Source organism: Carcharhinus amblyrhynchos, chromosome 8 (assembly GCF_965287045.1).
Source record: "Carcharhinus amblyrhynchos chromosome 8, sCarAmb.v2.hapA, whole genome shotgun sequence".
Lineage (NCBI taxonomy): Eukaryota > Metazoa > Chordata > Chondrichthyes > Carcharhiniformes > Carcharhinidae > Carcharhinus > Carcharhinus amblyrhynchos.
Genome location: NC_137331.1, coordinates 105,580,907 through 106,734,339, shown reverse-complemented (window position 1 = coordinate 106,734,339; position 1,153,433 = coordinate 105,580,907). Strand labels below are relative to the sequence as shown.

At 43.2% G+C, this 1,153,433-nt stretch overlaps 1 protein-coding gene across 4 annotated transcripts; it reads right to left on the bottom strand.

Annotated features, from left to right (window-relative positions):
* Positions 1 to 285,480: 285,480 nt before the first annotated feature.
* Positions 285,481 to 1,021,303, bottom strand: tsnare1 (T-SNARE Domain Containing 1). Of its 4 annotated transcripts, none has more exons than XM_080194990.1 (13): positions 1,021,231 to 1,021,303; positions 1,012,315 to 1,012,487; positions 858,063 to 858,183; positions 708,244 to 708,321; positions 694,987 to 695,056; positions 522,520 to 522,610; positions 517,655 to 517,729; positions 496,121 to 496,174; positions 444,079 to 444,267; positions 411,961 to 412,033; positions 407,254 to 407,336; positions 291,159 to 291,276; positions 285,481 to 285,668 (listed from the first exon to the last, which is right to left on the bottom strand). In XM_080194990.1, exons 3-12 carry the CDS (start codon positions 858,145 to 858,147, stop codon positions 291,181 to 291,183), a joined length of 894 nt encoding a protein of 297 aa, XP_080051116.1. In that variant the 5' UTR covers positions 858,148 to 858,183; positions 1,012,315 to 1,012,487; positions 1,021,231 to 1,021,303; the 3' UTR covers positions 285,481 to 285,668; positions 291,159 to 291,180. The 4 variants fall into 4 exon arrangements, with proteins under 4 accessions (XP_080051116.1, XP_080051114.1, XP_080051113.1 ...); XM_080194988.1 differs by having other exon boundaries at positions 1,012,335 to 1,012,487; XM_080194987.1 differs by lacking the exon at positions 1,012,315 to 1,012,487 and having other exon boundaries at positions 1,021,231 to 1,021,298.
* Between the last annotated feature and the right edge of the window lie 132,130 nt (positions 1,021,304 to 1,153,433).

The window sequence follows — 1,153,433 nt, the reverse complement described above, 5'->3', positions numbered from 1 at the left end:
ATGGGGTCCTTAATTATGCTGGCTGCTTTTCCGAGACAGCAGGAAGTGTAGACAGAGTCAATGGTTGGAAGATTGGTTTGCATGATGGATTGGGCTACATTCACAACATTTTGTAGATCTTTGTGGTCATGGGCAGACTAGGAGCCACACCAAGCTGTGATACAACCAGGAAGAAAGCTTTCTATGATGCATCTGTAAAAGCTGGTGAGGGTCATAGCTGACAGACCAAGTTTCCTTAATCTTCTTTTTCCTTAGTCATTTTCCTCGTCATTTTCCTTAGTCATTGGTCTAAGTACTGGCAGGAAATTCCTGTCTGTTCCACGAGGGAGTCTTTCATGCACTAAATTGGCTTCAACTTAACCTTCCCTCCCCTGAGATCTGCAGTAGCAGAGGACCTCCCTAAAGAGAGCACCAAGTCAGTCAAAAACTGACACATCCTCATACTATCAGCACCAGTAGGAGGCAGATGTTGGTAGGGGGAGCTATGTGAGAGGAAAGGACAGGGATGACCATTAGCAGCAATCCCCCCACCTCCTGGGGTGGCATTATGACACAGTGGTTAGTGCTGCTGCCTCACAGCGCCAGGGACCTGGATTCAATTCTGGCCTCAGGCCACTATCTGTGTGGAGTTTGCACGTTCTCCCCGCGTCTGCATGGGTTTCCTCTGGGTTCCTCCTTCCACTGTCCAAAGATGTGTATGTTAGGTTGATTGGCCATGTTAATTTGACCCTTCATCTCAGGGGGTTTAGCAGGGTGAATATGTGGGGTTACGGGAATAGGCCGAGGTGGGATTGCGGTCGGTTCAGACTCGATGGGCTGAATGGCCTTCTTCTGCACTGTCGGGATTTGTGATCCTGAGAACATTCATTTAGCAAAGAGTGCCTAATGGCAAGAAACTGGGTACGCTGGGCAAACTTCCAAGTGTGCGGGAGATCCATGCACCTTCCATTTAATCTCTGAGCCATCATTAAATTGCAGTAGGCTATGCAATGAGTGTCAATTGGGTCATTAATGAGTCTAATTGAAGTTCTACCATTAGTGGCACCAGTCCCTTCTGTTCTTGGGCTTAATTGGGGGAGGTTTTCCTGTTGCCAAGAGACTAATGCATGTTGCCATGGTTTCTGCTACAACAGGTTAATATGTCCCAGTGTAACTGATACAATCTCCAAATGCTGACCCAAAGGGACTGGGGAAGGTTTTGATTCTGGTTTTGTTACCAAGTTCAAACAAGTTATTAAAATGGGGACAGATATAAAGATAATACCATGACTACGATGCAAATTAAGGCATTGTAAGGACATGAAATATATTGAAATGACTCAGGAAGCCCAACTGGAAAGATACATAGTTTATTACAAAATGCTAAATAAAACCATTACCATGGTGTAAACACACTAGTCCCTGCCTGGGACTACAGTCCAGCAGGCCTAGTCCTGGGTCTGCCTTACAAAAGGCTCAGGTAATGAGTTCCAGCTAGGAAGGCCTGTTACCATGGGGACTGATACTCAATGAGCAGGTGAGGGACAGACTATAGTAAAGTCCATTGACTTTGGGTGGGATATTCTGGTTTTGGGATGAATAATGCAAAAAAATCCCATCCCATCTGTTTGGTGAATTTGCTTGTGTTGTTAAATAATGGAGAATGGAATATTAAAGTAAGGAAGTTATATTACAGTTGTTCAGCACCTTGGAGTTGACGTCTAGAGTACTGTGTATGGTTTTAGCCTCCTTGCTTAAGAAAGGATATAATTGCTTCAGAAGCTATTTAGAGAAAGTTTTCCTGAGTGATTCCTGAGATGAAAGTGTCATCTTGTGAGGAGAGCTTGAATAGGTTGAACTTATGCCCTTTGGTATCTAGTGGAATGAGATGTAACAGATTTTAACATGTAAGTGGGAGTGGGATATCTTGCTCTTGGGTTTGGACATAGCTCGGCACAACATTGAGGGCTGAAGGGCCTGTACTGTGCTGCACAGTTCTATATTTCTATGTAAGATCTTAAGGGAAGGATACTGAGAGGATGTGTCCTTTCAGAGGAAAGCACAGTGGCACTGTGGTTGGCACTGCTACCTCACAGCTCCAGGGACGCTCAGTGATTCCCCATGGACCTTATGGGGGGGTTAGAACATAAGAACATAAGAAATAGGAGCAGGAGTAGGCCATCTAGCCCTTCGAGCGTGCCCCGCCATTCAATAAGATCATGGCTGATCTGTCGTGGCTCAGTTCCACATTCGCGCCCTCTCCCCATAACGCTTAATCCCCTCTCTTATCAAAAACCCATCAACCCGTGTCTTAAAAATATTTAGCGAGGTAGCCTCCACCACTTCAACGGGCAGAGAATTCCAGAGATTCACCACCCTTTGAGTGATGAAGTTCTTCCTCAACTCCGTTCTAAACCGCCCCCCCTTTATCTTGAGGCTGTGCCCCCTAGTCCTACTGTCCTTTCTGAGCGGGAAGAGTCTCTCCACCTCTATCCTATCCATCCCATTCATCATCTTATACGTCTCAATGAGATCTCCCCTCATTCTTCTAAACTCTAACGAGTACAAGCCTAGTTTATTCAGCCTCTCCTCATAGCTCAACCCCTTCAACTCCGGCATCAGCCTAGTAAACCTCCTCTGCACTCCCTCCAAGGCCAAAATATCCTTGCGTAAGTACTATCACACATTATTTGTGCATTTTTGTTTCTTTACTGTACAACAAAATTTCTGCTCATGTCCCTGTACCACAAGTGATTCACACATCTGTTTCTAGACTTCTTGAACCTGATTGCGCTCACCCAAATCTCAAGCATTTACAAAGAGTTACCCGCCTTCAGATAACCAATTATTTAATTCCCGTTCCAAGGGTAACTCAATCAAACCATGTTCTGTCTTGAAATTACTAATTTGTTTTGTTTTGAATGTCGTATGAATCAGCAATTGAAACCATTCTTTCCTATTTTCAACCATTCCCTTATGGCTGCTTTTTGTGTTCTGCCCTGGCTATCTTTACCTTATTTCTTAAGAGTTCTTATATGTGAGATGCACCAGGCATGTCATGGTGACAGCTAATACTTCCAATTGAGTACCTGTTGGTGTTATTTGTGCTAACCTAGTCCAGGGATCTAATTCTACGCTTCTTGTTGATTCTCACTGTGCATGGTTTTTTTTTAGTTTAATTGCTTCTAGACATATTGAATTCCGTTTCCCAATCTTTTAATGGTGCAGATTGGCCTCTCAATTTTCAATTACTTTATACAGATTTTTCTATATGGCCACATTGACCTGGAATGTTAACTACTTCCTCGCCCACAAATGCTGCCAAACCTGCTAAACTTTTCCAGCACTTTCTGTTTACATTTCAGATTTCCAGAATCTGCAGTATTTTGCTTTTATGGTCCAGGTTAGTCTTGCAAGAACACAAGAATTAGGAACATGAGTAGGCCTTTTGGCCCCTTAAACCTACTCCACCGTTCAATAAGACCATGGCTGTCTCCCATGACTGTTGACTCCCTGGCTGATCAAAAATCTATCCAACTCAGCCTTGAACACATCAATGACCCAGTCTCCAGTGTTCTCTGGGAAAGAGAATTAACAGACTAACAACGCACTGAGAGAAAGAAAACCTTCATATCTCTGTCTAAAGTGGGAGAGAGTCCTAATTTTTAAACTATATCCCATGGTCCTAGACACCCCTGCAAGGGGAATCATGGAATCATATAATCCTTACAGTGCAGAAGGGGGCATTCCACCCATCAACTCTGCACCCACTCTCTGACATTGCATCTTACACAAGTTCTTTCCCTCGCCCCTAACCCCACACATGTAGCAAGGCTAATCCATCTAACCCAGGCATCTTGGGACAGTAAGGAGCAATTTAGCATGGCCAATCCACCTTACCCACATATCTTTGGACTGTGGGAGGAAACCGGACAACCTAGAGGAAACCCACACAGACACGGGAGAGTGTGTAAACTCCACACAGACAGATACCCAAGGCTGGAATTGAACCTGCGTCCCTGGAGCTGAGAGGCAGCAGTGCCAACCACAGTGCCACTGTGCTTTCCTCTGAAAGGACACATCCTCTCAGTATCCTTCCCTTAAGATCTTACATAGAAATATAGAACTGTGCAGCACAGTACAAGCCCTTCGGCCCTCAATGTTGTGCCGAGCTATGTCCAAACCCAAGATCAAGATATCCCACTTCCACTTACATGTTACAATCTGTTACCACTCATTCCACTAGATACCAAAGGGCATAGGTTCAACCTATTCAAGCTCTCCTCACAAGATGACACTTTCATCTCAGGAATCACTCAGGAAAACTTTCTCTAAACTGCTTCTAAAGCAATTATATCCTTTCTTAAGCAAGGAGGCTAAAACCATACACAGTACTCTAGACGTCAACTCCAAGGTGCTGAACAACTGTGATATAACTTCCTTACTTTAATATTCCATTCTCCATTATTTAACAACACAAGCAAATTCACCAAACAGATGGGGGTGGGATTTTCTTGCATTATTCACCACAAAACCAGAATATCCCACCCGATGTCAATGGACTTTACTATAGTCTGCTCCTCACCTGCTATGATTCCCATGGAGGGTGGAATGGGAAAATTCACCCCGAAGTGTTTTCCTTTGTTTTTGAATCAGCCAGTCACCTACTTATCTCAACAGGCATTCTAATATAGAAACACTCGTACATCCATTGCAGTTCTCTTGTGAAAGATTGTTACGGCATTGCCAAAGCCTCAAACACAATAAGTAGTCTCACAACACCAGGTTGAAGTCCAATAGGTTTATTTGCTAGCAAGAGCTTTCGGAGCACTGCTCCTTCATCAGGTGAATGCAGGATTTGCACTCACCTGATGAAGGAACAGTGCTCTGAAAGCTCCTGCTACCAAATAAACCTGTTGGACTTAAATCTGGTGTTGTGAGACTACTTACTGTGCCTACCCCATTCCAATGCCAGCAACTCCACATCATGGCTTTTTTTTAAACAGCAAAAGTTCAAAATCCATTTGGAGTATGCCAGGTGGAGAAATATTTGGAACTAGTTGATGCCATTTGGAATCACAATGTTGATAGGTGCAATTTGCCAGCCCCATCTGTTACTGGGATCATCTGCTGCCATCAGACTTGTGAATGGACATTCCTTGTATTAAGTTGATCTTTCTCTACACCCTAAGTATGACTGCAACACAATACATTCTGCACCTTCTTCTCTCCTTCTAATCCCTGTACTCTATGAACAATATGTTTTGTCTGTAGAGGGTGCAAAAAACAATATTTTTCACTGACTACCAATACATGTGACAATGATAAATCAAATTAAATCAAATCAAAAGCTATTATCCGATTTCCTCACAAGCTGCAATGACCTAATGGTATCATCGCTCAACTATTAACCCAGAAATTCAGCTAATGTTCAAGGAACCATGGTTCGAATCCTGCCGCCGCAGATTGTGGAATTTGAATTTAATAAAAAAAAATCTGGAATTAAGAATCTACTGATGACCGTGAAACCATCGTTGATTGTTAGAAAAACCCATTTGGTTCACTAATGTCCTTTAAGGTAGGAAATCTGCTGTCCTTACCTGGACTAGCCTACATGGGACTCCAGAGCCACAGCAATGTGGGTGACTGTCAACTGCCCCCGAAGGACAACTAGGGATGGGCAATAAATGCTGGTTAGCCAGCGACACCCACGTCCCACAAATGAATAAAAAAAAATTTCTATCTTCCCCATTTAGACAGTGTGGAGATGCTGGCATTGGACTGGAGTGGGCACACCAGAAAGCTTGTGATTCCAGCTAAAGCTGTTGGACTTTAACCTGGTCTTGTGAGACTTGTTATATTTCAACGGGCACTCAGAAAAGATTTTCCTTTCCTTCCAGTGTTTGAAAAGTAAAGATTCTTGGTTTAAGGCAAGACTTCAAGATGTCATATTATTAGGCCATGTACAACTAGACAGAATGAAACTACTGCTCATGGAGGTTAATTTGCACCCACCTTAAACCAGTCCAGGAATTTATTTAAACATAATGTGCTACAAAGAGAGAGACCTCATTTATTGGCCCCAAAGTCATTGGTCTGAAGTGGTAAATGTATCTTCCATGGCTTAAATATGGCTTCAGCTAAGATAGTCAAAATAAATGACAAGTTTTGAAGTTGCACTTCTATCTCCAATATCACGTCAAGTGCTGTATGTTACTGCTGCAGCAATTGCAGATCTAACAAAACTCTGGAGGGGGCATGGGTGTTAGACTGCAAACAATGAATAAGTACAGTTAGAAATTTACATCAGAACAATGAGAAACTGCCAATAAGCTGGTGAAAAAGTTGAGCCAGTAAGTAAGGAAGGGTTATGAACGAAGCTCATTCCATCACACAAACCAGCCTCCTATCCGTTAACTCCATCTATACTTCCCGCTGCTTCAGAAAAGCAGCCAGCATAATTAAAGATCCAATGCAGCCCGGACATTCCTCTTTCACCTTTTTCCGTCGGGAAAAAGATACAAAAAAAAACTTCTTCCTTGATGTCATCAGATTTTTGAATGAACCTGCCATATATTAAGTTGATCTTTCTCTGCACCCTAGCTATGACTGTAACATTACATTCTGCACCCTCTCCTTTCCTTCTCTATAAACGGTATGCTTTGTCTGTATAGTGCACAAGAAACAATACTCCTCACTGTATCCTAAAACATGTAACAATAATAAATCAAATTGAATCAAATCAAAGTTACTTTGTTGTCCATTGCTGCTGTGATTATAAATGGGATAACGGAGTGTCAGTCTCAATCAAAAAGAAGTTAGAATATTGGAAAACAAAGTAGTAGATGTAATAGGGGCACTTGGCTAAATAATTGCATAAATCAAATAAGAGGCAAGACCTGATTTTAATTCAGAGTGCAAATCAATGGACTGGCAGGATGATCCTATTGCTCTTTATTTGCTCATGGTATGTGGGCATTGTCCATCCTTGATTTCCCTTCAGAAGGTGCTGGTGAGTTGCCTTCTTGATTGCTGTCATCCCAGTGGTGTATCAGTGCTGATGCGGAGGGAGTTCCTGGATTTTGCCCCAACAATGCAAAGGAATGTTGATATATTTCCAAGCGTGTGGTTTGACACCATGGAATATGGTATCCATAGAATCCCTACAGTGCAGAAAGAGGATTCCTGCCCAACAAGCTTTCACTGAAACTCCAAAAAAGCATTCCACTCCAACCCCTCCACCCTATTCCTGTAACACTGCACATTTACCAATGGGTATCCACCCACCCTACACATTTTTGCACACTAAGAAGTGATTTAGTATGGCCAGCATCTCACCTACACATCTTTGGAAGAGAATTTGGAGATGTTAATGTTTCCACGCACCTGATGTCCTTGTCCTTTTAGGGGGTATGAGTCATAGGTTTTCTAGGTGCTGTCAAAGAAGCTGCAGTGTATCTTGTAGATGGTACACACTGCTTCCACTGTGCAGTAGCGCTAGAGGGAATAAGTCTTTAAGGTGTTTGATAAGTTGCCACTCAAGTGGGCTGCTTTGTTCTGGATGATGTTGAGCTCCAAGACTTGTCAGAGATATAATAGTCCAGGCACATGGAGAGTATTCCATAACATTCCTAATCTGTAGCTTGGATATGGTGGACAAGACTTGGGGAGTCCAGATGTAATTATTTCCTTTGGAATACAGAATCTGTGATTTTGGGGACCCCAAGAAGAAACTGAGAAGGAACATTAAGGTGGGCACTGTCAGGCTGGCACTGTCCAACAGACACTGTTCGGCTGTGCCCCTGACCACCTGGGGCTTCAATGGCCTCCGATCCCCCTGGTGTGGTCATCATGAATGGTCTCTGCTGGTGGAAACCAGCAGTGATTCTCTCCAGCAAGGTCGTATGCATCTGTAAGACTGTAAGTGGCTCTGTGAGATGTATTAATGTCATACTAATCATAACATTCATATACTGATCAACTTCGTACCACTGAGCCACTCTTGGGGATGGCATTGAACTCCTCACCCAGACTACTTTCTGATCCCTTTCCTCCCCCAGTACTTCCTCCAGTTGGAGTCAAGCATGGAGAAGTAGTGATTTATCACCTCAGGGGGAATGGGAGTTGGCAATTAACAGGAAGTTTCCTTGCCCATGTTTGACCAGATGCCACGAGACTTCATGAGGTCATTAGTCAATGTTGAGGATTTCCAAGGGAACTCATTCCCATGTGCATAGCAGCATCTGATTGGTCTGTCTCCACTGATTCAGGGCAACCCAGGAATGGTGTTACATAGAAATTAGAAGCAGGGGTAGGTCATTTGGCCCTTCAAGCCTGCTCCGCCATTCATCTTGATTATGGTTGATCATCAAATTCAATATCCTGATCCCCCCTTCCTCCCATATCCCTTGATCCCTTCAGCCCCATGGGCTTTATTAATTTCTTCTTGAAACCAGACAACATTTTGGCCTCAACTACATTTGGTGATATTCAATTCCACACATTCGCCGCTCTCTGGTTGAAGAAATTTCTCCTCACCTCAGTTCTAAAATTTTACCTCTTATCCTCAAACTATGACCCCTAGTTCTAGACTCCCCCACCATTGGGAACATTCCTTCTGAACCTATCTAACCCTGTTAGAATTTTATAAGCTTCTATGAGATTCCCTTTCACTCTTCTAAACTCCACTGGATATATTCCTAACTGACTTATTGTCCACTCATATGGTGGACCTGCCATCTCAGGAGTCAGCCTTGTAAACCTTTGCTGTACTCCCTCTATAGCAAGGACATCCTTCTTCAGATAAGGACACCAAAACTGCACACAATATTTCAGATGTGACCTCATCAGTGCCCTGTACAATTGCACAAAACATCTTTATCCCTATACTCAAATCCTCTCGCTACGAAGGCCAACATACCATTGGCTTTTTTTCCTGTCTGCTGTAATGTACACTTACTTTCAGCGACTGATGCATGAGGACTGCAAGGTCTCTTTGAGTATTGGTGATGTGTAGGACATTGGTTGGGATATTTTCCATCCCTCCGCACTCTCCTCCACCATGTTTCAGACTCCACGTAGACAGTGACCTAAGGCGGGAATTGAACCCGGGTCTCTGGCACTGTGAGGCAGCAGTGCTAACCACGATGCCATCATGCCACCCTTAATGACCCAAGCTGGGAATTGAACCCAGGTCCTGACATTGGTTGCCAGTGTGATTTTCCAATTCAGCTGATGCCAAAGATATTCTGTATGGCGCGCCCGTCCTGCACACTGAAGGGGTCACCTTGGAACAACCTTCCCAATTTTTATCACAATCCTCCAGATGTTAGCAAGGATGACAGTGTTGAGTTTGCTACTGTTGTTCCAGTGCCGACATCGATGCCAGGTAGTTTACAAAGAAGAGAAAAGAACAAAGAAAATTCCAGTACAGGAACAGGCCCTTGGGCCCTCCAAGCCTGCACCGACCATGCTGCCTGACTGAACTGAAGCCCTCTATCCTTCCAAGGACCATATCCCTCTATTCCCATCCTATTCATGTGTTTGTCCAGATGCCCCTAAAAACTTACTGTTGTATCTGCTTCCACTACCTACCCCTGCAGCGAGTTCCAGGTATCCACCATCCTCTGTGGAAAAACTTGCTTCATATATCTCCTTTAAACCTTCCCCTATGCATCTTAAACCCATGCCCCCTGGTAATTGACTCTTCCCTCATAAGATTTTGTTTCTTTTAGGCCTCAACTGAAGCAACTGGGTGGTTTGTGAGGTCGTTTCAGAGGGTAGTTGAGCATCAACCACGTCGCTGTGGCCCTGGAGTCACATATCGGCCAGGCCAGGTAAGGACGGTAGATTTCCGTTCCTCAGGGCACATTAATGAACCAGATGGGTTTTTTTTATCAATTGATTAGCTTTCAACTCCAGATTCAATCAATTGAGTTTAAATTCCAGTTGCCACGTGGGATGATTTGAACCCGTGTCCCCAGAGCATCAACTTAGAATCATAGCATCTCTACAGTGCAGAAAGAGGCCATTTGGCCCATCGAGCCTGCACCCAGACCCTACCCCATAATCACTATGCTAGTCTCCCTGACACTAAGGGGCAATTTAGCACAGCCAATCCACCTAACCCGCACAACTTTGGACTGTGGGAGGAAACCGGAGCACCCAGAGGAAACCCTTGCAGACATGGGGCGAATGTGAAGAGCCCACACAGAGAGTTAAAGTTAATTTATTAGTGTGACAAGTAGGCTTACATTAAGACTGCAATGAAGTTACTGTGAAAATCCTTTTGTCGCCACACTTCAGCATCTATTCAGGTACACTGAAGGTGAATTTAATGTGGCCAATGCATCTAACCAACATGTCTTTCAGACTGTAGGAAGAAATCAGAGTACCCGGAGGAAACCCACGCAGGCACAGGGAGAACATGCAGACTCCACATCGACAGTGACCTAAGGCAGGAATTGAACCTGGGTCTCTGGCACTGTGAGGCAGCAGTGCTAACCATGGTGCCATCATGCCACCCTTAATGACCCAAGCTGGGAATTGAACCCAGGTCCTGAGCGCTATGAAGTGCCACTGCTAACAACTGTGCCACCGTGCCACCCCTGCAGGTGCCTGAATTACTAATCCGGTGACATTACCACTGAGCCTTCCCTTTTATGAGTTTTGCTTCCAGGCATTATTACTTATTCAGTGCTGTCCTGTTCCTCTAATCTTATTGAGAATCGAATGGCCTGCCCACTTGTCTTGCACATATTTCTGTGTGACTTCAGTGGCCTATTTAATTGCAATTCTTACCTTAATTTTTTTATTGTAAGTGAGCCCTGACTGCATGTGAATGGTCTGTGCTTCCTGTGTTTCCTGCTCCGAAAGCTCGTGCTACCAAATAAACTTGTTGGACTTTAACCTAACGTTGTGAGACTTCTTACTTTCCTGTCTTACAACAATGATTACACTTCAACAAGTACTCAATTGGTTGTAAAGCGCTTTAGGATGTACTGAGGTTACGAAAGGTATATAAATGCTTTCAGCTCAGCCAAGCAAACTACGATATGCTGGAGATCATTGTCCCCCACTACCCCAATCCTAAACCAACACTCACCTCCAAGGAAAACAAGATGAAGAGCTTACCCAAGCAGAATCCTTCATTCATCTGACAAAATGCGGTATGGTAAGCGGTACAACTTCAAGTCATGATTTCAAGACAATCACCAACAAAGGTCCAGCTTCTATTTGCTATCCTAACCCCTGTTGCCTTTTTCTTCTCACAAAGACAGTTTAGTGGAACATGACTCTTGAGTGAGCACACTTCCATATGCTCCATTCTTCCCAGGCACCAGTTAAGGCGTTGTCGCTCTGGACCAGTTAGCTAGCAAGCTAGAGGCAGCAGTTATCAGTCTAAAGTTTTCACAGGAGATGGCTTACTGAAGATGCCAGGTCCTTTTCCAGCTCTGTGAACAGAAGAGGGATTCAGTCACTCAGGTGTCAACAGAAAGCTTCTGACATCACCCAGGGAGCAGCAAGAGGTATTTGAAAGGAGTTTTTTGTCAACAAGTCTTACCGCAGTGTGAAGAAGTTCGCTTCTAGCCCTTGTTGATGTCATTTTGTGTGGCCTTTTTATTGATTCATGGGATATAGGCATCACTGGCTGGCCAGCATTTAGTGACCATTCCTGGTTGCCATTGGAGGGCAGCTGAGAGTTAACCACATTGCTGTGGCTCTGGAGCCACATATAGGTCAGACCAGGTAAGGGTATTAGTAAACTAGTTTTTTTTTCTAGCAATTGACAATGGTTCCATGGTCACCTGTAGATTCTTAATTCCACATTTTTAAAAATTGAATTTAAATTAATCTGCTGTGGTGGGATTCAAACCCAGGTTCCCAGAACATTTACTTTGGAAAGTGGGGTCACATCAATGAATGCTCCTGCTGGACACATGTAGCATTTGTCCAGAGTCATACGCTTGGCAGCTTTAGCGGAAACTCGGAAATAGAATGCTGCAAGTATTGAACAGAGAGAGAGACAGGTTTATTGGCCTAAATTCTCCCAAAGAAAGTCAAATTCATGTGCAAACTGGAGTAAAACATGTTAGCTTTTACAGTGTGTTTCCCAAAATGAACCTCCCGCTGTGCACTGCAGATACCACTGGTGCGATTGTCATTAAAAACCGGGAATCGGGCCTATTCCCGCTGGAGAGGCTGAAATCAGAGCACTGAGTGGGACCTCACTTATGCGCACATTTCTGGGAGAGAGAGAAAGAGACCTCGCAGCATTGCGATAGCTGGCTTCAACTCCAACCCTCCCCCAACGCCCCCACACACACTGTTGGCCTCTCCCCACCCCTCCCATGCATATCACTGCTCCACCCAAATACTGCTATCTCTCATGCCCCTGCCCCTCCCCCCTGACATCACTGATATCTCACCTCACCATCCCCTTCCCCCCATGGATAGCACTGGCCTCTCACCGCCCAGCTCTACCACCGCCCCCCCACCCTTCCCCCTGCCCCGCCAACAATGGATATTGCTGGCCTCCTCATCCTCCTCATTCCCCAGTGACCCAGACATCACTGGCCTCCCCAACCTCCCCCTGCCAATTCACACATATCGGCCTCACTGCTGCCTTGCACAGTCCTGTCATGCATAGCCCCTATCTGCGAGCATTCCCTCTTGTTTGAGAGCCTTGAGCATTGCATCCCCTGGACACTTACCATGTTGAGTGAGAGCCAATCAGCACCCTGGGAATGATATTACTGAGGCCCTGTATGATTGCAGCAAGACCTCCCTGCTCCTGTAATTGATTCCTCTCACTATGAAGACCAACATACCATTTGCCTTCTTCACCGCCCGCTGCCCCTGCACACTCAGTTTCATCGACTGGCCCAGGTTTTACTACACATTCCTCTCTCTCAAACTACAGCCATACAGATAGTAATCCGCCTTCCCACTTTTGCTACCAAAGTGGATAACCTCACATTTATCCACATTATACTACATTTGTGATGCACATGCCCACACATTCAGCTTGTCGAAAGCACACTGAATCAACTCTGCATCCTCCTCATAGCTCACCCTTCTACCCAGTTTTGTGTCATCAGCAAATTTGGAGATATTACATTTAGTTCCTTCCTCTAAATCATTAATATATATTGTGAATAGGTGGGGTCTCAATACTGATCCCTGCAGTAGCTTAAGAGTCAATGCCTGCTATTTAGAAAAAAACTATTTTTTTCCTACTCTTTGTTTCCCATCTGACAACCAGAATTCTATCCATCTCAATACACTGCCCTCAATCCCATGCACTTTATTTTGCATGCTAATCTCTTTGTTGGGACATTGTAGAAAGTTTTCTGAATGTCTAAATAAACCACATTCACTGCATCCCTGTCTGAAAGGGGGTCCTTAAAATTTCCTGGATGGTTTTTCCCACCACACTCCCACCTTTCTCAAACCAGTCTGTAACTTTAACTGGGATGGATAAGGCCTCGGGTCTAGGCTGCATGCACTATTGCCTCTACTGAAGTCCATAAATATTATCAGTCACTTTCACGAACAGGAGGGTGTCACTAGAGAGATTAGGTATTAAATGAAACTAAATTTCAAAATTATCATAGCCAGAGCAGCCAGGCCATCATGGTGGAGAGGGATCCCCTCTAAAGGGTGGACTGTGGTTGGAGGTTGGCCCAATGTTTAAAGTGGCTGCAGAGCGAGGGGGGAGGAGGGTGGCGCAGAGACTAAGAGAGGCATTGATGTCTCACTAACCTTGCCACTGAGAGGTCACATCCAGCAACCTGCTAAGCTCCAGCCTTATCAGGAAGGCTGGCCACACTCGATAGGATCCCGCTGACTCAAATTCTTGTTCCCACGGGTCCTCTTACTGGAATTAATTGATTACCGAAGACTGTGGGGAGGGAAGCTCTGTATTCATTTTGGAGACGGCCCCACCTCTGATAAGATCACTGGGATGTGAGGTGGGGTCAGATGTCTATCTGATGCTTAACTGTCAAAGTTTTCCTGCCCCCACTTCAAAGCTGCCTTTGTCGAGTTGACAGAAGGCACAAAATCATCATAGAATCCCAAAAGTGCAGAAGGAGACCATTCGCCCATCACGTTGCACCGACTCTCCAACACAACTTCCCACCCAGGCCCTATCCACATAACCCCACTTATTTACTCCACTAATTCCAATAATCTACACATCGTTAGACACTAAGGGACAATTTAGCATGGCCAATCCACCTACATTGCAACTTTGGAGGGAACTGGAGCGTTCGGAGGAGATTCACACAGACACGGGAAGAAGGTGCAAACTCCACACAGACAGTGACCCGGGGCTGGAATCGAACCCGGGAACACGAACAGTGCCATCCACGTGCTGCTCTTACTTTCCAGTTCAGCGTTATGAAATGTACAGAAAACAAAAACATTTGAAGAAACACATATTATCATTACAACTGCATCATTCAAAAGAAGAGGGATATTAAAACTCTCAGTAAAATGAGGGTAACCAGGGTGCTTGCTGCATTTGTGAACTTGACAAACCAAACGTCCTTGGTAGAGCTTCCAGTAGCCAAGACACAGGGGAAATAAAACTTACTACAACATAAATTTTGGAACAAAAGATTTATTGGAAAGCAGAAGTTACATTCCGCGAAGGAACAAAGGCATAAGGCCATAGTTTCCAAAGCCTTTGGCAAGACATTTCAGAACCAATACATACATCAGACAAAAATAACCACGGTTTATTGAGAGGAATGGAAGAAAGCATTAAATGAGAAGGATTGCAGGACTAATCCAGGTGTTGAAAATATGAGCTGAAGACGGAATGACATTATACAACAGTAATTTCTTCTGAACCGAAGCTGAAACATGACTCTCTGTCTCTCCACAAGCTAGCCAAGATGGATAGGTCTATTGAGCTTAAAAATTTACCGCAGTTTCAAATATCAAAGATATTGATACTATCTGGGCACCAGAAAAACCTATAACTTGATTTCACCAGCAGAGTTGTAATTCGTGATTTATAATGGGCTAGGGGGTGTGATGAGCTGCAGTTGAAAGACTAAGGTTGGACAAGGCACAATAGGCCACATGACCACCTCCTAGCCTGCAATTTATGAGTTAACGTGGGCATCATTGAAGCAATGATCGAGTTTATTCAACTGCGAATGGATACTAAAATCATTAAATGTTACAGGAAAAGATTGGGTGGAATTTTACCATTTTTTGTCCAAGTGCTGGGTGGACTTGAAACTTGGAGAGTTTCAGACCTGTGTTTTGGGTATATTGTCAGGTCTGCCCACACCCCCCCACCACCCCCCCACCCCCCCATGCCTATTGCTCGTTGCAGAAGCCTGAGGGTGGGGCTTAATGTGCCACAAAGCCTGCAGAGGGAGATAGTACGCATGTGCAGGTATCTTATGCTGCACATGTGCATTTAAGAACATAAGAACATAAGAAATAGGAGCAGGAGTACGCCATCTAGCCCTTCGAGCCTGCCCCGCCATTCAATAAGCTCATGGCTGATCTGTTGTGGCTCAGTTCCACCTTCCCGCCCTCTCCCCATAACCCTTAATCCCCTTGCCTATTAAAAATCTATCAACCCGTGTCTTAAATACATTTAGCGAGGCAGCCTCCTCCACTTCAACGGGCAGAGAATTCCAGAGATTCACCACCCTTTGAGTGAAGAAGTTCCTCCTCAACTCCATTCTAAACCGCCCCCCCCTTTTATCTTGAGGTTCTGCCCTTTAGTCCTACTGTCCTTTCTGAGCGGGAAGAGCCTCTCTACCTCTATCCTATCCATCCCATTCATCATCTTATATGTCTCAATGAGATCTCCCCTCATTCTTCTAAACTCTAACGAGTACAAGCCTAGTTTATTCAGCCTCTCCTCATAGTTCAACCCCCTCAGCTCTGGTATCAGCCTAGTAAACCTCCTCTGCACTCCTTCCAAGGCCAAAATATCCTTGCGTAAGTGCAGCGACCAAAACTGCACACAGTACTCCAGCTGCAGCCTCACCAGTGCCCTATACAGCCGCAGCAAGACCTCCCTACTTTTATATTCAATCCCCCTCGCTATGAAGGCCAGCATCCCATTCGCCTTCCTGACCACCTGCTGCACCTGCAAGCTGGGTTTTTGCGACTCATGCACAAGGACCCCGAGGTCCCTCCGCACCGTTGCATGCTGCAGTTTTTCGTCGTGTAAGTAATAGTCCTTCCTACCATTATTCCTACCAAAGTGGACAACTTCACACTTGCCAACATTAAATTCCATTTGCCATTTCCTGGCCCATTCGCCCAGCCTATCTAGATCCTTCTGCAGACTCTCCACACCCTCCGCATAATTTGCCGTTCCACCAATCTTGGTGTCATCAGCAAATTTCGACACCCTACACTCGGTTCCCTCCTCCAGATCATCTATATAAATGGTGAATAGCTGAGGCCCCAGCACCGACCCCTGGGGCACTCCACTGGTCACCAACCGCCAATCCGAATAGCACCCGTTGACCCCCACTCTCTACCTCCTATTTGACAGCCAATCCCCTATCCACGCCAACACCCTACCCCCAACTCCATGCCCCCTGACCTTCTGTAATAACCTCTTGTGCGGCACCTTTTCAAACGCCTTCTGAAAATCAAGAAACACCACATCCACCGGCTCTCCTCTATCCACCGCCCTAGACACATCCTCATAGAACTCCAATAAATTCATCAGACACGACTTCCCCTTAACGAAACCGTGCTGCGTCTGCTCTATCAAATAATTCTCCTCAAGATACCTCGCTATTTTCTCCTTGATCACGGATTCTAACATTTTACCTACAACAGACATTTAACTAACCGGCCTATAATTCCCTGCCTTTTGCCTGCCTCCCTTCTTAAACAACGGCGTAACATCAGCTGTTTTCCAATCTTCCGGCACTTCCCCGGAATCCAGCGATGTTTGGAAAATAATCACCAAGGCATCCACTATCACCTCCGCCATTTCTTTTAGAGCCCTTGGATGCATTCCATCCGGTCCTGGGAACTTGTCCACAATCAGTCCCTCCAGTCTTTCGAGCACTGCCTCTCTAGTAACAATAATGTCATTCAGGCCCTCCACTCCTACCATCTTTCCATCGCTAACACCCGGCAAATTATTCACGTCCTCCTCCGTGAAGACCGAAACAAAAAAGTTATTCAAGGCCTCAGCCATTTCCCCATCCCCTACCACTAAGTCCCCCCTCTCATCCTCTAAGGGTCCAATGTTCACCCTAGTCAGCCTCTTCCTTTTTATATATTTATAAAAACTCTTACTATCCTTTTTTATATCAAGCGCTAGCCCAGCTTCATAGTTTATCCTACCCTTCCTTATCAGCTTCTTTGTCATTCTTTGTTGATATTTAAACCTCTCCCAATCCTCTTCTCGCCCACTACTCTTAGCTACTCTAAACGCATCCGCTTTTAATTTAACACTTTCCTTTACCTCCTTCGTTATCCACGGCTGATTATCTCTCCTCCTACAATCCTTTTTAACCATCAGAATAAGTTTCTGCTGAGCACCAAGAAAGATCTCCTTAAAGATCCTCCACTGTTCCTCAGCAGACCTACCTTCCAGCGCACTCCCCCAATCAACATACGCCAATTCCTCTCTTGCAGTAGCAGGAGTCTGACAGACAAAGAGAGAGTTGTCAGGCCCGTGTTAGAGCAGGCAGCCTGATGCAGTCCTCCCCTGTAATCGCAGGGGTCTGCGGCCTGAGATACAGGTCCCACCAACCATCCCCTCCTGCCCGCTACCCATACCGATTGCAGAACCACTCCATCTGCCACTGATCGCAGCCCTGCTGCCCTCTCCCCACTGATCACTGCAGAGCGACAGCGGGCCTCCTCTCCCCACAGCCCCACCCCCTCAGACCCCTCCTCCACTTCCTCACCCTCACTGGCCCCTCCACTGCATGGTGGGCATTGCTCAAGTGCCAGGGTGGCACTGTTAGTCTGGCACTGCCCAAGGCGTACCCCCCCCTTGCCCTCAAACTCCTCTCAGGGCCTCAATGGTTTCTGGTTCCATTGGCACGACCAAGTCAACTGCTCCCCGTTCGTGGGGAGCATGTCTATTCCTCGCCTGTGAGATCCTTCCCCAGAGAGGTCATAAAGGCAGGCAAGCTCAGACAACTGAGCGCCGGGCTTACCAATGACATGTAAATGCTTTGTTCAATAAATTTCAATAAATTAACCTGCTACTCACCCATTCCTGGCGACAGCTGAGCAAGATGGATATCTGGAGCGAAAAATGGCACGAAAACCGGTGTCAATCCGCTAATCACTATAGACCCCACATTATGACAGCATCATGCCCAAAAATGGGTGCAATGCAATGGTAAAATTAACCCCCCATTGTGTCTGTGCCAGCAATAGTCTGCAACTTACTGTTCAAAAAATCAGCAGAGAATGCCAACCATGATTGTATGATGTTCCTTGCTTTATTATTTTAATGCAAGTGCTAATGTTTGAAATGGATTAATTTTTAATATGAGAGAAGAATGATACATGAGCAAATTAGGTATCGGGGTGTTGACAGATTCAGCAGTAACCTTTTAAACTTTCTGGGTGGGATTTTACAGCCTCGCTCTTCCCAAAACTGTAAAATCCAGCCCGAGGTCAATGGGCCTTCCCATGCTGCACCCCTTGCCCAGTCCGATTCCTGTGGCGAGCGGGACGGTAGAATCCCGGCCTCTATTTTCCTTATTCCTTCATGGGTTCTGGGCATCATTGGCAAGGCCAGCATTTTCTAATTACTCTTGAGCTGGATGGCTTGCCACACCATTTCAGAGGGGTATTTAAGCGTCAACCACATTCCTGTGGCTCTGGAGTCACATGTAGGCCGGGCTGCGTAAGGACGGCAGACTTCCTTTCCTAAAGGAGGAATTGGTAGGGCTAGGGAACCGTGGTGCACCAAAAAAGTTGATTCGTTGGTTAAAAGGAAAAAGGAGGCTTATGTTCAGATGAGACGTGAGGGCTCGGGTAGTGCACTAGAAAACTTTAGATTGGCTAAGAGGGAGTTGAAGAGTGAGCTAAGAAGGGCTAAAAGAGGACATGAGAAGACTTTGGCTGATAGGGTTAAGGAGAATCCTAAGGCGTTCTATAGGTATGTCAAGAACAGAAGGTTGGTTAGGGCAAGATTAGGGCCAGTTATAGACAGCAGAGGGAAGTTATGTGTGGAACCGGAGGAGATTGGAGAGGCATTGAACCAATATTTCTCTTCGGTGCTCACGCAGGGGGACATGGATATAGCTGAGGAGGACACTGGGTTGCAGGGGAGTAAAATTGACAGTGTTACAGTTGATAAGGAGGATGTGCTGGATATTCTGGAGGGTGTGAAAATAGATAAGTCCCCTGGTCCGGATGGGATTTACCCCAGGATTCTCTGGGAGGCAAGAGAAGTGATTGCAGAGCCTCTGGCTCTGATCTTCAGGTCGTCGTTGGCCTCTGGTATAGTACCGGAAGATTGGAGGTTAGCGAATGTTGTCCCATTGTTTAAGAAAGGGAACAGAGACTTCCCCGGGAATTATAGACCGATGAGTCTCACTTCTGTTGTGGGCAAGGTTTTAGAAAAAATTATTAGGGATAGGATTTATAGTTATTTGGAGAGTAATGAATTGATTGGAGATAGTCAGCATGGTTTTGTGGCGGGTAGGTCGTGCCTTACTAACCTTATTGAGTTTTTTGAGAAAGTGACCAAAGAGGTGGATGGGGGTAAGGCAGTGGACGTGGTGTATATGGATTTTAGTAAGGCGTTTGATAAGGTTCACCATGGTAGGCTTCTGCAGAAAATGCAGATGTATGGGATTGGGGGAGATCTAGGGAATTGGATCAGGAATTGGCTAGCGGATAGGAGACAGAGGGTGGTGGTTGATGGTGAATATTCATCATGGAGTTCGGTTACGAGTGGTGTGCCTCAGGGATCTGTTTTGGGGCCACTGCTGTTTATAATTTTTATTAATGATCTGGATGAGGGTATAGTTGGGTGGATTAGTAAATTTGCTGATGACACCAAAGTCGGAGGTGTGGTAGATAGTGAGGAAGGGTGTCATAGTTTGCAGGAAGACTTAGACAGGTTGCAGAGCTGGGCCGAGAGGTGGCGGATGGAGTTTAATGCGGAGAAGTGTGAGGTAATTCACTTTGGTAGGAATAACAGATGTGTCGAGTATAGGGCTAACGGGAGGACTTTGAATAGTGTGGATGAGCAGAGGGATCTAGATGTATGTGTACATAGATCCCTGAAAGTTGGGAATCAAGTAGATAAGGTTGTTAAGAAGGCATACGGTGTCTTGGCGTTTATTGGTAGGGGGATTGAATTTAGGAGTCGCAGCGTTATGTTGCAACTGTACATAACTCTGGTGCGGCCGCACTTGGAGTACTGTGTGCAGTTCTGGTCCCCACATTACAGGAAGGATGTGGAGGCTTTGGAGAGGGTGCAGAGGAGGTTTACCAGGATGTTGCCTGGTATGGAGGGGAGGTCCTATGAGGAGAGGCTGAGGGATTTGGGGTTGTTTTCACTGGAAAGAAGGCAGCTAAGAGGGGATCTTATTGAAACATATAAGATGATTAGAGGTTTAGATAGGGGGGATAGTGATAGCCTTTTTCCTCTGATGGAGAAATCTAGCACGAGGGGGCATGGCTTTAAATTAAGGGGGGGTAGTTATAGGACGGATGTCAGGGGTAGGTTCTTTACCCAGAGGGTGGTGAGGGATTGGAATGCCCTGCCTGCTGTAGTTGTAAATGCGCCTAGTTTGGGGGCATTTAAGAGATCCGTGGATAGGTTTATGGACGAAAAGGGATTGGTTTAGGTTAGTGGGTCATTGTTTTGTAACTGGTCGGCGCAACATCGTGGGCCGAAGGGCCTGTTCTGCGCTGTAATGTTCTATGTTCTATGTTAAAGGACTTTAGTGAACAAGGTGGGTTCTTAAGACAATCGACAATGGTTTCATGGTCACCATTACTGAGAGCCTCACAGTGGCAGGGACCCAGGTTCAATTCCCGGCTTGGGTCACAGTCTCTGTGGAGTTTATATGTTCTCTCCGTGTCTATGTAGGTTTCCTCCGGGTGCTCCGGTTTCGTCACACAGTCCGAAAGATGTGCTGGTTAGGTGCATTGAGCCAAACAGACTGCAGAGTATAACAACTACGGGAATTTCACAGTAACTTTGTTGCAGTGTTAATATAAGCCTTACTTGTCACGAATAAATAAACTTTAATTTTAACTTTAAAACTTTAATTTTTCAATTCCACATTTAAATTGAATTTAAATTTTCCCGGCTGCTATGGTGGGACTTTGAACCCATTTCCCTTGGATTACAAGCCCACGGTGGTACACAATGCCACCATCTCCTTTAAAAAGAGATAAGAAGATTACCAAGGCCCAGTGAGAGGGGACATTTGATAAATGTGCTTTGTCAGTGAGTGACTGGTGAATGAGAACAAACCTAATTGGCATTATCTGATCTCAGATATTTAACATGAAAGTCTTACAAGAAATATTAAGGACTGTTATGTATATCCAAGGATTTACACAGCTTGATTCAAGGGGAGATGTCATACTGATGAGCAGAAACAACATTTACAGAAGAAACTGCCAAGATCAAAACAGAAAAGGGAATATTTACAATAATGACATAAAGCTGTGGTGGTACTAAGTGCTGTTTCTGAGTGGAAGGTGACTTTAAAAATGGAATTTGGTGACTGTGGAACAATTGACATTTATAAAGTGATGACGAAGCTATATTAATCTTTTTCATCATTCAGTTCTTTAACTAAAGGTTGGTCCTTGGCAATTATTTGTTGAACAATGATGAAGTGCATTAAATATGGTGAGAGGCAGGCCCCAAATCTACCCCAGCCAGAAGGTGGATTGAACTGTATGCTATTGGGGATCACATACCATCTGCCCAGCCAATTGGGCTAACTGGCTTCCATTAAAGTCATAGCATATGAACATAAGAATGCCAATCTCTGCTGACACTTCAGTGCAGCGTAGTACTAGAGTGTGTAGGGTATTGTCAAAAGTATTAGCTTGTAAAGTGGGGGGATACTCTGATGGCCATTGATGTAGGTAGGTGGAGTCCTACTTTGGGTTAGTTCAATACAGGTAGGCTGATTACACTACTGTGCAAGTGTTATCACTTGGAGACCCAGTGAGTTTCGATAACTGAAGATCCATGGAATATAATTGGTGAGCTGGCAGCGCTATTTTGAGTGCTGACAAAGCAACTTAACATAGAGTGTAGAACATTACAGCGCAGTACAGGTCCTTCAGCCCTCAATGTTGCACCAACCTGTGAAATCAATCTAAAGCCCATCTAACCTAGACTATTCCAATATCATCCACTTGTTGACCGAGGTTTGTCAAATTTACCTCCTCCACAAACCTGAGGTGAAGGATATACCTTAGAGAGGGAGAATGTCTGTCTGTGATTGTCTATGTGTGTGTTTTTGCTTGTGTGTGATCTTATATGGATGGAAGGATGCCGGGGTGGTACGAAAGGAGTTCATCAGGATTCTCAGAAGACTAAGGAAATTTGGTACGTCAGCTAGGACTCTCACCAACTTTTACAGATGCATTCTTTCTGGTTGTATCACAGCTTGGTATGGCTCCTGACAAAACTGTAAGGAACTACAATGGTTCACAAACAAAGCCCAGTCCAAACCAGCCTTCCACCCACTGATACTGTCTACTCTTCCAGCTGCCTCGGAAAAGCAGCCAATATAATCCAGGACCCCACACACTCCAGACATTCTCTCTTCCCCCTTCTTCCATCGGGAAAAAGATATAAAAGTCTGAGGACGCATACCAATCGACTCAAGAACAGCTTCTTCCCTGCTGCAATCAGATTTTTGAATGGACTTACCTCACATTAAGTTAAAAGCAAATTACTGTGATGCTGGAATTTGAAACCATAAGGGAAAATGCTGGAAAATCTCAGCAGATTTGGCAAGCATCTGTAAGGAGACAAAAGAGCTAACATTTCAGGTCTGGATGATCCTTTGTCAAATCTTTGATTAAAGGTCATCTGGACTTGAAACGTTAGCTCTTTTCTCACATTCAGTTAATCTTTCTCTACGCCCAAGCTATGACATTAACACTAAATTTTTCACTCTTTCCTTTCCTTCTCTTTGAATGGTATGCTTTGTCTATAGTGCGCAAGAAACAATACTTTTCATTGTATGCTAACACCTATGACAATAATGAATCAAATCAAATCAAATAAAAAAGGATGTTGCCTGGCATGGAGTATTTGAGCTATAAGGAGAGATTAAATAGGCTTGGATTGGTTTCTTTAGCGCAGAGAAGACTGAGGGGTGATATTATTGAGGTATATGAGATTATGAGGGGTATGGACAGGGTTAATAGGAAACGGCTGTTCTCCTTGGTTGAGGGGTCAATCAGGAGGGGGCATAATTTCAGAGTAAGGAGCAAGAGATTCAGAGGGGATTTGAGAAAAGAAAATTCACTCAGAGTGTGGTGGGAATCTGGAACTCACATCTTAGGAGTTCTGAGACCTTACAACCGTTAAAAGTCTTTTGGATGAGCGCTTGAAATATAACATTCAAGGATGTGGGACAAGTGCAGGAAAATTGGATTAGTGCACCTTTAGTTATTGTCAGTGCAGACTTGATGAGCCAAAGGCTCTTTTCTATACTGTATGACTCTAGTATGACATTATACTAACCATGGTAGGAGTCTGACTCCTCAATTTCTTGAAAAGGTGACAATGTGGCATCTGAAATAACGATCTCAAAGCAATTGCTTAATTACTGTCCACTCTATGTGATGACACTCAAAGTCAGCATGTACCTGTGTGATTGAACAACTTCATAAGTCAAAGGAATTGCAGTACCAGCACAAGCTTAGGAAAACCTTCAGATTCACTCCACTCCACTCTTCCAGTTCTCTCTCAGCAAACAGTTTCAAATGAAAGGGTTCAGTAGCTAATAAATGTTGTTTGGAAAGATTGGAGAATACACACAATTGTGGCAATGTCATCCAGCTCCACAGGCCTCTTTTTCAAACCATACTTCTCAAGATTCAACCACATTTTACAACCCATCAAGAATTGATTGTTTTATAGCAGAGACCATTTCACAATTGCACGAAAGCAAACCACACAGTACAATACTGGAGTCAGGTATAGGAAGAAATGATACTGTTCCTGAAGGACATTTACAATCCAGTTGGATCTTTCCGTTCTCTCTCCAAACAGCACAAGTTTCATTGCATAATATACTACGATGGGATCTGAACACTAAATTGATAAAGGCACTGCAGGTGAAAAGTCATGTTTCTTGTGAAGTCTGTAAGAAATATTACTGTGAACACAATTTTATTTTAGTGGACCAGTCATATTCTAAGCATCCCTAGTCAGACTAGGAATAGTGTGGCGAGTACCTCACCTCTTGACTCCCTAGTGACAGTGAAATGTGACTTGAGGTGAAAACCACAAGTGCCCAGCTTTGCAACTTCCTCAATAGAGTCATAGAGGTTTATAGCATGGAAGCAGGCCCTTTGGCCCAACTTGTCCATGCCACCCCTTTTTTAAAACCCTAATCCAGTCCCAATTGCCTGCGTTTGGGCCATATCCCTCTATATCTACCTTACTCATGTAAGTACCTTTTTAAAAGATAAAATTGTACCCACTTCTACTACTGCCTCTGGCAGCTTGTCCCACCCTCTGTGTGAAAAAAATTGCCTCTCTGGACACTTTTGTATCTCTTCCCTCTCACCTTATACCTATGCCCTCTAGTTTTAGACTCCATTGGGAAGAGATATTGTCTATCTAGCTGATCTATGCCCATCATTATTTTATGGAACTTTACAAAATCACCCCTAAGCCTCCTGTGCTCCAGAGAAAAAAGTCCCAGTCGATCCAGCCTCTCCTTAGAACTCAAATCACCAAGTCCCAGTTGCATCCTAGTAAGTCTTTTTTGCACTCTTTCTAATTTAATAATATCCTTTCTATAATAGGGTGACCAGAATTGCACACAGTATTCCAAGTGTGGCCCTACCATTGTCTTGTACAACTTCAACAAGACATTCCAACTCCTGTATTCAATGTTCTGACTGATGAAACCAGTCTGATGAAAATGCCTTCTTCACCACTCTGTTCACCTGTGACTTCAATTTCATGGAGCTATGAACATGTACCTCTAGATCTCTTTGTTCTGTAACTTTCCCCAATACCCTACCATGTCACCTTTTTGTCTTCCTGATTTCTCCCTTAACTCCACTCCTCCACCCTCTATACTCTTCAAGGGATTTACTTGATCCCTGCTGCCTATGCATGTCATGTGCCTCCTTCTCCTTCTTAACCAGGGCCTCAATATCCTGAGTCATCCAGGATTCTCTCTTCTACCAGCCTTACCCTTCACTCTAAGAGGAATGTGCTTACCTTGAACCCTGGTTAACAACACTTCAGCACTTTGGAGATTATGCAAAATCCAGATGTCTGACTTCAGCCATTGGACCTCAACTTGAACTCCAACCCACGAGTGAAAAAAAACTCCTTTCTACACTGGGGCCACAATGACTAATCTCCTCAACAAGCCAAACACTTCAACTTTTTTTTTGGTTTAACCTTTGTAGAAGTGCACTATCTTCTTTAATTGTATCTTTTTTGAGTATGTGGTGTGTGACTGACAAAGCTTTCAAATGTTGGGAGTCAGCGTGTAAATAAATAACTCTCGTTATTTAAACTCACAAAAGTCTGCTGCTGTTTTTTAAAAGTGACTAAACATTAAAGGACACTTTTTGGAAACACACACATACCCCTTCCCAGCAATAAACCCTAAACTTATGATGGTTAGTTAAGTAAGGAAATTGGGGCTTTCAGTAAATCGTTCCTCTTCTATCCATAACAATTAAATGCAATACAAGTCAATATTTTCACTTCTAGAGATTTTTCCTGAGGTGTTGTATTGTTATTTTTATTCACCCCTATTGAGAGATCTGTTGATTCTTTCTTGGAATGCGGGTATTGATGCCAAGGACAGCCTTCTTTGCCCATCCATAACTGTCCTTCAGAATGTGGAGGTGAGTCCCACATGGAGCCCTGTAGTGTATGTAGCAGTTGGAAAAGGATTTTGACCCTCTGAAGGGACAGTGATATAGTTCCACAGCAAAATGGTGTGTGGGTTTGGAGCAGAACATGCATTGGTGGTAGTTTTCATATGCAGCTGCTGCGCTGGTTCTTCTTGGTGGTAGAGGTTGTAGCCTTGGAAGCTGCTATCAAAGGAGCCTCGGTGAGTTGCTGCAGTGCATCTTGGTGATGGTACACACTGCTGCCACTGTGTGTCCATGGAAGGAATTAAAGTTTGTGGATGGGGTGCCAATCCAAGGAGCTCTTCATCTTGAATATTGTCAAGCTTCTTGAGTGTTGTTGGAGCTGCAATTGTCCAGGCAAGTGGAGAGTATTCCATCACACTTTGGGCTTGTGCTTGTAAATGGTGAACAGAATTAGAGGACAGTAAGAAGTCTCACAACACCAAGTTAAATTCCAACAGGTTTATTAAGAATCAGCTAATGAAGGAGCAGCACTCCGAAAGCTCATGATTCCAAATAAACCTGTTGGACTTTAACCTGGTGTGGTGGAACTTCTAACTGTGTCCACCCCAGTCCAATATCAGCATTGCCACATCAAGACTTTGGAGAGTAAGGAGGTGAATTACTTATTACAAAATCTCCAGCATCTTATCTTCTTTTGTAGCCACAGTGCTTATGTGGCTAGTTCAGTTCAATTGTTGGCCAATGATGATGGTGAGGAATTGGTGATGGCAATACCATTGAAGTCAAGGCCAGGCAGTGACATTCTCTCTTGTTGGAAATGGTCATTGCCTGGCAAATGTGTGACGCGAATATTATTTGCCTCTCATCAGCCCACGCTTGCATATCATCAGGCTCTTGCTGCGTGCAAGCACGACTGCTTCAGTATCTGAGGAGTTGAAAATGGCACTAAGCAGCATGCAATCGTGAGTGAGCATCCCACGTTGACCTTATGACATACAGCGCCTCTCACGACCTCATATATCCCAAAGTCCTTCACAGTCAGTGAAGCACTTTTGAAGTGTAGTCACTGTTGTAATTTAAGAACAATTACTGTCTTGCTTTGCAGCGCTTGATAATTACAATCAATAGCACTTTAGCATAGTAAATCTGCACTTTGCATTTGTAAGTTGACAAAAAGTGTGGATTTGCAGCAGGGTGCTCACTCCTGCCTTGCCCTTTTTTTGTTTGAAAGGCAATGCTGCTGAACTAACTCCTCAACTGTTGCAAGGGCATCAAAGTTATCTGAAGGGTTTAAATGGACGTTTAGTGCGCTTCACAAATGTTTCTGCGCGTTAAATCACATGGCTCCTCAATTGCTGGTCCACTCTGTGGGTGCTAAAGCACATTTTAACAACCCGGACTACAATTAGTAAAATCAAGATATCAACTGGCCTCTTTTGCCCTATTTGAACACATACATTAATGTAAAATTAACCCTTGTTTAGAATGGTGATGTTAATTTTCAGGCTGCTCCCTCTGTTCGTTACTTGTTGCAAAATTAATTGTTTCAGATGAAAGCATGTCAAATTACATCTGCCAGCTATTGGTCTTGTCACTTAAAGAACCCACAGACATAGAGCATGGCTGTATTGGTCCTATTAGGGTTGCCCTGACTTAGCTGAACTGGAGATTTTCATTATTTATCTCTTGTTCAAATTCGGTTTCCTCAAAAAAGGAATATTTTGGAAATCCAACTAAAATCATTGAATAAGGAACTTCAACATGTCCGCTATGATTCTCACCAATTTTTTACAGATGCATGATAGAAAGCATCCTTTCTGGTTGTATCGCAGTTTGGGATGGTTCCCACTCTGACCAAGACCGCAAGGAATTACAAAGGGTTGTGAACGTAGCCCAGTCCATTACACAAACCAGCCTCCCATCCATTGACTCTGTCTACATTTCCACAGCCAGCATAATCATGGACCCTACACACCTTCTTCCATCAGGAAAAAGATACAAGAGTCTGAAAACACATAGCAACCAACTCGAGAACAGTTTCTTCCCTGCTGTCATCAGACTTTTGAATGGACCCATCATATATTAAGCTGATCATTCTCTTTACCCTACCTGTAACTGCAACACTATATTTTGCACCCTAGCCTTTTCCTTCTCCCCTGTGTACTCCATGGCCTGTATGTTTTGCCTGTATAACGTGCGAGAAACAATACTTTTCACTATATGCCAGTACATGTGACAATGAATCAAAACAAATCAAATCCAAGTGCCAGCATTTGTAAAATTGATTAAGGCTTCACAGAGTCCCTTCCCCCATCCCAACTGAATGTAATACTCCTTTAAATCCCAGTTTTGTGGCTTGCTCTCAGTTATTTCAAAAGAGGAAGATAAGCCATACTGAAATTGTAATACAAACTGATTGGGAATGAAGGCTGCAATGTTGCCATGCAGTTGTTACCTGCTTAAACTCCAGCATGGCCCTATTATCTATTGAGCTATTTCTGACTTTCCTTAATCAAAGGAAGAGTGTCCCCTCTGATTAGGCATTCAGTAGGATGAAGCTTGGTGTTCAGCTGGTGTATGGAGCAGATGGGTTGAAGGATCTGCATTAAATGCTAGCCTAGCCAGCGATGCCCATATCCCATGAATGAATGAAATCAGTAAGGCAGCACAGTGGTTAGCACTGCTGCCTCACACCGCCAGAGACCCAGGTTCCATTCTGGCCTCGGGTCATTGTCTGTGTGGAGTTTGCATGTTCTCCCCACGTCTGTGTGGATTTCCTCTGGGCACTCCGGTTTCCTCACACAGTCCAAAGATGCGCAGGTTACGTGGACTGGCCGTGTTAAATTGCCCCTTAGTGTCAGGGGGATTAACAGGGTGAATGTGTGGGATTACGGGGATAGGGCCTGGGTGGGACTGTTGTTGGTGCAGCCTCGATGGATTGAATGGCCTCCTTCTGCTCTGTAGGGATTTTATGATTCTATGAAAAAAAAAATTAAAATCTTTTTAAATTGCAAACACAACTTTTCGGAAAGAGAGCAAATGTTGAAGGTTCAGAACCAGAACAGAAGCATGTGCCAGTTTATCTACGGTCACAATCTTCATCATCAGCAAAGTGATGGAAGGTGTCTTCAACGATGCTGTAAAGCAGAACTTACTGAGCAATAACCTGCTCACCGGGGCTCTGTCTGCATTCTGCCAGGAGCATCCAATTCTAGGCTTCAGTCCAACCTTCATCAAAACATGATCAAAAGAATTGAACTCCTGAGGGAAGGTGGGAGTGACTGCTCCTGATGGCTATATTTGACCAAGTGTGGCATCAATGAGCCTTCAGAAGTTTATTAGGAATCTGCGGGAATTGGAGTCATGTCTAGTACAAAGAAAGATGCTCACAGTCGTTAGAGGTCAATTATCTCAGGCCCAGGACATGGTTGCAGGAGTTCCTTCAGGTAATGTTGTCAGCCCAATCATCATTATTGGTTTCATAAATGACTTTCTGCTCGTTCTAAGGTCAGCAATGATGATTCCACAGACTGTGATGCATGCAGCAAAACCTGAATAACATTCAGGCTGCAGCACAATGGTTAACACTGCTGCCTCACAGCGTCAGGTCACTGTCTGTGCAGAGTTTGCACATTCTCCCTGTGTTTGCGTGGGGTTCCCTCTGGGTGCACTGCTTTCCTCCCATAGGCCAAAGATGTGCAGGTTAGGTGGATTGGGCATAATCAATGCATGGGGTTATGGAGACAGGGCGAGGGATTGGGCCCTTTCACTCAGTCAGCGCAGACTCGATGGGGTGAATGGCCTCCTTTTACATGCAGCGGGGACTCAATAGATGATGAGTGGCAACTAAGATTAGTGTCACTCATGTGGCCCGCAATGACCACTTTCAGCAAGTGAGAACATAACTATCTTGCCTCAAAACTCAAAGGCAGTGGCATCACTAAATTCCCCACCATCAACATCTTGGAAGTTACCATTGATCAACCACTTAATTGGGCCGGCCATGTAAATATAACGGGCACAAGAGAAGGCCATGACATCAGCACTGTTCCAATTACATAAGGTGATGGATGTGAAGTAGATCAAATGTGCTGGTGATGGGGTAGCTTCCTATGATTTGCTTTGTCAACTCAAGAGACAAATGGTGAGGGACAGGTTCTAACGTAAATGCCTTGGAACATCTGTGGCACAGTGCCTCTGAGCAAGGAGCTCCAAATTTGAATCTTACCAATTTGATGGCTGACGAATGGTATGTTCACAAAACAGCCTACAGTAGAATGTCAGCCTGCACAATGCTTCCAGCACACCAATGGCAGGTGTGAATGGTGAATTGGAGTGGTGTCCCTCATGCTATATGCCTGTGGTGATAGGCTTGCAACCTATTCCTGGGGAAAAAAACCTTGCTATTGGAAACTGATGAAAATCTAACTCATTCATCAATAGGTGTGGGAAGAGAAACACAATTGCCTCATATAAAATGGTTATTGGGCGTCACTGTGAGTTGTTGTACTCAATGAGACCCCTATTGCCTAGTTGCTATAGCCACTGACTTTCATGGTGGTGCACGTTGTTGGCCCATGGATGAACAGATCAGAGGCTGGATAATCTGTGTGAGTAATTCAACTTCTGAATCCTTAAAGCCTGTCCATCATCCACAAGGTTCAAGTCAGGAATGTGATGGAATATTCTCAAACATCTGCTCAAGAATGGGACAACACGGAAGTATAGTGGTTAATACTGCTGCCTCACAGCGCCAGGGGCTGAGGTTCAATTCTGATCGTCTGTGTGGAGTTTGCACATTCTCCACATGTCTGTATGGGTTTCCTACGGATTTCTTGTGCGTTTTGAGATTTCCTCTCAGATTTGAAGGTTAGGTGGATTAGTGGGGTAAATATTTAGGGATAGGGCTTAGGTAAGATGTTCTGTGGGACAGTTAGCGCACACCTGATGGGCTCTTCTGCACTGGAAGAATTTGTGACTTTGAAGGGGTGTCTTAACGAATACATGAAAAGGGTGAGAATAGAGGGATACGGTTCCTGGAAGGGTAAGGGATTTTAGTTCAATCCGGCAGCATGGTCAGTGCAGGCTTGGAGGGCTGAAAGTTCTGTTCCTGTAATGTAATTTTCTTTGTTCTTTGATTGAATGATTCTATTCTATGATAAGAAGCTCACTGAATTTAAGATGAAGCAACTGGCTTGATCAGAACGCCATCCAACTCTTTAAACATTCATACCCTTTACCTTCAGTGTACAGTGGCAAAGGTATGTATGCTCTGTAAGATAAACTCCTGGCATCTTGCCAAGGCTCCTTCAACAACACCTTCTAAATCCACGGCTCCAATCGCCTAGAAGGATAAGAACAGCAAACACATGCAATCAATACCGTCTGCACGGCTTCCCAGGAAACACCAACTATCTTGTCTTGGAATTATATCACAATTCCTTCAGTGTTGCTAGGTCCAAATCCTGGAGCAGTCCCCCAGTCCCGACTCACAGCACTACCTACACCGCTTGAACGGCAGCAGCTCAAGTAGCTGGCTCACAATTACCTTGTTAGTGGGTAATCAGGGGTGGGCAATAAATGCTGCCCTTGCCAGCAATGTTCCCATCCCACAAAGAAATAAAAATAAAAATGAAATGTTCCGCAGAACGCGCCTGCCAGGTACGGTTGTGTGTGAGGCTGAGTCTCTCATTTCTCCCAGTGTTAAAGGGAATCCTGAGGTTTTGTGCACGTCAAACCACAATTCTAGGTAACCCATTTGTCTCTTTCACAGCACAGCGATCAGCTTCACAGCCCCTGCACAAAATCTCATCTGTGCACTTACAATTCAAAGGTTACAAGTCATAAAGAATAAATCAATAACAATTTTGAGTACATTAACAGTTTGGCCGGACCATCTGCTGAGCAATCCTTGGAGACCTGGAACATTGACAGATTAAATTGTGTTTTTGTTATTTTATTTCCCTCCCTGTCGATCAGTTTGATTTTCCCAGTGTTTAAGAGTGGCCCTTGAAAAAGGAACCGTGACTTATATTTAATTGGACTATTTAAAGACAACACTATCCAATTTAACACCAATGTCTTCTCGCTGCTTCTTGTAACTGTTCTGAGTAGTTATTGGTTCTCCAGAGGAAAACAAACCCTCCCCCAGATCAAATTTCATCAAATTCAGCAAAGATTTAGTGGCAGTGTTTGGCTGTAAGTTTTAAAACGGGAAGCAAATCTGAGGCATAATTTGGTTATATTCAATTGGGAAAGGAATTGAAAACGCACCATGAAGTTTATCCAGACAGCAACTGAGCCATATCAGAACAGCAAGGTCCTGAACCTGGGGCTAAATGAACTACTATCAACAGTGGTTCATTTGGTAGTTCGTTTGTAACAGTCAGATAGTTAGGGGTTTCAGTCCTTAAATTCACACCTGGAATTATAGAATCATAGAATCTACAGTGCAGAAGGAGGCCACCTGGCCCATGGAGTCTGTACCGACAACAATCCCATGCAGGTCTGTAACCCCACACATTTACCCTCCTAGACCTCTTGGAACTACAGGGCAATTTATCATGGCCAATCAACTTAACCCTCACATCTTTGGCATGTGGGAGCACACTGAAGAGCCAGGAAGAAACCCACGCAGACATGGGGAGAATGTGCAAACTCCCGACAGACAGTGACCTGAGGCCAGAATCGAACCTGGGTCCCAGTGCGGCAGTAGTGCTAACCACTATACCACCCCGTGCCACCGTCAACACGAACATTTAACGCTGGATTGAACAGGGTGCAGGAGGGTGGCGGTCGGGAGTGGTGGGGAGGGGAGGGGCATTGATTTCCCTGACCCCCGGACTAAAATATTGGTTAGGAACTGGCCTAAAAAGCCAGCCATCCTGCAGCCATTTTAAGCTTGGCAGTAGTTGGCTCAGGATGAGACCTCCACCCCTATCTGGGCCGCAATTCTCAGATCTGAGAGAGCTGCTGCCATCCCAACCCTAATGATTCTCACTATATGTGGGATTGGAAAATCCCAGCTATTGTCTTGAAGGACGTCACCAGGAGAGGAGAGAGATGGAAAGGGGAAAATAAAGTACCGAAAAGATAAAAAACAAATGAAAACATCAATTTTTTAACAGTTAATTTACACGATGTGAGTGTCGCTGGCTAAATCAGCATTTATAGCCAATCCCTAATTGCCTTTGAGAAGGTGGTGATGAACTGCTTCCTTGAACCACTGCAGTCCTTGTAGTGTACAACCACAGTGCTGTTAGAGAAGGAGTTTCAGAATTTTGACACAGCGATGGTGAAGGAATGGTGATATATTTCCAAGTCAGGATGGTGAGTGGCTTGGAGGGGATCTTTTGAAGAACAAAGAACAACGAAAATTGCAGCACAGGAACAGGCCCTTTGGCCGTCCAAGCCTGCACTGACCATGCTTCCTGACTGAACTAAAACCCCAATCTTTCTGGGGACTGTATCTTTCTATTCGCGTCCTATTCATGTATTTGTCCAGATGCCCTTTAAAACTCACTATCATACCTGCTTCCAATACATCCCCTGGCAGCGGGTTCCAGGCACCCACCACCCTCTGTGTAAAAACCTTGCCTCGTACGTCTCCTTTAAACCTTACCCCTCGCACCTTAAATGTATGCCCCCTAGTAATTGAAACTTCCACCCTGGGAAAAAACTTCTGACTATCCACTCTGTCCATGCCTCTCATAATCTTGTAGACTTCTATCAGGTCGCCCCTCAACCTCCGTCGCTCCAGTGAGAACAAACCAAGTTTCTCCAACCTCTCCTCAAAACTAATGCCCTCCATACCAAGCAACATCCTGTTAAATCTTTTCTGTATCCTCTCCAAAGCCTCCCACATCCTTCTGGTAGTGTGGTGGCCAGAATTGAACATTATATTCCAAGTGCAGATAACTAAGCTTCTATAAAGTTGCAACATGACTTGCCAATTTTTAAACTCAATTTCCTGGCCGATGAATGCAAGAATGCCGTGTGCCTTCTTGACTGCCTTTTCCACCTGCATTGTCACTTTCAGTGATCTGTGTACCTGTACACCCAGATCCCTCTGGCGATCAATATTCTGAAGGGTTCTGCCATTTACTATATATTTCCTATCTTTATTAGACCTTCCAAAATGCATTACCTCACATTTGTCCGGACTAAACTTCATCTGTCATCTCTCCGCCCAAGCCTCCAACCGATCTATATCCTGCTGTAACCTCTACGGCCCTCATCACTATCTGCAAATCCACCAACCTTTGTGTCATCCGCAAACTTACTAATTAATCCAGTTACATTTTCTTCTAAATCATTTATATATATTACAAACAGCAAAGGTCCCAGCACTGATTCCAGAGGAATGCCACTTGTCACAGCCCTCTATTCAGAAATGCACCCTTCCACCACTATCCTCTGTCTTCTATGACTGACCCAGTTCTGTATCCATCTTGTCAGCTTATCTCTGATCCCAAGCGACTTCACCTTCTGCACCAGTCTGCTATGAGGGACTTTGTCAAAAGCCTTACTGAAATCTATGTAGATAATATCTACTACCCTACCGTCATCAACCATCTTCGTCATTCCCTCGAAAAGCTTGATCAAACTAGTGAGACATGACCTCCCCTTCACAAAACCATGTTGTCTCTCACTAATACGTCCACTTATTTCCAAATGGGGGTAAATCCTATCTCGAATAATCCTCTCCAATAATTTCCCTACCACTGGCATAAGGCTCACTGGCCTATAATTACCTGGGTTATTCCTGTTACCCTTCTTAAACAAAGGAACAACATTGGCTATTCTCCAATCCTCTGGGACCTCCCCTGCAGCCAGTGAGGCTACAAAGATTTCTCTCAAGGCCCCAGCAATTTCCTCTCTTGTCTCTCAGTATTTTGGGGTATACCCTATCAGGCCCTGGAGACTTATCTACCTTAATGATTCTCAAGAATCCCAATATCTCCTCCTTTTTGATCTCAATATGACTCAAACTATCTACACATCTTTTCCCAGATTCATCATCCACCAAGTCCTTCTCTTGGTGAATACTATCACAAAGTACTCATTTAATACCTCGCCCATTCCTGTGTTCCATGCATAGAATTCCTTCCCCTGTCCTTGAGTGGGCTAACCCTCTCCCTGGCTACTCTCTTGCTCTTTATATATATATAAAAAGCCTTGGGATTTTCCTTAATCCTGCTGGCTAATGTTTTTAGCCCTCCTTACTCCTTGCTTAAGTGTCTTTCTACTTTCCTTATATTCCATAATTGCTTTCTGTGTTTCCAACCTCCTAGCCTTGACAAACACTTCCTTTTTCTCTTTGACTAGGCTCACAATATCTCTTATTATCCAAGGTATCCAAAACCTCCCATACTTATCCTTTCTTACAGGAATGTGCTGGTTCTGAATCCCTATCAACTTACCCTTGAAAACCTACCACATACCAGGTGTTGATTTGCCCTCAAACATCTAGCCCCAATCTACATTCTTCAGTCCCTGCCTAATATTGTTGTAATTAGCCTTCCTCCAGTTTAGCACCTTAACATGAGGTGGTGATGTTGTTCCCAGGTATCTGCTGCCCTTGTCCTACTAGATGGTAGCAGTCATGCAGTTAGGAACCTTGGTGAGTTCCTGCAATGCATCTTGTAGATGTTACACATGCCTAACACAGGTGGGAAGAGTGAATGTTCGTGGAAGGGGTACCAAACAAGCGGGCTGCTTTGTCTTGGATGGTGGATCTTGAATGTTGCTGGAACAGGAAGGTGGAGAGTGCTCCATCACACTTCTGACTTGTGACTTGTAGATAGTGGACAGGCTTCAGGGAATCAGGAGTGAGTTACTTACTGAAATAAAATTGCACCAACAATGGTCTGCATTCAACTTAAAAAAAAACTATCATGAAGGGTTTATTTCTCCATTGATTTATCTCCAACTTTTCTCTATCTCTGCTCCTGCTCTGTGGTTCCTGTGGCAAGCACATTAAACTGTTTTTATGGCCAGTTCCTTTTCCTAGCTCTGCAAATGCCTTTGATTTTATTTTAAAGGAAGTAGTTCTCGGTTCAGGCTGAAATTCAGCAGTAAACCTGACAGATGCACCTCATGAATAAGTAACAGATATTTCACAAACAACCGAGCCAGATGGAAAGGTGTTGCTTTTTACTGCACAAACATTCTTCTCCCGGTGCCCATCGTGGCAATACAGGAACTATTGTGCACCACGATGCGTTTGACCATTTCTTCCATGTCTGCGACTGCAATCACTAATCCTATTTCCGATGCTGGAGATAAAAAGAAATGGTTTAAAACTTTTCAACACATGCAAGTTTGCAGTAAAGGGAAACCCCAGCTGATCAGTGTGTATGTGATAATGTCCCTTGAATATTGCTCATGCGGCAACCAACCACTTAACCAAACGCTTAAGCAATATACACAATGAATACAATCAGTAAAGCTGGACATGGAGTACATTTTTTCCAAAGAACGTATCAGGACTAAGGTTGTGATCCTTTAAGGAACCTGATGTGAGGTCATTGTCCCTTTATGGACAACACAGCAGAAAAGGGTCACCTGGTTTGAGAGACAAATTGGGATGGAGAGGGGATGAAGTCCTCTCTTAGGCAGAAGACATGTAGAGATTAGGGCAGTCATTGGGCTACTTCAGGGCAGCCAGGGCTGGGGTAGAGAGGGCGGTGACTGGGTGTATGGGCGAGGGGGTGAGAGGGTTGCTGAGGTGGTGGCTGTCAGCCTTTTTAGTTTTTCTTTGTCAATGAATACCTTTGATGAGCATGCATCGTTGCACAATGTCTGCAGGAAGTCACTAAAACACAAAATTCATATAGCGCACTGCGAGGCCATTCAGCCCATCACCATCATGTCTGTGTTGGCCCACCATAGGATCAACTTACCTGGTTAATTAATAAAGGTTATTGTGTTGGGCACAGACGCAAAAAAAAACAGGAGAAAAATCACACAAATGCATCAAATGGATTGTTTTTTTCTCACTCTGTTCTTGAAAGGCTTCAGGTTATTAGATATAAAACTATTGAAAATATTGACTAAAAGTTGGCTGGGGCAGGGTGTATGGAGGAGCAAAATTGTGTGAAATCAGCAGGAATATGTTTAGTCAGAGTTAAGTTTCAAGATTATTTATTAGTGATACAAGTAGGTTTACATTAACGCAGCCATGAAGTTACTGTGAAAATCCCCTACTTAGCAATCCTACTCGAGAACCATCTGCAAAGGTTCATTTGGCAAAGGATGACTCAGTGGCAAACTATGACCTCCGGTTCTGGACTCCCCCGGTATCAGGGAGTTTTGGGCTGTCGCCATGTTTCAAGCTGCCATAGACTTTTACAGCACACAAAAAGGCCCTTCGGCCCACTGTACCTATGCCAGCTATCAAGCACAATTCTATTCTAATCTCATTTTCCGACATTTGGTCCATAGCCTGTGATGCCACCATGATTTGGCATGTTGCCTTTTATTTGTTTGGACTTCTGTTCAATGAGATTTCTCTCCCCGTGTCTGCATGGGTTTCTTCCAGATGCTCTGGTTTCCTCCCACACTCCAAAGAAGTTCAGGATAGTGGATTGGCCATGGTAAATTGCCCCTTGATGTTGGGGATTTAGCAGGGTAAATATATAGGGTTACAGGGATAGGGTCTTGTTGGGATTGTTGTTGGTGCAGAATCAATGCGTCTCCTTCTGATTCTATGATTCTGTTACTCCATGAGTGATGAGGAGATAGTCAGATAGTCGGTATTTCATTTCTCTTGAAGCTATTGATTTACATTCAAGACTTTGTGGTAAGTACGTTGTTCATTGAACACAAATGGTTCTGCATCTGGCTGATGCCATGTTTACATCATCATTAACCTCTCTGACCAATTAATATGACCATTAACTCTTTACAAGAGTGAGGAGAGAGAATACAAAATACATTGGGGTGCACAATTTCAAATTGAGTGCAGGAAGAGAGAGACCTGAGAATGAATGTGCACTAAGCAGTGATGTTGGCAGGATAGGTTGATGAAGATTTGGAAGATTGTGAGAGGTCTAGATGGAGTAGATGGAGAGAAACATTCTCCATTAGAAGATGGGTTGAAAACCAGAGGGCACATATTTAAGGTGATTACCATGAAAATAACAGGCAGCAAGACATGGCAACCATTTTGCACACAACAAATTTTCACCAACAGTGAGATGAGTAAAAACTCGAGCTATTCCATTTTGCCACTGGTGGTTGATAAAGACAAAACAATTCCATGAGATAAAATGGGCGGTATGATGGCACAGTGGTTAGCACTGCTGCCTCACGGCTCCAGGGACCTGGGTTTGACTCTGGGCTTGGGTCACTGTGCGGATTTTGCACATTCTTCCCGTGTCTGAGTGAGTTTCCTCTGGGTGCTCCGGTTTCCTCCTACACTCCAAAGATGTGCGGGTTAGGTGCTAAACTGCCCTTTAGTGTCCCGGGATGCATATGTTAGAGGGATTAGTGGCGTTATGGGAATAGGGCCTGGATGGGATTGTTGTGGGTGCCGATTTGTCCCTTTCTGCTAGGGATTTTATGATAACGTGTCCTTTCTGCAGGCAGATCTTGGTTTAACGTTTGACCTGGAGGGCAGAATGAATCCCCTTTAGATGCATACATTAAAGGTTGCTTACTCTTCTGATAAATTTGTACTCTCAAGAAAGCGAATCCCAGAGTCCCAAACATGGCCCCAAACTACCTTTCTTCCCTGTCTGGTTTTGGATCTGGCAAATGGTTTACTTTCACGTTCTGTAGCACGTGTGTGAGATGTGAAGGCTGAAACCTGGTTTTACCTCAAGGCTTCTCATCCCTCCTGCTATTTTGAGATCTGATTTGGAATATCAGCAATGTAAATAGAACTTCTGGCTTGCTTATTCCTGCCTTCCAGGCGCTTTGCTAAGAAAACCTGCTGAGTCTTTTACGTAGAATATTTCTCTTTATTTCTTCATCAATTATTATAGCTTTCCTTCCAGCTGAGAGCTTGTTTTCCTGATGTCATTTTACAAGACCCAGAGTAAGATGAAAGTATTAACATGGTATTAGCAAGTTGAGGGTAGCTAGGGCCCGTGATGCAAGGCTACACTAACATCCCATCGTCAGGCAAATACTGGTTGATGCCGTCAATATTTTTGTTGGTCTGCTGGAATAACAATTTTGAGCAAATCTTTCAACAATTTTGGCAGGGCCAATGGGATGATGGAGTACAATATCAAGGGTAGGAGTCTTAGCAGTGTTGAGGAGCAGAAGGATCTTGAGGTCCGGGTCTATAGGACTATTAAATCGGCCTCGCAGGTGCAGGATGTGGTCAAGAAGGTGTATGGTGTACTGGCCTTCATTAATCGAGGGATTGAGTTTAGGAGTCGGGAGGTAATGCTGCAACTTTATAAGACCCTTGTCAGACCCCACTTGGAGACTGTGCGCAGTTCTGGTTGCCTCACTATAGGAAGGTTGTGGAAGCTATTGCGAGGGTGCAGAGGAGATTTACAAGGATGTTACCTGGACTGGGAGGTATGCCTTATGAAGATAGGTTGAGGGAGCTAGGTCTCTTCTTCCTGGAGAGACGGAGGTTGAGAGGCGACCTGATAGAGGTATATAAAATGTTGAGAGGAATAGATAGGGTGAATTCTCGGAGGCTATTTCCCAGGGCTGAAATGGTCGCTATGAGAGGACATAGGTTTAAGGTGCTGGGAAGCAAGTACAGAGGAGATGTTAGGGGTAAGTTTTTCACTCAGAGGGTGGTGAGTGAGTGGAATCGGCTGCTGTCGGTGGTGGTAGAGGCGAACTCGCTGGGGTCTTTTAAAAGACTTCTGGATGAGTATATGGGATCTAATGGCATTGGAAGTTACAGATAGTTCTATGGCTTGGTAGGTATGGATGCAATTGACGCAACTTGTGGGCCAAAGGGCCTGTTTGTGCCATAGTATTCTATGTTCTATGTTCTAATAATGAAGAGCAGATCACTTGCTGAACATCACAGTTCAGCTGTTCAACCGGACCTTGATCCTTTTGCAGGATATAAATGGTTTGCTTCATTCCAAAAGTGGGCAGCACAGTGGCACAGCGGTTAACACTGCTGCCTCACAGTGCCAGGGACCTGGGTTTGATTCCATCCTCGGGTAACAGTCTGTGTAGTGTTTGCACGTTCTGCCCGTGTCTGCGTGGGTTTCCTCCAGATGTTCAGGTTTCCTCTCACAGTCCAAAGATGCGTGGGTTAGGTGGATCGGCCATACTAAATTGCCCCTTAGTGTCAGGGGGACTAGCTAGGGAGGGGATAGAGCCTGAATGGGAGTGTGGTCAACGCACGATGTGCTGAATGGCCACCTCCTGCAACTGTAGGATTCTACAATAATGTTTCAAAGTTTGACACATCTGCAATGGTGGCTCAGTGGTATTGTCACTAGACAAATAATCCATAAAAGCCATAGAATCCTGACAGTGCAGAAGTTTAGTGTCACAAATAGACATACATTAACACTGCAATGAAGACACTCTGAAAATCCCCTCGTCACCACACTCCGGTGTCTGTTCGGGTACGCTGAGGATTGCCAATGCATCTAACCAGCACACCTTTCAGTCTGTGAGAGGAAACTGGAGCACTCCGGTGAAACCGAGGCCAGTGAGCTTGACGTCTGTGGTAGGGAACTTGTTGGAGAAGATTATTAGAGCTAGGATATATGCACGTTTAGAGCTGAATAATCTCATTAGCGATAGACAGCATTGTTTTGTACGAGGGAGATCATGCTTCACAAATTTGGTTGAGTTTTTTGAGGAGGTGACAAAAATGATTGACAAGGGAAGGGCCATGGATGTCGTCTATATGGATTTTAGTAAAGCGTTTGACAAGGTCCGTCATGGCAGACTGGTGCAAAAGGTTAAATCTCACAGGATAAAAGGTGAGCTAGCTAGATGGGTGGAGAACTGGCTTGGCCATAGAAGACAGAGAGTAGCAGTGGAGGAGTCTTTTTCCGGTTGGAGGTCTGTGACCAGTGGTGTTCCGCAGGGCTCTGTACTGGGACCTCCGCTGTTTGTGATATATATAAATGATTTGGAAGAAAATGTAGCTGGTGTGACCAGTAAGTTTGCAGATGACACGAAGATTGCTGGAGTTGCGGACAATGATGAACATTGTCAGAGAGTACAGCAGGATATAGATAGGCTGAAAAATTGGGCTGAAAAATGGCAGATGGAAGTTAATCCAGATAAATGCAAAGTGATGCATTTCAGTAGATCTAACGTAGGGGGGAGCTATACAATAAATGGCAGAACCATCAGGAGTATAGACACACAGAGGGTCCTGGGTGTGCAAGTCCACAGATCCTTAAAGGTGGCAACACAGATGAAGAGGGTGATAAAGAAGGCATATGACATGCTTGCCTTTATTGGATGGGGCATAGAATATAAAAGTTGGCATATGATGTTGCAAATATACAGAACGTTGGTTAGGCCACATTTAGAATACTGCATCCAGTTCTGGTCGCCACACTATCAGAAGGATGTGGAGCCTTTGGAGAGAGTACAGAAAAGGTTTACCAGGATGTGGCCTGGTATGGAGGGTCTTAGCAATGAGGAGAGATTGGATAAACTGGGATTGCTCTCCCTGGAAAGAAGGATGATGAGGGGTGACCTAATAGAGGTGTAAAAAATTATGAAGAACATAGATAGGGTGAACAGTGGGAAGCTTTTCCCCAGGTCAGAGGTGACGAATACAAGGGGTCACAAGTTCAAGGTGAGGGGAGCAAAGTTCAACACAGATGTCAGGGAAACATATTTTACACAGAGGGTGGTGGGGGCCTGGAATGCACTGCCAAGCAAAGTGGTTGAGGCGGACACGCTGGGATCACTTAAGACTTATCTAGATGGCCACATGAACAGACTGGGAATAGAGGGATACAAATGAATGGTCTAGTTTGGCTCATGAGTGGCGCAGGCTTGGAGGGCTGAAGGGCCTGTTCCTGTGATGTATTGTTCTTTGTTCTTTTGTTCACTCAGAAGAAACCCACACAGACACACGTAGAAAATGCAGACCCCGCACAGTGACCCAATCCAAGTCCCTGCCTCTGTGAAGCAGCAGTGCTAATCACTGTGCCACAAGGGGGCCATTCGGTCCATCGAGTCTGCACTGACAATAATCCCACCCAGGCCCTATCCCCATGACCGCATGTATTTTCCCTTCTAATCGTCCTGACACCAAGGGGGAATTTATCGTGGCCAATCAACCTAACCCACACATCTTTGAACTGTGGGAGGAAGTTGGAGCAACCAGAGCAAACGGAGGTACAGGGAGAACGTGCAAACTCTATACGGACAGTCAGCCAAGGTTGGAATAGAAACCAGGTCCCTGACACTGTGAGGCAACAGTGTTAACCACCATGCCACCGTGCTGCCCAGGGTACTGCTCTGGGGACATATGTTTGAATCCTAACATGGCAGATGATGAAATTTGCATTCAATAAAAATCTGGAATTAAATCTAATGATGATTATGAAACCATTATCGATTGTTATAAAAACCCATCTGGTATGCTAATGTTGTTTAGGGAAGAAAATCTGCTTTCATCATCTGGTTTGGCCGACTCCAGATCCACAGCAATGTGGCTGACTCTTAAAATGCAACTCAGTTCATGGACAATTAGGGATGGGCAACAAATATTGGATTTGCCAGTGATACTCACATCTCACGAAAGAATAAAGGAAAGAAATAATTTCAGAGACTACAATGACTCATTTAAAATTAAGGGGTTGAAACTGCTGCAGAATAAAAGCAGTGACAAGGAAGTTGTGATGAAAGCATTTTCACCCAAAGAATAATTCCAAGATTAGGACTTCTAGGAATTTCCACTGAACTTCTGCCAAAGTTTTTGTGCAGTAGGTTGACAGATGCCCTGAGGGAATTGCCAGTGTATGGGAATGTGCCCTTTTAGGAATCTTGCTCTTGAGTCTACACTGCAGGAATCCTGCATTTGGCATTGTTCAAGGTAGTCACAAAGCCACTTCTCATCTGCAGGTTTCACTCACCTATGTTTTGTTTGTTTGAAATTAATTTCAGAGAACCCAGGTAATACTGTTGCTTTTGTTCCTGCTATATTTTTTCAGTGGTTGGCACAAGAATTAAGTTGATTTTTCTCTACACCCTAGCTATAACTGTAACACTACATTCTGCACTCTCTCATTTCCTTCTCTATGAACGATATGCTTGGTCTGTATAGCATGCAAGAAACAATATTTTTCACAGTATGCTAATACACGTGACAATAATAAATCACATCAAATCAAAGCAAGCAAGCACACTGTAGGTGAAGGAGAGTTCAATTTTTAGGGGTATTTTTATTTCATAGAACTTAGGGAAAGTCCAAGCTACTGACAAGTACACAGAACACTACTTTGAAATATGGACCTGAATTCTACATCCCACGCTGATGTGTTGGTCATGAAGGTAGCAAACTCCATCACACAAACCAGCCCTCCGTTTATTGATTCCGTCTACACTTCCCACTGCCTCAGCAAAGCAGCCAGTATATCTAAGGACCTCACGCACCCTGGACATCTTCGTCAGTTGGAAAAAAGATACAAAACTCTGAGGTCACGTACCAACCAACTCAAGAACAGTTTCTTCCCTTCTGCTAAGTTGATCTTTCTCTCCACACTAGCTATGACTGTAATACTACATTCTACACTCTCTTGTTTCCTTCTGTATGAATGGTATGTTTTGTTTGTGTTGCGTGCAAGAAACAATATTTTTCATTGTATGTTAATACATGTGACAATAATAAATCAAAGCAAATCCTGTGTTTCAATGTTGGGGTGGCCAGGGAGGGGTGGTTTGGGGTGGGGGCTCATCGAATGCAACAAGTGGCCCACTGCCTTTCTGTCTCCTGCAGAGAATGTCCCATTTTACAGAGTAGGCTTTGGAGCAGGGAGGTCTTGCTGCAACTGTACAGGGCACTGGTGAGGCCGTAGCTGGAGTCCTGTGTGCAGTTTTGGTCGTCGCACTTGTGCAAGGATATTTTGGCCTTGGACGGAGTGCAGAGGAGGTTCACTAGGCTGATACTGGAGATGAGGGGGTTGGACTATGAAGAGAGACTAAATAGACTGGGTCTGTACTCGTTGGAGTTTAGAAGGATGAGGGGGGATCTTATTGAGATGTATAAGATGATGAAGGGGATGGATAGGGTCGAGGTAGAGAGATTCTTCCCGCTCAGAAAGGACAACAGGACGAGAGGGCACAGCCTCAAGATGGGGGGGGGGAGGCAGTTTAGAACAGAGTTGAGGAGGAACTTCTTCACTCAAAGCGTGGTGAATCTCTGGAATTCTCTGCTCGTTGAAGTGGTGGAGGCTACCTTGCTAAATATATTTAAGATACGGGTAGATAGGTTTTTGGTAGGCAAGGGAATTAAGAGTTATGGGGAGAAGGCGGGAAAGTGGAACTGAGCCACTTCAGATCAGCCATGACCTTATTGAATGGCGGGGCAGGCTCGAAGGGCTAGATGGCCTACTCCTGCTCCTATTTCTTATGTTCTTATTATGGAGGCATTGAAAAGCCTGGCCACTTCACTGCCTCATCCCTCCTCTACCTACTACATTCAGAGGTTGTAATGACTCAGGAAGCTGGATTGGAAAGGAACATAGTTTGATTAGAGAATGCAAAGCAAAGCCACTACCAAAGTGTATGCACACTGACCCTGCCTGGGACTACAGTTCAGCAGGCCCTATGCCTGGCCTGTCTCAAAACAGGTTCAGGTAATGAGTTCCAGCTAGATAGGCCACTGCCTGTTACCAGGGGAACTCAATCAATGTGCCTCAAAGGGAGATCAATCAATGGTTCCCCATAGACCTCATGGAGGTTATCATAGAGGCCCACACCATGGGAGAATCCTGGCAGCCCTTACTATATGAAACGGTGTCAGGCAAGGAATGGGGGCAACCTGTCTGGTGTTTCCCCCTGTCCATCAGAGGCAGCCCTACCCCATCAAGGCCATACCCTTCCCTTTATCCCTCCCTCATCCTGGCCTCTGAAACATGGCTCCATACGCCCCACTCAACCACCTCACCGGGGCCTGCCAGGCTGATCCATTCAATACCGCAGACTTATCCGAATTTTGGCCTCCATTGCTTCTTCGAAGTGGATGTAAATCCCAGCAGCAGCCATTATTTGAACCTGGTGCTGCTGGGACTATCCAATCAATCAGAATGACCGACAGCCGTCCCCAAAAAGGAAAAATGATTAAAACTCGGGGAAATGACCAGTACTAAAACCTTAAAAAGGGATTCCAGTGCAGACCAGGACCAGTCATTTCAAATTCAGATAAAGCAAAATACTGTGGATGCTGGAATTCTGAAATAAAAACAGAAAATGCTGAGAAAACTCAGCAAGTCTGGCAGCAATTCTGGAGAGAGAGAGTCAGTGGCCGTGAGTTGCGCTCAAATTCACCACAAGAGGTCACCTTATTATAGAAAGGATACTATTAAACTAGAAAGAGTGCAGAAAAGATTTACTAGGACGCTACCGGGACTTGATGGATTGAATTATGAGGAGAGGCTGGATAGACTGGGACCTTTTTCTGTGGAGCGTAGGAGACTTAGGGGTGATCTGATAGAGGTCTGTAAAATAATGAGGGGCATAGATCAGCTAGATAGTCAATATCTTTTCCCAAAGATAGGGGAGTCTAAAACTCGAGGGCAGAGGTTTAAGGTGAGAGGGGAGAGATACAAAAGGACCCAGCGGAGCAATTGTTTCACATAGAGGGTGGTGAGTGTCTGGAATGAGCTGCCAGAGGTAATAGGAGAGGTGGGAACAATTTTGTTTTTTAAAAAGCGTTTAGACAATTCCGTAAGTAAGATGGGTTTCGCGGGATATAGGCCAAACGTGGGCAATTGGGCCTAGCTTAGTGGTTAAAAAGAAAGGATGGCATGGACAAGTTGGTTTGAAAGGCCTGTTTCCATGTTGTAAATCTCTGTGAATCTAAGAGCAAATAGCAATGTGAGCGCAGGGCATCAAGAGACTTGGAAAACAAGGTTCGCGCCGGGGAGATATCGTTTTCCAATCCCCTTCCACCCCTTGGCAGTGATGTAACAAAATTCTCAGTAATTATCAGTTTTTAATTACAATAATTATCAGTTTTCCCCATTATTTGATTCCCTCCCTCCTCCCCCCAACTCCTCCTCACCCCATGAACCAGGTGAAGGGAACCAGCAAGAAAACACAGATAAGTATATCCCTTCACCAAGAGGTACTGTCCCCTGTTATTGCCGCCAAGCAACACCACCCCTGTACCACCTCCTCCAGTGGTCAGTGCTAGAGGGAAAAGTTTAGAGGAGATATGCGAGGCAAGTTTTTTAAACAGAGGATGGTGAATGTCTGGAACATGGTGCCTGGGGAGGTGGTGGGAGCAGGTACGTTAGTGGAATTTAAGGGGCATTTGGACAAATACATGAATAGGATGGGAATAGAAGGATATGCTCTCCGTAAGTGCATACGGTTTTAGTTTAGGGGGGCATCATGTTCGGCGCAGGCTTGGAGGGCCTAAGGGCCTGTTCCTGTGCTGTACTGTTCTTTGATCCTCTTTGTTCATTGCTAGGGGTGACCTCTGGGGAACTCCACTGGGAGGTTACCATTATCGGTTAGAGGATATTCCCCTTGTGCATGTGGGGAATGGATTCCCTGTGTCCATTGTGAGCTGGGGGGAGTTGCAATGTGCATTTGGAGGAGGTCCTTTTCCTTCTACTGGAGCACCCTTTAGAAAGTGCGTCCCAATCTCAGGAATCCCCGGTGCTCCTCACCTTTCCTGGCCCTGCCCCTCCAGCGTGACGGCATGGGCCACATCTTCAGATTTTCTTCTGCTGGATTATCTGGAAAGAAAAGCTACTGCGCAGTTGGCGAGCTACATACTGGCTTTCTCACCTCAACCAACAGAGAATGGAAAATTCCACCCAATGAATCAAGTCTATCTGATGAAGGACAGCTATCTCTTTGTCTGCACCCTTAGGGAGCAGTCTATGCAGCACCTTACAAAATCCAGCCCATGGTTAATGGCATTAATTGCTTTTGCATCAAATCACTTTGTACAGCAAGTGAAAAGCTTCAAAGAGATCGGTTCTGAGTTATTGAGAACTGTTCTTATCTACATGAAGAGATCAGTAATATTTTGTTACCAAAGTATAATGCCCTGTCGTTTGCCTCTAGCTAATCTTCACAGATAAATCTGAAATGTTAACAATGACATTTAATAAATTAGCCACTATTGCCAGAATTTTACCACCTCGCCCACCTGAGGCTCATAAGATCCCATCCGAGGCCAACAGAGATTGCCGTCCTGCGAGCCTTGGGGTGGGCGAGGCGTAAAATTCCGGCAAATGTTACGGACAGGGATGAGAGAGAAATCTCCGCTCCCTTTTTTACTGTCTACATGATGTGGAGATGCTGGCAATGGACTGCGGTGGGCACAGTAAGAAGTTTCACAACACCAGGTTAAAGTCCAACAGGTTTATTTGGTAGCATGAGCTTTCGGAACACTGCTCCTTCATCAGATGAGTCACCTGATGAAGGAGCAATGCTCTGAAAGCTCATGCTACCAAATAAACCTGTTGCAGTTTAATCTGTTGTTGTGAAACTTCTTACTGTCTATAATCAGGGTGTATTTTTGAAAAAGAAAGAGCTATGTGTTTCCTAACCCTGGCGTGTGAAGACAATTTGAATGATCAGCAGTAATTTTCTCATGAGTTAAAATAAAGAGGATTGTTTATTCTGATGTTCACCTGAAAATCTAAAGCTATGTCACTCACTCGTTTATGGAATTATAGAATCCCCACTGTGCAGAAGGAGACCATTCGGCCCATCAAGTCTGCACTGACAATAATACCACCCATGCCTTATGCCCATAACCTCACATATTTACCCTGCTACTCTCTTTAACCTATGCATTCTGAGACATAAGAACATAAGAACATAACATAAGAACATAAGAAATAGGAGCAGCAGTAGGCCATCTGGCCCTTTGAGCCTGCCCCGCCATTCAATAAGACCATGGCTGATCTGTCGTGGCTCAGTTCCACATTCCCGCCCTCTCCCCATAACCCTTAATCCCCTCTCTTATCAAAAACCCATCAACCTGCGTCTTAAAAATATTTAGCGAGGTAGCCTCCACCACTTCAACGGGCAGAGAATTCCAGAGATTCACCACCCTTTGAGTGAAGAAGTTCCTCCTCAACTCCGTTCTAAACCGCCCCCCCTTTATCTTGAGGCTGTGCCCCCTAGTCCTATTATCCTTTCTGAGCGGGAAGAGTCTCTCCACCTCTATCCTATCCATCCTATTCATCATCTTATACGTCTCAATGAGATCTCCCCTCATTCTTCTAAACTCTAACGAGTACAAGCCTAGTTTATCCGGAGTTCAGGGGGTTGAGCTATGAGGAGAGGCTGAATAAACTAGGCTTGTACTCATTAGAGTTTAGAAGAATGAGGGGAGATCTCATTGAGACGTATAAGATGATGAATGGGATGGATAGGATAGAGGTGGAGAGACTCTTCCCGCTCAGAAAGGACAGTAGGACTAGGGGGCACAGCCTCAAGATAAAGGGGGGGTGGTTTAGAACGGAGTTGAGGAAGAACTTCTTCACTCAAAGCGTGGTGAATCTCTGGAATTCTCTGCCCGTTGAAGTGGTGGAGGCTACCTCGCTAAATATTTTTAAGACGCAGGTTGATGGGTTTTTGATAAGAGAGGGGATTAAGGGTTATGGGGAGAGGGCGGGAATGTGGAACTGAGCCACGACAGATCAGCCATGATCTTATTGAATGGCGGGGCAGGCTCGAAGGGCTAGATGGCCTACTCCTGCTCCTATTTCTTATGTTCTTATTATTCAGCCTCTCCTCATAGCTCAACCCCCTCAACTCCGGCATCAGCCTAGTAAACCTCCCCTGCACTCCCTCCAAGGCCAAAATATCCTTGCGTAAGTACACTAAGGAGCATGACCAAACAAGCTAACCCACACATCTTTGGACTGTGGGAAGAAACAGGAGCACCCGGAGGAAACACATGCAGACATGAGGATAAAGTACAAACTCCACAAAGACAGTGACTCAAGCTGGGAATTGAACCCAGGTTCCTGGAGCTGTGAGACAGGAGTGCTAACCACTGTGCCTCTGTGCCAAAAAAACACACACACACACACACATACATTTGCACAAAGTACACTTACACAAAATACACTTAAAGAATAAAGGCATAAACAGAGTTACAGTTTGTACTTCACGCAGTTAGCTTGTCTTGGAAAAAGTCAGGTACAGACCTGGTGAAGAAGAGGATTTTTCATTTCTGAAGTGTAGTTCGGTAAATTTAACAGTCAAAGTTGAATATCAGAGGTGTTGAAGGTTTTGCTCCAAGAGATGAGCTCTCTGTGATACATTATATTGGTTACTCATAGTTTTATTACCAGAGGGTTGGTTTGCTGTGTTGGTGGGCTTGAAAAGGAACAGGCTTGGAGACCTTGTGATCTTGCCATCTCCTGATATTAAGGCACAAATGCTGTTGCTCTCTCTGCTGCTGTTTCTGATGTTGTTGTTGCAGAGAGCAATGAAGATTAAGAGAGAGTCCAACACAGCTAAAGGCATAAGCTGCGGATGCTGAAATCTGAAACAAAAACAGAAAATGCTGGAAAATCTCAGCAGGTCTGACAGCATCTGTGGAGAAAGAATAGAGCTAAATGTTTCGAATCAGGACAACCCTTCATGAACATAATGGCCTTACCATGCGGTTGTGCTTCAGTGGATTAGCCACAACCTGAGCTACTGTTGCAGCCATGCAACCTAGGGGTTTGTGAGAATCCTTGTCTTGGTTTCAGAATGACCCATTCAAGTCAGAAAACATGGTTCTCCAGATGAATAGTGACACTTGTTAGTTTGAAATGTGTCCTTTTATCCTATTGAGATACTATGGTAATTGAAATTTACAGGTCAGGTCAGGTGATTCGTAGTGGTCATCTTTTGCTGCATTTTAATGTCCCTTTTACAGAATCATAAAATCTTCGAATCCCTACAGTACAGAAGGAGGCCATTTGGCCCATTGCATCTGTACCAACCACAATCCCACTCAGGCTCTATCCCCTTAACCCCACACATTTACCCTGCTAATCCTCCTGATACGAGGGTCAATTTTAACAAGGCCAATGAACCTAATCCACACATCTTTGGACTGTGGGAGGAAACTGGATCACCCGGAGGAAATCCACGCAGACACGGGGAGAATGTGCAAACTCCAGACAGACAGAGGCCAGGGCCGGAATTGAACCTGGGTTCCTAGCACTGTAAGAAGGAATGGAAAGGTTAGTTCCAGAAGTTTCTGGAATTGCATTACATGTTTCAAATGCTACGGGTAAAAAGGATTTCATTGGGCACAACAGAATGAAAAAAAGGGCGCAGAATCACGCCATGGACTATTAGTGCGTGAATGCTTTATATACTTGTTGGAAATCCATTTCCTGCATTATTTAACCAATTTAACCTCAATCCCATTTTGCCATTCATTTAGATCGTGGTTGATTAGTTCGTCAATTCCATTTACCTGGCGATATCCTGTAACAACTTTAATCAGGCAATTGAAGTGGGCCTGTTACAATATGAACTCCCTGCTTAAGGGCCATACAGAGAGTCTCTTACTTTGTACTTAACCAGGCATGTCAGTTCCTCTGGGACTCTGAGTGGAGACTGCTAACTGAAAGCACTCTGTATGCTGTGGTCAGACTTGTTAGTAGAGATTTTGGTGATCTGCCTCCAAGGATTTATTGCATATCCCATGTCTCTTGACTTTTCTAACCAATGAATATCTGTCAATCACAGTCTGGAACGTTTTGACCTCCAGCATAACCATGGTTTTTTGGGGGGTATTGGGGAGAAGGGTGAAAAATCAGATCACAACAGTGCAACGGAACTACCAAATATGATGTTTATATTGTGTGATCGGGGGAATAAAGGGCTTTTTTTTAAAAAAAACATTCATGGGATGTTCATGCATCATTATGTAGCCTAGAATTTGTTGTAAATCCCGAATTGCCGTTGAACTGAGTGCTTGTTAAGCCATTTCAGAGGGCATTTTAAGAGTCACAATGCTATGGGTCTGGAGACACATGTAGGCCAGCCTGAGTAAGGAAGGTGGATTTCCTTCCCAAAAGGACATAAATGAACTGGAAGGCTTTTTATGACAATTGACAAGAGTTAGACTTTTAATTCTATATTTTTCCAGATGCACGTTTCACCATCTGCCATGGTGGGATTTGAACCTGGATCCTCAGAGCATTATGCTGGGGTCTATTAGTCCAATGACAGTACCATGGTGCAACTGCCTGCCCCAGAACTATCAATTAAGTTGTAATTTAAATGCAAAGATGCAAACCAATTGTAGTTCTCTCACTGACACATGCTCCATGTAAATGTGGCTCCTCACTGAGCAGAGGGCATCACTTGCAAACACAGAGTGCACCCATTGCTTCTTGTGCACTAGTGACCTGTGGCATTGATCATGTTAAATCGGCATTTTAGAATGACAGAGGTGTTGTATAATGGAAATGCTGCATGTATACATTTTCTCAAGTACGGCTGATCTCCTGTGACTTGGTTCACAGCTACAAACAGCTGCATTCTCCTCATTCAACACCTCAGCTAGTCTGAGGCTCTCGTGCATCGTTCAGCAACACTGTCAAACAACCTTCTGCTTTGTTCAGATGGCTCAGAGGAACATTAAAGATTCAAGCCTGGATGCCAAAGATTTCTTTGATGCGATTTAAGGAACAGCTGCAATTTTTGTGAAACGCCTCTGTCAGTGAACTACAGTTGGAGTCCCAGGCAGGTTTCCTACATAGGAATTAGGAGTTAGGAGCCCTTCGAGCCTGCTCCACCATTAAATCAGATCATCGCTGATGTCTCCCTGGTCTCAAATCCACCTCCCATCTGTTCCCCACATCACTTTAACCTGTTTTTTATTAGACATATGTCCATCTCCTTCTTCAAGCCATTCAATGATTCAGACTCCCCCAAACTACGGGGCAGTGAGTTCAACAAATTCACCACCCTCTGCGAGAAGTAGTTCCTCCTCAACTCAGTTATAAATCTACCGCCTTTCATCCTATACCTGTGACCTCTTGTCCTAAATTTCCCCACAAGGGGAAACACTTTGTCTACATTTGCTTTTTCAATCCCTTTTAGTATTTTATATACTTCAGTCAGATCCCTTCGCATTCTTCTAATCTCCTGTTGCACCTCTCTCATACGTCAACATTTTCATCCCTGGAATCAATCGGGTGAACCTCCTCTGAACTGCTTCCAATGCCACCACATCCTTCTTCAAATAAGGAGGCCAAAACTGGACACAATACTGCAGATGTGATCTCATCAACAAACTCTACAATTGCAACAACACTTCTCTACTTTTATACTCCAGTCCTTTTGCAATAAATGCTTACATTCCATGCCTTTTTTATTACATGCACCCTGATTTTCTTAGATTCATGAACATAGATGCCCAGATCCCTCTGCCCGGAAACATTCTCAACCTACTTTTCATTTGGCTAATGATTTGTCTTTCTATGATTTTGGCAATTTGGATAACCTCACACTTATCCACATTAAACTTCATCTGCCAAATTTTGGACCATTCTCCTAGCCTATATATATATCCGTTTGTAAATTCTTTATCTCCTCACTGTCTGCTTTGCCATTTCTTTTATTAATTCATGGGCGTCACTGGCTGTCCAGCACTTATTGCCCATCCTTAGTTCCTTGAGAGAAGCTGAGGGTCAATCACTTTGCTGTAGCTCTGGAGACACATGTAGGCCAGACCAGGTAAGAACAACAGATTTCCTTCTCTAAAGAGTATTAGTGAACCAGATGGGTTTTTCTGACAATTGACAATGGTTTCATGGCCATCGGTAGATTCTTTCTTCGTATCTCTTTTAGTATCATCTGTACATTTTGCTATGTTACACTTTGTCCCTGCTCGCAGACCATTTATGTAGATTGTAAACAGTTGAGATCCAAAGACTGACCCCTGTGGCAACTCGCTCGTTCCTGAGTTTGCTTCTTTGCATTTTCATTTCAGTCATCGGTGTAAAACCTAGGCAGTATGGGTGTAACCGTTAGCCACAGCTCTTTAAAAAGAATTTCAGCCCGTAATTTCCAGTGACTAGCTGACAAGAGGAACACTACTTGTTTCATTCTGCTTGCAGGCCTCAGTAACTTCAACCGCTGAAGATCTGAAGCACAGACAGAAAATGCTGGAAATACGCAGCAGGTATTTTTGGAGCGAAAGAGTGTCAGATTGATGACCTTTCGTCAGAACTCATTGCTTCGGTATACTTGTATAGAACCATTCGGTCTCGCAGGGCACAAAGCCAAAAATAAGAATGAAAATTTTACTGATCGAATCTGCCAAGTCTCAAATCTAGGAAACTGAAGCTGGGAGATGGAGACTCAAAGTCTGGATGTCACCAAAGATCCAGAAATGTTTCTGCCGATGGCGGGGGGTGAGGGTGGCGGGGCTGGGGGAGTTGGAGTGCGAGTGCCAACTCTCTCATCGCTCAGACTGTGAGATAAGACCTCAAAGAGTTGAATGACTTCAGCAACATTGGCAAAGTAACATCATCTACAATCTACCCTTTCATTTTGCACATTTCATTTGTAGGAAATTTGACATGTCAGCTACGACTCTCACCAACTTTTATAGGTAAGACCATAAGACATAAGAGCAAAATTAGGCTACTCGGCCCATTGACCCTGCTCCCCCATTCAATCATAGTTGATTTTTTTCTTATCCCCATTCTCCTGCCTTTACCCCATAACCGCTGATCCCCTTATTAATCAAGAACCTATCTATCTCTGTATTAAAGACACTCAATGACTTGGCCTCTACAGCCTTTTGTGGCAGAGAGTTCCATAGTTTCTCCACTCTCTGGCTGAAGAAAATCATTGCTTGGTGTGGCTCCTGCTCTGCCCAAGAGTGCAAGAACCTACCAAAGGTCATGAATGTAGCCTAATCCATCACGCAAACCAGCTTCCTGTTTATTGACCCTGTCTACATTTCCTGCTCCTTCGGCAAAGCAGCCAGCATAATTAAGGACCCCTCACACCCTGGACATACCCTCTCCCACCTCCTTCCATTAGGAAGAGGGTGGAAGATACAGAAGTTTGAGATCACATGCCAACTGACTCAAGAACAGTTTTTTTCCTACTGCTATCAGACTTTTGGATGGACCTACCTCGCATTAAGTTGATCTTTCTCTAAACCCAGGCTGTGACTGTACTATTCATAGCATTCTCTCCTTTCCTTTACTATGAATGGTGTGCTTTTTCTGTATAGCATGCAAGAAACAATACTTTTCATTCTGTACTAATACATGTAACAATAGTAAATCAAATCAAATCATATCATTCCTTTCCTACTTTGGAAATTACACTCTTCACCTTCTTAAAGCAACACTTCCACAACAAGGCCAAACCAAAATAATGCAGCTACTGGAAATCTGAAATAAGAACAGTGAAATAACTCCTCAGCGGCTGATGCCCCTTTACCAGATTCCCTTTGTCGTCAAACTTATCTCCATCCTAAGAGTGCTTCAGATACAAAGTGAGAATCCAGAGTGCCAATAGACCTGACATTATATAAACAGGTGAGACTCCCTGATGGAGCAGACAATCGTTATCTTAATCAGGGAGCTCATACTCCAAGAGGAACCCCGGCTCCCGCTCCATGGTTCCCACTGAGTTCATTACAAACAGAAAATTCTGAGAATATTCAGCAAGTCAGACAGCATCTGTGGAGGCAGAAACAGAGCTCATGTTTCAGGTCCATGATCTCTCATCAGCGTTGATCTTTTGACATTTATTCTCACCCACCACCCCGGTGACACCTACTACCACAGACTTCCTGTATTGTTCTTCACCCATTCCCATTTTATCTGTCACTGTGCAAAATCTATTACTTCTCTAACTTTTCCAGTTTTGACAAAAGATGATTGACCAGAAACTTCTTTAACTAACCCTACACACTGAACCACGGCTCCAAGTGTAGGGATCAATGAGCCGGGGGCATTGATTTAAGGTAAAGGGCAGAAATTTTAGAGGGGATATGAGGAAAACAGTTTTCATCCAGAGGGTGGTGGGAGTCTGGAACTCACTGCCTGAAAGTGTGTTAGAGGCAGAGACACTCATAATATTTAAAAGTGTTTAGTTGTGCACTTGTGATGCCAAGGCATTCAAGGCTATGGAACAAGTGCTAGAAAAAGGGATTAGAATAGTTAGATACTTTTGTCTTTTACTGGTGCTGACACAATGTGCCAAAGGCTTTTCTCTGTGTTGTATACCTCTGTGGCTCTATAACCATCAGGGAACATCCGCACTTCTGACCTTATGATGGAAGGAAAGCCATTGGTGAAGAAGTTGGATAAACTCAGGACCCTGATAAACTCCTGCTATCATATCCTGGGACTGAGGTGGTTAACATCCAACCACAACATTCTTCATTCTTTTGAACTCCAGTCAATATATCCCTAACAATCTCAATCCCACCATTCCAGCAATCAGTTTGGTAAACCTATTCTCTACTCCCTCCATACCAAGAACATCCTTCCTTTGATAAAGTGGCCAGAACTGTACACAATATTCCAGACGTGGTCTCACCAAGGACCTGTATGATTGCAGCAATACACTCTGCTTCTGTAAATCTTCTCACTACGAAGGAGCACATAAATGTTTCATCATTAGTAGGTTTCATAGATATTTCCTCCAATTAATTATCAGGACAGCATTGGCCTAGGTTTTGTCATTGGTGTGGTGAGGCTGAAACAGAATTAGCACTGGACACATCATCTAAAGACCCAGACTATTGCTCCAAGGGTCTGAGTTCAAATCCCACCATGGCAGATGGTGAAACTTGAATTCAATTTTTTTTAAAATCTAGAGTTAAACATTTAATGATAATCATGAAAACATTGTCCATTGTTGTTAAAAAAAAACATCAGTTTCATGAATGTCTTTTGGGAAGGAAATCTGCCATCCTTACCTGGTTCATCCTAAATGTAACTCCAGACTACTGCAATGTAGTTGATTCTTAAATGTCCTCTGAAATTGCTGAGCAAGCAAGCAAGCCCCATAGGCACAATTCAAGATAGGCAACAAAGATAGCAACGTCCACATCTAATGAATGAGTAGAAAAATAAATCTTCACAGGAACCTCCAATAAAGTATATTTCTGATGAATCCATGCCCATAATTAGACTGTGCCCTAAAGCCATAACCATTCCAGTCAATTTACAGCTGGAAGGCATATGAATGTTTTGTAATGATCTCTTAAAATCTTGAAAACTTTAAAACAAGTGCTTAATGACTTTTAAAAAGTTCCAAATGCCTCTGAGACCTTTGGCAATTCAATAAACCTGTGAAAACTTTTAATGACTTTAAATGGGAAGTGTATTGGTCAATCTATAAAAAGGCAAACTAATTAAAATATTGTGTTACTTGAAAAACATGTTGTTGTGTTCAATCGTTTGACTGACCTGTGTTATGTTTGCCTGGTACCTAACCCGGGTTCACTTCACTTAATTGCTTAAACCTTTGGGTGGTGTTCCAATAAAACAGGAAAGCTTTGGTAAAAAAAAAACTGAGCTCATACCACAAGTGTTCAAAATCCTGTGAGTTCTGAGATGTTTCAAAGTATTGTGCATAAAATTGTTTGAATGTAGAGTCATCACTGCATTCCTCTGGGATACATCAGGCATAAGATACACAGCAAACAAGTGAATACCTAATACATGTATTTACTTGCTATCAGAGAAGGAGATAGTACTGGAAAAGGTAGATGAGAGGACGAGGCAGTGTAACTCCAGTGACAAGACCTCAACACACTTCTTAATGAGGTGGAGGAGAAGTATCACCGCCTTAACTGCAATTATAAATGCAGAGCGCCGAGCACCTTGGTGTGGAGTGAGGTAGCAGAGGCTGTTACTGCCAACAGCACCACCCCATGTGTTCTCACAAGAAATTGAATGACTTAACGTGAATTTCAAGAGTTTGTAGAGTTTTGGGAAACTTACTCATTTAAACTTTCATTTCAGATTTAAAAGGTTATGAAGTCAAAATCATGTTTGTGGATGAGTTATTCAAATTCTACAAAGACAAGTAGTTGTAATTGGAGACATTGGAGACATCTGTTGTCATTGGAGACAGGGCTGTCTAAGTGCTTGCAAAAACTTCTTATCTGAACTCCATTGACTTCAGTAATGAAATTGTTTTTACTGAATGATAACTGTCTCCAAACCCCCATCAAGTCTGAGCTGAACTTTTACCCTTCATTTTGCTATTGATGAGTCCTCAGGACACATCACTTCTTTGTTCACTTGTCTCACTACCACTCCCTTACCAATCCGTCCAATGAATTATTGTTGCTATTTAATATCTCCGTTCTTCTGTCCAATCACAGGCCTTGTCTTTTCATGTAGCCCTGACACGGTAGCACAGTGGTTAGCACTGCTGCTTCACAGTGCCAGGGATTCAGGTTTGAGTCCGGCTTGGGTCTGTGTGGGAGTTTACATATTCTCTCCGTGACTGTGTGGATTTCCTCCGGTTTCTTCCCACATTCTGAAAGATATGCTGGTTAGGTGCATTGATCCGAACAGACGCCAGACCGTGGCAACACGGGAATTTCACAGTGTTAATGTAAGCCTTAAATTAACACATTTGCAATAAATAAACATTATTTTTTCATCTGGGTGCAATCTGACCAACCATTCACGTCAAGCTCTCAGTGCAGCGAAGTGGGAGAATTTGATGGCCAGATAAATCTCCATTCACTATGGCGCGATTGGAAAATCCCACTGGCGTGAATGGTGATAAGATTCAGGCCATTAGATTTTGAACTTTTCCCAGTTCTGATGAAAGGTCGTCTCCCTGAACATCAACTCTATTTTCCTCTCCAGGCCCACTGAAAATTTCCAGCATGGTGAATCTTTTTTATTGCTAAATTAATGTGACAGATTGGCATTGACATCTATTGCCATGAAACATGGGGAAAGGAGAGGAGTGAGCAGATAAGCTGTCTGGAATTAGGAATCTAGAGGCATTGTGGACGGTGCCTTGACAGTGCAGGGGCCAAATGTTATTCTATAAAAGGACTCCCTCCATCCTTCAACTGTGGTGTCTGGTTGCTTTCTGTGTGTGTAATTTAATTTAATTTTTACAAGCGAGGCTGATAGGGCATCTTGCCACTGAAGTGCCCTCTCTGTTACTCACCACCCAGTGCAGTCAGATGCTAAACTTCTAATGCTGGAAGGCCTCTGATTGGCTGTATAGCATCAAGACCCCCTCCCCTCCTGCCTGCCCATTGGATGGAGAATGCTTTTATTCATTTGTGGGGCATGGGCATCACTGGCTGGCCAGCATTTATTGCCCATCCTTAGTTGTCCTTACATTGATGGCTTGCTAGGCCGTTCCAGGGGGCAGTGGAGTGTCAGTCACATTGCTGTGACTTTGGAGTCACATGGAGGTCAGACCAGATAAGGACAGCAGATTTCCTTCGCTAAAGGACATCAGTGAATTGGATGGGTTTTTCCAACAATTAACAATGGTTTCGCGGTCAACAGTAGATCCTTAACTCCAGATTTTTTTTTATTGAATTCAAATTCTCTATGAAGAAATTCCACCATCTGGCGTGCTGGGATTTGAATCCAGATCCCCAGAACATTAGCTGAGTTTCTGGATTAATAGTCTGGTGATAATACCACTAGACCATCACCCCCTCCTGATTATTTTTAACTGTGTAAAAAGTGGCATATCAAATTCATGAGCTGTAAAACTCGTGAAGGTACGTAAAAAGAAGAAGATGGTGTTTGATACTGAGCCCTTTTGTTTATCTGTTCAATAATATTTCATGGATAAAATGAAAGGCCTCATTTAGCTAAACAGTGAGAAAGGTTAATCTTTTCTGTCCCCCCTCCTCCCAATGATTCATCATTAATGAAGGTTATTACTGAAGACTCTTACTCTCTATGACTCTATTGAACCAACAATAAGAAGAGAAAATGCTAGGAATACATAACTGGTCTGCATCCATGCGCAGTCCATTGTCAACAGGGTAGCCTTTCTAAAGGTCAGCACTACTCTGTAACAGGTGCCCATGAGCTGCTGACTCGCAACAGTACATCTCACTTTCTGGTTATCTCAGTGAGGAATTCCCTGCTTCTTGTTTGACAGCTTGCCAATGTGTCATTACTCAAGTATGTAGGGTGCCAATTTTGTCCCCACTCACGTTTTTAACTAAGAATACAGCAGGGTGCGAGACACAGACTCCTGACCTTTAATCACTTCATGGCGCTATCATAACGATGTCAGGGGAAGGCAATTGAAGTCCAGATATTCCGCACAGAAATTTAGCAGGAGTATCAGCCGTCTCACTCCTGTACATTTCTCAGCTGGATTTATGAAGCATAGTAGGAAAAAGTAGAACCGCAGCTTGATCTGGGCAGTGGATTGCCACAAAGCAGGAAGGAAATGAGGTAAAATGGGTCCCAGATTCATTGAGTTTTCAATGTAAAAATGTCAGAATCCAGACTTGCAACAACAGCATTTGAGGTAGGAGCCAAAAATATAGTTCATTTCATGGTGGAGACAGATCACAGTGCCTATGTCCAAGTGTATTATATTGCAGGTCTGCTATAGTTCTTTGTTGGGTTGGTGCCATCAGCCATTCCTCAAATGGGGCTGACAATCTTAACATGAAGGGAGTTGACTTCCATCGCCCTTGGTATATTTAGGTGTCTGCCATGGGTCAGCAGAATATTCTGAGCCAAAAAGTTTTAGGTTAAAAGTCTCACTTCAGAGACTTGAATGCAAGTTCCAGTGCATTATTGACAATGCTGCAAAGTGGGAGTTGTCGTCGGGTGAGACATTAAGGTGAGACATTTCAGGTTAGATATTAAGCATAACCGGATGTAAAAAAAAAATCCCATGGCACTCTTTCAAAGATGAACAGGGGTTATTCCCCCACTGTCGTGGTCAATAATTATTCCTCCACCACTATTATTAAAAATGCAAACTACCCAATCATGGTCACATTGCTGTTCATGGGACATTGCTAAGTGCAAATAGGTAGCTGCTTTACCTGAAGTACAAAGGTAGCTGCAGACTAAAAATACTCCCTGGTCTGTAGCATACTTTGAGACATTCTGCAAGGTTCCATATCAATTTTCTTTTTACTCAACCGAAAGAGGAGTGTGACAATGAAATTGGGCATTGCTCAATCGATTGGCATTTACTGCCCATCGCCAATTGCCCTTACAAGGAGGGAATAGAAAATAGGAGCAGGAGGAGGCCATTCGGCCCTATGAGCCTACTCTGCCATCCATGGCTGATCATCCAACTCAACTAGAAACATAGAAAGGTGGTGATGAGCCACTGCTGAAATCCATGTGAGGGTGGTCCATGATTTTTGTCCAGCATTAGTGAAAGAATGGCGATATAGTTCCAAGTCAGAATAGTGTGTCGGTGAAGAACTTGTAGGTGATGATGTTCCCATGCGTTGTGCCCTTGACATGCTAAAGGCAGAACCCATGAGTTTGGAGAGTGCTGTTGAAGGAGCCTTTTTGAATCGCTAAAGTGTATCTTTCATATGGTACATATGCCATTGTGTGTTGGTGTTGGAGGAGAGTGAATGTTTCTGGTGGGGATGGGATTGCCAGTCAAGGAGGCCGCATTATATTGCACTTCTTGAGTAATGTTAGATTTGCACTTAACCAAGCAATTAGTGGGTATTCAAACATATTCCATACTTAATTGGGGATGCTAGTATAGTGTTAATGTGGATGAGTAATCCAGAGGACCAGGCTAATATTTGAGAATGGCAGCAGCGGAATTTAAATTTAATTAATAAATCTGGAAATGAAAATTAGTCTTGGTAAAATGGTGACGATGAAACTATTGTCATACAGGGAAATGGCACTATGCCATGACGCTGGTTTGCAGAGCAGGTGCAAACATGATGGGCCCACTGGCCTCCTTCTGTGCTGCAACAATTCTGCGAATATCCTTTAAAGAAGGAAATCATGGAATCATAAAAACCCTACAGTCCATTCAAGTCTCAGCCTACAATCCCACCCAGGCCCGACCCCCATATCCCTACGTATCCCTCTAGCCTACACATCTCAGGACACTAAGGGCCAATTTTAGCATGGCCAATCTACCTAATCCGCATGTCTTTCAACTGTGGGAGGAAACCAGAGCACCCAGAGGAAACCCACGCTGACACGAGGAGAATGTGCAAACTCCACACAGTGACCCAAGCCCCGAATTGAACCCAGGTCCCTGGATCTGTTAAGCAGCAGTGCTAACCAGTGTGCTACTGTGCTGTCCGTATTTGGCCTTCATATGACTTCAGACCCAAACCATTCAGTTATGTCAAAATAGCCACAAAGCCAATAGGGAATTAAACTGGATGGACTATCTGGCATTGGCCTAGACACCAGAAACAACAATGGCAAACCTAGCCCTGTTGACTCTGCAAAGTCCTCCTTACTAACAACTGGAGGCTTGTGCCAAAATTGAGGGAGCTGTCTCACAGACAAGGTAATACCACTACTGAACAAGCTGGTTGACTCCAATCCAGCTGGTCTGCTGGATTGATCCTGAGGCAGATAGTGAGGGGACCAAAAAGAAGGAAAAATCTAATTGACCTCTTCCTCATCAACCTATCTATTGCAGATGCATCTGTCCATGACCCTATAGGTAGATGTGACCACTTCATTGTCCTGGTGCAGACAAAGTTCTGCCTTCGCATTGAAGATACCTCCATTCTGTTGTGCAACACTCCCACCAAGCTGAATAGGATAGACTTTAAACAGAACTAGCCACACAAAACTGGGCATCCATGAGGTGCTGTGGGCCATCAGCAGCGCAGAATTGTATTTGAGCACAACCTGTATTCTCATGTTCTGGCGTATTCCCTCACTCTACCACTACCACAAAACCATGGGACCAACCTTGCTTCAATGACGAGTGCAGGAGGGCATGCTAGAGGCAACATCAGACATACATAAAAATGAGATGTCAACCTGGTGAAACTGCAAGAGAGGACTACTTCCACACCAAAGAGCTGTAGTAACATGTGATAGAGAGTGCTAAATAATCCCGCAACTAATAGATCAGACCTAAACTCTGCAGTCACGCGAGAGGCAGTATCTTAATGATATTGTTGATAGACTAGTAATCAAGAGACCCAGGATAATGGTTGGGAAATCGAGGTGAAATTTGAATTCAATAAAAATCTAAAATTAAAAATCTAATGATGATTATGAAACCATTGTCAACTGTCAATTAAACCACAGGCATTGGGGGTGAGTTACTCTCCCCTGAATTTTCTGCTCTTGTAGCCACAGTATTGACGTGGCTCGTCCAGTCAGTGTCTGGTTTGTCTGAAATTCAAGCACATTCTCACTGGACAAAGGGAAAAAAGCTTACCAGATTGAATATAGCCAGTTGCTGCAAGGTGCAGTGAATTAAATCAATCTCCCTCTTAGCCAACCTCAGCAAAAGTAACACCCTTTGTTGTTGGCTGTAGGATTCTTGATGTCAGGAATCCATGACACTAACACTCTGAAACCCAATATAAAAGCAGCTTAGCTGTGACTGCTACCAAAGCCTGATGGAGGGATTGATTATGTGGTCCATTTAGACCTAGCTGATGTAGCTCAATTCTTCAATCACAATGAGTAAAAGAAGATAGACGTGGGGTTCGATGGTATAAATAAATATTAGGCTGGGATTTAATCCCTTCCCCTGAAGCAAGTTTTTTCTTGGGGGGGACATTTAATTGGGCAGAGTGTGATGGGTAGGGAACCTGCCCCCTTCTTGCCACTTCCCTTTCTTGCACACCATCACCGAGGCACAAAAAGGCCTCATCCCACCGCTGCTGAAATGTATTTCATATATACAGAGAATGCATGTGCCACACTTGTGTCCCTTTCATTGTTCGGAACTCCAGACCTGAGACAAACACAGCCTATTGACTGTTAGACACTATTGCTTGATATGAACATGGCAACTGTCCTCTGGTGGCCTGAGGCCTTAAGGATGTCTTGTTCAAATACAAGGGAACCCTCCTTCGCCTGACTTGGTGGAAGTGATGGGGTCACTGGTAGAGAGAAGATGGCATTCTTGCAGTGCCTTGTGATGAAGCCCCTGGTGTGCTTAGTTGGCGCTTTTCATCATTGTCTATGCACAATGACACCTCCCTGACTCCTTGAGGAGAAGGGGTACCTGAAAGGAGGTCAAGGTGCTTCATCCACCTTGTGGTGCCAGATGCCACGTGCAATCACAATGAAGAAAGGATAGTCATGGGTCCTTGAGCACAGGGTAGAGGGGTTGATCCACATTCTGTCATGGCTCCAGCATGCTGCACCAGGGGAAAGCTTTCACAGAAAGGACGTTGAGTGCATTGTAGAGTTAAACATAGCAGAGCACACAGTGGCTGCCAGATATGCACTCAGATCTGCACTCCATTGTGTGACAAGGATAAGGAAAGATGCATCTGGCACCACAAGGTGGGCAATGAGGCACCACACTATGGAGTTCAGGGCAATAAAAGGGACACAAGTGTGACACATGCAGTTTCGGTATATATGAAATACATTTTTATTCCAACAGCAGTGGGATGAGACCTTATGCCCCTTGGTGTGGGTGGTGTGGGTAGGCCAGCTGCAAGACAGGGAAGTGGCAAGAAGGGGGCAGGTTCCCTACACATCACACTCTGCCCAATTAAAGGCCCTCCGCATCCACCCCCCCACCACCCCCCAACCACCCCCACAACAAAACCTGCTTCGGAGAGGGGATTAAATCCCAGCCAAATATTTATTTGTACCATTGAGTCCCATGTCTATCTTTTATCTCATTGTGATCGAAGAACCGAGTAGCATCAGCTAGTTCTAAATGGATCACATAATCAAACCCTCCATCAGACTATAGTAGCATTTTCCCTTATCCTTGTTACACAATGGACTGCAGGTCTGAGTGCATATCTGGCAGCCACTGCGTGTTCTCCGATGTTTAGCTCTCTAAGGCACTCAATGTCCCTTCTGTGTAAACCTTCTAGTGCAGTTTGTGGAGCCATGACAGAATGTGGATCAATTCCACTCCTCTGCGCTCAAGGACCCATGACTATGTTTTTTTGACTGTGATGGCACATGGCACCTCTGCTTGATGTTCTCCTGCCTGTGTCTATATCACCATCCCCTCTCCTGCCCTGGATATCACTCCAATACTCCCCTCACACTCCCGAACAATCGCCCCTTTGATATCTATCCAGGCCCATTGCCCCCCCCACCCCTTCCCTGGCCATCACTCCCCCACCCCACCCAATAATGCCTGGGCCAGCTGATCACTGCCCTGGCCAATTCCCAATTGTGGAGTGCGCAGTTACTACTGCTAACCTGTCAATCGCCGATTGCATAGTGCACAGGTCCCCACCTCCTCTTCTGCCCGGCTCCCATCAAGGACCCGCCCCCTCCCTTTAGGCCCTGCCTGTTCATGCCCCTGTCCCTTGGCATTGCCCAGCACTTGGTGGGCATTGTCAGGATGGCAGTAGCAGGGTGCCAGGCTGGCACTGCCTAGATCCAAGACTGGCACTACCTCCCAGCCTCCAATCACCTGGGAGGCATTAATGGCCCACCAGTGGCTCTATCACTTCAGCTTGCTGGGGACCACATGTGATCCTTACTGGTGAGGAATTCCACCAGCGTGGCCTTTAAGACAAGTCAGCCAGAAGATTGCTTCCAGGACTCACTAATATTATTTAAATAAAGATTTGAATATTAAAATCAACCTTGCGGCCTTTCATGAGATTGATAATGCCAGCAATCCAGGGCCGGAAAGAGTGCAAGAGATGAGAAATGATTCATCTCCTCTCCCCCAATCTTACTGGCTCACCAGGCCAATCGACTGGTGGGATGAGCTGATAAGATTGTCCCCCTGATTTCTCAACTTTTATCCCCCAGTCTCCCATACCTCCTTCCTTTGTTTGGAGATGGTCCAAATGCACTCTGCCTATTGACTATAAAACACAATTCATCTCATATCAGCCCACCTTTATAACAGCCCTGCTTTATGGCCATAAACTCCACAAGTTTACATTCCATCTCATAAACAATTTTCTTCCAGATACAGAAAACTATAAACAGCCACGTCATCTAGGCAATATATATTAAGCACTAAAACTGTTAAATTCAACAGTTAAGACCATTTCTTTTCATAATATCAGAGAATGAAAGTTTCCTTTCTGGTACAGATCCATTAATGAAATGTATGATCTGTTTAAGCTGTGTCATCTTAAATTCATAATGTTTTAGCCATTCCTTCAAACTGATTGATAAACAAACACCACCGTAGTGGGTTGGATCTCAAACAATGACGAGACAGAGTATAGGAATGAGATACAGAATCTGGTGAATCTCTCCCTCAATGTCAACAAAATGAAGGAGATTGTCATCGACTTCAGGAAGCTGAAAGGAGAACATGCTTCTGTCTACATCAATGGGGACGAAGTAGAAAGGGTCGAGAGCTTCAAGTTTTTTGGTGTCCCCATGCCAACCCTATAGTTAAGAAAGCCACCAACGCCTCTAGTTCCTCAGAAGACTAAGGAAATTTGGCACTTCCATAACGGCTCTCACCAATCTTTACAGATGCACCATAGAAAGCATTTGTCCTGGTTGCATCGCAGCTTGGTATGGCCCTGCTCTGCCCATGACCATAAGAAACTACAAAAGGTTGTGAATGTAGCCCAATCCATCATGCAAACCAGCCTCCCATCCATTGACTCTGGCTACACTTTTCACTGCCTCGGCAAAGCAGAAGCATAATTAAGGACTTCACACATTCGGGACATTCTCTCTTCCACCTTCTTCCAATGGGAAAAAGGTACAAAAGCCTGAGGTCACCTACCAACCGACTCAAGAACAGTTTCTTCCCTGCTGCTATCAGACTTTTGAATGGACTTACCTTGTATTAAGTTGATCTTTCTCTACACCCTAGCTATGACTGTAAAACTATATTCTGCACTCTCTCCTTTCCTTCTTTATGAATGGTATGTTTTGTCTGTATAACACGCAAGAAACAATACTTTTCACTCTATGTTAATTCATGTGACAATAATAAATCAAATCAAATCAAATCAAATCAAATTTTGGCCATTAAGACAGCTTCAGCTCAACTCAAATGAGCTGCATTTATTATTTAACAAAAAGTTTGTTTCTTCACAAACATTTGGTTTTCCTTTATCTTTCTCCAACTATCTTGACTGTTAATTTCCCAACAATAAGACAAAATGGAACCACTTACTTTTAAGATGGATATTCATAGATATTACAGATTCTAAAAATTAGTATCTTCCATGTCTACATTGATCTCATATTCCAGCACTTGGCTCATAGCCCTGGAGGTTACAGTAGTGCAAATTAATATATAAATATATCTTAATTGACTTAATCGTTCTTTTATGCAGTGAGTTCCAGGCTCCAATCATCCACAAAGTGAAAATGTTTCCCCTCAACTCCTCTCTTAGCTTTCTACCTCTTAAATTAAATCTATGCCCCTTGGTTAATGACTCCTGTAACTATTGGACAAAGTGCCTTCCCATTCATTCTATTTATGCCTCCCATAATCTTACACATTTCTATCGGGCCTCCTCTTCAGTGGTATCCAGGGTCCTACCATTCATAGTGAAATCCTTTGCCTTGTTAGTCCCTCCCCAAGTGAACCACCTCACACTTTTTGGTATTGAACTCCATTTGACACTGTCAACCTGGCCAGTCCATTCATATCCTCCTCAAGTCTATGGCTATCCTCCTCACTATTTACCACCCTACCAATTTTTGTGCCATTCAATAATTTCCTGATTACACCCTTACATTTAAGTCCAAATCATTAATGTACACCACAAGTAGCAAGGGCCCCAGCACCAAGATCTACGCACCCTCACAAGAAACAGATTTCCACACACAAAAACATCACTCTTATCATTAATCACCCTCTACTTCCTTTCTCTCAGCCAATTTTGGATCCAGTGTGCCACTTTGCCTTGGATTCCATGAGCCCTTACTTTCTTGACCAGTCTGCCACGAGGGGCCTTATCAAAAGCCTTGTTAAAGTCCATGCAGACCACATCAAATGCATTGGCCTCATCAACATTTCTGGTTACCTCCTCAAACAAATTGATTTTATTTGTCAAACACAATCTTCCTTTAACAAATCCATGCTGAGTATCCCTGAATAATCTGTGTCTATCCAAGTGCAGGCATATTCTGTCCCACAGAACTTTTTCTAGTAACTTTCCCACCACCAAGGTTAGACTGATTGGCCTATATTTTCATGCTCTATCCCGACCTCCCTTCTTTAATAATAATAGGACAATGTTAGCAGTCCTCCAGTCCTCTGGCACCTCATTTTGATGTGGAGATGCTGGCTTGGACTTGGGTAAACACAGTAAGAATTCTCACAACACCAGGTTAAAGTCCAACAGGTTTATTTGGTAGCACACGCTTTCAGAGTGTTGCTCCTTCTTCTCACCTGAAAAGGAGCAACACTCTGAAAGCTTGAGCTACCAAATAAACCTGTTGGACTTTAACCTAGTATTGTGAGACTTCTTTCTGACCTCATGTTTAGCCAGAGAGGATTTGAAAATTACTGTTAGTGCCCCTGATATCTCTTCCCCTTCCTGCACCAACAGCCTGGGATACATTGGGCCTGTGGTTTTATCCACTTTCAAGTCTGCTAGTACCTGGCACTGGTTGGATGTGTTTTATTCAGATTGTCACATAGACAGAATAACAATAGTAATAGCGTCAAGATGAAAATATCAACTTTAATGTTTTGTTGGCTGCCTTAAAGTTGTCTAGATAGGTAGGGTGACCCTTGTATATGTAGAGTACCTTTTTGGACATATCACCAGAACATATCTGGGGAGGTCAAGAGCCCTTTGAGAGAGGTAATGTGTTCTTTATTAAAGTTAAAGTTAAAATTTATTTATTAGCCACAAGCAGGTTTATATTCACACTGCAATGAAGTTGCTGTGAAAATCCCCTAGTCGCCACACTCCAGTGCCTGTTTGGGTACACTAAGGGAAAGTTTAGCATGGTCAATGCACCAAACCAGCAGGTCTTTTGGACTGTGGGAGGAAACAGGAGCACCCGGAGGAAACCCACGCAGACACAAGGAGGACATGCAAACTCCACACACACAGTGACCCAAGCTAGGAATTGAACGCAGGTTCCTAGCACTGTGAGGCAGCAGTGCTAACCACTCTGCCACTGTACCACCCCATCTCAGTGCCCAGGACAGATATTTCATGAGATGGCATGGATGGTGTAAGAGCCAAGGGTGGAACATGAGTTGGCACTAAGTTGGCATAAAAGGGCATAAAGGGCTCATGAGTGTTTTTTTTATATTTGTTCACAGGATGTAGGATGGCGCTGCAGACTATGTGTTGTAGGTACACCAGCAGTGCTGTTAGGAAGGGAGATTTGATGAGAAATCCACAGAAGTTGCTCTGGTAGCACCTGTCACATGGATTCAGAATGTGGTGCATCTGCCCACAGTTGGCCTGTTGGTTTACACTTACTGAGGACATTAAAATATAAGACATATTTTGTAACTTGTTTACTCCTTATAAATCTGTAAAGGTATAGCTGGATGAAGGAGTGGTATATAATTGTGAATCTTTTCTTAGCTAATAAATGTTTTATTCTCTGTTAAAAGTTCAGGGTTCCATTTAACTGTTCAGTAATAACATCAGCTGGGATTGTAACAGTACTTCACTATTTATCTTTCCTCACCTGGGAGTGGAAAGAAAAGTTCTATGTTGCAAGCCCAGAATTTCCCAAAATGTACTCCCCTCAACTGTCACTCTAGACAGAGAATGCCAAATTCCACAGTCAGCCCTCTAGTATTTTGATATTTAAGTTCCAGTTCTGTTTCACCCAATTTAAACTAATATCTCAAAACCTAGAAATCTGATCATTGATTGGCAGAAATGAACTCTGAAGTTTGGGTTTGCAACTAGTGGACAGTTGAAAGATTCAGGATCCTTTGTACATTACGTCAAAGCTAAAAATTCCACTGTGAGGGGAGCCAAGTGTTATGGGCCGGTGGAATCCCAATCAATACTGGACGGCACAGTGGCACAGCAGTTAGCACTGCTGCCTCACGGGGCCAAGGACCCGGGTCCAATTCTGGCTTTGGGTGGCTGTCTGTGTGGAGTCTGCATGTTCTCCTCGTGTCTGTGTGGGTTTCCTCCAGGTGCTGTAGTTTCCTCCCACAGTTCAAAGTTGTGCAGGTTGGGTGGATTGGCCATAATAAATTGCCCCTTCTTGTCCACAGATAGAGTCATTGAGCTTTACAGCATGGAAACAGGCCCTTTGGCCCAACTTGTCCATGCTGCTCTTTCTTTTGAAACCCCTAAACTAATGCCAACTAATCCAAATTGCCCACATTTGGCCCACATGTAGATTGGCTGGATTAGCATGATGAAGGTGTGGAGTTTCAAGGATGGGGCAGAGGGAATGGTGGGTCTGGTTAAAAAATACTCATTTGGAGCATCGGGCAGACACAATGGGCCAAATGGCCACCTTCTGCACTGTAGAGATTGTATGATCCTATGGTTCTATTCCAGACACATAGATCAAATTGCATCACCGTAATCATTAAGGTCTAAGCTTAAAATAATGCCCATTAAGTGTCTGATCCTCCATCAGGTGAAACATTCGCACTGGATCTTGTTACCATGTTCTTACAGCTTAAGCGAATGTTGAAGATTCCACGAAGCCGGCATTTGAAGAAGTCAAAACACTCAAACCTCCCCCCATTACATACACAGAGCATCAATCCAGGAGTTCCCCCCGGGTAGCTTTTGTGGCAAGCTTCCAAAATGTGTTGATTTATTTATGACCATCCCCTCTGTGAATAAGTGCCCACAATTGACTATGTGTGGCTTCACTGGGACAATCAGGAAGAGGTCAACTCCAAAGCATTCAGAAATGAATGGCAATAAGTGACAGGAACAGTTGTTGCAAGGTTGCTAGCAAAACCTGAGAAACGCTAATTACCATGAAATAAAATTGTTTTCATTATAACTTCATTGGGAAGTTTAATCCTAGGGAAAATGCAAATATTTCCAATATACAATTGTTAATGGTGGGCTTGCTAGTAAGAGGTTTCAGCTTTAGTTTTTTTAATTTTTCAGCAAGATGCTGAAAGTTGATGGATATTTGTCTGTCAAGGAATTGCTTTTTTGCGTGCACTGGTTGTGTGTTCTTTATGATTAATGGAATACTTCCTCAGCATTGACATCAAGCACTCTGAGGATATGTACTGCAGAATTAGGTGCAAAGTGACATTCCCTTCACAGTGCCCTAAGAATGTACCTGTCTCACAATTTGGGAAGTGCACTCTATACATACAACATTTTTCCATTACGCAGTTTCCCGATAGTCTTTTGGAGGGATAATACCACTTCTGCAGCGTTTCCTGGTGCAAGTAAACACCTCTAAGTGCTTTGTATTCAGGGGCAAGAAACAAATATTGTCCACGCAGGACAAACAAACCCAAAAGAATGGAAAATAAAGAGACTGGGTGGCCATGTGAGGCAATTGAAGACACGACCAGTGAAAGGGGTTTCTGAAAGCAGAAAGAGAAGTGAGATGCAGAGGGTCCTATGGTGAAGAGGATGTCAGACTGCAAGGCGGTAGTTAGTGACTCAGCAAGCAGCAACCAATGGTGAAGGAAAGGCATTGGGTTTCAGTGGTGGGAAAGGGTTGAAGGACATTGAGCTAATAGTATTAAAGAGCAGAGGTGGGAGAAGAAGTTCAGCTCAGGTTTCTCCAATCCTTTCAGGCAGGACTGATTAAGAAGCATTATTTAACTTCAACTTTCAGGAAATGGCATATGGACCATAGATCCTTATAGTGCAGGAAGAGGTCATCTGGCTCATCGAATCTGCACTGACTCTCCGAAAAAGCATCCCAGCCAGGCCTTCCCCTCCGCCCTATGTCTGTAACCCCACACATTCACCATGGCCAATCCACCTAATCTACACACCTCTGGGCTTTGGGAGAAAACCAGAGAAACTGGAGGAAACCCACACTGCCTGGATGGAGGGGAGGGGGGTTAGGGAGATTGGGGCTGGCTGGGGGAGGTCCCGGAGGCGAGCGATCGGCAGTGGGGAGAGGTCAGAAAACCGGCAATAGGAGGGTTGCACAGCTGACCAGTGATTGGATGGCCAGCAATGGGCGGGGTGCGCGGTGGGGGGTGGACATTGCGCAGCGCCAATCTCTCTGCCAACAGGTCGGCGCGTACGCAATGGCCCGCTCAGCACTATGCTGCCAGCCTCTGATTTTTAGAGTGAATCCCACTCGGGTAGTCTGTGATGAACAGGAGTGTTGGAGTTTCAATCTGAAAACCCCACAAAAAAATTGGCCGGAGTTACTCTCGTTTTCACACAAATTGGGGACTTAGAATTTTTTGGGGAGAATCCCTGCGGAAGGAATTGTGATCAGTTGGTGTTCTGGACTTGCACTATATACTGCAAAATAGACAGAGAACTAAAGATTCATGTTACAATGTGTCACCCTTCAGATAAAACAAACAAACTCCTTTGCACTTGCTGCCAGAGAGGAGTTGAGTCCACTGCCCTGAGTTATTGGTAAACAGGGGTAGTGCAAAATGAACTAGGTTGCCAAGTTGAAAACCATATTTAGAGTATACAACCAATAGACGAACAGCTTAAGGATTTGTAACTATTTTGTCCAATAATACACATGTGAAAATAGCTCTTGGGTGGCATGGTGGTTAGTACTGCTGCCTCACAGTACCAGGGAGCTAGGTTCAATCCAGCCTTGTGTGACTGTGTGGAGTTTTCAATTCTGCCCCATGTCTGCGTGGGTTTCCTTCGGGTGCTCTGGTTTCCTGTCACAGTCCAGAAATGCTGAGGTTAGGTTGACTGGCCATACTAAATTGCCCCTTGGTATCAGGGGTAAATACAAGGGGTAAGGGGATTGGGCCTGGGTGGAACTGTTGTCGGTGTTGTCTTGACGGGCCAAATGGCCTCCTTCTGCAATGTAAGAGCACTGTGATTATATAAACAGCTGCATGTTTAAACAGTAACAGGAATTTATGCTGTCCTGTTTATATTTGCTGTGTCTTTACAAGGCCATTGTTTTCTTTAACAATGTCACTATATTTAATATTCAATCCTGATTCTCTCATATGCATTGTCATTCTTTTAATGATAGAATTCGTCATTTATCAGAAAATTAGAAATTATTGAAATTATACTGCAGGAATTGTCAAGCAACAAGAAGAGAAAAAAAATGATTTAAAGTAGCGGTTTTATCTCGATCAGGAATTAGAAGGAATTTTAAAAGCAATGGTAAAAGTTCTCATCCATTACGAATAGGATTAAGTCCACCTCATTTGAAACTCAATGATTTATTAGCACAGCATGGCACAGTTGAACAAGAATTTCAGTGAATCTAACACAAAAGGAATGAGTTATATTTGGCCCATCTAAATGTAGCAATTGTATTTTAAAACATAAACTGTCAATGGTCCAGTCAGTGGCACAGTGGTTAACACTGCTGCCTCACAATGCCGGGGACCGAGAAACCTAAGTTCAATTCCTGGCTTGGGTTACAGTCTGTGTGGGGTTTGTACATTCTGTCTGTGTGGGTGTGCTCTGATTTTCTCCCACAGTCCAAAGGCGTGCGGGTGAATTGGCCATGCTAAATTCAACCTCAGTGTACCCAAACAGGCGCTGGAACGTGGCAACTAGGGGATTTTCACAGTAACTTCATTGCGGTGTGAATGTAAGCCTACTTGTGACTCATAAATAAGCTTTAATTTAATTGTAGAATTTGAACTAGCCTTGCCTGTTACCAAATTGGAAATTCGGAGAGAGTGTTTTGAGCTTTGTAATGATGTAAAATGAGTATCATATCTGAAGTGTTGTTGGGGAAGTGGAGGGAACTGTGCACAGGGCTTCCCAGCACTGATACTCTCTTGGGACACTCCTGACTGTCAGCAGTAGAAGCACAGATTAGCATCACATCCTGCTACCATTTGGTGGGGGTGGGATAAGACAATTAAAAATTTCAGGCAGTAATGAGTTCCTCAACAGATGCAGGCCGAAATTTTATCGGCACGCCTGCCCCGATTCCGGGGGCGGGTGAGGCACAGAGGATAGCATTCTCCGTTGGCCTCGGACAGAATCGTATGAATCTTGGGCGATGTGCCAATAAAATTCTGACTAATCTGGAGCTAATGTTCGTTTTGAAATGTTTAGACTGCAAAGGAATAATAACGGCTCACCTTTCAAATCTGACAGTGGGTGAGATACAGTCAGCAGCGGGTGAGCTGCCTATTTTACACCCCACGTTTTCTTCTTCTTTCCCATTCTGGAATCTGTGTTTTATGTCCCACCATGTTTGAAGCTATAGTGTTAGCATATATTTGAAATGAAGAGAGGGATTTTACAGCCATGTGCGCCCTCAGGGCCAGAAATATCTGCGTGAGGTCAATGGATCTTTAAATGGTCTATCGAACTTTCTGTCTCACCCGTTACAATTCAAGGTGGGCGGGGCGGGAAAATTGCACCCAAAGAACCTTCCATGGGATCATGGGCGAAATGTTACCTAAAAATGGCAGAATGTTGTTTCTGGCGAGAAAAACGGCACGTTTCTCATCAGAGCAACCAATTGGCCAAATAGAACAAGGAGGTGTGGTTGATGCCATCATAGAGAGCAGTGGGGCCCAACCACACTGGCAGAACCTGGCTACACAGAGACCTGATTGAGGTGAATCAGATCAATCAGACCCTCCCCTCACTCCAACACTGAGGCCTCAGGGGTTCCCCTCTTCATCCCCCAATGGGAGCCAGCATTCACTCACACCCACTCACACACCCCCTGTGATCATTGGCCCCCTTCTCCCTGCTCCTCCTTTCCCCTGTGATTATCGGCCCCTTCTCTCCGGCTTCCCATTCCCCTGTGATCATTGGCCCCCTTCTCCCTGCCCCCCCATCTCATTGTGATTATCAGCCCCTTCTCCCTGCCCCCACACTCCCCTGTGATCATTGGCCACTTCCCCACCATCCCACTGTGATTATCGGCCCCCTTCTCCCTGGACCCCCACCCCCCCTTGATCATCGTCCCCTCCTCGCCTCCCCACTGTGATCATTGGTCCCTTCCCCCCACCTCCCTGTGATCATCGGCCCCTTCCTCCCCTACCCTCCTCCTGTCTCCGCACGGTTGTAGGCAAAATATACTGCCAAACAAACAGAAGCTATGGAGTCAAATTTCACAGCCTCCAAGCTGCACCTTTTCTTCCTATCCCCAAAGGTATATCAAGAAAAAGGGCTATATAATAATCCATATCTTTAATTATTCATCTTTGACCTATTGCCTTCCCTACTATGACATTTCCATTGTCCCAGCAACTTCTGCTGTGGCTCCTCTTGCCCTGACACATGTCAGTGCTATTGCCAGCCTGATATTCAGCAGCTTTTGTTCAAAGTGCTAACTGATGCATCATCAACTGTATTTTTAAGCTGATATTCTGCTCTGTCCACTGGTGTAAATTACGGCTTTGAGATATTGTTTCTACAATTTTCCGTTCAGATGCAATTTACATCTATTACCCTCCGGTTAAAAACTCCCAGTCTCAACAAATAATTCGGGCATTTTAATTTGATAATCTGGTTCCCTTGCATTACAACAGAATACTCTCCTTACATCAATATTACCCATTCCGTTAGCAGTTTAGATATCTGGATTGCATGCCCTCCAAGATTCCTTCTGTTGTGGGAAAATTACCACTTTGGAATCAGACTGGAGGTGCAACAATATAGTTTTATTTAACAAAGCTTCGTGGAGAAAAGGCACTAGCACTCTGCAGTACTGGGCAGCTACCTTCTCTCAGTGAAACAATAGGAGCGGTCCATCTTTATACCCTTTACACAATAGGTGGACCGGACACTATTAACACATCGTTGTAAGCAAATGGGTAAATATCGTTTAACACATTGTTATGGACAGGTACAGACATAATCACTTCAATATCACATTGTTCCATGCATGGATACATTTGCTCTTTATCAATGACTTAGTTTCGGTCTATTCTAATTGGTTTCCCTGCATTTATGCATTCCTGTTCCTACTTGTGGCTAATCTCCCTATCAGATCCCATTGTCCCAGGACTATCTTTATCTTTTAAGGTGTCTGGCCTCCCGCATTATTTGTTCCCTGTTTGTTTAATTCAAGTAACTGTCTGTCCTGTGGTTTAAATTTCAAGTAGTTGTCTGCGTTGAAAGTCATTGCCTGCTTAATGCCTTTTAACCCTTCATGTGCTGGGCAGCTATTTTTATGCCAGGTATCCATCTTTATGGCTTTTATCCCATAATACTTCTTTCCCAGAATTTCCCCTTCTTCTTGAATGTGTTAGTCTCTCTCCCCCGACTTTGCCCAAATCCCCCATCATTCTTTGTTCAAATCCCCCATCATTCTTTGTTCAAATCCCCCATCATTCTTTGTTCAAATCCCCCATCATTCTTTGTTCAAATCCATCCTGGCTGATTTCCATGAGACTACAGGGAACTAAAATCATAACTGGCCAAAATTCTGCCCAAGGTCCTGTCACAGGAAGCAACAAGAAACGTTCTGTGTTCCCAACAGGCAGATTGCACAACATCAACTCTGATCAGAGATTATGCTAAGCCATCATAGCACCAATATTTCAGAGCTGCTCTTTTTAAAATGGAAACATGGAATATACTCTGTTCTGCATTGCTGCTCCAAAACACAGTTTTGAGATTTCACATCCCGCACAGCAGTCCCACACACCACATTTCCTGAACTCCATAAAGTTCTGCTTTATTCCATCGTCTTTCCATAGCATAGGATGGAGGCGCAGGAGGTGGATGAAGTGCCAATTCTTGAGGGGGATTACGTCCTGCCAGTCACACCTCTCCTTACTTTGCAGCTGCAGAGGGATTCCATTTTAACAACCCCCTCTCCCTCCCTTCACTCCTCACGCCCCCCTCCCCCCCACCAAAACACCCACCCATCAATTTAGTCAGTGAGGATGTAATAACTCCAGAAGCCAACTGGAAAGCAAAAGTTAAACCACAAGCCTGTGGTGCATGGACACAAGTCCCATCTGGGCTGATAGAATAATGGACCCGCTCAGGAGCCTGCTTTAAGAAGTGCTGTGAAGGTCAGGTCACTGAGTGTCCTTAAGGCAGAGATAGATAGGTTCTTGATTAATACTGGGATTAGGGGTTATCAAGAGAATGGGGATGAGAAAAATATCAACCATGATTGAACGGCAGAGCAGACTTGATGGGCCGAGTGCCCTAATTCTGCTTCTATATCTTGTGATCTTATGGTCTAGCTGTGAATGCTCATTTATTTGTTTGCATAATAGTTTTCCTCCTCCCTTGTTGTCCCATGTGTCACCAAATCAAAGATGCTGGATTTGGCTGAAAAATTACTTCCTTATTGAGGGTATTGATTGCAGCACAGTATAGGACTCTGGGCTCATCTGATGATCTGTGACAGTGCTTATGTTCTCCGCAAACGTCCTTCTACCCTTGTGCATTCAACTCCTTCCACGTATTTTTGTTAAAGATTAAACCAAGGTCCCACTGTCCCTCAGATGGAAACATAGAAACATAGAACAGTACAGCACAGTACAGGCCCTTCAGCCCTCAATGCTGTGCCGAGTTATGTCCAAACCCAAGATCAAGCTATCCCATTCCCTATCATTCTGGTGTGCTCCATGTGCCTTTCCAATAATAGGCACATGGAGTATAAAATATCCCCAAAACATTTTGAAGGAGAGCAATGAAATCCTCTTGTACCCCAGTCAATATTTAGCCCTCAACCAACATCATTAAAAATCAATTGTCCAGTTAGTCATATCTGTTTGTGGACCTTTGTTGTGCGTCAGTTGGTTGATGCACTTGGTTACATTGCAACAACAATTGCATATCAAAAATACTTCATTGCCGCTGTAACTTATTTTGAGACATGCTGTGAATGTGAAAAGCTGCCATATAATGAACAGACCTTTCTTCAGCTCCCTGACCTGAAATGTTAAATCTGTTTCTCCCCCCCAATTAGTGTTTGTTTGGAAAGGCCATGCATCTACGAACCTTCCTGTCTGGACTTTATCAGATAGAGGCAGGAAGGTGGTAGGATCCCTTCGCTCACTCCCGCCCACATGTCCAATTATATATTCCCCTCCATCGTCAAACTTGTCACTGAAGGAACATTAAATTTTACCCATTAACTCTTACGTTTCCCTCTTCAGAGATGCTGGCAGCCCTGCTGTGCATTTCCAACACTCCCCTTCTTTATTTCAGATTTCCAGCATCGAGAGCATTTTGCTTTTTTATTGCACGGTGGCACAGTGGTTTGCAGTGCTGCCTCCCAGCGCCAGGGACCCGGGTTTGATTCCCGACTTGGGTTACTGTCTGTGCAGAGTCTGCACGTTCTCCCCATGTCTGCGTGGGTTTCCTCCGGGTGCTCCTGTTTCCTCTCACAGTCCGAAAGATGCGCTGGTTAGATTCATTAGCCATGCTAAATTCTCCCTCAGTGTTTCCGAACAGAATGTGGCAATTAGGGGATTTTCACAGTAATTACATCGCAGTGTTAATGGAAGCCTACTTGTGACTCTAATACTTAAACAAGAAGAAATTTGGGAATGACTATCCCCTAGAGTTAAAAATCCTTTTGGACCAGTAAACAGCAGCAGGTCAATTTGACTTTGAAGGCACTCTTGATGTTGCTGTAAGTGGCATAGGTCTGGCCCACAATTCATTCCTGTGGTGTGACAATCATCTGAGCCATCTTCTGCTTAGTCTGGAGATTGAAAGTATTAAGATGGACAGAACATACAAAATCCCTGAATAAAGTAGGAAGCAAATGTAAAAAAAAGCTACCTCACTGAATGTTTTTAAGGCAAAGATAGATAAATTTTTGATCAGTAAAGGAATTAAGGGTTATGGTGAGTGGGCAGGTAAGTAGAGCTGAGTCCACAGAAATATCAGCCATGATTTTATTGAATGGCAGAGCAAGCTCAAAGGGCCAGAAGGCCTACTCCTGCTCCTAGTTCTTGTGTTCTTAATGTGCTTATAACTTTGGTATGGCTAAAACATTGGATTTAAGAAGCTGTTACATGGCAATGACACAGGAATTTGAGGTGTCGACAGTGGGAAACCAGTTTCTGGAATAGCAGGAGCTCTAAGATGTACAACTTTGGCCAGCTGAGAGCAAAATGTCAATTACCTTTAATACTTATTTCTAAAGGAAGAAAATGCAGCTTTAATATTCAAATATAACTCCAGATGCTGAAAGGTTCTGTCATCACTTTCTTGAAATTCCCAGATGAAACTCCTTCATCTTGTAGGTCATTAGCAAAATGAGTTTCATTTTTTCGAACACAGTTCACATCATTTTATTTTGTGTTATCTGGTTAGATCTTTCCATTAACTCATATCTATCCAGAAATATCTGCCCCTTTCTTTGAGAGTCTCAACCGGTTAGCGCTGTATTTTGGTCAACAAAGGGTTACATATAATCTAATCCAAACTGGTGGAATATCAATTCATGAATGAAAATGGAACTCTGCCCATATTGGAATAGGATATTCATTACCTCTTTATATTTTATAATTAGTATGTAGCACTAATGGTTCATACACTCAAAAAGCAGAGTTTGACATATTCACCTTTCTAGTCTAACGTCTTTTGAATGTAATAAGAAAATCACAGTGATTTTTAATCTCAAGAAAACTGGTTTTGCCTACATTTGTTTGATTTTCCTCACATGCTCAATGATAGTTTCATAAAATCTATAATTAATTTGAATGATCAAATCATGTTTTGAACATGGTTCACTTCATTGCTACATTCAACTTTCCTTCATATTCTGGAGCGGCTTTCCTCACCTACCTCTGCATTCATAGATCTTATTTATTAGATTGGTTCCACTGATCGGCGCAACATCGAGGGCCGAAGGGCCTGTACTGCGCTGTAATGTTCTATGTTCTATTCCACACCAATACCCCATCCAGGTGTGTTGAAAAGTAAATTAGATCTCAAGCATCTTATGGTGCATGTTCCTCATTGTTCCGTTCTTTTGTTTCAAATTTAATTCCAAAACATTTTTTTAAATAAACCTGACCTTAAAATGGCAGCATACAATTTTAGAATCATGGAATCATAGAATCCTACAGTGCAGAAGGAGACATACCGAGTCTGCACTGACCACAATCCCGCCCAGACCGTATCCCCATAATGCCATGCATTTATCCTAGCTAGTCCGCCTGACAGTAGGAGACAATTTAGCACGGCCAATCCATCTAGCCTGCGCATCTTTGGACTGTGGGAAGAAACCGGAGCACCCTGAGGAAACCAACACAGACACAGGGAGAAAGTACAAACTTGCAAACTCCACACAGACCGTGACTCAAGCCAGGAATCAAACCCAGATCCCTGGCGCTGTGAGGCATGATGTGGATATGCCGGCGTTGGACTGGGGTAAACATAGTAAAAAGTCTGACACCAGGTTTCTGTCCAACCGATTTATTCGGTTGCTGTGAGGCAGCAGTGCTAACCACTGTGCCACAGTGCTGCCCATTTTAGCGGGTGAACATTTCATTGTAGATGTTTGTCATGCCCGTCACTGCCCATAGCTTGTTCCATTATAAAGATACATAAGCAACACTTCGCATTTAACAGCACATTGAAGAATCTAAACTGAGTCTCCACAACCACTTCATTGCAGCACACTGGGGGAAAAGAATAGAAAAAACTATTGGAAAATTAGTTCTAACCAAATAGAGATAATAATTTGAATTAAAATTCTATTCTGTACAAGTCTCCACTTGTGCTTTATATTAAATACAAAGGCTTCCTATCCCCATGTTCTTTATCTGAAAGCATGGAGGAATGTGCTTCAGGAGGTGATGACATCGCTGGGTGCTCAAAGGGTTGGATGCTAATCTGCAGAATTGCTTGCTTTTTAATTTGTTTTTTTAATTTTTGTTGAAATTTCAAAGCAGATCAGATAAGCCTTTTCATTACCGTCTAGCAACCATATAATTTGGTCGAGCGACGTGTTAAATTGAGCAGAACCCATAGAGATTCCTTTGATGTTCTCATTTCACTAAGAAAGCATGCTTAAATTTCTAGATAAAGTTAATGAATAAAAGGAAAATAATTTTGATTACATCTACAATTAACACTGAAAAATTGTGATTGGTACACCAATTAACGAAGGATTGATGTCAAGTCTTTTAAAAGCATGTTTTTAACAGAGCAAAAATAATTAGAAAAGTTCTTCAATGAGCTTTGTAACTGTATAATGTACCTAGTGTTTAACTCATTCTTAGGATATGGGTTTAAGATGTATTTGATGCATGGGAAAAAGTAAGTTTTATTTTAAAGAATTCAAATTACGATGAGGTAAGTAACCATTAGGGCATCCTTTGCATTACAGCAGGACATCTTTTGCACTAAGTTTGATCCTTACATTTGATGGGGGGGATTCTCCTGTCTTGTCTGTAGTGGGATCCACAATGAGCGAGAATGGAAAATTTTACATTCCAGCCAAAACTCCATTAACTTTCAGCAGGACCAGAAAATGCAACTGCAACTGGGGACAGAACATTTCAATCTATATCCCTCTTACTTCCTCCACAGAAAAAAGGAATGCTAGCATTTCTATAGGGTTTCTCATAACTCATGGATGATCCAAAGAACTTTACAGACAATTAAATGTTTTTGATATGTAGTTAGAATCATAGAATCACTACAGTGCAGGGGAGGCCTTTTGGCCCAACAAGTCTGCACCAAATCTTCAACAGAGATATTACCCAAAGGTAGGGGAGTCTAAACTTAAAAGGGCATAGGTTTAACATGAGACGGGAGAGATGCAAAAATGTCCAGAGGGGCAATTTTTTCACACAAAGGATGGTGAGTGTCTGGAAAAAGCTGCCAGTTGTAGTAGTAGAGGCAGGTACAATTTTGTCTTTTAAAAACCATTTAGATAGTTACATGGGTAAGATGGGCATAGAGGGATATGGGCCAAATGCGGGCAATTGGGACTAGCTTTGGGATTTTAAAAGAACTGCAGCATGGACACGTTGGGCCAAATGGCCTGTTTCTATGTTGTAAACCTCTATGATTCTATGACTTTACCCAGGCCCTATCCTTCCAACCTCATGTATTTACACCACTAGTCCCCTAATGTTTGATTTGATTTGATTTATTATTGTCACATATATTAGTATACAGTAAAAAGTATTGTTTCTTGTGCGCTAGACAGACAAAGCATACCGTTCATAGAGAAGAAAACAAGACAGTGCAAAATGTAGTGTTATATTCATAGCTAGGTGTAGAGAAAAATGAACTTAATGCAAGGTCTGACAGCAGCAGGGAAGGAGCTGTTCTTAAGTCAATTGGTATGTGACCCCAGACTTGTGTATCTTTTTCCTGATGGAAGAAGGTGGAAGAGAGAAGGTCCATGGTGCATGGGATCCTTAATTATGCTGGCTTGCTTTGCCGAGGCAGCAGGAAGTATAGGCAGAGTCAATGGATGGAAGGCTGGTTTGCATGATAGATTAGGCTACATTCACAACCTTTTGTAGTTCCTTGCGCTCTTGGGCAGAGCAGGAGCCATACTAAGCTGTGATAGAATGAGAAAGAATGCTTTCAATGGTGCATCTGTAAAAATTGGTGAGACTCATAGCTGATATACCAAATTTTCCTAGTAGAGGTGTTGGTGGGTGTTCTTAACTCTATGTTGGCATGGGGGGACCAGGACAGACTGTTGATGATCTGGACACTTTAAAAATGTGAAGGTGTTTACCCTTTCTACTCCATCCCCATTGATGTAGACAAGGGCATGTTCTTCTTTATGCTTTCTGAAGTCGATGACAATCTCCTTTATGTTGTTGACACTGAGAAAGAGATTATTGTTGCTGCACGAGTTCACCAGATTCTCTATCCCATTCTTGAACTCTGTCTCATCATTGTTTGAGATCTGACTCACTACCGTGGCATTGTCAGCAAACTTGAAAATATTTGGATACTAAGGGGCAATTTAGCATGACCAATAAAGCTAACCTGTACATATTTGGACTGTAATCATGCATGTTCATTTATGAACCCTCTGATTGTGACCCACGCTCCCACTCAGTAATCACCTCCCTTCATGAGCCTCACATTATATGACATAGCAAACTTGTGATAGTTAATATACCTTTGTGTTATGTCAGGGAGATATGTCAAACTTTTTGCTGGAAGTGCCTGCGAAATGCATTAGCAACCATACTCTTTACAAGTCAGATGGAAGTTAGGCTTACTCGTCAGCCTTGGGTGGTTGTCTTCGACCTTCTTCCATCGGGAAAAAGACACAAAAGTCTGTGATCACATACTCATCTTCCCTACTGCTATCCAACATTGAATGGAGCTACCTTATATTAGATTGATCTTTCTCTATGCTCTAGCTATGATTGTAATATTATATTCTGCACCATCTCCTTTCTGTCTCAAAAGCCTCTTTTCAGTGTTCCACTTTCATCACCATGAAACCTGTAGCCGCCATAGGAATATTCCTTCCTATATTAGATATTATCACAGCTTATTTGACTGATGCGTGTTGTCCTGGAAGTGAGTAATATAAAGGAAGAGGAAGAGTAACAGGAAAAGGAAAAGGATGGGATTAGGCCTTAGCCTCGGATTGATGGTGGTTCAACTCCAGTCTTCAAATAGAAAAGTATTACCTTTTCAAATTGACTCAATAGTCGAAAATTAGGGATCCTTCCTACTGTTCAGGTTTGCTCTATTAACGTTAAGGGCTACATGTCCTGTATATAGTGTGGTGAGATATTGAAGCTTGCAAAAGCACTCAGAATGGTATCCAAGTGTCTCTTCTACATCCTACCTAACGGTTGAGGAAATGAACATTCAGTGTGCAGGTAGATGGTGCTGCAAGATTGGCTTGTACACTTAGCTCATCACATGGTAATGCAACAAGTTCCCCTTTGAAAGAGCAGAATTAAAATATCTTCTACTGATATATATTGAAGTTCAGAAAGCATGAACACAGAGCCTCAATCAGGATGTAACTGGGTGACAGAAAATTCCTTTTCACACATATCATTCAATTCATTCTGGATGATGAGGTTAAATATGAGAGAGTGAAGTATTTGTTAGCCTTACATTGGCAGTCTTCCAATGCTGTACTTCTTTTTCTTTCCTGGTCTCATATCTTTCAACTGCTTGACATCAAAATACACTCTTGCATCTCTGGCACATAGGGTGCATGTACCTCTTGGGGATAGGTCGACAAGCATCTGAAAGAGGGCGCCGCAACAGCTCAGTGATTATCACTGCTAGCTGTGCAGATACATGGATTTGGGCCTGTGTCTGTGGGAGTTTGTGCATTCTCCCTGTGGTTGCGTGGGTTTCCTCCGGGCGCTCCGGTTTCCTCCCACACCCCAAAGATGTGCTCTTAGGCTGATTGGTTTACCAAATTGACACTATTCTCCCCTGAATCTGGCTAAGTTAGGGGTTCCACTCGTAGACAAGCAGGGTAGAATAGGTGTAGGAGGATGCGGCGGCGCAGGCTCGTTGGGCCAAAGGGCCTGTTTCCCGTGCTGGGTTGTTCTTTGTTCTAAACAACACTTCCTCCAAGGGATTATCTGGGAACGATAGTGTATTATATTATGGACTGGCAATGTCCCAACAAATAATTAAGAAGCTCTTTTAAATACCAGGTGCAGGCAGCATGGTGGCACATGGGTTAGCACTGCTGCCTCACAGTGCCAGGGACCCAGGTTCGATTCCTGGCTTACGCACTGTCTGTGTGGAGTTTGCACATTCTCCCCATGTTTGCATGGGTTTCCTCCGGGTGCTCATGGAAACAGGCTCTTTGGCCCAACTTGTCCATGCCGTCCTTTCTTTTTAACCACTAAGCTAGGCCCAGTTGCCTACGTTTGGCCTATATCCCGCTATACCTATCTTATCCATGGAATTGTCTAAATGCTTTTTAAATGACAAAATTGTACCTGCCTCTCATGTTTCCTCTGGCAGCTCATTCCAGATACTCACCACCCTCTGTGTGAAACAATCACCTTAAATCTATGCTCTCTAGTTTTAGACTCCTCGAACTTTGGGAAAAGATATTGACTATTTAGATGATCGATGCCCCTCATTATTTTACAGATCTCTATAAGATAATCCCAAGTCTTCTATGCTCCAGAGAAAAAAGTCCCAGTCTATCCAACCTCTCCTTGTAACTCAAACCATCGAGTCCCGGTTGCATCCTAATAAATCTTTTCTTCATTTTTTCTAGTTTAATAATATCCTTTCTATAATAGGATGACCAGCACTGCACGCAATATTCCAAATGTGGCCTTATCAATGTCTTGTACAATTTCAGCAACACATTCCAACTCCTGTATTCAATGTTCTGACTGATGAAACCAAGCATGCCAAATGCCTTCTTCACCACTCTGTCCACTGTGACTCCACTTTGAAGGAGCTATGAACACGTATCCCTAGATTTCTTTGTTCTGTAACTCTCCCCAGTGCCCTACCATTAACTGAGTAAGTCCCGCCCTGCTTCAATCTACTAAAATGCATCACCTCGCATTTATCTGAATTAAACTCCATCTGCCATTCGTCAGCCCATTGGCCCAATTGATCAAGATCCCGATGCAATTGGAGATAACGTTCCCAAAAGATGATTTTACAACAATCGACAATGGATTCACAGTCATCATTAGATCTTTCATTCCTGATCTTTTTTAAACTGACTTCAAATTTCACCATCACTTGTGGTGGGATTCAAACCTGCCCTCCCCAGATTTTTTATCCTGAGTCGCTAGTTCAGTGACCATACCATGATGCCACTGCCTCTATCTATGGACCTGAGCATATTGTCACTTCAAAAGTCTCAACTCCAAGTTTGAATTTTCCCAGTTAGGTTACTGCCCCTCCCACAGCCTTTGAATTAATACAAATCAGGGCCTTCTCTGCAGCCTTTGACATAGTCAAGTGCACTGTCCCCCTCCAACACTTCTCCTCCATTGGTCAGTCATTGGGACTCCTTTCTCTTGGTTCCATGCTTGTTCAGCCAGTTGTAGCTGGAATATGGCTCCTCTTTCTAACTCCACACAATTATCTCTCAAGTTCACCGAGGATCTATCCTTAACTTGTCCTCCTCCAAATCAACGTAATGCCCCCAATATCATCAACTACAGACGAAGACTGAGCTTCCATAGATTCTTACTCACTCCACAGTCTTGATAAGTTACGAAGTCCTCAAGGTAGTGCAAGTGCCAGAGCAATTATCCTCAAACCTGGCCACAAGCCTCAAATCCATACCATATGTCGGTCTGCCTTGTCGTCCAACGAGGGGCATACACGCGATGGGTCGTACTAGGGCTGCTCTTGGATGTTCGAGAATAGCCTAGTGCTTCATGTCGTTAGTGTGCGCTTAAACTGGACCAGATGCTGGGCAGCATGACAGCTCAGTGACTATCACTGTTTGCTGTGTAGACACATGGATTTGGGCCAGTGTCTGTGGGAGTTTGCGCATTCTCCCCGTGCTTGCGTGGGTTTTCTCCGGGCGCTCTGGTTTCCTCCCACACCCCAAAGATGTGCTATTAGGCTGATTGGAGGTAATAAATTGTCCCTAAATTAGTTTCCCTCAATGTGGAATGCCATAAGCATAGATAAGGGTCATGGGTGGAGGGGGGACTGGTAATGTTAAAATGGCGGCGTGGGCTCATTGGGCCGAAGGGCCTGTTTCCCGGGCTGCTTTTGTTCTTTGCTCTTTGTTCTATATTGTGCTTGCAGTCACCATCGTTCTCATCCTCATGTTCGAATTCCTTTGTGAACCATCCTCTTTGTAACTTTGCAACATGCTACAACTTCACAGCACCTCCATTCCTCTTTCTGGATCTTTGGTGACTGTGGGCAGAATTTACTAAGTGCAAGGGGTGGGGGGGGGAGCAGATTGTGTGGGGTGGGAGGAGGAGGAGCGGGATCTCCCCCGAGGAACCTCATGTCGCTTCTCTCTGGGAAGCCCTGACACAATCACCAGGTATCAGACACTTACCAGGACAACATTGTGCCTCCCACGTGACTGATCTCCAACTGGGCAGAAATCATGCTCCTCAGAGCTCCTGTCTAATCAAAGGCAGGCAATTCTCCATTCCTGGCACTGCCGTTAGCAGACCTTTCTGCTGATTAAATACCAAAAGAGGCAGGGTGAGATCCTTAAGTAGCCCTTAAGGGCCTCAAACGGCCTTGTTGCGTGAAGACACCCGCAAGTCATCCCTTCCTGATGTAGATTGGGAGATGGGATTTGTTTGAAAGGTACATTTCTGCCCCATACCACACAGCTCTGGGCCTCTTAATTTGCCTCGTGCATTAAATTCCACCCCATATTTTTTCGTTGGGAGTTCAACGAAGAATCTCCCACACTTTGTGCACTACAAAGTGCAAGACTTCACACATTGCATAAAACAATTGGTACAGGGCTGATGCCCATTCTCATGGGCAGTGCCAAGGGGGTGGGACAAATGGGGGCATAACCTAGAGGGGCATGGCCTGATGGAGGCAGAGCCTAGGGGCGATTGGTGGGGGTGGTGGTCCTGCTGCCACTCTGCTGAGGGATCGGTGGGGGAAGGAGGGAGGGCAGCGATTGGGGCGGGCTGGAGTGGGGGCAGGGGGGGGCGCTCAGCTGGAGAATGCAGTTAGCCTGCTGGAGGGACCAGGACAGCGGGGAAAGTGGGGGTCAGGATGGCGGGGGCAACAGAAGTCGGGATTGTGGGATTGTGCAGAGGGCTCAGGACCGTGGGGGTTGGTAATTAGATGGGGGGGTGGGGCTGCTGGAGATCAGGGGGGTAGGGGGCACTGAGAATGGGGTGTTCAGGGCTGACACACTAATGGTCAAGGGGCCAGTGATCAGGCCATGTAGTGTAAAAGGGCCAGTGATGTGGGGGTTGTAGGGCTGGCCAGCGATCGAGCTAGCCAGCAATCTGGAGATCATTTGCGCGAACCCACTGCACTTGCATCGATCACGGCACTGACAGATCGACGCATGCGCAGTGGCTTGATTTCAACCCCTTCAGCGGGGATAAGCCCCATCCCCTGGTTCTTAATGATATTCATGCTGGTGGCCTCTGTAGTGGACAGAGTGTGGGAGATTCTCCTCTGAAATGCTACTGAAAGAAACACTGTGAATTACTCCAGTTTTCATGTAGATTCAGCACTTAGAATTCCAGCCCCAGGTTCAGAATTTAGCCTTTAATAATGGAAATGGGCTGCCAGTGCCTGTCTCACCTCCAGACACAGCCCAAGATCACACTTCAGCCTTTTGGCCTCAGTCAGGTCTTTAACTGAGGAAAATGAAGAATGGCAGAGGCTATTAGTGTTGGTAAGGAGATGGGGGGAACACTCATGCTCTTCCTAGCTCCAGGGAGGTGTTTCTTGTGATTTCTTGATTCTTGCCAGTGGTCTTTTTGAGGGTTGCTGTATAGCTAGAAAATCTGGCTTATACTTGGCTTCTCATCAATCTTACAGAAGGGTCCTGAAACAGACACAGGACTTTGCATAAAACAATTGGTACAGGGCTGATTTCAGGCCTGCTTCAGATACATCAAAGAATAATCAGAATAATAAGAAATAAGAGACATGGATTTGGGCCTGTGTCTGTGGGAGTTTGTGCATTCTCCCTGTGGATGCGTGGGTTTCCTCCGGGCGCTCCGGTTTCCTCCCACACCCCAAAGATGTGCTCTTAGGCTGATTGGTTTTACCAAATTGACACTATTCTCCCCTGAATCTGGCTAAGTTAGGGGTTCTATTCGTAGACACGCAGGGTAGAATAGGTGTAGGGTGATGCGGCGGCGCGGGCTTGTTGGGCCGAAGGGCCTGTTTCCCGTGCTGGGTTGTTCTTTGTTCTTTGTTCTTTGTTTTTCATTTAGCCTGTCTAGCCTGCTCCTCAAATGTAGTATTGTGGCAGCCATGTCTTCAGTGGCACCTTGGGCACTGGACCTTGTGCTTAAAGATCTATTTTGTTTGGTTTACATCTGAAAAGTGGCAACAAGCAAATAATTTTTACCCTGTTTTCTGTCTTTCTAATCAAACTTAACCTTTTTGCAATTAGAGAATCTCCTCTCCATAATTTTTTGTCAAATCATAGAATCCCTACGGTGCAGAAGGAGGCCATTCAGCCCATTGTACTGACCACAATCCCACCCAGGCCCCATTTCCATAACCCCCACATTTACCCTACTAATTCCTCTGAGACTAAGGGGCAATTTGGCATGGCCAATCCACCTAACCCACACATCTTTGGACTGTGGAAGGAAACTGGAGTACCCGAGGGAAACCCAGGCAGACACAGGGAGAAAGCGCAAACTCCAAACAGACAAACTAAACTAAGTGATGTAATTGCCAATGAGTATTACTTAGCTATTTATTTTTCAATCCCATTAATATCAGTGGTGATAATCTCATAAATATTAATGGAGCCTGAAGGGTCCTATTAATACTCATTTCCATCAGTTCTTTTCAATAGTTCAGACAATATACAAACATCACCTCTCAAATCATCACTTTGGGCAAAGAGAATGTAAAAACACACCGTAAGGTTCCTGATAATTATGCAATGACAAGTATTATCATTATAAGACTTCTACAGTCACGTCACAAAGTGCAGATGGCTCAAGATCTCCATGGTAAAGAGAAAAATCGGTGTGTCTTGACCTTTACATTGTTGACGAAGTGAATACGTCAACCAGATTTGGAGTGCAGAACTCTCTTTGTGCAATTGGAAGCAATCAGTCTGATAAAAGGGAAGTTAGGATTGCCAATCAAACACTTGAATACTTGCTGGGTCATTAACTATGTTCAATACTGCGATAGACAGATTTTTAATCAGTCACGGAATCACGAGTTATGGGGATAAGGGAAGCAAGCAGAGTTGAGGATTACCATAAGTGGGTCGGTCATGATCTCATTGAATGGCACGGCCTACTTATGCTCCTGCATCTTATGATCTTAACACAACAGACAGCATTCAATGCGCCAGTCCTTCTTTCGACACACAAATAAAGCACCAGCGCTACAATAGTTACTCTGTTACGTTGCACAACATGAGGTAACTTGATTTCAGTTACACCAAATACCTGCCAATTGTAATATATCTCAGTCCTGATGAAAAAAATCATTGACCTGAAAGTTTGACAGGATCTTCTTTTGGGCTTTGGGACGCTGACGTCACAATTAAATGAAAATCCCAAAACAGTCAGGGCTGTAACTATTCTCCCAGAGGCAGTCTCCAACTTGGTCACCTCTGCACTTGCCATCATATTCAAAAGTCTCACAACACCAGGTTAAAGCCCAACAGGTTTATCTGGAGGTTCCTCGGCTCACCTGATGAAGGAGCAGTGCTCCGAAAGCTCGTGATTCCAAATAAACTTTAACCTGATGCTGTGAGACTTCTTACTGTGCCTACCCCAGTCCAAGTCCAGCACTTCCATGGCATCCTATTAAGAATCACAAGTTAACATGCAATGCTGTCAGCCCAATCACTTGGTCAATGACTCTGGAAGCTCACCTTGCTGAGGTAGGAATGGCAATGCAAGGGCACCTCGAAATGGATGCACCCTCCTCTGGACAAAACTAATTAAATATATTAGGGGGAGATGGCTGGCCCTGTGGAATGGAGACCAAAGATCTTCTGGGGATGTGGATAACCCTGACAATGGGGTGTGGCACATCTCATTCCAATGGCCCCCGTGTCTGCCCCAGCAAGGCCACCTCATTGAGCCTCCCCATGTGGCAGGGGTGGCACTTCATCACTGCAGGAATGCCAGGTGACCCTCTGAATTGCCCCTAATTGAGATCTGAATTATTTCAATTGGCTGCCCACCTTCATTTATTGCCCACATCCTAGCTTTCCTTGAAGAAACATTACTGGCAGCGATACACCATTCTGGTATGGCTTCCCACTATTTTCCCTGGTCCTACTACCTCTAAATCTGTCACGCTGGGGCTGGTAAAATTCCACTCAATTTGATGAGTTTTTTTCTAAGTGGGCGTACAGGGCTTCCGTGACCTCCTTGACATACTTTTGGATGGATGGTTGGGAAATGCCACAGAGGTCTCTACTGGCGGTCTGCGAGGAGTTTAAGTCGGCCATCACTTTCACAGCCACAGGGAGTGGGCGCGTACCCATGCCCCGAGGTGCCAGGTCCTACAACAAATGGCACAGGTCTTGCACTATCTCCTTTCAGAGCTGGAGCTATCAGTAGCACACGGTATCCTACAGCTGCTAGAAGGACATTCATGTGCGGAATTGCCGGAGTCTCCGCTCCTTCCTTCTCCAGTCCCTCCGCTCCCCTTGGCTCGAATGGTGTCCACAACCTGCCTCTGGCGGCCAGATCCCTCTACTCCTGCGAGTGGTAAGGTCTGGGCCTCCTCTGCCCGCAATTCTTCCTCCAGCTCCTCCTCCTCAGCTCCAGCAGCAACCAAAAGAACAGCAAGATCAATGGGTTGCATTGCAAAAGCCATCTCATCACTCTGAAGGACTGCGGGGAGGTGGTATTTGGGGGAGGGGAGAAACAGATGGAGAGGTTTAAGAACTTTACTTGCTCCCCAGGCGAGAAATACACAGTCCCCCATATACACTTCCCCAACAGATTCCCAGCAAAACACACTCCTCATACTACTCCCCGCCACAGTCCTCCATTAGCACACACCCTCCACACACCCCCACAGACCTCAAACAACACATTCCAAATACACCCGCACAGTTCCCCAGCAATACCCACTCCCCCCACAGATCCCAGAATGGCAACACAGCTCACCCATTCCACGCTCCACTTACAAACACACACCCTGAACCCACGTGACCACAGACAGTGCTGCTTGACAAGTCCTGAGGCTGCAGCACTCTCACCTTGGAGAGTTTCCAGCCCAGCCCCCACTTGTAGCAGTGCCGTCTGCACTAAGACCCAGAGTCAGCGCTAAGACCTAGGGTCAGTGCTCTGAGCCGGGTCTGTGCTGACGGTGCGAGATTGGACCCTGTGAGCAACAACAACCCCCCACTCTTCCCCAAACACTCACAGGAACCCCGATCTGAAATGCAAAATGGCCGTCACAAAACAAGATCCCCCCCCTCCCCCACTCCCCCCGCCCCACCCTGAGCAGCATGAAGCAGTTTGAATGCAGAGACTTACCTCCTCGTTCACCCTCACTGATCAAGTACCTGAATCTGACTTTTATACAGGAGGTGTTTTCCTGATCGATCCGGCTGCAGCCAGCAAGTTGGTTAAGGCCAGTGAGTTGGGACGATTGGGAGTGAAGCTCACTAATTACATTGTGATGAATGCAACAAAATGCAAATTGATGCTTCATTCATTTCGGGTGTGCTCCCGATCGTGCTGAATTTTTTCTGGTAAAATGGGAATGGGTGTGAAAACAGACGCTATTCCCGCTAATCGCACTGCGCCCAATTTTACAACTTTTCCTGCCACAAAATGGATATGATGATGTCACAAGACTCCGCCCCTTAGGTCTGTTTCTGTCTCCATCAATTGCTGTCTAACTTATTCAATGTTTCCAGCGTTTTCTGTTGATCTTCCAGGCAGTCAACATCTGCATCTTGCAATCCACTCCCATCGCTTTGAGCATTCTGCTTCTCTGAAGTTTGGCTGATTTGAAGGCAAAGGAATATTCTGCCATTGCTTATGACAGCAATGATTAATTAGCAACTGGAAGTGGTTTTAAAGGGTGACATTTATTTGGTCATAAAAACTCAATTTGTCTGAGAAAACACAGTGACAAGCCAAGGCATGGGGCCGTCAAACACAAGAGAAAGACTGAGATAAATCAACAACCTGAATTTTGTGGTAGCAATTACAACAAAACTGTCAGTGTCCACTGTTATTACACCACTGAAAGTGACATCCACTTCAGTGTCTACACATGAATATTTAAGCACAGAGGCCCAGAAATTATTGTGCACGATTTTTCATTCCCCAACTGAGGACACTGAAGGTCTGCATTCTGCAATCAATTAGAAATCACTGAATTGACTAAAATTTGCCTTTTTATCCTCACTTATTGAATGTAGCTTGACTTGGCTTTTAATAGGGTGGAAATGGCATAGTTTTATTATTCATTTTGGGATTTGGGCATCACTAACTGGCCAACATTTATTGCTCAGCCCAAGTTGCCCAAGAGCAGTTGAGAGTTAACCACGTAGCTGTGCCTCTGGAGTCACATGTAAGAACAGCAGAGATCCTTCCCTAAAGAACATTGGTGAACCAGATAGATTTTTTATAAACCATTGATAATGGTTTTGTGGTCATCAGTAGATTCTTAATTCCAAAAATGTTTTTATTGATTTCAAATTCCACCATTTACCATGGCGGGATTTGAATCCAGTTCCCTAGAACATTAGTTAAGTTTCTGGATTAATATAGCAGCGACATACTGTGGATGCTGGAATCTGAAACAAAAACTGGAAATACTGGAAAATTTCAGCAGGTCTGACAACATCTGTGGGGAGGGAATTGAGTCAACGTTTTGAGTCTAGATGACTCTTTGTCTGAAGGTCATCTAGACTTAAAACATTGGCTCTATTCTCTCCCCACAGATGCTTGTCACACCAACTGAGATTTTCCAGCATTTTCTGGATTAATAGTCTAGCGATAATACCACTAGGCAATCACCTCTCTTTAAATTTGGTACGGATTGACACTGGACTAATAATCCAGACACTCTGGGTAGTATTTTGAGTTCGAATCCCACCATAGCAGGAGATGGAATTTGAAATCAATAAAAATCTAAAATCAAAAGTCTAATGATGACCATGAAACCATTCTTGATTATCATAAACAAAAACATCTGGTTCACTAATGTCCTTTAGGAAATGAAAACCATTGTACTTACCTGGTCTGGCCCAACTTGTAATTCCAGATCCACAGTAATGTGGTTGACAGCTAAGTGTCCTCTGTAATGGCCTAGCGAGCCACTCCAAGGGCAATTAGGGATAGGCGATAATTGGTCCTCGAGCCAGCAAGGCCCACGTCCCGTGAATTCATTTAAAAATTAAATTCATAATTACAGCTTAGCAATCTCACTCTACCTGAAATGCGATTACCTTTGTGGAATGTCAAATTCCTTCATCCTACCTTATCAAATTTAGTGAACAGTACTTTTTAACCTCTTGGTTTGCTCCCCGTGAGAATATTTCAATGTGATTGGTTGCTAACCCTACTTGATGCCATCAGTGTGATTGGATGCCTTGGTATCCTCCTGACTCATCACCAGGTTCAAACTGACTTTGGGAAAGAGGAATTCTGCACCACACGATGTTACGAGATCTTTGTGAGTAATGATCTCCAGGGTCAATGGTGAGTGCCATTGCTTTGCCACTGAAATCAAAATTCAGACCGGCAAGCTGTGATTACATGATGTAAACTTGTGTACTTAAAACCTTCCAATTATCCAGGCAAGGAAGAACAAAAAAGATGAAGTGTTCCACAATTTCTAAGCTCTGGGTGAAAATGAGGTGATTTTTCATTTAGTTACTAATTCGCCAGCCCATGGGCATTTTGATTCATCTCACCAAAACCTCCAGTAATTTTCTTCATCCTTTTAAGCTTTCATATTCTTTTGAAAGAGTTCTAGTTTCCGCTAATCTTCCACAGAGCTAATGTTAATTTAGCTGCTGTTTACCTTTCTAAATAAAACCAATCTTTGTTTAGACTGAACAAGGGCCACTTTTTTAGTGGAATTAATTTTTCAAGTTCTGCAGATTGGAAACATAGAATCATAGAAACCTTACACTGCAGAAAGAGGCCATTCAGCCCATCGGGTCTGCACCAACAAGAACCCTTCCCCACGCTCCGTCCCCACAATCCCACATATTTATCCCGCTAATCTCTCTAACCTATGCAATCAGGACACAAAGGGTCCATTTAGCATGGCCAATGCACCTAACCTGCACATCTTTGGACTATAAGAAGGCTGTTCATTTATTTTCACACTTTAATGTGCAGACACCCAATGGTCTTCCTTCCTCCTTCCTCGCAATCCCTCAAACGTATTGTGCAATTACATCAAGACCCGACCATTGAGTGATTTATGTATGAATTCCAGAAGTAGGAAATGAAGTGAGTGCACGTTTCAACCAATGAAGCACTGCGCACCCAAACCTAATACTGAACAGATACTCCCCGAATGAGTGGCATGGGTGCAAATGGAGATGTACCCAATGCAGAATGAAATCTGACATCGCACAGACACTTTTTTTTTAACACAATAAGCATCGTTGATTCTGGTAATTGACTTCAGCAACCTCAAGGACTTCTTTCAAAAAATAAATGATAGGATAGCAGAAAATGCTGACAACAACAAACACAGATTTAGCTAAACCCGCTGCGTGCTGCAACCTCTCCTCCTCTCCAAAGTAAACACAAAGACCGAAACTGTGTAATTTTTAATAAAAATCTCCAACAGACCTTATGTTAAACTAGGACTTGTAAAGGAATCCATTTGGTTAGTAAATAATCCATTTTAGAACCATTTTAAAAGGCCGAGGGACTTTATATTGAGGTCACAGACAGCCTAATCTTGAGATCAAATTGGGCAACGGCTGGAATTCTCCAGCCACTCACGCCTTGCTGCCACTGCCAGCGAGAATAGGGAATTTGGCGCTCAGCCAAATCTTCATTCACTGCAGCGTGACTGGAGAATTCCAGCTGCAGGCGAGATCAGACATTTCGGCCCAGTTTTTATTTTTAAACCTAGAATTTACTCCTGGTTTGCATCCTGAGACAATTTATTTGCACAGATGTTAACATACACACAGGGCGGGGTAGATGTGGGAAGATGCGGCGGCGCGGGCTCATTGGGCCGAAGGGCCTGTTTCCCGTGCTGGGATGTTCTTTGTTCTTTGTATATAACTGCTAAAAACCTCCGACCCTGTCCACGGCTGGGATTCCCCGGTACGTCTGCAGTGAATGGAGTTTTGGCTGAGCGCCAAATTCTCTATTCTCACTGTTAGTGGGGTGGGCATGGATGAGATCAGAGCATCCCAGCAAAATGCCTTCTAAACTTTGTCTTGCCTTTTTTGGGAGTTTTTTGAGAGTTGTCATCTATCTGGAGTCACCCCCAGTTATCCTATCCACTGTCCTCTGCTTCTTCTTATTCATAGAATCATAGAATCCTACATGACGGAAGGTGGCCATTCAGTCCATCAAGTCTGCACCAACCATAATCCCAACCAGGCCCTATTCCCGTAACCCCACTTATTTATCCTGCTAATCCCCCGAGAGTAGGGTCAACTTAGCATGGCCAATCAATCTAACCTGCACATCTTTGGACCGTGGGAGGAAAATGGAACACCCAGAGGAAACCCATGCAGACACAGGGAGAATGTGCAAACTCCGCAGTCAGTGATCCAAGGCTGGAATTGAACCCCAGTCCCTAGCGCTGTGAGGCAGCAGTGCTAACCACTGTGCCACCATAATTATATATTGTTGCTGCATTGAATGTATTAACACTTTAAATTCATTACTGCTTTAAGGCTATCATCTTTTCTATGCTGTCTAAATGCACACACACGAGGTTTCCATGACACTGCCTGAGTAATCACAGAATGTAAGAGATAACACCCAGAAAGGAGAGCATATGCTGGCCAGGCATTCCATCCTCCATCTCCGTGTCATCTCCACGTCCCCAACACAGGGTCTACTTCTTCTGCGTTGTTAATCCCTGGAGTTTCACTGCCCCTCGTTCGAGAATCTTCTCCTCTTCCTTACCTTATTCAAGATGTGCTACCTCGTTGTTGGTCTAAGCTAGCTCACATATTTTTTACCTTTCCCTCATTGACCCCAGCCCAAGGTCAGGGATAGGAATACCTCATTGTTCTCAGGCTAAGTAAAGCCTTATATCTTACAGCATTTCTTTTGTCTTTTTCACAGAATTAAGTGAGCTCATCCAGTTCTGACCAGTTTCAGGTTACTTCAGTTCAAGTAAACTTTGCAGACTTTAGTTGCCATATCCCCGGCCAACACACTGTCAGGATTCTATGGTTCAATGGCAAAAAGACTGGATAACAGACAATTACTCAATAAATGGGCACAACAAGTGTAAGTAAGCAGCAGAAAAATACAATAGTTCGTGTTGTCTTTCCAGGAGCATCAAGTAACAATGAATGACACTATACGTTATTATATAAGATTCTGGTAGACTTGCATTTGACACACCCAGTTTTGATTTCTATCTGTATAAAGAGTTTAAGAGACTTGAGTTTAATCTGGAGAAGTGCAGGCTTCGAAGGGAATTGTTAACGTTTTCAAAATGAAGTGTTTGGATAGATTCCCATTGTTTAAGTTGTCTGACATGTTTGGGGATTATGTTTTTAAAAGCTGCAGCTGGATTATTAGCTTAGCTTTCAGCAAAACTGTTTCAAAAGCACCACTGCCCTTGAATAAATTACCAGGGCACACGATGAATGCAGAATCTCAAAAGATGTTTAAAAGACAATTTGACAAGTTCCTGGAGTGAAGAGATTATTTCCGGTTAGACAGTGTAAACTGTTAGTTGTTACTATGATGGGCCGTGGGCAATTGCGACCCTCTTAAACCTGGGATAGATTCATCTTTTTTATTAAGCAGACATGGGTCCTTGGCCTCTCCCAGAATATAGGGTGGCTGTGGGAGTTTGGATGAGGGGTGTGTGAGGTTGGGGCATTGCATAGATCATCCTGCATCGGTGGGCTTGATGGTGTTTTCTCCCCTTTCTTACATGGACATAAAATGATAACTTTCACAGGTAGACAGCATTATTTCTGGTTGTATCACACCATAAAAAGCATTATTTCTGGTGTATCGCAGCTTGGTATGGCTCCTGGCCCAAGACTGCAAGAAACTGCAAAGTGTTGTGAATGAAGCTCAGTCCATCACGCAAACCAACCCCCTATCCATTGACTGTCTATAATTCCTGCTGCCTCTGGAAAGCAGCCAGCATAATCAAGAACCCCAAGCACCCTGATATAATCTGTTCCACCTCCATCCGTCAGGAATGAGATACAAAAGTCTGAGGTCATGTACGGATTGATTCAAGAATAGCTTCTTCCCTGTTGCCAGCAAACACTTGAATGGACCTGCCTCACACTAAGTTAACCTTTCTCAATATCCAGCTATGACTGTAACACTACATTTTGCATTCTCTCCTTCTCTGTGAACTGTATGCCTTGTCTGTATAGCATGCAAGAAACAATACTTTTCACTGAATACATGTGACAATAATAAATCAAATGAAATCAAAATCAAGTGTTATGATTGCCAGTGAACTGTTAAACACTATTGTTGTCTGATGATCTTACTCAAGTGCTCCTGTCTTAAACCATAGAAAATTGCATTAAAACATTAATTCATGCAAAATCTAATGATGACAGTAAAGTCCCGGAGACTTGGTGAGCAAAATATGCATCAACATGATTTTCTGCAGTGGTGGGCTTTGTCCTATCTTAGTCATGGACACTGAATTCTGATACTCAGGGTAGTGTCCTAGGCTTCATCCATCATCCTTTCCTTCCATCATAAGGTCAGACGTGGGGATGTTTGCTAATGATTCCACAATGTTCAGCACCATTTGCAACTCCTCAAAGATTGATACAAATGCAGAAAGATCTGGATAATATCCAGCTTTGGGCTGACAAATTGACAAGTAACACTTGAGCCACACGAGTAAGTTAAGACCATCTCCAACAAAGGAGCAAGTAAAAATTGCCCTGTGACTTTCAATGGCACTATCACTGCTGAATTTTGTATAAAAAGTTCATTTTATGGGATGTGGGCATCACTGGCTGGGTCAAAATTTATTGGTCATCCCTAGTTACTCCTGAGGAAGCGGTGTTGAGCCGTCTTCTTCAGCCACCACAGTCCATGTGGTATAGGATTTGGAAGGGCTGCCCACAAATCCCTTGCTATCTACACACTGGGGATTACCATTGACTAGAATCTGAACTGGACCAGCCATATAAATACAGTAGCTTCAAGCACAGATTAGAGGCTGGGAATCCTGTGGTGAATAACTCACTCCCTGACTCCCCAAGGTTTTTTCACCATCTATAGACATGAGTCAGGGCTGTGATGGAATACTCTCCACATGCCTGGTTGAGTGCAGCTCCAGCAACAAAGAAGAAGCTCAGCACCATCCAGAACAAAACAGCCTACTTGATTGCTATCCCTTCCACAAACATTCATTCCTTCCACCACCAATGCACAATGGCGGCCGTTTACAAGCTGCACTGTAGAAGCTCACCAAAGCTTCTTGGATTGCATCTCCCAAACCCATCACCTCTGCCACTTAGAAGGACAAGGGAACACCACTACTTGGAAGTTGCTCTCCAAGCCTCACCATCCTTATTTGGAAATATATCACTGTTTCTTTACTGTTGCTGGGTAAAAATCTTGGAATTTCCTCCTTAACAACACGGAGGGCGTACACACACCTCAAGGACTGCAGCAGTTCAGGAAGACAGCTCACCACTAGCTTCTAGCCAATGATGTACAGATCCCATAAACAAACAAAATAATGCTCACAGTAATCACACTTCTTATGCTAATGTCTGTCATCAGGAATTATATTTTCAGTGACATTCTCATCACCAGAGTTATTACCATAATTCAAAACAGCTACGTTTTATTCAAATGTTCCTAGGTGCTAAAAATTGCAAAATATGTTGCCTTTCCATTGTAAACTTCACATAGAAGGAAGTTCCAGTATTTTAATAGATTGAGTGTGGAGAGAAGTGCACTGACTTGGGAAAGAATTCCAGGTAAGGTACTTAAAAGCAATCAAATTGTTTTAATTTTTACAAAGGCATCACTGTCTATTTAACCCTAATTGCTCTTGATATTTTTAAGAAACCTTTGAAGGGGTGCCAAAGAAGTGGAGTTGAAAGTGAGCTCCACAGATCAGCTCAAAGTAGCTAAAAGATTAGGAGGGGGGCTATAGTGGAATTGTCACAGCACGAGTAATTCAGAAACCAAGGGTTATGTCTTGGGGACCCAGGTTCAAATCCCACCATGGCACATAGTGAAATTTGACTTCAATAAAAATCGGGAATGAAAAGTCTAATGATGCCCATGAAACTATTGTCAATTGTTGCAAAAACTCATCTGGTTCATTGATGCTCTTTAGGGAAGGAAATATGTCATCCTTACCAGGCTTGGCCAACATGAGATTCCAGACCCATAACAATGTGACTCTTAAATGCCCTCTGAAATGGCCGAGCAAGCCATTCAGTTGAAAGGCAATTAGAGGTGGACAACAAATGCTGCCCTGACTTGAACTAAAAAAAGTAGCTATTAAAAATAGGTCAGAGAATGAATAACCAGATGTGTAAAGACTAGGATAAACTAATCCTAGATTTTTACAGCACTCCTGATTGTTACAATGTGTCAACTGAGTTAACTATGTGAACTTTAAGAAGCAATGTGATGCCTTGACTTTATTAGTATGGTACTACACCTTTGAAGTGTGGTCGCTGTTGTGGCGCAGCAGGTCATTTGTGCACAGCAAGCTCAGACAGACATCAGCATGATAATAAGTGGATAAACTGTGATGCCGATTGAGAGATAAATATTGGTTAGAACAACATTGCAAAATAGTGCAATGAGATCACTTACAAGCATACGAGAGAGCAGCTGGGACTTTGGTGTAATGTCTCACACAATGGGCAGCAGCTCTAACAATGCAGCATTTCATTAATACTACACTCGAGTGTCGTACCCTGTTGTTTTGCTGCAGTCTCTCGTGTGAGACTTAAAACCAGGCTTGAAACCAGAGGTGGCATAGTGGCACAGTGATTAGCACTGCAGCCTCACAGTGCCAGGGACCCAGGTTTGATTCCTGGTTTGGGTCACCATCTATGCAGAGTCTCCATGTTTTCCCTGTGCCCGCGTGGGTTTCCTCCAGGTGTTCTGGTTTCCTCCCACAATCCAAGAAGGGAGAGATACAAAAGGGTCCAGAGGGGCAAGATTTTCACGTAGAGGGTGGTGAGTGTTTGGAACAAACTGTCAATTTAGTAGTAGAGATGGGTACAATTTCAAGATGGGCATAGAGGGATAGGGGACAAACACGGGCAATTGGGACTAGTTTAATGGTAAAAACTGGGTAGCATGGACAAGTTGGGCTGAAGGGCCTGTTTCTATACTGTAAACCTCTATGGCTGAATGGGCACAATTTTACCATCGCGCTGCACCTGTTTTCAGATGCGTAAACTTGATAATTGGGAGTGAAGCGAGTAGCATGATTTGTGTTTCCCCCTCTACCAAGGCTCGAAATTGGCCGCAATTGGGACTGACCCCGAAACAGGCGCAACGGCCATTTAAATGCATTTCACACATTTAAATTGACTTAATGGGGTGCAGGCCCAACTTTACCGGCTTTACCACTGCATTCGCCCATCCAGAATTGGCATGAAACAGACATGCTCAATATAAATCTAATTCAGGCACTCCAGTTAGTAAGAAGGTAAGTGCCGAGCATCCGACGGCTCTCTGCTTGAGATCGGTGGCAGGGGGTGTGAGTCTGACGGATCTCTGCTTGAGGTCGGTGGGGTGGGATTGTGAGTCTAATGGCTCTCTGCTTGAGATTGGTGTAGAGGTGGAGAAGGTGGGTCTGCTGCCAATCCGCTTGAGATCGATGGGAGGGGGTAAGGGGAGTATGCTGCCACTCTACCTCTGATCAGTGGGAAGGAAACGGGGTCCACTGCCACTCTGCCTGAGATCGGTGGCGGGGCGGGGGGGAGGGAGGAGAGGGGGATGGGTCACTCTGCCTGAGATCAGTCAGCAGGAAGGGGAGAGAGGTCCTCGATCGGTCTGGGTGGTAGGGAGTTGCAGGGATAAGGGGGTCAGTAATGTTGTGGGGGTGGGCCAATGTCAGGGGGGGCCAGGGGGAGGCATTATCCAGCCCAGGAGGGATGTGGCAGGGGAACAGCATTCTATCTTTTTTTTTTCTGTGCATGAGCAATCGGAGGCGTCGATCGGAGCTGCAGGATTTTGGGCACGTTAAGCCCCGCCCACAGGCTTATACGGCACGATTCAGACTTGCTGATATCTTTGCAGGCAAAGTGCGTATGGAGGCGTCTGAGAATGGGTCAAAAATTTGGATCTGAAGCACTCCCAGTTTCAAGTCTGACCAGCACTTAGAATCAAAATGATAAAACAGGGCCATATGAAAGACATGCTCCTTAGGTGCATGCTAAATTCTCCCTCAGTGTACCCAAACAGGGACCAGGGTGTGGCGACTAGGGGATTTTTACAGTCACTTAAGCCTACTTGTGACACTAATAAATTAACTTTAAGCTTTAGAAACTTATGGAGAGAAATTACTACCAACTAAGCCAGAGCTGATGCCACAGCACTGTTGACTAACCAACATTTTTAGATAGAGGAAAAATTGAGTCTATTTGTCCAGTTCACACTTCATGAATGTGCAGACACCACATGAAAAAAAGCCAGCTCTTGGCAAAAGACACATCTCACAATGGCACTGCTCCAGACAAAGAATTAAATGAGGACAGCAGAGAAAGCTATCTGTGCCAATGGAAGTTAAACATTAAATAACTGGAGTAAGTGGTCTGATCTCCTTCTGGATGGATTACGGAATTGATAAGGTTTATAAAAAATGAATTGTCGGATTCAATGGGGTCTAGGTAACAGTCCTATCTGGAATTAGTAGACAGACAACATTGTCAACATACAGGATTACTTCTCACCAGATTCCTCTGTCTCCTGGAGCATCTCATCACAAATATGCATTCTGGTGTGAAGGTCAAATAGATACAAGTGCTATTTCTTAAGAATCTGTACAGGAATGTTAAAAAATCAATTGTATTAGGAGGGGAATTGCTAACATGCCAAAATACCCATTTGGTGCCTTAAAATAGTTCCTCCCTGTATTAATTTAATGTCATAACTTGTTTCTACTTTGCTTCATCCCATGTGCCTCAGAAGTACAATAAAACAGCCTATATTGGATTTAGCTGACAATGATTCATGTCCATTGGGCTGTTTTACTTCCAATTGCCTTGTTATTATGAATAAAGCTGGTCCATCTGTGAGATAAAAAAAAGGCAAAGCACTGTACTGACATATAATTTGCCACTTTAAATGAACACAAGAAATGGATCATAGGTACATGAAAAAATGGTCTAAAAGTTCATACATTTACGGGGCGGGTTTATGAAGTCCGGTCTCCAGCTGAAACCTACACCTGCTGGAAATTATAATGAGCATTTTTGCTTTTATTCAGTCACAGATGGGCATCACTGATTTTGGCCAATATTTATCACCCATCCTTTGAGAAGGGAAATGGCAGACATGTTTTCCGTAATGGAGAGGAAACCAGACAGTCTGTTGGTAAATAAGGTTGAAAGAGTGCAGAGAAGGCTCACAAGGATATTGCCGGGACTTGAGAAGCTGAGTTACAGAGAGAGATTGAATAGGTTAGGACTTTATTCCCTGGAGCGTAGAAGAATGAGGGGAGATTTGATAGAGGTGTATAAGATTTTGATGGGTATAGATAGAGAGAATGCAAGCAGGCTTTTTCCACTGAGGCTAAGGGAGAAAAAAACCAGGGGGCGTGGGTTAAGGGTGAAAGGAGAAAAGTTTAAAGGGACTATTAGGGGGGGCTTCTACATGCAGAGAGTGGTGGGAGTGTGGAATGAGCTGCCGGATAAAGTGGTAAATGTGGGGTCACTTTTAACAATTAAGAAAAACTTGGACAAGTACATGGATGAGAGGGTTGTGGAGGGATATGGCCCAAGTGCAGGTCAGTGGGACTACACAAAAAAATGCTTTGGCACAGACAAGAAGGGCCAAAAGGCCTGTTTCTAAACTGTAATTTTCAATGGTTTCTATAGTCTGTTCCCTGTGGGTAAGACACAACTCCACCGGCAATGTCAACTCATCAAATTAACTATGGCCGGAATTCTCAGGCCATTCACACCCCGCCGTCACTGCCAGTGAGAAGGAAAAATTTGGCACTTAGCCAAACCTCTATTCACTGCTGGAGAATCCTAGCTGTAGGTGAGGTTGGAGAATCCAGCCCTATAGAGAAAATACAAAAACATTGAAAATCAATTATAAAAACAGCAAAGCTGGAAATACAGGGTCAGCCACAATTTACTAGATTACAAAAGTCCTGCTTGCTTGTCAAAAATTCTGAAAACAGGAAATGCTGGATAAACTCAGCAGGTCTGACAACATTTGTGCAGAGAGAAATAGAGTTAATGTTTTGAATCCATACAACTCTATTTCAAAGAAAAGGAGGCGGAGAGATGTGATGGATTTTACACTCTATAAGAAAATCATAGAATCCCTACAGTGCAGAAGGAGGCCACTCGGCCCATCGAGACTGCGCTGACAACAATCTCACGCAAGGGTTTCCCCATAACCCCACATATTTACCTTCCTAATCCCCCTAACACTAAGGGTCAATTTAGCACCTGGAGGAAACCCACATAGTAAAAAGTCTGACAACACCAGGTTTTAGTCCAACCGATTTATTTGATAATACTCACAAGCTTTCGAGGTTTCCCTCTTCGTCAGGTGAATGGAGAGTTCTGGCCTCAGACAGAGCATATAAAGCACAGACAGTTTACAGATTACTGATTAGAATGCGAATCCTTACACCTAACCTGCTGTTCAAGACCTGAAGTGGCTGATAATGTGAGTGGAAGGAGCACTGATCACAGGTTACAGAGATGTGTATTGTCTCCAGACAGTACAGTGAGTGAGGTTTTGTAAACCCAGGCGGGTTTGCAAAACCCACGGGGGTTACAGATAGTGCGACATGAACCCAAGATCCCTGTTGAGACCGTCCTCATGTGTGCAGAACTTGGCTATCAGTCTCTGTTCAGCGACTCTGCGCTGTCGTGTGTCGTGAAGGCCGCCTTGGAGAATGCTTACCCGAAGGTCAAAGGCTGAATGCCCGTGACCACTGAAGTGTTTGCCAACAGGAAGGGAACAGTCTTGCCTGGTGATTGTCGAGCGATGTTCATTCATCCGTTGTCGTAGCGTCTGCATGGTCTCCCCAATGTACCATGCTTCGGGACATCCTTTCTTGCAACGTATCAGATAGACAATGTTGGCCGAGTTGCAAGAGTATTTACCATGTACCTGGTGGATGGTATTCTCACGTGTGATGATGGTATCCATGTCGATGATCCGGCATGTCTTGCAGAGGTTGCTGTGGCAGGGTTGTGTGGAATTGTGGTCACTGTCCTCCTGAAGACTGGGTAGTTTGCTGCGAACAATGATCTGTTTGAGGTTGTGTGGTTGTCTGAAGGCAAGAAGTGGGGGTGTGGGGATAGCCCTGGCGAGATGTTCGTCTTCATCAATGATATGTTGAAGACTCCGGAGAAGATGTCGTAGCTTCTCCGCTCCGGGGAAGTACTGGACGACGAAGGGTACTCTGTCCACTGTGTCCCGTGTTTGCCCTCTGAGGAGATCGGTGCGGTTTTTCGCTGTGGCACATCGGAACTTCACCTGACGAAGAGGGAAACCTCAAAAGCTTGTGAGTATTATCAAATAAATCGGTTGGACTAAAACCTGGTGTTGTCAGACTTTTTACTGTGTTTATGCCAGTCCAACGCCGGCATACCCACATCATGGAAACCCACATGCACAGGGAGAATGTGCAGACTTCACAGAAGAAGTCACCTGAGGCTGGAATTGAACCCTGGCCCTGGCAGCATGGACAAGTTGGGCCGAAGGGCCTGTTTCCATGCTGTAAACCTCTATGATTCTATGACTCTAGTAAGTATTTCTTGGGATATTCTAGCATCATCATGTGCTGGACAATGCATTGGTACTGCAACTTCTGTGAGGCAGCCATGTTAACTACTGTGACAACATACTGCCCAAGGACTGGTGCAAGTGGAGAAAAACAAAAGGTCAAGGATAGGTGGGAGATCTTTGATGAAGGCGTTGGCTGACGAGGGAGTCTAAAACTAGAGGGCATAGTTTTAAGGTGAGAGGGGAGAGACACAAAAGGATCCAGAGGGGCAATTTTTTTGCACAGGGGGTGGTAAGTGTCTGGAACAAGCTGCCAGAGGTATAGGAACATAGAATATAGAACAGTACAGCACAGTACAGGCCCTTCGGCCCTCGATGTTGTGCTGAGCTATGTTTGAATCCAAGATCAAGCTATCCCACTCCCTATCATTCTGGTGTGTTCCATGTGCCTTTCCAATAACCGCTTGGAAGTTCCTAAAGTGTCTGACTCCACTATCACAGAAGGCAGTCCATTCCACACCCCAACCACTCTCTGTCGTAAAGGTGGGTACAGTTTTGTCTTTTAAAAAGCATTTCGACATTTACATAGATAGGATGGATATCAAGGATATGAGCCAAACGCAGGCAACTGGGACAACTTAGTAGTTTTAAAAAAAGGGCAGCATGGACAAGTTGGGCCAAAGGGCCTGTTTCCATGCTGTAAACCTCTATGACTCTATGACTCTAGTAAGTATTTCTTGGGATATTCTAGCATCATCATGTGCTGGACAATGCATTGGTACTGCGACATCTGATGCCACATTGTATTATGGTGCCAGCCTGGTCCTGTGTGTGTATCTTGGCAAAGATCATGAGTCACCTCAGCAAGCAGAGTGGCAGGGCCAGGTATGGTGTCACCCTGAGAAGCAACTCCTGCTTCTTCTTGTCTGCTGACAGCTCACAGGTTGTGATGTGGGTATGCCGGCGTTGGACTGGTGTAAACACAGTAAAAAGTCTGACAACACCAGGTTTTAGTCGAACCTATTTATTTGATAATATACTCGCAAGCTTTCGGGTTAGCCCCTTCGTCAGGTGAATGGAGAGTTCTGGCCTCAGACAGAGCATATAAAGCACAGACAGTTTAGAGATTACTGATTAGAATGCGAATCCTTACACCTAACCTGCTGTTCAAGACCTGAAGTGGCTGATAATGTGAGTGGAAGGAGCACTGATCACAGTTTAAAGAGATGTGTATTGTCTCCAGACAGTACAGTAAGTGAGGTTTTGCAAACCCAGGCAAGTCACGGGGGTTACAGATAGTGCGACATGAACCCAAGATCCCTGTTGAGACCGTCCTCATGTGTGCAGAACTTGGCTATCAGTCTCTGTTCAGCGACTCTGCGCTGTCGTGTGTCGTGAAGGCCGCCTTGGAGAATGCTTACCCGAAGGTCAGAGGCTGAATGCCCGTGACCACTGAAGTGTTCGCCAACAGGAAGGGAACAGTCTTGCCTGGTGACTGTCGAGCGATGTTCATTCATCCGTTGTCGTAGCGTCTGCATGGTCTCCCCAATGTACCATGCTTCGGGACATCCTTTCTTGCAACGTATCAATGTTGGCCGAGTTGCAAGAGTATTTACCATGTACCTGGTGGACGGTATTCTCACGTGTGATGATGGTATCCATGTCGATGATCCGGCATGTCTTGCAGAGGTTGCTGTGGCAGGGTTGTGTGGTATTGTGGTCACTGTTCTCCTGAAGGCTGGGTAGTTTGCTGCGAACAATGGTCTGTTTGAGGTTGTGTGGTTGTCTGAAAGCAAGAAGTGGGGGTGTGGGGATAGCCCTGGCGAGATGTTCGTCTTCATCAATGATATGTTGAAGACTCCGGAGAAGATGTCGTAGCTTCTCCGCTCCGGGGAAGTACTGGACGACGAAGGGTACTCTGTCCACTGTGTCCTGTGTTTGCCTTCTGAGGAGATCGGTGCGGTTTTTCGCTGTGGCGCATCGGAACTGCCGATCTATGAGGCGAGCACCATATCCTGTTCTTATGAGGGCATCTTTCAGGGTCTGGAGGTGTCTGTCACGATCCTCCTCATCTGAGCAAATCCTGTGTATACGGAAGGCTTGTCCATAGGGAATGGCTTCTTTAACATGTTTAGGGTGGAAACTGGAGAAGTGGAGCATTGTGAGATTGTCTGTGGGCTTGCGGTACAGTGAGGTGCTGAGGTGACCGTCCTTAATGGAGATGCGTGTGTCCAAGAATGCAACTGATTCTGGGGAATAGTCCATGGTGAGTCTGATGGTGGGGTGGAATTTGTTGATATCATCATATAGTTGTTTCAGTGATTGTTCACCATGAGGCCAAAGGAAGAAAATGTCATCGATGTATCTAGTGTATAGCATCGGTTGAAGATTCTGTGCAGTGAAGAAGTCTTGTTCGAACCTGTGCATGAAGATGTTGGCATATTGAGGTGCAAATTTGGTCCCCATGGCTGTTCCATGTGTCTGGATGAAAAACTGGTTGTTGAAGGTGAAGACATTGTGGTCCAGGATAAAGCGGATGTCTCAGCGCTCTACACCAACATCCCCCACAACGATGGCATTGCTGCGACTGCTTCAGTACTCAATGTTGACAACTGCCAGTTTCCAGATGCAATTTTACAACTCATCCGCTTTATCCTGGACCACAATGTCTTCACCTTCAACAACCAGTTTTTCATCCAGACACATGGAACAGCCATGGGGACCAAATTTGCACCTCAATATGCCAACATCTTCATGCACAGGTTCGAACAAGACTTCTTCACTGCACAGAATCTTCAACCGATGCTATACACTAGATACATCGATGACATTTTCTTCCTTTGGCCTCATGGTGAACAATCACTGAAACAACTATATGATGATATCAACAAATTCCACCCCACCATCAGACTCACCATGGACTATTCCCCAGAATCAGTTGCATTCTTGGACACACGTATCTCCATTAAGGACGGTCACCTCAGCACCTCACTGTACCGCAAGCCCACAGACAATCTCACAATGCTCCACTTCTCCAGTTTCCACCCTAAACATGTTAAAGAAGCCATTCCCTATGGACAAGCCTTCCGTATACACAGGATTTGCTCAGATGAGGAGGATCGTGACAGGCACCTCCAGACCCTGAAAGAATCCCTCATAAGAACAGGATATGGTGCTCGACTCATAGATCGGCAGTTCCGATGCGCCACAGCGAAAAACCGCACCGATCTCCTCAGAGGGCAAACACGGGACACAGTGGACAGAGTACCCTTCGTCGTCCAGTACTTCCCCGGAGCGGAGAAGCTACGACATCTTCTCCGGAGTCTTCAACATATCATTGATGAAGACGAACATCTCGCCAGGGCTATCCCCACACCCCCACTTCTTGCTTTCAGACAACCACACAACCTCAAACAGACCATTGTTCGCAGCAAACTACCCAGCCTTCAGGAGAACAGTGACCACAATACCACACAACCCTGCCACAGCAACCTCTGCAAGACATGCCGGATCATCGACATGGATACCATCATCACACGTGAGAATACCGTCCACCAGGTACATGGTAAATACTCTTGCAACTCGGCCAACATTGTCTACCTGATACGTTGCAAGAAAGGATGTCCCGAAGCATGGTACATTGGGGAGACCATGCAGACGCTACGACAACGGATGAATGAACATCGCTCGACAGTCACCAGGCAAGACTGTTCCCTTCCTGTTGGCGAACACTTCAGTGGTCACGGGCATTCAGCCTCTGACCTTCGGGTAAGCATTCTCCAAGGCGGCCTTCACGACACACGACAGCGCAGAGTCGCTGAACAGAGACTGATAGCCAAGTTCCGCACACATGAGGACGGTCTCAACAGGGATCTTGGGTTCATGTCGCACTATCTGTAACCCCCGTGACTTGCCTGGGTTTGCAAAACCTCACTTACTGTACTGTCTGGAGACAATATACATCTCTTTAAACTGTGATCAGTGCTCCTTCCACTCACATTATCAGCCACTTCAGGTCTTGAACAGCAGGTTAGGTGTAAGGATTCGCATTCTAATCAGTAATCTCTAAACTGTCTGTGCTTTATATGCTCTGTCTGAGGCCAGAACTCTCCATTCACCTGACGAAGGGGCTAACCCGAAAGCTTGCGAGTATATTATCAAATAAATAGGTTCGACTAAAACCTGGTGTTGTCAGACTTTTTACTGAGCTCACAGGTTGTCAGTGCAATCGCTCGCTCAATTTGATCTCCCAGCACGTTGAAATCATAGAATGCTGAACCCAGACATCTGCTGCCTAAGTTGAAGAATTCCTTAGAGAAACAGTGTTTTCCTTTGTGCCCTTTGTCTTTGCTGGATTCATGCCAAAGAGTGACCATATTCTCCGCCGTGGTCTGCAGCTTGGCTTGTCAGTCTAACGTCACTACATAAATGTGGCTAGTGGAAGTCCAACAAACTTGTTCAATGATTTCTGTTTGCTGGGCACACACTCCAAAGGCTACATGAAACATTCATTCTCAAATTTGAGTTATAGTCTTGAATGCATTTACAATGTTCGCTATCTGAGCCACTCTTCCCGGCTTTGTGTGTTTTTTTTTCAAGACTTCTGTCAATAAACTTCAGCCAATTTATAGTTCATTTCCATTTGTTTCTTTCTGTTTGGATGTCAAATAATAAGGTATCTTTGTCTAAAGTGCAATTGAGTCATTATCAATCTAATCCAATTCTGAGCAAAGCCATAGCAAACAATCTCTGGCGGTTTTATGAAAACTGGTAGTTTTAAGGTTAATTCCTTCATTCTAATTGCACTCAATGCCATGAAATATTCAGGCTGTTTGGATGAAAATCTCAAATAGAATTGCACCTCCTTAAGCTAAGGATTCAAGTTTGGATTTTTATCTCTGCAAATGTCACCTTATCATAATATGGTGAGGAGATAATATCCTAAAGAAAAGCAATTATTTATACATCATGAAGAAAGAAGTGTGGCCATCAGTCCATGATTTTAATGTCAAACCTTTCATGAGAATTTTGATTACTTGCAATGAACTTTTGATATTCACTGTGGTGTAAGTTAATGATTACCAGGTAATATTCTTTCGTCCAACTGCGAGGGATTTGAATTAACATCAATAGATAAATCTCAATAATTGAAAATACTGTTATTTCATAGAATCCTACAGTGCAGAAGATCCATCAAGTCTGCAATGACCACCATCCCACACAGGCCTCACTCCCATAACCCCATGCATTTACTCTAGCTAGCCCCATTGGCATTAAGGGGTAACTTAGCATGGTCAATCCACCTAACCTGCACATCTTTGGTGTGTGGGAGGAAATCCAAGCAGACACGGGGAGAATGTGCAAACTCCACACAGACAGTGACTCAAACTGAGAATCGAACGTGGGTCCCTGGCGCTGCAAGGCAGCAATGCCAACCACGTGCCACCGTGCTGCCATGATTCTCTATACTATGACAGTACTTTAAGTCGAGGAGTAGTTAGTGGCCTACCAAGCATATGGAATAGAAAGAGAAACATGCATTTCTATCGTACTTTCCATGACCATCAGATATCTCAGAGTGCTTTATAGCCAATGCAGTATTTTTTTTGGAGTTTAGTCAACCTCACAAATGGCAGGGTAGGCAGCTGGTTAAAGACCAGATTGACTGGAATTCTGGAATTCTTCCATTCCACCCTCCACCCCTCCAACCCCCCACCACTCTCCTCCTGAGGCATCAGCAATTTTGCCAACTCCTGCTTCAGAATTTAAAAAATCCTAAAGATATAACAGCCCAAACGGAGGAAGGAACAAGCAACATCGATAAAGGGGAACCCATGGATGTGCTGTACTTTGATTTCTAGAAGACATTTAATAAGGTACCACATCAAATGTTACAATGCAAAATAAGAGCTCATGGCATAACACATTAGCACAGATTAAAGATTGGTTAACTAACAGGAAGTAGAGAGTAGGAATAAAAGGGTCTTCTTTGGGTTGGCAAGAAGAGACAAATAAAGTGCCACAAGGACCCATGCTGAGGTCTCAACTATTTATAATTTATATCAATGACTTGGATGAAGGAACCAAGTGTAAAGTTGCTAAATTTCTTGGTAATACAAAGATAGATAAGAAAATAAATTGTGAAGAGGACATAAGGAGTCTGCAAAGAGAACTAGATAACTTTTGTGACTGGGTAGAAAATTGGCAGATGGAGTATAATGTGGGGAAAGGTGAACGAGTCCATTTTAGCAAGAAGAATAGAAAAACAATTCACTATTTAGACAGCGGTAGAGACAGATTAATATTTTTAAGGTAGGGGTAGATAGATGCCTGTTGAGCAAAGAAGTCAAAGTTTATCAGGGGTAAGCAGGAATCTGAAGTTAAGGCCACAATCAGATCATCCCTGATCTTATGGAATAGTGGAGGTGGCATGGAGTGCTGAATAGCTCCTAATTCATATGTTTGAAACTAATTACTTTCACACTGTACCAATTTGCAAAACAAGAATCTCCTGCAATGATTACTTTCTTTAATTTCTGAAGCTTGACTTTTATCTTTTTGAGGTTTTCAGACAAATTTAATAAAAGTGATAGAAAGCAAGTGAAAGAAAACAAAAGTGATATTGGACAGGATTTTACAGCCTCGCTCATCCTGAAACCGTAAAATCCCGCCCAAAATCAACGGACCTTCCCATTGTCCAACCCTCGCCCATTCTGATTCCCATGGTAGTGGGACGGTAAGATTTCAGCCATTAGGTCAAATTCAGATTAAAGAACAAAGAACAAAGAACAAAAACAGCCCGAGAAACAGGCCCTTCGGCCCAACGAGCCCGCGCCGCCATCCCAACACCACCAGTCTCCCTCTCCACCCATGACACTTGTCTAATGTTTTATGGCCATCCACATTGAGGGAAACTAATTTAGGGACAATTTATTACTGCCAATCAGCCTAACAGCACATCTTTGGGGTGTGGGAAGAAACCGGAGCACCCAGAGAAAACCCACGCAAGCATGGGGAGAATGCACAAACTCCCACAGACACTGGCCCACATCCATGTGTCTGCACAGCAGACTTGATACTTGAAACTTGTCCTCCACTTGTCATGCCATTGGGTGTATAGGGGAGGCAATGGCTTAGTGATATTAGTCCAATATTATTATTAGTCCAATAACTCAGCTAATGGTCTGGGGACCTGGGTTCAATTCCCACCATGGCAGATGGTGGGATTTGAATTCAATAAAAAAAATCTGGGATTAAGAATCTACTGATGACCATTAAACCATTGTCAATTGTTGGAAAAACCCATCTGGTTCACTAATGTCCTTTAGGGAAGGAAATCTGCGGTCCTTACTCAAACTGGCCTATATATGACTCCAGATCCACAGCAATGTGGTTGTCTCTCAACTGCCCTCCGAGGGCAACTAAAGATGGGCAATAAATGCTGGCCAGCCAGCAACGCCCGTGACCCACAAATGAATATGGGACGAACGAGATTGATCTTCAGAAGAGACAGCACAAATTCAATAGGCTGAAAAACCTCTACTGTGCTGTCTTATCTTATGATTCCACGATTAGAGGTTGCAGTGCTGATGTCAACAAATGACAGTGAATGACATTTTAGATTGTTTTCCTCAATTATTTCTTTAAGTGTTGACAAAGGCACAAACTATTTAGTATCATGAGTGTTTCAAGAAGACATTCACCACTACCTTCTCAAGGGCAGTTAGGGATGGGAAATAAATACTAACCTAGCCACTGATGCCCACATCCTGTGAAAGAAAAAAATAACAAAATACTTTAAAGAATAATCTTAACCATTTTGTCATAGCATTTCCAAAGAGCATTTTGTTTAGAGATTTCCACATTCGTTGTTGTACGGTAAGGCTAAATTATTACTCAGGGACATCTCAACAGAAATCCTTGATGTTCACTTCCTAGGCATGTGTTTGAAATTTAATTATTAGTGTTGCAAGTAGGCTTACATTAACACTGCAATGTGTCACTATGAAAATCCCCATGTGGAATGGTAGCTTAGCAGAAATTGAGGGAAGGATCAAGAGAAAGGTCTAACTAATCAGCTCTTACTGTCAACTGACGATTGGATTGGGTCAGATAGATTTTTAATTGACAAGAGAGTCAAGGAATTCAATACTGCTCTTGGGGCTAACTGGATCACGGAGGGAAAGCAGGATCAGGATACTGATTTTGATGATCAGCCATGATCAAAATGAATGGTGGAGCAGGGTCAAATGACCCACTCCTGCTTCTATTTTCTATATTTTGAAGAGGGTCAAGGCTTATAGAGCGCAGATCAGAAAGTAGAGTTGAGGCCATCTAATCCTGATATCAATATCCTGATCTCCCCCCTGCTTCCACCCAATGTCCCTTGATCCCTTTAGCCCCAAGAGTGTATCTGGTTGTATCACAGCTTGGTATGGCTCCTGCTGTGCCCAAGACTGTAAGGAACTACAAATGATCGTGAATGTAGCCCAACCCATCACGCAAATCAGCCTCCCATCCATTGACTCTGTCTAAACTTCCCGCTGCCTCAGCAAAGCAGTCAGCATAATTAAGGACCCCACACACACCGGACATTCTCTCTTCCACCCTCTTCCGTCGGTAAAAAGATACAAAAGTCTGAGGTCACGTACCAACCGACTCAAGAACAGCTTCTTCCCTGCTGCTGTCATCCTTTTGAACAGACTTACCTTGCGTAAAGTTGATCTTTCTCTACACGCTAGCTACGACTGTAACACTACATTCTGCACTCTCTCGTTTCCTTCCTTATGATGGTATGCTTTGTCTGTATAGCACGCAAGAAACAATACTTTTCACTGTATAGTAGTACATGTGACAATAGTAAATCAAATCAAATCAAACAATTTCTTGACTCCCTTGTCAGATCTTGAATGATGTGGAGTTGCCAGCGTTGGACTGGAGGAGGCACAGTATCCAGGCAACACCAGGTTAAAGTCAAAGAACAAAGAGCAACACAGCGCGGGAAACAGGCCCTTCGGCCCAATGAGCAGGTTTATTTGGTAGCATGAGCTTTCAGAGCGTTGCCCCTTCATCAGGTGAATGATCAGATTTTGAATGGCAGAGCAGGCTCGAGGGGCTAAATGGTTTGCTCTTGTCCCTAATTCTTGTGTTTAAAGGACTTGGATACAGGGTGCACCTGGCCGTCAACTTGGTCACTGGAATGGGGAGTGTCAGGAAAAAAATCTTAGTTTTGATTTTATTAACTGCAATGAGCTCTGCCCATTAGATTTCTTTCCACTTACTACATCAATGATGATTCTGCTGATCCACGTGTAATCTGGATCCAAGTTTGCCCTGCCTTCAACCAATTATTTCTGGTGCAACCTACTCGCCAAGGGACACATTGCTAAATTCATTTGCTTTCTTAACTGCTCGCACTGAGCACTGCGCTCTGCTTATTACCATAACTGGGAACGTTTGTTTAGCAAAAAAAAAGCCGAGAGGCAGGGTAATCAAAGTTTCAGGTCAGTTAATGCTTAAAGAGACAAGTCAGCCATGCAAAGCGCAGAGAGAAATAATGCTTCACTTATCTGGTAGCTGCAGCCTCAGGCAACTCAATAGCAAATAGTCCCACTGTGAGAGAGCTTGCTAACCCGGGCACCATTAGAATCAGGATTAAAACAGGAAAAGATATTTCAAAAATGGCAGGTCAGATTCACGGCTTTCTACGACAGCCCCGATTAACCTTTTAGGCCTGCTGTATCATTTTTCCACAGGAGTTGGGATAAAGTTAATTCACACAGAGGATATGCTCAATAATTTCAACTAATCCTTCTTATGTGAAGTCCATAAATAATCATTTTTCTCTCCCAGTTTAGCATGTTAATTGGTTGAAATTTCTGGTGCATAGCAAGCTCACAAGAAATTGCAGAGGGAGAAAAATAGATGGTAATTTAGATTCTTTTGTTATCCATGCTGCATGGCTGAAAGACTGCCTCCCGAATTTCTGACTGTATCGTGTACGACCTCTGTACCTGCTCCAAAGCAACGTGCAAAATATAAAAGCTCACACTTCATTCAAGATTCAATTCTCTTATCCGGCGGTAACTTCTAACAACTCAAACCATCGCTAATAAGCCGTTTCGGCTCTCTCGGTAATACCTGACTAAGTTTGTTCTGCCTGTAGGGATTCGAACCAGTATCTAATGCATGTAACCGGAATTTTACCTTGATCTGATGATCCAGTAGCTCAAGGTACAAATGCAGTTTGCGGTATGGTACAGAGCCACAAGATTCAGAAGGTCAGCAAGCTAACCTGTGGCCTATGCACACACAACCATCTGAGCCAGTTGTAGTAAAGGGAATCTACAGTTAGATCTAGAAAGAGAGGGGGAACATCATCAGTCGCTGATCACAACCTAATCATCCCTGCTCAGCGGTGTGCTTATGTGAATTTTGGACAAGCCTGGGGATTTGCCTTGATTTAAACGTCCCTTAGAAGTAAACACAGTAAGAAGTCTGACAATGCCAGGTTTAAGTCCAACCGATTTATTTGACAGTAAACTCACAAGCTTTCGAGGTTTCCCTCTTCGTCAGGTGAATGAAGTAAGCCAGCTAACAGCGCCCTTTGGGGCTTGCACAAATGATCTTTGAAGGAGGCCAGAATTTATGAAACACAGCCTTATATACTAGCTTCAGGCAAGTGAAGGGAAAAACTGAGACAAAAAAAGTATTGCTTTTTACAACTTTGTTCTGTTTTGCTGTGTAGAGAATTTTCTTCAAACTCTGGGGATGGAACTGTTGTCTTTTCTATTAACATTAAGGCCCAATTCTCATGAATTGTATTTTATCAAATTAGAATTAAAGTTTGTTTTTACTGGTGTCACAATTAGGCTTATGTTAACACTGCAATGAAGTCACTGTGGAAATCCCCTAGTCGCCACACTCCGGCGCCTGTTCGGGTACACCGAGGGAGATTTTGACGTGGCCAATGCACCTAACTAGCATGTCTTTCAGACTGTGGGAGGAAGCCAGAGCACTCAGAGGAAACCCACACAGACACGGGGAGAACGTGGAAACTCCACACAGATAGTGACCCAAGGCCGGAATTGAACCGGTCCCCTGATGCTGTGAGGCAGCTGTGCTAACCACTGTGCCATTGTTCCCTTTCACCTACAGTTATTAAACAAAAAATGAAATGCTTTTACCTTGACTTTTCAGACATACTGGCAAAATGACTTGGAGGTATCTTTTTGTATACAATATCAGATGACAGCAAATGGATTCGGGTCAGGTCGCCCACCTGCCTGTGTGGCGGAGTGAGGCTATCGGTTATTTGTGGATTGGGGTGGGGGGAGAATGCCTTTCTTCGCTGAAGGGTTTGTGATGCCTCCCTGGTCAGTGGGTGGCGGGGTGGATGGAGGAACCATTTTTTTGTGGGGAGGATGACCTACATCTGAAGAGCTAGTGAAGATTGGGGTGCCCTTTAAAATGGCGGCCGGAGCTCTGAAAAGCAGGCCTGTTTGGCAGGTTGCTTAAAGTGAGTTCATCTGCATCTTTCAGATGGATTATTCCCAACTGCCAACGCAAACGGGAAACATTTGTTTTCCTGCCGGTGTGGGCACTTTGTCCCATAACGGATGTATCAAGCACCTCATGGATTTACAGTGATCCTCTCTACATGGCACCAGCCTCCAGCACAAATTCCTTCAAAGTTCTGAATTTTTTCCAGTCAAATTCCACTCTCTTTGCTTTGGGAATTTACCCCTCAAATCCTCAGCAAAAACCGCAGCAACCAACCCCACCAATCATGGGTACATGGGGACAGTATTCACTAAAATGGCACACCTTTGCCGAACCCCCTCATCCCTACTCACAACAGTCCTGATGGCATGGATTGCCCAGATACACCTTTATCTGAATGCTCAGTAACAACGCTGCATACTCTAAGGCCACTTCGGATCAATCATTTACTTCATTGCAGAACTATTTGCCTGTTGTCAGCCTTTTTTTTCTCTCCTCTCCCATAAACATGGTCTTGTGGGGCCCATTTTCTGCACTGGCTAAATCACAAAATGTGGAGATGCCAGTGTTGAACTGGGGTAGGCACAGTAAGAAGTCTCACAACTCCAGGTTACAATCCAAATCACATACCAACTGACTCAAGAACAGCTTCTCCCCTGCTGCTGTCAGACTTTTGAATGGACTTACCTCGCATGAAGTTGATTTTTCTCTACATCCTAGCTCTGACTGTGACGTGACTTTCTGCACTGTCTCATTTCCTCCTCTATGAACAGTATGCTTTGCCTGTGTAACATGCAAGAAACAGTCAGGGGACATGGAGTTGGGGGTAGGGTGTTAGCGTGGATAGAGGATTGGTTGTCAAATAGGAGGCAGAGAGTGGGGGTCAATGGGTGCTATTCGGATTGGCGGTTGGTGACTAGTGGGGTGCCCCAGGGGTCGGTGCTGGGGCCTCAGCTATTTACCATTTATATAGATGATCTGGAGGAGGGAACCGAGTGCAGGGTGTCGAAATTTGCTGATGACACCAAGATTGGGGGAAAGGCATATTGTGCGGAGGGTGTGGAGAGTCTGCAGAAGGATCTAGATAGGCTGGGCGAATGGGCCAGGAAATGGCAAATGGAATTTAATGTTGGCAAGTGTGAGGTGGTCCACTTTGGTAGGAAGAATGGTAGGAAGGACTATTACTTACGTGGCGAAAAACTGCAGCAGGCGACGGTGCAGAGGGGTCCTTGTGCATGAGTCGCAAAAACCCAGCTTGCAGGTGCAGCAGGTGGTCAGGAAGGCAAATGGGATGCTGGCCTTCATAGCGAGGGGGATTGAATATAAAAGTAGGGAGGTCTTGCTGCAGCTGTATAGGGCATTGGTGAGGCCGCAGCTGGAGTACTGTGTGCAGTTTTGGGCGCCGCACCTGCGCAAGGATATTTTGGCCCTGGAGGGAGTGCAGAGGAGGTTTACTAGGCTGATGCCGGAGTTGAGGGGATTGAGCTATGAGGAGAGGCTGAATAAACTAGGCTTGTACTCGTTAGAGTTTAGAAGAATGAGGGGAGATGTCATTGAGACGTATAAGATGATGAATGGGATGGATAGGATAGAGGTGGAGAGACTCTTCCCGCTCAAAAAAGACAGTAGGACTAGGGGGCACAGCCTCAAGATAAAGGGGAGGCGGTTTAGAACGGAGTTGAGGAGGAACTTCTTCACTCAAAGGGTGGTGAATCTCTGGAATTCTCTGCCCGTTGAAGTGGTGGAGGCTGCCTCGCTAAATATTTTTAAGAAGCAGGTTGATGGGTTCTTGATAAGAGAGGGGATTAAGGGTTATGGGGAGAGGGCGGGAAAGTGGAACTGAGCCACGACAGATCAGCCATGATCTTATTGAATGGCGGGGCAGGCTCGAAGGGCTAGATGGCCTACTCCTGCTCCTATTTCTTATATTCTTATATTCTTATAACAGTACTTCCCACTGTATGTTAATACATGTGACAATAATAAATCAAATCAAATTTATTTGGTAGCATGAGTTTCGGAGCGCTGTCCCTTCATCAAGTGAGTGGAGAATTGGGTTCACAAACCTAATTTTGTGAATCCAATTCTCCACTCACTTGATGAATGGGCAGTGCTCCGAAAGCTCATGCTACCAAATTAAACCCGTTGGACTTTAACCCAGTGTTGTGAGATTTCTTACTATAAGGTCACATAGCCCCATTGTGTATCCTTCTACTCAGCACCCCACACCATCGTGCCTGACACCTGACAGCATAAGCAGCACGTTCCGAAATGTGTGGAGTACAACTTCCAGAGCACAACAGGAAAAGTACAGTTCTTTGTTCTTCCCCTATTTTGTTGCTGAGAAAGCAAAGATGTCACTAAGATTGGAAAAAGTAGGAGAATAGATGATAGCCCAGAATTTGCTGGAGCAGCTCATTTACTTCATCTTTCAGCTTGAAACACTTCTGTCCTAAGGTTCTCTGGAGGTGTGAGTTAATAATGGATTATCTGGTTTCTTATTGAGCGATGGGGCCAACATTCTAGCTCCTTAAACAATTTGATTTAAGGATAGAGAAATGAACAGAGGCAAGATGGAGAGGAAATAGTGAGTCAAATTGATACAAAAAGAAAAAAGAGGAAAAGAAAGCTCAGATTCAGAGTGTGATAAAAAATAAAAAGATAAATTCAGAAAAAGATGAAGTTTTGGGTTTTATATTTTAAAGGCCTCCAAGGACAATTTACCACCTGCAGGAATGAGATGTATAGTTTCAGTTGTTCCTTTTCTGGACAGACGAGATTGCGTGGCATTGGAGGGATATTAATTTTCACATTAGAAAGCTTCTTATACTCGTACAAGCCCTGGATCTCTACACCAAGTTTAATGAGTATTGGCTCCACAAATGCTGCAATTTATTGAGACATACAAGGCAGGATTTTCCAGCCAAAGCCGGAGGCCAACTGACCTTTGCGTGGTCTGTGTCCTGCTCACTATGATCCCCGTGGCTAGTGGGATGGGAAAATTCTGTCCACAGAGTGCCAGAGGATATGCTGCCCTTATAGTGTTGCGGGTGGGCTAACCAGTTGTGGTGATTTGCAACTTACAGGGTTAGTCTTTCTTGCCACAAATTGCATTTACGCACTAATAATAGTGTCCACATTAAGCTCTATTATTTTCACACTATGTTATGTGCCAACACCAATTAATTGATTCTAATTTGGTAAAACCAACTGTAGGTTTAAAAATGTAGAGCTAGTAGGAGTTTGGAAACTTTAAGTGCGAAAGATTTTTTAAAAAAATTTTAGCTGCTTAAGAATGAGTTAAATTTGTGGGTTATACTATTGTTCCCAATCCTTTTTCCCACATGTCTTGCCATAATTGATAAATGATATAGAAATGTAAAATGCTGTATTTATTATATGAGAGTTATGTTGAAGAACAAACGAGGGCAACTGGAACTAGTTTAGGCCTTGGACAAGTTAGGCCGAAGGGCCTGTTTGCACGCTAAACCTCTGTGACTCTAATGCAGTTGAAAATAACTAATGACAAAGACAAGCAAAATGGACTCGGTGGTTCGATCACAAGAGTGACCAGTTTGGAAAATGAAATTATTTTTGAGGTCAACACACATCTTGTGTTTGAAATTTCACTGTTAATATTAACAAGTGAATTAACTCCCTGTCTAATTGATCCCTTTAACCTCAAACCTAAAATAAAAGCCTCGCAGGGAAATCACTGACACTATCTGGAACATGAATCACAATTTGAGGATGGGGGAGGGGGTTGGAGGTGGTGGGGCCAGAGGGATGGCAGGATACCTATTTTATCAACATCTCTTACATTTTGAATCAGATGAATTAAACAAGGACAATAAAGAGATGGCAGACCATCTGAACAAATTCTTTAGATCTCTCTTCACTATGGATGACACAAGTAACATTCCAGAAATGCTCAGGACAGAAGGTCTAACATGAAGGAGAAACTGAAGGAACTCCTTATTAGTCAGGAAATTGTGTTGGGGAAATCTAGTAAGTCTCAGGGCCTGATGCTCTGCATCCCAGTGTACTTACGGAAGTGGCCCTCAAAATGTTGGACGCATTGATGATCATTTTCCAGCATCCTATCGAATCTGAAAGAGTTTCAATGGATTGGAGGATTGCTAATGTAACCCAACTTCTTAAAAAAGAAGGGGGAGAGAAAAGGGGGAGTTATAGACCAGAGATGACATCGGTGGTGAGGAAAATGCTGAAGTCAATTATTAAGGATGCAATAACTGAGCATTTGGAAAGCGGTGACAGGATTGGTTCGAGTCAGCATGGACTCACTAAAGGGAAAATGTGCTTGATGAAACCTTTTGGACTTTTTTGAGGAAGTGACCAATAGAGTGGACAAGGGTGAACCAGTGGATGTTGTGTATCTGGACTTTCAAAAGGCTTTTGACAAGGTCCCACACAAGATTAGTGAGCGAATTTAAAATTCATGGTATTGGGGGTATTGTATTGATGTGGATAGAGAACCTGTTGGCAGACAGGAAGCAGAGAATCAGAATGAATAGATCCTTTTCAGAGTGGCAGGCAGTGATTAGTGTGATAGTGCAGAGTTCAGTGCTGGGACCCCAGCTATTCACAATACACATTAATGATTTGGACGAAATAATTGAATGAAATATCTCCAGATTTGCAGATGGCAGTAAATGAGGTGACAGTGTGTGCCGTGAGGCTGCAGGGTGACTTGGACTGGCTGATTAAATGGGCAAATACTTGGCAAATGCAATATAATGTGGATAAATGTGCGGTTATCCACTTTGGTAGCAAAAGCAGGATGGAAGATTATTATCTGAAACATGGCAGTTCAGGAAAAGGGAAAGTGCAATGTAACCTGACTGTCAGGTGGAACAGTCGCTGAAGGTTGGCATGCAGGTACAGCAGGCTGTGAGGAAAGCTAATGGCACGCTGTCCTTCATAGCAAGAGGATTTGAGTACAGGCATAATGATATCTTGCTGCAGTTTTACAGGGCTCTGGTGAGGCCACACCTTGGTTATTGTGTGCAGTTTTGGTCTCCTGGTCTGAGGAAGGACATTCTTGTCATTGAGGGAATCCCGCAAAGGTTCACCAGACTGATTCTCGGAATGGCAGGACTGACAAATGAAGAGAGACTGGATCGACTGGGCTTGTACTCACTGGAATTTAGAAGAATGAACGGGGATCTCATAGAAACATATAAAATTCTGAAGGGACTGGGCAGGATAGATGTGGGAAAAGTGTTCCTGATGTTGGGGAAGTCCAGAACTAGGGATCACAGTCTAAGAAGAAGGGATAAGTCATTCAGGACTAAGATGTGGAAGAACATCTTCAGAAAGCTGTTAGAGCGAGTACGTTAGATGTGTTCAAGAGGGAGCTGGATGTGGCCCTTGTGACCAAAGGGATCAAGGGGAATGAAGAGAAAGCAGGAGTGGGATACTGGAAGTGCATGATCAGCCATGATTATATTGAATGGTGGTGTACGCTCAAAAGGGCCGAATGGCCTACTCCTTCACCTATTTTCTATGTTTTTATGTTTTAAACCTGCTTTTCTCTGATGGTAAGTTGAATGGCATGTTACCTCCCTGGTGCCAGGATCAGAGGTGTCTCACAGCTGCTGCAGGAATTTCTAACGAGGGAGGGTGAATAGCCAATGGTTGTGGCACACGTTCGTACCAACAACATTGGCAGAAAAAGGGATGAGATTCTGCAAAAGGAATTTATTTCTTAAGGTTGTAATCTCTGGGGTTCTTCCAGTGCCAGACGCTACTGAGTACAGGAATAGAAAGATAGAACATAAGAACATAAGAAATAGGAGCAGGAGTAGGCCATCTAGCCCTTCGAGCCTGCCCCGCCATTCAATAAGATCATGGCTGATCTGTCGTGGCTCAGTTCCACATTCCCGCCCTCTCCCCATAACCCTTAATCCCCTCTCTTATCAAGAACCCATCAACCCGCGTCTTAAAAATATTTAGCGAGGTAGCCTCCACCACCTCAATGGGCAGAGAATTCCAGAGATTCACCACCCTTTGAGTGAAGAAGTTCCTCCTCAACTCTGTTCTAAACCGCCCCCCCTTTATCTTGAGGCTGTGCCCCCTAGTCCTACTATCCTTTCTGAGCGGGAAGAGTCTCTCCACCTCTATCCTATCCATCCCATTCATCATCTTATACGTCTCAATGAGATCTCCCCTCATTCTTCTAAACTCTAACGAGTACAAGCCTAATTTATTCAGCCTCTCCTCATAGCTCAACCCCCTCAACTCCGGCATCAGCCTAGTAAACCTCCTCTGCACTCCTCCAAGGCCAAAATATCCTTGCGTAAGTACGGCGCCCAAAACTGCACACAGTACTCCAGCTGCGGCCTCACCAATGCCCTATACAGCCGCAGCAAGACCTCCCTACTTTTATATTCAATCCCCCTCGCTATGAAGGCCAGCATCCCATTCGCCTTCCTGACCACCTGCTGCATATAGCTCAGATATATTGTGGCTAGGAGGAAGGGCTTTAGATTTTTGGATCACTGGGACAGGTTCTGGGATTGCTGGGACTTGTACAAGCTGAACAGGTTGTACCTGAACCAGAACAGGTCCATATCCTTGCTGGCAAGTTTTGGGGAGGTTTTAAACTAAGTTGGCAGCGCAGTGGAACACAGAGCAGCTGCACTGTTGGGAGCGAGACTCAGTCAGATATAGAAAAAAAACTAGGTCAATCCAGCAGGCAGAGAAGGTATGGGCATGATAAGGCACATGGGAGGTTTGGAAGGCTCTAGTGCATCTGTTATAATTCAAGGAACCTAGTAAGGTAGATGAACTTGGAACATTAATCAACATGTGGAAATATAAATATTGTTACAATCGCTGAGAAATGGTGGAAAGTGAAGCTGCAATTCAACGTTCCAGGATATAGAAGTTTAAGATGTGATAGGGGGTATGGAAGAGAGGAGGGAGCATTGCATTATTGAAAAGAGACCATCACTACAGTAGTGAGGCAGGATATCCTAAAAGTCTCTTCAAATGAGGCCATATGGGTGACAATTAGAAATTTTAAAAAAGGGGTGATCACTTAGGTGGGATTACAGTAGAGGCCTCACAACAGTCAGACAGAGATAGAGGAGCAGATTTGTAGGCAAATCACAGAAAGGCATGTGAGGAATAGGGTTCTAACAGGAAGGGGTTTCAACTTGGCCAATATTAGCAGGAATTGCTTCACTGTGAATGGATTAGATGGGGTGGAAATTTTAAAGTGCACCCAGGGGAGTTTTGGTAAATATGTAGACAGTCCCACTAGGAATAGGGCAGCGCCAGACCTGATACTTGGGAATAAAGCCGGGCAAGTGGTCAAAGTGTCAGTAGGCAAGCATTTTGGGGATAGTGACCATTTCCTGGATTTTACAACCTCGCTCTGGCGAGACTCGTAAAATCCTGCCTGAGGCCAATGCAAAATTCTGTTCCGCGAGCCTCGCCCATCCCAGGACGGGCGTGGTGGTAAAATTCCAGCCCATAACTCTTTAAGTTTCAAAGTCAGTATGGAAAGGGATAACAATAGTGTTAGAAAGTGTCTGAATTGGGGGAAGGCTGATTTCAACATCATTAGACCAGATCTGGCAAATCTGGGGCCTGCTACTCGCTAGTAAATGTATATTTGGAAAGTGACAGTCTATTAAAAGTGAAATGTCGAGAGTTCACAGCCATTGTATTCCTCTAAGAGTAAAAGACAAAGGGGGCCCTGAATGTCAAGGGATATCAAGGGTTTGATAAAGAAAGAGGAACTACATCTTTGATTTTGAGCACTAAAAATGGGGAGACTCTTCAGGAGTATAGACAGTGTAGAGGGGTGCTAAATAATAAATTAGAAGGACAACAGAGCACATGAAACGTCATTGCCAGAAAAGATTAAGGAAAACCCCAAGGCAATTTATAAGTATATTCAGAGCAAGAGGATGCCCGGGGAAAGAGTGGGTCCCATTAGAGATCAAAGGGGGAATCTGTGTGTGGAGGTGGGCCATTTCTTAAATGAATGTTTTTCATCTGTATTCACTAAGGAGAAAGACATTGTAGCTGGAGATTTTGTTTGGGACAGTGAAGATGTAGAAAACATTGAAATGAATAAGGATATTTTAGTGGGCTTATCCCCAGAGCCTGATGAGGTATACCCCAGGTTGCTATGGGAGGCAAAGGAAGAAATTGCAGGGGCCCTGAAGGGGATATTTAAACCTTCACTGACCACAGAAGTACCAGATGACTGGAGGATAACTAATGTGTTACCTTTATTCAAGAAGGGCAGCAGGAGTAAGCCAGGTAATTATTGGCCAGTTAGTCTAATGTCAATGATAGGGAAATTATTGGAAAATAATCTGAGGACAAAATTAATTAAAACTTGGAAAGGCAAGGTTTAATCAGGAATAGCATGGATTTGTTGTTGGGAGATCCTGCCTAACTAATTTAACTGAGTTTTTTGAAAAGGTAACTAAATATATTCAGAAGGGTAGCGCAGTTGATATGGTTTACATGGACTTGAATAAGGCCTTTGACAAGATCCTGCATGGAAGGCCAGTCCAAAAGCTTAGAGCCCATTGGATCCAAAGCAAGTTGGCAAATTGGATCCAAAATTAGCTTGTTAGTAGGGGCAAAGGGTGATGGTAGAGGGTTGCTTTAGTGATTGGAAGCCTGTGATCAGCAGTGTACCACAGGGATCGGTGCTGAGATCCTTGCTGTTTGTTATATACATACATACATTAACGAGTTGAATGTGAGTGTTGGAGGTGTAATTAGTAAGTTTGCAGATGACATGAAAATTGGTGGTGTTATTGATAATGAGGAGGATAGTCTTAAACTACAGGCTGATATTGATCAGCTGGTAAATTGGGCAGAGCAATGGCAAAGGGAATTTAATCCTGATAAGTGTGAGGTGATGCATTTTGTGAGGCCTAATAATACACAATGAACAGGAGGTCCCTACGGAGTATTGAGGAACAAATGGACCTTGGTGTACAAGTCTATAGGTCTCTAGGCAGTGTGGAGAAGAAGACATGTAGAATGCTTGCCTTCCATATGTCTTCTTCATAATTAGCTGGGGGATAGAAAATAGAAGCAGGGAAGTCTTGTTAAAACTATGTAAACAACTGGTTAGGCCACATATGGAATATTTTGTGCAGTTCTGGTCGCCACACTGTTGGAAGCATGCGATTACACTGAAGAGGGTGCAGAAGAGATTCACCAGGATGTTGCCTGTGGTGGAAAGGTTCAGCTACAAGGAGAGACTGGATAGGCTGAGCTGGTTTTCCCTTCTCCCATCCACTGTCTCTGTCTACACTTCCCACTGCCTCGGCAAAGCAGTCAGCATAATTAAGGACCCCACCCAACCTGGATAGTTTCCCTTCCACCCTCTTCTGTCAGGAGAAAAGTACAAAAGTCTGACATTACGTACCTACCGACTCAAGAATAATTTCTTCCCAGCTGCTATCAGACTTTTGAATGGACTTACCTTGCATTAAATTGATCTTTCTCTACACCTTAGCTATGACTGTAACACTACATTCTGCATTCTCTTGTTTCCTTCTCTATGAATGGTATGCTTTGACTCTTTACCATGCAAGAAACAGTACTTTTCACTGTATGTTAATACCTGTGACAATAATAAATCAAATCAAATCAAATCAGAAGAGGCTGAGGGAGGGTTCTGATCGAGGCATACAGAATTATGAGGAGCAAAGATAAGATATATCGTAAGAATCATTTCTCCATGGCAGAGGTGTAAGACTAGAGTTGGGCGGCATGGTAGCACAGTGGTTAGCATTACTGCTTCACAGCTCCAGGGACCTGGGTTCGATTCCTGGCTCGGGTCATTGTCTGCATGGAGTTTGCACATTCTCCTCATGTCTGTGTGGGTTTCCTCCGGATACTCCGGTTTCCTCCCACAGTCCAGAAATGTGCAGGTTAGGTTAATTGGCCATGCTAAGAAATTGCTCTTTAATGTCCTGTTTAATGCATAGGTTAGATGGAGTAGTGGGTAAAATATGTAGGGATATGGGGCTAGAGCCTGGGTGGGATTGTGTTCGATGCAGACTTGATGGGCCGAAGGGCCTCTTTCTGCACTGTAGGATTCTATGATCCTAGAGGGCATATTTTTTAGGCCAGAAGTAAATGGCTTACAGGGGATCTGAGGAAAAATGTTTTCACCTAGAAGGTGGTGGAAATATGGATGTGCTACCTGAGAGATTGATGGAGGCAGGTACTCTCATAACATTAAAGAAGCTTCTGGACAAGTACTTAAATTACCAAGGCTTAGCAGACTGTGGATGGTATTTGATGGTCAGCATTGACATGGTGGGCCAAAGAGCCTGCAGCTGTGTTGTATTATTCCAAGGGTGGGATTTTTTGGCCGCGCTCACCACTAAACTGGAAAATCCCGTCGGAGGCCAAAGCACCTTTGCGTGGTCCATATCCTGCCCAGTACAGGGGCACAGTAATCAGCACTGCTGCCGCACAGCGCCAGTGACCCGGGTTCGATTCCCGGCTTGGGTCTGTGTGGAGTTTGCACATTCTCCTCGTGTCTGTGCGGGTTTCCTCCAGATTCTCCGGTTTCCTCCCACAGTCCAAAGATGTGCGGGTTAGGTGGATTGGCCATGTTAAATTGCCCCTTAGTGTCAAGGGGACTAGGTAGGGGATAGGGCCTGGGTGGGATTGTGATCGGTGCAGACTTGATGGGCCAAATGGCCTCTTTCTGCACTGTGGGGTTCTGTGGCAGGCAGGATGGTAAAATTCCACCCTATGATTCTAACTGACCAAAGAACTGTGTGTTTAATGAATCAAAAATTCCTAATGGGAGACATTCAGATTTATTGCTGGGATTCCAAATTATTTGAAGCTGATATTCAAAAGCATTCACAGGTTGGAAATCAACATCCCTTTTTCTGGTCCCGTTTCCTAATTGGATGCTAACTTCTGCTATCTGTTTCAGTCAAGTACATGAACAGGAGATTTGTAATCATCTTGATTGCACTACACTGAAAGCAATAGCTTTTGGACCCCTTTCCCCATTAATCATTAATCAGGATGTAGTATTAGCCCGCAGTGCTTCAGTCGTGTGAGTGTGTCTGCGAGTTCATCTCAAGCATTGTTAGGTTCAGTAACACTTGTCAAATGACATTTCCCCACTGATCTCATTTCAGGAAATCAATTTAAGATAAAAAGCTGCCAACACTTTTTTTTATTCGTGGGTTGAGTTTCCACTCTCCTTCTGCCAGTTTTTGCACGAACTGGGCATAATCTGCCAACTTAATCCCAAAGGCTTGTGGCATTCTGAATATTAGTCACACTCAAAACTGTTTGATTCAAACCTTCTGCTGGATTAAGGGCAAAACCATCTCAGAAATAGGCAACGTCCAATGCAGGGAGGAGCAAGTGGTGTTGGACTCGCTAATGCCATGGATTTTCCCACCATATCATGTAAAAAGTGAGCTATTGTATCACATCGTATTGCTGGGGTGGGGGGGTGGATATCTCTCAATTGCCTGTTCTGCCATGACTACAGAGATTCATTAATCTGGGTGCCATATTTAAAGCACACAGCTAGCACTCTTCAAGAGCTAGGAAGCTACTGGGTGAAGCAAGGACAGCAGTCCAGCTTGAGTGACCGTGACAGCAGTGGTCAGCATCAATGCCCTTCAAATGATAACAAGTATTTGGTGCCAAAAGAAGCTGAATGATCTTTGCTGTTCTGTCAAGGTAAGTCGCTTTTCTCATCACTCTCAACTCATGTACACACACATCAATCACACATCCACAAGGATTTCACTCGGAATCTGTTCAAGGGACACCACTACTTGCTTCAAGGCTTTTCTTATCAGAAAATAATAATTTACTAGGAGGCTGGCTCATGTACACTAACATGTGTACGTCATGTGGGTTAGCAATGGTAAATGCATGTGGTTATGTGGACACAGCATGGGGTGCACCTGAATAGGATGTTCTTTTGGAGAGTCAATGCAGAATTGATGGGCGGCACAATGGCACAGTGGTTAGCACCACTGCCTCACAATGCCAGGGACCCAGGTTCAGTTCCGGCCTCAGGTCACTGTCGTTCGGGTTTGCACATTCTCCATGTGTCTGCATGGGTTTCCTCCAGGTGTTTCAATTTCCTCCCATAACATTGGGTTGATTGGCCATGCTAAATTGACCCCAGCGTAATGGGGATTAGCAATGTAAATATGTGGTGTTACAGGAATAGGGCCTGGTTGGGGTTGTGGCCGGTGCAGACTCGATGGGCTGAATGGTCTCCTTCTGCACTGTAGGGATTCTATGGGCCAAATAGCCTCCTTCTGCACTGTATGGATTGTATGGTTCTGTGGTAAATAATGTACTTCCTGGCTTGTTACTTCTGACAACTGGCAAGCTGTCAAGTAAAAGAACAGCCTTGGAAAAGTGGAAATATAGTCAGATACATAAGAGTACATTATCCTCTGGATAAAATTCTTTTCAGCACTTTATAGAAATAGTAGATCAATGGAAGATAAATAACTAATTGTTTGAACTCTCTCCATGGTTTTCTTTAGTTCACTGTAGAAGTTTTATTGTTTGCAAGATTTAACAGGTGTAACAGGTGTAGAGGAACATGAATACTTTCAAAGACACTTTTCTGCATTGCAGGGTAGTCAGAGTTTGATAGCTTGGGTGCTTTCCAAAACATTAATGGATTTAAATTGCAGGGTTTGTTTACACAACTGTCCAGATGAGTATCACTAATAGATTCTGCACTATAGAGTTTATTTACACAGCTGTCTAGGGGAATATATGTTTGCTTATTTTGACAAATTTATGAGCTCATCAACTACTTCCAAATGTTATTATAGCACTTGTGAGTTCTATACATAAAGTGGATACTTGATGAGTGGGTTAGTGAGAGTTAGTTGAAATAATGACTGAAGGGAGCGATGAGGTGGAAAGGGGCTTAGGAGATAAGGAATAAAGCAGAGTGAGGGGTTGTAGGGATGAGAGCGTGCAGGGGTACCAGGAGTGAAGAGTGGTCAAGGATGAAGACGGTTATGATCTGATCTGAAGAACTAGTCTATAGTTTCTGATGATGCAGATGGGCCTTTTAACACCGCATTAACCCACCTCTGCTTCAGGCTGGCTTGTTCCTCCCCTCCCATCTCATCTTGTCTGTGTGAACCATCTCCCATTCCCTTGATGTTATTCCCATTAAACTACTGACCCCCAAGGTCTCACCACTCCTATTCCCCAATCTCCATGTTTGCTGATATTGTTAATATTTTTCTCTCTTTGGAGATTGTATCTCTCTTCATTAAATCTGCCCATCATTAGCCATCTCCTTGAGAAATCCAGCCTCGCTCCCACAATCCCTGCAAACCAATGCACCCTTTCTCCCTTTCCTCTCCAAAATCCTTGACCATGTTATTACCTCCGAATCCATGCCTATTTTTTCCAGAACTCTCCGATCCCTCCGATCAGATTTCTTCACCTGCCACACTAACAACACACTTTTCAACAAAGTCACAATCGACATCCAAAGAAACAATGGCAAAGGTCAATGTGTTCCTCCTCATCCTTCTTGACTGCGGCCTTTCATTGAGTTGGCCATGCCACCCTGCTATTTTGCCATTCCAGTGTCGCCCACCTGGAAGGTACTGCTCTTGCCTGGCTCCATTCTAATCAATCTAATCATAGCCATAGAATCACTTGCAATGACTTCCTTTCCCACCCCTTCATCATTAGTCCTGCTGTCCTTCAAGGATCTACCCTTGGCCCTCCTATTTCTTTTCTACACCCAGAAACATTATGTTAGTTTTCACACATATGTTGATGACACCCAGTTCTACCTCACATCTCTTGATCCCACCACTTTTGCTAAATTTTCTGTCTGCATATCCCAGATTTTTTCTCCAACTGAACATTGGGAAGACTTTGGTGCCCACTTCCAAATTCCAATGATCAACCTGAAAACCAAATATGTGATTTATCAGTGTCTTAACCTGCATATTTGTTTTTAAATGCTACTCATCAAAAATGTTCCTTTAGTTCTGCTGAAGGGTCTGAAATGTTAATTTGCCTGTTCTCGCCATAGATAATGGCTGATGTATCGAGTGCTTCACTGTCTCATGGCACCAGGGACCTGAGTTCAATTCCTGTGTCACTGTCTGTGCAGAGTTTACACATTCTACTCATGTCTGTGTGTGTTTCCTTCTCATGCTCCGGTTTCTTCCCCCAATCCAAGATGTGCAGGTTAGATGGATTAACCACAGTCAATGTGTAGGATTATGGGGATAGGGTGGGGGAGAGAGTCTGGGTAGCATACTCTGTCAGGGAGTCAGTATGGACTTGATAGGCTGAACGGTCTCCTTCTGCACTGCAGGGATGCCGTGATACCAAAACTCTCTGCTTTTGACTTTGTACTTAGTGTGAGAATCCACAATCTGTAACCAGCCCAAGCCCGACGGTTCTCTGAGATACTTGTGCTTTTATAGTTTATTTATTTATTAGTCACAAGTAGGCTTACATTCACATTGCAATGAAGTTACCGTGAAAATCCCCTAGTCGTCCCACTCCAGCGCATGTTCGGGTACACTGAGGGAGAATTGAGCATGGACAATGCACCTAACCAGCACATCTTTCAGGCTGTGGGAGGAAACCAGAGCACCCGGAGGAAACCCATACAGATACGGGGTGAACGTGCAGACTCCACACAGACAGTGACCCAAGCTGGGAATTGATCCCAAGTCTCTGGTGCTGTGAGGCAGCAGTGCTAATCACTGTGCCCAGTGCTGCCTCGAGGCTCCTCTCATTCAGGCCTCTTGAGCCTCTCTGACTTGAAATGCTCAGCTGGCTAAGGAGCAGCACTCCGAAAACTAGTGGCGTTTGTTACCAAATAAACCTGTTGGACTTTAACCTGGTGTTGTAAGACTTCTTATTGAAATGCTGCACCATCAGTAGCAGTTTCCTGTGTTGCCTCAGCCCCAAGCTATAGCATTCCCCCAGTACACCTTTCAGCCTCTACACTCCTTAAAACCTCTACCTCTTCGACCACGTGGCTCGATGTCGCATCTTGCTTTCGAATATTCCTGTGAAGGGACTTGAGACATTTTATTACATGAAAGGCACTACATAAATCTATGTTGATGCTGTTATTACAGTTTGAGTCTCACATCGAGCAGAGAAATGTTAAATTGCTCAAGTTGGCAGAATAACTTCAGCAGTGATTTCACGAAGATTGCGGTGACAGAAGTGTGACTTTTATTTTGTGGGCTGTACCACAGGGAGCCGCTCACTAGCATTTCAGTGAAGCTGAACAATCGATGTGCGAAGTTGTCATCCACTTTGACTGTGAAAAATGCACAACAACACGGTTACAGCTTTTGTCCTTCCAAACTTTTGTTTGGAGAGGCCTGTTTCCTTTTTGGTTCCACAACAACAAGCATCAGGTACAAAGCCCAAAGCAAAGAATTTTGGAAGCACTCAGCGCATCAGTCACTGTCTGTGGAGAGATTTGATTTGGTTTGATTTGTTAATGTCACCTTTACTAACATAGAGTGAAAGAAATTGTTTCTTGTGCACTATACTGACAAGGCATACCATTCATAGAGAAAGAAAGGAGAGAGTATAGAACGTAGTATTTACAATCATAGCTAGGATGGAAAGAAAGATCAATTTAATGAAAGGGAGGTCCCTTCAAAAGTCTGACAGCAGCAGAAAAAATGCTGTTCTTGAGTCGATTGGTACATGACCTCAGACATTTGTATCTTTTTTCCTGACGAAGGTCGAAGAGATTATGTCCAGGGTATGTGAGGTCCTTGATTGTGCTGGCTGCTTTGCCAAGGCAGCAGGAAGTAAGACAGTCAATGGATGGGAGGCTGGTTTGTGTCATGGTCTAGGCTTTGTCCATGATGCTATGTAGTTTTTTTGTAGTCTTGGACAGACCAGGTGTCATGTGAAGTCATGATACACCTAGAAAGGATGCTTTTTATGATGCATCTGTAAAAATTGGTGAGAGACGTTGCAAGCATTCCAAATTTCCTTAGTCTCCTGATAAATGTTGGGCATTGGTGGGCTTTCTTAACTATAGCCTTGGTGTGGAGGACCAGGACAGATTGTTGGTTATCTGAACATCTAGAAACCTGAAGATCTCAGCCATTTCCATTTCAGCCCCATTATATAGATAGGGACATGCCATCCACTATTCTTCCTGACATCGATGACAATCTCCTTCTTTTGCTGACATTAAGCAAAGATTATTGTTGTCACACCAGTTTACCAGATTCTCTATCACTTTCCTGCACTCCGTCTGATCACTGTTTGAGATCCAACCCACTATGGCGTTGTCATCAGCAATCTTGAAAATCGTGTTGCAGAGATTTGGCCACACGGTCATCAGTATATAAAGAGTATAGCAAGAGGTTGAGGACACAGCCTTGTGGTGCACCGGTGTTGAGGATGCTTGTGGAGGATGTGTTGTTGCTTATCCCTACTGATTGCAGTCTGTGGGTTAAGAAGCCTAGGATCCAATTGCAGAGGGAGGAACCGAGCCACAGGCCACGGACCTTGGAGATGAGTTTTGCAGGAATAATGCTGACAAAGGGCAGTCAAAGTAACATTTCGGATCCTTCAACATAGGGTGAAAGATATTGTTTCTTGTGCACTATATTGACAAAGCAAAGAAAGGAGAGACAGGTGACATTAACAAATCAAATAAAAAAAAACAATGTATCACATTTAAAAAAAGAATAAGCAGGTTAAGATATTAACAATAACGTACTTGGTTTTCAGGTTGATCACTGATCGTGGTTATAGTGGAAGTAATCACAATGTGTGTTTTAAGATTCTCAACCCTGTTTTCAGATCCCTCCAAAGCCTTGTCCCTCCCTATTACTGTAATCTTCTCTAACCACACAAGTTGTCTAGGTCTTTCAGTTTCACCTCTATGACATTCCGTTATCAAGCGCTCCTGCACTGGCATTATTCCTTCGGCTGCCTAGTCCGTCAGTTCCGGAATTCCTCAACTTTTTTACCTCTGTCCTTCTTTAAATCATCCATTAAGTTTTTGGTCATCCTTTTCTCCCTCTGCATCAAGTTCTGTTGATCATTCCTGTAAAGCATCTTGGGAGGCTTTACTTATTAAAGGTACTAAATAAACGCAAGTGAATCTATATAATTAAATATATTTGATTTTCTGTCGTTCTTTACTGATAGCAGCCTCCTGTCATACAATCTTTTGTACCCCGTGGTAATCAACTCAGTGTTAACTATTGCCTGCTGCAGCTCAGGAGCCCCCACTCTGTAATGGCCATCTCTGTCGCATAGGCAGCAGAGGAAGAGGGTAAACTGAGAAGGTATACAATTCATTGATCACTGTTATCGCTGGGCCAGCTCAGCCAGAGCTGGCCAGATTCAAAAGAGTCAGCCTCCAAAGGTCACAGCCATCAGCAAATGCCTCCCAGTTGTCAGTGACAATGTTCACCATCGCAATTGCAGGTGTCCATGTTGCGGGGGTGTAGTGACCACACGCAAAATTTTTGGTTGAATCTACTAGGATTGTTTCCTCTGGAAAGACAGAGGTTGAGGGGAGACTTGATAAAAGTCTACAAAACTATGTGAGGCATGTGGTAGCACCACCAAATAAACCTGTTGGACTTTAACCTGGTGTGTGAGACTACTTACTGTGCCTATCCCAGTCTGAAGCCGGCAACTCCACACCACGTCTCCCAATGTTATAGTTGGAGATTGGAAGAAACTTACAGAAATCCTTGATAAAAAATGATAATAAAGGAGGAAAAATGTTAATTACCTGACATTTTCCAATAAAGGTCATCTGCTATTTTCTCAACTCATATCTCAACTCCTTATCCCAGAAGATGCGGTTATTTGCCTCACAAATACATCGATGTTGTGTAATCAATTGTCTTTCTCCATATGTCTAATATTAGTTGGGTGCTGAAGTTTTGCCTGCCTTCTTTCTTTTTCCCAGGTTCCCACTTTTCATGCCATATAAATTCTTCATCATATAAAACAATCAATTAGATCATTGTACGTTCTGTTCCTATAACTTCAAATCTAGGTAACAAAGGTACAGTCTGAACTGACTTGAAGCTTGTAATACTTTACATACATGTTCAGTCATCTGCAATGATGCTAATACTGTCCAAAGATCCAGCCAGTGTAATATTCTTAACAGTGGCCAAAGAAGGTAGTTCACCATGACCTTCTCAAGAACAAGCGGAAATGGGCAATAAATGCTGACCTTGCCAGAAATGCCTACATCCATTGAAAGAATAAAAAAAGTTTGTCATTGCAAGGGCAATAGCAGCTCAGAAAATTAATGACTGTAAATGCAGGTTGTTCTGCCTGAGGTTTAGCCTTATTTAACAATAATGTTTGGAGGCACTGAATACTGCAAAGGCAATGGGTCCTGATAACATTCCAGCAATAGTACTCCAGAACTTGTCTCTCCCCTAGCCAAGCTCTTCCAGTATAGTTACAACACTGGCATCTACCCGACAATGTGGAAAATTGCCCAGGTATGTCCTGTACACAAAAAGCAGGGCTAATCTAATCCGCCCAATCAGTCTACTCTCGACCATTAGTAAAGATACGGACAAGAGTGCTATCAAGCAGCACCTGCTCAGCAATAGCCTGTGCAGTTGATGCCACTTTTAGAGAATTATGTATCTGTATTCCCAGATCCCTCTGTTCCACTACACCCTTCAGTGTCCTACCATTTACTTTGTATGTTCTACCTTGGTTTGTCCTTCCAAAGTGCAATACCTCACGCTTGTCTGCATTAAACTCCATCTGCCATTTTTCAACCCATGTCTCTAGCTGGTCCAAATCTCTCTGCAAACTTTGAAAATCTTCCTCACTGTCCACTACATCTCCAATTTTTGTATCATCAGCAAATTTGCTGATCTAATTTACCACATCATCCAGATCATTGATATAGATGACAAACAACAATGGACCCAGCATTGATCCCTGTGGTACACCACTAGTCATGATGTGGCGATGCCAGCGTTGGACTGGGGTAAACACAATAAGAAGTCTCACAACACCAGGTTAAAGTCCAACAAGTTTATTTGATAGTAAACCCACAAGCTTTCGTAACACTGTTCCTTTGTTAGGCGAGTGCCTTACGAAGGAACAGTGTTCCGAAAGCTTGTGAGTTTACTATCAAATAAACTTGTTGGACTTTAACCTGGTGTTGTGAGACTTCTTATTGGGCACACCACTAGCCACAGGCCTCCATTCAGAGAAGCAATCCTCCACTACCACTCTTTGGCTTCTTCCATTGAGCCAATGTCTAATCCAATTTACTACCTCTCCATGTATACCTAGTGACTGAACCTTCCTAACTAACCTCCCATGCGGGACCTTGTCAAGGGCCCTAATAGAACCATGGAACATAGATGCACTGCAGAAATTCACCAAAGATCCTTAGACAACACCTTCCAAACCCGCGACCACTTCCATTGAGAAGGACAAAGGCAGCAGACAAAGGCACCTGCAAGTTCCCCTCCAATCCATTTACTATCCTGACTTGGAAACATACTGCGTTCCATCGCAGTCACTGGGACTAAATCCTGGAATTTCCTCCCTAATGGCATTGTGTGCCAACCCACAGCACGTGGTCTGCAGCAATTCAAGAAGATGGCTCACCACCATCTTCTCAAGGACAACTAGGTCTGGGCAATAAATGCTGGCCAGCCATGGAGGTCCATGTCCCATGAATGAATTTTTGAAAAATGGGATTAGAGTCAAACCAGATAGGAAAGCATGCTCCTAACTGGGTACTCCTGCTTCAACTGCTCGTTTCTTGCTAACCAATTCAATCAATGTCAGAACAGAAACAGACTAAAATTGAAACACAGCAGTACAATTGCCAGAGCATCTCTGAATAATAGGAGGGCTAAATGTAGATTCTGTCAGGCAGCAAATACGAATGGGGAGACATAAGAACATAAGAAATAGGAGCAGGAGTAGGCCATCTAGCCCCTCGAGCCTGCCCCGCCATTCAATAAGATCATGGCTGATCTGTCGCTGCTCAGTTCCACTTTCCCGCCCTCTCCCCATAACCCTTAATCCCCTCTCTTATCAAAAACCCATCAACCCGCGTCTTAAAAATATTTAGCGAGGCAGCCTCCACCACTTCAACGGGCAGAGAATTCCAGAGATTCACCACCCTTTGAGTGAAGAAGACGGCCAATGACATGATGCGTCTCCTGATGTTGAATGTCAGGAACCCTATTTGGATATTTTAAAATATAATTCTCAGACGTTTACAGCTGATGGTCCCCCCCACTTCTCCTGTGTTAAACTGCCCATTCAAATGGTGACATGAATCCCGACAGCACCCCCCCATGTTTTGCAACTGACAGGCAAAAGCCACCTGAGATGTAAAGGTGAGTATAGTCTCCGGGGAGGGGGGAAAGAGCCATGCATGGACAATACCCTGGCACTGCCTGTGCACAAAACCCCTGGCATGGTCTGGGCACTGCCCCCTGGGCAATTTCCTCTGGCACTGTCCCGATGCACTGACCCCCGGAGCAGTGGAGCTGTGGGGGGGTTCTATTTTTAATTTTTCATATCGGGGCACCATTTTAAGCTGCTGACTCAGAGCACCCCACACTGACCATCTCTCCCCACAACTCCTCCCCCTGACCCACACCCCACTTCCCACGAAGTGAGACCCGCCCCTTCACTTTCTTTTCCTCCAAGAGTCTAAAGATATGGCGGGGGAAGCCACCTTGGGGCCGATAACTTCTGCTCTGTTTTTTTACCCGCTACACCACTCTGCCAGAAAGCCAGAAAATTCCATCCAAAGTGTTTTTTCTTCAAAGTGATTTTTCTGCGCTCCTTTTCCATACAGTAGTGTGAAATGGATAGTTTAAACAGAATTTCACTTCCACACAAAGCACTTTTCATTTTGCCTTCTTTTTATGTTGATTCCCTGCTAACTACATCAAATTCCTGCTGACAAACCATTAACACCTTGTAAAGTATGGTCACAATTCCTGTATTGGAGGTCTGAAATTCCCTTCTTAAACCTTTCTCCCTCTCGTCCTTTAGTGACTCCTCAAAAGTTCTCTCTTGAATCAAGCCTTCGCTCATTTAGCCTGATGTCCCCTTACGTATCTTGGTGCCAAATTTTGATTTTGTCTTGTCGAATATCTTGAGAATTGATGCTACATTGAATCTTTCTCAAAAACATATGAGCCTAAAGTAATGTGAGAGGATCTTTTAATCCCCCAACGTAGTTATAGTGAAAACTCGGGAAGAATGGCATGAAAAATACTTTGCACCAATTATTGGGACTTTCCCCCAATCTTACAGCGAAAACTACAGAAATCCTTGTCGTCAAATGTTAAAATAAAGGGAAAACAATATTAGCCTGACACCTCAATGCCATTCCTGAATGTTCTTTCTTCATTGATTAAAGCATTAAACAACTACTGTTTGCGTTTTTCTGGTGCCTTTACCACAGAAAAATGTCACAACGTGCTTAACAGAAATGTAATTTGAGAGGAGAATAACTTGAAATCCCACCATTTTGCCGGTGATCGCATATATCTCATTGTCGTTTGTTTTTCAGTTGGATCTCTTTCAATATAGGAAGAAAAGTAGACCATTCAGGATAGAATCCTTATAGTGCAGATGTTGCCTGTACTGATAACAATCCCACCCAGGCCCTATTCCCATCACCCCATGTATTTACCCTGCTAATACCCCTGACACTAAGGAGCAATTTAGCAATGGCCAATCCACCTAACCCGCTGTGGGAAGAAACTGAAACACCTGGAGGAAACCCACGCAAACACAGGGAGGACATGCAAACTCCACACAGACAGTGATCCAAGCTGGGAATACAAACACGGATCCCTAGTGCTATCAGACAGCAGTGCTAATCACTATGCCACCGTGCCGCCCTCAACCCTGTTCAAGGGCATGGCTGATAGTATCTCAGATCCACCTTTGATCCATATCACTTGATATCTTTATTAAAAACAAGTCAACCCTGTCTTAATTTTATTTGACTCTGCATTTATACACTTCTGGTGAAGAAAATTCTGGATTTCCACTGCTTTTGGTGGGAACGAAGAGTTTCCTTAATTCACATTTTAAGAATGAGGCCCTTGATTCTGGATTCCTTCAATCAGAAGAAGTTGTATGTATGTGTGTGTTGTTGAATCCTTTTATCATTTTAAGCAACTCAGTTGGTTCACCTTCAATATTCTAACCTCATGGGAATATGACAGGTTTATGAAACCTTTCCTCATAATGTAATGCCTTAAATGCTACTAGCATTCTGATGAATCTGTGCTGCATCCCTTCCAAAGCCATTATATCCTCCTCGAGGAACAGTGGCCAAAACTGAATGTTGTACTCTGGATAGAATCTAAACAAGGTGTCATGAGGTTATAATGATTGAAAAGCTGCAATTACTTATAAGGGATTAGGTAAATATGTTTTTCCCAGGGTAGAAATGTCAATTATGAGGGGACATAGTTTGAGATAAAAAGGGAACATCTAAAGGAGATGCGAGAAGCAAGTTTTTTTACACAGAGGGTAGTAAGTGCCTGGAATACACTTCCAGAGGAGGTGGTAGAAGCAGATACAACAGCAACGTTTAAGACATAAATAGACAGAGAATAGAGGGGTATGGACCATGTAGAAGCAAAAAAATCTTTAGTTCAGAAAGACTGTGTTGGCACAGTTTTGGTGGGCTGAAAGGTCTATTTCAGCGCTGTACTGTTCTTTATTGTGGGTTCATTTATTTAGTTTTCAATGTTTATTTATTACAAGTAGGCTTACACTAACACTGCAATGAAACTACTGTGAAAATCCCCTACTTGCCACAATCCAGCACCTGTTTGGGTACACTGAGGGAGAATTTAACATGGCCAATGCACCCAGCCAGCACATCTCTTGGACTGTGGGAGGAAACCAGAGCACCCAGAGGAAACCCACACAGAGAGAATGTGCAGTCTCTGGACAGACAGTGACCTAAGCTGGGAATCGAACCCAGACATCTTCACATGCTCACATTGTGGCATTGTGAGGTATCAGTGCTAACCACTATGCCATTTAGACCAGACACAGGCAAACGTTAAATAGAAAAAGTATTAATCTTGAAGATGTGAGCAGCAAAACTGTCTGTGTTGTGTTCCGTCTAAATGAAAAAGTAAAACTAAAACAGGATCTTATGAAATACTTATTTTCTAGTGATGATATGCTGCTATCTCTTAAAGATATATTACAGCATTCTCCTTTCTTTTTAAAGATAGCTCATCCTTTCAAAGAAATATAACTAATTTAAATTCATGTTCATGTTTAGTTAGCATTTCATAAGTCTATGGAACTGAGTCTCAATGGAAACCTATGAGTATAGATAATCTGTAGATACATACAGATCTTGTAATAGTAACCTTTGTCTCAAGCTGCCTTTAGTTGCCCGTAGCAATCTATAGAACTATCATTTTTGGATATCATTTCCTAGTCATATTTTGGCATCTTATTTAAGTTTTTAAAGTTTATTTATTAGGGGCACAGGTAGGCTTATATTAACACTGCAATGAAGTTACAGTGAAAATCCCTTAGTCATCATACTCTGGCGCCTGGTCGGGTGTGCTGAGGGAGAATTTAGCATGGCCAATGTGCCTAGCCAGTATATCTTTCAGGTTGTAGGAGGAAAGCAGAACACCCAAAGGAAACCTACGCAGACACGGGGAAAATGTGCAGACACCACAGAGACATTGGCCCAAGGGGGAATCAAACTCGCATCCCTGGCGCTGTGAGGCAGCAGTGCTAACCACTATGCTGTTCTCACTACAATAGAACTACAGAGTGATGAGGAGCTAAAACTGACCTGACTTAGCCTCAGATATATCTCATCATTGCATCTTTATATGTAATATCTTCATCAAGACTTGGTTCTAATCAAAAAAAGATAAACTGGCGCATACAGTCTGTCAAACATGAACTCTGCCGATGATGGAATTGCTGCACTTAAAGATGTCGCTCTCAGATGTAAGATTGCAATGTGAAAAACTTGTTTGGTCTGTCTACCTCGGAAAATTAGTGTTAACACAATGTGAATCATTCATTCAGCTCGGAGGTTAGATCTAAGGTAATGAAGAAAAGAAGTCTTAATCGATATTCTGTTTCTCACATGTATTTTGAAATGGCTTACCAAGAAATTGCAGACTGTTAAATGTAATGATCTCTCTCAGCACACCACATAAGCTGAAAATAGCACTCAGAGCGTGTGAAATAGATGTGCTTGATGTATTGTGTAATTGTCAAATCATGAGGAACTTGGTAAAGTATTCGACAATGGCAATAAATTCAATGCCAGGGACATGAAGAGGTCAGGTACAATTTTGAACTAAGGGTGGTAGAAACTTCATGTGGAATCAATGGTTCTTTGTGCTGACTTGGCACATGCCTTACAATTCTTGATGCCACTTTGATAACATTATTTATACCCAGCCAAAAACCTGTCTCTCATGCAAGCCTTTTCATCCGGTCTACACCAATGTGTGAGTGGTGAAGAATATCAGGGCACAAAAATTCCAATATGATGACTTGCCTGCCTTTAAATGACTCCTCGGACATTACTAGCTCATCCTCATAAGGCCAAAATAATCTCTCATGTTGGTGGACATGTGAAACCGAATGTGTCTACCTTTCAATAATGTTTTTCCACAGATGACGTAGTGTGGGACTTTTCACTGTCCCTTTTGTGGCTATTGGCATTTAGTTTCCGCAAAATGTACCAGATCAATTGGCGGACTTGCATTTTCCTGCAAATGCACCGTTACGAATTTCATTCTGGATGTTTTCAGGTTAGCTTTTGAACTGAAGTGGTTGGAGTAATTTCCAAGGTTGATGTGACTTGTGATGCGTGACTGATTCCATAGATTGTAACTTGTGTGAGGTCATGGCCTGCAATCACTGCTCTTTATCTTGTCATGCACAACATCATCATTTTTGGGCTTGTCAGTATGTTAATATATATCACTGGTGGGATACCAGATACTCATTATTATTGCTAAGGTAACCATTGGATCAGTGCATGGCTCCCTATATCCGCATCAGCAGTTTCTGTCATATGCCATATAGAATTGATTGAAAGCTGGACATTTCCTTGGTGCATACAGAAGGTTTAGGTATCTTAGTAAGTACATATGAGTTGGTTCACATATAAGAACACAACATGGTGGCAGCAGTTGCATCCATCTAGTGACATAATCTGGCAGCAAGATTCAAATCAGGAACGACATGTTGACTCCAGTCCTAGATCATGCTACATGGCATAAGACAACTCTTGATGATCTGGTCACACATAAGACCATAAGACATAGGAGCAGAATTAGACAACTTGGCCCATCGAGTCTGCACCGCCATTCAAACACACCACAACAAAGCAGCAGCGTCATGATGTGGAGATGCCGGCATTGGACTGTGGTGGGCACAGTAAGAAGCCTCACAATACCAGGTTAACGTTCCAACAAGTTTATTTGGAAACACAAGCTTTCAGAGCACTGCCCCTTCATCAGGTGAGTTATTCTTACTTACTTGATGAAGGAGAAACACTCCAGCAAGCTTGTGATTCCAAATAAACCTGTTGGAATTTAACCTGGTGTTGTGAGACTTCTTAATGTGCACATCCTGGTCAATCTTAGACTGAGCCAACCTGGTCCTCTTGACATGCTCTCTCTTTTATGGAACTGTGCTGCAATCTTACCTTGAGGGGTTTGTCTGCTTTATATTTGAGTACCGCCTCTGCACCATGTTTTCAAAGCCTCATCATATAACAGTTTCACCACTCTCTGACTCTGCTGCTTGTTGTGGTGTGACCAGATCATCAAGACTTGTTTAATGCCAGGTAGCATGGTCTAAGACTGGGATCTTCATGTCCTTCCTGTTTTGAATCTTGCTGCCAGGTTGTGTCATTAGAAGGTTTCCACCACTGCCACCATGTTGTGTTCTTATATGACATAAACGCTCCAATCACTCAGAAAGGAATGGGTAAGCAAGTTGTGCATTCATTTATTTAAACCAGGCATACAGGAACATTTATATAGCGTATAAAGCTTTAAGATACAGCAGCACAAAACTATCTGGGCTGTGTTCTGTTCAAAAGCAAAAGTAAACCTAAAACAGAACGACTAAAACGGATTGACACACTCTCTTTCTAGACAATGGCATACTGCAATCCCCTAAAGGCATATGACAGCACAAGGCTCAGTGCAATCGAAGTATATCTTCCTTCACTTTGACTTCCCCTGAGATGAAGGCCATTAGTCTTCTTGATTAACGTCTTACATTTGTGCATTGATGTTTAGTTATTTTTGTGCAGGGACACCCAAATCCTCCATTTAGAAAAAAAAACAATTTGTCATTTTATAGACTGAAAGTGAGTGACCATGAACCCAATTCCAGCCGCAAATAAAAACTGCCCGCCCCCCCACCACTCACTCAATCTGTCTATATTTCTTTTCCTAACATCCTACACACATCTGTCCAACTTGCTGTGTCTCTCAATTCAGTAACTGAGAGAAATATTGCTGCCTTGTCATTTTGGCTCTTTAGAAAACACAACTCTGATCTATTAAAACATGTCAGGTGATGCCTGCTAAATGCATCCAGGGTTATGTTCAGAGTCGGCATTCAAAGTGAGTTTAAACAGCCTTTCACAATACTAAAACACCCTTTCATGTTTGCTTGCTCCTTTCGTTTCTAAATAGGCTGGCAAAAGGATTTTTTTTTGCATCGCAGCAGCAGAACATCACATCAAAGCAGTGAGGCTTTCACTCCATCCACAATGCTGTTACTTCTGACACTCACTTCTTGCCAGCCTCTTTCTGAACTGTCTTAAAATCTTTATCCCAGCAAACGCCTGCTGTGAGCCCACCATCCTCTGAAGAATGTGTAATCTTTACATTAACTAGGCTACAAAACGTCACTCTGATTTAAAGAAAATATAGCAACCCCATTTTTCCCTTTAAGATAGCAGTTAATTGTGCAGTACTCAGTTCTTGACTTGCTTATTTCCAGATTGAGCTTAATATACTGTATCTCATTTATATTAATGACTTTTGCCCTTCACAAATTTTTCACCATGCAACAGAGGTGATTTTGCCATCAATTGCCCCCAGTAAAAAAGCCACACGCGAAGGAAGCGTGGTTCAGAGGTACAGCAACAATTTCCGACTAGGTGTCCCACCTAGCCCAGCTCCCCACTCGGAGAACAGGATCAGCATAGAACGTTCAAGCTCAGTTTTTGAGCTCCAAAGCCCACACAGTTATGTTTTCCAAACAAGTTTGTTCAATTTAATTAATGGTTGGCGGAACGCAGTTAAAAAGCAGAAATGGCACAGAAGAAGTCAAGAAATCACAGAATTGTTACGGCATAGGAGGAGGCCAATTGGCCTGTCTTCTCTGCTCCAATTCCCGTAATGGGAATTCAGCTGGCTCTGAATATTAAGTCTAAAGAAAACCTGAGCACAAATATTTGCTGCGACTCAAATATATTCATTAACAAAATGAAGAAAGCTTGTCATTGCTTTATCTTATTTTGAGTTTTGAAAGCCAGTTACTCTACCGACAGTCAGAACCACTGAAGGCAACCTTTACACTCCACAGTCCAGCTCAGAGCAAATAGCAGCGCTACCATCAGTCAATCTTTGAGCTAGCAATACAGGAGCTTATAAAATATAAATTGTTTTTTCCGGAATTGCAGTATGGAGAGATTTATTGCTGAGATGAAAAGGTTTTCAATAAAGTTTCAACATCAGCAAATCTTTTTGTGGTCCCACTCCTGCACATTGGGCTTGAGAACAGGTGGTGAAGTTGGTGTTAATTCTTGCCATGGGAAATGGCTTTTCTCCCCTGTCACACACGGCACGATATATTAGAGGAACTTCCTGGCCGCGCTCGCCCCAAGACCTGCCTCCCCCTCCCCTGCCCCTGCCAACGTCCATTACGATTAGAGTCGCACAGTGATTAACACTGCTGCCTCACAGTGCCAGGGACCCAGGTTCAATTCCAGCCTCGTGTCACTGTCTGCGTGGAGATTACACATTCTCCCCATGTCAGCGTGGGTTTCCTCTCACACTCCGAAGACTGGGGGTTAGGTTGATTGGCCATGCTAAATTGACCCTAGTGAGCAGGGCAAATGGGTGGGGTTATGGGAATAACACCAGTGTGGTGTTTTGATCAATGGGCTGAATGGCCACCTTCTGCAATGTAAGCATTCTATGGATTCTATGAATCTCACAGCAGGTGGGATGGCAAAATTCCGCCCATTTATTGTCTTCCCCAACAAGTAGTACCCAAGCACAGTTATAGTTAATCATCTAAATTTTGTTGACTGGGTTGGACTTTCTCTTAAGTCCCTTAAATTGTTGTGTCTCCTTTAACTGTTTTCTTACTCGATTTTCTGAAGAGCCGCAGAGTCTGTGAAAACACCTGGCATGAACTAAGATCATTTTAGCGTCAGGTCTGTTGATTAGAATCTAAAGTCTGGCTGCTCAGTGGGGAGAAGTCCAGCAAACTAACCCATAGCTGTTGTAAGCCACACAACCCGCAGTTTTGCTGATTGCACTCCCATATGCTTGTGTATCCTGATGAATCCAATATTTTCTTGGCAGAATTCCTCTATTTTATGTTCTGATTTTCCTCCGACAATGGCTCACTGTTTGTTTATTTTTGTCCACTTGGTATATCCCCATCTTCAATTACAAAGATCTTTCTTCTAACTCTAGGCTCCAGTATCATATAACCATAAGACATAGGAGCAGAATTAGGCCACTCGGCCCATCAAGTCTGCTCTGCCATTCAACCATGGCTGATATTTTTCTCATCCCCATTCTCTTGCCTTTTCTCCAAAACCCCGATCCCTTTATTAATCAAGAACCTATCTGTCTCTGTCTTAAAGACACTCAGTGACCTGGCCTCCACAGCCTTCTGCGGCAAAGAGTTCCACAGATTCACCATTCTCTGGCTGAAGAAATTCCTCCTCATCTCTGTTTTAAAGGATCGTCCCTTTAGCCTGAGATTGTGCCCTCTGGTTGTAGTTTTTCCTACTAGTGGAAACATCCTCTCCACATCCACTCTATCCAGGCCTCGCAATATCCTGTAAGTTTCATGTATCATTTCTGAAGGGCTCTATTGGTCCACAAGCCTATCAGAAACAGGAGCTAGAGTAGGCTATTCAGCCCCTCAAGACTGTGCTGTCATCCAGTAAGATCACGGCTGATCCAATTGTGGCCAGAACTCCATTTTGCCACAAATTTCCCATAACCCTTGACTCTCCTCGAGATCAAAAATCTGTCCAACTTCGCTTTGACTATATTTAATGGTCCAGCCAGAAGGGTTACCTTGGGAAGCCAAAGGAGCTGAAGCAGAGACAGAAGAAATTATAACAGGGAATGAAGAGATGACGGAGGCATTAAAGAAGTATTTTATGCCTGTCTTCACAGTAGGAGACGCATGTTTCGTACCAGAAGTAGACAGTAACCTAGGAGCTAAAAACTGTGAGGAAAGTAAGGAAAGTTATATCAGCCCAGAGAAAGTACTGGGTCTGCAGATTCTCCCTGAGTCTGTGTCGATTTCCTGTGGATGCTCCGGTTTCCTCCCACAGTGCGAAAGATGTGCAGGTTGGATGGACTGGCCATGCTAACCTGTCCTATTATGTTAGGGCGATTAGCAGGGTAAATGCGTGGGATCACTGGGATAGAGCCTGGGTGGGAGTGTTGTCAGTGCATGGTCGACGGGCCTTATCCTCAAACTATGGCCCTTAGATCTTGAGTCCCCCCACCACTGGGAGCATTCTTTCTGAATCGACATTGTCTAACCCTGTTAGAATTTTATAATTTTTTATGAGATCCCCCTAATTCTTCTAAACTCCAGTGAATATAATCCTAACTAAATCAGTCTCTCATATGACAGACCTGCCATCCCAGGAATCAACCTAGCAAACCAGGTTTACCTCTTATCCTCAAAAGTATAACACCTATTTCTAGACTCCCCTACCATTGGGAATTTTCTTCCTGAAGATTTTAACCAATATTACCACCTCTGCAGTCACTTTTCAAAATACCCTTGGACATAGACTGTCAGTTCCCAGTGACCCGTCAGATTTTGGTCCCATTGGTATTTCTCTAGTGACTTTCCCTAATGATAATAATTGTTTTAATTTCTCCCTCCTGTCTGCCTTTTTATTTTCTCCTTTTCTTGAGGTGCTTTGTCTGTCTCATACTGTGTAGACTGATACAACACATTCAATTCTGAATCAAAAATATGTGGGTTCAAGCCCCAAGCTAAAGACCTGAGACCAAAATCTGACACGTCAGTACTGAGGGAGTGTAGTTCTTCTGAGGTACTGGTCTGCCCAACATGGGAATCAGAGCAGACAAGGGATGAACAATGGGAAGGTCCATTGACCTCAAATGGGATTTTATGGTTTTGGGATGAGCGAGGCTGTAAAATCTCACCCACTGTCTTTTAGATGAGATGTGATATAAGGGTCCTGTCTTCACAATCGTGGAGATGTAAGTTATCCTATGGCACTATTTTAATAGAATCCCTACAGTGTGGAAGGAGGCCATTTGGCCCAGTGAGCCCGCACCGATAACAATCCCACCCAGACATTAGCCCAATTACCCTGTTAATCCCATTGACACTAAGGGACAATTTACCAATCAACCTAACCACACATCATTAGAATGTGGGAGGAAACTGGAGAACCCAGACATGGGAAGATCATGCAAACTCCACACAGCAGTGACCTGAGAGCGGAATTGAACTAGGAACCTGGCACTGTGAGGCAGCAATGCTAATCACTGTGTCACCACACCGCCCTAAGAAGTACGAGGGAATTATTCCCAATGTCAGGGTCAAATTTTATCCCTTAACTCACATCACTTAAACAGACTGATCTGATCATTGTTGGACTGTTGGTCATGAGTGTTTGTTATGCTTATATTTGCAGCCACACTTCCTATATTACAATAGTGACTGTACGTCAAAAGGACATCATTAGCCGATAAGTGATTCAAGGCCATCCCGAGGTTGTGAAAAGTACCAAAGAAATCAAAATCTTTCTTTCTTTACCTTCCTTCAATTGGGGTTGTGACTTCCGACTAGGCTTGGAGAACATTAAAAGCTGGGTCAAGCTGAGGGAAACATACTGCTATCTGAGCATGTCGCTTGGAGGCAAAACGCTTCAAATAAGTGGATCCCTGTTTGGGCGAAAAATCAAACTCAAACGAGGTGAACTGTTCAATTTATTTTTCCATCAGATGTAACTTATTGCTCCCACTAAACCTCTCACTATTGAGATTTAGGGAGCTGGGAACCATGAAACGCTTACAGGATGAAGGTCTAGTTTGGAATGTCAATTTCTGTTGTAATTTTTTAATGCTTAGTTCCATATATCAGTTCCCCTGCTCAAGTTATAATTTAGTGCCTCTTAAACCCCCAAGCTTTGATATAACCTAATCACTGCTTCCTGATTTACTTCATCTCCTCACTTGCTCTTTTACAAATCAGCTCCACACTCTGAACCATTGCCCTTTTCCCAGGCTTCTTGATAAGTAACGAGTGGAGAGTTGGTGTTACTGGACGTGATCTTACCTGTTGGTCATGCTGTCCTCCTGCTGTAGCGAGTTTGGAGAATTTGACAGCCAGCTAAATCTCCATTCACTGTTGCAGGATGGGAATATCCTGCCAGCACGAACAGTGATAGGATTCCGGTCATTGGACAGGATTTTCCAGTAGCGCTCGCCTTAAGGACGGAAAATCCCTGAGGTTAATGAGGTTAGTACGGCATGTGTCACACCTGCTACAAAGGCCATTGTGGGCTGGATGGGAAAATTCCAGCCATTATGTTTGGGTCTAATTATAAATTATAAAAAGACCATGAGGTAGAACAGAACCAAGGAACAGTTTATTATATGTCATTACAGCTACACAGTCTGTCCTAGCTTGATTCTCTTTGTTCCCCTCCCAGTTACCTCACCCACTCTCTTAAAAGGGCAGCACACACCCCCAAACTATATACAATAAAAGGTATCTTTTGCAATATTCTTCAGTATATGGCCATTGTAGGGCATTGCCCTAGCAGAATCATTACCAGCTTATGAAGGGTAATGTATGTCATAGAAGACATAGTCATAGAAGTTTACAGCATGGAAGTGGGCCCTTCAGCCAACTTGTCCATGCCAGGTTTTTTTAAACCCCTCAGCTAGTCCCAATTGCCTGCCTTTGGCTCATATCCCTCTAAATCCATCTTACCCGTGTAACGGTCTAAATGTTTTATAAAAGACAGAATTGTACCCGTCTCTACTACTACTACCTCTGGCAGCTTGTTCCAGACACTCACCAGAAAAAATTGCCCCTCTGGACCCTTTTATATTTCTTCCCTCTCACCTTAAACCTATTCCCTCTAATGTGTTAACTATTAGTCACATCATTAACATGGAAAGTTCCACATGCTGCATAACAAGCTCCACACTTCCTGAAAGTTTCCCAAAGGTTAAAAAAAAATATTTTCAACCCTTTACTTTTATTGTCCATGCTGCGATTTTCACAATGTGGGCAAGGATGTGGCAACACAGCTGTATGGCTTCAACATGCAATTATCATGACATTCTTGCTTGTGAACTAATCTTGCCCACTCCCACGCAGCATTGTCACCGAGACTATTTAATATGCAAACGGCTTTCAGCAGCATTGCCGCCTTTATGAATCCAGACAGCGGCCAGGTTACTGAAGAATGCATACATTTGGAATAATGCTTCTTAAAGCAGCTTGCCTCCTTTCCCTGGTTCGAGTTCAATCCCAGTTTCAAGGGCAGCACAACGACAGAGTGCTTACAGTGCCGCACAGAAATTAATGTCACCAAATGTCTCATTACCGCGTGATACAAGCCTGAGGAGTAGAGGCTAGATTGCGAAGCACTTCCTGGGGTTAGCAGCTGTCGCAGACGATCTGTGTGTACCAAGGATGACAAAATAAAAATGCACCTCTCCAGTCAAGTGGCCCTGCCTATGTTGATGTATTAATTTAAAACCTGGAAGTTGAGCCAAGTATGGGAATACATGGGTATCCGCTATAATTGCTCACAGGGGCCGTTAAACATCTGATGACAGCCAGGGCCACCAACAGTAATGAAAGGTGGGAGATGTCTGTCATACTGACTACACGCCAAAAACAAACTGGAGAACACTACTCTGTTTTGATTGGAAGCCAAAACTGACATCAAAGGAATAGCAGCAGAGCAGTTCAAATGATGCTGAATGTTAGACCATTCGACATAGGAGCAGAGTTAGCCCACTCGGCCCATCGAGACTGCTCCACTGTTCAATCATGGCTGGTATTTTTCACACCGCCATTCTCCCGCCTTTTCCCCATAGCCCCTGATCCCCTTATTAATCAAGAACTAATCTATCTCCGTCTTAAAGACACTCAATGCCCTAGTCTCCACAGCCTCCTGTGGCAAAGAGTGCCACCGTTTCACCATTCTCCGGCTGAAGAAATTCCTCAAAAATTCTGTTAAAGTGAATATTTCAGCCGGTACTTTACCGCCTCGCCCTCCACAGGAATCAGAGCGGGCGAGGGGCTGACAATGGGACGCTTGTTGACCTCGGCAGGGTTTACCGTTTCGGGACAAGCAAGGCCATAAAATCCTGCTCTTTATCTGGGAAGTATTTTGTCTAGAACAAAGAACAAAATCGGCCCGGGAAACAGGCCCTTCGGCCCAATGAGCCCACGCCGCCATCTCACCACCACCAGTCCCCCTCTCCTCCCACGTCCCCTGTCTAATGTTTTATGGCCATCCAGATTGAGGGAATCTGATTTAGGGACAATTTATTCCTGCCAATCAGCCTAACAGCACATCTTTGGGGTGTGGGTCTACAAGGTATGCTATGTTTAAATCATATAAAAGCAACATTGTGGTGGCATGGTGGCACAGTGATTAACATAGCTGCCTTACAGTGACAACAACCTGGGTTCAATTCCCAGCTTGGGTCACTGTCTGCATGGAGTTTGCACATTCTCTCCATGTCTGTGTGGGTTTCCTCCGGGTGCTCTGGTTTCCTGCCATAGTCCAAAGATGTGCAGTGAGGTGGATTGGCCATGATAAATTGCCCCTTTGAATCATGGGGACTAGCTAGGCTAAATGCATAGGGTTATGGGGCCTGGGTGGGATGCAGACTCAATGGGCCAAATGGCCTCCTTCTACACTGTATGGATTCTATATGTGCCAGCTGGATTTCAATTGGGATTGTCTCAATCTATGTGTAAGTATTTTAGCAATATCTCCTGCCCTTGGTATAAATAAGGTTGGCTTAATAAATTGAGATTCGGAGGTGTCAACCAAGGGTAACTTTTGAGGGGGAGGCAATGGTCTAGTGGTATGATTGCTGAACTATTAATTCAGAAACTCAGCTAACATTCTGGGGACGCAAGTTCCAATCCCGCCATGGAAAAGATGGAATTTGAATTCAATCAAAAATCCCTGGAATTTCAAATCAACTGATGACTATGGGCCCATTGTTGATTGCTGGTAAAACCCATTTGGTTTACTTTAGGGAAGGGAATCTACTATCCTTACCTGGTCTGGCCTACATGTGACTCCAGGTCCACAATAATGCGGTTGACTCTCAACTGCCCCCAGAACAAGGGCAAATAGGGATGGGCAATAAATGCTGGCCAGCCTGCGAATCCCATGTCCCACGACTGAATAAAAGAAAGACTCTTCATGCCAGTCTGTATCAGAAAACTGGCACCGTGGAGAAGTACAATTACATTAGTGTGTAATTATGAGATTTCTGATTAAAGCCAGATTCTCTGAATCTGCTTCAAATTCAGTCTGCGTCTCAGCCCAGAGTGCTTGTTGAAAAAGTTATGGAAACAAAAAGACTCGATTTTTAAATACTGGCATCACTCACTTGTAGCTGAGCAAAAAAGAAGGCAGATATTTTTAAGAAGGCAGGCAAGCTTTGGCTTTCAGGTTTAAACAATATGAAAAAGAATCTTCACACTGTGCTGTAGGTTCTATTGAGCAATAATGATGCTGAGGAAGGAAACCTATGGAGTAATCCACCTCCTCTCTCCTCCTTTTCACTTGCTGAAAATCTATTACATTTCTATCTCAACAAAGAACAAAGAACACAGGAACAGGCCCTTTAGTCCTCCAAGACTGCGCCAATCACGTTCTATCTAGGCCAACCATTTATATTCCTCTATTTCCCAAATGTTCATAAGTCTATTAAGATAGGCCTTAAATGTGACTATCGTAACTGCCTCAACCACTTCACTTGGCAGAGCATTCCAGGCCACCATCACCCTCTGTGTAAAAAACTTCCCCTGCACATTCCCACTGAACTTTCTCCTCTTACCTTGAAGTTGTGCCTCCTGGTAATTATCATTTCTGCCTTAGGAAAAGATTTCCAACTATTCACCCTATCATAATTTTATAAACTTCTATCAGATCGCCTCCTCAGCCTCCGTCTTTCCTTGGAGAATGATCCTAGTCTATTTAATCTCTCCACATACCTGATATCCTTCATACCAGGCAAAATCCTGGTAAATCTTTTCTATACTCTCTCCAAAGCCTCCACATCCTTCTGGTGGTGTGGTGACCAGAGTTGGACACGGTATTCTAAATGTGGCTTAACCAATGTTTTATACAACTGGAGGGTAGGAGGGGGGTGGAGAGTGGGGGCATTCATGACAAACAAGTACTGCTGGGGTTGCTTATTGACTCCTGAGGTTGTTTGGGAGGAGGAATCCAGCGGAGGGGAAGGGGGGCATCCCACTGACCATTTCTTTCTGTCTCCTCTCCTTTGCAAACACTACCCCGCCCCACTCCGCCCCCACCTCACCATGCTATCACTCAGTTCTGAATTGGTCCCAGTGGACAACCCTCAGCCTCAGGTAGGTGTTGTACCAGCAGCAGCCACTACCTCCTCTGATGGCACTGCTGTTCAATGGTGTTGCTGACCTCTGATTGCTTGACAGCTCTGGAGTAGTGGGTTTCCATCCGCAGAGTGTTGGATCTTAAGAAAAGCCTGCCACTGCCCAGTTAATCATTTGAGTGGCACTTAAAATGGCAGGCCTCCCTTTAAAGAGGTAAAGCAAGGCATTCGCTTGCTCTCCAGCTGCCAGGCCTGTTGAGTATTTCAAGCATTTGTTGTCTTTTCTGTGAAATAATCTTCCTTTGTCTTAAACATGCAAATAGACCATAGAATGGTTACCGTATAGAAAGAGGCCATTTGGCCTGTCACATCTGTGCTTGTTCTCTGAAGGAGCAATTCACCCAGTGTCACTCCCTTACTATTCCTTATAGCACTGAACATTTTTCCTTTTTGGACAATGATCCAGTTCTCTTTTGAATGCTTCAGTTGAATCTGCTTCCACCACATTCTCAAGCAGTGCAATCCAGATCCTAACCACTCGCGGTGTGACCTTAAATCTTTCAGATTCTTGTTGCATGAGACAAAGACATCAGTCTCTGAGTGCATCTCAAGTCTCCCAGAAAGCTATTATAGGTATCAGTAGGTATACCTATTTGATATCGGTCTCAATAATATGAACTATTATTGATCGTAATAGTTATGAACAAACTGTTATGAGTTTGTTCGTAATAGTGGAAAATCAAGATGAAAAATATGAAATCGCAATAAAGGCAATTAAAGAAATAGGATGAAAAGGGAACTGTTGAGTACTGCTCGAAGGGAAGTTTTTATTATGTGAATTAGGGTTGCAGAAGCAAAACAGGTGTTTACCTAAGTTGCTAGGGGAAAGCAGTGGTGTACCAAAGAGATGACTTCAAAGTGGAGAGCTAAGGGATTACTTTTGACCTATATGCTAAAAGCCTGGTGCATGGGGTGGATTACATCAAAGGGAATGAATGATATATCCATAGCAAGATAACTGGAGAAGAGAGGAGAGAAGCAGCAACCATTATAGCCACACCCAGCTGCTGAAATCAGGCTCTCCCGAAAACAAGTTGTTGCTGAAAGGTTACTGATTAAATCAAAAAGTTTATTTTTTAAGCTTTATTTATTATTAATCACAAGTAGGCATACGTTAACAATGAAGTTACTGTGAAATTCCCCTAGTCGCTGCGGTCCTGTGCCTGTTCAGGTCAATGCATCTAACCAGTCCATCTTTCAGACCTGTGAGAGGAAACCAGAGCACTCAAAGGAAACTCCAGCAGACACGGAGAGAATGTGCAAATTCCACACAATGACTCAAGCCAGGGATCGAACCCAGGTCCCTGGCGCTGTGAAGCAGCAGTGCTAACCGCTGTGCTATCGTGCCGCCCAAAAGTATAATGGAGAAGAATTTCTACACTGAAACTGATGACGGCTTTCCCAAATCTGGAAAATAGCCTGTGGAGTGGTAATTATATGCTGGATTTAGCCCATAGAATTATATAATATTGGAAGTTGTTTGCAAAAAAGGGGTATTTCTCAGAATTCAGGAACTGTTGGTAATTGGGATTGAGGCATAACTTCGTGAGATACTATATGTGTTCAGCCATTATTGTAGTTAACTGTTTTGCTGTAGCATATTGTAATCTTTCTTGTTGTGCACTTTATTTTAAATTAAGAAATAATATTTACTAATTGATAGCAACAAGACCAGACTGTTCCTCACTAGTTTGCACATCTTTTCTTACATTATACCAAAATGAAAACATGCACAACTAAGAACCATTTTCCAAATTACTTATCTGAGTTTTGGGATACCCTTGCATTTAACTTCAAGAAGGTTCTTAACAAGTTGTAAACAGTGGCGCTGTACACTATTTATTTCTTTTATGAAAGAGAATTGAGGTCAAAGGTAACTAATTAGCACTACCTCTTAGATATAACGTTAATGTGTTTCCCATTGCATAGAAAGAGAGTAGAACAGCCATTTTTTTTGAGATTAGGTTGCAGACTTCCCTATAGACTCTTGAATACGGCAGTTAGACAACAATTTGCAATTTGCCTCCTGTGACTTGCCACTACCTGAGAAGTAGAAAGCAAGACATAGATTTAAGATGGCATGCACCTTAAGCAGAGAAAATGCTGACTCTCTCATTCAACAAATAGAATTCAGGTGGAGATTCAATGAGACTGATTTCATGAGCATTTAAAGGAGTTTGGCAGATACTTTAGGTGCACTAATGACATTTAACGATTTATCTGAATAGGTCCATGAACAGGCAGGGTTTAGAGAGATACTGGTGGTTGGTCTAGATAGGACAATGTGATCGGTGCAGGCTTGGTAGGCCGAAGGGCCTGTTTCTGTGCTGTACTATTCTTTGTTCTTTATTTGACTAGCTTGGAGCTACAGGAAGGAATTTACAATGCAAACCTTACAAGGAAAGGCATTTCTGAGATAAACTGTTATTACACTGGGATACTAAAAAGGAAGCAAGCCATTGCAAGCTGAGAATAATTTTAGACTGATTCCTGGAGGATGAAATATATGGATATAATGGGGATCATTGGTCGCGCTGAAAGTGACATGTGGAATTTATTTTCTGTTGTTTAAAGTATAAGTTCCCTACATAAAGAAAATAGTGTTTCATCAATATTGATTCATAGTAATTTGTTTCAGTCAGAGATTTTAAAGAATTAAATCTTGATGTGTCATCCTTTCAGCTGCTAAACGGAAGTTCAAATTTCTCTTTAAAAGTTTTTGGTCGTCACAGCTGAAATAGTGAAGGATTGGCATATAAATACATCAGGAGTTCAACTATAATATATCCAGTGCAGAATCTCTAGATTTACATTTGTCTGAAAATTAATATTTTCAATTAGACATCATTATGTGATTGAAGGTTCACTGTTGATTTTTTATTTCAGATGTATATTTGCCTCATCCAAAGTGTTACATAGAAACACACATAGAAAATAGGAGCAAGAGTAGGCCACTTAGCCCTTCAAGCCTGCTCCTCTATTCATTATGATCACGGCTGATCATCAAATTCAATACACTGATCCCACCTTCCCCACATATCCCTTGATCTCTTTAGCTCCAGAAAGAACACTATGATATATTGGATGGGATAATCATGAAGAGAGAGGAAGCACTCAGGGGGATGAAATTCTTGAAAATTGATAATTCGCCAGGGCCGGATGGATTATTTCCAAGGCTGCTGGAGGAGGTCAAGGAGGAGCTAGCAGATGATCTTCCAATCCTCACTAAGTACGGAGGAGTATCAGAGGACTGGAGAAATGCAAACATAGTTCAATTGTGTAAAAAGGGACAGAAGGAAGTGCCAAACAATTATAGGCCAGTTAGTCTTATATCAGTGGTGGGGAAATTAGTAGAATTAATCCTGAGAAATAGAAGTAACTGTCACATACAAAGGTATGGACTAGTCAGTAATGGTCAGCATGAATTTGTTAAAGGAAGGTTTTGCCTCACAAATTTGATTGAATTCTTTGAGGAACTGACAAGAAGGTAGTACTGTGGTTGTTGTGTACGTGGATTTTAGCAAGCCATGTGACAAGATCCAAAGTGGCAGATTAGTTAAAAAGGTAAAAGCCATGGGATACAGGGTGATGTGGAAAATTATATTAAAAGTTTGGCTTAGTACAGGAAACAAAGGGCAATGGCAGATGGATGTCCTTGTGAAGGCAAAGTTGTTTCAAGTGGTGTTCCACAAGGCTGGGTGTTGGGACCCCGTCAGTTTGTGTTATATATTAACGATTCAGGCAAGAATGTAGGGGGCATGATTGGGAAATTTGCTGATACAAAAGGTTGGCAAAAAAAAAACAAAAAAAAGTTGTGGATAATTTAGAGGATAGCTATAATCTGCAAAACAATACCAGTGGGTTGGTCGGGTGAACAGTAAAGTGGCAGATGGATATTAACATAGAGAAATGTGAAATAATGCATTTTGGGAGGTCAAACAGTGACAGGGAGCACACAATGGGAACACACTAAGAAGGATAAATGAAGTGCGAGATCTTGATGTACAAGTGCATAGGACCCTAAGCGCAGTAATTCAAGTAGACAAGTTTGTAAAGAAGGTGTATTGAATGTTCTTCACTGGCAAAGGTATAGAATATAAAAGTAAGAATATATGGCAAATGGAATTTAATGTTGGCAAGTGCGAGGTGGTCCACTTTGGTACGAATAATGGGAGGAAGGACTATTACTTACGGGGCGAAAAACTGCAGCAGGCAACGGTGCAGAGGGACCTCGGGGTCCTTGTGCATGAGTCGCAAAAACCCAGCCTGCAGGTGCAGCAGGTGGTCAGGAAGGCGAATGGGATGCTGCCCTTCATAGCGAGGGGGATTGAATATAAAAGTAGGGAGGTCTTGCTGCGGCTGTATAGGGCATTGGTGAGGCCGCAGCTGGAGTACTGTGTGCAGTTTTGGGTGCCTTACTTACGCAAGGATATTTTGGCCTTGGAGGGAGTGCAGAGGAGGTTTACTAGGCTGATGCCGGAGTTGAGGGGGTTGAGCTATGAGGAGAGGCTGAATAAATTAGGCTTGTACTCGTTAGAGTTTAGAAGAATGAGGGGAGATCGCATTGAGACGTATAAGATGATGAATGGGATGGATAGGATAGAGGTGGACAGACTCTTCCCGCTCAGAAAGGACAGTAGGACTAGGGGGCACAGCCTCAAGATAAAGGGGGAGTGGTTTAGAACGGAGTTGAGGAGGAACTTCTTCACTCAAAGGGTGGTGAATCTCTGGAATTCTCTGCCCGTTGAAGTGGTGGAGGCTGCCTCGCTAAATATTTTTAAGAAGCGGGTTGATGGGTTCTTGATAAGAGAGGGGATTAAGGGTTATGGGGAGAGGGCGGGAAAGTGGAACTGAGCCACGACAGATCAGCCATGATCTTATTGAATGGCGGGGCAGGCTCGAAGGACTGGATGGCCTACTCCTGCTCCTATTTCTTATGTTCTTATGTTCTTATAATATTGGAATTGTATAAAACACTGGTAAGGCTGCAACTGGAGTATTGTGTACAGCTCTGGTCACCACATTATAGGAAGAATGTAATTGCCCTGGAGAGAGTGCACAGGAGGTTTAGAAGAATGTCACCAAGGCTAGAAAAGTGTACCTATAAGTAGAGCTGGGTAGGCTGGGATTTTCTTTTCATTCATTCGTGGGACACGGGCATTGCTGGTTGATCAGCATTTATTGCCCATCCCTAGTTGCCCTCGTTCAGAGGACAGTTGAGAGTCAACCACATTGCTGTGGCTCTGGAGTCACAAGTAGACCAGATCAGGTAAGGATGGCAGAATTCCTTCCCAAAAAGACATTAGTGAACCAAATGGGTTTTTCCGATAATGGACAATGGTTTCATGGTCATCAGTTGATTCTTAATTCCTGATATTTTTTAATTGAATTCAAATTCCCTCATCTGTTGTGGTGGGATTCGAAATTGGTCCCCTTGTGCATGAGTCGCAAAAACCCAGCTTGCAGGTGCAGCAGGTGGTCAGGAAGGCGAATGGGATGCTGGCCTTCATAGCGAGGGGGATTGAATATAAAAGTAGGGAGGTCTTGCTGCAGCTGTATAGGGCATTGGTGAGGCCGCAGCTGGAGTACTGTGTGCAGTTTTGGGCGCCGCACCTGCGCAAGGATATTTTGGCCCTGGAGGGAGTGCAGAGGAGGTTTACTAGGCTGATACCGGAGTTGAGGGGATTGAGCTATGAGGAGAGGCTGAATAAACTAGGCTTGTACTCGTTAGAGTTTAGAAGAATGAGGGGAGATCTCATTGAGACGTATAAGATGATGAATGGGATGGATAGGATAGAGGTGGAGAGACTCTTCCCGCTCAAAAAAGACAGTAGGACTAGGGGGCACAGCCTCAAGATAAAGGGGAGGCGGTTTAGAACGGAGTTGAGGAGGAACTTCTTCACTCAAAGGGTGGTGAATCTCTGGAATTCTCTGCCCGTTGAAGTGGTGGAGGCTGCCTCGCTAAATATTTTTAAGAAGCGGGTTGATGGGTTCTTGATAAGAGAGGGGATTAAGGGTTATGGGGAGAGGGCGGGAAAGTGGAACTGAGCTACAACAGATCAGCCATGATCTTATTGAATGGCGGGGCAGGCTCGAAGGGCTAGATGGCCTACTCCTGCTCCTATTTCTTATGTTCTTATGTTCTTATGTTCTTATTTTCCTAAGAACAAAGAAGGCTGATTAAGGTGTACAAAATTATGAAGGGAAGTGATACAGAATAAAATTGTTTCCTTTGGTGGAGAATTCGAGAACAAGGGGACAGAGATTTAACATAAATTGCAGAATGTGTAGAGGGAACATGAGGAAGAACTTTTTTATGCGGAGGCTAGTGAGTGTCTGGAATTCGCTACCTGAGTTGATGTGGAGGCAGAGACCCTAAACTCTTTTAAGAAGTACCTGGAATTGCCATAAGCTACAAGGGCAATTTGCCGGGTGCAGGAAGGTGGGATTAGAAAGGGCACCTGGGTGTCCTCAGGCTGTCATGGACAAGTTGGGCCAAATAGCCTCTTTTGGTGCTGTAACTTTTATATGGTTCTATGATTCTGTTGTAAAGTTAATACAATATACTCTCCAGATTAATTCCCTTCCTTCTTAACTTACAAAGTATAGCTGTGCTGCTTGTTTTTAAAACAGCCAAAAAAAAAATAAGATTACACGGACTGGGCGAAGCTCCTTACTAATCAAAGTGGGAGAAAGCTTATTTATCTCTGTAATTTACGGCCCTTTCATTAAATCGTATGTAGTATTTCCGAGAATGCAATTTTGGTGGTGGGTTGTTAATTATGGGGAAGAAGCATTTCTCTTGTTAATTAGAGGAATTTTATTGTCTAAAGCCTTTATTATTTGGGTAGGTCCTATTTCCAAACAAATACTGCCTGCGCAAATTAACTCCAGACTAACACAACACAACACATGCACACTTTCAAAATAATAGCTCAAGGCCTCATGTAGCTAAGGACTTTGTACTGTCTTTAAACTTATTGTAGAATGTTTATTATCTAATAAGCAAAATTGACAGAGGCAATTTTCACCTTCTTCATGTAAAGCACCATCCCTGTCAATGACAATAACCACATCTTTTATGGTTTACTAATCATTTCTGTTTAAAAGGAACATTTATGACACTTTCACTTCTTTCCACTTACTTTTTCAAACGGCATAGCTTTTATAATTTTAATAGTTACAACTTATTATAATTAGAATCTTTCCAAGACTGATGTCTCACAGTTCCATTTTCATTCTCTTGTAAACATACCATGGCCAGGTTGGTGCGATAATATAAAGAATGTTCTATTTTCAGACTCGTTCAGTTTTAAGTTTATCTATTAATGTCCCACAAGTATGCTTACATTACCAATGCAATGAAATTACTGTGAAAATCCCCTAGTCACCACACTCTAACACCTGTTTTTTCAGGTACACTGAGGGAGAATTTAGCAAGACTAATGCATCTAACCAGTGCATATTTCAGACTGTGGGAGGAAACTGGAGCACCCAGAGAAAACCCATGCAGACACAAGGAAAACATACAAACTCCATACAGACAGTGACCCAAGCCAGGAATCAAATCCAAGTCGTTGCGCTGTGAGTTAGCAGTGATAAACACTGTGCTACCAATCCGCCCCTGTTCTCTTTAGATAAAACACACAATTTGTATACAAAGAGATCTTGGAGTGTAATTGGTTCACAATGCTGGTTCCCATCAACAGACCCCCCAGTGTTCCCATTCACAAGGTGCAAGTATATACACATCTACCGTGTCCTTCTTTGATCATTATTGATTATAGAAGAATGTTCATCAAAGACATTAATAACTAGTTAACACTGCAATCAATTAGAATCATAGAATCCTACAGTGCAGATGGAGGCCGATCAATCCATTGAATCTGCACTGACTACAATCCCATCCAGGCCCTATCCCCACAATCCCACGCATTTATCCTAGCTAGTCTCCCTGACACTAAGGGACAATTTAGCACGGCCAATCCACCTAGCCAGCACACCTTTGGACCCTGGGAAGAAACTGGAGGACCTGTAGGAAACCCATGTGGACATGGAGAGAATCTACAAACTCCACACAGACAGTGACCCAAGCCAGGAATCAAACCCAGGTCCCTGGCATTCTGAGGCAGATGTGCTGACCACTGTGGTACCGTGCTGCCCAATTAACTGCTTTTGGATATTATTTACCTCACCTTGGAAAAAAAACAAGCATGGTAAAAATATGTCGGAATACTTATTTCAATTATTTAGTGATCCAGTTACTTGAAGACCCAACGATTAATAATTGAAACAAGCAATTAAAATGCCTCCCCAAGGATTTCCTGAAGGTAACTGTATCTAACAAGAGGTCATCACCCAAGAGCTTCCTGAATCTGATCTCATCTTAATACATTTGAACCAAAGCTGTAAGACCTATGAATATTTGAAGTACACTAAATGCACTCCAGTTAGTCCATATTCTTGTTAGTAAAGTAAAGTCCTAGATTATATTAGCAGATAGTTTGACTGAGAGCAGAAGGTGTAACATTAATTTGATAATATAGATGAAGGTGTTAGTCACTGAATATTAAAATTTGAATAAGGCAACCCATTAAAAGTAGTCTTGTTTTTAATGCTGTTGTTAGAAATTTTACTTAGGGATTGTAGTCATTGATTGAAAGGAAGGCTGTATCCAAAAGACATTCTTAGCCAGTTATAACCTTTAAGAGATGCTTATTGTCAAAGAATAAAAAGGATCCTTGCAAAAGTTTAAAACACAATTGAAAAGCTAATAGAGCTAACATTTCAGGGCGGGTTGCGGGGGCTACAGATGACTGCTTCTGTCTTACAAATGTTTAACGGAGAATGCTGCTCTTGCAAAGCTGTGTGTTGGATGGCACAGTGGCACAGTGGTTAGCATTCCTGCCTCACAGCACCAGGGACCTGGGTCCAATTCCTAGCTATATATTCTCCCCGAGTCTACATGAGTTTCCTCTGGGTGATCCGTTTTCCTCTTACAGTCCAAAAGATATGATGGTTAGGTTGATTGGGGGGTAGCACAGTGACACAGTGATTAGCATTACTGCCTCACAGCGCTAGAGACCCAGGTTTGATTCCTGGCTTGGGTCGTTGTGTAGAGTTTGCACATTCTCCTTGTATCTACATGGTTTCTTTTTGTTTCCTCCTACACTCCAAAAGTGTGCGGGTTAGGTTGATGGCCATGCTCAATTGCCCCTTAGTGTCAGGAGATTAGTAGGGTAAATAAATAGGGTTATAGAGATAGGGCCTGGGTGAGATTGTGGGCAGTGAAGACTCAATGGGCCAAATGGCCTCCTTCTGCACTGTAGGGATTCTATGTATTGACCATACTAAATTCTCCCTCAGTGTACCCAAACAGGTACCAGAGTGTGGTGACTAAGGGGATTTTCACAGTAGCTTCATTACAGTATTAATGTAAGCCTATTTGTGACACTAATAAATAAACTTAGAAAAAAAAACTTGGACTGGCAGTCTGACAAATCAGAGGTAGTGTCATGGTTGAGAGAAGAGGCGGGATGCAAGAACTAGCCATTGTGTGTAATTTGCAGATTATGTCACCAAGTGGAAGCATGCAGATGAGGAACAGGCAAGGAGAAAGGAAAACCCTTGGGGATCTCCAATGGTAATGGTATAGCAGCAGGTAGGAGCACCACTGCTGGGGATGCTCCATCCAGGTTTGGTTAAGGGTTGAATCAAGTGAGGGAATTCCACTGGACAATGGAGAAAAGAGGATCTTATAATGTGGTGTGGTTGAAGGCAGAGGCTATGAGGACATCAAGGAAGGATAAGGATAGGGCACCATGATTATAATTACAATGTAGATCAACGCTGTGGAAATGGAACCCGGATTGGAGGGGCTTAACCATCGACTAGAGGGAAAGATGAGCACAGATTTCAGAGTCAGCTGTTAAGAACGCAGGACTTTATGAGTTGGGTATGTTGCTTTAACTTAAGTTGGAACAGAATATTCGCCATACGAGGGTCATACTAAACCATACTAAAAAAAGTCTACCCGGAGATAAATCCATATGATTGGATTGGTATGGGAAAGAAGCCCAACAAAAACCTTACGCAAGTTATATTTTCCGAACTGGTCACAGAAAATGGACAGCTTTTTGGATACAGAGACATAGAGAAAAAGTGACTATGCAGCTTCTGTGAAGAACAGGAAAAAACTGTGATTGTGTTTGCAACCAAGCAGGATGCTGGTGAGAGTTGTTTCTCTGTGTGAAAGGAAGATGAGACTGATTGAACATTGGGAGATTTAAAGAACAAGGAGTCACCGAGGTAAGCCTAACTGGTAGAAGTCAATTCTGGAATACTCAGGCTGAGTGAGACAAATTTGGAAGGACACTGGAAATATTCAACCTGACGTGGCAGGGAGAAGTCAGGCTGCTGGAAAGCTGACAGTAACTTAGGACTTGTTCTTGTAATGCCACCTATCTGGCAGAAGTGTAATGCGCAGCAAAAGGAGTTGAAGGATGTATCTTGATTGTAATATTAGTTTATGCCAGTTGAATTTATTAGTTGCTGGTTAAGCAATGCATAATTTATGCTGATTTTAGGTTATCACAGAAGAAGTCTGAAAATGTAAAATCTGGTCCTTCAGTTCTTTCCATTAGTCATTTAGGAAATTCATCCCTTTTGAAAAGTTATGACTCAGTTCCTACGGGATCCATTGCATGTTCAAGGACTGCGGAGGGAAAGGCATAATCAGAGATGATTTGGTCGCTTCCAAGAATAAAGTGGTGGAGAATGGGGTTCTTGAGGAGGGGGTGATGATAGTGGCTTTGAAAGAGAGGGCACATTACCTGAGGTAAGGGGAGCATTGACAAACATCATACTGGGTGGCAGGGGGGATGGGGGTGTGGGGTGGCTGGTCAGAGAGTGAGAGAGAGATTGATTGATTGATTGATTGATTAATTTTGGTGCTCGGTTTAGATTCATGAGAAAGTAACAGGTTCAATGACAATTTTAACCTGAGTGATAAAGAAGTGAATGTCGGCATCTCAAAGTTATTGTTGGAATGGAGGATGGAAGGGGCAGGGAAGAGAGATTTAAAAGACACTTCATGGTGGTGAAAAGAAGCTGGGATTTATCTTTGATCTCCAGAATGAGACTAATGAATGGTTTTGGAAGAGTATATTTGATGTATTGCAGATTGATGTGGGTTAAACAAGTTGAGCAGCACACACACTCAAGGCTGTGACCCCATGGACTTGAAGGAGCAGAGATAGTGGCAGGGAAATGATTGAGACAGGAAATACCAAATGTTTTGCTGGTGGTAATGGACAATGACGATGTTCATTGTTGTTCATAGCTGCTAGATTGTTTTTCTACTATCTTTCATACTACTGTATGAACCAGTGATGTTAGTGTACTTTTAAAATATGTTTTCTTTTCAATCATGTTCCCTGCAGTTCTCAGCTGTCATTGCTGCTGAGTTGTCTGTAGAAATCCTTTTATTGATACTTACGTGGGGGTTGTTTATTTTTGCTCTTGGATATTTTAAGACCCTGCATTGTTCAGAGGAAGGTCATGTGTTTTGGACAGTTTTTTTTAATTCCTAGTGAATTTAACATTTCATTTTTCTGTTTGGTTTGTGGCGATGTCAGTTTAGAAGGGACATCAAGCTGAAAAGAAGTATTTCCCTTTCTCCCTGGTTTTGGAAATTCTGCTGGTTAGCTGAAAACAAGGCTTCTTTCCTTCCTGGAATAGAGAATCTGCTGTTGGTGGCTCAACCAGAGTCTCTCCCTAGTGCTCTAGGAAACTGTTCTGGCTCTAAGCCTGTCTGTGTGTACCTCAAGAGAATTGCAGCATTCAACCAAAGGACTCAGTTTCATTATTATGTGAGCTTTAGTCTTGGCTGTGTTAAATCTGTGGAAGGGTTTTTGTCAATGGGAAGTTTTTATTTGATTGGAACATTTTTGATATATTTGTTAAGGGTTATGCATTATCTTGGTTGTTTTGTTTTTGTTTCTAATTGATAAAAGTTCTCGTTAATTTTCTTTCCATACATGTTAAGTACATCCTTAAAGAAGTTTTGTTTGGTAAAAGCTCCCTGCTGGGTCATTTGAATCATACCAGAGGTGAAACGTGTCATGTTTACCTTAGCCAAATTGAAAGTGCAATATTTTCAATCCAGGCAGGTTTCATAAAACATTCTAGAGTTTCTGACCTGAATTATAACAAGCCCTCAAAAAAAAATCCGGACCTTGTTTCTAATCATAAGTTTGTTTGCATCTAATAGCACATTATATCGTCTCTGGAAAAATTACCAAGTCCTTACGTTTGTCCAAATGCTGCCAGCCAATCTCAAAATTATAGATTTTTGATGGACTGTGACATCTTTAATGAATTAAGTTTTTTATTAAGATGCAACTTTCCAGTGGATAAGGAAGAACGCAAGTAAGAATTGTTAAGTGCCGGCAGTAGCTCTGTTGGTAATACTTGTATCTCTGAGTTACAAGGTTGAGAGTTTAGAGCCACTGCAGGATTTTGGCTCAAAGAATCAGAATTGATCCTACAGTGCACGACTGAGGGAGTATTATACCACTGGAGATGTATTTCTTGTGGCCCGTTAACTGAGGCTCTGTCTGTACTCTCCAGTGAATGTGAAAGATCCAATATACTATTTTGAAGAAAAGCAACATCATACCTGGTATCCTGGCTGAAACAACAACAGATTATCTGCTCATTATCACATTGCTGTTTCTGTTGTACGCAAACTGGCTGCTGTGTTTCCGACATTCCAACAGTGACTACAATTCAAAATTCATTGGCTATAAAGCACGTTGAGACATCTTCTGGCTGTGAAAAGTGCGATGCGCAAGCAGGTTTTTCCTTTTTTTGAAGGTGTTAAATAGTGAGAATCCTACATTAAATCTACCTGTACGAAGCAGGGCTATATCTCCTGGAAGTGTACAAGAAGGATTTGGGTGCTGTTACTAGGTGAAAGAGTGTGAGGAACTTGATCCTAAGGATAGGATTGTCTGGTCGCATTCACCCCAAGACCAGAAAATCCCACCCGAAGTCAAGGACCTTTCCATGATCCATGTCCTGCCCGCTACAATTCCTGTGGTGGGTGAGACGGGAAAGTTCCATCCTCAGTATCTGACACTTAAGCTCAACAGTCAGAAGCCGAAGTCCATAACATTAAGCCCTTGATTAAGAGTTACAGTTAGGGGGAACCGCTAGGAAAATGGGACCAGCAAGGCCAACACCATTTTTAAATTGCATGTTCTAGTTCTGTGTTTTGTTTTGGTAGCTTTGGGTAATATTTCCCTGCTAAAGTTATTCCTGATATTTGATTGTCTAAATTATTAGCATATTAAGAGGGGTAGCTTTTCAATCTCAACTGTCTGAACTCTTAAAGAAAGAAAAGCACCACGGAAATAGTTTACCTGAATCTGTTAAGGATTTGACCTTGAACACTGATTTGGTGGTATGGTTCCTTTAAGGAGGTATGGCGTAGGCCCTTTGGGGGGGGGCAATTCTTTAAGGGTCACATGATTAGGGGAATTTCACAGTAACTTCATTGCTGTGTTACTATAAGGCTTACTTGTGACTAATAAATAAACTTCATGATGGGCTGGATTCTATGGGGAGAATGCATGGGAGGTTATGCCAACTGGGTGCAAGAGTGTCGGTTCTGGAATGGGAAGGAACCTCAGTTGAAGCCAGGCAGGAGAAGAGGGTAGACGTGAATTGCAGTTCAGTCAGACCCGTATCTTGTATATTACAGTAAGAAATCGCCCAACACCAGGTTAAAGTCCAACAGGTTTATTTGGTAGCACAAGCTTTCGGCGCACTGCTCCTTCATCAGGTGAGGGAAGGTGCAGCACTCTGAAAGCTCATGTTACCAAATAAACATGTTGGACTTTAACCTGGTGTTGTGAGACTTCTTACTATACCCACCCCAGTCCTGCGCCGGCATCTCCACATCACTGTATATTGTAGGTACATATATTATTGTTAATAAATCAGTTGTTGCTTGAAGCCACAACGAGTTGCCTTCGACTTTACAACATAACTGCTCGCAGTCAGTCACAAATAAAGCAAGTCACAAATAAAAAAAAACGATAAAATTTCCCACTAGAAGTTCACTTTACACAGCAGCTGACACCATCCCCTCAGTAAGTTGATCTATGATATTTGGAACTGACCCTTAAGAGACCTATCAGCAATAAAAGCAGTTTTCTGTTGCAACCTTCTCTCGTTTTGTCATGAGGAAGAAGCAGTGGATGCAGTGAAAATAAATGTCACGGTACAGGCTGAGAGAATCTCATATGGACCTGCAGAAACTACACTGACATTTTTTTTACTGAATTTCCCCCCGAAGGATTCAAAAATAGCCCAGAACAGTCCAGTTAATGTGCCATTCGTTCTGACAGCAAAATTGCCTGGTAGGTAAGGTCACTTGTAGCAAACTGACCCAGAGTAACCTATTCCATTAAGGTCCTTGTATGAAACGGAGGGGAGAGGTTCCCTGGATGTATTGTCACTGATACATATTTGCAAGTATGAAAAAAATATGGCACAGGTTCCACCTCCCCCTGGATTCCCATATCTGTTGAAAGTCTGTTGAAGATGCAGGAAGATCATTTTTAAACCAGTTGCCATGGTGCAACATCGCTGATGATTTGTGTACCAAGTTCTGCAACTCCTTTCTTTTCCTCTGTGGAGAGTTTTGAGCCTGGATACCAGCAGAGGGATTCGAATCAGTGCATTCAAACCTGTTTTTGCATTAGGGAATTGGGGGGGGGGGGATCAAATCATCCAGTGACTATCCAATGACCATTGTAATGAGTGTGTGTTTATGGGTGTCAGCTGAAATCAGGCTCAGCTTTGTTGTGATGCACACCATAGTAAAATATCATACAGAAAGCTAATTATGATTCAGCTTAATTTGTATCTGGATGAGCACATGGCACATTGTAACATTCAGGGCAATGGGCCAGTGCTGGCAGTCTGAGGTCACATACCAACCGACTCAAGAACACCTTCTTTCCTGCTGCTGTCAGACTTTTGAATGGACTAACCTTGCATTAAGTTGATTTTTCTCTGCACCCTAGCTCTGACTGTAACACCATATTTTGCAGTCTCTCATTTCCTTCTCTATGAACAGTATGTTTCGTCTGTATGGCACACAAGAAACAATACTTTTCTCTGTATGTTAATACATGTGACAATAATAAATCAAACCAAATGGGATTAGGTGGGAGTTCAGGTGTTTCTAATGTGTCAATGTGGACACAATGGACTGAACAGCCTTTTCTGCATGGGGAATCCCATGGTTCGCCACTTGAGCAGTAATCCAATAGATTTGATCACTCACCTGTTTGAGGATTGGTCCATTTTCATCCAATTGATGTTCAGTTCTACAATCCATTCTGCCAAATGATCATTCACCCAGGGAACACATTTAAGAAATGACATAGAATTTTACAGGACAGAAACAGACCATTAGATCTTTGCTGCTACATATACTCCACTTGAACAACCTCCCACACTTACTCCTCTGACACATTTTAGGGGATTTTCACACTAAAATTAGTGCAGTGTTAATGTAAGCCTACTTGTGACTAATAACTAAACTTCACTTTATATCCTTCCACCTTCCTTCCTCAAGGACTTATCTAGGTTTCCCTTCAATCTAACCTCCTCACTCCTTTCTAACATGTATCTGTCACATCAGTCAGACTGTCTATTACCAGCTTGGTGACATTGTCAGACTCCATCTCAGCCTCAACTTATCTGTGGCTGAAACTCTCATTTATGTTTTTGGTATCTCTAAACTTGACTATTTCAAGGCACTTTTGGTCAGTTTCTCAAGGTCCTCCCTCCACAAATGTGAAAGTTTGTCAAAGCTCTGCAGTCATTGCCCAAACTCGCGCTCCTGTGCACGCTGACCTCCATTAGCAGCCAGTTGAGCAACATCTTGTCCTGAAAACTCTTATCCTTTTGATTCAAGGCCCTCTATGACCTCGACTCTTCACATTTCTGTAATCACTCCAACCCTACAATCCCCCTAGACCCCTACTCCTCTGTCAATTCTCAATTTTATTTGGTCCGCACTTGGTCATTGTGTCTTAAGTCGCCAAGACATTAACGTCTGGCATTCGCCTCCTAAACCTCTCCATCCTACTTTACAAGGTCTTTAATACCTACTGACTTAATGGAGCTTTCAGCCATCTTCTTACGTGACTCAGTGTCAACTTCTGTTTGAGCATTCTCCTGGGCTCATTTTTTATGGTAAAGGTGTTAGATAAATACAAATTATATCTAATCTTTCCTTTTAAAAAGGGATGGAACAGTGGCACAGTGGTTAGCACTGATGCCTCACGGCATCAAATACTTGGGTTTGATTCTCGGTTTGGGTCACTGCCTGTGTGAAGTTTGCACATTCTCCCCATGTTTCAGGTGATTTTACTTGTGGGAAGTGTGTTAGATTGCAGTTTCTGGAGGAGCGTGTAAAGGAGCTGGAAGGGGAATTAGAGGAGCTCCGTATAATTCGGGAAGTGGAGCAGGACATAGAAAGGAGTTATAAGGAGATAGTCACTCCTAGGAATAAGTCTTGGGTCACTGCCAGGAAGAGGGGCAAAAAGCAGTTGGGGGGACAATCCCCTGGGGCTGTTCCCCTCCAAAATAGGTTCTCGGTCCTGGAGGCTACAGTTGAGGAGAAATCAACTGGGGATAGCCAAAGGGAGCAGGTCTCTGGGGGTGAGCCTATTGGCAAGCCTCAGGTGGTTAGGGGTAAGAGATTGGGCCTCGTGATTGGGGACTCCACAGTTATGGGGACGGATAGGAGAGTTGGAGGTAAGGGTAGGGACTCTGGGCTGGTGTGTTGCCTACCAGGGGCTGGGGTCCAGGATGTATCGGACAGAGTATTCAGGACTCTTAGGGGAGAGGGAGATCAACCCCAAGTTATAGTTCATGTGGGGACACATGACATAGGGAGATTAAGGGAAGGGGATATTAAGCAAAGATTTATGGAGTTGGGGTGGAAACTCAAGGCGAAGTCAGAAAGAGTAGTTATATCTGGACTCTTGCCTGTGCCACGGGATAGATTAGAGAGGAATAGGGAGAGGGAAAGTTTGAACTCGTGGCTGAGGGGATGGTGCAGGAGGGAGGGGTTCAGGTACTTGAGCAATTGGGGCTCATTCTGGGGAAGGTGGGACCTCTATAAGAGGGATGGTCTACACCTGAACCAGAGGGGAATCAATATCCTGGGGGGTAAATTTGCAAAAGCGTTGCAGGAAGGTTTAAACTGATTCGGAGGGGGGGAGGGATAGTGAGGAAAGGGGGTGAAAGTGAGGGGGGCATAGTTGGGGAATGCAAGGCACGGCATAGTGGGGGTGGGGCGGAGCAGGGTTTGAAATGCGTGTACTTTAATGCGAGGAGTATTCGCAATAAAGTGGATGAACTTGCAGCGTGGATCAGTACCTGGGACTTTGATGTTGTGGCCATTTCTGAGACTTGGATAGAGCAGGGTCAGGAATGGATGTTGCAGGTTCCGGGGTACAAATGCTTTAGTCGGAGTAGAGAAGAAGGTAGAAGGGGGGGTGGGGTAGCATTGCTAGTCAAGGACTGTATCACAGTGTCGGAGAGAAAGTTTGATGAGGACTTGTCAGTTGAGGTAGTATGGGCGGAGATTAGAAATAGGAGAGGAGAGGTCACCCTGTTGGGAGTCTTTTATAGACCTCCTAAAAGTTCTAGAGAGGTTGAGGAAAGGATTGCGGAGACAATCCTGGTTAGGAGTGAAAGTAATAGGGTAATTGTTATGGGAGACTTTAACTTTACGAATATTGATTGGAGTTGCTATAGTTCTAGCTCGCTAGAGGGGTCAGTGTTTGTACAAAGCGTGCAGGAAGGTTTTTTGTCTCAGTATGTAGACAGGCCAACTAGAGGTGAGGCTATATTGGATTTGGTGCTGGGAAATGAGCCAGACCAGGTGCTAGACTTGGAAGTTGGTGTGCATTTTGGTGATAGTGACCACAATTCGGTTACGTTCACCTTAGTGATGGGAAGAGATAGGCGTGAACCTCGGGTCAGCAATTTTAGCTGGGGTAAGGGCGATTATGAGGCTATCAGGAGTGAATTAGGAAGCATGGATTGGATTAGGGGATTACAGGGACTGGGAACATCTGAAATGTGGAATTTTTTCAAGGAGCAGCTACTGCGAGTCCTTGATAGGTATGTCCCTGTCAGGCATGGTGGATTTGGTAGATCTAGGGAACCGTGGTGCACTAAAAGAGTTGAGTCGATGGTTAAAAAGAAAAAGGAGGCTTATGTTCGGATGAGATTGGAGGGCTCAGATAGTGCACTAGAAAGCTTTAGATTGGCTAGGAGGGAGTTGAAGAGTGAGTTGAGAAGGGCTAAAAGAGGACATGAGAAGACTTTGGCTGATAGGATTAAGGAGAATCCTAAGGCGTTCTATAAGTATGTCAAGAACAGAAGGTTGGTCAGGGCAAGATTAGGGCCAGTTACAGACAGCAGGGGGAAGTTGTGTGTGGAACCCGAGGAGATTGGAGAAGTATTGAACCAATATTTCTCTTCGGTGTTCACGCAGGGGGACATGAATATAGCTGAGGAGGACATTGGGTTGCAGGGGTGTAAAATAGACAGTATTACGGTTGATAAAGAGGATGTGCTGGAAATTCTTGAGGGGCTGAAAATAGATAAGTCTCCTGGTCCGGATGGGATCTACCCTAGGATTCTCTGGGAGGCTAGAGAGGTGATTGCAGAGCCTCTGGCTCAGATCTTCAGGTCGTCATTGGTCTCTGGTGTAGTCCCGGAGGATTGGAGGATAGCGAATGTTGTCCCATTGTTTAAGAAGGGGAACAGAGACTTTGCCGGGAATTATAGACCGGTGAGTCTTACTTCTGTTGTGGGCAAGGTCTTAGAAAAAATTATTAGGGATAGGATTTATAGTTATTTGGAGTGTAATGAATTGATTAGAAATAGTCAGCATGGTTTTGTAGCAGGTAGGTCGTGCCTTACTAACCTTATTGAGTTTTTTGAGAAGGTGACCAAAGAGGTGGATGGGGGTAAGGCAGTTGACGTGGTATACATGGATTTTAGTAAGGCGTTCGATAAGGTTCACCATGGTAGGCTTCTGCAGAAAATGCAGATGTATGGGATTGTGGGTAATCTAGGAAGTTGGATCAGGAATTGGCTATCAGATAGGAGACAGAGGGTGGTGGTGGATGGTAAATATTCATCATGGAGTGCAGTTACGAGTGGTGTGCCTCAGGGATCTGTTTTGGGGCCACTGTTGTTTGTAATTTTTATTAATGATCTGGATGAGGGTATAGTTGGGTGGATTAGTAAATTTGCTGATGACACCAAAGTTGGAGGTGTGGTAGATTGTGAGGAAGGGTGTCATAGTCTGCAGGGAGACTTAGATAGGTTGCAGAGCTGGGCCGAGAGGTGGCGGATGGAATTTAATGCGGAGAAGTGTGAGGTAATTCACTTTGGTAGGAGCAACAGATGTGTCGAGTATAGGGCTAACGGGAGGACTTTGAATAGTGTGGATGAACAGAGGGATCTAGGTGTGTGTGTACATAGATCCCTGAAAGTTGGGAATCAAGTAGATAAGGTTGTCAAGAAGGCGTACGGTGTCTTGGCGTTTATTGGTAGGGGGATTGAATTTAGGAGTCGCAGTGTAATGTTGCAACTGTACACTACTCTAGTGCGGCCGCACTTGGAGTACTGTGTGCAGTTCTGGTCCCCGCATTACAAGAAGGATGTGGAGGCGTTGGAGAGGGTGCAGAGGAGGTTTACTAGGATGTTGCCTGGTATGGTGGGGAGGTCCTATGAGGAGAGACTGAGGGATCTAGGGTTGTTTTCGTTGGGAAGAAGGCGGCTAAGAGGGGATCTTATTGAAACATATAAGATGATTAGAGGTTTAGATAGGGTGGATAGTGATAGCCTTTTTCCTCGGATGGAGAAAGCTAGCACGAGGGGGCATGACTTTAAATTAAGGGGGGGTAGCTACAGGACGGATGTCAGGGGTAGGTTCTTTACCCAGCGGGTGGTGAGGGATTGGAATGCCCTGCCTGCTGCAGTTGTAGATGCGTCTAGTTTGGGGGCGTTTAAGAGATCTCTGGATAGGTTTATGGACGAAAAGGGATTGGTATAGGCTAGTGGGTCATTGTTTTTGTAACTGGTCGGCGCAACATCGTGGGCCGAAGGGCCTGTTCTGCGCTGTAATGTTCTATGTTCTATGTTCTATGTTCTATGTCTGCATGGGTTTCTTTTGGGTGCTCTGGTTTCCTCCCACAGTCTGAAAGACATGCTGGTTAGGTGCATTGACCCGAAGAGGCACCAGAGTGCGGCAACTAGGGGAATTTCACAGTAACTTCATTGCATTGTTAACGTAAACCTTACTTGTGACTAATAAATAAACTTTAAAACTTCAAGCGGGAAAGAGTCTGTCCTGATAGTTGTACCCACTCAGTTCTAGCATTAACTTTGTAATTTTATTTTCATCATGAACTTCTATAATCCCTTTGGAATATTGAGAGCAGAGTTGTGCACAATAGTCTGAGTGTGGTCTAACCAATGTTCTATATAAATTTAGTACAACCATTTTGCTTTTGAATTCCATTCTTGTGGAAATTAAATCTAGTGCAGTGATTGCATTTTTATGCATTGTTAATTTGCAATACAATTTGTAATGAATCTGTACCTCAGATTGCTTTCTCCCTGTAGTACATTTAGATCATTTTCTGCCAGGTTTGTGACATCCTGTTCCTCCTATCCAAATACACCACATCATACTTTTCTGACAGACAGGGGAACTTCTGATAGATGGCGGAATTAAGGGTTATGGGGAGAAAGTGGGAAAGTGGAACTTACCCACTTCAGATCAGCCATGATCTTATTGAATGGCGGGGCAGGCTCGAAGGGCTAGATGGCCTACTCCTGCTCCTATTTCTTATATTCTTATTTTCTATAGAGAAATTAGCTGTTTATACATCCATTCTGTAAATGTGTTAATGCTATGTTGTATTTTGCCATTGTCTTTCTCAGTGTTAACTATGTCATTCAATTTAGTGGCATTCACAATTTTTGACCCGGTGTTGCTGTGAAAGTGAGTTTTTATAAGATGGTTATGTTTTAAACTGTCGCTTCATATTCAAAATTGCAATTAGTAACCAATGGTAGCTACTGCTAGAATGACACTCAATAGAGACTCAGGAGCCAGACCAAGGTGAGTGATAGTGGGAAGGAGTTTGAAGGGCAGCTCTTGTAGGAGAAGGTTGTATGGAGAGTTAACAGCAAGGGCAGCGAAGGGCCCTGAGCAGGTATTCCCTTTTTTGATATTAGTTCCCTCAATTAGCCACAAGTATCCCTTCACTTCTCCTTGGGAGAAGCTATAGTCTGCTCAAGGACTCTTAGTTTGGCTTCTGCCAGGATTACTCAGCTGCTGACATCATTGTAGCATTGTTTCAAACGTAGAAAAAAGAGTTGAACTCCAGAGGTGAGGTGAGAATGACTGCCCTGGACGTCAAGGCAGCATTTGACCATGTATAGCTCGGGGCGGCATGGTGGTACAATGGTTAGCACTGCTGTCTCACAGTTCCAGGGACCCAGGTTCAATTCCCAACTTGGGTCACTGTCTATGTGGAGTTTGCACATTCTCCCGTGTCTGCATGGGTCTCCTCTAGGTGCTTTGGTTTCCTCCCACAGTCCGAAAGATGTGCTGGTTAGATACTAAATTCTCCTTCAGTGTACCTGAACAGGTGCCAGAGTGTGGGAACTAGGGGATTTTCACAATAACTTCATTGAAGTGTTAATATAAGCCTACTTGTGACTAATAAATAAATAAACTTTAAACTCAAGGAACCCTAGCAAAAGCAGGGGTCAATGGGAATCAATGGGAAAACCCTCCACTAATTGGAGTCATACCTGACACAAAGGAAGGGGGTTGTGGTGATTGAAGGCCAAGCATCTCAACTCCACGACAACACTGCAAGAGTTCCTCGGGTAGTGTTCTTGGCCCTTCAGCTACTTCATCAATGGCCTAACTGCCACCATCTTGTGCATCTCTTCATGGTCCTGTCCCAACTTCTGCTTTTGCTATCTATGTGCCCACTTTATTACTTCTTTTTATATTCTTTGTAAAGTGTATTTTGCAGTTTCTCTTTGCCTAACTAATTGTTAATTTGAATTATTTTCCAACCTCTTCACTTTCCCTCATCCTCTCTCTTTGTCCTCTCAGTGTCCGAGCAAACATTTGTTCTATAATCAGCATCAGTCTTACAGATTAACTGGTTATTTGTCCCATTATTTTTTGTGGGATCTATTTGCGCTCAGGCTGGCTAAAGCACCTCAATGACTATCCTTGGAAAGTATTCCACTGAACGCTTTGGGATGTCCTGAGCTTGTGAAAGTGCCAGATGAACACAAGTTTGTTCTCACTTTCTTACAGAGTGAAATGTTCCTTGTTTTGTGCGATGAGGCCAGTTCCGCGTTATTTTCTGTTTGATAACCAGTCTTTGCACATGATATGGTGATGTTTGAAGTAATTAACAATACATTGTACTGTCTCATTGTTCTGTCTCTCCGAAAGCAATTTTCCCAATGCTTGCCCAGAAAACCTCTGCCCCTTTAAACAGGTGAAACTATTTACAAGAAAACTCAGTTGTGCTTTAATCATATAGACTGCAACGTCAATATTTCCAGATAATAGGCCCCACAATCGCACTCAACATCACACATAATTGACCAGTGTTGCTCCTCAAAGATTACATCGTGTGGCATCATTTGAGCAGCAGGATAGAAACCACGTGAATTATTGGTACAGGAGATAGTGCCGCACTGGCACTTATTTAAAAGCCTGAATCTGCTCTGGGCTGTATCATGCTACACTGCAAAAGCATTCTGTAACTTCGCCCCTAACTCCTATTTAGAGAACCAAATCACCTGAGATAATAAAATAAAATGCTTCTTTGAAACAGTAGTAAACAAAAGAATATACAGTGTCCTTGAGCAATCATGAGTTATTAACTTTATATCAAATGCATGCCTGCGTTTTTGTTTCCTTATTCCTCATCATGGTTCCTCTCTCTGTCTGACCTGCAGATAGGAGGATTTAAAATCAGCGCCTGCGGAATGCGGCATTCTCTGATCTCCACAGTTCTGGATCAAGTTCCTGTGGAAAATCCCACCTTTGGCTCCCCTGCTGTGTAAACCACGGAACTAATGAAAGAAACAGCACAGGCTCCATAGCCTAGGGCTAAAGGAACAGCCTCTGGAGCCTGAGCTGTCAATGCCGCCATCTGTCACTCAATTCACCTACTGGCTAATGAAATTATGGCACTGTTTGCAATCTAAAATCAGAGGAGACTCTTGGCTGCTCTGCTTTCCGAGGTTATACTGCTGAAGCAGTACCCAGTGGACATGGGCACCATGGTATTTTTACTTAATTTTAACCCAAAATAGACTATTTTTACACAAAGCAATAAAAATGCTGACAGTTTCCTGTAATCGTGAGTGAATTCAGGATTTTGGGATATTTTAAGCCGCTTCTCAGTGACATTTTTGCACATTAAAACAAAACCATAGCAAACTATCAACAATGAGAAATGACTTAATGGTAATCATGCACTGTGAAATCCATCGTGCATGAACACAGCTTGTGTTTGCCATTGAGGGTCCACCAGCATCAACTATTCCCATAAATCTGACCCTGTATCTGGGTACTTTGTCCTGAATTGTGTGTGGGAAGCTGGAGGCCTGATATTGAGGTAAAAAGCAGCTCTCGAGCCCACAGTTCCCATCTGTGGAGTGGGACCTGCTCAACAATCTCACCGCAGGCATCCTCCTCTTAGGCCAAGCGTGTGGGCTGTCCATTCAGTTAAGGATTGTGTGTGGTCTCCTGATGCTGTAAGACCATAAGACATTGGAGCAAAATTAGGCCACTTGACCCATCGAGCCTGCTCCACCATCCAATCATGGCTGATTTCTTTTCCTCATCTCCATTCTCCTGCCTTTTCCCCATAACCCCTGATCCCCTTATTAATCAAGAACCTATCTATCTCAGTCTTAAAGACACTCAATGACCTAGCCTCAGGTCCAGTCAGCTAAACGGGTAGGCGATGGTCTACCTAGTGGTATTATTATCAAGCTATTAATCCAGAAATTTAGGGAATGTTCTGTGGACCCAGGTTCGAATCCCGCCACAGCAGATGGTGGAATTTGAATTCAATATCAAAATAAATCTGAAATTAAGAATCTATTGATGACCATAAAACCACTGTCAATTGTCGGAAAAACCCCATCTGGTTCATTAGTGTCCTGTAGCGAAGGAAATCAGCCGTCCTTATCTGGTCTGGTCTGAATGCGACCCCAGGGCCACAGAAACATGGTTGACTCACAACTGCCCTCGGGCAACTAGGGATGGACACCAAATGCTGGCCAGCCAGCAACACCCATGTTCCACGAGTGAATAAAAAAATCTCAGAATGCCAATAGCTCAGAAAGCTCAGCAGCGCCATTGGGAGAATTGGTCAACGCAGAGGATTGCGGGAGATGTGGAGCCTACGAGAAGTAATGGAAGAAAAAGAAAAAAAAATTGGGCCGGTGTTGGAGGAAATTGTTGAGGCTGTGGGGACTGCCTTCCTGGTCTGCAGCCCCCGCTTTATTCCTGCTGGCTGCCCCTGGGGAGCTGCCATCAATTGGTTGGTGTTCAATGTCCTGGTATTGACACTAGGAAAGACAGAGAGTTAAAACTGATAGAGCTTTATTTAGAAGGTATGTTCACCACAGGCTGCTTTTTAACATGGAGATTTCCCCGTGCTAGCCAGCTGTGTTCTCACTTTCGGTGACGACAAGCGTTTATGAATACACAGCGCTTACTGCAGCTACTCAGACTCAATATCTTCTTGAGAAGGTGAGAGGGCATGGGATCCAAGGGCCTTTGGCCTTGTGGATCCAGAACTGGCTTGCCTGCAGAAGGCAGAGAGTGGTTGTGGATGGGTCTTTTTCTGAATGGAGGTCAGTCACCAGTGGAGTGCCCCAGGGATCTGTTCTAGGACCCTTGCTGTTTGTCATTTTCATAAATGACCTGGATGAGGAAGTGGAGGGATGGGTAAGTAAGTTCGCTGATGACACGAAGGTCGGTGGTGTTGTGGATGGTCTGGAAGGATGTCAAAAGTTGCAGCAGGACATAAATAGGATGCAGGACTGGGCGGAGAAGTGGCAGATGGACTTCAACGCGGATAAATGTGTAGTCGTCCATTTTGGCAGAACCAACGGGATGAATGAGTACACTATCAAGGGCAGGAGTCTTAGTAGTGTTGAAGAGCAGAAGGATCTTGGGGTCCGGGTCCACAGGACTCTTAAATCGGCCTCGCAGGTGGAGGATGTGGTCAAGAAGGCGTATGGTGTACTGGCCTTCATTAATCGAGGGATTGAGTTTAGGAATCGGGAGGTAATGCTGCAACTTTATAAGACCCTTGTCAGACCTCATTTGGAGTACTGTGCGCAGTTCTGGTCGCCTCACTATAGGAAAGACGTAGAAGCTATTGAAAGGGTACAGAGGAGATTTACAAGGATGTTGCCTGGACTGGGAGGCATGCCTTATGAAGTTTGGTTGAGGGAGCCGGGTCTCTTTTCCCTGGAGAGACGAAGGTTGAGAGGCGACCTGATAGAGGTTTATAAAATGTTGAGAGGAATGGATAGGGTGGATTCTCAGAGGCTATTTCCCCGGGTTGAAATGGTCGCTACGAGAGGATTTAAGGTGCGGGGAGGAAAGCACAGAAGTGATGTTAGGGGTAAGTTTTTCACTCAGAGGGTGGTGAGTGAATGGAATCGGCTGCCGTCAGTGGTGCTGGAGGCGAACTCGCTGGGGTCTTTTAAAAGACTTCTGGATGAATATATGGGGTTTAATGGGATTGGGGGTTATAGATAGGTCTATGGATTGGTAGGTGTTGATGTGATCGGCGCAACTCGTGGGCCGAAGGGCCTGTTTGTGCTATAGTGTTCTATGTTCTAATATGAATACTTAACAGTTGGCATCTTCCCTACACGGTTAGTTGGGTTTGTCACCATGCCACCAGTATTCTGCTAACTGCACCATAAAACGGCCTCTAATTGCACTTTTACTTGTGCTAACAGGCTGTGTGCTGCCTTGGAACACAAAGACTCCCTGCTTGCGATCCTGCTGACCGAGCCATCACAGTGAATAAATCCAAAATGACTCACCTCCAGTTTTACCAGCACCCTTGCCTCTCAGAGCCCCCTGCTGGGGGGGGGGGGGGGGGGGGGTTGGTAAAATCCTGGCCTTAAGGTTTCCAGCATTTGTGAATTAGGATTCACTGCTCATTGTTATCCAGTTATTCAGAGAAACAGGCTCATGCTCAAATTCCAACTGTACTGTGTTCATTGACAACAAGTATTGTATGTCTTGGAAGTATTTTGAGCCAGCACAATGGCACACTGATTAGCACTGCTGCCTCACAGCACCAGGGACATGGATTCATTTCCAGCCTTGGGTCAGTATTTGCATGGAGTTTGCACGTTCTCCCTGCGTCTGCATGGGTTGCCTCTGGATGCTCCGGTTTCTTCTCACAGTTCAAACATGTGCGGGTTAGATTGACTGGCCATGCTAAATTGGCCCTCGTATCAGAGTTAACAGGGTAAATATGTGGGGTTATGAGAATAGGGCCTGGGTGGGATTGTCGTCAGTGCAGACTCGATGGACCAAATGGCCTCCTTCTACACTGTAGGGATTCTACGATCTATGATAAACTGCAAAGAGGACAGTGCAGAACTTTAAAAGGGCACAGTTGTTGGATTGGGCAATTTCCCACAATCTGGTATGGAAACATGGAAAGACAATATAATATAAGGAGCATCATTTGTTAAAGGGCGCAGCAGCAGATGGACCCCAGTGCAGATGTGCATAGAACATTATCGTTGAAAGTAGCAGAGTAGATGGACAGAACAGTTAATAAACCATATAGTATTCTAGGGTTTATTAATAGGAACAGAGAGTACAAGAGCAAGGAATTTTGCTAAACTTATACAAGATGTTAATTAGAATTCAACTGGAATACAGGAACGATTCTTCCAAAAAAAATTCTCAGTGTCGAATTTGTGTGAAAACTGGAGTAAACTCTGTTGTTTTCCCACACACATTTACACAGAGTGCACTAGTGTAAATCACATTTAAAATCTGTGGATGAGGCTCATTCCTGCTAGAGAAGCCGGCAGCATAGCACTGAGTGGACCACTGCTCATGCACCAATCTGTCAGTGCTGAGATCAGCGCATGCACAATGGCCCCTGTCTGCCAGCATCCCGATTGCTGGCCAGCTCGATCATTGGCCAGCCCCGTTGACCCCCACATCGGCAGCCCTCTCACCAATCCACGGCCTAATCGCTGGCCTCCGAACATGCTTGGCCAGACCAGCCTCGACCAAACCCCTCCTTCCCCCCACCCTCCAAACCCAACTGCAGGGTGGCAGTGAGATCCGAACACCAGCCAGCGTCCTCCCAGAGCCCCGCTCCACCTTCAGGCCCTCCCCCTTGGCACTGCCCCATTCCCGGTGGGCAGTGTCAATGTGCCTCCTGGGCGTTGCCCCTTGAGCAGTGCCAGAGGGCCCAGGCTGGTACTGCCAAGGTGGCAATGCCCAGGGGGCAATTCCACCCGATGCCCAACCCTCTGTGTGGGCCTTGACTGCCCTCCACTTAACTCCAGTGAGTCAGACCACAAACTCCCCACAAATGGAAAGCTACTGTGAACGAAGCTGGGGTGAATTACTCCTGGTGGGGGTGAGAGGCTAGTGGGCCTGGGAATTTCAGTCCTGGGCCTATAATGAGATTTAAAGTACATTAAAATTCGGCACAATATGCAGGTCCACGCAGATTTCCAGAAATCCAGCACTGGGGAGCCTGTGAAATGAACCCCTCTCGAGTCTCCCGGCCTGCTGCACTGAAATAGCAGTGCAGTGCAGAGACTCACTTCCATAGTGTGCAGTCCTGGGCACAGCTCTGTAGGAAATATGTGAACACATTGAAGAGAATGGTTCCAAAAATGAGAAACTTCAGTTATGAGAATAGATTGGAGAAATTAGGACTGTTCTCCTTAGAGAGAAGAAGGTCAAGTGAAGATTTGATGGCGATGTTCAGAATCATAAGAACATAAGAACATAAGAACATAAGAAATAGGAGCAGGAGTAGGCCATCTAGCCCTTCGAGCCTGCCCCGCCATTCAATAAGATCATGGCTGATCTGTCGTGGCTCAGTTCCACTTTCCCGCCCTCTCCCCATAACCCTTAATCCCCTCTCTTATCAAGAACCCATCAACCCGCTTCTTAAAAATATTTAGCGAGGCAGCCTCCACCACTTCAACGGGCAGAGAATTCCAGAGATTCACCACCCTTTGAGTGAAGAAGTTCCTCCTCAACTCCGTTCTAAACCGCCTCCCCTTTATCTTGAGGCTGTGCCCCCTAGTCCTACTGTCTTTTTTGAGCGGGAAGAGTCTCTCCACCTCTATCCTATCCATCCCATTCATCATCTTATACGTCTCAATGAGATCTCCCCTCATTCTTCTAAACTCTAACGAGTACAAGCCTAGTTTATTCAGCCTCTCCTCATAGCTCAACCCCCTCAACTCCGATATCAGCCTAGTAAACCTCCTCTGCACTCCCTCCAAGGCCAAAATATCCTTGCGCAGGTGCGGCGCCCAAAACTGCACACAGTACTCCAGCTGCGGCCTCACCAATGCCCTATACAGCTGCAGCAAGACCTCCCTATTTTATATTATATCGCTGATGACACAAAGGTCGGTGGTGTTGTGGATGGTCTGGAAGGATGGCAAAAGTTGCAGCAGGACATAGATAGGATGCAGGACTGGGCGGAGAAGTGGCAGATGGACTTCAACGCGGATAAATGTGTAGTCATCCATTTTGGCAGAACCAACTGGATGAACGAGTACACTATCAAGGGCAGAAGTCTGAGTAGTGTTGAAGAGCAGAAGGATCTTGGGGTCCGGGTCCACAGGACTCTTAAATCGGCCTCGCAGGTGGAGGAGGTGGTCAAGAAGGCGTATGGTGTACTGGCCTTCATTAATCGAGGGATGGAGTTTAGGAGTCGGGAGGTAATGCTGCAACTTTATAAGACCCTTGTCAGGCCTCATTTAGAGTATTGTGCGCAGTTCTGGTCGCCTCACTATAGGAAAGATGTAGAAGCTATTGAGAGGGTACAGAGGAGATTTACAAGGATGTTGCCTGGACTGGGAGGCATGCCTTATGAAGTTAGGTTGAGGGAGCTGGGACTCTTTTCCCTGGAGAGACGAAGGTTGAGAGGCGACCTGATAGAAGTTTACAAAATGTTGAGAGGAATAGATAGGGTGGACTCTCAGAGGCTATTTCCCCGGGTTGAAATGGTTGCTACGAGAGGACACAGATTTAAGGTGCGGGGAGGGAGGTTCAGAAGTGATGTTAGGGGTAAGTTTTTCACTCAGAGGGTGGTGAGTGAATGGAATCGGCTGCCGTCAGTGGTGGTGGAGGCGAACTCGCTGGGGTCTTTTAAAAGACTTCTGGATGAGTATATGGGGTTTAATGGGATTGAGGGTTATAGATAGGTCTGTAGGTTGGTAGGTGTTGATGTGATCGGCGCAACTCGTGGGCCGAAGGGCCTGTTTGTGCTGTAGTGTTCTATGTTCTATGTTCTATATATTCAATCCCCCTCGCTATGAAGGCCAGCATCCCATTCGCCTTCCTGACCACCTGCTGCACCTGCAAGCTGGGTTTTTGCGACTCATGCACAAGGACCCCGAGGTCCCTCCGCACCGTCGCCTGCTGCAGTTTTTCGCCACGTAAGTAATAGTCCTTCCTACCATTCTTCCTACCAAAGTGGACCACCTCACACTTGCCAACATTAAATTCCATTTGCCATTTCCTGGCCCATTCGCCCAGCCTATCTAGATCCTTCTGCAGACTCTCCACACCCTCCGCACAATTTGCCTTTCCACCAATCTTGGTGTCATCAGCAAATTTCGACACCCTGCACTCGGTTCCCTCCTCCAGATCATCTATATAAATGGTAAATAGCTGAGGCCCCAGCACCGACCCCTGGGGCACCCCACTAGTCACCAACCGCCAATCCGAATAGCACCCATTGACCCCCACTCTCTGCCTCCTATTTGACAACCAATCCTCTATCCACGCTAACACCCTACCCCCAACTCCATGCCCCCTGACCTTCTGCAATAACCTCTTGTGAGGTACCTTGTCAAACGCCTTCTGAAAATCCAGAAAGACCACATCCACCGGCTCTCCTCTATCCACTGCCCTAGACACATCCTCATAGAACTCCAGTAAATTTGTCAGACACGACTTCCCTTTAATGAAACCGTGTTGCGTCTGCCCTATCAAGCAATTCCCTTCAAGATGCCTCGCAATTTCCGCGTGAGAGGTGGACAAAGCAGAGAGGGAAAACTTGTTCCCACTGGTAAAGAAACCAGCAATGAGTGGGCACAGATTTAAAGTGATTTTGAAAGAAGCTAATGCGATGTGAGAAACACTTTTTTACAGAGCGAGTGGTTCGGGTCTGGAATGCACCCTTTGGAAGTCTGGTGGAAGCAGGTTCCACTGAAGCATTCAAGAGGGCATTAGATGATTACTTGAATAGAAACAATATACCGGGATATGGGGAAAAGGCAGGAGAATGGCACTGAGACATGATGCTCGTTTGGAGAGCCACTGCAGACACAATGGGCCAAATGTCCTCCTTCTGCAGCATAACAATTCTGTGGTTCTTTGAACTACAATTCATATTTCTGTAGGGTTCTAAGATTAAAAAAAAGAAGTAAAAAGGGTTAGGTTGATTGGCCATGTAAATTGTCCCTTAGTGTCCTGAGAAACGTAGGTTAGAGGGATTAGTGGGTAAAATATGGAGGGATATGGGGGTACGGCCTGGGTGGGATTGTGGTTGGTGTGAACTCGATGGGTCGAATGGCCTCTTTTTGCACTGTAGGATTTCTATGATTTGAAAAGCGTGGGTTTCCTCTGGGTGCTCCGGTTTCCTCCCACAGTCCAAAGATGTGCGGGTTAGGTTGACTGGCCATGATTAAATTGCCCCTTAGTATTCTGAGATGCGTATGTTAGAGGGATTAGTGGATAAAATATGTAGGGATATGGAGTAGGGCCTGGGATTGTGGTCGGTGCAGACTTGATGGCCTCTTTCTGCACTGGAGAGCTCTATGATTCTATGATTATTTGGAAAAAAGAAACAAAAACCTGTATTTATTTGGCACTCCTCGTGACTACCAGATGTTTCAAAGCACTTCAGCAGCAATGAAGCACTTTTGAAGTGTCGTCTCTATTATAATGAAACATGGCAGCCAATTTGCACACAGCACCCTCTCATAAACAGCAATACCCAGAACATCTGATTTTGTAACACTGACTGGGGGATAAATATTGAGGGATAATCTAACAGGATTAGACAGGCTAGATTCAGAAAGAATGTCCCCAGTGGTGGGGGAGTCCAGAACTAGGGGTCATAGTTTGAGGTAAGGGGTAAACCCTTTAGAACTGAAGTGAGGAGAAATTTCTTTACCCAGAGAGCAGTAAATCTGTGGAACTCATACCGCAGAATATAGTTGAGGCTAAAACATTGTTTGATTTCAGGAAGAAATTAGATAGAACTCTTGGGGCTAAAGTGATCAAGGGACATGGTGGGAAGGAGAGATCAGGGTATTGAATTTGATGATCAGCCATGATCGAAATGGTGCAGGCTTGAAGGGGCGAATGGCCTACTTTTGCTTCTTTTTTCTACGTTTCTGTAACATGTCTGCTGTTCTTCAAAATGTTGCCATAAAGTTTGAGAGGACAGCAGGAGCAATGGCTTAATACCTCATCCAGAATACTACACAACCAACATTACATACGAATTAGGAGCAGGCCCCTTCAGCCCTGTTCCACCATTCAATTAGATCTTGGCTGATCTGATTGTAACATCAACCACATATTCCTGCCTACCGCCGATAACCTTTCATCCCCTTTCAGCACTCCCTTAGAAATGTACTGGGGCATTAGTCTTGATATTGTGCTTAAATCCTGGAGTGGTACTTAAATCCAGAACATTCAGACTCAGAGCTGTGTGTAACGTCCTAACTATGTTAAGGGTTTTAACACAAAGTAAAGAACGTGGTTTGCACACATGAATTCAAACTAGCACACAACAGGTTTTATTGAAAGCTGCTCTCTGCTCTGCATTAAAATACAAAACTGAAAGTAAAACAGATGCCTGAACACACATCGAAATGACACTGCCATCAAATCAGGTGATCAGCTTGTAAAGCAACCATGCACTCTTTTTAGATAGATAACACTGTAGGTACTAGCATCTGAGCCATGACTGATATCGACAACAGATTTATTGCAGTAAAACTCACCAAGGCAATTCACAGGTCCATAATCAAACAACGCTTGACACTGCATTACATAAGCAGATGGAAATTGAGGTGTTTAATTGGTTAGATTTGGAGGAGCACAGCCACTTCAGTGGATGTTAGCAGGTTACTGAGCTCAAGAGGGAAAAGGTCAAAGAGGTTTAAAAATTGAAGCGTTGCTGGACGAGGAGCTCATGTAGATAAGCCCCAGGAGAAAAGAGGAAATATTTCAAGGACACCCACAAAGCCTTTTCAAAAAAATGCAACATTCCACCGACACCAGGGAATCCTTGGCTCAAGATCAACAAAGTAGAAAATAAGTATCCAGGAAGGAAAGGAGCATCTCAAGTTTTATTGCCGAGAGTAAGCTGAAGGCAAGCATTGACTATGAAAGGAATGTGAGATAGCCAGGGCACTCCCCCAACCAACTCCTGCAACCACCGTCTGTCCCACCTATGATAGAGACTGTGGGTCACACATTGGGCTCCTAGTCACCCGAGAACTCATTTTAAGTGCGGCAACATGTCACCCTCGACTCTGAGGGACTGCCTAAGAAGACAACGGTGATAGATGAACAAGACTTGCTGTGAGCCACGAAGTGGCAACAGATGAGGTCAGGTTTGTAGAGATGGTAAATGGGAGATTGGTCAGGAGAGCTTGGCATGTTATCCAAAGGCATAGACAACAGTTTGAGAACTAAATTAAATAGGCAGTTGAGGGATATGTGTTGTATTCTGCAGTTTTAGTAATGGGGAGGATATAAGAACATAAGAAATAGGAGCAGGAGTAGGCCATCTAGCCCTTCGAGCCTGCCCCGTGTCGTGGTTCCCCAAGACGACAACTTATTTAACCCGATTGAAACAGAGAGCCTGAGTTGTAATCCTCCAAGCAGTAGACTTTATTTTCCAGCACAAGAGAATAAAGCCGGGATGTCCGGAACATTCCAATGAACCATCTGCTTTACAGTCTTTTTATACACATCACAACATAATCACATTAAGTGGAGTGACTGAACGACAATCATTGTATAGCTAACTACATTAAGTAACATACATTGACCTGACTGATCATGCTGGTCTGACTACTATACTAATTATATTATATACTAATTGTATCAGGTAGCCTACATTGAGTTGGTTAATCATGCTGCTCTCAGCACATCTCACATTTTGAACCTCCTTTAGCATACCCATCTTAATTACAACGTTCAATACAAGTTCTCATACATGAGTACAAATTCTCTATTACAACGTTCAATACAAGTTCTCATACATGAGTACAAATTCTCTTACATATCCCCCCTTTGAGACTATCTTCTAGTCTCATCCCAATTCCCAAAAGCTAACTTAGGTAGTCCCTTTGCTTGATCCTGTTCACATACACATATTTTTATCATACTTACAAGCAATGTGGGGGAGCCAAATATTTTGGTCAGGGATCAATGTCCCTATTCTATCTTTATCATGGCCTGTCTATCAAAGTCCTGATTCTTAGGTTGCTCCCCCAGATAGCCTGCTGCTAACAGTTATCAGCCAAAAACCTTCCCACTCTTGTCTAGGGAAGGGAAAAAGACTGATCACTGTGTACAAACTAAGTTTTCTGGCCTCAATAGGCAAGGTGTTGCTGTTGGCATAAGGCGATCTTCCACTTAATATTGCTATTTCACAGAATGACAAGTTTCAATTTCGACCAGGGTCATTGTGAATTCATCCAGCGGGGGCAGGTCAATGTCTCCCCATTCCTTTGTTTCTTCTCCTGAAAGTGGGTTGCTTGTTACTTGTGTCACCATCTGTCGCACTGCCAGTCTGGCAAGGAGGGATCTCAGGACAGGTAAAAAACAGCAAAATATTAATCCCAGGATGATTATTGTCATGACCACTACAACTCCAGCTTTATCAAACCAAGCCCCCCATCTTCCTAACATACTGTCCAGCCAGTTCCACACTTCGTGCCCAAACCCAGCATTCTCCTTCACCTCCCTCCTGAGATTTTTCAGCTTAGTCATGGCCTGTGTGAATGATCCCTCTGAGTTAGTGTTATTAGGGATAAATGTGCAGCACTGGTCCCCAAACATGACACATACTCCTCCTTTTTCTGCCAGAAGCCAATCTAATGCCTGTCGATTCTGCCAGGCCATTTCGCTGGTCGCATCCAATTGTTCACCCAATGCCTCAAGGGCATCATTTGTATAATTAATAAACCTTTGTTGGTTATAATAGATATAATTAATCCATTCAGTATTTTTGTTGGGTCCAGACCAAAAGAGATTCAAATCCAGCGGCTATCTCGTTCCTAGCTTTAAATTCATTAGGAATGCCTCAGGGCTGTCCAATTGCGTCCAATTTTACCTCGGGATTAGGGGTGTATGCTCTTTTAACCTTTCGGGATTTTACTTCATTTTCTACTGGCAATATCACAGTACTTTGGGCCAGCATGACTCGGGCACACAATCCCATCCAGTTTGGCGGTAATTGTGCCAACAATCCTTTCTCTGGGCCACATAGCCACCAGAGATCGGCCAACTGCTTTATCTGTACATCCAACACCCACGGAGGAGGTGGGGTCCCCCTTTTCTGTGGGATATACAAACTGCGAATATCAGTCACATCCCATATCCTTTCACATCTCCCTGCATACTCCCCTAGCTCGGTTCCCTTACTATCCTCTCTCCAGTAGCAGTCTTGGATCTGTAAATCAGGGTCTATCCTCCACTGTTCAGGGGTCTCATCCATCGTTATTCGTGGCCACTTCGGGCACCTTGAAGCTACGTTATATGTGCCATTCCCTACTCCGGCATATAAAATGCAGTGGTATTGGCACACTGGCATTTTCCCCTTACAAAGATCACTGCATGAGGTTCCCGTACAGTTTATCATGTGTACAGTAACTGTCTGATTCCCTACAGTTTGGGTGCGTGGGTGCGTTGCATATGTTCCCCGGCAGTTTTTTTTTCTTCCAGTTTTGTTGCCTAGCCCTACGCTCCCCTGATCCCCACGGTATGTCAATTACTTGCATGCGGGGTCTCTCTGATGCGCATATCACACACTCTTTCCCATCATTGTTCTTCTGACCTGTATACTCAGCCCACTTCCACCATTTGTTTCTCTGTGCTTTTTCCCAAATAATATCCGTGTTTACTGATCGTTTATTTTTTATCCGTCTTGATAAATTACCTTCCCTATGTATTTTACTTCTCACCTCCTTTAGTATCTTATTCAAGGGTCCCTGCATCTTCAGCCCTAATGATGCCTCGCCTCCCCTATCCTTTAACCGCGCATCCTCTATATCCCGTCTTCCTTTATCATGAGTCAAGAAAGTCCTGGAGGGAAATGGTTCCCAAATCCCAGGTGGGGAAAGAGGCCCCTGCCCCTTCCTCACCTCCCTTTGTACCTTGGCTAATGAGCCCAGGCTGGACATTTGCATCATCAGCCAGCTCATGCATAGAATCATTTTCACCATCCTCCTCACCTTCTTTTCTGATTTGGTTCTGTTCCTGTTCCCTAAGACCCTCCCCTTGTAGTTCTCCCTCCTCCTCACTACAGCTCCTATCCAGATGATCAATGTCTTCGACCTCCCTATCCTCCCCTGCTCCTGGTACCATTCTGGTGCAATGATTTAAGTGATACCACAGTGTACTGCCTTCTACTTGCAGAGCCGTGGTAGAAACTTTGGTGACTTCAAACGGTCCTTCTCTTCTTGGTTCGTTCCAACGCCTCCGAAACTTTCTGATGTATACTCGATCTCCAGGTTTGATCTGGTGTTCTGCTGCGGGACTCTCCTCCTCCTTGGCTTTTTCCTGTTCAAATATAGTTCTATGTATAACAGTTAATTGTTGTATATACTCCCTTGTGTCCTGATCTAAGCACTCCAGCGTGGGGCCCCCTGATCCCCTAATCTTTGGTACCGGCATTACTCTTCCTGTCATCATTTCATGTGGGCTTAAATGCGTAATTCTGTTTTCCTGACTCCTGTATTGCATTAGAGCCAATGGCAAAGCATCTATCCAGTTTTTCCCTGTTTCACTGCAAATTTTGCTTATCTTAGCCTTAAGGGTCTCATTTGCTCTCTCCACCATTCCTTGGGACTGAATCCTGTCATTCCCAAGAATGTCATCATCTGCCCCACTGTCTGTGGTTTTGGAACTTTTAATACTGCGTCTATCTGCTGTAAAGCTATCCTCTTTTGCCCTGCTGATATTTCCCTTCCAAGATATTCTACCTTTTTCTGACACAGCTGCAGCTTTTTTCTGGATACTTTGTGTCCCCCTTCCGCTAGTCTTTCTAATAGTTTTAGACTATCCTTCCTGCATTGTTCTCTTATTTCTGTGCATAATAATAAATCATCCACATATTGTATCAATGTTCCTTCCAACTGTATCCCCTCTAAATCTGCTCTCAACACCTGATTGAATACATGTGGTGAATGCTTAAATCCTTGGGGCATCCTATTGTATGTGTATTGTCTCCCTTCAAACGTAAATGCAAAGAGATACTGGCTTGCTTGAGCTAACGGCACGCTAAAAAATGCTGAACATAGGTCTACTACAGTAAACCATCTACTTTCAGGTGGTATATTAGTCAACAGGGTGTAAGGGTTTGGAACCTCTACTAGCATATCTTCCACTACCTCGTTAACTGCTCTCAGGTCATGCACCAGTCTCCATTTTTCCCCATCTGCCTTTTTCACTGGTAGTAGTGGTGTATTGCACCTGCTCCGGGTTTCCTTTAATACTCCTGCTTCTATTAGTCCCCTGATTGTTCCTCCTAATTCCTTCAATTGCTTCTGCCTTAATTGGATATTGTGGCCTATAAGGTCCCTGTTGTCCTGTCTTTAATCTGACTTCCACTGGATTAGCGTTTTTGACCCTTCCCACATCAGTGTCCTGTCTGGACCACAGCTCCTGTGGGAGGGAATTCAAATCTCTTTCTAGGCCTTCTCTCCACTCCTGTTCTCGCTCCTCAGTTTTTGCCTCTATTTTTACCTGTTTTGGTTTCCCGAGCATCTTAACATCCACGATTATTTTTATCATTTGTCCATTAGTGGATATCCAAATATCTACATTGTCTGTCTGAACAAATTCTAATTCTCGTGCTCTCAGCACCATTGGTCCTAGGTCTTTTGATCTGTATCCCGGATTCACTTTTAATGTAACATGTGGCTCTGCCCCAGATACAGAGAACCATTTGTTAACCCATTCAGCCCTAATGACCGTGAGGGCCGCTCCCTCTGGTCCAATTAAAATACTTCCTGACTTTATTTCCTGTTCTTGTCCTGCCTCCTTTCCCCACTTCTCCTGTATCTCGGGTTTCTGTTCTTCATCAAATATTATTGTACTGTGCAATTCCGGTCTTGGCCACTTGGCTTGTGGAACCCAAGTGTCTGTAAGCTTTCCCCAAACTTCCCATACCTGCTTTTTAACTTGCTCCTCTATGTCTCCCAACCAATACACATTAACCCCTTCTTTTCCTGGTATTCCAAGTGGATACATTCCCGTCAAATCAATTCCTGGTTCTGTGCATTCAAACTTCAGTCCTAGACCTAGGATTGCATCCCTTCCCAGCAAATTTAATGGCGTTTTATCACACACTAATACGGGTATATAGGTAGTTTTGTTTCCAATGGTAACAGGCACCGGCGTCGTCATCTGAGTTAACGTTACTTTCCCCGAGAACCCCACAGTGTTCACAAACTGGTTTGACAATGGTAGGTGATCTGCATACTTTGCCTGTATGCACGTGCACGTAGCGCCGGTATCTATCATCATGGGGACCTCAACCCCTCCTACTCTAACACTTACTACGGGTTCTTGGTCAGCTGTATCCGTTATCTGTATGTACTGTCCTACCATTTCGGGGTTCTCTGGGCCTCCCTATAGAGAACCTTGATGGTTCCCTGGTCCTTGGAACATTAGGGGGTCGCTCCATCCCCCCAACACTAGCTGCCTTTCCTCGTCTTCACTACTGTCCTCTGCCTCCGCCCCTTCCTCCGTTTTTTCCTTTTTTCGTTCCTTCTCTGGGGACTTCCATTCCCATTTCTCTCCATACTTCCATTCGTCCCCCCATTTCTGCATTCCCCAACATCTTTCCTCTACATCCCTTCCTTTCCTTTTACTCTCCTTCGTTCTAATTTCTCTCCACTCTTCTTCAAACAGCGTTAATATTTCTAGCTCTTTTTCTCGCTTCTCCTTCCTTTTTCTCGACTTATCCTTAATTTTGTAGTTCTTCAACATTCCCTTCTGATCCTTACACCTCTCTATATACCACGTGCCTTCTTCCGGCCACTGTGTGTTTGTCTTACTTGTTCTTTTAGCCCACTTTTTAGAAATATGTGCTAAATCTCCTCTAAGGGCTGGGAACTTATCCCCTAGCATCTCCACTGGTGTTTTAGCCTTACTTGCCATTATCTGTATTCTCGAATCACTGCTGTAATTTTTATCGCTTAATTCGTCAGAGTTTGGTATTATAGTTATTATCACCCGGTGTATTACCTTTCCGTGCTCAGTCCCCTGTTCACTTTTTCCTTGTGTTTCCCTTGCCAGTATCTGTAACTCTAACCGGGGTCCCGATATCCATTTCCCCTTGGCACCCTTACCTGGCACTATCTTTCTTTCCCTGGCTAAAGGGTAGTAGGTTTTCACTTGCTCGTCTATGTGTATAAAAACCCTATACCGGTCAGATCCCTTTACTAGTTTTCCTAAGGTTTCTAATTTTATTTTGTTTATCCAATTCCTGTCTGCTATTCCTTCCCAGTTTACATATGGCCATTCATTTTTTACCTCATCCAAATTAACTATATGCGTAAATCCTCTCAATCTAGTGTCTTTTTCATTTTTGTACCGCTCCCTAACTCCTCCTCCAACTTCCTTTGCGAATCTTCCTTTTAAAATAGTTGTGCTCGCTCCGCTACTCAGGGACTGTGTCAGTGCAGTCTGTCCAAGTTGTTTGTGGTTATTTTGAATATGTCCCAAATCCCTCATTGATCATTACTCCCACCTTACTATCTCATGCAACTCTACTCAGATCGATCTTTTACTGTCTCTTATTACCCTTTAACTACCTCCCTCTCTTCTGCCGATTTGTGCTTCCGTGGTTCTAACTACTGTATTAGGTAGGAGAATAATCTCTCTCATAGACCTCTCCCCCTCTCGGTTGACGTCCTTTACCCGAGGTCCTGGGTAGGTTTGGACTGGCAGGCCTTCCTACACTTACTCTCCTTGGGCAAGTCGTAACCTGGAATCCCGCTCCAAACCGCTCGACTAACCTAGTTGCATCGATTAGCGTTCAGTTCTTTTTGCGTCTCGCTTTTTACTCATTCACAGACAATACAGTATTCGCAGCGCGCTTTGCATGCAAAACTCTACCCTTCAGATCATACTCAGTCTCTCAAAGTGTTTTACACAATTTAGTTTTACCTATGCAGGATGTCTTTTGGGTTGGGGAGATCCAGGACCAGCAGAGAGCCGGATGCGCCGGGTCTCGAGATCCCTTTTCTGACAACAAGGATTTACATGCAAGATAAGTCTGCTTACCTTGCTGTCAGAATGCCGGCTTTGGGATGTCCAGCCCCAGTCGGACCACCACCTCCGCCACTCCTTCCAGATGCTATTTTCTGGGTGATCTCGCACCAACCCTGCTCGCAGCGCCAATTTTGTCGTGGTTCCCCAAGACGACAACTTATTTAACCTGATTGAAACAGAGAGTCTGAGTTGTAATCCTCCAAGCAGTAGACTTTATTTTCCAGCACAAGAGAATAAAGCCGGGATGTCCGGAACATTCCAATGAACCATCTACTTTACAGTCTTTTTATACACATCACAACATAATCACATTAAGTGGAGTGACTGGACAACAATCATTGTATAGCTAACTACATTAAGTAACATACATTGACCTGACTGATCATGCTGGTCTGACGACTACACTAATTATATTATATACTAATTGTATCAGGTAGCCTACATTGAGTTGGTTAATCATGCTGCTCTCAGCACATCTCACATTTTGAACCTCCTTTAGCATACCCATCTTAATTACAACGTTCAATACAAGTTCTCGTACATGAGTACAAATTCTCTATTACAACGTTCAATACAAGTTCTCATACATGAGTACAAATTCTCTTACACCCGTCATTCAATAGGATCATGGCTGATCTGTCGTGGCTCAGTTCCACATTCCCGCCCTCTCCCCATAACCCTTAATCCCCTCTCTTAAATTCAGCGCAGGGTGATAAGGGGCAGCGGTGGCACTGTGGTTAGCATAGCTGTCTCACAGCACCAGGGATGGGTTCAATTCCGGCCTTGGGTCACTGTCCATGTGCGCATTCTCTCCATGTCTGCGTGGGTTTCCTCCGGGTGCTGCAGTTTCCTCCTGCAGTCCGAAAGGCGTGCTAGTTAGGTGCTTTGGCCAGGCTAAATTCTCCTTGAATGTACCCGAACAGGCGTCAAAGTGTAGTGTCTAGGAGACTTCCACAGTAAATTCATTGCAGTGATGATGTAAGCCGACTTGTGACACAAATAAATAAAACTTAAAAACTTAAAACTTAGTGTTGCCAAGATTGTGTTTGGCCTGATTCAGCCTGAGATAGAACATGAGTTGGAATGCCATCTGTTAGGGTTAAATAGGCTGGGGTTTCCAGTTCTTGATGGCCCCCTCATTGATATGTACAAGCCTTGAGAGTTAAGCAATGACATCCTCAAATAAAATGCTGGCATTCACTGTTCGGGCTCACAAAAAGATCAGCACTTAGGCCTAATGTTTGAGATCTGATTTTCTGTGGCACCAAAAACCAAAAAAGTCTTCAGGAGAGCAAGGAAGAGAAATTAGCTGGAAAAGAAACAGCTCCAACACTTAAACCAGCAATCCTTTCTAGGGCCAATAAACTGGTGTGTGCTCTTAGATAATGAGAGAGATTTGCACTCTGTGACAAAACATTCAGGCTGAACTCTTCTTCATAATAAAGTGTTTGATAGATTTCCTTGTTCTCACTAACTCCACAGTACAGGACAAGCTATTAGTAATTGGATTTGCAAGATGAATGACAAAGTCTCACATATTTATAAAACGATTTGATCAGAAGCGACCTTGAGATTTATTTCACCATTATTAATAAAAGCAAACCTATACATAGGACAGATTTCAAGGCAGTAATCTAATCTATAGGGTTCGGATGATAGCAGTAAACCATTCTAGCTCCACCCTCATGGCTGATGACATGCTATCAAACTTTGAATTAGATTACCAGCCTGGAATCACTCCCAAATGTCTACTTTCTCCATATAAACTATTTGGCTCCTTCAATTTTAGTACAATCATGTAATCGCTCCCGGGTATCAACTATTCTCTCTACAAATGATTTGAACTCCTCAATTAGATCACAGTCTTGTAATCAATCCCAGCTATCATTGCCTGCATAAACCATTTGAATCCTTCAATTAAGTGTCAGCGCCAGCTCAGTACCAATGCTGTACATTTTGAACCAGTGGACTGTAAAGTCAAGTTGCTCGTTCCCTCTCTCTGGTCCCCACGCCCTCTCACCGCTCCCGAAAGATGAGACTGAATTGTCGTCTTTGGGGTGGAGTTTTGACGAAACACTCAAGCTGCTCGCTCCAGCCCCGGGTTCGTCCTCCCAGAAGGGATTTCTCAGAGGTAGATCATGATCAACTTGCTCAGTGTTGGGTGGCACGGTGGCACAGTGGGTTAGAATTGCTGCCTCACTGCGCCAGGGACTTAAGTTCAATACCCGGCTTGGGTCGCTGTCTACATGGAGTTTGCACATTCTGTCCGTGTTCCTTGGGGTGCTCCAGTTTCCTCCCACAGTCCAAGATGTGTGGGCTAGGTTGATTAGGCATGTTAAATTGCCCTTTAGTGCCCCAGGATGCATAGGTTAGAGAGATTAGCAGGCAAAATGTGTGGAGTCATGGGGTTAGGACCTAGGGTGAGGTATTTGTCATTGCAGACTTGATGGGCCAAATGGTTTCCTTCTGCTGCTGGCTGGCTGCTTTGTCAAGGCAGCGAGAAGTATAGGCAGAGTCGATGGATCGGAGAGTGGTTTGCATGATGGATTAGGCTACATTCATGACCTTTTGTAGTTTCTTGTGGTCTTGGGCAGAGCAGGGGCCATTACATGCTGTGATACAACCAGAAAGAATGTTTTTCATGGTGTGTCTGTAAAAGTTGGTGAGAGTCGTAGCTGACATGCCAAATTTCTTTAGTCTTCTGAGAAAGTAGAGGCGTTGGTGGCCTTTCTTAATTATAGAGCTGGCATGGGGGGACCAGGACAGGTTGTTGGTGATCTGGATACCTAAAAACTGGAAATTCTTGACTCTTTCTACTTCGCCCCTATTGACGTAGACAGGGGTATGTTCTACTCCTTGCTTCCTGGTCGATGACAATCTGTTTCATTTTGCTGACATTTAAGGGAGAGATTATTGTCACCGCACCAGTTCACCAGATTTTCTATTTCATTCCTGTACTCTGTCTCATCATTGTTTAGGATCTGTCCCACTACGATGGCGCCGTCAGCAAACTTGAAAATCGAATTGAAGGGGAACTTGGCCATGCAGTCATAGGTGTATAAGAAGTATAGTAGAGGGCTGAGAACACAACCTTGTGAGGCACTGGTGTTGAGGATGTTCGTGAAGGAGGTGTTTTACCTATCCTTACTGATTGTGGTCTGTGGGTTAGGAAGTTCAAGATCCAATCACAGAGGGAGGAGATAAGCCCCAGGCCATGGAACTTAGAGATGAGTTTTGTGGGAATAATGGTGTTGAAGGCTGGACTATAGTCAATAAATAGGAATCTGACATAGGTGCCCTTGTTATCTAGGTGTTCCAGGGTTGAATGCAGGGCCAGGGAGATGGCATCTGCTGTGGACCTGTTGCGGTGGTAGGCAAACTGTAGTGGATCCAGGTAGTCCGGGAGGCTGGAATTGATTTGTGCCATGACTAGCCTTTTGAAGCACTTCATAATGATGGATGTCAGAGCCACTGGCCAGTAGTCATTAAGGCACATTGCTTGGTTTTCCTTAGGTACTGGGATGATGGTCATCTTCTTGAAGCAGATAGGGACCTCAGATTGTTGTAAAGGTTGTTGAGGATGTTATAGGTACCTTCACCAACTAATCTGCACAGGATCTGAGTGCTCATCCGGGTACCCCATCCAGGCTGGTCACTTTCTGTGGGTTGACCTTCGAGAAAGCTGCTCTGACATCTGCAATGGTGGCCTCAGATATAGGTTCATCTGGGGCTCCCTGGTTGGAGGGGTCTCTCACTGACCTCTTACTCAAAACTAGCACAGAATGCATTGAGCTCGTCAGGAAGAGGTGCTGGCAATTTTGTATGCCTTCATTTTGCAATGACTACTGGCCGGTGGCTCTGACTTCCATCATTATGAAGTGCTTTGAAAGGTTAGTCATGGCACAAATCAATTCTAGCCTCCCGGGCTACCTGGGTCCACTGCAGTTTGCCTGTATGTTTGCCTATAAGTTATGTCTTGCAGACCTTGCCACAGTCAGCGGGGGTCTCAGTGGCTAGCCTGGGACTCTAGTTTGGTCTGGGACTGTCTTTTGGCACCTTTGATGAATCTCCTTAGTTGATGTCTGGCTTTCTTGTATTCGTCAGTGTTCCTGACTTGAACACCCCAGACCTGGATTTCAGCACGCAATGGGTATCCCTGTTAATCCATGATTTCCAGTTGGGGTATTTGCTTCTTTGGCACACATTCTGCTGCACACTTACTAATGACGTCAGTTACCGTAATGGTGAACTCGTTCAGGCTGGTTGCAGAGTTTTTAAATAGTGACCAGTCCAGTCACTCCAAGCAGTTCCATAGGAGATTACCTGATTCTTCAGGCCAACATTGCACAGCTTCCTTTGATGGATTCTCTCTCTTCAGTTTTTGTTTGTAAGCTGGGAGCAGGAGCACAGCCTTGTGATCTGATTTGCCAAAGTGTGGGCGGGCGATATCTGATTCTTTAACTGGAGACTTCAATATTTACTTCCTAGAAATTACTTTTTTCCTTAATCAAATCAATTGTCTTGACGCTGAAATAGTTTAATAATGGCAGATCTATTTTCAAGTTGACTGATGGGGAAAGAAGAAATAACCATTCTAGCCAATGTTTTGTGTAGGTTTTTATGAAATTCTGGACAAGCTTTCCTGGTCGTGCTGTAGCGGGATTCATCGCAGGGAATGCGATTGGCACAGGCCAGCTAAAAGTCTATTGAATTTCCGCGAGACTAGTCAAACCAGCTGGCAAACGGGACTGAGTTATTAATATATATATACATATACATTTCTATCTGTGTGTGTGTGTGTGTCTGAAGTGTCACTGAAGGCAGACAGACTGACACAAATAACTATCTGCTGAGTAATTCAGTGATGAGTTCCCATGATTTAAAATAAATCAAATGAGCATGAACAGCCATTGATTTTGATCAACACATTTTATGGTTTAATTATATGAGGCAATGTCTAAACGTTATCAGCTCCTGAAATCAAAACAACACGTTGTCGGCTACTTCAAAGAATGAAAGAAAAGAACAGTCAATATGGCTTAATTTGACTTTCACACTGCAGCTCCAGCACCCGTCTCCATGACAATGGTATGGTTTGATCCCTCCCTCACATACTGTTCAGACACAGCCTTGTTAAGAAAACAACATACCAACAGAGAGCAACATATGTTTTAATAGCAAATCCGACCCTTGCCTCCATTGTGCGTTGTATAGTGACTGATTCAAAGTGGAACTGAGAGGTAGCAAGGAGTAGACTACTTATCTAATGTCTCAATTTGCAGTGTTTGCTCAGTTCACCTGGGAAGGGTTGGGGGGAGGGGAGGGGGGTCGTGCTATTGGTATACAGGTATTCGTTGACTAATCATGTAAGTGGACATAGAATCTAGAATCTTACAACGCAGAAGGAGGCCATTTGGCCCATTGAATCTGCACTGTCTGCAATCCCACCCTGGCCTTATCCCCATAACCTCATGCATTTACCCTAGCTAGCCCCCCCTGATACTAAGGGTCAATTTAGCATGGCCAATCAACCTTTGGACTGTGGGAGGAAAGCTGAACCCCAGGAGGAAACCCACACAGACATGGGAAGAATATGTAAATATCCTTAAAGAGTTATCACCCAAAGTCAGAACTGAACACGCATTCCAGATGCTGTGAGGCAGCCGTGCTAACCACTGTGCCACCGCCATGCCACCCAGACCTTCCAAACCCATGGACCACCTAAAAGGACGAGGGTAACAGATGCAATTCCCTTCCTGTGCTATACACCATGCTGATTTAGAAGTATATTGCTGTTCCTTCACTGCCACTGGGCCAACACCCTGGAACCCCCTTCCTAACAGCGCTGTGGGTGTACCTACATCGCATGGACTTCACTGCTTCGAGAAGGCGGTTTGACATCACCTTCTCAAGGACAATAAATGCCAACTTTGTCAGCAATGCCCACATTCTGTGAATGAGTAAGGAAAAAACAGGAGCTGAAAAGAACAATAAGAAAGCAATGGCTGCCAGCAAAATAAAAATCCTTTTTGCTTATAATTGGCTTGTGACTAATGCATGAAATTGGAGATTCTCTTTACAAGTCGAGTAGAGCATCTTAACTGCAAAAAACAGAATTGTTTTCTTTTTAACCGTTACAAATTATTGTTGTGCTGTCTGCCTGAATTTACAGCAAGGAAGACACTGATAGGGATGAGAATAGGCAGCCAAGCTGTACTTAAATCCGATTGCATGCTGTGAAAAGTAAGTCAAAGCACTGAAGGGAAATTAGCAAAAGGAGGGGGCAGCAAGGTTTGTTGCAGTAGAAATCTTCAGGTACGTGGAGTGGGAGGGTGGTTAGCGTGGCAGGGATGGGGAGGGGGGTTGGTTGAGAGGATCTGGGGGGCACCAATCTGTTGAAAGTTTTGGAACTTGCCTGGAACAAGAGAAGTTTGCATAACTGAGTTGGCTGATTGCAACCAAAAAGGCTTCACAGTTGCTTGTGACATCCACTGTATGAGCCAAGGATGCCGCTGAACCATACACTCATTTATCAAGTAGTTTGTGGACTCAGTGCACATATTGATAATTCATAAGAATAAACATTCAAAAATTTAAGAACATGACAAATAGGAGAAGAGGGAGGCCATTTGGCTCTGCCAGCTTGCACTAGGTTCAGTAAGATCAACATAGCATATTAGCACAGCAGCACAGTGGCAGAGTGATTAGCACTGTTGCCTCACAACGCTAGGGACCCAGATTCAATTCTGGCCATGGGTCACTGTGCATGTCCTCCCCATGTCTGTGTGGGTTTCTTCCAGGGGTGCTCCAGTTTTCTCCCACAGTCCAAAGAGCTGTGGGTTAGGTTGACTGGCCATGCTAAATTGACCCTCGTATCAAGAGTTAACAGGGTAAATATGTGGGGTTCCAAGAATAGGACCTGGATGAGATTGTGGTCGACGCAGACCCAGTGGGCTGAATGGCCTCCTCTGCACTGTAGGCTTCTATGAATCTATTAGGAACATAGAAATTAGGAGTGGGAGTAGACAATTCAGCCCTTCGAGCCCACTCCACCCTTAAACATGATAATGGCTGATCTTATCCTGGTCTCAGTTTCCTGCCTCCTTCCCATGGCTCCTTATCCTGCTTTTCATCAGAAACATTTCTATTTCCTTCTTGAAACTGTTGATTGATTCTGCATCCAATGGACTCTGGAGCAGTGAGTTCCACAAATTCACAACCCTCTAGAGAAGTAGTTTCTCCTCACCTCAGTTTTGAAGCTACCCCCTCTCACTCTGTGGCTGATCCAATTGTGGCCTCAATTTGACTCTTCCTTTTATCCCAATAAAGCTTGATTCCCCTGTTAATCAAAAATCTGTACAGCTCAAGCCTTGAATATATTCAATGACCCAGCCCCCATTGATCACGGGGTTGGTCAAAGTTACAAAATTCTGTAATTGGGTACCAATCGACTCAAGAACAGCTTCTTCCCTGCTGCCATCAGACTTTTGAATAGTCCTATCAGATAATTAAAATCATAGAAACCCTACAGTACAGGAAGAGGCCATTCAGCCCATCAAGTCTGTGCCAACCACAATCCCACCCAGGCCCTACCGTCATATCCTGACATATTTACCCACTAGTCTACGCGTCTCAGGACACTAAGGGGCAATTTTTTAGCACAGCCAATCAACCTAACCCACACATCTTTGGACTGTGGGAGGAAACCAGAGCACCCAGAGGAAACCCACACACACAGGGGTGTAAAATAGACAGTATTACGGTTGATAAAGAGGATGTGCTGGAAATTCTTGAGGGGCTGAAAATAGATAAGTCCCCTGGTCCGGATGGGATCTACCCTAGGATTCTCTGGGAGGCTAGAGAGGTGATTGCAGAGCCTCTGGCTCAGATCTTCAGGTCGTCATTGGTCTCTGGTGTAGTCCCGGAGGATTGGAGGATAGCGAATGTTGTCCCATTGTTTAAGAAGGGGAACAGAGACTTTGCCGGGAATTATAGACCGGTGAGTCTTACTTCTGTTGTGGGCAAGGTTTTAGAAAAAATTATTAGGGATAGGATTTATAGTTATTTGGAGTGTAATGAATTGATTAGAAATAGTCAGCATGGTTTTGTAGCGGGTAGGTCGTGCCTTACTAACCTTATTGAGTTTTTTGAGAAGGTGACCAAAGAGGTGGATGGGGGTAAGGCAGTTGACGTGGTATACATGGATTTTAGTAAGGCGTTCGATAAGGTTCACCATGGTAGGCTTCTGCAGAAAATGCAGATGTATGGGATTGTGGGTAATCTAGGAAGTTGGATCAGGAATTGGCTATCAGATAGGAGACAGAGGGTGGTGGTGGATGGTAAATATTCATCATGGAGTGCAGTTACGAGTGGTGTGCCTCAGGGATCTGTTTTGGGGCTACTGTTGTTTGTAATTTTTATTAATGATCTGGATGAGGGTATAGTTGGGTGGATTAGTAAATTTGCTGATGACACCAAAGTTGGAGGTGTGGTAGATTGTGAGGAAGGGTGTCATAGTCTGCAGGGAGACTTAGATAGGTTGCAGAGCTGGGCCGAGAGGTGGCGGATGGAATTTAATGCGGAGAAGTGTGAGGTAATTCACTTTGGTAGGAGCAACAGATGTGTCGAGTATAGGGCTAACGGGAGGACTTTGAATAGTGTGGATGAACAGAGGGATCTAGGTGTGTGTGTACATAGATCCCTGAAAGTTGGGAATCAAGTAGATAAGGTTGTCAAGAAGGCGTACGGTGTCTTGGCGTTTATTGGTAGGGGGATTGAATTTAGGAGTCGCAGTGTAATGTTGCAACTGTACACTACTCTAGTGCGGCCGCACTTGGAGTACTGTGTGCAGTTCTGGTCCCCGCATTACAAGAAGGATGTGGAGGCGTTGGAGAGGGTGCAGAGGAGGTTTACTAGGATGTTGCCTGGTATGGTGGGGAGGTCCTATGAGGAGAGACTGAGGGATCTAGGGTTGTTTTCGTTGGAAAGAAGGCGGCTAAGAGGGGATCTTATTGAAACATATAAGATGATTAGAGGTTTAGATAGGGTGGATAGTGATAGCCTTTTTCCTCGGATGGAGAAAGCTAGCACGAGAGGGCATGGCTTTAAATTAAGGGGGGGTAGCTACAGGACGGATGTCAGGGGTAGGTTCTTTACCCAGCGGGTGGTGAGGGATTGGAATGCCCTGCCTGCTGCAGTTGTAAATGCGTCTAGTTTGGGGGCGTTTAAGAGATCTCTGGATAGGTTTATGGACGAAAAGGGATTGGTATAGGCTAGTGGGTCATTGTTTTTGTAACTGGTCGGCGCAACATCGTGGGCCGAAGGGCCTGTTCTGCGCTGTAATGTTCTATGTTCTATGTTCACACGAGGAGAATGTGCAAACTCCACACAGACAGTGACCCCAGCTGGGAATCAAACCGGGGTCCCTGGAGCTGTGAAGCAGCAGTGCTAACCACTGTGCCACCATGCCACCAATCTTTACACCCTACCTATGACTAACACTACATTCTGCACTCTCTCCTTTCCTTCTCACTGTATACCAATACATGTGACAATAATAAACCAAATCAAATCAAATCAAATGGTCAGGGTGATTGGTTTCCAAGCACTAGCTGGCCTCTTAAAATCCTCAAGAGGGGAGAGCACTTATTTTGAAACAGTGCCCCCTCATTCTGGGTTCCCCTACAAAGAGAAAAAAAAGCCCTCAACATTAACCCTGTCAAACTCCCTCAGAATCTTAATGCTTCAATAAGATTACCTCTCATTAGTCTACCGTAAAGACAATAGCTTTCCAATATTCAACTCACAGCTGTTTGTTTGTCCGCTGTTGAACCTTACAGCACTTCACGTAGCTATCAACTATCTATAGCTTAGATTGAAAGTTGGTGATATCAGTGGGTGAACATATTCCTGCAATATTTCTCCGTGCAGCATCCTAACGCAAACATTCACCTATTTATTTTAAGCAGCTTCACGCTATTCACACTGCCAATGTAACAGCTACTGTAATACCTTTCTGTGCGTAAGGCAGCAAACTTATGATCTGTGAAAGTGTGCTGGCACTTAAGCTTACAACTCAATTGTTTTACTGTCTCTTGTAAAACCACTGATGCGGCACACCTCAGGGTAGGTTTTGACTTTGCGCCACAGCTTAAATTGGTAGCCCATTTCACATTCCTCATTGACGCTGCTGGAAGTAAAAAATGGGAAATGCTATTAAACAGCCTGCCAAATTCATTAGCACCAGTTTTAAATTATTGCATGAATTTAAAATCTACACTCTTGTTACTAATTAGTGCTTAACAGATTTACAGTGTGCCAATGTTTTTTTAATAATTGGGATTGGAGGCTGCTTTAAGTCCAAAGATGTGCGGGTTAGGTTAATTGGCCAGGCTAAATTGACCCTAGTGTTTGGGGGATTAGCAGGGTAAATGTGTGGCGTTACGGGAATAGGACCTGGGTGGGATTGTGGTCGGTTTAGACTCAATTGGCCAAGTGGCCTCCTTCTGCATTGTAAGGATCCTATTATTCTATGAAGTTAGCAGTCAGGTTATCCTCTTTACCTGGTCTAGCCTACATGTGGCTTCAGACCCACAGCAATATAGTCAATTCTTAACCACCCTCTGAAATGGACGAGCAATTAGCCACTCAGTTATACTAAATCACTACAGAAACATCAATAAAAGGAATGAAACCAGATAGGACGCCTGGCATTGACCTATGCACTGAAAGCACAGCACACCCAACCCTGCAAAGTCCTCCCAAGGGTTTTGCCCCACACAAGAGCTTAACCAACAGCCTGGCATTGTCGTACTTACCAAATCATACCTTATGGACAATCTCTCGACATCCAACATCACCAAACTGGATAGACCCACTTGAAGTGGTGACGCAGTGGTGTACATTTTGTAGTGAGTATTGATTTGATTTTTTGATTGATTTGATTTATTACTGTCATACATATCAGCATGCAGTAAAAAGTATTGTTTCTTGCGTGCTATACAGACATAGCATACAGTTCATAGAGAAGGAAAGGAGAGAGTGCAGAATATAGTGTTGCAGTCATTGCTAGGGTACAGCTGTCAACATGGACTCCAGACTCCCATGAAGTCTCATACTATCTCTTACCAAAATGGCAAGGAAACCACTTGCTGATGACCGTCTATTGCTGTCCTACAGCTAATGAATCAATACTCCTTCATGTTGAATACCATGTGGGAAAAGTACTGAGCATGGCAAGGGCCCTGAATGTAATCTGGGTGGAGACTTCAATGTCCATCACCATGAGTGTCTCGGTAGCACTACTACTGGCTAACTTGGCCAAGTCCTAATAGACAGCTCTGCCAGGCTGACCATAGTAAGACCATAAGATCTAGGAGCAGAATTAGGCCATTCAGCCCATTGAGTCTGTTCTGTAATTCAATCATGGCTGACAAATTTCTCAACCCCATCCTCCTGCCTTTCTCCAAAGTTTGATTCCTTTTCCAATCAAAATCTATCTCTGTCTTAAGTATACTCAATGACCTGGCCTCCACAGCCCTCTATGGCAATGAATTCCATAGATTCACCCCTTCTAGCTGAAGAAATTCCTCCCCATCTCAATTCTAAATGATCGTCCCTTTTCTCTGAGTCTATGCCCTCGGATCCTAGTCTTTCCTATTAATGGAAACATCTTCTCCACATCCACTCTATCCAGGCCTTTCATTATTCTGTAAGTTTCAGTGGGATTCCCCCTCATCCTTCTAAACTCCATCGAGGACAGACTCAGAGTCCTTAGACACTTCTCATACGTCAAACTTTTCATTACTGGGATCATTCTTGTGACCCTCCTCTGGAACTCTCCGACGTCAGCACATCCTTCCTGAATTCTCTCCCCGTTTAGAAAATAGCTTACGCCTCTATTCTTCCTACTAAAGTGGATAACCTGGGACTCCAGCAGGTGGTGATAGAACCAGTAAAAGTTAATCTTGTCCTCACCAATCTATTTACCATAGATACAACTGTCCATGACAGTCTATGTAGATTTGACCACTGCATAATTCCTGTCAAGGTAAAGTTGCCAGACTGAGCATATCCTCCATCGTGTTTTGACCGCCATGCTAAATGGGATAGATTTTGAACAGACAAAGCATCAAAAATTTGTCATTTATGAGGTGCCTTAGGTCATCAGTGACAGCAGAATTGCACTCAACCACAAACTGTAACCCCATGGCCATGTACATCACTCAGGGAGTCATATGAGTTATTCATCACAGGATTTCTAGCTCCCAACCTACCCTAGTAGTCACAGTATTTATATGGTTAGTCCAGTTCTGGCCAAAGGTAACCTTCAGGATGTTGATTCAGGATGGTAATGCCATCCAACAACACTCAAGAATCTTAACACTATTCAGGACAAAGCAGCCTGCCTGAATGGAACTCACCAACCACTTTCAACATTTACTCCCTCCACCACCAATGCACAGTGGTAGCAATGTGTATTATTTAGATTCTAAGTTGTAGAAGATGCACTGCAGCAAATCACCAAGGCTCCTCCTTGGTGGAGGACAGCACCTTCCAAACCTACAACCCCTACCAGCTAAAAGGACAACAGATACATGAGAACACTGCGACCTGCCAATTTCCCTCCAGGCCACACACCATCCCAACTTGGAGCTATACTGGTTTCTCCACTGTTGATGAGTGTTCCTTCACCCTCCACAATAGCGCCATGTGTTTAATGTTCACTAGATGGATTGCAGCATTCAAGTAGACAGCTCATCACCAGCTTCCAAAGGACAATTAGGGATAGGCTATAATTGTTGGCCTCACTAACTCATATCACTCTTGTTCTGGAAAGCTCTATAGCTATGAGTAGTATAAGTACGGGTTGGGATAGATAGTACTGTGCTGAAGTCTACTGAGTGCTGGGTTTAAGACTGATTCATAAACATTCATACTATCAGCCATAATACTGATGCTACATAATGTTAGGAAAAAAAAATTACAATGTGTTCTTGTCTATTTCAAGCATAGTGTCGCAAATAGGTTTTTCTCTTAACATAGACATCTTATCATTCAAGATATCCACTTGGCTATTGGGGCAAAAAAGAGACATGCTGTCAAACCCTTTCATCCTCCACTCATCAGGATAGACATAAGAATGCCAAATTTCAAAGAGAACAACAATTTATACTGCAAGGGAAAAGATTGTCAATTGTTTGGCATGTTGGCTAAGATTGTTTGAGGCATTGCATTGGAGAATATACCATGAGACTATTGTCCTCCAGGCTCCTGTTTAATCCAAAAAAAGGTGTAATACCTGACTGGATACGCTCCGCTCATCTGCAGAGGACAGGTCCCCGTGTGTGTATGTATATAGCTTCTAGAAAGCATAAATAAGCCATATTTTTAATAACTCTTTCACAAACTATATAATTTAACATTGAAAAAGCAAATAAACAAATTTCTGGGAATATGCACACTTGGCATGATTATAACTAGCTTTTTGGCCTTTAAATAATTTATACAAATCATGTTTAGTATCTGGTTTTCAAATCCTTGCTGATTTCCTTATGAGTAACAGGCAATGCCTCCACCACTCAGAGTTGACGTGCTAACCAGTCAGCACTCTTTCTTCCTGTAGTGTAAACTGTTATGATTGTTTGCAATTCGGCATTCTTGTATTTGTCCTGATGAGTGCAAGATGAAAAGCCTCAGCAATATGTCTCCCTTATCTGTACTATTCAGGCAATTTATAGGTTGTGATGGGGAAGCAGGCTTTGGATTATTTGGCTTGCTTCTGGCTTGTCAGAAGATCCTGTGTCTTATTTTTGGACATTGGATGCATTTTGCTTTCTTACTGTCCGCTTTTGTATCTTTGTGGTTCATAAACTGAGGAAGTTTATTGGCAGCCTGTATACATTCCTGATCTTTTCATAAGGAACTTTCATGTTGTGTAGGTTTTCCTCCCTCTCTTGATTTACTTTCATTTCTAATCCTTTTCACAAAAGTCTACACAAGCTATTTGAAATGGATGAGTCGACCGTGACCATAGTTTCAAAGACATTTTTGGCAGTTCCTTTCTACAAATTTGGCAGATAGTATACCTGTTTATTTAGCCTTTTAGGTCAGAGATGGGGTGAAGTTTCTTCACTCAGTGGGGTGGTGAATCTTTGGAATTCTCTACCCCAGAGGTTGTGGAGGCTCAGTTGCTGAGTGTGTTCAAGACTGAAATCAATAGACTTCTACATATTAATAACATCAAGGGAGACAGAGATGGTGAAACCTCCAGGAACGTAGTTAAATATAGCCCTAGTCCTGTGTCACTGCAGGTGTTCATAACATACAAATATGCTACAACCTATACCCCTTAATTGATTGCACGCTCATCACTAGGAGGTCAATTGCAATGCTGTATATTTGTAATTTGTTCAATGGGGTACTGAAATTAGCAGATAAACGATGACTGGAATAAAATGTGGGTCAGAAAGGCCACCATGAATTTTGTCAAATCGTAACTTAACCATGATTATATTGTAATGGTATGGTCAGCCTCAAGCAGCTATAGAAATGAAATCTTCAGAAGCCATATTGTTTATTAAGCTGTAAATGAGATGGGTTGTGTTCAATGGGATAGTAAAAATTGTCTGCTGGGAGAAAAGGTTAGGTTTAAGTTTATTTATTAGTGTCACAAGTAAGCTTGCATTAATACTGTAATGAAGTCACTGTGAAAATCCCCTAGCCTCCACACCCCGGTGCCTGGTACTCCTAGTGCTAGAGCAAGGCAGATAAAAGCAAAACAGAGAGCAAGGAAAATCCAGCTTAATCTGCATTTATTTCAACGTAAGAGGCCTGAAGGGCAAGATAGGTGAACTCAGGGCATGGATGGATACGTGGGACTGGGATACTACAGCAATTACTGAAACACGGCTAAGGGAGAGACAGGGCTGGTAGCTCAATATTCCAGGGTACAGGTGCTATAGGAAAGATAGAACAGGAGGTAAGAGAGGAGGGGGAGTAACTCTTTTGATTAAGGAAAATATCACGGAAGTACTGAAAGGGGATATATCCAAGGATTTACCCACTGACTCTGTATGGGTTGAACTGAGAAATAAGAAGGGGGAAATCACTTTGATGGGATTGTATCAAAGGTCCCCAAACAGTCAATGGGAAATTGAAGAGCAAATATGTCAGAAAATTACAGATAACTCCAAGAAAAGTAGAGTGGTGATAGTAGGGGATTTTAACTTTCCCAACATTGACTGGGACAGCCATAGTGTGGCCAAATGGCCACATAAGATGGTGGTTTTCAAGAGCATGCTGGGATAGTTAGACAAGTGCTGAAACAGACAGGCTGCAGCTTCAGAAGAACTTGGACAGAGAGAAACAGGCTGCAACTGCAAGAGCTGGAATACACTGGATATTGGCCATCTCCAGGATAAAGGACACTTTTTAGTCAACTGGGTTGTTTACCAGACATAGGGGGGGCCTCAATCCCTTACTTGGGAGGGAGGTATGTGACCTATGTGCCTCCAGCACCTACAGGCATGGCCGATGAATACACATCCAGAGATCAGTGTGGCAGCATCTGCTTGGACCTTATCAATCAGGGTGATCGAGTCCTGATCGATTGATTGGCAATGACCAAATGGGCAAACGATTGATTGGCAATGACCAAAAGGGTGCTGCACAACAGGAGAATTTCTGCCTGTCTCCCCCAGCGAATGACAAAAACGGTGACTACAACCAGCAATGACCAGCACGAGGAGAGCCACCCCACCCAAGAAGGAAGGAAGACCAGAGCCAAAGTATCAGACCAGACCAAAGCGCGAGACTACACAGAGGACAACAGAGATCAGCACTCAGATAAAAGCCAATATCTGCCTGGATACTTGCCCGTCACGCAAAAGTCAAGGTCTAGTATCGGGCTGGAACTTTGGTATTCTATAAGATAACAGACTGTTGATTAGGTGGGTGATTATTAATTGTATGTAAATACATATTGTTGCATTAACAAGAGGTTTATTCACAATTCTTTGTCCACTGTAAAAGGGTTAAAACAGATTGTGCAGCAGGTACAGCAACAACAGTATTAGAGGTTTGGATGGAGAAAGATTTGTTGAGTGTATTCAGGAGATATTTCTCATTCAGTATGTGGATGGCCCAACTGGAGAGGAGACAGGAGTTGACCTCCTCATAGGAAATAAGGAAGGACAGGTGACGGAAGTGTTAGTGAGGGATCGCTTTGGTACTAATGACGATAATTCTATTAGTTTTAAGATAGCTATGGTGAATGAGGAGATCTAGGGTTCATAGCTCCTTGAAAGTGGAGTCACAGGTGAACAGAGTGGTGAAGAAGGCATTCAGCATGCTTGGTTTCATTGATCAGAGCATTGAATACAGGAGTTGGGACAATTTGTTGAAATTGTACAAGACATTGGTAAGTCCACACTTGGAATACTCTGTACAGTTCTGGTCACACTATTATATTGAGAATAATAGTAATATTACTGGGATGCTACTGGGACTTGATGGCTTGAATTATAAGGAAAGGCTGGATAGACTGGGACTTTTTTCTATGGAGGATAGAAGGCTGAGGGGTGATCTTATGGAGGCCTATAAAATAATGAGGAGTGTAGATCAGCGAGATAGTCAATATCTTTTCCCAAAGGTTGGGGTGTATAAAACTAGAGGGCATCGATTAATGTGAGAGGGGAGAGATACAAAAGTGTCCAGAGGGGCAATTTTTTTTCACACAGAGGGTGGTGAGTGTCTGGAACAAGCTGCCAGAGGTAGTAGTAGAGGCGGGTGCAATTTTGTCTTTTAAAAAGCATTTAAACATGGGTAAGATGTAATTTGGCCCAATGTGGGCAAATGGGACTAGCTGAGGAGTTAAAAAAAGGTGGCATGGACAAGTTGGGCTGAAGGGCCTGTTTTCATGCTGTAAATCTCTATGACTCTATGAGCAATAAATTAAAGAAAAATAGGAAATCCATGGCGTACTCAAAAGATCTGTTTTTTTTTTAAAAGGAAAGATCAGTTCAAGTTTATGTTTGCTGACACAGATGTTAACCTTTGCTTTATCTTCACAGATAATGATGGATTCCAATATTCCATTTTTCATTTGAGATATTCACAATTGTTAGGTTTTTTTTTCCCAGTTTATTTTTCCTTTCAGTAATGTCATTCAATCTTTGAAATAGGTGTATTTGTTCTGCTTTCCCAACTTCAGCTCTATTTTCTGAGTCTTGATTGTAACTTTGTCTGTTCCAATTTATTTTTTTATAAAAGGACGTATATTTGCTACCTGATATTTCATCGCAGAACATTGATTTATGCAGAGCTTCATTACAATTCATCCCCTAATGTTTACAAAGATGTTATTACATAAGAACATAAGAAATAGGAGCAGGAGTAGGCCATCTAGCCCTTCGAGCCTGCCCCGCCATTCAATAAGATCATGGCTGATCTGAAATGGATCAGTTCCACTTTCCCGCTCTCTGCCCATAACCCTTAATTTCTCTATCAAAACCATATCTACCTGTGACTTAAATATATTTAGTGAGGTAGCCTCAACCACTTCAACGAGCAGAGAATTCTAGAGATTCACCACCCTTTGAGTGAAGAAGTTCCTCCTCAATTCTGATCTAAACTGCGCAACCCCCCCCCCCCCTTATCTTGAGGCTGTGTCCTCTAGTCCTGCTCTCCTTTCTAAGCGGGAAGAATCTCTCTACCTCTACCCTATCCATCCCCTTCATTATCTTATATGTCTCTATAAGATCCCCCCTCATCTTTCTAAACTCCAACGAGTACAGACCTCGTCTATTTAGTCTCTCTTCATAGTCCAACCCCTTCATCTCCGGTATCAGCCTAGTGAACCTCCTCTGCACTCCCTCCAAGGCCAAAATATCCTTGCACAAGTGTGGTGACCAAAACTGCACACAGTACTCCAGCTGTGGCCTCACCAGTGCCCTGTACAGTTGCAGCAAGACCTCCCTGCTTTTATATTCTATCCCCCTCACCATAAAGGCCACCATCCCATTTGCCTTCTTGATCACCTGCTGCACCTGCAGACTGGGTTTTTGTGACTCATGCATAAGGACCCCCAGCTCCCTCTGCACCGTAGCATGCTGCAGCTTTTCGCCCTTTAAATAGTAATCCCTCCGACTATTATTTCTGCCAAAGTGGATAACCTCACACTTGCTAACATTGTACTCAATCTGCCAGGTCCCCGCCCACTCGCTCAGCCTATCCAGATCCCTCTGCAGACTTTCCACACCCTCCACAAATTTGCTTTTCCACTCATCCTTGTGTCATCAGCAAATTTTGTTACCCTACACTCAGCCCCCTCCTCCAGATCATCTATATAAATGGTAAATAGCTGAGTTAAGAAAGCCGGTTAAGAAAGCCCATCAATGTTTCTACTTTCTGAGGAGGCTAAGGAAATTTGGCAAGTCTGCTACGATTCTCACTATTTTTTACGGATGCACCATAGAAAGCATTCTTTCTGGTTGTTTCACAGCTTGGTACTGCTCCTGCTCTGCCCAAGACCCCAACAAACTATAAAGGGTCATGAACAAAGCCCAGACCATCACGCAAACCAGCCTGCCATCCAGTGACTTTGTTGACACTTCCCACTGCCTTGGAAAAGCAGCCAGCATAATCAAGGACCCCATGCACCCCGGACATATGCTCTTCCACATTCTTCCGTTGGGAAAAAGATGCAGAAGTCTGAGGACACGGACAAAATGACTCAAGAACAGCTTCTTCCCTGCTGCCATCAGACTTTTGAATGCACCTACCTCATATTAAGTTGATCTTTCTCTACACCTTAGCTATGACTGTAACACAACATTCTACACTGTTCCTTTACTTCTCTATGCATGGTATGTTTTGTCTTTATAGCGATAAATGTGACAAATAATAAATCAAATCAAATCAAATCCAGTTGCTAAGCATTGCCCACATACCTTTGCTGGTGTATTTGGTCTTCACTCTCTCGTGCTCCCTAAGCACAATAGAAACACAGTTGGAATTTAACCAACGTCACACATATAAATAGCTTTGCCCAGTATGAATCTAACTATAAGTTTTATCCTCCCTGGCACAGAAACATTAAAATAATCCCATTTAAAACTATACTTTCTTTTTAATGTTTACCAATATGAATATAAATCTCTTAAAATTACCCTTGTTTTCCTAACAATGCCTCCCCTGACTGTTATTTCCTTCATACTTTCCTGAACTAGCTGTGACTCAGTTGGTAGCACTTCCATCTCTGAGTCAGAATGTTCAAGTCCAATTCCAGGCACAAAAATCAAGGTTTATGCTCCTTTGTCGTATGGGGGGGAAAGCAGCAGTGTTGTTCATGCTGTCTTTTGGATGAGATACAGATAGGCTGGTCAGATGGGCAAAACATGGTAAATGGAATTTAAGCCTGGAAAGTGTGAGGTGATGCATTTTGGGGTAACTAACAAAACAAGGGAATATACAATGAATGGTAGGATGCTACAGGACCAGAGCGACCTTGGAGTGCATGTCCATAGATTGCTGAAGGCAGTGGGGCAGGTAGATGTAGTGATTAGAAGGCATACAGAACACTTGATTTGATTAGCCAAGGCATATAATATAAGAGCAAGGAGGTTATGATGAGCTGTATAAAACACCCATTGGGTCACAACTGCAGTATTGTGTGCAGTTGTGGTCATCACTTTATAGGAAGTATAGGTTGTTCAATAAAGGGTGTACATGAGATCCATTAGGATGTTACCTGGGCTGGAGTGGAGGCTGGTTAGGCTGGGTTTATGCTCCTTAGAGGACGCTGACAGGGAACATGTTTGGGGCATACAAAGTTATGATGTAGGTAGAAAGAAACTTTTTCCCTTAGTCGAGGGGGTCAATAACCAGGGGCGATGGATTTAAGATAAGGGGCAGGAGATGAAGAGGGGATTTGAGGATTTTGTTTTTCATTGAGAAGGTGGTGGGAATCTGGAACGCATTACCTGAAATGATGGTGGAGACAGGAACTCTCACAACATTTAAGAAGCATTTAGATGAGATAGCGTACAAGGATGAAAATAGATTGGTGTTAGAAGGCTGGCATAGTCACAAGGGACTGAAGGGTATCTTTCCATTCTGTAAAACTCTACAACTCGATATTAAACTGAGGACCACCTGCCCTCTCGAGTGTCTAAACAAAATGCCATGATACTATTTCAAAAATGAACAAGGGTGTTACGCCCTTTGTCTTGGCCAACATTCATCCCTCAATCAACATCAAATAAACAAAATATTTAGTCATTTGTGGGTTTTCTTGTGAGCATATTGGCTGCTACAATTCCCATAATGCAACACCACAAAAGAGGTGCTACCTTAGCTGTAAAGTACATTAGGATATCCTGTTGATGTTAAAGGCACTATATAAATGAAAGGCGTGCTCAAGCTCTCTTTTTTTCACCACTGGGATGTGGCTTCTATAAATGAATGTAAAGGGTTTGTTTTGATGAATATCTCCCAGAATAGTGGTCAGGATAATTGACCAGTGATGTAGAACGTGTAAAGTAAGTGAGAGTATCTTTTACAGCACCATAAATATGAGCTATTTTATATTTTAAATGAGGGCCAGCATAACTAATGGAAACAGCTTCAAACCACCAAAGCTCCTGTCACTACATTAGCATTCGCAGTGATTTAAGTTACCGCCAGTGTAATAATTAATCATTTTAAAAAGGATTTATTCCTGGTCCAGCATTTTTAAGGCTAGAAGTGGCAGTCAAGATATTGGATGAATGCTTAATATGTGTGTATAATATTCCTGATGCACTATTTTAATTAAGGCATTAAAACGAGTTAACGAGCTGAGCTTTCCCAATCCCACATTGATGTGGATGGAGGCTGGAGAACTCGGAAAATAGGCGGGGAGCTTCAACTGGATTTCCACTCTGGGCACATTTCCAGGGTGGGTGCAAATAAGCTTCCAATTCAAATACTTAAGGTCTCTATTAGGCATGATTTTTCCATGAAGCAGCCCCACCACCCCTCACGCCCCCACCCCCCACCCCCCACACTCCCCAACCCCCTGAATTGTGAGGAAAGACCTACTGATCAATGGCAGACTGGGAGGTGGGGAGAAGAGGGGATGAACCATCAGAGGCTCCACTTCTCTAAAAAGGACTAACGGATATGAAAGGCAGCACCGGTGGCCCACTGTCTTATTTCTTTTATTTTTTGCCTCTGCATGTACCCCAGGGATCTTTGAGGTCTCCTACCCCCTTGACTAGTGCCAATCTCTCCAGGCACAGCTGCCAAGGACCTGGAGCTACTAGGTCCTTTGATTGGGCTGTCCGCAACAAGGCTGCCATCTTTAATTGGTTGGCATGAGCAAAGTTGAGCAATTTGAGGGGGGGGGGGTGCGGAGAGGGAGGGAGGGTGCGTGCAATACCAATCTTGCGGCCCACAAATGTGGGATCAGAGTCCCCACTTGATCTCTGTATTGGGATCCCAAAGCTTGTAGGAGAATCCTGCCCCAATCCCACCAATCTCCCCCCTCATCCCCCCCACTTTGGACTATAACAGCATAGATTAGAATTTTACGTGAATGTATTAAGCTAACACCATCATAGAGTTCATAGAAACGCTACAGTGCAGAAGGAAGCCATTTGATCCATCAAGTCTGGACCGACAACAATCCCACCCAGGCCCTATCCCCATAATCCCACATACTTACCCCAATAATCCATCTAACCTATGCATCCCAGGACACTAAGGGGCAATTTAGCATGGCTAATACACCTAACCTTTACATTGTTGGAGTGTGGGAGGAAACTGGAGCACCCAGAGGAAACCCACACAGACACGAGGATAATGTGCAAACTCCACACAGACAGTGAGTGCCCCAAACTGGAAATCAAATGCAGGTCCCTGGAGCTGTGAGACAGCAGTGCTAATCACTGTGCCACCGTGTCACCCTTGTTCACTATCACCAGCTGTAATTGCTATTTTCTTGACCCTCTTTGCGGACCTTCCTCCTGCTCTAGACAGCAGCCATTGACCAAAATGGCAATTAATATTCCATCTATTCAATAGTCTTTCAGCAATGTCGACTTGTCATGGTCTTCCAGATCATAATACCAAAAGCAACTTAAATAAATTCATCCTCCAATTACTGCTGTCTCTTTGCCAAGAATGAGGTTTGCTTCCACTGACATCACAGTTGGCATCGGAAATTAATGATTTGTAAAATTGTAGGTGGAAGTCTGTAACTACCACAGAGTTCTTGCTGCACTGGCATGGGGTGTCACTACAATGCTCTACAGAATGCTGCAGCCTTTAAATCAATAGCATGCTGAGGTGTTCAGCCTAATGTTTTCATTCTGTTACGCTCTCGGGCCAGATCCCTAAGGTTTTGTTAAGATCCGGTTAGAAACCATGTTATGTTTTGCAGTAGACAATGTGTGAGATTCAAGATACTGGGCGGAATTTAAACTTTAAAGTTTACGTATTGATGTCACAACTAGGCTTACATTAACGCTGCAATTAAGTTACTGTGAACATACCTTCATCACCACACTCCAGCGCTTGTTTGGGTGCACTGAGGGAAAATTTAGCATGGCTGGTGGGGGCTTGGGATGCACTGCCAAGTGAGATGATTGAGGCAGTTACATTAGCCACATTTAAGACTTACCTTGATTGGCGCATGAACAAGTGAGGACTAGAGGGATAGTTAGATAGATAAATATGATCAGCGCAGGCTTGGAGGGTAAAGGGATTGTTCCTGTGCTATACTGTTCTTTGTTCTTTTGCTTCAGTGCACCTAATCAGCAAGTAGAACATAGAACATAGAACCCTACAGTGCAGAAACAGGCCCTTCGGCCCATCGAGTCTGCACCAACCGCAATCCCACCCAGGCCCTACCACCCGCACCCGTACACATTTACTCGCCGATCCCTATAAACCTACACACCCTAGGATACGAAGGGGCAATTTTAGCATGGCCAATCAACCTAACCCGCACATCTTTGGACTGTGGGAGAAAACCGGAGCACCTGGAGGAAACCCACACAGACACGAGGAGAATGTGCAAACTCCACACAGACAGTGTCCCGAGCCGGGAATTGAACCCAGGACCCTGGAGCTGTGAAGCAGCAGTGCTAACCGCTGTGCTACTGTGCCGCCCCACGGTTTTTCAGTCTTTCAGACTGTAGGAGGAAAGCGGAGCACCCAGAGGAATCCACACAGACACGGGGAGAATGTGTAAACTCCTCACAGGCAGCGACCCAAGCTGGGAATTGAACCCAGGTCCTTAGTGTGGTGAGACAGCAGTGCTAACCACTGTGCCACTCTGCTGCCCTGCCTGCATGGCAACTTTACCATTCTGCCCACCACAGGAATCGGAGCGGGCAAGGGTCAGACCACAGGAAGGTCCATTGACCTCGGACGGGATTTTACGGTTTCGGGACGAGCGAGGCCGTAAAATCCCACCTATTGTCTGAGTAAATAAAGCCACAAGATTCAGGAGGTTTTGTACAAGCAAAATAAACGTTACTCAGAAAGATAAAAACATTAACCATTATCTATTTAATGCACTAACACTCAAGGTAACTATGAGATTCATATGAATTAACAGGCAAACTGTGGTCAAACACATGACATTACACAACAAATGGCACATGTAACTATGGTAACTGGGGACAGATAGAGTCCAAGCATTTCTCAGCAGACAGCCCAGACATCAGAAATCATGGAGTCAACTAATCTTACCAAAACTCTGGCTTCTTGCCTAAATTTTCCTCACCCCACCTCCCTGCTTGGGGCATGTGTTTTCACGGTGGGGGTTGGCTCACCAATGGCTGCCAGCAGTACCTTACAGTTCTGGCAAAGTCAATAGCAGTTTGCGTAGCTAGCCATTCACACAGCCAAAAGCCCGCGGCAGGAGTGAAAAAAATTTTGGCGAGACTGGAAGGTTCTGCCAGTAGAAAGGACTGGAAAATCCCATCAGTGGGAATGGTCAGAAAACCCCACCCTCCGTCTCTGCCATGAGGGATGCCAGTCATCACATTTAACGATCTAACCTGGGAATTCCCTCCAAAAGTTAGTCCATCTGAGGAGGCAACAATGATAGCTAACTCGCAGGGCTTATATCTCACCTCCCAAGACTCCATCTGCCAGATTATTGAGCCTGTGCTCAAGCACCTACTCACAAGCACAACGTCAGCTCTTTGGTTATGCTGAACCAGAGGGGTACCTTAGACCCAATATCCCGCAGCACAGAGTCACCAACCTTCTTGGATTTTAGGGGCTTCTCTTGGGTCCTTTTTGATTGCTAGAGTTTCTCCTGCGGCCACTTCACAATCTGCTGTTTCCGCTGCTTCTCTCTTTTTAACTGAGCTTGACTGAGGCCTGTCTCTATTCCCTGACTGGGACTTCCTTTTTGGGACCTCTCTACCTGTGCCCTGGACTCTTGTCACCAATGGTGCTACACTCCAGGTCATGTGACCTGGGTTTTCACACCATTTTTCTCCGTACACAGGCATGCGGAGCTAGTCTGGGCCCAAAGAATTTAAAAAGTGCAGAACTGTACCCGTACTGTCCACTCCCCACCTGCACATGTGTGAAAACTCTGAGATCTGTCAACACTTGGAGCTCCTGTCATCTGCTCTCAATGAGAAGATAAGTCCAGCATTCTTAACAATACACAATGTTCATGCTGGCTCAGACAGAACACTCTTACCTACCAACCGATTCAAGAACAGCTTCTTCCCTGCTGTCATCAGAGTTTTGAATGGACTTATTTTGCATTAAGTTGGTCTTTCTTGACACCCTAGCTATGACTGTAATGCTATGTTCTGCACTCTCTCGTTTCTTTCTCCATGAATGGTGTACCTTGTCAGGAAAGCGTGCAAGAAACAATATTTTTCACTGTATACTAATAAATTTGACAATAATAAATCAAATCAAGCCAAATCACATGATACAGACTGCTACTTACATGTAATCTTGAGGAGACTTCTATTCCATTGGATGAAGCATCAAAGTGTTGTCCTGTCCATTTGTTCAAGTGGATGTCAAACATCCCATGATAACTATTTGAAGTGGAATGCGGAAATGTACCTGGGCAACAGAGGGGAGGAGGTGATGACCCAGTAATATTGTCACTGGACTATTATTCCAGAAACTCAGCTAATGTTCTGAAGACCCAGGTTCAAACCCCACTACAGTAAATGTTGGAATTTGAATTCAATAAAAAAAATCTGGAATTAAGAATCTACTGATGATCGTGAAACCATTGTTGATTGTCAGAAAAACCCATCTGGTTCACTAATGTCCTTCCTGTAGGGAAGGAAATCTGCATTCTCTACCTGCTTTAGGCTACATGTGACTCCAGAGCCACAACAATATGGTTGACTCTCAACTGCCCCCTGAAATGGCCCAGGAAATCACTCAGTTGTATCAGTCTCAGGCCGGAATGTTATGGCTATTCACGCCAGAGAGATTTTCCCATTCTGGTGCAATGAACGGAGATTTGGCTGGGCACTAAATTCTCTAACCTTGCTGCACGGTGAACAGTGATGAGATCGCACCCTCAGCGTTTCAAGAAGGCAGCTCACCACCATCTTCCCAAGGACAACTAGGGATAGGCAATAAATGCTGGCCAGCCAGCAGTGCCCATATCCCAGGAATTAATTAAAAAAAGACATAAAACCCTCAGCAAACATAATCAATGATCACTCTCTTGTTTATCACATTGATTCTGTGGAGTCCCATTATATATGTGTTGACAAAGGGCCACTCTGACTCAAAGCACTGGCTCTATTCTCTCTTCAAAGCTGTCAGACCTGCTGAGACTTTCCAATATTTTCTGTTCCTGTCCCATTATACACATGTTTCTTAATATAATACCTACTGAACTTCACGTGAAAAGTACTTCCTTGGCTGTGGAGCGCTTTGAAACACTTTATAAATGCAAACTCAACTCTATCCCTGATATGTAACTTTGGCTGCAGTGGAACTGCAATGGTGGCACAGTGGTACAGTGGTTAGCATTACTGCCTCACAACACCAGGGACCCAGGTTTGAATCCCAGCTTGGGTCACCGTCTGTGCGGAGTCTGCACATTCTTCTCATGTCTGCATGGGTTTCCTCAGGTGCTCCAGTTTCCTCCCACAGTCTGAAAGACATGCTGGTTAGGTGCATTGGCCATGCTAAATTCTCCCTCAATGTACCCAAACAGGCGCTGGAGTGTGGCGACAAGATGATTTTCACAGTAACTTTATTGCAGTGTTAATGTAAGCCTACTTGTGGCTAATAAATAAATTAGACGCTGTGTACTAATGGGCAGCTAACTGCAACCTCTCGGAGACAAATTTCTACCCCTTTCCTTCTTATGTCAAAGCTCTGGTGATTTAATGATAATGACAAGCTCGCACTATCTTTTCTCCCTGGTATTTAATTATTCATTTGCAAACGTGTAGCTTGACAAACCTCTGGCCTTTTGGGGAATTTCACATCTAACTGACTCCAAGCCGTTGATTTCAATCAGTATCTCTCAACAGTCAACAGAATTGCGACTTGCCACCTGTCCTTGGCTCACAGGATCCTGATAACTATGGGATGTTGGAATCCCAGCTACTGCCAGCCGCATTTTAAATGAATTACTGAGGAGCAAAGCATCAAACCTGGCCCCGCGTCAGAGTGCTTCAAGTCCTGCCCGCAATCGTTTGATTAAAGTGGGATCACAAAATATCATTCTGTGGCTCTGATATGGGTTTGGGTGAAGTCTCACCAGGTTCAGCATTATCTATACATCATCACCAAACTCTCGACATGCAAAGTGGACATGGTTTCTGTTTTACAACCTTGTCAAACTGCGATTAAAATCTACGGTGTTCAATTTTAATGAACTTGTACATAAAACAATGAATTGTATTCAGACAGAGACTCTAACTGGGCTGCCAATAGATATTTGTCTTCCTAATTGGGTTGGTAGTGAAAATGTTACTCATGTCACAGCACAAGCTGTTGACATGAGGCTTTATTAATACACAATTTATTCATTAATGTGAGATCATCTGCATGCAGTATGAGACTGTGTATAGACAGGTAGGTCAGTAGGATGAAACCAAAATTGAATCATTTTGCAATTTGTAATTGTGTGACTGAACCTTTCAGTTGGTCTATCACTTGTCCATTATAGTCTATGTAGATTCCACTGCACATCTTACATACTTTGGTCTGAGACACAATTTATAGAGTTAGTGCATTGTTACTCTTTTCAGTAGTTTGGTCTATTAACTGGTTTTGTTTTCTGCTCTTTGTTTGCTGCCCTGGGTCCTGGTTTAGCAATGCCTCAGTTTTAAAATCCCAGGGAAATTATTGGAGAGGATTCTTCAAGACAGGATTTATTCCCACTTGGGAATAAGTGTGTGGTTTTGTGAAGGGGAAGTTGTGTTTCTCAAACTTGATCAAGTTTTTCAAGGAAATGACGAAGATGATTGAAGAGGGTAGGGCAGTAGATGTTGTCTACATGGACTTCAGTAAGGCCTTTAACAATGTCCCTCATGGCAGATTGGTGCAGAAGGTGAGGTCGCATGGGATCAGAGGCAAACTGGCAATGTGGATACAAAACTGACTCGGTCAAAGAAAACAGAGTGTAGCAGTGGAAGGGTTCTTTTCTGAATAGAGGCCTGTGACAAGTGGCATTCCTCAGGGATCAGTGCTGGGACCTTTGCTATTTGTAATATATATAAATGATTTGAGGAAAATATAACTGACTTCATTAGTAAGTTTGCAGTCAACACAAAGATTAGTGGATTTGCGAAAAGTGATGACGACCATCAGGGATACAGTATATAGATCGGTTGGAGGCTTGGGGGGAGAGATAGCAGATGGATTTTAATCTGGACAAATGTGAGGTAATGCATTTTGGAAGGTCTAATACAAATAGGAAATATACAATAAATGGCAGAACCCTTAAGAGTATTGATAGGCAAAGGGATCTGGATGTACAGGTATACAGATCACTGAAAGTGGCAATAAAGATGGAGAAGGGAGTTAAGAAGGCATATGGCATGCTTGCCTTCATCAGCCGGGGCACTGAGTTTAAAAATTGGCAAGTCATGTTGCAGCTTTGTAGAACCTTAGTTAGATTGCACCTGGAAAAAAGTGTTCAATTCTGGTTGCCACACTACCAGAAGGATGTGGACACTTTAGAGAGGGCACAGAAAAGATTTACCAGGATGTTGCCTGTCATAGAGGGCATTAGCTATGAGAAGAGGTTGGAGAAACTTGGTTTGTTCTCACTGGAATGTTGGAGGTTGAGTAGCAATCTGATAGAAGTCTACAAGATTATGAGAGACATGGACAGAATGGATAGTCAGATGCATTTTTCCAGGGTGGAAGAGTCAATTACTAGGGAGCACAGGTTTAAGGTGCAGGGGGCAAGATTTAAAGGAGATGTACGAGGCAGATTTTTTACACAGAGAGTAATGGGTGCCTGGAACTTGTTGCTGGGGGAGGTAGTAGAAGCGGATACGGTAGTGACTTTAAAGGGGCATCTTGACAAGTACATGAATTGGACAGAGTCGAGAGATAGTCCCTGGGAAAGTAGGGGGTTTTAATTAAGTTGGGCAGCATTGTCAGTGCAGGCTTGGAGGGCCGAAGGACCTGTTCCTGTGCTGTAATTTTCTTTGTTCTTTATCCTTAGTCTCAATCACTCCAGAACTCATCATATACTAATCTATTGGTTTTCTCCATACTACATGTACAAGAGGAATGGATGGAACAGAATACAATTCTCTACCTTACTTTCATAGGTCTCACTAAGGCCTTCAACAATGTCAGTTGAGCAGGGTTCTAAGAGATTCTGGGAAAAATTGGATGTCTACCAAAGCTCCTCAACCTCATCCATTCTTTCCATGGCAACATGCAGTGCGCTGATTTTGATTTGATTTGATTTGATTTATTATCGTGACATATATTAGTATACAGCGAAAGTATTGTTTCTTTCACGCTATACAGACAAAGAATACTGTTTATAGAGAAGGAAACGAGAGAGTGCAGAATGTAGTGTTACATTATAGCTAGCTAGTGTAGCTAGGGTGTAGAGAAAGATCAACTCAATATAAGGTAGGTCCATTCAAAAGTCTGATGGCAGCAGGGAAGAAGCTGTTTTTGAGTCGGTTGGTACGTGACCTCAGACCTTTGTGTCTTTTCCCGACTGAAGAAGGTATAGTTTGATGGATCCATTTCTAACAGCTTCAGAGTGAAGGATGAAACAGGGCTGTGTCAGAGCTCCCATTCTGTTTCGTATCTTCTTCTTCTGTTCCTTCCCTTCGCTCTCCCTGAAGATGTGGAAGGTGTTTGCTTGCATACTAGGCCAGAGAGCAAGCTCTTCATAAATTCTATGGCATGGAGATAGGCCTAACAGCCCAAACTGGTCCATGGCAACCAAAAAAGCCCATCTAAGCTCTTCAACCAATCACGACTGAAAGCGTAGACAGGACCCCATGCACCCCAGACATTCTCTCTTCCATCAGGATAAAGATACAAAAGTCTGAAGTCATGTACCGACCAATTCAAGAAATTCTTCTTCCCTGCCGCCATCAGACTTTTGAATGGACCTACCTTATATTGAGTTGATCTTTCTCTACACCCTAGCTACACTACATTCTGCACTCTCTCGTTTCCTTCTCTATAAACAGTATTCTTTGCACTAAGTTGATCTTTCTTTACACCCTAGCTATGACTGTAACACCACATTCTGCACTCTCCCCTTTCCTTCTCTATGAATGGTATGCTTTGTATAGCACAGAAGGAACAAACTTTTCACTGTATGCTAATACTTGTGACAAGAACAATTCAAATCAAAAAGAAACACATGGCACCATGATCTGCAAACTCCGCTAAGCTGACAATGCTGCACTGGTCACCCACACGGCAGCTCAGCTACAAAGACTTGTTGGAGTTTGGTGGAACTTTAAAAATGGAAGCAGAACACAATTCCAGGATTCTCACCTCCCCTCCTGGTGTCCCCAGTTTTTGCTAGCCCAGGAAGAGGGCATCTACCGAAAACCCACATCCTGCACTCCTGATCTGGCCAGCTCATTAGCAGGGTTTGCTTCTCTTATCCTTATGCAGTTTTTGTGGTGTCATACCATCTTCTCAAGGACCCGTGCTCACCACTCCTCAGAAAAGTCGTGAACCAGATTCTGGATATGAGAGTCTTTTGAAAGATAACTTGAAAAGGTTATACTCACACAGTCATCGAGTCATTGAGGTTTACAGCCTGGAAATAGGCCCTTTGGCCCAACTTGTCAATACTATCCAGATTTTACAATGAAGCTGGGACCAATTGCCCATATTTAGCCCATATCCCTTTATACCTATCTTAACCATGTAACTGTCAAAATGCTTTATAAAAGAAAAAATGTGCTCTCCTCTTCTACTGCCTCTGGAAGCTCATTCCAGACACTCACCACCCTCTGAGTCAAAAAATTGCCCCTCATGCTGCCCATCAACTCCCAATGGCCTTTCATACCTTTCATGCAAACTCATAGCATATACATGTCCATTCACCCAACATAGCCTATTTACCAAAATAATGAACCCAATAGTAGTGATGGCATTTGTGAAAAGGCTTAATAAAGCAACCATTCATATTTTCCTTAAATAGAATGTTGTGCAAATAACCTGTAAATCAATCAGACCTTTTAAGCATCAGTATTAACTATATATACTTGACACCTCTTTGTCTTGTGTAAATAAACATTGAGCCAGTCACAAAATAGATCACAACAATAAAAGACTGTAAATTCATCGCTAAAGCCAGTTTTCCTTCTGTGTACCTGTTCCGCCAAAGTAATGGAAATCTGGACTTTCATCCAAGCATTCGCAATGACTCATGGAGAAATAGAGGAATAGGTCGGCATGGAGGATATAAGGGCTATATAGAGGTGAATGAGATGGCATGAGTCAACATGGATGGGTGCTAAAGGGTGCTAATATTTACCAATACAATTGGGACAGATTCTCAGTAAACCGAGGTGGGTCTTTCAACTTGCCAACCCCGGCACTCAGTTGCCCCTATGCCCTGATTTGAGGTGGGAGGCCTGAATCCAGCATACACTTACACCCACTGAATGAAAATCAAGCCATTTAGTGAGTTTTTTTTCCAGAAGATTTCCTGACCTGAGCTACCCACCTTGATCGGGAAGTCCAGCCCATGGCAACACCTCCTGTTGGCTGATGTGCACCCCCACAATGGCCAATGGCCACAGCAGCTTGGCAACAGGTGCCAAAGCTGAAACAACACATAATGTCATCTGGTAGTTTCATATGCAGTGCATGTGGCAGAACCTGCTCCTCAAGGATTGGCCTTGACAGCCACAAGCAAAGGTGCACTGAGTGAAGGCACCCCATCTGAAATGGATTGTCTGCTGCATGTCCATCATCTCTCACGGATGGAACAATGTCAACAAAAAACACGTCCTGTCCCCTCCGTATCTACATCATCTTTTCCAGCTCCACAATCCTCTGAGATATGAAGGCACTTTTAATTCTAAACTCTTGAGCGCTCTCAATTTTAATTATTCCATCATGGTAGCCGTGCCTTCAGCCACCAAGGCCCTACTGTCTGGAAATCCCTCCCTAAAAAATCCCAATTCTTTTGACTCCTTTAATAAGATCCTTAAAAACTGTCTCCACGATCAATCTTCTGGTCATCTGCTGTAATCTCTTCTTATGCCAAAATTTGCTTAGGCAGCACCTTCCAAACCCATGACCACTGCCATCTGAAGGAAAAGGGCAACAGATACCTGGGAACACCACCACCTGGAGATTCTCCTCCAGTCTTGTAAATATGCTGTCTTTCACTGTCATTGGGTCAAAATCCAGGAAACTCCCTTCCTAACAGCATTGAGGGTGTATCTACACCTCAGCGACTGCAGTGATCCAAGAGGTAGCTCACCACCACCTTCTCAAGGGCAGCTAGGGATGGGCAATAAATGCTGGCCAAGCCAGTGTTGCCCACACCCCATAAAATGAATATAAAAAAAACCTCCTGTAAAGCAGTCTGGAACATAATATTAAAGGCACTATATAAATGCAAGTAGCTGTTATAATGGCTGTGCTTGTGACACATTTATATTGTGAACTGAAGGAAGATAACAATTCATCACTTGCGTGTTTATTGTTCGTGTACAGCTGTTAGCTTTTAAAGGTTACGTGTCGAGTAATTATATTTTTAAAAAGCAAAATTGGAGGTGCTTCCCCTGAATAAATGGAATGAACAAATCTATGTTTATGTAATGCATCCTTTACACATTGGACCGTTGGTGCAAGAGGTTAAAAAGCAATCTAATGAAGTGGTCAAAATTACAAAATGAGTTGAGAAGATACATAATAAAATATTATTTGCTGAAATTGTTAAATCGAAAGGACAAATCTAGAATAAGTACTTAAAATTTTTTTTTACATTCATTTGTGGGACATGGACATTGCTGGCTGGCCAGCATTTATTGCCCATCTCTAGTTGCCCTTGAACTGAATGCCTTGCTCAGCCATTTCAGAGGGCAAGTTGAGAGTCAACCACATTGCTGTGGCTTTGGAGTCACGTGTAGGTCAGACCAGGTAAGGATGGCAGGTTTCCTTCCCTGAAGGACATTAGTGAAGCAGATGGATTTTTCCTGACCATCGTTTCATGGTCATTAGTAGATTCTTAATTCCAGATCTCCTTTTATTGAATTCAAATTCCAACAGCCACCATGCTCGGATTTGAACGCAAGTTCCCAGAACATTAGCTGAGTTTCTGGATTAATAGTCTATTGATAATACCACTAGGCCAACGCCTCCCCTGTAACCGGCAGGGAAAGATGCTTTCACACAAAGGGTTATTCAGATGCAGGAGAGATTAGCAGAAATGCCTATTAAAACAGACTAAGGGAGCTTGATAGATTTTTGAAAAGAGAAATAATAACAATCAGGAATATGAGAAAAGAACTTGAGCAAGTGTTTCTACTATAAAGCGTCTTCAAATGAAGAAGCAAAAAATTGGGAGACGCAAAAATTGGAAAGATGGAAATAGCAAGAAAGCTACAGAGTGGAACAATTTATCAACTCCAAACACAGATTGAGTGTCTCCCTGTGGTGAGAAGTTTGTTTTTGCAAATGATTATATGAGTGAGTGGGCAGCACTGGGATGCCAACGATCTTTGTTTTCACTAAATCAACATTGTTAAAACTGTGGGGTAGAGATGTGAGTCCACAAAAGCACACATTTTTCATATTTTGCCCTGCAATAGCTTTTATCTTTTAAAACAAAGTTGGCAATGTTTTCAATTTACTCAGAGAGCTTCAGTGAATCTCATATTCACATATAGATATCTCAAACGCACATAGCTAGATAGTAAAAATCAATCTTTTACGGGATAGCACAGTGGTCAGCTCTGCTGCCTCACAGTTCCAGGAACCTGGGTTTGATTCCTGGCTTGGGTCACTGTCTGTGCGGACTTTGCACATTCTCCCCATGTCTGAGTGGGTTTACTCTGGGTGTTCCAGTTTCCTCCAAACAGTCCAAAGGTGTGCAGGTTAGATGCATTGGCCATGCTAAATTGCCCTTACTGTCCTGGGATGTGTAGGTTAGAGGTTTAAGCGGGATAAATATGTCGGTTGGGCCTAGGTGCAATTGTTGTCAGTGCAGGCTCAAAGGGCCAAATGGCCACCTTCTGCACTGCAGAGTTTCTATGATTTTCTCTTTTCAACGTAGCATGGGGGTCGAGATTCTTAACAGAATAAGAGCTTAATTTATGGAAATACTGAAAAGTCTCAATCATAGCAGTCATTAAAAATAAAACCACAGGCTAAGCAATAATAGAGGGAAAGATAAGTGAACTGCTGTTAAATTGATACTGGGTTGGATGACTGATCTGCCAAGCTTCCCCTGTCTCTTTGATCATATCAAATAAATGCGCATGTTATCTATGATTGCCATTCTAATGCAGTACAAAGGTTTTCAAATTTTAAGTGTGTGCCTATCTTGAGGACACGGACATGTTGTGGGACTGAGATTAATAACGGGCACATAGCAGTGAACGATTTATAGCTAGGTCTCCTAATGCAGCTGTGATCCTGCTTTATTTCAAGTATATTGCCTCTTTACGCAATAAAATACCAGATCCCTCAAGATTTCTGGTGCACTGACAGTGTGTAATGAAAATTCATGGCATATCATAAATATGTGCAACTTGCTCATATTCAGAAATGGTCCATAAAACTTGATTTTAATGACATCCTCTAAAAGTGCCAGTGCTTAATGAACAAGAGATTCGGGGAAGTTAAAAAAAAATGTTGGGGAGCCTCATTTGGCCATAATCATCATTAAATACAATATCGTAACTGCCAGGGAGGAAGGTTCCTCAGCTAGAAATGCAGTCAATTAAAAAACAAATATTTAGATTGTCACAGAGGACTAGCTACCCCGCCTGAAGTTACGGTTTTCCACAATTTCATTTCAAGATGGCAGCAGCATCAAGATCACATAAAACATTAAATGGAGGTGTGGTTCCTTGCAGAGGGAGGTAGGGTCAGAGAGCAATCCGCACTGGAGAATTCTTACACAGCTTTGATTAACCAGCCATGCTTTTCACAGGAATGAGAATACAAGGAAAAACATTTCCTGAGATGTAGTTCCATGGACAGGGCTTCTGATGCAGTGGGCAGCATCTCAACCACAAGCACAAGAGTAACAAAAGTTTGCATTTGTATAAAATCTTTGTGCATATTAGCGACTTGTCCACAGGCTGTCCTGTTTACTTCTCCCCTCGGTTATGTATGTTAGGGCGTGCCCTTTTAAGGGAACAGATCAGGTAACCTGGGACTCAAGCTCCACCCTGGGTGGAGTCTGTCGAGCCAATCTCGTGCTCAGATGAAGATGTGTTAATAAACTGTTCCAGTTAGTTTACTACCACTGAGCCCATGGTCTGTGATTCATCTCAATATCAGGCCTTCAACATAATTCCCGCATGGTCTGTGCTCATTCCTCTTTGTTTGATTGTCAGAGAATCCCGTTTCAATGTCAATCAGGAATGAGCAGAATGACCAGGGACAAGAATCTATATTAGGTGCTCCCCTTCCTCACATATGCTCAAAGGTAAAACAAATCCTCTTCCTGAAGGATCCTCCACCAGTAAGCTGCTGTGGGCCCTTGTAGTTCCAGCATCACCAATAACAAACATGTTAGTTCTGCCATTGTCCATGATTCGTGAATCTGAGCATGGAAAGGCTCGCAAAAGGACAGGGATGATAACCCACAAGGTGTTAAGTGCTCCTGCCACCCTTTAAAGCATCTTCAGCATGGCAAAGTGGTTAGCACTTCTGCCTTACAGTGCCAGGGACCTGGGTTCAATACAGAAGTTGGGCGACTGTCTGGCTGGAGTTTGCCAATTCACCCCGTGTCTGCATTGTGCTCTAAGTTGCAGGGCTATGCGCCATGTGCAGAAGGTAAGATTGGAAAGGACACATGTATGTCTTTGGGTCGGCGTGGATAAGATGGGCTGAATGGCCCTTTTCTACATTGTATCGGTTCTTTGGAAGATGTTCTGCTTTCTGGAGAAAAGAGAATATTGAGGCATGGACCTAATTGATGTCTTTATGATGATGAAAGATTTTGATTATGCAGATGTAAAGCAGATGTTTTCAATTGTGGAATGTGGCAGGGAGACGAGAACTGGAAGGCAAAAATATAAGGCAAAAGTATAATATCCTCGTACATCTAATGGTTAATTTAAAGGAAACTACTTTACACCAAGAATAGATAGAATGTGGATCTTTAAAAATGTGTTCATGGAATGTTGACGTCACTGGTTGGGCCAGTAATTATTTCCTATCCCTCAGGGTAATTGAGAGTCACATTGCTGTGATCAAAAGAGAAACTGCTGGAAAATGTCCGCCGGTCTGGCAGCATCTGTAAGGAGAAAAAAGAGCTGACGTTTCGAGTAAATTTGCTGATGACACCAAAGTTGGAGGTGTGGTAGATAGTGAGGAAGGGTGTCATAGTTTACAGAGAGACTTGGACAAGTTGCAGAGCTGGGCCGAGAGGTGGCAGATGGAGTTTAATGCGGAAAAGTGTGAGGTAATTCACTTTGGTAGGAATAACAGATGTGTTGAGTATAGGGCTAATGGTAGGACTCTGAATAGTGTTGATGAACAGAGGGATCTAGGTGTACGTGTACATAGATCCCTGAAAGGTGGGAATCAAGTAGATAAGGTAGTTAGGAAGGCATACGGTGCCTTGGCGTTTATTGGTAGGGGAATTGAATTTAGGAGCCGCAACGTCATGTTGCAACTGTACAAAACTCTGGTGCGTCCGCACTTGGAGTATTGTGTGCAGTTCTGGTCCCCACATTATAGGAAGGATGTGGAGGCATTGGAGAGGGTGCAGAGGAGGTTTACCAGGATGTTGCCTGGTATGGAGGGAAGGTCCTATGAGGAGAGACTGAGGGATTTGGGGTTGTTTTTGTTAGAAAGAAGGTGGCTAAGAGGGGATCTTATTGAAACATATAAGATGATTAGAGGTTTAGATAGGGTGGACAGTGATAGCCTTTTTCCTCGGATGGAGAAAGCTAGCACGAGGGGGCATAGCTTTAAATTAAGGGGTGGTAGATATAGGACGGATGTCAGAGGTAGGTTCTTTACCCAGAGGGTGGTGAGGGATTGGAATGCCCTGCCTGCTGCAGTTGTAGGTGCGCCTAGTTTGGGGGCGTTTAAGAGATCCGTGGATAGGTTTATGGATGGAAAGGGATTGGTTTAGGTTAGAGGGTCATTGCTTTTTTAACTGGTCGGCACAACATCGTGGGCCGAAGGGCCTGTTCTGCACTGTAATGTTCTATGTTCTATGTTCTATGGGTCCAGATGACCCTTCAAGCACACAGCCTCTTCTCTTTACTTCTCCCCTCTGTTATGTATGTTGAGGCATGCCCCTTTAAGGGAACAGGTCAGGCTTGAACAGAACTCAAGCTCCACCAAGGGTGGATCCTTCAAGGTTCATCCAGACTCGAAACGTTAGCTCTTTTCTCTCCTTATATGTTGCTGAGATTATCCAGCGTTTTTCTCTTTTGGTTTCAGATTCCAGCATCGGCAATAATTTGCTTTTCAACATTGCTGTGACTCCCTACATAAGAATGAGTTGAGGTGCTCAGCATAAATGTATTGAAGGGGAAACCTGAAAGACTGTTGAAAAGCTATGAAACAGGAAGCTGCATTGATGAGATTAGATGTAGAAAGACTAGGCTTGGGTGGGTCTTAAACACCACCAGTGATTTGATGGGCCGAATGAGTTGTTTCTGCGCTGTAAATATTGCGAAATGTCCATAGTTGGACTAATTTCAATATTATCTGTAAAACACTTGCAATTTTGGAGAAGTTGTCCAATTAGGAAGAATGAGAAATATGATGCATCCTCTCCCTCACCCCACCCCACCCCACCCATCTTCAGAGCTCAGATTGTCAAGCGGAGTCAGAGGGAGGCAATTGCAAGAGGTCCATCCACCAAGGAAAGGAAAACTTGATTTATTAGCGTCACAAGTTGACGTACATTAATGCTGCAATGAAGTTTCTGTGAAAATCTCCTAGTCGCCACACTCTAGCACCTGTTTGGGTATACTGAGGGAGAATTTAGCATGTCCAATGCACCTAACCAGCATGTCTTTCAGGCTATGGGAGGAAACCAGAGCATCTGAAGGACACCCACGCAGACACGGGGAGAATTTGCAGACTCGACATGGACAGTGACCCAAGCCTCGAATCGAACCCAGGTCCTGGTGCTGTGAGGCAACATTGCTAACCACTGTGCCATTGTATCATGCTGGGAATGTACTTATGTGGATCCTGGAGGAATGTTAAATTATCTTTCAAAAATTAGCTGCGCCATTAAACTGAGGCCCCACCTGCTCTCTCAAGGACTCATTTATTCCCCGCATCCTGGGTAATATTTATCCCAATATTTATCAATATCATGAAAAAAGATTACCTGGTTATTTTCGCATTACTGTTTGTGGGAGTTGCTGTGCACAAATTGACTGCCACGTTTCCTTTGTTACAACAATAACCACACTTCAAAAGCAGTTCATTGGCTGTAAAGTGCTTTGGAAAATCTACTGGTCATGAAAAAAGATAGATAAATGCAAGTACTTTTAAAGTATGCCTTCAGCAGATTGTTTTGATCATCTTCTGAGTAGTCACTACTGAACCCTCGAAGGACCTCCGTCACCCATTGCAAAGTCATCTCTAAGAGACAATAACTGAAACGTTGGAGGGAATGGGGCATTATGTGTTTTGCTATCATTTTCTTCATCCTGCACCCCCATTCCCAATGGGTGGATGTGGTTTAGTTTTATTAATTTGTGGGACATGGGCCTCTCTGGTTGGCCAGAATTTATTGCCCATCCCTCGTTGCCCAAGGGCAGTTGGGAGTCAACCACATTGTTAAGCTCTGGAGTCACATGTAGGTCAGACCAGGTAAGGACGACAGCTTTCCTTCCCTAAAGGGCATTAGTGAACCAGGTGGATTTTTCCAACAATCAACAATGGTTTCATGGTCATTAGTAGATTCCAGATATTTTTACATTAAATTTAAATTCCATCGTCTGCCGTGGCTGGATTCGAACTCGGGTGTTCAAAATGTTAACTGAGTTTCTGGGCTAATAGCCGAGTGATAAGACCATCACCTCCTCTATAGGTGGGTATGGATGGTCAGAGGGGAGTAAAGATGGACCCCTTTGTATTTTATGCCCTCAGTTCTGCACTCCATGCTCATAGAGAAAGCACATGAATTGCTTGTGCCGATTGAAGTAAATGAGTCTCTGTACAGGAATGGATGCAATTATAACCTTTTCTTAAGTGACCATTCTGAATACTGCAGTAATACAAGAGATTCATGATACCTATTGGGCGAAGCAGCAATGCTGGAAAAACCTCATTAGTGTTGCTTCACGATGCATCATAATACATCAGCAAAGTTTCAACAATCATTTTAATTGGCAATTCTGTTCAGAATGTAAAACGTGACATTAATTGTATTGTCAGCAGGTAGCAATAAAAACTAGTCCAATTGCAACCCATTGCTGTTTTTGAGTCACGAAACAGTGGATTAGATAAATTAATTGGATCTAATGTTTGATTACTTGTGAACCTGGAGTTTCTCATTCATCGCTGGTAATCATTTATTGCCAGGCTAAACCTACATTGGAATACGTACTGTGTTATTAAGGCTTCACAAAATACCCTGATGAACCGGATTACAATTTTCTGCCTTGTGGTCTTGCAAACATACTTTGGTAAAGATAAGAGAAATTATTGCAGTCACAGGCGTCTCCTGAGCATTTCTGGCTTCTCTGAGCATTTTCTATCCACACCGCTAATCAGTTTCCAAACTGATCACAAACATTTCCTTTGCCCATTCCTCGTCCTCACGTTTGCAGAAGCCTCAGATGTGCAGACAATGATCGAGACTGACAGTCTATCAGTCTGCTTTCCAACTAAGGATGCCTCAGTGTGTAGGCGTAATGCAATCCCTGTACAATGAGGTGTGGCAGACTAAACAAAGAACTGCAGGCTGCCATTTCTCTAACAGCCTTATCATTTTCTGATTCCAGGAAGTACCCGAAGTCAGTATTGCTGAGAAAAAAAGGCATGATGGTGAAAATTTGTGGTCTTGCACTTTCGGGGCTGGCAAAGTGCCCAGTCTACCTCAAGTTACCCTAGAAGGATGAAATATCTCAAATGTCTGAGCTGCAGGTGAAACTGGTTGTTTCAACACAGTGGCACAGCAGTTGGCACTGCTGCCTCACAGCACCAGGGACCCGAGATCGATTCTTGGCTTGGGTCACTGTCTGTGTGGAGTCTGCATGTTCTTCCTGTGTCTGCACAAGTTTCCTCTGGGTGCTCCAGTTTCCTCCCATAGTCTGCAAGATGTGCTGGTTAGGTGCATTGGCATGTTAAATTCTCCTTTGGTGTACTTGAACAGGCGCCACAGTGTGGTGACTAGGGGAATTTCATAGTAATTTCATTGCAGTGTTAATGTAAGCCTGCTTTGTGACACTAATAAATGAATAAATAACCAGGACAAATCAACCTGCTTGATCGGCACCCCACACAACACCTTAAACATTTACTCCTCCACCACTGGCATGCCGCAGCTGCAGTGGGTGCCATCTCCAAGGTGCATTGCAACAAATCGCCTAGACTTCTTCAGCAGCACCTTTCGAACACACAACCTCTGCTACCTAGCTGAAGAACACAGCAGACACATGGGAACACCACTGCCTGCAAGTCTCACACCATCCTATCTTGGAACAACATCGACTTTCCTTCATTGTCGCTGGAGCGAAATCCTGGAATTCCCTTGCTAACAGCATGGTGGATGCACCCACACCAGAAGGACAGGTTCAAGATGGCAGCTCACCGCCACCTTTTCAAGGACAGTTAGGGATGGGTGATAAATGGTGGCCTGGCTAGCAAAGCTCACATCCTATGAACAAGTGGTAAAATAAATCTTCAAACCTAACACTGTCCTCATAAACTATGATCACTGAACAGACGTCATAGAAATCATGAGGCCGTGCTCTGAGTGATTTTCCCTTCCAAATGGGCGCTGAGATAAATTATAGCCCCTCGCGGCTTCCCAGTAGAAATTTATCCTTTTCTGTATGGTTTAGCTCCCAAACTGGGCAGACATTAATCTAAGTTAAGCCATTGCAAGGTGATCTGATACCCAGAGGCTGAAGTGGAGCGTAGCCTGGGAATGCTTGTGATTATAATGAGCATCATAGAATCATAGAATCCTACAGTGCAGAAGAAGGCCATTTGGCCTATCAAGTCTGCACCAACCAGAATCCCACCCACACATCCCATCCCCCTAAACATCATGCATTTACCCTAGCCAGTCCCCCAACACTAAGAGGCAATTTAACATGGCCAATCTACCTAACCTGATAGATTGAACTGTGGGCGGAAACTGGAGCCCCCGGAGGAAACCCACGCAGACACAGGGAGAACGTGCAAACTCCGCACAGACAGTGGCCGAGGACTGGAATTGAACCCGTGTCCCTGGTGCTGCGAGGCAGCAGTGCTAATCACTGTGCCACTTTGCCACCCCAATCATTGTACACGTTTCCTCATGCTATATATCTTTCAGTGCATGTCCAATCGAGCATTAATTCATTTATGGGCTTTTAGATAAGTCAGTGCAGGAGGAAAAATAATAAAACAGTTTGCCACTAAAGAACGTATAAAAATCATCTTAATTGTTATTACATATCACTGGCGTTCATCTGAATTTATTACTTGGCTATTCATGTCGGAAATAGTTGATAACGTTGCAGATGTATTGGGCACTGAATTTCCCATTTCGTTGTCAAGACTCAACATTTTGTAATTGTCACTGCTGTAAACATTTGAGAAGATTGTCACACTCCAATAAAAATTCTGCTGACAATCCTGCGATCTAATTGACATCCTCACGTAATGAATGGTAATTAACTTGTGTTGCATTCATCAGTCTTGTTGCCTATAACTAGCAAACAAATCGCAGACTCATTGAAATTTACAGCTCTTTGGAAGATCGGCACCTCATCCCTGTTTTAACTTACAGGGGTTCGGTGCACAAAACAGGGGTGAGGTCCCACTCCCACTTGACCCACTCCCCCTCAAAACTATTTAAGGAAACAGTTTCCACCACCTTTTCAGCTGTCTTTGCACCCAATGGGTGGGACTTTCTGGTCGTGCTCCCTTCAAGACCAGAAAATCCCACCCAAGGTCAATGACCTTTGCAAGGCATGTGTCCCGTCCGCTGCTATGCCCGTGGCGGGCGGGACAGGAAAATTCTGCCCAATGACTCTGAGTGAGAAAGTTTCTCCACATCTCCCCTCCTCCACATCTTTTGCCAAGTATTTTAATTCTATTACAATTGGTCATTGATGCACTTGCAGGCGGGCACGGTGGCACAGTGGTTTGGCAACGCTACCTCACAGCGCCAGGGACCCAGGTTCAATTCTGGCCTTGGGTGACTGAATTTGCGCACTCTCCCCCTCTGCTTGGCTTTCCTCCAGGTGCTCTGTTTTCCTCCCACAATCCAGAAAGGTGCAGATTAGGTTGATTGGCCATGTTAAATTGCCCCTTAGTGTCCCAAGAGGTGTAGATTACAGGAATTAATGGGGTAAATGTGTGGGATTATCGGATAAAGCCTGGGTAAGATGCTCTGTCAAAGAGTTGGTGCTGACTCAATGGACTAAATGGCTTCCTTCTGCACTGCAGGGATTCTATGAAATCTTACAACCTTTATTGCCCCTGGCAAAACCCCTCTGCTTGGACACCTCTATTTTTTTTCTGTTCCAGGAGCAACGATCCTAACTTTCCCAACCCCTCCTCATATCTGAAAGCCTCCATCCCTGGAAACTTCCTGGCAAAACTCCCATGCACACTTTTTAATGTCTTTACTTCTTTGCTGAAGTGTGGTTCTCAGAGTCATCCACAATACTCCAGCTAATGCCAATGCAGTGATTTGTAAATTGTTTAACAATATCTTTGCTTTTTATATTGTAAGTCTATACAATAGGTCATGCATTTAAGGTGAAGGGGGAAAGTTCAAAGGGGATGTGAGGACCAGCACGGTGGCAGAGTGGGTTAGCACTGCTGCCTCATGGCGCCAAGGACCCTGGTTTGATTCCTGGCCTTGGGTCACTCTCTGTGTGGAGTTTGCAAGTTCTCCCCATGTCTGCACGGGTTTCCTCAGGTGCTGCAGTTTCCTACCACAGTCCAAAGGTATGCAGGTTAGATGAAATGGCCATGTTAAATTCTCCCTCAGGTGTATTCAAACAGGTTCCAGAGTGTTGGGATTTTCAGTGTTAACGTAAGCCTACCTGTGACGCTAGTAAAAAAATTAGTATAGTATCAAGGGAATATATTTTAAATTGCAAAAACAATCAAATGGGATGCAAGGCACCGTAGTGTGATGACTAGAGGATTTCCACAGTAACTTCATTACACTGTTAATCTACTTGTGATTAATAAATACATTTTTAACTTTACTTTAAAACAGTGTCTGGAACATGCTGCCAGGGGTGGTGGTGCAGGCAGATACAACAGAGGCATTTAAGGGGTTTTTAGAAAAGCGCATGAATATGCCAGGAACAGAGGGATACGGACCAAGGGCGAGCAGAAAGGATTAGTTTAATTTGGCATCATGTTCAGCACAACGTCGTGGGCTAAAAGGTCTGTTCCCGTGCTGTTTCCTTGCATTTCATAAGAAGGCAAACTCTGTGCTCTATGTTCTATGCTTTACTTATAAACTTATATGCATTTTAACCACATTATCAACTTTTGCCTGGTTGCCACCCTTTAGGGTTTATGCTCACCTGTGTAGTATAAGGGTCTGGCATGTATATAGTAGTTGTGGGGCTGAGGACTGAGTTTCTCCGCCACTTCCTGTTTTTATTCAGGATATCGTAGCAGTTTTTGATGAGACAGGTTTATGGGGGATATATCTCGATAGGATGAAGGTAAGGAGACTACCTAATATCTTTTTAAATTCATTTTCCCAGGATGTGGGCATCATTGGCTAGACCAGGATACACTGCCCATCATTAGTTGCCCTTGAGAAAGTGGTGGGGAGCTGCCCTCTTGAACCACTGCAATCCCTGAAGGTAGGTACTCCCACGGTGCTGTTAGGGAGGGAGTTGCAGGATTTTTATTTTCTGGAGATAATTAAAGCATAGATGATGGTTCCATCTATTCATAATACACTTATCTGACAGGACGTGAAAAGTGGTGTTACCCTAAGAACAGTATTGGGATATCAGCTTTTCTTAATATATTAATGACTTGGATGACAGAATAGAGAAATGTATCTAAATTAACAGCTGACAATGCCAAGAGACACAACTGGTTGTGTGAATGGAAGCATGAAAATATAAATGGGTATGGAAGAAATGGTAATATTATTTTAATCAAAATTTGTAGTTGAGATTTGCAAGGCTATCCAACCAAGGAACATTTATCGTTGAAGCAAAATACAAAATTCTGGTGGCTCTACGGAATTGTACAGAAACTGATCTAATCTGACCGGCGTGCATTCTGAAGGACAAACGGGCTTTTTGCGTTAAAAGAGATACAGATGGCTTTCATTGCAGATGAACAGAATCAATGGCTAAAAACACTTTAAGGCTTTAGAATGTTCAGCAAAACACACAAAAGTTGTAAGATCAGGTTAAAACCCATATGCAGATATATTACAAATCTATGCTTTGCTTTGCTGTCAAGTTTGAACGTTAGAGAAATTAAACCATTGAACGTGGAGACATGTGGTAGGATTTTCCGGCCGCTCTCTCCCCAGGACCGGAAAATCCCATCTACGGTCAACGGACCTGTGCACAGCCCCTGTCCCGCCCGCTACTCTTCCTGTGAAGTGTTGGGCGGGAAGATTCCTCCATGGCCTCTGGGAGCGTGAAGGTAAGATTTGACAAGTCAATGTTTGTGAGAAAGCAAGGCCAAAGTCTTGTCACGGATGTCAGGGGTAGGTTCTTTACCCAGAGGGTGGTGAGGGATTGGAATGCCCTGCCTGCTGCAGTTGTAAATGCGCCTAGTTTGGGGGCGTTTAAGAGATCCGTGGATAGGTTTATGGATGGAAAGGGTTTGGTTTAGGTTAGAGGGTCATTGCTTTTTAACTGGTCGGCGCAACATCGTGGGCCGAAGGGCCTGTTCCGCGCTGTAATGTTCTATGTTCTATGTTCTATGTAAAGTTGGAGGAATGCTTTTCGGGTTGTGGGGCAAGGGTTTGAATACTGAGAGAGTGTGTCATGGAGCGATGATGACAGAATTTGCCTTCTTATGAAATGCAGGGAAACTAATTCTGCCAAAATTTTATGGACAGAATTTTACAAGATTTTTCTTATGTCCGGATAGCGTGAAAATGAGAGAGTTGCTGATCCATTTTTTTGGGTGCGTTTTCATGCCCAATCTTGTACACTTAGTCTTTAGAAAAAGTGGGATAGACCATTGCTAGCCACTGGAGGCTGTGGGTGGGATTTAATTTGTTAGCGACCCAGCAGCTCAGATTGAAGCTACAGATTGTGCATGCGCAGAAAAAGTGAAGAGAACAAGCAGGTCTCCTGGCAGAAGCCCCCCATCTCACGGGCCAGAAACAGCTTCGTCTCTCCCCTCATGGGCATCGGGGACTAATGTCCCCCATACAACATTATTGACCAGCTTAACGATCCCAGACCCCCTTGCGCATGGCCCCCTCATCACCTCTCCCAGTCCTGATGGGTGACTGATATCATCCTCTCTCTCCCCTGCATCACAGAGGCACAAATCCACTCCCCCCATCTTTCCATCAGCACATCTGCAAGCGCTGACTTGGCTTCCCCTCCATGATAATTAGGCAAACTACATTAAACTCGCTGAAATGCTCTGATGGGCATGGGACTTGCCCACATTGCCTGCAGCTGATCTGTCTTAACAAGTGACAGCTCCATAAAAACGCCAAGGATGGGCAGAAAGGCAGGCAGCAAAGGAGGAAATGGCCTCTGGGAAGATAACTCCCCATTTCTCGAATGCAGATCTGACCAGGTTGCTGGAGGCGATGGAGGCAGGCGGGACATCCTCTTTCCCCCAGTAGGATCTATCCCAGAGAAAGGGATGGAAACATAGCAATGACAGCATGTGCCAGGGCACTTGTCAGGAGAACCAGGAAGCAGTGCTGCAAAAAACTGAATGATCCAATCCGGACAGCACTGGTGAGTGTTTAACCTCATCTAGCATCTAAATGACCCCCAAAATCCCCACCCTCAGCACCCTGCATGCTTTCGGCCCCTGACCCCTAAGCAGCTCCCTCCTCTTCCCCAAGAGTATCACAACCATTGCTGTCTGAGGGCCACACCCAGATACCCTGCAGGACTTGTGCCATCAGATTTTCCATGGCTCCTTCTGTCCCCACAGGAGAAGAATACCCATCATCGCCAGGAGAGAGTGAAGAGGAGTGCCTGAGATCCAGGTCCTCACTCCCTTTAAGGAGTCGGCACTGGAGCTTGCAGGGGAGAAGGGGATGCAGACCATTAATGGTCAGCCTGGAGCATAGAAGTGAGCACCTGCCAATCCTCCACTTGTTGGAGAAATCTCAGATGAGTTGTGTGTGGCCCAAATTCCTCTGCCTCTTTTACACTTTGGGTCCTGTGTTGCGGGAAGGGACCTTGATCTGCCTGGGCCATCTGGCATCATGGCCCCCACAGCTTCTCCCACCCATCCTGCCTCTGACAGCCCCTGACTCCTTTAATTTGTATCCCATACATTCACCTCCTCCTCCACCAACACACTGTGTGCCATCTGCAAGATGCATTACAGAAATTCACCAAGATATCTTCCAAACCTGTGACCTCAACCACCTAGAGGGACAAGTGCAACAGATACATGGGAATACTACTGATTTCAAATTCCCCTCCAAAGCGCGCACACCATCCTGGCTTGGAACTATATTCCTGTTCCTTCACTGTTGCTGGATCAAAATCTTAGAACTTCTTTCCTATCAGCTTTTACAGGGTGGCATGGGGGCACAATGGTTAGCACTGCTGCCTCACACACTAAGGACCTGGGTTTGATTCCCAGAGTGAGTCACTATCTGTGTGGAGTCTGAACATTTTCCCCATGTCTGCATGGGTTTCCTCAGGGTGCTTCAGTTTCCTCCACAGTCCAAAACACATGCTGGTTAGGTGCATTGGCCACACTAAATTCTCCCTCAGTGTCCCCAAACAGGCACCAGAGTGTGGCGGCTGGGGGATTTTCACAGTAACTTCATTGCAGTGTTAATGTAAGCATTCTTGTGACATGAATAAATTAGCTATTAAGCTACTATAAGTGTTTCTGCACCATATGAACTGCAACAGTCAAGAGTGCAACTTCAGCACAACCTTCTCAAGGGCGTATTGTGAAAGAGTAAAAAAACAAAATATTTCCTTATTGGCCAGAGACTAATGACTTTGGAGGGTAAAAGAGCTTTCATGTCCATGTAGGTAAATCATTGGGACAAAAGTATTCAAAAGTCTAACTGGCTTTCCTAAAGATGTTCAAATACAATGGTAACATTTCAGTTCTCGCAATCTATGTTCAGAGCTCATCTGAGATCAATATTGAGTTTTGGCCATCACATCTGAGGAAAATATATTAACCTTGGAAATGGTCATGCAAAAATTCTTGACAAGGATGCCAGAACTTGTATGTTTAATACAGAGGATTGGCTACATAAACTTATTTTGTATTCCCTTGAATTTACAAGTACAAAGGGAGTTTCAATCAAGTGCTGGTATTTTACCTAGAGGGGGTGGCCCTAATTCCAATGTAAAATCTGGGGGCGAGCCCACCTTCACTTGACCAGATCTCCCTGCAGCCAGTTTGGGACCATCAGAGCATTAATTGGCTCAAGGTAAGACATCCATCCCTGAGGATGTCCGACTCAAAGAGCTGCTGGCCAATTAACTAATCCCAGCTGCAGCTCTGGGAGTAATGGCCACTTCTGGGATCACAGATATTCCAAATAAAAGACATCACAGAGCCAGACACAAAGATAAGTTAGATGTTCGCTAGGATCTGGGTGGCAGGTGTAGGGGATGAGGCACCAGGTTTGTCAGATTTGGGAAGTGAAATGCAGGGCATTCCCCCACCAAACCTGGCCACAATGTTGTCAGGTTGTACCTGACCCTTGCACCCACTGCCATGGGTAAAATCCCAGAGGCAGCAGGAAGAAACCCTTAAGAAGTCATCACTTAACCCCCGGGTGAGTGGGTTGCCTGATATCTCCCTAACTGAGGCTAAAGTCCCAGTGGAGAGGGTGGGTGATGTGTATGGTGCTGATGCTATAGTGTCCAGTTTTATGATATCCCTGGCTGCAAGGGTTGTAAATATCTGGACAAGTTCTTTAACATGATAAAAACATTCAATGCGTTTGATAAAGATAAACTGTTTTCACTGATGTAGGAGTCCAATGCAAGAGAACATAATCTTATTAATTCTATTCCAGAACGTTACTGTGCTATCAGTTAAAAACCTTCGAAGAACCAAGGAAAGCACAGCACAGGAACAGGCCCTTTGAGCTTCCAAGTTTGTGCCAATCATAATGCTGTAACTAGTCTTGGAAAAAACTTCTGCCATCACTCGGTCCATATCCTTCTATTCCCTCCCCATTCATACACCCATCCAGATGCCTTTTAAATATTGCTAATGTGCCTGCTTCCACCACGTCCTCTGGCAGCATGTTCCAGGCACCCACCACTCTCTGCATGAAAAGCTTCCCCCGCATATCTCCATTAAACTTTCCCTCTCTCACCTTGAACCTGTGCCCCCTTGTAATTGACACTTCCACCATGAGAAAAAGCCTCTGACTATCCACCTGACTATGCCTCTCATAATTTTGTAGAACTTTATTAGGTTTCCCTTCAGCCCCCATCTTTCCAGTGAAAACAATCCTAACTTATTCAATCTCTCCTCATCGCAGACACCCTCTCTACCAGGCAACATCCTGGTGAACATTCTTGGCACTCTCTTCAAAACTTCCACATACTTCTGGTAGTGTGGTATATTGCACATAATAGTCCAAATGCAGCCTAACCAAAGTTTTATATAGCTGCAGCATGATTTGTGAACACTTATACTCAATGCCCTGCCTAATGAAGGCAAGCATGCCATATGCCTTCTTAATTCTTGACCACCTATGTTGCCACTTTCAGGGAACTGTGGACCTGCACACCCAGAACCATCCATATGTTAATATTCCCAAGGGTTCTTCCATTTTCAGTATAATTCACACCTAAATTTGATCCTCCAGAAGGCATCACTTCACATTTGTCCGGATTAAACACCATAAACTCCATCACATGCCGTCCATTTCTGTTCTTAAGTTTCTAATTTCTATACTTATATCCCAACATCATCATGAGCACAGCAAGTATTTGTTTGCAAGGAAGATGAAATTAAAAATGATTGAAATTATTGAACAAATAGAATCCCTACAGTTCAGGAGGAGGTCATTTGGCCCATCAAGTCTCTGCACTGATTCTCCAAAAGATCATTCCCCCTCCCCCTACTCCAGATTCTGTGACACCAGGCATTTACCATTCACCTAGCCCACACATCTTTGGACACTAAAGGCATTAAGGGGCAACTTACTCTGGCCAATCCACCTCACCTGCACATCTTTGGACTGCGGGAGGAAACTGAAGCACTGGCAGGAAACCCACGCAGACACGAGGAGAACATGCAAATTCCACACAGACAGTCAGCCAATACTGGAATTGAATCCGGATCCCTGCCGCAGTGAGGCAGCAGTGCTAACCACTGTGCCACCATGCAGCTCTAAGATGCATCTGAGAAGGACAGAAATCATATTGTTCATTAATTCAGAAGGGGAGAGATTGACTGCTCAACTTTGAACACTGAAAAACACAAAATAGCAAAGATGATAATGTAGAAAGGTACGACCTGTGCAATCAATTCTTTTGCAAAAGTCCACTTAACATTACAATTCAGTGAAACAGAAGTAGGAAGTGCAGGAAAAGAGAAACATATACCTTTGATAGGAACACAACAAGAAAAAAAAGACTTGCATTTACATAACACTTTTCATGATCAACTGATGTCTCCAAGCACTTCAGAGGAAGAGATGGTGACACAGTAGCAATAACTGAACTAATAATCCAGAGATCAAACTGGGCCTTTTGGGACATGAGTTCAAATCCCACCATGGCAGCTAGTGGAATATAAAGCCTGTTGCTAAATTTGGAATCTCTTCTCAGTAACGTTGGACCATGAAAACTATTATTGATTGTCATAAAAATCCATTTGGATCACTAATGCACTTTAAAGAAGGAAATCTGCCACCTTTGTCTTGTCTGGCCTACATTTTACTCCACTTTAACTAACCTCCGAAATGACCACCCAGGTTAAGGGCAATGGGTAGCAAATGCTGGCCTCACTAGTGGTGCACCCATAGCCTATGAAAGAAATCAGAAGCCACTGAAGTATTTTTAAGGTGCAGTCAATTGTAAGTTGTGATGTTGGCAGTCAGTTTGCACATAGCAAACTCCCACAATCAGTAGTAGACTACATAACCCATGTTTTTGAACTGAAAGATAAATATTTACTGGATACCAGGTAAAATTCCACTACTCTTCTTCAAAATAGTCCTATTGAATCTTTTACACCCATCTAATTGAACAGGTGGGGCCCCAGTTTAACTTCTCACCCAAAAGACAGCACCTCCAACAGTGCAGCATTCCTTCAGTACTACACTGCAGTCTCAACCTTGATGGTTAGATTCATACTTGGAGTAGGGCTTGAACCTAGAACCTTGCAACTCAGAAGTGAGAGAGCTACCAATAGAGCCAAAGCTAAAATCAAAATATTATGGTTGGCTGCTGGTATTATAGGCTTCCAATGATATTCATGCATGTGACTGGAAAGACCAGCAATGTGTAATGGTGGTAGCGCATTTAATAAGGATTTGTTTTGTGTTTAAGGGGAATGTTTAAAAATTCAGCATTATGCCAGAAGCAGTCAGTATGTCTGGAGCTAATGTAACTCAGATGCTGATAGAGCAGGATAATCACTCAATTAGCCTTGCAAGTGGCTACGCTAAGTAGAGTAAATAGACTTTTGTTTAATTAAGTTCCCTGAGATTTCTGATTAGAGTGTTTGACAGGGTCCTATGATGATATGGGTTTTGTGCAATCCTGACTCTGTAACAGAGAGAAAAAGCTTTTGCAGAAAACAGTTTAGTTTGCAGCTGAAGCCTGGTTGAAGTTAGAAGAGCTTTGCAAACCTCTGGAGCTCCATCTCTCTCTGAAAACTTCAGGACTGTTAATAAATGTTAAAACAAGTATGCCTGGGTTTGATAAGTGTATTTATTTGAAAATGGATTTGATTTATACATGAATGGGGCTTATTTGAAACGGGAATAGTCATTAGCTGGAAAGTAAAGTTGTCTCCTTTCATTTTTATGCATTATTCAACTGTTAATATTTAAGTTGTTTCACTTGTTAGAGTCATATTTAGACTGTGTCATGGAATAAAGTTTGTTACACTATAAAGAATCCCTACTTTGTCAGTGGAATCATTTCTGCAGCAAAACACCCTATCCTTATATTTACGCCAAAATAGAAAAATTGTTGGGGCCTAGTTAGGTCTCACAATTGACCTTGGGATTCTGGTCCAGGATGTTAACAAAAGGCATTTCCAAATCTCAGCTCCTGGGATGTCTCACTGTGAATTGGTGAGATGTGCACCATTCTATCCATGAGAACGTATGTAAAATTAAATCTTTATCACTGTCAAAGTTAATGATCAAACTAAGTTAACTTACAATACTGAACCTTTCGTAACCTAAAAGATTAGTAAGGTAACAATATTCAGAACGTTGGACAAACCTTAGCCAGTGATAATTGGTCCAGCATTCAAGAACATGAGAAGCAAATAGAAATTTGGCAAAGGTTAAGCCCAGCTGAAATGATGAACCGCAACACATCTGTGAGCTATGAAACATGGAGGGTCCAAATGATATTGTGGAGAGAGGTTCCACAATGCAAAATGTTTCAACATAAATCTGGAGGATAAGACAGTCAAAGAGATTGAAAAAGCTGACAGGAAAATTGAAATCTGGTAAGCCCCAAGAGCATGCAAGATAACCGTTAGTATTTTAAAGCACAAAAGCGACGATTTGAGAATATCATTGCAGTGCTATATAGCATTTCTCAAAAGAGCGGGAAATGATCTATCGCTGCAATTCACCAGCTGTAAAATTTGTAATATAAATATAAAATCAAATGAATTTGGGACTCTTATTGGGAGAAAGATACAAAAGTCTGAAATCACGTATCAACTAACTCAGGAACTACTTTTTCCCTGCTCCCATCAGACTTTTGAATGGACCTTCCATAGGTTTAGTTGATCTTCATCCACACCCTAGTTATGACTGTAACACTATGGCCACGATTCTCCCAATGTGCTATATTGGTGGGAGAACTGTCTAAGTCCCAGCTGTTCTATCAGTTCAGTTTCTCACCACATTCTGTGCACTGCAGGGGTCCCAGTTGGGAATCTCATTAAAAACCTGGGAGGGAGGGGGGGGCATTTTTGTGCATGAGTTCTGGAGCTCTGCATATGTGCAGTGGCCCCAAACTGTCAACTCCCGTTCAATTGCTGGCCAGCCTGGGATCACCACAGTGCTGTCCCTTCAGTCCTCTCCCATGGCCCGATTGCAACCCCCACGACGATTGCTGGGCCAGCCCCGACCACTCCCCCCAACCGCAATGTCTAGCCACTCTCACCCAGCAGTGGTGATCTCTCCTCCTGCTGACCCCCCGCTGCTAGGGTCAGGCCCCACAGAGGCAGCCCACCCACCCCTCAATCATTGCCCTACCTCCATCCCAGACTGATCGCCATACACAGTGGGACCCCCCCCGCCCCCGTCGGTCGCCCCTGGGCCTCGCCCACCATAGGCCTCGCCCCTTGGCACTGCCCAAAGCCCAATGGGCAGTGCTAAAGTGACTCTTTGGACTCCAGAGAACATAGACTGGCACTGTCAGGGTGCGCAGGGGGCACCACCCCCGCCACCCAACCCCCTGGGGGGGCCCCAATTGCCCCCTCTTTATTCTTGGAGGGTCCCCCGCTAGCTCCCCGAATGTTGGGAGCTAGTTGAACGTCGCTGGAATGATGTTCTCCTGGAGGGGTGGGAGATTCAATCGGGACCTGAAAAGTCCCGATATTAAACACGTATACATATTTAGAATATATGCAGAAAAGATTGAAATGACTTACCTGCCTTCCTGCTGATTTCTAACGTGGTCTGGCTTGTGACTGGTCTCCCCCTCTTGGAGATGCACGTGCATTCCCGGTGCACGCACAAGTCTCTGTTCATGGCCGCAGACACATGTTTCCCACCACGACCCGAAAGAAAAGTTGCTGGTCGCAGTGGGAGAATCATGGCCTACATTTTTCACTCTCCCCTTTCCTTCTCCCTTGTGTACTCTGTGAACAGTAAGCTTTGTCTGTATAGCGCACTAGAAACAATGGACGGGATTTTACGACCTCACTCGCCCCTTCCTGCCCAATGTCCAACGACTTTTCCATGTTATGGCCCTCGTTTGCTCTAATTCCCATGGTGGGCAGGACAGTAAAATTCACCCCAATATTTTTCACTGTGTCCCAATACCTGTGACAATAATAGACAAAATCAAATCAAATCTGTGCAGATTTTCACCTGAGGAACATTTAGTTCTGCCCAACAATAAATTTTGAAGTTTTAATCAAACAAGGAAACTGACCTGGATAACCAGGCCAGTAAATTACTGACACGCCATCTGTAGCTTGGTGACAAACATGAATACCATGTCCTCAAACATAACTTAATTGCTTCTGGTTTGGGCAACAACCAAAAGTAGAACAGCATTCAAACAATCAAGATCCTGAAAACACCTACGGTACTTAGCTTCCTCCTGCTTTGTTCTAAAGCTGAAGAGTTCATTGCAACAATTATACGGCTGTTAGTATATTTGACACAACAAAAGGTTATATCAGTATCAATTCTATGATTTTGTGATATTAATCCTCAAGGAACAAACAACTGGGAAGATCTGAAACCAAGAGAGAAAATGCTGAAAAATCTCAGCAGGTCCGGCAGCATTTGTAAGGAAAGAAAAGAGGTGTAACAAAGGGTCATCTGGACTTGAAACGTCAGCTCTTTTCTCTCCTTACAGGTGCTGCCAGAACTGCTGAGATTTTCCAGCATTTTCTCTTTTGGTTTCAGATTCCAGCATCCGCAATAATTTGCTCTTAACTGGGGAGATCCATTCCTGGTGGCATGGTGGCACAGTGGTTAGCACTGCTGCTTCACAGCTCCAGGGAACTGGGTTCAATTCCAAGTTTGGGTTACTATCTATGTGGAGTTTGCCACGTTCTCCCCGTGTCTGCATGGATTTCTTCTGTGTGCTCCAGTTTCCTCCCACACTGCAAAGATGTGGGTGTTAGGTGGATTTCCCATGCAAAATTGCCCCTTAGTGTCCCAGGATGTGTAGGTAGAGGGATTAGCAGGGTGAATATATGGGGTTACAGGTGTAGGGCCTGGGTGGGAGTGTTATCGGTGCAGACCCAATGGGCCGAATGGCCTCCTTCTGCACTGTAAGATTTCTATGATCTTTTCCAAACATCTTGCAAATCCTTACACTTGACTCTATTTTCAACTTAACACTCCAAGACACCCACTACAGTAGATCTATGAGAATTTTATCTCTTGCCTTTACATTGATGTTAACCATGCTTCATGCACCTGATTGACTCAATTTAATAGCAACGAATTAAAAATTGATTGGCAGGAAACATCAATAAGGATGAACATTATTCATCAAATTGGTTGAAAAAAGGAAGAGTCAATAGGAGGTCCATAGTTTAAAAATATGTCCTTTCAATTCATTATCTTGAGTCCTCAGCTAAGCTAAGGATTTTCTAACACAAGTGAGGCTTTTGATATAATAAAAGACTTCAATAGCACAGCTTTCACAAAAAAAATCATTAAAACTTCACATCCAACAGCATTAAATGCATTTGAAATGTTGATTAAATAGTGTTTCCATCGGAAGGATGTATTCACAAGAGCCTGGAATTCAGAGGAGTTTCCAGAGGCATTGAACTCAGCCAAGAGGCAAGGATTCCAACAGTGCATAGAACTCACAGGTTTTTTTTCTTATTAGCTTGGCAACCAGATTGGCCATTGAATGATTGAGCCTCAGCCCCTGATGCAACTCAGCAGATTTAATGAAACATGATGTGGAGATGCTGGCATTGGACTGGGGTGGGCACAGTAAGTAGTCTCACAACACCAGGTTAAAGTCCAACAGGTTTATTTGGTATCAGGTACCAAATAAACACATTGGACTTTAACCTGGCATTGTGAGGCTACTTAATGAAACATGACCATCATCAGGTGAAACTAGCAGCCCCTGGAGTCAAGTATTTGAGTCCTACTGTCGCAAATTGTGAAACCTGTGTAAGGGACAAGGTTTAAGAGAGATGTACAAGGAAAGTTTTTTTACACAGAGCGTGGTGGATGCCTGGAACTCGTTGTCGGGGGAGGTAATGGAAGCAGATATGATAGTGACTTTTATGGGGCATCTTGACAAATACATGAACAGGATGGGAATAGAGCGATATGGTCCTCGGAAGGGTAGGGGGTTTTAGTTCAGATGGACAGCATGGTCAGTGCAGGCTTGGAGGACTGAAGGGCGTGTTCCTGCGTTGCAATTTTCTTTGTACTTTTGAATTCAATAAACCTGTCCATTCATGGACCAGTATCTGAAACAAAACTGATCATGAGAACTAGCACATTGACATGAAAATGAAATTGGTTCACCAATGTCTCTCAAGGGAGGGAAGCTTTGCTGCTTCGAGATGATCTGGTATATTTAACCCCCAGCCTCATACACTCCGGTGGAGGCAGGTTGGGAGTTAGTTTCAAACTCATTAAGAGCTGGGGAGAAAGGGTGGGGTGAGAAGCGGGTGCCCAGTAGCACACAGTCATTGAGTCATTGAGTCTGAATTTCAAGGGCTACTGGTGGCATGACTGACAGGTTCTCCCTGTGTGAAGTTAGCCTGATTGACAGGCTTGGCTTCCAGTCTGGTAGAGAGTGCAAGAGAAGGGGGCCAGCAGGCCTGGGAAGTTCAAGGCCCAAACTGGGGGCTGGGCACACAAATGCTGTTCCTTGAAGTGGGGGAACAATTGAAGTTTGGAGACCCAAGGGATTAGAGGCCAGGGGATAAACATATACAATGACACATCCAAAGGAATTAGAAAACTGGCCGGCCATTAAAATGGACTTCAAGTTTATCTTCATTTGTTTTTTGAATAAAACATCACAAATTTTTCTGAGATAAATACTGAAGCAAAAAGATTAGGAACAAGGGAATAGATCACCCACAAACACAGTCAGTAAATATAGTAAGGACACAAATATACCGAGGAGAAAGTTGTCAAATGAAGAAGAATCAGGTCTTTGTATTTGGTTGCAAATAATTTGAGCAGCTGTATTTTTATTCCTTTTTCATTCCGTGGATTCAACAACAATCGTTTATCTTAACACAGTAGCAAGTGTTGGAAGAACTGTAGCATTATTCATGTTTGGACAGAAGTTGCATCTAAAAGTCGTAATTTATACATGCATTATCAAATAAAATATTTTGGTACCGCTTGGCACCTTGCTGAGATATTTGACAAAGAAAGAAAAATGTGAAAAAAAACCAACGTCCCTGTAATTCATGCAGAAGTTTGTGTAATATGTTATTGATTTTATGATAAGCAAAGGGTACTTACGCAAGGATATTTTGGCCTTGGAGGGAGTGCAGAGGAGGTTTACTAGGCTGATACCGGAGTTGAGAGGGTTGAGCTATGAGGAGAGGCTGAATAGATTAGGCTTGTACTCGTTAGAGTTTAGAAGAATGAGGGGAGATCTCATTGAGACATATAAGATGATGAATGGGATGGATAGGATAGAGGTGGAGAGACTCTTCCCGCTCAGAAAGGACAGTAGGACTAGGGGGCACAGCCTCAAGATAAACGGGGGGCGGTTTAGAACGGAGTTGAGGAGGAACTTCTTCACTCAAAGGGTGGTGAATCTCTGGAATTCTCTTCCCGTTGAAGTGGTGGAGGCTGCCTCGCTAAATATTTTTAAGACGCGGGTTGATAGGTTTTTGATAGGCAAGGGGATTAAGGGTTATGGGGAGAGGGCGGGAATGTGGAACTGAGCCACGACAGATCAGCCATGATCTTATTGAATGGCGGGGCAGGCTCGAAGAGCTAGATGGCCTACTCCTGCTCCTATTTCTTATGTTCTTATGTCCTTATATTCCTCGCCTCGTAATCTTAAGTGAGTGTGCATGAGGGGGAAGAAGCTACTGGTTTAGGTAAATTAAAGCAGAATTTGCCACTCTTTATCATGAACAATTAGCAGGTCTTTATTTTTTAAAACTGGGTGACAATCTTATTAAGATAATTAACAAACTGAATAAACTCCCAATTGAATGTTGTTCCAATTACAAGGCTCATTCAGGAATAATGAAATAAATCATTACAGAATATAGTCCCTCTCAAATAATATACCAGGCGTCTGTTGGAAGTATGAACTTTCTTCTGCTGCTTCGGGCTGGAATACTTGTTGAGTTGGTTTCTTCTTTTTAGATGGTAATTTGATGAAGACATACAATAAAATTGCAATATTTCATATGAAAGCCTCACATACTCTCTTTCCCCCAAGAGGTAGCAAAACATACCCTCACCATCATTCCCCTATGTCTGAGTTTAAATAGCTGGAATTATCTGACAATATTCTTGCAATTTGAATAACTTGAGGCTATCAACAGCATTCAAATTTGAATTCAATTGGTTCTGTGTCTTTGAGTGCTTGCTTGCAACTCATTGGTTCAGTTCAAAAACTTGTTTTGCTCTGTTGGAACTCTGGCTGCTGCTTTAGATACAAAGCTTGCAAAAGTTTGCTTCTGCCGTATGCTTTCTGCAGTTTAAAATCCCAAGCACATGCTTTTTAAAGAGAAAATGCTGTATGATCTCTTTTGGTTTTCTTAGCATTTCTTTTCAATACTTACATTTGTCAATCACCACATGTTAACCTTATATATGGGTAGCTTCGGCAAGAATGTTCCTAATGTTGGGGAAGTCCAGAATTTGGGGTGAAAGTTTGAGGATAAGAGGTAAACCTTTTAGGACTGAGGTGAAGAGAAATTTCTTCACCCAGAGTGTGATGAATGTGTGGAATTTACTACCACAGAAAGTAGTTGAAGCCAAAACTTGTGTGATTTCAAGAAGAAATTAGATATAGCTCTAGGGGCTAAAAGGATCAAGAGAATTGGGTGCAAGGCGGAATTAGGATATTGAATTTGATGATCAGCCAAGTTCAAAATGAATGGCGGAGCAGGCTTGAAGAGCTGAATAGCCTACTCTGCTTTCTGTTTTTCTATCTTTATGAAGATACATTAACTGCTTTTGTTTTTCTCACTTCAGTCTTATGTTTGTATGTAAGATCGAGCTTGATGACTGCAAACCGCTTGAAAAACCATAACATACAAGTGTGAAACTCAGACAGTAGTTAATCAAAGCCCAGGGCTGTGGGACCCGAGCCCTCACAGACCACATGATCCCAGATAAAATTTCGTGGGTGGCAACCAGTTAAAGGTCTTCCTTTGAGACCACTGTCCAGTTGAGGAGGGCAGCCTTCCTCCCAAAGGTGCTGACCCAATCAGCGAGCTGGCAGCTCAGCCGCGCCACCAATAGAGGTGGCAGTTGTTAAAGTTGCAGGAAGATGAGGTGGGCACTTCCACGTTGAGTTGCCCTTGGATGCCCAGCTAAGCTTCTAATTTGACACTGTGATGATACTGTGCTATTTTATGTTTAAGGTGCGGTTGTTTTAAGAGGAAGTGTTTTGTTACAAGAGTCGATTTGTAAAGATGCAGCAGATGCTAAGAATGCAGACTAATAACTCATAAAGGCAAAATACTATGGATGCTGGAATCTGTAACAAAAACAGAAAATGCTGGGAAATCTCTGCAGAACTGATAGCATCTGTGGAGAGAAAATAGAGTCAATATTTCGAGTCAGAATGTCTCTTTGTCAAAGGCTGATAACTGATTTTAGCTAGGAATGTGTTACTTCATAGACTTAATGGATCTTTTGTTGATTTAAGTTCTCCTCGGATTTCAGACTAGATATGAAGAGTGCTATGAGTTTTGATTAGGTTGAGTGACAGAGTCATGTGATCATGGGAGACGCTAAACTTGCAGAAAAGCTCAGTTTCATTTTCATTTTTCAAAAAAAAATACAAGCAGTTGCTGCTTGGACCTTCTAGAAGAGCTAAATCTCTCCGTCTCCCTCTCTCTGTCTCCAGAGGTGTTCTAAAATTTCCAAGATTGTTAACTTAAGTCTACGTATGTATGCCTGTGTTTTGCTAACTATATTTGAAAGAGGGGTTTGTGACTATAAGAGAATTACTGTTTGATTGGAACTCATAGTGATCAGTTAGCTGTTTAGAACGGTATCTTGTCATGTTTAAGATCTGTTCAATTATTAAAGATTAAACTAGTTCATTTGTTATAATTAAACAGCGTTATTAAATAAAGTTTGCTTTGATAAAAGCTTTCCAGTGTGTCAGTGGAATTATGCCGGGATTGAAATATCTTATCCTCACACTAATACCAAAACAAAAAATTGTTGGGGTCTAATCTGGCTGCATAATATACCTTGGGGTTTCTGATTTGGTATCCTAACAACATGCTGAGACCAGGCAGACAAGCCCCATGGGAGGGGTGAACACTTGGTGGTGGTGCTGTAGCTACTGGAGTGACCAGTGCTGCCAGAGATCACTCCAAGGATAATGGAGCAGCTGTAAATGAGGGTTTCCTTCCCACAGGAAACCCATGGGGGGGGCCACCATGGTTTATCCCCACATTCTGACGCCAGTAAAACACCAGCAGGGTAAGAAGTGATCCTTAATTGGTTTAAATGGCCACTGCTGATGTTCCCATTCTTGAGAGTATCCCTTGGCTGTGGGAAGATGTGGGCTTCCCTCCCAATATCATTTTAAGAGGATGACTGGCACAATGGTTAGCATTGCTGCCTCATAGTGCCAGGGACCTGGGTTTAATTCTGGCCTCAGATCACTGTCTGTGTGGAGTTTGCACATTCTCCACATGTCTGTGTGGGTTTCCTGCGGGTGCTCCGGTTTCCTCTCACACTCCAAAGGTGTGTGGGTTAGGTTGATTGGCCTCCTTCTGTACTGTACAAACTCTATGGATTCTAAGAAGTGTCCCAAATGACAACCTGTCTCTAGAGAGCTGTGAACAGTCCGCTCTTCATGGCAGCTATTGAAGAATTCTCAATAATAGATTTGCACAGGAGCAAAAGCTGTTTATTAATGGAAGGAAAAATTAAATGCAATTATACATAGGAAAACCTGTGGCACAGTGGGTAGTGTCCCAATTACAACATTTAAAAGACATTTGAACGAGTACATGGATAGGAAATGTTTAGAGGGATATGGGGCCAAACATAGGCAAACATAGGGACTCGTTCAGTTTATAAAACTGATTGGCATGGATGAGTTGGTCCCAAGAGCCTGTTTCCGTGCTGTATATCTTTACGACTCTAAATTGGTTATTATTTCAATCTCTGTTACACCTCCAAAGTTGTTGGGGCTAGGGTAAATAAATGGAGTTATGGGGATCGGGCCTAGATGGGATTCGGGTCAGTGCCCGAATGGGCCAAATGGCCTCCTTCTGCACTGTACGGATTCTATGATTCTATCCTGAGTGACATTTCCAAGCTGGCAGAATGTCTTTTCGTGGTGAACACAACATTTTAATTGTGATATTTAAACCAGCTCATAATACATATACATGCTCACATGCTGCAGCACACGACTTCCTCTCATTGATAATGGCACCCCCACCATGTGCTCCACCTGCTCACTTGCAGTGGGCGTTAAGAGTCTTCTGTAAGATTTTCCTTTGGCACCAGTACACGATCGGAGTGTTTCTGTGCAAAAATATCCGGACAGTGTTTGGAAAAATTGTCAGACAACCCACTATAATTAAAAACAATTTAGGAGTTTCAAAAAAAAGCAAAGCTGAAATGAAAGAAGAGACTCTTTCCTTGTGAACCAACTCAGAGGGAGTGGCAGCGAGCTGAAGGATGAATATGGAGGTGTGCAGCCGGTTGGAAATTTAAAAATAATAGTGAAACTGCCTCAATTGCATTAATTTAAGTTTAAAATCCACAAATTGAAAGATTTTGGTAGGCAACAGGCTAAAAGTCACACACCAATCCTTATGCTACCTATTGTCCTCTTCTATCTTTAGCTGCCAATGATTGATAAGAATTCTCTTTATGGCTGTACACCAAAACACAGCCAGATGTAAAACTGAGCTATCATCTATAATCACATGCTCTCCAACCTAAGGACACAACCTTTGGCCCTCCAAATCTGCTGGGGTTAACAAATCATCGTCTGAACTATGAGCCAATGCATTGGCTGTATGTCTATTAAATGGGGGGCAAATGTGTTCATGTCCTTCCCAACTGATCAGCAACAAGAACAAATCACAGCTTGCTAATATCATGGTATGGTTGGATTTCCCAAAGGGATGGTGCATTTGATGGGAGGCATGCAGCTATCTGAACAATAGATCAATACGCTTCCTCTGATTCACTATAATGCATTGGACATTTACACGGGTGGCAACTGTGAAGTGTTATCTTCTCCTGGGATACTGGCTGTGTTGTCTGAGACACACAATAGGCAAAGATCTTGAACAACCGTCATGTTGAGTACAGTCACCAGCCCCCTAATAGGCAGGATGCACGGTTGTCTTCTTGGGAGGTCACTTTGGGAGAGAAGACATAAGTGATACAGCAGCCACATGAAAACCAGCTTCTTCCCTGCATTGACATTTATTTGGCTGCCACTTGTTCCACATACGAACACAAATTCGAAGAAGGAGTGGCCCACTTAAACCTTTGTAACCAACAAATATGGGGATCTGGTCCAAACGCAGGCAATTGGAAAATTGGTTAAATGGTATGAAAATGGACCAGTTGGGCTGACGGGTCTGATTCCATGCTGTAAACCTCTATGACTCTAAATCTGGTGGCAGAGGTCAATACCAGGTGCCAACTTTTGCCCAGAAGCCCACCTCAGCTGACCCAAATACCTGTGCGGAGGTCACTGACCAGGTCAAAGGGCATGACATGGTGGTGGGCACAATGTGGTGTGCCTCTTGTGATTTCAATGCCGCAAAAGTTTCAAAGAGCTTCTGCCGTCTGGAAGGATAAATGGCGTGGAACTGTCTGGAGAAATGTAGATGGGTATTTGCAGGTGACCTCATGTAAGAATAATTTAAAAATGCACAGGCTTAGAGGGCCGAAGGGCCTGTTCCTGTGCTGTACTTCTCTTCGTTATTTGAGTACCCAGACCTTCGGACACTGAGGGGTGTAAGAGCATGTGAGTCAACTGGCACTGAAGCCTGCCCTGACACTCTTGACCTCAGTGCATTACAGGATGAGGAGTGCCACTGTGACATGTCCCATTGACTGGCCTTTGGGTGGGAACAGGAAGGAGGGGACAGACACGGGGGGTGCGGAGAGACGGTGCAAGCCGGAAGGGACCAAGCTGGGAATGCAAACATTACGGGTCCTTCAATTTGAAATGGAAATGTCACAGCAAGGGCGCCCAGTGAAGGTTCAGTACAGATGGCATCATGCTTCAGGTCTCCTTTGTTCCTTAATCTGTTGAGTGTGCACAGTGACTGTGTGATGATTGAATGTACTGACGTGTTCTCTTCTTCCCGCAAATGCACCATCTGCAAGAGCCATCGGCAATCTCGAGAATCCAGAACGGCATGGTGACACAATGGTTAGCACTGCTGCCTCTCAGTGCCAGGAACCCGGGTTTGATTCCTGGCTCGGTGTCTGTGTGGAGTTTGCATGTTCTCCCTGTGTCTGTGTGTTTCCTCTAGGTGCTCCGATTTCCTCCCACAGTCCAAAGATGTGCGGGTTAGGTTGGTCAGTTATGCTAAATTGCCATTTAGTGTCAGGGGGACTAGCAGAGTAAATACAGGGTAAGGGATGGGTGGGATTGTGGTCAGTGCAGACTCAATAGGCTGAATGGCCTCCATCTTCACTGTAGTGATTCTATGATATTCTATAAATCCCTGATAAGCTCTAAGGAGACATCACACTGGAGCAGTGTCAGAACATCTCTCAGAACCAGGCACCAGCATAGAAACTCACACATCAGTGTGCATTAGGTAGTTTGCTCCCCAGGTAGTGCGCAGTACTGAGGGAACATCACAACTGTGTGAGAAGCTGGTAGATCGGTCCCAAGATGCTGACAGCCGGGGGACGCTGGAGACCAGGAGCATGCTGCGCCTGAGGCAGATGATGAGCTCTGGAGTCACCCACCAGGTGGAAGATTGCAGATGTCCAGCAGTAAGTGTGGAGAATCTGGCAGAAATCCCAGAGGGTCTGTGAGGCATGGTCTCAGACGTGGAGGAGTCCATGCAGAGCATGAGTATGGTGCTGACCCTTAGCACTGAGTACGCAGCTTCCCTCATTGAGAGAGTGATGACTTCTATGGAGAACTAGGCACTTGGATACAGTTCCCGGCTTGGGTCGCTGTCTGTGCAAAGTCTGCACGTTGTCCCCATGCTCTAGTTTCCTCCCACAGCTCAAAAGACATGCTGGTTAGGTGCAATGGCCATGCTAAATTTTCCCTCAATGTACCAAACAGATGCCAGAGTGTGGAGACTAGGGGATTTTCACAGCGACTTCATTGCAGTGTTAATGTAAATCTACTTGTGACACTAATGAGTAAGCTAATAAATACACTTTAAAAGGAAGCAGATTCACCAGTAACTCTCAAAAGGACTTTGTAAATACTTGAAGGGGAAAAATGCATAAAACTATAAAGAAAGTGGGACTACCTCTGGGTATCTCTTTCAAAGGGCAGGCATGGGCATAGTGGCTGAATGGCCACCTTCTGTGTTTTATCATTCTTTGTTTCTATGATCCTTTTAATTTATACCACTCCTTTAAGCGCTTTTGAGATGTATTTTTCTGTTCAAGTCACATTCTTAATTCCCTACTGCCAGGTTTGCTACAATTAGTTAAAGTAAGTCTGACCCACAAAAGACCTGACAAGATCAAGCATCCTGCAATCCAGTGGGATCAAATTTTACTCTCTTCCATGACAATTGAGAAAATCCCACTTGTACAGTTGGACAAGAAGACTTGACATTAATATATTCAATGGCTTGGATAATGTTTGACTGCGAGAGAGGAGTTTGCATAGGTTATTTCTTTTAATCATTCATAGGATGAAAGCATTGCCCCTCGAGAAGCTGATGATGAGCCACCTCTTGAACTACTGCTGTTCGGAAGGAAGTTCCAGCATTTTGACCCAGTGAATGGTGAAGGAACAACAATATAATTCCACGTCAGGATAGTGTGTGAATTAGAGGGGAGCATGCTGGGTGGCGGTGTTCCCATGGATCACTTATTGTTCTTCTGGGTGGTAGAGATAATGCGTTTTGACGGTGTTATTTAAAGAACCTTAGTGAGTAGCTGCAGTACATCTTATAGATAGTACACATTACCACTAGATGCACAAGTAGCAGAAGGAATTAATGCTTAATGCTTATAGAAACATATAAGATTATGAAGGGAATTGACAAGATCGAAGCAGGGAAGTTGTTTCCACTGGCGGGTGAAACTAGAATTAGGGGGCATGGCCTCAAAATAAGGGGAAGCAGATTTAGGACTGAGTTGAGGAGGAGTTTCTTCACACAAAGGGTTGTGATTCTGTGGAATTGCCTCACTGAATGTTTTTAAGGCAAGGGTAGGTAAGATTTTTTTGAACAGTAAAGGAATTAAGGGTTATGATGAGCGGGCGGGTAAGTGGAACTGAGTCCACGAAAAGATCAGCCATGATCTTATTGAATGGCAGAGCAGTCTTGAGGGGTCAGATGGTCTACTCCTGCTCCTAGTTCTTATGTTCTTATTATGTTCTTAAGATGGTGGATGAGGTGTCAATCAACCAGCTGTTTTCTCCTGGATGGTGCCAGTAGATGGGGGCTTCCACTCGAGGCTAGCAGCTACTAAATCTCATACAAAGACTCAAAAATGCAGCTTACTGATATTGAAGACATTGACTTTACTTAACCAAACGATCGAATGAGAGGATGCTATGAGGAAGCCCTGCATTCAAAGTATAGAATGCGGGCAGTTGGATGTCAGTCTGAAGAACAATGCCCCTGTGAAAACAATTATGCATTCCCAAAATCATATTGCCCACCTTTCCGGTGGGCATTATCCAGTAAACATTAATACAAATCAGTCAATAATCATCCTGTCTTTAACTCCAGCCAATAACAACACACATCATGACCTAATGGGATTTTGTTCGTTATTAAATTGTGGACATTACTTCCCTTCTTTTGCCCAGCAATATGGGATGCTGGAAAGTGAAATGGGAGAATGATTCTCACTGAACTGAACCCACATGATTCTCAGCCAACCCTGAGAAATTTTGCTGACCACCTGCGTTACCTTTCGGAGTTGTATGATCCTATTCATAAGGCTGCTTGGTAGCCATCTTGTGCCCGACCACTGCTGATAGCATTACTGCTTTCAGTGAATCCATTGTTCCTTCCCTTTCTCTGGATTTTGACACAGACTGAAGTTTCACAAAATGTAACCAAAAGCAAAACACATCCATCTTGTAAATTCAAAATACATGTTTTAAATGAGAAATGTTTGTTAATTATGCAGGGTTGCCTTCTATGGCAACAGCCCTGACTGATTTACGTTTCCATCACCCAAAATCATTCAATCTAAAGTTAGTGCCGTGTTAGTGTTCCTAAATGTATGATTATGTGTTTATTAGACTAATTCGCTCCCCTGCATCAGTGCCAAATTAGTGAGGTGTAGGTGGAACAGCACCCATTCAGTTAAGTGGAAAGTCTTCCATCTCATTCCTCACTTGTACTTTGTAGAAGGTGGAGAGGCTTACAGAGTCAGGAGGTGAGTTACTCATCCATAGCCTCTCATTTGCTTTTGGAAGCAGATTTTTTATATGGCCAATCCAGTTAAGTTTCTGCTCTATGGTTATCCCAGAATGTTGATGCTGGATGATTCAATGATGATGTGGAGATGCCGGCATTGGATTGGGGTAAAACAGAAAGAAATCCCACAACACAAGCTTAACACCAGCTTAAGTTTAACTTGTTGGACATTAAACTGGTGTTGAGGGATTTCTTTCTGATTCAGTGATGGCAGTAACAATGAACATAAAGGAAACTTAATTAGATTCAATGGGGGGAATTGTCCCACCCATCCCGCCAAGGTAATTGTAGCAGGCGGGTGGCGGCGGCGGGGTGGGGGTGGGGGGGGGGGTGGTGGTGGGGGGGTGTGGCGAGGCGTGGGGGAGCAGTAACCATGACCTTGGGCGGGATTTTCCGGTTTTAGGATGAGCACAGCCAGAAAATTCCATCCAATATTGTTGGAGGTTCTCATTGTGTGGTCTAAACGTTGTTTGCCACAAATACACTTTGTCTCTCAAAGTACAGTACTGCCAGGAAATACCAGCCAAATTCCCTGCAGCGTAAGTTTTTCAAAGTGGCCTCCCTGGACTCAGCAGCCCAAAGAATTCCTGTAGTCAACAAGGTTATGAAGTTACAAAGTTAGCTCCAGCTGCAGCCACATAATCCACCGGAGGAGTAGCGCTTCAAGTATTAGATTATTTCTGCATTCATTAACGATCTAACATCTTTGGGCCTGCGAGCAGTCAGAGGATCCTGAGTTTGACAGGTTTCACTTTGTTCAGGTTGTTATGACTTATGAAAATTAGGGGAGAGAAAGTCATGGACGATCGCCAGGAACAAGTCAATATTTACAGAAGGCCTCCCATAAGGATCATTTCAAAATGAATTGTAACAATATTTATGGAACAACTCAATATTTCATAGTTGTAAACTTCAGCACCATGTTTTCTGACTGCATCAAGTGATTCCGGCTGCAGTAACTCACTCTGCAGAGATGATGGTTTTTTTCAGTTATATTGAGCAGAGCTCAATTTATCATCGAATCCCAACAGCACAGAAGGAAGCCATTCAGCCCATTAAGTCTGCACTGACAATAATCCCACCCTAACCACATGTTTTTACCCTACTAATCCCCTTGACACTAAGGGGCAATTTACCATGGCCAACCCACATATCTTGTGAAACTAAGAACACTTTAGCTTGACCAGTCCATCTATTTAGTTGCACCAAGTATTGAGCAGTGTTACCGGCAATCCCTAAAGGAGCCACTGGAAGCTGACCAAGTCTCAGTATTGATCCCAGGGAATATCCCACTTCTTGCTGTGAGTCTAGGAAAAACAAGAACATTATCTTGAGCAGATGGAAAACACTGGCTCATTTACAAGTCCGTTGGGGGACTCTCCCCAGGATCATCCTGCCTCTGGCAAGCCCACAGGCCAGATCTGACATAAAAGGAGTTAGCGCTTCTTTGGCAAGCTGCTGAAAAGAATTATAGGTGGCCCAAAGTCTAATTTTGTCTGGACCTCAGGTTGATTGTCATTGTATTGACATTTTTTGTTGCAATTCAAATTTCTCCTCCATTAGTTCTGTACCTCAAGCAATGTTGCCGTTCCTCACTCAAGACATCCTCTCTGTCTGGCAGCTCCGACTAAATCAGTGTATTATTAAAATGAATAGAACGACTCAAGGACCCACCCGTGGCAACAACTTAACAGCTGTTCCATGAGAGAAGAAATCATAGGCAGTAGATAACAGTTTGTGACTAATATTTTCACATTCTAACTCCACACTGCATAAGGAAAATATTTTCGGCATCCCATTTGATTGTTTTCACAATTTAAAATATCGGTCCTTGATACTATTCTGGTTTATTTATTAATGTCACAGGGATGCTTACATTAACACTGCAATGAAGTTAGTGTAAAAATCCCGACACTCCAGAGCCTGTTTGATTACACTGAGGGAGAATTTAGCACGACCAATGCACCTAACCAGCATATCTTTCGGAATATGGGAGGAAACCGGAGCACCTGGAGGAAACCCATGCAGACATGGGAAGAATGTGCAGACTCCACATAGACAATCACCCAAGCTGGGGATTGAACTTGGTTCCTGGCACTGTGAGGCAGCACTGTGCTGCCATGCTGCAAGACTGGTGGTTAATAACCGTGTAATCTGCTCTTTCTTCGCCCTTTCCTGGGACGTGAGGCCAGCATTTGTTGGCCATCTCAAATTGCGCTTCAGAAGGTGTTGGCAAACCACATCCTTGAATTGTTGTAGGAAGGAGTTCCAGAATTTGATGCAGCACTAGAGAAGGAAGAATGATAGAATCCCTAATATGCAGAAGGAGGCCATTCAGCCCATCAAGTCTAGACTTACTCAAAAGAAATCCTGGAGGCTGGTCCCATACCGTCACACTAGCCAGCGACTTCAGTTCAAAAGGTCAGGGTGCCCCCAATCGCAAAAAAATTAGAACATCCCACCCCTCCCCACTCCATGAACATAGAAAACTCCGCCCTCAAGACCTCTCCAATGAAGGCACCTTATTCCTAGCAATGTCCCCAGCACAGCTTCCTGGAGGTGCTGGAAACAGTGCCCGGGGATAGTGCCAGAGGCTCCAGAGTTGATGCCAATGTATTGCCTGAACATGACCCTCTCGCCCCTGTGGGCTGCACTTCCCTGTGTATCCCCAATGGATGCTGTTTGCAAGGTCCCTGTCTGCCAAAAGCTGTTGAAAACCACACTGACATGAGATCATGCATGCAGGAATGGTGGGGAGGAAGGAAAATCCGAATACGGGGGTACAATGGACGATACAAAAGGGGAGCCCACTAATGACATTTAAATGTATGCTAATTAGGTTCCTGACCTTTCATGGCAGGACCCCATTGCATTGGACCCCCATTAGCAGGAGGCAGGACAATGGCAATGGGAATTCCCATCAGTATAAAAGCCATTTGGAATCTCCTGTTGGATTCTTCATCCGCAACGGCTTTCTCGCTTGCCTAAAACAGGGGATAAAGAAAACCCAGCCGTCAGCTCCATTTCCCTTTCCAGGCCTGTTGAGTTTTTCCAGCATTTTCTGCTTTTATTTCAGATTTCCAGCATCCACAGTATTTTGCATTTCTCTGAATGTTGCCCAGGTCTTGATGCAAGCGTGTGCAAATCACTTCATTATCTGAGGAACTAAACATTGTGCAATCACCAGTGTATACTTCTAACCTTCTTAGGGAGAGAAGGTGTTAGGGACATTGGATTTAGGAACAGAAGTAGGCCTTTCTGGATTTCAAGCCTGCTCAATTAATTGATTAAAAGATTATATTGGATATGGTTGTGGTCTCAATTCTGCTCTCCTGACCAACCCCAACTCGGCTCCACTGTATATGAAAATCTAACTCACACTTGGATAAGTTAGATGGCGTTGCCTTCATTGATTTCTGGGAAAGAGAATTCCCAAGGTGCGTGACCTTCTGAGAGAAAAGAATTCTCTTCATCTCCATCTTAAAAGAGAGGCTTCTTATTCTTAAACTGTGTCCTGTAGTTCTAGTCTCTCCCACAAAAGAAAACATCCTTCTAGTGTCCATCCTATAAAGTCAAGGATTCATGGGTGGGATTTTCTGGCCACGCTCACCCAAAACTGGAAAATCCCACCCAAGGTCAGTGGACTTTTGTATGGTCCATAACACACCCCCTTCCTGCCTCACTCCCACTACAATTCCCATGGTGAGTGGGATGGGAGAAATTACCCCTCATTCTTCTAAATGGTGATAGACCCAATCTGTTAAACCTTTATTCTCAAGATATGACCTTCATCCCTGCAATAAGTCACTGCATCTTCTCTAAACATCCTTCCAATGCAATTATATCCTTTTTCAAATGAAAGGGCTGAAACTGTCACAGTTGTCTAGATGTGGTCTCACCAAGGCCCTGTAGAGCTGCAGTAAAACATTCCTGCTTTTATTTTCCATTCCCTTTGCAATTAACACCAGTATGCTATTTGCCTTCCTAATCAGTTGCTGTATTGGCATACAAATCTTTTGTGATTTATGTACCCAAACACCATCACCCTTCTTACCACTGAGTTCTGCAATCTCTCTCTCCATTTAAATAGTATACTGCTTTCTATTCTTCCTGCCAAAGTAGAAAAGTTCACATTTTCCCATGCTGTGCTTCACTTGCTAAATTTTTGTCCACTCATTTAACCTCTATAACCCTTCATAGATTCTTTACCTCCTTGTGACAATATACTTTCCTACCTATCTTGGTGTCATTGGCAAATTAAACTACCAAAGTCCCTTCATCCTAGTCATTGATACAGGTTGTAAACGGTTGAAGCCCCGGCATTGATCCCTGTGGCATTCCCTTAGTTACAGCTTGCCAACACAAAAAAGACCCATTTATGCTTACTTTCTGCTGCTGATTCACCAACACATCCTCTATCCATAATAATATGTTACCCCCTGCATTCTGAGCTTGGCTTTTATCTTGTGTAATAACCTTTGATGCAGCACCTTCAGAAGATGTCTGTTGGAAGACTTTTCCAAGTAATCACATCTACAAGTTCCCCTTTAAGTACTTTGCATGTTACTTCTTCAAAAAGTGCTAATAAATTAATGAGAAACAATTTCCCTTTTACAAAAGCATGTCGACTCTGCCTGATCACATCATGGTTTTTTAAGTATCTTGCTATAACTTCCTGAATAATAGATTCGAGCAGTTTCCCTGTGGCAGATGTTAGGCTAACTGACCTGCAGTTTTCTGCTTTCTAACTCTCTCCTTTCCTGAACAAAGGTGTTACAATAGTTATGTTTTAATCCAATGGGACCCTTCCATAATCTAAAGAAATTTGGAAGATTATAACCAATGTCTCTACAGTTTCTGTAGACACAGGGGACCTGTAAGACTTTTGATCTAATAGTTTTCTCAGTACCTTATTCTCCTGATGTTTGTGGTGGTTTTAAGTCCCTCCCTCTCTTACACCATTTGATTTTCGATGCATTTGACAATGAAGATGGACATAAAATATTTGTACAATGTCTCCTTGTTTTCAAAGATCAGTACACCAGATTCATTCTCTAGAAGACTTAATTACTCTTATCCCATTCAAATACCTGTAGAAACCCTTGTTGTCTGTTTTTATGTTATTGCTTAGCTTTCTCTCCTGCACAACTTTCTCCATCTTCATTATTGAAGAAACAACAAAAGATGTTTGTGCCTAAGGCATTTCACAGGGGAACCCTGCAGTGACGTCTTAAGATTGAGATGATTGGCCTCCAACAATCACAACCATCTTCTCTTCATGCTTGAAGTGGTTCCAGTTACTGGAGAGTATTCCCTTGATTCCCATCTATGTCAATATAACTCGAACTCGTGATCCCACGTTCAGCCAAATGCTGTGTTGATGTCAAGGATAGACACACTCATCTCATTTCTTCAGTTCAGCTCTTTTACCCCATGCTTCCTCGATGGCTGAAATGAGACTTGGAGTTTCCTGGCCCTGACAGATCCAAACTAAGCACTTTTGAGTAGGTAATTGGTAAGTGTCAGTTAACTAAAAGCAGATAGATGGGGTCATAATTGGCTGGATTGGATTAGTCTTGTTGTTTGTGGACAGAACACACTGGGGTAATTTTCAACATTGTTGGTTAGATGCCAGTGTTGCAGCAGTATTAGAATAGCTTGGCTAGACATGGATAGTCCTGTAGCACGTATATTCTGCATGAATATTGGGGTCTGTAGCCTTTGCTGTGCCTTGTCTGTACAGATATCATATGAACAAAGAAAAAACAAAGAACAATACAGCACAGGAACAGGCCCTTTGGCCCTTCAAGCCTGCACCGCTCATGCGCCCAACTAGACGATTCATTTGTAACCCTCCATTCCCAGTCTGTTCATGTGGCCATCTAGATAAGGTCTTAAACGATCCCATGTGTGTCCGCCTCAACCACCTTGCTTGGCAGTGCATTCCCTCTGTGTAAAATATGTCCCCTTGACATCTGTGTTGAACCTTGCCCCCTCACCTTGGACTTGTGACCCCTTGTGTTTGTCATCTTCGACCTGGGAAAAAGCTTCCCACTGTTCACCCTATCTATGCCCTTCACAATTTTATACACCTCTATTAGGTCACCTCTTACCCTCCGTCTTTCCACGGAGAACAACCCCAGTTAACCAATCTCTCCTCACTGCTAAGACCCTCCATACCAGGCCACATCCTGGTAAACCTTTTCTGCACTGTCTCCGAAGCCTCCACACCCTCTGGTAGTGTGGCGACCAGAACTGGACGCAGTATTCCAAATGTGGCCTAACCAACGTTCTATATAGCTGCAATATCATATGCCAACTTTCGTACTCTATGCTCCGTCCAATAAAGGCAAGCATGCCATATGCCTTCTTCACCACCCTCTCCACCTGTGCTGCCACCTTTAAGCATCTGTGGACTTGCACGCCCAGGTCCCTCTGTGTGTCTATACTCCTGATGGTTCTGCCATTTATTGTATAGCTCCCCCCTACATTAGATCTACCTAAATGCATCACTTCACATTTATCTGGATTAAATTCCATCTGCCATTTCTCCGCCCAATTTTCCAGCCTACATACATCCTGCTGTATTCTCTGACAATGTTCATCACTATCTGCAACTCCAGCAATCTTTGTGTCGTCCGCAAATTACTGATCACGCCAGTTACATCTTCTTCCAAATCATTGATATATATATCACAAACAGCAGAGGTCCCAGTACAGAGCCCTGCGGAACACCACTAGTCACATACCTCCAACTGGAAAAAGACCCCTCCACTACTATCCTCTGTCTTCTATGGCCAAGCCAGTTCTCCACCCATCTAGCTAGCTCTCCTTTTATTCCGTGAGATTTAAGCTTTTGCACCAGCCTGCCATGAGGGACCTTTACAACATCCATGGCCCTTCCCTTGTCAATCATTTTGTCACCTCCTCAAAAAACTCAACCAAGTTTGTGAGGCATGACCCCCCTCATACAAAACCATGCTGTCTATTGCTAATGAGATTATTCAGTTCTAAATGTGCATATATCTTCTCCAACAGCTTCCCTATCACGGACGTCAAGCTCACCGGCCTATAATTACCCGGATTATCCTTGCTACCCTTCTTAAATAACGGGACCACATTTGCTATCCTCCAATCCTCTGGGACCCCACCTGTGTCCAGTGAAGAGACAAAGATTTCTGTTAGAGACCCAGCAATTTCATCTCTTGTCCCCCTGAGCAGTCTAGGATAGATGCCATCAGGCCCTGGGGATTTGTCTGTCTTAATATTTCCTAAAAAATCTAACACTTCCTCCCTTGTAATTGAGATTTTTTCTAACGGGTCAACACATCCCTCTGAGACACTACCAGTCAACATGTCCCTCTCCTTTGTGAATACTGATGCAAAGTATTCGTTTAGGATCTCACCTACTTCACCTATGGAGTGAATTGGATGCTGAGAGGCTGCTTCCCCTTGTGGCAGAGTCTAGGATCAGAAGGCATAATCCCAGAGTAACAGAGATGAGGAACAATTTGGCGGCATGGTGGCATAGTAGTAGGCACTGCTGCCTCACAGTGCCAGGGTCTTGGGCCACTGCCTGTGTGGAGTTTGCACATTCTTCCTAGGTCTGCATCGATTTCCTCCGGGTGCTCTGGTTTTCTCACACAGTTCAAAGATGTGCAGGTTTGGTGCATTGACCCGAACAGGTGCCGAACTGTGGCGAATAGGGAAATTTCACAGTAACGTCATTGCAATGTTAATGTAAGCATGACTTGTGACGAATAAATAACCTTTAAAAAAAAGGCTTTCCTATGCTAAATTGGCACTATTTGTCAGGGGGATTGGTAAGGTAGATATGTGGTGTTATGGGAATAGGGTCTGGGTGAGATTGTGGTCAATGCAGACTTGATGGGCTGAATGGCCTCCTTCTGTACTATAGGGATTCTTTGTAGGGATTCTATGTATTCTATGAATTTCTTTTCTCAGAGGGTAGTGAACCTGTGGAATCCTTTCCTGCAGAGGACTTTAGAGGTTAGGTCATTAAGTATGTTCAAAGCTAAGAAAGACAGATTTTTAATCAGTCAGGGAATCGAGATCTATAGGGATAAGGCAGGAAGGTGGAGTTGAAGCTTATCATATTGGACCAGCCATGACTTATTTGATTCACGGAGGAGACACAATGGGCTGGATGGTCAAATTCAGCTCCCTATGTCTTATGGATGGGGTGCAGTCTGGCAGCTGAGATAGATCATCAACTTGGCACTTCTGGTCAAAAATGGTTACAAATGCTTCAGCCTTGGGTTTTGCTCTAATATACTGGGAGCTCCTATCATTGAGGATGGGGAAGCTGATGGAGACTATTCCTCCTATTAGTTGCTTGATTGCCCACAAGACTATACTCATCGGAATTTAGAAGAATGAGGGGGGATCTGATAGAAACAAGTAAAATTATGAAGGAAATAAATAAGGTAGAAGCAGGGGAGTTGTTTCCAGTGGTGGGTGAAAGCAGAACTAGGGGGCATAGCCTCAAAATAAGGGGGAGCAGATTTAGGACTGAATTGAGGGGAATTTTCTTTACCCAAATGGTTACGAATCTGTGGAATCCCCTGCCCAGTGAAGCAGTTGAGGCTACCTCATTGAATGTTTTTAAGACAAGGATAGATACATTTTTGACAGCAAAGGAATTAAGGGTTATAATGAGTGGGCGGGTAAGTGAAGCTGAGTCCACGAAAAGATCAGCCATGATCTTACTGAACGGCAGAGCAGACTCAAGGGGCCAGATGGCCTACTCCTGCTCCTAGCTCTTATGTTTTTATGTTCTCATTCAAGATTACAGAGCTTTGATTTGATCCTTTGGTTGTGAGATCACTTCCCTTTGTCCACAGCACGTTTCTTCCACTATCTAGCAAGCAGATAGCCCTGTACCATAACTTTTGTCAGGTTGACACCTCATTTTTACGTACGGTTTGTGTTTTATGAATTTCTTAATGTACCTTGAAACACATAATTAGTATTTTATATATAATGCACTCCAACTATGAATGTGAAACCCTTTTATGAATAAACATCAGCAATTCTTAAATATATCACTGCAAGCAGCCATCAAGAAAAGATTATAATGATCTGACAATGTTCTCCACATTATAAACTGCAAATTATCATTAGTTGATGGAATACATCCTCTCAGTCTGAAATTGATTGCTGTTCTTTCCAAAAATATCTGTTTCTAAATTTGCTGAGAAAAAAAACATGCATTGCAGTTCTCCTGCAGCTGACCATGAATGTTTCAGAGTTTAATATCTTCATTTTTTTAATTCATTTTGTGGGACATGGGCATCACTGGCTGGCCAGCATTTAATGCCCATCCCTAGTGACAGTTGAACTGACTGACTTGCTAGGTCATTTCAGAGGGCTTCGCATCTGGAGTTACATGTGGGCCAGACCAGATAAGGATGACAGATTTCCTTCTTTAAAGGATGTTACTGAAACAGATGGGTTTTTCCGACAATCAACAATGGTTTCAGGCTCATCAGTAGACTCTTCATTCCACATTTGTTTTTATTGAATTCAAATTCCATCATCTGCCGAGTCCCCAGAACATTAGCTGAGTTTCTGGAATAATAGTCTAGCGATAATACCACAAAGCCACGCCTCCCATTAGTTACTGTACTAACTTAGAAGAAGTAAGGAGGGCTTCTTTGGGAGAGTACTGATTTCTCAACTGTACACTCCGCTGTACTGAAGTTTGCTGATTTAAGAAAGCCAAGTCTATTTTTGACTGGTCACAGCTTATCTCATGAGTAAACTTGTATTTATATAATGCCTTAAACATAGGAACATCCCAAAGTGCTATATAAATGGAAATTGTTGCCGAAATATTATTAGGCAAAAATGACAAACAGTGAAAGGTCAATTAAAAGTTTCCACAAAGATGTGTGTTATAAGGATAGTCTTAGATGGGGAGAGTGAAATGGAGAGATTTTACACATCGTGGCTACCAGAGTAGGTCTACAGTAGCCACAAGACTCAACTGCTACTCAGCAGGTGAAAGTTAACAAAATGGTTTAATGGAACTAAATTATGTACAAGGGAGGACTATAAATGCCACCTTACTCTTTGACTTCTTGGGTGTCAACTAGCCTGCTCAACCGCTGCTCCAACTGCTGTGCTACAACAAGGTCAGAAGCGAAGAATCCTGCAGTGATTAACTCACTTCCTGAGTCCACAAAGGTCCACAAAGCCAGTCCACCACCTACAAGGCACAAGTCAGGAATGTGATGGAATACTCCCCACTTGCTTGGATGAGTGCAGCTTCAACAACACCCAGTAAGCTTGACATCATCCAAGACAAAGCACCCCACATGATTGCTATTCCTTTCACAAACATTCAATTCTTTCACTACCAGTGAACGTGGCAGCAGTGTGCACCATCTACAGAATGCACTGCAAAAACTCACCAAGGTTCCTTGGCCTACATCTTCCAAATCCATGATGACCATCATCTAGAAGGACAGGAGCAGCAGATACCTGGGAACTCCACCACTTGGAGGTTCCTCTCCATATCATTCACTTTCCTGACTTGGAACTACATTGCCATTCCTTGTCACGAGGTCAAACTCTCTCTCTAACAACATTGTGGCTATACTTAGACCTCAGAAACCACAGTGTTTCAAGAGGGTAGCTCACCACCACTTTCTCAAGGGCAACTCGAATGGGCAATAAATAGAATGGGCCTAGCCAGCGAATGAACTTAAACATAAGTGAGTTCCAGATTGTGGAGCCAAGATAGCTGAAGGCACAGGAGTCAATGTTAACGAACGGAAAATGGGCAATTCACAAGAAGAGGGAGCAGGAGAAATCTGAGTTCCTGAAGGTAAAGTCAGGAAGGTTTTGAACATGAGAATGAGGATGTCAAAACTGAGGCATTGGTGGACTGGGAGTTAGTAAGTATAGGATTATAATGAGCAGAGTTGAGTGGATTTAGTGCAGGTTATGAGTTTGGAAGCAGAGTTTTGAATGAATTCAAGTTTATGCAGGATGCCTGGCCACAATTCGCCCATTTAACTGAGCTAATTTTTTAGTGCAGTGGGGGCCGGAAGAATCTTGCGTTGGCTGATTTATGGGGTTCGCGCAAGTGTTTTCTCCCCATTTGCATTTCTAGTGCCAGAATTCCGGCAGTGTCTGCTCCGCACCGGAAATCAATGGATGGTGCAAAGACTAATTGTATGGTCACTGTAATATAATTTAAATGCAATTAGCAGGCCCGAGATTGAAGTCTCTGGGCCCGCCAGCATCTCCCACCCTGCCAGAGTATTTCACTCCAGCGGGAATCACAGCAGCTCCCCACTTTCAGAGAGATAGAGGCCTGACCTCGCTCGAGTGAAGGGGGGCAATCGGAGCCCACCAGAGTGTTTGGCGGTGGGGGTGTCCCCTGGGCATTGGCACCCTGGCAGTGCCTGTCTGGGCTTCTTGACACTGCCCATGGGGCAAAGTGTCAATGCCCAGGAGGCACCTTAGTACTGTCCATTGGGCATGGGGCAGTGTCAAGGGGGTGGGTCATATGGGAGGGGGTAGGGCTTATGGGGGTCTGATGGGGGTAGAAGAACAGGTTCTTCTCTGATGCCTTCAGGTTTTTGAATGGACTACCCTATACTAAGTTGATCTTTCTCTATATCCTAGCTATGACTGTAACATTACATTCTTCACCCTCTCCTGTCCTTCTCAATGTATGGTATGCCTTGTCTGTTATAACTCTAGTGTACCTTTAAGAACTTTGTTTTAAATCATGTTCTGTACAGTTGTCAGCAGCTTTGGTTTTTCATTGTTGCCAGGCTGCTTGGTTAGAAATCTTTTTATTGCTGCCTCAATTGTTTAAATTGGGTGTTTTTTTATTTTTATTCTGGGCCTCAGGTACTTTTTAGAATCTTTTATGACTTGCATTCAGAGGGGGAAGATTGATTGACAAATGGTAAAGTCAAGTGATTTTTCCCCAGAAGTTCTTTCAGTTTTGGTTTTAAAGTTAGAAACTGTCCTGGTTGTCCAGTGATGGGCATTGTTTTTCTCTCTCTCCCTGGTATTATAGATTCTGCTGGCTAGCTGGAAACAGGTCTCCTGGTCTTCCTGGAGTGAAAATTCTGCTGTTGGTGGAGTGCTACTTAGTACCTAGAACACCTCTCTCTTTCTCCCAGGGAAGCTGTTCTGCCTTCAAGCTGGTTTGTGTGTATATCAAGAGGGCTGCCAGAAGTCACAGGGTTGGGAAGTCAGAGTTTCAATTCTCCACCCAAAGGACTAAGTTCCAACATCACGTGAGCATTTGTATTTTTCTGTGCTAAACCTGTGACAAGGATTTTGGAGGTAGGGAGGTTTGTTTGGAACATTTCATATACTTGTTAAGGTTTATAGAATATCATGGTTTTCCTTTGTTTGTAATTGGTAGAAGTTATTGTGCATGTTCTTTCTATGCATGTTAACTGTATTCTTATATAAACTTTGTTTGATTAAAACTCCTTAGTGGATCAGTTGAATCATACCTGAAGTGGAGCATGTCATGCTTACTCTAGCCAAAAACAAATTGCAAAACTTCTGATCCAGGCAGGTTTCATAAAACACTTCGGAGTTTCTGACCTGAAGTATAACACTGTATAGTGTGCAAGAAATAATAGTTTTCACTGTATACTAATATATGAAATATGTTAAACAAAGTCAAATCAAATCAAAAACCAAATCAAAGCGGAAGCATTGGAAGAGGATGGTGTGGTTAACTGTGTCAAAGGCAATGGACAAGTCAAGACTGGTCATGGGTACTGTGGTCACAGTAATACAAGACGTAACTGTGACTAATTAGGGTTTATTCAATGCCCTGATATAGTGGACATGATTGGAAAGGTTGGAGATAGCAACACTTTCAAAGGTGTTGTAAAGGAATTTGGTGAGGTGAAGTCAGAGGAAGGTTATTTATTAGTATCACAAGTAGGCTTACATTAATACTGCAATGAAGTTACTGTGAAAATCCCTCAGTCGCTGCACTCTGGCACCTATTCGAGTACAGTAAGGGAGAATTTAGTATGGCTAATGCACCTAACGAGCGCGTCTTTCAGACTGCGGGAGGAAACCTGAGCACCGGGGGAAACCCACACAGACATGAGGAGATTGTGCAGACTCCGCACAGACAGTAAACCAAGCTGGGAATTGGATCTGGCACTGTGAGGCAGCAATGCTAACAACTGTGCCACCATGCCATCCCAGAATAAACGGTAGATTTTGTTTCAAGAGGGAAGGAACGAGAATCAACACGGTGCCGTAACATTCATAATTTAGTGCCGTCATCAGCAGTGAAAGTTGATATAAAACAATTATTTTAAATTATCAGTCCCATTTTGAAAACCCCCATATTAGTTTGACTGATTCAGTTGAATATAAAAATATTGTTGTCAGTTCTAGGAAGCGACACTAACATATTGGCATGATCACAAAAGAATGATGGGATTGTCAATGAAAATGAAAGAAATATTGGAAACAATTCTGGGAAAGGGACTAAATATGATCTCAGGTTTTTGATGGCTGTGACTTGAAGGCAATCTGAGGAAGTTCCGGATAGAATGGGCGTGGGGATATTTCCATCAGTAGGAGAGACTAGGATCTGAGGGCACAACCTCAGAATAAAAGGATGATCCTTTAGACTGAGGAGAGGTGGAATTTCTTATGTTAGAGGGTAGTGAATCTGTAGAATTCATTGCCACAGAGGATTGGGGAGACCAGGTCATTGAGTGTCATTAAGACAGAGATAGATAGGCTCTTGATTAGTAAGGGGATCAAAGGGGGGGATGGGTTTGAGAAACTTATGAGCCACAGAGCAAACTTGATGGACTGAATGGCCTAATTCTTTTCCTATAACTTATGGTCTAAGCCGAATCAAATCATTACATCCCTGAAATAATCGTAGATGGTGACTGTGCTGATTGAATCTTGCGCTCCCTGACAGAATCGTGCATGGTTACAGTCCAGATCCATCCATCCTACTGCTTGGCTTGCCGTGAGTTGATGGCCAAGTTCTCATAAGAGCACATGATGGAAACCAATGATAAATGGAGTACATTGATGAAATCTATGGAGCTATTGCCTGGAGCTATTGTCTTAGTTTTTGGTTAACTTAAACATCATTGTGAGTATGATTCCCTGAACATGAGGAAAGGCAAAGGTCCATGTGCACCACCTTGGGCCCCATGCACACCCCTCCCCCCAGCCCACACATACACCCCACTGACTGCCCACCCCCTAGCATGATTCTCAATTATAATACGGCAGAACATAAAATCCATTAAAACTTCATTGCGAGAGCCACAGATTTGCATATTAAATGTTATGTTAAGGAAGATAACTTTTTAGACGTGCAGCTGGTTCAATTACATGGATTTCCCTACATCAAGCAACTGTCTGCATTATAAATGGCCTAAGTTAACCAATACTAAAAACACATGTGGATTTTCTAAATCATTTTTGTACTGAAGCGCTTCCTACTGCTGGGACTTCCCAGGCGCTCCTGGTGTAGCTTGAAGTATTAAAGGGAGTTAGAATGATCCAGCCTGATTATCTTGGCACCGCTCCGAGCAAAAATTTAAGTGTGAATAATCTGGTCTTCACATCTCAACTTCAAATTAATTCCCATTGATCTCCCATGCTGTTTTTCATAAATTAATAAACCCAGCTGAAAAGCCAAAGACTGCAGATACCAGAAAGGCTGAATGGTACAAGAAAAGATCAGTCAAATATGGAGGTTGTTAGCCCATACCCAGTGTATGTTTTAATAGGCTGAAGATTGGATGGGGGTGGGGGAGAGTAGGAAAGAGGGAAATAAGTCATGAGGTCTATCATTTTGCAATCCTGTGAGAAAATATTTTGGCCTCAAACAAATTGAACTATTTCACTCAAATATTTCAGCAATTGCATGATTGTTTTAAGAGCTGATCGGGTGTTTTGGTGGTGATGTCATTAGGGTGTTTCACGGGCTCCTATTCAGTTTCATTTTCTATTCTGCGCAGAAAACATCTCTTTCAATAAACCTGCAGTTGTTACATTGAATCTACGTGTGCAAAACACAGGGGCAATTCCCCCCAAAAATTCTAAATATCAAATTTGGGTAAAAATTGGAGTAAATCCCGTTGGCTTTTTTAGTTGGAGTTTCAAAATGTATCTCCCACCCACTGTGCATTGCAGAGTGTACAAGCGTAAATCCTATCGAACCACTCCTGGGGGGCGGGGGGCTGGAAACAGACGTGGGGAGACACTAGCGGGCACAGAAATTTCAGTCTCAGGTGCAGTGATGAAATTTAAAATAGATGAATACATAAATTATGCAGCTCTGCACCAATTTCTGGTGTAGAGCTGACGACGCCAGAAATCTAGCACCCAGAGAGTCATGGTGCCCAGTTGGGAGACTGCAAAATGGCCTCCACTTGAGTATCCCAGCCTACTGTGCTACAAAAAGAGCGCAGTAGGCTGGGAGAATCACCCCTCTGCCCCCCACCACACCCCCCCACCCCCTTTCTTTTTGTTCAGAATTCACATTCCCGAACATTGTTAGGACATTACAAACTCATTAATAGGAAGTAAGACAAGACGAGAGCTACTGAAAAATAACGGGTCATGCTCCTTCGCCTTCAGGGAGCATGCCCTATCAGGGTGACCACGAACCTCCGTTGGATTGGTCCATGATTACGCTTGACAATTTACTATCGTGGTTTGCTTTCTGCAATGTGGCTGACCAGGAAACCCTCCCACTCTGACCACCTGCCATTGGTTGGACTGGGAGGATTTACCGCCTTGGCCTTGTTATGAACATACCTTTCTAAGCCATCAAGTCCTGGAGTAGGACTTGAACCCAGCGTCTCTGCTCCAAAGTTAGGGATTCTACCTACTGCACCGTAAGACCATGCCAATGGCCTATAGTTTCCTGAAAAAGTGGAATGAAGAAGTGATATAACTACAGATTTCATAACCGCAGATCAAATAAATCAGGACAAAATTATCTTTTGTCTGTTTCAACACTATGCCAAAATGTCTATGGAAATTGTATCATTAATGCCCTTTAACAGGGATAGGTCACACAAATTTTATGAATTTATAGCCATTCTGAATAGATTTTAAACTTCAAAGATGGAGGGCCAATTGTGGAACCCAACAACATGTTCCTATTATCAATTTTTTCAGCATTTATTTTTAATTCTCATTTTGGACCTAAATTATAATTCATGTATCTTTGAATGCATCTTTATAGCATTGGATTAATTTGCATCAAAAACTTCTTTGGTCAAATTTAATGAAACATGGCAGCAAAATTGGGCTTGGGTGCCATTTGATGGCCAAACGGGCATCCGATGCATGCATGCACACACTTCCATGAATGATGCCAGACGTCATATTAACATTATCAGGCGCTGGCCAGAATTTTACTGGCATGCCCGCCTGAGAATTGTAAAACCGTACCCGAGGCCAACGCAGAGTGCTATTCTGTGAGCCTTATCTGCCCTGAAATCGGGGCGGGCATGTCGATAAAATCAGGGTCACCGTGTTACAGCCTGCACTGGTTGAAAGTAAGATCTGCACAAAATCTATGCCGTTGGCACCATCTCCTTGCTTCGTGGAGGCTTTCTGGCTGCTTTTCCAATTTACCATGCTTTTCATTGCACAAGACACGTCAGCCTTCCTCTGTAGCTCACCCCAACAAAGTTCTCATCTGAATCCTCTGCAACAGAACGTATGCACTCCAGGGAGCTATCATCTGTGCTAACCCTTGTGCCACTATCTCACCATGTGTAAATGCCACTTTTCTGCCACCATTCAAATGATGAGCAAAGTTAGTACCTGAGCCCAGCAGCTTCACTATCATTGCTCTTTAGTTCTCCACCACCTGGCCAGGTTTCACTCCTTGAATACCTGGAAGGAGAAAAATACCAGGGTGTAAGTTTGTGCTCAGGTGAGAGGGAAAGGAAGGGTTGGCGGGAAATCAGGTCTAGCTCGTAAGTCAGGAGAGATTGTGGGATAAGAAGGAAGTGGGATGTGAGAGGGAAATGAGGAAGAGGATAATGTCATCTTCAATTAATTCAGCTCCACTACTAACCATGGCCTTATCTCTGCCTCTCCAATAATGGCCACACCTTGCATTTTGGGGTTAAGATGTGCTCCACCTGCCCCACCTCAGTTAGTTTCTGCTGCCTGTGGTTGTACACCACCATGGCTGGCAAGAGAGAGGGTAGGGTGTCAGTAACTGTCATGCAATCTGTTTAGGTGCTGCGTGTAGTTGTTATGGTTGAATAGTGGTGCTGTGGCACAGTGGTCAACACTGCTGCCTCACAGTGCCAGGGACGTGGGTTCAATTCCGGCCTCGAGTCACTGTCTGTGAGCAGTCTGCACATTCTCCCCATGGGTTTTCACCGGGTGCTCCGGCTTCCTCCCACTGTCCAAAGATGTGCCAGTTAGGTTGCTTGGCCATGCCAAATTGACCCTAGTGTCAGGGGATTAGCAGGGTAAATGTGTGGGGTTATGGGATTAGGGCCTACGTGGGATTGTGGTTGGCATGGACTGAATGGTCTCCTTCTGCACTGTAGGGATTCTATGATTCTATGAATAGCTGCTAGAGTCTGCAAGCCGTGAAATGTGTGTGTGAGGTTTACAATAGTGCTAAGTGTGTGAGGGTGTGGTGTTGTATATGTTTAAGTTTTGGTTTATAGAGATTATAAAGGTAGGTGAGTGGTGGGCTTGTAGCGAATTGAGGAATGTTGGAGACTAGGGGATACGAAATTTGAAGATATCTTTTTAGACCATTGAAGCTCTTACAGCGCTGCATCCTCCTCCATGGGGTAAACTGCTGGGATTGGTATGTAATCTCACTGCCTTTCGGGCATTGACTGGAGGGTCTTCCGGCCTCTTATAGTGCAGGCACTGAACAGCACCATTTCATGCCAGCAATCATTCTAGAATGTAGCATGAAGTTAACATGTGCTGGCATTATCAATCGACGGGTTAATTGCACAATTCCTGCATTAACTTTCTCAGGCTGTCCTATGTAACCCCTGCTGTGGGTAACATACATAAATTGCGTGGTGACTTTAAATTTTAATTTTCACACGTAAAGAGAGAGTTGAAGATGGTGGGAGGTTGCCACTTCCCACAGGACCCAATTGTTCACATTCACTTTTATTTGTTTTAATTTGATGTGTTTTGTCATTGAGGAGTTAAGTGCAAATTTCAGTGCTACCTGCTGGGCACTCCATTTTGAGAACATTCAAACCATTATTATATTTATGCAAACACAATAGTAGTGATGATGCTATCAACAACCTTAATTGTGTAATCAGGTAAAATACTTCAGAATCTAATCAGTCCCATTTATAGAATAATTCTTGATGGGCTTCATACTAAATTTAGGAATATGAAAGCATGATGCTTAGATTCATGTAGAATAGAATCTGTAGCGTTTAATCTGGCAGAAATGATAATATCACATAATGTGCATTACTTGAGTAGTAATGGTGGCTCAGTTAATAGCAGTCTTGTTTCTCAGTCCGAAGGTTCAAGACCTACTCCAGGGCTAGAGCACAAATATTAAGACTGACATGGCAGTGCAGTATTGTTGGAAGTGTTGTCCTTTGAAAGAGATGTTAAATAGGGGCTGTATCTGTTCCCTCACATGGCATCATTTTCAAGGAGATTAGGGCATTTATCCCCAGCGTCCTAATTAATATTTATCCTTCAAATCAACAACTCAAAAACAGACTATCTGATCAATCTCATTGCTGTTTGTGTGAACTTGCTGTGCACAAATTGGCTGCTGTGCCTCCTTCATTACAGCAGTGACTATATTTAAGCGTCGCACAGTGGATCGCACTGCTGCCTCACAGGGTCAGGGAACCAGGTTCAATTCTGGCCTGTCTGTTGGAACTTGCATGTTGTCCCTGAGAGGCAGGATTTATGAATATTTGGAGAGGTATAATATGATTAAGAATAGTCAGCATGGCTTTGTCAAAGGCAGATCATGCCTTATAAGCCTGATTGAATTTTTTGAAGATGTGTCTAAACACATTGATGAAGGTAGAGCAGTAGATGTAATATACATGGACTTCAGCAAGGCATTTGATAAGGTGCCCCGAGCAAGGCTTATTGAGAAAGTGAGAGGGCATAGGATCCAAGGGGACATTGCTTTGTGGATCCAGAACTGGCTTGCCCACAGAAGGCAAAGAGTGGTTATAGATGGGTCATATTCCACATGGAGGCCGATAATCAGTGGAGTGCCCCAGGGATCTGTCCTGGGACCCTTACTCTTTGTGATTTTTATAAATGACCTGGGTGAGGAAGTGGAGGGATGGGTTGGTAAGTTTGCTAATGACACAAAGTTTGGAGGTGTTGTGGGTAGTATGGAGTGATGTCAGAAGTTGCAATGAGACATTGATAGGATGCAAGACTGGGCAGAGAAGTGGCAGATGGAGTTCAACCCAGATAAGTGTGAAGTGGCTCATTTTGACAGGTCAAATAGGATGGCAGAATATAATATTAATGGTAGGACTCTTGACAGTGTGGAAGATCAGGAGGATCTTGGGGTCTAAGTTCATAGGACGCTCAAAGCACCTGCATAGGTTGAAGCCGTGGTTAAGAAGGTGTATGGTGTACTGACCTTCATCAACTGAGGAATTGAGTTTAGGAGTCGAGAGATAATGTTGCAGCTATATAGGACCCTGGTCAGACGCCATTTGGAGTACTGTGCTCAGTTCTGGTCACCTCATTACAGGAAGGATGTGGAAGCCATAGAAAGGGTGCAGAGGAGATTTACAAGGATGTTGCCTGGATTGGGGAACATGCCTTATGAGGATAGGTTGAGGGAGCTTGGCCTCTTCTCCTTGGAGAGACGAAGGATGAGGGGTGACCTAATAGAGGTATATAAGATGTTGAGAGGTATTGACCGAGTGGACAGTCAGAAGCTTTTTCCCAGGGCTGAAATGGTTGCCACAAGCGGACACAGGTTTAAGGTGCTGGGGAGTAGGTACAGAGGAGATGTTTTTCACTCACAGAGTGGTGGGTGCATGGAATCAGCTGCCGGCAATGGTGGAGACAGATTCAATGGGGTCTTTTAAGAGACTTTTAGGTAAGTACATGAAACTTAGTAAGATAGAGGGTTATAGGTAAGCCTAGTAATCTCTAAGGTAGGGACATGTTCGGCACAACTTTGTGGACTGAAGGGCCTGTATTGTGCTGTAAATTTTCTATGTTTCTATGTTTGTCTGCGTGGGTTTCCTCCAGGTGCTCCTGTTTCCTCCCACTAGTCAAAGTAGTGCAAGTTAGGTTGATGGACCATACTGGATTGCCCTTTAGTTCCCAGAGGTGTGTTGATTAGCTGGGTTAGCCATAGTAAATGGCTAATGTATTATAGGAATAGGGTGGGGAACAAAGGTGGACTTACCACCTTTGATAGCCATGTGCTCAGCCTCCATGCTGGAGCTCCCTGTGCTGTCATGCCACCACCCTCTCACTACCCCCCCTCTCCCCATCCCACCACCACCACCCCACCCACCCAAGTGCCCTGTGATGTGGCATTCTGCTCCCAGTGACATCAAGGCTTTGTCTGGCCTGCCATGGTCGCTGCTCTCATATTCAGTCAGTAGCCTCACCCTCACTGGTCCAGTTGTCATGCAGCCCTTTCACACTCAACCTGAGCCTCCAGTCAATTCACCCTGCTGCTCCTCGGAAACCACACCAGTGCCTGCCTGGCCCTCACACTTCCTGCCTGCTCACTTTTCGCTTGGGTACTTGGGCTTTGAGATTCAATGACCGTGTGTGCTCCTGCCTGGCTGCATGACTGTAGCTGGCTTTATCTGCCTGTCCCGGCCTTACCTTCGCACCTACCCAAGTGCCCCACACAGCCCTGGCCTGGAGGTCGATAGCTGCCCTGCCGATCCCCTTGACAGCCCTTGGCCAACACCTCCTCCCCATGCTTGTTGAAGGCCTCACAGGCTGACACCCTGATGAAAGATCGGTGACCTCACTGTTGCCTCAGGCTCCAAGCCTGAATGTCAATCACCAAGCTGCTGTTTGACTAATGGGAAGTTCAGATACTTCAGATCAGGCAATCAAGAGCTCTGGCTAAACTGCTTTCAAGTCACTTCACCTCTTAACTTTTGGGATAGGGTTTTCCTGCTCTAATCAAAGCCTGCATTAAAAGTGCAGAGCTACCAGTCTCTGATTGGTCCTCCCACTGCCATCTCTCAGAATGGAGTTCCCCCCATTGGCTTAGGTCCCACATTGCAAATCCATTTCTGATAGGAGTTGGGCTTGGGTGAGACGTGCTTCCAGGGAGTCGGTGCAGACTCGATGGGCCGAACGGCCTAGTTCTGTTGAGATTCGATGGTTCAAAAATGTTTTATTGGCTTTGTGCTTTGAGATGTCTGGTAGTTGTGAGAGACACCAGAAAAATGCAATTGTTTCTTAATATTTATGCAGTGATTAAGGACATGCGTGAGTAATTTATAAAATGGTTATTTTTCATTTCTGCATTATCTAAGTCGCATTTCAGTAAATGATATGATAAAATTTCCTTTTCACATTTATACTTCTGCATCAGCCTGATGAATTAAGAATTAATTCAACTCAGCTCTCATCAGCAATCAGTAGCAGAAGATGTCAGTCTGTTGCATAGGTCAATGATACTGAGGATGACAATATTATTCCTTAAAATCAGTTTAACTTGTGCCTTACTTAGCATTATAATCAGACCTTTCAGTTATCCTAATCTAGTTTGGCACAAAGTATATCCTTACATTTGCATTATTTATGCTGTCAAATATTTTTCAATGGATAATGTCCTCTATTATATTTCATTTCTACAACGAGTGGAGATTAACCCTCCTAAGTTTCACTTCCTATCATAGATCCATTATTTCAAATGCAGAAATATCTGTTGCAATAGGCAATGGCCTAGTGGTATTATCACTAGACTATTAATCCAGAAAATCAGCTAACGTTCTGGGAAACCAGGTTTCACGGCAAACAGGGGAATTTGAATTCAATAAAATATATCTGGAATTAAGAATGACCATGAAATTGTCATGTGGGATAACACATCTGGCTCACCAATGTCCTTTAGGGAAGGAAATCTGCTATCCTTACCGAATCTGGCCTACATGTGACTCCAGAGCCACAGCAATATGGTTGACTCTCAACTGCCCTCTGAATTGACCTAGCAAACCGTACAGTTGTATCTATCAAGGGCAACTAGAGATGGGCAACAAATGCTGGCCAGCGAGTGATGCCCAAATCCTACAAATGAATAAAAATAGATATTCTGTTTATTTTCTCAATATGGAGGGAGAATTTATGGTATGTACTCAATTCCATTGAGCTGAATCAAGCACAATCATGTTCTTGATTTTGTAATATTACTGTTGTGATATTAAGATTCACTTTAATCTGTTCTTAATTGCCTCCTAACTTGTACATACCAGCATGCTTTTCTAAGAAAAGAGAATTCCCTCTAAACATCTAATGGGAGAATTTCCTTCATGCAACAACTTGTATTTATATTGCACCTTTAATGTATTAAAGTGTCTTGAGCATTTCACATTTACAGTGTAACAAAACTAGACATGTAACTTAGATATTAAAACAGGCTTGGTCGAAGTGACGGGTTTTAAGGCACATTCTAAGGAAGGAGGAGAAGTTAAGAGAAGGAGTTATTTAGGGAGACAATGATAGAGCTTAGGCAGCTGAAGGAACAGCCACCACTGGTGGAGCAATTAATAGTGGCAGTCCCCAAGAAGCCTGAATGAGATGAGTGTTGAAATGCGTGGAGGGCTGTGGGCTGGAGGAAATACAGAAAGAGAAGGATGAAAATTTTAAGAGTGATTGATGATCGGGATTTGACGGGAATAAGGGCATTGGCAGTACTGGAGTACTGTGTGCAGTTTTGGTCACCGCACTTGCAGAAGGATTATTGGCCTTGGAGGGAGTGCAGAGGAGGTTCACTAGGCTGATACCAGAGATGAGGGGGTTGGACTATGAAGAGACACTAAATTGACTGGTTCTGTACTCGTTGGAGTTTAGAAGGATGATGGGGGATCTTATAGAGACGTATAAGATAATGAAGGGGATGGATAGGGTAGAGGTAGACAGATTCTTCCTGCTTAGAAAGGATAGCAGGACTAGACGACACAGCCTCAAGATAAGGTGGGTGGGCAGATTAGTTCAGAGTTGAGGAGGAACTTCTTCACTCAAAGGGTGGTGAATCTCTGGAATTCTCTGCCCGTTGAAGTGGTGGAGGCTACCTCGCTAAATATATTTAAGTCACGGGTAGATAGGTTTTTGATAGACAGGGGAATTAAGGGTTATGGGGAGAAAGCAGGAAAATGGAACTGATCCACTTCAGATCAGCCATGATCTTACTGAATGGCGGGGGCAGGCTCGAAGGGCCTACTCCTGTTCCTATTTCTTATGTTCTTATGGCAGTAAGAGTTTTGGAGCTTCAAGTTGAGGAAGGGAGGAAGTGGAAGCCAAACCAATTTTGTTGGAATAGCCAAGTCTAGAAGCAATGAAACTGAAATAATGATTTCAGCAGCAGCAAAGCTAAGACAAGAACAAAGATAGAAATAGGTTTAGCGATGGTTGGTAGCTCTCTTGCAGGCAAATATGACAACAAGGTTGGGACCAGCTTGATTCAGAGTTTCTCAGTCTCCAAGGGTGAGAGTTGAAGTTGTTAGCCAAGGAACCTTGTTTGTAGTGAGGTACTGACGACAATTGCTTTGATCTCCTCAATGTTCAATTGGAGGACATTTCTGATCATCTAGTACTGGGTGTTAAAATGATCAGTTTGATAGTTTAGTAACAGTGAAGGAGTTGAAAGGCGATGATGAATTTTCTCTGAATTGCATGAAGTGTGATTGTAGGTGCGAAAATCAGTATTTTTCCCACTGGCCCTGCACGCCGCTATCTCACTGCTCCCTCACTCCAGGCGCTACATTTAAACTGCAGCCGTGCACACAATTCTCAATGCTTGCAGCCCATGAATGCTCCATTGAAGAGATGACCCCAAAAGCTAATAAGAGCACTTCCCTCACCTTTGGTGATGTCTCACTTGAGTACTTGCTTGATGTCATGGAGGTCTGTCAGGATGTCCTCCACCCTGTTCTGGCCACACGAGCAATAGCAACATTGTAAATCCAGATCAAGAAGCACTCTCAGCAGTGGTTAGTGCCCAGAAGAGCTCAACCACCCAGTGTTGAAAGAGGATGAATGAACTCATCCATTCCACCAGGGTAAGTCAGTTTGAACTCTCACATCCAGAAGGCCATCAAACATCCTAGTGCAAATATCTCCAACTCAAGACTAGAAGGGCCCAAGGTTCAAGGTCACAGTCACCTTCATAGCCATTGGCAATGCCATTTTGTGTTCTGGGGCTGGTAGACTTCAGTGAGAATGTCCTTTGTATAGGGCTGACGTCTCATACATTATTCCTCTTTTGGCTTCAGGTAGGAGAGACTTTCTTCACGAGCACCCACTGGGAATATGACCTACTGCTGAGAGCACTTCTCCCTGTACTCATTCCACTTCCTGCAGCTTTCCCCGGTCTCCATACTGGCTGCTCTCGCTCATGCTGTGTTCTAAGGGGAATGCTGATGACTGCACCCATGTCTGGGGAGCAATGGTTTAGGCAGGAGCCTGAAGTTAGGCGCAAAGTCCATCAACATTTATTTCAGATTTCCAGCAACCACAATATTCTGCTTTCCTGAGTTCTTCAGCACCTGCCACCACAGCTCCTGTGCACTTTGGCAAATTTATATCTACAACACATTGAAACACTTGTAAATTTAGAAGTCAAAACCAACTGAAATCAATCAGCAACCAGAAAAAAGGCAATTGTTGATCCCTTTCTGTTGCTGAGTGTTTATTCAGCCGTGAATGATTAAAAGACAGTGTTTGCAAGAGCGTTGAATTCAAAAACAACAGTGCCAGTGACATTATATATTGAATGAAGTCACAATCTGTCTATGTCACTTCCTTTTGATGGATGCTCACAGGCAGTGAGCTAACACTCTCATCAATATGGTGTTCAGTGTGACTACCACCAGGAGTGCACGCGCGTGCTGTGAACAGATACCATTGTGGATCGCTGTGGCCAAACACTGCACTTAAAATCTGAATGCTACATATCTGAATTTTGCACCTATTTCCTTTGGTTAGTCTTTCTGATATGCGCAGGCAATATTGCAGCTAATAGATCTACACCATAATTCACGTGCTAAATTTTACAGCCTTCTGATGGGTATGTTTTCAATATGGGATGGAGAGGCAGGTAAAATACGAAGGGTGACAAGCACACTACCTTCTGTCTGCCCCCTGAGCTGTCTCCCAAAACATAGTGAGTGGTTGGGCACTGTGATTGGAAGCCTGCCCATGATTTATGTACAGGTAATCAAGAATCGTTAAGCTTGCAATCAAGCTGACTGACCCAGTTAATATGCTGCCCATATCATAATATGGTCGGTGTGAGTAGGCAGGTTGGAGTGGGCAGGCTATTGTTTAAACAGAAGTGCTTTATTAAGCATTCTTGGCTAAGTATCCATTAGCATACAGAAACACCTGAGCCCCATGGAAAACATTGCTTTCTTGACAGCCACGGCTATGTGACTTATGCTGCGAAATCAAAATATTTATTTACGCGAGATAAAAAGGTTTTAAGTGCTTGCAGTTTCTGCCTTTGATATTTAAAAGGGTCTGGATTATTGACACTTTTTACTGGGTTGCAGTAAAGATGTTATCAATGTTTTTTTTACATCCAGTTGTCACCGCAGGATTCACTGGTTCTATGCAGTATACAGTGGGTGAATGGTCATGGAAGTGCCAAAGTTGAGCATGGGAGGGCAGGAGGGTCCTTAGGGGTTGGTTGTGGGGCATTGATTCACAGTTGCCCCTAGGCTGGTGTTTTGGAGGCATTCTTTGGCTTGGCAGGCATGAGGGAACATAGGGCTTTGTTGGGATGCCTAGTTTGGGATGGGGGTCAGGATGGAGCCACATAGGTTGGTTGGAGGGCATACCTTGGTATGAGGAGGACTTTATGAACTTGCCTTTTAAAAGTTTCCCTCATTCAGTCCGTGGTTCACATCAATTCGAGGCATCGCAAACCACGACGCTGTGAAAACATAGCCCGATTCCAAAAAAATTGCTAAGGACTAGGGCATGAATATCCTCAAAATGGAACAGGCCAGGTCAGGAACATAGAGTGTGGGCTCGTAAACCGAACAAGCCCACACCCTTTAAACTGCACTGCTAAAGATTCGAAACACTGGGATTGGGGTCGCTAATCCCGAAATAAGGTCCCAGCCGATATTTGTAAATGTCATTCCATGAAAATCCAACCAATGTGTTTGATCTCCTTTGCAGATCTTAACACTGAACTTTTATTGATCTCTGAGAATTTATTTCTGGACACAGCAATCCAATTATTATTGACCTTTTGTCTCCTATTACTTGGCCAATTATAGAACTAACTTGTTCCCCATCACCCAATCGCTCAATTTTAATACTTCAATTAAAAGCACATGGAATTGAAGATGTCCAGAAGGATGGCGAACAACATTTATGTCACACCATTAATATAATGAAATGTCTCAAGGTGTTTCACAATGTATAACAAAATATGTCACAGAACCAAAGATAGGTTGGGTGAATTGGCCATGGTAAATCGCCCCAAGATCTGTAGGTTAGATGGATTAGCCATGGTAAATGTGTGGGGTTACAGGACTAGGACAGGGGAGTAGCAAGCCTGGGTAAAATACTTTGTTGGAGAGTTGAGTCAGACTTGATGAACCAAATGGCCTCTTTCTCCACTGTACGGATTCTATGATTCAATGATATCAGCTATTCGGGTAGACGTCTGAAAAGCTTGATTTAAAAGGTGGGGCTTGAAATGATGGAGAGAGGTTGGAGAGGTTTAGGGAGGAATTCCATTGCTCAGAGCCTGGCCAGCTAAAAGCACAGCCATCAGTACTGGAATGGTTAAAGTTGTTCAAGTGGGCAGAAACAGAGGAGCTCAGATGTATCACAGAGTTGTGAAGCTGGAGGAGTTTTGAGATTCATGGAGAGATTTGAAAGCCAGAATGAGAATTTTAAATTTTAGTGTGGCTTATAATCTTAGGACAGGAGTTGGGGATTGGTTTGAGTTTGGAGACTGAGAGTGAGGATAAAGGGCATGTTCTTTGATTATCAACATAATGACAAACAGGTTCACCAGGAATCTGGATGGTGGCAACATTGCCAACACCTAACCCTTACTTGTAGACTTACCTCATTCTTATCCACATAATTCTTGGAACAGAGAAAAAAAATCCACACAAACCACCAGAGTATTTAATAATTTGAAATTTTATTACGATTACCCATAAAAAAAACTGATAATCAGATAAATTCCAATCTGTAGTTGTGTGCAATTCATGATATTTGTTAGTGTAAATGTTAACGTCACCAGGAAACTGCTCTTACATTGACAACATTTGTATTATTTGGCTTTGCATTATTCCATTTGGTTTCTTCTCTTTCTGCTGTTGGAGAAGCACAAGGGATAAAATTGGCAAACCCTGGAAATAAAACAGAGGCATGTAATTAGCTTATAGCATCCTTTACAATGGTGAGACCACACCTGAATTACTATGCACCGTTTTGGTCTTCATATTCAGGAAGGATATATGCTAAGAGACATTCTCAGAGGGATGTGACATGCTGTCTAATCAGGGGCAGGGTTGGAGATTCACTGGGATGTGTTTTGACTTGTCCCAGAAGTTGGAAAGAATGGTTAAAGCATTCTGTAAAAAGTTGTTTATGGTTGTAATAAACCATTGCATTTTGCAAGTTAACTGGTGACGCCAATCCTTGAAATTATTGCAAAATTCTTAAGGGGCTGACAAGAATGTTTCCCCTTGCTGTAGAGTCCAGAACTAGGGGATCACAGTCACAGGGTAAAGAGTCAGCCATTTAGGACTAAGATGAGGAGAATTATCATCACACAAAAGCTTGTGGATCTTTGGAATTCTATAATCCAAAAATTATGAAGAGAGTCAAAACAGAGATTAATAGAATTTTAAATATAAAGGGAATTAAGGGATATAGGGATGGTGCAATTGAGGTTGAATCAAACACAGGAGCAGACTCAAGGAGCCAAATCTTTTTACATTCTTATGTTTGTATGTAACAGCAGACTCACAAATGAGGGAAACCAAAACTTGAATATTAACTTTAAGATGTGGGCAGCATGGCAGCACAGTGGTTAGCACTGCTGCCTCACAGTGCCAGGGACCTGGGTTCAATTCCAGCCTTGGGTCACTGTCTGCACGGAGTTTGCACATTCTCCCCGTGTCTGCATGGGTTTCCTTCCACAGTCTAAAGATGTGCAGGTTCGGTGGATTGGATATGCTAAATTGCTCCTTAGTGCCCCAAGATGGCTAGGTTGAATGGATTAGCCATAGAAAATGTGTGTGACTATAGGATAGGGAGGGGAAGAGGGCCTGAGTAAGATGCTCTGCCATGGTGCAGAGTTGATGGGCCAAATTGCTTCTTCTGCACTGTAGGGATTCTATCCTGTGATAAAGGTTTGATTAAACATGACAATAGAATATAAGGTTTTCTGGATAAGCAGGACAAATGTATATAAGATTCATATGTCACAGATGTTGCACTGGCACATATTTCTGTACTAATCTATTTCAATTACATTGTTTGTAAATTATGAGCTCCAAGAAGCCAATCCTTTATTGTCACTCCAACCATGTTTAAAATGGAGCTCAGAGGTTGTGAACCTTCCTGTCTCCTCATGTCTGAGGTGGCAAAGACAATAGGGATAATTTGTTTAAATGTAATGAAGTTTTAGTCTGTTAATGTTTGCCCTTCTTTTTCCTCCACATTTTTTTCTCTCTCGTTTGGCTTTCCAGAGATCGTGAACTAAAGACAAGTCAAGGGGATTGGGCAAGGTGGTTGCATACCCACACTGATGCCACTTTGAACCACTTACACAATAATTGACAGTAGCTTGTTTAGCAGTTTTAAGGGTAAAGTGTAATGATTGAACAAACTAAGTCTGGTCCAATAGCTGAGAGGCCATCCCCACCAGGGATCAGGGTTTGATTCCGGCCTTGGGTGATTGTGTGGAGTTTGCACATTCTCACAGTGTCTGCATAGGTTTCCTCTGGGTGCTCTGGTTTGCTCCCACAGTCCAAAGATGTGTGGATTAGGTTGATTGGCTATGCTAAATTGACCTTAGTGTCAGCGGAACTAGCAGGATAAATATATGGGGCTAAGTAGTGTCCAAAGGATGTGTAGGTTAAGGGGGTGAGCCATTGTGGAGTTATAGGGATAGGGCAGAAGGTGGAAGTGGGTGTGTGGACCAGGGTAAGATGCTCCTGTGGAGAGTTGGTGCAGACTCGATAGGCTGAATGGCCTCTTCTGCGCTATAGGTGTTCTATGCTTCTATGATAGTTTGAAGTTGTATTGGAAATTCCCAAATTTGATTGGGAGGAGGGAGAAACAAGATAAATACAATTCTGTCAGTTTAATAACAATTGTAAGAAAGTCATTGCAATCTATTATCAGGATAGAATGACTGAGAGAAGTATCAACTGATCAGAGAAAGACAGCATACATTTAAGTGCAAATATTGTCTTGTTATTAATAAAATGGAAGTTCATGGAGACAGAGGTGACCTTGGAAAATGGGTTAAAAATGGAAAAAAAAACAGCAGGGATAAAGGGAACATTTGCTGGTTGGAAGGATATGTAAACTCACACAAAACAAATGCTGCAAGTCAGAAATCAAAACGGAAAATGCTGGAAATATTCAGGTCAGGTAGCACCTCTGCAGAGAGAACCAAAGTTAGTGCTTCAGGTCTGTTCTGATGAAAGTTTACAGACCTGAAATGTTACCCCTGTTCCTCTCTCGACAGACATTGCAAAACGTGATGTGTGCTGATAGCACTTGCTGTTTTTATTTGTGAAAAGTGATGTTCCTCAGAAATCCATACTGAGGCTTTGACATTTTTTCCAAATATATTAACAACAACAGCTTATATTTATGTAGCACTTCGAACGGTATAATGTGTCCCGTGGCATGTCACAGAAGCATTACAAAACAAAGTATGATACAGGGCCACAGAAGGAGGCACTAAGTCAGATGACTCAAAGCTTGCCAGGTTTTAAGGAGTGTCTAATGGAGGAAAGTGAGGTCGAGAAGTGCGGAGAGAGTGAGTTCCAGGGACGGGGGCCTGGGCACTAGAGGAGGAACTGAATTTGGGATTGCAAAAAAAAAGTCAGAAGTAGAAAAGCACAGATATCTCAGACTCTGGAGGAAATTACAGCGAGAGTGGGAAAGATTTGAAAACAAGGATAAGAATTTTTTAAATCAAGATGCTGCTTTACCAGGAGCCAATGTTGGTCAATAAGCACAGGGGTGTGATAGGGAAACACTGCAAGTTGAGGCACAGGTGGCAGTGGTTTGGATAATCTCAAGTTTATCCTCTCAAGCGGATAGAATGTGGGAGACCAGCCTGGGTGCTGGTATTTGAATAGTCAAGTCTAGAGGTAGCAAAGGCATGGATGAGGGTTTTAGCAACAGATGATCTCAGGCAGAGGTGATGGAGAGGAAGGTGGAGAAAAGCAGACTTGGTTGTGGTGCAGATTTGCACTTGAAAGCTCATCTCAGCATCAAATCTTTTTTAAGTTTTAGACCATAAGACATAGGAGCAGAATTAGGCGACTCGGTCCATCGAGACTGCTCCCCCATTCAATTTATGGCTGAGCTGATATTACAGCTTTATTTATTATAAGTTTTATTTATTAGTGTTACAAGTAGGCTTACATTAACATTGCAATTAAGTTACAGTGAAAATATCCCAGTCACCACCACTCCTGTTCGGGTAACTGAGGGAGAATTTAGCATGGCCAAAGAACCTAACCCACACATCTTTGCACTGTGGGAGGAAGCCCACGCAGGCATGAGAGAATGTGCAGACTCTGCACAGACAGTGACTCAAGCTGGGATTCCTGGCGCTGTGAGGCAGCAATGCTAACTACTGTGTTAACGTGCTGCCCAAATCTGACACCAATGCTGCAAGTAGACTGGCTTAATCTTAGGGAGAAAGATGGAGTTGATAGCTAAAGAAGGAAGTTTGGAATGGAGAACATTAACAACGGCTTCAAGTTTCTCAATATTTAACTGGGCAAAGTTTCTGCTCACCCAACACCGAATAGTGGATAATCATTCCGATAATATGGCAACAGCAGAGGAATTAAGAGAAGTGATGGGTGAAGTCAGTGCATGTGAAAAAATGGCACTCAGGGACAGTTCATAGATCAGAAACAGGAGGGAGTTATGGATGGATACTTAGAGGACACCAGAGGTAATAACTTTGCTTGAAGGAATAGGGAATCATATATTCGAGTGTACAGAAGATGATCAGTATCTACTCAAAGTGATCTTTAACTGCCACCACACAAGTACAACAAGTAATCAATATGGCTAACTGAGTGCTGGCATTTATCTCAAGAAACCTGAATTACAAAGATGAGGAAGTTATGCTTCAGTTGTAGAGAGTCCTGGTGAGACCTCACCTGGACTATTATGGTCAATTTAGGGCAACAAACCTCAGAAAAAGACAAACTGAGCTTGGTTGTGCAGCATAGATTCTGCAGTCTGATACAATCATAATATGAGGAACGGTTGCATAAATCTGGTTTGTGTTCTTTGCATTTAGAGTGCTTTGAGGTGATATGATCAAAGTCTTTAAAATGATTAAGGGAATTAAAATGGCAGAAGCAGAGGTTTTGCTTCCCTCTGGTACAGGAATCCAGAACACAAGGATATCCTCTTAAAATGAAAGCCATGAATGTAAACTAGGAAGTTTTTTTTTCACATCAAGTGTAGTGGGAATCTGGAAGTCTCTCTTTGGCAACTTATCAAGGCTCCTTTGGCAACACCTTCCAAAACCCCAAACTCTACCATTTAGGGGCACAAGGGCAGCAGTTGCCTGGGAAAATGTGAACCTTCCAGTTCCCCTTGTGGCTACACTTGGAACTATATTGCCGTTCCTTCACTATTGCTGGGTCACATTCCTGAGATTCCCTCCCTAACAGCAATGTGGGTGTACCTACACCTCAGGGGCTGCAGTGGGTCAGGAAGCAGCTCACTACTGCCTTCTCAAAGGCAATTAAGGATGGGCAATAAATGCTGGCCTAGCCAATGACGCCCACATTCCAAGAATGAATTTAAACAAGACAATGGATGCTGAGTTGATTTATATTTTCAAGACTGAGATAGATAGGTTTCTGTTGGGCACCTAGGGATATGGAGAAAATTGGATTCAGGTATATCAGTCATGAATATTAGAACACATTCAAATGGCTGAATGATTTTACTCCATTTCCCTCTACTTCTGTCCCAATTGGATCATTGCTCCAATTTCTGTACTTTATCCAATGAATCTAAATGCAGTTGCCGTTTGCAACTCATGGTCCAAAGCACATCAGACTCATTCCAGGACTACAGCAGATGACTGCAGGTCAGCACATCTGAGGACAATTAGTTTGCCAATTCCATGCACAAAATACCACTGAAAACTGGCATGTGAAGTGACTTGTCATGCCATGTTTAATTACCATGTTTGTATTCCGATTTTACCCATAGGCAGCCAACCAATAATGGAAAGATCTAGCCCATTATTTGGCCAAGCACAACATTTGAACAGCACCACTAGCTTAAAATGGATGTAATGGATGTTCAAATAACCTTTCCAGTGACATTAATCTAAATACAAAATTTACTTAGAACCAACTCTTAATGCCATCTACAGGGCAGGTCAAAGAGGCCAAGATTAGGTATTTCTGGTGGTTAGAAACTCGTATTTGCTTCCACTTACAGCTGAACTTAACACAAGCTCTCAAACTAAAATCCAAAGGCTCACTGAACACATTATCAAAGTGAAACATGGCTTCAGACATGAACAATATTGGCAAGTGTAAATTATAGCTTACATCTTGAAGTAACTTTGCAACTAAGTTACAAAACAAAATAAACAGAGCCCTTACCTGTAAGTGTATTGTACCACATTCAGTGCTTTACTGAAACTACAATAATGATGATGATTACAGACAAAATAAACATCCCAGCCAGAATGAAGCAGCATTTCAACTTCCGAGCTCTTCTCTGAAAGAAATTTTAAAAATTGTCAGCCACTGTCCAAAACACTCCATGGGATTTCCCACTAAACTCTAATTTCAATCATTTTAGAACATTCATGTGAAATCATTCGAGTCTAACTGCAACACCATATTCTGCACCCTATCCTTTCCTTCTCCCTTGTGTCCTCTACAGGTGGTATGTTTTAGAGTCATAGTCATAGAGGTTTATAGCACGGAAACAGGCCCTTCGGCCCAATTTGTCCAAGCCACCCTTTTTTTTAAAACCCCTAAGCTAATCCCAATTGCCCGCATTTGGCCCATATCCCTCTATACCCATCTTACCCATGTAACTGTCTAAATGATTTTTTTAAAAAACAAAATTGTACCCGCCTCTCTACTACTTCACCTGGCAGCTTGTTCCAGACACTCACAAACTTTTGTTCGTATAGCACACAAAAAGCAAATCATTTCACTGTAATCCAATACATGTGTCAATAATAAATCAATTCTATTCAATTCAATTCTAGATGGCAGATTTTGGAAAAATCTCTACCCTCTTTAAAACTGGAGTGGAGGCCTTCAGTTTGTGTTCTGAAAAGAGGAGCTATTTTAATGGAAACACTCCAGGTACAGGTGTCTAATCGTGAGGCTTACTTTGCGTTCAGTTGTGCAGTATTCCTTTTATATCTACCGTCCCAAGCTTTACACATACATTTATACATTTTTTCATAGCTATGAATAAAACTCAAGATTTCTAGGTCACCTCACTTATCCTCGTCAACATATAAATTATGACAACCCTCCTTAAAGATCATCAATACCATGCTCAAACACAAACTGCAAGCTGTGCTTTAAATAAAGAAACAAATTATGGCCTATTTATACTTTTCCAGTGGACCTCATTTTCCAATATGGCTCAATCACATGATTATTTTTCAGTGTTTGTACCTGCAGGCACAATTACTAGAATCTGACCTATGGACCTCAATGAAGCCGTCACTATCTTTGAGGGTGCCCAAAATGTGCCTGTCAAGATGGTACAGGCACAAATTTGCACAATGAGGGTGACTAACATATTGCTGTAATGTTGATCTGCCAGCCAGATGCTGGGAATTTAGTTTAAATCTCATGCTGGTAGAAGTGGAACATAGTTTTGCCAACAAAGCTTATTCTTGTGAAGTCAGATTGTCATTAAAAATCCCAGGAGATTAGAGAAAAAAGTATTCTGCATTTTAATTTCTTGGGACCTTAAGCTTGTGCATTCAGTTTCCATCTGTCAAAGTCTTAATTTGAGAAAATTATAAATCTATTCACTGCTTCAAGATAATTCCCAAGCAAAAATTAAAACCCATGCTCATCTCTTGTGCCATGAACAACTAATTATTAAATCATCTCAGGAAGGAACTGGCAGCATCGCTTAGGGTTCAAGGTAGTTCCATATTAACAGGGCATATGCTTAGGAGAGGTCCAGCAATAATGTGTGGTCATGATGTGGAGTCAGATTGATTATTCCTTTACCTCCTGGTTCCATGTTCAAAAATATTTTTATATTTACCTGTTTGGTCCATCCTTGTAGTAGTTCTTTTAAGGATCATTGCTTAGCCGTCCCTAGCTTGTCACATACATTTGTACATTTTTTCACAGCTACGAACAAAACATATAAGCCCATTCTGCTACCCACCCCTTGTGAGCGAGCAGCCATCTCAACCCCATCCAGGCTCATTACAAAATGTCTCCAACGGTTGGCAAATAACCAGGGCAGTGCAGGAAATTCCAGGCCTAGCCATTCCCATCAGGCCTCGAAAATCCTGCCTGCACACATTTCAATTAAATAAAATGCAACCGATCAAAAGTTACATAAAGTACGTTGAATTGACCCAAGTGCACTAAAATGTATTAATTACCCCAATAAAAGGTTTTGGATTTTAGTAATATTGAGACTGGATTAAGATTTATACACCTGAAGGAGGGGACGTAGCTTTAAATGGAGGGGTGATAAATATAGGATGGATGTCAGAGGTAGGTTCTTTACTCAGAGGGTAGTAAGGGTGTGGAATGCCCCACCTGCAGCAGTTGTGGACTCGCCAACTTTAAGGGTAATCAAATGGTCATTGGATAGGCATATGGATAATATTAGAATAACTTAGGTTAGAGGGTCATTAGATTGGTTCCACTGGTCGGCGCAACATCGAGAGCTGAAGGGCCTGTACTGTGCTGTAATGTTCTATGTTCCATGAAGTTCCATATGACTTCTGGCTACGTTTCAAATACTACATCCTATCCAAGATCAATGAGTCCACCTTTAAATGTCGACCGTGTCTAGCTCTGCTACATCTAGACATTTGCTGATAATTTTGTTCATGTAATTCTAGACTCAATTTCTTCTGCAAATTTCTTACTGTCCAGTTGTCAATACCCAGGTAATTCCTTCCAGAAATCTCCCAGGCCTCGTCCTGCCAAGGTTTTCCAAGGTTTAAATCTGGGGCTACCTGTGTCCAGCCTGGGTTGCATTGCCTAATGAAACTAAAAAGCTCCTGAAATTTTAAATTGGCCATGCAGGTAGTATGAGGCTGTGGCATGGATGTAAAAAGTAACAGTATTAAGTTAATGTATGATTGTCCTGAATAGCTGACGTTTCTTGCTGTAATTACTGTTATGATCCAGGTCAGAAACTCCAAGGTGTTTAATGAAGTCAGCCTAGAACATAAGTTTTGCATGTTGAATTTTGGTACTGGTAAGCAAAAGATGTTTCACTCCAAGTATAATTCAAGTGAGGGGTTCCACTCACATACACACAGGGCAGAGTAGGTGTAGGAAGATGCAGCGGCGTGGGCTCGTTGGGCCGAAGGGCCTGTTTCCCGTGCTGGGTTGTTCTTTGTTCTTTGACCCACGAGGGAGCTTTTATCAAACGAAGTTTATTTAAGAATATAGTTAACACACAGAAAGAAAATTATTAGTAACTCTTACCAATTACAAACATGAAAATAAAATAACCACGAAGGACAAGGGCAGCAGGTATGTGGGAACACCACGACCTACAAGTTTTCCTTCCAGTCACTCACCATTCTGACTTGGAAATATATCGCCATTCCTTTGCAAGTCGCTGGGTCAAAATCCTGGAATTCCCTCCCTTATGGCATTGTGGGTCAACCCACAGAACATGGTCTGCGGCGATTCAAGAAGGCAGCTCACCATCACCTTCTCAAGAGCAAGTAAGGGTGGGCAATAAATGCTAGCCAGCCAGTGATGCCCATGTCCCATGAATGAATTTAAAAAAACATAACATTCTTCCCAACATATACCACCGGTTTTGGGTTAGCACAGAAAATACATATGCTTATGTGATTTTTCAGCTCCGCAACACCTGCTGTGAATTAGTCCTTTGTATGGAGAGCTGATACTCTGATTTCTCCATTCTGGAACTCCCAGCATCCTGAGGTAGAGATGGAGCCACTGTTTGCCTTTATCCAGCAAACCACCAACAGCAAAATTTTCACTCCAGGAAAGAAAGAAAGAAAGACTGCATCCAACTAGCCAGCAGAATTTCTAATACCAGGGAGAGACAAAACACTGCAACAACCAGCCTGGAGTCCAAACGCCTTCTAACTAGCCAGAAACCAAAACTGAAAGTGAAAGAACTTGTGATGAAAAAACTGCCCCACCTGATCAGTCAATCATTCTTCCCCCCAACAATTCCAAAAAGGTGGTAAACTCCAAGAGAGTGCATTATGCCCAGGTAAAGTGAAACAAAAATCCAGTAAATTGTTTAAGCAGCAATAAAAGGACATCTAATCAGACAGCTCAGTGATTGCTTATACATGATTAAAAATACCCTTGTTAAAGGCACAGTAGGGTCACAGTTACACGTAGGTCAATAGCAAGAGGTCAGCGAGGAGATGGAAGTGTTTTCCACCCCTCGTGAATTGTTAGGTTGCTCTAAGTATTTGCTAAATGTGGCACAGTGGAACTCTTTCCACTGCGTAACTTGCGACTCATTTCCATGTGCTTGGGGTACGCGTGACGGAACATTATTCGAAAAAGTAAGATTTTAAAAGGAGGGATGGCTTCAGACTCTGGCATGAATTGAGGCTGCCACTTATGAATTTGAATTGTTCTGGTGAATCTGTTCCAATTTGTGAGTGGAGGTAAGAAAGGCTGAGGGAGCAGTGTGATTATTTGCTTTTGTACTTAAGAGCACTGGATATGGAATCGAGGAAGTGATGTTAAATATGTGCATGGCATTCTTTAGCTCATGTCCTTTGCTATCCAAGAAAGGTGTATTGACCTGCTCCCTGACATATCCCAAGTCTTGTACAGAGTTTTTTTGGAGTTCAGTAGCGTTAGGTTGAGCGGAACACAATTCCATGATTCCCACCCCCATTCCCATTTCTGGCAATTTTTGTCAGCACTCAGGCCCTTGCCAGCTTCATTGCTAGGGGCTTTGAAAGTGGAAGCTCATATTGAGAAAGTGACCAGCAAAACACATGGATATCTCTCACTTCACAAACCAAAGTATTAAGTACAAAAGCAGGGAGTTATGCTGAACCATTATGACTCTCTGACTAAGAAAGATATGAAGACCCTTCAGGTGACGTAGAGGAGATTTACTAGAATATCCCGAAGGATATTACTTACAGGGATCGGTGGGAGACGCTAGGGTTGTTCTCCTTGGAGCAATGAATGTTGAGAGGTTTGTTATAGATGAATAAGATCATGACATGTTTAGATGAGACAGTCAAGTTAAAATGGTTTCCATTAGCTGACTCTTCAAGGACTAAGAGGCACAGATTAAAAATTCATGGCAAGAAATGCCTGGAAGGGATCGGAGGAAGAACATTTTTTTACTCAGTGAATCATAATGATCTGGAACTCAGTATCTACAAACGTGTTAGAAGTGGAGAGGATGAATGACTTCAAAATCGCGTGGATACTTAAAAGAAATAAACTTGCAGGTTAAGGATGAAGAGAAGAGGAATGGGGCTGACTGGACTGCTTTATGGCAAGCTAGGGTCAATTTGATGGACTGAATGGTGTCCTTCTGTATCATAATGACTCAATGGCCAGAATTTTACTAGTTTGCGCCACCCATTGATGGGCAGAATGAATCGGGAGAATCGCACGAGAGGATGGCACCCAATTTCTTGGCTCCCGTAATTGTACTGGATTTCTGGCAGGGTAGGCCTATTGCCATTTCCAGCAAGAGGCTCAACAATATATTTAAATTTATTGAAATGATGATTTACATGCCTTAAGTGAGCCCTGCGCTGAATCCTCAGGGCTCACTTGCCTTTATGGCCTTGCTGGGAGAGGTTGTCTCTGGTGAGAAAACACCTCTTCCTCACTGCGAATGGGGAACAGTTGTGTTGCCCTTGCTGGTAGAACCAGAGGCCATTGAGGCCCCTCAGGATGCCAAGGGCATCTTGGCATTGCCAGCCTGGCATCTTGGCATCGCCCATGGGAGATGAGAGCTGAAGAGTGTATGGGGTGGGGCCTGATGGATTGTATGGGAGCTGGGCCTATGGTGGGCTGGGGCCAGGTGGGGGTGGCCTGATCAAGGAGGGAAGGGGGGGCCTGCTGGGCACTCTGCAGGTGATCAGTGGTGGGAAGGGGAGTCATCACTGCTCTGCATCATGATTGATGGGGGGGGGGGAGGGGGGCGGTACAATCAGTCTGGGTGGCAGCGGCAGTGTAGGGCTCGCGATTGGCCATGGGTTCCTGTAATTGTTGGGGGGCGGGGTGGTGCCTGGGTTCAGGCTAACTGCAAGAACAGAGGCCTGACAATTTTCTCTCTCTCTCTCTGTCAGCCCTTTGCTGCTGAAATCGCGCGTGTGCAGGCACAGAAGTCTGCACACATGTGCAATTGCTACCTCTGCTGCTGGCTGGCAAATTAAGCCCCACCCACTACCTGTAGGAGCTAGAAACAGCCTAGCCCATTTTTTCATCCACTGTGTGCACAAGATCGGGCATAAAAACCCACCCAAAAAATGGATCTGCAACTCTCCCATTTTCATGCTAACTGGGCACTTTGATTTTTTTTTGCATGAAATTCAGTCCTGTGAGTCACAGGGGAACCAAGATTGAACCTAATCCTGCTCACATCTAATGTTCCCTGCCACACCTTCCAGCAGCAATCAACCAGAAGAGGAATGCTGGTGGATTTGATTGTTCAGCTTCCAGTTCTGTGGCCAAACTGAGAACAGTGAATCAAACATAGATAAGAATTAAGTGAACCCCTTGTGGTTAGGGGTGATAAATATAGGACAGATGTCAGAGGTGGGTTCTTTACTCAGAGGGTAGTAAGGGCGTGGAATGTCCTGCCTGCAGCAGTTGTGGACTCGCCAATTTTAAGGGCGTTCAAATGGTCTGTGGATAGGCATATGGATAATATCGGAATAGTTTAGGTTAGACGGTTATTAGATTGGTTCCACTGGTCGACGCAACAGCGAGGGCCGAAGGGCCTGTACTGTTCTATGTTCTCTGTTCTATATTCCTCTAGACTGCATGATAAAATTATAGGTACTAAATACACTTTACCCACTGGAGAGGAAATCAAACCTATTTACACTGGGTAGGTGGGTAATCAAATTTAATATTCTTGCCAAAAAGGTTGCGAAAGTTAAAATGTTTAACTCCACCAGTGCAGGCCTCCTCCTGCTCCTATCTTCTATGTTTCTGTGTTAATAATAACATATGGTGTGTAAAGCTAGTCTCAGTAGTGGTAGCTACAAAAATACCATCATTGTTGTAAAAACCCGTTTGATTAACTAATGTCCTTTAGAGAAGGAAATCTGCACACTTACCTGGTCTGCTTTACAAGTGTCTCCAAACGCACAATAAGTGGTTGACTCTTAAATACTCTCTGAAATGGTCAAGAAAGCCACTCAGTTCAAGGGCAATTAGGGATGGGCAACAATTTTCTTTTATTCACTCATGGGACATGGACATCGCTAGCTGGCCCGCATTTATTGCCCATTCCCAGTTGTCCTTGAACTGAGTGACTTGCTAAGCCATTACTGAGGGCAGTTGAGGGTCAAACACATTGCTGTGGCTCTGGAGTCACATGTAGGCCAGACCAGCTAAAGATGGCAGATTTCCTTCCCTAAAGGACATTAGTGAGCCAGATGGGCTTTTACAATCGGCAATGGTTTCATGGTCAGCAGTAGATTCTTAATTCTAGGTAGCTTTATTGAATCCAAATTCCACCAACTGCCAAGGTGGGATTTAAACCTGGGTCCCCAGAATATTAGCTGAGTTTCTGGATTAATAGTCCATCGATAACAGCATTAGGCTATTGCCTCCCCTGATGGTCTTTCCAGTGAAGCCCACATCCCATGAAAGAGCAAAGAACATACAGAAAAAGGGACACAAAATGAAAATGAAAGGATAGAGCAAAGTAAGAGAAAGAAGTGGAGAAAAGGATAATCAAATAGACAAAAAACATACTCATCTCACTTGTGTATCTCACGTCACGTACTCGACTTGTAGCCTTTAGCCATGGTATACCTGATGAGTGAAAATCTCATACCTTACAGTTATCCAAGGATGAAAGCTCTGTGTATATTGGACTCCAAAAGATTGATAGCTACAGTCTCAGGTTTGCAGCCAGCCATTACTTACACAGTTTTTTGTTGCCTCTTATTGATGCTGCCTGTGTTGCTGGATAACTCAGTTGACAGTACATTTCCCTCTAAATCAGATAATGTATTGCAACTGTCCTGAACTTCTATCTAAGCATGAAAGAACCTGAAGTAAGTACTGCCTGTGGAACATGAATAAGCCGTGTCTGAATTATAGGAATGACAGTAATTGAGTTACAGTATAGTCTATTTTGTTATAGACCTCAGCGGATCTTCAGGTGATAGTTAACAGTGGGGGTCTCAACTGACAGCTGAAAAGCTGGCAAGAGCTTTGCATTATCTCTTTTCAGGGAGGTCCGCTGTATTAATGCCTGTCAGGCACTAACATCCGCTGACTGATGAAAACCCACAAGCAGGTTGAAACCACCTTCACTTGCCATCCCACAATGATCTGTTTAGCCCACCTACTGGCTCATATGGAGCACCTTCCCTGGGCAAGATCTACAAGCAGACATCCTTTGGCTGGCACAGTGGTTAGCACTTCTGCCTCTCAGTGCCAGGACCTGGGTTCGTTTCCAGCATCGGGTCACTGTCTGTGTGGAGTCTGCACATTTTCCCCGTGTCTGTGTGGGTTTCCTCCGGGTGCTCCAGATTCTTCCCACAGTCAAAATTTGTATAGGATGGGTGGACTGGCCATGTTAAATTGTCTCTTAGTGTCCCAAGATGTGTAGCTAAAGTGAATTTGTGGGTTAAACGTGTGGAGTTACGTTGAAGGGGTGGTGTTGGGCTTGGCTGCTCTGACGGTGCGTAGATGCAGACTTGATGGGATGAATGGCCTCTTTCTGCACCGTAGGGATTTTATGATGTTACGGAACAAGGAGTGGGAAATACATGAAGCCATTGACAAGTTCCTTGTGGCGAACCCCATTTGCCAAATGGCAGACTTTGAGCTGCCATGATAACAATGGTCCTTGCTAAATAGGTTCAGGGCAGGCCAGAGCCCATGTGCAGCCAAATCCATTGCTGGGCCCTCCGTACATATCTCTTATGTACCCACGAAAAGACAGAAGCAATGCTGGACATTACCTCTCTACAGATTGGATGGCAAACTAATCACCTTAAACCCAGCAAACGTGGAGGCTATCGCATGGTTTTGGGGATTCGCATTCACTAAATACATAATAAAATGAGCAGTGATGGATCAATGACCTCGAGGTCAGGAGTCCTGCCCTCTCAGAGTTGCCAGTCAATCAGAAACTGGCAGTTGCCACTGCAGGCAGCAACATCGGGGAGGTAGTGGCTGCTGCCAATACAGTAATGCACCGAGGCCCAAGATCAGGATCAGGGAGGGATCTCAAATCTCGGGGGATGGGAAATCGGAAGGTGGGGATTTCAGAGTGAAGGGGGACTCAAAAGCAGGGGCAAGGAGGTGGCTTTAACAGTCACCCTCCCCATCCACTTCCTGATGCCCTGTCCCTCAATCAAGCACTAAATGTCTTTTGCAATTCAGTAGGCTCTGGTTCGGACTACAAGGGTCTAAGTGGACAAGTGAGCAACATGAAACAGAGTTTCGGATGGCTTCACAGAAGCATAGACAGACTGTTTGTGAAATTGCAGACTTGGGTAGAGATAGACTTGACGGGGCTGGGGCTGTGTGGATATTGAGGAGGTGATCGCAAACATTGGCTGTGAATGTTAATATCAAAATTAAGGACAATGATCCTCAAATTGGAGACAGAAGATTGTTTCTATGTGAAGAGAATAGGGATGATGTGGCGACACCATCCTCTTTGGTTGCTGCACTGCGGATCTCTAAATTTAGATAATAGGGAAACAGGGAAGGCTGAGCATCCTCAGGACAATAAGGCACGGAGAAATGCCCTGTGCCTGTGCCGACACATGACAACTTTCTAAACTAAAGACCTCTTGCCTCTACACAGTCCATATCCCTCTGTTCCCAGCCTATTGATGTATCTGTCACAATGCCTCTTAACCATTGTTATTGTATATACTTCTACCACCTCCTATGGCTGTGCTTTCTAGGCACTTACAACCCGCTGTGCAAAATACTTGCCTCTCACATCTCCGTTAAACTTTCCACCTTTTATTTTAGACTTTTGTCCGCTAGTAATTGACTCGTGTCTGCATGGGTTTCCTCCAGGTGTTCCGGTTTTCTCCCACACTCCAAAGATGTGTGGGTTAGGTTGATTGGCCATGCTAAATTGACCCTAGTGTCAGGACGATTAGCAGGGTAAATAAGGGAATAGGGCCTGGGTGAGATTGTAGCCAGTACAGGCTCAATGGGCCAAATGGCCTCCTTCTGTACTGTAGGCATTCTATATCTCTAACAATTCTACTTGGGAAAAAGACTCTGACTATCCATTTTATCCATGACTGATAATAAGAACATAATAAGAACATAAGAAATAGGAGCAGGAATAGGCCATCCAGCCCTTCGAGCCTGCCCCGCCATTCAATAAGATCATGGCTGATCTGTCGCTGCTCAGTTCCACTTTCCCGCCCTCTCCCCATAACCCTTAATCCTATCAAAAACCCATCAACCCGCGTCTTAAAAATATTTAGCGAGGCAGCCTCCACCACTTCAACGGGCAGAGAATTCCAGAGATTCACCACCCTTTGAGCGAAGAAGTTCTTCCTCAACTCCGTTCTAAACCGCCCCCCTTTTATCTTGAGGCTGTGCCCCCTAGTCCTACTGTCTTTTTTGAGCGGGAAGACTCTTTCCACCTCTATCCTATCCATCCCATTCATCATCTTATACGTCTCAATGAGATCTCCCCTCATTCTTCTAAACTCTAACGAGTACAAGCCCAGTTTATTCAGCCTCTCCTCATAGCTCAACCCCCTCAATTCCGGTATCAGCCTAGTAAACCTCCTCTGCACTCCCTCCAATGCCAAAATATCTTTGCGCAGGTGCGGCGCCCAAAACTGCACACAGTACTCCAGCTGCGGCCTAACCAATGCCCTATACAGCTGCAGCAAGACCTCCCTACTTTTATATTCAATCCCCCTCGCTATGAAGGCCAGCATCCCATTCGCCTTCCTGACCACCTGCTGCACCTGCAAGCTGGGTTTTTGCAACTCATGCACAAGGACCCCGAGGTCCCTCTGTACCGTCGCCTGCTGCAGTTTTTCGCCCCATAAGTAATAGTCCTTCCTACCATTCTTCCTACCAAAGTGGACCACCTCACACTTGCCAACATTAAATTCCATTTGCCATTTCCTGGCCCATTCGCCCAGCCTATCTAGATCCTTCTGCAGACTCTCCACACCCTCCGCACAATTTACCGTTCCCCCAATCTTGGTGTCATCAGCAAATTTCGACACTCTACACTCGGTTCCCTCCTCCAGATCATCTATATAAATGGTAAAAAGCTGAGGCCCCAGCACCGACCCCTGGGGCACTCCACTCGTCACTATCCGCCAATCCGAATAGCACCCGTTGACCCCCACTCTCTGCCTCCTATTTGACAACCAATCCTCTATCCACGCTAACACCCTACCCCCAACTCCATGTCCCTCGACCTTCTGCAATAACCTCTTGTGAGGCACATTGTCAAACGCCTTCTGAAAATCTAGAGAGACCACATCCACTGGCTCTCCTCTATCCACCGCCCTAGACACATCCTCATAGAACTCCAGTAAATTTGTCAGACACGACTTCCCTTTAATGAAACCGTGCTGCGTCTGCTCTATCAAGCAATTTCCTTCAAGATGCCTCGCAATTTCCTCCTTAATGACAGATTCTAACATTTTACCTACCACAGACGTTAAACTAACCGGCCTATAATTCCCCGCCTTTTGCCTGGCACCCTTCTTAAACAACAGCGTAACATTAGCCATTTTCCAATCATCCGGCACTTCCCCGGAATCCAGCGACGTCTGGAAAATAACCACCAAGGCATCCACTATCACCTCCGCCATTTCTTTCAGAACCCTCGGATGCATTCCATCCGGTCCTGGGGACTTGTCCACAATCAGCCCCTCCAGTCTGTCGAGCACCGCCTCTCTAGTAACAGTAATGTCATTAAGACCCTCCAGTCCTACCACCTTTCCATCGTTAACACCCGGCAAATTATTCACGTCCTCCTCCGTGAAGACAGAAACAAAAAAGTTATTCAATACCTTAGCCATATCCCCATCCCCTACCACTAGGTCCCCTTTCTCATCCTCTAAAGGACCAACATTCACCCTAGCCAGCCTCTTCCTTTTTATATATTTATAAAAACTCTTGCTATCCTTTTTTATATTAAGCGCTAGCCCAGCTTCATAGTTTCTCCTACCCTTCTTTATCAACTTCTTTGTCAATCTTTGTTGACATTTAAACCTCTCCCAATCCTCTTCTCGCCCACTACTCTTAGCTACTCTAAATTCCTCTGCTTTTAGTTTAACACTCTCCTTCACCTCCTTCGTTATCCACGGCTTATTACCTCTCCTCCTACTATCCTTTTTGACCATCGGAATAAATTTCCGCTGAGCACCAAGAAAGATCTCCTTAAAGATCCTCCACTGCTCCTCAACAGACCCTCCCTCCAATGCGCTCCCCCAGTCCACATTCGCCAATTCTTCTCTCATCCTACCGTACTCCCCTCTATTCAAAGGACGCGTGTCCGGGAACCCACTTTCTCCTCCTCCATCTGCAACAGAAACTCCACCATACAATGATCACTCTCCCCAAGAGGATCCTTCACCACAAGGTCCCTAATTCTACCCACCTCTTTACATAGCACCAGATCCAAGATAGCTCGCTCCCTCGTCGGATCCAACACACACTGTTCGAGGAAACTATCCCGGCAGCATTCCAAGAACTCTTCCTCGAGCCCCCCACGTCCAACATGGGTCGACCAATCAATATGCAGATTGAAATCCCCCATAACTACGGCCGTCCCATTCCTGCACGCCGCACTTATTTGCGCGTTAACAGCCCGCCCCACCTCCAGATCATTATTCGGAGGCCTATAGACGACACCCACCAGCGTCTTCCTCCCTTTGCTGTTCCTAATCTCCACCCACAACGATTCCACCCTCTGCTCCTTGGCTCCAATATCATCGCTTGCTACCACCGTGATGCTATCCTTAATCAGCAGAGCTACGCCCCCCCCTTTTCCCTCCTGCCTATCCTTCCTAAACACTTGATAGCCCTGTACATTCAGCTCCCAGTCCCTGTCACCCTGCAGCCACGTCTCTGTAATGGCCACCAGATCGTATCCATTTGTGTCGATCTGCGCCACCAGCTCATCTACTTTACTCCGAATGCTTCGTGCATTCAGATAAAGTGCTTTCATCCCAGCCTTCACCTGGACCCTATTTGCCGCAACGCCACCAACTATACTCACGCCCCCTACTCCCTCTATTATTGGGACATCCTCGGCCTCTTCCCTTACATGTACACTCTCCTTAACTTTAGACCTCGTACCATCACCTACCCTCGCACCCTCCCCCCCACTAATTAGTTTAAAGCCCTGTCTACAGTCCTCTTTACTCGATTTGCCAGCACTCTGGTCCCAGCACGGTTAAGACCAACCCCATCCCGCCCGAACAGGTCCCACCTACCCCAATACTGGTGTCAATGCCCCATAAATTCAAACCCATTCCTCCCACAATGACTGATGGTAAGAGATGAAAAACAATGAAACACAAAATAAAAATGCACAATTTAGGTTCTTAGTGGGCAAAAAAGAACAGTGGGTCATAGCCAAAGCAATGAAGGCAAGGGCCAGGAAGTAATTTTAAGATGCACCTGTTTACAATGGCCTAATGTAGTTAGACTATGAAGCAAACCATCTTCATAATCCTTTTGAAGCACTTTGCAATTCCAGTCTAAAGTCCTTGTGAAATCTCATGCAATCTGACTGGGAGAAAGTGAGTGAAGAGATTCTGTCTCATTTGGTGTGTGGCCAAGGCTATTGCGATAGTATTTAGTGCAGGCTATACTGTAATTTCAGAACTGAGCGCTGAGTTATATCACTAGTTTTGCATTGATCAACATCCCCTCAGAGTAACAAAAACGTGGTGGTAACTGGAAATAGTGCATTCCAAGCCCCTCCAGAAAAAGCTGACCAAAAATAAACTGAAAGCAAAAAGAAAAGACGACAAACATTGACAGATTGCCAGACTGCAATTGGTGACTGTGCGTGCCGGAGAAAGCCGGAGTTTGCTTTGATTCAGAGTTTATAAACTCCCTGGCTGTGAAATTAGGTAAGTCTCAGTTAATATTGCAGAATTTACTCACATCTGTTGCTTCCAGCATAGGCACCATGCAAACTTTGTGTTGCTTGCTGATTTGGGTGCTAACCACATTCAGCCAGTGCTAAGCACACTGCTGAGTGGCTGCACATTTCAACAGAAGGCCCAATGTGCTGCAATGCTGGAACCGCATAACGCTAGCCTACACCTCTCAAAGAAGGGCACTTTCTGGTTGGATTGGGCACAGGAACTGATTGGAGAAGAGAGCGTGATCAAGAACAACACTCTAGGCTGGTGCAACAGACATCGAGCAGGCTTCAACATTCTCTAATGCTTCACTGAGAACCTTGGTGGAGGAAGGTCTGCAGGAGCAAACAGGCCCTTTATCTCCAGGGGCAAGGCAATGGGAGTTGATTGTGTGACTATTAGTGCTAGTTGTCCAATCTCAATAATCTAGGTGGAGTGCCATGAAAAGTTCCATTGCCTCATGCAAATGGTCAAGGTCAGTAAATTCACCCTCAAATGCGTTATCCCAATAACTGCATCACTCGCATGTGTTGCTGCAATATTGCACCTCAATCTCCAATATGCGTCACTGCAATAATGCACCACACCCCTCAGCCTGGACACTGTGATGATGCACCACAACCCCCAGTATGTGGCACTGCAATAATTCACCACACTTCCCAACATGTCACACTGCAGTTATACACCATACTCCCTAGCATTAATTGACATCATTCATCTGCCTACACTGCCTATTTCCAGCATATATTCCCTGTACGTGCATTACTACCCTCACAAGATCACCTCGTCAGCAAACAGCTCACAGCCGCAGCTGCCATTTCTTAGGTGAAATGTTACCAGTAACTCTGTAAAACCAGGTGCCTGGAGGCCCGTGTCACAGCCTTTGTGTCTAACCCCATGATCCCAATTCCCCTCAGTGGTACTAGGGCAGACTCAGGCCACACAGTACTGAATAATGTTAATAAAATAATCAATGCAATCCCATGAAGCTATTGGGTCGAGAGAGTCAATTCTCGGAGGTTAAGAACACCCATCAAAGTATTTAATAAGATTCTTCACGGAACTTCACAGGACACATGGAGATAGGCCCTCCAGGACAAAGGTAAAATGACACACGATCTTCAGAAAACTGGACACGTACACCAGTATTGATGTGATAAAGGGAAACTAATGGAGCAAGTTAAACAAGGCCACTGAGTCAAACCCTGAGGAACACTGTCTTTTTAATCTCTGATATAGTAAATGCCAACACACTGATGAATGTATTGATTTCTAATATAAAATACAAAGCCCTAATTAGCACTGAAATATAAATGGATTGATGATTTTGCATTGAATGTTAACTGTTTCCTGCACACATACCTCAATGCAACAGAAAAAAAAAATGTAGTCTGATCTTTCAATTTCTAGCCCTGCCACTGAGAACAAGCTGAATGCAAACACTGTCCTGCTCAGGATAAGTTCAAAGAAAACGCCCCAGAGTCTCAGAAGGAGAAGATAAACAGTGGCGGCTTTTATTCTTTCTATTCATTCATTGGATGTGGGCATCAGCATGTATTGCCCAGTCCAAATTGCCCTTGAGCCATTTCAGAGGGCATTTAAGAGTCTTTCAGGACATTGCTGTGTAATCTGGAATCACCTGTAGGCTAGACCAGGTAAAGACGGCAGATTTCCTTCCAGGTGGGTTTTTACAAAAGTCAACAATGCTGTAAATCACCAACACTTTTACAATTGTGGCAACAGCCAGAAGATTTTGTGGTCATCATAAAACTTTTAATTCCATATATTTTTTTAATTGAATTCCAATTTCACCAACTGCCATGGTAGATTTTGAAAATGGGTCCCCAGAGCATTGCCCCATGTTTCTGGATTACTCGTCCAGTGACAATATCACTATGCCACTGCCCACCCATTTCTATGGATCCAGATGTACTTAATGATATATCGCTGGTGTTTAAGTATTAAGTTCTCCCTCACATAAAGAGGATTTGCTGTGAGTTAAAAAGCACAATTTGTAACTTTTAAACAGCACTGCATGTGCAAATTCCCAGGAAAACCTAATCAGCGATGTGATGGGAGTCTGACAATGTGGAAGAGAAAGATTTTATAATATTCGGCGCTTTTCAGTATTTGAGAGAAAGAAAAGAGCTGAGAGAGAAAATTTCACAAAATGTATCGTAACTGTGTCAAGAACTCATTAAAGTACCAGAAAAGGGCCATTTTCTGCTTCCAAAATTCAAATGATTCATTTTGAATGAAAAGTAATAGATATACAGTAACAGTGGCTGAACCTTGCATCAGGGTTATTTTCTAATACATTTACTCGGCTAGAATGTGCTCATCAGAAAGAAATGGAGGAAATACAACCCACTCTGATGCTTGCAAACATTATGCTGTGATAAAAGTGATTTTACATTTACTGTACCATCACTCAACACAGCTCATATTGAAAAGTAATTTGGCTTCAACTTGCATCCTATTGTAATCTGTAATCTGATGCACCTTCCAAACCCACGACTGTGGCCATCTAGAAGGTTGAAAGCAATGAACAGTTAGGAACAACACCATCTAGAAGTTCCACTCAAGCCATTCATCATCCTGGCTAGGGAAGATAACTGCTCCTTCACTGGGTCAAAATCCTGAACCACCCTTCCTAACAGCACTGTGAGTATACCAATATCACATGAACTGCAGCAGCTTCAGAAGGCAGTGCACCACCATCCTTCTCAAGGGCAATTAAAGAGGAACAATAAATGTAACACCCACATCCCATAAATGTTAATTAACTACTGTGGGCAGCACAGTGGCAGCGTGGTTAGCGCTGCTGCCTCATAGCGCCAGAGATTCATGCTCAATTCCAGCCTTGGATCACTAACTGTGTGGAGTTTGCATGTTCTCCCCATGTCTTCATGGGTTTCTTCTGGATGCTGCAGTTTCCTCCCATTGTCCAAAGATGTGTGGGTTAGTTGGATTGACCATGCTAAATTGACCCTAGGGGCAGGGTGATTAGCTAGAGTAAATGTGTGGTGTTATGGGTATAGGGCCTGGGTGGGATTGTAGTTGGTGCAGCCTCGATGGGCCAAATGGCCTCCTTCTGCACTGTAGGGATTCTATGAATAAAAAAAAGGTACCTTGAAAATATGCAGGGATGACACACACCAGTTTGTGCGTGTCAAATAGGATTTTATTACAGATACTTCAAAATGACTGTCGCTACCAGCTTCTGTTTGCTTTTAGTTTCTGTTTATCCATAACCACACTAAAGGCTTGACTAACACACAACACACAGAACAGTCAACAGACACATAAAAATACTGAACAATTGAACAAACCAACACAACACCTGATTCCCCTGTAAAACTGAAAGACTGTATATAAAATTAATTTGCCCTAAACAAATGTATATGCATTGAGTCGTTTCTCAGAGCTCAGAGTGTGTCTGTCTACTACATGTATAGAAACAGTCTTTGAGATATGATGGTCACTGAGATCTATGAATTTGAGGCTGTGGTTCCACATTGTCACCCTGATGAGGCAGATGATCAATATCACAGTCATTCATTGGTAAAGCAAATGTATCCTCATAATCACTGCACACAAATATATATAGCATATCACCATCAGGTATGTAAGTGTCAAGCATCTTGTGCTCTGAATTGTTATCATAGTATCGAGCATCCACTTGATCTGCTTTGGGCCAGAGGGTGATCACAAGCTGGCCATTTGATGCAAACCCAATCTCCAGCCTGGAATCATGGTTCCCTTGCAGTGTTCACTATCAAAGTACACGTTCTAATTTCTAATACCTCTTTAAGTTTAAGTTTATTTATTAGTGTCACAAGTAGGCTTGCATTAACACTGCAATGAAGTCACTGTGAAAATCCCTTAGTTGCCACACCCCGGGGCCTGTTTAGGTACACTGAGAGAGAATTTAGCATTGCAAGTGCACCTAACCAGCATGTCTTTTGGACTTTGGGAGGAAACTGGGGCACCTGGAAAAATACATGCAGACACAGGGAGGACGTGCAGACTCTACAGTGACCCAAGATGGGAATCAAACATGAGTCCTTGGCACTGTGAGGCAGCAGTGCTAGCCACTGTTGCACTGTGCTACCGTGCTGCCCCCTTTTGCTTATGGTGATAATATTGACAGCATATGAATGGTCAGCACTCAAAAGATGTGCAGGTTAAGTTGATTGGCCATGCAAAATCACCCCTTCGTGCAGGGGGTCTAGCAGGGTAAAAACCTGACATAGATCCTGGGTGAGATTGTTGTTGGTGCAGACTTGGTGTGCAAAATGGCCTCCTTCTGCACTATATGGATTCTATGATTCTATTCTAAAATCAGTATGCAAAAACGGTGACCAGATAATAGGTTTGGCCAGTGTCTTTTCGGGCAGAGAAAATGGGATGGATTGACGCGTGCAAAGAAGGATGTGAATGTATCATTCAAATGTTTTCCCTGTGACATACAAGCCCTCAAATTGTTCTTGATCTCCCTGTTGAATTGTTCCACACCACAGTTCGATTACAGCTTGTATCACAATGTCAGATGTCGAAGAAGTCCGTAAATTGGCTAGAAACCTTTTTACCCAACTGGAAACAAACTGCAGTCCATTGTATGTTGTGATAGTCTCCAGACAAAAAAAAATTTACACAACTTGTCGAAAATGTCAGTGATCAATGCAATGGTTATGGAAGTTATCAGTGCGATTTCTGCACATTTGCTATGTAGATCATGAACAATAAGCAAGAAATGTCAATTGCTAGGGGCTGCTTGCACTATTCCAAAAATATCTTCTTGGAATTGTTGCCATGGTTTTATTGGCCATGGGGTCAGTTGTAGCAGTGTGGGACATTGCTTAACAGATTTTTCACTGAGCTACAAGCTACGCAATATTAAGAACATAAGAACATAAGAAATAGGAGCAGGAGTAGGCCATCTGGCCCTTCGAGCCTGCCCCGCCATTCAATAAGATCATGGCTGATCTGTCGTGGCTCAGTTCCACTTTCCCGCCCTCTCCCCATAACCCTTAATCCCCTCTCTTATCAAAAACCCATCAACCCGCTTCTTAAAAATATTTAGCGAGGCAGCCTCCACCACTTCAACGGGCAGAGAATTCCAGAGATTCACCACCCTTTGAGTGAAGAAGTTCCTCCTCAACTCCGTTCTGAACCGCCCCCCCTTTATCTTGAGGCTGTGCCCCCTAGTCCTACTGTCTTTTTTGAGCGGGAAGAGTCTTTCCACCTCTATCCTATCCATCCCATTCATCATCTTATACGTCTCAATGAGATCTCCCCTCATTCTTCTAAACTCTAACGAGTACAAGCCTAGTTTATTCAGCCTCTCCTCATAGCTCAACCCCCTCAACTCCGGTATCAGCCTAGTAAACCTCCTCTGCACTCCCTCCAGGGCCAAAATATCCTTGCGCAGGTGCGGCGCCCAAAACTGCACACAGTACTCCAGCTGCGGCCTCACCAGTGCCCTATACAGCTGCAGCAAGACCTCCCTACTTTTATATTCAATCCCCCTCGCTATGAAGGCCAGCATCCCATTCGCCTTCCTGACCACCTGCTGCACTTGCAGGCTGGGTTTTTGCGACTCATGCACAAGGACCCCGAGGTCCCTCTGCACCGTCGCCTGCTGCAGTTTTTCGCCACGTAAGTAATAGTCCTTCCTACCATTCTTCCTACCAAAGTGGACCACCTCACACTTGCCAACATTAAATTCCATTTGCCATTTCCTGGTCCATTCGCCCAGCCTATCTAGATCCTTCTGCAGACTCTCCACACCCTCCGCACAATTTGCCTTTCCCCCAATCTTAGTGTCATCAGCAAATTTCGACACCCTACACTCGGTTCCCTCCTCCAGATCATCTATATAAATGGTAAATAGCTGAGGCCCCAGCACCGACCCCTGGGGCACCCCACTAGTCACCAACCGCCAATCCGAATAGCACCCATTGACCCCCACTCTCTGCCTCCTATTTGACAACCAATCCTCTATCCACGCTAACACCCTACCCCCAACTCCATGTCCTCTGACCTTCTGCAGTAACCTCTTGTGAGGTACCTTATCAAACGCCTTCTGAAAATCCAGAAAGACCACATCCACCGGCTCTCCTCTATCCACCGCCCTAGACACATCCTCATAGAACTCCAGTAAATTTGTCAGACACGACTTCCCTTTAATGAAACCGTGTTGCGTCTGCCCTATCAAGCAATTCCCTTCAAGATGCCTCGCAATTTCCTCCTTAATGACGGATTCTAACATTTTACCTACCACAGACGTTAAACTAACCGGCCTGTAATTCCCCGCCTTTTGCCTGGCACCCTTCTTAAACAACGGCGTAACATTAGCCGTTTTCCAATCCTCCGGCACTTCCCCGGAATCCAGCGACGTCTGGAAAATAACCACCAAGGCATCCACTATCACCTCCGCCATTTCTTTCAGAACCCTCGGATGCATTCCATCTGGTCCTGGGGACTTGTCCACAATCAGCCCCTCCAGTCTGTCGCGCACCACCTCTCTAGTAACAGTAATGTCATTAAGACCCTCCAGTCCTACCACCTTTCCATCGCTAACACCCGGCAAATTATTCACGTCCTCCTCCGTGAAGACAGAAACAAAAAAGTTATTCAAGACCTTAGCCATATCCCCATCCCCTACCACTAGGTCCCCTTTCTCATCCTCTAAAGGACCAACGTTCACCCTAGCCAGCCTCTTCCTTTCTATATATTTATAAAAACTCTTGCTATCCTTTTTTATATTAAGCGCTAGCCCAGCTTCATAGCTTCTTCTACCCTCCTTTATCAACTTTTTTGTCAATCTTTGTTGACATTTAAACCTTTCCCAATCCTCTTCTCGCCCACTGCTCTTAGCTACTCTAAATTCCTCCGCTTTTAATTTAACACTTTCCTTCACCTCCTTCGTTATCCACGGCTTATTACCTCTCTTCCTACTGTCCTTTTTAACCATCGGAATAAATTTCTGCTGAGCACCAAGAAAGATCTCCTTAAAGATCCTCCACTGCTCCTCAGCAGACCTACCTTCCAACGCGCTCCCCCAGTCCACATTCGCCAATTCTTCTCTCATCCTACCATACTCCCCTCTATTCAAACAAAGGACACGTGTCCGGGAACCCACTTTCTCCTCCTCCATCTGCAACAGAAACTCCACCATACAATGATCACTCTCTCCAAGAGGATCCTTCACCTCAAGGTCCCTAATTCTACCCGCCTCATTACATAGCACCAGATCCAAGATAGCTCGCTCCCTCGTCGGCTCCAACACACACTGTTCCAGGAAACTATCCCGGTATTGAATGAATATTTCTATTTAGTGAACTATTTCTGCCCACCAAGGAGCAGTGGCCACTGGACTAGTAATCCAGAGACCAAGGGCACAGCAGAAGTTCGAATTCGATAAAATTCTGGAATTAAATGTCGAATGTTGACCGTGAAACCATTGTTGATTGTCCAAATAAAACCCATCTGATTCACTAATGTCCTATAGGGAAGCAAATCTGCTACTCTTACCTAGCCTGGCCTCTCTGTGATTCCAGACCCATGTGGCAATGTGATGAACTCTTAGCTGCCCCTTCTGCTCTCAATTAGAGAGGGACACCAAATGCTGGCCCAGCCAGTAATGCCCACATCCCATTAAAAATAATGAAGACTGAGTCACAGGATTGTTGGTTCATCTTAACAGCCAGATATCCTTCATGGGAAAGATACAAGTTTCTATAGCATTTTTTGACTAAAGTTGAGTTCTGTGAGTTGTCATCAAATGATGCAAGCTTATTGTGTATACAATAATATGGGATCAGTTCTTCCTCTATCTCACATGGCTGTATGTGGGTTCATACTAGCTTACTTTCTGTGATACACTGTTGCCAATTCTGCCTTCAACTCCTCTTGAGTAACAAGATTACTATCGCATGAGGGATCATGGTAATCACATATCCTTCCATGTTGCAAGTCACTGTAATGGTATTAGTGCTAAGCATATCAGCTACTTGATTGCATGAGCCTGCAAGATACTGAAGCTCAAAGGTGTACCAAAGAAGACTACTATTTGTTGACATGTAGAAGCTGAGGACCACATCCCGATGCACCTAACGATCTAGTCAAAGCTTGGTAATCGTTGCAGAGAATTAACTTTCTGCCACAGAGATACATGCGCCAATATTCACAAACAGGTTGATGCTTCCCATTCTCCAGTAGAGTATTTGTGTTCAGTTTCAAGCAACTGGTCATTCATTTTCCTCAATTGCACAGTTCCAATTGGATTTCCTGATGCACCTGGTGTGACATACAGCCTGTATGTGAGTTGAAATGTGCGAAGACAGGAAGAAGGACTAGGTGGGGTTCTCCCAAAAAAATTCCAAGTATCGAATTTGCGTAAAAACTGCAGTAATTCCCACTGTTTCTTTCAGCGGGATTTTCAAAATGAATCTCCCACACTCTGTGCACTGCAGAGTACCACTGCATGAATCTCATTAAAAATCAGTGGCTGCCTATTCCTGCTGGAGAGGCCAGCAGCGTAGCGCTGAACAGGTCACTGTGCATGCCGCAATCTGTCATAGTGGAGATCGGCTCATGCGCAGTAGCCAACACTGCCCAGCCTCCCAGTCGCTGGCCAACTCGATCACTCACCAGCCCCATGGCTCTGCATACTGGCCGTGCAAATCCTCCCCCACCCATCACCTGGCCTCCTGAACATGACCAGGCCAGCCTTGACCACACCCCACCACTCCCCAGCTCGCCTTGATCTTAATCCCCTCTCCCCCCTGCAGTCCCGAACTCTCAATATCCCCTACCTGGCAGCCCCTCCCCACTTCCGCCCTGGAGTCCCCATGCACCCCTACTCCGATGTCCAGCCCTGAACACTGGCTTCCCTCCTGCTGTCACCAAGCCCGAGTGCAGAATGGAAGCTGGATCCCTCCACCCACACTGATCTTGCCCCTCCCTCTCCCCCCCCATTAGCCCCACTCCCCTCCCCCAAACCCAGTCCTGTTCCCTTGGCACTGCCAAGTGGGCACTGTCAAGGTGCACCTTAGGCATTGGCATTTTGCCTCTTGAGCTGTGCCAGGGGCCAGGTTGACACTGCCAAGCTGGCAATGCCCAGGGGATACTCCACTCTTACCTCCGACCTCCTGGGGCACCTCTATGACTCCTCTCACTCCAGCGGGGACAGTCCGCCAACTCCCCATGAGTGGGGAACTGTTGTAAACGTTGCTGGAGTGGGAGGGGAGGGCGAAACACTAGCAGGTCCGAAGACTTCAGTCCCGGGCCTGCTAATGACATGGAAATCACCATTAGCATAATTTATTCAGCTCCACCCTGATTTCTGGTGCAGAGCTGACAATGCCAGAATCGGAGGAACATGGAGATTGTGCTGCCCAGCAGGAAGCCCACTGTACTATCACTCCCACTATTTTTGTCTTTAATGTGTCAAAATATTGTTGCATTGCGATTCTCCATTCCTATTGTGCAGCATCTCGCAGCAGCTTTCAAAGGACTCCAAGGTCTCTGTGCATTTGGGAATAAATTTGAGATTGAAGTTGGTAGTACAGAGGAACGATGCAAACTCTTTCACATTAGGTGGGGTTGGAAGTGCATGAGTGGCTTTGACATTGATGTGTGTAAGCTTCACCCCAGCTGCTGTTATTTTGTCCTCTAGAGAATCAATCTCTGATGCTGCGAACATGCAGTTGTCATTGTTGAGTTGAGGGTGTTCAGCGTTGGGGCTCCCTTAGTGAATCAAGTAGATTGAGTACCCACTCAATGTCCAACAAGACTCAAGAAATTATTTTCTGGAATAAGCTAGGCCCAGAAGTTAGTCCAAATGGTATTCTGAGACATTGAGGCACACACTGATGAATAACGAAAGCTGTATGATATTGTCTTTGCTCTGCCTGGTTGTATCTGAAGTAGCTCAGTTGCATGTTGAGCTTCCTGAATACAGTGGAGTGGTGAAATTATGCCTTTGCTCTTTGATTGCTGGAATGACTGTCTGGAATGATTGACTTATTAACATTTTAAAATTGATGTATAGTTTAAATTTGCCATTTTTGGAGTGTGCTGCCATGACTAGGTTTGTATTGATGGGGAAATCACTCAATAATATAGCTTGGTATGGCTCCTGTTCAGGCCAAGGCCGCAAGAAACTACAAAAGATTGTGAACGTAGCCCAAATAAATTAATTGAACAGCAAAGGACTGGGGTTTTGCATTGCCCGGCCTGCCTTTACGGTTGGTGGATAGACTGACTGACAAGGTGGTCTTTATGTTTTAGCTGTAACCTCAATCCAGGGCGGGATGGAGGATAAGGTTCAAAATGAAATTAACACGTGTCTGGGGACTGAGATCTGCACCACTGTGCTGCCCAGACAATTGTGGCATAGCTTATCCATTAATGTTTATTTTTTGTAAGTCAGCAGCTCCCTGAAAAAACTCGGAAGGAGCTGTCCACCAAGGGAGCGCACTGGAAGCGCCAGCCCATACACTCCCTTTCCTTGCCTCCTTTCTTTCTTCCTCCCTCTCTCCCCAACAGTGCTCAGGCTTTCACAGAGCACATTTCAAGCTGGATAGAAAGATAGAAACTAGAAGTAGGAGTAGGCCATCTGGCCCTTCGATTTTGCTCCGCCATTTATTTTGATCTTGGGTGATCATTAAATCCAACATCCTGATCTCCCCTAGTCCCCATATCCCTTGATTCCTTTAGCCCCTAGAGCTATATCTAATTTCTTCTTGAAATCAGATGCTTTGGCCTCAACTACTTTCTGTGATGGTGAATTCCAAACATTCATCACCCTCAGGTTGAAGAAACTTCTCCTCACCTCAATTCTAAAATGTTTGCCCTTCATCCTCAAATGGATAGCCGTTAATTGGCCAGTGAGTGTTATATTGTAATGTTAATGTCAACAACGCAATCTCGGCAGGAACTGTTTCACATCCGTTCCCCACCAGTGCCAACTTTGGGTGTGCCACGATTGTAAACTTCAGGCCCACATTCCTTTTCCACCATGAATGATAAGATTAAGAAAACTGTTTGCCTTATTGCTTCAAACATGGCTAATTCCTACAACAAAATGTCACAGGAGGCATTCCCATCAGCATGTCCCTTTCTTAAGCAGCACTTTCCTTCAGATGCAAGCTAGTTCTTTCTTCTCAATTTCTCAAAGGGAGGTCTGCGTGCACCTGCCCTGATGACTGTGACAGAAACGACAAGCTGAAGTTGTAATTCAACACATGATAATTTGGCCTCGGCTCTGATGCTATCACCTGCCATTCTTCCCATTACTTTGTCCTGTCAGTGCACATTCTCCTGCAATATTAAGATGAAAGGCTGTGGCATTTTGTGACAATGCATAAAGAGTAGAACATGACAGATTATTGTGTCAGAGTGGTAAGATTAATCGACGACTGCAATATATATGGTTTTGCATAACACTTAGAGACTGTATAACACTGACAGCTAAGTCGGTGCAATGGATTTCTTTCATTCAATCATGTGCTGTGGACATCGTTAGTAAGGCTGTGTTTCGTACCCTTTGTCCTCAGTGAGCTGCCTTCTTGAATTGCTGCAGTCCAGGTGGTACAAGTACTCCAGTGGTATTGTTTCAGATGAAAATGGTGTGTGATTGAGAAGGAAACATGCAGTAGCAGCTCACCGTGCCTGCTGCCCTAAAGTGGTAGAGGGTTTGGCAGATGTGGTCAAAGGAATCTGGACAGTCCAATCAGGAAAACTGCTGGACTCTATTATTAAGGAAGTCTGAACAGTCCATTCAGATAAGTATTGTGTGATGAGAACAAGCCAACATGATCTTACAAAAAGGAAATCATTTTTGACAAAATCGTTAAGAGATTTTTAAGGATGTAACGAGTCGGGTTCATCAAGGGGAATGAGTAGATGTAGCATAACTGGATTTCCAAAAGGCATTCAAGAAGGGCCAAATAAAAAGATAACAGGAAAGATAAGGATTCACTGAGTTAGGGGTAATATATTACCATGGACAAAGGATCATTTATTTGATGGGAGGCAAAAAGTAGGCAAAAATGGGGCATTCTCAAGTTGACTAGCAAAGTGCCCCAAAAATCGCTGCTGAGGCCTCAGTTCTTTACAATCTTTATCAATGATTTTGATGAGGAGGCAGAGAACAACGTTTCTAAGTTTGCTGATAATTAGCTAGGTGGAAGGTAAGATGTGGGGAGGACACAGAGAGGAAGCAAAGGGATATAAACAAGTTAAATGAGTGGCCAAAATGTCAGATGGAGTATCATGCAAGAAGTGTGAAGTTACGCACTTCGGTCAGTAGAATTGAAAACCAGAATATTTTTTAAAAGGTGTGAAACTTGTAAATGTTGTTGTTCAGAGGGTTCACCTGTCCACGGAACAAAAAACATTATCATGCAGGTGCAGTAAGAAGTTCAGGACGCAAATGGCATGTTGGCCTTTATTGCAAGGGGACTGGAGTACAAGAATAAAGAATTCTTGCTATAAACGTATAGGGCTTTGGTAAGGCCACACCTTGAATACTTATGTTACTTCAATCTCCAAATGTAAGGAAGGATGTAGTTGCATTGGAGTTAGTACGGCAAGTTTAGAAGAATGAGAGATGATGTCATTGCAGGATACAAAATTCAGAAGGTGCTAGAAACATGGAGAGACTTTTACTTGATGGTTGGGGAATCTGAAACACATGGGCACAGTCTCATGACAGGGGTTGGATCAGTTGAGATTAAGATGAGAAGAAATTACTTCACTCTAAGAATTGTGAAACTTTGGAATTCTCTAGCCCAGATGGTATCAGACATTCCGTCATTCAATACATTGAAGAATGGGATTGAGAGATTTTTGGGCTCTCAGAGAATCTAAGGAGATGACGAACAAATGGGAATATGGAGTCGAAGCCAAGATCAGCCGTGATCATACTGAATGTTGGAACAAGCTCAGCAGACCTGATGGTCTATTCATGCTCTCATTTATTTTATTCTTGTGTGCATTCTGTTAAGAAGACATAAAACCCATATATATATTTTTTTAAGAGGAAATAGTACTGTAAATGCTAGAGTTGTAAGTATTTTATGTGGCACCAAGGGGATTTTCACATCATAAGTTATTGTTAAGCTAATATCCACTGGGTGTTATAGAGCCTTCCCATTGATATGATATGGCATTCTAATACCATAGAATCCACTTGTTTAATGAGGCTTAACTATCTGGAAAATGCTCAGCTAATCGACAGTGGGAGCTTTGAGGTTTATTACAACATTTTCCTCAGATATGGGTAACCGGCACCACTTTACTGACTCTGACACCAATATCACTGCTATGTGACCCAGCAATGTTGCCATGTAATGAATTACAGTAGTCTGGGTAGTGTTAATTTTTCTGAAAAATTGACATTGATTACTGATCGAGTGTCAAACAGTACCCTCCTCTGATTTAAAACCATGTCAAAGTGAATCCGAATCTCCTGTATAAAAGCTTGGAGTAAAATGAGGCTGAGTCAGTTTCAAACCTGATGCCATTAGAGGCAAGACCACAGCACAAAAATGCAGAACTGAGCACCAATGCACAGTCTCAGAAAGATCAAAAGAAAGGTTGGTTTGAGAAAGTGAAAGTCACATTTGTGCATGAGATAAAAATGTGCTTTTCTGAGACTATGATAGGAAAGCTGGCCACTGTTGGAATGAGTTCATCAAACACTTACAATAATGAAATTGAGAAGATTAATGACACAACCATGAGTTACCAGCTGTGTGTTCCGAGCATTGAAATCCAGTTCCTTATACTAAGACTAATTAGAATTGGAGATTGACTAACAGGTAAAGCTGAGAGTTCAGGTTGTAATAAAGTACTTCCTCCTGACTGTGCACTTATTAATCAACAAATTCTGAGATGAATATGGCCAATGCTCAGAATATTGATTACTTTATAATATGAGAAGAGAGTCTAATCAAGCCTGCCTGTAGTTTGAAATATATCCCCATGCTTCATTCGCCACAACTTTAATATAAAGTTCAGTATAAAGTTTGTTCATGTTTACACTAACCAGCTTATTTCAATTCTAGCAGCTCCTCATCTAAATTATTAGCGTATTATATCCTGATAGAAAGTATTGTTCATATATAAGGCCACACCTGATCAGAGAAATATTTCCCTCCCTCCCCCAACCTTATATGTTGAAGGAGAGACTCTAGGATACATTGAGCACTTCCCATACTTTGGCAGTCACCTCTCTCAGAAGCTCACAACTGACCTAAGACAGGATCAACTGTAGCAACTCAACCTATTACACACAATGGCAGCAAGTATTTGACCACAAAGACTTCCGCAAGTCAACAAAAGTCCTAGTATGTGGAGAAGTTATCTTTATTTCACTCCTATACTGCAGTGAGGCCTGGACACTGTTTCTGTGACACACAGGAATACTAAAGCACTGCCTCTTGCAAATCCAATGAGAGGACCACACACAAACACTAGTGCTCTTCTTGAAACATCCCTACCTCTCTAATGACCAATGAGGGTGGCACGGTGGCACAGTGGTTAGAACAGCTACCTCACAGCACCAGGAACCAGGGTTGGATTCCAGCCTCAGGCCACTGCGTGGAGTTTACACATTCTTCGCGTATCTGCATGGGTTTCCTCCGGGTGCTCCAGTTTTCTCCCAAAGTCCAAAGATATGTGGGTTAGGTTGATTGGCCATGCTAAATTGACCCTATTATCAGGGGATTAGCACAGTAATTATGTGGAGTTGCCAAATAGGGCCTGGGATTGTGGTTGGTGCCGACTCAATGGGTCGAATGACCTCCTTCTGCACTGTAGGGATTCTATGATTCTATGAGTCAATGTTCTAGGAAAAGACAAATAAAATGCTTCAAAGGCACACTGGAGCTCTCCTTGAAGAATACCAGCATTGGCATCAATGGCTGGGTGGAGTTTGCCATTAGTTATTCAGAATGGTGACAATATATCCAATCACATTATGCTTTGAGTGACAATGGTGAGCAAGAGTGCTAGCAGAGAAGGAAAGAGAAGGAAGAAAATCTCGCACTCTGGATCTCACTATTAATTGGGACATCCTGCCCTCTACGCCCAAAGATCTGCATGTTGAGAATTGACCAGTTCAGTCATATGAAGACCCATGTCAGACTCCCACCACCTTGAGTAGATGTCATCCTTGTATTGAGGGAGAGCAGCCCATTATTGACACATAATCTGTGTAAAGATCACATCGGCACCCATTACAGATCAAAGGTAGCAACACGTCAGGCGTCATACCTTATATGAATTTTCGTTAGAAACTCCTCAAGTCAAACTATGTAATGAGACCTGGATGGAATTTTTAAAAAGTCAAAAATGAGGGAGGTGAGTTGGTAAATTAAAAGTGAAGAACATCATAAGGGCATGTGTAATGTTGCAAACAAAATAGTCTTCACAATTCCGTGAGGTTGACTTGAGCTGCCAATCTTAATTTTACTCTAGCAGAACAGTGGTACTATAAAAAGCATCTATAACCAATGAAACCCACAAAGAAAAGTATTTTATTTTATGGCATGCTTATTCTTATTCAAGAAGTTAGTTCTGCTGTGTTACAGAGAAACCCTGGGAAATGTTTTCTTAGGAAGCCTTACTCCTGTGCTGTAAGCCTGAGGCTGATTTTTGATGAGTTGGCTAGGTTTTGAATTATTCACTTAGGCTTTGTTGAACTTTTGTTCAGCAATGCTTTGGTTCCTCTCGATTGGCTGCTGTTTACGTGAACCTCACCAGATCCTAACTCTCATCCTTTTAACTCCAGAAAGCAGTTAAGGGCCTTGCATCTTTGAGTGACATGAACATTCATAGAATGTGTTCAAACTATAGTCATATAAGTTTCATTCCTTCCACTCACAAGTTTGGCAGCACCAGTTTCAAATGCCCTCTGCAAATATTAAACTTTTGCATCTTATTGTTGGTTCCTGGAAAGGAATCGATATATTTCTCATTGCTTTGTTATCTCTTTCTGTCTTTTTAATGTATTCATTCTAAAAAAACACAGCCAGCTTTTACTGCTGAATCCTCAGTGCCCTTGAGAAAGTGATGGTGTTGGGTGTATTTTTTGTTCACAGCAGTCCATGTGGTGGTGAAGGTACTCCCACTGTGTTGTTCAATAGAGGGTGCCAGGATTCTGACAGAGTGACAATGAAGGAACGGTGATATACTTCCAAGTCAGGCTTGGAAGGGAACTTGGAAGTGACAGCGCGACTATGTACATGCTGCACTTATGCTTCAAGTTGGTGGAGATTTGAAGTTTGAGAAGTGCTGTTCAGCAAACTTTTGGCAAGTTGTTGCAGTGCATTCTGTAGGCAGTCCGTACACCACCACTGTGCATGAGTGGTAGAGGGATTGGAGGTATAAGGTGGTGGGTGGATAGGGTGTAAATCAATGGACTGCTATATCCTGCATGGTGCTGACCTTCTTGTTACATCTACACCCATTCAGGCAAGTGGAGGTTGTTTCATCAGACTCTTGATTTGTGCTTTGTAAGTGATGGACAGGCTTTTGGAAGTCAGGAGATGAATTACACGCCATAGAATATCTAACATATGAATACATAGGATATGAACTGCTCCTTGTGGGCATGATAATTATGTGGTTGGTCTAGTTGGGTTTGTGGTCAATGCCAGCCCACAGAATGTTAATGATGGGGAACTTGGCAATGATAATGGTATTGATGGTTAAAGGTGGGAGTTAGACTCTCTCTTGCAGCTCTTCTGTGGAAGATGGTCATAATGTTGATGAGAATGTGAACATCATGGGGGGAGTGTGAGGGAGCAGACTGACCGCCTCACCAAACCTAAAAGTCAATCAGCATTCACTGACCAGAAATCCAGCTATGCCACAGTAAAACTGCAGTGAGGAAGGCCTTAATAGAACACAGAGCATAGAACACTACAGCACAAACAGGCCCTTCGGCCCACTAGTTGCACCGATCACTTCTATACCTACTAAGCCATAGACCTACCTATAACCCCCAATCCCATTAGATCCCATATACTCATCCAGAAGTCTTTTAAAAGACCCCAGCAAGTTCGCCTCCACCACCACCGACGGCAGCCGATTCCATTCACTCACCACCCTCTGAGTGGAAAATTTACCCATAACATCTCCTCTGTACTTGCTTCCTGCACTTTAAATCTGTGTCCTCTCGTAGCGACCATTTCAGCCCTGGGAAATAGCCTCTGAGAATCCACCCTATCTATTCCTTTCAACATCTTATAAGCCTCTATCAGGTCGCCTCTCAATCTTCGTCTCTCCAGGGAGAAGAGACCTAGCTCCCTCAACCTATCTTCATAAGGCATGCCTCCCAATCCAGGCAACAGCCTTGTAAATCTCCTCTGCACCCTTTCAATAGCTTCCACATCCTTCCTATAGTGAGGCAATCAGAACTGCACACAGTACTCCAAGGGGGGTCTGACAAGGGTCTTATAAAGTTGCAGCATTACCTCCCGACTCCTAAACTCAATCCCTTGATTAATGAAGGCCAGTACACCATACGCCTTCTTGACCACATCCTCCACCTGCGAGGCCGATTTTAAGAGTCCTATGGACCCGGACCCCAAGATCCCTCTGCTCTTCAACACAGCTAAGACTCCTACCCTTGATATTGTATTCCCTCATCCCATTGGTCCTGCCAAAATGGACCACTACACATTTATCTGCGTTGAAGTCCATCTGCCACTTCTCTGCCCAGTCTTGCATCCTATCTATGTCCCGCTGCAACTTCTGACATCCCTCCAGACCATCCACAACATCACCAACCTTTGTATCGTCTGCGAACTTGCTAACACATCCCTCCACTTCCTCATCCAGGTCATTTATGAAAATGACAAACAGTAAGGGTCCTAGAACAGATCCCTGGGGCACTCCACTGGTGACCGACCTCCATGCAGAAAAAGACCCATCCACAACCACTCTCTGCCTTCTGCAGGCAAGTCAGTTCTGGATCCACAAGGCCAAAGCCCCCTGGATCCCATGCCCTCTCACCTTCTCAAGAAGTCTTGCATGGGGGACCTTATCAAATGCCTTGCTGAAGTCCATGTAAACCACGTCTACCGCTCTTCCTTCGTCAATGTGCTCAGTCACATTCTCAAAGAACTCAATTAGGCTCGTAAGGCACGATCTGCCCTTGACAAAACCATGTTGACTATTTCTGATTATTCTAAACTTCTCCAAATGCTCATAAATCTTGTCCCTCAGAAGCCTCTCCATCAACTTACCAACCACTGAGGTCAGACTCACCGGTCGGTAATTTCCCGGGCTATTCCTGTTCCCTCTCTTGAAAGTAGTAACCACATCTGCGATCCTCTAATCCTCCGGAACCTCTCCCGTCTCCATCGACGACGCAAAGATCATTGCCAGGGGCTCTGCAATCACTTCCCTCACCTCCCACAGTAACCTGGGGTACATCCCATCCGGGTGACTAGTCTATCTTGATAGAGTTTAAAAGTTCTAACACATCCTCTTCCTTAAGATCCACATACTCAATCTTTTCAGTCTGCCGCAAACCTGTAGTACAACCTCCCAGATCACTTTCCACCGTGAATACCGAGGCAAAGTACTCATTAAGCACCTCTGCTATTTCTTCCGGTTCCACACAGACTTTTCCTCCTTCACCTTTTATAGGTCCTATCCCTTCTCTTCTCATCCTTTTACTTTTTACATATTTGTAGAAGGCCTTGGGATTCTCCTTAATCTTACCCGCCAAGGCCTTCTCATGACCGCTTCTGGCTCTCCTAATTTCCTTTTTAAGCTCCTTTCTACAAGCCTTATACTCCTCTAGATCCTTACCATCTCCTAGCTCTCTGAACCTTTTATACACCTTTCTTTTCTTCCTGACTAAGTTCACCACAACCTTCGTGCACCATGGTTGCCGCGCCCTACCAAAACCTCCTTGTCTCATTGGAACGTTATCGTGCATAGCTCCAGTCAAACATTCCTTGAATATCCCTCACCTTCCTTCAGTACTTTTCCCCAAGAACGCCTCCTTCCAGTTTATTCATCCAATTATCTGCCTGATGTCTTCATATTTCCCCTTACTCCAGACAAACACCTTCCTAGCCTGCCTGATCCTATCTCTTTCCAATGCTATCGTGAAGGAGATAGAATTATGATCTCCATCCCCAAGATGCTCTCCTACTGAGAGATCTGACACCTGTCCTGGCTAATAGAGTCAGAGTTGCACATAGGCACCCATCAGTGAAGAGGTCCCGTCCCACAGAGCTGCCAGCCAACCTAGTTTGTAATAAAACATTTTGATTGATTCAAATGTTGCAAAGCAAAACATAGTGCTTAATCCTTTGAACATTGTTTCATAGAATTCCTAAGATGCAGAAGGCGGCCGTTTGGCCCATCAAGACTTCACAGACAACAATCCCACCCAGACCCTATCCACGTACCCCAAGTGTTTACCCTGCTAATCCCTTGAAACTAATGGGCAATTTAGCATGGCCAATCAACCTAACCCACTCATCCTTGGAGTGTGGGAGGAAACCAGAGCACCTGGAGGAGATCCACACAGACACGGGGAGAATGTGCAAACTCCACACAGTCACCTGAGGCCAGAATTGAACCCAGGTCCCTGGTGCTCTGACGCAATAGTGCTAACCACTCTGCCACTGTGCCGCCCATAATAACTTGGTCACAAGGACAATCTAAGTATCTGCACCAGAAGCTCCTATTATAAATATTGACATGAATCGCATTATAGAAGCAACCTGCAAACAGCAATTTGGTCCCAAATACCAACTTTCCATAATGATATGGAAATGCATTTAGTAACAACTAGATTCCTTGGTTTTGAAGGTCGTTGACCCTGATGTTTACTGGGGAGGGGTTACAGAGAGGGGTAGATGCGCAAGGTATGGGGTGCTGAGAGGAAGATTTATGGTAATTGAAGTTCGAACTCCTTAGCTGAGAATCAGGTCATTTTTAGAGTTGTTTGGGGCTAAAATAATAAGGGTATAAGATACAGCATGGTTGTTGGGGAGGGGGAGTCAGCTGTATCCAGAGAGTGGATGAATTTCACAGGAGCTTGGGGAGAGAGAATTCAAGGGGCCAACCAGAGGTCTTTGGGTAATCCAGGGTCAGTGATGGGAAAAAGTTAGTTGCAATGATTTGAAGAGGTTTAGTAAGGGAATAAAGAGATTATGAAGGTGGATGCTTGCAATATCAACTTCTCACTGCTGTTCTTGGTCCTCAAGCAGTGCTGCAAAGGTAATTCATAGAATCATAGAATTCCTACAGTGCAGAAAGAGGCCATTTAACTCATCGAATTTGCACTGACCACAATCCCACCGAGGCCTTACCACCATATCCCTTCATATTTATCCACTAATCCCTCTAATTTACGCATCTCAGGACACTAAGAGGCAATTTTTAGCTCAGCTAATCAACATAACCCACACATCTTTGGACATTATCTGATGAAACCACCGCTTTGTTCTTTTTTTTTAAACAGTACCAAAGTGGGATAGGTTTTGAACAGATCCAGAAACTCAAGGTTGGGCAACCATGAGACACTGTGTGCTACCAACAGCAGGGAATTGTATTGAACCTCGTGGCTCAGCATATCCCCTACACTGCCATTATCACTAAGCCAGGAAATCAACCATAGTTCAATGAAGTGTGTGTGGCATGGCAGGAGCAGCATCTAAAAATAACTGGTTCAACGCAGGACTACCTGAATGCCAAACAGCATAATAGACAGAGCTAAGCAAACTGATTGGATCTAAGCACCAGAATCCTGCCATCCCCAGGCATGAATACCTGTGGACAATTAAACAACTCACAGGAGGAGGAGGAGGCGCCATAAAAGCAACTCTCCACAACATCCTCAACAGACAATGGATCTCAGCATATTGGTATAAACGACAAGGTTGAAGCACTTGCAACAATTTTCAGCCAGAGGTTCCAAGTGGATGTCTTCAGTCAATTTGATTCATTCTATGTGATATCAAGAAATGATCGAAGACACTGGGTACTACAAAGTAAGGGCCCTGTCAAGATTCCAACGATAACCCAGATATGTCCTGTACACAAAAAGCAGGACATATCCAACCCGGCCAATTACCATGCCATCAGTCTACTCTCGATCATCAGTAAAGTGATGGAACGGTCATCAACAGTGCTCTCAAACAGCACTTGTTCAGCAATAACTCAGTTTGGGTTCCACTAGGGTCACTCAGCTCCTGACCTCATTACAGCCTTGATTTAAACCTGAACAAAAAAAACCAGAAGTGAGGTGGGAGTGACTGCTTTTGACTCGACCCACATAGCATCAAGGAGCCCAAGCAAAACTAGACTCAATAGGAATCAGGGGAAAACCTTCCATTGGTTGGAGTTATACCTGTGGTAAAGATGACTGTGGTAATTGGAGGTCAATCATCTCAGCTCCAGGACATCATTGTAGGAGTTCTTCAGGGTAGTCTCCTAGGCCCAGTCACTTCTTTTGCTCCATCAATGACCTTCCTTCCATCATAAGGTCAGAGGTGGGGATGGTCGTTGATGATTGCACTATTTGCAAGTCCTCAGATATTGAAGCTGTCCACATCCAAATGCAGCAAGACAAGTGGTAAGTAAAATCTGTGCCACACAAGCGGCAGGCAGAGATCTTCGCCAGCAAGAAAGATTATAACCATCACCCCTTGACATTCAATGGCATTACCATCACTGAATCCCCCACTCTCAACATCCTTGGGGTTACCAGTAACTGAACTGGGCTAGCCATATAAATACTGAGGCTACAAGAGCAGGTCAGAAGCTTGAAATCATGTGGTAGGTAACTCTGCTCCTGACTAGATGAGAGAAGCTCCAATGACACTCAAGAAACTCAACACTATCCAGCACAAGCAGCACACTTAAGTAGCACCACATCCAAAAAATGCCCTCCCTCCACTGCCAACACACAGTGAAAACAGTATGTACTACCTACAAGAAGCTCTGCAGAGGCCTTCTTCGAGAGCACCTTCCAAACCTATGATCACTACCATCTAGAAGGAGAACCCCATGGGAACATGGCCACCTGGAAGCTCCCCTCCAATCATAGAATGCTGTTAACATGCAATCTCCACACAGTCACCCAAGGTTGGAATTAAACTCAGGCCCCAGGCACTGTGACGCAGCAGTACCAACCTAGTGCCATCCACCATCCTGATTTTTAAATATATCGCTGCTCCTTCACGTTTGCTGGAACTCCCTCCCTAACAGCACTGCGGGTGTATCTACACTACATGGACTATAGCGGTTCAAAAAGGCAGATCACCATCATCTTCCCAAGGGCAATATATTCTGGCCTAGCCAGCAATGCCCACATCATTTCAACAAATTTTTAGAACCTTACAACCTCTTTCAAAGCTTTCAGTGATTGACCTGTCATTTTCCCCTCATTAACCTCTGTCAAAGCAGAAGTGAGCAGTTTTGTGGCAAGTTAGCTTCAGATTTTTAACATTATAATATCCAAATGCACCTATATATGTTTAAGCATGGTGATAGCAGACAGTCTTCTGGCAGCCACAAGGAATTCAGATGATTTCAACTTTCCCCCTCTATGGCAACATTTAAGGAGGAGTGCCCCTTGATCTCTAACCGAGACTTGCTTATTGTAAGGCCAGCAGCCAGTATCCTGTGGCAATTAACAGAGTTCCAAAATGTCCTATCCAAATGGCAATCTGAAAGAGCAAAAATGGCAGTCAGTGTATAGAGAACCAGCAAGGAATAGGAGGATCACTGGGGCATTAACACCAAGGCTCACAGCTGCCTGTCCCAGTGCTCAAATTGAACAAAGAACAGTACAGCACAGGAAACAGACCCTTTGGCCTCCCTGCTTACTTTTCCAGGATTTGTAGATGGATGAATGAAAGTACGTCCCAATGACTTCTGGCAGTAGCATAGAACTTGCAGGTTGCTAAATGTGCTCAGTATAAATATACATATATGTTAACATATTTTTATGTACGACACATTCATTTCCTCTACTGATTCTTTTCAATCATTAGCCTCTGTGTGAGTTAGATGGATTGGCCATGCTAAATTTCCCCTTAGTGTCAGGGAGACGAGCTAGGATAAATGTAACGGGGATAGGGCTTGGATGGGATTGTCGTCGGTGCAGACTCGATGGCTCCTTCGGCACTGTCAGATTCTGGATTCCTCAATATACCATGCTTCCAAAATGCTATTTAATCTTGTGCATCTATTAAGTTGCTTTTTGACATTCTTCACTTTCCTTTACATTGATTTCTTCATTGTAACCAATGCTTCCGTTCGTCCCAAAGCTGACAAAATAAGAAATCCTCCACTGTCCTGTACAACCTTGCCCTACCAAATAAAGCAGTTCTTGCAAATACGCACACTGTTATATCTTTCAACCCTGAGAATACCAATTAACACTCTTACGATACTTCGTAACAAGAAAGCAAACTGACTCACTTCAGCAACATGACCACTCATTTGACTGCTCTCCAGGCTATTTCATTTGCATTGACTTTGATGTATTTCCAACTCACTAGAGTCAATGTGTTAAATGTCCTGTGTACTCCACCTGTCACCCTTCTAAAATTTCTGTCAACTGATGCCTTCAAGAGGCAATTGGTCTTTCTGCTCTGAAATATCAGTTAGCAGCCCCTGATTCCTATTGATTTCTGGGTCTGTACATCTGAGGATATGGCATGAGAGCAGCTCTGCTGACAAACAGCTTAAAGAGAAACACAATCTTAGGCCACATCTAAAGTATAGCTTGTCAGTAAAGCAGCTGAAAGTGACTAACACTGATTATTCAGCACCAACAATGTTAAATCATTGAATCACAACAGTACAGGAGGAGGCCATTCAGCCCATTGAGCCTGCATCGACAACAATCTGACCAACAACCCCATGTATTTACCCTGCTAATTCCCCTGATTCAAAGGGACAATTTACCATGGTCAATCAGCTTAACCCTCACGTCTTTGTACTGCGGGAGGAAACCAGAGCACCCAAAGGAAACCCACGCAGACATGGACAGAACGTGCAAACTCCACACATCACCCGAGGCCAGAATTGAATGTGCTTTCAGGACAGCACTGGGGTAAAAACTGGGGCAGAGATTGGAATTTTGTCTTTGAAATGTTTTACTCTTAGTAATTATAAACAAAATAAAATGGTTACAATGGTGACGTATTCATGGAGTACAGCACCGGACATGAATGTCCGTATGAAATCTGCTGGATTGCACATTAAACAAGTATTCAAAATTAATGATGAAATTAAAGGTCACATTCTTTTGTTTAAAATATTACACATCTGAACTATGTAATTAGTTTTTCAGAGATAGTAGACTTTTATAAGGTCATAACTTCAGATGCATCCACCTCCTCATCTCACTTATGGCTCAACTGACTTACGTTAGTGCTATTAAAAGTGACACTAACTTCCCAACTTCTAACAGAGTTAATTTTAATTCAGGCTTGCAAATTCAAAATGCACACTGAGTGGTCGTTACTAACGTGTGCCCCAGACTTCAATATGGGAAACAGCAACAAAAACAACTCTGCTTACCAAAAGAGAAACTGCAACAAAATCTCAGGTCTTGCAGGGTCAGTAGAGAGAAAAAAAGAGCTGACGTTTCAAGTCGAAATGATCCTTTGTCAAAGCTAGACAGTGGACAGGAATGATGTGGAGATGCTGGCATTGGACTGGGGTAAGCACAGTAAGAGGTCACACAACATCAGGTTAAAGTCCAACAGTTACACACCTGTCGGACTTTAACCTGGTATTGTGAGACTTCTTATAGTGGACAGCAGACAATGTCAATGGTTGGGAGGTTGAATTTAAGCTCAGTTTTCAACTTCCTTATAGATTCAAAACAAAGTAACTTGCTTTGATTGCTTCTGTCGTTTTAGAAATCTGCTTGTTGCTTTTTTTTTCAGTAGCGTCACAAGTAGGCTTACATTAACACTGCGATGAACTGCTTTGACAAAGAGTCATCTGGACTCGAAACATCAGCTCTTTTCTCTCCTTACAGATGCTGCCAGACCTGCTGAGATTTTCCAACATTTTCTCTTTTGGTTTCAGATTCCAGCATCCGCAGTAATTTGCTTTCATCCACAATTCTGCTTACCCTTGATTTACTTTTTATTTGATTTGATTTGATTTATTATTGTCACATGTATTAGTACACAGTGAAAAGTATTGTTTCTTGTGCACTATACAGACAGAACATACCCTTTATAGAGAAGGAAAAGAGAGGGTGCAGAATGTAATGTTATAGTCATAGCTAAGTTGAAAGGTCAACTTAATATATGATAGGATCATTCAAAAGTCTGGTCGCAGCAGGGAAAAACGCTGTTCTTGAGTCGGTGGTACATGATACGAAGACCTTTGTATGTTTCTTCTGATGGAAGAAAGTGGAAGAGAGCATGTGTGGCGTGTGTGCATTCTTTGATTATGTTGGCTGCTTTTCCGAATCAGCAGGAATTGTTGACAGTGTCAACGGTTGGGAGACTGAATTTAAGCTTAGTTTTCAACATCCATATTGAGTCCCCGAATCACCACACTCTGGTGCCTGTTTGGGTAAACTGAGGGAGAATTTAGCACGGCCAATGCACCTAATCAGTACATCTTTCAGATTGTGGGAGGAACCCGGAACACTCGGAGGAAATGCACAAAGACACGGGGAGAACACAGACAATGACCCAAGCTGAGAATTGAACCCCGGTCCCTGGCACTGTGAGGCAGCAGTGCTAACCACTATGCCACACTGCCGCCCACTATAACTGCTTCAGTCCAAATTGACTGCCCGATATTTATCATATCAATTCTTCATTGGTTTTGATGCACTTTGGGATTTCCTGAGCTTGAGAAAGTTGCCATATAAATTAGATCCTCTCCTCAAGGAACATGATTGGCTTTCATATTATGCTTGATTCACTGTTTTCTGAGCTATTGCCATGGCCCCAGTTTTTAACTTCAATTCATATCAAGTTGTTCTAACTTCTTTTCGCTCCTTAATGGAACATTTTATCAAGCAGAGCAATGCCAGTGCTGGGATTGGGCTTTATTGTTTTCCCCTCTATTTTCACACCTAGTAGGACCATTAACCACTCTCAGCTCAGGTGTCCCATCGGCTTTGAGGGAGAATAAAACTCTCAGACCGCAAAAGAGTTATTGGGCTGGACCTTCTGAGGTGCTGTAATCACCATCTCATTAATGCTCTGCTTCTATTGGTTTGCTTTAAGGTGGAACTCCACATTTCTGGTCCAGTTTTCAAAGTCAGGCCTCTTCAGAAATATGGAGCGTACCTGTTCTCGAAATTCTTCCTTGTTGGACAAGATCCCCCTTTTACAACACTAGCTGCCATGTTTTGCTAAGCCTTTACGGAGTGGTGCACTCAAGAGCTTTGGAATCTTATAAGAGGTTTTCAGTGTGTTAAAGCACGAATAAATGAGGCAAGTGTATAAGTGGATACAGTGGTTAAGGTGGCAGATTAGAAGGATGGGTAGGGTACTAGCAAAGTGGTAGGGTGGATAGAGTGCCACATAGGTAGGATGGCAGGATGCACATGTGGCAAGGTGTGTAGGGTACCAGTTCTGTAAGGTGGCAGGGTGGTAGCATGTATCGGGTAGTGTGATTGTATCAGGCTGGGAAGAGGGAGAGTCGGAGGGTCAGAGGGAGGAATGGAGGATCAATAGTCAAGTGGGGTACAGAGGGTCAAAGGAGTTGGAGAGCTGGAGGGATAGAAGGGTTATGCAGACAGTCATGGGACAGTCAGAGGGGATTTGAGAGTGGTGGAGCTGGGGTGTGGGGTCAGTTGTATTGATAATATTACATCCAGGTAAGTAAGTCTGAAGCCTCTAAAATCTACAACTGTGATCAAAATGAATGGCGGAGCAGGTTCAAAGGACCAAATGGTCAGCTCCTGCTTTGATTTTCTGAGTATGTTTCTATGAATTCTCTGATGGCAATGTAATTAATTGTGAAAAGAAGATTGTTAGATTCTCTCGTGTTGGAAAATAGTAATTGCCTGGCACGTGTTTATTTTTTTACCTATTCGTGGGACATGGGCATTGCTGGCTGGCCAGCATTTATTGCCCATCCCCAGATGTCCTTGTTCAGGGGATAGTTGAGAGTCAACGACATCGCTGTGGCTCTGGAGTGACATGTAGGCCAGACCAGGGAAGGTTGGCAGATTTCCTTCCCTAAAGGATATTAGTGAACCAGATGGGTTTTCCCGACAATCAACAATGGTTTCATGGCCATCAATAGATACTTAATTACAGATTTTTTTTTTATTGAATTCAAATTCCACCATCTACTGCAGCAGGATTTGAACCCAGGTCCCCAGAACGTTATAGCTGAGTTTCTGGATTAATACTCGTGCGATAATATGACTAGACCATCACTTCCCCATATGTGACTTGAATGTTACTTGCCATTTATCAGCCCAAGCCTGGATATTGTCTATGTCTTGATGCACATGGACACAGAATGCTTTTGTATCTGAGGAGTTAGAAATGTTACTGAACATTGTGAGTTCACAAACATTCCCATTTATAACTTTATGATGGAGGAAAGGACATTGATGAAGCAGCTGAAGATGATGCCTTGGACCAATCCAGGGTACCCTGGAGGAACCGTTTACTAAGCCACTCCCGCAAAAGTGACTGACCTCCAAAAACCAGACATTTTCCTTTGTGCCAGGACCAATGGACAGTTTTCTCCCTGATTCCCATTAACTTCAGTTTTGCTGAGGCTCCTTGATGCTTCATTCGGTCAAATCCAGCTTTGATGTCAAGTTCAGTCACTCACACCTCTCCTTTGGAGTTCAGTTCTTTTGTTCATGCTTGGATCAATGCTGTAATGCTGTCTGGAGCTGAATGGTCTTTGCTGAACCCAAACTCAGCAACAGTCAGCATGTTATTGCTGAATAAGTGCTGCTTGATAGTACGGTCAATGATAGCTTCCATCACTGTATTGATGATCAAGAAGAGACAGATGGGGCAGTAATTGGCTGTGTTGGATTTGTCCTGCTTTAGGTGGACAGAACATACCAGGGCATAGAAACTAGAAGCAAGAGTAGGCCAATTGGCCCTTCAAACCTGTTTTTTTGATCATGGCTGATCAGCAAATTCAATATCCTGATCCCCCCTTCCCCCCTGCCATATCCCTTGATCCCTTTAGCCTCTAGAGTTATATCTAATTTCTTCTGGAAATCAGACAACATTTTGGCCTCAATTACATTCAGTGGTAGTGAATTCCACACATTCACCATCCTCTGAATGAAGAAATTTCTCCTCACCTCAGTTCGAAAAGGTTTTACCCCTTATCCTTATAACCCCTAGTTCTAGACTGCCCCCACCATTGGGAAAATTCTTACTGAACCTGTTAGAATTTTATAAGTTTCTGTGAGATATGTTTCTATGAACAATCTCCCAGATTTCCAGCATGCGATTACCAAGAACTGTGCTGCAAATGTGAAAACTAATTTTGTTTAGGCTATTATCATTTGAACAGTTTGCGGTATGATTAATGTTTTACTCAAGCTCATTACGGACTAAAACAAAAAACAGAGGTGAATAAGTGATGGAACGGGTTTTGTATTCACACAATGTTTTGTGTAACTCCTGACAACCTAGAGTTTTCAAGTATTCCATGAACAAGCTCGAACTGCCACTAAATGCTTGCATGAAAAATGGGTTCCCACACTTTGATGTTATAGAAATAAGCCCCATGAGTATTTCCACTAACACAAAGTGGCACTGCATCCTACAGGCTGAAAGATAACCCCACCTTTTGTTAACCATGTCCCTCAACATGTTACATTTTCAGCAGAACCACTAATTACCTCTCACATCTGTTTGCTTAGTGCAAGCCAAGGGTTTGATTGGGCACTTTATTTTTTGCTTTAAATTCCTGAGTAATACTTTCACATTACTAGATATTAGGCAGCAAGAGTCAGCTCCTCAATATAAAGAACATAGGATGGAACCTGATTTTTTTTTTAAACAGCATTGCCAGCTCACATAGTGCAGGTTAGTTAAGGTCTAAAAGCTAAAAATGCCTTAAGGACTTTATTTGTTTTGGATGTATGAACATTACTGCAACTGGTTCCTGAACTTCCTAACCCACAGACCACAATCAGTAAGGATAGGCAACAACACTTCCTCCACAATCATCCTCAACACCGGTGGCGCACAAGGCCATGTCTTCAGCTCCTTATACATCTCTGACTGTGTGGACAAATTCCCCTCGAACTCGATTTTCAAGTTTGCTAATGACACCAGTATTGTGGGTCAGATCTCACACAATGACGAGACACAATACAGGAAAGGGATGGCGAATTGGTGCAACGACAATAAGCTCTTCCTCAATGTCAACAAAATGAAGGAGACAGTCATCGACTTAGAACATAAGAACATAAGAAATAGGAGCAGGAGTAGGCCATCTAGCCCCTCGAGCCTGCCCCGCCATTCAATAAGATCATAGCTGATCTGTCGTGGCTCAGTTCCACATTCCCGCCCTCTCCCCATAACCCTTAATCCCCTCGCTTATCAAAAACCCATCAACCCGCGTCTTAAAAATATTGAGCGAGGCAACCTCCACCACTTCAACGGGCAGAGAATTCCAGAGATTTGAGTGAAGAAGTTCCTCCTCAACTCCGTTCTAAACTGCCCCCCCCCTCTTTATCTTGAGGCTGTGCCCCCTAGTCCTACTGTCCTTTCTGAGCGGGAAGAGTCTCTCCACCTCTATCCTATCCATCCCATTCATCATCTTATATGTCTCAATGAGATCTCCCCTCATTCTTCTAAACTCTAACGAGTACAAGCCTAGTTTATTCAGCCTCTCCTCATAGCTCAACCCCCTCAACTCCGGCATCAGCCTAGTAAACCTCCTCCACACTCCCTCCAAGGCCAAAATATCCCTGCATAAGTGCGGCGACCAAAACTGCACACAGTACTCCAGCTGTGGCCTCACCAGTGCCCTATACAGCTGCAGCAAGACCTCCCTACTTCTATATTCAATCCCACTCACTATGAAGGCCAGCATCCCATTAGCTTTCCTGACCACCTGCTGCACCTGCAGGCTGGGTTTTTGCAACTCATGCACAAGGAAACCAAGGTCCCTCTGCACCATCGCCTGCTGCAGTTTTTCGCCACGTAAGTAATAGTCCTTCCTACCATTATTCCTACCAAAGTGGGCCACCTCGCACTTGCCAACATTAAATTCCATTTGCCAGTTCCTGGCCCATTCGCCCAGCCTATCTAGATCCTTCTGCAGACTCTCCACACCCTCCGCGCAATTTGCCGTTCCACCAATCTTAGTGTCATCAGCAAATTTCGACACCATACACTCGGTTCCCTCCTCCAGATCATCTATATAAATGGTAAATAGCTGAGGCCCCAGAACCGACCCCTGGGGCACTCCACTAGTCACCAACCGCCAATCCGAATAGCACCCATTGACCCCCACTCTCTGCCTCCTATTTGACAGCCAATCCTCTATCCACGCTAACACCCTACCCCCAACTCCATGCCCCCTTACCTTCTGCAATAACCTCTTGTGAGGTACCTTGTCAAACGCCTTCTGAAAATCACTTCCGGAAGTGTAGTGGAGAACATGCCACCGTCTACATCAATGGGGACATAGTAGAAATGGTCGAGAGCTTCAAGTTTTTAGGTGCCAGATCACCAACAACCTGTCCTGATCTCTCCATGCGGACGCTATAGTTAGGAAAGCCCACCAACATCCCTACTTTCTCAGAAGACGCAGGAAATTTGGCATGCCTGCTATAACTCTCACCAATTTTTACAGATGCATCATAGAAAGCATTCTTTTTGGTTGCATCATAGCTTGGTATGGCTCCTGCTCTGTCCAAGACCGCAAGGAACTACAAAGAGTCATGAACAAAACCTAGTCCATCATGCAAACCAGCCTCCCATCCATTGACACTGTCTATAGTTCATGCTGCCTCGGAAAAGCAGCCAGCAAATCAAGGACACTACACACTCCAGAGACACTCTCTTCCGCTTTCTTCTATCGGGAAGAAGATACAGAAATTTAAGGACTCAAAAACAACCTCTTCCCTACTGCCATCAGACTTTTGAATGGACATACCTTATACTAAGTTGATCTTTCTCTACACCCTAGCTATGTCTGTAACACTACATTGTGCACTCTCTCCTTTCCTATATACAGTATGCGTTGTTTATATAATGCACAAGAAACAATACTTTTCACTGTATATTAATACATGCGACAAATAATAAATTAAATCAACTCAAATCAAACATAAGCACTTCGTGCTCGAGGATGTTGTGGTGAGCTGCGGTCTTCAACTTCTGCAGAATGTGTGGAGTAGGTGCACCGACAGCTCCTTTCAGGATTTCAACAGAGTGGCAACAAAGAAACAGCTGTATATTTCTAGTCAGGATGTTGTGTGACTTGGAAGAGAACTTGGATGAGATGGTTTAACCAACAAAGTAACTTCCAAGTGCTCACAAGGAAAGTACTGGAGCTTAACCAACTAAAACAAGACGTGTAAGTATCAGTAAACTTCTGCTTATTTTCAGCACCTCGATTTGGAAGCTCCTACACATAGCGACAAGTTTCTGAACAATATTTTAAAACATATCATTTAACTTGATTGGTATATGGTTTAATTATGCCTGTGTTTTTCATTACTCTGGCCCTCATGTCTCTCAGGATACTTCTTTCCTGATAATATTGCTTTCAATCCTATTCCTGTTAACCTGAACAAAACAGGTGATAGCAGCTACTTTGATGTTATAGATATCCAAACATAATATCACTTATCACCAACTTCTTCTGTCAGGTCATTTCCAGAAGAGATTTATCAAACATGTTGCCGGCATTCACCAGAAATCTCACATATAGTCTCAGGACAACAAAACAGTCCTATGTAACTTTCAAAAATTTCAAAATCCCTGTTTCAGCTGAGAAAATGGAACAATGCTCTACTTGGAGCACTCATGTCTTCCCCCTGTTGTTTGAGATTGCGAGCAGAACAGACTAGACCCCAGGAAAACATTGCCAGAAATAAAAGAAAACCGTCTGCAGAAAGAAAAGTCACAATCAAGTGACACTTCAGACTTTACATTGACTTCAATCCGTAAAGCAAATAATTCCGGGAACTATGCCAAAGAATGTCACATTTCTGAGGTCCCTGCAGCATTTGTAATGTGTGAAACAATATCCTTGTGGGCAGCTGAGATTTGAAAGGAATAAAGTATCTATTGAGACAGACTAGTGGTTTACTGGCTTCCTCTGAAATTTGACCTGAAGTTCCAGTTTAGAACAATACCAAGAAATAGGGCCAGATTTTACCAATTGGAGAGAGGGGGGGGGAGGGAGTGGGGTGCGGTGTGCTGACTCAGATGGATCACTGGTTGGGGGTTGGGGATTGGGGGGAGGGAGTGGTGGTGGAGGATGGACTTGGGAGAATCTCCACCACCCCCACCACAACCAGAGATCCATCTGAGCACCCCCCCCGCCCCTCCGGCAGAAGCCAGCGGAAGGCCAGGAAGGTGCTGCAGGCTGTCCAACAGTGCAGTAAGAAGTCTCACAACACCTGGTTAAACTCCAACAGGACTTTAACCTGGTGTTGTGAGATTTCTTACTGTGTTTACTCCAGTCCAATGCTGGCATCTCCACATCAACGACTGCAGGTCAGAAGGATGGTGGAGGGACAGCAGCGATCGAGGTAGGTTGGGGGTGTGCTTTGCCGAGGGGGACGTGCCTCCCGGGGGTTGGGGGGCGCCTGATCACAGGGGAGCTGCCTCCAGGGGTGGTTGGGGTGGGGGGGCACTGCCAGGGGAGCCTGCCTCCTGGCGGGGTTTGATCACCGGGGGGGGGGGCTCTGCCTCGGGGGACTCAGGTCATGGTGGGGGTGGGGTGGGGGGGTTGCAGGCGGGTTTGCCGGGGTGGTTAGTGGGGGTCTGCGAAGGATGTTCGAGGAGGATGGGCTTCAGGGACCTCGGGGTCCTTGTGCATGAGTCGCAAAAACCCAGCTTGCAAGTGCAGCAGGTGGTCAGGAAGGCGAATGGGATGCTGGCCTTCATAGCGAGGGGGATTGAATATAAAAGTAGGGAGGTCTTGCTGCGGCTGTATAGGGCATTGGTGAGGCCGCAGCTGGAGTACTGTGTGCAGTTTTGGGCGCCGCACTTACACAAGGATATTTTGGCCTTGGAGGGAGTGCAGAGGAGGTTTACTAGGCTGATACCGGAGTTGAGGGGGTTGAGCTATGAGGAGAGGCTGAATAAACTAGGCTTGTACTCGTTAGAGTTTAGAAGAATGAGGGGAGATCTCATTGAGACATATAAGATGATGAATGGGATGGATAGGATAGAGGTGGAGAGACTCTTCCCGCTCAGAAAGGACAGTAGGACTAGGGGGCACAGCCTCAAGATAAAGGAGGGGCGGTTTAGAACGGAGTTGAGGAGGAACTTCTTCACTCAAAGGGTGGTGAATCTCTGGAATTCTCTGCCCGTTGAAGTGGTGGAGGCTGCCTCGCTAAATATTTTTAAGACGCGGGTTGATGGGTTTTTGATAAGAGAGGGGATTAAGGGTTATGGGGAGAGGGCGGGAAAGTGGAACTGAGACACGACAGATCAGCCATGATCTTATTGAATGGCGGGGCAGGCTTGAAGGGCTATATGGCCTACTCCTGCTCCTATTTCTTATGTTTTTATGTTCTTAGAAGATCCCCTGCAGAATAAGAATCCGCTTTGGATTTTTATTCTGTAGGTTGGTAATAGAGTGGATCCAAAATGGATCCAAAGACGGTAAAGTGGGGTTTGGCGGTAGAGTTGGGCACGTGGTTCATTAAGTCAATTTAAATGCCCGAAAACAGGCGCGAATTTTTGGTAAAATCTGACCCATAGTGAGCATTTTCTATGGATTGTCAAGGGCAGTTATGAAAGAACAATGAGATACATTGAATAAGGAGCTGGGAAAGATCAAATATCTTATCATTAATGGATTTTGCTGCGGCGAAAATGTTGGCAACATGGATTTTAGACCATCTTCATGGAGGGTTGAATCGGTTCGTACAAGTGAATGGAATTCAAAATAATTATTAAAAAAATCAAATGCTAATAACAGGATATCTCTATTTTCCCTCATACCCCCTCCAAGATAATTTTATCCATGAAGCCCACCATTACATATTCAAATTGGCTTTCCAATTCCTTGTGATGGGATGTGTCCGTCCTCTTAACCATCATCAGTAAAATTCCCCAACGGAGATAGATGGCCATGGATCCAATCTCTGGGTGGCACGATGGCACAGTGGTTAGCATTGCTGCCTCACAGTGCAAGAGACCTGGGTTCAATTCCAGCCTTGGGTTGGGTTGGGTTGGGCGGGGGGGGGGTTAGGTTGGGCGGGGGGGGGGGGTTAGGTTGGGGGGTGGGGGAGGGGCGGTGTGTGTGTGTGGAGTTTGCCCATTCTCCCTGTGTCTGCTTGGGTTTCCTCAGGGTGCTCCAGTTTTCTCCCACACTATAAAACCATGCAGTTTGATTGGCAATGGTAAATTGCCCCTTAGTGTCAGGGAGACTAGCAGGGATAAAGGGGAGAGGGCCTGGCCGGGATCATGGTTGATGCAGGCTGCATGGACAAATGGTCTCCTTCTGTACTGTAGGGATTCTAAGATTCTACCTCTCTTCCTATTTTACCACCTATAACCCTTCTCCCCCCCGTCTCCTGCCATCTTGTGGTTTGGTGCATGACCAGTGTGTTTCCAAAGTTCAACCTTCAAAAATCAAATTTCAATTTAAGAAGCCTTGTAAGCTTAGAAATGTCACAGAAAAAAGAAAATAGCCTATAATTTCCCACTTATTCTTGGCCTATTGTGAGATTCAATAGCAAAATCAAACAAGAAGCTTTATGAAAACATTACCAGAGTGAACCATTTTCTTACAACTGCTTAAGCCTTCACCATAGGTTTGCAATTGAGTGGTTTATTGTTTTAGTCTGCAAACTGAACCCAAGATCATTTTACTTTGACCTAACAGGATATAATTGATGGTTTGAGCTGACTGCTCGCAATTCACATATCTTTTGCCAGCAGGTAAGGTCCTGAAAACAAAATAGAGAAAAAATGCTTCTTGGTGTTTGTTTAACCTTCCACATTCTCTGGGGAATTGCTTGCTGACTGCAATGATTTGCAGAAAGAGAGCTGCACATTCACGTTATAGTCAGTTCCCAGTTTTCTGAACTGTGTACACTACCACCATCGCAGGAGAGAGGTCCAACGGGACAACTGATCACCATTGTCAATACTGAACAAATCCTGGGCCTATGATTACTCTCACATGTCAAACACCTGAAGACCCACTCATATCAAAGACATGACACGAGCTGTAACAATCACGTGGGCTATCAGATGGTTCTTTCCTTGAGAGAGAGAGGGTAAGAGAGTGAGGGAAGGATTGAGAGACACCAAGGGTGGAATTTTCCCATCCCACCCACGTGGGAATCGTAGCGGGCAGGGAGTGGACCATGCAAAGGCCCGTTGACCTCAGGTGGGAGTTTCTGGCATTGGGGCAAACTCAGTCAGAAAATCCCTTCTCAAGTGTTAACTCACATGAGAGGTTACGCAAAATATTGTGGTATTGCCTGAAATTTAAAAAGCTTAGAGGGGATTTAATTGGCATTTCTAAGGCAAATTGATCAGGTAGATAGAAGCTATTTCCGTTTGGAAAGCTTAAGGGGGACTTGGCCTAAAATTGAAGCCAGGCTTTTCTGTGGTGAAGTTCAGAAACACTTGTTCACAGAAAGAGTGGTGCAGTTTTGCACTCTCTTCACCTAACTTTAGGTCTGGGAAAATGCTAGCTTTTTTTTAACCAAAGGTATTAAGACAAATGGACCATGGTATCTGGACTGAGGTTACTGGTTAGCCATGGTCTCATTGATTGGCAGAACAAGCAAGAGGCTAAATGGAAAATGCCTAGCGCAATGTCAAGTATTCCTCTTTCCGTCCCTCTTTCTTTGCTTCATTCTTTCTTTGGCCCAATTTTTCTGAGATTTCCTTTCTTTCCCTCCACATTCCATTTGGAAATTCAATTTTTCTGTTGCTTTCTCCATTGGACAGTGAAATAAAGTGAGAGTCACCAACATAGACAGCATTATACTAACATTCATAGTGATAAAGCAAGCCCTCAACTAAAGCTACGCAACTTAGTATCATCAGGCTAATTTTTATTATCTCTCAGAATGTGTTATCACAATGAGTGTTTGTTTGTTTTCATTTACTCTCTGGTGACACTGTTGCCTCACAAGGCCAGAGACCCATGTTCGATTCAGCCTTGGGTCACTGTAGGTAAGGAGTTTGCACATTCTTCCCATGTCTGCATGAGTTTCTTCTGGATGTTCTGGTTTCCTCCTACAGTCCAAAGCTGTGCAGGATAGGTGGATTAGTCATGTTAAATTCCCCATTAGTGTCCCAGGATGTGTAGGTTAGAGAGATTAGTGGAGTAAATGTGGAGTTATGGGGACAGGTTGGGCCTAGGTAAGATGTTCTGTCAGAGAGTCGGTGCAGACTCAACAGGCCAAGTAGCCTACCTCTGCATTGGAGGGACTCTAACATTCTAAAATGCTGAGAAGAGAAATGCGGAGAGTGACATGCGCAGGGAGTCACGATTCTTGGCCGGGCAAATTGAAGACTTTGGTCTTCTGTGTGAGATTTATGCCAAGTGCTAAATAACTGATAGGCTAGCTGAGCACAGCACTAATTTCTTCACTCACCTCCTGTCTGTAAATGGATAGGTGTTTTACTTCCCACTTTGTAGGTGGTGACATATCACCTCATCCCATGTTTATTGCGTGAACCAATTTTCTAGTAATAACCCCAAAGCAAACTTGAGATAGGATGAACTCAAAGGGTTAGTTTATTTGCACACACACTCAAAACATGGGAGGAGAGTCACACTCGGACAGTAAAGGATTTACAGTGTGGAGCCCACAAAGGAAATAAACATCGATTCATGTGGGTTCCAGAGTCCAGAATTGAAGTCCAATGAATTTTTGATGGAAGTCAGTAGGTTGGAAATCAATGCAATACAATAAACTTTTCTGGCAGTGTTGACTTCACATGATCAGATAGGCATGCAGAGATGAATTTGTCTTGTAGGTAATTACATAGTACATTCAGCAGAGACTGGGCATGTAGGGTCAGGTATCCAACTTGGGACAGAGTTCCTTTCCTGAGGCTGCCAGTTACATGGTAAACCACAAACTTAGTTATGCAGTTTAGTGAGGTAAAATTACTTCTTTCACAAGCCAGAGGCCCATGTCACATGAATGCCACCTCTCCACCATCTTTGACTAAAGGTGTGTATTCATTGTCTGGATTCCAAAGAGTCTTAGCCATTTGGAATTGGAAGCAAGATTGTTGGGCCTCGTCTTAGCAGATGATCCATCTCCTTCTGGGTTATTGAATGAAGATGGTCTTTGATTATTTATTAGAATCACAAATAAGCTTACGTTAATACTGTAATGAAGAACTGTGAAAAAGTTATTGTCTCGTTCTCTCTGAAGTTAGACTGTACAATCTCCAGGTGAACATTAGTAATTCCATAGAGATAATGGGGCGTGTGCTTTCTGAAACTGCAAAGTAGTTCTTTAATACTGGGGTCATAGGCAGACACAGTTATAGCTATTTAAAGGGTCTTTATGCAATTTTTAAACTTTTATAAATAGCCACGAGGATTATCTATATATGTATACTTGACAAAAAATATGCAGTGTGAGGTCTGTGTCCCTCACATCAACCTTTACCTTAAAATAAAACAACCTTTGATCCGACAGTCTTACAAAGCATTGTTTTCATCATAGGGTGGCACAGTGGCTAGCACTGCTGCCTCACAGCGCCAGGGACCTGGGTTCAATTCCCAGCTTGTGTCGCTGTCTGTGTGGAGTCTGCATATTCTCCCTGGTTTGCGTGGGTTTCCTCTGGGTGCTCCAATTTCCTCCCACAGTCTGAAGGAGGTGCTGGGTTAGGAGCATTGGCCATACTATACCTCCCTCAGTGTACCCTAACAGGCGCCAGAGTGTGGCGACCAGGGAAGTTTCATTGCAGTGTTCACATAAGCCTACTTGTAACACTAATAAATGAACTAAAAACTAACCTTCCTTTCTTCTCCAAAGTTCTTGAATATGATGCCACCTCCAAATCCACGTGTATCTTTCCAAAACTGCATGTTTGAATCTTCTGAGTCAGATCTCTACCCCTACCACAGTGCTGGCTCTTATCAAAATCACAAATATTATCATATGTGATTGATGAAAGTAAACTATTCCTCTTTGTTCTTCTCAACCAATCTTCAGTCCCAGTTGACCATAGCACCCTCCTCTGAAACTTCTCCACTATTAAGCAGTCGGGAGACACTCTGCTTGCCTAGTTCCACTCTTATCTATATAATTGTAGCCAGACAATCAACTACAATGTACCTCCAGCCCTGGAATTACCTCTGGTGATCCCGATGGTCTTCTGTTTCTTATCTGCATGCAGCTCCTTAATGAGATCATTCATAATCAGAACGTTAGTTTTCACATGTACAATGACAACCTCCAGCACTACCTCAGCAACTCCACCCTCAAGTCATCCAGTGACTCAAAGTGATCAAACTGTCTATCTGACATCCAGCACAGGATGGGCGTAAATTTCCTTGAATGAAATACTGGGAAGGCCAAAACCATTGGGGCCAATTTTCCGGCCTCATTCCACATAGGCACAGATCCCACCATGGCCAGAAACGCTCACAAGGCCGTAATGGGATTTACAAGAGGGAGATCTTGAGTTAAGGTCCTCTCCGCTTCTTGCTGGTGATATCATTGGGTTCACTCCTGGCAAGGAGAACCTGATTACTGTTCATTTGAATACACTTAAACATGTTAAAAAGGCTTCAGACTGTACCTTCCAGGAATGACATATGTTGCCACCCGCCAGACCTAATGACCACGCTGCAGGTTCAGAGGGCTGATTAGCTCTTGGGTGGTCAAGGACATAGCTGGACAGTGCCCTGGCACTGCTTTGCCAAGAGGCAGGGACAGAAAGGATGCAGCCAGAAGAAGCAGAGCATATAGGCAATACTATAGTGGGGTTCACTTCATGTGGGGGCTGGGGATGTGATGAGAGGGGTTGATTATGCCCCAATACCAGAGATTAGGTGAGGGTTGGTGGGGAGGGGGACAATGCCCTGAAGACCCAATGCCGGCAAATGGCGGAGGGGCAGCAGTGGATTTCTGAGCGGGTGTCCTTTAAAAGGGCGACCCAATCTCTGTGGAGCTGGTCTTGCGGGCATCTTTAGGCCCTGCGTCTCACAATGATAGTGCAAAACATGTCCCCTCCCCCTTTAAAATGGCAGCGTGAGAGAAGATTTGGACAAACCACCCGCCTGTTCTCTGGGGAGAAAGATGTCTGTTTTCAATCAGAACCTCAAACTTTGTCATTTTTTGGGAAAATTTTGCTTATTGTCCACCATCCCTGCTATAAACATTGCTCCCTAGTCATTGACTCCATCTCACTCCCTGCTAACTGTTTGAAGTTGAATCAGGTTTGTTTAAAAACTTGGTTTCTTAATTGAGCAAGATTGGTATATGACCACACATCCATGCATCTTTCAGATCGCATATTTGTATCTCCAGAACATTATCCAAGTCCAATCTTGATTCAGCTCATCGAATTATGGCATCATAGAGTGCAGAAGAGGACCTCTGGCCTTTGAAGTTTGCATTGACACATGTGAATGCTATTGACTTTTGAATAAGGAACATCATCATAATTTTAAAATTCCCGCCTCTCTTCAAAACACTTCTTGTCCCCTCCTCTCCCGGAATCAGAAATTACTTCCAGTCCCACACCTCTCCAAGCTATCTAATTTTGATCTCTTGACCATCCCCAATTTTATCTGCTCCAGCTGCCATGTCTTCAGCTGTGCTTCACTAATTCTAGCTTTGAACATTCCCAATTTTAATTGTTTCACCGCTGGTGTCCCTGCCTTTGGTTGCCAAAGTCCTATTCCTGGGAATTCCCTCTTTAAACTTCTCTCCAACTTTCTCTCCGAACCTGACAGAATAGTGAGAGCATGTACCACACAGGGTGCATCTGCTCAAGAAGGAAGCTCACCACCATCTTCGTAAGTACAATTTGAAATGAGCAATAAATGTTGACTGAATGACAAGACATAGCATCTAAAGACAGTGGGAAAAATCACCGCTCTTTAGTCTTGCCCGATGATTTGCTAGTTCCCTAATCATGTCTTTTCTGATCTGTGTTTATGCTTTTAATTATCTTTTCCTCATGCATATGATCCATGCGGAGTAACATGTTAAAGACCTGGATCATGTTTCTTGTGATTGAAATGAAATCTAATCTGTGGAACTTTCATCATAATTTACAATGGCATGTACAGAATCATCCCTTTTGGTTCTGTTTTCTCTTTGATCAAAGTCCACACATACTCATTGAATGTGTTTTACTGAAAATGGCAAGTTATTCCGAGCACAATCTCTATTATAATAATGCGTGATGAGTTAAAATGACTTGGTTGGAGTTATAATCCCATGTTCTTGAAATGCACTTCAGTGTTTGATTAGGACTGTTAATAACAGCTTCACATTGTCCAGATACTTGAAGGAAATGATTGATAATCACACGCAAATCTTCTTCCATCTTTGAGAATGGAGCAGTGTTTCTATAGCAACACTAGCTTCATTTCCCTGAAACATCATGAAATGTAAAAAGTATAAAAGATAACTCAAGACAACGAGTGCAGGGAGATCCACAAGTCTTGTGCAACCCAGAATAAACTTCTATTCTTTTTTAGCAAACATGTGTTTAAGGCTGTGTTATCACACTCAAGGCCTCCCTGAAGTCGCTTGACATTGACATGACCACCTGGGAAATGCTGGCACAAAACTGCCCTACCTGGCGCTGCCTCATCCACAAAAGCTGCCAAGCTTATGAAACAAGGTGTATTGCTGAAGCACAATTTAAACGTGAGCTGCACAAGTCCAGAGCCACCAGTGCAACAATTACAGTATCTACACAAGTCTGTCCAATATGTGCCAGGACATTCTGTGCCCAAATTGGCCTGATCAGTCATCTTCGGACACACCGCAACCGGCCTCAAGAAGACTAATGGTGTTGAGGTCCTCATCGATGACGATGGATGAACAACATTGCATAACCTTCCTCGCACTTCACCATGTATTAAGTTATGCATATATATTATTATGATCAGTAGTTCAGTAATTATATACATTACCCTGTATTTTTTTTCAAAATCTCAGTTAATCTAACTTTTTTATTTTTCATTAACTTAGGGGATGTTTGGGTGGGTCTGCTTCACGGCAGCTTTGAGCTGTGAGAAAGAACAGTATTTATTGCCCATCCCTGATTGATCTTCAGAAGGTGGTGATGAGCCACCTTCTTAACCCACTGCAATCCTTTGTAGAAACTTTCACACAAATGAGTAATTTGCAAGAGCATTGCATTACATCTCACTATCAGATAAGAGTCCATCACATTGCTGTGGTCTGGAGTCACATAAAGATCAGACTGGGTAAAGATGGCAGATTTCCTTCCCTAAAGGAGATCAGAGAACCAGTAGTTTTTGCTTGAAACAACAATTTGGTAGTTTAGTGATCACTATTACTGCTGCTGGTATTTAGATTTCAGGTACAATTTTGAACTTAAGTCTCTGGAAAATTAGTCCAGGCCTCTGGATCACTAGTCCATTAGCTAAACTGTCACACTTCATGCCCATTCTTTTTTTTTAAATGGAAAATGCAGTAGTACAGATTTTGAACATATATTTACATAAATACTGACAAAACATGATAGAACGTTTCTTCATAGAGGATCTCTGAATACTGATGGGAATAACCTAAAAGAATCTTTGACGTGAGTTTAAAGTAATTATTTGTCATGTTCAACATGAAACAATAAATGAAACCCACAAATTTCTAATGTGTTAAAAGCTTACAATGCGACTCTTTATGACTCCAGTTTCATCATAATCAACTTGTACTATGTACATTAGTAAGAAACAGTAAGATTAATGTTCATAGAATGTGTTCTAATTAATGACTAAATTGATGCTCAATATTATATGTAATATTCAGAAGTTTTTTTCCCCCCAGCCTAACTGGATATCACATTACCTTTTAAATAAGATTAGGTGAAAATGAAAATTACTTTGAATTTAGAATCATTATCAAGATTCATAACTTTTGAATAAGCATAAAATACACTTATGCGCTGTAGAAGAAAGGCTTAATCTCCAAACTTCCCACACGTTCTGCATATATGAAGCAAAAGAGAGCATTAACTACATGAAGCAAAATAAATTTGGTGACAAGTGCCTTACATTAATGAGTGCTATGGAAGTACTAGCTGTCATATTTCATAGATACTTTTTGAAAAGAACAGGTTATAACCTATATTACGTAACTCACTAAAAATTAAAGTGTTTTAGACATAGGAGGAAGTCCATTAAAGCCTGGCCACCCTATTACTTTTGAAGAGATCTCTCTTGCCCAACTGCCCCTTTTCATTGTATTCCTTACCTCTCCAGGAACACTCGATCCTCTTCTCAGTTACCTTATCTTAACTTGTTTTGGCTATTTTCTGAACCACAGCGAACAACTTAACCAGGTCAACTTGACCCATTCCCTTCCTAACATTGTAAACTTGTTTGGGAAATTTGCCATAGTTGCTGACAAAGTACATTATATCAGATAATTCTGAAGAAAAGTCTGACCGCTCCACAGATGCAGCCAGAACTGTTGAGTTTATCCAGCATTTTCTGTTATTAAATGTGAAATAAATTATTCTCTGTTATGGTACTACTTTGAGGGCTTGGATACTTTCAGCTGATACCTAAAGTTATGACATAATGCTATTTAACATTAATGTTGCATTGATGTCTGAGGTTTCAATTCCCCAGTCTGACCATCCTGCGATTTCTCTGAGTGAGTTTGTTAATTATAGCATTTTATTACTATTTTCCTCATTGTCCCTTGATATAGAAGGGCATAGAATTATTATTTTTTAAAAAATTCAATTATAAGATTTCATTAAATACATCAACATTCTGAAATAGGATTTGTAAATATCATTTGATAAAAAGGACTTGTTATAAACATAAGGGTCAGAATTCTCCCCAAATGCCCGCGGTTGAGATTCTCCAGTCCCATTGCAATGAATGGAGATTTGACTGAACGTCAAATTCCCCGTTCTTCCTGGCAATGGTAGTGGGGCGTACAAGACATGTAAGGATATTATTAATGTAGAAAGAGTGTAGAAAAGATTTACTAGGATGTTACCGGGATTTGATGGTTTGAGTTATAAGGAGAGTTTAGTTTAATTTAGGCAGACATCATGATTGGCGCAGACTTGGAGGGCCAAAGGGCCTGTTCCTGTGGTGTACTTTTCTTTGTTTCTTCTCTTTGTTTCTCGAGAGGCTGAATAGACTGGGACTTTTTTCTCCTGAAGCATAGGAGGCTTAGGAGTGATCTTATAGAGGTCTACAAAATAATGAGGGACACAGATAAGATATAGTCAATATCGTTTCCCAAAGGTAGGGGAGTCTAAAACTAGAGGGCATAGGTTTAAGATGAGGGGGGGAGGGGGAGATACAAAAGTATCCAGAGAGGCAATTTTTTCACACAGAGGGTGGTGAGTGTCTGGAATGAGCTGCTAGAGGTAATAGTAGAGGCGGGTGCAATTTTGTCTTTTAAAAAGCACTTAGTAACATCGGTGATAGGGGTATAGAGGAATATGCGCCAAACATGGACAATTGGGAGTAGCTTAATGGAAAAACTGAACAAGTTGGGCTGAAGGGCCTGTTTCCATGTTGTAAACCTCTATGACTCTATGAGATTGGAAATTTCTGGCCAGGTTATGTATAGCATTCCTCTTCGAGTTCCAAATCCTCTCTCAGTCAGGCATATCTTTTTCATGGGTTCATGGCCGCAAAATCACAAATCGTGACAGATTCTTTAAAAAGGTTAGGAAATAGGTATAGATTTCGGTGAAAGCAAAGCTGTTCAGAACATCAAGGCAGTGAAAACGTTTGTGGTTTAAACAAATGTGGAAGGAAGAGTAGGGTTATAGGGAAGTGATGTTATAGAAGTAATATGATGGTTAAGTGGAGTTGCTTAAAAAAAAGTTCAGACTTGAACCAGATATTGGGATTATCCATCCAGCCAGAATTTGATGTTGAGTCATGTAGAAGACAAATTGTTACCAAAAAGGATAGCACTGGATATTGGACCCATCCAAGCAGAGTGTACTGATAAACTTCCTTCAGTATGTCTTGTTGGGCCATCCTTCCCAGCATGATTTGTGATTTTATCACCAGTTTATTGCAGCCCCCAGTAACAGGTCTACCACTATCGATTTCATCCAAGATGGTTGGTCAACTAGAAACAGTGCCTTGGAATGTAAAACCTGCCGGGCTCAGTTATCTGATTACAGAGTCTGCCAGAGTAGATTGATTCAGTTCCAATATTCTATCTCCCAAGTGCACCATCCTTGGAGCTAAATTAACCCCAAAGAGACCCCACATAGATCTGAAAAACTTAGAACTTAAAAGCAATGAAGAACTGAGTGTTTTGGAATTCAGAATGACTGGATGGAAATTTTGACAAGTGTGTTACTCCAACATGCCTTAGTACTTACAATAAAATTGATCAGTGTTTGGCATTGTGCAAAGAACTGACAAATGCAGATGCTGTAGGAGATCTGACAGACTGATCCAAGAAATAAATGCGAAGACAGGTCCTGCAGTCAGGGCACAGACACCCAGGTTTGACACTGATAGATGGAGCATGAATGGGGCAGATCAGTGAAACTGCATATCGCTGTTTGATTGAACCTTGCACTGACACATAGATGGGACACGCAGGGGTGACATGTTTTCTTGCGAATGCCAAGCTATTTGCATTAATCAAACTGCATTTTAGTTTCAACAAAAATAGAAATGTGAACATTGATTTTTTTTTACCAAATAAATGAATTAAAAGCTCATTGGGTTATCAAACATTTTGTGTGTGCAGTCAGAGTTGTACAACTTATCTGTTGACATACAAGTGGGATGGACAAGTTAGATGTATCACACAAGGGGCTTTTTGAACAAAGGTCCATTTGTGAGGAATGTTTTGAAATTTGGTTTGATTTCTTACTGTCACATGTATTAGTGTACGGTGAAAAGTATTGTTTCTTGCACTCTATACAACGCATACCTTTCAGAGTGGTGGAAAGGAGAGAGTGCAGAATCTAGTGTTACAGTTATAGCTAGGGTGTAGAGAAAGATCAACCTAGTGCGAGGTAGATCCACTCAAAAGTCTGATGGCAGCAGGGAAGAAGATGTTCTCATGAACTCAGACTTTTGTACCTTTCTACCAATGGAAGAAGATGAGAAGGTGAGAAGGAAGATAGAAGAATGGTAAAGAGATCAGGTTCATTCTGAAATTGCAAAACTCCAGAACCTGACTGTGGATTGCAATACAAGCAGCGACAACTGTCACTTGGGACATTAACCTTACAGTTCCGCCATCACCCGTATAAATGCTCATTTTGTTTTCCAAACAGCAATCTATTCAATATAATGATTCCCCACATCTCCAAGCTTTCAAGGAGAAATATTGCCCTCAAGGTTCTGAAGACTAATAGGGTTTTATGGTGGCCAAAGCTGAAATCAGGGGCCATTACTACATACTTGAGATAACAGAAGGAACAATTTGCTCAGATGCCACAGAGGAAAATGCCTAGTGACTGTGATAACTATGTCTCTGGGCTATATTGAGTGGCAGTAAAAAGACAGCAAGATCTATGACTTTGTCGGGAATAGAACAGCGGAGCTATCATTTGTTCTACTGCAATGTCGAAAGCTTCAAGTGACTTCCACTTAAATAATAAAGGATGATGATTTTATTATATTTAAAGAATGTTTAAATGAAACTCCTCTGGCGGGTAGCTTTTAAAGTTATTTGCTTTTGTTAGAAGTGGCTTGAGTAATTCACTGTTTTTTCTATTTTGTTCTCCTCTGAAAGTGAATCAAACTGCACGAGTGTATGAGTGGGATCTCGAGCCTCTTTCATCAGACATGTTGAAAATAGCAATGCCAGAGCGTAGAGAATATTGGTCATTCAATTATATATTGAGTACCCTGCAATAAACTCACCAAGTGGTTCAGATCATATCTTAAGTCCTGGGTCAACCCAGAACTGATCTTCATCTTAGGCACTGCCTCAGGATCAAGGATGTTTTGCTTCCACTCCAGCTCAATGGGTTTTGAGATGGCTGATTATTTCACTGCATGATGTGCAGATTCAGCCAAACATGGGATAGGTTGTGCCCGGAGGATCAGGTAGATACGTGTTGTCTCTCCAATGCCTTGACTTAACTCTGCATATTCCCAACAAAGTGTCTCAATATGTTCAATGTTTTCCCATATGAACCACAGAACCAATGAATCCCTACAGTGCAGGAGGCCATTCAGCCCATTGAGTCTGGAGCATTTTACCCAGACCCATACACCTGCCCTATCCCTGTGACCTTCTACATTTACAATGGCTAATCCACCTAAACTGCACAATTTCCCTCTGCCTCCCTTTTAAAGTAGTGGGGTTATATTGGCTACCTTCCATTCTGCAGGAAACACAGAATCCTTTGTGGATGGAAAAAATGGCTACAACAATGATTTAACAACAATAACACCAATAGTGGCTTTCAAATGGCTACTCTGGCTGAGAGTTAAGCATGCTGGGATTTTTGGTCAACTTAGAATTAAAATCAGATGCAGGTCGTAAAGCTGCTTTGGTCTGGGAGCTGTGATCTGAAGTTTCCTGTGTCGGTCAGGTCAGGGAAGTTGCTTACCTTTGGCTCAAACACGATGGTTTCGATTTATTGCCATTATGTGTGGAACATGCAGTTTGAACTAAGCATGATGACATTGTTTGCAAGTCATTTCATGGATGTTTGAGCCATGTGATCGGTTTCTGATTGCCCAGTTGGCTGGATGACAGAGAATCTTCTGGAAGCAAGTGGAGGATTTGTAGATCAAAGGCACTGTAGTCCTTTGTTTGCCAGCAGCAACTCTGTCGAGACTAACCATCGTAAGAAGCATGTGCCTTGAAGGACTTTCCCTCAGAGAAGAAAATAGATTGAGAATATTTCTTAGCTAACGTCTTCCCTAAATTCAGTGGTATCTATTTTTAATTGACTAATTAAAGTTGATGTTCAATTAAGATGAATGTGCAGTTAAGAGTTAAAGTTCAGTTGAGAGTTGACATTCAGTTAAGTGTTTAAGTTCAGTAAAAAAGTTAATGACTTGCAAATGTTTCTGTTAGAGTTGGTACCAGAAGTATCAAATAAAGAAATAGTTGAATAAAATAAAGAATCAGTTACTGTCCTTGTTTGTCTCATTAAACTGGAATGTTTGCAAGGTGTTTAAATTAAAAACCAGATAACACCTTACAATGCAGAAAGAGGCTATTCAGCCCATCGAGTCTGCACCGACTCTCTGAAACAGCATCCCCCCAGTCTGTCCCCTCTGTCCTATCCCCATTACCCTGCACATTGCTATGACTAATCCACCTAACTTACACATCCTTGGACATTAAGGGGTAATTTAGCATGACCAATCCATCTAGCATTCTCTATTTTGGTCGGTCACAAACCAGGGGCTCCCACAAGTTGGCAAGGATATTTAAACTCTTCAGAGATGCTCTGAGGACATCCCAAAAGCATTTCCATTGTCCTGCTTGGAGTCCGCAGAACATTTGCTTTTGGATTCTGATGTCAGGCCTACAAAATGTCATCTTGAACCCCATTTATCAATTCCATTGCCAGTAGTTCGTATCAACCTCTAAAGGTTACTACAACAACTATGCTCAAGGGGGTAAAGAGGGAAATCAAACCCAGAATTAGCTCCACACAAAAACCAATCCTTATGTAGATGGATGTAATTCCTTGGAAACAGCAATATTGATATATTCGCAATGTACTGTTTAACCACCAATGACAATTGTAAAAAGTTGAAGCCGAAATCAAATACAAGATGCACAATTTATACAACGCTTAGTGCACTCCATTAGCATTTCATTAAATTTAGTTAAAAGTTGAGAAAGAGTGAATGCAATCTTAAGTGCTTTCACTCTTAAATCTTAAGCACTCATCCAAAAGTCAGCTGCATGAGTGGACTGTCAAATTTGGGATTTGCTTCTTTTATGAGACTATAATCTATTCACTAGTTCTTCAGGTCGTCTTTACCAGTAGCATGAGCAACCATTCCCTGTACTGTCTTTCGTTTAACTACTTAGTAGCAAGCAGCAACTGCCCAGCAAGAATTCTTCTTGCTGAGGTGTATTCTAAAATTGTGCGCTAAAATTCTTCCACAATGCTGCAGCAGAGATCAGGAAAGCAGCAAGACCCAAGCTTAGTTCCTCCTTTTTTAAAATCTCTGCAGTATGTTCTCAGTGGGGAAAGATTGCTCCCTGATGTGGTCAACACCTTTCTCAATAAGGTTTCTGAAGCACTCGTGGGATGCCTAACCAATTAGAATGAATTAGTGAAATTCAGAGTTGGATGGTGCAATTTCCTAAGTGGTATTCCACCAGCTGTTCAAAATCCCAACAGCCAAAATAAGTCCAGAACTTCCTATAAACTAACAGAAACCAGCAACATGATGCAAGTGCATCTGGAGATCACACTCATTGCCATGAACAACCATGTGTCATCCTCTCTCTCCAACAGCACTGGCCCACCCTATTTCAAAGCTGGCCATGTCCCATTTCAAGAGACCTCTGAAGAAGCGTCATACCTTTTCCTCTCTCCAAAGATGTTGCCAGATCTGACAAGCCTTTCTAGTATTTTACCATCGAATCATAGAATCCTGACAGTACAGAAGGAGGCCATTCCACCCATCAAGACTGCAATGACCACACTCCCATCCAGCCCTATCTCTGTAACCCCACATATTCCCCCTACTAATCCCCCTGAGGGTCAATTTGGCCTGGCCAATCAACCTAACCCACAACAGCTTTGGACTCTGGGAGGAAACCAGATCACCTGGAGGAAACCCACGCAGACATGGGGAGAATGTGCAGACTTCACACAATGACCCAAGGCCGGAATGGAACTGGGGTCCCAGGCACTGAGAGGCAGCAGCGCTAACCACAATGCCACTGTTTATTATTTCAGGAACCAGCAACACATTGCCCTACAAGAAACACACCCACATGTGTGTTCAGGAAGGTTTCCTGACACAGTATGTGGATGAGCCTACGAGGGGAGAGGCTGTACTTGACCTGGTACTGGCGAATGAACCAGGGCAGGTGATGGATCTCTCGGTAGGGGAGCATCTTGGGAATGGTGACCATAATTCTATCTCCTTCGCAATTGCATTGGAACGAGATAGGATCAGGCAGGCTAGGAAGGTGTTTGCCTGGAGTAAGGGGAGATACGAAGAAGTCAGGAAGTTACTTGGACAAATAAACTGGAAGGAGGCGTTCTTAGGGAAAAGTACCGAAGGAAGGTGGCGGATATTCAAGGAATGTTTGTCTGGAGCTATGCGTGACAACGTTCCGATGAGACAAGGGGGTTTTGGTAGGTCGAGGGAACCGTGGTGCACGAAGGCTGTGTTGAACCTAGTCAGGAGGAAAGGGAAGGTGTACAAAAGGTTCAGGGAACTCGGAGAGGTTAAGGATCTTGAGGAGTATAAGGACTGTAGAAAGGAGCTTTAAAGGGAAATTAGGAGAGCCAGAAGGGGTCATGAGAAGACCTTGGCGGGTAAGATTAAGGAGAATCCCAAGGCCTTTTATAAATATGTGAAAGGTAAAAGGATGAGCAGAGAAGGGATAGGACCTATAAAAGGTGAAGGGGGTAAGGTCTGTGTGGAACCAGAAGAAATGGCAGAGGTGCTTAATGAGTACTTCGCCTCAGTATTCACGGTGGAAGCTGATCTGGGAGATTTTGCCACGGATTTGCAGCAGATGGAAAAGATTGAGTTTGTGGATATTAAGGTGGAGGATGTGTTAGAACTTTTGAATTCTATCAAGATTGATAAGTCGCCGGGACCAGATGGGATATACCCCAGGATACTGTGGGAGGCGAGGGAAGTGATTGCAGCGCCCCTGGCGATGATCTTTGCGTCGTCAATGGAGACGGGAGAGGTTCCGGAAGATTGGAGGGTTGCGGATGTAGTCCCTATTTTTAAGAAAGGGAACAGAGATAGCCCGGGAAATTACCGACCGGTGAGTCTGACCTCAGTGGTTGGTAAGCTGATGGAAAGGCTTCTGAGGGACAAGATTTACGACCATTTGGAGAGGTTTGACATGATCAGGAATAGTCAGCATGGATTTGTCAAGGGCAGGTCGTGCCTTACGAGCCTAGTTGAGTTCTTCGATAATGTGACTGAATACATTGACGAAGGAAGTGCCGTGGACGTGGTGTACATGGACTTCAGCAAGGCGTTTGATAAGGTCCCCCATGCAAGACTTCTTGAGAAGGTGAGAGGGCATGGGATCCGAGGGCCTTTGGCCTTGTGGATCAAGAACTGGCTTGCCTGCAGAAGGCAGAGAGTGGTTGTGGATGGGGCTTTTTCTGAATGGAGGTCAGTCACCAGTGGAGTGCCCCAGGGATCTGTTCTAGGACCCTTGCTGTTTGTCATTTTCATAAATGACCTGGATGAGGAAGTGGAAGGATGGGTAAGTAAGTTCGCTGATGACACGAAGGTCGGTGGTGTTGTGGATGGTCTGGAAGGATGGCAAAAGTTGCAGCAGGACATAAATAGGATGCAGGACTGGGCGGAGAAGTGGCAGATGGACTTCAACGCGGATAAATGCGTAGTCATCCATTTTGGCAGAACCAACGGGATGAACGAGTACACTATCAAGGGCAGGAGTCTTGGTAGTGTTGAGGAGCAGAAGGATCTTGGGGTCCGGGTCCACAGGACTCTTAAATCGGCCTCGCAGGTGGAGGAGGTGGTCAAGAAGGGGTATGGTGTACTGGCCTTCATTAATCGAGGGATTGAGTTTAGGAATCGGGAGGTAATGCTGCAACTTTATAAGACCCTTGTCAGGCCTCATTTGGAGTACTGTGCGCAGTTCTGGTCGCCTCACTATAGGAAAGACGTAGAAGCTATTGAAAGGGTACAGAGGAGATTTACAAGGATGTTGCCTGGACTGGGAGGCATGCCTTATGAAGTTAGGTTGAGGGAACTGGGTCTCTTTTCCCTGGAGAGACGTAGGTTGAGAGGCGACCTGATAGAGGTTTATAAAATGTTGAGAGGAATAGATAGGGTGGATTCTCAGAGGCTATTTCCCCGGGTTGAAATGGTCGCTACGAGAGGACACAGGTTTAAGGTGCGGGGAGGAAAGTACAGAAGTGATGTTAGGGGTAAGTTTTTCACTCAGAGGGTGGTGAGTGAATGGAATCGGCTGCCGTCAGTGGTGGTGGAGGCGAACTCGCTGGGGTCTTTTAAAAGACTTCTGGATGAGTATATGGGGTTTTATAGGATTGGGGGTTATAGATAGGTGTTGATGTGATCGGCGCAACTCGTGGGCCGAAGGGCCTGTTTGTGCTGTAGTGTTCTATGTTCTATGTTCTATGGATCCTGCACCACTCCAGCCCAAAACAAATTGAGGATCCTGCCTTGCTCCTGAAGAGATTTATTTCCACCATGAAGGAAATAACTCACTATTGTCAATACAACAAAATATAATGAATTTTGCCAGCCCCTCAAACGTCTTTATCTGCAAATATTATATAACCTGTAACATTCTATTTTTGTTTTAATTATTACTGTCACAAGTAGGCTTACATTAACACAACAATAAAGTTACTGTGAAAATCCCCTAATTGTCTGGTCGGGTACGCTGTAAGGAAATTTAGCATGGCCAATGCACCTAACCAACACATCTTTCAGACTGCGGGGGGAAGCCGGAACACACTGAAGAAACCCATGCAGACATGGGAAGAACGTGCAGACTCCTCTCAGACAGTGATCCAAGCCGGGAATCGAACCGGGGTCCCTGGCGCTGTGAGGCAGCAGTGCTAACCACTGTGGCACCATCTTGCCCTAATTGTACCGTATCATACGATAACTTGTAAAAGAGTGCAATTCTATGAAAAAAATCAGTAGCAATTTATAAGGTAGAGATAGCTGTTAAACGACATATTGCCAGTTGGTGAAGGAAGAGCCTGGTGGTCAATCCTTACTCAATTTTAGATGTTGTCACAAAATGAGACATTACACACAACAACGCTACACGTTGTTGAAAAGATAAATACTTCGCTGAAATTCTTCACCATGCAATTGTCACAAATACAAGAAAGGCAAATTTGAGACAATTATAACAATTTACACCATCGGGGGAAAGTGGCGCTGATTGGCTGAGGCATTGGCATGGAGAAAGCAAAAGAGAATGATAAGCTCTTAATGCTTCTGGATACTGCAAAAAAGGCTCGAGGCATGGACATGTGCCTTTAGTCTATAGACAATTGGTCTTTGCATCTGAATGTATGTCACTTCTACCAAGCATTGAACCACTTTGAGAGCTAGACTGAGGATCTAAAATGGACTATTGGTGTATCTCAGGATTGTTCAGCAAGTGCTACCCAGTCATGTAATCACATCCAACAGTTGATGTTTTAATTTGGGATTTGCAAGTATGGGCTGGTTAAGAAAAGCCTGTACTCAGCACATGATGCTCAATTGCAGGAACACGGATTCATTCAGTAGGTCATTGGGATGCACAGCCTACGTATCTGGCTGAAATTCACACATTAGTCAGCTGTGTGGACTGATGGTATCATCATCACTACAGAAGTATCATGCCTAACTCTGTAACCTGCTCCAATGCCAATAATTATCTCTTTGGATAGTAGTTTTTTTTTTCCTTTTTGTTGTTAATGAGGGGGTATAAATAGCAGAGCTTGGCTCTAAGATCCATCCTCTGGGTTGTGAACTCAGCATTCTTCCATTGCACCACCCTGCTATAATTCAAAAAAATGAGCCTGATGTAACCTTCTGGTCTGGAGTCAGACAAACTCCCATTGCATCAATATAAGTGGAAATATTTATTGAACAAATGCCCCCACCTATATACACTTCACCTTAATGTACTCAATTAACAACAGCTACGATTGCTTTGACACTTACCAACAACAGAAACTATAACAATCTATAACAAAAAATTGCCTGACAAACATCAGCACCTCTCAGTCACAAACTGATTTATCTCAAAGTAACATCTGGTAACACCTAAACTATAATAGACAAAGGAACATTATTTTAATTATGTTCATTCTGCTGTGATGAAATTGCTAAATTAGCACTGAATGGCTCAAAATAATGGGTCCCTTTGTGCTGTCGCCTTGTGATAAGGTGAAACGGGCTATGCACATTGTGTGATGAATTCTTATGGCCAACAGAGAGCAGAGACATTCAACCATCCATCCATCAGGTCTGGTTTGGAAGGGGAGCATAGTAAGCCACAGTTACACCCAAAGCAATCCAGCTCTCTCACACACACAAACACGCACACACAAAAACACACATGCATATGCACACACACGCACAAACACGCACACACACGCACCTAGATTTTAAAACTAATACTAGTCCAGATTCCAAATAATTCTAGATTCCTTCCTTTATTTTCTGCACTAAACTGAACCCTTCCATCCCAACCTGAAGGCGCTGATTCCTAAATGGGTTCTGGTCCCCCAACAAAGTTGTGCACTTATATGGTGCTTCTAATATAGTCAAATGTCACTTTGCAGCATCTTACTCAGGCAAAATGTGGCACCCAGCTACAGAAAACGTCAGGACAGATAGGCTGCATGGAGATGTGCCACAAACCATTCACCCAATCTGCATTTGATCTGCCCAATGCTTTGCACTAATCCAGTTTGTTGTACCACCTTGAAAGGAAGGCTATCCTTTCATAGATAAGAAGACCCAAACTACACACAAAACTATATCATATCTGCAGTCTTGCATTCCTGTCTTAATCCTGGTGAACCTGTGATGAATGCTATCTATGGTTTTAATATAATTTCTATAGTGGAGTGGCTAAGTAGTGATCTGTGGTCTAATGAGTGCCAAGCAGACATTTATCATCAGCGTTTTACTCTGGCAATGTATTGATAGCACATAACAGATAATTAAGCAACGACAGGAGACAAAAATAGGTTAAAGTTTCTAATGAGTTCTCGGGGGTCCCACTCAGAATGTTAATCTGTTTTTGTTTCCGATGTTGACTGACTTTCTCTGTTTTCATACCTGTTCCATTCACTTTAAAACACAAAGGATTTCAGTTATTCACTACAAATAGAACAGAAAATTAAACCTAAAGTTTCTGACATACTTTTAACAGCAAGTGAAAAGAATTTAACATTATTAAGTAATAGTTGCTTGGTAGTGCAGCATTTGCCCACACTGAAAAAAAAATATGGTGTCAAAGTTCCCAGTACAGCTACAATGCTGGAATCTACCCAGCAATGTGAAAACTGCAGCAGGCACATGAGAAAAGAACTACCTGGAAAATGCCCTCCTAGCCATTCCTGACTTGGAAACATTCTTTCACTGTCACTGGGTCAAAACCCTGGGATTCCCTCCCTCACTGAGGGTGTACCTACACCACATGGACTGCAGCAGATGAAGAAGGCAGCTCTCCATTACCTTCTCAAGGACAATTAGGGATGGACAATGAATGTTGACCTAGCCAATGATGCTCACATCCCAAGAATGAATTAAAAAAAATCATGTACAACTGTAGCAAAATGTCTACTTTTATATTTCATTCTCCTTTCAATAAATGATAATATTCCATTTGCCATCCTAATCACTTACTATACTTGCACACTAACGTTTTGTGATTCATGCACCACCCAAATCCCTGTGCATGGCAGAGTTCTGCAATTTCTCCCCATTTAAATAATATGCTGCCTTTCTAATCTTCTTGCCAAAGTGCGCAAGTACACATTTTCTCGCATTATACTTCTTCTGTGGAATTTTTGCCCTTCACTTGATTTATCTACAGCACTTTACAAATCCCTATTCTCCTGTTCACAATTTCCTTTCCAATCTAGCTTTGTGCCATCAGCAAATTTAGCAACAATACCTTTAATCCCTTCATCTAAGTCATTGATATAGACTGTAAATTGAGGGATCAGCACTAATTTCTGTGGCGCTCCACTCATTAACCTGAAAATGACCCTCTTATGCCTACTCTCTGCTCCTTATTAGCTAGCCAATCCTTTATCCATGTTATTATCTTACTCCCTACACCATGACTCCCATATTGTGCAGCAAACTTCAATGGGGCATCTAGTCAAATATGTAATGGAAATTTAAATACACTAGATCTACAGGTTCCCCTACATCCATGTTGTTTGTTACTTGCATGAAATCAGTCAAACACAATATCCCATTCACAAAACCGTGTTGACTCTACCTGATTGTACTGAGGTTTTCTAAACACTCTGCTGTAGCCTCTGTGGTGTCACAGCTTCACTGTTTTCTTCACTCACAGCTTCAGTGTTATCATTGTGGCCGGCTTGGCTACCAGATGTCCTTTTATTGCTACATCAATGGGGTTTGTTTTAACTTTTTTTTAATGACTGCAAAGTTTGGAGAGGAAAAAGAACTGTAGGCAGGTCAGGTGACCGGGATTGTTTTCAGTCTCAGTTTTGAGCTGTAGGTACAAGTTGGGTTTAGAAGGGAGTGGACGTCAGGCGGAAAGCAGTGTCTCTTCTCTCCCTGGTTTTGGGAAATTCTGCTGTTTAGCTGAAAGCCTTCCGGGAGTAGAAAATCTGTTGTTGGGGACTGGACCAGAGTTTCTCAGGTGCTTTGGAAAGCTGCCAGGTCTTCAGACTATTCTGAATCTCAAGAGCATTGGACTGCAGAATTTAAATAATGGCTTTGATTCCAGAATCAAGTGAGCATTAGTCTGTGTTGCGGTAAACCTGTGAAAAGGGTTTTTTGGTTGTCTAAGGGTTATATATTATAGTGGTTGTTTTGTTTCTTGTTTGTAATTGATAAAAGTTCTTGCTAATTTTCTTACTTAACATGTTAACTAAATTCTTTAATAAACTCTGTTTGATAAAAGCTTCCTAGTGGGTTACTTGAACCATACCTGAAATGAAACACCTCATGCTTATCCTTGCCAAATTCAAAATGCAAAATTTATGATTCAGGCAGGCTTCATAAAGCACTTCGGAGTTTCTTACCTGAACTATGACACCTCCTAAATAACAGATTCAACATTTTTCCTATGACAAGTTAAGTTACTGACCTGTGGTTTGCTACCTTCAGCTGAAGTCACCACAAATTCAGAAACAAAAGCATGGTCAGAAAGTTACCTGATGAAAAAGGTTTGAAAAGCTTCCTTCCTTTCTAGAATAAGAGGAGCTACATTTGATATTTTCCAATCTGATCGGTGCCTTTCAGAATCTAGGAAATTTTGGAGAATTACAACCAAAGTATTGATTTCCTCAGCAACCATTTTTTTAAGATCTTTGGGTGGAGTCCATCAGAACCTAGGGATTTGGCAGTTTTTAGTTGTAAAACTTGTGCACCATCCCTCTCTTTATTCTCTGATGGGAGATATGAACTATCAATTAATTACATTTTGAGTTTTTGCAACTGGTTACTTCCATTCCCACTTCCAAACCTCTCTCATCAAGTAACTTTCTGACCATGCTTTTGTTTCTGAACGTGTGATGACTCCAGCTAGGCTAAAGGGGATTCCTCAGACTTTATTGGGGGGGGATGAGTGTGATCAGTTCAGCCAGGCTAATGAGGTTGGCTTGCTAGAGTATGAGCTCAATTGATGGTTAAATCAGGGAGCCTCATCCTCCCTATTTAAAGCAGGTGTGTCAGTCTCCCAGTCAGTATTCAGGGGAGAGCAACTGGAGAGCTGCCTATGCACAATGTAAATAAAGTAACTTGGTGACGGAACTTTTGCTTCTGTGGAGCTATTACACAAATCTACAAGGAAGACTCAGTATCTGCTCTTTCCTTCATTGTACTACCTGGTAAATTTATTACATAAAGCCACTAGAGAATACAAAAATAATTCCAACAAGAGCTTGCATTTATTATGATTAGCAAAGGTGGAATCAAATCCTTTAAGTCTGGGATATACAAGCCCATGTTGCAGTGGTAAAAGAATGAATTTATAAACCACTCAGTCATCCAATTCTTAATTTAGGTGCTCTGAACAGAATATATTCCCATAATAAAAAATACTTTTCTGGTCTATTAAAATCAATCTTATCATATTCAGCTTCAAGCTTGTTTCATCGAGGAGTCTCAAATTCAACATAATTAGCCCCTGATTAAGCTGATTTTGTTAATCCTCCTGAGTTTATAACCCTGTTTGCATGATCCCTATGAATGAACTCTCTGTTGATTTGATTAAATCTTGTTGACGAATGGGAAAATATAATGTTCTTTCAAACACATTTACATATTGTCAATATTTTGTTAGATGGGTAATCAACAAAAAAAAATTCTCGGTGTCTGCCAATAAATGTTGCAATGTCAACTCACACTGGATGTTCCTAATGTCTGAAGGAGAACTGAAGCCGGAAGCTAGAAACACTCCTGGCTGTCAGCAGATGGCAACTCTGCCATGCTCCATACTAGGCGAGAGAAGCTTACAAAACGTCTAGACCTTTGCAACATGACGAACAGAGTGATTTTTTTTTAAGTCCAGGGACTTCTCTGTATGGGCCTTTTGAGTAAAGCTCATCCTAATACCAAACACATTATTCACCTGAAAACTAGTTACCGGTCAGATCTTGACCTTTCGTGTGGCTGCCTGCCCCACTATCCATTAACATACGTATTCACCCCCCACACCTGCCCTTCTCTCCCCAGTACCTCAACCTCCAAACAGTGCCCACACCACTTCAGCGGAGGAATTCCAACCTGCAGGCAGTAGGTCTGAAGGCTGTGTGGGGATTTGATGATGTTGGGATGAGAGGGTAGAAGATGGGATATGAGGCTGCACTGGGAGAGGACTGCAATATTCGTGCAGTGGGCTCTTACTCCTCTAGGACGCATGAGGGAGGCAATAGCCTAGTGATATTATCAACAGATAATATCAGATAATACAGAATATTCTGGGGACCTGGATTTAAATCTTGCAGCTGGTGACATTTGAATTCAAAGCAAAATATTAAGAATTAAGAAAGGCCATAAAACCATTGTCAATTGTCAGAAAAACCCATCTGGTTCACTCATGTCCTTTTGGGAAGGAAATACACCTTCCTTATGTGGTCTGGCCTGTGTGTGACATTACCGTCATAGCAATGTGGTTGACTCTCGAGCAACATTGAGGGCCGAAGTGCCTTACTGCACTGTAATGTTCTATGTTCTAAACTGCCCTTGGGCAACTAGGTTGGACAATAAATGCTGGCCAGCCAGCGACACCCAGATTCCACGAATGAATAAAAAAAAATTAATATAAGAGTTGGATCATATTTTGGACTACCGTCCACGTATCCCTCAAAATTGCAACTGGGGTCCTTTGCGCATCAATTGGTAAAAGGTCTTACCATTTCCAACAAATAGGCACTCCACCTTCTTGTACAAAGGGCCCTTCTAAGCTGGTGGCTGCCAGAGCAAACGGCAACAGGGTGATGAATGATCCAGTGCCATTTTCAGAATGTTACATCCCTGTTTATACAAGGCTGTACCAGTTAAGATCAAACACGATGTGATTTAGCGGAAGTGTTGTAATACTGAAATGTCTATTTAGCAACAGTACCCTGTGCTAAACTGAACACAATCCCCTTGTCACCACACTGAAATCTACCTGACAGATTTAGAAGACATGGCCATTAATCTTGCCAATTACTTCTGATAAATTTGGGCTCTGTTGCATTGTGCTACCTTAGCTCAGCATGCAGCTGTTTGTAAAATATGTCAATTAATCCCTTTGGGCAAAACTTGAAAAATCAGAAAGGAAGTTATTCAGATCTCTTACAGGTTCATCTCTACATTCGATCAGCAAGCGTGCAAATATAGTGATAAACGATCCATCAAATACTCCAGTCTAAGCTTTAACCACTGGGTTCCCATCTTCACTGATAACTTCCAGACAGTGTCAGTAAAATTATGGGGAACAGTTCCCCATTTCTCTGATCCGCTGGAAAGGCATCCCCACTTTCAACATTTGGAGCCTCCATTCATCGTATTAAATATGTCTGTTTTTTGTTTCCTCTCCAATAGAGGTGAAAGATTGTTGGGTGTTAAGGACAGCTTAATTCAGCAAAGCTCTTGCCACCATCTATTCAGTTAAAGAGTGTTGTGCGCCAGTATGGTATAACTCATCCCATACCAATCTTGTAGATACCCAGCTCAACACAACAATGCACATCACCTCGGACACCCTCCGATTAACTCAACTCTCCCGGCTCCTAGCCCTTAGCAACATCCTGCCTCCTCACATAAAGAGGGAGATTGCAACAAGAAAGCTCATAGAGGTGGTCTACATCGACCCAAGCCGGCTGCTACCCAAGGACCTGCCAATCCACCTGTTGCTCGCCCCCATCATGTCAGCCTGTATGAATAAGCCCACTGTGCCAAGGAACATCAGCTGAGGTCCTAGGGCAGCAGGAACTGGGGGCAACACGCCCCCAGTAAAAAACACTTTGTCATCACAGATCCCACAGCCCACACGCCTGGCTTCAACCTCAGACAACAATACTGTGTACTCCTCACCATTTCTGCATTGATTTGGGCCTTTGTGCAGCAAATTGGCACAAGCGGGTCTTGCAGGGGACCCAGATTGCAACTGTGGTGCATCCCAATCAATGACTTACATCACTAAAAACTGACCCCTTAAAAATTTAAGCTCAATAATAGCTGTGGAAACTATTGCCTGGTTTGATGATTGCTGCACACACGGAAAAAATTAGGTTACAAAATCCATGAAATTAATTGTTTTCAGTTCTTCAGGGACAGGGTTTGCTATCTGTATTAAAAATAAACGTGCACAGTCTTAGTCAGTTTTCCAGGCTGTCATGTTGCGTGAGAGAGTGCACCTCTATTCTTTCTTGTTTCTACTTGGGTAATATTGCCATGGCCAGTAATCCTCTGATTTTTATTTCCTTGCTTTATGACTGAGTCGTCCCTGTTCTTTTCCTCCTCTTTGAATCCTCATTTGTTGAAATAAGGCACATCACACTATCTCCCACTCAAATTTCCTTCTTCCCAAAACCGTGCAGCACCTCATCCTCCGCAGTCTATAGAATCCACAGCCTCTTCACGCACAGATTTCAAACACAACTTCTTAATTACCTCAGCTGCAGCGTGAAATTTCTCTCGTTGAAAGCACACCAGCAAAAAAAAAGCGTCTGTGCGCGAGAAGATAAATTATATCTTCTACACGTCTTTTTTTAAAGCAAAAAAAATTACAGGCAGGAGGAATGGCATCCACACTCTCTCTCTCCCTCTTTTGTCAACCTTGCTGACATTGCCCACCACAGATTTCAGTCTTCTGCCTTCTTTCTTCAATATAAAAATAAGCTCGCTGTCAGTCTGAATTGTCTATCTGACATTTGTTCCAATATACTGCCTTCAATTCCTCAAGCACTGACTCATGCATGTTTCTATGGTGATCTGCAGCTTTTCCAGTATCTCACCTAACTTGCCATGCTCCATATGTGAACAAAAACATTGGTAAGTGTTGGCAAGATGCCCTCCTAGCCTGGTGCCCACAGTGTGCATTTTCAGCAGGGGATGCTAGTTAAAAACCTTGCTGATTTTGCATCCCTCATGCATGATTTTGATAAATTCTACTAATTTTTAGGCTTTGTTGTTGGTTTTTAACACTGATAGGTTTTATTCTTTAACTACAGTTTGCACTAAGTAGTTCAGTTTCAACTGCTGTTCGTGAGAGAATGGACAGTCAAGGCAGTTGGGATTATTTGCAGGAAGACCGTTGCTTATGAGAAACCATACTTACGTTGTTTTACGTCTTTAAGTTGCCCAAGAGTCTTGATTTTGAACAGCCCACATTGCAATTAGACATTTTTGTAACCGGTTTGAAAAAAATGGCTGGAAAGTGCTTTGAACTTTGGATGACATGGGGCGAGATTTCATGGCCTCGCTTGTCCCAAAATCATAAATCCCGCCTGAGCTCCTGATGTTTCACCCCTTGCCCACTCCGATTCCCGCGGCGGACGAAGCAGTAAAATTCCAGCCCTTAACTTTAAACAAAACCTATCCATTGATTTAATTGCTTAACTACATTTGTAGGATACAGCATCTACGTATTAGAGGGAGGCATTTATCTCTGTTTTAGACATTATGATAGGAAGTGATCTTAATGGCTTTGGTTCTGTGAGTCTCAGATTACATTATTGCTCTGTATCGAAAAGAAATGTGCTATTTGTTTGTAGTGGACCCAGGGAAACAAGGGGTGAACGTCTGTCTTTAGTCCACATGGCTCCAGTTACAGAGGAGGAATGACTTACAGCCAAAGGCAATGAAAGGAGGTGCATTTGGATTATTTCCAAATAAGGGAGTCTGAAATAATGAGAAGTGAGAATAAAGGTTGGATAACGAATCTTTGTTGGCACATGTTACTGTGACCACTGTGGTATGAATCTTCTGGGCACAGCTCAATGTCACTTCAAAAGGTAGAGGAGAGAAAGACATTGTCTATATAGGCAATTCTCAAAGATTCCCAGGAACTTGAGGGATGAGGACTTCCATGTTGTCTTCACTGTTTTTGTTAAGTACATGTAAACAATGCTTCATTGAATCTCTACAGTGCAGAAGGAAGTCATTCAACCCATTGACTCTGCACTGACCCTCCAACACAGCATCTTACCCAGGCCCTATCCCTATAACACTATGAATTTACCCTGCTGATCCCCTAACCTACACATCTTGGGACACTAAGGGGCAATTTAGCATGGCCAATCCACCTAACCTACACAGCTTTGGACTGTGGGAAGAGAATGGAGCACCTGGAGGAAATCTACGCAGACGTGGGGAAAACATGCAAACTTCACTCAGACAGTGCTTAATAAATGCTACTTCATTCATAAATACCAGTTATTTGCACGTAGTTAGAGCAAGCACGACTGAGCACCCTAATGTTAGAAATTAAGATTTTTGCACTTAGAAATTTTAATAAGGAGGATTGTACACCTTAAAACCCTAAAATCCGAAAGCAAAACCCAGAGGCACTAAAAGCTAATGCAAGGCTTGAATCCAATGTTGTCTAAATTGCATTGCTTAGGGAAAGAAACATAACTTGCAATTGACCCCCGAACAGTTGACTCAAGTGAGCAGGTTTGTTTCAACATTTATAAAAAATGGTAATCATAAGCCCTAAAAATTATTTCAGATAATTTTCCTACTTTTTCATGAGCTTCTCAATAATGGGTAGATTGCTTTTGTAATTGGATTAAATTAAGCTGCCATACTCATTAACAAACTTCTGTGGTTCAATTTCAAATATTTTAATGGTGAATTTCAAAAAGGCAGTAAAGTTTCTTTTTTTAATTGCTGCTTCAGTCAGATGCCTTAGGCTCTGTAGCTTCATAAAGATTTGGAAGAGGGCTTTAAAAAACTGTGAAATCTTTTCATGTTAAAGTTGATGTTGTCACATGAAATCTTCAGCTACATAAACAAAGACTCGAGCAGTAAATTTGCTTAGTAAAAATGTTTTCACCTCTGTCTTACAGAAGGAACAACAAATAAGGGCATAAGGTGGCACAGTGGTTAACACTGTGGTCCCTCACAGTGCCAGGGACCAAGCTTCAATTCCAACCCTGGGTCACTGTCCGTGCACATTTTCCTCATGTCTGTGTGGGTTTCCTCTGGGTGCTCCAGTTTCATCCCATAGTCCAAAGATGTGCGGATTAGGCTGACTGGCCATGCTAAGTTTCCCCTTAGTGTCAGGTGGTTTAGTAGGGTAAATATGTAGCATGATGGGAATAGGGCTTGGGTCAGTACAGCCTCGATGGGTCAAGTACCCTCTATTTGCACTTGTAGGGATTCTCTGAAATTAGCTTCATTGATGCGAGGAGATGAACATCTTAACTGGAGTTTAACTAAGTCCAGAATTGAAGAAGGTTTGAAATACAGGAATATGGTTCCAGTTCTGAGGTTATTGTTAAAAGAATGAAATTTGCATATATGTTGCGTTTTTTTATGGCATCACAAAACAGAGTGAACTTGTTAAATTTCTTCCGCTGCTGACATCATCAGCTTGCAGCTGTCAGCTTGGTGTCAGGATTGGTTTGCCCCTGTGCTGTCTAGCGCTGGCATTGCAGATCCGAGACTTCACTACCTCACTTCCCTTCCTTCTACCAACCCTCCACTGTGCTGCTAGCTTAAGCCCTCAATTCCTCTCCCTCGCTGTTCCTTCCTCAAGCTCTCTCTGCCTCCAGTTGCAACACCAGTCAGATACAGAGAAAACTGCCTTGTACATTGTCCCAATGCACATTTCCAGAAAAGATACAGCCAAGTCAGTTACAGAGGGTGGTACCTTGCCTTTTTTTTTTCTTAGGTGCCGGGTAGACGTGGGGCTGGGAGAGTTTCAGATCCATTTTTTGGGCATGTTTTCATACACACTCTGGCTGCCACATTTTGAGCAAGTCTGTTGCTCTCTGCAAAAGCCTGCGGGCAAGGCTTCACACACCCAAAAGCCCGCAGAGGGAGGTAAGACGCATGTGCAGACCTCTGATGCTGCACATGTGCATTAACAGACGCAGGGATCTGACAGACAGAAGGAGAAAGAGCTGCTACGACAGACACCCTGCAGCAGCTCCTCCTCCTCCCCAGCAATTGCTTGGGCCCATGGCCCGAGATGTAGCCCCGCAAACCTCCTCGCCACCAAACCAATTGTGGACCCGCTCCCACCCCCACTGATCACAGCCTTGCTGCCCTCCCCCCCACCAATGGCGGTCCTGCTGCCCTCCTCAATTGATTACTGCAGCGGACCCCTCCCCCATTAGCCCCGCTACCACTGCCCCCCATTAGCCCCGTCCTCACTGCCTCCCATTAGCCCCGGCCCCACAGCCCCCTCCATTTGCCTTACTCCCAGTGGCCCCTATCCCCCTTTACCTTGCCCCTACAGGCCCCTCCCCCACAGGCCTTAACCTCCTAGCACTGCCCAGTTTGCATTACCCAGGAGCCATGGTGGCACTGCCAGTTTGGTACCATCTAAGGGACACCACCCCCCTTTGTTCTCGGCCTCCCTGGGTGGCCTCAACAGCCTCCGGTTCCACTGGCGAGGCCAAGTTGACTACTCCCCGTTCTATTTCTTGCCACTGAGAACCTCTCCTGGCAAGGTCATAAAGGCAGGCGAGCCAGGATGATTGAGCACCGGGCTTGCTAATGACATTGAAATGCTTATTTCAATACATCTCAATAGATTATCCTGCCTCTCGCTGATTTTTGGCAAGAGGCTGCCCGCGGCGGAAATCCTATTGTCATAAAATGGTGCCAGTCACGGAAACCTTCACCAATCGCATTAACCGCTTTATGTCCCACTTTACAACTTCATTGCTCTCATAAATACCACCCTGAGAAAACTATCTTGTACATTATCCCAGCACACACTTCTAGGACAGATACAGCCCAGGAAGAACATATGGTAGAGCAGCACACTGTCAATTTTTATTGAAAAAAAGGCAAAAGATTTGTTTTAAGAGGGTCCGGCATTGTTTGTAGTTCTAGTGAAAGGTGTAATTTTGTAACAGCTGAGTACTTTTCCCTGCCATTTTTGATTCAGGCTGAGGGACGAATGAGACTACAATGACAAATATGCAGAGTGCACCCTTAGTGGGTGTGGTGCTGCGAACCCAACCTTTAAAACAGTTCTGATCATGTTTATTGCCCAGTTTAGATTTTGATTGCATGATACTCATCACCTTCAAGCAAGGTTGCTTCAAGAAGATACCTCTGCTTTCCCAATATGGGAGCACATAATATCGAATAAACTCCCACATAAAACAGCTTTTAGAAAAGCGAAATACCTTGCTAAAACTGCACTAAGGTTCTAAGGATAACAATATATCGAAAAATAATTAACCGTGGTGTGATACCTGAAGATTGTCCATTTGTTGGACTTTTGAAACCAGCATGATAAGAATTGCAATTGGACAAGGATGAATGGCATAGCATAGAAGGTTAGGCCTTCTCAGGGAGTATTGGGAAGGTTTGAGTATTGTTCAGGAGAAAGGTTTGCCAAATTTTTCTGAGCTGCTTACATCACTGAGGTGGAGTAGATCAAAGTTCAATGGGCTAAAGGGCCTCTCTGTATCCTGTTATATATCTGGGTAGATGTTACGCTGCCGTGAAGAGTTGAGTCACACTCTTAGTTTGTAACATCTTCGGCAGCTTTGTGGGTAATTAAGGGGACTGTTAAGAGTCAACCACATTGCTGTGGATCTCGAGACACATGTAGGCCAGACCAGGTAAAGGCGGCAGGTTTCCTTCCCTGAAGGACATTGGTGAACCGGATAGGTTCTTACAATAGTTCCATAGTCTTCAATAGAATTTTATTCCAGATTTTTTCATTGAACATAAACCCTGGCTCTCTCAACTGCTAGTCCAGTGACAAACCCACTCCACCACTGTCTCTCCCTACAGAAGCAAGATGATGGAAGAAGAGAATGCCATCGGAGGAGAATAAGGAACAATAGTGGATCACTGTCACAATCAGATAGGAGCAATGTACAGGTAGCAGAATACAGTCCTGAGATGACTGAGAGACACCAATCAAGTAGCTCTTTTTAACATTTAACATCGGGGATTTCAGAAGAACATCATGATATCCCCGGCTTTCAAGTTACATGAAACATTTAATAATGATGGTTCTGAGAGTAACATCTTTTCAAGTGCCTTGAGGCCCACTTTTATGCTGAGATTTTTTTTCCCCAATTATTTGACAGTCCTGCAATATTCTGTGTAGAGTTGAACGTTCGCTGAAATCCTTGGTGTTCTGAATATCATGGTAATAGAATATTGCTATTAAGGTTAATTTCTATTTAAATAATAGTTATTCCTTCCTTTAAGCAGTTCAAGGTAGCTTATTTAAAAAAATTCAGATGCAGTTTGAGTTTTGTAACCACAAGTAAGGGCAAACTCAAACTCCTCAACATTGAAGGGGGGCAAAATTGTAAATGTTACTTTGGACATCTGTAAAAAGACATAAATTAGAGTGTAATTCCTTTAGTCTGTAACGCAAATGTATCCATAGCACATACAGTGTGGTTCAGAAGCACACAGGACAGCTTTCAACGAAAGTGATATTTCTATTTTCTCACGCACTGAAAAAATTGCATCTGACTGTGCCTTAAGTGTCAACTTGGCTCACTGTTGGTGGCACGTTACCCGAGCAAAAAGGTTACAGATTCAATTTCCATCCCCGAATTTGATCAAGTAATCTAGGCTGACACTTTTGCTGATGGAGTGTTGCATCAGATTTACTACCTTTCAGACTACATGTGAAACTGTGCCCTGTTAGTTTACTATCAATAATAAACAAGAACATAACATCTCTAATGTACTAAAATATTCCAAGCTGTTTCACAGGAGTGTCGTAATGCAGGCATCGAATCACAAATAATTGTGACAGATGGCCAAAAGCTTGGTCAAAGAGATAAGTTTTAAAGTGTGTCTTTAGGGAAGGTAGACAGGTGGAGAGTTTCAGGAGGAGAATTCCAGTGCTAAGGGCACAGCCGGCTGAAGGCGTAACCACCAATGGTGCAGCAATTAAAGACAGCGATACCTAACTGCTCAGAATTAGATGAATTCAAATATCTTGGAGGCTTGTGTGGCTGGAAGAAATTATAGAGATCAGGAGGAATGAGAATTAAAAAATTGAGGTATTGCTTAACTGGGAGATCAGTGAGAACAGTGGTGGTAAGTAAACAGAATTTCATGCAATGATGGGCATGGGCAGCAGAATTTTGAAAGACTCCATATTTATGGAGGGATTTTTCAATTTATTTATTATTGGAATGTAGGTGTTGCAAGTTATTGCCCATCCCTAATTGCCTCTAGATAGCGAGGCTCTTGAACAACTACAATCCATGTAGTGTAGGTACACCCACAGTACTGATTATAGAATCATAGAATAATAGAATTCCTATAGTGCAGTTGGAGGCCATTTGGCCAATCAAGCCTGCACCAACAACAATCCCAACAATGCACGATCCCCACAATACCACATATTTACCTTGCTAATCCCCCTGATGCTGAGGGGCAATTTAGCATGGCCAATATACCCAACCTGCACATCTTTGGACTGTGGGGGGAAGCTGGAGCACCTGGAGGAAACCCAGCCAGACACAGGGAGAATGTGCAAACTCCTCACAGACAGTGACCCCAGGACAGAATTAAACCTGGGCCCCTGGTGCTGTGAGGCAGCAGTGCTAACCACTATGTCACCACGCCACCTCAAATGGCAGCGAGGTGGCCCCAGGATTTTGACCCAGCGACAACGACAGAACAGTGATATACTTTCAAATCAGGATGGCTTGGAGGGAAACTTGCAGATAGTGGTGTTCCCACGTGTCTGCTGTCCTTCTAAGGGGGGGAATGTTTGTGGAGGGTGCTGTCACAGGATCATTGATGAGCGCAAAGTAAAAATGGGGGCGGGGGGGTGGGCATCCAGGAGTATGTTGGAATCATAAAATAAATGTAAAAGGTCTAATGGTACTACTTCCTCATTGCTAATTCATTTTAATTCTGATGAAAAGCCATCAGCAGAAAACATGAACTCAGCTTCTCTTTCCTCAGATGTCATCTGACCTGTTGAGATTTTCCAGCTTTTTCTGTTTTTATTTTAAATTTCCAGCACCCACAGTATTTTATTTTTGTTTGTTAACCATTGCTGCATGTTAGTAAGCTGCTACATGTGCCTATATTACAACAGTAGCTCCATTTGATAAGTGATTCATTGGATGGCTCTACCCAAGACTGCAAGAAACTACAAAGGATCGTGAATGAAACCCAGTCTATCATGCAAACTAGCCTCCCATCCATTGACTCTGTCTATATTTCCCGCTGCCTCAGAAAGGCAGCCAGCATAATTAAGGAGACCATGCATCCCAGGCATACCTTCTTCCACTTTCTTCTGTCGGGAAAAAGATACAAAGGTCTGAGGACCTGTACCAACCGACTCAAGAACAGCTTCTTCCCTGCTGCCATCAGACTTTTGAATGGACCTACCTTGCATTAAGTTGATCTTTCTCTACACCCTAGCTGTTGGAGTTGAGGAGGAACTTCTTCACTCAAAGGGTGGTGAATCTCTGGAATTCTCTGCCCGTTGAAGTGGTGGAGGCTGCCTCGCTAAATATTTTTAAGAAGCGGGTTGATGGGTTCTTGATAAGAGAGGGGATTAAGGGTTATGGGGAGAGGGCGGGAAAGTGGAACTGAGCCACAACAGATCAGCCATGATCTTATTGAATGGCGGGGCAGGCTCGAAGGGCTAGATGGCCTACTCCTGCTCCTATTTCTTATGTTCTTATGTTCTTATGTTCTATGACTGTAACACTACATTCTGCATTCTCTCCTTTCCTTCTCTATGAATGGTAGGCTTTGTCTGTATCACGCACAATAGATCAAATTAAATTAAATCAAAAATCCAAATCCAAGTTCTTCCTTTTGATCTGGGTACCTGAAGAGGGAATCTTCGTGAGTGTAAAGATCTGAACCCATCTTTGAATCTAAATGGCTTCATGCCAAATTTTTCACACAGTGGAAAACTGCTTCAGTTTCCATCACAAAACTTCAAAGAGACCAGGGCCTCAGTGTTTCAACTTTTTTCCCACCTTGTGATAAATACGATATTTAACAAGAATCACAGAACAGTTTTGGCACAAGAGGCCTATCACGTCTGCACTGGCATCCGAAAAATCAAGTCACTTAGCAGATTCCTCTTCATTTCACCCCAGGACAATGTGTGTCCTTCCTTTGCAGACAGTAGTCTGATTTCATTTTGAATGCCTCCACCGAACCTGCCTCCACCACACCCTCAGGCAGTGCATTCCACAGACAGTGCATTCCAGACCGTAACAACCACTTTTTGCGTGAAAAATCACCATATCAGGAGCAGTCAGAGAATTGACCAAATGTAGTAACGTGGCCCCTTAGGGGTTGGGGAGGGAGGCACTGCCCGAGGTCCACATGACTGGTGAGGATCACGTGGATTGTCCTGGCAGGAAGCTGAGCCAATCGGCAGGAGGGTATATACAATGGGTCATAAGATAGAAGGGCAGAATTAGGCCATTCAGTCCACATTCTCCTCACCCCCATTTTCCTGCCTTCTCCCCATAACCTTTCAACCCATTACCAATTAAAAGTCAATCTAGCTCCTCCTTAAATTTACCCACTGTCCCAGCATCCACTGCACTTTGGGTAGTGAATCCCACAGACTCACAATCCTTTGGAAAAAGTAGTTTCTCCTCAACTCTATTTTAAACTTGCTACCCTTCATCCCAAGACTATGACCTCTTGTCCTAGAATGCCTCACCAGCATAAGCATTCACTCCATGTCTACTTAGTGGAGTGCCTCAGGGGTCGGTGCTGGGGCCTCAGCTATTTACCATTTATATAGATGATCTGGAGGAGGGAACCGAGTGTATGGTGTCGAAATTTGCTGATGACACCAAGATTGGTGGAAAGGCAAATTGTGCGGAGGGTATGGAGAGTCTGCAGAAGGATCCAGATAGGCTGGGCGAATGGGCCAGGAACTGGCAAATGGAATTTAATGTTGGCAAGTGTGAGGTGGTACACTTTGGTAGGAATAATGGTAGGAGGGATTATTACTTACGTGGAGAAAAACTGCAGCAGGCGACGGTGCAGAGGGACCTCGGGGTCCTTGTGTATGAGGTGCAAAAACCCAGCCTGCAGGTGCAGCAGGTGGTCAGGAAGGCGAATGGGATGCTGGCCTTCATAGCGAGGGGGATTGAATATAAAAGTAGGGAGGTCTTGCTGCAGCTATGTAGGGCATTGGTGAGGCTGCAGCTGGAGTACTGTGTGCAGTTTTGGGCGCCGTACTTACGCAAGGGTATTTTGGCCTTGGAGGGAGTGCAGAGGAGGTTTACTAGGCTGATGCTGGAGTTGAGGGGGTTGAGCTATGAGGAGAGGCTGAATAAACTAGGCTTGTACTCGTTAGAGTTTAGAAGAATGAGGGGAGATCTCATTGAGACGTATAAGATGATGAATGGGATGGATAGGATAGAGGTGGAGAGACTCTTCCCGCTCAGAAAGGACATTAGGACTAGGGGGCACAGCCTCAAGATAAAGGGGGGGCAGTTTAGAACGGAGTTGAGGAAGACCTTCTTCACTCAAAGGGTGGTGAATCTCTGGAATTCTCTGCCCGTTGAAGTGGTGGAGGCTACCTCGCTAAATATTTTTAAGAAGCGGGTTGATGGGTTTTTGGTAAGAGAGGGGATTAAGGGTTATGGGGAGAGGGCGGGAATGTGGAACTGAGCCACGACAGATCAGCCATGATCTTATTGAATGGCGGGGCAGGCTCGAAGGGCCAGATGGCCTACTCTTGCTCCTATTTCTTATGTTCTTATGTTCTTAATCCATGTCTTTTATCATCTTGAATACCTCAATTTGATCTCCCCTCATTCTTCTAAATTCCAGAGAGTCTAGGCCTAAATTGTTCAATCTCTGTTCATACGACAAACCCCTCATCTCTGGAATCCATCCAGTGAACCTCCTCTGAACTGCGTTCAATGCCATGACATTCCTTTGCAAAAAAGAGAACCAAAATTATACATGTTACTCCAGGTGTGGTTTCACCAATGCCTTGTACAGTTGCAACGATACTTCCTGACCTTGATATTCTATGCCTTTAGCTGTAAATGCCAACATTCTACTTGCTTTATTATCTGATGTACCTGCATGCTAGTTTCCTGTGACTCATGAACGAGGACACTCAGATCCTGCTGCATCAAAGCACCCCGAAGTCCCTCCCCCATTTAGATAGTAAGTCACCTTCTAATTTTTGCAACCAAAACGCATGACCTCACACTTATCCATGTTAAACTTTTATCTGCCACATTTTGGCTCATTCCCTTAACCTATCTATATCCATTTGTAAGGTTCTTATTTCCTCATTGTAACTTACTGTATCACCTATTTTTGTGTCATCTGCAAATTTGGCTAAAGAGCTTTCTCTCCCTGTATCCCAGTCATTGATATAAATTGTAAGTAGCTGGGGCCCAAGGACCGAACACTGTGGCACCCCACTAGTTACTTTTTGCCATCCAGAGAGAAAAAAAATTATCCTCTCTGTCCATCAGCCAGTTACATATTCAAACTAATAAATTACGCCTAAATCCCATGTGATCTGACTTTATGAATTAAAGAGGGACTCACAGTTAGGGCCAGGGAGTCAAATAGCGCAGTTGTATTGTAATCTAGTCTGAACCTATATATATATCACTCTTTATTTGGCAATAAAGCCTTTGTTGATTCAAACCACACCAAGTTGCCCTCCTTCTATTACATTAATAATGCTGTTTGTTCTCAGCTATTCCTTGCCAAACAAAAGAAAAGTCACCAGCCCATCAAAGGCAAAGTATAATGCAAGTAAAGTAGGTTCAAAGGTTTCATGTGAATAAATTTAGTGCCTTTCTCCTGAAAGTGCTCTCATGTTAAGGCCCCCATTCCATGGGTTGCCAGCGCTTTGAATATGACGTTAACAAAACAGCGTATCTGGAGTTTAAAGTTTATTTATTAGTGTCATAAGTAGGCTTACATTAACACTGCAATGAAGTTACTGTAAAAAATCCCCCAGTCACTACACGTCAGCACTGTTTGGGTACACTGTGGGAGAATTTAGCAAGGCTAATGCATCCAACCAGTGCGCCTTTCGGACTGTGGGAGGAAACTGGAGCATCCGGAGGAAACTCACACAGACATTTGGAGAACGTGCAAACTCCGCAGAGATAGTGACCCAAGCCAGGATTTGAGCCTGCGTTCCTGGGTGCTGTGAGGCAGCAGTGCTAACCACTGTGCCACACAGAGACCAATTCGAAAGATAATTGACTGCGAACAGCTTGATCAGAGAGCTCAGTCATATTCCAATGCCTGATGTATAACTTCTAACCGGATGCTGTACAGGGCTGGAATATCTGGCTGATGCCTTTTGACCCTTAAACACTGAAGCAAATTGAAGCACCACCCCCCTCCTCCCACAAACCCAACTTGAGTGTTGTAGCCCAAGTCTTACCAGGCTAAATAAGATCAGTGAAAACTCAACACAAACCGCAAATGAAAACTGGGAATGTATCGCAAGCATGTTAAAGCACTGAGAACGCCTGCCTCACATTTATCCGAGGAACTTGCACCAATTCCATTGCATACTTTTGACAAGGAATCAAATATTAAAACTAGGGGAATTCAGACCTACAGTACACACGCTACAAGCTGGATATTAGCATTTGTTTCATCTAATATCGATATGTCTCAGTGAAATAATTGAACTGACAGGGTTCTGGAAACAACCATCTCTCTTCAAATCTGTTCAGTAACTTTGACTCAGTCAGATGTTAAGCTCTTACATCTGATTCGGCGGATGCCCTCCTTCTTCTCTCCAATTATGCAAGCTGATTACCATCTCTATTAAAACACTTTGTAATAAATTTTTAGAAGTCAACTTCAAAACTGACTGCAGCAATCACAGGACAATATTCCATGCTGGCAGTCGCTGTGGGCTTTCAGTGTTGTTGGCCCATGTGCTGCTATTAGGCTCCGAGGCTGGCAAAGCATCCGGTGACAGCTTGTATTACAGAATGAGAAATACTAGGCTTGTTATAAAGAACTTCTAAATGATTGAAGTAACCCGATATGTATGCAGATTGGGATGAACACTCTCCTCTTTCAGCATTCAGCAAGTCAGGGGCCAGAGAGGCAGAGTACAAACAATACAAACAACAGCTTGATAGATTAACAGCGGTTAGCACTGCTGCCTCACAGCGCCAGGGACTGGGTTCAATTCCCAGCTTGGGTCACTGTCTGTGCAGAGCTTGCACATTCTCCCTGTGTCTGCATGGGTTTTCTCCAGGTGCTCCAGTTTCCTCCCACAGTCTGAGAGACGTGCTGGTTAGTTAGCTGCATTGGCCATGCTAAATTCTCCCTCAGTGTACCCAAAAGTCATCAGAGTGTGGCGACTAGGGGACTTTCACAGTAACCTCATTGCAGTGTGAATGTGAGCCTACTTGTGAAAATAATAAATAAACTTTAAACTTTACATTTAAAGGCTATAAACAGAAAACATCTCATCTCATGGATGAGCCGTTCCACATCTGTCCCCTATCCCCACTCTGCCACCACATTAACGTGTCATGCAATTTACAAAAATGAAATGTTAAACACATTATTTAATCATGCTTATGAAGTGTTGCAGAGGAACAAAAGTAGGCCATTCAACCCTTCTTGTCTGATATATAACATGTTTCCACCGATCTAACCTTTCTCTATGTCACCTTGATAACCTTGATAACAAGAAGCTATTGATTTCAGTCTTGAATATTTGAATTGACCTAACCACTGGAAGTTCTGAACTTATCTCTTCAGGAGCTGGACGCGCAGAACAGACCGCTGCCGAGCATATCTGTTCCACGTCGAATCTGGACGGATGAACGTGATGGTGAAGGGCAAAATGCTGGTAAAGTTGGGTGGGCGGCCAATTATTCAATTTAAATGCACGCAAATGCACTTAACGCGCCGTTGCATTTGTTTTGGGCACAATTCGGATTGTGGCCATTTTGGTAAAGTGGGCATCTACCCGGGCACAGATTGCACTAATCACCTCAAGCCCGACTTTACCAAGTTTTCATGCCCGGAAACAGGCACGACACAATGGTAAAATCGGGCCCAGTGTGTTCAAGGCTGAGATAGACGATTTTTCATCAGTAAGGGTTATGAGGATATGGCAGGAAAGTGGAGTTGAGAGTTATCATGGGTGATCTCACTGAATGATGGAGTAGACTCGATGGGCTGAATGGCCAACTTCTGCTCCTCCATCTTATGATCTGATTAATGTTCTCCAGGCTTTACTTGGCGTATTCCTTTCGTGGATCCTCAAGATGGTTTATGATTACAAATTACAGACACTGACTGCATGCTAGTGTCAGGAGCATTGTTTGTGTGGAATATTCTATCCCAGATGGTACAAAGTTTCTTAAGTGTTTTTGTAATACAGCCCCTCAACCAAAACCATAAGAGAGATACACCCCCAAAGTTATACTATAACACTTTTTTCTTTGCAAACTGTTAGGAAGGGCACCATATTTGATGAGGTTTACAGTGATAATCCTAAACCACAGTTAGCTGGAATATATACGTCCTTGCCTAACCTAAAAAACAAATTATAATATTTAAACATGCACCCATGACAATTGAAAAATTGATCACCACTATTCCGTGCAGTTTGGCTTTGTTTGAACTGATGAGATCCAGATCAAAAAATCATTGATATACATACATTTTTTAGAATCAAAGAAGATAAGACTTATTTGGAAATTAACACAGATCAAAATCATAATGGAGCGTAAAGGGGCTAAATTTAATTCTTACATATGGGATATGTTCCCTATATGTAAGAAGTTAGCTCTGCATACTCAGAGAAGCACTATAAAAATTGAAGCACAATCTGGATACTTCAGACTCGCTTGACTCACTTGTTTATGTCTCAAAGTAAAGATCTGATTACCAGGGTAAGGTGATGATAGCTCTCTGCTTAACTGAAATGTCATCTCATTAATACTCTTCTCGCTAAAGTCATCTCACTAACTCTGTAGCTTCACTCAGGAATGAAGGTAAATTCTATTTTAATAATTGATGGATATCTTACTTAAAATATTTTACCATAACAATAAATTAATGCAAAAAACCCTGAATTTTCAATGAGAAAGAACAGTATATTTTCTCTCTCTCTTCCGAGAATCTATTAAAGTTGTGATTGACCACTTTCACCTGTCAGGAGGATAGTAATATTCTCAGTAGGTTCTGTTTCTTTGGGGGAAGGTGCATTAGACTTCCAGACACATTGGACAGGATCTTCCAGCCACACTCGCTCCGAAACTGGAAAATCCTGCCTGACGTAAACAAACCTTTCCGTAGTCTGCCCCTCGCCTGCTACGATTCCCATGGCAGGCGGAATGGGAAAATTCACCCTATTTAGTATCTTTGTGATCTAATTTTCTCAACCTAAAGTAGAGAGAAATTTTCTGAGAGGTATGGCGGAGCTAGGATTGTAATTTACTACACAGCAGTGACCTTCCATCAGAGCCTGAGCTGACTAAGGGACTGGTCCTCAGTAATGTCAAGAGAGCTCTTTCTCTGTTTTTAAAACACGTTGGGGGTCTCATCTCCTTCAGATTGGATCTTGGCATCTTTTGCTACTGTTGGTTCTTGTCTCTGCTGCTGCTGAATCTGAGCTGATGGTGGGCTTTGTGATTTTGTTCCTCAGCAAAAGGTAGAAGGTGGAGCTTCATAAACTGCTCTCATGTCAAGGTGAAGGCTGGCAGCAAGAAGGTGCAGTTGAAGGTGAGTGGAAGTGAAATAATCTACCAGAAGTTGGCAATCACTGGTCAAGTGCTGAAAGCACTTTCTCAGAGAAGACGTGCTTTGAACAGTCTTCTCTCAACGGACATGGCTGGAGCTCTTCAGTGTAACTGATCAAAGCCTTCACAGCTTGTCATTTTCACTGAAGGAGTTCTTCTGGCTGTGAGCGTGCCTCTGTGACCCTGACAAGGTCCAGACACAGCTTGGAAGCTGAGCACTGTTTGGGGGAATAATTAAGTGGCTTTTGAATCAACTCAATTGCTTTCCCACCAGATCATCTGGGGCTTTCCACAACATTAAGCTTCAGGAAAATTAGAAGAGGGAGGAGGGAATGATGAAGTCAGAATTCAGATCCAATTTCATTTTCTGGAAGCTCTTGCGCACATTATTACTTATCTCCGATAGATTGGGAATATTCTGCTCACTATTCACAATCGAAGCCTGTTCGACTCTATTCTCCTCCTTTGCAATTCATACTGGCTCTTTGTTCCCTTGACTCTCTTGTATTACTATAGCACCTTTTTCCATCCACTGTTCATGTTGACTCTCTCTCCCCCTTCATCTACAGCAAGGCCTCTCAGGCTTAAGCGTGGTCCAACACCAAGTTACACATGCACAGCTTAGCAAGCAGGATTGATTAGGAGATACTGTCTACTTCCCATGCATCATAAAATCATACATTGCAGAAGGAGGCCATTCAGCCCATTGAGTCTGCAACCAACCACAATCCAACCCAGGCCCTATCCTGATAATCCCATGCATTTATCCTAGCTAGTCCCCCTGACACTATGGGGCAGTTTTAGCATGGCCAGTCCATCTAGCCCGCACATCTTTGGATTGTGGGAGGAAACCCGCACAGACCCATGGCCAGAATTGAACCCGGGTCCCTGGCACGGTGAGGCAGTAGTGCAAACCACCAGTATTGCCCTATGTGTGGCCCATGTCTTTCCACGCCTGAGCCCAGCTCTATATTCCCCTCCCCCACAGAGCAATGACTCACTGCTCCCTTCACGCAATCATTTGCACCCAGTTAGGGGTACCCCCTGACAGAAAATGCTCAGAAAAATTAGGCCATCTCTCTTGGGCTAAGTTCAAACATGCACAAAGGATGGAGAGATCTCATGGCACAATTCAAAGGAAATCAGAAGCTTCCCTCGCCAACTCTGCTTCTGCAACCAATTTTACTGAAAACAGATTAATTGGCCATTTGTCTCATTGCGGATATGTGCACAATGGCTGCATGACAACAGTAACTGCACTTGAAGTAATTCGCTGTTTGTGAAATACTCAGAGATGAATAAAGCTGTAAAAATGAGGCGTTGCATTTTTTTTCTCTTTCTCGTTGATAGGCATTAATTTAGTCAGCTCACTATAAGAATTGATAAAAAAAAATCAAAGTGGCAAGTGTTTGATTATTTGTAACGAGTTCCGGAGGAAGAATAAAAGATAGTTGAAGACAAAGCTAATCTTCAATCAGTCCTCAAGCAAACTAAAGCTGCTGAAAGTAGACATGAGGCACCTCTGAAATGGATGAACATAAGGCTGCACACAGGAGCTCTGTAACTAGGATTATGTGGGATTATGTTAACAATTAATTACTTTAAAAGATGGAGCTGCCATCTGTCTGAAGGTAAATATTTATCATTCATATCACTCACCTCCATCCCTCCCCCCTGCCCCCCCACCCCCCATCTTAAAGAGTTATGCTTCACTTTGAAGAGGTAACGCTATGAAAGTGGAGCCACACCACGTCTGGTGTTTATTTTGATATCCAGCTAATTTCACGGCAAATCTTTCTCTTCTGACATGAATCATATCCTTTCACATGTGGCAGTAAATCAGCAAATCGGAAGCGGGTGGAGGTAGCAGTTGTGTTATGACACGGAGCTGTAATGTATTTTAAGAATAATGGGTCCTATTACTACTGTCAGAGACTAAAACACCACTCTTCAATCTCTGCCTTCACAACCAGCCAGATACAAATATAAGCTCGGCTGATGAAGCAAACAGTGTTCCACATGTTGCAGCGGGTTGTTTGTTAGGAGGGGGCATGAGGCAAACTGATTTTTTTTTTAAATTCATTCTTATTCTGCAGATGCGAGCTGGCCACGACGAAAGATAACCCTGTCACGGAAGGGAAACATTTCTTCCAATTTGCAGCCACTGAGAGTAGTTAAGCAAGTCTAGTGTCACATGATAGATGGAGAGAAAATGCCTGTTAGCAATGACCCTATTCCTAAGTCAGCACTGTCAACTGTACTAAAGCCTTTATCTCCCACTATTTGGCATTCTAACTTTAGAAACACAAGCATTAACAGTTGGAAAAGATATGGTTTCGACAAAAACAAGTTCCAAATGTTCCAAATTCAATTACTAATTTGCTTCAAGTTAGTTTATCTCACTTAGCGATGATGTAGAGATGCCAGCATTGGACTGGGGTAGGCATAGTAAGAAGTCTCACAACACCAGGTTGAAGTCCAGGACGTTAACCTGGTGTTGTGAGACTTCTTACTCACTTAGGGAGGCAGCAGAGGCATTAAATTTAGCTTCAGATTAACAAGATGACTAGATAGTTTACAGGTGAAAGCACAAATAAAGGAATATGGTACAAATATTGGTAGTTAAGAGTTGAGAGCAGCCAAAAAATGACAAACTGATTAAACTTCTTCCTAAGCGTTGTTTAAATTTTTATCTTCCTTCTGTCATGAAATTCCAACTATGGTAACTTTTTTGAATGGCAAATGTGAACTCACTACAAAATAATGTGCAGTGTATGCCTTAATACAGTGTGATTTGAAAATATTACATTATTTCAATAATATTGTATCTAAATATCATTTGGTTAGAAAATAATTGCCACCAGCAGTCTCACAGAAATCCATCATTTAGGGCTTTATTCCTTCACCCAAGTGGCCATTCTTCAGATGTGTGCATTGGCAGGCTATTTGACTATATGGGACAGTAGCAGGAATCTGATCCCATGCAACTATTGAATGAGAATTAGAAGTAGGAGCTTCCATCCTTAATTTAACCGCAGATCAGTCATGATTTCATTGGAAGTGGAGTAGACTCCATGGGCCGATTGGTCTACTTCTGCTCCTATGTCTTATTGTCTACCCTCTCATGGAGCTGAGGTCAGGACTTTCCAAGAGCTTGTTTTCGGCTCCCTAATCTGCTCCACTGATTGACTAACTCTAGCTGAGCTGTACAGATCAGGATATTTCAGCCGCCACCAATCTCACTTCCACTGGATCCACAATATCTATTGATGTCTTCTAAACAGGCCACGCTGGATTAAGGTCAGCAACTTTGATCCCAAAGCCCTGCTTACTGAAAATGAGTGTGTATGGAAGTGATTATATTCTCCGACAGTAGTTTGCTCATGTGTCAGCCATGGTTTAGTTGATAACACTCTGGCTCAGAGTCAGAAGGATTTTTTAAATCCATTCATTAATAGGATGTGGGTGTCGCTGATTAGGTCAGCATTTATTGCCCATCCCTAATTGTCCTCCAGAAGGCGATGGTGGGCTGCTTTCTTGAGTTGCTGCATCTCGCGTTTCAGTGCATTTTGTACTGGTGCAGACTGCTGCTATTGTGCATCAGTGTTAGAGGGAGAGAATATTAAAGATGATGGATAGAGTGCCATGCAAGTGAGCTGCTATGTCCTGGTGTATACATGATGTGGAGATGCCGGTGTTGGACTGGAGTGGGCACAGTAAGAAGTCTCACAACATCAGGTTAAAGTCCAACAGGTTTATTTGGTAGCACAAGCTTTTGGAGCGCCACCCCTTCATCAGGTGAGTGTCCGAAAGAGCATTTTATCCTGGTCTTCCCATCTGCGCTATCCCTGTAAACATATCCCCAAAACCCTGCACATTTACTGTGGTTAATCCATGTAAACTGCACATTTTTAGACAATGGGAGTAAACCAGAGCACCCAGTGGAAACCTAAGCAGATATGGGGAGAATGCGCAAATCCCACACAGTCACCCAAGGCTGAAATCGATGCTGGGTCTTTGGTGCTGTGAGGCAGTAGTATTAAGCACTGTGCTACTGTACTGCCAAAAGGCAATGGCTCCCTGTCTACTGTGATTCCCTCTTACATGTAGTGTCGGTTTTCTATAAAGTTGCAGAACTCCTCTCTATGCTACTGGTTCTCTTCCTTGTCTGATGTGATCTCTTTCTGCCAGAAATATACAAGCGCCAGAGTACATTACTGACAGTGTCATTTGCTGGAATTGACACTCAGTTTTTAATTCAGAAGATTTGGTGAAGGTTGAAGGCCTACAGCGAGAGAGAAAACATCTTCTTGGAAGATAAAAGGTACCATTTTATGCTCTTCTGTGTGATGTTTGGTGGAGGGGAGGGCATTCAATCAGGAGAGATGTGGATGGGGACACATCCACTTCACACTTCCACTATGATTTAGCCTCAACACTTTGAGAGCCATTATTGTCGAAATATGAACGTCTTCAAGCCATCACTCCAGTGCCAAACACAGCTGTTGGTATATGAGGAACATGTGCAGTATGGTCTTGTGGGGTGCGGCAGTCCTTCATTCACAGGCACTCATTGAGAGACCCAGTATCAGGAAAGGGGGAGACCTGATGGGTCACCTGCTTGTGGACCACTTACACTGTTAAAACTCTCAGTTACAGTAATAAAGGATGATGCAAGTTCAGCTTCTTTACTCACTCACTTTATTCTCTTTCACAACCCCACATACACACCCAACACCGAATGCCACCTGTAACCCCTTTACATATCCCGGTGAGCACTATTAAACAATCGACATACAAACTAAGTCTAAAGTGGAAGGTTGCAGTTAACCCAATCCTAACGTACACAATCAAAGTCTTGATCCTGTGGGAGCCCCACTGGTGGCCTCTCAATTCCTGTGTTGGCCACAGCCCCACACCCGCGGTGGTTTTCCTGTGGTGGAGATGGCAAGCCATTGACCACCACTGTGATCTGCCTGTCCAGCCACAGTCTATGGGCTTTTGCGTGGCTCACCTGCCAGGCCACTGGAGGACCCGTTCTGAGAAGTTGACTTCACCGGAACTGGAAGATCCTGCTGGCTGGAGGGGCTGGTGAAGCCTGCCCATAATGCCAGTGTTAGCTTTCACACAGAAGGCAACCTGGATCATTAGCTGGTTCACTGGCTGACAATTGAGACTCCAATCACCTCCATAAAGCTTCTGCAAACGTGTATCATTAGCCATAATATTATTATTATTCAACCTTAAACGTTGGAGAATAACGTGCTACCCAATTTATTTGCAAAGTTATGTAAGGGCTGGTTATGAGCGAAGAATGCATGTGTAGTGGTATGGACTTGAAACCCAAGGCAAATTAGCAGGTTAATTTTTCCACTATCAGTTTGCTTGAGGTGATACGTTTTGACCCCTGGGCTTTATGTCTCTAAGCTGCATAGCAGCATAAGACAGATCCATATAGTGTGATTGGCAGTCCACTGTTTAAGAGACTGATGCAAAAGTGGAATTTGGAGCAAACAGATATTTAGCATAGATTTGCAAAAATCAAGACCTCAATCCAGATTCAATAAAGCTTTCCTGACAGAAGCTATTCAACCCAGTAAGGGGGGAAAGAAACTGTGGCTGTCAAACAGGAAGGTGTGGTCAGAGGTGGCTGAGGAGGTCAGCACCAGGGATTGTGTTTCCCAGTTATTGATGCGCTACAGAAGGGGGTTTATTGCCCTAAACAATTCAAAGTTTACTTATTAGTGTTCACAAGTAGGCTTACATTAACATTGCAATGCAGTTACTGTGAAAATCCCCTAGTTGCCACACCCTGGCACCTGTTAGAGTACACTGAGGGAGAATTTAACATCGCCAATGCACCTAACAAGCTCACCTAATAAAAGCAAATGACTGTGGATGCTGGAATCTGAAATCAAAAGAGAAAATGTTGGAAAATCTCAGCAGGTCAGGCAGCATCTGTAAGGAGCTTTGACAAAGGGTAGTTTGGACTCGAAACATCAGTCAGCTCTTTTTTCTTCTTTAGATGCTGCCAGGTCTGCTGAGATTTTCCAGCAGTTTCTCTTTTGGTAACCAGCACATCTTCCGGACTATGGGAGACAACTGGAGCACCCAAAGGAAACCCACACAGACACAGGGAGAATGTTCAGGCTCTGTACAAACAGTGACACAAGTCGGGAATCGAGCCTGGGTCCTTGGCGCTGTGAGGCAGTAGTGCGAACCACTGTGCCACCACAGGTCAGGAACAGTGAGTAGCTTTGCTGGTCCATAAACCATTGCAGTGGTTTATGTTATATATTACATAAAGCATGATTGCTTCAAGCATATGTCACATGATTTGATCATGCGGTCAATGGGGTGGTTCACAGACTTCTATCTTAGTTGTATGGTCTGTGCTGAGAACATCTCTTTCATTAAACCAGTTGTGTGTTACTTTGAATTAATGTGTGCAAACCACTCCTTTTTCTATCCACAGCCTTCAACATAGCGAGAACAGTATAGTTTAAACCTTTCACTCCGTTTTGCTAAACGTACTCCATCGCACTGCTCCTCACACCCAATTAAGTTTCAGCAGGGTCCATCCTTCATTTCCTAGGCATTTCCTCATCTCCTCCATGTATCAATCCACTGCTGTGACTCACCCCAATCCGTATACACCATATGCTGCATCGATTTGATATCACCTTTACTGAATATACTGCAGCTGGTGGATGAGAACACATAACATTCAGCCAGTCATAGGTCTGCCTTATTCCCCTTATAGGAAAAGGCAAACATAAGGTAGCGGGACAGGACTAGAGGTGAGTCAACACAAATTATGCAGCTAACAGACGCAGTGGAGGCTGACACAGAGATAAGCAGCACAGCTGCATTCCTCTGGCTCAGAGATGGAGAGATGGGGGACTCGCAGATGGCTGGAGACAGGATTACTGATATGTCTGACACACATAAGCTGACATTATTTCATCAGTGACTGAACAATGAGAAGACTGAGTACGAAGTATTGTTACTTTGTCATGACTGACTTCTTTTGTTCCCACCTGAACCCAAACCATCTATTCCCAGGTATTAAAGATTCCCCCTTAGCTTTGTAACTGCCACGTTGAAGAGGAATTGTGTCACAGATGGCAAGACCTTTTTTTTACACCTTTTGGCAGAAACATATTAGCTATTATAAAATTAAAAAAGCAATTACAGAACATGATTTGTAACTTAGGACACAATCCTTATCTCATCTCACAATACACAGTGGATGAGACATGGCTCGCATTAAGACCCATCTTCCATTTCACAAGCCAGTTGCCCAGCTTCTCCTCATGAGGAAAATAAAAAGCCGATTCCAGTACTTTGCTGACACCACATTCCTTGATTTTATTGTGTGTTAGCTGAAGAGAAAATATTTCAGGAGGAAAGAAGCAACCATATTTACCCAGGGCACATCTGGAGAAAAGAAAACCTGCCCTTTCTCAAGAATTATTTTGAACTTAGTCTTTTGCTCCTTTAAGGCACAGCATACATTATCCAAATACACTTGTCTCCCTCCCTCCATCTGCACTGCACGGAAATCAAGATTTATGTGTTGTCTCACGCCAGCTGATTTGAGACTGAAGTATATAAAAGCATTTTTATAACTGAAGTGACTATTATTCTTTCACTGATCTCACAACGATACAAAAACTTATATTTATATAGCATCTTTAGCACAATCCCAATCTGCTTCACAGGATCGTTTAAAAACGAAATGTATCACTGAGCCACAAATGAGATATGGATGGCACAGTGGTTAGCACTGCTGCCTCACAACACCAGGAACCTGGGTTCAATTCTAGCCTTGGGTGACTGTGTGGAGCTTGCACATTTTTGCTGTGTCTTTGTGGGTTTACTCCAGGTCTGAAAGACGTTCTGGTTAGGTTGATTGGCCATGTTAAATTGCCCCTTGATGTCCCAAGATGTGTAGATTAGGAGGATTAGCTGGATAAGTATATGGAAATACTCAGAATTAAATTAAGTAAATAGTCAGAAGACTAAGGAAGTTTGGCATGTCAGCTACCACTCACAAACTTTTAAAGATGGACCATAGAATGCATTATTTCTGGTTGTATCACAGCTTGGTATAGCTCCTGCTCTGCCAAGACCACAAAAAGCTACAAAAGGGTCGTGAATGAAGCCCAATCCATTATGCAAACCAGCCTCCCATCCATAGACTCTGTCTACACTTAAGTCTACCTTGGAAAAGCAGCCAGCATAACTAAGGGCCCCACACACCCTGGCCATATTCTCTTGACCTTCTTCCATTGGGAAGAAGATGCAAAAGTCTGAGGTCACATACTAACTAATTCAAGAACAACTTCCTCCCTGCTGCCAACAGACTTTAGAATGGACCTATCTCACACAAAGTTGGTCTTTCCCTACACCCTAGTTATGAGTGTAACATGACATTCTGCACCCTCTCCTTTCCTTTGCTCTGAACAGTATGCAAAAACAGTATTTTTCACAGTGTACTAATACATGTGACAATAAGTCAAATCAAATCAAATGGAGTTATGGGGATAAGGCCTAAAAAGAATGCTCTGTTGGAGGGTTGGTGGGCTGAATGATCTCCTTCTCCATTGTTGGGTTTCTATGATTTTAGGTCAGGTGACCAAAAGATCAGTCAAAGAGGTGGAGGTAGCCTAAGCACATCAGCCCAAATGCTTTTGTCCGCTCTTCAAAAAACATGTAAAATTGGACTCATTTTCAGCTCTTTCCTCCTCTTCAAGTAAACATATAGATGAGGTGCAGGAGAACACCTTTTGGCCCTTCAAGCCTGCTCCACCATTAAATAAAACCTTGGCTGATCTGATCGTCGCCCTACATTCCCAAGCTTCAGTATGCCAGATTCAACTATTTATCCAATTCCCATTTGAAAGTTGTCACTGAATTTGCTTCCTCCAGCTTTTCAGGCAATGCACATCAGACCATAATCTCTACATTAAAAAATAAATCTCCTCATCTCACCTCTGATTCTTTTTCCGATTTCTTTGAAATCTGTGTCTTCTAGTTTTCAACCCTTATGCTAGTGAAAAGAGTTTCCTTATTTGTTCCTGCAAGACCCTTCACAATTTTGAATGCCTCTCCCCTTAATCTTCTATTGTTCTAAGTAGAATAATAACAGCTTGTTGAGCCTTTCAATTTTCTGGCTCCTTAGCATTTTCTTTCCCACAACAGCTGGATAAGTAAATTAAGAAAAACATCACAATGACATTAATTAAATCTGTTCCATGAGCAATTGCTGTTTTCATATTTCCAGTGAAAATTAAAGCAAAACTGAGGTGCTATAATTATCTCCTAAAAACGGTGAATAGACCTGGTCCTGGAAATATCCCTCCACAGGGATTCTCACTAGAGAGCCAAAAGTATGCCCATTCTGCCCAGCATGAGATTTCTTGCCAAGGTTATGCCTGAATGTTCACTGTGTATAAATCAGCCTAAATCAGTGAAAAACCATCGAGACCAAGCAAATAGCTGAACCCACATTGTCTATTTCTCCTTCAGATTTGAACATCAATGTTTCATCTCATTTAATCATCATTAATGCACGTTAGCCACAAATGTTTAAGGAACTAGAAAGAGGGAAGGCTTTTCATTTTTAAAGTGATTTATGCTAATGGTAGCAATCCAATCACAGAACCAGAAAATATATAGTGCATGTGTTAGTGAATATAAATAATAAAAAAACTCAGAACATTGCAGAATAAAAGATTTAGTTTCCTGCTGAGCTCAATAATAGGAACCTCGCATTTAAGGATCTGTAATGTGGGAAAGGGGTTGGTGTTCTCAAGTGGAGATGCACTTGAGTCGAGGAATCAATACACAAGGGCAAATTGGCTCTTATTTTAAACTTACGCATATAAATCACATCGCAAATGGGAATGAGGTGCATAACAGATATGATTGAATGGTGGAGTAGACTCGTTGGGCTGAATGGCCTAATTCTGCTTCTATAGCTGATGAACTTACGAAAAATTGCACTCTCTCATGTGATTTGCCTCCAGTTTGGGTAAATATCTGAGCATGAAGAAATTCCAAGCACTACTGACAACATTGGGCAGGTTTATTCAGCACCGGGGAGACAGATTTCCCTGTGACAGATGCAATGAACTAGCCAAAAGTCCATTGATTGTGGCATTGCTGGTAATCCCACCAGTGGCTGGGACCGGTAAATCCCACCCATTGTATTGGACTTTTTCCTTTAAGCTTGACTTCCTTGGGCTAAAAGTCAGAACCACCATAGCATGCTACCAATTTGCAGTTTGTGGGAGCCAGCAAAACCTATGAAGGTATGAATCAGTAGAAGTGGGCCACTCGGCCCCCTCGAGCCTGTTCTGCCATCCAGTAAAATCATGGCTGATCTGATTGCAATTTTAATCCCACATTCCTGCCTACTCCTGATAACCTTTCATCTCTTACTAATCAGGAACCTATGTAGGATAGCCTTAAAGTATTCAAAACTTTGTTTCCATTGCCTTTTGAGGAAGAATGTTCCAGAAACTCATGACCCTCTGCAAGAAGAAATTTCTCCTCATCTCTGTCTTAAATGGATGATGTCTTATTTTTGAAGTGACCTCTGATTATAGGTTCTGTGATAAGAGGAAAACCCTCTCCACATCCACCCTGTCAATATCCCGCAGGGCCTTAAATATTTCGATCAAATCGTCTATTTTCTTTTCTTCAAAATTTGAGTGGCTACAAACTTAACCTCTCCAACCTTTCTTCATACGACTGCCCACTCCTTCCTTGTATTAGTCTATTAAACCTTCCCTGAACAGCGTATGGTATTTCCTTAAACCAGGAGACCAATACTAATACAGTATTCCAGAAGAGGTCTCGCTTATGTATAATGGAAACATAGCCTCGCTACTTTTGAAATGAATTCTCCTCACAATGAATGATATAACATTCCATTAGCTTTCCTAATTATTTGCTGATCTTATACTAGTCTTGGAGATACGGAAGAGAACAGCAAATATGTCACATAAGTTGTTCATCTTCCAACAGTATTGCCTACATAAGATCCTGGGCATGAAATGAAATGAAAACATCACCAACTAAGAACTGCTACACAGAACTGGTGAGAAGTAACTGCGGGACATCATGATGGAAAGATGACCGAGACCGGCAGGACACATGTTTTACCCCCGTCTCCCCTGCACGAGCGGCAATAGAATGGACGCCACCAGTTTGATAATTAAGATGGAGCGACCAAAGATAACCTGGCAAAGTACATTTCAGGTAGTCCTTCAAGCATGGGACATCACCTGGACTGTAGTGATGGACTGGGACAGTGCCAGAGTTTTGCTGCCCATAGTTCCACTGTGAAATAAATCTAAGTAAGGCTGCATGCAAATTGGCTGCTGTGTTCTCCATGTTATAATAGTGCTTGTGCTTCAAAAGCATTTCACAGTAAAGCACTCTGAGGTTTGAAAGACATTGTATTACTGTAGCTCTTTTTTCCTATAAGAAGTCGAAGTATTTATGCATTAAATTGATTTGTTTATCCTCTCCTTCTTCAGGTACCATTGCCCTATGAAGGCACTGGAACCAGGGATCTTCATTGGATTCGTCCATGATTATGCTCAGCAAAGTAAAGCAAAGGTTTGCTGTTGCCCTCTGTTGTACTTCTGACCAAGAAACTCTCCCATGCTTATTGCCTGTCATCAGACGCATTGGAAGGACTGACAGGCTGATAATATGCTAGCTTAGTTGGCCATGCTATGAATGCACCTTCAACTCTCCTTGAACCTGGAGCTGCTGGCCCAGAGGTAGGGACATGACCATAGCACCACAACTCCTCCAAGCATATCATAGATGTTACTTTTGGACTGGATAAGAACATAAGAAATAGGAGCAGGAGTAGGCCATCTAGCCCTTCGAGCCTGCCCCGCCATTCAATAAGATCATGGCTGATCTGTCGTGGCTCAGTTCCACTTTCCCGCCCTCTCCCCATAACCCTTAATCCCTTCTCTTATCAAAAACCCATCAACCCGCTTCTTAAAAATATTTAGCGAGGCAGCCTCCACCACTTCAACGGGCAGAGAATTCCAGAGATTCACCACCCTTTGAGTGAAGAAGTTCCTCCTCAACTCCGTTCTAAACCGCCTCCCCTTTATCTTGAGGCTGTGCCCCCTAGTCCTACTGTCTTTTTTGAGCGGGAAGAGTCTCTCCACCTCTATCCTATCCATCCCATTCATCATCTTATACGTCTCAATGAGATCTCCCCTCATTCTTCTAAACTCTAACGAGTACAAGCCTAGTTTATTCAGCCTCTCCTCATAGCTCAATCCCCTCAACTCCGGTATCAGCCTAGTAAACCTCCTCTGCACTCCCTCCAGGGCCAAAATATCCTTGCGCAGGTGCGGCGCCCAAAACTGCACACAGTACTCCAGCTGCGGCCTCACCAATGCCCTATACAGCTGCAGCAAGACCTCCCTACTTTTATATTCAATCCCCCTCGCTATGAAGGCCAGCATCCCATTTGCCTTCCTGACCACCTGCTGCACCTGCAAGCTGGGTTTTTGCGATTCATGCACAAGGACCCCGAGGTCCCTCTGCACCGTCGCCTGCTGCAGTTTTTCGCCACGTAAGTAATAGTCCTTCCTACCATTCTTCCTACCAAAGTGGACCACCTCACACTTGCCAACATTAAATTCCATTTGCCATTTCCTGGCCCATTCGCCCAGCCTATCTAGATCCTTCTGCAGACTCTCCATAAAATAAGACATTGTAATTAACTTTCTCCACCCAAAAAGAACAATTAATAAGATTTCTAAGGATTTGAATGTTTGCTCTGTCCTATTCATAATATTGAAACCATGTAAAGCGTTCATTTACTTAGGAGTGACAATGTTGTTCTCATTGTTTCTGCTTTGAGATTTAAATTCACCGTAGCAAATGCAACATTTGAGGGTTTAGATGGTTATGCAATTTTAATGCATCCATTTATATACTTGAGACGCTGTGAATTTTTAAATTGAATTGGACATCGATGATGATGATTTGTTATGAAATAACTAAGAGAATGAATGTTCCCACTATCTTTCCTGTGAATGCCAATTGAATGGGATGCAAATCCAATTCAGTGCACTGTTTGTGTAACAATCAGAACATGAATCAGAGAAAGTTCAAACTACATTGGCTTTATCTCAGGTATTGTTTCTGCAGTTGCTTCACTTTTTTTTATATATTACGAGGACAGTGCAATAATATATATGTCTGGCATCATGAATGTTTTTGTGACTGGAAGATTATTGCCAGTAGGTTCATTGGGGCCTCTGTGTTACGTCCCTGGTTTTACATGGTATCAACAATTTAAAATTAAATGCAGGCGGAAAATCTAAGAAATTTACAGGTTAGCCATATGATTGATAGTGAGGAAGAACATAATAGACAGCTGAAAAATATCCAAGGGCTTTGTGAGGCAAATGGGACTCAATCCAGAGAGGTTTGAAGTAATGCATTTAGGGGGATGGTCTTTGGTAGCAACCTAAGGCTGGCAATGTACCCAAACTCTGAGTAATTTTCCTATCAGGTTGATCAAGAATTTCCTGTTATGGTATGGGGCCCAACAGTTTTTGTGGAAACAAACCTTTTGCTGTGAAAATCAACTTATGTCCTTATTTGCACCATTTGCAACAGCATGGCAGGATTAACTGGTTCAGAGGAGCTGCTGAAAAGGTCAAGGACCTCAGACATTAACTCTGTTTCTCTCTCCAACAAATGCTGGCAGACTCATGACCATTGCCAGCTTTTTCTGATTCTATTTCAGGCTAAATGTGGTTCAACTTATTTACTGTTTAAGCAATACACAGAAACAGCAAGCCACAGCGAGAACAAGGAGAATAAGTTGCTAGAGGTTTTGGTGATTACATGTAGTGGTTATGCCCCACCATGACGAGATGGGCAAGGTTTAAGGGATTTTTCCTCTTTTTGATTCATGCACATGGAATAAGCATGGAATTACATAATTACAACAAAAATTTCTTGCACCCTTTGACAAAGCAGGATGGATTTTAGATAAAGAGTCTTTCAGACTTTGATGTAGCTGTGCTACACATAGATGATGCAAATCTCAGTTTGTCCTTTAGTTCTGGCTGAACATCTGAACTCAACAATTATGGATGGATTTTCCAGTACTAAATCAGTCCAGAAGTCTTTGAAGCTGGAGCAGTCAATCATCTATTATTAAAGGCACAATGATGCTTAATTATTACGCAGAACACTGATGAGTAAGGCTCTCACAAAACTATTAATGCTTTGATCATGTACAATTGGATTCTTGCTGAGATCAAAGCGCTACACCTTGATTAATTCTGAGAATGTATCTGTCTCCGTCGACAATATAGTTTACAAAATCAATCACGCTCTGCCCATTTTACTGCCGTGAAATGGGCACCTAAAAGGGACCCCTTTTTCAACTTGTTTTCCAGACATTGATGATTGTATCAATGCCCTTCCCTGCTATTGCCCTGAATTGTGGAATTCAGTGTTGAACTTACTCTTACCATTATATGGCTCATATTCCAGTCTTCTTTCCTCAATCTCTCTATTATCATTTCTGGTGATAGACTATCAACACGAAAATATTATAAATCCACAGCTTCCTCAGCTCCATTTCCTCACAACTTCCTTCTTGTAAGAACATTTTTCTTCCTCCCAGTTTCTCCATCTCACTCCCTCTTCATGATGCAACCTTCTGTGCCAGCCCTTCTGACATAGTGTCTTTTTACATCGAGCATGGCTGATAAGGGCATTTGATGATACTAAAATAGGTATCACCGAAGGCCCTGTCCATGATCAGGAATGATGTGGAGATGCCAGCGTTGGACTGGGGTAAATACAGTAAGAAGTCTGACTTCTTATGATGATCAGGAAAGCAGGCAGTGAAGAGGATATGAAGATTCTACTGATGGATATAGATAGGCTGGGAGAATGGGCCAAAATTTGGCACATGCAGTTTAGTATGGATAGGTGTGAGGTTGTCCATTTTGGCCGAAGAAATAGAAAGGCAAATTATGACCCAAATGGAAAGAGATTCAATATGCGTTTGGACAGAGGGATCTGGGTGTCTATGTTCATGAATCACAGAAAGTCAGTATGCAGGTGCAGCACGTAATTAAAAAAAGGCTAGTGGAATATTGGCATTTATTGCAAAAGAACAGGATTATAAAATAGAGAAGCATTGTTGCAATTGTATAGAGTGTTGGTGAGGCCACATCTGGATTATTGTGTCCAGTTTTGGTCTCCTTATTTGAGGAAGGATGTGGTAGCATTGGTGGCAGTTTAGAGGAGGTTCACCAGATTGATTCCGGGGATAAAGGGGGTTTGATGTAACTGTATTGTCATGAATCTAAAACATGTTCATGCCCATTGTGGGCACGAACATGACTCATTGTCCACAAAAGGTGGTCAAAATTGCAAGTCACGAGTTCACCAGTAGGATTCGCAATCTCTGGGTTTCACCGGATTTAGAGTCCCCTCTGGCATTCTCATGGGCGGAGAGCACAGCCTCAAGATCACCCTCTATCTCTTCACTTCCTGAGTTATAAAATCTCATTAAAACTGCATGTATACAAAGAAGGCCTCCAGACTTCTCAGCAACCAGCTCACAAAGAAACTCTAAATGAACCTAGAACCATGTTTCACCTCTCTGAGCACACATGTACAAATATAGATTAAATTTATATTTGTACATTGTTTCAAACACCTTTTGTTCTTTTCCCATCCTTCCCCATTTCACCTGCTAAAAACGAATTACACTTCTAGGTCGGGATTTTCTGGCCACGCTCGCCCCAAAGCCAGAAAATGCTGCCCAAAGCCTAAGAAACTTTGCATGGTCTGACCTCCGCCCACTACAATTCCTAGGACAGGAAATCTCACCCCCCCCCCCCCCCACCTAATTTTTCCTTATTTTGTTGAAAGGCTATTGATCTGAAATATTAACTCACTCTTTCTCTCTCCGCAGAGATACTGCAGCATTTTCTGTGTTTATTCTGTAAATCCGCACTGTTTTGGTCATACTTTAGCCTGAAATTCCCATAGGGCAGGCAATGTATACATGCCCACTCCACGTTGCCATGGAACTCAGACCAAGGAGGTTGGTGGTAGTTTTAATTGGAAGGGCTTTGAGCTAATCCTCAACAGAAAGAGATGGAAAATGGGCCAAAGGCACCTTGATCTCTCATGAGGACCGTGTCTGAAGTAAGCTGGAGTTTTAAAACAGATAATTAATTTTTTCTATCAATGATGCTAATCAGTTCAGCAAACACCTATTAATAATGTGAAACTGTGGGCCCATGTCAGAGGCGAAGTTTGTGTAATATATTAATTTTGATGTTATGGGGAGTGACAGGTCACAGCATGGAGCAACTGAAAATATTGTTCTGCCCAGAGTTGACTTTACTACAAAATAAACTAATTAATTCCATTACAATTGCCCTTGTGTTCGTAAAGTGATTATGAGGCTGCCCACCGGAAGGTAGGAAAAATACACACAGGATGTGCAAGATCACACAAGAAGGCTTAGTGTTAAGTCACTTGAGTTACATGTTTACGTAACGAGATATTGTGGGTTAAGTGTGTACCCCTGATTGTGAAGGACATGAATTCAATTTATATAAATAAATAAACTGCGCTGGAAAACTTGACAATACCTTATACAGGAATGACATTTTTAACAGTCCAGCATAGTACAGAAGTCAGGACAAGTCTTTGCTGGCATTGCTACGAGATACTTTGAAGAGAACACTGGAGGTCTGAAGCGCACAAGCTGCAATAGAATCATATTAAATCTGTTTTGTTGATTATTAGTTAATTGAAGGTGGAACTCCGAGTGGATTCAGTAGGGTAGAATCCCTGCAGTGCAGAAGAAAGCTATTTGGCCCATCGAGTTTACACCTACTCTCTAACAGACATGGCCAAATCCACCAACCTGCACACCTTTGGAGTGTGGGAGGAGACTGGAGCACCCGGACGAAATGTATTCAGACGCAGGGAGAACATACAAACTCCACACGGTCAGTGACCCAAGGCCGGAATCGAACCTGGATCCCTGTCACTGTGAGGCAGCAGTGTTAACCACTATGCCACCCGGGAAATACAACGTCACACAGGACTGTACCAAAATCAAACTGTAGCCCTCAAGATCACTCCCTTGCTCATCTAAAATGGAAATGTTAATGGGTAGGATAGAGTTGGGCTCTTTGACCCTGGAAGCAGATTATTGGCAGCAACAGGGACAGGGTGAAGAGCACTGCTGACAGCTGGTTTGAATACCCAGCTCAGTTTGCTGGGACATTGTCCCAGTTATTTCAGAAGCAGCAAAGTCCTCCATCCCTCACCACTCAACTTAATGCAATGCAAGTCCATTCAAAAGTCTGACAGCAGCAGGAAGGAAGCTGTTCTTGAGTCGGTCGGTACGTGACCTCAGACTTTTGTATCTTTTTCCTGATGGAAGAAGGTGGAAGAGAGAATGTCCGGGGTCCATGGGGTCCTTAATCATGCTGGCTGCTTTGCTGAGGCAGCGGGAAGTATAGACAGTGTCAAGGGATGGGAGGCTGGTTTGCCTGATGGATTGGGCTACATTCACAACCTTTTGTATTTTTTTGTAGCCTTGGACAGAGCAGGAATCATACCAAGCTGTGATACAACCAGAAAGAATGCTTTCTATGGTGCATTTGTAGAAATTGGTGAGAGTCGTAGCTGACATGCCAAACTTCCTTAGTCTTCTGAGAAAGTAGGTGGGGTTACTTAACTATAGTGTTGGCATGTGTCGGCATGTAGGGACCAGGACAGGTTGTTGGTGATCTGGACATCTAAAAACATGAAGCTCTTGACCTTTCTACTTCGTCCCCATTGATTTAGACAGTGGCATGTTCTCCAATACACTTCCTGAAGTTGATGACACTCTTCTGCATTTTGTTGTCATTGAGGGAGAGATTATTGTTGCCACACCAGTTCACCAGGTTCTCTATCTCATTCCTGTACTCTGTCTCATCATTGTTTGAGATCCGACTCCACCTGCCCGCCATGAGAATCGGAGCAGGTGAGGGGCGGACAATGGAAAGATCCCTTGATCTTGGGCAGGATTTTATGGTTTTGGGACAAGCGAGGCCATAACACCCTGCCCTTGGTGTCAGCCTGACTCCACGGACCTTTGGTCCAAAATATCGGCAGTAGATTTCCACAGGTGGGAAGACAATCACAATGAAATTGTTGGACATTATTAGCTTGCAGCATCTGACCAATGCTGTCACACACCTGGCTTACGCTTTGTAAATGGTGGGCTCAAAAATACACATTTCAGAAATTACTATAGAATTAAACTTAGCAAGTAATCTCCGTCTGCTGCCAAAATATACTCAAGCCTGATTACAATAAGGTTGATTCTCCAGTGGATTTTTATTCTTTTCTATTTCGTTGGCTTGCATGTACCAAGATAATGAAGGAAAATTCAGTCAATATATAGGGATTTGAAAGCCACTAAATAATTTGTAATCTTAATTAAAGAAACAAAACGGAATACTTTGCAGCAAACTGCGAAGAAAGTTTATTAACCTATCAGCAAAGTGCAGAGTCGAGGTCCATTTTATCAAACTCACACACTTCAAAATTAATTAACCTTGATTGATCTTTTACATCAACATAAATATTATTGTTTAAGTATCTAATGAGGTTGAGTAGTGTCAGCATGTAGTAAACCTGCAAAATGAAGGGATAAAACTTTTGCTTTCTTCTTCATTCATTCATTCAATCTCAGGATTTCAGCTCCTCGATGCACATAAAGGTCTGATCACAGTTCTGTTCTATTCATTTCTGTTTTAATTCTGTTTCACTTATACAGAAATTGTAACCCAAACTGATCTGGGGCAACTAACGGATTTCCATAGAATATTGGATTTTTACATGCTATCCGATGTCCGACTCTGTTGACCTCACAGAGAGCCAGATTAAGCTGCGAGTATGCAGCAAACGTTGCACTCAACTTTGGCTGTTTCCTGCCAAGATAGTTGGGTTATAATTGTTCCCATAGCATTCAGGCAATGCTCAACCAGATGTTTATCGCATACTCTGCACACAATACAATTTCAACAAGACAAGTCAAGACAAGATGGATCTGGAATTCTGGAACTGCTATTATTTTTATGCCTCTCCTTGGATCTCAAAGTGAGAAAATCCTGAATTTCCTCAGTCTTCTATTCCTCCCATCATCTGGAAACACCAATTTGTAATCACTGATGTTGCATACTGTACTTGTTGGATAGAAGAACTTTTAAGTGCTAACACGTGGGGTTGGATAAAAACAACATTGCAGGTTTATTAATTAGTGTGACTCAGCTTGATCTAGTGGCAACACGGGTGCAAAATCTTGCAATCAGCCCCACAACTACCCCCCCTCCCCCCTTAACATAATGAGGCTCCCACCCAGGAAGGTCAAGAACTTCATTTAAATACCGTAATGACTTCAATCAGGCCATTCAGGTTGGCCTATTGGGGTATGAACTTCCTGGTTAAGGGTCCAATTGATGGGCCAATCAGGGAGTATTTGCCTTGCATTTAACCAGGGGTGTCAGTTTCTCTGACACCCCCAGAGGTAGACGACTAACTACTAGCACTTTGTGTACTGCTATTAGAGTTTATAAATAAAGGGATTTTGGTGAAGGGACTTCTGCCTCCGAAGACCTATTCCAAATACATTCAACATTAATGTTTATTTATTAGTGTCACAAGTAGGCTTACATTAACACTGCAATGAATTTACTGTGAAAATCTCCTAGTCGCCACACTCTGGTACCTGTTCAGGTATACTGAGGGAGAATTTAGCGTGTCCAAGACAGCTAACCAGCATTTCTTTCCAACTGTGGGAGGAAACCAGAGCACCCGGATTAAATCCATGCACGCATAGGGAGAATGTGCAGACTCTGCACAGACAGTGACCCAAGCCGGGAATAGAATCCGGGACCCTGGCGCTGTGAGGCATCAATGCTAATCACTGTGCTGCCTAGGATTTAATTCTGATTAGCGGGTTCCCCCAGTGTACCGTTCTCCCTACATTGGAATTTCCCCTGACGAGGTTAACAACAGGTCTAGAGAAATGTGAACCAGATGAAGAGGTCCCAACAGGGTACGTGGGTGGAGGGGGGTGGAGGGGGGTGGAGGGGGTTGTGGCATACAGTTAGGTACAGCTCCCAGGGAGGAAATGGCAGTAAAAGCCAGTCCTATCACAGTTGCAGTATGAGACATGCGTGCAGTATTCTCTTTTTGAAGTGTTGGAAAATATGGTGTGAACGGCTGGCAGTGTGCTCACCACTTTTCTTGACTGAGCCAGTACATTAGGGGGTAAAAAATGGAAAACTATGCCCATCACTATAATAAATCATTCACTGTTCAGAAAAAGCCTTGCATTTATGAGGTTAGACATAAATGAAAGCTATTTATATAGAAAAAAGCATTGGAGCAAGTCAAATTAGTCACTGCAGGGTGCTGGATCGAGAATGAAAACATCTTGCAAGAAAGTAAAATGCAATCACATTTTGGGGAATATAATTATTTCAATTCCATCTATGCTACTTTTACAGAAACATTTTATGTGCAAGAGAGTGCATTGCAGCAACTGGCAGGGAAATTCCATGTCACATTCAACAATTTTTATATCCTTTAAAATTAATGATCAGCAAACCCAGGCCTGGAAGGACATTGTTTCCTGATATGCGCTTGCAGTGTGTGCCAGGAGCGCTGAGGCGCAAAATCCTTAATGTCTTCAAATACATCTTGTTTTATTAATCATGTGTCATGCAGAAGGGAAGTAAGTGGCTTACTTGCACTCAACAGATCTATGGAGTACACTGCAGGGATTTAATACGCATTTTAAAATTTATTTAGATCTTTAGAATTGCAGTCCATGAATGTTGATAACGACAAGGAAAAAAAAATTGGTTATCCAAAATATGAACTTTTTTTCCAAACACAATGGAAGAAAATGTCACAGTCACAACATAGATGATAATCTAACAAGTGGATCACCCATCATTATAAAATCCATCAGTTTTCTAGTGTATGGGTTTCAGTGGGGTGAAAGGATGCCAGGCGATTTGATTTACCAGCTTAGTATTCAGCTGGCAAAGGTAAAGGTGTGACCTCTATAAATTTGGTAGGGAAGAGATGATGATGAGCAGGTCATCCAAATTCCCTGGACTGGAAGAGTCCTGTTTAAGGGCTAGGAGGGATATAAACTGTTGCTCTAATGCATTATAAAGGCTGACATGTGTGGGTGATGTAGTTTGACCCCTCTCAATGTCACAATGCAACAATATCATAAATAGCATAAGTAGATGTGAAGACATCTACTCATGCAATCTCCAAGAACACATTCCTGGCCTGTCTCAATTCTGCTTCTTATTCCAAAAATTAAGGAGACAGCACACTGTGAAAAACATTTTTAATTTTACAGTGCAATAAAATACTGAGGAAGTGCTGATAGCACGGTCAGGGATGCAGACTTTCAGGTCAGGTGTCAAGCTAAGGTCCAGTTTGACCTTTGACCGTGGGACATAAATGATCTCATGGAACAGTTGAGTGGGATTCCACTAGTGAAATGGCCTGCAATTACCCCTTAGCCAACATAGACAAAACAGATTATCCAGTCATTTATCCCATTGTTGTTTGTGAGATATTCCTGTGAACACATTGACTGCCATGTTTATCTATCTAAAAATGTTAGACATACTTCATAAACACTCTCTTGAGGTGTCCAGAGGACTCTGAAGGTGATATATGGCAGCACGGTGGCACAGTAGTTAGCACTGCTACCTTACAACTCCAGGGACCTAGGTTAGATTCTGGTCTCAGCTGACTGTCTGTGTACAGTTTGCACATTCTCCAGTGTCTGTATATGTTTCCTCCGGGTGCTCCGGTTTGCTCCCACAGTCCAAAGATGTGGAGTTTAGGTGGATTGGCCATGCTAAATTACATGTTAGTGTCAGGGAGATTAGCCTGGTGAATATGTGGGGTTACTGGGATAAGGCCTGGATGGGATTGTTATCAGTGCAGGTTGGATGGGCTGAATGGCCTACTTCTGTATTGTAGGGATTGTATGATTCTACATGCATAGAAGTTACTTCTTTCTTTAGCCAAGTGCTGAGCACACATAATTAATAGTTAACACATTTAAACACCTCATGGGTGTAGGATTCAGTAGGGATACAAAACAAGCAATAACTCAAAGGCAGCCCACTGTACACTTCTCACAATTTAAAAGTCAAGAGTATGTTGGAAACATTTACCCAGTGTTGGTGCTTGGGAACTGTTTCCTTTCCTGGGAAGTAAGGGAACTGAGGTGAGGGAGGGGGATACAATGTCAAAATAAGAGCTCAGCATTAATGCTATATTCCAGCAAAGAACTTTCCTAGCTCCACTGTAGGAAGCCACAATGACAAGGACTCTTCCAGAAACGTGCAAAACATCCCTTCAGTACATAAGAATGCTGCAATGTTAAATATAAGTAAAATCTAAGGCTAAAAGATCATCTGCCATCATAGAATGTAGCTATTTGAAGATTCTTCATTTGATGCACAGCACAGTTTAAAGTATATATATGTTTTTAAAAGTTTTATATATATATATACACACACACACACAAAGTGACTAATGATAGAACAATAACAAACAGTGCACCACAATAAAAGAACTGTTTTGTTTTTCATAGACATAATGACATACTATGTATGTTTTGAGTGCATTTACAATTTTACTGTGCACAGTGACTATAGTTGGTCAAGTTATTATTACTTCTAATGCAACACTATTTACAGTAGGCACATTATTTGGATGGTTTTCCAGGAGGGAGATTGTGCAGGAATCTGCCTTAGAAACTGCCTAACAGTCAAGATAATTCAACCTCACATATGGAATCTCATGTATGATGCAATAAGTGAAGCCTATTCAGTGATTACAAATCAACCATAAAAACTTTCTTGTCAGGAGTCAACCATTGGATAAATTCAGTCACTGTACTCTCTACCTACTCATTTGCCCTTGTTTCCACGCCCCCCCCCCCCCCCCCCCCCCCACCCCCAGGTAAAATACACTTCATTAGATCTAAGAAAGTAAAAATTTCTGACCCAAATGATTGTTTAAATGGAGCAGAAAATACATCACTATATTCAGCAGGCACAATAGAATCAGACTTGTATACTGCTTGAGGGATCACAAAATGTCTAGTAACGTAAAGCTCATCTTTAATATGACTGTGGGCTATGGACAGTGAATGCAGGCCAATTCCAATTTCAAGCTGTAGCTTTGTCATGTGTGAGGGCTGCACAATTCCAAACTAAAAAAAAAACACAATTCTAATGCATCAGTCTCAAATAAGCCCTTTGAATAGTCCCAGTTTTATTCCAAATTGAGAGAATGGAAACCTAACTTCGCGGTGATTGGCTGGCACAAGAGGTTAAAGCATTGAGGGTAGGCTGTTCCTCTTGAGCTGCATTCCAGTGTCACACAGACAGTTGTGGCAATGCACTGGCTGTGCCTTCAAACCGCTGGGCTGCCAACAATTTTTGCAGTTGTGATCATCCTCCAGCTTCACGGGGCACCAGACGCCCGAAGCACTTGGATGGGCATCATCGAATAAGGTGGCAGGGATAGTGTTGTGTAATTAAGCCAAATTTCCCGTCATCTCCTGAGGAACTCTGTGTCAAAGTCCTCCTCCCGGCATCTTGTTGGCATTCAGCACTGATCAGGACTCAGCAGAGGTGACCGAAGCATCTAATGATCTGCACTGGTGAACACTATCAATAACAGGTCAACGGGCACACGATCCCCACCAGCAGGATTCTCCACTGCGTTCCAGTTTTAAGTTACGGCACATGTCATAGCCCTTCAGGATCAGTGATTTCCCATCCTGATCTCCCCTGCCATGCTGGGGCCTCTGACACAGTCAACAATAGAGCCCAGTCCCTGTCAAAACATTTAGAGCTACACTGCTAACAGGGCAGGGAGAAAATGCTTAGCCTCATCATCACATTTCACAGAGAAAGGGAAAATCTTGGTTAACTTTTTCTATCTTCCTGGACTTGGATTTCAAACTGCACAGATGGGAGAAGGTAATGAGAGTCTGGACAGTCTCTGTCCAGAATTCAGTGGAATTCTGAAATAGAGATGTTGGCAGTCTAAGTCAGAGTGACTGCAAGGATGGCTGGTGAGAGAAACAGGAAAGGAACACTGGCGCAGTGAGGGATACTTTCTACAGGTATGGGTTAATGTATCCAGTCTAGAATACAAGAAGTTTTATTCTGAATTTCTGCTGAATACACCTGGTCTAGGAATGCTGGCATTAACATTAACTAGACTTGCAATACAAGGAAAAATCATGGTCCAATTAACATTAATGCTCACACTTTTCAAAGAATGAATTTAAACTGCCTCACTAGGTCTACTTATGTTAATCTACATGACAAAACTGAGGAAAAGAGCCAGGGAAGATCAAATGAGGAACAGAACTGATTCTATTAAAATAGTCTAAGATTTGCTTCATCATAAATGAAGACAACCTGGATAACCATCCCTCCAAGGCCTTCTCATCCCTATCTCTCCAACCTCCTCATACCCCAATAATTCTGTTAAGCAATGCCACAATTTAAAGTTCTTGTTTTCAAATCCGTCCATGGCTCAGCCCTCCCAATCTTTGTAATCTTCTCCAGCCCCACAACCTTCCAATATACCTGCATTCATCATGCGCATCCCCAATTGTCATTGCTCCATTATTGGTTGATGCATCTTCAGCTGTCGAGGACCTAAATCTCTGGAATTCTCTCCCCATGTGCCTTCTCCTCTCTAACTCTCTTCCATCTTTAGGACAATCCTTAAAACCTATGTCTTGGATCAAGCTTTTGGTCATCCACCCTAATATCTCACGTGGCTGGGTGCCAAAATTGGCTGACCAACCATTCAGTACCTTAGGTGTTTTACTACATTAGAAGTGCAACATTTAATACAATTAATTCTTGTTGTTTTCCAACTCAAGTCTCTGGAGCATCCCCAGTATCCTCACCCCATCAGCAGCAGTTGCACCTTCAGCTGCCTCTCTCTCTTCCTTTACCATTTCAACCACATTTTAAGTCATTTAACTTCTGATATGACTTAGTGTCAAAACTCATCTGCGCTTGCTTTTTTTGTTAATGTTTGCTCAATTAAAAATGTAGCATAAACGCAAGCCATTATTGAGTGGAGACAAAGAATTCAAAATGTTTCAGCAAAGATCATACTATGCATTAATGATCTCATCATAGTACACCATCACATTAGTGCACTCATGTGCTCTAGCACAGTTTCTTATTGAAGATTTCCTCATCATTGGCCTAGGTAGAAGTCTTTCAGAATTCAGTCAATGAGGAGAGTTTTCACAGTGACTATTATGACATAACATAAAGCAATGATAAATGCACAAGGCTTAAAAAATGTTTTTTCAGGATCACTTTTCCATTCTATAATATATCACAATTGTCACAACACACCTAACACTGAAATACAGATTTGAAGAATACACACATATCAACTGAGTTCATGGCAAAAAACAAAATGTTTTTCATTTTATTCCAACTACTTGCAAATCATTTTTGACAAGTTAAATACACACGTTAAAGGCTTCATTAGAATAGGAGTACTGATGTATGAATGTCTGAAAAAAGATAAGACGTAGAAATTCGAGGAACATGAACTGAAAATGGTTCTTTCCACTGAATTCTTGCAGATTGACTGCAAACACAAGGAAATTTATTACCCCTAATTTTGATAGAAGGGAATATAACATTATAGAATAAGGAGTACAGGAATTGAAATGTTCGAGGGCAAATATGGGATATTTTATATTTGGAAAAATGCATGATGTTAAGTAGGCCACTGATCACACATTGTGCCTGATTTCCTTTGTTAGTTAATAGAAAGAGGAATTGGTAAATGTCTAAAAGGCGGTCAACTCGATAGCATCTATTTTCTTCATCCCAATACAACTGCTGGGATTACCTTCGTTCAGAAGAATCTTTAGTTTTATTGGAAGTTATTGATGCAGAAGTCACCTCTTGTTTTACTGCTATCGACATTATTGACTCACCTGATGAAGGAGCGATGCTCTAAAAGTTCGTGATTCCAAATAAACCTTTGGACTTTGACCTGGTGTTGTGAGTCTGCTTACTGTGCCCACCCCAGCCCAACGCTGGCAACTCCACATCATGACATTACTAACAATATTAAAAGTATGTTCAAATTGGCATCAAGGCCATACGTTTGTACATGGTTGGAGGTAGTCAGACACACAATAATACTTTTACTTTCTCTTTGCCTGTTTAAAGTCATGGCCTGATTACAATGCTTTGTCTGATTTTCCATCAGGCTCAGGGCCCTCCCCCCTCTGCTTAAGATATCTTGAGTTGAGGTCCACCCCCAAAACCCAAAGAGCATATATTTTAGGAAAAAAGGAGGCCAGATCAGTCCACTTCAGAGTGAGAAAAGTCTTTCGGCAAGATTTAAATACGGACTTACCTGGTGCTGATTTGCTTTGGCAAGCTGCTCATTAGCTGCGTCAACATTTGAAGCCGCCCGTTCAATGTTGGCCTCAATGCTATCTGTAAATTAAAGGTGAAAACAATATCAATATGGTTCGGAATAGCCACATCATTACATTGCCTCCAGTTGAAAGACTGTAACCTCAATGAGACTGCGCTGCCATAAATGGGATAGGTGAAGACATGTTGTTGAGTCTCAGAAATTTCTTCGCCCGCTGCTTTGCTTTATCAGGAGTAAATTCAACATTCAACATCCACAGGCGATGAGGAAAAGAATCACAAGGAATTAAAAGCTTTTACTATGAGGGGAAGTTTGACAAATTGAGATTCTTTTCGGTCGACCTAAGAAGGTTAAATGAAGAACTTTTGAATGTGTCCAAATTTATGAAGAAATTTGTGGAGGTAAATACTCCCATTAGTCAATGACTCAGTAACATTAAGGGTATCAGCAAAAGGCCCACTGAGGGAAAGGGGGCTACATTTATGCAGTCATTGTTAGGACAATAGAGGGCCTTGCCTGAAAGGCAGGCAGGCTACTCAGTCATTGAATATTGCCTCGGTATTAATAAGGGAGATCAAGGTGACCCCCTCCTTTCTCCAATTTTTCAATTCTTGGTTAGATGTGATTTGAATGTCTCCCCTTGGATGTCAATTATTCCCTCTAGTAGAGGTGACAAATGTACGTTTAAAATTCATTTATGAGAAGTGGCAGTTGTCGCTAGGCCAGCATTTTTTGCCCATCCCTCATTGCTCGTGAGAAGGTGCTGGTGAACTGCCTTCTTAAACTGCTACAGGCCCTGGAGGTATAGGTATACTAACAGGGCTGTTAGGGAGGGAATTTCCAGCAACAGTGAAGGAATGATGATATATTTCCAAATCAGGATGGTAAGTGACTTGGAGGGGAACCTTCAGATGGTGGCATTTCCAAGTATCTGCTGCTCTTGTCTATTTAAATGGTAGTGGGAGTGAGTTTAGATGGTGCCACTTAAGGAACTTTGGTGAATTCTTACAGTGCGTTTTGTAGATGGTATCACACAACTACCACTGTTCGTCAATTTGTCAATAGTGGAAGAATCGAATGTTTGGGGAAGGGATAGCAATCAAGTGGGCTGCTTTGCCCTGAACGGTGACAAGCTTCTTGAGTGTTGTTGGAGCTGAACTCACCCCGGCAAGTGGAGACTTGTGCCTTGTAGATGGTGGATGGGTTTTGAGGAGTCAGCAAGTGAGTTAATCATGGCAGGATTCCTTGCCTTTGACCGGCTCTGGTAGCCACTTAATATATATGATTAGTTCAGTTCAGTTTCTGGTCAATGGTAACCCCCAGGATATGGTTTGGCGGGGTAAAAAGAACTTTGATGAGCAGCTTATGAGGTACCTGAACGTATGCTGATTTTCCAAAATGGAAAGGTCCAGTCTCCTTCACCTTCACGATGACAACTACATACTTTTAAAACACCTAATTGCATTGGCTTCAACCTGTAGTTATCTTATTGAATAAGCCAAGAATGGGATGACTAAGCCCACTGAACATGTTCTATTCACTGGCATCACTATGCTTTCTGTGATTTGAAAGAGCTGAAGAAACATAGATGTTTTCAATAATGTGCCACAAAGAACGGATGCAATTCAAACCGCTAGCTCTTGGCTTTGTGACATCCCAACATGTCATTTATGCTTGTTTACTGAACTGAAGGGATTCTGCATTCCATAAAATAATCATGCAAATAGAATTATTCAAAAGGAAATGCTTTTAAAAAATAAAATCCCTAATTGGATGTGAATGTGCAATTAGTCACCATGGATAGCATTTGTCCTCAGCACTATACTTCCCTTCAAGCATGAGATAAACAAAATTATCTAGTTGCTCTTTATCTTGTCTCATCTGCTTAAAGTTAATCTTTGAAGGACAGTGTGTGCAGTTAGCTGTGTCTTTGGTGTTAGTTCAGGCTGGGACTGGAATATAGGAACATGAATAGATTAAACAGTACGTCCAGCTCCTTCCACCATTCAGTTGATGGATATGTACCTCCTTCCAGCACAGATTCCTTTGATGGCCTGAGCTGACATAAACCTATCAGTCGAGACCTATTTCCAGAGAGAAATGCCACTGGCTCGGAAAGTCACGGCTGTCCTCAATTATTATATATCCATATCTTTCCAGTGCTCAGAGGTGGATCTGCGTGGACTGTCTCAATCAGCTGTCCATTGTTGCATCAAGCTTGTAACTGACATGCTGTCAATTACAGACAGACCCACATCTTCATCCATCAATCGATAGATCAAACCAGCTAGGCTGAGTCAGCCAGAGGCTTCACAGCTATTGCTGGGTTCCCCCACATCCAGGGTGTCATAGACTGCACTCATGTGGTCATCAAGGCACCAGTGGGTCAGCTGGGTGCCTTTTCGTATAGGAAGGGTTATCATGCCATGAACATTCAGATAGTATGCAACCACAGGATCCAGATTCAGTAAGTATGTGCGAGTTACTGTAGCAGCTCCCGTGATGCATATACTGCAACATTCACAGTGCCAAGGCCGTTTGTGGGTCCAGCTCAGCTGCTGGACTGCTGCTGGGTGACAAAAAGTATCAGTGAAAAGGTGGTGCATGTTGTCACTCTGGCATCTCAGGACAGAGGGAGGAGAGGTACGATCGGTGTCATGACCCAACGGGAGAGGACAGTAGGACTACTAAAGATGACGTTCTGCTGTCTAGACCTTTCCAGGAGATTTCTGCAATATCCTCCAGAACATGTGTTGCTTATCATCATGATCTGCTGTGCTCTGAACAGATTTGGCACAGGCAAGGGGATACACAGACACTCAAACCTTCCCACACATTCCGCTGACCATCTGGCTCCTGATGGATGACTCCAGAGACTGGTTATCTGCCTCAGAGTCAGAACAATCCTGATCTTCAGCATTCCTCCGATTACTTTTGCCCTGGGCAGTTTTCATCTGCCAGCTCCTCCAGTGGGTTTGATGTGCACTCCAAACTAAGCCAACATGCTATAGCGCCCAAGAGGCATCTACATCTGCGCTGGTGCTTGGTGCAGAGAGCAGTTGTAACACAGATGAGGTTTGGTATCTCGTCTTCGGATGTCAAGTAAGTGGGGAGTCCTCCAGGTCAGCAGCAGGTCCTGGGGATAGTGCTTCTGAGGGACAAGTAGCTTATGTCATTAAGAACATCCTCACTACATATCTGTGTAGGCCAGTGTGAAATCGGGCTGTTCCTTCATTCACGGGTAGAAGTGGATACTGGCCACTTCCAGGTGCACCAATCAAGTGTGCCCAACTTGAGCGAAATTCAGGCCATGTGCCTGTTCACCACTTTTGTTCTTTCACAATTTAATCAACAAATATTCATCGTTGTTTTGAAATACCAGCTTTGTTTCTTTTGACGTGGTTTAGCTGCAAGATGCTATTAGTGTTAAAAACCAAGGAAATCAAAGCCCTTTTGGGCCATGCTGTCAAATGTATAATTTTAAGTGTTTAATTTTTGAAACTCAATAACCATCATACAAGGGATGAATAGATAATGAAGTGAGTTAACTCCCAAGAAATCACATTTGTCGCAATCAAAAACAGCAGTGTAATCAAGAAATAAAACCCACCCAACTGTACAATTAAATCTAATTCTCTTCCAAACATTTGATTTCTGTTGGAATTTTATGACTCCTTAGGGTGGGGCTAATTGACTCCTCTTGTATGAGGTGGTGTGTGGCCCTATTTTTAAAATGAAGCAGTATCTGTAATCATGGTACTTCCCACAGGAGGAGAAGGAAGGCTGTAAGGCATCATTTTCACCTTTAGTAGTCGCCTGATAATCTGATAGAGCAGATTTCCCAACCTTTGGAGAACCTAATGGGTTGAAAATCAGGCAGGCTGCCGAACAGATGGGTGAGCCAGATTACCACCTGTGGTAAAGGCGTACATTAAGCCCTCATGGAATTTTTTTTTGAAGATAACTGGCAAAAGAACCAGACGGAGATGAAGAGAAGGATTTATGCAGCAAGCTGTTATGATCAGGATTACATTGCCTGAAAAGTGAGTGTATGTATGCTAGCAAATGACATCAACAATTGCAGGTCTGTGGGAAAGACCAGGGGGGATGGAACTTTCAAGGAGCACAGCACGATGGGATGAAGGGTCTCTGTCGAATTGCTGACGAAGGATCATCCAGATTTGAAACACTGGCTCTATTCTCTTTGCACAGATGCTGTCAGACATGCTGAGATTTTCCAGCAGTTTCTGGTTTTGCTTCCGATTCCAGTATCTGAAGAGATTTTTCTTTTGTTCCTGCGTGTGCTGCATTCTTTCATGATGGACTGAAGGGCCTCTGTGCGTACAGTATGGTTCCATGATGGGCTGAGAGACATCCACGAGTGCAGTATGGTTCCATGTTGGGCTCAAGGCCCTCCATGTGTGCAGTATGCGTCTATGATGGGCTAAAGGGCCTCTGTGTGTGCAGTATGAGTCCACGATGAGCTGAAGGGCCTGTGTGTGCGCAGTATGTGTTCATGATGGGCTGAAGGCCCTCCGTGTGTGCAGTATGATTCTATGTGTGAAACACAACCTATGTGTTGCAACACTGGGGCGAGAGGAAATATGCTTCTGCTTAAGTTAAAACTGGGTGGGGGGGGAGGGGGTCAGAAATAATTTTGTTCACACCGTAGCTAATACTCACCAATGTTATCGCCCTGTTCATGTACCAGTAACGCTAGGTCCTTGATAATCTGATTCACATCAAGCATATCTGCCTGTTGGACAAATTGAAGAAAATCATTAAATCAGTGTGTGAATTGAAAGATAACTCCTCCAGTATAAACCACAGCTGACATACGTGGGACTCAGCACTGTTTCAAAATGTAATCCGGGAAAGTATTTTTTCAATGTTCTTCCTTTGTACATTAAATAAAAATCAAAAAGGTCAGAACCGTCTACACGCATAAAGATCTCAAAAGCAACTTCTCATTTTCGACTTGTAAATGGTTCGTAAAGATATACTTGAGAGCAAATGCCCAATTTTAAAACGTATGCAAATTATACTTGTTCACGAGGTAATAAGATATAGGAACAGAATCAGATCATTCAGTCCATCAAGTCTGCTCTGCCATTCGATCATGGCTGATATGCTCCTCATCCCCATTTTCCCTCCTTCTCCAGATAACACTTAAACCCATTACCAATAAAACATCTATTTAACTCCTCCTTAAATTTACTTACTGTCCTAGCATCGATCGCACTTTGGGGTAACAAGTTCCACAGATTCATAACCCTTTGGAAGAAGCAATTTCTCCTCAAGGCAGTGGGCAGGTTTATTTAGTTATTAGTGTCACAAGTAGGCTTACATTAACACTGCAATGAAGTTACTATGAAAATCCCCTTGTGGCCACACTCCGGCGCCTGTTCAGGTACACTGAGGGAGAATTTAGCACAGCCAATGCACCTAACCAGGGTACCTTTCGGACAGTGGGAAGAAACTGGAGCACCAAGAGGAAGCCCACATAGCCACAGGGAGAATGTGCAGACTCTGCACAGACCCAAGCCGGGAATCGAACCCAGTCCCCGGCACTGGGAGGCAGAGTCTGGGAAGGCCACGATGAAGCATCACGCCCAGGATATTTTTACTCTTGGGGCTCTTTTCATGGGTTGGCCTCTGATCTTGTGCCAATTTGGACGACCGGTGCGACTTCAAAAAGGGACACAATCTCGGATTGCATTTCTGCTTCATTCATTGTGGAAAGCATTTTCCCAAGAAAAGGAATCTAATTCTGAACACCAGATGTCTCCCTGGAAGTCCGAGATGAGGAAATAAGAACAAGGAGGGAGCAGCTGTTGCCTACAAGGTTTGAATGGGTCTGAGTGACGCATCATCAGCGAATAACTTTTAGATTTCAGTTCAGCACCTCTTGCCTGAGGTGGACAATTGTCCTGAAGGAGAAAAAAAAAATCACCAGTTATAAAGGCGTGAATGGTTGGAAGCAACGTAGTGCGTACGCAAGCATCATTTTAACCTCACTACATGTAATATTCTCACCTGACAGACATGGATAGAATGCATGCAATGAAGTCTATCTAGAATGAAATAGCTCATACGAGCACACTTAACCATGTTAAGCTGACATTCCTCCCAACATTTACTGGTTATTTGTAACTTTCAGCTACATTAAGCAGTATCCTCCAAATAGCTAAATTACATGTTCCACATAAACTTTCCCACCCATATTCAAGGAAACAATCTCTCCCTCATCTTCTCTCATATCGGCTATCAGCACTCATGAACTTCATGATAAAGGCAGCCTCCGTCTACTTCCTTATGCTCTGCGGCAGCCATGTGCTGCAGTCTCTTTCAATGCCGTTTCTTTCTGTGTCCAGCCTTGGAAAAAGCTCTTCCCCAATTCATTATGAGGTGATCTGATTTATTATTGCCACACGTATCAGTACACAATAAAAAGTATTGTTTCTTGCACGCTATACAGACCATTCGTACAGTACATAGGGGAGAAGGAAAGGAGAGGGTATAAAATATAATGTTAAGGTCATACCTAGTGTATAGAGAAAGATCAGCTTAATAAAAGATAGATCATAGAATCATAGAAACCTACAGTACAGAAAGAGGCCATTCAGCCCATCGAGTCTGCACCGACCACAATCCCACCCAGGCCCTACCCCCATTTCCCTACATATTTACCACTAACCTACACATCTCAGGACACTAAGGACAATTTTTGGCATGGCCAATCAACCTAACCTGCACATCTTTGGACTGTGGGAGGAAACTAGAGCGCCCGGAGGAAACCCACGCAGACACGAGGAGAATGTGCAAACTCCACACAGTCAGTGACCCATTCAAAAGTCTGACAGCAGCAGGGAAGAAACTGTTCTTGAGTCGGTTGGTATGTGACCTCGTAATGCTCTGGCGACCGCGGCAGTTGGTAAAATCTGAATTCCATAAAAATTTGGAATTCAAAGTCTAATGATAACTGTTGATTGTTGTGGAAACCCATGTGGTTCCCTAGTGCGCTTTAGGGAAAGAAATCTGTGTTCTTAACTGGTGTTGCCTATATTTGACTCCAGATCCACAGCAATGTGGTTGACTCTTAAGTGCTCTGATACTCTAAGCAAGAACTATTCAAGGGAAATTAGGGATGGGCAACAAAATGCTGGTCCAGTCATCGATGCCCACATCCCATGAATGAATGAAAATATTGGGACCACCCATTTAACTGTTTCTGTCATTTCCCCCATTCCCCTTTTCCTGCTGATTCAAACCTGCCCCAGCTTCCTCACCCCCACACCTCAGTCAACATCCTTTGTTCCCAAATCCCTTTCCAGTTAGCTCATCTCAATAAAGGGAACCATGTTCAGCTGCCTTGATACCATTCCTACTAAACTGATGACCACACAACATCCCCCTTCTAGCGCCATGCCTCTGACATTTCTAATTCTTCCTCAGGTACTTCTTTAAAATTTTTCCTAAACTACTGTCATCAGGAGGGCCTCAAAAACTCTCTTTCACAAAGACAGCCGGCTATAAGAGTGGTAACATTACATCCTCCTAACCCACCGTCTACCAGCCGCACCCACCTTCCCACTACTCAGCTCATCTTTGCTTAAAAATCCATGCTTTCCATCTCAACATTCAATCAATCTACTGCTTATCAATCTCACATCTTCCAATGTCTGTAAATTTCAGCTTGCCTGAAGTTCCATTCCCGGTAATCAATCTATTCTGCACTAAATCCTGCTCAACATTAAGTGGCGTGCAGGTGCAGCAGGTGATCAAGAAGGCAAATGGAATGTTGGCCTTTATCACGAGGGGGATGGAATATAAAAGCAGGGAGGTCTTGCTGCAATTGTACAGGGTACTGGTGAGGCCACAACTGGAGTGCTGTGTGCAATTTTGGTCCCCTTATTTGCGAAAGGATATATTGACCTTAGAGGGGGTGCAGAGAAGGTTCACCAGGTTGCTACTGGAGATGAGGGGGTTCGCTTATGAGGAGAGATTGAGTAGATTGGGCCTGTACTCATTGAAGTTTAGAAGGCTCAAGGGTGATCTTATAGAGACATAGAAGATAATGAAGGGGCTAGATAGGGTGGAGGCAGAGAGATTCTTTCCACTTAGAAAGGAAACAAGAACTAGAGGGCACAGCCTCAAAATAAGGGGGGAGTCGGTTTAGAAGAGTTGAGGAGGAACTTCTTCTCTTAGAGGGTAGTGAATCTCTGGAATTCTCTGCCCATTGAAACGGTAGAGGCTACCTCGTTGAATATGTTTAAGTCACTGGTAGGTAGATTTCTGATCAATAAGGATTGATCAGAATCAATCTGATTCTGCAGGCAGGGAGCAGGCGGGTAAGTGGAACTGAACCACTACAAGATCAGCCATAATCTTATTGACTGGCGGGGCAGGCTCGAGTGGCGAGGTAGTCTACTCCTGCTCCTGTTTCTTATGTTCTTATGTTTAATCCAAGCGACTGCACTGAAGAGTTGATTAGTGAGAGAACTGCATTTGGGAAGCCCCCCACCTTCCACCACCCCACCACACCCACTCCCCCCCCCCCACCACACCCACTCCTCCCCCCCACCCCTCCCCCCCCACCACACCCACTCCTCCCCACCCCCCCCCCCCCCACCACACCCACTCCTCCCCCCCCCAATCCACCACTTCATAACTGGCTCGTGGCAGCCCTTCCACTATATTTAGGTCCTCAAGGGTAGAAAGTCCACCTTCCGAGAGCTGTTGACCCATTAGATGCACCCATTATGATTGCTGAGGGCCAAAGGCAACAGCTGAGTGATAGGGAGATGGGAGTCATGGGAGAGGTCGCTGGCTGAAGGGGTGGTAGGAAAAAGGACTGGAGGTTGGCACTCATTTCCGCTCCCCTCCCTCCACCCACCCATCCCTCACCACCACCCCCCATCCCACAACCCCACCACCACCCCGTCACGGTGAGTGCCTTTGAATGAGGAAACCCTCCCCACTGTAAGCCTTCTAGACTTTCAAAGTCACAATTCTTTTTTCTGCCATTGGTTCAACAACTCGTGTCAGGGTGAGGCCCTTAAGTGGATATAATTGCTCACCTATGGGCTTCAACTAGCTTTTATGTGGTAAGGTTGTACGGTTGTTCATGAACGTTCCAACCACAGAAGTAAATGGGCGAAGGCAGGATGGAAGCAGGTTCTCACTCCGCACCCTCCCGGCTGATTAAATGCTCCCTAGCTCCTGATTCTGGGAAAGAGGGGGGTGGTTGAGTTGGGGGGATTAAATTCCATCCGTCAATGCTGCCCTTCCTGATCTACCTTGTCGCCCAACTCCAATTTACAATCACCATCAACATGTTTCAATCTCTTCATGATTTTTGTTCCTCCATACATCCGCAACATCCTCCAAAGGCAGCGTGATGGCATAGTGGTTAGCAGTGCTGCCTCACAGCGCCAGGGACCCAAGTTCAATTCCCGGTCTGATCACTGTCTGTTTGGAGTTTGCACATTCTTCCCATGCCTGCATGGTTCTCCTCCGGGTATTCTGGTTTCCTTCCACAGTCCAAAGATGTGTGGGTTAGGTTGCTCGGCCATGGTAAGTGTCAGAGGGGCTAGCAGGGTAAATGGGGTTACGGGGATAGGCCTTGGGGGGGATTGTGGCCGGCGCAGACTCAATGGGCGAAATGGCCTCCTTTCTGCACTATAGGGATTCTCTGCCTTTATACTACAACACACCCTAGATCACATCATTCCTCTGGATAAGCCTATGGGTCCCCCTCCCTCTGCACCACCCCACCTTGACTTCTGCTGTCTGGATGCCATGATCTCCCCAGACCCCTCTGCCACCTCTGCCTGTCCTCATGGCAGAGAATTTGGACCTTACACCCTCATAACCTATCTTTTTGATCAGGCTGTTGGTCATCCTTCTTGATCCGTGGTAAAATCAGCATCCATTTTTGTCTGAATACATCAGTGAGAGTGACTTGGGAGGCTTTCCTAAGTTAAACATGCAAAGAACTTGCTCTCTGTTGTTTTCTTACAGGAGTGAAATAGGCAGTTCATCAGTGAAGCTCGCTGAAGCAGAGATTCTATGCAGTTGATGGCCAATTTAGTTATGGTGACTGTTTGAGTTTGGGAACCCATTAATCATGAAAAAGGAGGGAAATGTAGCATACCCTAATTTGTTACTGGATTTAATAAAAATCACAAAAGACTGTTCCCTTACAATTTAGACTTTAGCAATCTGCAACCAATCTGTAGAGCACAAGCTGACCCTTTCAAACAATACATTATATCAAAATATTAAGAATCAGTTAAAAACTTAAAAGAATAGCTGAATTCACACTTCTTCAAAAATCATTCACCCAATATAGTGAAGATAGAAAAATTAGATTGATGTGTTTTTAATCATGAAGGATACATGGCCAAGTGATGCAACTGTAATTTGGTATAGAATCCATTCAGATTGAATAATTAAAATGTCTCACAACGCCAGGTTAAAGTCCAACAGGTTTATTTGGAATCATGAGCTTTTGGAGCACTGCTTCTGCCTCGGGTGCTCACCTGATGAAGGAGCAGCGCTCTCTCTGAAAGCTCATAATTCCAAATAAACCTATTGGACTTTAACCTGGCCATTGTGAGACTTGTTACCGTGCCAACCCCGGTCCAACGCCGGCATCTCCACATCATGGATAATGAAAATGAATTTAAACCCCAGTGGGATAATTTTAATTCCAAGACTGAGCTTGGGTCGGGAAACATTTTTAAAATTTCAAACTCAACTCCAATCTACTCACTTGCAGTTTGAATTAAAATCGATTGGGGGGGGGGGGGTTAAATCTTTTAAGAATTAGTTTTTAAAAATCTTTCAATTAGGATGGCTGGTACGATAGCAAGTCCCATTAAGGGGTGGGTTCTCAGAGGGTCATGTGACCCATTCGGCCAAGCGGATCAGAGCGCTTGAATCCTAGGGCTCAGCGTGGGATTTCCTTGCCAGTTAGGCGTCTGGAGTTGTGGAGTGCTGTAATTTTATCTCATTCTCTGTACATAGTTACTTAACTTAATAAACCTTCATTCATTGATCTACTTGGTGATTGCCAGTCTTTACAAGATATCATAGTTGTATTTCCAGAGATTTGGGACTCTTGTCAGTTAAAATGAGGTGACATGGATCAGATCCATGGGTTAAGTGCACTTACAGCAGTGCTTGTTCCAGGTCCAAACTTACTCCTGTACACCCACAATGATCTCTGACAACACCTTAACTCAGTCTCTAATGCACCCCTCCACCTCCCAACAACCCTTGCCACTTATTTCAGATGTTCCTTGCCTGTTTTACCTACCAACAACCAATTGAAAATGGTATGAGAGATGTCTTGCAGCGCAACACATGTAAAAATATATCGTGGCAAAATTAAACATTCCTCACACGCTTCAATAGATAGATATATATATATATATATATATATATATAAAGTGAAGTTGTGAGACCTAGATCCAAGAGTCTGCTTGAAAGATTGGCCGCGTGCCTATTCAGGAACATCAATCTAAAGTAACTTTAAAACAGGGGACCAATAAAACATACATTTGGAAGACTTGACATTTGGAAATACCAACATCCAACCTTTAGGTTTGAGTAGAATCCCAATTTTCAATGCTTAGCAGACACTAACACTACTAAAAATGTTGTCAAAGCTTTTAAAATGCGGATGATAAAGTGCCGCCATCAAGAATTTAAGGAAAGTGGTTTAAGAAACTTGCCACATGTAGGAATGGTTTCTGAGCTTTGGACAGACCTGGGCTTCATATAATTGGCAGTTGTTTCATGCTAAGGAGGGTGGCATTTTAATTCATGAATTCAACCTAACATGAGTGAGGCTGAAACCTGTGTGTATTTCAGCCCATCAAGGTGGGCACTCCTTGGAGTGGGCTGCTTTGCATACAAGATGGTTATAATGACTGTATCTTCATTAGAGCTGACATGTGGGTAATGTTATTTCTGACTAACGTCTAATTCCAAGTCAGTGCAATCAATAAGTAATAGAAGCAACTGAAAAGGTTTTCTTCCAATATTATGAAAAGTCCATCTCTGATTAAAGTTTTAAAGTTGATTTATTATTGTTACAAAATAGACTTACATTAATACTGAAGTTACTGTGAAAATCTCCTAGTCGCCACACTTCAGTGCCTGTTCGGGACAATTTAGCATGGTCAATGTACCTGACCAGCACGTCTTTCAGACTGTGGGAGGAAACTGGAACACTTGGAGGAAACACACGCAGACACAAGGAGAATGTGCATACTCCGCACAGACAGTGACCCAAGCCAGGAAAGGAACCCAGGTTCCTGGCACTGTGAGGCAGCAGTGCTAACCACTGTGCCACTATGATTAGGTTCTATCTCATAATAACATGATGATCCTTTTTCCACAGAAGCACATTCAATTGAATCCATCATTACAATAGCAGTACATCTGAGTGGTGGATACCTGAAGGAATGTAACTGAACAAACACCATGATTCTGTGGCCGTGTCAGCGCTGGGTGTAAGTTGCATAATGTCTGCTAATCCCACGAGAGGCCAGAAATGGGATTTGCACTGGAGATTTTGGTTTGTGGTCTTCTCTGTCTCCCTCTGATGACACAATCAGGTTCCAATAAGAGCGCAAATCTGATTAGCATGAATTAGAGTGTCGTTGGCCTGTGTCACAACGTAACTACAGTAAGAAGCCTCACAATACCAGGTTGAAGTCCAGCAGGTTTATTTGGTATCAAATGCCACCAGCTTTTGGGGCTTTGTCAAAGCCCTGGAGACTTCTTATTGTGTTTTCCCCAGTCCAACGCTGGCATCTTCACATCATTACAATGTAACTTCCAGTCCCGGTATTTCTTCCCACCCATGTCGCACTAGTGCAAATTACTACTGCTTTTTAAAAATGGGAACTTGGTGCCATGACCTCCTAGCTGCCATTTGATTAACCAGGGGGCCTATTAACATTGTGTAGCACTGAAGGAGGAACCAATTACGCTCAGTTAGTAAGCTGAGATTTATGCTTATGACACTGTTAACCCATTGCACGGGCATCTCCCCACAGTGCGATGACTAAAGGCTGAGCCTCAGCTTTCAGTGAGAAGACCGGCAGATTTCGTGCCTCAGAAATACATCTCCCCAGGGACCCCAGCTCCTGCTGTATGGCTCCTTGGGTTTCCCACCCTTCCCAGTGCCAACTTCACTGTGCAAATGTCTATGACCAAGGTGTGACAATAAAATACAAGACTCTCCTGAAAGAGCTTCCAGTGGTCCCGTGCACTCGGGGAAGAAGGCACCCCTCAGTTGATGTCCATCTGAGAGCCAGAGTGGGTGAGGCTAATTCCAGGAACCACTCTGTCTGGGATAAGGGATGGGAATTTGATATCAGCGAGTGCATCAGCAATGTAGGTGATGCTTCTCAGCTGGCTGCTCCAAGGTAAAGATGGCTAGTGGGTCAGGGGCATGGTAGGGGGCCATTAGGGGGAAGCAAATCCCTCTCTTTTTATTCTCTCGCTGGTTTAGTTTAGATATAGTGATGATGCCAGTGGAGCTTGCTGTTTTTCTCATTAGATCAAAGGAGGAGAAGAGAGTCCAGCATCAACATACAGCTGCAATAATACAGGAGTATCACCAAGGGCAGTAGGCCATGATCAGTGGCTGGAGGCTGCACCAGCCGGCGAGGATATTTGGAGGCGATGCAGACACGTGAGAGTACACTGTCGTAGGCTCTCCTTTATTGAGCAGACTGACACCATGTGCCACCGGAGACCTGTGGCCGATGAGGGAGGCAGTGAGGCACCCTTGCCATGTCGTCCAAGACTTGGTGCCATGTGGTGTGACAGGACACTTGCTGCCTATGGCTGTAAAGTTTACTCAATGTGGATACAACTGGCTCCTTCCAGGACTCCATCAGGGAACTGTGCTCACACGTAAGTACATCCGCAAGATCACAGATGGGTTCTTTACTAGGGCGAGTGCTGCATCCATTTTGACCTGAGCCAAGATGATGATCCGCGGAGTTCGGGAAGATCACAGGTCTACCACAGGAGCAGGGGGCAATTGATTGCGCTCATGTGCCAATCATTCCCCATGGCACCAGGGTTTGCCTTCCAATAACAATAAACGGTTCCAATCCCTGAATATTCAACTGGTCTGCAAGCACATCAGGCGTATAATGCAGGCTTCCTGGGAAGAGTCCATAACAGCTTTATTCTTGGCCAATCCCAGATCCCAGACCATTGATGCATTTCCACTGCCTGGACAGGTCTGGTGGAGCCTCCAATCTAACTTCCAGAGGGTTTCCCACATTGTGGTGATGTGCCCTCCACAACACGGTTCTGCAACAGGGCTAGGAGCTTGCTGGAGGAGAATCTGGAAACGCAGGACATTTCCACAAATGAAGAGGACAATGAAGTTGACCCTCCAGAGTAGGTGGAGGGAGGTGGCCATGAGGTGCCAGTGAGCATGTGGGCATGAAAGGTAGCGATGCCCCCATCGTGACATGGTCCCAAGAGGACCAGAATTAAGGAGGACAGAGAATGCCTGAGTGCCCCTCCACACTATCCTGGGAGGGAGGGCTTATGAGAACCTGCAACTGAGAAAGCTGGCGATACCAAGGGGTGATGTTGACTTGCGGTGAGGGAAGGGCTGTGACATTAGATATTGTGAATGTCTGACTCCTGTCTAGTTGGTGGCAGCTCGCAGACTCCCTAAGGGTTAGGTTGTTTCAGAGAGATGACACGCAGTGTCACTGATCTCTCTTGATACTGTCTCAGTGGTTGGTGGCCAATGAGAGGATTCCCTGTACCATTACTGAGTTTTGTCAGCGTGAGGGAAACTTATGCATTGAAGTGACATCACCATATGGAAGGATTGGAGGTGGCACAAGCCTAATGTGAGATGTGCCAGGCACCTCTCTCAAAAATTGTGTACTGGCTTGGTACAGGATCCCTACTTGCAGAGGGGCCAGGCTCCCTGGGGGAAGGGACATGATTTTAGTGCCTGGCAAGGGAAAAGGTCCAGGAGGGACAGAACGCACGAGTTTGGGGGAGAAGGATGAAAGTGCAGAGGCTCCTCACTATTCCTTCTCTTGCCCACCTCTCTATCCACACGGGCCTCACTATTGCTCCCCCACTGTAAGCTCCAGTGCTCTTTCCTCATTCAGAGTGAGGATCCACCATTCCACTGTCTGTCCTTGCTCTCTGGCAGTGGTTGTAAACTAGCTTCGCCTGCAGGCCTTATGCTGGGTCAGATGGCGATGATGCCTGGCATGTGTGGGCGCTGCACGTGAGCGGGGATGTATGATAGGGAGAGGAGTCTTAGGGGAGATGAGGAAATGTGTGGGAGGTCAAGTGGCAGGGTCCAGGTGGCATGGTGAGGGATGTGTGAGGGGGGGAGTGGTGAGAAAAGACAAGGAGCACTTACCCTCGTAGCACCAAGGAGGTCATTCATTTTCTTACGCCACTGCACCCCTGTCCTCCTTTGAACAGTGCTGGCATTCCCCAGTGTGGTCACTGTCTCCCATGTGGGAGTTGTGACTTTACTGGAAGGTCTTCAACCTGCCTGCAGGTAGATTGTAGCTTTTTGTTCTCCATGGCATCCATGGCATTTGTATCATAGCCCCCTTTGTCAACAATACTTCCTGAACTGCTATCCTCTGGGCTGACTGTGAGGAATAATTGATTTGCTCTGATGACCCAGTGGTGGGCAAATCAGCCACAAGTGCGGCGATCTTCACATGGGAATCTGATTTTCCCCCAAGTGTCTAACGATTCCGGTCCAGATTGCATCAAAAGGGCCTACTGGATTTGCGCAGTTTTCACATTGAGAATGACACTTAGTTCGTTTATGGGAAAATTCTACCCAAAGTGTTTTTCATCACATTAACAAAGCTAATTCCCATAAGGTTAATTAAATAATTATTACCTACTTTTCTCCCACCGCTTGCCAGAGGAAGCCTGCTTTTTCAGGAATTATTCATGCCTGAAAATAATTTATAATAATAAGTGCTTTTCATGTCATGGTCATCTCAAAAATGCACTTAAAGGTTGTGGGAGACAGAGGAGAAAATGGAACAAATGCAATACAAAGTGATTGACAACATAGTTGAAGGTGCTGGCTTCGAGAAGATTGTACGTGAAGACAAGAAGTGCCAAGGGAAAAGGAATTTGGAACAGAGTTCCATTTCTCCATGGCAACCTGAAAGCAGTAACAACTGATACTCCTGTTGTACCTTTAACATAATGAAACGTCAAATGAAACACCCCAAAGCTCTTCAGTGGAACATTATAAAACACAGAAAATTACAGCACAGAAACAGGCCCTTTGGTCTTCCAAGCCTGCACCGACCATGCTGCCTGACTGAGCTAAAACCCCCCACCCTCCCAGGAACCATAACTCTCTCTATTCCCATCCTATTCATGTATTTATCAAGACACCCCTTAAAAGTTACTGTCGTATCTGCTTCCATTACCTCCCCTGTCAGCGAGTTCCAGGCACCCTCCATCCTCTTGTGTAAAAAACTTGTCTTGTACATCTCCTTTAAACCTTGCTCCCCGCACCTTAAACCTATGCCCCCTAGTAATTGACTCTTCCACCCTGGGAAAAAGCTTCTGATTATTCACTCTGTGCATGCCCCTCATAATCTTGTAGTCTTCTAACAAGTCACTCCTCAACCTCTGTCCTTTCAGTGAGAACAAACTAAGTTTCTCCAACCTCTCCTCATAGCTAATGCCCTCCATACCAGGCAACATCCTGGTAATTCTTTTCTGTATCCTCTCCAAAGCCTCCACATCCTTCTGGTAGTGTGGTGACCAGAATTGAACACTATATTCCAAGTGCGACCTAACTAAGGTTCGCTAAAGCTGCAACGTGACTTGCCAATTTTTAAACTCAGTGCCCCGGCCGATGAAGGCAAGCGTGCTGTATGTCTTCCTGATTACCTTCTCCACCTGCATTGCCACTTTCAGTGATCTGTGTACCTGTACACCCAGATCTCTCTGCCTATCAATACTTTTAAGTGTTTTGTCACTTACTGTATATTTCCCAACTACATCAGACCTTCCAAAATGCATTACCTCACCAAACTCAAGTATGAAAAATCTGTTCTTTTGTTTTCTGTGACCTATCCCTTAGCTATACAGATATTTCTGGTTGGTCTCTCTTATACTAGGTGTTAGGTATATTGGCCGTGCTAAATTCTCCCTCAGTGCACCCAAACAGGTGCCAGAGTGTGGTGGCTAGGGGATTTTCACACTAACTTCTCTGCAGTGTGTATATAAGACTACTTGTGCCACAAATAAATAAATAAATATACTGGTCATTTCCCCACATTATGGTTTGCACTACTGCCTCACAGCGCTGAGGACCCAGGTTCAATTCCAGCCTCAGCGTTTGTTCTGTGCCCTGTGCTAAAGATGTGACTACAAGCTGAGTATGAAATAGACACCATGAAAGACCTGACTACAAGCTGGATGATACAGTAGCCACCATCAAGACCTAACTCTAAGCTGAGTATGATGTAGTGGCCATTCTAGCTGCCTAGTGACAAATCAGATGTGATATAATAGCCATTCTCGAGACCTGACTAAAAAAAGTGGGTATGTTATAGTGGCCACTCTAGAGACCTGGACACAAGTTGGGTTTATTACAAGAGCCATTCTAGAGATAAAAGCAAAAAACTGTGGATGCTGGAATCTGAAACAAAAATAGAAAATGCTGGAAAACCTCAGCAGGTCTGACAGCATCTGGGGAGAGAGAATAGAGTCAATGTTTCAAGTCTGGATGACCTTTCGTCAGAGCCATTCTAGAGAGTTGACTCCAAGGCAGATACGATATAGTAGCCATGCGAAAGACTTGACTCCAAGTTGAGTATGATATAATAACCATTCTTGAGACCTGGCTGCAAGTTGGTTTGATATAATATTGGTAGAGCAGGGTTGAAGGGCCAAAAGGCCTCCTCCTGCTGCTATTTTCTTCTATGTTCCAGAGACTTAGCTATAAATTCGGTGCGGGATAATAGCCACTCGAAAGTAGGAGCTCAATATTTTAGCACAGGGAAACTAGTTAAACTTCACTATCGAGCTAAACATCAGTGAGGTTTTAGATAACATACATAAGGCCAACAAGCTGAATGACAAATGGTGTTGTAGTGCAATTTTGTTTAAAGAAGTCATCTTGTAACAGGAAAGCCGGTCCTATCAAGATATGGTTGAAATTGAAAGAGGAAGATTGCATACACATAAAACTGTGGCTCCACTAAATTTGAAATCACATCTTTCATTCTAATAGGAATAGAAAAGTGGCATATTGATATGATCTGTAAGTTGGGCTTTGCACCAATGGTTGCAAATGAAGTACTAAGGCGAAATACGAGACTGGGCATCTTTGTGAGTGTCGAGATAAAAGGTGATTAATCTGAATCGCATTGGAAAAGATTCCAGGGAACTGTCTCGGTTATAATTGTTTGCCGCCCACCTCTGGTGATTGATCGGGAAAGGAAGATGTGAAGTGGCGAGAATGAAAATGGATGGGAATTCAGGATGTCACTGGAAAGATACAGAAATGTAGCACTCAAGAAAACCGGAGACTGACACGCAAGTCTGAAGGTAGAACAACAGACAGTGCTCAGCTGAGGAAAAGAGTTAACATTTCAGGCCAATGGCCTCTCACCAATGCAGCACTGAATGGGATGGGGGTCGGAGAGACTTAAAAAAAAAATTCTGAAACCCAACCACTTTGGATTGAATGGCTGTGAGACAGGAGACAGGTGACTAACTCTCTCCCAAGAGGCAAGTTCACCATCAGGGTATTATAATGAACGAAGAACAGTACAGCACAGGAACAGACCCTTCGTCCCTCCGAGTCTGTGCCAGTCACATTTACCTATCTAACCTAACTGCTTATATCCCTCTATTCCCCATTTGTTCATGTGCCTATCAAGATGTGGCTCACGTAACTGCCATAATCACCTCACTCAGCAGTGCATTCCAGGTCCCCACCAGCCTCTATGTAAAAAAATGTCCCCCGCACAACTTTAATGAATCTTTCTCCCCTTATCTTGAATTTGTGCCCCCTTGTAATTGTCATTTCTGCCACATGCCTCAGATTTAACTTGCTTTCTGCTTTAATTCTGGCTGGCTGAGTTTCCCAGGCCTCAGGGAGACTGACAGATAAATGGACGTAATGGAAGTTGAGAGTTTAAGGATAAATGCCTTTACAGCACTACTTGTGAACTAAGAAAAGCAGTGATCCTCACAATTCCAGCCCCCATCATGATCATCCTTCACTCCCTCATTCAAGCTTACCTTCCCCCCCTCATTCAAGCTTACCTTCCCCGTTCCACAGCAAACAACCCATACAACTATCAGACCACCCTACTCCTTGATCAGTATTCCACTGGGACTGGATGTCTTCACTAATATCTGACCCTTAACAGAATCATGTTCCCATTAATGCAGAAAGCAAGCTCTCTACTTGTTCCTGCAGCTCCATTCTCCTCCAGTATGTCCCCCTCTGACAGGAAGCCAAGCCTGTCAACCAGGTTGGCTTTCAAATAGGAATCTTGTGTAAAATAAGATACATGCTCTGTGGTTCAAGTTCCACAGCATTTGAGAGGGTTCTCCACCCACCACCCCCCAACATCACCATTTTACACAAACCAGTTTATCTCTTTGTGTCTGGCTGGGATTTTCCAGTTTCACCCATTGTGGACCTGAGAATTTGGAAAGTCAACGTCCAAAAGTCCATTGACCTTGGAAATTTCCTCCTCCTGTGTTTCCCTGTCTTTACGCCTCTTTGCTTGTAAGATGTTGGCTATAGTTGTATGGTGTTAAGAAGTATTTCCAGTCAAACATAGGTTATCTGTAAGTGTTTATTGGCTCTTAGAACTATTTACAAAAATACAGTAAAGGGTAAAATCTTGGAGCTGTCTCCACGCTTGCTGGCACACTTAGCTACGTCCAGCACTCAACTCACTTGGTGTAAGTTGTGAGTTCCCGTCTGACCCAATATTAACTCTGTATGTGCCAGACCTTTGTGATATATCTCTATGTCAGTGTCTCTGTCTTTCCTTTTATCTGTGTATCTGGCTCTCTCTATGGCTTTGTCTGTGCTGCTCTCTCTTTCTCTCAATTTTTTGAATACTATGGCCCGAATTTTATTGCCTTGCCCACCCTGGAATCCTGGAATCAGGGTAGGTGAGGCTCACAGAACAGAATTCTCCGTTGGTCTCGGATGGAATTTTATGAGCCCTGCCCAAGCGAGGTCGTAAAATCCTACCACATACGTCTGCTGATCATTTTTGCAACCAGGGTGCTTTGCTTTCCTACCAAGATGTAATGTTCAACTTGCAGAAAGAGGGACTTGTTCACTGAGGTGAAAATAAGAAAATAGAGAAACACTTTAAAAGTGAGACCGGTGGGTTTGGATTTTCCAGCTCTTCCTGTTGCCAGGATCTTCCAGTCCCACCGATGGCAAACCCTAGAGTAGGTTCTCTGGCACCTCCTAGATGGGTGAACAATACAAATTGCCACAGATATTGGCCATTAGAAAATACGTTATGGTGGTGGAAGTGCAGGGAATGGGTATTGCACCCAAAGTGACAAAGATGAGGAAAAGCATTACATTTATGTGAAACACAAACAGAAAGAGGACAGTCAATGAAAAGCTCAAAAACCACAGATTCAAGACTGAAGCTGAACACAAAATGATGAGCATTTTGAATGTTTCCCCTCACCCAGTATTCGTGAGGCAATGACACGAGCAACTTATTCTCCTGAGACAGAGGCACCCCAGGTAAAATCAATCTCTGAAATAGAAATGAGATGGAAGTCCACAAAGGGCTAACAAGGCCCAAAACGAATAAATTGACAAGATCGACAGTATTAATTCCAGAGTTCTGGGAGAGACGAGCAAAGAGATTTGTGAGATACTGGCAAGCATTACAAGTAGATCAATAGAAGTTAGGAAAATAATGGGATAGGAAATAGGCTAATGTGGTATTCATATTCAAGAGAAGTGACAATATAGTCACAGGCAACTACAGATCATTTGTCTTTGTTGCATTCCATGTAAAATGATGAAATCGATTATCATGAGAAAACCTGAAGATTCCATTTTCATAAATTAGCCGGACTCAGAAATTCAATCGGATGTGGTCACATTCGAAGATGGTACCAAACTCGGAGGGGTAGAAATCATAGAATGTATTGAGCAAAATAAATAGTGGAGAAAAACAATGGCAAATGAGACATCATTTGACGCAAATGCAAAGCACGAGACAGAAAGGGAAAAATAGAGACAAACACATTTCATGACTGTCACCAGCTGACCCCATGTAATAGGCAGAGTTTTCAACTTTTAATTATATTTAAATTATTGGTGTTTGGTCATCCCTCAGGTATATGTCTCATAACTGAATAGCTCACACCTTGGACTAGTCTGATGTTGGCAGGCATGTGTAAATCAGACAAACATAGAAGATAGGAGCAGGAGGAGGCCATTTGAGCCTGCTCTGCCATGCATTACAATCATGGCCGATTGTCCAACTCATAAGAACATAAGAAATAGGAGCAGGAGTAGGCCATCTAGCCCTTCGAGCCTGCCCCGCCATTCAATAAGATCATAGCTGATCTGTCGTGGCTCAGTTCCACATTCCTGCCCTCTCCCCATAACCCTTAATCCCCTCTCTTATCAAAAACCCATCAACCCGCTTCTTAAAAATATTTAGCGAGGTAGCCTCCACCGCTTCAACGGGCAGAGAATTCTAGAGATTCACCACCCTTTGAGTGAAGAAATTCTTCCTCAACTCCGTTCTAAACCACCCCCCCCTTTATCTTGAGGCTGTGCCCCCTAGTCCTACTGTCCTTTCTGAGCGGGAAGAGTCTCTCCACCTCTATCCTATCCAACCCATTCATCATCTTATACGTCTCAATGAGATCTCCCCTCATTCTTCTAAACTCTAACGAGTACAAGCCTAGTTTATTCAGCCTCTCCTCATAGCTCAACCCCCTCAACTCCGGCATCAGCCTAGTAAACCTCCTCTGCACTCCCTCCAAGGCCAAAATATCCTTGCGTAAGTACGGCGCCCAAAACTGAACACAGCACTCCAGTTGCGGCCTCACCAATGCCCTATATAGCCGCAGCAAGACCTCCCTACTTTTATATTCAATCCCCCTCGCGATGAAGGCCAGCATCCCATTCGCCTTCCTGACCACCTGCTGCACCTGCAAGCTGGGTTTTTGCGACTCATGCACAAGGACCCCGAGGTCCCTCTGCACCGTCACCTGCTGCAGTTTTTCTCCACGTAAGTAATAATCCTTCCTACCATTATTCCTACCAAAGTGGACCACCTCGCACTTGCCAACATTAAATTCCATTTGCCATTTCCTGGCCCATTCGCCCAGCCTATCTAGATCCTTCTGTAGACTCTCCACACCCTCCGCACAATTTGCCGTTCCACCAATCTTGGTGTCATCAGCAAATTTCGACACCATACACTCGGTCCCCTCCTCCAGATCATCTATATAAATGCTAAATAGCTGAGGCCCCAGCACCGACCCCTGAGGCACTCCACTAGTCACCAACCGCCAATCCGAATAGCACCCGTTGACCCCCACTCCCTGCCTCCTATCTGACAACCAATCCTCTAGCCACGCTAACACCCTACCCCCAACTCCATGTCCCCTGACCTTCTGCAATAACCTCTTGTGAGGTACCTTGTCAAACGCCTTCTGAAGATCAAGAAAGACCACATCCACCGGCTCTCCTCTATCCACCGCCCTAGACACATCCTCATAGAACTCCAGTAAATTTGTCAGACACGACTTCCCTTTAACGAAACCGTGCTGCGTCTGCTCTATCAAGCAATTCCCCTCAAGATGCCTCGCTATTTCCTCCTTGATGACGGATTCTAACATTTTACCTACAACAGACGTTAAACTAACCGGCCTATAATTCCCTGCCTTTTGCCTGGCACCCTTCTTAAACAACGGCGTAACATTAGCCGTTTTCCAATCTTTTGGCACTTCCCCGGAATCCAGCGACGTCTGGAAAATAACCACCAAGGCATCCACTATCACCTCTGCCATTTCTTTCAGAACCCTCGGATGCATTCCATCCGGTCCTGGGGACTTGTCCACAATCAGCCCCTCCAGTCTGTCGAGCACCGCCTCTCTAGTAACAGTATTGTCATTGAGAGTAATGTCAACTCAGTAATATAAACAACAAGTAACAGTGGACCCAGCACTGATCCATGAGGCACACCGCTGGTCACAGGCCTCCAGTTTGAGCAGAACATCCTTCCTCAGAAAAGGAGACCAAAACTGCACACAATAATCTAGGTGTGGCCTCACCAAGGCCCTGTATATTTGCAAAAACACATTCCTGCTCTTGTACTCGAAACCTCTCGCAATGAAGGCCAATGTACCATTTGCCTTCTATACTGTCCGGTGCACCTGCATGCTTACCTTTGGTGACTGATGCACCGGGACATCCAGGTCCCTCTGCACACTCCCCTCTCCCAATTGACAGCCATTGAGGTAGTAATCTACCTTCTTCTTTTTGCATCATAGTGATTTCACATCCTGTGTAAATGCCACAAACTGCTGCTGGGGGATTGAAATTTTAGCCATGAGTGGGGGGGAGGTGATTAAAAATTGACCCATCTAAAGACCTATTATTGCCCATTGTCAGAGGCCAACTGGACTTTTCCAGCCAGCCTTCATTATCCAGGCATGTCACAAAGCCTGGAAACTCTCAACTGAGGACCCAATACTCCAGGTAGGTTTTAAGACACTTCCACCTTTCTTTGCTCCAGTTACAGCCTTCCCACTGGAGCAGCTCCCCTTCCACAGTGCTGGGGAGTTGAAGGCATTTTAAAGTTAAAAAAGGGCTATAGAGAGGGGGACTCCATCTTGGGGTGAACTCTTTTTGGCTTATCTAAAAAGCTTACTGCTTCCTCAAGACTGGAGGACCTCCTGTTGGTTCTCTAACTTCAAGCTTAAGCAAATGGTGAACCCATCCCTTAATCATTAAAACCATTAACTTTTATTGACAACTATCATATATCTTTTGGGATCTGTGCACAGAGTTGACTTTCTCCCCCCTTCATATCCCTGGTACTCAATCAGGTGACGTTAGATCATCATTTCAGCAGCATCATGTGCTCTGATGTTAATCCTTTACTCTACAGGTGGGCAATCAGCATGCCAGCTTGTTAGCACCACTTTTCCTCTGGACATTTTTACAAAGGTAGGATGGGTGTTGGGGCGGGGGACGGTTCAAATTTTAGCCATGAATGGGGAGGAGGTGATTAAAAATCAGCCCATCTAAAGACCTATTATTGCCCATTGTCAGGGGCCAACTGGACTTTTCCAGCCAGCCTTCATTATCCAGGCATATCACAAAGCCTGGAAACTCTCAACTGAGGACCCAATACTCCAGATAGGTTTTAAGACGCTTCCATCTTTCTTCGCTCCAGCTACAGCCTTCCCACTGGAGCAGCTCCCCCTCCACAATGATGGCCGGGCAGTTAAAGGCATTTTAAAGTAAAACTAAAGACAGGGGGGCTCCATCTTGGGGTGAACTCTCTTTGACTTACCTAAAAAGCTTACTGCTTCCTCAGCACCGGAGGGCCTCCTGTTGGTTCTCCAACTTCAAGCTTAAGCAAATGGTGAGCCCATCCCTTAATCATCAATGGCCCAGTTGCCTATTTCCTACAAAGTCCAAGCTTCTTCACCCTATCTGATGGATGGATGTGTGTGTGTGTGTGTGTGTGTATACACGCGCACGCATGCTTGCAAAGTCCTTGTGTCATCTGGTCATCATTCATTCACCTGTTTTTTGAGTTCCCCAGCATGGGTCAAAGGTCTCCATGCATAACTCATATGCTACCAAATGACCTGAATCCAACAGGGTCATCTAGAGCAATTTGAGAGGAGGAGAGATCATCACCTGCACTTATCTGGCCATTTTATCTGAAAAATTAATTCAAAAAACCCCGACCACTGTCACTTTCCTGAGAAAACTACTACAGACTACTGACATCAGTCAATCATCATAGACTCTGTGAGACTTCCCGTCCCTCCCCGGCCTCTTTGGTCTCCAGGCTGCTTCCTCCAGGGAAAGAGGGGCACATTGTGTCAGGGTAAGTTTTCCACTCAGAGGGTGGTGGGTGCGTGGAATCGGCTGCCAGCTGTGGTGGTGGAGGCGGATTCGGTAGGGTTGTATAAGAGACTTTTGGAGAAGTACATGGAACTTAGTAAGATAGAGGGTTATAGGTAAGCCTAGTAGGTAGGAACAAGTTTAGTGCAACTTGTGGGCCGAAGGGCCTGTTTGTGCTGTAGTTTTTCTATGCTTCTATTGTTCACCTCTGCTGGAGAGTGTCTACGCCAGAGAGAAGCCTGGTTCATCTAGCATCACACCACCTCTGGTTAGCACAAAGAAGCCAGGAAGATGGCAAGGCTGGACAGTACCTAGCACCATATGGTACTGCGCAGGAGTCACAAACTTCACTGGGGCAGCACAGTAGCTAGCACTGCTGCCTCACAGCACCAGCAATCTGGGTTCAATTCCTGGCATGGGTCACTGTCTGTGGGGAATTTGCATGTTCTCCCCACGTCTGCATTAGTTTCCTCTGGGTGCTCCGGTTTCCTCCCACAGTCCGGAAGATGTGCTGGTTAAGTGCATTGGCCATGCTAAATTCTCCCCAGTGTACCCGAACAGGCACCAGCTTATGGAGACTAGGGGATTTCCACAGTAACTTCATTGCAGTGTTAATGTAAGCCAACTTGTGACTGATAAATAAACTTTGATATTGGTGAGAAATTCAGAGATATCATGTCTCTTTTTGCTTCAATAACCCAATTCTCAGTTTCATAAAACCAGAAAATTTACATGCCATTCAACACTTCACTAACTAATGCTTCAACCTGCCATAGAACCAGAAATTCCCACCCAAAGCCAACAGCCCATCAAATTTGCCATTCCTCTCACAACGATTCCCACGACGAGCCAGATCAGAAAATCCCACCCATTGTTTTGATGAAAACTATCCAGTTAATTTGGGCACAGATACAAACAACACAGTCACCTGAACAGCAACTTCCAATGGGTGTTTCTATCCATGGAGCACCTTTAACCCAATGATAAACTTTTCAAGGCAGCTCATTACCAGAAGCTGATAGGGACGAGAGCCAGGAATGGAGACAGAGATTAAGGTGTGACTAAATCCTGGTCAAAAAGCTGGATTTTGAGAAGTGTTTCAACCTGCACGTGGGAGGGGATGGTTGGTGGGGAGTCGGGGGAGGGGGGAATGGAATCAATGTTAAAAAAACAACTTGCTCTCAAACTAACCCGGGCCCTTCAAGCATGACGTGTTTACGTTTAAACAGCCTTATCTGTCATTGTAATAGCAAGTAGTACTATTCAGACACTGTTTTATGTTGGTATATGTGTTTTGAAAATCAGATATAGGTGACATCATGCAGCTGATTTGCAAAGTGAGTTTATATCTTTGCAGGCAGAAAAAAGGACAGAAAATGAATAAGGGATTGCATCATCCTTTCATTAGCTCCTTGAGGCGGCACGGTGGCTCAATGGTTAGCACTGCTGCCTCACAGCGTCAGGGACTGGGTGCTGTGGTTTCCTCCCACACTCCAAAGGTATGCGGGTTAGGTTGATAGACCATGCTAAAGTGCCCCTTGGTGCAATGGGGACTATCAGGGGAAATATGTGGGGTTACAAGGATAGGGCCTGTGTGGGATTGTTGCCGGTGCAGGCTTGATGGGGCAAATGGCCTCCTTCTGCACCGTAGGCATTCTGTGATCCATTGATAAGCTATCTAGAAAAATTACACTGGCAGCAAAGCAGATGCAGTCCGTGCTGACCTGTGCAGAAATGTGTAGCTCATTTGACAAAGGCAATATTTAATTTAACATATGGCAATCTTCATAGGCATCAGATTCTCCTGAGAGGCTGAATAGACTGGGTCTATACTCGTTGGAGTTTAGAAGGATGAGGGGGGATCTTATAGAGACGTATAAGTTAATGAAGGGGATGGATAGGGTAGAGGTAGAGAGATTCTTCCCACTCAGAAAGGACAGCAGGACTAGAGGGCACAGCCTCAAGATAAGTGGGGCGGGGGGGGCAGTTTAGAACGGAGTTGAGGAGGAGCTTCTTCACTCAAAGGGTGGTGAATCTCTGGAATTCTCTGCCCGTTGAAGTGGTGGAGGCTACCTCGCTAAATATATTTAAGACACGGGTAGATAGGTTTTTGGTAGGCAAGTGAATTAAGGGTTATGGGGAGAAAGCGGGAAAGTGGAACCGAGCCACTACAGATCAGCCATGATCTTATTGAATGACGGGGCAGGCTCGAAGGGCTAGATGGCCTATTCCTGCTCCTATTTCTTATGTTCTTATGTTCCTTTAGTACACTGGTGGTCAACAAGGAAGATGCTTTATTAACATCTGCATATAGTGCTGAACACAGCTGTGAAGAGTTTTCCCCTATTTCGCTTTGAATGTCAACGCTGTTTATTCTGCAGGTACTTTAATGTACCATTTCCACACACTTCCCCCGCAGCCTGCTAACCACTATTGATTGTGGCTCCTCCACGGGAAGCCAATTTCTGGCTGTGCTGATTCTCATCCTCGGCAACAAGACCCTCAATTTTGCTTTGTCCCACTGAAGAACCACAAAGGCTTTGCAGATTAATAGCAGGAGGAACTCTGAAACAATGTGCGCAGCACACAATCAATGTGCTGGCTGCTTCCAGCAACAAGAATAGAATTGCAGTCTCACAACTGTGACACTGGCTGTAAGCTTAAACCCTGCTGTGCCAACTCATCTGAGGTGAACATTCCATCATCTCCCAAGGGTACTTTGAACAAGCTTGGACCATCAGAATTTTCAAACTGTAACATTACACAGAACTCACAAATGCCCTGTTCATCAGAATTTCGAAACTGTAACATAATAAGGTGTTATAAATGATTAGTAATACAATACCAGCATATACAGCCCGATTGATAATAAAAACAAAAGACTGTAGATATTAATGCAATACAGCATGTATTTTTCCTTTGAAAGCCCAATTTTTTTTTAAAGTGAGAGCGAGGAGACAGTGGTCATCAGGGGGATTAGGCAGCCATTGGAAGAGAGATAGTGATTGGGAGACAGATTAGGAAGACCAGTGACAGGACAACATTTAATGCCCATCACAAACTGACCTTGAATTGAGTGACTTGCTAGGCTATTTCACAAGGCATAGAACCACTGAGCCCGTACAATACAGACAGAAGGAGGCCATTCGGCCCATCGAGTCTGCACAGACTCGCCAAAAGAGCATCTTACCCAGCACCCTATCCCCATAGCCTCACACATTTTCCATGGACAATCCACCTAATCTACACATCTTTGGACTGTGGGAGGAAACTGGAGCATCTGAGGAAACCGACATAACCACACGGTGAACATCGCTGTGGGTCTGGACTCACACATAGGCCTAAGTAAAATGGAAGATCTCTTTCCCTGAAGGGTATAAGTGAATCAGATGGATTTTTTATTTACCAACACTTCAGTGGTTACATGGTCATTCTTAACGATGCTAGAATTTTATGTTATATTTATTTATAAATTGAATTTAAGTTTCTTAGCTTCTTACTGGGGCTTGAATCCATGACCTGAATTTTATACAAACCCCCTTTGGATTTTTGGGTGGGAAGACTTAAAAAAATTAATTTATGGGATATGGACATCACTGGCTAGGCCAGAATTTATTGCCCATCCCTAGTTGTACTTGAGAAGGTGGTAGTGAGCTGGTGCTGTGGTCCCTAAGGTATATGTACATCCTTAGTGCTATAAGGAAGCAAGTTCCAGGATTTTGACCCAGTGAAGTTGTAACAATATATTTCCAAGTCAGGATGGTGAATGACTTGGAGGGGAACCTCCAGGTGGTGGTGTTCCCAGGTATCTGCTGATCTCGTCCTTCTGGTAGTCTAATAACATCACCATGCCTTTGTCTCCCCCCATGGGAGGGTATATATAGAAAATGTTGAAGTCCATATTTGAAAATCATGAAGAGAAGAAAGTTATTAATAAACCAATAAGGGATTCAGAAGAAACTTATTTTCCATAGAGACCCTACAGGGCAGAAAGAGGCCACTTAGCCAATTGAATTTTCACTTACTTGCCGAAAGAGCATCCCACCCAAATCCTCTCCTCTGCCCTATCCCTGTAACCCTACGCATTTATCATGACTAATCCACCTAACTTACACACCTTCGGACACTAAGGCACAATTTGCCATGGCCAATCCACTTATCCTGCACATCTTTGGAGTGTGGGAGGAAACTGGTGCACCTGGAGGAAACCCACACATACACACGGATAATGTGCAAACTCTATACAGATAACCACCCAAGACTGCAATCGAACCCGGGTCCCTGATGCTATGAGGCAGCAGTATGAACCACTATGCTGTCTTGCTGCCCGCTGTGCCACCAGTCAGCTATATAAATACGCATTTTTTTTTGTTTCTTCTAATTGCTTTGCAAAGTTACTGAAGCATATTTGCTGTGTCTTGCCTGCTAGTTCAAATATTAGGACTAAGTTGATGGTCAATAACTTCCTGGCTGCTACAGATTGATACTGGAGCTATTTATCAAAGCAAAACATGCTTCAAGAAGAACAGAAGGCTGATTAGTGACTAGAGGTCACTCTGGATTAATGACCTTTACTGCTTTTAAATCGTGGGAAATGTGCAAAGGTTGCAATCAGTCCTTTCCCACGCGTCAACCTGCTTATCAGAGTACTGGCATTAATTTGCTATTCTCTGCTCAATATATCTTGCAATAAGACAGTGCTGTTCATGTGTGCAGAGATTGTTGTGATTTTCCTCTGTGTGCTACGATAACTGATGACAACAAACGAGGTGTCCTTGGCTGCTATTAGAACATATTCTTACTGGTGCAAAAAAATAAGAAATCAAAAATAAATAGCAATATTTAATCTAATAGTTTAAACCATCTGCATGGATGTCAATGATGGATGAACGTTATTCTTGAAGCTTGACAGAACAAATTTCGGAAATGAGTGTCAGCTTAAACAAAAATCATAGAATCCTACTGTGCAGAAGGAGGTCATTCGGCCCATCGAGTCTGCACCAAACACAATCCCACTTAGGCCCTATCCCCATAACTCCATGCATTTATCCTACCTAGTCCCCCTGACACTAAGGGGCAATTTAGTATGGCCAATCCACTTAACCCACACACCTTTGGACTGGAAACCGGAGTACCCAGAGGAAACTCACGCAGACGTAGGGCGAACATGCAGACTCAACACATACAGTGATCCAAGCCGGGAATCAAACCCGGGTCCCTGGCGCTGTGAGGCAGCAGTGCTAACTACTGTGCCAGCGCATCGCCATAACATTAGTCATAATTGCTGGTTGAAAGATTAATTAGCAGCCGTGATTTGTTGTAGGTTTGTTTGGTGTCTCGCTAAGAGATGAAAAGGCTTGTGTGGTTTAACATAAACTGTTTATTGGCAAGCCATGTCTATATACATTTCTGCTGTCTACAGTTTATAATCGTGATTTTCTACATCATCTGTTTCCCCAATCCCACATTAACATGTGGCTCTACTCAAACATCCCTATACCACACTCAATCTGCCGATGCCCGAATGATATCCTGGGTGTCGTGCTTCACCACTCCATCTTCTTTCCATTTTGCCTATGGGCCGTACCCACTCGAATCAGCCAAGCCGATAGTGGTGAGATTGCTTCAATCCTCTTTGTGTGCAAGCCAGAGCATTGAGTGTGTGGGCAGACCATTCCACCAGGGAAGGGAATTCGCCCCAATTCTACCTGCCTTGCCATCCACAAGCACATGTTACCTAGCAGCGATCACTGGAGAGGTCAGGATCAGGACGTTGAACTAAATTTTTGCCTGTCTATCTCTAGTGGGGGAGGGAGGATATGGGAGTACTGCTCTCAAATTCAGTTTATTGCTCACCAATGTCAATGTCCATTCTTTTCTTTAAGCTGTATTAGCCACAAGAAACAAGGAACAATTCTCCTTCATTCCTCTTCCCCAGTCAACTGAAAATTCTATTTCACTGATTTCATTCTCCATTTTAATATAATTTATTTCTTGTAGTTTAAAAGCAGAAATCAAGCCCAGTTTATTGTTAGCAGTTACATTTTAGATATTTCTCACTGCTTCAGTTAAATATCACCATGTCTCTCTCAGTTTAGAGCTGATTCCTCTTTGAGTTTTATTTTGGTCGGCATCCCTAAATATTTAAACTCTGGTGATATTACTCCAGAGAATTTGTTAATGAGGCAGACAGTGCAAATAAAAATAACACTCTGACAGTTAAAAGTGGCACGATCACTGACTTATTAACCATAGTAAGAAATCTCACAACGCCAGGTTAAAGTCGAACAGGTTTATTTGCAATCATGAGATCTTGGACCGCTGCTCACCTGATGAAGGAGCAGCACTCCGAAAGCTTGTGATCCCAAATAAACCTGTTGGGCTTTAATCAGGTGTTGAGAGACTTCTTTCTGTGCCCATCCAAGTCCAACGCCGGCATCTCCGCACCATTATTAACCACAGGTTGCAATGTTGCACTTAATGTATGAACTTCACCTCTGTACATTGACATATAGATAAGCTGATGTTAAAATACTGAGCAGAGGAATTTGTGAATACAATAGTCATGTAGCCTAATTTCCTACATTAAATCATTGTCATTGCAAGCTTGAATAACTCCATTGACAAAACGTGCCCCAAATGTCACCAGCATTCACTTTTTAAACCAAAACACTGAAGGTACTGGTCAACAAAAGGAGAATATTATTGTATCACAATTCTCTGGGAATGATTTTTACACTAGCCCAGTAGTTAACTGAGAAAGTGGCTTTGTTACTTTAAGTCATTCTTATGATTTATTTTTGATTTGAATCAGAATGTGACAGTGTTTGACACCATCGAGCTGAAAAGAATAGGGAAAATATACCAGGTTGAAATGATTAGGTGACATTAAGCTTCTGGACTGGAGAAAAGTGGGGACAGAGTGAGGTAAAAATTTTCTGATCATTAGATCCCAGGGAAAATGTGAGTTAGTGTGTGAGACAAGGTCCTTAGTTTTGTTTCCAACTTTGCAGGAATGAGAGATACGAGAGAATGTGTGATATGAAAAATTTGGAATAAAAGAGGATTGTGAGAAAGTTCATAGCTGCAATCAAGGAATGTCTTTAGCCAGGAAATGCCAGGGGCAGCACAGTGGTTAGCACCGCAGCCTCACAGCACCAGGGACCCGGGTTCGAATCCCGTGGAATTTGCACGTTCTCCCCGTGTCTGTGTGGGTTTCCTCCGGGCATTCCGGTTTCCTCCCACATTCTGAAAGACGTGCTGGTTAAGTGGATTGGCCGTATTAAGTGTGGCAACTGGGGGATTTGCACAGTAACTTCATTGTAGTGTGAACATAAGCCTTATTTGTGACTAATAAATAAACTTTGATTTTGACAACAGCTGTGCGGAGTCTGCACATTCTCCCCTTGTCTGTGTGTTTCCTCTGGGTGCTCCGATTTCCTCCCACAGTCCGAAAGACATGCTGGTCAGGTGCACTGGCCATGTTAAATTCTCTCTCAATGTACCCAAACAGGCGCCGGAGAGTGGCGACAGGAGGATTTGCACAATAACTTCATTGCAGTGTTAATGTAAGCCTACTTGTGAATAATAAATAAACTTTAAACCTCAAGTGACCTCAAGATATTCCAAAGCACTTCACAGCCAAAGACTGCTATAATGCAGGGAAATGCAATAACCAATTTGTGTACAGGTTCCCATCACTAGTGTGGAAAAATAACCAGATAATCTGTTTCTGTTGTCATTGGCTAAAGGATGAGTGATGGTGAGAAGACCAGGGAAAGCTCAGATAAAATCTTTCAGCCAACTGAGAGGCGATTCATTCTTGATATCTCTCCATAGTAGTATAAAAAGTAAATAAAAGAGAGGGGGACAGGTAGAATTAAGCAGATTGAAACTTTACACCAAAAAGCACGCTGTACTTTTTCATCGAAATAAAAAGGAAATGACATAATAGTACATTTCTAATATTTATATCAATTATCTAGAGTATGGTTAAAGATACTTCTGGGAGAACTGTCTCTGTGCTCTGTGAAGTAACACTATAAATACACTGTACCAAGAATAATGCACAAAGGAAACCCACGGTGTCTCTTCTCATCACTGTCAGTGTTTTGCTGCCAAGCCATGCAGCAGCAATGAGTATTTAAATGGCTGATGTCAAATGCCCAAGAGCTACTTTATCAACATTTTCACATCATTTCCCCTTGATCTGTGTTTTCTATTCCCAAAAAAATAAGTACATCACCAGAAAAGGTGCAATGGAAATGAATGCCTCAATGTGGAGCATTTCAGTTTCTCATAGCACAACAGAAGAAACAAAAAGGAACAATTCCAAATCAATTCCTTACAACTTACCGAAGAATAGATTATTTGAATCAATTTCGTAGAGGCCCCAATGCTGAACCATAATTGTGGAATTATAAACGCAGGAATAAACTATTTTTAAAAAATATTTAAGGTATGCAACATGTTGAATAGACATTGTACACAGTGGCCCAAATTTTACTGGCACGCTCACCCCAGAATCGGGGCGGGCGAGGCTCGCAGAACGGCATTCTACATTGGCTTCTGGCGGGATCTTACGAGTCTCAGATGGGCGAGGCAGTAAAATTCAGGCAAGCGTGTCAAAAACGAATCTCGGTTGTGGAGTAATCATCAGCCACGATTTCTTTTTTTAAACTGGTGAGTTTACTTAATCATGCGCCAGTGAAGCAGTTTGGCATGTTTTACTATATTATATAACTGCAAGTTTTTTTTATTCGGTCATGGGATAGGGGCGTCGCTGGATAGGCCAATTTTTATTGCCCAACTCTGTGGGGACATTTAAGCGTCAACTCTACTGTTGTGGCTCTACAGCCGCATGTCGGCCAGACCAGGTAAGGACAGTAGATTTCCCTCCCTGAGGGACATTAATGAACCAGATGTATTTTTACAACAATTGACAATGTTTTCATGATTTTTTTAAATTCTGGATTTTTATTGAATTCAAATTTCACCATCTGCCAATGTGGGAGTCGAACCTCGGTCCACAGAGCATTACCTGGAGTGTCTAGATTACTAGCCCAGCAACAATACTGCTAAACCTCCCCTACGTGGTGCTGATGTTGTTGTGTTAGTTGATCGGCATTTTTTTAAATAAATATTTATTATATTAAAAGGCTGTTCACATCGTCTATCAGTTTCTGATACGACATTCCCATTTAACTTCCACTGATCACTCTGGTTCCTTCTGAACTATGTTGTCAAGGAAAAAAAACCGATTTTCTGTGCATTTTTGATGAAAGAAAAAGCCAGGACTGTCATTAAATATGATGCCAGTGTGTGTGTGTGCATGCGTGTGCGTGCACATGCGCGGGCACAGGCAGGTGGGCGTGTGTGTGCACGTGCGCACGTAATGTGAGCTGGAATGTTCTATATTTGGAGTCTTGCTGCAAGATTGTCACTAGATAATCCTTGGGGTTTGCAGCACTTTTTTAAAAAGAAACAACTTGGTGACCTTCCAAACAGGTTCTGTGGATTCTGCTTGAGATTCTCCTCTGATTGAAATACCAAGGAATTTCTCTGACATCAAAGTGTCAGTTTCTCTTACCTCAGTGTGCTGTTTCATTGGCAATGGGGAGTCAGGTGTGTCGGGGAGGGGCGTGTGGTAAACCTGCCTGAAATTGTCCCTGGTTATTTTACCAGCTAACTATCAACTCAAAACAAGTAGAAAATGTCAGCTGACTGGCCAGGCCGCAGTGAGGTTTGAGGAAGCAGGAAGCCACCATCCATCACTGGGTGGGCTGATGGGAATTTTGGAGGGGTCCTACCAAAGAGAAGGTGGGTAGGGGCCTTGAGGCACAGGAGCCCCTCAACCATTCACCAAAGGCATCTTCAAGCCAGCAACATTCATCGCATTCCTGGAGAATTCAGAATCGCTTCCCTGTTCAGGCCAAAATAACATTTGCATTCAGGGCCCAATGGTGCCTTTGGATTCTCATCTGCATGTTAAACAAGGACACTGCAGGTGTGTTCACTGCCTGCTCAGAGGAAATGGTTCAAATTGGGATCAGTATGCAAATGTCAAGAGTTCAGCAAAGAGATCATCGAGAGCAATTCAACCATCCAGCTGTCTCGTGTCAAAGAGTCTGAATCTGGAAATCTTGGGGGCAATTCTCCCAGAAGTGCTGAATTGGTGGGAAATTTGTTCTAGATCATGACTATTTCTTCAGTGGGAGTTTAGATTTGTCTCTCCCACACTCTGTGCAATGTAGAGTTCCCAGTTGTGAATATCATTAAAAACCCAGGAGGGGGCGGGGCCTATTTGCGCCACACTCTGATGTCTCCGGAACTCTGTGCATGCGCAGTGGCTCCAATCTGTCAGTCTCCCCGTTTGCTCGATCACTGACCAGCCTGGAATCCCCAGCGTTGCCCCTCCAGCATCCCCCAGCGCCCATGACCCAATCGTGGCCCGTACAACCATTCCTGGGCCAGCCCTGACACCACCCACCCCCACCCCGGAGTGCCTCGATGTCCAGCCCACCCCTCCCCCCCCACCACCCCCACTAGCAGCGGTGATCCCTCAACCCCTCTCAGCCCAGCAGACCTCTCTCCTCACTGACCTCCTTGGAGGCAGACCCCACTGCCCCTCTCCCTGCAAGCCCCAGCCCTTCCCAATCGCAGGCCTCCCTCCAGCCCAGACCAATCGCTATGCAGAGTGGCAGCAGGACCCCCACCCCTGCTGATCACCCTTAAGACCCGTCCACAATAGGCCCCAGTGGGCAATACCAAGGTGCTCTCTGGGCATGGGCACTTTGTCCCTTGGGCAATGCCAGGGGACATAGGCTGGCACTGCCAGGGTGTCCATGCCTGGGGGCACCACCCCTCCCCCCCCCCCCCACCAAATGCCCAACTCTTTGGGGAGCCCTGATTGCAGTTCGCCCCCTCCACCCCCCCCCATTCATTCCAGCAGGGTCTCCTGCTAGTTGCCCGAGCGTAGGGATTTACTCTAAACCTCGCCTGAATGAAGTACTTCTAGCCGGGTGGGAGATTCCTGGGATGGCAAGTACCTGATAATCACATGCAAAATATATTTGAACTACATTAAAAGAAAGATTCAATGGACTTACATCGGTTTCTAGTGCCGTCTGGACTCCAACTGATCTCCGGCTCCGGGAGATGTGCATGTGTTCCCGGCGCAAGCGCAAATCCCAATAAAAACCAACAACACGATTTTCCTGACCAAACCTGCCAGAAAGGTTGCAGGTCACGATGGGAGAATTGGGCCCCTTAGTTCACCTCTTCTAATTGCCCTCTATGGGTGGGATTTTCCAGCTATCATCATTGGCAAGGTCTCCCACCCCTAGTGATGGTGATGCCTACCACTCCCGGGCACAAGTTTCCCAGCCACAGAGGGTGCAAACAACATGGAACACTTAATAGTTGTGGGACCAGAACATCCTACTGATGGCCGGGGTGGGGGGTGGAGTCAAAAGTCCGCCTTATCGTTCGGGATCGGAAGATCATTAATGCTACCAACGCACATTCAAGAACAGCAATGCAAATGTTAGAACACCCGGCATTAGCTGAATTCTTGCTCGACCTAAGGTTGGATGTAGCTGTGACATTCGTGAAATACAAATTCCGCTCACCTCAATCTGTAATATTGTCTCCTCTCTTTGTTTTACAGCTTCTACTTCATCCTCGGTGACCTCTGAAAGGAACGCCTGGCTCTGGATCTGAGCCAGATCCGAAGTTTCATTTGCGGTCTGCCAGTTACTGGACCCCCTGCCAAGGAACTCATCCTCATCACCGATCTCTGTAAAGGGATTCTTGGCAATCTGCAAGGAGAATTCCATATCATCTTTTAGTTTCAAACTTAAATCACGACAGGACTTTGCAACAGATACCCTATTCATCGTCATAATGGCAAGCCAAAACTTCCACAATAGAAATAGTGCAACATTGTGTTCACCGTTCTTAGAGGTTTCATTACTACTACAGTGCTGGGTACTTCCATAAGGATCCCACAAGACATAAGACATAAGACATAGAAGCAGAATTAGGCCACTCGGCCCATCAAGTCTGCTCCACCATTCAATCGTGGCTGATACTTTTCTCATCCCCATTCTCCTGCTTTTTCTCCATAACCCCAGATCCCCAAACAGAGAAGGCAGAAGCCACCAGACAACTAATACAGGGCCCCAAGTCAATGCTCTGGACACCAGGGTTCGAATCCCACCAGAGCAAGTAGGGAAATTTGAATTCAATAAAAAAATCTGGAATTAAAAGTCTGTTGAAGACCATGAAACCATTGCCGATTGCCGTAAAAACCTATCTGGCTCACTAATGCTCTTTAGAGAAGCCATCTCGTCTGGTCTGGCCTATGTGTGATTCCAAACCCACAGCAATGTGATTGACTCTTAAATGTCCTCAGGGATGGGCAATAAATGCTGGCCCAGCCCGTGATGCCCCCATCCTGTGAACAAATTTTTAAAAATGTTTCATATTGAACAACATCAATTGTATGGCAGCATAACAAACGCATATCAATAGGACTCTGTGAAGACTTCAGTCAGGCTAATGAAGTTAGCCTACTAGAGTATGAACTCCCCGGTGAGTCCTCCAACAAAAGATGTCCCTGATGAGACCTAACTGATGGTCCAGTCAGGGAGCCTCATGCTCCCTATTTAAAGCAGATGTGTCAGTCTCTCCGTCTACAGCAGCAGAAGCAACAGGGAGAGAGAGCTCTGTTATATAATATTGTTGTGAATAATGAAGCTCTAGGTGACAGGACCTTCGCCTCTGTGGAGTTATTTCAGACGCCCTCGAGATATGAACTGGATATAATGTTTTATGAAGAATAGAATGGTTACATGTCTGTGCTGGCCCTCTGAAGGAGCAATTCACCCAGTGCCACACCCCAAACATTTCCTGCATCCCTGCATTTTTTTTTTCTTTCCTTATAATGATCCAATTGCTTTTTGAATGCTTCAGTTCATCATGCCTCCACCACACTCTCAGGCAGTGTCACCAATCGCTGTGATTTTTCTTCATGTCGCCACCGCTTCTTCTGCCAATTACCTTAAATCTGGGCTTTCTGGTTCTTGATACCTCCATTAATGGGAACAGTAAATTTCAGCTGCCACTTGTCTACCCATCCCATCAGACTGTCTATGTCCTTATGAAGTTCTACATTACCTTCCTTGTGGTTCAATCCTCAATACTTCCTCTGCAAAATTTGATTGTGTACCCTGTACACCAAGGTCAAGGTCATTAATATATATGTACATGGAAGTAAGGAAGATCAGGGATACCAGCAATGCTCCCTGGGAAACTCCACTCCTGGCCGTTCACCAGTGCTCTTTGTTTCCTGTCACTCAGCCAATTTCATACCCACGTTCTACTGTCCAATTCTTTCTACGAGGTCTAACTTTGCTCACAAGTTGGTGTGTGGCACTTTATCCAATGACTTTTGGAAGTCCGTGTACACTGCATCAACAGCACCGCCTCATCAACCCTCTCTGTTACCTCATCAAAATTAAGAAAATTAGTTGAACATGATTGCTCATCACAAATCTATGCTGATGTCCCTCACTTAACCTGCATTGGTATGATAACTCCACAGAGGAAAAGTCCCATCACCAAGTTACTTTATTTACACCATACATCTGTCCACAGCCAACTCTCCAGTTGCTCACTGCTGAATGCAGACTGGAAGTCTGACACACCTGCTCTAAATAGGGAGCAGGAGGCTCCCTGATTTAGCCATCAATTGAGATTTGTCAATGAGTTCATACTCTAGCAAGCCAACCACATTAGCTTGGCTGAAGTCATCACAATTGACTTCTAATTCTGTCACAAATTATCATTTATAAAAGGTTCCCCAGTACTAACGATAGGTTGTGTTTTAGCCATGATCTCATAGAATGGTGGGAAAGGCTGGAAGTTCCTCTGTTTTGATGATTTTAAATGGAAGGAAAAGAGATCTTTATTGGAAATTAGGAACTGCTCGATAATGGGTCGGGAGGCGCAGGTATTGGCCTAAGTAGAATGAGTGATATAAAGTCATGAATGATGCCAAATACCTTTCCTCAAGCTTAGCTGCAGTGGAAAGCAGTATTCCAGGGCAAAGACTAATGGGCACTTAGAGTGCCTTCAGTGCTGACAGATAGGTGGGGGAGTGGACAATCAGTGCTCAAGCTCTGAATGGGGTTGATACTTCCTGATATTGTGGGGGCAAAAGGACAAAGATAAACTTGCCAAGGACAACTGGGTCCAGAGAGATAGGGCCAACTGGCAAATGGGGGCATGATTGCCAGATTTTAGCCTCTGTGGCAATGTTTGCAGGAATAGCAGAACGTTAACATGTTGACTCCCATAATTACTATGATTGGCACATTTGGGAAGATCAAACAGTAAAAAAGAAATATACAATAAAAGGGAATATACTGAGAGGGGTAGATGAAGTGAGAGATCTTGGTGTGTCCCTAAAGGTAGTAGTACTGGAGGATCAGTTTGTAAAGAAGGCATATAAAATGCTCTCTTTCACTGGTGAAGGTATAGAATACAAAAGTAGGGATATAATGATGAAACTGTATAAGGTACTGGTGAGGTAAAAAGTACTGGATTCACACCTTAAGTGCTGTAAATTGCAGGAAAATGGGATTAGAAAGGGCACCAGGGTGTCCACATAGACAAAACAGACCAAATGGCCATCTTCCGTGATGTGTTGTTTCTACTGTTCTATGAGGTGTATGTATTATATGATTGCGTACACTTGACAAGGCTGTGAATGCTTGATTTTAAGATGCCTGGAACCTAATGGATTATGATTCATTGACTGAACGTCGAATCATATCTAATTACTACTTCGAACAGCTGATAATCCAAGAAATACGGTCAAGTGATAGCAGAACTCAATTGGTCAGTGATTTTTTTGTACCTTACATCTCGGGTAATTTACATTTCGGAAGTGGATGTCAGATCCATTTGGACATTTGAGAGACACATTTTGAAGGAAGAGATTTTGTATGCCATGAGTTTCTGGAATGGCTTGCTGGCTAAGCATATGAAAGTGCGGAACTAAATGGATGGTTCTCAGTTTGCTCTGTGGTCTGGGATGATACATTAGCGGTAAAAGGTGCTGTAAGACTTCTAGACTTTGGAGAGGAGAAAAATTAGCCATGATTACTGTTCTTGATTGCTACCCAGCTATTCCCTTGTGTTGGAAAGGTATGATTGAAGCCAGCTGTCATACTCTCTCTATAAATACACATTTAAATAGAGTACTCATGGTAACATTTTGGGGCATCACGGGCTTGCTGGCAATCAGGAAACCACACATCAGTGTGAAATGCTCCTTTTAAAATAGGAAGGGACACATACTGCAATGAGAACATTTTAAAAAATGGCTGCCTAGTTGCAGGAGTAAGGTAGATTTTAGGACCATATAAGTTTAATTCATTGCTCCCTGTGCTGAACCAATTTAATTGCTGCGTACGGCTGCACAATAATCAGTTACTGCTCTAACAATCCTGCGGGTGGACTGAAAGGACAACCCCTCCGGCTGACCTGAAGTCACTCGATGGTGTGCTGATGAGGAACATGTTAAACCAGGAGGAAAAGTGAGGTCCATGACAAGAGGGCAAGCACTCCCTCTATGGCTCAACTGCTGTAAGTGCACTGTCCAATCTGGATCAGACTCCTTCAGGACCAAGAAGATATGCGCTGGGTCCTCCTAGCCCACAATATGTAAGCTGATATTTGCTGATGCGGCTTAAACCAGTTATTCTCATCCCTCATCAGAGAAGGAAGAAATTTAATCAGATTTCCCACTCCTAATGGCTATCTAATGCAAGAAACATGTGCATGTGTGAAGCCTATTTTTATGAAATGGATAAAACACATTTGGCAGAGATACCGGAGGCAACTGGTTGAAGAAATAATCTCCAACAAAAGTCAGAGGGTGAAGAAAGTTAAGTCTTAGATTTGTTGAGAATAGAGGGAGGTCATCTGGCCTAATGTTCTTGTGTTGGTTGTTTAACAGAGCTATCCAATTAGTCCCACTCTTCGGATATTTCTCTCTTGCCCTGCAATTTTCTCACCTTCAAATATCCAGCTAATTCCCTTGTTACTATTAAAAATGCTTCCACTGCCCTTTTAGACAGTGTATTCTGAACTTTAATAATGTGCGACTATGCAGATAATCACACCCCATTTTAAAAAGGTTTCTTTATATATCATCTTGCTTGATATGCAACTTGTTGCAAATATACCACATATTAGATTTTTTTTATTAAAAAGGTCAATTCACAATCAAATACCACAGAGGCAATGGACCAGTACGCAATGAAACTGATCCAGAGCGATAATGGACCAGTCTACAACCAAACTGATCCAGAGCGATAATGGACCAGTCTACAACCAAACTGATCCAGAGCGATAATGGACCAGTCTACAACCAAACTGATCCAGAGCGATAATGGACCAGTCTACAACCAAACTGACCCAGAGTGATAATGGACCAGTCCACAACCAAACTGACCCAGAGTGACCCAAAGCTCCTCTTTGTAGTATACATAAATGACTTGGAAGAGAGCGTAGGTGGTGTGATCAGCAAGTTTGCTGATGACACCAAGATGGCGGGGTTGGCGGATACTGAAGTGGAATGTCAGGTGATACAACAGGATATAGATAGGTTGGTGCATTGGGCAGATAGGTGGCAGATGGAATTTAATCCTGACAAATGCGAGGTGATGCATTTTGGAAGGAATAATGCAGAGAGGAGCTATGTGATAAAAGGTAGACCGATTAGGAGTATAGACATACAGAGGGACCTGGGAGTGCAGGTTCACAAATCCATGAAGGTTGCGACACAAGTGGAGAAGGTTGTTAGGAAGGCTTATGGAATGCTAGCCTTTATAGGTAGGGGTATAGAGTATAAAAGCTGCCGTCTAATGCTTCAGTTGTATAGAACGTTGGTTAGACCGCATTTGGAGTACTGCGTCCAGTTCTGGTCACCTTACTACCGGAAGGACGTGGAGGCTCTGGAGAGGGTTCAGAGGAGGTTTACCAGGATGTTGCCTGGCATGGAGGGGCTGGGGTACGAGGAAAGGTTGGAGAAACTGGGACTTTTCTCCTTGGAAAGACGGAGATTGAGGGGGGACATGATAGAGGTATATAAGATACTGAAGGGAATAGATAGAGTCAATAGTGCGAGACTGCTCCCTAGACTGGGTACAAATACGAGAGGTCATGATTTAAGGGTGAGGGGGGAGAGGTATAATTTGGATGTGAGAGGAAGGTTCTTTACGCAGAGAGTTGTGGGGGTATGGGACGCGCTACCGAGGAGGGTGGTGGAGGCAGGAACGTTGGACTTGTTTAAGGTTCAGTTAGATAGACACATGAGTGAAACGAGGATGGAGGGTTATAGTAGGGGCTATTAAATAAGGTCAGAACCTCAGGAGGCACCGGAAATGCAGACTTGTAATTTAACGTTTTTGTCTTTTTATTCCGCAGGTGGAGGTCCACCTCGTGTCAAACGAGGGGCATGCACACGGTGGGTCGTGCGTGGGCTGCTCTTGGAGGTTCCGGGAGTGGCCTAGTACTTCGTGTCGGTGTGTGTGCTTGATCCTGGACCGGTAGACGGGCGCCGCAACAGCTCGGTGACTAGCACTGCTAGCTGTGCAGATACATGGATTTGGGCCTGTGTCTGTGGGAGTTTGTGCATTCTCCCTGTGGTTGCGTGGGTTTCCTCCGGGTGCTCCGGTTTCCTCCCACACCCCAAAGATGTGCTCTTAGCTGATTGGTTTACTAAATTGACACTATTCTCCCCTGAATCTGGCTAAGTTAGGGGTTCCATTCGTAGACAGGCAGGGTAGAATAGGTGTAGGGTGATGCGGCGGCGCGGGCTCATTGGGCCGAAGGGCCTGTTTCCCGTGCTGGGTTGTTCTTTGATAATGGATCAATCGACTCAGAATCAGGAACTGTGCCCTGAAACAGTAACTTGCCACTTCTTCATGCTATTCAACCCACACACAGTGACAGGAGTTTACAGTGTCACTCCAGCGAGACCAGGAAACGCCCACCCGAGGTGGAACAGACTGTTCCATTGTCCACCCCCTTGCCTGCACTGATTCCATGGCAGGTAGGGCGATAGAATTCTGGCAGGTGTCTCCTGTTTTCTTTTTTTTTTGGTTTTGGGTAAGATGCTGTAGTTGTTTTTGAAAGTTGTTGTGTAGTGTAACGAGACAATGATTCTGGCCTTGGGAGACTGTGTGGAGTTTGCACATTCTCCCGGTGTCTGTATGGGTTTCTTCCAGGTGCTCCAGTTTCCTCCCACAGTCCAAAGATGTGCAGGTTAGGTGAGTTGGCCATGCTAAATTGCTCCTTTGTAACCAAAGATGTGTAGGTTAGGTGGATGAGCCATGATAAATGCACAACAGTACAGGGATATGGCAGAGGGGAGAACCTGGATAAGGCGTTCTTTCAGAGAGTCGGTGCAGACTCGATGGGTCGAAAGCCTCCTTCCGCACTGTCGGGATTCTATGGTTCTAGACTTGAAGTATAAGTTTGGCAATGTTGAAGACATCATGGACAGTTGTTAATTTATAATTTACAGGGGAGGCAAGTGGTATTATCATTAGACTATTAATTCAGAAACTAATGTTCTGGGGACCCAGGCTTGAATTCTGCCACAGCAGACGGTGGAATTTGAATTCAATAAAAAAAAATCTGGAACATGAAACCATTATCAATTGTCAGGAAAACCTATCTGGTTTACACATGTCCTTCAGGGATGCAAGTCTGCCATCCTTACCTGGTCTGGCTTACACGTAACTCCAGAGCCACAGCAATGTGGTTAACTCTCAGCTGCCCTCAGGGAAGTAGGGATGGGCAATAAATGTTGGCTGGCCAGCCAGCGACACCCATCTTCCACAAATGAATTTAAAAAAAAACACACCGACTTTACCTAAAAAGGGCTGGTATGCATTAAACCAAGTTATGATTTTATTATTTCCAACTGTAAGGATAAACACAGCATATGTAATAAGGGTAGTGCTCAATGCAGGAATACTTATTTTGTGCTTTGTTAACTATAGTTTTACCCTTCTGACCTATTGGGCCGAGTTTTAAAGTTGAATAAACCAAGAATACAATTGCTTTGTTTTCAGCAGAAGTTTACCATTGTTGTATTATGGCCGGAATTCTTTGACCATTCACGTCAGCACGATCTTCCCTTCCCTCTGACAGCACATCCCCGCTTCAAGTTTCCCATGACAGGCATGGGATCAGAAAATCCACTTAACACCATCGAGAAACATGCAGTTGGGAGGCCAGAAAATCTCGGCCTATGTGAAACTAGGTTCACCATTGGAGCCTGGATTACTTAATGCGTTAGAAATATGTAAAATTGTAACACTGCGATACGGTTATATCATTGTATCTGGTTAGTTGTTAAATATCCTTGTGCTTAGATGAGTAATTGCACCATTGTGTGTTGAACAGAAGAGCACTCCCTTAAACTACTTTTGCTTATTCACATATGTCTATTGCTTTGACTATTTTCGGAAAATCCTATACGCAGAGGCTCCTTTTTTTGCTTGAACCAAGTATGGCAGATCACTCTCTTCTTCCCTTTCCTCCTCCTTCCCCAACCTTCACCCATCATGCTGGTGCAACCATAACATATTCTGTTACCACTAGAAAGATGGCAAGCAAGAGAGTCAAGGGTTTCAAATTTTCTCAGAGCTCTCCCCCAACTGTAAATATGATGCAGAGGCTCCAAGACATGTCCAAAGAAGTTATCGAAAGGGGCCTAGGTCAGGAGACACACGGGAACACCACACCTACAGTGGCACACTGGTCAGCACAGCTGCCTCACAGCATCAGGGACCCAGATTCGATTCTCAGCTTGGGTCACTGTCGGTGCGGAATCTGCATGTTCTCGCTGTGTCTGCACCGGTTTTGTCCGTGTGCTAGAGTTTCCTCCCACAGTCTGAAAGATATGGTTGTTAGGTGAATTGGCCATGCTAAATTCTCCCTCAGTGTACCGGAACAGATGCCACAGGGTGGCGACTAGGGCAATTGCAGTGTTAATGTAAGCCTACTTATGACAGTGATAAATAAAATGTTAAACTTTAAAACTCCCCTCCAAGCCACACACCATTTGACCTTAGAACCATATTGCAGTTCTTTGACTACACCAGATTCAAAATCCTGCAACTCCTTTTGGAACAGCAGTATGGGTACCTCCCTGCACCACACAGAGTGGTTCAAGGAGGTCACTCACCACCACCTTCTCAAGGCCAATCAGGGATGGGCAACAGATGCTAGCCTAGCCAGTGATGTCCACATCCCATTCGAGGAATAAAAAAGTTATGGCGGCAGAATGTGACTGGCTCATTTTTAGGCTAAGTGAATGGAATTTGTTAGCGATGCGTTTTCTGCATGCTTGTTCTGTTGCGAACAGTTGAATACGTCCTATCTACCTCCCAGAATGTAATATGAAACAGAAGCCCCTTCCGCCCTCTTGGGTAGACGTAAGGATGCCAAGGCACTTTTGGAAGAACAATAGAAGAGTTCTCCCACTGCACTGCCCAACTGCCTTGGAATAGAATTATCTGTTCATTTATCTCATTGTTGACTTGAGATCTTGCTGTGCACATGCATGGATGCCTACATTTCCCTGCATCAAAGTGATTCTGTTGCCTGTGAAGTGTGTTGAGACATCCTGAGGAGTGTTCTACAAATACAAATTCTTGTGAATCTTTTGCTTTGATCACTACACTGCATCACTGACAACGTAAGATGGTAGTTCGAAGCTCTTCCGAAAACTATTTCAAGTGTTTACATTCTTTTTTATTCTCACTGTTTGCTATTGATATCTGCTTGAAAGTGTTGATTCTTACTTCCTAGTTTTCTAAATTCCTTGTTGGTCATTTTGCTCCCATCATTAGTTGTCGGAACTTATGAATTTGGTTGTGAACTATCAAGTACAATTGAGAGACAGAAACCTTCAAGCAAGAAAACCAGACACAGGAAGTGGGTATCTGAAATAAGATGCCTGGGATACCTGTAAATAATTAAATAACATGTGCGCAGTTACAAAAAAAGTAGGAAAATAGAATTTGTTTTGGTGCTAAATAATAAATGGATCTGTAAAATGAGGGGAGTAAAACTCAACACAGGCAAGAAAAAAAGCAACAAATAAAATATAGCACTTTTCCTGTAATAAAAAGTCCCAAGGCGCTTCATTGGAGGTTATAAAGCAACATTTGACTCTGAGATACATAAGGAGGTATGAGGACAGAGTGCTGCCAAATAGACACCTTCTTAAAGGAGCAACTTAAAAGAGGAGAGAGAAGTGCGGATGTTTTAAATGGAATTGTGGTGTTAAGGGTCAGGGTGGATGAACAGTTGAGTGATTAAAATTGGGTGCTCTCAAGAGGCCAGAATTGGAGAGGTGCAGACATTTCAGAGACTTACAGGATTGTTGGAGATTACAGCAATACAGAGATGCTTGAGGCTGTGGGAGGGTTTGAAAGCAAGGCTGGGGATTTTAAAATCAGGGAATAGATAAGTGTGAACCAATGTTGAAAAACCAAATCACTTACATCTACACTAACATTTCTATGTGCTGGGTTTTACCCCACCCCCACATCCACCACCGCCCCCCCCCCCACCTGGCCTAAAACCACCCCCATTTTCCCCCGCCTCCCAGCCAGTGAAAATGAAAGTCAGGGGGCCTTGTAAAACAAAGCACACGGCCTTTCCACAGCCTTATCGCCCAGCCTGACTTATCTCCCATGTTATGGCTGATGGTGAAGTTTTTGGGCCTATCCTGCCTCTGCCGCTAGTTCACATGCAGCAGGGGAAAGGCAGAGGAGGCCAGGCCTGTTGCATAGCAGCTTAAACCACACAAGCTCTGAACAGGCAGGAAAGCCGAGGCCCATCGGAGTTCCTCCCCCGTTCCATCCACCCACTTAAGGTAGCATCCAATGCTTTAACACTCACCCCTGGCCTTTCAAACCTGGCCACTGAACCTCCTATTCATATCTAATAATAATCAACAATATTCACTCCGCCACTTCAGAAGAACATTAAAGGTCCCATGACACTCTTCAATGTAAAATAAGAAGTTTGCTCTGTACCTCGGCCAAGGTATCAGTAAGCTAACAGGTCACTCATTTCCTGTCCTGTGGCTAAGAGTAATGTCATGCCCCATTCATCAAGTTGCCCACTCATCCACGTGGCTCAACTTTACTCTCGGGTATGCAGAAAAGGTTGAAAATTGAAATAACCCTATTTTTAAAAATAAATGCATTAAAGCCTAAAACCCCTGTCATTTTAGTTTTGTTGTTCCTCATACCGTCACAACACAATGAGTATTGTTTAAGAGGGGTTAAAAGAACATATTGCGGCTGAGTCACATTCGGCAGTCTTTCATCTCTGGAAACATTGGCACTTTCCAGCAAAGTGGCAAAATTGACGGTGATTCATTTTCCATCGTGATTCATTGCAGAGTAGGTGAGAGAGGGTTTCTTTCGAGCACTTTCTTACTGGCATTAGGTTCATCTTTGTTGATCACCTCATTCGCTTGCGAGTTAACAGTGCAGACAGCATGAACAGCCCTTCAAAACTAACTGCCACAAACAGTTGGAAAATCACCGTATTCAGTGCATGGAGTTTTGGTATTCAAAACTCTTTGGGTCGGAGTTTTCCAGGAAATTCAGCCCAAGATCAACAGACCATTGCATGGTCTGCCACTGCCACCGCCACCCCACCCACCCACCCACCATTACAATTCCCCTGGTGGGCAGCTTGGAAAAATTGCCCCCTCTCTATCTTCTACTAACTCAGCAACATGTAGGGTGGAATCTTACCATATTTTTTTCCAAAGCATCAGCTCCAGTGAGAAAACCGGTGCGAATCCCACCAATAATGAACATCGAGCCTCTTAAACATTCTGTTTTTCTCATGTGATTCAAGCCACAGCTCACATCAACTTGCCTCTCATTCGCTCGCCCCAGGAATCTTTAATCTCTGCAATCAGTGGGCCACTCCTATTAAACACCTCCACAGCATGTGTTCCAAGTCCAATCAAGGGACGGTTGCCAGGAAGACAGCACCAAGATTTTTGGAGGGGGCCTTCAGCACATGGTGTGGAGCAGAATTGTGACACTCTCTACCCATGATTGTGCAGCCAACCAGTAAGCAAGCAAAGTTACCAACACTGTCTGGGAGGCAGTGGCCATGATCATGAATGCCAGCGCACGCCATACAAGGATGGGTCAACAGTGCCAGAAGAAGATGGAATGACCTCCTTTGTGCAGACAGGATAAGACTACCTTTTCATGTCTTCCACTGCCTCAACACATCCATCACACCTCCATGGTGACCTCTCACCCAGTCACCTCACAGATTCCCAACACATCACAGCACTGTCACCATCACCTGCTACTACCCCAACCCTCCTTCACTCCCCCAATAGATAAACTGCTCCTTACATACCCTCTCCCTCTCAACGCACGCCAGACTTCATCACCATCTGACCTGGCAGGACTACATCCTACATTCTTCCCATCTGTCCCACTGCTAGACAAACTTGAGTACATCTGGCGTGAGCAGGCACAACCAGTCAGTGTCATGCCCAAGCTAAGAACCTTAATGCCTGATGAGAGAGCCCTTGAGTTGGCAGGCAGGGAGCAGGGCTGCACCTGCGCGAAGGTGAAAAACTTCAACACACCCAGCCATGGTGCAAGCTTGACACAAATGAACTTATTCCCATCAGTCTGTCCCTGTGATGCACTAATGCCATCTTGCTTCCCTTAAAGGTCAATCATTCGACTAACCGGGCCACTCTCATGCCCTCAGGTAGCCTGAGACTAAAGCAGCTCCGAGGGCGACATCCTGGAGAAATGCAAGTGTCATAGTTGTCATCCGCACTCTCTGCCTCCACCAGCACAGATACTCAGTCCTTGGTGGGATCACTAAGCAGACAGGCTTCTGGACCACTCACTGACGAGCACCTCACAATTCACGAATGTGGAAGCAGGAATGTCCCAGAGAATTGGCATTCAAAGGGGATGCTGGCGACCAGGTCGTTGCTGAGTCCCTGGCCAATGTTGTTCCCCTGAGTCTGGTCACCCAGATGGAACTGCAAGAGCAGAGCTGGGAACGTCAGGAAGGGATGACAGCATCCTTTCCCAGACTGCAAGTCCTACTGTCCTCTGTCTGAGGAGATGGTAAACACAGTAAGAAGCCTCACGACACCAGGTTAAAGTCCAACAGGTTTATTTGGTAGTAAACGCTGCTAGCTTTCAGAACGTTGTTCCTTCGTCAGGTGAGTGTGGAGTTCTGATCACAAACAGGGCATATAAAGGCACACAGAATACTGATTAGCTGGAAAGACTCACACTCTAATCAGTATTCCGTGAACTGTGTGTGCCTTTATATGCCCTGTTTGTGATCAGAACTCCCCAATCACCTGATGAAGGAACAGTGTTCCAAAAGCTAGTGGCATTTACTACCAAATAAACCTGTTGGACTTTAACCTGGTGTTGTGAGGCTTCTTACTGTGTTTACCCCAGTCCAACGCTGGCATCTCCACATCATGAGGAGATGGTGTCATAACTCTAACACAATGAGGCCAACACTGTGGCGGTGACATCTGCAATGGAAACCTGGTGCAGAAACTGCACTCCATGGTGGGGGATGTCTGCTCCGTGGGCCAGCTCATGACCTTTATGGCTGAGGGCATGAAATCCATTGTGCAGCGCTTCAACAAGCGAGAGTCCACAAGTTTCAGTCGAGGATGGTGGGTGGTGGGACTTCTGGATCTCACTCCAATATTCTCCCTATGCCATGGAGGAGCCAAGGAGCCCCATGGCACCTGAAGGGAAGAGATTAGGATCACCTTCCACCTGGGAGACCTTGGGGTGCCCTCCTCCGTGAGCAACACACTTTAAGCCACGCACATTGAGGTGGACAGGAACGTGCAACCCAAGTAGGCCAGTCCCTCTGGTGTCCAACGAGCACGGAATGCCACAATGGTGCAAGTGGATGCCTCATGCTGCCTCTCCAGGGACACCTGTCCATGACTGCAGCCATGGTAGAGGGGCAGACAGTCAGGGCGGACAATTCCCCCAGTCACCCGCTCCCTGGGCCTGTTTATAGCAAGTTTACCCAGTCTCAGGAGCTGGTTCCTGGGGCTGGGTTCTTCCTTCCCAGTCCCTCGCCACAGTGGGTGCCCGTAAATTCGGAGCATGAAGTGCAAAGTGAGTAGCAGCAAAAGATTTTTTTAGAAGGGAGTGCAGCCTAAAACAACCCATGTGATCCACAGACTCCACAAGATTGCAAAAAGGGCAGGTTTTTTGGGAGCTTGTGAACAGGCATAATCTGTGGTTGTATGGGGCTGCTGCATGCTACACCCTCCACCCCAAGTCCCTGATGCTAAGGGGGAAGATTCCTCCATTGAGAGTTTACCACAGCTGATGGCAACAAGACACACCATGCAGGATGGTGCTGAGAGGGGAGTCCACCACACATCTGTGCCTCCTCGAGACCACAATCAATGTCCAATTTGAGTGCGACCATTTTGAGGTCATGGATGACACTGACTGCAAGCTAGACACTCACTGCCGCGCGATGAGCAGACACATGGGGCATCATCCAGCCCATCCCTCTGCCACCCAACACTTCCCGACCCTGGTTACCCCGGCAGCTACAGTCTGTCTCTCCACCAGACACCTGAAGTGATATTGACTAGGGAGCAGATTCCTGCGCAGCGGCTCCCTGATGACAGACGGGATTAGAGAGCTATGATGTGAAGGGATCGTGTCGCAGACTTTGAGCAGGTCCTGATAAAAGATGGTCAACGGCTGCAAGGAGTTACAAAGACTCTTCAGGTTTATGAGTAGGAGCTGCACGTTGTAATTCAGGCCATGCACCACTACCCACCCGCAAGCAGCAGGTAGCCACTTGGTGATAATTAATGGTTTATTGCAGCAGGTAGCTACTTAACAATAATTAATAGCGTATTAAGGCCTGTTGTCAAAGGATGAATGAAAATTTCACCCTGAAGTAAAAATCATTAAAAATTGGGAAGTAAGTGCACCAGTCTGAACTGTTTTTCTTTGTCATCCTCCTGGCCTCTGATGCATGGTTTCAGCTGCAGATGCTCGTGGATGAATGTGGATTCTCCTGCCATCTTATTAGCTACAATTTATGGTTGTCTTTTAATCTTATCATTTTGCACATATAAAGGATGCTATAGTCAACTCACCCAGGACTTAAATTATCCCATTTGAGGAATGCTCTAAACTCATTTTGTCCTTACAAAATATACAACAGAGAGAAAAAAAAATAATGGAAATGTGACCTGAATTTCAAAGCCCCACACTGAAGGTTTTGGGTTCAATCCTGCCTTGAACAAGCAGTGATCTGACACTGGGGCAGGTATGGGCTTGAATGAAATTTCCATACCTGTACCCAATTGAGACCTTTAACTGCCCAATAACATGAGGGCCATTTGCTGCCCCGGCTCATTTTGTTAGGCTGGCAGAAGGATTTACCTGGCTTCAGAGAAGCCTGGAAAACAACAAGCTTAGAATACAGTTGGAAATGGGGAGGGGACAGGGGGGTGATGAGCAGCAAGAGGGAGGAGGAGGAGGAGAAGGAGAAGGAGGAGGAGGGGTGCCATGGCAATGGTGGCCCCCTCCATCTTAAGTCCCCTTCTGATTGCAGATATCCCACCCTTTAGGTCCAGTGGCTGCTAGACCTCTGCTCCCCACCACCACCAAACCGGTCTTTCTTCTCAAAACTTTAATTGTCTCCATTTGTCCCCCCGCCCCAACTTTAACTACTCTCCCCCCCCTCGGAATACCTTAAACTTACCTTGTCCTTTGATCCTGGGGCAAGCTAGTTCTTCTTCAACTTCCCCTCTTGTGCACCACAGTTCTTGTTGCTGCAGGGACCAGAGAACTGGACAAGAGGACAACCAGACTCCTCCCGAGTTGGGGGGCCGGGGGGGGGGGGGGGGGGGGGTGCAGTGGTGGTGGGTGGTGGGAGAGGCAGAAGCCCCCAGGTGCAGCCAACTGACACTGATTCGCGCTGCGGGGCACTCATAGTCAACGGGGATCTGTCCCCCTCAGACCCTTCAAATGGCGGGAAAGAAAACCCCACCATCCAAATAATTCAGGCCCATGCTTTTATTATCACAAGGGTAACCTTTACAAACTCTGCGAATAACGCAATTGGGTGATTAACTGAGGCTTGATGAGGTTACAAAATATAATTGACAAAGGACCCAGACAAATATTGAAGTGGATGAAGAGATGCCATTTATCCACGAAGGCAATCTTCCATTAAGCCTGATAGAGAATGGCTTTTTACATTCAAGCAGACAACCTGAAATGGCAATCTAATAAAAACACAGAGCACACCAAAATCTAGAAGGGACATGGAGCAAAGAGAATCTTAAACCCAACATCGACATTTGATGCAACTTTGGATTTGAGGAAAAAAAACACAATCTTATCTGAACTCCATCTTACAACACTAAAGAAAAAATGTGCCTGCGATTTTTTGAAATTCGTTTGTTGGACATGGATTTCGCTGGCTGGCCAACATTTACTGCCCATTCCTAGTCACCCACATTGTTGTGGCTCTGGAGTCACATGGAGGCCAGACCAGGTAAGTACGGTAGATTTCCTTCCCTAAAGGACATTAGTGAACCAGATGGATTTTTTCAACAATCAACGATGGTTTTATGATCATCGGTAGGCTTTTAATTCCAGATATCTTTTATTGAATTCAAATTCCACCATCTGCCGTGGTGGGACTCAAACTCAGATCCCCAAAACATTAGCTGAGTTTCTGGATTAATAGTCCTGTGATAATACCATGAGGCCGTCGTCTCTCCTGCATAGATTCTCTGCATGATCTTATTTTCTGCAAAGAACATCTGGTGCCATCCATGGTTAAGATTGTAGCTAATATGGAACTAAACATTGGTAATGATCAATCATTTGATGGTCTACATACACAAGATGCAAAAGGATGCTTAAATTTTCACTTGGAGCAGCACTTCACATAAGATTTTTATCAATCATTTTGATTTAGCAGAGGTCAAGCCTTAACAAACAGAATAAAAACAAATTACTGCGGATGCTGGAATCTGAAACCAAAAGAGAAAACACTAGAAAATCTCAGCAGGTCTGGCAGCATCTGCAAGGAGAAAAAAGAGCTGATGTTTCCAGTCCAAATGACCCTTTGTCATAGCAAAAAGACATAGAAAGTGGGAGATATTTATACTGTAGGAGAAGGAATGAAAGATGAGTCATAGCCACAAAGACAAGGGGAACTGCTAAGAGATGCTAATGCCAGTCTACAGAGAGAATAGAAGGTGCAAATGGCCAAACGGCAGAGAAGCTGATATCAGAGGGTAAACTATGACAGATGATGATGTGCAGAGAGGCGGGAGATGGGTGGGAGAGAGGTAAAGTTGAGAAAAATGGCGGGGGGGGGATGGAGGGAGCAAAGTGGGAGAAAAGGGACAAAATAGGGGGAAAGGATGGGGGAAAAGAAAAATAAAGAGAGACAATAAAGACATCAAAGGTAGAGAATAGTCAAAAATTAAATAAAATTAAAACAAAGAGGTTGAGGTGGGGTAGAGCTAATCATTTGAAGTTATTGAATTGATGTTGAGACCGGAAGGTTGTAACATTACAACCCAACCCAAGTCAGGTTTAATGGTAGATTGCCTTCATGGATAAATGGCATTTCTTCACCTGACTTCATACACAGAAGTTGCGTATAACTTCCTGACACACTTCAAAGAACTTTGATAAAGTTTTATGTGGCACGACTGCCTCACAACCTTAAAGCTGCAGGTGTTCGAGATCAAAGGCTAAAAGACAGGAATTCCTAGTGGAGGAATGATATGATGCTGTAAAAAGTCATGAAATGTATTTCCTTTAAGTGTGTGTATCAGGGTTCCATAAATGGTTGTCTAAACTGGATCAGAATCCCAATGCAAGTTGGAAAGGCCAGTTAACAAAGCATGTGAAAATCTATAGAAGAATTGAGTCAAAACTGCAAGTGGGTTGACCTGTAGAAGGTTACATTTAATAGAAAGAAGTGTTACACAATCAAAGAAACACATTCAATGATAGATGTCAAGCTAGCGAAGTGAGAGAATGAAACTGATATGAATGTGATACTCTATATAAATATCAAGGCCAATCATTACGCAACAGTAATAACCAAAGCAAATGGAATGTCAATTGATGTTATCAAATTAGCAGACTACAAACCTAAGGCTCTCAAGCTGAACCTTTGTTTCATGCCTTGTTCCGGCTACATCATGAGTGCACTCGCCAGTTCCGATCTTTGAGGTGCAGTTATAGTTTTAGAGCAGGATTTTCCGGCCATTGTTGCACGATTGGCCTTGGTATTTATATAGAGTATCACATTCATATCAATTTCACTCTCTCACCTCACAAGCTTGACATCTGTCATTGGATGTGTTTCTTTGATTGCGTAACGCCTTACACTTCTTTCTATTAAATGTTTGCTCCAAAACCGGAAAATCCTGCTCAAGGTCAGTGGACCTTTCCACGGTTTGCCCCTCAGCTGTTACATTCCCATGGCAGGCGGAATGGAAAAATTCAGCCCATAGAGTCGTATAGGGCAGAAAAGGTCCATCAGCCCATCGAGTCTGCACTGGCAGTAACTAAAGTCATGCTAATCCCATTTTCCAGCACTAGTCCCATATCCTTAAAATGTTATAATATTTTCAATGCTCATCCAAATACTTTTTAAAGATTGTAAGGTGTCCAGCCTCCACTGCCTTCCCATGCAGTGCATTCCAGATTCCTATCACCCTCTGAGTGAATTTTATTTTCTCAAATACCCTCTGAATCTCCTGCCCCTCACCTTAAAACTATGCCCCTTCGTGCCTGACTCCTCAACCAAGGAGAACAGCTGCTTCCTATTCATCTTGTCCAAACCACTCAATCATCTCCCTCTTCAGCCTATCCTGCTCTAATGGAGTCAATTGAAGCCTGTCCAGTCTCTCCTTATAGCTCAAGTGCTCCATTGCAGGCATCCCCTCCTGTGCAATCACATCCTTCCTATAGTGAGGTGACGAGAACTACACACAGTCCAGCTGTGGCCTAACCAATGTTCTGTCCAGCTCCAACATAATTTCCTTGCTCTTATACTCTCTGCCACAACTGATAAAAACAAGTGTGTCATATGACTTTTTAGCTACGTTATTCACCTTCTCTGCTGCCTTCAGGGATCTATGAATAAGTACTCCAAGATCCACCTGTTCCTCTGAGCTCCCAAGTGCCCTACCTTTCATTAAACAATTCCTTGTCCTGTTATGTATTCCAAAGTGCATCACCTCACACTTATTAGGGTTAAATACTAATCTGCCAGTGCTCTGCCCTCCTGACCAACCCACGTAACCTACGACCTTCTTTTTTAAAAAAAAAATCACTCATAGGACATGGGCATCGCATACTGGCCAGCATTTAATGCCCTTGAGGAGGCAACCCTGCCAATCTTGGTGACGTCTGCAAACCTGGGGAGGATTTGCAATGAAAAGTCTCAAGATTGGTGCATAACATGTAAATGTCTGATCTATCATAGTAGTTACAAAAACCTCAGCTCCCCAAGTTGAATGAAATGAGAAGGGACTACAAGTTGCCAAGTGAAAAAATCAGAAAGTTGATCCATAGCATTACTTCAACTTAGGAGGTCTTGTGGCATAGTAGGAATAGCACAATGCCTCTAAACCAGGTTTTGAACCCACCCCAAGACTTGATGATCAAAGAAGGTATGTTCATAACACAGTCAAATAGGTTAAGTGCATCAACTGGCAAAATCCTTCCAGCACTCCAATGGCTGGCGATAAGAGCAGAAGAGACCCACCTCATCAGCCACGCTTGATGTGAAATGGCACCCTTCAAGCTTTAAGACGTTAGTGACAGACTAGCAGCCTGCACCAGGAATTAATAATTATGGAAATGGACAGAAGAATTTTGCAATTACTTAAACTAAAAATACAAGGTCAGGACATGAAGCTCTGAGTGACAAAAAAGAAACTGTTTGATGCTTTCATGAGATAGAAATGGTTTGACTTTCTTGTCAAACCCCTTATTTAACTACCTTTGTTCTAAACAACACTGTCAGATCTTCTATGCTTTTTTGTCGTAGCCTCCATTACCTCATCTACTCTTTTAATCTGTCTATATATTTCAACTTTTTAAATTATTTTATGATGTATTTTGATTACTTTTAGTGATTTGTCTCATCTTCCCTTAGTCCCTTTCTGAATCTCCATGTGACAGTTTAAATCCATCGATTGTATACTTAAGATGCACATTATGTGAGGAAGTCCAATACTTTGTATTTGTCATTGTTAAATTTAATTTGCTATTGGTTTGTTCAGAGTGATATAAGTAATTCTGCTTCATTTTGTCGCTCGGCACATTGGCAGAATTTTATCAGCCCTTAGGTGGGAAGCCGGAAGGTGCAAAGGTTGTGTGGTGCAAGAAGCTGTAATATTTTTCTGATCAACTTCATCATATTTCTAATCAAAATGCCTGGTTGCAATTTGTGGGTGGTTTTTCACCCCGGGAGCAGCACCACTGGTCAATGGAGGGCTGCCCTCACCGCTGTGTGTGTTGCAAGGAAAATCCCACCATAAAGTCCAGAGACTGGGCATGAGCACTTATAATATCTGTGGAACTAGGTGTATTGACCAAAATGGCCTTCTTTTCATACAGTTCACACGAATGTTGAGAGAATTAATTGTATCAAATGCATATATGGTATCATTGTGTTTATGCTGATGGGCTTGTAATCTCAAGGTCTGGACCAAAATAACCCAGAGGACTTGAGATCAAATTGCACTGATAAGTTATAAAATCAGGAAATACAAGGTTGGCACCAGGGAAAGTGACGGTGCAGTTGATGGACTGGCACAGAAATCCAAATCATTAGTAATGTCTCTTTGGGAAGGAAACCTGCCTACTTTCCCCAGTCTAGTCTATATGTGACTAATGAACCATAAACATGTCCTTTGATGTGGCCCAACAAGCCCTATTGTTTTACCAAGCTGCTTGGGGATATAGGATACCATACTGGCCCAGCCAGTAACACCTCTCCCTCAGGAATGAATTAAAATGCAAAGACTTTTATTTCCAGGAATAGCTGGAGGCTGCACCACCTCACAGCAAACAGGGAAAACTCCAACTACGACTGTAAGCTTGCTGAAAATAAAGAATTTATTGCATTGAGAGGAGAAACAAAAGAGTAAAGATAATGACAGCTGAAAGCTGGTCTGTGTCAAGTCTCTTCCTTTGTCTGTAAACGTCAAGCAAATACGTGTCGTGAAGAGAGTTGCTGTTTGATCAAGAACTCTTTTATAAAGTATGTGAAAAACAAGTGACAACAAGATTGAGAATCCAAGTCAAACATTTCCAAGAAATGACAGTGTTAGAACAAGAGGTATCTTGTCTGTGGTGCCATTTTCCTGGTCTATTCAAAAACAGTTATTCAAAAACAATGTAGGGAAAACAGCTAGTGTCTGGGAGGCTCTTACCTCCGTTTTGGCAGTTCAGTCTAAAGGCTTCCACCCAGGCCCTACAATTCTCCCTATATAGGTTGTAGAGCCCCACGTTTGGAGCTTGACTGTCTCAGAGCACGTTGCCAAGCGTGATGACGTTGGGCTGTCTAGTATAGATCTAGTTCCCTAAGGTGCACATTTGCTGTTCTTGGGTATTGTATCAAAGGGAATTCCTTTAAAATTAAATACATTTAACAATAAATAAAAGATCATTGACAACAGTTTACTTCTTTATGATGCCACTGTTCACTGTTCTGATGTCACAGAAGCTTCTCTGTAACATCACATAGAGCTTAACTGCCCTCTTTCTTTTTTCAGAAGAAAGGGAGGTCCGGACAAAGTACTTTGTACTCAAGGAACCTCAATCGTGGTCTCAAGAACAAATAAGTGATCAAGTTAAAGTTAAAGTTTATTTATTTGTCACGAGTAAGACTTATATTAAAACTGCAATGAAATTACTGTAAAATTACCCTAGGTGCCCCACTCTGTCACTTGTTCGGGTCAATGCACCTAACAGCACGTCTTCCAGACTGCAGGAAGAAACTGGAGCACCCAGAGGAAACCCATAAAGACAAGGGGAGAATGTGCAAACTCTATACAGACAGTGACCCAAACCAGGAATTGAACCCAGGTCCCTGGCACTGTAAGGCAGCAGTGCTAACCACTGTGCTGCCCACCATACCAATTATTGGTATCAAATTCCCATTGAATTACTTGCCCAAGGATGACCTGCCCCTTCAAGTCTCCTTATCCTACTCTCCATCACGATTCTTTTGGTCAGCTTCTGCCCAAAATACAGGTACAGCAGTCGCCATCTCCAAGCCAGCCACCCAGTGGGTGCAGAATGAATGGAGTTCACTACCACAGAAAGTATTTGTGGCTAAAACATTGTCTGATTTCAAGAGTAAATTAGGTATATCTCTTGGGGCTAAAGGGATCAAGAGATATGGATGGAAGAGGGGAATCAGGATTTCGAATTTGATGATCAACCATGATCAAAATGACTGGCGGAGCAGACTCAAAGGGCCAAATGACCTACTCCTGCTTCTAGGGTCTATGTTTCTATGTTTTCCGTGCAAAACCTTCTGTTTTTTTAATTCAGCCAGGCGAACAGAATTAATAGTTTCAAGGTTTAAACTTTTTTTTTTAAGAATTTCAATGGAAAACTTTATTACACGTCTCCTGGAAACACGGGTAAATTGCTGGAAACGCTCAGGCAATCAGGCAGTATCTGTGGAGAGAAAGAGTCAACATCCATGTTGATGACCATTTCAAAATATTAAATCTTGAATGAATTTGAAAAATTTGTGAAGTGTGTTTTTAAGGAAATTAAGGTTCCTTTGATACATTTACATTTATATTTTGTTGTTCACATTTTCTAAGTCAAGACCCAGGTTTTACAATAGCTCGAATGAAACTCTCTGTGCTCAGTATTATTATGGTGGAAATCAGGTTTTATTCTTTCGTGGGACATGGGCATCGCTGGCTGGCCAATATTTGTTGCCCATCCCTAGTTGCCCTTCAGGTGGTGGTGGTGAGCTGCCTTCTTGACTTGCTGCAATCCACGTTCTGTGCATTGACCTACAATGCTGTTAGGGAGACTTTGTGGCAATTGTTATCACTGATTGGCTTGTTAGGCCATTTCAGAGGGCAGTTGAAAGTCAACCACATTGCTGTGGCTCTGGAGTCACGTGTGGGCCAGACGAGGTAAAGACGGCAGATTTCCTTCTCTGGAGGACATGAGTAAACCAGATGGGTTTTTCTGACAATTAACAACGGTTTCATGGTCATCAGTAGATTCTTAATTCCTGATTTTTTTTATTATTGAATTCAAATTCCACCGCCTGCCATGGCAGGATTCGAACCCAGGTTCCCCAAAACATAATCTGGATTTCTGGATTAATAGTCGAGCGATAATACCACAAAGCCATTGCCTCTCCATGTACAGTGAAACATGAAAACTTGCATTTCCCAATTCCCTCTGGATATTCCGCCCACATCACTGATGATGAACGCAGGTTGAAAATTGCCTCCAAAATGTATTTTCAACAGGGCAGTTCCGGTAAGATAGGAGATGTGCCTCACAATATTTTTAGTGTAGAGGTGTGCTGTGACATATTAAAGGTTGGAAACCACTGTTCTAAACAATAGAGACAGACAGAATGATACTGGGAAAAGGTCTCAAAGATACTGCAAAAATTTCATATCATGTGCAGATCATATAAGCAGAAATGCCAGTCAAAGTGTGAAATATAAATGTCTTTGTCTGTTCCTGTTTGAGGGAATGGATTGAGCCACCATTATGAAACGTTACACAACCATAACCAAATGCTGAATGGAAAAGTTCAAAAAGGGCTTGGGGGGGTGGGGGGGAGGATGGTGTGTGGGTGGGTGGTCAGAGTTTTTTTTCCCCCCAGAGCAAGATAAACAGCTGATAGTGTGTCAAGATGACAGTGTAAGCTGCTAGAGCTTTGCATTCACGGTTTGTGGTGTCATCCAGCCTCTTGAGCGTTGCCCGCTCCTAGCCATCTGTTCTCCTCTGTTTACACACCTCACTGAGACCTCTGGTGAGACCAGACAAGAAGTTAGCCACAAAGCATTTTAATCAAGGTCCAACAAATATTCAGAATTTGCAGGAGTTCTGTTGGCTATGCTGCCTCCAAACTTGTTTAAAGACTTGTTTAAATGATTTGGCTCCAAAGTATAATGTGCACTCTACCTTTGAAAGATAGGGCTCATTGCTTAGGACACAATGTCCAGTTTGTGCAGATTACACTTGCGATTTTCTTCAAATCATGTAGTTGGGGGGGGTGTAAAAGAAAGGATACATTGGAGTGTTTGACGACACTGACCCAATCAGATAGCAGATTCCAATATATGTCACACCATGGTAAAATTCAGGCTCAGGGCTGCAATTACCCACCTGAGTACATTCAACTCCAAGGAGGGGATTGCTTTATATCACTGCCCTGTCAGTAATTTTTTTGTGCGCTCATGATGCCTTGGTTGGTCAGTACATTAAGAGTGGAAAGCAGCCATACAGAAAATAACAGCTTGCTGATTTGGTCTCCTTGTTGTGTGCTGCATTAGACCAGGAGGAACAGCAAGGTGCCAAACATAACCTCAGCCTCCCAAGCCGAGGAAGTATAAATATAAACCTGGTTGCCACACCTGACTGCTGGATATTGAATCCAGCCGCAAAGTGCACAAGCAGGAATAACAAGAGGGGACAGGTATTGGTTTCAATAGGAATGAATTCCAGGCATGTCGATGCGTGTTTTCAATGGTCACCTATATGAGGCAATAGAAGGCTTCTCACATCCACTAAATCTCAGCTCAAGCCAGCAGCTTCAGGAGAGAATGTGGAAAACTGGGCAGGAGGACTATGGAGCATGAATCCCTGCAGTGGCCCACTGAACAGGTTACATGTGAACCGAGGATTTTGGAGCACGGCAAGGCCACATGGCCTCGAGTCTGCTCTGTGATTCAAGAAGATTATGGCTGATCAGAATGTAACTTGACAACTCCCGATAACCTTTCACCCCCTTGCTAATCAAAAATCTATATAATTCTGCCTTAGAACCATTCCAAAACTCTGCTTCCACAGTCTTTCGAGAAAGAGTTCCAGAGACTCATGGCCCTCAGAGAAGAAGTTTCTTCTCATCTCTGTCTTAAATGAGTGAACCCTGATTGTTAAATTGTTATCCAATGGTCTAGATTTTCCCACAAGAGGAATCATTCTCTCCATATCCAAACCATCAGGAACCTTCAGGATCTTAACGGTTTCATTCCAGTCCCCTCTTAATTTTCTAAATTTGAGCGGAACGAACCTAATCTCCCCAACCTTTCAAAGAACAACAAAGAATAAAGAAAAGTACAGCACAGGAACAGGCCCTTCGGCCCTCCAAGCCTGCGCCGATCACGATGCCTACCTAAACTAAAACCGTATTCACTTACGGAGTCCATATCCTCCCATGCCCATCCTACTCATGTATTCATCTTGTTGCTCCTTAGATGCCGCTATTGTATCTGCTCCCATCATTTCCCCTGGCAGCATGTTCCAGACACTCACCACCCTCTGTGTAAAAAAATTTGCCTCGCACATCTCCTCTAAACTTTTCCCCATGCACATTAAACCTATGTCTCCTAGTATTAGGCTTTTCTACCATAGGGAAGAGCATCTGACTATCTACTCTGTCCATGCCATTCATAATCTTGCCCCTCAACCTCCGTTTTTCCAGTGAGATCAAACCGAGTTTATTCAACCTCTCCTCACAGCTAATACTCTCCAGACCAGGCAACATTATGGTAAACCTCTTCTGTATCCTCTCCAAAGCATCCACATCCTTCTAGTAGTGTGTCTTCCTCAGGAGACAAGCTGTGCATTCCTGGTATTAGTCTAGTAAATTTCTCTGAATTGCTTCAAATGCATTTACATCTCTCTTAAGATAAGGAGACCAATACTGTACACAGTATTCCAGATATGGTTTCACTAATGCCCTGCACAATTGAAGCATAGTCATCCTACTTCTGCAATCATTTCCCCTCACAATAAATAATATTCCCTTAGCTTTCCTAATTACTTGGTGTACCAGTATACTAGGCTATTGAAGAACTGCATGCATTGTAAAATGTCTGCATTAGCTACAAGAAAGATTACAATCCTCACAGATTTATATTTATTTGATATCTGACAAATGTAATGTTGGGTGATTAACAACTGAATATTCCTTTGAGTGACTTGTCTCGAAAAGACTCTACAGCATTTTAAATCACTCTTGGCATCCATGATCTGAGCTAAAATTATTTTTTTTGCAGCAATTTGCTTGCAACCTCCAAAAACAGATGTACAAAGAGGTCCCATGTGATCATTCCAATGGTTCAGCAGCTGAAGGCATCATGTAACTGAGCATTAAGGACCATAAGGTTTGCTTTAATTCCCAGTCTCTGCTGAGGGAGTTGATTTTCACATGTGTCTGGATGCTACAACTAGCCTCAGCAGTCCTGGGCTTGGGAGGACCATAAATCAGCCAGTTTTTCCCATTCTGGGTGCAGTTGAGTAGCATTTGCTGTAAAGTGTGCGAGTGGGCATCAGGCAAGGATAGGACTTAGCTTAGCTGCCATTCAGCCACAGCCAATTAACCCATCCCTCGCATCATTCCTAGCTCACATCTAAAGTTTGGCAACTTGGGAATGAAACCAGAGGGTGACCGGCACACAGGGATTGACTGTAAACGAACAAAGGTATTTATATTCATCTCATTACTATATAATTACCATCTTATAGCTCAGCTAAAATCAGAAACCCCCTTGACGCCAGGTGTGAATGACACTAGGGCCCATACAGTTCATTCTATATAATGTTCCAATGGGAGGTGAACTAGAGTAGATAGCTAGAGTGAAAGTGTTGCATTAAAATCTGATAGAATTGCTATGGTTTACATGAAGTGATCCAGATAATATCATGAATAAGACTGGTCCACAGCTGTTGCACAAATCGTTGAGCGGCATAGCTTAACCCAAGTCACACAGTCGGATCGGGGGCAGCATGGTATCACAAAGGTCAGCACTGTTGCCTCAGAGCACCAGGGACCCGGGTTCAAATTCCGGCTTGGATCACTCTCTGTGCGGAGTTTGCACGTTGTCCCCACGTCTGTGTAGGTGTCCCCCAGATGCTCTGGTTTCCTCCCACATCCAAAAGATGTGTTAATTAGGTGGTCTGGCCATGCTAAATTTCCTCTTAGTGTCCATAGGTACTGGTGGATTAGCTAGGATATAAGCATGGGATTACAGGGATAGGGGAAAGGGGAGGGCCTGGGTGGGATGTTATTTCAGAAAGCTGGCACAGACTCGATGGACCGAATGGCCTCTTTCTGCAGTGTAAGGATTCTATCGTTCTCAGAGGTCCATAGAGGACAATCTACAGGACATAAATAGACCACTTAACTTAATTGTCTCCAACAGTATTTGTACTCCAAATGCCCATCCTCTCACCTGCCCCTTATCCTCTTAAATCCTTTATTCTTTTCCCCCTCAGGTAATCATCAAGTTCTCAGCCAGTCCTTGCAACAGTGAATTCTACAATCTTACAATTCTCTGCAAAGAGCTTCAACTTCTTTTATATTTGCCATATACTTCCCTGCCTTTGTTCCACATTCACTGATAAATGAAAACAGTTTTCCCACATTTATGCGACTGAATCCCCTCATAATTGTAAAGAATTCAATCAGCTCTCCTTTTAATCTCCTCCAGTCTGCTCAATGTTTCCTGATAGCTGCATTCTTTCACTTCCGATAAAGTCTTTTGTAAGCTTTTTCCGTAGCTGTTCTTGTAATTCAATGTCATTTTTTGCAGTATGAAGGCTCCAGCTGCACACAGCTTGGCACAGCTGAACTATTGAAGCCACTGCAGAATGATACTGGCTAGAATGTAAAACGATCATTGGACCCGGGGGACCTACGGGTTTCCGACCTGCTGAGTGAAGTTAAACATGGTCCCCGCCCTTCCTCCGGCTCCCAAAGTTAAAAAGCTCATAATATTCCCAGAAAGCACGATATAGCAACAGGAGAAATAGACAGCCCACCTACTGCCTCCCACCCCCAGGATTTAAAAATCAACCTTTTGGATTCAAATTTCCTCCTTCAAAGTTTTCAATATCAGGAGATTTTAGATGCAGAGGGCAGTGTATGTAGGGAATGAGAAAATGCCAGAGAAAGCGGTTGAGTTAGGTTCAATCACAACATTTTAGAAAGCATTTGATTTGAGTCAGTACATGGATGGGAAAAGATTAGAGGGATATGGGCCAAATGCGTACAATTGGGATGAACTGGGAGGGCAACACGATTGGCATGGTTGGGCCAAAGGGCCATGCTGTATTACTCCAGAACTCCATGGGAAGGATTTTACAGCTTCACTCAGGCCAGACCAGAAATTCCCACCCGAGGTCAACAGAAATTTCCATTGCCTGTCCCGCCCCTGCGGCGATTCCATGGTGGATAGGGTGAGTTCAGTAGAGTTCGGCCTATGACTCTAATTGCTTAATTCACTAACAGTGGATCATAACTGCCCTTCTGTTCACTGACCTAGAATGGCCTGCTATGTATTTTTGTTTTTATTGCCTTTCAAAACATTCCATCATAAATAAGAACATAAGAAATAGGAGCAGGAGTAGGCCATCTAGCCCTTCGGGCCTGCCCCGCCATTCAATAAAATCAAGGCTGATCTGTCGTGGCTCAGTTCCACATTCCCGCCCTCTCCCCATAACCCTTAATCCCCTCGCTTATCAAAAACCCATCAGCCCGCGTCTTAAAAATATTTAGCGAGGCAGCCTCCACCACTTCAATGGGCAGAGAATTCCAGAGATTCACCACCCTTTGAGTGAAGAAGTTCCTCCTCAACTCCGTTCTAAACCGCCCCCCCTTTATCTTGAGGCTGTGCCCCCTAGTCCTACTGTCCTTTCTGAGCGGGAAGAGTCTCTCCACCTCTATCCTATCCATCCCATTCATCATCTTATAAATCTAACATAAGTGCACATCTTGCACCGATATTAAACTTAACCTCTGGTTCACCGACTGCAGGTGTATTATCTGGGAAACAGAAGAGTGCGCCAGTTATATACATTTGCTTAACCTCAATGGTCCTTCCACCACCAGCACAACTTCTGGCATCAATCCTTGACTAAATTATGTACACAGATTACAGCATCTAAGCTCAGGAGATGACGCACGAGGGAGATACAAACAAGAGCCAGACAGCACCAGAAATGACACAATTGCCTGCATTTATCTTGGTTTGCATTCAAGGTGTGAAGTCACTTCTCGTATCCATCTCAATTACCGCTGGGCTGATTTTAAAATAATGAAATGAACCATATTTTTTCAATGTGATAATGTGTGAAAGATTGCACCGTGGAAACATGTGCTACAGCGAGGTGAAATTATAGCACACACTGGGGGGAGAAGCAGACAGTTGAATCACATTTGGTTCACACTGGATCATCTGCATGTCAGTGTCAGTTCCTGTACATGTGTGCTATAAGCCGCCTGTGAGAAGTTCAATTTCACTTCTTTTCCCACATAAAACACCTAATTTATACAAGACTTCTGCCTTACTTGCATTGAGATCACAGATTAATATATGTACTATATTAAAATCTGTATTATATTAATACCCAGTATAACTTCTGTCATAAACCATCGACTACTGTGGCCATATATTTGACAGTTTACCACATCTAAGTACAGGAGATGACGCATATTAATATCTGTATGGTGCCAACATTTACTTGATAGCAGCAGCTGAACCAGGCATATTTTAACTGCTGTTTTTATATCTGCTTGGGCATTTCTGAAATTGATATGTACAGTATGGTGGCGCAGAGGTACGTTTACCCCTCAGATCAACAACACAAAAACAGATTACCTGTTCAATATCTCATTGCTGTTTGTGTGAGCTTGCTGTGCATAAACAGGCTGCTGTCTGTCCTGCATTACTGTATTTAAAGGCAGCAGAGTTAGCAGTGCTGCCTCAAAGGTCAGGGACCTAGGTTTGATTCCAGCTTTGGGTGACTGTGTGGCGTTTGCATGATCTCCCCGTGTCTGCGTGGGTTTTCTCCAGGTGCTCTGATTTCCTTCTACGCTCCAAAGGTGCGCAGGTTAGATGGATTGGCCATGCTAAATTGCCCCTTAGTGTCCCAAGATGTGCAGGTTCAGGGGATTAGCAGTGTAAAAATGTGGGGATAGGGCCTGAGAAAAAATGCTCTGTCAGAGAGTTGTTGCCAACACCATGGGCCAAATGACCCCCTACTGCACTGTTGTAATTCTATGATTCGGAACAGGACATAAGGAAAAAAAATCTCTGATAGATAATCCCACAGCTACCACAAATTTTTAATTCTATTTCTCATTGCATGTTCCTTCTCTCTGTCTGTTTTATTGTCCCTGTTATGTATTGTATTTGGATGCACAGAATTTGAATATTGTTGAAAGAAGAGACATGCTGTCAAAGTTTTTTTGTCTTGCACTCATCAGGATAGATTGCAAGAATACCAATTGTAAATGAAACAAAAATTAAACTGCATGGAAAGCGACTGCTGATTGGTTGGCAAGTGAACTGTTGCCATGGAGAATGCACTTGTAATTGTCAACTGACAGTAAACTTACTTAAATTCAAATGAGGCAGGTGACTCTGATTGGTGAAGGCATTGCCTTGGAAAGTGAACCAGGGAACAGCTGCCCCAAGGCTTTGGTTTTGTTGAAAATGTCCACAATGTCCACCATGTGTGGACATGCTCCTTCTACTCGCAGATTCCTGTGTGTGGATACATGTAGCTACTAGCACACGTAACTGGCAACATTGGTTGGCAAGTGGACTTCACTTGTTAGCAATCAGAAAGGGGTTCTCATGCAGTAAAAACTGTTGTTCCTTTCACAATTTGGTATTTTTATAAATTGTTCTGATGAGTACAGGATGAAAAGCTTTGACACCATGGAATTTTCCCATCCTGTCTGCCACAGGAACTGTAACTAGCGGGACAGGACCATGCAAAGGACCATTGACGTCAGGTGGGATTTTGTGACTTGGGGCGAGCATGGTAGAAAAATCCCACCCCATGTTTCTTTTTACAGCAATACTATTATATCTCTTAGAATTTTAACTGCAAATACCATTAAACTAGCTACAAAGTTGCTTTGGAATAATCTCGTGTCATGAAGACACTGTAGGTGATCGTACGAAAGTTACAGGATGTACTGAACCAGCGTATATGTGTGCAAAACTCAAAACATGGTATCCAACGTTAGATGTGATTTTGCAATTGGACAGCATTTGCTAAATAGTCCTCAGTGTGCTAAAAATTATGCTGACAACCAATTTAGAACATAGAACATAGAACATAGAACATCACAGTGCAGTACAGGCCCTTCGGCCCTCAATGTTGCGCCGACCAGTGGAACCAATCTAATGACCCTCTAACTGAAACTATTCCAATGTTATCCATATGCCTATCCACTGACCATTTGAACGCCCTTAAAGTTGGCGAGTCCACAACTGCTGCAGGCAGGGCATTCCACGACCTTACTACCCTCTGAGTAAAGAACCTACCTCTGACATCTGTCCTATAATTACCACCCCTTAATTTAAAGCTATGTCCCCTTGTGTTAGCCATCACCATCCGAGGTAAAAGGCTCTCACTGTCCACCCTATCCAATCCTTTGATCATCTTGTATGTGTCAATCAGGTCACCTCGTAACCACCTTCTCTCCAATGAAAATAACCTCAAGTCCCTCAGCCTTTCCTCATAAGACCTTCCCACCATACCAGGCAACATCCTGGTAAACCTCCTCTGCACCCTTTCCAATGCCTCCACATCTTTCTTATAATGCGGTGACCAGAACTGTACGCAATACTCCAAGTACGGCCGCACCAGAGTTTTGTACAGCTGTAACATGACCTCACGGCTCCGAAATTCAATCCCTCTACCAATAAAAGCTAACACACCGTATGCCTTCCTAACAACCTTATCAACCTGGGTGCCAACTTTCAGGGAGCTATGGACATGTACCCCAAGATCTCTCTGCTCGTCAACACTACTAAGATTCCTTCCATTAGCCCTATATTCTGTACTGTTACTCTTACCAAAGTGAATCAACTCACACTTTTCCGTATTAAACTCCATCTGCCACCTCTCGGCCCAGCTCTGCAGCTTATCTATGGCCCTCTGCAAACTGAAACATCCATCCTCACTGGCTACAACTCCTCCAACTTTGGTGTCGTCAGCAAATTTACTAATCCATCCTTCTACATCCTCATCTAGGTCATTTATAAAAATGTCAAACAGCAGTGGCCCCAAAACAGATCCTTGAGGTACATCACTTGTAACTGAACTCCAGGTTGAATATTTCCTATCAACCACCACCCTCTGTCTTCTATCAGCTAGCCAATTCCTGATCCAAACTGCTAAATCACCCTCAATCCCATGCATTTGCATTTTCTGCAATTTAAGACTGTCAATCAGGCTCGCAGTATGGAATATTTATGTGCGCTGGAAGGTACATAGATTAAAGCAAAGATCCTGTTCTTTTTAGACAGAAAAAAACAAGTACACACGTTGTGCCTGTTTCATTTAAAGAAAATAGGTGACAGCTGTACCCCGACTGTTTCCTCAGGGAACTGCTCTGATCAATCAGTTTAAATTTCAAACAATGCTTGGCAGTTAACGGTCAATCACCTGGTGCATTCTCCATGGTAACAGCTCTATCAATCAAAGTCCACTTGCTAACCAATCTACACACTCCTCTGGTACAGTTAAAGGTGTTTTCCCCTTATGTCAGTATTCTTGCAAAGCGTCCTGACGAGTGCTGGATGAAAAGCATTGGCACGTCTCTCTATTTCAGCAGCTATTCGGATTGGCGGTTGGTGACTAGTGGAGTGCCCCAGGGGTCGGTGCTGGGGCCTCAGCTATTTACCATTTATACAGATGATCTGGAGGAGGGAACCGAGTGTAGGGTGTCGAAATTTGCTGATGACACCAAGGTTGGTGGAACGGCAAATTGTGCAGAGGGTGTGGAGAGTCTGCAGAAGGATCTAGATAGGCTGGGCAAATGGGCCAGGAACTGGCAAATGGAATTTAATGTTGGCATGTGCGAGATGGTCCACTTTGGTAGGAATAATGGTAGGAAGGACTATTACTTACGTGGAGAAAAACTGCAGCAGGCGACGGTGCAGAGGGACCTCGGGGTCCTTGTGCATGAGTCGCAAAAACCCAGCCTGCAGGTGCAGCAGGTGGTCAGGAAGGCTAATGGGATGCTGGCCTTCATAGCGAGGGGGATTGAATATAAAAGTAGGGAGGTCTTGCTGCAGCTGTATAGGGCATTGGTGAGGCCGCAGCTGGAGTACTGTGTGCAGTTTTGGGCGCCGCACTTACGCAAGGATATTTTGGCCTTGGAGGGAGTGCAGAGGAGGTTTACTAGGCTGATGCCGGAGTTGAGGGGGTTGAGCTATGAGGAGAGGCTGAATAAACTAGGCTTGTACTCGTTAGAGTTTAGAAGAATGAGGGGAGATCTCATTGAGACGTATAAGATGATGAATGGGATGGATAGGATAGAGGTGGAGAGACCCTTCCTGCTCAGAAAGGACAGTAGGACTAGGGGGCACAGCCTCAAGATAAAGGGGGGGCGGTTCAGAACGGAGTTGAGGAGGAACTTCTTCACTCAAAGGGTGGTGAATCTCTGGAATTCTCTGCCCGTTGAAGTGGTGGAGGCTGCCTCGCTAAATATTTTTAAGACGCGGGTTGATGGGTTTTTGATAAGTGAGGGGATTAAGGATTATGGGGAGAGGGTGGGAATGTGGAACTGAGCCATGACAGATCAGCCATGATCTTATTGAATGGCGGGGCAGGCTCGAAGGGCTGGATGGCCTACTCCTGCTCCTATTTCTTATGTTCTTATGTTCTAACTAAATGACCAATTATTTCAAAGTGGGGAATTTGATGTATAATGCTAAAAATTGTAAAAGAAAACATTAAAAGATAGAAAAGTAACTTCAGCAAATGGTAAGACCAGTTGCATCAGTTGTCTTTCCATGTCCAACATTGAGGAAATTTTGAGATTGATATGTATGATCAAATGAGCAATTGTTTGCACATTCATTTGAAATATGGAGCTGAGTTTCCCTCTCAGGATCAAATGCACAACGGGTCCAAGATGCAGGCTGCCACTCCAAATGATTGACATGTTATAGATCTGCCTGTATCTACCATGAAGTAGGCTAACGGTAACAGAGTTTAGTTTTCTCTGAGTCTCTGACACTCACCTCACATGCCTGCACTGAATTCAGCATTCTGTTCTGATTGGGTTGCCCAATCTCCTCTTGACACCAAGTATCTACATGTTCAGATCACCAACAATCTACCCTGGTCCCTTCACTCTGATGCTATAATTAAGAAGGTAACCAACTTTTACTTTCTCAGCAGGCTAAGGAAATTTGGCAATCGTCAATATGACTATACACATTTCTTTAACCTGGGCTTAATGCTCCTTCCAATCACATTGTTGGCCTCTTTAAGACTTGTCATGATTCAAGAACAGCTTTTTCCCAGCTGCCATCAGACTTTTGAATGAACCTATCTTTTATTAAGTTGATCTTTCTCTAACCCCCAGCTATGACTGCAACATTACATTCTGCACCCTCTTCTTTCCTCCTCTATAAATGGTATGCTTTATCTGTATAGCACAAGAAACAATACTTTTCACTGTATGCTAATATGTGTGACAATAAAAATAATAACCAAATCAAAGTCATCACCCTTTGCTTCTATGTATGTTTAAACAATAAATGGGTAAAACTCGATTTCACGTGCTTTCTAAGGAAATTCAAACTAAGTAGTGGTATATTTGATATCAAGTGGTGCTTTAGTCATCCCTTCAACTCTGTGTATATTAATTCAAGGCCTTGATTTTCTTAAAACTATACCAAGATCAATTTCTCCAATAATGCATTAGCATTCACTTAAACCAGAGGCAAGACAAAAAAAAAAGCAGGCTTTCAGCACCCATTTTAGTAAAGAGCAAAGAGGGATTTTGATTATAGATCCATCTTAGTAATTATGACATTCACTAAGTGTGCTTAATGTCTAACACAAATTCAGCATAATGAGAGGAAACTGGAAAAGATCAGACTGAATGGAATGAAAGGGACAGATTGACAAATTTACAGTGCTGGCATGGAGCTTTTCTTACACAAATCCCAATTGGACTGGATGTAGCTCTTATTACTTTCAGTAAGCAATTATCAGATATTACTGCAGAATTCTGCCTGAGCTTTGAAGCTCCATACTGGAAGAACAAATAAATAGAATGTCCCCTCCTGGATGCAGAGCAGAGTTGAGATACCTGAGATTCATGTTCCCTCCACAATCTAGATGTGAGCGTCTGGAAACTCAAGCATGTCCAAAACAGGAAATGCAGGCAGTATTCCCTCTCCAGAATGGGTAGGCCCACAGTGGGTGTAATATTTGGCCCAAAGCTTCACTATCATCCAGCAACAAGCTAGCAAATGGTGTCCATTACTAGCTGGAAAATAGGGCCTGAAGTTCAGGCCCTTGTGTAAATGCTTAACAAGGTTTAGGAAGGGGAACAGCCAGTGATGCAGGCACCAGTGATTATGTGGGAAGACATTGGTGACTTAGAGGGAGGGTAGCACTAAGAATACAGACAACAATCAGGGAGTGTCATGCAATTGTGCAACATGGCAGCAATGGTGGTGACAATGGTGGCCTATAGCTGCCTGCATAGTTTAACTGTTCCTGAGGGGAAGAAAACTCCTCCCTCAATCCACATTCAATTAAGCATATTTTAAACACGTGCCTTGTGAAGAGAGGTTGGATGTCTTTTTTGGAGCAGGTGATCTAATTGATTTGTACAAGATTATGAGGGGCGTGGACAGGGTGGGTAAGGAGCAGCTCCAGCCCCCCACCCACCCACCTACCTTAGTTGAAGAGTCAGTCATGAGGTGACACAAGTCCAAGTTGAGGGATAGAAGTTACTGCAAAAATCCCCTAGCCACTGCACTCTCTGGTGTGTGTTCAGGTGTACCAAGGGAGAATTTAGCATGGTCAATGTACCTAACCGTCACATCTTTCAGACCGTGGGAGGAAACTGGAGCACCCAGAGGACACCCATGTAGACACAGGGAGAACGTGCAGACTCCGCGCAGACAGTGACCCAAACCAGGAATTGAAACCAGGTCTCTGGCATTGTAAGGCAGCGGTACTAACTACTGTGCCACCATGCCTCCCCATTCAAAATAATGCCACTTTGGACCAAGATGAAGAGAAATGTTTTTACACAGAGGATTGTGAATCTTTGGATGCTCAGTCATTGAGAATATTTAAAGAGGAGACTGATAGATTTCTGATAAACAATAATGGAAAAGGTTATGGGGACAGTGCGTGTAAAAGACATGAAAGTTTCCAATTAGCCAATTATTCCAACTGCTTCAGGGAATTCCACAGATTCACAACCCTTTGGGTGAAGAAGTTTCTCCTCAACTCAGCCCTAAATCTGCTTCCCCTTATTTTGAAGCTATGCCCCCTAATTCTAGTTTCACCCGCCAGTGGAAACAACTTCCCTGCTTCTATCTTATCTATTCTCTTCATAATCTTATATGTTTCTAGAAGATCTCCCCTGATTCTTCTGAATTCCAATGAGTATAGCCCCAGTCTACTCAGTCTCTCCTCATAAGCCAACCCTCTCAACTCCGGAATCAACCTAGTGAATCTCCTCTGCACCCCTTCCAGTGCCAGTATATCCATTCTCAAGGAAATTCTCCCTTCTTGATGGCAGCTGAGACGGGGTGCCCGACGTCAGAGAATTCCGGCCAGCAGAAGAAAAAGACATCACCTGTGCTGGCAATGCTTAAGGAATCCTAGGAACATGAGAGTAAAGGAATTTCCATGTCACCTTCACTGCTTTGTGTTAATGATGTGTAAATCTTGTTTCATAAATTCTATTTGATTCGTACATGTTAGTCATTCATAGCTCATTAGGTCAGATACAACTGAAGACTTCAGTGTTAGAAATTAAAAATTCAGAACTTAGAAATTTTAATTAGAAAGGGTTTTATACCTCAAAACCCGAACATCTTTCAACTGTATCCATAATACTACTGTAAGTTTAAAAAGAAGCAAATTATACTTAGATGCAAATTAAGCTTATGATGAAGAATATACAAAATATCTCATGAGCCATTAAAAATGAAAGCCTAATTACAACTGCTTCTTTATTTTACGGAGATATTGTATTATTAGTACGAGGCTCATTGCAGCAAAGGTAATAATGTCCTATAAAAAGATTATACAAGCGACTTCAATCTGTATTCCACACACATTTTGTCAAAAAGATTAATTTGAAACATCTAGTTTGTACCATCTAAACAGTATTGAAAATTACGTAAGATTCATCAGCAGCCCAAGAAAAATCACTGCATCATTAAAAGGAAGCACTTCCTCCGTTGGAAATCAATGTTGCAGTCATGAACAGGGAGGATCAGCTGAGATCTGCTGCTACGCAGCTAAAGCTTCCTGAACCTACAACAGTTGATGAAACTTTCAGAGTGGTTAAATATATAGCACATGCAGTCTTGGAACTCTCTCCACCTATACTTGGCCACAAGTTGTGCTAAAGACAAAGTTTTGAATTAAACTTTCCCCACTGTGCACATGCTGTTGTTCCTCACAGATATTCTGTCTGTTCTCAGTTATTCTGTGGAAAACCTAGGATATCACGCATGCGATGAAGCGACTGTGCTTGCATCTGCCTCTATCCATTCCTGAGCAACTTTTGTTCAAATTTCCCAGTGCCAAATGCACATTAAACAGAGTAACTGAGTGAAAAAGAGAGAGCTCAGAGAAAGAGAGAGTCAAGAAACCGCACCAATCCCCCACTCACTGTCCCATCTCCAACTGCAGCAACTCTTGATGTGCTGAGGTCTCAAGCAAACAGACAGCTCCATTCAGCCATACATTTCCAAAATTTCTCAAAATGTCTGCCAGAAGCGAGTCCTTTAAAAATGCTTCTGACCACATAAAAGATTTAACTGCTGGAATCACATCCAGTCAATCATGAGTAAGTGGTCTATTACAGAAGATATAAAACCTTTTGACAGCAACCATGCCAATTTTAAGTATAGAAAAAAAAGAATACTTATTTTCCCGACAACATTTTATTCAAATCTCCTATTACTTTGAGATATGGATGTGGAAGTAACAGTATTGGGGGCGGCATGGTGGCACAGTGGGTAGCACTGCTGCCTCACAGTGCCAGAGACCGGGGTTCAATTCCGGCCTTGGGCCGCTTTCTGTGTGGACTTTGCACGTTCTCTCCAAGTCTGTGAAGGATTCCTCCAGGTGTCCCAGTTTCCCCCCCCACTCCAAAGATGTGCAAAATTTCCCCTTAAAGTCAGGGGGATTAGCAAGGTAAATAGATGGGGTTACGGGGATAGGGCCTGAGTGGGATTGTTGTCAGTGCAGAGTTGATGGGCCGAATGGGCTACTCCTGCACCGTAGGGATTCCATGATGGTGGCTAACGCACACATTCTTCAATTAGCTTAAACTAGGAGAAGCTCCCAGGTTGCATGGAGATTATTTGTAGGGACACAGAGGCTTTCTAAAATAAACCAAGATTCATTAAAGAGCAGGTTTCATCGGGAATTCATGTTCTGAATGGATTCCAAAATAACTGTTTGCAGAAGTCTGTTACTTTATGACAGCTTGAATGTGTGTCAAATAATCTGTCATCTGCAATATTGCTCAGCTTAAACAAAAGTAAGTTTCTTTATTCCTATCAGTGAAAATAATAGAAGAGTACAGACCATCCTCTGCAGCAAACCAGCTCAGCAATTTACTTCGAAAACAAATAAAACAAAAAGTTTAGTAACAGAACCCCGACTTCTTGAAATGAAAATGCTGGAACAACACAGCAGGTCTGGCAGCATCTTGTGGAGAAAGAAACAGAGTTCATGTTTTGACTCTTCATTAGGCTTACTGCACTCTGAAAGTATCAAAAATCTGTACATTACAATGCTTATGTCTCAGTGGGTGAATTTTTCCCATGCGGGAGCTAAGTCCCACGGGGAGGAATGCAGAGTGTTTCCCCCAGCAGAGGCCAGTGGGTAAATAAACCAAATCTTCTCGCCCTAATCTCTATAATTAAGTAACCGTGCGTTTTTGAACCATATTCCACTTTGGGACATGGGTGCCGCTGGCTGGCCAGCATTTTATTTCCCATCCTTAGTTGCCCTTGAACTCAGTGGGCTCTCTAGGCCATTTCAGAGAGTTGAGAGTCAACTACATTGACGTGGCTCTGGAGTCACAGGTAGGCCAGAGCAGGCCAGGTAAGGCCTGGTGGCGCATAATCTGCTGTCCCATCCAGGTGGTGCCTCAGCCCTAAACTCTGGAATCCCTGCCCAATGCTTCTCCACCTCTCTATCTCACATTACTCATTTGTGACATGTTCTATAATGCTCCAGTGAAGTGCCTTGGTATGTTTCATTACATCAAAGGGTCTTTACAAGTATTGGTGTCATGTTGAAATGGATGGTTCTTCCTCAGTGACAAAGCTACCTCTGTGACATGTGAAACGTTATCAACAGAACACTGAGTAATAGCGCACGGAAAAGTTTGCACGATAAAATCCGACTCAAGTGTGATTCTCAAAGGGAGCAATTTACAGCTTTCACACTAAATTTGTTTCCTGCCAACTGTAAGCTTGAAACTTGTACTGAGATCACCATTGGGGTTATTTCAATTCCTATTAACTCAATCAATGTCATCCAAAAGTCTACCTCCTACCCTTACCTCAGTATGGAGCATTTTGCGTTTATCTTCGTTGAGATTTATTCACTGCTTATTAAACTGAGGATGGAATTGCCTCAGCCATTAGCAAAACCCGATTTTGGGAGTGGAAAGCAGGATTTAATCCGCAATGGCTGCTTTTACTGCCCTATCGTGTAGCACTTAGGTAAAACAATGAGCTGGCATGGGTTCCATGTCAGATTGCTGGAGGACAGCTGAATCAGTGGCTGCCCACCAGTAACTCCATGCCTGCTCCTTTTTTTTCTCCCCCCTTAAGTGTCAGAACGAAATACAACAGAAATAGAAAAGCTGCCATTGCCATTGGCTGGTGAAAAGCAGCTTTCCCCATCCTAATTTGGACATTGAGAGCTACAAGGGCAGCTCTTCATGCAGAATGTCAGGATAAAAGTGAGCAGGCATGGGTTGCACACCGGATTGCTGTGGATGGTACTGATTCGCCTGCCCCGCCTTCACCTCAGCGCTTCAGTGATCTGGGCACCACATTTAAAGGCCGTCCCCATACACAACTAATGCATTTCAGAAGCCACTGGCAAGTCACGGTTGTAGGACTCAGGAAACACTCCGCACCAAAGTTTACGGAGGCCTCCCTCAAGCACTGGCCGGGTGCAGTGGAGATCTGCCATGATGTACTCTACCTATCCCCAGGCCTTACCCTTCATCAAGATCATGATTCCAACATGCGAGGCGGTTTCAGTGATCAATGCTAACACCCTGCAGAAGAGAACAGACATTCAGTGTTACAAGAGGGTGACTTTTCTCTTCCGTTCTGCCAGGATAAGTCACTCTTTTCATCAATAGCAGTGCACACACTCACAAGATCCATCACAGAGGTTAGAGATTTACAACATGGAAACCGGTCTTTTGGCCCAACTTGTCCATGCTACCCAAATTTTACCATTAAGCTGTTCTATTCCCAATTGGCCATGTTTGGCCCATATCCCTCGATACCCATCTTTTGCATGTAACTGTCTAAATGTTTTTTAAAAATTCAAAATTGTATCCGCTTCTACTACTGTCTCTGGCATCTCGTTCCAGACACTCACCACCTTCTGTGTAAAAATTGCCCTCTGGAACCCTGGTGTTCAGTGAGATCCTACATCTATAAAGATCTCATTCAATGCCAGCTCAAGGATTCCTTGATGCAGGAGCCGGTTTGTTGGGAAAACACACTGTGATATTTAAGAATTAGTGCCATCTTACCATCCAGAGCAGAGCACTGGTACTGCTCACCAGTTGAAGGCGAACACTCCCATTGCCACAGCTCCTTATTCACCCTGTCCATACCCCTATCCTCATTGCCTCGCTGGTCCCACTCAACACCCACACATGCCAGGCATCCTTGCCATCTACCCTGGTGTGCTCTCTGCTTACACTCCATCTGTCTCTATGAAGGACAAGCTGGCTCACAAGAGGAAGAAATTACAGACAGGCAGAAGGATGCTAGAACTCTGGGTCCCTTTTGTAAAAATTATGCACTGCAGTAACTTTCAGCAACACTGGTAGTCAATGCCCTCCTAGTTCCCATGCAGCCAAATTCTGTAACAGGTAGAAGATGTGCATAACCCGTCCCCTAGGCACGTAAAGCCTTTGGTGACACTGGTTCTCGGTCATCTGAAGATATGTCAAATGCTGTCTGTAGACTACAAGTGTCAGCCCTCTAAGGCTTTTCTACTGCGTGTGCATCAGGCCCTGACACCACTTCCTTCCCTTGACAGTCCTACTCCTTACTTTGGTGAGCCAGATGCTGCAATTGACATCTTCCTCTGTTTCTCTCCTGCGTATGTGCGAACGAATGATAGTCAGATCAGCAGGACTCATGTTACTGACGGTCTCCTCACTGCAGTATTGAGGAGAGAGCCTTGATAGTTAGCATTTGTTGCTAAGGACCACTCTTTGTCCTTTCATTATCTGCAACTGCCTCTCAAAGTCCACTGACTCATGTCCATAAGACTATAAGATGCTCTTAGCTCAGGTGCAAGCACTAAAACTTCTCTCAAAGGCCTGCACTCAGCTTGGCCCATGGGGGACGCTGGTCAACAGGCACTCCAATACAGAGCCAAGGATTAGGAGCGCTATCCTCAGGCAGCATGCCATGACCACCTTTCAATGGGGATATTGTCACTTGCCCAGCCAGGCAATGGTGCAGTCACACCATAGCAGTCATTGAATTTGGAAGTCCACGAACCAAGGGATTAATAGAGTCATAGAGGTTTATAGCATGGAAACAGGTTCTTTAGCCCAACTTGTCCATGCCGCCCTTTTTTTTAAACCCCAAAGCTAGTCCCAATTGCCCACATTTGGCCCATATCCCTCTATATCCATCTTACCCATGTAACTGTCTAAACGCTTTTTAAAAGACAAAATTGTACCTGTCTCTACTACTATCACTGGTAGCTTATTCCAGACACACACACACACACTGTGTGAAAAAAATGCCCCTCTGGACCCTTTTGTATCTCTCCCTTCTCACCTTAAACCTATGCCCTCTAGTTTTAGATTCCCCTACCTTTGGGAAAAGATATGGACTATCTAGCTGATCTATGCCCCTCGTTTATTTTATAGACCTCTATAAGGTCACTCCTCAGCCTCCTATGCTCCAGAGAAAAAAAAATCTGTCTATCCAGCCTCTCCTTATAACTCAAATCATCAAGTACCAGTAACATCTTAGTAAATCTCTTCTGCACTCTTTCTAATTTAATAATATCCTTTCTGTAATAGGGTGACCAGAACCATACACCACAGTATTCCAAGTGTGGCCTTATCAATGTCTTGTACAACTTCAACAAGACATCCCAACTCCTGTATTCAATGTCCTGACCAATGAAACCAATTTGCCATCTGTCCACCTGTGACTCCACTTTCAAGGAGCTATGAGCATGTACCCCTAGATCTCTTTGTTCTGTAACTCTCCCCAGTACCCTACCATTAACTGAGAATGTCCTGCCCTGGTTCGATCTACAAAAATGCATCACCTCGCATTTATCTAAATTAAACTCCACCTGCCATTTGTCAGCCCACTGGCCCAGCTGATCAAGATCCTGTTACAATCTGAAATAACCTACTTCCCTGTCCACAATGCCATCAATCTTGGTGTCATCTGCAAACTTACAAATCATGCCTCCTATATTCTCATCCAAATCATTAATATAAATGACAAATAACAAAGGACCCAGCACTGATCCCTGAAACAGACCACTGGTCACAGTTTGAAAAACAACCCTCTGGCTTCTGTCATCAGAATGTGGAGATGCCGGCGTTGGACTGGGATAAGCACAGTAAGAAGTCTCACAACACCAGGTTACAGTCCAACAGGTTTATTTGGTAGTAAATTGTAAGCTGTAAACTGTGTGTGCCTTTATATGCCCTGTTTGTGAGCAGAACTCTCCACTAACCTGACAAAGGAACAGCATTCCGAAAGATAGTGGTGTTTACTACCAAATAAATCTGTTGGATTTTAACCTGGTGTTATGAGACTTCTAATTCTATCATCAAACCAATTTTGTATCCATTTAGTTACCTCATCTTGGATCCGTGAGTTTTAACCTTATGCAACAACCTACCATGCAGTACCTTGTCAAAGGCCTTCCTAAACTCCATGTAGACAACATCAACTGCACTGCCCTCATCTATCTTCTTGATGATCCCTTCAAACAACTCAATAAAATTTGTGAGTGAGATTTTTGAAGGGGTAATTAAGAAGGTAGTCACTGAGTTTGGAAGTTCACAAACTAAGGGGCTAATGCTGAACGGCAAACAGTGGCACCTCACACATAAATGCTGCTGGAGTGAGCACAATTGTACGGCTAGTCTGTCCCCAAGCAAGTTAATTGAGCTCAAGCTAAATGGCCTCAGCTGCAGTGCAGTATTGATCATTGACCTGCTTTTCCATTAGCCTCGGCATTGTCTATATCTCATTGCCATACACACTCTCCCCCCCACTGTATCCCCGTGACTGTGTGGAACCTTCAGTACATGCAACTTCCCCCACCCCCACTGCATTGAAGCCCATGCTCTAGGTTTCACATCCTTTTATGCAGCCCTTCAAAGAAGCCTACGTCCCAGTGCCTGAAGGCACCCTCGAATAAGTCACTATTCAGACCTGCCTGTGATGTTCCCAACATTGAATGGTGGGAAACACAGTCTAGTATTGATGGGGGAGGGGATGATCACATCCTGCATTTACGTTACCGGGATACATGTCTAAGGTCATCTCGTGATATTTTCCATTTGTGACGCCAAGCCTTCCTTAGTGAATGGGAGTGGGAAATCCCAGCCCAAGTGTAAATGATGCTAAGCACTCTTCGCTTGTACTGCTAAGTTCATAGTCTTCTCTAGCTTGATACCATCGAAGAATTTAAATACATTTGTGGGAGAGGAGAACTGAACTCAGCAGGATATTGATCAGGGATCCAGGAAAATTAGCAGCACCGTCATTGTAGATTGGCTTTCTCTGCATATACATGAAATAGTCAGCACAGACAAAGAGGATATTTCACTATATCTATCAACAGGACACAGCTGAATGTCCTTGCTAACAGTACTGAAAGTGTGATTATGACATGATTAAATGACCATTATCTGAATGGACATTCCATACATCTACCACTAAAGATTATGATGCCACCAATGGGATGCGATTAAGCAGCTATTGTCTTGGACCTACCTATTTGTAAGTAATTTACCGGTGTGCATGACTAAAAACAATGATCTTTGCTGGAGGCTGTGCCTTATTAAAAAGCTGACTGTTCACAATTGAATGGGGCAGACTGAAGAAACCTTAGGAATTCTTCAGTTCTCCTTCCTCATTGATAAGAAGGCTATAAAGGCTCCATAACTCGTAAATGCTGCGTCCGAATATCTTTTTAGCTCTGGCACATTTAGACTACATACACAGGTCTTTTATGTCATGTACAGGAGAGTCACCAGCTCTGATTCTTCATTGAATAATTGCCCATATGCTTATTGGTACTGCCCTTTGCTTCCTTCTGTTTCACCAGTTCCATATTCATATCTTGCCTTGTTTCTCACATGATTCTGGATCAACAAGAGCTATCCCCTCTAAAGACATGTTGGCTGTGATTTGTGAGGTCACTTACAAAACAATGCTTTCCCCAATTTAATTCAGATTGTTAATTCATTCATTTTCAGGATAAATGATCTGGATTTTGGCAGCTTGGGTTCCGGTACCCTGCATGAATATGAAACCTACGTTTGCCTGTTAGGGTTTCTATAATGTTCCATGATTTTATAAAAACTTTTCAAACAAAATCATAGTGTAAGATGTTCTGACCGCACTCGCCCCAAGACCGGAAAATCCCACCTGAGGTCAACGGACCTTTGCGCAGTCCAACCCCCGTCCACCACAATTCCTGTGACAGGCGGAACAGCAGAACTTTACCTATAATGCTCACTTGGAGAGCTGGTGATTCTGATTCTGCCATCTCCTCTGTGGGGCGCACGGTGAAACAGTGGTTAGAACTGCTGCCTCACAGCGCCAGAGACCCAGGATCGATTCCAACGTTGGGCGATTGCCTGTGTGGAGTCCGCAAGTTCTTCCTGTATCTGCACGGTTTCCTCCGGGTGCCCTGGTTTCCTTCCAGAGTCCAAAGATACGCAGATTAAGTGGATTGGCCATGCTAAATTGCCCCTTAACGTCCTAGGATGCGTAGGTTAGAGGGGTTAGCGAGGTAAATGCATGGGGTTACAGGGATAGGGAGGGGGTTGGTCTCAAGTAAGATGCTCTATTGGAGAGCTGGTACAGGTTTGATGGGCCAAATAGCCTTTCTGCACTGCAGGGATTTGATGATTCCCCATCAAAAGATTCTGCTTCACAAATATCAAAATCTGAAACGCATGGGCTGTGTTTAATATCAATCCCTGTTGGTGTTCTCCTTGAAGGAGTCAGCTTTCAGGTTTACTATATTCTATTCATCCTCATTTATAATCCAATATGTGGCTCTGGAGGTTTTAAACTTTCTCCTAGTTGGCCTTTGGTAGATTCTTAGAGTATTGGGAGCATTTTCTGTGGTTGGGTGCCCTTCAAATTCTCTTGTCATTACTTATCTATATATGACCTGCATCTAAATCACCCTATACCCAGTGGTCATCCTCCATCACCTTCTACCTTGGTCTTTGTTTTCCCTCAATGCTCTTTTTAGTTCCTCTGTTGATCTATTTTTGTTCATTTTAGTTCTGTTCGCTTGGCTGCAGTTATGTGCTACCTCCAGCACGATGCAGCTACATTACTCAGCTCAGCACTCACCCATCAAATCTGTCTATCTCAAATTACATACTGGGGTTTGGGTTTCTTGCTTCTGTCATTTCGCGAGCTAGATTGAAGGTTATCACGTTGTGTTCACTTGTCACATTTGCTTCCTGCATACGACACCTGGATCATTCCCAAGAATCAAGACTAGGAGGGATAACTGTGTGAGGCAGAAAACAGTAATGATATCATGATTAACTCAAGGTCCACCGCATTTGACTATTTTCAGTTTCCAGCAGGGTAACTGAAGTCTGCTGTCTATGTTGCTGTACTGTTCTCTCTATTTTAACACCACCATCGCGTGATGAGTTGTGAGGAGTGAATTAAATAGATATAATCGGAGACCTTTACATCAGATGCAGCATTTAGTCAATCAATTGAATTCTGTTTTCTTTTACGTACAAGGTACCCTTGCCAAAGTCCCCATCCTCCTTGCCTTTGCTATACCCACTACCATCATCCAGTATTCAGCATATCTCTGTTATTGGTGTACCTCAGTTTCCCTTTTCAACCTTGATGGCACTCTTGGGTTAGTTGTTCATCCAGGTTGCTTAAGTTAGAACCTCTTCCTGTTAAAATAAATTACATTAAATGTGGGGTTCAGATATTTTGTCAAGGATTGCATTCCTCTCCATTCCCAGCACCAAATACTTTAAATCCAAGCATCTCCAGTTCAAAGTTCATTTTTTTTGCACAAAACATAATCCTGCAATGATTTTCTTCAGTTATGCTGTTGGTACCAGGCTTAGTTGAGTGCCTGATCGAACCAGATTGACTTGATCAGCTCCTTTTAGGTCGGCGATGCTAATTTCTCTTGACTATCTGTTTAATCAGCTGTGATGCCCCCCCTTCCCTTCTGTTTTGCCAGCCCCCGGGAAGAGGATTTACCAGTTTGACCATTCTGTTCTGGCTAAAGGTTCCCATCTGAACCAATCTTTTTCTTTCAGATGCTCATTTGCAAAGTGTTTCCACACTTAAACTTCTATCAGGAAAACCTGCGCAGATATTTACTCCTCTGCCTTGGGTGGAATTTCATCTGACAGGGTGGGCCAGGCACAGATGCATGCAGCCCTGAGAGGCGTGTAGGCAATCAAAGAACACAGAAAATAACAAATAAAACTACAGCGCAGGAACAGGCCCTTCGGCCTTCCAAGCCTGCACCGACCAAGTCCTACCTGTTCCCATTGTCATCATCAGAGATGCGTTGGGGAGCAAGTAGGAAACCCTCTTGGAAGATGTCAAGTTACTTATTTAAATAAGTTAAATAGCAATCGAATGACAAATTCTATTCTGACATAAAGAACTAAGCACGGATTCCTCGAGATGTGTGGATGACACAAGCTAAGAGCAGTGGTATTGATCAGCTCTGCTGCTTGACTGAACAACAGTGCATCAGGAAGCTGAGGTTTTCATGCCAGCTTATTGTGGACATTTGCAGCCTGCCACAACAAAACGTCTTTCCAACAAAGAGCACCAGGTATGCACACGCTGAATCTCTTCACCTCCTGTCTTTCAATTAGCTGCAGGATCTCACCATATGCAGTCTACAAGCCTACTTCCCAATGTGCTGGATACCACATACACTCAGGCCAACCAATATGGGCCCTTTGACACTGATGAAGCCATTCAGGCTCACAGGGCTATTTACCTTTGCTTCAGTAACTGGATTTCCACAGGTTCACCAGATCAAAACCAGACACATCGCAATCGGGGTGTCACCAGATAATTCTACAGTACTTGTTAATCGGATGGGATTCCACTCCCACAATTCATAGATCATTGGTAACCACTGAGAGGCTATTGTGAGTTTGCGCGCAAAATTTCCTGGAAGTTGCCATGACTGCTGTGTCCTGCACCATTCATTTTGTGATAAACGTAGGAATGATCTTGAAATTGAGTTTAATATTAAAGATGTGATTCAAAAATCAAAGGCAATGGAATCCAGTAACAAGGGCAATTATAAAATTCTTAACAGGTAAATGCATTCATGAGTTCTTCCCATCAGTCCAGAACAACTCTTTAGAGAAAATGTGATTTATAAGAGAGGAGGGAAAAGGAAATATCACTGGAGTACCAGAAAATGCACTTTGAACAATTTCCTTCTTTGAACATTGGCCAAACAAAAGTTTTCCTTCTATTTCTCTTTAATTTTTACATTGTCAAATAAAATGTGCCCATTTAATGAAAACTCACAAATGTGGAATCCCTCTCCTCAGTTGTTGCAAATTAAACCCTAACAGGGTTGGCTCTAGATTTTCTGTGTGAAGGTTTCAAAAGACCTCAGTTTCTAGGCCATGTCAAATAGCTTAGAGTCTGATTTACTGCCAGTAATTCATTTCCACTCCATTACCATCAGTGCAACTAATCCTGCCACTGTTTTAGATTTTCATCTATCTTTTGAACTAAGGCCTTAGCCCAAGTCTAGTCGGGAAACTTAACGGACTAAGCCTTGCTGAGAAATGATCAGTGCGCTAATGATGCATGCCATTATTAATGCACACATTACCCAACAAGGTCAGGAAATTTGCTGTTGGCCGAGAACCTTCGGAGGTTGTTGATCAATTTACATCACTCTCCATTTGCATCATGCAAATGACATCCAGCCCTAAGCCTCCCTTTAAAGGACTTGTTGGATTTCCACACTAATTACACACAAATTCAATGCAGAACATTAGGGATGGAGATTGAGAGTGGTAAATAATCTTTCAGCAATGTAATAGAATGCAAAACAATAACTTTGGTTCTATATGTAGTAAATTATTAATCGAGATTTTAACATGGTCAAATTTTTTTTGCACCTTGACTTTGTCTCTTTTTCACCCAGTTAATCCAATCTTTTTACCCTTTATTGACTCAAATTCACCCTCCTTCTTCAGCTCTTTTTTTTCTACTTAAGCCTCATTAGTTAAGGAAATGCACTGATGGTTTTGCCGTTCTTTAAGGTCCAAGGTACCCCCGTTGTCATCCTGGCACTTTCGATCAAATGGAACAGGGACAGTCAGCTCTCTCTCTCTCCAGCCCCCACACCCCCACCCCAGCAGAAGCAAAAGTCATTGTGGGGCTCACACACACCACACCAGCCCATCTCACAGCCATAACTGAGTCCAGGCTTAACAAAGGCAATGTGAGAATTCTGCCCTTCACAGCAGAAGTTGGCAGGCAATGCTTATCAGTTCTGAAAATGCCAAGAGGGCATTAAAGTTTATTTATTAGTCACAAGTAAGGCTCACATTAACACTGCAATGAAGTTACTGTGCAATTCCCCGTGTCGCCACTGTTCGGGCTAGCGCACCTAACCAGCATGTCTTTCAGACTGTGTGAAGAAAGCGGAGCACCCGGAGGAAACCCACGCAGACACAGTGAAGATGTGCAAACTCTACATCGACAGTAACCCAAATTGGGAATCGAACCCAGGTTCTTGAGCCGTGAGGCAGCAGTGCTAACCACAGTGCCACTGTGCAAACCATTCATGGCCAAGGTTGGGATTGCAAGAAGAGGAAATAAGAAGGCCTGTGGATCTCTGAAGCTGGTCACTCCGTGGTCTTGGGCAGGCAGGGTTTCACAGCTGGAGGAGTGTTGGGTGTAAGGTCATCAGGGTTTGGAGGTGGAGGGGAGAGGGGCGTTACGAGGAAAGGGGAAGAAAAGGGATGTTCCATCGTCGGGGTGCGTTTGGGGTGGGAGGGAGGGCAACTAGTGATCCACAATGGACAGCCACCTCGCCTACCCTTCCGTCCTTTGGCGAATGATTAAAAAAAAACAGGCTGACCAGTCCCATCCGGCTGCCCATGCCAACTGTTTTATGGTGCAGCAGCATGTTATCAGGGTCAACTGGCTTGGTAACAAGCTCAATTGACCCTTGAATACCTATTTAAATATGGTGGGTGGGCAGGCTGCTGATTTTGGTGCCTGCCCACTGCACCCCTCTCCTCCACCCACCACCCTGTATAATGGGGATGGAGGAAGGGAGGTGAAAATGAGTGTGGGTGGTGGGGTAGGCATGGGCATCTGCCCTATTTTGTGTGCCATTGGAAAAAAAACCCGGCATGTAAAATGCAGCCCTTTATAATCATTGCTGATTGTTAGTGCAGAGCAGAGAATGAGAATGAGATGATAGGGCTAACGGGAGGACTTTGAATAGTGTGGATGAACAGAGGGATCTAGGTGTGTGTGTACATAGATCCCTGAAAGTTGGGAATCAAGTAGATAAGGTTGTTAAGAAGGCGTACGGTGTCTTGGCGTTTATTGGTAGGGGGATTGAATTTAGGAGTCGCAGTGTAATGTTGCAACTGTACACTACTCTAGTGCGGCCGCACTTGGAGTACTGTGTGCAGTTCTGGTCCCCGCATTACAAGAAGGATGTGGAGGCGTTGGAGAGGGTGCAGAGGAGGTTTACTAGGATGTTGCCTGGTATGGTGGGGAGGTCCTATGAGGAGAGACTGAGGGATTTAGGGTTGTTTTCGTTGGAAAGAAGGCGGCTAAGAGGGGATCTTATTGAAACATATAAGATGATTAGAGGTTTAGATAGGGTGGATAGTGATAGCCTTTTTCCTCGGATGGAGAAGGCTAGCACGAGGGGGCATGGCTTTAAATTAAGGGGGGGTAGCTACAGGACGGATGTCAGGGGTAGGTTCTTTACCCAGCGGGTGGTGAGGGATTGGAATGCCCTGCCTGCTGCGGTTGTAAATGCGTCTAGTTTGGGGGCGTTTAAGAGATCTCTGGATAGGTTTATGGACGAAAAGGGATTGGTATAGGCTAGTGGGTCATTGTTTTTGTAACTGGTCGGCGCAACATCGTGGGCCGAAGGGCCTGTTCTGCGCTGTAATGTTCTATGTTCTATGTTCTATGTTCTATGTGTGGCGACATTAGCCTATGATATTTGGGTGTGCTGCAGGGTGCTGTAATCCTTCAAATAAGTCGGAGTCTCATTATGTTCCTAGCAGCCGAGCTAACGTCAAGAGCTTCCTCGGCCTTCCAAAACGAGGCAGTGTAAAACTTCTATTTGCCCCCATGGTACCATGAGAAATCCTGAATTTTCCTGAATTGGGCCTCCACTGATGCATGGAGCAGGGTTTCACTAACGTACCTCTTTCTGCATGGCTTATTGCATACGGAGAGAGGAATATGCGGGTAATACTACTGTTGCTCAAAGGCCCGGAAGCATTTGAAATTGAGGAGGTCAATGAGGCAGTCAACGGTGCTTTGCAAGGAGGCAGACGGCTCGGTCAGTGCCACCTTCGCTATTGCGTAGACACTAACAGTGGAAGATGGAATCATCATAGAATCCCTTCAATGTAGGAGGAGGCCACTCGGCCCATCGAGTCCGACTGACCACAATCCCACCCAGGCCCCACCCCCGTTATCCCACACATTTAGCGAAAAAATCCCCTGACGCTAGGGTCAATCTAGTATGGCCAGTTATCCTAATCCGCACATCTTTGGACTGTGGGAGCAAACCGGAGGAAACTCACGCAGACGCGGGGGAGAATGGGCAAACTACACACAGACAGTGACCCAAGGCCAGAATTGAAACCAGATCCCTGGCGCCATGAAGCAGCAGTTCTAACCATTGTGCCACCGTACTGCCCAAGTTTAATGACCTGACACGACCCACCAACGCAAATTAAATCACGTGTAGCCATGGAATTGTTGTCGGCATGACTCATCTTCAGATCAGCCAAAAGCTCACCTTCTTGAAAAGGAGACCAATGTAACAATAACATTCACGTGAAATTAATCTATGTTGAATTGGAGAGACAGTTTTCAGCATAATCACAGCAGCAGGCCATACTATCATGCATTTCTTGAAACGATGTGATGACCACAATGAACAGTGCAATCATGGAAACAAAAACAAAATACTGACTCTTTTTGAGAAATAACAATTAAAATTGCGAGGGACAAGACAATTATCTTTGTAGACAATTCCTTTGGGGGAAACAATATAAACCTGCAGCTGATTTATTCTTCAAACCAATGGGAAAAAAAGAGTCAAGAAATATCTTGGTCCAAGAAAAAAAAGAACAACTGATATGATAAACACTTCTTATCATTTTGCAAAACCACAGGGAGTTTTAATGTCGCTTCTGATTTGAAGACCTAGTGACCGTGAATTTGTTGTCGTGGAATAGGTAACCACAATAGTTTTAGGAGGATGAAAGCTGTTGTAACCCTGCATCAGTGTATCAAAGTAGAAAGAGCTCACTGGAATCAGCTATCTACTCCCGATTTCATAAAACTGCTGCTTTTCGCAGGCCTCTCCACGAATTACCTTTCCTGCTGATGGAGTGGCTTACAGTAGGCAACAAGCTGCCACAGAACATAGGAACAGGGCCGATGGCATGAATTCCATTTGTATAAGGGCATTCTTCAATTAGATTTGCCGTGTGAAAGACTGCAAAGCATACAAATTCACATACCTGTCTACTTTTCTGTGCGGCAGGAAGCAATGTTCTGGACTTCTCAGCAACTTTCTGTAAAAAGAGGGAGATTAACTCAGAGATTGTGTGTGCCTTAGACTCCACATCAAAACATCTGAACTTCCAAAAATAAACATGCAACATTAAGAGCTAATGACTCTTTAAATTACAGGTTTGAAAAGAATTGGATACAATGCTCCATGAAATATTGACCCAGGCAATGTCCCAATTTCAAACACTGGTCCATACTGATCCTTGACCAGTGCTGCTATGATTTACCCCAACTTCTGGGATTGAGGGAGTCAAATTTAGCCGGTGTGCCTCTCTGCTCACGACTATCCAACGTCCCCCCCCGCTCAACCTGAATGGCTTTAGAGTAGGAGGAAAGTTGGGGTCAATTGTGAGAAACTCCACAGCTGAATAACCCACCAACATACCTTGTCAAGACTCAGAAATGAGATAGAACCATCCAAAGTTCTGATGTACTCTGAGGACCCCTGGAATCTCAAAAGTGTTGCAACTTCTTTTTAAAGGCTTGATCAAGTCCATTTGGTTCCAACATTCAGAATTGGAGAGTAAAATTGCGAAGATAATTGGTACCACACAGTAATTACAAGACTTATAGGGCTAAAGGGGAAAAACAAATGGTCCCATACCTATGTATTTCAAAGATGCTTCAGTTTTTTTGTGGAAGAGGGCCAATTCTGGTGCATTCTCTTTAAAACAAAAATAAATGTTGTGAAAACATTACATGTGTTTAATATTATGCAATCTTTGCACCATTTATGCCAATGTTTGGGGAATTTTGGGTCTGATGGTAGCACAGTGATAATGTCACCGGACTAGCAATCCAGAGGCCCAGACTATTGCTATAGGACATGGGTGGAAATCCCACCACAGCTGTAGCTATAATTTAAATTCAATTAAATGAATTGAAAACTAGTTTCAAGTGATGGCAACCGTGAAACTACCACCTATTGTTGTTAAAAAACCTGCATTGTAGTAACTTGTCTCCATCAGTTAGGAACAAACTACAGATGTTTATTAATGAACAGTGACTTTTTACAGGGTGATGCAAATTCAATACTTCTAGACATGAGTTTAAATCTAACTGCTGGGACAAGCCTAAACTAGTTGGAATGAAGCCCCCAACTCAGTTCCTGATTGGTTAGCCCGGGCCATCTGACCATTGTGGAAGATAGCTCCTTAAAGGGGCTGGCCACCACAGGCATGATTTTACCAGCCCCCTATGCTGGTTGTTAAAGGAGTGGGGCGGCAAATATAAGCGTGAGGCTAAAAATCTGTTTCCCACCTGGTATTCAGCTGGTCGTGATTTATCAGGCCATTTTCTGTGGCATAATCAGCCTTGTGCCAGGGAATGGCACAATTACGATTCTAGCATTCACGTCCTAATTAAAACTCTGGATATTATTGGCTGGAATCACTTAGATTTCTGACCTCACAGCTGGGTCTCCAGCAACAGGGACCAAATGTGGTGCCTCGCAGGTGGGTCTGGAGGTCATTAAGGCTCTCTAGGAGGTTAGGTATGGGGAGATAGTGCCCTTTGTGCAGTGCCAGCCTGGCACTGTCAGCCTGGAACTCTAGCAATGCCAGCCTGGCACACTGGCAGTGCCCACCAAGCACTCTGGCATTGCCTGTCTGGCACACTGGCAGTGCCCAACCTGGCACCAGCCAATGTCAAGGAGGCAAGGCTTGAGGGGCAGGGCCTCATGGAATCACAACATACCAGTGCAGAGCTAGACTTGGAGGGGGGTGGGGTGGGGGGGGGGGGGTGGGGAGTTGGCAGGGAGAGGTAGGAGGGAAGGAAAGGAGGGACTCTGTGTTGAGGGGTGGGGGCTAGTGATGAGGCCAGCAATCAGCAGTCGGGGCCAATGATCAGAAGGTGTTGTCACAACTGTGCAAAGGACAAGTAAGGCCAGATTTAGAATACTGTGTACAGTTTTACATTTTTGGTTCCTTATTTAAGGAGAGATATATTAACACTGGAGGCAGGACAAAGTAATTTACTAAGATGACCTCAGATATAAAGGAACTATCATATAAGGAAAGATTAAACAGGTTGGTTTTGTACTCCTTGGAGTTCAGAAGAATGAATGGTGACATGATTGAAACATATGAAATTCTTAGCGGGTTAGACAGAGTAAATATTGGACTGATACTTCCACTCATGAGGCAGCACAGTGGCTAGCACTGCTGCCTTACAGTGCCAGGGATCCAGATTTGATTCCTGGTTTGGGTCACTGTCTGTGTGGAGTTTGCGCATTCTCTCCATGTCTGCATGAATTTCCTCCAGGTGCTCCAGTTTCCTCCCACAGTCCAAAAATGTGTGGGTTAGGTGGATTGGCCATGCTAAATTGCCCCTTAATGTTAGGGGGACTCACTAGAGTAAATGCATGGGGTTATGGGGATAGAGCCTGGGTGGGATAGTGGTCGGTGCAGACTCAATGGGCCAAATGGCCTCCTTCTGCACTGTATGATTCTATGACCTCTATGGGAGAGTGTAGAACCAGAGGGCACAGTTGCAAAATAAGGGCTTGTTCATTTAAGGCAGATTTGAATCTTTGGAACTCTTTACCCCAGGAAGCTGTAGGGGGTAAGTCCTTGAACATTTTCAAGGTAAATACCAATAGGTTTTTAATTAGTAAGGGAATTAAGGGCAATGGTGAGAAGGGAGGAAAGTGGACTAAGTAAGTGAGTGTTAGATCAGACATGACCTTATTAAATGGTGGAACAGGCTCAAAAGACTGAATGGCCTGTTCCTATTTCTTACGATCTTTAAAGAAAGAAATCTCTATCATTTCCTGGTCTGGCCTATGTGGGACTCCAGATCCACAGCATGTGATTGACATTTAACTGCTCTCAAGGACAATTTAGGGATGGACATCAAAATGCGAGTTGACACCCAAATCCCATCCTAGAAGGGAAAAACAGTTTGAAATGGAACATCAGTAAAATGAGGCAATATGGTACTGGTTCAAAGTATTCAAGGGATTCAGAACAGTATTCCTACTTCCCCATTTTACTGTTTTTTTTTCCTTCTGGACGTGAAAGAATATTTTTCTTCAGTGAGTAAAAACAATGCAATTGAGAAAATACGCCCGAGTCTCAAAATTAGCCAAGGACAGTCTTACAGAATCTTGTTTTAGGCCACATAACACTTAATCAAAGAGATTAAGGAAGCTAATATGATGAATTTCAATTTGCCTGCATTAATTGGGAAGACGGCACTGGGAATTGGAAAGTGAATTACTATTAATTACGAGCTGTTGCATCATTTATAGCCATGGAAGGTATAACATGAACAGAACAATTGTAGACTCTCAAAAGTCACAGGGTGGCAGCTTGGTAAAATCAGAAAATGGCTAAATGACTGAGCACAATAAACTGGAGATTAAATGAAAAGTTACGTGAGAAAAGGGAAAGGAACAGTAAAGGCTATGGTTTCAGAAAGGCAAGTTTCAAGGGCCTGAGAAAAGAATGGGGAATCATGAATTGCATTGACTGATTGATATACACAATTCGAGGAGAAGAATAAACAGTGTATTAGAGCAGATAGGAAACAATTGTGGGCAACAAGTACGGGGAGGCAATGGCCTCGTGGTATTATCACTAGATTATTAATCCAGAAACTCAGCTAATGTACTGGAAACCTGGATTCAAATCCCACCATGGCAGGTGGTAGGATTTAAGTTCAAACAAAAAAAAGTGATGTTAAGAATATACTGAAGACCATGAAATCGATTGCTGGAAAAACCCATCTGGTTCACTAATGTCCTCTGTGGAAGGAAATCTGCCTTCTTTACCTGGTCTGGCCTACATGTGACTCCAGGTCCATAGCAATGTGGTTAACTCTTAACTACTCTCTGAAATGACCCAGCAAGCCACTCAGTTCAAGGGCAAATAGGAATGGGCATTACATGATGCCCAATGTCCCATGATTGAATAAAAAAAAGTGAAGTAAAAACGGATAAAATTCTTGGATTAAAATAAAGGGGAAGTTAAAAGATGGATGAATATGCAAAAACAAAAATGAGAAGAAGTTGATTGGGTGGTTCCATAATCGCTAACGAGATTCAGCCAATTTAAAAGGTTTATTTAAATAAATGCAAAGAAAACAGTTGACAAATGAAATAGTGGAGCCCTGAGAGACCCCAGGGTGTGGTGGTGGACATTATAATAAATGATCACAGAATCAACAAAATCCTTAATTACATCTTTGTGTCAGTATTTACAAATGAGTCTGAGGCTGGTTGTCCTCGTGCACAGTGGCAATTCAAAGGTCAAAAGGAAGGAAGCATTACCCAGAAAGCACACTAACCAATAGCAAGGTGAGAAACACTCTTAAAAGAGATGGCAAATCAATCAGATTCTCAGATACTTGAAGAGAATTGCTGAATGTAGGAGGTGTAGAGATGCCGTGTAGAGGGAACGTTTATATTAAATAAAAGAATAACCATCATCTTGTAACTTGACATTTAATGTCTGGTAAAGTAACAGGAGTTATCCTAAAGATAGTGGAACATCACGGGAAAAATGATAAAACAAAATACACAGCATTGATTTATAAGAGGCAGATAAATCAAAAGTATGAGGATTGGGTAATTAATCTTTATGATACAAAGTGTTCAACAAAGATATCAAAGGAAAGGGGAGGTGGGGTGTCAGTGCCGATCAGAGAAGACATTGCGGCATTGGAAAGAGAGGTCAAGAGGGTGAGGGTAGAATCCATTTTATTAAGAGTTAAGCAGCAAAAAGGGTGCAATCATACTACTGGATGTATTGTATAGGCCTCCAAATTGCGAGAAAGCTAGTGAAATAAATGTGCAAAGAAATACAAAATTATATAGCTGCGACCCCAGCAATTTGGAGAGAGAATGGAACCAACGTTTCGAATCTGGATGACCCTTCATCAGAACTGTTCTGACGTAGGGTCATCTAGACTCAAAAGATTGACTCTATTCTCTCCCCACAGATGCTGTCAGACCTGATAAGGTTTTCATGCATTTTCTGTTTTATTTTCAAATTCCATCATTTGCAATATTTTGCATTTATATAGTGGTGAAATTGGGGGACTTTAATTACTCAAAAATAGAGCAAAGAGTAAAGAGCACGGAGGGGCAGGAATTGATCAGCATGTTGTCGGATCAAGTACAAAAAGAAGAATTGCTGAATCTGGTGTCATAGGAAGAGATGGGCCAAGTGAATATCTAGCCTGGGACCAAAGTTCAACAGGCAAATCTGCAATAACAGTACAATGGGTGACCTTTAATAAAGAGGTGTTTCAGACCAATGAGCAGGAATGGCAGAGGAACCACTGCTAGGATTCCTTCCATAAGGTGTGCGAGGTGAGGACACGATGAGATAAATAAAGAGGGTGTGTGATGTATGTCAGGTGAATTTCTCAAGTGAGGACCATGGCAGATATAACAAGGAAACTTTTAAGACTAATAAAGATATAACATAGAGAATAGAATGGCACCACGTATAAAAGGGAACCCAGCAATCTTCCACTGAAATGTCAATAGTAAGTGGGTAGTAAGAGTCAGATGGAGACTAGAGACAAAGAAGTTTATTCTACGCTAAAGGGATCAAGGGATATGAGGAGGTTGGTGAGATCAGGATATTGAATTTGATGATCAGCCATGATCAAAATGAATGGTGGAGCAGGCTCGAAGGCCTATTCCTTCTTCTATTTTCTGTATTTAAAGGTGCAGGTCAAGTGCAGAATACTTAACATATGCTTTGCATTGATATTACTAAGGAAGAGGATGCTGACAAAATATCAGCACAAACAGAATTAGGAGAGGATAATGGATGAGGTGAAAATTGATAGGCAGGATGTATTAGAAAGGCCCAGTATGATTAAAGTGGATGGCTTGCATTTCCAGGTTAAGTCAGGATGGAGGCAGCTACGGACGGGATTGTTAAAATCATCTCACCTTCCCTAGATACGGTGGAGGTGCCAGAGAATGAGAAAGTTGCAAATGTGACACCTTTATTCACAAAACGGTGCAAGGACATTGCTAATAACTACAGACTGGTCAATTTAAAAATAATACCAATAGATACTGGGAGAGATTTGAATTAATTAATGATATTGACTTTGATATCTGATTTTTGATATCAGTTATAGATATCCGATATATAAAGATTGATCATGTCCGAATAATGTAATTGGACGATTGAGCGCCAAGCTCGGTAATGACATTGAAAAACTTATTGAAATAAGTTTCAATAAATTAACCTGCCTTTCATCCATTTCTGGCAAGAAGTTGACCATGACAGGAATCCTATTGTCGTAAAATGGAGCTGGTCGTGAAAACCGGTGTCAATCACACTGATTATTTTACGCCATACTTTACGACTGCATTGCACCTGAAAACAGGTGCAATTCAATGGTAAAATCCCAGCCGTTGAGTACAAAAAGAGGATTATGCTGATCCTCCATAAAGCTCTACTTAGGCCACAACTAGAGTATTGTGCTCAGTTCTGATGACCATACTTTAAAGAGGATGTGGAGTCCCTTGACAGGATGCAGAGAAGATTGACCACAATGGCTCCAGAGATGAGACAGTTTAGCTACAAAGTTAGCTTGTTTGAATTGATTCATTATTTTCACATGTATTAGGATACAGTGAAGAATATTGTGCCTTGTGAGCATACCATTCATAGAGTACATAGGAGAGAAGGAAAGGCTAAGGTGCAGAATATAGCATTGCAGTAACTGATACAGTGAAGAAAAAGATCAACTTAATGTGTGATAGGACCATTTAAAAGTCTGATGGCAGCAGGAAAGATGATGTTCTTGAGTTGGTTGGTACATGTTTTCAGACTTTTGTATCTTTTTCCCAATGGATGAATGTGGAAGAGGGTATGTCGGGGTGTGTGGCATCCTTGATTATTCTGGCTGATTTCCCAAGGCAGTGGGAAGTGGAGATGGAGTCAATGGATGGGAGGTTTGGTTTGTGTGATGGGCTGGGCTACATTCACAATCCTTTGTAATTTCATGTAATCTTGGTCAGGGCAGGAGCCATACCAAGCTGTGATGCAACCAGAAAGGATGCCTCCCACGCTGCATCTGTAAAAATTGGTGGGAATCGTAGCGGACATGACAAATTTCCTTAGCCTTCCGAGAAATTAGAGGCAGTGATACGTTTTCTTAATTATAGCTTTGTGTGGAGGGACCAGGACAGATGATTGGTGATCTGCACACCCAGAAACCTGAAGGTCTCGACCATCTCCACTTCATCACAGTTGATGTAGACAGGGGCATGTTCTCCACTATGTTTCCTGAACTCGATGACTATCTCCCTTGGAGAAGTTGGGGAGTATTTTCCTTGGAACAAAGGAGGATTGGGGAGATCTGATAGAGGTAAACAGTATGATGATAGGATTAGATACGGTGGACAAAATGTGTTCCCCTTAATTAATGGTGGAGGTTAGGACAATAGAGATTTACGGTTTTGAGCAAGAGAGAATTGTCAGGAAGAACCTTTTTGTACATAGTTAGCGGAAATAACCTGAAACTTGCTGCCTATAAAGGTAGGTGAGGGCAGAGTTGACAAATGATTTCAAAAGGAAATCGGGCAGGAACTTACAGGGCAGAGAGCTAGCGAGGACTTGATGGATCAAATGGCCTCCTTCTATACTGTAAAGATGTAACAGAGTAAGCTGACAGTGGGAACTCAGGTGAATTAATGAACGTAAACCAGTCAACCTCAGCAGAATTTTTGAAGTGGCGTCACACAGGAAAGAACTTTTCAAGATACAAACAAAAATCTTGCTTCTTAAGTCTGAACAAGCTAGTTGAGTCAAAAGATGGAAAGGCTGGCTGTTCCAGGAGCTCTGTCAATGTAGAGACATGTGACCGGCAGGGTGTGTCAAGGGATTGCTTCTGTGACAAACTTTTCCTTCAATTTATATTGGAGAATGAAACAAAAGTATTCAAGTTTGTCAATGTGATGAATTTAGATATTGGCGGGAAATACTACAGTGAAGAGAAGGCGAATAAGTCGACTATTTCCAGAGAGACCTGGATAGATTGGGAGATCAGACCACACATTTGGAAGATGTTCTTTAAGATGTAAAAATGAAAGAAGAAAATTAACAACTGGAGCTCCAAATCAAAAGGAAGAGTCTACATTAGAAAAGGATTTGGAGGATCTTGTGGGAAAAAAAACCTTGAAAGTATCAGCACAAATATGCTGGAAAAGACATAGTGGGTGTCATAATGCAGTGGCTGACCCCAGGAATTGAGAATTAGTTTATATGAAGCACTAACCTTAGATACCATATGGAACTGGAGCCAATACAAAAAAGGGCAACCGGAGTAATAATTGAAACTAGCCATTTTAGCCATAACAGAAGATATTTATTTTTATAATGGGAATAAAATTGCTTGATCCCATCGTGATAGTCATATATGAATACAAGGTCCACGGCAAGGGAATATAGATCTGAGAGAAAGACTAAAATAGGCTTCATTCACAGCCTTTCACAACAAAAGGGCTGTGAATGAAGCCCAGTCCATCACTCAAACTAGTCTCCCATTCATTGAATCTGTCTGGCTGCCCTGGAAAAGCAGCCAGCATAATCAAGGACCCCAGACACCTCAGTATGCTTTCTTCCACCTTCCATCAACTGACGCTAAGACAGCTTCCTTCCTACCACCATCAGACTTTTGAACTGGTCTATCGTATATTAAGTTGATCATTCTCTACACCCTAGCTATGACTGCAGAACTACATTCTGCACTCTCTCCTCCCCTATGTATGGTATGCTTTGTCTGTATAATGTGTAGTAAACAATCCTTTTCACCTATGAGAATACATGTGACAATAATAAATCAAATCAAAGCAAAACACTTGAAATATAACTTGTTTAAGCAAGGAGTGATGAATGTGTGGATTAGCTGATTGAGAGGGGCAGTGCAAATAGAGTCAAATGTTTGAAGAGGTCTGTGGATAATTTTATTTTTACTGAGATTATTCATGAAGGCTTGCCTCCTCAGCCTTGCTCCTCACCCAGGTGATTCAACCAGAGGTGTGGTGGCCCTCAGGTTAAATCACCACCAGTCAGTTCTTCTCATCAAAGGAGAGAGCAGGCTATGGCCATGTGGAACTATGGCTACTTTTGGCAGATTATGAGATAAAGTTGAGCAGGAGGTCTATGACCTCTTGTACTGATACAATAGATGGAAGAGGGCTTTGTCAGCCTTGTATGGCTTTCAGCTAGAAAGGACCAATTGAGAAGCAATGCTTAGCATCAAATACAGGATGTGCCAAGAAATTATGAATCATATCTACTTCCCTTCTGTCAGCCAGCTGCTGTATTGTGTATAACCATCAAGGCAATTCCTTGAGGGCGTTGTAGACAAATTTCCTTAAATTCCACCTGAATTTAGCCATGGATTTTTTGACTCTCCTTAAGAATTAGTATCTCTACCGACCAAGAGGTTTTACAAGTTTGCACCATCAAACACATATGATGACCAGGGAAGGGAAACTTCAGTTCTGAGGATAGATTGGAGAGGTTGGGATTGTTCTCCTTGGAGTGAAGGAGGTTGTGAGGAGATTTGATAGAGATGTTCAAAATCATGACAGAGCTGGACAGAGCAGCTAGTGAAAAACTGCTCCCCCTCATAAAATGACCAAGAATGAACAGGCACCGATTTAAAGTGATTTGCAAAAGAAGAAAACGTGATATGAGGAAAAAAACTTTTTCACCAATGGGGGCGATTTTACCATTTTGATTCTAAGTGCTAAGTTCAGATCCAACTTGTAAACCTGTTCTCAGTTGGGGTAAACCTGTTCTCACACGCACTCCGCCTGAAAAAAAAGTCGCAAATCCGAAGCATGCTGTGGGTGGGGTTTATCGCACTCGAAACGCTGCTGCTTGATCGGAGACTTCAGCAGCTCAGTAAAAAAATTGAAAAACGCTCTCTTGCCACATCACTCCTGGGCCGCAAAAAGCAGATGAAGCGGCCGGGGAGTGACAGCCCCCATTAGACATTGCCCAACACCCCACAACGTAATTGTCCCCCCTATCCATCGACCCCTTTCTCTCCCGCTATCCAGGCCGTTTGCAACCCCCTACCCCACTTTCCCCCTCACCAATCGCCCGCTGAATGGCAGTGGACCTCCCCGGCTCCTGCACCCCCCCTCCCCACCACTACCAGAGAACGGTCTGGCCAGCCTCCCCCCCTCCCCCACCCAGCAGAGAACGATCCAGCCTCTTTCCCCTACTTCTCCACCAGAGAACAATCTGGCCTCCTTCTTCCTCCTCCTCCTCACCTCCCCTCCACCCGACCCTCCCAATCAGAGAACAATCTGACCCACTTCTGTCCTTCTAACCCCCCCCACCAGAAAACAATCGGGCCTATTTCCTCCACCTCCCACCAGAGAATAACTTGGCCCACCTCCGCCACTGCGGATCTGAGCAATCTGAGTTAGAGATCCGTTGGAAGCTCTGAACGTACTTCTTCAGAACCTGAAGTGGCCAAATCAGACCTTTCCGGACCATGTCTGTTTTGCGCCAAATCAGGATGGGCAATTGCGGTGGTAAAGGGGGAAATGCAGGTAAGTTTGGGCGTCCAGCACATTAAGTCAATTTAAGTGCATGCAAATGCAAGTAAATTGATGTCATGCCCGTTTCAGTTGCGGACTCGATCGCATCCATTTTTGGGCCTTGTTAAAGAGAAATACAACACGGACACGAGCGTGGGTCGCACTATACGCCTCACGCCCGACTTTACCAAGTTTTCGCACCCAAAAACAGGCACAACGCAATGGTAAAATCAGGCCCAATGAGTGGTTTGGGTCTGGAATGCACTGCCTGGAAGTGTGGGGGAGGCAGGTTCAATAGAGGCATTCAAGAGGGCATTAGATGATTATTTGAATCGAAACAACGTGCAGGGGTATGGGGGAAAGGCAGGGCAATGGCACAAAGTCATGACCTCATTTGGAGAGCTGGTGCAGAGACGATGGCCCAAATGGCCTCCTTCTGTGCAGTAACAATTCTGTAATCACCAAGAGCGCTCATGATGGTTCCTGACCATTTTTCTCATAAGTTCTTATGTATTTGTTAACACCAGGAAGGGATTCCTTCTTGTCGTTGTGTTACCCGTATTGTAAATGTTCATGATTGCATGTCTGAAAGACGTGCTGGTTAGGGGCATTGACCCGAACAGGCGCCGGAGTATGGCAACTCGGGGAATTTCACAGTAAATTCATTGCAATGTTAATGTAAGCCTTACTTGTGACTAATAAATTAACTTTAAAGAAAAATTGTGAGAAATCTGTTCTCTAAATAATGCACTTTTCTTGAAACAGCAACCATGCTTTCCTTGAATGCTTTTTTCTGAAGTTAGTCACATATAGTAACCCAAGGAAATCTTATTCTTTGAATAAAACAATATTGGTTGAAATGGACTTCAATTATTTACTGCATTGATTGCTAGTCTTTTGCAGAGCAAATGGGTAGGATTTTATTGATTTGTTTTGGTAAGTTACCATTGTTAAGCACACTTAAAAATATTAGCTAGTAAAGACAATGTTCAGATATTTCATATCTCTTAAGCATCACAAAATAATCATCTCAGTATTAATTTTGGTAGTCATATTTTAGACCATAAGAACATAAGAAATAGGAGCAGGAGTAGGCCATCTAGCGTTTCGAGCCTGCCCCGCCATTCAATAAGATCATGGCTGATCTGTCGTGGCTCAGTTCCACTTTCCCGCCCTCTCCCCATAACCCTTAATCCCCTCTCTTATCAAAAACCCATCAACCCGCATCTTAAAAATATTTAGCAAGGCAGCCTCCACCACCTCAACGGGCAGAGAATTCCAGAGGTTCACCACCCTTTGAGTGAAGAAGTTCCTCCTCAACTCCGTTCTAAACCGTCCCCCCTTTTATCTTGAGGCTGTGCCCCCTAGCCCTACTGTCCTTTCTGAACGGGAAGAGTCTCTCCACCTCTACCCTATCCATCCCATTCAACATCTTATACGTCTCAATGAGATCTCCCCTCATTCTTCTAAACTCTAACGAGTACAAGCCTAGTTTATTCAGCCTCTCCTCATAGCTCAACCCCCTCAACTCCGGTATCAGCCTAGTAAACCTCCTCTGCACTCCCTCCAAGGCCAAAATATCCTTGCGTAAGTGTGGCGACCAAAACTGCACACAGTACTCCAGCTGCGGCCTCACCAATGCCCTATACAGCCGCAGCAAGACCTCCCTACTTTTATATTCAATCCCCCGCGCGATGAAGGCCAGCATCCCATTAGCCTTCCTGACCACCTGCTGCACCTGCAAGCTGGGTTTTTGCGACTCATGCACAAGGACCCCGAGGTCCCTCTGCACCGTCGCCTGCTGCAGTTTTTCTCCACGTAAGTAATAATCCTTCCTACCATTATTCCTACCAAAGTGGACCACCTCGCACTTGCCAACATTAAATTCCATTTGCCATTTCCTGGCCCATTCGCCCAGCCTATCTAGATCCTTCTGCAGACTGTCCACACCCTCCGCGCAATTTGCCGTTCCCCCAATCTTGGTGTCATCAGCAAATTTCGACACCATACACTCGGTTCCCTCCTCCAGATCATCTATATAAATGGTAAATAGCTGAGGCCCCAGCACCGACCCCTGGGGCACTCCACTAGTCACCATCCGCCAATCCGAATAGCACCCATTGACCCCCACTCTCTGCCTCCTATTTGACAACCAATCCTCTATCCACGCTAACACCCTACCCCCAACTCCATGCCCCCTTACCTTCTGCAATAACCTCTTGTGAGGTACCTTGTCAAACGCCTTCTGAAAATCAAGAAAGACCACATCCACCGGCTCTCCTCAATCCACCGCCCTAGACACATCCTCATAGAACTCCAATAAATTTGTCAGACACGACTTCCCCTTAACAAAACCATGCTGCATCTGCTCTATCAAGCAATTCCCCTCAAGATGCCTAGGTTGCACAGCTTTTAATTATTGGCAGAAAGAAAACAAATCCTTTCATCTGATTAAGATGAAACTAAAACTGGCCAAGGTGAGGAACAAAATTAGGTTGGACTGTTGTACTTCCAAGTACATTCACTAGTTTTCAGTTCTGGGATCCCACTTTCATTTACTTACCACAACGTTATTACTATTTTTCTGAAAACGATTGGTCTTTTTGTAAGCTCCACTGCTGATTGTAGCTAAACATGCTCGCATGCATGCACTACCTGGCCTCAAAGGTTGCTGCAACTGCAAATCTTGCATTGATGATGGGTAATTCTGACAACATATACATACCCAACAAGTTTGAAATTCTGCATATCTTCGCCAGGCAATTGTAATCCAAGACTGGCTCCTAGCTTAAAGTTTAATCTGTCTTGCACACAAAACTTTGATCTGTTATCCTCTGTGTAATATATTCAAATAATGTTTCTTTCCCCTAGATAAGTAATTCTGACTTTTCTTGGCCATTCAAGGAATTTCATTGTGATTCAATTGATAAGACCCTCTTGAATCAACAGATGAAGAATACACTTAGAATAGAATCCCTACAGTACAGAAGGAGGCCATTTTAGCCCATCGAGGCTATATTGACAATCATCCCACCCAAGCTCTATCCCCATAACCCTATTCCCATTTAATCCTCCAACACTAAGGGGCAATTTAGCATGGCCAATCAACCTAACCCACACATCTTTGGGCTGTGGGAGGAAGCCAGGGGAAATCCACGCCGACACGGGGAGAACGTGCAGGGTCCACACAGACAGTGACACAAAGCCGGAATTGAACCTGGGTCCCTGGTGCTGTGAGGCAGCAGTGCTAAACACTGTGCCACCATGCCTCAGGTAAGCCCAATCTTACCGGCAGTTCCCCCTCTACCATTGCGTTCGCCCAGCTTCTGGAGAGGTAAGTTGAGAGCTTCTGACGGCTCTCTGACTCATATCGGTGACGGTGGTTTGTTTGGGGGGAGGCAGGCCAGATCGTTGATGAAATGTACAGTACAGAAAGAGGCCATTGAACCCATTGTGCCTATCCTAGCTCTTTGAGAAAGCTATCCAGTCAGTTCCACTCACCCATAACATATAACTTTCATATTTTCAATTATATATCCAATCTCCTTTTGAAAGTTTGCTTGTCCCACCTTTGTGGTCGGCCATGTCCACTTATGTTGCATTATAGCTTTCTTCAGGGCATTCCAAAGTGTGAGACAGTCAATAAATTATTTTTGAAGTATTGTCATTGTTACATAGGCAAAATGCAACATCTCAAAACACTTGCAGCAGGGACATAACAAATTAAATATATTATCGCAAAACCGTTTCTTAACCTTGTGATGACTGAGTGTGAAAAGCCCGTCAGGACACTGGCAGGAATACCTGCTCGATTTCAAAGACATCGCTGGATCATTTACATCCACCTTAACGTGCCCACGGAGCCTCAGTGCCACAGCTTATCACAAAAATGACAGCTCTAACGGTGGAGTGCTTCCTGTGTCCTGCATTGTCAACCTAATCCAGGTCCTGGAGCAGAGTTCAAAACTACAGCCCCCTGGGTGGGATTTTCTGGCCACGCTCGCCCCAAAACCAGAAAATCCCACCTGAGGTCAATGGACTTTTGCATGGTCTGCACCCTCCTCCCGCCTGCTACATTTGCCATGGTGGGTGGGATGGGAAAATTGCCCCCCCGCCCCTCCAGGCCTGACTGTTATGCAACTCCCACTTGAACTTGCTACTGTCGTTGAACTTCTACCGAGTGTTATATAATGTCAGAAATTCCTCAGACGAAACCTCTTACTGGAACAAAGTTCTTTTGTGGATTTAACAGAGTTTGTCAACAATAGGAGCTCAATAGATTTCGTGCATCTAGACCAGGACACACTGCCAAACAGGAAATTACTCTGTAAAGCACAAAAGCACATAATAGAAGGGAAGCTTTTGAAACGCGCTGATTGAGAGAGAACCTGAAAAGTTAAACCCCATCGACTTTTCCAGCTAATTCTGGACAGGCATTAACAGCTGATGAATAGTGACCTCTCGTGATACCAATACTCTTGGCTCAACTACCAACACAAAAAAAAATTACTTCTCATTCACCTCATAGCCATTCAAGGGATCTGTGTGATGCGAGGGCCACAGTAACATAACTGACAAAACAGCAGCCATGACCCCCAAAACTAAGTGTTTGTACATGAAATGCTTTGAGCCATTTGAGCAACGTGATGAGTTGCTATGCAATTCCAATTCATTCCATTACCAAAACTAACTGTAGATTTGTCAGACTCACTAACAAAATTAAAGTCACTGAGAAACTTACTGATTTTTACTTCCTTGCTTCATGAATAACTTGCACTAACAGAACATGAAGACAGCATCAGATACATCTCACAACCAGCAGGTAACAAAAAAGATTAAAACTGTGAGTAATAAATACTTAATTCAAAAGATTACTGCCATTCTGATAGTTAGTAACAGTCACTTTACATTGGTCTTCAAAGATATTAAAGATCCCTTGATGTAAGTCTATTTGTAACAATAAATAAACTTACAAAAAGACAGTATTTTGTGTACATTGCATGATGTCATGGATGTAAGAGAAGACATTGTCTTCTACATTAACCCCATTATTCTTCCCCTTGCATTGTAAGACATAGGCTTCCACTAATGGTTATCCAATGGTGCTCTTACATCCATGACATCATGCAATGTACACAAAATACTGTCTTTTTGTAAGTTTATTTATTGTTACAAATAGACTTACATTAACACAGCAATGAAGTTATTGTGAAAACACCCTAGTGCCACACACTGGTGCCTGTTTGGGTACACTGAGGGAAAATTTAGCACATCCAATGCAGCAAACCAGCGCGTCTTTTTGGGCTGTGGGAGGAAACCGGAGCACCCAGCGGAAACCCTGCCCAGTCACAGGGAGAACGTGCAGATTCCACACAGACAGTGACCCAAGCCAGGGATTGAACTTGGGTTCCTAGCACTGTGAGGCAGGAGTGCTAACTATTGTGCCACTGTGCAGCCCATGTTGGAAACCTGAAAGAAAAACAGAATGCGCTGGAAATACTCAGCAGTTCACACATTTTAGGTCATGATGACTCTCAGTCCGGATGCAGTGTTATCACGACTCAAAATGTTAACCCTGTTCCTCTCTATGAGTATGGTTTGACCTGCTGAATATTCATGATGTGGAGATGCCGGCGTTGGACTGGGGTAAACACAACTAGAAGTCTCACAACACCAGGTTAAAGTCCAACAGGTTTACTTGGTAGCAAATGCCACTAGCTTTCAGAGTTCTGCCCCTTCTCACCTGACGAAGGGGCCGAACTTTAACCTGGTGTTGTGAGACTTCTTACTCTGCTGAATATTCTCGGCTTCTTTTGGTTTTGTTTCATGCATTGTAGGCCATTGCCCTATGACCGGATTGCTCGAAATACCCCAGCAGAACTGAATAGAAAATAGAGGATGGGATTTTCTGCCACTTCTCACTAGCGGGATTTTCCAAGCTCACCCAAGGGGCCCACCCAAAGGACCCTGCCCACCCCATCCCTCCCCCCATGGCACGATGAGTGAACCACGCAGAAGATTCTACCTGCAGGCCACCTCCATCGTCAGAAAAGTTTAATACGGAAAAATGTGAGGTGATTCACTTTGGTAAGAATAACAGGAATACAGAATATAGCGCTAACGGAAGGACTCAGTCGTGTTGACGAGCAGAGAGATCTCGGTGTACGTGTGCATAGCTCCCTAAAAGTTGGCACCCAGGTTGATAAGGTTGTTAAGAAGGCATACGGTGTGTTAGCTTTTATTGGTAGAGGGATTGAATTTCGGAGCCGTGAGGTCATGTTGCAACTGTACAAAACTCTGGTGCGGCTGCACTTGGAGTATTGCGTACAGTTCTGTTTGCTGCATTATAAGAAAGATGTGGAGGCACTGGAAAGGGTACAGAGGAGGTTTACCAGGATGTTGCCTGGTATGGTGAGAAGGTCTTATGAGGAAAGGCTGAGGGACTTGAGGTTATTTTTATTAGAGAGAAGGTTAAGAGGTGACCTAATAGAGGCATACAAGATGATCAGAGGGCTAGACAGGGTGGACAGTGTGAGCCTTTTCCCTTGGATGGTGATGGCTAACACGAGGGGACATAGCTTTAAATTAAGGGGTGGTAATTATAGGACAGATGCCAGAGGTAAGTTCTTTACTCAGAGGGTAGTAAGGGTGTGGAATGCCCTGCCTGCAGCAGTTATGGACTCGCCAACTTTAAGGGTATTCAAATGGTCAGTGGAAAGGCATATGGATAACATTGGAATAGTTTAGGTTAGAGGGTCATTAGATTGGTTCCACAGGTCGGCGCAACATCGAGGGCCGAAGGGCCTGTACTGCGCTGTAATGTTCTACGTTCTATGAAAACATGCCGCCAGGAGGTATGGATGTGGGTGGGAAATCCTGTCCAGAAAATAGCCCTAGGCGTCCTGGCCAACATCTATCCCTCAAATAGCACCACCAATCACTTGTTATTAATCCTGTAGTCCTCCACCACTGTGCCTGAGTAGATTGGACATTTTCCCACGTAACAACAGTGACAGGACTTCACAAAGTAATTTATTGTTTGTGGTGTGCTTTGGGACAGCGCAAGAGACTGAAAGGAGTCACATCAATGAAATTTTCCCTGTCGCTGCGTGGGTGGGAAAAATCTATTTACTGGGAGAGGTGAAAATGTGTCATGCAGGCTGGCAGAGGCAACATTATTAAGGATATACAGAACATAGTGTGCTAAGACAAGAAAGGGATCTGCTTAGATTCCCCACAAGAGTTTTCTCATCTGTTTTTTTTACGTTCTTGAGTACAGTATCGGTGACCCAAATAACAGCACATCAAGATAAAAAATAGCACTGAACCATTTTCCAGTCTCAGAGTAATTGTGCTGCATGACACATATTAAACTGCAAATCAGCCTTAAATGTAAAGCAAACGCCTGAGGCATAAAAAAATTGTTAGACCCTGACCATTTCACTCGTGCTTCCAGAAACAAGTTCCTAACTCAACTTCTACTTTACAGGGAGCAGGAGGAATCAATAATCATTGTGGTGCCGCACATCAAAATTTGAAATGACAAGGTCTGCACAATTGTGTCAAACCTTTTGACTGGCGCTGTGTAGGAAAGCAATTAGTTGTTAAAGGTAATATTCATCATTCTTTGCTGCACCAAAGTAAGTACAAGTTGCTGCATTTGTAAGAAAGCAGGTGAACTGATCATGCTGGGACTCTGAGGCAATTCTCCCAACAAGTAAATGGCGAACAATTCCATTAGGTGCAATTAAGAAATAGGTGAACATGAAAGATGATGCGCAGGAAACAATTATAGCCAAGTACAGCACACTTGATTAAAATACATTAGTCAGCACTCTAGATGGGACAGGTAATATGAAATGGAAAGATCGTTTTGTCTCTTGCCAATGGATTGATATTTCATTGATGCTCCATTTTGCCCAGAAATCTAAAGGTTAACAAAAAATGTCTCAATCAAGTTCTGAACTTTCTGTTGCTTTATGCATCACAAAGAAGAATGTAACTCTCTCTGCTGGATAATTATTATGCAAGAATCATAGTGGGGTCCATTCTCCCCTGTGTATGGGGAGATTCTCTTGTCCCACACTTTGAGCTTTCCCTGATTCTACGGGCTGAATTTTACACTTCCCCCATCAGCAGGTTTGAAGAGCAGGTGAGCATCTTAAATGCAGTCCGCCCCTCGATGTGTCTGAAAGTGTACAGATGACAGAGGAAGCGCCCAACAGCCCACCCAAATGATTGCCACGTAAGGGTGTCATCCAACGGCCTCTGATATTTTGTCTGCAGCTTTAGGCTTGAATCAAACAGGCTGTTGTTGAAGAGGAAAGTGGGTTAAGTGTTGAATGGACAAATGGGTTAGTGTCGAATGGGCGGGGGGGGAGGGGTGGTTGGGGTGGGAGGGACACATACTGAACCTCCTCTGCAGACCTCATGATCCATCAGAGGCTTTCCCTTGCAAAAATTATGCTCTACCTTTTTAAAGATGCCCCCTGGCCTTCTGAACTGGAGAGCATCCCAACATCCCTGTGCCAAGACCTACCTTCCAATTCCAGGTTTAGCTGGGTTCCTCAATGCGATGGGATTGCCTGTTGAACCAGCAACATAAGAAGTCTGACAACACCAGGTTTAAGTCCAACCGATTTATTTGATAGTAAACTCTCAAGCTTTCGAGGTTCCCCTCTTCGTCAGGTAAATGAAGAGTTCTGGCCTCAGACAGAGCATATAAAGCACAGACAGTTTACAGATTACTTCTAATCAGTAATCTGTAAACTGTCTGTGCTTTATATGCTCTGCCTGAGGCCAGAATTCTCCATTTACCTGACGAAGAGGGGAACCTCGAAAGCTTGTGAGTTTACTATCAAATAAATCGGTTGGACTTAAACCTGGTGTTGTCAGACTTCTTCCTGTGTTTACCCCAGTCCAACGCCGGCATCTCCACATCATGAACTAGCAATGGACAGCGCTACCCTGGCACTGGCCAGTAGGGGCACTGTCCACTTCTTAAAATGACCAGCAGTCACATGAGGTCTGCCTTTAAGGGCTTTCATTGGGTGAAGTCAAGGGTGAGTGCTCGAGGGGTTGGGAGGGCCAGGGAATAGTTAAAGGCTGGGAATGGCCTTTTTGGGGAATGTAGCAAAAACTGCCAGATTTCCTGCCTGGCTCAGGCCTATCACTATTCTGGGTAAAATACAAGCGGGCGGAGATGAAGCCCTTAAGTGGCATTAATTGGTCACATAAGGACCTCAGTAGGCCCGGGGATAGACAGGCAATCTGACAGCTCCCAACCACCCCCCAATAAAATCTCGTCCGGACCCAGGTAGGAAGGCCACATTCTGGACTGTTCCTCATTCTAAACAATCAGTGGGACAGTATAAAATCCATCCCCGTTTGTCCACTATTCAGCACCGAATGTTGAAATTTCTTCCAACTAACTTATTGAAAAGGCTATTTCATTTCCCATCAAATATAATGTCGAGTTGACCACAATACTCCATCTGAAGCCTAACTAACCTTTTATAATGGCTTAGCCTAACCTCCATACAAATGTACTAAATGGGAGAATTTTTAAGCCCCCTAAAAATGGGAGAGCTTGGGTTTGGTGGGGATGAGGGAGAGAGTTTACATCAAATTCTTGAGTTCCTCACTCCCCACAGCACCTCAGGGCCTCGAGGCCTCCAGCTCTCCAGCCACCTCTCCCTACACTTTGAACATCTCCCTCACCCTCACTGGGCCTCCGACCCTCCTCTCCCCAGACTTCATTATCGCTCACCTGATCTCACCCTCTACCTCAACCTCCATCCCCGAGACCACTGTCACCATCCGCACACCCAATCTCTCCCTAATCTGGTGTCAAACTGCTTCTCCAAGCCTAGAAATCATCATACCATCCGCCCCATCAATTCCTCCTCCCTCTGTCCTATTGTTCCACCTCCACCACTCCCCAGTCCCCTCTCCCTGCTTATCAGCCCCAACCGATGCCCTGTCATCATCCCTGGATCAGGCCCCTTGCCATTCCCCCGCCTGCCACCACCACTTCATTTGGAACTCCCCATGCTTTGGTGGAGATGAAAAGAGAAAATGCGTGATAGGTTGGAATCTGGTGCCATGGTGGCACAATGGTTAGCACTGCTGCCTCTCAGCTCCAGAGGCTTGGATTCAATTCCCGGCTTGGGTCACTGTGTGGAGTTTACACATTCTCCCCACGTCTGCGTGGGTTTCCTCTGGGTGCTCCGGTTTCCTCCCACAGTCCAAAAATGTGTGGGGTAGGTGCGTTGGCCATGCTGAATTGCATTAGTGCCCTGGGATGTGTAGGTTAGCAGGATTAGCGGGATAAATATGTGTTGCAGGGTTGCAGGGATAGGGCCTGGGTGGGATCGTTGTCCATGCAGACTTGATGGGCCAAATGGCTTCCTTCTGCACCGTAGGGTTTCTTTGATTCTATGTACCAAAGGCAAATGCACAGAGACAATTTCATAATCCAAGTACATTAACGAAATGCAGACATAAACATCTAATCACCTTGTTGCCGCATATGGTTATCATTAATCTCTTAGTTGCTTTTAAAAGCTTTCTTAATTTCTTTAAAGAAGCTATTTTTATCAGTGATAAGATATGGAAGAGTAATGTTTACACGTGATAAATTTAGGTGTAAATAATCATCTTTTGTACAGAAAGTTGTGAGCATAAGAGAAGTCGATGGCCCTAACGGCAGCCTTTATATAGCTTTCCATTCTTAATGGTTCACAGTTATCAAAGCTTGACAATACTTGATGAATGCAGTCGCTACATCAGAGAGGAGCAGCCATCAGTGCATTCCAGCACAAAGAAGCTTGTGACACAGGGGTGGAGGGATAAATGTCCAAGCTCAAAAACCAAAATTGTTGGGTAAACAAGAAGTCTTTTTAATATTAATAAGCAATCACAAGATATCGAGTGGTTGACTGTTTACCTTCTGCAACCCTCCGTAGCGCTGAATGGAGTCCGAGAGCTGGTTCTTGAGCCTATCCAATTGTAACCATTCTCGCTGGAGACAAAACAAAGAGAAATAGGAGTTAAATAGTTTTCTTTTCCCTCCCTAAAACTTTAAGTTTACGTACTGAGAATCTGGCTAATTTCTAACCAGCCCCTTTCACTCAGACACCTTCAGCATGTTAGGGATAAAGAGAAGCTGAATGGGGACTGGAAATCTGAAATAAATAGAAGCAAAACAGGTAATTTTGTCAGTAGGTCAGTCAGTATTGAAAGGGGAGAAATCTATTATTGCTTAAGCCTTTTTCTACAAAATTACAAGAAAGGAGTTATGCCTCAAGATATTAATCCATGAAGATGGATTCTCCTGGAAAAAAATCCAAGTGCTGCCACCAGTAGCACCAACCAGGTGTGATTCAACCACTCTTCGGTTGTAAAAAATCATCAGCATGAAAGATGTCTGCAAGTCTGGCTTCAAGACCGGAGCGCCTTTTTTAAATCTCTCAGACTAGAGTGTCACAATCCTCCTCCATTCACCTTACAAACATTGCAACCCTCCAGAGATAAGGTGACGTGGGTCACAACCAGAATGACATTGCCAGGGTGACATGGCCATGGTGTCAGGGGATAGAACCAGGGCACTGTCCAACCATGTACCTGACCACATGGAGGCTCCAAAGGCCTCTGAAGCCCCAGTATGTCCATAACATCTACCTCGAGAATTATAGGGTGGCTACTAGAAAATCCTCATTGAGGATCTCTTGGAGGATAATTCAGAGTTGTGCCAATCTCTTCTGCGGCTGAATACAATCCCCAACACAGGAATGCTGTTCCAGCATAAGTTGAAAAAGAACAACTATGGAAAAGAAGCACTCAGACTGTATGTCTGGTCTTTCTAGAACAATCTTGCAGTCAAATAGAAAGCCTGTTTAAAACAAAAACTGTGATTAGAAACCACAGCAACTCAAAAGAGGAAGTACACAAGTTTCATGGAGCATGAACTGACTGTATCAACAATGAACTGTTTGATCTGCCCTGGAGCTGACATTCAGAAAAACCTTTAGCAACTAACAAAACATCAGTTACTTGTGCAAACAACCCTGGGCTGATGCTTTCTTTGACCTGTTCTAGAGTTGTCAAAGTAGTTCTAAGAGCTTTCAGAGCAGCTGGGGCTCATTCAAGTTTGAAAGGGAGATCCCCCTTGTGAAATTCAGAGCACCTATCAACCAGTGTGCTTCAAAAAGCTTTCAGAGCACCTGGGGCTAAGGAGAGAAAATAAGGGAATCTGCCAAGTGAAACTGGGTATCTCCTGTCAATCAAAGTACTTCAAAGAGGTCAGGTAACATCTGGGGCTTTGAAATCAATCAAGGGCAATCCCTACTGTAGAATGGAGTACTGCTGTGATTTTGAAGGATTCCAGATGTTCAGCGGGCATGGATATTAAATTGACCAAACGTTTTCCAGACCACAGACAATAATATTTTTTTTCCCAAAAGTACCATTCCAGGAGTGATTTCTACATTTCCCAAGGCTGGAAGAAGTCCAGTCACGAGACCATAGAAACCATGGAAAATTACAGCTCAGAAACAGGCCTTTTGGCCCTTCTTGTCTGTGTCGAACCATTTTTTGCCTAGTCCCACTGACCTGCACTTGGACCATATCCCTCCATACCCTTCTCATCCATGAACCCATCCAAGTTTTTCTTAAATGATAAAAGTGACCTCGCATTTACCACTTTATCTGGCAGCTCATTCCACACTTCCATCACTCTCTGTATGAAGAAGCCCCCCCCCCACTCCAATATTACCTTTAAACTTTTCTCCTTTCACCCTTAACCCATGCCCTCTGTTTTTTTTCTCCCTTAGCCTCAGTGGAAAAAGCCTGCTTGCATTCACTCTATCTATACCCATCAAAATCTTATACATCTCTATCAAATCTCCCCTCATTCTTCTACGCTCCAGGGAATAAAGTCCTAACCTATTCAGTCTCTCTCTGTAACTCAGCTTCTGAAGTCCTGGCAACATCCTTCTCCCCAAGACTCCCATCTCAGGGAGAAGGACCTCCCTCTGCAGCCTGGCAGCAGCCAGAGGGGCCAACTCTGCCAACAGTGGGCTGATGAGTGGCAGATGGAGTTTAATTTAGACTAATGTGAGCTGATGCATTTTGGTAGGTTGAACCAGGGCAGGACTTACTCAGTTAATGGTAGGGTGTTGGGGAGAGTTACAGAACACAGAGATGTAGGCATACATTTTCATAGCTCCTTGAAAGTGGAGTCACAGGTGGACAGAGTAGTGAAGAAGGCATTCAGCATGCTTGGTTTCATTGGTCAGAACATTGAATGCAGGAGTTGGGATGTCTTGTTGAAGTTGTACATGATATTGGTAAGGCACTTGGAATACTGTGCACAGTTCTGGTCACCCTATTATAGAAAGGATATTATTAAACTAGAAAGCGTGCAGAAAAGATTTACTAGGGTGTTACCAGGACTTGATGGTTTGAGTTATAAGGAAAGGCTGGATAGACTGGGACATTTTTCCTCTGGAGCATAGGAGGCTGAGGGGTAATCTTATGGAGGTCTGTAAAATAATGAGGGGCACAGATCAGTTTGACAGTCAAAATCTTTTCCCAAAGGTAGGAGAGTCTAAAACTAGAGGGCATAGGTTTAAGGTGAGAGGGAGAGATACAAAAGTGTCCAGAGGCGCAATTTTTTCACACAAGAGTGGTGAATGTCTGTAACAAGCTGCAAGAGATAGTAGTAGAGGTGGGTACAATTTTGTCTTTTAAAAGGCATTTAGACAGTTACAATGGTAAGATGGGTATAGAGGGATATGGGCCAAATGTGGGCATTTGGGATTAACTTAGGGGTTTATGAAAAAGATGGCATGGACAAGTTGGGCCGAAGGGCCTGTTTCCATGCTGTAAACCTCTATGACTCTATGGCTCTATAACTGGCACCGTTGGAGGCAGTACTTACCTTCTTGCCAATCTCTGAGGCCACAGCAGCTAGTCCCCACTTGTCAGGACTAGGAGAGAGTGGCACTCGCTGGACTTCCTACTGGGAAGGGTAGGAATAAGCTGAAGGGCAGAGCAATCTTTCTGCACTTAGCCAGTTTTAGGGAGAGGAGAAAGATTTGTTCCAGTTCTGACAGATTGGCCCCATGTCGCCAACCAACCGAAGAGTTCAATGACCTCCAGGCATCCCCACCAGTATCGCCATCAATGAAGACCAGTAATGATTCTTGCTGGGATCCCGCTGCCCCCCAAGGGTTGGAGCAGGGAGAATCTAGCTTGAAATCATCAAAACATATTTCGATGAATATTTAAATCTGTAATCTGGTTCCCACTCTTGCTGGGCAGGAACCAGATTACATCCAGGCATGGGGCTTGTAATATCCCAAAATGGGTTTTTGCCCGTGCTAAATACTCCTAAAAACCTGCTCCCCCATGTTTCTCCAACCCTGAAAGGCCCCAACAGAATCTGCACCAGAAACGACACAGCCAGAAAACTGCCCCCGGGTGCTTGTGGAACTGAAAAGCCATGATCCTTATGTACCTGGGCAAGTGGGCAAGATGTGGAGATGCCGGTGTTGGACTGGGGTACAAGTGGGCAAGACCATGGAATGCAGTTTCGCAGCTTCCAGAAGTAGGCATTGTGGCCAGCTGGTGGCTCATGTGTTTGGAAACAATGATACCCACCTGTATTATTTTCTAATTTTAAGAGGTTGTGGCACAATTAATGGAGAAAATCCAGCAATTGGCAATCAACATTGACTGCAACGTCGGACTGAATGATGAGAACAAATTTTGATTACCTTAGGTGAGTCTACTGGGGGAGCAGCAAGGCCTCCCAGCATTTTATCCCACACCATAACTCTTTGTCTCTCACATACTCAGCTACATGTTTAAACATTTCCTTATTAACAACAATATGGACCATTAATATATTATCACAATGGAGTGAAAGCCTAATGTGTCCAACCCATGCATTAGTCAATGTCCTTCATTTCCAAAGTCAGTTTAGGGAGTTCCAGCCAATTACAGCCAGGGCTAACTGTCTGGTGTTGATCCAATAAGCCAAATTCCACAGTGGTTAGCACTACGGCCTCACAGCTCCAGGTTCGATTCCCGGCCTTAGGTCACGGTCTGTGTGGGGTTTGCACATTCTCTCAGCATCTGCGTGGGTTTCCTCCGGGTACTCCGGTTTCCTCCCAATGTCCAAAGATGTGCAGGCTAGGTGCATTGTCCTTGCTAAATTGTCCTTTACTGTCCTGGGATGCATAGGTTAGAGCGATTAGCAGGGTAAGTATGTGGGGTTGGGGGAATAAGGCCTAGGTGGGATTGTTGTCGGTGGCCGAATGACCTCCTTCTGCACTGTAGGGTTTCCATGATTTCTCTATGGTTTCTCACAATGGAAACTTCTGTGATATTTCTGCCAGTGTTTTAGAGTTTGAACTCCACACAATTTGGTCTATTTCTTCTGGAGAATGGATTAATCAGTTCAAGCGGCAGTGGTGATCTGAGCTCCTTTGGTAAATTAACACAAAAAAAAGTGCCAAAGAGAAAGAACTCTGGCACATCAGCCACAAAAACAAATGGTAGAGTTTACATATTAAATGGGATTTCATCGTTAATGTATTAATAAAACCCACATTTAAAGTTGATTAATAATTCAGGATGCGAAAGTGCAATGACTATATTAGTTAAAAATGGCTAACGGCCAAGTAGAGAAGTAATTATATTTTATATGCAAATCCGACTGGTTTTAATTTTTTGGCAATTACTTTTTGGTTTCAGGACTCGTGTGCATAATATTTGAAGTTATTGTTACATTTCAGCTGCACTTACCCTGGATGATCCTCGCACTATTTCCGAGAGCTGCTTAATATACTTCGTTGAGGAGCTGATAGTTTTGTTCGTCTCCTGCTGTGTTGTGTGCCTGTGGCAGACAGAAGGGAGGAGTCAACAATAAATTAAATAATTGCTGAGTTTGGAGTAAAACAACTGAACTAATTCTGGGGAATAACAACGATCAGCACACAACCAGTACCGACATTTAAGTGGGAATACTGCAAGATATCATTGTGCTCTCGTAAAATTCTGATTTAAAAATGTTCTCGGTGCCATTTCAATTTTGCTTCTGTCTCCATAATTCAAGTCAAAATATTTGGGTGACATCAGCTCTGTGCGTTCTCCATGTCGAAATATGAAACAGCTTGTTCGTACTCATAAAACTTGTGTTTGATCAGCAAAACAACTCTGGACAAAATAAATTAAACAACTTTTCTCAGTGAAATCTAAACTGTCGCCCCCCTCCCAGTACAGCACTGTTTCCTCAAGTGCAACGTGTCTGACAAACAGTTGATTTAGCCATCTGTCTCTAGATTTGTCTAGGCAACATCAAAAATCTGTAAACCTCATCCCCCTCTGCCGAAACACATTCACTCCTCTGGAATAATCCTGGGGAGACGTATGACGCAACAATTATGCCCTAGCTCTAATGAAATAAGTCCATAGTCTCCTCAACAAGCAATATAAACAGAGCATTTCCTTACTTATTCCCTCTCTATTTTCACATATGATGGTTGACTTCTCTTGGTTCTGTTCATCTGTGGCCTGGTGTCTAAAGTATGGCTGCAAGCACCAAACATCAGAAAAGAGAAGGAGATCTGAGAAGGGCATTCATTTAGTTTCCTTCGGAATGATGCTGTGGCTGAAAAGGTTAATTACAAGGGAAGGTTGCGTAAGCTTGCCCTGACTCTCCTTTAAAAGTTCGAAGGCTGGTCTAATTAAGGCAGTTTAAGTGACTGAAAGGATTCGATTGGGTAAATAAACAGTAACGATTTCACTCGGCAAGCCATTTTGGAGTGAAATCTGTTTCTTCACATAGAAGGTGTCGGTAATCTGGATCTCTCTCCCAAAAGGCGGTATCAATTGGAGCTGGCAAGATTGAGACCAACAGAAATTTGTTAGGGGTGGGGGATCCAGTGGAATGGAACAAAGGCCAGTAAAAATATTTGAGGTACAGGTCAGTCAGAAGCTAAGTGATTAGGAGAGCACACTTGAGGGACTCAATAACCTCCTCCTATTGCTATATTCCTAAGAATAAAGCACAGCAGGATCGCTAGTGGGGATTGGGGGCGTTGCTTGAAGTACTGGGGGAGGAAGAGAACAAAAGCTCCAGGAATACAATGCAGGAAGGAAAGGACATGTTATATAATTAACATATTGGATCTCAAGAGAAATAAAGTTCCCTGTTCAATTTAATTTAACATGGGGATACAAGGAAGAGGGTGGCCAGCCTTTTCGAAATTCGCTCCTCAACCCACCAAAAACTGAGAAAAAGTCATTTTTGCTGAGTCCTTTGCCTTCAACTTCCTGTACACCAAGTGAGCCAAGGGCTTGCAAGCAATCAAAAGGACTGTTCATCAGGAAGATCAACATGACTTGATGACACATCCTCTTGTATTGGTGTTCCACTATCTGGACAGGAGCAGTCACCTTAATGAGACAGAGGAACTTAAATACTTCTTCAGCAGCTAAATGTTATTACCGTGCTCCAAACCACAGGCTGCCTGTGAATAAAAGGAGTTCAACTATGCTTATTGATGCAACCTTCATAACACATAAGAACATAAGAAATAGGAGCAGGAGTAGGCCATCTAGCCCTTCGAGCCTGCATTTGTCTAATGCTAACACAGCATTTGTCTAATTATTTTTTGAAGAAGTTAATCAATGTACCAACACCTGAAGCAGGAGCAAGACTCCAAAAGCTTGCACTACCAAATAAACCTGTTGGACTTTAACCTGGTGTTGTTAGACTGCTTACTGTTCATTAGCCAGGGCCAGGGAGAGAATGTCTTTTTAAATATTCATTCATGGGATAAGAGCGTCGTTGGCTGGCCAGCATTTATTGCCCACCCCTATTTGAGAGGCACCCACATTGCAGTGGCCCTGGAGTTGCATGTAGGCCAGATCAGGTAAGGAAGGCAGATTTCTTTCCCTAAAGGACATCAGTGAATCGGTTGGATTTTTCCAACAATCAACAATGGTTTCATGGTCATCAATAGATTCTTAATTCCAGATATGGTTAGGTGTACAGGCCATGTTAAATTTTCCCTCAGTGCACCCGAACAGCGCTGGAGTGCAGCAATTAGGAGATATTCACAATAAATTTATTGCAGTGTCAACGCAAGCCTACTCGTGACACTAAGGGCCAGATTTTACCAATCGGAGGCTAAGGGCCGGATCCGGACGTAAAACGGATCCGAGCCCGGAATCCCCATTCCAGCGCACCCATACACTTTTTGCTGACTCCGATTCGGTCCGCGCTATGGGAGGGGCTTAGCGCTGCCGGAATGATGGGAGCTCTGAACTGCGCAGTTCGAAAAAAGTCTGAAACAGCATGCCCAGGTGCGAAAAATAAAGCCAGCGGAGAGAGGCGGGGAGAGGTAGTGAGTGTGTGTGGAGTGGAAATGAGCCGCGATGGACCTCCCTGGGAGGCAGGCCCCCCCCGGCACACGCCCCACAAGCAGACCCCCACTGGGAGGCAGCCTCCCCAGATCACAGCGCCCTCCAGCGAGGCAGCCCCCCTCCCCCGTCCACCCCACCCCCCCGCATCCTGATCAGACACCCCACGCCCCCCCCCAGGCAGCCCCCCACTCAGCAGAGCACACTCCCAATCTACCTGTGTTGCTGCTCTCCCTCCACCATCCTTCTGACCCTCACCTGTTGATGTGGAGATGCTGGCGTTGGACTGTGGTGAACACAGTAAAAAAAATCTCACAACACCAGGTTAAAGTCCTATTGGATTGGTGTTGAGAGACTTCTTGATGCACTCATTGGACACTCTGCAGCACCTTTACTGGCCTTCCTCTGGCGTCTGCCGGAGGAGGGGGGCAGGCTCAGATGGATCTCTGGTTGGGGGGTTGTGGTGGCGGTGGAGGATGGGGGGGTTGGATGGACTTGGGAGAATCTCCACCACAACCCCCCCACCCCCCAACCAGAGATCCATCTGAGCCCGCCCCCTTCCTCCGGCAAATGCCAGCGGAAGGCCAGGAAGGTGCTGCAGGCTCTCCAACGAATGCAGTACGAAGCCTCACAACACCAGGTTAAAGTCCAACAGGACTATAACCTGGTGTGGTGAAACTTCTTACTGTGTTTACCCAAGCCCAACACCGGCATCTCCACATCAACGAATGCAGGTCAGTAAGATGGTGGAGGGAGAGCAGCAATCCAGGTAGGTTGAGGGTGTGCTCTGCCGAAGGGGGCCCTGCCTCCCCAGGTTGGGGTGGGGGGGTGATCTGGAACGGATCTGAAGACGATAAAGTGGGGTTTGGCGGTAGAGTTGGGTGCACGGTTCATGAAGTCGATTTAAATGTATGCTAATGCATTTAAATCGTCGGGCCGCCCGATTGGGGAGCGGACCGGATCCACGCTCAAATCGGGTGTCAGTAAAGGCACGATCTGCTTGGTTTCGGGTGCAGATCGCGTTACAGGCCCGACGCCCAAATTTAGCGCGATGTCATGCCCGTGAATTTTTGGTAAAGTCAGACCTTAAGAAATAAACTAAAGAAAAATCTAAAAATATTTTTACTGAATTCAAATTCCACCATCTGCTGTGGCGGGATTCGAGCCTGGGTCCCGAGAACATTAGCTGACTTTCTAGATTATAAGACGAGATCTGGAGCTTGGCTTGTTTCTAGGCCCCTTACCCACAACCTCCACATGCCCTCTTACTCCCCCCTCCAACCCATCCACATCCTTTGAGCGTGGAGAATTGGGAAACATAGTCACAATTAGGTCGGACTGTTTTATCATCATCCCAGTGCGGTCAGACTATTTTATATAAGCTTAGCAAAACTTCTTGGTCTTTGTACTCTATGTCTCTATTGATAATGTCCATCAAAAGCTCAGACTTAGGTATCGTACACTTTATAACCATGGATTTGTCAAAGAATTACACACAACTCAGTTGTTCATTTTATGCAACTAACTCTGCTTCTTTGAACTTGGCTCAATGCAACATCCAGTAGCAATATCCAAAAGGCTTGAACTTCACAAGCACTACAAACAACAATCCCATGTGCAAGCGAGAATATCTTAGACTAACGGTGACATATTCTATTGCTGCATGACTCCTGGTTTCACTTCCAAGTCTAAAAAAGGCAAAACCTTCCAGTAAAGTAGCACCAATCGATTCACCTGCAATCACACTGCCAATTCCAACACACAAGTGGGCTTTTTTTTTAAATAGGAGAATTACTTTTTTTGCATTGAGAGATAAATACTTTATCAGTCTAAATTGAAACTAACCACGCTTACAAATGCCCAACTTGGAGAATATTCTGGGAGATCAAATTGCAGCAACTGCTGGGAATCTGACCTATAAGCAGAAAATGCTGGGAATGTAATCAGCAGGCCAAGTAGCATTTGTTGACAGAAAAACAAAGGATGGGTTTTATGCCCCCCGATCACAGCGACATATTTTCCAGTGATGGAGACAGCTTACCAGCTGTGGGATCTTCCAGTAACATTAATGTCCACAGAGTTTTGCCTGTCCTGCACTTTCCACCACCAGGGCACGTGCCATGGGGGGGGGGGGGGGTTGTTATCGGTGGGACCAGAAGGTCCTGCTGGTGGAAATGGCCTTAAAATTGTGGAAATGGCTTTAAAATTTCAGCCAGAGGCAACGTTTCTGGTCCACACTTGTTCTGATGAAGGGTCACTGACCTCCTTGATTTGATTTGATATATTACTGTCACATGTATTAGTATACAGTGAGAAATATTGGCCATGATTCTCCCATTGTGACCCACAATTTTCCTGGCAGGTTACGGTGGGAGATGCGCATTGTAGGCCTTGGATAGGGATTTTGCATGTGCCAATAATGCATGTGCATCTCCCAGAGCTGGCAAACAATCGCCGGTCAAACCACACTGGAAACTAGTGAGAAAGCAGGTAAGCCATTTAAATCTTTTTTTTAATATGCTTTAAATATGTTTCTTAGTTCATTATCGGAACCTCCTGCCTGCCAGAAGTACTTCATTCTGGTGGGGTTCAGACTAACTCCCCATGTTCAAGGAACGAGCAGAAGACCCATTGGAATGAATGGGGGCAATTGGGGCCCCCAAGGGGGTCGGGCGGTGGGGGGTGCTAACCCCTGGACATGGACACCCTGGCACCCAGCCTGTGCCCCAGGCACTGCCCACAGGGCAAAGTGTCCATGCCCACCAGGCATTGGGCAGTGCCAAGGGGGTGGGGCCTATTGTGGGTGGGGCTTAGGGGCAATCAATGGATGTGGAGAGTCCTGCTGCCACTCCGCAGACAGGATCAGCCTGGGATGTAGGGAGGGCAGTGATTGGGGAAGGGGGGGCATGGTCTGCTGGGGGGCCGGTCATGACTCTGGGGCATCTGGCCCAGGGGTGGATCAGTGGGGGAGGGGGGGGTCTGCTGGGGTGAGGGAGGTGGGGGGAGGGGATCACCACTGCTGGAGGGAGAGAGGACGTGAACTGTGCACCCCGATGCTCTGGGGCGGGGGTTGGGGTAAGTGTCAAGGAATTGCTTTGGGGGCTGCAAATCGGCTGTGAGGGGCCTGGAGGGGGTAACACTGGCCAGTGATCAAGCTGGCCAGCAAATGGGGAGTCTGACAGATCGGGACCACCGCTCACACGCAGAGTTCCAAACTAACAGACATCGGCACGAATAGCCACCAACACCCCCATTCCTCCGCAACCCACCCCCCCACCCCACCCCGACCCGCCCCCAGGTTTTTAATGAGATTCACGACTTAGACCTCTGTAGTGCACAGAGTACAGAGATTCAGGTGAGAAGCTGAACTGCAGCCAGGATTTAGAACAGTTTTCCCACCAATTCAGCACTTTTGGGAGAATTGCCCCCATTGTTTCTTGCATGTTATACAGCATACTGCTTATAAAGAAGGAAAGGAGAGAGTGCAGAATGTGGTGTTACAGTCATAGCTAGGGTATGGAGAAAGGTCAACTTAGTGCGAGGTAGGTCCATTCGAAAGTTTGATGGCAGCAGGGACAAAGCCGTTCTTGAGTCGGTTGGTACGTGGCCTCAGACTTTTATATCTTTTATACATTGGAGGGAGTGCAGAGGAGGTTCACTAGGCTGATACCAGAGATGAAAGGGTTGGACTATGAAGAGAGACTAAATAGACTGGATCTGTACTCGTTGGAGTTTAGAAGGATGAGGGGGGATCTTATAGAGACGTATAAGATAATGAAGGTGATGGATAGGGTAGAGATAGAGAGATTCTTCCTGCTCAGAAAGGATAGCAGGACTAGAGGGCACAGCCTCAAGATAAGGGGGAGCAGTTTAGAACAGAGTTGAGGAGGAACTTCTTCACTCAAAGGGTGGTGAATCTCTGGAATTCTCTGCCCGTTGAAGTGGTGGAAGCTACCTTGCCGAATATATTTAAGTCACGGGTAGGTAGGTTTTTGACAGACAAGGGAATTAAGGGTTATGGGGAGAAAGCGGGAAAGTGGAACTGATCCACTTCAGTTCAGCCATGATCTTATTGAATGGCGGGGCAGGCTCGAAGGGCTAGATGGCCTCCTCCTGCTCCTATTTCTTATGTTCTTATATTTTTATCTTTTTTCCAACAGAAAAACATGGAAGAGAACATGTCTGGGGTGCATGGGGTCCTTGATTATGCTGGCTGCTTTGCTGAGGCAGCGGGAAGTGTAGACAAAGCCAATGAATGAGGTGCCGGTTTGCGTGATGGACTGGGCATCATTCATGATCCTTTGAAATTTCTTGCAGTCTTGGGCAGAACAAAAGTTGTACCAAGCTGTGATGCAACCAGAAAGAATGCTTTCTATGGTGCATCTGTAAAAGTTGTTGAAAGTCATAGCGGACGTGCCAAATTTCTTTGTCTCTCTTTGCACAGTTGCTGCCAGAAGTGTTGAGCATTTCCAACACATTCCTTTTCTACTGAAGCAAAAATAATACTTTTTGCTAGTCCTCCAAAAAGCAATTGGACTTTTTCTGAGCATTTTATTATCCTTCAGCAAGAAACCCAGCAGCAGCTGTTCAGGAGGCTGTTCAGCACCTCAAGCATGCTCATGATTCAAAGAAAAACAGAAAATCCTGGAAAATCTCAGCAGATCTGACAGCATCTGTGGAGAGAGAATAGAGCCAGTGTTTCGAGTCTGGATGACCCTTCGTCAGAGCTGAAAGGTCATCCAGACTTGAAACAGTGGGTCTATTCTCTCTCCAAGGATGCTGTCAGACCTGCTGAGATTTTCCAGGATTTTCTGTTTTTGTTTCAAATTCCAACATCCGCAATATTTTGTCTTTATCCTCATGACTCTTCTGTAACTCAATTATTTTTACCGCCCTTTGTTCCATTTCCATGAATGCCTTCATAGAAACATGAACAAAAGTGCACAAGAGATTATCGCGAAAGATTAAGGTGCATGGGATTGGAGGAAGTGCATTGAGATGGATGGAAAACTGGTTGGCAGAGGGGAAACAAAAAGTAGGAATTAATAGGTGCTTTTCAAATTAGCAGGCAATAACTAGTGGGGTGCCACAGGAATCGGTGCTGGGACCCCAGCTAGTCACAATATATATTAATGATTTGGATGAGGGAAGAAAAGCTAACATCTCAAAGTTTGCAGAGTTTGCACCTCAAAGTTGGGCAGGAGGATAAACTATGACCAGGATGTAGAGATCCTTCAGAATGATCAGGACAGGTTGGGTGAGTGGGCTAAGCAATGGCAGATGCAGTATAATTTGGATAAGTGTGAGGTTATTCACTTCAGAAACAAAAACAAGAAGGCAGATTACTACCTCAATGGTTATAAATTGGAATAGGGGAGTGTGCAGTCGGTCCTGGTTGTCTTTGTGCACCAGTCATCAAACGTAAGCACGTAGGCAAATGACATGTTGGCCTTCTTCATGAGAGGTTTTGAGTACAGGAGCAGGGATGTGTTATTGCAACTATACAGGGCTTTGGTGAGACCACACTTAGAGTACTGTATGCAGTTTTGGTCTCCTTTTCTGAGGAAGGATGTTCTTGCTCTCAAGGGAGTGCAGCAAAGATTTACCAGGCTGATTCGGGGGATAGCGGGACTAATGTATGAGGAGAGATTGACTAGATTAGAATTGTTTTCACTGGAGTCCAAATGAATGAGAGGGGAATCTCATAGAGACCTATAAAATTCTAACGGGTCTAGACAGAGTAGATGCAGGGATGATGTTCCCGATGGTGGGGGAGTCCAGAACCAGGGGTCAAAGTCTGAGGATTCAGGGTAGACCATTTAGGACGGAGGTGAGGAGACATTTCTTCAACCAAAGAATGGTGAGCCTGTGGAATTCATTACCACAGGAAATAGTTAATGCCAAAACATTGAATGCATTCAAGAGGCAGCTGGGTATAGCAGTTGGGGCAAATGGGATCAAAGGATATGGGGAGAAAGCAGGATTAAGCTATTGAGTTGGATGATCAGCCATGATCTTAATGAATGGTGGAGCAGGCTCAAAAGGCTAAATGGCCTCCTCTTGCTCCAATATTCTATGTTTCTAAAATCCAGAGTCACCACCTCTTACATCAAGGCAGCATTTGATGACTGCGACATTAAGGAGCCCTAGCAAAACTGGAGTCAAATGGAATCAGGGGGAAAACTCTCGGTGGGATAGAGTCATACCTGGCAGAAAGCAAGATGGTTGTCATTGTTGGAGGCCAGTCATCCCAGTTCCAGGACATCACTGCAGGAGTTCCTCAGGGTACTGTCTGCCTTCCAACCACATTCAGCAGCTTCATCAGTAACCTTCCTTCCATCATAAGATCACTGATGATTGCATAGTGTTCAGCACTGTTCATGACTCCTCAGATACTGAAGCAGTCTATGTCCAAATGTAGCAAGACCTGGACAAAATCCAGGTTTTGGTGCACCAGAGGCAAGTAAAATTTGCACCACAGGAGCTGCTGGGCAGTGATCATCTACAACAGGATAGAATCTAACTGTCAGTCTTGACACCCACCACTGAAGTGCCATTGACCAGAAACTTAACTGGATTAGCCACATAAATACTCTGGCTACAAGAGCAGATCAGAATCTAGGAATGCAGCAGAAAGTAACTCACGTTCTGAATAACACTGACCTTGCATTCATACTCCAAGCTACCCTTGGCAAAATTCATGTGAAAGTAGAGGTCAGGAACAGGTTGCCTTATTTCCTTCTTCTCATGGTCTGATGTGTGGATAGGTATTTGGAGAGGAAAGAGGGGCGCATATGTGCATGTCCTCACACTGAGCAATGTGTATGTGTAGCGCGGTGTATGTCTGGGGCGTGAGAGTGTGTGTGCATGAAAGTGTGTGTGCCTCACTCCCAGTCTCAGGGGATCCTTTATCATACTCACCTCTCTCACACCTCTTCCCATTTAATGAGACTGCGCTCCATATCTACATTATTCTAGCGAGTGAAAATACTTTGCTTCTAATCTCTGGTCTTGCTTGAGGCATGGCAATTTTTCCTGTGTTCCAGTCCTCCCATTCTGCAATCACAGTTTAACTTAAATAACCTGCTTACATCCACATTATCCATGCCTCTCAGCAATTTAGAGATCTGGATCACGTCCTTCTCAATTTTATATTCTCCAATGAGTATAAATTCAATTCAACCAGCCTATCTTCACAACTTTAGTGCTTCAAGTCCAGAAATAATCATTTTCATTTTTCTCTGAACCTTTGCCAATTCATCAATGTACTTCTGAAGGCAAAATGCTCACAATTGAACACAGTAGTTCAAACGTAGTCATATCAGTTCAGTTATACATTTAAAATGCTGATAATCAAGCACTCTCCAGATGCATCTCAATACTTGATTAGCCCAGCTGTAAGGAGTCTTGACTCAATTGGAGTGAAAGGCAGGAAATGCTGGAAATGCTCAGCAGGCATGGCAGCATTTGTAAAGAGAATGACCGAGTTAGGTCATTCTTTCAGGTCGTCGACCCTTCACTAAAACTAGAAAAAAATTAAGAGATTTAACAGGCTTTAAGCAAGTGGAGTGACGGAGGCTGGAGTTTTACTGCGTTTCACACTGGCAAGGTTTTCCAGGCCCGCCAATGTGAATGAAGGTTTTAATGGCTCGCTGGCCCCACTGCAGGATCATGGGAAATTCTGGCCCATGACAGGGGCAAAACACAAAAGGGAAGGCTTGTAATAGGGTGGAAACCAGGAGAGAGGAAATGACAAATGGGATGATGCTGAGAGGTCAAAGGAGGTGATAATGGGGCAGGTGAAAAAAAGGGCCTAGAGGTGGTGAAAAGCAGTATTACCTATAGGCACTAACTAACAAAATAGGGGCCGGATTATGATTTTGAAATTGTTCACCTGAACATTGTCAAGTGCCCAGTTGAAAGAAGAGGTTATATCCCCAAAGTTGAACTTCACTGTAACAGTCTCAGATGCAGTGAGATCAAAGAATGAAACTAATCTGTAAAGCAGTCACCCAATCTGCATTTGATCTCTCCAGTGTAGAAGAGATTACATTGTGAACAGTGAATACAATGTACTAAATTAAAATAAGTACTAGCAGATCTCCATTTCACTTGGAAGGAGAAGGGGGGTTCTTGGTGGTTAAGGCAGTCCTCTAAACATGTCTAACAAATCAGTTATACAAAGGAATACCTCATCTATGTGTTATAGGTCTTGGTCAGCCTTATCTATATTCCATGAAGGAAACACAAAATAAAAGCAAATTACTGTGGATGCTGGAATCTGAAACCAAAATACGTGGGCTACAGGGATAGGACCTGAGTAAGATGCCCTAGCAGGGAGTAGGTACAGACTCAATGGGCTGAATGGCCTGCTTCTGCACTGTAGGAATTCTATGATTCTATGAAATACCATTTGATGTGCCTACAACTGAACCACGGAACTCTTAGATGCCATAATAATAAATCGCAGAAGGGAATTGTCGAGTGAGCTTGTGGTAGCTGAAACACACTCGTTTCAGAAATTCATATTTCTCTTGCAGTTCGCTCCCACTGATTAATTTGCTGACACATAACAAGATCTTGCAACGAGGAAATGAAAGGTGAGGAATGATTGCATCGTCCCACGCTCCCAGCAAGGCTCACTGGAAAAAAAGAATCATTTTCTCTATCCTGTGCTATCTGCTAAGAGGGTTCCCAATGTCGGCACATTGTGGAATCACTCTCTCAGACTCTGCCATTATGATGGCAAGGAAAATGGTAATGATAGCTTGCAACAGCCACATAACAAGAACAAGCAGCAGTGGTAGACGTATAGTCAAATTTTGTTTTTGTTAGGACAACAGGTATTTGCTGTAAAGGGTAAACTTTTGAGATCAGAGATGTTGTTTGCATGAAGAAAACTAAGCAAACAGCCAAGAATAACAACCCACGGAGAAATATATCATAAACACTGAAAAGTGGAGGAGCAAAGAGATTAAATGAGGAGGTAGGGAATTGGTGTACCCAGGTTATGTTTTAAAAACTAACAAGCAGCTTCATAACACTGAAATTCTGGAGAAGAATGAGATAGAGAGAGAAAGAGATGGTGCAATGAATCTTGATTTTAATACAGTTACGATGCGGGTATAAAGGGGTCAATTACTGCAAGATGGATAGCACAATGGCACAGTGGTTGTCACTGTTGCCTCACAGCACCAGGGATCTGAATTTGATTCCAGAGCTGGGTGATTGCCCGTGTGGACTTTTTTTTATATTTTATTAATTAGTGTCACAAGTAGGCTTACAGTAACATGGTAATGAAGTTTTGGTGAAAATCCCCTAGTCGTCACACTCTGGTGCTTGTTCGGGTACATCGAGGGAGAATTTAGCATGGCTAGTGCACCTAACCAGCACATCTTTCGGACCGTGGGAAGAAACTGGAGGAAACCCATGCAGGCATTGGGAGAATGTGCAGACTCCGCATGGACAATGACTCAAGCCAGGAATCGAACCTGGGTCCTTGGCACTGTGAGGTAGCAGTGCTAACTACTGTGCCACCGTGCTGCCCAACTTATGGTCACCTGATTTGCACCTTCTCCCCATGTCGATGTGGATTTCCTCCAGGTGCGCCGGTTTCCTCCCACAATCCAAAGACTTGCAGATTAGGTGGTTTGTTAAGCAATCCCACAACTATCAACAGATCAAAGCTCTGCAGTCATGCTACATGAAGTAGTGAACAGTGATGGACAATTAAACCAACTAACAGGAGGAGAAAGCACTACAAATATCCTTGTTCTTGATGAAGGAGGAGCCCAGCACATCTGTGCAAGTGACAAGATGAAGCATTTGCAACCATCTTCGGCAAGAAGTGCTGAGAGGATGATCCATCCCAGCCTCCTCATTAAGTTCCTAATATTACAGATGCCAGTCACCAGCCAACTCACTTCACTTCATGTGATATCAAAAGCAGTTGAAAGCATTGGGCACTGCAAAGCCTATGAGTCCTGACAATATTCTGGCAATGTCTTGTGCTTCATAACTTGCCACGCCTCTGGCCAAGCTCTTCCAGTACCGTTGCAAAACTGGCATCTACCCAGCAATATGGAAAATTGTCCAGGTTGTCCTGTACAGAGGAAGAGGAAAAATTCCAATTCTGCCAATTACCACCCCACCACCACCACTGATCTCAGGCAGAGTGGCAGAGGACCCCCCGGGCTTTTCCTCCATTGATCTCAGGCAGAGTGGCAGCACACACCCCATTCCTGCTCCTCCCCACCAATCTCATGCAGAAATCTGTCATTTGACATTTGACATTTACTTCCTCAATTACTGAAGTGCCCGAATCGGACTTTTGTGGACCATGTCTGTTTCGCGCCAATTCCTGATGGGCGAACGTGGTGGTAAAGGGGGGGAATGCCGGTAAAGGGTGGGTGCGCAGTCCATTAAGTCAATTTAAATGCATGCAGATTGCACCCGTTTCGGGTGCAGTCCCGACCGCGGCCATTTTCAGGCCTCGATAAAGGAGTGAACTGGCATGCAGGCAGCCGTGGATCGTGCTACTCGCCTCATGCCCAATTTTACCAAGTCTTCACACCCTAAAATGGGCACAATGCAATGGTAAAATCGGGCCCAGAGAGTTTTATAGCATAGAAACAGGCCCTTCAGCCTAACTTGTCCATGCCACCCTTTTTTTTAAGCCAGTAACTTAGTCCCAGTTGCCCGCATTTGGTCCATATCCTTCTATACCCATCTTACAAGGGTGACTGTCTTAATGCTTTTTAAAAGACAAAATTGTACCCATCTCTACTACAACCTGTTCCAAACACTCATCACCCTCTGTGCGAAAAAAAAATTACCCTTCTCACTTTAAACCGATGCCCTCTAGTTTTAGACTCCCCTAACTTTGGGAAAAGGCTACCTAGCTGATTTACACCCCTCATTATTTTATCAACCTCTATAAGATCACTCCTAAGTCTCCTATGCTCCAGGGAAAAGAGTGCCAGTTTATCCAACCTTTCCATATAACTCAAACCATCAAGTCCCGGCAGCATCCTAGTAAATCTTTTCTGCACTTTCTATAATAGGGTGACCAGAACTGTCCACAGTATTCCGAGTGTGGCCTTACCAAAGTCTTGCACAACATCAACAAGATGTCCCAACTCCTACATTCAATGTTCTGACCAATGAAACCAAATGAAACTCCCACATTCTGCAGTGCACAAAGTTTAGGAGATACATTTTGAAAATCCCATTGAAAAAAAAACCAATGGGATTTACTCCAGTTTTTATGCGAATTGGACACTTAGAATTTTTGTGGGAGAATCCCACCATATGTTTTTTAAAAATTCCATTTGTTAGTAGATCAAGCTTTAAGCCATTTCTCATCTGAAATGGATATTGCTTTTAGAAGACCAAATCATGGTCTTGATTGGAAATAATGCCATTATCTTTCTGTGTCCCCAGTTTTAAACATCACTATGGTATGAATATCTCCCAAGGTCCTAAAGGTTTAAGGCAGCTTGTATACTGTTAACCAGTTATACTTCTTTGCAAGGGGGATATATCTTTCTAAAGAAAGAGTGATGTTTTAATATGCCTTTAGAGGATTGTCCAGATTATTATGAGTGAGCTACATATGACTAGTCCTGGACATCTGTGAAGCCCAAATGACACAGCTATATTTACACTTTTCATTCAATAAGTTACAGATGTCTAATGCTCCCTGTTGACAAATTTGTCATAATGCCTTTATAATGAAAAGAAAAAAATATATAATTGTGTCCCAGTGATTTGTTAATTGATTTAAAAACAGGCGTCAGGATCTAGAAGGACACTTGATCTTCTCTATACTCCACTCTGCAGGACAGCACACTTTGAATTTTGGTACAGAAGTATCACAATAAACAAACTTCTATAATGAAAGTTTTCTCGTCTGCTAGATCTAACCAGTTATTGTATGTTTATACGGGGCACATTAATCTTAAATTCTTAAAATATAAAGCTGCATTTTGATAGTTAAAATTTCCAACACAACCAGCATCAATTTATTTCCAAAAGTACAACTGGGAGTCCAGACACGTATGGATTATGTTATTTGTCTGGCAATCCAGAGGCCTAGACTAAAAATTCAGAGAAAGTGAGTTCAAAACATACCACCACAGTCTGAGAATTTAATTCAGTTTTTATACTTGAAGAGGAAAACTTGCAGAGTTGATGATGAAGAGCAGAGGTATGAGGCACCTTGAGTAATTATTTCAAAGAGCCAGTACAGGTACGATGGGCCACGTGGATTCTATCTGTTCTCCATAATTCTGTAAATTATTCTGCTGAGCAAACCTGAAACCAACCATGGATCTTGACGATGTGTCTTAATGTATGGGAAGACTATGCTGTTTGTTTTCAGATCAATTAACAAATTACTGAGACACAATTATATTTTTTCTTTTTATGATACCACAACCAGCATCAATTTATTTCCAAAAGTACAACTGTGCATGCAAAAAAAAGGTAGATGGCAGCCATATATCTGGTTCAACAAGTCTGCATCAGCAGAGGAACAGTCAGCCTGCAGGGACTCCAGTCTGTCAAGTCAGTTGTTGAACTATACCGAGTTGTGGAGTGATACAGTTCATGGATGAAGCAATAGCTAACACGCCGTGAAGTAATGTTATATATTTTGTCACAGGCTAAATCAGAAGAAGTTCATTGTTCCTTGAAGGAGGTCAGTGAATGCTTCAGTGAAAACACACACACACACACACACACACACACACACACACACACACACACACACACACACATATATACAACACATACACACACAAAGATGATATTCTGTGATGTTGGTTTTTCCATTCTCTTTAGGGGATTCTGTGCCTGATTGTCTGCTGAATTCTACTGCAGTGATTTTCCAATTCATCCAGTTGAATATAAGGTCTCTGTGCTGTCGACATGAAGTCAGAATGTTCCATGTAGTTCCACTGAACGACCAGGTCAAATAGTTCAGCAGCAGCAGTACTGCTTTGGTTAACTTAAACTACCAGAATTTATTTCAATTTAAAAAGGGAAAAAAACAGGTTGAATAAAGGTCACAGAAGACAAAGATTGTGTTGCAATCTTACCCTCTGGCAGGGTTGTCATTGACAGAAAGACTTGACGATACATACAGATTCATCATATCTCTCAGCTGGCCCCAAATGGAAGTGAATGAATGGTCGAAGCCCATAGTAGAAACCATTACCAAGGTTGAATGATGATAAATTGAAGAGAGATTATGAGACGTTTTGGAAGAAGAAAAGCCATTTAGCCCTTTGCGCTCACTCTTCCCACATTACATACATTACTTTCTGCAATCAGTCAAAACATTAATCTGTCGTTTTAAGGCAATCAATATGCTTGGTTCCTCCTGCAGTTTCAAGTTTATGGGTGTCAGATCAAGAAATATTAGTGCAAGCCAAGGCGAAGAATAGAAAATTGAACCGACAGAGACCAGATTCAGAACTTTAATCACTCTGCTTGCATCAAAATGGTGCACAGACGTAATGCACCTATTTGCTTCAACTTGCAGATCAAGAGGCAATTTTATATCAATAAATCAAATCAGTACCATGATTAAAATATGAGGATTCAGGACTACTACTCAATACCACACAATTATATGCATTTTAATAATAAAAAAAGTGTCAGGTTACAACTAAAATTTCCCTGGACAGTGTGAAACATAATTAATAAGCAAATGTCCATGGTACATACAATCCTAATGTCATTGTCCTATCTTCACTTCACTGTCACAATGCAGTAGAAGGTTCAAAGGAGATGTGAGTGTATAGAGTGATATCAAAAGCTGTTCATCACTGTATAGCCACATTCAGTGCGTTCTGACTGCTGATTCTGCCCAGAAAGCTTTGCCTTACAGTAAAAAAAATGCCCTTTGTATTGACGCTGTCATCCTTGAAATCCTCTTGAACTCCCTTTGAATGCAGAAGATTGAAGGTTGATTTGATCAAGGAGTTTAAAATGTTAAATGTATTCAGTAAGATGAGTATTTGCTCTGGAGGGGGAATCAAGAATACATGGATGTCATCCTTAGCGATTTAGAGAGCATTTTTTTTTACAAGCAAAGGCGATAGAAATCTGCAAGCTGTTGATGCTTGAGTAATTAATGCTTTATTAAAACAGAAAACAATAGATTTTTGGTTGGTAAGGTTATCAATGGGAGGCAGTGGCATAGTGGTATTGCTGCTTGCTTATAATCCAGAGTTCCAGGGTAGTGTTCTGGGGACGCAGGTTCAAATCCCACCACTTCAGATGGATTTTTCAATAAAAAATCTGGAATTCAAACACCTAACGACAACCATGAAACAATTGTCGAAAATAAAATATCTTACCTTTCTGGCCTATGTGTGACTCCAGACCTACAGCAATGTGGTTGACTCTTAACTGCCCTCAGTTCAAGAGCAACAAATGCTGGCCCAGTTAGTAATGCACAAGGAGAAAGGGACATAGAGGTGGCTAAATAGGATCGAGGTAGCCACTGGCCAATGATCTAACTGAATGGCAGAGCAAACTTGAAGTTCTGAATGGGCTATTCCTGTTCTCAAAGCTTTCTGAAATGATTGGCAAATTCAATTATTTTTGCAGTGATATAAACATGAAGGAAATAACTCAACATTGAACCCAGAATGATGATAGTGAGGGAGAGGCTGAACCATGAGTTTACAGCTTGTATTTGAATACGACACTACTGCTGTTCATTGCCACAGCACCTCGTGGAGTCACAGTTTTGGTATTGCTTAAGCTGTTTTGAATCTAACCTATTTAGCAGTACCACACTGGTAGTCCCACACGCCATGCCTTCAGGGTAAATACTCGATACTGCCCTACAATGGCTGTATTGATAGTCACTTCTAATATTACTATTGCGGATTGATGTATCTGCTACAGGAGGATTGGTGAGCTCAGTTTAGTTTTTCCCTCATGTTCGCTCTCCTACCACCTGTAATTTGGCAAGCATGTTCTTCATGCAAGACCACATGCAACAGAGTTGCAAAGAAGCAAGGTCCATTTTGTGAAATTCACCATTTTCTGATATGCACTAATTGTTTTTTTTGCTAGCAGTTCTGAGCGTTCGCAAACTTGATCCTCAGACCTCAGCAAGACTATCTTGAATCAGCACCATCTACTGCGTCATTTTTCCCCTAAGCAAATTTTCTAACTTAAAGCCAAACAGGCAATTTGGAATGGTATCATACTGTGGACCTATGACCACTAGGTTATGGGCTCATATTTTTTTTCCCCGAAGTATTTTGTACAGAATCCACGCAAAGCAACAGAAGAAATTGGAACTGGAGTGGCCCGTATTGACCTTCCAACCTTCTCCAACATTCATCAAGATCACGGTTGATTTTCTGCCTTAACTTAGATCCATAGTTGTTAATACCCAAAAATCTATCTACCTCTGTCTTGAACATACCCAATGGCTCAGCATCACTGAATCCATGTTGTAGAGAATTCCAAAGGTTCACAATCCTTTGAGTGAAGGAATCTCTCCTTCAACAGAGCATTCCAGTTCCTCCTGTCAAGGAACCAGAAATTTCCGACAAAGTCAACAGACGTTTTGCTGATCAAATTTTCTGCCCATCCCACTCTGACTCCCGTGACAAATAGAACTGGAAAATCCCACCCCTACCTCACCTCAACCCAATTTGGCTGGTCCTTTCATTCTGAGGCAGTGATCTGGATTTGCAAATGATCCAGCAAGGGGACATCTACCCAGTCATGCCTCTTAAGGATGTTACATCTTCCAATTAGATTACGTAGGGAGGCACGGTGGCACAGCGGTTAGCACTGCTGCCTCACATCGTCAGGGATCCTGATTCGATTCCCAGCTTGGGTCACTGTCTTTGCGGAGTTTGCACCTTCTCCCCATGTCTGCGTGGGATTCCTCCCACACTCTGAAAGACATGCTGGTTTGGTGCACTGACCATCCTAAATTCTTCCTCAGTGCACCCGAACTGGCACTGGAGTGTGGCGACTAGAAGATTTTCACAGTAACTTTATTGCAGTGTTAACATAAGCCAACTTGTGACGAATAAACTTTCAACTACCCTTCATTTTTCTAAATTGTAGGGAATATAGATCCACTCTACTCACTACGACCAGGGTATTCCCCTAATCCCAGGAATCTCTCTACTTAACTTTCATTTCACAACCTTTAGGGCAAATATGTCCCTCCTTAGATAAAGAGGCCAAAACTGCACATATTACTCCAGGTGAGGCCTCATCAATGTCCTGTATAATTGCGGAAATATTTCTTCATTCTTTTATTTCAATCCCCTTCCAACAAAAGCGAGCACTTGCTTTTTAATTTTTCCTGCCGATTGAATAACATCAGGCCTCACCACATTGGCCAAAGTTCAGGTTTCGGACCGGAAAATGGTATGGATCCCACTGACTCGTGTCAGGTTTTCACACAGAATCTTCAATTTAAATTGACTAAGTTTTGTTCAGCACGGGCTTTATAGTGCACTAATGGCACCCTCACACTGATTCATTCACCCAAGAGGAACTTCAGCTGGGCAATTATTGAGGAATTCCATTTAAATGCCTCTCCAGCATTCCTTAGCACTTGTTGCAAAGCCATGAGAGGGGATAGCTGTCTGGAATGATATACTGAGGCCTCTTTGACCAGACCGCTGGAGGCTGTGGGGCAGAGGTGGGAAAGCCTCCAGCCTCATTCGTGATGAAGTCCTCCCCTCCAATGCCGTAGCCACATCCACACCTTTGGTCCTTTCAACATCACCATGTGGATTCTTAAGAGTCTATGCCATCTCTCGCCCATGTTCCCCAGCAACCAAAGGAAAGATGCCATTTGGCTCCAAGGCTGCTGTGCGGCTACAAGAGGTAAACATTCCACATCCTGATAGACAAGCTCAAAGATTCCCTCTTCTCCTCACCTCTCTGCTCATGATCTTTACCATGGTGGATGATGCCACACAGCTCCAAGAGATCTGGCATTGGGAGACAACTCAGAGCAGTCTGTGTCATTTGTAAACTTTTTTGAGCTGGACTGCTCAATGTTTAGGACCCCTGGTTAGAATGGGTTAAGAATGCGACAGTATTCAATTAATTGTTATCAGAGTCAACTGGGCACCAATGAATCCCAAAGATACTGCAAATCTTAAACCTGGGAATTGTGAATCTTAAACTTAGGAATGTGCCTTCCACTTATGGCTATCAAGACACTGCTGATCTTGTTGAGAATTGCATTTAGTATTTCTGCTCATTCTTTAGAGAGATTCAGATACAGAAGAGTAAAACTGAAGCCCAAATTATCTAAGCATGGAGACACTCAGTTTCCCACACAAATATTTTTTTTTAAAGTTATAAGTGCAGCTTTGCCATCTTTATAGCATTTATCTCCACTCACATCACAAGTTGGTATTCTTACAATGATTACCCCCCTGACAATAGTTTCATTCATGACTAAACAGCTTACTTTTGTAGCATTGTGCTGGATTATTTTCTTAAAGCAAAGATTTTTGGCACTCTGTGTTATTCGTACATAAATGGTGCAGACGAGGATTATTTGCAACTAGAGGTGCCAATTTTCCATCATTGCCATTTGAATTGCATCAATCCACCACCAACCTTGTGAAAATGTCGTGTCATGACCTGCCTTGCCATTGAATGGAGTGAGTGGATGCAAACTAAACTCACTACAGAAAGTTTGGATTTTTTGATTCAATTTATTACTGTTACATGTATTGGGGTATAGTAGAAAGTAGTGTTTCTTGGGCACTATAGGAACAGTACGTTTTGTCTATAGAGTGCATGGGGAGAAGGAAAAGATAGGGTGCAGAATATCGTGTTTCAGACACAGATAGGGTGAAGAAAAAGATCAGCTTAATAGAAGATTGGTACATTGAAAAGCCTGATGGCAGGAGGGAAGAAGCTGCTCTTGAGTCAATTGATAAATGTTCTCAGGCTTTTTTATCTTTGTCTCAATGGAAGAAGGTGAAAGATAATATGTCTGGGATGTGTGGGGTCTTTGATTATACTGGCTGCTTTTCCAAGGCAGTGGGAAGGAGTCAATGGGTGTGAGTTTGGTTTGTGTGATGGACCGGGCTATGTTCACAACACTCTAGTTTCTTGCAGTCTTGGTCAAAGCAGGTGTCACACCAAGATGTGATACAACTAGAAAGAATGTTTTCAATGGTGCATCTGTAAAAGTTGCTGAGAGTCGTAGTGGACATACTAAATTTCCTTGCCTTGCCATTTGAAGTCGAAGTCCTTTATAATGATCTGATAAGTAGGCATTTCATCATCTTGGCAAACGAAAAGTTAAAATATTCAAACACGTGAGGAGCAAGGGATAAGTTTAGGTTCAGATGCCCTGCTGGAGTAAAATCTGAAAATCTGTTTTATCTGTCCTTAAGCAAAATTTGCTAAACACACTTGGTTTCCAAGCTGTACATAGATCATGTTTTCCTGTTCATTAACAAGATCAAAGTTGGCAATTAATTAGATAAACTGGAGTTGGGAAAGAGCGGCAGTTCCTTAATTGTGTAGAACAAAGTGAATAGTGAATTAGATCAGGAATCATCACGTACTTGACGTACAGGGATTTTAAATAAAACAGAGCCTAAGCTGTAAATAACTTAATTAATAGAGACTGGATTGAAGTCCTCTTTCAAAAAACAAAACCAATTACCCAATGCTTGGAGGAATACTTGCTTACACTGCAATGGTTAAGTGCCTGTGCCTGAAGCCCAGTCTGCCTTTGGTTTAGGCTTCCTGTTCTCAGTTGTGACACTAGATTATGGCACTGCAAATATGGAAGGAGGAATCATTTAGCCCCTCTATCCCATTCTTGAATGGTTAGTGTTTACCGTCATAACAGCCTACCCCTTCAACCCCATAATCCTTAACACCCAATGGCTCTAAAACAATCCAGGGGCCACATGCAGACCACAGTACGTCTGGAAGAGGTAACTTACATTCATATAGCACAAGGTTTGCCAAACCGCCATACCTTCTGCAACATCAGGACTAAAATGTTTAAAAGGTGCAGTAGTCACTGCAATTGTAATGTAAAATGTAAAGTTTATTAGTCACAAATAAGACTTACATTAACACTGCAATGAAGTTACTGTGAAATTACCCCAGTTTCTACAATCCAGTGCCTGTTCGGGTCAATGCACCCAACCAGCACACCTTTCAGAAAATGGGAGGAAACCGGAGCACCTGGAGAAAGCCTGTGCAGACACGGGGAGAACTTGCAAATTCTACACAGACAGTGACCCAAGCCATGTATCAAACCCAGGTCCCTGGTGCTGTGAGGCAGCAGTGCTAACCACTGTGCCACCATGCCATCCATGATATGTAGCAGTCAATTTTGAAAGGGAAGGTCACACAAACACCAATGAAATAAAGACGACGTGACCTGATTTTATGTGCGGCTGAAGGATAATTATTGGCCAGGATTCCTGGAAAATTCTCCTGTTCCTCTTTCAATACTGCTGTTAGACCCACCCAAGAGGAGATAAGAACATAAGAACTAGGAGCAGGAATAGGCTATCTGGCCCCTTGAGACTACAGCACCTTTTAAACATTTTAGTCCCAAGGTTGCGGAAGGTACGGCAGTTTGGCAAACCTTGTGCTATATGAATGTAAGTTACCTCTTCAATTCAGTAAGATCATGGCTAACCTTTTCGTGCTCCAATAACCCGCGCACTCACCATAACCCTTCATTCCTTTGCTGTTCAGAAATGTATCTACCCTTGCCTTAAAACATTCAATGAGGTAGCCTCAACTGCTTCACTGGGCAGGGAATTCCACAGATTCACAACTCTGTGTGAAGAAGTTCCTCCTCACTCAGTACTAAATGTGCTTCCCCTTATTTTGAGGCCATGGCCCCTAGTTCAAATTTCACCTGCCAGTGGAAACAACTTCCCTGTTTCGATCTTATCTATTCTCTTCATAATTTTATATGTTTCTATAAGATCTCCCTTCATTCTTCTGAATTCCAATGAGTATAGCCGCAGTCTACTCAGTGCCTCCTCATAAGCCAATCCAGAATCAACCTAGTGCATCTCCCCTGCACCCCCTCCAGTGCCAATATATTCTTTCTCAAGTAAGGTGACCAAAACTGCACACAATACTCCAGGTGCGACCTCACCAGCACCTTGTATAGCTGCAATATGACCTCACTATTTTCAAACTCCATCCCTCTAGCAATGAAGGACGGAATTCCATTTGCCTTCTTAATTATCTGCTGCATTCGCAAACCAACTCCTTGTGATCCTTGCACAAGGACACCCAAGTCCCTCTGCACAGCAGCATGCTGCAATTTTTTTCACTATTTAAATAATAGTCAATTCTGATGTTATTCTTACCAAAATGGATGACCTCACATTTACAGTCATTGTACTCCATCTGCCAAACACTCGCCCACTCACTTAGACAATCAATGTCCCTTTGCAGACTTTCAGCATCCTCTGTACACTTTGCTCTGCCACTCTTCTTAGTGTCATCGGTGAATTTTGACACACTACACTTGGCTCTCAACTCCAAATCATCTGTGTAAGTCGTAAACAATTGCGGTCCCAACACTGATCCCTGAGGCAAACCACTTGTCACTGATCGCCAACTAGAAAAACACCCATTTCTGTTAGTTAACCAATCGTCTAACCACGCTACTACATTACCCGTAACACCATGCACCTTTATCTTATGTAGCAGTCTTTGGTGTTGCACCTTGTCAAATGCCTTCTGGAAATCCATATACATCACATCCACAGGTTGCCCACTGTCCATTGCACATGTAACGTCCTTAAAGAATTCCACCAAATTAGTCAAACATGATCTGCCCTTCATGAACCCATGCTGCGTCTTACCAATGGGACAATTTATATCCAGGTGTCTCACTATTTCTTCCTTGATGATAGATTCAAGCATTTTCCCTACTACAGAAGTTAAACTAACTGGCCTATAGTTACCTGCCTTTTATCTATCTCCTTTTCTAAACAGTGGCATCACATTTGTTTTCCAATCTGTGACAACCACCCCAGAGTACAGTGAATTTTGGTAAATTACCACCAGTGCATTTGCTATTTCTCTTGCCATGTCTTTTGTACCCTGGGGTGCATTCTATCAGGACCAGGAGACTTGTCTATCTTTAGCCTCATTAACTTGCCCAATACTACCTTTTTCATGATAATGATAGTTTTTAGGCTCTCACCTGCCATAGCCTTCCTCTCATCAGTCTTTGGCATGTTATTTGTGTCTTCCACTGTGAAGACCAACCCAAAATACTTGTTCAATGCCTCAGCCATTTTCTCATTTTCAATTATAACGTCCCCCTTCTCATTCTCTAAAGGACTAATGCTTACTTCAGCCACTCTTTTTTTGTTTTATATATTTATAGAAACTTTTGCTATCTGTTTTTATATTCTGAGCTAGTTTACTCTCATAATCCATTTTACTTTTCTTTATAGCTTTTTTTGTGGCTTTCTGTTGACCTTTAAAGTTTTCCCAACCTTCTAGGTTCCCACTAATCTTTGCCACTTTGTATGCATTTTCTTTCAATTTGATACCCTCCTTTATTTCCTTAAATATCCATGACTGATTATCTCTTTTTCTACAGTCCTTCCTTATCACTGGTATATACTTTTGCTGAACAAAGTCAAAGATCTCTTTGAAAGTCCTCCACTGTTCCTCAGTTGTCCCACCATAAAGTTTTTGCTCCCAGTCTACCTTAGGCAATGCCTCCCTCATCCCTTTGTGATGTTGGCCTGAGAATGTGCATCACTGGACACAATATGGAAGGAGAAAGTTTGTATCCTCAGTACTGTAAGCTTGTTTTGCCCTTGGATACCAACACATCCAATCACATTTCCTGTTTAAATTGTAGATAGACCTGATCTGCAGGCTCTTTCTATGGGTAGAGCTTTAGTGAGCCCACAAGCGTAGAGACACAGTGACTTAATTAGGCAGGAGGGTTGAGATGCAAACAATAAAAAGTGTTTGCAGTACATCAAAAATTACACTGGCCTATGGCCAGTTCATATTTGTAATAAATTTGCATGCCTTGAATACTCATTAACCTAAAACAATTTTCAGTCAAGTCCTCCATTCTGGGATTGCATCTCTCTCTCTCTCCAGTCAACCAGCAGTAGGATTATTCAAAGAGGGAAGGGTTTATGATCCCATCAAATCCTTAGAATCAATGCTAAAGGAGGCCATTTGGCCCATCAAGTCTGCACCAACTGTTTGAAAGAGCATCATACCCAGGCCTAAGTCCCACCCTATTCCCATAACCTCCAAGCATTTACTATGGCTAATTCACCTTAACTACACATTCCTGGATACGAAGGAACAATTTAGCATGGCTAATCCACTTAACCTGCACATCTTTTGACTGTGGGAGCAAACCAGAGCACCCAGAGGATTCCCTCGAAGATATGGGGGAGAATGTGCAAACCCCACATAGACAGTCACCCGTGGCCAAAATTGAACCCGGGCCCCTGGCACTGTGAGGCAGCAACGCTAACCACTGTGCCACCATGCCACTTAATTAATAAAAGTCTAACTGCTGCAAAACTTAAGCTGGAGCAGAAATTAAACAGCAGACTGCAGGTGGTCTCACTTTTAAGCAGAGCTCCACAGATAGAAGAATTTATTACTGTCAAAGCTAAGTATAATAGACTGGGCTGGAAGAAGAATCTATCCAGGAATAATTCCCATCAGCTAGGAGAAGCCTGTAAAAAAAAAGTTTTATTTTCATTGCCTGCCTTTATGTTGAAGTATTCAGTTATTTTCCCACTCAATTTGTTGCTTTGTCAGCAGAGCTCAAAACTAAAACTGAGAAATTCAGAGAGATCTCAACTGTGTTACCATTTTATCATATAAGCAGCTAAGGAAGTGGCCATGAAAGGTAATGTAACTCAGAGCTAGTTAACTCTATAAGCGCTGGGAGAAATTTGCACTGCTGTAAAAAGTTCCAAATAGCATTAAAGATCCTGCAAAAAAAGGATGACCACAAAATTTCCAATGCTCAATTGTAAAACATTTTACTCCAACAATGTGTCAAGCCTTGTTTTCTGAACCTCAATATTTCCAAAACAGATAAACAAGTCATTAAAATTTTGAGAGGCAACTAAGACCTCCACCGACTGAATACGTCAGATCTGAATATCAGCTTAAGAATATTTGGACAGAATATGGTCAGCACATGAAGATCAATTAAGAATGTAGCTTAACTGCAGAATGCATCATCTGGAATTCATCTGCTTCTGGCAAAATTTACCAGAAATCACTGAGCAATTCTTAAGTAGCTGCAGAGACAAGGGCTGTGGTTGTGACTTCTTGATGCTAGCCAATAGTATAATCAAACTGGTGACAGCAGCTAATCCAATGGAAGTGCTCCAAAATGATTTCTTGGGCCAATCCAAAGGTCACACTGTGGATGCACTATGACAAAGCAGATGCAAATACAAAGTGATACTAATGGCCAGACTACAGGCTACATATAATTCATCCACCAATGGCAAGGTAACCAACACAGAAAAGCAGAGTAAGCAATACGGACAGTCCTATCTCATGCATATGCCCAGCTCTCACAGCTGTATGCCAGGGAGGTGACAGCAAAGGACACTGGAAGCACCAGTGCAGAAGGCAAAGGTCAAAACAAGTGGTTCGACATCATAAGAAACCACAAACAGAGGTCAGACACGGACAGCATTCCAGCCAACCCAAGGGTGCATCCCAATCAGAATAAAGCTAAGATCCACAGAATGACTAATCATGCCACTCATTCAGATGATGAGGTTGACCAGCAGATCATTACACACACAAAAGTCCAACATTCAACATGATGGGCATTTGGAGTTAGGAATGGCGCAGCAGTACCAGCAGTAACTTAGCCACTGTCCTGATTATAAACCCACAGATGCAGGATCAGCAAAATCCAACTGCAAAATTGGATACTGGTGAAGTTGCAAAAACCCTTCCACTTCATACATTGAAATGTATATACCAACAGAAGTGGTAAGTGATGATTCAATCAAACAATGCAAAACTCACTGCATACAATGAGACAAGTGATTCCAGTCTATTATAGTAAGTAACACTACAATATCTCACCCCGGTCACCTCAGATATTTTATATTGCAGACACCATGAGCCCAGTAATCACAAGTCTATTGGCATGCAAGCACCTCCCCTTAGTAACCATCCATTGCATTATCAAGAAAATGACAAGGATCAGAGACCATAAGGAGCATCATTTGAAAAGCTGCACCTAATCTTGTGATCATTTTTAGGGCAGTACGGTGGTTAGCATTGCTGCTTCAAGGCGTCAGGGACCTGGGTTTCAACTGCTTCGGTGATGGTCTGTGTGGAGTTTACACATTCTCCCCATGTCTACGTGGGTTTCCTCAGGGTGCTTTCATTTCCTCCCTGGTTAGGTGCATTGACCTAAACAGGTGACTAGTGGAATTTCACAGTAACTTCATTGCAGTGTTAATGTAAGCCTTACTTGTGACTAATAAATAAACTTTACTTTAAGTGAGGTGGGCCTGACTAAGATGCTGTTTCAGAGAGTCGGTAGAGACTTGAAGGGCTAAATGGCCTCCTTCTGCACTGGAGGGATTCTATGGTTCAGTTCGCCTAACTCCGCAGTTTATATCAACCACCAACTGGCTACATGGCACTGTCTGAACATAATATGCATACCCATTGTGAACTTGCAAACTTCATATTGCTAAGCGAATGGAGAACTGGTTCTTGGCACAATAGGGCAGACAAGCCTGTCATCACTCTCTGATACTATCAGGAGTGCATGATGCACTACTTCAAAAGTAAAGGAAGATGAAAGATGCCCACAAACAAGTAACGAGTTACAAATTACCCAGGCTGGCAAGTTTGATTCTAACACTCAACTGCTGGGATCTGGAACCCAGCAGAAATCATCAGCCTATGTCCAGAACCAGAATCATATCAGGAATGAATGTGTGGAATTCACAGTCCTTATGCAAGTGGAACATGAACTAAGGCGTAACACAAAGGAGCCCGAAACCAGCATTCTGAAACCATACAGCTGCCTCCATCAAAGATGTGCACAGCTCAATCTGGCTGCATTAACAAATCACCAATTTGTTCCAGAGACTTATTGCTGTGTTAATGTGCATGTAGGTGCAGTGGTATTAATTTAACATAAGTAGCTTGATTCTTTAACTTGATTTTAGAAAAAAGGGGACATACACCTTTAAGGGACAATATCTTAAACTATTTCCATTCACTGTATACCACATCATGATGTGATAATAAAGGCCGATGACTTATCAGTAAGTTGCAGTGACTGAGGTTCGACCTGAGCCTGTATTATGTGTATATATATAATCCTACTTTCAAATTAAGAACCCAAATTATGATTTCATTAATTCTTGTGCATGATTATTCTTCAGTATAAATGTACCAATGTGACAACAATGCAGGAATGACACACTGCGAACAGAATCCTGGCCAATGTCTCTGACCTAGTTCCAATTCTGATGAAGAGTCATCAACCAGACAAATTAATTCTGTTTCTCTCCCACAGTTGACATCAAATCTGCTGAGTGTTTTCTGGCAGCACCCATGGCATTATGCTTTTGCTTTTCTCTCTGATCAACTAATTTCTTCCTTTGGTTGCTTTTCACTGCCTTAGCTATTAGCTCACTTTCTTTTTGGTTCCTCTAATGTATTTAATAGCTTCTTTCATTGTCTGATGTAAAGGTCATCACAGTCATTTAGCAACCTCCTGTATTTCATTTAAACGGGTGATAGATAATTCCTCACCCTTTCTTCTCTCCTCCCCCTCCCCACATTTTCCTAATTACACTAATATCTTTCAAGTTTTTTTTTTCATTTCTGAAGTAGAGTTGAAATCATGAAATAACAATCTGGTCCTAATCTCTCCACATAGAAGCAGGATTTTCTGTTACCACTTTTCTCATTTTGCATAGGGTATCTTCAGTTCAGGGATAACTCTTGTCAAGGACACAAGGGAATGTGCAAAGTGTTATCAAGAAGAAAGTAAGTGTGGCGGAGGTCACAGAAAGACATAGGCCGAGACCTTATCACCCTTCACGGTGGCGGGATTTTCCGACAGACACCCCGCTCCCTCCCGACAGTGAATGGAGATTTGGCTGGACACCAAAATTCTCTGACCTTGCTGCAGCGGGAGCGTGGAATGAATGGCAGGGAAGATCATAAGAGCATAAGAAATAGGAGCGGGAGTAGGCCATCTAGCCCTTCGAGCCTGCCCCGCCATTCAATAAGATCATGGCTGATCTGTCGTGGCTCAGTTCCACATTCCCGTCCTCTCCCCATAACCCTTAATCCCCTCTCTTATCATCGTGCCCAATAACTGGTTAAGTGGTCCTATATGGGAACTATCCACTTTAGCAGGAAGAATGGAAAATCAGAACATTTTTACAAATGTAGGAGGTTATTTAGTTCTGATATTCGGAGAGTTTTCATTCCTTCGTACATGGTACACAGTAAATTCAGATGCAGGGTCACTAAGCAAACAAGATGGCAAATAGGCTGCAATCTTGAACTAAAGGGAGAATCAGAGAAAGGATGCTTTGCTGCGATTATATAAGGATTTGAAGAGGTTGCACCCTGATGCACTGTGTACAGTTTGGGCTCCTCATTTAAGGTAGGATATACTTGGTTTAAAGGCAATGTAATGAAGGTTCACTAACTGTCTTGTGAAAAGTAGCAGCACATACACATTCTGGCCAATTACCACAGCATCAGTCTACCTTAATTAACAGCAAAGTAACAGAGAGTCCCATCAATGGTACTACCAAGTGGCATTTACACACGAATAATCAGTTCACCGGTATTTAATTTGGATCGCACCAGGATCACTCAGCTCCAGGCATGGTCAAAATATGGAGAAAAAAGCTGAATTCCAGAGCTAAGCTGAGAGTGATCGCTCTTGACATCAAGGCAGCATTTGATCAAGTGCGGTTGTCAAGGAACTCTCACAAAATTGACGTCAATGAGAATAAGGGGGAATACTCTCGACTACCTGAAAACTTCGGCATCATTTTTGCACTCACATTCACTCAAACGTTCAGCAATCATTTGACATCAAAAGCTCTAATTTGGAGTTAGGTTCCCGTGAGTCATCAGAGTTTTGACGTCAAACGCGATCAAATGGCAAAAAACGCTTGAAGGCATTCAGTGCATTTGAAGCCATCCAATGCACTCATCAGAACTGCGGCAGTAAATAAACTCGGCAACCTACATTGAAAAATACAAGGAATTTAATGACTTAAGTAATATCTCAATTTATTCAGCTGTTTCATTCAATTCAAAAAATCTCTCCAGTGTCCAGTCCATGCTTCAGAGCACCACCAGATCCCCACTAGTTCTTAATTTAAATCTCAGAGTCTATACTTTCAACTCAACCACCCATCCACCACAACTTCCAGCACTCTTCTCCCCTGACCCCGACACCGCTATGAACAATGTCCACTCCCCCACCCATCCCTCAGTACCTAAACTCTCCCTCCAGTGGCTTGGCATCACTACTGATAAAGCTAACTGGGTCCCAAAGGACATAATTGCGAGACTGGGTCTGCGGCAAGTGATGAGGAAACCAACAAGAGGGAAAAACTTGCTTAGCTTCAACTTCACCATTGATCCATTTGTGAGTGACAGAGTCGGGGGAAAACTACCATTGTGAAGATCAAATCCCAACTTCATATTCGGATGCCCCCCATTTTGTTGTTGACACTACCACCAAGCTGAATTAAATAGATTTCAAACAGACTTAGCAACTCAGAACAGGGCATCCATGACGTATAGTCGGCCATCAGCAGCAGCAGAACTATATATTGATGGAATATCCCCCGTTCTACCATTACCATCAAGCTGAAGGATCAACCTTGATTCAATGAAGAGTGCCGGAGTGCATCAGCACTAAAAATGAGGAGTCAACGTGCTTTCGTGGTCCACTTGAGCTAAGTCTGTCTGCATATCCTTTCAATTTTCTTTATTTAAGTTTAAGCAGCTGCTTTCAAACACAAACTTCTCAATCTCAACCCGTATGTGAAATTCTATAATTTTACGATCACTCTTGCCAGGGGACGAGGTCATTTATTAATCCTGTCTCAATACATACCACCACATCTAAAGTTGCCTGTTCAGTGGTTGGTTTCAAATCATATTGTTCAAAAGACACTGTCCTGGAACAGTCTATGAATGCATCTCCCTGGATTTGCCGAACTGGTTCACATAATCCAGCATAACTGGAGTGGTAAGTCATCCAACACCATTTTGCAACTACTAATGCCCAGTGTGCATCAAAATTAGCGACAACTGTACTACACAATTTGTGTCATTGAAAGCCAAAATGTTATGGTGTAACTACTCTCTAAGGTTAATTAAAATTGAATAAACATGGAACACTTCAAATTGAGGGAGGACAACTTGCAGTTATGCATTGCTTTTCAGCTAATCAAGCACTTTTGAAGTGTAGCTACTGTAAAGTGGGCACAAAGCTTTTCAATTTTGCCCAGGTACCTGAATCGCCAAGCCCCAACGTTCCTGCTTTACCTGCCAATATGTTGAACACTGCGTGGCTCAAATCAAGAGTTAATTAAACATTGACTCTGCAATACGTTCAACATCATTATCCTCTTGATAAATCACTGGCATAATTGTGTTTTCATCACTTGTGAAAAATTAAGAACTGGCATCCTGGTAGAGCCAATTATCAACTTCCTGTGCTGTCCTCAAACAGTCACATCCAACACCATCATGACACAAACATTAAAATAACACATTTTTAAACCATTACTACGTGTATCAAGTAATTGCTTCTGAACGGAGTTAAATTGTGTTATTAAATTATGAAACACCGAAGCTTTATGCACATATAATGGAAGCATCGGGGCTTGGCAATTCAGGTACCTGGGCAAAATTGAAAAGCTTTGTGCCCATGTTACAATAGCTACACTTCAAAAGTGCTTGATCAGCTGTATCATGGTTGTTCCAGATTTCCCTGCAAACACTGTGCATTGACAAATAATGGCACTGGGGAATGAGGAAACAACAGAAACATCAAAACAAATATTGCGATTGTCTCCATAACAGAAGACACAAATTACACACCAGAAATAAGAAGGAGAAATGTAAATTAATCAATTACTTTCCCCTGCTGATCTTATAAATTTTAGAAACCAAAATTTAAAGAACTAAAGATGTATAGATTAAAGTTGAAAGTTTATTTATTACGGGAACAAGTAGACTTATATTAACACTGCAATGAAATTACTGTGAAAATCCCCTAGTCAACACTCCGCATCTGTTCAAATACACTGAGGAAGAATTTAACCAATTTTTTAGCCAATGCATCTAATCAGCACATCTTTCACAGCATGGGAGGAAATTGGAGCAGCCAGAGGAAACCCATGCAGGTACAAAGAGAATGTACAGACTCCACACAGGCAGTGACCAAAGCCGAGAATTGAACTCGGGTCTCTGGTGCTGTGAGGCAGTAGTGCTAACCATTGTGCCACCCTAGGTTAGGTGGATTAGCCAATGGTAAATGTGCAGGGTTACAAGGATAGGGCAGAAGGGGAGGGGGGCATACTCTTTTAGAGAGTTGGTGCAGATTCAATAGACTAAATGGCCTCTTCCTGCATGTAAGGAATCTGATGAAAGTCAAAAAAATCCCCACTACTTTATGGCCTTTATCATATGACTTTGGAAGAGATTGCGGAAGAAATAATGGATGCATTATTATGATTTTTGAAAATTTCCTACATCCTAAAACAGGTTATCAGATTGGACATTAGCAATTGTAACTCCACTATCCAAGAAAAGAGGGAGAGAGAAAACAGCGAATCACAGACTAGTTAGCCTAACGTCAGACCTCAAGAGAATTGTAGGAACTGTTATAGAAGAAAGTCTTAACGTGCTTAGAAAATCATAGTAAAATCAAATAGAGTCAATGTGGTTTTAAAAAATGTTTGGCAAATTATTGGAATTTATAAAGGATGTAGGTAGCAGAGTAAACAAAAGGGAGTCAGTTGGCACTTGGATTGTCAAAAGGCATTTAACGAGGTGCTGGACAAAAGGTTAATACTCAAGATAAGGGCTCGTGAATTTCCGGGTAACATATTGGAATGGATGAACCGGTGTTTAATGCACTTTTTTCTTTATTCTATCATGGGAAATGGGCATTGCTGGCAGAGGCAACATTTGTTGCCTATCTCTAATTGAACTTGAACTGGGTGGCTTGTAAGACAATTTCAGAGGGCAGTCAAGAGTCATACTGTAGGTCCAGAGTCACATGTAGGCCAGATTGAATAAGGATGGCAGATTTCTGTCTCTAAAGGACATCAATGAACCAGATGGGTTGATGGTAGTTGCTGGTCAATTTAGACTCAAAGATTTACTGTTCATAAACTTCAATGCAAAGCTAGGTGGGTATGTAAGCTGTGAGGAGGACACAAATAGGTTGTGAAGAGGCTTTGAAAGGTTAGGCAAGTGGGCAACAAGAAGTATCATATGAGAAAATGAGGGGTTCTTCACTTGGTAGGGGGAATAGAAAAGCAGAATATATTTTAAAAGATGAGGAAGTTCTAATCATCTGCAAAGAAAGTGTACTCTAACAAGGAAAACAGAAAGTTAGCCTGCAGCTTCAGCAATAATAAATGGCATGTTGGCTTTTATTGGAAAGGCCCTGAAGTAAAAGAATAATGAAATCTTGCTACAATTGCATCTTCTTAGGTAGAGCCTTCAAAGCAAGGATGACTTGTTTCCCCTCTGGCCCAATGGATTCTGGGATGGTTGATAAGTCCAATATGCAATCCTGAGAGACTGCTGCATATGTGGGACAGGTAGTGATTGAAGGGTTGGGCTGAAAAGGTATTTGAAGGTTTATGCACACACTTGTATGCCTTGACTTCACTTCTGCGTGTGCCTGATGAAGTCTTCCTTATGTTCAGTGCCTGCTCAAATAAACCTTCTGGTTGGGCATGAGCCAGGATCTCCCATGAGTTGGAGGGTATGTTTGATCTCTTCAGGGATGCTTTGAGGCCATCCTTATACATTTACACTGACTTCCTGGGAGTTTTCAACGAACTGGAGTTTTGAGTAAAACAATTGCTTGGGATTCTGGAGTCAGTCATATGCGTCTTGCCTGGCAGATCTGATTCTAGTTCTTAAATGCAGACATCATCTGTCAGGCTTTAAAACATGAGTTTCTATTCTCAAATGCCTCCAGGAGTTCACACCTTTTAATGACTGTAACCTCCTCCAATCCCATAATCATCAGAGATTTCAATGATCTCTGTCAAGGGTGGCATGGTGGCAAAGTGGTTAGCACTGCTGCCTCACAGTGCCAGGGACCCAGGTTTGATTCCCGGCTTGAGTCACTGTCTGTGTGGAGTCTGCATATTCTCCCTGTGTCAGCGTGGATTTCCTCCAGGTGCTCTGATTTCCTCCCACAGTTCAAAGACGTGCGGGTTAGATGGATTAGCCATGCTAAATTGCCCCTTACTGTCAGGGAGACTAGCTAGGGTAAATGCATGGGGTTATGGGGATAGGGCTTGGGTGGGATTGCGGTCAGTGCAGACTCGTTGGGCTGAATGGCCTCCTTCTACACTGCAGAATTCTATGATTCTATAAATTTTCCAATCTCTGGCACAGCAACAATTTTTATTCCTCTTCCATTGCCCATCTTGCCTTCAGCTACCTAAACCCTCAGCTCTGGAATTCTAATATCTCTACGGACCAATGGGACTAAATTTTGGTTGATAAAGTTCTTGTGAAGTGCCTTTAAAGGCACTATATAAATACAAGTTGCTGCTGTGAAATCAGAGTTACACTCGCCTTGGATACCCTCAGAATAGAATAGTCTCATCATGCAGTCACATAACAAAGAAGTCCATGAGCTCCTTTCATTTATTAGAAAGAGTGACAGACAGTGCAGTGTTCCAGAAGGGTTTGAGGAACTGGTTGATATTCATGGAAAGAAACCCACCACACAATGTGCAAAGCATTTGGATAGTCATATTCTAATTTGATGATAATACAAAATATGATAATATATGGTAATGCAACAGCATTGTTAGCTAACACACTAACATTTAAGATATAATGACCTTTCACTTGAGCTTGATTTTTTTTGCATTTGTATCGCTTCTTATCACTTCATCAAAACAGTCTCACATGATCAATACATTGAAGTACACTGATAGGTAGTACAGAGAAAAACAATGACTCTTTCACACAGCAGAATAGGAGGATCAAGGGTCTCCAACAATTGCGGTGAGATTTTCCATTCTAAGTTAGAATTAAGTAGCAATCTAGCCAAATTTACTTTTATTGCTTTCTGGATGGACTTTATTCTTAAGAGGTGGCTTGTAGGCAGCTGCTTATAGTTTGAATACCTAATAGTGTCACTCTATATCCACTATGATGTTTTTATTTTACCACATTCTTCACATCCATAAGCATAATCTTATGCTCCCTATTTATTATGTGAAATTCACAACGCTGTTCGCACACATACACACTATTGTATTAAGTAAGTTCACACCCCATTTAATATTGCTGAAAAGAACAGACAGTAATTCTGGGCTAGCTACCATTCCAAAACTTTTGTGTCATTTTAAAATGGTGGCATCAGCTGTGGGGGCAGGGGAAAGAAGGTGGCCAATATGTGGGACTGTGAATTTTTGCCAGGCTCGCATAACTTGGGCAGGAAAGAGCCAAGAAACAGCAAAGTCCTGAGGGTTTCTGCAGCTCCCCCTCCATGGCCAAGGCAGATGTGCAAGAGCAGAAATCTTCCCCATATAAAAGCAAATTATTGCGGATGCTGGAATCTGAAACCAAAAGAGAAAATGCTGGAAAATCTCAGCAGATCTGGCAGCATCCATACATTTTCCAGCATTTTCCCTTTTGGTTTCAGAAATCTTCCCTGCTGTGTAGAATCTCAGTAAGAAATCTCACAACACCAGGCTAAAGTCCAACAAGTTTATTTGGTAGCAAAAGCCATCAGCTTTCAGAGCGCTTGCTCCTCCTTTGGCGAGTGAGTGGGAGTTCTGTTCACAAACAGGGCATACAAAGACACAAACTCAATTTATAAAATAATGGTTGGAATGCAAGTCTTAACAGGTAATCAAGTCTAAAAGGCACAGATAATGCGAGTGGAGAGAGTGTTAAGCACAGGTTAAAGAGATCTCTTGATGAAGGAGCAGCAAACGCTCCGAAAGCTAGTGGCTTTTGCTACCAAATAAACCTGTTGGACTTTAACCTGGTGTTGTGAGACTTCTTACTGTGTTTACCCCAGTCCAACAATGGCATCTCCACATCATGTAGAATCTCCTCAGGTGATATCGTGCACCTGGAATTTGTTACGAGTGGGAATGGTTTTTGCTACTCTTCTCTCTTACTCCTGCTGCAGAATCTTAGCAGATTTATCGGGGGAGACTTCCATCTACTGGCGTTTGTCTGAGTTTGGAACCATCGCGTGGCATTTGCTCACCAGGCAAGTAGCAGGGAGTCTTTTCTATCATTCAGACTGAAGAATCCTGACCAAAGCCATGCGGAATTTTACAGCCCATCCCGCCAGCAGGATCTTCTAGTCCTGCCAAACTCAATGGACTTCTGAAAAGCTTGCTGCATTTTCTGGCCCTACCCCTGCCAGGGCCATAATATTCTACCCATGACATGTACTAAATAGGAAATATAAATTATTGCACAGGAAGCAAAATAAAGATTGGGACATAAAATAAGGGTAGAACACTTGTTTTAAAATCTTAATTTTATAATATTCTACAATATTAGTTTGTTTAGAAAGAATAAGGTTCCATCACTGTAATATTTTGCCCGAGCCACAGAGGTTGTTCAATAGTAATTATCGCTTATTATATGATTTAAAACTCAAGTTACTCCGAATTTTACAAGGTCTAACCTTTCGTCTGGCCTCACAGTGAGAATAGTGGATGAATGGCCCTGTGTTCATAACAACACAATAATCTCTGCGCCGATTTCATTGGCAAGGACTGCACAGCACATCCTATGTAGTAGCAGGGCATCGCTGACAGCAACTCCTGGATTTCTGTGTTTAGCTCAGGAGTAGTAGTAAAAATCAGGAGTGCCACAAAAGATTGGAAATGGAGGGACGCACTCCTCCTGACAGAAGGAAAGTTGATGGAGGTTATAGAGGTGGGAGGAAGGAGCAAGGTCATGAAGGGAGATTAAGGAGATTTGCTTAAAATTGTGGCAGACCTGAAGCCAATGTAGATCAATGATCAGACAATAAATGGGTGGAAGCAAGTTAGGATGCTGGCAGCAGGACTTTGGAGAAGCTTTACTGGCGTGTGGAAAGTTAGCCAGGGGAGTAACGGAACAGTCAAACGTAGATGTAGCAAAGTTGAAGACATCATACAGTGGATTCAAGTAATAATTGATTTATAAGATAAATGTCTGACTCTGACAGAACTGCACTACAGTCTACTCTCGTGTCCTCTGTGGCTCCAACTCCGCCTCCTTGTATGTGTGTCCTTGCTCCTGGTTGGCTTAGCTTCCTGTGTGGCTTCTCCATTGGTTCCAGCCCAATCACATGGCTCTCAAAGGATCATTCCCCCTCTCCCCCCCCCCCCCTTAAAGGGGCGACATTACCACAATAAAGTTATCAAAGGCATGAGTACTTAAGCAATGGAGAGTTGTGTCAAGGGTCAAGTTACAGATAAATATAGGTGGTCTATGGATATGTGGTTAGAAATGAATCTTGAATCAGCCATGACACCCAGGTGGCAAATGATCTGGTAAAGACTCAGGTAGTTTCCAGGAGAGGAATGAAGTCAATTGGAAATGAACTGAATTTGTGGAATGAATCAAGAACAATGGCTTTGGCCTTCCCAATAGGATAGTTGAATATTTTGTTCATTGATTTGTTTTTCAGAAGATGCACCCAAGAATATCCTTCCACTAAGAAAGTTTGAAACCATGTCAAAATATAAATGTCAGAAACTTTGAAGACAGAACACCCATATTTTTGATACCATCTGTGCCATTCCATTCCAAATGGTATCCATTGTGCATGCAATTTTTGTGCTGACCACACGGGACACTGTTTTAGTGAAGCCATTATTTTGGAGCAGACAGCATGTGCCAGACATATGCAGAGTAGGAAGACCATGACATCAGTCAATGTGCGATACTGATTTAATGCAATTTGTGGCTTTAATGTTTCTGCTAATGCCTTTTACAATCCCACTTAGCCATACATGTGTAGAGCAGCAGAAATGATTCTTCACCACCCTTCCACTCCCCTACAGCCCCACACTTTCCCCTCCCCACACTGGTGCAATTTCAAGGGAATATCAACTGCTTTCAAGTTATTTGTTAAATGACTACAATGGTTGTTGCTGGGTCTGTAGAAGTGTTTAGTGATTTTTACTGCTGTTTAAAGTTATAGAGATCTACCGGGGTGATGCAGCACACGCCCAAGGAGTTTACCCTTACTGCAAGGGTTCTACTCAGATCACTTGTTCCCAGATATGATTGCTGTTGTTTGTATCCCCCTTGGCCTGCAACATGAAAGGGACAATGAGAAGAAGCAGCACAGAGAAGGAGAAGTGGGTGGAAGAGAGAGGAGGAGGGGATCACATCCATCCAGCATCTTCCATCTCAATCTTAGCAAAAACACTGGGCAGGGGTTTATGGCCTTGCTCATCCCAAAACTGTAAAACCCCGCCCGAGGTCACTGGTCCTGTCCATGATCTGTCACTCGCCCGCTCCAATTCTCATGACGGGCAAGACGGTAACATTTTGGCCAGTATGTCTCCTCCAAAGAGAAATGCTCACTGAAATCAGCCAACAGTCGCAGTTTGCAGCCTCAGAACACAGTGAAGATAACATTGCCAGTGACTGTGAAGGTGGCCATGAAATTTTATATGAGGATCCTTCTCAGCTAGAGCAAACTATTTGCAACAATTCCCAGTCTGCCACTGTGGAGGTCAAGGTGGCTCCGTACACAAAGAAAGCTGAATACACTTCAGTTTGTCTTGTCAAAATGATACAAGTAGGCACAAGGGCATAAATGAGGAAATTAGACGTTAGATAACAAAGAATTAGGAATTTGGGAATTAAAATTTCTGGAAAAGGTACAGAAGTTGAAAGATTTCTAGTCCCTCTGAATTGGTAATTCCAAGGTAAGGATTTTGCAAATTCATATCGCTATCACAAATTTAACAAGTATTATTTTTAGACTCAGTATTCATCTTAGTCTTCTGATTTTTATAATGTCAATTATGTCGCTGATATCAGCTACTAATTGGAGGTGAGAAAATGAATTTTCTCAGACAGTTTTTCCAGGTTTACAGGCTTCCCCATGGTGCTGAATATTGTTAACTACAAACACATCACTTTGCAAGCACTGCATGTAAATTCTGAGATATCACAAATAGAAGGGATTCTATTCCCTCGCAATCCAGCTGACTGTATTCAATGTATCATACTGAAGAATGCTCAGGATCCAGGTAGCGTTTACAAAGCCTTTAGTTTGTGACAGTCCTCTGTGTTGTGTGCATCTGGCCAACCACATCATATCACAGAATGGTTGGTGAGCATCAAGAACTATTTCTTGATTGCACGGTTCAAGACTCTGATGCATGACACACATGCAGTGTGCATAAAATGAAAACCTTGCTGCCATAAAAAAATTGATCAAGTAAACCACTGGATTGCCTAACCAGCACTTCTGCTGCCTGGACCACTCTGGGGTGGACCCCTAAGTTTAAGTTTACTTATTAGTGTCACAAATAGGCTTACATTAACACCACAACGAAGTTACTATGAAAATCCCCGAATCGCCACATTCCAGCACCTCTTTGGATACAGAGTTTCCAAGCTTTTAGCACGGCCAATGCTCCTAAGAGCATGTGTTAGGATTTGTTATTGCCTGATGTACGCTACGGGCCAGCAGATTTCCCTGCACAGGCTGATGGTGGACAGGAAGGAACTTCATCCTTAATGGGCCTCAAGCAGCCATCAGATTCCTCCGCAAATTTTAAACCATCCCTTAGATTGCCCTCCCACTGTGGCCCCTCAAATCCTAGCCCCTCTCCCTCTCACTGGGGCCTGTCACCCAACGAGATTACTAGAGTCACCAGTCCTGAGCCATTACCGCATGTCTGGCTGGAAATTCGCTAGCACCTGAATGGTAGAGGTTCCCCAAGGCAGTATTTCCTGTCCCTGAGGGACAAAACAGAACAAAACAAAGAACAAAGAACAACACAGCACAGGAAATAATTGGTCAATAAATGGCTGTGAGCCTCCGCAGGCTCCCCTCCCAAACATTTAACCAAGGGGAGAGCCCATCATTTCCAGAAGCTTCCTCACCACTGAGGTGATAGTTGCAGGGTTTATCCTTCCTGGTTTTTTTGAACACTTGCAATTCTCCAGTCCTCTGGTTTAAGGAAGACTGGAAAAATATTTCTGTGGCAGAGTGACTCAAATGGAATGACAAAAGTTCAGAAACTCAATTTTCACTTGAGACAGAGGGAAAGTAAGCAAACACACTCCCATGTGGGAAATAGGTGCAGGAGAATGGGATGGGAATAGAGGGATGCAGAGATAGGCATAAAGATGGGAATCGAGCGATATGGTCCCAGAAGAGTAGGGGGTTACAGCTCACATCGGCAGCATGGTCAATGTAGGCTTGGAGGGCCGAAGGGCCTGTTACTGTGCTGTAGCAGCATGGTGGTGCAGTGGTTAGCACTGCTGCTTCACAACGCCAGGGACCCAGACTCGATTATCAGCTTTGGTCACTGTGTGGAGTTTTCATGTTCTCTCTTTGTCGGCGTGGATTTCTTCCAGTTTCCTTCCACTGTCCAAAGATTGATTGGCCACACTAAATTCTGCCTCAGTATACCCAAACAGGTGCTGGAATGTGGCGACCAGGGGATTTTCACAATAACTTCATTACAACATTAATGTAAGCCTAGTTGTGATGAATAAATAAACTTTCAAGGACGATCTGCCAAATGGGCTGAAGTTAGAAATAGGAAAGGATTGGCCACATTGTTAGGAGTTTTCTATAGGCCCCCAAATAGTATTAGAGATGTGGAGAAGGAAATGGCAAAGCAGATTATGGATAGGCATGGAGGTCACAGGATAGTTATAACAGGTGACTTTAACTTTCCAAATATTGATTAGAACCTTTATTAGGTCGAATAGTTCGGATGGGACACTTTTAGTACAGTGTGTACAGGAGAGTTTCCTGACACAATATGTGGATAAGCCAACAAGAGGTGGGGTCACATTGGACTTGGTACTGGGTAATGGACCGAGCCAAGTGTTAGATTTGTTTGTGGGAGAGCACTTTGGAGATAATGACCACAATTCGGTGTCTTTCATTATGGCAATGGAAAGGGATAAGGTCACACAGCAGGGCAAGGTTTATAATTGGAGCAGGGTAATTATGATGCAATTAGGCAAGAATTAGGGAGCATAAGATGGGAACAGAAATTGTCAGGTATGGGCACAAATGAAAAGTGGAGTTTGTTCAAGGAACAAATACTGCGTGTCCTTGATAGGTATGTCCCTGGCAGGCAGGGAGGAAATGGCGGAGTGAGGGGAACCATGGCTCACAGAGGAGGTTGAATGTCTTGTTAAGAGGAAAAAGGAAGCATATGTAAGGATGAAAAAACAAGGTTCAGTTGGGTCACTTGAGGGTTACAAGGTAGCTAGGAGTGAGTTAAAGAGAGGGCTTAGGAGAGCTAGGAGGAGGCACGAGAAGTCCTTGGTGGGTCGGATAAAAGAAAACCCTAAGGCTTTTTACGCGAGGTGATGCATTTTGGTAGACTGAACCAGGTAGGACTTACTCAGTTTATGGGAAGAGTTGCAGAACAAAGAGATCTAGGGTTACAGATTCAGAGTTCCTTGAAAGCGGAGCCATAGGTGGACAGGGTGGTGAAGAAGGCATTCAGCATGCTTGGTTTCATTGATCAGAACATTGAATACAGGAGTTGGGACGTCTTGTTGAAATTGTACGCGACATTGGTAAGGCCACACTTGGAATACCACGTACAGTTCTGATCATCCTATAATATAAAGGATATTATTAAACTAGAAAAAATGTAGAAGAGATTTACTGGAATGCTAACGAGACCTGATGCTTTGAGTTATGACAGGAGGATGGATGGACTGGGACTCTTTTCCTCTGGAGTGTAGAAGGCTGAGGGGTGATCTTATAGAGGTCTATAAAATAATGAGAGGCATAGATCAGGTAGATAGTCAATATTTTTTCCCAAAGGTAGGAGGGTCTAAAACTAGACGGCATAGGTTTAAGATGAGAGGGGAGAAATATAAAAGGGTCCAGAGGGACAATTTGTTTGGTGAGTGTCTGGAACAAGATACCAGAGGTAGTAGTAGAGGTGGGTACAATTTTGTCATTTAAAAAGTGTTTAGACAGTTACACCGGTAAAGTGGGTATAGAGTAATGTGGGCCAAATGTGGGCAATAGTGACTAGCTTAGGTGTTTAAAAAAAAGGGGCGGTAAGGACAAGTTGGACTGAAGGGCCTGTTTCCATGCTGTAAACCTCTATGACGCTAATTGATCATCTCTTATCTCAACATCATGCAACATAACACAATAGCACGTTAAACAAGCATGCAATTAAAACAGTTCTTTCTTGAAAAAGCCTTTTTTTTTAAAGACAGTCGCAGAGAAGACTCAGTTGGTGCATTTTCTACAATATGGAATGTATTGTAATTAGTGTTCAATTAACCGAAGGTGCCTATAATAAAGCTGCTAAGCCCCTTGTTAAGCTGCTAACCACACATTTAATGAGGTGAATTCTGAGAAATTCTTCTAATGGTGCTATTTAGCCTGCTCGCCTCCAGTACTTTTCATTCAGATTGCATTTCTAAGGCCTAGCTGCTTAAAGACAATCCTTTTTACTCTTTGCCAAACTGAAAAGTGCAGCCTGTGCAAAAATCATTCGGGTTGCAGGATAACTTATTCTGTTCCGTTTAACAAAGGTTTTTCCTGATTCCAACATAGATATCTGTTGACGCCTGGAGCTGGTTCAGGAACTGCTTCCAACGGTGAAGAGAAAATCCCATTATACGCCCTGAGAGGCACTTTATTTTAGCATTGTATTTCTGATAATGCACAAGGAATTCTATCCATTTGCATTTCTGTTATTCAAACCTCATGTGTAAGTACATTAAAAATATAAGATTTGAGTGCCCCTCTCAACCTGCTGTGCCATTCAATGAGAGTTTGGCTGATTATTGATCTAACTTCATGTGCTCTAGGTAACGTGTGATGAACACACTGGCATCCTCCACTGCTGGCCCCCTGAAATTTGAGGAGAGGGCACCATGTTTGCCATCCTGGACACATAGTGAGCATCTACTTAGTCCACTGTGCTGGGAACTCTGGTACCTGGCAGTCATCTTTAATTGCCTAGGCACCTTGAAAACACGGAGAGCATAAAAAAAAACAGCATTTTCTATTCATATAAAAACAGTTGGAAACATGAAATCAACACTGAATGCATTGGGCAAAGTCAGCAGGAGTGCCAACTCTCCTCAGAAAGATATGGGGCTGGATATTCCAACCGCCCATCCCCCCAACCGCCATTTCCCCATCCCCATAGTGTGTTTACTGGCAGTGAAGGTAGCTCACCATTAGCCGACTGCTGGATCTTCTGTTCCCCCTGGTGGGATTGTCCGTTCCCATCAAATAGTCCGGCATTGTCTGTGGCCTGCCTGTCCCATCTCTGGTGGGAATGGCTGGAAGTCTCCACCCATGGACTTTTTGACTGTTTTCCTTGGAACTGACTGGTCATAGAGTCATAGAAGTTTGCAGCCTGGAAGCAGGCCCTTTGGCCCAACTTGTCCATCCTGTCCTTTCTTTTAAACCCTGAACTAGTCCCAATTGCCTGTGTTTGGCCCATATACTTTTATACCCATCCTACCCAGGTAATTGTCTAAATGCTTTTTGAAAGACAAAACAGTACCTGCCTTTACTACTGCCTCTGACAGTTTGTTCCAGACACTCACCACCGTGTGAGTGAAAAAAATTGCCTCTCCGGACACTTTAGTGTCCTCTCACCTTAAACCTATGTCCTCTAGTTCTAAACTCCCCTACGAAGGAATGGTATTAAAGATGGAGCAGGCAGGGTTTATGGCCCATTAGCTCAGATGTAGCCATAGATGGTTGCTCAATTAATCATTTTAAATTAGAGATTGATCAATTTTTGCCAGCCAACGCCATGGTGGAGTTGGGATACAAATCTGCCATAATCTCACCATTAATAGATCACATTCAAGGGACTGAATAGCCTTCTCCTGTTCCAAGGAAGAATGAGGATGTCACAGTACCCATTACAATACATGGTAGAGGAATGGAGGTGACCATGTGTATGGATACATAAATCCTTAAAAATAGAGATTAAGATTAATAAAGCCATTAAACAAAAGCAAACAAAGTAGTGAAGTTCATTTCCAGAGAGGTAGAATTGAAAAATTGTACTGAATATGGATAGCACCTTTCTAAGGACTCACTTGATAAATTGTGAAAAATTTTGGTTTTCAAGGATATGGAGGAACTTAAAAAGATGAAAAAAAAAGATATATTAGAGATGAAAGACTAGGAGGTAACTCAATAGAAGGCTTTAAGATTATCAAAGGGTTTGAGAGTGTGGGCCAGATCTTGGGTCAATCAATATAAGACAGTCACTAATAAATCTATGAGGGGATTCAGGAAAACCGTCTTTATTGACACTGCTGTTCAAACGTGGAATTATCTATCATAATGAGTGGTTGAGGAGACTAGCAGGACATGTGTTTAACTGGAAGTGCGATAAGCACAAAAAAGAAATAGAAAGATATGTTGATGGGAGGAGGGAGGCTCGCGTACAACATAAACATTGGCACGGACCTGCAAGGTTGGATAACTTTTTTCTGCAAGAACAGTTTCTTCCCTGCTGCCATCAGACTTTTGAATGGCCCAGCGACTCATTGAGCTGATCTTTTGCTTCACCCTATTGCAACTATTCTGCACCCTGTACTTTCCTTCTCATAGGATACATAGAATGCCTACAATGCAGAAGGAGCCCATTCAGCACACTAAGCCTGCATCAACAACAATCCCACCCAGAACTGTTTATCCTCTAATCCCCATGACACTAAGGGGCAATTTAGCATGGCCAATCCACCTAACCTGCACATCATTGGACTGCGGGAGGAAACCGGAGCATCCAGAGGAAACCCACGCAGACTTGGGTTTGTACTATATGTACTCTATGAATGATATGTTTTTGTCTGTAATAGCTCACAAGAAACAATACTTTTTACTGTATCCCGATATACGTGACAATAATAAATCAATCTATGTAACGGTCCTCTGTTCTGCCAAACAGCCAGCAGAAGCATGATAGGCTGAATTGCCTCCTTTGATGTAACATAATTAAGAACATAAGAAATAGGAGCAGGAGTAGGCTATCTAGCCCCTCGAGCCTGCCCCGCCATTCAATAAGATCATGGCTGATCTGTCTTGTCTCAGTTCCACATTCCCGCCCTCTCCCCATAACCCTTAATCCCCTTGCCTATCAAAAACCTATCAACCCGCGTCTTAAAAATATTTATTCCATGATTCCACGCAAATGTTGACAGTTCCTCCAACAATGCAGCAATCATTCAGTGCTATACTAGACCATCCTGCCACTCTACATTCAACACTTGGCAAAGACTGAGAGATTCTGTTACCATCAACTGACCCTGACGTTGGAAAGGGGAGAAACATAGCAAAGAGAAAGCTGTCCACAAGGACCTCTCGTGTTTAACTGAAACATTTCACATGAGGAATTCAGAAGGGTCGTACAACATACCTAACCTTGCCATGACCGTTTTGCAGTACAGATATGCAAATTAAAATATCCAAATGCAGTGGGGAATAACTTCAATCCAAAAATACAAGGAAGTAAAATTCCTTCTGGCAGAAGAGCTGTCAGAGACAAAAAGAACTGAATTAAACTGACAGATTTCATTGTACGAATGTACTCAGTAATTATCCTGCCCAGACCTGACACTACAGCCGACACAATATAACTGATGGGATACTGCAGATTAAAAATTTACTCACTCCCTCCTTTTACAAATCCAATTAAGTAAGAAATCCAGTGAGAGAGAAAGCAACGGTGAAATTCAAACATTGCTAAGGAAGGATATGTTTCACTCTGTTTTTAAGTTTAGCAGGAAAGTTGGGTGAAAATGCCCCACTTGGTGGTCATTCCAAGCTTTTTATATTCTTTTATGGGATGTGGATGTTACTGGTTTGGCCATCATTTATTGTCCATCCCTAATTTCCCCCGAGAAGGTTGCGGTGAGCTGCCTTCTTAAACCATTGCAATCCTTGTGTCGGGAGACTGTTAAATAAGTTAAGTGCCCATGGTGTTAAGGGTAAGATCCTGGCATGGATAGAGGATTGACTAACAGGCAGAAGGAAGAGAATGGGGGTAAATGGGGACTTTTCAGGATGGCCACTGGTGACGAGTGGTATGCCTCACAGCATACCACAACTGTTGTGCTGGGACCACAACTTTTCACAATATACATTAACGATTTAGAAGAAGGAACAGAAGGCACTGTTGCTTTGCAGATGATACAAAGATATGTAGAGGGACAGGTAGTATTGAGGAAGCAAAGGGGCTGCAGAAGGATTTGGACATGTCAGGAAAGCAGGCAAAGAAGTGGCAGATGGAGTACAATGTGGAAAAGTGTGAGGTTATCTGCTTTGGAAGGAGGAATGGAGGCATAGACTATTTTCTAAATGGGGAAATGCTTAGGAAATCAGAAGGCTAAAAGGGACTTGGGAGTTCTTGTTCAAGATTCTCTTAAGGTTAATGTGCAGGTTCAGGCAGCAGTTAGGAAGGCAAATGCAATGTTAGCATGCATGGCAAGAGGGCTAGAATGCAAGAGCAGGGATGTACTTCTGAGGCTGGTCAGACCCCATTTGGAGCATTGTGAGCAGTTTTGAGCCCCATATCTAAGGAAGGGTGTGCTGGCCTTGGAAAGGGTCCAGAGGATGTTCACAAGAATGATCCCAAGAATGAAGAGCTTGTTGTATGAGGAACGGTTGAGGACTCTGTGTCTGTGCTCATTGGAATTTAGAATGATAAGGGGGAACTTATTGAAACTTACAGGATACTGCGAGACTTGGATAGAATGGGCATGGAAAGGATGTTTCCACTAATGGGAAAAACTAGGTCCAGAAGGCACAACTGATGATAAAAGGATGATCCTCTAAAACAGAGATGAGGAGGAATTTCTTCAGCCAGCGAGTGGTGAATCTTTGGAACGCTTTGTTGTAAAAGACTATGGAGGCCAGGTCATTGAGTGTCTTTAAGACAGAGATAGATAGGTTCTTGATTAAAAGGGGATCAGGGGTTATGGGAAAAAGGCAGGAGAATGTGGATGAGAAAAAAATTAGTCATGATTGAATGGCGGAGCAGACTCAATGGACCGAAAGGCCGAATTCTGCTCCTATATCTTATGGTGTCTTGATCAAAGGTTCAGTCCATGTACAGAACGTGTCATGAGTGAGTGAATTCACTTATCCCAGCGGCACACTCTCTCAGGTTGTCAATATTGAAGATGAAACACATTAAAAAGTCCCAAAGTGAAGCCTTCACACTGAACATCAGTCTGAAAATGTAGAATACCAAGCTCAAACTCTGTGGAGGTATGATCCTTCCACACTCCACGCATGTGAGACTATGTACCAGTGTCTGAATAACTTCCTTAATAGATTCCAGCATTTTTTTCTCTGACAGAGAAAGCTGGCTGGTTTGCCATTTTCTTCCTTCCATCTTCCTCCTCTCTTGAATATAGGAGTCACATTCACCAAGCCCCAATCTGATGGGATCTTTTTGCATTTATTTCTATTAAGACCCAAAATGAAGGGCATCAACATCTGGGGACTTGTCAAAATTTAGTTTCATTAATTTTCTCAGCACCATTTCCCTAATTATTATAATTGTGTTAAGTTCCTCCCTCCCTTTTCCCTCCTAATTCACACTTTCTTCTGGATATTATTTGTATCAGGTGTAAAATATCTGTTTAGTTTATCTGCCAAATCCTTATTTTTAGTAGTAATTCTCCCAACTATATCACTCATTTCCTTTCTAAATCCTTGCAGAAAGTCTTAGGGTGGGATCTTCCAGCTGCTCTTGCCCCAAAACTGTAAAATCCCAGCCAAGGTCAGCAAATCTTTACATCGTCCGCACCCCATCACCCCTCCACCACCTCCGCCTACAGACAATTCCCATGGCGGGCAGGACAGAAAATTCCCCTGCTAGTATCTGTTTGCACATTTCTTGCCAGTTTTCTCTTGCATTATAATTTCTTCCTCTTTAATACTTTTCACTATATACTGACGCACGTGACAATAATAAATCAAATCAAGGCAAAATTTTAGTCATAGAAGCATAGAAGATAGTAGCAGGAGGAAGCCATTTGCTCCACCATTCACTACGATCATGGCCAATCGTCCAACTCAATTGCCTAATCCTGCTTTCTCCCCAAATCCTTTGATCCCATTCACCCCAAGTGGTATATCTAGCCGCCTCTTGAATACATTCAATGTTTTGGCATCAATTACTTCCCGAATTCCACAGGTTCACTAGTCTTTCAGTGAAGAAATGTCTCCTCACCTCCATCCTAAATAGTCTACCCTGAATCCTCAGACTGTGACCCCTGTTCCTGGACTCCTCCACTCCCTCAGTCATGCTTTACTGTTTATCTGCTGTCCAATTTGCCAACCTGCCATTCATTGCTTTTCTTTCCATCTGACATTGTTTTTACTTTCCTTTGTTTGCCAAGGATGATCCCTTGGAGTCTTTCTTTCTCAATGCATGGTATCTTTTCTGAGTATTTTGAAATATATTCTTAAGTACCTGCCACTGCATTTCCTCTGATCTATCTCTTAACCTAATTTTCCAGTTCATTTTAGCTAGTTCTTTCTTCATGCCCTCATAATTGCCCTTACATGAGTTTAAAAATTAATCTCAAATCCATTCTTCTCTTCCTTAATTTGAATGGGAAATTCAATCATATCATGATCTTTGCTACCTTAACTACGTGGTCACTGATTAAGCCTGCCTCATTGCACATTGCCAGACTATAGCCTGCTCTCTGGTGATCTAAGAAACTTTACCAAATGTACAATAAACTCATTATTCAGGTATCCTTTGTCAATTTGATTCATCCAATCTATATGCAGATTGAAGTCATCCATCATTACTGCCACACCTTTCTCACACAAGCCCCATTATTTTTTCCTGTACACCCCCATCCTACAGTATGATTACTGATAGGGGGCCTATCAATCGCTCCACAAGTGACTTCTAAGGTGGGATTTTGTGTCCGTGCTCTCTCCAAGTCAGAAAATCCTGCCCGAGGACAATGAACCTTTGCACAGTCCGTGTCCTGCTACAATTCCCATGGTGGATGGGATGGGAAAATTCCACCCCTTGTCTTTACCATTTCTTATCTCTATCCTATAATCTCTAGAATGGTAGAGGCATAGTTGTTGAATACTTTTAAGGCAAAGGGAGATCTATTCTTGACTAACAAGGGAACGAATGGATATCAGGGGTAGGCAGGGAAATAGAGTTGAGGGCACAATCAGATCGGCCATAATCTTATTTAATGGTGGAGCAGGCTCAAAGGGCTGACTGGCTTACTTCTGCTCCTAATTCGCGTGTAATCAAACTGATAGTCAGCTTGACCTCCAGAATTAAGACCATCTCCCCCACTTGTACCAATGTCATCCTTAATTAACAGAGCCACACCTCCACCTTTTTCCAGCTTATTGTCTTTATAAGTGTCTTGTACCTTTGAACGTTCAGATTCCAGGCTTTGTCATCTTGCAACCATGTCTTTGTAATGCTCATCAAACGTGCATTTTTACTTCTACTTGTGCTGTCAATAAATCTGTTTTGTTACATGCATTCAGATACAGAGCCTGTCATTTTACTATTTTTGAAACCACTAGCCTTATCCACAGGTGTACTCTTAACTTTGCACATTCCTTCCCCCCGCCCACCCGTCCCCCCGCCATGCTCTGATTATAATTTCCTTTATTATTACTGCATTAGTATATCACTTGTTATTTTCAGTCATCATCCCTCTCATGAAAGAAAAATTAGCACAGAATTGGGATATCTTATTTAAAGCTCAGCCATCCAGTGACATGGACCAATGATCCAGAGAGACACTTTCAAATCCCATCACTGCACATGGAGAATTTAATAATCAGATAGTTAAATAAATGGGCGGCGCAGTGGTTAGCTCTGCTGCCTCACACCGCCAGGGGCCCGGGTTCAATTCCCGGCTTGACTCACTATCAGCACATTCTCCCTGTGTCTGTGTTGGTTTCCTCCGGGTAAACTATCTTTTCCTCCCACAGTCTGTAAGACATGCTGGTTGGGTGCATTAGCCATACTAAATTCTACCTTAGTGTTCCCGATTAGGCGCCTGAGTGTAGTGACTAAGGGATTTTCAAAGTAACTTCATTGCAGTGTGAATATAAACCTAACTGTGACAATAATAAATACATTTTAAACTTTAAATCTGTAACCGTTAAAAAAAAGCTTGTGCAGTCATGTTAACCGTTGAGATCCTGGATTGTTGTGTCAAAAAAAAACTGGTGCGAAAGATAAAAGGCCAGTTGTCTGACGTGCCGAACATTTCTAGCATTTTTTTAATGTTACTTCAATTTTTTCATTTCAAATACACAGTAATTTGCCCTCGCATTAAGTTGTATCAGCCATGGCTCAGTCAGCAGTGATCTCGCCTCTGAGTTACAAGATTTTGGGTCCCACTCCAAGGTTCAAGTACAAAAGCTGACATTTCAGTACAATACTTATGGAGGGCTGCACTATTGGAGGTGCAACCTTTCAGATGAGGCATTAGGCCAAGGCCCCATCTGCCTGATCGGGAAGAATAGCAATGGAGTTATCCCTGGTATCCTGGCTGATATTTATCTCTCAAACAACGGGCGGAATTTTACCAGCATGTCTGCCCAAGTTTCGTATGATCCTGCCTGAGGCCATCGCAGAATGCCGTTCTCCAAGCCGAGCCCGCCCCCGGAATCAGGGCTGGCATGCCGGTAGAATTCCGGCCAACATCACAAACACAGATGATCTGGTCATTATTGCATCTGTCGTTTCGGGAGTTGGTGGAGCGCGTACATCACCGTGTTTTCTGCAGCACAGCACTTCAAGAAGTACTTCATTGGATGTGAAGCCCTTTGAGAGGCCCAGTGATCCAGGAACATGTTAGATAACCAAGTCTTTTCTTCTAGAAAGCAGAGACATTCGGAGAAACAGCTTCCATCTGCACTGTAATTTCAATAATTACAACTGAAAGTTAAACTGAAGCCTTTCAGAATTAATATCACTTTGCTCACTGTCTCTTGACACAGAACTGTTTATTTTAATTTCCGTCGATAGTTTCAGAGGAATGTCACAGCAACATCATGACTTTCAAAGCAGAATTGGTTTAATACATGAAAGGATGAAGTTGCAGGGCAATGTGGATCACAGTGCAGAGGTGCGGAACTAAGTGGATATCATTTTCAAGGAACGAGCCCGGGCACAACAGACCAAATGTCTTCCTTTCACACTGTATCATCCTATGATTCTAAGTCGTGAGTTTCTTAAGGTTGAGAGACAAGCATTTTAAAAAACACACATAAAAAGTTGGATTAACGTCTCAACATGAAGACCTGTTAATTTCCAGATGTTACCTGCTTGAAATTGTCTTAGCTTCATCACTTCTGAAGAGGCTAATTTGGGAATCGTTATTTCTACTAAATTAGCATGCCTGTGAACAGATTTACAGAAAGTCATATACAACAGGCTTAAAAATGTTAGTGTGTTCAAATAAAATGCCAGAAGTCAATATCTTCCAGGGAGCATGCTTTTGCAACCTTCTTCCTCCAAAATTAAATCTCCCACCTTCAAACACTTGCAGCCCCCAGCTTCACTCCCATTGCAAACTGCACTCTCACTCTATTAAAAAAAAAGAAACAGAGTGGGTACTATATTCTAAACTTGTAACAACTACAATTTCAGTCCAAAACCTTGTCTTGTAATGTAATAAAGATTGGTTAGAGTCAATTTTGAGCTGTCAAGTTTTTTTTAACTCTATTCAGCTTTTGCTAGTTTTCCAGGTGGCCCTTATCCCCAGGCTCTGTTTGAGAAATTTTCAATCTTTCCAGTTGCCCAGGTAGTTCAAGTGTAAAACTAACTGTGAAATTCTATAAGAATCTATGGTTTGCCCAGAATGCTTCAGTTTACAAGTGAAACTCACTTTGCTGCAATGGGTGGAATAGACATATTGTGCTGTGCTTTGTTACCTGATGTTTGTGACTGCAGTGTATCACTTTTCTCTCACAGCAATGGGGGCTTTTATACAAAAAAAAGTCAATCCAGTTCGCCCCTTCCCATCCTGGCAACTACATGATTCAATAAGAATGGAGTTATTGTTATTCATGATAGTCAACCTCGCTCAATTATTTTACACTGGGTTCAATAATGATGCCAGGCAACCCCCTGGTTTGGAAAAGCTCCTCCCAAGAACACAACACTCATCAAAAATAAAACAAAACTGGGAGGAGATCAGAAGCCGACAGGAGTTGCATGCACTATGTTGGTCTTGGCAAGCAAATGCATCAATGCCAAGATGACTTGCACCTGTTTGAACTCACAGCAAATGCAGTTTCAATCAGCTTTGCTCAATTAGCTATTGTAACCAAAAGGTATGGGAATGAAATTGAGCTTGGTAGCACCTGCTGTTTGGGAACTCCAAGGCCCCTTTAATATTTCAATATCGCATCCACAGTGTGCGTGCATGTTTTTGAATGCCATAATGATGAAGGTCTTAGTGTGTGCATACCTATCATCCACAGTGGCAAATAGATCAGAACATTGGTCAACGTGTAATACATTTACAGTTCCATTCACAGGCCTTGACAACTTGTTTATGGTATTATACTCTTTGCATTGATCTTCTCCACCATCTCTTGTGTAGGGAGGACCTCCTTGAGGATGCAGAAACTCTCCCCTCTTGTCAGCCAGGGTGCAACACTGCCCATTAAGAGTGGGATTTTACGACCTTGCTTGACCAGAAACTGGACAATCCAACTTGAGGTCCCCTACTCCGCCTGCTCCAATTGTCATGGTGGGAGGGGTGGTAAAATTGCAGCCTAAGTCTCCCTTGCACAGCTGCCAATGCAAGGCATGTTGACCACTATAGATAGTGGGTAGGAATTCTTCAAAGATTCCACATTAATTACAAATTGGATGAGTTGAAAACCAAAGTGTCTCATCAACCAATCAATTGTGAAGTCCAGAATAGTTTAAAATTAAGCTATGCACTGAATACAAAAAATATAATTGATAAAGACAAACACCTTGACTACCCACTTTTGGAACTGGTGCATTCCCAAGGAGCACAGACACTTCCACTTTTTGCTTACTGCCCTTACAAACGTGAACCAAGGGCCATAAGCCATTTGATTTTTTTTTTCTGTGAAATAAAAATTAATTATTTTTTCTTCTCCCCAACAATCGATCTTGCGCTGCTTGCAGCTAATTTAAAAAAAAAATCCCAAATGATAAAATTGAATCAACATGCTTTGATGTATCAGAAAAAAAATGTTCAGGGTAACCAGAGTTTGCAAAATACATCAACTAAAAGGCTCAAAATCCTGATGTTTCCCAAATCTACTCCTCCCTCAAGAAGTTAATCTGGCTTCAACGTCTGGATTTTCACTTTGCATGTGCAGGCGTTTCCATTCCATTTTCACTGAAAGTCCTGAAGTACAATGTTATAAAAACAAAACCTAACTTATTCAATTCCTCATCAAAAGAGTCATCTTTGTCACTGCAGGCAAGATCACTGAGTGTCTTTAAGACGGAGACAGATAGGTTCTTGATTAATAAGGAGATCAGGGGTTATGGGGAAAAGGCAGGAGAATGGCAATGAGAAAAATATCAACCAGGGTTGAATGACAGACCAGGCTCGATGGGCTGAATGGCCTATTTCTGTTCCTATATCTTGTAGTCACAGGACTATATTTAGGATTGTTCAGGACCCATAGTACGTGCAAAGTGCTCATGGGATTCTTTGCCACTTAAGAAGGCAGCAATCATTGCCAACCATCCTGGCTGCGTTCATCTCTTCCACTAGCTCACCTGGCCAAACTTTCTTTAATTTATCCCCTGCCATAGCTCTGAACTCACTTCTTGCTCCAGTTTCTCTCTCAATTTCCCCCATGCCCTCTCTGAACTCACCTTGCCCGCTTCCTGTCCCCTGATCCTTTTCCCACTGAATTGAGAATTATCCAGTTTCCCCTCCTGACCCACACATTCGCAGATATCGTAAATGGCTCTCATTCTTCAGGGGTGATCCCTCTCTCCATGAAATCTGCCACCATCACATCTCACCTTAAAAAAAAATCTTTGACTCTGTTGGCCTTGCAAATTGTCATTTCATCTCCAGCCACCTTTTCTTCTCCCCTCAGTCTTTGAACACAATGTCACCTCCCAAATTTGTTCCCAGGTTATTGGATTTTCACATTTGAATCCCTCCAATTGGATTTGCAGCCTATCCACCGTATAGAAATGGCTCTTCTCAATGTCACAGGTCATATCCCACATAACTGTGACAAAGGGAAACTTCCCTTCCTCATTCTCCTTGATCGATCTTCAGCTTTTGACATGGTTGACCACGTAGAAACAAAAAAAAAGGAGCAAGAAGAGGCCATCAGCTCTTCGAGCCTGCTCTCCCATTCATTATGATCATGGCTGATCATCCAGTTCAATAGCTTGATCTTACATTCCTCCCATATCCTTTGATTCCTTTGCCTCAAGTGCATACCTAACATCTTCTTGAAAACATCCAATGTTTTGGGCTCAACTACTTTCTGTAATAGCTCTTCTCAATGTCACATTCAACAGGCTTACCACTCTCTGGGTGAAGAAATTCTCCTCATTTCTATCCTAAACCATTGACCCTATATCGTCAGACTGTGACCCCCACCATCAGGAGCACCCTTCTTGCAACCACCCGCCTAGTCTTGTTAGAATTTTCTCGGTTTCCATAAAAACCTGCAGGAAATATCCTCTTCCAAGGCCTCTCCAGCTGGGTGGGACTGTTCTCACCTCGTTCCATTCTTTTTTATCTAATTATAGCCAAAGCATTATGCGCAAAAGCTTCTCTTCCTGATCCCATACCATTGTCTCGGTGTCCTCCAAGAAAAAATCCTTGTCTCTTCCCTACTCATCTATATGCTGCCCTTTAGTGACATCAACAGGCACAGCATTAGGTCTGACACCTATGCTGATGACACCCAACTCTACCTCACTGTCCCTTCTCTTGCTAAATCATCAGACTGCTTATCCAAGATCCAGTTCTGGATGAGCAGAATTTTCCTCCAATTAAATATTAGGAAGACTGAAATGATTTTTTTTCACTCCCCACTCCAAAACTTGTTCCCTGATTATCATATCTATCCCTTTCCCTGGCAATAGTCTGTGATTAAGTCACTCTGTTCGCCAACTTTGGTTCCAAGGAGAGATTCCAAATTCAAATTCAGGCCATTGCCAAGACTATTTATTTTGACCTCCATGACATCGCCCCGCTTCACCCCGCCCCCCGCACCTCCCCACCACCACCACCACCCCCCCCCCCCACCACCACCCCCCCCACCCCCCCAAGCTTATCTGCCACTGAAACACCTCTGTTATCTTTAAATTCAACCATTCCAATGGACTCTTGGCTTGTCGCCCACATTGTGCCCTCTGTAAACTTCAGGTCATCTAAAACTCAGGCCTCTGCATCTTAATGTTCAGCAAGTCACATACCCCTCTCATCCTTGGGCTCACTAGCTTACTTCTCGATCAAGCAATTTCTTGACCTAAAAATTTTTATCCTCGATTTCAAATCCCCCATGACCTCTTGCCATTCCCCAATTCTGCAATCTCCACCTGAGCCATCTACACTCCTTTAATTCTGGTTTGCTTCTGGCTGGCAAGGTGCACTTTTACACCCATCTTGATCTGTAAGTGGCTCCTTCAGGATTTCCTGGGTAAGGCAGGGAAGCTATAATGAGTGGAGTTCTAGACCAGGGACCAAAATCTTCCCTCCCTGGAGTTTGACACAGCAACATAATAATGTATTTACGTTTATTCTTTCAGTGCAATTTGTACACTTCAATAAGCATTAACTGTGCTGTAATCGGCTGTTGAAGTAACAAAAGTTGAGAAGTGCTGAAGAAAATCATTTGCGTTTATTAACTAATAAAAGTTATAATGGTTTGGTAGTACAGAAAATGAGTTTTGCTGAAAAAATACATTTTGTCAAAGCTTTTCATCTTATACTCATCAGGACAATGACAAGAATACTCATGTCAGGGGAAACAACAACTTCATGATTATTTCTCCTGTCATTGGTATTCTTCTGATTGTCCTGATGAGTGCAAGATGAAAAGCTTCGATAACATATTTCTCTTTAGCAATAATAAAAGTTATGAAGGTTAGTTTACGATGGAATCAATTATTTAATGTTTATTGGCCCTGTGTAAATTGCAGTGCATTGTTAAAGGGGTGCCTTTAATTGAATAGGGTTGACATGGTTTGTGATGAAGGACTCGAGATACCATGCAAGTAAAATGATTGACTTCTGCCATTTCCAAAGTTCTGCTACTTTTTATGTAACATGCACAGTATGTGTGATCGCGCTGGGAGATGGGATTTGTTTCTGTTTGGGAGTTCAGTGACAGCTTCAAGCTCTCCAAGGTCAGGCATGCCTTGACTCAGATCTAATGCAGAACTCTACTAATGCTAATCTGACAAAATACCTCAACATCAGATTCAGTAGGCCATCTCTTACTGTGTTGACATGACAGTTCCCATAACCTTCTTCTGACTTGCTGATTTTCTGATCAAGAAAGTCTGAAATGTACTGACCTTGCCATTTTAACTATTACAGTTCTTATAATCCTACAACTTTGAAAGTAGGAAATGTCAATGCGACTTACTTGTCATCTTCCCTTGTTGCTTGATGTGTTTGTATTTGCATTTTTGTTGTGTTCATCTTTGTTTCGATGCTGACAAATGAAAATACACAACTTCCACTTGCTCATAGAAGCAAATAATTTTCTTTGCAATTTCTCAACGTTTTGATTAATCATCAGCTAGTCACAGCATTGGGTGGAATCTTACAGTCCTGTTACAAGACCGTAAAATATGACAAGTAGCTCAAAAGTCCACTAAATCCAGCAAGAATGGAAAAACCTGCCAATTGGGGGGGGGGGGGGCATAAAATTCTGCCCTCTGGTTGCTTAGTGTTCTGTACAAGCTACGTTCAAAAAGTAAACAAAAATGCATGATACCGCTGGGCTATGCTCAATTTGACCTCCCTGGAGTTATTTCAGAGGGGGAGGGGACAGTGGTGTACTGGTATTGTCACAGGGATCCAGGGTAAAGGTCTGGGGAGCCTGGTTCGAATCCCACCACAGCAAATGGCGAAATTTGAACCCAATTAACCTCTGGATTTAAAAGATTGAGGACGACCATGAAACCATTATCAACTGTCAGAAAAACCTATCTGCTTCAGTAATATCCTTTAGGGAAGGAAATCTGCCATCCTTACCTAGTTTGACCTATTTGTGACTTCAGATCCACAGCAATATGGCTGACTCTTGAAATAGCCTCTGAAATGACCAAGAAAGCCACTCAATTGAAGGGCAATTAGGAATGGACAATAAATGCTGGCCCAGGCTGCAACACACATATCCCACGAATGAATAGAAAAAACTTAGAGTTCCCAACCTCATCCTGGAAATCTTAAGGAGCCACAGGAAAAAAGTGTCAGTCAAGGAAGACATGTAAAAGCCAACCAGAAATAAATCAACATTGATAATGGCCTAGAACGGACTACATGCATTTTTAAAAATTCTTATGGAGAACAATTATAATGTCATTGTGAAATCTAAAGCACTTTGAGGGAAAAATTGAGAGTATCATGGTGAACTGTGATTTTGAAGTAAAGGATAAATGAAGCATAGTGATTTCGAAGAAATATTTCCTGTAGATAGATTTCCCTGGCTTTAAATCAGTCTGAGTGTACTGACACAATAGCAAAACACCTACACAGTAATCTGTGGCGAGGCTATTAAATTCTGCAGCTTTACTGGAATTGCTGTATGCCGTAAAAACGAGTAATTAGAGAGGTAATTTTTCCACACTCTTAACGTTAAAATAAATAATGCATTTAAAAAAAAACTGAGCCAATGAACAACATAGAGACCCTTTCATATCACTTCAGATCGGTTGGGAGTGCAACCCTAAATTTGGGGCATGAAGCTGCTTCCAACTGCACTGCGAAGCCATTCTTTTTCATTGATGTAAATGGTTCCAGTCCACGTTAATGCAAATTGTGAAATTTTGGTGCAAGCTCACTTGAACCAAATTGGGGGAAGTGGTGTGAGATTGTATTCACGAGGGGCTAAGCTCCCTAAGTGGCACACTCACATGACAAGTGGCAAGCCATTCATAGGTTGCCCCTTTTAAAATACCTTGCAAACATATATCAAGGTACAAAACAGTCACACACAAGATAAAATTAAGGGCAACATTGCAAGGTAGTTTTTACTTCATTTAAGCTGCAGTACAGAGCAAAATTTGATTTGAGGAATGATAGCAGAGAGCTGCCTGCCTTGCTGTTTGTTTGAATAACAATTTGGATTTTTAAAAATTCATTCATGGGATATGGGTATTGCTGGCTGGCCAGCATTTATTGCCCACCCCAAGTTGCCCTTGACAGGGTGTGAGCTGGCTTCTTGAATACCTGCAGTCCACGTGCTATGAGTTGAACCACAATGCCGTTAAGGAGAAAATTCCAGATGTTGACCCAGCAACTACGAAGAAATGGCAACATATTTCCAAGTCAGCATGGTGAGTGGCTTGGAGGGGAACATACAACTGCTGGTGTTTCCATGTATCTGCTACCTTTGGCCTTCTAGATAGAAGTGGCCATGGGTTTGGAAGGTGCTGTCTAAGGATCTTTGGCAAATTGCTGCTGTCCATCTTGTAGATACAGATACTGCTGTTCCAGAGCATCGGTGGTGGAGAGTGTGGGTATTTGTAGATGTGGTGCCAATTATGCGGGCTCCTTTGTCCTGGATCTGTACCCATCTAGGCAATTGGGAAGTATTGCATCGCAATCCTGATTTGCTTTAGGACAGACTTTTGGGGAGTCAGGAGGCGAGTTACTCGCCGCAGTATTCCTAACCTCTGACCTGCTCTTGCAGCTACTGCATTTGTGTGCCGAGTCCAGTTGAGTTTCTGGTCAATTTTAACCCCAAGGATGTTGATATTGGGGGATTCTGTGATGGTGGCATCATTGAATGTCAAGGAGTGGTGTTTCCAGTGTCTCTTATTGGTGATGGTCATTGCCTGATATTTGTGTGGTGCGAATGTTATTTGCCACTTGTCAGCCCAAGCCTGGATGTTGTCCAGATCTTGTTGCATTTGAACATAGAACATTACAGAGCAGTACAGGCCCTTCGGCCCTCGATGTTGTGCCGACCAGGGGAACCAATCTAATGACCCTCTAACCTAAACTATTCCAATGTTATCCATATGCCTATCCACTGACCATTTGAATGCCCTTAAATTTGGCGAGTCCACAACTGCTGCAGGCAGGGCATTCCACGACCTTACTACCCTCTGAGTGAAGAACCTACCTCTGACATCCGTCCTATAATTACCACCCCTTAATTTAAAGCTATGTCCCCTTGTGTTAGCCATCACCATCCGAGGGAAAAGGCTCTCACTGTCCACCATATCCAATCCTTTGATCATCTTGTCTGCCTCAATCAGGTCACCTCGTAACCTTCTTCGCTCCAATGAAAATAACCTCAAGTCCCTCAGCCTTTCCTCATAAGACCTTCCCACCATACCAGGCAACATCCTGGTAAACCTCCTCTGCACCCTTTCCAATGCCTCCACATCTTTCTTATAATGCGGTGACCAGAATTGTATGCAATACTCCAAGTGCGGCCGCACCAGAGTTTTGTACAGTTGTAACATGACCTCACGGCTCTGAAATTCAATCCCTCTACCAGTCTGTGGATAGGTTTATGGACGAAATGGGATTGGTTTAGATTAGTGGGTTAGTGTTGTTTTTTTTTTAAAAGCTGGTCGGCGCAACATCGTGGGCCGAAGGGCCTGTTCTGCGCTGTAATGTTCTATTTACTGGAGTTCTATGAGGATGTGTCTAGGGCGGTGGATAGAGGAGAGCCAGTGGATGTGGTCTTTCTGGATTTTCAGAAGGCGTTTGATAAGGTACCTCACAAGAGGTTACTGCAGAAGGTCAGAGGACATGGAGTTGGGGGTAGGGTGTTAGCGTGGATAGAGGATTGGTTGTCAAATAGGAGGCAGAGAGTGGGGGTCAATGGGTGCTATTTGGATTGGCGGTTGGTGACTAGTGGGGTGCCCCAGGGGTCGGTGCTGGGGCCTCAGCTATTTACCATTTATATAGATGATCTGGAGGAGGGAACCGAGTGTAGGGTGTCGAAATTTGCTGATGACACCAAGATTGGGGGAAAGGCAAATTGTGCGGAGGGTGTGGAGAGTCTGCAGAAGGATCTAGATAGGCTGGGCGAATGGGCCAGGAAATGGCAAATGGAATTTAATGTTGGCAAGTGTGAGGTGGTCCACTTTGGTAGGAAGAATGGTAGGAAGGACTATTACTTACGTGGCGAAAAACTGCAGCAGGCGACGGTGCAGAGGGACCTCGGGGTCCTTGTGCATGAGTCGCAAAAACCCAGCCTGCAGGTGCAGCAGGTGGTCAGGAAGACGAATGGGATGCTGGCCTTCATAGCGAGGGGGATTGAATATAAAAGTAGGGAGGTCTTGCTGCAGCTGTATAGGGCATTGGTGAGGCCGCAGCTGGAGTACTGTGTGCAGTTTTGGGCGCCGCACCTGCGCAAGGATATTTTGGCCTTGGAGGGAGTGCAGAGGAGGTTTACTAGGCTGATACCGGAGTTGAGGGGGTTGAGCTATGAGGAGAGGCTGAATAAACTAGGCTTGTACTCGTTAGAGTTTAGAAGAATGAGGGGAGATCTCATTGAGAAGTATAAGATGATGAATGGGATGGATAGGATAGAGGTGGAGAGACTCTTCCCGCTCAAAAAAGACAGTAGGACTAGGGGGCACAGCCTCAAGATAAAGGGGGGGCGGTTTAGAACGGAGTTGAGGAGGAACTTCTTCACTCAAAGGGTGGTGAATATCTGGAATTCTCTGCCCGTTGAAGTGGTGGAGGCTGCCTCGCTAAATATTTTTAAGAAGCGGGTTGATGGGTTTTTGATAAGAGAGGGGATTAAGGGTTATGGGGAGAGGGCGGGAAAGTGGAACTGAGCCACGACAGATCAGCCATGATCTTATTGAATGGCGGGGCAGGCTCGAAGGGCCAGATGGCCTACTCCTGCTCCTATTTCTTATGTTCTTATGTTCTTACGTTCTTATGTTCTATGTAAAAGCTAACACACCGTATGCCTTCTTAACAACCTTATCAACCTGGGTGCCAACTTTCAGGGAGCTATGCACATGTACCCGAGATCTCTCTGCTCGTCAACACTACTAAGAGTCCTTCCATTAGCCCCATACTTTATACTCCTGTTACTCTTACCAAAGTGAATCACTCACACTTTTCCGTATTAAACTCCATCTGCCACCTCTCGGCCTAGCTCTGCAGCTTATCTATGTCCCTCTGCAAACTGTAATATCCATCCTCACTGTCTACGACTCCTTCAACTTTGGTGTCATCAACAAATTTACTAATCCATCCTTCTACACCCTCATCTAGGTCATTTATAAAAATGACAAACAGCAGTGGCCCCAAAACAGATCCTTGAGGTACACCACTTGTAACTGAACTACAGGTTGAATATTTCCCATCAACTACCACCCTCTGTCTTCTATCAACTAGCCAATTCCTGATCCAAACTGCTAAATCACCCTCAATCCCATGCATCCGCATTTTCTGCAATAGCCTACCATGGGGAACCTTATCAAACACTTTGCTAAAATCCATATACACCACGTCAACTGCCTTTGCCTTATCCACCTCTTTGGTCACCTTTTCAAAAAAACTCGAAAAGGTTTCTGAGGCAAGACCTACCCTTCACAAAACCGTGTTGACTGTCCCTAATCAATTTATTTCCCTCTAGATGATTATAAATCCTATCCCTTATGATTCTTTCCAAAACTTTGCCCACAACAGATGTAGGTCTATAATTCCCAGGATGATCTCTACTCCCCTTCTTGAACAAGGGGACAACATTTGCTATCCTCCAGACAAGGGGACAACATTTGCTATCCTCCAGAAATACATGAAATGCTTCAGGATCTGAAGAGTTGCGAAGGGTGGTGAACATTGTTCACCGATGATTGCACATCTCCACTTCTGACCTGATGATGGAGGGAAGGTCATTGATGATGCAGCTGAAGGGCCAAGGACATTATCCTGAGGGACTGTTGCAGAGATGCCCTGGAACTCAGCTGACTGACCCTCCACAACCACAAACATCTTCCTATGTGCCAGGTGTGACTCCAATCAATGTAGAGTTTGTCCCAGACCCCCACTGATTCCAGTTTTGCTAGGGCTCCTTGATGCTACACAATCAAATGCAGCCTTGATGCCAAGGGCTGTCACTCTCATCTCACCTCTGGAATTTCGCCAGAGAACAACTTGGAGTTGATAGCTAGTACACCAGAGCTATATCATCACTCTAAATCAGTAGCAGTAATAATTACATGACATAAAATGCTATGACAATGATCATCTCCAACTCCTTATCTATGAAAAGAAATAGATCAAAGGCATCTTTTCTGGGGAAAAATATTGTTTTACGTTGTCTGATTCTTTAAACAAATCCTGCTTGTGCAATTCCTTTGCTTTTGCTCTGTATACATTATATAGCCCTCGAGCTCAGTAGATTACATTGAACTAAATAAATAAGGATAATGAGATGCCACTACTAATACTTCCTGCTATTTATTGCTAATATAATGTAAATTAAGGGCTCAATTACAATAGAAGGACAATAACTTCTGCCCAAAAGAAAACAGTCATACAACTTGTTTTTGGCACCCCTTCCCCTCTCAAAGCTACAGCTGTAACCTAATGGGCACAAGGAGCTAACATGACCTACTCTGTTTCTATCTTCCCTTTTCTTGTGCCTTGGGCTAAACTTGAAGTGCACAAGTGGAAGAACCTCCAAGAAAATTCACACACAGTTCCCATAAGTTGGTTCCTTTTGAAGTTAACGTTGAACTTTCATTTAAATCAAAGGAATAAAGAAATTATCTTCTCTGAAGGAATGTTGCACACCCTATAATCAAATTCTTATATGTTCCACGTACAAGTGCTAAATTGAATGTTTTTATATGAAATGGATTGAAACTAGCTGTGTGAAAAAAGTGATGTGATTAGAGTATTTAATGCCATTGCAGTTCCACTGATTTTAAACAGAAAACTTCAAGATTAAAAGCAGAATACTGCAGATGCTGGAAATCTACAGGTCCAGTTCTGAACAAGGGTCATATGAATGCAAAATGTCAACTCTTATTTTTCTCTCCAAGGATGTTGGCAGACCTGCTGAGTTAATCCAGCATTTCTATTTATTATAGTTGATAGTTGCTTTCTATAACCATGCAATATATCTCTCCCCTTTCCAGGAATATGCAAGTTGAACCATAGATCAAAATATGGCCACCACACTGCCCCGATGTAGATCAGAGGCTCTCTGGCAAAACCCTCTGCTGTGTTCCCTGCTACTGAAAGCCATAGCACCAACAATCACCCAATCTCCTCTCCAAGACAACAATACATTGTCACAATTTGGTGGGGTATATGACAAATAACATCTTGAATGCATATTTCAATTGAGCCTAATCCTTTAGTGCTAAACTTTAATCTGCACCTTCAGTTGCTACATTTTATGCGCATAATCTAATTTGAACCAAATGCAAGTATTTCAGTACTGAATACTAAACAAGGTTAAATAGTCAAAATTCAGAAATATAAATACATTAGACGAATCAGTAAAATTATCACTCAAAACGCACAACACCATCCAGGACAAAGCAATCCATTTAATCGACACCCCACCCGCCACCCTAAAAATTCCCTCCACCACCAGTTCAACTGGCAACAGCGCGTACCATCTACAGGTTGCACTACAGCCACTCACCAAAGCTTCCTTGAATACCTTCCAAATCCATGACTTCTACCATCTAGAAGAACAAGAGCAGCAGGTCCACAAGAATGCCATCACCCACAAGTTCCCTTCCAGGTCAACACCATCCAGGCTTGGAAACGTATCACCATTTCCTCATTTTCATTGGGTCGAAATCCTGGAACTCCCGATGTTGCAGCAACAGTTCAAGAAGGTGGCTCGCCACCACTTTTGTCAGAGCAATGGACATGTGCAATAAATGTAGGTCTTGCCTGGGATGGTCACATTCCATGGATGAATAAAAAAATCACCTATCCATCTTCTCAACAATTCCCACCTTTGTTTGATCTGTAGAAGCATCTTAAATTGCCTTTTGAATCCGTACATTCAATAGTAATTATCTGTTTTGGTAACTTGTTCCACATGCATACAGCATAACCCTGGTGTAAAAAAAATGCATCCTGCAGTCTACCTTTGATAGTGCTGTAATTTGGTAATCCAATAAGAAATAATTGAATTATTCAGTCTTTTGAATTAAATAATTGGATTAAAATTGTACCAGAGGCTTCTTTATTACAATTCAAATTCTCCAGTCATTTGAATTAAGTAACTAGAAAATAATGGTGGTAGATTGGATTTTATTTCTTATTCCTAACTTCCTCTGTTACCCAAGCCTCATTTGGATCCTTATAATATCCCACAGCTATTTAACTCAGCATCAGAACTCGGGTGCATTGGCCACACAAAATTCTGCCTCAGTATAATAGAACAGGCACTGAAGTGTGGTGACTAGGGGATTTAACTTCATTGCAGTGTTGATGTAAGCTTACTTGTGCTAATAAATAAACTACTTCACAGAAGGCCAGGTCCTCTGCAAAGTAAGTGCACACTGCCCTCTGTTTGACAATGCCTATAAGATTCCATTAGGTTGGAAAATAACAAATGTAGACCCTTTATTTATATTGTGAGGGAGACAGAAAACAGGAAACCCCAGGTCAGTTAGATTAACATCTGTCACAGACAAAATGTTAGATGCTATCATCAAAAATGTTATAACAGGGGCATTTGGAAAAAATCTAGTCAAGCAGGCAGGGTCAACATAGTTTGGTGAAAGGGAAACCATGTTTCACCAATTTATTGGAGTTCTTTAAAGAAGTAACCTATGCTGTGGATAAAGGAGAACTGGTGGATATATTGGTGGCACTGAATCTTAAGAACTAATAAAAAAATTGATGACTCTGAAACCGTTGTCAATTGTCAGAAAAACCCATCTGGTTCACTAATGGCCTTTAGGGAAGGAAATCTGTTGTCCTTACCTGGTTTGGCCTATGTGTGACTCCAGACCTCGGGCAACTAGGGATGAGCAATAAGTGCTGGCTAACCAGCAATGCCCATGTCCTATGAATGAATAATAGATAATAAAACAACTCTTCCTTAAAAGGTGGTGAAAACTGAGTCTTTGAATATTTTTAAAGAGTAGATAGATCCTTGGTAAACAATGAATGGGGTGAAAGTTCATTGGAGTAGGTGGGGATATGGCATTGAAGTGACAAATCGATCAGCCATGATCATAGTGAATGACAACAGGTACGAGAGGCCAAATAGCCTACCCCTGCTCATAATTTGTCTGCATGTTGGTATGACTCCAGAGAAAGGTGTTTGTTTACTAAAGCCTCAGGCTCCTTATATTTTCTGTCTTCAGCTCTGACAAAGGGTCATCCAGACTCCAAACGTTAGCTCTTTTCTCTCTCCACGGATGCTGTCAGACCTGGCCAGCTCTGTTCCTTCTATTTCCCCTGATTTTTCACAATAGCCAAAGGACAAGAAAAAAGCAATAATGAAAAAAAAACTTGACATTATACTGCTTTTCAGGTCCCAAAGCACTTAATTGCCAATGATGTATATTTGAGATATAGTCATTGTTGTAACATGGACAATATATAGGCCGTGGTGCTATTAGAAAGGTAGGTATTAATAGGATGATCTAACTTGATGTCTGAGGCTAACTCCCTGCTGAGAAAACTCAACCGGTCTCTTATCTCAATTAAATAAGTGATTTTTGTCATTCAAGGTTACACTGTGCAACATCACTCACTTTAAAAATCATACTGAGACATGATTTGCAGCCAAAAAAGGAGACTTAGCCTGAGATAATTTTAATGGGAATTATGTGAAAAAGCAATTCCAAAGAGCCCATTTGGAAGATATGTTCAGCCCTAAATGATGTGTCTGAAAGTGTGCAGTGATTAGGTGGGGAATCTGTGGCATATTTTACAAAGGAGTGTGGACCTTTCACTTCACAGATGACTTCTACCTATGCTATTTAACTGTCTAAAAAAAAAATCCATTTGCCAAACACGTTAACATATCTGGTGCTTCAGCAGCAAAGGTTGTCCATTAGAATAATGTCTCCAGTTCTAATCATCATTCCAATGGTTCCTTTGGAGGTCATCAACAACTGATAGCAGGCTGTTGAAGAGAAGATTTTTAATTCCGGAAGAAATTTTCTAAAAAATGTCTGACTGTGGTCCGCAAGCTAACATCCCAACAAGAGTACCCTAAAACAAATAGCTTGGATGAGTGGATTTTAGCCAACAGAGTTTTCTGACATGAAATACATCCAAGGAATCATAATTGTTCTTATTTTGTTTCATATGTACAAATATCCTTTCCAAATCAATGTTTTCTTGGTTCTGCTTACTTGGCTGTGATTGGCACATACTAAAACCGCAAGAAACTACGAACAGTTATGAGCATAGCCTTCTCCATCACGCAAACAGCCTCATAAGAACATAAGAACATAAGAAATAGGAGCAGGAGTAGGCCATCTAGCCCTTCGAGCCTGCCCTGCCATTCAATAAGATCATGGCTGATCTGTTGTGGCTCAGTTCCACTTTCCCGCCCTCTCCCCATAACCCTTAATCCCCTCTCTTATCAAGAACCCATCAACCCGCTTCTTAAAAATATTTAGCAAGGCAGCCTCCACCACTTCAACGGGCAGAGAATTCCAGAGATTCACCACCCTTTGAGTGAAGAAGTTCCTCCTCAACTCCGTTCTAAACCGCCTCCCCTTTATCTTGAGGCTGTGCCCCCTAGTCCTACTGTCTTTTTGAGCGGGAAGAGTCTCTCCACCTCTATCCTATCCATCCCATTCATCATCTTATACGTCTCAATGAGATCTCCCCTCATTCTTCTAAACTCTAACGAGTACAAGCCTAGTTTATTCAGCCTCTCCTCATAGCTCAACCCCCTCAACTCCGGTATCAGCCTAGTAAACCTCCTCTGCACTCCCTCCAGGGCCAAAATATCCTTGCGCAGGTGCGGCGCCCAAAACTGCACACAGTACTCCAGCTGCGGCCTCACCAATGCCCTATACAGCTGCAGCAAGACCTCCCTACTTTTATATTCAATCCCCCTCGCTATGAAGGCCAGCATCCCATTCGCCTTCCTGACCACCTGTTCATTGGCTCTGTCTACACATCCCACTGCCTTGGAAAAGCAGCCAGCATAATCAACGCAAGCTAGTCATACTTTCTTCCCCTTCTTTTGTTGGGAAAAAGGTACGAATGTCTGAGATTGCATACCAAACGACTCAAGAACAGTTTCTTCCCTGCTGCCATCAGACCTCTGAATGGACCAACCTTATATTAAGTTGATCTTTCTCTACACCGTAGCTATGACTGTAACACTATATTCTGCACTCTTCTTTCCTTCCCTATGTACTGTATAGCATGCAATAAGCAATACTTTTGACCCTTCCGATCTTCCACACTGCTAAGAGTCTTACCTTTAATATTATATCCTACATGACAATAAAAGTAAAGTTTATTTATTAGTCACAAGTCAGCTTACACTAACACGGCAGTAAAGTTACTGTGAAAATCCCCTAGTCACCACACTCCAGCACCTGTCTGGGCACACTTAGGGAGAATTTAACATGGCCTATTTGCCTAATCTGCAAATCTTTGGACAGTAGGAGGAAACCAGAGCACCCAAAGGAAACCCATACAGACACAGGGAGAAAGTGCAAACTTCACACAGACAGTGACCCAGGCTAGGAATTGAACTTGGGTCCCTGGCACTGTGAGGCAGCAGTGCTAATCACTGTGCTATGATGCTTTGGAAGAAAATGTAGGTGAGCTGATTAGTAAACTGGGGGAGCACCGTGGAAGCATCTCCACAAGGTGGACTGCAATAGTTCAAGAAGGCAGCTCACAGCTACCTTCTCAAGGGCAATTAATGATGGGACAAATGAATACTGGTCTTGCCAGTACACCCGCAGTGTTCCCTGCAGAGAGGAAAAACAGTAGACAAGTTTTTCTTTCTGGAACAATGAGTTTCCCATTGATTTTCTTCTGTATAATTAACAAAGAAACCTTCTTTTTTCCACACTGTCACCTCGATTTTTGAAATAATAACTGAACTGGCAGGGGAAATTAAAAAAATACCTTGAAACAAACCTTCACAGCTATGTTCATGCATTCCTAAATGAATTGAATGGGGAATGTGTCTGTATTTTTTTTTCATTCAAGAGATATGGGCTTCGCTGGCTAGGCCAGCGTTCATTGTCCACCCCTAGTTGTTCTCCAGAGGATAATGGTGAGCTTTCTTCTTCAACCGCTATAGTCCCTGTGGTGTAGGTACAGTCATTGTGCTGTTAGAGAGGGAGTGCCACTGTTTTGACTCAGCGACAGTGAAAGAACCACAATATATTTCCAAGTCGCGATGGCGAGGGGCTTGGGGAGGATTGGAGAAACCTCGAGGTGGTGATGTTCCCAGGTATCTGCTGCTCTTGTCCTCATAGATGGTAGTGGATCATGGGTCTGGAAGGTGCTACCTGAGAAGCCATGGTGAGTTCCTACAATGTGGGAGGTGGGATTTTGGTGGTTAGAAAGTTGGCACCTTTCTAACATACGAGCCCAATATATTAGTTATATAAAACGTTGGTTAGACAACATTTGGAATACTGTGTCCAATTCTGGTCGCTACATTGCCAGAAGGACATGGAGGTTTGGAGAAAGTACAGAAAAGGTTTACCAGGATGTTACCTGATATGGAGGGTATTTGCTACGAGGAAGGATTGGATAAACTGGGATTGTTCTCCCTGGAAAGATGAAGGCTGAGGAGCGACCTGACAGAAATTTATAAAGTTATGAGGGATATCGTTAAGGGGAACAGTTGGAAGCAGAAATGACAATCATAAGGGGACACAAGTTAAAGTTAAGGGGGGAAAGGTTCAGTAGAGATGCGCAGGGAAAGTTTTTTTCACACAGGACGTGGTGGGGGCGTGGAATGCACTGCCAATTGAGGTATTTGAGGCAGATACGTTAGCAACATGTAAGACTTATCTGGATAGGCACATGAAAAGCCAGGGTATAGAGGGATACAGGCAGTTGATCCACAGATAGTACAACATGGTCGACACAGGCTTAGTGGATTGAAAGGCCCGCTCCTGTGCTGTACCATTCTTTCATTTTTGTATGCACACTCAATATCCATTTGAATCAATAAATTGTGAACTTTTGACCAATTTTCCACTGTAGTCCAATGCTGCGCACAATAATTTAAGCTTGTTATGGACAAGGAAATAGATAAGCCCAGTGGAAATGCACGCCCAGCATGTTTCCTTTAGGGTGACAGGTAGGAATAACAAGCCCAGAGAACCATGGACAATCAGAGATAGTCAAGATACAATGAGAAGAAAAAGGTCTTTAAAAAGTGCAAGGGGAGCACTAGTGGAGACATTAATGAAGTATAGAAAGTGCAGGGTGGAACTTAAGAACACAATGAAGAATGCAAAGAGAAAGCTCTGGCTGGTAAAAGTACAGAAACTCCCAAGATATTCTATAAGTATATCAAAGGGAAGAAGGCAATCAGGGAAAGAGTAGGCTCCAATAGGGACCAAGGGGGCAATCTGTAGGTGGAGCCAAATGACATTGGTAGAGTGTTGAATGAACACTTCACATCCATTTTTACCAAAGAGAATGAGGACAATGGTCGGGAATCGAAGGAGAAAGACTGAGGTTCTTGAGTAAACACAGTAAAAAGTCTGACAACACCAGGTTTTAGTCCAACCGATTTATTTGATAGTAAACTCACTAGCGTTCGAGGGGATTCCCTCTTCTTCAGGTGAATGGAGAGTTCTGGCCTCAGACAGAGCATATAAAGCACTGACAGTTTAGAGATTACTGATTAGAATGCGAATCTTTACACCTAACCTGCTGTTCAAGCCCTAAAGTGGCTGACAATGTGTGTGGAAGGAGCACTGATCATAGGTTAAAGAGATGTGTATTGTCTCCAGACAGTACAGTAAGTGAGGTCTTGCAAACCCAGGCAAGTCACGGGGGTTACAGATAGTGCGACATGATCCCTGTTGAGACCGTCCTCATGTGTGTGGAACTTGGCTATCAGTCTCTGCTCTGCGACTCTGCGCTGTTGTGTGTCGTGAAGGCCGCCTTGGAGAATGCTTACCCGAAGGTCAGAGGCTGAATGCCCGTGACCACTGAAGTGTTTGCCAACAGTTCTTGAGTAAATCAGCATAAGAAAGGACAAGGTATTGGAGGTGTGGGCAACCTTAAAAGTGGATAAACCTCCAGGACCAGAGGAATTGCGCCCAAGGCTGCAGAGGGAGGCAAGGGAGAAGACTGCAGGGGCTTTGGCACAAATTTTCAATTCCTCTCTGACCATGGCAGAAGTGCCAGACAACCGGAGAACAGCTAATGTGGTTCCACTATTCAAGAAGGGTTGTAGAGATGAACCAGGGAACTACCGATCAGTGAGTCACATTAGTGGTAGGGAAACAATTGGAGAAACTTCCAAAGGAGAGTATTTATCTCTACTTGGAAAGGCAAAGCTTGATTAGGTATAGTCAATATGGCTTCGACAGAGGGAGGTTCAATTTTTTGAGGAGATGACCAGGTTCGTAGATGAGGGTAGTGCAGTTGATGTAGTTTATATGGATTTCATGAAGCCTTTGACAAGGTCCCATATGGGAGACTTGTAAAGAAGGTAAATTCAGATGGGATACAAGGTAATTTGATAAAGTGGGTTCAAATTTGGCTCAGTTGTTGGAGACAGAGGGTGATGACAGAAAGCTGCTTTAGTGACTGGAAGTCAATGTCCAGCGGCATACCACAGGAATCTGTGTTGGGCCCCTATTATTCATCAGTTATATAAATGACAATGACGACAATGTGGAGGGTAGGATTGTTAAGTTTGCAGATGATACAAAAATTGGACAGGTAGTTAACAGTGAGCCGGAGTTGGGCAACAAGAAGACACAGGTGAAATAGTCAAATGGGCAAATAAGTGGCAGATGGAACTTAACACCGAAAATTGAGAGGTGATATACTTTGGAAGGGGTAATTTGACAAGAAAGTACTCAATGAATGATAGGACACTTGGAAGTTCTGTGGAATAAAAGGACTTTGGTGTGTTTGTCTACAGATCTCTGAAAGCAGAAGAACGTGTTAGTAGGATGGCGAAAAAGGCATATGAGACACTTTCATTTATCAATCCAGGCACAGATTACAAAAGCAGGGAAGCCATGTTGAAGTTATATCCAACTTTGGGGCAACCACAGTTCGAGTACTGTGTGCCGTTCAGGTCGCCAAATTATAGGAATTATATGATTGCATTGGGGGGGTGGGGGGGGTGAAGAGGAGATTCACCAGGATGCTGCCTGGGATGGAATATTTAAGTTATGAAGAAAGGTTGCGTAGGCTTAGGTTGTTTTCGTTGGAGCAGAGAAGACAGAAGGGCAATCTGATCGAGGTGTACGAGATTATGAGAGACATGGACTGACTAGATAAGGAGCAGCTGTTCCCCTTAATTGAAGGATCAGTCACAAGGGGAAATAGGTCCAAGATGCGGGGAAGAAGGCTGAGGGGAATGTGAGGAAGAAGTTTTTTACCCAGAGGGTGGTGACGGTCTGGAATGTGCTGCCGGGAGAGTGGTAGAGGTGGGTTGCCTCACAGCCTTTAAAAAGTATCTGGATGAGAACTTGGCACATCATAACATTCAGGGTAATAGGCCAATGCTGGTAAATGGGATTAGGTGGGAGTTTAGGTGTTTCTAACGTGTCAGTGCGGCCTCGATGGGCCTCATCTGTGCTGTGTGATTCTATGCTTAGACCAATTGTAATGTATCAGTTGCTTTCTAATTGAGATCAGCAGCACAGTACAAACCAAATTCAAACCAGGCACCTTTGAATGCATCTTTCAACATTACACTGGGAAGTACCATTACTGACAAACGTATTAGGAAACTGCACAAAGATATAACTTCAGAAGGAACTTCTCCAAATGAGCTAACCAGACAAGAAGCTGACTGCAAACAGCATTCATCCTACAAATAGTTTTTGACACAGTTTAACATGACACGCACAATGATATATGGATGTAATGAGGCATAAAAATATTTGAGCAGCAAAATCATCTATTATAAATGTAAGGTAGCAATACCAATATGATTGTGCTGTGCTCTGTTTAGCCCAGGCACTGAAAATCAATAATAAAATTAATGTGTCTTTTCCATCAACCTCATGAGACGTCAACTTTTAACAATAGCTCAGTCAGTTGCCCGAGTATTGATGTAGCTTATTTCTTCTGGTGTCACATTTTGCCCCTAACTGCACACTGAAGTAATCTGGACAAAGTATTAGTCAGTGTTCGGAAAGTTGGTACAGGAAGTATCTCCCCTTTGCGTCAATTCTTCTTGATTCTCGGAAGGAGTTTACTTTTAAACTTTCAAGCAGCCTTACTCAGTAACAGCTACGATCGTACACACCAAACGAGAAAACTAGCAAGAACCACCAAAACATTATTCACCCTGAAGGGCTTTACAACATCCTGATGCTTTACAAGTGAAGTTGCTGTTCTTAATGTAGAAAATTAAGCTGAGTTCTGTACCACACATTCATAAAAACTGACAGCTCAAAGCAGTCCTGATTGTAAACCCTACAAAACATAATGGCCCACAGCTTTCGATCTTTGGTTGGCCATAGTGTCACATGGAGGTACTCCCAGGGTGTAACGGGTGACCTCTCAAATATCCAGCTGCACTGACTACATGGGGACTGCCCCACAAGTTTAGGTTTTGACAATTCTTCTGCCTCAGGCAAGATCTTTCTTTCTTTTTATCAGCAAGTTATCTAGAGGGAATGACAGGAAAGGCAGTGCAATGTTCCTCCTGCAGAATGTTTGAGGTGAGGGATGCCATCAGTGTCCCTGCTGATTTCACCTGCGGGAAGTGCACCCATCTCCAGCTCCTCATAAACCACGTTAGGGAACTGGAGCTGGAGCTGGATGAACTTCAGATTATTCGGGAGGCAGAGGCGATCATAGATAAAAGCTTCAGGGGCAACAAGTATACCACATTGGATACTGTTGAGGGGGACGACTTACCAGTGGTAAGCCAAGGTGACTGGATCTCCAACACTCAGTCCATCCCTGTGTCTCAGGAGGAAAGGGGGGAGATAAGTAGAGCAATAATTTTTGGGGACGCGATGGTTAGAGGGACAGATAGGAGGTTCTGCGGCAGCAAAAGAGATTCACGGATGGGACCTCCCAGGTGCCAGGATCCATGATGTCTTGGACCGTGTTTTCAGGATCATTAAGGGGGAGGGGGGTCGCAGGTTGTGTTACACATTGGTACCAACGACGTAGGTAGGAGGAGGGATGGGGATTTAAAACAGGAATTTAGGGAGCCAGGATGGAAACTGATAACCAGGACAAAGCATGTTGTCATCTCTGGTTTATTGCTGGTCCCACATGCTAGTGAGTTGAGGAACAGGGAGAGAATGCAGATAAACATGTGGCTGCAGGGATGGAGTAGCAGAGGAGGTTTCATTTCCATGGATAATTGGAATACATTCTGGGGAAGATGGCACCTGTACAAACAGGATAGTTTGCACCTGAACCAGAGGGGCACCAATCTCCTGGGAGGGAAATTTGCTACAGCTCTTCGGTGGGTGGGGGGTTTAAACTAATTTTTTTTTAGGGGGATGGGAAAACGAGCTGTAGTCCAGAAACCAGTGTTGAGGGTGGTGAGGTACTGAGGAAGGTATCAAGGTCGCAGGAGTGTATAGGCAGACAGGACGGTGGATTGAAGTGTATTTACTTCAATGCAAGAAGCATCCAGAATAAAGTAGGTGAACTTGGAGCGTGGATTGGTACTCGGGACTACAATGTTGTGCCATTACGGAGACATGGTTAGAGCAGGGACAGGAATGGTTGTTGGCAGTTCTGGGATATAAATGTTTCAGTAAGAGCAGGGAAGGTGGTAAAGGAGGTGGAAGGGTAGCATTGTTAATCAAGAATAGTTTAACAGCTGCTGAAAGGCATTTCGGGGAGGATCTGCCTACTGAGGTAATATGGGCTGAAGTTAGAAATAGGAAAGGAGCGATCATGTTGTTAGGAGTTTTCGATAGGCTCCCAAATAGTAATAGAGATGTAGAGGAGGAAATGGCAAAGCAGATTATGGATAGGTGTGGAGGTCACAGGGTAGTTATCATGGGTGGCTTTAACTTTCCAAATATTGAGTGGAACCTTTATAGGTCGAATAGTATGGATGGGGCACTTTTCGTATAGTGTGTGCTAGAGGGTTTCCTGACACAATATGTGGGTAAGCCGACAAAAGGTGAGACCACATTGAATAATAAACCGGCCCAAGTGTTAGATTTGTTTGTGGGAGAGTACTTTGGAAGTAGTGACTACAAGTCTTTCATTATTGCAACGGAGAGGGTTAAGGTCACATGGCAGGGGTAATGATGATGCAATTAGGCAAGAATTAGGGACCATAAGGTGGGAAGAGAAACTGTCCAGGTAAAGGCACAAATGAAAAGTGCAGCATGTTCAAGGACCAAATACTTGATAATTATATCTCTGCCAGGCAAGAAGAAAATGGCTGGGCGAGGGAACCATGGTTCACAAAAGAAGTTGAATGTCTTGTCAAGAGGAAAAAGGAAGCGTGGGTGAGGATGAGAAAACAAGGTTCAATTGGATCGCTTGAGGATTACAAGACAGCAAGGAATGAGCTTAAAAAAAAAGCTTAGGAGAGCTAGGAGGGGGCATGAGATTCCTTGGTGGGTCAGATCAAGGAAAACCCCAAGGCTTTTTATTCTGATGTGAGAAGTAAAAAAATGATCAGGGTGAGGTAAGGGCCGGTCAAGGACAGTAGTGGGAACTTGTGCATGGAGTCAGAGATAGGAGATGTAATGAATGAATACTTTTCTTTAGTGTTCACCAAGGAGGGGGCCATATTTTTAAAGATGGAGTGTGATACAGGCTGAAAGGCTGGAGGAGGTAGATGTTCTGAGGGAAGATGTATTAGCAATTTTGAAAAACCTGAGGGTCAATAAGTCCCCTGGGCCAGATGGGATATATCCTAGAATTCTTTGGGAGGCAAGGGATGTAGAGCCTTTGGCTTCACTAGAGAGGTGGTGCTCAACAGACTGGAGGGGGCTGATTGTGGACAAGTCCCCAGGACCGGATGGAATGCATCCGAGGGTTCTGAAAGAAATGGCGGACGTGATAGTGGATGCCTTGGGGTGGTTATTTTCCAGACGTCGCTGGATTCCGGGGAAGTGCCGGAAGATTGGAAAGCGGCTAATGTTACGCCGTTGTTTAAGAAGGGTGCCAGGCAAAAGGCGGGGAATTATAGGCCGGTTAGTTTAACGTCTGTTGTAGGTAAGATGTTAGAATCCATCATCAAGGAGGAAATAGCGAGGCATCTCGAGGGGAATTGCTTGATAGAGCAGACGCAGCACGGTTTCGTTAAGGGGAAGTCGTGTCTGACAAATTTACTGGAGTTCTATGAGGATGTGTCTAGGGCGGTGGATAGAGGAGAGCCGGTGGATGTGGTCTTTCTTGATCTTCAGAAGGCGTTTGACAAGGTACCTCACAAGAGGTTATTGCAGAAGGTCAGGGGACATGGAGTTGGGGGTAGGGTGTTAGCGTGGATAGAGGATTGGTTGTCAGATAGGAGGGAGAAAGTGGGGGTCAACGGGTGCTATTCGGATTGGCGGTTGGTGACTAGTGGAGTGCATCAGGGGTCGGGGCCTCAGCTATTTACCATTTATATAGATGATCTGGAGGAGGGAACCGAGTGTATGGTGTCGAAATTTGCTGATGACACCAAGATTGGTGGAAAGGCAAATTGTGCGGAGGGTGTGGAGAGTCTGCAGAAGGATCTAGATAGGCTGGGCGAATGGGCCAGGAAATGGCAAATGGAATTTAATGTTGGCAAGTGCGAGGTGGTACACTTTGGTAGGAATAATGGTAGGAAGGATTATTACTTACGTGGAGAAAAACTGCAGCAGGCGACGGTGCAGAGGGACCTCGGGGTCCTTGTGCATGAGTCGCAAAAACCCAGCTTGCAGGTGCAGCAGGTGGTCAGGAAGGTGAATGGGATGCTAGCCTTCATAGCGAGGGGGATTGAATATAAAAGTAGGGAGGCCTTGCTGCGGCTGTATAGGGCATTGGTGAGGCCGCAGCTGGAGTACCGTGTGCAGTTTTGGGCGCCGTACTTACGCAAGGATATTTTGGCCTTGGAGGGAGTGCAGAGGAGGTTTACTAGGCTGATGCCGGAGTTGAGGGGGTTGAGCTATGAGGAGAGGCTGAATAAACTAGGCTTGTACTTGTTAGAGTTTAGAAGAATGAGGGAGATCTCATTGAGACATATAAGATGATGAATGGGATGGATAGGATAGAGGTGGAGAGGCTCTTTCCGCTCAGAAAGGACAGTAGGACTAGGGGGCACAGCCTCAAGATAAAGGGGGCGCAGTTTAGAACGGAGTTGAGGAAGAACTTCTTCACTCAAAGGGTGGTGAATCTCTGGAATTCTCTGCCCGTTGAAGTGGTGGAGGCTACCTCGCTAAATGTTTTTAAGACGCGGGTTGATGGGTTTTTGATAAGAGAGGGGATTAAGGGTTATGGGGAGAGGGCGGGAATGTGGAACTGAGCCACGACAGATCAGCCATGATCTTATTGAATGGCGGGGCAGGCTCGAAGGGCCAGATGGCCTACTCCTGCTCCTATTTCTTATGTTCTTTGATCTTTGGGTCCTCACTGTCCACAGGGATTGTGCCAGAGGACTGAAGAGTGTTGAATGTTGTTCCTCTGCTCAAGAAAGGAAATAGAAATGACCCTGGTAATTGTAAACTGGTCAGTTTTATTTCAGTGATCAGTAAGTTAATGGAAAAGGTCCTGATGGATAGGATTTATGACCATTTGGAAAGACGGAGCTTAATCCGGGATCGTCAACACAGATTCGTGAAGGGTAAGTCTTGCCTCACAAATTTGATTGAATTCTTTGAGGAGGTAACTAAGCATGTAGACGAAGGTGGAGCACTAGTAAGGCATTTGATAAGGTTCCCCATGTTAAGCTCATGAAGAAAGTAAGGAGGTATGGGACAGAGAGAAATTTGGCTGACTGGATAAGTAACTGGCTATTTCATAGAAGATAATTTTGTCAAAAACCTTTTGAAAGTCTGTACGCAATATCAGCCATTTGTATGATGGTGGTGGTGGATGAAAAATTTTCAGACTGGAGACCAGTTACCAGCGGTGTTGACATACCTTCTATTCATAGCTTCTTAAAGCGACCTTGGGATTTTTAAACTCTCTATTTGCCAGAATGTGACAACTAATGCCATAACGTGTCACAAAAAGAGTGTGCGCCATGCCTTCTTCTGATAATCATGCTATAGGACGAAGCACTATCAGGAGAGGTACACTCCACATTTCTGAAGGGGCCCAGGTCAGAAATCCAGGCCAGAGGTGTAGAACTCCAGCTCTGTTTTGAAAAAAAGGAGCAGAGTGGCAATGCAAAGGTTCGCCATTGGCAAGATTTTCCACTCCCACCAATTTCTGTGGTATTTTGCACGGCTCGCCAGTCATGCCACTGGGGAACAACCTTCGGCAGGGACCGGAATATCCTGATTTGCGGGGGGTGGGGGGGGGGACACAAACAACGCTAATTGTAACTCTGGAAAGGCAAGAGCTCTCAAACTTTCTCCGTCTCATGTTTGTATACAGCAGATACCACATTTCTGCTCAAAAAGGGGAACAACTACAGGCCTGTCAGCCAAACATCTGGGAATAGAACATAGAACATAGAAGATTACAGAGCAGTACAGGCCCTTCGGCCCTCGATGTTGCGCCGACTTGAGAAACCAATCTAAAGCCCATCTAACCTACACTATTCCAATATCATCCATATGTTTATCCAATGAGCATTTAAATGCCCTTAATGTTGGCGAGTCCACTACTGTTGCAGGCAGGGCATTCCGTGCCTTTACTACTCTCTGAGTGAAGAACCTACCTGTGACTTTTGTCCTATATCTATCACAACGGGAACGGATGGGGAAACTCTGCCATCAATCTTTAGAAAAAGTAACTGGTATTTAGAAAAAGGGTGAGTTACTAAATGAAATTCAGCACAAATTTATTTAGGGGAAATCATTTTGACTAACTTCATTCATGAAGTAATAGGGAGAGTTCATGAATAAAATGGCTGATATTGTGTACAGACTTTCAAAAGGTTTTTGACAAAATGCCACAGACTTGTTAGCAAAATTGAAGCCCATGAGGTTTAAGGATCAGTGAATAAGTTGCTAAGTAATTGATTAAGGGACAATAAGAAATAAGTAATGCTGAATGATTGCATTTTAGGCTGAAAGAAAGATCACAGTGGTGTTCGCTCGAGGTCAAAGTCAAAACCACTTCTTTTTGACCTACATTAGTGACCGAGGCTTGGGTATCTGGGACATAATTTGAAAGACTGCAGATATATAATTGTTAGGAATGTAGCAAATCAGTCAGGAATCACAGAATCCCTACAGTGCAAGAGGCCATTTGGCCCCTCAAGTCTGCACCAACCACAATCCCACCCAGGACCTCTTACTGCAACCCAATATATTTACCCTACTAATCTCCTGACACTAAGGGACAATTTAGAATGGCCAATCCACCTAAGCCACACATTTTTGGATGATGCTAGTAGGCTTCAGGGCGGTATGAAAGAGTGGATAAACATGTGACGGATGAAATTTAACAGAAAGAGGAGTGACGTGACTCACTTTGGTAGGAAAAATGAGGCAAGGTAATGTAAACAAAATGGTACATTTTCAAGTCGGTGCAAGAATAGTGACAGCCAACAATTTATGTACACAAATTCTTTGCCTTCCATAGTTTTATTTTGGATTTACTTTATTTTCGCTGGAGTTCAGAGGAATGAGCGGGGGGATCTCAGAGAGACTTATAAAATTCTGACAGGACGGGATAGGGTAGATGCAGGAAGGATATTCCCGATGGTGGGTGAGTCCAGAACCAGGGGTCACAATCTGAGGATTCAGGGTAGACCATTTAGGGCGGAGGTGAGGAGACATTTTTTCACCCAAAGAGTGGGGAGTCTGTGGAGTTCATTACCACAGGAAGTAGTAGAGGCCAAAACATTGAATGTATTCAAGAAGCAGCTGGATTAGCACCTCAGGCGAATGGGATCAAAGGTTATGGGGAAATAACCAGGATTAGACTACTGAGTTGGATAATCAACCGTGATTGTAGTAAGTGGTGGAGCAGGCTCAAAGGGCCAAATGGCCTCCTCCTGCTCCTAGCTTCTAAGTTTCTATGATTGCATTAACATTCCAGCTTTGACTGAAATTTGGCTTACAGACACAGCAACACAAAACCCAGCCTTACCACTTGGCCTGAATCATCCAACAAATTCCTCAGCCAAAATACAATGAAGGTGACATGGCTCCATCAATCCTTCATCTCTTCCTTATTCCTCGGGTACTTATTTCTCCTTTAAGAAAGCCACCTTGCTAAATGCTTTTTGCCTCCATTTTAGTATGCCCATTGTCAACCATAGCTCCAGGTCCCATACCAAGTTTTGATGTTGGATGAGTTCTCTTGTTTACTCCCTCAAGCCTTGAGGCTGAGCAACACTTCATCTTCAGTGATGTAAAAAAAAATTCTAAACCAAAAGTCAGATCATGTAGATGCTGGAGATCTGAAATAAAGATAGAAAGTTCTGGGAATACTAAGCAAGCCTGGTAGCATCGGTGGAGAAAGTGAAACATGGGCCGGAACTCGACCTTACCCGTCACAGAATTGGAGTGGGTTAGGGTGTAACAATGGAAATTTCTGTTGACTTTGGGTGGGAAATTCCAGTCTCACTTGAGCGAGGCCACAAAATTCCACTCATTAATTTGGTTCCTCTCTGCAGCGATGCTGCCAAACATGTTGAGTACTTCCAGCACTTCTTTCTTCTATTTCAATGCTCTTTGCCCTTTCACCTCCGAGTTCTTTACCCTCTTGTCCTTCATTAGACACTCCCTCCATGTAGACTTCTCCATCCATATTCACAGCCACCTCCTCAAGCTCATCATCTCTTGTCACCTTCTCAACTCCTACAGTTCAGGATGACGCAGAAGCACTCTCTGGACAATTCTTGTGTCATACATCCCCAGATGTTTTCCTGTACCACTTGTGTTGCCATCTGTTTCTGGAAAGATTAACATGTCCCCAAGTGATTTATAACTGCATTTACAAGCACCCAACTACCTAGGTTTTGGTCTTCCTTCCACAACAGTACTTAACTCTAAGTATGATGACTGACGGTGGCACACTGCTCACTTACTTGAACTCATAACCCAGAGTCTAATGCTCCAGAGACACAAATTTAAATCCCAGCTGAGACTATTTGAATTCAATTAATTAGTAAATCTGGAATGAACTACCAGTATCATTAATAAGAATTAAACTACTGGATTGCAGTAGAAACAATTGGATATTAATTTCCTTTAAGGAATGGAACTCTGCCATCCTTATGTGGTCTGATCTACAGATCCACAACAATGCTTTCTGAAATGCCACTCAGTTCAAGGGCAATTAGGGATGGGCAACAAGTGCTGACCTAGCCAGCAACATTCACATCCCACTCACGTTTTTCAAATAAAATTTGGTCCCACATCCAAGTCATTGATATAGATCGAGGCCCCAAACACTGACGCTTGCAGTACCCAGAGTCACAGTCTGCCCATTTGAGAATGACCTCATCTCCCATTTTCTATGCCTTTTAGTTTTGACCAAGGGAGATCGGGACTCGAAACGTCAGCTCTTTTCTCTTCTGACAGATGCTACCAGACCTGCTGAGATTTTCCAGCATTTTGTCTTTTGGTCTGTGAACGACCTATTTGTGGTATGGCTCACTAGCTTCATTCCCTCAATCCCATGTGTACAAATAGGAAAATTCAGCCTGCCTGCAGATCTACATATGTTCTACTGATATTGATTTCTCTTTATATTGCTGTAACATTTAGCTCTTCATTGTTTAGTGTGGAATTACAAGACAATTTAGGCGCAGCAATCACTGAAATGTTGATTTAAGAATGAGCTTAAAGCAATGGTCGGTTTTGGCAATAAATCTAAATAACGGACATTCCACAGAACCTCAATTAGTTGGTAATAAGTTCTGCAGAAGGAAACATTTGCAACATCATCATTTTTCATAAGCAGGCAACTGATATAGAATGATACAGATTTATAATTAGAAGCTTCACTTCGTAAGATAGTACCAAGAGTGAAATTATTCATAAGACAAGAAAGTAAGATAACTTGGGGGAGTTGTACTCAATCTACAGAGAAAAAATAACTTGAGTTATTGATAAGGGTGGAAGGAAGAAGCTTATTAAAATTCACCTTGTATGAAATTGTATTAAGCAGTGTGGAAATGTATGGATTGTCATCTAGGAATGGGTAACCGAAAATGAGTTAGGATTCAAAAGAATATCCAAGACATACTACATGTTTTGATTCCCCTGTCTAATGCATAGCTATCAGTCCTGGGGCCTCATCTATTTACAATCTATATCAATGACTTGTATGAAGGGACTGAACGTATGGTAACAAATTTGCTGGTGACAGGCTGGAAAGTATTTGATTTGATTTAGAATTGTCACATGTATTGGGGTACAATGAAAAGCATTGTTTCCTGCATGCTATACATTCAAAACATACCATTCATAGAGTACACAAGGGAGAAGGAAAGGAGAGGGTGCAGAATATAGTGTTGCAGTTACAGGTAAGGTGTGGAGAAAGATCAGTTTAACATATGTTAGGTCCATTTCAAAGTCTAATGGGTGGCACAGTGCTGCCTCACAGCTCCAAGGGCCTGGATTTGATTCCCGGCTTGGATCACTGTATGTGTGGAGTTTTCTTGTTCTCCCCATGTCTGCATAGGTTTTCTCCAAGTGCTCTGGTTTCCTCCCACTGTTCAATGATGTGGACGTTAGGTGCCAAGGCCATGCTAAATTGACCTTTAGGTGTCCTGGAATGCATAGGTTAGAGAGATTAGCAAGGTAAATATGTGGGGTTATGGGGATGGGGTCTAGATGGGATGGGATAGGGCCTAGGTGGGATTGTTGTTGATGCAGACTCGATGGGTCAAATGGCCTCCTTCTGCACTGCAGGGTTTCTATGAAATATAAGGTAGCGTAGAAAGCATCATTTTTGGATGCACCAAAGCTTGGTATGCCTCCTGCTCTGACCAAGACTACAAGAGACTATAAATGATATGAGCATAAATAGCCCAGTCCATCTCAGTGATTGACATTTTTCATGGGCTATGGAAAAAGTAATGAATGCAGCAAAGATTTTTTTGAAACCTTTGCATTTATACTTGCTATTGTCATGATAGGATTCATTCATTCTGTAGAGTGTATCGTGTGTCAATATAAATGGAATTACTAAAGGTTGACAGAGGGCGCAAGGGGTGCTATGGGGTGTGTGTGCACGCACTGGGCATTGCTTGGCATAAGGTGCATGGAATTTGAATGCAGGACATAGCTTTACATAAAGGGCAGGAGGGGCCATGGGGATGAGATGAGTAGTATGAGTAATATGAGGCAATATACAGGATGTGTGGGAGGGATGTATATCTTAGTATTGCAGGCATGGGAAGGAACATTTCAGTTCACCTTTTAAAACATTTCCTCATGCAGATTATGGCTCATGGCTCCTCTGAGGTGTTGTGAACCACGGAACATTGAAAATCTGGCCCAACTCCGTGAAAATTGCAGAGGACCAGGAGACATCCATTCTCGCTATGAAGCCAGCCAACTCAGGATTGTCGGTACACCCTTAAAATGCACTCCTAAATATCGCATACCCTGGGAATGGGATCGGACATCCTGCAATCAGGACGCTAGCATCACTTTAAAGGGCTCCTATTGATTTATGAAATAAATTATACGGGGAACTCATGGATGTACACCTCCAAAATAAGGAAACTACCTGAAGCACAACTGGTTTAGCCATCCATTGCCAGATCCAGCTGGGTGATATTGCACGTTATGTATTCTTTCAAAAGGAATCACTTAACTATAATCACTCTGAGGGGTAATGTTTACCCTTATTCACCACTGCCAACTATTTATATTTCTTTTCCTCTCACTCATCCCCTCAGCCTGTTCCCTTTCCACCTTTAAGATATATTTGCACCCTCTCATCTCTTTGGCTTAATGCTTGCATTTCCTTATTTCTCTGCGAATCACCTTGGGGCATTTTGTTTTATATCCTTGTTTCTGAACAGTACAACAGCATGCTAAAATTTGCCATCTCGTATCACCTGACAGGCAGAAGGCGATCCAAAGAAAGGAAGGCAGGCTGACAAATGCTTCTTTCGCCCACTTTCATCTTTCGCCCCCTTTCATCTGTCTCCTCCCTCAGACACCAGTCCAAGAGGTTGCACAGATTGTACTCCTTTAATACCTCATCCAGGTAGCTGCTCCTTAAGCCTCAGTGTTAAGTGTTGATCAGCAGTCTGCTGGAGAAGGCAATTGCAGCTGGCCATGACCTTAGTGCTACTGCAGTTGCTGAATATTGTCGTGCCCTAATTTCCCCATCTTTGTTTTCCAGCAGAAAAGTGAATACTGACTGATGTTTTCCTTTCCCAGCAGTTTGCCACGACAGAGGTCAGTCAGCTCAGCACGTGACTTTCTGCTCTGTACAGCTTATTACTGAAGCGCCAGCACAATAATAATTACTTCTTCTTAAGAGTTCACATGCAGAACAACTGTAAGAGAGGCATCTGTGGTGTCGACATTAAGACAACAATCCCATTATAGTGCTCTTTATAAAGCACCCTCTCATCTCTTAATGTATCTCATTGATCTCACAAAAGAAAAAAATATATTTCTCAGCACAAAACCCTTTAAATATTAACAAAAAACTGAGTATAAAGACCTTTAAATATTTTAAACATGCTTTGAAATGATAATATTTCAGCAGCAGAAGGCAAGCATTCAAGTAATTGAGTTCACACCCATGAAAGAGCTTAATTCTGTGGATGAATCATTGAAATTCATCGCAGGGAGAAGAGATAGAGCATAGGCTGCGAGAGGCTAGGGAAGAAGTGGTATCATTCTCACATTTAAATTAAGCTGCCAGTTCAGAGGTTTACCTCCTAATGGTGCTATTTGTCAGTGGAAGCTGTGTACCTTCTTATTCCCATGTTGTTCTGTTTATGTTGGGTAATAGCTAGAGTTTCAGCCTCGGGGAGAGGAAGAGATCTGCCTCACAACCACTCTAAAACTTAAATCCACCTCCGGTGTTAATGGAAAGAAACACCACTTTTCAGCAAGATAGATCCTACAGATATCAGTCATAAAGTCACTGGACTCCCACCTACTTCAGCAGTGCAGATAGTTTCTGAGATGCAGCCACAGAGTTGCCACGGCACAGAAGACTGTTCATCCCCTTGAATTCATGCTGTTCTCTGTCGACAAGTCCAGTCAGTCCCGTTCCCCTGTAGCTCTACCAGTTTCTCTCCATTTGGCATCCAACTTCCTTTAAAAATCATTGATAATCTCCAATTTTATCACACTCATAGCTCAGAAGTTCCAGATCGTTACTACTAACTGTGTAAATTAAGTTCTTCTTTCATTCCCATTGAATCTCTTGCTCAAAACCATAAACCTGTGACCCCTAGTGCTTGGACTATCAGCTAACGTGAACAGCCTCATTTGTCCATTTTATTCAAACTTGTTATATTCTGGAATTGTATGCATGGTTTATATTTTTAAAAATAAAAGCTTACAAGGTTTTCAATGCAAACTCTTTTTAATAAAGTCTTTTTAGGTAACATATTTGGAAAAGAACTCTATGAAACTTAACACTATTCAATGCTAGTTTGATCAGAGAATGTGTCAACATTGTTAATAGATTCACCATAAATACTCCTCATGGGAAAAGTCATTGATTAAACATGTGTATACCTGACTTTTTTAGGTTAATGCAGGATTTTTCAGCTTCCCCATAGAACTATAGATTCCTTACAATGCAGAAGAGGCCATTCAGCCGATCGAGTCTGCACCAACTCTCCAAAACAACATCTGGCCGGCTCCCCTCCCTATCCCTGTAACCCCGCACGTCTACCATGGCCAATCCACCACACCTACACATCTTTGCACTATGGCAGGAAACCGGAGCAGCCGGAAGATACCCATGCAGACACAAAGAAAATGTACAAATGCCACACAGTCACTCAAGGGCGGAATCACACCTGGGTACCTGGTGCTATGAGGTAGCAAGGCTAATCCTTGTACCAACGACTGTGCCAACCACTATTTATTTATTTATTGCTGTGACAAGTAGGCTTACATTAACACTGCAATAAAATTAGTGTGACAATCCTCCAGTTGTCATACTCTGAAGTCTGTTTGGGTACACTGGGGGAGAATTTAGCACCTAATCAGCATACCTTTCAGGCTGTGGGAGGAAACCGAAGTACCTGGAGGAAACCCATGCAGACACAGGGAGAACGTGCAAACTCCACACAGATAGTGACCCAAGCCGGGAACTAAACCCAGGTCCCTGGCACTGTGAGGTAGCAATGCACCAGATGGAGTTTTACTAAGCAACATAAACAACAAACGCCCATTTTCAATCTCCAATTGCACTGAATTAGCGGAGATCACAATACAAACACACAAAATAAGAGCAGGGATAAGCCATTTGGCTCCTCTGGCCTGCTCCACCATTCATTAAGACCATGACTGATCTGTTTTTGTTTTGAATTCCTCATTCCCATCCACCTCCAATAACGTAAAATTGGACTAATGTAATTGGGATTGAAAATAAGTTGAAAATAGGGTCAATACGAATTGGCCAGGTTTTCCAACCAATAATTAGCTGTAGCAATGGCATGTTTCAATTCCAACCTGGGGAAAACCTCCACCATTATAGCATTTCCAACCATGATACATGCTACTTAATCACTTTCCTTTTGTATAAACAATAATGAACCCACGGTGGTGACATCTGAGTTAATCTACGGCATTGGATTTTAGCATGAAAGAAAATATGTTGAGCGGAGGTCTTAATTCAAAGTTACAGGATGTTTCACTTGAAAAGCTGTGGTACGGATCATGTGATGCGCATCTGATGCGCAGGTTTGGTTCCCTTATTTGAGGAAAGATGTGGTGGCTTTGGAGGCAGTTCAGAGGAGGTTCACCAGATTGATTCCAGAGATGAAGGGTTTGTCAAATGAAGAGAGATTGAACAGTTCAGGCCTATTCTCTCTGGAATTTAGAAGAATGAGGGCAGATCAAATAGAGGTATACAAGATGATAAAAGATATGGTTAAAGTCGATGAGGAGTGGATGCTTCCTCTCATCACGGATTCTAGGACGAAAGGTCATAGTCTTAGGATAAATTTAAAACAGAGCTGTTTTGAGATTACTTCTTCCAATTTTCAAGTTTGCTAATGACACCACCATAATGGGACGGATCTGAAAGAATGACGAGACAGAGTACAGGAATGAGACAGAGAATCTGGTGAACTGCTGCGGCGACAATAATCTCTCCCTCAATATCAACAAAACAAAATGAGATTGTCATCAACTTCAGGAAACTGAAAGGAGAACATGCCCCAGTCTACATCAATGGGGACAAAGTAGAAAGGGTTGTGAGCTTCAAGTTTTTCGGTGTCCAGATCACTAACAACCTGTCCTGGTCACTCCATGCCAACACTATAGTTAAGAAAGCCCACCAACACCTCTACTTTCTCAGAAGACTAAGGAAATTTGGCATGTCAACTATGATTCTTATCAATGTTTACAGGTACACCATAGAAAGCATTCTTTCTGGTTGTGTCACAGATTGGTATGACTCCTGCTCTGCCCAAGACTTCAAGAAACTACAGAAGGTCGAGAACATAGCCAAATCCATTAAGCAAACCAGCCTCCCATCCATTGGCTCTGTCTACACTTCCTGCTACCTTGGCAAAACTGCCAGCAATTAAGGACACCAAGCACCCCGGACATTCTCTTTTCCACCTTCTTCCTTTGGAAATAAGATACAAAACTCTGAGGCCAGGCACCAGCCGGCTCTAGAACAGCTTCTTCCCTGCTGCCGTCAGACCTAGCTTGCATTAAGTTGATCTTTCTCTACACCTTAGCTATGGTTGTAACACTGCATTCTGCACTCTCTCATTTCCTTCTCTATGTTTTGTCGGTATGGCACATAAGAAACAATACTTTCCACTGTATACTAATACATGTGACAATAATAAATCGAATCAAATCAAAGGGTTGTGAATCTGTGGAATTCACTACCACAAAGTGAGGTGGATGCTGGGCTAATGGGTCAATTTAAGGATGAGCGAAACAAATTTTTAATTGGTAATGGGTTGTAGGGTTATGGGGAGAAGGCAGGAAAACGGTTACTATCACTTCACTTGATTTGCATCTTTAAGTGGTGATAATAAATTGTGCTGTGGTCTCTTGTTAATGTCTCAATGTTTATTTGCATGATGTGGAGATGCTGGTGTTGGACTGGGGTGGCACAGTAAGAGGTTTCACAACTCCAGGTTAAAGTCCAACAGGTTTATTTGGTAGCACGAGCTTTTGGAGCACTGCTCCTTCATCAGGTGAATGGAGAGTTGGGTTCACACATAGGGCATATATGGACATAGACTCAATTACAAAATAATGGTTAGAATGTGAATCTTAACAGGTAATCAAGTACAGGTGCAGACTATGCAATGGAGAGAGGGTTAAGCACAAGTTAAAGAAGTGTGAATTGTCTCAAGTCAGGTTTTGCAAGCTCAGGCTAAATGATGAGGGGGAAGGGGTGGAGGTTGTCACAGCTAGTGTGACATGAACCCAAGATCCTGAAATCTTGCAATTGAGTCTATGTCTATATGTGCCCTGTTTGTGAATCCAACTCTCCATTCACCTGATGAAGGGGCAACGCTCCGAAAACTTGTGCTACCAAATAAGCCTGCTGAACTTTAATCTGGTGTTGTGAGACTTCTTACAGTTTATTTGCAGAAAATAAAGAGATATGGAGATGCCTCTATTACACTCACAGTCTTACAGGGTTAGAGGAAGAACAAACTTTTGTTCAAAAGAAGACATGTGAATGGTTGTTTTTTTTTTCTGAGCAGCTACACACATCAATATCATTAAGTGGTTCACTGGTTCAGGACATAATACGTACTGAGTGCATGGGCGTAGAAGCGACATGGCTCAGAGAAGCCATGAGGGTGGTAAAGGAATACAAGTTGGCATGCAGCATATGTGCGGTTGGGAGGTTGAGAGTTTATGGGTAAAGGGTCTATTAGTCTTTCATACAACCGGAACAAAGCCCTGGAAAATCCAAGAAGCTGTTTTAACCAGCCCTCCTTAGAAACAACCGTGACTCTGATCTGCTTCTGGTGGGTGTGTCTAATTCCAAGGAGCAGAAATCATGCTATTTGGAAGCCTTTCTACTGAGGCAAGTCAGATAACTTCTTGACTTAAGCTATCAATCTCATGGCAAAAATTAATGCCCAAAGAATTGGCAACCTTCCAGTGAATCATCTTCCAAGGCCATTATATCACTTTTAAAGTTGATTTATCAGTGTCACAAGTCGCCTTGCATCAACGCTGCAATGAAATTACTATGAAAATCCCCCAAGTGCAGGACTCTGAATTGCACATAATGCTTCAGATTTGGTCCAACCAGAGCTTTGCTTTTTTCATTCATTCATGGAAGGTGGGCATCGCTGGCTGGGTCAGCATTTAAGAGTCAACCACATTGCTGCAGATTTGGAGTCACATAACGGCCAGACCAGGTAAGATCAATAGATTTCCTTTCCAAAAGGATATTAATGTATCAGATGGGTTTTTACGACAATGACTTCACGGTCATCATTAGAGTTTCAACTCCGGAGTTTTATTGAATTCAAATTCCGTCATCTGCCCCGGTGGGATTCAATCCTGGGACCCTTCAGCATTACCCTGGGTTTCTGGAATACTAGCGCAGTGACAATACCACTATGCCACTGCCTCCAGTACTCCATAGCTATAATAGCCGTCTGGTTACAAAGATTACGATTTGATTCCTTTTGACTTTTTGATGATTTTTGCACCTTTTGGCAGTGATTAGCATTGCTGCATCAAAGCGCCAAGGACCCAGGTTCGGTTCCCAGCTTGGATCACTGTCTTTACGGAGTCTCGTCATTCTCCCCGTGTCTGCGTGGGTTTTCTCTGGGTGCTCCAGTTTCCTCCCACAGTCCAAAAGACGTGCCACTTAGGTGCATTGGCCATGCTAAATTCTCCCTCAATGTACCCACATAGATGCCAGAGTATAGTGACCAAAGGATTTTCATCGTACTTCATTGCACTATAAGCCTACTTGTGACACTAATAAATAAACTTACAACTTTTAAACTTTGCTACATTGAAATCTGTCTGTTATGGCTTTTGCCCACTCACTTGAGCTATCATTACATCTCTGAAATGTTGGCCAGAATTTTACTACCCTACCTGCCACAGGAATCGGAGCGGTTGAGAGGTGGAACTTGGAAAGATCTGTTGACCTCGGGTGGGATTTTGCAGTTTTCAGAGAATTCATAATGTAGAATCCCTCCAGTGCAGGAAGCCCTTCAGCCCATTGAATCTACACCAACCACCCAGGTCCCACTCCCGCAATCCCATACATTTATCCTGTTAATCTCCCAACACAAGGATCAATTTTAGCATGGCCAATCAACCTAACCACCACATCTTTGGACTGTGGAAGGAAACCAGAGAACCTGGAGGAAACCCACGTAGACACAGAGAGAACACGCAAACTCTGCACAGATAGTGAGCTGAGGCTGGAATTGAACCTGGGTCCCTGGCACTGTGCCACGCTGCTGCCCTGTTTTGAGATCAGCAAGGCCATCAAATCCAGTCTGCCATGTTTCTGCCAACACTATTTCTCTGTCATGTCCTTTAAACCTGTCCTTATAACCTATATCTTTGATTAAGTTATTGGCCATCTATCTTAATGTCTCCTTACATGTTTTGGTGCCAAAATTTCCTTGATAATGCCCTTGCGAAGCATCTTGGATACTGTACTGTGTTAAATACGTTATATAAATGTAAGATGTTCAGTAAATTGTAGTCATTTTGTCAGGTAAAGGCAGACGTTTGATCTTGCATTTTTGTGGATATTTATGTTTTTGCCATCAGTACTGCTACATTGCAGCATATGCAATACCACAAGGGATTGTCTCACTAACACGGAGTGTGACATAGCAAGAAAACGAGCAATTGTAATAGAGTCTGTGTCATGATTCCAATTGTCTTTTTGGGAAGAAAACTGACAAAATGAGAACGTAATTACATACAGCTTCTCAATATTTGTATGTTCTGAGAATGTGGTTTATGGCAGACCACTCTATCCCAATTATAGGAGCACTGCTCTGGGGTTGTTGCAGTCACTGTAATTTACAGTTCCTCTCATGCATAGCATTCTCTCACTGGAAGAAAGGAAATGCTGCGAATTGCACGATAGGTTAATCAGCACTCCGGATCGTGATACAACATTTCACTCAAGACTTTTCACCACCTGTCATATTCACAACGTCAACATAGATTTTATCATTTCAGATGCCACGGTGACTCAACCTTCATGTTTTTAGATTTCTGATTTTCTGTATCTGTGTCTTCACCAATAATTGAGCCATAATGTCCACCATAAAGCATTGTTACAAGGATGTTGCTTCATTACAAAAGGTTCATTACAGATGAGGGAAGATTCAGGTGCCATCAGTGTATTGAACAGAACAAATGCAGAATTTTTAAAGCACTGTACATCAAAAAATGGACAATAATGTGCCTCCTGACTTAACATGCCATTTAACAATCTCTTTTCCAGAGTCCACGTGTGCTGTAATCGTGACACAATCAGAAACATTGCTTAAAAGTCACCTTTTGTTTTCATTTATTAATTTACATTGTATTACAGCACCAAGTGGCAAGTTTAAAGGATGGGATTTTATGGTCTCATTCATCCTGAAACTGTAAAATTCCGCTTGAGGTCCATGGACCTTCCCACATTCCACCTTTTGCCCTCTCAGATTCCCGTGGTGGACGGGCCAGCAAAATTCTGGCCTTTGTGTTAGTATTTTTCTCATATGAGCCACCTTGTTTAATCCCACATTCTAGCCCTACCCTTGATGATTCACTTTAAGCAAGTGCTTACTATCTAATGAATATGTATCTTGATCTCACTTTTAATCCATTTTATGATCATTTAAGTTGCTGCCATATTGTTACTGCCTCACAAATTAAAGATAATCACCTTTCACCTCAAAATAACTTTCACAACCGTTAGATTTCCATCAGTTTTCTCCCAACCTTCTCACCTCCAACAAAAATAGATCAAACTTTTTTTTCACTATTAATTGACAGGATGTGGGCGTCACTGGTTAGGTTAGCATTTATTGCTCAGTCCCAGTTGCCCTGAGAAGATAGTGGTGAGCTGCCTTCTTGAACTGCTGCGGTATCTGAGGTGTAGATACACTCACAGCGCTGTTAGGGAGGAAGTTCCAGGATTTTGACCTAATGGTGGCAAAGGAACAACAATATATTTCCAAGTCAGGGTGACGAGTGGTTTCAAGGGGAACTGTCAGGTGGTGGTGTTCCCATGTGTCTACTGCCCGTGTCCTTCTAGATGGCAGCAGTCACAGGTTTGGAAACTCTGCCTCAGGAACTTTGGTGAATTCCTGCGGTGCATCTTAATTCTGATCAATGGTAACCCTCAGGATGTTGATAGTTGGGATGTCCATGATGGTAATGCCATTGAATGTGCAGGTTAGATCATCTCTTGTTGGAGGTGATCCACAGTGTCTCATGGATGCCCAATCTTGAGCTGCTCGATCTGTTTGAAGTATATTCTATTTAGCACAGCGGTAGTGCCACACAACACAATGTGAAGATGGGATTTGTTCTCCACAAAGATTGTACAGTGGTCACTCCTACTTATACTGTCATGGACAGATGCATCTGTAGCAGGCAAATTAGGCAGGATGAGATAAAGTACATATTTTTTCCCCTCTCGCTCGTTCACTCCAGACAGCATGGTCTGTGGTGGTATTACTAAAAGCAATCTCAAAACAGGTAGCCTGTTATCAAAATTTCTATCCTTGAAATTTTCTTTAAGCCCAATCCTCTGCTTTTTAATTACATAGCCATCTTTCCACCTACTCATGTGGCCAAGTTTCCCTGAATGATCTATCTCTTCAATCACTAAGAACCATCCTAGGTCATTATTACTCTCACATCAATAGCTTACTTTGCCTTCTTGGTGATCCCCATTCCCTCTTACTTTCCACTCATTTTTTAAGTTTTACAATGAATTAAAAATCAATAAGTATCATAAAAATCATAGAAACACTAAGTGCAGAAGGAGGCCATTCAGCCCATTGAATTTGCACCAACCACAATCCCACCCAGGCCCTATATTACCCTGCTAATCCCCCTGACGCTAAGGGACAATTTAGCATGGCCAATCAACTTAACCTGCACATCTTTGGAGTGTAGGAAGAAACCAAACCATCCAGAGGAAACTCATGAGACATGGGGAGAATATGCAAACTCCACACAGACAATGACCTAAAGCTGGAATTGAACCCAGGTCCCTTATGCAATGAGGCAGCAGTGCTAACCACTGTGCCACCTAAAGGTTCTCTCTTCAGGTGTTCCTTTCCAAAGCTGATGGTGCTTCAGAACATAGGCAGGGGATCTAGCCATTGTTCTCCTTCAATTAAATTACAGCTAATCTGCATCATAATCCTTGTTACCTTTCTTTGCTCTGTACCCTTGATATCCTCAATTGATAAAACATCTGTTAATCTTAGTGCTGAAAATTTAATTGTGTAGAAATCCACATCTTCAGTGTTGAAATGAAACTACACCGGGAATCACACACGGTGGCCATTATCTCTGAAAATGAGGCACTCCCAGAGCTTCGATGTTTGACTTACAGATTCATAGAATCCCTACAGTGCAGAAGGACGCCATTTGGCCCACTGAGTCTGCACCAACCCTATAACAGAGCATTTTACCCAAGCCCTATCCCTATAATCCCATGTATTCACCCCCCTAATCCATCCTGAGACACTAAGAGGCAATTTAGCATGGCCAATCAACCGAACCGGCATGTCTTTGGACTGAGAGAGAAAACTGGAGCACCCAAAGGAAACCCACGCAGACTCGGAGAGAACGTGCAAACTCCACACAATCACTCAAGGCCAGAATTGAACCCAGATCCCCGGCGCTGTGAGGCAGCAGTGGCTCGCTCTCCACCTCAGTCACCAGAATTGAACACAATATTCAAAAGCAGGCTGATCAGAGCATTAGACAGGATTTGAGCAAGTCTTTGGTAAATCTGGCAATATGGTATCCTGCTTAGCTAATTGTTGCACTGTAATGACTAGGCATCGTGCTTGGTAACTCCCAGTTCTTGTGTGACCTCTACACCAGCTAATTCAACACCCTTCATTCAATCAGCATGTCTTCCATCTTTCTTTCACTATTCATTTCGCTGCACTGAACTTTACCCACTTTCAGAAATATAAATTCAAAAGAGAAATGCTGGAAGCTCTTTGTGCTTTGACAAAGGGTTATCTGGATTCAAAACGTCAGCTCTTTTCTCTCCTTACAGATGCTGCCAGACATGCTGAGATTTTCCAGCATTTTCTCTTTTGGTTTCAGATTCCAGCATCTGCAATAATTCGCCTTTACCTCTGTAAATTCCTTAGTTGGAATGAAAAAATGGTATAGATCTGATGGGTTATTGGAATTCATTGGGTCAGATCCAGCATGGAGGATCATTTTGGCAGTCAATGAGGGAAAAGGGATTGCAGCTTAACTGGTATGAGATGATAGGGGGTGAGATAGAAGGAGTTCGCTGTCATTAAAATATCTCTGGATAGCTTTTGGCAAAGAAAGCACAGCATGAAATCTAATTTCACAAGTAACATATCTTGTTTTTGTAAATGAAGAAAGATTGAAAATATGCAGCATATAATTTTCACATTCAGCTGACAGTTCAACAAGATAAGAGGCAAGGAACACATTAGCACTTGGGAATTTGAATACACTCTGGAATCAACACTTAAAAATTGCAGCTTCATTACCAATGGGAAATACGTTATTGATTTATTTTGTTCCAGAATCAATTTGTAAGAAAGATTAGAAACAGCCTTCTGCATCTGTTGCAAGAGGTAATGGTATTATTAGTTAATATCATGGGTAGCTATCACTCCTGTTTGTCCATTTCTAGAAGGATGGAAGGTGGTCAGAATAAAATTCACTTATTACGTTGTGTTATGCAATGGATTTCACTGACATTAGCAATGCTGTAATCAGTTCTCAACTCTGTTCCCTTTGCTCGCACACGAATGGTGCTTTATATGCATTCTGCTAAATCCCTCCACCTTTTCCTCCCTCCTTCCCAACTCTGTAACCTCTTCCAACCTCACAAAACTGAAATATCTGCTCTCCTTGAGCAGATCTTTCTTTCCTTCTTCATGAGGCTGTTTAAATATCACCTTTTCGCTGTAGCCCTGTGTACACCTGCCTATGATGTGGAGATGCCGGCGTTAGACTGGGATAAACCAGTAAGAAGTCAACACTTCGGGAAGACTTCTTACATCTGCCTATACATTACCTTCTTTGGCTTGATGAGTGAAGTTTTCCAATTTTTGGCTAAGTGTTGAATGTCAGGGGATGACCCAAGCATGATGCTTTGGGGACTATATCCACCTGTGTAGGCAGGCTCTGTTTGCCATGTGTACATCACTTGGGACTTGTTGTGATTTATGTCACTGAATGGGCAGCGTGAAACCCATTTTGTGTCTCCTACTCGATTCTTTGCTATCTTCTCTAGTTCCACCAGCCCCCACCAAAAAACAAGGGTTGCATATCCCCCTCCCTCCATTCCCACTGGTGTCAAAGGATGCCTTAGAACTGCATTTGGCCAGAATTTTACTGCCCTACCCGCTACAGGAGTGGAAGCAGGCAAGGGGTGCAGAAGGATCTAGATAGGCTGGGCGAATGGGCCAGGAAATGGCAAATGGAATTTAATGTTGGCAAGTGCGAGGTGGTCCACTTTGGTAGGAAGAATGGTAGGAAGGACTATTACTTACGTGGCAAAAAACTGCAGCAGGCGACGGTGCAGAGGGACCTCGGGGTCCTTGTGCATGAGTCGCAAAAACCCAGCTTGCAGGTGCAGCAGGTGGTCAGGAAGGCGAATGGGATGCTGGCCTTCATAGCGAGGGGGATTGAATATAAAAGTAGGGAGGTCTTGCTGCAGCTGTATAGGGCATTGGTGAGGCCGCAGCTGGAGTACTGTGTGCAGTTTTGGGCACCGCACCTGCGCAAAGATATTTTGGCCCTGGAGGGAGTGCAGAGGAGGTTTACTAGGCTGATATCGGAGTTGAGGGGATTGAGCTATGAGGAGAGGCTGAATAAACTAGGCTTGTACTCGTTAGAGTTTAGAAGAATGAGGGGAGATCTCATTGAGACGTTTAAGATGATGAATGGGATGGATAGGATAGAGGTGGAGAGACTCTTCCCGCTCAAAAAAGACAGTAGGACTAGGGGGCACAGCCTCAAGATAAAGGGGAGGCGGTTTAGAATGGAGTTGAGGAGGAACTTCTTCACTCAAAGGGTGGTGAATCTCTGGAATTCTCTGCCCGTTGAAGTGGTGGAGGCTGCCTCGCTAAATATTTTTAAGAAGCGGGTTGATGGGTTCTTGATAAGAGAGGGGATTAAGGGTTATGGGGAGAGGGCGGGAAAGTGGAACTGAGCCACGACAGATCAGCCATGATCTTATTGAATGGCGGGGCAGGCTCGAAGGGCTAGATGGCCTACTCCTGCTCCTATTTCTTATGTTCTTATGTTCTTATCATGGAAAGGCCCATTGACCTTGGCAGTATTTTATGGTTTTGGGATGAGCGAGCCTCGTAAAACCCCATCCATTATCTATAGTGCTGAGAATCTTCAAGCAAAATGAGAAACCATATAAATAAAAGTTACTCCACTTTACAATTTCATGTCTCTTCTCAGCTCTCCAATATCTCAACCACATGATCTACTTCATCATTTGAACCTAAAAAGTGAGTCTGCATAGGCTGATCAACTGTGGACTCCAACTGAGGCTGATCCTGTTCCATAAAGAACCTACAGCAACAAACATAAGGATGTGGAGGGCATTTGTTTTCTTCTTTGTAGCATCCTAGCTACAATCAATTGGTGCAACGTAGAGTGGAGATTAAATCTGATACTCTCTGATCAGAATGGGGCAGCATGGTGGCACAATGGTTAGCACCGCTGCCTCTCTGCACCAGGGACCCGGGTTCAAGTTTGGCCTCGGGTGACTGTACGGAGTTTGCACGTTCTCCCTGTGTCCACATGAGTTTTTTTTGGGTGCTCCTATTTCCTCCCACACTCCAAAAGCATGTGGGCTAGGTTGATTGACCATACTAAATTGCCTTTTAGTGTCAGGTAGATTAGCAAGGTAAACACGTGAGGTTACAGGGGTGGGGTGGGATTATTGCTGGTGTATGCTCGATTGGTCAGATGGCCTCTTTCTTCAATGTAGGGATTCTATTAATTTGCAGAGAAGTGTGAAAATGTGTTTTTGTCCTCAAGAACATGCAATAGTGGATTCCCCACCCTCCCCTTTTTGGTGGGAATGGGCACTGTCTTCCAGGCAGTTAGACTGATTTGGCCATGCTAAAATTGCCCCTTAGTGGACTAGAATGCTTAGGTTAGAGGGACTAGCGGGTAAAATATGTAAGGATATGGGGGTGGGATTGTGGTCGGTGCAGACTTGATGGACCGAAGGGCCTCTTTCTGCGCTATAGGGTTCTATGATCTCTGATCAGGCACTGTTGCTGGCTATTAGGAAGAAATATCCCTTTGCATGTACGCAATGGCAGCTACATTAGGCCAGCTGTCATAGCTTACAATCAAACACACTTGTCCGACCTCCACTTCTTTCTGTTATTCAAGAGAAAATAAACCTTTCATTGCTGCTCATGAGGCTGACGACATTGGAGCCAATCAAAATCTCTCAGAAATGCCAGGAGTCCTGAGGGAGCGAGAGAAGCACCAACTGGGAACAGGAGAGAGAAAGTAACATAAACTAAAGATGTTATGTTTTCTGTAGCAGAGATGTGCAGATACGTGTCTGAATGAGGATCTTATTCACAATGCTTTTAAAATGTCTGCAGCAGCCACAAGTTGTAGTTTCTTACTTCTCTATTGATGCTGTTGCTTAGTGACCACGTCCAGACCGGACAAATAGCAGACAGCACAGTGAACAATCAACAGACATATATAATCAGTACTGAACAATTGAACACTCCAGGACAGAGAAAGCTTTTGGTATTTTCCCTAAGAACCATAGAACCCCTACAGTGCAGAAGGAGGACATCCAGCTCATCGAGTCTGTACCAAGCCTCCAAAAGAGCATCTCACCCACCTCGCCACCCTATCCCCATACATTCACCATGGCTAATCCAACCTAACCTGCACATCTTGGGACTGTGGAAGAAACCTGAGGTCCCAGAGGACACTTACACAGAGACAGGGAGAACGCACAAACTCCACACAGACAGCCACCCAAGACTGGAATCAAACACGTGTCCCTGGTGCTGTGAGGCAGCAGTGCCACCGAGGGCTGAGCTTCCCTTCCGGAAGCTGGGTTTTAGCAGAGGGTTGCACAAGTGAATATAATTAGGCTTGGTTAGATTTTATTCTTATTTTCTTATATGCTATGTATTAAAATAAAACAAAATTGTGTGACAGCTTTAATTTGCAGAAACGGTGATAGTTCATATTACAGGCAATGTTACATAGAAACATCAGAGCTGTAGATTTTATTTTAACATTGCCTATCCTTATATCTTTTGAATACTTTATATTCTTCAATCTATCTATGGTTAGGTGCATTAAATTCTCCCTCTGTGTACCCATGAACTGGAGTATGGCGACTATGGGATTTTCACAGTAACATCATTGCAGTGTGAATGGAAGCCTATTTGTGACTAATAAATAAACTTTACTATCAGTTAATTAATTCATATCATTAAAATTAGAGGTGAAATATTTCATCCAGGCCTTGGTGATTCAGACATCCAACTCGGAAAAACACAGTAATGTTTGCATGAGTCGCAAAAACCCAGCTTGCAGGTGCAGCAGGTGGTCAGGAAGGCGAATGGGATGCTGGCCTTCATAGCGAGGGGGATTGAATATAAAAGTAGGGAGGTCTTGCTGCAGCTGTATAGGGCATTGGTGAGGCCGCAGCTGGAGTACTGTGTGCAGTTTTGGGCGCCGCACCTGCGCAAGGATATTTTGGCCCTGGAGGGAGTGCAGAGGAGGTTTACTAGGCTGATACCGGAGTTGAGGGGATTGAGCTATGAGGAGAGGCTGAATAAACTAGGCTTGTACTCGTTAGAGTTTAGAAGAATGAGGGGAGATCTCATTGAGACATATAAGATGATGAATGGGATGGATAGGATAGAGGTGGAGAGACTCTTCCCGCTCAAAAAAGACAGTAGGACTAGGGGGCACAGCCTCAAGATAAAGGGGAGGCGGTTTAGAACGGAGTTGAGGAGGAACTTCTTCACTCAAAGGGTGGTGAATCTCTGGAATTCTCTGCCCGTTGAAGTGGTGGAGGCTGCCTCGCTAAATATTTTTAAGAAGCGGGTTGATGGGTTCTTGATAAGAGAGGGGATTAAGGGTTATGGGGAGAGGGCGGGAAAGTGGAACTGAGCCACAACAGATCAGCCATGATCTTATTGAATGGCGGGGCAGGCTCGAAGGGCTAGATGGCCTACTCCTGCTCCTATTTCTTATGTTCTTATGTTCTTATGTAAATGTTAGATAAGAAATAGGAGCAGGAGTAGGCCATCTAGCCCTTCAAGCCTGCCCCACCATTCAATAAGATCATGGCTGATCTGAAGTGGATCAGTTCCACTTTCCCGCTTTCTCCCCATAACCCTTAATTCCCTTGTCTATCAAAAACCTATCTACCCGTGACTTAAATATATTTAGCGAGGTAGCCTCCACCACTTCAACGGGCAGAGAATTCCAGAGATTCACCACCCTTTGAGTGAAGAAGTTCCTCCTCAACTCTGATCTTGAGGCTGTACCCTCTAGTCCTGCTGTCCTTTCTAAGCGGGAAGAATCTCTCTACCTCTACCCTATCCATCCCCTTCATTATCTTATACGTCTCTATAAGATCCCCCCTCATCCTTCTAAACTCCAACGAGTACAGACCCAGTCTATGTAGTCTCTCTTCATAGTCCAACCCCCTCATCTCCAGTGATTAAGCAGCACATGAATGATGATGCATGATGAAATGTCATGTGACCACATCATGTGATCAAATGAGCAAGTATTCAGAGCCATGTAAAACCAGACTTTCCAATCCCAATAGAAAAGGAATGTGGGGTGAAGTGGGGAGGGGTTTGTGAGATGGGTATTGTGAGGGTGAAGGATGAAGGATGGTGGGGGTGGAGTGTAAACAGCAAGGGACTGGAGAATGGCTCTCAGCAGTGCTCCCCCCTTCCTGATGTTGAGTCTCTCGATCAGGCATCGAGTGCCGTTGATCAACCACAACCCCCTGGAGGTGATAGTACCAATTACTGTGCATAGTCAGCGCAGCAGCTCCCACCTACAGCTGGGCTCAAATCAGTGGCAGTGGGATAAGGCCTTAATTGGCCAATAATTGGCCCCCAAAGGGGCCTCAATTCAGAGCAGGGCAGGAAGGTCTAGCATGGGCTTTCCTCCCCACAACATAAAGTCAGGTAGAAGCAAAAAGGCAATGGGGTTCCCATACACAACCAATTACCGAAATAATTCCCTCTCCTGCCTCAGTGAGAGCACAATGGTTTGGGACTGGAGTCATTGTATGGTCAGATAAGGTAGATTTGAAGTATTTACTCCCCTGAAGGAATTGGTGAAGTATTTACACAACAGAGCAGTTCCCATGGTCATTTTTATCTTGTGTTTGTGCAGCTGATAAATGACTAGACTTAATTATTTAATTAAGTTCAGTTCAAAGCAACTGGGGGTGGGCAATAAATGCTGGTCAGCCAGCACGCACACATCTCACAAATGAATAAAAAAAATTGAGTGGATAAATCTAAGAATATTCCAAGTTAAAAGGATATTCAGTTCACCACAGCTGCATGTTTAGGAAAAAGCTATCCCACTGACCTTCTGGCCCTCATGAGTAACAATTTCAACTTGAAACGGCACAGTGGCACAATGGTATGGTGGCACAGCAGTTAGCACTGCTGCCTCACAGTGGTGGGGACCTGGGTTTGATTCCCGGCTTGGGTCATTGTCCATGTGGAGTTTGCACATTCTCCCTGTGTCTACGCAGGTTTCCTCTGTGTGCTCCGGTCTCCTCCCACTCTCCAAAGGTGTGCATGTTAGGTGGATCGGCCATGCTAAATTGTCCTTTAGTGTCAAGGGGACTAAGAACAAAGAACAAAGAACAGAAACAGCCCGGGAAACAGGCCCTTCGGCCCAACGAGCCCGCGGCGTCATTTTAACATTACCAGTCCCCCCCTCCACCCATGACCCTTATCTATTGTTTTATGGCAATCCACATTGAGGGAAACTAATTTAGGGACAATTTATTACTTCCAATCAGCCTAATAGCACATCTTTGGGGTGTGAAAGGAAACCGGAGCACAGCTAGGAGGACTAGCTAGGGTAAATGCATTGGGTTATGGGATAGGACCTGGGTGGGAGTGTGGTCGGTGCAGACTTGATGGGCCAAATGGCCCCCTTCTGCATTGCAAGATTCTATGATTCTATGAAACTGTCAAATTGCTATATATTTTTTTCCTCGAATGATAATTTCTCTCACAAATACGACATCTTAAACTACACAGTTCTTCGGAGTAACGTTATTGCTTTTTAACTTCGTATACTTAGCAAGCTGATTCTCGACAATATCTGAGTAAAGTTCTGCCCTTTCCCCCATCAAAAGCTTGAAATCACAAGTACTCACTCCTCCCAGCCAGTCACCCGTTATCATTTATAAAAGCAAATTGCTGTGGATGCTGGAATCTGAAACAAAAATAGTAAGTGCTGGAAAATCTCAGGTCTGTGGGGAGAGAATGGAGCTGACGTTTCGAGTCTGGATGACTCTGTCAGAGCTGAAGGTTCTTTTCCCATTCTGCCTGCCACGGGAATCAGAGTGGGCGAGGGGCGGATCATGGAAAAGCTGATGTTGGGAGCGATTTTTCGATTTCAGGGCGGGCGCAGCCAGAACATCCTATCCTTTACCTTTGAGGAACTCTTCTACCTTTTCTTCTGCTAGTCCCACTGCCTCTAGGAACAAAAGCTTCTCTCTTTCCCAGAATATGCTGCATGAAGGATTGGATTCAATTAGTTGTAAACAAGGGAACAAAACCATGTGAGGATGCGGACCAGAGGGAGCTAGCTATTCCTTCTTTGATATATTCCAGGCGGCCAGGTTTTAACCATGGCTGACATCTGAAGGAAAATAGTCAAAAGAATGTCAAACCGCAAGCTCTTATTTCACAGTCGGAAATATCAGCACTGCATATTGTATTATGATGATTTGAATTCCAAATATAGCTACATTGCTGGGGCTGGTGTTATTGGAAAAATAGACCAAGAAAGATTGAACTTCACTGCTTTAGAATCCACAAGTGGACATAATATCAGTGATTTATTTCTGGCCGTTCTTAGAAATTGACATTCTCTTTTGCAGTGTAATTATATGCTCACATATTGCAGACACCAGATATGATGCTGGCAACACACTGTCAAAAAAAGCTTAAATTAACGCTATTCCCTGCGTCTGATTCCTCTCGTCAGAATTTTGATCCCACAGTTTCTGTTATTATTCTCACTCTCATTCCTCATTGTAACAAAATGCATAAGCTAAAGTTTTTGACCATTCCTGGGCCAGAATTTTCTGGGATTCTCCAGTCCCACCAGCAGCATGACCCCCACCTGTTGATTTCCCACTAACATTCCCCCCATCAACAGCTGCAGGATCAGAGCACCCTGCTGCTAGCAAACAATGCACCACCTCCTGTGGGTGGGACACAAGTAGCTGGGAGGCTACAGAATCTCACCCATGATGATCCTGCCCCCCAATAAATATGTGCAGAGCAAAGAGATCAAGAGATAGAGGTTCATAGCTCCTTGAAAGTGGAATCACAGGTGGACAGAGTGGTGAAGAAGGCATCCAGCACGCTTGGTTTCATTGGTCAAAACAGTGGACAGGAGTTGGGACGTCTTGTTGAAGTTGTACAAGACATTGGTAAAGCCACAGTAGGAATACTGTGTACAGTGCTGGTCATCCTATTTTAGGAAGGATATTATTACACTAGAAAGAGTACAGAAAAGATTTACTGGGACGATACTGGGACTTGATGATTTGAGTTATAAGGAGAGGCTGGATAGACTGGGACTCCATTCCCTGGAGCGTAGGAGGCTGAGAGGTGATCTTACAGAGGTCTATAAAATAATGAGGGTCATAGATCAGCTAGATAGTCAATATCTTTTCCCAAAGGTAGGGGAGTCTAAAACTAGAGGAATAGGTTTAAGGTGAGAGGAGAGAGATACAAAAGGGTCCAGCGGGGCAATTTTTTCACACAGAGCGTGGTGAGTCTGGAACAAGCTCCAGAGGTAGTAGTAGAGGCGGTTACAATTTTGTCCTTTAAAAAGCATTTAGACAGTTACATGGGTAAAATGGGTATAAAGGGATATGGGCCAAATGCGGGCAATTGAGATTATCTAAGGGGTTTAAATAAAAGAGTGGCATGGACAAGTTGGATCGAAGGGCCTGTTTCCATGCTGTAAACCTCTATAATTCTTTGTTTCTTCCTCATGTTTAAAAAAAGATGACCACACTTTAAAACAAAAGTCATTTTTCCTTGTTTTTATACTATGGTCTTCATTTTAACATGCATCCTATTTGCACCTCCTGGGCACAAAAGTAATTCCAGGTTGGTATGTTGTCTCCCTGGTGCTGGGGTCCAGGATATCATAGAGTGTCTGCAGAACATTTTGGGGTGGGGAGAGAAAGAGGCAGCGGTAATGGTACACATTGGTACCAATACTTGGATACAAAAAGGAATGAGGCTCTGAAAGCTGAATACAGGAGTTAAGTGATAATTTAAGCAGGTCCTCTAAGGTAGAAATCTCAGGATTACTCCCAGTGCCAGGCACTAGTGAGAGCAGAAATAGGACAGGTAGGATGAATGCGTGACTAGTGGGTTGATGTAGGAGGATGGGTTTCAGATTCTTGAGGCATTGGGGCAGGTTCTAGGGAAGGTAGGACCTGCACAAACTGGGTGGGTTATATTCCACAGAACAGGGACCAATATCCTTGCTGGGGTGTTTGCTTGTGTTGTTGGGGAGGCTTTAAACTATATGGTAGGGGAAGAGGTACCTGAGCAAGGAGTTAGAGGAAGTGGAAACTGGATTAGAAACAAAAGGCATTAAAAGTGAAAACAAAAGAGGCAGACATGGGAATAACAGGCAGAAAACAAACACTGGCTCTACTGTGCATAGAGATGGGCTGAGAGTAAGGGAAAGTAAAGGAAAAACAAAATCAAGAATTCTCTCTCTGAATGTATGTTGCATAAAAACAAGATAAATGTACTGATGGCACAAATAGAGTTAAATGGGCATGGTCTGATAGCCATTACTGAGACATGGTTGCACGGAGATCAAAGTTGGGAAATCAATATTTGCCTTTTAGGAAGGATAGGCAGGTAGCAGAAGGTGGTTGAGCAGCTCTGCTAATAAGAGAAGAAATAAATACAGTTCTGGGAGATGATCTAGGCTTAGAGGATGTGGAGTTGATTTGTAAGAAGTGACAAATACCATAGGAAGAGTGTAGCATGAGTATTAGAGAGGCTCCTAAAAAGTAGCTGCACTGTAGGAAAAAGTACAAGTCAAGAAATAACAAATGCATTTAAAAAGAACACTGCATTATTAGTGCATAACTTCAATTTTCACACGGATTGGGTGAATCAAGTTGGAAACAGCAGCCAAGAGAATGAATTCATAGATTGCATTGGGGGTGGTTTCTTTGGAGAAATATGTAGTGGAGCCAACGAGGCTAGTTTGGATCTGGTAATATGTAATGAGGTAGATTTGATAAATGATCTCAAAATTAAGGATCCCCTGGGAAGCAGAGACCTCAGTATGATAGAACTTATTATTCAACAGGAATGAGAAAAAATTGGGACTGAAATAATAAACTCAAAGAAAGGAAATTGCGAATGTATGAGGATGGAATTGGCCAAAGTGGACAGGTCATATAGGTTAGTAGTTAAGTCAATAGATGAGCAGTGGCAGGCATTTAGGGAGAGCCATAGAATTCCTATAGTGCAAAAGGAGGCCTTTTGGCCCACCAAGTCTGCACTGGTTTTCTGATGAACATCTTATCCAGGCAAGCCTCCCCACACTATCCCCAGAATGCTGTGCATTTACCATGGCTAATCCACCTCACCTACGTATCTTTGGATACTAAGATTTAAGTTTATTTATTTGCCACAAATACGGCTCACATTAACACTGCAATGAAGTTACTGTGAAAATCCCTTAGTTGCCACATTCTGGTGCCTGTTTGGATACACTGAGGGAGAATTTATCATGGCCAATGTACCTAATCAGCATGCCTTTCAGACTCTGGGAAGAAACTGGAGCACCCAGAGGAAACCCACGCAGATATGAGGTGAACATGCAAACTCCACACAGCGGCCCAAGATGGGAATGAAATCCAGGATCCTGGCACTGTGAGGCAACAATGCTAACCACTGTGCTGATGTGCCACCCATAAAGGGGCAATTTAGCCTGGCCAATCCACCTAACCTGTTCATCTTTCGGACTAGGGAGGAAATCGGAGCACCCGGAGGAAACCCACCCAGATACAGGGAGAACTCATGAACCCATGCACACAGTTACCCAAGGCCAGAATCGGGCCCGGAGCTTTGGTACTGTAAGGCAGTAGTGCTAGCCACTGTGCTGCCCTATGCTACTGCGCCGCCTTTAGTTCATGACTTGCGGCAAAAATAAATCCCAATGAGGCGGAAAGATTCTAAGGGGAGGAAGAACACAGCATGGCTAACCAAGGAAAGTAAAGAGGATATTAAGTTGAATGTGGAAACATATAAGATGTCAAAGGTTAGTGTTAGGCCAGAAAATTAGGATAGATTTAGAATGCAGCAAAGGCAGATTAAAGAACATCAGGAAGGAGTAAATAAGGGGCGAGCTAGCAAGACAAATAAAAACAGAAAATAAAAGCTATTTTAAGTACATTAAAAAGAAGACTGCAGTAAAAGAAAACATTGGTTCCTTTGACAATGAAACTGGGAAGTAATTATGGGAAACAAGTACTGGCAGAGGAATTAAACAGATATTTGGCATCAAACCTTACTGTAGAGAAGCAGTACAGAATAGTGGAAAAAAAGGGGAGGAATTAGACACAGTAAACATCTCCACAGAACTAGTTTTGGGCCAACTAATAGAATTAAAGGCTGACAAGTCATCTGAACCTGATGGTTTGCAGCCCAGGAGCTGAAAGTTAAAGTTTATTTATTAGTGTCATTATTTGTAATATTTATATTAATATTTATACTAATTTATGTTATATTAACACTGCAATGAAGTTACTGTGAAAATCCCCTAGTTGCCACACTGTTCGGGAACACTGAGGGAGAATTTAGAATGGCCAATGCACCTAAACAGCACATCTTTTGGACTAAGGGAGGAAACCGGAGTGCCCAAAGGTAGGAGGTGGCTACAAAGATTGTGGATGCATTGGTAGTGGTAAATCTTTGGAATTCTTTACTCCAGAAAGCTGTGGAGGCCAAGCCCTTGAACAATTTCAAGACTGAGATTGTTATATGATGTCAAGAAGAAATTAGATATAGCTCTTGGTGCTAAAGGGATCAAGGGATATGGGGGAAGGCAGGATCAGGATACTGAATTTGATGGTCAAAATGAATGGCGGAGCAAGTTTGATGGACTGAGTTGCCTATTCCTGCTTCTAGCTTCTACCTTTCTGTGATAGGTCTTTGATCAGTAGGGGACTAAGGGTCTTGGAGAGAAGGCAGAAAAGTGGACTTAGTGAATGTTAGATCAACCATGAGATTATTAAATGACAAAACAGTCTTGAAAGGGCCTACTTTTGTTCCTATTTCACATGGTCTTTATTTTCAAAAAATCTCCCACGCATTTAAAAAAATCTCCATTTTTAAACCCTCAAATGGTACTTAAATCTCACCCACCAGCTGTTTTTATGACAATTCTATCCTATGTTTATTTTTCAAACAACATTGTTGATCTCCCTCACATTTTTTTCTGAAAATCCCTACCCTCTTGTTTTCATTTCCCTCCTACTTGTTGTAAATCTCTTGTGCTTGCTTTTTTGTTTACCATTCTTTCCCATGCATCTAAATCACTCATTTTAAAATAAAATCCCTCTTCAACGCTCTTCAGAAAATATTTAGCTCTCATGCCTCATTTAAAAATACACCCCTCAAATTAGATTTTTGAAGCCTGCACCATTGTTTCATTAAAGTCTTGCATAGCTTCTTCTCATGCTTCAGGTTTACCTTGTGAGGCTTGTGTGACTTGGGGAAATCAGCGATAATGTGGTGGAAAATGGTTTCCAGGTGCGGCCAATACATCCATTATCATATTAAAGCAGATTATTTGGACGCTGCCATATTACAGGGTCCTGTTTCAGTTAGTTCAGGTCTTTCATGTAACGTCCTATCTGGTTCAAGGATTCATGGAAATTACTCCAGCTGTATCACAGCTATCACTAAACACATAAGAACACAAAAGATAGGAACAGGCTGCATTGAGCCTGTTCCATCATTCAATATGATCATGGCTGATCTTAGGCTTCAACTCCAGGTTCCTGCCCATTTCCCTTGAGAGACTAAAAATCAATGTCCATCCTTGCCCAAAATGTGTTCAACGATGGGGCATCTACAACCCTCTGAGGTACAGAATTGCAAACATTCCCAATTTTTCTTCTCATCTGAGTCCTAAATGATCTGCCCCTTATTCTGAGAATGTGCCCCCATGTTTTAGATTTCCTGACCAGCAGAAAGAATCTCTCAGCCTTGCTTGTAGCAATTTTAATCAGGCAATTGAGGTCAGCCTGCTTGAAATGAACTCAGAGAAGAACTAAGAAAATTAGAGCACAGGAACAGGCCCTTCGGCCCTCAAAGTCTGCACCTACCATGCTGTCTGACTTAACTAAAACTCCTGCCCTTCCGGAGACCATATCTCTCTATTCCCATCTCATTCATGTACTTGTCAATACGCCCCTTAAAAGCCACTACTGTATCCGCTTTCACTGCCTCCCCCGGCAACGAATTCCAGGCACCCACCACTCTGTGTAAAATATCTGCCTCGTATATCTCTTTTAAACTTTGCCCCTTGCACCTTAAACCTATGTCCCATAGTAATCGATTCTTCCACCCTGGGAAAAAGCTTCTGACTATCCCTTCTGTCCATGCCTCTTATAATCTTGTAGACTTCTATCAGATCTCCTCTCAATCTCTGTCACTCCGGTGAGAACAAACCAAGTTTCTCCAACCTCTCCTCATAGCTAATGCCCTCCATACCAGGCAAAATCCTGGTAAATCTTTTCTGTACCCTCTCCAAAGCCTCCACTCCTTCTGGTAGTGTGGCGAACAGAATTGAACATTACATCCTAAGTGCGACCTAAGGTTCTATAAAGCTGCAACATGACTTGCCAATTTTTAAACTCAATAGCCAGGCCAATTAAGGCAAGCATGCCATATGCCTTCTTGATGGTCCAATCAGGGATGGTCCATGCTCTGTACAGGAGTATCAGTTCCGCCGGTACTCCGGATGTAGACTGCACACTGAGAGTACTCTGTATAGTGTTGTTGGATTTTATAAATAAAGAAATTTTGGTGAAGGGACTTCTGCCACAGAGACTCATTACAAAGCTTCTTCAGAATCTTGTATATTTCAATGAGAAGGTTTCTCATCCTTCTAAACTCCAGCAAAGAAAGAAAGAGACCAGTTTACTTATCCTGTCATCATAGGACAACCATATCAAGCCATGAACCAATTTATTCAACATTGCCTACATTGCTTCCAATACAAGTATATTTATACACTGGTATGGACGTTATAGTGCACTGGGATCTTTGTAGGCAGGGAGTTTAAGCACAAATATTTATTGTTGTAAAGTTCATCCCACACAAACAATTCACTTCATAATCATACAGAAATCAAATAAACAATAAAACCTACCTCTTCCTTAAGTGATTATCTTCCCTATATATTTGACCAAATAGCTAAGCTGTTTACCACTGCAATCAAAGGAAATCAGTCAGAAAGTCTCTTTGTTAGTATTATAAAAGTTAAGGCCCTACCAGTGTCCGATTTTCAGTTCAATTTCCAATTCAAGGGCACATAGCAAACAAAGTTCAAAGTCAGGTAATCATACAAATTTTCTCTCAGATTGCTTGTCATGCCTATTTACTCCTAAAGGTACTTCTAAAGGCACTCAGATAGCCCTATGCTTCTGTGCTCACACAGTCCTTTATGTCTGCAGGCACTCAGACAGCTCACACCATCCGTTCAAGCCCCCTCTTTTTTTTAATATACCAACCTCTGCTTCCTGTTTCAATGTGATGTCTTCTAGGAAACATAGTGCATATAATCTGCATGTGTACTTCTGGCCAGGAGGAAATAAAACACATGAAGAGGGATTCACCAGCCGTTCTCAACTCTGCCTACTGTGTGTTACAACTGGGACCGATACTGCACATGGTACTCCAGCAAAACCCTGCATAAGGCTAGGAAGACATCTTTATTCCAGTAGTCCAATCCCCTTGCAATAAAGGCCAACATGCCATTTGCATTCCTAATTCTTGCCATAGCTGTATGTTAACTTTTTATGTTTCTTGTTCAAGCACGCCAGGTCTTTCAACATTAAAGACCTCCCCCCTCCAATCCCCAGACACAAATTTGCCAGTGGTTACAAGACCCATCTGCTCTTACAAGTCTTCTCACTTGACCCCACTGCTCTTCCACCCCCATGCTATCTTTATGCCAGTTAGAAAGCAAACAGGATTTTTTTTACTCAGTTGGAAGATCCTTGCTCACTATTTTAGTCACTATCGAATAAAGTTGTCCAGTAATAGTTTTAAAACAAAATGCCCTGATGATTTTTCTCCAAAATGACTGACAGCAGTATCTGGGAGATTAATCACTCACTGTGGACCACTCAGGAGCAATTCTGAAGGGTTGGGAGTCATAGTTTCATCACATAATTTTCCAATTTATGACAATAATGATCAGGAGATGTAACATGTAGTTTGATTGATTTTGCTGCAAAGAAGCAAAATGGAATGTCAAAGTACAGATGTTACACTGCAGCTGGTGAGACCACATCTGGAATACTGTGCACCATTTTGGTCTCCTTATATGTCAAAGGATCTAAATGTGTTAGAAGCTGTTTAGAGAAGGTTCACTCAACTCATTCCTAGTATGAGGGGCTAACCTTATGGAGAAAAGTTAAACAATATACCCATTATTGTTCAGAAGACTGAGAGGTAATCTTATTAAATGTAGAAAATTAGAACATTTCGGTCGTTCATGCCTGCTCTGCCAGGCAACATGATCGTGTCTGACCTTCCATCTCAATAAAAAGTCTGACAACACCAGGTTTTAGTCCAACCTATTTATTTGATAATATTCTCACAAGCTTTCGAGGGGTTACCCTCTTCGTCAGGTGAATGGAGAGTTCTGGCCTCAGACAGAGCATATAAAGCACAGACAGTTTAGAGATTACTGATTAAAATGCGAATCCTTACACCTAACCTGCTGTTCAAGACCTGAAGTGGCTGACAATGTGAGTGGTAGGAGCACTGATCACAGTTTAAAGAGATGTGTATTGTCTCCAGGCAGTACAGTAAGTGAGGTTTTGCAAACCCAGGCAAGTCACGGGGGTTACAGATAGTGCGACATGAACCCAAGATCCCTGTTGAGACCGTCCTCATGTGTGCGGAACTTGGCTATCAGTCTCTGCTCAGCGACTCTGCGCTGTCGTGTGTTGTGAAGGCCGCCTTGGAGAATGCTTACCCGAAGGTCAGAGGCTGAATGCCCGTGACCACTGAAGTGTTCGCCAACAGGAAGGGAACAGTCTTGCCTGGTGACTGTCGAGCGATGTTCATTCATCCGTTGTCGTAGCGTCTGCATGGTCTCCCCAATGTACCATGCTTCGGGACATCCTTTCTTGCAACGTATCAGGTAGACAATGTTGGCCGAGTTGCAAGAGTATTTACCATGTACCTGGTGGATGGTATTCTCACGTGTGATGATGGTATCCATGTCGATGATCCGGCATGTCTTGCAGAGGTTGCTGTGACAGGGTTGTGTGGTATTGTGGTCACTGTTCTCCTGAAGGCTGGGTAGTTTGCTGCGAACAATGGTCTGTTTGAGGTTGTGTCAACACCATACTTCGAGCTCTCCCAAACCTATTGATACCTTTAGGGTTGAGAAATCTATTTATTTCCTCCTTAAATATATTCAGTGATTTGGCATCCACAGCCTTTTGTGGTAGAGAAATGTTTTGGATTGCATGACTGTCAGAGTCACACCTTCCACACACCTCTGTTTACCCCAATCAAATGCCGGCATCTCTACATCAGATTTAGGGCTGAGCAGATTGAAGTTGGGAGTCCTTTGATATTTAGTGAGGCTTGCATGTACTTGTCCAAGAAATGCAAAACGGTTCATACAGGTGCAACAAACAATTAGAAAGGCAAATGGCAAAGCTTTGACAAAGGGTCATCTGGACTCGAAATGCCAGCTCTTTTCTCTACTTACAGATGCTGTCAGACCTGCTGAGATTTTCCAGCATTTTCATTTTTGGAGGCAAATGGCATGTGGCCTTGTGGGGGGAGATTAAAAGTAGGGCAAACAGCTGAAAAATAAGAGGTCTCCCTGGTGTGGGGCAGCACAGTGATTAGCACTGCAGCCTCATAGCACCAGGGACCCTGCTTCAATTCGAGCCTCAGAGCACTGTCTGTGTGGAATTTGCAGTTTCTCCCTGTGTCTGCGTGGATTTCCTCTGGGTGCTCCATTTTACTCCCACAGTCCAAAAATGTTCAAGTTAGGTTGATTGGCCATGCTAAATTAGCCTTAATGTCAGGGGTATAGCAGGGTGAATGAGGGTTATGGGAATAGGGCTTGTGTTAGATTGTGGTTGGTACAGACTCAATGGGCCACATGGCCTCCTTCTGCTTTGTAGGGATTATGTGACTATGTAAAATGGGATGAGGATAATTTTATTCTCCTCTCAAGTAATTACTCTCCAGAAAACAATGGAGGCTGAATGTTTTCTGATAGATAAGAGAGTTAGGAGTCATGAGGAATAGATTGGAAAGTAGAATTGAGACCACACTCAGATCAGCCATGATCTCACTGTCCAGCAGAGCAGTATTCAGGAGCTGAATGGCCTTTTCCTGCTCCTGAATCTTTGGTTCCTATGATTGATTGATGATTGATTTATAGAACAACTGCAGCAAATTGAGACTATGGCCTTTCCTTTATTTACGCATGGTACAGGTGTTGATCATCCCTAAGTCTCTTTAAGAAGGTAGTGGTGAGCTACCTTCTTGAATTGTTGCAGCTTATGTGGTGTAGGCATTCCCAAAATGCTTCATATAGGAAGTTCCATATTATTGACCCAATAATGAGAACAATATAACAACAGTTCCAAGCCAGGTCGATGCATAACTGAAGGGGAACTGGTATGTGGTGGTGAACTCATTTGCACCTCCTGCCTTGATTCCTCAAGGTGATAAATGTTGCATCTTTGAAAGATGTTGTTAAAAAAAAGCCTTTCGTAGTGCATTTTTGTAGATGGCAGGCACTGCAAACATGGTGAGCTGGTAATAATAGATGGAGTGATTGTTTCAGGTGATGAATGGGATAGTGTCAAGCTTCTTGTGTGTTGTTGGAGCTGTGCCTATCCATGCAAATGGGGAGCATTCCATTTCATTCCTTCCTGACTTGTGCTTTGTGTCCAAGGCCCAGTTTTCATCTACCATTGGAGAACCTGATGCTTTTTTTGTTGGTTCTCAGCTCAATTTTTACCCCAGTATGGCGTCCAGGTTGAGAACACGAGTGTTTCATGGAATCAGAGTTTTCTTCAAATTTACTCAGCGAACATTGGGTGGAACATTGTGCAGACAACCCTTCATCACCTTGCAACTATCACCTTTCCAGCAGTTATAGAATCACAGAGGTTTACAGCATGGAAACAGGCTCTTTGGCTCAGTTTGTCCATGCTGCTCTTTGCTTATGGGCTGCCTAGTTGCCCCTACATTAGTTCCTAACATTGGTCTCCATTTCTCAAACTCATTGCATACCATAAAGCTTCCTAATTATCAGTGTTCTCGGTTGGACCTCTCCGTTCAACCTAATATGCACACTGAAAGTTATTGTTAGTCACCCTCCAACTGTAACCCTAGCCCTAAACTTTCTACCAGCGTTTATACAAATTAAACCTGGTATTATATTGAGGAATGGACTACACGCACAAAAAAATCCCATTCCTTACGATCATCAATGCAACATGAAGCCAGAAGAGTAATAAAGCCTGAAGGGGGATCAATATATTGATCAAAATAATTGAACAGATGTTGCTGCTTTTGTACCACTGCTGAATTTAAAGTAGAGAGGGTAATTTTTTACTAGCTTACATTGCTGCCACAGATCTCCAATTGTAAGTTGCAGACATTAAGCAAGAAGAAACACTGATAGCAGCTTCAGAATGCATTTACGTTTGTGGCAAAACTGGGTATGTCTGACCAAACATAAAGCAAAAGACTGTTTTTTTATCAAGTGCTTTTATACAATAACAGCTTTGAAAGAAATATAAAGTTGCATTGCAATAAGCTCATTGAATATGAAAAGTCATTAGCAGCAAAAAGGGAAAGTCAAGTGGATCTATATCAATCAGGAATATCCAGGCTCAGAAAATAAAAAATGAGGAAGCTGTTCAACCCATTTTAGCTCATTCATTGTTGGGGGATGAAAAAAAAAAGGAACTCAGAGTTCTTAATTGAATCATTTGTATCTTGTAGGATGAGGCCATCGAAATAGACAATGATAATGTGTTCATAAGACAAATGGATGCATCTCAAGAGAGAATAGACTGAGGGATGCGGTGAGCAGGTCAGTAGATGATGTCAATCTATAAAGAAAGGAAGACTTGTTGGTCCCTGTGGACTTTTCTTGTTTTTTTTTAAAAACAATATACATTAGATAACTAAAATGCTAGATTTTACTTATCGTTCTCCAATGGAATAGCACTGGAAGTACCAACATATTTTCTACTACCACAGAGAACAGTGTCCCACACATTAATCCATCAAAGGTCCTCAATCCAAAGTAAAACGTGCTTCTTTTTGCACTACCAGTTGCTAAATTTGGTTCATAATTCCTTGTTTAAAAAATAGAATTGCTCACTGTGTGTGCGTGCAGTTTCTACTGCTGTCCTCACATCTCTGAGGAAGAATCATTACAGCATTCACTATAATTAATTTAACAAAAGCACACCTAGAGTCTGTACTGATTTTGCACGTCACATTAGCGAGGCATTAGAGGTGTTAACTAAGCCCCCTTGAGCTACAAACAGGAAAAATCTGGTTTATCACTTCTAATCTCTATGCAACGGTACCTGGTGAAAACTGCAATTGAGGTTAGCAGGAGAGGAGAAGATCAGGCTCATCTGTGAGACACCTAAATTACTAATGAGCCTCAAGCAAGAATTTTGGGCACAAGCACAAAATGCTGGAGAGCAGCCAGTGCTTGTAAAATTGCATCTCCAATAGATCATCACCAGCAAGGGATCGAGAGAAGAGACTGGAAAGAGAAAGAATAGTTATTATGAATTAATGCCCAATGCCTCACGGCAATCCTAACGCAAGCTCTCAATAACTAATTAGGTATATACATCCAAGAAATCAAGGAGGAACTTCAAGCTTTAAGCTTCAGGGAGCTGAGCTCAAATCCAAAGTGGGTAGCACGGTGGCAAAGTGGTTAGCACCGATGCCTCACAGTGCGAGCGATACGGGTTCGATTCCCGGCTTGGGTCACCACCTGCGTGGAGTTTGCATGTTCTCCCTGTGTCTGCATGGATTTCCTCTGGGTGCTCCAGTTTCCGCCCACAGTCCAACGATGTGCAGTTTAGGTGAATTGGCCACACTAAATTCTTCCTTAGTGTACCCGAGCAGGTACCGGAGTGTGGCGATTAGAGGATTTTCACAGTGGCTTCATCTCAGTGTGGGTGTGGACCTACTTGTGACTAATAATTAACATACAAATATAAATAGGTGATGGGATGGTAAAGGTCTTGAGTGCAACGCTTGAAGCAGTCTCAGCCTGGGTTCGCACATAAGCATGCGGCTGTTTCATTGAAATGTCCAACACTCAGCTGAAATCGTCAATAAGCCAAGGGATGAACTCAGAGTTCTTGCCATTGGAAATAGAAACTTAACAATGAAGCAGTGATGGTTCACTTTTGATGTCGGGTCTCAGTCACATTCAATTCAGACAATAACTTTGAAACTAACCTATACTACACCTGACCAGAGTGACGCTGACTGTGTGTGCAAAAATAGAGAGCATTTCATTTCCAGTGCTAACATCTGATGACCCGATAAGGTTAAAAAAACATTTGCCTCTTCACCAAAACAAGTACAATTGATTAGCTCGTTACAGCAGTTCCCAGGAGAGAGCCATATTCTTGGAATATTCTACAAAGAGCAAATATTAAACGGGAAGAATTGATTTCAAATTCAAGCTGGCTCACGTGAATTCTAAAACGGCCACCCACTAATGGTGCCAGTGTCTAAATGAACAAATTCAGTTCTTTAGCATGGGACTAATAAGTCATTAAAGTGCAAGCATGTCAGCTTGTACATTAATAGGCTCTCCATCTTACAATGCAAACTATACACCTCCTGTGCTCTGCACTATGCACAAACTACAAACCTAATGGAATCTGGAGAGATGTAAAATGAATTCTATCCATTTTGTGGGAAGAGGGGCAATTTGTAGAGTACAGGTGAATCTGCAACCCCTCATACGGTGTCACACGTGTATATTTTTCTGGACTTCAAAGGTTTCTGGAACATCAGACTTCATTAGCCAGGAGTGACATCAGATCTCTGCCAGCAATCACAGGCAGCAAATAAGTCAGTGAGTTACAATGCTGTGTGGAAAACTTGCACAGGGGAGATACTACAAAACTCAACATCACACAGCATAACAGAAAGAAGTTTACCGTCATGATTTAACAGCCAGAAAAATAATTCCCAATGTCCCTGGATACCACCTGCTCATTTTCTCTCATCTCCTGTCTGACTCTGATCAAAAATGATATTATCCTCTTCTATGGGCTGGTTCTTGATACCTCGACTCTTCATGTTTAGAAATAAGCCTGGAAGATAAATCCTAGTATCTTGCCCGACAAATACCTTTGAGTTTCTGTTACATGTACACGAAGAGTCTCATAAGGCAGATGCATTTCTTTCTTATATACAAAAAAGAATAACACATTCTTGAGTTGAAATTTCAAGAGTTGGAGCTAAAAACAGATGGAGCACTGGAGGAATACAGAGAAAGTAGGAAAGAACTCAAACGGGGAGTTAGAAGGGCAAAAAGGGGTCATGAAATGTCCTTGGCAGACAGGATTAAGGAGAATCCTAAGGCATTTTATTCATACATTAGGAACAAGAGAGTTGTCAGGGAAGAAAAATCAGACCTCTCAGGGACAAAGGAGGGGAATTATGCTTAGAACCCAAGGAAGTAGGTGAGATCCCAAATGAATACTTTGCATCAGTATTCACAAAGAAGAGGGACGTGTTGACTGGGAGTGTCTCAGGGGGATGTGTTGACCTGTTAGAGAAAATCTCAAATTACAAGGGAGGAAGTGTTAGGTTTTCTAGAGAACATTAAGACAGACAAATCCCCAGGGCCTGATGGCATCTATCCAAGACTGCTCAGGGAGACAAGGGATGAAATTGCTGGGCCTCTAACAGAAATCTTTGTCTCTTCACTGGACACAGGTGAGGTGCCAGAAGACTGGACGATAACAAACGTGGTCCGGTTATTTAAGAAGGGTAACAAAGATAACCCGAGTAATTATAAGCCGGTGAGCTTGACGTCCATGATAGGGAAATTGTTGGAGAGGATTCTTAGAGATAGGATGTATGCACATTTAGAACAGAATAATCTCATTAGCGATAGACAGCATGGTTTTGTAAGAGGGAGATCATGCCTTACAAATTTGGTTGAGTTTTTTGAGGAGGTGATAAAAATGATTGACGAGAGAAGGGCCATGGATGTCGTCTATATGGATTTTAGTAAAGCGTTTGACAAAGTCCCTCATGGCAAGTTGCTGCAAAAGGTTAACTCTCACGGGATAAAAGGAGAGCTAGCTAAATGGGTGGAGAACTGGCTTGGCAATAGGAGACAGAGGGTAGCAGTGGAAGGGTCTTTTTCGGGCTGGAGGTCTGTGACTAGTGGTGTTCCGCAGGGCTCTGTACTGGGACTTCTGCTATTTGTGATATGTAGAAATGATTTGGAAGAAGGTGTAACTGGTGTGATCAGTAAGTTTGCGGATGACACAAAGATGGCTAGACTTGTGGATAGTGATGAACATCGTCAGAGAATACAGCAGGATATAGACAGGCCGGAAAATTGGGCGGTGAAATGGCAGATGGAATTTAATCCAGATAAATGCGAAGTGATGCATTTTGGTAGAACTAATGTGGTGGGGAGCTATACAATAAATGGCAGAACCATCAGGAGTATAGACACACAGAGGGACCTGGGTGTGCAGGTCCACAGATCCTTAAAGGTGGCAACACAGATAGAGAAGGTGGTGAAGGCAGCATATGGCATGCTTGCCTTTATAGGATGGGGCATAGAATATAAAAGTTGGCGTATGATGTTGCAGCTATATAGAATGTTGGTTAGGCCACATTTGGATTACTGCGTCCAGTTCTGGTCGCCACACTACCAGAAGGACGAGGAGGCTTTGGAGAAAGTACAGAAAAGGTTTACCAGGATGTTGCCTGGTATGGAGGATCTTAGCTATGAGGAGAGATTGGGTAAACTGGGCTTGTTCTCCCTGGAAAGACAGAGGATGAGGGGTGACCTAATAGAGGTGTATAAACTTATGAAGGGCATAGATAGGGTGAACAGTGGGAAACTTTTTCCCAGGTCAGAGGTGACTAACACAAGGGGTCACAGGTTCAAGATGAGGGAGGCAAGGTTTAACACAGATGTCATCGGGACATATTTTACACAGAGGGTGGTGGGGGCTTGGAATGCACTGCCAAGCAAGGTGGTGGAGGTGGACATGCTGGGATTGATAGCCACATGAACAGAATGGGAATGGAGGATGTAAAGGAATAGTCTAGTTGGAAGCATGAGCAGCGCAGGCTTGGAGGGTCGAAAGGCCTGTTTCCTGCGCTGTATTGTTCTTTGTTCTTTAGTTGAAACAAATCTAACTAAACGTTTGGCCTTTGTACACATAGGCCTTAGCATCTCGCAACATGTCCCACACAATATTCCAAATTGTGCATTATTATGCTCAGAACTGCCCCTCAGTAACACAGAGCTACAATGTTAGAATAGAAATCCCTACAGTGCAGAAAGAGGCCACTCGGCCCATCGAGTCTGCACCAACTACAATCTCACCCAGGCCCTATTCCCATGACCCTACACATATACCCTACTAATCCTCCAACACTAAGGTCAATTTTACAGGCCAATCAACCTAACCCTCACATCTTTGGACTGTGGGAGGAAACCGGAGCACCTGGAGAAAACCCACCCAAACATGGGGAGAATGTGCAAACTCCACACAGACAGTGACCCAAGGCTAGGATTGAACCTATGATTCCCTAGCGCTGTAAGGCAGCAGTGCTAGCCACTGTGCAACCATGCCGCCCCTGGCCCCTTATGGACTTAAAGTTTGCAGGAGGAATTATTGAATCAATGAGGATCATATGAAAGCCATTCAGCTCATTGAGACCATACTGGATCTCTGTGAAGCGATCCAGTCTGTCCCATTCCCATCCTCTGTCTCTGTAGGCTTATAAATTAGTTTCTCTGAAGTGCCCATCACTCCCCCCATGCCCCGGCATGTTCTGCAGTGGCAGAGGTAACTATCATTGGCCGGCGATGGGCTGTCAGTGGTGGCTCTTATTACTGGCACCTTCCACTGGTGGGGGAACCCACATTTGGGGTTACTGCTTTGGAGTTGCAGTAGAGTCCCATCGACGGGAGCAGCCAGGAAATCCCACACATTTTATTTCTTTACTTGCACCACCCTTGTGGGCAAGTATAAAGGGTTAACAGGTGGGATATGTTAATATAGATGAAGATGTACCATTGATGTCAGCAATTTATGTGTTGCTCACGAGATAGGTTGGAATCATACCTACACACATGTTTCCAATGCAAGCTGTTTGGAAGTCATACAAATAAACACAAATTAAGCAGATAGCAGAGTATCTTGACAGTCTGTATAAGAACCTGGTTTCATGCCCAGAGTCCAACATAGAAAAGTCCATCACAGGGCCTCCCTTCCAAATTAAGTTCCTTGCCAGCAGGAATCCACGAAGTTCAATTTTATGACTGGCAATAAGTGGCAATGCAAGGTAGACTTCAGCATGATTAGCAGCGAGTTGTGGTCGCAGTGTCCTCCTTTGGGGGAGTGTCTGAATATATTGGAGACATTGTGAAACTTAGAGTGAAGAAACCTTTGAAAGCAGCTCAAGAAATTTCCGCACTAGAAGGAGACAGACTAGAGAGAGAGGGGTAATGAACACATACATAGTAAGCCAAATGTGCCCTTGCCCTGTATGACTGTCTCGCGGGCACACAGGGAGGGCAACAGTGGGAGTTATATGAATGCCATCTTCTCCAATATTGAGCCAAAAGAAGCCAAAGCTTCAAGTTCCATTCTTTATGCAGTAAGCCAAGTGACAGAGGACATCCTCCTACTGCAGGTTGTGCAGAGTCCATCATGGTGGTTGAGTCTATTTTTAAAGCTTTTGACACTTTTTTCCCCACCACGGATCCCCATTATTGAGCAGGTGCAATGTGACTCCATCCAAGTTTCACACCTCAGGCCTGACTTAGAAAGACCCATCTCAGAACAGTTATCATAACGAACACCAGTTGTTGAACTGCAGAGAGCTTGTATTAACCTAGCTTACAAGGTTAGACAAAACTTCAGAATTTTTTGACTAATTGTACTCTAATAAAGATTTAATCACCGAAGAAACACTCGTGTACACTTCCATTGTATCAAGAAATTAAATAGCTTCACAAAACCAAATATTTTCAATTCTATCCCTCTAACAACCAAACATTATTTTCTGGTTTTGTATTTTTTTTAATCAAAGATGCTGAGTTTATTGCACTGTTCCCAGTGTAATAACAAAAATATGCACACACATTTGTAATTCAGGGTGAAATCTTCTGGTCCCACCAGCAGAAGGAATTTCAGCGGACTGTCGTTTGGCATGAGACCAAAATTAACTTTTCCAATGGCAGGATGAATTTGAGGGAAGAGGTTCTCAGGGCTTTAATGGCGAGTCAAAGGCAGGTCAAGTCTCTCAACACTCAGAGTTAGACAGCCCTTCTGCATTTGAAGGTATGCCACACATGTTCATCAAAAGGCCACTTTGCCGGAGTTAAGCCTCCCTTCCAAATTAAGTTCCTTGCCAGCACAAATCCTGAAAGTTCAATTTTACGACTGCCAATAAGTGGTAATGCAAAGTAGACTTCACCACGATTAGCGACGAGTTGTGGCCGCAGTGTCCTCTTTTGGAGAGTGTCTGTGAATGCTACCCAATGAATCAGTGGATGGTGGCAGCGCAAGTTGCGTGGAGGATAACCAAGGAAGACTAGAATGACTAATTTACCATGGCCAATCCACCTAAACAGGCACTAAGGGGCCATGCTAAACTACATGGCCAATCCAGCTAATGTTTGGTAGTCAGAAAGTGAGTTATCCACCAGTCTCTGATCTGTTCTTCTAGCCATAGTATTTATATGATGGGTCTAGTTAATTTTCTATTCAATAGTTACTTCAGGAATGTTGATGGTGGGGATGAGGCAGTGGTATTGCTAGTGAATGTCAAGGCAAAATGGTTAGAATCTTGCTTCTTCGAGATGATCATTGCCTGGCACTTGTATGGCATGAATATTGCTTGCCATTTATCAGGTCAAGCCTGAATGATGTCCAAGTTTAGGTACATGGACCCCGTCAGTATCTGAGGAATTGCACATAACACAAACCACCGTATAGTCATCAACAAACATCTCCACTTCTAACCTTATGATGGAAGGAAGATCATTGATGAAGCGGTTGAAGATGGTTGGCTCCATGATACAACCCTACGTAACTTCTGCAGTGATGTACTGGAACTGATGTGATTGGTCTTCAATAACCACACCATCTTCCTCTGTACTAGATATGACTGAAAACTGGAGAGCTTCTACCAATTCCCATTTGACATTTGCTCAGATTCCTGATGCCACAAGCCTGGTGGCATGATGGCACAGTGGTTAGCGCTCCTGCCTCACAGCGCCAGGGACCCAGGTTCAATTCCTGGCTTGGGTCACTGTCGGTGTGGAGTTTGCACGTTCTCCCTGTTTATGCATGGGTTTCCTCTGGTTGCTCTGGTTTCCTCCCATGATCTGAAAGACATGCAATGACCCAAATAGGCGGCAGAGTGTGGCGACTAGGGGAATTTCACAGTAACTTTACTGCAGTGTTAATGTAAGCCTTATTTGTGACTAATAAATAAACTTTAACTTTTTTTTTAAAACATTAAAGGAACTCATTCTCACATCACTTCTAAAATTCAGCCTTTTGTCCATATTTGGATTAAGGTTACAGCAAGGTTACGTGGCACTTATTCACAAATAACCTAATTATTGACACTCGATTTGTGTTCAGCCATAACCACTTGGCTATTGCCCTCATTCCCGCCATCATAAGCTCCAAAGGGGGGGTTGCTCACTGATGATGACAGCATTCTGTTTCATTTTTTTCCTCATTATCCTCAGATAATGTAACAGTCTGTGCCCAAATGCAGCAAAACCTGGATAACATTCAGGTTTGGGCTGCTAAGTGGTAAGCAACATCTGTTTCTTACATGTGCCAGGCAGTGACCATCTCCAGAAAGAGAGCGTCTAACTAACTCCTTGATAATATAAAGGAATCCACTGCTGAATTCCCCCATCATTCAGCAGGCTGTGGTTGCTGTTGATCAGAAATGCAATTGTTTAAACCATATAGGCATAGACAGTGTGGTCACAAGAGCAGGTCAAAGACTTGAGTATTCCATTCCAAGTACCTCACCTCCTGATTCTCAAAATTCTTTCCTTGAGACTCAGTCATAAGTATGATGGAATACACCACATTTGTTTGGATGAGTGAGAATGCAGCAACACTTAAGAAACTGGATGTCATCCCAGACAAAGCAGCATGCTTGATTGATACTTCATCCATCACCCTTCAATATTTACTCCCTTCACCATCAATGCACGATGGCAGCAGTGTGCACCATCCACAAGGTGCACTGCCGTATCACGCCAAGGCTCTTTCCAAAAATGAAAGCAATTGGTGCATGGAAACACCATCACCTCCAAGCCAGGCCCATCCTGATTAGTGCTTCTATTTACCCCATGCATTTCTCTCCTGCGTAGATAAATTCCTGTAATGAAATTCGGACACCACAATCCCAACCTCAGTTACAGGTCATTCACACAAAGGCAATTTATATATTTTGTCCTTATTTCTGGGTGGATTTACTGATATCTACTGAATCTCACTTATCTTTGTCATTTTTTATTGAAGAAAAGGATTCAAAAACAAAAAAAAATTGCCACAGTTACAATAGAGCAGTTCTCTCAATGCAGAAGCCACAAGCTTTTCAATTGCTTTTGAATAGATCTGTTCCAGTGTTTCCATGACATTTGTTACATCAAGCTGATTTCTATTCACACAATATAATTATTGCACAAGGCACTAAGTTGTCCCAACTTTATTCCAAGTTGCAAAAAAGTAATGACTGTCCTGAAGTTGTCTGTACACCCCCAACTTCACATGAAACTCACACTGCAATTTACTTGCAGTTACGCAATCTGATTTATTATTATACGTGATAGTATACAGTGAAAAGTATTTTTCCTTGCACGCAATACAGACAAAGCATACTGTACGTAGGGAAGGAAAGGAGAAAATGCAGTATGTAGTATTATAGTTACAGCTAGGGTGTAGAGAAAGATCAATTTAATGCAAGGTAGGTCCACTCAAAAGTCTGACAGCAGCAGGGAAGAAGCTGTTCTTGAGTCGGTTGGTATGTGATCTACGACTTTTGTATCTTTTTTTTCGACAGAAGATGGGTGGAAGAGAGAATGTCTCGGGTGTGAGGGGTCCTTAATTATACTGACTGCTTTTCCAAGGTAGTGGGAAACGTAGACAGTGTCGATGGACGGGAGGATGGTTTGAGTGATGGATTGGGCTTCATTCATGACATTTTGTGGTTCCTTGCAGTCTTGGGCAGAACAGGAGCCATATCAAACTGTGCCACAACCAGAAAGAATGCTTTCTATGGTGCATCTGTAGATGTTGGTGAGAGTTGTAACAGACATGCCAAGTTTCCTTAGTTGCCTAAGAAAGCAGAGGCGATGGTGGGCTTTCTTTCGCAATAGCATCCATATGAGGGTTGTTAAACAGGTTGTTGGTGATCTGAGCACCAAAAACTTGAAGCTTTCATCATTTCTACATTGTCCCCATTGATGTAGAAAAGGGCATGGCCCTACACGACGCATCCTGAAATTGATGACTATCTCCTTCATTCTGTTGATATTGAGGGACACATTATTGCTGTCACACTAGTTCACCATATTCTTTATCTCTTTCCTGTACTCCGTCTTGCCATTGTTTGAGATCTGACCTACAACAGTGGTGTCATCAGCAGACTTGAAAATTGAGTCACTGGGGAATTTGGCCATACAGTCAAGAGTATATAAGGAGTGTAGTAAGGGGCTGAGTACACAGGCTTGCGGAGCACCGGTTTAGAGAATGATCACGCAAGAGGTGTTGTTGCCTATCTTTACTGACTGCAGTCTATGTATTAGGAAGTCTAGGATCCAATTGCAGAGGGAGAAGCCAAGCCCCAGACCACAAAGTGTGAAGATGCATCTCACAGGAATAATGGTGTTAAAGGCTGAACTGTCGTCTATGAATAGGAATTGAGTAGGCAATGAGTAGGCAACTTTTCCCCCAATTCTGTTGACAAGGTGTTGCATTGGAAAGGAGGTGAGGGGACGTGGAGAGAGAGCATTAGCTCTCTCTCTTCAATTGAGAGAAAATCATGGGATCCCAGGAAATAGCTAGGCAGAAGCAAAAATTTGTGCATAAACACAAACTAACACATGGAGTCACTCTAATTCACTAGTGTTATATATTTAAAAGGATTGCAGGTTGCTTTAAGAGCTGTTCACATGATTTGGTGCGGATGACATTTAGGTGTTTGTCACAGGCTGCTGTTTTACATTTAAATTTGTTTCTGTAGTGCAGAGTCATCAAGGCAGTCTCTATCATGTTTGCTTCAGTGAAAAACAGTGGGCTGAGGAGATGCTGGTCTTCATTTTCTCAAGGTCCTCTTCTTGGCCGACTGCAGATCTTCCTTTTCATTCATTTCCTCTACTGGCCCTCCAAACATTGAGCCATCAGCATCACTGTCAAAATCTGCCATCTTCTTATCTCGTTTGCGGGTGCCATTGTAGTCAAAAGATTAGCTCCCGGGGAGGTGGGGGCGGGGGTTTGGTCATGATCCAGTAGCAAATTCACCATATGGAAGGTCTCTAATTATACACTGTCATCCATTTGAAACATAGATGCCATGAATTCAGCAATGAGTATATGCTGATGGATTTAGCATGCTCCCGGACCTCTGAATTCGTGAACTTGTCCTGCCAAGAGATGCCAATAGTACCTCTGAGATAGTGAAGGTGAAAGCTATTGTCTAATCTCAACACTGCAGAGGAGTGTGCTGAGGGTGCAGACATGGTAAACTCACAGTTTGATGTTCTCAGTCAGATTGCTGTTATTAAGCTTGGACGTAACAGCTGCAAATTTTGTGAGGCATATGTTGACGACAGCATCAAGTGACTGATTGCAGGTGATTTTTAAAAAAAAATAATTTATGAGATGTGAGCATCACCGACTACACAAGCATTTATTGCCCATCACTGGTTGCCTTTGAGAAGGTGGTGGTGAGCTGCCTTCCTGAACCATTGTAGTCCTTTAGGAGTTGCTGCCTGCACTGTAGGGATCCTATGATTCAGCCATGATCTAACTGAATGGTGGAAAAGTAGCCAGGTTCCCCTGTTCCTGATGTTCCTATTAATCAACGTAATACTTATTCCATTAATGCAAGCATGCTCTTAGAAGCTACTTGAGATATTTCTTGTAACTTCACATCAACTGAGTGAATACGATGTGCATACACTTGGATAGGTTGTATGGAGCAAATTATATCATACCCTACCAAGGCTCGAACACAAGAAGGGCAAAATAAAAGACAAAGGATCCAGGTTTTTCATTTTTGCGCTCCTGCCTACAGCTAGATTCTATACAGAGCAACCCAAGAGAAAATTAAAACAGCAGATGGTATGGAGCAACTGAGTGGTGCAGTGGGTTGGAAAAATATATCTTTAATCTCAGACCTGGGCTCAAATCCAATAATGATGGGATGCTTGTCACTTTATTCGAGAATGGCAATCAACTGAAGCAGAATGCATTTGCCGTGCACTTCCTGGTGCAAAGGTCAACACCCTTTCACATCTTAAGCATGGGAAAAAATGATTATTCACTGACAATGAAATTTTAGATGCAATCTCCTTTACTCACATACAAATCAATACTCTCACTGCAGCCACAGTGCACTATGCAAAATACATTCAAACCTTAAGATGAAAGCAAATTACTGCGGATGCTAGAATTTGAAACAAAAGCAGAAAATGCTGGAAAACCTCAGCAGGTTTGACAAGTATCTGTGGAGAAAGAACAGAACCAAGGTTTCAAGTCTGGATGACCCTTCGTCAGAGCTGAAAGGTCATCCAGACTCGAAACACTGGCTCTGTTCTCTCTCCACAGATGCTGCCAAAACTGCTGAGATTTTCTAGCATCTTGTGTTTTTATTTTCAAACTTTGTCCATCAAGGTTTCTGTATTTCAACAGTGTGGTGTATTTCTTGCCATTTCTTACTTGCTCCCTCTCACGTCACACTCGTCTTTTCCATACCCACTGACTCATTCCCTCTCTCCTGGCATTTTCCAATCCTTCCCGTCCTTCTCACGCAGCTACCAACAACCTCTTCTTGCAAAGTCCAATAATTGTACATTGGATGCATATTTTCTTTTACCTGCAGTGCTATATCCCGGCATCGGTCAATCACAGTGTAGGATATTTATAAAATCTGTGCTTCCTTTCCAGAGAATCCAATTACTGTGTTTGCCTCAAACTATAATTAGTGCAGGTTGAGGAACACAGTGAGAGCTATCTGCTTCCAAGGTTACCAGATTGACACTGGAAGCTGAAACATGGAAAATTACAGGCAAGGGGGCAGTCAATAAAATGCTTCAACCTCCCAAATACAGGCAGATATCTTGGAAAACGTCTTCACTGGCATTTAACAGCAAGGATTAACAAATGTTTTATTCATTAAAGTGATCACTATCTTCATATATCATTGTACTGAAATATATAATGCTACAATATTATGTTCAGTGGTGAACCTATAACATAGCTTTGTATCACTGCAATTAGCTTAATACTCTGTAATGATATATGAAACCCTTGGGTCTAAATATGGGCAATGACTGGAAGGAAAATAGTCATGTGCTCAGAATACTTTCCACTCTTGCATATTAATGTGACTTCAATTGATAAACAATGTCATCTAATATAGTTCAGTTGGCAGCAGTCTGAACCAAACACACAGCTCTGAAAACCGCTTCTTCCCTGCCTTGTTGGTCACAATGAGTTACCAAGAAACAGACCTCACGGTCTGGAAGCCTATAATTCATTGGTTATTTTAATTAAACTACTAGTACTTTTAATTGGCAAGTATTTTTACAGCAAGGTGGATGAAATCCTTCACATGTAGAGAATTCCGCAACTCCTTTTTTTCAAACTTCAGCTATCCTTTACATTTCCCAGGTGGGTTTATCAATCCAACAGACAAACCATGGCACGATAGGTACACAAAATCTGGCTATTGGAAAACCACCATGTCTCGACATTGGACATCTCATTGAGCTGTCAGCACGAATTTTTATTATTATTAGATGAGTAAAATAGCTTCCTGGTTCATTGTGTAGGGTGTGGTGATTGGCGCAATGGCACACTGACCTCACCATCAGCTTTGTTTCCCACCTTTTCCTGTGCTTTGAATAGTTCAAACGACCCTTGAACTGGGCCCAAACTGCATGACTCGAAAAGTGGCAAGATCCAAAATCTAGCAAGGACTCAATCCCAATGTGGCTGGTTTTGCTGGATAAGGTAGGGCTGGCTTCAAGGAGGATCTTGGGGGACACAGGATAGGAGCTGGGCAACAGAGAGAAGGTCAATCTCTGCCTCAAGCAACTCAAGCATCTCAGAGGGGAGATTCAGGATGACTGAGGACAGGTCAATTGTAAGGCTTTGAGAGTCGAGCTTAACCAGGGCAGGTCAAAAGTGATAAAGGGAGGGTCAAAGGTGACCGGGGCAAGTCCAGGCTTCTGGGAGTGGACCTGATACTCACAATGAAGGAAAGCTCTAGTTGATTAAGGGTTATGACGGGAGGCTGAAGGGTGCAGAAGGCAGGATTAGAGTGATAGAAGATGTGTTGAGAGTGATGCAGGGACGATCAAAGGGAGGGTACAGGGAGTCGACTCATTTCCAATTGCCCCCCATCAGGAGACTCTCTTAAGAACTGAATATTATGGGCCATGGTTCTGCCCCTCAGGTAAAATTCAGAGGCCAGTGCATCTCCGCTTGGCCTGCTTCCTCAGCTGCCATTAAATGGATGATAGACCTTTAAATTGCCGGGAACGGGATACCTGCCCCCTCTTAGAAAAACCTCCACCTCTGAGAATGCTGACTAACTGGGGCCTGGCAGGTCTCAAGACCCAGAACTCACAGCTGGGACTGCACCAAGGATGAGAGGAAGACATTCAGAGCCTAGAGTGTTAGATGCGACTGGGATGTAGCCAATGCCGGACTGTAATGGCCGAGAGAGATGACAGGATGGGAGAAGTGAAGCGGAGCCCTGGGTGCCTATCATGAAGGCCCCTCTCCTCCCCACCCTTCCTTCTAAATCCAGTACCAAGATTCACCAGATTTTCATATGGGTCTCTTGCATGAAGGTAAAACACCAGCAGTGGCAGCTTAATAGCAGGCCATTAAGGGTCTCAATTGGTCCATGGATGAGTAAGAGGCTTGATGCCTTCTGTGTCACTGGCAAAACTACAGCAGGGGCAGGACAGGCTGACCAGCAACAGGAATGGCACCTAATTTCATGGCCTTTCCCCATCTGTAATGCCATCCCACATAAGATCATAACACTCTGGCCACAGAGATTCCAGCAGGGGCCACATCTCAGCATCAAGTAGCAGGAACACTAACTGATAATTTCTCCCTCTATTTCAAGGCTACTGAAGCCAAATTTTACTTGCCCTCAACTGCCCCAGCTAAAAATAGCCAATTCTTTATTGATTGGACAGATAGGGTGTGATTCTCCCAGCTCATTGAACTGCTCAAGTAGTGCAGCGGGCTGGGAGATATCGGCAGGGTGGGGCCAGTAGCGAGAATCGCGACCGACGTCCAGCTGATCACGAGTCTCCCAGGTCACGTTTTTAATCAGCTTTGCAGCGGAAATCAGCACAAGGCTGATTACAATATAGAAATGTCAATTTCCTTTTCATTAGTGAGCCTAGGGTAGGAAAGAGACTCTGTCTGATGGGTTAGGGCACTGTCAGAACCTGTAACGGCAGCACGGTGACACAAGGGTGGCACAGTGATTAGTGCTGCTGCTTCACAACTCTAGGGAGCTGGGGACCCCGGTTTAATTCTGGCCTTGGGTGACTGTTTGCATGGGTTCCTTTGGGTTCTCCGGTTTCCTCCCACAGTGCAAAGATGGCAGGTAAAATGGGCTGGCCAACCTAAATTCCTCCATAGTGTCCCAGGACAGAGAGGGGGGGGGGGGGGGGGGGGTGGAGCGTAAAGGAGACAGAGCGGATGGAGAGAGAGGTAAGTGTGAGGGGTTACAGGGATAGGAAGGGGGTATTCCTGGGTAAGGCACTCTGTCAGAGAGCCGGTGCACACTCAATGGGTTGAATGGCCTCTTCTACACTGTAGGAATTCTGTGATGCCATGAGCTATGCTCACAAAAAAGAAGTGACCAGATTGGGTCTACATATGAGCAAAAAGCTTAAAATTAGGCCACATTGCAGCTACAGTGGAAATCACTATTGCCCCTGCTATTAATATGCATCTTCCCCATCATCATGTGGCACAATAGTATCCAGACAGCTAATAAAGCTACCAGCTTTTGTCTGGCAGCGTACAGTTAGCATTTTAATTGAAAAGGAAAGAACATTTGAATGGAATCTCTGCCACATTTTAGTCTGTCATAGTAACACAGAATTCTTCTCATATCCAATAGCTGAAACTTGTATTCAGTTTCAGATTTATCAGCAGTTGCAGAGAAAGATGGCATGGTAATTGCTGAGGCAGCATGGAATTGAAAAAAAAAACCCTTTCTATAGGACTTCCAAAACGGCTTAAATACATTGATTCACACAATCTATTGTTTGTACAAGGCTCCTTGGACAGATACCAAGGCATCAAACCCATGTGCAAAGTGTAAGTGTAGTATTTCCAGTATAATTGCCTCTGAAAACAAAACATAGCAAGGACCCAATGACTCAGATTTCATTAGCTCGATCCCTGCTTGTGAAAATTCATTTTGATGAATGTGTTAAAACATACTCATCTTGCATTAAATTGATCTTTCTCTGACCCTAGCTATGACTGTAATGCTACATTCCGCGCTCTCTCCTTTCCTTCTCTGTGAATAGTATGCTTTGTCTGCATAGCAGGCAAGAAACAATACTTTTCACTGTATCTTAATGCATGTGACAATAATAAATCAAATCAACATAAAAACATGGAAAATAGGAGCAAGAGTAGGTCATTCAGTCCATCGAGCCTGCTCCACCATTCATTATGATCATGGCTAATCATCCAATTCAATAGTCTGTTCCTGTGTTCCCTCTCATATTCTTTCAAGTCCTTTGCTCCAAGAGCTATATCTAATTCCTCCCTGAAAACATACAGGGGGCGATCCTGCCCTACTGGCTGATGGGCAGGGTGAGCCGGTAACATCGCACGAGAGCCGAGGAATCAGGTCTGCACCGATTTCTTATCTGTTGCAATCTTACTGGCACAGATAGCCGCCGTGATCAGCCTCACACCCATTTCCGGTACAAGGCTGAATAAATTATTTAAATTAAATTTAAATATAATTTAAAATGAAATTACCGAGCGTGGGACTCAATTGCCTGGGCTCATTTGCCTGTGTGGCCTCACCGGGAAAGTTTCTCTCTGGCGAGATAAAGCATGCTGTTCATAGAGAAGAAAACAAGAGAGTGCTGAATGTAGTGTTACAGTCATAGATAGGGTGCAGAGAACGATCAACGTACTGCTATGAAGGTGCATTCAAAAGTCTAACAGCAGCAGGGAAGAAGCTGTTCTTGAGTTGATCATACCTGACCTCAGACTTCTGTATATTTTTCTCGATGGAAGAAGGTGGAAGAGAGAATATCCGGGGCGTGTGGGGTCCAGCAATGGGGACCAGTCATGATAGCCCTTTCTGTAGAACCAGAGGCCATTGATGGCCCCCCTGGACGTCGGGGGCCAAAAGACCTCTCTAAATCTACAACCACTCAGATAATAACCAGCCTCCAAAAGAGAAAATGCTGGAAAATCTCAGCAAGTCTGACAGCATCTGTAAGGAGAAGAAAGAGCTGAGGTTTTGAGTCCAGATGACCCTTTATCAAAGCAGATAATAATCTGCCTTCCTGTTTTTGCTTTTGAAGTGAATAACCTTGTACTAATCTGTGTTATACTGCATTTGCCATGCATCTGACCACTTACTCAGCATGCCTAAGTCACAGTGAAGCATCTCTGAATCCTCCCCACAGCTCACTCTCCCCCCCCAAGCTTTGTGTTAAAAACCTTGGAGCAGGTGCTTCAGGCTCAGATAATGGTCATCAGTGCTCCTTGGTGCCAAAAGCACATTTTTCAGCCTATGTACAGTCAGGGGTGGGTTCCTAAATGTCAAACCCATCCTTTATTGAGCACTTAATGTAGCCCAATCCAACATGCAAACCAGCCTCCCTTCCATTTACTCTGTCTACACCTCCTGCTGCCTTGGCAAAGCAGCCAGCAGAATTAAGGACCCCACGCATCCCGGACATTCTCTCTTCCACTTTCTTCCATTGAGAAGAAGATACAAAAGTCTGAGGTCAGATACTGACCAACTCAAGAACAGCTTCTTTCCTGATGCTGTCAGACTTTTGAAAAGACCTTCATCACAATAAGTTGATCGTTCTCTACACCGTATCTATGACTGTGATACTATATTCTTCACTGTCTCATTTCCTTCTCTATGAACAGTATTCTTTATCTGTATAGCGCACAAGAAACAATACTTTTCATTGTGTACTAGTACATGTGACAATAATAAATCAAATCAAACCAGGGGCAGAATGGCAAACATCACTGGAGGGAGTGGATAACGCACCTGACATTATTGGGAAATGAATAATAAAACTGTAAAATTAACATAAATGGCACTAAAGATTAACATGTCCTCAGGACCTGATTCTTTGAACCCTTGGATTAGAAACAAAGTAGGTGAGGAAATTGCAGCTGCTTCAGCTACAATCTTCCAAAACTCTCTCAATTCTGGAATTGTCTCAATTGAAAATTACCTCTATTATTTAAGAAAGGTACGAGAGAGAAACGCAGATCTGCTTGGCCTAACATTTGTTTTGTGAGTGCAATCTATAATTAGGGAGATTTAAGCTGATTAGCGAAAGTCAACATGTATTTGTAAAAGGCAAGTCACGGCTAATGAAAATAATTGAATGTTTTGAGAAAGTAGTAGACAAGGAATTGTCTCTGAAAGTAGCTTTTACAGACTTCTCAGAAGCATCTTTCCATATAAGAGACTGTTAGTTAAAATGTAATGCTCATAGAATTGCAGGCAAATTGTCGGGAGATTGACTCCTGGTTAAGCACTAGACGGTGTTTCGACATTAGAAAGCAGTGAGTATAGATAATGGGCACATATCCTAATTGGAAGGAAGTGACTAATGATGTCCCACAAGGATCTGTGCTGGGATGTGAACTATTCATTACATTTATTAACAACTTAGGTAACACCATGGATAACACATGTATCCAAGTTTACTGATGACACAGTGCTTGATGACACACTGTCGTGGCGACAGAAGCAGATAATTACAATGAGACTGATAAAGTGAGTGGGTGAAATGTTCTTTATTTTGTATTCACTCATGAGGATGTGGGCATCGTTAAGTAGGCCAGTATTTATTGCCCATCCTTAATTGCCCTCGAGAAGGTGGTGATGAGCCACCTTCTTGAACCACTGCAGTCTACGTGGTGTAGGTATACCAACAGCGCTGTCAGGGAGGGAGATGATTATGCCAGGTGGTTTTCAATGCAGGCAAATGGGGTTACCCACATGGAGCAAGATACAAACATTATTCAAATAGTAAAAAATGAGCACCAAGGCAGCCCAAAAAGTCTAGGGATCCAGATACACAAATCACTGAGATGTCTTGGGATAGGTAGAAAAAGTAACTGAGAAGGCACCTGCATTATCAGTCTTTAATGACAGAATCAGTGTGTAAAGGGAAGGATTTCTTGATACAGCTACATAAAGCTCTCATTAGGCAACATCTGCAGTAATCTGTATAATCCTGGGCTCTGCAGCCAAATTAGAAAGCATATAATGGTCTTATAGTGCAGATTCACCAGAACGTTACCAGATTCTGGGGATTTTGTTCTATTCTATGTAGATTTTGAGGAGAGATTACATAAATCACAGGCCCGTGCCCCCTGGAACAGAGATGGTTGATTTGATTGAGGATTTCAGAATTTTGAAATGAACACATCAGGTAGATAGAGAGACATCTTTTTTCTGACTGATCTGGGAATCTTGAACCAGGAGTCTTAACACTAGAGTCCAGATGTTCTAGCATCTTTCTGTATAAGAGACTGTTAGTTAAAATGTAATACTCATAGAATTGTAGGCAAATTGTTGGGCGATTGACTTCTGGTTAGACACTAGAAGGTGTTTGGGCATTAGAAAGCAGAGAGTAAGGATAATGGGCACATATCCTAATTGGAAGTGACTAATGATGTCCCACAATGATCTGTGCTGGGACGAATAAAATAAATATTTCTTTTTGCCAAGTATGGAACGTTTCCCCCCAAAAAGAGGTAGAGGGAAGCTCAATTAATGATTTTAAATCTGAGATTGATAGACTTTTGCTGGTCGATATTAAAGGGCATGGAGGCAACGTTAGTGGATGAAAATAAGTAATATCAGCCATAATCTGCCGACAACAGGCAGAACGGGTTGAGTGGCTGATTCCCATAAAGTAACATTTTTGACGATATGTTGTCCGGATGTTCTTTCATGAACCCAAAAGGTGATAACTAAGTTCAGATGAAATCAGTTCCAATGTCCTTAAACAAACAAAGTTCATTTATTAGTGTCACAAGTAGGCTTACATTCACACTGCCGTGAAGTTACTGTGAAAATCCCCTCATCGCCACAGTTTGGCACCTGTTCGGATACACTATTGGAAAGTTTGTCATGACCACTACACCTAACCAGCACGTCTTTTCAACTGTGAGGGAAAACGGGGGCATCCAGAGGAAATCCACGCAGACATGGGGAGAACATGCAGATTCCACACAGACAATGATCCAAGCCAGGAATTGAACATGGATCCCTAGCGTTGAGGCAACAGTGCTAACCACTGTGCCACCATGCCGCCAGAACACTTTACTACGGCTTTGCTTCATTAGTGATCACAGAGGAGTCATTAGTCATTAGGCATGCTGAATGATCGAAGATTGATCTGTGTCCTTGGATTCTTACTCTTTCTCAAACAAAAGTGGGGTGTGGAATTCAGACTGGCACCAGCTGGAAGTGTCTTATAAGCTGCCATGGGGCTATAATAGATGTGCATTATCTTGTTGCAATGATTGCACAGTACTTGGAAATCAAGTGTCCTGAAAAGTAAGACGCACTTATCCCCAATGGAGTTTACAGGTCCAAAGGACTCTCACTGTTTCCCTGCACCAAACAGCAAGATGGTTGAAGCCAAGGTTACTGCTTCCCGATTTCCATGGGGATCAGAACATCATTTGTTAGAACGGAGTTGAGGAGGAACTTCTTCACTCAAAGGGTGGTGAATCTCTGGAATTCTCTGCCCATTGAAGTGGTAGAGGCTACCTCGTTGAATATATTTAAGTCACGGCTGAATAGATTTCTGATAAACAAGGGAATTAAGGGTTATGGAGAGAAAGCGGGAAAATGGAACTGATCTACTTCAGATCAGCCATGATCTTGTTGAGTGGCGGGGCAGGCTCGAAGGGCTAGATGGCCTACGCCTGCTTCTATTTCTTATGTCCTGTGACCCAGTGGATATGCCTTTTAGATGATTAATTCTTTAACCAGCACCTTTGGGCAGCACAGTGGCAAGCACCAGGGACCTGTGTTTGATTGCTGCCTCGGATCACTGTCTGTGCAGAGTTTGCACATTCTCCCCGTGTTTGCGTGGGTTTCCTCCAGGTGGTCTGGTTTCCTCTCACAGTCCAAAGATGTGTGGGCCAGGTTAATTGGCCATGATAAATTGCCACCTACTGTCAGGATGACAAGGAGGGTAAATATGTGAGGTTGTGGGGATAGGACCTGTGTGGGATCGTTGTCAGTGCAGGCTCCAGGGGCTGAATGGCCTCCTTCTGCACTGTTTTATCTATGATTCTATGAAATCCACTATCCCCCCGCTCCCCGAAGATTACCTGGTCATTTGTCATTACTGTGTATGGGACCTTGCTGTGTGTAAATTGGCTGTGAGCATTTCCTCAACGACAATAGTGAAGATACTTCAAAACTATTCTTGTCCATAAAAGCACTTTTTTAAATGCACACCATTTTTATTTCTGAATTATTGTGTGCAATGTTATCAGTGAATCATAGAATCATTACAATGCAGAAGGAGGCCGTTCGGCCCATTGAGTATAGTGGATCCCTTGGTGGTTATTTTCCAAACGTCGCTGGATTCCAGGGAAGTGCTGGAAGATTGGAAAACGGCTAATGTTACGTCGTTGTTTAAGAAGGGTGGCAGGCAAAAGGCAGGGAATTAAAGGCCGGTTAGTTTAACGTCTGTTGTAGGTAAAATGTTACAAACCATCATCAAGGAGGAAATAGCGAGGCATCTTAGAACATAAGAACATAAGAAATAGGAGCAGGAGTAGGCCATCTAGCCCTTCGAGCCTGCCCCGCCATTCAATAAGATCATGGCTGATCTGTCGTGGCTCAGTTCCACATTCCCGCCCTCTCCCCATAACCCTTAATCCCCTCTCTTATCAAAAACCCATCAACCCGCGTCTTAAAAACATTTGGCGAGGCAGCCTCCACCACTTCAATGGGCAGAGAGCCAGAGATTCGAGAGGAATTGCTTGATAGAGCAGACGCAGCACGGTTTCGTTAAGGGGAAGTCGTGTCTGACAAATTTATGAGGATGTGTCTAGGGCGGTGGATAGAGGAGAGCTGGTGGATGTGGTCTTTCTTGATTTTCAGAAGGTGTTTGACAAGGTACCTCACAAGAGGTTATTGCAGAAAGTAAGGGGGCATGGAGTTGGGGGTAGGGTGTTAGCGTGGATAGAGGATTGGTTGTCAAATAGGAGGCAGAGAGTGGGGGTTAATGGGTGCTATTCCGATTGGCGGTTGGTGACTAGTGGGGTGCCCCAGGGGTCAGTGCTGGGGCCTCAGCTATTTACCATTTATATAGATGATCTGGAGGAGGGAACCGAGTGTATGGTGTCGAAATTTGCTGATGACACCAAGATTGGTGGAACGGCAAATTGCGCGGAGGGTGTGGAGAGTCTGCAGAAGGATCTAGATAGGCTGGGCGAATGGGCCAGGAAATGGCAAATGGAATTTAATGTTGGCAAGTGCGAGGTGGTCCACTTTGGTAGGAATAATGGTAGGAAGGACTATTACTTACGTGGTGAAAAACTGCAGCAGGCGACGGTGCAGAGGGACCTCGGGGTCCTTGTGCATGAGTCGCAAAAACCCAGCCTGCAGGTGCAGCAGGTGGTCAGGAAGGCTAATGGGATGCTGGCCTTCATAGCGAGGGGGATTGAATATAAAAGTAGGGAGGTCTTGCTGCAGCTGTATAGGGCATTGGTGAGGCCGCAGCTGGAGTACTGTGTGCAGTTTTGGTCGCCGCACTTACGCTAGGATATTTTGGCCTTGGAAGGAGTGCAGAGGAGGTTTACTAGGCTGATGCCGGAGTTGAGGGGGTTGAGCTATGACGAGAGGCTGAATAAACTAGGCTTGTACTCATTAGAGTTTAGAAGAATGAGGGGAGATCTCATTGAGACATATAAGATGATGAATGGGATGGATAGGATAGAGGCGGAGAGACTCTTCCCACTCAGAAAGGACAGTAGGACTAGGGGGCACAGCCTCAAGATAAAGGGGGGGGGGGGGGGCGGTTTAGAACGGAGTTGAGGAGGAACTTCTTCACTCAAAGGGTGGTGAATCTCTGGAATTCTCTGCCCGTTGAAGTGGTTGAGGCTGCCTCACTAAGTATTTTTAAGACGCGGGTTGATGGGTTTTTGATAAGCGAGGGGATTAAGGGTTATGGGGAGAGGGCGGGAAAGTGGAACTGAGCCACGACAGATCAGCCATGATCTTATTGAATGGCGGGGCAGACTCGAAGGGCTAGATGGCCTACTCCTGCTCCTATTTCTTATGTTCTTATGAGTCTGCACCGACCACAATCCCATCCAGGACGTATTCCCATAACAACACATATTTCACCTGCTAATCTTCCTGACACTAGGGTCAACTTATCATAGCCGATCCACCTAATCTGTACATCTTTGGATTGTGGGGGGAAACCAGAGCACCTGGAGGAAACCCACGCAGACACTGGGAGAATGTGCAGACTCCACGTAGACAGTGACCTAAGCTGGGAATCAAACCCAGGTCCCCAGTGCTGTAAGACAGCAGTGCTAACCACTGTGCCACCGTGCCACCCCAAGGATCCCTGAAATTCTTGAGTGGCATTCAGGAACATAAGAACATAAGAAATAGGAGCAGGAGTAGATTTAACTAGTACTGATTGGCGATCACATCTGCAACTTCAGGCTACAGGTGACACAGCTGTCAGGTAAACTCCCTGGCAAGCTGGAGTCTCCAGAAGCATGGCCCTTCTGAAAGGTTAATGATGTCCATTTTAATTCTTTAAATCTGCTCAGCTCTTTTTCGACTCGCTGCCAGTGCTTTTATATCTTGCTGTTTCCTCATCAGCTGGCATCCAACATAATCTCCTGTTCATCCTCCTCCTAACAGGACATGCAATATGGAGTCCACAACATACTCTCTCTGCCTTACAATCTGCACTGCACAACAATTCCAGCTGACAAAGCTAGCAAGACAAAATCACACCAATCCCAATAAAGCTCTCACTTCATTTAGAAAGTTCCCTAACTTTTAAAATATGAGATGATTCAGGCCTCACAGTTCTTGGAGGAATCTGAATGTCCATTAGGAAAACAGCTTGTGATCGCCTCCAGACTTATGAAACCAGGTGTTCAGGTTAAATGAGAATGGCAATGTTCCTCAGGAGCAGTGTTCTTGTGAGGACTAAGTGATCAAAATTAATTGCTGTAATTCCATTATAGTAGATCATTTGACTGCCATCATGATGAAAGGTAAATTTTTTCACAGAATTTCATGGAATCCCTGCAGTGTAGAAGGAGGCCATTCAGTCCATTAAGCCCTATCCCCATAACCTCACGTATTTACCCAGCAAGTTCCTTACACTAAGGGGCAATTTACCCTGGCCAATCAACCTAACCTGCACATATTTGGAGTGTGGGAGGAAACCAGAGCAGCGGGAGAAAACCCACACAGATACGGGGAGAACATGCAAACTCCACACAGACAGACACCCAAGACCAGAATTGAACCAGGGTTCCTGGCGCTGTAAGGCTGTGATGCTAACCACTGTGGCACCGTGCCACTCAAGGCTTTGCTGTAATCTAATGATTTCCACGGCTCTAAGTGGAAAAGGAATTTGAGAAAATAAGTACACAAGAAAAAGTAGCAAGAGTAGGTTGTTACAGCACATCAAGTCTGCTCTGTCATTATGGCTGATCTTTGTTGGCTGCTCTTCAGTTTTAACTCCATTTTCCTGCCTGTTTCCTCTATCCACAATTCTCTGGGAGATCAAAAATCTGTCTTTTCAGCCTGAAGTAGAATCAATGATGGAACAGTCCCATCTCTCTGGGGTAGAGGATTCCAACCTTTTGAGAGGTGTGCTGGTGGTGGAGGAAAGGCCTGATGATATGGAGTTAGATAAGAATCCCCCTAAGTCCCTATGTAGCAAAAACCTTTTAAATGCAACATGAACTATTTTTCCCTTGATGTTTGTAAGGAGCTTCAGAAACTAAATGATACAACTTATTATTCATCAATTGTTTAACCAACATGGAAAACCTTTTATCCTTTAAAAAGTCCATTTTCCCTTCTGTGCTTTCACATCATTTCAATGTCAAGTTTCACTCGACGACAAATTTTCAGCCAGCCTGCCATCCAAACCCCATTCATCTCCCATTCCACGTCTATAACCTTTCTCATTAATCTCTAATCATCAACACCCGTTTGGTGTGAATCTCTGGAATTCTCTGCCCATTGAAGTGGTGGAGGCTACCTCGCTAAATATATTTAAGACACGGGTAGATAGGTTTTTGGCAGACAAGGGAATTACGGGTTATGGGGAGAAAGCGGGAAAGTGGAACTGAGCCACTTCAGATCAGCCATGATCTTATTGAATGGCGGGGCAGGCTCGGAGGGCTAGATGACCTACTCCTGCTCCTACTTCTTATGTTCTTATGGTGGCTGTCCTCTAAATCTGCTTCCCAACCTGCAAATATATCAACCCACACTTCAGCGGTCCTACAACCAAAGGATCAGAGAGTAAAACTCTGTAACTCTTGTCACATCCAAAATGTACGCTGAGGAACAATCACATGAAGAGGAGGAAGGCTTCGGGAACAGTCCCACCCTCAAGACTGCCCAACGCCCAAGACTGCAAGGATGAGGCTGAGACATCTGGGATTTTCCAGCGCTTCCCGCCAGCCGGATATTTTGGGCCCACCAAAGTCGACCCCAACGCCCTCCCTCAGTGGACTCCCTGGCAGAAGGTCAGGCGAGCCATGAAAAAGCCTGTTGACTTTGGCGGGACTGGAAGATTCCTCTGGTGGCCACTGGCTTGCCACATCTGCCATGGGAAAATCCACTATGGGCGGGGTGGGGTGCAGCAAGTTCTGGCCAAAAAAATGCTAGGTAAATAATTCCATGTGTTATGTGTTGAGCACAACTCAAATAGAACGGAAATGATATTGTGTCATTGGAAAATACTCCCATGGTTCATGGTGTGAAGGTGTTTCTCCAAATACACACACCACTATGCAAGTGAAAGTGAAAGCACAACATCTTCTGAATACATGCTACAGAGCTTCAGCAAATATTGTGACATGTCTGCTAAAGAGCAATTACACCTTATTGTTTTCCTTTTAAAATGCTAAGCTGCAATAATATCTTGCTTACAAACCAATTCCACCACCACACATTCTGAACCGTGTGAAACTCTGGTTTCTGAAAAAAAAAGGAGCGCATAATCCTTTTAGACAAAAAAAAATCACACAAAGGATTACCACCAACACTTCTGATTTCTGAAGTGGACTGTGAGTAAAGTGGCCAGACGGCAGCATAGATTTTTTTAATGGGATAAGCGGAGCTCAGGATGTCTGGGCGGTCATCATATTTCTCTGTTATTCTGCATTTATTGGTTTACTGACGTGTTGTTTTGGTTGTCGTACGCTAATAACAAAACATTTCCTGTAGCGACAGTGCTGTTTCACTTGGGCAGCTGAGACGGGGGCTGGATGTTGTTAAGCGCGTGATTTTTGTTCTGTTCAGCTTTTGGGGAAGGTGGAGGGGGCGGGGGGAGGATTTGGAGTCGGTGACAGCAACAGCAAAAGTTCTCCATTCGTTTTATGTACAGAAAACATTTGATTTCTTTGTTCCTCTGATCCCCTTCACGTTGAGGATACAAATAAATAAAGATCATCCCAGTGTAACTAAGCCTCGTCTGGAGATGGTTATCATCTTTTTTTCAACAACCTGCATTTCCAGGTCATTTTAAATAAAGACAGTAGTTTTCCCCAATCACCGTACATCTGATTTACAGCCAATGAAATACTTTTTGAAGTGTAGCAACTTTTAGTGCAGGAAACAGGGCAGCTGATTTGCACTCAGCAAATTTAAGTTGAAAATTTATTTACTTGTGTCGTAAGTAGGCTTACATTAACATTACAATGGGGTTACTGTGAAAATCTCCTAATCACCACACTCTGCTGCTTGTTCAGGTACACCGAGGGAGAATTTAGCACGGCCAATGCTAACCTAACCAGCGTGTCTTTCAGATTGGGAGAGAAACCCACGCAGAGAAAGGGGAGAATGTGAAGACTCCACACAGACAGTGACCCAAGCCAGGAACTGAACTGGGTCACTGGCGCCGTGAGGAAGCAGACCTAACCACTGCGCCACCTTTCCCATGTACAGCACAAATTTTGCAATGTGATAATGACCAGATTATCTGTTTATTTTTAAAGTGATTGAGGGATAAATGTTAGTCAGGACACCAGGAATAACTTTCCTGCTCTTTTTCAGAGTCGTGTCATGGGATCTTTTTACATTTACCTCGGCAGGCCGGTGGGGTCTCAGTTTAAGGTCTTATCCATTGATAGCAACTCCAACAATACAAAGCTTCCTCAGGACTGGAGAATCAGCCTTGATTTAGCCTTGATTTTTGTGCTTAAGGCCAAAAGTGGGACTCGAAGTTGCAGCCATTCTAAAAATGCTTGTGATATTAAACGTTAAAGCATTCTTTATTTACCTACAAGTTGCCAATTTTTTACAAAAGTAATCTTTGATTTCAAGCTTAATCCCTGCACACATTGTACAGAGAAGATTATGGAATTCTTTTTTTTGAGTAGAGGGTGGAGGGGGGGCAGCTTTGGAGGCATTTGCTTCACTCTCACTCTCAAGTTCACTTGGAAGGTCTTGCTATTTTCACCTCAGACACAGACAATGTTTGAGGAAGCTATGCGTCACTCAGGAAGCTATAAATGAATGAGCCACCTGTTAATGCTGGAACAGAAGATTATCCCCACCACAGGCAATGCACTGCCAGTGAATGCAAATATTATAATTCACGCAACAACGGTGCTGTTTCCCAAGAAGAGAAGAGAGAGCTGCTGGGAACATCTGTTTCACCGTGGGTATTTAGCAGCTTGCAAAATGCTGCACTTTGTCTCAATCATGTTGCCACATTTGCCTCCTTTCACAACCCCATCAACTGAAGATCGCTTTTTTTGCAATATGCCTTTAAGGAATAGCTTCAAAAAAAAAGTAAGGGAAGTGCGTCATACGATCCTGTCAGAGCTAAAAAGATTTTTGGACAGTCTTCATGATTGATGGATCCATTATGGCCTTCTTATCGATAAGGAGAGCAGAACTGAAGAATCCCTAAGGCTTCTTCAGTCTGCCCTCCTACACCTATGACTGTGTGGCTACATTCCCTTCCAAGTTTGCTGACGTCACCAGTAGATCGGATCTCAAACAATGACGAGACAGATTACAGGAATGAGATAGAGAATCTGGTGAATTGGTGTGACAACAATAATCTCCCTCTCAATGTCAACAAAACAAGGAGATTGTTATCGACTTTAGGAAGTTTAGTGGAAACATACCCTTGTCTACATCAAAGGGAATGAAGGCGAATGGGTCAAGAGCTTCAGGTTTTTAGGTATCACCAACAACTTGTCCTGGTCCCCCCATGCTGATACTATAGTTAAGAGAGACCACCAACACCTCTACTTCCTCAGAAGACTAAGGAAATTTGGCATGTCAGCTTAGACTCTCACCAACTTTTACAGATGCGCCATAGAAAGCATTCTTCCAGGTTGTATCACAGCTTGGTATGGCTCCTGCCCAAGACCACAAGGAACTACAAAAGGTCGTGAATGTAGCCAAATCCATCAAATAGACCAGCCTCCCATCCACTGACTCTGTCTGCACTTCCTGCTAACAAAGCAGCCAGCATAATTAAGGACCCCATGCACCTTGGGCTTTCACTCTTCCACCTTCTTCCATCGGGATAGAAGTCCAAAGTCTGAGGTCACGTACCAACCGCCTCAAGAACAGCTTCTTCCCTGCTGCCATCTAACTTTTGAATGGACCTACCTTGCATTAAGCTGATCTTTCTTTACACCCTAGCTATGACTGTAACACTACATTTTGCACTCTCCAGCTTTCTTCTCTACGAACAGGATGCTTTGTCGATATAGGATGCAAGAAACAATACTTTTCATTGTATACTAATACAGGTGACAATAATAAATCAAATGAAATTTTCAATTGTGTACAGTCAGCTTTTTTTAATAGGGCACAACTTCTAGGAAAGATAATTGTTTCTAGTCATGCACCCCGGTAAATTATTTACGTATCATACAAAGAGGTGGGCCTGAGACAATAGCTGTTTAATCACATCCAATCAATAATGTCATAATCTTTAGTGTACATCAGGGGTCTCCAAACTACGGCCCGCAGGCCACATCCGACCCACAGCAGGCCGCATCTGGATCGCAGTTTGGAGACCGCTGGTGTAGATGGATGGAATGTCCAATCAGACAATGGTCATGTAATGATTGCTAACAGCACTGAAAGTGTGATTAAGACAAAATATTTAGCAGTTCTGTTGATAGATATAGTGAAACATCCTCTTTGTCTGCACTGACTATCTCATGCGTGCACAGAGACAGCCAGTCTACAATTGGAGTGCTGCTAATTTTCCTAGCCCTCTGCTCAGCTCAATTCTCCTCTCCCAGAATCCAACTTCAGTTTCACTTTGGCCGGGAGCAGAATAGCTTTGAGGTCCTCAAGCTTTCTATCCATGTCTATCTGTTCACATCTGCCCAAAATTAATAAACTAACACATTGTCTTTGCACAATCGTTTTTGTAATATACGTGATAACATTCATTCAAATAGTTTCCGACACAGAAAAACTATTTAAATTTTAAGGGTTTTTTAAAGTTTTTTTTAATTTTGAGGCAGTCCACAACTCTGGACTGAAAAGATAAGCCTCGTGGATCCTGGAATTGAAGACTACTCTTAATAGTCATAGCAGATGATATAGAGGCATGATGGTCCAGAGGACTGCATTAAGTCCATCATGTCCACGTATATCTGTGTATTTAGTTAAATGATCTGAGCATTACTCCACACAACCACTGGCATTCTGAAGACACTTTAGAATGGAACTCAGCTGTAGTTTCAAGAATTGTAGTGATGTGTTGAATATCACATAAGTTCATCTTACAATAACAGCTCCTAATGAATTTCCCGGAGAAGGAAGGGAACACTTGAAAGGACAGAAGGAAGAGGACGCAGACAACAATTCTTTTCTTGCTGCAAGGTACACTGGGGAGGCAGTGGCATAGTGGTATTGTTACTGGACTAGTAATCCTGAGACCCGGGGAAATACTCTGGGGACTTGGGTTCAAATCCCACTAAAGCAGTTGGTGAATTTCTACTGACAAGTCTACTTTTGACAAGGTACCACATGATAGGTTGCTGCATAAGGTTAAATCTCATGGGATCCAGAGTGAGGTAGCCAAATGGATACAAAATTGGCTTGATGACAAGACAGAGGGTGGTTGTAGGGGGTTGCTTTTCAAGCTGAGGCCTGTGATCAGCGATGTGCCTCAGGGATCATTGCTAGGTCCGCTGTTATTTGTCATTTATATTAATGATTTGGATGAGAATTTAAGAGGCATGGTTAGTAAGTTTGCAGACGACACCAAGATTGGTGCCATAATGGACAGTGAAGAAGGTTTCTAGGATTGCAATGGGATCTTGATCAATTGAGCCAGTGGGATGCCGAATGGCAGACAGAATTTAATTTGAACAAATGTGATGTATTTTGGTAGATTGAACCAGGGCAGGACTTATACAGTTAATGGTAAGGCATTGAGGAAAGTTACTGAACAAAGAGGTTGAGGGATACAGGTTCATAGCTTCTTGAAAGTGGAGTCACGGGTGGACAGAGTGGTGAAGAAGGCATTCAGCAGCCTTGGTTTCATTGATCAGAACTTTGAATACAGGAGTTGGGAATGTCTTGTTGAAGTTGTACAAGACTTTGGTAAGGCCACACTTGGAATACTGCATACATTTCTGATCACCCTATTATAGAAAGGATATTATTAAGCTAGAAAGAATGCACAAAATATTTACTAGGATGCTACCAGGACTTGATGGTTTGAATTATAGAGAGAGGCTGGAAAAACTGGATTTTTTTTTTCTCTGGAGCATTGAAGGCTTAGGGATGCTTTTACAGAGATCTATAAAATAATGAGGGGCATAGATCAGCTAGATAGTCAATATCTTTTCCCAAAGGTAGGAGAGTCTAAAACTAGAGTGCATAGCTTGAAGATGAGAGGGAGGAGATACAAAAGGGTCCCAGAGAAGCAATGTTTTTTTTTACACAGAGGATGTGAGTGCTTGGAACAAGCTGCCAGGGGTAGTAGTAGAGGCAGGTACAATCTTCTCTTTTACAAAGTGTTTAGGCAGTAAGTGACTTTTGGAGATAATTCCAAATTAAATCTTTAAAGGTGAAGACGAGAATCCCTCAGGAGCAAGACAAAGTTTCAGTGAGATTGGTTGACTCTGTGTTCCCTGACATCTGAGAGGCTATTGGGAAATCCATGCACTCTGTCTTGGTTGTATCTGCCATTTATTGTGTAATGTGGTGTCTCCGACCACAGTATGCCTATTAATTCACATGTTTTTCATGCTCGCTCTGAATGTTTGAATATAAGATATATATATTACTAATTGTTTTATCTCTCTGAATTTTTATGTTTGTTTATTTAAAACTGGTGGAATCTTTGTTGCTTTATTCTATTCACAAGTGTCTCGAATGACAAACTTAATCCACTTTAAATTGTTGTATCGGGCCTTCAGTGATTCTTACCAGAAACCGTTTGGCGCGGTCAAGTATCGGAACACTAACGTCAACTATAATTCACTGGAGTTTTTAGCACAAGCATCCTAATGATCAAGAAAATATTGGAGGCTCTGATTTTAAAGAAAGCTGTGGCCTCGCTTCCTTGATGGTTTAGTTACAAATCCAAGACCAGTTGTCCTGAGCTGCATTGATGAAGATGACCTCAGATTCAAGTCTCAGAATGTCCAAAGTAGTTGATTTCTGTTGCAGAAGCAGTTTGGAGTGCTGCAAATGGCCCTAGCATTCTTGGGCTGCGCATCAAGGCAAGTAGAGTCAGATTGGTTCCCAGTTATCTTGTAACTTCTGTACGTGGACGAGACTGGAATGCAAATAAACAACCCCCTCAGTCCATTGCTGTTTACGTGGCTTTTTGGCGAGGGTACATTTAGACTGCCAGCTATTTAAGATGGCCAAAAAAAAACTTCAGCTTCTGCTGAATGTAGACACTGACTCACTATCAGACCACTATTGCTGAAAATGATTTTGGTTCATTTTAAGCTTCCAGGCAGAAATAATTCAAATAAAGTGGGACTGTTAAATACACTGAAAACAGAACCAGAACAGATGCCGAGTAAACTAATGCCCTTGGCTAGGCATCTCAAACACTGGAGAGCCTGATTTCAATTGACAGCAAACAAGAGTTGAGCATTTTCAAATGTACAAAGTTGTTTAAAGATTAGAATTTTTGACCCCATTATATTCCATAAATACTCATAAAATTATTAAAATATATAGAGCTGTGTTGCTTTCCAATAATGGAATGGAGATCAATGTTGGCCATTTTATGGTAATTACTGTGTGAGAGTATAAAAAAAAGATTTCCAGATGGTAAGAAACCGGCCAAAACGAAATAAAAACATTGGCCTTTAGTGGCACAGTCAGTGAGCATAATGCCTAATTGCACTGCAATGCCTGTGGGATATAGTGGCATTGTTTTTACTGGACCTGTAACTAATGCTTGGATTAACGATCTTGGATTTAAATCCCATCATAATGGCTGTGGAATTGAAGCTCAATTAATTAAAATGTGTTTTATTTAAAAATCTGGAATAAAGACCAGTTGTCAGTAATGGTAACATTGAAAATACTGGATTGACCAAAAAATGCATTTGCCTCACCATTGTTCTTTAGGGAAGGAAATCTACCATCCTTTCCCAGTCTGGCCTATATGTAACTACAGATTTCTTTTATTCATTCATGGGATTTGATTACTTATTGCCCCTGGTTGCCTTTGACTTTTGTATCAATTGATACAACTTGCTAGGTCATTTCAAACAGTAGTTGAGAGTCAACCTGATTATTGTGGCTCTGGAGTCACATGTAGGCCAGGCCAGGCCAGGTAAGGGGGCAGATTTCCTTCGCTAGAGGACATTAGTGAACAAGACAGGTTTTTCTGACAACTGACAACAGTTTCATGGTCATCAGAAGATTTTTAATTTCAGATTTTTTTTTACATTGAATCCAAATTCCACCATCTGCCACGACAGATTTGAACTTGGATCTCCAGAATATTAGTTTCTCGATTAATAGTCTAGCGATAATACCACTAGGCCATTGTAATGTGTTGAATTTTAACAGCCTTTTAAAATGGTAACAAGAACTAAGTGGCTTGCTACAAGATGGGGGCTTGCCACCATCTTCTCCATGGTGATGAGGGATTGGCAATAAATGCTGGCGCAGCCAGTGATGCCCACATCCCATGAATGAAGAGAAGCAAAGGAAGAGGCAGACAATTTGCACTGAGTTAGCCAACCTCATTGAGAGCACCATATCCGGCTAGTAGTGGGTTTGTGGCAGCACAAGAAGTAATCAGCGCAGTTTTGACAAGGTTCATCTATCTGGATTTGAAACGCCAACTCTTTTCTTTCTTTACAGATGCTGCCAGACCTGCTGAGATTTTCCAACGTCGTCACTTTTGGGAGCACAGTTTGTGCTCAGCTTCCTTTTCGCAGAAACAAGGATGTGGAGACAGACATCAGATGAGGATACCTGGGGATTAATTCCCAGCATGCAATGCTAGCAGCATCTGAGAAGTTGGGATGGGCAACAAATTGGTGTGTAAAAACAATCCTTAAAAACTAACAGACAGGTGCAAAGGCTGCCATGAAATAATCTGATTTGGGATATGATAAACTAAACTCTTAATAGTTATGTTATCTCACAGTCATTCTCATCCTGACTAAGCTCTATCTTACCTCTGTTAAATAATGAGCAGTAAAATCGGTAGTATTTCTTTAAAAAAATATGGTTATCTATCATGTTTCAATTTTAATTATGTAGTTTATTTTTATCCCCAGGATGATGTTGTTTGTTCATTCCTCCTTCTGTTGAATGTTTTTCTTTTCATATGACTTTAAGATTTAAAACTTTAAACTTAAAATCTTTTATGATGTCATTATCCACTCAAAAATATTCATCAATGGCCAGAATTCCTACTGATGCTGTTCCCTGACTGACTTGCCACAGATTTCATACCATTCTGATTCAGTCAGCCTTGGGCTCCATCGAGATCCAGCATTTCAAAGCTGACATCTATCTCTCTGAACTGCAATGTGTCACCAGCAGCTCAGAGGTCAGTGCATCTGCCTGGCTAAAATGAGGAAGAATTTAGTATGGTCAATACAGTTAACCAGCATGACTTTCAGACTGTGGGAGGAAACTGGAGCACCCACAGGAAACCCACGCAGACACGGGGAGAACATGCAGACTCCACACAGACAGTGACTCAAGCCCGGAATGGAACCTGGGTCCCTGGTGCTATGAGACAGCAGTGCTAACCACTGTGCCACCATGCCGCCCCATGATTGTGCAAGTATTTCAGCATTTAGAATAAGAAGTTGAAAAATAGCATGCATAAGTTAACAAAAATGCAATCGGTATACTGTACTCCCTTATACAATCAAATATCTGAGGAAAACTGGAGATATTTGGAAACACAGTAGATGTCTCTCCTGCCCTCTTTCTGAAAGTACTGACACTTCAGATGGTGCATTTGGATAGATTTTGACAGAAACCAATGTTCTTACCCTCGTGGCCATCCCTCGTGTGTTAGTCTGGGCACTGAGTGCCACCTGGCTAATTAACAATGAAGGAAATTGCATACAGGCCTATTACTGTTGGCACCTGAGTCTCAAAAATCAGAAATCCCACATGGTTGAAATAACAAAATTGGATGGGAATTTATATCTGCTAATCGCAGACATTCCTGACCTTATTTATGATGTCAAGATCAAAAAGTGGACAGCTATGTGCCACGGACAACAGCATAGTCAGGCTACTCACAGCGTCAGAGGGGAGAAAAACAGTGGAAAGTAGTCTTGACAATCAAATCTTTTTTTTAAAACCCTGATCTTTATTTGAAAGGCTGGCATACCAGATTAGCTAGTTCAGCGCAGAGCAGAAAACAATCCCAGAGTCGACTGACATGAGGGTATCATGGAGTAAGGAGCAAAGATTAATAATATTTCTTTTATTTATTTGTGGGTTATGGCCGTCACTGGCTGACCAGCATGTATTGTCCGTTCCTAATTGCCCTTGGAGAGCAAGTTGAGAGTCAACCACATTGCTGTGGTTCTGGAGTCACATGTAGGCCAGACCAAGTAATGACAGACGATTTTCTTCCCTAAAAGGATCTTAGTGAACCAGGTGGATTTTTATCACAATTGACAATGGTTTCATGATCATCAATAGACTTTTAATTCCAAATTCACCAACTGCTTCAGTGGGATTTGAACCAACAATGTGGTTGAGTTATAGATCAGCCACAAATTACTGAAACAGTAAAGGAGGCTGAGGGACTGAATGCCTCTACTGTTCCTATGTTTTGATCAGTATGTCTGTCTATTTGAAAACTATGCCTTTGCATACGGCAACCTGCGCTTTATAAACAGGGTACAATATATGGTGCAAAAATAAAGAACTTCTGTTCAAACTTTATACAGCACAGGTTTCAATGGAATACTGTGTTCAATTCTTGGATGTATGTCTTAGATAATGCAAAAAGTGTGTACAGGAATGGTTCCAGGGGTGAGGAATTTCAATCACACGGACAGACAATAGAAGCTGGGGCTGTTCTTCTTGATAAGGTTGATTGAGGAAGCAAAATTCCTAAGTGGTCTGGATAGAGTGAACAGATATTAACTGTATACGTTAGTGGAACGGTCAACAACCAAAAGGACACTAACTTAATGTGGACGGCAAAGACAAAGTGGGAAAAAACATTGTCAATCAGCATGTGGTTATGATCTGAATGATGCTACCTGAGATCTTGATGGAGGCAGATTTAATCACAGCTTGCAAAAGGGAAATGGACAACAATCTGAGTAAGAGAGAGACAAGTTGCAGGGCTATGGGGGAAGATAGGGGAGTGGGAGTACCTCTGTTGCTATTGGAGAATATTGGCATGGATACAAAGCAGTGGCATGGTGGCACAGTGGTTAGCACTGCTGCTTGACAGCGCCAGGGACCCGGGTTCAATTCTGGCCTTGGCTTACTATCTGTGTGGGTGTCCACCTGGTGTTCCAGTTTCCTCTCATAGTCCAAAGATGTGCCGGTTAGGTGGATTGGCCATGCTAAATTGCTCCTGAGTTTCCCAAGATGTGGGGGATTAGCAGGGTAAATATGTGGGGTTACAAGAATAGGGCCTGGGTAAGATGCTCTGTCAGAGAGTCGGTGCAGACTCGATGGGTCGAATGGCCTCTTCTGCACTGTCGGGATTCTCTGATTCTAGGATAGATAAGGCTAAATAACCACCTTCTGTGCTTTGCTATTCTACGAACAATGTTTCAATGTTCATTTGTGAGTTTCAAAACATGTAGCCACAGTGCCTCCAATAAATAACCAGAAGGGATACTGCAGCTTTAATCCATGTAAAGACAAAAAGTCATAGGCATCGCTTCCAGGAAAATGCCAGATGGCAAGTTCCCTGCAGGTGTGCAGAATGGATAGAGAGACTGGTGGGAGCTAAATTCAACAGTTGAGTGTCCTTTTTCTCAAATGAACTGAACTCAGCAGAGTTTTGGATGAGCTCAATCATCCATGGGACCAACAATGTTGCAGGCCAACAAATGTCAATGAGTTTGTTTCACCGGTTGCTGCCCTGGCCCCAGCACCAGTCTTGTGCTTGACTTGAGTAACAGGAGATTTCGAAGAGTGAACATTCTCTATGGCAATGAGCTGTGTGCTCTCTCAACACTGAAAACAAGGCGGCAATTCAGGACAACAAGGACTGTCAGCATGGAAAGGTAACACGCGTCAACCAGACTCAGACTAATGGGTGCCAGCAGTCTTTTGCCCAAGAGAATTTAATCCAAGATATTGGTTAACTTTAACTCATTCTCTCCATCAATAAAATGGTCTGGGACAAAGAAAATATTACAACTGTGCAGCATGGCGGCATCCAGTCCCCTTGACATGGACCTCCCCTTCCTGCACATCCACTCCAACCACTCCCCCAAAAAACTACAAACACTAAAATCAAATGACCTATACACCAATGTCACATGATGCAGCAGCCATCTTAGTTATTCGGAGCTGCTGCTCTGGTCCCGACACCGGTCCTGCATTATTCAGAGCAGGTTTGAAGGGCTGAATGGCCTACTCCTAATTTTTATGTTTCTAATACCACAACCTTCCAAATATTTAAATGGATCATTTACTTAAGGTTAGTCGGCTTTTGGATTTTTATCTTTTGAATTATCAGGGCTTGCATCAATCTCATGATGAGCACACTTCTCAGCCCCTATTTTTATTTGATACCTAGTAATCTTGATTTCTATCAGTGTCCACCCGAGTTCCATCAGTGGGTGAGCTGAGACCAGGAGTAGCTGGGGGCTGTTTCAGCCAATACATACCGATCAGTAATTAACTAAACATTGCCCTAAAAAGGGGAGTTGGAGGCTGGAAAATCTCAACCTCTTGCTCTATACAGCAGCCTCTCAAGTCTAACTATAAATGGCACCATTATATTAATGGAAAACTATTTTGAACTCTCTTCTAAGTACTTTCTTGATAGAAATTAGTCTGGGAAGACTTCATGCTGACATTCTGAGACTGCTTTGTGGATTGATCTGAAATGCAAAGACTGTAAATTGCAGTGTGATTAGTACAGATTTAGAGTAGCTAATTGCACTACAGGGAGCGCACCAAAGAATGGATTAGCATAAAGAATGTGTAGCAACCAGTTCTTGCAATGCTTAAGGTTATGTACAATGAGTTGCAGGTTTATTTACTGGCTAAGCTCCTCAACCATAATAAAAAAATCCTACTAACGAACTGTAGGATCCTTAAACATAGGGTGGTAGTTAGACTCAACACAATTTAACTCTGCTTTGCACTAATTCATAGCCGAGTATTGAAAGGCACTGTATTGCTGGCAATAAAACATACTCTTGGTTCTCCTTAATACATTTGTCAATTATTGCTGCTAGTTTACTGGAAGTATTTTGACTAATAGTTCTATTTGTCAATCCCAGCATACGGCAGAGGAACTGAAGATGTCATAATTTTCCACAGAGGATGGCTGCAGCAATTCAATGTTGGCATTGCATGCACAGATGAACAGATGATAAACAATTTCCGCCCATCCAACATCCCCCAATATCTGTGTATGTGGTAAACGTGTGTGTGAAGCCATTATTTAGAACAATTCAAAGAACTGTTAAGTCTGAGACTACTGGGGAGGTAGCTCCAAAGATGTCACACCAAAGGCAAGCCACAAGAACAATAGGGTTTATTAAAAAACTGTACTTCTCCCACTCCAGCCCACCAAGTGGGATGATCTGCCTGGGACAGTCTCCCAGGCAGATCATCCCACAACTCAAGTAAAGTTTATTTATTAGTCACAACTGGGCTTACATTAACATTTCAATGAAGTTACTGTGAAAATCCCTTACTCGCCTCATTCCAGCGCCTTTACACGTATACTGAGGGCAAAGTTAGCATGGCCAATTCACTGAACTTCCTGGAAGATCATCCCACAACTCAAGTAAAGTAAAGTTTATTTATTAGTCACAACTGGGCTTACATTAACATTGCAATGAAGTTACTGTGAAAATCCCTTACTTGCCTCATTCCAGCATCTTTACAGGTACACTGAGGGCAAATTTAGCATGGCCAATTCACCGAACTTGCACATCTTTGGACTGCGGGGGGAAACCGGAGCACCCAGAGGAAACCCACCTAGACATGGGGAGAATGTGCAAACTCCACACAAACAATGACCCAAGCTGGGAATTGTATCTGGGTCCCTGGCGCTGTGAGGTAGCAGTGCTAACCACTGTGCCAGCAAGCCACCCTGGCCACCTGACCCGTGCTTTTAAAGGGGCTGTGCCTTGCATACTTAACAAGAACCATTGTATGTGATTATAAATTCCTTTTGCATTCTAAGCAATAAACATTTTCAACATAAAAATGAATAAATATTTTTAAAGTTTTAAAGTGCAAGCACAAAAGTGAAAATTTTAAGAGATAATTTTAATATCTAGTCCAATGGAGAAATAAGTATTTGTTGTAGTAGTGTGCTTGCCAATATATAAAGTATATTCATTTAAATATGCAATTGTGTAAATACTCATCAGAGGAAGTGATGCAATGTCACATGATGCAGCAGCCACCTTAATTATTCAGGCAGTTCAAATATCTAATAATGGTTGTGAGGAGTGGCTAATGAAAAAGCTCAGACAGCTTTGAGGGATAATAGACAGTCGCCAGAATTCTGCCGCCTAGCCTGCCACGGAATTGGAGAGGAAATATCCGTTGAGCTCGGGCAGGAATTTCCAGTCTTGCTCAAGTGAGGCTGTAAAATCCCACCCAGTGTTTTAAATGCACAGATATCTAACTGAACAATTTAGGAGCTTTATGTGCAGCTTAAAATACTCAGAAGTGATTAAAGAACAATGATTAACAGGATCAGAGGGAAAAAGCTGGTTACCTGGAAGTCATTACATGGGTTGTAATCCAATCAAGAGGTTCAAATAGCTAAAGGATTTTTGAAAATGGTGACAAAGCAGCAATTAGTTTAATTCATTAATGAATGCTAGATACCTGGCAATAATCACAAAGCAGTGATCTAGTTAAGTCATTGGATTAGGATGACTTGCATGTAGAGCAAAATAAATCTGGCAGTGATTTGGAACCAAATTGAAGCTGACCTGAAGCTGAGAGTACATCTACAAAATCATGTAGAATGCCTTTGCTCCTTTCAACAGTTAGCTTTGCTAAGCTTCAATTTGGAGATATATTTCTGGCTATGACGACTGGGGAAACAGAAACATGTAGCTTGTGCCCTTCATTGCTAATCATGATGAAAGGGATCACAGTTGTGATTCTGCTCTGTGTTTTATCAGGTGAAAGTCAACCATCATTTATGAGTACATAATGTCATCAATGGAAAAAATAAAATAAAAATAAATGTCCTCTTCAATGAATCTAAAGCTCAATTCTTATTGATAAAATACAGATGGATGTTATTCATTCCATCATTGTTATGACATGGATTTCTCCAATTTGGAGCTTTATACTTCATCCCTAATTCCTGCTTTCCCACCAATTTGTTCCTCAAGAGTTTGTCAAATTTCTTTCCAATGCTGTGATTCATCAGGTGGCCACTAAACCTGAGTGAAAATATTCCTGACTCCAATAGCCCTTTGCTTCAAAATATTTATTCTAATTGATTCTGTGGTCATGTGATCAAAACTGACTTGAGGTAAGAACAGTTTTAATTCCGAGGACCAGTCTATGGTCACGAATCACCAGCCAGCAAAATGAATAGAAGCAATCAGTTAACCCATCCAGAAACAATCAATCACACTCATCCTTGTCAGAGGGATTTGTTTTCACCTGCAACATTATATGTTTTTTCCACAGAGGTTTGGCCAAAGTTTTGTATGAAAACATAGAAAACTTCAACCTCCATTTATCTTCAAAGAACCATGGGAAGGAACCTGCAACATTTTCATCTTATAGAACTCATTAAGAATATATGACTTATTGATTGTCATTTTACTAACAGTCTAAGTGTATGCACTATATTTGAGCTCCTCTTTCCTTACTTGTATGTGTCTGTGTGTTCGAGGTGTGATGATACTGTGCCTTTAAGAAATATGTTTGAGTCATGTTTCTTGCGCAGGATTTTCTTTGGAAGTCAGTTCTATTTACACAATTGCCACTTTGTCTACTGGCAGTTCACATGTTGATTCTGCAGAAGCATAATTGATCCCAATTGCTGCAGTGTTTGTTTTAATCTGTACTGATGCAGTGTTGTTATTTTAATGTTTTTCCTTGGGGTTTTTCAGAGGGATTTGATTAGGTTACTTGACAGGAACAACCATGTGACTGGGTGGGTCTAAGCTTAAAGCGAGAAATAAGTTCAGTTGTTGCTTGGGATCTTGAGAGAGATATAGTTTTCTGTCTCTCCTTTTTCTGTTTGGAGATTGGAGTCTGGGCCCTGAGTCTATCAGATAATAGGTCTTTTTCTTTGCAATTCTGGTGCTTGAAGAAAGACCTTTCTTTGGAGGCTGCTGTATGGGAGTTGGAAGACAGATGTCTTTCTGTATCTCTGTCCAGAACGTTAAAAGGCTGGAGGTCTAGCACCCACATAAGTCTGTGTGTTTTGTGTTAACTGATTCAGAGGAGGAATCTATGTTGCGGGAATATTGCTTAAATTGGAAGTAGAGAGATAATGAGCTGTTAAGAATTATACCATGACATGTTTAAGTATTTCAATCGGTAAAAGTTATGTTGTATTTTTGTTATGTTCTAACTGTGTTGTTAAATAAAGTTTGTTTTTTAAAAGCTTCCTAGTGGGTCAATAGAATCACACCTTATCCTCACATTAATGTCAAAAACTAAAAGAAAGTTGGGGTCTTGGCTAACTTCATGAATATACCTTGAAGTCACTGATTTGATCCCTAACAGAGGGAGTTAGTGTTCTTGTTGCATTTACATTTCAGGTATTATGTAAATAAACATTTATTCTTTCTTTACATTTAAACTCACCAGAATATCTGGTTGTGTTTATTCTTTAAAGTCATAACACTCAAATGGTTTAAAATATACTTTCTAAAATATATTGTATGGCAAGCAAATAAAAGGTAAGTAAACAGGGGTAAAATTATCGTATCAACACTCCCTGTCCTTTTCAATTCAATTATCGGATATCTTCCTGTTTTCAACTAATTTTCTTTTTGGGGCTCTTGTATAGAGGACACCAAGGTAAGGCCCTCAATACTACGCTGTTAGTTTAGTTCATGTAGTGTAGGACTAGTAATGGTAATAATCCTTGGTAGGAACTGCCAGTAAAGTGCATGAAAACTCCAGGTCCAAAGCACTATTTATTATCTACCAAGTCTGCCTTGGAATTTCAATGTTTAAAGACTGCTTTGGTACCGGTATAAATAGTGGTAGGGTCTGAGGCAAATAGTTCATCTCTTGCCATCTGATCATCTTGTCAAGCTTCAGAATAATCATGTATGTCTGTAGATAGATCTAGAGGAGACAATGGCCTAGTACTGTTATTTCTAGACTACTAATCCAGAAACTCAGCTAATGTTCTGGGGACCCTGGTTCAAATTCACAAACACAAGTACTGGCAGCAGTGGGACAAGGCTTCGATGTAACTGTCAATTAAACACTCAAGGGTTTCAATAAGCCCAAAGGTGAGACCTGTTAGCAAAACATTGTCAAATGTGAAATTTCAGAAAGGTCAGCAGCAGAAGAGTCAATAATGGAAAAGGCACCGCATCTTCAAACTGGAGTCTGAAACCTAGCCCAGAGGTACAGTAAGGGACACACTATTAACAACATCAAAGTTATCACATCTGATAGTGTTACAAAGCTAAGCATTGGGAGCTGAAATAAACAATGCACAGTTGACTTTAAAATGCCATTTGAAGTTGCCTGTAAAGCCATACAGTTTTAGTTCTGGAGAAGCAGGAATGGGCAGTACATGGAGTCCTGTCAGTGGCACTTATGTCCCAAGAGAACATGAAAAAAAATGACATGGTTTAAATCATTTAGATAAAAATCTAATTTAAATGTATGTCATAATTTAGCACCAGCCAAGTTCTGCGGGTATCAGTATTAATGTTCATAAAAGATGTACAGGATCAAATTCATATTAACTCGTGTTTCTCTCTCCACAGATGCTGCAAAACCTGATATTGCCAGAAATTTCTGCTTTTACTTCTTAGTTCCATTATCCACAGTATTTTTTTTGCCAAGATGAAATTTACAGTTCATATTCAAATGTGTCACTGATATGTTAACAGATTTGAATAAACAGGCCGTTACTTTCTTGGCTGAGAAGAAGCATATGAGCATCCTTCTGGTAGAGTGACTTTGTAGCAATGACTGTTAGACATCCTCTGGGATGCACTTACTTCTTGGATCACCTGTGGTGAGTGACCATCTGTGGTCATCATCACCTTAGTTCAATCATTGTCTCCTCACCCTGGCCTGTGCACGCTTCTGTGACCTTTCTTGTTCACAGCTTATTCTCACATCGTGTTCAAAACCTTGAGTATTAAATAGATTTGCAATCCACAGTGCGAGTTTAATTTGGTCAGATCAAAAGATTTCATTTTAAAATGCGTTCTCTTAACAGTTTTATTTCTAGCTTCTGCGGAAGGCTATCAAAGGTACGTTACAATTTCTGTTTAACTTCTTGTCCTTTCTGAGAAAGGACTTCACACTTTCTTTGAAAGTTCTTCAATACTCTCTCTCCTTGTTCCTATTCAACCTTCCTGTCCTTTTCCTTCTTTTTGCCTTTGAGATGCAGAAAAGCTCGACTTAATACTTGAAATTCTACTGAGACAAGCCCACTTTGAGGAGCAACATCTTGATGACAAAAGTGAAGGGATCAACTGTCATCTGGAATGTTTCCTAGGCGTCAATCAACTTGAAGGCATGTGCCAAAAGCTATGATAATCAACGTTCACACATTTTGACAAAAATCAACAACAATTTACATTTATTAAACAATTTTTAAGTAAAACATCAAAGTGCGGCACAACAGCATTGCTAAATGTTTGACATATTAGGGCAGATGGCCAAAAGCACATTCAAAGCAGTAGTCTTTAGTGAGTGTCATGAAGGGAAGGTGGGGGAAAGAAGGTTGAATGGCAGAGTAAATTCCAGAGCTCAGGGTTTTGGCAGTTCAATACATGGCTGCCAATATTGGAATGATTAAATTGGGGGATTGACAGGAGTCCAGAATGGGGAGGTTGCGGAGATTTGAGAGAGTTGCAAGCACGAGGGAGGGGCAAGGTCAAGAAATGATTCAAACAAAAGGATGAGAACTTCAAGGTAGCATTGCCTATAATCAGGAGCCAATATTGATTGACAAGCGCACGGGTTGTGGGTAAACGTTACTTGATGCAAGTCAGACATGGGGAAAGATAGTTTGGATGATCTCAAATTCACAAAGAATAGAATAGTGAAACACTAGGCGGAGTGGTCAAGAGACAAGCTGAGGTAAGGTTGGAATCAGGCAATGCAATCTAAGTGAAAAAAGATGGTCTGAAAGTTTGGTTTAGTTTATTATTGTTGCATGTTTTATTGTACAGTGAAAAGTACCGTTTCATGCGTGCTATACAGACAAAGCATACCGTTCATAGAGAAGGAAAGAAGAGAGTGCAGAATGTAGTGTTACAGTCATAACTCGGGCATAGAGAAAGAACAACTTAATGTGAGGGACGTCCATTCAAAAGTCTGATGGCAGCAGGGAAGAAGCTGTTCTTGAATTGGTTGTACATGACTTCAGATTTTTGTATCTTTTTCCCAACAGAAGATGGTGGAAGAGAGTACGTCTGGGGTGCACAGGGTCCTTAATTATGCTGGTTGTTTTTCCAAGGCAACGGGAAGCGTAGACAGAATCAGTGGATGGGAGACTGATTTGCATGATGGACTGGGCTACATTTACAACCTTTTGTAGTTTCCTGGGGTCTTGGGCAGAGCAGAAGCTGTGATACAACCAGAAATAATGCTTTCTATGGTGCATATGTGAAAATTGGTGAGGGTCATAATTGATATGCCAAATTTCCTTAGTCTTCCAAGGAAGTAGAGGCATTCTTAACAATAGTGTCGGCTCTGCGGACCAGGGCAGGTTGTTGGTGATCTGGAGAGCTAAAAGATTGAAGGTCTTGGCCATTTCCACTTCGTTCCCACTGATGTAGACAGGGGTACGTTCCCCACTGTGCTTCTGGAAGTTGATGACAATCTCCTTCATTTTATTGACATTGTGGGAGAGATTATTGTCGTTGCACCAGTTCACCAGATTCTCTCTCTCGTTCCAAAGTGACAGCTTCAATGCTTGATCAAAGTCAAATATGACCATGCAAGATCAGAAAAGACTATTATTATCCTGACCAACCCAAGTATCGAAGAAGAAATTCGATATAGCTCTTGGGGCTAAAGGGGTCAATGGATATGGGGAGGTAGGTCGGATCTGAATATTTATTTTGATGATCAGCCATGATCAAAATGAACGGCGGAGCAGGTTTGATGGGCTGAATGGCCTACTCCTGCTTCTATTTCCTCTGTTTCTATGTCATATACCAAGATATTAGTTACACACCTCTATCAATGCTTTGATCATTACATCATTCAGGAAGCTTTTTCTGACACACAAAGTCTCCTTATTAATTTCAACGTTGCTTTTCCTGGCAAAATGATTTATCTCTTGGGTTGGCGATGCTCAGGCTCCAGGTTTAATTAAGATATTTGGTGCCTGTCTATATTAATTTAAGTTGTTGTCAGTTTGTCTAAGCCCTTTGTCTGCACTTCTCAGTGAGGTAGTTTGTTTTCCCTGTGCTCCAATATTAACCCTTTGGTGTGGCTCAGAGGGCCTCCTTTCTGCAATTCTTTCATCTGAAATTCTTGTGTTAATGTTGTGAAAAGACAAGGGAACATGAGCTGATTATTCCTCTCCTAATTTCAGAGGTGTAAAGAATGATGTCACTTTAATTAAATCCAGTGCAAAGCCAAAATATTTATTGGTTTTTATGGCTCCACAGATATCATTTATTATCATCCCATTATTGCCAATTTAGAACTTTAAGCCTTCAGAAAGTGATCTAGCTTTGAAATATAATCAACACTGGACCACAAAAGAGAATTGTGTGCAAAGTGAAGTGGAATGAAAATAGCACAAGATTTGATCAGAAAGGGAAATGGTCAATTTGCTCACCACGTCAGGTTTTCAGCAAACAAGTCTTTCCCAATTTACCACTCGTGCTATCATGTGCCTTGTGACAGCAAAGAGCAAAGAGAAGAAGGAACAATACGTCACAGGAACAGGCGCTTTGGCCCACCAAACCTGTGCCGACTCATGACATCATTCTAAATTTAAAGACCTCTTGTCTCCACACAGTCCATATCCCTCTATTCCCTGCCGATCCACGTATCTGTCAAGATGCCTCTTAAACATTGCTTTTGTATCTGTTTCTACCACCTCCTCTGGCAGCACATTCCAGGCACTTATCAACCTCTGTGTAAAAAAACTTGCCTCTCCTATCTCCGCTAAACTCTTCCCCTTTTACCTTAAACCCATGTCCCCAGTAATTGACTAGTAACATGCCATGTTCTAATTTACATTAACATTGCAAACCGCTGAAACAGTTAAAAGTAGCAAATCAAATTCCTGTAATTTGACAATGTTGGTCCAGCAAGTGACAATTAAGTCTGCACTTAGGACGGTCATCCAGCTGATATCATAGCATCACACACCCACAGAACAATAGAAAATTTAAGGAGGAGACCATGCAGCCCATTTTGTCCATGCCAGCCCAGGGACACCCAGATGCCCTTTCTAATCCCACCTTCCTGCACCCAGCCCATAGCCTTGCAGCTTACAGCACTGAAAGTGCAGATCCAGATACTTTTTTAAAGAGTTTAGGGTCTCCATGTCCACCATCAACTTGGGCAGCGAATTCCAGTCACCCACTTACACCCTGTATAAAAAAAAGATTTTCCTCATGTCCCCTCCACACCTTCTACCAATTAAATCTATATTTCCTGGTTTTATAATTCTCTATTAAGGGAAACAATGTTGTCCTATCCCCCCTTTCTCTTCACCTCATAATTTTGTACATCTCAATTAAGTCACCCCTCAGCCTTCTTTGTTCCAAGGAAAATAAAGTTTATTTATTAGTGAAACAAGTAGACTTACATTCACACTTCAATGAAGTTACTGTGAAAATCCCTTTGTCGACACACTCTGGAGCCTGTTTGGGTATACTGAGGGGGAATTTAGCATGGTCAAAATGCACCTAACTCGCATGTCTTTTGGACCGTGGGAGGAAACTGGAGCACCCAGAGGAAACCCATGCAGACACAAGGAGAGAGTGCAGACTCTGCACAGATAGTGACACAAGCTGGGAATCAAACCAGGGTCCCTGGCGCTGTGAGGCAGCACTGCTAACCACTGTGCCATCGTGCCACCCCACAACCACAACCTATCTAATCCCTCAACTTAGCTACACTATTCTAGCCCTTGCAACATTCTAGTAAACCTTCTCTACTCTCTCTCCACAACAATTATATCCTTCCTGTAATATGGTGACCAGAACTGCAAACAATACTCTAGTTGCAGCATGTTGTTTCCTTCAACTTTTCTCTCCGTACATAGGAACATTAGTAACAGAAGCAGCCTCTTTAGCTTGCTCAGCCATTGATTTAGACACCTTAACTCCATTTTCAAATCTTTGCCATAGAACTCTTGATATCCTTATTTAACAAATATTCCTCCATTTGTCTCATTTCCTGCAATAAGAGTTATGGCTAGGGATATGCACATAGGCCCAGAAATGCCTGTTTTTTTTATGGTTTATGTGGAACATTCCTTGTTCTTGTCCTACTCGGGTCCATTCCTGTAACTTGTTTTCTGTACACCAATGATTTTGTTTCATGCTCTCATCTGGACCTGGAAAAATATATCAATTTTGCTTCTGATTTTGACTCCTATCTTACTTTCACATAGTCTATCTCCCCTTCTTTGACCTCTCTTTCTCCATTTCCAGTGATAGACTGACCACCATATTCATTACAAACCTATAGAGTCCTACAGTTACCTGAACCATAGCCCCTTGCACCCTTCTGCCTGTCAGGACTTCATCCCATTCTCCCAGTTTCTCTGCTTTTGTCACATTTGTTCCAGTGATGTCACCTTCAAAAATGGTGCTTCTGACATATCTGCTGTTTTTCTTAACCAAGGTTACTATCCTACTGTGATCAACAGAGCAATTAATCAGGTTTGACTATCTCCCACATGTCTGCCCTCACCCCTTTCCCACGCTGACAGAACCATAGGAGGGTGCCCCCTAGTCCTCAATTTTAAACATAGAACATAGACGGTACAGCACAATACAGGCCCTTCAGCCCTCGATGATGTGCTGAGCTATGTCCAAACCCAAGATCAAGCTATCCCACTCCCTGTCATTCGGGTGTGCTCCACATGCCCATCCAATAACCGCTTGAAAGTTCCTGAAGTGTCTGACTCCACTATCGCAGCAGGCAACGCATTCCACACCCCAACCACTCTGAGTGAAGAATCTACCTCAGACATCCCTCCTATATCTTCCACCATAACATTATAGTTATGCCTCCCATAAGAGCTACATCCACCTGAGGAAACAGTCTCTGCACGTCCACTCTATCTATCCCCCTCATCATCTTATAAACCTCTATTAAGTTGCCTCTCATCCTCCTCCACTCTAAAGAGAAAAGCCCCAGCTCCCTCAACCTTTCAGAAAAGCCCCAGCTCCCGTAACCTTTCTAATTTTCACCGCACCAACCTTCTCAATCAAAGGGTCATCCCCCACCATTTCCACCAATTACAACACAACGCTACCAAAAAACACATCTTCCCCTCATCTCCCTTAACCTGCCCCATCAGCAGCATTCCACCAGGACTGTTCCCTCCATGACACTCTTGTCCAGGCTTTCATCACGCCCAACTACTATCCCCTTATCAAGGCACCTTCCCTTCCAATCACAGAAGAAGAAACTCTCACCCCTTTACCTCCTCACCATTCAAGGCCCCATATCACTGCTCCCAATGCAATCATCTCAACATAGAGGAGCTAAATGCAGACTGGGTGACAGCTTTGTGGAACACTTTTGCTCAGTCCGCAAGCATGATCCCAACTTCCCTGTTGCTTGTCATTTCAACTCAGCATTTTGCCCTCATGCCACGTTTGTCCTTGACCTGATGCAATACCCCAGTGAAGCCCAGCACAAGCTGGAGGAACAACATCTCATCTATTAGTTGGGCATGTTGCAACCCTCAGGATTCAACATTGAGTTCAGCAACTTGAAATTTTGACTTTTCTCCTTCGTCCCAAACCCATCTTTCTTTCTATTTTAATATTCCATACATATATTACAAAACAACACCTCCCCCTCCTACATCAGGCCATCTGTTTTTGTTCTGAAGGTTGCGACTTCTTGTGGCAATTTCGCAGTTACACTTCAATACCTGACACATTCTCCGTCCTTTCAGTTCTGATGAAGAGCCTATGACTCGAAATGTTAACTCTATTTCTCTCCTGTTAGATGCTGGCAGACCTGCTGAGTTTTTCCAGTGTCCTCTATTCCTGTTAAATATCCACCCATCCTTGTCTTGAAAGCTTCAGTTGTCCCACGGAGACAGCCCCAGTTTTTCTTTATGGTTTCAAAAATATTCTTTGTTCACCAAATTTAAAAAGATACAAATGTCATGGCTCACATAACATAATACGGATCAATTAAGTTAAATAGTGCACATCCTGAAGGGCATCTCACTCTACTTACACAGAAGGTTATGTCTATATTTACATCACATTGGACATTTCCTGGTATTGATTCCTTATCTGGGGAAGGATGTCCATGCTATAGAGGGAATACAATGAAAGTTTACCAGGCTAATTCCTGGGTTGGCAGGCAGGTGAGTCATATGAGGAGAGCCTAAATTAATTAGGATTGTATTCACTGAGGTTTGGAAGAGTGAGGGGGAAACCCAAAAACTTATAAATTTCTGACATGGTTAGATGGGGTAGATTCAGAAAGAATGTTCCCAATAGCGGGGGAATCCAGAACTAGGGGTCGAAGTTTGAGGATAAGGGGTAAATTTTTTAGAACTGAGGTGAGGAGAAATTTCTTCACCCAGAGAGTGGTGAATCTGTGGGATTCACTACCATAGAAAGTGATTAAGGTCAAAATGTTGACTGATTTCAAGGAGAAATTAGATCTAGCTCTTGGGGATAAAAGGCGCAAGGGATATGAGTGGTGGGGAAGGATGGGATTAGGATATTGAATTTGATGATCAGCCATAATCATAATGAATGGCAGAGTAGGTTCAAAAGGGCCGAATGGCCCACTCCTGCTTCTAGTATCTACGTTTCTATGACTCTAGCCTCTATGCATTAAAAGGGTGGTAAATCTTTCCCTTGTCAGCCTTTGGGACAACTGCCCCAAGCTTCAATGTGGCCCTTCATCACATAGTCCTGGACAATGGAGTGTGTAACACTCTTTCTCATGGACAGTTCTGTGCACTGGAAAGGCCAACAAGTTTCAGGTAGACGAAAGAGTGTCTTTTACCAAGTTAATGGACTTCTAGTAGCAATGATAATTGTCTTTTTATATATGGAACAAAGCGTGTAGAACAGAACCCTGGAGATGAACCTCAACTCAACCCATTGCATCTATCAAACCTCTAAACAGAAGATGGCAATGTTGTCCACTTATAGCAAGGCCTCAACCAGAATACCTCCATTGCCTGTGATTGACACATTCTTTGCAAACAAACACCACTGAAGGAGATTTCCTCACTGCATGTGCCTCGAAAGCAGGTGTGCATGAAGGATCTGCTAAGGATGACCCTTCTCACTGCCAGCCAAGCTTGTTTTTTGTTTGAAAGTCCTCCATGAAACATTGTCAAAGTTATTTGACACAATCTCTTCAGAGAATCATCTGACAAGATCCGCAATCTCCTTTTCCCACAGGGTAACATGGACATTTTTTGCAGACTTGATTTATTGGTGATCAAACATTTCTGCAATCAATAGCAGCACATTGTTTTGCTCTTCCTTGAATGCCTTTAGGCATCCAGTGTTAGAACTCAAACAGTCAAGTCGGGAAAGACAAGTAGTACAGCGTGGTGAACGTATTTGGGTCGTTGCAGGCAGACCAATCCTTTGCAACACCAGAGACAACAAAATGTCGGTGCTTAGTGACTCTTTGGGGACATTTCTGGCTAAATTGATTCTTTGTTTTTCAGTGATATGAGGAATGTCAAATGGATTGCACAGGGGTCTGTGCACTGTCTACTCTCATGGAACGAACGCAAATCTGTGTCTTGAGGCGGCACAACACTAACATCCAAGGTAGAAATGTTAATTCTTGTAAGGACCCATGCACAGTTTAGTGTAGTCACACACAATATTAACCATTAGGGTGTATGATGTGGAGATGCTGGCGTTGGACTAGGGTAAGCACAGTAAGAAGTCTCACAACACCAGGTTAAAGTCCAAAAGGACAAATAAACCTGTTGGACCTTAAGCTGGTGTTATGAGACTTCTTACATTAGGGTGTAGGCAACGTTGGGTACATTCTTTACCATCAACCCCACCGCCACCTTTATCTGTAAACCTGTATGTTCTGTCCCTGGGACATTTGATCTAATTTCAATCTCCAAGAAGTGGAAGCTGGCTCAGCTGATGAATGCTGTGCAGGAGTTGGGTAATGGCCAGTCTCACACCAAGTACAGAAATTCAGATATCCTGCACCTAATAACCAGCTTTCTAGCCACAATGGGGAGGAATTGGCAATCCCACATTCCCAGCTTCTGTTTCACCTTCGTTATATGTTCTTCCCAGTTCTTAGTGCCCAACCTGGCTCCCATTCTGGTCCCTGAAAATCACATCCCAGTGTGTTTAGGTAATCTGATTGTCAAGGAGATAAAGGATTGATAGGCCCAAGAACATTTGCAGTGAAAGTGAGGCACTTACTCTTGCGCTGAGCTTGACCTTGTTGCAATGCTTAGTGGATCTAAACAGAAGATGGCAATGTTGTCCACTTATAGCAAGGCCTCAACCAGAATACCTCCATTGCCTGTGATTGACACTCCTCATGTCTGTACCTTCCTGATGAATTTGGCACAAGGCTTGATCTGATGGATCAATATCTCCAGAACAGAATTGACCCAATTGGTGATGACCTTAGATAGGGTATTGTAAACCTCATTAAGCAGTGAAATGGGCCACCGATTATGATCTCTTCTCTCTTCCCCTTCTGCTTTTAGGTGAGGATAATGCGTGAAAATCAACAGGGATTTTGATATGCTGTCAGCCAGAAGCAAACTTCAGTACACTCCCTGTAATTCTGGGAAGATCCAGTCCTTCGGTGTCGAATGGACAGGTAAATCATCGTTTTACACAACTTGAAGAACCTAACAGCATTTGTCAGCTTGCCTGGAGTTGGGCGGTGTTTCAGACTCTCCTGCTTATCGTCCAAAACGTCGGAGATGGACAACATGAAGAACTGGGGTGGTTGTACAGTCAGTGGGCTATCATGGTTGATGTTGATGCTACTCCTAGCTCTATCGACTTATTTGTTAGAAACATCAGAAACAGGAACTTGGTTGTATGTACACACCATCAAGTAAGATTCCTTTGTCTCAGGAAAGTAAATAGCAGCTCCACAGTCACAATCAGCAAAGTTTTTCACCTGGCTTTTCTTTGAAGATGGGCAGAAATGCCAGATCATCTGGTGTAATATCTCGATTAACCAGGCGGTACAAGATAAACAACTACACTTACAGGCTTTGATTGACAGATGTGTTACATATTGTGTAACTCCAATGGTACACCATAACTTCAGCCTACTCCTGTATCTGAGAACAGGCAAGTCCCCAGTTATTGGTCTCAATCTAAATACAATTAAATGTTCAAGTAATATACAATTAACATCCAGTAACGTTATGTCAAAGTAACAACTGAGAAACCTTGCAGTTGGCCATCATTTGGCATCCATAGCAGCCGAACAAAACTCTTTGCATGAGAGAGTTCATTGGTGTAACATGTTTTGCATTCACCAGCGTCACCCTGACAGTGTTTCTACCCCCGGCTCAATATTCAGCTATTCTTGCCCTGTTGACTTTTGACTTTTCTTCTGCCGTTGGTGTCTAGACCAAAGCTAGTTTAGGGACCTACTAATCGCAGAGGTGAATGCACAATGTAAGGATAGTTGGTTGAGGATTGAGTTAAAATCCACCTAACTAATCAAAATGAAAAAGTCACACTTGATGTCAGCCAAAAGGTTCCAGGTTTCTGGCAGGGAAAGTATTAATACGTTTTAGGCTACAATTTCACAGGCTCTAATTACCATCCGGTAACCCCTCCATGTATGTGAATACAACAATGTAAAAAAATGGAGTGGGTCAGGTCCAGATCATCAAGAACACAGCCAGAGGACATGGCACCACAACAATGGCTCGAATCTACTCTGGTCAAAATTATTACTCTGCCTCATGGTCCTGCCGCCGCTACACAGAGATCATTGGCCTAAACATGATCATGAGGATGGTGTTTGGGACAGTTTAGTCCATTCCAGTTGAGTGGATCCCAGTGCTGTTCCGCATTGTCCAATCTGCCATTCACCACAACACAGTCATGAGCAACACTCTGATTTTCACCATCACAAAGACTTTAAAAACCTGCAAAGTGCAGCATGTTGCCACACAGCATCAGGGACCTGGGTTCAATTCTGGCCTTGGGTTACTATCTGTATGGAGTTTGTACAGCCTCACCTTGTCTGCATGGGCTTCCTTCGGGTGTTCTGGTTTCCTCCCAGAACACCCAGAGGAAGTCCAAAGATGTGCAGGTTAAGTGGATGGGCCATTCTAAATTACCCCTTAATGGCCCTGTATGTGTAAGGGCATTAGCGGGGTAGATACATGAGGTTACAGGGATAGGGCCTGTGTGTAAGATGCTGCGTCAGAGAGTAATGCAGACCTGATGGGCTGAATGGCCTCCTTCTGCATTGCCGAATTCAATGATTCCAACTGTGAAAGCTCATGCCAACCAATCTGGGGGCAAATATTCTTACTATTGCTTTCAACTTATTATCCTGATCGATGGAATTGCGAGACACATGGAACAGAAAAATCAACACGCTATCACTGGCCCAACAGTGCAAGTCCCTGACTTCAACCTTGCAGAAAACCAGTGAGCAATGCTCAACCAAATCCATACAGGGTGTAGACAAGGCACAAGCAGAAAAGCAAGGAACAACCTAAAGTATATGTTGTCATCATGAGTGCCCAGGCAATACAACACAGCAGCTCAACCCACTCATTGAGGCCTGTTGAAGGCAATATCTCAATTCTCCAGGCAGCAGCTCCGGAGATTGTCGAATGGATGGCCAAACCAAACATCCGATGATCAGCTTTCCCTGCAAATCAGGGTCACTGTTTGTACCCAAATACCAGAGGTAAGGAACTGTGATGGGGGAAAAAAAAATTCTTCTTAGAAACATTCCTATCAACACTTCATAAAAGTTAGATTTTGCTTGAACTGTGCAAGAGCGCAGCAGCTAAAGAAATGTTGACAATAATAATGTTCCAATACACACACATAATTGAAAGACCTAAAGGTTAGTATTTGGACCAAATGAAATTCAGAAATCCATTTGCTTTTAAACATTATTTATATTCTGCTTTTTAAATTCCATCTGATTGCGCTGAAAAGTCTTCTACAGGGTTCAGCCTTGAACACTGTGACCAAATTAATTTCAAAGTCTGTATTGAAAAACCAATGAAAGTAGTTGACAAGGCAACAATGAACAAGGAAGAGCTTGCAAGTTAGACCATTGTATTACATGTTACAAGATGTCATCGTCTGTTCACGTGAGCACAATTTCAAATCAAGAACCATCCCAGACATGTGGAAATGGAAGAGATAAATGTTACTAGTTCACAAAGTAAGGGAAGAAATGATCACTGTTAGACAAGCACTGTTTGACATGAAGACATTGATTCCAGGGATGAAAGTGTTGATGTATGAGGAACGGTGAAACAGTTTGGGCTTATACTCACTGGAGCTTAGAGGATGAGAGAAGATCTGATCAAGGTACATACAATTCTAAAAGGGAGTGATAAAGTCAATGTAGACCAAATGATTCCTCTCAAGGGGCAATTTAGAACAAGAGATCACAGGGATAGATTGAGAGGTGATAGATATAAAACTGAGATGAGGAGGAACTATTTCTCGCAGAGGGCGGTGAATTTGTGGAACTTGCTGCCCCATAGAGTGATGGTGTCCGAATTGTTGAATGATTTCAGGGAGGATATAGAGATATTTCTAATAAAAAAGGGAGAAAAGGGATATGCAGAATAGGTGGGAAGGCGAACTTGAGACCAGGAAGAGATCAGCCACGATTGGATTGAATGGCAGAACAGGCTCAAAGGGCTGAATTTGTCTACTTCTGCTCCTAATTCCTATGTTCCTACGTTCCAATGAACCAGAAGCACACTGCAATGAAGAAAGTAGATGCAGAGGTAACTGTAAGGCAATAATGGATGCCATATACAACTGACAGCAATGCAATTGAATGTCTATATGTAAGCTGCATAATTCCCAGGTGAAGTAAGCTAAGAACAGTCCATCAGATGTGGTATCAGAGACAAAAATCAAGAGCTTTAGCCAATAACCCAAGTCAAAAGAAATAACTGTCAGTAACATGAATATATAGCACAACTGGAGGAAGCACCACTGTTTCCAGAATGGAGAGAAGTTATTTACTTCAGTAGGTCCATTTTAAGAACCCTTTGCTCATGTTTTTGCCCATTTTCAAGTATAGTTACAACAGAACAAAATCCATCAATGTAAGTTACAAAAAAAAGAGATAGAGAGCAAGTAGGGAATTATCAACTAATCAGACTTATGTCGGTAGTGAAGAAAATTCTGAAGTCCATTATCAAAGATTTTGTAACAGAGCACTTGGAAAACAGTGGCAGGATTGATTTTGATTTGGTTTGATTTGATTTATTATTGTCACTTGTATTAGTAAACAGTGAAAAGTATTGTTTCTTGCATGCTCTACAGATAAAGTACACCTTACATAGAGAAGGAAAGGAGTGGGTGCATAATGTAATGATACAGTCATAGCTAGCATGTAAAGAAAGGTCAACATAGTGCGAGGTAGGTCCATTCAAAAATCTGATGGAGCAGATGTTGGTTGGTATGTGTCCTCAGGCTTTTATATCTTTTTCCCAATGGAAGAAGGTGGAATAGAGTATGCTTGGGGTCCTGAATTATGCTGGCTGCTTTTCCAAGGTAGTGGGAAGTGTAGACAGAGTCAATGGATGGGAGGCTGATTTGTGTGATGGATTGGACTACATTCACGACCTTTTGTACTTTCTTGCAATCTTGGGCAGAGCAGGAACCATACCTGCTCTTCGGCAGAGCAGGTGTCATACCATACAGCCATGACAGGGTCAGCGTGGATGGAATTCTTTAAGAATGTAATTAGTAGAGTAAATAAGTGGGAGCCAGTGGATGTGGTTTGTTTCGACTTTCAAAAGGCTTTCAACAAAGTCTTACATAAGAGATTAGTGTCTAAAATTAAAGCACATGGGATTGGGATAGTATATTGAGATGGATAGAAAATTGGTTGGCAGACAAGAGACAAAGAGTCAAAATAACATAGCAGGCAGTTTTAAAGGAGGCAAATGGTACGTTGGCCTTCATAGTAAGATGACTTGAAATCAGGAGCAGAGATGTCTTACTGCAAAATTTTCAGAGCCTTGGCAAGGCCACGCCTGGAATATTGTGTGCAGTTTTGTCCTCTTTATCAGAGGATGGATATTCTTGCTTAGGAGGGAGTGCGGAAAAGGTTTTCCTGACTGATTCCTGGGGCTGACATATGAGGAGAGATTGATTATACTTGCTGCAGTTTAGAGGAATGAGAGGGGATCTCACAAAATCCTATATTATTTCACCCAGACTAGACCGGGTAGAATAGTGGGGAAACCAAAACCATAAATGTAAATGCGCCTAGTTTGGGGGCGTTTAAGAGATCCGTGGATAGGTTTATGGACGAGAAGGGATTGGTTTAGGTTAGTGGGTCATTGTTTTGTAACTGGTCGGCGCAACATCGTGGGCCGAAGGGCCTGTTCTGCGCTGTAATGTTCTATGTTCTATAAGTCATAGTCTAAGGATATGGGGTAAGCCTTTTTAGGCTGAATTGAGGAAAAATTTCTTCACCCAGAGCACGGTCAGTCATAGAATTCATTACAGAAAGCAGTTGAGGCCAAAATATTGTATGTTTTCAAGAGGGACTTTGATGTAGCTCTTGGGGCAAAGGGGAGCAAAGGTTATGTGGAGAGAGCAGATTCAGGCTATTGAGTTGTATGAACAGCTATGATCACAATGAATGGCAGAGTAGGTTCAAAGGGCTGACTGGCTATTCCTTTTCCTATTTTGAGTGAAAAGTTCCAGAATTTTTTTTTCAGAAATAAACAGGTTTTTATTCACTTTTTCAGATAAATGTAATTGTATTTGGGAAAAAAACCAAAGGAGATCTGAGTATAACTCAATGGCTTGAATTTTACCGGCACGCCCACCCTGGAATCGGGCGGGCACGGCTTGTCGAACAGCACTCGCGATTGGCCTCGGGTGGGATCGTACGAGCTTGGGGCGGGCAATGCGGTAAAATTCCAGCAAATGTATCTCTATTTTTTCAAACAGCAGATTTCATTTTATCCACAAGAAAACAGGACATATGTGCTTTCAGACATACCCTCAGAGAGCTGCTTAAAACAATTAATTTTAAATAGAAAGCTAACAGTATTTATCATTCTCCAATGTCAATTAATAACTGCCTTTTAAATAGATCATGATGGATGTTTGGCATGGAGTTACAAGGCACTATTAAATCTCCACATTTCTGTAACCCATGAATGCGTTATAATCAAGAGTTTCAACTGCAGTTTAGTAGCTTCTGGAAACATGTGAATTAGCATCTGCTATTTGTTTCTTGCAGCAGTACGTAAACAATTTAGCCACCATACTCAATTAACTCAATCAGTGTATTGCCTGCTCCATGCGCAAATGAATTATGTAGGCCAGAAAGGGTGGTAGTGTGACATTAGTCGCTATGTTACAGGGCTAGTAATCCAGAGAGCTGGACAAGGTCAGGAGGTGTGAGCTCAAATCCTTCAATTCCACCTTCCAAATCCATGATCTCTACCAACTAAGAACAAGGGCAGCAGACACATGGGAATACCACCACATACAAGTCCCCACTTCCTAATCAAGCCACACACCATCCTGACTCTGAAATATATCGCCATTCCTTCACTGTCACTAGGTCAAAACCCTGGATAAGGGTTCCTTTTTCAGGTTGGCAACCTGTAAAATGGGGATCAGTGTTGGGACTGCAACTGTTTACGCTATGTGTTAATAACTTGGAGGAAGGCAGCAAATGTACAAAGAACAAAGAAAATGACAGCACAGGAACAGGCCTTTTGACCCTTCAAGCCTGCACCAACCACGCTACCTGACTTAACTAAAACCCCCTACCCTTCCGGTGATTGTATCCCTCTATTCCCATCCTATTCACCTATTTGTCAAGACATCTCTTAAAAGCCACAGCTTCCACTACGTTCCCCAGCAACGAGTTCCAGGCACACACCACCCTCTGTGCAAAAAAATCTACCTCATACATCTTCTTTAAACCTTGCCCCTCACACCTTAAACCTGTGTTCCCTAGTAATTGACTCTTCCACCTTGGGAAAAAGCTTCTGACTGTCCACTCTGTCCATGTCTCTCATAATCTTGAAAACATTTGTATACTGTAGCAAATTTGCAGATGACCAGACTGTTCCCCATCACATCTCTAGAAGCACCTCATTCAAATGTATGGACAAGATATGAATCTGCTGACTCACTAGACATTGGGGACTTAGATTGCTCTCCATTATAAGTCAGTACTATTTACTAACTTTTATGCCAAGTGGTATAGGGAAACACCAAGGAGGTGGCTCCCAATCTCCTTTGCCAGCACCAATCTTATTCATTGTCAACAATTGCCAGGATATGGAAGAGAAAAATAATTCAATTTCCACTCTCTCATTTTTGATGAGAACATTTGCAGCAAACCAAAAGAAATCAATACTAATAAAAAGTTACTTCCCCAAGCCTTACCCTCAGAACAATTCATTCATCTTTATCATGAAGTAATTGTGTTTTGTCAGCTTGCCGCAAACATAATCAGTTTGATCATATTAAAATTAGCAGCATCTCTATATTCAAGAATAGCTTGTCCTTTCGTTCAACCCTTAGTTCTATAGCTAAACGTCCTTGACAGAAAAGACAAAATTGGTTTTAAGTTTCACGTTATGATGGTATTAAGAAGTCTTGGTTACATCTGATGATCTTTCTCAGTCCAGTTTTTACAGTAGTGAATCGATGACCATTTTGTATGTGTCCATTATTCACAGATATAAAATTACACACTGCAGCTCCAGCAATAGACAAAGCCATTAGTCTCTCCTTAAAAATCTATATCAAAAAGTGACTCACAGTCCATCTCTAAGCTCTTGCGTGTCATTAGGTGTCCCCAGAGCTTGCAAACTCTTCTCTAAGGAAGTCACTGCAAAGGAAAGGTGAGGATTAATGAAAACAGGAGATTAAAACATTGGCCTATAGAAATATTAAGTTCTTTCATGAATGTTCTGCCTTTTTGCTTTCACACGATCCAGTAAGAAAGATGCAATAAGTTTAAAACAAGAGATTTTGTAATTCCAATTTGAAAACCATCAGTAATATTGTTAACCGTAGAAGGTACAGGGTGGAAGGCAAGGGTTGAAAATTGGAAATAGGTGAATATTCCAGTTTTGCTCAGGTTAAAACTGCTGATGGCAATGTATTATCCAATTCACTCTCAGGACATAAAGTCTGTCAGAGATGGGGCTAAACTTTTACTTCCCAAAACAGGTAGGTTGAGGTCACGTCAGAAGTTAAAATGCAAAACAGTCTGGAACGGAACCTCAACCTACCTCAAACTTGTCCATTTCTGATTTTAACGGAGATCGGATGAGGGCCAGCTGATCAACCCAGTCACAGGAACCGAGTGATAATTTTATACTAACGTGTGTCCTTATTTGTGAGTTTCCCAGGCCTCAGGAAGTTCTGTAGTTTAATGGAAGTGAATAGAAGAGGTATATTGCTTTATAACCAAGGGCTTGTGAATATTTGGTGCCAACAACTTACCCAATGGAACCATACATTAAGTAGTAACTCAGCAATCTAGCCAGTAAAACCATCACCTCCCATCAAACTTGGAGTACACAGAACATAGAACACTACAGCACAAACAGGCCCTTCGGCCCACGAGTTGCGCCGATCACATCAACACCTACCAATCTATAGACCTATCTATAACCCCCAATCCCATTAAACCCCATATACTCATCCAGAAGTCTTTTAAAAGACCCCAGCGAATTCGCCTCCACCACCACTGACGGCAGCCGATTCCATTCACTCACCACCCTCTGAGTGAAAAACTTACCCCTAACATCACTTCTGTACTTTCCTCCCCGCACCTTTAATCTGTGTCCTCTCGTAGCGACCATTTCAACCCGGGGAAATAGCCTCTGAGAATCCACCCTATCTATTCCTCTCAATATTTTATAAACTTCTATCAGGTCGCCTCTCAACCTTCGTCTCTCCAGGGAAAAGAGTCCCAGCTCCCTCAACCTAACTTCATAAGGCATGCCTCCCAGTCCAGGCAACATCCTTGTAAATCTCCTCTGTACCCTTTCAATAGCTTCTACGTCTTTCCTATAGTGAGGCGACCAGAACTGCGCACAGTACTCCAAATGAGGCCTGACAAGGGTCTTATAAAGTTGCAGCATTACCTCCCGACTCCTAAACTCAATCCCTCGATTAATGAAGGCCAGTACACCATACGCCTTCTTGACCACATCCTCCACCTGCGAGGCCGATTTAAGAGTCCTGTGGACCTGGACCCCAAGATCCTTCTGCTCTTCAACACTACTAAGACTCCTGCCCTTGATAGTGTACTCGTTCATCCCGTTGGTTCTGCCAAAATGGACGACTACACATTTATCCGCGTTGAAGTCCATCTGCCACTTCTCCGCCCAGTCCTGCATCCTATTTATGTCCTGCGGCAACTTTTGACATCCAATTGAGTATTGCATGTAGTTCCCACCACCACACTATCAGAGGACAGGGAAACTTTGAAAAGAGTGCAAAGAATGTTCACCAGAACGTTGGCTTGTCTCAAGGTGTTGGCTTTGAGGAGACGTTGAATAAATTTGGATTGTTTTCACTGGAAAGGCGGAAGGCTGAGGGGAGACCTGATAGGGGTCCACAAAATTATGAAAGGCAACAACAGAGTAGATAGAGACCTTTTCCCCAGGGTGGAAGTGTCAATTTCGAGGGGGCACAGGTTCAAGGTGAGAGGGGGAAAGTTTGAGAGAGATATGCGGGGGAGCTTTCTCATGCAGAGAGTGGTGTGTGCTTGGAACGTGCTGGAAGCAGGCATGTTAGCAACACACATTATTGCTGCAATCTCCCCTTCAAATGCCCATTGAACCTGATTAAGTCATTGACACGGATGGGGAAATATCTCAATCTGAGATTTCCCCGGCACAAATCTCGGTACAGCCCTCTCCTAACATTTTTCAGACAAAACAGGATTGAGCCCACACCAAATGGGCCAAAATAACCCCAGCGAATGACATTATTGAAGCTACAACTTGCTCAAGCACAGTCCCCACCTCCACCTGTAAAGGTCTAATTCCCAATCAAACCATTACTCTCTTTCAGCCAGTTTGCTCCCTTGGCATGGTCGTTCTCTCCAGACTTCCAAGTTCAGCAAATGCACACTTGAACATTTCACCAGACACCTGGTTTAGCCATCCAGCATCTGTCGGATCTGTCTGGATGAAATACTGTCAGAGTCCTCCTTTCCTTTGACATAATGGGGGGAGTTTTCCCATCTTGCCCACCACAGTAATTGTAGTGGTGGAGGTGGGGGACCATGCAAAGATCTGTTGACCTCAGGAGGGGTTTTCTAGTTTTGAGGTGAGCATGGCAGGATAATCCCACCCAATTTCTTATTCCAGAAAAATGTTGACTTGAAAAGATAAATCTCTAATTACTTGTTTCAGTGCAAACTACCTTCATAAATTCCTCCCTCTTCTAACCTTACCTCAAACAACAATTGTAAAAGATTCATGGACTTTTTTGGCACTATGATTGAAAGCAGCCATTCAGTGGCACTTGCCACCATTTTTTCTTCTCCTATACATTGGACCAAACTTGCTCAAAGATCGCCCCTTTTGCAGCAGCCCTGAACTTGCAGCTTTCCCTAGTTTCCCCTATTCCAAGAAAACTGTTGACCATCCCTTCCTGGCTTCTTTATTAGCTAATATCACTAATACTTCTCTCTCTTCAGGTATTGTTCCTTCTGCCTTCCCTCCTTCTTCTAAAAAGTCACTCTTAACCCCTTAGCCTTGAAAACTATTGCTAGATCTCCAAGCTCTATTTCATCACCAAAATCCTTGAACAATCTACACAGTGCTTAGCACCACTGCATCACAGCTCCATGGACCCAGGTTTGATTCAGTCCTTGGGCGATTGTGAGAAGTTTGCACGTGTCTCCGTGAGTTTCCAACAGATGGTCTGATTTCCTCCTAAACCCACCTGCATGGTATCTGCTTGAGTCTCCAGGCCTGCTGCATTGCTAAAGCAGCGTAGTGGGCTGCAAGAATCGCCCCCTCCTGTCTTCAATCCTGGGATGAACCTTCAGCAATATATTATCACCATCACCAAGGCTGCTGACTTCCACCTCCATAGCATTGCCCAATTCCAACCCTTTCTCAGCTCACCTGTGGCTGAAACACTCATTCACATCTTTATTAACTCTGAAATTAATTATTCTGACACGTTCCCAATAAGCACTCTCCATTCAAACTTATGTATAAACCTGAACTCATCTAAAACTATGTTGTCCGTATCTTAACTTGCATCAAGTCCCCTTCACCAACTTGCTGACCTATACTAATTCCAGTCAAGCAACCCCTCCACTTTATTGTTCTCATCCTGGTTCCTAAATCCCTCTGCGACCTAATTATTCTTGATCTCTGTAAACTTCTTCACATCCACAGCCTTGCAACTTCTCAGCATTCCTCCGATCTGGTCTCTCGTGCATCCCTGATTTGAATCATTTCAGCAATTCCAGTTGCCTAGGCTCTAAGCTCTGGATTTCCCTCCAAATCTCTCCATTCCTCTACCTCGCTCTGTTCCTCTAAAACCTCCCTTTAACAGCTACTGCTTTGTAAAAGCTAGCAGTGACCTGTGCTGACATGTGGCATAGTGTCAATTTTTACTTGATAAAGCAGCCTTGAAGCATCTTAGTATGTTTTGCCACTTCAAAGGTGTTATACAAATGCAAATAGTTGTTATTAGAGAGACTGAAAACATCTCTAAAAAATCATGACATAATGGGGGGAATTTTCCCATCTTGCCCACTGCAGAAATTGTAGTGGTGGAGGTGGGGGACCATGCAAAGATCTGTTGACCTCGGGAGGGGTTTTCTAGTTTTGAGGTGAGCATGGCAGGATAATCCCACCCAATTTCTCTATTCCAGAAAAATGTTGACTTGAAAAGATAAATCTCTAATTTCTTAGAGGCCTGTGGTAGTAATCTTTTGAAGGATTTCCAGTTAGACTAATCAACATGTGGAAAAATAAATGACCCTTCCCATATCTTCTTGGAAATTACAGAGACCCACTGCAGGGATAGGCCTCCAATGTGTCTACTTAAACAGCCTTCAGCATAAAAACAAAGTGCAATCTAAGCTGAAAATCCAAACTTCAAACAGAAAATGTTGGATAAATTCAGGCAACACACATGGAGTGAAAAGTAGAATTAACTGATTCCTGATTCTGAGCAAACTCTCATTGAGATGTCCAAAATGTGTGGGGCTGGAATTAGAAGTATACCAGGCCATTCACTGTGGACACCATCTTCCCTGGAATAGGAAATGTGGCATGTTGCAGTCTGGCACTGATGCAAAGTGACATCAGGATTGCCATGGGGGTGGTATGGTAGCACAGTCATTAATACTGCTGCCTCACAATGCCAGCGACCCGGGTGTGATTCCCAGATTGGGTCAGTGTGCGTGAGGAGTCTGCACATTCTCCGTGTTTGTGCGGGTTTCCTCCGGGCTCTCCGGTTTTCTCCCACACTCCAAAAGAACGTGCTGGTTAGGTGCATTGGCCATGCTAAATTGTCCCTCAGTGTACCCGAACAGGTGCTGGACTGTGGTGGCGAGGGGGTTTTCACAGTAACTTCATTGCAGTGTTAGTGTAAGCCTACTTGTGACTAATAAATAACCAAACTTTAATTTGAATTGCCGGTGCAAATGCAAAATCAACCTTCACTAATTTCTGTAGTTTTGTTGAGCACGTTGGTTTCTGAAGCCTGTAATGTACACATCAGGTAAGTCAATTGAACATTGGTTCAAATCCACTGTGGGCTTGAGAACCTTTTGACTGGTAAGTGTAAAATCTCTTGTCAGGTACAAGTGTCATAACACAGTGGTATTTGATGAATTAAGTTTGTTTTCAATGAGGTGAATGATCATCACACCTGATCCTTAAATGGCAAGAGACAATTTAATTGACCAGCACTATGTTAGAGATTGCATGAATTAGAGTACTTTATCCAATGAATAAAGTCTTCTTCTGTATTAAACAGTATTGAAAATCTGATTAAAACAGGATGTTAAAACACCCGGGGTTGGATTTTGCAATAGTTTAAGGTATAAGGCGGGATTTTTATGGCCTCAGTTGGGTGGAACCAGAAATTCCTGCCTGAGATCAATGGAGATTTCAATTGTTAGGCCCACACACACTCCGATTCCGTAGCGGGCAAGGTGGTAAAGTTCTGGCCATCGAGTTATTTTGAGACTTCTCTGATTGAAATCCCACTTAGCCTTTAAAGCAAAAACAACCCTATGTCTGGACAGAGAACTTCAAAGAGTCTATTGCATTGGGTCTGTTTACTCAGCTTTGTCATACAATCTCATTATGCATGCATGGCTGAGCTTCAAATGCCTCAAATGGATCTAACTCAGCAAGAATTAAAATTTTATTTATTAGTCACAAGTAAGGTTTACATTAACATTGCAGTGAAGTTACTGTGAGATTCCTCTAGTTGCCACAGTTCAGTGCCTGTTCGGGTCAATGCATCTGACCAACACATCTTTCAGACTGTGGGAGGAAACCGGAGCGCCCGGAGTAAAGGCACGCAGACACAGGGAGAATGTGCAACCCAAGCTGGGAATTGAACCCTGGTCCATGGTGCTGAGGCAGCAGTGCTAATCACTGTAGAACACAGAACATTACAGCACAGTACAGGCCCTTCAGCCCTCGATGCTGCGCCGACCAGTGGAACCAATCTAATGACCCTCTAACCTAAGCTATTCCAATGTTATCCATATGCCTATCCAATGAACATTTGAATGCCCTTAAAGTTGGCGAGTCCACAACTGCTACAGGCAGGGCATTCCACGCCCTTACTACCCTCTGAGTAAAGAACCTACCTCTGACATCCGTCCTAGAACTACCACCCCTTAATTTAAAGCTATGTCCCCTTGTGTTAGCCATTACCATCCAAGGGAAAAGGCTCTCACTGTCCACCCTATCCAATCCTCTGATCATCTTGTATGCCTCAATTAGGTCACCTCGTAACCTTCTTCTCTCCAATGAAAATAACCTCAAGTACCTCAGCCTTTCCTCATAAGACATTCCCACCATACCAGGCAACATCCTGGTACAACTCCTCTGCACCCTTTCCAATGCCTCCACATCTTTCTTACAATGCGGCGACCAGAACTGTATGCAATACTCCAAGTGCGGCCGCACCAGAGTTTTGTACAGTTGTAACATGACCTCACGGCTCTGAAATTCAATCCCTCTACCAATAAAAGCTAATACACCGTACACCTTCTTAACAACCTTATCAACCTGGCCTGTGCCGCCATGACACCTGTTGCTTACACAACTGCAGAGGGACTGAGTGCATTACTTGATTCACAGCTTTATAAGATAATCATATAACTAAATGTTTTGAATAGTTTTTGAATGATTATTTATATGACAGATTCACAAGCACACAAGATGAAAGCATGTTTTTTGAGCATAGCATCAATTGTTGTATATTGTATTGGCACTGTCCTGAGTTTCCAAGATGGTTATTGTTTTCCAAGAGCAATTTGAATGGCAGATTATTTTTACAAAAGCATTTCAAAGACTTCTTAGTGTTATACGGTGCATGAATTCTGTATGCAGGCAATACTTTGGGAGTGAGGGCATTGAGGATGTGTGGGAGATATGAGAGCATGGAGTAGATGCAGTGTTGAGAGGGGCCAAACAGCTATGTAGGGAACTGGACTGAGGTCCCAGTGAATGGAGGCAGATCTTCTAACCTGCCCTTTCCAGCAGCTGTCTGCCTTGGTTTCCACCCCAGGCCTATATCGGGAGAAGGCAGCCACAACTGATGTCAGGGGTAGGTTCTTTACCCAGAGGGTGGTGAGGGACTGGAATGCCCTGCCAGCTGCAGTTGTAAATGCGCCTAGTTTGGGGGCGTTTAAGAGATCTGTGGATAGGTTTATGGACGAAATGGGATTGGTTTAGATTAGTGGGTTAGTGTTTTTTTTTTAAAAAAGCTGGTCGGCGCAACATCGTGGGCCGAAGGGCCTGTTCTGCGCTGTAATGTTCTATGTTCTATGTTCTATGTTTAACTCCAGTTCACCTCTGACATAGGAAAACAAAAATTCCTGGTGACTGGGCAGACACTCTGAAGTTGGGAATGTAATGTTGAGAAATGACCTGAAACCAGTCGAAGGTTTCAGTTTGATGACCTGTCTGGAGTTCTGATCTGAAACGACCTGAAACATTCACTCGGGGCAGCACGGTGACACAGTGGTTAGCACTGCTGCCTCACAGCGTCCGGGTTCAATTCCAGCCTCAGTCTGTGTGGAGTTTGCACATTCTCCCTAGATCTGTGTGGGTTTTTGTCTGGGTGCTCCACTTTCCTACCACAGTCCAAAGATGTGTGGGTTAGGTTGATTGGTCATGCTAAGTTGACCTTAGTATCAGGGGATTAGCAGGGTAAGTATGTGGGGGTAGGGGAATTGGGCCTGTGTGGGATTGTGGTTATTGCAGACTGAAGGGGCCAAATGGCCTCCTTCTGCACTGTAGGGATTCTATGACTCTCCGGCCCCACCACGACGGGTTTTCCCACAGCGAATGCGGTTCAAATTCCCATTGACTTCAATGGGACCAGACGGTCCAGCCAGCAATTCCTGCCCATTAACTCTATTTCTCGCTCCACAGATACTGCACAGCTACCGCATATTTCCAGCATTTCACATTTGCTAAACATTTCCCACTTGTTTTTGTGTGGGAGTCCTGTGTGCCCATCAGGCCAACCTGAAATCTGTACTGGGGAGCAAATGATGTACAATGGTCCCACCAGATTTTACCCTACCATTTTTGAGGTTAAAAAAAAACTTACAGCTAGCGGTTTAGATTCCATTTCTCTCCATTAAGCTTAGCATCACAAAAAACTATCACTGCTCGATTTACATCTTTGTTAATCTTTGCTAGCATCCTGCAAAATGGGCCAAACCCATGTGCCTCATTTATAATTACTAAGGTGTTAAAACCTGTGGGGAAATTGGATATTCTACCAATCTCAAATCCTGACCCTGCTTTTTTGCGAGATCAACACTAACGCCAAGATAAGAGGAATAACCCAATACTTCACTTTATCTGTCACTAGAGGCTGCCAGTGCATTTAGTCGGCAGAAATCAGATGTGACTTAATGAATGCACGATGAAGATTAACATAGTTTTGCAGAAGGAAAAAAAGAAAAATGCGAAACCACAGAACGCTTTAAGTGCAACGTCAGTCTGTTAGGGAGATGGAATGCACACAAACTATAAATGCTGGATATCTGAAACAAAGGAGGACAAAAAATTTCAGTCGGCCTCTGTAAATAAGCAAACATTTGTATGGTTTATTCAGAATTGAAAGAGAAATCCAAATTAATACTTCAAGTGGACTATTCCCATTGCTCTCCTGTGGAAGCTAACTGCCTCATTTTAATTACATTTTTAATAGTTGGATCCTGGTCCACAAATCAGCAAGAACCCTTTCAATCTTGCTCATTTTTTGTTTACAAATCTTGCCAAACGGTAAGATTAAAAGGTTTTTGCTGACCGCCACAGCTTCCCTTTCGCAATTGTAGATTCAAAATAGCAGCAAGAAAAATAGGGCACCGATTTAATCCGCCACCCACTTTATGGCTGAGAGACCCGTGGAAGTAAAGGAACACCTAAGATACAGGGCAATTTGCAGTGGCATCCAACCAATTTAAACATTTCCAGTCTACAGTGATGCATCACCTCCCCCACATCACTTCATAAAGCTACAGTACCAGAAGTAATTACCTTCCCTCCATTGCAGATACTGTGCTTTTGTCAGACATTCAAAAAGAATTGTGTGGGAACTGCTGTGGCACTGGTGGAAGCTCAAAAAGCAACCTTGTCAATTCAGCTCTTGTACTCCTCCCAAAATGTGTGTCCCTGGAACAAAATGTCTATTCAGCCATTTTGTGATCTGAGAAACTGCTTTCCGACAGTTTCACACTGACTGAATTGTGAAATATCCTTTTTTCAAAAAAAACGCACCCAAGTCTTTAATTGTAAACGTCAAATCTTAAACTTCCCAGTAAATTTTTTTTTAAATTGGCAATTAAGCCACACAGTTGTGTACTCGGAATAAATAGCTGTAAGCATTTTAAAACTAAATTGAAAACACAAACTAAAAGCAATTGCTTTGATGAAGATTGAAAAATATTGACATTTTCAATAATTCTGCGTACCCTGAAACAATCTTCTTTCACATTCACCACTGGAATCTCACAAATAGCAGGAAGAAATAATTTTCAAACAAGTGGGAGACAGAGTGGCTCATGGCACCAATATTGTAATTTGCTACAACATTCAACTGTACTTATTGGTTCAGGTCCTCTATGCAAAGTATGAACTGGAAATGGCAATTAGTGCAGCTCAGACAACTGATGCGAGGATTATTGAAATCATAGAATAGCTATAGCAAAGAGATGGGCCATTCTGCCCATCAAATCCTTGCTGACTCTTTGCAAGACCACCTCAGCCAGATCCCGGCTGCTGATATACTGCTAACCTAGCAAATCTCTCACTCTTTTCTTTGTAGATGATTATCAAATTAATTTTTGAAAGCTAAGACTCAGTCAGTCTCTACCAAACTCTCAGGCGTTGCATTTAGATCCTCAAAAAGAAAAGGTTTTCCTCAGGTCTCCTCTGGATATTTTACCATACATCTTAAATTGTCGTCCTCGGCTGCTCAAACCTTCTGCCAACGGGAACCATTTCTCTTCATTTATCCTGTCCCTTTGCCTCAATTTTCAACCCTCTCAAATGTCCCCTGAATTACCTCTTTTTGAAGAGCAATGCTAGTTGTGCTAATCACTACTGAAGTTCACCATCCCTGAGATCATTCTTGTACATCTTCTCTGCACGAACTTTCCTTTCTAAAGTATGCTACCCAGAATTAGACACAATAATCTTACTGAGGCTGCATGGGTGTTTTCTAAAGGTTCACTGTAACTTCCTTGTCTTTGTACTCTTTGTCCTTTATTCAATAAAGATCAAGATCCTGCATGCCTTATGAACCACTTTCTCAATCTGCCCTGTCACTTCCAACAAAATCATAGAATCATCGACTCCCTACAGTGCAGAAGGAGGCCATTCAGCCCAGAGCCTACACTGAAAACAATCCCACATATTAGTCCCTTTGACATTAAAGGGCAATATTGTATGGCCAATCAATCTAACCTGCACACCTTTGGAATGTGGGAGAAAACCAGATTTGATTTGTTTTATTAGTGTCATACATATTGCTTTACAGTGAAAGGTATTGTTTCTTGAATACTATACAGACAAAGCATACCATACATAGAGAAGGAAAGAAGGTGCAAAATGTAGTGTTGCAGTCATAGCTGGGGGGGTAGAGAAAGATCAACTTAATACAAAGAACAGTACAGCACAGGAACAGGCCCTTCAGCCCACCAAGTTTGTGCTGACACAGTTGCCTCTCTAAACAAATATTTTCTTGCCTCTGCGTGCTTATATCCCTCTATTCCCTGCTTATTCATGGATCTATCCAGATGCCTCTTGAACGTTGTTAAAGAATCTGCTTCCACCGCTTCCTCCAGCAGTGTGTTCTTGGCATTCACCACAGTGTGTGTGAAAAACCTGCCCTTTACATCTCTTTTAAACTTTCCCCCTCAGTTTCAATTAATGCCCCAACTAATTGACCCTTCAACTTTGGGAAAAGGATTCCGACTATCTACTCTATCCAAGCCTGTCATAATCTATCAGGTCCCCCCTTATCCTCCGATGCTACAATGAAAACAATACAAATTTGTTCAATGCTTTTTCATAGTCCATATCCTCCAAACCAGGCAACATCCTGATAAATCTCTCTGCATCTTTTTCAATGCATCAACATCCTTCCGGTAGTGTGGAGACCAGAACTGTACACAATTCTCCAAATGTGGCCTAACCAAAGTCTTACACAGCTGCAACGTGATTGTCCAATTCCTATATTCAACGCTTTGGCCGATGAAGGTCAGCATGTCATGCGCCTTCTTATCCACCTGAGTTGCCACCTTCAGGGATCTGCACGCCTAGATCCCTCTGTATGCTATTATTTTTAAGGGCTCTACTATTTACTGTATATTTTCCTTCCGCAGTAGGCCTTAATACAAAAAACAGTACAGCATGGGAACAGGCCCTTTGGCCCACCATTGCATCACCTCACATTTGTCCAGGTTAAATTCCATCTGCCATCTTTCAGCCCAGGTTTCCAGCTGATTTATATCAAGTTAATCCTCTGACTATCCTCCTCACTAACTGTTACTCCCCCAATTTTGTTATCATCTGCAAATTTACTAATCAAAGGACCTATAATTTCCTCCAAATTATTTATATATTACAAACAACAGAGGCTCCAGCATTGATCCTTGTGGAACACTGCTTGTCACGGACCTCCAGTTAGTAAAGTACCCTTCCCCTGTTACTCCCTTCTTTCTATGCCCAAACCAGTTTTGTGTCCATCTTGCCAGCTCAGCTCGGATCCCATATAACTTCACCTTCTGTGTCAGCCTGCCATGAGGAACCTTATCGAAGGTTTTACTAAAGTGTATACAAAACCCACTGGCCTGCCCTGGTCAAAAGCAAGGGGCTGAGGTCACAGCCTTATGGGGCACTGGTGTTTCCAATAGCTTCCAAATCTTTGGGATTAAATAATTGGCCTGTAATTTCTTTTGAACAAGGATGTACAATTTACAATTCTCCAATTCCCTGGCACCATCACAGATATATAAAGGATTGAAAGATTAAGGGCAGTACGTCAGCAGTTTTCTCCCTAACTTGGGAGCATCTCATCTGGTCCTGGTGACTTATTAACTTTAAGGACAGCCAGCCTTTCTACTTCTGTCTCTTAGAAACAATTAGCCCAATGAATGAATCTACTTACTATCTCCTCTTCTACGGCATCATTAATAGCATCTTTTCCCTTGTTCCTTGTAGCGTTCATTTTAAATTAAGAAGCCAAGATGAAGGGCCAAAGCCCAACATTTAAGACCAACAATAAGACTGAAGATAAAATAAAAGGAAAGATGAGCAAAACTGAGAAAAATTGGGAAGAACCTTCTGTTGACACAGAATTGGCAGGATATCAGTAATATGTCAGTGGTAACAATCGCATGCCACAGCCAGGAGACCTAGCTAAACTACATTCATACGCAAGCATTGGTAGCATTTGTGGAGACTGGTGGATAGGAAGTCAATGACTCACTACAGCTCACCACTTTCCCTGAGGCCAAGAATTAGCCAGATATAAGACTTTTTTTCGAGTGGGGGAAGAGAGGGATTGAATATTGGAGGAACAGGTGTAGAAACATACTCGCACTACGATAAGAATTTTAACGTGGCCCACACAAAATATAGAAAACAGGGTCAGGAAGAGGCCATTCAGCTCTTCAAGCCTGCTCCACCACAGTGGTTCATCCAACTCAATAACCTGATCCCGACTTCCCCCCATATCCTTCGATCCCTTCCCCTCAAGTGCTATATCTAACTGCTTCTTAATAACATTCAAACTTTTGGCTTCAGCTACTTTCTGTGGTGGTGAATGCCACAGACTGACTACTCTCTGGGTGAATTTCTCCTGATTTCCCTCGTAAACGGTCTACTCTATATCCTTCAAACTGTGGGCCCTGGTTGTGGACGCCCCCAAGCAGCACCCCTATTCCGTCTTTCCCCACAAAATCTTACCACGAGGGAGAGATTTTCAGAATCCCTTTCAGATCTCTTCACATCTGAAGCAGGAGTGGCTTGTGTCATGCATTCGCTGATCACTTCTGCCTAAATCATGCAATTGGGGTTGTACAAGAGGTGTAGGGAGTTAATTTATTTAACTGATCAGCCCTCTGTGTGGATTTGAAAGGGGCTAGGAGATTTGCTGAACACTTTTCATTTTAAGGCTTTTCTGATGTTGACTTCAGACTGTCAATGAACCTCACAAGGCCTCCAACTGTCATTTGCATATTTTCCAGATCGATCATTCAACTAGAATGACAAAACCATCATAAGATCAAATAATCCGTGCGAGCACAAAGGGGAAACTCACCATTTGTGTTAATGCGGAAGATGTTCGCTGTAAGTTCCTGAAACACCTCTTGAATTTCATTGGGGTCAATCTGCGATGCTGTTGGGAACATAACAGAAACAAAATTTACCACATAATTAACACAATAGCTGCAGTATAACCTCATTCGGTACACTCAGTTCAAATTCCTCCGATTTCCTTGTATTTAAATGCCAGCATTTTTAAAGACTAGGTTACTTGCAACAAAATAGCAGAGGAATTTGATACAAGTGCATTCAATATCTATACAACAACACCACCAGAAATTCAGGCCTAATGCTTTTTTTCAGATGACAAGTGCTTGGTGGAATGCATCCCCACCAAAGCCAAGACGCCTACTGCCATTTCACACTCTGTTGAGCTTCAATTGGAAGCAGGCTCAACAGAGCTATTGACCAATCAAATTGGCCGACAGTTCTCCAACCCTTCCGGGCACAGGGCTGCAGTTGCCGGAAGAGGTTGGAGAGGAGGGAGAGTTAGAACTTTAATGTCCCTGACAGGAAGCCTTCTGACTGAAGCACTTACCTCTTCCTACTTCTCTAGTGATAGAGAATCCGGTAAATTGTGACAGCGATAATCTTTCCCTCAATGTCAGTAAAACAAAAAGAGATGGTCATCGACTTCAGGAAGTGCAGTGAAAGACATGCCCCTGTCTACGTCAACAGGGATGAAGTGGAAATGGTCGAGACCTTCAGGTTTCTGGGTGTCCAGATCACCAGTAACCTGTTCCCCCCACACCTATGATATAGTTAAGAAAGCCCACCAATTGCCTCTACTTTCTCAGGAGGCTAAGGAAATTTGACATGTCTGCTACGACACTCACCAACTTTTACAGACGCATCATAGAAAGCATCCTTTTTGGTGATATCACAGCTTGGTATGGCTCCTGCTCTGCCCAAGATTGCAAGAAACTACAAATGGTTGTGAACATAAAGCAGTCCATCCAGCAAACTAGCCTTCCATCCATTGACTCTGTCTGCACTTCCCATTGCCTCGGAAAAGCAGCCAGCATAATCAAGGATCCCGCACACCCCGGACGTAATCTTTTCCACCTTCTTCCATCAGGAAAAAGATACAAAAGTCTGAAGTCACGCATCAGTTGAAAGAGCAGCTTCTTCCCTGCTGCCATCAGACTTTTGAATGGATCTGCCTGGTATTATGATCTTTCTCTACACCCTAACTATGACTGTAACACTCCTTTCCTTCTCTATGAATGGTATGCTTTGTCTGTATAGCATGCAAGAAACAATACTTTTCACTGTATGCTAATAATAAGCAATCAAATCAAATCAATTCAAAAATCAAGATGGTTAACTTTATTTATTAGGCACCCTGATCTAACTGGCACTTTCCATTCTGAAGATTGAGGCTGGGTGGGGAAAAAGACTTTAAGTGGCCAATGAAATTGTATTTGCACTGGGGAGGGCAGAATTCTGGAAGGAATCCCATCCATGTGATTTCATGCTCCCCCACCATATCAGAACCAGCCGGGAGGAGTGGGGGCGGGGGAAATGGGAGATTGTATAAAATCCTGACCGAGCAGTCTACAACTTGTTAAAACAAGCTTAGCTGTAATTAAAACCAATGATAAAACTTCATCTGAGGCTATATCTCAGCAAGTATTTTCCTTTCAAATTGTGCATTTCTTGTTTTAAATGGTATTTATAGTTGACACAGCAAGAAGTCTCATAACGCCAGGTTAAGGTCCAACAGATTTATTTGGTAGCAAACAATCACAAATAGATCAGAACTCCCCACTCACTTGACAAAGGAGCAGAGCCCCAAAAGATAGTGGTGTTTGCTATCAAATAAATTGTGTTGTGAAACATCTTACTGTGTTTACCCCAGTCCAACACCGGCATCTCCACATCATTTATGATTGACCTATACACGAGGGGAGTTAACATCATCTATGTTATTCCAATTGCAGCCAGAATTAAGATTTTGGCATGAGAGTCTCAATTGTTAATGTTGAGTACTGACAAAGCTACTGCAATTGCTAATGCCAGATTTTTGTGATATTTAAGATCTGATTTTCGAATGGTATTGTGCCATTGCCACTGAAGGAGAAAGTGAATATTCCAAGTCATTATAGCATTAAATTTACCCAAAAAATCAGATAACTAATTAAATAGATATTCTGGGGATGTGGGGTGGTAGAAACATCTGCAGGGATCAAAATTAGCCCAAAATAGAAAAAAAACTTGTATCATCTCAGAAGACCGACAAAAAATAGCAGCAGAGTGCAATGTCATCCCCTGTGGCTATATCCAAGAAACATTTTAAACAATAGCACTACCTCGAGTAAGTGATGACAACAAGAACACCTTTCAAAGAATTCATTAACTCAATAGAAAGACTTATAGGTGGCCAGTGCATCAAAACAGAACATTTTGATGACTGGCCTTCAGGCACTGGGGACTATTTGAAGTGACTATCCGCAAGATGTATCATATAACTCACCAAGGGTCTGTCAATAACATTTTCCAAACCTACAATCTCTGTCATCTACAAGAACAAAGACAACAGGTGCATGGAAACACCACCATCTGCAAGTTCCCCTCCAAATCACACATCATCCAGACTTTGAAGGTTATTAACTTGAAGGAGAGCTAGGCTTTCTAATATTGACTCTCGGTCAAAATCCTGGAACGTCCTGTTGGACAGCAGTATTTGTGTGCGGGTACATACACAACACAGGCTCCAGCAGTCCAAGATGGTAGCTCAACACCACATTCTCAAGGGCATTAATGTTGAACAACAAATGCTGCCCTTGCTTGCAATGCTCAAATCCCATAACATTTAAGAAAATGGATGGAACTCAGCTTCAGAGATCTTTGGGACAACAACTCTCAAATTACCATCAGGTAAACTCTCTCACTGATCAGTGAATATTCAGATCCAGCATCCAGTTCAAAATTGTGTTTGCAATCTATCATGCTGTCTTCAATTACAGATTATTTGATTGTTTAATCTGCCTTTCTCAGCTGTTTAGACATGTCCAGGGCCAGAGAGCATTGAAACCACTGAAAGCATATAATGAAGATTCATCAAGATGATACCAAGCAATGAGAAATTGCTACAAGGAGAGATTTGAGGTACTAAGATATTCTCACCTGAGCAGAGAAGCAATGGAGGAAATATAGGAGAAATATTGAAAACAATAAAGGATTTTAATACAGTGAATCGAGGAGGTGGGAAAGTGGAGTTGAGAATTATTGTACATCTGTCATGATCTAGAATCATACAAACTGTACAGTGCAGAAGCAGGCCATTTGCCCATCGAGTCTGCACCGAATGTCTGACGGCGCATCCCACCCACAACCTATCCCAGTAATCCCACACATTTATCTTGCTAGTCTCCCCCTAACCTACACATCTTGTGACACATGGGGCAATTTTAGCAAGGACAATCAGACTAACCTGCATATCTTTGGACTGGGAGGAAACCGGAGCACTCGGATGAACACACAGAGACACGGGGAGAACATGCAAAACCAGAGAGACAGTCACCCAAGGCCAGAATTGAAGCCCGGTCCCTGGCACTGTTAGGTAATACTGCTAACCACTGTGCCACCCATAATGATCTCATTGGATGGTAGATAGGTTCAATGGGCCAAGTGGCCCATTCTGCTCCCACACCTGATGCCCTGATGGTCTTATAGCTTCTTGCCTCTCTTTGGGTGACATTGATGAGATCTTTAAATTAGATCACCTATCAATCTTCTGAAATCTTCTGAAGTCTAGGGAATCTAGCCCTAGTCTACTTGAAAGACCAATTTATGAATCCTTGTTGCGCTCCATTCCAAGGCAAGCGTATCCTTCCTATGCAAGGCAATCAAAGCTATACATGTTTCTGCAGGTGTAGTCTTACTTAAGAGCAGATGCAATTGCAGTAAGATCTCTGCTGTAAACATGCATCCATTCATTTAAAATTCACACTCTAAAGAAACTGAGTGGAGATTCGATTTTAAGTTGTCATCAACAAAATAGGTGCCTTTCTTCAGGGCAAAGATTAGGGTTCTGACTACAAGCCTTCAAATATGAACAGAGATGTGAACAATTTATATTTCCCAGAATGATCCCTTATATAAAGCAACTTACTGTTATCACTGCCAAGAATGGAAATGTACAATGAGATGTGTGAACAGCGCGGGAGAGAATCTCTGAGAGCCAAATCTCACTGTTATAATGAAGATATTACATATGCTTGCTCCAAATTGGAAGACTGTAAAGGCAAAACCAAAGTTTTTGGTCTGCTTTTCAGAGTGGAGACATTGCTTTGGATAACTAGTAGTCAGAAAGTTACGCCCCACAGTAGAGTAAAATGCAACTAAACCAGACTTGTCTGTTGTCTGTAGGGAAAACTCTCAAGTCAAACATCACACGCTTGACATCCTTGCTGCAGGAATAGGAAGCAGTGTATTTGCATCTGCCCTCATGATTGCACTGTCATATGCATAGAGACACGTTATATGCCGCAATGAAGATGAAGTATCATAGCAGTTAAGGAAATCTCAGTGCCTGGCCAAAGGCAATGTCTCACCTCCTGCGAAATTACCATCAGAAGTGAAGAATATTATCTGTGCAGTGCAGCAGCCACGCGAATCAAGGAACACAAATAGAACTGAGTACCCACTGGTTAGTCTGAATACTCATTTAGCTTTTCCTTATTTTCCATGTGTTGAACTCCTCTGCCGGAAGCCTGGATAACTGAAAAATTCTGCAACCTTGTTCAAAAAGGAGTCAACAATAAGCCAGCAATTACAGATCAGTCAGTTGACCTGTGGTGATGGGAGAGCTTTTAAAAATGTGTGATGATCCCAGTAGATATTATAACTGAGCGCCAGGGACCTGGATTCGATTCCCAGCTTGGGGTCACTGTCTGTGCAGAGTCTGAACATTCTTCCTGCGTCTGTGCGAGTTTCCTCTGGGCGCAATGTTTCTTTACTCTTCCCTTGGTTTAACAAATACACGCAGGTGTTAAGATTAACACGGACGACACAGTACATTTGAAGCTAAAATGGTCTTATTAACACAACATATTTTTTTCTCTAAGATGACAGTGGTCAATACATACTCCCCTCTGAAAAATTAGTGTCCGTGAATTTTTCCTGAGAATTCCCCCAGATGATTATCATGAGAATTTCCAGATTCTACTCCCGAGACACACTTTAAAACCTTCCCTTGTAGTAATACTTTCATAAAGTCATAGAGGTTTACAGCATGGAAACAGGGTCTTCGGCCCAACTTGTCCACTCCGCCCCTTTTTTTAATTTCTAAGCTAGTCCTAATTTCCCGTGTTTGGTCCATATCGCTCTACACCCATCTTACCCATGTAAATGTCTAAATGCAGTTTAAAAGATGGAATTGTACCTACATCTACTATTACCTCTGGCAACTTGTTCCAGACATGCACCACCCTGTGTGAGAAAAAATTGTCCACCCTAGATCCTTTTGCATCTCTCCCCTCTCACCTTAAACCTATGCCCTCTAATTTTAGACTTCCCTATCTTTGGGAAAATACATTGACTATCTAGCTGATCTATGCCCTCATTATTTTGTAGACTTCTAAGGTCACCCCTAAGCCTCCTACGCTCCAAAGAAATAAGTCCCAGTCCATCCAGCCTCTCTTTATAACTCAAACCATCATGTCCCAATAGCATCCGAGTAAATCTTATCTGCACTCCTTCTAGTTTAACAATACCCTTTCTATAACAGGGTGACCAGAACTGTACACGGCATTCCAAGTGTGGCCTTATTAATGTCTTGTACAACCTCAACAAGGCATCCCAACTCCCGTATTCAAAGTTCTGACCAATGAAACCAAGCATGCCAAATGCCTTCTTCACCACTCTGTCCACTTGTGACTCCACTTTCAAGGAGCTATGAACGCATCCCTTAGATCTCTTTGTTCTGTAACTCTCCCAAACACCCTACCATTAACTGAGCAAGTCCTGCCCTGGTTTGATTGACCAAAATGCACCACCTTGCATTTATCTAAATTAAACTCCATCTGCCATTCGTCAGCCCACTGGCTCAGTTGATCAAGATCCCGTTGTAATCCCACATAACCTTCTTCACTGTCCACGATGCCACCAATCTTGGCGTCATCTGCAAACTTCCTAACTTTCACTTAGCAGTTCGCACTTCAAAATCCAGTCCCGATTTTACAAATGACTTTTAAACAAAGTTTCTGCTGCACTTTTAACAGTGAATCCATTCCAGTTTTTCAGCAGCCCCTTTAGGATTTCTTTGTCTTGACTGCTGTCAAAAGACCACAATTGCTTCAACTTCCACTTTCCAGATTTTTACTAAAATAACATCAAACAGTTTAATTAGTTAGATTCATGCTGGAAAAAGGTATTTGTTGTGTGGGTGTTGATTTTAATTTTAACTGGGATTCTGTTGTGTTTAGAGAGGTTTACAGCATGTAGAATAAATAGTAGCTGTGCCGTTGCTTAGCACTTCTCAGAGTGGAAAAAAAAACTTTCTTTGTTCATTGTTTCAGCTATAATCTAGAGCAGTTGGTACATTTGAAAAAACATGCAGCGCAGATGCTGAAAAATAGGATAATTACTCATTTTCGCCACGTAGTGTTTAGTTAACAGAAGGCTGATAGATTGTTGTTTATAATTTAAGATTTCCTGTGTGATTTTCTGCTTAAAGGAAAGAAGGCTGCTTTTTTTTAGATAAAAAATGAAAGAACTGGGAGGAGCTAGGTTTGTAGCTTTCAGTTTCATTTGGAGTGTGATATATATGCTCTTACTTGGGTTAACTACCTTGGACCTTCCATTAGAGATTTTTTGGAGAGACAGAGTGACAGAGAGCAGACTTCTGTCTTTAAACAGCTACAGCTAGCAACTCAACTCCAAATGAAACTGAAAGCTACAAACCTAGCTCCTCCCAGTTATTTCATTAAAAAAAAAGTGGCAACGTATTTACAAAATTGGCTGAGTGATAGGAAACGGCATTTTTGTTTTTTCAGAATGAAGGAAAATATGGATCTATATTAGTTACCTCAGCCTGATGTCCAGGACATGATTTCAAGATTTTCAGATGACTAAACACTTGGAAGTAGTGTGAATTGTGAGGAGGATTGTGACAGAGTGCAAGAGGATATAGATCGGTGGAATGCATAGACATGTAGCAGATGAGGTATAACACAGGGAAGTGTGAAGTAATGCATTCGACAGAAAGAAGGAGCAAAGGCAAAATTAATTTTTTACAAATCTGTTTGCTCCTGCACCCACTTTAGAGTTCTTTATAATAATGAGGGAGTTATGTCCAACTTAAAAAAAAACCTGGTTTGATCTCAACTGGAGTATGGCATCCGGTTTTAAGAACATAAGAACATAAGAAATAGGAGCAGGAGTAGGCCATCTGGCCCTTCGAGCCTGCCCCGCCATTCAATAAGATCATGGCTGATCTGTCGTGGCTCAGTTCCACTTTCCCGCCCTCTCCCCATAACCCTTAATCCCCTCTCTTATCAAAAACCCATCAACCCGCTTCTTAAAAATATTTAGCGAGGCAGCCTCCACCACTTCAACGGGCAGAGAATTCCAGAGATTCACCACCCTTTGAGTGAAGAAGTTCCTCCTCAACTCCGTTCTGAACCGCCCCCCCTTTATCTTGAGGCTGTGCCCCCTAGTCCTACTGTCTTTTTTGAGCGGGAAGAGTCTTTCCACCTCTATCCTATCCATCCCATTCATCATCTTATACGTCTCAATGAGATCTCCCCTCATTCTTCTAAACTCTAACGAGTACAAGCCTAGTTTATTCAGCCTCTCCTCATAGCTCAACCCCCTCAACTCCGGTATCAGCCTAGTAAACCTCCTCTGCACTCCCTCCAAGGCCAAAATATCCTTGCGCAGGTGCGGCGCCCAAAACTGCACACAGTACTCCAGCTGCGGCCTCACCAATGCCCTATACAGCTGCAGCAAGACCTCCCTACTTTTATATTCAATCCCCCTCGCTATGAAGGCCAGCATCCCATTCGCCTTCCTGACCACCTGCTGCACCTATGCATTATACTTCAGAAAGGATGTGAAAGCATTAAAGAAAGTACAGAAAAGATTCATGACATTAATTGCAACGGTGAGATATTTCAGTTATGTGACTAGATTGGTGAAGCGGGGACTGTTCGCCTGTGAGAATAGAAGGCTGAGAGGAGGTTTGATAGAGACGTTCAAAGTGATGAGGGATCAGGATCAGAGTAGACGAGGAGAAACTTCCCTTCAGTAAAGAACCAGAGGACAGTGATTTAAAATGATTGCAAAAAGAACCAGAGATAACATGAGGAAAGGCACGGCTTGAGAGTGCCATGGAGATGGATTCAATTGTGGCTTTCAAAAGGGAATTAGACAATTATCTTAAAAGAATTGCACGGCTATGGGCAAATCAGAGTATTATATAAGTTGCTCTCACATGGAGTCAGCGGAGGCACAGAGGGCACAATGGCCTCCTTTTGTGCTGTAGTCATCTCAATATGAATGCTTGACTATCAGAATTCTTATCATCAATTTCTATGAAAAGAAATCAGAGGCAGAAATGACACTAGCCAACAATAGTAATAATGAACTGGAGAGATTTAAGACATATAGTATGCAATACTTGTCCACAGTCAATACTTTAGCAGGGAAATTTTGTCTGCAACAGTAAGATTCCCTCATTTAGAATTTGATTCTTCCTTGTTTTGAAGATGTTACAAGAGTTGAAAGATAATAACATTGATTGAGTTTTGGATTAAACTTCACATTTTTATGCTTCGTAAAATCCATTGTTCATACAATGCATTCGAACAGGTCTGTATACAATTGTTAAGCAGCTGAAAGTTTAACTTTGTTTATATTGAGCTCCTGCAATTATAGAATCATAGAGTAGAACATAGAACACCACAGCACAAACAGGCCCTTCGGCCCACAAGTTGCGCCGATCATATCCCTACCTAGCAGGCCTATCTATAACCGTCAATCCCATTAAATCCCACGTACTCATCCAGAAGTCTCTTAAAAGACCCCAACGAGTTTGCCTCCACCCCACCGACGTCAGCCGATTCCACTCACCCACCTCCCTCTGAGTGAAAAACCTACCCCTGACATCTCCTCTGTACCTACTCCCCAGCACCTTACACCTGTGTACTCTTGTAGCGACTATTTCAGCCCTGGGAAACAGCCTGAGAATCCACCCTATCTATACCTCTCAACATCTTATAAGCCTCTATCAGGTCACCTCTCAACCTTCGTCTCTCCAGGGAGAAAAGACCGAGATCCTAAAACCTATCCTCATAAGGCATGCCACCGAATCCAGGCAACATCCTTGTAAATCTCCTCTGCACCCTTTCAATAGCTTCCACATCCTTCTTATAATGAGCCCTGTAATGAGTAAGGTTGAAAAACATCAGTTGCACGGTTAAATTGGGAAATTAATGGAATCCATTATTAAAGAGATCAAAGAAATGTAGAAAATCATAATAGGATCAGAAAGAGTGACCATGGTTTTGTGAAAGAAAACTTATACTTGACTAATTTATTAAGAATTTTTTGACGGATTAGCAAGCAAGTTGTAGCTATGCTGCACTTGGATTTCCAAAAGTTATTTAAGAAGGTTTTAGTGTCATAAGTAGGCTTGCAGAAATATATTCCGATGGTAAAGAAGGAATGTAGGAGAGGGGATAACCAGCCGTGGTTATCTAAGGAAATAAAGAAGAGTATTAAATTAAAAGCTGATGCGTTCAGAGTGGCTAAAAGTAGTGGGCCATTAGAAGATTGGGAAAAATTTAAAAATCAACAAAGAATGACTAAGAAAGTGATAAAGAAAGGAAAGATAAACTATGAAGCTAAACTAGCACTAGATATAAAATATACAAATATATAAAGAGGAGGCTGGCTAGAGTGAACGTTGGACCTTGAGAGGATGAGAGGGGGGATTTAGCAGTGGGAGATGAGGAAATGGCTGAGGCTTTAAATAAGTTTTTTGCCTCGGTCTTCATGGAGGAGGACACGAATAGTTTGCCGGATCTTAAAGATAGAAGGATGGTAGGAGTTGAGGTCCTGAATGCGATTACTGTCACTGGAAAGGTAGTGCTTGATAGACTAATGGTTCTGAAGGTGGACAAGTCCCCACGACCGGATGGAATGCATCCCAGGGTTCTGAAAGAAATGGCAGAGGTGATAGTGGATGCCTTAGTAATTATTTATCAAAATTCACCGGATTCCAGGGAAGTGCCGGAAGATTGGAAAACATCTAATATTACACCGCTGCTTAAAAAAAGGTAGCAGACAAAAGGCAGGGAATTATAGGCCGGTTAGTTTAACGTCAGTAGTTGGAAAAATGCCTGAATCCATCAAAGAAGAAATAGCGAGGCACCTGGAAAGGAATGGTTTGATAGAGCAGACGCAGCATGGATTCGTTAAGGGGAAGTCGTGTTTGACGAATTTATTGGATTTCTATGAGGATGTGACTAGTGCGGGAGACAGAGGGGAACCGGTGGCTATGGTGTTTTTAGATTTTCAAAAGCCGTTTGATGAGGTGCCTCATAAAAGGTTGCTACAGAAGGTTAGGGTGCATGGAGTTGGAGGTAAGGTGTTAGCGTGGATAGAGGATTGGCTGTCTAATAGGAAGCAGAGAGTTGGTATCAATGGGTGCTATTCTAATTGGCGATTGGTGACTGGTGGAGTGCCACAGGGATCAGTGCTGGGGCCTCAGCTATTTACCATTTATATAGACGATCTGGAAGAGGGGCTGAGTGTAGGGTGATGAAATTTGCTGATGACATGAAGATGAGTGGAAAAGCAAATTGCGTGGAGGGTGTGGAAAGTATGCAGAGGGATCTGGATAGGCTAAGCAAGTGGGCGAGGACCTCGCAGATGGAGTATAATGTTGGCAAGTGTGAAGTTATCCACTTTGGCAGAAATAACAGTAAGAGGGATTATTACTTAAAAGGCAAAAAGCTGCAGCATGCTACGGTGCAGAGGGACCTGGGGGTCCTTGTGCATGAGTCGCAAAAACCCAGTCTGCAGGTGCAGCAGGTGATCAAGAAAGCAAATGGAATGTAGGCCTTTATAGCGAGGGGGATAGAATATAAAAGCAGGGAGGTCTTGCTGCAACTGTACAGGGTACCGGTGAGGCTGCAGCTGGAGTACTGTGTGCAGTTTTGGTCGCTGCACTTGCAGAAGGATATATTGGCCTTGGAGGGAGTGCAGAGGAAGTTCACTAGGCTGATACCAGAGATGAGGGGGTTGGACTATGAAGAGAGACTAAATAGACTGGGTCTGTACTTGGTGGAGTTTAGAAGGATGAGGGGGGATCTTATAGAGACGTATAAGATAATGAAGGGGATGGATAGGGTAGAGGTAGAGAGATTCTTCCCGCTTAGAAAGGATAGCAGAACTAGAGGGCACAACCTCAAGATAAGGGGGGGCAGGTGCAGTTTAGATTGGAGTTGAGGAGGAACTTCTTCACTCAAAGGGTGGTGAATCTCTGGAATTCTCTGCCCGTTGAAGTGGTGGAGGCTACCTCACTGAATATATTTAAGTCACGGGTAGATAGGTTTTTGATAGACAAGGGAATTAAGGGTTATGGGGAGAGAGTGGGAAAATGGAACTGAGCCACTTCAGATCAGCCATGATCTTATTGAATGGTGGGGCAGGCTCGAAGGGCTAGATGGCCTACTCCTGCTCCTATTTCTTATGTTCTTGCATTAACACTGCAATGAATTTACTGTGAAAATTCCCTAGTCACCACACTCCAGTGCCTGTTCAGGTACACTGAGGGAGAGTTCATCATGGCCAATCAACCTAACCTGCACATCTTTAGACTATGGGAAGAAACCAGAAGAAATCCACGCAGACACAGGGAGAACATGCAGACGCCACATAAACAGTGACCCGAGGCCGATCTTGAACCCGAGTCCCTGGCGCTGTGAGGCAGCAGTATTAACCACTGTATAAACGTGCTGCCCATTAAGGTGCCACATCAAAGGTTATTTGGCAAAATAAGTGCAAATGAATGCAGGGTAACATATTAGCATGGATAGAGGATTAGTTATCTAAGAGGTCGCAGAAAAATTGGCAAGCGACAATTAGGAGAGTGCAACAAGAATCAGTGCTGGGTCTGCAACAATTTACAATTTACACCAATGACTCAGTTGAAGGGACTGAATGTATGGCAGCTAAATTTATGGAGGAGTTAGAGCACCTGCAAAGAGATATAAACAGGTTAAATAAATGGGTAAAAAATTGGCAGATGGAGTGTATAATGTGGGAAAATATGAACTTGTCCACTTAGGCAGGAAGAATAGGGAAGCAATATATTATTTAAATGTAGAGAAATTGTAGAACTTGGTGGTAGAGAGAGATCTGGATGCCCTGACACAGGAACAACAAGTCATTAGGAAGGCAAATGGAATGATAGCATTTATTACGAGGTGAATGGAATATAAAAGTGGAGAAATTTCACTGCAGTTATGCAGCATTTTTGTGAGACACATCTGAAGTATTGTGTAGAGTTTTAGTCTCCTTATTTGAAAATGGATATAATGATGTTAGAAGCAGTTCAGAGAAGGTTCACTCAATTCATTCATGCAATGAAATACTTATCTTCTTAAGAAAGTTTGAAAAGGTTCTGTATCACACCTGTTCAGATGATGCTACCTTCCACATTAACACTTCTGCTATGTACTTTTTTCTAAGCCAAGGATTCCCGTCACACTGTTTGACAGGACCCTGGACTATGACATCTTTATTTCAGGTACTTCTGCTCGCACCCAGCCCTCCCCCCCAACAACCACAATAGGCTTCTCCTTGATCACACCTTTCACCCAACCAGACTCCATAACTGATGGATCATTCTCCAAAGAGGCCATCCCCGCTGCAACATGCCTGTCCATTCCTCAGTCATCTCCAACACCTCTTCTCCTTCATATGGCACCTTTCCATGCAAAAGCAAAAGATGCAGGATGTCCTTTTTACATCCTCCCTACTCAACATTCATGGTGTAATGACTTCAGTCAGGCCATTGAGGTTGGCCTCTTGGAGTATGACTTCCCTAAATTAGGATCCAATTGATGTGCCAAACAGGGAGTCTTTGCCTTGAACCTAACTGGAAGTGTCAGTTCCTCTGACACTCCCAGAGGTAGACTGCTAACTACTAGCACTCTGTGTACTGTTGCTAGAGTTTGTAAATAAAGGGATTTTGGTGAAGGGACTTCTGTTTCCGAAGACTTATTATACATGGTTCTAAATATTCCTTCCAAATGAAATACTGTTTTGTTGGTGGAACTTTATCTTAATATACAGCGTGCTATAGTTTCCTCTACATTGAGGCAATCCAACACAGACTGGGTGACCACTTTGTGGAAGACTTCTTTAGTCCCCACATGTAATCCTGAGTCTCCAGTCTGTCACTTGAATTCTCCTACTTGCTCCAACCCTAACCTTTCTGTGCTTGGCCAGCTACAGTATTTCAATGAAGCTTAGCACAAGTTCAAGGAACAATATCTTACCTTTTAACCGTACGGCACGACATAGCCTTCTGAACTCAACACTGATTTAACATAAGAAAATAAGAAATAGGAGCAGGAGTAGGCCATCCAGCCCTTCGAGCCTGCCCCGCCATTCAATAAGATCATGGCTGATCTGTCGTGGCTCAGTTCCACATTCCCGCCCTCTCCCCATAACCCTTAATCCCCTCGCTTATCAAAAACCTATCAACCCGCGTCTTAAAAATATTTAGCGAGGCAGCCTCCACCACCTCAACGGGCAGAGAATTCCAGAGATTCACCACCCTTTGAGTGGAGAAGTTCTTCCTCAACTCCGTTCTAAACCGCCCCCCCTTTATCTTGAGGCTGTGCCCCCTAGTCCTACTGTCCTTTCTGAGCAGGAAGAGTCTCTCCACCTCTATCCTATCCATCCCATTCATCATCTTATACGTCTCAATGAGATCTCCCCTCATTCTTCTAAACGCTAACGAGTACAAGCCTAGTTTATTCAGCCTCTCCTCATAGCTCAACCCCCTCAACTCCGGTATCAGCCTAGTAAACCTCCTCTGCACTCCCTCTAAGGCCAAAATATCCTTGCGTAAGTACGGCGCCCAAAACTGCACACAGTACTCCAGCTGCGGCCTCACCAATGCCCTATACAGCCGCAGCAAGACCTCCCTACTTTTATATTCAATCCCCCTCGCTATGAAGGCCAGCATCCCATTCGCCTTCCTGACCACCTGCTGCACCTGCAGGTTTTGGATCATCACATCTGTCCTTGTTTTGTTTTTGTGTATTTGTTTTGCAAGTTTATTTTGTTCTCTCATGTCTTTTGTTTCCTTTACCTTGCATTTGGACCCAGCTACCTTACCAGCCACACATCCTCTCGCCATATCATTTGTTTCTCTACTTACGCCAGTACAACTATCTTTGGTTTTGCATAATAAAATATTTTGCCCTTTAGCATTTCCTGCCCTCCAACCTATCACAGGTCATCCCTTTTGTTCCTCTCCTCCCGCCCCTCACCACTTGCTCAAGACATCTCTAACTTCTTCCTAGTTCTGGTCAAAGGTAATAGATCTGAAATATCAGAATGTATCTTGCACCTCTGTATGTGCTTTTGGTGAAATGAGGCCTGCATGGGGCTGCAATTCAACATTTTCACTTCATTCCCCTCCCACACTATGGGAAGTGTTAGATTACAACCTACATGCAAGTCCTGTAACATCATGGTTGCCTGAGAGAAATTTGAATTTAATCCCCCGTGCCATTTTGGTCATAACAAGAGGAATTTGGAAACCTTTCGAAACCAGACTAGGTAAATCAGTTTGTGAACACCAGATGAAACCTGCTAAGGAGATGGAAACATTATGCCAAGCAAGTTCAAAAGGGCTTGACAACATCAAACATCATTATTAATTGTTGTCTAGTAGGTTAGATGTGTTTTAAATGGAGTGATTGATAACAGTGTTCTGTTGAAAAGATAAATTAGCCATTACATTGTTCAGCATTGTGTAAGAATTGAGATGCATAAGAGGGCTTTTCACTTTGCAGAAAGTGCACTAATGCATTAAAAACTATTGCAAGCTTTACATGAGAGCCCTGCTGCTATGAATGAATCCTGATTTAGAAGTCCAGACTGCAGAAGATTAGAAAAATACACTAATCATTTGTTCCAGGACTCCTTTGAATGAGAGACAATCTGCTGTAGCTTAGAAAAAAATCTTATCCATCTGTTGCTTTGATTTCAAAAGGATTATTTGTATTGATTCATTTTGGTTTGCTAACAGAGCTAGGGCCATTATGAATATTTGGCTGAGTTTCAAAAAATTACCATAGCACATCATGGGACTATTTATCCATTTGCCCAAGGGTTTGAGAGTTTTGGGTGATTGAGAGTTTTATTTGGTAATAATAGGATTATATATTTTTGATGCGTTTTTTGAATAGATGTTTATTTTCAAAACTTTATGACCACAAAAGGATTTTATTTTTTTCAGACAGATTGGAGTTTCTGTCATTGAAGTATGAATGAATGTGCTTCACTGATAGTTTTGGGAGTTTGAAAGAAGTCCAACTTTTCTAAGGTCCATTTCAAAGGTTTTCTGAAGCTATTACAGGGGTCCATGAAGTCTGTACATGGTGGATACTGGGTGACCGGCAAAAGGAGTTACACGATGGGCATGGAAGGGATTTGAAGATATGGGAGGCATGGAGGACAGAGTGTGATGAGAGAGCAGCGGGGAGTAGAAAGCATGAAGTGGGCGTGTGAGATTAGGTGGGGTGGATGAGGTGAGCGGTGAAGACTGGGGGGCCTAACAACCATATAGGGGACTGGGCTTGTGAGTTAAAGAGCCTGCCTCAGCAACCGCCTGCCTCCTTTGCCACCTCAGGCCTGCCTAGGGAGAGATGTGGCTGACTCAAACATTGACCATCCACGTAACACCGAGATCAAAATTCTTTGGGAGTGAAATGAGGTGACGGGTTCAGGACTGTAAAGTCGGGAAGTGGCCCGACCCGACTTTTCTGAAGCAAAGGGAAGACTCAGCTCGGCTTCCTGCTCCACAGACATTGCCGTCCATGTGGATATTTCCAGCATCTTCTATTTTCAGTCAGATTTCCAGCATTCACAGTGTTTTGCTTCTGTATTAGGTTTGGAATGCATGTGTACAAATGGAGGGTGCGCTATTTAGCTTGATGAGCTGCAGCCACGTCAAAACATGTTATAATGGCAAAACAAACTACAGGCACAAAAAAAAGGATTGGAAGAGTTCATGGTGTTTCTTATCCTTTACTTTTCGATGTTTTCCTATTACTTCTTCAACAATAATAGTGGGAAATTAGTGAAAACCCTTCTACTGAACAAAATTTCACAAAGCGAGAGCAGGCCTTGGGACAAATGCTGCCAAAATCAATATGTTCTGTTGCAATGGAACGATAAGAGATATTGACTATCGTCAAAAGAAAAAAAAAATATATGTATACCATCCTTCCATCTCCACAGTCAAGGCTTAATCTGAGCTTTGAAAAGGTGTTCTTCAACTCATAAATCCTAACACGGTGCACCGACAAATGCTGTTTATGAATATTGGATGGAAGGTTGAAATACTATTGTGCGCTGTGGGGATAAGCAAGACAAAAATCACAGCCTCAAACATCACCACCATCGCCCCCCCCCCCCCCCCCCCCAACCCACTTCATTGCCAATCCCTTGTTAAATGCTACCACCGTCCTCCTCCATGCCAATCCCTAAAATATTTACCTTGCAGAGATTAAGAATTTAAAAAGGTCAATTTCCTGACTCCAAAATGGTCTTTTACTTTATCAGACTAAAGTCGGCCATTGACCAAACTCGTGCAAATGACCCGGGGAAAATTAGGTCACATTCAAAATTTGTGGCCCCATCATTTGATTTGATTTGATTTATTATTGTCACATGTATTCCTATACAGTGAAAAGTATTGTTTCTTGTGCGCTAGGGAAAGAAAAGGAGAGAGTGCAGAATGGAGTGTTACAGTCTTAGCTAGGGTGTAGAGAAAGATCAACTTAATGCCATGTAGGTCCATTCAAAAGTCTGATGGCGGCAGGGAAGAAGCTGTTCTTGAGTCGGTTGGTACACAACCTCAGACTTTTGTATCTTTTTCCCGACGGAAGAAGTTAGAGGAGATAACGTTGGGGCTACGTGGGATCCTTAATTATGCTGGCTGCTTTGCCGAGGCAGTGGGAAATGAAGACAGAGTGTACATCATTGTAGCCATGATGTAGAATTATCTTAGCATTGAGGGTGTCTCTCACTGTTGGCTGCTCAGCAACAGGTCCAAGATAGGAGGCACCAGTTGGCCAAGTTTTAAAGATCTCTTCTTTTCGAGCTCCTAGTGGTCCATGGGCCTTTAGCCCTGGCTTCCCCCGATTTGCCATCTGTTGTAAAATCCTCCTTCCACTGACCCCTCAGATCTCCTATTGAGGCCTTCCAGTGCTAAATTTCCACTCCTAGCCATTGGCCATCATCAATCAGATGGAGTTTCAAGCTGTCATTAATTTCATGATTTTAATGCCCCCCTTTCCACTATCTGATGAATAGAAAAAGACTTTGGTCATCTCCAGAGGGAAGGGTAGAAGACTAGAAGGTGGGATACAGCTCCCCTGTGTCACTTATGTCGGACTCCTAATGATAGACTGAGTGACACTGGCAGCCAGAACTAAGTCATCCTTCTTTTTATTCAGAAGTGGCTTGGAGAACCAACAAAAAAATTTTCTGAAGAGAATTAGAGATCCGAAGCCCTATAAATAAATTTCACGCTGAAAGCTTTTAATTAAAAATGACATAAGGTTGTCATTGACAAGGCCAGTATTTGTAGCCCATCCCAAATTGCTCTCAAGAAGGTAGCAATGAGCTCATTCTCTGACATGCTTCATGCACATCCTTTGATCAGTAACTCCTGTGTCATGATGCCTGAGACATGACATTAGTAAACCAGTTGCCATACGTTAGGGTGCACAGCATGGTGGCACAGTGGTTAGCGCTACAGCCTCACAATGCCAGGGACCTAGGTTTGATCCCGGCTTGGGTCACCGTCTGTATGAAGTTTGCATGTTCTCCCCATGTCTGCATGGGTTTTCTTTGGGTGCTCTGGTTTCCTCCCACAGTCCAAAAGACAAGCTGGCGCATTGGCCATGCTAAATTCTCTCTCAGTGTCCCCAAACAGGCACTGGAGTCTGGTGACGAGGGGATTTTCACAGTGACTTCATTGCAGTGTTAACGTAAGCCTACTTGTGACACAAATAAACAAAATAAATAAAAACTCTTAGAGTAATTTTATAATTAAACACATTTTCATACTATTTAACAAACAATTATGTCAATTAGATAAACATTAGTGTGTCTGACATTCCAAATCAGGCCATTAAGCAGCTATAATTGATCCTCCAGCTGTTCAGTTCTGGGACTAGTTGCCAAAATACGGGTGTGGTACACTCGGGACTCTGATAAGTGGACAATGATTAAGTTGGTGAAATGTTTAATTTTCTCCAATGCACCTGCTGCAAAGGATTGTGACAATATGAAATTCCACCCAGATCCTTCAGAAGCAAGAAAATAGGATAGCCAAACAAGCCCATCCTATTCCTCATAGAACAACGTCAACTACCCGTCTTCCTCAGTTTCAGAATGATCAGAATCATCTACATTTTTCTTCATAATCTTTTGGGGACTAACATACGTGCCATCTGACTTTGGCCATGAAAACCACGCACATGCTCGAGGTGGACTCCTTGTGTGACTAATGCAGCTTCAGCCAATGACAATCAGAACTACAAGTGGCTATAACAATCTTTATATGAACACAGACACTTCATTGAAAAAAAGACTACTTCAGAGAAGGAACTCTTATTACACTGATTAAATCAAAATTCAAATCTTTTATTTGCTTCTTATTCAAGCCATTTCAGTCAAATTAGTTTCCTTGTTGCAACAGTGTTTTAAATACAAGATTTTACCAACCTTTTTAACTGAGGACTTCAAAATAATTAAAACCTCTCACTCTGATGAAGCTACAGGAGAACTGTCCATGTGTGCAAACAACTGCAAAGGTAATCTGGTGTTTCATCAAGAAATTTGTATGTTTAAATATAAACTGTTTACTGTTAACTCGCTGTAGATATATCCAAGGTACTGCCATGCTGGCTCAATCTAGACTCTACCCCACAGTCTATTATCATGTGACTCTCTTCATCATACAGTAGGTGGTACTGTACTCCAGTCCCACATTAACTCAATCTGCTGAACACCCTTATCCTACAGAGGCCCCCAAGTCCTTATCCAAACACATTTACCATACAATCTTTACTTGTTATTTCTTCTATACCCCCTCAACTCTGAGCCTCTGACTTGGTAAATGCAGATAGTCAAAGTATAATAATTCTTCTAGATCTTGTTCTGCTCAATCTGACATTTTTGGAGGATTGTCAATCTCAGTTGCTTTAGGTTGACTTTGTCAATTTGCTCTGAAATTGTAGAACTCTGTTCCTGGTACTTGATCATCTCCATTTGATTAACTTTTGTGCTCCTTTGAGTTGCTTGTCTCCTTACCAACAACCCACCTGCTTTGTTTGGAAACCATAGGTGTGTCACATTCCTTCCAAGGGAAATGTGCACTCTGTTCATTCCTAGAGTGGTCTTTTTTTTTTATTCATTCGTGGGACATGGGCATCATTGGCTGGCCAGCATTTATTGCCCATCCCTAGTTGCCCAAGGGCAGTTGACAGTCAACCACATTACTGTGGTTCTAGAGTCACATGTAGGCCAGACCAGGTAAGGACAGCAAATTTCCTTCCCTGAAGAACATTAGTGAACCAGATGGGTTTTTCCAACAAAGGACAATGGTTTCATGGTCATCAACAGGCTCAAAATTACACATTTGTTTTTATTGAATTCAAAGTCCACCACCTGCTGTGGTGGGATTCAAACCCAGGTCCCTTGAACATTAGCTGGGTTTTTGGATTAATAGCCCAGTGATAATATCTCGAGACCCATGGCCTCGTGGATCTTCTTTTTCCATGGTATCCATCATGTTCTTACTAGACATTGTCATTTGCAAAAACAGAACCTTCATTTCCACTTCTTTCACAATTTTAGCCATTTCATTTTATAACATTCAATGGTTCTCAGTTTATTTGAGGCATTCTGTACAATTTCTGCCAGTTTCTTGAGCTTCAGTTGATTTACATTTATCCCTGTCCTTTCTTTCTCTATCTGCAGCAGAGCTTTGCATGGTCCTTCATTTTGGATTCATTGTTGGCCAGTTTGTTTCTGGCAAAGTCATAACTTATTTCAGTTCTGTAATTTTGCTACACATGGCATCATCATCTGGTCTCAGCTTGGAATGTTCTACGGTGTTTCCTTTCAATGCCCCTTGTTTTTAATCAGCTGGTTCTTGAGATCTTCAGTATCTTTCCTGTACCCCATTGGCTCGTTCCTGGCATATACAGCATTGTTGAGTCTTCCCTCCCAACTCACGTTTCAGTTTGTTTAGAGTTACACCAAACTCATTTTGCTTCTCTTCATAATTTTCCAAAGGGACAACTTTTGCCCGAGCAATCCTTGTAACATGTGGAGATCCTTCATCAGCTTTTCCTTTTCTTTGCAAAGCTTAATTACTTTATCTTGATTTTTTTGTCTTGCAGTTCAACAGACACTGCACAAACTTTTCTGTTCTACCATTCTGTTGTTCAAGGTAGTCTTCATTTCTATGTGCTGCTGCATGATTGTACTTTTGCATTTGACCTTGAAAGACAATCATCTTTTCATTGAACTATTTATTTTCTTGCCAATGCGTTGCTTTGTCACTACTGATATCTCTGATGCTGCTTTCCCTGAGGTGGTACTCAATATCAATTTTAGTTCCTCATGTTTATCCAGGGCTAGGTAATGATTCTTCAATGAGTCTTTCAAAGCAGCAACTTCTTTGAGTACTTTTTCTGCCTGCTGTGGTGCTTGGATGTATTTTTGGTTGAGTTATTTCAACTTCACTCTGATACACATATTTTCCAGTGGAATAGCTTCATTTACTTTTTGCAGGTTTGGTTTCTTTTGGATTATTCTCTGATAGCTTTCCTTCAATCACACCCAGCTGCTTGCTCAGTACTGCCACCTGTTGCAGTTTGTGTAATGTGTCAGCACTTTCAAAAAGCTCTACTGTTAAGTCTTTTGGCTGCTTCTCAGCCTCTCCTTTCTTCTGCACTAAACTCTTCAACTTGTGCAATTCATTGCACTGACGTGGCCTGCAATCATTTTGTGACTTTGTTAAACGTTGTCTCCCTCAGCCTTTTTTTCTCTCAGATCAGGCTTCAGGTTCTTTAGTCTTTCATATCTTGGCATTCCAGGGTTCTTCTCCAGCTACTTGGAGCTTCAGTATTTGTTCATTTAACTGCCACTATGTTGTGAACGTTGCTTGGTGTTTCATGGGGAGGAGTGGATGCTTGTATGTTTAAATGTAACCCATCTATTGTTAATCCATAACTATCTATATATCCAAGCTCTGCATGCACTTGGTCCCTCCAGATACTGCTCCACAGACAGTCTACTATAGGGTCAGCAATGGCCAAGTGATATTATCACTGGACTACTAATCCAGATACTCAGCTAATGTTTTGGGACCCAGGTTCAAATCCCGCCATGGCAAATTCATGGAATTTGAATTAATTAAAAATATATGGAATTAAGTATCTATGGATAGCCATGAAAAAAATGTCAATTATAGGAAAAACCCATCTGGTTCACTAATGTCCTTGAGGGGAGGAAATCTGCTGTCCTTATCTGGTCTGAACTACATGTGACTCCATGTGGTTGACTTTCAATTTCCCTGAGGCAACTCAGGATGGGTAATAAATACTGACCAGTCAGCAATGCCCATGTCTCACGAATTAGTGAAAGAAAATGTGATTTTTTACGTCCAACTGTGGGTGATACTGTTCTCCAGTCCCACATCAGCTCTTAAACAACCTTACCTTACAAAAACTGGACATTGGGACTCAATTATCATTGCAACATTATAACTGTTATCACCATCCCTTGCCATTCCAGCACTGGTCCATTCATACCTCCCACCAATCCGATCTCATTCCTCACAGAAGCAATCTCTCCAGCTAAGGTAACTCTTTTGGCAGGTTTTTCCTCTTTCTGTGGCTTTTGTTCATCAGCAAACTTCCCTTGCCCACTGCTGCCATGCCACCAACTGTTGGTCATCATACATGTAATACACACTCTGGTCCTCCACATTCCCCATGTGTACCAGATGCTGCCCACTAAATAAATCTACCAACAGATGTGCCCCATAAACTGATGAATCAAAACAAGCCAGACAAAAACTGAGCACTTTAATTACTGAGTAACTATATAATTAATGGATTATTTTTAAACATTCTCCATGTCTTCAATTAACCCTGCCTCCGACAGCTCAAACTTAATCACAAACATACAGGTTAGAGCAGAGAAAGATCACTTGGCCCCTAGTGCGACACTAATCTCTTAGCTATAAAGCTACAGTTTCACGTTAAAGTTTAAAGTTCAAAGTTGAAAGTTCATTTATTAGTGTCACAAGTAGACTTATATTAACACTGCAACAAAATAACTGTGAAAATCCTCTTGTTGCCACACTCCGGCGCCTTTTCAGTTACACTGAGGGAGAATTTAGCACGGTCAATGCATGTAACCAGCGCCAGTGGGAGGAAACTCTCGCAGACATGGGGAGAACGTGCAAACTCCACGCAGGCAGTGACGCAAGTCGGGAATTGAACCTCGGCCCTGGGCGCCATGAGGCAGCAGTGCTAACCGCTGTGCCACTATGCCATCCAAATGTTGTATATTTCACTGTTAAAATTGTCAATTAACACAGTCCATGGTTACCTGAATCTTACCATAGATGACCCGAAAGCTGCTAAATCTCCAGATTGCGTGCAGCTTTGTTATTGTAACTAGTTTCTTGACTAAGGACCCAATAAAAGTCCTGTTAAAAATGGAAACTTTAAACACACTAATGAAGTACGAGTGACTGCGGGAGGTGTTCCTCTCTATATTCCAAATAATTGGCTTCCTTTTTTTATACTTAATGTGACAGATATTAATGGAACGTGGAGAAGTGCATGCGGCACAGGCACAGGCAATCGGTAGGCAGAATTTAAAATAAATTATGGGGTAAAGTCTCTGTGGGGTTCTCTCGATCCCTAGCCATAACCTGGATGATAATGGAAAAATGGTACAGATTTGTAATGAGCTACACTGTGAAAAGTATTAGTTCACTGTCTGGCTCAAGAGGGTTTCATACGTTCTCTCTTATTTTTGTGGGGTCAGGAGGAGGAGGAGTGTGCCCTCTGCTTTCCAGAAAGTAGCTGGGCCACTGCCACTGGGGCCGCTTTCACGAAGGAGCGCTCTGAAAACTAGCGGCTTTTGCTATCAAATAAACCTGTTGGACTTTAACCTGGTGCTGTGAGACTTCTTAACCTGCTGGGCATCAACCTAACACCCACACCCTTTGCCCCACGTCCAACCCCAGACCACGCAGCGTTCCACAGGCTGGGAAATCGACTCTCAGGAGCTAGACAACTGTCATAGACGTTTACAGCATGGAGACAGGCCCTTCGGCCCAAGTTGTCCATGCTGCCCCTTTTTCCTTAAAGCCCCAAGCTAGTTCCAATTGCCCGCACTTGGCACATATCCCTCTATACCTATCTTACACATGTAACTGTCCAAATGCTTTTTAAAAGACAAAATTGTACCTGCCTTACTACCACCTCTGGCAGCTTGTTCCAGACACTCACCACCCAGGGTATGAAGAAATTGCTCCTCTGGACACTTTTGTATTTCTTCCCTCTCAGCTTAAACCTCTGCCCTCTAGTTTCAGAGTCCCCTACATTTGGGAAAAGGTATTGACCATCAAGCTGATCTGTGCCCCTCTATACGATCACCCTTCAGCCTTCTACGCTCCAGAGAAAAAAGTCCCAGTCTATCCAGCCTCTCCTTTTCACTCAAACCATCAGTCCCAGTAGCATCCTAGTAAATCTTTTCTGCACTCTTTCTATAATAGGATCACCAGAACTGTACACAGTATTCCAAGTGTGGCCTTACCAACGTCTTGTACAACTTCAACAAGACATCCCAACTTCTGTATTCAATATTCTAACCAATGAAACCAAGCATGCTGACCGCCTTCTTCACCACTCTGTCCACCTGTGACTCCACTTTCAAGGAGCTATGAACCTGTACTCCTAGATCTCTTTGTTCTGTAGCTTTCTCCAATTCCCTGCCATTAACTGAGTAAGTCCTGCCCTGGTTCAATCTTCCAGAATGCATTACCTCGCATTTATCTAAATTAAACTCCATCTGCCATTCGTCAGCCCACTGGCCCAATTGATCAAGATCCCGTTGCAATCCGAGATAACCTCTTTTCACTGTCCACTGTGTCGCCAATCTTGGTGTCATCTGCAAACTTACTAGCCATGCCTCGTATATTCTCATCCAAACATTAATATAAGTGACAAATAACAGTGGACACAGCACTGGTCCCTGAGGTACACCGCTGGTCACAGGCCTCCAGTTTGGAAAACATCCCTCTACAACCATCATCATGCCAATTTTGAATCCATTTAGCTACCTTACCCTGGATTCTATGAGATTTAATCTTATGCAACAACCTACTTGTCAAAGGCCTTGCTAAAGTCCATGTAGACAACATCAACTGCACTGGCCTCATCTATCTTCTTGGTTACCCCTTCAAAAAACTCAATCAAATTTGTAAGAAATGTTTTTTCCCTCACAAAGCCATGCTGACTATCCTAATCAGTCCTTGCATCTCTAAATGCCTGTAGATCCTGTCTCTCAAAATGCCTTAAAATGATTTACCCACCACAGATGAGAGTCTCACTGGCCTGTTGTTCCCAGGCTTTTCCCTGCAGCCACTTTTAAACAAAGGCACAACATTTGCCACCCTCCAATTTTCAGGCACTTCACCTATGACTATTGATGATTCAAATATCTCTGCTAGGGGACCCACAATTTCCTCCCTAGCCTCATCAGGTCCTGGGCATTTATCTAACTTGATGCGCTTTAAGACTCCCAGCACCTCCTTCTCTGTAATATGTACGCTCCTCACGACAAAAGTATTTATTTTCCCAAGTTTGCTAACATCCATGCTTTTCTCAACAGTAAATACTGATGAGAAACATTAACTTAGGATCTGCATATAGATGACCCTGTTGATCCCTAAGAGGCCCCACTCTCTCCCTTGTTACTTTTTTGCCCTTTATGTATTTGTAGAAACTCTTTGGATTCTCCGTTACCTTAACTGCTAAAACAATCTTCTGTCCCTTTCTGCCATCTTGATTTCTTTCTTAACTCTACTTCTATACCCCCTATACACTGGATCCCAACTGCCTATGAATTTCATGTGCGTCCTTCTTCTTCTTGACCAAGGCCTCAATATCCCAAGTCATCCAGGGTTCCCTACTTCTATCAGCCTTGCCCTTCACTCTAACAGGAGTGTGCTTACCCTGAACCCTGGTTAATACACTTCTGAAAGCCTCCCACTTACCAGACATCCCGTTGCCTTCCCACAGACTCCCAATTAACTTTTGTTTCAAAACACTTTGCTGTTTACATTCCCTAATTGCCCACAGCCCCTGTGCACCTCTGGGGTCTCTGTTATTCTCTTTTTCTTGTAGTTAAAGGCGTGTTTTTGTTTTGCTCATAATCTAATCAATCTGCGTTAGCCAATGCTCTCCCCCTTTCACTCGATGCGAACAGTCCTGACAACAGGTTATCCAAGGTGAACATCATGGCTTCAAAAAGGATATATTAATAGATGGCCTGTGGCACAGCTTCAAGAGTAAATGCACCATGTTAGCTCTTCAAGCTATCCTGCAGCCACTATGGGAAGACAGGGCTGCAGCAGAGATGGTGTAGTTACTAAAAAATAGATAAGAGCTGAGGCAATGGAAACATCAGCTGGCTTTTTCACTCCTGAAAATGCTACCTGTTGCTGTCATACGAAGAGAGGATTGAGTTTGGCTGTGACGGCAGCACAGACAAATACAGTTAGATAAACGCAAAATACGCAGATGCTGGAATCTGAAGCAAAAATAGAAAAATGCTGGAAAATCTCAGCAGGTTTGACAGCATCTGTGGAGAGACAGTGAAGCCAACGTTTCAAGCCTAGATGACCCTTCATCAGATATATTTGGCACCATATTCACCATTGGTTTACACGCTGAGAAACAGTGACTAGAGTTAATTAGAATAGGTCAAACAGCACTGGTAGAAACATATTCAAGTTGGAGACAGTGAAGTGAAGGGAGGGGGAAATCATAGAATCATAAAACTATGGAATGCAAGAGGAGACCGTTTAGCCTATCAAGTCTGCACCAACGCTTCGACAGAGCATCTGACCCAAAGCCACCCTAGCACCTTATCCCCACATATTTTCCCCTCTAATCCCCCTAACCTACACATCCTGGGACACAAAGAGGCAATTCAGCTTGGCCAATCCACCTAGCCAGACTGTAGGAGGAAATTGGAGCACCTGTAGGCAACCCACTCAGACACAGGGAAAGCATTCAAACTCCTCACAAGACCAGAATCAAACCCAGATCCCTGGCATTGTGAGGCAACTGTGCTAACCACTGTGCCACCTGCTTATAGCAATGAACCTGGCTTATTTAACAACAGAACAACTGGTGCATAAATCTGCATTTAAAACAATTCCCAAGCATTTCATTTACCTTTAATCTTATTCTACATTAAGCAAATCCTGTGTCTCAATGACTAAATTATTAAAATTAGGTCCCACTCAGTTTCTTAAAATCAATTGTTAACCTCCTACAGTGAGGGAAAATGAAGATGCATCATCAAGGCCAAGTCATTCTCACCACAGGCTGTTGATCTATTAAAGTTAAAAACTAAGAGGAGTGATGGTGGTTGGTGGAGCGGGTGTGGGGAAGAGGAAAGGTGGGGAGGGCAAGTTGTCTGTTTTGTCCATTTTCTAAGTGTTACCATCAACCCTTGTCAATTTTTGTTTAAAGAGTGTCCAAGAATGACAGCAATACGCTTCATCATAACCGAGTTAAAATTAATTGCAAATTAGTGCTTTGGCTGTGGAGTCCATGCTAGGATTATTATAGCACCCTGCCAAGAAGCATATGCAAGGTCCTCCTTGAAGATTTTCTTCTATGTAAATTAATGTGATATGATGTACCCTGCTCAGCGGAAGCCAAACTGTATTAAAGAGGCAACCACTAATCACCCAGGAATGCTTACATTTTTTTCAAAAAGTGAGGAGTAATGTATATGTTTTCTTCTAATTTACTGGTCCAATTACGGCCGGCTCTCAGTTCCACTATAAATTAGTCTCACAACATCAGGTTAAAGTCCAACAGGTTTATTTGGAATCACGAGCTTTCCGAGCACTGCTCCTTCATCAGGACTCACCTGATGAATGAACGGACAATAATTGCTTATCAGGCCTGTTTGATAACAGCCTGTTCTTTTTTCCTTACATGTGACTGCTCCCTAGGGAAGGGCTCCCAGGCCCCTCTGTATATCAATCTGACAGAGAAACACACTGGTTGTTTATGCGTCAAACTTTGAAGGTAGCAGGTCAGGTTAGGCTGATTAATTTTTTCTGCTTCAGGTTTCTCGTTCCACCAGGATACTGAAGCAAGTTTAACAAAAGTCACTCATTGATATTCTCAGTGCGCAGGATACACTATACCTCTTCATCTTTCTGAGATATGTCCTGCTGGCAGCTTTGACCACATCACACTGCTCCTGGTCAATGGGACTTTGCTTGCCGTTACCCATTCAATTATGGCCAGAGCATCTTCTGCACTGCTTTCTTTTCCCATCTCTACTCTATTACCTCCCAGGTCAAATAAATCCAAAATGAACATGTAATCCCTCACAACTATGACACATCTTGTATTCTACTGGATAGGTGGTGCATTTTTACATTCATTGCCCATGTTCGAGCACTATCAACTCTACCAGTGGATTACTATCATTCACACTCTCCCTCCAGAATGTATGTTCACTTGTGAACCATTTTCTCAAGGGCTATTAGGGACAGACAACAAATGCTGGCCTTGCCCGAGACTCAGATCCCAAGAATGAATACTTCTATACAATCATGTCCATTAGAAACCAGGCTGAGACTGATATCTGTGCCGAGACCCTTGAACACTTTGCAGAGCCCAAAGCTAAACCTTTGGATAGGGCTAAGTGACTTTAAGGTTGTATTTTACAAGCTCAGAAAGAGAGGAGAGACTAAGGAAGGAAAGGATTGCACAGTTCTGAGGAAGTCTGTGTTCTGGTTAGGGACTGTGCTGAGTCTTCGTTCTAACAATGTGGACACAGGAAGGAAAAATAGTGCAAGGGATATCATCACCAGAATGTTGAAAAGAATGTTCTAAAAGTGTGTCATATGGGCAATAAGTGCCTTACCAAAAACCAATATGCTTCACTAAAGACAGTCCCAGACATACTTGCATCAAATACGACAGTTATAATTTTCTTGTAGTATTATCTTGTTCAAAATGTTAAAACATTATTTCGACAAACTGCTCATTATCCATCAGTCGGCTGGGTTGTACAGCATATTTACTGCTGTAAATTGCATGTTGAGCATCAAAAACGTGATTCAGGGGAAGAGAGCTAGCCTTTGTTAGTTGTGAAAGGTACAGAGCTACCAGTTAGTTAATGCAAAGATGCTGTGAAAAGTCTGCATGCCTGACAAGACGCAGTGCCTGTGAATGATATATGAGAGAGCAATTGGTGAGCAATAGCATTTTGATTTATAATGACTAACAGTCAGCTTGAAAGAGAGAGAATAAGTTGAAGCACCCCAATCAGTCATCATCACTATTCTTAATACTTCCACTTCATCCTGCATTACTAGCTACATTTCTCATGCTTCCCCCTTCACATCACTAAGGCATTGAAGAGTTTTAACTCAGAGTTGCATCTCTTCTATCATCGGTACCTGAGATAATGGACATTGCCAAAATCACCTCCAAATTCCTCATTTTTGATCATCGACAGCCCGCATCTATGATTTTAGTGGATCCATTTTTGACAGACTTTGTGCAATTTGGGCTAAAAGGCATCTAATTGCTAGTGTATTTTTATTTTAATCCAAAGCATCTTTTTCCTAGCCCCCCCATTCTTAAGGCAATAAGTAGTGTTAACTGAGATAAATCTGGGAGATGATAGCCTAGCGGTATTGTTGCTAGTCTATTAATCCAGAAACTCAGCTAATGTTCTGGTGACCTGGATTTGAATCCCACTAGGGCAGGTGGTGGAATCTGAATTCATTAAAAAAATGAGGAATTAACGATCTACTGCTGGCCATGAAATCATTGTAAAAAGTCTGACAACACCAGGTTTTAGTCCAACTGATCGGTTGGACTAAAACCTGGTGTTGTCAGACTTTTTACTGTGTTTACCCCAGTCCAACGCCGGCACATCCACATCATGAAATCATTGTCAGAAAATCCCACCTGGTCCACTATGTCCTCTCAGGAAGGCAATTTGCCATCCTTAGCTGGCCTGATCGGCATGTGACTCCAGAGTCACAGCAATGTGGCTGATTCTGTAAAGCCCTCTGAACAGGGGCAACTAGGGATAGCAATGAGGGATGGGTTATGCCGCCCATGTCCCATGAATGATTTTTTTAAAAAATTACACATAATGCAAAAAGTATGGAAATGTGATTGTTCACCACCCTTGGCAAAACATGCAAGCAAGCTGTCTCGTCAGAACTGTAAGCATTGGCACTGACTGGAGATAGCTAGTTAGATACTGAAACCACACTTTTGTAAAATAACCTTTTCATTCACAAGGAAAGGGAATAAAGTGAAATAAAGTGCAACATGTGGCTTTGATCTGTTCAGAAAGTAAGGTGAAGGGCCAAAATTCATAATGCAAGACATTGCAAAAACTGAAAAGAGCTAAAGATGAGATAAATCAAAAAGTATTGATTCAGTAATTTCAAGCTTGGCGTTAAAAAGTCACAAATCCTCTATGGCTGTTATGTGGTAAATTCTTTTCCCTTGTTCTTCTAGGCCTGTCTATACCCTTTTATCATGGCATCCATTTCCAATGCCTCTATTCTGTTATCGAGTCAATGGAGAACTTTAGATTCCCTTTCATGTTAGCTGCCAATGTCTTCTCATACTCTTTCTTTGCCTCTATTATTTCTTTTTCGCTTCCTCTCTGATCTTAATATACTCAGCCTAATTCTCATTTGTATTATCGACCTGACATGTGTCAAATGTCCCTTTTTTTCTGTTTCATGTTTCTAAAAAGGCTGAAGCAAGTCTAATAAAAGTTGTCAATGATATTATCTGTGAACATGGTGCGCTAACCTGCCTCATTATTGTGGGCCACTCTGTTTCTGCTCTTAGTCAGTAAGAGTCAGTGAATCATCTGCTTGTATTCTTGCTCTTGTTCCATTATGTCTGGAGTCCCCACAAGGATCTATCCTTTGCCCCTTTCTATTTGTCACGTTGCCCCTCAGTGACATCATCCAAAAACAGGCTTGTGTCTACTGTTGGAAAGCAACTCTACCTTGCCAACACCTCTCACAATCTCTTTAGCATCTCTAAATGCCACACTGCTTGTCTGACATCTAGTACTGGATGATGAAAAATTTCCTTCAACTAATTATTGAGAAGGCTATTTTTGGTCCATGATACAAACTCTGGTATCTATAATCTTAATCTGTACTGAGTCCTGATCATGCGTCACCTGGATGTGGAATATTGTCTTGATTCACATCCTTGTTTTCAAAGCCCTTGCTTTTTCTGTGATCTCCTCCAGCTCTCTAACCCTCAGACATATCCACGCCCTTCTGATTCTGACTTCTTATGCACCTTGATTTTAATTTCTCTTCCATTGGTAACCATGCTCCCTATTAGGGAGTGGAACTGTGGCACAGTGGCCATCACTGTTGCCTCACAGCTTCAGGGACCAGCGTTCGATTCTAGACTTGGCTGTCTTGCCTGTGTGCAGTTTGCATATTATCCCTATTTATGTGTTTACGGGTTTCCTCTGGGTGCTCTGGTTTCCTCCCATAGTCCAAAGATGCGCAGGTTAGGTGGATTGTACATGCTAAATTGCCCTGTAAATGTTCAAATATGCGCAGATTAGGTGGATTAGCCATGGTAAATGCATGGGGTTGCAGGTTAGGGCAGGACAGAGGGCTTGGGTAAAATGCCCTTTCGGAGAATTAGTGTGACCGACTGGCCTCTTCTGCACTGTAGGGATTTGATGCCTTCAGCTGTTGAGTCCTGAAGTTCTGGAACTCCTCTAAATCTCCCATTCCCTCTATTTCCTCCATTATAACAATCCTTAAAACCTCCCTTGATTAGGATTTTGGTTATCTGCTCCAAAAATCACCCAATGTGGCTCAGTATGAAAGCTTGCTTTCCAATGGTCCCGCGAAGCACATTGGGAAGGTTTATTAAAGGCACTACTGAGGAGGAGAACATGGCGATACACTGGACACAAGTGTGCAGGGAAAGGACCGTGCAAGTACCAGCTCTCCAAACAATGAGGTCACACACTGTTCTGCAGGGGATGTCAATGTGCCAGGCTCCAGAAGGCAGCCGGTGCACATACACAACCAAATATTCGGTGAACCGGAAGTCTGCCAGAAAACCTAGGCTCAATGTCAAGGAGCACGGAGCACATTGGACCGTGTGTAGAACTCAGAGCCCATCCTGTCCAACATGCTGGAAAATGATCTTTACAGCATGCCTGTGGAACCCGGAATGATGCACCATCTATAATATCTCAACTTCCAACAAAGTTATGAATGCTGTAATGAGAGCTCAGATTGCCATCAGACTCTATGTACCAGGTCCAAAGGAGCTTTAAGGATATCAGAAGCAGATTTGTTCTCCAACAGAATACCAGGATTTCGGAGTCACCATCCAGCAGAGTGGCAGTCGTTCCATTCAGTAGAAAGCTGTTGTTTTTTTCCCCAAGATGGCAGAATGCACGATGCCAGCCTTGCCATTCTTCCAATGCCTTTTGTGTTACCAGTTAGCCCTGATTGCTGCAGCCCAGGCCCAGATGGTGCAGTCTGAAGATCTCCAGCTTACCTCCAGCACAAGCTTTCACGTCACTTAATGTTGTTCAATGTTAAGACAGACCATAAACTGCAGAATTGTGTTCTAAAATGGCAATGCTAGCAACAAGTCAGCATTACATACTGAGTGATACCATAATCTGCCTCGGCTTCCTGCCTCCAGATGCACACGTACAAAACTTACACTGTGTCTATGGAGTCCTGGCTTATGGTGTGCTTAGTGGAAATCTCTTTTGGGCGGCACAGTGTCCCAGTGGTTAGCACTGCTCCCTCACAGTGACAAGGATCCGGGTTTGATTCCTAGCTTGGACTCTGTCTGCACTCTGCACATTCTCCCCGAGTCTGCATGGGTTTCCTCCGGGTGCTCCAGTTTCCTCCCACACTTCAAAGATGTGTGAGTTTAGGTAGAATGGCCATGCCAAATTGCCCCTTAATATCAGGCGGACTAGCTAGGGTAAATGCATGGTGTTATGGGGATAGGGCCTGGGAGGAATTGTGGTCGGTGCAGACTCAATGGGCCTCCTTCTGCACTGTAGGGTTCTATGATTCTATAAAAATATTCAGCACAGTTCCTATATAAGTGTGCGGCACATCTCGAATATGATTTTTGAACATTGAGGAATCAATTAGTGCTTTAAAAAAAGGATGCTACAGAGCTCAATTTTTTTCCCAAGCATTCTTCTGTCTTAAAGAGAGATATTTGAGGTGTAATTTTACAAAGGCATGTGAAATAATAAATCTGGAATGATGGCTAGAATAGAAACTAAGGATGTTAATGCATTAGATATATTACCAGACTGACTCCCGGAATGGCAGGACTGTCATATAAGGAGACATTGGATCAACTGGGTGTGTTTTAGTTGGAATTTGGAAGGATGAGAAGGATATAATTAAAACATAGAATTCTGACAGGGTTGGACAGACTGAAAGGCAGGATAATGCTTATCTGGCTGAAGAGTCAAGAACAAGGGATCACAGTCTCAGGACAGGGGGTAGATCATTTAGGATTGAGATGAGGAAAGATTTCTTTCCACAGAGAGTGGCAAACCTGTGGAATCCTCTCCCACAAAAGGCAGTGGAGGCGAAATCACTGAATATACTCAAGAAGGAAATAGATAGATTTCCAGGCTCCAAAGCGTGTAGGGAGGGCACAGGGGTAGGGTTTTGAAAGAGAAGATCAGTGGTGGTTCTGCTGAATGGCGGAGCATTAGTTTAAACCAAACTCTAATATATGCGCAGCTTAAACTGAGTAAAATCATGTTGTCGCAGAAATACACATCAAACAAAATATTTTCAATTACCTTCAGACGCAGCCATTCTGTACCATGCTCATTCCACAATGAATGAAATAGAAAAATAAGTCTATTTACGATATCATGTGAAGGAAGCAAATCTTGTAGTGATATTTTCACCTACAGGCATAAATTAATCTGTTCATTTTTGTCTAAAGATTCGGATTAGCAAGAGTTTATAATCCATACATCCTTCACAATCATAAGGGACCTTTCCCTTAGAGTTGCGCCAATTATTGCCGAATGCAACACTATCTCCAAACACACAGAAGACAACTTATGGGGCACAACTGAGAGCAGGAAAAAAACAACTGCAGATTTGGTCTTGCAGTGGAAATTGAAATGGAGAATTACACAAAATAAATTTCTACAGCAGTCTGCTTACTGCATGTTCCACTGGAGCTACTCTGGTACGAGCAGAATTCTGCAGGGTTTGTTGTGGGACATGTTTTGTTTATTAAACATGAACTGAAGTTCAGTGTCACAAGCTCAGGGGCTAAACTTACAAATGGTACAAAAAAAAAGAAAGTGGTGCAGATTGAAAAGCAGGTTACAAGGGAACTTGAGTGTACTTCAATAATTAGATGTACCAATCGACTCAAAAACAGCTTTTTCCCTGCCGCCATCAGACATTTGAATGGACCTACCTCATATTTTGTTGATCCTTCTCTACACTCAAGCTATGATTGTAACATTACATTCTCCACTTTCTTATTTCCTTCTCTATGTATAGTATGCTTTGTCTGTATAGCACACAAGAAACAATACTTTTCACTGTATACTAATACATTACAGGGTAGCATAGTGGTTAGCACTGCTGCTTCACAGCGCCAAGGACCTGGGTTTGATTCCCAGCTTGGGTGGAGTTTGCATATTCTCCAGATGTGTACGTGGGTTTCCCCTGGGTGTTCCGGTTACCTCCCGCAGTCAGAAAGACATGCTGGTTGGGTGCATTGACCCAAACAGGTGCCGGACTGTGACGACTAAGGGAATTTCACAGTAACTTCACTGCAGTGTTAATGTAAGCCTTACTTGTGACTAATAAATAAACTTAATACATGTGACAATAAATCAAATAAAAAAAATCCAACACAGAGACGTGCTCCAAAATGAATAATCTAAGGAGAAATTGTTTAATTAGAAAGAAAACAAAATACATGGAAAATGGTAATCTGAGGATGCTGACTGGAAACAAGCTGAAGTTGTTGAAATAATATTCCATGGCAATAAGACAAAGCAATTGTTAAGATGTATTACAAAGGTCAATAGTGAAGCATAATAGTGAGAAAATGCTACCACTCTACATGGGATAAGAGGTTAGGGCTCATTCTATCAAAAATGCATTTCTCGTGGAAACCGACAAAAACGTGAGCAAGTGCTGGACCTTGAGGGGCTTCCATGGCTGCAGCATTTGTTGGGCCATAAATGATGTAATTAAAACTGAAATCGACTACGCACGCTGGTAACTTCATAAGTTCAAACAATATAATTTCAGAAAAGGGGGGCGCAGCCCTTTTGCTGTGTTACAACAGCAAGGCATAAATGTTAATGGCCTCCTTAATCAGCTGAGTTCATACTGTGACTCATTTACCCTTCCTAGAAGTGACATGCCAATAAATCAACCTCTTTTCCTCTACAGTATAAATTGTTGTGATCATTTGAAATTTGGTATTCTTGTATTTGTCCTGATAAGGGCAAGATGAAAAACTTCAGGCACACATCTCTTATTTCAGCAATATTCAAGTTCTGTACTACCAAATGATTACTCAAGTTGTGGTCTTCCAGAATGATTATACTGTCCTTGCCATATTATTAGTTTTGTAGCATTTTATTAGTTTCAGTGATCAAGGGACCCACTCTCTGCAAACAAAAGGAATAGGTTCAAGCTTGCACCTTTTTGAATTAGAAAGAACAAAGCTCAGGAACAGGCCCTCCAAGCTTACACCAATCACATTGTCCTATCTAGACCAACCGCTGTATCCCTCTATTCCCTGTCTGTTCATGTGTCTATCAGATAAGTTGCAGATGTCGCTGGCGTGTCTGCCTCAACCACCTCATTTGGCATTGTATTTCAGAACCCCACCACCCTCTGTGTAAAAAAACTTCCTCCGCACATCTCCACTGAAACTTTCCCCACCATGAACTTGTGCTCCCTTGTAATTGTCATTTCTGCCCTGGAAAAAAGTTTCCAATTATTCACCCTATTTACACCCCTCATAATTTAATAAACTTCTATCTTGTCGTCCCCACAACGCACCCCCCTCCCCCCCACCAACCCCCGTCTCCAGGGAGAACAATCTGAGTTTATTTCAATCTCCCTTCATAGCTAATACACTCTACATCAGGCAACGTCTTGGTAAACCTTTTCTGTGCTCTCTCCAAAGCCTTCACATCATTCTGGTAGTTCGATGACCAGAATTGAACATAATGTTCCAAATGTGACCTAGTTAATGTTTTATATAACTGTAGCATAATTTGTCAATTTCTATATCAATGCCTAGTCCAATGAAGGCAACTAAATGGGAGCCTGGGGAATCAAATATTCCCTGGTACTTTCTCCATGGTAATGCTTTGACCAGTGTTGACTTGCCAACAAATCAGCCCCTTTTTCCCTGTACTATAAATTGTATAAATATAAATTGTAACCCCCGTGACTTGCCTGGGTTTGCAAAACCTCACTTACTGTAATGTCCGGAGACAAAACACATCTCTTTAACCTGTGATCAGTGCTCCTTCCACTCACATTGTCAGCCACTTTAGGACTTGAACAGCCGGTTAGGTGTAAAGATTCGCATTCTAATCAGTAATCTGTAAACTGTCTGTGCTTTATATGCTCTGTCTGAGGCCAGAACTCTCTGTTCACCTGACGAAGGGACAAACCCCGAAAGCTTGAGAGTTTACTATCAAATAAATCAGTTGGACTAAAACCTGGCGTTGTCAGACTTTTTACTGTGTTTACCCCAGTCCAACGCCGGCATATCTACATCATGACTATAAATTGTGATCATTTGAAATTTGGCGTTCTTGTACTTTCCCTGATAAGGGCAAAATGAAAAGCTTCAGCCACACACCCCTCACTTCAGCAATATTCAAGTTCTGTACTATCAAATGACTACTCAAGTCATGATCTTTCAGAGTTACTTTATTGTCCAGGTCATAACACACAGCATTTTATTAGTTTCAGTGATCAATGCTCTTTTGGTTAAACACAGGAGGCACTGAACTGGTTCAAATTGCTTGCTCTCTTAACATGCACTGCGTTTCCTGGTTTAGTGTTTCTAAGTTTTACCAATTTGTTTGATTTTCTGAATCAAAGTCATAAGTAGCTGTAGTTCCAAAACTACTTTCCAGGATACCCTATTCAGTACCTCATCACCATATCAGCACCCCAGCCAAGTAAGTCTTACATTAACACTGCAACGAAGCTACAACGAAATTCCCCTAGACACCACATTCCGGCGCCTGTTCGGGCCACTGTACCTAACCAGCACATCTTTCAGTCGTTTTTCTAGTGAGATAAGTTATGTGGGTTTACAGCATTCTGTACAATACAGAAGCCGTGATCTGATTCCCACCAGTCAGGGGAATGGACAGAGCCAATTCACACTGGGAAGCCGGCTGCACATTGTTATAATGCGACCAATGATAATATTGGATCTGTTACAATGTAACATGCTGTGAGGATCAGCTGATCCAGTAGACAATGTAACGAATGGCAAAATGATGTAGTGGTCAACTGACCCAGTATAAATAAGCAGCAGGTGGGAATTCTGAAGAGCTTGTTTGGCCCAGGTGTGGCCTGAAGTGTTGGAGTAATGAAGTTTCTTTATTAAAACTTTTTTTTGGTTTACTTTTTGAAGTTAGTTCTTTTATGGCTTGCAGCCAAAATATCCCTACTGGCGAATGAACACACACTGCTAAGGATGCTATTGTGCATGTGCCCTGGTTTCCCCATACCACTCCCACCACAACCAACCCCACCCCCCCCCCCGATCGCCACCCCTTCCACCCTCTCCAATTAAACCTTATTTATTAGTCACAAGTAAAGCTTATATTAACACTGCAATGAAGTTACAATGAAATTCTCCTAGACACCACAGTAGGTGCCTGTTTGAGCCAATGTACATAACCAACACGTCTTTCAAACTGTGGGACGAAACCAGAGCATTCAAGAGGAAACACATGCGGACACAGGGAGAACATGCAAATTCCACACAGACAGTAACCCAAGCCAGGAATCGAACCCAAGTCTCTAGCGCTGTGAGGCAGCAGTGCTAACCATTGTCATCGTGCTGTCCCGCCGCCCCATGTCCCAAGCTCATTAATTATATTAAAATTAGCTTATACATATTAAAACCAGCCTCACACTAACATACCAGCAATATCAGGTGAGGCAGAAAATTGGGTGTGAGCCTGACTTTTCAAGTCTTGCTCATATTTAGGAGGGCTCATGGAATGACTACTGGCATCATAAAAGGTAAAGACTAAGTTTTTTATACTCATACTCAATTAGCGCAGTGGGTGGAAAAATTGGTACAACACCTGATAACAGAATAATAGTTTCCATTTTAGTGGATTGCTCTGAATCTGTGACCTGAATTATTCATCGAGCATCACCACATCCTTGCTGCTTTCACAAGTCAAATGAGGCAATGTTCTTCTTTTCCATGATGTTGAAATCCATGTTTGTACTCTATCAGGATTCTTGGCTCCTATGGAGCGTTCACAGCAACCGCAAGTTCAATAATTTAGAACTTTGTAACATAAGATCTTTCCCCAATCTCAGTCACTTGGGCTTTAATTGCAGCAGCCCGGGGAAGCTAGCACACAGAATTTAAGTAAAAACACACATCACTCGGTACGTATTATAGAAGAGATCGTGGATTCTCAGTAACTAGCCTAAGAGTTCAAATGTCTGTAGATTAAGTATTGATTGTAGTCAGAAAGCTGGACAGATCACTAAGGGTATGTCATTAAGCTGACCAGAAAGTTGTTGGGAAATTAACTGTTTATAAAAGATGGAGAGTTTCATTTACACTTCAAGGTTAGAAAGAACTGTGCTTTTGTCCCTGGAGTATCCTTTTCTTTTACTGTTATCACTGCCTGTCTTGAAAGAGCAGCCTCTGGGCTACTCTTCCTGTGGTGTCATGGTGGCACAGTGGTTAGCACTGCTGCCTCACAGCCCCAGGGACCCAGGTTCGATTCCCGACTTGGGTTGCTGTCTGTGTGGAGTTTGCACGTTCTTCCTGTGTCTGTGTGGGTTTCCTCCGGGTGCTCTGGTTTTCTCCCACAGTCTGAAAGACATGCTAGTTAGGTGCATTGACCTGAACAGACACCCGAATGTGGTGACTAGGGGAATTTCACAATAACTTCATTGCAGTGTTTATGTAAACCTTTTTTTTTTGTTAATCAGAAATCTTTGTCTTTTGTGATGACAACAGCACCCCCCCCCCCCCCCCAATACCTCAACAAAACAGTAATTTTCCAAGTCCAAGTATAGACAGCAAAGAGTCATAGTGGTTTACAGCATGGAAACAGGCCCTTCGGCCCAACTTGTCCATGCCGCCCTTTTTTTTAAAGCCCCTAAGCTAATCACAATTGCCCATATTTGGTCCATATCCCTCTATACCCATCGTACCCATGTAACTATCTAAATGCTTTTTAAAAGATAAAATTGTATCTACCTCTAATACTACCCCTGGCAGCTTGTTCCAGACACTCATCACCCTCTGTGTGAAAAAATTGCTCCTGTGGACACTTTTGTATCTCTCCCCTCTCACCTTCAACCTATGCCCTCTAGTTTTAGACTCAACTAACTTTGGAAAAGATATTGACTATCTAGCTGATCTATGCCCCTCATTAATTTATAGACCTCTATAAGGTCACCCCTCAGCCTCCTACGCTTCAGAGAAAAAATCCCAGTCTATCCAGCCTCTCCTTTTCCCTCAAACCATCAAGTCTGAATGACATCTTAGTATATCTTTTCTACACTCTTTCTAGTATAGTAATATCCATTCTATAATAGGGTGACCAGAATTGCAGAGGAGTCATGGATTATTTAATTATGATGGTACCACAATTTAGTTCACTGTCCATACCAGTTATTTGCTCGATTATTATACGAGGATCATGGTTAGTTGTGGAAAATATGTCTGTTTTGCCCTTCCTAAACAAATGATAAAGAAACCACCTGCTGTTTCTCTGCTGTCCTTTCCAATGCGATCAGTTAACCAAGTACACCGGCAACCAAACGCGAGACACGTGGTTCAATATAGCACCATTTATTCATCATACGAGGAGCTTGCCAAAGAACAACAATTATAGAACCATAAAATCACTACAGTGCAGGAGGAGGCCATTTAGCCTATCAAGTCTGCACCAACAACATTCCCACACAGGCTGTAACCCTGTAATCCTACATATTTACCCCGTTATTCCCCCGACACAAAGGGACAATGTAGCGTGGCTAATTCGCCTAACCTGCACATCTTTGGACTGTGGGAAGAAACTGGAAGAAACCCATGCAGGCACAGAGTGAACATGCAAACTCTACACAGACCATCACCTGAGGCTGGAATTGAACCCAGGTCCCTGGTACTGTGAGGCAGCAGTGCTAACCAGTGTGCCACCATACTGTAATGCTTTGGTAAATGAAAGTAGCCTAAAATACCTCACTCCAGTAATGCAAAGGATCTGAATTAGCAGCAATAGATACAGTAGCTAATCCTGGGTACTTCCATTGCGATACCTTTTCATTTTGGGCCAGCTCTTGATTGCTGTGTTCCCAATGTTTCCACCAATTCCACCTTCCTAGATGAGGTGATCAATATACACTATTTAAATATGAAAATAAAGTTAAAAAAAGTTTATTGATTTATTAGTGTCACAAGTAGGTTTACATTAACATTGCAGTGAAAATCCCCTAGTCGCCACCTGTTCAGGCACACTAAGTGAGAATTTAGCACGGCCAATGCACCTAACCAGTACATCTTTCAGACTGTGGGATGAAACCAGAGCAACTGGAGGAAATCTGCGCAGACACAGTGGGAACGTGCAAACTCCACAGGAGAACACAGGTAATTATTATTTCAATGGCTTGAAATTAAACTGAAACCATACTCTGGCTACAGGGAATTTGTAGCAAATGGGTTAATCCATTCAGAAACAGTAATGCTTTGTTGCCTGCAAGAAACAAATGTGTGTACTTCCTCAAACATTCAAGAAGCTCAGCACAATACAGGTCAAGGCAGTCCACGTGATTGGCACACCATCCACCACCTCACACACTAATTCCCTGCATCAGTGATGGCAGTGTGTTCCATTTACACGATACATTGCAGCAACTTACCAAGGATTCTCCACATCATCTCCAAACTCGTGACCTCTACCAACAAGAAGGACAAGAACAACAGATGCATAGGAACACCACCACCTACAAATCCCCCACCCCCGTTCCGTTTCATGTCATCATCCTGACATGAAACTATATCGCTGTTTCTTCAGTATCACGGGGTCAAAATACTCAAATTCCCTTCCTAACAGCTCCATGGGCACACCTGCTCCACATGGACTACAGCAGTTCAAAGCTCACCACCACCCCCTCAAGGGTAATTAAGGATGAGCAATCAATGCTGGCCTACACAGCGACACCAGTATTTCATGGAAGAACAAATCTTAAAAATCCACTGGTGAATGAACACACCGACATTGTTAAATATCCCATTTGACAACCAGACAAAAATTACAATTAAAAAGTATCAATTTCCTTCATATTTTAATTCAAGCTAGGATAAATCGATAATGAGGCTTACAATTCAACTTAATGAGATGAAGGGATTGCATTCCTACAGTTGGGAAAGCAGAAATAGTCAACTAAATCCCACTGTAGTTAGTAAAACAATTCAGATGAATAGATGGCAGCATGCAAAAGATTAATTAGAGCGTAGTAAGTTAGTCTACTGGGTATTCCCTATTATGAGCCATTTTATTGCTAATATCCTTTTTTTGCACTAAAATGAGCCAGTACATTGAAATATGTCTTAACGGGGCAATATCAATAGTACCCTTGATTTCTCATTGTGGAACTAACCATATTCTAATGTCCCAATCATGCTTCAGGTCAAGTTCAATGCCCAATGTATACTGAACCACTCAGATCACAAAGGCCGGAGCTGGATGTTCTAATCTTAACTGGTGCAGGAACAGGATATGACACCTTGTCATTGAGATGCTGATTGTCCTCAGCTTCAAGGGCAGATGCCTCGCCTCCCCGTCACAATGCACAACAAGATCTCATTGAGACGTATAAGATGATGAATGGGATGGATAGGATAGAGGTGGAGAGACTCTTCCCGCTCAAAAAAGACAGTAGGACTAGGGGGCACAGCCTCAAGATAAAGGGGAGGCGGTTTAGAACGGAGTTGAGGAGGAACTTCTTCACTCAAAGGGTGGTGAATCTCTGGAATTCTCTGCCCGTTGAAGTGGTGGAGGCTGCCTCGCTAAATATTTTTAAGAAGCGGGTTGATGGGTTCTTGATAAGAGAGGGGATTAAGGGTTGTGGGGAGAGGATGGGAAAGTGGAACTGAGCCACGACAGATCAGCCATGATCTTATTGAATGGCGGGGCAGGCTCGAAGGGCTAGATGGCCTACTCCTGCTCCTATTTCTTATGTTCTTATGTTAATTGACTTCCCTTTGACAAGCAGCAACTCGGACATTAGCATGAGGAGCTACCAATTACTCAACAAGTGCGAATAAAGTCTAAACTGATTGCATCTGGAATCACAGGAAGCAATAACCATTGTTTAATCAATGATTCTCATCAGCAAATGCCACTAGCTTTGTAAATTCACTGACGGGGATGATCTTAGCCTCATACGACTGCTGAAAAGGATTAGCTGAAACTTAGAAAGGTTACAATCCCAATCCTCCGACCTCCTCAGAGAGCTGATGGGAACCTCGATGCCTCGGTGAATGGGCTGTCGGTAAAAATTTAGGATTCCTGATGGGCATGAAGGGTATCAGGATTCACCCAACCTGTCCCGTTGTTCCCAGTCGCATTCTTGCCCAAAGTGGCAGCATGCCAGTTGTGATGCAAACCCATTAATTTGAATGTCTTCAGCGAGTTTGACAGGCCAGTCACCAGCCTCCCGTGCCATTCACCTGGCCCGCCAGCTGGAATGGCAACACGTGGGCTATACAGTTGCCAACCACAAGCATGGACATGGCATGCTGGATCATGACAGTCCAGGGAAGTACCACCAACAACACAAAAATAGAAAGGCATCCTTCCCTCACCATCACTCAAATCACCCTGGCACTGATAACCTGGCCTGGTGCCTTGGGCCCTGAGGGGACTCGAGGAGGTAGGTCCAATGGCCAGTTGCCCCTTGGCTGCTGCCAGCCTACAGAAGAGGGAACCTCAAGGGTCCTGACGGTTGGTTGGGTTCAGGCTGGGGGCAAAGGGTTAAGCTCCTCACTTTCCCCCAGGATCAGAGAGTCCCTTCTGGCCCTGGCAAACCTGAAATTTACCCTGGGCATGGTGGTGGCAGGCAGCCCTTTGTCCAACATTTGCATTCACCTGTCAGTTGTGAAAATTTGGAAGTGGCTTGGTCACTCTAACTTCCATGATCCACCCCCCCCAATCACCTGGCAGGACTTTAAATCACTGGAGCACTCCATTCTGCAGCAGAGATTTTCCTTTTTCCCCGTCAGAAATTGCAGATGAGAGCAGACTCCTTTGAGGTCCCTGACAGACAAGAGATGTCAATTTCATCTCAGGGCAGTGTTCCAGTCTGTACAGCTGTATGCTCAGCCCCAATGTATGTACACAACTTTGATTTGACATCTCCGAGGCTTCGTAGGAAGTTAAACCTTTTGAAATCTTCTCCATTCCATTGAAAACCTTTGCTCTCTAAGATATCCAAGGTGCAGTGCCTTGAAAAAGACTTTCATTGACAGCACAATGGATTCCTAGCAGCCAACGATTTCACTTAAGAAATCATAGGCTGTCAATCAGGCTTAGAATCTGTCACCATTGTGGTCAGGATCAATGGGGTGTATGAGAACAATTCAAGCATGTAAGGAAATGAACATGAATGCAGGTCGCTGAAGCAGATATCCATTGAGCTATCAATTGAACCTTTTTCAAAGCACTGTATGTTCAATTTGCTAGAGATTAAAGGATTCCAGCGGAATGGAGAGGGTTTCAAAGATTTCAGCTTGCTCGGAAGCCTCAGAAACCGCAAGTCAAAGCCATGGGCATAATATTAGGGCTGAGTATGGACTGCATGACTGGAATTCATCCCAGATCTCATTGGACAGACAGTGCAGATATGATGGGCTAAATGGCTTGCTTCAACATCATAACAGTTCTATGATTCTACTGTGATTTTGCAATGGAGACTGCACTTCCTATGTACTTAATTGGTTGTAAAGCATTCCAAAGTGATGTAAGGCACTGAAGTTAAAAGCAACAGGGGAGGCAATGGCCAAATGATATTATCATTAGATTATTAATCCAGAAATTCAGCTCATGTTCTGGGGATCGGGGTTCGAATCCCGCCACAGCAGGTGGTGGAATTTGAATTCAACTGAAAAAAATCTGGAATTAAGAATCTACTGAAGACTATGAAACCATTGTTGATTGTCCAGAAAACCCACCTGGTTCACTAATGTCCTTTAGGAAAGGAAATCTGCCATCCTTACCTGGTCTGGCCTACATGTGACTCCAGAACCACAGCAATGTAGTTGCCTCTCAACTCCCCTCTGAAATGGCCTAGCAAGCCATTCAGTTCAAGGGTGACTAGGGATGGGGAATAAATGCCGGCCAGTTAGCAATGCTCATGCCCCATGAATGAAACTGTGGGATTTTAACACTCTTCAATATATGAAGCACTCTTATGATTCATAGAGCCCTACAGTGCAGGAAGAGGCCCTTCGGCCCATCGAGTCTGCACCAAACACAATCCCACCCAGGCCCTACCCCCATATCCCTACATATTATACCCACTAATCCCTCTAACCTATGCATCCCTGGACATTAAGGGGCAATTTCTTAGCATGGCCAATCAACGTAACCCCGCACATCTTTGGACTGTGGGAGGGAACCGGAGCATCCGGAGGAAACCTGCGCAGACATGAGGAGAATGTGCAAACTCCACACAGACAGTGACCCGAGCAGGGAATCGAACCCAGGACCCCAGAGCTGTGAAGCAGCAGTGCTAACCACTGTGCTACCGTGCTGCCATGAGTCAACTGACATGTAACTTCTCCCACTGCATTCACACACAAATTCAGATTCACCTGGTGACATCATGGTGGGAATTATCAAAATCAATCAAACATTGATCTGTTGGCAACACAAGTACAAATGTATGGTCATCCATTTTGCCTGCTGAGAGCTGAACACCTGAAACACTTGTGTCCCTGCCAACCCATACAGGTCAGCCAAGCTGTTTTGCTGCTACTGATCTTTACAGACCTTCCCAGTTACTGAGAAAGATACAGCTCAGAACTATAACTGGCACAACCTGAAACAGCTTTCATTCACTCCATATCCCAAATCTCTCAACATTCACCCCATAGGCAACCCATATGTCCCATGATCTGAAGCTATGACAAATCTGACTGCTCTGAGTGGGGGTAATAATATTTCACACCAGCAAAGCTGCTGGATAAACACTCCTGTTACGTTATATAATTGAAACAGGAAAAACAAACAGCTTGTATTTATATAGCCCCTTTATTGTGGTAAAATTTCCCAAGGTGCTACATAATTAACACCAGGGATGCCCAAGAGACTCGCATTAGAGGAGCACAGATATCTCAAGAGAGCTACAGGGATATAGGAGACTATTCAAATAGGATGAAGCAGTCTGAATCACTACATCGCTGAAACTAGATCCAATGCAGGTCAGCAAGCACTGGCGGGAAAGCGAATGGGATGTGGTACGACATGGGCAACAGAGTTTTGAATGAGTTCAAGTTCTAAGACATGGGAAGCAGATCAGGAAAAGTCAGAGTCATAGAGGTTTACAGCAAGGAAACAGACCCTTCAACCAAACTTATCCATGCCCACCCTTTCTTTTTAAACACTAAGCTAGTCCCAACTGCCCATGTTTGGCCCATATACCTCCATATCCATCTTACCCATGTAACTGTCCCACCTCTGCTACTACTACTTGTTCCAGATACTCTCAACCTTTGTATGAAAAAACTGCCCTTCTGGACCTTCCGTATCTCTCCCTTCTCACCTTAAACCTCCATAAAATCACAGAATCCCCACAGTGCAGAAGGAGGCCATTCGGACCATTGAGTCTGCACCGACCACAATCTCACCCAGGTCCTATTACCATAACCTGACATATTTACCCTGCAACCCCCTGAGACCAGAGTCAATTTACGATGACCATCAACCAAACCCGCACATCTTTGGACTGTGGGAGGAAACCGGGGCACTTGGAGGAAACCCACACAGACACAGGAAGAATATACAAACTCCATACAGACCCAAGGCTGGAAATGAACTTGTGTCCCTGGCACTTGGAGACAGCAGCACTAACCACTGTGCCACCGAGCTAGTTTCAGGCTCCTCTACCTTCAGAAAAAGACATTGACTATCTAATTGATTTAAGCCCCTCATTATTTGATAAACCTCATTAAGATTACCCCTAAGCCTCCTACACTCCAGGGAAAAAAGTCCCAGTCTATCCAGATTCTCCTTGTAACTCAAACCATCAAGTCCCAGTAGCATCCTTGTAAGTCTTTGCTGCACTCTTTCTAGGTTAGTCAAGTCCAGAAGCAACAAGCTGTCAGAACGCACATCAATCTAAAATTAGGAAAAAGACTAAATACTGTGGAAGCTGGAACCTGAAACAAAAACAGAAAATGCTGGAAAATCCCAGCAGTTCTGACAGCATCTGTGGAGAGAGAATAGACATTTCGAGTCTGGATGAAGTGGTTTTTATGTGCGAGAAATTTTAACTGGGCAGGGGTAAAGGTAAAACAACAGAATATTTTTCAATACAAACACTGGATTCCATAATATTTTAAAAACTTAGTCAAACAACCTAGAGTGGCTTTACGAAGTGCCAGCTTGACTGGTAGCACGGGGCACTCTTACTCACAAAATCAGAGGTTAAAATCCCAGTGTTGAAATCTGAGTACGTAATCAAGGCTTATATCAGTGTAGCATTGAGAGTTACCACATTGCTGGTGGTGACATCTTTCTGGATGCAAGGTTACATAGGAGCATCTTAAAAGACCCAAAAGGGGTCGAGAGGCAGAAATATTTGGGGAGGGAATTCCAGTGCTTCAAGCCCCAGCATCAGAAACGAGGGAAAATAAAAAAAGAAGCAAAAGCGAGTAGACCAAGATACTCCAGTTCATTATAATCCTTTCACATTTGATATGTTCCCTTTATTTTTCCTCAATTGGCCGGTAATTACATTAAAAATTATACTCATTATTTCTATCACTCAGGTGGATGGAATATGGACAGTCACTGCTGTGCTGAGCATTATTTAATAGGCAGGCCTTCAACTCAATTATTGGGAATCGCTGACTGATGTGACACGGCTTTAATGGCTGCTCTGATCACAGAAACAATTTCCAACTCACATCACCGGCAAATTTGCACACTTACTTTAAACAACCTGAGAAACTAGCCAAGAAACTTGATTTGATCAGACGATGGGTACTTTTGAAGACTTGTTACAAGTGACGGGCTGCTGATCCCCTTGAAACAAACAGTAATCTCCGGACGGTGCAGCTACACTTGTCTCATATTTCTCACACGCCTACAAAATAATTCCTTTGCAGAAAAGGAGCCAAGAAGCCTTCATTTCAAAATGTTGCAGATAGTTTGCTGTTGGAAGCAAGATTGATCTCTGTTCATATCGGTTGCTCTCACGTGTCCACAAATTGTTTTGAAGTGGCTCTGCCTATCACAGAAACTAGCCTTCCATGTAAATACTGCAGATCCCAAAGCAGCAGGATGGCAAGCAGCATTGATGAATTCTTCAGGAAACACTGAAGAACATACGAAATAGGAGCAAGAGTAGACCATATGGGCCCTCGGCACTGCCACTCAATAACATCACTGCTGATTTTCAGCTTTCACGTCATTTTCCCGGCTACTCTCCAAATCCCTCAGTTCCTGAGGAGACTGAAAATATATCCAACCCAGCCTCGAACACAGTCATTGATGGGGCTTCCAAAATCCTCTGGGGTAGAGAATTCCAAGATTCATAACTGTCCGGCAGATGAAACGTCTTCGCACTTGCATCCTAAATACTCAACCCATGGGCGGCACTGTGGCCCAGTGGTCAACATTGTTGCCTCACAACGCCAGAGACCCAGGTTCAATTCCGACCTTGGGTAGAGTTTGCACTTTCTCCCCATGCCTGCATGGATTTCCTTCGGGGGCTCCGGTTTCCTCTCTCAGTCCAAAAAGACGTACAGGTTAGGTCAATTGGCCCTGCTAAATAGACCCTTGTGTTAGGGGGATTAGCAGGGCAAATAGGTGGGGTTATGGGAATAGGACCTGGGTGGGATCGTGGTTGGTACAGATGCTATGGGCCTCCTTTTGCACTGTAGGGATTCCATTCTGTCTATGTGGAGTTTGCATGCTCTCCGTGTCTGCATGTGTTTCCTCTGGGGACTCTGATTTCCTCCCACAGTCCAAAGATGTGCGGGTTAGGTGCATTGGCCATGCAAAATTGCTCCTGGGATACAGAGGGTAGAGGGATTAGTGGGGTGAATATGAGGGGTTATGGGGATAGGGTCTGGGTGGGATTGTTGTCGTTGCAGACTCAATGGGCTTAATGGCCTCCTTCTGTAATGTAGGGATACTGTAATTGTGCTCAGGTTTTTCTCCCATTTTCTGCAGTGTTCCCCAGACAGGGCAAATGATCTCTGACTGTTTACATCATTATATCCTTCACAGCCTTATATTTTTAATAAAATCACCTCCCAGTTTTTCTAAGTTCTGGAATACAATTCCAATTCACTCAGTCTCTCATTCTACGGTCCATGTGAATATACAAATTAGGAACAGGAGTACATCACTTGGCGCTTGAAGCCAGCTTCACCATTTAATGAGATCATGACTGATTGAATGGCAAGAGACTGAGTCACATAGAACATCATATTTAACTTGATGTTACCCTTGAACAAATACTATCAGACAAAATACATCTGAGCAAGACAGAAGCACAGATCAAAATGTGAAACAATCTCCTCAGCAAATTTGCTGGCTCTTCACAGGGTGCAGATACTCAAACCTTAAAAACCTCAGCTCTTACCATAATCAAGATGTTTCCAGAGTACCATGCACCAGTATGGTACAACCCATGCCCTACCAGTCTTGTAGATACCCAGCTCAACACAACAACGTGCACCATCACAGGTCCCACCTGATCAACCCAACTTCCCCGGCTCCCCGTCCTTAGCAACGTCCTCCCTCCTCGCATAAGGAGGGAGATTGCAACAAGAAAGCTCAGAGAAGATCTACGTCAACCCAAGCCTGCCGCTACACAAGGATCTGACCAATCCACCTGCTGCTCACCTTCCATCACGCCAGCCTTTATGGCTAAGACCAAGGAATAACAGCAGAGGCCCTTGGGCAGCAGGAATGGAACGAACACACCCCTAATAAAAACCACTTCCCCCATCATAGATCCCACAGCTTGTTCACTTTACCTCAACCTGCCATGCCAACATTGGGCATTCCTCAACCATTTCTGTACTGGCAATAGACTTGTGCAGAAAATTGGCACAAATGAGGTACACAGTGGACCAGGAGTGCAGATGTGGTGCACCCCAATGAATGACTCACATCACTGAAAAGTGGTCCCTCTCAATTTTTAGCAGAGGGCTAAGACAGCTCCATTTAGCCACCGTGGAAGCTATTGCCTGGCTTGGTGATTACTGTATATGCTAAACAGAAAGGATAATCTAATTGTAAACTCAACTCCACATTCCACCTCCCCAAAATAACTTTTCACCACCTTTATCATCAAGAATCTATCCACCTCTGCCTTAAAAAAGTGCAGAGTTTCCAGCACCTTTTGAGAACTCCAAAGAATGGTGGTGCAGTGGTTAGCGCTGCTGCCTCACTGCACCAGGGACCTGGGTTTGATTCCCAGCTTGGGTCACTGACTGTGCCAAGTCTGCATGTTTGCCACATGTCTGTGTGGGTTTCCACTGGGTGCTCCGGTTTCCCCCTCACCACAGTCCAAAGATGTACAGATTTTGAGTTGATTCGTTATTGCCACATGTATTAACAGACAGTGAAAAGTATTGCTTCTTGCGCACTATGCAGCCAAAACATACCATTCATCGAGAAGGAAACGAGAGAGTGCAAAATGTAGCATTACAGTCATAGCTAGGGTGTTGAGAAAGATCAACTTCATGCAAGGTAAGTCTATTCAGAAGTCTGACAGCAGCAGGGAAGAAGCTGTTCTTGAGTCAGTTGGTACGTGACCTCAGACTTTTCTATCTTTTTCCCAGAAGGTGGTGGTGGAAGAGAGAATGTCCAGGGTGCATGGAGTCCTTAATTATACTGGCTGCTTTGCCGATGCAGCAGGAAGTGTAGACAGAGTCAATGGATGGGAGGCTGATTTGCTTGATGGATTGGGTTACATTCACGACCTTTTATAGTTCCTTATGGTCTTGGGCAGAGCAGGAGCCATACCAAGCTGCGATACAACCAGAAAGAATGCTTTCTATGGTGCATCTCTGAAGATTGGTGAGAGTCGTAGCAGACATGCCAAATTTCCTTAGTCTTCTGAGAAAGTAGAAGCATTAGTGTGCTTTCTTAACTTTGGTGTCGGTATGGGGGGACCAGGACAGATTGTTGGTGATCTGGATACCTAAAAACTTGAAGCTCCTGACCCTTTCTATTTCGTTCCCACAGGTTAGGTCAGAATCCTCTATTCAACTTTAACTTTAACAACCTCCATTTAAAAGCCTTGTTTATTTTCATTACCACATGGAATTTTAACGAACCAAAAGAGAAAATGCTGAAAAATCTCAGCAGATCTGGCTGCATTTGTTCCTTGAGTCGTCTGGACTTGAAACACCAGCTCTTTTCTCTCCCTACAGATGCTGCCAGAACTGCTGAGATTTTCCAGCATCTTCTGCAGAAAATGCAGATGTATGGGATTGGGGGTGATTTAGTTAATAGGATCAGGAATTGGCTAGCAGATAGGAGACAGAGGGTGGTGGTTGATGGAAAGTATTCGTCATGGAGTTTGGTTACAAGTGGTGTGCCTCAGGGATGTGTTTTGGGGCCACTGCTGTTTGTAATTTTTATAAATGATCTGGATGAGGGTATAGTTGGGTGGATCAGTAAATTTGCTGATGACACCAAAGTTGGAGGAGTGGTAGATAGTGAAGAGGGGTGTCACAGTTTACAGAGAGACTTGGACAAGTTGCAGAGCTGGGCCGAGAGGTGGCAGATGGAGTTTAATGCGGAAAAGTGTGAGGTAATTCACTTTGGCAGGAATAACAGATGTGTAGCGTATAGGGCTAACGGTAGGACTCTGAACAGTGTTGATGAACAGAGGGATCTAGGTGTATGTGTACATAGATCCCTGAAAGTTGGGAATCAAGTAGATAAGGTAGTTAGGAAGGCATACGGTGTCTTGGCGTTTATTGGTAGGGGGATTGAATTTAGGAGCCGCAGCGTCATGTTGCAACTGTACAAAACTCTGGTGCGTCCGCACTTGGAGTATTGTGTGCAGTTCTGGTCCCCACATTATAGGAAGGATGTGGAGGTATTGGAGAGGGTGCAGAGGAGGTTTACTAGGATGTTGCCTGGTATGGAGGGAAGGTCCTATGAGGAGAGACTGAGGGATGTGGGGTTGTTTTCGTTAGAAAGAGGGCAGCTAAGAGGGGACCTTATTGAAACATATAAGATGATTAGAGGTTTAGATAGGGTGGACAGTGATAGCCTTTTTCCTCGGATGGAGAAAGCTAGCACGAGGGGGCATAGCTTTAAATTAAGGGGTGGTAGGTATAGGATGGATGTCAGAGGTAGGTTCTTTACCCAGAGGGTGGTGAGGGATTGGAATGCCCTGCCTGCTGCAGTTGTAGATGCGCCTAGTTTGGGGGTGTTTAAGAGATCCGTGGATAGGTTTATGGATGGAAAGGGATTGGTTTAGGTTAGAGGGTCATTGCTTTTTTAATTGGTCGGTGCAACATCGTGGGCCGAAGGGCCTGTTCTGCGCTGTAATGTTCTATGTTCTCTTTTAGTTTCAGATTCCAGCATCCGCAGTAATTTGCTTTTATCCAGAATTCTAACAAAATGTGTCTTTTGCTAGAATTTAGAACATTAAACAAGCAAGCATGGCATTAGCATGGGAGGATTTGTTTGCACCAAGAGCTGCAATTGGAAAATAAGCAATTTTTCAATAAGAAATTGGTCGAAGTGTGCCACGGCTCAACTGAACTTGCCACCCTCCTTTCTTTGATTGGTGGTTTAGCAATGAGAGGCATTTGACCACCCTTTCAAGTGCAGTTTGTGATTGGCCGAAACCACTATTAACTTCTAAAGTTTTAAAGCTTAAGGTTTATTTATTAGTGTCACAAATAGGCTTACATTAACACTGCAACAAAGTTACTGTGAAAACGCCCCTGTCGCCAGAATCCGGTGCCTATTCTAGTACACTGAGGGAGAATTTAGCATGGCCAATGCGCCTGACCAACATGTCTTTTAGACTGTGGGAGGAAACCAGAACACCTGGAGGACACCCACGCAGGTGCAGGGAAACATGCAGACTCCGCACAGACAGTGACCCAAGCCAGAAATCAAACCCGGGTTCCTGCCACTGTGCGGCAGCAGTGCTAACCACGGCTCCACTGTGCCACCTGATCTTCTGTCATCATCTAGAAGCCAATTCCCTCCTGGCACTGGATATCAGCACGTGCGCAAAATCAAGGGTTGGCAAGTTTCAATTGCAAGAGAGCTCCCCAGCATTATAAGCTTTTCTCAGGGGTTTGCAGACAGTAAACGGAATGCAAATGGTGTGGTCGAATGGGAGATGACTCAAGAGCTGTGCACTGGACGTTTGCGTAATTTGGAATAGACTGCCAGAACACCGAAAACAGACTCAAAAGGCCAAATAGTCGACTTGTGTTCCTATGTCTTTTGGTTTGGTGAAAACTGGGGCTGTCCCATTAAAATCAGGATGCCTGATCACAGAAGGTGTATGAGAAATATTAAAAACAGTGAAATGAAAATTAATATTGCTCCCATATATTCTGATAATTGAGTAATTGCATTGTGCCATGATTCACACCAGCAAACCCCTTTCATTAGTAACTCGTCAGATACGTAGTGCAATTTTCTGCACTTCTAAAGAATATAATCTACAAATCACAGCAGGCATCTGTACCTAATGTAACTAGATACAAGAACAATCACCTGCTGTATAATTGAGAACATCTCTCAAAAGACACACAGACAAATACTCTGCACGGCTCCAGAATTACAGGAGAAAAATCACAGACAAATATTTGCACTGGATCAAACTGAAGATTAGACCAGTGGGGCAAAAGAGTAGTGTTGGTGATAAAGATGTCAACACTTCAAACCTTGCCATAAGGCAATTTTATGCAACAGGCTACATGGTGCATCAAGATGCAAATAACAAGCACAAATGTTTGGAAATGCACGGCAACGTGATGTGCATCTGAGAATAAATGCCAAGTCTTTGGTTGTAATGCTTCATCAGGACAAAAGGACCATCATAAATGGAACCGAGGATGACACACCAAAATGATTAAAAAGTGCACAGAACTCCACAGTATTACTTCTCTGTTCCTGAAATTAGAAATTGAGAGGCATGACCAACTATAAAGCAACCAAGCACACATCCCAGCAAAACGTATAATCTGCCTAAATCAAATCAGGATGGGCACAGTAGACCTGTATAATCGGGCTATAATTTGTGCAAGAATTTTACAACTAAGTTTACGCCTTGCATCTCGTTTGTCACTGCAATTAGCTATTTGGTGCTATGCATTTTATCCTCCAATATGTTGCACAATGAAGCTGGAGGGTAGGAAGCATTTGCAAAATATAGAATTTATAAAATGAAATTATATGTAACTAATCATCATTCATGACATAGGAATGGATATGAACTTAGCTGTTTGAAATCCTGCTATAGAGGGGTCAAAATATCTTTTTGAGGGTTCTACTTAAGATTTTTGCAAGGGCTTCTTTTTTGATTTTTGGTGGCTGCTTTCTGGTTTGCAGGGACCCTTCAAAGGTAAAGCTTCCATTAAAAGATATCAAAGAAACGAGAGATCCAGAGTTGAACAGGTGGCTGAGAATTGAATAACAACTAAGCAGTTTTTCTCCATGCACACCCCTGACCTTAGCATTCTCCTCCATTCGTTGATATTAATGCAAAGCCAAGGCTTGGAAGGTCAGGCAATTGGACACTCACTTTTCAATACATCAATTATATTATTTCTTTAAGAAAGCAAAGTACAAAACAATGACAGCCAATATTAACCGACACTTCAGTAGCAGAAACATTTGTCTTTATTCATTTGTTCAACTATTGACATGCTAGGCCATTGCAGAGTATTTAAGAGTCAACCACATTGCTGTGCATCTGAAGTCACACATAGAATAGCCAGGTAAGGTGCAAGTTTCCATCCCTAAAGAATATGAGTAAATCAGGTTAGTTTTTACAACAATTGATGGTGATTTCATGGCACCATCAATGAGACTTTTCATTCCAGATTTTATTAAGAGAATTTGAATTCCATCAACTGCTGTAGTAGTATTTGAGCTCATATCTCCAGAGATTTAACCTGACCTTTAGATTATTAATCCAATGACATTCAATTAGATTATGGCTGATCATCAACTTCAATGTCACCTTCCTGTATTATCTCCATATCCTTTGATGTTATTAGTCTCCAGCAATACATCGGCATCCTTCTTGATCATGCTCAATGATTTGGCTTTTACAACCCTCGAGAAGAGAATTCCAAAGATTCACCACCCTCTGAGTAAAGAAATCCCTCCTCATCTCATAGTTAAACTGCCTACCCCTTACCCTGAGGTTCTGTCCTCTGGTTTTAGATTCACTAGTAAGAAGTCTCACCAGTCCAATCCCGGTCCAACGCTGGCATCTCCACATTTAGATTCACTAGCCAGGGGGAACAGCTCATCTACATCCACCTTGCATGCCTTAAGAATTTTGTAAGTTTCAATGAGAACACCCCTTGTTCTTTGAAACGCTGGGCAATACAGGTCCAGTTTCTTCAAACTCTCCTCATAAGACAATCCTACCATGCCAGGCGGCTACTGCTCCTACTCCTACTCCTCTGATCACAGCTTCCCTTCCTCCTGCCTCTATTGCTCCTCCAGATTCTGCCTTTGGAGGAAAAGAAAGAGTGGGATTCTGTGTCTTCCATGCTTGCTCCTCTTCCAATCAAACTCTGCATGTTTTCCCACTCTCAGCAAGATGCCTGTACCTACAATTGTTCAGCCAGGACCACAGAAGAGCTATAACGTTAAGTAATATTGCACAGGGATAGACCTTGATTGGTTTTTTTCCCCTCGTCTTTGCTTTCTCACAGGCTACTTGTGACATTTTGAGGGTGATTACCCTACTGTCCCAGCGTATTTTAACACTTGAAGGTGTACCTGCACCAGCTGGATTGCAGAGATTTATGATGGATTTTAGGGGACTTCAGCAAAGCCTTTGACAAGGTCCCACATGGGGGACTTGCAAAGAAGGTAAATTCACATGGGATACAGGATAATTTGATAAAGTGGATTCAAAATTGCCTCAATTGTAGGAGACAGAGGGTGATGACAAAAGGCTACTTTAGTGACTGGAAGTCAGTGTCCTGTGGCATACCACATATATTTTGGGCCCCCTATTATTCGTAATTCGGTTCAAGAAGGCAGCTCACCACCATTTTCTTGACAGCAACTCGGAATGCATAATAAATGCTGGCCTAGCAACAAAGCCCATATTCCGTTAAATAATTTTTTAGAAAATCCAGTAAAAGAATTTTAAAAAGTGACCTTTTCTTCCTTTTTTAAAAAGTTTATTTAAGTCACAAGTAGGCTTACATTCACACTGCAATGAAATTACTGTGAAAATCCCCTAGTCGCCACACTCTGGTGCCTGTTCGATTACAATGAGGGAGAATTTAGCATGGCCAATTCACCCAACCAGCACATCTTTGGACTGTGGGAAGAAACTGGAGTGCCCAGAGGAAACCCACATAGACACGGGGAGAACGTACAAACTCAACGCAGACAGTGACCCAAGTCAGGAATCAAACCCAGGTCCCTGGCAGTGTGAGGCACCAGTGCTAACCACGGTACCCTGATTTCTCATTAATTATCATACAAGGAATTGCATAGTTTGATATCTGCCACAGGTTAAAATCTTCTCTTTTCTTTGGGTGAGCTCAAAATGTGTCATCAAGGTTGTACTGTCCTACTAGCCTGCTCATTTCTTCCTCTTGCATGTCAAAGTCTGGCATAGCTAATGCACAACCTTACATAATGTTAGGATAAATTGGCTGGAGGCTGTCAAGAAAATCCATTCACAGTGGAAATACAGCATTGAAAACCATTGTCCATTTATCTTATTCCAATTCTCAAAAGGCACAAAGTTTTTCTTTCTCCAGTGGCTGCAGCAGTTGAATGCAAAGGTAATCTGATACAAGTAGCTGTGGTGCAGTGAGGTAAAACAAAATGGATTCTAGGGCTGAACTAATACTTCTTAAGATGTTCAGGGTGATTGAGGTATTAATAGCAATTGCTGATAATTTTCCACGGGAAGGAATCAAAAGGTTCAGTGACATGGCACAAATGAGCCGAGTGTAATGCTGAGGTGTAAACTCATCATTAGTATTTTTAATAGGGATTTATTAGGCAGTGATTGAGCTTCCACAATGATATAATTATACATAAGCTCAAGATGCAACACACTTGATGGGCCAAGTGGGCCTGCTCTCACTCTGAACTTATTTATATTTGTTGCAACCTAAATTTCATCCAAACTTTATTCCATTATATTAACATTAATCAGAGCTAATTGGTGCTACTGGAATCTCTGGTTGACACAGGGAGGTAATTGCTACATTGGGTTGTAGATGGACAATTGATATTTGTATATCAGATGCCAATTTTTCTTTGCATTGAAGCCTGCAGACTACACTCCACATAGCTGCTAACTGCCAACCCTCCGCCCCTCCCATCCTCGAGAAAGTGCCCACTAAAGTGATCTCTGCTACCCTCTCAAGGATGAGCAACAACTGCAGACCATCACATCACAAGGACAAAGAAGAAAACAGCCTACCACATTTCCTCAAATGGTAAAGATACCAATTCCCTTTCATGTTCCTGGTTATATTCTGGCATTCTTTTGAATCTGTTTGGTCTATCCATTATGGGCCGAAGGGATTGGTCCTGTGCTGAACTGTTCTACGTCCAGTTTCTTTGCCTCAGATTACTCTCATTAGTCCTCAAGAATATTCACAAACATGCCTCAGATGTTAAATTGAGTTCAGTCACATGCCCAGGATGACAAATGGAGAACCTGCAAACTAACCCAAGGTTCTAGCCCGGGCAGACACAGGATCATCCTTAAGTAGTGGAAGAATGCACTTTCCCATTTGTAGGAGGCTGCTTTGGCCTTTATGACAATGGCATTTGCTGTAGTACACATAAATGTGAAGAAGAAAATGTCCCTTCATAGAGAAGCTTTCCAAGCAATAATCACGCAAACTACAAGCCACTGGAATTAATGATGAGTTGGTCTATAAATGACAAATGAGAAACTGAAATATTATTAATCACTTTGGAATGTGTCCCAAGCTGCAATATATTTCTCATCCGGTTTGCAACATCACATCAATCTCTCTGTGTATTACTGGCTAATGCTGTGTTCAATGTTCCATATATAGATTAATAAGTTGCATTTTTGCATCCCTTCTTATTGTAGGCATTTTAGCTTCCATATTTGAGACTACACTCATCTTTGCTTTCAATAGTCTGAAGATGAACATCACTCCCATGACATCAAAATCAATTTTAACGACTCCCGCCACCGCCCTCCCCCCCCTCCCGCCCCCCCCACCCCCCCCCCCCCGACCACCCAGACATTTGCTACTGGTTCTACCCTGCATCTCCAAAGACCTCCTCCCATTTTCAAAACAAGAGGATAAAAAGTAAAAAGAAACTCAAACAGGCTATTCAGTCCCTCAAACTAGTTCAACCATTCTATTGTTCATGGCTGACCTGGACCTCAAATCCATTCAGTTACCTTTGCTACGTGTTCTTGGTACACTTACCCAATAAAAAGCTATGGATTCCAGTTCCTGATGTGTCTCCGTGTTGTTCCCAACCAAACAACACTGAATTGAACACTCAGTTGAACTACAAAGCTGCTACCAACCATCACATGAAGGAACATAAATCATGTCTGCACTTCTCCAAGTTACACAGAGAGATCGGGATGTGCAGGCCTACAGATCCTTAAAAGTGGTAGCGCAGGTGGAAAAGGTGGTGAAGAAAGCATACAGCATGCTTGCCTTTATTGGACAGGGCGTCGAGTATAAAAAGTTGGCAAATTATGTCACAGTTATATAAAATATTGGTTAGGCCACACTTGGAATACTGTGTCCAATTCTGGTCACCATGCCATCAGAAATACATGGAGGCTTTACATAGGACACAGAAAAGATGTACCAGGATGTTGCCTGGTATGGACGGCAGTAGCTAAGAGGAGAGATTCAGTAAACTGGGATTGTTCTCCCTGGAAGGACGGAGGCTGAGGGATGACCTGATAGGAGTTTATAAAACTTTGAGGGGAATAGATAGGGTGAATAGTTGGAAGCTTTTTCCCAGGGCAGAAATGACAATTACAAGGGGGCACAAGTTCAAAGTGGGGGGCGGGGCGGGGGGGGAGGTTCAGTGGCGATGTGCGGGAAAGTGGAATGTGGCCTCTCAGTTGCTAGTCCAGTCATATTATCAACATGCTATCATCTTCCCCATGATAACAAAGGAATGAATCAGGGCTTCAACAGCGGAAGGGCTGAGGCAGGGGCCAAGTCGGGTCATATTACCATGGCAGGGAACAGCAGTTTTTGTAAAAATGCAAACATGTGGACAGAAGCTCATTTTGGAGTCAAATATGACAACAAGCTGGTGAACCATCCCATTTAGTCTCAGACTGCCACCAGGAAGGGGGACGGCATTTGCAGCGGCTTTGGAGCACCAGCCATTACGTTTGCTTCAGTTTTCCCAAACCCTGTTTGTTCCATTTCCCACCTAACACGCTGTCAGCAGTCAGGGCAAAAGACTGGCAGCAGGAGGCCACTGCCAGAGGCAAGTTGGAGATGGAGCCTAACAATTGAAATGAGGGGACAGAGCAACATTGTAAATGGGCAGGGGAGGGGTCACCATTAGAAGAGGGCGCGGAGAGAGAGAGAAACAGAGGGGGAAAGAGAGAAAGAGCGGGGCCATGATTAGGAGGTTCTGAATACTGATAAAAGTGAAAGTTCTCCTAAAGAGTTTTGGCAGAGCCAAGTACACAGCTCTATATCTGACTCAGCAACACAGGGTAGCACGAACAAGATCGGGTGCGCAATCATGACAGGAGATTCAATAGTTAGAAGAACAGACAGACTTTTCTGTGAATATAGACATGAATCGAGAATAGTATGTTGGCTCGCTGGTGCCAGAGTTAAGAATGCCACTGAAAGCCACAGACTATACTGATGGTTGAATGTGAACAGTCAGTATTCGTGGCCCACATTTTAAAATTTGCAGACGATACCAAATTTTGAACCGTAAAGAGAGTAATGTAGAACTTCAAAAGGATGTGGAATGATGGCTAGTTTAATAAAATTGAATGCAAAGTAGCAATTAATTGGAAGAACATGGAATGCAATATAAAGGATACAATTCTAAAGACAGTACAAATAGAGACTTGGGTGTATATGTGCATATATCATTGAAATTGGCAGGAGCTGTAGAGAACACAGTTAATAAAGCATAATGCATCCTTGGTTTAAACAAGAGACACAGAATACAAAGGTTATGTTATATTTAGGGGCTGGGCAGAGTAGATAGGGAAAAGCTGTTCTTATTTCTGAAAGAATCAAAAATAAGAGGGCACAGTGTTAAATTGGTTTGCAAAAGAAGCAAATGTGATGTGAGAAATATCTTTTTTTCCCCACAAAGGAGTGGTTTGGCTCTGGAACGCGCTGCCTGGAAGTGTGGCGGAGGCAGGTTCAATCAAACCATTGGAAGATTATTTGATTAAAAACAACATGCAGGGTTACAGGACAAAAAGTTGGCCATTATGGAGGCCTGCTTTGGAGACCCAGTGAAGGCAACATGGGCTGAATGGCCTTCTGCACGATAACAATTCTGTAAATATATAAAAAACTGGTTCAGCCTCAATTCTCTGTAATATTGTGTCCAGGTTGAGTGCCACACTTAAGACAGGATATAAAGTCATCAGAGAGCATGCAGGAAAGATGCACCTGAATAATTCCAAGGATAGGAAACTTCAGTTACATAAAAAGATTGAAGTTGGAACTGAGGAGGCTAAGAGGATACTTGATAGAGGTAGTCAAAATCATGAAGTGTCTGGACTGATCAGAAAGGGAGAAACTGTTTCCATTGGTAGAAGAATCAGAGGGCAGAGATTTAAGGTAAATTATGAAGTTAGGTTGCCTTATGAAGTTAGGTTGAGGGAGCTGGGTCTCTTTTCCCTGGAGAGACGAAGGTTGAGAGGCGACCTGATAGAGGTTTATAAAATGTTGAGAGGAATGGATAGGGTGGATTCTCAGAGGCTATTTCCCCAGGTTGAAATGGTCGCTACGAGAGGACACAGGTTTAAGGTGCGGGGTGGAAAGTACAGAAGAGATGTTAGGGGTAAGTTTTTCACTCAGAGGGTGGTGAGTGAGTGGAATCGGCTGCCGTCAGTGGTGGTGGAGGCGAACTCGCTGGGGTCTTTTAAAAGACTTCTGGATGAGTATATGGGATTGGGGGTTATAGATAGGTGTTGATGTGATCGGCGCAACTCGTGGGCCGAAGGGCCTGTTTGTGCTGTAGTGTTCTATGTTCTATGTTCTATGTAATTGACAATGCAGACATTAGGGGAAACCTTTTCACACAGTTAAGATCTGAAATGTGCTGCCCGAGAGAGTGGTGGAGGCAGATTAAATTGAAGCATTCAAGAAAGACTTGGATCATTATCTGAAAAGGATACCGGAAGAAGGTGGGGGATGACTGTTTGACTTATTCCCTTCAGAGGACTCAAAAAAGACAGTAGGACTAGGGGGCACAGCCTCAAGATAAAGGGGGGGCGGTTTAGAACGGAGTTGAGGAGGAACTTCTTCACTCAAAGGGTGGTGAATCTCTGGAATTCTCTGCCCGTTGAAGTGGTGGAGGCTGCCTCGCTAAATATTTTTAAGACGCGGGTTGATGGGTTTTTGATAAGAGAGGGGATTAAGGGTTATGGGGAGAGGGCGAGAAAGTGGAACTGAGCCACGACAGATCAGCCATGATCTTATTGAATGGCGGGGGAGGCTCGAAGGGCTAGATGGCCTACTCCTGCTCCTATTTCTTATGTTCTTATGTTCTTATGAACATGATGGACCAAATGGCCTCCTCCTGTGCTGTAACCATTCACTTGTCCAGTAACCTTTCTTTGCAGATATAAAAGGATAGAATTTGTTTAACAAAAATACAAAAAATATCATAGCATGAAGCTAAAAATGTTCCACACAAAATAAATGATAAACAGGAATACCAAATAAGATCAGCTCTGAAACTGTATCAACCACTCCCCTTAAATCAGCAGTTTATTTTCATGATGTGATTTCTGCAGCACAGAAATTTCTCAGCAATTAGTAACATACAATTACCGTGATTTTAAAAAAATCATAGAATCATAACCCCATGCATTTCCCATGGCTAATCAACCTAACCTACACATCTTTGGACACTAAGGAGCAAGTTGGCACAGCCAATCCACCTAATCTTCATTTCAAAACATAAAATCTGCATCCCTTACTTCTCGTACCATCAGCTAACGATAACACTCTCCTTTGTCTAAACTTACCACGATTTATAATCTTTGAATTAAACCGTTCCTCCATCTCCCTTAGTTCAACCTCATAAGAATAAGAACTAGGAGCAGGCGTAGGCAATTCAACCCCTCGATCCTGTTCCACCATTTAATACATCATGGCGGATCTCATCTTGGCTTCAATTCCACTTACCTGCCCTTCAATTCATCACTGCCCTTCAAATCCTTGCTAGTCCACCACTTTCTCAAATTTACTCAAAGACCCAGCACCTACCATGCTTTGGGCTAGTGAATTCCATTGACTCGTGGCCCTTTGAGAGAAATAAATATTCCTTATCCTAAAACCACAACCTCTTTTTCTAGATTTCCCTCCAAGAGGAAATATCCTCTCCATAGCAAGTATATTAATTCTCTTTATTGTTGTGTACAAATCAATTAGATAATCTCCTCCAACCTAACCTTGAGGCTAATATCCCTTACCTCCAGTCAATCCGGTCAGTCTCCTCTGCACTCCCTCAAGATCTTCACATTCTTCCCAAAGTGTAGTGACCAGAGCTTCCAAGTCATGTTTGTTTTCAGTGGGTGCCCGTGGTGCATTCTTCCAGTGGATCATTAAAAATCAGAAAACATCCATCTGATAGACGAGTTGCTAAGTGAATAGCCTGGTTTGAAACTGAACCAGACAGACTAAGGATGTCCTGGTCAGAAGCCGGGGTTGTACTTGCTCAACAGTGTCACAGAACACAGCGGGAGGCCTCCTCTTTGATTGAGTTATTCAATTTGTTCTACATCCTTGCTATTGATCCATAGCCCAGCACTTTTTTTCCCTTTTCAAATATTTACCCGATTCCCTTTGGAAAGCTGTTATTGTCTCTGCTTTCAAGAACATTTCAGATAGTGTACTCTGAATTAAAGGCATTCATTGTGTTAAAAAAAATACATTTTTTTCTTTATTCTTTCATGTGTTGTCAGTATCACTGGTGAAGCCAGCATTTGTTGTCCATCCCCAATTCTCCTTGAACTGAGTAGCTTGTTATGCCATTGCAGAGAGCAGAGTTAGTCATATTGTGGTGAATCCAGAGTCATATATGGACATTTGCGAAGTTTCATGACAGCTTCATGCTCACCAACATTGAAACTAGCTTTATATTCTTGCTTTTATTCAATTAATTTAAATTCCATCAGTTCCTGTGGTGAGGTTTGAACATGTGTCCCCAGAGCATTAGTCTGATCTCTGGACTACTAGTCCAATGACATTATCACTACTTTGCCATACCTTGTAAAGTTAAAGTTTATTCTTTAGTCATAAGTGGGCTTACACTAACATTGCAATGAAGTTACTGTGAAAATCCCCTTGTTGTCATACTCTGGTGCCTGTTCGGGTACACTGAGGGAGAATTTAGCTTGGCCAATCCACTTAACCATCATGTCTTCCGCACCTTCCCCCATATCACCCCAATCTTCTTTTAACTGAGTGAAATTGATTCTTTTTATTCATGAGATGTGGGCATCATTGGCTGGACCACCATTTATTGTCCATCCCTGAGGGCAGTTAAGAGTCAACCACTTTGCTGTGGGTCTGGAGTCACATGTAGGCCAGGTCAGGCAAGGATGATAGATCTCTTTCATAGAACGTAGAACATTACAGCGCAGAACAGTCCCTTCGGCCCACGATGTTGCGCCGAACAATTAAAAAAGCAATGACCCTCTAACCTAAACCAATCCCTTTCCATCCATAAACCTATCCACGGATCTCTTAAATGCCCCCAAACTAGGCGCATCTACAACTGCAGCAGGCAGGGCATTCCAATCCCTCACCACCCTCTGGGTAAAGAACCTACCTCTGACTTCCGTCCTATAACTACCACCCCTTAATTTAAAGCTATGCCCCCTCGTGCTAGCTTTCTCCATCCGAGGAAAAAGGCTATCACTGTCCACCCTATCTAAACCTCTAATCATCTTGTATGTTTCAATAAGGTCCCCTCTTAGCCGCCTTCTTTCTAATGAAAACAACCTCAAATCCCTCAGTCTCTCCTCATAGGACCTTCCCTCCATACCAGGCAACATCCTGGTAAACCTCCTCTGCACCCTCTCCAATACCTCCACATCCTTCCTATAATGTGGGGACCAGAACTGCACACAATACTCCAAGTGCGGACGCACCAGAGTTTTGTACAGTTGCAACATGACGTTGCGGCTCCTAAATTCAATCCCCCTACCAATAAACACCAAGACACCGTATGCCTTCCTAACTACCTTATCTACTTGATTCCCAACTTTCAGGGATCTATGTACACGTACACCTAGATCCCTCTGTTCATCAACACGATTCAGAGTCCTACCGTTAGCCCTATACTCTACACATCTGTTATTCCTGCCAAAGTGAATTACCTCACACTTTTCCGCATTAAACTCCATCTGCCACCTCTCGGCCCAGCTTTGCAACTTGTCCAAGTCTCTCTGTAAACTATGACACCCCTCTTCAATATCTACCACTCCTCCGACTTTGGTGTCATCAGCAAATTTACTGATCCACCCAACTATACCCTCATCCAGATCATTTATAAAAATTACAAACAGCAGTGGCCCCAAAACACATCCCTGAGGCACATCACTTGTAACCGAACTCCATGACGAATACTTACCATCAACCACCACCCTCTGTCTCCTGTCTGCTAGCCAATTCCTGATCCTATTAACTAAATCACCCTCAATCCCATACATTTGCATTTTCTGCAGAAGCCTTCCATGGTGAACCTTATCAAACACCTTACTAAAGTCTATATATACCGCGTCAACTGCCTTACCCCCATCCACCTCTTTGGTCACTTTTTCAAAAAACTCAATAAGGTTAGTAAGGCACGACCTACCCTTCACAAAACCGTGCTGACTATCTCCAATCAATTCATTACTCTCTAAATAACTATAAATCCTATCCCTAATAATTTTTTCTAAAACCTTGCCCACAACAGAAGTAAGACTCACCGTTCTATAATTCCCAGGGAAGTCTCCGTACCCCTTCTTAAACAATGGGACAAGAGGAGCTTTACTAGGCTGATACTGGAGTTGAGGGGGTTGAGCTATGAGGAGAGGCTGAATAAACTAGGCTTGTACTCGTTGGAGTTTAGAAGAATGAGGGGAGATCTCATTGAGACATATAAGATGATGAATGGGATGGATAGGATAGAGGTGGAGAGACTCTTCCCGCTCAAAAAAGACAGTAGGACTAGGGGGCACAGCCTCAAGATAAAGGGGGGCGGTTTAGAACGGAGTTGAGGAGGAACTTCTTCACTCAAAGGGTGGTGAATCTCTGGAATTCTCTGCCCGTTGAAGTGGTGGAGGCTGCCTCGCTAAATATTTTTAAGACGCGGGTTGATGGGTTTTTGATAAGAGAGGGGATTAAGGGTTATGGGGAGAGGGCGGGAAGGTGGAACTGAGCCACGACAGATCAGCCATGATCTTATTGAATGGCGGGGCAGGCTCGAAGGGCTAGATGGCCTACTCCTGCTCCTATTTCTTATGTTCTTATGTTCTGGCACTATACCTGTGACCACGACGACCTGAAGATCAGAGCCAGAGGCTCTGCAATCGCCTCTCTTGCCTCCCAGAGAATCCTAGGGTAAATCCCGTCTGGCCCAGGGGACTTATCTATTTTCAAACCCTCAAGAATATCTAGCATATCCTCCTTATCAACTGCAATACTATCCAGTTTACAACCCTGTAACCCAGTGTTCTCCACAGCTACATTTATGTCTCCCTGCATGAATACCAAAGAGAAATATTGGTTCAATGCCTCCCCAATCTCTTCCGGTTCCACACATAGCTTCCCACTGCTGTCTCTAACTGGCCCTAATCTTGCCCTAACCAATCTTCTGTTCTTAACGTATCTATAGAACACCTTAGGATTCTCCTTAATCCTATCAGCCAAAGTCTTCTCGTGTCCTCTTTTAGCTCTTCTTAACTCACTCTTTAACTCCCTCCTAGCCAATCTAAAGCTTTCCAGTGCACTACCTCAGCCCTCAAGTCTCATCCTGACATAAGCCTCCTTTTTCCTTTTAACCAGCGAATCAACTTTTTTAGTGCACCACGGTTCCCTTGCTCGACCATTTCCTCCTTGCCTGACAGGGACATACATTTCAAGGACTCGCAGTAGCTGCTCCTTGAATAAACTCCACATTTCGGGCGTTCCCAGCCCCTGTAGTCTCCTAGTCCAACCTATGCTTCCTAATTCTCTCCTAATAGCCTCATAATTACCCTTCCCCCAGCTAAAACTACTGTCCCGAGGTTCATGCCTATCCCTTTCCATCACTAAGGTGAACGTAACCGAATTGTGGTCACTATCACCAAAATGCTCACCAACTTTCAAGTCTAACACCTGGTCTGGCTCATTTCCCAGCACCAAATCCAATATAGCCTCACCTCTAATTGGTCTATCTACATACTGAGTCAAAAAACCATCCTGCACGCTTTGTGCAAAAACTGACCCCTCTAATGAGCTAGAGCTATAGCTATTCCAATCAATATTAGTAAAGTTAAAGTCCCCCATAACAATTACCCTATTACTTTCACTCCTATCCAGGATTGTCTCCGCAATCCTTTCCTCAACCTCTCTCGAACTTTTAGGAGGTCTATAAAAGACTCCCAACAGGGTGACCTCTCCTCTCCTATTTCTAATCTCAGCCCATACTACCTCAACAGACAAGTCCTCATCAAACTTCTTCTCTGACACTGTGATACAATCCTTGACTAATAATGCTACCCCTCCCCCCGTTCTACCTCCTTCTCTATTCCGACTGAAGCATTTGAACCCCAGAACCTGCAACAACCATTCCTGTCCCTGCTCTATCCATGTCTCTGAAATGGCCACATCAAAGTTCCAGGTACTGATCCACGCTGCAAGTTCATCCACCTTATTGCGAATACTCCTCGCATTAAAGTATATGCATTTCAAACCACGCTCTGCTCCACCCCCACGATGCCGTGCATTGCAGTCCCCATCTATGCCCCCCTCACTTTCATCCCTGCTACTCAGGATCCCACCCCCCCTCTGAATCAGTTTAAACCTCCCTGCATAGCCTTTGCAAATTTTCCCCCCAAGATATTGGTTCCCCTCTGATTCAGGTGTAGACCATCACTCTTGTAGAGGTCCCACCTTCCCCAGAAGGAGCCCCAATTGTTCAAGAACCTGAACCCCTCCCTCCTGCACCTTCCCCTCAGCCACGAGTTCAAACTTTCCCTCTCTCTGTTCCGCTCTAAACTATCCCGTGGCACAGGCAAGAGTCCCGAGATAACCACTCTGTCTGACTTGGCCTTAAGTTTCCACCCCAACTCCATAAATTTCTGCTTAATATCCCCTTCCCTTATCCTCCCTATGTCATGCGTCCCCACATGAACTATGACTTGGGGCTGACTCCCCTCTCCCTTAAGAGTCCTGAACACCCTCTCTGAAACATCCCGGACCCCAACCCCTGGGAGGCAACACACCAGCCCTGAGTCCCTACCATTACTGCTGACTCTCCTATCTGTCCCCCTAACTATGGAGTCCCCAGTCACCAGGCCCAATCTTTTACTTCCCCTATCCACCTGAGCCTTCACAACAGGCTCACCTCCAGAGACCTGCTCCCTATGGCTATCTCCAGTTGATTCCTCCTCAACTGTAGCCTCCAGGACAGAAAACTTATTTTGGAGGGGAACAGCCCTTGGGGATTGTCTCCCCAATTGCTTCTTACCCCTCTTCCTAGCAGTTACCCAAGACTCATTTTTAGGAGTGACTATCTCCTTGTAACTCCTATCCATGTCCACCTCAACCTCCCGAATTATCCAGAGTTCCTCCAATTCCAGCTCCAGCTCCTTAACACGCTCCTCCAGAAGCTGCAAGCGTACACAATTCCTGCAGGTAAAATCAGCAGAAACACTACTGGTGTCCCTCACCACATACATACTGCAGGAGGTGCAGCTTACTGCCTGAACTGCCATCTCTGAAACAATTTCCAGGAGGAAAGAAAAATTCCCACACACTTATTATTAGGTTAGAGGAGGGGGGAGGGTGGGATTCTCTACCTGTGTAGAGGATCGGGTATCCTCTCTGTACCAATTTATAGGGTCAGAGAGACGCAAAAAACAAACTACAAATACCGGTAAGCCTCCTAGTGACGACTTCTGGTTTCCAGCTAATTTAAGAAAAAAAAAACCACCGCTGCTCGCAACTTTAACTAGAAATGAAAAGTTAAAATTTAAAAAAGAAAATTTACCTCAATCGCGACCTCCACACACGCCCAAAAATTGCTGCCTCTCCGTGCTGCTCCACAGGAACAATGAGGCCCTAAAGGTTATCAGTGAACCAAATGGATTTTTAATGACAACCGACAATAGTTCATGGTCATCATTAAATTTTTAATTCCAGATTTTAATGAATTCAAATTTCACCATTTGCCATGGTGGGATTTGAACCCGGGTCCCGGGGCATTATCCTGGGTCTCTGGATTCCTAGTCGAGTGAACAGTAGACGGGTGGGTCTTCCAAACCTTTCAGCGGGTTTGGAAGATTCCGCTGGCAGGAAAGATCAAAAACTCCCAGCCAGTATCTTCTGGTTAGAAAGTGGAATGTTGGGAAGAATAAGGTTTAAGGTGCTGGGGAGTAGGTCCAGAGGAAATGTCAGAGCTAAGTTTGTCGCTCAGAGGGTGGTGGGTGAGTGGAATCGGCTGCCGTCGGTGGTGGTGGAGGCAAATTCAATTGGGTCTTTTAAGAGACTTATGGATGAGTACATGGGACTTAATAGGATTAAGGGTTATAGGTAAGCTTAGTAGGTAGAGATATGATCAGTGCAACTTGTGGGGCAAAGGGCCTGTTTGTGATGTAGTTTTTCTATGATTCTAGTATCAGTCAAATCCTGCTCTTGGCCATTAACTTCCCAGAAAGTATATAGAGGATTTTACATGAAGACATGTTTGGAATCTAATATGGTGACGAGTGTGGTTGGTCAACCGACAATTTAACACAGCAAGTATTCTAGAATGCAATTGATGGTTCAAACCCTATGTTTTCCACACTCACAATAATTAACAATGAAAATTGGAAAAGTGGATTGTTAAGAGATGGCCAAACTGAGGTTTTCAAAATGATGAAAAATTTTGGCAGAGAAAGATCATTCCTTTTGGAAAGTGAGTCAATTGCAAAAGCTCATAATCATTAGCAAAAGATACAGAGAAGTTTATTCACTCATATCTATCAGAATCTGGAACTTGTTGCCAGAAGAGATGGTTGATTCCACAAATAATACTAAGAGAGAGTTGGATAGTACAGGAAGATGAAGAACTCAGCCAAAAAGCAGCACGGATGCTGTTTTCAAGAAGAGTAAGAAGTCTGACAACACCAGGTTTACTTCTTACTGTGTTTACCCCAGTCCAATGCCGGCATCGCCACATCAGGACTACTATCGTTTTCAAAGAGTACAGATCCAAGAGGCTGAATGGTCTCCTTCAGTGCTGCAAGTTTGGGTAATTCTATGATAGCATAATGCTCACTTCTGACTTAAAAATTCCATGATAAATCGATGCCTGTAGTTTTGATATAATTTTGTGGTCACTTATAACATTAAAGACCTGCACATCGCACAACCCATAGTCTGTAATAACAATCAACCCGCAGGGAAGTAGAAGAAAGCAGTTCTGATCTGACTCAGAGCTGATATTCCAAACAAGCATTGGTGGATCTTCAGACTCTTCAAAACTCTCCAAAGTAGTTGGGACAATGGAACTGGTATGAGCCGTGTAGCATGCCTTGCAATCTCCTTTTCTTTCTGGTCACCAATTCCAGGTTTTCTCTGTAGATTTCAACATGTTCCTGCATATCATCATAACTTAATCATTAATTCATCACTGTACTTTAGGCTGTCACACTTTGGTCTGTTGGAACAAATTCTTGATTTTTTTTATTGCAATAGCTATAGACTTATTCCTTCAGTGGCCACAGACCAGACTTCAAACAGTTTGGGAATGGGCTGCATGTCTCAGGTCAGAATCCATGAACAAGAAAGGGCAGGGCTGAAGTTTTTGTAACGTTCTGTCATTGGCATTTAATTGTTTATCCCATTTTTAGATAAATATCCATCTATGAAACGTGAATCGGAACTGTGATAATCATAATGATTGAGGACCACCAGGTTAACAAAAACAACTATTTACTAACCAACTCAAACTATGTACAGAGTGCTTCAATATGCACCTTCTCCATTCAGCTTTTAGATTGACTCTAATTATAAATGCCCATGCTCAACACTGGGATTTGCTCGCTCATGAGCAGCACAGTGGTTAGCACTACTGCCTCACAGTGCCAGGGACTAGGGTTCAATTCCGACCATGGGTCACTGCCTTTGTAGAGTATGCACATTTTCCCCTTGCCTGCATGGGTTTCCTTTGGGTACTCAGGTTTCCTCGCACACTCCAAAGAAGTGCAGGTTAGGTTGATTGGCCACGCTAACTTAACCTCAGTAACAGGAGGTTAGCAGGGTAAATATGAGGGGTTATGGGAATAGGACCTGGGTGGCATTGTGGTTGGTATAGACTCAATGGGCTGAAAGGCCTCCTTCTACACTGTAGGGGTTCTACGATTCTATGAGGCAACATGTGACATGATCCTTCGTACACTCACCCCTTACAGGGTTTCTGCAGGTGTAAAACTTTAGACACGACTAACTGTTGGCAGCTTGGAGGAAATAACACCTGTGCTTTTTCTTTAATGAACTAGCTGTAGGTTTATAGCTATTCCTTGAAACAGAAAAAAGTGTCTTTTGCAGAAAGACAATCAGGTCAACACCAACGACTGATGAGCAAGCAGTTTAATTCACTTCAGCGGAAATTTGAGCCAAACTGGGACCCTGACATGCCGGTGCTGCAACTTATTACAAGCTTGTTACCTGTTACCACACAAATGGCTGCTTGTCAACGAGGTAATGCCAAGGGATGGCATCCATAATCGGGCACCTGTCATGTTAACAGTGAGGCCGTAAATAGGCCGGAAGAGACTGAAGCCTGCTCTCTGCAGAGAAGATAGCAGCGCACCCAATCAGTGCTTGGTGCTTGTCCAGAGATAAGAACCTACTAAAGTAATTGAATGCATAGGCACTAAATTAATCCCTCAAGTCTCCAAGCATTACAGGCGACTGCGGAAGGGACAAAGCCGGGAAATGTTAGTTGATGCAAACTGTAAAATACCACAGCCCTTGCTTTACTTCAATTTGCACCTACAAAGGAATTAGTGAGGGCTTTAATGATTAACTTCTGCGAGGCATTTTACATACAGAAGTGACTGATGTGCTTATCCTTTCAGATCTCCCTTCGATGTACATTCGAAAGACCCAGGAATTATTAAACCACTTGCAGAATTCCGATTAAAGTTAAATCATAGAAAAGGGCTTTTCTTTTCAAAACGAGAAGTAAATCTCTGAGTTCATTAAAGCCAAACTGTTCCTTTGGAAGTCAGGCTGAGCTGCAAGATTAAAAGTGAATTCCAATTTATCACAAAGCTGAGGCAGCGGATGGAAACATGAAATGTAAATTCAGAGTTTTCTTTTGATGCCGCATTAAAAGCCGTATTTTTTTTTCAAAGACGCACATCTTTCTTAATAATTACTGGCTGCATTTACAGTAGTCCACGGCCAACTTCAATGCTGCGACTTCTACTTATTCCCCATTCTTTTCTCTTGTTGCACAATATCGGACAGGGATCCTGACTTTGATGTGATAAATCTAAGTTCCTTCACACCCCCACACCCCCCTCCCCACCATCACTCCTTCTCGAGCATCTGAGATTGAGTCAAGACTTTTTCTGGTCCCTAAGCTCCTTTGGACAACATCACAAATGAGCGGGAATCACGTTGTGGTTTCTGGCCACTGGAAGTCCGTAGCTGCCAATAAATCAGACGCCAAGCTCCAGTTTGTACTAATATTCTGTGTCCAATAGGGAATGTATGGCAACTTTCAACTAAGCTGCAGACTGTGAGCTAAAAGTTGTCTTTCTATTGCTCCAGCTGCTGTCAAATCTTCCAGCAATATAACCTGGGTATCTTCCATGACAGCTGGGCTCTGGGGCATGGAACTGTTTCTATGAATGCATTTGGCACTTAATCTGGGGTTATGAGAGTGTGATGCCAGAGCTACTTGTGTGTACAGCTGCCTCCTGTTTATGCTTTATCTTTCAATTCTGCCATCCAGTCGGACTTTTGAAAGCCAATTTGGATAATAGAAAATTGGACCATCCTTTTGCAACTGCATTGGACACAAGAGGACATTGGAAACTATGAACAACAAGTGAAGAGGGAATCAAAAAAAAAATGCTGGAAATGCTCAGGCAGGCCAGGCGGCACCTATAGAGTCAAACTGAGGGTGGGATTTTCTTGCTCTTCCCACCAGCAGGATTTTCCAATCCCACTAAAGGTGATCCTACATAATGGATTCCGCGGCAGCAGGGCAAGCAAGCCATACAAAGCACCAGCGACCTTGGCTGAACAGGTAGATCCCGCCGGCAGCTAATTGCGAGCCATCTTTTCTGCTGGAGAATTTCAGCAGGTGATTTTCCATGATGCAGTTCCTATCATGTCAAGTCACTGTTGCATTGTGAAATGCAAAAGAAATGATAGATATCCAACAGCAGTGGGTTGCTGATTCTTAGCCAAACTATCAGCCAAATGTGTTTTTTTTAGGTAAGTAATTTGGATTGTTAATCCTTCAAATTGAGAAGTGATAACAATCTGTTCATTTGCACCTTATTAAAAATCCCAATCCTAAATATCACAAGAACTGCAGGCTGCTTGAACGACTGAGGACTAAAGCCTTCTGGTTTCCCTATTGTTTGTACACTAACCAGGCAGATATAAAAGCAGTCCTTTAAGCAAACAGGTTTTCTATAATTTGAATTTGTTCCTGCTTTTGCCCATCAGCTCAAACTAAAATCATCCATTTCAAACACATCCGTCTCCATTAGCATCACATCGCAAAGTACTTTCACTCTGGCAACTGATCATCCTGCTTCTGAGCCAACGCTCTGCTGCATTTGTCCACATAACACTGGAAGTGTATTGCATGCAAAACGCTGCACTGAAGTCAGTTAGTGACAGGCGGCATGGTTTTGTATGGGGAAGTTCATGTCTCATCAACATGATTGAGTTTTTTGAAGAGATGACAAAGAAAATTGACGAGGGGAAGGCTGTGGATGTAGTTTATGTGGACTTTAGTAAGGCACTTGACAAGGTCCCACATGGCAGACTGGGAACAAAATCTAACATGACATGGGATTCGGGGAGGGCTGGCTAGATGGACACAGAACTGGCTTAGTTATAGAAGGATCAGTGCTGGGACCTCTGTTGTTTGTTCTTATATATAAATGATCTGGAGGAAAATGTAGGTGGTCTGATTAGTAAGTTTGTGGATGACATGAAGATTGGCAGAATTGCTGGTAGTACTGGGGACTGTCACAGATATAGAATGGAAATATACACATTAGCAACATTTAAGAAGCGTTTCGATGGGTACATAAAAAGGGACGAAATAGAGGGATATGGACTGAGTAAGGGTAGAAGTTTTTTTTTGGTTAGGGCATCGTGATCTGGAGACTTGGAGGACCAAAGGGCCAGTACCTGCTGTACTTTTCTTTGTTTTTGGAAAGTGTAATGCATGCAAAACACTGCATTGAAAATGTAATGCATGCAAATATTGCACTGAAAGTGTAATACGTGCAAAATGCTTCTAATAGTTTCCGAGATATCTGTTAGGTCACATAAATATCAAATTTCCTTGATTGCATTTATGTAGAACTTACAGCAAAACATTCCCTGGTGAGCTGTCCCGCAGAACTTACTTGCCTGCACGCAGGAAGCAGTGTAAAACAAAAGCAAACACCAACTATTGCCCATTTGAGATACACATGATACAAATGGACAATATGGGATACCTTTCAGCTGCCAAGGCCCTAAAGCTCAGCAATTCCCTCCTAAAGCTCTTCTGCCTCTCAGATACTAATGGGTTGCAATGACTGGCAACCAATGGCTTGGAACAGTAAAGGTTTGTTAACTTTGAGCAGCTCTTACACATTGTGTGTCTTCCTGTGAAACGGGGAGAACTCCCGCGCTCCCGACACATGAAGCCCTATGCACCTGTGTCATCCCAGCACTCATGCGACCACTCGATCTACACTAGCTCTTCGGTCAAGTTTTTGATTGCCTGTTGGAATACTCCTCTGTTGGCTTGGTGTTAATTAAGTTGAACAATCACACTTCAGTGAAGGGCCTTGGGAAGTTTTATCATGCTGTGTACAACAAAGGTACCGTGAAGTAATAAAGGTATATTTTGCAACATAGTATATTAACCTCATCCAATAAAGCCACCTAGATATAAGCAAAATACTGCAGATGCCGGAAACTGAAGCAAAAACAGGAAATACCGGAAAATCTCAGCCAGTTTGACAGATGGGGAGAGAATAGAGCCAACATTTCAAGAATGGATGACCCTTCATCAGAGCTAATGAGGTCCCAGCTCTGACGAAGGGTCATCCAGACTCAAAACATTGGCTCTATTCACCCCTCACAGATGCTGCCAGACCTGCTGAGATTTTCCGGTATTCTCTGTTTCGGCCGCCTAGGTATAACTGCACTGCAGTTTAATGGATGTTTTTAAAAATAAAAATTGTTCAACTTGCAATTGTGAAGTATAAACCATAGCATGTGAAGTTGAGAGCAACAGCACTGCATCACTTAGTAGCCTGGCAAGTATCACTAAGACTTGTATAATGAGAGGAAGGAAGTGCACATTTCATTTCAATCTGGGATTGATGTCATCTATTAGAGATCCGTGACATTTTGCAATCAGGCCCACTGAAGAGGTTTAGGCTTAGGTTAGCTTCATCTTCCCACATGTAACTAAATAAGTGAACACCTCATTGCTATATGCAGTAATGGAGATTAATCTGAGAGCCTTTGGGCAGCATCCAACATTCGTGTCAAAAAGCCATTGTTAACACATGCTAAGGTCTGATTTATTCATAACCTTTGGAAGTTAATATCTCTATCAGACACAGTTGCACTTCAAAGCAATACTGACTAGAAAACTCTTCAGGACTGTGTATGATTCTGTTACAGGCAGTACGGTGGCGCAGTGCATAGCACTATGGCCTCACAGCACCACGGACCTGGGTTCAATTCTGGCCTCGGGTGACTGTTTGTGTGGGGTTTACACATTTTCCTCATGTCTGCATGGGTCTCTTCCAGGTGCAGCTAAAATGCCCCTTAGCGACCCAAGATATGAAAGTTAGGGTTTCAGGGATCGAGCCCAAATGGGATTGTTGTTGGTACAGACTCAATGGGCTGAATGGCCTCCTTCTCCAATGTAGGAGTTTTATGATTCCATTGTGAACAACACGTGTAAAAAAGGGCAGAATTTTACAATCGCCTCCTCCCACCTGACCCAAGATAGGTTCTGAGGCTGGGGTGGGGGGAGGAGGGGTTGACTAGTTTTGTCCCTCTGCCCGCGAGATGCCTAAAACTTAACCTTTCCAAAGTTCCTGGAGCTTGATCCTTGATGGAGCACTGCAGTATAACTTGTAGCCACTGCAGGGCTGTGCCTGGCCAGGTTAAAGAGACACCTCACACCGGAGGGACATGGCACCCACCGCCAACAGACGTTCAAGTGAGCATCACAGAGTGGAAGAGTTAGCAACTGCACGTTAAGCGCCAACTCCTGGGGGGGTGTGCACCAATTGCTCACCATCGTTAAAATTCTACTCCTGGTTTCCACCACACTTCCTGCAAAATAATACGAGCATTCGTTCTGAGGAATTTCTTGGCTCACGGTGGGTTGTGCAACTAATTTCACTCCCTCAGTAGTTCTATAGCATGACGCATCAATCTTAGAACATAAGAACATAAGAACATAAGAAATAGGAGCAGGAGTAGGCCATCTAGCCCTTCGAGCCTGCCCCGCCATTCAATAAGATCATGGCTGATCTGTTGTGGCTCAGTTCCACTTTCCCGCCCTCTCCCCATAACCCTTAATCCCCTCTCTTATCAAGAACCCATCAACCCGCTTCTTAAAAATATTTAGCGAGGCAGCCTCCACCACTTCAACGGGCAGAGAATTCCAGAGATTCACCACCCTTTGAGTGAAGAAGTTCCTCCTCAACTCCGTTCTAAACCGCCTCCCCTTTATCTTGAGGCTGTGCCCCCTAGTCCTACTGTCTTTTTTGAGCGGGAAGAGTCTCTCCACCTCTATCCTATCCATCCCATTCATCATCTTATACGTCTCAATGAGATCTCCCCTCATTCTTCTAAACTCTAACGAGTACAAGCCTAGTTTATTCAGCCTCTCCTCATAGCTCAATCCCCTCAACTCCGGTATCAGCCTAGTAAACCTCCTCTGCACTCCCTCCAGGGCCAAAATATCCTTGCGCAGGTGCGGCGCCCAAAACTGCACACAGTACTCCAGCTGCGGCCTCACCAATGCCCTATACAGCTGCAGCAAGACCTCCCTACTTTTATATTCAATCCCCCTCGCTATGAAGGCCAGCATCCCATTCGCCTTCCTGACCACCTGCTGCACCTGCAAGCTGGGTTTTTGCGACTCATGCACAAGGACCCCGAGGTCCCTCTGCACCGTCGCCTGCTGCAGTTTTTCGCCACGTAAGTAATAGTCCTTCCTACCATTCTTCCTACCAAAGTGGACCACCTCACACTTGCCAACATTAAATTCCATTTGCCATTTCCTGGCCCATTCGCCCAGCCTATCTAGATCCTTCTGCAGACTCTCCACACCCTCCGCACAATTTGCCTTTCCCCCAATCTTGGTGTCATCAGCAAATTTCGACACCCTGCACTCGGTTCCCTCCTCCAGATCATCTATATAAATGGTAAATAGCTGAGGCCCCAGCACCGACCCCTGGGGCACCCCACTAGTCACCAACCGCCAATCCGAATAGCACCCATTGACCCCCACTCTCTGCCTCCTATTTGACAACCAATCCTCTATCCACGCTAACACCCTACCCCCAACTCCATGTCCCCTGACCTTCTGCAATAACCTCTTGTGAGGTACCTTGTCAAACGCCTTCTGAAAATCCAGAAAGACCACATCCACCGGCTCTCCTCTATCCACTGCCCTAGGCACATCCTCATAGAACTCCAGTAAATTTGTCAGACACGACTTCCCTTGAATGAAGTGTCTCTGGTCTCTGCTGTTCATCTGCCCTTACCATTCCGAACAGAGGCATGCACACTGGGGAGGCCCCATTCCAGTTACTTAAGTGTTTCCAAATGCATGGAGGTGGCTTGAAGCTATGAAATATTTCCAGGCGCACTTTAGTCCAGAAGCACTGTAGAATATTTTAAAATAAATTTCCGAAGAATGACATGAGCAAACCCAAGGATTCTAATTTGTGCCAAATCAACTGACATTTCATGCCACACCTTGGGCAGGATTCTCTGGCTGCGCTCGCCTGAAAACCAAGATTCCAACCTGACTTCAATGGACCCTTTACATGATCCACAGCTCGCCCACTAGAATCCCAGTGGGAGAATTCTGGCCCATGTGTGTGATAAGTCCTTTCACAGCCCCTGCCAAACCAATGACATCGACTATCCAGAAGGAGAAGGGCAGGAGAGGCACAGGAAAACCATCATCTACAGGTTCCTCTCCAAGTACTCACTGCCCACACTTGGAAGTATGTTGCCATTCCTTCATTGTTGCTGGGGCAAAATCCTGGAATTCCCTCCCTAACAGCACTGTGGGTAGACTTAGGTCACATGGACTGCAACGGTCCAAGGAGGCAATTGACCATCACCTTCTCCAGGACAATTAGAGATGGGCCAGAAATGCTGGTTACTCGGTGACACCCACATCCCATGAACCAATATTTTAAAAAAACCTTGCTCAAAAACGCTTCAATCAGGGAAAATTAATTAGCAAGAAGTAGTTCTTCGCACAGCAGGGTAAGTTCTGTAAACGAGCAGCAGAGGGTTTTGGTGGCCATATATTACATATATATGCATAAAAGATGATCATATGTAAAAGTTGATTCATAACTTTTGGCTCAATATTTCAGAATTTTTCTATGCATTTCACGTAAACGATGACCTCAGTTTAAGAGATCAAAGTCCTTTGGCTGTTTCGCGCACCCTGAAACCCTTCGCACACTCACCAAAATACAAAAGACAGTACTTGGAAGATGCTAGCCAGAAAGGCCCTGGTGGAGACTCAAGTCCAGCAGCAAATGCTCCACATACATTGCCATCTCAGACAATCATAATTATAGCCCTTTCTGAGGAGGCACTACAGCGACTGAACAACTTGTTACTCTCATCAAGCTGTACTTGTCTCAGGACAGTGCAACCGGTCTAATTGAGGTCATAAAATCATAGAATCCTACTTTGCAGAAGGAGGCCATTCGGCCCATCAAGTCAGCACTGACCACAATTCCACCAAGGCCATTTCCGCATAACCCCATGCATTTGCATAACTAGTCCCCTTGACACTAAGGGGCAATTTAGCATGGCCAAGCCACCTAACCTGCACATCTTTGGACTCTGGGAGGAAACCAGAGCACCAGGAGGAAACCCACACAGACACAGGGAGAATGTGCAAAATGCACACAGATAGTGACCCAAGCCGGGAATGAAACCAAGGTCCCTGGCATTGTGCTAACCACTGTGCTGCTCCAGACTCAGACTGGTCGACCAGACCCGCCAAGGTACAGTCATCCACGTTATAACAACAGCCTAGGGACTGCTGGCCCACTAGCAGACTTGACTTAATAGCCAATGCCTGTATAGGATACTGCGTGGGGGCCAAACAAAATATGCAGGAAAACCCACATAAAATATTATTCATGTACAAGTATATTTTGTCTTAATAACTGTTCTCAAACATCTGCCTTTTACAGAGGTAGATATGGCATCTTTTGATTTTATTATTGTTACATAAGAACATAAGAAATAGGAGCAGGAGTAGGCCATCTAGCCCCTCGGGCCTGCCCCGCCATTCAATAAGATCATGGCTGATCTGTCGTGGCTCAGTTCCACATTCCCGCCCTCTCCCCATAACCCTTAATCCCCTTGCCTATCAAAAACCTATCAACCCGCTTCTTAAAAATATTGAGCGAGGTAGCCTCCACCACTTCAACGGGCAGAGAATTCCAGAGATTCACCACCCTTTGAGTGAAGAAGTTCCTCCTCAACTCCGTTCTAAACTGCCTCCCCTTTATCTTGAGGCTGTGCCCCCTAGTCCTACTATCCTTTCTGAGCAGGAAGAGTCTCTCCACCTCTATCCTATCCATCCCATTCCACATCTTATACGTCTCAATGAGATCTCCCCTCATTCTTCTAAACTCTAACGAGTACAAGCCTAGTTTATTCAGCCTCTCCTCATAGTTCAACCCCCTCAACTCCGGAATCAGCCTAGTAAACCTCCTCTGCACTCCCTCCAAGGCCAAGATATCCTTGCGTAAGTGCGGCGACCAAAACTGCACACAGTACTCCAGCTGCGGCCTCACCAGCACCCTGTACAGCAGCAGCAAGACCTCCCTACTTTTATATTCAATCCCCCTCGCTATGAAGGCCAGCATCCCATTTGCCTTCCTGACCACCTGCTGCACCTGCAGGCTGGGTTTTTGCGACTCATGCACAAGGACCCCGAGGTCCCTGTGCACTGTCGCATGCTGCAGTTTTTCGCCACGTAAGCAATAGTCCTTCCTACCATTATTCCTACCAAAGTGGACAACCTCACATTTGCCAACATTAAATTCCATTTGCCAGTTCCTGGCCCATTCGCCCAGCCTATCTAGATCCTTCTGCAGACTCTCCACATCCTCCGCACAATTTGCCGTTCCACCAATCTTGGTGTCATCAGCAAATTTCGACACCATACACTCGGTTCCCTCCTCCAGATCACCTATATAAATGGTAAATAGCTGAGGCCCCAGCACCGACCCCTGGGGTACTCCACTAGTCACCAGCCGCCAATCCGAATAGCACCCATTGACCCCCACTCTCTTCCTCCTATTTGACAGCCAATCCTCTATCCACGCTAACACGCTACCCCCAACTCCATGCCCCCTGACCTTCTGCAATAACCTCTTGTGAGGAACTTTGTCAAACGCCTTCTGAAAATCAAGAAAGACCACATCCACCGGCTCTCCTCTATCCACCGCCCTAGACACATCCTCATAGAACTCCAATAAATTCGTCAGACACGACTTCCCCTTAACGAAACCGGGCTGCGTCTGCTGTACCAAACGTTACATATGTTGGTATACAGCGAAAAGTATTGTTTCTTGCGTGCGATACAGGCAATACGTACTATTCATAGAGTACATAGGGGAGAAGGAAAGGAGAGGGTGCAGAATGTAGTGTTACAGGTGTAGAGAAAGATCAACTTAAAAAGAGTTAAGAGTGCAGTTTTAAAAGCATAGAACGACAGTAAGAGATAGGATTACAGGGTATGCTGGGGACAGCTTGGAAGAAGTCACCACACTCCAATACCATTTTTAGAGTGAAACAATAGAAAAACTGTTGTAAATCAGTCAGACAAAACTTGATTCCTTCTATAAAAATATAACACTTTTCACAAGGCACAGTTAACACAAAACTGTTGAGGAAATTCCAGGCTATAGAGTAGGTAGCCTTCATCCATTCTTTGTTCAAAGGGGGAGGGGAAGATTCTCCAGCCTGATGATGCCGACCGTAACAAAAGTTAACCAAGGCATATGCTGATCTACCTCGTCTCTTGCTAAAAGATGCTGACATCCCTGATGTAAGCTGAAAGCATTTTCAGCCTTTTTATTTCATGCTTTCACCAACATTTACTCTTCATTCCAAATATTTGTGAGGAAGTAAAATTTATTGGCACAGAGCTGAGCTCTGATGCTGAGCTCGAGTAAGGCAAAAAGACAGCAGCAGACAGTATTATTTATCAAGTCATTTTCTTTATCTCCTGCGTTGTAAGTGGAAAACAAAACAGCTTTGTCTCCTCGGCATAATAGAAAGCACACTCTTTACAGCAGTTTTACGAGAAATATGACACCTATCTATATTTACAAATTAGCACCATAAAATCGCAGTTCCATTATATACAAGGTTTTTTTTGTATTTCTTGATTCAACAGCAGGGTTGAAGCTATAGTTGCAATTTAATTGAGATTATCACAGTGCAATGAGCTATCAAAGACAGACAACAACAACAATTGCATTTATAATGCATCTTCCGCATATTAAAACAACCCAGGGTACTTCAAAGGAGTATTAGCAAAAAAAATTGATACCAAGCCACATGGCGGAAAATTAAGCCAACAAACATGTAGGGAGATATTAACCAAAAAGCTAAATTAAACAGCTATGTTTTAAGGATCATTAGGCATGGTCATTTTCACACAGGGTAGAGTTCAAGATCAAAGGGCTTTGACAAAGATAGGGAGAAAGAGAGACAGAGAATTTAGGGTGGGTTCTAGAGCTTAGGTCCTAGACTGTAATACAGCGATTAGCACTTTTCTCCCCTCCACACCAGGGATCCGAGTTCAATTCTGGCCTTGATTGGCTGTCTGTGCGGAGTTTGCACACTCTCCCTGCGTCTGCATGGGTTTCCTCCAGGTGTTCCAGTTTCTTCCCACAGTCCAAAGGTGTGTAAATTAAGTAGGTTGGTCTTGCTGAAACTGTTCCTTAGTGTCCAAAGAGGTGTAGGTTAGGCGGACTGACCATGATCAATACAAAGGTTACAGTGATGGGGTGGGGTGGGGGAGGGGGGGTGCCTAGACAGAGTGCTCTTTTAGAGGGTCAGTGCAGACTCAATGGGATAAATAGCCCCTTCTGTCCTATATGGATTCTGCACTTGACCAGCAATGATAGAGTAACTAAAAATCAGGGATATGCAAGTCAGAATTGGAGATCTCTGTGGATTACAAGGCTGGAGCAGGTTAGATGTAGGAAGGGAACCAAGAGGCCAGTGGGAGGCCCTCCAGCACTCAGATTGGTTGCGCCATTGGCTGAGGTGGGAGCTGTTGATCTGAAGGCGTAAATAGCGAGGGACAAGTAAAGTGAAGTTAACTTTCTTTTTTTTTAAGAGGCAACAGCATAATGGCCATAATGCAAGAGGGTGATCCCTCCAGAGGGCAGCCAGCAACTGCCCTGTGAGTCATTATGAATCTTCAGGGGATGAGGGATGGGTGGGGGAGGTCTCTTGAGTCATCACGGCAATTTCAATCCCCCCATTCCATCTCGAGTCCACCACAAGGTCCAGGGCAACATGGACTACCCACATTGCTGACTGGAAATCCCAATCAGCCTAAGACCAGGGCCTTGAGCAGCTACAATCAGCTTCAATTGGTGACGATCAGTTCCCAAACTAAAATAGTTTGAACTTGAGATTACAGGGGTACAGAGGTTGGATCCACCAGTTTGGCTGCCTGCCCATCTCTGATCTGGACCTTGACCTTTTTTAAAAAATTCCAGCCAATTATTTTGATGAAACCATCACAAAAAGAAATCTTAGTTTTGGATTTGCCCATCCACAGATTTCCATCTTTGAAACATTTTAGCCCAAGTAAACTCAAGCTTTGGACTGGAAAATTGCAGCATGTTGCAAAAAAGGTGACAAATCCTGCCTAAAAAGACTGAATTCATCAGGCAGTCAAAGCAACCACTGACAATCCCACTTTCCCATAGGCAGAAATCCAACACCGACTTCAACAATTTCGGATCACATCCACTGCCACATTCTCTCACAAAAGCAGTGATTGGGATTGACGCTACTACTCCCATAGTCACCTCCTCTAGATCCATCTTTTCTTTCTTTATTTGTTCCAGTTTGCCTTATACCATCATTCCTTTCTAATCCTGCCTTCCACTCAATTACAGACCTCAATTTTCCTGCCTCTGTACTTGCTCAAAACAAGTCACATTTCCAGCCATTTCCTGTTCTGATGAAAGGTCATCAACATGACACATTAACTCTGTTTCCAGTTCCACAGGTGATAGGCTGAGTATTCCCTGATTTTCTTTCTTACCGCCTTTAGCCATATTGTTCAAGTTGTAGATCAAATGAATCATTCATGCATGTATCCATAGAAATACAGAAACTTGAAGCAGTAGGTCATTCAGCTCTTCATTTTGATTATGGCTGATGATCAAATTCAATATCCTGATTTTACCTTCCCCTCCTTCCCCACACCCATTAATCCCTTTAGCCCCAAGAGCCATATCTAATTTCTTCTTGAAATCGGACAATCGGCCTCAACTACTTTGTATTGTCATGAATTCCACAGATTCACCACTCTCTGGCATTATGTTGGCACAGTGGTTAGCACTGCTGCCTCGAGCACTAGGGGCCTGGGTTTGATTCCCAGCTTGGGTCATTGTCTGCGTGGAGTCTGCACGGGTTTCATCTGGGCCAGTTTCCTCCCACAATCGGACAAAATGTGCTGGTTAGATGCATTAGTCATGCTAAAATTCTTCCCCAGTGTACCCGAACAGGCTCCAGAGTGTGATGACTAGGGGGTGTTCACAGTAACTTCATTGCAGTGTTAATATAAGACTACTTGGGACACGGATAAATAAACATTAAAACTCTGGGTGAAGAAATTTCTTCTCACCTCAGTTCTAAAAGATTTAACCCCCTCCCCCCCCCCCATACTCAAACTCAGTTTATCCTACACTAAGGGGGAATTTAGCATAGTCAATGCATCTAACCAGGGCACCTTTTGTACTATGACCCCTAGTTCTGGACTCTCCACCATTAGGAACATTCTTTCTGAATCTACTCTGTCTAACCCCATTAGAATTTTATAAGTTTCCATGAGATTGCCTTTCATTTTTCTAAACTCTAATGAATATAACCCTAACTGACTTAATCTCCCCTCATGTGCCATCCCAGGAATCAGCCTGGTAAACCTTCGCTGCACTCCATCTATAACAAGAACATTTCTCCTCAGATAAGGACACCAAAACTGAACACAATATTCCAAGTGGGGCCTCATCAATGCCCTATACAATTGCAGCAAAACATCCCTATCCCTATATACAAATCCTCTTGTTATGAAGGCCAATATACCATTTATCTTTTTACTGCCTGCTGCACCTGCACCCTTACTTTCAGCGACTGATGCACAAGGACACCAAAGCTTCACCAAGTATCCACCTCTCTCAATGTATGCCCACTAAAATAATAATTGCCTTCTTATTTTTGCTACCAACTGAGCTAATATTGCATCATTTTAGGATTTGTGTAAATATACCACCAATTCTCCATTTCAGAGCTGGCTAAGATACATGAGTGCATTACAACATCCAGGAGGACTTGGGGAAGAAGTCCTGAAATCACTATTCAGTTGAGCAGAATCACAATGTTTACAGCACAGAAAGTGGCTACTTGGTCCATCATATCTGTGTCAACTGGAAAATGAGCCCCCCAGCCCAACACTACTTTCTAGCATTTGGTCCATAGTCGTACAGGTTATGGCATTTCTCCTGCATTTCCAGACACCTTTTTAATTTGTTGAGGATTGCTGCTTCCACTACCCATTCAGGCAGAGGGTTCCAGGCCCTTGAGGAATTTTTTTTTTCTCATCTCTTTCTAATCTTCCTACCCATTCTTCTTCTAATGTCGTCTTCTTTCTTGTGGTGATTACCCCATCAAGTGTCAATTGGCAAAGTCATGGTCACATAAGCCTGAGAACCAATCGGGAGGGTGGGATAATCACCCAAGTATGCGCCTCTGGAGTCAGAGCCATCTCAGAAACTGACTGCAGCCACAATGCTGCAAACCTCTGATAGTTTTACGCAGTAAATAAGCGAGTTGTGTTTTCTGTAAACTGGTGAATGAGCACCTGCACACTTTTATGCCTCTCTTTCTGTGCTCTGTATTTCTTTCTCAATCTCTTTCTCTTTGTCACTCCAACCCCATTCCTGATGTTTAGAAAATAGAAGCAAGAGTAAGCCATTCATAGAAACTTATAAAACAAGATGGACTCAAAGAATGTTGCCAATGGTTGGGAAATCCAGAACTGTGGGCCACAGTATGAGAATAAGGGGTAAACCTTTTAGACCGGAGGTGAGGAGAAATTTCTTCACCCAGATGGTGGTGAATGTGTGGAATTCACTACTACAGAATGTAGTTGAGGCCAAAATGTTGTCTGATTTCAAGAAGAAATTAGATATAACTCTTCAGGCCGAAGAAATCAAGTTATATGGGAGGAAGGGGGGGAAATCAGGCTATTGAATTTGATGCTCGGCCATGATCAAAGTGATTGGGCAAAGCAGACTTGAAGAGCCGAATTGCCTCCTCCTGCTTGTGGTTTCTATATTTCTACTCAGCCCTCCAAGCCTGCTCTGCCATACATTTTGATCATGGCTGATCATCAAATTCAATATCATGACCCTGCTTTCCCTTTTATCCCTTCAGTTCCTAGGGCATTATCTAATTTCTTGAAATCACATCACGTTTTGGCCTCAACTACTATCCACGTATATTGCTGCTTTTTTTTTTAAACAGTGATTTCTCACAGCCAGTCTGAAACCGAAACCAAAACTACGGTGCCACAAAATGAAATGGAAGGGACCCAACAAGAGAAATAAAAATTAATTTTCAACCATATACAAAATTTACTGAATACTGAAACATCAAAACAGGATTTCACAAAAACGTTTACATTTTACTGCCACGTTCTAATGTTACAATAAGATGACAACAGTAGCATTCATTCACTTCAAGATTGGCAGCATCAAGACAAAACGATTGTTACTTGACTGATGACTAGGTGAGTGGAGGTGCGAAAGAACAATGAAGACAGACAGTGAAATATTTCAATGTATCTACATGCAGTGAATCCTCTAAAGGAAGCATGACAACTATCTGAAAAACAATTTTCAGTTTGTTTTCTTGCACACACGGCTAAATATTCTGTTCCCTGCCCCGAATGGATGTTAACCACTTGTTAAGTGTAGACAAAAGGCTTTCAAAAGGAGCAGAAAGAGGCAAGCTAAAAAAATGACACAAACCGGGAAAGAGGAGAGTGAGAGAGATAGGTTGAGGGTGCTCAACTTGGAAAGGAAAGGAATAGCAAAGGATAACAGCAAAAGGGAACCAAAGTAGTGAAGAGTTTTAAGTTCATTTATTAGTGTCACAAGTAGGTTTACATTAACACTGCAATGGAGTTACTGTGAAAATCCTCTCGTCGCCACACTCCGGTGCCTGTTCAGGTACACCGAGGGAGAATTTAGCATGACTAATGTACGTAACCAGCACATCTTATACACTGTGGGAGGGTACTGGAGCACAAGAGGAAACCCACGCAGACACGGAGAGAACGTGTAGACTCCACGCAAGCTGTGAATCGAACCCGGGTCCCTGGGGCTGTGAAGCAGCTGTGCCAACCACTGTGCCTTCCAAGTGACTAGCGAGTGAAGAATGCAAAGAGTGTGACTAACAACATGAACAAAAGGGTTAATTTAAATCTATACTATCAGAAGAAATGCAAACTAGCTAGAGAGGCAATAATTATAATGGAACACATTATGACATCATTGGTTCAAATGAAACTTGGCTTCACTCAGGGTGGCAATTAAACATTCTGGACAGTAATTTTTTAATTCATGGGCAATTAACTTTTTGGTGGAAGTTGGCCAGCTTGTTCATTGCTTTATTACCAGTTCTTTCCATGAATGGCCTAAATGCACATGTTTGAAGCTTTGCTTTTGAGTTTTGTCAGAAAACAGACAGAACGTTCCAATTAATCCCAATCTTCAGTCAGATTTCACTTAAAGGCAGTATTATGGATGCTCCAACACCATTTTGATTGAATTGTAGCTTCTTTTAGTTTTTTGAACTGCTGACATTCTTCCAATAGCTAAGTACTCTTTTTGAGTCCCTCACCCCAGAATACGACATAGAACACTACTGCACAAACAAGCCCTTCGGCCCACAAGTTGCACCGATCATATCCCTACCTACCAGGCCTATCTATAACCCTCAATCCCATTAAATCCCATGTACTCATCTAGAACTCTCTTAAAAGGCCCCAGCGAGTTCACCTCCACCACCACCAACCGCAGCTGATTCCACTCACTCACCACCCTCTGAGTGAAAAACTTACCCCTAACATCTCCTCTGTACCTGCTCCCCAGCACCTTAAACCTGTATCCTCTCATAGCGACCATTTCATCCCTGGGAAATAACATAGAACATAGAACACTACAGCACAAACAAGCCCTTCGGCCCACGAGTTGCGCCGATCACATCAACACCTACCAATCTATAGACCTATCTATAACCCCCAATCCCATTAAACCCCATATACTCATCCAGAAGTCTTTTAAAAGACCCCAGCGAGTTCGCCTCCACCACCACTGACGGCAGCCGATTCCATTCACTCACCACCCTCTGAGTGAAAAACTTACCCCTAACATCACTTCTGTACTTTCCTCCCCGCACCTTAAATCTGTGTCCTCTCGTAGCGACCATTTCAACCCGGGGAAATAGCCTCTGAGAATCCACCCTATCTATTCCTCTCAACATTTTATAAACTTCTATAAGGTCGCCTCTCAACCTTCGTCTCTCCAGGGAGAAGAGTCCCAGCTCCCTCAACCTAACTTCATAAGGCATGCCTCCCAGTCCAGGCAACATCCTTGTAAATCTCCTCTGTACCCTTTCAATAGCTTCTACGTCTTTCCTATAGTGAGGCGACCAGAACTGCGCACAGTACTCCAAATGAGGCCTGACTAGGGTCTTATAAAGTTGCAGCATTACCTCCCGATTCCTAAACTCAATCCCTCGATTAATGAAGGCCAGTACACCATACGCCTTCTTGACCACATCCTCCACCTGCGAGGCCGATTTAAGTGTCCTGTGGACCCGGACCCCAAGATCCTTCTGCTCTTCAACACTACCTCTGAGAATCCACCCTATCTATACCTCTCAACATCTTATAAACTTCTATCAGATCACCTCTCATCCTTCGTCTCTCCAGGGAGAAAAGACCTAGCTCCCTCAACCTATCCTCATAAGGCATGCCTCCCAATCCAGGCAACATCCTTGTAAATCTCCTCTGCGCCTTTTCAATAGCTTCTACATCCTTCTTGTAGTGAGGTGATCAGAACTGCGCACAGTACTCCACGTGGGGTCTGACAAGGGTCTTATAAAGTTGCAGCATTACCTCCCGACTCCTAAACTCAATCCCTCGATTAATGAAGGCTAGTACACCATACGCCTTCTTGACCACATCGTCCACCTGCGAGGCCGATTTAAGAGTCCTATGGACCCGAACCCCATGGTCCTTCTGATCCTCTACACTGCTAAGAGTCCTACCCTTGATATTGTACTCCCTCATCCCATTGGACCTGCCAAAATGGACCACTGCATATTTATCCATGTTGAAGTCCATTTGCCACTTCTCCGCCCAGTCTTGCATCCTATCTATGTCTCGCTGCACCACCTGACGTCCCTCCAGGCTATCCACAACACCACCAACCTTCATGTTGTTGGCAAACTTACCAACCCAACCCTCCACTTCCTCTTCCAGGTCATTTATGAAAATGACAAACAGCAAGGGTCCTAGAACAGATCCCTGGGGCACTCCACTGGTGACCGACCTCCATGCAGAAAAAGATCCATCCACAACCACACTCTGCCTTCTGCAAGCAAGCCAGTTCTGGATCCACAAGGCAACAGCCCCTTGGATCCCATGCCCTCTCACTTTCTCATGTTCTTGTTATCTCTCTATAATGACTTATTTGCACTATAAGTGTTTATTCACTGCCTTAGAAGTCTCAGAAAACAAATTCTATCAGTTTTGTCTTAACCCAAGGGAGTGGCAAGGTGGAGTTTCTGGTGCCACAGGTCAATGCTATTTGCCCCCATTGACTTGTGCACCCAGGTTGCAGGGAAAGCATTTGTGCTGGAGAATGGCATGTAGAGCTTTATGCAAAGGAACATAGAAGATGGGCACAGCATCCTCACGCTTGACACCAGTTACCTTGAACAGCTGGAAGTCAGGAGGTCAGGAGGAAGGGGCTGCTGCACGTCCACCAGGAAGAAAGATGAGAAGGAAGAGGAGACAAGGAGGTAAAACCTGGGGAAGAGTATACAGGTTAAGGAAATCATTCTCCTTTAATGTGATGGTGAACCATGGTGAAGGTGATTGAAGCTAGGCTGCGAGGTGGTGACACATCATAGCATCCTCCGATATATCACATAGTCCAATAACAAAGCGAGCCATTATCCATCAACCTCCAGACCCTTCTGATGACCATTGCCCTCAACCTCTGTGCGGCAGGATCATTCTGCGACATCTATCTGGTATATCCCAGTCAGCAGCACACAGCTACGCCAAGGCTGGAACTCATGCCATTTGCTCATGTGAGGAATCACATTAATGGCCACATAGATTTGGAGTCTGAGATGCAGACAACAATGGCCTTTGACTATTTAGCAGGCTTTGCTCAAGTGCAGGGTGTTATTGATTATAGCAACATGGGTACAAAGGCTTTAACTCAATGCCTTTGTCAAAGGAGGGAACCGAGTGTAGGGTGTCGAAATTTGCTGATGACACCAAGATTGGGGGAAAGGCAAATTGTGCGGAGGGTGTGGAGAGTCTGCAGAAGGATCTAGATAGGCTGGGCGAATGGGCCAGGAAATGGCAAATGGAATTTAATGTTGGTAAGTGTGAGGTGGTCCACTTTGGTAGGAAGAATGGTAGGAAGGACTATTACTTACGTGGCGAAAAACTGCAGCAGGCGACGGTGCAGAGGGACCTCGGGGTCCTTGTGCATGAGTCGCAAAAACCCAGCCTGCAAGTGCAGCAGGTGGTCAGGAAGGCGAATGGGATGCTGGCCTTCATAGCGAGGGGGATTGAATATAAAAGTAGGGAGGTCTTGCTGCAGCTGTATAGGGCATTGGTGAGGCCGCAGCTGGAGTACTGTGTGCAGTTTTGGGCGCCGCACCTGCGCAAGGATATTTTGGCCCTGGAGGGAGTGCAGAGGAGGTTTACTAGGCTGATACCGGAGTTGAGGGGGTTGAGCTATGAGGAGAGGCTGAATAAACTAGGCTTGTACTCGTTAGAGTTTAGAAGAATGAGGGGAGATCTCATTGAGACGTATAAGATGATGAATGGGATGGATAGGATAGAGGTGGAAAGACTCTTCCCGCTCAAAAAAGACAGTAGGACTAGGGGGCACAGCCTCAAGATAAAGGGGGGGCGGTTCAGAACGGAGTTGAGGAGGAACTTCTTCACTCAAAGGGTGGTGAATCTCTGGAATTCTCTGCCCGTTGAAGTGGTGGAGGCTGCCTCGCTAAATATTTTTAAGAAGCGGGTTGATGGGTTTTTGATAAGAGAGGGGATTAAGGGTTATGGGGAGAGGGCGGGAAAGTGGAACTGAGCCACGACAGATCAGCCATGATCTTATTGAATGGCGGGGCAGGCTCGAAGGGCCAGATGGCCTACTCCTGCTCCTATTTCTTATGTTCTTATGTTCTTATGTTCAATCGAAAATCCTTCCACTCAATGTCCAGGTTGGTTCGTGGCCACAAGCTTTTCCTTCATCCATGTGCAAGATTCACCGGCAGCTGCCACTGCTCCTTCGTACAAAGGAACTGTCAACTCCCTCGAATACTTCAGCCACCAATGCAGATCCATGATTGGCTTCTAGGGGACAAAGAATGCCCCTTTAAAAAACTTGATTCATGAACCCCCCACCACCCCCTCTTTTGGAGCCCACAAATAGAGACAAGGCACAACTCCAACAGCAGCCATTTTGTCACCAGGAGCACCGTGAGTGGACTATTGGCATTTTAAAGATGGGCTCGACCACTCAAGTGGAGCTCTGCAACGTGTGCCATCAACGGTACCAAGAATAACAGTGGTCTGTTGCATGTTGCACAACATTGTTCAGCAGAGAGAAATCAATGATGACAACACTATGAGCAGAGATCAAACCTTGGAGGAGAAGGAAGATGAGGAAATGGATGAGGAGTAGCTTTGTAGAAAGCCATGTGGCCAGGACTGACTATGCGAGTAATGTTTTCAAAGTTTATTCATTAGTGTCATAAGTAAGCTTACATTAACACTGCAGTGAAGTTACAGTGAAAATCCCCTAGTCACCACACTCCAGTGTCTGTTCAGGTATACTGAGGGAGAATTTAGCGTGGTCAATGCACCTAACCAGCACGTCTTTTGGACTGTGGGAGGAAACTGGAGCACCCGGTGGAAACCCACACAGGCACAGTGAAAGTGGTTAAAATATGGACACATAGCTGAAATAAAGAGGTAAGGTGAGAGTGACAGCTGTTAATATCAAGGCAGTGCGTAACATGAGTGTGACATCAAAAAGCCTGAGCAAAAGATAAGCCAATGAGAATCAGAGGGAAACTCTTCATTGGTTGAAGTCATAGCTAACACCAGAGTTACCCAAGCTGTGCTTGCCCGCCTTTGACCCCTGACCACAACTTTTATTCCAGTTTGTAACCCCCCTCCCCTCCCCAGACCAAAAGTTGGATGTTTGGGCAGTCATTTGTGAGGCTAGTTTTGGAGATCTGAGCTCGAATTCTCCAGTCTCCACACAACAGGAGCAAAAATCTGGGCCTTATTTCCTGTTATAACCGCGTTGCAACACTTTAGTTACATGTGACTGCAACTGTGCTTGACCTGTAATGGATTTTCTATTTGAAATAACAACTCAAGATATTTAGCAAGTTAAAAACAAACGCTACAATCCATTTTTCTTACATCGAGCCAAGTCTGGACCCAGAAACACACTAACATTTTGCATTCTTCAATATTTCTGCTGACACTCGAAGTCTTCCTCAGAATGTGTATAAAATAAATATATAACTGTAACAACCCTGCCATATTTCTTAACTACAGATCCCCAAAAAAGTAAAACAAATTTGCAAGTCGTGTGAAAAGGAAGAATTGGAATTGCTCAAGTGAAATAGTACACCAGCGCAATTCACAAATCAAACCTTCTACTCACATGGTACCATCATCAGACAGCAAACATATACTACACAAGATTACAGAGTGCAATCCATGAGCTGCAAATTGGAAAGCACTGCTGGATTTAATGGAAAGTCTAGATAATATGAATCTCTAATAATAGGGGCTATTAACAGAAGTCCCAGCAGACTGTTGCAAATGAGATTCATTTGTACTGAGTTAAGAGAAGAACAGACTTCAACAAGGCAAAATGCGCCGAATATTAAAAAGATATCTGGAACATAATCCTTAACATCTGCAAGTGATTCATTAGCTTAACCAGTTTGAAAGAAAGTGACAAACTGCTCATTTTCTTCCTTTGATGTCCCCTTCTCGGGAGAGACTGAGAACAAAAATCAGAGACTTAATGTCCTCCATTGGGTACGGCTAAAAGTTACCACAGCAGAGCTGCTTAATCAATTAGAATATCGGATATCTGAGCATACAAGCAAATTCAAAAAGTGCACTGCCGCAATGACTGTCTGCGTGGCAATGGTAGACTATATTTTGTTTGGCTGTGTCAGCCCCATTCTGAATGGGAACGATAAGCAGAATCTGAATTAGCCCCATTTGTTGTGCGGATGCAACTGAAGCAGGTTCTGTTGAAGATTCACTGCTGGTTTAATGATCAAGTTGCAATATGCATGCGTTGCTTTCAAAATGCCCTCTGCCTGATATCCACAAATATCTTCCGTGCTTAGTTCACACACATTAATAGCGACGTGCAACCTGCACCAACGAAACCTCATACTCTAGACCCACTTAAGAGCACTTAAAGCTCTTTCTGATTTCCATACGTAGTATTCCTCAACTGTTATTAACTTTGAGGAGGAAGTCCAATCCATCAGCTATAAATCTGATTCCACTTCTGAATTTACTGTAATGGTTAAAAATTAAAGAATCCCCAGCAACATAATCCCATAGCTATCACTTTTTGACAAATTTCAATCCAATCTGCTCAATTTCTCCTCATTCCAATTCTCTCTTTTTCTTTTGGTTTTGACTTGGCAATGCGAGAGTAAGAGCCCTTGACATCAAGGCAGTGTTCGACCAAGTGTAGCATCGAGGAGTCCCAGAAAAACTGGAATCAATGCATAGCGAGTGGTGGTTTGAGGGGGGTGCGTGGTGGTGGTGGTGTAGGGGGCAAACTCTCCGCTGACAGTCATACCTGAGAAATGGGGAGACGTTGTAGTTGTGGAGGGTCCGTCATCTGAACTCCACGACACCTCTGCAGTAGTACCTCGGGTTACTAGTGTCTTAGGCCCAACCACCTTCAGTTGCTTCACCAAAGACCCTCCCTCCATATAAGGTCAGAAGCGGGGATGTTCATGAATGGTTGCATAATGTTCAGCACCACTCGTGACTCCATAGTGAAGCAACAAGATCTGGACAATATCGAGGCTTGGGGTGACAAGTGGCAAGTAACGTTCACACCACACAAGTGCTAGGCAATGAGCATCACCAATAAAACACTCTAACCACCGCCTCTTGACATTCAATACCATCACTGAATCCCTCACTGTCATCATTGGGGTTACCATTGACCAGAAACTCAACTGGACTTGCCACATAAACACAGTGGCTACGAGAGCAGGTCAGAGGCCAGGAATACTGCTGTGAGTAACTCACCTCCTGACTCCCCAAAGCCTATCCACCATCTACAAGGTACAAGTCAGGAGTGTAATGGAATACTCCCACTTGCCTGGATGCTTGCAGCTCCAACAACACTCAAGAAGCTTGATACAATCCAGGACAAAGCAGCCCATTTGATTGGCACCCCATCCACAAACATTCACTCCCTCCACCACCGATGCCCACTAGCAGCACTATCTACAAGACGCACTGCAGCAATTCACTAAAGATCCTTAGACAGCACCTTCCAAACCCATGACCACTTACATCTAGAGAGACAAGAGCAGACTTCGGACGATCACCACCTGCAAGTTACCCTCCAAACCACTCACCATCCTGACTTGGAAGTATATCGCCATTCGTTTGCAGTCGCTGGATCAAAATCCTGGAATTCTCTCTCAAACGGCATTGTGGGTCAACCCACAGAACATGGACTGCAGCAATTTAAAAAGGCAGCTCACCACCATTTTCTCAAGGGAAACCTGGTATAGGAATTAATGCTGACGAACCAACACCCACATCCCATGAATGAATAATAAAAAAAATCCTTGTTATCCTGAGATGGCACAGTGATCTAGTTACAAGGTTTAAAAATCAAAGAATGACTAAGAAGTTGATAAAGAAAGGAAGGATAGACTATGAAGCTAAACTAGCACTAAATATAAAAAAGGACAGTAAAAGTTGTTATAAATATATAAAGAAGAGGAGGCTGGCTAGAGTGAATGTTGGACCCTTAGAGGATGAGAGGGGGGATTTAGTGGTGGGAGATGAGGAAATGGCTGAGGCCTTAAATACGTTTTTTGCCTCGGTCTTCACAGAGGAGGACACAAATAGTTTGCCGGATATTAAAGATAGAAGGATGGTAGGAGTTGAGGGCCTGAATGCGATTACTGTCACTAGAGAGGTAGTGCTTGATAGACTAATGAGACTGAAGGTGGACAAGTCCCCAGGACCGGATGGAATGCATCCCAGGTTCTGAAAGAAATGGCAGAGGTGATAGTAGATGCCTTAGTAATTATTTACCAAAATTCACTGCATTCCGGAGAAGTGCCGGAAGATTGGAAAACGGCTAATGTTACGCCGCTGTTTAAAAAAGGTAGCAGACAAAAGGCAGGGAATTATAGGCCGGTTAGTTTAACATCAGTAGTTGGAAAAATGCTGGAATCCGTCATCAAAGAAGAAATAGCGAGGCACCTAGAAAGGAATGGTTTGATAGAGCAGATGCAGCACAGATTCGTTAAGGGGAAGTCGTGTTTGACAAATTTATTGGATTTCTATGAGAATGTGACTAGTGCAGTAGACAGAGGGGAACCGATGGATGTGGTGTTTCTCGATTTTCAGAAGGCGTTTGATAAGGTGCCTCATAAAAGGTTGCTACAGAAGGTTAGGGTGCACGGAGTTGGTGGTAAGGCGTTAGCATGGATAGAGAATTGGTTGTCTAATAGGAAGCAGAGAGTTAGTATCAATGGGTGCTATTCTGATTGGCGGTTGGTGACTAGTGGAGTGCCACAGGGATCGGTGCTGGGGCCTCAGCTATTTACCATTTATATGGATGATCTGGAGGAGGGGGCTGAGTGTAGGGTGATGAAATTTGCTGATGAGATGAAGATGAGTGGAAAAGCAAATTGCGTGGAGGGTGTGGAAACATAAGAACATAAGAACATAAGAAATAGGAGCAGGAGTAGGCCATCTAGCCCTTCGAGCCTGCCCCGCCATTCAATAAGATCATGGCTGATCTGTTGTGGCTCAGTTCCACTTTCCCGCCCTCTCCCCATAACCCTTAATCCCCTCTCTTATCAAGAACCCATCAACCTGCTTCTTAAAAATATTTAGCGAGGCAGCCTCCACCACTTCAACGGGCAGAGAATTCCAGAGATTCACCACCCTTTGAGTGAAGAAGTTCCTCCTCAACTCCGTTCTAAACCGCCTCCCCTTTATCTTGAGGCTGTGCCCCCTAGTCCTACTGTCTTTTTTGAGCGGGAAGAGTCTCTCCACCTCTATCCTATCCATCCCATTCATCATCTTATACGTCTCAATGAGATCTCCCCTCATTCTTCTAAACTCTAACGAGTACAAGCCTAGTTTATTCAGCCTCTCCTCATAGCTCAATCCCCTCAACTCCGGTATCAGCCTAGTAAACCTCCTCTGCACTCCCTCCAGGGCCAAAATATCCTTGCGCAGGTGCGGCGCCCAAAACTGCACACAGTACTCCAGCTGCGGCCTCACCAATGCCCTATACAGCTGCAGCAAGACCTCCCTACTTTTATATTCAATCCCCCTCGCTATGAAGGCCAGCATCCCATTCGCCTTCCTGACCACCTGCTGCACCTGCAAGCTGGGTTTTTGCGACTCATGCACAAGGACCCCGAGGTCCCTCTGCACCGTCGCCTGCTGCAGTTTTTCGCCACGTAAGTAATAGTCCTTCCTACCATTCTTCCTACCAAAGTGGACCACCTCACACTTGCCAACATTAAATTCCATTTGCCATTTCCTGGCCCATTCGCCCAGCCTATCTAGATCCTTCTGCAGACTCTCCACACCCTCCAGAGGGATCTGGATAGGCTGAACAAGTGCGCGAGGACCTGGCAGATGGAGTATAATGTTAGCAAGTATGAGGTTATCCACTTTGGCAGAAATAATAGTAGGAGGGACTACTATTTAAAGGGCGAAAAGCTGAAGCATACTGCGGTGCAGAGGGACCTGGGGGGCCTTGTGCATGAGTCGCAAAAACCCAGTCTGCAGGTGCAGCAGGTGATCAAGAAGGCGAATGGAATGCTAGCCTTTATAGCAAAGGGGATAGAATATAAAAGCAGGGAGGTCTTGCTGCAACTGTACAGGGTATTGGTGAGGCCACAGCTGGAGTAGTGTGTGCAGTTTTGGTCACCGCACTTACGCAAGGATATTTTGGCCTTGGAGGGAGTGCAGGGGAGGTTCACGAGGCTGATACCAGAGATGAGGGGGTTGGACTACGAAGAGAGACTAAATAGATTGGGTCTGTACTTGTTGGAGTTTAGAAGGATGAGGGGGGATCTTATAGAGACATATAAGATAATGAAGGGGATGGATAGGATAGAGGTAGAGAGATTCTTCCTGCTTAGAAAGGACAGCAGGACTAGGGGGCACAGCCTCAAGATAAGGAGGGGGCAGTTTAGATCGGAGTTGAGGAGGAACTTCTTCACTCAAAGGGTGGTGAATCTCTGGAATTCCCTGCCCATTGAAGTGGTGGAGGCTACCTCGCTAAATATATTTAAGTCATGGGTAGATAGGTTTTTGACAGACAAGGGAATTAAGGGTCATGGGGACAAAGCGGGAAAGTGGAACTGATCCACTTCAGATCAGCCATGATCTTATTGAATGGCGTGGCAGACTCAAAGGGCTAGATGGCCTACTCCTGCTCCTATTTCTTATGTTCTTATGTTCTTAAGTCAAGATGGTGTTTGGCTTGTGAGGGGAACTGCTGCCACTGTGTGGAAGGACTGAATGTTTAAGGTGATGAATTGGGCATCAATTAACCAGACCGTTGTCCCGGATGACACTGAGGTTCCGAAGTGCTGTTGAAGATGCACTCATCCAGGCACAGGAAGAGTATTTCATCACACTTATGACTTGTGCATAGTCAGTGGTGGACAGATTTTGGGAAGGGAAGTCAAGTTAAGAGTATCTCAGAATTCCCAGCCTTTCAGCTGCTCTTGTAGCCATAGAACATAACAGCGCAGAACAGGCCCTTCGGCCCACGATGTTGCGCCGACCAGTTAAAAAAAAACAACAATGACCCACTAACCTAAACCAATCCCTTTTCGTCCATAAACCTGTCCACAGACCTCTTAAACGCCCCCAAACTAGGCCATAGTGCTTATATGGCTGGGCCAGTGCAGTTTATGGTCAATGCTAACCCCCAGGATGACAGGGGGGTTCAGTGATGTCAATGCCATTTAAATATCAAGAGGAGATGGTTAGATTCTCTGTTATTGAAGGCAGTCATTATCTGGCACTTGTGAAGTGTGAATGTTGTTTGCCAGTCATCAGCCCAAGCCTGAAGGTACCACTTTTGAAACTGAATATGAGGAACACACGAGCCAGTAAATTGAGGAGAACTAGCTAAGAACAATTCTTCTTGGCATTTTTCACATTCCAGAACATTGTAGATGGCAAAATTACAAAATATATTAGCTCCATCAGCTAATATTCAGTCCATGTTTAAACAGAATGCATAAACATAACTCAGTTTTGTAATGCCATTTTGAGTAATGGTTGCTTTTGAGAAAAGTGACTTTTAATCCACTTCTTCTGCTTTTGTTTAATCACACCATTAGCAACCTTGTTGGCTTAAGCTGTGTTCCTCTTACTTGCATATAAAATTTGTTCCAAATAAATCTTTTTTTAAAGCTGTCATTTCCTTTGTCTGCACTGTAATTATACTCTACAGTCATCAGTCATGTATTTTCTACAAAACTTGATAAATGAACTAAACATATGAACAAGCTGGCACAAGTCACCTGTTTTTCTCCATTTGTTCAGCTCCCAATCTTCTTCTTGGTGCAAATGGGAGAAATGAGGAACATTGTCAAGGTCAATTCAAGAATTAACCTAGATTTGTTTGGAGCTGGTCAGGGGTAGGAGAGTGCTAAAATTATCACCACTTTAGCCACCATGTCCCTGAGGTAGGGGGGTGGGCAGGAGGAGGGGAGGAGACAGAAATGTCTCCAGGTTCCCACTATCCTACTAGCTCTGTTTGAAATTCTGGTAAGGATGCAGGCAGAAGATAGGAGCAGGCTTCACTGCGACAGGCCTTTAGAGAGATAGGGCCTCCCAACATGAGCGTGACTAACAAGATTTGGTCAAAGTACATGAGAGCCCATGGAACAGACTCGCGCAAGGAGCTGATAGCTGCACAAAAGGCAAGAAGGAAATATATTTCTTCCCTTGAAATGTTAATCTATTTTCATCCTTCAGACACCGGCTGATCTGCTGAGTGTTCCCAGCATTTTCCATCTTCATTTCAGATTTCCAGCAGTCAGATGTTCCTTTTAATCACACATTATTATTGTTAAAAGAGCGCTCAGTATTTTCAAAGTATTTCAGGCGCTTGTCTCAAGAGACATTTTGCAATCTTTCTGAAATTGGCTACGGTGGATTTAGCTGCTGTATTTAAAATCAGTACATGTGCCATGCACAGCGCACTTGGTCTTAATTACTCTACACACTTCAAAATGCCTAAAAGCATCCTTGTGGGCACTAATGATAAAGTCAAATCCTTACAAATTGCAAATCAAAGGCTTGCAAGAAGAGGATTAGACTCAAGAAAACCTTGATGTACTTTTCAGCAACAAGCAGGGCACAAGAGCAGTTTTTAATGAACATATGACAACTAATAAGTAAAATTCATAATCTGACTAGTTCTACGATCACCAGGAGACAAGCTAGCAAAGCCCATCCTCTGCTACAGCAATGAAAAAAATTTTTGCCGATTATACTAATACTTAAAGCTGAACATTAAAGTCTCTATCAGCAGTACCAACTCAATCAATGGCTCACCAAGCTAAACACTCAATATCAACCCTTCCTCATTCTTCTGTTCTATTCCTGAATGTGTTAGTTCAACTACGGCATGATTCACTCATGCCAAAAGTCTCACACAAGCTCCTTAATGTACTCTTCCACAGTGAATACTAACATGGAGTCATTGCGTTCCATCCTGCATATCAACCAAGGGCACAACAGTCAATAATGAGAAGTGGCAAGCATGGATGATATTTCAGCTTCCTTGTATATAGAGAATGAGGCTAAGTGGATTGCCATTGAGATTAACAAAAACTTACAAATTAAAGACCTTGTTAAATTGCATGGATGAGCACCACATATCCATCTAAAGGAAGTTCCAGAGGAAGAGAACCAGAGACAGAAGGCTCGGAGACACCACCGGTGGAGGTTTAAACCCAAATACAAGCATTCCCAGTCCAGAAAACTTATGAGTCTTAAATTTCATTCCTGGAAATATGTCTAAGCAGCTGAATGTGAGATGGCTAAGTTCTACAATGAAGGCCATCGGCCAGCCGTGACTTGCTCCATGGGGACTTCAAGCCCTTGTCAAAATAGCAGAGTCTTGACTATTGAAATAAATGTTATCACATTCTTAAGCTTCTACTGTGTCTGAATGTTAACAGGAATCTATAAGGAGTGGACCTTTGTAGAATTAGTCAAGGGGCAGTGGGGGCTTGCATTCAGATAGTAACTGGCATTATGTTGCTGAGGCTGGGGAATTCATGAAGTGTGGCAAGGCCACAGTACTGGGAAGATAGAAGGGCTTGAAGTTTCTACAGCATTGTTAGCAACCTGAAGAAAGGATGGGATGATCGATAGAACAAGTCACACTAAAGGCTCCTCTTTGGCACCTATGTGAACTAAACATGCTACAGCTCCCACATTATGCCAGCGACCTGTGATGCCTGGATTCTCATCTTATATCTGAGTATGCAGCACATGGTGGCCTGTCTTGGTACATTCATTGTGCTCGACTTAGTAATTGCATATCTTTTTGAAAATGGAAGCCCAGAACCATGGATAAGTGCTGAAAAGGCTGACCTATTATTGCCTATTATTGCCAAGATTGATGGCACCTCTTTGCTTCCCACAGTGCAACGCAGAGGAAGGGTGTACTCAGGTGTATGTGTCCCACAGGCAGGTGATCGAGAAGACCTTACCTTGCTGCATGGTGTTTTTCATGATTGGACAGGTCTTGGGACCGTCCTCTCCAGTACACCCAAAGGGATCAGTACCGTGTACTGTGCACAGCACCGAAGTCTGGACATAATTGTGGAAGAATCAAATGAGCCAGAAGATCCTGGGGTGCCCGTGCAAGAGCCAAAGGACATGATAGACATCTACAGAAGAGGAATTTGTGGCACCCTCTGCAGAAGTCATGACCAAAAGAGGAGACAGACTGGTTTTTCTTTAACTTTGAAAGACTATTTCATAACAAAGAACACACAGACACAATGGCACAGTGGTTAGCACAGCTGCCTTACGGCGCCAGGCACCCAGGTTCAATTCTGGCCTGTGGGGACTTTGTAAGTTCTCCTCATATCTGCATGGGTTTCCTCTCACAGTGCAAAGGTGTGTGGGTTAGGTGGATTGGGCCATGCTAAATTGTCCCTGTCAGGGGGATTAGCAGAGTAAATATGTGAGGTTATATGAATAGGGCCTAGATAGGATTGTGGTCAGTGCAGACTTGATGGGCCAAATAGCCTCCTTCTGCACTGTAGGATTCTATGATTCAATGAACGAAGCATGCTTCATATGATTTGTAAACCTCAAGTACAAATTGTTGCATACAAATGCCACCTGAAAAAGATAAGCTGTATAAACATTTCAACAAAAACAGGAACCCTGAAAGACCTTAACTAGACCTTGAGGAACATATAATTACAATTAGACAGTGTTTAGCTCTTTACAAATTTGAACATCCTTTTACAAGAATACACTTGTAATGAACCTTAGTCAATCATTGGTTTAATGTTAGTTAGCTTTGGCAATTGCTACAACTTTTTGAAGATTTAACCAATGATGTTGTGCTCACTGAATCACACTGCCAATGTCTTGATTTTAAAACTCTCACCATGTTTTCAAATCTCTTCATGGCTTTAATCCTCCCTATCTCTGTAATTGTCTTTACACCCATAACCCTTCAAGATATCTGTACTCATTGAGCATTCCTCTTTTCACTTGCTCCACCGTTCACAGTTGTGCCTTCAGGCGCTAAGGCCCCAAGCTCTGGAATACCCTCTTATATCTCTCCACCGTGTTCTCCTCTTTTAACAGGTAGCTTGCAACTCAGATTGCCTTACTGACTCGGTGTCGTATTTTGTTTGAAGCGTTATGAAGTACCTTGGGGTGTTTTGTTAGATTAAATGGTAATTGCTATGATTCAATACACTTTACTTAGCGGCAATGATGAATCAAAAATAGGGCAGGTCAATGAATCATCTCCTTGACAGTCACAATCTTCCACCTGGGCAGCCTTGCTGACATAGGGTTTAGAGAGGCAGCAAAGAAATCTCCCTACTGTTAATCAGATCGAAGCTGGTGATGAAGCCACAAGCAAGTCACAGAGCTTTTCTTTACTCTGAGACTTTATTGGCTATTTAACTTCCCCCGCCCCCGATGCAAGCCAGTGGACAGGCCGTCCTCAATGTAAATGTGATCAATGATAACTCATACCCATCACCTGCTTCTCTTAACCATAACAATATCATTGACATGACATTAACAAGTTTAGCAATGTAATTAGAACATAGAACATAGAACACTACAGCACAAACAGGCCCTTCGGCCCACGAGTTGCGCCGATCACATCAACACCTACCAATCTATAGACCTATCTATAACCCCCAATCCCATTAAACCCCATATACTCATCCAGAAGTCTTTTAAAAGACCCCAGCGAGTTCGCCTCCACCACCACTGACGACAGCCGATTCCATTCACTCACCACCCTCTGAGTGAAAAACTTACCCCTAAAATCACTTCTGTACTTTCCTCCCCGCACCTTAAATCTGTGTCCTCTTGTAGCGACCATTTCAACCCAGGGAAATAGCCTCTGAGAATCCACCCTATCTATTCCTCTCAACATTTTATAAACTTCTATCAGGTCGCCTCTCAACCTTTGTCTCTCCAGGGAGAAGAGTCCCAGTTCCCTCAACCTAACTTCATAAGGCATGCCTCCCAGTCCAGGCAACATCCTTGTAAATCTCCTCTGTACCCTTTCAATAGCTTCTACGTCTTTCCTATAGTGAGGCGACCAGAACTGCGCACAGTACTCCAAATGAGGCCTGACAAGGGTCTTATAAAGTTGCAGCATTACCTCCCGATTCCTAAACTCAATCCCTCGATTAATGAAGGCCAGTACACCATACGCCTTCTTGACCACATCCTCCACTGCGAGGCCGATTTAAGAGTCCTGTGGACCCGGACCCCAAGATCCTTCTGCTCTTCAACACTACTAAGACTCCTGCCCTTCATAGTGTACTCGTTCATCCCGTTGGTTCTGCCAAAATGGACGACTACACATTTATCCGCGTTGAAGTCCATCTGCCACTTCTCCGCCCAGTCCTGCATCCTATTTATGTCCTGCTGCAACTTTTGACATCCTTCCAGACCATCCACAACACCACCGACCTTCGTGTCATCAGCGAACTTACTTACCCATCCCTCCACTTCCTCATCCAGGTCATTTATGAAAATGACAAACAGCAAGGGTCCTAGAACAGATCCCTGGGGCACTCCACTGGTGACTGACCTCCATGCCGAAAAAGACCCATCCACAACCACTCTCTGCCTTCTGCAGGCAAGCCAGTTCTGGATCCACAAGGCCAAAGGCCCTTGGATCCCATGCCCTCTCACCTTCTCAAGAAGTCTTGCATGGACTTAATTGAAAAGATATCAACACCTACTTGCTCAAGACACCCTGCTTGGCCATGGTGCCTTCGTCAGCCACTAACAACACCCCCCCCAACACCCATCCTGGCCCATGCCATGTCCCAGAAAACCTCAGACTGGAATGTCAATTTGGAAAAGGATAATGAGTGACTGATGAGGCACATGCCTCTGATTAGTCCCTGTTAACAATTTTGTGTCCCTGCCATCTGCACATAGAAGGGTTAAGCAACTAACACTGTTCTACGCAGGCTTCCATGGATGGAATTCAATGTTGCAAGGCTGCAGCCCTAGCTCATGCTGTCAACAGAAGAAGTGGCAGCAACAAGGACCTTGTGCACAGTAGTCTTGGTCTGAAGCCTCGTCAGAAATCTGATAGTGGCATGATGGTGACCATTAGATCCTGCAAGGCCTCTGTAAGTAATTGGAAGGTGCAATCATTCCATCCTCCATACTGTCACCCAAAATGTCAAGAGGATGTCTAAGATTCCATCAAGATGACAACTGTCACCATCCCATGAGGAGATCTGCTCTGTGTTTTTGTAGCCCTAGTGTTTGTCTGCACATTGCTTGCACTCAACATGACAGCTCAGAGGCCATACCTGTAAGAAGCATGCTGCATTGCTTTGGACGGAGTCCAGAACACACCCCGCCTCCCCCTCCCCGCCATGCCTCTCTGGTGTCCCACCAGCCTCTCCAGACGTGCAGCCATCAGGTTGGACTTCACTGACTCAGAAGTCCATGACCTCCTTCTAGCCAATTTTCTGGATAGGTGGCAAGTTCCTCCACCTATTCAAATTCTTCCCATTGCCCAAAACTGATTGTTAGAGAACTTATTTGGCCTTGAAGCACTCACTCTTCCGACGCCGAAAGCTTCTGGGGGAGGCTTGTGGGGGGGGGCGAAGTAGTGAAAAGGCAGGCTTTGCCACTGTGCTGTCGAAACCCAGCAAAGAGTAGAGCTGTACGGCTCTGCTTTCCACTGACCTGTTTACGGCAATTTCAATGTTGTGCAACACAGACAGAACCAGCTCCTCAGTCAATCTGTCCCACCAATGTCTTTTCCTTCACCACGTTTAGAACCATAGACCTATAGAATCCCTACAATGCAGAAAGAGGCTATCTGGCCCAATGAGTCAGCGTCAACTCTCCAAAAGAGCATCTTACCCAGGCCGTCCCCTTCACTCTATCCCTGTAGCCCAATGTATGTTAAAGTCCAACAGGTTTATTTGATAGCAAACACCATTAGCTTTCAGAGTGCTGCTCCTTCATCAGGTGAGTGGGAGATCTGTTCACTCACCTGACGAAGGTGCATTACTCCAAAAGCTAGTGGTGTTTGCTATCAAATAAACCTGTTGGACTTTAACCTGGTGTTGTGAGACTTCTTACTGTGTTTATCCTAGTCCAACGCCAGAATCTCCACATCATGGAGATGTACCATGGCTAATCCACTAACCTGCACATCTTTGGACACTGAGGGGCAATTTAACATGGCCAATGCACATTCTCTAACTTGCACATGTTTGGGCTGTGGGAGGAAACCAGGGCACCCAAAGGAAACCCACACAGACATGGGAAGAATATGCAAACTCAACCCAAGGCCAGAATCAAAATCAGGTCCTGGTGCCACGAGGTCGCAGTGCTAACCACTATGCCGCGCTTTCTCCACACATTGACTGTTTATGAAAATAAACAAGAGAATTTGCGTTAGCAGCACTCGATGCCCCATGAGAGGGACAAAGAGGGGATTTTGCTACATGTCTTAAAGCACTGAAATAGCCAATAGACTGCTATTCACATGGCCACAAAGGGATGGAAAACCAGAAATCATCCCCTTCTATTACAGGGGCAGCAACTAGAGATTTGGGGTCATTCAGTCCACTCATTGCCCTTACCCAGCTATCTCACTACATTTTGGCTGACAAATTGGCTTGCAATCACTTGAATGCATGAATTTACAAGTGTGAATGCTTTGCATCCTTTTTTGCGTTTCACTGAAAGGTCACTGATCAGCCAGTTTTGCCTCAAAGCCAATAGGCAAGGAATAATGGGCCTTGGCTTCCTTGCTCAATCTGGTCTTTTGCATTTGCACCAGAATCCTGGGTACGATAGTGTGATACTTGGTGCCTCTAGCTGGCACATTTGTTGACACTTGCCACTCCAACCCACACAGGAAGGCTGAGGTGTGGGGGAATTGAGCGGCCAGTATAGCTTTCCCTCAGGTTCATTCAAGAAATCCAGAATATTGTCTTCTGCAAATTGAAGACTTTGTGCCTGGCAAACTTCTCCTGTGATTCAGTCATCTGAGAGATGGGAGAGTTTCAGACAACAGAGAAACCTCTATGCAGAGATTTAAATGGGGTAATTAAAAAAATGCTTTCTTCACAGCGGCACAGTGGTTAGCACTGCTGCATCTGAGCACCAGACACCCGGGTTTGATTCCCGGCTTGGGTCACTGTCTGTGCGGAGTTTGCATGTTCTCCCCACGTCTGTGTGGGTTTCCTCCAGGTGCTCTGGTTTCCTCCCAAAGCCCAAAAGACGAGCTGGTTAGGTGCATTGGCCATGCTAAATTCTCCCTCAGTGTACCCAAACAGGCAGAGCGTGGTGACTAGGGGATTGTTACAGCAACTTCATTGCAATGATAATGTAAGCCTGCTTGTGACACTGGCAAAATAAACTTTACAAAACTTTTCTCCCCATCTGTACAGTCTTTGAAGCATGTATAAACCACACTGGCTGATAATGCAGATTTTACATCCAGAGATACATTAATCAGGCTGGCAGGAAATTTAAGCCTAACTTGATACTGGCATAATGGACAGAATAGAAAATTTTGATCCAAATTCTAGACTGGACCAAGCAGGAAGTTCCAGCTGACTCATAATGTGGAACTGTGTGATAGAAGTTTCCAACTCCCTTATTAAAAAAAGAGAACTCCAAAGTCCAGAATCCATGATATGAAACTTTGCATGCTATTCCCTCATTTTCCTCCGTACTCTTGCACTTAATGATGTTGTAAGAGATGGCAGAAAATTAAAGGAGCATGACCAAGATTATCTCATGCTGTCGAGCAACAGTTCATTAAGAATGGGGAATGACATTAATTTCATTGTAAAGATAAAGGCATTCTGGATTTTAACCAGGACATTTTTCATATTTTTCCCCCCATTAGTATCTCAAACTGAAGATTCACGTAAATAGCTGCAACAGAAAATTTTGCTCTGTCTAATTCTTGAGCCCTTCCGGAGATCATAGAATCTCTACAGTGAAGGAGGCCATTCAGCCCATCAAACTTGCACCGACTACAATTCAACTCAGGCCCCGTAACCCCACATATTTATCCATCTAGTCCTCATAGCCCATCCATACATCTTTGGAAAATTGGACAGAATTTTATTGTCCTAAGCACCACGGGAATCTGAGCAGGTGAGGGGCGGACAATGGAAAGGTCTGTTGAATTTGGGCAGGATTTTACAGTATCAGGATGAACGGGGCCGTAAATGCTCGCTCATTAACTCATTCTTCAGTGAAGCTTGGAGAATGTCAATCTGGCACCTTGCCCAAATATGTGGGTGGACAGGACAGCATCCAACAGCTCATCAGGCTGCACAGTCTGATCCCAATTCTTACTCGAAGCTAATGTGCATCACCATTTCCATTGATCAGAACCATGAACTCTGGCTGATTTACAAGACACTCACCCCAAAGCATGTTACACTGCCTCTCTGCATACCACCCCACCCCACTCCCAGTCAAACTCCACCTCCTCAGATGGAAACTGGGCAAAATCAGGTGACTTTTTCAGTTGCTTTATTGGTACATTTTTGGGTCTTGTCCAGGTATCTAGCCCTAGATTCATTTTTTAGCCCTTATATTTTAGATTTTCTAATGCAAATATTGCATAATTTTGGCCTACATACTATTGGTTAAAGACATTGGAGAAGCTCAATCAAGGTTCGCAATAATATTCCCAAACCGAAAAAGCGTCATCAGGAAATGCTGAACAACTTGGACGCTTTTCCCTGGAAAAAGAGAAGGCTGAGCAGTGATTTAAGGGGGATCTTCAAGATAATGTAAAAGTTTAATGGGGAAGATGGGGGGAAAAAAATCCTCTTGCGGATTACGGGTTATAAAGATAAGATACTCACTAATAAATACAATATTATTACCATTACTCCTACGAACCACATCTCCAAACTCCGTACCCCGGAGCTCAGTTCCTCTCTTTGTAACTGGATCCTGAACTCCCTAACCCACAGACTGCAATCAGTAAACACAGGGAATAACATCTCCTCCATGATCATCTTCAACACCAGTGACCCACAAGGCTGTGTTCTCTGCATCTCACTGTACTCCTTGTACACCTATGGCTGTGTGGCCAAATTCCCTTCCAACTTAATTTTCAAGTTTGCTGATGACACACCACTATAGTGTGTCAGATTTCAAACCATGATGAGACAGAGTACAGGAAAGAGATAAAGAAACTGGTGAACTGGTCAGACGACAATAAGGAGGTTTACTGGGATGCTGCCTGGGATGGAACATTTAAATAATGGAGAGAGGTCGGATTGGCTTGGGTTGTTTCTTTGGAGCAGAGAAGACTGAGGGGTGGCCTGATTGAGGTGTTCAACATTACGAGGGGCATGAACAGGGTGGATAGGGACCAGCTGTTCCCCTTATTTGAAGGGTCAGTCACAGGTCAAATGTGAGGGGATGGGAGGTTAGGGGGAATTTGGGAAAAAAACTATTTCACTCGGAGGGTGGTGACGGTCTGGAATACACTGCCTGGGAGGGTGGTGGAGGTGGGATGCCTCACATCCTTTAAAAAGCACCTGGATGAGTACTTGAAATGCCATAACATTCAAGGCTATTGCCTAAGTGCTGGCAAGTGGGATTAGGTGGGCAGGTCAGGACCTTTCATGTGTTAGTGCAGACTCGATGGGCCGAAGGGCCTCTTCTGCATGTAGTATTCTGTGATTCAACCAAAATGGATAACCTCATACTTGTCCCTGTTAAATTCTATCTGTCAAATTCTGGCCAATTCACCTAACCTATCCATTTCTGAACTTCTTATTTTCTCATTGCAACTTGGCTTCACACCTATTTCAGTGTCATCTGCAAATTTGGCTACAGTACCTTCTATCCCTGCATCCAAGTCATTAATATAAATTGTAAACAGTAAGGTCTAAAGATTGAATCCTGTGGTACAGCATAAGTTATAGTTTGCCAAACAGAAAAAGAAGCATTTATCCTCAGTCTCTGCTTTCTGTTGGTTAGTTAGTCCTCTTTCAAAGTTAACATATTACCACAACCCATAGAATTTTACCTTGCATATTAACCTTTAGAACATAGAACATAGAGCATTACAGCGCAGTACAGGCCCTTCAGCCCTCGATGTTGCGCCGACCAGTGGAACCAATCTAATGACCCTCTAACCTAAATTATTCCAATGTTATCCGTATGTCTATCCACTGACCATTTGAACGCCCTTAAAGTTGGCAAGTCCACAACTGCTGCAGGCAGGGCATTCCACAGCCTTACTACCCTCTGAGTAAAGAGCCTACCTCTGACATCCGTCCTATAATTACCACCCCTTATTTTAAAGCTATGTCCCCTCGTGTTAGCCATCGCCATCTGAGGAAAAATGTTCTCACTATCCACGCTATCTAACCCTCTGATCATCTTGTATGCCTCAATTAGGTCACCTCTTAACCTTCTTCTTTCTAACGAAAATAACCTCAAGTCCCTCAGCCTTTCGTCATAAGGCCTTTCCACTATACCAGGCAACATCCTGGTAATCCTCCTCTGCACCCTTTCCAATGCCTCCACATCCTTCTTATGATGCGGCGACCAGAACGTTAGTGCTGCGCCTTATCAAATGCCTCCTGAAAGCCCAGAAACAGTGCATCTACAGAACCCCCTTTATCCATCTTGCTTGATACAACTTCAAAGTCATCTAGCAAATTAGTTAAACATGGCTTATTTTTCCTAAAACCATGTCAACTCCAATTGATTGCATTTTGATTTTCCAAATGTCCCCTTACTACTTCCTTAATAATGGATTCCAACAGTTTTCCAAGGACAGATGTTAAGCTAATTGGTCTGTAGCTTCCTACTTCCTGCTTTTTTGAACAAGGGCATTGCATAAGCCTTGTTCCAAGCCTCTGGAACCTTTCCAGAATGTGAAGGTGCTGACGTTGGACTGGGGTAAACACAGTAAGAAGTCTCACAACACCAGGTTAAAGTCCAACCAGTCTATTTGATAATAAACCCACAAGCTTTCGGAAATGCTGATCCTTTGTCAGGTGTGTGAAAAGCTCTGATCTGATCAGAACTTTCCACACACCTGACGAAGGGACACCATTTCCGAAAGCTTGTGGGTTTACTATCAAATAAACTGGTTGGACTTTTACCTGGTGTTGTGAGACTTCTTACTGACCTTTCCAGAATCCAGGGAATCTTGAAATATGATAACTAACACCTCCGTTATCTCTGCTGCTACTTCCCTTAAGGCCCTAGAATGTATGCCATCAGGTCTTGGGGACTTGTCTGCATTTAATCCTACCAACTTGCTCAGTACTTTTTCCCTTAGCGATGGTGTTTGTTTTAATTTTCTCCTTTTCAATAACTTCTCAATACCTGTTACTATTAAAATGATTCCAGTGTCGTCCAGAGGCAAAATATTGATTTAATGTCTCTTCCATTTCTGCATTTCTCATTATCAACTCCCCAGTCTTGTACTCTAAGGGACCATTGTTGACGAAAGCACTCTTCCTTTTTATGTACTTATAGGGGCAAATTTTACCGTCCCACCTGCCACAGAGATCAGATTGAGTGAGGGGCGGATCATGGAATGGTTTGTTGACTTCAGGTGGGATGTTCCGGTTTTGGGGTGAGCAAGGCCGGAAAATCCCACCCAGAGAATCTTTTGCTATCCGTCTTTATACTTTGTGAGATTTCTTTCTTAACTTGTCTTTTCTCGATTTATTACTTTTTTAGTACCCCTCTGTAGGTCTTTAAAAGTTTCCCAATCCTTCAGCTTGCCACTGACCTTTGCAACATGGAATGCCTTTGTTTTTGCCTTTACATTATCTTTAAACTTCTTGCTTAGCTATGGATGCATTTCCCCTCTTCAAGATATTTCTTCCTCTCTGGAATATATTTTAATTTGGATGAAATGAATGTCTCCTTAAATATCTGCTGTTAGTCATCAATTGTCCTACCTCTCACTCTTTTAGCCCAGTCCACATGGGCCAAATCAGTCCTCATGCCTATGTAATTAACTACGTTAACACCAGAACACTACCCTTCAAATTGATTTTTTAATTCAAACATGCAATGATCACTCTTCCCTAACGGGTCTTTTATTACAAAGTCATGAATTAATCCCATCTTATCACACAATGCTAAATCACAAATAGCTCCCTGGTTGGTTTGAATGGGAGTTGGAACATGCCCAGGACAATTAACAATAATCCTAGTCTGTCAATTATTTTTAAAATACACCTCCTCCTCCCAGCAGGAAGTCATCTGGGTGCCAATCATTACAAGTCCCTAAAAGTGGAGTCCAGTTGGAATGGACTCAGCAGGAGCAAGGTGGTGAGCAGCCAACTCCAGTTACTGCCAGGGTGCCCAAGAGCAAAACAACCTCTGCCAAGGTGCTAAGGGGGTCTTTTAAGGAAGCTGAGAATTGGAGGGAAATCAGGCTGGGCTGGAGGGTTTCAGGTTGGGAGTGTCCTCCAGAATGGGGGGTCACACAGCTAGTCTTCTCTCACAGCTTTTAAAAGCTTTGTACTGTCTCTCAACATGTCAATTTGAGAGAGCTGTCAGGTCGCAGGAGCTGGTCTTGCCTCGATTACTTTTAAAAACTTAAGTGTATTCTTTGCATTCCATTTCATGTCCTATTGACTTCCGGACCCCCTCCCCTTTGAGTGGCAGCTCCTGGCTCTTTCAAAGGAGGGACTAGGATTGTTTATTTATAGATCTCTTCATAGCCCATTAACTCTGAAGTGCGTCCTCAAAAGCACAGCTGTTCAGTCTGAGTTCAGTTTTAAAGCAGTTTTTTTAACTCTTATGCCTGAACAGTGTGCCTTTACTGAAGGGTGGTTTTAACCAATGTAAACAGGTAGCATAATTCAGACATTAAAACCTCAATGAAGACCTTGTTGCAGCCACTGTTGGATTTTCTGAATACACGTGATGACAACACTGGGGGCTTGGAGGCCATTATGGTGGCAAGGGAGGTTGCCCCTTGTGGTGATATGTTGGGGCTGTTCCCATCATCTATGGGGCATCATGATGTCCAAGGGGGAGGAGAACATCACTTTACTTTGAGATTGGAGCACACTTTAAAATCAATCTCTTGCCAGCATATTTAGGTCATACATATCCCATTCATGGTGCAAACCTTTCCAAGCTCCACAAAATGTCTATGAGTAGAGGATTGTGAGTGGGATCCCACTGATACCCCTGATAGGAATTGCACTGTGTTTCCCACTGGAGGTCACAGTTAGAAATTGTTTAGGAAAATTGTGTTCATGGTCTCAGATCAGAGCTTAAGATCTCCCTGGAATCTTCTTAATTTTCTTTGCTCCCAACCTCCATCCTTAAGCAATCAAGTACATTGTACGTACATTAGTTACCAAAATAACATGGTCAAACACAGATCAATCAAACAATTGAACTCTACTTACTTCCCCCTTTCAAATAAACAGTTTATTTTCAATGAATTAATTCTAAGCAGCAAACATTCGCGTATCATTTATTTTGAGATCATCTTGTCTTTTTTTCCAAGAACAATAGTCTTTGTCATACAAAGGTCTGAGGTCTGCAATTAGTTCAATGAATTTGATGTTGTGGTTCCTTATGATCATCTTGATGATGCAGATGATCATCATCATTCATAGGAAAATGAAATGTATTAATATAATCACTGTCCGTATCTAGACCTCTCCTTTGACTTGTTACATTTGAGCACTGGTAAGGTTTTCTCTATGTATTTTCAAGTTGGTTCTTTTTATCCATCACTCTTGCTGAAAGCTTTGTTATAGTCAGGACAATGTTAGGAATGTTCATCTGTTTGGTTTCAAATGTGCTCAAAATGTTCCACTGCTGCCACATTTGTGGTCACAGTACAGTGTGTGTCTTTTTATGACACTTAAACACAGAGGGAGTCACTGAGGTTTCATCACATAGATCACATTTGAAAATTAGTTCATTTGCATATTAGTAGATATTTTTTCAGAGAGAAGGGAGTCTGAAATAAAGCCTTACAGTCCTCATATTGGAATGGTCTCTTTCAGAGTGTAACTTCCTAAAGCACGTTTCTGTGAGCAAATCATTTTCCACAAGGTTTGCATTTGTAGGCTTTGCCCTCACTATGGATAATTTTATTTGCACTCACTTGGCTTGCAGGTATGATTTACTTAGTATCACTCTATAAAGTGACCTGGTTCTTCACCTTTTATGATGGTACATACATTCTCAACTCCATCCTCAGGAAGAGACTCTTCTGCGCATGGAACTGACGAAGTTGTGTTTTTTTGCAACCCGCACATCTTTTGCAAAATGTTTCACTTAAAAGTGTGAAGTGATTTTTCTTCCCCTTCTGAGCTGACGTGGCATTGTGACTCAATTAGCATTTCCACAATTTGGGCACAGTCCTGAAGATTGCGATGGGGCAGGCATTGACGAAGTTGCTGAGATCTCCTTACTCTGTCCACCTCAAACTTCAGCTGATTGTGCAAGTTGTGTCTGCAGCTCTGAAACTAAGGGTACATTCCTGTACAACCTCTTTGAATCTAACTCAGGGGATTTGATTTGCACTGCCAATGTTTTGATTTTTTTCCAAGGTGAAATCATCATGCTCCATCAGGAGATGTTCCCTAATTAATGGAATTAAAGTGGTTTCAATTAATTGATCACAAATTCATTCTATGGTTCATGTACCAAATTTACAGGTAGAAGCTGATTGCTGTAATGCTGCCATATTGTTTGATGGGCTCACTATTCCTTCTCTGTTGGAATGTATTTCATTCAATTTGAATGGCGGTGCAGACTGTGTGGGCCAAGTGGCTTAATTCTGCTCCTATATCTTATGGTTTTATGATCATCACACTTCTCTGTGAAAGCCCTTGTCGCTGTCTAACACATACATGCATCATCTTATGAGCTGTTCAAATACTTATCCAAGCAACATGCTTTCTTGAAGTTAGCTGCTGAATTTAGACTGTTCATCCCCAAGGTAAGCAAGTAGGTCTCGCGCCTCAAAATCCATCATTCCCACAACATGAGAGGGTCTCCCAGCAATGAAAATAATAGTCCTGAAGCTAGTTATTCTGAAAGGAAGTCCCTCTATTTTTTGGTTTATTTTACGGATTACCATTGGCAGTTTATAAAATGAGATTTTTATATACTATTTCATAACTAAAATGTGATGATATTCCACCTGATGAAGGGGCAGTGCTCCGAAGGCTCATGATACCAAATAAGTTTATTGCACTTTAACCTGGTGTTGTGAGACTTCTGACTATAATTAAAATATTTTACAATTTTAACATATTTTGAGTCCTTTTCCCTTAAATCTTCTCCACATAAACAAGCAGTCCACTGCCGATGCTACGGTCGAGATAGCCAGCTTGCAGGGGGAATTGGGATCATCTATTCTCTCCCTCTATTTATGGGGCTGCCTAATCTCCACTTGCCACCACATGACGGATTAGGAAAGTTTTGCGCTTTCCGTCAGTGAGAAATACACAGGCACACACCGATGGTTTGGAAGTACTGCAGCAGAAAATCCTTTCAATTATTGCACAATGAAAACAGGAGAAAAGTAGCTGCTGACAGCCAACAGATCAAAGTTGCACCATACACTCTCATCATTTTCTCTGGTTTGGTTAAGTAAAAGCTGTGTTCATTCATGCTTATACAAGCACAGATTATCAAATGATGATTTCCAAATACTAGTTACGGTTTAATGTTGGAGGAAAGGCAGGACAATCATCTCTCTAAAAACATTGAAAAAAAGATACATCACATCAGTAAATTCGCGAGTCTTTCAAAAAAATACTCTTGAGCACTTCCCATTGCAACCAGCAAGAGCTACCACATTCACCTCTTCTTAAACCTTTGTTTAGCCTGACTGCACATACACTAACGGAAGTTGGAGGATCACTGATGCAGTGACAACATCATTGGACTAGCCATCCAGAGACCTGGTTGGGGGCATAGGTTCAAATCCCATAGCAGCTGGTGAAATTTAAAGAACAACCTGAAGAATGTGGCGGATGGTGGGGAGGTGGAATTTGTCCATTCTAAAATCTCACTTTCCAACGTACCCAAGACAGGCAGAGTGTGATGACTAGGGGATTTTCATAGTAACTTAATTATAATGTTAATGTAAGTCTACTTGTGACACTAATAAATAAACTTTAAACTTAAGGCCAAGCAAGTTGTACATTGTGCGAAAACAATTTTTTTCTTTAGGCCTCAATCTCACTTAAAACACAGGGAAAAACACAGTCATTTCAAGATATACAAAGATTTCAAGGAATATAAACACTATTGGCCAGTATGAAAAGCCACACCATAAATTTGCTTTGTACTTAGCAATGTTCATTGCCCTATTGTCATTGATGGTGTACATGGCACGTTAGTGATTCAATACTTTTTTTGAAGTTAGGGGCCAAGTTATAGTAATTATTGAAGCAGTTTGTACTACTTTGCCAGTATTCAAAGCTGTGTGCAGGATAAAAAATAATTACAAAACCATTATACACACACCTGGATAGGCAGTGGGACTGAAAACCAGTAATTAAGATGAAAAAGAACCACACTCCTTCAGAGCCTATTTTCCCTGTACACCTTATTTACATGCAACACATCAGTGTAGATTACCACTCTGCACAAGAAATTGTATTCACAAACTCAAAACACCTGTGAGATTATCTCACTGTTTGCTCTAAGTCTCAAGTATGCAGCATCTCTTCCAGATTTTAAAATTCTTCCAAAGTATGGTGCGATAACTTAAATTACATTTTGTAAAAATATCAGACAAGGGTAAGATTAATGAGCGTGTATCGTAGTGTAATTGGATCAGGCAGAAATCTTAATAAATTCAAAATGCAAATGAGCTGCAGGAAAAGAGCGGTACTGATGAACACAACATCTGGATACTTTGAGCTGCTGTCTGACTTGATAACATCTTTGTTATAGCCCCAAAAATAGAGGTAACACTTTTCAATTTATCTCTTGCTTCACCATTATCTAGACACTGAAACACAACTTCTGTTTAGGAAAACAATGCATGTATTCTTCATCTAATCTACTGTACTTTTTGCTCATGGTGCAGCTTCCTCCACACAGGAGAGGCTAACCAGCAGTTCTGCATTTACTTTCTAATTCCTCCATGCTATCAACAAGACTTGTCCTCACCATTTGTACTCCCCCGTCCCCCCTAGCTCCTCAAAGTCTAACCGCAGGACCTCAATTCCTATTATTCAGGTCCTCTGCCTCACTTCCTTTCCCTTGCAAAATGTTCTGCATCCTCCCGTGATGTCCTTTGCCCTGGCAATATGTCGGACTCACGATCCTGTCATCAGCCCAAACATTCTCTAAATGCTGACTGGTGAGTGGCACACACCCCAGAGATTTCTGCGCTTCCTGCCTCTTCTTACACTTCCGATCGGCCATTCAACTGAACTTGGTCTTCCAATAAACAGCAGGGGTCCAATGCATGGAACAGCAATACAATAGTTCCACAGTAACTACCTAAGTGCTAAAAGGAAAGAGTGTTGTAAAAAGTTATGTGGTCACAGTGTTATGTAAATCGACTGGATCATCGCAGGAAAAAGCATTCAATAGCAACTGGGTCATAGTTTTCAGAGTGTGCTGCTACATTTCCAGAAGGCACCTCATATTTAAGGAAAACGCAATGGTGCTGCAAAATGCATAACTGGAGAGGTGGCAAGAAAGCAGTTTATTTTCTCTTTATTCCCTCCCACTCAGCCCTGCTCAAAGTTCCAAGAAGTGGCATCATTCAGGACTTCCCCTTCAGAAGAGATGAAATACATTAGTACACATTTACCAAGTAGCAATTTGTCCTCAGATTTGTCACTCATCACATCTTCATGAGAACATTACAACAAGTAATCAATCTAATACCTGTTCACAATTCCAAAACTTGGCATTCATAGATTCCCTACAGTGCAGAAAGAGGCAATTTGAGTCTAACCAACTCTCCGACAAAGCATCTTACCAAGATCTAACCCCGCAGCCTCACATATTTACCTTGCTAATTCCTCTAACCTACACATCTTGGGACAGGAAGAGGCAATTTAGCATGGCCGATCCACCTAACCTGAAAATCATTGGACTGTGGAAGGAAACCAAGCACCCTGAGGAAATTCACGCAGATATGGGTAGAATGTGCAAACTCCACACAGACACAATCACCCAAGGATGGAATTGAACCAGGTCACTGGTGCCATGAGGCAGCAGTGCTAACCAATGTGCCACCATGCTACCCGTTCAGCAGCCTAGTTATATCGTCTTGGAGGAATGTAACTCAAAAGCATAAGGAGGAAGGGATGTAGGAAACAGTCAGCACAAATCCAACCCAACCAATTACCACTCCATCAGTATACCCTCAGTCATCAGCAAACTGGAAGGGGTCATTGCCAGTGCTTTTAAATGGCAAATAGGAAGAATGTTCAGCATTTGCAAGCAGCACAGTGGTTCAGTGGTTAACACTGCTGTCTCGCAGAGCTAGGGATCCCGGAACAATTCTGGAATAGGTCACTGTCTGTATGGAGTTTGCAGGTTCTCCCAGTGTCTGCAAGGATTTCCTCCGGGTGCTCCAGTTTCTTGCCACAGTCCAAAAATGTGCAGGTTAGGTGGATTGGCCATGCTAAATTGCCCCTTGGTATTGGGAGTAAATGTGTGGGGTTAAGGGGATAGGGCCCGAGTGAGTTTGTTGTCGGTGCAGGCTCAATAGGCCAAATAACCTCTTTATGCACTGTAGGGATTTTTTGATTCTATGAATAACTTGTTCACGATGTGCAGCACAATCTGGTTTCCATCAGGGCCTCTAAGCCCCTGCCTGATCTCATTCCAGCTTCAGTCCAAACATGGACAAAAGAGCTGAACTCCAGACATGATGTAAAAGTGACTGCTCTTTGACTGAGTGTGGCATCAAGGAGCCCTCGGAAAACTGGAGTCAATGGGAATCATCGGGGAGAAGTCTCAACTGGTTGGAGTCAAACTGGCACAAAAGGAAGGTTGTTGGAGTCCAGCATCTCAGTCCCAGGACATCATTACAGGAATTCCTCGGGGTTGTGTCCAAGGCCCAACCATCTCCAGCTGCTTCAGCAATAGTCATCTCTCCAACATAAATTCAGAATTGGGAACGTTGGCTGATGATGACACAATGTTGGGCATCACATGCAACCCCTCAAAAATGGAAACAGTCAGTGCTCTACACCGCTTCACTCTCCAAAACCTGTCCACCATCTACTAGGAACAAGTTAGGAGTGTGAAGGATGATTGTAGCTCAGATAACACTCAAGAACATTGATACCATCCAAGATAGAGTAGCCTAATGATTAGCATTGCATTCACCATGTTTAGCGTCAACTCATTCTACCACTGACAAGACTATGGCAGCAGTGTGTACCATTACAAGATGCACTGCAGTAACTCAACAAGGCTTCTTCGGCAGTATATTCTAAATCCCCAACCTCTACCACCTAGAAGAACATGGGCAGCAGACACATAGGAACACCAATACCTAAGAGTAACACACCATCTTGACTTGGAATTATATCACCATTCTTCACTGTCGCTGAGTCAAAATCCTGGAACTACCACCCTAACAGCATTGTGGGTTTACTTGACAAGACATGGACTGCAACTGTTCAAGAAGAGAGTTCACCACCACCTTCTCAAGGGCAATTAGGGATGGGCAATAAAAACATTGGCCTTGCCAACACCAACCACATTCCAAGAAATAATAAAACAAAATGCCTCCTTATGTCTGAGGTTTGATTCTCTTTCAGGGTTCTAGCTCTTGAGAAGCAGCAAAAATATATATTTTGAGCATTTTCATTCTATTGTAATTGTAGAGGTAGTATTGCTTTGTTTAGAATTGAGTTTTGCCATTTCATTTTGCTTTCTGTGTGTTTCAAAATGAAAGAGCATTTCAGAGGTTAATTCCTACATAACATGTACAGCAGAGTGTAATTGGTGATGTCAAGCACACAATAGTTGCAATGTTTGCCTCACCAAAAGGTACAGAAGTGTATTGCATACAATACACTGTTAGGGCCATTTGCAATTACCTAGAAGTAGCAAATGCATTTGTCCATTTTCTTATGTATTACAGTTTGAGGATGGTGCCTAGAGGAATTTGTAGCTACTCAGATTGCGTCTCACATTTCACAGAATAGTTGTATTCCACGCTGTGAATAAGAACATAGATAACCAGTTACTAAAAACACCACTTCCTCATTGGGGGCAAGCATGACCTGAGCAAAGTGCCCTCTGAAAGCCTCAGCAATATTTCATTAGGTATAGCAAATCCAATGATTACAGAAATCACTTCAGACAAGCTTTGCAAAAAGAGCACTGTTTCAGTTGGGGTCAGCAGGAAAATAGAAACTACCCACAAAAGTATATATTGATTTTGCTGGCATTATCAACATTCATCAGCTGTTGGCTGCTCTATAATTTCTTGCCTCGCCACAATCCAGTGTCCCAATTTTGTTCATTAACTCAGTTTGCATAGCTTGAAACACAAAATTGATACCTTCTGCCCGGGAACAAAACTACTGCTGTGAGCGAAATATGGTAATAGCGCACAGCAGTGTGAATACACCAGTACACAATCCTTCCCTTTCACATACTTCTGCCTTTCTAAAAAACAAAAAGGTAGGAAAATGAACAGGATAAATTCACAGGCAGGTGAAGACACCATTACCCTCTGGCTTATTTTTAATAATGTATTCATTCATGGGATGTGAGCATCGCTGAGTATGTCAGCATTTATTCCCTGCCCCGAATAGCCCTCATGAAGGCGAAGATAACCTGCATTCATGAACCGCCGCAGTCCACGTGGCATGTGTTTTCTCCAACAAGAGAGAATGCAGCGATCCCCCCCCCCCCTTGACATTCAGTGGCATTTCCATTCCTGAATCCTGCACCATCAACATCCTAGGGATTATACATGGACCAGAAACTGACCTGCAGCAGCCATATAAGTACTATGGCTACCAGCGTAGGTCAGAGGCTGGGAGTTCCGCAGATTTCACCTCCCGATTCCTTCAAAATTTTCTCAACATCTACAAGGCATAAGTCAGGAATGTGGTGGTATCCTTTCCACTTGCCTGGATGGGTGCAACCCCACTCAGGTCACTCAACACTGTGCAAGACAAAACAACCCTCTTGATTGGCACCCCCTCTACCACCTTCAACAACCACCTTCAACTGTCCATCACTGATGGACAGTAGCAGTACTGTGTATCACTTATAAATGCACTGCAGAAACTCACCAAGGTACCATTCAAATCCAGAGCCTCGACCACCTAGAAGGTCAAAGGCATGCCTGGGAACACTGCCGCCTGCAAGTTCCCCTCCAAGCCACTCATCATCCCAACTTGGAAATATATCAGTGTTCCTTCATTGTTGCTGGGTCAAATGCCTTCAACTACCTGTCCAATAGTGCAATAGGCATTCCAAACACCACGGACTGTAGCAGTTCAAGAAGGTAGCTCACCACCATCTTCTCATGGGCAATAGGGATGGGCAATAAAATATGCTGGTCCAGTCAGTGACACCTACATCCCGTGAAAGAATAAAAGTAGTGCACCACAGTGCTGTTCAGAAGGGCATTCCACAATTTTGGTGCCATGATGGTGAACTATTATTATTATTGATAATAACACAATGATAATATTCAGGCCAAGATTCCTGGTCTCATTTTATTCCCACATTGATTATGAGTGTCTGACAAAATATTACCTAAATAAAGCTATTTCCTGCAGATCAGTTTCCAATGATTCATTTACAGTTCCAAAAAACTTCCATTCTTTTGATACTTTCCATCAAATCACCATCAAAATTATCCTGGATCTAAAATTCCTGCTCAAACTAAGAGCATCAAAACTGGATGTGCCGTAGATTTGAGTGATACTCTGGACTTTCCATTCTTTGGAAAAAGACTGAGGCTTAATCTACTACAAAGAATTGTGATTTGGTGATTCTCAATCTTACACAAAGAAATCAAAGTCACAAATCTGTGTGGGTTTTTCTTGGGAGTCTTTATTCACAGGAGATAAAATTATTTAAACCAACATCATGAAAAAAAGATTTATTTCTAGAACAAGTTGCTAGGTGAGATATTCATCCCCCATTTCATTTCATTTATTTATTTGTGTCACAAGTAGGCTTACATTAACACTGCAATGAAGTTACTGTGAAAATACCCTAGTTTCTACACTATGGTGCCTGTTTGAGTACACTGAGGGAGAATTTAGCATGGCCCATGCACCTAACCAATTCATCTTTCTGACTATGGGAGGAAACTGGAGCATCTGGAGGAAACCCATGCAGGTATGAGGAGAACATGCAGACTCCACACAGAGAGAGTGACCCAAGTCAGAATTAAACCCAAATCCCTGGCGCTGTGAGACAGCAGTTCTGCCGTGCTGCCAACAGAAGTCACATAGTCAAGGAGGCTGTCTACTTTGTGGAACCACTCTACTCTGCTGCCAGCTCACGTAGCTTTGTAGAAAATAACAGATTAGGCAAATCCTGGCCTCCAGAGTACAATTTGAATTAGTTCACTGTGCTCACGTAGGTAGTTAAATAGACTTAATATATTAAACTATATTGGGAGATACAGTAATTGTAATCATCCAAATGAAGTGGTGCATTGACATGTTGTCTCTTTTCTCAGCAGTATCAAATACTGTGCTAACAAATTAAGTTGTTCATGTTGGGCAAGGCAGGAATGATATTTATTCATGGTACTTTGGACGGTTGTGGTTTATGCATTGGCTGCCACTTTTAACTTACTCCATCTGAGCAAACTGCCTAAAGACATCAGTATTTCATGTATGTCGATATTGCATGGATTGAAAGTGATGGATACAATCAAGGAGCATAGAATGAGACCACTTGCTTTGGTATGTCTGTGCTGGCACTTTGTAAAGGAGCTATCCAATTAACCCCATTCCCTGCTCCTTCTGCGCCATTCCTTGTCAAGTGTCTCCAATTCCTCTTTGATCCTCGTGGTCCTGGGTTTCTCTCTGGTTGGCGATCTGTGACTAGTGGTGTGCTCCAGGGATCAGTGCCAGGAATCAGTGTTGGGACTACAATTGTTTACGATTTTCATAGATGATTTGGAGTTGGGGACCAAGTGTAGCGTGTCAAAATTCGTAGATGACACGAAGATGGGTGGCAGAGCAAAGTGTGCAGAGGACGCTGAAAGTCTGCAAAGGTATATAGATAGTCGATGTGAGTGGGCAAGGGTCTGGCAGATGGAGTACAATGTTGATAAATATGAGTTCATCCATTTTGATAGGAATAACAGCATAATGGTAAAAAAATTGCAGCATGCTACTGTCCAGAGGGACCTGGATGTCCTTGTACAAGAATCACAAGGAATTGGTTTGCAGCTGCAGCAGGTAATTAAGAAGGCAATTGGAATTTTGTCCTTTGTTGCTAGCGGGATGGAGTTTAGAAACAGCAAGGTTATGTTGCAGCTGTATAAGGTGCTGGTGAGGCCACACCTGGAGTACTGTGTACAGTTTTGGTCTCCCTACTTGAGAAAGGATATAATGGCACTGGAGGGGGTGCAGAGGAGATTCAGTAGGTTGATTCCGGAGTTGAGAAGGTTGGCTTATGAGAAGAGATTGAATAGGCTGGGACTATACTCATTGGAATTCAGAAGAATGAGGAAGCAATCTTATAAAAACATATAAGATTATGAAGAGAATAGATAAGATAGAAGCAGGGAGGTTGTTTCCACTGGCGGGTGAAACTAAAACTAGGGGGCATAGCCTCAAAATAAGGGGAAGCAGATTTAGGACTGAGTTGAAGAGGATCTTCTTCACTCAAAGGGTTGTGAATCTGTGGAATTCCCTGCCCAGTGAAGTGGTTGAGGCTACCTCATTGAATGTTTTTAAGTATAGGTAAATTTTTGAACAGTAAAGGAATTAAGGGTTATGGTGAATGGTTGGGTAAGTGGAGTTGAGTCCACAAAAAAGATCAGCCATGATCTTACTGAATGGTGGAGCAGGCTCAAGGGGCCTGATGGCCTACTCCTGCTCCTCGTTCTTAATGTGCTTATTCATCCTGGTCAGAAAACAGAACTGGCAGTGCTGAATTTCAGTAAGAAGTCTCACAAGACCAGGTTAAAATCCAACAGGTTTATTTCGCACTAGCTTTTGGAGTCTCAGGCTCCTTCATCAGGTGAGTGAGGACTTGTATTAACAAACAGGTCATATACAGACACAAACTCAATTTACAAGATAATGGTTGGAATGCAAGTCTTTACAGGTAATCAATTACCTGTAAAGACTCACATTCCAACCATTATCTTGTAAATTGAGTTTCTGAATGTATATTACCTGTTTGTGAACACAAGTCCTCACTCATCTGATGAAGGAGCCTGGGAGTCCAGAAGCTAGTGCCAAATAAACCTGTTGGACTTTAACCTGGTCTTGTGAGACTTCTTACTGTGCTTACCCTAGTCCAACGCCGTCATCTCCACATTAGTACTGAATTGACCAGCTAATGTTGGAGATCTTTGCCTTTGATGACTTTAGAAAATCTGACATCTGTTATTGATGGGAGAGAGATGGCAGGATAACTTTCCCTCTTTCTCCTCGCCTCTTGGTTGACCACAACAAGATGCATGCTTCCAAGTGAATGTTTTCAACGTTTTGAGCGTTGCAGCTTTTCGTAATCAATGCAAAACAGGCTTCAGAAGAATAGGTAACATTTATTTGCCCAATACCTTGAAATGTAAATGTCATTAAAAAAACTCACTCCCTCAAGAACACAGATGCATACACACACACAAATAATACAGCTATTAACAGAAAAGGAAGAGGCAAATCACATGGTTAAATAATCCATTCAGGTGTACAAGGAAGAGGTTTGTTTGGGTTCTCTCTCATGATTCTTGGAAGATTAATGGGAGTTAGAAATCATTGCATCTTCAGACAAATCTGTATAGAAGAGAATCTTTGCAGATGAAACAAATTAGTTCTCCTTGCAATTCCCGAGTTGACCAATTGTCAGGCAAGGCTCTATTCTGCTTGGAGGAATGATCCCTCTTGACCTAAGGTTTCTCGGCTGATCTCTGATTTCTCTCTGCCAGGCTCATCAAATTTGTTATGCAAAGTCAGTTTTATTCATGTGATATGATCAATATTTCCATTAGGCACATAATAATTCAATATTCAAAGACAATGGAACTCTGATCACAACCGTTTTCAACTTCTTGTGATTTCATTTCTCTGCAGCTCTCTTTGTTAAGTGTTGAGGTCGCAGATGTTGCGTCTAGAGGGATAGGAGGGTGAGCCTATTGCTTTTGAGTTGAGAGGGCTGTAAATTCTACAAGCCATGTCTGTAGGATAATGAGTTAATTGTTATGGTGGTGAGAAAGTGAGGTAACAGTGACATAGCTGTTTATACCCAAGAGACTAGGAAGAGAAAATGGAATTGTGTTGACAAGAGAAAGGTCTACTTACCAAAAAGTTTAGGATGCATTCCAGTGTAAATAAAACAACTTTTGAAGAAACCTACAAGAGTAACTTCACACAGAAGTAGAGAGAAACCTTCCCAGTAAATATCAAGCTACAAGTTACTCAAAGAGAGATCCAAATATTATTCAAAGTGGAAACCCAACCACAAGCTCATTTCAACTCCAGCATGCCGACTCAAGGGTGAGCACTCCACCCACAGATATTTACATTTAAAGAACTCTCTGGAAGCATGCGTGAAAATCACAGAAGGTCATTTGACCTTTGGCAGCCATCTTTGATGGTAATTGTCCACTTTGTAAAGTCAATTACAAAAAGCTCACATTGATTGAAGACCGTATCCTGAAAGCTTGGATTATGATATTCCTACTGAGCATGGCATATATCATTTTGATGATTATTTTAAATTGTAGCAATTTTCTTTCCTCCATTCAACAGCCATTGCTTGCTTTTGTATGGTGTCCCTATCATATCAAGATATTAAACAAATGAAAATTGGAAGCAAGTGACACTGAATGTTGTGCATGGCACATTGGAAGAAGTAGCTTCAACTGGGTCAATAATCCTTCTGAATCCATACCCACTCCACATTTTGTCCAGGTTCGATTCCTGGCTTGGGTCACTCTCTGTGCGGAATCTGCACGTTCTCTGTCTCTGTGTGGGTTTCCTCCGACAGTCCAAAGATGTGCTGGCTAAGTGCATCGGCCATGCTAAATTGCCCCTTAGTGTACCTGAACAGGCATCGGTACGTAGTGACTAGGGGATTTTCACAGTAACTTAATTGCAGTGTTAATGTAACCCTATTTGTGACACTAATAAATAAATTTTAAATGTTGTCCAGCAGTGCAAGTGGAGCTTTTTGCAATCCATTCTGAATAATTATTGCAGTGAATGAAGATTAGAGAACGACTCCTTAGAAGTGGTATTTTCTTAAGTAGGACACAGGGCACAGGAAATTGAGGAACCATCAATTTCTGCTTTAGAACTGTTTTCCAATGGAAGGGGTTATACAATTCAGCAGGCATTCTGGCATTATGAAATCAAATGGCTCATGCTACCTGGCTGGGCTGGTTCACAGCATTAGCAGTACAATTGGAAGAAATTTTCAGCCTTCGCATTTTCAGCTAACGGCATTCCCTGAAAAATAGACTGGCGGCTCTGGTATTCACACTGTGCAAGAACTATTTTGGTTTGCCATCCCAAGTGCTTTCCCTCCAAACACTGTGAAACACTTTCACAGGCTGTTGTCCTGCCCCTCTGGAAGCACATACACTTGCGATTTAATTTTTCTGCAGCTCTCTTTGTTGAGGATTGAGGTTGCAGATGTTGTATCTAGGGGTGGGCGGACACCACATCTGCAACCTCAATCCTTAACAATGAGAGCTGCAGAGAAATTAAATCACAAGAAGATGCAAACAGCCGTGATTAGAGTTCCACTGGCTTTGAACTTTGAATCGTCTATATGCCTAATAGATATATTGATCATATCACATGAATAAAACTGACTTTGCATAACAAATTTTATGAGCCAGGCAAAGAGAACTCAGAGATCAGCCTAGAAACCCTCAGGACAAGAGGGATCATTCCTCCAAGCAGAATACTGCCCTGCCTCCCAAGGCAGAGTTGCAATGTCAATGAGGTATGACAGCCTGAATGAAGGAGGATAACCAACTATGATCGCTGCACGTCTAAATGCTAATGCATTAATTTACTAACAAGCAAATGCAGCATAACTGTTGGATTGAAACACATCATTGGGTAAAACACACACCCCTTTTACACTCTGAAATTCTGTAAAATGCAACACTACTACACACTATGCACCTTCCTGGCTGTTTTTAAATGGTTTACATATTTGCACAAATGCTGTTGCCAGAGTAGCATTGCGGCAGAGATCTTGAGGCAGCTGAAGTTCAAAAGGTGGCTGGCAGCAAGGTCACTGAACATAAGATCCAGGTGAATGAAGCTAATAAACAATGTTTTCACCTCCAAGCAGCTTATATAAGATTGCTTTCATCAGTCTCAAGCTCCCAAACTAAATAAAAAGTTAAAGTTTATTTATTGGTGACAAGTAAGGATTACATTGAAACTGCAATAAAGGTATTGTGAAATTGCCCTAGTCACCACATTCCGGCGCCTGTTCGGGTCAATGCACCTAAGCGGCAGGTTTTTCAGAATGTGGGAGAAAACCAGAGCACCTGGAGGAAACCCACACAGACATGGGGAGAATGTGTAAACTCCACATGGACTCAAGGTGGGAATCAAACCCTGGTCCCTGGCACTGTGAAGCAGCAGTGCAAACCACTGTGCTACCATGCCAAACGCAACCCCCCCCCCCTCATTGCTTTAGAACATGTAGCATATTTTTTGTTCCTTTTTGATCTCAGGGAACTTGGGAAATAGGTTTCATATTTGAGACATAGGCAAAGGGGTTTGGCCACAAAGTACCCTTTTTTATATTTAAATGGCTTAATCAAAATCACAATATTGTGTGCAATTCTGTTCAAAAGTGCATAGCTCACCACAGTAGAAAAGTCAATTAATTTTTTTAAAGTGTAATCACTGTGCTTTTGCAGCAGACAAGGCAGTCAAATTGTGCTGATCAAAGACTGCAGCCAAGCAGGGTTTGTGGTCAGGAATTGGACATTTGATTCTCTGTCAACGTGGTTCCATTATTTTTACATAACTTCACGTTCACGGCCCACAAAGTGCCAGAGTGGCCATGAATTCTGTCAGCGATTGTAGGGCCGAGTCTGGTGATTTTGGACATTGAGAAAATGATTAAATGGCAATGTAGTTCAGGATCCTTACAACTGTCTTTACTGGGATCTTTCTCTGCCATTTTACATTTTTCTCCCTTCAGTTTTATTTTTATTGTGCTGAGATATATCTTCGGTCAGCAAGGGAGATGGTTGTTGTCTTTTCAGGCCTCACCCGTTCCGGAAGGTACAGTGTGGCAAAATGGAATTGGGATCGAGAGTGGCTTAACTCTGCTCCTTCCTTTCTAACATCGGTGAGAGGTGGGGCCTGTATAAACTTGCATTTCCACGTGGTTTCACGAATGGTTCTGGCTTGCAGACAGTCTAGGTTATTAAAGAAAAATCTGTCAGGATGGAGCACAAAGCCGAAAGGACAACTCAAACCACCTCCGTCAAGGTATACTGAAGGATGCAGCCCAACTGCTTTCCAACTTCAGCAGTCAAAAACTGAGCTGCTTAACCTAAAGAAATTTTTTCCAAAGGGGAAGTGTTGCAGGGCAAGGGGAAGAAAATATCAAGAAAGTAAAAATGGTTGGTGCTGGCGTGAAAGATAATGGCTGGACTTCTCTGATGTTAACTAGTGTTGGGATTCTCCGGTCCCGCTGCAGTAAATGGAGCTTTGACTGAGCACCAAACTCTTCGCTCTCATTGGCAGCGGTGGCGGGGGCGAATGTGAACGTGATCTGAGAATCCCGATTGGGACGAAAACACCTCTTCCTCTCCACGAACATAATTCCTGCATTTGACTCGGGTTTGTACAGACATAAAAGTGAAAGCTTTCGAATTGAAGTCCAAAGTCTGAAGCCAAGACATAAACATTCTCAGCTGAGAGAACACAAGCGCAACACATGGAGTTTTCATCTCCTTTTCACTTAGGCATAAAACAATTGTTTCACACCGCCACCCACCTGACGTAAGCGCTGCTGTGTTGAGGTCCAATCTACATGCTAATGTGTATTTGATTTAGTTGTCACTCAATTGTTGTATTACCGAGAGCAGCTTTCGCACCATCATGCTGACAGCGATAAATTAAAGTTGAAGGCCTGCGCTCATTGTCCTGCTGGTTCCTGGAGCAGGTCTGATTCCTGAGTGATCTGTGTTTTTACAAAGCTCTAGACCATTCAGAGTGGTTTCCAAAAATTAAAAAAACTCAGGTTAATTTTCATGATTTAAGTATTCTTGGATGCAATAAATGACACGTTTTCTTCACTTTAGATCTCACAGAAATAAAAATGCATCAAGAGGAGCAGACAATTAAATGGTAATTTTCTAAATGCTAAACAAATACAATCCTGCCACCTGGTTGGGACTGGCAGGACTCATTAACACAAAATAATAATTTACATAATGAGTTGTATATATATATATATATATATATATACACATCTTGTTTTCTTAGCTACATCTCTTTAGAGGACAGTTTCTCCAGAAGATAAGCTCATAAAACAGTATTAACACATTAAAAGTACGATGTCTTTGAATATTTAGTCTGACATTCTTCCTGCTCACAGTTAAAAATAACCATAATTTTCAGACATCAGTTCATTGCCTTTTGGGGTCTGGAGAGGGCTAATCCTTATGCTTTGGGATGGAGTAATTTCAATGTGGCTTGCAGTAATCAGTAGTGAACAACAAAGAAACAGTCCATTCTTATATGAGCAAGATCAACACAACATTCAGGCTTGGAGTGGTAGGTGATAAGTTGCTTTCATACTAGGCAATGGTCATCTCCAAGAAAAGAGGATCCAACCATCTCCCTTTCACATTCAATGCTATTATTATCACTGAACCTTCCAATATCAGCATCCTGGGGGTTACCATTGATCAGAAACTGAACAACACCAGCCATATAAATACTGTGGCTACATGAGCAGGTCAGAGGCTGGGAATTCTCTAGTGAGTAACTCACTTCCTGACTCCCCAAAGCCTGTCCATCAACTACAAGGCACAAATCAGGAATTTGATGGAATAATCTCCATTTGCCTGGATGAGTGCTGTTCCAACAAAGCAAGAAGCTTGGCACCATCCAAGACAAAACACCCAACAGATTGGCACACCATCCATCGCCTTAAGCATTCAATCCCTCCACCATGGACACAGTGACAACAGTGTGAACAATCTACAAGATGCATTGCAGCAACTCACCAAGGCTCCTTTGGCACAACCTTTCGCACCTTCCAAATACGTGACCTCAACCACCTAGAACAAGGACAAGGACAGCAAATGCTATGATTCTAATAAGTAGATGTCAAACCTAGCATCAGTGTGGCTCAGTTGGTGGGACATCTTCATCTCAGTCAGAAGGTTTTGGGTTCAGGTCCCATTCCAGTGACTTCAGCCCAGATCGTTGTACAAGACATTTCCAACACAGTCACGAGGTATTGCTGCTATATGGGAGGTGTCTGTTTTCAGATGAGACACTGAAGCGTTGCAGGCAAAAGGTCTTGTGATATTATTTGATGAGGAGTAAGGGAGTTGTTCTCAGCGTCCTTACCAATCTCAGCCAACTCCTTAGCCAACATTACTAAAGTAGATTTAAGGATCATTGTGTCCTTCCTGCTTGAGAATAAATACATTTCATACAACCATGACTGCACTGTAAAGGGATCTGGGACAACATAGGGGTGTGAAAAGTGCTATATAAATGCAACAAAAATTCCTCTTCCTCTAGCAAACACCTCTGACGGTTCCAATTTAGCACTTTTTCCGTTTTGCGCATGCACAACTGGACACCCATGTCTCCTGACTGCAAACTGCAGCGTGTGCCAATAGTAAGTTTGTCAGCTTACGCCCACTGGATGTGGGGCCCAAGCTGTTGGAACTTAAACAGAATGAAACATTCACAGCGAGAAAACAGAGGAGATTTTCACCTAATTAGTCTGGGCATGATTTGACAGACTCAGAGCAGCTGCCAAATCTCTTATAATGATTACATTTTTAGAAACATAAAGAGAAAACTAATGAAATTAAAGGAACACTTGGCTTCCTGTCTTGCACGGATGGTTTGAGGACCAGAATTAAGATTTTAACATGGAAAATTTAAAGTTGTGCGCTGTGAAAACGCTAACATGAAACTGTGTGCATAATGTAGGAATGTCCATTGACAAATTGGCACACATAAAATATGGGGACTTCACACTGCTGCTTCACAGCACCAAGGACCCAGGTTCGATTCCACACTGTCTGTGTTGAGTTGCATGTTTTCCCACTGTCTGTGTGGAGTTTGCACTAGCTTTTGGGTTAGCCCCTTCGTCAGGTGAATGGAGAGTGAAAAGCTAGTGAATTTACTATCAAATAAATCGGTTGGACTGAAACCTGGTGTTGTCAGACTTTTTACTGTGTTTACCCCAGTCCAACGCCAGCATATCCACATCATCCCTCCTCCAGTCCAAAGATGCGCAGGTTAGGTGGATTGGCCATGCCCAAATTTCCCCCGATGTCCCAAGGATAAGGGTATTAGTCAGGTAAATACGTGGGGTTACATAAGACCATAAGAACTAGGAGCAGGAGTAGGCCATCTGGCCCCTCGAGCCTGCTCCACCATTCTATAAAGATCATAGTTGATCTTTTCGTGGACTCAACTCCACTTATCTGCCTGCTCACCATAACCCTTAATTCCTTTACTGTTCAAAAATCTATCTTTGCCTTAACAACATACAACAAGGTAGCCTCAATTGCTTCACTTGGCAGGGAATTCCACAGATTCACAAACCTTTGGGTGCAGAATTTACTCCTCAACTCAGTCCTAAGCTTGCTCCCTCTTATTTTGAGGCCATGCCCCCTAGTTCTAATTTCATCCACCACTGGAAACAATCTCCCAGCTTCCATCTTACCTATTCCCTTTATAATTTTATGCTTCGCTAAGATCTCCCCTCATTCTTCAGAATTCCAATGAATATAGTCCCAGTCTAGTCCAATCAGTCTCTCTTATGGGGATAGGGCCTGCGTTGGAATGTCGGTGTAGCCTTGGTGGACGGAATTTTTCTGTCCTGCCTACCATGGGAATTGTAGCAGGCAAGGTGATGGACCATGCAAAGGTCCATTGAGCGCGGGCGGGATTTTCCAGTTTTGGGGCGAGCGTGGAAAATCCCACTCGATGGGTTGAATGGCCTCGTTCTGCACCGCAGAGATTCAATGAACACACCTGGTGAACTTTATAGGAATGGAAACATTAAATAATTTGCAGAAACTACGCGATTGTTTTCATTTAAGGCGGGAGAGGACAAAAGACGATTAACTGGAGGTGGCGCATGACAACAGACAGGATGCTCTTTTATCTGTGCTCGGTGATAGTGAAAAAGGATCAGATTATATGTGTTATCTCTGAGTGTGAACCTCAGGTATCAGCAACTACCATCCCAGCTTCAGTTTGCACAACAAGGCTGCTAACTTAGAAGAGCCAATGTCAGCAGTCTCTGCAACTTTCTCGTCAGTCATGTGTTATCCTGCATATTTACACTATGTCTCATTTCATCACACTGCACGTGCTTTCTTCTTTTGAACCCAACCTCATCCAGAATCTCCCGCATCTTGCTTCCACCAACGCATTTCCTATCCCACCTAGCTGCATCAAATGCATTTCAACACCCTTTTTCAAAGAATGAAGTACACACAGGAACAGGCCCTTCAGCCCTCAAGGCCTCTGCCGGTCATGATGACCTACATTAAAAAAACTTCTGTATCCCTCTATTCCCTCCCTAGTCATGGAGCCATCCAGATGGCTCTTAAATGTTGCTACTGTGCCTGATTCCACCACCTTCTCTGGCACAAAAAATTTCCCTGCACATCTCCCTTAAACTTTCGTCGTCTCACTTTGAACTTGTGTCCCCTTGTAATTGACACTTCCACCCTGGGAAAGAGCCTCTGACTATTCACCCTCTATGTGCCTTTCATAATTTTGTAGGCCTCTATCTGGTCTCCACTCAGCCTGTGTCTTCCCAGTGAAAACAATCCTAATTTATTCAACCTCCCCTCACAGTCAACACCCTCGATACCAGGCAACACCCTGGTGAACCTTCTTTGCACGCTCTCCAAAGTTTCCACTTCCTTCTGGTAGTGTGGTGACCAAAACTGCAGGCAATACTTCAAATGTGACCCAAGCAAGGTTTTATATAGCTGCAACATAATTTGCCAACTCTCGTAGTCAGTGCCCCAACCGATAAAGGCAAGCATGCCATATGCCTTCTTAATCACCTTGGCCACTTATGCTGCCACTTCCAGGGAGCTGTGGACCTGCACACCAAGATCCCAACACATTCAGTCACCGGGTAAGCAGATTTCACTGTTTAATTTTATGAACCGCTTCTAACTGTATTCTGCTCCAGCCTGCGAATGCTTTATCCACTTCCATCCTCAGCGCCACATCAAAATCGAGATCACGCCAGTCACATGCACCCGAAAAAAGTACTAAGGGAGAAAATTATCTTGGACAGCAGCTCAAAAGAGTATAATAGCAAGCCAATGCCTGACTTTCATTGGAGTCAGTGGAAAAGAAAATCGAGCATGGTGGAAAGCAAGCTTCCAATTCATTAATGCCTATTATTGTACGAGCTGAACGTCAAACACTCCTCCTGTGTCCAGCGTCTGCTGTCTCCTTACCCTGCAATTATACACTCGCACAACAACTAGAAATGGCGGGTAATGGAATTCTATCTTCCAAAATTAAAAAGCCTCCTTAAATTTATTTCCTTAATGACCTCGGCGATAATGACAGCATTAATATTTGTGTAGACAGTAATTTTTAAAAGACTTTCTCCTCAATCTGTGTGGAGAGGAATAGCCTCTTGCCTCAAAAAATAGTTATCGCTCGAGGGCTCTGATGGATCAGAGTGCTGACGTTTCTTGACAATAAGTTGAGAGGCGATGGTCTTTCATTCTTTAATATTGCAGAACTCGCCAGTGTTAAGTGCTTTCTGTTAGAAAAGCCACTCTTGCCCTGCCACCACACATTGTGCTTAATGGCATCTAAACATCAAGTTCCTCATTTTCCTTTAGTAGAAAGTGACAAAGAATACTTTGCATGGAATTATTAACAAACCAAGAACAACGTATGACAACCAGATGGAGAAAAGATACTGCAAAGTAGGCACAAAAAACCCACTACTTGTCATTAGCAGTCATTTGGGATCAATCACAAATTTTTTAATAGATCCCAGTACGAAACTGAATTAATTTCAAGAATTTTCATTCCTCATTCCTATCTTGAATGGGCAGGGTGAAACAGACAGGCATTTCTGCAGCCATGAATCCAGAATGATATGCTGCCAACGTTGTGCCAAGGTTAAGTATGTGATAGACAGGGAGGTCTGCGATCATGAGCCACATTCTCCGACTTCACCACCAGCTGGAATTCTCCCATCCCACTGCAGTGAACAGAGATTTGGCTGAGTGCCACGTTCTCCATCCTCACCGGTAGCGACGACAGGCTGTGGATGGTTTGCGAATTCCAGCCCATGTTTCATATCAGTATCAATGGCACAGGTTGACGATGGGATGATGACCTGCAGGCAGAATGTAGACACCTAAAAAGAAATAAGCACATGGGGCCCCACAAGTAGTAATCTCCAGAGTGAGCTAGTGTAGAAGTAGGAGGACAGCACAGATGAAGTCATGGCTGGAGAATTGGAACAGGGGGGATGGTTTTAGATTCCTGCAATATTGGGACCAGTTCTGGGGAAATGCTACTTGTATAGGATGGACAGATCACAAGTGAACAGAACCTGAGCCAGTGTCCCTGCGGGGCAATTTGCCAGGGCAACTTTTTTTTTCAATTAATTTACGGGATGTAGGTATGGCTGGCTAGCCAGCATTTATTGCCCATTCCTACTTGCCCTTCAGAAGATGGTGGTGTGCTACTTTCTTGCACTGCTGTAGTTGCACTCCTCAGTACAAGAATGGTGATATATTTCCAAGTGAGCATGGTGAATGACTTGAAGGGGAACTACCAGGTGGTGGTGCTGCCAAATATCTGCTGTTGTTGACATTCTAGAAGTTAGGGTTTGTGTGCTTGGAAGGTGCTGCCCAAGGAACCTTGGAGAGTTCCTGCACTGCATCTCAAGATGGTACACATGACCACCAATATTCATCGGTGGTGGAGGGAATGAATGTTTGTAGAAAGGGTAGCAATAAGTGGGCTGCTTTGCCCAGGATAGTGTCAAGCTTCTTGACTGTTGCTGGAGCTTCATTCAACCAGGTAACTGCAGAGTTTTCCATTACAGTCCTGACTTTTGCCTTCCAGACGGTAGACAGGTTTTGAGGAGTCAGGAGTTAAGTTATTCACTGCAGGAATCCTAACCTTTGACCTGCTCTGGTAGCCACAGTATTAATACGGCTAGCCGAGTTTGGTTTCTGGTCAATGATAACCCCAAGGATGTTGATAGTGGGGATTCAGCGATGGTAACGTCATTCAGTGTCAAGGAGTAGTGGTTAGATTGTCTCATGTTGGAGATGGGCATTGTCTGGCATTTGTTTGAATGTTATTTGCCACTTGTCAGCACCAAGCCTGGATATTGTTCAGGTCTTGCTGCATTCGGACATGGACTTCTTCAGTATCTGAGTTATTGCAAATACTTCTGAACTTTGGGAGGTTTTAAATTAACTTAGCAAAGGTGTGGTACACAGAGAATTGGGAGAGTTAGAAAGCACTAAATTAGGAAACAGTAAAGTATTAGTTGGGATCAGAATAAAAGAACCTACTTTGCATTAAGCTGATCTTTCTCTACACCCTTGTTGTAACTGTAACATTACAGTCTGCACTCTCTTGTTTCCTTCTCTATGAATGGTATGCTTTGACTATATAGCATGCAAGAAACAATACTTTTCGCTGTATACTAATACGTGGCAATAATAAATTAAATGAAATCAGGAATGCAACAAGTTTTACAATAGGGTGAGTGCATGTGTAGGAATACTTGGGAGAACGATAAATAGTGTTGGCAATCTGCAAGTGAAGATAGCCACATGGAAAGTGGTGCTATAACGATAACAGAAAACTGACTTAAACAACGGCAGGACCAGGTATGACATATTTCCAGATAGAAAGTGTTCAGGAAAGATAGGCGAGGAAAGTACGAAATGTCACAATACTGATTAAGGAGAACACTACAGTGATGGAGAGAGTGGATATTCTAGAGGTATCAAGGAAATGATTTCTTCTGATGAAAGGTCAGCAGCCTGAACCATCAACTGTTTCTCTCTATAGATGCTGCTTGATCTGCTGAGATTCATTTAGTGCTGAGAAACAAGAGAGATACTTTTACACTGTTGGGTGTATTCTACATAACTGGTGACATGGATATAGGTGAAGAAATTTGCAAGCAACTTGTTAAGGAGTGCAAGAAAAGTCAGAGTTCATGGATAAACAGGACAACAACAACATGGACATGAAATTGGATGGTCACAGGAAACAGAGCACTCACTGTGGATGAATGGTTGTAAGTTAAGGATGAGAGGAAGGTGTATAACGCATTGCCGCAAGAGTTGGTGTTAGGACTCCTGCTTTTTGTCATTTACATTCATGGCCTAAACTTGGAAGTGCATTGCACAACTTCAAAATTTGGGATGGTAGAAAATTTGGAACCACTGAGTAGGAAAGCGATAAGGAAAAGGAAATAGAAAAATTGATAAACTGGGCAGACCAGTGGCATAAAATTTAATGCAGAGAAGTGCAAAGTGATTAATTTTGTTGAGAAGAATGAAGAGGCAATGCAAAATGAAGGGTACAATTCAAAAGGGATGCAGGTAAAAAGAGACCTGAGACTATATATATGCATTAATCATTGAAGGTGGCAGGGCACGTTAATAAAACACATAAGATTTGAGCTTTATTAACAGTAGCACACAGGACAAAAGCAAGGAATTTTGATAAACATGTAGAAAGGGCTGGTTCAGCTTCAACTAACACATTGAGTGCAATCCAAGGCACCATACTTTAGGAAGAATGTGGAGGCATTAAAGAGAATGCAGAAAAGATTCACGAGAACGGCTCCAGGGATGAGAAACTTCGACAACCAGATAGAGATTAGAGAAACTGAGGCTGTTCTCCTTGGAGGAGGGAAGATTAAGGGAAAATTTGATAGTGGTATGCAAAATCATGAGAGATAGAGAGAAATTTCCCCATTAGTGGCAGGGTCGAAAATCAGAAAACACAGACCTTGGGTAACTGACAAAAGAAGCAAAGGTGACAGGAAGAAAATCATTTTTATGCAGTGAGTGGTTAGCATCTTGAATGCACTGCTGGAATCAATTGAGGTTTTCAGAAGAGAACTGAATAATAATCTGTAAAGAAAAAAATGCAGGGCTCATGTAGATTCTATGATGGTACAGTTCCATTTCAATATTGGCTCTCCAGTACTCCAGCTCGAAAGGGATGATCCTAAATTACTATAAGATGCAGTTCAGCAAAGTCTGATTATCGATGGTCAAAACAGTTATTCAACAAGCACACTGAAGTCTGCATGCCATGGACTTGAGGGAGTGAAGATGTGCCTAGCCAGAGGAACAACTGATATGCAAGACAGTAAACCTTTTACTTAGCATCAAAAGGTGGCAATGAGGTAATCACTGAGTAATCACTAAGTATGTTCTCTCTGTCATAACCAAATAAAGGGAATGCATACAGGGGTACATTCAGAGTTAAGACAAAGAATCTGTGCATACATTTCATGCCCGACAGTGCATCCTCATTTTTGCATTGTTGTCACTACTGTTACATGGGAAAAATTGCAACAAATTGCTAATTATCTAGATAATTAGCGTGGTATTGACTCAGGAGGCAATAGTGACCATGATATTGGAAAACACTTCAATTTATGTTGTGCCTTTCACGATCACAGAATGAGCCAAAAAGCTCTATAGCAAATAAAGTATCTTTTGCAGGATAATCACCACTTTATTGTCAGAAGGAACCAATGCTCCAATTTTTTAAGTGACAACAAATTTACTTTTGTGCATGTGGATAGGGCTGTCATGTCTGAGCTGAAGAACAGCACTGCGTCAGCCCAACAATGAAGCATCAACAACAAATTGAATTTGTGTGGCACCTCTTCAATGGTAAAACAATCCAAGGCATTTCAAAGGAAGAACATCAGACAAAATCTGACACCGAACACACATCAATACAGATGACCCAAGGTTGAGAGTTAGTTCTAAGGAATAGTTTAAAAGAGGAGAAGGAAGTAGAGAAGGTTTCAGGAAGGAATTCCACAGCTTACGGCTTACATGGCCGAAGGGATCGCCACTAATGATGGGACAAAGAATATCAGGAATGCAAAAGAAGCCAAAATCGGAGGAGTACAATTGAAGGTTGCGGTACTTTTTGGGTTGAGTTATTATTGTCACATGTATTCATAAGAACATAAGAAATAGGAGCAGAAGTAGGCCATCCAGCCCTTCGAGCCTGCCCCGCCATTCAATAAGATCATGGCTGATCTGATCATTTGTATACAGTGAAAAGTATTTTCTTGCGTGCTATACAGGCAAAGCATACCGTACAGAGGGAAGGAGAGAGTGCAGAATGTAGTGTTCCAGTCATAGCTAGGTTGTAAAGAAAGAACAACTTAATGCAAGGTAGGTCCATTCAAAAGTCTGAGGGCAGCAGGGAAGAACATGCTCCCGAGTCGATTGGTACCTGGAGATTGGGCAAGGTCACGGAGGAAACCGAACTTGGGAACAAGAACTATAAATTGAAATGTTGTTGACTAGGATTTAAATGCAGATCAGCAATGACATGCATGATGATTGGACAGGATGGTGAATGCTAGGATACAGAGAGCTTGGGTTTCCTACAGGATTAGCTTGGAGTCTCCAGCAATTGAAGATCAATCTCCAGGTCACTATTATATTCAATCCTTTAAAGAAAAAAAAATCAGAGACATCAAAAAAGATAGTTCTTCAAACATCTCTCTTTACCAGATTTTAGAATATTGAAAGGGAAGAAAAGAATGGCTATTTGGCTGACAGTCGATTATTGTCAAATTGGTAATGAGACTTTTAGCTTTCCAACTGGTGTTGGCTGATCAATGGCTGGAGCATGGGGACGGGTCACATGACAAAAGTTCCAGGGATAAATTTAATTACTGTTGGCAACTCTATTGGGAGCAGAATTTTGGATGAGCTCAAGTTGGCCAGGCAAGTGTTAGAATAGCTGAGTCTGGGGCTAACAAATGCATGGAAGGGTTTTTGCAACAGATGGGCTGACACAGAGATGGACATGGGTGATCTTATGGAGGTGAAAGCATGTTTGGGTGATGGCAGGGACACAGGGTTGGAAGCTCAGCTCAGGCTCAGATAGGTTGCCAGCATTACAGACTGTCCAGTTCAGCCTAACTCATTGGTCAAGCAGTCACTGATATGGAGTTTGTGGGGGGAGGGGGGGGTGTGGAGACGCTGAGGACAATGTCTTCCTAGATTATGTGCTCAAGTCTGTTGTGAGGCTTGAAGCCACAGCCTTCTGACTCCAAGGATTGCTGCCAGCTGAACCTAACTGACAGAAATATTAGAATAGATAGCTCTAATAGGATTCTTGGACAGGCACAGACACAGAGGGACAAATGGTCTCATTCTCCAACCTAATATTCCCATTATCTCATCCAATTGTATTTCGCCATCCCTGACATATTTGCCTCATTGGATTAATGCACTAATCAAGACAAACACATCTTTTTCACTGTGTTTTGACCAAAACTGAAATAAACAGTGATATCTGACCAGTGCATTGTTAAATCTGAGCAATAAATTCTGTTAACTTTATTCTACTGCTTTGTCTATATATGCAAGCATTCTATTATTGTTTTAAATCAATCTGCAATACTGTATGAGTATTGCTCTTTTTTAAGTATCTTTGTGCTAATTCAGCTTCATTCATTACATATTTATGTCCCACAGTTTTTCAATTGCTTAAGTATAGCTTAAAATTTATTAATGCTATAATTCATTTGCTTCATGTCTGCCAATTGCTTAACTGTTCTCTATCCTTCTGCAAATTTTTGCTGCATCTTCATTCTCTACTACCGTCCTTACTTCCGTCTCATCAGCAGATTTAACCTGTTTGCAGCCAGGTTTCATTAACACGGATTAGGGATGACTGGGGTCCAAACTCCTGATTTGTGCGCGATTCGGTTTCGTGCTCGACTCCTAAATGGCATTCACAAGTACTCTCAGGAAAGGTGGTCTCCATGCGGTATGGCAAAAAAGAGAAACAAAGTCATTTCTACATAACAAGTTTACAATGTTGCAACACTATCAATGAAAGCTTTCCCTCTACTTCCAATTTATGAGTCACGACTCATATTCAGTCTCACATTTCGATTCTGCATTTCTGCAACTTTAGGATAAATTAGAAGTCTTTCATATTTTCAACAGTTTAGGCTCATTGCGCTTACAGCACATTCTGCCCATCTACGTCAGATCTCTGAGTGAGCTCTCCACTTATCCAACTCACATCATCTAATCTAATCTAGATTTAGATCAGATAGAATTTGGAAAAATCATTTTTTCTTTTCCCATTTCATCACTACTGGATAAATATGATGCATTTTTTTTTTCTGATGGCCATTCCGTATGATTACAATCATCTAACTTGTCCTTGCGTTCCCCAAACCACCTGAGCAAAGAGACCAACAACAGTTCACAGCATCTATCAGGCACAAACCTTTTCCCCCATGGTTTTCTGCTCCCTGCATCACTGGCACACAGGAGCAGAATTTTAGCCATAACATATTCATTGCAATCTTATCAATTAATTAAACTGAACACCATTGCTACTTTAACAGGGTGTTGTGTCGGTTGTTGGTGAGACCACATCTGGAGTATTGTGTCCAGTTCTGATCTCCTTATTTGAGGAAGGATGTGGTGGCATTGGAGGCAGTTCAGAGGAGATTCACCAGATTGATGCTGGGGATGAAAGAGTTGACCTATGAGGAGAAATTAAACAGTTTGGGCTAAACTTGCTGGAGTTTCGAAGGTTGAGAGGGGACCCGATCAAGGTATAGAAAATTTTAAAAGGGATTGATAAAGGAAACATAGACCAAGTGTAGACCTTAAGGAGCAATCCAGAACAAAAGGTCACAGGTATAGGTTGAGAGGTGGTAGATTTAAAACTGAGATGAGGAGGAACTATTTCTCACAGATTCTCACTATCTCTCTACATTCGTGGAACTCCCAAAGCACGGTGGAGTCTGAATCATTGAATGGTATTATGGAGGAGACAGATATATTTCTAACAAAAAACGGGTTAAAGGGATATGAGGAATAGGTAGGGAAGTAGGTTTGAGACCAGGAAGAGATCAGCTATGATCTGACTGAACGGCGGAGCAGGCTCCAAAGGCTCGAAAACCTACTTCTGTTCCTTTTTCCTATGTTCCTATGTTTAATTTAGTTTCCTTTTACAGCCTAGTTTCCTACATTTTAAAGTTTAAGTATCTGCACGCCCTGTCCATCATCCCTTTGATTCCTTTTAAAACCTGTGCTGCTAAGTGTATATTTCCACTTATTCTTTCAAAATGAATTACTCACAGTGCTCCACGATATATAGCCTCTGATACCTGGTCAGTGAATTCATCTGTCTGTTCTTTTGAGAGTCGCTTATCGTGTTAACAATGAAAAATGTTCACTATTTTGGTGCTTCCTGAAAATGATTTTACAAAATGACACCAGAAGTAATGTCATTTCCAATTTTAATCAGTCACATAGAAAAAAATCATCAAGAAGGCTTTTCAGTCAGGGTTGTCCACATTATATCCATCTTGGTTGCTTATGTTGGTGGTAAACAGATATTCCACTGCCCAATTAAGGAAATGCACCATTTTGTCCTTCACTGGAAATAGGCCCTCTCACCTGAGTCACATGGTTGTGGTTTTGGTCTCAGGTTGTGGTCTGAATTCTAGGGACCGGCTGGTACTTCAATGGAGTAGTGCCGGAGTGTTGCAATCTCGGAGGTGCCATCTTCTGAATGAGATGTTAATCCAAGGTCCAGCCTGTTCTCTTAGATGGATCCAGGGGCACAATTGAAGCAGAAAGGTGTTTTCCTGTTGTCCCGAGCAATTTTCATCCTTCGGCCAATATTACAAAACCAGATTATCTCGTCATCATCTCAGTGCTGTCTACATATATGCTGTATACAAGTTGATGTTACAATAGGACAAATCTTTCAAAGTATTCAAGTAGCTGTTAAGTGCTTTGGGAGTTCCTGTGGTCATGACTGGTGGTGTGTACATGCAACTTCTTTGATTTTTTTTCCTCCCCCTGTTTTAAAATGTGGGTCTTGAACTGAACAGGGCTGAGTATTTCTCTCAGAATGATTGTCAGGGAAAGCTTCACTCATCCTTGATCCTTGTCTCCACCCTAAGATATGTACTGCTTGGGCCAACCAACGTAGAACAAAATAGAATCCCTGAAGCGCAGAATGAGGTCGTTCAGCCCATCAAGTCTGCACCAACTCTCCGATAAAGCATCTTGCCCAGGTTTACCACCTACCCTATCCTTGTAACCCCACATATTTACTTTGCTAATCCCCCTAACCCATACATCTTGGTACACAAAAGGGCAATTTACCTTGGCCAATCAACTGAACCTGTACATCTTTGAAATGTGGGGGGAAACAGGACCACCCAGAGGAAACTCATGTCAACACGGGGAGAATGTGCAAATTCCACACAGACAGGCACCCAAGGTTGGACTCGAATTCAATCCCTGGAGATGTCAAGTAGCAGTGCTAACCACTGTGCCACCCATTTTATTAGCCTAAAACCAATAAACGTGATCTGCCAGACATTTACTGCTTGCTGATTATTACTGCCACTTCTTTCATTGATTTATTAAGATCAGCTCATGTCAGTGCTCATGTTTTCATGTACCAGTGTCCTGATCTGAAATATTCATACCACTTCAAGTCAGCAAGGTTTTGAATAATGTGAGAAATTATGCAAACTGTAGCCTTTAAAACAAAATCACAAAACTGATTAGCAAACCTTTCCCTCTGCTTGTGAAAATAAAACTGAGAAAAACTGGGCTGAATTTTCATCGCAAGGCTGAAGTGTGTTTGGCAGAGGTGCATTTGGCAGGGGGATTGCAGCACTTCCTGGCTCTCAGCCAACCTTCAGGACTGCCGTTTTGTTCCTACCTCCAGCAGCAAGGGATATCAATTGAGGGCATTTTTCACACACACCATTTGGATTTTCCAGCTGGAGCACAGGACCCCTGAATTGGCTGGAATTTGTGTATGGAATGGCAGTGAATCCCTTGGCAGCAGGCAAGGGTGACCATAGAACATAGAACAGCAGTGTATTTGGAAAAGGAGCCCAGTGGATCCAATGGACTGCAAGGGGGTAATTTGTATCATTTACAAGGCTTTGTTTCGAGGTCCCGCCCCTCTCTTTCACTGTGGGTCTGGCTGTCAGCCGGAGCCGTGGGTACTCATATCGGCCCTTTGTAAATGGGTGAAGGTCTCAGAGATGGCCTCAATCATCAACTTCCTTGACAATCTCCTCCCGGGCCCCTTGCAGAGTCATGTTTGAATTACTGACCTGGAATACAACCCCCATTGTTTCACAATTCAATCAATTTGATTTCACTCACGAATAATTCATTCCATAGTATACGCACATACAAGTAATTGAAGCAAAGTTCATTGCATCTCCGAAGGGAGAGGAGATAAACAATTGAAGCAGTTGAAGAAGGCAGTGAGATTAATTGGTGCTCAAACAAAAGCCAAAAACATGGTAGCTTGGATCACTTCCTTCTATGCTATAAATTTCTTTGGAACTGATGAGATATCTGTTCTGCTCAGTGAAGGCAACATACAAAGCATCAATTGTCCCGAAAAACAAAACACAGAAATGCTTCCAAATCTTTTCAAAGGAATGTTTTGGGGTTTCCACTTTGAAAGATCCATAATTACTACTAAAATGCGGTTTGCTAGGAAGTACAGACAGGTCGAGGTCAGTCAGCCTCAATTTTTTTTTATATACACAAAGACATGGAAATGCAGTAAAACAAAGGATGTTGGATAAACTCAGTAGGTCTGGCAGTATTTGTGGAGGGAGAGTTAATGTTTCAGGTTTACTGAACAGTTAACCGTGCTTCTCTCTCCACTGATGCTGCTAGGTCTGCTGAATTTATCCAGCATTTTCTGTTTTATTTCAGATTTCTTGCAAGTGCAGTATTTTGTTTTCATTATGGAAATGCAGTGGTTAACTTAGAGCCTTGCATACTGCCTGCACTATTGATAGAAAATCACCGAGATTCATTCTCAGTCTCTTTGGAGAGATCAGCTTTCAGGTTCAAGTGTGGTGAACAGGAATATTAAGACATTTAATATCCCTTTAGAGTAAATGGTTGTGAAATTCTAACATATTGACCTTGACTTCAGATGGCTAGGACAAGCATATCCCAACATCACCACACATTGTTCTATTGTGTCAGTCAAGGTAACATATGTCACCAGCTAGATAAATCAGGAGTTTGCTGAATAGCAATCAGAGGACCCATTGATACTTAGTGGACTTGCCCTTCTGCCATTTAATGGCTCGGAGTGACGACTGACGCTAAGGGTACATTTGCTCCCAAAGGCAATTGTTGATGGGGACAAATGGACAAATGTAATAAGTATATGAGGGAGTGGGTTGGGGAGAGGGGAATTAAATGCCAGGGCCAGTCAGCCTGACCCCAGCAAGGAAGGTGATGGAGTAGGGGGTTGGAGTCGGGGAGAAACAAATGAGTGGGGGCTGCAGGGTTGTGAAGACCTTGGGAAGGCCTTTAATGGGCACAGGGGACTTGTAAGGTTGCCAGCCTGAACAAATGTCATGGACCTCTTCCACCACAGTTTTAATCCCCAACGGAACCTCTTGACGGAGGGATGGTGTCTGGGGCATGGTACCCAATTCTATGGTCCCCTACAAACAGAACAATCTCCTCTTGGAACCCAAGGGGGAGTGCATTACATCCAGTCCATTCGATCTTTAACTCTCCACACACACTGCCTGACATGCTGAATATTTCCAAGATTTTCTGTTTATTGAATATTTAAGAGAAATTCAGAGTTCTGTCATGAAAATTGCTTATACCATGCCCTTTCAACGATAAGGAGTCCTCAAGCAGAAGCTAACCAGGTAGCTCTCAAGAGGTTATGCTCCTGCTTGGACAGGATTCACCAAAAATATGCCTGGGACACATTTAGCTTGTTCATATGCTAAGGATCGGGCTGAAAGGTTCAGGACATGACCACCCTTGAATTGGCCAGTCCACTCCATTTCATTTTTCATCCGATTATTTAGTTGTTAAGAGGCAAGCTTTCCAGAAGCGTGACCTGCGTCAGAGCTCTGACCTCTGACTGACAATACCAGCAGCCACACACAAAGCGGTGGGTATTATCAGCAATACAGCTAGGCTGACGAAGACATCTTCAGCGATGGACCTAGACCTTCAGTTGAGTTCTGGATCTCAGCTGGGAAATGACTTTGAGGAGGATTAGAGGATTGAATAGGCTGCATTTGGACAGGTGGGTGTGGGGTGGTGGTGGGGGGGTTTAATTATTGTAAGCAATTTTCAGATGATAACAAATAAGTTTGAGAGAGGAAAGAGGAAAAGTGAATGACAGTCCACTTTGATATGGGAATACGTCTAAAATTAAAGTTTATTTATTATTAAACTAACATTGCAATGAAGTTAATGTGAAATTCCTTTAGTTGCCACTGTTTGGGTCAATGCACCTAACTAGCACATCTTTCAGACTGTGGGAGGAAATCAGAGCACCCGGAGGAAACCTACACAGACAAGGGGAAAATGTGCAAATGCCACACAGACAGTGACCCAAGCCGGGAATTGAGCCCAGGTGCTGTCAGGCAGCAGTGCTCACCACTATGCCACTTGTATGGAAGTTCCTAGATTGAAAAAATATGCATGTGAACAATACTAAACCAGATGAAAATTAATAGAGAAATGTGAACTACTACTCTTAGGCAGAAGACAATGGAAAAGACGCAATGTTTTACACCACTGAAGATTATGAGACACACTTAACGAACAGTATTGAATTGGCTAACAGGGGCCAAAAGAGATAAACGAAAAATTATAGATTCAACAGCTCCCGTCGATATGTGAGCAACAATCAATAAAGTGAACGTCTTGCTGAGCCATTCTGTAAAAGCAATAAGGTATTTACCTAAGGCAGTTGTGTTGGAATGATAGAATGTTTTCGAGCTGGGCATCTCCTGATTGTGAAACTCAGTTCTGGTTAACAAGGTTCGAGGAAAATATCAGAGTGCAGAACACAATGAACGGATGAGTCAGACACATAAGATAGTGTAAAGAGGATTCCAAATTAAGGAAAGATTTGAAAAGTGTGCGCTTAGGTATGAAAGAAAGACTGTATCATAAAAGGAAAGAATTGAGTTAGAGTAGAGTAGTGGGCACTCATTTTAGCACAGTATGCATGGAAGTTGGAAATAAAGCACTTCTGATGAGGAACTGAATAGTCTTAGCTTCATAAAGCTCAACTGTGGAGGAAATCCGCATCCACTACTAAATTCATTCAACCTAATGACAACAGTCATTTTTGATAGAAGTCCAAAGTCAAGTTCTAATCCTTCTACCACATTTCAGTGGACGTGCAAACATATATAACTGAAGCGGGTGGGGGGGTGTGTGGTGGTGGTGGTCGTCACTCGGCTCTTCAAGCCTGCTCCATCATTCAATAATAGCGGATCCAGCTGTAACCTCCCGCCTACCTCCAGTAACCTTCGAGTCCCTTGTTTATCAAGAATCTATCTAACTCTGCTTTGAAAATATTCGTAGACTGTAAGCGCAGTCTTATCAAAAAATATTCCAAGTGCCAAACTAATGTGAAAACAGGAGAGTTTCAGACATGTTTTTTCAGTGAGGGAAAAAAGTCAAATCTTATGGCACTTAGTTAAAAAAAGACAAAATAGGGGGAAGGAACTGAGTCTATTCACCCGAGGAAACCAGTTGCTGATTGACAGAGTGTGCTATTGCACATGCGCCTTGATCCCTCCGCACACTGTGTCAAGAGTTCACAGTATGCTGGGAGCTTGTCATTCCCCCACCCCCACTGAATGTCAGCTCATTCAACCCCCCGCCCCCCAATCAACCACCATCCCCAATTGTGCACTTTTGTCCGATCATCATCTCTGCAGAACCCCAACCCATACCTGGCCGACCACCGCCCCCGATTCCCCCACCCCTGGTTGATTGCCAACCCCCTTCACCCCCACCCAATCAATCGCTGCCTTGCTGATCCCCGGTACAGATTGCGCAGCCTCCACACACCGCCTCCCCTGCACCACATTACTTCCACCCTGCCCACAGGCCCCGCTGCTTGGTACTGCCTGGTGGGCAGTGCCAGGATTCCCAGTGGACATTATCAGGATGCCAGGCAGGCAGTGCCTGGGTGCCAGCTCCCAAGGGACAATGCCCATTCCTACTCCTGACGACCCACCTCAATGGCCCCAGGTTCCACCGGTAAGGCCATCACATCTGGTGTCCCCCCCATTGCTGGGAGTCATATGTGACCATCACCTGTAGGATGATCACCAAGGCCATTAAGGCAAGTGAGCCAGACAATTGGACTTTGAGCTCACTAATAATATTAAAATCAAATTGTACATATTCAAATAAGCCTCACGCCCAGGTTCCCTCATTACACCAGCAGATCAGGGCCGGTAAGATCAAGAGGTAAGAAATAGGGTGCAAACCCAGTTTTTCTCCTCTTGCGATCTTAACAGCTGGCTCGCCATGATGTTCGACCAGCATGTTGAGCCAGTAAGATCGCCCGCACTACATTTTTAAAAATTTATTTATGGGACATGGCCATCGCTGGCTGGTCAGTATTTATTGACCATCACTAGTCACCCTCGGGAGGGCAGTTAAGAGTCAACCACACTGCTGGGGTTCTGGAGTCACATGTAGGCCAGACTGGGTAAGGACGGGAAGTTTCCTTCCCTAAAGGACATTAGTGAACCAGATGGATTTTTCTGACAATCGACAATGGATTCATGGTCATCAGTAGATTCTTAATTCCAGATTTTTTTCATTGAATTCAAATTCTACCATGTGCCATGGCGAGATTTGAACCCAGGTCCCCAGAATGTTAGCTGAGTTTCTTCCACTGCCATTTCACTGCCAAAAACACACTACTTTCAGAAAAAAATTATCACCTCGGTCCTAAATGTGTGACTCATTTTGAAACAGTGACCCACCGTTCAAGACTCTCCCACAAAAGGAAACTGCCTCTCTGCATCCATTCTATCAATATCTCTTGGAAGCTGATACGTTTTAATCAAGTCATCTCTTAACTCTTCTAAATTCCAGCAGACAGAAGTCTAGATTGTTCAATCCTTCCTCATAAGATAGCCTGTTGATTCCTATTATTAGTATTGTAAAACCATCTCTGAGCGGCTATGGATGCATCCACATTCTTCCTTAAATAAGGGGACTATTATTGTACACAGTCCTCCTGTTGTGGTCTCACTAGTGTCCTGCACAACTGAAGCCATAAGCTATGGAATACCTTTCTATAACTCTGTGTCTCTATCTCACATTCCTCCTTTAAGACGCTCTTTCAAACCTATCTCTTTGACCAAGCTTTTTGTTGTCTTAACTAATATGTTCTTAAGTGACTCATAGAATCTCGACATCGCAGGAGGCGGCCATTTGGCCTCTCGAGTCTGCAACACCCAGGCCCTGTAACACCACATATTTACCATGCTAATCCCCCTGACACTGGGGTTAACTTATTATGGTCAATCAACCTAATCCGCACATCTCTGGATTGTGGGAGAAAGCCGGAGCACCCAGAGGAAACCCACGCAGACCCGGGGAGAATGTGAAAACTCCACACAGACAGTCGCCTGAGGCTGAATTTGAACCCAAGTTCCTGGCGTTGTGAGGGAGTGGTGTTAACCACTGCACCACCGTACTGCCGAGTGTCATGTTTTGTTTGATAATGCTCCTGTGAAGTGCCTTGGGATATAAGAATCTGTCATTTTTGATGTTGCCTCATTTGCACTTCTTACCCCTTTAGTTTTCTTATCCAATCTCATTTTGTCTTGTGTCATTCTCATTTCTGTTTTTTAAGCATGTCCTGTTCTCTTCCTAATCACTTTACTGGCCTTCTTATTTCTGTATGTGGTCTTCTTATCAGTTTCACCTCACTCTCATCCTGCTCACAAGGTTACTGATTTGCAATATCTTGCAATTCTGATAAAAGGCTGTATTTGAAATGATAAATTCCATTTTCCCTTTGCCAAAGATATTGCCTGATATGTTGTGATTCCAACAATTTCCTGCTTTTTTTCCAAGATCCATTGTATTCTACCTTTTGATAATCATCTGAAATTTACAATGGAAAGCTCAAAAAACCATCAATAAAGAGGTGTTCCTCGGGCGTGAATTTGTGCAACTTTCAAAAACATTGCACAGTATTTTCCAATCTCATCCGTGCCTGCCTCTCTGCAAGTGAGGATGGAGAATGTGGATTTATAGCCAAACCACCAGACAGAATCCCAGCCATGTACAAGGTCAGAGGTTTTTGGCGATTATATTTGGCACTTACCACACGTTACATCTGGAATGTGAGTGCCCGATATGGAAACTGGTGCAAAGCAAAGAAAACTGTTCCAATCTCCAACACAGCCATCCATTACATTGAGCAAAATCATTCAACTTTATTGATTTGCTTTTTGTTCAAACAAACGAAAGAAAGAAAGTTAATCAGTTCCACAGCCACTCCTGGAACTTCCTATCTAACAGCACTGTGGGTGTACCTACATCATGGACTGCAATGGTACAAAGCAACAGCTCACCATCACCTTTTCAGTGTCCGTTAGGGATGGGCAATAAATGCTGTCTTTTCCAGCCATGTCCTCATTCCACACGAGAATGAAGAAAGCTAATGCCACAAAAGTAATAAAATTACAGACAAAAAAGATCAAATGGCCTCCCACTTTCATCTACATATAAATCAGAGTAGGTTACTGTCAATGTCCTATAAACAATTTGAACAGATCCAATATATCCTCAAGATTACATGATTGATAGTATAAAAATTATGGAGAAATGTAACAAAACTATTAGCTCCGTGGAATGTGCGATTGATCCCATGACAATCACAACAGAGAAACTGTCACAAAAAAGATTAATGTCCATCTACTTCATTTCTACTACCAGACCACTGCATGACACAACAATATTGGAGTTACTGACTCGCCATTGCAATCGATCACTATCAATTAGTCTATAATAGACTGGGCAAATGGCAAAGAACATCCTCAGTGGTACAGTGCTTGGAGAACCGTTGGACCTCCTCAAGAATGTGATCATGGGCCCAATTTTACCAAACATTTGCGCTATCACAGCAAATTCGGGCGTTGAGCCAGTAACGAAATTTGCACCCAAAACCGAGCCGATCGCGCCTTTACCGACACCTGATTTGACTTCCAGCAGACGCCAGCGGAAGGCCAGGAAGGTGTTGCAGGCTGTCCAATGACTGCAGTAAGAAGTCTTACAACACCAGGTTAAACTCCGACAGGACTTTGTCCTGGTGTTGTGAGACTTCTTACTGTGTTTACCCCAGTCCAACGTCAGCATCTCCACATCAACGAGTGCAGGTCAGAAGGATGGTGGAGGGAGGGCAGCAATCCAGGTAGGTTGGGGATGTGCTCTACCAAGGGGGGCCTGCCTCCTGGGGGAGGGGCGGCTGCCTCCCAGGGAGGGTCTGATCAGGGGGCATCTGCCTCCCATGGGGGTCCAATTGTGGCTCATCGTCTCCCCTCCCCCCGATCTCTGTTTTGTCTTTCGCACTCGGGCGTGCTGTTTCAGTTTTTTTTAACCAACTGCGCATGCACAATTCAGAGCTCCGATCGTTCCGGCGGCACTAAGCCCCGCCCCATAACGTGGACCAGACTGGAGCCGTCAAAAAGCGTATGGGCACGCTGGAATGAGGATTCCACGTTTGGATCCGTTTTACATCCAGATCCAGCACTTAGCCTCCAATTGGTCAAATCTGGCCCCATGTCTCAAATCAATGAAACATCGAAATCCAAAATATTTTGTGAAATAACTTTACATCAATACCATAGGATCTGCTGCTGATATTTTGTACAGGAGGCTGTTCCATGGACTGACCAAAATAATGTTTCCATAATTTGCAAATATTATTTCTGGCTTCAGAACTGCACAATATCTAGGAAAATTTCAAATAGTCAACAAACAGGAATCAAAATAATTGGTTCACGTGAACAGTCTAAACACTCGGCCTGCCCACAGCCAGAAGGCACCAAGAGGTTTTGACTCTTGTAGTTGGTGTTTGTATCAGCCATTGTCAATCCTGCAGTGCCTGGAGGAGCTTAGAAAACTCATTTCCTGTGGCCTGCCCCTCCTCAGCAGGTTACACTAATGAGGACAGGTGCTTTTGTGTCATGCAAATAAGTGCATAAACTAAACTCTAAAAGGCACGTTAGTAATATGAGAAACGTAGCAATAGCTCCATGAAATGGTGCCTCCTGGCAATGTCTGTGTGTCAGATGTAGAGCAGCATAGCTTTGAACTTGCTTCAAGGTTGAATTGACAGGATATTCTGATTATGGTAGAAAATGTTGCAGCTTGCAAGTGCTCCAGACACTCACTTAAAGCGTCAGGTACTTGTGGAGTTGATTGACAACCAGAAACATATCCATGAAGTATTCTTTGAAAGGTTATCAAACAGAGAGATTTACCTAGAGGTTGATACCCTTGCCTGGAAGGCCCTCCAAAAGGATTGCGTCCACTGAAGCTGCTGCCATCGATAGCCCCATACGACATCTTGGCTGTGTGAATAGAAGGCTGAAGAACACACCTCTGAAAATGGATAGATAAAAAGACAGGTCAAGGGAGATATTAGAAACATACTTCGCTCTCAGGATTGCAGTGCTTTTAATCATAAATACAAGTTAATTTTTTAAAAAAATAAACAATACTTAAACTGAAAACCATAACAATGGGAGACAACTAAAGGTTTTGTCCTTCACAAAACTCTGGAAATGTATCAAATTATATTACAACAAACAAACTTTTAAAAAAACAACCTAATTTCCACACCCGCATTCACATACTAGAATAAAGCAAAAAAAATCCTGAAATTTAAAAAGAGAAGTCAGTCAGCAGCGGCAACAAAGTAAAAACATTCAGAGGGAAGATGCCGAGTTATATCAAGAACACAATTATGGAATTCCAAGCATGGGTTACAAATCGCTGGAAAATACGAGAGAAATGTGTGGTTCTGAGACAGATTTAGAAATAGCATGAGTCTCTAATTCAACATTAGGTATTGGAAGAGGAAAAATTCACTTTCTTTAATTCATTCGCGGGTGCCACTAGTTGCCCTGCATTTATTGCCCATCCCTAGTTGCCCAAGGGCATTTGCTGTGGCTCTGGGGTCACATGTGAGCCAGACCAGGTAAGAACAGCAGATTTCCTTGCCTAAAAAGGACATCAGTGAACCAGATGGCTTTTTTTTTAAATAATCAAAAATGGTTTTATGGTCATCAGTAAATTCTTAGTTCCCAGACATTTTTTATATTGAGTTCAAATTTCGCCATCTGCCGTGGCAGGTCCCCAGAACATTAGCTGGATTTCTGGATTAATAATCTAGCGATAACACCACTAGGCTATCGCCTCCCCTGAGGCTCACTGCTTATTGTCAGTTTCTCTGAAACCACACTGACAGGCACCAAACTATTGAATGTCATACAAATGATTCAGTCTTCAGATATCAATTCTGGGGAATGGCTTCATGACACATTGTTAAAATACAACGTTAATTACAAATATCAAGGATCTTGCAAAGATAGAACACAGAGCAGCACCGGCCCTTCGGCCCTCGATGTTGCGCCGACCTGTGAAACCAATCTAAAGCCCATCTAACCTACACTATTCCAATACCATTCATATGTTTATCCAACGACCATTTAAATGCCCTTAATGTTGGTGAATCCACTACTGTTGCAGGCAGGGCATGCTCTTACTACTCTCCGAGTAAAGAGCCTACCTCCGACATCTGTCCTTTTTCTGTCACCCCTCAATTTAAAGCTATGCCCCCTTGTGCTAGCCATCTCCATCTGAGGAAAAAGGTTCACAATGTTCATCCAACTAATTCTCTGATCACCTTATATGCCTCTATTAAGTCACCTCTTAACCTTCTTCTAACGAAAACAACCTCAAGTCCCTCAGCCTTTCCTCAAGACCTTCACACCATACCAGGCAACAGCCTGGTAAATCTCCTCTGCACCCTTTCCAATGCCTGAAAATGCTTTTCAATGATGAAAATGTAAAATCACTGCATTCCTGCTTTCTTGAACCACTGCAGTCCATGTGGTGCAGGTGCATCATACTGCTGACTTGCACCTTGTAGATGGTCGACAGGCTTTGAGGAGTCCGTAAGTGAGCTACTCACTGTAGGACATATTTATATGGTTAATCCAGCTCAGTTTCTGGTCAATGATAACCCCCAGGACATTGGGTTGTTCACTGTGCGAAGATTAACATACAGCCAAACATTACATCATATTTATGAACCACAAATTGCAAATTCCTATCAAATCCATTTTGCAATATTTGAGTTGAACCAACCTCTCTCAAAGTTTAATGGAAAGCAAACATTTCAGTTCATGGGCAGTGTGTTAAAATAAGAGTACAGTTGGAGAGAAATAAATTAAACCAATGGCCTTCTCATTTTTATTACATTTGCTGTGTGGAAACTGCAAAAGATGTTGATAAGAACAAAGAACAAATTACAGTACAGGAACAGGCCCTTCGGCTCTCCGAGTCTGCACCGACCATGCTGCCCAGCTGAACTAAAACCACCTACCCTTCGAGGGACCACATCCCTCCATTCTCATCCTATTCATGTACTTGTCAAGATGCCCCTTAAAAGTCACCATTATATCTGCTTCCACCACCTCCCCCAGCAGCAAGTTCCAGACACCCATCACCCTCTGTGTAAAAAAACTTGCCTTGTGCATCTCCTTTAAACCTTGCCCTCACACCTTAAATCTATCCCCCCTAGTAATTGACTCTTCCACCCTGGGAAAAAGCCTTTGACAATCCATTCTGTCCATGTCCTTCATAATCTTGTAGACTTTTATCAGGTCGCCCCGCAACCTTTGTCGCTCCAGTGAGAACAAACCAATTTTCTCCAACCTCTCCTCATAGCTAATGCCCTACATACCAAGCAACATCCTGTTAAGTATTTTCTGTACCCTCTCCAAAGCCTCCAAATCCTTTTGATAGCGTGGCGACCAGAATTGAACATTACTTTCCAAGTGCGGCCTAAATAAGGTTCTATAAAGCTGCAACATGTCTTGCCAATTTTCAAACTCAATGCCCCGGCCAATAAAGGCAAGCCTGCCATATGCCTTCTTGACTACCTTCCCCACCTGCATTGACACTTTCAGTGATCTGTGTGACTGTACACCCAGATTCCTCTACCTATCAATGCTCTTAAGGGTTTTGCCATTTACTGTATTATTTCCTATCTGTATTAAACCTTCCAAAATGCATTACCTCACATTTGTCTAGATTAAACTCTATCTGCCATCTCTCTGGCCAAGTCTCCAACCAATCTATACCCTGCTGTATCCTTTGATGGTCCTCATCACTATCCGCAAATCCACCAACTTTTGTGTCGTCTGCAAACTTGCTAATCAAACCAGTTTCATTTCCCTCCATATCATTTATATATATTATAAACAGCAAAGGTCCCAGCACCGATGCCTGAGCAATGCCAGTTGTCACAGCCCTCCATTCAGAAATGCACCCTTCCACTACTACCATTTGTCTTCAATGAGCAAGCCATTTCTGTATTCACCTTGCCAGCTCACCTTTGATCCCATGTGACTTTACCTTCTGCCATGAGGGACCTTGTCAAAGGCCTTACTGAAGTCCATGTTGATAACATCCACTGCCCTACTCTCATCAGTCATCTTTGTCACTTCCTCGAAAAACTCGATCAAGTTAGTGGAACACAACTTCCCTTTCACAAAACCATGTTGCCTCTTGTTAATATGTCCACTTGTTTCCAAGTGGGTGTAAATCCTGTCTCGAAGAATCCTCTCCAATAATTTCCCTATCATTGACTACAGGCTTACTGGCCTGTAATTACCTGGATTATTCTTGCTACACTTCTTAGACAAAGGAAAAACATTAATGACATTAGTAATTATTGGGATATTTCAGAAGTCATAAAATGCATTATAGTCGAGTAATATGACAAACACAATTAAGTGTTAATGGTGAAATAATTAGAACACAATGGATTTTGAAGGAATCTAAGCATTGAATAAAAAGTGAACAGAGAGATAGTCAGTAAATGCACTGTTACTACTTATGTATTAAAAATCCAAATGGGGTTGAAAATGCAACTTTTCTAAATGAAGGTAGTGCTTTGGATTTCAGTGAATCTGTGAACACAATTATCTTTTTCAATTCTCTACCTGAAGGTACGACCATAGTGCCCGTGATTTCCACTGTGGACAGGGCAAGGAGACAGGTCCTAAATCCATCCCTTTAGGATGGAGAGTCAAACAATTTTAAAATGCTTTTTGCAGCCTAACTAAAATTATGGATAGTGACATAGAGGCTCCAATTATTTTCCATCTAATGGTTAACCAGGAATCTCTCCCATTCTTAAGTTTAGTTTATGTATTATTGTCACAAGTAGGCTTACTTTTCACACTGCAATGAAATTACTGTGAAAATCCCCTAGTCGCCACACTCTGGTGCCTGTTTGGATTCACTAAAGAAGAATTTAGCGTGGCCAATGCACCTAATCAGCACGTCTGTGGAAGGAAACCAAAGCACCCAGAGGAAACCCATGCAGACTCCACACAGGCAGTGACCCAAGCTGGGAACTGAACCTGGGTCTCCGTCAGATGTGAGCTAGCAGTGTTAACCACTGTGCCCACCATGCCGTCATTAGCTTATTGGAGTCACCAAATCATCAAGAACTTCAGTGCGAGCTAATTTTCACCTTGTTGAATATGGAACACATGCAGTAAGCCCACCCTCAAGTAATCTTAACATAGAAACATAGAAAATAGGAATAGTAGGAGGCTATTTGCTCCTTTGAGCATACTCTGCCATTCATTAAGATCATGGCTGATCATCCAACTCATTAGTCTAATCCTGCTTTCTCCCCATAACCTTTGATCGCATTTGCCCTAAGTGCTATATCCAGCCACCTCTTGAATACATTCAATGTTTTGGCATCAACCACTTCCTGTGGCAATTAATTCCACAGGCTCTCCACTTTGGATGGAGAAATGTCTCCTCACCTCCATCCTAAGTCGTCTACCCTGAATCCTCAGACGCCTGGTTCTGGCCTCCCCCACCATCGGGAACATCCTCCCTGCATCTATCCTGTCTAGACATGTTAGAATTTTATAAGGTTCCATGAGATTCCCCCCTCATTCATCTGAACTCCAGTGAAAACAATCCTAACCTCATCTCTCCTCATACATCAGTCCCGTCATTCCAGCAATCAGCCTGGTAAACCTTCGCTGCACTCCCTCGAGAGCAAGAACATCCTTCCTCAGAAAAGGAGACCAAAACGGCACACAATGTTTTAGGTGTGGCATCACCAAGGCCCTGTATAGTTGCAACAACACAGCCATGCTCCTGTGCTCAAAACCTCTCACAATGAAGGTCAACATGCCATTTTCTTTCTTTATCACCTGCTGTATCTGCATGCTTACCTTCAGTGACTGGTGCACAAGGACACCCAGGTCCCACGGCACAATCCCCTCTCGCAATTTGCAGCCATTCAGGTAATAATCTGCCTTTTTTTTGCTTCCAAAGTGAAAAACCCCACATTTATCCAAATTATAGTGCATCTGCCATTGACTTGCCCACTCACCCAACCTATTCAGGTCATTCTAAAGGATCTCTACATCCTCATCACAGTTTACCCTCCCATCCAACTTGGTATCATTTGGAAACTTTGAGATGTTACATCTTGTCCCCTCATCCAAATCATTAATATATATTGTGAATAGCTGGGGTTCTAGCACCGATCCCTGTGGCACCCCATTAGTTACTGCCTGCCAATTTGAAAAACATCCATTAATTCCTAATCTTTATTTCCTCTCTACAAACCAGTTTTCTATCCATCTCAATACACTTCCTCCAAACATATATGCTTTAATCTTTATGATAATCTCTTGTACAGGACTTTGTCAAATGCTTTGTGAAAATCCAAACATACCATATCTACTGGTTGCCCCTCGTCAACTCTGTTACCTCTTCGAAGGATTCCAACAGATTTGTCAAGCATGATTTCCTCTTCATAAATCCATGCTGACTCTGTCTGATCCTGCCACTGCTTTCTAAATGCTCTGCTATAAAGTCCTTGATAATAGTTTCGAGAATTTTCCCCACTACCAACGTTAAGCTTATGGACCTTTAATTCCCTATTTTCTCTCTACTTTCTTTTTGAATATTAGAGTAACATTAGCTACCCTCCAATCTGCAGGGGTTGTTCCAGAGTCTATAGAATCTTGGAAGGTAACTACCAATGCATCAGTTGTTTCGAGAGCCACTTCCTTAAGTACTTTGGGATGTAGATTATTAGGCCTTGGGGATTTATCCGCTTTCAATCCTATCAATTTTCCCAGCACCATTTCTTCACTAATATTGATCTCATTCAGTTCTTTCCTCTCACTAAATCTTGCATTCTCAAACATTTCTGGCATCTGATTTGTGTTCTTTTTTGTGAAGACAAAACCCAAGTATGTGTTCAGTTATTTGGCCATTTCGTTGCCCCCATTATACATTCCCCCATTTCTGCCTGCAGGGGATCTACATTTGTCTTCACCAACCTCTCTCTCTTCAAGTATCTATAGAAACTCTTTGTGTCAGTCTTTATGTTCCCTGCAAGCTTACTTTCGTACTGTATTTACCCCCTTCTTAATCAATCCCTGTCCTCCTTTGCTGAATTCTAAACTCCTCCCAATCCTCAGACCTAGTATTTTTCTTGGCCAATCTGTTTGCTTCTTCCTTAGATTGGATACGCTCTCTAATTTCCTTTGTAAGCCATGGATTGGCCCTTTTACCCATTTTGCTCTTGTCCAGACAGGAATAAACAGTTGCTGCAGTTCCCCATGCACTCCTTGAGTTTTTGCCATTGTCTATCCACTATCATCCCTTTAAGTAAGTCTCCCCAGTCTATCAAGGCCAACTCATGCCTCATATCCTCATGGTTTCCTTTATTAAGATTCAGCACCCTAGTCTCCGAATCAACTACTTCACTCTCCATCTTGATAAAAATTTCTAGCGTGTTATGGTCGCTCATCCCCAAGCGTCTCGTACAGCTAGATTAGCAACGATTCTCTTCTCATTACACAGTACCCAGTCTAAGCTGGCCTGCTCTCTAGTTGGCTCCTCCACATATTGGTCAAGACAACTATCCCATATACACTCCAAAAATTCCTCCATTATGGCATTGTGGCTAATTTGATTTGCCCAATCTATGTGCAGATTAAAATCATCCATGATCACCGATATCCTCTTATCACATGCATCACGAATCTCATGTTTAATACCATTCCAAACATCATCACTGCAGTTTGAGGGTCTATATATGATACTCATTAATGTTTTTTGCCCCTTGGTATTTCTCAACTCTACCCATACAAACTCTACGTTATTAGAGCCAATATCCTCTCTCACTATTGTGTTAATTTCTTCTTTAACCAGCAGTGCCACTCACATATTTTCCTTTATGCTTGTCCTTCCTAAATATTGAATATCCTGGGACATTCAATTCTCACCCTTAGTCAACCTGCAGTCATGTCTCCGTAATCCCAATTATATCGTACCCGTTTATATTTATCCTGGGGACAAGTGGCTAACAGCAAAGTGATGGAGACTCCACAAGTGCAAAGAAATGTACAGCAAAAACCAAGTTGCGTAGAACCCTGTCCCCAAAGAATGCATGTGGTGAACACTCTAGTCAGACCCCTGAGGAACAATCTAATAAACGTTGAGTCTTCAGCCTATATTGAGATTTTAGAGGTATATGACATACATATTAAAGAAATCAAACCCATTCAGATACTCAATAAGAGGGCACATATTCAAGATTCTGAATGAAAAGTTTACAACCTAAATCTGTTAATTTTCTTCTACACTGAAGATTTCCAGAAACTAGAATGAGTTGCCAAGAATGATTGAGGCCAAGACAATAAAATCATTTTAAAACAATCACATTTTGAAATGAAAATCAGCATTCCAGTATCACAGAATTGTTACACTGCAAAAAGAGATATTTGGCCCATTGTGTCTCCATCAGCTCTCCAAACAAGCATCTTGGTATCATTTCCCTGCCTTTTCTTCATACCTCTGCACAATCATCTAATGCCCTTTTAAATGCCTCAGTGGAACCTTCCTCTACCACACTCCCAGGCCTGAACCACTCACGATATGCGATATGAAAAGTTTTTCTCATATCACATTTGTTTTTGTTTTGCAAATCACGAAATTTGTGCCTCTGGTTCTCAATCCTTTCACGAACATGAAATACTTTTCCCTTTCTCCTCTTAACAGTCCTCTCTGGATTTTGAATACCTTTATCAGATCTCCTCTTGGCCTTCTCCTTCCGAGGAGGACAGCCCCAACTTTTCCAATCTATCCTCAAAATTGAAGTTTCTCAGTCCTGGAATCATTCCTATAAACCTCTTCCACCCTAGGAACAAGCTTCTGACTATCTACTCTGTCCATGCCCATCATAATCTTGTAGACTTAATGTTCACATTCCTCCTATTGTATGATGTCCAGAACTGCACACTATATTCCAACTAAAGTCTAACTCATGTCTTATCACAAGTTCAGCATCACCTCCAAGATAAAAGCATATTATTGCGGATGTTGGAATCTAGAACAAAAGCAGGAAAGGCTGGAAAATCTTAGCAGGTCTGACAACACCTGTGGAGAGAGAATAGAGCCAACATTTCAAGTCCAGATGATCAGGCTCAAAACATTGGCTGGAATTTTACCTTCTCAAACTGCCCCAGAATCGGGGCAGGTGAGGCTTGCAGAACGGAATTCTCTGTTGTCCTTGAGCAGGATTTTACGAGCCTTGCCCAAGCGAAGTTGTAAAATACTGGCCATTAACTCTGTTCTCTCTCCACAGACATTGTCAGAACTGCTGAGATTTTCCAGCACTTCCTGCTTTTGTTTCAGAATAATCTCCTTGCTCTTGTAATCTATGCCCCTTTTAATAAAGTCCAGGATTGTATTTGCTTTATTTACTGCTCTCTGCACCTGTGTTGTCACCTTTAATGATCTACACACATATATACTCACGATTTTCTGCTCCTGCACATCTTATGGACTTGCACTCCTTATGCCACACTGCCCCTCAATGTTTTCCTACCAAAACGAATCACCTCTCAGTTCTCTGCCTCAATCCTCATCAGCTTCCTAATTGCCCATTCTACCAACTTATGTGCTTTTGATGTCTTAAACTGTCCTCCTCACAGTTTATAATGCTTCCAGGCTGTGTACCACACACGGTCTTTGAAATTCTAATATTCTGGAAGGCTGAGATTTATGGGTTAAAGAAGCTTATTGGTCGCAATCTCCTTGTGAAGGCAAATCAAAAAAAAAGATGAAAGCAAACGTGAACTAATTCCATTATCTCTGTTCCACTCAAATTTTCCCAAGCCTCTATTATATTTGGTCAAACATGACAATGATAGGCTCTTAAAATCACTCTTAAATTCTGTTTTACCTTTTATCTGCACGCATTATGTGCGTTGTAAGCTAAATAAAATCCCACAAATTGAAGGTGCTTGGTATGTCCATGACCGATAGGATGAAAGTAAATATATTTTCAAAGGGGCATAATTGGCCATTGTTATTACTCTGCCAAATTCTGCATTATACTATTGAAGTCCTTAATGCCAATATTGAACATCAAGAGATGAAATGAGTGCCTTTTTCCAAGAAGGTTTTGAATATAGTGGAATCTGCTACCCAACTGAACTATAAGTATTCAAGTTTAAAGTAAACAAAATTAAAGCCAAGAGGAAAATACAAAAATTAATCACACCACTTCATCCTTGAAAATTTGAACTGAAGTTGGATATCACAGTGGGGCCAGCAACTTATTGAATAATAGTTAAGCTCAATGTCACTAAAATGATAAGCATTAAAAAACAGGTATTAAAATGTCACAAATACCAAGCATTCACATTATAATAGGCAGACTTTTACTTTAAATCTCAGTGTGCAGCAAAGGTCTGAATCACAGACTGGTTACAGCATAAAAGGAAGTAATTCAGCCCATCAAATCTATGCCAGCTCTCTGCAAGTGCCAGTCCCCCATTCTTCCCCATATCCTTCCAACTTTTCTATGTTCAGGTGTTTAGCCAATTCCCTTTCGAAAGCCACAACTGAATCTGCCTCTACCAGGTGGCCTATTCCAGATCCTGACCTCTTCTCGGTTGAAATAATATTGTTCATGTTGCCATTTGCATTGTTTGCCAATCAATCTGTGTCCCATCTGTTTACTGATTCTCCCACCAATGGGAACAGTTTCTCTCCAACAACTCTGCCCCTCATGATTTTGAGCACCTCTATCAAACATTCGCTTTTCCAAAAGTGACAATCACAGCTTTGACAAGATATCTATCTAACCACTCCGGCCTGCATTATTTCTCTAAAGCGTTCACTTTGTTATTGGAATACAGTAGGTAAAAATTCTAGTGCCCAGAATTCAATGGGCTGATAATCAGCTCAGAAATTCTTCCCCCACTATTCACCCAAGGGGATACAAAATGGTATGAGTGTGAAGATACGCAATAGAAAGAAAGAGCGTCCTCAAAGTCCATCAATATCTTCCTTGCAATTCACAAACTTTCCAAGCTCTGTCTTGCGTAAATGTTGAAATTGAGCTTTGTGTAAACCAGGTCTAGGTCATTAATCTTTACCAGGAAAATACCAAAGCCGAGGGAACCCCCAGTATATCTACCTCCTGTATGAAATAACCAATGATCACTATTACTGTTTCATTCATTGGACTTTGTATCCAAGCACCGCCACTTTGATCAGCCTTTGTGACACATTATCAATGCCTTTTCAAAGTCTGTTTAGACTACGGCCAGCTCATTACCCTCATCAATGAACTCAAGCAAGTTGGTTAAAACACGATTTGCCTTTAACAAATTGTACCCATGTCCCAGAGTTTTTGTGCCAACTTCCCGATGATTCTGTTTAGCTTAAGTGTAGAGGAACTGTTGATTAGTGAATCCACTCGTCCGGAATGCAATTCAACTTCTGTTTCCATGGGCCTTGTGAAGGAACCACAAAACCAAGCAATAGGAAAAAAAAACCTGTTTCATCCCCCCTCCCTAAATGTCCCCACTCAAGACTGAGTTTAATTTCTCGTTGTCCAAACATCCTCTCAAATCTTTCTTAATGGCCATCTCTCTTACTTCCGTCCACAACAGTAGATGTTATTAGACATCAACAATTGCAAAGGCTGCACGTGCATTTTCTTCCTTCATCAGGAAAAGCTGTACTGGTGGACATTTCAACCACTGAAGGGCCTGTTTCCTGTGCTGTACTGTTCTTTGTTCACTGATTTTACATTGAAGGAAGTGCTTGACAAAAAAGACCTGTATCCTTCAAAGACAGTGCTTTGTTTGAATATCATTTTGCAATACACCGTTAATCATCCAGGTTTTGCATAATAACCATTCACTTGAGTTTATTGATGTTTGGCACATGTATTGAGCAAAGATTCTATGATAAGTACCTGGTTGATTTAGTCCTTTTTGTGTGGGCTGGATTATGTTGCCCCTAGGAAATATACTAGTTACAAGATTGATTTGCTCAAAATTGCACTTAATGTGCAATTAACTGCAACTCAAAAAGTGCTGTTGAATTTTTTTTGCAGCTAAAGAGGCAGGTGCAGTTTTGGTAGGTACAGGAAAGATAATGCTCAAAATATGGCAATAATAAATCACAATTACGGTCAGCGCTTGGGCAAATTTGCTGTTTGAGAAACAAGTCCTGCTTGGTTGCTGCTGTACAGAAGGGATTGTACTGGGCCACCAGCCCCATCTATGTATAGAGACACCAAGCACTAGTTTAGAATCCAGCTGTTCTGTAGTGAATCAGAATGATTTACTGTAAACTGTGCAGGAGGTGCAGTTCCAGGTGAATAAAGCAGCAAAGCAGAGCATCACATTAAGAGCATATTGCAACTCCCTACTGAGTGTGTGGGCCAGAATAAATTGGAATGAATATCAAATTCTCTGATGAGACGATTGTGCTCTGCATACAACTCTGAACAGCAGGTCACAAATGTACTCTGTGCTTTACCTACCATAAACCCCTTGGAAAAGTGAGCAACAGAGAAGCAATGTATTTACATAAGAACATAAGAACATAAGAAATAGGAGCAGGAGTAGGCCATCTAGCCCTTCGAGCCTGCCCCGCCATTCAATAAGATCATGGCTGATCTGTCGTGGCTCAGTTCCACTTTCCCGCCCTCTCCCCATAACCCTTAATCCCCTCTCTTATCAAGAACCCATCAACCCGCGTCTTAAAAATATTTAGCGAGACAGCCTCCACCACTTCAACGGGCAGAGAATTCCAGAGATTCACCACCCTTTGAGTGAAGAAGTTCCTCCTCAACTCCGTTCTAAACCGCCTCCCCTTTATCTTGAGGCTGTGCCCCCTAGTCCTACTGTCTTTTTTGAGCGGGAAGAGTCTCTCCACCTCTATCCTATCCATCCCATTCATCATCTTATATGTCTCAATGAAATCTCCCCTCATTCTTCTAAACTCTAACAAGTACAAGCCTAGTTTATTCAGCCTCTCCTCATAGCTCAACCCCCTCAACTCTGGCATCAGCCTAGTAAACCTCCTCTGCACTCCCTCCAAGGCCAAAATATCCTTGCGCAGGTGCAGTGCCCAAAACTGCACACAGTACTCCAGCTGCGGCCTCACCAATGCCCTATACAGCTGCAGCAAGACCTCCCTACTTTTATATTCAATCCCCCTCGCTATGAAGGCCAGCATCCCATTCGCCTTCCTGACCACCTGCTGCACCTGCAAGCTGGGTTTTTGCGACTCATGCACAAGTACCCCGCGGTCCCTCTGCACCGTCGCCTGCTGCAGTTTTTCGCCACGTAAGTAATAGTCCTTCCTACCATTCTTCCTACCAAAGCGGACCACCTCACACTTGCCAACATTAAATTCCATTTGCCATTTCCTGGCCCATTCGCCCAGCCTATCTAGATCCTTCTGCAGACTCTCCACACCCTCCGCACAATTTGCCTTTCCCCCAGTCTTGGTGTCATCAGCAAATTTCGACACCATACACTCGGTCCCCTCCTCCAGATCATCTATATAAATGGTAAATAGCTGAGGCCCCAGCACCGACCCCTGGGGCACCCCACTAGTCACCATCCGCCAATCCGAATAGCACCCATTGACCCCCACTCTCTGCCTCCTATTTGACAACCAATCCTCTAATCCACGCTAACACCCTACCCCCAACTCCATGTCCCCTGACCTTCTGCAATAACCTCTTGTGAGGTACCTTGTCAAACGCCTTCTGAAAATCCAGAAAGACCACATCCACCGGCTCTCCTCTATCCACCGCCCTAGACACGTCCTCATAGAACTCCAGTAAATTTGTCAGACACGACTTCCCTTTAATGAAACCGTGTTGCGTCTGCCCTATCAAGCAATTCCCTTCAAGATGCCTCGCAATTTCCTCCTTAATGACGGATTCTAACATTTTACCTACCACAGACGTTAAACTAACCGGCCTATAATTCCCCGCCTTTTGCCTGGCACCCTTCTTAAACAACGGCGTAACATTAGCCGTTTTCCAATCTTCCGGCACTTCCCCGGAATCCAGCGACGTCTGGAAAATAACCACCAAGGCATCCACTATCACCTCCGCCATTTCTTTCAGAACCCTCGGATGCATTCCATCCGGTCCTGGGGACTTGTCCACAATCAGCCCCTCCAGTCTGTCGAGCACCACCTCTCTAGTAACAGTAATGTCATTAAGACCCTCCAGTCCTACCACCTTTCCATCGCTAACACCCGGCAAATTATTCACGTCCTCCTCCGTGAAGACAGAAACAAAAAAGTTATTCAAGACCTTAGCCATATCCCCATCCCCTACCACTAGCTCCCCTTTCTCATCCTCTAAAGGACCAACGTTCACCCTAGCCAGCCTCTTCCTTTTTATATATTTATAAAAACTCTTGCTATCCTTTTTTATATTAAGTGCTAGCCCAGCTTCATAGCTTCTCCTACCCTCCTTTATCAACTTCTTTGTCAATCTTTGTTGACATTTAAACCTTTCCCAATCCTCTTCTCGCCCACTGCTCTTAGCTACTCTAAATTCCTCCGCTTTTAATTTAACACTTTCCTTCACCTCCTTCGTTATCCACGGCTTATTACCTCTCCTCCTACGGTCCTTTTTGACCATCGGAATAAATTTCTGCTGAGCACCAAGAAAGATCTCCTTAAAGATCCTCCACTGCTCCTCAGCAGACCTACCTTCCAACGCGCTCCCCCAGTCCACATTCGCCAATTCTTCTCTCATCCTACCGTACTCCCCTCTATTCAAACAAAGGACGCGTGTCCGGGAACCCACTTTCTCCTCCTCCATCTGCAACAGAAACTCCACCATACAATGATCACTCTCTCCAAGAGGATCCTTCACCGCAAGGTCCCTAATTCTACCAGCCTCATTACATAGCACCAGATCCAAGATAGCTCGCTCCCTCGTCGGCTCCAACACACACTGTTCAAGGAAATTATCCCGGCAGCATTCCAAGAACTCCTCCTCGAGCCCACCTCGTCCAACATGGGTCGACCAATCAATATGCAGATTGAAATCCCCCATAACTACTGCCGTCCCATTCCTGCACGCCGCACTTATTTGCGCGTTAACAGCCCGCCCCACCTCCAGATCATTATTCGGGGGCCTATAGACGACACCCACCAGCGTCTTCCTCCCTTTGCTGTTCCTAATCTCCACCCACAACGATTCCACTTTCTGCTCTTTGGCTCCGATATCATCCCTTGCTACCACCTTGATACTATCCTTAACTTTTTTTAAAATCACTGAATGATTGAATCCACCAAGATAGCAATAAAAAAAAGTGTTGCCAAAAGAAAGGTGAAGGTACTATCAAGTGATTAGGCTGACGAGAGCCTCACAAAGTGCATGCAATGTCATTTCTGAAAAATGAAATTATGTTCAAATCCCTCCATGGCCTCGATCCTCGTTATCTCTGCAGCCTCCTGAAGTCCAAAAAACCTCTGAGATCTCTGCACTCTTCCAACTCTAGCCTATTGCATATCCTTGATTTTCATAGACAGCCATCAATTGCTAGTGTATTCATCTGCTTCACTTCTGCATGGAGATAATGTGGTTTCAGCAAGTATCATAAAGTAGCAAGCATGACATCTGTGTCATTACAGAGAATGTACAGCACAGAAAACGCCATATGACTCAACTGGTCCATGCTGAAGTCCACATCACAAACAGCTTCCATTTTGCTTCACCTAATTCCATCAACATATCTTTCTTTCCTTTCACCTTCATGAGTTTTATCCAACTTTCCCATAAATATAACCATGCTTATTGCTTAACTCCTCCTTGTGGTAACAAGTTCCATTCTTTGGGCACCCTAGGCAGCACAGTGGTTAGCACTGCTGCTTACAGCATCAGGGACCCAGATTCGACCCCCAGCTTGGGTCACTGCCTGTGTGGAGTCTGCACATTCCTCGTCTGCATGGGTTTCCTCCAGGTGCTCTGGTTTCCTCCCACAGTCTGAAAGACATGCTGGTTAGGTACACTGGCCATGCTAAATTCTCCGTCAGTGTACGCAAACAGGCGCCAGAGTGTGGTGACTTGGGAATTTTCACAGTAACTTCATTGCAGTGTGAATACAAGCCTATTTCTGACACAAATAAACTTTACACTTGTTGGTGACATTTAAGATTCACATACTGCAAGACTCTTCATGTTACCAAAAGAGGTACAAACCAGCTTGTCTAAATGAGCTCTGCTGCAGGTAGGAAATGTTTGGTATGTTTATATCCCTAAAGGCATATTCAACGAGATTATGATGCTACCTTCATTTCAGAGTGTATTTAGTAGCATTTACTTTTAGAATGCATTTGTCATAGTGCTTAGTTAAGTACATCACATTCCAGCAACATTACTGAAATTCTGCTGACTGCACTTCAGATTGAAGACCAGCTACGAGTCTTTACACTGGGTTTGTGGTCAAAAGGAACAGTGTACGGACTCAGTGGGACCTGAATTAGGGTAAGTAAGTGGAGTTACAGGGATAGGGCCTGGGTGGGATTGTTGTCGGTGCAGGCTCAGTGGGCCAAATGGCCTCCTTCTGCACTGTAAGTATTCTATGAATCTATTTTAAAAAGTTACATGAAACAGTCATCGAGTTGTGAGGAGTAGATGACACATTGCAGCCAATATAATTGCTTTCCATGTAGTTGGCTTGTGCAGGTAAACAGCTGACTCTCTGCTTCAGGTCTCCCGTAATTCAATTGTTTAGTAGATTTCTTGTTCTTTTCCACCTATGATCCTTCTGCTGGCTTATCGACTTTCACAGAAAGAGAGAGAGAGTGTTTTGGACATTCCTGCAAAAGCTGGCTATCTTTGCATGGGCCCTGGTTCAGTTATTACACTCTCTTCAGTGTGACAAACTTTCAGCTGCTTTGTTTACAGTGTGCAGACACAAGTCAATAGACAAGTGGACAGAACAGCACAGTATGGTGGCAAACAGGCATTTGACCCTCAAGATATTTGTATTTCAGGAGGACCAAAAAGCACTCTCCTGTCTCGACCATCATATTCAGGGCCTTGAAGGTGAGAACGTCATTGTGTCCCTTTGACTTTACTGGAAATGTTAACAAGTCTTTGGATGGTTTTACAAGTATATTGTCTGGAAGCACAGGAGGGGTTTCATCCTTCCTGAGAGAAACCCCCTGCAGTCATTGCTGCTATTGGCTAGTTGTACATTCACAGCCATCGTCCGTGTCTATGTCAATTGTAAATTAAACAACCCAGGTCTTTTTTTGGGAGTCCTCATATTTCCTTGTATAATTCCAGAGTTTTTTGCAATTATCAGAACAGTAAGCATAGGTTATTGGGGATAGGTGGGACGCAGATTTGAGGTTATCAGATCAAAAAAAAAGTAAAAGTAAAGTTTATTTATTGGTCACAAGTAAAGCTTACATTGACACTGCAATGAACTTAGTGTGAAAAATCCCCCAGTCACCACACTCCGGCACCTGTCCGGGTACACGGAGGGAGAATTTAGCATGACCAATACACCGAACCAGCACATCTTTCGTAATGTGGGAGGAAACCAGGGCACCCAGAGGAAATCCATGCAGACCGAGGGAGAATGTGCAAACTCCACACAGACAGTGACCCGAGCCAGGAATCAAGCCCAGGTCCCTGGCACAATGAGGCAGCAGTGCTAACCACTGTGCCGCCATGATCTTATCAAATGAAGGAGCAGGCTTGAGGGGCCAAAAGACCTACACATCTGCTCGTTGTTCGTATAAATTAGCAATTGTGAGTGTCAGTTAAAACTCATCAGTTCAAACTCATCAGTTCTCACTCTGCAATGAAGGATCTCATCTTAGTCACGTGGAAACAGAGCCAGCAAACAAGCAATTATTGCATTTGACAAGGAGGATGTCACACGACCAACAAATTCGCAAACATTTTCTCTCCGCAAATTTCAGCATAGGAAGCAATTATTCAGTCTATTGTGTCTAGACAAATACCAGCTCCCCACAGTAGTAGTTTACTCCAATCCCCTATCCATGTTTTATCTCCTCATTAAATTTTAATTCCAATATTTATTTGACTCCCTCAAATATTTTGATTGTCTCAATTTCAATCGTCCCTTGTGAGATTGTGGACAACACTCCAATAGCTTTTACATGAACAGCATTCTCCTGCTCTCCCCTCTCATGATAAAAGTACAAATCCAAACTTTAACCTCCCTTTGCCTTGCACTAGAATTCATTTGACACCAAACTTTAACCTCCCTTTTCAGTGCACTAGAACTCATTTGACTATTTACCCTATTAATCCCTTTCAAAACTAATTCACTAAATTATTCTCAAAACCTTCTCTGTTGTTGCGCTTTCAAACCCACTTTAATATTCATGCATTTTTCAGCAATTTGATTTTAGCTTTCCTCCACATGCCAGCACGACCACGATAGAAAGCTACAGAAGGAAGCTGTTCAGCCTCTGATCTGAAAGCAATGTGTTTATGCAGTAAAGAGCTCACACCAAGCAGAAAATGCTCTTAAAATCACACTGCACTGCTTCAGGTCATCCCCCACGACTTGCAACATAACTGGAACTCTTTCACATTTTTCATCTTTTAACTGGAATCATTTAAAAACACAACTTGCACATTACCGTTCCTTCATTCTTGTGCAATGATAGGCAAGCTTGATCAGTACTGCAAGCTTATGAAAGTGGCACTCTGTGCAATACCCTCAACCAAACAGGACTTGGTTTGCGACCAATCCATATCTGAGGTTCAACAAGGGGCCATGCCTCTATTGTCACCTCCGATCTCCACTGTCAGATCCCAATGGATACACCAAAAGGACCTTTCTGTCAGTGGTTGTCAAACCACCATCCAGGGCAGTGAAGTGAAAGCACGATTCAAATAGTCACATACTTTCCATGAGTCTTTACAAGCATTGACTCACTCCCAGGGGCCCCATGCCAACCTTCAAATGTCAGTGTCAGCCACCGACAGAAAAAAAAGGCTTCCGCAGCAAAAAAACATAAAATGATGAGTATGCAGCAACCCAGGAATAGTGTACAAGTCAGTCAACAAGTACAGGAAAATATAGAAATCTGATGACATGAACAGAAATCTGACCTCTAGGTCTTCCACACAGGTTCCTTAGTGCACACGGGCTCAGGTTGAAAACATACAATGTACTGGGGTCAGTGAGTCGTGGGGAAGAGATACCAGCAGCCAATACTGGTGATCAATGGCTATCAATAGGCACTGAGGCCAGATTTTCCCCACCTAGGCCTGCCCGGAATTAAGGCAGGCATGGGTAAAATGAGGCCCACAGTTTACCCCACTATGCTCGACCTACGCCAGCTTCCTCAAGTCAGGAAACGTTTTCCGTCGCAGTCACACCCATGTCCTGAGATACCAGGCTTCTCATTATAATAAAACCTTGGGGACATTTGAATAACATCCCCCTTGCTATTTCCTCACAGTAGGATGGATTTGACAGCCAGTAAGAGAGCCATCAAATGCAACCATTCATAACATCAATGGCAAAAACTTTAACCCTCTTAACATCTATTCATCTTGTCGAAATAAATGAACAGGCATCAGAGAGCCAGAAAGAAATAATACTTTATTGCAACTTCATAAAGCTGTCAATTGTACAAAGCTAGCACTCCCCGTCAATCTGTGGAAGCAGACCCCTGCTAAACAGAGTTCATTAGCCAAACTTGGCACTAAATCAAGCATTCGTTGTGAGGCCATCTGGAAAAAAAGTGTCTGGCCATCTGTCCAAATTTCTTCTGTGGTTGATTGACACTGGATTTAGTTAGAAGCCGTGTATTTTTTTCCCAAAGGAGACTTTCAAAGCCTCTTTGCTCATTGCATATTTCAGGAGTGTTTCAATGACTTGCCAACTGCTGAAGAAACCTGTTGGACTTCACCAATCAAAGGAGTGAGATCTGATGGAGTGCACAAATCTTGTAGAGCCCAATTGGTCAGAGAGTCTGAATCATAAATTTGCATGAGAGTCATGATGTGGAGATGCCTGTGCTGGACTGGGGTGGGCACAGTGAGAAATCTCACAACACTACCTTAAAGTCCAACAGGTTTATTTGGAATCATGGGCTTTCGGAGTGCTCCCCCTTCATCAGGTGAGTGCATGAGATTGTGTCATCTGTTGCAATCTTCCTCTTCGAAATGAGCTTTTGCATGTCCAGGTTGGATCAAGATTTAACAGCGTGGCATTTCTGACAACTACAGAGAAGCCACTCCAGGACAAATCTAAGCAAAACTGACAATTGCAATTGAACAGGAGACATCCATATCCACTTAGAATTGGATTAAGAGGGTGGGGGGGCGAGGAGAGTTATTTTCTTATTATGGGACATTCTGGGATGCATTGTCTGAAAGAGTGAAGTCAATGGAAGAGGATTCAATAGCGACTTTCACAAGAGAATTGGATTTTTACTTGAAAAGGAAACAGTTGCAGATCTGCAGGGGAATAGCACGGGCTGGGACTGACTAGATTGCTCTTTAAAAGACCTGCAGAGGTGTGCAGGGCCAAATGGCCTCCTTCTGTCTTGTAAGACTTTATGCCAAAATTGGATTCATACAAGTCTTTTCTTATGTTCATGGGGACAAAATTGTCCTTAAGTGGAGTGGCATGATAAACCATTTCAGAGGGCATTTTAAGAATTAACCACATTACTGTGGATATGGATGTAGTCATGATGTGGAGATGCTGGCATTGAACTGGGGTAAACACAGTAAGAAGTCTCACAACAGCAAGTTAAAGTCCAACAGGTTTATTTGGTAATAAACACCACTAGCTTTCAGAACACTGTCCGTTCATCAGGTGAGTTGGGAGTTCTGATCACAAAGAGGGCACGTAAAAGCACATGCAGTTTACAGAATACTGATTAAAATGCGAGTCTTTACAGTTAATCAAGTCTTAAAAGGTGCAGTCAATGTGAGCGGAGATACCATTAAGCATAGGTTAAAGAAATGTGTACTGTCTCCAGACAGGACAGTAAGTGAGATGTTGCAAGTTCAGGCAAGTCATGGGGATTACAGATACTGTGACATGAACCCAAGATTCCAGTTGAGGCCATCCTCGTGTGCGGGACTTGGCTATCAGTTTCTGCTCAGTGATTCTGCGCTGTCGTATGTCATGAAAGCTGCCTTGGAGAATGTTTACCCGAAGATCAGAGGCCGAATGCCCATGACCGCTGAAGTGTTCGCCTAGGTATCAGGTAGACAACATTGGCCGAGTTCCAAGAGTATGTGCCGTGTACCTGATGGATGGTGCTCCCACGTGAGATGATAGCATCTGTGTCAATGATCCAGCATGTCTTGCAGAGGTTGTTGTGGTCACTGTTCTCCTGATGGCTAAGTAGTTTGCTGGTCTGTTTGAGGTTGTGCGGCTGTTTGAAGGCAAGAAGTAGGGGTGCGGGGATGGCCTTGGCGAGATGTTCGTCTTCACCAATGACACGTTGAAGACTCCAGAGAAGATGTCGTAGCTTCTCCGCTCCAAGGAAATACTAGAAATACTGGAAGGACAACGTTGTCTACCTGATATGCTGCAGGAAAGATGTCCTGAGGCACGGTACATTGGGGAGACCATGCAGACGCTACAACAACGGATGAATGAACACCGCTTGACAATCACCAAGCAAGACTGTTCCCCTCCTGTTGGCAAACACTTCAGCGGTCTCGGGCATTTGGCGTCTGATCTTCAGGTCTTCACGACATATGACAGCACAGAGTCGCTGAGTAGAAACGGATAGCCAAGTTCCGCACATATGAGAACGGGCTCAACCAGGATCTTGGGTTCATGTTACATTATCTGTAGCCCCATGACTTGCCTGAACTTGCAACATCTCACTCACTGTCCTGTCTGGAGACAATACACATCTCTTTAACCTTTGCTTAACGCTATCTCCACTCACATTGTCTTTAAGACTTGATTAGCTGATTAGCTGTAAAGACTCGCATTCTAATCAATATTCTATAAATCGTGTGCACCTTTATATGCCCCGTTTGTGATCAGAACTCCCCACTCATCTGATGAAGGAACAGTGCTCCGAAAGCTAGTGGTGTTTACTACCAAATAAACTTGTTGGACTTTAACCTAATGTCGAGAGACTTCTTACGATATGGATGTAGGCCAGACTAGGCAAGGACAGAAGATTTCTGCACCTAAAAGACATTAGTGAACCACAGAATCCCTACAGTGAAGAAAGAGTCTGGACTGACTCTCCGAAAGAGCATGCTACCTCCCCTCCACCCAATCCTCCTAATTCTATGCATTTACCATGGCTAATCCACCAAAGCTGCACATCTTTAGATGTCTAAGGGGGCAATGTAACATGGTCAAGATAGGTGTTCGAATTGAATTGAATTGAATTGTTTTATTATTGTCACATGCATTGAAATGCAATGAAAGATATTGTTCCTTGCAAGCTACACACAAAAAAACCATTCATAGAGGACGTTGAGGAGAAGGAAAGGATGGGGTGCAGAATATTGTGCTGCAGTTTTATGAGCATAGAATGAGAGTAAAATATGGTATTAGAAGGTATGCTGAGCTCTGCTCGCAAGAAGTTGCCACACTCTGGCACCATCTTTCGATTTATTGTCACATGTATTATTATACAGTGAAAAATATTGTTTCTTGCAGGCTATACAGACAAAGCATACCATTCATAGAGAAAGGAGAGAGTGCAGAATGTTGTACAGAATGACTAATTGTCTCCCTCAGGGATCAGTGTTGGGGCTGTAATTGTTTACAATTTACATAGATGTTTGGAATTGTGGACGAAATGCAGTGTGTCAAAATTCATAGATGAATCTAAGATGGGTGGCAGAGCAAAGTGTGCAGAGGACATTGAAAATCTGAAAAGGAATATAGAAAGTCTAAATGAGTGAGTAAGGGTCTGGCAGATAGAATACAATATAGGCAAATGTGAGACCATCCATTTTGGTACGAATAACAGCAAAATGGACTATTATTTAAATGTTAAAAATTTGCAGCACGCTGTTGTGCAAAGGGAACTGGGTGTCCTTGTGCATGGATCACAAAAAGTTGGTTTGCAAGTGCAATAGGTAATTAAGAGGGCAAACAGAATTTTGTCCTTCGTTACTAGAGGGATGGAGTTTAAAAACAGTGAGGTTATGTTGCAGCTGTATAAGGTACGCACCTGGAGCACTGTGTACAGTTTTGGTCTCCTTACTTGAGAAAGGATATACTGACACTGGAGGGGGTGCACTGGAGATTCACTTGGTTGATGCTGGAGTTGAGAGGGTTGGCTTATGAAGAGAGACTGAACTATAGCCATTGGAATTCAGAGGAATGAGGGGAGATCTTATAGAAGCATATAAGATCATGAAGGGAATAGATAAGTTAGAAGCAGGGAGGTTGTTTCCACTTGCAGGTGAAACCAAACTAGGGGGTATGGCCTCAAAATAAAGGGGAGCAGATTTAGGACTGAGTTGAGGAGGAACTTCTTCACACAGAGGTTGTGAATCTATGGAATTCCCTGCGCAGTGAAGCAATTGAGGCTAACTCATTGGATATTTTTAAGGCAAAGATAGATACATTTTTGAACATCAAGGGACTAAGAATTATAGTGAGCGGTGGATAAGTGAAGCTAAGACCATGAAAAGATCAGCTGTGATCTTATTGAATGGCGGAGCAGGCACAAGAGGCTAAATGGCCTATTCCTGCTCCTAGTTCTTCTGTTCTTATTAATGTATTATTACAGTCATTGCTAGGGTTTAAAGAAAGTTGAATTTAATGTGAGGTAGGTCATTCAAAAGTCTGATGGCAGCAGGGAAGATGATGTTCTTGACTTAGTTAGTACATGTCCTCAGACTTTGGTACCTTTTTCTCCCCCAGTGGAACAAGATGGAAGAGAGTATGTCCAGGGTGCTTGGGGTTCTTAATTATGCTGACTATTTTTCCAAGTAGAACGTGTGGACAGTATCAAAGGGTTGAAGGCTATTTTGAATGATGGACTGGGTTTGGGTCAGAATCCTTTTGTGGTTTCTTGCAGTCTTGGACAGAGCAGGAGCCATACCAAACTGTTATACAACCAGGAAGAATGCTTTCTATGGTGCATCTGTAAAAGGTGGTGAGTGTCGTAACAGACATGCCAAATTTCCTTAGTCTTCTGAGAAAGTAAAGGTGTTGATGTGCTTTCTTAACTATAGCATCGGCATGGAGGGACAAGGACAAGTTGTCACTGTTCAGGACACCTAAAAAATTTGAAGCTCTCGATCAATATTGACAATGGTTTCATGGTTATTAGACCTAATTCCAGGTCTTCATTGAATTTAAATTTCTCTATCTGCTGTGGTGGGATTCAAACCCAGATCCCAGGTTCAAATCTCACCACAGTACTCCATCTGCCAGACCTTTACCCACTCACTTAGACTGTCTATATCCCTTTGCAGATTTTCAGTGTCCTCTGCACACTTTGCACTGTCACATGTCTGAGTATCATCTGCAAATTTTGACACGCTGCGACTGGTCCCCAACTCCAAATCATCTTTGTAAATTGTAATCATTTGTGGTCCTGAGGCGCACTACTAGTCATTCTGCACTCTCTCCTTTCCTTCTCTACGTATGGTATGCTTTGTCTGTATTGCATGGAATCAGGGTTACCCTGGGTCTCTGGATTTTTAGTCCAGCGACAATACCACTGAGCCACTGCTTCCCTTCAGCAGGGAAATGACCTAATACCCATTAGCCACATCTGGGGGCTATAACAGGACAATGATTTTACCACCAGCCAGAAAGTTGTCAAAGAACTCAGAATTTCCTTTCCACGTGATTGCAATTAGTCAACTTCCATAACTGCTCTGCAGAATTTGCCAGCCAACCCCCTGACTTAGAAAATGACAGCAGCAAAAGGAGCCACAAACTTATCACACGGGCAACTGGAGTTGATCATTTCATTATGAGCAAATTTGCCACTGCAGATTTTCATGCAGCCCAGACCCACAGGCCCACTAAATCACTTCCAAAAATATCCCTCATTCTGCATACAAATACCACCGTAAAACCGTAAATCCACCTCACACAACACAGCTCCTTTAAACATTTGGAAAGCTTCGACATTAACCCACACGCACCGCCCCCACCACGCCCCCCCCCCCCCCCCCCCCCCTCCACCCCCGAATTGTACCTGTCGATGTAAGCCAAAAGCTAACAGAGGCAGCTGGGGTAGGGGGAGAGGGTAGAAAAACCAGGAATTATTAACCAGGGACAGAGATTTGCTTTCTGGCATTTCTGTGGCCAAATGCAGGTCAGCAATGAGGTAACAATGTCTTTAAAGAGAAGCGACAGCCGCGTCCACACAAGTAATTGATGTGCACATATATTAAAAATTAACAAGGCAATAAACAATAATTTATGCATCCAATATCTGAACTGGCAATATCCTGAAGAGAGGGAGTTTCTACTTGCCAATAAACTCGACTGAATTCACCTCCACTGTAACTCAACCTTTTATCAACCCAACTACTGCCGCATAACTGATACTGTCAAGATAATTGTCACACACAGATCCAGCAACAGTAACATGAAACATACGATAATGTGGCTGGCCCCTGGCAGAGACTCAAATTAAAGAGTCATGTTATCTAATTTTTCCCATTACCGTCCAGTCCTTCCAGACAGCAATTCTCCTCTAATTAGTCACAAAACTTCTGCAATTTAAAATTTATGGCAAGCTGAATACACTAGGCCACATCAGCAAAAGACCCACTTTGATGAGATGCACATGAAGCAGTAGAGGAGGGTGATGGACATGAGGATGAAGAATTTGACAATACTAGCATTCCATCTCGTAGGCATTGTTCATCATCTGTTAAACAATCCACAAGCTTTGCAAGGGTACATCCTGCATTATAGGATACCAGGATTACTTTATTTTAAAAAGGATCTGTATGAAAGAATTGCTCATTTGCCAGGTAAAATAAGTGATAGAAGTCCTGCAAATGGGTAACATTCTGAACAAACTATTCCGACTCAATCCTTGACAATCATAGAATCATAGCATTCCTAGAGTGCAGAAGGAAGCCATTTGGCCCATCGAGCCCACACCAGCAATAACCCCACCCAGGCCCTATCCCTGTAATCTCACATATTTACCCTGATAATCCACCTGACACTAAATAGCAATTTACCATGGCCAATCAACCTAACTCACATATCTTTGGACTGTGGGAGGGAACCAGAGCACCCAGAGGAAACTCATGCGGGGGCGGGGGGGGGGGGGGGGGGTAATATGTAAATTCCCACCACCAGTCACTCGTGGCAATATCCGAAGCAGGAATTGAACCTAGGTTCCTGGCGCTGAGAGGCAGCTGTGCTAATCCCTGTGCCATTGTGCTGTCCCAGTATAGATGGATTGTCCCAGTACAGAAAGACAGACTTTTTAAACAAAATTCTATTCCATCCAAAAAACTCAAATTCAATTGAATCCAATCCATGGACCCCGTGATAGGGACAAACAAGGTCCAAGCCAACAAGATGAGGAATTGCACCATATCCCGGGTTTGATCTGTCACTCTATCTTAGCCTAAAAGCCCACGTCTGAAAGATTATCCCCAGTACAGACAGACTCTAATTTCAAACTCAAGTCCTCCTGAATGGCAACACACTGATTGCCTCTACCACAAATACACAGTGCATACTGTCCAAAAGATCCTCCACACTGACTCACCAAAACTCCTTCAACAGCATCTTCCAAACCCACGACCTCTATCACCTAGCAAGGACGTATAAAATAATGAGGGTCATAAACAAGGTAGATAGTCAATATCTTTTCACAAAGGTAGGGGAAGCCAAAACTAGAGGGCATTAGTTTAAGGTGAGAGGGGAGAGATACAAAAGTGTCCAGAGGGGCAATTTTTTCACACAGAGGGTGGTGAGCATCTGGACAAGGTGCCAGAGGTAGTAGCAGAGGTGGATATAATTTTATCTTTTAAAAAGCATTTAGATAGTTACATGGGTACGATGGGTATACTGGGATATGCGCCAAATGCGGGCAATTGGGATTAACTTACGGGCTTGTAAAAAAAAAGGGCAGCATGGACAAGTTGGACTGAAGGGCCTGTTTCCATATGTAAACCTCAATGACTCTATGACAGGAGTAGGAGATGCTTTGGAACACCACCACCTGCTAGTTCGCCTCCAACCAACACAACACTTTGACTTAGAACTATATCACTGTTTGTTCACTGTCAGTAAAGTCAAAATCCTGAAACTCCTTCCCTAATATCACTGTGGGTGCACCTAAAGCATATGGGCTGTAGCAGTTCAATGAGGCAAATCATCATCACCTTCTCAAATGATGTCTGTGTCAGACAAAAAACAAATTTAAAATAACTAATTTTAAAAGAAACTTGAAACTTCCTAATTAGTTTCACTGTTTCATGTAATAAGTTTGTACCAAGAGTCTTACAAAAATGCTTCACTAAATAAAGTCACCGGCACAAAGCAATGAATATTAGAATCTCAGGAGCAGAGAGATCAAAACAACAGAAGACGAGTCAAAAATTCCGAACAACGCACAGTGGAATTTGTCATTCCAGAGAATAAGGCTGCAATTTAACAGTTCCGTTAACCACATGTTCAAATTCCAAAATGGCTGCTAAATATTGCGTGAGACCAAAAATGAGATTTGCACTGGTGAGATTTCAGTTTGGTTGCTTCCCTGCTTTCCCTGCCAATGATACGATCAAGCGCGAGCTTGATTAGCATATTTGAAAATGAATTGGAATATAGGCCTAATGCCACTATTTCTGCCCTCACAGAAAACCATTCCTGATGACCACGTTGAGGGTGCACAGACAAGTATAGCCCCCAGGTGGTGATGTACATGACTGGGCCCTGGGAGTACCCCCAGTAGCTCTGTAATTGGGGAAGAGCACCCCAATGCTGGTGGGGGAATAATGACAAGTACATTTTAAATGCCAAAGTCCAAGCTCCATGGAGTCAGTCTTGTTGGCTCCATCAGGCCCAGCACAAATCGCACCCCGAGTTCTCAATGCTCTGAGTGCCAGAAATTCTGGTCTGAAAATTCGGCTGTACATCTGGAGAGGTGAACGCAGATTTTCAGTCAGAGATTGACACTTTGAGAATTCCGCACTGACTCGATGGGTGGGAAGGTCAACATAATTCTCATTGGATGCGGTAAGTGGGGCTGATGGGTTTTCATACCCAATCTTCTACTTTCAGCTCAAATGATTATACATTCATGTGTAGCTCGTTGGACCTTGTGGCTGGGCAGTGACTCTTCCAACCTGTCTTTACATCATGGGCATATGTCTTGGCATGACATTTAAATGGCTTCCACACATACATTCACCCCCACTGCAGATCAAATGTAGTCTGAAGGTCTGCACCACCATGAAGACCAAGCGAAACAAACCCTCAACTCAAAAGGTGCAGCAAAACCTTCCCAGAGATTCTCCTCCAGGCCATCTTGGAAAAGAGGGAAGTCCTCTTTCTGAAGAATGGGGCAGGATGGCCTCAAGCCCAGGACTTTCTCTTCGAGAGCCCCCGACACCGTAGCCTTGGGCCCAGGACAGTATTTTACTACATCACTCTGTTCCTTGATCACCCCATTGTTCTGCCTGTCTTCCCTTCCCACTCCTGCATTAAGATCCAAGTTCTACCTTAGACACACCCTATTCCCCATGTTCCAGAACTACCTCCAGCCCCACCTCCAACTCCATCTCCCCCTCTCCGCTGAAATTGCCTCCTGTACCCAGCCGCGATGCAGCTTCTGATACAGGCACCAAAATCCTCACACTAACTTCCATGTATTTTCAAGGGAGTTATGTCTTTGGACCTCAAAGTCACTGATGAACTGAAGTTTGTCAGGTGCAATCAACTCATAACAAGTCAGGAAACAGCTCATCCTAATTATCCAATCGCACGACATTTAATTTGGAGGGAAAATAAAATTCCGGTAACAGGCCTTTTAATGAGTAGTCATGACATGCAAATGAATGTAATTGTGGTTCCCGACATAGATCAGGTGCGAATCCCAACCTGCTTTTAACCTGCCAAAGTTCCAAATTAATTTCCCATTGGCAGCAAACTGACATTTTAAATCATGCCACATTTAATACTTCCTCACCATTCCACATCACCACCAACACCACCGCCTCCCCACCCGCCCCCCCTCCCCCACCCCCGCCAACCAATTGCCACCATTGGCGGGAGCTGAAAATTCCATCCGTGCTTAACTTCCTGAGAAGGGGCCAATTTCTAGTAAAACTTCCAAGAGGAGAAAATAGATCTTCCATGGTCTTGGAGGATAATCACACAAGAACTACAAACTTACTACCGATCATTATTCAATTCCAAACCGTTGCTTCCTTGGTGTTTGTAATGCTGCCAGACCCCAGTTTCACTGAGGTTAAATGGGCTATGTTCGGATTAGAGACTTTAGGCAGAATTTTACGGGCCCTCCTGCCAGCAGGATTTCCCAGTCCCGCCGACGTCAACGGAATTTTTAAAGCTTGGTGAATTTTACGGCCCCGTTATATTCGGGGCGGTTCCTAAAATTCCAACGGCGGTTGCCAATTCCTCCAAAATTTAAACCTCAAAGTTTATAACCAGTGTTAATCCTGCACTTGTGCATCATGGAGGCCCATGCACCTACATAACCACTGCAGTAGCTGCTAAAGATAGGCTGATGTGCTCTTACTCAGAACCCAACCTCAGATTGGGACTGGAAAAAGACAGTTCAATTGAATCAGTACAGTGCAGAAGCAGGCCATTTGGCTCATTGAGTCTGCCACCAATTCCCTCGCAGAGCATCTTACTCGGGCACTATCCCCATAACCCCACATATTTATCCTGCGAATCGTCCCAACCCGCACAGGCAATTTAACCTGGTCAATCCACCTATCCTGCACAAGTTGAGTGTGGGAGGTAACCAGAGCACCCAGAGGAAACCCACATAGAGAGAACGTACAAACTCCATGCTGGCAGTGACCTAAGGTCAGGAGCGAATCCAGGTCCCTGGCAGTGTGAGGCAGCAATACTAACCACTGTGCCACCGTGATGAAAGAAAATCATCCTACTGAATGATAAAATGCTAAACAAAAGGAAGGAGACTGAGTTGCTGGAACAATTGAACAGAAAGGAAGGATGGCCAGGAAAGATAGTGAAAGATGCAGTGACAGACAGGGTGCCATCATTATCAGGGACTGCCACTGCTATATTTGACAAGTGGCACAGATCCAGTTCTCATCACTGAATAAGGGCAAGGTATGACTGCAAAATGAAATTCCAGCATTGGTCCAAGAAGGAAAATGAGATATAGCAGGGAATATTTCTCAGTGAGAAGCACAGCAGATATGAAAGAGGTTAACAGTGGAGCGACAGCGAGGGACTGTTTAGAATTGTAGATGAGCTAAGTAGGGAGAGAGGTAGAAAGATCATTGGCTTGGAAGCTGTGAAGGATATGGACTGGAAAGAATGCAAGGTGGCTGTGACTCATTTCAGAGCAAGTAAAGTGACAAGAAGAACTGGAGAGAAGAAGAATCACTTGACCAAGACATACAACATACTGAAGGGTCCTCTTCTGGGGGAATCTACTACCAAGGGGCACTACTTAAAAATAAAGGGTCACCTGTTTAGGACAGAGAGAAAGATTTTTTTTCTTTCAGAGGGTTGACAGTCTTCACATTTGTTCTGCAAAAGGCAGTGGAAGCAGAGTCTTTGAATATTTTTTCAGGTAGAGGTAGGGAGATTCCGGAGAAGTCCGGGGCGTGTGAAAAGTAATTGAGGGGAGGTGTAAATGTGGAGTTCAAGTTACAATTTGATCAGCTGTGATCTTAGGGAATGGGGGAGCAAGCTTGAGGGGCAGAATGGCCTATTCCTGCTCCTGATTCATATTGAGAACTGCTCTAGTTATCAAGAAGAGCACTGAAATGCATATGATACAACAGAGACCTACAAGACAAACTAAACCTGCCATTTCCACTAACAACAAAAACAAAAATAAATTCATGCTGTACAGATATTTTTCAATGGCATGTCAGGGGACATTGGTTGTAGCAATAGCAGCATGCAAGGGGCAAAGCAATCCCACAAATAATGGGTCAGATCAAAGCTTTGCAATCCTGGAGAAATTGTGGTGAAAGCTGAACAGTGACTCAGAGGAAGGGGTTCCATAGTCAACCCCATCCTTAATGAAGGATGTGGGGAATTAGACAGCACAGAGCCAGCCAATTCCACCCCCCACCCCCAGGAATCCCAGGTAGATTGTTGTGTTCATTTATTCAATGTTTAATTGTGTGTTATTTGATTGTGCTCCGTGCCAATTAGTCAAGCCTGTAGTTGTGTTCAGGGAGAAAGAGAAGCTGAACAGAAGCTTGTCACTGCAGGTTCCCTTTTAAGTTTGAAAGGAAGACCTGTTCAACATGGAAACTGCATATTTCCAAGGGGTAAAACATCATATGGATTGTCTAACCCTCACCTTCCTCCCAAGAAGCCCAGGCCACACCTTAAACCAAGTTGATATATCCCACTTGACAGGAAGAGACAGCCAAAGAGATCGGATGCTGCAAAGTCTATGGGCCTTGAATATTTGTGTTCCAGAACAAGTGACACACCTAGCCAAGCTCTTCCAGTACAGCTGCAGCACTGACATTGATCCAGCCATGTGGAAAATGATCAGTGCACAAAACGCAGAGTAAATCCAAACCAGCCAACTGCTACCTTGTCAGTATATTCTCAAATGATCAGCAAAGTGATGGAAGATGGCATTTTTTATGACATCAAGTGGATTTTCCATAGCAATAACCTACTCAGTTTGTGTTTTGCCAGGGTCACTTCACTCCTGACCTCACTCCAGCCTTCATAAAACACAAGCAAATGAGCTGAATTCCAGACGTGAAGTGAGAATGACTGCCCTTGACATTATGTGAGAATTTGACAAGTCTGGCCTTATGGTGCTTTTGCAAAATTGAACTCGATGGGAATTAGGGGGAAGCTCTTCACTGGTTGGAATCCCAGTATAAAAGTGGATGGCTATGGTTTTCAAAACTCTAGAACATCACCACAGATGTTCCTCAGGTTAGTGTTCATGGCCCAACTATTTATAGCTCCTTTCCTCCATCATAAAAGCTCAGAAGTGGGGACGTTCGCTAATAGTTGCACAACGTTCAGCACCATTCACGATTCCCCAGATACATTTGTGACTCCTCAGTTACAGAAACAGTCCATTCATATTCAGCAAGGTGCGGACAACATTTAGCCGTGGGCTAAGATACAAGTAATGCTTACACCACACAGTATCAAGCAATGATCATCTCCAACAGAGATAATCTAACCATCTCCATTTGACATTCACTGGCATGACCGTGGCTGAATTTCCCCGCCATCAACATCACGGGGATTAGTGTTGAACTCAAACTCAATAGGACCTGTAGTGCAAACACGGCAGGTCAGAGGCTGGAAATTCTGCAGTGAGTAACTCACCTCCTGACTTCCCAAAGCCCATCCCTCATCCTACAAAGCACAACTCAGGAGAATGATTGAATATTCCACATTTACCTCGACGTGTGCTGCTCCAGAAGAAGCTATTGGTGAATGGACCAAGGATGCTAACCTGTGGAACACCTGTGCTGCTGTCCTAAAACTTCAAAAACCATAACCACCCACTTTTGTGCTGGGCTTCCAACCAGCAAACAAGCAGCTCAACAACATCCAAGACCAAGGCAATCAGCTTACTTGGCAAGTTGTTGAGTAGATACCAAAATATGTCCACAGTCTAAGAATCAAGTTCCATGCCTCAGGTATAAGGCAGATCAACCCATCTCAGAACATGGTGACAAATCAGTGTTATTGAAGAAACTGCAGAGTGAAGTCACATTTGGAAGCAGCTCAAGAAATTTTGGCAGAAGGAAAGGAGGCACTCTGGACAGAGATAACGATGACCGTACCTGGTGAGTAGACCCCACCCTCCCATTTGACTGCTTTGAGGGCCCACAGAAAGGCCAGCAGTGGGAGTTATGGAAATGCAGATGGAAAATGCTGGAAAATATCAGTAGGTCTGATACCATCTGTGAGAGAGAACTAGAGCTAATGTTTCAAGGCTGAATGATTCTTCATCAGTTACTGAAATGCCATTTTCTTCAGTGCCGAGCAACATCCATTGACTTTTCCATCCATTGACTCTATCTTCACATCCCATTGCCTTGGAAAAGCAGCCAGCATAATCAAGGACCACAGATACCCCAGACATTCTCTCTTCCATTGGGAAAAAGATATAAAAGTCTGAGGTCACATACCAGCCAACTCGAGAACAACTTCTTCCCTGCTGCCATCAGACTTTTGAATGGACCTACCTCAAATAAATTGATCTTTCTCTACATCTGAGCTATGATTACAACATTACATCCTGCACCCTCTTCTTTCCTTCTCCACGTATGGTGTGCTTTGTATGTATAGCGTGCAAGAAACAATACTTTTCACTGAATACTAATACATGTAACAATAATAAATCAAACCTTCACAAAAAGGAACCAAAGCTTCCAGCTAGCTCCATTCTTTATGCTGTGGATCAAGTAGTAGGCAATATTCTTTATCAGACAAGAGTCTGTAGTGGACCACAGTGGACTTGAGTCATTTCTTTAAACCTCTGACACCTAATTAGCCCAAAGTGACAGAATGAGCATGTTTTAACCAGTACTTGCAATGACCTGGGGAATGGAGTGAATTATTCCTAATCAATCTATATTGTCTAGCTAGTGTTTTGCGAATGCAGGGTGCTGGATTCTTAGCACAAATCTAAAGTATCTAATTTCATGGAATACAACTAGTGCATTTACTGCAATGTTGTTGCATTATGACAATGTGTAGGTGGAAGAGTTCAACCATTTTTCACTTATCACTTCATTTAACGTTTTAATGAGATATCAGTTGTGTTAATGTATTTTGAAGTGTTGATCTTGGACTACATTGTTGCTGTGTGTGGTTGAACACCAACCACAAAGAGGGAAGTGTAAGATATTAGCGTATGGAGCCTTGGATTTTCACAGGCTTCTCCAATCATCATCATCATTGTGTAAATTGCGTTGGATATATCCACTTATCCTGCACATTTTTGGAGTGTGGAAGGAAACCAGAGAACCCAGAGGAAACCCATGCAGACACAGGGAGAATGTGCAAACGCTACATAGACAGTGACCCGAGGCCGGAATTGAACCTGAGTCCCTGGTGCTGTAAGACAGCAGTGCTAACCACTGTGTCACCCAACTTCATTTTGGACAGGAAATAAATTTCAGGCGAATGTGCATGCAGGTGTAAGATTCATAAAGTGTTTACAATTGCACCCAACTAGCTGAATCAAGAGGCAGGAGAAATCTTTGAAATACCGATCTGCGTCTGGACCCAAAGAGCCAGGAGCAAACTCACTGGGTGAAAGGGATAACATTCTTAAAATAAAGTTGCAGTAAACTTGCTCCCCGACCATCTTTATCAATTTGCAGTGCACCAAACCAGTTCAACCCAAACAAACATGCAAGTAGCATTCAATCGTGACTTGAACAAACCTTATTGCATCTTAGGGCTGTTGACATTAAACACCAGGGAGCTCAACATTCAAAGCAGCCTCCTGAAGCTCTCCTGACAGGTATGAACATTAAATTTGAAAAACTAACTTTGAAAATGCTTTCTCAACAACTTTTAGCCCCAAATATACAGGAACACGTTCTACATGACTGAAACAGTGCATGTTACTATTGAAGCAAAGCTGATAGAGGAACTAAGTGCAATATATTAAAAAAAAGACTGCCAAAGTTAATGTTTATTTATTAGTCGCATTAACATTGCAATGATGTTACTGTGAAATTCCCTTAATTGCCACATTCCAGCACCTGTTCGGGTCCATGCACCTAACCAGCACGTCTTTCAGGCCGTGGGAGGAAACTGGAGCACCTGGAGGGAACCCACACAGACATGAGGAGAATGTGCATTGTTACAGCCTGTAACCCAAGCCGGGAATCGAACTCGGGTCCAGGGCGCTGTAAGGCAGCAGTGCTAATCACTGCGCCACCCAAGAAACAAGGATTGAACTCTATTTTAGCGGTCCATTTTGGCAGGACCAACGGGATGCAGGAGTACAATATCAAGGGTAGGAATCTTAGCTGCGTTGAAGAGCAGAAGGATCTTGGGGTCCGGGTCCATAGGACTCTTAAACCGGCCTTGCAGGTGGAGGATGTGGTCAAGAAGGTGTATGGTGTACTGGCCTTCATTAATCGAGGGATTGAGTTTAGGAGTCGGGAGGTAATGCTGCAACTATATAAGACCCTTGTCAGACTCCACTTGGAGTACTGTGCACAGTTCTGATCGCCTCACTACAGGAAAGATGTGGAAGCTATTGAGAGGGTGCAGAGGAGATTTACAATGATGTTGCCTGGATTGGGAGGCATGCCTTATGAAGATAGGTTGAGGGAGCTAGGTGTCTTCTCCCTGGAGAGACAAAGGTTGAGAGGCAACCTGATAGAGGTTTATGAACTGTTGAGAGGAATAGATAGGGTGGATTCTCGGAGGCTATTTCCCAGGGCTGAAATGGTTGCTACGAGAGGACACAGGTTTAAAAGGTGCTGGGAAGTACACAGGAGATGTTAGGGTTAAATTTTTCACTCAGACGATGGTGAGTGAGTGGAATTGGCTGCCGTTGGTGGTGGTAGAGGCGAACTCGCTGGGGTCTTCTAAAAGACTTCTGGATGAGTATATGGGATCTAATGGCATTGGGAGTTACAGATAGTTCTATGGCTTGGTAGGTATAGATGTGATTGGCGCAACTTGTGGGCCGAAGGGCCTGTTTGTGCTGTAGTGTTCTATGTTCTATGACTCAATTTTAAGAAGAGATATGTGAAAATTGAAATCTGTGTCTCTTAACAATGTTTTCACCTCTTCTGACTATCAGGTAATGCTGGGGAGCATGGTCTCTTACTTAATCTGATGATTTACATAATGCAATTTACAAAGTATCATCTAAAGCAGAGAAAGTATCAACGAAAAGTTGTGACCACTCTCAGTTTCGGAAGAGCACTTGTTCTGCAACCTCATCATTGCCCCATTAAACCACTATTTCCACTGATTAATATGAATGGAATAATTAATGTTACTTTGCAGTAACAGAACTATCAATTCGAGCAACCACGTGGTTTTTTTTATACATGAGAAGTGATAGGTTAATATATAGTTGCAATCTCCTTCCAAGACTAATATATAGTTGCAATCTCTGTCCAAATTAGAGTGCAGCTATTTAATTGGGTATAACATTGCAGGTTTAATTTTCCTTTTTGTTTATGTTTTCAATTAATACACATAAATCCTGTGTTTCCCTGCAGCCACATGATTTAAGACTTTTGATATACTCTGTCATCTTTGAGAGATACAGCTGTTAGCAATGAGCTGCATAATGAAAGCATCGTAATGTCAGTTTAGCCCTATTGGTAGCACATTCATTTCCAAGTCAGAAGGCTGTGGTGGGAAGCTTATCTTGAGAACATGAGTAAGTAAGCCAAGCTGACACATCGAGCCCACTGTTCCATTATCAGAAGTGCAGTGAGACAGGAGGGAACTTTAAGCTGCCAACATTTTCCCAGTTAAAACTTTCAGATTCACCCAATTACTGCAATTCTGGACCAGCAAAGAGAATAGGCCCCAGCGAGTAATTATATTGCCAGAGTCAGGGATGTGAGGCGGTAGCGGCCTGGCTCGACTGAAGGGTTTACAAGTCAACCATAATTTGCAAGCCATCAATCAAATAGTAGCTGGAAATGTGAAGGGAAGTGGCAGCTAAGGTAGGTATCTGGTTAAAAAAAAAATTATGTGGAGCAAATGATAAGAAATTAACTGATTCACCTGCTCAGGTCACATGGCTTGGCAGTGATGGTGTCCACTATAAATTGTCATTGAAGAGCTCTCTGGTACAAGATGAAATTTAATGAACTGACAAGTTGAGGTGGATATGTGGCATCTATATTAGGGTTGTCATTGCTGTGTGCAACTCTAGAGAGAAATCCTCAGGACATTGGAAAATACCTTTTTTTCTCATTTTCTTTGAATATTTCTCTTCACCAGACATAACAAATGCTAAAAAAAATGAGGCACGTCAAAGCTTTTTATGCTGCACACATCGGGACACTTTGCAAGAATACCAATACAAGGAGAGAACAATGATTTATACCATGAGAAGAAAATACTAATTGGCTGGCAAGTAGACTTTGATTGGTAGAGGCATTGCCATGGGAAATGCACCAGGTGACCGACAGTTAACCACCAAGCACTGTTTGAAATTTCAACCAGGCAGTTTGACCTTGAATAGTCAAGGCATTGCTTGTGGAATGAATCAGAGAATCAGTGTCACTTATTTTGTTTGTAGTTAGTTAATTTTGCTGTAACGGGCATAATGTAAGTAAATCATGCTGAGAGTAGGCTTAATTGATTCAGCCTGGGAATTTCACTCTCACCTGGGGGATCTAGAGAGCTCATTAGTCAGTCTGATTAGCCAACAGATATGTCGGCCCAGTAGTCTCAGGATCAACTGATGGTCTCTGATGAGACTATATGCATTGTCTGAGGAACTAGTCATGGTGCTCAGATTCAGCGGTATACCAGTTATTTTGGTTGGCTCTGGCTGGGAGACCCTTGCAAGGGGGATAAAGGAGTAGGGGTGCAGACAGGGGCGACTAGATGAGACATATCTGGAGAGAAGGTTAAAGGGTGGACTGAACTATGGTTGTTGGTGATGGGTGGGTGGGTGGGGAGTGTTGGGGGGGGAGGGGATTGCGTGAGTTGATGGCCACAGGGGGAACAAATTTAAGTTACCAGACTACCTGCCTCGTGCCTGACCTCCCATTCCGTTTGTAAAAATAGTGGCAGATGACGTCCTTAACAGATCACTTAACGGCTTCAGTAGGCTGCCTGACATCTTTCCTACCCACCCTAATATGGGTGAAAGGTCCGGGGTGGGCTATGCCATCTGCTTTATGTTATTAGGAGCTCCCCATTCTCCCCCCACTCCCTTTCAGTTTTAAAATTATGAAGGTTTTGAAAGAGAGAGTCAGGCTCGAAGGGCTAGATGGCCTACTCCTGCTCCTATTTCTTATGTTCTTATGAGGGTTTCTCAATTTGAAATGATTACAAAAGGAGCGAGCAGATCAGGATTTTGAAGCCAGAGGTTTGTTAGTTGTGTACAACTTTGCCATAGGGCACCATTGACCTGACAACAATTGCATCTTTTAGTTGAAACATTTGATGCAAAGGAAAGCACAAGGCACAAGACAGGAGAATTCAGTACATCACCATGTCTAGGACGCGTGGAGGAAAATGCTTATTTTCAGTGGTTGCAGATGAAGTACGGTTAAGTCTTCACACGTTTGTCTTTGGGGAACTAGAAGTGACTGGGTCCACTATAAATTATAAGGTAGTATGGAGTAGTGCAGACATCAGCAGGCTAAGGAGTGACCCTGCACCCACATTCATGAAAGTGGGTGAACTTCTCTTACAGCAGCAAATCATGATTTTCCAATCACTAAATTTACTTTACAGCAGCATAGACAAGGCCTGATAGAGGTACATTAAATTATGAAAGAGCCCTGTGACAGATTATTTCAACTTGACAGCCTGAGGAGAACATGCATTTAAACTATGCAGGAATGGACTAACTAGGCAGATCCTTTTCCCCCTCAGTGAGTAGTGAGCCTTTGGAATGCATGCAACAAGGAGCTATACAGGAGAAAGAGTACGTCATAATAAGTCAGCATGGTTGGTGTGATCACAGGATTGGCTTGATTGTCTGACGGATGGGTGGCATGGTGGTTAGCATTGCTGCCTCTCAATGCCAGATTCCAAGGGTCCAGCCTCGGGTCACTGCCTATGTGGAGATTGCATGTTCTCCCAGTGTCTGTGTGGGTTTCCTCTAGGTGCTCTGGTTTCCTCCCACAGTCTAAAGATGTGCGGGTTAGGTGGATTGGCCATGCTAAATTGCCCCTTAGCATCAAGGGGATTCGCAGGGTAAATACATGGGGTTGCGGGAATAGGACCTGGGTGGGATTGTGGTTGATACATACTCGATGGGCTGACTGGCCTCCTTCTGTACTGTGGGGATTCCATGATTTTCTGAATATCTTTCCCCTCTGTTTTTCTGCTGCTTTGCATCTCAGCAAAGGCCTGGAAGGGAAGTCATGATTCTCTCAGTATCATGGTTGTACAGTAAGCTTGACAGAACAATTGGTCTCTTCCTGCCCATCATCTTCTTCAGAGACAATTAGATTTTCTGAAGGAATATTGATGCTTTGAATACTAACCAGCCTCAGACACACTGACAAACTGAAGACTATAATTTTAAGAAGAACCTACAAAATGTATCCCCCAAATTAACATTTGTTCATGTCTCTATAACCAATAATGAACTTCAAAATTGTGGTAAGGTTCTACCCATCAATTTAGGCCAAAAAAATCAAGACACGTTTTTACAAAATATGCATCTTTTCGATTGAGTACATTTTATCAGTTAAATTAGCAAAGACAAATGTTGACACTGTTATCACCATCTGAAAATAGTGAGATCGTACTCTGCCAGAAAACTGACACACATCAACTCTGGTAGCTTGCACAGACACTATGGTGTGAGGAAATAATTTATCTTTTCCCCAACTGCATGTTTTGCATTCTATAGATTCTTCCCCTGACGTCTCACATCATAACACATCAAAGTGACCAACATGGCCATTGGCAAAAACTGCATCTTCAGGTAGTGGACAAAGCAAAATAAATAGGCCTCAGCAATCCAATAAAATGTCATCCAGCTGCTCAGGCTGTTGGCCAACTCAAATTGCTCCTTTTACAGCAATAGTGCAGCTTCCAATGTCATCTTCAAAATAAAACAATGCATAATACAAGCTACAAACAACAGTTTTATCCACTGCAGTTAAAACAAAATGTTTGTGGAAAAGGATACTGAGATGGCAAGGTGGTACAGTGCCTCAGTGCCAAGGATCCAGGTTCAATTCCAGCCTTGGGTGCCTGTGTGGAGTTTGCACGTTCTCCCCATATCTGTGTGGGTTTCCTCTGGCTGCTCTGGTTTCCTCATTTCTTTCCACAGTCCAAAGATGTGCAGGTTAGGCAGATTGGCCATGCTAAAATGCCCCTTTGTGTCCCAAGATGTGTGGGAGTTACAGGAAGTGAGCGGGTGAGAGCGCCTGAGCAAGATACTCTGTTAAGAGATTCCTTGTAGATTCAATGGGCCGAATGGCCTCTCCTGTACTGTCAGCATTCTATGATTCAAAGTTCACAATTTGTCCAAGAATTTAAGTAAAATAATGTACACAACTTGGATTACCTTAAGCCACAGATTAAAAAAACAACTTACTCTTACAAGCAAATTAGTACAGCCGCAAAACTTTCATGGCTAAAAGACAAATCAAAGGTGTGCAAACGCAGTGATAACCAGAAAAAAGTTACTGAATCATTTATGCCTTCGTCACCTCCAAATTTGACAATTCTAACCCTCTCCTGGCTAGCCTCCCATCTTCCACCATTGAATCCCTGCTGCCCATATTTGAACTTGCATCGAATCCTGCGTCCCCTGATAGCTTCTGATCATGCCTAGGAAATAATATTCTCATCCTGGTTTTCTTCAGGAATCTTATTGCTCCCCATTGTGGATCACCTCCCTCAGCCATACAGCCCTCAGGTATCTTGCACTCCACTCGATTTGAATCACTCCATCATTGATGCTGTGCCTTTAGCTTTAGATAAACTGAAATTCTGGAACTCTCTTCATAAACCTCTTCACCAAGCTTTTGATTATCTATCCTAATATCAACTTAGATGGAATGATATTAAAATTTCCTTCGACAAGGCTCCTGTGAAGCAGCTTGGAGCATTTTAACATGTTAAAAAAGGTATAAATTGGTTTTTTTTTAAATAGGTATTACTTCAAAAATAAATCCAAACAATTGAAATGCTGATAAATACATGCAGAAAATAGGAACACTTCTAAAAAGCCAAATACCTTGTCTCATCTACCCTATTACAGCTTTTCTTTGCTCACACTTCTACTTTCCTCTGTCTGAAAAGTTCCTCTTTCATCTCTTCTGCACTTCAGAATCCACAAAATCCAAGATGGCCAAACGTTACCATCACATGAGGAGTACGATAGCTCAGCTCTGACATGCACGCACGCACGCTCACTCCTGCTGCTTTCAGTACCAAGACGGTTTAAAAACGTGATTTATTTCTTCTTCTGGAGACAGCAGCTGTTGGATTGAGTTATTTCTAAAATCTCTCTTTGCGGCATATAGATAGTCAAACAGCAGACAGGATCAGAGTTTGTATGGGAGAGAGAGAAAATAAGACCCACACATGGGTCTTACCAGTTTGCCCTCTATTCTGCTGTTCTCTCTGGTCTGAAGAAAACATTTGTTAAACACAAAAAAAAGACAAATCACCAATGATAATCTCTCTTCAATTGACAACTCACCCAAATATGGTCAAGGCCAATGTATTTTAAATGGATGGCATCAATTTGATTAGATTGTGGTTGCAGTTGATACATATCTCAGCCAGGATTAATTGTCTGAGGTGGTTACATATAATACCTAGTCCCCACCCAGATGATTGTTGGTATGTTCTATGAACAGATTAGGAGATGATCTCATTCACACTCCCTTGCAGGAATCGCCTCTGCTGGGGTTTTCCAGATAGATTGACTCCACTTCATGGCTGTAGAATTTAGCATGAACAGTGATGCAGATTATAATCTACCTTGGAAGCTGCAGTTTCAAGTCCCTGGAATGTGGCTTTAATCTTTTTAAAATCTAATAAATGGCTTCCAGCCAGTAGATTCATGAATCCATTCTTATGGTTTTATCACACCAAAATAGATACAGAGGTTGATTTTACACAACAGCAAATCTGAGATTAAGTGTCACACCAAAAATCAGGAATGTTCCTTTTCAATTTGAAATTAATTACTGATTTTAAAGTTGGGGATAGAGTTATAAGAAGACATTGGATGAAACTTAACTTAATCTTTTCCAAGTATTCCAATGTACTTAGTGTGGGACAATAGAGGGAGTTGGGTTGTCAGCTTTCATGTGCCAGCCATAGCAGAGTAGCCAAAGAAGATATACATCTATCTTTCCCCACACAAAATTCCACAATGGTAGAAGAAATTATCGATCTTTGAAATTCAGAGTAAAAGCAGAGAAGGCAAAAAATAAAATGACAGTATCTACTGTTAGAATGTAACCAGTGACAACTTTGTATTGGATGTAATGTGACCAATGGGAACAAGATGTAAGGGTCAGCTGACCCAGTAAACCATGGAACCAATTACAGAGTGATGTAATAGTCAGCTGACTAGCTGATTCACTATACACAAAGAACAATGTAGAATTGCAGGAGCTTGAACTGTTTCTAACCTTTCTTCCTCAAAGAACACAGCGTGAGGGAAGTGCCATCCTCAGCGAAGATCCGGATGCTCCGGTTTCCTCCCATAGTCCAAAGATTTGATTTGATTTGTTTTGTTATTGTCACACGTATTGGCATGCATTGAAAGGTATTGTTTCTTGCATGCTACACAAACAAAACATATTGTTCATAGAATACACAGGGATTAAGAAAGGAGAGAGTGTTACAGTCACAGGGTGTAGAAAAAGATCAGCTTAATGCAAGTAGATCAGTGGTGTGCCTGAACCCAAGAAATGTACTTTTGGACGAGATCCCTGGGCAGGTGCGCACCTCAGTCACAACAAATGTTATAATTTGATGGTGATGAAAGTGCCAAGGCTGGTCTCACACCATGTTGTTCCTCATTGGAAGTTCAGAGAGAGAGAGATTGCATTAATAGGACACTACAAACAGAAGCTGAGATCATTTCTGAATGAGTCACAAGGCCAAAACCTGCAAGTGTGAATTCAGGATTCATTCACTCAGTGATTGGCCATCCTGAGATGACAGAAAATGGATCTGAGGGCTCAGGGGGATGTGGTCACATGACCTCATTTAATTTTACTCTTTCTGGAACCCATTAGCAATTAAAGTATCACAGACACATCTAGAGTCCTGCATGGCATCAGCAACACTCATTCTGACCTTCCACAGCCCCGTGGACCTCGTCTTCATCTTCTGACAAGCTGTCATCCTCCATCAGTTTACCCTCTGGCAAGGGCTCACCTCTTTGCATTGTCAAATTAAGGGCACAATACACTGTTATTGCAATATACCCTCTCCAACATGTATTGTAGTGAGCCACTGGAACGGTCCAAGGATCTAAACTGCACCTTCAGAAACTCTCTGGCCTGCTTTTTAAGGGAGCATGCGTTGGGATTGCAATTGTTTACAATTTACATAGATGATTTGAAGTTGGGGACCAAGTGTAGTGTGTCAAAATTCACAGATGACACTACGGTGAGTAGCAAAGCAAAGTGTGCAGAAGATCCTGAAAATCTGCAAAGGGGTATAGATAATCTGAGTGAGTGGGCGAGGATCTGGCAGATGGAATATAACATTGATAAATGTGAGGTCATGCATTTTTGGAGGAATAACAGCAAAATGGACTATTATTTAAATGGTAAAAGAATTGCAGCATGCTGCTGCGCAGAGGGACCTGGGTCTCCTTTTGCAAGAATCTCAAGGAGTTGGTTTGCAGATGCAGTAGGTAATTAAGAAGGCAAATGCAATTTTGTCCTTTATTGCTAGAGGGGTGGAATTTAAAAACAGCAAGGTCATATTGCAGCTGTGTAAGGTGCTGGTGAGGCCACATCTGGAGTATCGTGTACAGTTTTGGTCTCCTTACTTGAGAAAGGACACACTGGCACTGGAGGGGGTGCAGAGGAGATTCACTAGGTTGATTCCGGAGTTGAGAGGGTTATCTTGTGAGGAAAGTCTGAGTAAACTGGGGATATACTCATTGAAATTCAGAATAATGAGGGGAGATCTTATAGAAACATATAAGATTATAAAGGGAATAGATAAGATAGAAGCAGGGAAGTTGTTTCCACTGACAGGTGAATTTTAGAACTAAGGTGCATGGCCTCAAAATAAGGGGAAGCAGATTTAGGAATGAGTTGAGGAAGAACTTCTTCGCACAAAGGGTTGTGAATCTGTGGAATTCCCTGCCCAGTGAAGCAGTTGAGGCTACCTCATTGAATGTTTTTAAGGCAAGGATAGATGGATTTTTGAACAGTCAAGGAATTAAGGGTTATGGTGAATGGGTGGGTAAGTGGAGCTGAGTCCACGAAAAGATCAGCCATGATCTTATTGAATGGCAGACCAGGCTCAAGGGGCCTGATGGCTACTCCTGCATTTCTTATGTTCTATTATGAGGGGCTGTGAACAATGTTGTATCTGTCCTCAGAATGACTCTTGAGGGTGATGCAACAATGTCATCAGCTGGGCTTTCAGTGGGTAACCCTTATCCCCAAACACATCCCCACAGATGTTCTGGCCCCTCAAAAATATCAGACACCTGGGAGTAACATGAGACGTAGGAGTCATATCAACTACCAGAGTAATGTGCAGACACATGCAGTATGTGCTTCTGATGATCACACAGTTGTAAATTGATGCAATGTTGGCCCTTGCAGCTTATAGACGTTTGGGGTTGCTGCTATGGAGCCACATACAGAGTCACATCCTGTATTCTTGGGAAGCATGAGATGTTTGCGAGGCTGGTGAATCTTACAGCTTGGCTATCTTCATCTAGAACAAACCTTCCATAAATGATAAGCCTTCCAGTAAAGGACACTGGTCACCTCCTTTATTCAGCAATGTGTTGCAGATTGAGACATGTCACACAGATCCCCTATTGATCCCTGGAAAGACTCTGACAAAGAAATTGAAAACTGCAGTCAACAATGTGGCAGGTGTGATATTTGATCTAGGGACAAATTTATCCATGCCTTTCACTTACTTGTAAGAAGGATATGTTTCACTGATAAACCCTCAGTCTGACAACTTGCCTTCACTACGTGGGGGTCTCTGCTTCACACGCCTGTTCAGGCTCTGGCTCCCCTTGACAAGTTCTCCAGGAAGTCCTCCTACAGGAGCTTGATATGTCTCTCCCTCCTTCACCTCCTCCACTAAATTAGGACTCTGAGAAACAAACACTGAGCCCTGGATCCATTTACCCTTGTCTTTTCTCCAAAACAAAACATGAAACACAAGAGAGGGTGCCATGTCAAAACCTCTAGGAAACGTTAGGCTCCAACAGCTTTGGCTGCCATACTTGCATCATGCCCAGGGCAGCCTTGTCCCCCGAGATGCTAACACACTGAGGTGAGCACGAAATGTGGCAACTGGAACAGCCTGTGGAATGATAAGGTGCAAATGAATTAACCAAAGTAGCTCATCACTCCATTCTTGGAAGTGGTATATTAATAACTTAGCAATTGCTCATGGTCAATGAGTGGAAGCTGTCTGACCAGTGATGAATGGCATTTAGACTTTTGAGTATAACCAACTAAACTAAATTAAACAAACTAAAACACAAATCAAAAGAGCAACCCCATTTTGCATTAAACGGAAACAAATCGCAAAGGAAACATAAAACATCAGATGTGGTTAAAGAGGTCAATAAAACACTCCAATTCCGCCCCCCACCCCGGTGTCCATCGGACACAGAAGGCCTCAAATGGTGTCTGTAGATACCACATGCTACTTCTCCAGGGACACCCAGATGCCAATGTGAATGCAGTAGAAGGGCAGACAGTCAGATCAGACCACCCCTTCGATTACTAGCTGCCTGGACTTGTTCATGGCAAGTTTAGCCAGTCCCAGGAGCAGGTTCATGAGAAAGTCCAATACATGCCCAATACTCTTCTACTTCTGTCTATGGGGTCCACATAACCCCTCGACTGCCCATCTGTGATTCCTTTCAGTTTTGCAACAAGAGTGTCTGCCCTGACTCCTATCTATGAGCTCCAGACCAAAGGCTTTAACCTTGATTTCCCCATTGCCGTGAAGAGTAAGGATGATAGAGCCCACCCCAAACCACACCCCATGCTGCACCGCCACCCCCCCCCGAACTTCTGAGTCTTCATGTGAACCATCCCTAATGCCCCACACTAACAACCCACCCCTCATTCATTCCAGAGTCTGCGTGCATCCCCTTCCACTGAAAGGTGTATACCAGAATTTTCCAGGCTTTCTCACCCTGCTGCGAGGATGGATAATTTGGCACTCAGCCAAACCTTCGTTCACTGCAGCAGGACCAGAGATTTCCACGGGTATGAATGATCAGGGAAAGATTTGTCTGGAAATTTCTGAAACACAAAACAGAAATCCTCTTTATTTACGCTGTACACCTGCCACAGCAATGGACAAATAAAAACTAATAATTTTCATCGCTCCCGTTCCCAAGTCTCACAAGATATGGAGTAATTTATTATTCATTCTTTGATTAATTTTCAGCCAAGCAAATTTAAAGGACACCAGCTTATGATGCTACCATACAATTGGTCAAGTATTTCAGAAATTGGATAGTTCCATTAAATTGACTACACTTCACTGGGGGGGGGAAAAGAACTGCAGAGTTTACTATCTCAAAACAAATAGACTTTTTTTTAAAATGACAAACACATATACCTTTTTTTGCCTCATTATTTTCTTTTGCCCATTTTTTTTACAATATCTAACTGATGAGAAAATAAACATCATTCTAAGTTCTGATGCCTGAATTTTCTCTACCAGACTTCCATTTTGCAAACCCGCCTCCCATCCGTGGATTCTGTCCCCCGCAATAAATGGTTTGCTTTTTATGCTCCCCTCACACCAAGTCCCCTGTCCATCACTGGGTTAGTACCAAGGGCAGCAGGCTGAGATCCTTGTGGGTATGAACTGCCTACTTAAGGCCTCAATTCGCAGGATACAGGATAGTGATCCACAAAATTTTCTTCCATGGGCTCAATCGGAGTGGAGATTAGAACATAAGAAATAGGAGCAGGAGTAGGCCATCTAGCCCTTCAAGCCTGCCCCACCATTCAATAAGATCATGGCTGATCTGAAGTGGCTTAGTTCCACTTTCCCGCTTTCTCCCCATAACCTTAATCCCCTTGCCTACCAAAAACCTATCTACCTGCGTCTTAAATATATTTAGCAAGGTAGCCTCCGCCACCTCAACGGGCAGAGAATTCCAGAGATTCACCACCCTCTGAGTGAAGAAGTTCCTCCTCAACTCTGTTCTAAACTGCACCCCCCTTATCTTGAGTCTGTGCCTTCTAGTCCTGCTGTCCTTTCTGAGCGGGAAAAACCTCTCCACCTCTACCCTATCCATCCCTTTCATCATCTTATACGTCTCAATAAGATCCCCCCTCATCCTTCTAAACTCTAACGAGTACAAGCCCAGTCTATTCAGCCTCTCCTCATAGCTCAACCCCCTCAACTCTGGTATCAGCCTAGTGAACCTCCTCTGCAGTCCCTCCAAGGCCAAAATATTCTTGCGTAAGTGCGGTGACCAAAACTGCACACAGTACTCCAGCTGCGGCCTCACCAGTGCCCTGTACAGTTGCAGCAAGACCTCCCTACTTTTATATTCAATCCCCCTCGCTATGAAGGCCAGCACTGAAAGCTGGTGGGGTCCCACCTGTCCCCCGTGAATTCAAAAACCACCAAACTCACCACATTAAATTTCACCCTCAGAGAGGGGCCTTACAATTAGCAGGAGAGCAAGACTGTTTATAGTAAGCATACTCTTCAGATACAGTAAAGCTGTTGCCATATTTGCGATGCAAGCAATCCTCACCATTTCGCTATCAAGTTGAGCTATACTTGAAAAATATTAGTGCAGATGAGGAGCCTCAAGAGAAAAAAAAAATTCATTTCACATGGCTGAGAGCAGCTCAAGGCATTTCATTCATGGAGAATTCATTAAAATATGCTACTTTCTTGTTACAAAGAACAAGCTTTGTACAAATTAAAGATTAACAGGCCACTATTATCTGATTTCCGCATTTGCTTTTAAGACGTTTAATCTCCAGTTCAAAGCTACTTTGTTCCACGAAACTCCAATGTACAATGCAACTAGTTCTGACATCTCTCCCAATACATCAGAGCTCCATCCCTCAAACGTGTGCGACTGCTCTTTCCTTGCAAATCATAAGAACCAGGAGCAGATGCATACCATTCAAGCCTCCTACCTTCAGTGAACTTGTTTCCTGGTATATTGGAGAGGGTTTTCTGCTGTGTTTGCACGGGCAAAAATGGCCAAGTGTGTGGAAAAATCTCATGAGAGTGTGGCAACAAGAATCTTGGTAGCAAATCTTGTTCTGACTTTCCCTGTTCCTCACCAGTGATGTAACGAAGATGGGTAGGAGCATCATTTAAATTAATTGGAATAAATTAACATATGGTTAAATGAACTTCCCCACCATATGTTCCCTACAGATGAAGAATTCCCCCTGCACCAACATGCTACCACAGGTATTTAAGAATGTGAAGCAGTTGGAAGGAACCTACTGAGTTGCAATGGTTAAGCTTGGGCCTGGGGAGGTGGGGCGAGGCAATAGGAAAGAGTAAGAGAGGTATGCCCACTCAGTGTCCTGCCAGAGAAGACCCTCTTGGGAGCTCTTTGGGGATGGGGTGATGGCTTATGTGTCTCGGGAGTTTTTCCCCATATACATGGGGTAAGTCTTGCTTTCATGCAGATCAGAGCACCCTTTAAATAGGGGGCGCCCCGATCTCTTATGAAGCCAGCATTGTCAATCAAGTTCCGCCCTGCTCATCAGAATGACAGCAGGCACAACGCCTGCAGATTTTCTGTCAGAAAACCGAACTGTGCAGCTGAGAACTGCACTCCAGTTTTCTCACCAGAGCCAGCACTCTGTACACAGGGTGCAAGATTCTGCCCATTGTCTCTGTTATCATTGCTGACTGAGGGCTCTGCTACTGAGTTACAAGCATGCTACTGCCCTCAGCAAAATTAGGAGATTGCCATGAATCACACTGATTTGAAGCTGAAAGTTGCCCATTGTGCAAATCGAGCTTTTAATCTGAACATGACTGTTTGGAACATTATGTGCACATTCTTTGAACTAGACATTATACCATGGGTTTTGTCGTCTTAGGAATTGCAGTGCTTTGATTTATCAAATCGTTTTGACATCAAATCTGGACACTCCGAAATCAACAATGATGGGTGTTTTTTTTGCCATTTTGCCCGAGTCAGAATTCCTGACTCTGTATCCGTAGGGAATGAAAAATATCTACTTTGTGAGTTTATGACCTGACACAGATGTCACATGCTACGAAAGCAAGCAGGGAAACGAAAGCAAGTAGAGGGAATAAACTAATGAAAGGGCAGTTTGATACATCAAAGTGAGTAGCAGAGCCCTTGTAGAAGCATAGAAAGGTCACATCGCAGGAAAAAGAGGCTATTGTCCATTTTGTGTGCTGGCCCTCTGAAGATGGAATTCACCTGGTTCCAATCCCCAGAACTACCCCCCAACGCCCTCTCCTTCCACCCATAGCTCAGCAAATATTTCCTTCATGTGCAGGTGGCACAGTGGTTAGCACTACTGCCTCACAGCACCAGGGACCCAGGTTCAATTCCGGCCTCAGATGATCTTGTGGAGTTTACATGTCCTCCCGGTGTCTGCTCTGGGTGTTCCAGTTTCCCCCCACATTTCAAAAGGTGTGCACGTTAGGTAGATTGGTCATGCTAAATTGCCCCTTTAGTTTCACGAGGATTAGCAGGGTAAATACATGAGGTTACAGGGCTAGGGCCTAGGTGGATTGTTGCTGGTGCAGTCTTGATGGGCTGAATGACCTCTTTCTGCAGTGTAGGGATTCTATGAAGATTGCAATGGGATTTTATAAAACCTCAATTGAACCTGCCTTCACCACACAGTGTATTGCAGATCTTAACCATTTACTGTATGGAAGATTTTGTACTCATGACACAAAACACAAGAAACAAGAGGAGTAGGCCACCAGGCTCTTCAAGCCTGCCTTGCCATTCAACACGTTTATGTCTGATCAATGTTCTCCTTTTCTGTGCCATTGGTCCATAACAAGTCTGTTTCTTTCGTCAATGACCTTAAATTGACCTAGCTGATGACACGAAGATGAGTGGAAAAGCAAATTGTGCGGAGGGTGTGGAAAGTCTGCAGAGGGATCTGGATAGGCTGAGTGGGTGCGCAAGGACCTGGCAGATGGAGTACAACGTTAGCAAGTGTGAGGTTATCCACTTTGGCAGGAATAATAGTAGGAGGGATTACTACTTAAAGGGTGAAAAGCTGCAGCATTCTACGGTGCAGAGGGACCTGGGGGTCCTTGTGCACGAGTCGCAAAAACCCAGTCTGCAGGTGCAGCAGGTGATCAAGAAGGCGAATGGGATGCTGGCCTTTATAGCGAGGGGGATAGAATATAAAAGCAGGGAGGTCTTGCTGCAACTGTACAGGGTACTGGTGAGGCCGCAGCTGGAGTACTGTGTGCAGTTTTGGTCACCGCACTTGCACAAGGATATTTTGGCCTTGGAGGGAGTGCAGAGGAGGTTCACTAGGCTGATACCGGAGATGAGGGGGTTAGACTATGAAGAGAGACGAAATAGACTAGGTCTGTACTCGGAGTTTAGAAGGATGAGGGGGGAATCTTATAGAGACGTATAAGATAATGAAAGGGATGGATAGGGTAGAGGTAGAAAGATTCTTCCCGCTCAAAGGACAGCAGGACTAGAGGGCACAGCCTCAAGATAAGGGGGGGGAGCAGTTTAGAACAGAGTTGAGGAGGAACTTCTTCACTCAAATGGTGGTGAATCTCTGGAATTCTCTGCCCGTTGAAGTGGTGGAGGCTACCTCGCTAAATATATTTAAGACACGGGTAGATAGGTTTTTGACAGACAAGGGAATTAAGAGTTACGGGGAGAAAGCGGGAAAGTGGAACTGAGCCGCTTCAGATCGGCCATGATCTTATTGAATGGCGGGGCAGGCTCAAGGGTTAGATGGCCTACTCCTGCTCCTATTTCTTACATTCTTATGTTCTTAAATGTGTGCCCTTTAGCTCCTGATTCTACCACCAATGGGAACAGTTTCTCCCCATCTATTCTGCCCAGGCCCCTCATGATTTTGAATCCCTTTATCAAATGTCTGTGCAACCTTCTTTTCTCCAAGAAGAACAGTCCCAAATTTTTAATATTTACATACGCAGTGAAGTTTCTCACTCTGGAACCATATTCATGAATCTTTTCTGTACTCACTCCAATGCCTTCTCATCAGGGATATGAGGTGCATGAAACTACTCGTGAGTGAGAGCTAGAATGAGTGCAAAGTTCAGGTGACAGTTTATGAATTTAGTTCAGCTGAGACTTTCTGATAAGTTGTTCTTTAATTTAAATTAAAATTGAATTAAACAGGGGGCTGCCTAAAGTTCCAGTTATCTGCCAATCAGTTGAACATAGTTGCCCTGAGTCGATATTAATTAGTGTAGTAGAAACTAAATTAATAAGTCATCAGACATTCTGTCACAGCAGCAGGATTTAAAATCTACATGCAGAAAGGGGCATATGGTACATAAGATTATGCCTGAGTGAGATGTGGATCGAGTGAGAAGTTGGGTCCTATTTCTTATGTTCTTATGTTCAAGTGAGAAGCAGGGGAAAAGAGGTGTTCCTTTATCTACTTATTTTCAAATTCTAGTGGCTTGAGAGTTTCCTTCCTCATCTCCAAGCTAGGCAAGGGCAACTTTCCTTGACTTTATCTGCGTAAATGATTAAATGTTAGACTAATTAAATAAAGTTAGACAGAAATGACAGGGCTGGTGGTGTTCTGTGACTGCAGCATGTGAGATTCTGTGGAATGCACTGCAAACAGACAGCCAAATCTGCAGCAAGCATCTGCAGCGGAAGCAGATTTGGCTCTGAGTTGAATTCAGAATTATGGGCATTTCAGGGCATCAGGGGGAGAGGGAGAGGAAGGTTTACCTGGAAATTTTGTTCCAGGAAGCAGTCACTCTGCTTGGATCAGATAAAAATTAGGTGCATTCGACATGCTAAATTCTCCCTCAGTGCACCCAAACAGCTGCCGGAGTGTGGCAACCAGGAGATTTTCACAGCAATATAAAAGCAAAAATCTGCAGATGCTGGAATCTCAAACAGAAACAGAAAATTCTGGAAAATCTCAACAGGTCTGACAGCATCTGTGCAGAGAGAAAAAGGTCCAACGTTTCGAATCTGGATGAACCTTCATCAGAGCAAAGAAAAGATTTTGATTTGATATTGGCACGTGTATTAGACGTGGAGTCCATGCTTCCTCTAGTGGGGCATTCTAGGATGAGAGGTGAGAGTCTTAGGATAAGGGGTAGCAAATTTCAAATACAGTTAGGAGAAACTACTTATCCCAAAGGGTTGTGAATTTGTGGAATTTGCTACCCCAAAGTGCAGTGGATGCTAGGACTGTGAGTAAATTTAAGGAGGAGTTAGATGATTTTTAATTGGTAATGGATTGAAGGGATATGGGGAGAAGGCAGGAAAATGGGAATGAGGAGCATTTCAGCCTTGATTCAATGCGGAGCAGACTCGATGGGCCAAATGCTCCTATATCTTATGGACTTATACAGTGAAAAGTTTTTTCTTGCATGCTATACAAGGCAAACCATGCATAGAGAAGGAAAGAAAAGAATGCAGAATGTAGTGTCACAGTCATAACTAGAGTGCAGAGAAAGATTAACTTAATAAGAGGTGGGTCCATTCAAAGTCAGATGGCAGCAAATAAGTTGTTCTTGAATCGGTTGGTTCATGGTGGAAGACAGTACAGTCGGGGTGCTTCAGGTCCTTGCTGAGGATGATCGTGGTGGTTTTGTTGTTGCCTATCCTTATTAACTGCAGTCTGTGGATTCAGAGTTCAGGATCCAGTTGCAGAGGGACGAGCCGAGGCCTAGTCTATGGAATTTGGAGATGAGTTTTGTAGGAATAATGATGTTAAAGGCTGAGCCGTAGTCGATAAATCAGAGTCTGATATAGGTATCTTTCTTACCTAGGTGTTCCAGGGTTGAGTGTAGGGCCAGGGAGATAGTGTCTATTGTGAACTGTAGTGGATGCAAGCAATCATAGAAACCCTACAGTGCAGAAAGAGACTATTTGGCCCATTGAGTGTGCACCGACCTCAATCCCACCCAGGCCCTACCCCCATATCCCTACATATTTACTTGCTAATCCCTCTATCCTATGCACCTCAGGACTCTAAGGGACAATTTCTTTTAGCATGGCTCGTCAACCTAACCTGAACATCTTTGGACTGTGGGAGGAGACCCACATAAACACGAGGAGAATGTGCAAACTCCACACAGACAGTGACCCAGGCCAGGAATTGAACCCAGGTCCCTGGAGCTGTGAAGCTGTAGTGCTAACCACTGTGCCTCGCTGGGAGGCCAGAATTGAATCATGCCATGGCTAATCTTTCAAAGCACTTCATAATGATGGATGTCAGAGCCACTGGACAATAGTCATTAAGACACGCTGCTTGGCTTTTCTTTAGTACTGGAATCATGGCTGTCTTCTTGAAGCAGATAGGGACCTCAGATTGGTGTAAAGATAGGTTGAAGATGTCTGCTAATTCACTCATCAGTTGATCCATGCAGGATCTGAGTGCTTGTCCAGATACCCCGTCAGGGCCAGTCATTTTCCATGCATTGACCTTCGAGAAGACTGCTCTGCTGTCTGCAAGGGTGACCTCGGACACAGGTTCATCCAAGTCTTCTGGGGTGGAGGGCATGCTCTCTCTGACTCACTTTGTACAATGAGGGTGAGGTGGGGGGGGTGCTGTAACAGGACAAAGGGAACACAATGAGGATAATGAAGGCTAAGAGAGATGCTAAAAGTGTCCATTAAGTGATGAGAATGTGTGAATGGCAGAACAGAGATACAAATCATTAAGGCAGTTGCCCTGAAAAAGTGGGAAGAGAAAGATAAAGAGGTAATAATATGCAAAAGAATAAACATACAGAAGAAGGAGATAAAAGAGCACAAATTTAAGATTAAATCAGTGGATAAGGTTGCAAAAATAAAGACAAAATTAAAGGTTCTTTATGTGAATGCACACAGCATTCTAAAAAAGCAGACAGCACAAATGGAAATAAGTACAATCTGATAGCCATTACAGAGACAGGACTGAAGGATTACATGCACTGGGATGCGAATATCAAAGGATACGTGACATTAAGGGAGAAGGAGGTCAAAAAATGTGGATGGGAGTTCTGTTAATTAATGACATTATTAGCACAATGGAGAGGGCAGGCCTAAGTTTGGGGTGTAGAAATGAACAACGATGAAGGTAAGTCATGACTCGTAGGAGTGACGTACAGGCTCCTAACAATAACCACATGGTAGGCACAGGTATAAAATGAAGAAATAATGGGAGTGTCAAAAATGTATGGCAATAATCATGGACAATTTTAATCTACATAAAAACAGGAAAAATCTGATGGGCAGAAGTATTCTAGAGGAAAAATTCACAGAATGTTTTTAGGATAGTTTCTTAGAACAGCACTTATGGGCTTCAATGGGAGAATCGGCCATATTAAACCTCATTGTGTGGTGAGATAGAATTAATTAATAACCTCACAGTGAAGCTGTCCCCTAGGTAACAGTGATCAAAATAGGATTGCATTTTACATTCAGTTTGAGGGGACGGAAAGGTCCAAGACCAGTGTCTTCAATTTAAGTAAAGGCAATTATGATGGCACGGAAGTAGAACTAACTAAAGTGAACTGACAAAGTAGGTTAAGGGATAGGGTGGCAGAGATGCAGAAGCAGACATTTCAAGGGAAAATTCAGAGGACACAGAATAGATACATTACAACAAAAATGAAACATTCCATCTGCGGCAACTGATGGATGGTAGGTCAGAAGATTGGTCAGACTATAGGGAGGCACGGCGGCCAGCATTGCTGTGCACAGCACCAGGGACCCAGATTCAGTTCCCACCTTGGGTTACTGTCTGAGCAGAGTCTGCGCGGGTTTCCCGTTTCCTCCACAATCTAAAAGATGTGCTGGTTAGGCACACTGGCCATGCTAAATTCTTCCTCAGTGTACCCAAACAGGTGCAGGAATGTGACATCTCAGGGATTTTCAAAGAAACTTCATTGCAGTGTTAATGTAAGCCTACTCATGACACTAATAAATGAACTTTAAAAAAAAAACAAAAAATGATCAGGAAAAATAGAGGATGAGAGAAAGATGGCTAGGAATATAAAGACAAAGAGATTTCATAGCTATTTCAAAAAGAGTTAAGGTGAACTTTGGTCCAATGGAAAGAGTCTGAGGAACTAATGGGAAATAAGGAGATGACAGATGAATCGGTATTAATTTTCAAAAATTTCCTAGACTCAGGGAAGATTCCCTACCTTGGAAAATATCAAATGGAATTCTTTTATTCAAGAAAGGGAGACAGAAAGCAGGAAAGCACAGGCCAGTTAGCTCGTCATCTATAATAGGAAAAATGTTGGAGGCCATTATTAAAGATGTTATAGCAAGGGCTGTGTACGTGGCACCTGTCTCTCTAAGATAGTACAGCAGAAGTGAGTCACCTGATTGAGAGACCACATCAGAGGGAGAGAGGGGGAAAGGGAGCAAAAGTGGTCTCAGACATTTTACTTCTGCAACCATGTTGTAAACATGTTGAATTGGGCTCTGCTCCAGGGCAGCCTTCATACTACATAAAACTTCCTGTACCCAGTTCTCATCAATAAATACTTTTTGTCCCAAACAAATTCTGAAATCTCTCGACAACATCACAACATAAACAGCAGGAGACTTGAAAAGATTCAAGGCAATCAGGAAAAGAAAACATGGTTTTCTGAAAGGAAAATCATTTTTAGCCATTCATTTATTATTTGAAGTTACTTGTTTGGAGTTATTTGAAGGAATCCTATGTGCTGTGGATAAAGGGGAACCAGTGGATATACTGCACTTAGATTTCCAGAAGGCATTTGATAAAGTGCCACATCAAATTTATTGCATAAAATAAAAGCTCATTGTGTACAGGCTAACGTATTCACATGGCTAGAAGATAGCCAGCTAACTGGAAACAAAAATAGTAAAGATGTACCACAGGGATGAGAGCTAGAGCCTCAACCTGTTACAATTCATACAAGGAATTTGTATGAAGGGGCCAAAGATCTGACTGGTAAATTTGCTTATGGCAAAAAAAGTTATAAAGAGGACATAAGGAGACAAATGGATATAGGTGGGTTAAGTGAGTAGGCAAAGATCTGGCAAATGGAATATAAATGTAGGAAATTATGAACCTGCCTCTTTTGAAAGGAGGAATGAAAAAAAAATAAAGAGATTGCAAAGCTGAGATGCAGTGTATCTAGCTATCCTATTCCATGAATCGTAAAATCATGAATCATATTGCATGAAGGAAATCAGCATTGGCGTTAGTAGAGAAATGGTTTAGGAGAAATTAATGGGATTGAAGGTGAATAAATCTCCACGTCCTGATAATCTTCATCCCAGAACACTTAAGGAAGTGGCCTTGGAAATAGTAGATTCACTGGTGGTTATTTTCCAAAATTCCTTGGACTCTGGAATGGTAGATTGGAGTTTAGCCAATGTAAGCCCACTACTCAAGCAAGGGAGATGGAGAGAAAACAGGGAACTATATACTAGTGACAGACGTCAGTAGTGGGGAAGTTGCTAGAGTCCATTTTCACAGATTTCATAACTGAGCATTTGGAAGGCAGTGGTACAATCAGATAAAAGTCAACATGAATTTACAGAAGGGAAATCATACTAGACAAATGTATTGGAATTTTCAGAGGATATAACTAGTAGAGTTGATTGGGGAGAATCAGTGGATGTGGTTTATTTAGACTTTCAACAAGGTCTCACGTAACAAACTACTATGTAAAGTTAAAGCACATGGGATTGCAGGTAATGCCTTGAGATGGATAGAAAGCTGGTTAACAGATAGAGAGCAAAGACTTGGCATAAATGTGTCCTTTTCTGATAAGCAGTCAGTGATTAGTGGGGTTCTACAGCCATCTGTTCATATTATATATTAATGACCTGGAAGAGGGGAATATTATCTCCAAGTTTACAGATGATACAATGTTGAGTGGTAGGGTGAGCTGTGAGGAAGATGCAGAGATGCAGCATGATTTTGATAGGCTGAGTTTGGAGGCATATGCATGGCAGATGTAATATGGTGTATGAAAATGTGAGGTTATCCACTTTGAGAGGGGTGGATACTCAGCGAGACTCCTTGGTGTCCTCGCGCATCAGTCGCCGAAAGTAAACACACAGGTACAGCAGGCAGTAAAGGCGGCAAATGGTATGTTGGCCTTCATAATGAGAGGATTCAAATATAGGATAGAGATGTTTTGCTGCAATTGTGTAGGCTATTGGTGAGATCACAACTGGAATATTGTGTGCAGTTTTGGTGTGTCCTTATCTTAAGTAGGATGTCCTTGCGATAGAGAGAGTACTGCAAAAGGTTTCCCAGGCTGATTCCTAGGATGGTAGGTCTGTCATATAGAAGCATAGAATCATAGAACTCTACAGTGCAGAAAGAGGCCATTCAGCCCATCAAGTCTGCACCGACCACAATCCCAGATCCTACCCCATATGCCTACATATTTTATCCACTAATCTCTCTAACTTACGCATCTCAGGACGCGAAGGGGCAATTTAATCACGGTCAATCAACCTAACCCGCACATCTTCGGACTGTGGGAGGAAACCGGAGCACCTGGAAGAAATCCACACACAGACACAAGAAGAACGTGCAAACTTCACACAGAAAGTGACCCAAGCTGGGAATCGAACCCAGATCTCTGGAGCTGTGAAGCAGCAGTGCTAACCAGTGTGCTACCATGCCACCCTATGAGGAGAGACTAAGTTGGTTAGGATTATATTCACAGAAGTTTAGAAGAGTGAGAGGGAATCTCATAAAACTTGAACAGGTTGAGACAGGGTAGATTCAGAAAGAATGTTCCCAATGGTGGGGATGTCTAGAACTAAGGGTCATAGTTTGAGAATAAGGGGTAAACTTTTTAGAACTGAGGTGAGGAGAAATTTCTTCAGAGGGTAGTGAATATGTGGAATTCACTACCACAGAATGTAGTTGAGGCCAAAATGTTGTGAGATTTCAAGAAAAATATTGGAGAAAGCTCCAGGAGCTAAAGAGATCAAAGGATATGTGGGGGATGGGTGGTGAATCAGGATATTGAAATTTAATGATCAGCCATTATCAAAATGAACGGAGGAGCAGGCTCGAATGCCAAAATGGCTTACTCCTGCTTCTACCTTTCTATGTAAATGGTTACTATGCAGACACGGAGTCAGAGGTTTCCAGCATGGAAACAGGCCCTTCAGCCCAACTTGTCCAAGCAACCCATTTTTTTTGAAAAAGCCCTGTTTTATAGTCCCAATTACCCGCATTTGGCCCATATCCCTCTATAGCCATCTTACCCATCTTACTGTCTAAATGCTTTTTAAAAGACAGAATTGTACTCGCCTCGATGATGACCTCTGGCAGCTTGTTTCACCACCCTCTGAAAAAATTGCCCCTCTGGATGCTTTTGTATTCCCTCCTCTCATCTTAAAGCTTTGCCCTCTAGTTTTAAATTCTGTTGCCTTTGGGAAAAGATATTGACTATCTAGCTGATCTATGCCCCTCATTATTTTATGGGCCTCTTTAATATCAGCCCTCAGCCTTATATGCTCCAGAGAAAAGTCCTGGTGTATCCAGCCTCTCCTTATAACTCAAACCACCAAGTCCCAGTAGCATCCTAGTAAATCCTTTCTGCACTCTTTCTAGATTAATAATATTTTTTCTATAATAGGATGACCAGAACTGTACACAGTATTCCAAGTATAGCCTTAGCAATGTCTTGTACCACTTCAACAAGATGTCCAAATCCAATACTCAATGTTCTGACCAACAAAACCAAGCATGCTGAATGCCTCCTTCACCACTCTGTCCATCTGTGACACCATTTTCAAGGAGCTATGAACATGTACCCCTAGATCTCTTTGTTCTGTAACTCTCCCCAGTGCCCTACCATTAACTGAGTAAGTCCTGTCTTGGTTCAATCTACCAAATTGCATCACCTTGCATTTATCTAAATTAAACTCCATTTGTCATTTGTCAGCCCACTGGCCCTATTGGTCAAGATCCCTTGCAATCTGAGATAGCCTTCTTCACTGTCCGCCAATCTTGGTGTCATCTGCAAACTTACTAACCATGTCTCCTATATTCTCATCCAAATCATTAATATAAATGACAACTAACAGTGGAACCAGCACTGATCCCTGAGGCACAGCGCTGGTCACTGGTCTTCAATTTGAAAAACAACCCTCGACAACCACGCTCTGTCGTCTGTCATCAAGCCACCTTTGTATCCATTTAGCTACCTCACCAGGGATTCTGAGAGATTTAACCTTATGCAACAACTTACCATGCAGTACCTTGTCACTTCCTTAGTGATGGAAAGGGATAGGCATGAACCACGGGTCAGCAGTTTTAGCTGGGGGAAGGGTAATTATGAGGCTATTAGGAGAGAATTAGGAAGCATAGGTTGGACTAGGAGACTACAGGGTCTCGGAACGTCCGAAATGTGGAGTTTTTTCAAGGAGCAGCTACTGCGAGTCCTTGATATGTATGTCCCTGTCAGGCAAGGAGGAATTGGTCAAGCTAGGGAACCGTGGTGCACTAGGAAAGTTGATTCGCTGGTTAAAAAGAAAAAGGAGGCTTATGTCAGGATGAGACTTGAGGGCTCAGGTAGTGCACTAGAAAGCTTTAGATTGGCTAGGAGGGAGTTAAAGAGAGAGTTAAGAAGGGCTAAAAGAGGACATGAGAAGACTTTGGCTGATAGGATTAAGGAGAATCCGAAGGCGTTCTATAGATATGTTAAGAACAAAAGGTTGGTTAGGGCAAGATTAGGGCCAGTTAGAGACAGCAGTGGGAATTTATGTGTGGAACCGGAAGAGATTGGAGAGGCATTGAACCAATATTTCTCTTGGGTGTTCACGCAGGGGGACATAAATGTAGCTGTGGAGAACACTGGGTTACAGGTTTGTAAACTGGACAGTATTGCAGTTGATAAGGAGGATGTGCTAGTTATTCTTGAGGGTTTGAAAATAGATAAATCCCCTGGGCCAGACGGGATTTACCCTAGGATTCTCTGGGAGGTAAGGGAGGCGATTGCAGGGCCTCTGGCTCTGATCTTCAGGTCATCGTTGGTCACCGGTATAGTGCCAGAAGATTGGAGGTAAGCAAATGTTGTCCCATTGTTTAAGAAGGGGAACAGAGACTCCCCCGGGAATTATAGACCAGTGAGTCTTACTTCTGTTGTGGGCAAGGTTTTAGAAAAAATTATTAGGGATAGGATTTATGGTTATTTGGAGAGTAATGAATTGATTAGAGATAGTCAGGATGGTTTTGTGGAGGGTAGGTCGTGCCTTACTAACCTTATTGAGTTTTTTGAGAAAGTGACCAAAGAGGTGGATGGGGGTAAGGCAGTTGACGTGGTATATATGGACTTTAGTAAGGCGTTTGATAAGGTTCACCATGGAAGGCTTCTGCAGAAATTGCAGATGTATGGGATTGAGGGTGATCTAGGAAATTGGATTAGGAATTGGCTGGCGGATAGGAGACAGAGGGTGATGGTTGATGGTAAGTATTCAACATGGAGTTCAGTTACGAGTGGTGTGCCTCAGGGATCTGTTTTGGGGTCACTGCTGTTTGTAATTTTTATAAACGATCTGGATGAGGGTATAGTTGGGTGGATTAGTAAATTTGCTGACGACACCAAAGTCGGAGGTGTGGTAGATAGTGAGGAAGGGTGTCTTAGTCTACAGGGAGACTTGGATAAGTTGCAGAGCTGGGCCGAGAGGTGGAGGATGGAGTTTAATGCGGAAAAGTGTGAGGTAATTCACTTTGGTAGGAATAACAGATGTGTAGAGTATAGGGCTAACGGTAGGACTCTGAATAGTGTGGATGAACAGAGGGATCTAGGTGCATGTGTACATAGATCCCTGAAAGTTGGGAATCAAGTAGATAGGGTTGTTAGGAAGGCATATGGTGTCTTGGCGTTTATTGGTAGGGGGATTGAATTTAGGAGCCGCAGCGTCATGTTGCAACTGTACAAAACTCTGGTGCGTCCGCACTCGGAGTATTGTGTGCAGTTCTGGTCCCCACATTATAGGAAGGATGTGGAGGCTTTGGAGAGGGTGCAGAGGAGGTTTACCAGGATGTTGTCTGGTATGGAGGGGAGGTCCTATGAGGAGAGACTGAGGGATTTGAGGTTGTTTTTGTTAGAAAGAAGGCGGCTACGAGGGGGCCTTATTGAAGCATATAAGATGATTAGAGGTTTAGATAGGGTGGACAGTGATAGCCTTTTTCCTCGGATGGAGAAAGCTAGCACGAGGGGGCATAGCTTTAAATTAAGGGGTGGTAGTTATAGGACGGATGTCAGGGGAAGGTTCTTTACCCAGAGGGTGGTGAGGGATTGGAATGCCCTGCCTGCTGCAGTTGTAAATGCGCCTAGTTTGGGGGCGTTTAAGAGATCCGTGGATAGGTTTATGGATGGTAAGGGTTTGGTTTAGGTTAGAGGGTCATTGTTTTTTAACTGGTCGGTGCAACATCGTGGGCCGAAGGGCCTGTTCTGCGCTGTAATGTTCTATGTTCCATGTTCTAAAGTCCACATAAATATCATCAATTGCACTGCCCTCACCTACCTTCTTGGTTACCCCTTCAAAAAAAAACTGAAATCAAATTTGTGAGACATGATTTCTCCACTCTCAAAGCCATGCTGACGGTCCCTAATCAGTCCTTGCATTTCTAAATGCCTGTAGATCCCCCCTCTCAAAATACTTTCTAACAACTTACCCGCCACGAATATGAGGCTCACTGGTGTGTTGTTCCTAGATTTTTCCCTGCAGCCCTTTTTAAACAAAGGCACAACATTTGCCACCCTCCAAAATCAGGTACCTCACCTTTGACTATCGATGATTCAAATATCTCTACTAGGGGACCTGCAATTTCCTCCCTAGCATCCCACAATGTTCTGGAATACACTTCATCAGGTCCCAGGGACTTATCTACCTTGATGCACTTTAAAACTTCCAGCACCACCTTCTTTGTAATACGTACACTCCTCAACACATCACTATTTATTTCCCCAAGTTCCCTAACATCCATGCTTTTCTCAACAGTAAATACTGATGAGAAATATTCATTTAGGATCTCACCCATCTCATAGATGACCTTTTGATCCTTAAGAGGCCTACTCTCTCCTGTGTTACTCTTTTGCCCTTTATGTATTTGTAGAAGCTCTTTGGATTCTCCTTTGCCTTATATGCCAAAACAATCTCATGTCCCCTTTTTGCCTTCCTGATTTCTCTCTCAATTCTATTCCTACAGCCCTTATACTCTTAAAGGGATTCACTTGATCCCAGTTGTCTATGCATATCATGTGCCTCCTCCTTCTTCTTGGCCAGCTATACCTATCATTTTTTGCAAGGGAAATTGAATATAAAAAAGTAGTGGGGTTGTGTTTCAGTTATACAGGACATTGGTTCAGCCACAATTGGATTTGTGTACTGTTTTGGACGTCTTAATTAAGGAAGGATGTAATGGCATTGAAAGCAACCACAAGAAGAAACACTAGATCTGAAATGGGCAAGTTGCCTTGAGAGGAAAGATTGGACAGGCTAAGTGATTTGAATGCAACGCAAGATCCTAACTGGTTTGACAGAATGAACGTGGAATGATATTTCCTCTTGGTGGAGAATCTAGAACCAGACATCACAGTTTAAACTAAGGGTTGCCCATTTAAAACCAAAATGAGGAGATTATTTTTTCTCCCACTGGGTCAGTAATCTTTGGAACTCTCTTGAAAAGAGCTATTGGAAGCAAAGTCTTCACATTTTTTTTTAAATTATATTTTTATTGAAGATTTTTTCCTTTTTAACAAATAACATAACAACCCTCAAAAACTGGTACAGTGCAGCATGACATTTTCCCATGAATACATACAGAAAAATAGCAACACATTGGTTCAGATTGCAAAACGTACTCGGTACCTCCCACCATACAGACATTGAAAGGATATTTCAAGTGAATGGGGGAATACCAAAATGAAGTCATAAAAGACTTAACAGTGCACATCCTTCTCTGCAGGATAATCGCAACTGAGCCATGTGTTTTTATGGAACAACTTGCAGGAAAAAGTCAGACAAATGTGAAACCTCATCATTCGAGATAGGGATTCCATACCTTCTGGAATGTACCCAATTTAGTTCAGAATATACAGGTCAAGAATCCCATTGGGATGCATTTAATAATAATTTTATGCCAATTCTGAATTGAAGGAGAATTATCACTAATCCTGAGCAAGGGATATTTCTATGCTGCAAAATAGTGTCTTTTCCTCACTATTATATTGTACAGACTTTTCCCATCATTATCAATCATATTCTTATCTGGGAGACCCAGAATTAAGAGCAAAGGATTAAACTCTTAAGGCTATATCACAAATCAAGCTCTTTATGGCAATGAAACCAGTATATTTAATTTTGACAGGATGAGAAGCAATGCAGTTAGTTCCCGTGTGCCCATCTTGCATTTTTGGCACAGCAAAGATTTAGTTGGATCAAACTTAATCTGGAAGCAATATCTAATTACTTCTGCTAGAGGCTCAATAGGAATGCCAAACAATAAAGGAAATAAGGGATATCCCTTTCTACTCCTCCTCTGAAGGCTAAAATTATCAGATTTATAATTGTTTCTATGGACCGCCAGCAGTGTACCTTTGTAGACAGGTGATGGCCTCATGGTATTATCCTGCTTCAGAAATCAGAAACTCAACTAATGTTCTGGGGACCCGGATTCGAATCCCTCCACCACAGCTGGTGGAATTTGAATTCAATAAAACAAAAATTCTGGAATTAAGAATCTCCTCATGACCATAAAATCATTGTCAGAAAAACCCACTAATATGTACTTTCAGGAAGGTAATGTCCTTATCTGATCTGGTCTACACGCGACTCCAGACCCACAGCAGTGTGATTGATTCTCAACTGCCCTTGGTAACCAGGGATGGGAAATAACTGCTGACCAGCCAGCGATGCCCATGTCCCACATAATAAAAAAAACACAAAGACCCTTCCCAACCCAAACAAATGCAACATGTAGAGTAGATCATTCCATTTCACCCTTTTCTGCATCCAGAGAGATTACTAGCCCAGCTTTTTGAAGACTTGGATAATATTTTGTAATCTCCTGAAATTACATGGATCTCAACCTTTAGCAAACTCAGCTGACCACTCTGAACATTTACAGGGATAATATTCTCCAAGTGCGTTGCCAGTTCCTTAAACAATAACTTCATGTCTGCATTCATAAGGGAAATAGGCCCACAAGAAGTACACTGCTCAAGACTTGTGCCTCATTTCCAGATAAACAAGATATTTGCTTCACGATGAGACTATGGTAGCAAGCCTGCTTCAATAGTCATTATACATATCAATTAACAGATCAATTAGCAACTCTTTAAATTCCTTGCAAAATTCACACCAGACCTCCCCAGGCTTTACCAGATTGAAGCGCCTTCAAGGTGAAAACTACTTATTCAGAAATAGGGGGATTCAAAGTTGATATGCGGTCCTCCATGATGGTGGGAAGTTCAAGGGAAGAGAAGGAAAGCTCCACAAGTATCAGAGTGTCATCAACTTGACCAGATTTGTATAGATCGGCATAAAAACCCTTAAAAACCTCAAAGATATCATCCACCCTCATCCTCCTATTACCCTTAAGAGTTCAGCACCAAGGAAATCGCCGGAGATTCAAATTTCTTTCTGGGTCAAATATTGGTTTAGTTTATTTCCAAATTCATACAATTTCCACTTGGCAAACATTAAACTTCTCTCAGCAGACTGAGTCTACAAGGAGTCCAGTGCTGTCTGGATTACACCAACTTCCTTCAATATTGAGCGATTAGGATTCTTACCATACTGCCTTTCTAACTCAGCCAGCCAGAATCCCAAGCAGCACTGCTGCTCTTGCATCTTATCTTTGGATATTTATTAAGGCAGAGGTAGATAGACTCTTGATAGCAAGGGGGTGAAAGTTGTTGGGGTTAGTTGAGAATATGGGGTTGAGATTACAATCAGATCCGCCGTGACTTTATTGAATGTTGAAACAGCCTTCTTCGACTGTTAGTTTGCATATTTGCAACTTTCCTAAAGTATGGTGTCCAACACTGGATGTAATAATATTCCAGTCGAGACTGAACCAATGTTTCGTGCAGGTTTAACTTAACTTTCTTGCTTTACTGCTTTGAACTCGTGAACAGGATGCTGTATGTTTTATTAACATCTCTCTCTCTCTCTCTACAATCCTGCCAATTTCAATCATTTACACACACATAACCCTGAAAATCAATTGTTAGATTAAAGGCAGTGGTGCCCCTAACAGAAGCAATTAGATGTGACTTCCAGATTCAGTTTGATCCTACTATATCCTTGCTGTGCCAAAAATCCAAGGTGGGTGCGTGGGAACTACCTGCATTTTTTCTGGTCCCATCAAAATTAAATATATTGGTTTACTATCCACAGGTAAAGAGTGGCTCCAATTAAAAAAAAATTAAGACAGTCTTCTTGGAAGCAGCAGAAACATGTTTCAGGGCAGGTGGCATTGGGAGTCTGAAGTCAAGAGAGATATCAGAAAGGGCTGCATTGTACAAGAGAAGTCTCATGGAATAAAACAGTAAGAGGCAGTCATTGAATTAAAAAGCATGATGTAATTTGCAGATTTATTTTCCCCTATTCCCTTCTTGCCAGTGCTCCACCACTCCATTGTTTCCCCATTGACTCCATGACCTGTTGCTACATTCACTTTTATTAGCTTCTTTACTTCATTCCACTGAGCCTTTTGATAGGCTGAGATATGCATTCCTCCCATGAGGCCATCTGGTCACATCCTTTTAATTTTTGGCATCAGCTCGCTTAAAGGAGAGAATGGCATGCATTAACTCCTGACCCCTTGACAAGGCTCTGAATGACTATTCAATTAGGCTAACCTCTTAAAAATCAGTCAGCTAATGTGGACAAGTCCAGTGAGACAAAACATCACTGCACTGCAGACCCATGAATGTTAGCACTCAAAACTAAACCAAGTTGGATGGTTGTAGTAATCAGACGATGCTGAATTTGAGTTTTGAAAGCTCAAGCAGCATAGAAATGTCAGAAAGGAATTATTGCTCCTCCACCTCACTTTCCTCATTTAAAACACTTCAGGAAAAAACCTATCCTTTTCGGTCATCTGACTAAAGACCTTAGGTGGCTCGGCATCATATTTTAACATGATCCCACGGGCAGCACAGTGGCACTACGGTTACCACTGTTGCTTCACAGCACCAAGGACCTGGGTGGAGTTTGCACTTCCCATGTCAGCTACGACTCTCACCAACTTTTACAGATGCACCATAGAAAGCGTTCTTTCTGGATGTATCACAGCTTGGTATGGCTCCTGCTCTATCCAAGACCCCAAGAAACTCCAGAGTGGTGAACGAAGCTCAGTCCATCACTCAAACCAACCTCCCGCCCACTGACTCAGTTTATACTGCCCGTTGCCTTGGCAAAGCAGCCAGTAAAATTAAGGGCCCCACACACCCAGATATTCTCTCTTCCACCTTCTTCCATTGGGAAAAAGATGTAAAAGTCTGACGTCGCGGACCAACCGACTCAAGAACAGTTTCTTCCCTGTTGCCATCAGATTTTTGAATGGACCTGCCTTGCATTAAGTTGATATTTTTCTACATCCTAACTATTACTGTAACACCACATTCTGCACTTTCTCGTTTCCTTCTCTATGAATGGTACGCCTGGTCCGTATTGCACGCGAGAAACAATACTTCTCACTGTATACTAATACATGTGACAATAACAAATCAAATCTATGTGGGTTTCCTCTGGCTGCTCAGGTTTCCTCACACAGTCAAGGTGTGGGTTAGGTAGATTGGCCACGCTAAATTGCCCCATAGTGTCAGGGGGATTAGCAGCATAAATACATGGGAATATGCAGATAGGTCTTGCGTGAGATTGTTGGTCAGTGCAGGCTTGATCGTTCTACACTGTAGGAATTCTATGATTCCATATGAGGTGCCTCCATCATAGAATCATCTTTATTTTATTGTGTCAAATGACACTAGAAATAGTTGTTGAAAAGTTCCACTATTTGGGGGTCTTGGGAAACTGCAAGGAAAAACAATAGTAGGGCAGTGTACAACAAGAGTTGATGAAATGATTTTGAAGAAAATATTCAATACACTTCTGTAACCTAAGGTACCGAACAATCTGGTGAGAAACGTGGGCATAGTACACTCAAGCCCTATTAAAAGGGAGTGGGATTATTGGATCAAATGACCTTTTCCTCGGTTTAAAACAAAATCAGAAATGTCATACCAGGGAGAGAAAACAACCAGAAAAAGATTGAGCACAAACGTGAAAGAAAAGTAATTACAATATAATCACAATGACATTTTTCATGTATCTGCAAGTGTAGCATTTCAAGCAAATGCAAGAAAGGTATTGAATTTTTCCATGGATTTTTTTTTGGATCTCTTGAAAATTAGGTAATAAAGGACATATCAGAGATGAGAGAACTCTGACAGTCATGTGGGAGTAATGCATAAAGCAGAATTTATTTTGCTTTCACTATTTTTGGTACACTGATCTAATTTCCATTAAAAAATGTCAGCTGTTGAACCTTGGACTTGTTCCATGTTTGTTTTTTTTAATTAGTGGCCACTCTCATATCAGCTGATTGAGAATCTGAAACAACCATTGATTAAGTTGTTTCAATTTGATTTTCCTTTTTCTTCCTTGCAGATCCCTCCTCCGACCACTACTAGAGAACTTATCCTGGGAGACTGTTCCATGGGCATTGGTGAATCTTCCAATACGCTGACCATATGAAGTCCAGGCCACTGTGACAGCAGGATAATGAATTCAATTCTGTTCTCTCAACTGAGATAGAGAATCTGGTGAACTGGTGCACTGACAATAACCTCTCCCTCAATGTCAACAAAATGCAGGTGGTGCTCATCGACTTCAGGAAGCGTACTGGAGAACATGCCCCTGTCTACATCAACAGGGACGAAGTAGAAATGGTTGAGAGCTTCAAGTTTTTAGGTGTCCAGTTCATCAAAAACCTGTACTGGTCCCCCCATGCCAACACTATAGTTAAGAAAGTCCACCAACACCTCTACTTTCTCTGAGGACAAAGGAAATTTGGCATGTCAGCAATGACTCTCACCAACCTTGACAGATGCGCCATAGAAAGCATTCTTTCTGGTTGTATCACAGCTTGGCATGCTTGGTCCTGCTTTGTCCAAGGCTGCAAGAAACTACAAAGTCATGAATGAAGCCCAGTCCATCATTCAACCCAGCCTCTCTCTGACTGATACAGTGCACACGTCCAGCTGCCTTGGAGAAGCAGCCAGCATAATTAAGGACCCCACACATTCTCTCTTCCTTCTTCCGTCAGGAAAAAAATACAAAGGATTGAGGACACATACCAACTGACTCAAGAACAGCTTCTTCCCTACTGCCATCAGACTACCTCACATTAAGTTCATCTTACAGTACACCCTAGCTGTATTAAGTTCATCTTACTGCACACCTGTATTGTTGGTAAAATAATACCTCTGAAACGGTTAGAGAGTCAAAATACGGTGGTTTTTATTTCAAAGTTCTGGCATTTATTCCAGAGCTTTGGGAGAACTGTTTCCCAATAGGGACTACCAGACTTCTCCTAGAACATAAGAAATAGGAGCAGGAGTAGGCCATCTAGCCCTTCGAGCCTGCCCCGCCATTCAATAAGATCATGGCTGATCTGAAGTGGTTCAGTTCCACTTTCCCGCTTTCTCCCCTCAACCCTAATTCCCCTGTCTATCAGAAACCTATCTACCTGTGACTCAAATATATTCAGCGAGGTAGCCTCCACCACTTCAATAGGCAGAGACAAACACAAGTGGGCAATTATACATATTGAGCTCCAGCAGTAATCAAAGTTCCAATTCCGGCCAGAACTCCAGGTCTTCCTTCCTTGATTCAGCCCCAGATTTAATCAGGAATTACAGTCCCGTAGTCACAACAATCTTCAATCCGGTCACGATTCAAAACCCTTCTGCAGCAGTACCGGCAACCCTGTCTTTGAAGTTACTTGTGCGATCACAGCTGCCCCAGCAGGACTTCTCCTGTTAAGAGCCGGTATCACGATCTGCCATCAGCAGATGTCAAAAGCTGGTATCGTAAACTACCCTCTGTGTAACAATGTCCAACTAACACAAATAAGTAAGATTTGCAAAGTCTACAAAATAACAGCCACATTAAACTATCTGTCTTTATAAAAATGAGAGTTAAAGCATGTAAGACATGAACAAATAACTTACATTACTGCCAGCAGCAGTATAACCTTGAGAAAATCAGTCATGATGAAGGGTGATTGTGACATATTCTAGGTACAAAATCCATTAACCCTTTCCCTTCTTCAGGTACAAGATGCATTCACCCTTTCCCTACTTTATCTGTAACACTTCATTTTGCACTCTCTCCTTTCCTTCTCTATTTATGGCATGCTTTGTCTGTATAGCTCGCAAGAAACAATATTTTTCTCTGCACACTAATACATGTGACAATAATAAATCAAATCAAATGATCTCCAATCCCTTTATTTTCTGGGGCTGGTAACCAAACGTCTAGCCCCACCTCCCCCCGCACCGCACCCATCCCGCCCCAACCACACCCCCCAATTCACCTTATTAGCCATGAAAGGTGTTTGATTCCAAGATCAGTGGGAATTGTAGGTGGTACAGGAATGGAGAATGATCCTTCCGCTTTGCAGACTGATCACTCCAAAGCCCCACTGTGGTGCTCCAAACGCCACAGGGTAGGTGATGGCTTAGTGGTATTATCGCTAGAATATTAATCCAGAAACCCAACTAGTGTTCTGGGGACTCAGGTTCAATTCCTGTAGGGTAGATGGTGGAACTTGAATTCAATAAAAAAAAATCTGGAGTTAAGAATCTACTGATGATGATGAAATCAATGTCAATTGTCATAAAAACCCCTCTGGTTCAATAATGTCCTTTAGGGAAGGAAATCTGCCTTCCTGGCCTGGCTTACATGTGACTCCAGAGCCACAGCAATGTGGTTGACTCTCAACTACCCTCCAAGGGTAACCAGAGATGGGCAATAAATGCTTGCCAGCCAGCGACAGCCATGTCCCATGAATAAATAAAAAAGGAAGCACTTGGGAAATGATTAGTACTGGTCCAAATTGGAGTTTGTTTTAAAGGTATACATGAGCAGTACTAGCCATTTCCCAAATTTTGCTTGGGTTTTCCTTCTGGCATTTGAATCACACACCTTTTGTGATCAATAAGAATGGATTGGGGGGGATGAAGGGGGTGACCTTAATCTTCACTTATCTGACCTGGCTACCCACCACAAAAGTATATTTGGAAAATCAACCATCATGTTTCATGATTTCTGACTATGTCTCCACCTTTTTGCAATGAACATTAAAAATGAAACATGTATTTCACCCAGGAGATGCAAGACAGCAGGATTCACAAAATTAAAATAATGACAGCGTGGAGACAACAAATAAAAATTACATTCTTGGATGGCTGTGGGCCAATTACATTTACTGGAGTTCAGTGGGGAAAGTCACCAAGTTAAGCTGATGGATTCAGCCTTATGGAAGGAAAAGCGGTAGAGAGTTTGACTAAAAGCTAACAATGGAGTCAAGCTTTTAAAAAGCACAGAACAGTGAAAGTGAAACGTAATCAGGTGACTGTGGCCCAATGCAAGGTTGGAGCACAGGAGAGAGCAGAAAAGTTTGAAAACCAAGCAAGGCAACCCCCATTGTCTTGAGATTCTTCCAAAGGGATAGGATGGAACAACTTTGCACGCACCTGTGGTGATTGCTATTTGATTGTATTCCTTCAGAAGAGGAGTGGACAAGTTCTTGGCCGAGGTCACAGCATGAAGAATATTGGTGGAGAAGTGGCCCGGATTAATGTGGTTTCTTGGACAGGCAGCAATTTTTCAGACAAATTGAACATCTACTTTTGCCTCGACTTTGCTTGGTCCAGTTTGTGTGCCTCTTCCAAGAGATTGCATGGCTGTTGTTGTGTGAACGATGTGATGAATCATAATGCACAAGGCATGTTACTATGTGGAATGGCCTTGGTGCACAAGTCAGTTTCGCATCTGGCCATCATTTTCATACTTTCATATGCTCATAGATGGAAAGACTTCATGAAGTATTGATCAAAATTAGACAATCAATAGGCTTAACTTTTATAATCAATAGAAATATTGCTGAGTAATTGAACATGGTGACAAAGACCAGCTGGCATTTGGCCTGGATATTGTGGAAATTGGTAATGAGATCTGTGCTGAGGAAAGGTACTCACCAGCCAGCGCACAGCAGAATTCTCAATAATCGCAGTCCACTAGTTCAATTACTTGAGTGTAACAGGGGTTATGGTCCAGTGTTTATACAATCATTGAATAGAATTCCTACCGTGCAGAAAGAGGCTATTCAGCCCATCAAGCCTGCACCGACAGTAATCTGACCCAGGCCCTATTCCCATGACTCACATATTTGAGGCTACCTCATTGAATTTTTTTTAAGGCAAGGATAGGTAAATTTTTGAACAGTAAAGGAATTAAGGGTTGTGGTGAGTGGACGGGTAAGTGGAGTTGAGTCCACAAAAAGATCAGCCATGATCTTATTGAATGGTGGAGCAGACTCAAAGGCCCAGATGGCCTACTCCTGCTCCTAGTTCTTATGTATCTACCCTGCTAATCTCCCTGACACTAAGGGACAATTAAGCATGGTCTGTGCCAGGTCCTTTGTTATTTGTCATTTATATTAATGATTTGGATGAGAACACAGGAGGCATGGATAGTAAGTTTGCAGATGATACTAAGTAGGTGGCATAGCTGACAGTAAAGAAAGTTATTTCTGATTAATCAATTGGACTAACGAATGGCAGATGGAGTTTAGTTCAGACAAATGCGAGGTGATGCATTTTGGTAGACTGAACCAGGGCAGGACTTACTCAGTTAATGGTAGGGCGTTGGGAAGAGTTACAAAAAGGGATCTAGGTGTACAGATTCATAGCTCCTTGAAAGTGGAGTCACAGGTGGACAGTGTGTTGAAGGCTGCATTCGGCATGCTTGGTTTCATCGGTCAGAACATTGAATAAAGAAGTTGGGATGCCTTGAAGTTGTACAAGTCATTGGTAAGGCCAGACTTGGAATACTGTGTACAGTTTTGGTCACCCTATTTCAGAAAGGATATTATTAAAGTAGAAAGAATGCAGAAAAGATTTACTAGGATACTACCAGGACTTGATGGCTTGAGTTATAAGGAGAGGCTGGATAGACTGGGACTTTTTCCTCTGGAGACTGAGGGGTTATTTTATAGAGGTCTATAAAATAATGAGGGGCACAGATCAGCTAGATAGTCAACATCTTTTCCCAATGATAGGGGAGTCTTAAAGTGAGGGCATAGGTTTAAGGTGAGAGGCGAGAGATACAAGTGTCCAGAGGGGCAATTTTTTTCACAGAGGGTGATGAGTGTCTGGAACAAGCTACCAGAGGTAGTAGTAGAGGCAGGTGCAAAATTTATCTTTTAAGAAGCATTTAGATAGCTGCATGGATAAGATGGGTATCGAGGGATATGAGCCAAATGCAGGCAATTGGGATTAGTTTAGGGTTTAAACAAAGAAAGGGCAGCATGGACAAGTTGGGCCGAAGGGCCTATTTCCATGCTGTAAACCTCTATTACTCTATGACTAATCAACCTAACATACACATCTTTGGACTGTAGGAGGAAATTCATGCAGACACTGGGAGAATGTACAAACTCCACACAGATTAGTAAGCCAAGGCTGGAATTGAACCCAAGTCCCTGGTACAGTGAGGCAGCAGTGCTAACCACTGTGCAGCCTACAAATGCTCCCAAATCCTCTAGCTGTGTTTCTGGTGTTAGTTTTTCACTTCACAGGTTGTGGCTAGATAGAAGAAGCAGCAACTCCCACAAAGAGAGGTGATACTCATTCCATAGGCCTGGCGCTGGATTGCATTGCACAGTCGATAGTTGGAAATGTTTGTTGAACGATAACGATGAATCAACAAGGCCGGTGATGAAGCACAGCACCCAAGTTGAGGGAAAATCAAGAAAGGATAATGGCAAGAGATATAGAAAGCAATAATTCAGTGTCAAAGCCAAAAATTGTTGGAAGGAAGAATCCATCAAATTATGAAATTTATGCAGATTTATTTTCACTAAACAGAAACAAAAATTACTTTCCTTCATTTCCCATATGTGTTGCTCCTTTTATTTCTTGTTAATTATAAGTTGGTACTGTGGCAAAAGGTGGACATTTGCAAGTATTGCAAGAGAATAAGCTTGTAAATTGGCCGCATCCGTTCATTTCAAAATTATAAATTGTTTGTATAATTTCATGATTGTATAACATCACACACGTATACAACTTCTGTACTGGTAGTTAACTGGTAATGTGCGAATGTGGCAGTCCTCAAACTGCAACCTAATTATGATTCCACTTTATTTGGCCATTCATCATTAAAACTTATCTGCTTTCCTTTTTCAATGAAATAAGTGAATAGAAACAACATGTTTAGTTCTTGCAGGATTTTTATTATTCAGAAGAGCAAGCTCAAAGTGCACAATTCACATGGATGTCCTTAATTGAAGGCTGTGCTTCAGGACAACTTGTTCTATATTTGTTTTTTTGAATGTGGCAGATGCTTTCCAGATAAAATCTATGCACTATCCTTAATCACTTCAAGAAAAAAAATCACAGAATAATAATACAGGACCACAATAGTCCATTCTGCACATCCTACTTATGTCAGAAAAAGATCACAGTTGTAATTCCCTGCATTGCTTGCTTTCCTGCAATCCCAGGGGAGGAAATGGTGTTGTGCTATCCCACCCACCACGGGAATCAGAGCAGGTGATGGGCAGACCACTGGAAGGTCTCTTGACTTCACACAGGATTCCACAGTTTCAGGATGAAAATCCTGCCTTACGACTCCAACTCTTACAAGTAGACTGATGTTAGCGAGGGCAGGCGGAAGGCCTGGTGCCAGACAACCAATCAAGCACACTGTCCAGTCTTTCATTAACAAACCCAAGAATGTTAAGCTGTTAACCACTTGCCAAAGCATCTCACAGCATTGTTTCATAGCAAGGTTCCTTTCTAAACAGGCAAGACCAAGACTACATGTTACATTTATTAGGCATCCTTAACACAACCAACAGCCCAAAGCTCCTCAGAGGAGCATTAGCAAAGAAAATCTAACAATGACCAAAGTTTGAGCTTTAGGATGGAAAAAGACAGATAAATGAGATGAAGAGATGTAGGAAGGGAACTTCAGAGCATGGGGCTCTGGCAGCTGAAGGAACAGCTACTAATGACTGAACAATGAAAAGCAAGGATGTGCAAGTTGCCAGAGTTGGAGGAGAACTGAGATCATGGATTCTTGCTGGCAAGATGAGAAAAATATCAGCCTTAATTGAATAGCAGAGCAGACTTGATGGGCCCAATTCAGCTCCTATGTCTTAAGGTCTAAGTGGGATTAGGAGGGCAGGTCAGAGCATTTCATGCATCGGTGCAGACTCGATGGGCCTCTTCTGCACTGTAGTATTCTGTGATTCTATGGAGGGTTGTAGGTTATAAATGGGGAAAAAATAAAAAAGAGTTGGAAGAATTTGAAAACAAGGATGAGAATTTTAGAAATGAGATTTTGCCAGATCACGAACCAATGTATAGTGAGTAAACTGGTTCATGGATGAAGGGATTTTGGGCAAAATGTATACAGTTGTAATGGTAGGCCCATCCACTGGCTAAAACACCCAAAGTTGAATAGATTGAGATCATTGGGGCCAGTTAGTGTGACTATGGAGCGGGAGCAGAAGCAGAAGCGCAATGGATGGTTAAGAAGGGAAGAAGGTTGCCTTCCCAAGTGTTCCTTCCTTGCTGGCAGCAGGTTCTTCCATTGGGTACATGGCACCCAAGGAGGGACCTCTCCAACCACAAGCATCTCCTTCAGTGTTTGCTTGGTTTTGGATGGTCTGACCCCCATCCTCCACTACCTGAATACCAGCAATGGCAGGATTAGGCCCTGAAGTGGCACTTGAGGGCTTCAATTGACCTCTGGGCAGGAAGGAAGATCTTGATCCTTCCAACCTGGATTTAATTAGGAGAGCCATAAAAAGGTGGCTGGTGCTCCATTCTACACCTTCCTGTCCTATTATCCTGCCCTGTGGCATCTCCCAACCTACACTCAATGGGGGACATTAAATTCTGCCCTTAGGAGGAATTTTGGATGAGAAATTTGGGACACCAGCCACTATGCCATTGCAATATGGAGAATTCCTCTGAACCACGTCATTAAGCTGAACGGTGTTCTACTTTAATCCACTGCAACATGTAACGCTACCTGATTCATGGATAAATACTTTAGCTTGTCTAAATAATGCAGGCAACATTTTCTGTTTGCTCAAGTCTTGAGACGATACACACAATTAAACCAGTTTCATGGCTCACCTCCAGGTCTATTAACTCTGCACGCTGAAGGCAAAAAAGTGTTTTTCTTCCTGTTGAACTTGGGAAGGATCACCTGGGCAGAGTAGTTGCATTAGAGAGGATCGCATGGCCAGAATGGTTGAAGGGAGAGGTGGGGGTGGGGGGGTTCTTTCGGGTCAGAATGGTTGAACAGGGGAAGGATCTCATCATCAGAACAGTGCTGGCCAGGTTCTTTCTTTGTTTAAATGAATTGGGAGGAAAATTGAGCACAGGCATGCCTTCCAATTTACCCCATCCCTCTCAAACTAGCCAATGCTCCACATCCAAGCACAATAGGAAATTCTGCCCACAGCATTCAGACCACAAGAATTATGCACCTCTGACTTTTCAGTCTTACAAAAGCATTTTTTTAAAATTTATTCTAAGCTTTTATTCTCCGTTTCCAAATACTCTCATCCAAGTAAATTCATAGCCAACTCCAGAATCAAACAAAGCAACCTCATCACTTTGCTTTCGATTCCTGGTGTTAGCTTATGCCTTTACATGATCTTCTCTGCCCTTGAAGGCAATGCAATTACATTGCCCTAGATTGTGTCTATCTGCCAAACAAATTGAACAAAGAATAAGTGAACAGTTGCATTGATAGAACATTATTAAAATGAGCAACTATTTCCAATTATGCAGAAAATATTGAATAGCTCTTGACTGCTACACTATAAATTCATACATCAGTTCTTTTCTGTTGCTCATCTTTTACTCTTCACAGTGGTTGACACTGCTGCTTCACAGTGCCAGGGAAACAGGTTTAATTCTGCATTGGGTGAATACAGTGTGAAGTTTGTATGTTCTCCTCGTGTCTGTGTGGGTTTCCTCCAGGTGTTCCAGTTTCCTCCCAGTCCAAAGTGGATTAATCATGGTAAATGCATGGGATTATGGAATCGCATGGGGGTTGGATGAAATGCTCTCTTTTTGAGAGTTGGTGTGGACTCGATGGGCTGAATGGCCTCCTTCTGCACTGGAAATCTACGGTTCTTTCATGAGCTGCAAGTTTTAGTGGCAAGGCCAGAATTCATTGTCCATGCCTAACTGGCCTTAGGTCTCACCATCTCCTTGAACGACTGCAGTCTAGCAGTTGATAGAGAGTTCCAGGTTTTTGATCCAGTAACAGTGAAGGAACATTGATATAGCTCCAGGTCAGGATAGTGTGTAGCCTGGAAGGGAACTTGCTGGTGGTGGTGTTCCCAAACATGTAGTCTTTGTCCTTCTTTGCATGTTTAAAATGTGCAGTCAAAGATGAGTCGCTGCAGTGCACTTTGTACCTCAGGAGGAATGAGTGAACTGATAAAGGTGGATATTGATGGTAAGGGACTCAGCAATAGTAATACGGTTGAACAAGGGAGATAGTACCTGCCTCTATCTGCTCATTCCTGAATGCTGTTCAGGTCCTTTTACATGCTGGCATGAGCTCCGCAGTTCAAGCCGTTAAAGTATATTTATTAGTCACTAGTAGACCTACATTAACACTGTAATTAAGTTACGGGGAAAATCCCCTAGCTGCCACACTCCGACGCCTGTTTGGGTACACTGATGGAAAATTTGGCATAGCCAAAGCACCTAACCAGCCTGTCTTTCAGACTGTGGGAGGAAACCGGAACACCCAGAGAAAACCCACGCAGATACAGGAGAACATAAAGACTCTATACTGACAATGACTCAGGCTGGGATCGAACCCAGGTCCCTGGCGTTGTGAGGCAGCAGTGCTAACCATTGTGCCACCCTTGTTATGACTAAACACCACATAATCATCAAGTTTGCTCTTATGACAGAGGGAAGGCCACTGATGAAGCAGCTGAAGGTGTCTGAGCCTTTGGAGTGATATTTAGATAAAGAGCAATCATCTCAGCTCCAGCCTATGAGGCGAGATGATCCTCTTAATCCAAAAATCATTCCAAAGGCTCAGACACCTTCTAATAACAGTCCAAGTTGTGTTGAATTAGTTGATTCCTGTCAGAGTGATGATAGGATCAAAATTACTCTCAGTGCTTCTGAAATGGACACACCAGTTCACCATATGATGCTGGAAAGCACATGCATGGGCACTGGATAAAGCCAAGATGACACAGCTTTAATGGCATGGCTGATAGCAAATGCTGCGCTGCCCAGATTACAAAAGGGAAACTTGAAACAGCTGCCACAATGTTGTTTTTTTGCAATTTGTGTCATATGAGGTTCTAAAAATCAGGAAATGTCATCCCTGGCTACTTATTTTACGATAAAGTAAATGTTTAATAAAATATAAAGAAAAAAAACAACTAAATTACACTTGGCTTCACACATTTTTAAACAGATCCAAAGTATCCTACCTTAAACTATCACAGCTAACCTCTCTCTTTTCATTTTAGCAACAATCTATGTAGGTTTTAATATCTTATAGAATAGCAAGTTGTGCCCTTTTTTCTCCTGGGTGTCCTCGGAGGCTGCTTCCAGCCAGTTCTCCAGATTTGGCCTTGTTTACATTGCATTCTGAGAGATCTAAGCAGCTATCCCCTTACATAGGCTTCAATATTTCCTTAAATTTGTTTCACATTGATCTCTCCATTTGTCTCAATCAGTCTCTTCAGAAATGCTTTCTATCCAGAAACAATTAAATTTCTTTTAAGCGGTAAACTTACTTTTTTTTTAAACCTCATTTACTCTCACCTTTTGTAAACTGCATATATTCCCTTTGAGCTTAAAAAATCTCAGTTCAAAGCTACTGCTGTCATACTTGAAGTTTCTCTTGACTCATTATCACTTCCTATTGTTGGTTATAGCCTCTTACAGTCACCTTGTCTATTACCCCAACAACTGGTCTCCCAGTACGAGAAATATGACGAGGATATTACAAAAAAAAGTTACATTTTCTTGACATATCCAATATTTAACTTCCATCACTAACATGTGGGTGTACTTATACCACATGAACTGCAGCAGTTCAAGAAGGCAGCTCATCACCACCTTCCAGAGACTAATTGGAGATAAGAATTTATGAACATAATTAGTGGCCAGAGTAGGCAATTCAGCCCCTTGAGCCTGCTCCACTACTTAATGTGAGTATGACTGATCTCAGCGCCACCTTTCTGTCCACTCCCCATAACCTTTCCTTTGCTACTAATTAAATACCTATCAATCTCCTCAAATTTGTTTAGTGTTCTGGGATCCACTACACTCTAGAGGTAGAGAATTGCAGGTTCAAGATCCTTTGTGGGAACTAGTTCTTCTCTAGTTCCAGCTTTAAATCTGCAGCCCCTTAAAACTATGGTCTCATTCTCGAATGTCCAAAAGAAAAGGGAAAATATCCACTCTGCATGTACCCTGTCAGGCCCCTCCAGCAATTTAGCTTAATTAGATCTCCTCACACTCTCCCAGATTCCAGCAAGTTCAGCCCTTCATTGCTCAATATCTCTTCATAAAACAAACCCCTCATTTCTGGAATCAATCTAGTGAACATCCATTGAACTAATTTTAATGTATTTATGTCCTTTCTCAAGTAAGGGGATCAAAACTGTGCACACTACTCCAGTTGTGGTCTCACCAATGCCTTGTACAATTGCAACAGCACTTCCCTACTTTTATATTCTATTCCGTTAGCAATGAATGGCAAAATTCCATTTGCCTTCCTTATTACCTACTGCACCTAACTTTGTGATTCATGGGCAAAGATACCCAAATCCTTCTGCACTGAAGCATTTTGAAGTTTCTCTCCATTTAGATAATAAGTTGCCTTTTCATTCCTTCGAACAAAATAGACAATCTCACACTTATGCACGTTAAATTCCATCTGCCAAATTTTGCTTCAGTCACCTAACCTATCCATATCCATTTGTAAATTTCTTATTTCTTCACTGCAACTTGCTTTCCCACTTATTTTAGTGTCATGGGCAGTAAATGTTGACTTAGCCAGCAAAGTCAACCTCTCACAAATGATTTGTTTTTAAAATGATCATCATTGTGTGCTCTGCTCAAAGGCTGGTCCGTTAGTGTTTCCATACTTCCTATCTGTGCCATTCTTTGTGTCGTCTAACAACTCCCAGGCTTGCACATGCCAATGGACAAAATGCTGTCATAAAATGAGGCTGGGCAAATGCTGTAAAAAGACAATTATCCCCTTGGAGTTTGAACGGTTTGGAAAGAAGCACGAAAGCAACCAATTCTTTAAAATGATAAGGCTTGTGTAAAAATTAACCAAACCCTGGATCTCTTCCTTACTCCTGCCCTCTCCCATTCTGGTAACATTCAGCTAGTGAACTGAAGCAGGTGAGGCAGAGAATAAAGAAGTGGCTCATTACATCCAATCAACTTAATATCTGCATCAACTGCTTTCCAAATAAGATGCTACAATAGAGCGAAGTGAAGCAAATTGTTTTTTTTTGCTGCTCTATGAAGATGCACTTATTGCAATAAAAGCATGTACTGTCATTAGCGTAATCTGTACTGAAAAGGGCACTCTATTGTGGTTGTATTGTGCTCATAATTCCCAGCAATCAAAAGCCCTTGAGCAATTGCTTCATAAAACGCACACATCTCTGCATCATTCAATAGGTTATCCTACGAACCAATAGGTCACTGAAGTGAACATAAATGTTCTTTCACTCCAGTATAATATAGCTCCTGTCCATTGAGATCAAGTCACTGCCTCCTTATGGCACATAAATTATTGTCATCACCAAAATATTGCCTGATTTCATGTTTGAGACCATAATGCTCTTGAAAGTTAGTGAGACAAACTTTCAAACACTTACACAGAACATCAGAAGATGCAGTTAGCTTCATATCATTGTAGCTTTTGCTAACATTTCAATGTTATTTTACAGTGTCAGAATAAATTTATTCCAAGGACAATGCTGAAATGTGCAGACACAATGTTCTAATGGAGGAACAGGAGCTAGAAGTTGAGTGCAAATCCAAAGAAAACAAACAAACAGAAATACATAGCAAAAAAAATACATTTACCGAAATGTTCACTAGTCTTGCGCTTTTAACATCACAATTTCAATATAAATGATGGGAATGGGGTGGCTGAGCGCTGGGTGGGGGGCGGGGAGAAGAGAAAAACTGAGAAGGCCAAGTGAAAGCAGGTCATTTTCCTGCACAAGAAAACATGTAATTATACTGCATCTTCAACATAATATGTCTGTGAAGTGCCTTGGGATGATTTTGCTATTCAAAAAATATTTGACACTTGCGATGACTTTGAAACTTGCTCCATTTGCAAGGTCAAAACACCTCAAGGGACCAAAAATTGTTCTTTTAATGCAGAATTGGGGAATACATTTCTTTTCATCATAATTAAATGACCTGACAGAATTCAGAAAGCTGCTGCTTTGAAACCTGACTTTTCTAATCACACCAGAGTTGGTGGATCATTAATCACAGAGAAATATATGCACTTGGCTATTTTTCAAAGATGAAATTGTGCACTTTTACTTAAAAGAAAATATTTATTTTCAGGATATGAGTGACGCTGGCAAGAGTGCATTTATTGCTTTTGTAGCCCTGACCAGCAACAACGTCTACTGCTGAATGGCTTGCTCGGACCCTTCAAAGAGTGTTGAGCTCCAGCCTCAGTATGGATCAGGATTTAAGAATCCTTGTCTTGAATGAAAAATGAACCAGTTGGGTTTTATAACACTCTGCCAACTTGCATGATTAGTTTTTTCTAGTGCGACTGCACAAATGCCCAGATTAATTGTTGACTCTGAGGGAGATAACTACTGGAAGAAGTCATATGTGCAGCATCATCACTGGAGTTGCATTGATGAGCACATCCCCAAACAAAAAAATCCAGATCAAGGAAAACCCATCTAACTCCTTTCCCATGTGGACTTGTGTATTGGGGTTCAAGTATTTACTGATGATCATGTCATCTCGCAAGTACCGCAATTTAAGTATTTCTGTGACAAGGACACCTTAAATCAAAAACAACAAAGAGTTTAAATTCTGCTCCAAACTGAAATGTCATCCATTCAATGGCCGACTCTCCAGTCTAGAAACAAGATGGTAGCTTTCCGTCACTTGAAGTCCAGCATGAAAGTTGCTGCTCATAGCTGCAGAGCCCATGGCTAGAAGTCATGAACTCAGAATAACAGGTCTGTCATTCAAAACTTAGACGAACAGAAATTTCTTCATTTTTTAATAAATGATGCATTTCTGGAATTATCTACAACAGAGGACTGTTGACTGTCATTTGATGAATATATTTAAGATTGTGATTGAGAGATTTCTGAGCACTAAGGGATCACAGAATATAGGAATACGATGGGAAGTAGAAGTGGATGTAGCAATTCAGTCATGATTTCAGGGAATGACAGAGCAGCCTTGATGGATCACGTGGCCCATTTCTGCTCTCGCTTCCAAGGTCTTTTATCTTGGCGCATTGCACTATGAACAAAGAATGCATTAGTCGCCCAACTGAACATGGATTTTGGTTAATGTTAATAACAGGGACAATGTATATATACACACATATTTTATTTCAACAGGCCCACTGCAATACATTTTAAGCAACTTGGCTCATCATGACTACTGCATCTCTTCCAGAAGAAAGAACCAACAACACTGGTAATGTTATAAACTGGAGTTCAAATATAGGACGTAGACGACTAATTTGGAACAACAAACTTTTTACCTGGTAAGGTTAATCTATTCCCTGCTCTTTTCCCATAAACCTGCAGTTTTCTTCCTGCCAATTATTTATTTCATTCCTTCAGCTGGATGCTAGCTAGGCCAGATTAACTGCTGATAGGAAGGCGATGCTGAGCCAGGTATACAAAAATTGCGGCACAATTTGGACACCGCTATAGTGAAGAAATGGCAATAAAATGGTTCCAAGTCAGGATGATGTGGGGCCTGGATATACTGGCCATGAGGTTGCAAACTCTGCAGTTACTGCTGGCCCTCAGCATCATATTGATGCCCAGTTTTGAGCTGCCTCAAAACCTATCCCATGTGATATGGTGGAAGTGCCTATCCAATGCAGGGTATCCTCAATATGAAGGTAGGACTTTGTCTTCACAAAAGGTCTGTGCAGTGGTCACTCCTACCAATTGGCAAGCACGAGATTAAGCATGCTTTTTCCCCTCACCACCTACCACAGACCCAATGTAGGGAAATGCATTGTTTTACACAGCAAGTGGTTAGGATCTGAAATGCGCTGCTTGAGGAGTGGGCGACATGTGGCACAGTGGTTAGCACTGCTGCTTCACAGCACCAGGGACCCAAGGTTCAATTCTGGCCTCGGATCACTGTCTGTGTGGAGTTTGCACATTCTCCCCATGTCTATGTGGGTTTCCTCCAGGTGCTCCGGTTTCCTCCCATAGTCCAAAGATGTGCAGGTTAGGTTGACTGGTCATGCTAATTTGACCCGAGTGTCAGGAGATTAGTGGAGTAAATGTGGAATTATGGGGATAGGGTCTGGATAGGATTGTGGTTGGTGTGGATTCAATGGGCCAAATGGCCTCCTTCTGCACTGCAGGGATTCTATGAGTGTGAAGGGAGATTCAAACATGGATTTCAAAAGGGAAATGGAGTGATGATGCTTTGAGTGAAAGCCTGTGACTAGTGGTGTGCCACTGGGATCAGTGCTGGGTCCATTGTTGTTTGTCATCTAGATCAATGATCTGAATGATAATGTGGTAAATTGGATCAGCAAATTTGCTGATGATACAAAGATTGGCGGTGTAGTGGACAGTGAAGAAGATTTTCAACACTTGCAGAGGGATTTGGACCAACTAGAAAAATGGGCTGAAAAAAAAAATCGCAGATGGAGTTTAATGCAGTATTGCACTTTGGAAGGACAAACCAATGTAGAACATACATGGTAAATGTAGAACAGAGGGATTTGGGAATACAGATACATAATTCCCTAAAAGTGGCGTCACAGATAGATAGGGTCGTAAAGAGTGCTTTTGCAACATTGGCCTTTATAAATCAAAGTATTGAGTACAAGACTTGGAATGTTATGGTGAGGTTGTGTAAGACATTGGTGAGGCAGAATTTACAGTATTGTGTGCAGTTTTGGTCACCTAATTACAGGAAGGATATTAATAAGGTTGAAAGAATACAGAGAAGGGTTACAAGGATGTTGCTGGGACTTGAGAAACTGAGTTACAGAGAAAGGTTGAATAGCTTAAGACTTTATTCCCTGGAGCGTAGAAGAATGAGGGGAGATTTGATTGCGGTGTATAAAATTATGATGCGTATAGACGGAGTGAATGCAAGCAGGCTTTTTTCACTGAGACTAGAGAAGAAAGAAAAAACGAGAGGACATGGGGTAAGGGTGAAGGGGGAAAAAGTTTAAAGGGGATATTAGGGGAGGGTTCTTCATGCAGAGAGTAGTGGGAGTGTGGAATGAGCTGCCAGATGAAGTGGTAAATGCGGGCTCACTTTTAACATTTAAGGAAAAACTTGGACAGGTACATGGATGAGAGGGGTGTGGAGGGATATGGTCTAGGTGCAGGTGAGTGGGACTAGGCAGAAAAATGGTTCGGCACAACCAAGAAGGACCAAAGGGCCTGTTTCTGTGCTGTAGTGTTCTATGGTTCTATGATATGCAAATTGCAGTCCCATGGAGCAGAGGAGCAAGCTAAGCTGCTCTTGCAGAGTGCAGATGAACAAAATGGGCAGAATAGCCTCTCATGAAAGAGGTGCTGCTGAAGGAGAATAAGCAGCTTAAGGGTCAACTTAAAAATAGAATCACAAAAAAAGGTAATAATCTCTGCATCCTCATCCTTGAGCAGACTGACATAGGATAGATATGATCAAAGATTTGACTGCTTGGCTCAAAGATGGTTAGCATAGAATCCCTACGGTGAAGGCGGCGGCTATTTGGCTCATCAAGTCTGCACCGACCACAATCCTACCCAGGTCCTAGTCCTGTATCCCCATACATTTACCCTGCTCATCCCCTATCACTAGGGTCAATCTACCCTGGCCAATCAACTTAACCTGCACATCTTTGTACTATGGGAGGAAACTGGAGCAACCCCACATGGACATGGGGAGAATGTACAGACTCCGCACAGCCAGCCAAGCCAGGAATCAAACCTGGATCCTTGGCAGAGGCAGCAGTGCCATCACGTTGCCCCTGACACTGAGCACAGTCAGCTCCTCTCCACTAACAGTGAAGTGATTCTACCACCCCCTCCTCCCCCCGAGCATGGTGGCTCTCCCTCTCCTTTTCCTACATATTCCCTTCCCTCATCTCTCGTCCATTCATCCCCTCCCCTCCCACACTCACTCTCATTCTCTCTCTCCCTGGGACAAATGGATGGGCGGATGGTCAGGTGCGCGCGCACACACACGCAGCCTCTCACTCTCTGGACCTCTCTATTCTCCCTTTCCTCTCTGGTGTGGGTGAAATGGGTTTTGATTCTTGCGCATTGGCACCAGTTCTACAGAAAGAGGGAACTCATCCATTAGGAGGAATTTCACTTGAATTGAGGGGTGGGGCACACACGCAACAGGTGGATGTGACTGCTCACATGCGTGCACGGAGCTCAAGAAAGTTAAACAGGAGAGAGAGAGCAAGATATTATTGCAGGCTAGTGATACAATAAATGATGATAACTAGAATGTGATAGGAAGGAACAGAGTTTACAAACACAAGTGTGCACCAACAAATAGAATCAGAAAACCATTTTTTAAAAAGACAGAATTGGGAAGGTTCTTTTTCTGGCATTTATGATAAGGTAGATGAATTGATAGCATACTATTTATTTTTATTTACGCTATTGCAGAGACATGGACCGAGTCTAGAAACTGAATATTCAGGAGTATCTGTCATTTTGGAAAGGTAGGATGATAGGAAAATAAGCTGCGTGGGCTCTCTGTTAACAGAGGAGGAGGAGAAGATCAGTACTGTTGTGGGAAATGATCGGGGTTTAGAAAATCAAGATGTAAAATCAGTTTGGGTCAAGATATAGAATAGCAAAAGAATAAAAATTGCGGGTGGGAGAATTCATAGACCTCTTAACAGCAGCAATATTAAATACAAATTAATAAATAACCGGAGTTGTAAGAAAGGTACTGTAATCATAAGAGATTGTCATTTTCATATACGTCAGACAAATCAAATGGGCAAAGGTTGCAAACTGTTCCTACGTTCATAGGAACAGTTTGTGGAATAGCGTGTCCTGGAACCAGTAAAGAAATGAGTTTTATTGACCTGGTAATTTATCTTTGAGATTCATTAATGGGACATAGGCCTCGCTGGTTGGTCAGCGTTTATAACTCTGTTATGAGACAGGGTTAATTAATGATTTTATAGTAATGGATGGAGTGATCATAGCATGACAAAATTTCATTTTTAGTTCATGGCCAAGAAAATTAGGGCTGAAAATATCATTTTAAAAACTTAGGACTGATACAAAAAACATTTGTTCATAGTTTCAGCCACTTCCTTGTTTCCCAATATTAGTTCCTTTTGTCCTAATGTAATTTGAGTTTGTCTACTTGGTTTGACCCGAAAGAGCCCCCCACAATATTAATTCCTCAGTCCATCTTGTAATGGAGTAACACTTGATTCAACTTCTCCATTTGTTTCAAGAAATACCTGAAGCTCAATGTCCGTTTTTATACTTCTTAAGTTTAGTCTTACTTTAAATTTCACCATCTATTATTGCTTGCGATGAGTGGAGGTTGCAGCATTAAATATATTCAGGGCTGGGTTAGACAAAGGAATCAAGGTTCTTCGGGCTGGGGGAAACAATCAGGAAAGTAGAGTTAAGACCACAATCAGATCAGCCGCCATCTTATTTAAAAGTTTATTAAATTGATACTTGGAAAATGAGCAGGTTGTCTTACGAGGATAGGTTGGACAGATTGGGCTCAGTTTCACTGGAGTTTAGAAGATTGAGGAATGACTCCATTGAAATATATAGGATGCTGAACGGTCTTGACAAGGTGGAAATGGAAATGTTTCCTCTTATGGGCTAGTCCAGAACAAAGGGGGTTCCTGTTTTTAAAATTAGGGTGTGCCCTTTTAGGGCTGAGAGCAGGAAAAATCTTTTCAGAGGATTGTGTGACTTTGAAAATGTGACTGAACACATTGACGAAGGAAAAGCGGTAGACGTGGTTTACATGGACTTCAGCAAGGCGTTTGATAAGGTCCCCCATGCAAGACTTCTTGAGAAGGTGAGAGGGCATGGGATCTAAGGGGCTTTGGCCCTGTGGATCCAGAACTGGCTCGCCTGCAGAAGGCAGAGAGTGGTTGTGGATGGGTCTTTTTCTGCATGGAGGTCGGTCACCTGTAGAGTGCCCCAGGGATCTGCTCTAGGACCCTTGCTGTTTGTCATTTTCATAAATGACCTAGATGAGGAAGTGGAGGGATGGGTTAGTACGTTCGCCAACGATACGAAGGTTGGTGGTATTGTGGATAGTCTGGAGGGATGTCAGAAGTTGCAGTGTGACGTAGATAGGATGCAAGACTGGGCAGAGAAGTGGCAGATGGACTTCAATGCGGATAAATATGTAGTGGTCCATTTTGGCAGGACCAACGGAATGCAGGAGTACAATATCAAGGGTAGGAGTCTTAGCTGGGTCAAAGAGCAGAAGGATCTTGGGGTCCGGGTCCATAGGACTCTTAAAATCGGCCTCGCAGGTGGAGGATGTGGACAAGACGGCATATGGTGTATTGGCCTTCATTAATCAAGGGATCGAGTTTAGGAGTCGGGAGGTAATGCTGCAACTTTATAGGACCCTTGTCAGACCCCACTTGGAGTACTGTGCGCAGTTCTGGTCGCCTCACTACAGGAAGGATGTGGAAGCTTTTCAGAGACTGCAGAGGACAATTACAAGGATGTTGCCTGGATCGGGAGGCATGCCTTATGAAGATAGGTTGAGGGAGCTGGGACTCTTCTCCCTGGAGAGACGAAGGTTGAGAGGCGACCTGATAGAGGTTTATAAAATGTTAAGAGGAATAGATAGGGTGGATTCTCGGAGGCTATTTCCCAGGGTTGAAATGGTTGCTACGAGAGGACACAGGTTTAAAGGTGCTGGGAAGCAAGTACAGAGGAGATGTTAGGGGTAAGTTTTTCACTCAGGAGGGTGGTGAGTGAATGGAATCGGCTGCCATCGGTGGTGGTAGAGGCAAACTCGCTGGGCTCTTTTAAAAGACTTCTGGATGAATATATGGGAGCTAATGGCATTGGGAGTTACAGATAGTTCTATGGCTTGGTAGGTATAGATGTGATCAGCACAACTTGTGGGCCGAAGGGCCTGTTTGTGCTGTAGTGTTCTATGTTCTAAAAATCCGCCTCAGCAGGCGGTGAGGTCATCGAATATCTTTAAGGCAAAGTTAATACTGGTCAATGGAATCAAAGGTCACCATGGGTGGATGGGAGTGTGTAATTAGAAGCACAAGCAAATGGCAGAGCAGACTACAGGGGCCAAATGGCTTCCATTTTGTATGTTTGACAAGCAAAGTAGCCTACTCCTGCTCCTATTTCTTACATGATGTTCTGTGTTGTAAACATTCTATAATTCAAATGCATGCATGTTTTGCTGTGTGCGGATTTACCTATAGTTGATCCAACCCCTGATGGATTGTGTTCTGAACCAATCCTAGGGACTCTATGGAAACAACTGCATTTCAAATAACACTAAAACCAGAAAAATGGACACAAAAAGTATCCAATTGCAGTTGCGGATAAAGTTTCACTTTTACTTTTCATTTAAAAAATGCACACTATACATTTGAATCTTGGTTTCAATAATTGATCTGATTAGTTCTTGATTTGTTATAAAGTCTGATTACAAAACTGTTGTCTCCAACTCCAAATCTTGAAAAACTCTTTTATTGCAAATGTTAAACATTTGTCTACCATTTTCATTTGAAAGTAGCAATTGTACACTTTCTACAATTATGTCATAGAAAATAAATTCATGACTTAATTTTCCAACAATGGCTTTGATGATGTACATTACCGTAATTAGCATCTCTGCTTTTGCTCTGCTAGCTGCAATTTCCTGCAACCCGACTGCAGGGCCTTCCCGTTCCACTGTTTTAACTTCCTGTCTGCATCAGAAGTGTTTAATTCTCGATGTGTGTTATGCATGTGTGTGTTATCTATCATTAAAAGCTGTGGAAAATTCATGAAGAGGAGCTAATAATGGAAGTTTCCAAGCCCAAACCACCATGCCCGATAATAGTTTTATCATCAATTATTTAAAGTTGAAGGTTGGTTTCAAACTTCAAGAAAAAAATTATTTATCAGATCATAGCTGAGGGCAAATATTTTGTGACCTTTAGATAGAAAGTGGTATTAGTCACTCAGATGCATAGAGATAAATACTATCAAGATCTTATTCTAAAAGTTGGCCTTTTTCACTAGTGATAAGCTTACCAACTCATGGGATAAAGCATCAGATCCAAATAAATGATTAAGTTCTAAATGAACATTATTAATCCAAACACAATGTGCTGCAAATTAAGTTATTTTCCTTGGATGCAAAAAAACTTTAGAAAACAAAGCACACCATTTGTCATGCAGCAATGAATATCTACAATTAAAAAAAAAATCAGTAAAATAAGAGCAATGTTTGCAGGTTAGATATGCTCTCTTCTGTGCATGTATGGGCTTCAAGTAGTAAATTCCATGATCTGGAAGAACTGACCTTCAACCAACTTGTATGGAATTTCTGGGGACAAATGTTCTTGACAGTAGACCTGACCAGGAGCTGTTCATTCAGCACCACACTAACCACTATAGTATGGACAACTGCCAAGACAATGTCAACCAGTTTAAATTAATCTCCAATTCATGAAAAACTGCAGCAACTAGATACTATTCAGTCAATCCCTCTTAGGACATGAATAATTGTGAAAGAAATGGCCTTATATTTGTTCAAATCATTGAGGCAGAGTGGTCAAAAAGCCTTGTGATGTTTGCACAGTCCAGAGAAATTGAAGTTACAAAAATTGATTAGAAAACTCTTTCTAAATTATTTGTATTAAAACAATTTCTCAGCTGTGGTTTACATTCCCACTATAAATAATTTTGCTGACAAAAGGCAAGTTTGGGAAGTAAGCCATCTTAACATTTCTCTCACTACACAGGTTAAATCCATGGAGCTCCTTTGGGACTTTTAGTATCTGCAAGTGATCTTGAAAGCTGCAGTCAAGCACACCACTTGAATTTCTACTATCAATGCAATGTTACATTCTAATATTGCTATGCTTCCTTTCCAGTCAACGGTTCACTTACACCAATCAGGTCTTCCCTTTGTGAGCAGCAACCTACACTGTTCACAATCTGCCCGCTAAATTGTTAATCGGGCTTTACAAGAATCCCAAATTGTCTCTCTCCAATTTTTTTTCCCCAAGGCAACTTCAGTTTCTCATTGGAGGATAGTTGAAGAGACCCTAAACTGACCGGCTCTCAAGGGGAAATAAAAGATCAGTAGGTGCCATTTTAAAGAGGTGCAGGGACGACCCTAGTATCCCAAGCAAAATTATCCCTCAATCAACATCACAAAAAAGATTATTTGCACATAAATGTGGGAGTTTATGTACAAATTGGCTACTAAATTTCATACAGTCACTGTTGGAATGTATGAAGTGCTTCAAGAGATCTAGTCATTGTCACAAGCCCTGTATAAATGCAAATATACAGGCATCCCAAATAATTAGTGAAGTTATTACAGTGTTATCATTTATTGCAAGGGGAATTAATAACAAAAGTAGGGAGGTTATGCCTCAGTTGTACAGGATATTGGTGAGACCACATCTGGAGTAATATGTCAGAGTCTGAGGAATGATGTCAATGCAGTTCACAGAAGCTGTACGAGGAATGGGTGGGTTGTCTTATGAGCAAAGGTAGGAGAGGTTGGTTTTGTATCCATGAAAGACATGCAGGCCATGCTAAATTCTTCCTCAGTGTATCCAAACAGGTGCCAGAGTGTAGCGACTGGGGGATTTTCACAGTAACGTCATTGCAGTGTTAATGTAAGCCTATTTGTGACACTAATCAATAAACTTTAATGAAATGAGACACAGAGGAGACTTGATCAAACCCTTTAAAGATCCTGAGGGATACGGACAGGAAGGATGTGAAGAGGATGTCTCTTGTCAGAGAATTAGGGGTCACTGTTTCAAAAAAAAGGGTCACTCATTTAACACAGTGATGAGAAGCCATTTTTTTCTATGAGGGTCTGTACGTAGTCTCTGAAATCCCCTTGCTCAAAAGGCAGTGGAATTTTTAATTTCTTTGAATATTTTTATGGCTGAGCTAGATAAATTCTTGATTTCCATGGGGTGAAAGATTATCAAGGGTTAACAGGAATGAGGGGCTGAAGTATCAGATCAGCCATGATTTTATTGAATAGAATAGTAGAGTAGGCTCATGGGGGCTGAGTGACCTATACTTGGCCCTAATCCGTATGCAAGCCTCTGTACCAAAGATTTAGAGGGTATGGGTCTGGGGACAGTATAGTCAGATGAGTGCAGAGGTCGCACTTTATTGTGTGCAGTACAAGTTTAGTTTGGCTCATTCTCATGCCTATTTCTTTCTGCATAGGTATATACTCCAAAGTTTGAGAGTGGCATCATCCTCCAGAAAGGAGCTCCAGACTGATCAGCTATTCTAGCCTTTGAAATGTGCTGCGTGACATGTAACACATTTCAAAGAATCCACTTACCTTTCCCTCATCAACCTGTTGCAGAAGGAAAAGAAAGATGGTAGCAATCATGATTATGTCACACCGCACTGCAGAAGGCGAGATAGCAAAAAAAAACCATTCCAAATCCACGACAAAGCTTTGTGGAGAAAATACTGTAAATGAGATCCACAACTTTCATTAATGGAACAGTACTGACTGGGAGAATCCTGGGTTACTGCTTTTAATACAAAGTCAGGATTGCAAAAATATTTCTGCACGCGTTCGAGACGTGGCAGGTTTGGAAAATCACGTAATATGAATGCTGTTTTCACATTCCAGCTAACACAAGCTTGAACATTGTTTCAGGCAGCAAGGTGTGTGGAAACTGACTGAAAAGCATGGACTGACTTGTCTGCTGAGGAAATAACAATGTGAAATTCAATCATTGCATTCCCACCACTACATGACATTTAGTATTCAGTAATTAGGACAGTGTTACTTAATCCAACATGATTCCTGCCATAACCAAACTGAATAAGATAATGGCCAAGTTATTATTTCCGAACAAGTACCTTCATTCCAACAGATTTCTTCCCTCAAGGCATGGTGAAGCTTAAGAGAAAAGAAAGGAGCTCCAAAATCAAAATGTCTCGACCAAACCTGCCAGCAAGCAGCATTACTCTTATTTTCCTTATGAATCGCATGCTGTAACAGTGCAGCATGGTCTGTCCACCGTATACTGAAATACCCAAGTCATTGATCCAGCTGTCAGGCTTAGACCAGCGACAATGATGGAAAATTTTCATTGTGCTCTATTCAAAACAGATGGCACAACAGAACAGCAAGGCTTATCTGTCAGTTTCAACACTATTCATAATGTTCCACTATTTAAACCAGGTGGCTTAAATTCCTCCCTGTTCCTTCCTATGAGCAGCATTACATATTTCATGGAGTGCTACTGTTGTCACAAAGGGAAAAGTGACAACTGACATTTACCGCTGTCTTCTTAATCAGAACATGATAGCTGGGAGGGTGGAGTGTTGAAAGGTACAGCCCAAAAAACTGCATGCGACTTTGTTGTGCACTGCTCACTGTGAGACATAAAATATTGAAGACTGGGGAAAATCAGCTCTGCTGTGAAGCATTCCGTTCCTTCTCTGCTAACTATCCCATAAAAAGAAGAAACTTTCCCAATCAGGCAGCAATGAGTTGTTAGCATTCCCGAAACAATTCATTTGCCTGAGTCAGCACCTGTAGAAAAAGAACAGGGCAAGGAGAAAAGTAGGCCCAATTCTTGGCCATGGGCCGTTACTAGAATAAATTAAGTCACATTTCTCCAAAAAAGGCCGCTGACACTCTCAAGGGCAATTAAGCAATAAATGCCAGTCGTGTCTGTACCCTGAGGAATGATTTTTAAAATAATGAAGCAAAGCATCTGGGAAACTAAAAGCTTACGCTCCCGCAGTGGGGTTGTTTGAAGCTAAATTTCAGAGTGTTGTAAAATGTCACGATATCCAGAGAGCAATAGCTTAAAAACTTCAAACTGGCAATTGATAGCTGAAAGCATAACTCAAGATTTCGCATTTTAAAGACTTTTACTGCAACAGGCAGACTAAAGCACTATTGTCAAAACACCCATTTTTCTGTGGTTACTTGTACTTTAAGCTGCAGAACAGGACTTTGCCTTTTTTATTTTTAAACACAACCAAAACATGTCTTCATGGATATACTTTACACTATCTATTAAGTAGCCATTCAATTTTCCTTGGCTCAGCCCAAAATTACACTTGGCTGCCAAAGATTTATTTCCATTCCTTCCTTTTCCCAGCCTGGCAACAGTTAACCCCATAGTGAAGGCTTTTCCTGATGATTTCCCCTCTACCACAACCCAGGGGAATCTTTCAGCTTGTTTTAACTCTGCAAAAACCTGGTCTTTCCAATCCAATTGCAAGCGGCCATCACATTACTGTGCCTGGCCCAAAGCAAATTTAGGGCAGACAGCCCATGGTCTGGAAAGGGATATATTTAGGAAACTTTTCCACTCTCATATTCCACTTCACATGATCTTTGCCTCCAGGTAGGAGTGCTGATCCTAGTGATTTCAGATTCTTGTTTACTTAAGTGAACAGTCTAAAGCACAATTGTTTACAACCCGAGAATTTAGCTTCTGTTTTCTTTTCCTTCTCCAAGAATGGTATGCTTTGTCTGTATACTGCACAAGAAACAATACACATGACAATAAATCAAATAAAAAAGAGAATTTACCTTCAAAGTAAGTGGACAGTTTAAAGCCAACCCAACATTCTCAACACCTTTCTTGGACTTGGGAGACAAACACCGTAAAATGGAAATTCTGCTGCAATGGTCTCCAAACATGAATGCATAAGAAAATAAGAAATAGCAGCAGGAGTAGGCTATCTAGCCCTTCGAGCCTGCCCCACCGTTCCATAAGATCATGACTGATCTGAAGTGGCTCAGTTCCACTTTCCTGCTTTCTCCCCATAACCCTTAATTCCCTTGCCCACCAAAAACCTATCCACCCGTGTCTTAAGTATATTTAGCGAGGTAGCCTCCACCACTTCAACGGGCAGAGAATTCCAGAGATTCACCACCCTTTGAGTGAAGTTCCTCCTCAACTCCGTTCTAAACTGCTCCCCCCCCCCCTTATCTTGAGGCTGTGCCCTCTAGTCCTGCTGTCCTTTCTGAGTGGGAAGAATCTCTCTACCTCTACCCTATCCATCCCCTTCATTATCTTATACGTCTCTATAAGATCCCCCCCCCCCCCCCTCATTCTTCTAAACTCCAATGAGTACAGACCCAGTCTATTCAGCCTCTCTTCATAGTCCAAACACCTTGCACCTTTTCTCAGTACACAATCTTCAGCCTCCCTCTAATCTTTTAACAGCCAGGTTTGCCCAGGTCTGTTGTGAGGCAATGTTCAGAACAGGTTACATGACCTTTTTCACTTTACCTATTATTAAATAGCCCCAAAACAATCTTGAAAGACCACAATAATTGTACAGAGAAAAGCTGCAGCTCTACACTAAAGTGCAAAAAGTCATTTTAAACACAGCTCACTGAAGTTGGATAGATCAGTTGCAGGATCAGTTTTACACACTGCACTATTTTTCCTCTCCATTAAAAAGATAATTTAAAATGATTCTTTTGTGTCAAACATAAAAAGAATTCTCAATTGTTTGTGTAAAATGGCAGAGAGAAAAAAAATCTCATTAGCACAGGACAGATAGAAGGAATTACAGAAGGCAAATAAGACTTTTTAAAATGATATTACTGCCATGAATAAGTTTTTAAAATGTTCACCTTCTCTCAAGCTTGTGGAAACGCATTCCAATTCACCTGTCCTGTGATGTTTTTCCATTTGCGAGGTTGTTGACCAGTGCACTTTAGACTTTCCAGTTTCTGTCTATATGGTCTTCCTTATGATGCATTTTCCAAATCAAATACAGCATGCGCCTGCCTCACAACCCATTACTCATAGATTTGCCAGACAGTTACCAATGCAACAAACACAAACATGCTTATGACCAGCTGGATACTGCCATTACACAGAAACTTCTGCTGTCCTCCATTAAATACCTCTGGTAGATCAGCCATCTGTTATTAAATGGCTCAGGTTCGTAATTTATCAAGCTTCTACTTTGTTCCAAGTGGCAGAAGATTGGGGAGGAGGGTGCAGGCGTAAAGGTTTGGTTGATCCTCGGAGGGTAGGAGAAAGATTTCCATTACCCTTTGCATTAAAATAAAACACTCCCTGATTGCATTCCTAAATGCACAGTTCTAATTTTATCAAAGGACACAGCAGGATATAGATTGGATCATGACTTGGGAACAGAAATGGCCGATGGAGTTTAATCTGGGGCAGCGTGGCAGCATAGTGGTTAACACTGCTGCTTCACAGCACTAGGGATCCAGATTCAATTCATGCTTTGGGTGACTGTCTCTGCAGGGATGCTGCGTGGATTTCCTCCAGATGCTCCAATTTCCTCCCACAATCCAAAGATGTGCAGGTTAGGCAGATTAACCATGATTAATTGACCCTTAGTGCCAGGGGATTAGCAGGATAAATACATGGGGTAACGGGGATAGGGTCTGGGTAGGATTGTGGTCGGTGCAGACTTTATGGGCCAAATGCCCGGTAAGGGATTTTGGAGGATCAAATTTGTGTGTGAATCATACTGTAAATGGCAGAACCCTTCAAAACATTAACATACTGAGGGATTTGGCCATGCAGGCTGAAGTTTCCCAAGAGTGACAATATAGGCAGCCAAGGTGATTAAGGAGGCACATGGCATGCTTGTCTTCATCAGCTGGGGTATTGAGTACAAGAGTTGGCAAATCATGTTGCAGCTATATAATGTGGCCTAACCAAGGTTGAGTATTATGTGCAGTTCTGATCCCAACATTACCAAAAGGACGTGGAAGCTTTGGAGAGAATGCAAAGAAGGTTCATCAGATATTGTCTGGTCTTGAGATGTTGCAAAAAGTCTGACAACACCAGGTTTAAGTCCGACCGATTTATTTGATGACTAAACCTGGTGTTGTCAGGCTTCTTACTTTGTTTATCCCAGTCCAACGCCAACATCTCCACATCTTGAGATGTTGGCCATGAGGAGAGGTTGAATAAACTTGGATTGTTTTCACTGGAAAGAAGGAGGCTGAGGGGTGACCTGATAGCGATCTGCAAAATTATGAGAGGCATAGACCGGGTAGATAGTCCGAGGCTTTTTCCCAGGGTGGCAGTGCCAATTATAAAAGGGGGCACAGGTTCAATGTGAGAGGGAGAAAGTTTAAAGGAGATGTGCGGGGGGAGTTCTTCACACAGAGTGGTGGGTGCCTGGAACGTGCTGTGATAGATGGTGGTGGAAGCAGGCACATTAGCCATATTTAAGCGGCACCTGGATGAATACATGAATACAAACCGAGTAAGGGCAGAAGGCTTTTTTTTAAGTTTAGGTAAAGTTAAATAGTTTATTTATTAGTCACAAGTAAGGCTTACATTAACACTGACATGAAGTGACTGTGAAATTCCCCACGTTACCACACTCCAGCACCTGCTCAGGTCAATGTACCTAACAAGCATGTCTTTCAGAGTGTGGGAGGAAACTGGAGCACCTAGAGGAAACCCACACAGACACAGGGAGAACGTGCAAACTCCATACAGACAGTGACCTAAGCTGGGTCACTGGTACTGAGGCAGCAGTGCTAACCACTGTGCAACCCTGCCACCCATGGGCCATCATGACTGGCATGGCCTTGGGCAGCTGAAGGGCTTGTTTCTATGCAGTACTTTTCTTTGGTCCTTCATTCTTTATTATGCGCTCTTGTTCTGGATTTCTCCCACAGAGGAACATTTTTGTATTTACCCCATTGAATAGCTTTATCATTTCAAACACCCTCAGGTTGGATCACTCTTCAAGTTACTAAACTCAAGGGAGTACCAACAAAATTGATAGAAATCTATCCTTATAATCCCCTAAGCCATGAATCATTCTGGTGAATGTGAACGCATTCACAAATTTGCAGTGTGTGCATTAAGGCAGCAAAATAAATTTCACTATATACACAAGTGTCAGGCTACACATGGTTGCTGTAATGATTAAGTTTCTTGGAAAATGAAAGCCTTCTAGGTGTTGAGGAGCAAAGTATAGTGTTAAATTAATAATGTACTTAAATGCATGAAAGTAGGAGTACAGATTCAAAATTCATTAAAAGATACACATGCTAACAAGGCCAGATTAAATGCAAACCCTTGTTGGCATATCTGGTAAAGTAAGATGACTCAATGCATCAGTATTTGCTTTGTCCTTTGCTGTCTGTACACAATGTTATACTGGTAAGCCAACAACGTGAGGACCCGGTGCTGAACTGTCGCTGAGGATATAAGAGGAATGCTCTCAGATTTACTGAAACCGTTCAATGGTTTGTGGTCAGTACATATCATTAATGAACAACCATAATGATAAAATCATTTCACAGTAAAATTGGTGGAGGCGATTTCATCATTGCGCTCCACCAACAGATGGACAGTGTTAGCCAGTAAGATCATAGACAGCCAAGAAATCAAAGGATGGAGGTCAATCTGTCCAGGAATAGCAGCACCATATTAGGCCGTGGAAGATGGCTATCTATAGCAGAAGCTTTGTGACAGGTCTCTCTGTTACTCAGAGCAGAGAGATCTGCGCATGTGCAATGGTGTACTCTGCTACTCTCAGCCAACTTTCTAGTGATTTAACCCCCACCCTTTCCCCTACAGACAAGGAATGGATTTTGAGGCTTTTTTCCTGCTCTTTTGACCCATTCTCCATTTGTGAGATAGGCCTGCCCCAATACCATAGGATGAGACATCACATGATAGATTGAATTGCATCTTAATTAAAATGAACCAAGAGACTGGTTGGCCATAGCAGCATTGTCACATCGTCGAAAGCTTTCTTTTGTGCTGCCCCACATTTCCATTGAGTCGGGTACATTAATAGGGAGGGAATAGAGGGATACAGACAGAGTAAGGGCAGGAGGAGTTTTTTTTAGTTTCGTTCGGGCATCGTGACCAGCATGGGCTTGGAGGGCCGAAGGACCTGTTCCTGTGCTGTAGTTTTCTCTGTTCTCTTTGTAAAGCAGTAGATACAGTGGTATCAATATTGAGCACAAACTTCCTGCAGTAATTTACTTTCCCTTCTACTAGCAAGGAGTCATGCGCTTGTTTCTTGGCTGTTCTATACAACATCCACCTCGAACGCCCCTAGCCTCTCCGGTGCATGTCTGCAGTTGGATACCTGCCTGTGCAAGCCTTGGGTCTGCCTAGAGCCCCAAGTCTTCCAATAAGTCTTCTCACTGATTACAGATGCAGAGGCCCCTGTGTCAAACTCCATCTTACGTCTGTTTTCTATTGAGCTCCACCGTAGCATAGGGAGGCCCCGTATGCCCCTCGCTCACATTACATATAATGCAAGAGTTCTCCTCTGCCTGCTCTGAGCTCTGCAGGTGTTGTGTAGCTGACTTGAGGCTTGTGAATTTCCCTGCTTAGTCTTCAATTTGCTCTTAGCTTAATGTTTGCATTCCATCTGACACTAATTCAGCTTCCCACCACTGGCTTATTAGTGCCTCCCGGCTCACTTTTACTCACAGCTAAAACAAATAAAAAACATGGAATTCAGCTGATAAAAGCAAATTACTGTGGATGCTGGAATCTTGAAACAAAGGAAATGCTGGAAAATCTCAGCAGGTCCAACAGCATCTGTGAAAAGAGAACAAAGTTAATGTTGCAAGTCTGGATTATCCATTGTCAGAGCTGAAAGCAATAGAATAAATAGAAACAGTATAAATCTCATCCTATTTTCTACTGTCTTCAGCTCTGACAAAGAGTCATTGAGATGCAAACATTGGCTATTTTCTCTTCATAGATGCCAATAGTTTGGCTGAGATTTTCCAGCATTTCTGTTTCGGTTGTAATGGAATTCAGTAGACAAGCTCACCCAGAGTCGGCAGAATTATATAGATCGGCCTCAGTGGGGCTGAGCTGCAAAATATGGAGATCCATTCAAAACTCCACTGACACTGGCAGGACTCCCACCAGTGTAAAATTCCAGCCAGTGCCAGAGATTGGTACTGCTGCCTCACCAGCACCAGGGATCTGGGTTCAATTCCTAGCTTGGGTCACTGTCTGTGCAGAGTCTGTGTGGGTTTCCTCCGGGTGCTCTAGTTTCCTTCCACAGTCTGAAAGATATGCTGGTTAGGTGCATTGGCCTTGCTAAATTCTCCCTCAGTGTACCCGAACAGGTGGGGGGAGTGTAGCGACTTGGGGATTTTCACAGTAACTTCACTGCAGTGTTAACGTAAGCCTACTTGTGACATTAATAAATAAACTTAAGAACCTTACTAAACTCATCTCCAGAACCATCTCAAATCTGTGCCTGATGACAAGTAAACTTGGCAAGTTGACTCAACATAATTGGAGATAATCCACAAAGAACCATAAGCGACAGGTTGTTACAGTTTTACAAAGGATGGTAGAAGCAGCTTCAATAATAAATTTCCAGAAAGGAAATCCGATTAAAGATTTGGAAGGAAAAAAATGCATGGCCTCAAGGAAAGAAAAGAAAACAGGAAAAATGAAATAATTAATTGAATTGTTCTTTAAAAGACCTAGTACATGTATGATGGGCCAAATAGTTTCCTTCTGCACGTATCATTCTATCACTAACATGCTTCTCTGGCAAATCCAAAATTATTTAATATGGATAGTATTACCTGGTGGATGGAAAATGTTACAAATACAGAGCACGATATGATCCTTTCACATACCTGTCAGTGTATCAATAGGAATTGCTACAGGGCATTCCTAAGGTGAGCTCAGACCATAGTTCTGCTACATGGCAGATCATGATCTTATGCTACAAGGCTACTCTTTAAACATCACCCTAGTTGTCCAAAAAGAGATTGCAGTGTTTGTGTGTATGCCTGGTCACTTTTTGCGATGCACTAGGTTCACACAGAAACACCCTTTAAATACAGACATTTCAGATTTCCTTTGTGTGACAGCAGTCAGCAGAGAGAGAGGAGAGAGAGAGAGAGAGAGGAGAGAAAAGAAAGTGTGTTCTATTTGCAATATTAGCAATTACAAAAGCTGTAAAAATAAACTTGTGGATGGTGGGGGAGGGAAAGGAGCACAATTCCCAGCCAGTTTTTGTGTTTCTCCCTTGCTTTGTCTTTCCTGCCACTTCTTCCCTCAGACCGTACATCCTTCGGGCCCACAATCTACACCAGCAAGCTACTAACAGTGGCTCTGTAATTACTACCAGGAGGTGGGCGAGAACAAACTGAATCCATTTACCCGCCAACCTCTCCTTCCTCCTGGGAAGCACTTGCGTGCGGTGTGCTGCTCAGCCATAATCATTGAGATAACGCACTGTGTCCACCCACAGAATTAGTGGAGAGCCTTAAGGATTCACAAAAATAAAAAACTCATACACATCCACAACACCAGCTCTTTTTGCAACAGGCAGGAGGCAAAAGGAAGCCCAAGATGAAATTCTGCTGGGGAAGTAGAATGTGAATCACAAGGCTCTTTCAATTAAAAGTAAACTTTTACCTTCTCAATGAAAAAAAAGTGTATGGCAAGCTGCTAATCTTTTTCCTCCTCAATATAAAGAAGAACCGACATGCAAGAGGAATGTTTTAGAAATACCGATGATTGTCTTCATATCAGTACTGAGTTTTTGACAGTGAATGTTCAAATATTCTTTATCATCACCCCTCCGAATCTGACCACAACTTCAGGATGTAGTGCAAATGCAGATCAACATGCAGCTGATATTTCAGTGTGGTACTGAGGGAGTGTGATTTGGTCAGATGAGCTGATTATGTCAATCAAAATTATGTGCTGAAGCCCCTGAGGTTAGAGTTATCAGAACACTGATTCATGCAAGAAGTCTCACAACACCAATCTGAGATGACCTGATGAAGGAGCAGTGCTCCAAAAGCTTGTGATTCCAAATGAACCTGTTGGACTTTAACCTGGTGTTGTGAAACTTTTTACTATGCCCACCCAGTCCAATGCCAACGTCTCCACATCATTATCATCCAACTCAGTAACCTGTTCCTGTTTCTCCCCCCTCCCCCCATAGTTATTTGGAGATTAAGGGGGGATCTGATAGAGGTGTGTAAAATAATGAAGGGAATAGATAGAGTCAACAGTGGTAGGCTTTTCCCTAGATTGGGGACAATTACGAGAGGTCACGATCTAAGGGTGAGGGCGGAGAAGTATAATTTGGATACTAGAGGAAGGTTTTTCACACAGAGGGTCATGGGGGTATGGAACGCGCTACCAAGTACGGTGGTGGAGGCAGGCACGTTGGACTTGTTTAAGGTTTACTTAGATAGACATGAGCAAAACAGGGATGGAGGGTTATAGTAGAGGGTATTAAAAAGGGTCAGAGCCTTGGGACGACACTGGAAATGTAGTATTACATGCTAATGTTTTGTCTGTTTTAATCCACAGGTGTCGGTCCACCTTGTTGTCAAAACGAGGGGCACGCACACGGTGGGTCGTGCGTGGGCTGCTCTTGGAGGTTTTGAGAGTGGCCTAGTACTTCGTGTCGTTGTGTGCGCTTAATCCTGGACCAGCAGACAAGCACCACAACAGCTCAGTGACTATCGCTACTAGCTGTGCAGATACATGGATTTGGGCCTGTGTCTGTGGGAGTTTGCGCATTCTCCCTGTGGTTGCGTGAGTTTCCTCCGGGTGCTCCGGTTTCCTCCCACACCTCAAAGATGTGCTCTTAGGCTGATTGGTGTACCAAATTGACCCTACACTATTCTCCCCTGAATCTGGCTACATTAGGGGGACCATTCACAAACACACAGGGCAGGGTAGGTGTAGGAATATGCTTTGTTGAAATGGCGGCGCGGGCTCGTTGGGCCGAAGGGCCTGTTTCCCGTGCTGGGTTGTTCTTTGTTCTTTATTCCTTTAGCCACAAGAGCTAAACCATGTTGAAAATATATAATGCTTTGGCCACAACTGCTTTCTGTGGTAGAGAATGCCATAGGCTCACCACTCTCTGGGTGAAGAAATTTCTCCTCATGTTAGTACTTATAGGATTATCCTGTACCCTGGTTCCAGACCCTCCCAACATTGGAAACCTCCTTCCTACACCTACCTTGTCCTGTCCCATTAAGTAATTTATAGATTTCTAGGAGTTCCCCATCCCTCATTCTTCTGGTAAACCTTTGTTGCACTCCCTCCATAGTAACAGTATCCTTCCTCCGATAAGGAGACCAAAAATGCACTCACAAGTGTCAACAACTCCCTCCACCAAATGCTGTTAAATACACTTGCATTGCTCTTTATAATGATAGCATGTTAATTAGAAGAAAATGTTATCACTGAAGAAGAGCAGCCTAATTGGCCAAGCCATGAAGAATGAAATGCACCTTTTTGCATTTGAGATTTAATGCAGTGCCTAGTCACCCTGAGACATAGACAGCATGTTTTATCCTAGTCTGTGATAAATTAGCCATTGCGTCCAGAGATGATTCAGCTGTGATGGGCCACATCAAGCAGGAACAATGAAGAGCAATCAGGGGTTGGCAATAAGTGCTGGCCTAGCCAGTGAAACCCACATCTTGTGAATGAATAAAACAAAAGCTGCCAGGAGAGAATCAGAGTTTTCAGTAGTTTAAGTAGTTGCATGGTTGCTGCAGATCACATGATTGGACGCTGTCACTGGGACATTTCAGAGGCCCCTGCTTTTTAGTTTCAGCTTGTCCTCCGCACAGACAAGTACTCCTACAATAACACTGTGTTGGTAGTTTGAATCTACATGTGCTAACCGCATTTTTTTTAAATGCGCAGCCTACAACTCCTAATATAGTTAGGACATGACAGCAGCAACTACTGATCTGATCTATACGCCCACCATTATACAAGATGATGGAGCGACCAAAACTGTAGCTTTTCTACTATTTTGTTTTGATACCAACACATAATGTTTATAAATAAGAACGACTGGGATCATTCATCAAAGCTCTGCCTGTCAAGTGAGATAGTGAATATAATCCAAACATTGACAACATTCAAGCTGTCAGTGCCTTGTGAAATGCATGTCTGTAGCTGCAGCTGTTTCATATGTATCCTCCGACACACTTAGTCAGTGAAGCAGCACAGCCAGATGATACCACAATCAGATCACCGCAGCCCACTCCATCCTGCTCAAAGCACACCCTAAAAATACTAAGAGTGCAATTATACGGACTAGTCATTAGTCTCTGAATCTACATCAAGAAGAAATTAGACAATTAATAACGGAAGTTTTAACATTCGGTTGCAGGTGCTAAGTAATGTCGCTATCGCAAGTTATGGATGTCACAATCCCCTGTCGAGCTGGGCAATTTCAAGCAAGATATTTGAACTCCCAGTGACATGCTTTTTAAGACTTTTACTGTAACAAACAAAAGCAACATGAAACAATATCTAGCAGAAACTAATCCAGTAAACTCCAGAAGATATTGTCCTCTTTAACTTTTAACACAACCAAACCCTATTCCACAGTTATACTTCACTTACCACAGTCTGCAGAATTGCAATTTTTACATGAACCACCATCATTTCCAGATTCCAATGGATTCACTTGACCCCGCTTTTTTGTAAGTCATAGCATCGAATGACCAACAAAAGCTGCTTTATCTCAGTTTCTGGAGAAGTCCCAATCTGAATAACCACAGTGAAACACATTTCTGCAACTCCATGCCCACCACCGACCACCCACACCTTCTCTTCACCGCACATCTCCCATTCCCCACAAGATACATCTCTTTACCCAGAGACCATCTTCCCTCCATTATTTCTGCATGGTAGATTTAAGTTTATTTATTTGTGTCACAAGTAGGCTAACATTAACACTGCAATGAAGTTACTGCGACAATCCCCTAGTCACCACACCCAAGCGTCTGTTCGAGTACACGGAGGAAGAATTCAGCATGGCCAATGCACCTAACCAGCATGTTGTTCGGAAGGAGAGCAGACCAGCAGGAACCCAGGTCCCTGGTGCTGTGAGGCAATGTGCTAACCAATGTGTCACCATGTGCCTCAAAGAGGGAACATTCTCTCTTCTCTGCTGACCACATTGCAGTTTTTTTGTCTTTGAGAACCATCTCTCTTTGTTTTGAGATCTTGGAGGCAGCAAGTCTACCCAGCCTTTGTTTCAGATGAGAAGTTTGCACTTTGCCCAGAAAGGCCTCCTTGGACCTTCTTGCCCACATGGCAATAAAATCACCTGGCTTGTTGCTCTGTGAACTCCTACCAACCTCTTTCATTTCCCCCTCCCCCCTCCACCCCCAAATTGGTCTTACATACTTTAAAAAGAAATACCAGTAAAATGGGGATACAAGAATTCTGATCTGAACTGTTTCTTTCTTCCGGCAGAATATTCACATTCACATTAAAATTGCAAATCGGGGGCAGAATTTTCTCCCAAAAATTCAAGTGTCACGTAAGTCTGAAAGCTGGAGAGTTTCACTCTTTTTTTTCCAGCAAGCTACCCTGTGCAATTTTTTTTGGCAGGAAGGGGCAGAACCTAAGCTCGCCAGGAAAACCAGCTGCAGACTATTAGGCATGTGCCTCGGTCTCCCATGTACTGCATACAAGTGTACATAGCATATGGAAGATCCGTCAACATCCCCCTCCCGCCATGAACTTTGCTGCCCCCAAACCCCCACAAATCCTTCCCTGATCGTCAACCCCCCCACCCCCCCTCACTGCCCACCATGATCAGCAGCCCCACCACCACCACCCCTCGCACCCCCCCTCCCCCCAAAAGCAGAATTTCTCCCTTCCCTCCCCTTTGTACTGACCTTCTCCTCCTTGAGGCCTCTCAACCCTCCCTCTCCTCACCACCCCGCACCCCTCGGGACCCTCATCTTTTTCTTGTTTTAAATCTGCCACACGTTATCCTAAAACGATCACCTCTTGCACAAGACTCACCTAGAAGAGGGAAACATCCTCTCCACGTCTACTTTGTCGATTCCCCCTTATAATTTTGTACACCTGAATTAGATCACGTTTCATTCTAAAGCTCCAGGAAGCATAGGCCTAAACTGTCAAACCTCTCTTTGAAAGACAAACCCCTCATCTCTGGAATCAATCTAGGTGAACCTCCTCTGAACTGCCTCTAAGGCAACACAACAGCCATACAACCTTCATTTCTCAAACAAAGTCAAGCAGTAGGCTACAAATTGCTCAAAACAATCAGGAACAAAGAAAATTACTGCATAGGAACAGGCTCTTCAGCCCTCCAAGCCTGCCCCAGCCACATTGCCCGACTGAACTAAAACCCCCTACCATTCCAGGGACCATATCCCTCCATTCCCAACCTATTCATGTCAAGACACCTCTTAAAAGTCACTACCATATCCATTTCCACTACCTCCCCTGGCAGAGAGTTCCAGGCTCCCACCACTCGGAGTAAAAAATCTGCCACGCATATCTCCTTTAAACCTTGCCCCTCGCACCTTAAAGCTGCACCCCCTAGTAACTGACTCTTCCATCCTGGGAAAAAAGCTTCTGACTATCCATGCCTCTCATAATCCTGTAGACTTCTATCATGTCTTCCCTCAACCTCTGTCATTCCACTGAGAACAAACTAAGTTTTTCCAACCTCTCCTCATAGCTAATGCCCTCCATATCAGGCAACATCCTGGTAAATCTTTTCTATAGCCTTTCCAAAGCGTCCACATCCTTCTGGTAGCGTGGTGACCAGAACTGAACACTATATTTCAAGTGTGGCCTAACTAAGGATCTATAAAGCTGCAACATGACTTGCTAATTTTTAAACTCAATACCCTGGCTGAAGGCAAGCATGCCATATGCCTTCTTGACTACCGTCTCCATCTGCATTGCCACTTTCAGTGACCTGTGTACCTGTACATCCAGATCCCTTTGCCTATCAATACTCTTAAAGGATTCTGCCATTTACTGTATATTTCTTCTCTGTTTTAGACCTTCCAAAATGCATTACCTATCATTTGTCCGGATTAAATCCCATCTCTTTGGCCAAGTCTCCAACTGATCTATATCCTGTTGTGTCCACTGATGGTCCTCATTGGTATCTGCAAATCCACCAACCTTTGCATTGTTCGCAAACTTACTAATCAATCCCATTACATTTCCTTCCAAATCATTTACATATATTACAAACAGCAAAAAGGTCCCAGCACTGATCCCTGAGGAACACGACTCGTCACAGCCCTCCATTCAGAAATGCATCCTTCCACTGCTACCCTCTGTCTTTTTTGACCGAACTAATTTTGTTTCCACCTTACCAGCTCACCTGCGATTCCATGTGACTTCATTCTCTGCACCAGTCTGCCACGAGGGAACTTATCAAAGGCCTTCCTGAAGTCCATGTAGACAACATCCACTGCCCTACCCTCAATCATCTTTGTCACTTCCTTGAAAAACTCCATTAAATTTGAGAGACACAACCTTCCTTTCACAAAATCATGTTTCCTCTCACTAATATGTCCGCTTATTTCCAAATGGGAATAAATCCTGTCTCAAAGAATCCTCTCTAATAATTTCCGTACTACTAAATTAAGGCTCACTGGCCTGTAATTACCTGAATTATTCTTGCCATTCTTCTTAAACAAAGGAACAACATTGGCTATTCTCCAATCCTCTGGGATCTTCCTGTAGCCAAATACTTTTTGCTAAAACATGAAGGTGAAAATACTCAAAAATCGGAACTTGGTGAAAAACTGAGAGTTGTTTCATCCAAACAAAAATACAAACAGAACTCCATAATAAAGATTTCAGTTCCCACATTTCTCAGCCTCCGAAAACTCATATACCCTAAATATTTTCTCATTCTCAAACCACTCAATTCACTATCTGCCTCCCATACTGTTTAAAACTAAACTCAGCAGGCACAAAAACAAGTGGACAACCAAAGTAATATACATTTATCTATAATACTGAGAGACTTAAGGAAGAAAGAAATCTGCAGGAAGATGTAGGCTAAGCAAGCGGGCGGAATTGTGACAAGTAATTTAATGTAGATAACTGCTTTTGAGGCTATTTTCAGGATATACTTGCATTTCAGGAAACAACAGAGATGTACAGGTCATGAAAGGGATATAGAACCTCACTTGGGAATTAGGGTTTTGAGGAGCTTAGACAAAAAAAAAATTTAAATTAAAAGGATTCAACAACCATTGGTTAAAATGAACAGCAGAGCAAGCTCTCTAGGTTAAATGGTCTCTTATGTTCTTAATGTTTCTAAATAATAAATATCTCAATGGAGTGCTGAATTGCAACACAGGTCTTTAGAAGCAGAATTGCAATTGGTACCGACAATGAAGTGGCAAGTGGGGTTTTCATACAGGAAACGTTCCTATTTGAACTTTTCCCTCTTGACATATTTAAAAAAATAAAAGCATTGCAAGTACTTTCACTATTCCTCTACCATTAAAAAGGATTGGGATTGTGGAGCTTACTACTATTAAATGCTTGGCATGCAATAGGCAGCATACAATAGCTGTGAAGGGAAGTATTGGATTGCATGCATTGATGCACAATATAACTTGTCACCTTCAATCTTGGTCACTACTCTTTGTGCTAGGTCTGGGGCTCAGCTGGTAGCACTCATCTCCAAATCAGAAGGTTGTGGGTTTAAGCCTTAATCTGGAAATTTGGATCACATCGTTCAGTCTGACATGACCGTTACAAGACTGAAGGAATGTCATGCAACCATAAATGCCAGCTTTCGGATAAGATATTACACCAAGGCACCATTGGACATCACAGGTGGATATTAAGGAAATAATTTACATTTCTATGGCACCTTTCATAATATTAAGATACCCCAGAGAACTTCACAGGCAATGGTGTGGTTAGCATGTTGAGTTATGCGGATCAAATTTTGGAGAGCATCTGAAGGGTTTTTATAAGCGTGGCTGCTAAAGGGTTGTGGGGTTACAGTTACTGGATAGATTGGATAATCTGGAGTTCCTTGGAGCAGAAATGGGTGTAAGAAAGTTTGACAGTTATTTAATGAATAGGAGGCAGTGCAGAAATTTTGAACTTCACTTGAGAAGGGAGCAGGTGTAGGGCTGCAGGGGAATGGCAGAGGCTAGGACTAATTGGATTGCTTTTTCAAAGAGCTGGCACAAGAGTACCGGGCCAAATGGCCTTCTTCTGTGCTGCAAGATCCTAATGCCAAAATTGAATTCATAGAAGTCTTTTTATTCATTCATGGGATGTGGGTGTCACCGGTTGGGCCAACAACATTTATTGCCCATTCCTAATTGCCCTTCAATTGAGTGGCTTGCTGGGTCATTCCAGAGGCCATGGATCTGGAGTCGCATGTCGGTCAGACTAGTTAAGGATGACAGATTTCCTCCTTGAAAAAGAAGTGAACCAGTTTCTAATGACCGAATGACAAATAACCAGAGGCACGGGTTTTAAGCTGATTAAGAGAGTCAAAAAGGGACAAGAAAAAAATAAGTTATTTTTGTTTATGCAATGGGATGTTATATTTCAGAATGATCCTGTTTAATCCTGAAAAGACAATGCACTGATTTTCTGATGGCAGGGTGGGGGCGGGGGGGGGGTGGTTGGATTCAGATCTAATAATCACATTCAAAAGGTAATTGGAATAACACTAGGAGGAAAAAGACTGCAGCATTATGGGGAAAGAGACTAACTGGATTGAAAATGTTGGCATAGACTCAATGACACCTCCCATACAGGGTGTTGTTCAATCCTATGATTCAATAGTTAGCTGGCAGTGTTTGTTATGGCAAGTATCTGGAGTTCCAGTCTTTCTAAATAAGTATCCAATAGAAACAGACTGTGCAAGTTTAAATGATACTAATTGGAGGTTACGAATAACAGTAACAAGGATGCATTTGGATCTTCCAGGGCTCACTAATTTTTTATTCATTCATGAGACATGAGCATCTCTAAATAGCCAGCATTTGTTGCCCATTCTTAGTTGCCCAAGGGCTGTTGAGTCAACCACATTTTGAGTCACATGAAGGCCAGACTGGGTAAGTACAGTAGATATCCTTCCCTCAAAAGGACATTAGTGAACCAGATGGGTTTTTCCAACAACTGACAATGGTCTTTTGGTCATCAGTAGTTTCTTAATTCCAGTTTTTTTTTATTGAATTCAAATTCCACCATCTGCAGTGGCAGGATTCATACCCAAGTCCCCAGAACATTAGCTGAGTTTCTGGATCAATAGTCTAGTGGTACTACCACAAGGCCTTAGAAGTTGAAGTTGGATGATAGAGTATGTACAATGCACAATATTATTCTGCTGAGAAGTGAAGGTATGTACCTCCAAGGCCACAAGCTCCAACCAGAAACTCAAGCCAGCTCCAGGTCAATTAGTTCATGTGTAAAGAATCTGTGTTAAATACAAAATTGATTGTTATGGAGAAATCCCGACTTGAAAAAGGAATATATGTAGGTCAGTGCAATAATCAGATTGAATTCAGCTGTGATGCCCCCCTATACCTAAATACCTTACTGTCACCTGCCATCTAGGCTCATACATGGAAAATGGATGTAATGTATTGTCCCTATCCAAACAGATATAATTCTTTTCAATTCTACAGTTTGAGCAACAGCTCACACAGCAGCCTTATGTATCCTGTTGAAAAGAGGGAATTACATTAATCACCAGTTCGTGGAGTAAAAGATCTCCCTTGCTCATACACTGCCAATATCCATGATATCTTGGTGAATAGGAGGTAATGTAGCAAATCTGAACATTAAATATTTAACACTACATTTATTTTTCACTCATTCATGGGATGTGGGTGTCACTGACTGGGCCAGCAACATTTATTGCTCATCCCTAATTGCCCGGCTTGCTGGGTCATTTTAGAAGGCATTTAAGAGACTATGAATTACATGTAGGCTCAACAAAATAAGGATGACAGATTTCCTTCCCTAAAAAGGAAATCAGTGAACTAGATAGGTTTTTACGACAATCTATTGTGGTTTCATGGTCATCATTAGATTTTTAATTGCAGATTTTTATTGAATTCAAATTTCCCCGTCTGCCCCAGTGGGAATCGAATTCAGGTCACTGGAGCATTATTCTGGATTACTAGCCCAGCGACAATACCATTACACCACTGCCATTTTTAATCGTCAACGTTGGCTCAGTGGCAGCACTCTGATTCCCATTTGTCAGCAGATAATCCTGGCTAGCACTTCACAGAAGTGCTACTAATCGGAGCCGAGGAGCTGGCTTTCAAGCATGATGTTAAGCTAAGGACTTGCCTGCTCCCTCAGAGTTGACAAAGAGGCCCTCCACGGCAAAAGTGAAGCAGTTCTTTTGGACAAGGTTTATGCCTGGAACCAAAGCCTAAAATCCAGAGCAGCAACTTATAACACAAAAGAGGTAAAAAAGAAAGAGGTTTAGAGGACCCCATAGTGGAGCTCTGGAAGAAAAATTAACAAACTAATTATTTCTTGTTAATGAGGAACTTTGCAGGTAACTTTCTTTGCTGTGAAGGTGCTCAGCTGGAGAGCTTCTCTTCTTTCAGCAGAGACAAACAAACAAATTGACTGCAGCAAAACACTGGCATTTATAAAACAAAGTACAGAACAGAGAACCAATACGTAATTACTTGCCTCAAAATGTGAAGGGGATGAGTCAAGTGGAAGCTATCTCCAAGACAGCAGCAACAAAGAACATAAAATACCTTAGAGGTCCGTGTACAACGGAATATGTCTGAACAGCCATTTGGGAAGGCTTTTCATACTCCAACCCTGCTGAATTATTGAAAGACAATGGGACACAAAATGCTCTCAACTGCATAAATTAAGCAAAGCAACAGTTTCTGAATTATTCACCCTCACAGCTATAGATATCGAAAGGAAGTGACTTCCACCTCCTACAAAGAAAAACAGGAGATACTTTTCACATCAACCTGCTCAAAGTCACACCCTTCATTCGAAAACGAAATATCGCCAGATGCAGGAAATCCCGAAAGAGGAAATTTTAAAAATTGCTGGAAATGCTCGGCAGGTCAGGCAGCATTTGTGAAGAGGGAAACAAAATGTGGGGGCTTCCAGGCAGTGGAAGAAAGGATAGCTAACAGCTTTTAAGCAAGTACACAGGCAGGGCAAGGGAGGGAAAGTTTGTGATAGTGTAGAGGGTATGATAAAATGGAGAATATGGCAATTGGAAAGGTCAGAGTGGGAGTGAGGTGAAGAAGGTGACAGGTTCAGGGTTACATTTACAGACTGAATGGAAGTGTTCTGCAAAGCAATCACTCCATCTGTTTTGGGTATCCCCAATGGCTAGAGGACCAAATAGTGGATGCAGCTCACAAACCTGATGTACTAATGACTGCTGTACTCTGGTAGAAGTGTGTGGGGTCCTAGAGGGTGGAAAGGGACCTGGTTTAAAAAAAAGGGCAAATATTACATTTCTTGTATTTGCACAGAAAAGGTGTCTTGGGCAGGGGTGGGGGAGGGAAATGATTGGGGACCGACCAGGGCTTTGTGGCGAAAACAGCACATTCAGAATACTCAAATGGACAGGGGGAGGATAAGGTACCTTTGATAGGACGTGATGGAAGGTTGATGTGGAGGAGCAGAGGACAACAGGAACACAATGTGGAATTACATATGGGCAGTGCAGTGGTTCGTACTGCTGCCTCACAGCACCAGGAGCCTGGGTTGATTCCCTGCTTGGGTCACTGTCTGTGCGAGTCTGCACATTCTCCTCATGTCTGCATGGGTTTCCTCTGGCTGCTCTGGTTTTCTCCCACAGTTTAAAAGATGTGCTGGTTAGATGCACTGGCCACACTATATTCCTCCTTCCGTGTACCTAAACAGGTACCGGAGTATGACGACAAGGAGATTTTCACATTAACTTCATTGCAGTGTTAATGTAAGCCTATTTGTGACACTAATAAACTTTAAAATGAATATATGAATTAGGAAGAGTAGGCCACTCAGCCCCTTGAGACTACTCTATTGTTCAATAAGATCATGGTTAATGTGATTGTAACCTCAACTTCCATATACCCCCCTAACCTCCCCCACCCATAATTTAACACTGCTTTGCTCATCAAATCAATTTAGTTCCGCTTTAAAAATATTCAAAGATTCTGCTTCCACTATCTTTTCAGGAAGAGAATTCCAAAGGCTCACAACCCTCAAATTATTTCTCTCATCTCAGTCTTAAATGAGCAATACTTCATTTTTAAACAGAGTCTCCCTGGTCCTAAATTCTCACACAAGAAGAAATATCCTCTCTACATCAATCTTGCCAAGATCTTAAATATTGCACTCAATTCAACTCTTACTCTTAGATACGCCAGCAGATACAAGCTTAGCCTGTCCAACCTTTCCTCAAAAGATGATCTGTCCAATCACTGTTACCTACTGTTTAATTCTCCTCACAGTAAAAAGTCTGACAATACCAGGTTTTAGTCCAACCTATTTATTTGATAATATACTCACAAGCTTTCGGGTTGTCCCTTCCTCAGGTGAATTGAGAACTCTCCATTCACCTGACGTAGGGGTTAACCCGAAAGCTTGTGAGTATATTATCAAATAAATAGGTTGGACTAAAACCTGGTGTTGTCAGACTTTTTACTGTGTTTACGCCAGTCCAACGCCGGCATACCCACATCATAATTCTCCTCACACCAAACAATAACATTCCATTAGCTTTCCTAATTACTTGCTGTAGCTGTGTACCCAGCCTTTCGTGATTCATGCTAGAGGACACTCAGAGCTCTGCAAACTCTCACCGTTTAGATAATCAGCTTTTCTTTCTTTCTTCCCACCAAAATGGACCACTTTATTTATCCACATTGTACTCCATTTGCCAGATTGGTGCCCACTCACTTAACCCACCTATATCACTTTGTAACCGCTTTATGTCCTTTTCACAACTTACTTTCCTGTCTATCTTTGTACCATCAACTAATACAGCAACCATACTTTTGCTTCCTTCATCAGAGTCATTTGTATTAATTGTAAAAGGTTGAAGATTTTTTTTTTAAAAAAAGGGTTATTCTCACCAAACTCTCCCATACTTAGAACTTTTCTTTTGGAGTGGGGACCTAAAGATGCCAGCATGATCATTGCCCCAGAGATCAGAGCACCTCCACTGACATGGGGAAGTGGGGGGTGGGGGGGCATCCCTATCCTAAACAGCAACGTCCCATTCCCACCATCATTAAAATGTCTGATATATCCCCACCAGCCCCCCATCACACAGGAATCAGGGTAATTCACACCCCATCCCATCCTCACAGGTATTGTTTCCCCCCACCACCTAAGTGAACGATACCCTAAGAGGTCACCTAAAACCCTTTCCCATTCAGCCCCAGCTCCACCCTGGTCATGCCACCACCAGGTTGCCAGGGGCAATGCCCAGCCATATCCTTGGCCACCCCAGGGTTTCATTGGCTGTAGATCTCCACGGCATGGCCATCACGATTGATCTCCATTTATGGAGACCAGTGGAGATTTGCATCGGATTCCCCCTGTGCCCAAGGATCGGAGAATTGCAGGAGCCTGCATTTTTGGAGGATTATTTAAATATGCAGATTTGGTTTACATCATTGCTGAGTGTGAATCAGATTGCAATCTCTGGAAATCCCTACGGGGTTCTCGACGGTGCTAAATCTGCTATGGGCCCTCTTCTGCAATTTTCCAGCCCCAACACGTTCTGCACAGCATCATGCAGGGCCAGAGAATCGTGGCCAAAGTTCAGGGTGAAAGCTTGGAATGTCACTGATGCACAATGAACTGAAAACGAGGTAAAGAAGGGGACCAAATTATCGTTGACAAAGCCTATTCCACGCACCCCTAAAACAAAGGAATAGCATACAGGTGTCAAAAGCAACACTTTATTCAATTCCTCTGAATTGACTCAAATGAAGAAGCAATTGTTAAACAAGTTCAGTCAGGCAGAGGAGCTGAATTGGTTGGGACTTCATTCAAGGAAGAATTGAACAGTTCTTAAACTATATTGATAGGGCTGGAGGTGCAGATAATTGGAAATTGTTTAAAAAGTGAAACAGAAAGAGTTGCAGAAACAGGAAGAGAGTGAACAAGGCAGAAAAAGAAGCGTCAGCATAGGACCAAATCAATTAAAGAAAAGGCTGGAACAAAGCATCAGACAGGGCAATTCTTACTCATGGATCTTGGGAAGCAGGTAAAACTGAAGCAGGCTGTCCAATCTTGACAGACTATGAGATTGGACACAAATGAAGGGAAGATCTCCAAAACCATTTTGAAACCACCCCTATAGGTCTCTATCTGTTTATTAGATGCAGTATTCTTGGGTTCTTTTTGCTTCATCAATAGTAAAACATCTCTATCTCTTACTCTTGCTCTGAAGGCCAGCATTTGCCTTCTTCATTCAGTGAGTGACGCATGAGGACACCAAGGTCACACAGAGTCCACCTCTCTCAATTTACAATAATAATAATAAATAATAATAAAAAATAATAATAATAAATGATAATTAATTATTATTATTATTATTATTAGGTATTCGCTGACTTGGCCTGCATTTGCTACCCATCCCTTGAACCGAGTGTCTTGCTAGAGTTTCGCAGATGGTTAAGGGTCACACTGTTGTGGGTCTGGAGCCATGTGTAGACTAGACTAGTTAAGACAGTAGATTGTGACTTCTTTGAAAATGATGGTAATGAAGGCTAGCTTTCAGTTTCATTCATTGAATTTCTACAAACTGCCATGGTGGGATTTGAACCCAGTCCCCAGAACATTAACTCAGACCTCTAGATTTCTAGTCCAGTGACATTACCACCAAGCCACTATCTCCTCCAGTCTCAGAACAGCACCCTTCATCTGCAGTGGTGCTCCTATCCATTTCCAATTTAGCTTTTCTATGGCAAAGACAGCCTTGTGTTAGGGTATTATATGATTGAGGAACAAAAGTCAGAAGAATTTTACAATACGTACAGATTTCCATTTCTTTTCTACCAATATAAATTGACATATTCATTCATTTCTAAATTGCTCCATCAGTTGTTCTTCAAGCAGGGAACAGAAACTAGTGCATTTTCGTTTGATGGAAAGAGAAACGTTTGAAGATCTTAGTAAATCATTTGCTAATGGTCCATGAAACGTGGCAAGTAATCTTGAATTTTCCAATGAATGATGCACTTCAAAAGAGACTCATCATCTAAACTGTCCACATTTCATTTAAATGACTCAGTCTGTGCTTGAAAATGACCCTCAAGACATGAGCAAGTGTTGGGAGATAAAACAAACTACAAAAAGGATACAGAGAATGAAGTTTGTTAACAAATCATTTAAGTTCTAACAAAATATCTATCCAGCAGTTAATTAGTTTGTGTGATGGTATGAATTGCATCAAGCAACCCTTTACCAATGTTTTCTCAGAAAAGGCCACAAGGAAATGCAAAATTGACACAGAAAAAACTAGGGTCAGGGGACACTAAACCATTTAGCTCACCCTTCTGGGACATCAATCCTTCACCGTAACATCAACTGTCTTTTGAACAATTGTTTGGAAGATTACTTAGAAAATTTGGAACCTGCTCCAAATTTAGAATCCACTTATTCCTTTCATCTTCTGGACCTACTTTATTGACTTATTCAAATAAACTCTGATTTTACTTTGTCTCAACCACCTAATATATTGCATTCTATGATGAGGTCTTTGCTGAAGTTCTTTATATCTAGATTTTGTGTCAAAATGTCAGCATGTCATGCATCATTTTTGATGTTTCTTTTACTGTGCTAATATGCACTGACATTTTTATCCAGTTTTAGAATTGGATAAATACATAGTTAAGAATAGGGTTGAAGTCTAGACACTAGAATTTTCAATCCAGGAACTTGAACAACCCATCAGCAATAACTCTGCAGATTGGTTAGCAGTTCTTGATCTATCTGGCTAAATTGAGCATCAATTGGGCCTTATTCTCTTCAAAGGTGACTGCTCACAACTTCAAGATCATCAGGGGAAGCAAAGATCACTCTGGTCGCTGGTCTTTGCTAAAAGCTAATTCCATAAACCCACTGAACCTGGCACATCAGCACTCACTTCTAACATGCGTAAAGCTCACGCGTTTCTCTGTGAAGAGTGCTGAGACCATCGTTCAGTGCTTCAGCCACATTAACAACGTTTTCCTCATTCACCAAGTATTTATGCCAATCCCTCCTCTCCCAAACCAACGCACATTTAAAACTCTCTCCTTGCGCATCTCAGCTAACCGTGTTCATAACATGTACCCTGCTGCTCACTTCACATTATTTGCACTAAATTGCTAACCATCCAAATACCTTTTCTAAGCCCCAGCTGATATGTCAACCACATTATTCTCTTCCAAAACCTCTGCTCAACTGTCCAACTCAAAGAAACAGTCTTCACTTGGCTCCATTCTCATTCATGCAAGCATAAATCAGAATTTTTCATCTGAAGTACTTTGGGCATCTACCCTTGGCTCCCTAATCATCTACACACTACTTCTCAATGATACCATCCAAAAGCAAGTCAAAGTTCCAAATACATGCCAATACCAGAGATAGAAGGATCATTATCAACCTGCAATATGAACTCTTTTTGCAGAAACTGCCTGCCTTCTGAATCTCCACAGCATTTTCTGTTTTATTTCAGATTTTAAGCATCTGCAGAATTTTAGGTTTGTTTGTGCTAACACCACTGGTCCTAGCTCTCCACAGCCCGAGTTGTCAGACTGCTCATTATCAAATTATTCTGATAGGGATAGTTAAAGAAAAAAATCCAAACACCCAACAATTAAATGGCAGAACAGCAGCACAAGATTTGACATTTTTTTAAACCGAAAACTTTAGAGAAATTAAACAAAGAAAGCAACAGTAATTTAACACCATAGCTTATAAATACTTATGATATAAACTCAATTCTGCTTTTACTTCCCTCCCAAGAGTTCTATTACTATAAGTAAATGAACCTGGGACCAACCTAAAAGGCATGCCACAGCTCTCTGAAATTTATTTTAATCATTAGTATTTCAGCTTGTCAAGCTACAAATTAAATGGTGATTCTTTTATTAGCTTTTGGCTAAACAATTCTCCAAATTTTCTTTTACATACCAATGACTGTGGACTTTTCAGATTATTGTCCTGACATAGTTCACGTATGCCCAATTTCACACTCAATGCTCCAGTTTCTTCCCACAGCTTCTGTACACATCTTTCTAAATTTACTGTTTAATCTCAATGCTTTCTGCCAGAAAGTTTTGATGAGGACCACTGCAGATTTCTTCCACTAGCTGCAAGCTGGTGCAAATCTTCAAACTACTTTTTCCCCATGAAACACAGTTGAATTAAATAATAGAATTCACTGACCAAGGCTTCACTTTGAATCACCGTCTCTATTGCAACTTGGCGTGTTTTGAGATGACTCGGACACAAATGCAAACAAATTATTTTATCTTCAGTACAACTGATTCTACAGCCTACATGGATAACTTTTATATTGCTAAATAGCATTTTATGATTTTCTGTGGATTCCCTAGCTCCATTACAAGCTTAGAGATGGATCATTCCTTGGTCATGCTTTTTCACCATCAACACTGACCCTGCTAAACAAATATAGGTTAACTTTTTAAGTGTAATAATTGGTTGAGCTTCATTTACAGAGTTGTTTTAACTAGTTTCTCAAATATTTCAATTTTCTACAGCAAAAACTTTAATTCCAAAAGTGAAAACGTAGATTCTAAAACATGTGAATTATGAGCTACAGTACAAATACAAAATGCTGGAAAATCTCAGCAAGTCTGACAGCATCTGTGGGAAGAGATTACAGCCAACATTTTGGGTCTAGTTCATCAGAGAAAGGGTCATCTAGACTCAAAATGCTAGCTTTATTCTCTCCCCACAGATGCTGTCAGACCTGCTGAAATTTTCCAGCATTTTGGGTTTTTGTTTCGGATTCCAGCATCCAAAGTATTTTGCTTTTATTGAATTATGAGCCAGATATTCAACATTATTCAAAATCTAATCTTGGACGAGCTGAAAGATTGGGAGGACAAAAATTCACACTGACACAAACTCTGTTTCTGTGCCACCAATCCAACTTCCACCCTAGTCGCCATCTGGAACTGATACAAATTATTGCCAAATTCAGCATCTTACATGACCCATCAGCATGTCATTATTCCTGAAATTGAGTTTCCAGCTCCAGATCACTGCCAGCAGAAGAATTTCCTATTCTCAACTCTGTTAATTCATCCATCCCCGCCCCTGCATTAGCCAGCATCTACGTCTTTTTCACTGCTAGGAGTCAAAAATCACTAACGCCCTCCTGGCCTAACCATCAGATTTCACACTCAGTAAACTTCAACTCATCAAGTTTCTGCCATCCATATCCTGTATCCTATCCCACACCAAGTGGTATTCATTGGCCTGCAAATGGTTCATGGTTCTGTCAACCTAGTGCTTAAATTCCTTTATGACCCATCCCCCTTTTATCTGAAGTTATTTTAGCTCTACAAAAGTTTGAAAAACTCAACATTCCTACAATTAATTTCCTCGCGTCTCCTAAAATCCCTTCTCTCCAACCAGAAGTAGCCCACTTTAAGTGCAAGCTTTGGAAAGGAATCTCTGCGAAAATCACTCTAATCATAGAAACCCTACATGGCAGAAAGAGGCCATTCAGCCCATCGAGTCTGTATGGACCACAATCCCAACCAGGCCCTACTCCCATATCCCTACATATTTTACTCGCTAATCCCTCTAACCTATGCATCTCAGGACACTTAAGGGGCAATTTTAGTATCGCCAATCAACTTAACCTAACCCGCACACATTTGGACTGTGGGAAGAAACGTACGTAAACACGAAGAGAAGGTGCAAACTCCACACAGACAGTGATGCATCTCCTCCCTCCGTAGAAACAACCTCGTGGACCAACTGCGCCCTCCTAATTAAAATCTCCTTCTGGCTTTCACCCGTGCAATACCTCAAATGTTTTTCCTTGTTAAAAGGCACTAAACAAATGCAAAGTGGCTTTGAAATACTGATCACAATAATTTGTGTAGTGAACACAATGGTGTGTGATAGCAACTGAAGCAAACATAACACATCGAAAATAATTGACTGCATGCTGGCAGAGATTAAAAAGCATGTACTGTAACCTACTGTTACACAGCACAAAAGGAACAAGCAAGGTGCACCTGCACTGTGAATTAGGTTAGCATACATTTGCATTTCCCTGCTTGCACCTGAGTAAATTATGTATGAAGATGATCACTACTCATTTATCTTCATCTGCTACTAGTATGTTCAGCCATCCCTACCAGGAAAGCTATTTGTTTTACATCATAAGGTGAAGTAAAGCATATAACCTATGAAATTTATGAATGCAAGGGCTCAAAACCTACACAAACTCATCCTTAAAGCAAGGACAAATGTCCTGGAACTTTACTGGCCATTTTAATCTGGGAACACAATCTTTATTTACCAAAGAATAAATATTCTAATATTAGACAACTTGAGTAAACATTTTCAGGCATGTTTTGCAGACAGATGGCCTTGTGGCTCAGTAGCTCGCACTTTTGTTTCAGAACCAGAAGCTCCAAGTTCAAGTACTGCTTCAGGGCTTGTTATGTAATGAAGGAGGATTCATGATACAGCCAGACAGTTTGATAAATCAACCTGTTAAATTTTCCAACATGCCCATGGCAGACGGAATGGGAGAGAGAGACTCCTAAACCATCCATACCTGATGAATACTGCTGTCCCTCAAGGTACAATTGTCGGTTGTGTTGTTATAGCGATATAGGCACCAATCACTCATACAGTATTGTAGAAAAGAAAACATTGGTGGTTCTTTGATTTTGAATAGGCACATGGGAGCATTTATACATAGGTAGAAACTTGAAGACATCAACCACAGATTTGTGTATGTGGATTCTGGTGTGGTTGTTATGGATAGAAAGTTTATTTTTTGTGATTAAGGGGACTGTTTTAAAGTTCAGTTTTTTTTTCCTACAGGCTGTTAGCACGTCTGAAGGAAATGCAGCTCAGATGTTGGGAGAGTAAGATAATTACTCATTTTAACCATATATAGTGTTTACTTAGGAAAGAACTCATGGACGTTTTACAATGAAATTTTCCCCTGGGGCTTTTGATACAGTTGATTGACAGGGTCATATGATAATGTGGTTAATGGGAGGAGCTAAGTACATCTCAGAGAACAGCTTTCAGTTCAGGATGGAGTTTGTTTAAAGGCAGAGATCTGCAAGCAAGCTGCTTTGAAACTATTGGCTACACCCCTAAAAGTATATTTATGGTTGCTAACTTTATTTAAGTGAGCAATTTTATGTCATTCGAGAATGTTGCTTATTTGGAACTGAATCAGTGATAAGTTAGAAATCAAAGTTGTTTCCTTTCATTTTTTTAACTATTGTTAAACTGTGAAAGAGTTAAGCTGCTTCATTTTGTTTGATGTATACTTAAACTGCATTATTAAATAAAGTTTGATTTTACTATAAAGTATCCCTGAGTGATCAGTGGAATTACTCCTGGAATGTAGCACCCTATCTTCTTCTCATATTTTTGATAAAATAGAAAAATTGTTGGGGTCCAGTCTGGCTTCTGAATGTAATTTTGGATTCTGATCTAGGGCCGTATGTTCTGCTCAAAAGCAAAAACAAAATTAAGTCTGGATTGTATGACACATTTCCCTTTTGGTGATGTCAACCTGTTATAAAGGTATATTACTGCCTTAATAACTTCCAGAGAATGTCTATGATTTTTTTGCAGACTATGGCTAATTACAAATGCTATGTCAGAAGATATGGCTTGGACCCACAGAAGGCTTACATGAGTGAGCCCATTGTAATATATCCAGGTTTGCTAGATGCAAGTGAGATGGTAAAGTGAGCGGTCAGGTTGCAAAGGGATAATAGACCAGATAAGTGATTGAAGTTAGCAAATAAACAAGATGAAAATCTGGGTATTTATGTACTTTGGTCAGAAGACAGGAAAAGCACATTTTTTTAAAAAAAAAATACGACTTGGAGAGTCTTTGTACATAAAATCTGAGTTAACATTCAGAAAAAGCAAGCAATGAAAGATAAATCACATTAGCTTTTATTGCAAGAGAGTTGGAGTACAGAAATTAGGAATTCTTGTTGCAATGATGTAGGATTTTGGCAAGTCCATGTCTGAAGTGTTGTGTCCAGTTGTGGTCTCCTTACCCAAGTATGAGTATTATTGGAGGGCAATATCAGGGATTGTGTCTTTTATATTTTAGTTTATACGTCTATAGTTTGTTTGATTTCAGTATAATACATGCAGAGTTACATAGAGCAAGCCCAGAGAGCCAGACCTCACCAGAGGGTATGAAAAGGGTTAACACAGACAACTGGAGGTCTTCTAATGTGCAGGAGATCTTTCCGAATTATCACGGCAATAGGAGAACCAGCATTAAGACACCTGGGCTCCATACAGTCTACAGAGGTCATAATCGTCTGTAAAACATGATCACCTGCGGGGGTGGGGGAAACAATTAACATATCGTTGTAATCCAACAAATATACATGTCTATCTGGATAGGAAGTCCATCACCCAAGAGTTGCCAGCCAATCAAATGCTCTCATGTCTCAGTAGTAACATTAGGAGTGGCTGCTGGGACTGCATCCAGTCCCCAATGGTGAGAACGTCAAGGGGTGGAGGGAAATGGAGGGCAGGGAGTAGAAAAATCAGGCTGGCATATGCCAATGTGGGCAAGAGGAAATGGTTAGGGGATGGGGGAACCTTCTTTGAGTCCAGGGAACCTGTTAAAGAGGTACCCACCCACTCTTGCCCACCACTAGTTCACATAGTGAAAGCTGCTGGCATGTAGGCTTAACGTGAATCTCTGACAATGTCGGCCACATCCCAGTGGTGCCACGATGAGACCTTTAAGGGGCTATTAATTGGACACTTGATAGACTCAATTGCCCACCAGGTGGCCAGACCTTTTATTTTATTTATTTGTTGGTCATGGCCGTCGCCGGTGGCCAGCATTTATTGCCCATCCTTAGTTGCCCTTGGAGGGCAGTTGACAGTCAACCACATTGCTGTGGCTCTGGAGTCACACGTAGGCCAGACCAGGTGAAGACAGCAGATTCCCTTCCTGAAAAAGGACATTAGTGAATCAGATGGGTTTTTCCAACAATTGATAACAGTTTCATAGTCTTCAGTAAATTCTTAATTCCAAATTTTTTTAAATTGAATTCAAATTCCACTATCTGCCATGGTAGGATTTGAACCCAGGTCCCCAGAACACTAGATGCATTTCTGGCTGAATAGGTTAGCGATAATACCACTAGGCCAGCACCTCCCTTCCAGGTGCATTCCCCCAACACAGGTAAATTGTGGGGCATGGGTTGCCTGCTCCCTCGGGGGCACAAAATTCAACCCTGTGTTTGTCTAAAAGGTAACTTACTATGCCAATAGCTCAGTATTTTTATTCTCATGCTGTCGGTGGTAGGATTTGACAGCATTTTTTCTCCTGCCTCCCCTCACTGCATAGGAAGAGAAGGCAACAGAGACAGGAGGCATTCCCAGATTGGCAATGGCCTTCATTATGTCTTGCAGGATCATAGACACTATGATAACTGTGTTAAATTGAAATTGAAGCATTTTATTGAGACATTTGATGTCACAGTGGGACATTACAATCCCGCGGGGATGAAAGAATACCAGAAAATCCTCATTCTGTGTGGGAAGAAAAGGACAAGCGGAACATAACTACTGATGCATCAAGAAGCAAAAACTTACATTTATCCTTTAATCTTGCAAAAATGCCCCAGAGTGTTTCACAGGAGTATTATTAGACATTTTGACACCAAACCACATAGGGAGACATTTCAACAGATGATCAAAAGCTTGGATGAACAAATAGGTTTTTAAAAAAGGAGAGAGAGGTGGAGAAGTTAAGGGAGGAATTTCCAGAGCTTTGGGCTGAGGCAGCTGAAAACATGGCCATGAAGTGGCAGAGTGATGAAAATGAGCGATGTTGGAACAGCCAGGGACCTCAAACTAACCAGTGCTGTGTTGTTATACTGCTTGCCAATTACTCATAAAAGGGACTGTGTAAATAGGTTTATTTATTTAGTATAGATACAAGGATGTTTTTTTTTTAAAACACATTAGGTAGAAAGCGTGAATCTATATCAGAGCTGTATGTGTGTGTGCGTTCTGCTCAACAGCAAAAGTACAACTAAGACTGGAACACATGACACACTCATAGTGATGTCAATCTGCTACACCTTAAATGCACGACTTGAGCAACAATAAAAGTTAGCACTATACATTAACATTCATACTTAACACAGCTAAAACTACATTTTTTTTTAACCAAATGGAAAAGATTTAGGAGGTTAATGTATTTTTAACAATAAACAGTTCCTTTTCTATGTTGTTCAGCATATTTTGTTTTCCTGCCCTCTCTTGGGGTAACGTATACACCCTTTTTCTGCTTGGTATTTGTTATTCAATTGTTTGCAAAGTCCCAAACTTTTCTAGCAGGTTCACAACAGCCACCACCACCACTTCCAGCATGAAGAATCTTGTTGGGCTGACATTATGGGCAGGGGTGGGAATGAATTGGGCACCAACTTGCAAACACGTACACCAAAGTTTCATAGGAACCATTGAGACCACCCCATGTGGATGGGCTGCTATGGACACGTGGAAAGGTTAATTTCAAAAGAACAAGAATGTTTTGGCAGGTGGTCAGGAAGGTGAATGGGATGCTGGCCGTCATAGCGAGGGGGATTGAATATAAAAGTAGGGAGCTCTTGCTGCAGCTGTATAGGGCACTGGTGAGGCCGCAGCTGGAGTACTGTGTGCAGCTTTGGTCGCCGCACTTACGCAAGGATATTTTGGCCTTGGAGGGAGTGCAGAGGAGGTTTACTAGGCTGATACTGGAGTTGAGGAGGTTGAACTATGAGGACAGGCTGAATAAACTAGGCTTGTACTTGTTTGAGTTCTCCCCTCATTCTTCTGAGCTCTTCGAGACATACAAGATGATGAATGGGATGGATAGGATAGAGGTGGAGAGGCTCTTCCCGCTCAGAAAGGACAGTAGGAGTAGAGGCACAGCCTCAAGATAAAGGGGGGTGCAGTTTAGAACGGAGTTGAGGAGGAACTTCTTCACTCAGAGGGTGGTGAATCTCTGGAACTCTCTGCCCGTTGAAGTGGTGGAGGCTGCCTCGCTAAATATTTTTAAGACACGGGTTGATGGGTTTTTGATAAGCGAGGGGATTAAGGGTTATGGGGAGAGGGCGGGAATGTGGAACTGAGACACGACAAATCAGCCATGATCTTATTGAATGGCGGGGCAGGCTCGAGGGGCTAGATGGCCTACTCCTGCTCCTATTTATGTTATGTTCTAAACACTCCCATGCAGAGTGTTGCCATTTTTTGTCTGCAGAGGCAGACTAATGCTGTAAAATGGATAACCATCTTATAAAACTAGGTTAAAGTCCAACAAGTTTATTTGGTAGCACAAGCTTTCAGAGCACTGCTCTTTCATCAAGTGAGTGGGAATTCTGTTCACAAAGAGGGCATAGAAAGACACAAACTCAATTTACAAGATAATGGTTGGATTGCGTCTCTTTACAGGTAATCAAGTCTTAAAAGGTAAGACAGTGCGAGTGGAGAGAAGGCCAAGGCCAAGTTAGAAGTTTGCAAGCTTAGGTAAGGTCGTGGCAGTTACAGATATGTGACATGAACCCAACCTCACGTGTGGGGAACGTGGCTATTAGTTTCTGCTTAGCGATTCTGCGTTGTCATGTGTCATGAAGGCTGCCTTGGAGAACGCTTACCCAAAGGCCAGAGGCTGAATGCTGAAGTGTTCCCCGACTGGAAGGGAACACTCTTGCCTGGTGATTGTTGAGTGGTGTCCATTCGTCCATTGTCATAGCGTCTGCGCGGTCTCCCCAACGTACCATGCCTCAAGACATCCTTTCCTACAGCATATCAGATAGACAACATTGGTCACGTCGCAACAGTATGTTATGTACTGTGTACCTGGGTGGATGGTGTTCTCACGTGAGATGGCATTCATGTCAATGACCTAGCATGTCTTGCAGAGGTTGCTGTGGCAGGATTGTGTGGTGTCATGGTCACTGTTCTCCTGAAGGCTGGATAGTTGCTGCGGACAATGGTCTGTTTGAGGTTATGCAGTTGTTTGAAGGCAAGAAGTGGGGTGTGGGGATGGCCCGAGTGAGATGTTCGTCTTCATCAATGACAAGTTGAAGGCTCCTGAGAAGATGTCGTAGCTTCTCTGCCCCAGGGAAGTACTGGACGATGAAAAGGTACTCTGTCTGCCGTGTCCATCTTCTGAGGAAGTCGATGCGGTTTTTTGCTGCGGCACATCGGAACTGGTCGATGAGTCAAGCACCACATCCTGTTCTTATGAGGGCATCTTTCAGCATCTGGAGGTGTCTGTTGTGATCCTCCTCATCTGTGCAGATCTTGTGTATATGGAGGGCTTGTCCATAGGGGATGGCTTCTTTAACCTGTTTAGGATAGAAGCTGGAGAAGTGGACCATCATGGAGGTTCTCCGTGGGCTTGCAGTACAGTGAAGTGCTGAGGTGACCGTTCTTGGAGATGTGTCTCTAAGAATTCAACTGATTCTAGAGAGAAAACTGTGTGCAGTTTTGGGCGCCGTACTTACGCAAGGATATTTTGGCCTTGGAGGGAGTGCAGAGGAGGTTTACTAGGCTGATACTGGAGTTGAGGGGGTTGAGCTATGAGGAGAGGCTGAATAAACTAGGCTTGTACTCGTTAGAGTTTAGAAGAATGAGGGGAGATCTCATTGAGACGTATAAGATGATGAATGGGATGGATAGGAGAGACTCTTCCCGCTCAGAAAGGACAGTAGGACTAGGAGGCACAGCCTCAAGATAAAGGTTTAGAACGGAGTTGAGGAAGAACTTCTTCACTCAAAGGGTGGTGAATCTCTGGAATTCTCTGCCCGTTGAAGTGGTGGAGGCTACCTCGCTAAATATTTTTAAGACGCGGGTTGATGGGTTTTTGATAAGAGAGGGGATTAAGGGTTATGGGGAGAGGGCGGGAATGTGTAATTGAGCCACGACAGATCAGCCATGATCTTATTGAATGGCGGGGCAGGCTCGAAGGGCCAGATGGCCTACTCCTGCTCCTATTTCTTATGTTCCTATGTTCTTACGAGTAGTCCATGCTGGGTCTGATAGTGGAATGGAACTTGTTGATGTCATCATATAGTTGTTTCAATGATTGTTTGCCACAAGTCCAAAAGGAAGAAATGTCATCGATGTGTGTAGTGTATAGCATCAGTTGAAGATCCTGTGCGGTGAAGAGGTCTTGTTCGAATGTGTGTCTGGATGAAGAACTGATTCTTGAAGTTGAAGACATTGAGGTCCAGGATGAAGCAGATGAGTTGTAGCACACGAGGATGGCTTCAAATGGGATCTTGCTTAATGTCACACTATCTGTAACTCCCACAACTTGCCTGGGCTTGCAAAATCTCACTAACTGTCCTGGCTGGAGACAATGCACACCTCTAACTTGCGCTTGGCCCTCTCTCCACTCACATTGTCTGTACCTTTAAGACTTGATTAACTGTAAAAACACGCATTCCAGCCATTAAACTTGTAAATTGAGTCTGTGTCTGTATATGCCCTGTTTGTGAACACAAGTCCTCACTCACCTGATGAGGGAGCAGCACTCCGAAAGCTTATGCTGCCAAATAAACTTGTTGGACTTTAACCTAGTGTTGAGACTTCCAACGCTGGCATCTCCACATCACCTTACAAAACATTCACTACAATGGGAGCACAAGGTATGCCACTAATAAACAGTGATATTTACTTTATTAGTGCTTTTTCATTCTTCAAAAAAAAAAATGTAGTGAGCAAAACAGGTTTAAATACATTTGACCATCTTCACCCTCAGTTTCAATGGCATTAGCCACTCACAGGTTTTTCATTATGTACAACTGGAGAGAAACTTGAACAATTGGATATATTCATTAAAAAAAATTCTTCACCAGCTGCTCGTTCATGGCATCAAATGCCTCACTTTGCAAAGTGCCAAACAAAAATTCTTTCTGGATGTATCAGAGGTTGGTATGGCTCCTGCTCCATCCAAGATCGGAAGAAACTACGAAGGGTCGTGAATGAAACCCAGTCCATCACGCAAACCAGCCTCCTATCCATTGACTCAGCATACACTCCCTGCTGCCTTGGAAAAAGTAGCCAGCATAATCAAGGACATACTGTCTTCCACCGTCTGTCAGGAAAAAGATACAATGGCCTGAGGTCACGTAGCAACCGACTCAAGAACAGCTTCTTCTCTGCTGCCATCAAACTTTTGAATGGACCTACCTTATACTAAGTTGATCTTTCTCTCCACCCTATGACTGTAACATTACATTCTGCACCCTCTCCTTGCCTTCTATATACAGTGTGCTTTGTCTGTATAAATGTGCAAACAAAAACAATACTTTTCATTGCATGCTAATACATGTGACAATAATAAAATCAAATCACTACCTTGCTGTTTCAGTTGTTTGGTGAATTTCACTTCCTTGCCTCAACTTCATAAGTGATTGGCTTAAATAATCTCAAGTGGTTAAAAAGGTTATACTGTAACTAACTTGGATTAAATACATAATTTTTTTAGGCATTGGTAAGAATGTAATATTTAACCATCTGATGCATCATGTTCTAATGAGAGGCAAAGTACATTGGTTGCTAAGGGACCCTAGTAAACGTCAGAAACTGGACTAAGTAAGCAATGCTGTCTTAAAATTGCATATCGTCTCAAAAGGGGTCTTGAAGCCTGTGTGGTTGAACAATAACTGTTTATTAAAGCACTCAACTATGGACTGATTGAGTCCTGACAAAGTGCTATCAAGCCAAACTCTACCAGATTAAATCACCACACTCCACTACTTCCATATAACCCTCTACATCAAAATATGGATAGCACTGTTTGCCCAGTCCCACATTAACCCTTACAGTTCCATACACTCTAATACCACAAGTTCCACATGAGATTAATGACAGGATATCAAACGTTCTGTGTAACTTGATACGATCGTGTATTTAAATGTTTTACTAGTTATATGAAATCATTCAAATTACATACTCCCATTTCTAAATATTTGTGTTGCAATCATATACTCTGCTTGACATCATTATTCTGGTTTTCAAAGTAGTAGACAACTACCTAGGGCAAGAAAGGATTTCCTTTCAGAAACTGGCACAGACCTGGTCAAGTGCTTCCCACTCCAACTTTGATGAACTTTAATATTTCAGCACTTGTGCTGCTCACTCCCAGCCCCGCCCTAAGAGCTTTCGGTCTTTTTAAAGCATTCCTGTCGTATGGCCTTGCCGCAGACTTGCCCCATCCTGCCTGAATGCTGGTCCCCACATCAAGCTCAGCAAATATGCAATAAAAGATTATTTAGCCTCATAAGAACATAAGAAATAGGAGCAGGAGTAGGCCATCTAGCCCTTCGAGCCTGCCCCGCCATTCAATAAGATCATGGCTGATCTGTCATGGCTCAGTTCCACATTCCGGCCCTCCCCATAACCCTTAATCCCCTCTCATCAAAAACCCATCAACCCGCGTCTTAAAAATATTTAGCGAGGCAGCCTCCACCACTTCAACGGGCAGAGAATTCCAGAGATTCACCACCCTTTGAGTGAAGAAGTTCCTCCTCAACTCTGTTCTAAACCGTCCCCCCCTTTATCTTGAGGCTGTGCCCCCTAGTCCCACTATCCTTTCTGAGCGGGAAGAGTCTCTCCACCTCTATCCTATCCATCCCATTCATCATCTTATACGTCTCAATGAGATCTCCCCTCATTCTTCTAAACTCTAACGAGTACAAGCCTAATTTATTCAGCCTCTCCTCATAGCTCAACCCCCTCAACTCCAGCATCAGCCTAGTAAGCCTCCTCTGCACTCCCTCCAAGGCCAAAATATCCTTGCGTAAGTACGGCGACAAAAACTGCACACAGTACTCCAGCTGCGGCCTCACCAATGCCCTATACAGCCGCAGCAAGACCTCCCTACTTTTATATTCAATCTCCCTCGCTATGAAGGCCAGCATCCCATTCGCCTTCCTGACCACCTGCTGCACCTGCAGGCTGGGTTTTTGCGACTCATGCACAAGGACCCCGAGGTCCCTCTGCACCGTCACCTGCTGCAGTTTTTCGCCACGTAAGTAATAATCCTTCCTACCATTCTTCCTACCAAAGTGGACCACCTCGCACTTGCCAACATTAAATTCCATTTGCCATTTCCTGGCCCATTCGCCCAGCCTATATAGATCCTTCTGTAGACTCTCCACACCCTCTTCACAATTTGCTGTTCCACCAATCTTGGTGTCATCAGCAAATTTCGACACCCTACACTCGGTTCCCTCCTCCAGATCATCTATATAAATGGTAAAATAGCTGAGGCCCCAGCACCGACCCCTGGGGCACTCCACTAGTCACCAACCGCCAATCTGAATAGCATCCATTGACCCCCACTCTCTGCCTCCTATTTGACAACCAATCCTCTATCCACGCTAACACCCTACCCCCAACTCCATGTCCCCTGACCTTCTGCAATAACCTCTTGTGAGGTACCTTGTCAAACGCCTTCTGAAAATCCTTCCTTCCCTTCGATCAGAAGCAATATTATTGGAGGTTATTTATATACATACATCATTTACTACTTCCCAAGTGGTTGAAAATGAGTAAGACATCGCAGTCAACATTTAAATTAAATAGTTATTCATTTTCAGTAGACCCATTATCAGTGCCGAAATATTAAACAACAAATGCAAAACTCCAAACACCTGCAAGCAAAATATATTGTTTTTACCACTTCAATTGTGTTTTCTCTAATGCAGAAATATCTCATGCAGCATCCCAAAATAAACAGCATTATTCCCTGTTTATTATTATTGCCCGGTTGCTTTGCTGGAAGCCAACTTCTGCTGCCCCAACACCCCAAATTTGGTGATGTTATAATCCAGGTCAGAAATGCCAAGGTATTTTCTGAAGTCAGCCGTGACCATAGGTTTTGCACTTTGAATTTGGCACAGATAAGTACAACATGTTTCATTTGAAGTGTGATTCAAAATGACCCACTAGGGAGCTTTTGTCAAAGTTTATTTAAGAATGCAATTAATATAGAAAAGAATTAGCAATAGCTTTTACCAATCACAAATAAGAAAAATAAAACAACCATGATACTGTTTAAGCTTAACTAAATGCACTGTTCCAATACAACAAACCTCCTCGTAAACATATACCTGCCACATGTTTAGCACAGAAAAGAAGAATACGCAAAGACTTAATAACTTAAGATTAAAGTTCTTCTTAAGCCAAAGAACTTAGTCCTTTGGTTGGAGGATTCAATGCCACTCCAGAAATTTGAAAACAGAATACAGGGTGACAGTAATATGGAAGGAGTGCTACTTGTCTTCTTTCCAATGAGATGTTAAACTAAAGCCTCATTTGCCATCTCCGATGGATAGGAAAGATCTCATGACAATATTTGAACAGAAGGGGAGTTCTCCCTGGCATTGTAACCAACGTACATCTCCCAACCAATTTCATTAAAGCAGAATCTGATGATCATTATAACGTGCATTTTTGGAGGAACTTGCGTGTGCGTACAAATTAGCTTCAGCATTTCCTACATTACACTTCAGTAAAAGCTATCTTCTTAGCAGTTGGTATGTTCATATGTTCGTTGATTGTCAAAGGCATTATGAGTCTTTCATTTTATTCTATCAGTTGGCAGAGTGATCAACCGGGGACCCAGGTTCAATTCCCAGCTTGGGTCACTGTCTGTGCGGAATTTGCATATTCTCCCTGTATCGACGTGGGTTTCCTTCGGGGGCTCTGGTTTCCTCCCATAGTCCGGAAGATGTAGTGGTTAGGTGCATCGGCCACGCTAAATTCTCCCTCAGTGTACCTGAACAGGCGCCAGAGTGTGGCGACTGGGGGATTTTCACAGTAACTTCATTGCAGTGTAAATGTAAGCATCATTGTGACGAATAAACAAACTTTTAGATCTTCAGGAACTTTCTCAAAATGTATATATTTAATTTAGAAGTTTTTTTTTTAAATGATGCATCTATTCTGGAAAATTCATATGGAAATCTATTGAATATTCAGCCATCAAAAATTAAAACAAAAAGAAATGACTGAGGAAAGAAAATATGATAAAAGAAGTCTTTGTTGATACTGGGATCACACTCTTAAGCAAGTGCAATGTAGAGGATCAGTTAGGGAAGCACACTTCATTCACTGTTTCTGATACAAACACCAAACATCACCTCCATTACCAAAGCTGCCTTAAAAGACAAGTGATTCCTTTTCTCTCAATCAAATACATATATTTTCTCATCAGCTTCTTTCTCTAGTTTATTTTTGCAACGTGGGTATCTCTGGCTAGGACAGCATTTAATTTCTATTGCCCATCCCCAATTGACCTCGAGAAGGTGGTAACAACCTTACTTAAAATTGATAGGGAACCAGGATCAGATGAGATGCATCCAAGGGTACTGAGGGCAAGGATTGTGAAAATTCCAGAGGCACTTCAGTCTTTCTTGGACACAGATGTGCTGCTGGAGGACGGGACAATTGTGAACTCTATACCGCTCTTTGAATGCTCTATGCAATCTACACCTGTTTTGAACAAGAGGTCAACCAGAGCCTGCCCTCAACCCTGGATCAACCTATATATGGGGTTAGCATTGTGGATGGTGAGGGCAGCTTTCTTGAAGATCAACCCATGGAAAGCAACTGGCTGGGATTGGGTACGCAGATGTGTGCTCAGTTCCTGCGTGAATCAGCTGGCGATGGTATTCACAGACATCTTCAATCTTTCTTTACAATAATCAGAGGTCCCTATCTGCTTCAGGATGACAACCATCATACCTAAGAGAAACCAAGCAGCTTGCCTTAATGACTGTCGTCCAGTGGCTGTGACATCCATCATTATCAAGTGCTTCAAAAAGGCTAGTCAAAGATTTGTGCCATGACAAGGTACCGTAAGATAGGTTACTGCACAAGGTTAAATCTCAGAGGATCCAGGGCGAGGTAGCTAAATGGATACAAAATTGGCTCTTTGACAGAAGCCAGAGGGTGGTTGTAGAGGATTGTTTTTCAACCTGGAGGCCTGTGACAAGCGGTGGGCCTCGGGGATCAGTGCTGGGTCCACTGTTATTTGTTATTTATATTAAGGATTTGGATGAGAATATAGGAGGCATGGTTAGCAAGTTTGCAGATGACACCAAGATGTGGCAAAGTGGACAGTAAGGAAAGTTATCTCCAATTGCAACAGGATCTTGATCAATTGGGCCAGTGGGCTGACAAACAGCAGATAGAGTTTAATTCAGATAAATGCAAGGTGATGCATTTCAGTAGACTGAACAAGGGCAAGACTTACTCAGTTAATGGTACGGTGTTAGGGAAAGTTACAAAGCAAGGAGATCTAGGGGTACATGTTCATAACTCCTTGAAAGTGGAGTCACAGGTGGACAGAGTGGTGAAGGTGGCATTTGGCATGCTTGGTTTCATTGGTCAGGACATTGAATACAGGAGTTGGGACATCTTGTTGAAGTTGTACAAGACATTGGTAAGTCCACACTTGGAATACCATGTACGATTCTGGTCACCCTATTACAGGAAGGATATGATTAAGCTAGAAAAAAAAATGCAGAAAAGATCTACTAGGATGCTACCGGGACTTGATGGTTTGAGTTATAAGGAAAGGCTGGAACTTTTTTCTCCGCAGCATAGAAGACTGAGGGGTGACCTTATTAGACGTCTATAAAATAATAAGGGGCACAGATCAGCTCGATAGTCAATATCTTAAGGCAAGAGGGGAGAGATACAAAAAGTGTCCAGAGGGGCAATATTTTCCACACAGGGTAGTGAGTGCCTGGAAAAAGCTGCCAGAGATAGTAGTGGAGGCGGGTCCAATTTTGTCTTTTAAAAAGCATTTTAGACAGTTACGTGGGTAAGATGGGTATAGGGGGATATGGGCCAAAGGCAGGCAATTGGAATTAGCTGAGGGGGTTTTAAAAAAAAAAGGTGGCATGGATAAGTTGGGCTAAAGGGCCTGTTACCATGCTGTAAACCTCTATGATTCTAAATAAATTCCAGCCTCCTGGATTACCTGGGTCCACTACAGTTTGCCTACCTCTGCAACAGGTCCACAGCAGATGCCATTTCCTTGGCCCTGCACACAACCCTGGGACACCTAGATAACAAGGACACTTATGTCAGATGCCTATTTATTGACCACAGCTCAGCCTTCAATACCGTTATTTCCACGAAACTCATCTCCAGACTCCATGGCCTGGGCACCTCCCCCTGATTGGATCCTGAAGTTCCTAACTCACAGACCACAATCTGGATAGGCAACAACACCTCCTCCACGATCATCCTCAAATCCAGTGCCCCACATGGCTGTATTCTTAGCACCTCACTATACTCTTTATACAGCTATGTCTGTGTGGCCAAATTCCCCTCCAATTCGATTTTCAAGTTTGCTGATGACACCACCATAGCTGTTTAGATCTCAAACATTGATGGGACAGAGCACAGGAATGAGATAGAGAATCTGGTGAACCAGCGCGGCAACAATAATCTTTCCCTCAAGGTCACCAAAACAAAAAGGAGATTGTCATTGACTTCTGGAAGCGTAAAGGAGAACATGCCCCTGTACATCAATGGGAATGAAGTAGAAAAGGTCAGGAGCTTCAAATTTTTAGGTGTCCAGATCACCAACAACCTGTCCTGATTCTCTCATGCTGATACTACAGTTAAGAACGCCTACCAAGGCCTCTATTTTCACAGAAGACCAAGGAAATTTAGCATGTCAGCTACAATTCTCACTAACTTTTAGAGATGCAACATAGAAAGCATTCTTTCTGGCTGTATCACAGCTTGGTATGGGTTCTGCTCTGTCCAAGTCTGCAAGGAACTACAAAAAGGTCATGAATGTAGCCCAATGCATGGCGCAAACCAGCCTCCCATCCACTGGCTCTGTCTACACTTCCTCAGCAAAACAGCCAGCATAAATTAAGGACTCCACACACCCCAGACATTTCTCTTCCATTAGGAAGAAGATACAAAAGCCTGAGATCACGTACCAACTGACTCAAGAACAGCTTCTTCCCTGCTGCTGTCAGACTTCTGACTGGAGTTACTTTGCATTAATTTGATCATTCTCTATCCCCTAGCTATGATTGTAACACTACATTCTGCACTCTCATTTCCTTTCTACGAACGTTATTGTTTGTTTATATAACACGTACAAAACAATACTTTTCGCTGTATGTTAATACATGTGACAGTAATAAATCAAATCAAATTGTTCAAAATGGGTTGCAAGGATAATGCAACTAGGGACCTGTCAGTTCAACTTCAGAGGTGAGGAAAAATTCTGCAAACTATAGTTTGGGACAAACTCAATAGTCACTTAGGGGCAGTATAATTAAGAAATGCTAGCATTGATCTATACAGGAAAATCATGTACATCTATTTGGACTTTTGAGCTGGTGACAGGGAAAGTTGATAAAGGACAATGGGGTTGATGTGTATATGGGTTTTCAAAAAGGTCCTTGACACATTGCCACACAGACGCGAGCGCAAAATTCTATTTCATGGAATAAAAGGGAAAGTGGGAACTTGGATAAGAAATTGGCGGAGTCACAGGAAACAATGTTTTTTTTAAGATTGGTGAATGGTTTGTAGTGGAGTTCCCCAGTGGTCAGTGTTGGGACAATCACTCTTCCTGATGTACGTTAAAATGACCTAGACTGGGGTGTCCAGGGTGATTTCAAAATTTGCAGATGGCATGAAAATTGGAAATGTTGTTATCAGCTGTGATACAAATAGTGTCTGAACTTCAAATGGACATAGACATATTGGTGTATTGATTAGACAAGTGGCAGATGAAGTTCAACGCAGAGAAGTGAGAAATGACTCATTTCATCAGGAAGAATGTGGAAACGTTAGAAAATAAAAAGGGATAAACACTGAAGGAAGTGCAAGAACAAAAGGGAACTCACTGTAGAGGTACATTCAAACAAGTAATTGAAAAGCCAGTTAATAAAGCATACGGTATCCTAGGTTTTATTAATAGGAATACCAAGGGGTCACGTTGAACTTGTAAAAGAAACCAGTCAGGATCATTTGGACGCAGGGAGAGACGTGAAGGGATTGGGGATAAAACGGAGGAATTCTCATCATTCCAGGGATAGAGAACTATAGCTATGGAGGATAGATTGGGTCTCTTTTTTGGGGAGAAAACAAAGTCAAGAGGAGACTCAATAGAAATATTCAAAATCCAGAGTGGTATGGACAAAGTAAACATTGAACTGTTCCCTCTCTTGAATACATCAGGAAGAGGGCACAAATTCAAAATAATGGGCAGAAGGAGTAGTAGTGATGCGAGGAAAGAAATCACCTAGAGGGTGGTTGAATTCAGGAACAAACTTCCTGAAATGGTGGTGCAGACAGGTTCAATCAAGATACTCAAACTAGAATCGTATTGCTTTCTGAACACAATGAATGTGCAAGGTTAGGCACATAAGGCAGGAGAGTGGGATTAGCAAGAGTTACCTTTCAGAGACCTTCATGGGCTAAATGGCCTCCTTCCACACCAGAAAGATTCTGTGATTCTTTCTTTCTTTTGACCCCCGTTCAAAGCTCTAACACAGTTCCCATCTCAGTGGATACTACTGTACTTCCCTCACACTCCTGGAAAGGACACCCAACTCCTTCCAACAACTTTTACTCATTTTTAATTCAACAGTACATTAGTACAGAAGCTATTGATCCTCTTACCAACCACTTACTGTGCTACTTAACTGCCTTCTATTATTTCTTCTCAAATAACTCAGAGCTTCTCATCTCCCACCTCTCAGAATACTGCAGCGCAGAAGAGGCCCTTTGGCCCATTGAGTCTGCATCGACTCATGAAAGATGCTAACCTGCCCATCTAATCCCACTTGCCCCATAGGCCGGGAATGTTATGGTGTGCCAAGTACTCATCCAGCTACTTTTTTTCAAAAAGGATGAGACACAACCCGTCACCACCACCCTCCCAGGCAGCGCAGCATTTCAGCCTCACATCTCTTAATAACGTTATGTAAATCAATTAAAAAAATTACACAGCACAGAAGGATACCAGTAAACAAACCACATTTGTATTGATAGTTTTGACGAGCAACCCAATTAGTTCCACAATCACACACCTTCCCCATATGACTGCAATCTTTTTCCTCCTTCAAATACCATCCAAATACATTTGAAAAGCCACTATTGAATCTGTGTTCACCACCCTACCATGCAATGCATTCCAATTCCTGAATACTCTTTGCATAAGAAGGGGTTTGCTCACATAATTTCTGGTTATTTTGCCAATCCCCTTAAAATAGGCCATGTGCATTGAAGCTTCCACACAATCTCTCAGGTACCAAACTTTTGACTTGAGTCTGGTTTCTGCAGATGTCTCTAACATTTCCTTTGACTTTAGCATTGGGCCTATTCAGCCATTGGAAACAAATTTCTCTTCACTCATTGCTTACCTCCATTTAGTCTTCTCTGCTCCATTAGAACATCACCAGCTTTCCGATCTATCTGCACACCGTTAATCCCTTATCTCCGAAACCAAAGACAAGAGGGGAAGAATATCCCTGAACACAGAGCTTGGCCACAAATCTGCCAAACAGACAGGGTCAGTCTTTTTGATCAATGCTCCAGTCTGTCCATGCACATGGATGTAGTTCCATTGCACCTACAGGGAATTCAAGAATTGCAACAGCTTTGTGTGCAAGCAGCGACTTCAGCAGTTAGCATGGAAGAGGAGGAGTTTGGGGAGAGGTGTGTGGAGCAAAGCTGAGGAAGGATCAGAGAATACCCAAAGCACTATATAACTGAAACAGTCTCACCTTCCTGGAAGTGTCAGAGGGGACATTATTTTCCAGGGAGGTAGTTAGAGACCTCTCTTCCCTTCCTTCTCAATGATGACTTCACCCCTTGATCTACCTATTAACATACTGTCCCAGTTGCACTGAAGGTCACTGTGGCCCTCAACCTTTTCACTTCAAGCCTCTCTGCTAACCCCCATAAAATCTCCCAGTCAGTATTTCACCAATGTATTCATGCCCTCTGTACAAGGCTAGTGAGCCTCAAACATTAGACCAATACAGTCTCGCAAAAATCACAAACAGCAACAGGATCTACTTCTGTAGCCAATTTCCCCCACATCCAGTCTGCCACAGAATACATGTGACCAAGTTATGATCCTAGTTGATGTTACTTTAGGAAAGGACAATGAACAAAGTCACATGACTGCCTATTGTCTTTTCCTATTGTTAAAAGCTATGAAAGAGAAAATTTGTAATTATAATTCAATACTCCTTCATCCCAGCTATACCTTCACAAAATTTATGCCAATTAAAAGAACATGGGTCACAAACTATATCATATGCTGTAATATTCTCAGTAAATACAAAGTCCTTGTAAACCAATAGGCCAACTGTGGTCAGACACTCCTCAGTGAAAACCGAAAGGTAGACGCCTCCCAAATCAATCTTCTGTGGATTGTTCCTGATGATTATTACACCGAGTGCCGACTAGCATCGCTGGTCTCTGGCATCCACATGAGCATTTACCAAATTCCACTCTTAAAAAAAAATGCCTTAAATTCATCTTCCAACCAATACTCTCTACCAGTTGTTTTAAGCAAGGATCCACTTCCAAGATTTCCAACTCTCCTTTTAGTAGCTCTCTGTCTTGAATGGCCACATGCATTGAAGCTTCCGTACAATCTCAGGGAGCAAACTTTTGACTGACTTCTGTCTGGTTCCTGCAGCTATTTCTTTAACTCAAAGCATTTCCTTTGACTTTAGCTGGATTTCTCTGGAATAGGACCTCGTACAACTTTTGTTCTTTGTTCCAATAAACTAACCAGTTTCCTGAGACATAAGCCGGAATTCTACCAGCCCGCCCACCACTGGAGTCGGAGTGAGTCAGCGAGGGATGGAGCATGGGAAGGTCTGTTGATGTTGGGTGGGATTTTAAGGTTTTGGGGTGAGCGAGGCAGTAAAACCATGCCCATTATTTCTTTCCCCCAACTCCCTGATTCCTAGACTGTGTTATTTTTCCCTTGTCTTGTCCAACTTCCAACAAAACTCAAGTTCTTTCTCATTTAAACATAACCCCTTTTTGCTCAGCAAGAGTGCAGGCCTCCTTTACATTTGCTTACTTTTCACATTATGAACTCAGCATAACACAGACAGTTTGAAATGAAACCAACCCCATACATGCAAACATCTTCCTTTCATATGAATCCTCTTTCTTACACAGAAACATTAAATTAAACTCACTTAAATTTGTGTCTCATTTCTAATGTCCAATACAAACATAGATTACTAAAAAAAAAAATCAAAGCAAATTACTGCAGATGCTGGAATCTGAAACCCATAGAGAATATGCTAGAAAATCTCAGCAGGTCTGGCAGCATCTGCAAAGAGAAAAAAGAGCTGACGTTTCAAGTCCAGATGACACGTTGGATTCCTGACAGCCATTAAGGCTCCAGAAAACCCAGGGTCATCAACAGGATAGGATACAATCAATAAAAGGTGCAGCTGGAGGGGACCACTGGAAGATCTCCTTGTACGCCTGTGCATACTTTCAGGCCTTACCCCGTAAACCCACCTATAACCCTGCTAATCTCCTCAACACCTCCTCTACCTTCTATGTGATTAAAGGTAGACAAATTAGGAGTATAGAAACACAGAGGGACCTGGGAGTGCAGGTTCACAAATCCATGAAGGTTGTGACACAAGTGGAGAATGTTGTCAGGAAGGCTTATGGAATGCTAGCCTTTATAGGAAGAGGTATAGAGTTTAAAAGCTGCTGTCTAATGCTTCAGTTGTATAGAACGTTGGTTAGACCGCATTTGGAGTACTGCGTCCAGTTCTGGTCACTTTACTACCGGAAGGACGTGGAGGCTCTGGAAAGGGTGCAGAGGAGGTTTACCAGGATGTTGCCTGGCATGGAGGGGTTGGGTTACGACGAAAGGTTGGAGAAACTGGGACTGTTCTCTTTGGAAAGACAGAGATTGAGGGGTGACATGATAGAGGTATATAAGATACTGAAGGGAATAGACAGGGTCAATAGTGAGAGACTGCTCCCTAGATTGGTTACGAATACAAGAGGACATGATTTAAGGGTGAGGGGGGAGAGGTATAATTTGGATATGAGAGGAAGGTTCTTTACGCAGAGAGTTGTGGGGGTATGGAACGCGCTACCGAGTGGGGTGGTGGAGGTGGGAACGTTGGACTCGTTTAAGGTTCAGTTAGATAGGCACATGAGTGAAACGAGGATGGAGGGTTATGGTAGGGGTTATTGAATAAGGGTTAGAACCTCGGGAGACACCGGAAAGGCAGGCTTGTGATTAACGTTTTTGTCTTTTCACTCCGCAGGTGGAGGTCCACCTCGTTGTCAAACGAGGGGCATGCACACGGTGGGTCGTGTGTGGGCTGCTCCTGGAGGTTCCGGGAGTGGCCTAGTACTTCGTGTCGGTGTGTGTGCTTGATCCTGGACCGGTAGACGGGCGCCGCAACAGCTCGGTGACTAGCACTGCTAGCTGTGCAGATACATGGATTTGGGCCTGTGTCTGTGGGAGTTTGCGCATTCTCCCTGTGGTTGCGTGGGTTTCCTCCGGGCACTCCGGTTTCCTCCCACACCCCAAAGATGTGCTCTTAGGCTGACTGGTTTTACCAAATTGACACTATTCTCCCGAATCTGGCTAAGTCAGGGGTTCTATTTGGAGATACGCAGGGTAGAATAGGTGTAGGGTGATGCGGCGGCGCGGGCTTGTTGGGCCGAAGGGCCTGTTTCCCGTGCTGGGTTGTTCTTTGTTACACCAAGAGGCAAATTAGCATTCCCAGTCCACCTACTCTGCCCATCTTTTGGAGTGAGAGGGGAAACTGGAATGCCCAGAGAGAACCCAAGCAGTCATGGAGAGAATGTGCAAACTCCACAGGCAGTGACCCAAGCTGGGAATCGAATCCAACCCCTTGGCACTGAGGCAGCAGTGCTAACCACTGTGCCAAGTGTCAAATTCCAAAAGGGTGGAAAAGCAAAGTGTCAACGCTGCCTTAGCTTTTCTACCCCTCTCCTATCTCCACAGATAGATTCTGGGTAACAAAGTGTACCCTCTGAGGATGTAGCTTTTAACTCCACGAAGGCAAAGTGCACCCTCCAAAGACATAGCTTCCAACTTCACCAAGGCATTCTCAAATGGCTACAATGACTGTCATCGGCACTAGGACTTGCACTGAAATATGAGATTCTGGAACTGTGCTCCAATGCATACTTACCGAGAATTCTGCATGGTTGTCAAGTTATGCAGCGTAATGCATCAGAGGGGTGTGGCACCCAAAGAGGAACACTGCATGGAAGAGCCAATTTGTTCTGAGAAGGAATAGAGTAGGAGGGGCAGAGGAGTCCAAGGCCAAAAGAAACTGAGCCAAGCGCTAGAGGACAAAGACATGGTGAGTCCACGCATGAGGCTATTTAGCAAGGGAGTTCTTGATGCTGCAGTAGGTTCAGCTCAGGGATCTCAGAGGAGATAGTGACAGAACACATGTCTGAACTGGATGAAGCATGAACAATCACAGGAATCACAAGCAAACTGGCATCTTTCCCAATATAATCAGCAGATCTAAAAGATCTGTTGGCCATAGTCTCGATAGGCCCCAAAATGACAAAAACGAGAATATAATGGTATGATATCAGCAGAGAACAATTTAAATCTTAGTTATTAACTGAAAGAATTGTCCCACAAAGATTCGTACTTTACACAAAAACTTTTACTGTACAAGAGTTAAACAAAGCAAATGTTACTAACTTATGACATTATCAATGAACTCTTGCATTTTAAACCTAAAATTTCAACCAACAACTTCCTGTCAAACATTTATATCCACCCAAGATTAGATCAGATTTAGAGGTGTAAACACTAAACAATAGTTGACACATCCCTCAACCTCTTGGAGTCAGAGTGATCTACTACTATCATCTCAATAAAAAACTAAAATCTGGCAATTCATAAAAAAAAATAATAAAAATTGGGTAAGAATATAAATTATTTTAATGGATTACAGAATCGAAAGGTAAAATGTTGATTTACACTTTGAGACTTCCACTGCATTGTCAGAGAAATGATGCAGGGGTTAGAAGGCAGTCTTGTTTGGTTAACAGGGCATATCTGAAAAAGAGACATTTGTAGCTTACTGAGTTGGAAGGGCAAAAAGGAGATAAACGTTAGTCAGGTCTGATGCACACATTCTGCATGGTGAATGATATTGTGAGGGAATAAAGAGACTTGAGCTTGAGAAGGGAGAAATTGAGGGGGTGAGGAAGGAAAGTAGAGTAGATTCATAGCATGTGTAATTATGAACTCGATTGTTGCTCATCATGTGTGCTTTACGATCCAGCTGATGTGACCACTGGACGAGTCAGATCCCAGGATGGAACCCTGTTTGGTAGATCTTAAACTTTTGTTTTCTGTTTGGATATGCAAAAGGCTGTAATTGAACAGAGACACAGGACTTAACATAACACTTAAACAACAAAATATGAACAACAATACACTATCCCCAGCTATATCTTTACAGATATACAGGATAATACAAGTTACAACATTTCTCATACTTTATTATTCCAAGTACACAGCCCACATAAACCAGTAGACAAACTATAATCAGACACCCCACATTTTGCAACCAAGTAGCAGGTGCCACTTAAAACAACTTTATGGCTATCTCGCCAAATCCCCCCCAGACATGTTTCACACTGAGCCAATAGTTCTTACTGACATTATTTTCTTCAAGGGTTTTTAATACCCACTCTTGACGAATGCATCTTGGAATCTTCTCCCAAACAACATTTTCTCTTGGTTGCATGCACAAAGGATCAACCTCCAGGGCTTCAATTTCTCCTTCTGGCATTCTTTTGCCCTTAATCACTACATGCATTTATATTTCACTATCCATCTCTCAGATACACAACTGTGCAATGAACACCACAGCATCACATGCTGCTGTATTAAAAGGGTCACCAACATTTGGGTCACCTTGGAGTTCTGGCTTCTCGCAAGCTTACAAATCTTGCAGCCCATCTCTACTATCACTCTCAGCTCTACTGAATAGAAGTTTTTCCCCAGATTCCCGTTCTTTGCTCCTGGACCTTTCTTCTGCCCCACTCCCTGCTTTCTGGAATTCTTGTTCTTTAGCCTTGGACCAGTTTTCTGACCCTCTGCATTGTCCTGTTGCAGCAATTTGAAAGAGCTGCTTACTCCTGAGTTACCATCCTTCAACTGAACTAACCACTTCTGTTTTCCGTGTGAGCCCATGGTTGCTAACAGTCTAGTTTTTGTCATGCCTTGGGTGTTTGTTTTAGGGGGTCGTTTAAAACGTCAGATTTACATACAACTATTTCAAAAGTGAAACCTAACCCAAGTCCTTAACTCTTCCTTAACAAATAAGAAACACAAATTAAGCTCAAAACTTAAAGCCAGACCATACTCAAATTATATTTGTATGTTCCTTTGTTTAATTAAAAATATCGATTCCCTGACGGCTTTTTAAAAACTATAAATGCAATAAAAGGGGATTGCTGTTTAGGGGCTGCATGATGGCAGTGGTCAGCACTGCTGTCTCACAGCGCCAGGTGCCCAGGTTCAATTCTGGCCTCAGGTCACTGTCTATGTGAAGCTTGCACATTCTCCCCGTGTCTACGTGGGTTTCCTCACACAATCCAAAAGATGTGTGGGTTAGAACATAAGAACATAAGAAATAGGAGCAGGAGTAGGCCATCTAGCCCTTCGAGCCTGCCCCGCCATTCAATAAGATCATGGCTGATCTGTTGTGGCTCAGTTCCACTTTCCCGCCCTCTCCCCATAACCCTTAATCCCCTCTCTTATCAAGAACCCATCAACCCGCTTCTTAAAAATATTTAGCGAGGCAGCCTCCACCACTTCAACGGGCAGAGAATTCCAGAGATTCACCACCCTTTGAGTGAAGAAGTTCCTCCTCAACTCCGTTCTAAACCGCCTCCCCTTTATCTTGAGGCTGTGCCCCCTAGTCCTACTGTCTTTTTTGAGCGGGAAGAGTCTCTCCACCTCTATCCTATCCATCCCATTCATCATCTTATACATCTCAATGAGATCTCCCCTCATTCTTCTAAACTCTAACGAGTACAAGCCTAGTTTATTCAGCCTCTCCTCATAGCTCAATCCCCTCAACTCCGGTATCAGCCTAGTAAACCTCCTCTGCACTCCCTCCAGGGCCAAAATATCCTTGCGCAGGTGCGGCGCCCAAAACTGCACACAGTACTCCAGCTGCGGCCTCACCAATGCCCTATACAGCTGCAGCAAGACCTCCCTACTTTTATATTCAATCCCCCTCGCTATGAAGGCCAGCATCCCATTCGCCTTCCTGACCACCTGCTGCACCTGCAAGCTGGGTTTTTGCGACTCATGCACAAGGACCCCGAGGTCCCTCTGCACCGTCGCCTGCTGCAGTTTTTCGCCACGTAAGTAATAGTCCTTCCTACCATTCTTCCTACCAAAGTGGACCACCTCACACTTGCCAACATTAAATTCCATTTGCCATTTCCTGGCCCATTCGCCCAGCCTATCTAGATCCTTCTGCAGACTCTCCACACCCTCCGCACAATTTGCCTTTCCCCCAATCTTGGTGTCATCAGCAAATTTCGACACCCTGCACTCGGTTCCCTCCTCCAGATCATTTTAGGTTAGGTTAGGTTAGGTTATTGGCCATGATAAAATGACCCTAGTGTCAGGAGATTAGCAGGGCAAATATGTGGGGTTAGTGGAATAGGGCCTGGGTGGGATTGTGGTTGGTGTGGACTTGATGGGACAAATGGCCTTCTTCTGCACTGTAAGGATTCTATGTTTTTATCATTCTAAAAAGCACAAAACCTGGTGTCATAATTCTTTCAATTAATCTCTTGGTGTTTGAATTTCTCTTCCCCTCGTGTTAACAGTTTCTACCTCAAATCATAAGTGTAACTAGAAGCCTGAAAATGAAGTGAAAGTCAGTTAAGATTTCACAATGCTCACTCTAAATTTGAGATCGTAACAGACTGAAGCTTTTCCCATTTATCTATATCTTTGCAGCAATGTAGCACAGAAACCATGTTCTGATGCAAAAAATTTGCACATGACAGCCAACTAAATCTGGCCCATATTGTACTCAGCAGTACTGTAAATTCAACATCAACTTTAGCAATGAATGCAAATCATGTTTAGTTTTGGGATTGTGTGCCGCCTACAAGAAATTTGAATGCAACGCAACATAATCTTTCACTTATCCTCCCACAAAAGGAACACAAGCTTCAAACTTTACATCCAAATGGATAAAGTTGACTCTGCCATGAGGTTCATTATTGGGGAAAATTCTGTTCTGAAATTTAACATTGTTTCCCTCCAGCTGCAAAGATGTCAAGCTAAGACACGCAATTAATAAATCTTCTGTGACACCACCACTAACTTTTAGGCAATTTGTCCACACACAAAAAAAAACCACATATTCAAAACGTTCTTGAGCATTGTTTGCAGCAGGTCATGTCCAATAATATCCAGCACATTAGCTGCCTCGAAGCAGCGCGACATTTATCTCTTGAGACCTTAATATTAAAGGCAACCTCCTTTTGTGATGCACGTATTATTCTCAAAGTTTGGTATCCACAAAGATGTTCTGGGGAGTTCTCATTATATTCAAACAGGTGCATGCATATCTCAGCTGTTGACTCATATGGAGGACTTTAATAAAGCTAACTTCAGAAGCACAATATCTATGGGAAGTGTGTGGTGATTTTGTAAAGCTACTTGAGATAGATGGCACATCATGAATAAGGAGACAGCAATATTCATCTATAAAGGCAGAGCGAAACATGCTCATTTTGGAACATTTAGATCCTAGGCAAAGAATTGTGCAGTGTGCAAAATAAAGACTTAGGAGACTAATAAGTGATGACAAGCTTGCATCTTAAACCCTGCAGACAATCGGAGCAATGCGATAATGTGTCATCGGAAGTCTTTTTGTTCAATATTGGCAAAGAATTGGGAATAACCATAGCTTAGTTTGAGCACTGAAAGATCAAAGAGAATGTTAAATGACCAGTGAGTTGAATAGAATTTCAGCATTTACAATATAGGAAACCACTTGACCCACTGGACTGCTCCGGTACATGCGCTTGAACAGCTGTACCTTCATCCCATTATCCTGTCCTCTCCTTAAAGCTTTTCCATTACATTGTCACCCATTTCTTGTTCAAATCATTAAAATTTAGGGCCTGGTTTTTGAGCATTTTGATCACATGCAATTGGCAGGCCCAGAAGTAGACACAAAATGCACTTCCAGCCAAGAATGGCCCCAGAAAGAATTTTCATGCTGGCTGGACAATGAATGGGCAGCCTGTGTGAAATATAAGTTGGAAGGTTGGGGGAGAGGGTAGGCTCGAAAAGGCTGGGTGCTGGCTGGCCCTTTGATTTTAATTTATTGTATATATTAGCATACAGTGAAAAATAGTGCTTCTTGCACACCATACAGACAAGGCATACCATTCGTAGAAGGAGCGAGTGCAGAATGTAATATTACAGTCATAGTCAGGATGTATAGAAAGATCAAATTAATGCGAGGTAGGTTCATTCAAAAGTCTGACGGCAGCAGGGAAGAAGCTGTTCTTGAGTTGGTTGGTACGTGTCCCAGACTTTTGTATCTTCTTCCTGCCAGTGGGGGAGAGAATGTGTGGAGTTTGAGAGTCCTTAATTATGCTGGCTGCTTTTCCAAGGCAGCATGGAGACTGCAACAATGGGTGGGAGGCTGGTTTGAGTGATGGACTGGACTTCATTCACTTTCACTTTCCAAAGAAAACTGAGGGACTGCTATGTACTCTAATTTCACGGGAACATGGCTCACTCCTGCTTCACCACACTGTACCCTACAACCAGAGGGCATCTCAATCTATCAAATGGACTGTGCAGCAGCCTCTGGCAAGGCTAGGGGAGGTAGGGTCTGCTTCCTGGGCACCACAGGTGTTGATTAGATGTAGCAACACTGGCACGTTTCTGTTCAACCGATTTATTTGATAATAGATTCACAAGCTTTCGGGGTTAGTCCCTTCGTCAGGTGAATGGAGAGTTCTGGCCTCAGACAGATGTGAATCTATTATCAAATAAATCGGTTGGACTAAAACCTGATGTTGTCAGACTTTTTACTGTGTTTACGCCAGTCCAACGCCGGCATACCCACATCACGTTTCTGTTCCCCAGACCTAGAATACCTAAAGTACCACCTCACTACCTTTCACAGGAGTTCACCTCAGTTATCCTGACAGCAGTTTATGTCCCATCCCTTGCAGCTGTGAATATCGCACTGGATGAAACCAAGCCTTGAGGCAAAACATTCCGAGCGCTTGTTCACCATGGCCGGGGACTTCAATCACATTGAGCTCAAGAGCATACTATCAAGTTACCACCAACACGTCTCCTGTACCACCCGAGGCCCAAAACATCCTAAAACATTGATACACAAATATCAAACATGCTTACTGCTCTATCACCTCCCACACTTTGGCAAATCAGACCACAAGGTGGTGCTCCTGCTCCCAGCTTACAAGCCAAAACTGCAGCAGGAGAATCCAAAGAAAGTTGTGTAATGTTGGTCTGAGGAGTCGGATGATCTCCTATGGGACTGCTTGGAATCAGTGGACTGGTTTAAAAGCTCTGCAACTAGCCTGAACAAGTACCACTACAGTAACTGACTTCGTTAGTGAGTGTGTCGAAGGCTGCGTGCCAAAGAAGCAAATCCGTGTGTTCCCCATGGATGATTCCTGCACTCTGTCTTGTTGTTCGAGATCCAACCCACTACAGAGGTGTCATCAGCAAACTTCTAATGACTCCCTCAAGGCACAGAGCTGGAGACCTCTTACAATTAAATTCTGATGAAAAAGACAGTAACCTGTGTCTTGGCAGCATATTGAACACCTGACAGGAGAATTCAGTAAATCACAGCCCGCAGGGACCTTTTCAATTTTATTTCAGCCTGACATCGCATCCTGCCCTGGATCGACGTTATTGGTAAGACGTGAAGGCCGCCTGGCCAATGAGCCCGCCCACTGTAAATGCAGAAGGATCATATGAAATCACTTAATTGACTTCTTAATTGCCCCCTTAATTGTTGGCAGGCCCGACTCCCACACATGCCACTGACTGAGATATTGCAATGGTGTTGGAATGCATGCTTGACTTCTCTCACAATTTCACGCTTTTCGGGATCAGGCACATAAGAAAATCCCAGTCGAGGTCTCAATATACACACACAGTAAAACATTCAATATTATAAACAAACGGGGAGAAAATATTTTTGCGTTGCCTAATTATCAATTTGGTAATTACTAGCAGCATTTATCCTTTCAAAAAGCAGTTCATTCTTTAATTAACCTCTTGAAAATATCTCCTCTTTGACCTTCTCAGTTCCAACGAAAAATATTCCAATGTTGTGGACTTTTCATCACTTGAATTCACTATTCCTCATGTCCTTCCAATAAATCTTTAGTGTGCCCTTTCCATGGCTTTATTACCTGTCCTATAATATGAGGTGTCCAGAGTTGCATGCAATAATTGAACTGTGACTGATCCAATCACATATAAAGTCATCCATTCTTTGTTTTGATATTTAATACCATTATTTATGGACAGCTGAATTCCATTTTCCTTTTTACAGCCTTTTCTACCCATACTCACATTTATAAATCAATGCAACTGCAACCATTTCCCTTTGCTTAGGATCATAGAGGTTTACAGCACGGAAACAGGTCCTTCAGCCTAACTTGTCCATGTCACCTTTTCCTTTAAAAAGACCTGTAGCTAATCTCAATTGCCTGCATTTGGCCCATATCCCTCTATACCCATCTTACCCATGTAACTATCTAAATGCTTTTTAAAATACAAAATTGTACCTGCCTCTACTACCACCTCAGTTAGCTTGTTCCAGACACTCACGACACTGCGTGGAAAAATTGCCCCTCTGGACACATTTGTATCTCTCCCCTCTCACCTTAAAACTATTCTGTCTAGTTTTAGACTTCCCTACCTTTGGGAAAAATTTGAACATTTAGCTGATCTGTGCCGCTCATTATTTTATAGACCTCTATAAGATCACCTTTCAGCCTGCTATGCTCCAGAGAAAAAAAAAGTCCCAGTCTATCCAGCCTCTCCTTATAACTCAATCCATTAAGTCCCAGTAGCATCCTAGTAAATATTTTCTGCACTCTTTCTAGTTTAATAATATCTTTTCTATAATCACGTGACCAGAATTGCACACAGCATTCCAAGTGTGGCCTTATCAATGTCTTGAACAACTTCAACAAGACATTCCAACTCCTGTATTTAACGTTCTGACTGATGAAACTAAGCATGCCAAACGCCTTCTTCACCACTCTGTCCACCTGTGACTCCAGTTTCAAGGAGCTATGAATACGTATCCCTAGATCTTTGTTCTGCAACTCTCCCCAACGTCCTACCATTAGGTGAGTAAGTCCTGCCAGTATTCAATCTACCAAAATGCATCACCTCCTATGTGTCTAAATTAAACTCTATCTGCCATTCGTTAGCTCACTGGCCCAATTGATCAAGACCCTGTTTGAAACCGGAGATAACTTTCTTCACTGTCCCCTATGCCACCAATCTAGGTGCCATCTGCAAACTTACTAACCATGTCTCCTACATTCTCATCTAAATCATTAATATAAATGACAAAGTGGACCCAGCACTGATCCCTGAGGCACACCACTGGTCACAGGCATCCAGTTTGAAAAACATTTCTCTACAACCACCTTCTAGCTTCTGTCAAGAGGCCAATTTTGTGTCCATTTAGATACCTCACCCTGGATCCTGTGAGATTTAACTTTATGCAACAACCTACTATGCGAGTACCTTGTCTAAAGGCCTTGCTAAACTCCATGTAGACAACGTCAACTGCACTGCCCTCATCTACCTTCTTGGTTACCCCTTCAAAAACGGTCAAATTTGAGAGACGTGATTTTCCAACCTCACAAGTGTTCTGGGTTTATGTTCTCTGACCAACTCTTTCACTCCCCTAAAATGCACTTTTGATATTTCTCTATATGGAGTTGAATCTGTCATTGATTTGTTCAGACCACTAAGCAGCCTTTGTCCTCCAGTAAGCTCCAAAGTTTGCTATGTCCTTCAATTTAGTATCTTCAGCTAACTTTCAGAAATTATTTCAAATATGGGCATAGAAAGTTGGAGGAAGACAGTGGCAAGATGGTATCAGCATTGGACGAATAATCTAGAAATGTGAGGAAGGGGCACTTGGATTTGATGCCATGACAACAATGGTAAAATTTGAATCAATGATGACAAACCATTACCGATTGTTGTAATGCGCTGTAGTGAAGGAAATTTGTCATTCTTACCAGATCCACAACAATGTCCTTGAAATGGGCAATCAAGCAACTCAATTCAAGGACAATTAGAGAAAATGCTGGAAAATCTAAAACAGGTCTGGCAGCATCTGCAAGAGAAAAAAAAAGCTGACATTGCAAGTCTAGATAACCTTTCGTCAAACTATGCTTGGACAGAGTCATCTGAACTCAAAACGTCAGCTCTTTTCTCTCCTTACAGATGCTGCCAGATCTGCTGAAATTTTCTAGTTTTCTCTTTTGGTTCCAGACTCAGCAGCATTTTCCATTACTGTCTTCATTGTAAAACCAACACATCTCCATCTCAGATACTTTTATGATCAATATTACTTTACTGATGTGACATTTAATATTCCAGCTAGTTTTCTCTGCAATTCTCTAAGGGAGACAGTGAAATAGTGGTACTGTCACCGGACAAGTGACCTAGAGACCAAGGATAGAATCTGATGACCGGGTTTGAATGCTACAAATGCTCATACATCACCTAATGCACAGTTGCATATTATAATCCAGGTCAGATACTCTAAAAAGGTATGAAGTTAGACTAGACTGTAAGTTTTGTACTTTGAATTTGGGTAGTGTAAACCCAAGATGTTTCACTCCAGATATACGATTCAAATGACCCACTAGGGAGCTTTTATCAAACAAAAACTTATTTAAGAATACAGTTAACCTGTGCAAAGAAAAATCAGCAATAAAACTTTTATTAATTACAAAAAATACAAAAATTATGATATTGTATAAATCTTAACAACTAAATGCACTGTTCCTAACAAGCCTCCTTACAAACAGACATCTGACCCAGGTTTAGCACAGAAAACAAGGATGCTTACATGATGCTAGATTTTCTAGCATTTCAACACCTGCTGCCAATTAGTCCTTTGGTTCAAGAATTGAAACTCTGGCTTATTTGTTCTGCAGCTTCTAGTAGACCTCAAGGTAGAGATGGAACCACTGCTGGCCTATAACTTTTAGCCAGCAAACATAAGAAATAGGAGCAGGAGTAGGCCAACTAGCCCTTCGAGCCTGCCCCGCCATTCAATAAGATCATGGCTGATCTGTCGTGGCTCAGTTCCACATTCCCGCCCTCTCCCCATAACCCTTAATCCCCTCTCTCATCAAAAACCCATCAACCCACGTCTTAAAAATATTTAGCGAGGCAGCCTCCACCACTTCAACGGGCAGAGAATTCCAGAGATTCACCACCCTTTGAGTGAAGAAGTTCCTCCTCAACTCCGTTCTAAACCGCCCCCCCCTTTATCTTGAGGCTATGCCCCCTAGTCCTACTATCCTTTCTGAGCAGGAAGAGTCTCTCCACCCCATTCATCATCTTATACGTCTCAATGAGATCTCCCCTCATTCTTCTAAACTCTAACGAGTACAAGCCTAATCTATTCAGCCTCTCCTCATAGCTCAATCCCCTCAACTCCGGAATCAGCCTAGTAAACCTCCTCTGCACTCCCTCCAAGGCTAAAATATCCTTGCACAAGTACGGCGCCCAAAACTGCACACAGTACTCCAGCTGCGGCCTCACCAACGCCCTATACAGCCGCAGCAAGACCTCCCTACTTTTATATTCAATCCCCCTCGCGATGAAAGCCAGCATCCCATTCGCCTTCCTGACCACCTGCTGCAACTGCAAGCTGGGTTTTTGCGACTCATGCACAAGGACCCCGAGGTCCCTCTGCACCGTCGCCTGCTGCAGTTTTTCGCCACGTAAGTAATAATCCTTCCTACCATTAGTCCTACCAAAGTGGACCACCTCGCACTTACCAACATTAAATTCCATTTGCCATTTCCTGGCCCATTCGCCCAGCCTATCTAGATCCTTCTGTAGACTCTCCCCACCCTCCGCACAATTTGCCACTTGAAGAGACAGGGCAATCCTTGTCTCTAGTTACTAGCCATCCAGCCACCAAGAGCTAAATTTCCAATACCAGGGAGAAACACAGAAACACTCCTGTCAGTCTGGATTCTGCATAAAACTTCTAACTAGCCAGTAGCCAAAACCGCAAGTGAAAGAACTCTTGGGAGGGAAAAAGAAACTGTCCGTCCTGTCAATCAATTTTCCCACAACAATTCAAAAAAGGTCAAACTCCCAGACAGTGTATTAGGCCCAGATTAAAAAGGTAAACAAAACTCCACTGAAACAATTTAAGCAGCAATAAAAGATGCAAACAACAAAAAAAAACAGAGGTTTGTTACAAACAGCAGAGAACATTGCTTAAAGACACAGTAGTGTCACAGGTAGAGAGGACAACAGCGTACTGAAATTAGGTCTCCACTGTCTGGACAAGTCACTAGGCATTTTACACAACTCAGCTGAGAGAGTTTAAGGCTGTAAAAGCAAATTGATGCATTGCACAACTTGGCCTTCCAGGAAGGATTAATCCAGAGGATGATTTTAATACAAGAAATGGAAGAGCTGGAGGAGTTTAATATGGATCCAAATGGAGAAATGACACCTGCCTTGCCCAGGGTAACTATAAACCAGCTGGTTGCTAATCCTGTTGGACTCCCAAAACAAGATAGAGGAACTGTTGTTTTCAGGGTAAACAAATGACTTTATTCTAATACTAAAACATCGTGAACTCTGAGGAAGATAGTGTTTAAATTCAAGAGAAATTGACATTTGGAATGGATGGACACATGACAGGTGAAACTTAATGCAGAGCACGTTTAATATTTCTCTTTACTGAATTTAGAAACATTGAAAATGACAAAAAGGCTGTGCAGCTAGCTGAATGCATTGGCTGATGAATACCTGGAGTGTGGGGCAAGTCAGATGATGAAGCCTCCATAAATATATTTCTTCACAGTTAGCAATCCTGTTGGTAGGACGAATGAGGAAATAAACCATAAAATGAACAATGCAATTCTAAAAAAGGTGGCGTAGGAGCAGTGGGACCCGGGGGTACATTTGAATCATTGAAAAGTGGGTTGAGAAAGCATACAGGATTCTCAGCACAAATGGAGGCAAGTCCAAAAACAAAGTCATGCTAAGTCACTATAAAACAGTGTTCAATATTCTGTCCAACATTAGGCAACACACTTTAAAGAATGCAAATGATATTAGAGAGGTTGCAGAAAGGATTCACAAGAATGGGTCTGGAGAAGAGGAACATCACATGTGCAAATAGATTTGTGGATGCAAAGGTTTTGGAGAAGACCTGATTGAGGTACACAATGGGTCTGGGCAGAGTAGATAGCGAGAAATTATCCCATTGGCAGAAGGACCGAGAACCAGAGGACACCGATTTCAACTGATTGGCAAAAAGCAATAATAAAGTGTATGATTAGGATCTGGAATGCACTGTTGTGGTGGCTATAGATTTCATCATGACCTTCAAAAAGTTGGATAAATATCTGAAGGTAAAAGATTTACCAAGTGATTAGGAAAAGACAAGGGAGTTGTAAGCTTCAGGATTGTGAGGTATAAAACCCTTCCAATTTAAAAAAAATCTTCAGGTCAGAATTAAAGTTCCAACACTTGCTTCCTCAATTGTGCTTAACCTAGAAGGTACAGCTGCCTAGTATTCATGAATCAAGTACAGTTTATTATGTAAGATTTTACACATACTTAACAAAAAGCAGTGAAGAATGCTTGGAGGTTTCTCATCTCTCAAAATCCCAGGAACTCTTGGTGTTGTTGGTACAGACCATGGATGAGGTTCTCTGGCCTCCCTGCAGTGTACTTCTTGGTGGCCAAATCTTCTGGTCCCGCCATTGTCAATGAGATTTCCCATTGAATCCATCCCGCAGTCACCTGGACTGGTAGATGCTGCCAGCTTGAACAACAGAAGCTCTCATCCCATTTATTCCTTCTTTATCTTTGAAGTGATGATGAATGTCCAGAAGAGTCACATCCCAGAAGTATCACTGGTAACACTGTACCAACAAGGATTACCGGTTCTCAAACTTTTATCCCCCAGTCTCCCATTCTGGAGATGGTCCAAATTCACTCCTGCTATGTCACCCCAACTTTACAACAACCCTGCTTTATGGGTCATAGTGTCTAGAAGATCTATTAGAAAGAAATGCATATTTCCTTCCAGATGCAGAGAAGCCAAAATAAAGTTACGTTTTCCTTATATATTTTCACCAAAGCTATCAAAATCAACAGTAAGGACTACTTCCAAAATTCTCTTGCAAAAGCAATATTTCCCTCGAAAAATCACCAAACTCTAACTTTATGACTGAAAAAAAATTGTGTTAACCTCCCTCCCCACACAAATTAGAATCCCTGCATTGGCCCAATCAAATACCTCATCATTATGAATAACTTGATCAGGCCAACCCCAAATCTTCTGAACTATAGTAAATGAAAACTAGGTTCATGTCAGTTCTCATAATTTCATTCTACGAGTCCCATATAAGTTTATTTCTATTAGTGTCACAAGTTGACGTACATTATCACAGCCATGACGTTACTGTGAAAATCCCTTAGCCACCACACTCTGGCACCTATTTGGGTATACTAAGGGAGAATTCAATATGGCTAATGCACCTAAACCCTCAGCACATCTTTCGGACTGTGGGAGGAAACCAGAGCACCTAGAGGAAACCCACGCAGACACGGGGAGAATCTGTAGACTCCACACAGACAGCAACCCAAGCTGGGAATCGAACCTGGATCCCTGGCACTGTGAGACAGCAGCGATAACCACTGTGCCACCCCATTAAAGTATCATTCTGGTACACTTGTGATCTGCCCATTCAAAATCCAATATATCCCTGTGAATCAAAACCCCAAGTCTACATGTGGTGCTGCAGATGGAATCTGAAAAAGGTTCTGTGCATCTTAAGCATCAACCCCTTCACCCTGGATTTGATTTCCAGCGCTGCTCTTGGGAGTATCGGGATATAATTCGGAGCTTGGAAGTGCTAATGCTCACATGAATATCAGTCATTTATGGCAGTGGTTCATCACTACTTTATCAAGGGCAATTAGTATTGCATACATCTATGAATGATTAAAGTAGTAACATGGTAGTGACCTCTTTTTTTTAAAAAAAAGAGACTAAATCAGACAGGGTCTACCCTTCACAAATGTATCTTTGATCAACTAAGTGTTTAGGTGTTCTCCCCACGAGATAAATAAACTTAGTGAATGTATTAGTGTCACAAGTAGGCTTACATTAACACTACAATGAAATACTGTGAAAATCCCCTAGTTGCCACACTCTGGTGCCTGTTCAGGTACATCGAGGGAGAATTTATCATGGCCAATGCACCTAAATTTTCCACAAATGGTTAAACTGACAGGTCGAAGGTACTGGATGAAAAGTCAAACATCTGAAACATTTCTCTCTCCAAGGATGCTTCCAGACAGGCTGAGTATTTGCAACATTTTTTGCTTTATTTTAGAAAAGTGGTATTTTATTTGCTATTGCTACATGATTACATGATTTTGCTATCACTCCCATCCCAAATAATTGAGCAGCAATTATTATTCCCAAACCACTTCTATCTCCAAAACTTTGAAGATTATGACTGATAAGCTGCAATTTCCTCATGTACTATTAGTACCCTGGGGGTGGAACTGGACAGATATTGGAGATCTGTCTATTTTAAGTCTTCTAATTTTCCCTCGTTAGTATTTTTTAATTAATTAAATTCCACCCCTCAACTTACTATTAAGTTCATTTTGATATTTTGTTGTCTTCTACTGAAGAGACAGGTGCAAAATACGCATTGAATAAATCTGCCACGTGTCATTGTCAATCACATTATCATTTGAGCTCCTCTAGTAAATCTGCAGCTACCCTCTTTAGGTAAAATGTAACTTACATAAGCCTCTTACTATTCACCTTGATGTTCCGTGCGAGCTTTTTATTTTGCCCTTTTTGCAGCTGAGTTTTTTTTTGGTTTTCCTTTGTTGCTTATCGTGGCTTTGAGTCCATTAAGTTTCTTTCCTTTTGTGTCAGCCTCTTCTTCTAGCTTGATGCAGTATTTCTCATTTGCTAAACAAAAAGGCATAAAAGAGGACTTTAATGGACTAGTTTTGTATTATTCCAGATCTTTTCTCAACTGTCTCCCACTGTTACTCAAAGTAAACTTGTTAAACTTCAGTCCAGGCTATTGTGGTCAACTGATATCACATCCCTTGGAAGTAGTTTTAAACTTTGGCCCCTTCGAAAGAAAATCAAAGGCACTCATGTTCATGATCATTGTATGCAAGGTGCCCTCTTACCATCTAATTCTAACTAATTAACTAATTCTTTTAACCAAAATATTGCAGAAGCTAGAAATCTGGAATACAAACAGAAAAGGACAGCAAGTGGAGAAAATAAATAGGAGGTCATTGAAGGGGAGCATGAAAAGATATTTATGTACAAGTATGTTCAGGGCACAACACAAAGGGAGTATTAGTGGCAGCGTGAGGACTGTAGAAGGTGCTGATAGTGGCATAAAGATAAGATAGAAGGTGTTGATAGGTGAATAAAAAGGTCAGTGCTCTGTAAAAGCAAAATTAAAGGAACAAGTTACAGGTCACCTTGTGTGTGAGAGAGTGAAAGAAAGAGGGAGTGTGTGAGGAGTTGGGTTTGGGGCGGGGGGGGGGGGGGGGGTGGCGGAGGTGCAGGGGGCAGTGGTATTGCATTGGGGCCCAAAACAAAAAACTCTTTCAAACAAAGCAACTCGGTATTGCTGGAAAGAGGTTAACTGATTCTTGTTCACTAGCCATCATCAAATCAGATATGATCCATTTCCTTATTGGTTTTTGAAACATATTGGCTTGGGTCTTGTGGTCACTGAACAATTGACCACGATCAAAATGCAATGCAGTTTAAAGGCCACTTATGCTCGAATCCAGATGTTGTGGGTTGAGATAAGAAAATCGCAACTGTAAGAACTCACTTGTGGGAATAGTTTATAGGCCCCCTATCAGTAGCTATACTAGAAAACATGCAAGAGGAATTAATGGGGGCTTTTTAAAGCAGGGTACTACATTAATCATGGCTGATTTTAATCTTCATACATAATGGGCGAATCAGATCCAATATGTGTTCTTAAACCATATTTAAGATAATTTATTTGAGCAATACATTCTAGTATCAAGCAGGGAGTAGGCTTTTTAAGAGCTGTTTTTGTTCAGTTTGGCAGGACTAATGGTAAAAGCCTCCTCCAGGCAGGTGATTATAATAAGTAGAATTTCACCTTCAGTTTGTAATGGCGTACTGTGGGTCTAAGACTAGTGACTTAAATAAAGGGAATTACAAGAGCATGATGACAAAGTTAACTAAATTGAACTGGGAAAATAGATTAAAGATGGTACGGTTGAGAAATAGTGACAGACATTTAAGATACATTCCATTGAGAAAGAGAAATTCTAGAAGATGGATGCATCATCCATGGCTAACTAAAGGAAATTAAGGATAGTATCAAATTGAAGATTTTAAAGAAATGTATAATTCTGCAACAATTAAATATTAGGTTAGAAGATTGGAGAGATTTTAGAAAGCCAAAAATTAAAAGTAATAAAGGGAGAAATAAGAGATCTAAAAAAGCTAGCTAGTATCTACTTTTGGACTTTGTTTTACACAAAGGGTAGCAGAATGTTTCCAAACTTCTTTTCTGAATGGCTTAGCCATGATTTTAGCATTATGACCCCTTTGCTCTGATTACCACAGAAGTTCTCTAAAATCCTAAAAAGACAATGAGGGGAAGAGACTATCACAGACAAAACTCAAAATAATTTCTCCTCAGTACGAGTCCCCTTGTTTTCAAACTGTGTCCTCAAGTTCCAGTCTCTCTCCCACAAGGGGAAACATCCTTTTAGCATCTACCCTGTCAAATTCCCTCAGGATCTTAGGTGACCTTATTGAAGCACATCATTCTCTTAAACACCAACGGATACTATCCAAGCTTCCTGCAAGATAATGCCTTTATCCCAGTTGAGTGAACCTTCCCTGAACTGCTACTAATGAAATTATATCCTTCAAGACGACAAAAATGGTACACAATATTCCAGCTGAATCTGGTGAACAGTGCAACAAAAATAATCTCTCCCTCAATGTCAACAAAACGAAGGAGATAGTCATTGAGTTCAGGAAGCACCATGGAGGACATGGCCCTGTCTACATCAATGGAGAAGAAGTAGAAATAGTTAACAGCTTCAAGTTTTTAGGTGTCCTGATCACCAAGAACCTGTCCTGGTACCCCCGTGTTGACACAATAGTTAAGACATTCTCTCTTTGGGAAAAATATACAAAAGTCTGAGGTCACATACCAACTGACTCAAAAACAGCTTCTTCCCTGGTGCTGTCAGACCTTTGAATGGACTTACTTTGCATTAAGTTGATCTTTCTCAGCTTCCTAGCTGTGACTGTAATACTACATTCTACACCATCTCCTTTCCTTCTTTATGAACAGTATGTTTTGTCTGTATAGCACACAAAAAACAATGCTTTTCACTGTGTACTAACACATGTGACAATAATAAATCAAATCAAGAAAGCCCACCAACACCACTATTTTCTCAGAAGAAGAAGAAGAAGAAGGAAATTTGATATGTCCACTACGACTAACTTCCACAGATGCACCTTAGAAGAAAGCATTCTTTCTTGTTGTATTACAGTTTAGTATGGCTCCTGCTCAACCCCCGACTGCAAGAAACTACAAAGCGCTGTGAACAAAACCCAGTCCATTACACAAACTAGCCTCCCACCCATTGGCACTGCCTACATTCCCGCTGTCTCAAAAAAAAAGCAGCCAGCATAATTAAGGACCCCATGCAGCCTGGAAATATTCTCTTCCATCCTTCTTCCACGGGGAAAAAGATATAGAAGTTTGAGGCCACATACCAACTTACTCGAGAACAGCTTCTTCCCTGCTACTGTCAGAGTTTTGAATGGACCTACCTCACATCAAGTTGGTTTTTCTCTACACGCTAGCTATGACTGCAACACTACATTCTGCACTCTCTCTTTTTCTTCTCTATGAACGGTATGCTTTGTCTTACAGCACGCAAAAATAATACTTTTCACTGTATACTAATACACGTGACAAGGATAAATCAAATCATCAACACCCAGGACAAACATAGCAAAACTTCATTATTTTTATACTCTATTCTGCTTGCTCTAAATGCCAACATTTTGCCTTCACTTGCTCTATCTGCATGAAACAATTCAGATACCAAGACACACAGGTCACTCTGTACCACAGCATTGTGTTCTCTCTCTCTCTCGTTTTAAATACTTTTTCTAGTCTTCCTGGTAAAGTGGACAAGTTCACATTTTCCCACACTCTACTCCCATCTGTCAATGGGCAGCATGGTGGCACAGTAGTTAGTACTGCTGTCTCATAACATCAGGGACACGGGTTCAATTTTGGTCTCAGGTCACTTTCCATGTGGAGTTTGCACATTCTGTCTGTGTCTGCATGGATTTCCTCTGGGTGCCCCAGTTTCCTCCCATACTCCAAAGATGTGCAGATTAGGTTGAGTGGCTATGCCAAATTGCCCCTTAGTCTCAAGGGGACTAGTAGGGCAAATATGTGGGTTGTGGATAGGGTCTGGGTGGGATTGTTGTCAGTCCAGGCTCTATAGACCAAATTGCCTCCTTCCGCAACGTACGGATTCCATGATTCTAATTCTTTTGCCCATTCACTTAAGTTGTCTCTCTGCAGATTCCTGATGTCTTTGTCACAACCTACTGCCCTCCTCATCTTGGCGGCATCAGCCAATTTAGTGATCATTCATTCGATCCCTCATCATTGATATAGATTGTAAATAGTTGAGGTCCCAGCATGGATCTCTGTGGCATTCCACTGGTTGTCTGCCAGCCTAAAGTTGACTCATTTACCCCTGCTTTACGTTTCCTGTCAGCCAATTAATCCTCTACCCATTACCCCTCGAACGGGAGCTCTCCTTTTGTGAAGTTAACTTTGTTACAACACCTTATCAAATGCCTTCTGGAAATCCAAGTACACTTTTGTTTTGATAATGTTCTGGTGAAACTGCATTCCTTCCAAGGCCAATATTTCCAAGAGTGAATGCCCAGAATGGAAAGAAACACTTTAGATATGGTCTCAATAAAGGATTTGAATTGTTGTGCCATACTTTCTTCCCTTCATATTTTCAGCTACTAGAATTGCAAATTCATGAGGTATGGGCAGTTGCGCCTTCGTAGTTGCTTTTGAGAAGGTGGCAAAGCCGCCTCTTGGATTGCAGCAAAGAGTGCAGTCAGGAAGGCAGTTCCAGAACAATGAGACAATCACATTGAGGGAACAGCAATATCATCCCAAATCAGGATGGTGCAAGATATGACTCCTGCTCTGTCCAAGACCACAAGAAACTACAAAAGGTCATGAATGTAGCCCATTCCATCATGCAAACCAGTCTCCAATCCATTGACACTGTCTACACTTCCCGCTGACTTGGCGAAGCAACCAGCATAATTAAGGACCCCACGTATCCCGGGCATTCTCTCTTTCAACTTCTTTTAGGGAAAAGAAACAAAAGTCTGAGGTCATGTACCAACGAACTCAAGAACATCTTCTTCCCTGCTGCCGTCAGACTTTTGAATGGACTTACCTTGCATTAAGTTGATCTTTCTCTACACATTCTACATTCTCTCGTTTCCTTCTCTATGAAGGATATGCTTTGTCTGTAAAGCACGCAAGAAACAATACTTTTCACTGTATACGAATACATGACAATAATAAATCAAAAATCAGATAAATGCAAAATACTGTGGATGCTGGAATCCAAAACAGAAACAGAAAATGCTGGAAGATCCCAGCAGGCCTGACAGCATCTGTGGAGAGAGAATTGAGTCAACGTTTGGAGTCTGGATGACCCTTCATCAGAGCGATGGTGCGAGGCCTGGGCAGGGTGATTGGATTTACTATTCCGATGCTTCCGCAGCCCTTACCCTTCTAGGGTCACACCTGTCCAACAGGCAGCCCGTATGCCAAATCCAGCATTCCTACCTAGCCAGGGAGCTGGTCCACTGTAATATCTGGTGCCTTTAGCCATTTCTTGATATTACATGGAGAGAATTAAATTCACTAAAGATGTGATTTTGGGGACTGCTGGGAGAGGCTGAGACGGATCATCCTTTCAGCACTTCTGCTAAAAATAGTTTCAAATGCTTCAACTTTATCTCTTGCTTTAATATGCTGGGCTCCCTGACCATGGAGGATGAGGATATGGGACTTTCTCCTCCAGTGAGTTGTTTAACTATCCATCATCCTTCATGATTGGATGTGGCAGGAATGAAATCTGATCTGTTGGTTGTGGGATTGCTTAGTTCAGTGGGTAGCACATTGCTTTCACACAAAAGCAGTCCTGGTGTTACATGTTCAACATGAAGACACAATTTTTTTTTTAAGCTACACCTGGCGCTGCTTCTGGCATGCCACACTTCTTTGAAACAGGGTTGATTCCGTGGCTTGGTGATAATGCTAGAGTTGCAAATATGTCGGGCCTTAAGGGGAGATGGTGGCATAGTGGTAATATTACTGAATTAGTAACGCAAGGCCTTTTGAACTGGCAAAGCTCTCCTTACTAAATCTGGCAGCTTGTGCCAAAAATTGGCAGAGCTGTCTCACAGTCGAGACAAGCAACAGCCTGATGTAGTCATACTGATGAAATCAGACCCTACAGATAATTTTGCACACACCACCATCACTATACTTGGTACGTCCTCTCTTTCCAACAGAGAGACACCAAACACATGACAGCACAGTGGTATACAGTCAGGAGGGAGTGGCTCCAGGAATTCTCAACATCGACTCCCGGATACTACGAAAGCTCATGGTGTCAGGTTGAAGATTGGCAAGGAAACCTCCTGCTGATTACCACCCGTTGTCCTCCCTCAGTTAATGAATTAATATTCCTCTACATTGAATACTACTTAGAGGAAACTTAGCGAGGCCAATTTTACTGTCCTGCCCACCACAGGAATCGGAGCAGGCGAGGGGGGACCATGGAAAAGTCCATTGATCTGAGGTAGGTTTTTCCTGTTTCAGTTCAAACAAGGCCAAAACATCTCATCCAAAGTTTGGTGAAGGCACAAAATACATTCTGACTGTGAAACTTCAATGTCTGTCACCCAGAATGGCTTGGTAGCGGTTCTGGTGACCAAGCCTTAAATGACACATGTGCTAGACTGAGTCTGTGTCAAGTGGTGAAAGTACCAAGGGGGAAGAAAAACTGCTTAAGCTTCTGCTCACCAATCTACTTCTCGTAGATGCATTGGCCCATGACAGTATTGTTAAGGGTGCCAATTGCACAGTTCTCATGGAGATGAAGTTTCACCTTCACTTTAAGGATAACTCCCATTGTGTTTATGGTACTACCACCATGTCAAATGGGATAGATCTTGATCAGGTCTAGCAACTTAGACTGGACATCTATGAGGTACGATGGGCCACCAGCAGCAGAATCGTATAGAACTACAATCTGCAACCTCATGACCCAAGTGAACATTACAAGCTTGGCTCACTCAGTCACAGAGTTCTCAAGCACCCAACCAACCCCAAGAGAAGTACACTTCTTGGGTATTGATGAAGCTGCACTCATCCAGGCAAATGGAAAGTACTGCAACAGTGCCAAGGATCCAGGTTCAATTCCAACTTTGGTTCACGATCTGTGTGGAGTTTGCACATTCTTCTAGCGCCTGCCTGGGTTTCCCCCGGCAGTTCCAGTTTCCTCCCAAAGTCCGAAGATGCGTTGGTTCGGTGGATTGGCCATGCTAAAATGTCATTACCGGACTAATGTTGCACCCCAATCTCTCAGTGCCTGCAGGTTGCAGAACACTTGAAGTGTACGAGCAGGCACTGCCACACCACCATCAATATAGCTGCGGTAGAAGGCAAGATAGTTAATTTGGATATTCCGCTCAATCACCATGTGCCCGCACACATTAATGGCCAACTCGACCAGGCCTAGAATGACTGCTCACCCATTCCAGCTGTGCCACCCCCTCTCTGTGCACAGAATAGTCACAGTACTTTCACATTTGCTCCAATTAAGTTTCTGGTCTATGATAACTCCAAGGATGTTGGTAGTGGGAGGTTCAAAGGTGTTTGAATGTCAAGGGGTGATGTTGCAGATTTCCTGAACACTGTCTACATGTATTTCTCCTGAAGTTTAGCTAATATCTTGTATGAGTTCAGCATAACCTTCTTGTGCTTTTGTGCTTTATGCCCCAAAACCCAGTTTAGTTTACGCTTTATCAACCACTCGCTCCACCTGTTCAGCAATCTTCAACACCCCAAGGTTCCTCTGTTCCCCTATCCCTTTAAAGAATTGCGAGTGGAGATTCCCTCCCTCCCCATCATCCTATGCAACTAAAGCTGCTTGTTTCCAACATAACATGGGTCTCCCCTTGCATTGGGCAAAACGCTTGTCATAGTACAATATGGGGTGATACCCCAAAAGTGGCCAAGAATGAGGAGGATAGGTAGCAGGAAGGTCAACAGCTAATTTTACATGTCTCTGACCTGCCAGCAAGGAGCATAAAAATCAACTCCTGTGTTCCAAGTCTCTGCTTTGGAAAGGAACGTTATGCAACGAATAGCTGTGGTGTTAAGATGGTGCACTATTTCCTTAGGATCACAGTATCTAATTGTTATCTGTGGAAACACACTCCCAGTTCTAAAGGAAATGGTTTAGAATTGTGGAGTTTGGAAAGTTCATGTCTCTTTTAGCACTCGATTTAAATTGGCTTGCTTTCTCTTTAAAACAAATAGAAAAGTTGGTTAGCATGTAAAGCAGGGTGCAGTATCTGGATTGTGACACATCATTTGCATATACACAGTTATATATAATTCATAACACACACCTAAAAAGTAATTAAAAGTTACATCACTGAACTGAACTCCCCTAAAGACAAGCACAGAGATCTTGTTAAAAGTAAACTGAAAAAGGGCACTGACAAATGGCCCAGCAAACTAGAAGCATGATCAGTTTTGGTGAGTTGATGGGATTTTCACACATGGGGTAGATCATTGCAATTTGAAAAGTTTCAGAAATACTTGTTCTGGAACATTTGATTCCATCAGAGACAGATGGGGAATATCTATAAATGGGTAAACCAACAGCACATGATCAGTTGCAAAAAAGAGAGACTCAACAGGTACAGTATCCCTGTCAGGTTACAGGTCTAGCAGCAATTCTGATCAACTTCCACAGAAACCTAACAAACCTCTCAGATGTGCTACAGCCTTTTAATACACATCTCTCACTCACTCCACCCACAATCAATACTCGTGCACAAAAGTTCCAGCATCAAAAATACTTCCAAAATCACCATAATCAATGACAACTTTTGCTTTACATCAATTATTTTTATTAAACGCAGGGTGTGCCCATAAGTAGCACTACACACAAGAGCAGGATCTTAGTTTCTGTTTCTATTTTCCACAACATTCCCATTGTGTGTGCCCCAGGCAATCCAAACAACAACAATCTATAAAAATAAATAAAAACATCATTAAGTTGAATCGTTTGCTTTGGAAATACGTAGGCACAATTATTTGAGTCCAAGTGACAGCCAGCGAAATCCAAAGACAGCTTGGTACCTTTTTCGAATGGCTGAATTTGCCTACTTCTGCTCCTAATGCCCAATTTTTTTTCCCCAAAACAACAGGCTATGGAATAAAACATCATCTGTGAATGCACAGGGTATGGGGACATAGGCATGTCGAGTTCTGCTTTCTGTCACAGTGCATACGTAGAATAAAACAATCACCTACCCACTGTCTGCACTCACTCGGATCCCGACAGAACGCAGGAACAACCAGCTGCCAGTGCCCGCTGTCACGTGCCCTTAAAGGGCTGCAAGGCGTGGCGCGGTGGCCGCTGGGACTTGTAGTCCCGCGCCCGGCGACGGCACGGAGACTGCGCGGCGGCAGGAACTACAACATCCAGGACGCAGCGCGGGGGAACAAGGTTACTTCTGCGGGTGGGGTATCAGGCTGGGGAATGAGTGATATATTTGTATCTGGCACTGTGTGTGATTTAGTACACAGAAATCAAGCATTTTTTTTCTAGAGGGCGTGGTGGACAATTCCGAGCAATTTATATAGCCGGTTATATATGATACTTTTTTTATTGTTTTAATATGAATATTATGTTTGCTCAATTATTGTGTTCTCAGAAAGAACCAGAAGCCTCACTGTTTACAGGTGACAATCATCCTCTGATCATGTTCACTGTAATAAAATTCAACGTAACTTGTTGAATTAATTCATTCATAATTGCATCAATCATGGATGTTCTAATATAATATGGTTGCAGGCTTTAGGTGTCAAACAATCCTTTTCAGTGGAAGTGTGACATTCATATTTCTCCCTTTCAAGGGGCACCATTTTCATTGGTGTTTGACAAATAATTGTTTTGCCTTTCTTTTTAACCAAAACATAGCTCATCAGAATGTGCAAATCATCTCTGCGGGTGGCTTTGCAGTCAATGCAGGAGGCAGTGTTAACTCCATATTCATAGATCTAGTGAAATGTTACGTTCAGATAGACCAAAAAAACAACATAAAGCCAGATCAAAGTGAGCTGGTCAAAGAAAGAGGGCTTCAAAAGTCTTATCCATCTGGTTATTCTGCATGTGTAAATCTGTATGAGGTGGCAGGATATTTAATTACAGAATCACTGAAATTAAAACTGATTAAATGAACCACTTATCTGCACTTTCAACAGGGATCAATGACTAATGATCAAAAGTAGGATCTGATTAATTCCACCTTTAATAGTCCAGTGAAGATGTGGCTGAATTGCACCAAGTTTACTGCTATGCTGGTTAGGATCAGCTAATTAGCACATGCTGGGAAACTGAACTTTTAAATTTTTTATTCCATTCTTAAAGTTACAAAACGAATGCTCAAACGGACCGGGCAAACTCAAATCCATTCCTTGCTTGCTCCAAAATCCAAATTCAAAATTCAGATTGAATCTAAGAACATAAGAAATAGGAGCAGGAGTAGGCCATCTAGCCCTTCAAGCCTGCCCCGCCATTCAATAAGATCATGGCTGATCTGAAGTGGATCAGTTCCACTTTCCCGCTTTCTCCCCATAATTCCCTTAATTCCCTTGTCTGTCAAAAAGCTAGCTACCCGTGACTTAAATATATTTAGCGAGGTAGCCTCCACCACTTCAACGGGCGGAGAATTCCAGAGATTCACCATTCTTTGAGTGAAGAAGTTCCTCCTCAACTCTGTTCTAAACTGCACCCCCCTTATCTTGAGGCTGTGCCCTCTAGTCCTGCTATCCTTTCTAAGCGGGAAGAATCTCTCTACCTCTACCCTATCCATCCCTTTCATTATCCTGTAGGTCTCTATAAGATCCCCCCTCATCCTTCTAAACCCCAACGAGTACAGACCCAGTCAATTTAGTCTCTCTTCGTAGTCTAATCCCCTCATCTCCGGTATCAGCCTAGAGAACCTCCTCTGCGCTCCCTACAAGGCCAAAATATCTTTGCGCAAGTGCGACGAACAAAACTGCACATAGTACTCCAGCTGTGGCCTCACCAGTGCCCTGTACAGTTGCAGCAAGACCTCCCTGCTTTTATACTCTATACCCCTCGCCATAAAGGCCAGCATACCATTCGCCTTCTTGATCACCTGCTGCACCTGCAGACTGGGTTTTTGCGACATGCACAAGGACCCCCAGGTCCCTCTGCACCGTAGAATCTACAAGGTCCCAACAAGGGAGACAAATAAGATGGCAAAATGAGGCACTGCACCCGATCTTGGGCTTGATCTAACGCTTGACCTTAGCCAAAAGGCTGAAAAGCAATAAGATAAAGTTGCCATAAGCCCAGGTGACCATAGGCTGCTCTTCTATTTGAGGGGGAGAGTTGATTGGTAGTGATTTAACCTGAGAACCACCACACCTCAGGCAAGGGAAAGTTTGAGAAGGTAAACCTTCATGACTAAACTCAGCCCATAAGGAAATTGAACTCACACATTGCCATTATTCCACATCACTAATCAGCTGTCCAGCCAATTGAACTAAACTGACCCAACCAAAAGTTATCATTTTTGTTGTTGTTGTCTAAGTGATGCTTTTGCTACTGAACCATGGGTGAGCTATTGGGGTCATTCCTGCCCTTTTGTATATCACTGAGGGCCCAGGTCAGGGTCCCATGCTCAGCATTATGAGCCACAGCCAACAGGGGAACCAATACATTTTTGGTGGTGATGGTGGAAGAGCTGGAGTTTTAAGGGATCCTTGCAGAAGAGGACTTGCGTTTGCTTCAAGCACATGGCAAAGACAATTGGAAACCGCCTTGTATTTTTCTCCATCATCATATATGCTCAGTGTTCATCAGAGTTTAAAAGGGGAGGCTCTTACAAACAACTGAAGAGGAAAATGCAAGACAGTAAGGAATGAAAAAAATGAGTGGATTGACCGTGCTAAATTGCCCCTTGGTGTCCAATGATGTGTAGGTTGTTATGTGGATTGGCCATGACAAATGCGCGAGGTTACCAGGATAGGGTTGTGGGGTGGGCCTAGTTAAGATGATCTTTCAAAGAGCTAAATGGCTTCCTTCTGCACTGTCAGTTTTCTAAGGAAAGTTCCTGCTCTTGGGCAGATCACCACCGCTATGAAGAGTGGAGCAGCATTGTTGTGACTTGAAATTTCAGAAACCTTTGGGGTCTGGGTGAAATAATGACTGGATTGATAGTTCTGTTGTTATTCACTTTGCTATTGTTTCTAAAATATTAGATTATTTTATAAGCTAGCACATTAAATATGTTATAAAAAATACTGCAAGATTTACTGTTTACAAGTTTCCCTCAAGTTCCCTCCTTATGAAGCACAGAACAGACTGACTTGCATATAGGTTGCCATTCCATCACCAGTGCTGGACTAAACCTCTGCACTTCCTACCAACCACAGTAAAAAGTCTGACAACACCAGGTTTCATGACTTCCTACCAACCACCATTAAAACAGGAACTTCACAGAAGGACTGCAGTGATTCAAGAATTTGGTTCAAAATTGCTTCCTCAGGATATCTGCAGATAGGCTGCATCAACCACATCCCATAAATAAATTTGGTACGTCGCCTTATGAGGATAGGTTGGACAGGCTAGGTTTGTACCCGCTGGTGTTTAGAAGAATAAATGGCAACTTGATTGAAATATATTCTGAAGGGCCTTACAAGAGTGTAACACTACATTCTGCACTCTCTCATTTCTCTCTCTATGAACAGTATGTCCCGTCTGAAGAGCGCGCGAGAACAATAGTTTTCACTATATGTTAATACATGTGACAATAGATCAAATCAAATCTAATCAAAGTGTGGGTTGCATGGTGGCACAGTGGTGCCTCACAACACCAGGACCTGATTCCTGGCTTGGATCACTGTTTGCACAGAGTCTGCACATTCTCCCCTTGTCTGTGTTGGGTTTCCTCCAGGTATTCCGATTTCCCCCCACAGGGGGGAAATGTGCTGGTTAGATGCATTGGCCATGCTAAATTCTCCCTTGTTGTGCCAGAGCAGGCACCAAAGTGTGGCGACTAGGGGATTTTCACAGTAGCTTCACTGTAGTGTTAATGTAAGCCTAGTTGTGACACTAATAAATAAACTTTAAAAGAGGATTTTTCCACTTGTGGGAAAATTTAAAATTAGGGGTCACTGTTTAAAACTAAGTGGTTGCCCAATTTAAATGGAGATGAGGAAAAATATTTTCTCTCCGAGGGTGGTGAGTCTTTGGAACTCTCTTCCTGGGAAGGTGGTAGAAGTCTTTCAATATTGTTAAAGCAGAAATGGATAGATTCTTGGTAAGTAAGAGGGTGATAGATTATCGGGGATAGGTGGGATGCAGATTTAATGTTATTGTGAATTCAGCCATGGCCTTTTTAAACGATGGAGCAGGCTAGATGGGCTGAATGACCTATTCCTCCTCCTTGTTTGCATGTTTAAAAAATAAAAGCAGGATGAGATTTAGCTGCAATCCCCTCTATGAATAAATAATTTTCTGATATTCCTTGCTGATGACATTTGAACTGGAGAGCAAAGTATAAAATTCACATTGTTCAGCATTATTAGGTATTTCTAAAGCATCAGCTCAAACTTTTAATTTTGGGTGATAATGTAAAATAGATTTACATCTCTCCTGTTTTTTCTTCTCTATATTTTCAATGGAATCATTGCTGACTTGCTATCACAAGTTTGCACCAAAGTCAAAGTTAGAGTCAATCATGCCAGAAGATTGCTTATGTTGATGTTAGTAAAAACTGAACATGCTGGAAAATCTCAGCAAGTCTGACAGGATCTGTGGAGAGAGAATAGAGCCAACATATTGAGTCAAGATGACCTGAGATTTTCCAGCAAGTTCTGTTTTTGTTTCAGATTCCAGCATCTGGAGTATTTTGCCTTTATCTTAACAAAAACTGCTTTATGCTATGCCTACCATGCAGGGATGCCACACTCGAAGAGAAGAGAATGCAATTCTAAAGCGGGGTGACAGATTGTGGTTTCAACGGTCCCACTATGTCTGCTTCAGGTATTGCTCCCCTCTGGGGGCATAAAAGTGCTGAATTCATCTTGAAACATCAACGAACAAGACTACTGCTTTAGGCTCCTCGTCAATCTACTGCTGTGTTATTAGAAATTTCTCTGCTGGTGGCCTGATTCTCTTAAAAACTTAAGAAAGCTTGAATTAATTTCACAAAGGCAATACTTTTCAGTTTCAAAACTTAACTAAAAATTTATTTTAAAACATAAAAGACGTATAAGACAAACAAAACAGCACCCTTGGGCGTGGGGAGCCTTCGGATGGCCAAGTAACTCTGAGTTAGAACTAAAGACCTCTCTGAAAACCTGAGACACTGAGCCAGAGTTCATTACAATTGTATCTTTCTGATATCTAAGGTACCCCTTTTAATTAGCGAGACTTGATTTCATTTCACGTTAACATATCAGTCCAAAACATAATGCATACCTCAGCCAATTGCGAAACGTTGCTTGACTTGATGATCTTTCATTTGCTAACCCAAAAACCAGACATCCATCCCACTGGTATGACTAACTTCCTCTTTTCTATGTCTCTCTAAAGTACGCTATCATCCGAATACCTTTCCCTGTGGCACTTTGCCAAGACAATCAACTGTATTAGTCTAGGGCCCTTTGGATAAATACACTCTTATGCCCAGACAATAGGACCATTCACTTTGACATTAATGTTTCATTAAATGTTTCAGCATTTGTCTTGAGTTTGAAACTTCATTATATTTTCTGCTGACAAAATAACTTTCAAGTCTGAACTTTTGAACTTCTGTAGTTTCTGCAATAATTGTGTATTGGCTGTGGTGAATATTTTAATCTTATTTTGTATTAGTACACTCATCATTCAACATAAATATAGATTTTTAACATTAAAATCGCCTTTCATTCCTTTTAATCGTGTTTTGCATTCACATATCAGCAAACTGCTAACATTATCTTGTTAGGTGTAAATTTAAGGTTTACTAGGGTGCTCCCGGCACTTGATAGTTTGAGTTATAAGGAGAGGCTGGATAAACTGGTACTTTTTTCCCTGGAGTCCAGGCAGCTTAGGGGTTATCTTATGGAGGTCCATAAAATAATAAGGGGCATAGATCAGCATCTTTTCCCAAAGGTACAGGAGTCTAAAACTAGAGGGCATAGGTTTAAGGTGAGAGGGGAAAGATACAAAAGGGGCTAGGGGGCAATTTTTTCACACAGAGGATGGTGAGCGTCTGCAACAAGCTGCCAGAGATGATAGTAGAGGTGGGTGCAATTTCGTCTTTTAAGAAGTGTTCAGACAGTTACACGGATAAGATGAGTATAGAGGGATATGGGCCAAATGTGGGCAATTGGGACTAGCTTAAGGGTTAAAAAAGGGGTGGCATGGACAAGTTGGGCCAAAGGGTCTGTTTCCATGGTGGAAACCTCTGTGACTCTATGACTCTAAGACATTTAATTCTCTCCTTCCCAACTGTTATTAAACCTAAGAATCTGCTTATGACTGTACTTATGAATCCAGAAATCCCCATCCTCATGCTGGAGCTCATATTTCCTCAGCTGGCCATTATGCTGTGGTACATATTTCTTCTGGAAATTATGAAATCTTGCACAATTGCTATTCTGAAATATTTTGTTCATGAAATATTGAAGCTGCTGAAGTGATTTAAAACAAATGGCGAAGTGTTCAGTCGAACTTTTTTTTTCAAACTGGTAGTTACTCGAATGTAAAAGCATGGTCTAGTCACGCTTGTCTTGGGATGTCAGTAAGAGGAAGCCTCCTCAAGTGGAGCATGTCGTGTCATGCAGAGAACCTCCGAGTACCTGTTGGGGAAAGCCTCAAGCTATCATGTATAGCTACAGAAAATTCACATCAGGAAGCTTAGAGTTCACTAATCCACAAATTTTAAGGAAGTCATCTGCAAAAGACAAAAAAGTGGTGTATTGAGAAAAAAAAATTGCTCTTTGAGAGCGTTCGAACAAAGTGTTCTGGTCCAGAGTTTAAAATTGGAATGATGGTGAGGCTGTCAGCACTCTGTATCACTGCGGAGTACATTGACAAATTCTGGTGTTAGTACTTGCAGAGTTAATTACAGATATCTAGAAGCTGCTGTCTAGCTAGATGGCCTACTCCTGCTCCTATTTCTTATGTTCTTATGTTCTTAATCTGGTTTGTTCCTCCACCAGACTCGCAACACCTGTACCTGAGGTTTGGTATTAAAACATATGAAAGTGCCATATTTATTCAATAGTTACAGACTGGTATTTTAAGATGTATGTGAATTTGTGACTGTATGGTAAGTTTTAATTTCGACTTGGGTTCCAGTCACAGCTTGGGTCACTGTCTGTGTGGAGTTTGCATGTTCTCCCCTTGTCTGCGTGGGTTTGCTTTGAATTCTCTGGTTTCCTTCCTTGTGCTGGATAGTTGCACTGGCCATGTTAAATTCTCTCTGACTGTACCTGAGCAGGTGCCGGAGTGTGGTGACTAGGGGATTTTCACAGTTACTTCATTGCAGTATTAATGTAAGCCTACTTGTTACACTAATAAATAAACTTTAACTTCCATTACTGCCAGCCAACCAACCTGTCTGGTCTTGAAAATTAATTTTACAACTATGGAGTCTAATTCCTTCAGAATTTATTATTGGAGATGTTAAAAATATTGAAATGAAAATTAAAACTTTGGTTTTTCTTTTTACTTCTCTTAATCTCTCCCAATTTTTCATTCCCTCTATTTTTCTTTCTTCCTGAATGTAATTTATTTTGAATTAAATATTCTAACAATATACATGTAAATAGTTAATATTTTGCATGTTTTAGTAAGTATTCTTCAATTTGACTTACTGAAGAGAAATTCTACATTGAATTTATTGACTCACTGGGAGCAGGCTGACAGGTCGGAGAGCGGGATGTACAGCTGCAAAATCAGGTGCCATGGTGATGGGCCTGTGCGCATTCCTAGTTGCCTCCACTGGTATTTTACTTACATCCTTCAGCCAGTTGAGAAACTTTAGGGGCCAGTTAAAGAACATTTAAGAACATAAGAACATAAGAAATAGGAGCAGGAGTAGGCCATCTAGCCCTTCGAGCCTGCCCCGCCATTCAATAAGATCATGGCTGATCTGTGGTAGCTCAGTTCCACTTTCCCGCCCTCTCCCCATAACCCTTAATCCCCTCTCTTATCAAGAACCCATCAACCCGCTTCTTAAAAATATTTAGCGAGGCAGCCTCGACCACTTCAACGGGCAGAGAATTCCAGAGATTCACCACCCTTTGAGTGAAGAAGTTCCTCCTCAACTCCGTTCTAAACCGCCCCCCCTTTATCTTGAGGCTGTGCCCCCTAGTCCTACTGTCTTTTTTGAGCGGGAAGAGTCTCTCCACCTCTATCCTATCCATCCCATTCATCATCTTATACGTCTCAATGAGATCTCCCCTCATTCTTCTAAACTCTAACGAGTACAAGCCCAGTTTATTCAGCCTCTCCTCATAGCTCAATCCCCTCAACTCCGGTATCAGCCTAGTGCAGAGGAGGTTTACTAGGCTGATACCGGAGTTGAGGGGGTTGAGCTATGAGGAGAGGCTGAATAAACTAGGCTTGTACTCGTTAGAGTTTAGAAGAATGAGGGGAGATCTCATTGAGACGTATAAGATGATGAATGGGATGGATAGGATAGAGGTGGAAAGACTCTTCCTGCTCAAAAAAGACAGTAGGACTAGGGGGCACAGCCTCAAGATAGAGGGGGGGCGGTTCAGAACGGAGTTGAGGAGGAACTTCTTCACTCAAAGGGTGGTGAATCTCTGGAATTCTCTGCCCGTTGAAGTGGTGGAGGCTGCCTCGCTAAATATTTTTAAGAAGCGGGTTGATGGGTTTTTGATAAGAGAGGGGATTAAGGGTTATGGGGAGAGGGCGGGAAAGTGGAACTGAGCTGCGACAGATCAGCCATGATCTTGTTGAATGGCGGGGCAGGCTCGAAGGGCCAGATGGCCTACTCCTGCTCCTATTTCTTATGTTCTTATGTTCTTATGTTCTTAAACCTCCTCTGCACTCCCTCCAGGGCCAAAATATCCTTGCGCAGGTGCGGCGCCCAAAACTGCACACAGTACTCCAGCTGCGGCCTCACCAATGCCCTATACAGCTGCAGCAAGACCTCCCTACTTTTATATTCAATCCCCCTCGCTATGAAGGCCAGCATCCCATTTGCCTTCCTGACCACCTGCTGCACCTGCAAGCTGGGTTTTTGCGACTCATGCACAAGGACCCCGAGGTCCCTCTGCACCGTCGCCTGCTGCAGTTTTTCGCCACGTAAGTAATAGTCCTTCCTACCATTCTTCCTACCAAAGTGAAGGTTAGATCCTGCTGCTTTGGTATGATTTACAGGTTTTACTTGACAGCTGTTTTGCAAGCTGGGTGGGGCACACTTCTGTTTAGGTACCTGCCTCAATGCATACTCCACCAGTCTGACAGTACTCCCTGGCGTACTGTATTCTCCCTAACACCATTATGAACCTGGTCCTCCAATCACTTCACCAGGGCCCGTCAGGTTGGCCTTGACAGAAGACCCCGACTTACCTATTAGTCCAGCTCCATTGAGAATTGTTGTTGGAATTGCCTGCATTCCCAGCAGCAGCCACCATTCCCAGTGGTGCTGCCGAGAGTAGGAATCTGCCAGTTAGCTGATTGGTAGGCAGCTCTCAGAGATGGGATTTCCAAATGGGGCAGAAGCATCGCACTGAGCTAATTATTGACCCCCTCGTTGTAAAATTAGATTGGGACAACCCAGCCAGGTGGGTGTGGGCTCTCCTCCAATTTTTCAGCCGATAGCAGGGTAGGGGAATGGGGAGTGTGTTGTTGGTTGGTGGTCACCACCATATTAAATTCAGCCCAGTAAGTTGCTGCTCAAAAGTGTAGCAAACTGAGTGCTGTTCCTCCCGGGGCAGCACAGTACACAGGTGGTTAGCACTGCTGTTTCAGAGCACCAGCCTCAGAGCACAGCATCCTGGGTTCAATTCCCAGCTTGGGTCACTGTCTGTGTGGAGTTTGCACATTCTCCCCGTGTCCCCGGGTTTCCTTCGGGTGCTCTGGTTTCTTCCCACATTCTAAAAGACATGCTGGTTAGATGCATGGTGCCAGACTGTGGCAACTAAGGGAATTTCACAGTATCACTTCATTGCAGTGTTAATGTAAGCCTTACTTGTGACTCGTGAATAAATAAACTTTTCCCTATTGACTATGATTTTTGGCAAAAAGTTTAAAATTAATTACAGTGTATCAGTAAATCATGGCGGTGGTACTTCAATGCTTTAAATCGCGACTGAAGGGAAACCTCAGCAGAAAGTGAGAAGAACATTTTCGAAGTGCTCTCAATGGAAATGGCAACAGGTTTGAAATTGAGGCACAGGCTAGATATCAGTTTGATCCAAAGCCTGAATTCAATTCGTCCACATTGACCCAGAATTGATTCAGTGATCCTATTCAAACAGTAGTGAATCAATCTTAAATGTAATTATTTAAAACAGATGTTATACCATTCGTTGGTCAATTTGATTACTTAGACGTATTCCCAATGATATTATTGAAGGTTCCTGAAATTACCATAACCTTGCTTCTTTTTTATAAGCACAACATCTTGATTCAGCTCTGAAAGTCATTAGCAGCACTAAATGTAGTGAACGATGGGTGTGATGGCATGTTGCAGACAAAGATGTAGCCTCAAGCTAATTTATATTTCATTCAAGCATAGATTTTCACATTGTAAATCATGTTTCTTTATTTCCTAATGTTAGTGCACAAGCCAGTTTGAGTAAAAGATCAATATCAATGAGGGTTTACAGTAATTTCTGTTTCATTAATCTACTTTCAATCAAGGTGATTGGAAGTTGTAAGTGCACAAATCCAAATAAGGTTGGAGCAATCCTGTCTGCAACTGCACAGTAAATTGACTGGCAATCATTTTTTTCACTAGCATTAGGGCATAAAAGCATAGATAACTGGGGCGGGATTTGGCGAGACTGGAAATTCCTGTCCAACGTGAACGGGCTTTTGGCTGTTCTCCAAATTTGCCAGTCCTACCCATGATGATGCACATCACAGGTGGAACGAGGAAATCTTGGCTCCAGTTTCTTGATTACAGAATAGGGGACTTTATTCCAGGGAAAACTAGTTTTGCTTTGGGTAGAATTTTTCTGTCCTACCGTTAGCAGATTTTGTGGCAGAAGGAAGTGGAAAATCTTCAAGAGAGGCCAAAAATTGGATTTCCACCAGTGAGAAATTGGTTCATGAAGTGAAATGGGCTGACGGTGATTTGGGTTTCCACTGCTCCATGGTTGAATGCATTTGCATGCAAAACTATGTTATGAATGCGTATTAGAAACGCAGCTTGATGCAATCGTGTTTTCCCCTTCCCACACCAATGGGAAATTAGATCAATCTGGATCACATTTGCAAATGAGTGGCCTGCATGCCTTGGCCCTCACTTTGCTCATGACTTTGAGTTGAGTGCAACATTCAAAGCTTACCTGCAGCAGAGCTGCTCTGGATATTCACCAATAACAGTGATGCCATATTGGTGAGGATGTAGAGTTGCTCTGTTCACTGACTTACTCTGTACTCTGGACGGTTGTTTTCTGTGGGGCATAGGCAGTGCTGCACTGTGTGACAAAGAGACAGAGATCAGCATTGCGACCTGAGCTGTGCAGGGGAGAAGATTTACAGAGACATGGGGGACAGTGGGATGTAGTGAGGTAGGGGTGTAGGCAAATAAGACATGGGGGCAATGTGATATGATGAGAGTGGATAGGAGAGAGAGGACGGAGATATGGGGGACAATGGGCTACTGTGGAGTTGAAGGGAGGGGAAGGAGGATATAGACAGCATGGATAATGGGTTGTGATGAGGTGGGGGGCGGTTAGGATAAGGACAAATAGGATGAAGTATGGTTGGACATAGGAAAAGGAGACATCGGAGACAGTGGGCTATAGTGGAGATGGAGGGAGGAGAAGGAGGATAGATACATCACAGACAATGGGATGTGGTGCCCGAGGAGATGAGGGAGGATGGAGACATGGGGGACAATGGGCTATAATGGGACTGAAGAGGAGGGGAACAATGGCAGGCAGAGGGGAGGCAGGGGGTGTAGAAGCTAGAGCCTAACAGGGAAGATGAGAACGCAGGCTTGGAAGGGGGTGGATAGGAATCGAACTGCAGGAATGAGAGGGGATGGAGACAGGCTCTAAAATATGAGAGGGAGGTGTTTTGCTAGTGCGGCACAAGAAGAAAGTGTGGCACAAGGACTCATGGGGCGGGTGAGATTAGGGTGAGGGACACTCTCTTATCATCAGTAAAGAAAGTGTGGGAAAACTTATTGAAAGACAGTTAAAGTCCCTGGTCTGGGGCCAAGAGGTCATAATAAGTGATTAAAGGCAGTCCTGTGGTGTTGCAGACCCTATAGTCTGGTCGCGAGATTACAGGCAGTCCTGGGGCTTCGCAATCCTATGACAATGCATGGCATGTGTGTTATAATCCCACAACATGGAGTGGCCAGGCTCATGTGCTCAATTAGGATAAGGCATGCATAGTTGAACAGACCATTATAACTGCAGGTTTTATGCTTTGGCACTTCCAGTGAAGGCAGCCTTCTCATTCTGAGAAACAGCTAACCCTCCAAGGCTATTGAGCTTACTTAGTTCCATGTTGCCTTGTGATATTACTCATGCATTTTGCAGATACTTCTGATAAGAGATTGACACATGTCTGTGATGTAACATAAAGATCCAATAGCTATCATGACTCAGCTATAAATTTCATGAATGTAAGACTCACAAAGGGATGTGAGTACTGAGTGAGAGCATGGCTCACCCTCACAATAAGAGGGCACATAGACACATATGCATGACACTTCGAAATGATGAGACCATTCTCATGAATGGCAAATACATTTATAAGGATGACATTGACCTTGATTGAACTCCATGACCCAAAAGTGATATCAAAGATGCCTAATGGTTCCAACCTTATCAGTACATCTTGGTGTATCCCAACGTCCACAGCAGAGATGGAGGCAGTCTGCTGACTAGTACACCCTATTACATTTGCTTTTGTGGGCATTCTCTAGAGTACGAAGACCTGACCAACTGGTCTGCTCTGGATCTCCTGCGTTTACTACCAAACAAACATGGCATTTACTACTAAATAAACCTGTTGGACTTTAACCTGGTGTTGTGAGACTTCTTAACGTGTTTATCCCAGTCCAACACTGGCATCTCCACATCATCTCCAGCTGTGGACCAGGTGCACCCTCCTCGGCCTGTACAGCTGGAGGTGACAGGGTCATAGGCAGAGTGGACAGGGGTTGACTGATGACTCTGACTCATCTGGGTAGAAGGCCCCAGCATCTCTAGCTGATGGCTTTCCTCCCTATGAGTGCCCAAAGGCCCTGCCTCACTCTCTGAGGAGATGGCACCTCTGGAAGAAGAGCGTGGTATCTCTTTTCCCTCATGCCCATCACTGATGGATCCCACTTTATCTATAGCAATGGAGTACAGGTTCACATGCAAATCCAGCAGAACCTGTTGGACCAAGTAGTCCAAGGTGGCCACCACCCTTTCAATGGAGACCTTGAGGTGCTTTCATGTCAACAGAATATGAACAGTCTCAACCATCTTTTACTCTGGTCTGTGGACTGACTTTTGCAACCTGATTTTCTGCCATATGTCAATGCATCTCTTTAGCACCTTGCATTGGCCATTTCCAGAAGCTTATTGCCTGACTCAAGCTCAATGGGTGCCTGATCTCCAATCATCCCCTGAATATCAGAGACCTGCATTGTCACTACCTCCAACCACTGTGGAGATATGTCAGTGAGGCACTCCTCAGAATGTGACCCCGAGCCTCATCTAGATCCATGACCCAGAGTGTGCAGGTGAACACGTGACGGATCTTCTTCATATGAACCATCATTATGCTCCTCTGAGGTGAACCCTGGGCCGTTGTCTCTGGAGGTCTGACTGGACCTGCTGATGCCTATAAGAGCGCGAAGGGAGGTTTAGTCATGAGCAGGTTGAATGCAACATTGCATGTCACTCACTAGGAATGTCAAAATGTGATGAACTCATGGAGGACTCATCCATAGTGGCTTGCTGAGAGAGGCCAATGTTGCCTTCCCTGCAGGAATGATCTCTGTTGTTCCCTGCCAACCTGGTGGCATCCTCCTGGAATTTGGGGAGCTGCTTTTTGTTGTCCATCCTTCCTCCAATCTGGGAACTCTGCCTCCGGTTGTGGACATGTTGGCCTGAATGGAGACAAATAAAGATCAAAAAAAAGAAGGGTGGCATGGTACCACAATGGTTAGCACTGCTGCTTCACAGTGCCAGAGACCCGGGTTCGAGTCCTGGCTTGGGTCACTGTCTGTGTGGAGTTTGCATGTTCTACCTGTGCCCACGAGGGTTTCCTCCAGATACTTTGGTTTCTTTTGGCCTCATTAGGTAACAATATGACAGACAAATAATTTCCCGCCCCAGCATGTAATTCAGAGAACTACTCACCCATGCATAATTAATGAGCTTCTGAGCATGAAATTGGACACAAGTTCCCGTTACACCATCCAGTGGGAAAGCCACCCACCACTGCGCTCAAAAAATAAACATTTTTTGGAGAAAAATGAAACTGGTCTGATTAGTAAGTTCACAGATGACACAAAATTTGACTGAGTTGTGGATAGTGAACAGGATTGTCAGAGGATACAGCAAGATATAGACCGGATGGAGATTTGGGCGGACATATGGCAGATGGAGTTCAATCTGGACAAGTGTGAGGTAATGCATTTTGGAAGGTCCAATGCATGTAGGAATTATATAGTAAATGGTAGAACCCTTTGGAATATTGACAGGCAGAGAAATCTGGGTATACATGTCCACCAGTGACTGAAAGTGGCAATGCAGATGAATAAGGTGGTTAAGACTGTCGAAGGCACATGGCATGCTTGTCTTCATCGGTTGGGGCATTGAGTACAAACATTGGCAGGTCAGGCTGCAGTTATACTGAACCTTCGTTAGGCCTCATTTGGAATATTGTGTACAATTCTGATTGCCACATTACCAGAACATAGAACATAGAACATAGAACATAGAACATTACAGCACAGTACAGGCCCTTCGGCCTTCAATGTTGCACCGACTGGTGGAACCAATCTAATGACCCTCTAACCTAAACTGTTCCAATGTTATCCATATGCCTATCCACTGACCATTTGAACGCCCTTAAAAGGATGTGAATGCTTTGGAGAGGGTACAGAAGAGGTTTGCCAGAATATTGCCTGGTCTGGAAGGTATTAACTATGAGGAAGAGTTGGATAGACTCAGTTTGTTCTCATGGAAAAATGGAAATTGAGGGCTATCTGGTAGAGGTTTACAAGATTGAGTGGCATGGACAGAGTGGATACTCAGATGCTCTTTCCTCGGATAGAAAAGTCAAGTACTAGGGGATATATGTTTAAGGTTTTATGGGGATAAGTTTAGAGGAGATTTTTTTCTGGAGCATGCTGCCTGGAGAGGCGGTGGGAGCAGGTACAATCGTGATATTTAAGGGGCAACTAGATGAATACATGAATAGCATGAGGATGGAAGGATGCAGACTCTGTAAGTGCTTACGGTTTTTAGTTTAGGCAGGCATCATGTTCGGCGCAGGCTTGGAGACCCAAAGAGCCTGTTCCTGTGCTGTACTACTCTTTGTTCTTTGGTCATCCTCCATGTTTTGCAATTAAAACAGAATACCATCCATTGGTTGTTATATCCTCATCTCAATATGCTAACAGTAAATGAGGAGTTAAAAATAATTTGTTTTTCTGTGAATTCTAGCTATTTTAGACATTTTATTTTCCAGAAGCTTTTTTTCCCCCAATTTGTTCGTGAATGTTTTCTGTTGCTTCATAACTTTGTTATAATTCTGACAAATTTAGTTCAAGTGTGTAGAAGAGTGCATGGTTGATTTTCTTGTGCAGGTACTTATAAATAGTAATTATTGTTTTCTTTCCTAAGCTGAAAAATCGAAGCGAAGGAGCAAGGCTGACAAGTGTCAACAAGAAAGAAAATTATAAAAATCAATAAGTAGTACATTTTGTGTGAAATCAGAATTAATTCAGTAAATGTCTCAAAAAGAATCATGTAAGTATACATAAGTTTCAGTTTATGGTTTAGTGTTGGTTTCAACAACACTCAGACATGAGTTGTGAGTCTTGTATTGCTGGTGGATTCTCTTAGTAGATAGCAGTCCTGTTGTTTTCCCTTTTGAGTCAGTTCTATCTTACTTGGTTTTGCCTTTCACATGTTTGCATCTAAACTGACTAAAGTGACTTTACAATCCTTTTCATTGTTCTGAAGTCTATCCTTTATAGGATTAAAAAAAACTAATTCAATCGCAGAATCCTGAACGAGGCCATTTGGCCCATCAAGCCTGCAGCAAGAAAAGTCCCACCCTTGCCCTATCTACCCTACTAATCCTCCTGACATGAAAGGTCAATTTAGCATGGCCAATTAACCTAACCCACTCATCTTTGAAGTGTGAGAGGAAACCGGAGGAAACCCACGCAGACATGGGGAGAATGTGCAAACTCCACCTTATGGATTATCACCTTATGGTGACCCTTATGGATTCAATGAGGGGTAAAATGTTAAAATATTGTTGGCAAACAAGAGTCTTATGTCAATAGCATAGCAAAACCAGCCACTATTCACAATGCACAGTACAATTACTATATTGGTAAAGATATGTCCCAAATTGGATTTTTTCCTTTTTTTCTTAGTTGGAGCTTTCATAGAATCCAGAAGGAGGCCATTGGCCCATCGAGTTTGCACCGACCACAATCCCACCCAGACCCTATTCCCATAAGCCCACATATTTACCCTGCTAATCTCCTGACACTAGGGTCAATTTAGCAAGGCCAATGAACCTAACCTGCCCATCTTTGGACTGTGGGAGCAAACCAGAGCACCCGGAAGAAACCCACGCAGACATGGGGAGAAAGTGTAAACCCCACACAGTGACTCGAAACTGGAATTGAACCTGGCTCCCTGGCGCTGTGAGGCAGCAGTGTTAACCACCGTGCCACCGCGCCACCCACCCTGGGTCATTGGACTCAACGTCAGCTCTTTTCTCTCCTTACAGATGCTGCAAAACCTGCTGAGGTGTTCCAGCATTTTCCCTTTCGATCTTGTATCCTTCTATTTTTTTCATCCACTTTGGAATCAATTAGTCTGTCCCTTTTTAACCCTCTGATGTGCTGCGCTTCACTCAGTTTAAAGAGTCATTTAGGCTTGAAACGTTAACTCTGTTTTCCTCACCATAGATGCTGCCAGACCTGCTCAGTTTACCCAGTATTTTCTGTTTTTACTTCGATAACCCTTGGCTTGCTGATATGAGCAACAGGAGCTGAATCAATCTGGACTGTTCTTCAACATAGCACAACTGTTCACTGATAATCAACCTCACCAATCTTATTTAATTTCGTATTCTAAAATAATTTGTCATTCACTTTCAGCCTATCGTGCCACCATTTCAAAAGAAGACACCTGACACATGAATCTGGAATTTCTTCAAACAATAGAACGTTCAAGTTTCAACAACCTTCCTGTTGACTATGTACACTATTGACCAGAATTCACTGTCAAGGTGGTGGTAAGGCTAACAGCACTCGCAGTTACTTATGCACAAGTCACACAGCAATCATAGAATCCCTACAGTTTAAAATGAGGCTATTCAGTCCATCGAGCCTGCACCAACACCAACAACAATCCCACTCAAGCCCTTTCCCCAACATATTTGTCCTGCTAATCCCCTGACACTAAGCGGCAATTTAGCATGGCCAACCCACCTAACCTGCACATCTTTGGAGTGTAGGAGAAAACCCACACTGACACGGGGAGAAAGTGCAAACTCCACAGAGACAATTCATAGAATCATAGAAACCCTGCAGTACAGAAAGAGGCCATTCATTCCATCGAGTCTGCACCGACCACAATCCCACCCAGGCCCTACCCTCATATCCCTACATATTTTACCAACTAATCCTCTAACCTATGTATCTCAGGACACTAAGGGACAATTTTAGCATGGCCAATCAACCTAATCCACACATCTTTGGACTTTGGGAGGAAACCGGAGCACCCAGAGGAAACCCACACAGACACAAGGAGAATGTGCAAACTCCACACAGACAGTGACCCAAGGCTGGAATCAAACCCGGATCCTTGGTGCTGCGAGGCAGCTGTGCTAACCACTGAGCTAACAATGCGTCCGAACCTCAGACAAGTGCAGCACATGGCTAAATGCAAAAATCAAAAGTTGCTTTTGAGGTGCACTGTTAGCTTCCTGAAAATTTTATCATGTCAGATTTACCAATCAAATGCTGACCAGCATTAAACTCCAGTGCTCGCATAGTGGCGATGAATTAAACTTGCCATCGGAAGTTTGAGCTTGTCTAATTGAGTCTGAATACCGTCTTTAATGCTGCGATAAGGTCTTAGTGACTGTCAAACAATGAACTCTCCTGTTGACATTGTAACTGTTGACACATTAACGTACACCCAGAGAAATCACAGAACTTATATAATTTTTCTTCCATCTTCTGACAGCTAAAAATTTGAAACCAACAAATGGTACTTTTGGCCGCAATTCTCCCAAAACCATTGAATGGTGGGAAAACTGTTCTATATCCCGACTCTTTTCTCAGTTCAGCTTGTCACTCGAGTCTCCCCACTCTGTGCCCTGCAGAGGTCCCAATCAGGAATCTCATTAAAAACCCAACGAGACTGGCCCTATTCACGCCAAAGTCTGACAGTTTTGGAGCTCTGCGCATGCGCAATGGCTCCGATCTGTCAGTCTCCCCGTTTGCTGGCCAACTCAATCACTGGCCAGTCTGGACTTCTGCAGTGCTATCCCTCCAGCACCCCCCCCCCCCCACCGCATTGCCCAATCGTGGCCTCCACAACAATTCCTGGGCCAGCCCTGATGCCCCCCCAACCCCAGAGTGCCCTGATATCCACCCCCCACCCCAGCACACCCTCCCCTCCAGCTGACACCTCCGGGATCAGAGTCCCCCTGGGCAGACACACCTAGCAGACCACACCCCCCCATTCCAGCCTGCTCCAGTCACTGCCCTCCCTCCATCCTAGACTGATCGCCATGCAGGGTGGCAGTGGGACACCTGAATTCCACTGATTGTCCCTAGGCTCCACCCACAATAGGCACCACCCCCTTGGCACTACCCGGTGAGTAGTGCCAAGGTGTCCCTTGGACATGGGCACTTTGTCCCTTGGGCAGTGCTGGGAGCATAGGTAGGCACTGCCAAAATGTCCATGCTCAGGGGGCAACTCCCCCTGCCACCTGACCCCCTGGGGAGGGCCCTGATTTCCCCCCTTCATTTTGGTGGGGTCTCCTGCTAGCCCCCTGAATATGCGGAGCTACTGTAAACCCCAGTGAGGTGGGAGATTCAATCGGGACTGGTAAGTTCCCGATAATCACATTGAAAACATATTTGAAATATATTATGAAAGATTCAAATTACTTAACTGTCTTCCCAGCGGTTTCCAGCGTGGTCTAGCCAGCGACTCTTCGCCAGGTCTGAGAGATGCAAATGCATTCCTGGCTCATGTGCAAATTCCAGAACAAGGTTGGCGATGCACATCTCCCACTCTGACCACCCAGAAAAAGTTACTGGTCGGGATGGGAGAATCGCGGCATTTATTTCTATTCGGCACACGCATTTTTTAAATGATGCAATCGTGGGAATTTTTTAAGTGTGAATGTATTTCATTCTTTTGCCAAAATCATTCATTCAACTAGAAAAAGCAGCGTAGGTTTCAATAAGGAAAAATAATATATATATATAAATATTTTAGGAAATATCATAAAAGACAGATCACTGGATGATACCTAAACTGAAGGTAGAAGTTTATACCCATTTAGAAAATTGTAATAATGATTAGCAAAGAATTTCAGCACAGTTTTCACGTTGTGTAGTGCAAACAAAAATCAGCATAGCGTGAAAACATTTTCTCAATCATTTGCAGCAAGAATTGGCTGAGGGATATCCTTACGCCATTATTTCAATGCAGTTATTCATCAAGAAATTTCAGGCCTAACTGGTTGAATACAATGGCGAAATTCCCCCACCTCACCCACCGTGAGAATCGTAGTGAGCAAGACAGAAAATTTGGCAGACTATTCAAAGGTTCATTGAGCCAGAGTGGGAATTTCCAGTCTTAGGGCACATGCAGCCGAAGAATCCTGCCCAATATGTAAGGGTTTGTGTGGAGACAAATTCATATTCCCTTGTTTTATGGAAAGGTGAGCGGCACAGTAGCGCAATGGTTAGCACTGCTGCCTCACGGCGCCAGGGACCTGGGTCCGATTCCTGGCTTGGGTCACTGTAGGTGTGGAGTTTGTACGTTCTTCCCCTGTCTGCATGGGTTTCCTGCGGGTGCTCTGGTTTCCTCCTATACTCTGAAAGATGTGCTGGTCAGGCACCGGACTGTGGCAACCAGAGGAATTTCACAGTAACTTCATTGCAGTGTTAATGTAAGCTTTACTTGTGACTAATAAATAAACTTTAAAAAAGAGGTTCTTGCCAACCGTTAGCAAGTGCCCGTGATATTGGGGAATTGCATCAGCCCACCAACGTACTGTATCATTGGATTGCTATCAAATTATAGTCTTATTATAGCCATATTATAACTAGAGGTGACTTATCACTTAACCTTTCCATGGAGTTGCGTTGATGTTAAGCTGGCAGAAAAGAGATATTAACATGATTCGCACATGCTGACAATGATTAAGTCACTGCAAGCAATAATTAGCTGCAACCAAATTAATGTCTTACACAAAGCAATGTGCAAATTATGAGCAAGGTTGATAAAGGTCATAAAAAAACATGCAAGGAGAGAAGGGCCATTCCTCATTCTTTGCATAACTTACTGATTAACGTATCTGCAAAACCTATATAATCCTTTGGGAGAGAACCAGAGCAAAACTTTAAAGTACAGTGCTGTGATAGTGGAAACCACATTAAACTCAACAAACGTTAAAATGATGAATGGTCAGTTGATCTATTTTAGTGGCATTGGCTCAGAAGTGAATGTCGCTTAGGGCTGTGAAGTTTCACAGCACATTTGGAAGCTGTGTGCCACTTGTCTCTATCTGCTCTTTTCAACAGTGACCCATAACTAATCCCAAAGTCACACTCTCTATTATAGGCCTGTAACTTGCTTCTATCTGCTTTGACCTTGAAAATAGTTTTTCTGCAAAATATGCACTAACAGTCCTTGGTACAAAGAAATGTCTCCTAACCCATCCACTGATTCTCATAATGGTGATTCGAAATGGATGGTCATTTGACAATGAACTCTCATTCAGAGGTCATAGTTTATCTTTGTTCATGTTTTAAAATGTTTCATATTTTTGAGAATCTCTGTTAAATTCCCTGTTATCCGTCTCTATTCCAGCAGAACTATTCCCAGTACCTCACACCTCACTCCTTTTAATGACAAAAGGCAGGTTATGGCATTCCAAGTGTGTTCCCTTCAACAGCCTGATGAAGGTTACGTACCCGAAATGTCACAGCCTGTTTCTTCTAATTACTAATACTGACTTTTTTTGCAATTACTGTTGGTATGATCCCATGAGACCAAAATCATTTAAAAAGAAATTCAAACTTCCATTTCAAAGCTGAAAGGATAATACAGGATTTCAAGTTTTAAGACTAAAATTGCTATTGACTAAACATTATCTTTGTAGGCAATTTATGTTTTAAATCACAGAACATAACTTTCCCCTTTTTACTTTTGGTGCAACCAACAAAACGGACTTCACAGATAACTTTACATAATTCCTTAAGTAGATATTTAATTCTCCCTGAAATGGTCAAAACTGGTTCTTAGCTTCAAAGGGCTTACTTCTGTTCCTTCCCTTTCTCAGCCTGGTAGCTTTTCATTTCAGGACTGTCTTTCACAATGGGACTTTGTCTGCATAGATTCTTCCTCTGGCTTAAGCTGGATAAATCTTCCAGCTTCCTTTAAGTCGTCATGAACTTGGTCTTCAATCTGAGTGTAAGCTCCAATCTGCACTCCTGCATGGTTAACAATAGAGACCTTCAGCCTTGAGCTGCTCATTCCCTCCCAGGCAGACTATCCAACCTATCGATGATATTCTGTAATATTTTAGGAAACCCTATCACGCAATGCACAGTGGCTTCCTCTGCACCCTTCCCTTTTCAAAGCCCAGAACTATGTGATATACAATACAGGACCTTGTATCCAGGGAGAAATGCTGATTAGCTACTCTTTATGCCTTGCAGATTAGCAGTCTGACCACAATAAACACCGACGCTGCTACCATTGTCTTCTCGAGTGGAATTTCTGGTGCTGTCAGTGGCAGGCATTGTTGTGAGTGGTTGGGCTCTCCAAATTTATTTGTACTATCCCAGGCCTAGGGTGAACAGGTTGAACCTTCCAAGTAAAACAACTTGGGCCTTCCTTTCATCTTCAACAGCCCTATCACCCAGGTCTGTTTTCAGGCAGTCTTCTACACAGGTCATCTGGCCCCTCTTAATTTTATTCAAAATTAAAAGACAGAATCAAAACACAATTCAATGACTTATCATGTTAACACTGTTCTCATACCATCTTTTCAGACTTTCCTTTTAATTCTCTTTCCTCTCCTTTTTATCATGATTTCACAGCCAAACTTATAGTGCTGGTAGCTCAACACTGTATGCTTTCTATGTCTGATATCCTTTCTGTGTGGGAGGCACCCAAAATCACGAGAAGAGTGAGTCAACATATTTGCTTGCTGAATGAGAAGATCACCCCAGAGAGTGTACAGACAGAAAATGTCCAATGAAATGATGTTGGAGTTGTTGCATGTCAGACGAATATGCTTCATCAAGGAAGCAATGGAAAGCCTCTGTGAAATCTTGATGGATGACCCGCAACCTTAAAAAACAGCAATGCCTTAACAGTGCCAGTGACAGTCACCACGGCACTGGATTGTTTTTACATTGCGGACATTTCAATCTGGATCTGGTGACACATGTAACATTTTCTAGGCAGCGGCAGTCTGCATTCATCTAGTTACTGAGGCAATTTATCGTCGGGCTTCAAACGTCGCAAATTTTGGCCTGTCCCCTGTGAGGATGAAAGCAAGATCCCTTTTTCAACAAGGGGTAATGGATTTTCTTTAAGTGCAGGGGTTATCAATGGTACACAAATTCCACTAAAGGCACATGCTTTGAACGGATTCCCATTCTTCGAATGTGACGACTGAAATGTGATGCCCAAATGATGATCCTGAAGGTAACTGCAGAGAACTGGGAATTGTGCATTATCATTTTTCCTGGAAAACTCAAGGGCCAGAATTTGACTGTTCACGCTCTGCCACTGCTGCCAGTGAGAACTGACAATTTGGCGCTCAGCCAAATCTCCATTCACTGCATCAGGACTGAAGAATCTCCATTGCGGGCAAGGTCGGAGAGTCCAGCCCAAAGTTGCACTAGAACATGACAGCATCACCAGGAATTACAGGATGGCTGCAAGTGATGATACCCGTTGATGACACCGTACAAAACCCAAAAATGCTACAAATGCTCAAATGTAACAATGTGTTAAGTGATGGAGCGGAAAATAGTGCACTGAAGTTAGGTTTCTGAGCCTGGACAGGTCACAGGGCACTGAACACTCTTCAGCTGTGAGTGTTTCCAAAACTGCAATAGCATGTTGAGCATTGCACTATTTGGCCTTCCAAGAAAGACTAAGCCTTCACCCTGAGGATGATTTTAGTACCAGAAATGGAAGAACTGGAGGAGCATGATGTGGACCTGGATGCAGTCATGATTCCTGGGGCACATGAGAGGGCCCTGCCTCCAGCCATGCCCAGAGTAACTCGAAACCACATGGTTGCTAATCTTGTTGGACTCCTCACTCTTAAAATAAGACAGGGGAAATGTTGTTTCAAGTTAAACAAATGGCTTTATCCCAGTACTAAATGCTTGGAAGACTTTTGAGACAGTTACTGTTGAAGAAGGTGAAAGGCTATCAGGGGAGGTGAAATCACAGAACCATAGATGTCCTACAGTGCAGAAGGAGACCATTCAGCCCATCGAGTCCATGCTGACTCTTACCCAAGCTTACCCCGTAACCCTATATACTTATGCTACTAATCCCCCCAACATATTTGGTGTACCAAATTGACCCTACACTATTCTCCCCTGAATTTGGCTACATTAGGGGTACCATTCACATACACATGGGGCAGGGTAGGTGTAGGAAAATGCTTTGTTGAAATGGCGGCACGGGCTCGTTGGGCCAAAACTGCATTAACTACATTGAACTATGAGGAGAGGCTGAATAAACTAGGCTTGTACTCGTTAGAGTTTAGAAGAATGAGGGGAGATCTCATTGAGACGTATAAGATGTTGAATGGGATGGATAGGATGGAGGTGGAGAGGCTCTTCCCGCTCAGAAAGGACAGTAGGACTAGAGGGCACAGCCTCAGGATAAAGGGGGGGCGGTTTAGAACGGAGTTGAGGAGGAACTTCTTCACTCAAAGGGTGGTGAATCTCTGGAATTCTCTGCCCGTTGAAGTGGTGGAGGCTGCCTTGCTCAATATTTTTAAGACGCGGGTTGATAGGTTTTTGATAGGCAAGGGGATTAAGGGTTATGGGGAGAGGGTGGGAATGTGGAACTAAGCCATGACAGATCAGCCATGATCTTATTGAATGGCAAGGCAGGCTCAAAGGGCTAGATGGCCTACTCCTGCTCCTATTTCTTATGTTCTTATGTTCTTATGGGCCTATTTCCCGTGCTGGGTTGTTCTTTGTTCTTTGTATATATATCTTGGGACACCAAGGGCAAATTCAGCATTGCTAATCAATCTAACCTACAGATCTTTGCACTGTGGGAGGAAACTGGAGCACCCAAAGGAAAATCATGCAGACGTGGGAAGAACATGCAAACTCCACAAAATCAGTTGCCCGAGGCTGGAATTGAAATACTGTGACGCAGCAGTGCTAACCATTGTGCCCATATGGGATTGATGCCACAATCAGATCAGCCATGATCTTATTGAATGGCGGGGCAGGCTCGATGGGTTAGATGGCCTACTCCTGCTCCTATTTCTTATGTTCTTATGTTCTTATGTTCATCTATTCAAGTGAAAAGCTGTATTCTCAAATGTTTAAGATAGTTTTTTATTTCTTTTCCATTATTTTTATGTGATTGAAACTTTTCAGAAGTCTGCATAAAGATTACTGCCAATGTGTTATTCAAGCATCAGAAAATTAAATAAAGGATCAAGGACCTATTAATGAATTAATGGAGCAGGCTGAAAGGGCCAAATGGCCGACTCCTGCTCCTAACTGATAAATTCAAGTTATGGAGCCATTGAGTCATAGAGGTTTACAGCATGGAAACAGGCCCTTTGGCCCAACTTGTCCATGCTGCTCTTTTTTTTTAACTCTGAAACTAATCCTAATTACCCACATTTGGCCCATATCCCTTGATACCCATTGTATCCATGTAACTATCTAAATGCTTTTTAAAAGACAAAATTGTAACTGCCTCTACTACTACTACCTCTGGCAGCTTGTCCCAGACACTCACTGCCCTCTGTGTGAAAAAATTGCTACTTTGAACACTTTTGTATGTCTTCCCTCTCACCTTAAACCTATGCGCTCTAGTTTTAGACTCCCCTACCTTTGGGAAAAGATATTGACTATCTAGCTGATCTGTGCCCCTCATTATTTCATAGACCTCTATGTGATCACCCTTCAGCCTCCTACGCTCCAGAGGAAAAAGTCCCAGTCTATCCAGTCTCTCTTATAACTCAATCCATCAAGTCCTGGTAGCATCCTAGTAAATCTTTTCTGCACTCTCTGGTTTAATAATATCCTTTCTATAATAGGGTGACCAGAATTGCACACAGTATTCCAAATGTGGCCTTATCATTGTCTTGTACAACTTCAACAAGACATCCCAACTTCTTTATTCAATCTTCTGAATGATGAAACCAAGCATGCTGAATGCCTTCTTCACCACTATGTCCACCTGTGATTCCACTTTCAAGAAGCTATGAACATGTAGCCCTAGATCTCTTTGTTCTGTAACTCTCCTCAATGCGCTACATGAACTGAGTAAGTTCTGCCCTGGTTCAATCTACAAAATGTATCATCTTACATTTGTCTAAATTAAACTTCAACTGCCATTTGTCAGCCCACTGGCCCAATTGATCAAGATCCTGTTGCAATCGGAGATCATTTTCTTCACTGTCCACTATGCCACCAATCTTAGTGTCATCTGCAAACTTACTAACCATGCCTCCTATATTCTCATCCAAACATTAACGTAAATGACAAATAACAGTGGACCCAGCACTGATCCCTAAGGTACACCGCTGGTCACAGGCATCCAGTTTGAAAAACAACTTTCTACAACCACCATCTGGCTTCTGTCAAGAAGCCAATTTTGTATCCATTAAAATACCTCAACCTGGATCCCATGAGGTTTAACGTCATGCAACAACCTACCATGCAGTACCTTGTCAAACGCCTTGCTAAAGTCCATGCAAACAATATCAACTGCATTGTTCTCATCAACCATCAAAAAACTCAATCAAATTTGTGAGATAGGATTTTGCACTCACAAAGCCATGCTGACTGTCCCTAATCAGTATTTGCATCTCTAAATGCCTGTCGATCCTGTCTCTTAAAATACCATCCAACAATTTACCCATCACAGACATGAGGCTCACTGGCCCATAGTTTCCAAGCTTTTCCCTGCTGCCCCTTTTAAACAAAGGCACAACATTTGCCACTCTCCAATCTTCAGGCATCTCACCCGTGACTATCGATAATTCAAATATCTGAGCTAGGGGACCCGCAATTTTCTCCCTAGCCTCCCACAATGTCCTGAGATATACTTCGTCAGATCCTGGGGATTTAACTACGTTGATGCGCTTTAAGGCTTCCAGCACCTCCTTCTCTGTAATATGTACACTCCTCAAGACATCACTATTTATTTCCCCAAGTTAGGTAGGCTGGGCTAATGGGCCAGGAACTGGCAAATGGAATTTAATGTTGGCAAGTGCGAGGTGGTCCACTTTGGTAGGAATAATGGTAGGAAGGACTATTACTTACGTGGCGAAAAACTGCAGCAGGCGACGGTGCAGAGGGACCTCGGGTTCCTTGTGCATGAGTCGCAAAAACCCAGCCTGCAGCTGCAGCAGGTGGTCAGGAAGGCGAATGGGATGCTGGCCTTCATAGCGAGGGGGATTGAATATAAAAGTAGGGAGGTCTTGCTGCAGCTGTATAGGGCACTGGTGAGGCCGCAGCTGGAGTACTGTGTGCAGTTTTGGTCGCCGCACTTACGCAAGGATATTTTGGCCTTGGAGGGAGTGCAGAGGAGGTTTACTAGGCTGATACCGGAGTTGAGGGGGTTGAGCTATGAGGAGAGGCTGAATAAACTAGGCTTGTACTCGTTAGAGTTTAGAAGAATGAGGGGAGATCTCATTGAGACATATAAGATGATGAATGGGATGGATAGGATAGAGGTGGAGAGGCTCTTCCCACTCAGAAAGGACAGTAGGACTAGGGGGCACAGCCTCAAGATAAAGGGGGGGGCGTTTTAGAACGCAGTTGAGGAGGAACTTCTTCACTCAAAGGGTGGTGAATCTCTGGAATTCTCTGCCCGTTGAAGTGGTGGAGGCTACCTCGCTAAATATTTTTAAGACGCAGGTTGATGGGTTTTTGATAAGCGAGGGGATTAAGGGTTATGGGGAGAGGGCGGGAAAGTGGAACTGAGCCACGACAGATCAGCCATGATCTTATTGAATGGCGGGGCAGGCTCGAAGGGCTAGATAGCCTACTCCTGCTCCTATTTCTTATGTTCTTATGTTCTTAAGTTCCCTAACATCCATGCTTTTCTCAACAGTAAACACTAATAAGAAATATTCACTTAGGATCTTACCCATCTCTTGTGGATCCGCGCTTAGATGACCTTGTTGATTCTTAAGAGGCCCTATTCTCTCCTTTGTTACTCTTTTGCCCTTTATATATTTTTAGAAGCCCTTTGGATTCTCCTTTGCCTTATCTACAAAAACAATCTTCTGTCCCCTTTTTGCCCTCCTGATTTCTCTCTTAACTCTACTGCTACACCCCCTATACACGTCAAGGGATTCACTTGATCCTAGCTGCCTCTGCATGTCATGTGCCTCTTTCTTCTTCTTGACTGGGCCTCAATATCCCGAGTCATCCAGTGTTCCCTACTTCTGCCAGCCTTGCCCTTCACTCTAAGAGGAATGTGCTTACCCTGAACACTGGTTAACACACTTTTGAAAGTATGCCACTTACCAGGCATTCCTTTGCATTCTCACAGACTCCCCCAGTTAACTTTTGAAACTTCCTGCCTGATACCATCAAAGTTGGTCTTGCCCCAATTTAGAATTTTAACTTTTGGGCCAGATCTATCATTCTCCACAGCTGTCTTAAAACCAATAGAATTATGGGCACTGGTCCCAAAGTGATCCCTCACTAACACTTCTGTCAGCTGCCCTTCCTTCTGAGTTCTGAAGAGAATCATATAAATAAACACCAAATCTCAAAGAGTCCACAAAACCCTACAGTGTAGAAGGAGGCTATTGGACCCATTGAGTCCGCACTGACTCTCTGGCAGAGCAACTTAACCAGGCTCTCTCTTCCCTCAATCTTCCCCAACAGGTGTAGACAAAGGTCATGGGTAGAAGAGGGCACTCATAATGTTAAAATGGCGGCGTGGGCTCATTAGGCCAAAGGGCCTGTTTCCCATGCTGTGTTGTTCTTTGTTCTTTGTTCTCTCCATTCTCTATCCCTGGTAACTCCATACATTCCATGTGGCTGAAGTAGAGCGCTGCCCATTTAAATAGAGACATAAGTATACCTATAAATAATAGAGAAAAAAATCCGGTCAAATGTCACAAGGTGTTTACGGGGAAGCAGCAGCATTGTGGTATTGTCGCTGGATTCTTAATCCAGAGAACCAGGACAAGAACTGGGGACCTGGGTTCAAATCCCACCGTGGCAGATGGCAAAATTTTAATTCAGTAAAACATCTGAAATTAAAAGCTTAACAATGCCCATGAAACCATTTATAGAAGGTCGTAAAAACCCATCTGGTTCTTAATGTTCTTTAGGGAAGGAAATCCGTTGTCATTATGTAGTCTGGCTTTCTCCCACACTCCAAAGATGTGCGGGTTAGATTGATTGGCCATGGTAAACAGGTGACTTCAGGTCCACAACAATGTGGTTGACTCTCAAATGCTCCCTGAAATGGGGGGGCAGTTAAGGATGGGCAATAGATTCTAGTCCAGCCAGCGATGCCCACACTTTGCAGCTGAATGAAGAAAAACACAATTTGCATTCAAATACAGGAAATGTAAATCTTACCACAGCCTCAGAAGGCCATAGGCTGCTCTCTCCTTTGAGAGCCGGCTGGTGGTTATTTAACCTGAGGCTCACCACACCATAGACGAGGGGCAAGGCTGATAAGGCACGGCCATCATGAATAACCGCAGCTGGTGTGGGAATTGAACCTGCGCTGTTGGCGAGGCTGCATATCATGAACCAGCCATCCAGCCAACTGAGCAAACTGACTGACCCTCCTTGTCAAATATGGTAATCAATATTACAATAGCAAAAAGCAATGAAAAGACAGGAAAATATCCCTAAGCTCCCTGGTCACCGTAATATAATATCTGTTGCCAAAGGCATGCCCAACAGCAGATGTTGTATTATGGTGCTGGCCTGCTGCTGACCAGAAGGAACATGGTGATTCAGTGATTAGCACTGTTGCCTTACTGCACCAGGGACCTGCGTTCAATTGGATACTTGTGTGGAGTTTGCACATTCTCAATTGTGGCTGCATGGGTTTCCTCCGGGTGTTCTGGCTTCCTCCCACACTCCAAAAATGTGTAGGTTAGATTGATTGGCCATAGTAAACTGCCCCTTGGTGTCAGGAGGATTAACAGTGTAAATACATGGGGATAGGACCTTGATGGGATTGTGCAGCCTTGATGCGTCAAATTCTAAGCCAGAATCTGCTTCATTTTATTCAAAGTTACATTATTTCTTTGCAGAAACTGACAAAGAACTTTATTGAACTGCTGAAGAATCTCATTGGAAGAGATCTTACAGTGAGACCAGAAATACCCACCCGAGATCAACAGAAATTTCTGTTGTCGGATCTTCACCCATGCCGATTCTGTGTCAGGCAAGGTGGTAGAGTCCTGACCAGTGTTTCTTTGCAGATGATGACTAATACCCATCTTAAATTCAGTCAGAGTTTGCTGAAGCAAGTTAGAAGTGAGCTGATAACCCTCAATGCTTTGAACCTAGTCCTGTTGTAAGCACTCAAGGAGCACCAAACTATATTCATTTTGTTCATCACAAGCACAGGCCAGATGGTGTTCATGGAGATGGAGGAACCCATGCTCCAAAAGCCACAAGTTCCTCACCTCCCAAAGGTTCAGAACACCCTCCTTCCACCACAGTAGCCATAGCATCACAAGTCTTCCACTCACAAACCGTAACGTTATGACTGAAGTCTCACCAACGCTATGGCTACTCTCCAAATCCGAGATCTTACCCTCCTCACACTCCTCTCTCTCCTCCACTGCAGCTGGCATGCCACACTGACTCCAACCCTTGTAAAACATGCCACAAGACAGCAAAGCCTGGACCATAATTTTTAAAAATGTTTATTTATTCCTTCTAGCAAAGCTAGCCCATAAGAACATAAGAACATAAGAAATAGGAGCAGGAGTAGGCCATCTAGCCCCTCGAGCCTGCCCCGCCATTCAATAAGATCATGGCTGATCTGTCGTGTCTCAGTTCCACATTCCCGCCCTCTCCCCATAACCCTTAATCTCCTTGCCTATCAAAAACCTATCAACCCGCGTCTTAAATATATTTAGCGAGGCAGCTTCCACCACTTCAACGGGCAGAGAATTCCATAGATTCACCACCCTTTGAGTGAAGAAATTCCTCCTCAATTCCGTTCTAAACCGCCCCCCCTTTATCTTGAGGCTGTGCCCTCTAGTCCTACTGTCCTTTCTGAGCGGGAAGAGCCTCTCCACCTCTATCCTATCCATCCCATTCATCATCTTATACGTCTCAATGAGATCTCCCCTCATTCTTCTAAACTCTAACGAGTACAAGCCTAGTTTATTCAGCCTCTCCTCATAGTTCAACCCCCTCAACTCCGGTATCAGCCTAGTAAACCTCCTCTGCACTCCCTCCAAGGCCACAATATCCTTGCGTAAGTGCGGCGACCAAAACTGCACACAGTACTCCAGCTGCGGCCTCACCAGTGCCCTGTACAGTTGCAGCAAGACCTCCCTACTTTTATATTCAATCCCCCTCGCGATGAAGGCCAGCATCCTATTTGCCTTCCTGACCACCTGCTGCAGCTGCAGGCTGGGTTTTTGCGACTCATGCACAAGGACCCCGAGGTCCCTCTGCACCGTCGCATGCTGCAGTTTTTCGCCATGTAAGTAATAGTCCTTCCTACCATTATTCCTACCAAAGTGGACAACCTCACATTTGCCAACATTAAATTCCATTTTCCAGTTCCTGGCCCATTCGCCCAGCCTATCTAGATCCTTCTGCAGACTCTTCACACCCTCCGCACAATTTGCCGTTCCACCAATCTTGGTGTCATCAGCAAATTTCGACACCATACACTCAGTTCCCTCCTCCAGATCATCTATATAAATGGTAAATAGCTGAGGCCCCAGCACCGACCCCTGGGGCACTCCACTAGTCACCAACCGCCAATCCAAATAGCACCCATTGACCCCCACTCTCTGCCTCCTATTTGACAGCCAATCCTCTATCCACGCTAACACCCTACCCCCAACTCCATGCCCCCGACCTTCTGTAATAATCTCTTGTGAGGCACCTTGTCAAATGCCTTCTGAAAATCAAGAAACACCACATCCACCGGCTCTCCTCTATCCACCGCCCTAGACACATCCTCATAGAACTCCAGTAAATTCGTCAGACACGACTTCCCCTTAATGAAACCGTGCTGTGTCTGCTCTATCAAACAATTCTCCTCAAGATGCCTCACTATTTTCTCCTTGATCACGGATTCTAACATTTTACCTACCACAGACGTTAAACTAACCGGCCTATAATTCCCTGCCTTTTGCCTGGCACCCTTCTTAAACAACGGCGTAACATTAGCCGTTTTCCAATCTTCCGGCACTTCCCCGGAATCCAGCGACGTTTGGAAAATAACCACCTAGGCATCCACTATCACCTCCGCCATTTCTTTCAGAACCCTTGGATGCATTCCATCCGGTCCTGGGGACTTGTCCACAATCAGTCCCTCCAGTCTGTCGAGCACTGCCTCTCTAGTAACAATAAAGTCATTCAGGCCTTCCACTCCTACCATCTTTCCATCGCTAACACCCGGCAAATTATTCACATCCTCCTCCGTGAAGACCGAAACAAAAAAGTTATTCAAGGCCTCAACCATTTCCCCGTCCCCTACCACTAAGTCCCCCCTCTCATCCTCTAAGGGACCAACGTTCACCCTAGCCAGCCTCTTCCTTTTTATATATTTATAAAAACTCTTGCTATCCTTTTTTATATTAAGCACTAGGCCAGCTTCATAGTTTATCCTACCCTTCTTTATCAACTTCTTTGTCATTCTTTGTTGACATTTAAACCTCTCCCAATCCTCTTCTTGCCCACTACTCTTAGCTACTCTAAACGCATCCGCTTTTAATTTAACACTTTCCTTTACCTCCTTCGTTATCCAGCTGATTATCTCTCCTCCTACGATCCTTTTTAACCATTGGAATAAATTTCTGCTGGGCACCAAGAAAGATCTCCTTAAAGATCCTCCACTGTTCCTCAGCAGACCTACCTTCCAATGCGCTCCCCCAATCAACATTCGCCAATTCCTCTCTCATCCTACCGTACTTCCCTCTGTTCAAACAAAGGACACATGTCCGGGAACCCACTTTCTCCTCCTCCATCTGCATCAGAAACTCCACCATACAATGATCACTCTTCCCAAGAGGATCCTTCACCACAAGGTCCCTAATTCTACCTGCCTCATTACATAACACCAGATCCAAGATAGCTCGCTCTCTCGTCGGCTCCAACACACACTGTTCAAGGAAACTATCCCAGCAGCATTCCAAGAACTCTTCCTCAAGCCCACCGCGTCCATCATGGGTCAACCAATCAATATGTAGATTGAAATCCCCCATAATTATCGCCATTCTATTCCTGCACGCCGCATTTATTTGCGCGTTAACTGCCCACCTCACCTCCAGATCATTATTTGGGGGCCTATAAACGACACCCACCAGCGTCTTCCTCCCTTTGCTGTTCCTAATCTCCACCCACAACGATTCCACTTTCTGCTCTTTGGTTCCTATATCATCCCTTACTACCACCCTGATGCTATCCTTAATCAGCAGAGCTACGCCTCCCCCCCCTTTTTCTCCCCACCTATCCTTCCTAAACACTTGATACCCCTGGACATTCAGCTCCCAGTCCCTGTCACCTTGCAGCCACGTCTCTGTAATGGCCACCAGATCATACCCATTTGTGCTGATCTGTGCCACCAGCTTCATCCACTTTATTCCGAGTGCTTCGTGCATTCAGATAAAGTGCCTTCACCCCAGCCTTCACCTGGACCCTATTTGCCAGAACGCCACCAACAATACTCACGCCCCCTACTCCCTTTATTATTGGGACATCCTTGGCCTCTTCCCTTACCTGTACCCTCTCCTTTACTTTAATGCCTAGGAGAACTCACTTGGCCAGAGAGGGCACCATTCATCAAGGGCCAGTGTACAGTTCTGGTCATCCTATTATAGAAAGAATATTATTAAACTAGAAAGAGTGTGGAAAAGATTTACTAAGATGGTAATGACACTTAATGGTTTGAGTTACAAGGAAAGGCTGGATAGACTCAGACTTTTTTCTATGGAGGGTAAAAGGCTGAAGGGTGACCTTAAAGAGTTTAGAGCGGCATTCACTTTCCTCCCTCTCTCATCACTCCTTTCAGGGATTGCAACTGCTGCTGTCAAATCAGCTCCACTGCTACCTGAGGATAGTGCTTCTCTCAGAGGAAAACACTCACAATGAGTTTTTGTCACACAAATTAACTCTCCTGGTGATTTAAGCACTCACTTTCACTTGTTCCATATCTGGTCCCGCGTTGGTTATTATGGGGTTTGAGAGATAAAGTAGCTGCCTCACAATCTCCTCCTGTTACCTCAGGCCATAGAGTCATAGCAGTGTGCAGCATGGAAACAAGCCCTGTGGCCCAACTTGTCCATGCTGCCCCTTTTTATTAACAACTGAGCTAGTCCCAGTTGCCCAGATTTGGACCATATTCCTCTACACCCATCTTACCCATGTAACTGCCGAAAAAGACAAAATCGTACCCGCCTCAACTACTACCTCTGGCAACCTGTTCCAGGTATTCACCACCCTCTGTGTGAAAAAATTGCCCCTCTAGGCCCCTCTCACCTTAAACCTATGCCCTCTAGTTTTAGACTCCCCTACCTTGGGAAAAGATATTGACTATCTAGCTGATCTGTGCCTTCATTATTTTCTAGATCTGTATAAGATCAGCCCCTCAGCCTTCTACCCTCCGTAGAAAAAAGTCCCAGTCTATCCAGCCTCTCCTTGTAACTCAAACCATTAAATCCCAGCAGCATCTTAGTAAATTTTTTCCACACTCTTTCTAGTTTAATAATATTCTTTCTATAATAGGGTGACAAGAACTGTACACAGGCCCTTGATGAATGGCGCCCTCTCTGGCCAGTTCTCCCACGCACTGTAGGTTGAAAGGAATAAATGAACATTTTTAAAAATCATGGTCCAGATTTTGCTGCCTTGTGACATATTTTACGAGGGCTGGAGTCAGCTTTCGGCCTGTATCCGGGGGGATCTGTGATGAGCAGTAACACTTCTAACAACGTCAGATCCATCTCCAAGGCAACTGCATTTTACGCTCACTCATAAAATCAGTAAAAAAAATCAACATCTACCTTTCTGTACTTTCAACTCAAAAACTACAGATGAAACTGAACTATCTCCATGACAACTGTATTTTACAACACCTCATCAAATTAATTAAAGAACAGCATCTCACGATCTTTCAGTATTTTCAGTTCAAGTGGGATTTCAAGTTTCAGAAATTACCTTACATCCTGGCAGCAGGCATCAAATCATTTGGCCTTTATAGTGAGAGGATTTGAATACAGGAATGTTTGAATTTGAATGCAGAGATGGTTTACTGCAATTTATAGAGCATTGGTGAGGCCAACGTGGAGTATTGTATATAGTTTTGGTATCCTTATCTGAGGAAGGATATCTTTGCTACAGAGGGAGTACAGCAAAGTTTTACCAGGCTGATTCCTGGGATGGCAGGTCTGTAATCTGAGAAAAGACTAAGTCGATTAGGATTATATTCACTGGTGTTTATGAAGAAAGAGAGCAGATCTCATAGAAACCGATAAAATCCTAACAGGGTTAGACAGGTGTAGATTCAGCAAGAACGTTTCTGATGGTGAGGAAGTCTAGAACCAAAGAACAAAGAACAAAGAACAACGCAGCACGGGAAACAGGCCCTTCGGCCCAACGAGCCCGCGCCGCCGCATCACCCTACACCTATTCTACCCTGCATGTCTACGAATGGAACCCTACTCAGTCAGATTCAGGGAAGAAATAGTGTCGAAACCAGGGGTCGTAGTTTGGGGATAAGGGGCAAATCTTTTAGAACTAAGGTATGGAGACATTTCTTCACCAAGAGAGCGGTGGATGTGTGGAATTGACTACCACAGAATGTAGGTGAGGCAAAATGTTGTGTGATTTCAAGAAGAAATTAGATAAAGTCCTTGGGGCTAAAGGGTTCAAGGAATATGGGCGGAAGGGGGGATCAGGATATTGAATTTGATGGTCAGCCATGATCATAATGACTGGCAGAGCAGGCTCAAAGGGCCAAAAGGTCTACTCCTAGTTTCTATGTTTCTATAGTTTCTACAAAGTTTCTTCCTGCAGTGAACCAGCATCCATGGCACACTGCTATTGACACTAATTACAGTCGCTACTACCTTCCCGGCAATGGATTGCTCATTCCTTGGCAATGTCACCTATTCACCCACTAGGATGCAGCTCCACCTTGCTTCCACCACATTTAGGAGGATGTTCATCCGAGAAATTCTGTCTTCTCTTCTTCTGCACACTCTGTATTAACACCTTCTGTGTAAAAACATAAGTACTTTGCAGCTAACTACTCTCCAAATTATTAAACAACATTCGATGTTGAAAGGAAATAAAATTAAATTAATTACACTTTTAGAGTTGTTAATGATCAAAAACATTAAATGTTCAAAACAAATTGAAAAATAAATGCATTTGGAATTGGCACAGTGGTTAGCACTGCTGCATCACAGCACCATTGACTGGGATACAATTCCGGCCTGAGGTCATTGTGTAGAGTTTGCATGTTGCCCCTGTGTCTGCGTGGGTTTCCTCCAGGTGCTCCAATTTCCTCCTATAGCCCAAAGATATGCATGATAAATGCTAGACTGCCTCTCGGTTTTGGGGGATTATCAGGGTAAATGCATTGGGTTGTGGAAATAGGGCCTGGGTGAGATTGTTGTCAGTGCAGGCTCGAAGGGCCAAATGGCCTCTTTCTGCATTGCAGGGATTCTATGAAATTATTGAATAGTAATAACATTAAGTGTTTAAAAGAAATAGAATGTTTTTAAAAATGTAATACATGAAAAATGGTGCAGAAGCTAAATCAAATCCAAGATTGTTCGCTGGAGCAGGCGGAGTGAAGGAGCACTGAGTCAGGTAAGAAATTACCAGTTTAAAAACTGTTTAAATCACTTAAAAGCATTTTCGCGGGCTTTTTAGTGTTTAGTAAGAACTTACCTTGTAATCTGCTGACTGCCCTCCATAAACATTTCCAGCAGCTCTCACAGCATGAGGGCATGGCTTTGTCATTTTTGTGCTTGGGCAAAGGCCTCCCTAGTGAGTTCCCAAATAGGCTCCAGGGAGAGGCAGTCTTGAAAATCTGGCCTGAAAAGACAGATCCAGGTAAGTCTCTACTTTTCAATGTAATCAGCGCAGGATGGAACACATAAGACGCTCACCAGAAGATCTGAGCCAATATTTCTCTTTTCTTGTCCCTTGTTACCTTATGATCGAAACTCAAAATGCTGAAATTGATTTCTTTTATGGCTTTTCTTATTTGCAATCAGAGTTTCAGGGAATACTGGGCCTGCATCCATAATTTTCTCTGCTTGTCAGCCCTTCAGGATCTCCTGTCGCGATTATATTCCCATTCCTCGATTTACCTCTCACCAGCCGCAAGATACATTGCTCAACCTCTCTATTTTAAATTGTATTTTCCACCAGACTATTCTACGAATCTACCTTTATCCTTCTGAAGTCCTTTTAAAGTTATCCCGGCTGTTTGACAAATCGCCTAACTTTTGTATCATTCATCAATTTGATATGGGGGGAGGATGGATATTCTGGCCTCCCTGTGGCAGTGGGATCTTCTGGTCTCACTGCTGTCAATGGGATTTCTCAATGATTGCACCCCATGTTGCTGGGAAACTCACGGCGGGGATGCACTGTCAGCAGGATCAGGCGATCCCGAACAGCTGGAAATTTCCGGCCACTGTGATAAAATAAGAAGGACGTCTTGTGGTGAGGTGGCAGGGCCACAGGTTCTGAGTCCAAGTCCCACTTCAGGACCTGAAGGCCATAGGAAGTGTGTTCATCCTACGGCCAAATATGCTAATAATAGTCAGCCTGTAAATCCTTCAAACATGGCTGATGGCAAAATTTCCTGATCAGCTGGAAGACAGTGGAAAAACACTGCAGTATTTTGCTAACGATAACCGTGGCCCAATCCAATGGAAGTCCATGGTCATCACTGGTCTTTTGGGGCATGGTGCCTGAAGGAGTGGGAAGAGTAAAACAGACGCAGCCCCAGGATTACACCATCTGAGGAGCACTCATTAGCCCGAATCCTATGTGTCCTGTCAGTGTACTAGCTTTCAATGTGTGCTGCTCCATTTTGTCTCACGAGTTTTTCATAGACTCATATAGTCATAGAATCATGGATGGCATAATGGCACAATGGTTGGTACTGCTGCCTCACAGTGTCAGGGTCAGGCGTTTGATTCCTGGCTTGTGTCACCTTCTGCTCAGATTTTGCAAGTTCTCCCCATATCTCTGTGGTCTCTTCCGGGTGCTCTGGTTTCCTCCCACAGTCCAAAAGCCATGCTGGTTAGGTGCATTGGCCATGCTAAATTCTCCCTCAGTTTACCCAAACAGGTGTCGGAGTGTGGTGACTAGGAGATTTTCATAGTAACTTCACTGTAGTGTTAATGTATGCTGACTTGTGACAATAATAAATAAACTTGAAAACTTAACCACACAGTGCAGAAGGGGCCATTCGGCCCATCAATTCTGCACTGACTCAGGGTATCATATTCAGGCCGTCTCCCCTGCCCTATGCCCATAACCCCTCACTTTTGTCATGGCTAGTCCAGCTAACCTATCCATCTTGGGACACTCAGGAGTAATTTAACAGAGCCAATCCACATCTTTGTACATTTTGAAACAAAGCTTTTCTTCAGCAGCTTATACCTGCTCAAAATCTAAATACATGATTGACTCCAGCAGTTGTTTTCTCAGGACAATCAGTCAATTCTTAAAATGACTATTAAGTTTGTCAAAGATGACTTATCTTCAGAAAATTCAATTAGCGATCCTTGATTTTCTTTCAATAATGTGAAGGGATCTTTAATATTCACCTACACAGAAGCGCTGATGGCTCAGCCTCAGTTTATGAGTTGTTGTGAACCATGGCACCTCCGACAATACAACAAAAAAGTTGTGTAACCCCATTAAGACAGAACTGAATCTATGAGCTAAGGATAATTTTGTGATTCATGATATTCCGGTGCCCCACCAGACGTCTCGTCAAAGGACAGAGGGAAAGAAGGAAGAAACTTACAATTATCTGCCCATCACATCCACTCAATATCCAAAATCACCTTGTAACAATGGAATACCTATTGAAGTGCAGCCTGAAAAAGGAGAATAACCATCATTAAAACTTGCTTGAAGATAATTTTTTTAAAATATCTTTTCTGGAACAATCAAAATTGCCACAGAGGAATTCGAGATGACAAAATTTTTAAATTGAAATGAAATTCTGTGCCTGTCAAGTTGCTTCCAGGCACCATGTAATCCCAACAGAATAGGTAGCAGTATTCCCTTTGGTGTTATGAAGGATTGGAACTAGTTGCTAATGGGTTGGAGTCCAAACTCTCTGAAATGTCCTTTTGGAGACAGCATTGCATCGTAAAATTTAAAGTTTATGTATTAGCACCACAAGTAGGCTTGCATTAATGCTGCAATGAGGTTGCTGTGAAAATCCCCTAGCCGCCACACTCTGGTGCTTGTTCGGGTACATGGAGGGAGTATTTAGCATGGCCAATGCACCTAATCAGCACATCTTTCAGACTGTGGGAGGAAACCGGAGCACCTAGAGGAAACCCACGCTGACAATGGGAGAACGTGCAGACTTCGCAAAGACAGTCACCCAAGTCAGGAATGGAATCAAGTCCCTGGTGCTGTGAGGCAGCAATGTTAACCACTGTGCTTAGACTGGAGTTTGACCCTGGTACTTAACCGTCACTTTCATGTCGATGCCTACCTGAAATTGTTAAATAGTGACAATCAAATTCTAGGTTAGCATCTGCTGATTATTTAACATATTCATTTCAACCTGCAATGTTGTTTTTAATTAGATATTCATTTGGCTCATTTTCCTTTATCAGAGTTGATTAATTTGCACTAAATGTTTTTGATCAGACGTATAGAAGGAAGGAGCAATTAAACCAAAACTGTGAGCTAATGAGGAGTTAAGCAATTATTTAAGTGAATGTAAATGTTAAAGAATCTTGAAAGACTTGAGAAAGGTTGAGAAGAGAAAAGAAGAGGTTACATTTTGTTAAATGACAGTGGAAACAGTTGAAATATTATACAACACCAAAATTATTAACAGGGGGTTCATACAGGGCAAACAACTGTTGAGAGGGATTCCATAATTAGATAAGTGGATACAGAGGCTTATGAAAGGGACGAGGTAAAATGTGTGGTTTTGTGTTTAATGAGGGCTAAGGTCAAATGGTTAAATGGTGCTATTTGTCCAGATTGAAGCAATTAATCTAGATAACGGATATTCCAAGGCCTCAAAAGGAACATAATTAAGCGTTTGCAGGATAGAAATGTAAATTTAGTGCAAGCTCTATTTCTGTTATTCAGATATGTTAATACAATGTTGTGTGGGATTCTGGCTTTAACTCCTGATTGAAAGGGGGTTCAGAAAAGGATATTCGGTTACTGGAAGGTATACACAGAAGAGCGTGTTAAAACTTGTTCCTCTATTGCGTGAGGGTCCATCCTTGGCTCCTCCTGTTTCTCATTTCTATGATGCTCCCATGAACATCATCCCATTGCACAGTCTGAGCTTTCATGTATCCTAATTCACCTTGACGCCTCCACTGTTGCTGAGCAATCAAACTGCTCATTTGACATCCTGTACTAGACAGGCAGAAATTTCCGTCAATTAAATATTACAAAGGCTGAAGTCATCGTTTTTGGTTCCCATTCCACCCTAGCTACCAATTTCACTTTCTCCCTGGAGATTGTCCTAGATTACACCGGGCTGTTCTCAACCTTTGACCCTGAGATGAGCTTCTGACCACATATTCACTCCATAGCAGACTGTTTATTTCCAATGCTGTAACATCACACAATGTTTCCTGAGCCTCAGCTGTTCCGCTGCTGAAACATCCATTTGTGCTTTTGTTATCTCTAGATTTGAGTACGCCAACAAAATTCTGGCTGGTGTTTCACAGCCCACCCTCCATAATCTTGAGGTTTCCCAAAACTCTACTGCATATATTCAAATTTGCACCAAGCCATATTTGCCAATCACCCATGTGCTCTCTCACCTACGGTGGCAATCAATCAAGCATTTTCTTGAGTTTTAAACTTTCACCCTTGTTTACAAATCCCTCCATAACCTCAACATTGCCACCAGCTACCTGCCACTCCCACCCCTCCCAAACCAGCCCCCAACCACACATCAGCCGTCCCCATCTGTGACTGTGATCTCTTGCAGCTCACGAACTTTCGAGATGCTTGTGCTCATCTAGTTCTAGCCACTTGCTCATCTCTAATTTTAATCTATCATTTGGTGACCATGTTTTCAGTTGCCTGTGCCTCAGGCTCTGAAATCCCCTCCTTATATACCTTTCCACCTCTCCTCCTCTCTGCTGGCAGCTCTGACAAAGGATCATCCAGACTCAAAGCAATGGCTTATTTTCTCTCCATGGATGCTGTCAGGCCTGCTAATATTTTCCAGCATTTTCTCTTTTTGTTTGAGATGCCAGCATCCGCAGTATTTTGCCTTAATCTCCTTAATTCTCTACATCACATTTTCCACCTTTAAGACACTCCTTAAAACCGACTCTGTTCTATTATGCCCATAGCTGACTCACCATCAAAGTCACTGTTATGATGCTCCTATGAAGTGCCTATAGGATATTTAATTGTGTTAAAGGTGCTACATAAACATAAGCTGTTATTGTTGTGATTGATACTAATCTTTGATAGCTTTTTTCATTGTTTATGCTTTCAGATTTCTGCTGTTCATCAACTTAGTAAGAAGTCTCACAACACCAGGTTAAAGTCTAACAGGTTTATTTTAGCAAGCACCACTAGTTTTCGGAACTGGCTGTTCCTTCGTCAGGTGGATGGAAGTTCTGATCACAAATAGGGCATACAAAGACACAAACTCAATTTACATGAATAATGGTTGGAATGTGAGTCTTTACAGCTAATCAAGTCTTAAAGATACAGACAATGTGAGTGGAGAGAGCATTAAGCACATGTTAAAAAGATGTGCATTGTTTCCAGGTGGGAAAGTTAGTGAGATCTTGTAAATCTAGGCAGTTTGTGGGGGTTACAGATAGTGTGACATGAACCCAAGATCCCTGTTGAGCCTGTCTTCATATGTGCAGAACTTGGCTATCAATCTCTGATCAGCGACTCTGCGCTGTCGTGTGTCGTGAAGGCTGCCTTGGAGAATGCTTAGCCGAAGATTAGAGGCCAAATGCCCATGGCCACTGAAGCGTTCCCCAACAGGAAGAGAACAGTCTTGCCTGGTGATTGTTGAGTGGTGTTCATTCATCCATTGTCAGAGTGTCTGCATGGTCTTCCCAATGTACCATGTCTCGGGAGGCCCTTTCCTGCAGTGTATCAGGTAGACAATGTTGGCCGAGTTGCAAGAGTATGTACCGTGTACCTGATGGATGGTGTTCTCACTGAGCAGAAATTATAGCCAAGTTTCTGGTGCTGGAGTGTTACAAAAACAGGTGCTGGAGTGTTAGTTAGCATTGTGTGGCAAAATATTTCAATTTGCACATCACAAACAGTTTGAGGCTCTGCCTTTTATTTTACAAAGAATTTTACAAATGCTGCACACAAAACATTCAGCTATCTTGAAATGACTAAAAGAAAGCAAATTGTACGGCACTAATTCAGGCTGCTCAAAAATTAGTTTATGCAGCTTTATTAAAAAGAAAAACCCAATGCAGTTCATCGTAGTGTTAATGTAAGCCTACTTGTCACAATAATAAAACAAACTTTAAAACTTTTAACTTCATTTTCATCCATGGATGTTGATGAAGGACTTGGTTTGGCTCAGTTGTAACCCTCCCCCTCCACAGTTGAATAATCAGATCATAAAACCAACACGTAAAGAATAGCTACTTGGAAGTGGTATTGGAGATCAACAAAACACATGGCAACACCATTCATTACCTTAGCGAGGGATACTAATTATCTTGAATTAATTTTGTGTGGTAATAGTGAACCTAAGAATTGTACGGGTAGTAAGAGATTCGATTTAATTGGCTTAACAGGGAACCAACTAAATGTAAGAGGCAAGAATTTGGGATTTGAAAATATGTGACCATTACATGACTTCTAACAAAGTAATAAAATGCTACATGCTGATTTTACGACTGTAAATTTACAATGATATGAAGTCATCTAATGCAATGAAAATAGTTAAAAAGATTAACCACTTAAAGTGAGCCATTTGACCTCTGTTTTGTGCTGTCAATGACTAAAGTAAATTTGCACCAAAGAAAGACAAACAGTTGGATATATTTCAGTGAGGTTATTCATTGAAAGAGTAAGTAAATTATGTACAGGGTGAAAAAAAAATGCACATTGCGGATTGGTGTTGATATGTCTTTCTGAAATTGGCCAACAATTAATTTTTGAAAGCAAAGACCACAACAACAAAATTACAGAAAACGTGCAGAATTGGAAGAGGCACAAGTGGTCCAAGCTTGTGTTTATGCTCGACTAAAGTCTCCTCCCACCCTCTTCATCCATCTTTATGAGCATGGCCTTCTGTTCCTTTCCCTGTCATGTTTATTTAGCTTCCTCTTAAGTGTGCTGATGCATTGCTTTTATTTACGCACAATTTTTAACGGAAAAATATCGGAAGGTGTTTTATGGAGAGGTAATCAGAAAGAAATGGACAATAAGCCAAAGAGGAAGTTACCACCGGGTGGGGAGGGGAACTAAAAACATGTAAACGAGACAAATTTTAAGAAGGGTTTCAGAGAGCAAATAAATTAAAGAACCACATTTTGAGTATACCAATGCACTGCTGGGTAACATATCAGTTGACAGCCTGGACCACATCATAGTGGGTCTCCACATCAGTCTCAGACCTCTGCACCAGTGTCATCAGCCATGACATCAGCAGGTGGCCCTTGTCCCCCATGAGCCATGCTGGTAGCCTGGGGTGGTCCTTGAAGACCCTAGGGACGTCTGAGTGTCCCTGAACCTGTCATGCTATCATACTCAAAGCACCTGGGCAGTCAGTGCATGATCTGTGAGCTGTAGCCCAACAGGGAGTCAAATGTTAATCCCCCTCCCCTGCACTCAGGTTGTCTGTCCAACCTCGCTCTCTGAGTGACATACAGCCAGTTCCTCGGGCTGGCATGTTTCAGTCATGGGAGTCCCTCCTGCCCAGGTACAGAACCTTGGCACCCCTGGCTATTGACAACAAATGTGGCAGTTTGCCCTGAGCTCTGTGGCACTCATGTAGGCAATCAGGGTGGGTCTGAGAAGTGCCTCATTGGGGGACACTTGCAGTATGGCTTCTGGCTGTAGCCACCTAGATGCAATCTACCCTCCAGGGAATGGCATGGAGTTCAGACAGAAGAAAGGACTGTCCTTACTTCCATGCAATTAAACATTATAGTGCTCATTATACGAAGCACATCAGAGTCCATGTAGTATGAAGAGCTGTGCTGACAAACTCCCTTGATTGAGGTAACAGCTGTTAGACCAGATGCCTGTAACTGTCAGTGGGGCTTGGGATGGAATGTCAAAGATAAGCCACAGAGCCTTTTAAGCATGGTAACCAGTGCAACATTAGTGGGCTTTACAATTGGCATCATAGACAGTCCCTCAAAGGCCGCTCAGTAGCCAGTGAGAATATTTGCCACATGAGCCCCAATCCCAACGCTGGACCCTGACCTGACGACTCCCAACCCTGTCACACCATCCCAAGCCCCTGCAGCCCTGAATTCCCCCCCACCCCACCCAGACCATGGCAGCAGCTGACTTGCCCTTTTGCTCCCTGGAGGTTAGTGCTAAGCAGTACTTACCTCTTTGCTCGTCCTCACAATCTATGGTGCCTGGACCACACTTCAAGGGAGCAGTAGTGATTTTCCTCCACATGGCTTCCCATTGAAGAGGTGGGAACATTCTGAGAGGGGAAAAGATCATGTGCGTAACTCGCTTATGAGATTGAAATCAAGTCAACCTCATGCTAATCAGCCTCGTGATTTTTCTGGGCAAGATCTGGTTTGAGACAGCAGAAAGTGACCGGCAAGACTGCAAACTGTAAGGTGCCAGGTGCAAAACCCATCTATGGGCCTGCATGCAATTTTCCCGGATCAGCACAATCTGCACCAGGTACAACATGGCTGGAAAATCGCAGCCTATATCTGTAACACAATAAATTGTTTGTCCTGTCACATCCCATTACGTCCTCAATAACTTTCGTTATTTTGTAAGTATACAGTTAACTTAAGATATTGTATTGCTCCAGTTTGTACAGGTACTTTATTTTGATAGAATCTTAATTAGGGTGAAGCTGTAATTGAATATTGCTCAATGTTATTGTCAATGCTTCATGCAATTCTTGGCCAATTTGTATGCTATCCATTGTTGAGGACTTGTTTGGGTTTGTTGTGTAATTTATTTTGTGGATAGTTATTTTTCAGACTTAAGGATTGGATCAATGTGAAGTGTCTTATTGCATTTGCCTATTCAAATGTTTCATGTTCTTTGATTCTTCATTATAGCAAGCATTTTTATGCCATGAGGAAGGTGCAACATAGAATGAAAAGAGGAACAAAAAGATTCAATTATGAGGAAAAGCTTGGAAGCTTTCTTTTCTGTCTCCCTGGAATAAAAAGGTTAAAAGAGAAGACTTAAGGTTTTAGAGTGATGAATATTTTTGAGAGGTGCAGAATGGAAGATGGCCAGAGGTTGCTAAATCTGTAACAAAGTAGATAAACTCAACATTATCTCTAAAAGCAATGAAAGCAGAAGGTAGGTTAATGCTTTGCCTCGGAGTTCAAACTCTGAATGTTTTACTTCAAATGGCTGTTAAGGCATAGATTTTCATCTGAAATTAAAAAAAAATACTTTATGTTTAAAAATTAAGAACATAAAATGAAACAGGAAAGAGCAAGAAGATGTAATTAGAGGAGACAACTTCTACTATAATCCTCTCCAAGCTATAATCCTTGAAACAGATGCTACATGGGTTGGCAGGGGTAGAAAAAGGCTGCCACAAATGGTTAGAACAGGAAAAACACTCAGCTTTACCAGAAACTCTGGGTGGAACATCACCAATTTTAGCAGATACCATTGTGGATACCCCAGTCAAGCATGTTGTTTTGTCCTGAATGGTTGTCAATCATCTTGAATGTTGTTGGAGCTGAACTCGTCCTGGCAAGTGGGGATTATTCCATCACACTCCTGCCTTGTGCTTTGTGGACAGGCTTTGGAGAGTCAGGAGGCGTGTTACTCACCACAGGATTCCTAGCCTCTGCCCTTATCTTGTAGCCACAGTATTTATATGACCAGTCCAATACAGTTCCTGGTCAATGCTAAACCCAAGGATGTCGATAATGGGGGAAGCCTTACATTATCATGGCAGAATCTTTTGAAACGTTAACATACAGCGGGATCTGGGTGTGCAGGTCCACAGTTCCCTAAAAGTGGCAACATAGGTAGCCAAGGTGAAAGCCTATGCCATGCTTGCCTTCACTGGCCGAGGCACTGGGTACAAAAGGTGGCAAATAATGTTGCAGGTATATAAAATCTTTGTTCGGCCAAATATAGAATATTGCATGCATTCTGGTCACCACACGACCAGGGATGTGGTAGCTTTGGAGAGAGTGCAAAGAAGGTTCACCAGGATGTTGCCTGGTTCAAGGATGTTGAGTATGAGGAAAGGTTGAATAAACTAGGATTATTTTCACAGAAGCTAAGGGGAGGCCTGATAGAAGTCTACAAAATTATGAGAGGCATAACGAGGGTGAATAATCAGAGACTTTTTCCCAGGGTGAAAGCTTCAATTACAAGGGGGCACAGGTTCAAAGTGAGAGGGGGAAAGTTTAAGGAAGCCGTGTGGGAGAAGTTTTTCACGCAGAGAGTGGTAGGTGCCTGGAACATGCAGTTAGAGGAGGTGGTGGGAACAGGCACATTAGCAACATTTAAAAGGCACCTGGATGGGTACAGGAATAGGGAGGGAATCAAGGGATGTGGCCTGAGTAATTGCAGAAGGTTCTTTCTAATTTAGTTAGGGCATTATGATTGTCATGGGCTTGCAGAGTCGAAGGGTCTCTTGCTGTGCTGTGCTTTTCTTTGTTCTTTGTTCTATTAAAATAAATCCTGCCTTGCCTTATTCCCTTGTGTTTTGACATGTCCCTCTTTGCACTGTTTTCCAGTGGTTTTTCTTCTATATTTGGTTGTATATCGCCCCTACTCCACACTGTGGCCCATCCCCCTGCCAAACTTGTTTAAACCCACCCCCTGCAGTCAACAGCATTAACAAACCTCCCTGAAAGTATGTTCGTCCCATTCCGGTTCAGGCATGCATGGTGGCACAATGGTTAGCACCACCAGGGACCCGGGTTTCATTCCTGGCTTGGGTCACTGTCTGTGTGAAGTCTGCATGTTCTCCCCATGTCTGCGTGGGTTTCCTCCAGATGCTCTGGTTTCCTCCCACACTCCAAAGATGTGCAGGTTAAGTTCATTGACCATGCTAAATTGCCCCTCAATGTAGCCGAAGAAGCACTGGAGCGTGGTGACATAGGGGAAATTCACAGTACCTTCATTGCAGTGTTAATGTAAGCCTAAGGATGTGACACTAAGAAATAAATTAAAATAAATTCAATTTTAAAGCAGCCTGTCCAATTTGTACAGGTCCCACATATGCCAGAAACAGACCAAGCGATCCAAGAAATTAAAATCCTCCCTCCTGCATCTTCTGTTCAGGATTCATCTGTTGCTCTCTCCTTCTATTCCTATATTCTCTAGCACATGGCACTGGGTAGCAATCCAAAGATTACAACATTTGAGGTCCTGCTTTTCAACCTGCTCTGTAGATTCTTGCTGCAGGATCAAATTCCCAAATACGTTCATTCACCCTGGCTGCGACACACCTCAGATAAAAGAAGTCTAAGAAAACAAGTTAGATGAATCCATTTTTTTCACCAACACTCATGTTTTGTACTCTCAAACTTTAAACATGAGCAAAGTTTTGGAAGTCAAAGCAGAATTGTTTCAGCTCCAATGGCCAAAAATATGGAAGAGTCTCTGTTCAGCTTCTGTGGGATGCAGTCCCACCTAGTAAAAAACACTCTGCAGTCTATCGCAGGAACCGCTATCTGCTGCAGCACACTGAGACTGCATATTTCTCCAGCTCTAGACCATCTGGCTCACTAGCTAACCCACACATTAGGGCTGTTTTCTCAGAAAGAACTCTTCAAATGCAGATAAGGAAAATATAACAAAACTTACTCTAACTTAAATAATCAAAGAAAAGGTTTCATAAAGAAACTTCATTACTCCCAACATGAGGCCTCACCCTGGACCAATACAAGTTCTACACAATTCCACACAGGTTCTTATTTATAGTTAGTTAGCTGGTCAGCTGACGATTACATCATTCTGTAATTGGTTTACTAGGTCAGCTGATCCTTACATCTTGTTACCATTGGTCACCTTACATCCAATACAAAGTTGTCACCGGTTACATTCTAACAAGGTCAACATCTGAGCTGGTAACTGACAAAGGTGGATCACTGGAATGTCTCTCTCCATAGTTTTTCTCTGAAATCTATTCTTCTGCCATTGAAGGGAATAATAAAAAGGAAAGCATTAAAGAGTTAAGATGAGTTAGAAGCGGTACATGACCAGCTGACAGTCTTGAAAAAGCAGGTTGAAGTTTTTTAGCTTCCTGCATCTATATTGAGTTAATTGAAGGGTTACCAATGTAGAACAATGGTCTGGCATGTGTAAGGTTAATGTGGGACTGAGTATAGTACTGCCACACAGTGATGAAAGAGAATCCATGTCCCAAGGTTAATGTAGTGTTGGAGAAAGTCATGTACGCAACCCAAGTATGGAGACATTTATTAGATTGTACCTTTCATTATATCTTTGTAAATAATTCTCAGAGTTAATAAAAACTTACAGTGAACCTATTTCTGGTGCTGGAAAATCCCCTAAATCATCATGCTCTCATGCCTGCTTAGGTACACTGAGGGGCAATTTAGCATGGCCATCTTTGGAGTGTGGGAGGAAACCAGAGCACCTAGAAGAAACCCATGCAGACACGGGAAGAATATGCAGGCTCCGCACAGACAGTGACCCAAGCAAGGGATCAAACCTGGGTCCCTGGTGCTGTGAGTCCAAAGATGTGCAGGTTAGGTGGATTGGCCAAGCTTAATTGGCCCTTAGGAGATTAGAAGAGTAAATATGTGGGGTTTCGAGATAGAACCAGGGTGGGATTGTGATCAATGCAGACTTGATGGGCTGAACGGCCTCCTTCTGCACTGTAGGGATTCTATGACTTCAGACTCCAAAGAACTTATTAAAACCAACTGAGATATAACTAATACCATACAACAGTGGATACAATGGACAACCCACCAATTTTAACTTCCTTACTCATGACCCTGACCAAAGAGTTAAATACAAGCTTCTTGCTCCCTCAATATAAGAGTGATGATGTTTGAGGCTTATCCATTCATTTTGTTCTTCTTCTTGACATTAAGCATGTTCTTTTCCTGCTTATAGACAGAATAAATGTACACTGAGATCATTGTTAAATGTGTTGATTCTTTTTTATACGCTGGACATGTTGACCATGCTGAATATTAAAGGGGCAGCCTGATGCAAAATGAAGAAGGAGTGATCAGACTAGCTGGCAGCAGTGCAAGTGATAATGTGTGGGAAGAGAAAGGAGTTACTGCAAATAGAGGAAAGGAAATATTGAAAGTATTTAGAACGATGAAGAGAGATGCTATAGTGTGTCATTGTGTATCAAACGATGCAGTTGAAAGGCAGAAGTAAGGGTGATATTTATGAAAGAGGTGTGCTTATCCCTGCTGGCCTACACTCCCGCCTGGCCTTATCCTCTTCCATTGGGTATCACAAAAGTTATAGAAAAATAAGCAAATCACCTCTGTGCCGACCAAGCCCCTCAGTACCTCTGTAAGAAAAGCAATCTTGGGGGTCCAACCTCATTTTATGACATGTATTCCAGAGGAAAAACCGCACTGACCTCCTCAGAAGACAAACACGGAACACAGTGGACAGAGTACCCTTTGTCATCTAGTACTTCCCCAGAGCGGAGAAGCTACAACGTCTCCTCTGGAGCCTTCAACATATCATCGATGAAGATGAACATCTCGCCATGGCCATCCCCACACCCCAACTACTTGCCTTCAAACAACCGTGCAACCTCAAACAGACCATTGTATGCAGCAAACTACCCAGAAGAACAGTGGCCACGATACCACAGAACCCTGACACAGCAACCTCTGAAAGATGTGCCAGATCATTGACATGGATGCCATCATCTCACATGAGAACACCATCCATCAGGTATGTGGCACATACTCTTGTGACTCCGTTGCCTACCTGATGCACTGCAGGAAAAGGATGTCCTGAGGCATGGTACATTGGCCAGATCGTGCAGACGCAATGACAATGGGTGAATGGAAATGGTTCGACAATCACCAGGCAGGGGTGTTCCCATTCTGTCGGGGAATACCTCAGCAGTCAAGGGCATCCAGCCTCTGATCTTTGGGTAAGTGTTCTCCAAGGCAGCCTTCAAGACACACAACAATGCAAAATCGCCGAGCAGAAACTGATAGCCAAATTCTGCGCACACAAGGATGGTCTAGATAGGATAGGGGTAGAGAGATTCTTTCCACTTAGAAAGGAAACCAGAACTAGAGGGCACAGCATCAAAATAAGGGGGGGGGGTGCAGTTTAGAACAGAGTTGAGGAGGAACTTCTTCTCTCAGAGGGTAGTGAATCTCTGGAATTGTCTGTCCATTGAAATGGTGGAGGCTACCTCTTTGAATATGTTTAAGTCATGAGTAGATAGATTTCTGATAGACAAGGGAATTAAGGGTTATGGGGAGCAGCGGGTAAGTGGAATTGATCCACTTCAGATCAGCCATGATCTTATTGAATGGCGGGGCAGGCTCGAGGGGCTAGCTGGCCTACTCCTGCTCCTATTTCTTATGTTCTTATGGCCTCAACTGGGAGCTTGGGTTCTTGTCACACTATCTGCATCCCCCATGACTTGCATGGGCTTGCAAAATCTCACTAACTGTCCTGGCTTGAGACAATTCACATCTCCTTAACCTGTGCTTAAGCCTCTCTCCACTCACATTGTCTACCTGTAAGAACTTAAATACCTGTTAAGACTCGCATTCCAACCATTATCTTGTAATTGAGTTTGTGTCTATATATGCCTTGTTTCTAAACCAAATACTTCACTCACCTGTTGAAGGAGCAGCGCTCTGAAAGCTCGTGCTACCAAATAAACCTGTTGGACTTTAACCTGGTGTTGTGAGACTTCTTATTGCCTACCCCAGTCCAACGGCGACATCTCCACACCATATCTCTCCGGTGAGATGGGAGCACACTTTTGTTAACAGATGTTCCTGTTGCAAAGTAAATTTTCATGTCTGAAGGAGTGTAATGAGACAGTATTTATGTATGATGGGGAATTGGGTATAGGGTCAAAAGCTTACGTCTTCCCTGTAACCATGGTGATACAAGCTCTTCTCCTTAGTGAAAAAGGTCTGTTGAAAGGCAATTTTCAGAATCAGAAAGGAAGCATTTCGAGACCTGGTTCTTAGAAAAGAGCTTGACCAAATGGATCAAGTTTCAGGGAACTTTTAAGGACAGTGATCATTATATCAAAAGGTTTAGGTTGGATGATGGAAAAGGACCAAGGAACAAGGAGCTATATTCAAGCAGGATGGGTAGTACTCCAGGAGGACCAGAAACAACATCCTCTCAGGGGTATACGCCGGTGCTGTGGGGTAGGCTTTAAACTAGAGTGGCAGGGGGATGGCACAGTGGCATAACAGTTAGCACTGCTACCTCACAGCACCAGAGACCCGAGTTCAATTCCGGACTCGGGTGATTGTCTGTGCAGAGTTTGCACATTCTCTCTGAGTGGGTTTCCTCTGGGTGCTTCCCTTTCCTTCCACAGTCCAAAGATGTGTTGGTTAGGTGGATTTGCCATGCTAAATTGATCCTAGTGTCAGGGGGATTAGCAAAGTTAATATGTGGAGTTACGGGAAGAGGGCCTGGGTGGGATTGTGGTTGGTGCAGACTCGATGAGTCAACACTAGGGATACACTACACACTAGGGATTCTACGATCTCTCCAATGATGATGGTAACCTGAACAGGGAGACACAAGAAAGGGAAACAAAGATAGAAGTGAAAGACAGAAAAGTAGGAAGCGAAAGTGGAAGGCAGAGAAAACAAGGGCTATCAGTAAATAGGAACATGTACAAAAAAGATGTGTAAAAATGTTAAAAAGATGTCTAAAGGCTCTGTATCTAAATACAGAGACCATTCACAATGAAGTAGTCAAATTAAGAGTACAAATAAATTTAAACAGGTATGCTTTGATCATGATTATAGAGACTGGGTTGCAGGCTGATTAAGGGAACCAAGGGGCTTTTGATATATAATACTGATACTTGATATCGATACTATATTTTAAATTTAAAACTTAATTAAAAAGTGAAAAGAGGTGGAGTGGCATTGTTAGCAAAGGATGAAATCAGTGCAACCATGAAAGAGGATATTGGCTTAGGAGATCTAGATGTAGAATCAGTCTGGGTTGAATTAAGCTTCTATAATATGGAAAAAGGAAAAAATTAGTGAAGACTAATGTAGGTCCTCTACTGTCTGAAAGAAGAGAATTTATAATGGAGAACAAGGAAATGAAAGTGCAATTATACACCTACTTTAGACGTAGAAAAACACTGAAACATAGAACATTACAGCACAGTACAGGCCCTTCGGCCCTCAATGTTGTGCCGAGCTATGTCTAATCCCAAGATCAAGCTATCCCCTTCCTACAATTCTGGAGTGCTCCATGTGCCTATCCAATAACCGCTTGAAAGTTTCTCAAGTGTCCGACTCCAACTCCAACTTTAGCTAAGTTTTCATGAAGGAAGGCACAAATAACTTCCTTGAAATGCTAAGGAATTAAGGGTCTGGTGAGCAGGAGGAAATGAAGGAAATTAGCATTTCTAAAAAAAAGTGCTGGAGAAATTAATGGAAGTAGAAGCCAATAAATCTCCATGGCCTGATAATCTATATTCCAGGGCACTGAAGGATGTGGCCATGGGAAAAGTGAATGTGTTGGTTGTATTCTTCCAAAATTCTGTAGATTCTGGAACAATTCAGGCAGATTTGAGGGTGGAAAATATAACCCCACTGTCTAAAAAAGAAGGGAGGGAGAAAACAGGGAATTACAGACTGATTAGCCTAACATCAGTTGCAGGGAAAATGACAGCATCTAAACGGTTAAAAGAAGATGTGCAGAATGATGTGGGATACATCTATTTCATGTTATAATAGTTATGAACCCCAAATACTGTATCTGATACTTTCTCAATGTGGAGTACAAAACTTCAGAGAGAGTTTACATTGATGGATAACATGCGGCAAAGTCAGAATGATTAATAAAGCATGTGATGCAACAGAAAAAAAACATTTTCAACTCAATCAGTGCATCTGCTCATTGAACTGAGACATCAGCGTGACATCTTTTCCTCTGCTCCTCAACTCCACAATAAGGGACCATAAATTAAATATGATAATTATCACATCTGAAAGCAATTGTATCACCTCGCATTCATGTTGCACCTATTAAACAACATAGTGTGCCTCTGGGCAGTTTAACCACAAAGTGAGGCCAAGTTAACACAAGACAAATAATACCCTAAGGCACCAGCGCAGACAATAAATTAGCTCCCCGTCAGATGCAGCTTCCCATTTTGTTACATGTTTCCACAGATGTCCAATCCTGTGTTAACCATACACAACTAAGCTTACATTTGGGTGATCCACAAAACGGAGGAGATTTTCTACCGTTGCATTTGCTTTGAATATTTCACAACCTCACGATGTCCCAAAACGTGTTATAGCCAATGAAGTCCTTGCAAAGTGCAGACACTGTTGTAGTCATCCTTACATAGAAATAGACATAGAAACTAGAAGCAGGAGTAGGCTGTTTGACCCTTCGGGCCTGCTCCACCCTTCATTATCATCGTCATACATGAAGTTCCTCACAAAAGTTCCAGTGCTCTTGTATGGCAGAAAGGCCTCCACTCCGGCAGCCAGTTTGCACTGTTTGCTGCACTTTGTTCAGGGTGATATCATTACTGGTCGAATCCTGCTCTCATCCAATTTGATTACAGTCACAGTTAAGTTCTTTGTCAGCATGTGAACCAAGCCTCCATTTCTTTGTGCTCTCCTTCCATGAGAGTAGGTATGCAAGTGAGAGTGTCTGCAATGTACATTTCTTTGCCTGGTTTGTATTTAACTCTGGCCTGGTACTTCTGCAGTCTGAGTAGGAATCTTTGGATTCTTAGTGGTGCATAATTCAGGATTTTTTTAAGTATAGCTTCAAGAAGCTTTTGATCAGACTCTACCTCCATGACTTTACCATAGGCATATTGGTGGAAGCATTCTGGCCAAACACAATTGCTAGATTTCTCTAGTTAGGCATAATACATAGAACATAGAACATAGAACATTACAGCGCAGAACAGGCCCTTCGACCCACGATGTTGCGCCGACCAGTTACAAAACAATGACCCACTAACCTAAACCAATCCCTTCTCGTCCATAAACCTATCCACGGATCTCTTAAACGCCCCCAAACTAGGCGCATTTACAACTGCAGCAGGCAGGGCATTCCAATCCCTCACCACCCTCTGGGTAAAGAACCTACCCCTGACATCCGTCCTATAACTACCACCCCTTAATTTAAAGCCATGCCCCCTCGTGCTAGATTTCTCCATCAGAGGAAAAAGGCTATTACTATCTACCCTATCTAAACCTCTAATCATCTTATATGTTTCAATAAGATCCCCTCTTAGCCGCCTTCTTTCCAGCGAAAACAACCCCAAATCCCTCAGCCTCTCCTCATAGGACCTCCCCTCCATACCAGGCAACATCCTGGTAAACCTCCTCTGCACCCTCTCCAAAGCCTCCACATCCTTCCTGTAATGTGGGGACCAGAACTGCACACAGTACTCCAAGTGCGGCCGCACCAGAGTTGTGTACAGTTGCAACATGACGCTGCGACTCCTAAATTCAATCCCCCTACCAATAAACGCCAAGACACCGTATGCCTTCTTAACAACCTTATCTACTTGACTCCCAACTTTCAGGGATCTATGTACACATACACCTAGATCCCTCTGCTCATCCACACTATTCAAAGTCGTCCCGTTAGCCCTATACTCGACACATCTGTTATTCCTACCAAAGTGAATTACCTCACACTTCTCCGCATTAAACTCCATCCGCCACCTCTTGGCCCAGCTCTGCAACCTGTCTAAGTCTTCCTGCAAACTATGACACCCTTCATCACTATCTACCACACCTCCGACTTTGGTGTCATCAGCAAACTTACTAATCCACCCAACTATACCCTCATCCAGATCATTAATAAAAATTACAAACAGCAGTGGCCCCAAAACAGATCCCTGAGGCACACCACTCGAAACCGAACTCCATGATGAATATTTACCATCAACCACCACCCTCTGTCTCCTATCCGCTAGCCAATTCCTGATCCAATTCCCTAGATCACCCCCAATCCCATACATCTGCATTTTCTGCAGAAGCCTACCATGGTGAACCTTATCAAACGCCTTACTAAAATCCATATACACCACGTCCACTGCCTTACCCCCATCCACCTCTTTGGTCACTTTCTCAAAAAACTCAATAAGGTTAGTAAGGCACAACCTACCCGCCACAAAACCATGCTGACTATCTCCAATCAATTCTTTACTCACCAAATAACTATAAATCCTATCCCGAATAATTTTTTCTAAAACCTTGTCCACAACAGAAGTGAGACTCACCGGTCTATAATTCCCGGGGAAGTCTCTGTTCCCCTTCTTAAACAATGGGACAACATTCGCTAACCTCCAATCTTCCGGTACTATACCAGAGGCCAACGACGACCTGAAGATCAGAGCCAGAGGCTCTGCAATCACTTCTCTTGCCTCCCAGAGAATCCTGGGGTAAATCCCATCCGGACCAGGGGACTTATCTATTTTCAGACCCTCCAGAATATCTAGCACATCCTCCTTATCAACAGCAACACTGTCAATTCTACCCCCCTGCAATCCAGTGTCCTCCTCAGCTATATCCATGTCCCCTTGCGTGAACACCGAAGAGAAATATTGGTTCAATGCCTCTCCAATCTCCTCCGGTTCCACACATAACTTCCCTCTGCTGTCTATAACTGGCCCTAATCTTGCCCTAACCAACCTTCTGTTCTTGACATACCTATAGAACGCCTTAGGATTCTCCTTAATCCTATCAGCCAAAGTCTTCTCATGTCCTCTTTTAGCCCTTCTTAGCTCACTCTTCAACTCCCTCCTAGCCAATCTAAAGTTTTCTAGTGCACTACCCGAGCCCTCATGTCTCATCCGAACATAAGCCTCCTTTTTCCTCTTAACCAACGAAAAAACGTTTTTGGTGCACCACGGTTCCCTAGCCCTACCAATTCCTCCTTGCCTGACAGGGACATACCTATCATGGACTCGCAGTAGCTGCTCCTTGAAAAAACTCCACATTTCAGACGTTCCCAATCCCTGTAATCTCCTAGTCCAACCTATGCTTCCTAATTCTCTCCTAATAGCCTCATAATTACCCTTCCCCCAGCTAAAACCACTAGCCCGAGGTTCATTCCTATCCCTTTCCATCACTAAGGTGAACGTAACCGAATTGTGGTCACTATCACCAAAATACGGCTATGTTTTGGTCATTGCCGCTGAAGGGCATGCCACTGGTGTCTCATTTTGCAAGAGGACTGCTCCCAAGCCAGTATTGAAATGTCTATGGATAACTTGACCAACTGACAGGTAGAATTAATACTTTAACACTGGTGAGTGGGTCAGTGTTTTCTTCAGACTGGTCAAAGTTTCTTGGTGGCTTTGCTCCCAGTGCCATTCTGCATCATTTTGTAGAGGTTCTCTGAGAGATGCTGTCAGGTCTGACATGTCTGGAACCAATTTCCCAAGATCGGCCAGCATTTCTAAAAACCTCTCCAAGTCTTTCTTACATTCTGGGAGTGGCATGTCCACAGCTGCTTCAGTTTTACTCTGGCCTACATCTCACTTGTCAGCAATCTTCCCAGGATGTGATTTCTTTGCACTTTTAACTTCCTTTCTTTAGTTCTCGTCAGCTCCTGCTACTGCCTAGGTCGCATTCTTCTCGTGTGGCTTCCCAGACCAGCACATTTTTGGTATAGGTTTCCACACCCTCTAACCTTCTGATAGTTGCTCCACTGTCCTGTGAAACACCTCAGCTGAATTAATAGCAAAAGATAAGTGTAAAAAACTTATAGCCTGTATGGTATGTTGAAGGTACAGAGATTGAAGTTTTGTTCATCCAGCCTGACCTGCCAGAAGCCTGAACTCACATCCAAGTTAGAATAGTATTTAGCAGCGGCTAGCTTTCACATGATTTCTTTTACTGTGAGCAATTGATAGTGCTGTCTTTGTCCTGCCTGGTTTATGTCTGTGATCCAGACAGAATCGCAGAATCATGTCTGATTTTTCTACAATTGAACTTGTATTGCCCCACTTTGTCAGTTCTTCAATTTTCTTGGTGATATGAAGTTTCTCCATTCTGTCCAACTTCTACTTTCAGTCTGTCTCTCAGAATTACTGATACTTTCCTGTGTGGCTGTACTCTGAGTGTCACAGTTTCATCAATTTTGATGGTATGTTCTCCTTTTAGGCAACTAATCTGGAACTCATCTTTGTACTCACTCCGGATGTCATCAAAGGTTACAGTCATTATTCTCTTGATTAGCTGCAGATTTTCACAAGCTTTGATTTCAAGAATGGGTGTTGCATCATTTTTTATCACTATAAATGGAAGTGCTTGAGAATGTTTTTGCTTTTTACTTTAAGTGTGCATTGGCCTTCCACAGCAATTTCTTCACCTGTGTAAGTAGACAATTTCACTTTTGATTTAGTTAGCCATTCTCCTTACTTATCTTAAGACACAGGCTGGTGGGAAATACATTTGCTTGTGCACTCAGGTTAAACTTGAAATTCAACATCGTGTTGGCAATTTTTAAATTTTCTATTCATCTTCCTTAGAATTTGTTGTCACTGCACCAGTGAAAAGGTTGGACTGTGTCTGTGCCAACACCTGCAATTGTGAGCACTTTCTCCTATTTACATATACCAGCAAAGTAATTTAGTTTATCACAGTTCTTACACGGCTTTCTATTGCGATGACACTGTGCCTATAAGAAATGTATATCATTTTTCTTGTAAGGGATATGTTTGGAATTCAGATCTGCTTTGTAAGGTGCCAATCTTTAAATTGTTGGTGGGAGCACAGGATACTCATGTTAGACCTGGAGTGTTTGTTTTAAGCTAAGCTAATGCATTTCTGTTTACTTGGATCTCTTCTGGGGGATTTAGTATAAAGTTTTGGTTAAGTTGATTGACAGGGACAGAGTAATGTGCTTAATAGGAGGAGCTAAGCTTGCAAAGAAAACACAGTGTCTTCTCCATTTTTAAAACAAGCAGCTATTGCCTGGTTCTGAAAGAAGCAAAACATGTCTCCCTGCATTTCTCTCCAGAGGTGTTTTGTAAGGACTAACAACCTGAGGCAAGCATGTAAACCTTTCTTTTACTAACTAATTTTAAAGTGGGGTTTCAATCCATAAAGGAATATTACTTGAATTTGATCTCATTGTGAGAGGTTAGCAGTTAAGAATTCTACCTTGTCTTGTTTAAGTGTTATTCAATTGTTAAAGGTTAAGCTAATTCATTTGTTTATAATTAAACTGTAAAATGAAGCTTGTTTTCACAAAAACTTCCCAGTGTGTCAATAGAATTGTGCCTGGAATGGAACATATGAACCTCACATTAATGCAAAAATAGCAAATTGTTGGGGTCAAGTCTGACTTTATAATATACCTTGGGGTTCCTCATCTGGTATCCTAACACCATAGGCAAAATAACTACATGGTAAGTGCTCCATTCCAATTCAACTGCATTTAGATGTTTTAATTTTGTTCAGGCTGTCTTTTTATAGAACAGAGAATGCTACAGCACAAACAGCCCTTTGGCCCACGAGTTGCGCCGATCACTTCTATACCTACTAAGCCATAGACCTATCTATAACCCCCAATCCCATTAGATCCCATATACTCATACAGAAGTCTTTTAAAAGACCCCAGCGAGTTTGCCTCCACCACCACCGACAGCAGCCGATTCCATTCACTCACCACCCTCTGAGTGAAAAACTTACCCCTAACATCTCCTTTATACTTGCTTCCCTGCACCTTAAATCTGTGTCCTCTCGTAGCGACCATTTCAGCCCTGGGAAATAGCCTCTGAGAATCCACCCAATCTATTCCTCTCAACATCTTATAAACCTCTATCAGGTCACCTCTCAACCTTCGTCTCTCCAGGGAGAAGAGTCCCAGCTCCCTCAACCTATCTTCATAAGGCATGCCTCCCAATCCAGGCAACATCCTTGTAAATCTCCGCTGCACCCTTTCAATAGCTTCCACATCCTTCCTATAGTGAGGCGTCCAGAACTGCGCACAGTACTCCAAATGGGGTCTGACAAGGGTCTTATAAAGTTGAAGCATTACCTCCCGACTCCTAAACTCAATCCCTCGATTAATGAAGGCCAGTACACCATATGCCTTCTTGACCACATCCTCCACCTGCGAGGCCGATTTAAGAGTCCTATGGACCCGGCCCCCAAGATCCCTCTGCTCTTCAACACAGCTAAGACTCCTACCCTTGATATTGTATTCCTTCAACCCATTGGTCCTGCCAAAATGGACCACTACACATTTATCTGTGTTGAAGTCCATCTGCCACTTCTCCGCCCAGTCTTGCATCCTATCTATGCCCTGCTGCAACTTCTGACATCCCTCCAGACCATCCACAAGACCACCAACCTTCGTATCATCTGCGAACTTACTAATCCATCCCTCCACTTCCTCATCCAGGTCATTTATGAAAATGACAAACAGCAAGGGTCCTAGAACAGATCCCTGGGGCATTCCACTGGTGACCGACCTCCATGCAGAAAAAGACCCATCCACAACCACTCTCTGCCTTCTGCAGGCAAGATGTGGGTATGCCAGCGTTGGACTGGCGTAAACACAGTAAAAAGTCTGACAACACCAGGTTTTAGTCCAACCTATTTATTTGATAATATACTCGCAAGCTTGCGAGTATATTATCAAATAAATAGGTTGGACTAAAACCTGGTGTTGTCAGACTTTTTACTGTGTTTCTGCAGGCAAGCCAGTTCTGGATCCACAAGGCCAAAGCCCCCTGGATCCCATGCCCTCTCACCTTCTCAAGAAGTCTTGCATGGGGGACCTTATCAAACGCCTTGCTGAAGTCCATGTAAACCACGTCTACCGCTCTTCCCAGTGTTTCTTCCCAGTGCTGTATCTGTTTAACTTCATGTAAACCATGCACAGCTTGCCAACTTCTGTCTCAGGCACTCTGCAGATATTTACTGCATGAGATCAAGTTCTCTAAAAAGCGATTCCACAAATTATTCTATCTCGGATGACTGATTTGTCAAGCTGTCCAAATTTACATGATTTAGCTCATTTTCTCAGCTCAGCTGTGAATCAACTAATGTTGTCATTGCCTTGCATGCATGTAAAAAAAATTGTATCTTTAATGCGTTAATATTTTCTTAGGGCTGGCATAAAGTTTGATTTTTTTCTATTATATCTTTCAAGTTATCTTGTTTCTCATCACTTTCAAATGTGAATATGTTACAGACTTCACTGAATCACCTAATTCTTAAGGTGCAGAAGCAGGCCATTCAGCCCATCATGTTTGTACCAGGTCTCCAAATAAGCTTTGTGTCGCTATGCCATTCTCTCGCCTTTCCTCTGCACACCTACACATTACTTCTATTCAAATAATCATCTAATGCCCACTTGAAATACTTCAGTTGAACCTGCCCCACCACACTTCCAGACAGTGGATTCCAAGTCCAAACCTTCACTGTATGAAAAAGTTTATTCTCTCAGCACATTAGCTTCTTTTGCACATCATTTTAAGTCGATGGCCAGGGTAAACGTGCGCATCACAGCCAAACAGGTCCATGATCAACATGTAAATCCTTCCAACAGGCTCAATGGCACATTTCAAGACTAGGAGAACTTCTTGGTCAATGATACTGCTGAAGGCAATCCTCCAGGTATAATCATGGATCAATCCAGTGGAAGCCTCTGCTGCAATTTTACCATCCCATCCGCCATGGGAATTGGAGTGGGCGAGGAGTGGACAAGGGAAAGATCCATTGACCTAGAGTTATAGTGTCATCAAGGTTTATAGCATGGAAACAGGCCCTTTGGCCCAACTTGTCCTTGCCACCCTTTTTTTTAAACAACTAAGCTAGTCCCAATTGCCCACGCTTGACCCATATCCCTCAATAGCCATCTTACTCATGTAACTGTCTAAATGCTTTTCACAAAACAAAATTGTACTCGCCTTGGTTGGGATTTTACAGTTTCGGGATGAGCAAGGCCGTAAAACCCCACCCCACATTTCAAATTGAATTCAAGTCTTCTTCATAACTAAAGGAATGTAAAAATGTGATGGGTCTTATGCTGTTAAAAGGGGATGAGGGGGAAGAAGAACAAAAGGGTGGAGAATCAGAAAGATTATCTTGACAGAGGCTAAAACAGAAAATGTGGAAAATCTCAGCAGGTCTGACAGCATCTGTGGAGAAAGAATAGAGCCAATGTTTCGAATCTGGATGATTCTTCATCAGAACTGACAGGAATCATGGAACAACAACCAAAGGGAATGGTGATGGCTGCAGTAAAGAAACAAATCATTGGTCATGATTTACTGGGAATTACAGGATAACTAAAAGCCAAAGCACAATGTGAAAAACAAGATTCAGATCAGCAATTGGCAAAACAAACAGAATCAAAGTGGGGGACAGTGTTCATGCTCGGCAATTGTTGAAGTCAACGTTGACTGAAGGCTGCAGAGCATCTAATCAAAAGATGAGGCGCTGCTCCCCAAGCTTTCATTGAGCTTCACTGGGAAATTGCAGCAGACTGAGGACAGAAGTGTGAGGGTGAGAGCAAAGGTGGTGAATTAAAACAGCAAGCTCGAGGCTAATGGACTGACTGTTCAGCAAAGTAGTCACCCAATCTGTGTTTAGTCTTCCCAGTGTGGAGGAGACTGTATTGTGTGCAGTGAATGTAATTCAGGGTACACTAAAAAAGGAAATTGTGGTTTCACCTGTAAGGAGTGTTTTGTGTTACTGTACACAATACTATATTTACTCAATCCTTATCTGACGCTTTCCCTTGTTACTTTGTTCCTCTCCCCTGCTGCCCTTCAGCAGCACAAAACTCATTACATTTCTGCCTTCCTTCATTTCCAAAGAAAAGTCATAATTGGTTCAAAACACTGGGAGCGATCTTGAGCCCGCACTTTCCATCCCTGGGATAACATAAGAACTAGGACCAGGAGCAGGCCATCGAGCCTGCTCCGCCATTCAGTAAGATCATGGCTGATCTTTTTGTGGACTCAGCTCCACTTACCCGCCCCCTCACCATAACAAACTGAGCAGTGGGGGCTCAAGATCCAGTGAAACCCAGCAATTGCAAATCTCACTAGCGAGGTTGTGATTGTGAAATTTCACCACCCCCTCGCCAGTGACATCAGAACATAAGAGCATAAGAAATAGGAGCAGGAGTAGGCCATCTGGCCCTTCGAGCCTGCCCCGCCATTCAATAAGATCATGGCTGATCAGTCGTGGCTCAGTTCCACATTCCCGCCCTCTCCCCATAACCCTTAATCCCCTCTCTTATCAAAAACCCATCAACCCGCGTCTTAAAAATATTTAGCGAGGCAGCCTCCACCACTTCAACGGGCAGAGAATTCCAGAGATTCACCACCCTTTGAGTGAAGAAGTTCCTCCTCAACTCCGTTCTAAACCGCCCCCCCTTTATCTTGAGGCTGTGCCCCCTAGTCCTACTGTCCTTTCTGAGCGGGAAGAGTCTCTCCACCTCTATCCTATCCATCCCATTTATCATCTTATACGTCTCAATGAGATCTCCCCTCATTCTTCTAAACTCTAACGAGTACAAGCCTAGTTTATTCAGCCTCTCCTCATAGCTCAACCCCCTCAACTCCGGCATCAGCCTAGTAAACCTCCTCTGCACTCCCTCCAAGGCCAAAATATCCTTGCGTAAGTGCGGCGACCAAAACTGCACACAGTACTCCAGCTGCGGCCTCACCAGTGCCCTATACAGCCGCAGCAAGAGCTCCCTACTTTTATATTCAATCCGCCTCATAATCAGGGTAATGCCCATAATGGGTGAGAACGTGATTGCCATACATTTAAATAAATTTCAATATATTTGTACACCTCCCCACCCCCCCCCAACCCCCCACCCATACATCTCCATTCATTAAATTTTCAAGTCGCAAAGAACAAAGAACAGTACAGCATAGGAACAGCCCTTTGGCCCTACAAGCCTGCACCGATCATGATGCTCTAACTAAACTAAAACTGTATGCACTTACAGAGTGCATACAGAGGACTATAGGCTATGAGAGTCCATAATCTTCCATTCCCATCCTACTCATGTATTAGTCCAGTTGCCCCTTAAATGCTGCAATCATACCTGCTCCCACCACCTCCCCGGGCATGTTCCAGACATTCACTGCCTCGCACATCTCCTTCAAATCTTTCCCCACGGACCTTAAACTTATGTCCCCTGGTCTCTTGACTTTTCTACCATAGAAAAGGGCATAGAACATAGAACACTACAGCACAAACAGGCCCTTCGGCCCACGAGTTGCGCCGATCACATCAACACCTATCTATAACCCCCAATCCCATAAAACCCCATATACTCATCCAGAAGTCTTTTAAAAGACCCCAGCGAGTTCGCCTCCACCACCACTGACGGCAGCCGATTCCATTCACTCACCACCCTCTGAGTGAAAAACTTACCCCTAACATCACTTCTGTACTTTCCTCCCCGTACCTTAAACCTGTGTCCTCTCGTAGTGACCATTTCAACCCGGGGAAATAGCCTCTGAGAATCCACCCTATCTATTCCTCTCAACATTTTATAAACCTCTATCAGGTCGCCTCTCAACCTACGTCTCTCCAGGGAAAAGAGACCCAGTTCCCTCAACCTAACTTCATAAGGCATGCCTCCCAGTCCAGGCATCTGACTATCCACTCTGTCCATGCCAGTCATAATTCTGTAAACCTCTATCAGGTCACCCCTCAACTTGCGTGGCTCCAGTGAAAATAACCAAGTTTATCCAATCTCTCCTCATAGCTAATACCCTCCAGGCCAGGCAACATCCTGGTAAACCTCTTCTGTACCCTCTCCAAAGCATCCACACCCTTTTGGTAGAGTGGCGACCAGAATTGAACACAATATTCTGAATCAGACCTAACTAAGGTTCTGTAGAGCTGCAGCATCACCTGCCAATTTTTGTACTCAATGCCCCAACCGATGAAGGCAAGCATGCTGTACACTTTCTTGACTACCTTATTCTCCTGCGTTGCCACTTACAGTGAGTGGTGGAAATGTACGCTCAGATCTCTCTGCCTGTCAATAGCCCTTAGGGTCCATTTACTCTATAATTCCTACATACGTAGGATCTTTCTAAAAGTTCCTCGGACTTAACAATGACATTTTCGTGAAATTGAAGGTTAGGGAAAATAAATAAATCTTTTTTTATGAGGCAGAGTATGAAGACAGAGTGTGATGGCGCCCCTAGAGTATGTACAAGTGCTCTAAGTTGGGAAGTTGGTGCAGAGGGGAAAGGAACTTGTGAATATTCAAGCCTTTAATTAGTTGAGCAGGTAAGAGATTGTTTGATGCATGGAACATGTACCCTCAAGGACACCCTGCACCTGCATCAGCTGTGCATTTTTACATCCTAGCAGTCCAGAGAGCACTGGTACTAGAGGAAGACAGCAAGTGAGTCACACCCTTAGAGGAGAATAAGCATGGGAATCCTTAACATGTGCCAATCAGTGAGCAGTGTCACTGCAGGACACAGCTCACAGAACTGTAAAATACATGGCAGGTAGATTTGAGAATCTCTGATCAGCAGATGCTTCACACAGGGTCAAGCACAAGGGTCCAGCAAACCAAGGAATTCATTGCCCGAAGCAATCTTGCTGAGCTTTCATCAGGGACACTTACTGTACCTCTGTACCTGTCAGCATTATGATTCATTCTTTTCAGTTCATGCTGGACTACCAGTTTGCAATTCTAAACACCACACACTTTTCCAGACCACACCAGGTTATTCAATCTCTTCCTGCAGTGGATTCAATTTGTTACAGCCAGCTTTCAGTTATTTAATGTATCTGTCTCCTGCAACCGTGTCTCCTTTGTCTGGCTTGCTGGCCTTTTCCCATCTCCTGGAAACAGGGAATATCTCTACTTTCCCAGGGTAGAAATGTCAATTACTAGGGGACATATGTTTAAGGTAATGGGGGAAAGTTTAACAGAGATGTGAGAGGCAAGTTTTTTACACAGAGAATGGTAAGTGCCTGGAATGGGTTGCCAGAGAAGGTGGTCGAAGCAGATGTAATAGCAATATTTACGAGGCATCTTGACAGATACATGAATAGATATGGAATAGAGGGATATGGACCGCGTTGAGGCAAGGGGTCTTTAGTTTAGAAAGACATCATCTGTCAGCACAGGCTTGGTGGGCCAAAGGGCCCATTCCTATGCTATACTGTTCTTTGTTCTTTCTATTACTGCCTGAAGAAACACCTCCTCCAGGAATGCTTCACTGACTCAGGGAGTGCCCCTTGCCCCTGATGAAGCCACTCTTCCTCCATTGCTACAGAACCTCCTACTTTGGATGACTGCCTGAACGCAACACGTGTCTTTAAAATTGGCATGTCACTGTCAGAGGCTGGCACTAAGATCCTCCTTCCGCCCTTAATTGGCCAATTTCCCAATCTGACGGCCCTGCATTGGTTCTTTGTCATAGAATTACCAAGGTCTTGCCACCACCTGCATATTCGTGTGCCACCCTGAACATTCTGCTGACAGCCCTGCCCCCGACATCACGCATCCGATCAATCAGTAAAATTCAAGCGATTGACTTTATTTTTCTTTCTTTTCTCCACAGCTGCTGTCTGGCCTGCTGAATATTTCCAGTATCTTCTGTTTGTATTTCAGATTTCCAGCATTCCCGCAATACACGCGATGGGTCATACTGGGGCTGCTCTTGGTTGTTCGAGATTGGCCTAGTGCTTCATGTCGTTAGTGTGTGCCTAAACTGGACAAGATACTGGGCAAGACGACAGCTCAGTGACTATCGCTGATTGCTGTGCAGACACATGGATTTGGGCCGGTGTCTGTGGGAGTTTGCGCATTCTCCCCGTGCTTGCGTGTGTTTTCTCCGGGTGCTCTGGTTTCCTCCCACACCCCAAAGATGTGCTGTTAGGCTGATTGGCAGGAATAAATTGTCCCTAAATCAGTTTCCCTCAATCTGGATGGCCATAAAACATTAGATAGGGGTCATGGGTAGAGAGGTGGACTGGTGGTGTTGAGATGGCGGCGCAGGCTCGTTGGGCCAAAGAGCCTGTTTCCCGGGCTGATTTTGTTCTTTGCTCTTTGTACTTAGTCTTTTGCTACTTTTAATGATGTGGCACAGTGGCGCAATGGTTAGCACTGCTGCCTCACAGTGCCAGGGATCCGGGTTCAATTCTGGCCTTGGGTGACTGACTGTGTGCAATTTGCAAGTTCTCCCCATTTCTGCTCTGGTTTCCTCCCACTGTTTAAAGGTGTGTGGTTAAAGTCGATTGGCCATGCTAAATTGTCCCTTCATATCAGAGAGATTAGCAGGGTAAATATGTGGGTTAGGGCCTGGGTTGGATTGTGTGGATGCAGGCTTAATGGGCCAAATGGTCTCTTTCTGTACTGTAGGGATTCCACCAGGTGCTCCGGTTTCCTCCCACAGTCCAAAGATGTGTGCGTTAGGTTGATTGGCAGCACTGAATTGCCCTTTCGTGTCAGGGGAACTAGTGGGAAAAATGTGTGGGTTGTGGGGATAGGACCTGGATGGGATTGTTGTCGGGTGCAGGCTTGATGGGCTGAATGGCCTCCTTCGGCATTGTAGGGATTCTATGATTCTATGGCGTACCGTGGCCAGGCTTCAAAGTTTTGTGTACTGACGCCATTAAAAGATTATAATATCTTGTAAGAAATTCATGTAACTTCCGTCTCAGTCTTTAAATCTTCGGATATTTTAAGGTCTTGATTTAGAATTTGATTGAGTTTTAAAATTAACAAGATGTACTCAGTCAAGGTGGCAACTTTATTTTTTCTCAATATATATTGCACCGAGTCTATTATTAAGTGAACAATGAGTATGAGAGAAAGGGATTTGGTAGTTAATAAGGGTTCATAGACTCAACATGCACGTCTGGGATTCAATTCCACTCACACTGACACAACAAAACTCTCCTCTCCCCAGCAACATCAAGGGTACGAAATATAATAAGTCTCGACAACTTCAACCTAATATATCTTTCCACAGCACACAAGTGCCCATAATGCAGCACAAATTGACACTAATGGAGGTAATTACTTTGACGCTTTGCCGTATCCAGTAACGATACCCTAATGTGCAATAAATTAGCAAGTTGGCATTAATGGACTTTATGCTACATTTTACCCAGTTCCAAAATTTGCCCCAGGGAACTAGCAGGTGCAGAGTGTCTTAAGGCACAGGGCATGTCGTAGCTGTGGATTTTAGGCACCCAGCCCCTCAGGAATTTTAATCATGGCTGTTACGAGTGTCTCTGCAGTAATGTTGGCGATGCTCGCTATCAAATGTTGTTCCATCGCTGTCCGCAGATCTGAGGAATCTTGCTGATCAAATGGTTAATAAATTTGTGCCTTCAGGCAAGACTATTGTTCAGTTTGTGAGAGACCTTCAGTTTTATTTGTGTCCCGAGTGTGGGCAGAGTAGCAGAGCTGCTGGCTCCACAGTCACAAGGAAACTCAGAACAAGCTTAGTCATATCTTCGACAGCCTCTCCACATCTTCACCCATGACGTGTGTGACTCAGAATGTTCACTGCTGGAGTTCAGAACAACTTTCTGTTTCTGAGTTGATGTGCGCTACACTAATTGTCAAGGTTTGAGTTGCTGTAGTAAGTGACAAGGTCTCTCCTCTTCCTCCCTTTAAGCTTGGATCTTAGCTGCTGAAATGGGAAATGACAGATGATATTCTCAAAGTATGTTGCTAAGAATCTTCCCGCAGCAAAGACAGGTGTTTAACAATCACAGAAGCGCACTGTGATAAACCTGATTGAAGTGCAAACATTGGTACAAAGAATATCTGCACATTATCATTTCATAAGCAGCAAACATTGTCAACTCCACCGATATCAACAACCCCCAGGCAGTGAACATTTTCCTGACCACAAAGCTTTTGTAATGGCTGTCTTGTTGCACCTCTAGTCTCTGCATGTGGTGTACATTGATTGCAAATTTCTTCTGCAAAGAAAACAACACTATGGATTTCCAGGCTGCAGTGTAGTGGTACTCGTTAGAAGGGGATATATCTACGTATTGCAGCGTTCATACAGCTTAATTTCATAGAAAATGCAAGCTTCTCCAAAAAATTTTTATTTTTGGGGCATTTTCCAAATTTGGGGGCACGGTGGCACAATGATTAGCACTGCTACCTCACAAAGCCAGGGACCCAGGTTTGATTCCCTGCTTGGGTGACTGTGCGGAGTCTATACGTTCTCTCCATGTCTGCGTGGATTTCCTCCGAGTATTCCAGTTTCTTCCCACAATCAGAAAGACGTGCTGGTTCGGCACATTGGCCATGCTAAATTCTCCTTCAGTGTAACCCAAACAGGCATCCAAGTGCAGCAACTAGGGAATTTTCACTGCAACTCCATTGTATTGTTAATGTAAGCCTACTTGCGACAATAATAAATAAATAAACTTAACATAAATTTCTGAAGTACAGTAATGTGCATGCAAATGTTAAAAAAAATTAAGCATTCTGTCTGATCACAGCTCAGTTTGTATTTTGAGGGACCAAAAATAGTTCCTTATAAAGAACTAAACAGTTTTGTTTCTGAAACATTCTGGCCTATCTGCTTGGACCCAAATTCCAGTGCCTAAGAGATATACCATTGGACGGATTAGGGAAAAATAGAGTGAAATTTTCCAAATGAACACTTGCCTCAGAAATCCAGGGAAATGAAGAAGGTCCAAGCAAATGAACTCTGTCTCTAGGTTGATAACAACTCACAGGAATCTTGCTGAAAGTGCCTGTCAACCCCATTTTGAATTGATCCAACTGATAAGATGGAAGATATGGTTAGATGCACAAAGCTCTCAATTGAAAGTTCACAATTAGCTGAAGGAACATTTATCATACTGATAGTACAATGTTTTTTTATTCAGAGGACATGGGCATTTTTGACTGGGTCAGCATTTATTGCCCATTCCCAGTTGCCCTTGAGAAGGTGGCGATGAGCTGCCTTCTTAAGCCGCTGCAGGCTATGTGGTGTAGGTATACCCTGCTGGGGAGGGAGTTCCAGGATTTTGACTCAGTGATAGTGAAGGAACAGTGATATTGTTCCACATCAGCAATGGCGTGTGATTTGGAGGGGAACCTGCAAGTGATGGTGTTTTGTGCATCTGTTGCCTTCATCTTTCTATATTTTGATTGTGATTTGATACATTATTGTCACGTGTTCTGAAGGAAGACTCCAAACTGGCAGTGCTCCAGAGGACACCAACATGTGGATCCAGCCATCGGCTCATCCATAATCGCAACCCCAGAGATGTCCTCCACTTGCTGGCCTTCAACACACATTGGAATGTGATCTGGACAGCCTCAAACCTCCGAAGCCAAACCGCAGTCCGACAGTTACTCGGAATATCTGACTGTGCAGAACTGTCTACCGGTGCAGGAACCGCTAATAAGGCAACAAATCTTCCATCCATAGACCGACCTAAGCAAACAACCTCACTGGATGAATATATACTCTTAATAGCTCAGACTGCACACAATGACTCCCAGGCCCGAGTAGAAGTAGCAACTTCAGGAAGTGTGGGAAACGTGTAGGCCTGCAGGTGAGAGTGAAACAATGCGGTCCCAAAGACACCCCTCCCACCTCCCCCCTCACCCTCACCTTCTCCCCAATTCCCCACACTCCCACCCTCCCCCAATTCCCCCATTCTCCCACTTCCCCCGTCCCCCATTCTTCCTGCTCCCCCTCCCCCATCTTCCCCCTCCCCCTCACCCCACCATCCCCCTCCCCGTCACCTGCCCTCTAGCCCCCTCACCCTCCCACTCCCTCCCCTCCACCCCCCCTGCACCCCCCTCCCCCCCACCACGTTCCCCTCTCCCTCCTCCTCCTCACCCTCCTCGTCCCCCACTTCCCCCCCCCACTTCCCCCCTCTCCCCATCTGTCCCCTCCCACCTTCCCAGCTCCCCCCCACTTCCCCCCCACCGACCCCCCTTCCCCCTGCCCCCACCCCCCATCTACCTCCCCCCACACTTCCCCCAACCTTCCCCCATTCCACCCTCCCCCCACCTTTCCCCCACTTCTCCCTTACCCCACCTACACCTACTTCCCCTCTCCCCCCACCTCTCATCCACCTTTCCCCCACTCCCCCCACCTTCCCCCTCCTCACCTTCCCCCTACCTTCCCCCCTCCTTACCTTCCCTCCTCCTCCCTCCCCCTCCTCCGCCGCCTTCCCCTCTCCCCCTCACCTTCCCCTGTGCTCTCCACCTTCTCCCCCTCCCCTCTTCCCCCAGCTTCCCTCACTGTCCTCCCCTCGCCCACCTTCCACCCCATCCTGCCTCCCCCCACCTTTCCCCCTCCTGCCTCGCCCACCCCCCTCCCTGCCTCTCCCCACTCCCCGCCTCCCCCACCATCCCCCACCTTACCTCCTCCCTCCACATTCCCCCTTCCCCCACCCCCCTACCATCCTCCCCTCCCCTCCTCCCTCACTTCCCCCTACCTTCCCCCCATCTCCCTCCCTCCATCTTTCCCACTTATCCTTCCCCACCCGACCTTCCTCCCTTCCCCCACCTTCCTCCCTTCCCCTCCCCGTCCCCCCACCTCCCCCTCCTCCTCCTCCCCCTCCCAGCTCCGAAGAGAGACTAAATTGACTGGGTCTGTACTCATTGGGGTTTAGAAGGATGAGGGGGGATCTTATAGAGACCTACAGGATAATGAAAGGGATGGATAGGGTAGAGGTAGAGAGATTCTTCCCGCTCAGAAAGGACAGTAGGACTAGGGGGCACAGCCTCAAGATAAGGGGGGTGCAGTTTAGAATGGAGTTGAGGAGGAACTTCTTCACTCAAAGGGTGGTGAATCTCTGGAATTCTCTGCTCGTTGAAGTGGTGGAGGCTACCTCGCTAAATATATTTAAGACACGGTAGATAGGTTTTTGGTAGGCAAGGGGATTAAGGGTTATGGGGAGAAAGCAGGAAGGTGGAACTGAGCCACTACAGATCAGCCATGATCTTATTGAATGGCGAGGCAGGCTTGAGGGGCTAGATGGCCTACTCCTGCTCCTATTTCTTATGTTCTTATGTTCTAACCTGGTGTTGTGAGACTTGAAAATAGTAGGGGCAGTATTTTAGAGTCAGGTGTTCTCGGTCCAGGGAGAGTTTTCCCCACGTTCTCATTCGCTTTAGTTTTGTGATGGCTCCTTGATGCCACACTCAATGAATTGCTGCCTTGAAGTCAAGGGCATTCCCCCCCACCTTATCTCTTGAATTCAGCTCTTTTGTCGATGAATCAAAGCTGTAATGAGGTTGGAAGCTGAGTGTCCCTGGTCGAACCCAAACCGAGAAAAGAAGAAAGTCATTTCACAGAATTTCAGAGAAATTAATCTGCTGGAGTGTCTATCATTTAATTATCTAATATGTTGGACCAGCATTTACAGGCATGGACTGCTTTACTATCTGAGGAGTTGTGAATTGCCCCTGAACTGAGTGATTTATTAAGCAAAGAGCAGCCCACATTGGTGTGGATCTGGATCCAGGTAAGGATAGCAGATTTCCTTCCTGTGAAAACAGTCATGACTTGCTTGGGCAATTATTGATTGACTTCCTTGAGGCCTTATTGAAAAAAAGCTCGCTGGGGATTGGTAATTAACTAACCAGGTAGAGCTCGTATACCAAGCCATGTGTAAAGCTAGCCCCTGAGTCGGTCCATTTTTCCTTTGTCTGGGTGGAATCTGTTGTGTTTGCCGCAGGCTTGTTGTTTTTGCTTTACTTTATTTTGTGCAATAAAGCACTTTCCTTTTTCAGCTGATTCAGACGCGCGATCTTGTTGCCCGTTCATGCAAAGCTCTCGTTGCAACGAGGTCGGAGAATTTGGCAGCCAGCAACGAGATGGGAAAATCCCATCAGAGTGAAAATGGTAAGATTCTGGCCCTGGAGCTATTATAATTCCCTAAAGGGCACCAGTTAACCTGATGGGTTTTTTTTAACAACAGTCAACAATTTTTTACTGAATTCAAATTTCACCATCTTCCATGGTGGGATTCAAACCTTCTCCCCAATGCCTTATCTTGGGTCTCTGGATTAACAGTACAGTGACAATACGTTGTCTCTCCATTTTTGTCCAAGAATCCCTTTCTGTCACAAATCAAATGCTTACTGCATGTTTTGGTCACATATGGAAAGAAAGGTTTGGTGAATTGGCCATACTAAATTGTCCCTCAGTGTCCCAAGGTGTGTGGGTTAGGGGGATTAGTGGGGTAAATACATGGGGTTACTGGGAAAGGGCCAGAGTGTTGCTCTGTCAGAGAGTTGGTGCAGACTCAATTGGCAGAATGGCTTCCTTCTGCACTGTAGGGTTGCTATTATTCTGTTTTATAATTCTTAACAAGGTCAGCCATTTATATTGCACAGACAAACTCTCCAGCAGTAAGAAGTGCCAAAATCACAGTATCAACATGATCTTAATAGTTAGGCAAAAACCTATCTTTTAGCAGAGGGGTGTTACATCAACACTTTTTTTTTGCTTTATAGTGTATAAATTCCTCTTCTTGTATTGTATGTATCCTGTAGCTATTATTAATGCCACCGGAGGTGATATAGTTATGTATGCTCTCATGCAAATTTCAATGGTATGGCTCTCAAACGTCAGAGAATGCACTGGTCATTGGTCCTGAGGGCAGGTGAGGAATGGAAAGAATAAGCAAGGTTCTAACAACAACTCAGGTTGCTGTAGGGTTGTATGTTTCCACAAAATAGCGTAGAATACCTTTCCAGAAAAAGGTACAGGGCAGAATTTTCCCATTTTGCCCGCCATGGGAATCGTAACCAATGGGACAGAACATTTGGTGAACTATTTAAAGGTCCGTTGGCCTCCGGTGGGAAATCCCGGTCTTGGGCCGAACACGGTCAGAAAATCCCACCCATAATGGTCCAAAGTGCTGTGTCAAAATAGCTGCAAGGTTGTGAGCATGAATGCCACAGTGAGAAGGGGAAAGTTTAAGGGAGATGTGTGAGGGAAGTTTTTCCATGAGGTGGTGGGTGCCTGAAAGGTGCTGCTAGAGGAAGTTGTGGAAGCAGGCACATTAGCAACATTTAGGAGGCATCTGGATGGGTTCATGAATAGAGAAGGAACAGAGGGATTCAGGCCAAGTAAGGGAAGAAGGCTTTTTTCTTTAGTTTAGTTAGGATATCATGATCGGCACAGGCTTGGAGGGATGAAGGGCTTGTTCCTGTGCGGGACTTGTTTTTTTTTGTTCTTTCTTTGACTGCAGATAAACAATTAGATGGGGAAATTGAAAAGTTACTGTGAGAGACATATCATGCCACAATGAGCTTTGCAAAATTGGCAGCTCTCTGTCTGGTTCCCCAATTAAATAAACTGAGCAAAGTGATGTCTCTGTACTCGCAATGAAGCTACAAAGTAAACTCACCATAGAAAGTTAAGTGAAGTCATCTTGACTACAGCAGAATTTTGGTTTATCTAACACCGTTAAGATGGGAAAATGCCCAAAAGTACTTCAGAGGAGAACTGTCAAATAAATTTCAATGACAAATCACATGAGGGGTCATTAGGACAAACGTTTGGTCAAAGAAATGGATTGTAAGGGCTGTTATAAAGGAGGGAAGGTAAGTGGAGAGGAGAAATTTGAGGAGGGAATTCCGGAGCTCAATAGCCAAAAGCACAGCCACGCTGTTCGCTCAGATCGTAGAATCCCTACAGTGCAGAAGGTCATTTGGCCCATTGAGTCTGCATTGACCATAATCCCACCCAGGTTCTATTCCCGTAACCCTACATATTTACTCCCTAACACTAAGCCAATCAACCTAACCCGCACACTTTTGGACTGTGGGAGGAAACCAGAGCACCTGGAGGAAACCCATGCAGACATGGGGAGAATGTGCAGACTCCACACAGACAGTGTCCTGAGACTGGAATTGAACTGGGTCCCTGGTGCTGTGAGGCAGCAGTGCTAACCACTGTGCCACCATGATGCCCTTGGTGCCCTGTAGAGGACAATGTAATATTTTCATCTGACATTTACAGCAACTTGCTGTGCCAAATATTGTTAACATTAAACGAACAAGGCTAAGTCAAACAAATAATGAGCACTCTTCACTGTCCTGGTAAAATTATGGAACGTCACCATGAATCAATCATATAATCATAGAATCTGTACAGTGCAGAAGGAGGCTATTTGGCCCATTGAGTCTGCACTGACTCTCTAATAGAGCACTTACCCAGGCCCTATCCTCATAAGTCCACATTTTTACCCCACTAATCCCCCTAACTTGCACATTTTGAGACATTACAGGGCAATTTATCATGGCCAATCGACCTTACCTGCACATCTTTGGATTGTGGGAGGAAGCTGGAGCACCCGAAGGGAACTCATGCAGACACAAATAGAACATGTAAACTCCACAGTAATCCAGGACCAGAATTGAATCTGCGTCCAAGGATGTGCGGGCTAGGTTGATTGGACATGTTAAATTGACCCTTGTGTCAGGGAGATTAGCCGGGTAAATATGTGCAGTTATCGGAATGGGGCCTGGCTGGGATTGTGGTCAGTGCGGACTTGATGAGCTGAGTGGTCTCCTTCTGCACTGTGGGGATTGTATGTCCCTGGTGCTGTGAGGCAGCAGTGCTAACCACTATACTGGTCATGCTAACCACTGTGCTGATCATGCCAAAAATGGTCAGTACTATTAAAGAAAGGGGATAAATAGTATAGAGCTGTTAACAGATAGCTTAGGAGAGGAAATGTCCATTGAATTTCACAGAATTGGATGAACATGGCAGCAGGTAGGCAGGACAATCCTATCCATTGATTCAATCCCCCTCTCCTTGATTGGTAAATAAAGCAAGCTCAGCTTAGTTTGGGACCTCAGAAGGAACAGCTGTGATATACAAGAATTCTCATTCTCAGTCTTCTTTCTTTTTCCGACAGCCATACAAGGTTTCCATTATACTATCCCAGGAAAAAACAGCAAGATAATCTAATGACTCACAGTCCATTTACATTTGCAGAAATAGAAGTACAACTCTATGAATCTTTGATCCAATCAGCAAACTTTATACCAATTATGTTTAATGTGACTGAATCAAAGCGAAGCAAGTAAAATAACTCAAATTCCCAGTGCATTATGGCTCTCACATGACAATCAGTGGAATGTAATGGAGATAAATCTACTCGACAATAACACTGTGCCACAAATGAAACAATGCAGTCTGTTTATTAACTTTCTTTCATTCTGTTAATTCATCTCTACACTTTAAATTTGCTGCCAGAGTTAACTGCTGGATAAATTATCATTTTTTTCCCCCTTAAACAATTTTAATTTGCCTCTGAACTTGTTTCCATATCTCCCCCTTTCTGACCCCTTCTGTGTGGAAATGGTGGGTCGATCCTGCTTTTTTCATCTTGAACCAGCAACTGGAATCTTTGCAAAAACGCCAAGGTGATAAACTAGCCCTCCCTTAAGGGAGCAATCTCCACTCTGTCTCCAAACTAAAGACTGGAACTCATCAGGACATGGAATTGTACTGTTTTCCCTTCTCTACTTATCTTCACAAGAAGGCCAGGATTAAGTAGTCATTGGCAAATAAAGATGCTATGTAGCTTTGGCATTATAAGCTGGAACAGCAAGGTGGTTGATGCATCACCCGCTGTCAGAGCATTGAAATGGCAATAGGTACTCGATGGAGGCCAGATATGGATATCTGAGTGAATATATCCAAATGAATTACTGTGATTGGGTTGCAAAGAGTCAAGAAGATGTGCCAAAGATCTGAACTTTCAATTTGTGCATGGGTGTTGTAGGTAATTTTTGTTGTCAGTACTTTGGTGTCAAATGACTCAGTTAATTGGACACATTAGGATCCTGATGTCTGCTTTGCATCTCTAACAACCAATTTTACCATCTTTTGTGATTAATAATGGGAAATCATAAGGCCTCTTTGATGTAGTTACTGGTAGAAGTTTGAAACCAGCCCTTTCCTCTGTGTCAAACCAAGATACTAGATCGCTGAACCAGGCTGGTCTGCAATATTTTGGTGCAGAATTGATTAACCAGTCACAAGAGGCTGACTAATGGAAATTGGAAAGATAGGGTCGACAATGGTAGTTGGGATGCTTTCCACTTGACTTCATATAACCCTGTAAGCTTCTAACATTTCAAATAGTCCAGGTTTCCAGCCATTGGAAATTGCTCAAAGTCAGATAACTGGGGTAGATACCCCAAGCTAATGCTTTCCGAAACAGCATCCCACCCAGGCCTATCTCTACAACCCCTCACATTTACCATTGCTAATCCTCCTAATTTACAGATCTTGGGTCATTAAGAGGCAACTTAACATGGCCAGTCCACCTGGCCTGCACATCTTTGGACTGTGGGAGGAAACCGGAGCATCCGGGGGAAAACCATGCAGACAAAAGGAGAACGTGCAAATTCCACACAGACAGTACTCCAAGGTCAGAATCAAACCCTGGCACTGTGAGGCAGCAGTGTTAATCACTGTGCCACCACGCTGCCATTTGTTTTAGTAATGTTGGTTTGTGTTATGCTTCAGGTCAGAAACTCCAACATGTCTTATGGAGCCCGCCTGGATCATAAGTTTTGCATCTTGAGTTTGGCTAGGATGTGTTTCACTTCAGGTATGATTCAAATGACCCACTAGGGCGCTTTTATAAAGTAAGGTTTATTTAGGAATATAGTTAATATAGTAAGAGTACTAGCAAGAACTTTTATCAATTACAAACAAGAAACAAACCCTTAATCAATATATCTAAGCTGTTCCAATCAAAACCAAAACCTTCCATAGACAAAACCTTTTAAACAATTTCAACACAGCAAAGACTGATGCTCACATGGCACTGGAAATTGAGTCCTTTGGTTGAAGCCTGCAGTCCTCTGGATTCACTCAGAACAAGTCGAAATCAAAACAGCTTCTCAGAACCCCAGGGAGAGAGCCTGTGGTCAAGCCATCAACTACAGAATGTTTACTGCAAGAAGCTAAAATCTTTCTTTCAGATAACCCGCAGAATTCCAGAATAACAGGAAGAGAGGGAAAACACTTGCTTTTAGCTTGCTGTCCCTTGTAAAACCCTGAACTGTAGCTCAGAACTGAAAATGGAAGAACTGTGTCACCTGACCTGCCAACCGGCTTTGTTCCCTTCTAACAATGCAGAGTTATAAAAAAAATCCCAAAATAAAAACAAATACTGCACACAAAAAACAAATTTTTTTCCCCTTTTGAATGTTCTGAGTTCATCTGTTCCACTGCACTTTCAGGCAAGGCATTCCAAAGTCATAATGACTCATTGTGTAAGAACATATTTCTTCATGTTGCTCTGATTCTTTTGCCAATCATCGTAAAATCTGTTCCTTTTGGTGACTGGCCATGCTACCCCGAGAATAAGTTTCTCCTTATTTATTTTGTCAAAATTATTCATGATCATGTATACTCCCTTCAAATATCCTCTTAACCTCTGCATCTTTAGTCATGCAGGAAGCTCCTTCCTTTCCTTCCCAGTGGAAAGTGTTTAAAGGAGAGCTCCTTATCAGCAACCACTTGCTAAGGTTTATAATTGTCCATCAAAGAAACTCTGTGTTACTTGTCATGGGTTCTGAGGGTCCTTGCATGGCTGATGAACCCAAGTTTAGAGCTGCGTCTTCAACCCCACACTTGGCAGGTGTTTTCAAGAGGTGTGGTCAGTCCTTCGACTCGAGCTCGCTGGTATTTATTTCTCACTCTCCTTTTTAGGCCTCCTCTTGCCAAAAGTTGTCCTCAAAGAATTTTTCCCTTCAATCAGGAGATTATTCCAAGGAGGTCACTTCTGAGGAAGGATCTCGCAGACATTGAAGTCTGTGTTGCACTTCTTGAGGTAAGACTTCAGGGTGTCTTTGAAGCATTTCTTTTGCCCTCCTCTTATTTGGGAGCCTTCCTTGAGCTGGGCGAAGAAGATTTGGCAATTCGATCTCCTAAGGATATGGTCGGCCCAGTGGAGTTGGTTTTGGATGGTTATGGCCTCGTTGCTGGTGCTGTTGGTTCCTTCAAGGATGCTGATCTTAGGATGCCTGTCCTCCCAGCTAATGCAGAGAATCCATGTCAAACAGTGCTGATGGTACCTCGCCAGGACCTTGAGATGGTGTCTGTACATATTCCAAGTTTCTGAGCTGGATAGAAGAGTTGACGGCATGACCGCCTTGTCCACAAGGATTTTGGTGTCAGCACCAATGTCACGATCATTGAAGATTTAGATGTGTCCGAAGGCAGTGCTTATGGGTTGGATATGAAGGGAGAACTAGCGGACATGCATTAGAACGTAAGAATTACTAATAAGTGTGTGAGCACAGATCAGCTTCGCTGCAGGGTTCACTAGTGTGCAAGCCAATTTGAAGAGTGTGGACATTGAGTAAGTCGGAAGAATTGGTGGAGGTTTGGAAGGATGGGGGGATGGTGATTGTTGTGTAAGAAGTCTTGCTTCATCTATAAAAATAAATATAACCCATGAGGGATAAATCAGGGCTGTGGGGTAAATTAAAATGAAGTCCTAAAACATGTAATGAAATGTAAGAAATTAAACAAGGTTATTGCTGAGATAAAAAAGTTATAAATCAATAATAAAATTTGAAAATCTAATTAGTTAAACAAAATACAATCGAGATGATAAGGAAGGTGATGTGTTGCAGTGGACACCTGTGCAATCCACAACAGCCACACTTGCATTGTCTGCATCTCGAGGAACTTCCGCTGAGTTGATGAGTTGGACACTGTGGCGCATTGGAGAGGGGGAGGTTACCTGAACACCAAACTCTAGGACACAATCACCTTTTTGGTTTAATATTTGCAATTTGGCCTGTGATCAGAGGCAGGGGGTCTGAGGATGTGCCTACAAGTGAGGCAGGCATGGGGATCCAGAAGGAAGCCTTGGTGAAGACCCAGATCCAACTGGTATCAGGTTGTGGCAGCAGGGTCTGCAGTGAGGATGAGTACACTGACCACAGCATCATGGTATAGGGAACCAGTCAAGTTGAGAACTGAAAGGAAGTGTAGTATTTAAGGAGAAAAGATACCATTCACTACAACCAAGAGCATAAGTCTGAAGGTTGTATTGCTTTCCCAGTATCAGAATTAAGGACATCTTCTCAGGACTGGAGAGGAATTTCAAATGAGACAGAAAAGATCCACCTGTAGTGGACCACATAGGTACCACTGACGTAAGCCCTTGTTAGCTCCCCATCTGCTGCTTTCAAATTAAATACTTTCATCTTTATGATCAAATTCCTTCATCACCATCCTTATTCATGCTTCCTTATTTGTGTAACCCCCTCAACCATAAAACACTGTCCCTCCAACTATTCATTTCTCCATCCCATCATTGGCAGCAGTACCTCCCATTTTTGAATGCTCTCCTGACCAGCCCCCTCCCTCGCTACCACCTTTAAAGACCCTTCTTAAAAGCTACTATTTTATTTTTTGGGCACTCCTCCTACTGTCTACTTCTTTGCTTTGCCATTACTGCCTTTCTTTACTTTACACATCATCTCTCTCTGGCCATGACCTGAGAGGCTGAATGATGACTCTTCCAATGAGGATTAGGTGGCAGCTGCAGTGCTTAGGGACACATGTTACACCAGGAAAGCTGACCTGGCACGCACCACCTTTTGCAAAAAAAGCACAGCAGGTCTTCTTGAACGCTAGTCAGGAAAGAAAATTTGGTTTAAGTTATTTGCACATAGCCCAGGGACAGTGCGATCAACTCCTTGGCCCACCCCCCCCCGCCTCCTACAGTGCAGGAGGAGGCCATTTGGCCCATTGAGTCTACACTGATCACAATTCCACCCAAGACCTATTCCCACAAGCCCTCATATTTGCCCTGCTAATCCCCTTGACACCAGAGTTAATTTAGCATGGCTAATCAACCTAACTCACACACCTTTGGGCTGTGGGAGGAAACCAGAGCACCCGGAGGAAATCCATGCAGACGCACGGAGCATGTGCAACCTCCACACAGACAGTTACCCAAGTCTTGAACTGAACGCGGAACGCAGGTGCTGTGAGGCACTAGTGCTAATCACTGTGCCACCATGTTGCCAATTATTCAAAAGGCAATTGGCAAAATCAACAGGGTCTCATAATCAAGCCCTCCTGATTTGTATGGCCCTGTTCAATTAGCCATGAAGCCGAAAGGGGAGATACAGCTATATTCTGTGTTATTAAAAATTGTGATTGCAGCCCTCATACAAATTAGTGGTGCGATCGTATCAATTTCCTCCCTCTGCTATTTGAGTGGAGGCATTGACCTACTCAAGATAAATTGATAAAACCCCGTTAAAAGGGTAGGAGCAAGGAGTTTGACATGAGTATATTAAGTCTTCAGTTCAGCAGCAGCACCGGTGGTCATTCCTGAGTTAATGTTGTCTGTATACTATGAAACACTTTGACCTCTGTACGTAATTGTGATTTGCTTCTCACATTATTTAATTTAGATTTAGAAATTTGGATTTTGAATGGTACAAGTGCAGAAAAATCATCAGCAGAGATTGAAGAAGAAAGGACATTTACCTAAGTAATAGTGGGACTGGAAGGGGGGAGATGCAGGGAGGGTTGTAGGGAGCAGGAAGTGGGGAATGGAGGATGGAATGCAATAAAACGAAGGCAAAATTTGTACCATAAAGAGGGAAATGAAATACTGTGCTTCATGTTTTTCCCATTCTGCATTTTTTCCTTGAAATATATTGCACAACTTCAAAGATCTGACTTCCACAGTGATGGAGACTTCAGTATAATTGATTGCCTTTGGTGTCACAAGGACAATGTTTTCTCTTAGTTCACAAGATAGATTGAGATGAAGAAAGCATTTTTTTCTCAACCGTCCAGAATGTCAGCACTTCCATCTTCCCATTACAGCACCTATTTGTTTCTTGAACAAGTAAAGTGTCCTGGTCTCAGCCACTTTTCGTGCCAGCCTGCTCCAAATGTTGATTGTCCATTTATGTTCAGAAATACTTCCTGGTATCAATGCTAAACTTGCGCTTTGGAACATTTGAATCTCATAACCCTTTACTGTGATGCATTGCACAGCGGTTTCATTTTAGTTTTCTGTATTTTGCTTCTCCCCTAGGCTTGAATAGCAACATTAGTTGTGTTTTTTCAGTATTTAAGTTGTTTTTCAATTATATTGAAAAGTGCATATTACTAGCATACGTCACTCATAGTCATTGCATTTATGAGCTTTTGGCATCTTGCAGCACAAGCCTAGTCCTACAGGTGTCACCATTAATTATACCAATATATTTTCTCCTCTAAGTGCCACAAGATCAAGATTGGCTACATTATTAAATGCACCTACTCCCTTTCCCTTTTGTTGAACAATCTCTAAGAGGAAATTTGTCCAATGAGGCACATTCACAGCAGCACAGTGATTAACACTGCTGCCTCACAGTGCCAGGGACTCAGGTTCAATTCCTGGCTTGGGTCACTGTCTGTGTGGAGTTTGCACATTCTCCTTGTGTCTGCGCGGGTTTCTCCCAGGTGCCCCAGTTTCCCCACACAGTTCAAAGATATGCAAGTTAAGTGAATTGGTCATGGTAAATTCTTCCTCAGTGTACCCGAACAGGTTCTGTAGTGTAGTGACTAGGGGATTTTCACATAAGTTCGTTGCAGTGTGAATGTAAGCCTACTTGTGACTAACAAATAAACTTTAACTTTACTTCTGTGGAAAATATCTGAACCATTCACAGGGAAAAGACTTTGCTTTTTTTTAACTTCTTTTGATGTATAGTCCTTGATAAACAAAATTAGCATTTCAATGATTTGTCATCAGCGGCTATTCAAGAGTGAGAACATTAGTAAGCAAGCTTCTAGAGACAATTATTTGGGATAGAATTAGTCATATGGATAATGTGTGTTGATTAGCAAAAGTCAGCATGGATTTCTAAAGGCAAAATTGTGTTCAACTAACTTGTTGAAATTTTTTGAGCAACTATCTGAGGGCTGATGAGGGTATTGCAGTTGAATGGTGTACATGGACTTTTAGAAGGCATTCGATACAGTGTCACACAACAGACTTGTGAAAGAACATAGAGCTCATGGAATAAAAGGGACAATAACAACATGGACTGAAAATTGGCTGAACAACAGGAAGCAGAGAGTAATGGTCAATGGATATTTTTTAGGCTGGGGGAAGATTTGTCATCTTGTTCCCCAGGGATAGTTAGTGGGAGCCTTGCTTTTATTAATATATTGATTACATAGACCATGGTGTGTAGAGGACAATTTCAAATTTATCAGATGGCACAAAATTTAGAAGTATTGTAAACTGTGGAGTAGACACTGTAGAACTTTATAAGGGCATAGACAAATTGGTGGAGTGGCAGATAGGCAGCAGTTCAATACTGAAGTGGGAGGTGATGCATTTTGGTAGGAAGAACTACAGAGATAATGTAAATTAAGGGATAAAATTCTTAAAGGGATGCAGGAGCAAATGGACATTGGGGAGGCATTATTATGGTAGATTATAGATTATATTATTGCTGGCCTATTAATCCAAAAAATCAGTTAATGTTCTTGGGACCCAGATTTGAATCCCACCATGGCAGATGGTGGAGTTTGAATTCAATAAAATGAAATCAGGAATTAAGAATCTATTGATGACCATGAAATCATTGTTGATTGTTGGAAAAATCCATCCGGTTCACTGGTGTTCTTTAGGCAAGGAAATCTGCTGTCCTTACCTGACCTGACCTACCTGTGACTCAAGAGCCACAGCAATGTGTTTGACTCTTGACTGCCCTCTGAAATGGCCTAGCAAGCCACTTAGTTCAAGGGCAACTGGGGATGGTCAATAAATGCTGGCCAGTCAGTGTTGCCCATGACCCACAAATGAATAAAAAAGAAATATATATATATATGCATAGATCATTGAACATGGCAGGAAAGGCGGAAAAAATAGCTAACAAAGCATATGATATTCTGGGCTTTATGAATAGGAGCATAAAATACAAGAGCAAGGATATATATGTATCAGGACACTGGTTAGACCTCAGCTGGAATATTGTGTATAGTTGTGGGCAGCACACCTTAGAAAGGGATTGCAGAAGAATGGTTTTAGGGATGAGAAACTTCAGTTATGACGACAGATTGGATAATTCTCTTTGGAGGAAAGAAGGCTAAAATGAGATTTGATTGAAATGTTCAGAATCATGAGGGGGCTGGACAGAGCAGATTGGGAGAAACTGTTCTTGCTTATAAAGGGATCAAGAGGGCACGGAATGGAGTGATTTGCAAAAGAAGCAAATGTGATAGAAAAAGATATTTCACATGTGTCAGGAATGGACAGCCTGGCAGTATGGTGGAGGCAAGTTCAAACAAGGCACTCAAGAGGGCATCAGATGATTACTCAAACAGAAACAATGTTCAGGAGTATGGGGCGGGGGGAGGGGAGGGGGACACAGATGTGTGACACTCAGCCATGACTATTGGAGAACTGGTGCAGATACGATGGACCAAATGGTCTCCTTCTGCATTGTAACAACTCTTGAGTCACAACCTCACCCCTGTTCCCCATCTGGTTTTGAATTTGGCAGAAAGTGCAAAACCAGTTGATGCAAAGTATATATTTTTTGTGAAATACAAGGAACTAATATTGGCTCAACGATGTGTTTATAATTACGTCCCAACCAGAATAAAGCAGCGGTCGCATTTTTGGATTGGACTGACAATTAGCAGGAAAAAGATGCATTTGCTCCGATAACACCCAGGCTCTAACAATGGCTTTACACCACACAAACTCTGCAGGACTCTCCTTTCACACACCTCACTAAGTTACAACGCTTTCTCCACACCAAGTAGTCAGTAATCCATTGTACAAATTAGATGCGCACGAGTTAACAATATGGCAATGGGGGGAGGGGGGGCACACTTTGCAAACACAATAACTGGTCAGCATCATTACTCACCAAATTGTATTTACATAAACGTGTGTGTGTATGTTTGTGTGTGTATATGTGTGTGTGTGTGTACATGTGTGCGTGTGTATAGTTCAAAACTGTTCGGTGCCTCTTACAGGTGATTGAAACTCAAGAGAGTCCTCTCACTTCAGCTGACTTTCCTCAGTCCATTCTCTTTCACTCACATTTCCAACCATGAACTTCGTACTGTTCCACCCCGCCACCACACAAAAAAACAAAACACCCTCCTACTTTATATAGATATTTTACCAGCCTTGGCATGAAGACTTACCGAACAACAATCAGACTGGTAATTATTTATTTGAATTTCTCTACCTACATCTGAGTGTCATTCATGGCTTTCTCAAAGTGCACAGAAACCGCATTTTAATGAACGGAGGAACACACAGCCAGCAACTGCTGTGAGTATTGATGTGTCTGGACGTGCTAATTACCCTGTTATGTGAAACCAAAAAAGTGTAGAACATTATAAATATCCCCCTCGCCTGTTTCATTAAGCATAATATGGCAGATGTGTATAAAAGGAAAGTCACATCCAATGTGTTATGTTGCATTATTCACAAAATAAGCTAGTCAGCAGTGTTTTTGGCCAATAGTGTGTCCTTTGTCACTTGTGTTTTGCAATGGCTTTAAAAACAATTTTATAACAATAAATCCAAACAGTTTTCATTGTTCATCATTGCTGTTTTTCATCAGTAGACAGATATTTCATCCAACAGTTAATGTTCGGCCTTAATTTTTGAGCTATAGAGCAATGGATCTGGTGGGTACTGCAAAAATGTACTGAGGAACACACTCCACACCCTGCTCCCCAACATCCTCCCTCCCCATTTCCCCACAAAGTTGCAACTGAATCTTTCAGTTAAAATTGCCCAGAAGTTTAAGCTTCTTATGGGCAATTGCCAAGAGCTGGGAACCTTTGGAAAATGTGGTTTAAGACACAAGCTTTGATGGTTATAACTGTTGTACAGCAGTAGTCACCCAGTAATGGTTAGACAAATCGAAACCACTTATAGCTTCTGGGTAACTACAGCATTGACCCATCCTGACACGATACTCCCCCTGGTCCACTGTTCTCCTTGGACTGAAGAAGGCTAAGAAGAGATTTGATGGAGATCTTCAAAATCATGAGGGTACTAGACAGAGCAAATAGGGAGAAAGTGTTCTTGCTCTTAAAAAGGAATCCCCTTACCAAATATCTATGGGACTCTATTCCCCCCTACCATCAAAATCCTACCCATTTACTTTCTAGATTTGTATCCTTCCTGGCTTCTCAAAATAGCCAAACCCTTCAAGTTCACCTGCTTTACAGCAGCTAAGGCTGTTAAAAAGGGGACATGGCTTTGTTGCCTCTCATTGAACTGCCCTCTACTGTAGGCTACACAGATCTCATTCAGTCTAAATTGGAAGGTCAGGCTGGTGAGTAACTACAAAAGAAATGGCAACCTGACTTACGGTGTGCCCTATTAGATACATGGGTAGCTTCCCCTACTTGTCACAACTGTGGTTCTGGATCTAAATGGTACCTTGACTTTTCCCATAATAAGGATTGCAAAAACAGCCAATGGTCTCCATCATTGTTCCTGTAAACTTGAGAGCAGACCTGCACAGTTAAATAAATACAGATGCAAAATATATAAACACATGATTTGCTGTTGACCACACATCCGTCGATTAAAAATCATTGAACTGCGGAGAATGTGCTCATTTACAATATTAGCTCAGCTGTAAAAGTGCTGGGAATATGTACATCTTATTGAATAAAACATAGTTGAATTTTTATTAATGCACAAAGCTCATAATTACCACTAAGAAAAAGGATTCTAATCTGAAAAAAAATCATATTTCTGGTAATGGAATTCATCCATAATGATAATGAAATAGTTAATGACTGTTTGGTTTCAACTTTGATCTTGTGTTTGTTCCAATCATTCTATGCTTGACCAAATTTTAATTGGAAGCGGATTTGATTTGATTTATTATTGTCACGTATTAGTTTACAGTGAAAAATATTGTTTCTTGCGTGTGATACAGACAAAGCATACCGTATATTTGGGAGGAAAGGAGAGAGCGTAGAATGTAGAGTTACAATTAAAGCTAGGGTGCAGAAAAAGATCAACTTAATGCAAGGTAGGTCCATTCAAAAGTCTGATGGTAGCAGGGAAGAAGCTGTTTTTGAGTCGGTGAGGGATACCAAAATATTTTAAACACAGAAACTAGAGGCAGGAGTAAGCCATTCAGCCCTTCGAGCCTGCTCCGCCTTTCATTTTAATCATGGGCTGATCATCAAATTCAATGTCCTGATCTCACTTCCCCCCACATCCCTTGATCCCTTTAACCGCAAGAGCTATTAATTTCCTGATTTATGATTTGAGAACATTTCATTGTGATTGGCTGCTACAGATCTCTGTCGCACACTGTGAAACAAGCTACTGGCATCTTGAAGAATGCCTGGACTGTTCTAGAGAAGATCTCCATTATTCTCTTTTGAGAGCTTGAGTGTTCCAAACTATGGCACATTGGCAGAGACTGAAATAAGAGCCGACTAAGGCCAGTCATATTGTAATAACACTGGAGGAATGGGACAATGAGTAAGGCAAAGATCAAGAGAAGGAGGCCTCTGTTTAAGGTGATTGAGCTGACACAGAGGAACAGGATGAAAGCAGCAAAGGGAGACCACTGTGAGATAAACCGACGAATTGGTCTGTCTGGCCCAAACAGGAATCAAATTGATGAAATTAAAATGTGCTAAGCACTGACCATCCAAAAGAATGTCCCCAGGAAATGTGTTTAGATATTTTTGATGCTATTTTTAAGAAAAGGGTCCAGCATGCAGTCATAAGGAGAGTCAGCGCAATTACCTTGACTCAAGCAGACTTTTAAGTCAGGCAAGAGAATCTTTGCTGGGGATCATTTTCAGTCTATCATGGAGATATTGACTTGAAGTTTGGGGACTTAAGCCACCAAGAAGGACCAGGAATAGTCAACCTGATTCTTGGACCTATAACTCACACTGGAAGGATTAACCGTGGCATGAGTTATAAATTATCAGCCAGATCCGAGGGCTACTGGTATGGGATTTAAGGAAAATTTAAAGGTAACAACTGAATCCTGAGGGGATTTGAGTTGAATCCAGTAATGTTGTGGGCAGAAACATTGGGTTTTGCCTGTGGTGCTTTAGTAGAGGCTTTTATTAATAAGTTATGGTTTATGCACGTTTACGGGAATCTGAGGTAACATGGGTTAACAAGTCAGGTGTTGTGTGGCATCATGACACAGTTCAGAGCTGTTGTATTAGAGCATCAGGAGATTTTTTTTTGAGTAAATAAGCCAGTTTGACGTTGAGCTCAAACTTTCTGCAGGTGTAAGTTTGCCCTTTATTAAAATCATAAAGTCAAGAGCTAACACCAAGGGTAAATGGGAGAATGCTCTTACAGACTGTACATTATACAGGAAGGTATCACATTATACAGGAAGGCGTTTGCAGGTCCTTCATCTATCTTCCGCCTTATCCATTCACCACTGGGGTCCTGCGTCAGGAGATGTCCTGTGACATCTGCAATGTGCATTTCTGTCCAATATCTCAGTTTTCTGTGAACCCAAGGCCTCTGCCATCTGGAAGACAAAAGCTTCAAATGTAGTGGAGAAGCCACACAAACACACTTCCCTAGAGAATACATAGCATCTTGACAAGCAGGAAATCCATTTAAGTGACTGGAGCAATTACATTCAGATGAGTGCTTTCAACTGATGCTCATATTTAAAGGACACTTGATAAACTGGATTTGATCTATGAGTTTGATCTTAACCCTCCCTCAAAGACAATCATTTATGGGCAAGAAATGCTACAAGGAGCATCTCAAATTACAACCCTTGTTACATCTTATATGAAGTTCTGGAGAAGGATACGCTTGCTTGGATGGCCTCAGTGAGAGAATGGACTTCAGCATGCAGTCTTCACTGCCATTGATCAGGACCTTCTTCAGTCTATAAACATTCTCATTGAGGGTATTAATGTAAAAAAGTAGACTGAGACAATTTTAGCACTTTTCTATTAAGTGTGTTTAATTGAGATACAAACAAAGTGTTTTGCAATGAAACCACAGTGACCCCACCAGTAATCGAGATGACACAGCACCCTCCACTCTGGAATATAATATTTGCCCCATACAAGTGTGAGGCAATGACTATCTCCAAGAAAAAAAATCTAACTGTCGCCCCTTAGCATTCAACAGCATCACCATCGCTGAATCTCTCAGAGTAGTATCGAAGAGCCGGTCATCTCAGTTGCTTCATCAATGATCCTCCTTCCATCAGAAGATCATAAGTGAGGATGTTATCTGATGAATAATACACAATGCTCAGCACTATTCACAACTCCTCAGATATCAATCCATGTCCAAATGCAGCAATTCCTGTACAATATCAGGCTTGGGCTGGCAAATAGTAAGTAACATGCACTCCACACAGGTGCCAGACAATGACTCTTCAACAAGAGAGAATCTAATCATCACCATGGACCCACCCCAGCCTGTGCCCACTCCCTGGCATATGGGTTCTCCCATCCTGCAGATACAACATACAGAGTTAGCCTAATGTATGTTTTCAAGGTTAAACCTCATGAGTCTGGTAGTGAATCATAGTGTACGGTCAGAACTCTACAGTGCATATCTATGGGAATAGCTTGGCTATACAAGCTGCCAAATGATAGAAAGGGTATATTCCACCTGAGTTCCTACATTCTGATGTGCCCCAATGATTGGACTTCTGCGTGCTTATGCTGAACAATTCACCTGCTGGAGGACAGCAGGCCTGTATGGCCGCATTAAGCACAAGATCAGACCTAGTCCCCTGCTGAGCACACAGTACAGGGTAGATCTTGCCATGCCCTTTTGGTTACTGTAATGGGTTCTACCGGCCACTGTGCTGTGGTGTCTCTGGATCTCCTCAACCAGGGACTGCAGAGCCTGACCACTGAAATGGGATGTAGCCCTGCTCTGTGACTTTCTGATAGGGCACATGAAATAAAACCATGGGCACATAAAGCTTATAGCTTTGAATGGCCTCACAATCGTACATCTGCTTACATACACAAACCATGTTCTCTATCGCATAAATGTCTAATGTTGTGGGGGTGGGGTGGAGGAATGGGGCTGGACAAATGCAGGGTGGTCTGGCATTTTGTTCCTGTCATTCCCAGCTGGCATGTTGTGTTCCCAACTACAAATTACCCTGCTGGGGGACTGGTCCCTCTAAGTCACACTATTTTTCCATGATGGTAAGTGGCTGTGAGCATCAACACTCAATTGCATGGCCTGTAACTGGGAAGAGCATAGGTTCCTGACAAGACTGGTGTCTATCAGTCATTCCCCAGAGCATTATATTAATTTGAATCCATATAGAATAACATGTGCAGCTAAAGATGCCAAGATGCTACCATCTCCATGGCTACGTCCTATGAAGCTTCACCAGTTTGCTCCTCCATTGTAACGTGAATCAGCAGAAGTAATGATTATATTTTCCTGTGGGAAGTGCTGGCAATCAATTGAACAAATATCACAGTTTGTTCTCATCTGATGGTTGATTGGCATCTCCTCTGAGTAACAGTGGCACTTGCATTTATATAGATGATCTGGAGGAGGGAACCGAGTGTATGGTGTCGAAATTTGCTGATGACACCAAGATTGGGGGAACGGCAAATTGTGCGGAGGGTGTGGAGAGTCTGCAGAAGGATCTAGATAGGCTGGGCGAATGGGCCAGGAAATGGCAAATGGAATTTAATGTTGGCAAGTGCGAGGTGGTCCACTTTGGTAGGAATAACGGTAGGAAGGATTATTACTTACTTGGTGAAAAACTGCAGCAGGCAACGGTGCAGAGGGACCTCGGGGTCCTTGTGCATGAGTCGCAAAAACCCAGCTTGCAGGTGCAGCAGGTGGTCAGGAAGACGAATGGGATGCTGGCCTTCATAGCGAGGGGGATTGAATATAAAAGTAGGGAGGTCTTGCTGCAGCTATATAGGGCATTGGTGAGGCCGCAGCTGGAGTACTGTGTGCAGTTTTGGTCGCCGTAGTTACGCAAGGATATTTTGGCCTTGGAGGGAGTGCAAAGGAGGTTTACTAGGCTGATGCCGGAGTTGAGGGGGTTGAGCTATGAGGAGAGGCTGAATAAACTAGGCTTGTACTCATTAGAGTTTAGAAGAATGAGGGGAGATCTCATTGAGACATATAAGATGATGAATGGGATGGATAGGATAGAGGTGGAGAGACTCTTCCCGCTCAGAAAGGACAGTAGGACTAGGGGGCACAGCCTCAAGATAAAGGGGGGGCAGTTTAGAACGGAGTTGAGGAAGAACTTCTTCACTCAAAGGGTGGTGAATCTCTGGAATTCTCTGCCCGTTGAAGTAATGGAGGCTACCTCGCTAAATATTTTTAAGACGCGGGTTGATGGGTTTTTGATGAGAGAGGGGATTAAGGGTTATGGGGAGAGGGCGGGAATGTGGAACTGAGCCACGACAGATCAGCCATGATCTTATTGAATGGCAGCGCAGGGTCGAAGGGCTAGATGACCTACTCCTGCTCCTATTTCTTATGTTCTTATGCATCCACTTCCTGCCTTCCGGCAAGAACACATTACAGGCCTTTCTTCTGTACTCTTCCTGAGCCATGTTACCCCCATGGTCCTGGCTCTGCACACCAGCTTCGGAAGCAAAAATCCAGGCCAAGATTTGGCATTGGTTTATGTTTGATGTGAAAAACCAACAGTAAATATCTTTCCATAAAATCATGAAAGTACTGTACGTAATTAATAACAGCAGTCAACTCCATGACAAGTACCGTAAGTAATGGTTGAATTGCCCTTCAATTCTCAGCTCCATTACATGTCAACCATTATTAACGTACGGGCCTGACTGTCCCTGTTGACTGAGAAGCGCAGAAAAGCTGCAGGACACTTCTTCAAATATTCTTCAGAAAACTGTGTCATGAGTCGAAATAATAAAGGAGGGCAACTTGATTGAAAGACTTGATTGAAAGCCTTGATCCAGTGTCCTGTCCTTCAGCAAACACTGTCCATCCTCAATTAGCCCCACACATTGATTCATATTCACAGGAGGGACATTGCAATGAGTCACCTTTTGAACATCAGTTGCAAAGAATTATAATTAACATTAAGATAATGTTTCTTTGTGCTTACCCTTTTTTGTGTGTGTGTGAATAATGAGGGTGCATTAGAGGCTGGAAGGAACTGCTCGCATTATTAGAGAGCTGAATTGTTATTAGTGGTAATGCTATTAGGAACCATGGGATGATTAAGCACCAACTGTGTATGTTAATTCGGTATGTTAATTCAGCGCTGTCTTGCTACCAGTTTCCAGCTCAACCTCTCAGTGTGGCCTGATGAAAGATTTACATTCAAACTATTCTATGTTTTCAATTTTCAGTGCCGATGAACCAGATTCATGCAATTTTTGTCTTTCTTTTTAACTCTGATTCCATTGTCAGGACTCCTGATTTAAGAAAGCATAACAAAAGAAACAGAAATTGAAACAGTAAAGTGAAAAAAATTGTAATCATATTTATTTACAACTGTTTGCTTTTCCAAATGGTTCCACAATCTGCGTCTAGATTTTCTTGTGACACCTCAAAGTGTTATGAGTTTGAACTTCAAAAGCTGATGATGTCTTACATAGAGGTTTATTTATTTAATTGATTGTTTTTTAGGAATTACGACAAATTGTCTTCAGAGTTCATTAAGAGTCTACAAGCTAGATGGCACAGAAACACACGGCTGAAATTGCAGCAATCTCTTCCAATGGGAGCCAAGTGATTCCTGCTGCAAATTCCAGTGTCCAGGATAGCTGGACAAATTGATTAGTTCTCCAGAAAATTTTACTGATTGCAGGGAATCGTACACAAGTTAGATGTAAAAATCATTGTGACAAATCATAGTGACTTGCAGCACGGTGGCACAGTGGTCAGCACTGCTGCCTCACAGCACCAGGGACTCGGGTTTGATTCTCGGTTTGGGTCACTGTTGGGACAGAGTCTGCACATTCTCCATGTGTCTGCATGGATTTCTTCTGTGTGCTCCGGTTTCTTCCCACAGACAGAAAGACGCGCTAGTTAGGTGCATTTGCCATACTGAATCCTCCCTCAAGCGCTGGAGTATGGTGATTGGGGATTTTCACAGTAACTTCATTGCAGTGTTAATGTAAGCCTACTTTGTGAACTAGTAAATAAGCAGAGTGGTCAGAAGATGTGACTGACAGAGGAATTGGCCAATTATTTTCATGCTGGACCGGAAAAGTATTGTCATTGTATGCAGCCACAAAGTTCCCAACACGACACCAAAAACAGTTTAAGACAAGACAATTCCTGTTTGTAAACTTGCTGGTAAATTGATTGTCTTCCAGACTTGGATGGGTGTGTGCAATGTTGTCACCCAGGGATCCACGACTCTTGATTCTGTATTAATGATCCAGACTCAGAATGTTCAGCATAATTTCAAAATTTGCAGATAAGACAAAACGTGTGACTGAAGTGAACAGTGAGGAGCAAAATAATGGACTTGAGGGACTTTAACAAACTGGAGAAGCTGGCAGATACTTGGAAGATGAAATTTTTTACAAAATAAAGGTGTAAAGTGATTCATTTTGGAGGGAAGAATGCGGTGATGCAAACCAAATGCTGTAATTTTAAAGGGATGCCAGAACAGGGAAACCTGGTGTCTGCGTGCAAAAGTCTGAGGAGATTTGTGATTTATTTTTATTAGTGTCACAAGTAGGCTTATATTAACACTGCAATGAAGTTACTGTGAAAATCCCCTAGTCGCCACACTCTGGCACCTGAGGAAGAATTTAGCACGGCCAATGCACCTAACCAGCATGTCTTTTGGACTGTGGGGGGAAACAGGAGCACTTGAACGAAACCCACACAGGCACACACAGGGAGAACGTGCAAACTCCTCACAGATAGTGACTCAAGTTGGGAATCAAACCTGGGTCCCTGATGCTTTGAGGCAGCAGTGCTAACCACTGTGCCACCCCAAATAGCCAAATAGATTAAGTGGGGTTAGCACTGCTGACTCACAGAGCCCAAGAGCTGGGTTCAATTCCAGCCAAAGATCCGTATATGTGGAGTTTGCACGTTGTCCCTGTGACTGATGGAGTTTCACCAGGTGCCCTGGTTTCCTCCCACAGTCCAAAGATGAGCAGGTTAGGTGAATTGCCTTAGATTGTGAGAGTGAGTGTGTCTATGCTTGATGTGGTGCAATGCCCCTCAAGCTGTAAGCCCCTAGCAACAGATTAACATCCTATTCCAGGAATAATTAACTACAGAAACAGATGAAAGTCTGAGCTATGCACGTCAGGGTGCCGAAAGATGGAAGGAGAGAGAAATAAGTTGACATGGCTGTTTACAAATGTATATATGATTCTTGGAATTATAAACAAAGACAGAGTACAGAAGGACTTATCTGTTGAGGTAGTATGGGCGGAGATTAGAAATAGGAGAGGAGAGGTCACCCTGCTGGGAGTCTTTTCTAGACCTCCAAAAAGTTCTAGAGAGGTTGAGGAAAGGATTGCGGAGACGATCCTGGTTAGGAGTGAAAATAATAGGGTAATTGTCATGGGGGACTTTAACTTTACTAATATTGATTGGAATTGCTATAGCTCTAGCTCGTTAGAGGGGTCAGTTTTTGTTCAAAGTGTGCAGGAAGGTTTTTTGACTCAGTATGTAGATAGGCCAACTAGAGGTGAGGCTATATTGGATTTGGTGCTGGGTAATGAGCCAGACCAGGTGCTAGACTTGGAAATTGGTGTGCATTTCGGTGATAGTGACCACAATTCGGTTACGTTCACCTTAGTGATGGAAAGGGATAGGCATGAACCTCGGGTCAGTAGTTTTAGCTGGGGGAAGGGTAATTATGAGGCTATTAGGAGAGAATTAGGAAGCATAGGTTGGACTAGGAGATTACAGGGACTGGGAACGTCCGAAATGTGGAATTTTTTCAAGGAGCAGCTACTGCGGGTCTGTGATAGGTATGTCCCTGTCAGGCAAGGAGGATTTGGTAGGGCTAGGGAACCGTGGTGTACTAAAAAAGTTGGTTCGTTGGTTAGGAAGCAAAAGGAGGCTTATGTTCGGATGAGGCTTGAGGGCTCAGGTAGTGCATTAGAAAGCTTTAGATTGGCTAGGAGGGAGTTGAAGAGGGAGTTAAGAAGGGCTAAAAGAGGACATGAGAAGCCTTTGGCTGATAGGATTAAGGAGAATCCTAAGGCGTTCTATAGGTATGTCAAGAACAGAAGGTTGGTTAGGGCAAGATTAGGACAGTAGAGGGAAGTTGTGTGTGGAACCGGAAGAGATTGGAGAGGCATTGAACCAATATTTCTCTTTGGTGTTCACGCAGGGGGACATGAATGTAGCTGAGGAGGACACTAGGGTGCAGGGGTGTAAAATAGAAAGTATTGCAGTTGATACCGGGGATGTGCTGGATATTCTAGAGGGCTTGAAAATAGATAAGTCCCCTGGTCCGGACGGGATTTACCCTAGGATTCTCTGGGAGGCTAGAGAGGTGATTGCAGAGCCTCTGGCTCTGATCTTCAGGTCATCGTTGGTCTCTGGTATAGTACCGGAAGATTGGAGAACAGCGAATGTTGTCCCATTGTTTAAGAAGGGGAACAGAGACTTCCCTGGGAATTATAGACCGGTGAGTCTTACTTCTGTTGTGGGCAAGGTTTTAGAAAGAATTATTAGGGATAGGATTTATAGTTATTTGGAGAGTAATGAATTGATTAGAGACAGTCAGCATGGTTTTGTAGCAGGCAGGTCCTGCCTTACTAACCTTATTGAGTTCTTTGAGAATGTGACCAAAGAGGTGGATAGGGGTAAGGCAGTTGACCTGGTATATATGGATTTTAGTAAGGCGTTTGATAAGGTTCACCATGGTAGGCTTCTGCAGAAAATGCAGATGTATGGGATTGGGGGTAATCTAGGTACTTGGATCAGGAATTGGCTAGCAGATAGGAGACAGAGGGTGGTGGTTGATGGTGAATATTCGTCATGGAGTTCGGTTACGAGTGGTGTGCCTCAGGGATCTGTTTTGGGGCCACTGCTGTTTGTAATTTTTATTAATGATCTGGATGAGGGTATAGTTGGGTGGATTAGTAAGTTTGCTGATGACACCAAAGTCGGAGGTGTGGTAGATTGTGAGGAAGGGTGTCATAGTTTGCAGGGTGACTTAGACAGGTTGCAGAGCTGGGCCGCAAGGTGGCGGATGGAGTTTAATGCGGAGAAGTGTGAGGTAATTCATTTCGGTAGGAGTAACAGATGTGTTGAGTATAGGGCTAACGGGAGGACTTTGAATAGTGTGGAGGAGCAGAGGGATCTAGGTGTATGTGTACATAGATCCCTGAAAGTTGGGAATCAAGTAGATAAGGTTGTTAAGAAGGCATACGGTGTCTTGGCGTTTATTGGTAGGGGGATTGAATTTAGGAGTCGCAGCATCATGTTGCAACTGTACACAACTCTGGTGCGACCGCACTTGGAGTACTGTGTGCAGTTCTGGTCCCCACATTACAGGAAGGACGTGGAGGCTTTGGAGAGGGTGCAGAGGAGGTTTACCAGGATGTTGCCTGGTATGGAGGGGAGGTCCTATGAGGAGAGACTGAGGGATTTGGGGTTGTTTTCGCTGGAAAGAAGGAGGCTAAGAGGGGATCTTATTGAAACATATAAGATGATTAGAGGTTTAGATAGGGTGGATAGTGATAGCCTTTTTCCTCGGATGGAGAAAGCTAGCACAAGAGGGCATGGCTTTAAATTAAGGGGGGGTAGTTATAGGATGGATGTCAGGGGTAGGTTCTTTACCCAGAGGGTGGTGAGGGATTGGAATGCCCTGCCTGCTGCGGTTGTAAATGCGCCTAGTTTGGGGGCGTTTAAGAGATCTGTGGATAGGTTTATGGACGAAAAGGGATTGGTTTAGATTAGTGGGTCAGTGTTTTTTTTTTAAAAACTGGTCGGCGCAACATCGTGGGCCGAAGGGCCTGTTCTGCGCTGTAATGTTCTATGTTCTAAGTATGGAAGCTATTCTTCATAAACGTATGGCTCAGATGGACTATAATCATTTCTGGGTGTCATACTTCAAGAAGGATATGTTGAGGCCTTGGAGAGGGAGCAAAGGAGATTTAATAGCTTGGTACCAGGGATGTGGATCTACGGACAAATTAGAAAGGCTGGGCTTGTACTCATCAAAAGAAAGCAAGTTAAGAAGAGATTTAATCATAGTGTTCAAAATCACCAACACTACTACTGTGGGGATGGTGCTGTGGCATAGTGCTTAGCACTGCTGCCTCACAGCCAAGGGACCTAGGGTTCAATTCTGGCCTCGGGTCACTGTCTACGTGCAGTCTGCGCGTTCTCCACATGCCTGCATGGGTTTCCTCCAGGGGGCACTCCGGTTTCCTCCCACAGTCCAAAGATGTGTGGGTTAGATTGATTGGCCATGCTAGTGTCGAGGGATTAGCAGGGTAAATATGTGGGGTTACGGGAATAGGTCCTGGGTAGGATTGCGGCCGATGCAGACTTGATGGGCTGAATGGCCTCCTGCACAGTAGGGATTCTATGATGCTATAATAAGAGTAAATAAAGAGAAATTGTTTCTCCTGGCAAAAGAAACTGTAATGAAAAGCAACAGTTTAAGATGAATGGCAAGAGGACCAGAAATAAAATGAGGAAACTTGATTTGCGCAGAGTGAGTGTTGTGATTTGGAATGCACAGCTTGAATGTGCGTAACATTCAAAAGAGAATTGAATCAATGATTGAAGGGGAAAATTTACTGCACGATTTGGAAAGGATGGGAAAATGGAATTAATTAGATAGTTTGACCAAAGAACTGCCAATAAGTATGATGGACCAAAGAGTGTTCTGTTTATACCATTTTTTGATTTTATGTTCTATGGTGTGATATTAATGTATATTAATACCTTTTATTTCCTCTAACATAGATAAACAGCACAACCATACTGTTACAATTGCTATCAAAGTTAGAAGTGTGGCAGTTCCTCAGACAGCACTGGCTACATGCACATTCTTTGAGTGCTGTCATCAAGATACTATTGTTATTAGACAGAGCAAGTGATGTGGCACTGTGTTTGGTCAAACACATAGTCATAATCGAGTGTCTACACCAAGAGTGCTGAATTATTGAAGATGGGCAGGTATGCACTAAACAGAGGATTGTTACATAATATAAACTGTGTGTGAAATCAATCCCAGTCACTTATGTAGTGTAGTCACCGTGAGTGATTAACAGGTATTGCTGAGTCAATCATGGCCATTGTGTCTGGGGCTAGTCATGTCCTTATATGGAGCTCCTTCATCTATAGTTGTTCAATTTACCCCTATTTCACGACTTGCCCTCCTACACCCCCTCTCCCCCTCCTACCCATTTCATCCTGATGCAACTTAGCCCTTACTTAGCCCTTCGACTAGAGCATTCCTCAATGTAAGTTTTCTATCTACACTTCCCGCTGCCTTGGCAAAGCAGCCAGAAGAATTAAGGACCCCGCTCACCCTGGACATACTCTCTTCCACCTTCTTCCATCAGGAAAAAGATACAAAAGTCTGAGGTCACATGCTAACTGACTCAAGGACAGCTTCTTCCTGCTGCTGTCAGACTTTTGAATGGACCTACCTTGCACTGAGTTGATTTTTCTCTACACCCTAACTATGATTGTAACACTACATTCTGCACTCTCCTTTCCTTCTCTATGAATGGAATGCAATGTCTGCATAGCACACAAGAAATAATACTTTTCACTGTATACTAACATATATGACAATAATAAATCAAATCAAACATGACTTTCCTTTGGACCTTCTATAGACAAGCTTTCTGTTAAAGTTATGACAGTGGTGTGCGGGAAATGGTCAAATTTCAAACATCCCTGTGACTTTAAATACTTATGTTTCACCGAGATAATGGATATCCTCCTGTTATTCACAAGAAGCTACAAAAATTACACTTATCACAGAGAAATGATTTTAACACTGGGATCAATGCTTTCCGAGATGATCGGAACTCAGGCATTTGAATTCAGGGTTGTTCTCCAGCCAGCTCAGTTGCCACAAATATTGATGCGTTGATCAGTTTTTCAGCATTAGCTATTGATGGTGCTCAATACAAATTAGCATGAAGCTTTGAATGTTAATTTAAAAGTTAACCCACTGTGTTCTGTAGTTCAAATGGTCAATGACTTTCTGTAAGTCTTCTGTGGAATCACTGTTAAGAAACCTGTCATGTATGCCCAGGGGTTTGCCCACCAGTTGCTACTGGTTGAGGTTTTCCTATGAAAACAAGTTGATTGTAGGGAACGTTGAATAATTTTATTTTTGTTAATTATTGGGACATGGGTGTCGCTGGCTGGCCCATCCCTAGTTTCCCTTAAGAAGGTAGTGGCGAGCTGCCTTCTTGAATCACTGCAGTCCACATGCTGTGGGTTGACCCACAATGCCATTAGGAAAGGAATTCCAGGGTGTTGACCCAGTGACTTGCGAAGGAATGGCAATTCTCCCTTGGTGTACCCAAATAGGAACTGGAGTGTGGCGACTAGGGGATTTTCACAGCAACTTCACTGCAGTGTTAATGTAAGCCTGCTTGTGACACGAATAAATAAATTGAACTCCTGCATTTCCACTTCCTCCTCCTTCTTCTCCTCATTATTTTCCTCCTCCTCATTCTCTTTTTCCTCCTTCTCCCCTTCTTCTCCTCTTCCTTGTCCTCCTTCTTTTCCTCATTCAGCTCCTCCTCCTTCTCTTTCTCATTCTCCTCCTCCTCATCCTCCTCCCTCTCTTTCTCCCCCTCCTCCTTTGATTTCTTCTCCTCCTCCTCCTATTTCTCCTCCCCCCATTCTTCTTCTCCTTCTCTTCCTCTTTCTCTCATCCTCTTTCTCCTTCACTTTCTCTTCTCATTCTCCTCCTCCTCCTAATTTTCCTCATTCGCCTTCTCATTCTCCAGCTCCTTTCCCTTCTCCTCTTCCTATCCATTCCCTCAGGAGCTCCACTCTGCGTTGTGGGTCCTGAAATGACTGAAAAGTCCAATGCCGGATCCTCTCACACTGCCACAGGTGGGAAAGTTAGTGTTTGCAGAGCTGGGTGAGTAGAGGGGTTGCTTGGATTTTTCCTCTCTTTCCACTGTCTGGACTTGGGCCTGTCAGAGACCTCTGAAATGTTCCACACCTTCGCAGATGCTTCTTTTCCAGTTTCTGCAGTCTCAAGCATGAGATTCCCTTTGGGATGTTACATTTTTTTTTGTGGTGGCTTTGTGGACTTCCATGAAGTATTTCCTCTGCCCTTCTGGTAATCATTTACCGTGATAAAGCGTGGAGTTGAGAGCTTGTTCTGGGAATCTTGTGTCGGGCATATGGACAATATGACCCACACAACTTAGCTGATTAATCATAACCAGTGCCTCTATACTGGGGATGTAGGGCTGTGAGAGAACATTGATATTGAAGCACTTACCCTACCATTGACTTTGCAAAGGGTTCACTGGTGAAATTTCTCAAGGATTTAACATGGCTGCTGTACGTTGTCCATGTCTCTGATGGATACAGGAGGGAAAATAGTGCTGCAAGCCTGTAGACCATGAGAATGGTGCCAGATTTGAGATTTTTGTCATCAAATATTCTTCCTTAGACAGCCAAAGGCTGTGCTGACACACTAGAGATAATGTTGAGTTTCATTGTTGATGTCTGCCCTGGCTGACAGGAAGCTCTCAAGTATGCGATTTGGAATTGTCCAGTGGTTCACCACAATTGCCCACATGCCTGATGCAATTTTCCCAAAACAAGTCCTTTACTCTGAAACATGTCCAATAGTTCACCATGGATCTTGATAGAATCCCTACATTGCAGAAGGAGGCCACTCAGCTCATCAAGTTTACATCAACCACAATCCCTTCTTGGCGTTATTCACGTAACCCCACATATGTACCCTGCTAACTCCCAGAGCAAATCCACGCAGACATGGGGAAATGTGCAGAACACCACACATTCAGTGATCTGAGGCCGGAATTGAACCCGGGTTCCTGGTGCTGTGCTAACCACTCTGCTGCCCCACGAGACAGGGGTGGGTTTGGGTCTATGTTGCACAGCAGGAGAAGGCTGCCTTTGCCTTTTGGATGTTTAGCCCAAAGCCCTTTCCCTGCCTGAGCACTCTATGAATGAATATTTGAATATCTAAACTAAACAGTTGGAAGGCATAAACTAAAAAAAAAGATTGTTACCACAAAGTTGGTGACTACTTTTAGATCTGTGACTAAAATAGCACTGCAAATACTTACACAAATTAGTATTCCATGGGACAACTCTGGATGCCAAATTGAAATTAGGAAGTGTATCCAGGCCTGGACTTTTAGTCAGAAGGTTAATCTTCAACGCAGGAGGAAGGCACTTCAGTGATAATTGAGATGATGTTCTGAAGCTACTCATCAAACATCTAGATCAGATGTTTATCTAATGTTTTGAGGCTGCAAAAGTTTCCGATATAGTGCTGGAATGATATGCATGCAAGTTTAATAATTAGCACCTTGAACAAAGAACAAACAATTCAGCGGCAAAATTAGATAAAAGTGGATACCAAGCCAAAATATAAGGGCCTGTTTTAATTGGTGGATTTGTTGTTAAAATTTGTTTCAATTGGTGGATTTAGAGCAGGATCTTAAAGGAGAGAAGATAGGTATAAGGACTGAGGGAAAGAATTTCAGAGCATGAGACCTAAAGGCCGGAAAGCGTGGCTGATAATTCTGCAGTGAACAGGTACACAAGAGGTCAAAGTCGGAGTAGTTGAAAGGTGCAGCAGAGGGGAGGTGGTGGGAAGGGGCTTCTTGGTTGTAGGGCTGGAGGAGATTAATTAGATTGGGCAGAGGATGGATGCTGACTAATGTGACAGGATGAGATAGGATATGGGTGCCAAAAGCTTACAGGTTATTGAGTATTCTAGACTAGCAAGGAGAACCTTGGAATAATCATTTGGAAGGGATGTAGAAATGTGTTTCAGGAGGTGGGCTGAGACAGGAGCGCAAGTTAATACCACCTCCATTACAAGCTGGACACCATCCAGGACAAAGCAGCCCGCTTGATTGGCACTCCACCCCAAAACATTCACTTCTTCTGCTACTGATGCACAATGGCAGCAGTGTGTACCCTCTACAAGATGCACTGTAATAACTCACCAAGCCGCCTTCGGCAAAAATTTCCAAATCCATCACCGCTACCATCTGGAAGGAGAAAGGCAGCAGACAGATGGGAACACCACCTGAAAGTTTCTCTCCAAGCCACTCACCATCCTGACTTGGGAGATATATCCTTTACTGCCATTGGATCAAAATCCTGGAACTCCCTCCCAAATATCACTGTGGATGTACCTACATCTCCAGGACTACAGCGATTCCAAACGGCAGCCCACCACCACCTTCTCAAAGGCAATTAGGGATGGTCAATAAATGCTGGCCTACACAGCGACACCCAAATCTTGTAAATGAATAAAAAATAAGCTTAAGCTGTTTGAAGCGGTGAGAGTGATGAAAGATTTTAAAGGGAAAAGCTCAGTGCCTGAGGGAAGAGTAATCTTTACACTATCTGAAATGCTGGAGACCAGGAAGCTGGACAATGTATAGTGGGAGTGAAGTCTTGGGTGCAAGAAATTGTTGCATCATGGCATTGATGCATGATGTTCAACACAGACATTTGTTTTCCGCACATTGACCTATCATGATGGCCAATCTCTTTAAGTGCCACACTTTAAATGAACTGTGTGTCAATGTCCTATTTTCTATTCTGATTGTTTGTCTTTGAGGCAAAAAAGCTTTTAAAAAAAACAAAATCAATTGAGCACGTAGAGACATTTGTAGATGTGATTATTAATTGTATACTTTGCAAGGGTACTTGTACAGCAAAGAAAAACAATATTTTTCAATGTTAGTGATGCCAGTTTGTTCAGGTGCACATTACAGTATATAATTCATTGATAAATTGTGCTGACTGCCGCTTTATAATAGAGTAATTAAAAACATTTTGTCCCATATTTAGAGAGTCACCTAATCATCCAACCACGCCAATGGGTGGCTCCATTTTGATTCACATTTATAAATGTTACATAAAATAGAATCTCTACATGCAGAAGGACGCCATTTGGCCCATCTGGTCTGCACTGATCACAATCCCACACAGGCCCTATTCCTGCAACCCCACATATTTACCCTTTTAAACCCCCTGAAACCATATTCAATCTAGCATGGCCAATCAACCTAACCCGCACCTCATTTGGGCAGTGGGAGGAAACCGGAGCACCTGGAGGAAACGCATGCAGACCTGGGGAGAATGTGCAAACTCCACATAGACAGTGACCCAAGGCTGGAATTGAATCCAGGTCCCTGGTGCTGTGAGGCAACAGTGCTAACCACTGTGCCACCATGCCACCCATAATCCCAGAATAAGTCCTCTGTCTACATAATAAATAGCTAGAAATGCACATAGGACAGAATTTTCTGGCCCTTCCAGCCAGGGGGATTGTCCCACCATTCAGCCCATCAAGTTTGCTCTACCATTCAATGAGTTCACGACTGATCTGATATGGTAACTCTGCTTTCCCGCCTAATCCCCATAACCCTTGATTCCCTTACTGATTAAAAATCTATCCTTCTCAGCCTTGAACATACTTAACAACCCAATCTCTACAGCCCTCTGTGGTCAAGAATTCCATACATTCACTACCCTCTGAGAGAAGAAATTCATCCTCATCTCTGTTTTGAATGGCATTCCCTTATTCTGAGATTAGGTCTTCTGGTTCTTGACTCTCCCACAAGAGGAAATAACTTCTCAGCATCTACCCTGTCAAACCCCGTGAGAATTCTATGTGTTTTAATAATGTTGCTCTTCATTCTTCTAAAGTGAGTACAGGCACAACCTACTCAGTTTTTCCTCATAGGAAACACTCCATATTCAGGATCAACCTAATGAGCCTTCTCTACCAATGCCAATGCCAATGTCAATGCCAATATATCTTTCCTGAGATAAGAGGACCAAAACTGCTCTCAGTATTCCAGGTGTGGTTTAATTAGTGCTTTGTGTAGTTATAGCAAGACTTCCCTTTTATATACTTCATTTCCTTTGAAATAAAACGTTCCAGTTCATAGAGTCATTGAGTCATAGAGGTTTGCAGCATGGAAACAGACCTTCGGCCCAAATTATCCATTCTGTTCCTTTTTTTAACCCCTGAACTAGTCCCAATTGCCCACATTTGGCCCATATTCATCTATATCCATCTTACCATGTAACTGTCTAAACGGTTTTCAAAAGACAAAATTGTACCAACCTCTTCTACTACCTTTGGCAGCTTGTTCCAGACACTCACCATCCTCTGTGTGAAAGAATTGTCCCTCTGGACATTTCTGTATCTCTCTCATCTCACTTTAAACCTATGCCCTCTAGTTTTAGACTCCCCTACCTTTGGAAAAAGATATTGACTATCTAGCTGAACTGTGCCCTTCATTATTTTATAGACCTCTATAAAGTCACCCCAAAGCCTTCTACGCTCTAGACAAAAAAGTCCGAATCCATCCAGCCTCTTATAACTCAAATCATCAAGTCCCGGTGGCATCTTAGTAAATCTTTTCTGCATTCTTTCTAATTTAATATTATCCTTTCTATAATAGGGTGACCAGAATTGTACACAGTATTCCAAGTGTGACCTCACCAATGTCCTGTACAACTTCAACAAGATGTCCCAGTTCCTGTATTCAATGTTCCAGCATTAATATATTGAGATTCCAACTGATGAAGAATATTATTGTTCTGCTCCTTCTCAAACTATTTATTGGATTTAAAAGTCCACTATTTATGTACCTTAAAGGCAAGTTAGAAGGATGTAAAGGATGATTATTGAAAGCAAATCTCAAATGATTAGGTTTTTGCTATGAATGAAATAAGCATGGTTCACGTCATGATTGTCCCTTTAAGGATCAATCTGCAGAGTAAATGTCACATAACCCAGGGAGCCAATTGGGCAGCAGGATTGCGGGGGGGGGGGTCAGGGGGGAATCACTCTGCTGAGCTTGGATTTCTGTTCCACAACCCTTCTCTAGAACTGACTGCAACTACGAGGCTGCAAGCTTTTGTACAGCCTTTACCTGCAAATAAACATGTTGTTGTTTTTCCCACAACTGGTGGACAAAAATTATTATAGTTCAATGCAAAATAAAACAAATATTCCTAACTTCCACATGGCATGGGCTATTCGCGGAAACTTCGCAAAGCGCGAATGAGCTTAATTAGTATCCATTGTGAGGCTTCACTCTTCACACAGAATCCCTTAGTTTAATAACGTCTTTATCAAAAATGTAACAAATGAAAAATATTTTTTGGTCATGAAATAGATTGCAAAAGATCTCCAGAAATATGATTTTAAGAATTTCTGACATGGAATCTCCATTTTTTGAATGCATGTGCAGCATATGTGGATGGTACCTTACACGTTTGATTAGTAAGTTTGCGAATGACACAAAGGTTGGTGGCGATAGCAGATAGCAATGAGGACCATCAGAGGATGCAGCAGGATGTAGATCAGTTGCTAGACTTGGGCAGAGAGATGGCAGATGGAGTTTAATCTCTGGCAAATGTGAGGCAATGCATTTTGGAAGATCTAATACAGATAGGAAATATACAGTAAATGTCAGAACCCTTAAGATTATTGATAGGCAAAGGGATCTGGGTATACAGGCCCGCAGGTCACTGGAAGTGGCAATGCAGATGGAGAAGGTAGTCAAGAAGGCATACGGCATGCTTGCCTTTATTGGCCGGGGTACTGAGTTTGAAAATTGACAAGTCATGTTGCTGTTTCATAGAACTTTAGTTAGGCCGCACTTGGAATATAGCGTTCAATTCTGGTCGCCACACTACCAGAAGGATGTGGAGGCTGTGGGGAGGGTATAGAAAGATTTACCAGGATGTTGCCTGGTATGGAGGGCATTAGCAATGAGGAGAGGTTGGAGAAATGTGGTTTGTTCTCACTGGAGTGACAGATGTTGAGGGGAGACCTGATAGAAGTCTATAAGATTATGAGAGGCATGGACAAAGTGGCTAGTCAGGAGCCTTTTCCCAGGGTGGAAGAGTAAATTACTAGGGGGCTTAGGTTTAAGATACGAGGGACAAGTTTTAAGAGAGATGTACAAGGCAAGATGTACAAGGATTTTTTACACAGGGAGTGGTGGATGCCTGGAACTCGTTGCCAGGGGAGGTAGTGGAATCGGATACGGTAGTGACTTTTAAGGGGCATCCTGACAAGTACATGAATGAGATGGGAATAGATGGATAGGGAGTCTTACTTAGGGCAGGCAGCATGGTTGGTGCAGGCTTGAAGGGCCAAAGGGCCTGTTCCTGTGCTGTAATTTTCTTTGTTCTTTGTTTGTTCTTTATTTCCCATTCCGCTAACAGAGGTGGGACTCTGGAAAACCTTGAACTCTGCTGGAAGACAAAGTGAAAGAATAGAGAGATTCTACTTCCTAGGAACAGTCCTCGAACAGCAGATTTTATGGCTGATATAATATGTTATAACCTTGGCATTGTGACTGCTCCATTTCCCTCTTCTTCACCTTCACTGAGCTACGCAAGGGTATGGATCACTGGTTAATTTAAATTCTCTGTTGCCCTGCCCATGTCTCTATTCTTTCCATGTAAGCATGGACATTGTTGGAGTGTTGAATGATGAAGCCAACTTTGGCTGAGTGCTATCTCATCGTTCACCCTTGCACTTTATAGCTCTCTGACCTTCGTATTAACTTGAACAACCCCAGGCAATATCTGCAGCTCCCATCTTTTCTCTGGCTAGAAGTGAGGAAAGAGTTGTTTGGTGCTATTGGGAATGGGAGAAGGAGTGGGTTGGTGCCGTCATTTAATGTTCTCTTTTCATCAAGGGTCATTAGAATATGGTCAAGTATGGGAATCTTAGCTGATGTCTAAACCAAGGAACACACCAATTGCAGAATACAAATGCCAACATCACTCTGAGCAATTCACTCAACACAGAACAGGAATGAAACAGGACATTTCTAGCCTATGGGGTTCAGGGCCACGTGGGGTGGGCCATTTAATCACTGAACCATTCTGTGTGCTTGCAATCTCATTTTCAATTTTTATATTCAGCCAAGAGTGCATCTGAGCCTGTGTGGGCAAGTGGTAGAGAATATGTAATCTAATTGTTTAAGGTTGGACAAGGATCTTACTCTTAGCAATCTAAGTCAAAAATACTGGGCTTTACATTCTTGGAGCAGAGGAAGTTACAAGGTAATCAAAAATGTTAACAAAATTATGAAAGCATTTGACAAAAGTTGTTCAAGGAAATTTTCAACAATATAAAGAATTCAATAGCTAAGAAACACAAGATAGAAAGTATTTATATTGTATTCTCACCCTGCTCCAAACAACATTTTAACCGACTGGGGAATCAGTTGGAAATATTTTGCACAAAGGCAGCAGAGTTATGAAATAAGGTACTGAGTAAAGGCAATTGATTTAAATGTGTTCAAGAAAAGAATGGATAAGGAGTGAGGGGATTGAGGATTAAGAAATAAAGGAATGAAAACAGACAGACTTCTTTATGAAGGGTGGGATTTGGTTGTGAAGTCATAGAAGTTTATAGCGTGGAAACAGGCCCTTCAGCCCAGCTTGTCCATGCTGCCCATTTTTTACCCCCTAAGCTAGTCCCAATTGCCCGCATTTGGCCCATATCCCTCTATACCCATCCTACCCATGTAACTTTCTAAATGTTTTTAACAGAAAAAATTGTAACAGCCTCTACAATACCTCTGGCAGCTGGTTCCAGACACTCACCACCCTCTGTAAAAAAAAAATTGCCCCTCTGGACCCTTTTGTGTCTCCTCTCTCACCTTAAACCTATGATCCTCAGTTTTAGATTTCCCTACCTTTGGGAAAAGATATTGACTAGCTAGTTGATCTATGCCTCTCATTATTTTGTAGGCCTCTACAAGGTCATCCCTCAGCTTTTACCTCCAGAGAAAAAAGTCCCAGTCTATCCAGCCTCTCCTTATAACTCAAACCATCAAGTCCTGGTAGCATCCTAGTAAATCTCTTCTGCACACTTTCTAGTTTAATAACATTCTTTCTATAATAGGGTGACCAGAACTGTACACAGTATTCCAAGTGTGGCCTTACCAATGTCTTGTACAACTTCAACAAGTCGTCCCAACTCCTGTATTCAATGTTCTGACCAATGAAACCAAGCATGACAAATACCTTCGTCACCACTCTGTCCACCTGTGACTCCACTTTCAAGGAGCCATGAACCTGTACCCCTAGATCTCTTTGTTCTGTAACTCTTCTTATTAACTGATTAAGTCTTGACCTGATTCAATCTACCAAACAGCATCACCTTACATTTATCTAAATTAAACTCCATCTGCCATTCAACAGCCCACTGGCCCAATTGATCAAGATCCTGTTGTAATCCGAGATAATCTTCTTTACTGTCCATTATGTCACCAATGTTGGAGTCTCTGCAAACTTACTAACCATGCCTCCTATATTCTCATCCAAATCATTAATATAAATGACAAATAACAGTGGACTCAGCAGCAATTCCTGAGGCACATACTGGTCACAGGCCTCCAGTTTGAAAAAACAACCCTCTACAACCACCTTGGATTCTCCTTTGCCTTATCTGCCAAAACAATCGTGTGTCCTCTTTTTGCCCTCCTGATTTCTCTCTTCACTTCTGTCATCAAGTCAATTTTGTATCCATGTAGCTACCTCACCCTAGATTCCATGAAATTTAACCATGTGCAACAACCGACTATGCGGTACCTTGCCAAAGATCTTGCTAAAGCCAATGTAGACAACGTCAATTGCACTGCCCTTGGCTTCTTGGTTACCTCTTCAAAAAAATCAATCAAATTTGTGAGACATGATTTTCCACTCACAAAGCCATGCTGAGTGTCCCTAATCAGTCCTTGCATCTCTAAATGCCTGTAGATCCTGTCCTTCAAAATATTTTGTGTGTATTGTCACTGGACTAGTAATCCAGAGACCCATGGCAATGCTCTGGAGATCCAGGTTTGAATCCCACCATGGAATTACCGTAACACAATTGTTATAAAATGCTGTCTGGTTCTTGAATATCCTTTCAGAAAGGAACTCTGTGGTTCTTACCTGACCTGGGTGCCCACGTATAACTCCAGATCCACAGCAATGTGGTTGACTCTTAACTGACCTCTGAAATGGTCCATCAAGTTACTCAGTTCAAGGGCAATGAGGGATGAGGAATAAATTCTGGCCAAGCCGGTGGTGCCTACATCACGTGAAGGAACTTAAAAAATCAGAGCCACTATTCATCAGCCAGCCCAAAACCAGACTCTGAAATTACTGCAAGTCATCCAGTGGCCAAAATATTTAATTTGTTGCAATTGCCTGAGAACCAACTTCTAGAGGTTGTGAACCCTTAGCTTTGCAAGATCCTCACTTCAACTTTGAATCATTGCACCCACTGAAAAATGATAGGCCTGCCATGTGGGAGACCATAAATCAGAGACCGAATTAACAGTACTCTGTAATAAACATGCACTATCTTTATCTGTATCCAATCTTTGTGTGTGTGTGTCATGATAATTTAGGGTAATTTAGTGTGAGGATAAACAATCTTTTTTATTTTAATCTCATGAAAGAACATAAAAAACAAAAAGAAGAGTAGGCAATTCCACCCCTCGAGCCTGATCTGACATTTAATATGATCATGGCTGATCTCATTTTTTTCCTCAACCCCACTTTCCTGTCTGTTCACCATAGCCCTTCAAACCCTTACTAATTAAAAATCTGCCCAACACCTCCTTATATTTATTCAATTCCCAACATCAACGACGCTCTGGGGTAGTGAATCCCACAGATTCATGACCCTTTGAGAAAGTAATGTTGCCTCATCTCTGTCTTAAATCTTCCACCCCTTACCTTAGTTCTGTTCCCTCTTGTTCTAGATTGCCCTACAAGGGGAAACATCCTCTCCATATCTACATTGCCAATCCCCCTTATCATCTTGTACACCTCATTTTGATCTCCTCCCAGTCCTCCAAACTTCAGGGATTATAGGTCTAAACTGCCCAATTTCTCTTTGTAAATCAAACTGCTCGAATGGAATTTTCCAAGAAAAATTTGAAGTGTCCGGCTAGTGTGCAAATGAGAGCGTTGCACATCTGCTTTTTGGGTGAATTTTCACTCCCGAAGTTATGTATATAATGCTTGAAAAAATGGGCTAAACTGTTTCTAGCTCCTGCAAGCAGTGGGTAGGGCTATACTTGCTAGCCAGTTTCTTTAACTAGCAGAGAGGGCTATTGCGCATGTGCAGACCCCCACATCTGCACATGTACAATTCCAAACGCAGAGTCCTGACAGAGAGAGAGAGAGAGAGGACAGGAATGTCTGGCCTCTGCCGCTGCAGCCTCAACTGAGCCCTCCCTCTGCAATCACGTGCAGCTGAGGCCAATCGTGAGCCCCACACAGTCTGAAAATGTGGCCGTCCTCCTGCTACATAGACCAATCATGCCCCCACCCCACCAATGACAGGTACAGTGGCAGCTAGCTTCCATGTGCATAGCCCCTCCAGGCCATGCCCCTCCATGTTCAATCCCTTCAGATCTAGTTGGGCATTGCCATGTTGCCAGGTGGGCATTGCCGAAGTGCCAGGCTGGCAAGGGGACCACCCTTGCCCTCAGTTACCCCAGGGTGGGCCTCAATAACCTCTGGTTCTACAGACGAGGGCATCACAACTGTTCCCTGTTCATGTGGAGCAGTTGGTTTCCTTACTGGAGACAATCTCTCCTGGTGAGGCTACAAAGGCAATTCAGCCCAGACAATTGAGTGCCAGGCTCACTAAATAGATGCAAATTAATAGTTAAGTAAATTTAAACAATATATTCAACTGGAAATGGATGAGGGGATGACAGTACTGGAAATCTGGTTCCAGTAAGATTGTGAGAGATAAGAAATTAGGCAGGGTGGCATGGTGGCACAGTGATTAGCACTGCTGCATCAGGGACCCGGGTTCAATTCCCAGCTTGGGTCACTTGTGCAAAGTCTGCATGTTTTTCCTGTGTCTGCATGGGATTTCGCTAGGTTGTCTTTTCTTTTTCCCCTACAATCTGAAACATGTGTTGGTTAAGTGCATTGGCCATGCTAAATTCTCCCTTAGTGTACCTGAACAGGCGCCGGAGTGTGGCAACTAGGGGATTTTCACAGTAACTTCATTGCAGTGTTCAGGTGACACTACTAAATAAAGTTTAAATTTAAAAATAAACTTAAAATCGCAGAACTCATCTCTGGAATCAATCCAGTGAACCTCCTGTGAACCACCTCCAATGCAACTACATCCCTCCTCAAGTAAGGGGACCAAAACTGCACACAATATTCTAAATGTGGTCTCACTAATGCTTTGTACAGTAGCAGCAACACTTCAATACTTTTATATTCTATCCCTTTAGCAATAAAATTCCATTTGCCTTCCTTCTTACCTATTGTACCTGCATACCATTTTTCTGCAATTCATACATGAGGACACCCAGATCCCTCCGCACTGAATCACCCCAAAATTTCTGTCCATTTGGGTGATAACTTGCTTTTGTATTTTTCCTACCAAAATGGATAACCTCACACTTATCCACGTTAAAGTCCATCTACCAAATTTTATCCCATTCACCTTATCTATCCATACTCATTTGCAAGTTTCCTATTTCATTATCGCAACTTACACGCCCACCTATTTTAGTATCATCTGCAACTTCAGCCATGGTACCTACTATCCCTGCATCCCACTCATTAAGATAGATTGTAACGAGTTGGGGCCTGAGGACTGAACGCTGTGGCACCCCAATAGTTACAATTAGATAACCAGAAAAACACCCATTTATCTCTGCTATCCAAGCTAATAAATTACCCCTAATCCCATGTGAACTAACAATGGCATCTTATCAGATGCCTCTGTGAAGTCCAAATATACTACATCTACACGATCCCCATTATCTACCTTGCTTGTTGCAACTTTTAGAGAACCCAAGCTAATTAGTCTAACACGGTTTACTTATTATAATGCCATGCTGACACTGATGGATTGTATTTTGACTTTCTAAATATTCTTTGTTATTTCCTTCATAATGGATTCTAATAATTTCCCAATGACAAACGACAAAAGCTTGCTGTTGACATATTTTAATTGAAATGCATATTCTAAGAGGAAGAAAAGACACAACTGTTTCCATACAAAATGTACTCATTCCAATGAGTCATTGGGCAGATACATTCTGCCTGTGGCATTAGGAAGAAATTCTCAAGCTCTTCTTTGAATAGTCATGTGGGAACTTTTATAACCAACTGAGAGGGAAGATGGGCCTCTGTATAACATCTAATCTGCAATTAGGCACCAAAAACTGTGTAATACTGCCTACATAGAGCACCGAGGTATCAATTCATATGATAATATATTTGAAAGAACTATTCGTGTGAGGGGCTTGACAGGGAGGACGTGTCCCCACATGCAGGAATCTCGAAACCGGGGTGGGGAGGGTGCACAGTTTAAAAATAAGAGATCATCCAGTGAAGAAATGTAATGAACACGTGAGCAGAAAACTGGAAAAATGGTCATTACAAAGCTGCCTAGTCTAAAGGAGCCAAGGGAAAAGGTATTCTGTAGAAAAGGAAATGGTATGTTGCTCAGCATTTTGCCTCCAAAGGTGTGTCTCTCCTTTCGACCTGCCTGTTTTCTCATCTACTTATTTATATTCATTTTCTGCTGTTTGGCAATTGTGTCACTTTTGAGACAGAGATGATGGCCTCACAGAGGTCGGTTCAGTACATCCAAATTTTTCATTTGTTGCTTTGCACCTTGTCTCTGTTTTTTTTTGCATATTTACCAAGGTTTTGTCTTTCTTATGCGCTATACAGACAGAGCACACCGTTCATAGAGAAGGAAATGAGAGAGTGCAGAATACAGTGTTACAGTCATAGCTAGAGTATAGAGAAAGATCAACTTAATGCAAGGTAAGCCCATTCAAAAGTTTGATGGCAGCAGGGGAGAAACTATTCTTCTGTCGGTTGGTGTGTGACCTCAGACTTTTGTATCTTTTTCCCAACAGAAGAAGCTGGAAGAGAGTATATCTGGGGACCATGCTAAATGCTGCACAAAGGCAGTGCATATCACAACATGGAGGTACTTGCGTATGTTTTTCACGACTTCAAAAACTAAGTGGGTTCATCTGTTTTGTTTCCTTTTGTCATGGCTATGGGTGTTAATATCTTCTGAATTGCCTATGTCTGTCTGCAGACAAGTTTCTGAAAGTTTTGAGTTAGAACAGAGAGAACTGAGAAGTAATTTCTTTGATTATCAGCACTCACTGTTATTAAAGACCAAATGGGGGATCATCTTCTGACACATGGAAATTAGAAAGTTATTGCCCATGTTCTTCCAACTTGCTTGGAAACATGGAATTCAAATATATTTTACTGCATTTTCAGGTGGCACAGTAGCACAGTGGTTAGCATTGCTGCCTCACAGGGACCCAGGTTCGATTCCCGGCTTGAGTCACTGTCTGTGTGGAGTTTGCACGTTCTCCCCTGTTTGCCTGCGTTTCCTAAGGGTGCTCCAGTTTCCTCCCACAGTCCAAACAGTGGTGCCAGTTAGCTGCATTGGCCATGCTAAATTCTCTGTCCGTGTACCTGCCTAATGAGAGTGGCAAAGAAAGGCAACAGCCATGATAGGGACAGCTGCTGCCTTGTGAAAGGGAACAGATAGCTCATGAGATAGCTAACGGTATAACGGAGGGGAAGCCAAATACAATTGGCTGAAACAGAGACAATGCACACCTGGCAGAGGAATCTCAACACCAGATCATTTTGAACATTCAAAAAAACTTCACCTTCAGGCCACAGCGAGCCCACAGCTTTGCATTAATGTGTGTTCTCCAAATCTCCATTGAAAATTGCAGTCCCAATCTTCCCAGTCTGTTAACAAGCTCCTAATGGAGCTTCTTAGACCATTAATTGGAGGCAAATGGCTTCCTCATTCCCTCTCCCCATCCTCATTTTAAAAATTGCAGACTGTCCCAGTGGTATCAGAATCCAAAGGCAATCTCCAGGATTGTGATTTTTAAACTTTGTCCACATCCAGTCACAACCTTCCATGTTCCCTAGCTCTAGCCTCTCCAGTCAGGAGAAACAAACCCTCTGTATTTACTCCATTAAGCCCTCTATAATTTTATGTAGTTCAATAATATTACCTCTGATTCATCCAAACTTCAAAGAACATGGACCCATTCTACTCATTTTCCCTAAGAGTGCTCAGGAAAAGGGGTAAACTATTTTTGACTGTGATGAGTAGAATTTCTTCACTGAAGAGTATTGTGAATCTTTCAAATTCTCTTCCCTTGTGGGCTTTGGATATTCAGTTGAGTTGGTAAATTTAAGATTGAGATTGATATACCTTTCAACACTGGGAGAACCAAAGGATAAAGGCATAGGACGAGAAAGTGGGATAGATCAATCATGATCTTATTTAGTAATAGAGCAGGCTCAAGGGACTGCGTAACTGAGTCAAATTCTAACTTAATATGTTCTCAAGTTTTTTATTAAAATGCAAGAAAATTGTAATGTCATGTCTTAATTATTACCAAACAATCTTTCTGGCACTGACGATTAACTTTTACAAGTGTGAAGCTTCATTCCTTAGATTTTAATTATTAGCATCACAAGTAGGCTTACATTAACACTGAAATGGAGTTACTTTGAAAATCCCCTAATCGCCACACTCCAGTGCTTGCTAGGGTACACTGAGGGAGAATTTAGTATGGCCATTGTGTCTAACCAGCATGTCCATTGGACTGTGGGAGCAGAGCACCCAGAGAAAACCCAGGCTGACACAGGGAGAACACGCAGCCTCCACACAGACCAAGACCCAAGCTGGGAACTGAACTTGGGTTCCTGGTGCTGTGAGACAGCAGTTCTAATCACTGTGCCGCCCCATTTTTGGGGATGAAAAATATATTACTTTACCTCTGATTTATTTCTCTCTTCCTTCATCACATTTCTTTTTCTCTCTGAAAGAGAAAATGTTGGGAAATCTTAGCAGGTTTGGCAGCATCTATAAGGAGAGAAAAGAGCTGATGTTTTGAATCCAGATGACTCTTTGTCGAAGTTTTTATGAAGAGAGATCTGTACTTGAAACATCAGCTCTTTTCCCTCCTTACAGATACTGCCAGACCTGCTGAGATTTCCCAGCATTTTCTCCTTTGATTTCAGATTCCAGCATCCACAGTAATTGGCTTTTATTCTTTTCTATCTATTTCATTTTCTGCAGAACATAATTTAGCATTGATTAAACTATTCTGATTTACACTTCCTGGTTTAGATGCTTTGACTTAGAATTTTTTCCGTGACCAAAGAAGCATGAGACAGACAAAGCACAAGTTAATGTCCATTTTCCAAACTTGTTTTTTTTCTCCTGAGGCTATAGGTTGAGGAGCACCACTCTGCATCAAGCCTGGCTGGCCAGAGGCCTCCCTCCAGCTCACCATTAGCACTTCTTCAAACATCAACCTGCATTATGACCATACCTTCTGTAGCCAGCAACTTCTGGAGTAGGACGTGAACCCAAGAGCTTCTGGCTCAGAACTTCCATTGGCGTAAACTCTATGGGATCGAAATTCATTCTCAGGCAATTACAATAACAACCTCAATCAAGATCAGCCTCCTGTTATACGCAACATAATCCTATTAAGTTTCAGTTATAGCAAAGGAACTAAGTATAAGGGACGACCGATCTCTTACCTTCCATTTTCTTGTGGTGTGGAGGTGCCAGCGTTGGGCTGGGATGGAACAGTTAGAAGTCTCACAACAGCAGGTTAAAGTCCAATAGGTTTATTTGGAATCACAATGCTCCTAGCTCCAGTGAAGGGGCAAAGCTCTGAAAGCTTGTGATTCCAAATAAATCTGTTGGACTTTAAACTGGTGTTAAGATACCTCTTACTGCTCCCATTATTTGGCATTGCAGCAGTTAAATCTTTCCCCCACACGTGTCATAGTGAGGATTTTTCGATCTGACTGGTTAAGGGGATACACAATTGCTTGCCCTGTTCACCTTGGTTCCAAGTTCTCTTCAAATAACCATAATATCCAGTGTAAAACCTGCAGAAGGTCTATGCAACATAACTTTAAAGGCTCTACTCTTTAAAGTTGACCATAAAATGTGGGTCATTGGATTTTGAATATTGCATATTCAATGTTCAAGATGACAAGATTTCCAAATAACTGAGGATTTACTTGCCCCTTTGTGGTTTTTTTCAGTGCTTTTTTTTGTGTGAATCCTTGTAGAATCATAGGGCGGAATTTTCTCCATCCCGTCTACCACAAGAATCGTAATGGCCGGGGGCAGACCACGCAAAGCTCTATTGAACTCGGGTGGGATTTTCCTGCCTTGGGGCAAGCTCAGCCAGAAAATCTCACCCATAGAATCTGAGGTGGCCATTTCACCCTTTGTGTCTGTGTGTGTGTGTGTACTTGTACTGGATCTCTCAAAAGAGTTACCAGTCAATTAGATTCCTTGGCTGTTTGCGCATAACCCTGCAAATTTCTCCCTTTTGAAGTTGCAATCCAATTTCCTATTTAATCTCCTTCCACCATCCTTTCAGACAATGTATTCCAGATCCTAACTTCTGGATCTCCTCTCCCCCATGGATTTTTACCAATTACTTTAAATCTGCTGGCTTCTGGTTATGGACTCTCCTGCCAGTGGAAACATTATCTCCTGCACCAGTCTATCATATTCCCTATGCTATCATCTGGTAATTGTCTGTGCTATTTGAATGAAGTTGGCATCGTATTTAAAATATTTGAGTCATTTCTAATTTCTCCTATCATTTGTCCCCAGAAGATTAATTTATTTATAACAGTCATTTCCAGAAAAAATATTGGCAATGATCATGACTCCTGGTAACCAATAGTCACACAATCATCATCATTTCTGAATTGTCAAAGAACTTGCTCAGTGCCAGTTATCACAACAGAGGTTATATATGATAAAATAAATGTCAAGGGCTGGCAGTGAGCAACTCTTTCACTTGTCTGAAAGAACTTAATAATGAAGCTAGAAAGTTTTAATGGCACAAAATTCATTTGCACAGGCAGACTTAATAATGGGAGCTGCCTCTTCCCACACAGCCCACATGACATGAGTCGATTGGAGTGGTGCACACAGCGGTGTCTCCTGCATCCACCCAAAATCACAGAATGTATGCAATTATGATGCCACTGATGCCAATGTGTTGATGCAATACCAGGATACGAACATTGGTCAAGAAACGTGCTAAAGCAATGAGCAATAGGAAGCAAGTCTTGTCTAGGACTGTTGACAAGGCTATTTAACAAGGTACTGCTGCGGTGTTTTTACTTACTTGCCAGGCAACATTTGTGGAAATATTCCAGTAAGTTGCTGATCACATGAAGGAAAAAATAATATTGACTTGCATACAAATGGGGGCAGTAGCTGCAGCGCCACATGTTTTGCCACATGACAGTGCTGTGAAGGACGGATGCATTGTGCCAGGGAGATTGGTGAGGACAAGGTCTGTTAGGTTCTTCCTTTTTGTTGGTCCTCTCATCAGCCATGGGCTTAGTCCTGCAGTCTTCAGGAGTTGGCCACCTCAGTGGGTAGTGGTGTGACCAAGTCATTCCCGATGATAAAGGTTGAAGTCCCCCACCCAGATTACATTCTGTGCTCTTGCTACTTCTCAGTGCCTGGTAGCATTGGGTTAGGAGGACTCTATCTGTTTTGCAGTGGGGGTTGAGACAGAGGCTAACACATGTTCCATCATGGACTTCTCCAGCAGTGCTGCAATGAGATTCTTGCCACTTACATGATGGAAACAATGGACTCTAAGTTTTGCATGATGCCCTGTAATACTGTGTCAGGCTCCTCCATATGCATAGCCATTAACTGGAGGCTGTCTATAAAGTCCTCCACTGCAAACATCTCAATGTGCAAGTTCATCAACATTTGGGGAAGCAGGAGATGAGTTATTCACTGCAGGATTTCTAGCCTTGGATCTGCTCTTGTAGCCATAGCATTTATATGGATAGTCCAGTTCAGTTTTATGGTCAGTAGCAACACCCACAACGTTGATAGTGGAGGATTCAGCAATGGTAGTGCCATTTAAAGTCAAGAGGTGATGGTTAAATCCCATCTTACTGAAGATGGTCATTACCTGGCACTTCTGTAGCATGAATTATTTATGGTTTTTACACCTCCCGAGTGGGAATGTTAGCATGGAATTCATTGATTCGAATCTCTCAGCTGAATCACATAAATCTACCACATCTCACAGAGATCCTCCATGTAGCCATTAACACAAGAATTAACTAAGAAACACAATTACTGTTTAGCACAACAGTCCTGGCATCTTTTAAGTGCCCAGTGGCCAAACTGACAATCTCTCGAAGTCTATTTAATCTTTAAGTAAAGACTGTTGAATCTGTAGATGACTTATTTCCTTTTTACTTGTACACATGTACCCTAGCCAACTGCACTGAAAAGGTTAGATGAGCTCTCGTATTCTTTGAGTTCACACTTTGTGATTCTCACCTGCAAAGCCCGGCGAATGGTTCCTTCAGGTATGCTGATTCCCCTTCATGTCACAGTAGGTTTAAACTTTAGCAGGGTTACCACAATGCCTGTTACTCACTGCTGTTCGGTGGCTTTTTATTTCAAGAATGTACCAGTCCATTCTGCTGATCCCATAGCAACCCAAGCTTTGTCCTTGGATACCAGCTGCTTTTGTCTGGCAGATAAATTTCTGTCACTGTTCCTTTTTATTCCTGTCTCTCAGCTCACAGTTTAAAGTAGTTTGGCCACCATTAAACTTCTTTGGATTCTTGTTGTTAAACATGTTTAAAAAAGATTTTAAAATCCTCTCAAACAACCGCTTACCATAGACACGCTAAGGTCATATGCCCTCATGACTTGCGGCGACTTATTCTAAGTAATTTGTTTTCTTACCACTGCGCGTCTTCCATTTAATTTTACTGCAACGTATCAGCAAATCAGTGATGCCTCAACTTGCGTTATTCACACCCATTGAATAAATATCCTTTCTTGTATGGCCAAATATTGTAAACAAGCCACTTCCGTAACCATGGAAACCTAAACTGAAAGTGAACCTGCTTGTTAAATGAATAAGGTTGGAAAAAAGAAGTTTGAATTGTTGGCGAATTATACATTTGTGCGTTAGAAAGTGCACTCTGAAGATTTTTAAGTGATCCTGGATAGAGAACAAGTGCAAGTATTTGTAATTCAGAGACAACCTATTACATGGAAATCATAAGCCATAGTTGCATTCCCATGACTCGTGAAATATTAGCCCTCGACAGTTTTCCACAACAGCTTTTTATAATGCTGCTGTAATTTATATTTCAGTTCATGCAATAAATTACGAGTTTAATTATGTGGTTTGGTGATGTGTCATTAAAGGCTCCACAGATAGGTGAATATAGAATCAGTATATAAAAAAAAACTGCATGTCATCAGGGGCGTTAGAAAGGGACAAATATTCCCACACAGTCATACATATTTGTTCTAATATGGCAGCCATGTGGGATGTTAACCTTTCATTTCTGTCACGATTCATTTTCTGAGTTAATAATTAGATTGGATCAGTGCAAAAAATTCCATAAGCTTATCTTTCTCAAATAATAAACTGAAACCAACCTCTTGATGAGAGTGACTCAATCCTCACAGGGCGGAAGCAATCTTCAGAGGGAGGGATGTTGAAGGGTCACTGTCTCGTGCTAGCAATGGTGAGGTGTAAATGAAGGAGTGCTCAATGATTACAGCGGTGATGTGACAACCTCACAATACTGCTTTGTCTGCCCTCGTTCATTTTGAAGTTAGCAAGAGAAATTGAGAGACAGCAATACCTATTGCAAAAAGTTCATTTCCCCCTGACTCGTGACATGCTGCATAAATTATCCTATTTACCAAGCTGAAGATGTTCAGTGAAGTGACAGTGCTCTTTTAAGAATGAAAGTGCATCGACGTGGATAGATTTGGACGTTAAACATTAAACGTTCCTGTCCAGATTTATCTAATTGAAACTATTGAAGACAACAATATGCTTTATTCATAAAATTTAAAGAAGTAAGTTACATGAACATTCAAAATTGACGAATAAAACAAATCACTTTCTCCCAACACTGTGGCCAGAATTTTACCAGCGTGCCCGCCCCAGAATCGTGGTGGACCAGGCTCACAGAAAGGCATTCTCCATTGGCCTCGGGGAGGATCTTACGAGCTTCGGTGGGTGAGATGGTAAAATTCTGGTACGTATGTCATTCGCTACATTTACAATTGCAGTCAATGTTCACAATGTCTATTATATGTGAAACATACAGCGCAAAGGGTTCTGTAGTTTCCAGTCCCTCGATGTATTGTGGCCAATCAACCCACTGGGATAAAGCTCTGTGCAATTAATTGTTGTTTCTCACACTGCAACAATGACAACAGTTCAAAAAATACTTACTGGGTTGTAAATCACGATGGGGTGATTGGATTAGTGAAAGGCGCTATATGAGTGCAAGTTTCTTGCTCTGCGTATTTGTGTTGTGCAATCCTGGTGCTCCAGAAAGAACAACGCCAATGAGATAAAACCATAGTCTTCAGGAAGAGGTGGAGATGCTCGTGTTGAACTGGGGTGGGCACAATAAAAAGTCTCAGAACACCAGGTTAAAGTCCAACAGGTTTATTTTGAATCACGCGCTTTTGGAGCTCTGCTCCTTTTTCTCTGAAAGCTCGTGGTTCCAAATAAACCTGTTGGACTTTAATCTGGTGTGAGACTTCTTACAGTCTTCACAAAGTGTAAGCTTGTCTCAATTGGTCGCATTCCTGCCAGTGAATTAGAAGATTTGTGGTTCAATCCTCACCATAGATTTGATCACCCAATCAAGAATCAGACTTCAGTGCAATATTATGGGGATGTCACATTGTTAATGTTATCTTAGAGAAGAAATTAAACCACTGAGTTCCATGAAAAGGGACCTATGCCACTAAGAGAGTTGGTCAATAACAATCAGTGGATGCAGTATATTTGGACTTTCAGAAGGCTTTTGACAAGGTTTCGCACAGCAGACTGCTATGTTAAGTTAGTGTATGGGATTGCAGGTAGTGTCTTGAGATGGATTGAAAACTAGTTAGCAGATAGGAAGCAAAGAGTTGGCATGAATGGGTATTTTTTAGATTGGCATGTGGTGACTAGTGGGGTACCTCAGGGACCTGTGCTAGGACTCCAACTGTTCACACTACATATTAATGATTTAGAAGAGGGAACTAAATATATTATCCCCACATTTGCAGGTGATACAAAGTTGGGTGTGATGGTGAGCTTTGGGGAGGCTGCCGAGATGCTTCAGTTGGACAGACTGAGTGAGTAGGCATATGCATGACAGATGTGGTATGATATGAATAAATGTGAGGTGTAGATTGAGACAGGTGGATACTCAATGATACCTTGGTGTCCGCATGCATCAGTCATTGAAACTAAGCGTGCAGGTACAGCAAGCAGTAAAAAAGGCAAATTCTATGTTGGCCTTCATAGCAAGCAAATTTGAGTATAGAAATAAGAATGTTTTACTGCAACTGTACAGGGCATTGATGAGGTTTGAACCCCAAATCTTCTAGTTCACTGGCAGGAACGCAACCAGCTGAGACAAGCTCACACTTTATGAAGACTGTAAGAAATCTGATAACACCAGGTTAATGTCCAACAGGTTTATTTGGAATCATGAGCTTTTGGAGAAAAAGAAGGAGCAGCACTGAGAAAGCTTTTGATTCCAAATAAACCTGTTGGACTTTAACCTGGTGTTGTGAGACTTTTTATTGTGCCACCCCAATTGTATGCAGTTTTGGTATCCTTAACTGAGGAAGGATGTACTTGACATAGGGAGAATACAGCGAAGGTTTACCAGGCTGATTCCTGGGATGGCAGGTCCATTGTATGAGGAGAGACGAAGTCGGTTAGGATTGTATTCATTGGAGTTTAGAAAAGTAAGAGGGGATTTCATAGAAACTTATAAAATTCTAATAGGTTTAGACAGGGTAGATTCAGAAAGAATGTTACCAATGGTGGGGGAGACCAGACCGAGAGGACATAGCTTGAGGATAAGGGGTAAACCATTTAGGACTGAGGTGAGGAGAAATTTACTCACCCAAAGAGTGGTGAATGTGTGACACTCACAACCACAGAAAGTAGTTGAGGCCAAAATGTTGTCTGATTTCAAGTAGGAATGAGATGTAGCCCTTGAGCCTAAAGTGATCAAAGGATAAGTGAGGGAAAGCAGGATCAGGAGGGTTTTTATTTTGATGATCAAAATGAAAGGTGGAGCAAGCTTGAAGGTCTGAATAGCCTACTCCTGTTTCTATTTTCTATGTTTCTATGACACAATATAGAGAGAAAAAAGCATCAATAAGGATTTTACGATTGATATTCCTCTCTCAACTACTTGGGTCGTTCATTGAATTACTGCTTGTAGAAATTTGTTGTGTGTAGTTAGACTGTTGAACATTTTATGTGACAACAATGACTGCATTTCAAAATCAATCCATTATTTGTAAAGTACTAGAGATATCCTGAGGATGCCATGAGCCAAATAAAGCAGTGCTTTGGATAACTGGGTCAGTCTGTATTCTGCATGGTTAACAATATCAACAGGGACAGAATATTTGAAATGGTCTTGGATGAACAGGAACAGCAAGCGATTGGCAGCCAGGACTGTTATGGACTGGGAGCATGTACAAATTCATCATAGGTGGGCCAAGAAACTGATAAAGAAGGAGAATATAGAACATGAAAGGAAAGAACATTAAAAGAAAACAGATTGTAAAAATTTCCATAGCAATATAAAAAAGAAAAGATCAGCAAAGACAAACATGGACCCATTACAGGTAGAGACAAAGGAATTTATAATGAAGAAATGGCTAAAAAAAAATGAAACAACACCCAGAGCTGTACTCCAGGTTTGTGATTGAGATGATTGACATCCAACCAGCACAACCACCTTTTTCTGTGCCAGGTTTAACTCCAACCAGTGGTGGATTCCAGTTTTGCTAGGGCTCTATGATGCCACACTTGGTTAAATGCTGCTATGATGTCAAGGGCAGAATCTCCCATCTCACCTCTGGAATTCAGCTCTTTTGTCCATGTTTTAACCAAGGCTGTAATGAGATCAGGAGCTTAGTGACCTAGGTGGGACCCAAATTGAGCATCAGTGAGTAGGTTATTACGAAGCAAGTGCCGCTTGATGGCAATGTTGATAACCCTTTCCATCACTTTAGTGATGTTTTAGCCAACATAATCAAATGATTCATGGTAAACAGTGATATACAAGAGGAGGATGGTGATGACTCACAGCTACTATCAGCAGAACAAGCACACACATAGTGGGACAGGTGCAGGAGAGTTTCATTGTCCAGTTCATCCTGGCAGAAGCATCCAGACCTGCGGGGAACAGCAGTATTGGGACAGCTGATAAATACAGAATGAAATTCGGGGCCTTCACTCACCTTTCCGGAGTGAGGACAGGAACGCCTCAACTCAGGTTCACTTTGAAAAACAATCTGACATTACAGGAAAAGGATAAATCCATTGGTTGCTGAGAAGTTATTTGGGATTGTATATAAATAGCTTAAGCTGGAAGAACAGGTCATTTAAAAAGAAGTAGCTCCTTGAATTCCAGTAAGGAACACGAGCATTAGGGATGCAAAATTAAAATTAAGTCAAAGTGAAATCAGGTAATTTAGTAAACAAAGTAAGATAAAGTTAGAAATCAAAGTTGGTGGGAGGGCGGTGGGAAATAAGCGTGAAAAAGTGCGAGGCTGAAAGCGGAGCTGGGAGGATAAAGCAGTGTGAGAAGGAACAAGATCAGAATCCTTACAGTGCAGAAGGAAGCCATTTGGGTCATTGAGTCTGCACCGATCACAATTCCACCCAGGCCCTACCCCAATAACCCCATGTATTTACTCTAGCTAATCCTTCTAATATGAAGGGGCAATTTAGCTTAGCCAGTCCACTGAACTCGCACATCTTTGGACTAGGAGTGGAGCTGGGAGGATAAAGAAGTACGTGAAAGAGAAAGACATGAGAGTAGAGTGCGAGCCTGGAGTTTGGAGCTCCTGAGGTGAATCAAACGTCCTGCAAGAGGAGTGGAAGCAGCAGATTAGGGGAGAACGGTCAGGCAAGTATTTAACCATTTATCAATTATAGTTTGTAAGGTCTATAGTTTGTAAGGGTTATATTCGGTAGTAACAAGGACCAGGGAAGAAAAGCCTTAGGACAATCAATACTATTTGATTTTACGTATATTCCAAAAGTTTAATTCAAAGGGGTTAGCAATGGCAGTAGAGTGCAAAGCGAAATGTGCTGCTCCTGTCTGATGTGGAAAGTGGAAACATTTCCAGTGCCTGGGCCCAGTATGGATGTAGGGAGTGTCTCCAGCTGCAGTTCCTGGAAGCCCAGGTTTCAGAGCTGGAGTGGTGACTGAGGACACTGTGGATCATCTGTAAAGCGAAGAATATCATGGGTAGCATGTATAGAGAGGTGGTCAGGTTAGGCCTCAACAACCAGGAATGGGATAGGGTGACTACCCAGAGGACGAAGCAGGAGGTTCAGGAATCTCCTGTGGCCATCCCCCTGCAAAATAAATATACCTCTTTAGACGCTGTTGCGGGAATGGCTTCTCATGGGAAAGCAGCAATCGTCAAATTAGTTGCACCATGGTGAGGAGTAATAAGTGTGGAAATGCAAATGTTATAGGGGGTTCATTGTAAGGGGAATAGATAGGTGTTTCTGTGCCTGTAAATGATATTTCAGGATGGAATTGTGCCTTCCTGGTGCTAGGGTCAAGGATATCTAATGGCACTAATAGGACATTCTGAAGGGGGAGAATGAACAGCCAATGGTTGTGGCACGCATTGGTACAAACAGCATCAGTAAAAATGGGATGGAGTCCTAAAAGCACAATACAAGGACTTCAAATATGTTGAAAAGTAAGACTTTAAAGGTAGTGATTTCCGGATTATCACCAGTGCTACATGCTAGTCAGAGCAGAAATTGCAGAATATATTACTGAATAAGTGGCAGAAGAGACAGTGAGAGGGGGTGGGCTTCGGATTCTTGGAACTTTGGGGTCAGTTCTGGAAGAGGTGGGAGCAGTACATCCAAATGGGTTACATCTGGACAAGACTGACTCTGATGTCCTCGGGGGAGGTTTTGACAGAGTGGTTGTGGAGGGTTTCAACTAAAATGGCAGGAGGATGGAAAGCTATTTAAGGAGTTTGAGGAGAGGGAATCACAGATAAGAACAAAAGACAGAAAGGAGAATAAGAAAACTGTTGGGAGAGAAATCAAGGGCCAGAGTTAAACAGCACCATGGTGAAAAATAATGTGAATGGGACAAGAAATGTTAAAAAGATGCACCTCAAGGCTTTGTGCCATAATGCATACTTGCAATAAAGTGGATGAATTAATCATATAAATAGATGTAAGGCGGTATGATATAATTAGGATCATGAAGATATGGCTACAAGGTGACCAGGGATGGGAACTGAACATCCAGGGAATTAAGTACTTCGAAAAGAAAAACAAAAATGAAATCTCAGTGAGGTTGCATTGCTAATTAAAGAGGAAATTAATGCAATAGTGAGGAAGGATATTAGCTCCGGGTATAGCTGAGAAATAGCAATGGGCAAAAAAGTGTTAGTGGAGGTTGCATATAGACCCCAAACTGTAGCGATGATGTTGGGAATGGTATTAAACAGGAAATCAGAGGCTTATGTGATAAAGGAGCATCTGTAAGTTTGGGTGATTTTAATCTGCGTAGAGATTGGGCAAATCAAATTTATAACAATAGCACAGAGGAGAAATTCGTGGAATGTGTAAGGGTTGGTTTTCTGGACCAATTCGTTGAGGAACCAACTAGAAAACAGGCCATCCTAGACTGGATATTGTGCGATGAGAAAGAATAATTTGCAATCTACTTGTGTGAGACCCTTTGGTGATGAGTAATGATAATATGATAGAATTTTTCATCAAGGTGGATGGGGCTGTAGTTGATTCTGAGACAAGAGTCCGGAATCGAAATAAAGGAGACAATGATGGTATGAGACATGAGTTGACTATGATTGGGGAATGTTACTTAAAGTGATGATGGTGAATAGGCAATGGCTAACATTTGAAGAGCACATGGGTGAACGACACCAATTGTTTATTCCTGTCTGGAGCAAAAATAAAGTGGGAAAGATGGCAAAACCATGGCTTGCAAGGGAAATTAGAGATAGTATTAGATCCAAATTAGCCAGAGACAGAGAATAAAACTGAGGATGGGCGCAGTTTAGAATTCAGCAAAGGTGGACCAAGGGACTGATTAGGAAGGGGAAAATAGAGTAAGAACATAAAAAAAAACTGACTGCAAAAGTTTCTGTAGGTATGTGAAGAGAAAAAGATTGCTGGAGACTAGTGGGCCCCTTACAGTCAGAAACTGGGAATTTATAATGGGCAACAAAAAAAATGCTGACCAATTCTATACATACTTTGATTCAGTCTTTGCAAAGGAGGACACATATAACAAACCAGATATATTGGGAAACACAGGGTTTAGTGAAAGGGACAAACTGAAGGAAATCAATTTTAGTGGAGAAATGTTGTTGAGGAAATTCCAGATAGTATAAACTCTGGAATAGTTTCCAAAGATTGTAACCCCACTATTTAAAAAGAGAGGTTGAGAAAAAAATAAGGAATTATAGACCAGGCAGTGTGATGTCAGTAGTAGGGAAAATGCAAAAGTCTGTTATGAAAGATTTAATAGCAGAGCACTTGGAAAACATTGGCAGGATTGGACAGAGTCAGAATACATTTATGAAAGAGATATCATATTTGACATATCTACTTGAGTTCTTTGGTTATGTAAGTAGTAGAGTTGATGAAGGGGAGCCAGTGTATGCAATTTTATTTGGACTTTCAGAAGGCTTTTGACGAAGTCCCACACAAGACATTAACCTGTAAAATTAAAGTGCATGGATTGGGGGTAGTGTATTGAGATGGCTGGAATACTGGTTGGCAGACAGGAAACAGAGTAGGAATAAACAGGTTTTTTTTTGGAAGGGCAGGCAGTGACTAGTGGGAAGGAAACCTACACAGACACAGGGAGAATGTGCAAACTCCACACAGACAGTGACGCAGGCCAGAAATCGAATCCGGGTCCCTGGCGCTATGAGGCAGCAATGTTAACCGCTGTGCCGCCATACTGCCCTACTTGCATGATCTATTTAGTTTTTACTAAGAACTACCGACTGTATGTTCCATTTAGTTTACTTCTGGGAGACCGACACTTTCTTTTCTTCGTTAAGACAAGCCCCAGATGATGTTCCCTGGGCAAGATGACTTGATTTGTCACTGTTGGGTTGGGATATCCTCACTTTGTACAAACATGGGTGAGAAAGGCCGGGGGGTGGGAGTGGGGGGGGGTGGGGGGGCGGCGGGGGTGGTGGGTGGGTGGGGGTGTGTGCGGGGTGGGGGGTTGACTTTCTGTGCCTTTATTCAACACACCCTCTGCTGGTAGCAACAAAGATTTAATCTAACAAGGTTCCCTTTCCCTCAGATATCTTTTCCAGATCCGATTGCTATGTTTTAAAAGGGGCCAATTTAACCAGGCTTACTTGAGATAGAATAAGTTTATTAACTACTGTAAAGGAAAGGCAAAATGGTAAAACACATGCATCTAAATTCATCCGGATTAGAGGTAGGAATTGAGTCTAATAAATTAAAAAGTTATCCAGAACAGTTCTTGAATTGTGAGGAATAGATGATGATACACTGGGGTCGATATGGGTTGATTTGAGTAGTTGATCCTTTGGTTCAGATGTTCTATAGTTTGGCGGTTCTGGGATATGACTCTTCTGGGCACAATTCAACATGCCTTCAAAGACAAAGAAGGGAGAGACATTGACTATGCTGACAACACCATTCTGCAAGCTTGGGAGATGAGAATCTTCTATGTTGTCTTCCACCCTAAACATGTTAAAGAAGCCATTCCCTATGGACAAGCCCTCTGTTTACGCAGGATCTGCTCAGATGAGGAGGATCGCAAGAGACACCTCCAGAAGCTGAAAGATGCCCTCATAAGAACAGGATATGTGCTTGACTCATCGATCGACAGTTCTGATGCGCCACAGCGAAAAACTGCTCCTCAGAAGATAAACACGGGACACGGTGGACAGAGTGCCCTTTGTCGTCCAGTACTTCCCCGGAGTGGAGAAACTATGACATCTTCTCCGGAGCCTTCAACATGTCATTGATGAAGACAAACATCTCGCCAAGGCCATCCCCACACCCTCACTTCTTGTCTTCAAACAATCACACAACCTCAAACAGACCGTTGTCCACAGCAAACTTCCCAACATGACATCACACAACCCTGCCACAGCAATCTCTGCAAGACATGCCGGATCATCAATACGGATGCCATCATCTCACATGAGAACACCATCCACCAGGTACACGTTACATACTCTTGCAACTCGGCCAATGTTTCCTACCTGATACGCTGCAGGAAGGATGTCCCGAGGCATGGCACATTGGGGAGACCATGTAGACACTATAACATTGGATGAACGCTCGACAATCACCAGGCAAGATTGTTCTCTTCGTGTTGGGGAATACTTCAGTGGTCACGGGCATTCAGCCTCTGATTTTCTGATAAACATTGTCCAAGGTGGTCTTCATGACACACGACAGTGCAGAGTTGCTGAGCAGAGACTAATAGCCAAGTCCTGTACATATGAGAATGGCCTCAACTGGGATCTTGGGTTCATGTCATACTACTTGTAATCCCCACAACTTGCCTTGGCTTGCAAAATCTCATCAACTGGCCTGTCTGGAGACAATGCATATCTCTGTAACCTGTGCTTAACGCTCTCTCCACTCACACAGTCTGTACCTTTCAGACTTGATTACCTGTAAAGACTCGCATTCTGACCATTATTTTGAAAATTGAGTTTGTGTCTTTATATGCCCTGTTTGTGAACAGAATTCCCACTCACCTGATAAAGGAGCAGTAAGCACTCCAGAAACTAGTGGCTTTTGCTACCAAATAAACCTGTTGGACTTTAATTTGGTGCTGTGAGACTCCTTACCACATTATCTATGCCAACATTAAAACTGCTTAGCTCAAACCACAAAATATTGTCCAACATTCTCCCTGCCTCAGCTTACCTGCAGTTGAGCCCCTTATCCAGATCTTTGTTATTTCTAGATTTTATTTTTATTGCACACTTCTGGCTGACCTCCAACCTCTACCTTCCATAAACTTGTCTTTATTTATATTCTGCTGCCTGTTTTCTAACTTGCACCTGTACGACTCTATGACCATCACTCCTGTGCCACCTGATCTATATTGGCTCCCAGTTAACCAGTGTCACAAAAATATAAAGTGTTGTAGCTGGGGACTTTTATTTGCACTATTTGTCTTACTCCATGCATTAACATCCTTCCATCTATGAGAGATAATAGATATGCAGCAAAAGTTTCTTAATCAAAGAATTTGACTGAAACCCATTTCAGATGTGGTATCTTAATTTGCTGAACCTTTGCTGATGGCCATCAAGGCCAATCCTTGAAAGGCAGGTTGTGCCACAAGTGCCAAGTGATGTTGTGGGTTGTTGATATCAGCGTTGATGCCAAGTTGGTTGCCAAGCCGCTGTAGCCACAGCCCACAGAAGGCCTTGTCATTTTACTCTACACTCATAACGCCCAGGTCTGATGGTTGATGTTGAGGGTCTTCGTGTCATTCTTGCAAGCATCCTTGAAATGGAGCTTTGGGCATCAGAATAGTGATTCTAGCTTGGGCTTCCTCACTTTACAGTTAAGTCCTTGGGTATGCGATTGTCTTCCAACCTGTAGAAATGTTTCAGCCAATGACGCTGCCTCTACTTGATGAGTGCTAACACACTTAGGAGCCCTGCTCTATAGAGAACTGCTACATTCATGATGCAAGGTAACGGAATCTGCTCATCACTTCCAAAGGGGTGTTACTTAGCATGGTCATGGGAGAATCAGTCAATGAGTCTTTGTCGCCGAGTATCCATGTGGCCAACTAGGCAGCATTATCAGTGCCGAGGAGTTCTGTGAACACAGTGGCCAAAACCAATTCTGGGGTGGGCAAGGTTCCCAGAACAGAAATCTGTGTTGGTCTCGAACAGGATTTTATAATTTCACCCGAGCAAGACAGCAAAATTCCACCCAAATGTGTTTTTGACCACGCTTTCACTTTTGATAGAGCTTGCATTCTGGCCTCGTCAACTCCTTCCATATCTGTCGGGAAGGTGAAGGACAGTAACATGGAGGAGATTTGGTTTATTTATTTGTTTTACTTATTTAGTAATCACAAGCAGGCTTACATTAACATTGCAATGAAGTTACTGTGAAAATCTCCTAGTCGCCACGCTCCGGCGCCTGTTAAGTTAAAGTTGAAAGTTAAAGTTTATTTATTAGTCACAAGTAAGGCTTACATTAACACTGCAGTGAAGTTATGTGAAATACCCTGAGTCGCCACACTCTGGCACCTGTTCGGGTCAATGCACCTTACCAGCACGTCTTTCAGACAGTGGGAGGAAATCGGAGCACCTGGAGGAAACCTATGCAGACATAGTGGGAATGTACAGACTCTATACAGACAGTAACCCAAGCTGGGAATTGAACCTGGGTCCCTAGCACTGTGAGGCAGCGGTGCTAACCACTGTGCCCAAGAAGGGACCAAACAGAGTGTGGGTTCAGGCACAAGCCTGTCTCACTCCATTCCTCACTCTGAACCTATCAGAATTGCACAGTGCAGTGCTTGTTGCTATGGAAGGAGTGGATGAAACTGAGGGGCATTGGTAGGCAGCCAATGTTCAATCTTGGATGTTCCTGCTCCGCTGAATGCATTGGGTGCCTTAGTAAGATCTACAATAGTAAGGTAAAGAGGTATACCCTACACTTAACCTACACTACATATACCTACACTTAACTATAAGGTTCATGGTAGGAGATATAGGAGGGATGTCCAAGGTAGATTCTTCACTCAGAGAGTGGTTGGGGTGTGGAATGCATTGCCTGCTGTGATAGTGGAGTGAGACACTTTAGTAACTTTCAAGCAGTTATTGGATAGGCACATAGAGCACTCCAGAATTATAGGGAGTGGGATAGCTTGATCTTGAGATGGGACATAGCTCAGCACAACATTGAGGACTGAAGGGCCTGTACTGTGCTATAATGTCCTATGTTCCATATGTATCTGGCTTATTGAGAAGATAATTTTCACAGTAGATCTTTCAGCATGGGAAACTGCAGTGTGTTTCCAGGTATATTCAGTCTATGAGTAGATGGAATTTTTTAATTCCAGCAAGGTCTCAACCCATGACGCTAAGAAGTGAGATACCACTGTGGCTTTTGCCGCCTCCTCTGTCATCTTTGCTTCTGTACTGTCTGATGATTTCTGCATCACTCAACTCCTGTGGAACAGAGCCAAGAATAAGAAGATTATGACTGTTTGGCAATAGTTGAGCCTCCCCGCGTTTGAGTGATTCAGCTGCGATTCCATCATTGACAGGTGGCCTTCTGTTTACTAAGCTGTGTTTGGCCTTCTTAAGCTCAAAAATGAGAATTCTTCATTGAACTTCTCCATGAGAGGATGCTGTGGGAGAGAGTCAAGCACAGATTGGGGGATGCCCATTTCATAGGAGTACAACTGACTGTAAGTTCAGTTCAGCCAGACATCTACTTACTTCTGTCAGTGACTACTTCAACATCTATGACTTCAGGGGGAAACTTAGGTGATAGTGGGGCAAAGCACCCTCACTATATATATGGGCGAGATTTTCCAGTCTCATCTAGCGTGGAACCCGTTGCAAGCAAGAATGGAACATTTGGCGTTTCGGCCAAAACTTCATTCTCTTTTAGCAACACCAGAAAATCCTAGCTGCAAATGAAGATGAAAAATGTTGGCATATTCTGCACGGTGGCACAGTGGTTAGCACTGCTGCCTCAAAACGCTAGGGACACAAGTTTGATTCCTGGCTTTGGGTCACTGTCTGTGTGGAGTTTACACATTCTCCCTGTGTCTGTGCGGGTTTCCTCTGGGTGCCCCAATTTCCTCCCACTGTTCAAAGATGTACAGTTTACGTGAATTGGTCAAGTTAAATTCTCCATCTAACAGGTGTGGAGTGTGGCAATTAGGGGATTTTCACAATAACTTCATTGCAGTGTGAATGTAAGCCTACTTGTGACTAATAAATAAACTTTAACTTTTAACTTTTACATGCCTTTGTCTTCCTTTTTCTATATCATGAAAGCACTGAATTATACTGAGGTAAGCTTTCAAAGGTGCCAGTAACTCTCTGATACACACAAGTGACCTTTTATACTGCTGTGTATATATTTTTTTAGCTCTTCACGATACTGAAAGCTGAGGGCAAGCATCTTACCCAGAGCTGAGCTTGTTTTAAATGGTCACCCACCAAAATAGAGTCAAAACATGTGATTGAATGGTAAGTGTAATTGTACATTATTTTCAATATTTTAATTATTACATACATGTGACAATTCCTGAGGTAGAGAGCCTAAGAGAAAACATATTAAATGTCAGAAGTCTACAACAAAAAATATTGAGGCAGCAAAATTGATCAAACAAAATTGGAATGGCACATTATAAAAGTGTTTTTTTTCTTAACGTTACATCAGGAATAATTTCTGATCAAGAGACACATTGCAACATTAATCCATTATAAATGCAGATCAGCTCA

What these genes read in the sequence shown, in the direction of transcription:
- tsnare1 (XM_080194990.1), bottom strand. Translation starts at nt 858,147, where the DNA reads ATGTCGTATGGGGCTATCGATGGCAGCAGCTTCAGTGGACGCAATCCT. An exon ending in CAAGAGCTTAGAGATGGACT is followed by an intron (nt 522,611 to 694,986) that starts GTGAGTCACTTT and finishes TGTCTGCCACAG; the next exon opens with GCACACAACACAGCAGGAGA. An exon ending in GCTACGGAGGGTTGCAGAAG is followed by an intron (nt 496,175 to 517,654) that starts GTAAACAGTCAA and finishes CTCTTTTTACAG; the next exon opens with AAAGTTGCTGAGAAGTCCAG.